This window comes from Phyllostomus discolor, chromosome 7 (genome assembly GCF_004126475.2).
Source record: "Phyllostomus discolor isolate MPI-MPIP mPhyDis1 chromosome 7, mPhyDis1.pri.v3, whole genome shotgun sequence".
NCBI lineage: Eukaryota > Metazoa > Chordata > Mammalia > Chiroptera > Phyllostomidae > Phyllostomus > Phyllostomus discolor.
In genome coordinates, this window is record NC_040909.2 from 40,727,804 (window position 1) to 41,830,014 (window position 1,102,211).

At 45.0% G+C, this 1,102,211-nt stretch overlaps 22 protein-coding genes and 3 pseudogenes across 62 annotated transcripts; 9 read left to right on the forward strand and 16 right to left on the reverse strand.

Annotated features, from left to right (window-relative positions):
• Positions 1-2,836: 2,836 nt before the first annotated feature.
• SLC6A11 (solute carrier family 6 member 11) lies at positions 2,837-136,544 on the reverse strand. 2 transcript variants are annotated; one of them, XM_028518917.2, is made up of 14 exons: positions 136,221-136,543; positions 133,022-133,156; positions 132,758-132,898; positions 129,255-129,345; positions 100,800-100,932; positions 67,498-67,632; positions 29,593-29,696; positions 23,937-24,061; positions 17,272-17,384; positions 14,162-14,299; positions 11,233-11,335; positions 10,326-10,426; positions 9,342-9,512; positions 2,837-5,312 (listed from the first exon to the last, which is right to left on the reverse strand). In XM_028518917.2, the coding sequence occupies exons 1-14, from the start codon at positions 136,465-136,467 to the stop codon at positions 5,160-5,162; spliced, it is 1,890 nt and encodes a 629-aa protein (XP_028374718.1). In that variant the 5' UTR covers positions 136,468-136,543; the 3' UTR covers positions 2,837-5,159. The 2 variants fall into 2 exon arrangements, with proteins under 2 accessions (XP_028374718.1, XP_035886699.1); XM_036030806.1 differs by lacking the exon at positions 67,498-67,632 and having other exon boundaries at positions 136,221-136,544.
• Positions 136,545-180,843: 44,299 nt separating this feature from the next.
• ATP2B2 (ATPase plasma membrane Ca2+ transporting 2) lies at positions 180,844-631,467 on the forward strand. Of its 16 annotated transcripts, none has more exons than XM_036030810.1 (25): positions 180,844-180,929; positions 331,407-331,450; positions 416,876-416,970; positions 493,903-494,420; positions 534,310-534,507; positions 545,053-545,310; positions 546,316-546,441; positions 557,893-558,018; positions 559,611-559,643; positions 560,819-560,878; positions 565,887-565,928; positions 566,744-566,902; positions 569,948-570,162; positions 573,453-573,695; positions 597,644-597,885; positions 598,838-599,072; positions 607,063-607,242; positions 607,432-607,519; positions 609,733-609,839; positions 610,344-610,535; positions 613,194-613,407; positions 615,096-615,307; positions 615,452-615,559; positions 617,423-617,605; positions 626,435-629,538. In XM_036030810.1, exons 4-25 carry the CDS (start codon positions 494,222-494,224, stop codon positions 626,744-626,746), a joined length of 3,732 nt encoding a protein of 1,243 aa, XP_035886703.1. In that variant the 5' UTR covers positions 180,844-180,929; positions 331,407-331,450; positions 416,876-416,970; positions 493,903-494,221; the 3' UTR covers positions 626,747-629,538. The 16 variants fall into 16 exon arrangements, with proteins under 16 accessions (XP_035886703.1, XP_035886708.1, XP_028373770.1 ...); XM_036030807.1 differs by lacking the exon at positions 180,844-180,929 and adding an exon at positions 256,546-256,606; XM_036030808.1 differs by lacking the exon at positions 180,844-180,929 and adding an exon at positions 297,781-297,854.
• A 2,329-nt stretch (positions 631,468-633,796) lies between these two features.
• On the forward strand, positions 633,797-662,692 carry SEC13 (SEC13 homolog, nuclear pore and COPII coat complex component). The gene is made up of 9 exons (XM_028518803.2): positions 633,797-633,899; positions 636,708-636,752; positions 638,902-639,017; positions 641,003-641,154; positions 641,618-641,751; positions 648,491-648,624; positions 649,024-649,147; positions 650,075-650,221; positions 662,234-662,692. Exons 1-9 carry the CDS (start codon positions 633,897-633,899, stop codon positions 662,345-662,347), a joined length of 969 nt encoding a protein of 322 aa, XP_028374604.1. The 5' UTR covers positions 633,797-633,896; the 3' UTR covers positions 662,348-662,692.
• Positions 662,693-682,032: 19,340 nt separating this feature from the next.
• GHRL (ghrelin and obestatin prepropeptide) lies at positions 682,033-689,515 on the forward strand. 3 transcript variants are annotated; one of them, XM_028518876.2, is made up of 4 exons: positions 685,053-685,229; positions 685,454-685,567; positions 688,522-688,630; positions 689,350-689,515. In XM_028518876.2, the coding sequence occupies exons 1-4, from the start codon at positions 685,065-685,067 to the stop codon at positions 689,367-689,369; spliced, it is 408 nt and encodes a 135-aa protein (XP_028374677.2). In that variant the 5' UTR covers positions 685,053-685,064; the 3' UTR covers positions 689,370-689,515. The 3 variants fall into 3 exon arrangements, with proteins under 3 accessions (XP_035886711.1, XP_035886710.1, XP_028374677.2); XM_036030818.1 differs by lacking the exons at positions 685,053-685,229; positions 689,350-689,515 and adding an exon at positions 682,033-682,574 and having other exon boundaries at positions 685,456-685,567; positions 688,522-688,686; XM_036030817.1 differs by lacking the exon at positions 689,350-689,515 and having other exon boundaries at positions 685,052-685,229; positions 688,522-688,686.
• Positions 689,516-697,224: 7,709 nt separating this feature from the next.
• Positions 697,225-715,923, reverse strand: TATDN2 (TatD DNase domain containing 2). Its single transcript, XM_036030820.1, is given in 9 exon segments — positions 697,225-697,305; positions 697,464-697,633; positions 698,035-698,145; positions 698,147-698,219; positions 699,816-699,943; positions 704,569-705,453; positions 708,236-708,733; positions 714,758-715,174; positions 715,806-715,923. Coding segments are annotated over 7 exon segments (2,247 nt in total). The 5' UTR covers positions 715,169-715,174; positions 715,806-715,923; the 3' UTR covers positions 697,225-697,305; positions 697,464-697,492.
• Positions 715,924-719,595: 3,672 nt separating this feature from the next.
• On the reverse strand, positions 719,596-780,297 carry IRAK2 (interleukin 1 receptor associated kinase 2). 2 transcript variants are annotated; one of them, XM_028518370.2, is made up of 13 exons: positions 780,110-780,297; positions 768,298-768,480; positions 750,822-750,968; positions 744,429-744,520; positions 742,373-742,567; positions 742,226-742,290; positions 741,403-741,517; positions 739,881-739,990; positions 737,771-737,966; positions 734,424-734,486; positions 725,118-725,300; positions 721,620-721,911; positions 719,596-720,660 (listed from the first exon to the last, which is right to left on the reverse strand). In XM_028518370.2, the coding sequence occupies exons 1-13, from the start codon at positions 780,201-780,203 to the stop codon at positions 720,554-720,556; spliced, it is 1,842 nt and encodes a 613-aa protein (XP_028374171.1). In that variant the 5' UTR covers positions 780,204-780,297; the 3' UTR covers positions 719,596-720,553. The 2 variants fall into 2 exon arrangements, with proteins under 2 accessions (XP_028374171.1, XP_035886714.1); XM_036030821.1 differs by lacking the exon at positions 734,424-734,486 and having other exon boundaries at positions 780,110-780,295.
• Positions 780,298-787,088: 6,791 nt separating this feature from the next.
• Positions 787,089-788,029, reverse strand: LOC114501329 (annotated as a pseudogene).
• Positions 788,030-792,694: 4,665 nt separating this feature from the next.
• On the reverse strand, positions 792,695-799,826 carry VHL (von Hippel-Lindau tumor suppressor). The gene is made up of 3 exons (XM_028518371.2): positions 799,461-799,826; positions 796,891-797,013; positions 792,695-795,043 (listed from the first exon to the last, which is right to left on the reverse strand). The coding sequence occupies exons 1-3, from the start codon at positions 799,639-799,641 to the stop codon at positions 794,838-794,840; spliced, it is 510 nt and encodes a 169-aa protein (XP_028374172.1). The 5' UTR covers positions 799,642-799,826; the 3' UTR covers positions 792,695-794,837.
• Positions 799,827-808,920: 9,094 nt separating this feature from the next.
• LOC114501330 lies at positions 808,921-810,076 on the reverse strand (annotated as a pseudogene).
• Positions 810,077-817,249: 7,173 nt separating this feature from the next.
• Positions 817,250-823,846, reverse strand: LOC114501724 (von Hippel-Lindau disease tumor suppressor-like). The gene is made up of 3 exons (XM_028518458.2): positions 823,491-823,846; positions 820,678-820,800; positions 817,250-818,832 (listed from the first exon to the last, which is right to left on the reverse strand). The coding sequence occupies exons 1-3, from the start codon at positions 823,669-823,671 to the stop codon at positions 818,627-818,629; spliced, it is 510 nt and encodes a 169-aa protein (XP_028374259.1). The 5' UTR covers positions 823,672-823,846; the 3' UTR covers positions 817,250-818,626.
• A 12,532-nt stretch (positions 823,847-836,378) lies between these two features.
• On the reverse strand, positions 836,379-847,268 carry BRK1 (BRICK1 subunit of SCAR/WAVE actin nucleating complex). The gene is made up of 3 exons (XM_028518776.2): positions 847,070-847,268; positions 837,554-837,636; positions 836,379-837,282 (listed from the first exon to the last, which is right to left on the reverse strand). Exons 1-3 carry the CDS (start codon positions 847,185-847,187, stop codon positions 837,256-837,258), a joined length of 228 nt encoding a protein of 75 aa, XP_028374577.1. The 5' UTR covers positions 847,188-847,268; the 3' UTR covers positions 836,379-837,255.
• A 9,738-nt stretch (positions 847,269-857,006) lies between these two features.
• On the forward strand, positions 857,007-858,082 carry FANCD2OS (FANCD2 opposite strand). The gene is given in 2 exon segments (XM_028518834.2): positions 857,007-857,597; positions 857,599-858,082. Coding segments are annotated over 2 exon segments (537 nt in total). The 5' UTR covers positions 857,007-857,138; the 3' UTR covers positions 857,677-858,082.
• An 847-nt stretch (positions 858,083-858,929) lies between these two features.
• On the reverse strand, positions 858,930-921,954 carry FANCD2 (FA complementation group D2). Its single transcript, XM_036030822.1, is given in 47 exon segments — positions 858,930-859,618; positions 860,775-860,870; positions 862,487-862,633; positions 863,584-863,658; positions 864,664-864,738; positions 865,721-865,759; positions 866,476-866,547; positions 868,284-868,377; positions 869,214-869,336; positions 870,048-870,141; positions 871,205-871,335; positions 873,231-873,341; positions 876,406-876,524; positions 876,664-876,792; positions 877,762-877,878; positions 879,170-879,310; positions 880,785-880,897; positions 881,372-881,390; positions 881,392-881,483; positions 882,177-882,285; positions 883,477-883,592; positions 884,249-884,349; positions 884,856-885,002; positions 885,293-885,366; positions 885,774-885,893; positions 886,530-886,590; positions 887,623-887,732; positions 893,340-893,450; positions 895,102-895,142; positions 895,145-895,232; positions 896,674-896,762; positions 896,765-896,807; positions 898,273-898,416; positions 903,330-903,365; positions 903,588-903,696; positions 904,042-904,142; positions 905,097-905,201; positions 905,725-905,812; positions 907,392-907,516; positions 912,421-912,499; positions 914,941-914,996; positions 916,041-916,101; positions 916,525-916,628; positions 916,800-916,867; positions 917,673-917,813; positions 919,469-919,562; positions 921,784-921,954. Coding segments are annotated over 46 exon segments (4,353 nt in total). The 5' UTR covers positions 919,533-919,562; positions 921,784-921,954; the 3' UTR covers positions 858,930-859,543.
• Positions 921,955-922,001: 47 nt separating this feature from the next.
• Positions 922,002-943,541, forward strand: EMC3 (ER membrane protein complex subunit 3). Its single transcript, XM_028518634.2, has 8 exons — positions 922,002-922,373; positions 931,518-931,575; positions 931,907-932,000; positions 933,461-933,565; positions 934,242-934,323; positions 938,288-938,367; positions 939,739-939,821; positions 943,022-943,541. Exons 1-8 carry the CDS (start codon positions 922,219-922,221, stop codon positions 943,148-943,150), a joined length of 786 nt encoding a protein of 261 aa, XP_028374435.1. The 5' UTR covers positions 922,002-922,218; the 3' UTR covers positions 943,151-943,541.
• Positions 943,542-959,874: 16,333 nt separating this feature from the next.
• PRRT3 (proline rich transmembrane protein 3) lies at positions 959,875-969,157 on the forward strand. Of its 4 annotated transcripts, XM_036030825.1 has the most exons (6): positions 959,878-959,979; positions 960,299-960,436; positions 962,425-963,506; positions 963,661-963,816; positions 964,623-964,846; positions 969,040-969,157. In XM_036030825.1, exons 3-6 carry the CDS (start codon positions 962,486-962,488, stop codon positions 969,130-969,132), a joined length of 1,494 nt encoding a protein of 497 aa, XP_035886718.1. In that variant the 5' UTR covers positions 959,878-959,979; positions 960,299-960,436; positions 962,425-962,485; the 3' UTR covers positions 969,133-969,157. The 4 variants fall into 4 exon arrangements, with proteins under 4 accessions (XP_035886717.1, XP_035886716.1, XP_028373871.1 ...); XM_036030824.1 differs by lacking the exon at positions 969,040-969,157 and having other exon boundaries at positions 959,875-959,979; positions 960,257-960,436; positions 964,623-967,054; XM_036030823.1 differs by lacking the exon at positions 969,040-969,157 and having other exon boundaries at positions 959,875-959,979; positions 964,623-967,054.
• On the reverse strand, positions 966,891-975,609 carry CRELD1 (cysteine rich with EGF like domains 1). 6 transcript variants are annotated; one of them, XM_028518071.2, is made up of 11 exons: positions 975,518-975,609; positions 974,853-975,074; positions 974,543-974,625; positions 971,774-971,884; positions 971,357-971,448; positions 970,552-970,728; positions 970,372-970,467; positions 969,347-969,430; positions 969,104-969,199; positions 968,755-968,889; positions 966,891-967,989 (listed from the first exon to the last, which is right to left on the reverse strand). In XM_028518071.2, the coding sequence occupies exons 2-11, from the start codon at positions 975,060-975,062 to the stop codon at positions 967,775-967,777; spliced, it is 1,299 nt and encodes a 432-aa protein (XP_028373872.1). In that variant the 5' UTR covers positions 975,063-975,074; positions 975,518-975,609; the 3' UTR covers positions 966,891-967,774. The 6 variants fall into 6 exon arrangements, with proteins under 6 accessions (XP_028373872.1, XP_028373873.1, XP_035886731.1 ...); XM_028518072.2 differs by having other exon boundaries at positions 974,853-975,045; positions 975,518-975,601; XM_036030838.1 differs by lacking the exon at positions 975,518-975,609 and adding an exon at positions 975,230-975,511 and having other exon boundaries at positions 974,853-975,045.
• Positions 975,610-975,792: 183 nt separating this feature from the next.
• On the reverse strand, positions 975,793-987,284 carry IL17RC (interleukin 17 receptor C). 7 transcript variants are annotated; one of them, XM_036030830.1, is made up of 19 exons: positions 986,946-987,283; positions 986,633-986,655; positions 986,245-986,397; positions 985,904-985,987; positions 985,702-985,811; positions 984,763-984,874; positions 984,389-984,433; positions 982,746-982,885; positions 982,474-982,533; positions 980,895-980,949; positions 980,625-980,806; positions 980,490-980,540; positions 979,257-979,302; positions 978,986-979,107; positions 978,648-978,707; positions 978,059-978,107; positions 976,698-976,793; positions 976,543-976,581; positions 975,793-976,447 (listed from the first exon to the last, which is right to left on the reverse strand). In XM_036030830.1, the coding sequence occupies exons 1-19, from the start codon at positions 987,047-987,049 to the stop codon at positions 975,819-975,821; spliced, it is 2,160 nt and encodes a 719-aa protein (XP_035886723.1). In that variant the 5' UTR covers positions 987,050-987,283; the 3' UTR covers positions 975,793-975,818. The 7 variants fall into 7 exon arrangements, with proteins under 7 accessions (XP_035886723.1, XP_035886725.1, XP_035886724.1 ...); XM_036030832.1 differs by lacking the exon at positions 984,389-984,433; XM_036030831.1 differs by lacking the exon at positions 976,543-976,581.
• Positions 987,285-988,237: 953 nt separating this feature from the next.
• On the reverse strand, positions 988,238-999,141 carry IL17RE (interleukin 17 receptor E). 6 transcript variants are annotated; one of them, XM_036030841.1, is made up of 16 exons: positions 998,724-999,141; positions 998,356-998,386; positions 997,425-997,547; positions 996,719-996,816; positions 996,325-996,484; positions 996,091-996,230; positions 994,985-995,053; positions 994,022-994,088; positions 992,926-993,101; positions 992,793-992,840; positions 992,663-992,708; positions 992,340-992,491; positions 990,587-990,655; positions 990,059-990,110; positions 989,882-989,980; positions 988,238-989,393 (listed from the first exon to the last, which is right to left on the reverse strand). In XM_036030841.1, the coding sequence occupies exons 1-16, from the start codon at positions 998,853-998,855 to the stop codon at positions 988,834-988,836; spliced, it is 2,022 nt and encodes a 673-aa protein (XP_035886734.1). In that variant the 5' UTR covers positions 998,856-999,141; the 3' UTR covers positions 988,238-988,833. The 6 variants fall into 6 exon arrangements, with proteins under 6 accessions (XP_035886734.1, XP_035886732.1, XP_035886736.1 ...); XM_036030839.1 differs by having other exon boundaries at positions 998,356-998,371; positions 998,706-999,141; XM_036030843.1 differs by having other exon boundaries at positions 992,340-992,488; positions 998,356-998,371; positions 998,724-999,140.
• Positions 999,142-1,005,181: 6,040 nt separating this feature from the next.
• Positions 1,005,182-1,008,086, reverse strand: JAGN1 (jagunal homolog 1). Its single transcript, XM_028518159.2, has 2 exons — positions 1,007,869-1,008,086; positions 1,005,182-1,006,357 (listed from the first exon to the last, which is right to left on the reverse strand). The coding sequence occupies exons 1-2, from the start codon at positions 1,007,955-1,007,957 to the stop codon at positions 1,005,895-1,005,897; spliced, it is 552 nt and encodes a 183-aa protein (XP_028373960.1). The 5' UTR covers positions 1,007,958-1,008,086; the 3' UTR covers positions 1,005,182-1,005,894.
• Positions 1,008,087-1,009,493: 1,407 nt separating this feature from the next.
• LOC114502062 lies at positions 1,009,494-1,010,566 on the reverse strand (annotated as a pseudogene).
• Positions 1,010,567-1,014,650: 4,084 nt separating this feature from the next.
• On the forward strand, positions 1,014,651-1,028,412 carry CIDEC (cell death inducing DFFA like effector c). Its single transcript, XM_028518326.2, is given in 7 exon segments — positions 1,014,651-1,014,712; positions 1,016,036-1,016,112; positions 1,017,000-1,017,027; positions 1,017,029-1,017,154; positions 1,023,166-1,023,324; positions 1,023,410-1,023,597; positions 1,027,829-1,028,412. Coding segments are annotated over 6 exon segments (723 nt in total). The 5' UTR covers positions 1,014,651-1,014,712; positions 1,016,036-1,016,053; the 3' UTR covers positions 1,027,992-1,028,412.
• Positions 1,028,413-1,030,292: 1,880 nt separating this feature from the next.
• Positions 1,030,293-1,043,151, forward strand: RPUSD3 (RNA pseudouridine synthase D3). The gene is given in 13 exon segments (XM_028517862.2): positions 1,030,293-1,030,303; positions 1,036,156-1,036,240; positions 1,036,242-1,036,330; positions 1,036,639-1,036,703; positions 1,036,706-1,036,726; positions 1,036,729-1,036,776; positions 1,037,646-1,037,690; positions 1,037,822-1,037,921; positions 1,038,634-1,038,741; positions 1,038,822-1,038,906; positions 1,039,139-1,039,262; positions 1,041,729-1,041,868; positions 1,042,678-1,043,151. Coding segments are annotated over 13 exon segments (1,110 nt in total). The 3' UTR covers positions 1,042,867-1,043,151.
• Positions 1,043,152-1,043,966: 815 nt separating this feature from the next.
• LOC114501466 (tubulin monoglycylase TTLL3-like) lies at positions 1,043,967-1,071,662 on the reverse strand. Its single transcript, XM_028518011.2, is given in 15 exon segments — positions 1,043,967-1,045,184; positions 1,045,187-1,045,316; positions 1,045,319-1,045,455; positions 1,045,635-1,045,862; positions 1,046,867-1,047,011; positions 1,053,645-1,054,080; positions 1,055,138-1,055,381; positions 1,058,891-1,059,039; positions 1,062,345-1,062,540; positions 1,063,754-1,063,852; positions 1,064,558-1,064,672; positions 1,066,623-1,066,720; positions 1,066,853-1,067,021; positions 1,068,622-1,068,713; positions 1,068,911-1,071,662. Coding segments are annotated over 15 exon segments (2,727 nt in total). The 5' UTR covers positions 1,069,314-1,071,662; the 3' UTR covers positions 1,043,967-1,045,098.
• A 139-nt stretch (positions 1,071,663-1,071,801) lies between these two features.
• Positions 1,071,802-1,081,875, reverse strand: ARPC4 (actin related protein 2/3 complex subunit 4). 2 transcript variants are annotated; one of them, XM_028518012.2, is made up of 6 exons: positions 1,081,496-1,081,646; positions 1,078,651-1,078,769; positions 1,077,094-1,077,205; positions 1,075,952-1,076,047; positions 1,074,795-1,074,965; positions 1,071,802-1,072,682 (listed from the first exon to the last, which is right to left on the reverse strand). In XM_028518012.2, exons 1-6 carry the CDS (start codon positions 1,081,496-1,081,498, stop codon positions 1,072,677-1,072,679), a joined length of 507 nt encoding a protein of 168 aa, XP_028373813.1. In that variant the 5' UTR covers positions 1,081,499-1,081,646; the 3' UTR covers positions 1,071,802-1,072,676. The 2 variants fall into 2 exon arrangements, with proteins under 2 accessions (XP_028373813.1, XP_035886740.1); XM_036030847.1 differs by lacking the exon at positions 1,075,952-1,076,047 and having other exon boundaries at positions 1,081,496-1,081,875.
• Positions 1,081,871-1,092,852, forward strand: TADA3 (transcriptional adaptor 3). 2 transcript variants are annotated; one of them, XM_028518344.2, is made up of 9 exons: positions 1,081,871-1,082,403; positions 1,083,105-1,083,344; positions 1,084,814-1,085,064; positions 1,085,184-1,085,289; positions 1,086,512-1,086,653; positions 1,086,744-1,086,847; positions 1,088,238-1,088,347; positions 1,090,070-1,090,255; positions 1,092,266-1,092,852. In XM_028518344.2, exons 2-9 carry the CDS (start codon positions 1,083,138-1,083,140, stop codon positions 1,092,456-1,092,458), a joined length of 1,299 nt encoding a protein of 432 aa, XP_028374145.1. In that variant the 5' UTR covers positions 1,081,871-1,082,403; positions 1,083,105-1,083,137; the 3' UTR covers positions 1,092,459-1,092,852. The 2 variants fall into 2 exon arrangements, with proteins under 2 accessions (XP_028374145.1, XP_035886739.1); XM_036030846.1 differs by having other exon boundaries at positions 1,081,929-1,082,403; positions 1,083,090-1,083,344; positions 1,092,266-1,092,851.
• Positions 1,092,853-1,102,211: the final 9,359 nt, after the last annotated feature.

A 1,102,211-nucleotide genomic window follows, 5' to 3' on the forward strand; every position in this document is an offset into this window, starting at 1 on the left:
TCAGCTGCTATCCAGATGTGGGACCTTGGGCAGCAGACTCTGCTTCTTTGAGCCCATTTCCTCACTGATAGAATGTGAACATCATGTAAATCCACAGGGTGATGGAGGGCAAGGTAACACCTGAAAGGGCCCAGTATGATTTCCAATACTAAGTCTTTAATGCTTATTTATTCCCTTTCCCATGGCTCTCCACTCTGGGGCAAGCTGGGCACTTGTTCATTGAAGCTGCAGCCCCCTGGAGCACCTACTGTGTGCCAAGATTTGTACCAGATGCCATCCCCACTGAGCATGGTGTTACCTGACCCCCTTGCCCTATCCAAGAAATTGGGCAAGGGCCACCCCAGCCTTAGCAGGTAAAGTTGCACAAGGGATATAATGGTAGACCTGGGATGAGGAGGACTTTGATTTCTACCCTCTTCTCCCAAAGATATTTTTCTGCCTCTACCTTTGCTCAGGCTGCTCCCTCATCTCAAGTGCCCTTCCCTGCCTGGCAAGCTCTCCCCACCCCTCAAGGTGCAGTGCACCCCACATCCTTGGTTAGGTGGTTGGGTATTCAAGCTCTATTCAGACCTTGCAAACCTGGTTCTACCCAGCTCCTTCACCCTCCAGGAGGTATATTTGATATCTCTGGCTAACTTAGTCTCTAAACCTTAGTTCCTTTATATTAAAAATGAGATTAAAAAACACCTCTTAGATTTGTTGTGAGGCTCTATGAGGTGATTCAGGCACGATACCTGGAACACAGTAGGTGCTCAAGAATCCCTGGCATCCCCTGAGCTCTTTGTTCCTGGTACATTCTGCCCTGTAATTTCTTGTGGTGGTCGTTCTACACTTCAGCTAGCCTGGAAGCTCTGAGAGCAGTACATGCATTACTTGTCCAAGTATGCCCCACAAAATGGACCTTATTCAGGAAAGGCAGAGATAGCCGGGAGTTGGCAACAAAGATTGACTTTGTTTCCTTGTGGGTTATGAGGTGCTTAGACCAAGGGCTTATTTGAGTTTTAACAGGCTGGGATGAGGCAGAGGACTTCCTGGGGAATCTGGACCCAGCTATGTTCCCTCTCTGGGTCTCATTTTCTTACCATTCTACCTATGGCTAACCTGAGACCCAGAGAAGTGGGAAGACTTGCACAGTGCTACCCTGCAGAGCTCACACTGGAAAACTGTGAACAGGAAGGCAGAACAGCTTTTCCCCATGCATGTCCCCCATCCAGAGGAGTGTGGACATTTGTCCCTTTGACTAAGAAGAGCAGGAAAATTCCAGTAAAGTGACTCTTCCACTTGTCTTGATATGCACAACCCTAGGTCTGGGCATGAAACTTGGTAGATGCTCAGTATAAACCTGCTGAATACACAACCCTATTTTCAAAATTTGCAACTCCCAGAGGAAAGTGCCAGCTCTTTGGTGTATGATCCTCTTCCCCATCACAGAGAAAAATCTCTTAAGCCTGAAGTGACCTTTGACTTCACCTCTAGAGCTGTGCTGGCTGAATCCTCTGGTTATTTGCAGTGCCTGGTAGAGCTAGGCCGCAGAGTCAGGCTTGGCCGGCAGGTTGCTAGCACACACTGCAGCCTGCATGGTTTACTGGGTAAATTAATGCTTTATGTCACCAATTTTGTAAGCTTAAGAGTCTGCATATCAGATATCATGGGAACAACGGAGACTCACATTTCCATGGCCCAGCCTCTTCAAGTGTTGTTGACAGATGCTTAACACAATACATTTTCACACACAAGAAGGGAGTGGTGTCAGGAGACAGGCGACTGCACCCGTCTCTGCGGCTCTGTGGAGTTAGGAAGTACTCAGGGACCCTCTGGAAATCACGAAGATTTTCTGCATTCTGAAACTTTGTGGGATGCTTCCCCTGTGAGCAGATGTTACCACCTCAGAGAGGGTGAGAAGCCAAGACAGGTTCAGGTGGACCCCGAGATCAGGGATTTGAAGCAAGAGAGACGACTAGGCAAGAATGAGCAGACACTGTTGTAGGTAATCTCACTGCACCGTGAACATGCAGGGCAAGGCATGCTCTGTGCTCTTGAGCCACTCAGAAAATCTCAGACACAAATCTAGAGATTTTGTCTAGTCTGAGAATTCCAAGCTTTTAGAGCTCAGGCACAATTTCTTCAGGATAACAATAACCAGTGTGAAAACAGTTTTATCACTCATACTTGAAGCTCACAGGATCTTCAGAAATGGGAAAACTGAGGCTGGCAGGGCAGATCCTACAGCCAAACCTGTGCTGCATGCTCCAAATTCTCATTTCTTGCTACCCGCCCTGCCTGGCTCGGACACGCAGTGCTGCCTGAGACGACAGGGGCATGAGCTCTGTGGCAGCTGTTGCTGCTGCTCCTGTGAAGTGGCTTTCACCTACTTTGGGGCTTTGCAGCACAAGACACAGTCAGGCACAGTGATTAAGAGACTGAGTTTTGAGGTCAGACAGACCTGACTTTCTCTTTCTGGTCATGCTGTTTACTAGCTGTGTGACTCTGGGCAAGTGGCTTGACTTCTCTATGCCTCAATTTCCCATACCTATAATGTGGAGGAAGTAACACATGAATAAAATAGGAGAAGTGCCTACTTTATGGGGTTGTTGTGAGGGTTAAATAGGGAACTTGTAAAGCATTTAGCTCACAGCAGACATTCAATACATGGTAAATACATGAAAGAAAGTGTGGGCTTCTGAAACACCTGAGTGTTTCTCATTGGTAATCCTAAATTGAGACTGCAACCTCCAGATACGGAACCAAGAGGCTTCTGCAGGAATATCACGAAGGTAATAAAAAAAAAAACAGGAAGAAAAGCTCAATAAATACCACTTTGCTGGGAACAGCCACATGTAGTTTGTTCATTCCTTTAATTTTTAAAAATGAGTAAGCAGACAACCATGTGCCCTTTGAATACCCAATAAAAACGTTCATTATACAAAACAGTACAACCTTTTTCATTTTTAATAATACTGTAAATATGTGCGAAAGGATGTATCGTTTCTAATGAATATCAAAAAAGTCTTCACAATGATGTTTGCCCTGCCCCACATTTTCCTCCCCACCCGCCAAAATTACCCAAATACTAGTAGGAAATTACAAAAAAACAAAGAACACAGGCCCTCCCTCTGCCCTGCCCCATTAGTAGTGTTCAGTGAGTGGAATGTTAAGTGCCACATGTATGTACAATGCGGTGTGTGCCAGGCAGGCTGTGGGGCTGTGCATCTGTGAGAGCTGTCATGGGGGGGACCAGTAGCAGCAGCAGTGGGGAGATGCCTCCCCAGGACCTGTTGGGGGAAGAGCAGACAGCAATGGACAGGAGCAGGGCACCCAGCTGAGCACTGAGCTTCCGGAGTCCATTTCCTGGGTCCACCAGGTCAAAGAGCTCTGGGAGAGGCCGGGTAGGCCTGGGCTGTATGTGCAAAAGGGAGACCAGAACCCGGTGTCCCGCCTGCCTGGACAGCACCGGACTTCCCTTCCAGCAAACTCAGAGTGAGAGGGGGGCTGGCTGCCCAGAGCAGGGAGGCTGGGAGTTGGGGACCTTTTAGGTGAATCAAACACAGGTTTATTACAGGAAATGAAAGCCTCAGTTTGAACAAAGCTTGCATTTCCACCAAATAAAATTGGGAACATAAAGGAAAAGGATAAAGAATGTACCTTCCCTGTCCCCGAATAACTCAAAATCCAAGGCAGAGGCTTAATGTCAAATCCAATTAAAGAAAAAAAAGACAGAGATCAGCCAGAGAGGTCTGAGCCAGCCAGCCTCCTCACAGACCCCAGGCCTGCAGGGCCCAGAGACAGGGAGCACAGCCTCCACTCCAGGGGGTGCTGGGGCTTCTCAGCACTTGCTGGGAGAGATGCAGGTGGGATGGCTCTGTAAAATGGATAAGGAAGAAGCTTCTGTGAAGGTTCCAAGGTTCTGCTGGTGATAGAAAGGATGCAGAGGGAGAGTATCAGGATGGCGGGGAGAGAGGAGGGCCTGTGACAGCCAGAGGGAGAAGACGTGGCAGGGGCATGGAGAAGGGCCCAGAGGATGACACCAGGCCCTAGGCCTGCCTGTGGCTCCTTTGCCTGGGAGGCTGGTGGCAGGTTCTACAACGTAGATCCTGGCTGGGGCAGGGGCAGGACAAATGGCCACAAACAGAACAGAGGCTGCTTCCTAAGCCTGAAACCCAGCACCCAGCCAACGACAGCCAGCTCCACTGAGGATGGAGAGGCAGAGCTGAGGGTGAGAGCAGACAGCGCAGGAGGAGCCTGGATGGGGGCCAGGACCTGGCTGGTCTCCAGAGGAGAAAGTGTCCGTGGATGAAATCAAACTAGAGTTTTGGGAAAACACACATCACCACTACATTGCTTCCATGATGAACTTGATTTAAAATAAGCAGGCGGAGGGTGGGTACTGCCTGAGAGTCTTCAGAAAAATCCAGGATGAAGGGCAGATCTGCAAGCCAGTGAGGCATGCAACGAGAATCCCCAAGAGAAGCTGTCAGGCCAGGAAGGCCCTCACCTGATCCAACCCTCCTACTTAGGAGACAGGAAAACTGAGGCTGGGGAGTGGAAGGGAGTACCCAAGGTCACTTAGTGGGGTCAGGGTGGATGGGTGCCTGCAACCCAGGAGTCCTGAATCTGGTGGGACTTTTCCTTCTCTGACATAGCCCTGCTGTCTGCAAACCCACTGCTAAGAGGTGGGGGATGGGAAAGGGAGGGTTTGGAGGAAAAGCCCCCAGCCCCACTGGGTGTGTGAAGGAGGGGCGGCAGCAATGGTCAGGAGCAAACACGGGACAAGGATTGTTTGACTGAAAAGGCTGACACAGGAGGTCAGGCATCGCTCCCACCCCACCTGGCCACGGCCCAAGTATAAAAGTTTGACCATATGATACATTTCTTCTTAACCCCTAAAAAACACTGGTTAAAACTGTCCTAGCACAAGAAGATTCTGCTAGTCCCTGTACAGTATTAACTCTTCACAATGTTACTTACATGATAACTGGGGGTGAGGAGGGGAATGTGACTTTAAACCAAAGTGTACACGACCACCTTAAAATTAACTTGTTAATAAGTCCTGTGCAAAACGAGCAAGCCTCTATCATTAGGTGAAGTACGTTTCTCAGGTATTCACTTGTACACATGGGGAAGGAGAAGGAAGCAGAGGCGTCGAGGTGGCAGGTGGACACTCAGAAGTGCGTCTCCTTCTCTGTGATGGCTGCAATGGTCCCATCGCCCTTGAGTTTGGCATCACAGTCATTAACCATCACCGTCCGTGGGCCTGCCCCAAGCTTGCCCCTCATTTTCAGATCAGCACTGGGGATCGTCAACTTCCGGAATTTCTAGTAGTTGGAGAGGAGAAGAGCTGTCAGAGAGTGGCTGCCAGGGTCCTGGGGCCAGCCCTGGCCTCTCCCGACCTCACGGGGAACACAGGGTGGGAGGGCCAGGGGAGCATGGAGTCATTGGACTGAGGTCTAGGCCCCAGCTCTGCCACTTAGGGCTCTGTCCTGGATGATGAATTGAGCTCCTGGGTCTCCGTTTCTACTTCTGGAACATGGGGACAATGGAGATACCCATTCCTAGCTTTTGGTGAGCAGTAGGGGGTGTTGAAGTGCTCTGCCTGTCCTCAGCCTACTGCAGGTGACTAGGATGAGAGTGGCAATCAGGGCCGACTGTCCCTTCCCTCCCTGCTGGTAGAAACAGAGTAGCTGGGGTCTGAACTGCTGAGAGGCCATTCCCCAGCTGTGTTGGGCAAGTCACTTAACCTCTGTGAGTTGCTTTTTTCTCATCTGTGAAATGGGATAATAGTATCTGCTGGCAAAGCTGTTGTGAGGGTGAGCTAAGGCACCTCCAGGGCTGTCTATATAATGCTTGCTGGATAAATGGAAGCATTTCCCACAAAAGGGATGTCATCATGCTGCCACCACCCAGGGAAACAAGTGGTATGTGCCATGTGCTCCTTGGGCCGCAACTTGAAGATGCAAACACTTTCACCAATGCCAGTATTCGCAGCCTCACACCACCTTGTGAAGTGGCCGGCACTGGGCTGGGGGATGGAATGGCTTTCGTCCTCACTACACTAATGAAGTGGTGGCCACGGGTGCACTCCTGATGCTCACTTCTGCCGCCACAGCCCTGCCTAGGGGTCTCACCCTCATCTTCCTGTGTGTCTTCTCCCAGTTTTCTTGGGAGAAGACATGGGGCCAGCATTTAAGATGTCTTTTCTGGGCATAAACTCTTCCCCCCAGAAGGCTGGGAAGACTTTTGGGTGACTGATTTCTCATGATCAAGGGTCTGTTTTCTCTTCCAGGTCCTGCCATGCCTAGGAGGCTGAACCTAGATTGTCCTCGTGGGATTCACAGGTAGACTCAGCTGTGCTGAACACCTCCTGTGCGCCAGGCATGGCACCAGGATCTTGATATAGGACAGGGGTTAGGAGCATGGGCTTGGGAGCCAGGCACCTGGGTTTGAACCCCAGATCTACCACTTAACTGGAGTAAGAAACTTAACCTCTCTGTGGCTCAGTTTTCTCATGAGTCAAAGAGGGATAACAATGTGGTACCTGCCATCTAGGATTGTCTGGAGGCTCAGATTAGTTGATTTAGCCACAAATTAGCACAGAATATCAATCCTCATAGCAATTCTCTGAGGTAAGGGCCATGGATGTCATTTTTCTCTCCAGATCCTTCCTGTCAGTGTCAGTTGGCAGAACTTCTGGAAATGGAGGGAAGTGGACTCACTGACACAAGTTCTCCCAGGAAGGAAGGGCTGGGAATCAGGTCCGACTGCCTCCAAAGACTTCACTGTCTTTGATAAACCCTGCCCTCTGTGCAGGCAGGTATGTGAGCTCAGGGAGATGGAGGGAACTCAGCAAAGTTGCCACCCCTCCCTGCCTCCCTCCAGTCCACACAGGGCTGAGAGAATCTCTGGAGGACTCTCCAGGAAATGCTGGCATTTCTAAATACCAAAAGGCCACTTGAAAGTTTGGGCAGGGGCCTGCAGTGGTTGAGGTGTTAGGGCAGCAGGACCACTGTCCTCTGGACATGTTTGGTCCCAAGTCAGGATTAACCAACTCCCCTTGACCTACATTCCCTGCGGGTGCCAAGGAGCCTTACTTGCTCTAGGAGCACAAGCAGGCTTGCTCCTGCTGGCTGGATGCATAGCTTTTTCCAGAGCCCAGGCCTCCTGGTGGGCAGGCCAGTGATGCAAAGCCAATTCTGAGTAGGCAGTCACGTTTGGGTATGTGCACATACACCCCCACTCCCACCTCATTCTGACCTTGTCTTGGGCAACCAAGGTCAATCCCTGAGATCCCTGGGGTGTGGTGCTGGGGCAGAGACAAGGCTCTGCAATGGAGTGCGGCCTGCCCAGCAGAGGAACTAGGCCATAAAGCTCAGGGGATGAGAGCACAGACTCCGAAGTATCCGCTTCACTGCTCAGAGGCTGTGTGCCCCTGGGCAAGTCGATTCACTTCTCTGTGCTTCAGCTTCCTTGTCTGTGAAATGGGGACAAAGAAGAGCCTCCACCTCACAGGATTGCTGTGAGGATTAAGTGGCTCAGTATTTGTAAACTGCTTAGAATAGTGTCTGGCATACTGCAAACAGTTTGCTAAATGAGGAAGAAACTGACTCAAACCATCTGATCCGCCAGCAGGTGGGAAAGGAGAGTAAATAGAGAGCAAGCGCTCTGGAATAAGGCTGCTTGGGTACAACTCATCTGCCACCGAGAGGCCCCACACTGCGCCATGCCACTGCGGGGAAGTGTCCAGACCAGGCAAATCCACGGAGACCGAAGGGAGACTGGCGGCTGTCTGGGGGTGGGAACAGAGTTAACTGAATGGGCGTGAGGGATCTTGTTAGGGTGGTAAGAACGTTATAAAGCTAATAATCATGATAAATGCCCTATGCTGAAAGTTACTTAAAAAGCACTGAACTGTACAACCCAAGTTGAATTTTATTATATTTAAACATACTTCAATACAATTTGTTTTAAAATTTTTGGTTTCCACTATGGAAAACAGTATGGACTTTCCTCAAAAAATTGAAACCAGAACTACACTATAATCCAGAAATTCCACTTCTGGATATTTATCTGAAGACAAGGAAGACACTAGCTTGGAAGGATATATGCACCCCATGTCTACCAGAGCCCTATTTACAAAAGCTAGTAACCTCAGTGTGCATCAGCAGCTGAATGAATGGGTAAAGAAAATGTGACCCCCCCCCCACTAGATTATCATTCAGCCAGAAAAAAGGACGTCCTGCCATTTGTGACAACCTTGAGGTCATTATGCTGAGCGAGCTAAAGCAGGCCACCAAAGACAAATACCACCTGACTTCACTTACAAGTGGAATCTAAGAAAACAAAACAACCGAGTTCACTAATATAAAGGGCAGATTAGTGGGTGGGCAACTGGGTGAATGGGGTCAAGAGATACACACTTTCACTTACAAAATAAATAAGTCACGGAAATGCAGTGTGCAGCATGCTGACTGGAGTTAGTAATATTGTACTGCACATTTGAAAGCTGGTCAGAGAGTAGATTTTAAAAGTCTCATCACAAGAAAAACTGTGACTGTGTGAGGGGATGGGTGTTAACCAGACTGACTGTGGCAACCACTTCACAATGTGCACGGACTCTGGGCCATTATGTTGTGTTCCTGAAACCAATAAAATGTATTGCAATTACATCTCAACAAAAATACTTGGTTTGCTAATTGTGGGCCCTGTGGCACTAATTTTTGCTTGAATAGCAACTTCTTTGAGCTTTTTTCTCCACCTATGAAATGCAAAAAATGATGCCAGCACCCTGGTTTGCTCTGAGGACTAAAGAATATACAACCTGTAGAGAACCTAGTAGGGTGAGGACATGGGATGGGCGTCAGTCCCCAAATGTCAGCTCTTCCTTTGCCATGGGAGTGGGGTCCTTAACGCCTTAACAGAACAGTAAGTGCTAACCTGGTCACTCCCTGCTCCAGGTGCTGGCCTAAGTGCTTCCCTTACAGGAACTCACTGAGAGTCCTCACAAAAAGCTCTGTAAGTTAGGGTCTGCTGCTGCCCTCATTTTGCAGATGAGGAAACTGAAGCTGAGCTCAGAGAAGCAGGCTCAACCCTGAGGCCTCACAGACATGTCTCTACAGTACTGGTTGTGGTGAACACCCGTCAAAGAGGATCTGGCCACAGCTTCGCTGAGAGGCACACAGGAGCCTGTTCTCATCACACCCATTGTCCAGATGAGGAAACTGAAACCCAGAGAAGTGCCCATGGACTCAACCCCGCTCACCAGCCTGTTCTGAGGCAGAGCCAATTCCTGTCCTGCACCTCGCCCCTCTTGGGGCTGCCCTTGCCGACCCCTCCTCCCCCCATCTTACCTCAGGCAGTGTCCCCTCTGTCTTCCACACCTTGATGAAGATCCAGAGGGGGATGCACAGCATGGAGGACAGGGCCATGAGCCAGCCTATTCCATAGCCCCAGGCAGGGTAGGTGTAGACGTTGTTATACTTGAGAGGCTTGTACTTGACCAGAAAGAAGATGAAGATGCCCTGTGGACAGATGGGGAGAGGTCCCTGGGGCCAGCATGCAGGAGGCCAGGAGTGGAGAGGAACTATCCCATGTGACAGCCTCGGAGAAGTAAGGCTCTGCCCTGGTCCACAGCGAGTCTAAGGCCATCCCCCCAGCATCAGACACAGAGGAAATGAACCCCCACAGATTCCGGGACCTCACAGGGCTCTGAGACTCTTCTACCCTCCAAGCCCCTAGAGCCTCATCCCCAGCCTCTACCCAACCAGAAAGTTTTATTTTTTCCTAGCTATTTCTGGGGACTGGTTTCAAAGCTGCCTTTCAGAACTACAATGGTTTGTGAAGATGCTTTGAGATACTTCCAGTGCCAAGACCTGGGTGAAGAGCAGTGTGGTTGTTTTTTTATTAAACATCAGCTCACAAAGGCCTCTGACCCCATGATCTGGTCTGGGGGAAGAGTATGAGCCCCAACTTGACCCTCAGTTGTGCTGCTTTCTCCGTTAATAACAAAGCCAAATGTTTCTCAAGTGACCCTTGGCCCCCATGAAGGGGGGTCACAGCCACCCAGTTTGCAGGTATAGAATCTGAGGCTCTGAGAAGGGAGGTAACTTGCTTACAGTCACACAGCAAGCTGGTGGCGCAGCTGGGATCCTGGGGAGGACCCTCTCTTGCTGAGCCCAGAGACTGCCCTGACTCCACTTTAGGAAGATGTAGGGTGCCTCAGACTTTCTCAGTGCACAGAGGGTCACCCAGGCATTGTCACCTCCTCATTTACAGCTCTGTCAGGTCTGGGGCTCTGGAGTGGAAAAGTGGGTGCAGGGTGGGTGGACACTTACTGCACAGATCCCAGGGGTCACGACCTTCCAGCACCATTTAATGAGTGACAATGGCCGGTAGCCAATCATGTCTTCGATGTTATCATAGAAGCGGTTGCTTCCTGTCCCGAATAAAACAGAAGGCACACACACCTGATAATTCTGTATAAGACTCAGTGGGAAGGTTAGGAGTGTTTGCTTTCCCTGGCTGGACACAGAAAAATTGCAGCAGGGACCTTATTCATTATGCGAGGTTTGGGGATGAACTATAGAAGGAGGGATTCTGGTCTGATATTGGGAGGACCCCTCCTGACCTTGGGCAGTGAGGCCCAGGAGAAGGTGAGGAGTTTGTGGGGGAATGGTAGAAAGTGGTCCCTGGAGAAGCAGGGCAAGACGCTGGCTGACTTGCCTGGAGGTGGGGGTCAGGGCTCTAAAGGCCTAGACCTGGCTGGGCTGCTAATGAGCAGAGTGGTCTGCAGGGTCATCTATTTCTAAAGCAAGTTCACAGTGGGAATATCCAGCACCATCAAACCCAATTCACTCCAGGACCAGGAGGACCACGAGGACCAGGAGGCAGGTACTGACTGAGAGCCAGGCACTGTGTTACCTGCTTTGCCTACATTATCTCCAACTGGAGACATGGTGCTGATGACCTCATTTTGCAGATGGAAAAACTAAGTCTCAGGGGCATAAGGATTTGCCCAAGGTCACAGTCCCTAAGCCTGAAACCCCTCCCTGTTCTGTGGGATTATAAAAGCAGGAAGGTATTTCAAGTGGGACGAGCCGAGGAGTCCCTGAGGGGAAAGAATGAAGTTGACATTGACGGAGATAGGCCACAGAGAACCCGAGCCCACCCTTGCCCTCGGCGCCTGTGTCCTGGGCACGGATGTGGGCCACCGCAGCGTGGGTGGGCTTGGCTTCTACTCACCATACACCCAGCCGATGCAGACACACTCAAAGATGGCCACAAAGAGAAGGCACATCCCACTGGCGGCATAGGAGTCAAAGAGCTGGAAGATGTACATGCCTCCCTGTGGGGCAGGAGGACAGACACATGGACAGAGGGATGGACAGACACACAGGGGAGCAGGGTCAGCCAACTGGCCTTAGAAAGGACCCCCTGCTCTGCCCTATGTCTACCATCAGCCAGGAATCACTTCCTCCCAGGCAGAATGCTTCTCCCTAATCCCTAGAACATTGCACCCTCGTTACCTGAGCAACCCTAAGACACCATCCTCTGGGAATTGCTGGGATTGTGATGGTCTCTTATCTTTGCTCCCCAATGCCAGAAACAACACAGAAAACCAGAGCCTGGAGGTTGGATAGCCTCAGCACCTCTCCCTGATGGCCCTAACAGCCTCTCCCACTGGCCTCCTGGCCTCCCCCAGCCTTGCCCTCTCCAAACCTGCACACCAGCTTTCACAGGGACCTTTCTAATACGCCAATCCAACCACATCACTCTGCAGTTTAACATTACCTTTGGGCTTCCTTAAGGCTGCCAGTCAGGACTGCCCTTCTCACATGGCCTCATTACCCTTTATCACCAGCCACCCGCAAAATGCTCCCTCCAGGACAGAATGAGGGACAGTCTCACCTTTGCACATGCTGTTCCCTCTCACTTGTAAGTTCCTTCAAAGTTCCACTCCAGTGCTACCTCATCCAAGAAGCCCTCCATGACAGCCTCATTATTTCTTTGGGCCTCCATAGCATGTTTTTATGAACTCAGAATTTAAAAAAGTATTCCCTTTTCAGCTGCTCAGGTAGTGCTGAGCTCCAGCTGGGAAGGTCCACATGTGAGGACCCTCTCTATGGCCCTCATTACAGAGTCCGGCTCACAGCAGGTTCCCTATGGGTACGAAATGAACTGTGTAGAGTGAGAGACTATGGAGGAGGGACTCTGAATGGCTTGTCTACCGTGGTGTCCTCATTCTGGCTCAGGGCTTGGCACATAGCAGGTGTGCAACCAATCTGTATAGGACACAGGAGTGATGTGGACCAGCTCTGTAACACACAAATCTGTGATGATTAAGTTCCATGGGAGGCCCAGGAGGTGACACTCAGGTGGCCTATTACAAAGCAGGCACCATTGTTATCCCCAATATTCATATGGGAAAACTGAGGCACACAGCAGTAAGAACACTTGCTGAAGGTCATCCAGCTAGCCAGTCATGGGGCTGAGGATTGAACCCAGGTGGCCATGCCCCTAACCACTCACTACTGCCTCGGCAGAACATAAGAAATTTGTGACCTATTTTTTCCCCCTAGAGCTAAGCTTTAACCGTCTATAAACGAGGGAGATCCTGCCAGCAATTACTGTGAAGGCCAAGGCCAACATGGCCCATTTGGCAATTTGAACTTCCCCTGTGTGATTGTGCACAGATATTCCTCCGTGGAGGCAGAAGGTTGGCATGTGAAGTCATGGTCTCAGGCAGCCAAGTCTTGGCTTCCTGCTGGGCCCTGGGGGCAGCAAGGCACCCTTGGGCAGACCCAGAGCCTCAGGTGGAGGGTGGACATGAAGGCTCTGTAAGCTGGTGGTATCCAGGGCCAGAGGGCCACTAAGACCTTCCACCTGCCTGCTCCATGTCAATGCCTGCTCTTGCAGTCCTGTCCTCGTCAGCCTCTTTAACACATCAGGTTTACTCTCCCCAGTTTGTGTGTGACAAAAGACTCTACTTTGTGTAATTAATCAGCATTTAATGAGGCCCTGCTCACAGCAGCCCCAGTTTTCCTGCCTGGGGAGAAGCTAGATGGAAATGAGAAGTGCCACACCATTCATTTGCTCAAATGCTGATTATCACTCCTATTAATGTGACAATGACTAGGAACAGTAATAACACCAGCCACCTCACAGCAAGTGCTCACCCTGAGGGCACAGAGCCAGCCAAGGTCTCTCTGTGGACCTCAGGGTCTGGTAGAGACAGGTAAACAGATGCGTCTTTGTAACAGTGGGAAGGAGGCTGGGCTGAGCCTGGAACAAAATGCTGTGGAAAAGGAAAGCACAGAAGGCTTCCAGGAGGTGGTGGCATTTGGTTGAGAAATAGATGATGAGGTTCAACAAGCTGACCTTAGTACCACAGCAGCTGCTGTGACTGATTCTGATTTCTCTCATTCCTTTCCCTGTTTCTTATAAACTTCTTGTCTCTAGGCAACAGGTTTTTGTTTGTTTTGATTTTTAAATTAATTTGAGTGTCCGGAGAAAAATATTTAATGTCACCTTCCTAAGGTACTTGAGAAGGTATCTCAAACAGGATGGCTGTAGGAGGGCGAGAGAAACGATTTTATGAAGCAATCTTAATTTTTGTGTCATGATGAACCCCTCCTCACCCACGGGCCCATTAGGAAGATGGGTACACAGGAGGGCTGAAGCTAGAATACACAGTGCCTGAAGTTGCCAAACATCATCAAAAGTGTATTTGTTGCCTGCGATGTTCCAGGAAAGCCTGCTTGATCTTTAGCCCAATAACGGTAACTAGTTGAGGTGTCTGTAGCTGACACTGTCCCCGTCACCCCATGTTATTGTTAGGGGTGGCCCTTGCATCCAGAGTCCCAGAGAATCCCAGCAGTTCCCTCCATGAGCTTTGTGCCCCTCTGGTAATGACAGCAGTGACCTTTAGCTGAGCATTTACACATGAAAGATGTCGTGCTGAGACTTAATGAAAGCTTGCAGGAGATTCTGACAACACCCCATTAGACAGATAAAAGAAATGAGTCAACACAGAAGGTCCTAGACCTGGCCATGGTCACACAGCCAGTCCTTTTCAAACTTGGGTATGATATCAGACCCCCCTAACTCAAAGCCTGGGCACTCCCCTCTTTGCTGCGCTGACCACATCACTTAGTCTGTCCGTATCACTCACCTCTGTTAACATCACGAGGCCCAGAAAATAGGAGACGACCGACAGGGCCAGGATAAGCAGCTCCCGCCGATAGCCCCTCCGGAAGACTTTGGGGTACATGTCCACCACGGCGGTCACAAGGCTTTCTACACACACAAACTGGACAGGCAGATACAACGGTGTAAAGCCCAAGAATAAGGGCATTTTAGTGGCCCTGGCTGTGGTGAGCACAGGGGGCCTAAACCCTGGGCTTCCCCCCCTGGGTTTACCTTCATTCCCATACTCATTCACACAGATGGAGGGCCTGGGAATACAGCCACAGTCGCAGCTCGTACAGGGCCCCAGCACATCCATGTAACAGATGAGGACACTGAGGTTCAGAGAATGGAAGTAACCTGCCCAAGATCACTTAGCAAGGAAGTGGGCTGGGTCAGGACCTGAACTGGGCTCTCTTGACTCTAAAGCTACTCCTTCTCCCCCACACTGCCTGTCAAGGGCCTCTGTGCTGGGCCCTTATCCGGGGTCAATGACTTAAATGAGACCAGTCTCTGCCTGGGAGGCAAGACGGGAGTCCTACGAGCTGAGTGCTCTGTGGGTGGCAGGCTCTGGTCAGTCTCAGAGGGCAGGACTTGATTTGCTCGTTCTTCAGGACTGTGATAGTCCCCCACCTTCTGCTTTTGGTGCCCTGTGTTCTGCTGGGTGGAAGCACCCAGAGCTGAGCCAGCACCCAGCCCCAGTGTTGCCACTGCGTGAGTCTCTGGGCCCAGGCAGACTGGGCAGGCTCAGACAGTAGAGCTCGAGCCACTGAGCATCTGGGTCCCGCCATAGTGAAGCAGGATCAGGCACACGACATCAGTTCCATTCCCATTTACCCACCAACACGCAGCCCAAATATCCCTACACACCAATCGTCCCTCCCCGGGCTCTCCCAGCACCATGGGCAGATCTCCTGCATGTGCCCTTTCCTGACCCTCCTTGCCCTCTTCCCTCTCCTCTATGCCCAGGCCACGCCCCTCACCCCTTGGGGGCCCACGCGTGCTTACATCTGTCTCCTTACACCCATTTCCAGTGGCACAAAGAAGATCCTCAGAAAATGTTTGATAAATAATAATAAAATAATAATGGCATACACATGGTGCGTGCTGTGTGCCAGGCTCTGTTTGAAGCAGTAAACAGATATTGACTTAATTAATCTCTATGTGGTAAGTACTTTTATTATCCCTGCTTTGTAAGTGAAGACACAGAAGCATAGGAGTATAAGCAACCTGTTGAGGGCACAGACATATTACATGATACAGCCTGGATTTGAATCAGGCAATATTGTTCCAGAGGCTGGGCTTTAACCACTGTGCTGTACTATTGGGAGGGAGGGAGCTATAAAGGATTCTTTTGCTGGTCACTATGTGGGGTGCTCCCCATCCCTGGAGTCACTTCTTGGTCCCAGATCCTTTATGATTCATTCTACCTCCTCAGAAAAGGTATTTGCATCCTCATTGTGCAAAAGGACTACAGCACAGAGGGAAGTGACTAGCCCAGAGTTACACAGCTGGCAAGAGTTGTGGAGCTGGGACTCAAACCCAGCCCTGATTACAAAGCCCAGGCTCCTACCTTCCCAGCTGCCCTGCCCCTATGGCAAGAGGGGCTGTGCTCACCCAGAATCGAACCGAGAGAGACATCAGAGCATGGACTAAGAGGTGCACAGACTTGGGTGTATGTTCCTGTGCATTACTTGGCATCTCTGAGCCTCAGTTTCTTCATCTGCAAAACGAGGACAAAAAAAGGAGCCCCCAGCCTGACCACTCCGTTATTATGGCAAAGAGCTGAGGACACAAAGCAAGCACAGCATACGTGGGGGTGAGCAGAGCGGCCACTTGCCCTCCATGCCACACCCACTGACCGCCGTGGAGAACACAGTATCTCAGTCCAATTGCTGGCTGAGCTCAGCCCAGGGGCTCACAAAGCCCAGGCCCCACCCCCCACTTCCCTCTGCCCAGGCAGGCCTGTCACTGTCACACACTGTGTGAGACCCCTCCTGAGGGCTGCACCGCAATGAAAGGGAAGATTATCAGCCACAATGGAAGGGAAGATTAGGGATGACAATGAAGTGAAGATTATCAGCAGAAACACATGGCGCTTTAGCAGTTCTGCTTAGCAGTTCCTGAGAAACCATTCAGGGGAAGAAAATGGACTTGGCTGGGTTGACAGACAAGCCAGACACAGGGCTTGGATGCTAAGTGACTTGCACGAGGTCATGAGTAATGGGCAGCACCTTGCCAATGGACGCCAGTCTGATAGCAGAGCCACAGCTTTGACTGGAGGACATTCTGTGGGTCTCTTAGGGGAACCAGCTGCGAAGAAGCAGCAGGGTGAAGGGCAGATTTCTGGGAGTGAAGAGTGACTAAAGGCAACAGGGTTCTGGCTGAAAAACCAGGGAGAGGATTGGGAGGGTAGGCTGGGGCAAGTTTTACAGTGTGAGAGGATATAAGTGCATGCATTTGGGTGAGATAAAGGGAAAATTGCTAGTCCTAACTATACACACTTCACTGAGGAGGGCAGGCTGCCAAGTGGAGGGTGGGTCTGAGAGAGCCCTGTGGGAGCTGAGAACAGAGGCAGGCAGGTGAGATGTGGTGGTGGGGGGGGGGCGCCGGTGGCGGCTGGGAGCTGGTGGTGGTACTGAAGACCCATGTGGCTCTGTGGGTGATGCCATGGTGGCCCCAAAACAGGCGTGGAGGAAGAAAGAAGGTGCTTTTCTATGTCCCTGTGTCATGCATGACTAGGCTGGGACAGGGACACATGCCTGTTAGGCCCCCAGATATCACTAATCATAGCCCACTTTCTGAGAATTTCTTCTGCTTTGCTAGGTGGTGCTGTTGGACAGAAGTATTTCCCAGATATAAGTGTTTTAAAAACCTGAATTGGGAGTTGGGAATTTCAGTAAAGAAAACAGTGTTTGGGGGGACTTAGAGGGACCTGAGCAGCTGTGTTGGGGGTGATGGTGGAGACCACCTGGGGACAGGAAGGTGTGCTGGCAGAAACGCAGGGTGGGGACTGTAGGCTGATCCTGACGACCAGGACCAGGAGGTGCTGGCTAGCCTCCGGAGCCTCCCTGCCCTCTTCTTTCAGTGCCTTACCTGGCTGTCCAGGCCCAGGAAGATGAGCATCATGAAGAACAAGGTGGCCCACAGTGGGGAGAGAGGCATCATGGTGACAGCCTTGGGGTAAGCGATGAAGGCCAGGCCGGGGCCTGAAGAGGGAGGAGAGAAAGGTGGTGGGTCCAGTTCAGGTCCTCATTCAATTGTTAATTTAACCCTTTGCGTTGTATTGAGTGCTTTCTTTGTGCCAGGTGTTGTGCCTAATTCTCACTCAAATATCTTATATCTCCCAGCCATCCTATGTGGTCAGTGCTACTATGATGCTCATTTTGCAGGTGAACTAGCAGAGGTGTAGAGAAGCCAGCCAGGTCTGGAAGGGTCAGGATTCAAACCCAGGTTGATCTGACACACACACCTTCCTCTGCACAACCTGTCTCTACTATTATCACCTGGGTAAGAGGGGTTCTTATTAAAATGCAGGTTCTCAGGCTCAACGCAGAAACAGTGATTTGGTCAGTTTATGGCGAGGCAGGGATTGGACAGAGGATGATTCCGCTGCAGAAGTTAGGAGTCTAGGCTTAAACAAATGTTCTTCCCTTCATTTCCTAGGTCCACAGTCACTTCTTTTGGCTATTTCAAACAGAAGGCTTGGCTTGCATGTCCTCAGGTAAGCTTCATTAATCTTGGAATTTTCCATTTGGCTAATTGTGTTTATGAGTAAAGATAGTTTTTATTCTTCCTTTCCAATTTTAATGTACTTATTTTTCAATTTTTATTGTACTCTCTGGGATCTCCAGTACTATATGGAATAGAAGAGGAAATAGCATACATGCTTGTTTTGTATCTGATTTTAGGGGAAAGCATTCAATATTTAATAGCCAGGAAATTAACAATGGCACAATACCATGAATTAAGCTATAGACCTTATTCATATTTTACCAGTTTTTCTCCTTAGATCCTTTTTTCTGTTCCAGAATCCAACTCCGCGCTCTGTGTTGCACTTCGTGGTTAGCTCTCCTCGGTACCCACCAGACTGCGACAGGTCCTCAGTCTCTCGTTGTCTTGACATTTTTGATGATTACCAGCCATTATCTTGCAGAATGTTCCTCAGTGTGGGTCTGTCTGATGTTTTCTCATGACTGAACTGAGGTTATGCAATTTTGAAGGACAAGAACACCGTGAAAGTGATGCTGTGTCCTTCTCGATGTGCATCCCATTAGGAGGTTGAGTAAGTCAGTAAACCTTAGTACTGATGATATGTACCGCCTGGTTAAGTGGGCAACTGCCAGTTTTCCCCATTGTAAAATTTTTTTTTACTGCCTTTTCCTTTGTGATTGATGAATATCTTGAGGAGGATATTTTGAGATTATGAAAACATCCTTTGTCAAGTCAAATTTTTACCCATTGATTTTTAGCACCCACTGGTGGATCTTGCCTGCAACCATTATTCCTGCTCTATTTGCCTAATGGGTTTGTGTTTTCTTCATCCCTTCTATATTTATTAATCAGATTTTTTTTCTGTAAAGAAGAGCTGTCCTTTCACACACATTTATTTAGTTATTCAATTTTTATTTATTTGAGTATAAACTCATGGTATTTAGTTTGTTCTGTGTACCTTAATCCAATACTATCATTTATTTTGCTTTTCAGATTGTTCTAGGTTTGGCCATTGGGAGCTTCTTAAGATGGACTGCTGTGTCCTTTTGACATGCCTCCATCCTTTTTCTAAACATGTCTTTATGTTCTGGCACCACGAAATATTCTAGCTTCATCTTGTCCTGCCCCCGTGTTCAAATTTAAGTGCCTTTCCAAGGAGTTCTGATCCCTTTTATTGGAGAATGGTGTTTAGAAATCAAATCTGGCCACTAGGTATGCCCATTGCTATGGTGTATCATTGTTCATAGGTCCTCTCAGCACACACACTAGGAGACATATGTATGTACATTCACCTGCACATACATATACAGATATATTTCTATATCTATCTCTCTGTATATTAAAACCATGAGTCTATACTGATACCTCCAGTTCTAATGTAGTTCATTCTAGCTTCTCCACTTTCCTCATATGTAACTTCTTTCTCAAACAGAGACAAATTTGTCTGTATTATCTGTATTGACTGGTTTGTTCAGTCCTAACACATACAAACAATAGTTACAGAATTGCTAACCCATACCAACATACTAGTAACAAGAATACAGTACACTTAGTTTTGTTTTTAGCCTTATAATATCCAGCCAAAATACTGTTTCCTTGAACTTTACTTAGGTTAGTTCTCTCCTTCCCCATTCCTTTGGTGTGATTACATTATTCATTTGTAATACAATCAGACTCATCTGTTACTGTCTGTATTCCCTCTGTGTTCTACTACAAAAGGTAACTGTTTATTTGTTTTTTTTTTTTTAGGGGGGGTTGTTATGTGAAATCTTGCTGTGGTTCCAACAGTCAGAGCTAATGGGAAAAAAGATACACTCAGAACTGCTGCTTCCCTCTCATCCTCACTACTCCATTTCTAATTGCTACTTTCTTTCTACCCCTGTTCCATCCACTCCCCATAGACAATCCTTCTCTTTAGAGTCTAATTTATCTTCTATACTTATTTTGTACATATGAGCAGATGTATTTCTTATGTCCCCTTCTTTATTACATGGTAGACAGGATACTATAGATACTTGCTTTTTAAACTTTTATACATACATACAGTTGTAATTTAAATAAATAACTATTCACAGTAGTTAGTAAAAAGTAAATATTCATAATAGCCAAGACATGGAAACAATGTTGGTGTTCATGAACGGAGGAGTGGATAAGGAAGATGTGGTATATATGTGTAATGGAATATTATTCAGCCCTGAGAAAGACAGAAATCCTGCCATTTACAACAAGGATGGGCCTTCAGAGCAATGTGCTAAGTGAGATAAGCCAGAGAGAGACATACTTCATAGTAGCATCACTTACATGTGGAATCTAAAGAAAAAGCCCAACTCATAGAAACACAGAGTAGGAGAGTGGTTGCCAGAGGCTGGAGGGGTGGGGGAAATAGAGAGAGGATGGTAAAAGGGTACACATTCTCACCTGTGAGCAAGGTCTGAGTATTTAATGTGTAGCATTAAATACTACTGAGTATTTAATGTGTAGCATGGTAAGTATGGTTGGTAAAACTACAAAGTATAATTAAAATTGTTAAGAGAGTAGACTTAAAATGTTCTTACCTCCCCCCAAAGACAAATCTGTGAGGTGATGTCTTACAATGTTATTTGTTAATTATACCTCAAAAAAGCTGAAAAACAAAATCACATCCCTAAATTTCTGTTTTGTTGATTTAAAAACATTGTGAATGGATGTTAATTTTTTTCAAAGGCCTTTTCAGCATCTATGGAATCTTCTGACTTGTTTATAAATCTACTAATGTGGTATATGACATTAAAGGACTTCCTAGCATTGAACCGACCTTGCATTATTATTCCTGGAATAAATTTTACTTGGTCATGGTGTGCTAGTTTCTTAATGTGGTTTTGCATTCTGTTTGCTTTTATTTCCTATTTTTATATCAATATGGATGAATGACACTAGTCAGTAGTTTACTTTCTTTGTATTATCTTTAGCTGGTTTAGGTATCAATATTATACATGCTTCAATAAGGAGTTAGGGAGTTTTTCTTCCTTTTCAATGCTCTGGAGTAACTTTTCTAGCCCCGGGAGCATCTGGAGCATCTGGATCAAAGGTTTGGTAGAATTCCTCTGTGAAACCATCTGGGCCTGGTGTTTTCTGTGGGGTAGCTCCTTAATAACTTTGTCTATTTCTTCTATGGAAATTGGTCTGTTTAAGCTTTCCAAATGAAATGGGGTCAATTTTGGCAATCTGTGTTTCCTGAGGAAAATATTGATTTCACCTAGGTTTTCAAATTTATGTGCACAGAGAATTGCAAAGTAATCTTATGATTTCTAGAAATGTTTTCTGCTTCAACAATTATTTCTTATTTGTCAGTTCTTATTTTGTTATTTGTATGTTTTCCTTTTTTTCTTGATCATCTGGTACTTTTAATTTTTAAAAACTCAGGATTTCATTAATTAGACCTACTGTTTCTCTATTCCCTACTTCATTAATTTCTGCTTTCATCTTTATTATTTCCTTCCTTGTGCTTTCTTTTGAGTCTGTTGTTATTCTTGTGGGTTTTTTGAATGGTGAGTTCAATTTTATCATTCTTTTATTTTAATTGATAAATGTGTTTATTATGGTTTTCTCTTATTGCTATTTCTATCTTTGAGTCTTTGCATCTCCCAGTTTTTGCTTCATAAAGATCATTGCTGTCTTATTGGTGCATATATTTTTAAATGTGCTCTATCGCCATTGGGAATTGTGGCTCTTAACATTAAAAAGTACTTTGTCATGCTTAATGCTTTTAGGCTTGGATTCTACCTTGTCTGATATCAGCATTGCTATTGTTGTGTATCCCTCGATTTTTACCCTTTGTGATCACTGTGCTAGGTGTGTCTCTTACATACAGCCTGTAGGTTTTATTTAGTGAGCCAAGTTGAACATTTTTTAATAGATGAGTTAAGCCCATTCACATTTACTAATATGATGGATATGTTTGGTCTTAACTGTGACAAAATATTTTATAATTATGTGTATTTTTTATATTTGTTATACTTTATATATTCTTCTTTATAAATGATTTTTGGTACTTAGGAAGGTTTATGTTTTTGTTCTAGTGGTTACCCTTACACTTACACCTTTTAAATGTCCTTATGCCCTGTTTTCTTACTTGAACCTTTACTCTCTGGCTCTCCTGGTCCCCACCCGATGTCCACCCCCACCCTCTAACACAGCCTACTGCCCAACCCCACAACAATGAGATTTTTCTATTTTCCTCTTGACTTCTCTTTCCACTTTTTAGTTGAATGACTTCTACTTTATAACAGTACACAGCATTTCTACATTAGTCCTCTACCCTCTTCCCCATCTTGGTCTTAGTCTTAGATATACTTACACAGTTTCAGGTGCTCACTGTCGGTTCTTTTTCTGAAGTTTTCCCAGTCATTGTTGGGTTGGATGAAGCTCACCCACAAGTAGATTCCTCCTAATGAGTGTAGATGTCTCCAAGTTCTTGTACGCTGAACATGTTTTTTTCTACAGCCTCCACATTTGAAGAAATGGCTGGACAGTAAATCCTTGATTCACACTTCTTTTTGTGAATATATAGCCTTTTTAAATGCTGCTCCATAGTTGCCTTGCTTTGTATATTGGTCTTGGAAAGTATGATGACAGACTAATTCTCTTGCCTTTATAAGTTATTTAATCTTTTTTGCCTGGAAGCCTCGAGGATTTTATCTTTATCTCAGAAAGGGAATATCTTCACAAGGATGTGAATGGAAGGGTTGGCCATTCGGGGTTAATCTTCCGTAGTAACCAAAGAGTTCTTTCAATGTACACATTAACTTTTTTTTCTATTTCTGAAAAGTTTTCTTGAATTATAGTTTTAAATATTACCTGTTTATTGTTTTTTCTTCTTTTGCAATTCTGATAATATGAATATTATTTCTTTTTTTATTTTATTTTGTATTGGCTTCAGGTGTACAGCTTAGTGGTTAGCCCATCATATCCTTTCCATAGTGTTGCCCTCGGTGTCTCTAGTACTCCAACTGATGCCATGCATAATTGCAGTGTCATTGGCTGTATTCCCTAGGCTGTACTTACACCCCGTGACTGTTTTGTACTACTTATCTGTCCTCCTCAGCCCCTTCAGCTCTTTCACCTAGTCCTCCAACCCCTGCAACCACAAGTTTGCTCTCTGTGTCTATGAGTCTGTTTCAACTTCGCTCTTTAGATTCCACATATAAGTGAAATTATGTGGTATTTGTCTTCCTCTGACTTATTTCATTGAACATAATACTCTTGAGTTCCATCCATGTTGTCACAAATGGGAAGATTTCATTCATCTTCATGGCTGAGTAATATTCCATTGTGTGTGTGTGTGTGTGTGTGTGTGTGTGTGTGTGTGTTTCATTCCACAGCCTTTTTTATTTTTTATCCATTTATCTATTGATGGGCACTTGGGTTGCTTCATCTTTTTATCTTGGCTATTGTAGGTAATGCTGCAATGAACATAGGGTGTGTGTGTTCTTTCAAATTAGTATTTTGGGTTTATTCAGATAGATCCTCAGAAGTGGAACTGCTGAGTCATAAAGCATATCCACTTTTAATTTTTAGGAAATTCCACACTGTTTTCTACAGTGGCTGCACCAATCTGCATTCCCACCAACAGTGCATCAGGGTTCCCTTTTTTTCACATCCTCACCACTTGTCATTTGTGGATTTATTGGTGATAGTCATTCTGACAGGTGTGAGGTGATATCTTATTGTAGATTTCATTTGCATTTCCCTGACAGTTAGTAAATTCCTATGGTCATTCAGGTGAGTGGTGATGGGAGTCTGGGCTGGTGGGGAGACAGTGAAGCTGGGGAAAAGTGGATGAAATGAAGCAACATTCAGGAGGAAGAATCTACACAACTTGGAGATGCCGTGGATTCTGGGGTGAGGAGGTGTCGAGGTTTCCCTCCCAGTTAATTCCCAGCATCCCGGTGTGAGAATCAGTGGTAGGGTCACTGCCAGAGACCTGACCCAGGAGAATGAGCTGAAGAGAAAAAATAGTGCTTTCATTGTAACCATCACCCAAAGCCTTCCCCACCTTTGGCACTTACCTGACTCTGCCACTTCGGCAATAGGCACCCCCTGCTCATATGCCATGAAGCCCAGGACCGAGAAGATAGCAAAGCCAGCCACAAAGCTGGTGCCGCTGTTCAGGCAACAGAGCATGATGCAGTCCCTGAGGGGAAGCAGTTAGAGGGGCTCAGGTCAGAGTGGGCTGCACAGGCTGGAACATTCTGTCTGAGCACCATAGCTGTCTTGTGTGGCAAGCAAGGCAGTGAGGGCACAAACAGTGTCACTTGCCTGGCAAAACCCATGTGCTTCAGAGAGGTTAGGTGGCTGGCCCTCCATCACACAGCTTCTGCTGCACCTCTAGAAGATAGGCAGGTCACAGACCAGAAGCATAGAGAGGGAGTGGGAAGGGGGGAAGACTGGCAAGTGGGAAAGCGCACAACTAGAAAGAAAACACTTGGAGACAAACCAATGCTCTTCCAAATCCCTGGTAGGAGAGGAGCCTAAAAAGGGGGCGGGGGGGAAGGAGGGCAGAAGAAGCCTCTGAGAAATAGCTGCTTCTCAGCCAAGGGAGCACCCATGGGCTTCACAAGGGAAGCTCCCCATAGCCTCGGGAGAAGACGTCCCTGCTGGCCAAGCTTTTTACCAGAGCAGCACCCCACAGACCTCACTGCTCAGTCCCTGCTCTGCTGTGGCTGGAAGGCAGCCCTTCTAGGCCAGGCCCTTCACAGAGAGATTTATCAGAGTGATGATTGTCGCCTGACTTTGGGTGAGACTCGTGAGCAAAGAAGTACTAGCAAAAAGCCATGACCTAGGAGAAATCACACTACAAATGACTTTACCAAGATGAAGAAGATGGATCCCTCTAGTCCCAGATCCTCCCACCCCAGGTTCCCCCACCTCATGAGGCCAAGACAGAGAATAAGACTCTTAGGAGCTCAGCCGCTGCAGATCGCGTACTTGGGAGTTAGTCTCACAACATGTGTGATGCTCCACTTTAAGGGAGCAGCTCCCAAGTGGCCTGTTCAGCCCCTTGCTGCTGGAGACATGACTAGCCTGAAGTGTCCCTGCAGATGGCCAGCTGCCTCTGCTTCTCCCTATCAGGAGCTCATCACCTCCTCAGAGTGCTTTCCCCTTGCTTGAAAGCTCCTGCTGCTTCTAGAGTAACTTTTCACATCACGTTTGACCAAAACCAGCCTTCTTTAATAAGTTTTAGTTCTACCTTCCCAAATAACCTGGAGCTCCTTCAGGCTTGGAAGTTCTAAAGATAGTAGCTCTATATCTCCTTGAATTTTTGTTCTCTCAGTTGAACATCTAGTTCCCTTACTAGTCCCACATCCTGCTCATGATCTATAACACACTGCAGTTTGTTCAGCCCCTCTTCCAATGGTATAGCAGCACTAGACTCAAGAACAGAGTGGACTCTCACCTCTTCTTCTCTTGACACCATGCTTTTTGTAATACAACCACAGGGAACACTAATGTCAGTGACTGTGACACCCTGTTGTCTTGCAATGACTCTGAGAGTCAAGGGCACAGTGGAGAGGGCATTAGACTGGGGCTTGGGTTCCAATTTTCCCTGCAATATCTTTTCCCTGGTCCTAATCTCCAAGCAGCCCTAAGCCAAGGTGCTTGGGTAGACTGAATCTTTTTACTCTTGGGCCTCATGATAGATTAAATCCTTTTCCATCAAGTAGTGGCCCCTCTACTTCTTTCCTGGGGTGGAGCACATCTCCCTGCCCCATGGACTTCAGACTTACTTTGGCTAATGGATGTTAGCAGATGTGACACAAACAGAGGCTTCAGATATGCTCGTGTGATTTGATTGGTCCTTGGTCCCTTCTGTGATTTGCCATGAGAAAAAGTTCTGCAGGGGAACTGTTGTCCCTGCCGCCTGAACCCAGAATGTACCGATACAGACCAGACTTGAGCCCGGCCTGCATCCTGGAGCCAACTCCACTCAATCCACTGCCCAAAGGAGAACTTCCCCAGCTGACCGGCGGACTTGGAAGCAATAAAAACCAAAGGCTTGTTGGGGTAGGCCACTGAGTTCTGGGGTTGTTTATGATACAGCATTCCTGTGGCAGGGAGTGACTAATACAGGTTCCTTTAAAGGACTCTTCTGGCAGTGTAGATGCAGGATGGGCTGGTAGACCTGGGGACTTTATCTGCAAGCCTGATGTACCTCCTCTCAAAAGGAAATTCATCTCAGGTCAGGGTGAGGGCAGAGTTAATCCTGGGGTTGCTCCTCATGCCTGTTTCCTGACACTGACTCACCCAACAGTGGGAAACAGGGTGGTGCCGGTGAGAAAAGCGTTTTCTTCATGCCCTCTGCATTCAGGAATTCTGTATAATTTGGATCTGCAATGTGTTCAGTTCTGTGCTAGGGTTTTTCGAGCACTGTGTCACAGAATCTGGAGGCTCAGGGAGGAGCAGCACACCCTCAGGTCTCACAGTTGTCTGGTGGTGAAGTTGAGATGTGCATCCATTTATCTCCAACACCAAGCCCACGGTTTTTCTAGCACTTACACACAAAGGATGCTCCCTAAGAATCAAGACTTCCAAACCCTGACTTGTGGAGAAGTATCTCTGGGCAGCATATGGTTGCTAAAAAACAAATGTCCTTTATCGCAAAGTCTCCATCTTGCCCCAGAGGCCTCCCGAGAGGTGTACTCACACCACCAGGAAGCCCTGCAAGACCTGAGCTTGCTCCCAGCCCTGTGTCCCGTACCCCCACCCCCAGAGGACCCACACCTTCAGGGGATGGAGCTCAGCTGCCTGTGTTCTGAAGTGAGGATTTTCCCTGCCTGGTTTCCTCTGTCCACATCCCTCTAATTCCTCCTCCACAGACCACCTTCTAGGTGAAAAGCTTATGTAACAAGCACTGTGAAGTTGGCAGCAGCTGAGCCAGCTTTGAAGACCTCCAGAAGCCATTATGCTGTCAGAAGAGAGGGTACTAATTTACTCCCTCTGCGCTGGGAAGAACTGCTTTCGAAACCATTTGGTAAAGGAAATAAAATGAGCCTTTGGATTTGGAACATCACCTAGGGGACTGAGTTTCTTTTGCTGAGGAGAGGAGGACAAACCTGCTTGTTGGATGGGGAAGCAGAAGGGATCACCAGTGACCAGCATGTTCACCCCCGTGCTCAGTGGGGAAGAAAGTTGCCACTGCCATGAGACACAGCCTGATAGCAAGGCAGTCTTGGCTGAATCCATACCAACTGCTGTAGCGAGGAAAGAACTGATCATCCCTGGGAGTGATGAACAGGGGAGCAAGAACTAGAAAGGTCCAGGTTCCAAGCCACATTCCATCACTGGCAACGTGAACATGAGCAAGCGATTTACCCTTGGGACTCAGTTTCCTTATCTGTATAATGGTGTGTCCCTTCCACACTTCCTTGCATGTCAGCCAGCACCACACTAGACTCAAGGGATGGTGGCAAACAAGAAGACCCAGCCTGTGTCCTCATGAGCTGACAGCCTAGTTGGAGGTGACTGACGGTGACTGAGTGATTTCTGCAGTGCCCAGCACAGAGGGGCCACACCGCATGCCGACTGCTGATGTGCTGTAGCTCTATGCAGGCAGCATCCCTCTCCAGTATCCCAAGGTGGGCACTCAACTTGGACTCGAGGTCTGCTGTGCTGCTCTCCCGGTCCCGTGGCCTTTCTCTCCCTGCCCATGGTTTCCATTTTGTATTGTGGCTGATTGAGTGCTTCACATCTCATTCCCCAGACCTGCCTCCCCATGAAGACCGTGAAGGCAGAAAGGGTCTTTTGGACAGCCTGGTCTGACATGTGGCCTCTGCAGTACACCTCTGTGCAGCTGTGCCCAATCACCTCTCTGCCCAAAGGCCCGCGGGACCAACACAACTTGCTGCCTGACTGTATTGGATTCCACAACAGCTGTTCTTTTCAGCACGTTGGACCTTTCACTTTCACTTCTGTGGTGCCCCAGTTCCCCCAATTTACAAACTATAGACTTCTGCTGTGCCATTGCTGTATCTCCCGAGGTACCAATTCCAGTGTCTCACAGTAAGACACACAGTGCACATGGCTGACTTAACAAATGGGTTAATAAAGTGATCATGAAGCTAGCTTTCAGAGAGGATGCCTCCCCCTGACCACCAGTGAGGGGAGAAAAGCTAGACATTGAGTTCTATCACCAGTGGCCAGTGATTTAACCAATCATGCCTATGTGATGAGGCCTCACACACACACACACACACACACACACACACAACCCCAAAGGAGGGGATTCAGAGAGCTCCCAGGCTGGTGAAGATGCAGAGATTCGGAGAGAGTGGCATACTCAGAGAGGGCATGGCAGCTCCATCCCCTTCCCCCATACCTTGCCCTATGCATCTCTTCCATCTGGCTGTTTCTGGGTTATCTCTTTTCATAAGAAACCAGTAATCTAGTGAATACAATGTTTTTCTGAATTCTGTGAGCTGTTCTAGCAATTTAATCGAACCCTGTCAGTCAGATGCACAGATCACAACTTGGACTTGCAATTGGTGTGTGTAGCAGGGAGGGGCAGTCTTGTAGGACTCAGTCCTTAACTTGTGGGATTTGGTGTCATCTCTGGGTACACAGTATCAGAATTGAGTTTAATTGAAGGACACCCAGCTGGTGTCTGAGAATTGCTTGGTGTGGGGGGGAAATCATGCATACTGGAATTTTATTCCTCATTTTAGAATGGTTTCCTTTTAAAAAATATTTAACTCTTTAAACAGTCTGATGCTTAGTATGGCGCATATGTGAAGGAAAGTATGATTATCTACCTTGATTATTTCCCTCCAATACTTATCCTATCTCAGAATTATGTGCTGAAACCCTTCCTTTATCAACTAATCTGTGATCAGAGATGGCTTCATTGTCATCATTTGATGAGTTTATACCTGAATAGGGAGCTCTTGGATTCTAAGGAAGGGAGGTGCTGTCCAGTCATCCCTGAATATTCACCTGCTGTGACCAGGCACTAATTCAGGGGTGCAGAGACATCAGTAAACAGACCAGGAGCCTAGACTTAGAGATTAGGATGCAAAATTCTGCTGTACCATGCACTGCTGGGTGACCTTGGGCAAGTCCCTGGACCCCTGTGAGTCTCAGCCTTGTGGCAGAACTCAGACTGCCGGCCTGGAGAGCCAGGCAGCCAAGGTCAGACAGCCTTGGGCTCATCTCCCCGTAAGCCCCAGCTGGGTGCTGGGCGTGGCCAGCTGCAAAAGGCCAGGGAGGGAGGCCTGTCAGGCTGAAGGGCATGCAGGGCACTGGCTGTTCCAGGTGGGTCAGGAAAGGACCCTATTGTCAAGTGGGAAGGGGCAGGAAGCAGGTTTAATAACAGAAGGCAGAAAAAACAAGGCCCTTGGTGCCAGAAGACATAGGTTCAAGTCCCAACTTTGCTACTTACTAGCTGCATGACCTTGGGCAAGCCACTCATCTACCCTGGGAAAAAGAGTGAGACGGAAGCCTGGGTAAAATTCCAAAGTGGATTCGCTTGCAGCCTGGAATGCACTCTGATAATGTTTGTTTTTTCCCTAGCTCCTCCATGGCCTATCTTTGACACTGGGGCAGGGAGAGGCTGAGAAACAGCCATCTGTCTGGCCTTATAAGGTGTGGAGACAAACACAAGCTGTCTAGGCAGAGTGAAGAGCTCTCAGGGCTTGGTGGAAAGCTGGCAGGGCCCAAGAAAATGCTCACCTGTAGCAGTTGTTGTTATAATTGTTATAACTTCCCAGAGCAGTCAGACAACCCAGGCAGATGGCATAGGAGAAAAAGATCTGTGTTCCAGCATCTACCCAGACCTGCAGAAAGGCACAAAGAAGTTGGCACAGAGAGAAGTCAGATGTGCAGTGGCCCTGTTCCCTGAAATCCCCCATCCATACACATCCTCCGATGAGACCAGACAAAGGGATAACCAGACTTCCTAACCTTCTTAGGAATGTGATTTTTAGGAGTTCTATTCTTGGAAACCATTTGATTAAATACAAATTTCCTTAATTAATCCCAGAATTTTTCAGAGGTTATAGATAGCAGTTCACTTATTAAGAACTAGGATGTTTAGGGCCTGCCTCAGCTGTGTAACCATGGAAAAGCTACTTAACCTTTCTGAGGTTTTGTCTCCTCATCTGCAAAGTGGGAATGAACTTCCCTTTCGAGAGTGTTGAGAGGATTTACGTAATATGGAATGTAGGCCCCTGGGATGTGGAGCATGCTCATTGGCACATTTGAACCAAAGAGTCATTTTTCTTCTTTGTGACTAAGACTACTATGAAAAAACTGTCATAGAACTTCTGGCCAAGATGGAGGCATAGGTAGACACATTGTGCCTCCTCGCACAACCAAAAGAAGGACAACAGCAATTTAAAAACAAAAACAACCAGAACTGACAGAAAATTGAACTGTATGGAAGTCTGACAACCAAGGAATTAAAGAAGACACACTTATCCAGACCAATAGGAGGGGCAGAGTCAGGCAGCTGGAGTGGAAAGGACTTGCAGCAAGGTGGTGGCTGGTGGACCCAGTGAGGCAGTCTCTTGTGGAATGGGGTATGCAAGGCTGCAGCTGGTGGACCGGGTGGTCCCACATTCGCTTGCAGATAAACCAGGCAAAACAAAGGGGAAGTGGGATGGACCACACAACCCAGGGTCCCAGCACAGGGAAATAAAGTCACAAACCACTGATTGAAAACACCTGTGGGGAGGCCCACAGGGTCCTAGAACGTACATAAATCTACCTACATGGGAATCAGCACCAGAAAGGCCCAATTTGCCTGTGGGAAGCGAGAGAAGTGACTAAAAGCCAGCAGAGAGCAGAGCAAGTGCCATTGTTCCCTCTCAGACCCCTGCCCCACATACAGCATCACAACCCAGCCACGTGGGTTGGTCCACTCGGGTGAACACCCAAGACTGTGCCCCTCACTACATAACAGGTGCATCAAGACAAAAAAAATCTCCCAAACAAAAGAACAGATCAAAGCTCCAGAAAAAATACAACTAAGCAACAAAGAGATAGCCAACCTATCAGATGCACAGTTCAGGACACTGGTAATCTGCATGCTCACAGAATTGGTTGAATTTGGTCACAAATTAGATGAAAAGATGAATGTTATGCTACATGAAATAAAGGAAAATGTACAGGGAATCAATAGTGATGGGAAGGAAACTGGGACTCAAATCAACAATTTGGAGCAGAAGGAAGAAATAAACATCCAATCAGAAAAGAATGAAAAAACAAGAATTAAAAAAAATGAGGAGAGGCTTAGGAACCACCAGGACATCTTTAAATGTTCCAACATCCGAATTATAGGGGTACCAGAAGGAGAAGAGGGAGAGCAAGAAATTGAAAACTTATTTGAACAAATAATGAAGGAAAACTTCCCCAATCTGGCAAAGGAAATAGACTTCCAGGAAGTCCAGGAAACTCAGAGAGTCCCAAAGAATTTGGACCCAAGGAGGAACACACCAAGGCACATCAGAATTACATTAACCAAGATTAAAGATAAGGAGAGAATATTAAAAGCAGCAAGAGATAAGGAAACAGTTACCTACAAAGGAGTTCCCATCAGACGGTCAGCTGATTTCTCAAAAGAGACCTTACGGGCAAGAAGGGGCTGGAAAGAAGTATTCCAAGTCATGAAAGGCAAGACCTACATCCAAGATTACTCTATCCAGGAAAGTTTCCATTTAGAATGGAAGGGCAGATAAAGTGCTTCTCAGATAAGGTCAAGTTAAAGGAGTTCATCATCACTAAGCCCTTATTATATGAAATGTTAAAGGGATTTATCTAAGAAAAAGATTATTAAAAATATGTACAGTAAAATGACAGCAAACTCACAATTATTAACAACACAATTATTAACAACCACACCTAAAACAAAAGCAAAAGAAACTTAGCAAACAACTAGAACAGGAACAGAACCACAGAAATGGAGATCACATGGAGGGTTAGCAAGAGGGGAGTGGGAGGAGGAGAGAGGGGGAAAAGGTACAGAGAATAAGTAGCATAGATGGTAGGCAGAAGATAGGGGGAGGGTGAGAATAATATGGGAAATGTAGAAGCCAAATAACTTACATATATGACACATGGACATGAACTAAAGGGGGGGAATGCAGGTGGGAGGGGGTGTGCAGGGTAGAGGGGAGTGAAGGGGGGAGAATGAGACAACTATGCTATTTATTGATTAATAGCATAATCAATAAAATATATTTTTTAAAAAACTCATAGGATTCTGTTCAGGGAAGCACTGGCATAGCTGACCTGAGCATAAGAGGTACCATGGAAAGTCAACCAAATGTTTACCACTCTTCAAAATACATGCATTTTAGGCTTCTTAGGTGGTACATATGGAAACTACTTTCTCATTCCCTATAATCCCCTCGGACAAAAACTGCTGTGGACAGCATGACGTGCACATCAGGAATTACAGTGGCTTCCCTAACACTTTCTCCTGGGCTCTTTTTGAGCTAGGAGTTATGAAGGAAAACCCATGAATAAAAGCCAAATGCAACTGATGCTTCTGAATTGAGTGCCATCTAGAGAACAGGGCTTTGCACTAAATACAAACACTAGCAAATATTCATTAAATACAAGTGCCAGGCACAGGTGCTGAGTCCTGTATGCATTACTGCTGAGCCACTTGAAGATTCATAGCAACCCTATGTAGTGGGTGCTTTTATTAGCTCTCTTTTACAGCTGAGAAAACTGAAGAACAGAGGTTGAGTGACTTGCTCAATACCAGACAAGCTGGCAGTGACAGATGTGGTTCATGGAAACTCACCTCTAGAGAAGCATGCTTAACCAGTTCTGGAATTTCAGAGGTCTTCAGGTGTAACCTCCCACTCAACACAGGGCTTTCTTCTGAGTACTTCTGGCGGAACAGTTTCTACCTGATCACTGACAGTGACAGGGAGCTCACTATCTCATGATGCAGCCCCTTTCTTCATTAGAGAATTCTGACCATTACAACATTTCTTAAAATGAGAGGAAATCACCCTTCCTGTTTTCCTAGCCTTGGGGCCACCCAGACCACATCTATCTCTTCCATGTGGCAGCACTTTAAAGATCTGAAGAAAGCACCAGTGCCTCCTGGACCCTAAAACTCTGTCTTTTCCAGGCAAAATACTTCTATTTCCTCTTTCTTGGGGATTTGATTACATGACAGGCCACTCTTCCAGGGGTTGGCTTGATTTTTTTAAATCATGCAACAGCTATTAAAATTGAAGGTCATAATGCTCCCTCTCAACTCAAGAAATGAGTACCTCCCCCCTCTTTAACATAGGGTCATTGAGTTTAGGGTCTTGGAGCTAAATGAAGAGCTTAGGGAGAGCTCTTTCATAAAGCGTGTGTATTGGAGGGATGGGAGGACTACCAGCAGATGAGTGAGTTGAAACATGAAGGGGAAATGAAAATGGGAATATAAAAAACTTCAAGAAATTCTGCCTTAAAGAGAATTTAAAAGATAATGTGGTAGTGAAAGGGTTAGTAAAATTTGGTAAAATTTTATTTATTTTTTTTAATCTTCACCTGAGGACTTATTTTATTTTATTTTTGCTTTACAGAGCTGAAGGAGGAGAAAGGGAGAGAGGAGGAGAGTGAGGTTGAGGGGAGAGGGAGAGAGAGAGACAGAAACCAATGCGAGAGAGAATCATCAGTTGGTTGCTTCCTGTACATGCCCCAGCCAGGGATCAAACCCGCAACCTAGGTATGTGCCCTGATTGGGAATCAAACCCTCAATTTTTTTGGCATACAGGATGATGCTCTGATTAACTGAGCCACACTGACCAGGGAAGGAGGATTTATTTAAAATGGTAGAAACTTTCAGATGCTTAAATGTTGATAGGAAGGGTCCAGTGCAGAAAAAGAAATGTGGTGAAGATTTAGGAGAAAAATGGATTCTGTTTTTAAGTTCTCCCGTACTGTTTCCCCATTTGGTATCTCAGTGGATTCTCTTTACCCAAATTACCTGAGTTGGGTAATAAAATCCCAAAGAGAGAGAAAATACATGTATTTTGCCTGGAAAGGGGAGAGTGCCAAGGTACAGCGAGCACTGGTACTCTCTTCAAGTCTCAGAGGCCAGTAAAACACACAGAGAAGAAAAACAGCACAGCTGGTAACTCAGGAACAAAACCAGATCATAGGAGATGCCTGCAGGGATGCTCAGTGCTCCCCTAGTCTCATGCTTGTTTTTAATGCCTCTGAAAAATGAGTGTCCTCTTCCCAGGCCAGAAAGAGAACCCCCAGCCGTGTGGGAAACTGGTTTCTCCAGCAGAACTGGGCCCCATGGTGAGTGGTCCCCCACCAACATGGTAAATAAACTCTCTGCCTTTGAAAACAGCAAAGAGAGCTTTCCATCCATATGTCTCAAGGATGAGCCCCCAAACCATGATTTTTAACTTGTAGGAAATTTTTCTTGCAGTTTACTCACCGAGCATGTCAACATTAAAGCAGATGTTTGTTGTTTTTGCCCAGCCATCATCTACCTCCTCTTTTCAGGTAACAGCACCCCAATTTTCGTGTGGGAAACCACCTCCTCCTCACTCAGAGATAGATTGGGGGGGGGGGGGTCACATGACCATGGATGGTCAATCAAAGCATTTCTCTTGGCCACAATGATTGGGTCAGAGATGAGCATGTAACACAAAACAGGACAATGAAACTCAACCCGGGGACTTTTAGTGGAGTCATTGCAAACAGAACACATTCTTGGCCATGAGGGAAGAGAAGAGCCTACCTGAGAATGAAGCCAACACAGAGTCTAGAAGCAGAGTCTAGAGCAAAGAAGGACTGATAATGGTGATGTGACTGGAATCACTGTGTCCAGCCATAACTGAAATAAGACCTACCTTAAAACATCTCAAGTTCAGAGGCCTCTTTTTCTTAAGTCAATTTCAATGGTATTGCTGTTATTTCAAATTGAAAGAATTCTGACAAATAGCAACATTACACTCTTAGAAAAGCCTAGAGGCTGTCAGCCTAAAGCCTACAACCAACCCTAAATTATTGATGAACCATTTAGTGAGTGCCTTCTGTGTGCAGAACCCTGTGCCAGACTCTGAAAAAGGCACTGCACCATTATACAAGGCACTCCATCTCTGCCTGCAGCTGAGATAAGATAAAACATTCAGAGAACAAGGTGCCTGGAACCCAGGAGTAGTGGATGAGGGGAAAGATTAGCATGCGCTAGGGCAATCAGAAAAGGCTGTGGGGAGGATGCATACATATCTTTAAAGACTAGAGAAGCAATGAGAGGAGATGTGTTGGGCCTAAAGTCCATGTGAGAGGGGAATGTATTCTCAAATGATTTTTTTCCCTCTTGCTCCCCTAGCTCTGTAGGGAAAAGCCTGCTATTTTTATTCTGATGGTTTTCATTAAGTCAACACCTTTATATAATATGCTTAGCCTTCCCCCTTTTTGGCAATGTCTGTTGGTTTCCTACCATGAGGAAAATTGAAATTAGTCAGTAGCCTCTATTTCTCTTCCTTCCTTTTCCTCTGACATCTAATTTGAAAAAAAAAAGTCAATTTGTTTCCAGTTAACACTTAAAGGCAATCTGTAAATGTATTCTACTTTTCATATACACACTCCATTCTCTCCTAATTTTTAACACTTGTACTGTATCTGCACCAACAGAACATACAACCATTAAATATCATCTCCTGCCCTGGTGTGACTCAGTGGATTGAGTGCCAACCTGCGAACTGAAAGGTCGCTGGTTTGATTCCCAGTCAGGGCACATGCTTTGGTTGCAGGCCAGGTGCCCAGTTAGGGGTATGGGAGAGGCGAATGTTTCTCTCTCTAACACAACAATGTTTCCCTCTCCTTCCCTCCCCCTCTCTCTAAAAATAAATAAAATCTTTAAAAAATATTATCTCCCTCATAGCCATTAATTCATGTGAGTTCTACAGATGACTACAAATTTAATGCTCACCCCTAGCCTTTATGTTTATACTTGTCTAGTCAATATGGTTGCCTGTAGTTTGCTTCCTGGTAAATTCCCCTGGAAAGGCTCACAGAAAATAACATTTCCACAGTTCTTGCACATTCTTAATAGTTGATCTGTGGCTTTCATACTTAACTGTATATAAAATCCTTGGTTCTCTCTCTCTCTTTTTTTTTTTTTTTGAGAATATTGAATATGCTGCTTAGTTGTCTACTGGCACAGAGTGCTGTTGTAGAAAAGTCTGATGCCACTCTAATTTGTTTCCCCTTACAAGCCCTTACTCTTTTTGTATGAGTGAGCAGTAGGATTTTTCTTTTTTCTTTAAAGTCCAATAATTTTATTACAGCATGTCTTAATGTTGACTATTCTGGGTTGATTTTCCCAGGCATGTAATATACTTATTCAAGGTGCAAATTCAAATCTGTTCTCATATTTCAAGGGGAAAAATCTGTTTTTAGTATTTGTTTTCTTCCGTTGCTTTGGATTTCTTAATTTGGGGCTTGTTTGTAGGCTAGATCTTCTTTGTCTATCTCCTATACCTATCACTTTTTCTTGCATTAAAAATATTTCCTCCTTTCTGCCTTGGCTGGTGTAGGTTAGTGGATTGAGCACAGGCTGTGAACCAAAGGGTTGCCAATTCAATTCCCAGTCAGGGCATGTGCTTGGGTTACAGACCAGGTCCCCAGTGGGGGCCACATGAGAGGCAACCACACATTGACGTTTCTTTCCCTCTCTTTCTCCCTCCCTTCTCCTCTCTAAAAATAAAATAAATAAAATCTTTTTAAAAAATGTCCTCCTTTCTGACTTTATTTTTCTCCTTTCCATCATCTATTTACCTTATATTATGTTACCCATGATGTCTGTTCACTGCTTTATTACTTCTATTTAATTATTTCTCCTGAAATATCTTTTCCTTTCATAAGCCACCTTTTCAAAGCTTCTTTTTGTCTAACAATTCCACTTATGCTATTGTTTCAAAGCATCTGTTGGTTTAATTTCTTTTAGCTGTTTTTGAAATAAGTTTCGGTGTTTAGATGTTTTATGGGTCTGTCTTTGTGAAATTCATTTATTATCTGAAGGGACACTATTGTGTTCATAATTCTTCTTATAGCTTTGCATGAGATTTGAGCACAATTTTTTTCTATTGCTCAACTGTAAGTGAGATGTATTTTTCTGTATTCTTAGAAGAGGGTTTTGTGTAGAGGAATAGGGGTAATCCAGGGTAGATTTTTTTTTAGCCTCACAGTTTCAGGGTTACCTCTTCTGCTATTAGCAAAAAGTCTTTAAAAATATGACCGTGTAGATGGTACTTCCTGAAATTATTGTTCTCTATTCCCTTCCTCCATTCTTATTCAAAATTTCTTTTTGTTTCCTGTAGCATCTCCTGCTCTTCAATGTGTGGGTGTCTCTGGCCATGGAGCCTCAGGTGGTCAGTCGCTAGAGTCCCAGGGCCCAGACCTCGGCCCAAACTTCCCACAGTTCTCCAACACTCACCTATGATTTGGAGCCTGAATATATCCCTCCTAGTTTTGGCTGGCATCCTCAGATAGCTCCACCAAGCTTCTACTCCCAGAGTCCTCTCCTCCTAGGGGTGAGTACACATTAGAGATTTCTAGGTCTCCTGGATCTCATTCTTCTGAATTCCCTTTGTCTTCATCTTCATCTTCATCTCATCCCACAGAGTCGATTTCATGCAGGTATTATTGCTGTTGGTATTTGGCCCCACCTGTTCATGTTTTGTAGTCCCTGGAGCCACCTAGTTATGCTATCCATTGTTTTTGTTTGTTTGTTTTACTGTCTTACTTTCTTCATTTGGGTGAAGAGATTCTGAGAAATATTTTTAAAAACTTTTTTTTCCTGTTGCTCTCTTGTCTCCATGGTTCTCAATAAATCTTTAGAGGGTAGATTAAATAAGATTGGTCTTGAATGAAGGTGGCAGAATAACCAGAGTTGAGCAATTGGGTAGATGCGGGTACAAACTAGAGGATGAGCCAGTTTTTAAAATGGAGGTATAAAATGGGGAAATGGGTATGTGTAGTTCTGGGCAGGGCAAGTTTGAGATACAGTAAGATGTGTGGGAGACAGGAGGAAAGTCTAGGGCTAAATGTCTAAGTCTAGGCTAGAGACACAGGTTTGGTAGTCATCAGAACTTTAATTATAACTTAACATCTCCCCGACTCCAGATCCAAAACTTTCTTCACTGGCGATTTTTATTTTTCACGTTTGGAAAACCCATACCAATAGCAACTTTTCTGCTGAGGTGTATACTCACTGGGCATGCAGAGCCCAAAACTTTTCAGGATTAGTTTTCCCTGAAAAAGATTCACAAAGAAGAATAATATGCCTTCACAGGGAGTCTGTGTTATTAGACTCCTTAAAAGACTGATGTGACCAATGTGTGTCTATGTTCTTAAACATATGCCTGTGGTTGAGAAAATGAAACAGGGTCCCCATGTCAGCCTCCCCACTCGGTCTGGGTAAGAATTAATTAATTCATCAGGAAGCTACTGTATTTGTTAAGATAATCACTGATAGGCTATGCAGGATTAAACAATAAACCCCCAAGTCTCGATGGCTTAGCATAACAGAAGTTTATTTCTTGCTCACACAAAGCCAGATGCAGATTGTGAAGGGGTTCTCTTCTACCCAGTGACTTAGTGACACAAGCTTTCCTATCTGCTGGTACATCCATGTCAACACAGCCTCTGATGCAGAGGACCAGAGAGTTGGGGGTTTGCTTTGGAAGTTTTTAAGGGTCAGGCCTGGGAGTTGCTTATATCATTTCTGCTCACATGGCACTGACCACAACTAAGTCACGTGATCCTAACCTAAATGGAAGGGAGTTTGGGATATGTAGTTTTCCCATTTAACCAGGAAGAGAAACAATAAATGGTTGTTGAAAACATAGCATTACCTCTGCTACAGGCATTATTTCAAGTCTTAAGGCTACTCCTTCAACTAGGTATTCCACAAACACTCAGGAATCAAACAAGATCATGGTAGCCATGGCAATGTTTTGACAACAGTAGAAATGAGAAGCTAATTAAAACAGGCTAAAAGAACATTCATGAACCCATCTACTAGTTTGGTGGTGCCTCAAGACTAGAAAACTTGAGATACACTTGTTGAAAACCTACTGTGTACCTGAAGCTTTATGAGATGTACACGATCTCATAATTTACAGAACCATGTCATTAAGTAAGTATTTTCATCTTTATTTTTATACACAAGAAATGAACACAAAAAAGGTCAAACAGCTAATAAGGAAAGAGTGAGGTTTGAACCCAATGCATTCTGGCTCTGGGTTTTACAGAGAAGCGCTGAGACCTCCTGGTATGCCAAGCAGGCCTGGAGTCTCAGCTGGGATTTAAACAGCTCTGTGGCTGTCAAGTCAAACAGCACAAAGGCAACCCCACCTCAATGAAAGGAAGACCAGGCAACTGAGCCCCACTGACCAGCATGTCCCAGGATGTTACAAAGGGGGCAGCTCAGTGGAGAAAGGGCTTCCTATTTCTCAACACAATTTGAAGGGAAAACAGTCTCCACAAAATAAACCCTAAGGAAGCTGGGTCAGTAGCTGAGAAACGGATCACTCCCTATGTTCTTCAGCAATGAATGGGGGGCGTTCTGGCAGCGTGGCTGTGGGCAGTACACATTCAGAGGTTTGGAGGACAGATTTGCATGGGAACAGGGGAGCGGAGCCCCTTCAGAAGAAGGGTGGTCCCGCCCTCCAGCTCTGGGGCAACCTCACCTCTTTCAGGGCAACTGGTTCCAATGAACCCGGTACATAGTAGGGGCAGAAAGCAATGGATTGAGATACAACCTACCTTATAAGTAGACCCTCAGGGCCCAGCACAGGGCCACATGGAGTATATCCTCAATGATATTAACTGGGAGAAGTAAGGAAGGATGATGAGTAAGGACAAATTCTTCCCTACTCACACATACTTTTGATGACAGATGCTTATCATATGCTGCCCCAGTCCACATGGACAGTACTTTACAGTTTACAAGGTACCTTCTTATGTCCTGTGACCCACACGCTGCCCTGCAGTGGCATCATTATCCTCAGGTTAGAGACCTCTGTGTGTATGGGAGGAAGCACTCTCACCTTCTCCCCACATTTTAACCTTGAGCATTAAGGAGAATGTCTAATCTCTTAGAAGTTTGAGGGAGAAGGCTTCATGTCTTTCTTACCTCAAGAAAAGTGACTTATCTGACTGGGGAAGTTGAGGTGAGGTTACTGTACATTGGTGATTAGCACCTCCCTCACTTTCTTTCATACACAAAAAGATTAAATAAGATGATGTGTTTGAAACCAAGATTCAGCCCAGTGCCTGGCTCTTGGAGAGTGTTGTTGAAGTGCTCAGAAACCCAGCCATGAGCTCTAGTGAACAGCAAGTGCTTAGTCAACACTGATTCCTCCCCAGGATATGCTGGTCTTCAAACATCTAAAAGGAAAAAAAAAAGACTCTTTTTTTCTTCCCCCCACAATAAACATTCACCGAGTGTGCACTATGTGCCAGGAATAGTTCCAGGAGCTCCTGCTCTTAGGGAGCTTCCATTCTAGCAGGAGAGACAGACCATGCACAAGGCAGCTGAGCTGTAGCACATCTGGTGGAGAAGAATGAGCAGGGGGCTGTAAGAGATGAGGGTGAAGGGCAGTAGGGGCCAGGGTCCACTCAACCCATGAAGGTGCAGCTGCTACCTTGGGAGCTGAAAGAGAATTAAGGTTAAAGAGTGATTTTCTATGGTGTCTAAGGCAGCATGGGCTACAAAAAGAAGCTTCCCTAGACACGAGGTCTACAAACAGAGCCACCTGTCAGGGCAGAAAAGCAGTGTTTCTGCTTGTCATCAAAACCATCCCCAGCAGGAGGACCTGGTAGTTCCACTCTATACCCTGGTGTTAGTGGTGTTTGCTGCACTGACACTTTGAGGTCTCTGACACGTGCAGTGTTAACTCATCCTGCCACAAAAACACCAGCAAAGGAGGTGTGTGATGACAGTGATGCTAATAATCATGGTGACACGAGCTCACCTCTGTCAGCACCTATGACATACCAGGGCTGTTCTAAGCACTTTACAGGGATTCAATTCAAAGGGTGTTATTATTATTCCCTTTTTATAGGTGAAAAAACTAACAATACCCAGAGAGGTGAAGTTACTTGTCCATCTAGCTTTGGAAAGATGTACATGCTGGCCACTGTGTTAGGAGGTCCCTTTGACTAAGGGACAAATTGAACTTCTGGAACTGCCCTCCAGAACCTGGCCTACCCTTGGGAGAGGCACTGAAGCACCATGCAGAGGGGACTCAATGAAATGAGATGGCTTTTATCAGGTGCCTGGTTGCGAGCCCTGCTGGGTCTTAATGGAAAGGGCTTTTCCACTTATCTGCTCTGTAACCCTGGGCAAGTTACCTCGCCTCTTTGAGCCTCAATTCCTTGTCTGTGAAAGTAAGATACAGTGAATATAAGGTATCTGGAGCGAGTCCCTTAATCTGATTTCTTTGGGTGGCTAATGCTTCTCAACTCTACTATGAAAACAAGCTCCTACATCTTTTCCACCATCTCAGCCCCCTCTCCACCAATGAACTTGTCATTTTTATGAACAGCACTGAACGTGGCAGTGCCCATTACTAGAGCAGATTCACCTTCCCTTAAGGCAGCAAACATGGGTATAGCAGTGAGGGGCAGAGGGAACCAACATCTCACTGCTCCCAGGCTCCTTGCCTTCCCAGTACCCAGCTAAGAAGATGCATGAAAACCTCCAGACCCAATATGCTCGCAGCCGGATCCAAGTAACCAGGACATGGCTTGGTGGCCCTCCTCGAGCTCGTGCCCCACAGCCTTTTCCTTTAACATTTTCTCTTCAAACAAACTACACACATATACCCAAAAACACACATAACACAACTTTTGTTAGCAGAGCCTTCAGTTGAGGCAAAAACATAACTTATATGGCCTGGCAGAAAATGGTTGAACTAAGCTCTTTCTTTTAGCCTTTTATATTCGTAAAGATTCTTAAAAGATTAAAAGTAGGTTAGGAGAATAATACAACAGCTGTGTTTCCAGTGTGTACCTGACAACGGCTTTTGTAGAAGTGAATAATTACATGAAAATCACTTCCTTCCCACCTCTTTCTCAGCCCCCTCCGGGTTGCTAGGCGCCCTCACTCCTTCTTTTGGCTAATGCCACATACAGAAGCTGATGAATACAGTATGGCCATTATGAGAGAAGGGAGTCACAGGGAGGAGGATTCAAGTGCTCCCTCCCGGTGGACTCAATGTGGGGAGCAGGATTGGGGGGAGAGGACTCTGGATATATTTAAATGCTAATGTGCTGGGCAGGCCAAAAGGCCAGCAGGAACAGTGGTGGGAAGGGGCAGAAGCTCTTGGCCTGGAAGCCCCACTAGAAATATGTTCTGCAGTTTCTGGTTCCAGTGCCAAGCACTTCCCTGGGCCGGCAGCCCTGGGGGCTAACTCGGGCCCTGCCAGAGGCCCTGCCAGTAAATTGTCACTGGGCTGCAGGGCTGCACTGCAGGTGGTGAAGAGCTGTTCAGTTCTGCAGGGGGAGCCTGGGTATGTAGGCTGACTCTCGTGGCCTCTTTGTGTGCAAGAGGGAGCAGGGTCACTGTGGCTGGGCCTTTGCCCAGAGGCTAGATAGCCATGTCCTTGTCACAGAGCACAGAGGGAATGGACACTGCCCACTGCCAGTGCTGTCACTGGCACTGCACCAATGGTAATGACCTCCATGCCTTATGTGGTAGAATCCTGGGGGCTATGCATACCTACCCCTTAATCCATTGCATGAAATAATTGCAACCCATTTTTATTAAAGAACTAAACAGAGGAGGTTTGGAGTGATGGAAAACATGGGCAAGGCCTGAAAATGGCACACTCTCAGCTCTGAGCTTTTCTTAGAGCTCTCTATGTAGCCTCAGTGGGCTACAGGTTAGGACAAGGTCTTCCCCTAACAGTGCTCCTCTAGGGGAACACTACTGGCATTTGGACAGGACAATTCATTGGGCAGGAATGGCCTATTCGTTGTAGGAGGTTCAGCAACCCTGGCTTCCACTCTAAATGCTAGAGGAGATCCAGTCATCATGGAAACCAGAATCCAATCCCCACATACTTCTAAGGGACCCCTGGACAGTGGCCCTACCTAGTCCTGGTTGAGAACAACTGAAGCAGGGGAAGGCTGAGCTGGTACCAGTGGTGGGGTTACAGAACCCCAAACCCATCACCGGGGAGCACAAGGCCAGGGTCTTCCTGGGCCAAAGCAGACATTAGCTCCCAACCAAGCCCTGAGCTGGAATGTTCTCCTGTGTCAGCTGAGCAAGCTGCTGATTTGAAGTCTCATCATCTCCCACCATAACCATTTCTCTCTTCTAATAATCAGGGAACTGGTTTGAGGCAGAGAGCCAGGGAAAGAAAGGGCACTCCAGGATGCTCCCCAAGCTATCACCAACACTCTAGTCTGAAGAAAGGACCCCTTGGGAGGAAAACAAAAAAGAAAACAGCCATGACTGGTTAAGGCAGCCACCTCTACATCTGCCCATAGAAAAGTAAATACATTTAATCACATTATTATATTCATTGTTTATTGTCTAGCTCCTTCAAGTAGAACAGAAACTCCATGAGAGCAGTGAGTTTCATCTGTTTTTTTTTCATTGCTGCATGTACTTGGCACTTCACACACCGCCTGGTACATGGCAAACACTCAGAAATATTTGTTGAAGGCCCGCAGGTACTTACAGCCCCCAGGACATAGGAATGGCGTACTAATGCTCACACAGAGTCCTAGCTACCAGGTTAAGTAGAGAATGTGCTAGGCTGAGAGGGTCTTGGACACCAGGTTCCAAGACCAGGTTGCCCTGAAAGTTTCTGTGTGTTCTCCCTACAGTTTCTTTTTTCTTTTCTCCTGACCTCAGTTTTCTAATCTGCAAAGTAAGGAAACTGGACTGCAATGGAGGTGGCAAATACCATATTTCGCCATGTACAATGCACATATTTTTGTCTTAATTTTTGAGGGAAAAAATAAGAATGTGCATTATACATGGGTAGTACTAATTCCTTATATACATAAATGTTTTTAAATTGTTTATGCTTATGCATTAAAAGTGTAGCTCTAGAAAGTAATAATATCTGTATGTTCAAAAATAAATGCTGAAATTCCATTATAATACAAAAAAAGTGTCTAAATATAAATAACTAATACATTTAGATGAAAGATTTTTTTCCTGAAAGTTTGGGCCAAAAACATGGTGCACATTATACACGGCAGCATATTACACACAGCAAAACACAGTATATGGCACATACATCCTACCCCATTCCTGCTTGTGGCAGACATTGCTAATCAATCCCATTCCTCTGATGGCCAAAGCTGCTAATTAACCACAGCACTCTTTTGCCCTTAGTCCACCTATGGGTAGAAGAAGTCTATCATCAGTCAAAGTTGGTAAGTGAGCTGAGACATGAGAGAAATGGTCTTCTAGCCTTGGTATCCCAGGTTTACACAGCAAGAATGTGTTTTAGGATCAGATGGGGCTAATTTTCCTTAGTGTGCTTCAACTTTATAGTCTTAAAAGCCCATGAGGGGAAGGCTATGACACCATGGAGCTCATGCTCCTGCCCTGCACTAGGGACAAACTTCAAGTCAAATGCAAGGGGCAGGGTCTTTACAAAAGGAAGAGGAGAATGACACTACCCTCACAGAGACAGATGTTTTCAATGGATTTTTTGGCACTTGTCCTGGCATGGAAGGAAGCAGAAGAATATTCTAGTGGTACAAACAGTATCAACAAATGCCTAGAGGCAGGGGAAAGAAAGGTCTATGTGAAGTTGCCCAGCAGAGATGCTTCTAAGCAAAGACTTGAGAGAGGGGATAGAACACACCTTCCTGGACCCATGAATTCACAGAGCGTATTTCGTTCATCACTTTATGTTCTGCTGGAAGTTGCTCAGAATTTGAATGGGAAAATGCCTGTGGCAGCCAAAGGGGGGATGTAAGAAAAAGCTATTCAATTCCATGTGAAATGGAATTCTGATAGTGAAAGGAAAAGCACTCAAATTCCGGCCTCAGGAGCCTCCCAGAGGGGATTCATGGTGGCTAGGAAGTAAGGACAGTCACAGTCAGCAGTAGAAGAGTTTCCTTTTTGGCTGAGAGCTCTGACACTGGGATGAGCTCTCTATTGCTAGAGGTAATTAAGCAGTCAGGGCTGGAGTGAGGAAACTCCTGCAATTGTACTGGAAGTAGGACAAAAAAGTCTGTAAGGGTTTCTGCTGCTAGAAACTTAACAATTAGTGAGTCAATTCCCTTCAGCAACATTTTCAGAGCATCTTATGTCTGCCAGGTATGGAGAATATAGCAATAATTAAGACCCAGTCTGCTGCTCTGAGGCATGCAATGTTGCCAGTACAGGAGGGAAAACAAAGTCAGACAAGCACCTTCCCAGATCACAACATCAAACAGATCTGGTTGGTGCTTGGCAACCTGGGGGAGGCCACTTCTTTGAGCTTCAGTTTCTTCCTGGGTGCAGTGGGGATAACATCAGCCTCCAAGCTGCTGGCATTGTTCTGGAGATAAGTAAGAGAATGCATGTAGAGCACACTCTGGCACCTGGCACAGTAGGTGCTGCAACCCATGGGAGGGGATGAGAGGCCAGAGAGGGGTCTTTACTTCAGGCTTGAGAAAACATTTTTGAAGGGTCTGGGGGCTGCGTAGGCATGTGTCAGGAGAATAAGCATAAAAAAGTATTAGAAACTGGTTCCAGAGCCCCAGCCTCCTCCCCACCCGCGTGTGAGTGCTCTGAAGAGGGGCAGGAGGCCTGGCCTACTCCTGAGCTCACACATCCTCTCCCAGGCCCAGCAGACGAACCCCAGGGAGGTGGGCTCTGCAGGTCTCATTCAGGGCCTCTCTGCCCCCCTGGGACCTTCACCCTTGGGTGGCATTAAGTGTGAAGATTGAAGGGACACCCACTACCTCTTCATGGGCCTTATAGGAGCTGTGCAAGCTACCCACATGAGCTCTATCTGGGGGTTTAAAGATGCCCTTAAACAAAGAAAGCAGTGGATTCTCTTGTATCATCTCAGTGGCAGAAAACCTGGCCCCCCAATTCTGACAAACCTCATTCTCTTTGCTGGGGGCTTACTAGGCTGACTGCTTATCTCATTTCATCCTCACAACATCTTGAGTGAGGTACTATTATCTCCACTTTACAGATAAAGATGCTGAGGCCCAAGAGGCTATAGAAGTGCCTCTCAATCAGCCAGCCAGCAAGTAGAAGACTCAAACCTAGATCTGACCCTGCAGCCCTCCATTTAATATTCCCAGGAGACTGCCACCATGTCAGCCAAGAGGAGAATGTCCAGGGTGACCAGAGTGGCGCACCGGTAACCTCCTCCTGTATCTGCTCCTCACAGGCCCAATGTCCAAATGGATTTGGTGCCTGATGTTCAGTGATTTGCCTGAGTCCTCTCACATACTGTTCTCCTGCCACCTGTTGGCATCCTTACCAACCTTCACGGTCACATGGCCACCTGATCCACATCCTCTCTCCTCTGCTCATCTGAACAGAGAGGTGACAGCTTTAAATGATACCTGATCCTTGAGATTCTGACTAATGAAGCAGCAAGCCCAGAGCACCTAGGGCAGAGGGCAGAAGGCAGAGTGTGTCTGGAGGACTGGGTGAATGACGGAGCATTAACAGCATGGCAGGCATTCCATTGCAACATCTAAAGTCATCTTCCTAACCACAGCAAGGTCTTGGAGGAGGAGGAGACAGGAGGGATAGCTAACCCCACAGGTGGACTAACAGGACATGTGACAGGTTGCCACAACACTCCCTCCCAAGTGACACTCCAGGACTGTGGCAGCAGCTCTGGGCAAAGCTATCAGGAAAGGAGAGCTGTCCTCATTCTTCACACCTCCTCAGTCATTTCCCTGGGCATGGGCTTGAGCAACAAAACTAAGAATGATAATTTTAAAAATAATTCAAGGCATGAATGTTGAAGTATTTAGGGAGTTAACGTGTGCTAGTATCTGCAACTTACTTTAAAATGTATTAATAAAATAAAATGGATGGATGGATCGAAGGCTTGAAAAGGTCTGTGATGAAGCAGATGCAGTAAAATGTCAAGGGTGGGATCTAGGTGGTGCTACACAGGTGTCCCTGTGCAGGCAGAACCACTGAGACAACAGAGAGGAAGCTCCCATCCCCACAGTGGAAACTAGTGGGCTCACTGAGGAGAAGAGTCACATCTACAGAGAGGGGAGGGAAATGCTTCCCAGGACACTCAGTGAGAAGACGTATGCTTTGTGATCACATCAGTGGGGGTAATCTAAGGAAGTCCCTGCCCTGTGCAGGTGACAGCAGCTAAGGCCAGTGTTCATTCCTCAACATAAAACCTAGGAGTTTTCTGGGACTCAGTTGTCCCCTCCTTGATATCACCTCAAATATTAAAACCAGGTCTGAATTCCTTAGATCATCCATCTGCAGTTCATGGATTTGTCTGAGCAGTTCTTAAACCTCATTCTGTCACAATTCTCTTATGGATGAGGTGTAACAAATGTCCAGGGTTCAAGGTAGGAGGAGCCATGTACAAAAATGTGTAAGTACACATCCCCCAGTTATGCTTTGTACCATTTTATGGACTCATTTTATATTCCATCTGAGGCATTCACTAAGAAGCCCATATCTGTTATTTTCCTCACCTGTCTTTCTTAGAGAACCCTTTCTTTCTTTCACTCTTTGTGTCTTCTCCACTCTGTCACCTATTTTGAGGTATAAACAATCACTATGGCACCTACTGTCTTGGCCAGGAGCATAGTGCCGAGATGACCAACTTCTAAAATAAGCATTATGTGAGCACTTACTATGTGCTGGGCAATGCAAGCCACCATGGGGGTGGTATGGTGGAAGAGGATGTTATCTGTGTCTTGGGTGATGATCAAGTGTAGTTTAGATTATCCCCCTAAGGATGTTAACCGTATACTTGCTTAGAATGACATTCATCTGACCCTTTCTTCTACTTATTCTCATGGCCTTGAGAAATCCTAATATTTTATCATCTATAACCCTGTAAATATGTGACTTCCACCCTTTCAGATGATTTATAATATAAAAACATTCATATTTCCACAGATAAATTGTATCACCTCTTTCTGGAACTCATTTTCTACAAAGGACACTAAAGAATTAATTCCTGTGATCTGCCACCTTTTATTAATCAGACACACTGCTAATTATTAATCAAGTATTAATCATACAACTGCTAATAGGAACTTCCTGGTAGCATGAACTAGTGCATGGCCATGGATCAAAAGGGAGGAAAGAAGACTAAATGACTATTAATAGTGAAAAAGTTGAAAATTAGAGACTACACTTGAGGCCCTAATTTTATGGCTGAAGGAACGCTGGCATAAGGAGACACAACCTCTGTTTAATATGGGTCCCCTGATTCTGAACCTGAGAGTTTCCCACTATGCAAACTGCCTCCTGGGAGCAGGGGAGGGTGGGAAGTGCAAGGACTGGGCATTTATTCATTGGAGGCTGAGCTGTGTCCACTTGCCTCTAACATTTGGGATGTCGCCAAGGCTCTAATCAAGGAGACAGAACTATGTTTGACCTCTTTGTGAACATTATGCAAGACTCAGCGCTTGCCCTGCAGGGCTTTCCAGCATTTGGCCTGTATATGAAAAGTGAGGGAAGTGGAATGTGAGGTTCACATACCAGTGAGTTTTCAAGGAGTAGAACATCAAATGTTATAATTCCTGAAAACTAAGATGTATCAGATCCCATCATCTTGCTACTCATAAACAGAAGAAATCCTTGCTCCAATCATCAAAACACACTGCGTTTGCAAAGCACACTTCTTCCTAACCAAGGAGGAGCTGCTACTAGCAAGAGAGAGTCACAGTGTCTAAATTCAGAACTGCATGCACCTCTCTGCAGCCCTTGTGTTTCTTAGAGCTCTACTGTACATGTCAGGCTGTTTGATATTCCTGAAAGTCACTTGAAGTCTAGAGAATAGGGCTTATTAACATGGAAGCCCAAAGAGGTTAAGTGATGTGCCCAAGGTCACATGCTAGTGCATCAGGACCTGATTCCACGTCTAACCTAAATTCTTGACTTCCCAGATGAGAGAATAGGCTCAAAGAGGTGGGAAATGTTTTAATTGGAAGTTCTGCATTTTAGTCCAGTTCTCCACCAGCTATGGCTATGAGTAAGTCATGCTCTCTCTCTGGGACTCAGCTACTCATTCACAAAAGAAGAAAATGGGGCTAGACATTGACTCTTAAACTTGTTAAAAATAGCACATATAAATGGGCTCTACAGAGCCTTTTGTCAAATACTGTGATGCATATGACTTTACTCCATGTGTTAAAAAGCAAATTTACTGTCAGAAGATATATTTGTAGATAGTATGAAATATGAAATAATCACCATAACATGACTTTATGAATAAAATTGAGCCATTAAATTAAGCACAGATGACTAAGGGTGATCTCCCTTAATATTAATGTACTGCCTGAAAACTCAGTATGTCATATTAAAAACTAGTAGAAAAAGAGAAACAAATATTGAGGTTCAAACCTTTTAATAGAAAATATAATTGTGAAACATAATAATCATTTAAAATTCATAGCCTTCTTTGAAAGGAAGATAGAAAGTTGCCCCAGACGCCAGAAATGAGAGAAGTCAAATCTAAGAGATGAGGAGGAAGAATAGTCTCAGCAACCCACAGTAACCTACACTTGGACAGAAGCCTGACAGGCTGAGATTTAAACTCCTTCCAGAGGAAAGAGCTAAGATTATAGCCCTGGGCATGACAAAAGGCTGAGTGGGTTCACTATAAAAAGCTAGGAGCCAAAAAAGTATTGTCCTATAGTGAATGAGATGTTAGAAAACTGCCCCTCAGCCCAGGGCTGAACAAGGAAGTGCCAGGTATGAATGTGACCACACTGCTCCTGCAACATGGGCATCTGAGTTTAAATCGTAACTTTAAAATTACCACCCCAGAATTCCGTACCCAGCTAAACTGCCATTCAAGAGTGACAGTGAGCCCTGACCGGTGTGGCTCAGTTGGTTGGGTGTCATCCCACAAATGGAAAGGTTGACAGTTTGATTCCTATCATGGTATGTGCTTCAGTTGCAGCTTCGCTCTCCAGTCAGGGTGCATATGAGAGGCAACTGATTGATGTTTCTCACATTGTTATTTATCTCCCTCTTTCTTTCTTCCTTCCCCTCTCTAAAAATAAAAAAAAAAAAAATTTACAAAAAAAGAGTGATAGTGAAATAAATATCTTTCAACACATAAAGACTAAGAGACCTTAGTTCCCACAGACCTTGCTAAAAGAACCACTAAAGGGTGTACTTCAACAAAAAGGAAGTTTAACCCAGTAAAAAGGAGTGAAAATAGAGAGCAAAGAAATTGGTAAAGACTTTGTAAGTCCAAGTAAGTATCCACTCTAAAAAGTACTAAGGCAGTATGAAAAAAGTGGCAACAATAATAAGAACGATGGGGGAGTGTAGAATTTGAAGAAAATTTATGTCTTCTTTCTTGTTCAGACACACAAAGCTAGTTAACAGCCAGTCTAACTCAGCTTCCACATCCATCTATCCACTGTCCTTGGAGGCAGACTCTTTCTTCCCAGCCTTCAGCCATTGCATGTGCAGCTATCACACACTTCTCAGCACTTCACAGAGGGACCTACAGTTGCAGCCCTTTCTGCCCAAGACATATGTGGCCACAGTTCTGGTCCTGACTCTTCAATGGGCATTTTTGAACTTTTCTGGAAACAACCATGCCCGTAAGGGGTAGAGGAAGGAAAACCCACAGTAGCATGCCTTCAGAAAGCCAAGGGTCACTGCTCCATTGCCAAGTATTGGGTACAATTTGAGTTTCAGTTTCCTCGGGCTCTCCTGCTTCTTGAGCCTTTCTCCCTTTACAGCATTACTGTCTGATAGAGTTTTTTTTACAATGATGGAAATGTTCTATATCAGCTCTGTCCAATATGATAGCCCCTAGGCACTTGCAGCTACCGAGCACTTGAAATTTAACCAGTGAAACAGGACTGAGCTTTAACTTCTATTTGGTTTCAATTAGTTTAAATTTAAAGAGTTAGATGTGGCTTGTGGTCTCCATATTGGACATTATAGTTCTAAAGGGTAGCAATCCTTGAAAGAATCAATGCCACTCCCAAATAATCCCAAGAGTAAGGGGTTCTCCTTTGCAGAAATTCCTGGAGTGAACCCTCCTTCCCTCTGCCCTGGAGTGTGAGTGGAGACAGGTGGGTAGTAGCCCCAACAGCCAGCAAATCCTTCTCACTCACATTACTCGGCCCAGCACCTCTGCCTCCTCTGACCACATCCCTTATTGGTATGTCTGACAGGTCTCAGCCAGCCCTGAATGCTCTCAGACCAGCGTTCTTCAACTTCCATGTTATATAAGCCAGAGGGGGATGTTACCAAAATTCAGACTCTAATGGAGCAGGTTTGGAATGGGGCCTTGGAGTTCGAATTTCCAACAAGCTCCTAAATAAAGCTGATGTTGCTCCTGGTCTGGGGACCACACTTGGAGTTGTATAGTTTTAGACAGTTTTCTTGAGATGCCTATTAGCTTTGTCTATATGCACAATGATAGCTAGAATAACAGCTTACATCAAAATCTGTATCTTCTACTTTGCCCTATCCTCTTTAGGCTTTTAAAAACATACTCTGTGAGAACAGGCTGGGTTAGATTAGTAAATGCTATGTAGTGCTACAAAAGTGCCTGAAGTTTTGATAAAGAAAATAATATAAAAGGCATATTCATCTCCTAAAGAAAAAATAGCTAACATTTACTGAGCATTTTCTATGCACTAAACACAAGGAATGCACACCATTTATGAGCATTGTTTTATTTAATCCCCACAACAACTCTTTTTATAGATGAGGACATTGTGGCACAGAAAAGCTAAGTAATTTGCTTGAGGTTACACAGTTAGTAAATGAGTGAGCCATGACTCAAGTCCAAGTGGTCTGACGGTAAACCCCACATGGTATCTAAAGCTCTGGGTGAAAGCTCAAGAGGGATCTCAATTTTGGTGGATGGATGAACACTTTTTAAGGAAAACATGCCAATAAAATACCTTCACACAGATGTTTATAGCAGTTTTATTTACAATTGCCAAACATAGAAGTACCCAAGATGTCTATCAAGAGGTGAATGGATAAACAAACTGTGGTACATCCAGACAATGGAATATCAGTCAGTGATAGAAAGAAAAGAGGCAGGAACCTTAAATGCATACTCCTACATGAAGGAAGCCAATTGGAACAAGCTACAAAAAGGTCTGCGGTTGCCAGTGGTTTGGGGAGAGATGACTGGGTGGAGCACTAGGGTTTTTAATGCAGTGACACTATTCTGCGTGAGGCCATAATGATAGATATGGGACATTATGCATTTGTCAAAGCCCATAGAATGTACAACACAAAGAGTGGACCCTAATGTAAACGATGGACTTATTTAGTTAATAATAATATTTCAATAACACATCAGTTGATGTAACAAATGTACCATACTAATGTAAGATGTTAATAAGAGGGAAAACTGGGGGGGTGGGGGTTGGGATGTATGGGAACTATCTGTATATTCTGATTAATTTTTCTGTAAAGTTAAAACTACTTTTAAAAGTTTATTAATTAAAAAAGAAAATGCTTAGGTCTTCCAATCAAGATGGAAGTATAAGTAAACACAGCTTGTCTTCTTGCACAATCATAACAAAAATTACAACTAAATACAAAACAAGTATCACCCAGAATTTTCAGAAAACTGAACTGAACTGTATGGAAGTCTGAAAACTGAGGAATTAAAGAAGCCACATTCATCCAGATGGGTAGGAAGGGTGGAGATGCAGAGACACAGAATGGGTGGTCTCATACCTAGGTATGGTGGATAAAAATTGGGAGGGATACCTCGGGAGTGAGGGATCCCAGCCCCACACCAGACTGTCCAACTCAGGGTTCCAGTGCCAGGAAGATAAGCCACTATAACTTCTGGCTGTAAAACCAATGGGGTTTGGGGTGGAGGAAGAAACTGTGGGATTCTCAGGCATGTCCTCTTAAAGGGCCTGGAATAGACTTAGGACTTATACAGAATCACTCCCTCTGGGCTTCAGCACTGGGGCAGCAGCTAGAAGGGCACCAGTGGCACACATAAGGGAGAAACTGAGGTGTCTGGCATTAGGGCAAGTACTGGGGGATAGCTTCCTCCTGGACAAAACTCCAGAGGCCAGGTAGTGGCCACTGTCCCTTTCCTGAGCCCTCCCCTGCAGAGCAGAGACATTACATCTGAGACTCCATCAATCTGGTTCACACAGGTTGCCCTGTTCTGGTGACTACATAAGGTCCCATCCAATTTATGGGAGTACTTTTCTATAATAGGCCATACTACTAAGACAGAGAGTCAAAGCAGCTCTACCTAATGCATAGCAACAAATACAAGGAGGCTACAAAAATAAGGAGACAAAGAAATATGGCCCAAATGAAAGAACAGAACAAAACTCCACAAAAAGAACTAAACAAAATGGAGATAAGCAATCTATCAGATGCAGAGTTCAAAACACTGGCTATTAGGATGCTCAAAAAAGTCATTGGGTACTTCAACAGCATAAAAAACACCCAAGCAGAAATGAAGGTTTCACTAAGTGAAATAAAGAAAAAATTACAGGGAATCAACAGTGAAGTGGATGAAGCCAAGAATCAAATAAATGATTTGGAACATAAGGAAGAAGAAAACATTCAACTAGAACAGCAAGACAAAAGAATTAAAAAATAACAAGGATAGGCAAAAGAGCCTCTGGGACATCTCCAAACATACCAATATTCAAGTTGTAAGAATGCTGAAAGGAAAAGAGAAAGACCAAGAAATTGAAAACTTACTTGAAAAAATAATGAAAGAAAACTTCCCTAATTTGGTGAAGCAAATAGATATGCAAGTCCAGGAAGCACAGTCTCCTAAACAAGATGGAGCCAAAGAGGACCACATCAAGACACATCATAATTAAAATGCCAAAGGTTAAAGATAAAGAGAATCTTAATAGCAGCAAGAAAAAAGCAGGGAGTTACCCACAAAGGAGTTCTCATAAGACTATCAGCTGATTTCTCAAAAGAAACTTTGCAGGCTAGAAAGGACTGGCAAACAATATTCAAAGTGATGAAAAGCGCCCTGGCTGGCGTAGCTCTGGGGATTGAGCACGGGCTACGAACCAAAGTGTCGCAGATTCGATTCCCAGTCAGGGTACACACCTGGGTTGCAGGCCATGACCCCCGGCAGCTGCGCATTAGTGTTTCTCTCTCTCTCTCTATCTCCCTCCCCTCCCTCTCTGAAAATGAATAAATAAATAAAATCTTAAAAATAATCTTTAAAAAAAGTGATGAAAAGCAAGGATGTACAATCTAGATTACTCTATCTAGCAAAGACATCATTTAGAATGGAAGGGCAGATAAAGTGCTTCCCAGGCAAGGTAAAACTAAAGGAGTCCATCATCACCAAGCCATTATTACATGAAATGTTAAAGGGACTTATTTAAGAAAAAGAAGACAATCAAAACTATGAACGTTAAAATGGCAATAAATTCACAACTATCAACAACTGAATTAAAAAAAACAAACTAAGCAAGCAAGCAAAGCAAAAAAATAATTACAGATATGGAGATCATTTGGAGGATTATCAGCTGGGAGGGGGAAGGGAGAGAATGGGGGAAAAGGTGCAGGGATTAAGGCGCATAATTGGTGGGTACAAAATAGAGAGGGGGATGTTAAGAACAGTATGGGAAATGAACTTACATGCATGACCCATGGACATGAACTAAGGAGGGAATTGCCAGAGGAAATAGGGGGTACTTTGCAGAGGGGGACAAAGGGGGAAATACTGGGACCACTGTAATAGCATAGCCTATTATATATTTATGATTAATGCATACATTTTCTATACAACTTCAGAAATGGGGGCCAAAGACTCTCCCCCAATTAAAAACTCTTGTCCTAGAACACATCACTCATCCACTCCCTGTACACCACTCCCACAGAGCCCAGAAAATATCTGGTAAGAGTGGATACTTTGTACATTTCCATTGATTTGTTTAAAAAGCAAAGACCTAGCACAACATCTGGCATACGGTAGGTCCTCAACACTTCCTGGATGAATGAAAATAAAGTTAGAATTCTAAAATAAAACAAAATAGAAATACACAAACACAACAAAACCACACAACAGCCTAAGAATCCCTGAAGACAGGCTTGCAATTGTTCCTCTTCTGTGCTGGGGCCACAGCTGGGGTCACCACTCTCTGTGGCTCTCACCAGCCCCTGCTATGGGCACCCCTGTGACATCTCTCTCCCCTACAAGACTGCAAACTTCTCAAGGGAAAAACACAGTCAGATTCATCCCTTGTACTCCCACCTTACAGTCAGGCCTGGCACATAGTAGGTGCATCTTAAACATTTGCTGGCATCCCTTTGTCTCTCTTCTCTGTAGTGCCAGTTGGGCTTCTCTAAGTCATTAGACAAGCTCACACAATGGCACTAACTCAATCACATTTGCCCACAAACCTGTGACATTGCAGCTGGAGGGATGCTCTATGAGCCTGAGGGCTGCTCTATCCCCTATGACATTGTAAAACCTCCTCAACTTCTTTTCTCTTCACTTCCAAACTCACTCTATTTTCTTGCTCTTTCTGCACCTGGAGAAGTTTACATGTGCTATTTTATCTAACCTTATCACATCTAGAAAGAATAGGAGATGAATAAAAGTTTGCAAGAGGAAACAGGCTCAGAGAGGACGGGTCACCTGCTCACAGTCACACAGTGGGTGAGGGAGAGGCAGGCATTAAATGCATCTCTGATTCTAAAACTCTCTGTTGCCAAGCTCTGTGAGGCCTTTTTTTGTCTGAATAATCTTCTGAATTCGCAGCTTTATTTATACCAGTCAACCTCATGCCCAGAAAGATTTAACAGTCCTCTAATGGATGAAATCTTAAACTCTTTGGACTTGGCACCCAAGATTCTCAATGAAGGGGCCCTAGTCTGCTGTCTCAACCCATCTTGTGTATGATTCTCTCACAAAACCCTGTTCTACAGCCACACCATTTATGTATGTACTCTCTGGTCTTTGCTTATCTCCAAATAGCCTTCCCTTCCTCATCCTTCAGGGACCAAATCAAAGGCTACCTGTTTCATAATGTCTTCTCTGGAATGGGCAATTGGAAATAATTTTGTTCTCCTCTTACTGCAGTCCTTAATGTATATCACCATATGGCATCCACCCACCCACCCTTCCACCAATCTACCCAGACACACATCTAATACTGACTGGGAGACTAACATGTGCCACGTTCTGTGCCAGGTACCAGGGAATCCACAGTGAACAAGACAAACAAGTTCTTTGCTTATATGGAGCTGACATTCTATCTAGGGAATACTAACAGTGAGCATGTCAACAAATGAACACAAGATTACTTCAGACAGCCATCATCTCCATGAATAAAATAAAATAAAACAGGAGCTTGGTAAAAGTCATGGGGTTTTGGGGGGATGTTTGAGCTCATCTGGTCAGAGACGACCTGACTTTGGAGACAGCCCTGCAGGATGAGAGGGAACTGGCTATGAGAATATCTAAGGGAACAATGATCCAGGCAGACAGGGCCTCTGGCAGGAAAGAGCCTGGGATGTCCGAGGCTGATTGGGAGATGGGACCAGGCCACACAGGACTCCTTTGCCTTGGCCATGGTGAACAGTCTGGATTTTAATCTTAGTGCAAGTGGAAGCTACCAGGGATTGGCAGCAGTGAAAGGAGGGGGCGGGCAGTGGGCATGGTGGAATGTGGTTTGTTGTAAGCAACAGAGTCATTCTGATTCTGGTTATGACTGACTGAGTGGCTGGTAAAGGAATGGCATTCTTGCCATATGCAACCAACAAAGCAGACAAAGTGTTTGCTTAAAACAGTTTGAAAACAGTTGAAGAAGGCAACTGTTTTCAGGCAGCGGATAACATGCAGGGCAAGACTGCTATCCCTGAGACATGGAGCCCCCCTCAATGGGGTTTGCCCAGCCATTCTCCTAGGGACAAGAGATGGAGTCCCAGCAGAAAACACAGTCTCACCAAGCTGAGGAAGCAGGACCAGGCTATAGGGCAGCTGAAATCTATAGTGTGGGGCACCAGAAGGGGGAGCTATGTAGAGCAGGGACCCCAGATACCCATTTGGCCGATGGCTGTGCAATAACTATGCAGGGTGAAACCACCTAAGGTTTTCCAGATAGTGCTGTTATGGGGTTGAGAGTACAACAGAGATGCTAGAGGCTGGACACTACCAAGTAAAGAGCACTACCAGGGAGCTGGGGCTCCCAGCCTGCTCTAGAGTAGACAGATCTGGTCAATGCCAAGTATTCGCCCTTGGCACCCAGCTAAGATGCAGAAAGACCTCTCCTTAGGAGCAGTAACCATGCCCTAGGGTAGAGTTTCTCTACCATGGCACTACGAATACTCTGGGCTAAATGATTCTTTGTTGTGGGGGCTTTCCTGTGCATTGTAGAATATCTAGCAGCACCCCTGGCCTCTACTCAGGAGGTGCCAGTAGCTCTCTACCCTAAGTTGTGACAATCAAAACTATTTCCAGACAATGCCTAATGTCTCCTGGGAGGCAATATTTTCCTGGTTGAGAACCATCACTCTAGAACAAAGCAACCAACAAATGTTGGGTAGGTTGTGGAGAAAAGGGAACCCTAGTGCACTGTTGGTAGGATTGCAAACTGGTGCAACCACTATGGAAAACAGCATGGAATTTCCTCAGAAAACTAAAAATGGATCTGCCTTTTGACCTCACAATTCCACTGTTAGGATTATATCCTAAGAACCCTAAAACACCAATCCAAAAGAACCTATGCACCCCAATGTTCATAGCAGCACAATTTACAATAGCCAAGTGCTGGAAGCAACCAAGATGCCCATCAGTAAATGAATGGGTCAAAAAACTATGGTACATTTACACAATGGAATTCTATGCAGTAGAAAGAAAGAAGGAGCTCATACCCTTTGCAACAGCATGGATGGAACTGGAAAGCATTATGCCAAGCAAAATAAGCCAGGTAGTGAAAGACAAATACCATATAATCCCACCTTTAACAGGAACCTAATCAACAAAACAAACAAAGAAGCAAAATATAACCAAAGACACTGAAATTGAGAACATGCTGACAGTGACCAGAGGGGAGAGGGGAGGGAATTTCAGGGGAAAAGAGTGAAGGGTTTGCAGGAATGAGTATAAAGGACACATGGACAATAATGGGGGGCGGGGTGGGGAGGGCTGGGGGTTGAGCTGGTATGGGGGAAAAGGCAGAAAAGTGTACTTGAACAACAATAAAAAATTATAAATAAAAAGAAGGAAAACAAAATAATAAAAATTAAAAAGAAAAGAACTGCTCTAGACCCACCATAATAAAGCCTAAAGGCTTGCCCTGTCAAGATTTACAAGGGCAACCCAACTTAGAATCCCATTAAGTCCTATTGTGTCTTATCAAGTTAGAGGAGCTTGGAAAACAGATTGGCATCTCCACAGATTTGCACTAAATAACACACAGTTGAATGCATATAAGTTTAAGGTGGCCAGTGATTGGACTACTTATTAAAATAATATCCAACACTCTTCAGAGGAAGATAACAATCTAGAACATCTACAAAACAACATCCACAACATTCAATCACAATCCACGATATACAACCAAAAATCTCCAGACATGAAAAAACAAACAAACAAACAGGAAAATATAATTCATACTCTAAAGAAAATGTTAGATTTAACAAAGTCTTTAAAGTGACTATTATAAATATATTCAAAGCATTAAAGGAAAATATATTCAAAGACCAGCAGCAGGAATTTGCACAATCAGGGATTCCTTTTTCCAAGCTCCCTCAGTCTTCTGTGTGAGAAAGGGAGTAGTGATGAGTCAGAGGCCCACCTTGGAGGATGGAGCCCAACTTGGAGGCTATTCTATTAACCCAGAGGAGGCTGCCCAGTGCCTCAGTTGTTTAGGCTCCATTTGAATTAGTGTGTTCACCCATGGTGGATATTCCCAAAGTGTAGGACTGATAAATTACAGCAGATAAGAAAAAAATAAGCAGACAAAAGAATGAATGAATGCCTCAACGTTGGGAACCAGGAGAGTAAAGAACTGTCCCAAAGTAGAGGTGAAGGGATTCCCTGTCATAGGATGGCCCATCAGTGGCTGATGGGCCACTACAGAGGCAATGCCTGCACTGGACGGGAATTCTTCCAAAGCATTTATGTAGGTCTGGAATGCTCAAAGATTCCACAGCCAGGATTGCCAACCCAGTACTGGGAAGAGCCAGAGCAAGCCCAGAAAAATGAGATGACAGAGAGTCTCAGCACTGCGTCCATACTTTACATGGCCAAGTCAGACTCACCTGGTTCAACCGCTACCTGTGCAATCATGAGGCAAGTGCTTTAACCTCTTGGAGCTTCAGTTCCCTCATCTGTAAAACCTTTAGGACATAGGTTTTAAAATTCTCAGCACCTATGAGATAGGGCCTTACAGACTAATCTTATTGGTCATGAGCATTTAATTTTATAGCACTTTAGCCCCTTGATCTAGAATATAGTACTTTTCAACTGAAAATTACTTGCTGATTAAGTCATATATTAAGTGATGAGTTTATTAAGCAAAAGACCTGACATAGAGTCAGCTATCAGGAAATTATAACTAGTATCACTACTTTATTCAAACACTTCAATCACTAAGGCTGAAGATTAAGAGGGTGCTGCTGAAACTACTGAGAATAAAAATCACAAAACTTCGCCTTAACTAAACCTGTGGCTGAAATAATTTAATGAGGTGCCCCAGTGATACGCAGAATCTCAGTGGTGTGTACAGGAATTCTGATTTCACAGATGGGCAACTCACAGGGAATTTCAAGCAGTCAAGAAAAAAAGAAGCATTTACTACTTTTCTTTAAGTGCTCAGAATGTTAGATCAGGAATGCATCTCTCTAACTTCTGAGGAATTTACCCAGTAATTTAAAGGAGCACATCTGTGTCAGATGAATTCCAACCTTTCACCACTGTTGTCACTGACTTAAATATATGTCTCTCCCAAGAGACTGTCATCTGCTTGAAGACAAGAACCACATGTAATCTGATCCTGTACCCCCAGTGCCCAGGACTGAGTGGAGCAGTGACCCTAACCCAGAATCAACTGTGCCTAAAGGAAACCTTGGGGGATTTTTGGTTCCAGGGTATGGTCCCTATGTCAGTGAGATTTGCAATATTTTCAAAAACATATCCAATGTCTCTAAGTAGATGTCAATTTTGCACATTTTAATTTGACAGCCCAATAGCCACGAGGCCCATTTTTCTCTGGATCCTTGCCTGAGCCACAGTACACTGCCACCAGGTGGCAGCAATTCCTCAGTTACGTCTGCCAGGTTCGTCAGGTAGGGGTTTAAACCCCATCTTGTTTTTCCTGATTTGTTGTTCTGCGGGATGCAGAGGTCTGGGAGATGTGCTGTTCTGAGGTACTATTGTCACTGTTGGTGCATCCTTTACCCTACCTATAGGAGTTGGTCATCTTAGCTGCAGGCTCCGGTCCCCATAGAGAAGGCCAACCTGGGAAATGTGTGCATGCCCTGGGAAAGCAGACCCCACGATTTGGATCCCTGACAGGCCTTTCTATTCTTGCTCTGAAAACACACACTTGAAACACAATGATGCGTGAGAGTGGCAGGAATCTAGGGCAGGGACAATGTGATTTCCTGCAAGAGCCCCTCCATTCCCCAAAGACTGAAAAGACAGAAAGTAAAAATTTGAGGGAAAAAATTGAGTGGAAGCACTTCACACTTCAGAGAGAACACAGGGCTGACAGTGAAGACAAATAGATGTTTAGAAACTTTTAACAGACCACAGAATGCAAATTTCCAGGGGACAAAGAAGGCCGGCTGCTGTGTTGTTTCGAGTTCTTGATGAGAAACTTAATTTACTAGATCCACAATAAAGGCACTTGGTTCCAAGTTCAAAGCCTTACCCTTGGGCTGCAGTGCTACAACTTGCCCTGCCCAACACCAGTAACATGGAGGCAAAATGGGGAGCATCGCCAGTGTTCCTGGAGTCCTACTGTGTGCCAGGCCCAGGGCGGGGCTCCAAAAATAAGGACTAGAAGGGCTTTTGCTTTCATGTGTACACTTGCTTCACAGCTACCCCGTGTGGTAGATGCCCTTACCCTAATGGTCAGGTGAAATCCCTGAGACCCAGAGCGATAAAGGGACAAGCTGAAGGCCACCCACATGGTCAATGGCAGTAGAGTGACTCAAATTTCCTTCCTTCAATACCAGATGCCACTGCACCGAAAACCCTTCTCTCTGGGTTGCCAAATGACAACCATAGTATATGCCATGTCACTGTAAAGTCACACAGACTCTGCCAGAAATTGTCGTTCATTCATTCATTCAAAAAATATTTTCTGAGCTCACTGTTGTCAGGCAGAGTTCCAGGGGCTGGAGACCTAACAGCGAATGTAGCAGGTCAATTCTCTGCCCTCATGAAGCTATGTTCTAGCCAATAAAGGTGTTGATACAAAAGTGTCTGAGATGTTGGCAAGTGTCTCCGAGAAAGCCAAAGTGGGTGAGGTGGACAGGATGTGTGGGTGGGATTAAGGGGGTATGACTTTAAACACACTGCTCAGGAAGCCCTCATTGCACACAGCCCTTTACACCTTAACACAACTTTGATGGCTATCTCTCTTGACCTCACAGTGTAACTGTGAGGAAGGTAGTCCCTTCACTCCCAGGACCCCCATGGCAGAGCATTTTTTGCACACTTTTTGGAGTTCTCCAGCTTCACTGGCTGGGGAGAAAGAAGGAAAGGGTCACTAGGAGTTCACCCACCCTCTGGCCCAACATTTAATCAGCCTTCATGTGGAATCCCTGTCACACAAACCGAGAGAGGCCAGGAGGGACCCTCAAAGTGAATCTTCCCTTGTTGAAGCCCCTAGGAGCTTTGCACCAGTCAGACACCCAGTGTCCCTTTAGAAATGTAAATGACCAGCAAATATATGTGTCTGAGCCCCTGATAAGTTATAGGGAAAGGGAGCTGGGCTGGGACTGGAATGGAGATCCTGGATCAGGAAGGGGCCACAGAGCTGCACTGAGCTCCTTATCACTCTGGTTGGGATTCGGGGGGTGGGGGGAAGGTCCTATAGGGCAAGAAGGCACCCTGGGGGCTGTCTTCCTCCTGTTGGATCATTGCCTCTCCTCCCCTTGCTGACTGGCAAAGGCACCAGCCCTCCTACCCCAGACCCCAGACCCCAGACTTCACAAAACCCAATCACCTTTGCAGAGAAGTAAAACTCCGATGGTAACGTGCAACCTGCACAGATATTACTGTGGCCCTGGGACAGGGCTGGTTCTGCAGGCTGCAGGAGAGACCAGACCACTTGGACGTTCTGTCTAATGCCTGCAACATCAGCTATCTGCCCTCAGAAGTCCAAAAGGAAGGATGAGAAACTGATCTCACCCAGCTGTGGGCTCCTAGGGAACAAGGAGGCCTTACTCATTCTACATACCGTGTGTTCATCCCACCACCTGAGACTACCTTCCTACTCCTAAAGACTGGATGAAACAGCCCAGAGGACTGACAGGTCTCAGAGGCAGAAGATCTGAATGTGTCCTGGAGGCACCCTCTGACCAGCCCTCTGACCTGCCAGGGGCTCATCTTCCCCAGATATCTCCTTCCCATCTCTCCACCCAGAGTGGCCCCAGAATCAACCCTTTAGTCCCTTCCTAGTTGTGGGAGGCTTCAGCACTTCAACTTCCAGATCATCACCAACCAAGACACTAGGGTTGTCTCACTCTAAGACCAGCCAAATCACAGGCCTAGTGACACATCTGGGAACTTTCCTCCCTGGTGCTATCTGAAGTGCAAATGGGAAGCTGGGTCAAGATGATCACTCAGAAAATTAAAAACAAAACAAAACTGGACTTGATAAAAGAACAACACCAAAATACACAAAATCAAGCCCTTTACTGACCTCCTGATAAAATATTTCCAGCCTCTCCTGGCCGACTTTCCCTAACTTTGAGAACTCTGCCTCAGTTGTCTCAGGGGGACCACGGGGCTACCTGGAGTCCCCACACTATCCCAGGATGTTCTTTCAGCCCTGGCTACATCGCAAACAGTAAGAGCTATGAAGACATGGTTTTGATGTGATTTTTTTCTAATGCACATTAAAATAAATATATAATTATAAACTGAAAAAAAAGTTCCTCCACCACCTGGGTCATCAGATTTGACTTTCATAGCCATCTGATGGGGCAAGCAAATACAACCTGTGACCCTCATTCTACAGAAGTGGAGACTTGGCCCCAGAGAGGTGAGGTGCCTTGCTTGAGGCCACACCACCAGGGATGGGAGAGCAGGAGTTGAAACTTGTGCCCTCCTGCTTCTCATGGTCGGGGGTATACACAAATGGGAACCATTGGAATTGGGTGGTGTGGATCTGTTTGTTTGGTTTTTTTTTTTCCCTTAAGCCCTCACCTCTCTTTATTTAGGAATTTTCCCACCCATAATTCAGCAACCCTAAGTTATAACAGGGTTACTAAATTACTGTGTGACCACAAGCAAGTGGGTCAGCCTCTCTGACCTGGATCTCTCTTTTGGCCAACTAGACATTCTGGGTGGGGTACTGATATTCTACTGACCTGTTCACTGGCTGCCTTCCCTCAGCACACTGGGACAAACCTTATGTGACCCACCAACCTCCAGAGTTGGAGGAGCCATCAAGAGCCCCTCTCAGACTCAGCGTGACCAAATACTCCGCCACCAGCCTTTCAGTCCCTGGAGCAGATGGAGAGCAGGCTTAGGGCTCCTCGCACCTTCCTTTCCAGCCATGCTGGGCCCTTCCTGAGACACACTGCAGCTTCCATAAAACACCAGCTACATGGAGTCTTGTTTTGCTTTCCCTTTGGGGTCACTATCCTTACCTCTGCCCCAGACAATCAGCTATTACTGCTGCTTTTGGAGACACATGTACACACAAACACATATACACATTTCCTGGCCATCACTGATACAGAATCAAAAATTAGTACAGCTCACAGATACAGGGAGTTGGAGGTTTTTAGACATTTTACTAAAGCAACAGAACCTTTCTTCAAAAATCAAAATAGTTCTTATAGTCATTCAGCAATCATTTACTGAGCACTAACTGTGTACCAGGCACTAAGCTAGTGAGGGACTGGGGACACAGTGGTGGGCAAAGTACATACTGACTCCGCTTCTAAGCTGCCTTCTCAGTGAGGCCTCTCTGGCCATCCTGTTGGAAATTGCAATCCTTTCCCCCAGAACTCTCTCTTCACTGCCATACTTTGTCTCCATGGTCCCAGTCACCATCTAATGGGCTGCATGCTTTACTGTTTAATTTTGTTTACTTCCTTCCCCAACTAGAATATAAACTCCATGGGGCAGGGATCACTGTTTTGTCCAATGTTTATTGCTATATGCCCAATACCTAGATTGATCTTTAATACAGAGTAGACACTCAGGAAGTATCTGCAGAACAAATAAATCTACTAAACAAATAAGCCATACATGTAATAATATGTATATATGCAAAATTATATAAATATTTCATTGCAAACATGATAAGTGCTTTGGAAAATAAGTACAAAATACCGGGGAGTCCATGGATGGAAATTCAGAAAGATTTGCTTGACAAAGTGATGCTTAAACTGAGTCCTAAAAGATAAATGGATGTTAGACAAGGTGGAAAGGGAAAGTCTGAGGAAGAAAGGAGTGTTCCCAGCAGACAAATAACTTGTGCAAAGGTCCTGAGGCAGAAAGGAGGCCAATATCTGGAATGAATTCAAAGATGGAGACAGTAACAGGAGATATAACAAGAAGGCAGCTCATGAGGGACCTCAGAGACCTCCTGTTTGGATCTTATTCCAAAAACCACAGGCAATCCCAGAAGGGGTTTAAGCAAAGAGATGATTGGCAGGTTTATATTTCAATAAATAACTCTGTGGCTTGTTGGGGAGTGGCCTAGAGGGGTCAAGAGCCATTTCTGGAAGACCAATTAAAAGACTACTGTAGTTGTCAAGTGGGAGATGGTGGTGGCCTGGACCAGGCTAGTGGCAGCAGAGGTGGAGAGCAACAATGACAGAGTGGAGGGTTAGGTCAGGGTTGGAGCCCATTAATTATCCCCTCAAAGGTGTCTGAGGGCCCTCCAGCTCAGAGGTCAGCAAACTCTTTCTAGAAAAGGCCAAACAACCAATATTTTAGGTCTGCAGGTGTACAGGAGAGTTACCATAGCACGCCTGATGTCGCTCACCAGTAGAGCCTGCTTTCAGGATTACTTTTGACTGGTATCTGGGAACTTGCTAGGATCTTCCCTATGGTACTAAGTGATTTGGTTTTGTCTGCATCGAGCACTGACTCTGATGTACCATCCTGCTTGGGCTGTTTGTACAGCAAAGTGATTTATAGCAAACACCTACTTTCCTTCTGAGAGCCTGAAATTCTAAGGACTGTGATCGATTGTGCAGACAGAAAGTACCTGTGCAGTTAATAAAACACCCCCATTAAAAACCTGGACTCTGAGTCCCAAGCAGGCTCCTCTGGGCAGAAACACTGCCCACATGCTGCTACATTTTGCTGCTGGAAGTATAGCCCCTCTCTGCAGGAGAATATGGGAACCCTGTGTATGAATTCTTCCAGACTCTGCCTGAAGTAAAGTAAATAAACCACATCTGAGACTGTAACTACTTCTGAGTCCTGTGAGCTCTTCTAGTCAGTCACCAAGTGACTGTGTCTGTGTGGAGAGGGGCCCTGCAGAGAAGGGCTGGCCTGGGAGCTAAGGTCCAGAAGAAAGGAGATGGTAGGAAACTGGGATGATTGAGGCAGATACCCTGAATGGTGAACTCCTGGCCTCACCTTTGTTCTGAGTGTGGGTGGTATGTGTTTGTGTGTGCACATGTATATATGTGTAGGGCTCTAAGGTCAAAAGAGATCACTAGAATCTCCTCTGAAGCTTTGTAATCATTAATGAAGCCCAAGTACCATCTCAGGGCCCTGAAACTGAATCTCCAGGAATGGGACCTGGAATCTGCATTTAAACATTTCCTGGTCTTCCGATGATCAACCAGGAGTGGAAACTGAGTGATACTCAGGACCTTGACTGACATTGCAGACTAGGATAAGGAAGCCTGTGTGGAGAGGAAAGAATGGAAAATATGTCCTGGGTTAAGGTAGAATTTGTAGATCTAACAAAGATACATAGATCAGTGATTTTAGAAATATGTTTTCCAAAACTGCTTCTCCAATTGAGCCCATGCCATCAGAAGTTGGAATGGGCAAGGTCAACAACAGTCAGGAGCTAACTTCTTTCTTCCTAGGGATTGTGCCTGCAATTCAGGATGCTGCTATCAGGGGCCTGGTGCTGCCCTGGACCTGGAGTTCCTTATAGCACAGCAAACCGAGACAGAAGTGAGCACACACTGCCACTCCATTGTAGGCCTTAATGCACAGTAATGAGGTACATCTGAGCTGTACTAACTAGCACTCCATGAACATTACCATCCAAGTTCTCCTAACAGGGGGTGTCTTGCAGCCACAGATTACAGACTTGAAATATTTTGCAAACCTCATGTTCTACTGAATGCAGATTCTGCACTCTACTGCATAATCTGTTTAATAGAAAAGTGGGTGCCTGCTCACCCACTCAAATATCTTTGAATATGTTCACACACTGGAATTACCTAGGGACTTTTAAAAGATACTGACAACTGAGACCCAGCCCCAGAGAGTTTAATTGGTCTGTGCTGTGCTCTGAGAAATGAGATTTTCCTTCCCAGGAGCTTCTAACAAGTAGCAGAGGTTGAGAACCCCAGGGCTGTAAGATGTTCTGCTTTCATCTCTTGTCTAATATACCCTGGGCATAGCACCATGCACCTACCCACTTACAGAAACTCAGGCATAAGCATTTACTACTCACTTTTCAGAATAGGCAATACCTTACCTAAGGGTAACTGACAGGCCAGCCAGTTCTAACCAATTATTTCTTTCTGTGAGTCATCCCCACAAAGAAAATCAATTGCCAACAAAAACCCAGTTTCTCTCACTGAGATGCATAACATCTGAGACCTGCAATCTTGATGGGGGTAAAGTATGTTTTTGTTTTCACTAACCTCTAACTGAAATTTAACATTTCCCTCAATTGTGACTGCAGGCAACAAACTGTAGTACTGTTAGTACTAGAAATCCCAGATGTTTTCCTCTAACGATATAGATACCTTCAAATATCATTTACTCTTGAAATCATGGAAATTTCTGTGATTTGGACCTCTTGCTGGGTCTTGCTATTTAATGAACTGATAAAGAAGCGCACATATTATTACCATGCCATAATTTTGTCTTTTTTAATGCTTTCATGGTTGTATTTCACTCTGTTTAGTTTCCTATATACTCAATCTATGCATTGAAATTTATAATTCTGGGAAGTGGTCTACAGGCTTCTAACTGTTCAGCCAGCTGTTATGCCTCTGTGGTTAGCATCAGAGGCCTGCAGAAAGCTTCCCAGTGGTAGTAGGCAGCAGTGCATTGAGCAAATGACTCTTACCTGTGGGTCGGAGAGCCGGGAAAGATCAGGGTACAGGTAGAACTTGATGCCTTCAGAGGCCCCAGGCAATGTGACCCCTCGGATCAGGAGGATCAGAAGCATAATATAGGGGAAGGTCGCGGTGACATATACAACCTGCCCAAGAGAGGAGAGACTAGAATCAAGAAGGGGTGATGGCATGTGGGAATGTGGTAGGCCTCTAACTTCTGGTGGGGCAAAGGGCTTCCCTGCATTGCAACAAGAAGTGAACTAATACAGCCTAGTCTCCTGCCTCCTCCCTTACCACCATCCCCTCAAGGGTTGGGTCTTACAGTAAAGCTTGATATCACTGCTTTTCAACATTTTTTATCACAACCCACAGAAAGAAATACACATCTCATAACCCTGTACACACTGAGCTGAAAAGGGAAGTTCCACAAAACTATACTCACTCTATGTAGATACACTCAATATTTTCTTTTCTTTTCTTTTCTTTTCTTTAAATTGTTGTTGCAGTACAATTTTCTATCTTTTACTCCCATCCCAACCCACCCAACCCAACCCTCCCCTCCTCCCTCCCATTTCAATATTTTCTATCATACACTATTTCATTTTTTTCAGAAAGTCTGGTCATGACCCTCTAAATTCACATTATGATTCACTGAGAGGCCAAGATCCACATTCTTAAAAAGCACAGTTATTAATGAAATGCAAGTGTTCATAGCCAAGGACAGGATGGGATAGGATAGGAAAGAGAAGGGGGAGAGGGAAGCTGTTTGGGGCAGGAGAGATGCAGTGTTTGCTTGCCAGTGTTTGCCTGGAATCCTTTCAGCCTGCTCTGCTTGGAGGCATGTAACTAAGGCCAATGAACCTGACAGGCTCCCTCAGCCCATGGATTCAGTGTAAGAATGAAGACAGTAAAAGAAACAAAATCTTCCCTGAGCTTCCTCACAAAAAGAAGGGCAGCTTAGAAGGGCAGGTCAATACCTCACAGACTATTAAAGTTCCTGTCCTTGGGGCCATGTCACTTGATTACTTCCTCTCGGTGGGACCTGCCTGTTGTATCTGGTTAGATAAACAATTTGTCTACATTTGGGAGCTACAGACACTTCTGAGACTCTGATGACCACTATGAACCCTCTCCCATTTCCCCCAAATGTGCACAGACACATATATGTGTACAAGTTTTTGGTCAATGCAGAGACTCTGATTCCGATAAAAAACTTGTGCTCTAAGGCCTACCATCTTAATTCCTCCAGTGCTGGTGTAGCCTCGCACAGGGGTTTAGCCCTTCACACCATTCCATTTATTTATTTACTCACTTGTCTACCTACTCATTCACACACCAATAATACTCTTATGTACCAAAGACAGAGTTAGACTCTAGCATGTACAAATAAGAATGAGTCACACGATGGAAGTTTCTGCTTTAAAAGGCTTCTCCACTAATAGAAAGAATAGGTAGACATTCAGGTAGGCAGGTAATTAATGCATTATGTAATCATGGGAGTGTAAAGGATGGTAAAGGACAGAGAAGGGAGTAGTAGCTAACTATAGGGGCAGTCAGGGAGGGCTTCTCCAAGGAGGTGGCCTCAGTGTTGGCCCATAAAGGTGACTAGGAGTTCAGAACATGGGAAACAGGGACAGAGGAGGAAGAGAACAAAATCCCATTACATTCCAAGTGCTTAATATATAACAAGAGAAATGGCTACACTTATACAGCATTTCTTCTTGGACTTTTTTCTTTTAGCGTTCATTTTATTTTTATGTAAATTAACATCCTACAAAAATTGAAATAGAAACACTATATGTAGTATCACACATAACATTGGAGAGACTGAAGGGACAAAAGGACTATAAAACAACCTACTCCTGTTTCTTCGCACTTAAACTACAAACTGAAATGTAAGATACTATACTTTATATAAATACAAACATAAGTCATTGGTTGCTAAGTGACAAGACAGTGACATGAAGCCAGTCCTCAAAAATAGGAAATAAGAGCCAGTAGGGCGTGGCATCATTGGATCCAGCTGATACAGGCTGTAGGCTAGATTATTTCATCCAGACACTGTCCCTAACCTACAATGATGGCACCATCCTCAGCCCACCCAGAGCTCCACCCTGCTGACTGCAGCACCCATTTCCAAATCCACCATCAGATCCATCGACATGTCGTGTAATCAGTGCAAAAAAGCTCCTATTGTCATACACAATGGAATTCAGAAAAGGTGACTGTAAGTCAAATACATGATAAGAGGCCAATGGCTGATATTAATAATAATAAATAGAGGCCAGCAGACAATAGGATCGTTGGTTTCTACCCAGAGGACTAACATGCTATAAAATCTGTTCCCCTTACTATTGGGAATAAGGAAATTAAGAACTAAATTTCCTCTAATAGACAAGAACCACATTGTAGCTAAAAGGAAATGATAAAAGAGACAAAGTACAGTTAAGCAAACATCCTGTGTCTAGCAGACGCTCTCCCCTGAGTAGGCTAGATAAGCAATGCTTTGTAGTTTTTAATGAGAAAATAGAAAACTAGCTAGCCAGAGCCAGGAGATTACTAGGTTAATGAACAAACAGCTTGCCTTCCTGCCTTATGCAAAAATGCTTGGTTTTAAATTCCTGCTCGCGGTCTCTGTAAGCAAATTGCTAACTGCCATGTCTGCTTCTGTATAACGCTTGCTTGCCCGCCCCTATATAAGAACGTAGTTGTACACGCTCGGGGCAGCTCTCATTTGCAGCTCCTTGTGGGCACTGTGTCGCTGGACACTTTGAGAGTTTGCCCCTGTGCAGGTTAAACTTGGCCAATAAAGTAACATCTTTGATACCCTGAAAGTCTCCGATATTGGTTCTCGCGTGTGCTGGATGCCACACTTACCTTCGTAGGCACAATCTATCATCGATCTTAAGAATTTCGTGTAAATCCTAATTCTCTTCCTTCAAAATGAATCCCCCCAGTTAACCATCTTACATCTACAAAAAGTCAGGCTAAAAATATATTGCTTTTACTGAATAATTTCCACTTTCATGCCTGTTATATGGCAAAAGATTAATTATCCGGACCTCCCAGGACCTGATTAATGATATTTCTGGAGCTTGGCTATCTTAAACCCTAATGCTTACAAATCTAAGGAAAAGAACATTAGTTACCACGTAGAATATAAGAATAACTGAAAACCATAGAAATTTGTCTTTTGTCTATGGCAGGGGTGTCAAACTCATTTTCACTGGGGGCCACATCAGCCTCATGGTTGCCTTCAAAGGGCCAAATGTAATTTTAGGACTGTATAAATGTAACTACTCCTTAATTAGGGGCAAGGAGCTTGGTGCTGCCACTGGGTAGAAACAAGGTGCCAGGCCAGATGAAACAAGGTAGAGAGGGACCTTGTGTTTGCCATCTGTGGTCTATAGGGTCACTTTCATGTGACTAAACTTGTTGGCCATTATCTGACCAGTCTGTCTATTAAAAGATTTTGCTTATTTAATTTTTAGAGAGAGGGGAAGGGAGGAACAAAGAGATAGAGAAAAACACTGATGTGCTAGAGGAACATTAATCAGTTGCCTGCCGCACACCCCCAACTGGTGACCTGGCCCATAATTCAGGCATGTGCCCTGACCTGAAAATCTAAAGGGCAGCCTTTCTGTTTGCAGGATGATGCCCAACCCACTGAGCCACACTAGTCAGGGCTGACCAGTCTGTTTTGAGTGGACTGGGCCACTGGGGTGTCATTAAAGGGTCACTTATGACATGACCAGTAACATATATAGCAGATTTTTCATTGGTGACCACAGTGGCATGGTTTTACTAAATCACTGCTGGTGATTTTGAAGCAGTTCCATTGTTTAGACTTCTAACTGGATTCTCTGCTTTTATGTTACATTTGGAGGGCTAAACTTCCCCCACTGGTATCCACACCTTAATTTTTATATGCCTTTTATAAAATCACAAGGGAAATAAAATATGCAGATGAATTGCCCAAAGACCACAGTGCAGGCAACAAGTTAGGCTGCCAAATAGAACCACTGGCTGGCAGGCATTAGCTAGAAAAATTCCTTTGTAAGCTGAGGTTTGAGAGTCTTGAGTCAGGGTACAAAAGGTGGCTTAGGGGCATCATTATGTAATGCACACAAGTGGAGAGGGGTATGAAAGTTAAAAATGCAATGCTGAGGACAGTCTGGATCTGTCATTGGTCTCAGCTCTCCTAAAAGCCCCTCTAACATGTTTCTACTCCCAGTCATACCAGACACTTGGGTGTCATCTTCGATTTTTCCTGAGAACAACTATAGGCTATCCAAACAATATAGATCTTCTTTCTCATCAAGAGATTGCACATAAATCACATGCATGCTGTCATAGCCCTCCTGGGTTCATCGCAGACATCACTAATTGATCACAACACTCTTTGCACCTAAGCCTGGATACAGCCTCAGACCCTCCACACAGGACTCCACATAGTCCCCATAATCAGTTGAGAAGAAGCCCACTTTTGGCTACTCTTGAGCTTGTCCACTTTTCAAGTATGCATTCAGTCTCCTTCAGGTCCTTTGTCCCTGTCCTCAGAATGGTAAGCCCAAGGTGTGTGCTCAAAGAACTGCTGAGTGTATGGTGCATGACACCCACAGAAGTATTATGGAAGCAGAAAAGACCAGAGAGGCAGGCTAGAAGGGTCGATATTCAAGGTTTTCAGCTTTCTAACAGCAGGTTGAAGCTGAGTCTCCAAGAATAAGTAGAATGGGAGAGGCCAAGTCAGGCAGGGAAGATGTGGAACTAGCCAAGGATGTGGAAAAGGGCATAGAATCTTACCCTCTGGGATGTCTAAGAACCTCCAGGTTGTCCTCCAGGTACTCAAGCTGGAGACAGCCTCATCTCTTTCCTCAGGTTCTTTCACATTCAACTAGTGGTATCAAGTGCTGCCAACTTGATCTCCAACTATATTCTGAAATTATACCCCCTCTTAATCCCCATCATCATTACCCTCCATCACCGTTTTTCTCTATCACGGGACAGCCCTACACTGTCTATAATACGTCCCAGGTTTCAAACACATGAATCTGGCAAATGTATTCCTGCTCCTCTGAGTCCTCCCCTCACCCCCAGCCCCACATTCAAGGTTGTGAGATAGAGTGCAAAGAATTGGCCTTTGAGTCAGACGACCCTGGGTTCCAATCCTGGCTCTGCTGTGACTTGCTGTATGGCTTCACCAGTTGTCACCCTTCCCCACCCACTCTGTTCTCCACTGTGCCAGGTTCCTCGAGTTGGGGAGCATGTCAGGTTCCTTCAGGCCTCCTTGCCTTTTCATATCTACCTTTGTCCAGAACATTCACAAGCTCCTGGCCCACCCACATTAGTCCTGGTATGTCCCAATCCTCACAAGTCTGAGGATTCCTTATAGTCTGGGTCCGTGCCTTCCACTTGTCATATCACTGATCTATCTACGTTACCTGTCAGGCAGCCAAGGCCCAGTGCAGTCAGTCGGCAGGATCTCGGTCTAATCCTCTTAGCCTGTCAATATAAACCATGCCATCTACCCAAATGTTGCGAGACTAAAGCGCCACGTCCTCCCTGACCTTATCCCTCATTTACCCCCAGTCACTTCAGCATCCCCCCAACTCTATAGCTGTTTTCTGTCAGCTGTTTTATTGCCTTGTAAGATTGAGATTTCTAACATGTAAGTTCTACAGGGAAAGGGAGTTTTGTCTTTTACTTTGCAGCTATAAGGACAGTAAATGGTACATAAAATGTGTTTCTTAAGTCTTTGTAAAGAAGGAACAGACTGATAGTGACCAGAAAGGCAGGGGAGGGGGGAAGGGGAAAAGAAGGGGAAGGATCTGGTCAAGGAACAGGTATAAATGACCCACGGACATGGACAACAGGGTGGGGGTTGACTGTGGGAGTGGGGTGGGTGGGTGTGGTGGGGCAGGGGAGAGCAACAGGGGAAAATTGGGACAAATGTAATAGAACAATAAAAAAATAAAATAAAATAAAGGATAAACAAATAAAGCTAAGACCTGGAACTCTGAGGTTTCTTAGAAGGCAGGTCTTCAGAACACTACTTTGAATTCTGTCCCTATGAAATGCTGGATCCACATAAAATGAGATTTGGAAAATTAAATCAGATTTGAAGAGAGGTGTTTATAAGGAAATCACAAAGAAATTTGGTTTAAAATAAAAGACCAGTTCAGATACAGAGGGCAAGGAAGTTCAGCTACAAGGTGCTTCCCAGCAAAGTTCAGTGTTGCTCTCAAGATGTCTGAGTCCCCCAGATTTGTCTGGAAGAGCCAAGCAGGGCTCAGGCACTATGCTAAATTATACAGTGTTTGGTGATGGGCACAATAAGGTCACTAACAAGGTACCCTGAAGCCTGGCTGTTCCTGGCTGCTGCCAGTGGTGGCTCATACCCAGGTGGGCGTGGGGAACGGAGGGTTTAATCTGTCAGGCCTCTCAGGCCCCTGAAATGAGACTCCAGTCCTAAACACACCCCTTGGTTAGGAGAGTTTTTTACTATTGTTTAATTTCCTTTTAGCAGGTCAAGTCCTCCTGAATATAAAGGTTAACACAATTGGTGGTAATTACACTGTATCCTGTTTTAATTGACTCTAATTGCTCATTTGCATACCAATACTGGAATTGTGGGGTGTTTTCCCCCTACTTCCAGGACACAGCTGTTTGTTTCATAGCAGGGAGTTTGTCTGGTCCTTGGGAATGCCACAAAACTTGCTGGAGGGTTGCCCCTCCCTAAGTTTTCCAGGATAATGGGGTCAAATGGAAATCTGAGTGTTATTCAAAAGGCATCAGGAAAGCAGGGTGGTGTGGGGGCAAGACCCAGTGCCACAGGGTTAGAAGATCCAATGTGCTGCAGTTTGGGCAAGTTCCACACCCTCTTTAGGCTGGCATTTTACCATTTACAAAGAGGCAGGAGAAAGCTAATCCCGACTTCAGTCCCTCTTGCACCACTTTCCCAATTCTTTTTTTAGGTGGGGGATGAGGAGGGGACTTACATGAATCACTTTTATATTATTTACTTAGTATTTTTATAAATCAATATACTCTTTTACATTAAATACATACATGTAATAAAACTGTGACCACCATAAACAGAAAAGTATTTTCTATTAGCTTAAATAGAAGGTAAATGCAAAAATAAATGTAATAAAAATAAAATGATTAAATTTTAGCTAAAGGCTATGAGTCTGCTCTCTTTGCTCTTTGTTTAACAGCAAGATTATGTGGAAGAAAAGGAGCCACATACTAAACCTGACAAGTTCAGGGGAGGCCTGTGCAGCGGTTTTACAAACTCAGAGATCTAAAGTAACTACCCAGGGTAGTCTGAAATTAAAAACTTCTAAAAGCAGGTCATGGTGGGCAGTCATATCCTAGGTCAGTATTTTTTGCTAACAAATGTCAATCTTTACCTGAAATAAGCCTGTCTGTTGTTTTTTTTTGTGTCTATGATAATATACCTTTGGAATGTCAAATTTCCTTTTTCTGGATGTGCCCTTCAAGGCACGGGCACCACACCAAGGGGAGACCACAAATCCCCTCATTGTTATGGTTATCATGTTAATAATTGACTGTTACTATCCTGAACCCACCTATGTAAAAGATGTGTCCATCATTTTACTTTTTATCCAATCCCAGAGGTTGCCTGCCCGCCTCCCACTTTGTCTTTTCTTTTGATTGTAATGTATAAGATAAGATGCAAAACTGCCCTTCTCTGGAGCATTATCTCAACTCGTTGGCAACTGTCATCAGTTTGACTCAGAGAAACTCACAAAAATTCTCTACAGGTCTGAATGTTTCTCACGTTGACAAGTAGCAGGAGTCAGAGAGGCATTAAACAATAAGCCAGCAACCACTGTACATTTTCTCTTCAGAGACATTAAAAAGGGAATATTATTTTATCATGTGATTTGATGTTTTTAAATCTGGGTACACTAAAATCTTGTGGATCACTAGTAAAAAGAACATTTCTCATATTTGTGGGAGAGACTAGATGGATCCCTGAGGTCTTTCCCAGAATCCACAGTGTTTTCTAGAAGGACCCCCATTGTCAATCACAACCCTTTTCAAAATGCCAGGACTTCTTAACCCCTTTTATTTCTTTGTCACCATCCACCCAGCCCCTCCTATCAGCTTGTTCTCTGTCTCTGTAAGTTTGTTTCTGTTCATTTTTTTGGATTACACATGTAAGTGAAATCACGTAGTATTTGTGTTTCTCTGTCTGACTTGTTTCACTTAGCATAATACTCTCTAGGTCCATCATGTTGTTGTAAATGGCAAGATTTCATCCTTTTCTATGTCTGAGCAATATCCTGGGGTGTGTGTGTGTGTGTGTGTGTGTGTGAGAGAGACATCTTCTTTTTTATTCATCTACTGATGAACACCTAGGTTGCTCCCACTGCTGATGGCCAGTTACAAAATAAGTCATGAGGATATAAAGTACAACACATAGAATATAGTCAATAATATCGTAATAACTATCTATGGTATCACATGGATACTAGACCTATAGTGGTGATCACTTTGTAAGGTATATCTATGTCTAATCACTATGTTGTATACCTGAAATTAATATAATATTGTATGTCCACTATAATTTAAAAATAAAGTTTAAAAAATTGTTAAGAGGCACATCACATAAATGTTAAGTGTTGTTATAAAAAAAATAGTTGTTCGGGGGCACATGAGGGAACTTTTTGGAGGTGATGGATGTTTATTATCTTGATTGTGGCCATAGTCTCAGGGGTGTATGAATATGTTCAAAACCATCAAACTGCATACATTAAATATGTACAGTTTTTTGTATATCAATTATACCTCAATAAAACTGTTAAAAAAAAAAAAAAAAAAAGACCAGGCTCCATGGAGCTATCCAAGGTCCTGACAATGATTTAGGCCGAGCCTTCAGTGATCCAGCTACCCAGAGCCTTGGAAATGCTGCTATTAATTGAGCACCTAATGAGTACATGTGTCATATAGTTCCTCTAACTAATCTTTGTATCATTGAGTATGTTCTGTGCCCATTTTTCAGACAAAACAAAAAAAATAAGGACTACAGACTGAAGTGGCTTGCTCCAGGTCACAGAGCTATAAGTGATCCAAAGTCTGCTCTTTCCACTACACAACCTGTGCTTTCTACTGCAACCTGGCCCACCACTGCCTTCCTGTTTTCTTCTCTCTCTGTCCTCAAGGGTTCAGCTTGCCTGAATTTTGGCAGTAACCCATCATTTTCCACTAACCCCAACCTCAAAAACACTGCATTAGTCCCACCCTCCCCCACTTCTCTTCCAGCCAGGTTTGCCTCTGTGTCTCCAGTACACCTGCCCATTCCATATGGTTGGAAAGCATGGTACTGAACATCTAATCCTTAGAAAATCACTCTTTTGAATAACAATGGATTTTCCATGCTTTGGTTTTTGAGAGAGCACTACCTGAATTCCCAGACAAGAACATTATAGCAGGCACCAAATAGTCTGACATAACCTTCACTAAAATATCACTGGCCTCTGGGAACAAGATGCTAGAGGAGTGTGAATCTGAAGAAGGAAGATCCCCATGGATGAATCTTGCCTCTTCACCATTGCTAATCACCTTTAGAGGTACTGTGCATAGATCATTCTATCTGTTTTGAGCAACCAAATTCCAATTGGTAGATTAAGTCATGTTTTTTATAAATAATGAAGATATTCATTATTCAAGGAAGTAATGGTATTTTAGCAATGCAGCAATATCTCCATTGGGAGTTAAAGTTATAATTTTTGTATAATAACAAGCAGTTTGTCATTAGCTATGAAAGTGAGTCCATGTGTGTAGCCTAAAGGAATATACTAAAACGCCAGCCCACCTTGGGATACATGTCTCATGGCATCATCCCTTGCTGAGTTGAGAAAAGAGGAAGGGTGATCAGAGATAGGATTACAGCTGGGAGGCAGCAAAGCTAAGTGACATGACCAGGTTCTAGTCCCCATTCTATCACAGCAATGGAGACCATGAGCCCTCCCCAAAGATCTGCTCTCCTCCCTTCTACAGCAACAAAACCCTGAATCTTTTTTTAAAGTAGTTCCATCTTTATTTTTTTAAGATTTTATTTATTTATTTTTAGAGAGAGAAGGGAGGGAGATAGAGACAGAGAGAAACATCAATGTGCAGTTGCTGGGGGTCATGGCCTGCACCCAGGCATGTACCCTGACTGGGAATCGAACCCACGACACTTTGGTTCGCAGCCTGCGCTCAATCCACTCAGCTACGCCAGCCAGGGCAAAACCCCGAATCTTAAAGACAGTATCTCTCAGCCTCCCTTACAGCCAGGTGTGGCCAATGAGACACAAATGAAGGTGCTATGTACAACTTCTAGATGGTATCATTAAAGGGAAGGGCTGCATCCTCTCTTTTCCTTCTTGACCTTCTCATGGGTTGGAATGAAGACTAAGTAGTGACTCATTTTACACCATGAAAACAAGGGTGACACCTAAGATAAGGTAGACAGGTTATGCCTGGACTGTTATGGGAGAAAGAAATAAACTACCTTGTTTCTGCTGCTACTCTTTTAGGTCCCCGTTCTAATGAGTCAAACATGTAAATTAAATATCTAACCACCCATAGCTTTTGTGATCTTTGGTAGGTCCTGTTTCCACTCTAATTTGTACCATCTTTTGTTAAGTGAAGACACTAACCCAGATGATCCATACTATTCCTTTCTACTCAGACATGAAGCGAAGATTCTGGAAATCCCGAAGGCAGACTCTTGAGGATGACCATCCTCTACACCTGAAGTCAACCAGGAATGGCAACAGAGTCAGGAAGTCTTTGGAAAGGTCTAACCAGTAAAATTAAATGAGCAGTTAGAATATACCAGCCAAAGAGATCACCATTTCTTGGTGAGCCATAGTGTTAAACTTCTCTGTCACACTGTAGCAAATGAGCCTGACAGGGTGACAGCCAATTTTGGGGGGATCCCATCATCAAGTACATGGGTTAGAAGGTCTCTGAGACCTTTCAGAGTCTCCATATTCCACCCATGTGAAATGAGGACAATGCCTATCTCAAAGGTGGATGTGAAGATTAGAGATCACCATGCAAAGCACCTGACACAGACACTGCTCAATAATTGAAAGGACCCTGATTGCCTTTGTTGCCTATCATTGGGTCAATAAGCAGTATTCCTTCAGCCTAGTGAGTGAGATGGTCAGCAGAGAACAACATATCTGGGGGTTCAAGAATGCAAACAGAGAGGCTGGAGTAAGCACTGCTTCATCTGTGAGGGTGGGCAGAGGATTGACTCCTGAAACTCCTTATGGGATTCTCTTATAGACAGTGGGAGTGGCTGGCAATGTGGCAGTAACCAAAGGCTGGTATAAAGAGGTAGTAATTCATTGGCTGGGAAAAATCTGGGTAAATACAGCACAGAGGTAAGAAAAACATCAGGACAGAAGGAACATGTACACAGCCATCCAGAGCAGCTACAGCAGCCAGGCTCTGGAATGAGGGCCAGAGAACAGTAGGAGTAAGTCTGTGTGGCAATTACAAACAAGAATCCTTTGGACTCTCAACTCCATCCAACGACTGTGGCATCTAAGGGGCAGGGTATAGACAGTACTTAGATGAAGTGGGAAAAATTATAGTGGAATGAAACTAGGCAAGAATGAATTCCAATCTAAAAAGGTAAAAGGGACTTTTCAAAACTTGAGTTGGAGGGAAGGATGGACCCATCTGTGTCATCACAGACACATACATGACAGGAATAAAGCCTGCCCTATAAGAGGGGAGGTGACTTTTGGAAGAAGCCAAGGATAGTGAGCATCACCAACCTTTGTGAAGCTCCAGGAACCCAGCAAAGGAGGAGTTTGGGGGCTCCCTGTTGAGGGGTATGTAGTTTCTGGGAGCTCAAGTGCAGCTCACATTGGAAAAATTGCTGAGAATTATCAGATACCTATCCCAAAATGCCACTCCCAGTCATGGCAGGCCACAAGGGATGGATTAGATCAATGAGGCATCTTCAGGACCTGGAGCATTGTGGGCAAGAAACCAAACATCTTAGGAGCCCAAGGAATGGTGTTCCTCTTTCTTTCTGCAAATGGTTGGGCCATAAAGATCATCTACACCCATGGCCTGTTCCAACCTTGAGATTTCACAACTTTATTATTTAGTAATCAAGGACATCCTGGTTGGAAGCAGAAAGCAAAGAAGGAAAAGTGCTCAGTTCAGGAGAAATGGAAGATCAAGATGTACCTGATTAGAATGGGACTAATATTTATTGTTGGGCCTAGATGCTTTATTCTCATGTTATTCAGCTCTACAATATGGAGACTGTTATCATTTCCATTTCATAGAACTGAAACTGAGGCACCCAGAAGTTGTATATTTGGCCCATGGTTGCATAGCTCAAAGAAAGGCAGGATTCAAGTTCGGATCCATTCAACTCCAAAACCAGCACTCAACCACTACACAGCCCCATCGGGAATTCAAGCTTTATCTCATAACACATCTTCCTGTGATTCCTAAACAAACCTAGCACTTTTCTGCACACAAGCCTTTGCTTTTATCATTTCCTTCACCTGCAAGGTTCTTTGTCCTTTGTCTACTTACCAAATCTTGGCAACCTTCAAGACCAGTTCAGATACCATGTCTTCCAGGACTCAGCACTAGGCCATCCAGGCCAGATAATACACTGCTTCTATAACCTACAATTGATTGAGCAGTATGGCATACAGATATAGAGAATGGCCTTGACTTAAGAAACGCCAAGTTCAAATCCAGCTTCTGTCATTTTCTACAGTATGTGACTGACTTTTGGCAAGTTATTATATTTCTAGATCTTGGTATTTTCTTCTGTACAATGGAAATAACACAGCAAATTAATGCAACCCCTTTGAGTCTTGGGTACTTACTTGTTTAAACTGTGGATAACAGTTCTCACCTCTCATGGTAAATGTGAGAATTAAATGAGCCAATGTTTATACAGCACTAGGTATAACGACTTGACACATCAGCCCTTAGTAACCAGCTCCTCTTCCTCCTTTTACATGACCCTTCTTTTATTCCACCTTCTCATACACCTGCCTCTTCCCCCCAGTTGAGATCTATTGGAGGGTAAGACCCTTACTCATTTATGCAGGTTCTGAATCCATTCTCCAAAGTCCTACATAAACTGTAAATAGTTGATAAATGAACACATTCAGACCTCAGTAACCCAGTGAGAACAAATGGAACAAAACAGGATATAATCCCATGTGCCTTCAATGGGCCTTTGGTGTAAATTATCCCAGTTCTCACTTGAGCCTCTCCATCTAAGACTAAAGAACTTTCTATTTAATTCATTCACCAGCTATTTATTGAGCCCTCTGTGGGCCAGGCTCTGTGCTGGTTTTGGAGAGCATGCTAATGAATGGAATGGGTGTACAAGCCAGCCCTAGACACAGACAGCTAAGTGATGGACCATAGTGGACAGAACAGTGGGAGCTCAAGGACACAAAATGATGAGGTATGGCTGGGCAGGTCCTCCTGGAGCTGAGCTTTGAAGGGGAACAGGCTGTCCATCTTACTCCAAAGAGTCCTGATCTACAATGTATTGTGCAAATAAATTCCTTAGAGCAAGAAGGGTCAGGACATGGAGCATGCAGGGCACTTCAGCCTGGGAACAAAACCTCTAGTGAAAGAAGCAAATTGCATGGTGGCAGAGAAGTTGGGCCCGAAGTGACAAGGTAGATAAATAGCGGCCACAATCATTAAGATGGTTGAGTCCAATTCAAATCCTTGTCTATGGAAGATCTAAATATCACTGGACAGGGGAGTCTACTATTTAAGCCTATTTCATGGTGAATCAATGCTATTGATTTTTATATAGCTCCACCATAAAGATCACAAAAATGAAAACAAATCCTCAAAGAAACACAAGCAACATAAATATTCCATTCACAGTACCCAGCCAAGCTTACACTGGCTTTAGGAGGTATTATTTAGTGCCTGGAAAACACACTTAGTACCTTGGCTAATAATGATTTAAACCCCATCCATCTCTTGGACTACAAGGCTGGTGTTGCTATGGTGACCAAGGGCACCATCAGAACACACCATTAAATCCCAGGCAAGGATTTGCCAGTGCAGGAAGGCTGTCAGGTGAGAAGTACCACTCCATGTCCTCTTACTGTATTCTTCAACATACTGGGTGTGGCGATGGAGATGTGGAAAGGAGAGTGCCAGCTGATGCTCAGGGCCTGTGTCTATAGCCAAAAAGGTCGAGGAGCTGCCTGGATCCTGCAAACATTGCCTAATCTCTAAGACAGACTGCCTCTTGTCCATTCCACAGGCCAATGACTCAGGCCTCTTCTTGCCCTTCCTCAGGCATCCTGAGCAATACAGATCCTTTTCAGGCCATGCATGCTAGTTGCAACATGCCCCTTCCTAAACAGCTTTATTTCTAGAAAGAAAAATCATCTATGCTTGCCTCCTGCTCTTCCTGTTCTAGTTTTTTGTTTTGTTTTGTTTTGTTTTGTTTTTTAGATTCAGTTGTTGATAGTTGTGAATTTGTTGACATTTTAATATTCATAGTTTTGACCTTCTTTTTCTTAAATAAATCCCTTAATATCTCATGTAATAATGGCTTGGTGATAATGAACTCCTTTAGCTTTACCTTGTCTGGGAAGCACTTTATCTGCCTTTCCATTCTAAATGATAGCTTTTCTGGATAGAGTAATCTACATTGTAGGTCCTTGCTTTTCATCACTTTGAATACTTCTTGCCAGTCCCTTCTTGCCTGCAAAGTTTCTTTTGAGAAATCAGCTGACAGTCTTATGGGATTCCCCTATAGGTAACTCTCTACATTTCTCTTTCTGCTTTTAAGATTCTCTCTTTATCTTTAAACTTTGGCATTTTAATTATGATGTGTCTTGGTGTGGTCCTCTTTGGGTCCAACTTGTTTGGGTCTCTCTGTGCTTCCTGGTCTTGTTGTCTATTTCCTTCACCAAATTAGGGAAATTTTCTTTCGTAATTTTTTCAAAAAAGTTTTCAATTTCTTGCTCTTCCTCTTCTCCTTCTGGCATCCTTACATTCAGATTTTGGTATATTTGGAAATGTCCCAGGGGCTCCTTATACTATCCTTGTTTTATTTTAGTTCTTGTTTCTTCTTGCTATTCCAGCTAAATGCTTATTTTTTCCTTATGCTCCAAATCATTTATTTGAATCCTGGCTTCCTCCCTTTCACTGTTGGTCCCTTGTAGATTTTTCTGTATTTCACTTAGTATAACCATTTCTTCCTTTATGTTGTTGCCATATTCAATGAGTTCTTTGAGCATCTTGATCACCAATGTTTCGAACTCTGCATCTGATAGGCTAGTTATCTCCATTTCATTTGGTTCTTTTTCTGGGGTTTTGTTCTATTCTTTCATTTGGGACATATTTCTTAGTCTCTTCAATTTGGCATCCTCACTGTGTTTGTTTCTGTGTATTAGGTAGAGCTGCTTTGACTTCCTGTCTTAGTAGCATGACCTATTATAGAAAAGGCACCTGTAAATTCTGTTGGGTGGAGTGTTAGGTAATTGCCAGGGTAGAGCAACCCACTTCACCACTTTGTGGCTGTGTGTGAAAAGAACACTCAGAGATGAGACAGTGCTGCTACCTGGCTTCTGGAGGTTTGTCCAGTGATCGCCCCATTTCTAGTCACTTCACCTACTCCCTGTATGCAACTGGAACCCTTCCAGCTGTTGCCCTGGTGCTGAATCCCAGAGTAGGTGAGCTTGTGTATGTTCTAAGACCATGTAGGCCCTTTAAGTGGAGTCCCTGAAAATCTGGCCATTTTTTCCGCTGCCCCAACCCCCACTGGTTTTACAGCCAGAAGTTATGGGAACTTATCTTCCTGGCACTGGAACCCTGGGCTGTGTCATCTGGGGCTGGGATCCCTCACTCCCAAGGTATCCCTCACAATTTTTATCCACCACACATGAATGCGGTACTGCTTGTGCTGCCGCTGTCTCTCTGTGCCACACTGCATCTCCTCGCCTCTCTGCCCATTTTCAATTCCACCCCTCCTACCAGTCTGGATGAATGTGGCTTCTCTAAACCCTTGGTTGTTGGACTTCCATACAGTTTGGTTTTCTGCCAGTTCAGGGTGTTACTTGTTTTGAGGTTTAGTTGTAATTCTCTCTGTTGTTGTGCGAGGCAGCAAAGCATGTCTTACTACACCTCAATGTTGACTGGAAGACTGATTCTGCATTTTCTGGCAAAGAAACAACCAAGTACTTTATGGATTTAAGAAAGGAAGACACACATGAGTAGATGAAGCTGTATTTTGTTGTTACTGCAGTACTGCAGTCTTGCTGTTATAAGTTAAATGATATACTAGCAATCAGAAGAATCTGCAAAGGCCTTGGGAAGAGATAAAGAAACTTCAAAGCAACAAAACTCTGGTGTGGTTCCTTCATGTGTCACACAGGAATAAGGTTAAGAAAAGTAGGGCAGATTAGGTAGAAGTATTTTTGCTTCTGGTAAACATCCTTCTTAATGAAAGCATTATGTACCTTCTGGTATGCAAGATAACAGTGTAATGTAGATGAAATATGGCACACCAGAGGATTCTCTTCTTTTGGGGGACATGGGCCCTTCTGAAAAGCAGGTGACAAGTATGGGCCTTCATCATAGAAAAGTGTACATATCCACATGATCCCATGATTTTTATATAATTCTAAGGGGTTCAGAGGCCCCTTGAACATTTGTAAGCCCCAGGTAAAAAAATCCTAACATACATACTCAGGACTACACTCTATATCCCCCTTTCCTGAGCTCTAGACATTCACATCTGTCACTCAAAGATCTCCAGTTGCTGTCTTACAGGCATCACAGATGCAATGGGTCCCCAGAGAAACTCATATCTCCCTCAACTCCAGCCAAACCTCCTCCTTCTACCTCATCACACTGTCCAGCAACACTACCAAGCCCTCAAGCTGGGAATGTAGGTTTCATCTAGGACTTCTCTTTTTCACCATCTACATTCAGTCATGGGGACTGATTCACACTTGCTTTTTTCTCAAGCCCATCCTGTTCTCCCCCATCTCAAAGCTGCCTACAGCTACAAAGAATCCAGCCTTGGCTCCCAGCTACCTATTTCCCATGCCACAATCATAGTAACCTTTCTCTAAGAAGAGCCTGCTCCTATGACCTCTCTGTTTGAAGCCCTTTAGTGACTTTCCATTACTCTCAACTTATAAGTAGGCTCATCTACAAACCCTTTGTAGGTTGGTCCCTAACTACCAATCTAGCATATCTCTCTCTGTTCCCTCTCAAGAATTGTCTGCTCTTGCCACACCAAACTTCATTCTGTGCCTTTTCTGAGACACATGCTCTCTGTCACACTCTTTCTCTCTGGACCACCCCACATGTTGCACAGGGACCACATCTTGGATATTTGTATGTCTCAAGAACCTATTAGGGTACCTGGAACCCAGGAGATGTTTAATAAGTGCATGGTAAATTAATCTTATGGCACATGGTTCCATAAAACATGAATGCAGTATTAAATGTTACAGTGACAGAGGATCCAGAAACACATGAAAAGATGCTCAATATCACTAGCTATCAGAGAGATGCAATTAAAACCACAATGAGATACCACTTTACACCAGTCAGAATGGCCATCATAAACAAAGCAACCAACAACAAGTGTTGGAGAGGTTGTGGTGAAAAGGGGACCCTAGTACACTGTTGGAGGGATTGCAGACTGGTGCAACCACTATGGAAAACAGCATGGAATTTCCTCAGAAAACTAAAAATGGATCTGCCTTTTGACCCAGCAATTCCACTGCTAGGATTATATCCTGAGAACCCTGAAACACCAATCCAAAAGAACCTATGCACCCCAATGTTCATAGCAGCACAATTTACAACAGCCAAGTGTTGGAGGCAACCTAGATGCCCATCAGTAAATGAATGGATCAAAAAACTATGGTATATTTACACAATGGAATTCTATGCAGCAGAAAGAAAGAAGGAGCTCCTACCATTTGTGACAGCATGGATGGAACTGGAAAGCATTATGCCAAGCAAAATAAGCCAGGCAGTGAAAGACAAATACCACATAATCTCACCTTTAACAGGAACCTAATCAATCTCACCTTTAACAGGAACCTAATCAAAACAAACAAAGAAGCAAAATATAACCAAAGACACTGAAACAAAGGAAGAGGAGAGGGAATTTCAGGGGAATTTCAGGGGAAAAAGGGAAGGGTTTACAGGAACGAGTATAAGTACACATGGATAAAAACTAGGGATGGGTGGAAATGGGAGGGAGGAGGGGAGGGCTGGGTAGGTGGGTTGGGATGGGAGTAAAAGATAGAAAATTGTACTGCAACAACAATTTAAATAAAATTTAAAAAATTAAAATAAATAAATGTTACAGTGAAGCAGAAAAGCAGAGTGGGTTCCGGTCCCAGCTCTGAGATCTTAGGCAGGTCATGGCACCTCTTTAAGCCTCATATATACAACCATAAGGTGGGAATGAAAGTATCTATTTGAGAGAGTTATTGTGAAGGTTAGATAGAATGTGAATTAGTGAATGCCACAAAAACAGTCCTGTCTTCTAAAGGGCAACCTGGAGACATGTGGAGTCATTTCAGCTCATTACAAAGACAGGTATGGCATTAATGACCAAGGGCTAGGAAAGCTGGTGATCCTGCAATGAATGCATTGGACAGTTCCCACACAACAAAAACTGCCCTATTTTTCATGATTTCCAAATGTTCCACCAGATATTCATGTGTGTATATGGCAGGGAGCTGATTATAATTATAAAAACTAGAATCTAACTGTTTTCTATATAAGTATGACCTCAAAGCTCATCTTAATGTAAACTGAGTTTCCAGAAATTCAATTACCATGTAAATTGAGGAAAGGTTGTACTCTCTTTTATTCAGTACTTTACCAAACTGTGGTCATTATTTCAGAAAATTGTGTCACTAACAGCAATGGAAACTAAGTGGAATCTGAATGGCCAAAGCAACACCCTTCTATCAGTCCACATTTGCAGCCTTTGCACTTGTGGTGATTCTATAATACTATATGTGGTTAGCTCTATCTCAAGATATAAACCATAGAGAAACAATATTGACAAAATTCAATGGAACCTTGGCTTTCTTGTCTTACTTCCAAGTGATTCATTCCAGGTGTGGGCCAACACCTGACTACCCCATGACATTTGTGGTATGCCTGAGCATTTTTCCATAGTGAAAAACACGTGTTTTGTTATAAGGAGCTTCTTTTTGCTTTTCCTTTAAAGTATAGGTGGGTCTTATATCAATTTTCTCAAACTTACCTGTGCAAGTAGATTATTTCTGAATTGCATTTCAGGATGGTAAATGCAACATTTAAATCCTTATCATCAGTAAGAGTTGTTGGATCTGTAAAGGGCTTAAGCAGCCCTGGGGCCTTATGAAGGACTCAGTGCTGGGACTGGCATGGAGTGAGCACTTGGTTCTCAGTGTTGATACTGTTATGGTGAGCATTCTGGGTCAGTCCTAACTTTGACACAACATACTTGTGATTCAGGATAAAGATTGTGCCTGCTTCTGCAGAGATTTATCTGCTCCAGTGTTCTCACTGGGGGTTCTACTTCATTACACATGGATAGTTGCCAAACAGGAAGGAAGACAGCTGCTGTTGTAGCATAGAACACAGTGTGAGGCCTGTCTGTGCCTCCTCTACTTTCCCCAAATACATCCCTGCTCAAGAACTCTCCATGGCTCCCCACCTCAATGGGCCTCGGATCTCAGTCTAGCACTTCTGTTCCCCCAACTTGAAATCTGGCCCATCACTACCCTTCTGCCACAGTTACCCTTCACTTTCCATTTCTTACCCCTCCTCCCCTGGAGGCTCAGCTCAGCCCGTCCACTTGGCTGTCCTTCAAAGTGAAGCTCACATCTCACATCCTCCAGGAGGCCTTTACAGACCACTCTGGGACACAGTAACTTCCTTATACAAACTCCATACCAGCAAGAACTATGCTATTATTCGACAGTTCATCTATACCACCAAACTGTGTTAATTAGCTTCAAGTGAGTGAATCCACTGGCCCATGAAATTTATTAAGTGGAAGAATGGGTTTATAAAAATGACCAGCAATAACATGAAAGCAACAGTGATTAGCATGTTTACTGTACAACAAGCATCATTCAGGTGGGAGAAACACTGGTTTGGGGAATCCATCTTTGTAGATCTAGATTCAAATCCTGATTCCTCCACTAGCTGTGTGACTCTGTACACAGAGCTTACCTCTCGGGGCCTCAGTATATTCACTTATAAAGGGTATTTGCTAACACTCACCTGATAGTCTGCTGTGAAGGCTAAATTAAATAATGAATGTAGAATGCTGAGCCCGATGTTGAGCACGCATAGGCACTCTGTAAATGTTTTCTTAGGTCACAGGGAAAGACCCAAGCTTTGAACCTGGGTCGATCTGACTCCATAACTTTGCTGACCCCCTTTCCATCTCCCTGCATCCCCCTGAAAAGGGACTTGTACCTACAACTGCACATGGGGTCATACATAATTCCTACTGATCTTGCTTCATTTTACACTTCTTTCCCATAATACAGGTTTTTCCTCTGCTGTTACCTTGGCCATGGGCAGCGGGGAGGGTCTGGTTGTATAACTGCCAGGAAGTACTTTGAAACTTTTACCCCAATCAATCAAACAGGTCCTTGCAGGTGATAGGCACCACACACTTGTGGACTGACTGAATTAACCAACAAAGGACCTGATCCCAGAACCATGTGGCTCACCCTAGCGACAAAACAATGTGCAATGGCCTCTGACATATAATTGATGCTCACTCAACACATATAAAGAGGAAGAAAAATGAAGAGATGTGGGAGGAGAAAAAATACAGCTTTTGGCCACTGTACATGGTTCCTTCCACTGGAATCCCCTTTCTCCTCTGCACTTGGGTAATTAATAACCATCCATACCTCATGGCCAGCTTGGATGTCATTGACTCTCTGGGTCAAGTTTCTCCCAGGCACAGGGATGTTTTGTAACTGCCTGTTTACTTGTCTGTCTACACTCTAGCCTCTAAACTTGTTTAGAGTAGATATCTGCAGTCCTGGGCACTGGCCATGGTACACAGGACATGCTTAATAAATATTTGCCTCTCAGGGTAAGAAGTCTCCCCAGGGCCCACAAGCACAGCAGTCATGAGACAAGTAGAGGCAAACTTAGGTCAGCTGGATGCTGCTGACTGCAAGAGCCATGGGTATTTAAGAGAAGGCCAAGGAGGATGAGGATGGGATGGTCCAGTGAAGGCTTCTTCAAATAGTAAGACAGCAGGATGGAGAAAAAAAAACAGTGGATGAGGAAGCAAGAGATTGTATAAGGCCATGTGCTGCCAGCCACCTGCCAGTGAACATAGGGAGAACCAGTGGTGACGGGGAGAGAGACAGAGAGGCAGTTCTGAGGGAACCATTGTTTGGAATGACTGAGGCAGACATAAATCTCCTCCATCCAATCCTAACATTTCCCAAATGCCAAGCCAAGATTTGAGCTGGGCCTTCAACCATAAGCAGAATGTCAGGAGGTTGGAGAGGAGAAGGCATCCAGGCAGGAGAAGAGAGATAGTAGGGGCCCAGTCTTGCTGGAGGAGGCAGGTAACATACAAAGATTTTCTTCTGGGAGATAAGCAGGCAATTCTGGCAGAAGTTTCATACCTTGTAAGCTTCCTAATAAAATAATCTTCCATAGGGCAGAAAAACACTTTACATAAAATATTTCCTTTAACATTCTCAATGATGTGGAAAAACTAAATATCCTGAGTCCAACAATCATAGAATAGTGTATGATGTCACAGGATATTTACTCAGTGGAATTTAAAGGTCATCTTTTGGCAAAATGGGTGGAAATGCTGTGTGATGAACTATAAAATGAAAAAGGCAAAATACTGAACTCTATTATGTGATGATCAAATGAGGTACAAACTATAATTATATGTGTATAGGAATCAGAGGGCAACATGTGAACAACTTGGGGAGGATATTCTTTTATTTTGAAACAGCTGTTGTTATAATATTGTCTGGGCAATTTTTAAAAATTGGTGCAGGTGCTATAAGGGATGGGGAAATACTGGAGAGTCCAGAGGGGAAGTCATTCAATGAAAGCCACAATTAAGGAAGCCAAGTCTGGCAGTGAAAGACAAGCAGCGGGCCTGGGCAGGGAGTGTGACAAGGTAAACGACTGTGCCATCATCCAGGTATGAAGTGGGACACACCTGGGTGAAGGTGATGGGAAGGCTCTGTAATGTGCAAGGTAGCTAGGCTACAGTCCCCAGTCATTCAAACACAAATCTAGGTGTTGCCATGAAGAAGTTTTGTAGATGTGATTAAAGTCCATAATCAGCTGACTTTAATTAAGTAAGGGAGGGCATCGTAGATGATCTCAGTGGGCCTGATTCAATCAATAGAAAGGCCTTGTAAGGCTTTGTGAGCTGAACTGGGGTTTCCCTAATGAAGAACTTATGCCTCTGGGCAGCTCTGCCATCTTCTGCCACAAAGAGTTCCATCCTGTCCTATGGACTTCAGACTTGTCCAGCCAGCCCACACAATCACCAGTTCCTCACTCTGAATCTCTCAATATACTGTATTTTTGCCGTGTATAATGTGCACCCACATTTTTGTGCACATTACACATAGGATTATTATATCCATGTTATATAATCATTATGCCCATATATAATGTGTACCCTTATTTTTCCCTCAAAAATTTGAGCAAAAAAGTGTGCATTATACATGGCAAAATACAATATATCACCTGCTGGTTCTGTTGCTCTGGTTGAACGCCAACTGACACTGGTGGCAACAGGGTGGGGAGGAAGAGGGAACCTAGCAAGCACACTGGAGGAAGACAGTGGCTCCTCATCAATTCCTACTTACACTGGCATGAGCTGGCCAACTGCCTCCACACTGACATCAAAATAGGTGCCTCCCTAACATGCCAGCCCCCTGCATGGCCATCTGGGCCACATTCTGCCTAGGCCCCTATCTTCCCTCACTGCTCCTCCAAATGCCTCTTCAGGATTTTGCTCCTCACAGTTCCCATCACATATGTCAGAGCTGGTCCACATGTCACATCAGCTCCTGCCCAGAGTGTCCTGGACATGCTAATCCCATGCTCTCCTCCTGCTCTGGTGTGCTCTGGCTGCTAGCACCCACACTAGGCTGAATTATCCTCTTACTAGTGACACCAGCACAGCTCCCCAAACCTGTCACTTGTCATGCTAACCTTGACAGAAGTGGAAGCTGAGGCCCAGAGAGATGAAGTGACATGAATGGCCAGAGAAGGTCAGGGTAACTGGCACTTAACCATACATAGCCAGAAAATGGTGGGGCTGGACTCCATGTCAAACACTGGCTCATGTAATTCTTCCTCGTCACCATCTCTGTCTTCATCTTCTTGGCACAATTCTTGAGGGCAGGATACACAACTACCAAGTCTTTTAACCTTCTCCCCTAGTGCCCAGCATAGTGCTAACTCAGAAGGCACAAAATAAATGCCTCACTGGTTTCTGGCTTAGTTTTCCAACAGCTCTGCACTAGGTCTGGCGCTGAGTGCAAAGCCACTTTGACTCTTCTATCCCTGCCACACAGGAGAGTGGGTTCCCGTGTCCCAGGGAGACCCAGGCACATGGGTGGGCTCCACACAGTGCCAGGTGCCCGAGGTATTCCCTAAGAGTTAACAGGGCCTCCCCCAACCAGGATCCTTCTCAGTGCCCCTATAGGCTTTCTCAGGAGGTGGCCAGCTCTGCAGAACCCCTCCCACCCAGCAACCACTCAGGCTTTGGGGGGCCTTTGTCCTTTAATAAAGACGGTATTACTGAATCGCAAAGCTTCCCTCCTTTCCAACCTTCCTTGCTGCCAGGGTTCCCACTAAAGGTGAAGCGCTGTCATTCAAGGCCAAAGAAAGAGCTGAATCAAGATGCTAAACTCTTTTGACTTAATGTGACAACCTACAGCTCTCCTTCAACCACAGTTATGTGAGAAGCACACCCAACTCAGCACAAAGGGGCCTCTGGGTGGCTGTGGGTTTGGGTGTCTTAGGGTTCTAGGGATCTCTCCACGGCTGCCTGGGCTCTCTGCATGCATCTCATGAACGCTCTAGTTTCCTCTCTGAATGCAGACATCAGCCGGCCGGGGGGAGCCTCCGCCACCAACGCCGTTCCCTGCTTGCTTCAGGCTGTAACAAAGACTACTTGAGGGCCGAAAGACAGCGCTGCCCAGTTCCTTTCCTGAGCCTGTTCTCTTCCCTTTCACATATCTTTCCCTTTTATTCTCCCTGCCCCCTTCACTCCTGCTTTATGCCTCATTGAATCCATTAGCCACTTTATAGGGTGCTCCTGAAGAATAAATTTTCTGTGTGGGGCTTCTGATGGTTTCCCTGCTGGCAGCTCTAGCTGCCTTGGTGGTGGTGGAAGGGGGAGAAAAAGGCAAACTCTAGAGAGAGGAGCCTCCATGGCCCCTGTGAGGCTGCATCTCCATCTGGCAGTGGTAGGGCTGGCTGGCTCAGCAGACGGCCTCACCTGCCAAGGACTTTCACCCTGGCCCTCCCTGACCCCAGTGGGCTCTGATCCCCCATGATCTTAGGTCAAGCAGTTTAGGCCCTGTAAACCTTTGTCTTCTCACCTGTGAAATGGGGATAATAATCATACCCTTCTCATAGGGTTGTTGTGAAGACTCAGTGGGTTAATGGAGTAAGGGCTTTAGAACAGGACCTGGGTCAAGGTAAGTGCCATTCAACATTTGTTTTTACTATTATCATCATGCAAGACAACATGGCTGTTTAGGAGTTTTTGTGCCCCCTCCAGTCCCTCTACTTGTTGGTGAATGAAGGAAGGGAAAGAAAAAAGAGCAATTCAAGGCTATTTGCAGCTGTTTCTGTATGAGTGTGTCCGTGTGTGTGTTTTCTTTTTTCCTGCCTTGGTGTCCTAGAGTTCTGAAAGGAATAAAAACAGAGCCATAAAGCAGTGAAAAGGCATGATTCTTCTTAAAATCCCAGCTAATCCTGCAGCTTCCTTTAAAGTGGCAATAGGAGGAGGCAGAGAAGAGACCAGAATTGTTTCTGCAGCACCCTCCCCTCCCAACCACTGCTCCTAGAGACCAGGAAACTAGGGGGAAAAAAATCCATAAATCAACCACAAGGAGGAGGACAGAAGAAGGAACCAGGCAGGGAGAAAGCAAAGCACAGGATGCAGCTGGGGAGGAAGGGAGGGCAGCATGAGGGGACACTTTGACTATCTGGTGGGCAAGGATGGATATCTTCAGAGGGTATAGCACCCAGGCCAGAGGCTCAATGAGCAATCCCCCTTCAAAAGTCAAAGGATAGGAGTAGGTCCTGTACAACAACGATGCCACACCAGAAAGTGTCTCTGATCTGATCACTTCTCTCCATTCCACTGCCACCTCCTCCCCAGTTACCTACTAAGAGGGCTCCCACAGCCTCTCCATCCCCACCCATCCATTTACAACAGGCAACCAGAGCCAGCTTTTAAGAATGAAAATCAGATCATGCTATCCCTGCTTAAAAACTTTCAGTGTCTCTCCATTGCACTTAGGATAAAATCCACAGTCTGACCCCGACTGATTTATCTGCCTCACTGCATGCCACCATCAGGTCCATCTGGGTCCCAACACACTTCACCTCTCAAATTTACCAAGTCCTTCCTATTTGAGAACTTCATGCATGCTGCTTACTTGGCCAATCCTTTCCCATCCTTCCCATCACAGATGGAGCACCCATCTCAAGGAAGCCTTCTCTGACCCCTCTGAGGAGCTCCCCTACCCTCCTTCTCTCTCACCGAACCCCTTCTCCCATCCACAGCATTTCTGTGACTTGTTCATTATCCATCTCCTCTACCAGGCCATAGCTCTATGATCTGGTTCACTAACCACTGAAAAGAGCCCCCAGTCTGTCACAAAGTAAGTATACAATAAACATTTACTGGATAAGTGGAAGAATGAATGAGTGCATAAGAAACATCCATAGCAAGTGAGCTTATGGCTATTAAAAAATAGCAAATTTGGGGGGCTGAAAGACTGGGGTGAAATTTCAAGTATCCCTCAGAAAAGCTCTCCATCACAAACCATCCCTATAGCTTTTCAGTGTTTGAAACAGTCCACGCTTCGACAGCAGTTTATATGTTAGTTTCTTGTTAAATGGCAAATAGTCTAGATGAATTAATGATAGGTTAATGCAGAGAAAGATCCACAAACTTCTTCTATGAATATCAGACAGTGAATATTTTAGGTTTTGTGAGTCACATAGTCTCTGTTCCAACTGTTCAACCCTGCTGCTGTAGTAGCACAAAAGCAGTCATAGACAATGTGTAAGGGAATGGATGTGGCTCTGTTCCAATAGAACTTTATTTACAAAACAGGCCATGGGCTGGATTTGGCCCTCAGGTCAAAGTTTGCCAATCCCTGGATTAGACGAAGGCCTAGCAAAGTTAAAAGAGAAGGACACAGTAATGATTGTTTGTTTTGGTCAACAAATAGGCTTGGCAGGTTTTAGGAATTTCACAAAACTGTAACATTGCTTTACATGCTGTCATATGCTAAAATAGAATAAAGACAAGGACACACCTTGAATTTACTTGTAATTATTGTTAGAATACAAAGCATTTCATTTGTGTCATTCTGCATGTCAGGAATATATCTGTACAAATGGGAAATTATAAGAGCAATTTTCACTCTGGTGGTACTGAGGGCTCAATATTTGTTAAATATGTGGTTGGCTAGATAGACAAAAAATGGAGAGGACAGAATGTTTTACAAGGTGATTACAAAAGTAGGTTTACTTGGTCAATAATTAGATGAGTTGTAAAGGAGGGAGTTGTCGATAATGACTTGGCTTCAGGCTTATGAGATATGGGAGGAGCTGATGGTAGAGATGGGCAAGATGAATTTGTCCGATGAATTAAAAAACAAAGACAGAGCAAAGGAAGTCTTTTCAGCAAATGGTCAGCCACATACAAAAAAATTAACTAGACACAGACTATAAATCCTTCATAAAATTAACTCAAAATGGGTCATAGGCTTAAATGTAAAACACAAAACTATAAAGCTCCTAGAAGATAACATAGGAGAAAATCTAGGCGACTTTACATATGGTGGTGATTTATTAGAGGTACCCCCAGAGACATAATCCATGAAAGAAATAGTTGGTAGGATGGATTCATTAAAATTAAAAACTTCTGCTCTGCAAAAGACAATGTCAAGAGAGTGAGAAGATAAGCCACAGACTGGAAGGAAATATTTGCAAAGGACATATCTGATAAAGGATCATTAAAATACTCAAAGCACTCTTGAAACTCAACAATAAGAAAACAAACAACCCAATTATAAAATGGGCTAACAGACACATCACCAAAGGTACAAGATGTTCCACATCATATGTCATCAGGGAAATTAAAATGAAAACAACAGTGAGATACCACAAGGTACCTATTAGGAAGGTCAAAATTCAAAAACACTGACAACACCAAACACTGGCGAGGATGTAGAGCAACAGAAACTCTTATTCACTGCTGGTGCAAACGCAAAATGGAACAGCCACTCCGGAAGACAGTTTGGTGGTTTCTTACAAAATAAACATACTCTCACAATCATGCTCCTGAGTATTTAGCCAAAGAATTTGAAAACTCATGTGCAAATGTTTACAGCAGCTTTATTACAATTGTCAAAACTTGGAAGTATCCAAGATGTCCATCAATAGGTGAATAGATAAACTGGTGCATCCAGACAATGGAATAGTATTCAATGACAAAAAGAAATAAGCTATGAAGACAAGAAAAGACATGGAGGAACCTTAAATGCATTTTACTAAAAAAGAAAACTAATCTGAAAAGGCTACATACTGGATGATTCTAACTATATAACATTCTGGAAAAGGCAAAACTATAAGAGACAGTAAAAGGATGAGTATTTACCAGCGGTAAGGGGGAGAAGAACAGGGAAAGCATAGTGGATTCTAGGCAGTGAAACTATTCTCTATGGTACTACAATGATGGATACATGTCATTATACATTAGTCCAAACCCACAGAATGTACCCCACTAATAGTGAACCCTAATGTAAACTATGGACTGTGGGTATTTATGATGTGTCAATGTAGGTCCATCAGTTATAATGAATGTGCCACTCTGGTGAGGGATGTTGATAATAGTGGAGGCTAACAGGGGAGGGGGCATAGGGGAAGTCTCTGTACTTTCTGTTCAATTTTGCTGTAAACCTAAATATGCTCTAAAAAATATTTAAAAACAAACAACTCAAGAACACAGAAAAATCACAGGTGTCTTCATGCTCTCTCTAGTTACTTGATTTCAGTGAATTGTTTTTTCAATTATCCAGAGTGAAACTGTTTATCATGCAGAAGACAACAAGTTACAAACAGCTTGGATGTTTCCTCTTAAGAAAGCAAGTATTTCAGAATCCTCCATTTATTCAGGGCTTAATATACAATCAAGAAAAGTTTTTATGCATTTTTTTAAATCCAGATGTCTGAAATCTCTAATAGTGTCTAAGGAGAGGAAGAAGAATTATGTAAAACTACAACTGAAGCCACTGCACTGGGGCAGGGATATAAATGGCTTTCTGAGCCACCTACTATGTGCTCAGAACTATGATCAATGTGCTCACATCGAACCTGTACAGGAACTCCCACTAGAGGTTAGTACAGATGGGGACCAGCCTTAGCCAAGGCAGAGAGACTCAGGCTTGAATCCCAGCTCTGTTCCTTCCAAGCAGGGTGGCCGTGGGCAAACTTTGCAATCTCTCTGGACTTCTACTTCCTTATTTGTAAAACAGGGGTTGGACTTAAAAACTAAGGTGCTACCCAGCTCTGACTTGCTATAAGTCTAATATTTCAGAGCTAGTTTTCAGCCATTAGAACCCTTACCTTCCTAGGATCTCAGTCTCTAACTGTTCAATTGTTTCATTGTGACATAAATTCACTGAACAGCAATTGCCTATCTGTCTGTGTCTGCCCTAGTAGGCTGCATGCTGTGTGGGGGACAAGACTATCAGCTGTCCTTTCCATTGTATTCCAGCACCTTGTAGGGAGCCCAGACACAGGTGGAATTCATTCGTTCTACAAATATTTATTAGGCAACAGCTACAGGGCACCTTGCTACATACTGAAGCTAGCCTTTAGTTAGTATCTCTCCAGCCTAGAGCAGCTTCTTCTAAGAGCAGCAGTTGCTCACTCTGACCCTGGGAAAATCCTGAATGTCAGCTTCTATGATATTAGAAGAGTATAAACTCCTTGAGGAGGGCACATGAGAGGATGGAGCTGAAGGATACCGGCAGAGGCTGTCCCTGGAGGACATGCTAATGCAATTCAGTACCCATAGAGCCATGGGAGAGCACTGCCAGGACTTCACCTGTGGCCTTGTCACAGCCTCACAAGCGATCTACTTGTGATCTGAACCCAAATCCCGCTTAGACAACCACCTGTCAAAAGGCTGAGCCTGAAACGCATGCCTCGAGGAGCCGGCAACCAGCTGTTTGAATTGAACTGAGGTTGGGGTTACAGTTTTTACCCTGGAGAAAGAAGGAGGTCAGGAACTATTTCTTGAGTTAATAAAATTTCAGATATTTCTGCTGAGGTCTGAATACAGGAAGTGGGTTGGAACTTAGTGGGAAGATAGGGTTCTCCTGCCTTGAGGTAGGAAGAAGGGTCTAGCAGGCAAGAGGCAGGGTGATCTCTGCCCTCTCAGGAAGACTCAGATGACCCTACATTTATTTTTAGCTGTTTTTGTACAGGGTCCAAAAAGCCCTTTGGACACTGGGCTCACAAAAGGTGAGGTGAGAAATAGTAATGAAAGCATCAGACCCTCTCTTAAAGATCCCATGTACTAATCCAAGGATGCCTGGCCTCCCAAAACTGTCAGATTTGACCCACAGAACTTTGTCATCTGAATATAACTGGAGCTGGGCCACCAGACTCTAGTTCCTGACCTGACACATGACACTCTCTATGTGGCTTCAGACAAGTTCCTTCCCCCCTCTGAGCCTCAGTTTTCTCATCTATCAAATAAGGGTAAGGGTGGACCACATGGTCTCTAGGGAATCTCACAGGGCCAGCAAACCACATCTCATCCTGGATGCTAAACATGGCCTTGGGTATGGTACATGGGAAGATCCTTTAAACCCCAGACTTTAGGAAAATGCTTAACTGGCTCATTTGACTTTAGCATTTACCTTAAAAGCATGTTTAGATCCCGCTGCAACCAACAACCACTGAATACCTACTATGGTACTAAGCTATCTCATTAATTGCCTCTTCAAAACCAGCCCATAAGAAAACTAATTTTCCCCATGTCACAGATGACAGGCATAATGGTACACTCATCCAGAGCATGTGCTATGTGATCCTCAAGGCCTGGGGTTAATCTCAGTCCTTAGCTTCCTACCTGAGGGCCCCTGAGCAAGTTGCTTAAACTGTTCAAACCTTAGTTTTCTCATGTGTAAAATGGAGAAGATGCTAGCCCTTGTCTCCTGGGGTTGTTTCAAGGTTTGAATGCAATGGACATGTGAAGTGCTCAATAACCATTACCTATCATTACTTATAAGTATTGAATTACTACTACTGCTATCATTACCATTTATACTAGAGATGAGAAAAAGTAGACTCAGAGAGGGTGGGTGAAAGGACATCATTCAACATACCACAATGTTCTAAATTTTTGAGTTTATGGACAGGCAAAGTGGGTCAGTATTGAGGTACAAAGTTGCCATGTAACTCTGGCCAGGCTACTCAACCTCTCAGTCTCAGGGTCTCCACCTATAAAATAGAGGCAATATCTCCCAAGTTCATGGGATTTCATGTGCTAATGTAGATGAAAAGCCCCTGACAGAGTGTGGAGTGAACAGAAAGCCATAAAGAAATGGTCCCTCTCTCCCCATATATCTCTTCTGAAATCGCCAAGAATGTAGCCTTCAAGTTCCTTCCTTGGAACTCTGTTCCTACACTAGAATTCTCTGAGAAAAAAAAACTCTAATAAATAGATTTAATGACCCAGCCAATTGGCCCCACTGTGGGACTGAGCTTTCTCCTGAGGACCAAGTGAAACCTAATTAATCCATGACCCATGTCCTGGGCCTGAGGACCCAAGTCCACATATGCACTTGGACAACACATTCAATGCATATGCAAAGCCTTGTCCAAGCAGCCTCACACCCTCCCTCCGGTTCCCTGCCCACAACCATGCACACCACTACCTAGCCAAGCCCCGCTGGCCTCAGTACCAACTCCTGAGGATGTGTAATCATAGAGGAAGCAATAATAATACCAACCATGACACCTCCTCTCTTCTCCTTATGGTTCACAGTGCACCTTCACTATTAGCTGAGTAGGGCAGGAGCTATGTTTTATTCATCTTTAGATACGTACTGAATAATGCTAGGTACAGGGTAGATACTTGGAAACTATTTCTTGAATAAATACATTTTACCTTTATAACAAGATTTTCAAAAATTACCATTACTCAGCACTTACTATTAGTTACATACCCTGCTATGCACTGTATGTGCATTCTTGCATTTTCTCCTGGCAACCACCCCATACAGTGAGCCATTATCAATCCCTGTTATATAGAAAAGATATTAAGTGATATGCCCATGTCACAGCTAGTGAGTGACAGACCTGAGATGTGCATCCTGATGCCAGACCCTGGTTCTTAATCCCTCCCATCATTCTCCTCCTCTTTAGCCAGAAGAGGCAGCAAGGAGGGGAACAGGAGCAACGTATAAATAGTCTGAAGAAATAGATCAAGAATGCAATGACTTTTATATTTGAAAAACCAGAAAAATCCTATTGTTTTCATGATACAAACCAGAGAAAGCAAAGATCAGCAAAATCATCTTGGCTGAAGAGACATATGAGTCTCTGTTCTAGTCAGGCCTCAGCTTCCCTATAGCTCATAGCATGGGGCTTGTTGATATCTCTTCTGTGTTCTCCTAAATTCCCTCCCACAGGCCACGCATCTCTAAAATTCTATCACTTTTCTCTTGATTCCTCCTACCACTGGGGGAACTCAAGGGACCACCTTTTGTAAAGGGACCTGGAGTTGGCAAGTTCCTGTTTTCTCAGAGGTTTTGTTTCCAGCCTCTGACCTAGACAGTACCTTACAATCCACTTTATGAGCAACTGCCTACCAGAAGCAAGCAGGCATGGAGTGATGAGGTTGGTCAGAGTGGCCCAAATATAAGAAAAATTTCATTTTCCTCAAGAAAAAAAGAGTAGCACAAAGGAGGAAACTAATGGAATTGATGCTCAGCCACAGGATCGGGGCAATAGAGAATGGTGGGGATTGTGGCCAACCATGTATCTTTGGAAGGAGGAGCTGTTGCTAGCTCAGCCACATTCTGCCATGTACATGTGCAAGCTCAGTATTGCCAAATCTTTCAATTTTCCATGGGAATTCCAGAATCCTATGACTTTTTTCAACATGAATTTTCCTAATTTCTGAATGTTGGAAACTAATTTTTTTCTTTTAAAATTAAAAATAAAGTACATGAGTGGGCTGGACTTGGCCATGAACTACACATTATAATCTCTATTGATCCTTGTGGCACAGATGGCTGTGCTCACCAGATGTCCCTATCTTCTACTACACTTCAAAGCCTTCCTTATATTACATCAGGCTTATGTTTCAGGTTCTGGCCAGCAGCAATAACTGGAGGAGCCATAGTAACTTTCAGGACAGGGCACTTAAAAGCCACTGTTTCCTCCCATTTCTCTTCACTGAAGAGGCACCAACCCTGGAGGCCACGTGGTACAAATGGCACAGCAAAGTAACAAGGTGGAAGGGTCTGCTCTTCCCTCCACAGATCTCAGGCAGGTGACAAGTTGGGGTCTGTCAGTGGAAGCAGCCAGAATTACCTGCACTGGCATACACCTATAGCACATGTCTTGATTACAAAAAAACAATGACAACAAACAAACAAACAAAAACCTGTTTGGTAGTAGTTGAGCACTTCCTAGTTTTTGAAGCACTTTCACTCCCCTTTCCACTGCGTGGCTCTCAACTCAGTAAGAAGACAGGATAAGGCTTTGTTATCTCACAGATTAGCAAAGGCTCAGAAGGTCGAAGTGAATAGCCCTGAGCTGTGTGACAAATAAATGGGATTCTAGCTCTGAACTCCTGAGTGAACTACCTGTTCAGTGCTCCTCCTACCTCCCAACTTTGCAATGTGCACTCCCTGGCACTCTCTGGGTCACCTGTGAGCTGGCACAGGACAACTCACACTCTCCCCTACCTGCACTAGTTGCTTGAAGATGCACCTCTTACCTTTCCTGTGGACTTGGTCCCCTTCCAGATACAGAAGTAGCAGATGGTCCAGGCTGCCAGAAGACACAAGGCCAGCTCCCAGCGTAGATTCCCAATGTGCTCAATCCCATCTGAGATAGCCAGGACCCGGCGTCTGAGGAAGAAAGGGCCATGAGTCACAGGGACCGGAGATGGCCCACTTCAACCAAACCCTGAGCAAAACTAGTGCTGCAGAGAGGAAGGGACAGTTGGCTCATTTCTTTACTCACCACCCACCATTAACCCAGCACCTTCTCAGTCAAACCCAGGGATGGGTGTGGGAGCCTCATAAAGGAGCAAGACCCAGACCCCTGCCTTCATGGAAGCCCGGTTAGCAGGCAGTTTATGGCGCAACATAGTAAGGATATGATGGGAGAAGCACAGGGCCTTTGGTTTGACCAAGACACCCCTACCCTACCTCAGGATACTAGGAGACCACAGGACTGTCCATAAACACTCAGGTCCCTCCCTCAGCAGAGATCACACACCCTGGCCTGCTGAATTCAAGGGAGGCCACTGGACTTGCTCTGGCCAATGGCACCTATGTCACTTCAGACAGAAGCTTTCAGAGCCAGGTAGTGTGGTTCACCATGCCCCCTTTTCACTACTGTGGCTGTCATGGTAGAAGCATGTTAAGATGAGCCTCTAGAAGCCCGAGTGACTACTTGAACCTTTCTGTCACCCTGTGTCAGAGTGTTGGGTGAACAAGAAATGAACTCTGTTGCTTTAAGCTACTGAGATCTTTGGGGGTGTTTGTTACTGTAGCATAAACCAACCTATCTTGACTGCTACAGGGGGCCAGGGAAAGCTTCCTGGAAGAAGTAACATTTGAGGCTACTGTGAAAGATGATGGAATTTAGCCAGGAGAGAGAGGAGTCAAGATTATTTTAGGTCAAGGAAATAGCATAATCAAAGGCCAAAAAAATGAGCGTGGAACATTTGGGGAATGCTGGAGAACAGGGATCAGAGGGAAAAGCAGAAAAAATACACAGAGGTATCATCAGGAACCTTCAGTAGCATGCCAAGGGGTAAGGGTATCCCAGAAGGCCCAGGCTACAGGAGAGAGAAGACCCCTAGGTGCACTGAAGCAATGCCTCCAGCCTAGCCATCCCTCAGAACCCATCCATTCCTCAGAGATGACACAGGTCTGGCACCCAGAACCCACTCCTGGAGTTTGTGTTCCTTTAAAGTCAAACTCGCCACGCTCCATATTGTGCAGAACCATGGCACCAAGACAAACCCCTTCCAAACTTGCTCCATAAACTCCATCCTGGCTGCCAAACCACCCCTACCAGACTACGCCAATTGCCTCAGTGCTCTGGGAACGTTCTTTGAGAAAGCAGCTCCCAACCCACCAAGCATGAAAGCCTCCCTCAGTGTCTGTCTCCCTGGGAATCCGCTTGGGGCCTGATTCTGCATTAATTACTCAATGACACCAATTAGTACTGGTCTGCAGGCTCCTTCCAGCCCCAACCCCCACAGTAGAAACCAGGCAGGCCCCCAAACAAAATTGGGCTCTGTGCAGCCATGGATTTACTCAAGGGAAACCAGCTCCCAGACCTATAGCCAGAAGTAGGAACATCCACATAAATATGCATTCATTGAGCAACTACTTGTGCCGGACATTACATTAATACTAAGATACTGAGGATAAGAAGGTATGCATGGTATGGATCTTGCACTTGACTAAGATAAGTCAGAAACAAAAGAGGTACAAGTTATTTAAGAAAGGAGATAGCCACATAGTTATAACAATAATCACTTTATTTGCTTCTTATGTCTTAGCAGCCTCTGGCTTTAATTCATTTAAATAACTACAGGTCTTATTAAGTTAAACCCAAAGATTATCTATTATTACAAAATAGCAGCAGACTCCAAAGCATTATCCTTGTGGGATGCTTGCCAAAAGATAAAAATTCCTGGGCCCCATCCCAGAACCAATGAAGTCTTGATCTTTATGGAGTGGCCCCTGGAAAGCTGCATTTTGCCACATTTCCCCAAGGATTACTCAAGCACAGTAAGACTTGGGCACCACAGAAGAGGAGATTCCCGGCAAGAAAGGAATAACTTACGAACTCTACCAAAATAGTTTTCAATCTTTTATGTTTTGGGGGAGGTGGGATGGGGAAAGAGCTGGGAGAGGGAGTCAGGAATCCCTTGAAAAGCTATTTTCTCCCCAAAGAAATACCCTGATGCACTTACCCACTCCCAACATTCTGCAGGAACTTCAGGGGGCTCACTGACCACCTTGTCTCCAGATTAAGTGCCTTGTAGACAACACATACCCACCATCTACAAACTGACCCCCAAAGTGCCCTGAAAGCCCATTATGAGAAGGGACAACCCGGAGCAGGAAAGTGTGCCACTGCAGATGGAAAGGACCTGGGTGTGTTCTGTCTGACTCCATTCCAGCCTCTGATTTTTTTCTTCAAGAAACATTTATACAAGGTCTTCAGCTAGCAGGGATGCACATGCCTTCTTGTTGATGTAGTGGCTTTCTGAACTAGGAAAACTGAAAACTGGAAAAGACACAGAGACAGGGAGAAAGAAGGGGCAGACTAGCCAGGAGTAGGCTGGCTCAGGTCCCCTCTATTCCACATTCTGGATGCTGCAAACTTTTGAGTCATGCAGGCTGCTTCAGCTCCCTCTCGCTTAATTGAACAATCTAATTCCCAGAATGGGAAGCAGATTACTAAAAGCTATGCAGAATGAATTGCTCTTTTGTTTCACTAGACACTATTTGAAAACATCCTCAAACTATTTTCTTCAGGTTTCACCAAGCACTGACTCTAACTAGCCATGGACCTTGGGTTTCTAAAGAAAGGGGGCTTGAGGGCCAGGTTCTCAGCCTGAAGGGCTGTGAGGTTGTTTTGAAACCCACAAGGGCAGCCTTTGAGAGCATGGGGGCTGGGCACTCAGCTCTGGGGACTTGGAGAAGGCACAGCTCTTCCTGGGAAAGAGCTTTCTTAATGACCCACCCCCATAAAGTGCTGGGACAGAAGAAAGGTCTGAATAAGGAAGAGTTTGCTGCCAACACCCTGGCAAAAAAAGGGACACAGGACCAGACCTCCCAATACTGACCAGGGAGCGGGAAATGTTGAAGACTAGATGGGACCTTGAAGGGATTCATTTACTCAAGTAATATTGTGCACGTACTGTGAGCCAGACACAAAAGCAGATTCTTCAGAAAGTATTCTTTTTCAGGTCATAAGAGCACAATATTTCTAAAGATTTCCACCCAAAGGCTGAAATCTCAGAGGTTGGAGATATAATGCCTGTGCTTCTCCAGCCCTTGGCACATACAGACATGGGATGATGGGCTCAAATTCCAGTGCTGCTACTTCCCAGCTGTGTGACTTTGTGTAGGGGACATCATGTCTCTGAGCCTCAGCTTCCTCATCTGTAAAATAGGAGTGGTGATACCTCCCTTCTACAGATTTTCAAGTATGAACTCATCTAACCATCTCAACAATCCTTGAAGTAGGTACCATTACCATCATCATTTCAAAGATGGAAAAACTGAGGTACAGAGAGGTTAATAACTTGCCCAAAGTCATACCACAAGCAAGTTAAGGCTATAAATTGAACCCGGGGATCCTGATTCTAGAGCCCACACTTTCAGTCATAATGTTAACTTCTAGATTCTCCTATAACACTAAAATCACCACTTCTTCTCTTCTTCATAAATTAGAGCTAAGGTAAAGGTATGCCCCAAAGCTATCTTCCATGTCTTTGTGTGTCAGACAAAAAAAAGTATACTGTATGTGTCCTTTATTAATTTATACAAGAAATACTTATTAAAGTGTCTTCAGTGTGCCAGCTCCTGAGCTATGCCCAGGGGTCCCTTAACAGCTTGTGGTCTAATGAGGAAGGCCGACGAGTTAATAGAGAAGGGTGTGGAGAGAGTTATGACAGAGAAAAGCAGGGGACCCTTACTGGGGATCTGGCCAACATCAGGATGTAGAGGTGGAGGTGGGTCCTGTCTGAAGGGTAGTTAGCAAAGGAGAGTTAGCAAAGAAGAAAGAGGACATTTGGGGGCAGAAAGGCCACTGAGGACAATAACAAGCAGGCTGAAATGAAAGCTCAGTGAGGCCAGGGCAGGACATGGCGTGGCAGGTCAGTGCAGCAGAAGCCAGGGTAAGTGATGGAGGTGAGGACATGACTGGAGTGGTGAGCAAGGGCTGGACTATGAGTCTAACTGAGGAAGTGGGGCTCCATCTTAAGAGTGATGGAAGGATCTTAAACAGGGATGAGACCCCATGAGGTGCATGTTTCAGAACACTATCTAGCTGCAGTGGCAAGAATGTATGATTAGGGCAGAATGAAGCAAGGTGCCTAGTACAGAGAATTCTGTCTGTATTTGGACAAGAAATAGGGAGGGTCTGGACTAAGGCAGGGGAATGGCCCTGGAGGGGAACTGATGGGTTTGAGAGCAGCAGAGGTACAAGCTGGCAGACAGCAGGAAAGAGAGAGGTATAGGCTGATACCAAGGTTTGCACTTAGTGGATGGCAAGTCATTAGCTGAGCAGGAGTGAACTGTCCAGTGGGGTTGTAGAGGAAATGAAGAATCAGTCTTTTAGATAAGATGATTTTGAAGTGCTTGTGGGACACCCAGGGAGCTGCAATGCTCCAAGGCAAATGGTTCTCCAGATGCAAAACTCAGAAAAGCGAAGCAGAGAGAAGATCAGTGTCCTGGGAGAGCACGAGGCTGCCTGGGGAGTGCTGGAGAAGGGGAGGGAAAGGGTCTATGGCAGAGACTCAGGAACCCTGACATCTACAGAGCAGAGAGAGGAAGCAAGGAGGCTTTGAAGGAGGTGGGGAAGGGTGAGCAGAAAGGCAGGGAGCAACCAGATATGGTGGCGTTCCATAACACAGAGGGAGAAGGGGAGGGCATTCCAGACAGGGAAGTAGCCCATCTGCCAAGTGCTGTGGAGCAGCCTGGTGAGAGGGAGAGTGGCTGTGAGATTTGGGACCGGGAGGGGTAGGTAAGGCAAGGACAGCTGTTCCCCAGGTGGGGAAAGACTTCAGATTATGTTGTGAGAAGATGGGAGGTGAGTGCCTGATAAGGTGGCTCTCTTGGGAAGTTGGGCTCTAAGGGGCCAGAGATGATGTGGTACCTACCTAAAGGGGCACAGGGAACAAGAGCTGTCTTACTTATATTTGTTTTGTTTTCAGGTTGGTGACACTGGGATAGTAAATAGAAAAGAGAAGAGAGGAAGGGATAAGTTTTGATCATAGGAGGGAATGGGGGATAAGAGAGGAAGAAGGGGGTAGAAGTTCCAGAGATGAAAGAAGGAAAAGAATCCACAGGTAGAGACATTTCTATAGGAACTGGAGGCAAAGAGTTGGGGAAACCAAGAAGTGAGTTTAAAAGCAAGCTCTGTCCATATCGACAGGCTCAGAGGAAGAAACAAGTTGCTGGAAGTGGAAGGGAGAGTGACAGGTGCCACGTGCCACCTGCCACCTGAGAGCCCTCACTTCTCATGGCATTCAGTTCTCATTATGAAGGCATTATTATACTCATTTTACAGGTGGGGAAACTGAGGCCCAGATAGGTAAAGCAACTTGACCAACTGGGGCTTGAAACCAGGTTCTTCTGATGCCCAAACACCCACTGCCTTGCCAGAAATGGATCCCAGTGACAGGATGCAAGGGGCTCAAGTCCTCTCTTATTCCTTGAGTATCACCTTCCCCTTCCCTGTCTCTCCTACACACAGAGGGGCTGAATTTGGAGGGAAGGAAATAGCCTCACACCTGGAGCTTCACTTCCAGACACTTCAGCTTCCAGAGCCAGGGGTGGTCTGACCAGAACAAGCAGAGATGGTGCAGCACCCTCCCCCCACCAAGCTGCCACAACCCGCTGCCACCGCAGAGAGCCTGGGAGAGGCCCTGTGGGAACAGCTCCCAGCGGGGCCTGAGGAAGCCCTCATCTTAATGTCTAGCACGGAGCCGGCAAACACATCACCTTTCTTTAACCTGCCACAGAGAAAGTACTGCCAGGGACGCAGAGACCGCCCTAAAAGCTGGCAGAGGAGCTAGGCTATAAATAGCCTTGCTCTGTCTTCCTTTCTGGTCTCCCAAAGCAACAAACAAACAAAAAAAAAGGCCCATCTCGAAAACAAATGTGCCTTCCCGGCGCTCCCCCCACCCCCGAAACGCCCCCTCTGCCCCTCACAATCCTTCCGCCTTCAGAGTTCTGCTTACTTGCCTGGGAAGAAAGAAGTACAGGCCCCCAACTCTCCCCATGTGTGGGGCCAGCTCCTGCAAAGCCCACAGCTGAGGCCCTAAACCAGTGCAGGACTCAGGCCAAGGACCCTCCTAGGCAAGAAATTGAGCCCTTTGCATCACGCATTCATTCAGTAGATAATTCCAGGGTGCTAACTCCATGCTGAGGACCCTAAGGACCAGAGCCACAGTGATGAGTAAAGCAGGTGTGTTCTACCCTCAGTGAGTTTACTACCGGAGAGTATAAAGGTAACAACATGGATGGCAACATTTTACATTTCCTTCATGCTTACTCCTGACATGAGTACAACTATTATTCCATTTTATAGATGGAGAAAATGTGGCTTAGGGAAGTAATATACTCAGAGGCAGAACCTGAAGCCACTTCTGTTCAACTTCTCAGGCATAGCCTGGGCCCACTGCCCCAATTTGGGGAAGATGAAACAGGAACAGGTCATTCAGGGGATATAATTAAGGACCTAAGTTGACCAGAGGTTATACAGCTAAGGCTCTAATTTCTTCAACTGCCCATATAAAAGTTCCCACCAGTCCCCAAATACACCCTGCACTTTTTCACTTTCCAGAATTCATTTCCACTGTTCTCTCTGGCAGGAATGTCCTTCTCAGTTCCCCCAAGCTTTCAAAATTTTATCTGTCCTTCAAGTACCAGCTCAAATAATATAAAGCCTTACAAATGTTTCCTAAGTCCCCACTCATACCTTTGGGACAAGTTCCTCCTCCCATCTAAAGGTTAAATGAGCATCTGCTGTGCACCAGGCACTAGCTAGGTCAGGGGTCAGCTAACTTTTTTCCGTAAAGGGCCAGAAGGCAAATATTTTAGGCTTTGTAAGGCCTGTGGTCTCTGTCCCAACTATCCATCTGTATCCTTATATTGTGAAAGTCTCCATAGACCATTTGTAAATGAATGAATGAATGTGGCAGTCTTCCAATAAATCTTTATTTACAGAAACAGGCAGCAGATGGGATTTGGCTGGTTGTCTCCTGACCTCTGCTCTAGTCAAATGCTTCCCAAAGAACATTAATCCTTCAAGACACCCTGAGTTCCCAGGTCACACTGGGACCTCATTTGAGAAAATGCTGTACACTGTAGCCCTCCTTAAAGCATCTCAATGCTCATTAGAATATTAAAGTCTCTGAAAAGTTTTGAAATAAAGACACCTCTAAAGCTTTGTGTGACCTAATGTTTCCCAAATCTACTTAGAAGTATTCCCCATTAAACTACAATGTGATACTGCTTTGCACCCACTAGGATGACTATAATCCAAAAGACAGATAATAACAAATGTCCTCAAGGATGTGGAGGAATAGAACTCTCATGCAGTATGGGTAGGAATATAAAATGGTTTAGCCATGTTGGGAAAACAGTTGGTAGTTTCCTAAAAAGTTAAACATAAAGCTCAGCAATTTCACGCCTAGTTTATTCATAATAGCTCCAAACTGAAAACTACCCAACTCTCTATCACCTGAAGGATAAATAAACAAACAAAATGTAGTACGTGATACAATGGAATAGTATTTAGCCACAAAAAGGAATGAGTTAGTGATACATGCTATTACATGGGTGAGCCTTAAAAACATTACACTAAGTGAAAGAAGACAGTGACAAAGGACCACACATTGCACGATTCCAATTATACACAATGTCCAGAGTAGGCAAATCCACAGGGAAGAGAAGTGAATGAGTGGCTGCCGAGAAGTAGGAAGAGAGATTGACTGTAAACATGCATGAGAGATCTGATTAAGGTGAGGGAAATATCCTAACTTGTATTGTGGTGATGGTTTCACACTTAGCAAATTTACTCAAAATCATTGACTTGTGCACTAAAAAGGGATGCAGTTTACAGTATGTAAATTATACCTCAGAATTAGTTAAGAAGGCAGTGCCCTTCACCTAGCATCTGCCTTTCCAAAGCACTACTTCCTAACATTGCACAGAACACACACTTCGGAAGAGAGCACCAGGCTCTCTTGTGCATGTCATCTTGTTCTACTCCCATTGTTCTGAGGAAACTGAGGCTCCAAGTAATATGTACTTTGCTGTGGATCACAAACTAGTAAGTTGCAGAGCCTGACCTGGCACCGTAGTCTCCTGACCCTAAGTTCAATGTCTGTTTCAGCCCTCTGTGGCTTGAGGGTGAGATCTGGGAAGTAGGAGGCAATGAGAAGAGAGTATGTCTAGAAGTGGGGACCATGAGAATGTCGGAACACAGGGGAAAGCCTCTAAACTCGGGCCTTGTAGGGAGATGTGAACAGAAGTTCTGTAGGTCTGGAGGCAAGTACAGAGGGGCAGGCTGAGAAATAGAAAAGCTGTCACAGCCTGTGGGACTCCACCACAGGTTTGTACGGTAGTCCATTTACACTTGTGGGACACGGGTCCCATACAGAGGATAGGGCCCTATTGCCCCATGGCTGGGGTCCCAGGATCCTCAGATGCCTGACTCTTTCTCTCCATCAGCACAGCCCAAAAGTGCTGCCCAAAGTTTCCCAGCCTCACAAGCTCCCACGGTATAGCAGACCTGCCTCACATGCCACTGTAAACTCCCTTTGACCCCCCTGAGATGTTCTGTGTTAAGGCTGGCAAAGAGCCACTGCTTGCCACAGAAGGACAGTGAGCAAGAAAGGTACAGGTGCCATCAGGAGAAGCCCAGGGACAGGAAGTCTAGAGTGGGGAGTGGGGGTCTGCTGCCAGCTCCCATGTATCCCAACAGGAGACCTCTGCTCTCTGAATGTTACCGTATCCACCTCAGCTGTGGCATGGGGAGGGTGGATGGGCTTGGGATGAGTGAGATGCAGGAGTGAGAGGAACTAATGTTGACAAGTTACTTCCCACCTGCCACCATCACTTCATACTGATGGCACTTGAAGGGTGGGAGAGGTACACACATTTCATCCGTGAGGACACAAAAGCTCAGAATTATATGCAGGGTCCCCACTGCTAAGTGGGGCCATCCATGTCCCAGGTCTGGTACTTCTTCCCCATCCTGGATTTCCAGGGAAAGCATGAAGCAGAGGTGAGTGTGAGTGTGTGTGTGATAAAGAGAATGAGCGAGAGAGAGAAAATCTGGGGAGTTTTACATACTTTCTCATGGTTTTGTTAAAAATCATCTAAAATAGAGATAATGCATTAGAATTTTGTAACAGCCTCTTCTGAGTTATTCTGTGCTCAAGCCTAAAATAAAGTCATTCACTAACACCTGTGCTACCAGCTGCAGGGCCATCAGCTGTACACTCCAGAGGCCAGCTTCAGTTTACATCTGTCATCCTAGCAGACCAGAGTCTACAGGTCTCACACTCAACACCTGGCTCAGCTGGAAGGCACAGACTTCTTTTAAAAGCATGGTTCAAGTAATTTCCTAAAGGAACCCCCTGAAACCCAGAGAAAACACAACCCAACAGTTGTTTTGTTTTTGTTAGGCACTGGAGCCCTGTCTTCAGTTATTCCCCATTAGTCTTTCCTTTCCACCCTCCCTCCACCAATTATACCTCCCCATCTGCTGAAAAAGTCTTCCTTCCAGAGCCTAGGTCCATGTAGAGAGGAGGGACACGCCAGTCAGATTCTGCCCAAGATAAGACAGGTAGCTGATAGCATATCAGAGACAGTGTGGAGGACAGTGGAGAGAGAGCATTTCAGAAAGGAGGAGGAGTGTGGAAGGGCAGAGAGAGGCAGGCGGGGATCTGAGAGGCCTGCTCTCAGACCAAGTCTGGCTCTCACTCACCAAGAGAGGCACTTTGAACAAGTCACTTAACTTCTCTCCCTGCCTCAGAATCCATTGTTTCTGCTGATTAGCCTTGGGCTTATTACTTAAATCTCTCTGTGACTCACTTTCTTTGTGAAATGGGAACAGTAGGAATAGCAGTAATTGGGACTAGTAAGTGCTAAAGAGCTGTGATCTATTATTATTCATTTTTGATTAGCACCCTCCAACAAATATGGATGTCTTACACTAAATAATGCAAGCAGTGACTTACTGAACCAGAGAGTTTTGTCTGAGGTTCCTTTTATGTCCTGATGGGTATAGTAATGAAAACAAAGTCACACTTTGTTACTAAGCACCCACTGTATACCCTGGCCCTGAGCACAGTCTTGTAAGAACATTACTTCATTTAATTCACCCACCCAGGGCATAAATGATGTGATGTCACTATAGCAAAATAAGAAGAATGATATTAAATACACAGGAAAATAGTGGCAGAAAAAGACTATCAATTGTTAATAGAGTTCATCTCTTAGGAGGTGGGCAGGGAGTGGGAAACATACTGCAATACAGTGAATGTTTATGTCCTCCCAAAATTCATTGGTTGAAATCCTAACCCCCAAGTGATGGTGTTAGGAGGTGAGGCCTTTGGGAGGTGCTTAGGTCATGAGGGTGGAGCCCTCATGAATGGGATTAGTGCCTTTATAAAAGGGACCCCAGAGAGTTTCTTTGTCCCTTCTGTTACAAGAGGACACAGTGAGAAGACGGCCTTCTGTGAACCAGGAAATAAGTCCTCATCAGACAGGGAACCTGTCAGCACCTTGATTTTGAACAACTTTGTTGTTTAAGCACCTAGTCAATGGTATTTTGTTATAGTGGCCTGAACAGATTAAGACACATTTATAAGTGAAATATAATAGCACTTCCTATTCACAGAGAATACATCCTGAGATACTCAATGACTGCCTGAAATCATGGATAGTAGCAAACCTACTCATACTATGCTTTTTTCTATATATACATATCTATGATAAAGATTAATTTATAAATCAGGCATGGTAAGACATTAACAATAACTAATAATAAAATATAACTACAACAATACACTGTCAGAAGTTATGTAAATGTTTCTCTCAAAATGTCTTATTGTACTACACTAATCCTTATTGTGATGATGTGAGATGATGCAATGCCTACATGATGAGATGAGGTGAATGACACAGGCACTGGGATGTGGTGTTAGGCTACTATAGGGGTTACTTGAACACAAGTAACCCCTATAGTAGGGGTTCATTGTGTTCACTGCAATGGTGAGACAATCGATCTGACAACCAAGACAACTAGAAAATGACTAGTGGGCAGGGAGCGTTACAGTGCAGATACACTGGACAAAGAGATGATTCATGTCCTGGGCAGTAGAGAACAGGATCACACAAGATTTCATGATGCTACCCAGAATAGCGCACAATTTAAAACTTGTAAGTTGTCATTTCTGGAATTTTCCATTTAATATTTTCAGACCATGCCTGATGTGGGTAACTGAAATCATGGAAAGCAAAACCACAGATAAAGGGGGACTACTGCATAATCTGAAACACAAACATATCACATTTATATATCTGTTGTATTTTAATTGTTTACAACATTCACAATTTTTGCAATCAGTTAAATATTAAACAAAATAAAAATGACAACACCCTGCTCAGGCAACAAAGTGCCGATTCAGACCTGCTTTGGTGCATGTCCTGAGAGCTCTAAGGGGCTGCCCAGGCCCGTTCCCTTGCAATGAATCTCTGTTGTGGCAGAGCCATCTACGTCCTCAGCTGGACCTCCTCTCCGTTCTCCCTTAATCAGGACCTGGTGCTTCCTTGGTGGGGAGGATTAAGCAAGAAGAAGCCTCTCTGAGATGCGAGCTCCTCTGTCCGTTCCTGGCAGCACATGCAAGGAGAGGCAGTCCCAAAGAGCAGGGCCTTATGGGGAAACTGTGGCTGCCTGAGGGGCAGTGGGAGCCAAGGAGGCTGGCTTTGCGTTCTGAGTATATGGGGTGCAATCCCTCACTTCTCCAAAACTACATTCGAATAATGGGAAAATGGAGATTTTTTTCCTCTTTATCTCAAAAGGCTGGTTAAAAAACTAAGTAAATTAATGTTAACAAAAATAATTTGTAAAATAAATAATGATTACTAAGGTAAAACCAGAGCTGTAAATGGTATTTGTCACTCACATAGGAGGATCATTATAATCAATGACAACTTATTCAGAGACCCCATGGTTCCTATTTTTTGTTAGTATCAAATAATCATATTCCTGGTTTTTAATTTTTAAAAATTCAAGTAGTACAAAAAAGTATAAAGCTAAAAGTAAAACTCTCTTTCTACTCCCCCCATCCCATTCTCAGGTGACCACCAAGGTTAATAGTTTCTTATGTATCCCTCCAGAAACATTCTATGGGAATAAGGCATACACATGTATTTTTATATACACAGTATTATAGTCAACATTCTATACTTGCCTTTTTCACTTAATTTTATCCTAGGGATATTTTCTATATCAACACCTTTTCTGCCTGATTCCTTTTCAGCAGGTGTTGCAGGAATATACCATAATTTATCTAATCAGCATCATATTTAAGAACATATTACATGTGTCTTTTTTTGTTAATGATCACAGTGTTACCATCAACAAGCTGTTCATAAACTAGTGTGGTCATGCCTGTAGAATAGTTTCAGAAGTGGATTTTGGGAGACAAAGCATATGTGCAGCCCAAGTCCTGAGGGTTATTGCTAAAATGATGTCTGCTACTATCTAAAAGCCATGAGAGTTTGCACACTCAGAGGGAGCCTCCCATCATCTCTTCTCAGGAAAAGCCCACCAAGGAAGTGTGTAGATAGAGATATCCTAGTGCATGTGGGTAGCTGCAAAGGCATTAAGAGACCAAAGGGACAGTTCTTTTCTCACCTTGGTGCATAGCATGGCCAAGCAGAATTACCATTATCCTTACAAGATTGATTCTGCCCATCTTCTCCAGTGGGTAAGGGCACCACTCCCCACATAACCTCCCTTCTCTCCAGGCAGACATCTCAGCTTCAGGTATCTGGATGAAGCAAGTACCCCCACTATCCCTGCCCCTGCCCCTCTGACAGCCTGGGGATGCCTTATGCCCAGACCTAATCATATTACTCCACAGACACTACAGCCTCTGAAGGCATCCCACAGGATCATTTCGAGCCTTTTAAAAAATACCAAGGTCCTTCATGCCTGGCTCCAGGCTCACTGGCTGCCTGCTAGTCCCCAAACATCCTCCCACTTCAGGGCCATTGTCCTTCCTGCTCTCTCAGCCTCAGAGCTTGTCCCTGATATCTGTGTGGCTGGATCCCTTATTCCCTCAGGTCCCTGCTCAAATGCCACCTCCCCAGAGAGGCCCTCCCTGACCATGTGACACTTTTTACTCCATTTTTGCTTTTTCTTCAGGAGACCAATCCCAAGTCAACCTAATGCTTTCTGCTTATTTGGTTTGTCTGTGCTGTCAGCTTCACCAGGGCGAGTCTGTTTTATTCACATTGTATCCCAGAATCTACAATGATGCTTGACATATAGTAGGTGCTCAATAAAGATTTGTGGCTGACCAGAAACTCTGGCTCCTGTCTCCCTCCTCAGCAAAGTCCTCCACCATTCCTCAGGCTTCAGAGGCAGTAGCACTGCAGGTAAACCTCAACAAACAACTTTAGTTCTTCTGAGCTCTGGTCTATGCTGTTTTCTCTGCCTGACATGCCTCTCATTCACTCCATCATTGATCACATGAACTTCTATCCATCCTGCAAAACCCAGCTAAACACTGTCAACTGCATGAAGCCTTCATCAAAGCCCAGACATCTGGGCTTCCTCATCTTGGCTCCATGCAAGCATCATACAAGTAATGTTGCCTTATATTTCAAAAACTATTTATTTATTTTATTTTTTTACATCCAGCTTTCCTCACCAGGCTGTGTGCTACTTCAGGAACAGAAAGCACCCCCTTCATCTTTCCGGCTACTGATAAGGTGCTCAGAATGCACTAAGTGCTCAAAAAAATGTTGAAAGAACATTCAAGGGAAGAAAATACACTAAGAGAGTTCTCTAGGTCCACCGTGAGAGGCAAACAGACCTGGCTGGGCCTTCCTTAAGAATGTTGAGAAGTACTCATGTAGATGCTCAAAGACCTGAATAAAGTTTTCCTTGTAAAATTAGCTACCATATACTAAAAATGTACCACATGCAAGGCATATGGGCCTCATCTGATGCTCTTGGCAACCCTGAGAGTTAGGTCCTATGACCATCACATTTTCAGGGGACCAGACAGAGGCTCAGGGAGGCTATCTAAGCTGCCCAGGGTTGTGCACTGGGTGAGTGGAGGAAGTATGACTTATACTGAGCTCCGGAACTTGTTGGCTGAAGTCACACTGTGGCTATGAATGGGGTGATATATTGGGGGTGGGGCAATCTAAACTAGCAGAAGTAGAGAGTGTCACACAGTCTTGGGTCTTGGCTTAGGGAAAGGGTCTGGGGGACAACTTCCGACCCTGCGGTCAGCACATAGGCCAACTCTGCATAAGACTCAGCCATGAGTCTGCCCTGGCAGAGGTAGGGGCTGAACAAGGCATTGAGCCTCCGTACTTGGGTACCCCAAGTACAACCCATTAAAATTCTTAATGCACATTTTCTCCTTTCATCCTCACAGCAATCTGAAGAGGTTGGCAAGGTAGGGAATAAGGCTAACCCCCATTCCACAAATGGTAGGGTCCATCATGAACATTCTCTTTCTGTCTTTAGAGTCTTCCCAAAAGGCTTAAGCTGTGCTGGGCTTGGTACCAGTGAGGACTTCCTTAATCCTCATCTCAAGCTTACAAGTAGATGCTGTCATCATTTCCAATCTATAGTCAAGAAAACTTAAATGCCAAGGGTTTAAGAAATGTTCATTCATTTATTCACTCTTCCACTCGTCCATTTAAACTACTATTTATTGAGCACCTAGAATGTGCTGGCAAGATCATAGTGAATAAAACAGAATAGTCCTTGGTGGCATGGGGATTTATACTCTAATGGAGGGAGAAAGAAAACAGGTAAATGAAGACGTGAGGATTTCAGATAAGTACTATGAAGACAATAAAACAGAGTGATATGGGTTGAAAGGGACGGGTGCTGATTCAACTGAACATCAGGGAGGACATCCCAAATGACATCTGATTAAGGCTCAATGATAAGGAGCCAGCCACACAAAGATCTGGTGAGGAATCTTCTAAACAAAGGGAAAACAAGCCTGAGACGGAGGCTGGGACAAGCCCAGTACAGACAAAGGACAGAAAGAAGACCAGTGCAGAGGAAGAAGGTGGGCAGTGGGTAGGGGAGTCAGAGAAAGGCAGGGACCAGTAGGGTTTCACTCCTGCTCCTCTGCCTCCCCAGTTTCACGTCCAAAGAAAATCAATTCAAGTGGTCATGTGATCTAGAAATAAACAAATTTTCAAAAGCTCCTCCAATGTGCACAAACATTTTGAACAAAGATATGGAATTGAATACTCCTTCAAGCTTAATTCAGGCCAAGCACACAATATGTGCTCAATAAAATTTGTTGAATAGACACCATACAAAAGTGATTTCAACTGTATACATAGTGAATGTGAACTTGCTCACAAAACCCTTGACTAAAGGGATTCAAGGGCCTGAGAAAGGGAAGTGAAAACAGACCAAAGCCCATCTGATGTTACAATGCTGGTACCACACATAATAGCACTCAATCCCACCAGAGGACACAGACTCAAAATTTATAACTGCAAACATTTAGGTAAATGTATGGATATCCAACGCATAATGAGATAAGGGAAATCAAGATGGCCTAATTTTCAAATCTAAAATTAGGAAGACATACCACCTCTATTCCAAAAGGCCTCCTGCCCAAGCTAGAATCCAGGACTGACTCACTGGCTAAACCAGTAATTTTAATTATACCCAGAAAAGGAAAATGGACCTTCAAGAAGGGGAATGGGAGGGGCCAGGTGCTTAAGGTCTAGGTGAAGCCATGGCTGGCCATGGGCAGGGAAGCAGCATCTCGTAAAGGATTTTATGGAAATCTGTGCAGGCTTGTCTAACCTCTGTTTCTAGAGGACTAGAATCTCATCTTATACTTCCGCCTCCTTCAAAAACATACAGTGTCCTCCCTACGTGCCCCAGGAGCCCAGAAATTTGCCAAATGAATGAACATGCAGACAGCCAATGCAGTCTACTCTGACCAAGCAATGTGGCCCTGAATGGGGTCCCACAGTTAGAGGAAGTAAAAAACAAAGACGAAAGGAGCCCACGGAAGATGTGAACAGAGGTGGGGTATCTGTGAGCCAGCCACTCAGGGAAACAGCACAGAGAACAGGAGAAGAAACGTTTTGAGGAAATCTGATCCAATACTTAAGGGGCTGTACATAAGAAAGAAACAAGGCCTGTTCTTCCCAAAGCTCCAGAAGTCAACTGTCACCTGAATTTAAGGAAGAACTTCCTCCTAGCAAAGTATTTGTCAGACTGTGTTTAGCGTAATGCCAGCATTCAGGGTGTGAGGGGAGGGGAGGGGAAAGATTCCACATGATTTCATTGGAAAATACATGTGGGAATTTGGATTAATCAAAAATAACAGATGTTCTTACTGAAGGGCATAGCTTTCACCCTTCTCGAATTTACGTGGCCCCAAATTGTTTTTCATAGGATGCTATACACATCTCCCAGACTCTCTATGTTCCAAACTCTTCTCTGGGGAAAAGATGAATTAGAGCTGTCCGATGAAAGCATCCTTTGAAGGGGTGAGTGTCACACCAGCATTGGAGCACTTTTTGGATATAGAATTCAACACTGGGTAGATGACATAGATACAATATAAATACAAAACTAGAACCATGGGTTCATTCTCCCATGGACTTTCATCTTGAATGATCAAAGTCACAGGCAAAAAGGTACAATACAGATACTGTAAAGGGATCTTGGAACTAATCAGTGCTGTCACTGGAGAGCTGAGTGACAAGATGACTTCTTACCAGAGCCCAGTTTGACTCTTTTTACATAGTATTTTCAAGAAAATATTGCCTACCTGCCTTCCCTCCTCTCATGCATCTATCCACTCTGTAATCATTCACTGGGAGCCTTCCATAAACCACCAGTGGTAAATGAAACCACAAAAGGTGCTGCTTCATGACTGCCTATGGGGAACTCAGACAATAAATAAACACAAAGCATAAATAATGATTTGATTGAGGTTTTTCATATGTGTTACAAAGGAAATGAATGGTGCAAAACAACAGTAAATTACAGACAACTTTTCTAGTTTGGGATTTTAGGAGCGGTTCTCTAAGGGAGCACAGGGACCATGTTTTATAGATCCTCAATATGCAGGTCCAAAAGAAGTCTATGTGACAGCCCTCTGAGAAACCATTGCCTGATGGAGTTAAAAAAGGCCACACAGGTCCACCCTCTCCCCCACAACAGTCTCCTCTCTATCACGATATTGTGTGGATCCTCTATTGGAGACTATGGCTCATTAAGTCTGGGAAGGGCTGGAGAATCTGCATTTCTAACCAAGTGATTCTAATGTTGCAACTATGCAGACCACATTTCAATATCACTATTCCATTGGGCATTTTAAAGGACCTCAGTGAGTGTAGAGCTATACCATGTCTATGCACAGAAGCTCAAGCATAGAGATGTCAGTTTTCCTCAAATTAACCTGTAAGTTTAATACATTCCCAACTGAAATTCCCATGTTGTTTTGCTCTTTATTGTTGTTGTTTTTTAAACTTGACAAGCTGATTCTAAAATTTGGAAGATTAAAACAATTTTGGAAAAGAACAAAGTAAGGGACATGCCTTACCAGCTCAAGGCTTGCAATGAGACTATACGTATAATATCAACACACAATTAGCAAAAGAGACCAATGGAACAGAACAGAGAATCCCAAAACAGACTTGTGCTTTTAGGAAAACAATATATGAAAGATGGCAGTACCAATCAGTACAGAAAGGATGAACAATTCAGTAAATACTGCTGGAGAAATTGGTTGTTTATATTTAAAAAACTGGATTCAGACCTCATGTCATATGCAAAAATAAAATTCCAGGTAGACATTATTCACAAATGTGATAAAAGAAAACTACAAATCTGTTAGAAGAAAACACAGATTTTTTTTTACAATTTGGGGTAAGGACATAGGTCTTAAGTATGACACCAACTGTACAAACCAAAAAGATTGACAAATTTGACTTCAATAAAATTGAATCTCCTATATGCCATAAATAAGAAAAACCATACACTATGAAAAGATATTTGCAGCATAGATACTAATATCTAGAATGTATTGTGTTGGCCAAAAAGCCTGTATGGTTTTTTTTCCTGTAAAATAAAAATCACATTTTTTTATCTTCACCAATAACTTTATTGATTTGGATATTTTGACTATGTCAGCTATCTCCCACATGGTATAACATTGATTGTTCTCAATTAATGTCTTTTTTAAGATTTTATTTATTTAGGCCAGAGGGACTGAATTCACAGGTCTGGGGTGCAGCCAAGGCTTCGTGGTTTTCAAAGTTACTCCCTGGCCGATTCTAATGTACAGATGAGTTTCCAAACTACTACCTTGGTCCGTTCTGTTATCAAGGCTGCCTGAGCTGCTAAAACTGCCTTTAAGAGTTATTTTTCTTTCTTTTTAATAAAAGATTTTTAAAAAGTTAACTAATGGGAAGAAAAAAGATGGCTGCTTTACTGTAGGCAGTGTGTTTCTCGGCTTCTGTGAAGAGGAGGGAAACTCTCAGATCAGTGGAGAAACAGAGCAAGTGGCCTAGGTTACCGAATCATTTTTGAAAGCAGGACATCAAAAATTATTGCAATCATTGAAAAACCAGATGGTAAGGAGACTGCTTCAGGACAAAAGGGACCCAGGGATCAGCGCGGGGACCAGGGGATTGCAGTCCCCAGGCCCGGTGCTCCTGGGTCTGCCTCAGGGCTCCCCAGAGAGGGGAGTCGCTGCTCCCTCCCCCGACTATGGGGGTTGAGCTACACCAGGGGTGAACTTGTTGCTTGAAGGCACAGAGAGGCCAGTTGGACTGAGGGGAAAAAAATCACCCACAGTCTCTGAACACCCACCCAGAGCCGTGGGAGATGTGAGTACCTCCAGCTGGCATGACCAGGGGCAGCCTGGAAGAGCGCCCGCACCCCCAGCCCAGTAGGAGTGTGGATCGGTGGAAAACCCAGAGATCGCAGCCCCCATCCAGGAAAGGGCCCAGTTGTTCTCAGGTTTCTGGAGCCTGCAGTGCTGAACTGTGAAAGCGCGAGCCCCATAGGGAATCCTGACTCTCGCGCTGTGATCCCGGAAGGGGCTCGGCACTTAGGGCATTCCTAGAGCCCGAAACTCAAAAATTTGGTGGATGGGCGCACCCTTTTACGATTCCCAGAGAGGGCACAGTGAATCCAAACATGTCACAGGTGCCTCCTGAGGTCATAGAGCTGGAACCCTGCAGGGACCCCGGAGTCCAGAAGAACTCGACAGTGAGCTCCAGAGAGCGAGTGTGCTCTGGAGCACCCAGAGTACCTGACAGACTTGCTGAGATTTGGCTGGGAAGAGTGATAAGCATTTCAAAGGTCCCTTAGCCAGCTGAAGCCAGCAAGATCAGAAAAACTGGTCTGGCCAGTTAGAAACCAACAAAAGCTTTTTGTTTTGTTTTGTTTTGTTTTGTTTTTGTGGCTGTTGTTGGTTGATTGATTTTATCTTGTGTTTTAAGTGACATTATATTTTTCAATTCTTATTATTTTTATACCACTCAATCCCTTATGTTTCTCTTCCATTCATCCTAGTATTATTCCTTCCACTCCAAATTTATCTCTCCTGCAGTCCATCTTCTGCTTTTTTTTCTGTTTTTTTTTTTATCTTGCAAGTTACTGTAAATTTGTATTATCTTTTTCTCACTTTTTTTACATTTTTTATTTTAATAGTATTTTGGTATTCTTTTTCTTTCTGTATAATCTCCTTTTCTTGGCTGGTTATACTGTCATTTGATAGGTTCCCCCTGGTATCTCAGTCACAGTGTATTGATAATTTACTATCCTTCATCTGTGTTCCATTAATACACCTCTCAAGGTTCTATACTCTTTATTCTTGTTATCTAGATCTCATCGATTCTGCCACAAGACTGTTGCTTCACTATTACTATTAATAAGACCTAGTTCATACAATTGTAAATACTACTCAATACCCCTACCTGAACTCAGCCCACTTTGCAATTTCCTGAACTATACTATTGTGTGGGTTGTCTCTATTCTTTTACACGCTACTCCTATTTACTAATCTTTATTCCAACCCTACCTTAGAATCTGACCTCCCACAGCCTCACAGCTTTCTAGATCCAACTAACAATCCTCTCATCCCCAATAAGAGTCTTACCTTCTTTCCATCCTTTCTAAAACGTGGATAGTGGGGTGGAGGATCACAGTTAACACGATAAGGAGCCAAAGGATAACCCATCTCTTCTCTACTGGCTGCTAATGTAAATATCATAGTATACTGTTTTGCTGTCTTAAACCATTTTGCCTTACTCCTCCAACTGATCACAAAAAAGAGTAAGGGGAAGTTGTGAACACCAGGATACATGAAGGAGACTGCACCACTGAATCTCACAAGTATTCTACCACAGAAGTTCACACCATAATCACAGGGAACCAGAACAGATCAATTTAAGAAACAGAGGCTAACAAGAAGAAACCCACGAACAGTGAAAAAACAAAGAAACAATCCCCAATTGAAGGGAAATGAGGAAGCCTCAGAAAAAATGCTAAATGAAATAGAGGCAACTCAACTCTCAGATAGTGAGTTCAAAAAAATGATTATCAGGAAGTTCAATGAACTCACAATGAGCTATCAGAAACTAGAGGGAAACTACAACAATCTCACTGCAAACTATATAAACATGAAAAAGGAAGTAGAAACTCTCAACAAGGGCCAAGAGGAAATGAAGAATACAATTTCTGAACTGAAGAACACAAGAGAAGGAATGAAAAGCAGGATTGATGAAGAAGATCAGATTAGCGAGCTAGAGGACAAAGTAGAAAACAACACCCAGAAAGAGCAAGAAAAGGAAAAGAGGCTCAGAAAGAATGAAGAGGGATTAAGAGAAATGCAAGACAATATGAAACATAATAATATCCATATAATAGGGATACCAGAAGGAGAAGAAGAAGAACAAGGGATTGAAAACTTATTTGAAAAAGTAATGAAGGAAAACTTCCCTAATTTGATGAGAGAAAAAGTCACACAAATACAGGAAACACAGAGAGTCCCAATCAAGAGCAACCCAAAGAGGCCCACCTCAAGACACATCATAATTAAAACAGCAAAATTTCAAGACAAAGAGAGAATCTTAAAGGCAGCAAGGGAGAAAAAGGAAGTAACATACAAGGGAGCCCCAATAAGGCTAACAGCTGACTTCTCAATGGAAACACTTCAAGCCACAAGAGAATGGCAAGAAATACTCCAAGTAATGAGAACCAGAGGGCTGCAACCAAGGCTACTATATCCAGCAAGGCTCTCGATCAAGATAGAAGGCCAAATAAGAAGCTTCCCAGACAAAAGAAGTCTAAAAGAATACACTTCCACCAAACCAGCTCTACAAGAGATTCTAAAGGGACTGCTTTAAGGAAGGGAAGGAAAAGAGAGAGAGGAACACATGTACATAAAAGACAATGAATAAGTACCTATCAATAATAACCTTAAACGTAAATGGATTAAATGCTCCAATCAAAAGACATAGAATGGCTGAATGGATAAGAAAAAATGACCCGCATATATGCTGTCTACAAGAGACCCACCTCAGGATAAAAGACCTACACAGGCTGAAAGTGAAGGGCTGCAAACAAGTCTTCCAAGCAAATGGACAGGAAAAAAAAGCTGGGGTAGTAATACTCATATCAGACAAAACAGACTTCCAAAAAGGGTCCATAAAGAGAGACCCAGAAGGTCACTTTATAATACTCAAGGGAAGAATCCACCAAGAAGACATAAATATTGTAAATATATATGCACCCAACATAGGAGCACCCAAATACATAAAGAAAATCTTAGAGGACTTCAAGAAAGATATGGACAGCAACACAATTATAGTGGGGGATTTTAACACCCCACTATCAAAAATGGACAGGTCTTCCAAACAAAATATCAACAAAGATATTGTGGCATTGAACAATACCCTTGATGAAATGGACTTTACTGATATATACAGAGCCCTCCATCCAAAAGAAGCTAAATATACATTCTTTTCAAATGTACATGGAACATTTTCAAAGATAGACCACATGATAGGACACAAAACAAGCCTCAAGAACTTCAAGAAAATTGAAATCATACCAAGCATTTTCTCAGACCACAAGGGACTGAAGCTAGAAACCAACCCCAAGGAAAAAAACCCCAAAACACTCAAAATCATGGAGATTAAATAACATGCTATTAAACAATGAATGGGTCAAGAATGATATTAGGGAAGAAATCAAACGGTTTTTGGAAACAAATGAAAATGAACTCACAACAACCCAAAACTTATGGGACACAGCAAAGGCAGTCCTGAGAGGGAAGTTCATAGCTATACAGGACCACCTAAAAAAGTTAGAAACATTCCAAACAAACAACCTAACCCTACATCTACAAGAACTCAAGGAACAACAACAAAGACAGCCCAGAGCAAGCAGAAGGAAGGAAATAACCAAGATCGGAGCAGAATTAAATGACATAGAGACTAAAAGCACAATTCTAAGGATCAATGAATCCAAGAGCTGGCTCTTTGAAAAGATAAACAAAATCAACAAGCCTTTAAGCAGACTCAATCAAGAAAAAAAGAGAGGAGACCCAAATAAACACAATCAGAAATGAAAGAGGAGAGGTTACAACAGATACCACAGAAATACAAAGGATTGTAAGAAATTACTACAAAGAGCTGTATGCCAAGAAATTTGAAAACCTAGGTGAAATGGACAAATTTCTAGAAAAATATAATCTTCTAAAACTCAATGAAAAAGAAGCAGAAAGCCTGAACAGACCAATAACAACAAAGAAATTGAAGCAGTAATCAAAAAACTCCCAACACACAAAAGCCCTGGGTCAGATGGTTTCACAGGAGAATTCTACAAAGCATTTAAGGAAGAGCTAACCCCTATCCTTCACAGACTATTCCAAAAAATCCAAAAAGATGGGAAACTCCCAAACTCTCTTTATGAGTCCAAGATCATCCTAATTCCAAAACCAAATAAAGACACAACAAAGAAAGAAAACTTCAGGCCAATATCGCTGATGAACATTGATGCTAAAATCCTCAACAAAATACTGGCAAACAGCATCCAACAACACATTAAAAAGATCATACACCATGACCAAGTGGGATTCATTCCAGGGATACAAGGATAGCACAATATTCGCAAATCAGTAAATGTAATACATCACATAAACAAAAGCAAAGACAAAAACCACATGATCATATCAATTGATGCAGAAAAAGCATTTGGTAAGGTACAGCACCCATTTATGATAAAAACACTCAGCAAAGTGGGAATAGAGGGAGCATTCCTCAACATAATAAAGGCCATATATGAGAGACCTACAGCCAACATCATACTCAATGGACAAAAATTAAAATCTTTTCCACTAAGATCAGGAACAAGACAAAGCTGTCCACTTTCACCACTTCTATTCAATATAGTACTGGAAGTTTTAGCCACAGCAATCAGACAAGAAAAAGAAATAAAAAGGCATCCAAATCGGAGAGGAGGAAACAAAACTGTCACTGTTTGCAGATGACATGATAGTGTACATAGAAAATCCTATAGACTCCACCAAAAAACTGCTTGACCTAATAAATGAATTTGGCAAAACAGCAGGATACAAAGCCAATATCCAGAAATCAAAGGCATTTCTGTACACCAACAATGAAACAGCAGAAGCAGAGATCAAGGAAAAAATCCCATTTGAAATAGCAAAAGGAAAAATGAAATATCTAGGAATAAACCTAACCAAAGAGGTAAAAGACCTGTATTCAGAAAACTACATAACACTCAAGAAAGAAATCAAGGAAGACACAAACAAGTGAAAACATATACCGTGTTCATGGATTAGAAGAATTAATATCATCAAAATGTCCATACTACCCAAAGCAATTTACACATTCAATGCAATTCCTATTAAAGTACCAATAGTATACTTCACAGACATAGAACAAACACTTCAAAAATTTATATGGAATCATAAATGACCCCGAATAGCTGCTGCAATTTTGAGAAAGAAGAGTAAAGTAGGAGGGATCACAATACCCGACACTAAACTATACTACAAGGCCACTGTAATCAAAACAGCCTGGTATTGGCATAAAAACAGGCACATAGACCAATGGAACAGAACAGAGAGCCCAGAAATAAACCCAAGTCTCTATGGTCAATTAATGTTTGACAAAGGAGGCAGCAACATAAAGTGGAGTAAAAATAGCCTCTTCAACAAATGGTGTTGGGAGAACTGGACAGCCACAGGCAAAAAAATGAAACTTGAGCACCAACTTACACCATATACAAAAATAAATTCAAGGTGGATAAAAGACTTAAATATAAAGGTGACACCATTCAAGTCCTAGAGGAGAACGTAGGTAGCAAAATCTCAGATATTTCACGCAGAAACTTTTTTACTGACTTGTCCCCTAGAGCAAGGGACATAAAGGAAAGATTAAATAAATGGGACCTCATCAAAATTAAAAGCTTCTGCACAGCTAAAGAAAATAGTATCAAAATTAAAAGAGAACCAACTTTATGGGAAAACATATTTGCCCATGATACCTCAGACAAGGGTTTAATCTCCAAAACATATAAAGAACTTACATAACTGCACTCTAAGAAGACAAGGAATCCAATTAAAAATGGGCAAAGGACTTGAACAGACACTTCTCCAAGGAGGACATACAGAAGATCCAAAGACACATGAAACAATATTCAATATCACTAGCTATCAGAGATGCAAATTAAAACCACAATGAGATACCACTTCACACCAGTCAGAATGGCCATCATAAACAAAACAACAAACAACAAGTGTTGGAGAGGTTGTGAAAAGGGGACCCTAGTACACTGCTGGTGGGACTGCAGACTGGTACAACCACTATGGAAAGCAGTCTGGAACTTCCTCAGAAAACTAAAAATGGATCTGCCTTTTGACCCTGCAATTCCACTGCTGGGACACTATCCTAAGAATACTAAAACACCAATCCAAAAGAACCTATGCATCCCAATGTTCATAGCAGCACAATTTACAACAGCTAGATGCCGGAAGCAACCAAGATGCCCATCAGTAAATGAATGGATCAAAAAACTATGGTACGTTTACACAATGGAATTCTATGCAGCAAAAAGAAAGGAGCTCCTACCCTTCACAACAGCTTGGATGGAGCTGGAAAACATTATGCTTAGCGAAACAAGCCAGGCAGTGAAAGACAAATACCATATGATCTCACCTGTAACAGGAACCTAAACAACAAAACAAAGAAAGAAGCAAAATATAACCAAAGAGACTGAAATAGAGGACAGGCTGACATGACTACAGGGGAGAGAAGAGGGAATTTCAGGGGACATTGGGAAGAGTTCACGGGAACAAACTTAAAGGACACATGGACAAAAACTAGGGGGAGGGTGGTAATGGGAGGGAAGTGGGGAGGGTTGTGGGGGCTGAATTGGGAGTAAAAGGGAGAAAACTGTATTTGAACAATGATTAAAATAAAATTTAAAAAACTTAACTAATGTAAAAAAGATTTTATTTATTTATTTTTAGAGAGAGAGAGAGAAACATCAGTGTACGGTTGATAGGGGTTATGGCCTACAACCCAGGCATGTACCCTGGCTGGGAATCGAACCTGCGACACTTTGGTTTGCAGCCCGCACTCAATCCACTGAGCTATGCCAGCCAGGGCTTAATTAATGTCTTGATTTGACCACTTGAATTCATCTACCTGACCATGGAGCATTATCCAGCAAGAAATCTCTAGCAGGAAATTTTGCAAACCATTTTGACATGTTCAATCAGTCACAGCACTTTCTCCATACACTGCACAATTTTTTTGTGTTTCAGTTGAATGTTTACCTTTTTTTAAATAATAAAGTATGATATGCCAAAAATGTTACATATTTTCTTCTATCTTCAAAATTAAACTGGCTTTTTTTTTAAAAAATGGTGGAGAGGGGAGGGAATTTCAGGGGAAAGGGGGAAGGGTTTGCAGGAACAAGTATAAAGGACACATGGACAATAATAAGGGGGGGGTGGAAATGGAAGGGAGGTGGGGAGGGCTGGGATGGGGGTAAAAGGCAGAAAACTGTGCTAGAACAACAATTAAAATTTTAAAAATGCACACTGATATGACAGCTGTCACAAATCAACCTAAAAATTTGTTTTGAATGAAGTTAAAGACAACTAAGCACTACTAGAGCCATCTTATGGAAAAAAAAAATTGAATCAACTTTTTGGCCAATCCAACATCAAGATTTTGTAGCTATGAGAAAAGACAAGCTATCCAAAGAGAAAGGATATAAGTAGGAAGTTTACAGATGAAGACACTCAAGTAGAGAATAAAAAATGTGACTAGATTTTCAACCTCCCAAGTAAATAGAAGAATGCATATTTAAAATAATGGGATATCATTTCATACCCATTACACTGCAAAACTTAACTCTGACCAGACCAAGTGCTGTCTAGTATGTAGAGCAGTAGAAATTCTCACACACTCTTGTTTGGGAAAAAAATTAAGAGTAGTCTTTTTGAGAAGTAATTTGACATTATCTGCAAAAAATAATAATGCATGCACCCTACCACCCAGCAATTTCACTCTTAGGTATACGGCCTAAAAATGTTCACACATGCACACAAAGAAGCACAGGCAAGACATTCACTCAGTGTGCTTAGTAATAGTGGGAAACAAGACATAGTCTAAGTGTCTATCCAGAGGAGCTGGCTGATACAATGTAGTCCATTTATACACTAAAATACTATATAACAGGAAAAAAATGAAGGAACCAAAGCTACATGTATCAATAGAGATACATCTTAAAATCAATATTGAACAAAGAAACAACATTGTAAAACATGTAATTAATGGGTATCATTAATATAAAACTTTAAAACATGCAAGAAAGACCTCGGTATTATTTGGGATTTATCTATACATACAGCATACACATGAGAATGATAAATATAAATTCAGCATAATGACTTTTAGAGAGGCAAGGAAAATAAAAATCACTAATAAACCACTGCCCCTCTGCTACTATTACTCAGCATTAGGGGAGGGAGGGTCTTCAATGAACCAGACTTTTTTCAGATGAAAAAGCCTCAGAAAGCATTTAGCCAGCCTCTGACCCACAAAGAAAACCTCTTCAGTACTTGGGAAAGGCATCCATCTACCATTACTAGACACTCCTAAGTCAGCTCGATCATGCAGAGTTGTGCAGGTTGACACTGCACAATTCTGGAGCACACAGTTCACAGTGTTAAATGACATCCCCCCGCTAGGGTTGTGCAATGAACAAGCAATATGTGGCAGCCCTGTAAGCCCCAGGTCATGTACGTCTTTGGAATGCTGGTGAAAAATGCCCATCTCCTGGAAAATATCCACCTCCAGGGGAGTCAAACTCATCTTCACCAGGGGCCACATCAGTCTTGTGGTTGCCTTTGAAGAGCCGAATGTAATTTTAGGACTGTATAAATATAACTACTCCTTAACTAGGGGCAAGGAGATGGGCATTGCTGCCAGGTAGAAACAAGGTACCAGGCAGGATGAAACAAGGTAGAGGGCCAGATTCAGCCTGTGGGCCTTGTGTTTGCCACCTGTGACCTACACAATTACTGCCTCTACTGTCCATGAATTCAGACACCTCCCCAACAATGATCAGCAGCAGCCTTACACACTGACCAACACTTCTGGAGACGAGTGCTCACAACCTTCAGAAGTACTTATAGACAATGCTGTGAGACTATGCTTTCCTTTAACCACACTTGAAACCTGCCTCTCGATAACCTCTTATCTATTAAAGTTCATCTACGTCAGCTACTGAAAGAAAGCTAACCTGCCCCCCCAGAGATTTCTGCTTTCCAGTCTAAATATGCTCTTGACTTAGCTTTTTGCAAACATCTTCTGTTAAAAATGAATTTTTTAAACTGTCCATTTTACCATGCACTCTTGCCCTAATAAGCAGTTAGGCATGCTGACATGTCAACAAAGACCAAGAAAGCATTTCTCTCAGCTATCCCTTTGGGAAACCTCTAAAGAGCTCCCCTCTGGCTTCCAATGCTGTCAAATGCCCACAGAAGCCAGGAAGTGCAAGACTGGAAAAAAGGTTATGCTTTTTCCATGGGCAAGGGCACTATTAACTGAGCAGAACCAGGATGGAGCCCCCACAGACCAAGGGAGATAAGCCATATTCCACTTACTCCCAGAACTCCATGACGGGAGAGGTGGCGTTCTGCAGAGACACATGGCTGTGGTTGCTCGCGTTCAGTTTCTGGAACTCCACACAATTCTCTACAGTGGAAACGAGACAAGAAATACAAGATTAACTTCTGCAAGGACCAGATCTTGGACAACATTCAAAGCTGATGGAGCAACGAGGCAGTTTCACCTCACCGTTCCACAGTTCCAAGTAAACATGCCCCAAAGAACACAGGGGTAAAATCAATAACTTACAAACAGTTTGAGAGGCTTGGTCTCATTCAAACTGAAGGAAAAGTTTTGGGGGCAGGGTACCTTTTCTATCTCATTCTCACTCAGTGTGCCCTATCAAACTCTTTCTTCCTGCTTTGTTCTCAAACTTCCTTTCCTTTTTTCCACTTCCCTGTCAAAAGCCTGCCCATACATTTACTTGTCCTGCTTGGTGGACCCGGCAGTAATGGGGGTGGCATAAATACATGATGATTGGATAAAATGACAGCCTGTGTGTGCCAAGAATCCCTAGTTGTTATCATTTTTTTCATAATTTCCTCCCTCATCAATCAACCAATCTAAGAAAGGAATTACTGAATGTCTCTTCTCATTTCAGGAAACTTGATGACCAAGGGAAATTTGAAGCTCAAGTAAAAACATCTAAGTGTTTACCCTTTAAGGCCCAAATCAACTGGTATACCCCTCCTTCGTGATCTCCCTAACCTGAATTCTAAGAAAGAATTTAAAGGCCCTCCAAAAGGCACCACTTTTCCAATTCCCTTTATTCTGAAGAGGAGGAATCTAAGGATCACAAGTTTTCAAGGGACGTCACAAGTCACCAGCCAGTTAGAGGCAGAAAGCAGAATCATCCCCAGCCAAGGTTCCATCTCCTTTTCCATGGTCATTGTCCAGTTCTGTCTGCCACCATGAGACCTGTGCCTCTTTTAGCACCCCCCTCTGTTTACAAAGCCACCTTGGCCACTGCACATTAAGCTCCTCAAGGGCAGGGCCTCCTTCATCCACTCATCCAGAGCCCCTGTGCCTTGCACAGTGGCTGCCATGGAGCCAGTGTTCAGCTTCACTACGGCCCTTCTCACACATACATGAATCCTCCAAACTATATCTGCAATCTCCAGGGGCAGAAAGCACCTCCTATCTGTGTTGTTTCAGACATCTCCAGTGTTCACACACCTTTAGAAAACGAAGACTGCAAACAAGAGGAAGAAAAGTTTTGCAGTCCGCTGGGGAAAATTCTCCCAGTTTTCTGCCTGCTTCCCACCCCACTTGGCAAGTGCTCATCATATTCTGAATGGAGGTGATTTGTGGGACCCACAAAAGTCCTGAGAGGAGTCTGGAAACTTGATATTATAGGTAAAAGGTGCAGATGTGCCCTGTGCCTTTTTCTGGAGAGAGGAGCCCTTGGCTTTTATCAGGTTCTCTAGAATTATGTTTCTCAAAGTTTTTCCTAGAGTAAAAAATTTCTCAGACACCCAAGTTTGACAAAGTATTTTTATTAAGATGGTCATTAATCATGTACAAATAAACAATGAGTTATAAAGTCTTTGTAATTATAGCATTCATACAACTATAAACGAGAATTAAATTTACCAATTAAATACCAGCTAAACTAGAGACACAGTACAACTCAAATTGATAGCATAAAGTAGGTATGTAAGATAATGCCATTCGTAATATTAATGGATTTCAACAGAAAAATGGACTGACAAGTAGGAGGTGGAGTCTATTGGATTCAACTTGCCTATTCTTTAATGCGCTATTTGAGGCTCAACTCTAACACAATTTTCCTCTGTTCACACTTTTGCAAAACCTTTATTCCTACTGAAACTTCATTTAGTACTAATGTACAATTTATGAATTAAATTTCTCTGCTGTTTTTCCCTTGGCTGCCATCATCCTATTTACCAAGAATACATCTTCAATAGTAAACACACATGAAGTGAGGCACTAAAATCTGACTGTCCTCAGTTACAAGGTGGTTGTACAGATGATCCAGAACATGTGCATATTTCTAGAATATCCTCAGATTAAATGTACACAATTAAATTATCATAGAGGGCTCACAGGCCTCCAAGAACATGTCCTTCAAATTTAGTATGATAAGCATCTGCATGAGGTCCCTGGCCAAAGAAAGGTTAAGAGCCAGTGCCCTAAAGAGAAACAATGAAACCTCCATAAAATGCAACAGGCAAGAGAGCAGGGCAAAGCTATGCATGGCTAGAAACTGGTTTATAGAACTTTCTAGGCCTGATGCCTATTGTTCCTTCTGATGACCGACATACCACTCAATCTTAGGATACTTCAGCCTTCAGGATGACAGGTCATTTCTAGGGACAACCTAGCCACATGGTTGATGAATAGCTTAAAGCAGGGGTGTCAAACTCATTTTCACCGGGGACCATATCAGCCTCATAGTTGCCTTCAAAGGGCCAAATGTAATTTTACTGTATAAATGTAACTACTCCTTAACAGTTAAGTGAGAGTTCAGCATTGCAGCCAGGTAGAAATGAGGTACCACGCTGGATAAAAAAAGGTGGAGAGCCAGATTTGGCCCATAGGCCTTGTGTTTGCCACCTGTGGCTTAAAGCATGTACACCAGTTTCAGTCAAAAGGTGCCGGAGCACTGCTGAGAATGGCTCTGAGGCCAAGACTAGACTCAAAAGGAAAGAGTTCTATAATTGATTGGCAATGTCTGCTCTAAGCACAACACAACCATAGATAGGAGTTGGCACATATTTGTCTTCTCAAGATTATACTTAGTCCTGATAGGATGACAAATTGAAAAGCAAATAGTATATTAGTATCTAAAGTAATCTAAAGATGTATTCATTCAAGCAGCACAGTGGTGTAGTGGATTCAAATATCTACCTGGGTTGGACAGGTAAAGTAAGTAAGCAGAAGGACTGGATGAGAACTATGTGGCCTCATCTGAGAGCAACAGCCGCTTCTCTGCTGCAGCCATTGCTGCCAAGCAAGAATGTGGGAATGTGGGTCTGGTGTTGCCAGATCTTTTCAGTTTTCCAAGAGGAGCTGGAAATCTGGGTTTTCATGTGAAGTCTACTGATTTTGCAGAAGTTTGGGCAATCAAACACATTTTTTATATTTGCTGGTCACTGACCTAAAGCTTAATTAGCTTCCTATTTGCAACCCCTGAGCCAATCTAACCTTTATTTATGAAGGAAAATCCAATCCCTAGAAATGGGGCTGAAATTGGAGCCTGAATCCCTCATACCTCAACTCTTGCCCCAAAAGACTCAGTCTCTATATTTGGCAAAGTGAGGAAAAAGCATCCTTATCACCTACCTATGCCAATTCCTCAGCCAGGGCTCAGCTCAGTCTTCAGGGCTGCAACCCAGAGAATGGACCCAGACCTAGTACAAAACTGACCTCCAGTTTCAGTGAAATCTGGGGCACAAAGAGAGGCCAGGGGCCAGGACTGGTCTCTAGGACAAAGACACACCCTCAATTTCAGAGAAACCCTCCCTCAGGACCATACCTGTGTTCCACTCATGCCCACAGGTGGCCCAGGGGAGCTCAGTGGTGAAGCAGTTGCTCAGGTAGAAAATGGCCCATGCCAAGATGATGATGTAGTACACATTTAGATGGGCTTCGATCACCTGTGTTGCATAGCCAATGCCTGAAAGAACAAGCAAAGTGACTGATTGGAATCTCTGCTCGCCTTACATAAATAGCCTCAGCTACTCTTCACACCCTGACATCATCCAGTTATCATTTTATTTTCTGATTAACTCAATCTTACCTTCAAATAAAGGGCAAACTTTTCTCCAACATGTAATGCCACCTTCACTTGTGAATTGTCCCAGAGCTGTTTCCAGGAAAAAGACGGGAATTCCACAACAAATAAAAAACACCACATAGGGGATCAAGAATGCCCCTGCAAGAATGTAAAATAAGGAAATGAGGTTAAAATTGCCCCCACCATTTTATATTCAGCACAAGAAATCTTTATTAAGTACTTACTATGAGCAAGACAAAATATCCTCTAAGCTTCAGTTCAGGTTGCCATGATGAGGACCAGAGTCAGAAAATGTGGCCCTGGGTTTGTGCCCTCTGCTACCCACTACCATCAGTAACCTGCCTCTCCTCTCCCTGCCTCAACTTCTTCCTCTGTAGTGTGAGGCTTTACCCAATATCTGCACTGCTTATCTCACAGAATGATTGTGTGGATAAGATGATAATATAAAATAAAATGTTTTATTTGTTTGATTCTTTTATTTCTACATTTCACCCTCTAGCACAGGTGAAGTTCATTCCCTCCCTGCATGCTGCATCCTTCTTTTTTTATTCTAAAGTAACTTCAAAAGGCCAGGTGAGGGGCCCCCTTCTTACTTACTTTGGAAGTGACTTGCAAAATATCTTTTCCATAAAGAAAAGCATTCTTAAGGAGGTATGCAATGAGCAATTAGGTCCTGATACCCGAGGCCCAGGCATGAAGTTGAGTTATAAGGAATCTGCAGAGAGAATCTGTCCAGAAAGGCTGGCCTTGGATCAACTGGAGAAAAGACCACCATAAGCCTTATTACTCCTATCTTGAAACACAATACCCACTGCCTGTGCCTTTCTGTGAAATACATTAGATAACTGAGGTGAGCATGTGCTATTACAACCAGAAGGAATTTTTCCAAATCCCTCATTCTCTCTCTCTTTAATAACAAAGCATGAAAACACATGCCATTCCCCATCATCTGATCTCACAAGTGAAGGCTTTAACTGAAATTGCTTTTTGCTAAATGAAGTTTCTAACTGCAGGATCAATAGCAACAATTTTGATCAATCCTGATAGTAGACCCATATCTACCAGGTTTTGAGAGGCTTTTAGATTTTCTGGGCAAGACACTATTTTCAAAGTTTCACATTTGGAAAGAAATTCTTTAAACTACTATTGGGATCTACCAGTAGAGCTGTGTGGATATTTTTTTAAAAGGTAAACTGTTGATAAGCAGATACCCCAACTAAATTAGAAGGCAAAAAGCATGTGAAAGGGGACAAAAGGGTCTGCTTTTGCATTTAACCTAAAACAAGCTGCAGCAGCTTCCCTAATATGCTGTAATTTACTTGTGAATCCTCCAACAGGGGTGTCCAACCAGCTATGAATATGTCCCAACACAAGATTGTAAATTTACTTCAAACATTATGAGATTATTTTGTGACTAGGTGTCACGGTGTGTTTTATGTGTGGTCCAAGACAGCTCTTCTTCCAGTGTGGCTCAGAGACACCAAAAGGTTGGACACTCCCGCTAGAACCTAACAAATGACACTTTTTGAAAGCCTTTCAGTCTATGTATCCACAAAGCTAGTAATTCCTTAAGGTAACCAGCTTAATTAAACCAGGATATCTGTATACCCAATGGAGACTCTTGGCAAGTTAAAGAAAAAAAAATCCTCATTTTAAAACTACTCACTATAAATTTTTTAATCTGTGGCAGACTTTACAATTAACTCAACTTACCTTGTTTCTGTTTTTAGGAATGCTTTTAGTTTTGGCATAAAAATTTCCTGCACAAAAAAATTATGCTAAAACAATTTTCGTTTAGGACTATCCTAAAGGACTTCCACAGGTTTGTAAGCAGACATGTAAGCTTACAAAAGCTGAATCTGCAAAGAGAGGTGGGATTCACAGCTGAGGGTGCAGGGTACATTCAGGGTCCTGGAGTCCACTCCCTCTCTGCCTGTTGCCAAGCCAACAACACCAGCGGCCACTTCATTGCCAGTGTAAAGCAGGCTTGGAGCAGCCAGTGCCTTCAGAATGAATGTCTACAAAGAAAGAGTTCAGGCCAAGCAGTACCGTTCTTGCTCTCCCTGCAGCTGCTCACACAGGAAGTCCTGCTCCACACAGCCTAACAGCCTGGTCCCTGCCAGCCAACTCTAAAGCTACCTTCACTGAAATCTGGGGATCTGCTGGGGGGTGGGGGGAGGGCAGAGAAACAGCAAGACAGGAATACATAGATACAGGCTTTTCCTTGGGGAAACTATGCCACCCACTAAGGTTTCATAAGGTCCCCTGCCTTGGATCCGCTGGCTGTTCTCATGATAACGACAGGTGGGGGTTCCTAAAGTCTAGAGTCTTTTCCCTGAACCAAGAAATTTGATTCACTGCTGCACCTCCACCAAACTTATTTGGATATTTTGTCACAACAAAGAATCATCTCATCACCTTCCTTTCCAAGTCCCCTCCCCTTAGTCTCTAAGCGTCTCCTAAATGTTTAATCAGTGTTGTTGCTATTTGTCGTGGGTGACTGAGACCAGTTAAAGAAACTGCTTGGTGCCAATTCTTCCACCAGAGTGGCCCAAAAAGAGGTCCTAGAAAGGGCCTTAAGATCAAATGAAAGACTGGGCAGAAAATCAAACAGCAGTGCCTAAACGAAAAGTTCTGCCTGTAGTCGGTCTAGTCCCAATTTAAAACAAGGCCTTTGGTGTCACAACGCCATCGTTATCACTGATTGAACGGCTTCTCTGAACCTTAGATTCCTCATCTGCACAATGGGTGACATGACTCTTAAGGATGAAATGGGAAGCTCAGTATGGAGCCTGGCAGTTCAGTAAGTGCTCAAAATCGAACTCCCTTTCTTCACGGCGGTTTCCAGTTAGGAAAGCTTAGGCTCAAAGGGGCTGTCTCCTGCTCTCAAAAGCAGTGCAGGTCACACATGAAACGGGTCCTGCTCTGGTCCACCTAAAGTACAACACACCTGGTGGACAAATCCTCACGTGCCAGCAGGCGGCACATTTAGGTGCGAAGAGCACGTGCGCATGCGCAATGGGAAAGTGAGCCTAGCCCGGGTAAGCTCGCCCGCCAGGTGGCCTGGAGCGGGAATTCTCCGGAGGGTCCTGCTACACACTGGCGCGCGAGGGGTGTCGCCTTCACCCCTAGCTTCCCCGCCCCCAACGGGCTGGTTTTCTCTCCCTACGTCCTCCCCAGTGCCAACGGCCGGCTGACTCACCTCCTCCGTTCTTGTAACACAGGTAAGGAAAGCGCCACACATTACCAAGCCCGATAATCTCCCCGGCCACGCTCAGCACGAACTCCACCTTGTTGTTCCAGTGGCCGCGCTCGTGGACTGCCTTGTCGCGCCTGTCACGCGGGTCGCGCGCGGTCACCGCGCCTTCGCCGCCCCCCGGCGCCTCAGACTCCCGCGTCTCCTCAGCTGCCTTCCCGTTACCCAGAGGCAGCGCCTTCTCCGTCGTCATGGCCGCGCTGGCTGCCTCGTGCGCCGGGCCGGCTCTGCGCGCCGCCCCGGGCGGGCTAGCTTTTCAGGAGGCGAGAGCGGGAGGGAGGAGGAAGCAGGGGGTGGAGCTGAGGAGCCGACCCGGCCCGGCCGCTGCAACGGGACGCGGCGCTGCGGCCCGGCCCTCAGGGCGCCCACGCCGCCTCAGCTGGGCTCGGCCCAGGAGCCCACAAGCACCTCGCGCGCGCCGAGAGTGTTGCGCGCGCCGAGCACCTTGCAGCGCCTTGCACGCCTGAGCACTTTGCGAGCCCTTCCTGTTCGCTTCCCTTCCCGCTGGCCTCTTAGGACAAGAGTGGAAGCGCCCATTCAGTCCTAGGCTGGGTTCCTTCGCCAAACCTCGAAGGTCCACTGTCTCTGTCACCTTCAAAAGCCTGGGCCACCGTGGCTCATCTCTAGTAAGAGAAGTGGGCTCTAAACCAGGCTTCTCCAACTTTAACGTGCATACCAAGCATCGATCTTGTTAAACTGCAGTACCTGATCTAGTGGGTTGGTTTGGGCTGGGCTGGAGCTTCTGAATTTCTAACAAGCACCCAGGTGCTGAAGATGCTGCTGGTTGGGGAGACCACACGTGGAGGAAAAAGGAAGTAAATGAACTCTTGGTTTCTTTCCAGTTCTCAGGGACTGTGAGCTGCCTGAGGGTAGGGACACCTTTAGATCTTGTTCATCCTGGTGTTCACTGCTCCAAACACGTGAGTCAGGACAGTGTGGCGGTTAAGCACTCCTGTCAGGGCGCATGCAAATCTAGGTTGAATCTCATGCTCCACCTCTCTGAGTTGTGAGCAGTCATCTGACCATTCTGTGCCTCTGTTTTCTGATCTGCCTGCCTTATGGGGTGAGAAATGCTTGTAAGTACTTAGTATATATATTGAAAGTGCTCAATGAACATAGCAATTATTAATACTATCATACAATGTATAGTCACACAATATGCATATGCTATTCGTGCCTATTCTTGTTTTATACTGGTCTTCCCACTTAATTGTAAGGTTGATATACAGTGGGGCAAAAGTAGGTTTACAGTCGTGAGTACATGAAACAGTTTATTCTTGTATTATTCATTAATTACTGCATTACTTCCCATAAAACAGCTGTAAACCTACCTTTGCCCCACTCTGCACATTGTTTTGTTTATTATAATAGCCACAGAGCCTAGAACAAGTCCTAGCACATAGTAGGCACACAGTAAATATTTGCAAAAGAGAGAAAGAGGAAGGAAGAGAAGGAGGGGAGGAAAGGAGAAAGAAGGAAAGAATGTCAGATTTACAAGGGGCCACTAAGATAATCAGATCCACCTCCGTCATTTCACAGCTCTGGAGAAGTCCAGCCAAGTGAGCTCTCGCTAAGCCACCCACTGTACTCTCTCCATCCATCCCTTGGACCTCCCTCTGGGGCTGTGTCAGGGACAGCCTCCCTGTGTTGTAGACTTCAGCCTTTCCTTTCATTCTGGCTTACAACTGCTCAAGTCTCTCCCCACCTCTACCCCCCCCAGGAAACCCTTCTGCCACCATCTTCCCTTTTCAGGTCTCCTTCCTCCCCTCCCCCTCACTATCATATTTCTTGAAAGAGTAAGTTTACATGCTGCCAGCCCTGTCTTCACTTCCCACTCATTCCTCAGCCCACAGCAATCTGGCACCCACCCCCACCACTTCTCTGAAAAGGCTGTCTGTGAAATCCCAGAAGTCTTCTTAATTTGGCAAATTCTATAGTTCCTTGTCTATCCCTACCATACCTGACCTCTAGGTATTGTAACATTCTGTACTGTTATTCCCTTCTTTCTTTCTTAAAATTCACATTTGCATGATTTCCTTAACACTGCCTGCCTCAACTGCAGTTTCTCTCCCTGCTTCTCTAGTTTTCCTCTCTCTCCTCTTAAATTTGTTCTTCCTCACTAAATGCTGGTGGCCCCCAAACCTATGTCCGTGTGTGCTGTCCAGCGTGTGTTCAAAAGTAAAGATCCCGCAGAGTGTTAGGGTGAGAATAAACTGAATTCAGGTAGATGTAGGTTCAGATACAGGCCCTGGCCCTTATGTGTTATCTCTTGCCTCAAGCCCCTCCTCTTCCATGTAGTATGAGTGCTGAAAGCCTTGGGCACTCTAGGTACTCTGTGAACAGTAGCTATTATTTTTATTGTGACGATGATGATGGTGATGTCATTCCCTTACTTAAAAGCTTCATTGTTCATCCTTTTCCTGCAGGATAAAATCAAACTGCTAACCCTGGCTTTCATAATTACCCTACAGCCTGTCCTTCTATGTTAATGCCATTTTTCTTTCATGCTAAAACTCCACATCAGTGCTTTCATTTCCTTTGAGGTGATCCTCAATGCAGCGTACAGAATGGGCAGTGAAGGAAAGGATCCATCTTTGACCGTGACAGTCCCTGCACACAGTAGGCACTTGGTACCTAGGAGTCCATTTGTTTAATAAACAACTACATCAAAAGTTAGAGGCATGTTTCCAACTATTATTATTGATATATTAGGTTATTACCCCAGAATCTGTGTAAACCTATTTTGAATCTAATTACATTTCACCTTATACTGCTGCTTAGCATAATTAGCTCTAGGAATTGACTTCCTCTGAGCAGCTGTGATTCTACAAGACCTTCTTGAGAAGTCACATTGAACCAGCATGAGAAGGCAGAGACTGGCCATCCTCTGGTGAGGATCTGGGCTCAGTTATGTTGATGAGTAGGTCTGTGGTCTTGGGTACATCCCTTAACTTTGGTGTCCTCAGTTCATTAAAATGGTCCTGATTATCTTCATCATTTATGGTGGTCTTGGAGGTGAGGTGAGACTACATTAGGAGAACATTGGGCTTTACTTGTGCCCCAAACTCACCTTTCAAGTTTTAATATTTTCCTTTCTGAAAGTTGACCAGGTCGATTTCCTCCTGTTAGAATTTACTAAGTATTTAAAAACCATCTTTTGAAAGAGATAATCTGTTTATTCCATCCATATCCAGAAGAACCCTCATCTCCCCCATCTCATTGGTGCCTCATCTCTGGACTTTTGCCATTTTATTCTTTCTTTGTTGAGGTGCAATGACCTGAAGACCACACACTCATGTCCACAAAGTGGATCAAGGGGAATATGGGCCATGTCTCATTCCATAGCTAATCCAAATGTAACACAGCATAATGGTTAGGGATGTGGGCTCTGCAGTCATATTCCCTGAGTTCAAAGGCCAGCTGCACCACCATGGCAAATTACTCTGATCCTCAGTTACTTTATCTGTAAAATGAGTGTACTACATTCTCAGGTTCCAGGAAGGCCATGAATTAATGGGAAGTAGACACTATTTAACCTAGTAGTTCCAGAAGCTGGAGCCAGCTGCTAGAGTTTCTTCCACACTCTGTGAAGTGTCTTCTCTGTAGAGGACCACTCATCCATGGCTCAAAGAACCCTAGAGCCACCCCAAGAACTAGAAAAGTAAAATCCTTTGTCAAAATAATGATGTTTAAAGAGTAGAAAGAAACAGGTACCATGGAAGCATTGGTCAGACTTATGGGCAATACAAAAGGTTGCATCTCAGAAAAATACAGAGAACTGCCAACTCAAAGACATTTTGAATTTTTTGAAGATCCAGAGGAAGAGTTATGGATGAAACACTAGTTGAAACCATAGACCACATCTAGAAGGACAGCACCCTACTCTTCAAGATGAAAGGTGCTGACCAGAGATGGTCTCCAGCTAGTGCCATCTCTGAAGCTTCAACAGGCCACTCCACAATTCTGGATGGGCCACCTGCTTTTAGGTAATGAGAAAAATGAAAAGACCAGCAAATCCCGTAAGGCAACATTTCTTCATGTTTTGACAATACCAAGACCTTCTGACATTCTAGATGTTACTTTGACTTACTACTTAATTGTTGATTAGGGTGTAGACTTGGTAAAGTTTTGGAAGATTTTTTAAAAATGAGGGTGCTAATAGTATCTGCCTTTTCATTGTTATGCAGGTGAAATGAGTTAGTATTTGTAAAGCTGTAAAGTACTTGAATTTGTGCCCATCATAGATATGTTTGTTAAGTAAATATCTAGTCCTCAGAGAACAGAAATGTCATGAGTCCCTTACTCTTTTCTTGGGCATCCAAAGTATTCAAAGTCTTTCATTTTCTAGAAATGGTAATTGCTCATTCATTCATTCATTCACCAAATATTTATGGCTCTTTGACTATCTTCCAGACACTTTATTGATCACAGAGTCCAAAAACATTTACAAGACTTGCCCCAGTGGTATGCTGGCACTAGCTCATACCACCTCATGAGAGCCAATTATTAAATTTTCAGAGATTTTGTGAGCCACAAGTATTGGTAGCTTGAAATCTGCTGTGGTTGCATTTACACCACAGCACTATAAATCACACCTACACTTAGCCAGTGTACAGGCCCACCATTACAGAATAGCAAAGGAGGCAGATGCTAGGCAAGTAATTACAGAAGTGAATGGAAGGTTGGAGACTCTAGTACATGCTGCAAAGGAGAGGTCTGTGGTGCTACTAGAGCTTGTTAATGAGAGATCTGACCTTGTCAAGGAGACCAGGGAGGGTTTCCTGAGCAAGTGACAGATGAGCTGAAGCCTGAAGGGACAGGTGCAATGAATTGGATGCAGAGAGGGTTGGGGGTCCTGAAAGATGATTGTAGAGGCTGAGGCTGAGTACAGAGTGTGGAACAAGATGTGCCTGAAGGGCAAACATTTTTAGCAGTTGGTGACAGGAGCATATGTGCATTGTTAAGTTACTACTGTGGTCACAGCGTGAAAAGTAGAATATGGGGCAAAGTGGGAATAGTGGAGAGGCTACTACAGCAGTGTAGGTAAGAAATGATGGTAGCTCAGACAAGGAATATGGCTAGAGAGGGAGACAGTAAGGTGGAGTAGAGTGATATGGTGGTAGGGGCAGAACCCATTGGACTTGACCTGGAGGGTGAGGGAGGGAAGGTTTCAAGCATGTCTCCTCAGTTAGGGGAACTCTAGCATCTGGCTGCAGGGGTGATGGTCCTGCTCCACTTTGTGCTGATTTGCCCACTGCCGGTTCACTCAGGGACTGAAAAACAAGAACTATTGGGCTAGTGCACTCTCTTCAATTGTATGAATGGTTGTTGGACCCAAAACCTACATGCCAGAACCAGGATCAAAGAGAAGAGGCAAAAAGGTATCAGGTACCAGAAATAACTTCCTGTAAGTCTTCCAGTCTGAATAATCTGCCTCAGGAAATGGTGAGCTCCTCAGTGCTGGAGATGGTGAAGTGGAAGCTGGACTGGACATGGCAGGAAGCCCACAAAGAGACTTGAGATTGGGGTTTCCCAATTGTGAGAGTCTCTAAAAACACAGGTTTTTTTTTTTTGCCATACTTTGCCTCATTACTACCACCATACTTTTTTTCTGATACATTTCAGATAATGACCCCAGTTCTTCACCCTCCCCTGTATCCATGCCATTCACCACTATATAACTCTGTAGGACCCTCCCAGCACCAGATTTCAGTAATCTGACTTGCTTTGACCACCAGAATGAGGAAGAAGGGATGATATGGCAGTTCCAAGCCTCAACTCTTCTTGCTGTCCTCTGCTTCTGCCATCACCATGTGAAGGATGCTCCAGGTTAGTCCACTGCTCCAGGAGGAAAATAAGATACACACAGAGCAGAGCTGCCCCAGCTGAAATGCCCCCAGAGAAACCCAGACTGAAGCAGAGACTCCAGTAAACTACAGAGGTCTGTGCAAACCAAGCCCAGCCCAGCCTGGTCTCCTACCTATAATAATCAATGTCTGTTGTTTTGAACCACCGAGCATTAAAGAGGCTTATACACTTTTGCTCACATCCTTCCTCTCTTGAAAGCTCCCCTTTGTTTAGCAGACACAGCTCCTTTTAATACCAGTTTAATGCCCACCTTCATGAATTCTAAAATGATTTCTCCAGCTTCAAAATTTTCAGTTCTCCTTGATGACCATAACTTCCCAGGTTTAAGCATCATTTTGCAACCTTTACATACCAGATTAAGGATCTGACTAGGTTACTGTAGAAATCTTCTTCCTTTAATGCTTTCAGTGCTGGCTCACAGCAAGAACTTTACTGGTAGGGCCAGAATTAAGATACAAGGATGGGCAACTCTTCCTGGTAATATTTCATTTCTCTTGCAATCTCCGTAAATTTTTACTCCATCTGCTTATTTATGCTGCAGTGCCTAGGCCAATCTTCTTTTGAAAGAAGGAACTACTATAAGAACTATCTAGCCCTGGCTGGCGTAGCTCAGTGGATTGAGTGCGGGCTGGGAACCAAAGTGTCCCAGGTTCGATTCCCAGCCAGGGTACATTCCTGGGTTGCAGGCCATAACCCCCAGCAACCGCACATTGATGTTTCTCTCTCTCTCTCTCTCTCTCTCTCTCTCTCTCTCCCCCCGTCCCTTCCCTCTCGAAAAATAAATGAATGAAATCTTAAAAAAAAAAAGAACTATCTTATTTTTCATGGAAATATTTGAATAAATGAGCACAAGGAAATGATAATTCTATCTGTATACTGTAATACATTGAATGATTGGTCCAAACTCTTCACTCTCCCATAATTGTGTTCTCCATCCTCACTCTTGCTGTGGCCCCGTAGTGAGCAGATTGTGCTTCTCTACACCTTGCCTTTGGGCTTGGCTGTGTGATTCACATTGACCAAGCAGTGGTTTAAAATGTGCTTTCATGGTTGAGCTTGCCTTCTTACCTACTAACATGACCATGAGACATACCCCATGTAGCTGCTGACCCTCCAACCTGGGCCCCAGAAGGAGACAATGAAGAAGAGATACCCCAGCCAAACCTCAGACCCACAACCTGAAGTAGAGCTGCCCCACAGCCAACCCACAGCACAGGAATGAGAAATAAATGCTCATTGTTATATGCCACTGAGATTTTTGAGGTTGTTACACAGCAAAAACTAATTAATACACTTATCCCATGCTGTGCTTGGGCCTTTCTCTACGCTACCACTATGGAATAGGGATGGTAATATCTTTATTCTACAGATAATGAAAATGAGGCTCAGAGAGGTTGAACAATGGTCCAAAATCACACAGGGGAGCCAGAATTCAAACCCAGGTCCCTGACTTATATTCTATGACCTGCCAGATATAACTAGGTCTTTTTCTAGCTGGTGGTTTTACCTACATGAATGTTGTCTTTCTCTGTTTGATCTAGGTATAAAAAGGAGAGGACAAAAGAGGAAGTTCACATCCTCTTCTTATCTAAACCCAAGAACATTAGCCCAAAACTTAATCATTATATTCTGGATGCCACCCTGGGAAGAGCAGCCCCTTTCCAGGCCCCCATATCTGTGGAAGAATGCTGCCCAAGTTCCAAAATAGTGATTTCACACTTGGACTCTGAGCTGCACTCCTTCTTGAGTTAGGCAGCAGCTGTGTGTATGAACACACCTGGTTTCTTATGTTCCAAATTTCTCTGTGTTTTTATCTAATCTTCTCAGTGTCCTGATTCAGATGTCTAAAGCCAGTGGCATGTCACAAACATTCACATTTACCCACAGGTAGGGCTTTCAGGACCACTGCATCTAGCTGCACAGGCTGTGTGCTCAATTCCCTCAGTACCATTCACATGGTTACTCTGGACTTGTGCAGCATGGTGGCCCTGATCCTCTTACTACAGATGTCAGCACTGACCTTGAGTTACTCAGCTGTTAAAATGCTACACCCTCTCATGGCCCCAGATGTACAGTGCCTTGTAGCCATATATCCAGGTTGCTCAGATATTTCCTGGAGAGGATCATATACTAAGAATTGAATGGCTATTAAAGATACATCAGTCCCAAATCATAACTTCAGTATTTCTCTGGTAGCAGTGTCACCCCAAGCAGTGTTTTCTACCATTTTCTTTACTGTGACCCACTACAAAACAATAGTGGGGAAAATTTTTAAAGAAATTTTTAAAGAAATTTTCCTGGTGCCCTAACATCTCCAACCCAGAGAAAGAAATACAATTACCCCTAAAACCAACAACTGTGATGGAGGGTCTGCTGTGTGTGCGCCACACAGTGTGCTAAATGATGGTAATGGCCCAAAAGTGGTCTTGGCCTTTTGGTGAAATAACAAATAATAACCTAGCATGGTGGTTCCTTGAAAAGAGATGGATAGAAGTTCTTGTGGGAGCACAGAGCCCATGAAATATGAGCTGGAATTCAAGTTTGAAAAGGAAAGGAGACTGTGCCAGGCAGAGGGCACAGTGTAGGCAAAGGTATGGAGTTATGGAAGTTCCCAACTCCATATGGGCTTATGGGTACCAACTACCTAGAACTGCACTGTCCAAAAGAGCAGCCACCAGCTACATGTGGTTACAAGTGCTTTAAATGTAGCTGGTCCTAATTGAGATGCATAAAACACTGTCTGGATCTTGAAGACTTAGTATAAAAGAGAAGAATATAAAATTGTTTAATGTTTTTAAATACTGAGTACATGTTGAAATGATAATATTTTGGTTATAATAGTATGATATATAACAAATTTGTTCATCTGAATGAATAAGTACATCTTGCTCATTTTATAAGTATTTGATCTATATCCATGGTTCCTGGCTCACAGCTCCCCAAGCCCTTGGAATTTCCAGAGTAAAAGAGCAATGCAAAACTAGGGGTGGGGGATAATGGGGGGAAGGGGGGAGGGTTGGGTGGGTGGGCTGGAATGGGAGTACGGGGGAGAAAACTGTACTTGAACATTGATTAAAATAAATAAATAAATAAAAAAGAGCAATGCAAACGACTTTTGCCACAATATTTGGCCTCTTGTTCTCAGTTCCTGAAATCCCTTAAGCACCATAAAGGGGAAATTGGTGTCTTGTTATTCATAACAAGCCCCTTTCCACCTCAACTGGGTTTATGTTAATGAGATGACTTTAGAGAAAAAATAATAATAAAACTAAGGATAGGGGCTGGTTGCCAGGGGAACTGATCAATAATAGAGGGTTGGAACTTTTAGTCCCACCTCCTGATTTTGGGGGAGGGAAGAGGGATTGGAGGTTGAATCAGTTGCCAATGGCCAATGATTTTCAATCATGCCTATGTAATGAAGCCTCCTTAGAAACCTACAAGGAGGTTTCTGGGTTCAGAGAGCTTCTGTATTAGTGAACACGTGGAAATTAAGGGAGAATGGCATGGGAATACTACACCCCTTCCCCATTCTTTTTCCTATGTTTCTCTTCCATCTGGCTGTTCCTGAGTTATATCCTTTTATAATAATTCAGTAATATAGTAAGTATAATATTTCTCTGAGTTCTGTGAGCCACTCTATCAAAGTAATCAAACCCAAGAAAGAGGTCATGGGAACCTCTAATTTAGAACCTGTTGGTCAGAAGCACAGGTGACAACCTGGACTTGCAGTTGACATCTGAAGTGTGGGAAGAGGGGCAGTCTTGTAGGACTGAGCCTTTAACCTGTGGAATCTGATACTATCTTCTGGTAGATAGTGTCAGGATTAAATTAAATGACTTGAATGGTAGGACACCCAGCTGGTGTCTGAGGAACCTCCCCCTCTATATACACATATTAGAATTGGTGATCAGAACATTATTGGGTTAAGTAAAACACATTATTAAAATTAATTTCATCTTTCTCCTTACACTTTTAAAATATGACTACTAGAACATTTTAAATTCCTTATGTGGCTTACATTATGTTTCTATTAGTACTAGGGCTGTACATGACAATAAATTCAGATTTGAGGCTTTAGTTCAGCTGTGGGCTCTCATGAACCTGTAGACATGCGCATTTGCCACACAACTCACAGTATTAGCTACTTGCTGTTAGATAGCATTCAGCCTCTTCACACTGCTAGGTTCTCTGCCTGGCCTCTGAAACATCTGTACTTTCTTTTAAGTATATTTTATTGATCATGCTATTACAGTTTTCCCTATTTTCCCCCTTTATCCCCTCTATGCCCTGTACCCCACAAGCCTCCAGCATCCCCCCTTAGTTCATGCCCATGAACATATAAGTTCTTTGAATTCTCTATTTCCTATACCATTCTTAACCTTTCCCTGGCTATTTTATGCCTACTGATTATGCTTCTTATTCCCTGTACCTTTCTCCCTCATTCCTCCCACTGAAAACTGTCCATGTGATGTCCATTTCTTTGATTCTGTTCCTGTTCTAGTTGTTTGCTTAGTTGTTCTTTTTGTTGTTTTTCTTTCTTTTGTTTTTAGGCTCAGTTGTTGATAGTTGTGAGTTTGTTGTCATTTTACTGTTCATAGTTTTTGATCTTCTGACTTTTATTAGATAAGTCCCTTTGACATTTCATATAATAAGGGCTTGGTGATGATGAACTCCTTTAATTTGACCTGGTCTGGGAAGCACTTCATCTGCCCTTCCATTCTAAATGATAGCTTTGCTAGACTGAGTAATCTTGGATGTAGGTCCTTGCCTTTCAAGATTTCAAATACTTCCTTTGAGTCCCTTCTTGCCTGCAAGATTTCTTTTGAGAAATCAGCTGATAGTCTCAAGGGAACTCCTTTGTAGGTAACTGTCTCCTTTTCTCTTGTTACTTTTAAGATTCTCTCCTTATCTTTAATCTTGAGTAATGTAATGATGATGTGCCTTGGTATGTGCTTCCTTGGGTCCAACTTCTTTGGGATTCTTTGAGATTCCTGGACTTCCTAGAAGTCTATTTCCTTTGCCAGATTGGGGAAGTTTTCCTTCATTATTTGTTCAAATAAGTTTTCAGTTTCTTGCTCTAGTTCTTTTTCTTCTGACACCCCTATGATTCAGATGTTGGAATGTTTAAAGTTGTCCCCAAGGTTCCTAAGCCTCTCCTCATTTTTTTGAATTCTTGTTTCTTCATTCTGTTCTCATTGAATGTTTATTTCTTCCTTCTGCTTTAAATTGTTGATTTGAGTCCTGGTTTCCTTCCTGTCACTGTTGGTTCCCTAAATATTTTGCTTTATTTCACTTTGGTGTCTTTCATTTGTTCTTTATTTTTCAACCAAGCTCAATCAGTTCTGTGAGCATTTTGACTACCAGGGTTTTGGACTCTCCATCAGATAGATGGGCTATCTCCTCGTTGTTTAGCTCTCTTTCTGGAGTTTTGCTCTGTCCTTTTATTTGGACCATATTTCTTTGTCTCTGTGCACCTGTTAAATTGTAAGGGGGTGGGGTCTTAGGTATTCGCCTGGGCAGGGCAATCCTCTTTGCTGCATTGTGCCACTGTCTGAGGCGGAAGGGTCAGAGAGGAAACAATGCAGCTTGCTTGGTTGGCTCTAGCCCCACTTTCCAAGAACTCTCATGTGAGACTGGGAGTTTCTTCCACCATGGCAACCCCCTACCATAGTCCACTGTCAGCTCTGAGTTTCTCTTTCCCATTTAGCCAGCCCCTGCCTCACTGGGGTTCCTTTCAGCCAGGCTGCCTGCGTGGTCCACAGCCTTTCTGTGAGTTCTCTCCATCCACCTGTCTTACTGGTCTGGTTGGTCTGGTTGACTGTTTCTTTAATTCCTTGGTTGTCGGAGTTCCATGCAGTTTGATTTTCTGGCACTTCTGGTTGTTTATTGTTTTTAGATTGGTTGTTATCCTTTTGGTTGTGCAAGGAAGCAAAGGGTTTCTACCTATGCCTCCATCTTGACTGAAACTCCTGAAACATCTGTACTTTTGACCTTGCTGTGAGCAACTATGTAGTTGCCACACTCCCCAGAGTGGCAGCCAGAGCATTGAGTGTCCCAGATTTTCTGGACCAGTGCCTTCTAGCTGGGGTGTAATGGAGGGAGTCTATACTCTCATTCCTGGGCTACTTGAGGAAAAAGTTGGATGATGCTAAAAACCCAATTTGAATCCCAATCAAGTAAGTTCTTAGGGGAACTATTTGAGGTCTTGAATCAAAGCTATTGCAGAATCCAAGTCAGAAATTTTCCTGCCCAAGGCTGGGTATTCAGCCATGGCTTAGAGATCAGGCACCCCCAGTGGGCCATTTACTTCTCATCAAGACTGAGTTACAATGTGCTGTGCCCATTTCTAACTGCCCATCTGTGCTCCTCTTTGGAGAATGGCTAGAGGACAGGTGTCTGTTGCTGCCCCAAGCAGACCTTTCTTAACTTTATTTCTGTAGATTCTTTCACTCAGCCCACACCACAAATGATGTGTAATTTGTATTATCATATCCAATTTACATTTGAGCAAATCAGGCTTAAAGTATTTGAATGGCCCACATAGTTTGTAAGTGGGGTTTCTGGGGCTTGGATTTTGGTTTCCACGCTCCAAGGCCATCTTTCCATTGCCCATCCTGGCCTCAGTCTTACTGTGTTATCTGACTTACCAAGCTCCAGTCATAAAGCTCTGTGTTAGTTAAGAGAATGCTGGTAGCTTTAACAGATAAATTCTGAAATCTCAGTGCTTTCACACATTTGAGGTTTCTTCTCACTTAGGCAAATGTTTGCCAGACACCCTTCCATGCAGTGATGCAGGTACCCAGGTTTCACCCATGTGTATCATGTTCAGCATGGGTTCCCAAGATCTCTGTGGGGTACCTCCATGGCTTCCATGGAAAGATAGAATGTAGCTGACATACTACTGGAGGATGCAGAAGACAGACAGTACATCAGGCAGCAATTGGATCCCACCTCTAGGGGACAGAGACTACAAATGACGGTGTCTTAAAGAGCATGCTCTTTCTTCCCTTTCCTTCTTCACCCTGCTACTTAGGACATAGGTGTGTTGGTAAGCCATCTTGAGCCATGTGGATGAGAGAAACACTTTCATGGCAGAATACAAGAGGCTGAGGCCCTGAATGACTTTATAGAGCAGAGTCACCATGCCAGCTCTGCACTGCCTACCTCCATACTGTGTGTGTGAGAAATGGATTTCCATCTTGTTTAAGCCATTCTACCCATTATTTTTGTTCACATAGGACACTGTTCTGCAAATAGTGGCTAGAAAGAGTTAGCCCAAAGTCCCAGCCCTCAGCACAGAAACTTAGTTGGTGGTGGGGCACAGCAGAGGGAGTAACTCCTTTGGGTACATGATGGCATTTTAAAATTGTGGTAAAATATATATAACATAAAATTTACCATTTTAACTATGTTTAAGTGTACAGTTCAGTGGCATTAACTACATTCACAATGTTGTACAACCACCATTACCATTCATCTCCAGACCTGCATTGTGGGCCAGGTTCCCAGCAGGGGCGTGCAAGAGGCAACTACACATTGATGTTTCTCTTCCTCTCTTTCTCCCTCCCATACCCTCTCTAAAATAATAAATAGATAGATAGATAGATAGATAGATAGATAGATAAAATAGGCTTGGGCTGCAGTTATAAGAAGCCTTGATTGGGACCAGAGGACCTGCTTTCAAGATGATGCACTCACATAGCTGTTAGCAAGAGGCCTCAGTTCTCTGCCATGTAGGTCTCTCCATAGGGCTACTTTAGTGTCCTCAGAACATACCAACTAATTTTCCCAAAAGTAAATGATCCAAGAGAGCAAGGTGGAAGCTACAATAACTTTTATGACCTATCCTCAGAAATTATACACCATTATTTCTGCAATATCCTGTTGGTCACATGGGTCAATCCTATTCAGTGTAGGAAGAGGCTATACAAGGATGTGGATAGCAGGTGAAAGGGTCATTGGGAGTCATCTTGAAATCTGACTACCACTGAGGCTACCCAGATGCAACAACATCTGGGAAATGTAGTCCCTGGGTGGGTAGCCATTTTCCAGCAATAACTTGACATATAAAAGGGGTGATATTTGGTGGACCTTTTGGTCATCTTGGTCATAGAATTCTCTTCCAGAATCTCAGTGTTGTCTCTGACTGCTTGTGTGAACTGGTCCTCAGTTTCTCCATCTCACACAATGAGTTTGTTCTTTCCTACTACCTGGAATTAGCACTGATATGTTTTGTCTTGGCTCCAAGACCAAGTCAAAGCCATAGGTGATGCTATTGGTGGGGTCAAACCAAAGTCTTAGAGAAGCACTATTGGGGAGAGGCATCATCAGAAACGTTGGGTCAGAGCCGAATTCAAGGGCTGGGGTCCCAGAAGAATGTCAGATAAAACACTGGTTTTCGGGTCGCAAGCCTGGGGTAAAACACCATTTGAAACCTTTGTCCTTGACTGAGCAATTTCACCTCTTGGAATCCAGTTTCCTGTACAATAGGAAAAAACAACATTGACCTCATATGGTTGTTAGAAGGATTGCTAATCCAGTGTTTCCCAAACTTGTATTTGCCATCTCTATCTCCTTAACATTTTTTTTCCATATTTGTATGCCATCTGTAGTATTATCTAATATTTTCCATATATATGTTTAGAACATCTTTATTAATATATGGTTCATATAAAATAACTCATTTAAAATATACAATTCAGTGGTTTTAGTGTATTCACATAATTGTACAAGCATCATCACAATCAATTTTTTAATACCCTAATTTTCATTACCCTGTACCCTTTAGTAGTCACTCCCTATTTTTCCCAACCCAGCCCTGGGAAACCATGAATCTACTTTCTATCTCTGTGGATTTGCCCATTATAGACACTTCATAGAAATGGAATCATAAAACATGTAGTCTTTTTTCTAGCTTTTTTCACTTAGCCTGATGTTTTCAAGATTCATCCATGTTGTAGCAGGTATCATTATTTCTTTCCTTTTCATGGCTGAATAGCATTCTACTTTATAGATATTCTGCATTTTATTTAACCATTCATCAGTTGGTGGACATTAGGCTTGTTTTCAGTTTTTGGCTATTAGGACTAATACTGCCATGAACATTCAATTGTTGGGTATGTACTTAGGCATGGAGTTCCTGGGTCACATGGTAACTCTATGTTTAACCTTCTGAGGAACTGTCAGACTGTTGTAACAAAGCAGCCATGCCAATGAGAATTTTACATTCTCATTTGCAGGATGTGAGGGTTCCAGTTTCTCTATATGCTCACCAACATTATTATCTCTTTTTTTATAGACATTCTAATTTGTGTAAAGTGGTATCTCATTGTGATTTTAATTTTCTTTTTCCTTTGTATTAACTCATTTACTTATATTTATATTTAAAGGAAAGTTTACATGGTTTGCCTAAGTGAAAAGACAGTAGTACTTACCACAAATGCAGGTAACCCCATCATAACACAACTATAGAATGACACTTGTCTGGGTATCACATGCTGTCACTGATGTTTACCACATTTAGGGAAACACCAATATTATCAATAAATTAGGGTGTCTTATTAATACCTGTGGCACAGAGTTGATGTTAAAGCTGTCATTTTATTATTGTTGTGAGTCATACACAAAGGCATTAGAGGGTCTTTTGTGGTGTATGTGTTCTTTTTTTCAGGAAGAGGGTGGGATGAGATTCAGAGATCAGAAGATCCTTATAAAGAGGAGTCCAGCTAGTGGAAGAGCGAAACCTTAGACAACTGACAACAACCAGAATATGGATGGTGAGAATTTAGGAAGTAGAGTTAAATATTACATTCACCATCAGCATGCTGGCTAGTAGCTATGAGTTTAGGGATTCTTTTCTATAGTGTATGTTGCTCTTAACTCTTCTTCATATCCTTGCAAGCATACTATGTATAAATTCTTAGAGCATATCCAGGGCAGCAACAGGCCAATTCATTTTTAGACACCCCGTCTCCCACCAGCCGCCATCTCTCACTGTGACAGCTTAAACACTGTATGTGAGGAGGGCAGGACGGGTGGGGAGAGTCCTGACCTGGCAGTGGGGATTGAGGTTCAGAGATGTATAGAAACTTGGCCAAGTCACCAGTTCATAGGTAGGAGACCTGGGCTAAACTTCAGACTCGTGACACTCTAACATTTTTTCCTTCTAAAAAGTTTGGGGCTTTTTACCTTACATCTTTTTATTAGCAAGATGCCCAAAGACTCTTTGACGGTAAACTGAGACTGCTACTCAAGTGTGGTCATACCAGCAGTACTTGGAAGCCTGTAAAAATGAGAATCTCTGGCCTCACCCAAACTTACTGGCCCCACCCAGACTTACTTTAACAAGATTCCCCAGGTCATTCTAATGCGCATTAATACATTTTTACATTAGACATTAGAATGCATAATTCTAAATTAACACTTCAGAAACCTGGACTAAGATATTACACTTGGGTTTATTCATCCAAAACCTTATTTGAGCACCTGCTATGTGCCAAACCTCTGGTAAGTGCAAGCAAGCAGATATGAGTAAGTCCCTATTCTACCATTAAGAAGGTCCCAGCCTAGTCAGAGATAGATAAGAAACCAGCTGATCACAGTCCTCCCAGTGACTTTTTTCCTAATGGAAATAATATTTGCTTTATCAGTTTTTCTAAAATTAAAATGCTAAGAATTGCATAGTGGCTGTTGTGGTACTGTTGAATAGCTGTTTAACATGCTTCCCCTTTTGTCTTCTTCTACGTCCTTTGGGAAACTCCTCTCCTACTCATTTTTTAAAAATTCAAAAACTTTTATTGAGCACCTTTATATGCCAAGTTCTGTTCTAGATACGTAGATACATGATCAAGAAATCAGGTAAGGCCCCTCTTTTCAGGGAGCTTTTTTAGATTCTAGTGAGGAAAGAGAAATAAATAATATAAAAGTAATAGGCATTATGGAGAAAAGTGAAAAAGGGTAACAAGGTCAGGAGAGGATTCTAATTTTGGTAGAGTTGTTAAAGAGGGCCTCTCTGAAGAGGCAGCATTCTTGTCGAAGACCTGAGAAGAAGCCATTCTTGTGGCAATTCAAAGAATTGTGTTTGGTTAGTTTTGGTAGTCACTTAGGGAGCTAGGGCTGCCCTATGGCCACAATGATTGGTACAATGGTGAGCATGTAACCCCAAAAAGCCAATCAGAGTCTTCCCTGAGATTGACATGGGAGAACCAGTTGCTAATGATGCTTTGAGATCTCCAGCACGTCTCTTCCCTTCTTCAAGCCTCATTTTACTTACTTTTGAAATAGAGGGGTTATACTACATACCACTTAGTGTCCTCTACCTCTAACTTATGACTCTTGACAGAGACAACTCTACTCAAACATCATATTTTATTTTAAAATAAAATAAATTTTAAAAGGCACCATCGCCCTGGCTTCTTTGAGGGGGGTCTTTCCTCCCTCCCCCTCTTCAGATATGCTTCAGATAACAGTATTAATAACTAAAGCTGACTCTTAGTTGAAAATGTTGAATGGTCAACTTATGCCCAACAGGGATTCTGTTGTTTAGAAGTTTGATGAAATCCATCTACTGCCCCTACATTTGTTTCACTTAGAATTTGGGATTTGTTTCATTTGTTTCAATTAGAATGTGGGAAGAATGACCTGGGCCCAAATGCTAGTTCTGCCTCTTATAGTTGGGTGACCCTGAACAAAAATTGTTAACTTTTCTGAGTCTTGGTTGCTTCCTGTGCAAAGTGAGTATAGTAATAGTATCCATCTCATAGGATCCTTTTGAGAATTAACTGAGCCACCACATGCACCTCTTATTCCCAGGGCTTGTGGTTTTTGGGTCAGTTTCCACTTTCCCCACTAAACTATAACAGCATGGGGACATGAACTGGTACTGATTTATATGCAGTAGTTAGCCATCATCAGCAGCAGCATCATTATGAAAGTCATTATTGATTTTTGTCTTTTTAAATAGCTATTCTAATCTATTATCAGAATTGTGGAAAGGCCTGGGCTAAGATAAGACTTTTTAAGGGTTTATGGTGAAAATGTTGATTTAGAATACATGGGAATAGCAAAAGAAAAGAGGATGGACATTCGTTTAGTACCTTTAGTATGCCAGTCAGGGTACAAGGAGCCTTCACATCCAGTGCCCATCAACTCCTTACCACAATTCCATGAAGTCTGTGTGATTGTTATTCCCCACTGTGCAAATAAGAAATTAGAAGCCCAGGAGGTTAAGAAACTTGCTCAGGGGTCACACAGCTAACAGGTGACTCAGATGAAGTCCAAACCAACCTGGCTCCAACGGGCAACTTCTTCCCACCTCTTTAAGATGTGGTTCTTCAGAGGGGATAGGAAGAATCCATACTTGGCCAGGAATCAGGGAGGTAGGTATTCTGTGGCAATCAAGGAAGGGAAGGAAAGATCTCACAAATGAACTGAGATAGGACTCCTCTGTTGAGAGCGTGATCTTGGGCTGAAAACAGAAGGCATTTAGCAGCACGTCCAAGGAGCTGGGGTCCCAAAGTATCATTTGCTGAGTGCCACTGCATGCTATGCTCTGTGTTTAGCTCTACAACATTCCCTCAGAGCAATGCCAGGCGTAGGGGTGTTATAAGCCAGACTCACATTTGGGGAAACTAAGGTTCAGAGAGGTAAAGTTATGTAGTGGAGGTTACATAGCCAGTAAGGAGCAGTATCTAGGTTTGAATGCTTGTCTAATCCAAGTGCCTGATTCCAAAGTGATTCTATTTTATAAAACCAAACAAAATAAAGTAAATGCTGCCTTTTGCAATGTAGGATCTTCAGGGGGAAATCAACAGACAAAAAACATTATACAGAAAAAGGAATCCCAAAGTCAATTTGGTATCATCCCTCTGCCTCTTCTCACACTCAGACATACTCCAGCCCACCTTTTCCAGGCCCTGTTGCTAACATAGGCAAGTGGGTCCCATTCTGTGTGCCTGGGTCCCTGAGGTTCTGTAAAGGCAATGATGGAATTTCTTGGGCTATTTAAAATATTTCAAAAAGCTTAAAATTATATAGTTCCCTACATTAGGAAGAAACAAACTAACACAGTAATTGCTTTTGTTGAAGGTATACTTTCCTCCACCCAGGATAGGAGGAAGTCTTGTGCCATAGTTAAATAGACCTGTGTATGACAGTTGACTTTCAATAAATCATTTCACCTTTCCTAAGCCTCAGTTCTCCTGCTTTGAGAGAATGGTAGCATCTACTTATGGGGTACTGGGGGGATTATCCATGTTGAGTGCTTAGCCTAGTGCTTGACACACATGTACAATTATGTATGTTCCTATGTGTGCAAGAGTGACTCAGGCTAGCTCAAGCTGGTCAGAAGATCTGGCTGACTATTATTTGTCTTTGATTAATAAAATGTTTAATAAAGCACTCTAATTGCTTTACAAGAGATGGTGGCCTACAGGGGAAAAACATTGGATTTAAAGCCAGGTGGACTAAATCTCAATACCAGCAGCCCTGTCGCTCCCTAGCTTTGGGATCCTGGGCAATTCAGTTCAGTCCACTTTGCAGAGTCTTACTCTCCTCTTCAAGGGAGGACTTGATACACAGTTGGGGGAAGGGTAGGAGGAGTGAGATGTGATCAGGAAGCCACCTCCAGCTGTCAGGTCCTGCAGTGTTTTTGTTAGCTGGAGAGAACCGTTGGGAACTGCCCTGACTGGTATCAGAAGCTGAAACCCCCACCTAGGCTAAGGCTAAGGGAACGCCCTTAGAACCATAAACCAGCAAGGAGACAAAAGCTTATCTCTCTGGCAGGAATGCTGCTTCTGCTGCTTTATTCATAACTGAACCCCCAAAAGCTTGGTCGGTTAGCCAAAGATGGGTAAGATTCCCCAAGGGGGGAACGACCTAAGACAGGCACGATCACTTTGGGAGGCCCCCCAAAAGGACTTTGGGGGCTCCAGCAAAAGGGCGACCCTCTCTCCTCAGCTTTGACATAGCCTGAGTTCTCATCGTCTGGGAGAAAATCTCCTTTCTCTTGGTTGCCTTAGTTCCCCTGCTCCACCTGAGCCTGAAACAATGACAGGGTGGTGCAGCTCTGTGCTGAAAAGGGCGGATTCCCTGGGTGATCAGGCCTAAGAAAGAAATGTAAATTACTGTGAAACCTTCTTTGTTTAGAATGCTCTCAGTTGAATGAGAAGGGTTCTAGGAGGAAGTTAGTTTGTTCCTCAAAGTCTTACAGCTCTTTGACCCCGACTCAAATAGACCCTCAGACTTCCTTGTTTTCTATGGTTCCTTACTTCCCCCTGATGAGTACTGTACTTTACCTGAATTATTATGCAAAATGAGCCCAATAAAAGCAGGTATGGATGGTAAATCGGCGCACTCCCCACTAGAGGGGGTGGCCATTTCATCTCTACTTCTCCACAGAAATTAGTTTGTCTCTGTGCATGTTCTTTCTCACGTGTTTTCATCAGCCATCTGCAGCGTTCCGTGATCACTGCTAGCCGGTGACCCACGCATCAGAGAACCCCTTTGTGGAGGTTGTGTCCTTTCCCAGGCAGTCCACATCTAGCAAGTAAGCAAGGTAGGGGTATAAAGGTCCAGCAATTTTGGCCAATTCATGATACTCTGATGGTCAGGATGTTACAGAACACAACGAGAGGGGCCTGGGATGATACTATTATTGAAAGAAGGCCCCGGGTCCGTTATGTCCGCCGCCAGAGGAAAGACGTCTCTCAATGCCAGAGATTCGTGAAAAGGAAAGGAAATGTTTATTTAATGCTATACTAACTTAAAGTAGTGACCTAATGTCTTCACCAAAATCCCAAAGTCCCTTAAAAACCCCACAAACAGACACAGTCCTTCCTTCCTTCCCCCTTTGCCCAGTCCAGAGTACCGTATCTCAGGAAAGGAAATAGAAGTCCATGGCTTAGGCAGTCCTCTGGTTCTTCCCAATTAGTAATCCCTCTGACTGGGAGACCTCCCTGGATTCGGCACCCTCAGCTGAGTCGCCGGGATCTCTGCTAAAACCAGGTGGTGGTTCCCCCTTCTAAAGCTGTGGGGGTCCCCACTCTGCCAGGCCGCGCGGTTATCTCCTCCAGGGCTGCCGCGTGGTTCTCCCTCTCTCAGGGCTGCAGGAGTCTCCACTCCGTGAAGTCCGCGTGGTTCTCCTTCCCAATGGCCGCCAAATCTGGGTTTTAAATCCCTGCGGCCAATCTTCCTCTGCAGCCCCATTTCCGACTCCTCCCACACTCGGCTTCACATGCCGGAACTCATATCCTTCCAGCTTTACTGGGCTGCCATCATGAGTTTGGGCAGGTGTGGCCCCATGTCCTGGAGCCAATCCTCTCTGAGCTCCCACGCAGGCACTGTAACTCAGGGGACCCGCCCCCCCCCCCCCCCCAGTTACCTCTGGGTGGGGAAGTTACTTCCATTCCCCTGGCTTAGAGCTGATCACAGCTACTTAACATATCTATGCAACCAGTCAAAGGTTATAGATATGCCAAATGACCACGCCAGAGCTTAGCTGCAAGGCTGTTGCTATGCTAAACAGCTCTCAATGGCCCTGCTCCATTTGTCCCTTCCCCCAACCCACACCCTGGGCGGGGGCAGGGGGGGGGGTGGGGGGGATGGAGACATCCCAAAATCTCCTGGACACCTTAAGTTCTGGACCCCATTTCAAATGCCTATTTGGGGCCCCCCTCTTGGCTGCACCCTGTAACAAGGATGGGACCAGAACCACCCCCAATCGACCAAGACTTCATCAAGTTTTTAATCAGACTTCTACTTCTCCCTCTGCCAAACCCTCTTTCCAACCTCCTTCACAGGTATTGATCCCTAACAAACATTTTGCACTCTAAACTCTATCTGGCCATCTACTTGTACAGCACCCAATCTCCAATATCTGGCGCCAGGACTGGTCTGAGTAAGCAGGCTGTAAGATGTACTTTTAGAACTAGATTATTCATGGCCTGGATGTCAAGAAGGCCCAATAAGCAGTGGCTGACTGAACAGAGACAGTGCAATTGTTAAAACTGCCATGAGTGGGGAACTTGGGGGGGCAGGCTATGGAAGGAAATGTGCTAGAAGGAATGGTGCCTCAGGTGTTTGACATTGGGGAGAACACAATGGGATAAATGAGACTGATGGCTGTGGTAAGCAGCTCTGTACCAAGGGTGTGCAGACTTTCCTCAAAGGACCAGATAACAAGTATTTTACACTTTGCAGCCCATACAGTCCTTTGCAACAATTCATCTCTGCTAGTATTGCAAAGCAGCCATAAACAGTACAGAAACAAATAAAGCTTTGTAAAAACAGTCCATGGGCTGGATTTGACCTGTGGGCTATAGCTTACTGATTCTTGCTCTGTAGAAAAATAATGAACAGTTAAGGATGAGTAACAGACAAGTGAAAGCCAGAGTTCCTTTCGGTGCTTTCAAAAAAGCTTTCATTTTTTTTCTAGCAGGAGAATGAAGAAAGTTGAGGACAAAAGTTAGGACCCCAGGACATGATAGAGTTAATTTTAAAGACAATTACATGGCCAACCAAGGCAGGTCTGCTATGCTAAGATCATTGCCCTACATCCATTGATCTCCAGGGGGAAAAGTCCTGATTTATCACACTGCTGTCTATCCATGCTGTTCCTCCTGCCTATGAAGCTTTTCCCTATTGCTCCTCTTGTAGCAGTCTCCTTCTCACCCTGTAGCTCTCATCTAAACTTCTTTCCTCCAAGGAGCCCTCTCAGACTGACCAAATTCTCTTTCCAGCACTCCTTTGGTTCCATCACAGTACTTTCCACATAGTAAGTCAACCCTTCTCTGAAGTAGACATACAAAAATGTACAGTCTTCATTATACAGCTGTGTGAATTTCCACAGGATGAACCCTTCATCACCAACACTCAGATCAAGTACCGCATCGTCACTAGAGGACCCCTCCAGTCACTACCGCTCCTAGGAGGACTACTGCCCTGACTTCTAACACTATATCACACTCTTTCCCTGTTTGTGAAATTACAAAAGTGGAATCCTATTGTACATACTCTTTTTATGTCTGGCTGTACTTTTACCCAGCAGTACTGAGGTGAGCTTCATTCACTGTGGTTAAATTTGTTTGTTTTTTATGGTGTGAATACACTGCAACATATTTGTTCTGCAGTTGTACATTTGAGTTGTTTCCCACATTGGGCTATTAGGAAAGTCTGTTGTGACTATATTATGTCTTTGATGAATGTGTGCACACATTCCTGTTGGGTATATTCCTAAGAAGCAGAAATACTACATCATAGAGTCCATGCATATTTGGTTTAGTAGATTCTGCCTAAGAGTTTTCAGAATGGTTACATAATTAACACTTTACCAGCAATGTATGAGAAGTCCTTTTGCTCCACATTATATCAACACAGTATTTACTACCTTCTAAATTTTAGCCATTTTGTTGGTGTGTAATAGTATTGTATTGTACTTTTAATTTACATTTTTACATTTCTTGATGAGTAATGATGTTTAGCACTTTTCATATATCTGTTGACCATTTTAGGATGTTCTTTGTGAAATACTGTTCAGGTGGTTTGTGCCCTTTCTCCTTGGGTTTTTTTGTCTATTTATTTACTTGTAGGCATTTCTATTATATTCTGTATATCACCCTTGTATTGCAAATATCTTTTCCCACTATGTGGCTTTCCTTTTTAGTATCTCAACTTTAATGTTGTATGCTTTTTGTTTTCAGGTAAGAACTCTTTGCATACTTAAGGGCCTAGAGATATTTTCTTATGTTTTCTCCTAAATGTTATGCTGTTTTACCTTTCACATTTAGATCTATGCTCCATCTGGAATTTATTTTTTGTGTTATATGAGGGAGGAGGCAGAGGTTTTTTTTTTCCATGTAGTTGTCAAATTGTTCTGGCAATTTCCTTACTAGATACAGGGCTATTTAAGAGATATATTATTAAGTAAACATTGGTATTTGTGTCTTTTAAGGAATGTATTTAATTAAAGTTGTTGAATTTATGGGTAATAAATTTATACATAATATTTCCTATTAACCTTTACTGTATGTATATCTGTAGTTATGCTCCTGCTTTCACTCCTGATATTAAAATGGTGTGTCACTTCTCTTTTTCCCCTGATTAGACTAACTAGTGGTTTATTAATTTTAATATTTTCTTTTATAACCAGCCTTTGATTTTCTTTACTATTTTTCTGCTTTATTTCATTGGTTTTTAACTGTTCTCTATTTTTTTCTGTTTATTTTAGGTCTAAGTTTCTATTTCTATTCTAATTTCTTAGTTCGAATAAATTTGAATAAAATGATAAGTTAGAAACCAGGTCATTAATATAATATTCTTCTTCTTTTCTAATATAGCATGTATTACTATAAATTAATTTCCCTATAAGCACAGTTTTAGCTGCATCCCACAAATTTTGATGTATTGTGTTTTTATTTTCATTCAGTTCAACATATTTTGTAATTTCCCTTGTAATTTCTTCTTTGATCCTTAAGTTAATTAGGAGTGTGTTGCTTAGTTTCCTATATTAAATGATTTTTCAGATATTTCTCTTACTGATTCCTGACTTCCATGGTAGTTCAAAACACTTTATATTATTTAAATCCTTTTAAATGTATTGCTTTTTATGTTCATCCTGTATCTAGTGACTTCGACAACTTCACTTATTAACTTTAATTGTTTGCTTTACCTGCAAGGTGCAAGCAAGATAATGAGAATCCTTATCTTGTTTCATAAAGAGTGCAATAACTAGACATTAGCTATGCATAACTTCTACATTTTCGTTATCTACTTAAAAAGCTTCCTTTCTTTTTTATTTTATTTTCTATTTTAAAGAAATTTTATTGTATTTTTTCATTACCATTTAGTCCCCTAATATCCCCCCTGCAATCACCACACCTGTTGTCCATGTCTGTGAGTTTTCCTTTTTATTCAAACACTCCACCCTCTAACCTCCCCCGGGTTTACTGTCATCCTGCTCTCTGTCTATAAGTCTGTCTCTATTTTGCTTGTTAGTTCAGTTTGTTCATTAGATTCCACATATGAGTAAAATCATACATTATTTGGCTTTCTCTGACAGGCTTATTTCACTTAGTATAATGTTCTCCAGGTCCATCCATACTATCACAAAAGGTAAAATTTCCTTTTTTATAGCTAAGTAGTATTCCATTGTGTAGTTGTCCCATAGTTGTTTTATCCACTCATCTATTAAGGGACACTTGAGGGCAGCTTCCACAGTTTGACGATTATATATAATACTGCAATGAACATAGGGGTGCTTATGTTCTTTTGGATTGGTGTTTTGGATTCCTTTGGATATATCCTCAGAATTGGGATTGTTGGGTCAAAAGACAGGTCCATTTTTAATTTTTGGAGGTATCTTCATACTGCTTTCCATAGCAGCTACACCCAGTCTGCATACCCACCAACAATGTGAAAGTGTTCCCCTTTCTCCACATCCTTGCCAGCACTTATTGTTTGTTGATTTATTGATGATAGCCATTCTGACAGGTGTGAGATGATATTTCATTGTGATTTAAATTTACATTCCTCTGGTGATCAGTGATGTTGAGCATCTTTTCATACATCTGTTGGCCATCTGTATGTCCTCTTTGGACAAGTGACTATTCAGGTCCTTTGCCCATTTTTTAATTCAGTTGTTGTTTTTTGGTGTTGAGTTTTGTAACTCTATAAATTTTGGGTATTAAACTTCTGGCCAAGATGGAGGTATAGATGGATATACTTTACCTCTTCACACAACCAAAAGGACAACAAATTTAAAAACAAAAAATAACCACAAGTGCCAGAAAATCGAACTGTATGGAGTCTGCTAACCAAGAAGTAAAAGAAGAAACATGCATTCAGACAGGTAGGAGGGGTGGAGACAGGCAACTGGAGAGGAGAGGATGAATAGCAAGGCAGTGGCTGGAGGACCAGGCAGGTGACAGCAGCTGTAAGACCAGAATGGGCAAGGTGGTGGCTGGTGGACTGGGTGGTCCCACATTTGCATGCAGAAAACCAGGAAGAACAACTAGGGGGCCAGACAGACTGTGCAACCCAGGGTTCTAGTGTGGGGAAATGAAAGCCTCAAAACCTCTGGCAGTAAAAATCTGTGGGGGTTGTGGTGGCAGGAGAAACTCCCAGCCTCACAGGAGAGTTCACTGGAGAGACCCACAGGGTCCTAGAACATACACAAACCCACCCACCCAAGAATCAACACCAGAAGGGCCCAATTTGCTTGTGGTAGCAGGGGAAGTGACTGAAAGCCAACAGAGAGCCAAGCAAGAGGCATTGTTTCTTCTCAGACCCTGCCCCCATTTACAATGCCACAACACAGCGACTTGGGTAGCCCCGCCCTGGAGAATACCTAAAGCTCTGCCCCTTACATCGTAACGGGTGTACCAAGACAAAAAAAAAAAAAGAAAGAAAGAAAAAGAAAAGCATGTCCCCAATGAAAGAACAGATCAAAGCTCCAAAATAGAACTAAGTGACAAAGAGATAGCCAACCTATCAGATGCACAGTTCAAACACTGGTAATCAGATTGCTCACAGAAGTGGTTGATATGGTCACAAAATAGAGGAAAAAATGAAGGCTATGTGAAGTGAAATGAAGAGAAATGTACAGGGAACCAACAACAGTGAAGGGAAAGAACCCAAGACTCAAATCAACAGTTTGGAGCAGAAGGAAGAAATAAGCATTCAACCACAGAATGAAGAAACAAGAATTCAAACAGTGAGGAGAGGCTTAGGAACCTTGGGGACAACTTTAAACTTTCCAACATCCAAATCATAGGGGTACCAGAAGGAGAAGAGGAAGAGCAACAAGTGGAAATGTTATTTGAACAAACAATAAAGGAAAACTTCCCCAATCTGGCAAAGGAAATAGACTTACAGGAAGCTCAGAGAGTCCAAAAGAAGTTGGACCCAAGGAGGAACACACCAAGGCATATCATCATTACATTACCCAAGATTTAAGATAGGGAGAGAATCTTAAAACCAGCAAGAGAAAAGGAGACAGTAACCTACAAAGGAGTTCCCATAAGACTATCAGCTGATTTCTCAAAAGAAACCTTGCAAGCAAGAAGGGATTCAAAGGAAGTATTTGAAGTCATGAAAGGCAAGGATCTACATCCAAGATTGCTCTATCCAGCAAAGCTATCATTTAGAATGGAAGGGCAGATGAAATGCTTCCCAAATCAGGTCAAATTAAAGGAGTTCATTATCACCAAGCCCTTATTATATGAAATGTTAAAGGGATTTATCTAAGAAAAAGAAGATAAAAATATAAACCATAAAATGACAACAAACTCACAATTATTAACAACCACACCTAAAACAAAAACAAAAATGAACTAAGCCAACACCTAGAACAGGAACAGAATCACAGAAATAGAGATCACATGGAGGATTATTAGTGGGGAAGAGGAGGAAGGAGATTAGGGACAGGTACAGGGGAGAAGATGCATAAATAGTAGGTACAAAATAGACAGGGGGAGGCTAAGAATAGTATGGGAAATGGAGAAGCTAAAGAACTTATATGTAGGACCCATGGACATTAACTAAGGGAGGAGAATGATGGTGGGAAGGGAGTACAGGGAAGAAGGGAAGAAAGGGAAGAAAAAATGGGACAACTGTATTAGGATAATCAATAAAATATATTTAAAAAATGAATTTTGGGTATTAACCCCTTATCAGATGTATCCGGCAAATATGTTCTCCCATTCTGTGGGTTGTCTTTTATTTTGTTGTTTTCCTTTGCTGTGCAAAATTTTTCAGTTTAATGTAGTCCCATTTGTTTATTTTTCTTTTGTTTCCCTTGCCTGGGAGAGTTATCCAATAAAATATTGCTACAAGCAATGTCTGAGATTTTGCTGCCTATGTTTTCTTCTAGGAGTTTTATGTTTCGGGTCTAACACTGAAGTCTTTAATCCCTTTTGAATTTATCTTTGTGTGTGATGTAAAAAAGTGGTTAATTTCATTTTTCTGCTTGTATCTGTCCAATTTTTCCAACACCATTAATTAAATAAATCTTTTCTCTTTTAATGCTGAGATTTTTATTATTAATGTTGGTTTTATCAAATATTTTTTATAAATTTGGGGTACGTAAGTTTTCTGTTTTGTGGTGAAATGTATTGATTGATATTTGAATATTAAACCATTCTGGCATTTTTCAAGTAAAATCCCCTCAGTCATGATATACTACCCTTTTAAAGATATATTACTGTATTCAATTTGCCAGTATTTTGTGTGGGAATTTTTCAATTTTTTAAAATTTAAATTATTTTTTATTTTTAGAGGTGAATAGAGGTAGAAAGAAAGGGAAAGAAATATCGATGTGACAGGAAAACATCGATCAGTTATCTCTCATACGCACCCCAACCAGAGACTGAACCTGTAACCTAAGCATGTGCCCTGACTGGGAATTGAACTGGCAACCTTTTGTTTTGTGAGATGATGCCCAACCAACTGAGCCACACCCATCAGGGTTGTATAGGAATTTTTATATCTCCATTCATGGACAATATTGGCCTACAGTAGTTTTTAAAAAAATAATGTCCTTGTTTGGTTTGATTCCAGGTTGATGTTAGTCTCAAAATAAAATGTTGAGAAACATTCCTTTTTTATTTTTGTAGCATTGATGTAAAATTGGTATTTTCAATGTGTAGAAGCTGTCCTTTTTAAAAATATCTTTAAAAAAAATCCTTACTAAGGCTATGTTTATTGCTCTGAGAGAAAGGAAGGGAGAGAGAGAGAAAGAAACATCAGCATGAGAGAAACAGCATTTGGTTGCCTACTGTATATGCGCCCCAGCCAGGGATCAAACCCACAACCTAGGTATGTGTCTGACGGGGATGAAACCTGTAACCCTTTGGTATATGGATGACGTTCCAACCAACTGAGCCACCCAGCCAGGATGAAGTTGTCTTTTTTTAAAAAAAGAATATAGGGGTATTTAGATTTACTATTTCTTCCTGTTTTTATTTTGACAAGTTGTGTTTTTCAAGGAATGATAGCATAAAAGTTCCCCTTTCAGTACAGCCCCATGAATGTTAGCTCGAGTAAGGCAAAGAGTGTTTGTTCTAGCATATCAACACACCTATTGATGCTAATGGGTAAGACCAGGGAAGTCATCCCACACTTTTGGAGAAAAAAATTGGTAGTATGTGACAACACTTTGATTAATTAAGTGTATGTTTAAAAATAGTTGGTTTTTAGTAAGGTAGGAACATATTTTAGAATGCCTGAAGCACTCTTTTGCTAAGCCTATCTGCTGTGCTAAGACAGGGTGGAAACCATAGGTTGCTAGCTATCTCCCAAGGTCCAAGGAAAACTGTTGTATATATTTGCATTACCAATTCCAGAATGGTGAAGCGTTGGGCTGCTTTAGGTGGTGAAGACACCTCACTGGAAATCAGACCAAAAGTTTCCTGGAAGCTGAGACCAGGAAAAATAGTGCGTGAATCAGAAATCAGAAAAATTCTTCAGAATCTGGGCATGGAGCTAGAGATAGCAGCAAAGTCAGGGTCAGAAACCAAGTGAGGGCCAGGCAGGGCCACAGGCCCCTGAGCTAAAGTCACCACCTCCTAAATGAGAGCACTCTGGCCCCTGGCTAGCAGTTTGCTAGTCTCTCCCATGTTAGGGGAACAGGGGCTGTCCTGTTTTCCCAGTCACCAAGTAAGCCACCATTTCTGGCGGGGTAGGGCAGATGTTGGGACATTGATTTACCCAGTTGCTCATCTTGGGTCACAACTGAGGTATCAGGGCCCTGGGACTTTCAGACTGGTGGACAGAAGCCTTCCCTCCCACCCCTTTCTCATCTCATGCTCTTTCTTTCTTTTTTCTTTTTTTCATAGCTTCATGTTTTCTCTCCTTTCTCATCATGCCTGCTTTTTCTTTCCTTTTCTTCTTCTTTCTCTCTGTCTTTCCTTTACTCCTGTCCACACTTTTCCCTCCACCTTTAACACAGGTTTCTTTCTCTCCACCCTCCAGGCCTCTTTTCTTGTCAGGTGGGAAGAACCTTGGAGGTGGCTTCCAGGACAGTAGACTAAAACAGCAATAGAAAGTCACACTAGGTGTTGTTGGAGCTGAAAAGAGAATGAAACAAAAATTCAGATTAATAGATGTCAAGCCACAGATATTTCAGGTACAGCCAGCCTTTCCTATCTGGCAAGGAAGAACCAGTATCTTTCTGGCCCTGTAATGGGACTTAATGCTAGTGAATGTGGCTTTTCCTTTGGAACAGAGAAGGGGCACATACTTCTGGTGCTGTGCGCATAGAAATCAGGAAAGAAAAAAGAAATCAAGAGAATCATTACCCAGAATTGGTGCAGGGGGTGGGGAGGAGGGAGGCAAATGTCCTTCTAGAGCCAAAGGTCCCTCTTCAAAGTGGAAGTGCCAGGCATGTGATTAGAATATTTTAAAAGCCTATTAATTTGAACCCTTGGAGCATTTGGTATTATGTCCCCAAGACAAACAACAGACCAGAAATCGCTGGAAAACCAAATTCACTGCCCTTGCCAAGGGAGCAGTGACACATGCCTGCAATTATGAAAATGCCCACTAGGGGAAGTAGTGATTACTGCAGAGTTTGGGCAATAGAGTCAGTGTGTATAAGATTACACACACACACACACACACACACACACACTCTTTATCAAAACGATAGCAAATGTTATTCAACTAGTATAAAATAATAGATTTTTATAATTATTTAGAATAAGATAGGGGAAATTCCAGGTTGCACCCTTTCTTGTATTCTTAAACTTCAGTTGGTTTCTAACAGTTGGTCCTTGGGGTAACATTAGGAAGACACAGTGACTTTCTGGGCCTCCTTGACCCCCAGCTCAACTTCTTGCTTTTCTGTGTGTGGACTTCAAATGGATTATTTTAAAAGCCTTTAACTATTCATTTGCTCCTATCAGGTAGAATGAGGTAATTGCCTTTTTCAAACAATTTTAACTTGAGAACTTCCTATGCTAATATCTCTCTGGCTTTATTCCTCCACCCCCTATTCAAATACAAGAATTTTTCTTTCCACCTGAGGACAAGGCCAAATTCTTGTATGTGTTAATTCAAGAAAGTTTTCTTAAAACCTGGAATTATATATCCGATTTCCTCACATCATGTTCTGTATAACTCCTTTCCCTTTTAATCAGGAGAAGGACCCCTTGCATCTATTCCTTACCTTCTTTTATCCTCCCACTTTTCCAGTTCAGGCTCACTATCATGGAATGCAAAAACAAATTACTTGTTAAAACCCTATTAGCAGGCTCTTGCCCCTGAGGCCTAACATTATGTATTTTTCTTCCTCTGAATATTTAAAGTCTATTTTAACAAATATTTGAATAACTAGGTTTTTAACCAAAGTTGGAACAATGAGTCTTCTTACATGATTACGCATTCTTGGGAACAGAATTGCTCAGAAGCTAGTAGGCAGTGCACAACAGCTCCTCTTCGGAGCCAGCTCATTTATTTGCTTGGGACAGTGAATGCTCTAATCACAACATATTTGGTTTCCTTTGTAATACTGGAATTTCTTAAGTGTCCTTGGACACTTTCCAACCCCTCAAATATTAGTCATGCCGCTTGACGTTCAAACAAATCCCGAAGTCGACACTCTCGAACACATCCTTTTCTATTTGCATGGAGATTAGATTTTAAAAACATCAAAATGAAAACAAGTTTCATAGCCCATGTCCATAAAATGCCTCTCCATCAGTAAGTGGACTGTAAACTTTGCTTCCAAACAGTAGCTTTCAGTTCCATTAGTTATGATGCTTGAGAAACCTAAACAGGAATTGCAAGCTGGCGAAGTTCATGGTCATGGGGAAATTTCCCTCGGTGCAGCTTCACTATGTTTGGCTTTGCTTAGGTCTGAATTGAAGTACCTTTGGATCTTTTACCTTGGTGTTTTTATTATGTGGTAAACAAAGTAAATCTACATTTGATCTCAAGTCCATAAGATTTGTTTGGCTTTTGAAATCAGAAAATTAAAAAAAAAAATCATCTTTGGCAATGAATAGAAAAATTCACTGCCAACAGTGTAGGCATTAGGAATGATCATATCTCACAGTTTTACCCTATCATTTTTAATTAACTATTTACAAATTTCTAAGTGCCTACCTAATTATGTACTAGATTCTGGGATATAGAGAAATATGATAGTGCTCATGCTTGGTAGAAAGAAAGACTTGTAAAGAGATTTTGATAGAAAGCAATGCATAATATTAAAAGCAGAGAAAAAGTTAGATCTGTGGGAAAGTGGATAACTTTCAAGGGGTGTGAGGGAAGGCTTCGCAGAAGAGGTAGCATTTGAAATGTGCCTTGAGTAAGGAGCAGTGTCCTAGCTGGAAGTTGAGCATAGGGCATATGAAAGGGGGGTTTGAATCAGACATGTGAAGGTCTCCAAATGCCTGGTCAAGAAGTCTGGCCTCTGTCCTCCTCACATTCATTTGGAAACATTTATTGATTCATTGATTTATTCAACTGAGTGGTTGGTCCCTGGGTGCCAGGGTTACAGTGGTGTGCTGGGATCTTCCCTTGGCTCCTGTAGGTCCACCAAGCACCTTTCTCTGAGCCTCTGTGTGCTCCTGGAGGCTGACCTGTGCCCTCCGGGTTCTGGCTAGAGGTGGCAAATTAGAGGCACTAACAAGAGATCAGAGAGTGAGGGGAGAGAGATGGAATATTTACTGCCCAGTTCTGTCTCTATAGGGTTATAGTGCCTGAATCTCCCAGGATATAGTTGCTGCCAGTTCACCCTCTCCAGATAGTTCTCTTGGGGTCAAGGAAAATGCTCTCTTTCTTGGCCTCCAGGCCTTGTCTGGCAATGATTTTGCGCTGATACTCATCCTGGATGCTGCAACATCTTTGTTTCTCTCCTTAGACTCTGCCCGCACCATTCTTAGTCTCTTTATTAAGCTTCCCTCAATTACCCAGCTTAGGATGTGTACCATCTGTCTGCTCCCAGGACTGTGACTCATAAAAATGGCAGATGAGGCCTCATCTCCCATGTAGCCCATTATCTAGTGCTCCTAAACTTGTGTAAGCAGGAGAAAACTAGATTGGATAATTTTATTTTAGAAAAATCATTGGATGGCTGTGAGGAGAAAGATTTCAATGGAGGGGAAGGGTGGTGAGGGAAGGGTATGTAACTGTTGTCCTGGCAACAGATGCAGGGAAGGAACAGGGGAGTATGGGTAGAGGGAGAAGAGTGGGGTAAAAGAGTCATTTGTCAAACCACAGGCATTTGGCAGGACCTAGTGAGTGAGAAGGAATAGTCAAGGCTGGTGCTCATGTCCTGGCTAGGGTAACTGGGTGGATGTTCCAACATCCTTAGCTGGGGAGCTGGGGCTGGGGAACCCAGGAGAAAGAGTCAATTGACAAGGAGAGAAAATGAGGACTTTGTCATTAAACACATTAAGTGTATATTGCCAGTGGAGCGTCCAAGTGGATGTCTCTAGCCAGCTATTGGATATGTAGGTTTGAGTTTATAGGAGGGATCAGGGTGGAATCTGGGTGTTCCTTGGAATCTAGGTGAGCCTGAAGTCAAGGAAGGCTTTAGGACAGCCAGGAGAGAAGATGCTGAGTGAGCACTGCAGAAGGCCCCTGAGAGATCCCATGGAGCTATGATTTGTAAAAAGCATCTCAGCAGTGACACAAGGGCCTGAAGCTCCCCTCAGTCAGTGGTGGATCCCCTCATTTTAGCCCCAGGATGACAGTTGGGGTCTTACACCACCTGAGTGTCTAGGGAATGCCATTGAAGCTGCCCTTGGTGATTCAGGTTTGCCATGCATCCCAGGCCCCTATTCTACTGAATGTGGAAATGGGTAAGGAAGAGGTTGGACAAAGTGAGTCTGAATTGACTCCAGACATATTCTGAAGGTGAGATTTTTAAAAATCATTGGTATGTTTTGGTAACATGGCTGAGGTTACCCGTCTGGTCTGTGATAGCACTAGCATTGAAGCTGGGGTCTGCTCCCGAGGTCATTATCCCTATACTAAAGGACAGAAAAGAACAGGGCAGGGGCTGGCAGGAAAGGCCACATGGAAGAGGGGCAGAGAGCATCCAGGTGGAGGTAACTGTTGGAGCAGAAGCAAAGGGGCAGTTTGCTGGCTGAGAAATGGCAAGAGATGTGTCTGGAAAGGGAGGTTTGGCCCAAGGGGACAGGTCCTCCTGCACCAACCTAGGTTAGTCTGTGTGCTTAGTCACTGAAGGCCACATGAGGGGAATAATGCAACCTCCTTTGTGCTTTAGAAAGATTCTCTCTTGTATCTAGCACCTTTCCATGTGTGAGATGTGCTCCTTCCACCCACATCCTGCAATCCTTTTCAGGCTTCACAACCACCTATAATCTTCATTCTAAAGGCACAGAACCACTGCTCAGAAGGTGTGAGTAGGTTCCCCAAAGTGGTGGAGCTGGGACCCCAGAACAAGCCTTGCATTTCTCAGCCCTGGTCCCCTTAAACTCACACCTCCACTGGTAGGAATAGCAGAAGCAGGAGTACTCTGGAATCTGTGACAATACTCCTCCCTTGGTATGGTGAGTGGGCAGGAGAAGCTAATGTTTGCTCCCTTCCACCTCAGATCCAGGAGCAGAACCTCTGATTAGGGGTGTCCAGAGGCCATGAGCCACAGAAGGCTTTATCTATGGTGTTTTCCTTGCTCTTGCCTCTCACTTTGGTCTAAAGATACTGCTTTCCTTTGGGAAGCCCCATAGATTAGGGATTTAGAGTGGGCCAGGTAGGACTCAAGGGAGGGAAAGAAGAGCCTGTTCTGAGTTCTGTAGGAGGGAAACTTTGCTGCCCAGTCTGTCTGGGAGATGCTATGACCCAGCAAAGTTGTACCTGTGGTGGGATCTCTCAGTCTGCTAGAAGTGATAGGGAGCTGCATACAAAACCCCACATTGTGGAATACTGAGTGGGATTGGAAGGTTTTACAAGCTCACTTGTGTCCCCCAAAATTCATGTTAAAGTCCCAAACACCCAGTACCTCAGAATATAACCTTATTTGGAGATAAGGTTTTTAAAGAGGTTATTCAGTTAAAATGAGGCCATTAGGGTGGGACCTTCATTCAATAGGACTGGTGTCCTCATAAGAAGAGAAAGAGGCACCAGTGGCACCCACACAAAGGGACAACCATGTGAAAAGGGCACAAGGAGAGGCCTCAGAGGAAACTAATCCTGCTGACACCTTGATCTTGAACTTTAGCTTCCAGAACTATGAGACATAAATTTCTGTTGTTTAAGCCTCCTAGTCTGTGGCACTCTGTTGTAGCAGCTGGAGCAGACTAGCAAAGAATGCAAGGTGATAATAAAATTAGTAAGTTATGGTATCTCAAATTCATGCTGCTATACCTACAAAACCATTCACTCCCTGATCTGCTTTTCACCCCCCAAAATAGATGTTGCTTGAAGGATGAGAACATTCCCAAAGCCTTGATGCCCTGACATTTTTACACAAATATATGATTTATTCAAGAAAACTAATTAGCTAACATATACTGACTGAGTAGGAAGAAGACTGGACAGTGGACAGTCATCATTAGCAGTGCAGGTGCCCTGCATTTTTATATAATCTCACTCAATCCTCAGAATAGCCTTTCATCATGCACTTTATGAACCTGAGCTATAGGCAGGGTAGGTAACTTTTCCCATGTCACAGCTGTAAGTGCCAGAGCTAGTATCAAACCCAGGCCCAGCCAAGTCTAGAGTGTGGTTATTTCCACTAACCTTTGTATTTAGGTCCCTGAGGGATTTAAAAGAAGATAGGAACCCTGCATCTTCCTTCCCCAATTTCACAGGTAGTCTGAAGACAAGATATACACAAATGAAAAAGTGATGAGTTGTCCCAGGTGATATACCTATTTGCCATGCACATTAGACTTTTGGGCTCTGCTCTCAAGAACACCCACATGACTGCCTGGTGCAACGGGACTTCATAAAAAGGTCCACAGTGAAGACTTTGGCCTTGAGGGCTTTGCTTGCAGGCATCATCCCAACACTTGCAGTTTTCTTGGTTCACAACACCAGCCTAGTTTTGCCCTAGTAGCTGATTTAACTGTGGCTGTGACTCCACATTCTCAGCTAAATATTCCTGGACCCTTGTCTATGGCCTCTGACTTCCCCATCTATCCTGGTTGCAAACTGCACACTCCTTTCCATGTCCATTCTGACTGGTGCCTGCAATGATGTTACAGCTGGCTCAGCAGCTCCTGGATCTGATTGCGGGTGGTGATAAGAAGCAAAAGTCATTCTGGGCAGGTAGTGGTCAAGTGTAAGAGGAAGAAGCACCCATAGGAAACAGAAGGACAGAGGCATTGAACAGAACCTTTTAGACACAAAATGAAAAGACCACTTCAAACAATCTCAATAATTGTTTTGGCATTTTGACTTGTACAATCCCCTTCTCCTTTCTGAAAATCAATGTGCACACTTATTCTGACTCACTGATTGGCTTGTGAGAAGGCATCAACACACACATCATCAATCAAAATGCTCGCAAAACAAAGAGCATAGAGGAATTTAAGTTACAGTGGTACACCTCTGAGCAGAGTAAGCTCAGATGAGTGCAAGTGAAAAATACCAAAGACAGGTGTGGAAAAGAGTGAAGAGCAGCACCCTCAGTATCAGGTGAAGGACTCCCACTCTTCACAGCCATCTCTTCTGCATGGGTTCATCTCTGAGTACAAAGGCAGCAAGTTGATTTAACTTTATTTGATAACTCGTTGAGAAGGATTTAGAGACTTCCAAGGGACATTTTTGTGATGGATCAGTTATGTCTGCCAGAGACACAGGCTGCAGAGTGGTGGTATGTGGCCCACTGATTTGGCATCACAGTTAAGCCACATTTATTGCCTATTATATTTCTCCTGTAGAATCCATGCAGAATTGGCTCCCACTCTGACAAAGATGCTGCAACCAGCCCCATATATGGTATGACCACTGCCCCTGATGATCATCTACCTGGACTCTCCCTTCTGGTTGGGCTAGTTCATCCAGTCTCCACTTCTACCTGACCCCAGCTTCCTGCTTGAGAGGAATAAACAATCAAATGTATATAGCATTTGGCATTGTCAGCACATAGCAGGTCCTCCATAAGTTACTAATAATCTCATTACATCACAACAGTCAGTCTTCCTTAATAAATTATCATTTATTGAGTGCTTATTATGTATCAAGTATTTTCTGTAGTTTCTCTCATTTAATCCTGCTGACCACCCTAGAAGGTAGGTGCTCCTATTATAGTTCCCATTTTATAGACAAAGAAACTGAGGCTCAAGATGTGAAACCACCTGGTCAAAAATAGGTAACTTGTAAGTGATGAACCAGGGATTCAGCCCCAGTCATGTCTGGTTAAAAGCTGATCCCTTTTCAATGTTTGCCATGCAGGCTTTCTCCAAGCTGATCCCCCAACCACAGTCAGAACATTCCTCCCTTCTTAGGCCCCTATATACAGTCTAAGGGTCTTCAGTACTCATAGTACTGGGTGTTAGTCTGCACTTCTTATCTACAGAACAAAGTACCTTCTGAGTGTCCTTGTGCAGTTCTGGTAGGACAAAGCCATGAGCTTGTGCCCAACATCCATTCCTACTCCCCAAAATTCTCCAAAAACTCTGGCCACAAATCTGAGACGCAAAGAGTTGGCTGGTAGATGCTGCTGTCCCCACAGGCTCCCAGCTACCTTTGCATTTGCATGTAAGGGAAATAACACTTAATTATCTTTTAATAAATTTACTTGAGCATTCATTCTGGCTGACATCTTCCATGGAACTTTTTGAAGCAAGGAGAAAAAAGGCTTCAGAAGTGTGATTTCAAGGGCTTTGTCCCTGTGCTGAGCTGGTTCCATGGGGGCACTGCCCCACTCAGAGGAAGCTGCCCTGGCTACCTAATCACCAGGCTCACATGGGTACCTGCACAGCTACCATGCTGTGCTGCGGGTAAATTTCTCTGTGTTCTCAGCTTCCTCCTATGCTTACCCCCTCTTCAGTTGATGAATGTGAGTGAGGCAGTCTAGACATGGACTTGGAAAGGGCAGTGGGGAGGGAGAATGGGAATGGATGCATCCTGCAGATTAAGCCTTGGGGCAGTGACTAGGGCACCTCAGGCATTCTCCATACATTTGTCCCCCATCTCAGAGGATACAGTTATCTCCTTCCATTCCTACATTGTGGAGTCATACCTGGCCTTCTGATGCCCACACACAGCCATAGATTCATCCCAATTTCTAAGCCAATCCTGACCAAGGCAGGAAGTACACCAGTGGTCCTGGCACCAACATCTTGTCATGTCCTATAATTCTGAGTCCCAGGATAATACCTGGGGAGCAAGCAGTGTGGATTCACCACCTGGACCGCACCTGTGTACTTATAGCACCTCCTCTGGAGATCTGGTAGATAAAACCCCTGTTGGGATAGTTCTGAAGCCTTTTCTACACCAGGGGTGACTACTCCATGGCCTGGGCCTGGGATGGCTATGAATGCAGCCCAACACAAAATCATAAATTTACTTAAAACATTACTTTGTTTTATTACTAAGTTTTATACTAAGTTTCATTACTTAGATATGTATATTTTCTATATTAGCGATCACAAACTTGGGACCTGCTCAATGATTTTAAAAGATTATTGAGGACTTCCAGCCAGGATGGAGGCATAGGTAGACACACTGTGCCTCCTCACACAACCAAAAGAAGGACAACAACAGATTTAAAAACAAACAAACAAAAAAACAGAACTGCCAGAAAATCGAACTGTATGGAAGTTCAACAACCAAGGAGTTAAAGAAGAACACTCATGCAGACAGGTAGGAGAGGCGGGATGGGCAGCTGGATAGAGAGGACTTGCGGCAAGGCAGCAGCTGGAGGACTGGGGCGAGTGAGTAGGTGGTTGGTGGACTGGGCAAGGCTGCGGCTGGCATTGTGGCTGGTCCCACATTCATGCACAGATAAACCAGAAAGAACAAATGGGGAGCAAGACAGACTACACAACCCAAGGTTCCAGCATGGAGAAATAAAGCCTCAAAACCTCTGACTGAAAAAACCTGTGGCAGGAAAAAATCCCAGTCTCACAGGAGAAACAAACAGTGTCCTAGAATGTACACAAAACCACCCACCTGCAAATCAGGAACAGAAGTGCCTAATTTACTTGTGGGTGGTGGAAGAAGTGACTGAAAGCCAGCAGAAACCTGAGCAAGCACCATTGTTCCCTCTTGGACCCCTCCCCCACTGACAGCATCATAACACAGTGACTTGGGTTGTCCTGCACTGGAGAATACCTAAGGCTCTGCTCCTTACTACAGGTGCATCGAGACAAAAAAAAAAAAAATGGCCCAAATGAAAGGACAGATCAAAGCTGCTGAAAAAAAACAACTAAGTGACGAAGAGATAACCAACCCATCAGATCCACAGTTCAAAACACTGCTAACTGAGATGCTCACAGAAATGGTTGAGTATAACTGCAAAATACAGGAAAAAGTGAAGGCTATGAAAAGTGAAATAAAGAAACATGTACCTGGAACCAACAGTGACAGGAAGGAAACCAGGACTCAAATCAACAGTTTAAAGCAGAAGGAAAAAATAAACATTTAATGAGAATAGAATGAAGAAACAAGAATTCAAAAAAATGAGGAGAGGCTTAGGAACCTCCAGGACATCTTTAAAAGTTCCAACCTCTGAATCATAGGGGTGCCAGAAGAACAACAGCAAGAAATTGAAAACTCATTTGAACAAATAATGAAGGAAAACTTCTCTAATCTGGCAAAGGAAATAGACTTCTAGGAAGTCCAGGAATCGCAGAGAGCCCCAAAGAAGTTGGACCCAAGGAAGCACATACCAAGGACATCATCATTACATTACCCAAGATTACAGATAAGGAGAAAATCTTAAAAGTAACAAGAGAAAAGGAGAAAGTTACCTACAAAGGAGTTCCCTTGAGACTATCAGCTGATTTCTCAAAAGAAACCTCACAGGCAAGAAGGGACTCAAAGGAAGTATTTGAAGTCTTGAAAGACAAGGACCTATATCCAAGATTACTCAGTCTAGCAAAGCTATCATTTAGAATGGAAGGGCAGATGAAGTGCTTCCCACACCAGATCAAGTTAAAGGAGTTCATGGTTACCAAGCCCTTATTATATGAAACATTAAAGGGACTTATCTAATAAAAATCAGAAAATAAAAAACTATGAACAGTAAAATGACAACAAACTCACAACTATCAACAACTTAACCTAAAAAAAAGAAAAACAATAAAAAGAACAACTAAGCAAACAACTAGAACAGAAACAGAATCATAGAAATGGAGATCACACAGAGGGTTATCAGCAGGGAGGGGGAAGGAATGGGGGGAAAGGTACAGGGAATAAAAAGCATAAATGGTTGGTACAAAATAGACAGGGGGAGGTTAAGAATGGTATAGGAAATGGAGAAGCCAAAGAACTTATATGTATGACCCATGGACATGAACTAATGGGTGTGGGAATGTGAGTGGGAAGGGGTGTGCAGGGTGGAGGGGAATAAAAGGGGAGAAATGGGACAACTATAATAGCTATGCTAAGTGAAATGAAGGAAAATCCACAGGGAACCAATAGTGATGGGAAGAAAACTGGGACTCAAAACAATAGAGTGGATCAGAAGGAAGAAAGAATCAACCAAACAGAAAAGAAGGAAGAAATAAGAGTTCAAACAAATGAGGAGAAGCTTAGGAACCTCCAGGACATCTTTAAATGTTCCAACATCTGAATTATAGGGGTACCAAAAGGAGAAGAGGAAGAACAAGTGGAAAACTTATTTGAACAAATAATAAAGAAGAACTTCCCCATTCTGGCAAAGGAAATAGACTTCTAGGAAATCCAAGAAGCTCAGAGAGTCCCAAAGAAGTTGGACCCAAGGAGGAGCACACCAAGGCATATCAGAATTACATTAGCCAAGAGTAAAATGAAGGAGAGAATCCTAGAAGCAGCAAGAGATAAGGAGACAGTAACCTACAAAGGAGTTCCCATCAGACTGTCAGCTGATATCTCAAAAGAGACCTTGCAGTCCAGAAAGGGCTGGCAAGAAGTATTCCAAGTCATGAAAGGCAAGGACCTACATCCTAGATTGCTCTATCCAGCAAAGCTATCATTTAGAATGGAAGGGCAGATAAAGTGCTTCTCACATAAGGTCAACTTAAAGGAGTTCATCAGCACCAAGCCCTTATTTTATGAAATGCTAAAGGGACTTATCTAAGAAAGAGAAGATTAAAACCATGTATAGTAAAATGACAGCAAACTCACAATTATTAACAACCACACCTAAAACAAAACAAAAAGAAACTAAGCAAACAACTAGAACAGGAACAGAACCATAGAAATGGAGGGCACATGGAGGGTTAGCAACAGGGGAGTGGGAGGAGGAGAGAGGAGGAAAAGGTACAGAGAATAAATAGCATAGATGGTAGGGAGAAAATAGACAGGGGGAAGACAAGAATAGTATGGGAAATGTAGAAGCTAAAGAACTTATGGCACATGGACATGAACTAAAGTGGGGAATGTGGGTGGGAGAGGGTATGCAGGGTGGACAGGAATGAAGCGGGGAGAATGGGACAACTGTAATAGCATAATCAATAAAATATATTTAAAAAATAAAAATAATAATTTAAAAAATTTAAAAAAGATGATTATGGAAAGGGCCACTGCACAATTAGGGTTATTATGTGAGGACTTTTTTTTTTGCTTATCTGTGGTGTGAGATATTACAAAAATTATGCAAGGGCCTGTTTTTAAAAATATATATTTTATTGATTATGCGCTTACAGTTGTCCCATTACCCCCTTCATTCCCCTCCACCCTGCACACCTCTCCCACCCACATTCCCCCACTTTAGTTCTTGTCCATGTGCCATAAGTTCTTTATCTTCTACATTTCCCATACTATTCTTGTCTTCCCCCTGTCTATTTTCTCCCTACCATCTATGCTATTTATTCTCTGTACCTTTTCCTCCTCTCTCCTCCTCCCACTCCCCTGTTGCTAACCCTCCATGTGCCCTCCATTTCTGTAGTTCTGTTCCTGTTCTAGTTGTTTGCTTAGTTTCTTTTTGTTTTGTTTTAGGTGTGGTTGTTAATAATTGTGAGTTTGCTGTCATTTTACTATACATGGTTTTAATCTTCTCTTTCTTAGGTAAGTCCCTTTAACATTTCATAAAATAAGGGCTTGGTGCTGATGAACTCCTTTAAGTTGACCTTATGTGAGAAGCACTTTATCTGCCCTTCCATTCTAAATGATAGCTTTGCTGGATAGAGCAATCTAGGATGTAGGTCCTTGCCTTTCATGACTTGGAATACTTCTTGCCAGCCCTTTCTGGACTGCAAGGTCTCTTTTGAGATATCAGCTGACAGTCTGATGGGAACTCCTTTGTAGGTTACTGTCTCCTTATCTCTTGCTGCTTCTAGGATTCTCTCCTTCATTTTTACCTTGGCTAATGTAATTCTGATGTGCCTTGGTGTGTTCCTCCTTGGGTCCAACTTCTTTGGGACTCTCTGAGCTTCCTGGACTTCCTGGAAGTCTATTTCCTTTGCTACAATGGGGAAGTTCTTTATTATTTGTTCAAATAAGTTTTCCACTTGTTCTTCCTCTTCTCCTTTTGGTACCCCTGTAATTCGGATGTTGGAACATTTAAAGATGTCCTGGAGGTTCCTAAGCTTCTCCTCATTTGTTTGAACTCTTATTTCTTCCTTCTTTTCTGTTTGATTTTTTCTTTCTTTCTTCTGATCCATTCTATTGTTTTGAGTCCCAGTTTTCTTCCCATCACTATTGGTTCCCTGTGGATTTTCCTTCATTTCTCTTATCGTAGCCTGCATTTGTTCATCTAATTAGTGACCAAAATCAACCAATTCTGTGAGCATCTTGATCACCAGTGCTTTGAACTGTTCATCTGATAGGTTGGCTATCACTCAGTGGCTTAAAAGTACTGATTGCAGAGCTTTCAAGTCTGCTTGAGCCATCTTTTTTTTCCCCTTTGGTCTGGTTCTGCCTGTTACATATGAGGAGTAGAGCCTTGGGTGTTCACCAGGGCAGGGCACCCCAGTCGCTGGGTTATGACGTTGTGTGTGGGGACAGGGTCCAAGAGGGAAAAATGGCACTTGCTCCACTCTCCATCAGACCTCGGCCCCTTCCGCTGCTTCCCCTGAGGAAACTGGGCCCCTCTGGTGCCAATTCCCATGTGGGTGGGCTTGTGCACACTGGGGGTCTTTCCAAGGACCTCTTCTGTGAGGCTGTGAGTCCCGCCACCACAGGTGTTTTCAATCAGTGCCCCGAGGCTCTATTTCCCAGAACTGTGATCCTGGGTTACATGCAGTGCCTTGCTTCACAATCCCCGCCTCACTGGGTCTGCCGGTTGCCACCCCTCAGCCGGGGTCTGCCAGCTGCTGCTTGCGTGCTCAGGGTCCACCTGCTGTGGTCTTGCACACCCCGATGCCTTGCACCCCAGTCCCAACGTTCTTTGCTCTCGGCGCCGACCTGCACCTGGCTGCCTGACTCCGCCCCTCCTACCAGTCTGGATGAACATGTCTATTTTAACTCCAGGTTGTCCGACTTCCATACAGTTCAATTTTCTGTCAGTTCTGGTTGTTATTCTGTTTCTAAATTGTTGTTGTCCCTATCTTGGTTGTGCAAGGAGGCACAGTGTATCTACCTATGCCTCCATCTTGGTGGGAAGTCAAGAGCCTTTTTTTTGCTCATAAGTTTTCATTAGTGTTTGTATATTTAATGCATTGCCCAACACAACTCTTCTTTTTCCAGTGTGGCCCAGAAATGCCATAAGACTGGACACTCCTGTACTGTCCCCTGGAGGTCCCCAGTAAGACCAGGCGGTAGTTCCCTATAGAGGTCATGTGGTCGATAACAGCCACTCCCTCCCCTACTGGTATTTCCTAGGATAACCTTCCAAATAAGTGACTTATGCTTAAGCATTTGCCTCCAGTCTGCTTCTGAGAGAACCATGACATCTTCACATGCTATTTCCAGCCTCTCCTGGCTGCCCCCAGCTCAGGGATGAGCCCTCCAGAAGACACATGCTAGTTCAGTCCAGTGGGCTTGACCTTCCTCTCTCCCCACACTTCCTTTTCTAACTTGTTATACTTCTCCTACCACCACCTTCAAGACTAGGGTCTGGCTGTCAGCTGGGGTCTTGCCCATTGGGGCCTTAAATATTGGCCATTATCTGCGTTCCCTCCATTCTGCTCCATCCATCCAAATGGCAGCAATGTCCAGCATCTACTATGACCCTTGAAGCTGCTTGGATCATGTAGCTGGTGCTGTCACAGCTTCAGAGTCAAATCTTCATTGTTTCCTTCCCATGAGTTGAAGGACCTGGCTCAGGCAGGAGGACATTCAGTGCCCCAGGTAGAGACAGGACTGCTTAATATAAAGACCTGAAGTTTAGGAAGTAGACAGGTATGTGTTCAGATCTCAGAACTGCTGTGTACAAATTGCTCTGCCTGGTGTGAGTTCATCTTTGAGATTCAGCATCTTTATCCTTAAATGATAGGTGGTGGATATGGCTTGTACTTTCTCTTCTGTAGTACAGAGTTGGATAGTGGCTGCCCAGCCAGGGATGGCATTCTCAGCACTCCTCACACTTAGGTGACTAGTTCTCACTGGTGGAATATGAGTGGAAGGGATGTGTGTCTCTTCCAGGCCAGTGCAGTTAAGAAGCAGATGTATATTCATTATCTCTTTCAACTTCCTCCTAGATGTGGAAGACTCCAGAGTTCAAGTCTGGATGTCTGAATCACCATGTGGAGGAGAACTGTGTGCCAACCAGAAACAGCAGCATTGGAGCATGTGAGCAAAAAAAAATATTTGTAAAACTACTAAATTGTGGGGGGTTGTTTACAATAGCAGCTGGCAAGACCCTAACCAATATATAATCATATCATGACCTAAGAGATAATACAGATAACTGCTGTGTAAGGAGCACTGATTGTGTGCCAGGCACTGTTCTTGATATGCATAGTTTTACTGAATCCTCAAAGCAGCCACATTATCCACATTTTGCAGCTGGGGAGACCCTAACCCAAAGAGGTAAAATTATATGGCCAAAGTCACACAGCTAGACAATGCTAGATCTGAGTTCTTAACCATTAGGGGAAACTGCCTCTCATGCACACACAGCATCAACACGTTGCCTGCCACAGAGTGAGTGCTTCTTAAATGGGCATCATCTTTGTGAATTAGGCAGAAGAAAGTTTGGCCAGGGCCTGCTGACACCTATATGGAACCTTTGTCTAGAGGAGTCAAAGCCTTGCCATTCTGGGCAGATGAAATAGACAAGGGCGGCCCTTCTGGTGGGGGGCAAAGGGCTAGGCTTTCAGCTTCAGTGGAGCCTTCAACCAGGGTCACAACCGAATGCTGACATTTCACTGCTCCCCTGACATCCCCAAGTGGTTCCTCAACTGGACCCCTGGCTGGTGGGGAGCATGAAAATAAACCCACTGTCCTAGATTTCCTGGCACAAAAACATCCCCTGGGAGCCCAGGGACTGGACAACGCCTCTGCTCCCCTCAAAGAGGCCTCCCCAAGGCCCCCTAGAATGGCTACCTGTCCCTTGGCCTTAGCCCAGCTTCAAGCAGGGCTATTGCTGGCCAGGAGGGTAATAGATTTCTGTCACCTTTTTGAGAGCCTTTTGTGTGCCTTCAAATGCAGAGCCAAACGTTCCTCCTCAAAAGAAGGAGGAGAAGGGGGAGGACGAGGAGGGGAAAGAGGAAGGAGAAAGGAGGAAGGAGAGAGAAGAAGGAAGGAGAAGGAAAGAGAAGAAGGAAGAAGGAAGAAAGAAGAAAAGAAGCAGCTGTATCTCCACCTCCTGCATGAGACCTGTGGAGCTGGAAGACCTGAGGGAGAGCTGGCCCAAGGTTTTACATGTTAAATGTACACCCCTCTTCCTGGCCCCTCACTTCACAAACTCCCTTGTGGGACACCAGTGAAGCATCTAATGTGTAGTATATATTGAGGCAAGGGTGTCTGCCCTGCATTTCCTGGCTTGTGATTTATGAGGTGAGACTGGGCTTTCCTGCCTCCCTCCTTCCTACCCCTGCCTTGTCAGGAGATACAGCCTAGAATTCTCTCTGATGGGGGTCTAGGATCGAGCAACCTGCCATATGCCATTCCAGGAACCTACCATACCTCTGCCTGCCCATCAGAGGCTCCACAAAACCATGATACCACTTCATGCATAGGGACACTGAGACATAGTCAGGTAGATGTAGGTGCTAATTAAGGGAGCTTGGGGCCAGCAGAAATTGTCTTCACTGGAGTCTAGTGTTTTTCATACCTCTCTACTTGTGGAAATCTTCTGGGAAGTGTTTAAAAATAGTAATTTAGTCATGTTGGGACCCATGGCCACAGAGGGTCAACTTGAATAGGCATCAGACAGTTGCTCAAGGATCATGTTATAACATACAGAGGCCCAAGCTCCAACCTGGACCCCATCTGGAATTTTCAGGAATAGAGCTTGGGTGTTGCCTTCAGTGGTGTCTGAGAAACTCTCAAATATGAAAGCTGAAATGGGCTGTGAAATCTACAGTGTCTAGATTTTCCATTTCCTAGATCAAAACATTGAGGCTTGAAGGAAGTTGGGGTCTTGGCAAAAGTAACACATCAAGAGTGGTTGGGTCTTCCTCTGTGGACAGGAGTAGAAGGAATGTATGGATCCTGGGTGTCTGGACAAGGTAAGAGTAAGAGCTTCAACCAACTTAGGTGTGGATGGCCTTGAGCAGTTGGACCTCTGGGAGGTTGATGCTGGCACCTGATCCCAGGCATTCTGTCCCCTAGCCACAGCCACAACTTAGCCTGGGTGGACATGGTCCCAGTCTGCCTTTCCCCATAACCCACCCCAACAGCCTATGGGTCCCTGAGACACCTGGACTCCAGGCCTGCATGCAGACTGCCTTGACAGCAGCTGCATGTGTGTTTGTGTGGATTAAACAGAAAGAGAAAATAGAAGGGAAACAATTTATCATTAAAGAAAGATGGTGCTTGATTTAGAATTTCCTTTCCTTTCAAGTTTCACAACTTTTGGTCCAATGTGAACAGGCAGCTGTGACCTGACAGAGGAACAGTAGACTCAGAGTCAGATGTCTAAGAGCTTGCATCCCAGTTCTGGCAGGTGGCCACATGCCCCCTGAATGCTGCCCACCCTCTCCCAGTTTGGGCGTCCTTATCTGTAAAGTGTGGGTCATCATCTGTCCTGCACAGCTTATTGGGAGTCTGACATGAAATATATAGGTGAAAGTTCCTGGCACTGTTCAGGTGCTGGTAAATGATTGTTAAATATGAGCCTGAAGGGGGACACACAAACAATTCACAGAGTCCTCTCACTTGTCCATGCAGAGGTTCTGCACACCAAGCACATTCTTTTCTGAGAGCTGTATGTTAGCAGATGTCATTGTTCCTGCAGTGTTTCTAAGAACAGTGAGAATGTAGTCAAGTAAATATTTTTCAGGAAAGATATATCTTTTGATACTTTTTCTTCCCTCAGACATGTGAAAATGAAGGGAATTAACACAGAAATACCTTCTTGAAGATTTTTTCCCTTAATTTTTACTCAAGTATTACAGACATACAGAAAAGTGCACAAATCATAATTGGTGAGCTTCATGGGTGTTATGAGTTAATGGTATCCATGAAACTAGCACTCAAGTCAAGAAGCTTCTAGTACCAGCATTGCAGAAGCCCCTGTTGTGCCCTTTCTAGTCACTTCCTAGCCTCAGCTTACATATGCACTTTCCTGAGTCTTACCTGTCTGCTTTGGAACTTCATAGGAACAGAACCCTACAGTATGTAATGTTTGTGTCTGGCTTCTTTCCTTCAATGTTGCATTGGTGAGATCCATCCATGCTCTTCCAACATATGTAAATTTCAGGTACTCTGCATCCTTGAAAACTCTTGTCTGTCTTACATTTTAGTGATTCTGCTGGGTGTGTAGAGGGATTTCGCTGTGGTGTTAATTTGCCTTCCCCTGATCAGTAAAGGTTGAGCCTCCATACATATATTTATTGGCCATTTGGACATTCTCTTGTTAAAGTGCATCTTCAAGTCTTTTACCAAGGAGTCTAGTGGCTAGCTGTCATCTTACTGATTTGTAGGTGCTCTTTATGTATTCTGGATACTCTTTAGTTTTTTAGTACCTTTTAAAAGGCTTCCCACTTCTCACCCAGATATTTCACCCTGGGTACTTTGGTTACTCTGGCATCAATGAAAACCCGTTGAGTACAAGCATCCGATAGACTTATTCTTCCCCAGCTTTCAATAACAGCTTCATGCTGCCATGTTCCTCTTCAAAGTTCAGGGCAACTCCTCTGCACGTAGAGGAGCTGGAGAAGTCTGTGTGTGGCCTCCTCCCTCCGTACCTCTTTTTCACTTTTGGTACCTACAACCTAGGTTCCATTCCCACGGGCCTTGCTCTCATCTGGGAACAAACAAACAAACAAACAAACAAATACAACAAATCATTTTTGAGTGTCTGGTGACCAGGTTCCATTCCCTTTGTTTTTTGATGGCAGGTGGGAGGGGTGGAGTTTGACCTTAGAAAGTGGCTAGGGCCATCCCACCAACCTGTCACTGTGCCTGGGAGTCCACCAGTAAAGCTTTAATCCAAAAATGACAGCAGCTAGTTACAACATCAAGGAGTTATTTCTGTATTTTAACAACAGGTTTATGTTCCCCAGAACATACCAGCAAAATCTCAGCCACACTCATTGCTAAGCCCTGACCAGGCCTATGGTGCCAGGCTAATTCACATCTTAGCCTCACCCTTGCCTGGTTCCAGAAGGAATAGCTCCTAGCGATTCCTCTGGCTCACTTCCATTCCATAACACTACCCTTTGGATCCTCAAACCTGATGCCAGTCACACATTCTTATTCACAAGTCAACAGCTTCATGGATTCCACTTTGTTAAGCTCCATAATAGATCATTTTGGGAGGCCAGAGGAAGAAAACTTTAATAATAGAATTATAGGCACCATGAGAGGTGATTGAGGGAGATGTTTTTATAGGGGGTCAATCCAGCTAGCTTAAGTCAACCAGCAGAAGGGTATGCTCCATGCTGTTCTTGAACATCGTTCCAGAGGGTAGATATACACCATTACTCTGGGCTGCCTAATTTTCCCCAGAGCATGAAACTGAAAGGTCTTGTGGAAGTTATTGCCTTGACATTTTGACTGAGCCATTTCCCCTCCAGGTGGGTGACCCAGAGCCTATTTGTGTTGGGCAGAGACCAAAAATAGCATCTCCTGGTTTTAAAGCCATGTCCCCCAAAGCATCTGTTTCTGCACATCCAAGTTCTGAAAGGATATTTTTAAAAGGTTAGGCATCTCCTCTGGGAAAGGCATTTTGTTGTCTTGCTTGAGCAAAGAATGTGCTTAAAGTATCCAATTGACCCTGCCAGCCTGAGCAGAAGGAAGATTTCATCTAAGAGGGTCAATATGAGGGCAAAACTTGAAGCACTTTTAAACCAGTCATTTTTTTAATGAAATACATGCTCACAACCAAAAATTCAAATAATGCAGAAGATCTGAATACTCAGCCTAAATTTTCAGCACTTTGTGCAAGAGCAAGCATGTTATCAGCATGTTTCTATGAGTGTACCAGTCAGCATAAACTAAGTTATGCTGTGGCAACAAGTGACCCCAAGATCTCTGTGGCTTTTAACCACAAAGGTTTATTTCTAATTCGAAGTACATGTCCACTAGGGTTTGGCTGTGGTTCTTTTACATGTCCCTTTCACTCTAGGACCCAGGCTGGCCAAGCAGCCTACATCTGAGATTTTGCTGTTTCATAATAAAAGGAAAACAGAGAGCTCAATGACATCAGACAATGGCTCTTAAGGCTTCTGCCCACAAGCAACGTATGTCTTTGGCCAGAGCTAGTCACATGACCAAGCCAGAGATCAATATAGAGAGAAAGCAAATATTTTTTTAAAAGATTTTATTTATTTTTAGACAAAGGGGAAGGGAGGGAGAAAGAAAGGGAGAGAAACATCAGTATGTGGTTGCCTCTCACACACCCCACACCAGGGACCCGGCCTATAACCCAGGCATGCGCCCTGACTAGGAATCGGACCAGTGGCCCTTTGGTTCACAGGCCGGCACTCAATCCACTGAGCCACAGCAGCCAGGGCAGAAAGCAAATATTCTGATTAATTATACCACCTTCCATCATGGGCAAATGTCAGAATAATCTTCTGCTTCTATAGACCACTTATTCCTACTACCTATGGACTCCTGTACCCTGTACAATGCTCTGTCCCCAGCATATCCCAAAGCATGTTCTGCACAATGCCATTTTCCCTGATGTCACTAAGTGTTGGGAGATGAAAGGGTTCTGTTATTAAATAAGTTTGGGAAACATTAGGTTACATGGGGGTTTTACTGCAGGGGTTCTCAGAACCTTTAATAGAAAGTGTTTTGTTTGTTTTAAAGGAAATAGTGAAGGGGGCCCACTGCCTGGTGCTTCTGGGCCAGTGGTCATAACTTTGGCTGCACATTAGAATCAACTGGGGAAGAGTTTAAATATATCCTGATGCCCAAGCCATACCCTATATCAATGACTTAGGCATCTTTTGGATGTGGGTATTTCTTAAAGCTCTACTGGAAATTCTAATGGCAGCCAAGTTTGGGGACCATTTCTAGGGGAGATGATAAATCTGAGGATTTAGTCTTCCACAGGCTCAATCCAGCAGTCAGTACTCAAAAGGGACTAAGGTTGATTTGTAGCAGTTTCTTGCAGGAACTGAGCAGTAGCTGTAGCCAGAACATTCAGCACAGTCTATGAACCAGAGGAATGCAATGACCCCGAGGAACCTGATGACTCAAGGTTCTGATGTTGGTAGAGGCCTCCTACAGTGTAAGTGGTAGCACTGGCACCCTCATCTCCGTGGTCTTGGCTGTGCCAGAGGCCTGAGCCTCCACCCCTGAGGCTCATGCTGGAACATGACCAAATTTATCTCTGAACTCCACACCAAACAGGAACGTTTCTATGGCCTTTGCCCTTAAGAAAACATTAAGCTCTTTAACAAAGTCAGTAGTGTCTTTATATGGATCTCCATTTATATGGAGCCCCCACAGTGTTGGAACCCCCGCAACATTGTGCATGTTCTCAGACTTACCAGATCATAAAACTTTTCATAAACGGCATTTAGGCACTGGTGTTCCATGGATCTCTTCACCCCATAAAATCTTGTCCTATGCTATGTCAAAACTTTCAGATCCACTTAAAGGAGATACTCTTGTATCTCTTGAATCAAGTCCCTTCCTCTCCTGAAGGAGTGATAAAACGTGCACCCCCTAGGGGCTGATGTGGGTAATTACATGCCTCTCTGACTGGAAGGAGCTTTACACTGAGCCCTGCTGTTGCTGGGACCTTCCTGTTGAATAGAAGAGTATTAAGTGTTACTGACACCTTATCACCCAGCTAGGGTGTTCTTCCCATGCATGCAGAGATCCTGAAGGTCAATAAAAATGCAAAAGATTAACCTCTGAAGTATTTTGTGCTCAGTTTTCTCTCATCAGCAGTCTTTAGAAATGAGTTTGGAAAGAGTGAGGCAGGGGCTAGTATAGAAACTGCCAGAGACATATTCTGCATCTTCCCCAGTGAGATGATTGAGCATATAACTACTGCATCCCTCAGTAACTCATGGGACCAAAACACCACGGTCAGAGTTGCCCCCTTACACTTTGGACATCCTCCTATCAGCCATTGCATGCACAATATAGTAAGGAAATAATACACTCCATCTGTCTCCCTAGCCACCCTGAGGTTCCCCAAATCAGGCCTGGTGCTCACTCACTTCTGCATCCTCATGATCCAGCACAGTGCCTGGTACATGGTAGGTGCTCATAAACATTGTACAACAGAGTACAAAAACATCTCTTGTCTTAAAGGACCCATAATAATCTCAAGGGTGAAGTTGCCCATGTCTGTTTTACAGGGTTAAATTCAGATAAACCCCACGGAAGCACGAAGAGCATTTAGATTCTTTTGATGTCCATGCTGGGGACTATAAGCTCAGGTTTAGAGATTAACCGCTTTACTGAGGAAATGGAAAATTAAGACCTGTGTTTTGGGTTATGGAATGTAATTGATTCCCTTTATGACTCTCAGTGGAAGAGAGAAACATTTCCATCATCTCAATTTATAAAAAGCAATCTTAAGGCCAAAAAGAGATAAGTGGAGTAATTTCAGAAACCCTCAATTTAGGCAGTTTCTTAAATCCCACAAGTCTGAAATTGCTACACATGAACTTTTCTGCAAGCATTGCATTTCCCAGGGCCAGCTGATCCTCAGAGAACTAATTCAGCAGGTTAAGGGCACTGTAGACTGTGGGGGCCGGGACAGGAGCAAGAAGAGAAGGTTGAGAGCTGAGTGTGGTAGCGACTTTGAATGGCAGGCTAAGAGTCAATGCTTTATATCCTAGGCTAAGATTTTTGTATATATGAGAATTATGTTGGACATTGAAAACACATCTGCTTGTACTTTTCTCCCATTCCCCATGAGATTCTTCTTTAGCAGGTGTGTCATAAGAAGCTACTCAGAAAGTCAATTTGAGCAGGTAAACAGCATCATAGTGTAGGAAGCGCAGCAACCTGGGTTGCCAAGCACATCAGCAAACTGTCATCTGTGTCCTGCTCTATCTTCTCACCTTGATGCCTTTAGTGCACACCTGCCTGCCTTCCATCTGCCAGCAGCCCTGCATCCCTTTCTTCAGGGCTCTCTCTGGCCCCAGAGCCATTCTGCCCTTACTGACAGCAGGCAAGCAATGCCAGGGGAATTAACACCCCCTGGAGTGACCTTGAACTAGTGCTGATGGGAAGGATGTATAAACTCCCCATTCCCTCATCCATAGAGCAAGAGAGCTTGGAGATGCATGTTCTATGTGCTGTCTCCCAGAGGTCCCCAGCAATGATCAGCTCCAGCTGCCCATGGGGGCCACTGTTGATAACACATCCTCTGTGGGCACCCTCCCCTTCTCTGTCTTACTTCCTGTCCCCTAGCTGTTTCCAGAGTTCACCTCTCAACCACCTGCCCTCAGGCCCTTGTCTCAGGCTCTGCTTCTGGGAGATCCCAAACCACAGCTGTCAGTGAGAGCTGTATGACCTTGGACAAGTAGCTTAGACCTTGGGAGTCCCAGATTCCTCATTTGTGAAATAAGGATAATGTTACCTAAGCCATAGAACAGGAGTCATAAACAGGAGGTGAGGGACTAGATATCCCATGCAAGCAGGTTTTATCTGGTCTCCAGGTGGTTTCAAAATAATTTACTATGGATGGAATCCATGGATTGCATTCCAAAGAAAACATATAATGTACATATAAGACATAGAGAATCATATAATAAACACCTGTATCACATGTTCTCCCAGCTTATGAAATAGATCAGTCCCAACACTGCTGAGCCCCAAGGTGACTCTGGCCAGCCTGTCCCCTCTACCCTCAAGAGATCCACAGTATGCTGAATTTTATGTTTATCATCCTCATACTTTATCCACAGTTTTACTTTACATGTAAATGATATATTATTTAGTTTTACATTTTTATAAACTGAGAAATTTCCAATCAAAATGCATATTTCCAGCTCCCTTTAGAAATAATGAGAAGATCCATACAAGCTGGACCCACATTTTCACATGTGAGCAACAGCCAGTGCTTAGTCTTTGGGGACCTAGTAGTTGGGGCCAGAATCCCCATGCGCCCACAGCGCCCACCACCCACTGCTGTCCTATCCTTGGCTGCATCTTCTCTTCATGTTATGTGCCTCTGGTTCCCTGAAGACATCTGAGCTGGGAGATTCTCATCGAAAGAACCTTTCCAGTGAGCTAACCCATGGGAGCTCTTTGCAAAGAGCCTGGCATAGAATTGGTGCTAAATTAAATGACTCCTATCATTGCCAGTATCAGTGAAATCCTAGGAGGCAGCCAGCTTCAGTACTTTTTGTCTTGAGGCTGATGAAGTGACATGATGAGGGGAAGGCCACCCATGTGGACAAAGTTGGGATCAGGACTCCACCCAGCTGGCTTAGGCCAGAGCATCTGCAAATCTACTGGGTCCCAGTTGTAGGGGGCAGATAGTCCACACTGACCTCCTTCAGGCCTCATGTGGGCATCAGCTGAGTTCTGCTAAGGCCACCCCCAGCCTAGGCCCACCTGCCTCTTACACAGCCCCCTCTTTCAATCCAGAGGCTGGGGAAGGTGAGGAGACCTTTGACCAAACAATTCCCATCTCATCTCCCAGATGAGAGAGAGAGAGATGCACCAGAGTTCCACATCCCAGAACAGATCCGCCATCTCGCCAGGCACGGAGGTGGACATTAGGCCCTGTGAATCTTTGCCAATGGATGGAGCTTTGTTTTCCTTGCTGAGTCCCCAGACCAGGGGCCGGCTAGAGAGAGGGCTCTTTCCTGAGGGGCTGGACTTTCCCACAGGAACAAAGTAGGGCTTGTTAGCTGAGCATGAATCTTGGCGTGGGGTGGCCTGGGCCAGGCTCAGTGCTGCCAGGCGGCAGCTCAGCGATATCAGGCAAATTCCGCCTTCCGCACAGCTGGGGCTGACAGCAGGAAGCCCCAGGGAGGCTCTGAACAAAGGCAGAAAAATGGGCCACGTTTATTCATTCACTGACCAGCCTGGGCCTGGCTGGCCCATGGGGCCTTGTCTCCATGGTGATGGGCAGCCTTTGGGGCTCTGGGTTGGCTCCTCCGTGACCACTGCCTCTCAGCTCCTGTACGCCCCGACACATAGCCACATAGCACCCTGTGGCTGCCTTGGTACAGCTTTGCTCCATGGTGTCTGGGGGAGCATAGCTTAAGCCAATGAAGAATCAAGGGCTTGTAAGCAGCCAGGAGGGAGCCTGTGTTGAGTTCTGAAAGCCAGACACATAGCCAGTCTTGGGTGAGTGGAATGAAGGTGATAGGTGCAAGTCCATACTCTAGCTAAATACCTACTGTGTGCTGGGCCAGGGGAGTGCACATCAACCCAATTCAGCTTGTCCTTCCCAGTCTCATTCTAAGACAGCATGCAAAAATAGAGGTCTGTTCGAGCCCACTGAGCAAGTCACTCCTGTCTGGGGGAAAGAGTATCAGGTAGGGAGGCTTCCCAGAAGAACTGGCACTGACATCGGGTCTTGAGGGATGCAAAGGAGTTTGCCAAGTGGGGAAGGAAAGGGTATTCCAGGCAGAATAAACAGCTTGAGCAAAGGTTCTGAGGCCTTAAAATATGTGGTATGATAAAGAGTAATTGAAAGTTTCTCTTCAATTACAAGAGTGAAAGGGGCTGTACCTGGAAATGAGGCAGTAATGGGAGTGCAATGACCATGTGATATGACTAGAGAAGCAGGGCCTTCTGCTCTCCAGTCATGGCCCAGAATAGGCCTCTAGAACTTACTTTAAGCTGTGAATTCTGGGGGGACACAAATTAATGTATATCCAGTGCTTTGCAGCTTACAGAGCCTTTTCATATATATGTGATACCTTATTTAGTACCATAGCCACCTTTCAGGAGGAAACCTACAGATGAGAAGACTGAGGCCCAGAAAGGTACTGGGAGTCTCTGTGCCAGGAAGTGGCCTGGCTGGACTGGGATGCAGGAGCCTGAGTCTGACATTTATACTCTGCCCATTCTTCTTCACCTCCCTCTCCAGGAGGTCGGGAAGGCACATATCCCAGGAAAGGTGTTTAGAACCCAGTAATGTTGGTGCCACCTAAACCTCAGGTGCTCTGAGATTTTGAGAAAGGGCTGGGACCCCGACTGATGAGCAAGTGATCATGGTCACCCTCTGGTTGGTGCTCTGAATTTCTATAATGATTGCAAATGGTCCTTTTCAGCATCATTCCCAACTGGTACCAGCAAGAGCTAGAAAGCCCTGGGCAGGGATAGGTCTAAATCCTAGAACAACTTGGAATCTAGAATACAGGAGACATGTCAGAGCCTGGGAACAGGGACAAGGGAGGCCATCAGTGATTATGACCAGAAAATACTTCTTGTCTTTTGACAGGCCCATTTCCTGTCTTTGGTCCTGGGTCTTCCAGATTGAGCCAGTGGTGTGAGTGCGGGGGTTAAATTGAGACCCAGTGGCTAACAGGAGAGGAAGTGCCATGAGACACTGGTTCATGGCCAGGTTGTCATGGCATGACATCATTTAATCTTCATATCACCCCTGAGGTAGAATTGTGTTCTCCATTTTACAGGTCAAGGCACTGAGTCTCAGAGAGGCAGTGGTTCACCTGAGTCACGTGGCTGTGCAGCAGATCTGAGCACCAGAGCCTGTGCTCTTTACCTGGAAAAAAAATGAGAAGAAAAAAAGCAGGAAAGGAAAAAAGGAAGGAGGGAGGGAGGGAGGAAGAGAAAGAAAGAAAAGGGTATGAGAGATGAGCACAAAAAGCCTCCTGCATATTGGCCTCTTTTTAGAGTGGTTTGGCTCTGGACTAAAGAAGAAATGAAAATAAAGATATCTTACAATTATTTAGGACAAAAATGGCAAGTATATAACATAGGAGAGGGTGCCCTCCAATCTTGGACTCATGGCAGATGTAGTTTGATCTCAGCACTTTTCTGGCTTGGCTTGGCCTCAGCTTCAGAATCCTTCTTACCACAGTGACTAGGCAGAGCTGACACACAAGAGATCATACATCTGTTACCCCTGGTCACTCATTCTGTGCTCTCTGAAGAGTTTGCTCATATAGGGCAGATGTAACTATCTTCACTTTACAGGCAAGGAGACTGAGGCCCAGAGTGGCCCCCTCTGCAGCACACAGCAACTTTATAACAGAGTTAAGGATGAGAACTGAGGGATCTTGACTCTTACTCTGTTCAGGACCTGTTTAGAAGTCCAGTGCAATCAAGGTGGCATTTGAGTATATTTCTCTTTGATCCCTTTTTCTCCCCCCCTGGAAACCCACCCAGTTCAATTTTCCACTGCTGTGGCCAGGAAATGAGTCCTCTGGTGTCATGGAGATATGAGGTATCACTAAATCTGGCCATCCCCTGAAGTGCCCAGCCTCACAGGCTTCCTGAGACATGCCTGAATGCTGCTGCTGCAAATTTGCTCTGACAGCGATGACAAGGAGAGGCAAGAGATGTTTGTACAGGTCTTCTGGGCCAGAAGTAGCTGCTGGGGGAGGCTCTCCAGGCTAGCAGGCCAGGGCACCTTGAGAATAATGAGGGCAGCCTAAGGGGTGGGTTCATGGTCCCCCAGCTGACTGCTGATTCTGGATGCGGGCATGGATATCCCAGGCTCCCTGACCTTGCACATTGGTTTGGCTGCTGAAATGAATGAAGCCTCATTCATAGAGCCAAGTCCCTGCTATGTATTTTACTCTCTTGTTTTACTTTGACCTTCCTCCACATCTTCACACTCAGTGGGTACCAACTTTCTACCACCTATCTGCCTGGATCCCTGCTCATGGCCTACTCCCAGGTGACTGTTTTTCTGCTCATCTGCTGGGACATCTTCTTGCTATCTGCCTTACAACTATTCCACCTTCCCCTATTCCATCTGGAGGCTTGCTGCCTTCCCCATCAATTGCTGATAGGTACTTCCCAGACATGCCTGTCCTGCTCTGGCTTGTTGGCACAGTGAGGCTTTCAACTCCCTTCTCTCTTGGGTACTATTAGTCTTTCAGACACAAATTCACCTAACCCTTTCTTGATCTAGCTCTCTCCCAGAAATTGCCACCCTTGCTGTAACAAATACCTGTATTGGCTGCCAGGCAAAGTGACAAGTACTTGTATACTCACCTGTCTCAGACACTGGAGGGTGTCTTTTTTTTATAAGCAGGCTCCATTGAGCAAGTCTGCTTGTAATTTCATGGACTTGGCTTACCTTGTCCTTCTTCCACCTCAGCAATCAGGCTAATGACACAAGCTGTTATTTACTGAGCACCTGCTCTATGCCAGGCACTGTGCTAGGGGCTTTGCCTGCGTGGGATTATGGAATCTTTGTGATGTTCTTGCAAGTGAGGTAGCATGCTGCCCAGTTTTGAGGATGAGGAAACTGAGCTTCAAGGATGGAGGTCACTTTGCCCCAGACCACCCAGCCTGTAAGTGGCAGAGCTGCGTCTAGAAGTCAGGATTGTCTTGCTCCAGAGACCACACCCACCCTGGCCCACTGCCTTTCCAGCCCAGGAGGGAGCTTAAGGACATTGACCATCTAGAATGCTTGGAATGTTGTTGGAATACAGAAAGAATAATTCAGGTCCTATCCCCAAAGAATCAATACTATATTTGGGTAAACAAAACAACTCATATTGCCAGCCAATATTTATTGAAATTTAATATCAAGAAAAATGGCAGCAATTTGACTTCACCTGCCAATGCCAATCACTGGTGATGTCCACTTGAGTACTGTGTGGGATGGGCATCTAAGGTGGCCATGGACCCAGTGGGAAAAGTTCAACAATCAACCATTAATATCTATTTGGGGTATAGGAGTGGGTGGTAGAGGTATATGTGACACAAAGTTCATTTCTGTTTCTACACAGTAGTATACATGGGAATTTTTATTAAGTTCCTAACTGTGTAAAGCAGACCATTAATAGAAGAAGGATAAAGAAATTAGTATGATTATGAAAGGCTGCCTGAAGGTGGTAAGATGTGAGCTGTTTAGGGTCACTGCACCCCATGAGGTCTGAGGTGTCACCTGGGCCATGTTGAGTATATTCAGGTGTATAAAAAGTTTGATTGTTTCCTATGCCTTGGTTCCCCTTCTTTAAAATAGTTAATTCTGTAAAACATAATATTTGGAAGGTCCTTTCTGTCTGCAATATTCCTAAATAATCCTATCTCGTAAGTGTGGAAGGTTTTACAGTTACCAGCCTCCTGACTTTCCGTGCGTGAGCTCTTCCTTAGCTCCTTGCAGGGGAATGCTAGGGCCAGAGCTGGGCGTTGTACGGGTGTGTGCTGTCCCCATGTGGCCAAGGTGAGTATTGCATTAATGTTGGAAGGGCCTCTACCCTTGAACTGCTTGAGCTGCACTGCATGGTATTCAAGGAGACTCAGATGCTGAAAAACCAACTCAGGGTCCAGAGGGGCTGCATCTCTGAGCCAAGGACCGCTTGTTTACATGCTCAATAAGCTAATAGTTCTCCCAGTGAGCAGTGTGGATCTCCCATGACCTCACTGCCATCCTCAAATTAGGAAGAAGTAACTAACGTGTACCAGGCTCACATCTGCTAACATTCTTACCTGGTCTATATTATTTGATCATCACACTGGCCCTGCCAGGTAGTTGGCATGATGCCTTGGAGAGGTCAAAGCTACACAGCAAATTGAGGACAGGAAAACTCCCTAGAAGAATTCCAGAGTATGGCAAAGAGGATACCAGCCTTCCTCCAGTGGGCTTTAGGACTGTAGCTCTGGAAGGTTGGCAAGGAGTCAGGGAAGTTTAAAAAAGCCCCAGTACTCATAGACATACCTTAATCCATTCAGCTGTCACTGAGGCACCACTGGTGGCTGTTCACCCAACCCCTTCCACATCCTGCCAGCCCCTGCTCTGTGACCCAGGGGAAAGTTACTTGACCTCTCTGAGCCCTGCCTCAGTATTTCAAATGAGGATAATGTCCTTGTTTTTAGGATTTTCATATAAGTAATTGACTGAATATAAATAAAGCACAGTGTCAGGCAGAGAGCACATGCTCAGAAATTACTCCCTCAAGACTGCAGCGTCCATAAATGCAGGGATTATATCTGCTGTGCTGACTCCTATAACCCCAGCACATCTGGATGGGTCAGTTCTCAAAGAAGAGCAAAGTCAGAGGGAGCAGTGGGGCCTTTGCAACTGGATACCTGAGTCCAAGTCCTGGCACTGACTTTTGGTCTGGGTGGCCTTGACAAGATATGTAATCTAAGGCTCAGTATTCTCATAGGTATTCTCAGTATTCTCAGTATTCTGTAGGATGGGGATAACCATCTGCTCTATAGGATGGTGTAGATGAATAAGGGGATATGGATAAAGCACCTGATATGTAGCTAGTTTCCAAATAAATGCTAGCTAGCAGTCAGATGACTTTAAAATGGGGATTCATTATTAGCTGTTGGTGCTATGAGGAGTAACCGTCACCTGCAGCTCTAATCTGACCTCATCTGAATTCATGTGTTGGGTAGAAGAAGGACAGTGATGGAATGCCCTCCTAGTCCCCAGAAACCACCTCCAGCACAAGGTCACTGAACCCTCAGTAATGATGGGTTTCCAGTGAAGGGGGACGGGCTATAGACTGGCACTCTCCCCACCCTGGGCAGCTCTGCCTGACCTGGGATAGGGGAATCAGGGCTGGCAACACAGTCAGAGGTGGCCTTAAAGATAGGAAGATAAGCCCTGGCTGGTGTAGCTTAGTGGATTGAGCGAGGGCTGCGAACCAAAGTGTCGCAGGTTCAGTTCCTACCTAGTAAGGGCACATGCCTGCGTTGCAGGCCACAGCCCCCAGCAACCACACATTGATGTTTCTCTCTCTCTCTCTCTCTTTCTCCCTCCATTCCCTCTCTAAAAATAAATAAATAAATAATCTTTAAAAAAAAAGATAGTAAGATAAAGTGGCACAAGTGTGGTGAGCTCTCAGACAGGAGCCTCAGACTTCAACATGCATAGGACTCACCTACGGATCTTGCTGCAATGTAGATTCTGACCAGTGGGTCTGGGGCAGAGGCAAGGGGGCTGAGATTCTGCATTTCTAACAAGCTTTTAGGTCACCCCAATGCTGTTGGTTCAAGGCTATACTTTGAGTATTGAGTTTTAAGGAAAAGCAGGCTAACTCATTTTATAGGTATGCTGTAAGGGTGCATTGCAGCAGACCTGGAATTGGCCTGAGCTGTTTTGCTGAAGTAAGAGCTGTATCTGCATGGCATTAACCACTGGTGAAAGCACAAAGGCACAAAGGGTACTGACTTGTGACCACAGGTCCCCCCAGGAGTTCAGGGTGCTTTCAAATATCAACCTGTCATCACTTGTTGACATAATGAAATCAGTGATCTGCCTCTGGTCTCAGTGAGCCCGTCAGAGAGCTCTGCTGTGGGACTGATTGCACAGAGTATGACTGTGTGACCAGCATGTTTTGAGAAGCCCTGTTCTAGACTCCAGCTTGAGCTCCCTGGCTCTAATATCTCATGTGTATGCTTTAGTTGTTCCTAAACTGAAAGAAAAAGCACGTCTGATGTAGTCATGCCATGTCAGTGTGACAGCTGTAGTTCTCACTGACCCCTTGGGGTCAATCCCATGCAATGAGGCAACCTTTAGCTGTGATGAATATCCTCACTTTAATGCCATTACTTTCTTCTTTTTTTCAGTGTTGTGATTGACAAGTGAAAATTGTGTATATTTAAAGTGTAAACATAATGTTTTTGTATACAAAAATTGTGTGAAATGTGAAATGATTACCACAATCAAGCTAATTAACATATCCATCACTTCAAATAGTTACAATGCGTGTGTGTGTGTGTGTGTGTGTGTGAGTGATGAGAACATTTGAGGTCTACTGTCTTAGCAAATTTCAAGTATGCAGTATGTTTAACTACAGTCATCATACTGTACATTAGGTTATGCTGTTACTGCTTTGCATCTTTTTCTTACAATTAATCTTAGATGGGTAAGCATTGCCATTTAGGGTCCTGGGAGTTTTTGTTGATGTTGTTGTTTTTGTCTTGCAATGGAGCCCAGTCTAACTACCACCACTAGTATAATAGGCATGTCCATACTGCCTCCTGAGGTGGGGCCACAGTGCTCGGCTCAGTGGACAGATGGTTAAAGCTCTACTCTGTTCTCCCAGGACAGCTGTGATTTTTGACACTGACTATACATTGGTATCCCCTGGGGAGCTTTAAAATTACTGGGCCTGGCCCCATCCATGGAGATTGTGATATAATGATGGTTGGGGTGTGACCTTGACATTGGGTTTTTTAAAAGCTCTGCAAGTGGTTCTAATATGTAGCCTATATGGCATGAATCACTCACATAGACCATGCAGCGATAATATTATTAGAAGTGCTGAGTGTGGGATGAGAATGAACTAGGCCACCACTGATGGTGAGGGTTGTGAGAGAAAGGGGCCTTCACAAAGTCTTGTCCCAGGGGTGCAGTTGGTGTTAAATTTCCTACATGTGACAGTTAATTTTATCTGTCAACTTGATTGGATTAAGGGGTGTCCAGAGGAGACATTTTTTCCAGGTGCATCTATGAGGGTGTTTCTGGAAGAGATTAGCATTTGAATCAGTAGACTTAAAGTTAAATTTCAATTCCTAATGTGAATGGGCAGCGTCCAATCTGTTGAGGTCCTGAAGGGAACAGCTTGAGCTAGGACATCTCGTTTAATCTCATTTTCTCCTGCACTTGGACTGGGATTTATATCATCAGCTCCTCTGGTTCTCAGGCCTTTGGACTCGGACTAAATTATACCACCAGCTCTCCTGGATCTCCAGCTTATAGTGGGCAGATGGCATATCATAGGACTTCTCAGCCTCCGTATTTGAGCCAGTTTCTCATAATATATTCACATTTATCCATTCCCTCTCTCTCTCTCTCTCTCTCTCTCTCTCTCTCTCTCTCTCTCGATATCTACCCATCAATCCAGGTTTTGTTTTGTTTTTCTTGAATCCTGACTAACACCACCCAAGGTAGAGAGACCAATATGGAAGTCTTACATTTTTTAGGCTCTAGTAGCTTTCCAAATGGGGAGGCAAGGAGAGAAGATAATGCTGAAACCAAAAGGAAGGCTGCCATATGCAAGAATTTCTGACCTCATCGCACCTGGATGAAGGACCACTTGGGGACTGGTGACCATTTTTTTAATACCTCTCATAACATGCACCAGGGGTAAAACCCCATACAGACACATGAGAGTGTCCTGAGTAATGATGGTTTATTCTGAGATTTGGGTCTCTCTTCCAGGGTCTGCAGTAGGTCAAATTCTCTGCCCCTGTCCACAGCTCTGGGCTACAGAGGTTGTGTATTTATTATTGACTTTGAATGGGGCCTTTTTTCTCTCTAAGCTGTATTGTGATTCTTGCTTCAGGGGGTTGGCATCAGGATCTTGCTACCTTATATTGCTCTGTTGCCAGGGCCTCACAACTGTACCTGCATTCACAGCCAATTAGCTGCACAGTGACAAGCCCTATAAGGAACTGGCTTTAGCCAGACTAGAACCAAAGACAATTTCCCCATCGTCTTGGGGTGACTTTGGGTAGTTCATTTCATTTTTATGGGGCTAGGTTTTTTCACCTACACTATAGGCAGGGCAGGTACCAATGGTCTCTAGAATCAAATACACACAGACTCAAGTCAGCAACAAGGGTGATCAGGTAATGATACAGTCAGATCTGAGGCTGGAAATTGCAGAAGGTGATCAGGGACATCTTCGTTCAACTCCAAGGCTCCATGTGTCAGTCTCTGCATTCCTGGTTAGCACAGGGCCTCAGCCAGGAATGGAAGACACCCATCTTTTAATACTCAGAAAGGGACTGGGAGGAGACTTCTTTTGCCTGGCCAGTTTGCTGGGCATGCTCAGCTCCTCTCAGCCTCTGGCAGGCTTGGTGCTCTCCAGGGTCCTGACCTGGGCCTGGGCCTGACTTTGGTTCTCTGTCCTGGATGCTGGCTCCTCAGCCACAGGTTCCTGATGACAGGACCCAGGGCTGAAGGGCAGCTTTGCCACATCACCCTGGAGCACATCTAGAAATTTATTTTTCATTGGCTATACAACCCGTTTTTAAAAATTGCTTTACCTTTCTCTGCCAATGTTTAAAATGACACATTGAACAAATGGTTTCAACAGAGGTCTGGAACTTTTGGGGTTTTTATTGTTTGATTGCATTTGTCCATCAAGTCACATATTTTCCTCTCTTATCTCTCTTTTCTCCTTCTCTCCTTTATTTATTTTTTCCCTTTCTCCTCTCTCTTTTTCTCTCTATTTTACCTCTCTTCTCAGACTGAGTTTCTTCTTTTTCCAGGGGGGCAAGGAAGCACATTCTAATCATCTTCTTCAAAAAATGATTGTCATTGACTTCACTTTATTTACAGTTTGAATTTAAACTTGAATAATCCTGAAGTTCTTCAGACTAGAAACCCTTTAATTTTCCATAAGCTGCCATGTTGCTAGAGCATTTTCTTTCCATTTGGGGATGACTTAACCCTACTTTCTACCCCAAATGCAAATCAAAGTGGAGGAACTCAGTTGCAACATCCATTCATTCAACAAATATGTACCAACCCCTTGCTATGAGCCTGGCATTGCTCTAAGTACAGGAAGTGCAACCTTGAAAAAGACAGAGAAACATCCCTGTCCTCGGGGAGCTAACACACTCATGGGGGAGGTGGTATGACTACACTGGTAGAACAAAGCCTTCCCATTGCTGAAAAAGTCTGAGAAATCATGTAGAGAAAGCATACATCCTTTGTCAGAACGAAACATCCAAAGTGATCTCGAAGGGTCCTGGTCTTGGATGTAGTTTCAGATTCCCCCACTTTTTTTTCCTGGTGGGTGGGAGAGACACCAGGGTTGTGGGCCTCCTCATTAAAGGAAAGTGGGTGAACTGACAGGTCCATGGGAGAAAAAGAAAGGGGAAGAAGTTTCTTTCTCCAAAGTCCTTTACTTGATCCAGGTGTCAGCAAATTGGAGACAAGAAGGAGCCAAGATTTTGGGTACAGAAGGAGAAGGTTTAAGGCCACTGGGTCTTGCAAGAGGTGAGCTCTGAGCCAAATCACAGCTTTGCCTGAAGGCGGACCAGCTCTTTCCCTTAAATTCACATCCTTTAAAAGCCCTAGACTGCCTAAGATGTCTGAAGTTTCCAGATATTCCTACTGCTGGCATTCATGGCCCACTCCAGAGTTCACTCCCATCAAAGCATGTGTTGTGAAATACAGCAAGGGTTGTAGAATGCTACAAGCCTTGGGTGTGTGTGTGTGTGTGTGTGTGTGTGTGTGTGTTAGGGGCTTAGCCAGTGGGGATTAAATCCATATACTTCAGGAATTCCAATTCTGGAAATTTATTCTATGAAAAATTCAAAAATAGGGAAAATGCTTTATAGGGAAAAAGTATATTTCTGGCAGTGAAGAATGGAGCTGTAAAAGACCAGAAATAATATAAATGTCCTATAGTGAGATTAAGTGAGTCGTAGTGTATTAATTGGTGGGGTAGGTATTAGATGTATCACTAAGTCATAAACATAAGGCCCCAGGAGATTATAAATGTCAAAAATCCTCCAGGTGAACTGCTTGTCTTAGAGGTGAGGAAACTGTGCTGCAGAGAGCAGGAGCAATTTTGCTGAGATTGTGTGCAAGGCTGGGACTGGGCAAGGACCAATGTCAGAGCTGTGTTGTGGTTTGGCTTCCTCTCCACCATTCCAAAACCCAAAGGGAGGCTGATACTTGGTTCAAGAAATGAGTGTGAGTTTTGGTGGAACACAGGCAGAACATTAAGTGCCATGAATTTGGGAACATTAAATGCCTTTGAGAGACACTGTGAGAATGTCAGTGTGTCTCCAAGGCCTCCCAGGGCTAATGACTCCACTAGAAGCATTGGTTGGTAGCTCCTGGATTATTTTTTTTATCCCAGATTTACTGAGGCAAAATTAACACATAAAATTGTATACAGTATGTTTAAAATATACAACACTTTGATTTGATACCCATTGTGAAATGATTACAAGTTAATTGACTCGTCTATCACCTCACATAGCCAGACAAGAACCAGTCACTGTACACCTCACCTTTATGTGTATGAGGACACATAGGATCTATTCTCTCAGCAAATTTCAGGTATACAATGCAGAATTAATAACTATATTCACCATCCTCCTGGGTCTCTAATGTCCCTCTGACATGTGCTGCTCTCTCTTTTCACAAAAAGTAAAGGAGATGGGGAAGTCCTGGCCCAGAGGACAGTCTGTCTAGAATTTAATCACCTTATTTTTGCTTTTATTTTACTTATATCATTACATTCTAATTAGGGGGAGTCATACTGATTTCTCATTTATGATAGTATTATAAGATTTCTTTTTAAATAACTTTATTTAAATAAAAAGATGAATTGTTTTAAAGAAAGATATTGAAGAAAGGCACTAAAAATATTGAAGGATATAAGGATGTGGCAGAAGTTGGGGAGTGGAGTAAGAATGAAGGAAGTGACCTTCCTCCCTGGGAGTGACCTTGCATCTCAAACATTTGTCAGCCTGTGCAGGAAATGGTTAGATGAGGAAGAACTCAGAATCATATGTGCACATTGATGGCAATTATGTAAAAAAGAATTATGCATCTGGTTTGTAGCAAAAGGAAAAACAAAGATGATAAACTAAATAGGCAAGGAAAGACTTTTGTTTCATTTGTTTTAAAAATAGAGCTTGGACATATTTGTAGGCTGAGGGAAAAGATTTGGTAGAGAGGTGGATATTTATTCATTCATGCATGCATATATTCCATAGTATATATTAAGCACCTACTTTGTACTAGGAGGAACTCTGCTAGTTGCTGGACACACAGCAGTGAACATAAACAGAAAAAGCCTTTGCTTTCAGAGTTTTGCATCATAATGGGGGAAGACAGTAACAAATAATAAACAAATATAGTATGTGTTCAGTGGTAGACAGTGTCATATAAGAAATAAGGGAGGGAAATGGAGATAAAAAGTAATGGGGAAGGGTGGGATGGTGATCTTTAATGGGTGGTCAGAGAAAGCCTTGCCAATGAGGGATATTTGAGTAAGTCCCAGGTGAAGTGAGACTGTGAGCCAGGGGACATCTGGAAGAAGAATGCTTTAGGTGGAAGAAAGAGCAAGTGCAAGGGCCCTGAGGTAGGTGTGTGTTTGAGAAACAGCAAGTGTGGTTGGGATGGAGTGAGAGGGGTACAGCAGGAAGAGAAGAGTCAGAGGTCATTTCAGTTAGGCAGGAGAATGGAAGGACTTCAGCTTTTACTCTGACTGAAATGGGATCCACTGGGGTGAAGCAGAGAAATGTCAATCTTTGACTGATATTTCTTGTGAAGGACCTTGAATATTGAGTTGAGAAAGGACTGAAGGGGGGCAAGAGATATGGGTGAAGGGGCTATTGCAGTAGTTCAAACCAGAGCTCTCAGAGGCTCAGATCAGGGTGGTAGTTGTTAAATATAAATGTCAAATAAACAATAACATGAATGGTAATTAATAAGATGATTAATTGTAAGGCAAGGGGCTGCAGAAGGCAGGTGGGAATGAGACCAAGAGGAGTGAGGTGAGGGAAGTGATGAATTGGCCTGGAATAATTCTTGGAATTAGGGAGTCTGTGTGCAGGTGAATCATTTGTTCCCCTGAGCACAGTCTGACAGAGCTCAGGCTCTGGGGGAACATAGGTTAGAGAGATAAGTTATCAAGCCCCCAGCCAGGCAGAGCTGTACTCTAGGCTTGGGTAGAATCAAAGTTTTCAGTATAAATTCACTCATGCAACATACCTCTCTCTTCCCTACACCCAAACTTAATTCTTTTATTTCTTATTCCTTCAACATGCACCCAGGGAACCAAGCTAATGCTATGGGCTAATTCATACTGAAGTGTTGGTGGGTATTGGGGAATCAGCCATTCCACTACCCTACACCAATTTATAGGCATTAAAAGTAGGGTCAAAACCTCTGGTTGGTGTAGCTCAGTGGATTGAGCATGGGCTGCGCACCAAAGCATCGCAGGTTTGATTCCCAGTCAGGGCACATTCCTGGGTTGCAGGCCACGGCCCCCAGCAACCGCACATTGATGTTTCTCTCTCTCTCTCTCTCTCTCTCTTTTTCCCTCCCTTCCCTCTCTAAAAATAAATAAATAAAATCTTTTTTAAAAAGTAGGATCAAAAGAGGGGAAGTGACTTGGTTAACCTATAATAAACAACTAGGTCATGGAGAGCTATTTAGAGATAACACTTGAGCTGAATCTGGAAGGTAGAGTAGGTATTAGTGAATAGAGGAGGAGGAGAGGATGCCAGGCAGAAGGAACAGTGTGAATGAAGGCATGCAAATATGGGGCTCTTCAACCTGTTCTAGATGCATGGGGCAGGGGTGAGGCTTGGAGAAAGCTGAGATGTACCAAGTCACATATGACATTGTATGCTGTACTATGGAATTTGAACTCAATCTTGTAAGCAGTGGAAAGTTGCTAAAGAATTTGGATCCAGTCATATGAAAGGCAGCAAATTGTAGTGGTTAAGAGCATGTACTCTGGCACTTGCCAGTGTGGCTCAGTTGGTTGGAGCATCATCCCGCACACCACCAGGATGGTGGTTTAATTCCTAGTCAGAGCACATAGGGGAGGCAACCAATTGATGTTTCTCTTTCACATCAATGTTTCTCTTTTCTCTCTCCCTAAAATCAATAAACATATCTTTTTAAAAAAGAGCATGGACTCTGAAGCCAGATTCTCTGGGTTCAAATCTTGCCTCTGACACTCATAGTTGTAACCTGGGACAAGTTACTTTACCTCTCTGGGTTTCAGTTCCCCATCTGTAAAACTGTACCTTTGTGAAGATGGTAGGTGTTATGTAAGTGCTAAGAACCATGCCTAGCACATACTAAGTACTTTTTGGAGTGGATAGGAACAGGGTCAGCTGCAGATAGGAACATCAGGTGCAATAATTTGGCGGGGGGTGGGGGGTTGGTGATGGAGTAGATTATAGCCTGAAGGTCAAATCTAGCTTGCTGCCTCTTTTTGCAAGTAAAGTTGTTGTCGTTGTTGTTGTTGTTGTTTTAGATTTTATTTACTTAAAGAGAGGGCAAGGAAAGGAGAAAGAGAGGGAGAGAAACATCAATGGATGGTTGCCTCTCACAGACCCCCTACTGGGGACCTGGCCCGCAACCCAGGCATGTGCCCTGACTGGGAATCGAACCTGTGACACTTTGGTTCACAGGCTCAGGCTCAATCCACTGAGCTACACGAGCCAGGGCACAAGTAAAGTTTTACTGGAACACATTAACATCTTTTTATTGACATACTGGTTACTATCAGTTTCACACTACAGCAGCATAATTGAGTAATTGCAACAGTGACCATCTGGCCCTCAAACCTGAAAATAATCACTATCTGGCCCTTAACAGAAAGTTTGTTGACCTCTCCAGCAGGGGCACATGCTTTTGCACTCCTCCATTTCTCCAGCCATTTTTGGGAGAGACTACCCACTCTTGAGGCTCAGAGTACACCTGGTTCTGTATTTCCCAGCAGTCATTCTTGAACAGATGGGCAAGATGTTTAGATTCTCCCACCTCAATTTCTTCTATAATTAGTTTGTATGGCTTTATTGTTCTTTTGGAAATTAATTCTTGCATCTTCAAAATCTGTAAAAGAAAGAAATATTGAGAGCAGAGCATGACCTTTCTGGCAGTTTTCAATTTTTTCCCTCTTCATCTTTAGCTTTCATTACCCCCAGGATACCATCTAATTATTTCTTGAATAATAACGTCTCCTGGGCTCTGAGGAAATTTGAGAAGTTTGCTCCCCATTATGTCTTCCAAATTAGTTTCTTTTCAATTTTGGTGCACTCTCTTTTGTCTTTTCATCTTGGTTCAGCCAAAAATAGTTCCTCAAATTGAGTGCTAAATTCTTCGGGATTTCGTTCACTTCAATTAACTTTCCTCAGGACTCTCTTTGGCTTTATAAATGAGGTCTTTACTGGGATGCCTTTTTATGCCAGCCTTGCCTCTTGGGCTCTTGTCATCATCCTTTGTGAAGGATGGGGACTGGAGGAATGCAGGAAGGGTGGAGGATGTGTAGAAAGAGGCACAGAAACTGGTGTGTCTGGACTCTGCCACTTATAAGCCAAAGGAGGTTAGTCGAGTTGACCTTAGTTTTACTCATCTATAAAATGGGAGGAAATGCCTACTGCACTGAAAATCATACTGATGAGAGTTATAAGTATTTTAAATGGTAGATGCTGGGGTTGAAAGCGTTGGGAGAATAACACTTCTTTTTTACCATTTTGGGGCCTCCAGGAGTGTTACCCACAGTCAAAGCCACTCTCAGATTCTTATAGTCCAATGACCAAGCCCTTTATTCACAGGAGAAATACAGAAAGCAATTGATAATACTTTATTAAAATCATAATAATATCATCTGTATAACAAAATGCGTTTCAGTTTACAGATTGCTTGTGTACCTGTTATGTGATTTCATAGCCCTCTGGAATCCTATTGGGTAGCCTGAACCAAGGCTTCAACACATTTTTAAAAGTTCTACAGAACTACAGTCATACCTCATTGTATTTTTCTTCACTTTATCATGCTTCAGGGATGTTGTATTTTTTTAATCGAAGGCAAGAGCCTCCATCAGCAAAAAGATTATGACTTGCTTTATTATGATTCTTACTTTATTGGGGTGGCCTGGAACTGAACCCACAATATCTTTGAGATAAGTCTGTATTTATGAAGAATGCCTAAAGAGGAAAAGTATGTATAAAACTGTTTCTTCATAGAACTTTTAAAAATGTTTTTTCTCAAGGATGTGTCTTTTCCACTAGGATTTGATGACCTGAAGATCCTTATAAGACCAGGAAACCTCTCTGTCATTGGGGCTTAGAAGCACAAGCCCTGGGCCAAGACAACTGAGTTCAAATCCCTTGGCTTACTTGAACTCTATGTCTCTGGACCAGTCATGTTACCTCTCTGTGCTTTAAGTTCCTCATCTGCAAAATAGGGGAGATGATGGCTCCTGGGTCACAGGGTCATTGTAAGGATTAATGCGATAATGTGCATCAAGACCCTAGGGAAGTGCTGGGCAATAAGCATTACTAGTAATAAGATAACAATACAAACAAAATATGTAATATATGACTTGATGTAGTATAGAAATATAATAATGAAATATATGATATATAATTAAAATGAAAATATAACAGGAGATGTTGTGTACAATCCTCCCCACCAAGCCCAACACTTCTGAACAGGCCCTGATTGATAAGGCCAGATCAGGAGCTGTTTTCCAGCTGTTTTCATTTTCAACAGAACATCAACATTTTCCCATGGCTATCACATTCTCACAAGTATCATTTTAGTGTGTGCCCAATGCTCCATCAAGTCTCCTGTCCATCAGCCACTCTGGGTATTCAGTCATTTTGCTGCTATGAAGACCCCAGCTGTACTTGACCTTCTTGGCACCTACAGGGCTTCTCTCCCGGGGTCTCAACCCTCTATTGATTTGCGAGTTGATGACTGAAGAATCGGGGGTAAGGAAGACTTCGCAGGTGAAAAGGGAGAGTGGCAGCCTTGGGCCATCACAGAATCTTAAAGGCCATCAAGGTTCCCAGGAGCTGGGCTCAGACTGGGAGACAGTAGGGTTGATCTAGGGCAGGGATGTCAAACTCATTTCACCAGGGCCACATCAGCCTCACAGTTGCCTTCAAAGGGCCAAAATAATTTTAGGACTGTATAAATGTAACTATTCTTTAACTGTTAAGGAGTTGAAATTACATTCAGCCCTTTGAAGGCAACTGCGAGGCTGATGTGGCCCCTGGTGAAAATGAGTTTGACACCCCTAATCTAGGAGATATAGCTGCTCTGCCTGGCTCCTATGGTGGCACCTAGCAGCTGGGTGGCAGTCTTGTCTTGCTTTTAAGGACACTAGTATCCCCACAGTACATCTCAGAGTGTGGAGGAGGCTTTTCTGGCAGAAGCACTGCCCTTTCTTTTCTCACACCCCTCTCCTTCCCAAGTCCCCCCCAACCTCTGTGCTCATACCTTTATGATTCCTAAGAAAGGCTTGGAACTGTAGCAGCCTTCACCACAGAACAGGCACGGGGCTCACTCAGCATTTCACATGTTTAATCTCATTTCATCTTCACCACCAGCCACAGGTTTCATTAGCGTACCCATTTCACAACAGAAGAGACCGAGGCACAGAGAAGTCAGGGCACTTGTGCATCTGGGGGGAAAACCTAGGTCTGGTTCCAGGGCCTATGCCCATGTCTGCCAGAATTTCCCAACTGGGTCACTCACCTTGTTCACTAGTCTTGGTTCCAACTAATTGAAGGTCGTCAAGGATTAAATCCACTGCCAAAGGCAGAGGTTTACATTTCTTGAATATATTCAAAAGGACTGGAATTTGATGTCATAATTTATTTGCCTGAGTGCTCCTTTCCACCAGGCTGTGCAATCTGTTAGGCAGGAATCATGTCGATTCATCTTTTGTTCTTAGTCTCCTGTCATGGGTGCACACATATCTGGTGCTCTCTCAGTTCTGTAGGAGCCGACACTCCAGCCCAGCTCTGTAGGAGCTTTGGAAAAGAGAGTTCACAAAAGGGAGTCAAAGCAGCTTCTTGGAGGTAAGCAGGTGCTCTCCTCTCAAAGGTCATCTTGAAAGTTGTAGGTCAGGGACTGTGATGGGATTTTTATATGTCGAAGTTTCCTAGTACACACCATGCCCTTAAGGCTGGAATCACTGTCCCATCTCACAGACAAGGGAACGAAGGGAGACCTATACATGTATGAGGAGGTGCAGAAACAATGAGAAGCTTCCACCACTGACCAGGCTGCTGTGAGTGTTGCTACTTCTGCCCACTGTTTCCTATGATTGCATTGGGTGTAAATCTCAGCTCTAGTCAAGTCACTCTGATCAGTTTCATCTCAGTCTTATCTTTTTGCCTCTGAGGAAGATGTCTAGGTCTGTGTCATCCTGACAAACCCTGCATTGTTTCCTCTTGGTTCTATTTTTGTTGTCTCCATTGGGATGTCTTGGTATCTTATTCCAACCTTCATTTGAATGCAGATGTCCTGGTAACAGTTGCCCCATGACGCTCCTGACCTTACACTTTGCTTGGAGTAAAGAAATCCCAACCACTCTCTCTTGCCTGCCTCTTGGGAGTAGTGTTGGGCCCTGAGCTGATCTAATAGTCAAGATACCCATGAGTTTCCTCTGCATACCTGTTGCTCCAGGATGCTTCTGAACAGTAAGCATCCTTCTCTCCTGTGAGCTCTGCCACTTCCTCTGCTGGCTCAACCAGAAGCTGATAATCCACCAGTAGAGTCTGTGACCCCTAGCCCTGGCCTCTGCTGACACCCTGTCTCTTACACCTGCCCTGCCCAAGTCCATCCCAGGTGGGCAGGACTATGTCAGCAGTCAGCTCCATAAATCATGTGTGTAGGGCTTGAAAAGGTTGAGTCCAGCCAAGCCTGACCATCCCTGGCTCTCAAGTAGTGTTTAAGTCTCTTCCCATTCTGGAGACTAGGGTTTTGCCCCAACTCCTGCCCCAAGATCTGTCTAGGGCTCTGCTTTGGTCCTCAGTCTCCCTCTAGGGGCACTCCCTAGATCCCATGCAACAGTTACCCCATGCTGCCTGATCCCCAAATTCTGACTTCTCAGCTATTACTATGCGACTGTTCCTTCCCAGGAGCCACACTCACCTGCATCAAGACTGGCCTGAGCAGCCATCAGGTAACTACTCATCCACAGGCCCAGAGTCACACAGACTTGGATTCTTGGCCCAGGGGCCCCTTATTGCTGTGTGACCTTTACTAAGTCAGTCTCCTCTCTTAGCGAAGCCATCATCACATTAAGTAGAGGGCCATTAATTCCCCCTTTGCAGGATGGGAGGGAGGAGCAAAATGTAAAATCATCCAGCTATCACAAATCTCCTCTATTGGTGGTAGCATTCATTCATTCATTCATTCAGATTTATTGAGCAACTCTTATGACCTCAGCACTAGGGATGCAGTGATGGGCAAAGGGCAAAGCTAGTATCTTGCCCTTGTGCCCCTTACCACTCTAGTGAGAGAGACATAAATAACTACACAAATAGCAAGTTTAGACTATGAGGATAATGACTAATGCTATGAAAGAAATAAGGATGTAGGAAGAAGGGTGGAGCTGTCTGGGAAGGTGACATTTGAACACAGACCTGAATCATGTGAAGAACCAGCCAAGCAGCAATGTGGGGATAAGGAATTGTCACAGGTTCTGAGACAGGGTCGTGCCTAGGGCACAGCTTGGAGATCAGTGTGGCTGAGAGAAGAAGGGGGAGATGGAGTCAGCGAGGTTGGCTGGACTGAGAAGGAGTTTTTGTTCTCCTCCAGGTGCAGTGGGGGCCAATGGGGACTAGAGAGCAGGTTGTAACATGATCTGATTTTCATTTTCCAAGACGGCATTGAGTGCCTGTTATAGGTCTGTGCTGGGGACAGTGACTAATCCATCCAGACACCAAAATGGTGGGTCTTTGCCAGGTGTGTGCCTGGGAGGGGAAATCCGCCAGGTCAGGAGGGGAAACCAAACAAACTCCCAAAGGGTCCTGCCACTGGCCAAAGAACTCCCTGGCCCAGGCACCCCCAGACCACTGCAGCCAGGCAGATGGCATAGGTTTCCCAGAGCAAGGAAAAATGCCAATGGCCCCGCCATTCACAGCAGATAACAGGCAGGTTTCCAACCTCTGGATTTGATTCTAGGGTAACTTGGTTTCAGTGAGGAGGCTGGTGAAAGGGGAGGAGAATAAGAGGAGCAGAAGGAGGAGGAGGTAAAGGAGAGATGTAAGGAAGAGGGGGAGGAGGAGATGGAAGGAAGAAGGTGAAGAGGAGGTAAAAGAGAGAGGTGAGGAGGAGGAGGGGAGAAGGAAAAAGATGAGAATGAGGAGGAGGTGAGGAAGAGGGGGAGGAGGAGGGTGTCAGTGCATTTGCTTTACTGGAACAAAATTTCAAATTCACGCTTGGGAAAACTATGTCAGAACCCTTCTGGACCCATCAGTATTACATGCCCACAAAGTTTTAGGAGTTGGAAACCAAGTAATTTTAGAAAGAAAAAAAAACTGTCCTAGTTCTGTAATTGGCTCCCAAGACTCTGTACAACAATTATTAAAATACTGACATGAAACCTACAAGAGAAACTGCTCCAGGCCCTTATCATTTGCGTCGGTAAGACGGCAGAGGCCGTTTCCATGGAGTGTCAGCTATGGCACGTTTCAAGGTCAGATAATTAACTTTATTAAGGAAGAGTCAGATTTGGAAGAATAGGGACTAAGGCTTGGCTGTCCTTTGCTTAATGGAATCTTGCTGAACAGAACTACCAGCCTCTGGATGTCATGGGTCTTACTTATGTCATTTCTTAGGACAGTGATTCTTAAGGTGAAGTCCATAGGCCCTCCTCCTTCTCAAAGTGCACAGAGAAGCTCCAGGAGATCCATGAGCCTACTGAAACTAGACACAAAATTTTCCTAGGTCAGTGGTTCTTGCATTGAGACCATAGTAGCAGCCTACCTGGGAATGTGTTGGCAGTGATTCCCAGGCCTCACCACAGACCTACTCAGTCACATATTCAGGGATTGGGGCCTAGTCATGTGTTTTAACTGGCCCTACAGGAGATTCCAATGCTAACCCCTGTTCAATGCTGGAAAAAGCTGTACTGTTTACCAGGACACAGCAACGGAGAGTGGGGTCTTGGGAGTCACCCTGACCTGGGTTCAAATCCCAGTGCTGCTATTTAGTAGCTGTGTGAGCTTGGGCAGTCACTTACCCTGTCTAAGCTCCTGTTCCCCCATTTATAAATTGAGATAATAAAAACTTTGGGGTATTTGGGGAACTTTTAATACAGCAGTGATGACAGTTTTCATCTTCATCAAATAGTAGTCCTAATGTTATGTGATAATATCTTTGAGGAGAGGAGCAGTGTGAACAGAAGTATGGGTTAGAAAGATGACTATAGGTTCACTTCAACACCTGAATAACTACAGGTAGTAGCACCAGTGATTAGCGTCATAGCTATAGTGGCAGCAGTGAGAAGCGTGGTGGATGAGAGTGAAAGGGTCATCAGAGGTCAAGTAGACAGGGCTTACCAGCAGTTTGACTCATTCAACAAATATTCATTCAGCATCTACAGTGTACGAGCCCCTGTTCTGCACCCTGGCGGTACTGATAGTAGAGTCCCTGCCCTCACACAGCTCATGTGCTTATAGGAAGTAAGCCAGTGAGCAAGCAAAGAAAGCATGAGGATTTCAGAGCATGGTGAATACCATGAAGAAGGCTGAACGGGGTGATGGGGCAGAGAGCAAGGTGGTAGAAGCGGAATGGTCAGAGCAGGTGACATTTTGCAGAGACCTGAATAACAAGTATGAGCTGGCTAGGGGAAGATTCTGGGGGACAAGCATCCAGGCAGAAGGAAGAGCCAGTGCAAAGGCCTGGAGAACAGGAGAGTGTGGTGTGTGAGAGGAACAGAAAGAAAAGCAGGGGTCCCGTTGAATGGACCAGAGAGCCAGGGCACCATGGCTCTCATCTCTCAGAGACTCCACTTCATGAAGGGCCATTGTGAAGAACTGATGATACAATGAATGTAACCAAGCCTGGCATGTAGCAAGCCCTAGAACAGTGTTCATCACTGCCCCACAATGGCCAGCTTAATAGCCCCCATGGCCTCACATGAGGATTCTAGCCATGTGTCAAGACCGAAATCAGCATAAGCATTAGAAATAAAAGTTCTGATTACTTTAGACCAATATCAGGTGTTAAAATAAGAGGCAGTTTTCACCAAGGATAATGAACTTGGGGGTCACAGAGAAGTATAAATGTCCCCATCCCCAGCACAGTTTACCACCCCATGATTCATTCCAGTCTCCTCTGTGAAGGGAGGTAAGATGTCCAACAGTAGTTGAGCATTATAAAATGCTCATTAAGTCAAGCCCTCTAGAACATGCGTGGTGATGGGATTCAGAGCTGGCCTTTGACAGGCTGTAGCAGCAGAGATGGGGTATTGGGCACAGACCATGTTAAGGTGTAGGCTCAGTGACTGAAAGATAATTGGCAAGATTTCCTCCTTAAATTCACTAAGCCTTAGTTTCCTCATCTGTGAAAGAGAAATAATCTCAGTACCTACTACCTTACCTTATGTGATGTACAGTTACCTTACCTTACCTTACTCAGTACCTACCTCATTACCTTATGTGATGTACAGTTCTGAACACAGTGACTGCAACAAACTAAGAGTCACTAAATGGTATCTGCTATTAGTAATATGAATACCAATATCATTATTATTATCAGTACTCTTACCAGCAGGGAAATTTCTGTCTCAGGGCTCCCTAGAGGGACACAGCAATGATGTATCTTTAGCCAGCTATAAAATCCTGGGAGGGTAGCCCTCTGTTAGCCAGGCTGAGACAGAGCCAGAAGCTCCAGAGGAGAGAGCAGTGAGCTTTGGAAAGTTCCAGGCTGGTGGCAGCAGGGAGCAGAAAAGAGCTGAATTGTGGTCACCTCCACCTGGAAGTCTTCCTTGTTTTGGGTGTTTCTAGAGCCCTTGCACTTACCTTTGCAGGGGTCACGGATCCTGCTATGATGTAGTAGTTTGTCCCTCCATCAGACTGAGAGCTCTTCGTTGTTGTTTTTTTTTTTTGTTTTTTGTTTTTGAAAGTATATTTTATTGATTATGCTATTACAGTTGTCCCATTTTTTTTCTCCCCTTTATTCCCCTCTGCCCTGCTCCTTCCCTCCCAGCAGTATTCCCTCCCCTCTTAGTTCATGTCCATGGGTTGTCTTTATAAGTTGTTTGGCTTCTCCATTTCCTATACTATTCTTAACCTCCCCCTGTCTATTTTGTACCTATCATTTATGCTTCTTATTCCCTGAACCTTTTCCCCCATTTGCCCCTGGCCCCTCCCTGCTGATAACCCTCCATGTGGTCTCCATTTCTATGATTCTGTTCTTGTTCTATTTGTTTGCTTAGTTTGTTTAGGTTTTTTTAGGTTCAGTTGATAGTCGTGAGTTTGTTGTCATTTTACTGTTCATATTTTTGATCATCTTCTTTTTCTTAGTTAAGTACCTTTAACATTTCATATACTAAGGGCTTGGCGATGATGAACTCCTTGAACTTGACCTTATCTGGGAAGCACTTTATCTGCTCTTCCATTCTAAATGATAGCTTTGCTGGATAGAGTAATCTTGGATGTAGGTCCTTGCCTTTCATGGCTTCGAATGCTTTTTCCAGCCCCTTCTCCCCTACAAGATTTCTTATGAGAAATCAGCTGACAGTCTTATGGAACTCCTTTGTAGGTAACTGTCTCCTTTTTCTTGCTGCTTTTAATATTCTCTCCTTATCTTTAATATTGAGTAATTTAATTCTGATGTGCCTTGGTGTGTTCCTCCTTGGGTCCAACTTCTTTGGGACTCTCTGAGCTTCCTGGACTTCCTGGAAGTCTATTTCCTTTGCCAGATTGGGGAAATTCTCCATAATTTTTTCAAATAAGTTTTTAATTTCTTGCACTTGTTCTTCTCCTTTTGGCACCCCTATGATTCAGACATTGGAATGTTTAAAGTTGTCCCTAAGGTTCCTAAGCCTCTCCTTATTTTTTTGAATTAGTGTTTCTTCATTTTGTTTTGGTTGTGTGTTTATTTCTTCCTTCTGTTCCATATTGTTGGTTTGAGTCCTGGTTTCCTTCCCTTCACTGTTGGTTCCCTGAATATTTTTATTTCACTTTGCATGGCCTTCACTTTTTTCTCTATTTGTGTCCATGCTTAATCATTTCTTTGAGCATCCTGATTACCAATGTTTTGAACTGTGCATCTGATAGGCTGGCTATCTCCTCATCAGTTAGTTATGTTTCTGGAGTTTTGATCTATTTTTTCATTTCAGCCATATTTTTTGTCTTGGTGCACCTGTTACATTGTAAGGGGAGGAGACTTAGGTATTCACCAGGGCAGGGCAGCCCACTGCATTGTGGTGCTGTGTGTGAGGGAGGAGTCAGAGAGGGAACAATGGTGTTTGCTCGGCTTTCTCTCCACTTCCAGTTACTTCTCCTACTACCCTCAAGCAAATTGGGCCCCTCTGGTGCTGATTCCCAGGTGGGTAGGTTTGTGTACATTGTAGGACCCTGTAGGTCTCTCCAATAAACTATCCTATGAGACTGTGAGCTTCTCCCACCACTGTAATCCCCATAGGTTTTTAGAGCCAGAGGTTTTGAGGTTTTATTTCCCTGCACTGGAACCCTGGGTTGCACAGTTTGGCTCGCTCATTGTTCCTCCTAGCTTATCCTGATGTGAATATGGGATATCATGGTCTGCCAGCCACTGTCTCATCTATCTGGTCCTCCAAGTGCTGTCTTCCCAAAAGTCCTCACCACCCCAACTGCCTGTCTTCACTCCCCCCCCCCACCAGTCTGGATCAATGTTTCTTCTTTAACTCCTTGGTTGTTGAAGTTCTGTACAGTTTGATTATCTGGCAATTCTAGTTGGTTTTTGTTTTTAAATTTGTTGTTGTATTTCTTTTGGTAGTGCAAGTAGGCAAAGTGTATCTACCTACACTTCCATCTTGGCTGAGAGTTTCAGACTGGAATTCTTTGATGTTAAGGCTTGAGAATGACCCATGTTTGTATTTCCAGGTTCAAGCATATTTACCTGGAGTGCAGTGGTTGCTTGAATGAATAAACCAATGAACAAATAAAGTGAAGATGAATAACTAAGTAAATGGGAGTAAATGTGCTTGTTTGTCCAAGAAGAAGCAAATTTGGGGTAGAGAAGGTGAAGGAAAATGCCTCTCCCCTGGAATGATCTTGGCTTGAGACAGCTATACCTCTTTTCTTGGACAAAAGTGGGCACCATCACTGCAAAGCCCATCATGGGGAGACTGCAGGAATCAGAACAGTTCCCAGGAAAACTGACCTGATGCTTACGTCAGAAGGGACCTGGTCCTGTTAGGGCACAGATCAGCCTCTCTCAGACCTGAGTGAGGGGTTGCAAGAGGATGAACTTGCTAACAGTGACAAGCAGCTTACAGTATGTGTGGTCAACTGTGTTGCTGCATGTGTGCAAACAGAGGCTGATCTCAAGCCTAGGTCTCTGGAATCAGCCCTAGGCCTTTTCCTGAGATATCTAGGGGACTCACTGACACCTGCCTAAGAGGGGAAAGGAAATCTTTGGCTCTCCTCAAAGACTTCTTTCCTCTCCTCCATGCCACCGGTGAATACCTTCATTAAATAACAACTGAGATAAGTTTCCCAGAAAGTTGCTCCATTTTTTTCTTGTCTTTTTTTTGGTTTTAATCATTTCATATTTACAGAAAGTTGCAGCAGTAGTACAAAGAGCTTTTACCCCCTGAGCTATTTGAAAGTAAATTACTAACATAATACCCTATTACCCCAAATATTTTGTTTGCATTTTTTTTTCGAACAAGGACATTCTCTACTTCACCACAGGACCCACATCAGAAAATTAACATCGGTGCATCATCTAATCCTCAGACCTCATTCACATTACACCAACTACCCACAATGAGATCCTTTATAATGAAGGATCCTGTCCTCTAACATGTCTCTATAGTCATTTGTCTCCTTCATTCCAGAAAACTCTTAAGTCTTCCTGTAGCCTACACAACCTTGACACTTTAACGACTGCAGTCTAAGTATGTTGTAGAATGTCCCTCGACTTCAGTTTGGCTGCTAGTTCTTCATTGTGGGTTCAGGTTGCCCATTTTGGGGTAGAGGTATGACAGAAGGAATGTATTCTTCTCATTGCATACCGTTAGGTAGTACGCAATTTCTATTTGTCCCAGTACTAGTCACATAAACTTTAACCAGTAGAAAAAATGGTGTCTGCCAGGTTTCTTTACAGCACAGTTCCTTTTTTCCCCTTTGTCACCAAAAAGTATTTTGTAGAAAGGTACTTTGGAATTATGTGAACAATCCATTCCCCATCAAACTTTCACCTGCTGGGTTTAGTATTTATTCATGATTCTTGGCTGGATCAAGTATGACTAGGACTATTGCCAAATGGTGATTTTCTAACCCTACCATTCCCTCTAAATGTATCAGTTGGTAAACCTACCATAAGAAAAGTTTTCTTCTCTCCCATGTATTCACTCATTTGTGTATGGACTCAGTGTAGACTCATGGATTTCCATTTTATTTAATTGGTCATAATTAATTACTGTGAATGTTTATTTTGGTGCTCAAATTGTACCCTTTTTAGCCAGCAGGAGCTTCTTCAAACTGGCTCCAATGTCCTTTTAACATGCCTGCAGTATTCTTAGAACACTTTCTTACATTCTTACATAAGATAGTGCAGGCTAATCTTGTGTTCCTGCCCCTGCTTTTTCTGTTTTGGAGGAGCCTGAGTTTATTATTCTTCAGAGGAGCATTTTGCAACCTCCATTGCTCTGACTCCCCACCCCTGAGAAGCCTCACTATGTAAGAGTTCAGGGACTGGAATCTTGTCAGACTGAGCTGGGTACAGATCCTACCACTTACTAGCAGTGTTTCCTTGAAAATTATTCAACCTTGTAAGACTTCCCTCATATGTAAAATGGGCATAATAGTCCCACAGCCTCACAGTGGAAGAAGTGAGGGAGACTACCCCTAAAGGTGGGTAGCCATCCCCTAGGGCTCACTTTGCTATCACTGGTTTTAACACCCACTAGAACCACCATATAGCCAATGGCCTGGGAAACTGATCATGGGGATTCCTGGATCTGCCACAGAAGGCAGAGAGCCCAGTTAGAGGCCCTAACTCAATTGAGCTCACCTAGTAGTACTGCTTTTCCTTTCTGAGTTGCCATTTCATTCCTTCCAACAGGACTTGAAATTTATCCCGAATTCAGACACCTTATCACTGAGAAAAGACAAACATTTGTAGGAATGAGACACACATGCAGTTGGAGTTTGTAAAGGGGAGCCCTCACATCTTAGAAATGCACTGCAAAGTGAATGTGTCCCCCAAAAGCCCCCTGGTGTGCAGTAAGTGTGCAATAATTGTCAACCACTATTATGCTTCTGTCCTTCAAAGAGTTGAATGAGTTTGGGAAATGCTGCATTCCAGAGCACTCCTGGAGATTCATAATGCAGGTCAGGATAATACAGATGCTTGTAATGAAGACTTACATTTTGCTTCTGGAAGACAGAAGCCAAGACTTCCTTATCTCTGAACTCTCCATGCCAATAGTCACATGATACATAGTAAATGCTAAATAGATTAGCACCTTGCCACCACCAATCATTCCTCTTCTTCATTTTCCCATCTCAATGCCATGGTCAGTCCCTCTAGCTCAAATCTCTCCTCCTTCTGCTCTGTCCTCCACCCTCTGTGTTTCAGCCCCACCTCTATGGTCAGTAAACACACCATGCTCTAAGTGCCTCTGCAGAGGTCCAAGCCTCTATCACCCCTTGCCTCACTGGGTCTCAGCCTCCAGTGTGCAACTCCATCACCCATGCATATAATGCACTGCAACAAATCTGTTGCCTGCTGAAGTCCGCACCAGCTCCTCAGCCTCGCATTCAAGACCTACAGCCTTCCAGTCCTGTGGGGTAGTCCAATCCCCAGGTAGAACCCAGGAATGCACATTTTAACCAGGGTGCTCTAGGGAATCCTGCTTCACTGCAAGATATTGATGTAGGCACTCCAATTTTCTTTAGATTGGTATTTGACTGGCAAGTCCTTTTCTACCCTTTCCCTTTAAACTGATTTGTATCTTTACATGCCAATGGATTTACTGTGGACATGTAGTTGGGTCTTACTTTTTTTTTATCTAGTCTGACAACGTCTGCCTTTTAACTGGGGTGTTAAATTGTATGTGATTATTGATATAGTTGAGTTTAAATCTGCCATTTTTCAATTTGCTTTCTCTTTGTCCTACCAATTCTTTATTTATTTGCTTTAGGGTTTATATACATATATATATATTTTTAACTTATCATGGTTTACATTCAAGTAAGCCACTTTTAATGGAACTTGAGAGCCCTAAAACAGAACACTTCAGCTTCCCTCCCTTGGCTTTTGACCTATTGCTATTATTCATTTTATATCTATTTACAGATATCTATATATCTATATATCTGTATATCTGTATATCTATATATCTAATAGATATCTATATATCTATTTACAGGAGTAGTATAAACTCAACACTCATTATTTTTGCTTCAAGCAGTTAACTCTTTTAAACAGATTTTAAAACAATATTGTTTTGTTAATTTTTAGCTTTTTTCCTTTATTTTTTATTTTTATTTTGTTTTTTAATATATTTTTATGTTTATTATTTTATTTTTAATTTTTATTATTTTATTTTTTTAATTTTTTAAAATTTTCCTTTATTTTTATTGTTGACACCAATACAGATACCCCCATTTTCCTCTCTTTGGCCCACCTTCACCAATCTCTACCTACCCTTCCCCTCTGGCTGTCACTGTACTGTTGTCTGTGTCTATGGGTTATACATATATGTTCTTTGGTTAATCTTTTCACCTTATTTCATCCAGTTCCCCCCCTCCCTTTTCTCTCTGACAGCTGTCAGTCTGTTCTGTGTGCCTATGCCTTTGTTTCTGTTTTATCTGTCAGTTTATTTTGTTCATTGGATTCCACATATAAGCGAGATTATATGGTATTTGTCTTTTTCTGACTGGCTTATTTCACTTAGCATAATAATCTCCAGGTTCATCCATACTGTTGCAGAAAGTAAGATTTCCTTCTTTTTATGGCTGTGTAGTATTCCATGGTATAAATGTACCACAGCTCTTTCATCCACTCATCTGCATATAATGTAATAACCCATCTGTTTCTTATTTCCAGTATTCCTCATTCCATTATGTAGATCCATATTTTCCATCTGATTATAATTTCCCTTCTGCCTAAAGTAGTTCCTTTAATATTTCTTCAAGGGCTTATGATGAAGCCTTTCAACTTTTTTTGAGTTTGAAAAGTCTTTATCTCACCTTTGTTGTTTCTTAGAAAAATAAGTAACATCTCCATTGAGATATAATTTACACACAAAATTCACCTTTTACAAACCTACAGTTCATTATACAAGTCAACTTTCACCGTTATGTAATTTGAATCAACTCCAAAAGAAACCCCGTACTCATTTGTACTCACTCACTCATCATTCCTCCTTCCTCCTAGCCTTAGGCAACCACTAATCTCTGTAGATGTGCATACTCCAGACATTTCATATAATTGGAAACATACAATATGTGGCCTTTCGTGTCTGACTTCTTTCACTTTTGAGGTTCATCCATGTTGTAGCATGTATCAGTACTTCATTTTTATGACTGAATAAAATTCCATTTTATAGGTATTCTGCATTTTGTTTATCCAATTATTAGTTGATAAAGACTTGGTTTGCTTTTACTCTTGGCTATTATAAATAATGCTTCTATGAACATTTGTGTGCAAGTTTTTGTGTGGAAATTTCTTTTTAGTTTTCTTAGATATATACCTAGGAATGGAATTGATGGGTCAAATGATAATATCTGTATTTTGGGTTTTGAGGAATTTCCAGACTGTTTTCCACAGCAGCTACACCATCTTACAATCATGTAATATACTAGGGTTCCAATTTCTCCACATCTTCACCAATCTTTCTGATTTGTTCTCTTTCATTTTTTAAAGATGTTTTTACTATGTAAAGAATTCTAGGTTGATACTTTTTTCTTTCAGTACTTTAAAATTTTTATTCCAACTTTTACTGGCTTTTATTGTTTACCATGAAAAATTTGCTGTTTTTCTTTTCTTTGTCTTGTTTCTCTATACATTTGTAATATGTGCTTTCTCTCTGGCTGCTTTTAAGATTTCCTTTTTTTCACTAGTTTTAAGAAGTTTAATTATGGTGTAGTTTTTAAATGTTTTCTGTGCTTGAGCTTCTTGAGCCTGTTTATTAATAGTTTTCATTAAAAGTTTTAAATGCTTGGCCATTATTTCTTAGCGTATTTTTTTTCAGTTCCTTCCACAACCTCTTTTTATCTCTTCCTTGGAGACCATAAATATGAGGCCCTTTCTTTCACAGTGCATGGATGCTTTGTTCATTTTCTTCTTCTTTTTTCCCTCCCTGTATTTAATTTTGGGTAGTTTCTATTGCTATTCATAAAGTTCACCGATATTTTCTTCTTCTGGAGCTAAAGCTATTAATTCCATCCATATCACAGACATTGTACTTTTAATCTCTAAATGTTTGATTTGGGATATTTTTTATATTTTCTACATCTCCCCTCACATGCCAATACTTTCCTTTATCTTCTTGTATATAGTATATTTTTTTAAGTAGCTGTTTTAATGTCATTCTACTAATTCTACCCTCCGCATCATTTCTGGACCTGTTTCAGTTAAGTGAGTGTCTCACTCTAGGTCACATTATTCTACTTCTTTGCATGCCTAGTAATTGAAAGAACATATTGTTGTGGATTTAATGTTGGGTAATGGATTTTTTTTCATTTTTTAAAAATATTCTTTAACTTCGTTCTGATGCAGCTAAGTTACTAGGAAACAGTTTGATACTTTTGAGACTTGCTTTTAAGCTTTGTTATGGGAGAACAAAACAATCTTTATTCTAGGCCTAATTTGGCCCCACTGCTAAGAAAATTGCCTTCTGAGTACTCTGCTTGATGTCCTGTGTGTTAGAAGGTCTTCCACTCTGGCTAGTGTGAATACAAACCATTACAAACCCTGTGTGAGTTGGGGTTTTAGGAGTTATTCTTTTCACTCCTTTTCATTGGCCCCTTCCCAACTCTTTGGTAGTTTCCTCACATGCATTTGCTAATCAGTACTCACTTTAAGACTTGAGGGGAACCTTCTAAAGCTCTACAGGGTCCTTTCTGAGTAGCATTCTACTCTCTGTTCTCTGCCCTGCAAATTCTAGCCTCCTTGAGCTCTCTGAATTCTCAGTTCTACCTCCATAACTCAAGGAGACTACCACACTCTCTGTTTAGAGAATAGAAACTATCTGTATGTTCCTTTTCTCTGTTCTGTGGCCTGGAAACTCTCACCAGAAAGTAAGTCAGGGCCTTATAAGGCTCCCTCATCCATCTCCCATCTCCCAGGAATCACTGTACTGTGCTCCTGTTGCCTAATTCCTGGAAATCTACATTACTTCCTGTAATCTTGTCTGTTTCTCTTGTTAGTTGTTTAAAGGTGTATTCGTGTGTGTGTATAAATGGCTCCATTGTGGCCAGAAGCAGAAGTCCCTATTATCTGTTATTAGATACCTCATTTAAAAAAAGTTTTAACTTTTTCTTTACTACAGAGTTTAAAGATTTGTTCAAGTATATACAAAGCATTTGTAATGCCCCTTTTATCATTTGTTCACATCTCCTTTGCTCATTTTTCTTTCTTTTTTTTTAAGATTTTATTTATTTATTTTTAGAGAGGGGAGGGAGGGAGAAAGAGAGAGAGAGGAACATCAATGTGTGGTTGCTGGGGGCCATGGCCTGCAACCCAGGCATGTGCCCTGACTGGGAACCGAACCTGTGACACTTTAATTCACAGCCCGCGCTCAATCCACTGAGCTATGCCAGCCAGGGCTCCTTTGCTCATTCTCTAGTGGAAAAGTCTTAGTATTTTCATACTGATTTTTGTCTGCTCTTTATATTTAAAGCTACTACACTGTATCAATTTACTGCAGATTATTGGGTTGACCAAAAAGTCTGTTCCATTTTTTTCTATAAAATAAAGGACACGTTTTTCATTTTCACTAATAACTTGATTGATTTGGGTATTTTGAGTATGTCGGCTGTCTCCCACTACTGGCTTCTAGTGGGTGGCAGCCAGAAGTGCTGCTAAACATCTTCCAATGCATAAGATAGCTGCACAGCAAAGAATTATTTGGCCAAATTGTCAATATTACCAAGAAACTTCACAAACCTCTTGTGACACATTTGGTCAGTCACAGCACCTTCTCAATACACTGCACAAATCTTTTTTTGTGTTTCAGTCATATTTTTACTTTTCTTGAAATAACAAAGCATAACCTTGGCTGGTATGGTTCAGTGGATTGAGTGCTAGCCTGCTAACCAAAGGGTCACTGGTTTGATTCCCAGTCCAGGCACATGCCTGGATTGCAGGCCAAGTCCTCAAGTAGAGGGTGCATGAGAGACAACAACACATCGATGTATCTCTTCTTCTCTTTCTCCCTCCCTTCCCCTCTCTCTAAAAAGTAAATAAATAAAGTCTTTTTTTAAAGAAAGAAAAACAAATAACAAAGCATAATACACTAAAAATATTGTGTTTTATCCCATCTTTAATATTAAAGTGGCTGCACAAAAATTCACCAACTTTTATGGGGTTTTTTAGTGTATGTTTGTATGACAGCTGTACAATTCAATCTAACAAAATTATTCTGAGTGAAGTTAAAGACAACTAAGCACTGCTAGAACCATCATATATAGAAAAAACTAATGACTTTTTTGCCAACCCAATATATTTAAACCTATTACCCTTATCAAATTATTGTTTACATTTTAAAATAAATTGTTGCTTACCTTATTGAAATCTACATAAAGAAAAGTGCCCAAATCTTTCATGCATTGCTTGATGAATCACCATGGTGAACACATCTCTGTGACCACCATCAAGGTCCATAAATAGAGCTGTATTGGCATCCTAGAAGCCTCCCCTTGTGGCCCTGCTATTTATGATCCCCACCTTCCTCCCCAAAGCTAATTGGCATGCTGACCTCTAGTGATAGCAAATAGGGCTGCCTGTTTGAATTGTATGTAAATAGAATCATATAAGATATGTCCTTTTGTGTTCAACTTCTTTCATTCAGAATTATGCTTGTGGGATCCATCCATGTTGTTGCATGTAGAGTAATGTGTTTCTCTTCACTGTTATGTGAATATGCACAGTATATTTATGCATCCCACTGATGGTAGAATTTTAGGTTGCTTCTATATTTTGGTTATTTTGAATAACACTGCTTTTACTTTCATATTTAAATCTGAAGTTCACCTGTGTTTGCCTGTCCATGTGTTAAGACCACATTTTCTCAATTACTGCAGGTTTAAAATATATCTTGTTATCTAGTAGTACACATGTTCTAACATTCTTTCCACTTGTTACATTTTGTCATTGCCCATGATCACATACATGATCAACTGAGATAAGCACAGTTTAAACTGAAGCTTTGTCTTTGCTTTTTGTTCAGTCTACCATGGACATAGAGATCAACTTCTCCTCCTTGCAAACTAAAACACTGTTAACAGAAATCATGCCTGGAATTCACTACTATGGAGGCCTCCAGTGTGCTCACCTAGAATCTCTTAACCTACCTTCCCATATACACCTTTTTCCAGGTCTGAGACTGTGGAGTCTGACAAGCCTGAGTTCAAATCTTTACTACTGTGAGATTTTGGGTACACATGAGACCTAGGGCAAGTTGCTTTTCTTTTGGACCCTCTGCTTCCTCATCTATAAAATGGGAATAGCCATAGTACTTAGCTAATAGGGATATTGTAAGGAGTAAATAAAATTATATAAAATGTGTAATATATGCAGTAATAGACAGATATTATCATTGTCATCATTATCATCATCACATTATTATTATTGTTGTTGTTATTATCCCATACTCCCTCCCGGCTGCTTACCAGGAGGGACGGGACCCAAGTCAACCATCGTGTTGCATTCACACTGATCATGTGGCCCCATCTGAGAATGGGGCTTCCACCCTCTTCTTGGGCCAGGGCCTATCTTACTTGTGACCCTTCTCCTCGCCCCACTCCAACTTACCCCCAGTTTCCCAGCCCTTGGTGCCAGACACTCGGTTCCTGTCTTCTCCCATGTGCTGTTAGTGGGCCCAGCTCTGGGCAAGACTTCAAGAATGAAGGCAAATTTCATCTCCATGGAGAGGCCTTGCCTGCCTTACATCCCCATCTTATGACTGTCTCTCTTCCTGCTTTATTTTTCTTTGTAATTCTTGGTTCCTGACATTAGATTATATATATATATATATATATATATATATATATATATATATATATATATAAAGATATATATATTATATATATATCTTTATTTATTGTCTGCTTTTGCCACTAGAATATAACCTAAATGGTGGTAGGGACTTTGTTTTGTCATCACCGTATCTCCAGCACCTACAACAGTGGCTCACATACAGTAGGTACTCAATAAATATTAGTTGACTTGGATGGATGAGTCTTGTATCTGAATACTCATTCTAAGGCTAAAGCCAACTCTGCCCCCATTTTCCAACATTTTTCATCCATTGATTCAGTAGATATTTTCTGAGCACCTACTGTGTATTTGGCTCTTGGCATCTGTTAAGGATTGAATTGTGTCCCCCCAAAAGACATCTTGGAATCCTAATCCCAGTACTTCAGAATCTGACCTGATTTGGAAATAGGGTCATTGCAGATGTAATTAGTTAATATGAGGTCATACTGGAATAGGGTAGGATCTTAATCTAATATGACGGGTGTCCTTATAAGAAGAAGGAAGAGACACAGAGATGCAGATACACAGGGAAGAATCCCATGTGATGATAAAGGTAGAGATTGAAGTGTTGTGGCTGCCAGCCAAGGAGTGCCAAGGATTAATAACTACCACTAGAAGCTGGAAGAAGTGAAGAAGGATTCTCCCCTACAGGTTTCAGAGAGAGCACAGCCCTACCAAAACCTTGATTTTGGACATTTATCTTCCAGAACTGAGAGGGGATAAATTTCTGTTGCTTTTTTACCTCTTTGGTCCCTCACTCCAGATAGAAAAACTCCTAGGTAGAAGCATTCAATCAGCAGAATTTTGGTCATGTGCTGAAAAAAGGGGGCTACAGCTGGTGTATAGACAAAAAGAAGAAAAACAATTTTGTTCAGGTTTCCTGTTTGTATGCTTCTCGTAATCCTGACTTCTTAGCACTTATCTATGTCACTAAGTCATTAAAGCCTTGTCCACTAGACCATAGGTCCCCAGAAGGCAAATATGTGTTGTTCATTACTTTGTTCATTACTCACTCCCCTGCACTTAACACATGGCCTGACCCATAGTAGTAGATCATTAAATGCTTGATGAGTGGATGGATGAATGGATGAAAGCTTGGCAGCACTCATTCTAATTTATGCACATTGTCTTTCCAAGATGGAAAAATATTTACCAAACTTCTCTTATCATAAAAATCAGCTTGGATGCTTCTAAAAAAATCCAGAATTATCACAGGTTTCATCACAGTTCTGGGATGAGGCCTAGGAAATTATATTTTAATAGTGTCCCATGTTATTTAGGTAATCTAGAACTATAACATTATTTGTCTCTAAACCTTGTGTCCCTCGGCCCAGCCCACCACTTGCTGAAAACCATCTGGATATTTTGTAGCTTTATTCTCTGGGACAAATGACCCTTGTTCTTTTTCCTTTCCTTTCTTTTTCCTTTCTTTTCTTTTTTTGGAGAACCCACTGGTCTCCCCCAACCCCTAGTAATCTGCAGTGTGTTCTTTGCATTCTCTAAGACCTTCAAACATCAGTCCCATCATTAGACACTAAGGAACTCTTATGCAGCACTGCTTATGGGGCATCTCAGCCTCTTTAGCACTCACAGGAAACATGGAGTTATGGATCTCTCTTAGTATTATGGGGTTGTGGGAATGGTGAAAAAAGACATGGCACCTGAAGGTGGTCTGGAAAATGAACACAAAAAGATGATGATTATAAAAGAGATCCATCTGTTAAGTGCCAGACAAACAGTAGGGATGATGAGTGCTATGGGAATTAATGTGGGGAGTAAGGCCAAGAACTAAAGCATTCAGGGACACTTGCATGGAGGATGGGTGACTTGAGCTGGGCTTCAAAGAAAGACAATTGAATCCAGTGAAGAAGTAACCAAAAGGAAAGAAGAAAAGGAAAGACTATACCAGGCAGGAAGAATTGAATGAGAAAAGCTGTGGGGGTGAAAATGGCCAAGGCAAGTATTCTGGCTACCTATCGCAGTCATCCCCCCTTATCCATGAGGGACATGTTCCAAAACGCCCAGTGGATGCCTGACACTGCAGATAGTACTAAACCCTATATACAGGGTGAGCCAAAAATAGGTTTACAGTTGTGAGTGCATGAAACACAGTTATCCTTATATTATTATGCATTAATTATTGTATTATTTCCCACAGAATAACTATAAACCTACTTTTGCCCCATTCTGTATACCATGTTTTTTCCTATACATATGTACCTATGATAAAGTTTAATTTATAAATTAGGCACAGTAAGAGATTAACAATAATAACAATAAAATGGGACAATGATTATAATATACTATAATAAAAGTTATGTGGATATAGTCTCTCTCAAGATATCTTGTGTTGTACTCACTTTTTCACTTTAAGGAATCACTTTATGGCTTCTCTTTGGCATATCCAAATTGCCAGCATCACTACTCTTGCACTTTGGGGTCAATATTAAATAAAGTAAGGGCTACTTGAACACAAGCACTGTGATACTGAGACAGTCAATCTGATAACCAAGCAGGCTACTAAATGACTAACAGTCAAGGAGTATATACAGGGGGATATTCTGGACAAAGGAAGGATTCATGTCTGGGCAGGGCAGAGAAAAATGATGAGAGATTTCATCACATTGCTCAGAACAGCATGCAGTTTAAAATGTATAAATCTTTATTTCTGGAATTCTCATTTAATATTTTCAGATCATGGATGACCATGGATAACTGAAACTGTGAAAAGTTAAATCTCAGATAAAGAGCACTACTGTACTGTGTACTAAATCACCCCAAAACTTAGTAGCTTAAAATGCAACAATTAATTTATTATCTCTTGTGGTTTCTGTGGGCCAAGAAATGCTCAGCTAGGTGGTTCTAGTTTGGGATCTGTCATATGGTTGCAGTGAGTGAGTAGCTGAGCTGAGATGGGGTGTGGTCACTGAAGCATCAGGAGCCAGCTGGCAGGGTGTCCCTGTCTCTGTTTCTGTCTCTTGCTCTCTTGATACAGTCTCAGGACCTTTCCTGTGGTCTGCCTGCATGTACTAGCTTGGGTTTCCCAACAACATGGCAGCCTCAGGACAGTCAACTGGCTTACATAGTGGCTTAGGACTCTAGAGATGAATGTCTAAAGAGACCCAGTTGGAAACTGGGTCACCTTTTATGACTTAGCCTTGAAGTCAAATAATGTAATTTCTGCTGAATTCAATTGGTCAAAGCCCTCCTGGTTTGAAGGGGAGGGGACATAAACTCCCCAATGGGAGAAATGTCAGTCACATTATAAGAAGGGCATGTGGGGTGACAGATACTGTTCCTCTGTGCAAGAGGAACTGCAACTGAATTATACCACCACTTTCCTGGGTCTCCAGCTTGCAAACAGCAAACCATGGGACTTCTCAGCCTCCATAATCACACCGGCCAAATTACATATATATATAATATAATATATAATATATTATATATATTATACATATACACACATATATATAATATATATATCTCCTGTGTGTATGTGTGTGTGTATGTGTCATATATCATATTGGTTCTACAGAATCCTGACTAATACAGGGTCCATATGGTAGCTTGAGGAATTAAGCTAGTAGAGATTGGGAGGGGTGAGTTTTTTGGGAGGGATGAATTTGGACTTGGTCTGAAGGCAGAGGAGAACCATGAAGGTTTGTGAAACAGGAGTAAGTTTTGCATGGGTTTGGGGAAAATAAAATTTGGTGTTGCTTAGGGAAAGGATGAAGGAAGGAAAGCCATTTAGAGATGGCAACAATACCATACTGTTGACTCAGCCTGTGAGCATCTGTGACTCCTAAGTCTTTTTCTTCTCTTTGATCATTACTACATTGGAATTGCACTTCCATCTCTACCAATGTCAGAGTCATCTCCAAAAATTTTTTACAGGTGTTTTTTTTTTTCTGGATCATGTTTTTCCATAGATCATGAGCACTTTGAGGGTTCTCTTCCTTTCTCCAAAAGTATTAGCAACTACTCCTAATGCAGTATCATCTGCACCTTTGATGAGCACCCTCTAGGTCCCTCTGTAGGAAGGGTCATGAATTGAGTCTGGTTCTGATTTCAGTAGGGTTTGTCTGCTCTGATACCAGACCACGAGCAATCTCCCACAGAGGGAGCCCCTGGCACTGGCTCTTCCAGCTGCCAGACTTGGTAAAATCACTCAACCTCCAGGAGACTCATTTCCTTTATCTGTAAATGGATATTATAAAAGGACCTATATGCTATAGAGTTGTGCTGAAGGTTTAGCAAGATAAGCCATGAAAAGCACTCAGCCCAGAGCCCAGCCTGTAGTGGCCTCTCAGTGAGCACAAACTGGTTATTACTAAGATCTGGAAAGCACCATCTGGTCCAGGATCAAAAGCCCTGTGTGGTGTGGTAGAAAGAGGATAGAGATTCCACAGGCAGAGATCAGGTTCAAAGTCCTAATCTGGGCCATGTGCCATGAGTTTGACTTTGAGCAAATCATTTTATCCACTCATCCATCCATCCAACCAAAACCTATTTTTTGAGTACTTTTCTGCCTGGAAGTGAGTGCAGTGCTCAGGATTTATCAGTGGATAAGGTAGTCCCAGCACCTATCCTCATGGGGCTTACAGTCTCTCAGGGAAGACAGATATTGAACAGCTAGTAACCTATAGCCTGTGTGTTCATAATGGAGGCACAAAGTACTAACCCAATGATTTTTCAACCAGGGACAATTTTGCCTCTCCCAGTGGACATTTGCTAATGTCCAGAGATATTTTTGGTTACACTTGGGGGGTGCTACTGGCATCTAGTGGATAAAGGCCAGGGATGCTGCTAAAATTTTTATAATACACAGGTCAGCCTATGCAAGTGAGAATTGTGCAGCCCCAAATGTCAAAAGTGCCGAGGCTAAGAAACACTATGGGAACTCGTGTCAAGGAGTTCTCAACTAGGTGGGGTGTTTGGGAAAGCTCCTCTGAGGAAGTGACATTGGATATCTCAGGGACAAATTAGCCAGTCAGTGTGTGTGTGTGTGTGTGTGTGTGTGTGTCTGTGTGTGTGTGTGTGTGTGTATGTATGGAAAGGGCGCTTGCACTTGTGGGGTGGAAGAGTATTCCTGGCAGAAGGAACAGCATTGCAAAGGCCTAGAGGCAAGAGAGAGCAGAAAAGTTAATTGCTCCTGGGATAGAGAGTGATGGGGTTTGGGAGGGACTGATGAAATTGTATATGTGAAGCACATGCTACAGGAAAAGCGACCACTTCTAACATTCAGTGGGCCAGGCATTTGCAGGAATTATCTCATTGAATCCTCACAGCAATCCTCTAAAATATGTGCTGTTGTTTGGCCTTTTATGGCTGCTTTGGAGAAACAACCAGTTTAAAGTCATGATGCTTTTTTGCCACAGAGCCTGGGACCAAACACATCTAAGTCCAGGCACTAAGGAGTGGCTCAAGTTGTGTTTTTTGACTAAGTAGGGAAACCAACCTAAAGCAGACTTGAGCTAAACAGATGACTGCCCTTTGGGCCTGCAGAATTGAGACAGAGCCCCACCTACCTGTCATTTAGACAAGTGAGGAAGTACTCCCACACCCAGGTGTGATTCACCTGCATGGCCCTGAATGTCCTGTCTTCTCTTGTTCCTTCTTAAACCCCTCAATGGAGAGCACGTTCCAGAGGCCACCTTCATTCTCAGCTCCCTGTCCTGTCACCTCATCACAGAAGGATGTGGAATTGGCCTGACATGATCTGTTTCAAAAGTCCACTTCATTCTATGGGATCACCTGAGGATACACCTGGTGACCTACATTGTGCTTTTTTACAGCATGGTCTTTGGGATCCTCAGCAACCCACAAGTAGTTAATGAAATCGTAGGTTCCTGGACCCCATCCCAGACTCTGAGGGTGTGGTGCATGAAGATTTAGCAATCTGTAGGTTGTAGATTTTCACAGTCTCCTTAGATGACTTTTAGGCAGACTAAAATGTGAAAAATAGAACCACAAACCAGAAGAATAATCAGTATTTTTGTGTGCAGCTTGCATCTCCACAGTGGTCCCAGTACATTATAGTGATAGCTACACTTTTGAGGCCTGACTGTGTGCTAAACCCTTCCTTTCATGACTTGTTCAGGGATCTGGGTTATATGCTGGTGCTATTCCTTCATTTTACTGATGAGGAAACTGCGGCCCAGAGCATTGAAATGTCTTTTCTCCATCCAAGCAGCCTGATCTGTGGTTCAGAAAATACAACCTTATTAAATATGGGTGCTGAAGTCTGTTTGTGGACTGGAGGAGTTAATTTGGTTGAGCTCACCTTGCTGGATTGTAAAATAGCCCAGTTTATTCTTTCTTTCTTTCTTTCTTTCTTTCTTTCTTTCTTTCTTTCTTTCTTTCTTTCTTTCCTTCTTTCCTTCTTTCCTTCTTTCCTTCTTTCCTTCTTTCTTTCCTTTCTTTCCTTTCTTTCTTTCTTTCTTTCTCTTTTTGCCAAGTCATTTACTCAAAAGAAAGGCCCCTAGAGGTTATTGGAATGAGCTGAGGGAGACACTATATGTGAATCCAGCTCCATGGGAAGAATGAGAATAGAGCCGGGAGGTCAGAAAAACAGTGAGGAGCTGGGACAGTGACTACCCTTGCAACAGGGCCTATCCTGTGCAAGGGGAATCGATTCTCTGAAACCTCCAGGCAGTCATGTCACACCCAACAAGCAGAATGATGGCACTAAACTTGTCTGTAAATACTGGATCTTTGCTTAGCTGCAAAGGATGAGCCCACTGGGTTGGGTCCAAGGTCAGGAAATGCCTTTAGAAACACATATTTGGTTCTCATCAGATAATGTGTTGAGAAGCATGCATTGGGGTAGCATTGAAGGCTTAGGTTGAGGTTTGAAGATCTGAGTGTGACTCCACTTCGGTCCCTTTGTTGTTATGAGCTTGAGTCAACGTCCATCCCTCCCTGAGCTTCAGTGTTACCTGTGTAATGTTGGGTTTGAACCAACTGCTTTCTAAGAGTCTTCTAGTTTTAGATTGTAAATTCTAATCTCAGGGCCTGACTCAGAGTAAGTGCTCAATAAATTTGCCTTGAACAAAACCATTTGCTTTTTTAATTTTTATTTATATTTATTGATTATGCTATTACAATTGTCCCAATTTTCCCCCTTTGCCCTCTTCCATCCAGCACCCCCCACTCCCTCAAGCAATCCCCCACCATTGTTCATGTCCACAGGTCATGCATATAAGTTCTTTGGCTACTCTATTTTCTATACCGTACTTTACATCTCCATGTCTATTCTGTAACTACCTGTTTGTACTTCTTAATCCCCTCACCTCTTCACCCATTCCCTCATAGCTCCCTGCATCCAGCAACCATCAAGATTTTCTCCATATCCATGATTCTGTCTCTGTTCTTCTTATTTGCTTAATTTGTTTTTTAGACTCAATTGTTGATAAATATGTATTTTTACCATTTTATTGTTCATAGTTTTTATCTTTTTCTTTTTCTTTATTTTATTTTAATCGTTGTTCAAGTACAGTTTTCTCCCTTTTACTCCCATTCCAGCCCGCCCACCCATCCCTTCCCACTTCCCTCCCATTACAGCCCTCCCCCAAGTTTTTGTCCATGTGTCCTTTAAATGTGTTCCTATAATCTTTTCCTTTTTCTTAAATAAGTCCCTTTAACATCTCATGTACTAATGGTTTGGTGATGATGAACTCCTTTAGTGTTTGCTGATCTGGAAAGCTCTTTATCTGCCCTTTGATTCTAAAGATAGCTTTGCAGGGTAGAGCAGTCTTGTCTGTAGGTCCCTGCTTTTCATGATTTTTCAATATTTCTTGACAATTCCTTCTAGCCTGAAAAGTTTCTTTTGAGAAACCACAACTGTCTTAAGGGAACTCCCCTGTATGTAACTAAATGCTTTTCCCATGCTGCTTTTAAGATTCTCTCCTTACCTTTGGTACTTTAATTATGATGTGTCTTGGAGTGGGCCTCTTTGCATCCATCTTGTTTGGGACTATCTGTGCTTCCTGGACTTGCATGTCTATTTCCTTCACCAAATTAGGGAAGTTTTCCTTCATTATTTTTTCAAGTAGATTTCCAATGTCTTGCTCTTTCTCTTCTCCTTCTGGCACCCCTATGATGTGAATGTTGGACGTCTTGAAGTTTTCCCAGAGGCTGCCTATACTATCCTCATTTTTTTCGATTCTTCTTTTTTCTTTGTTGCTCTGATTGGTTGTTCTTTATTTCCATATGTTGCAAATCATTGATTTGATTCTTGGCTTCATCTACTTTACAGTTGTTTCTATGCAAATTGTTCTTTATTTCAATTAGTGTATCCTTCATTTCTGACTGGATCTTTTTTATGCTCTTGAAGTCCTCACTAAGTTCCTTGAGCATCCTTGTAACCAATGTTTTGAACTCCGCATCTGATAGATTGCTTATCTCCATTTTGCTTAGCTTTTTCTGGAGCTTTGATCTGTTCTTTCATCTGGGCCATGTTTCTTTGTTTCCTTGTTTTGGCAGCCTTCCTGTGTTTGTTTCTATGTATTAAATAGTGCTGCTTTGACTCCATGTCTTGTTATTGTGGCCTAATATAGTAGGTGTCCTGTAGGGTCCAGTGGCACAGCCTCCCCTACCACCTAAGCTGGGTACTAGAAGTACACCTTTAGTGTGGGTGGAGTACACCCTCCTCTTGTAGTTGAGCCTTGGTTACTGTTGGCGGGTGAATGGGAAGGAGTTACCCAGTTCAGTCAGCTGCAAAAACTGGCTGTCATCACTCACCATCAACCTCCACCCTCTGTGAAGTATCAGCTGTTAAGCGGCAGGATGGTCCAATGTGGTCTGTAGCTATCCACTGGGTGTGCAGGCTCTGGGTTTCCCAGGTGGTGCAGGCCAAGGTGAGCCCCTACCTGTGTTCTGCCTGGGGCCACCCTGCATGAGCTATAAAGCATTCTGAGATGGCTGCTACTTGTGCTGGGCTTGGTGATTCCCAGGGGTAGCCAAGCTGTAAATCTAGGCTGGCTGCTGGTAGTGCCAGGCCTGGGGCCACTTAGCTGTTGCTCGCTTGATAAGATTTAGGAAGTTGTGGAGCATGAGCCAAGACCAGCCATTCATATGGAAGAGTCACAGCTAATAGTTTGGGTGTGACTATAATTTGGGTGGGACAGAATCTTGTGGGATCTCCAGGGTGGGGCAAACAGTGTTAGCTGGGTTGATGGAGTCTCAGATGTAGCACCATGGGGGGAGGGCTCAGAAAAGTGACAATGGCCTCTGTCTACTTTTCTGTCTAGGAGATAGCTATTCCCCAGCTCCCACTTGTTGCCAGATACTTCATTTCCTTGCTATAGGCCAGTTATGCTTTTCAAGCTGCTACCCAGTGCTGGAGCTTAGAGGGAGTGAATCTGAGTAAGTCCATGGGTGCGTTCTTTAAGGCAACTTCTTGGGACTCCAGAAGTTTCTTCTACCAGTTCAATCCCTACTGGTTTTTGCAACCAGAAGTTATAAGGACTTATCTTCCTGGCACTGGAACACTGGGCCAGGGTGCCAGGGTAGGGCTGGTACTCCTTGCTGCTGAGATATCTCTCTCAAATTTTTATCTTCCACATATGGGTATGGAATCAGCCTTTTCCATATCTCTGCCAGTCTGGATGGGTGTGGTTTTTTTTAATTCTGTAGTTGTCAGACTTCCATTCAACTCTATTTCGGATGGTTCTGAGTGATGGTTGTTTGATGTTTTAGTTATAATTTTGATGTGGTTGTGCAAGGAGGCAAGCTGTGTTTACCTATGCAGCTTCTTGACCAGAAATCAAAACAATTTGCTTTTATATAAGGCTTTTCCTCTTCTTTTGCTGGAACTGAGGCTGGTGTGATGTTCAGCTCCTTCTGCTCATTCATTCCCCACAGATACAGACATCATCTTCAGTCAAGTGCTTTCTCTAGCACTTGTCTGCAGTCTGTTTGACCCTCCATCCTCTAGGCCATACAACCTGGCTGAGTGCCACAGCCTCTCACTGTATCACCTCCTGCCTACCACCTACACTCCCATCCCTTTCAATACAGCCCCCTGCAGTGCAGCCAGAGGGTATTCCCATGACACAACTGGAATGAGCTCATCCCTCCTTCCAAACTCTAGTTGCCCACTGGCAACCTGCCCACTGGCTGCTTTCCCTAGGGTCTCTGCATTTGGCCCCAAACCATCTTTCAGTCTGTTTCCACCATTCTTTCCAAAGCACAGCCCCAAGGGGTTTCATAGCTGTCCTGGAGGAAGTTGGGAATAGCAGGGTAGGATGAGGCCATTGCACTGTGGGCCCATGTTCTTGATAGCTCATGGCTCATGGCTCCGTGGTGTGGAGAAGGGCAAGTAGATTGATCCCCAAATACATATATTGTACATAAACAACCCTACTCTATGTGTAGGAAATGTCACACCTGACCCATAGGTGAGTCAATGGGGGCAGGTTCAGGGGTACCTTTGTTGAACCCTCTTGTGGCCAACCTGAAGACAGTAAGAACATAGATCTACAAGAAGAGAAGCCAAGGGGGCGCAAACCCCATTTGTCATGGCTGCTGCACTGACCAGCTGTGTGGCTGCGAGTCACTCAGCCTCCCTCAACCTCAGTGCCCTCATCTGCACATGGAACTGGTGTGACTCGACCCCAGGGGGTTGCTGGGAGGATTGTCAAGATAACAGGTGTGAAGATGTGTTGTGTACTCTGAATGCTTTGTGCATATACTGGGTACTTTTATCAGCATTACCAAAAGAGCTGGCCCCCATCCAGAATCCACTGTCTCCAAGTTCTTTCACTTTAGCTGCTCCCAATAATGGCCTACCTGGTAAGGATGGCTGTCTTTCCCATTTTGAATCTGAGGCAAACATCAATCTGAGGTGTGCTATGCAAGGATAGATGAGTGGACAGACACCCACAAATCTCCAAACTGGATCTTGGTCTTTAAGTGATTAACATATTTAGGCTGCAAATGGTACCTTACGTCCCAGGGCCTCCAGGATGCTAAGGAAAAAATACGACTCCCTCAGCACTTTGGAACATGAGGTAAGGTGTGGATATGGCCCTGTTTGCTACATTTAGAGTTGGGCATTTCTTCGTGTAAACAGGATGCTACAGTGGTGGTGGGCAGGACTCGTCTTCTCTTTTCAGGTGAGCGTGAGGTTTTGTTTCCTTCTTGGTTAACTGGAAAGAAGCCTGAGTTAGTGATTAAAAGATGTGGGCTTGGGTCTTAACATTCTCTGCAACTGGTTGTGTGACTTCTCTGAGTGTTGGTTTCCCACTTGTAAAATATAGACATCAGTCTCATTGTAGAAAAGTTGTTTGGGATCCAAGAAGCAAGCACCAGGCAGGCACAGAGCTTCTGGGTTTGTTTGTAGACTCAGTGTCTTGAATAAAAATTGTGTGGCACATGTATATGCTTTAGGCATCTATTGGGACATAATGGGATGTCAATTAGCTCCAAGCTCATCCTCGTCTCCGATCCCAGGGTAGCTAACTTCAGGCCTGTGGGTCTCAGAAATGCTGCCTTTTTTTCTCTTCATCCATTGGTTCCTGGCACAGCCCTGGCACATAGTAGACTTTCATAAAAATGGTCATTGGATGGATGAGAGCACCACTGCAGTGATGAAAACTGGATCATTCACCCAGTCCCACAAGGAAAATGTGCTGGATGAAAACATCTCAAATAGACTTGCATCTTGCCTGTTGATGACCACTGCTTGTAATCCCCCTGAGGATAGGGACAATGGTGTGGAGTTACATTTTATTAATTTAATTGAGATGCCAACTTTGAGCCTGCTTCACCTGAGTTTCACCCATTGAAATATCCATGAGAGTGAGTGATGCCTGAAATACCTTCAGATGAGGACAATCAGCCATGCAGACAAGTAGAAGCACATGAGCCTTGACCACCTCTTGGACAGCAGTTGTCACCTTGAAACCTTGGAACAGCCAGATCCCTGTGTACACACTTCCCTTTGTTTCTCCCTCTAGTCTGGCTTGCTGGTTTCACACTTTACTGGACCTAAACCATCACAACAGATAGGATTTTTCCAGCAAAAGTGTGTGACTCATTCACCTACTGCAGCATACATGATCCTGCTGTACATGACTTGACCACTGCTGTATCCTAGGCATCCGATGCAATTCTTGGCAGATAGATAGATAGATGAAGATATATATACACACACACACATATACACACACATATATATATTCAATATATGTCACTTGATTTACTTGGTATTAATTAATGGAACAGACAAACCTCTGGAATCTCAGTGGCTTAGTGTTAAAAAGGTATATTTGTTTATTATGCAAATTCTCTTCTTCATCTGATGACTCAGGGACCTGCTGGTTCTGTCATCTGCACTTGTGGCCCCACAACTCTCTGTGGCACAGAGGGAAGAGAAAGAGGAGGTGGGTCAGTTCTTACCTGTGCTGTCCCCTTGGCCTACAGTCCATCAGCCATAGCTAATCATGCAACCCCAAGTCAATGGCAAGGGGGGTGGCAGATGCAGGGGAGCATTGAACTATTTGGTGTACCCTAACTACTGTACCATGGAGCCAAGGCTTGACCAGGAGATGGCCCTTGATAATCTCACCTTGGCTTACTGAGCAGCAGTGTGTGCCAGGAAATGCATGAGGGGCTTTTCCCCCTTTTTCCTCATGCTCTCCTCCCAACACTGCAGGGAGGCAAAAATTACTAACTCCGCTTAACAGATGAGGAAACTGAGGCTGCATGTAGTCAACTGCTTGTCCAAGTTCACATAGACACCAAGTAACAAAACCAGCACTCAAACACAGGTTTGTTGTTTTTTTTTTTAACTCCAACCCCAGTGCCTTCTCCACTGTGGTCCACATGTCCTATGAATAGAAACAGTCAGGGGGCTTCAAGATGAAAAAGAGGTGGGACCCAAGAATATGCAGAAACATGGGTAGTAAGAAAAGGACATAAAGGGTCAGATGCACCCTGGCAGTGGCCAGAGGAATACATGTGCTACCACTTTCACATGGTATTGTTCAGGAAGAAAGCACTGGACTGAGAAAAACAGGTAATTTTACAATGAGAGGTGAAGATAGGAGATGCCTTATAAATGTGACTCAGTTTATTGACTGCCTCTCACAGAAGCCCCATGGACACTCAAGAGAGTCATTTAGATTTTGCCTCTTCTTTGAGAAATGAAGACTACCTCTCCATGCTTTCAGGTCATTTTGAAATGAATATTACCTACATCCCACAGAAAATTCATTATTCAGAGTCCTTTTTTTCCCCTGTCAACTTATTTTTTGGTCTATTTGAATCCCAGAGGGAGTAATAAATATATACAGTAGGAAGCAAAACAAAAAAGATAAAAGAGAAATAGCCTCAGTGTTCAACAAACTACCTTTAACAGGTGGATTCAGTATTAACAAGTCTTCATCTGCTCTTAGCAAACCTTTAAGAGGCTCTATTCTGAATACAATGGTTACAATGTGGAGAAGTGGAGTGATAAAGTTGGGGAAGAGATGATCCATTTTTAACTAGGAGAGCTCTGGTTTTGATCAAATCCTCTGATATGGGTCTATACTTGGCTAACAACTACCCACCCAGGGCTGTTTGAAAGCCTGGGATACAGCTTCATTAGTCAGCTCTGCTGAGTGACTTAAGGAAGACCATTTGGTCACTGGGCAGCACTGACCATGAGAATGTTCATTTTTCTATTGATTCCACATCTGCCTTCCTGGCCTGAGCACCTAAATGCTCTAGTTCTGTCCAATTTGTCTTTCCTGGGAAAAAGTACAGGGGCACAGATTTCTCACAGACACAAAAAGCAGGTCACTGATACGTTTCACAGAATCTGCAGTCTTGAATGCCAAGACTTTTCAGGTTGTGTTATATCAGGTCATAGGTGGCAGCCACTCCTGGGGAAGTGCAGAAACCTGCAGGACATAACTTTGTTCCCAGGGCCACAGATGTGGTCTGTACTTCATGAGTGTTGGTTGCAGGGAGGGGCAACTGCAGAAGCTCTTACAGAAATGCATGTCTGTCACTCTGATCATGTCACAGCCACTTATGCACACCCACGGCTCCCTGTTACCTTATGAAATTCAACTACCCTCATATGGCTTCTGAAGCCTGTGGACTTCTGCCCTCTACTGAAGCAGAATGCCACTTCACCTTCCATTATACAAGCTTCCCGGATTCATACTCCAGAACCTCCATGTTCTATGTCACTTCCATGCTCTATGCTGCTTCCCACCTCACTGCCTTTTCTGTCGCTGTACCTGCTGTCAGGCATGCCCTTGCTCCCAACTCCCATTCACACCCACATGTGTACATATGTATGCACACACACATCTCTGGGTAACTCCTACTTGTCACCTAAGATTGAACTCCAGTTTGCCTCCTCCCAGAAGCCTCTCTAGCTATGCCTGGACTAAGGTAAGGGTACTTTGTCAGTCCTGCCTTGTTTCTCTCTCACACAGGCCAGCGAGCTCTGTATCTCATTCCTCAGTTTCTTCTTTCACCCAGCAGGGGGCCTGGTCCCACAAGATGTTCAGCAAACAGGTGAATGATTCAGGGAAAGCCAAGGGGCCCTTTTTGGTGTGATAAAGGCTTCCAATGTCCCACATGGTAGCTCATATCTCAGATTTTTTTCATGCAAGTTGGTAGAAATACAGGATTTGGTCCTGGCAATTCTCATGTTGAGGAAGTATTGCTGCATGCATTCCAAAGTCCGAAGGAAGATGCCCCTATTGGGCAGGAAGAACAAGAGGAAACCCAAGAGGACAGAGGTCATCACAATTTGTTCTCTTCTGATTTCCTTTTCTTGAAAGGATATAATAGCATTAAGGAAAAAGATCAAGACAAAACACAAAACTGTTTTCATTATCTATTTTTTTCTCCTCCACATTTATACATAATTTTAGGTAGTCATAATCAGGGTATCAGTAAACCTTGCATTTCTCCTCCTAATGAAGTTTTCCCCAGGGCCCAGACTCTGGCTCAGTCCTGGGTGGACACAGGAGTGAGGGACTCTGCTCTTGTGTTTGGGCTGTGACCCCATTCCAGACCTTTTCCCAACTCCTTCTTCTGCCTCCACCCTCCCCCAACATACACACACAACACCCCCACTACACTGCCGTAGGAACCAAAAGGAGAGGAATTCGGCCTTTATGGATCATACTTAGTGTTTTTCAGAGAAGAGTCCCTTTCATGCTCACAGCAGCTCTGCAAGGTGAGCCTGATTTCCCCTTTCCTACTGACGTGGAAGCTGAGGCTCAGAATGGAGGCAGGCTTTGACTCTGAGACCCGGGATCTTGGCTACTTCCAAATCAGCCTATCCCACGTTTCTGCTCCAGCTACCTGCCTGATACCCTGGTTCCCACCCAGGAAATATATGGTGGGCAAGAATGGCTGATACACAGCCCCATTAGGATCTAGTTCATTGGCTCAGGGGTGAAGATGGGCCCTATACATGATGGATGTATTTTCTGAGATCCAGGAGAAAGTCTTGGCTGAGAGCCCAGTCAGGACAGTTATGCAGCTTATAGGCTATTCTCAACCTCTCTGTGCCTTAGTTTCCTCATCTGTGAAACGAAATCTACCTCATAAGGCTGTTGTGAGGATTAAATGAGCTGATAAGAGCAAACCACTTAAAACAGTGTGGCACATAACAAATAGTATATAATTGACTTTGTTGTTATTGTTGTTATTGTTACTATCATCGTCTCTGACTGTGACATCACTTCCAGGCAGAATATGCTCACTCCTACGCTGTTGGCTTTTCCACTAAATTGGAGGGGGGCGGGTTTGAGGCCTCATAAGTCACAAGGTTTCCTGATACATAACATTGACTGTAGACCTACTAAATGTCAAGTCTTTCATTTCCATTATCTCTATTCCTAACAACTAAAAACAGGTATTACTACCACCAGTTTTCAGATGAGAAAATGGATGTTCAGGCTCCCATGGCTGGTCAGAGGCACAGCCAGGCATCAAACCGGGGCAGTTTGGTACCAGAGCCCTGGCTGTCTCCTTTGCCACCATTTTTTCACTGACAGTTTGGTGCTCACATTGGTTTCTCCTCCTTGAGGTTCTTTCTGTTGAAGTTTGGTTCTCATTTTGATGGCATGCTATGCTTGCAGCAAAGAGCAGTGGCTTTGGGGGAATTGTGTGAACTGGATTTTCCTGATCATTGCTGCTATTGGCCAGGAGAAGCTGGGAAGACTAGGACTCTGTCCCCAACTGGATCCCATGTCCTCAGTCCAGCACAGCATACCTCTCCAAGTCTCTGGAAAAGTCTCTTGGGGAAGATGGATATAAGAAGCTTCTTCCATTCCTCCTTTTGCCTTCATTCATCACCAAATATTATTTTGATCCCTACTATGTGCAGGGCCCTGTGATTAGTGAAGTATCAAATGCAAAGGCCCTGAGCTTGGAGAGAGTTTGGTATGCCAGAGACAGAGAGGAGACCAGCATGAGTGGCAGTAGGTGAAGCTGGGAAGTTGGGAGAAGATGAGCCTGGAGAGGTGTGCAGTGGCCAGACCTTGGTGGCCTCCTCTGCTCTGTGAGGAACTGATGTTATATTCTACATGTAGATGCCCTTGGTTGTTCCAAGGCTGTGATACCCAGTGTGAGCTTATTAGTGGCCCCACCCATACCTACACCACCCACCTGAGAAACCCTCAATTCAAGTTCTCCCCGCACCCTTAACTATTCCAGCTAGAACTGCAGAGTCATTCTCAACACTTCTCTCACCTTGATCGTCCATCATCTCATTTACTTCCCCTTCTTGCAGTTTCCCTAATACATTCCTTCCTATCCAGCCCTGGGCCCCTGCTTTGGGTCAGGGTCCTTCCTCTCTGTATGACCTTACTATAGCCATTCTCTGCCAACTGTCTCCATCCTTCACAAACTCCCTCAAATTGAAATCAAGCTGTCTCACTCCCCACGTGCAAAACCTTCCAAAGCTCCCCAGGATCTGTGCTGTGCTGCCCAATACAGTAGCCACTAACCACAGGTGGTTATTTAGATCTAAGTTAAATAAAATTAAATAAAATTTAAAGTGTACTTTCTTAGTCACATGAGCCATATCTCAAGTGCTCAATAGCCACAGTGGCTGCCCTATTGAGCAGCACAGGTATAGAATAGTTCCCTCATCACTGAAAGTTGTGTTGGATAGTGCTAGATTTTATGAGATAAAATCCAAACTTGTTAGCCTGGTATTTAAGGCCTTAAACAATCTGGCTCCATCTGGCTTGTTCCAGTTCATTTCCCACCAGCCCTTCCCAAGCACACTCAGCTCCAGCCACATCATACAACTCTGCAATTCCCAATCATACCTGTGTTAGTTGTCTCATGTACCCTTCTAGAGTTTATGCAAACATACACAAATATGTATGATATGTGTGGACTTGTCTTTGTGTGTGAGTACATATGTGTATATGCATACCTGTGTGTGTCTATTTTCTTGCCATTCCCCTTTCTTATACCAAAGGTAAAGTACTAAGTACAGCTTCTTTTGGGGATGATGAAAGTGTTACAAAGTTAGATTATGGTGATGGTTGCAAACTCTGTAAATATACAAAAAGCCATTGAATTGTCACAGATGAACTTTATGGTAGGTAAATTATATCTCAATAAATCCATTTTTTAAAAAAGGTAGAATGCTACATATGCTGATATAGACTGTTTTGCATCTTGCTTTTTTTTTTCATTTCAAATATAGCCTGGAGCTCTTTCCCAATCACTGTATTCAGAGCTTCCTCATTCTTTGTACAGCTGCAGAGTATTCCATTGTGTAAATGTTCCGTTGTGATTTACCATAGCTCTAGCTGATAGACATTTCAGGTCATTCCAGCCCTTTGCTATTCTGGACAATGTTACAGAAATAATGTTCCATGTGTAGACTGGTGTGTCTGTAGAACAAGTTTCTACAAGCTGGATTGCTGGGTCACAGAGTAGCTGCATTTGTTATTTTGACAATTACTTCAAATCTCCCTTCATAGAGCTATACTGATTTGCATGCCCACTAGCAATAGGTGTACCTATTCCTCAAGGTTCACCAACAGATTTTTGAATGGATCATCAATGCACTTTTAAACTACTTTTCTCTTATGAGTAAGAGTAAGCAACTTTTTCATATGCTTAAGAGCCTTTTGAGTTTAATTTTGGGTGAACTATCTATTCATGTCCTTAGTCCATGTTTATTATGTTGCTGTTGCTGGTCTTTTTCATCTTGATTTCTAGAAGCTCTTTTATTGCAGCAATTACCCTTGTCTGTAATATAAGACACCTTTTTCCCAAGTTGTCATTTACCTCTTTTGACTTTGCTTATGTTTTTGTTTTCCCACATAGAAATTTTAAATATTTTTTTAAATCTTGGTAAATGCACCAATTTTATCTCTTAGGTTTTTGGATTTTGAAAAAAAATCCTTACCCACTCCAAGTTCTTAAAAGAATTTGCTCAAGCTTTATTTTGATATTTTACGGGTTCATGTTTTTGCTATTAAATTAGAATTTTGATCCACTTAATCTATTTAGTGTATAGTGTGGTGTATGGATCCAAACATATCTTATTCCAAAGGACAATTCATTCATCTCAATATTATTTATTAATAAGCACATTTGTTCTCCACCGATTTGAGATATTGCCTTTATCATGTATCAACCTCCTGTATAGATTTGAGCCTATTGATAGAACTTTCTAATCTGTTCCACTGGTAACTCCTGTCTCTTCATGTACCAAACTGGTTTAATGGTTGAGGTTTTATGGTATAAATATGATTTAAATTCATCTCCTCCATATACTTTCCAAGATATCCTTAACTAAATAAAACCTCCCTCACCTTTGTTCTTAACATACAATATGTCTCTGACCCCCAACAGACTGCAAGCTCCTTAAAACCAGGGCCTTGCCCTCTATGACTGTGAACCCAAAGTGCTTGGGGCGGGACCTGGCACAGGGCAGGCCACGAGCACCACATTCATCCCTCTTGTCACAGTGATAGCCTTAAAGCATACTATAGATGTCTATAGATGTCACATTTCCTCTTGTTTGAAAATGAAGACACAACCTCCCTGCCTCCAGCCTGCTGGCATTACTCCTAGAGTCCCCCTAGATATCTCAGGACCCAGCTGGTGGCTCTACAATGAACTTGGGCATTTTCTGGACAGAGAGCACTACTTTAGACCCTGGGTGCTCAAGGGCCCCTCTCCTCTCTTGGACATCAAGCCCCTTTGGCCCTACCATTTCATGATCATTGGGAGGTTCCCTCCCTTTGTGAAGAAAGTAGAGTTAGAGGCCCATTATTCTTTCTTCTGTCAACAAGAAAACAAGGACACTTTGCCCTGCTTTTGGTGTATACTCTGCCCTAAAGACTCTGCAATGGGAAAAAAAAAAAAAACAAAACAAAAAAAACCACTTTTTTCTGTTGACCTAGAGATATTTTTGCAAGTCTGGGCCAGTTCCTGGCTATCAGCTCTTTTAAAACATGAGGTGACTTTAAGGACTGACCAGAATTTAACAAACATTTCTGGAGCCTATCCTCATACCAGCCCCTGTGCCAAGTGCCAGGGAGCACCAAGATAGCGTCAATCTGTCCTTAGACGTCTTCATTTTCAGTAGGCAGCCTTCACGTACACAGAGAAAAAACAATATACGGTGATCCCTCACCTGTGGTGGGAGTTCCGTTCCAGAGACCCCTGCAATAGGTGAAAATCTGTGAAGTAGCAGCGTTATATTTATATTATTATTTATATATATGTTAAGGCTTTATAAACCCCACACTCCTATAAACCTTTTCCACACTCTTATTAACCTTTACCACACTCCTTTAAACACTTCATATGCTCTTAAACACTTTCTACACTCTTAAACCTATGTAATTTTAACAACATATAAAATTCTATATGGGTACTCACCAGTGAAGTATACAGTCATCCCTCGCTATCATGAGTTTTTACCCGAGATACAGTGAAGCCGCAATAAGTGAACCACGATATAGCAAGGGATAACTGTAGCATTAAATATGATGGGGTGTGCATTGGGTGGTCTTTCTGAGTTCCTGATGCAGAGGGTAGCACAGTGTGACATTTTTTCAAGCTAAGGTAGACTTTGAGCCTGTATAAGCATGGGTAAAATCCTCTCGTTTTACACATGACATCTCTGAGCCTCAGGGAAGTGACAACACTGGAGAGCCAGTGACAACACTGGATCCCTCGGGAGCCAGACACAGGGCTGAGAACAGGGAATGGTTCTCTGGCCTTCCACCAACCTCAGTGTCTGCTCCCTACCCATCACTCCTATGGCCAGTTACCATAAACCTCCCAAACATTTCCTAATTCCTTATACTTCCTGCCACCTCCACTGCTGCATGAGGGATCCAAGCCAGCACCATCTCATCTGCATCATCTGTGTATCCTCATTACTTCCCCTCTGGTCCTCAGGGAAGCCAATGAGATCTTTACAAAATGCCATTCTGATCAGATCACCTTCTTGTTTAGTAACTCTCAATGGCTCCCTATTACTTTTTTCTAATTACTTAAACTCTTTATCTTGAAATAATTGTAAATTATCATGTAATTGCTATAAATAGTAGAGAGACCCCAAATACCTTTTGAAACCCAGTTTCCCCAAACTGAAACATCTTCAGTAACTGTTCCCTGTTGCTTTTAAGATAAAGATAGGGATTATTATTCTAGTTTGGTGCTGGTGTCAGAGAGATCTGGATTCAAATACTGGCTTCCCCACTGACTGGGTGACTTTAGCAAGTTATTTTGCCTCTCTTATACTCAAAGATGCCTCAGATTCTTTGAGTATGAAATGTATAGTAAAGGTACTCACCTCAAAGAGTTGCTTGAGCCTTAATGAGATAATACTTACAAAGTGCTTAAAAGAGCACTGACATCTTGATTGGCACTTAATACATGATAGAATGGCCTGGAATGGTCTGGCCCTATCTACCTCTTCCTGCCTTCAAGCACCACCCCCGCCCCCTTGCTCTCTCTGCTGTAGCCACACTTCTTTGTGATTCTTTCTCTTGTCCTGTCCCGCCCCTTGACCCCATGACCTTTGCTCATGCTCTTCCCTCTTTCCTGAATATTTTCCACCTCTGTACATTATGAACTCTACTTTAGTCTTCAGTCCAAGCATTTCTTCATCAGAGAAGCTTTTGTGACTGCACAAACCTACTTGCATTCCTTCTCTCATAGTGCTCATAATCTTCTCCTACAAGACTTATTTCAGAATGCAAATATATGACAATGTTTGTTTTTATTTGTTGTTCTTCTCCTCCACCACACTATGAGTACAGAAAAGTCAAGATATTTGTTTTGCTCATCAAAGTATCCCCAGCATTTAGCAGAGGGTGTGGCATTGAGGAAGGACAGATATATATTTCACAACTGAATCAATGAGCAAATGGCACAGGTGGATAGGGAGAGAAGGTGATGATGAGGACAATGGTGAAGTTTTTAGTAGCAAGTACTTATTAAATGTTTATTGTGTGCCTTGCAATATACTCAACACTTTTTGTGAATTATCTCATTTAATTACTAACAATTAAAATACCTTCAGTTATTCTCTATCCAGTTTCATTATTCTCCTTGGTTTTTTATCATTACCTGATATTATGTTTGTTAAGTATCTGATTTCCTCCCTAATATGAACTTCAAGGGCTCAGATATTTAGTCTTTGTTCCCTTCTCTGTCAGTAGAGCCTAGAACAGTATTTGGAACACAGTAGGTGCTTAATGATTATTTGTGGAAGGAATGAATGATCACAAGAAATGTATGAGGTAGTTACAATCATTATCCCTCCCTCATTTTAAACATGAGGTGACAGAGGCCTGGAGAAATTAAGTACCTGGTGCAGGTAAAGACCAGTGCCAAAGCTTCAACCTGAGCCCTCTGACTGCAAAGTGCTTATGTTTAACTGTGACGCTCTCCTGGTTTGTGTTCTACCAAAATGGACCTTGAGACCAGGATTCAAGCTCAAGTGGTTCCTTTGGGAGGTGATTCCAAGAAATACCAGTAGGGTAAAAGGAGGTGAGGCAGGGAAGGAAAGGGGGCCAGCAAAAGTGTGTCATCAAGCAGTTTACCACTGTGACAATTGGAGGAGCTGACTCCTGGGAGGTCATCTGGGAACTGGTGTAGACCAGCAGGCTCAGAATTCTCCTGCCTGAGGGGTGAGGGAGCTGGAGAACTTACACACTATCAGTTGCTTGTTGAGGGCTGCTCCCAAGGTATTAACTCTCTAACAGGTCTGGCTTGCCTCTGGCAGAGGCTCCCAAGTCAGACAGAAATTCTCAGGCAAAGTATGGCATGTTTTTGCCACGGGCAAGTAGTGGGGCACTAGCCAGAACTTTTTCCAAATGTCATTCAGAATCTCACCATCAAAAGGTTGCTATATTTTCTCCCAAGATGACATTTAAAGACCATGTATTTATAGGCAAAAAGCCCTTTCTCCTCCCTCCCCCAGCTCTGCCATTCTCCTTGCCCTCATCCTCTTCCTCTCACTTGTTGGGGTCCTAACATAGTTCATTCAAGGTCTGGTTTAGATTCCTTCCTGGGTCCAGGCTGGAGAAAACCCCAGAGATTACTTGATGCCTCTTCCGACTCAGTGAAGGGGTTCAGCCTAGCTCTATGGGAAGGCCATTCCTGTGGGGCTACAGTCTGATCTCTGGGTGGGGACCTGTTTACCCTCCCTAGGCTCACAGAATACATCATAGCCCATAGGCGTGGCCTGAAAAACCTCCTCCCCCTTCCCCCACATTCTCCCCCATTCCTGACATGACAGCGTTTCCAGCCTCCAACTGTACTAGCTTTTCCAGCAGCCAGCCCTGGCATATATTATACCCATGGTCAATTTGAATTTGCAGCATTCTCCATCAAATATCTGGCTTCAAAGTCAGATGGAGATCTTCCATCTGGACTTGAAGGATTGCATCTGCAGAACCACAGTACAGACTAGGCTCTCTGTCCACGATGCATTTCATTTTGATAAATACAGTCCATGGAGGAAGCCAGTCTTGTCCCTCTTTGCCATGTTGGTCAATGTTCAGCACAAGGGTTATTCTCTTTCATGGAGAAGTGGAGTTGAACACATTTCCCTTATTTTTATCTTTCCTCTTTCATTTTAAGGAGAGTCTTTGTGCTTGCCTACTCTTATTACAGGATCCAGCTAAAATCTCCCACTTTTGCTTTCCTTACCATTGGGGTCTTGTACAAAACTGAGCTTGTGTGGACCTATCTATCCCCTTCCTGACTCCTTTCCCATCCCACCAGGCCTTCTTGAGAAAGAGGGTTTGTACACACTTATCTTTGTTTTGTTTTTTTTTGTTTTTTTAATATATTTTATTGATTATGCTATTACATTTGTCCCATTTCCCCCCTTCTCTCCCCTCCATCCTATACCCCCCTCCCACCCACATTTCCCCCTTTAGTTCATGTCCATGTGTCATACTTATGAGTTCTTTAGTTTCTACATTTCCCGTACTATTCTTGCCCTCCCCCTATCTATTTTCAACCTACATTCTATGCTACTTATTCTCTATACCTTTTCCCCCTCTCTCCTCCTCCCACCCCCCTGCTGCTAACCCTCCATGTGCCCTCCATTTCTGTGGTTCTGTTCCTGTTCTAATTGTTTACTTAGTTTCTTTTGGTTTTGCTTTAGGTGTGGTTGTTAATATTTGTGAGTTTGCTGTCCTTTTACTATACATGTCTTTTCTTTATCTTCTTTTCTTAGATAAGTCCCTTTAGCATTTCATAAAATAAGGGCTTGGTGATGATGAACTCCTTTAACTTGACCTTATCTGAGAAGCACTTTATCTGCCCTTCCATTCTAAATGAGAGCTTTGCTGGATAGAGCAATCTGGGATGTAGGTCCTTGTCTTTCATGACTTGGAATATTTCTTTCCAGCCCCTTCTTGCCTGTAAGGTCTCTTTGGAGAAATCAGCTGACAGTCTGATGGGAACTCCTTTGTAGGTGACTGTCCCCTTACCTCTTGCTGCTTCTAGGATTCTCTCCTTCATTTTTACCTTGGCTAATGTAATTATGATGTGCCTTGGTGTGTTTCTTCTTGGGTCCAACTTCTTTGGGGCTCTCTGAGCTTCTTGGATTTCTTGGAAGACTGTTCCCTTTGCCAGAATAGGGAAGTTCTCCTTTATTATTTGTTCAAATACATGCTCAATCTGTTGCTTTTCCCCGTCCGATTCTGGTACCCCTATAATTCGGATATTGGAACGTTTAAAGGTGTCTTGGATGCTCTTAATCTTTTCCTCAATTTTTTGAATTCTTATTTCATCATGCTTTCCTGCTTGGTTGATTCTATCTTCCTTCTGGTCCACTGTAGTGTTTTGAGACTGATATTCCTTCCTTTCACTATTGGCTCTCCTCCGCGTGTCTTCCTGCATCTGTTTTATGGTAATCTGCATTCTTTCATCTAAATTTCGTCCAAAATCCACCAGTTCCGTGAGCTTTCTGATCACCAGTGTTTTGAACTCTGCATCTGATAGATTGGCTAATTCTTGGTCGCTCAAAAGGATGAGTCCTGGGGGACTGATCTGCTCTGTTGAAAACATTTTTTTTTTCCCCTATCTCTCCTTTTTTTTTTTTTTTTCTGGTCTGGTTGCTCTTGTTACGGTGGGGGGCGGAGCCTTAGGTGCTCACTAGGGCTGGGCACCCCAGTCGCTAGATTGTGACGTTCTATGTGGGGGTGGGGCGGGGCGGGAGAAAACAATGGCGGTAGTTCCGTTCCCCTGGACTCAGACCCTTGTCTGGGCTTTTGGGCCACGAGTTCTGCCCTGGTCCACACTCGCTACCCCTCTGGGTCTGCCAGCCGCAGCTTGCGTACTCAGGGATCACCGCTGCCTTCTTGCGCGCCGGATGGCTTTTGCACCAAACCTTTCCCCCGACCTCCGCGCGCCGCCGACCCTCGCCAGCCCCGCGCCCACCGGCTCGTCTTCTCCTACCAGTCCGGATGAACGCGTCTACTTCAACTTCTTGGCTGCCCGACTTCCATTCAGATAAATCCTCTGCCGGTTCTGGGTGTTATTCTGATAGTAAATTATTGTTGTAAATTATTGGTTTTCTAATCTTGGTTGTACGAGGAGGTACGGTGCGTCCACCTATTCCTCCATCTTGCCGGAAGTCCTCCACACTTATCTTTGAATCCTGCACACTGTGCAAGTGCAAGGGCCTGGCTCACCATAGGTACACACATGTCAAACGAATGGATGAACTCTCAATTTGGGACCCAATATTTTTATGGTCATCTTCCTTCCCATCTCTCACCTCATGCCACACTCCACACACTGGCACTCCAGCTGTCAGATCCCTCTTCTCCCCTTCTTATCCCCATCTCTGTTGTCTTTCCTTGATGTGCTCTTGCTCCTGCTCCCTCCTCCTCTTCAAGGAGTCCTCCTGGGGATGGAGAAGAGGCAGCTGACCTGGCTCTTTCTCTCTAGTTCAGTGTCTCGGCTGATCCATGCCTTCACTTGCTCAGCTACAAAATGAGGATAAGAAAACGATCTGAGATCTTGTTCTCCAGAAGCAGAGCCTGAAACGGACATTCTGGTGCATGGAATTTAATTGAAGGAATGCTCTCTGGAGAAATCTGTAGGGAAAGTGAGAGAAGAAACTCAAGAATGATGTGGTTTCCAAAGAAGTCCACCCATGTGCAGCCTGATCTTAGGGGGAGTGCTGGAGGGTGAATTGTTCCACAGAGGTTATTGCCACCTAGGGGTTTCCATCAACCAAGGACAATATTTGAAGGATAGGACAGGTGGGAGAGGCCATACCCACAGAACTGGGAGCTGGGTTTATGTGCCAGGTAAAGGGCAGGGTGGAGCATCAATAGCATCTGCTAACAAATACCTGCCTTATATTGCAGGAGTTCCCAACCTCTGGGCCTGGGACTGGTACCATTCTGGGCTTATTAGGAACCCTGCGGCACAGCAGGAGATGAGCTTGAATATAAAGCACTTGAATCATCCTGAGACCATCAGCTCCCCACCCCAGTACATGGAAAAACTATCTTCCACAAAACTGGTCCCTCCCTGGTGCCAAAAAGATTGGGGACCACTGTCTATTAGGTTGGCCAAAATGTTTGCTTTTTTCTGTAAGATGGCTCTAGTAGCACTTAGCTGTCTTTAATTTTATTTGAAACAATTTTGTTAGATTGTATTGTGACAGCTGTCATATCAGCATGCATTTTTTTAAAAAAACATAAAAATTGGTGAATTTTAATATTGAAGATGGGAGAAAATACACACTTTCAACATATTATGCTTTATTATTAAAAGCAAGGTAAAAATGCAACTGAAATGCAAAAAAAGATTTGTGGAGTGTATGGAGGAGGTACTGTGACTCATCAAACATGTCAAAGTGGTTTTACAAGTTTCATGGGGCAGATTTCTCACTGGATGAGGCGCCATGGTTGTGGGACCAGATGAAATTGATAGCAATCAAATCGAGACGTTAATTGAGAACAATCAATGTTATCCCATGTCAGGAGATAGCCAACATACTCAAAGTGTCCAAATGAATAAAGTTATCAGTGAAAATGAGTCTTTTACAATATTTTACAGAAAAAAACTAAACAGACTTTTTGGTCAACCCAATAGAATTGTTGGGAGGATGAAATCAGCATACTTAAAATATTAATAATAGTCATCAACACTTAATAGAGTTTAGCTCTTCTGTCATTTGTACTCTTACTTCAAAACCCAGCTAAATTTCTACCTCTGAAGTCTTCTTCACTTGCTGTCTAGAGAATTAATTGTCCCTCATGCTGCCTCAGCATTTAGTGTTTCTCCTTCTCATTTAAGTTTTAAGACTGCACAAGTTGGGACATAAAGGAAAGAATAAACAAATGGGACCTCATCAAAATTAAAAGCTTATGCACAGCTAAAGAAAACAGTATCAAAATTAAAAGAGAACCAACTGTATGGGAAAACATATTTGCCCATGATACCTCAGACAAGGGTTTAAATCTCCAAAATATATAAAGAACTTACAAGACTGCACTCTAAGAAGACAAGGAATCCAATTAAAAAGTGGGCAAAGGACTTGAACAGGCACTTCTCCAAGGAGGACATACAGAAAACCCAAAGACACATGAAACGATGTTCAATATCGCTAGCTATCAGAGAGATGCAAATTAAAACCACAATGAGATACCACTTCACACCAGACAGAATGGCCATCATAAACAAAGCAACAAACAAGTGTTGGAGAGGTTGTGGAGAAAAGGGATCCCTAGTGCACTGCTGGTGGGACTGCAGACTGGTACAACCACCATGGAAAGCAGTATGGAACTTCCTCAGAAAACTAAAAATGGATCTGCCTTTTGACCCTGCAATTCCACTGCTGGGACTCTATCCTAAGAATACTAAAACACCAATTCAAAAGAACCTATGCATCCCAATGTTCATAGCAGCACAATTTACAATAGCAAGATGCTGGAAGCGACCAAGATGCCCATCAGTAACTGAATGGATCAAAAAACTATGGTACATTTACACAATGGAATTCTATGCAGCAGAAAGAAAGAAGGAGCTCCTACCCTTTGCAACAGCGTGGATGGAGCTGGAAAACATTATGCTAAGTGAAACAAGCCAGGCAGTGAAAGACAAATACCATATGATCTCACCTTTAACAGGAACCTAAATAACAAAACAAAGAAACAAGCAAAATATAACCAAAGACACTGAAATAGAGGCCAGGCTGACAGTGCCCACAGAAGACAGTAGAGGGAATTTAAGGGGACAGTGGGAAGGGTTCACAGGAACAAACTTAAAGGACACATGGTCATAAACTAAGGGGAGGGTGGTAATGGGAGGGAAGTGGGGAGGGGTGGGAGGGCGGACTGGATTGGGAGTAAAAAGGAGAAAACTATTTGAACAATGATTAAAATTAAAAAAAATTAAAAAAAAGACTGCACAAGTTAAACATGGGAGCATTGTTATTGTATGAGTCTAACAGGGCATGAAATATATAGGGTAGACTGTTCTCTCTGCCCACATCCTCCCCAGAGGAAATCATTGTTAAATCTCCATTGGTGGTTCTTCGTGCCTCAAGTGTGTCAGCCTGCTTTGTATTGGGAGAGTTGAGTTTTCCTGGCTGCACTTAGAGTCCTTTAGTGGGAGGCATCTGGCTTGTTCTTTCCTTTATCCCCTGCTCAGCTCAAAGTCAGCCCGACTTTCTAGTTCATTGGATGGGAGTGGGTGGAGTATGTGTCAAATACACGTTTCCAACCTCCTCCCCTTGAAGATTCCAACTCTGGAGACATGAGTCAGCCCTAAGAATCTCTTTACAGATTCTGCTAACAAGTTCTCCAGGTATGTGAGGTAAAAGTATAGCTTAGGGAATTTTGTTTTCAAGGTGACTTCTGTCTGATGAATGTCTTGCTCATTGATTTATTTCCATGTCTCCTCCTTTTTCTTAGTAGGATGATCATTTTGAGTGTATGCATTTAATGACTTTGTGACTAAAATAGTAAGACATGGTCATCATGGGGAATTGGAAAGTAAAGTCAGCTCTAATCCCATTCCATCAAAAAATACTTTTGAGGGACTTTCACGGATGGGCCCTGAGATGACACCATCATTCCCAGTTTTGCTGTTGGCCATTTCTGGCCCCTGCCTCTCTAAGAGGCCAGCAGGAATCCATGTTTCTTTCTCTTCTTATGAACTCAGAGTTGACATGCTCACTAGCTTGCCAAGCACCAGTCACTTTCCCATCTCTTCTTCCTCCTCCCCAAGAGGGAAGAGGCCATTATTTGAACTCCTCCCATCCAGTGAACTAGAGGCCATTATCTGATGGCTCATAATTTGCTGCCAGTTCCATCTTTTAAGAAGTTTTCAAGTTTCAAGAGTCTGTCAGGGCCCTATTTTTAGTGGAGTGGAACCTTTCCTGGGTGTCCAGGTTGTTGCAGCTCCCTCACTCCCACATGCACTTTTGTGTGGCCACTGTAGTCACCTGTGTCCTCATTTCACACACCTCTCACCTCACATAACCTTGGCCACATCTGAATAATTCCTCACCCTCCCCCGCCCATTATCAGATGAGGAAACTGAGGCTTATCATGGAGAGGTAGCTTGTCTAAGTTTTCACGTGTAGTAGTAGGCCTTCCCTTCTGGTTCTGATCCCAGTGCCTCAGCTGCACTGAAGTGCTACTTCTACTCATTCCCATGACCCTTTGTGCCTCTGAAGTAGCCATAACCACGTTTTGCCAGAGAAAGAAAGGGGAGTGTATGTCTGTGTGTAAATAGATAACATTGATCTCCTCCTGCTAACCCAGAGGTCATAAGCTGCCAGCCTGCTGGCCAGAGATCTACCACAGCTATATTATGTTTGGTCCTCTCAGTTCTAAACTTTTTAAAAATTAGTTGATGACATTTAAAGATCAAGAGTATTTACATAAAATTCCAGATGTCCAGCTTCTCTTGGAGGAAAAAAAAAAAGAAAAGAAAACTGGTAGTCCAGGCTTGTATCCCTGTTTGGCTATAACAGGTCATACTCGTATGCCACAGTCCTCACCACTCCTTATATCCCCACACTGAGCCAGTGTCAGCTGCTATTTGTTACCTTACATACATTGTTGCTTTTTCATATTTGTAGATTCCAGAGGAGAAGGTTATCAGTCAGACCAGCTTACCTCATTCAGTATTACCAGGTCCTTTGAAGCATTTGAGTTTGCCATCGCTACCAAATCATTCTTGCAAATTTTAGAGCTTTAGCACACAGTAGGTGCTAAAAAATAACTAGAGCTACCATTTGTTGGGTGCTTATCTTCAAAGAAGCTATGGAATTTGTCACCCCTTTAATAGATGAACTGACAGGCTCAGAGAGGTCAAGGGCATATCCAGGGTTACACAGTCAATGAGTTTTGTCACTAGGACTTTTGTGGTGTCACTCACTTTTGCAGAGTCGCCTCATGTTTTGCATGAATAGCTATTCATGCCTATTCCTTTTGCCTTTTCAACTTGTCTGCTGGTGTCTGAAAGTTTCATAAAGAGATAGTAACCAAAGCTGAGCCTTGGCACTACAACTGGGCAGAGACTGATTGAGAGAGGGAGAAAGGCATTTTCATTCAAGTAACAGAAGAGAGACACAGATATAATATAGTGTTAAATGTGTATCCAGAAGGGACAATGTGAACCAAGGTGGGAAAGGAGTGGAAAGGGCACTTGGGATCAGAGCATAAAAGGCCTTGAATGGCAGCCTGAAACAATGAGACTTCTGAGGGCACTGAGGAGCTATAAAAGGTTTTAGAGCAGGAGTGGACATGATCCATGTCTGGCTTCATGAAAGCTAGTGTGGCAGTAGGACAAGGCAGAGAGGATGCCACTGTGAGAATCCAAAGAGAGATATTAAGGGTCTGAAGGAGAGCCCTTCAACAGAGGGCAGAAAACAGATTCCAGGAGACTGTGGGGGAGAGGAGGCATCAATAAGGGCTTGGTGATTGGAATGCCTGGAGCTGGCCATCTGGAAGCACTGTCGTATTATTAGCTGAGATGGGGAAGGTGGGAGGAAATGTGGGTTGGTGGGGCATTTATGGAGAGATGTCCCCTGGGCACCCTAAAGAGAGGACAGGGCCACAGCAGGAGTTACAGAGCCGTCTGCCAAGCCAAGTGTGGAGCAGTGAGAATGGAGTGCTCTGAGCCAAGAAGAGCCTGGAGTTACCTCCTCTCACACCTGTTGGATTTCCTTCTGGTCACTGACCTCCTAGGCTCCCCTTCTTCCTTCCATGTATAAGGTCCCAAGAATGAATATCCTCTGCTCCATTCCAGGGCTGCAGAGCACAGGCCATGGTGAATTTTGGCTTCATGAATGGTGGCAAGATCCCAGCCATTCCCAGGAAGCAGGTGTTCCACACACCCAAAGCTCAGCATTTCTACAAGCTCTTCATTCACCAAACTAAGACCTGGGGAGGGGACTGGGTGGTGGTCAGCCCCTCTCTTCCCTCCACCCACCTGGGGCGGTTGGGGCAGGGGGGAGCATCTTCTCTCTTCCTGCCAGCAGAGCAGTGCATTTGGCTTTTTATAAAGCCAATAAATAAATAAAGCAGCCATGATTAATTGATGGTATGGAGCAGACCAAGGCGCTGGGAGTCAGATGGCCTGGCTTCCTGGTGGAGCAAGGCTTTTCAGTGACCTGGGGCCTGCACCAAGGAGGGGAAACCTGCTTTGGGAAGGTGCTTCCAGTGCCTGTGTGGGGTCTCTTACCTTTCTTCTCAGGCTGGGACTCTATCCTGGGCTCCTCCAGGCCCTAGGTCTTGCCAGGTTGAAGGCTGGGGGCTAACGGGTGACCCTGTCCTACTCGCATCTTTTCCCAGAGTCTGAGTCCACCAAAGCTAGGTCTCCCCATATGAGAACTCCACACCTCAATTCACCCCACACTGTGTGACCCTAACTACAAAGATTCCAGTAGTGTGTGGGAAGGCGGGGTGGTTTGGGGCACCCTGAACTAGGGGGAGGAGTGCCTCCAAGGGCCAGACTGCTGGTGGGGGTGGAGTGGGATAAGGGGTCAGGTTCTGATGGAGTACCTGTAGAAGATGCCCGGGAAAGGCCAGAGACCCCTCTGGTGGCAGCCCCGCACACGTGCGCGTGATGGAGGGAGCAGGCTGGTCGGCGCTTGGTGGTCGTGCAGGGCGCTCTCCGTGCGGAGTTTGGGGAGGGCCGAGGGGGAGCACGCAGGGAGGAGGGAGTGAGGAGGAGGGAGCGGGTAGGGGAGGGAGGCGGGCGGAGCGCAGTGCAGCGGTGGCGGAGGCGGCGGCTAGGGAGGGAGGCAGGCAGGCGGCGGAGGGGCCGCGGGCGAAGCGAGCACCGGCCGCCCTGGCAGAGGAGCCGCAGCCGCAGCAGGGCCGGGCCGGGCCAGGCTCGCACCAGTAGCGGCAGCAGCAGCATCTCGCTCACGGAGCCGGCGCAGGTGAGGCAGGGGCACCGGTACAGGGCTCTGGGCCTCCTCCTCTCTTTCTCGGCTTCCTGTCCATAGGTGCCCAGCCCCAGGGATCCCTGCTGGGCCAGAGCCCGAGCCCACACCAGAGCACGAACTGGGTCCCCTGGCCCGGTGCAGGCAGTCGCCCTGTCAGCAGTGACCTTGAGCGGGCACCAGGCGGCGGGCGGTGCGGCCGGGGTGGGCGCCTGCAAACCTGGCGCTGCGGACGCAGGAAGGGGGCGCGCAGCGCGCCTGCGGCGCTCAAACTTTCTAGGCTCCAAGCAGCCCCGGAACTGGGGGGTGTCCAGGGCGCTAGAAGCCCCACAACCCCCAATTTTCTCCTTCCCAGATGGCTCTGACTTCTCTGCCTGATCCTCCCCCTCAGTACTGTGCCCCCCCCCCCCCCCTTCATCCACTCCCCGATTCCTGCAGGTCAGGAGCATGATCAGAGCTGTGAACTGTTACCCTGGGCTGGTGGTTTCTCATCTCCCCAAAGGTCGTTTCTCCCCTAAGAGATAAGTGTGCCCTGGAGGACCCTCCTCCAGGTGCTCTCCGCATCTCCAGTCTCGCCTTTTCCTTGAGCCCTTCACCCTACCCACAGCCCTCTACAAGCACGATGGGGAGGGGAGGTGGGGGGAGGGGAGTGCCGGGGGAGTCCCCGATCTGGTGACGCAAGAACTTTGAAGACCCACACTTAATTGGGCTCTCAGATCTGTAGCTTGAGTTTTTCAGTCCAGCAGCTAAAGCTCCTTCAGGAAGTGGGCTCAGACAGGTACCTGGTCACCCTGAAGCCCTATGGTCTCAGGAGGAAAGGAGGGGATGGGATGTCTTGGCCTTGGGGTGTGTCCTGGCCCCCTAAAACATTAGCCTTGGAAAAGGGAAGTGAGTCCCAGAGGGGGTGAGCCAGAGTCAAGGTCACACAGCCTGCGCCAGAGGAGCAAGAACTGGCTTTCTTATAATGGATTGGGAGGGATGGAGAGGATTTGTGTTTCCTACCCTGGGGGATTTGGCTCTGGGGACACTGTCTCTTACTATTGCTGTGATCTCTGACAAGTCATTTCCCCTCTCTGACTCACTTTCTCCATGTGTAAAATGGGGGTAGCTACCTCATAGGGCTGTTTTGATGGCTAAGTTAATGTTCTTTAAGTTTTTACCATCATGCCTGTGCATGGTCTGTGTCAAAAAATTTTGGGGCCTACAACATGTGAAATTTCCTTTCTGAGCCTGGAGGTGAAAAAAAAACCTTCCCCATCCTTTTCCTTCTGCTTCTGGCACTTGGATTTATGTGGATTTATGTGGGCTCACCTCTGTGGCTCCGCAGGCTGCTGGTGGGCAGGCAGTGCCTGCTGGAACCCTGAGCATGTACTCTATATGGAATGTTGGGTGGAGGCAAGGGTTCCAGCATACTCAGAAGCCTGCTGCCGCACTGGTCAGGCTAACCTAGGCTGTGGCTTCCTGCTGCTTCCACAGGGAAGCCAATCCCTAGTTTCTCTCTAGGAAATGGAGACAGGGCTGTGTTGTAGCCCCAGAAAAAGACCCCTTCTCCAAGCAGCGTCATGGGAGGAGCATCATCCTCACCTCTTCTATATGACCCACTCTTCTCTCTGCCCCTGTGATACGTTGTTTCTTCCCCTAGAGGTACTATTGGCAATAGCAGAGATGGTGGTGGTGGTGGTAGACTCATTCATTCATTCATTTATTCACTCACTCACTCACCAAGCATTGATTCATGCCTTCTCTGAGTCAAAAGATACTTAGAAATACAGAGAGATTGGCCATATCTGACAGTTATGAAGCTTCCACCAGGTGCCAGACATTTGCTAGGTACTGGAGACACATTCATTCATTTGACAAATTTTTATTAAGTACTTAATATGTACTAAGCACTGTTTGATGTGCTGGGGACACTGGCAAATAAAATAGACCTCTTCCCAACTGTCTAGGGTAGTCATCTAATTTATCATCCAAACTGAAACACTTACAGGAATGAGAAAGGACATTAGGAAAGCTAACATCAGAGCCACAAGTGTAAACTAGGACCATTCAGTGTGTGGCTATCCTGTGATCTCATGTTTCTACAACATTGTTCAGGGGAAACTGTTAATATGTTTTTAGCTTACTTTTTGTCAAGCTCTGTGCTAAGCACTTCCAGGTTATCATCTGATTGAATTCTCACAGTGTTGTGAAGCTGGTTTATCATCTGTGTGCAGCTGGTTAGTGGAGCTGGGGCCACCTGGCTGCTTAACTACTGGGCTGCACTGGCTCACCAGAGATAGGTGAGACCCAGGGCCCAAGGGCACTCTCTCTCTGTCTCAAAGAGGCACACAGAAAACTGTTGAGCAGGAACACAAATGGTGTAGTAGATGTGCCATGGAGGCAGATGGGGGCACAGATTCTGCCTGGAAGAATCAGACATAGCTTCCTGGAGAAGGAACCTTTGATCTAGACCTCGAGACATGAGTGAGGACTTTGATAGACTGTTCAGGTTAAAGGGAGGGCATTCTAGGCCCAGGTTGGTAAGGCTTGGAGTTGTGGGGTATGTGGACTATTTGGGGATACCACCTCAAAATAGGTCAGGACCCAGTTGTGATCAGACACAAGTTAGGTCTGAAACAGTAGGAGCCAGCACAGATTTCAATCCAGGAGTGACATGTATGCTGTGGCACTCAATGAGCTCGGCATTTCTCAAGTATGCTGTGAACATGGGACTGCTCTGTGGTCCAGGAGCAGAGAGAATTTGTTGTACTGGATTTCCCTGTGACAAGATTTTCTATTGCCTGAGCTATACCATGGATTGCCTGGAAGGTCAAGAAAATCATTTTGTTATATAGAGTCACTGCAGATGAATTTTAGCAGCATCTCTAGCAGCAAAAATGTTTCACCAGGCAAAGTGATTGCCAACAAGAGAAATATTAATGTACTTAAGTGAGAGTTTTTTAGTAGTATCATTTGCAAATAAGGAATATGCTCATTATAAATTAAATCTTTTCTCTTCATTAAATCACATCAAAATATTCCAACTTCATCCCCTTTCTTCCTCTTCATGTTATCTGTCACCATATAAATCTGGAAGTAATAAAACTATTTTTTTAGTAATGTCTCAGACTTTTCATTAATTTAGATTGGCCTCCTTTTTTCCCTCCCCAATGAGGTGGAGTTATTAAAGCTTTATGATATGTAAAAACTTGAATCCATTAATAGAGAGCCAAATAAAGAGAGTCAACTATTGGGATCTGGGGATTGGAAAATGAGGCTAGAAAAACCTGAGAAGCAGAAGAAAACTTGGACAGGAGCCTTTATTGTAGTTTCTTCAGGAAGGATTGGGAAAGGTGGTTTTGCAGGTTTAGCATTGGCTGGTTTAAATAATTTCAGTGGCTCTGGGCCATAGGAGCTGTCCCTAGTTGTCTGGTACCTGGCACTTGGGTGGTTAGGTCAGGAAAACAGTGGCCAGAATGTAAGAGCCCCATAAGTGAAGTAGTGAGAAGGAATATGGAAGTATTCTCTCTGCTCCTTCCCACTTGTCCTCACCCCAGCAAGTCTTAGAACTTCAGAGCTAAGATACCCCTTCAGGAGTATCTGGGCCAACTCCTTTATTTCACAGAAAAAGTGAAAAGATTGGCCCAGAGAGGGAAAGCAACTTCTCCAAGGTCACACAGCATTTTAAGGGGACTGAACTAGAATTTGTTTCTCCTGCTATTCAAACCACTACTTGGTTATTATTTCCATTGTTTTCTTCCTTTCTCTTCTCCTTCTCTCTCTCTCCCTCTCCCTCTCCCTCTCTCTCTCCCTCCCTCTCTCTCTCTCTCTCTCTCTCTCTCTCTCTCTCTCCCTCTCTCTCTTTCCAGAGTTATAACTAAGCCAGATCCACCAAGTTGTGAACATGTGAGGACTTCAGTTCTTGTCTCATTTAATGTCATCCCCAGTGAGACTGGAACATAGTAGATTTTCAATACATGATTGTATCTGTTTCCTAATGCTGCTGTAACAAATTACCACAAATTGAGAAGTTTAAAACAACAGAAATTTATTCTCTCACACTTCTGGAAGCTAGTAATCTGAAATCAAGGTGTCAGCAGGGCCATTTTCCCACCAAAACCTGTAGGGAAGAATTCTTTTTTACTTCTTCCTAGCCTCTAATGGTTGCTAGAAATCTTTGCTGTTCCTTAGCTTGTATCCACATTGTTCCCATTACCGCTTCTGTCTCCTTTCTGTGTGTGTCTCTCTACTTCCAAATGTTTCTCTCCTTATAAGGACACCAGTCATATTGGAATAGGGCTCATCCTAATCAAGTATGACCTCATCCTGATTACATCTGCAAAGACCCTATTTCCAAATAAGGTCACATTTACAGGTACTAGGGGTTAGGACTCCCACATGTCTTTTGGGGGAGGACGCAATTCAATGTACAACAACCATGAACCAAAGAGTGAGTGAGTGTTATGGTTTCAGGTAAGAATGAGTTCCTCTTACCCCAAAGTTAATGCTAATTCTGAAAAATCAAAAGTTCTTTAGAAGGAGAAAGCAACAACAGTAACAACTGTTCAATCCACATATAGAGAGAAAACAGTTCAAGTTTCTCTACAGCATCTCCTGTATGAGCCAGCCTGCTTGGCGTATAGTCCTGGCACCATCATTTTCTAATTGTGTCTGTGTAATCTAGGGTAGGTGGCTTCAGCTCTCCCTGTCTGTTTCTTCTTGTGTACAACAAGATACTAATGGTTCCTGCCCCATAGGAACTTTTGTGAGGAGTGACAGAAATCAAGACAAAGTTCTTAGAACAGTATCTGGCACACAGTAGACACTTTCCAGATGTCAGCATTCATTGCTACCATCATCATCATCTCGTAACTTACAGAGTACTTCTCATATATCTTTGTATCTTTCAATCTTCACAGCAAGCCTATGATGTGACTCAACAAATATCAGCTTCTAGCCCATTGGTATGAAGATGTTGCTATTGGATACTTTCTGGTTTCATGGGGCTGGGAGGTTGAGGAACAATGATGTGTTAGGACCTCGTAGAAATGAACACGAGGGGAAGTAAGCAGTACCCAAAATAGAAAATGATTTCAGCATCCATTGCCCAGTTGTTACTGTGCACTCTGGAAGGTGGGACTGATTGGGTCTTTTTTTAACTTTGCATCCTCAGGCTCTGGAAAATAGTAGGTGGTTAATAAATGTGTGCTGGATGATTGAGTTTCTTATAAAACACATATAGCCATTGCCTCCACCTCAACAACAACAAAATGACCCTAGGGTAAGGCTACTTTGCCTAAGAAGTATTTCCTCTTCACCAAAACTCACAGGTGGGCTATCAACACATGATCAACTTAAAAAACTGCTTTTGAGTTGAGGGAACAAACTTTTGAGGTCTACATCCAGTGGTCCTATTATAGAACTGTGTGAGTTGTGAGGGGTGGAGGTGCGTACAGTCTAACATGTAGGTGGGATATTAGAGGCACCTGTGTAATGAATGATCATTGGAGAACAATGCCACATTGAACAGAATTTCTCAAACGTTGCCATCAGGGGTAGATAGAACATAAGGCTAGGAAAATGCTCTCTCAGCAAATCAGTGCACAGGACTGCCAGCTGAATTCAAAAATGACTGGATATTTTTATTGGCACTGATTCACTCTTGACTGTTCAGTAATAGAATGATAGTTAAGAGTGCATAGAAACAAATTCAGGACAGACCTCTTACTAGTTGTGTGACTTTGGGCACGTGGCTTAACTTCTCTGTGCCTCCATTTCCTCAGCAGTAAAAGAAGGAATATAAAAATAGTGCTTGGGTTGTTTTAAGAATTAAGATTTGTGAAGTGTTTTGCAGAGACCCTGGATCACAAATACTGTATTTTGCCATGTATAATGTGCACCCATGTTTTTGGCCCAAACTTTCAGGAAAAAAAATCTTTCATTTTATTTTTAAATTCAATAATGCATTTATTTATATTTAGAAACAAAACTGATTACCATGTTCCAGGGTATTATTTGCACATAAATACTGTTATTGCTTTCTAGAGTTATACTTTTAATGCATATGCATAAATAAAAGAATTAAAAACATTTATATAGATATGGAATTGGTACTACCCATGTGTAATGTGCATCCTTATTTTTCCCTCAATAATCTGAGCAAAAAGTACTCATTATACACAGCAAAATATGGTACCATTTCCCTCTCTGGCCTTCTTCATCCTTCCACTCATCCTCTTCTCCCTCTTCTTTTTAATATAGTTATTTGGTTAGTCATTGATGATATAAAAACATTTCCAGTTCCCTACTCTTTAGGCATATGATAAATTGAACTCACCTCTATTGACATTGGTTGTAGTTGTGTGTCTTGTGTTGGCAGTGAACTTTGAGAAGTGACATGTCATTTCTGGGTGGAAACTCTAATAACTAGCATGCTGTTTATTACTTTTCCTTTTTTCTCTCTTGGCAATTGAGGTATCATGGAGGTGGAGGCCCCCTCAGTCTGATTCCTCAGTGAGAATGATGCAAAGGATCCATGATGGACATGTAGCATCACTGGGAAGTAAGCCTTTGCTTTAAGTCACTGGCACTTTGGGCTTATTTATTATTGCAGCATAACCTGCCTCATCCTGACTGATTTGATACAGGTAGGGAGTAAGTTGAAATAATCACAACTTGTTTAGAGATATTCATGAGTCTTTAATTCCTGCAAGTGTGATGCCAAAAATTTTAGCGTTTGAAGGTGTTATGAACATAAAATGGATAAGAACCACTGTCCTATGAAGTGAAATCCAGTCTCCCTAGCATGACATATATGAACTTTTCCAGTTTCACCCAAGCCTCATCTACTTTTTTCCCCACGTGTGCTCTGTGCTCTGCCTGACAAATCCACAGCAACCTTGAAATGGGCCACATGGTTTCACATCTCCAGACCTCTTTTCATGCTCTGTCTAGAATGGAGCATCCCGTCACCCAATGAATGGCTAGGGTAGAGGGGGACAAGTACATGGAAGAAGAGGGGAGTATTGGGGTTGTTCAAATGTGAGGCACAGAAGGCATAATTAGGACTAAGAATGAGACTGTTGTTCAGGTGAGTTTTCTAACCATTAGAGCTTGGCCTGGCATAGAGTGAGCTCACCACTATAGGTTTCCAAGCAGAGGTATCATAGAGAGCATTCTGGGTTAGCAGAACTAGCACAGACTCTTCAATCCTATCACACATGACTTTAGGTGAGATTGGCCAAGGAAGGTGGATCTTAGCTGCAATCTTCAAAATAAAAGTAACTTTTACCCCCTGATTATAGACATGTTACATAATGATTATAGAAAATTCAAATAGTATTGAAAAGTGTAAAGAAGAAAGCAAAACTCAAAAACATATCATAGAATAGCCAACCTCTATTAACATTTTGTCAAAAGTCCTTCCATATATTTGTCTAAGATTTATAGGTAAATAGATAGATGGTGGGGTGTGTGTGTGTGTGTGTGTGTGTGTTTGGTTTCTTTCTCACTCAGTAATAGAGTATGGACATCTTAAATATCAATAACAATACTTCTACTTCATCTTTTGTAAGTAGCACTGTCGTAATTGATTTAATGGATCCCTTCCTGATGGGCACTTCGGTTGTATCCATAATTTTGCTATTACAGAAATACTGTGATGAACATTCTGTATGTGGACCCTGGGCATGTGTCCAGGCATCTCCAGAGGGTGAATTCCTAGAAGTGGAGTTGCTGAATCAAGCAAAACTCTTTGGAGTAAAAGAAGAGAAGTGTATGATCAGGTAGAGAAATCATTTCTGCCTTAAGGGCAACCTATAAAGGTCTGAAAGGAAGAGAGAGATGAATGATAGATTGTAGCAGGGCTGAAAGGTTGGACTGAATGGAAGAGAGGGGAGAGCATGTAGAGGGAGCTGGTTTTATAGGACTCCAGCCCCCAGTTTTAGATGAGCCATTCCCAGGCAAAGGAAAAATGCAGATGGCTGTTATGATTTATGTAGAGCCAGACAATTTTAAGCACTTTAAAAAAAAGATTTTTTTTATTTATTTATTTTTAGAGAGAGGGGAAGGGAGGGATGAAGAGAGGGAGAAAAACATTGATGTGAGAGAGAAGCATTGATTGGTTGCCTCTTGCACATGCCCCAACCTGGAATGAACCCACAACCTAGGCATGTGCCCTGACCTGACCAGGAATCAAACCAGTGGCCATTCACTTTGTGGAACAACACCCAGCTAACTAAGCCATACTAGTCAGGGCTAATTATAAGCACTTTTGTGTGAGCAGTTCCATTTGAGCTTTATTACCACCTTGCAAGAAAGGTCTCTGTTCCCATTTTACAGAGGACCAAAGTGAAGCCTGGAGAAGATGTGGTGAAAGGAGCAGATGGATGTCTCTTTATTTTAAGTATGTGGGCTTCCTCATAGTCCTAGACCTTTCCTTTGCACACATCCTAGGATAGTTCATGCCTCCAGTCTTTGCAAATGGCATCTCATCTGAAAGGCTAACATTTCCTTATTTGTGGAAAGGAAGATTGGTCATGTGTGACTTCTTTGTGAAACTTTTCCTCACAATCTCCCACCTACCCCACCCATCCTACCCATCCCTGAAAGCAAGACAGAGCAGGTCAGGGCGCAGAAAGGAATGTTCTGCAGCCCATTACCAGAGCATTAACTATTGTGTATTAACTTGAACCAGGGAGTCTGCTTTTGGCTTCAGTGAATTGGATTCCCTAACTCAACTGACAAACAGTAAGACCGTTTCTTATCACACATAATCAAAACTTTCTGGTGGGTAATTTAGCAGTTCATCCATGCCATCAAAACCCACAGTCTTTCTGTTCTTCTCTGCATCATCAACCAGAAAAATTTCCTGTATCCCAAGCATCCCCTGCAGATATCACAGTGCCCAGAGGGCAAAGGTAGAGGGCATCTCAGTGTCTCTTTTATCAGGAGGTCCCAGCCAACTTCCCCTGTGTATCATTGGCTGCAGTTGGGTCACATGTCTATGCCTAAACCAGCCATAGCCAGGGGAATGGAGCACAGTCTTGAAAGGACCAGGACTTATCTCTGAGTCAGTTGGGGGCACGGTCTGGACTCTGCCAGCCAGGATGAAGGAGGGAATGGCCACTGGGGAGGCAGCTCCTAGCATCAACCCAACTATGTGCTCGCTGTCCTGGCTAACCTACTAGATTGAGAGCTATGAGAGAACAAGTGATTGAGCCTTATTCCTTTCCCCGTCCTTTGCAGGCAAGCACAAGGTTTTACACATGTAGATATTGAGTAAACTGTGGGTTAAACAAATGAAAGAATGAAATGAAATGAACCAGTAGGTGTTTCTAGAGACTCCATCAAGACCCTGAGATTTTAGGATTCTCTGTGTACTGGCAATGCCAATGTTCTATCAATTTGGTGCATGGTTTAGGTATCCCAGAGAGTATAGGAATGGCTTTGCCCTCATAGACATTGCAATTTAGTTCTGAGAAAACTCGAGAACCTACAAAAAGATGTAGAATAGGTGCCCAGGAAAGCAGGACAAGGCGCATTAGGGATGAGATACCCATGAAGGGCAGAAGTGGGTGGTGGAGAAAAATCCTTGTGTACTCAGAGAGTGGATATGAGTGTGTTGGATTTGAAGTAGTGAAGACACTGATTAGGCCTGAAGCCTTCAGGGAACTCAGTCCTGAAGGCTTATTCTGTGCTGGGCATTGTACTTGTGCTTATTTTGTCTCATTCTTTTTGTGCCTTTATGTAATGGGGAAGCAAAGGCTCAGAGGATGAGGTTGTTTGTGCTTATCCAATATCACCAAGCCAAGAAGTGGTAGAATTTGGCTGAGAAAGCAGATGTGTTCTGAAAAGCTATCTCCCTTCTGTAAAGGGACTGTGATGACCATAAAAGGCCCACCTAAGACCAATGGGCTGTGGAGTAGATGGGAAAGAGGAACTTGGAAACTCATAGGAGAGCCTAGAAAAGGCTTGGTGCAGTGAAAATGCAGGAGAAAAATCCCAGGGGAAGAGGTGTTTATACCAGGATTCATGGTGGGCTTCAGATGTCACAGTCTTTGGTATTGAACCTGACTTCAAATCCCTGATCTACCAATTAAGAGCTATGATCTTGGACAGAACACTTCCCTTTTCTGAATCTCAGTTTCTTAAATTATAAAATGAAGATGATAATTAAACATGTGCCCAGGAACTGGCATATAATAAGAATTTAATAAATGGTGTGATTATAATTATCAATACTGTTGTTGCTATTGTTTTAGAACTTGGTGGGTAACCAGATCTAGAGGTAACTCCCTTGCTGGGGGGTTCTGGGTTTTAGTTATGCCTTGGTCACCACTCCCACATTTAACCTTGACTTTATCTCTCCCAGCGGGGCTCTCTAAGCTTCATTTGTAAATTAAGGAGGTTAGGCCAGTTGACTTCTAGTATCCTTCCTTGTTCCAAACCCTGCACTTGTGTAAGGTGGAAGGGGGCGGCTAGGATGACAAAAGGGATCAGAATGGGATGAGGGGGATGCTTTTGTTCAGGGATGCCAAGCAAGGGAAGGGCAGAGAATGGAAGGAAGAGCAAGAAGAAGCCAGAGGAGGCTAAGCAGCCAGAGAGGACCAGGCAGGTGTGCAAACCCCTGGCTGGGCAATTTGGAAGTGGGCACAGAGGTGAACAACTGAAACCAAATGAGGCAGAAGCACATTGAGAACAGCTGCATCTGACACCTGCTTCACTGTGGGAGAACCAGAGGGAGAGGAATCAATCACAGCTCTTCCTGATGCTTAATACCTGGTGGGTAGGGCTTTGAAGAGTGTGTGTTAAAAGACAGAAATTGAATTTCTCTAAAGTTCTCAGGGACACTGCAATTATGCCTGAGAACATGTCTATGAAGTCCCCTTGAAATCTATTTTTGGGCACAAGGTTTTATAACCAGAGTCAGAAATTGAGTGGAAGTGTGTGGGAGGCTGACCCTGGACAGTTTCCATGTTTGAGAAGAGGGGGGAAGAGTATTTTTAACTGCAAACACCATGTCTCATAGGGTGAGACTGGGGAGGAGGCAGTCTCACCACTTTGGGTTTCTCACCCACTGTCATGTTAAGATGGGAACTGTCTTTGACAGAAGTTGTTAAAGTTTCTTACTCCAAGTGGGTGGCTGGCAGCCTGGGATTGAGCGAGGAAACTTGTCTGGGACTTTTGCGTATAGGCACAGAGATATCTGACACTTAGTTTGCCAGAGACTCCTGCACTTATGCACTTGTTGCAGTGCCCAGGGAACTTTGGCCAGAGACTTTTCTCTTGCACTACTGTATCAGTTAGCTATTGCTTTGTAACAAACTGCCCAAAACTCAGTGTCTTAAAGCAGTAAGTTTGTATTAATGCAGCAAAATCTACAGGACAGCTAAACGGTTCTTCTGGTCCTGGCTTCCACACATATATGTTGTCAGCCATTGGTCAGGTAAGCAGTTCTGCTGATCCTGCTGGCCTCTGTCACATATCTGGGGGTTGGCTGGCTTTGTATAATCTCAGTTGGGATAGCTCATTTCCACTCCATGCTCACCTAAGTTTGTTCATGTGGCAGTGGCAGGGTTATGTGAGACAGAGGACAGAAACACACAAGGACTTTTGAGACCTAGGTGCAGAATTGGTAAAGTGTCACTGCCAATGCATGCTAGTGGCCAAAGCAAGTTAAGAAGCCACCCCAAATTCAAGGATGAGGAAATACGGTGACACCTCTTGATGGCAAAGTCACACTGGAAAAGACTTGGATCCAGGCAGGCTTTAACCAGGACTGTTAGTGCCCTCAATCTGCACAATTGCCAGCATCAGTGTTGGCCTCTATGGCTGTCCCTGTCACAGTGGGTGGCCATCACTCCTAAAAGTCCTCCTAAAGCCCAGGATTCCCTTGCTGTGCAAAGAATTTTTTCACAAGAGTCTTATCTGTGGAATCAAGAAAATGTATGCCCCCAAACAATGAGAGATCAATTTTCACTCATTAGACTGGAAGAAATTTAAAAGTGTGATCCTCTCAAGTATTGGTGAGAACATGGGGGTTGTAGATACTGTATATACTACTGGTCAGTGTTCCTATGCCACGATCCATTTGAGAGGGCAATTCTGCAGCATTTTTTATAACTGAGAATACATTTAAGGGTTTAACATACTGGTATGACCATGTTGTGGAGCATTACGCAACTACAAAATTGAATGAACTGTTGATATAAGCAACCACCTGGATGAACCACAAGGAGTGAAAAAGGTCAATTCCCACAGCTTACAGAACAATTCCATTTAAGCAACATTAGTGAAATGGCATAATTACGGGGATAGAGAAGAGCTTAGTGGTTGTTAGGGACAAGGAGAGGGGCATGCAGCCATAAAGGAGAATAGGAGGAGGCCTTGTGGTGATGGTACAGTTGAGTATTTTGGTGTTGGTGTGCGCACAAAGCTACAATATGATAAAATTGCCTAGAGTTACACATATGCACACACATAAGTGGCTGTACAACTGGTATAAGCTGAATAAGCTCTATGGATTTTACCAATGTCTCTTTCTTGGTTTTGAAATTGTGTGTAGGTCTTTCCTGTACATTTCCTTGAACTCTACAATTATTTCCAAATAAAAAGTTAAATATAACTACACAGGATCCCTGGCCCAGCAAGTTCACACTGTTGCTACTGTCTGCCACAGAGACGTGACCCTGTGTCCTGGGAGGCTTATGCAGATGGTCACTGAACACTATTTGATATTAAAGCATTGGAAACAACCTGGAGACAACCCAAATATATTCTTTCACCTAATAATAATTTATAAAGCTCCTACTGTGTGCCAGGCACTATGCTAGACTCTGGGGATATAGCCATGAACAAAATAGTCCAAGTCCCTGCCCATGTGTGGTTCATGTTTTACTGATTGTGCCACAGCAGGTGATTAAATAAACCACACAGTAGCTGCACTGAGGAATTCCATGTAACAGAAACAAAGAAGTGAGGTAGATCCATGTCTCTGTGTGCTAATATGGTTCTATCTCCAGAACATATCATTGTGAGGACAAAGAAGCATAATGAGGTATGCCATTTATTTAAAAAAAAACCTTAATAGATATTTACAGGATATTCCATCTAAAAACAACAGAATACACATTCTTTTCAAGTATACATGGAACAGGTACAGGAGAGACCACATATTAGGCACAAAACAAGTCTCAATAAACTTAAGAAGATTGATATCCTATTATACATCTTTTCTAACTACAGTGGTATGAAACTAGAAATTAATCACAAGAACAAAAAGGGGGAAAGAGAACAAAAAACCATAGTCAAATACAGGAAGGGCCAAGTTGTGGCATGCACTTTGCCAGCATTGAACTGGCCCACCTCACTAGAATGTGGGACCCATGAGGGCAGGGAGTTGTGGCTGTTTGTTCCTTCAGTAACCCAAACCTGAGCGAGCCTGGCACATAGTAGAAACTCAGATATCTGCTGAAGGAAAGAGATAATTATACCCATTTTGTAGATTAGCCAATGAAAGCAGGAGGTCCTTAGCAATGATATATTGGTTTTATTCACAAGGGAGCTGTGAAGTATTGCTTGAATACCCATGACCTTGCAGATACCACGTACTTTTCTTTCAACTTTGTCATCAGGAACACATTTCCTGCAACCCCAAGAAGCTGTAATCGTCTAATCTTAGGTCTTACTTGTTCACACTGGTAGGTTGTTCATACTGGTAGTATGGTTTTACCCTTTTGTGGTTCATGATAGACTGTGTCAGGCATACCTGCCTGCATTATCTCATTTAATCTTCCTATTAATTGTGTTTGAAGGAAAATAGATATTCATACATTTTCTGTGTAATCTCAGGCCCCAATCCTTCATGTAAGTTTTTATATATACAGAAATAGATGACTGGAAGCAGAAGGATCTGTTATGGAACACAGAAATTCCCTGGAACCTGCTTGAGTGCCTTGGGGTATTGAGGTACATTCTTTTTTCTCTCTGCTCCCCACTTGACCCATTACAGAATCTACCATTGTCCTGGGGTCCACAGGGAAGGCTCTTTACGCAAATGTGGGAGGCAGGAGGGTGCTTCTGCAAACCACTGTGTCTCTTCATCTGTAACCCCTGTGTGTGGTTTAGAACAGAACATAGAACAGATACTTGGCAACTGTTTGCTGAGTTGTTCTGAGATGAGACTTTTTTTAAAGCAAGTGCTGAATTTGCAATCACAAGTAACTCTTGTACAACACTTAGCTTTTAAGGTAAGAGAAAAGAGTGTGTTCATCTCCTTTAAACCACATGAAAGTTTATGTGGTAAGGTAACTTAACCAGCAAGGATACAAAGACTCAAAGTAGTTCACTCATTTACTTATTCATTCACTCACTCACTAAATATATCTTGAGGGTCTTGTTTGAGCCTGTGACTGGTCCTGGACACATGGCTTTGACTCTGCACCATCCTCAGGCTGAAGAAGCAGGCAGTTCCTCAGTGTCACTGGGAACCTGCATTGTGGGGGTCCACAGCACACAAGTTGCTGCTACTCCTTGCTGTCCCCATCAGAGGACCACAAACCATCCTTCCAGGTCCCAGGCAAGATGCTGAAACATGAAGATACTCTTGAGGTCACTGAGGGAATCATTTCAAACTCAGGGATCCCCCAGAATGTGGGCATCAAGTAGCTGTGATCATGACCTCAACATGTCCCCTCATCCATTTTCCTGCCGGGCCCTTGCGAGTCATTTATCACTGTGCTGCAGAAAAAGGCTGTGAGGCCAGACACTTGTCTGCAGCCCGTGAGTCTCGGCGCCCACAAAGCAGAAATTAATGAATGATGGTTGGGGAGAGAGGCAGGGAATAAGACAGCAGCTATTTTAGGCTCCCTCTGCCAAAGCAGATCCTAATGCCTGCATCTGTGTGTTAACTCTTTCTGCCCTTTGAACAGAAATCGAAATCATGTTGGTTTGGTTTTGCTTGCTTGCCAACTCCAAGCTCCTCAAGTTTGTACATCCTGTAAAACTATGCAGGTTTTGAATAAAAAAAAAGAGAATAGAGCTAGTATGAAGATGGATTCTTGTTCTTTCTCTTTCTGACTTAATATGAGTCATCAAAACCTTCTCAGAGCCAGCCAGTAAAATAGACTAAGGTCAGAATGACCTGAGTTCCCATCTTCACTTTTTCACTTTAACTGTCACTTGACCTTTCTGGGCTTTAGTTTTCTCAACTGTAAAGTAGGGATCAGAAGGTAGCATTGTTAGAGGGTTAAAGGAGATCCTGTATGGGGAAGTTCCTGGCACCTGTACCCGCTTCATTGATGTTAGACCTCTTATCTATAAAGAAAACCATCACCTCCGTTCTTCCTCAGAAGAATGATCTCAGGCTGTCAAGGTTTGGGTGTGTGTTATTGTGTGATCCTGGGATTTGGGCATTGCTGAGTTCATCCTCTTGAGACATGGGAGAATGGAAAATCTCTATCCTTCTGCCTCAGGGCCTGGGTCTGGGACAGAGAAATGGAAATATAATATTCATTGACTATCAGATTTTTGCTGAGTATCTCCGAGGTGCAGTTGCATGGTGACCAGGGGGACCTCTTGGTGACTTCTGTTGCTGGTCTTTAGTACTGAGCTCGTGCATCATGCAAATGGATCTGTGTTCAGTGTGGTTGTTCTCTAAAAACCAACAGTTTGTTTTCATGGATAAACCTCAGCACTTCCCTCCTGGGGTTTGACTATGTCAAGCTCCAGGTAGAAGACTGTTATGGAGGATCAGGAGAAATAAATGTGAGCTCTCAGGGTGAAACCTGAGGGCCCTACAGAGGTGCTGTGTTGGTGGTGGTGGGTCTAGAGAACCACAGCCAGAACACACAGGCCCTCTCCTGGCCAGAGGGGGCTGCTGGTCTTGTCCTCCCACAGTTACTGGGGCATGTGGGGCCTGGAAATCAGCAAAGGGAGAATGGCTTAACCTAGGAGCCCTGGGGACCCACCTCATGGTACTCATGGCCTGGAATACTTTTTTCATGGCATGATCTGTTGTGTGGTTGTTTAAGAAGGTCACTTTATGAACATTCCTGTGATGGAGAGATAGCTCTATCTCCGTTTCACACATGAGGCCCTGATGCTCCAAGAAGCTAAGGAACTGTCTGGAATTCACAGAGCCAGGAAGTAGAATTCAGCTACTTCCCAGCTGCTAAACAAAGTCATAGTTGGGACTTAGCTCCCTCTCAGTCCCTTTTCTGCTTTACTCTTTCAAAATGGGACTTGTGTTCATTTGACATGAACATTATTGTTGCGATTTGTCCCCCCAGTCTTTGTGTTTGCTCTGCAGTGTGACAACAGAATCCTCTGTGTATGGGGGAATAGCAGCAGTGGATTGGTGGGTGTTGGCCTCCCTCCCTTCAGTTTTGATTTCTGGGACAGGTCTTCTGCTGTCTCTGGGATGTTCCTTCTTCTCTTGTTTGCCCCACCCTCATTGAATACCTATTCTGTTGAGAACCTGGACTCTGCCCCTGCAAAGTCTGCCACTGGGTGGAGGATGTGTAGCAAATATCTTAATAGCATGGCAAAGTGTGACAAGTAAGGAAGGTCACTGATAGCCACCAGGCTTCCTCCATGTGCAAAATACAGCATCTTAAGTGGTTTCCTAGAAACCATGTCTGGATCAGTACTGGTCCATGGCAGGGTTCTCCAGTCCTAGGAATTGAGGGATAGTCAGAGAGCTTTCTATAAAGTCAAGAGAAAAAGAGGCCCTTTTGTTCTGAGATTACCACCTCCTTACTCTTTCTGTGTTAAAGCGGCCTTTTTTCTATGGTACTAATGCCAGAAGGAAGTCTTCTTTCTTTTTCAAATGTTTGTATTTGGCAACACTAGATTTATTTGCCTAATGTTATTTTTTGATTGATTGATTGGTTTTATTTTGCTTTTTTAATTTTACTGGCCCAGCACATCCTTAAAATGCTGGGAAACACTGACTTATCTTATTCTGGTAAGGGGTTTGATCTTAGTTAATATTAATAACAATTCTATGAAATAAACATTATTGTTCCCATTGCATGGCTGAGAAAGTTGAGGAGCAGAGAATTCATGATAGCAAAGACAAGTCTCAAACCCAGATCAACCCATGCCAAAGGCCTCACCTGCTTCCCTCCCCAGCCCAGGGCTACTGCAAGAGAGGCTCAGGATGACGAAAGTGATTGACCTAGTAGAATATATTTAGATCTGAACCAGATAACTCAAGGGTTCCTTTTTTAAAATATTGATTCCTCTTTTTGTATTGATTCTATTTTTTATATTGATTATGCTATTACAGTTGTCCTGATTGTCCCCCTTTGACCTTTCTGCCCAGCACCCCCCCACTCTCTCAGGCCATCCCCCCACCATTGTTAATGTCCACAGGTCATGCATATAAGTTCTTTGGATACCTTATTTCCTATACTGTACTTTACATCCCCATGTCTATTTTGTAACTACCTGTTTGTATTTCTTAATCCCCTCACCTCTTCACCCATTCCCCTATACTCCCCTCCCCTCTGAATGTTCTCCATATCCGTAATTATGTCTCTGTTCTTCTTATTTGCTTAATTTGTTTTTTAGGTTCCAATATTGATAGATATGCATTTTTACCATTTTATTGTCCATAGTTTTGATCTTTTTCTTAAATAAGTCGATTTAACATTTCATATATTAATGGTTTGGTGACGATGAACTTCCTTAGTTTTTTCTTGTCTGGGAAGTTCTTTATATGCCTTTTAATTCTAAAAGATAGCTTTGCAGGGTAGAGCAGTCTTGTCTGTAGGTCCCTGCTTTTCATGATTTTTCAATATTTCTTGACAATTCCTTCTAGCCTGAAGAGTTTCTTTTGAGAAATCACATCTGTCTTAAGGGAACTCCCCTGTATGTAACTAAGGGCTTTTCCCATGCTGCTTTTAAGATTCTCTCCTTACCTTTGGTACTTTAATTATGATGTGTCTTGGAGTGGGCCTCTTTGCATCCATCTTGTTTGGGACTATCTGTGCTTCCTGGACTTGCATGTCTATTTCCTTCACCAAATTAGGGAAGTTTTCTTTCATTATTTTTTCAAGTAGATTTCCAGTGTCTTGCTCTTTTTCTTCTCCTTCTGGCACCCCTATGATGTGGATGTTGGACGTCTTGAAGTTTTCCCAGAGGCTGCCTATACTATCCTCATTTTTTTGGATTCTTTTTTTTTCTTTGTTGCTCTGATTGGTTGTTTTTTGCTTCCTTATGTTCTAAATCATTGATTTGATTCTTGGCTTCATCTACTCTACTCAGTTGTTTTCATGTAAATTGTTCTTTATTTCAATTAGTGTATCCTTCATTTCTGACTGGATCTTTTTTATGCTCTTGAAGTCCTCACTAAGTTCCTTGAGCATCCTTATAACCAGTGTTTTGAACTCTGCATCTGATAGATTGCTTATCTCCATTTTGCTTAGCTCTTTTTCTGGAGTTTTGATCTGTTCTTTCATTTGGGCCATGTTTCATTGTTACCTCATTTTGGCAGCCTCCATGTGTTTCTTTCTATGTATTTGGCAGAGCTGCTTTGACTCCACGTCTTGTTATTGTGACCTAATGTAGTAGGTGTCCTATAGGGTCCAGTGGCACAGCCTCCCCTACCACCTAAGCTGGGTACTGGAGGTGCACCCTTAGTGTGGGTGGAGTACACCCTCCTCTTGTAGTTGAGCCTTGGTTACTGTTGGCAGGTGAATGGGAAGGAGTTACCCAGGTCAGTCAACTGTAAAAACTGGTGGTCACCACTAACTACCAACCTCCACCCTCTGTGAAGTACCAGCTGTTAAGTGGCAGGGTGGTGGTGCTCCACTGTGGTCTGTAGCTATCCACCGGGTGTGCAGGTTCTGGGATTTCCATGTGGTGCAGGCCAAGGTGAGCCCCACCTGTGTTCTGCCCTGGATCATGCTGCAGGAGGTATAAAGCATTTTGAGATGGCTGCTACTTGTGCTGGGCTTGGTGATTCCCAGGGGAAGCCAAGCTGTAAATCTAGGCTGGCTGCTGCTAGTGCCAGGCCTGGGGCTCACTGAGGCCAGCTGTTGCTCATTTGATAGGATTTAGGAAGTTGTGCAGCATAAGCAAAGACCAGCCATTCATATGGAAAAGCAGCTTGGGTGGTCCCATAAGTTGGGTGAGATGGAGTCTCTGGGGATCTCTAAGGTGGGTCAAACAGTGTTAGCCAGGTTGATGGAGTCTCAGATATGGTACCAGCTTGCCAGCTCAGTGGCTCTGTAGAGGGAAAGTTTAGAAAAGGGGCAATGGTCTCTGCTCACCTTGATGCCAAACACTTCAGTTTCTCCCAGTATGCTTCTGGTACCTTTCAAGCTGCTACCCCAATGTTGGAGCTCAGAGGGAGTGAGTCTGAGTAGGTGAGTCTGTGTGTAGATTTTTTAGAAGAACTGCTTAGGGCTTCAGAAGTTTCTTCCACCTATTCAATCACTGCTGGTTTTTGCAGTCAAAAGTTGTGGGGACTTATCTTCCTGGCACTGGAATCCTGAGCTGGGGACCTGGTGTGGGGCTGGCACTACTCACTCCCAAGATATCCCTCACACATTTTTATCCACCACACATGCATTTGGGACCAGCCCATTCTGTGTCTGTGCCCCTCCTACCAGTCTTGGATGGATGTGGTTTCTTTAATTCCATAGTTGTCAGACTTGCATTCAACTCGATTTCTGATGGTTCTGAGAGATGGTTGTATATTTTAGTTGTAATTTTGATGTGGTTGTACAAAGAGGCAAACCATGTCTGCCTTCACTGCCATAATGACCAGAAGTCAGATTCCTTACCTGATTCACAGAAAGGCCCAAGAAAACCCTTTAGCTGAATAGTGTTGACAGATGAGCAGGAGGTATTGAATCTTCAAATCTGATATTCACAAAGAGCTCAAAGTGGATTCCCTCCACTGGTCATGGATCTGCCCTTCTCCCCAGCACCTCACACCAGGTAATCACTACATGAGATGGGCCCCAATGGCTTCCACATCACTACAGTGAAGGAACAGACTCTTATAATCCCTTTGCTTTCCTTTTTAAACTGAGAGCCACACTAATACCTTTCAGGGCCATATCCCCTTCTCCCTTTACTGCAGTACTGTCCTCAGTCAAGCCAGGGTTTCCATCTTGTCCATCTGATGTTCATGAGAAATTAATAGCTCGCGTTCTAGTGAGTAAGCACTTTGTGGGTTTTGTAAAATGACATTACTGGGTCAGCTTCTTCTGCTGGCCATTTGTGGCCTGACTAGGAATAAATCATGAAAACATATAGGTCTGTTTGCTTTAACTCTTTACCCCTTTGAGAGTGTTTTTCTCTTGTGGCTGTCTCAGAGGGTTCAGGTCATTTGGCACAACCCAACAAGGTCAATCTATAACTAAAATGGACTCAGACTAATTTCTGGGAAAAAGAAAAGTTGTTTCTTCTGATCTGGAACAGTAGGAAGTTGAGGCAAAGGATGTATAGAAGAGTGCTGACAAGTAAGACATGCCTGTTATTCTAGGTTTCATGCTCTTAAGAGTCAATGTGCTGTTGATGACAGATTCCCTAGCAGCAGGTGCCACACCTTTGAATTAGGATGTCCTTCCCAGAGTGGGCCACTGAGGCACTCTCTGTGGCTGGAGGTCCTCAGGGAATGTCTGACATCTGTCATCAGGGATCAGCCTTCGTCCTTTTGGGTCTGACAGCAACTTCATATATCTTGTTTTCTGGATATTCCTGATAATCCCACAAGGTGAACCTGTGTGCACTGGCCTCTATCACACTTGGAGAAATTGAGGCTGAGAAAAGAAAATAGCAAAAACAACTAATACCTTCCTTACAGGGGTCATCATGAGAATTTATTGAGTATATGACATGAATAATGATAATGAATATATGTGTGTGTGTGTATATATATAAAAATCGGAATAAGTAGTTGACACATAGGAAGTGTTCCATAAATATTGGCTATTGACCATTATTAATATTATTTCTAAGGCCACACAACTAATAACTAGCAGATATCTTGAGTCCCATTAACCCTTTTTATTTCCAGTGTTTTATCACCTCATTCTTTGCTGTCTCACTGAGACTAAAATGCCTGATTAGAGCAAATTTCCTCGAGAGCTTTTCCCAGAAGATTCTAAATGGAAGAAAACAGTGTTGGCCTGAAATACCATTGGGAAAGCATATTATATTTGACTCATATATTCATCTTATATTTGGAACAGAAGTATTAAAAGCATACTGTAGCAAGATGATAAAAGTAGACAATGAGCACTTGGTATATAACACACACCATGCTAAGCATTTAACATGGATTACCTCTCAACCCTCACATCCTCACAGCAATACTTTAAGGAAGGTATTTATATTGTTCCCATTTATACATGAAGAGACTGGACTTCAGAGGGATTAATTTATCAATCAGAGGAGGCCACTGTGTAGAAAAGTTTCTCTATACCACCTCTTTCAGTCATGAATAATGAGCCAGCCAGAGCCCTGTGTTCTCAGCACCAAATGTGCTTTCAGAAGACAGGGTTCCAGCCTTCAACTGTGCCTCTCTAACATCCCAGACTCCTCTTCAGGCCTCAATTTCCCCACTGTAAAATATGCATGTTTGGCGGTTTCAGTGCCACACACCACCCCTACCCCACTGTTTCAGAACTAGAAGCTTCCATGAATGGAGTCTAACTGCTTTTGTTCTTAGTTTTAACCTCTTGAGGGCATAGAAACTACTGCTTAGACATGTTCTCAGTTTACTTATCTGTGAAATGGGATTGTTGTGAAGATTTACTGAGAATGCAACAAGTATCTTGAGCAATGCCTGGAACATAATGAGTGCTTAATAGCTACTCACTTTAAGAATACCAAAGTGGTTTTATTCTATAGAGACACCTGTCACAGATACTCGTGGGGGTCCCAAGACATAGTCCCTGTCTTCCACAAGCCTAACATTGGTCTGAGGAAACCACAGAGTTTGACTGGTCTCTTGGTGCCTTTCTTTGGAAAATGATACATGTTGGACTGCCTTTTATTAGAGAGGCATTAACCACTCTCTGCTTAAACAAATTAAAGTTCCCATCCCACATGGCTCAAATAGGACAGTCACAAGATTCTAGATCAGTGGGAAGAAAAAAGGAAGGGGAGGAAGACAAGGAACACAGGGAGGAGGACAGGGTGGAATAAGTATTTTACAAATTAGCCCTGAGAGGAGAATGAGTGGCTCATTAAAACAAAGTCACCTCCACTCCAGGTGGATCCATTTGATCAAAGGTTGTTTTTTGGTGTCTTTAGCTAAAAAGTTCACATGTCATATAGAAAAGAAACTTAGTTTTAGAAATGGGAAGCCTTTGAATTGGGGCTTAAAGGACAAATTGATGAAGAGTGGAACTAGAATTCTGGTTGCCAAAGATTTGTCCATCATACATGTTTGTGTTCATATGTGTATTTGTGCACCTATGATGTGTAGATCATAGGGCACCTTTGTGCACATTAGAAAAAGGTGCCCCCTCTGGACAGAAGCAGTCCCAGGGAACACTAGTTGTCAGGAAGACAGTGGGCTGGTTGTATGCCCTACTCGCCTTCTCAGCCAGGTACATGTGGCCCTGCACAGAGGTGAGTGTGGCCATACACATATATTCTCAGGTAGGAGAGGAGACCTATAGCAGAGGTCTGGTAATCTCACAGTGAAGTGGAGGCACCTCAGCTAGAGTCTGCACTGGGCACATGGCAGTGCTTGCTTTCCAAGAGTGGTTTGTACAAATCCACAGCTTCACTCTGCTTACTCAGCTGCCTGTTTGAAGATAATGTTTTGTTCTGTGCTTCTTCCCATCCATTCTGGTCCCAGTAAGCACACTTATTGGTTTGACTCTAGATTATGGATTTTATTCTTCCATCAGGTACCTGCTTTCCACTGGGGAAACAAGTTTGGAGCCATGCCATTTACAGAGTGCCTTATTTGATCCTTGCACTAACCCTGAAGATTAGACAGTTGAGAATACACCCATTTTACAGAAGAGGAAATGGGCCCTAAGAGAGGAACCTCAGAGAAACAGAATGTTATGGGTGATCTGGATTTAGAGTCTACCTTGTGGTTTTGAGTGATTCCACAGCTCAATTTAGCTTCTGGCATATTCTCTTGAAAGTGTGAACATTCACAATCTCTCAGGCCTAGCTTCTCTTCCCTCGTCCCCTCTGACCTGAACTCCTATTCTGACCAGCTCTCTTCTATGATGAACTCACAACAACAGAAACTCAGGAGTTTTCTTGCTTTTGTCATTGTCCCAAGTAAAATAGCCATCCAGTTGCTACTGAAACTTGTTGCCAAGCACTCAGTTAGCCTTTGTTGTTAGTATGATCCCCGTTGTGGTCACTGCTGTGGTCGTGATTGCTACAACCTGCTACTAAGAGCTGGACCTTGACCCAGACATGTTGAACACTTCTCTTTAGAAATTGCCTTCAGAGCCTGGGTCCTGTTGCCACAATATCCTAAGATGATAAATCTTCATTCTAATTTCCATCTGGGCAGATAACATATCAGTGCCAGGCCCAGAGTGAGTACTAAATACATCATTGATGAATGAGGCAATTAATTGATGAATCCTTTGAGGGTGGTATTTAATAGAGTCTTTCAGTTGCCAGTGGCCAAATCACAACACAAATTAATTTAAGCAAAAAAAAAAAAAAAAAAAAAGAATGTATTGGCTCACACAACTGCAAAGTACAGAGTTGAGGGCATCAGGCACAGCTGAATCCTGAGGCCCAAATCATATTATGAAGGCTTGGTTTTCTTCTTCTCTCAGCTCCACTTCCAGTGTTTGCTTCAGTCTCAGGGGTTCTTTCCTTATGGTAAATCAGATGGCTACCAGTAGTTCTGGCCTGTCCTATTTCTTACAGCCAGCTCACAAACTTAGACAAAGAATAGTCTTTTCCCTTCCCTGCCCAGAAAGCAAATCTCATGGATGGACTTAAATTGGCACTGCTTAGATTATGTGCCTTCCCCTTAGACCAATCACTGTGGGCAGAGGGATGGGCTGCCATGGTCGGCCAGGGAAGGCACAGAGGTTTACAGCTTCACCCAAGCCCTATAGAATGGGGAAGGGATCATTCTCTCATGAAGACTGGGGCTCTGCGAACAGTAGATGCTCACTTCAAGGGCTGATGAGGTTTCTGAAAGGGGTAAAATGTCAGCAGGATTATAAATTGAGTGAGAAGGCTTTGGGTCAAAATGAAAAATAAAGTAAGGAAACATTTTCTTGGATGATTCACCACCGACCTTGAAATGAGTATTGGCAGTGATGTTCTTGGTGGTAGAAGCCAAAAAGAACAAGTCATGCTTCTCCCAGAGACTGCTTTGATGGGCAGAGTATCTTAAGGTTGGAGTTCATATTAGCTGATCACTATTTCCCTCCACCCCTATTCTGCATGAAGAAATGGGCAGAGTCATGAAGTCAGCAAAACTTGTTAATGAGCACTGACATCCATTCCCATCCTCCCAGCCAATCAAGTTTTCCACTATGGTAATTTAATAGCAATCTCTTACCCCACATTTCTCCTGCATCTCTTTCTCTGGCTCATCCCAGGGATTACAGAGCATGGTTAAAAGCACAGGCCCTGCAGTGAACTGAACCTGGCCTAAAATCCTAGGACTACCTCTCAGTGGTTCAACCTCCTTGAGCTTCAGTTTTCTCATGTGTAAAGTAGACCTAACAACAGTACCTATCTGGCAGGGACCTTGTGAATGTCAATGAGATCATGGAGTTGAAGTGCACACAGCAGAGACTCAATGGACATATGTATGATCAGCATTAGTAACCACATTCATTTTATACCCTCATCCTTTAGCATATCAGTCCATAGAGTGGACTAACGTGTGCACAGCACTTAGCAGTCTACAGTCTAAGGACTGTGTGCACACAAAGAACAGGTCAGTCTCCCATTCCAATCCTCATTCCAGTTGCAAAGATGCTTCCCACCAGACATGCTGTGGTTGTCCCATCAGAAGCCAAAGGGATCATGAAATGACCCTTGAGGCCTCCCATCCTCAGTCCTTTTTAACCAGGCCCAGACTAAGTATGGAGGATTCTGGAATTTCTTTGGTTTCTCTTGGACTTACCTAAAATTCCTACCTGGCCTTTCTTCTGCCCTAATTGGAAGTCCTCATACTCAGAGTCCACAGGGCCCCTTGCCCAAGTCCTTCATAGACCTTCATGCAGCTTCTCCGACTTCCCAGAAAGATTCCAGGTTTAGAATATCAAATTAATTAATTTAATTTTACCTAAAATATTAAATTGAAATATAGGCTATGCTTACTAAGCATTTGCCAAGGTGCTTTGTAAATACTTCTAATGAATTGTTTAATCACCACAGTGCACTATGGGGTAGGTACTCTTGTTATCTTCTCTTCACAGGTGAAGAAACTAAGACACAAAGGAGTTAAGTAACTTACCTAAGGTCACACAGCCAGTTATTGGGGAGTTGGTATTTGAATCCAAGTCTATCTTCTCCAAAGCTCATGTTCTTGGCCAGTATCTGATTCTGCACCCTTCTGATTCATGCTTCCTCTCTTAAGTTTTCATCTTGGGGTCCTCCCTACCTTGAGGGAACACATGCAGTTAAATTGGAATCAGTGCTCCAAACTTGTCCTCAGGTGCAGGGCAAAGAGGATTTCAGACCTGGTGGTGATGGAGGCAGATGGAAAGTCCCTAATAGCAGACCTTACTAAGGCACAGATGGGAGCCCCAATAATCCTAAGATCCCTTTCCAGCAGTCTCTGACTGTTAGGGAATCAATCAGTGTGGCCTTGTTGAAAGAAGGGAATCTGGATGTGGCGTCCTGGTGAACTCCTACTCATTTCTTAATGCCCAGCTCCAATGCCTCCTCCTCAGGAAAGCCGTCCCTAACTGCCTCGAGCATTTATCATCCCCCCTACACTACTAATCATCCTTTTATCTAACAAGTACTTTCTACTTATTAGATAAAAGATACCTACTGTGTACCTGGAAATCATAAATTCTCCATACCAAACTGCACAGTCTCAAGGCAGGGACCAGATTAGCAGAATAGTTACCTTTGCAGGTTTTGGAGATAGACTGTGTGTTTGAATCTTGTTCCTTCATTTACTAGCAGTATGACTCGGAAAATTCCTTAACCTTGGTCAGTCTTAGTTTTCCCCTCTGTTAAATGAGCCTAAAAAGAATACCTGCTTCTCAGTGTGGTTTGTAACGATTACTTGAGTTTATATGTCTGACTATGGTAGGTACCTAGTCATTCTTGCCATGTAGCAGGTGTTTTATGAATGTTACCAGTTGTTATTGAGGCTGTTTTTCATATTTGTATCCTGAGGACCAAGCACAGCACCTGTGCCTGTAGGTGTCCCATGAATGTTTGTGTGAAAAGGAAAGGGAGGGAGGGAGGGAGGAAGAGAGAAGGAGGAGGAGGGAGGGAAGGAGAGAGGGAGGAAAAGAGGAAGGGAGGGAGGGAGTTGGACACTTGACCCTTCTTCACATGAATCTCCCCACTGTGCGAAATAGAGAGATGTGCACCTGCCTCCCAGCCTGTGAGGTTTAGTGGGTGTGCACAGAACACGACAACACCTTGGAAACGGGGAGGTGCCTTGCACAATGAGACAAGATTGTGATCCTGTTGGCTGCAGGGACAAATGACCTGGAGCTAGGCCTCTGGGACCCCTAGTGTGGGACCCTGCCTGGAGATATGGTCACTCAAAGAGGGCTAGAGAACCTGTAAGAATACCTGCATACTAGGATATCCCACCTGCAGGGGGGTCAGCCTTGCATGAGTCCCAAGACCACCCTCTGCTCTCCAGGAAACTTGTACTTTCCAAGGAAAACTGTTGAGGAGGAATATTTGATAAGCCAGTTTTGCTAATCAGTGAGAGAGGATTTGCATACTCACCATAGTTCTTGCATTTGGGGGACACAGAATAAGACCTAAAAGGGCTGTCCCACTGGCCATAGACTCTGACTGGCAGGTTGAGGATGGATTACAATATTCACATTCTGAATGAGAACACTAAAGCTTCAGGAGGTGAACAGTCTGTTTAAAGTCACAGTGCTAGCAAAGGCTAGACCCGGGGCTCATGGCCATGCAACCCAGCAAAGTCTGACATGAGCCCTGCAAAGAATGTGGGTAACTTTAGGTCCAATAAGAGAGGAAATGTCATAGGGGCAGTTACCTGCACTGGTCTATAACGACCCCCTCCCTCCTTATGAACTGGTAACATTCATAAAGCACCTGATACGTGGCAAGAATGATTAGGTACTTACCATATTCAGGCATATAAACTCAAGTAATCTTTACAACCACACTCTGAGAAGCAGGTACTATATCTAGGCTTATTTAACAGAGGGGGAAACTGAGACTGACCACTCACTGGGGCCTCCAGCATCCTGAGACAACAGGCTCCTGCAGCAAAGGGAAATAGAGGTCAGTCCATTTTACAGATGCCCAATTGGAGAACCCAAGAGGGAAAGTGATCTCTCCCAGGGCCACAGAGCAAGTTGGTGACTGGCAATGGGATGTCTCTGGTGCTAAGGGACTTTCAAGGTTTTCTTTGAAAGATTCCAGGATCTAACAAAGGATAATGTAACCAACATCATTAATTTATTTAAATAATATTTATTGTATACCTGCTATGTGTCAGGCACTTTTTTGGGTGCTAGGGCTTCAGCAATGAACAAATCAAAGATATTTCATGGAACTGACATGCTACTAACATTCTTACACCATTTACTCACCAGCAGCTTAAGAAATAAAACATTATTAATGTAATTGAAACTTTGTGCTTGCTTATTCCACACACACCCTACCACCCTGGAAGTACTCTATAATCCTAATTTTGAGGTTTATCATTCTCCAGGGATCTTTTGATACTTCCAGTACATATGCATGTTTTTACTCTTTATGTAGTGGCATCATGTTGTACACATCTTTCTGCAAATCGCTATCATTTAAGGATATATTCACATCAATGCATGATGCTGTAGTTCATTTTTACTGCTGTATAGTATTCCACTGTATGGAGACCTGACAGTTTATTTGTTCTGATAGTTCACAATGTCAAAGCTACAGTGAGATGCCTATATACATCTCCTTGTGCAGATGGGTAAGTTTCTCTCCCCTTTAAACTTTAACTTCAGCCTTGCCCCTCCTAATTATTCCCCAAATTGGACAAGAGCTAGAAGCCAAAAGGCTATCTACTTATTTTATTTATTTAAGTAATTTGTTGGTTGCCAAGCATCCACCATGCAAGGCCTCAGATAGCTGTGATAAGGGGTGACATGATAATGGTGGCCCTCTCTGTGGAGGGTACCTTGCTAGCTCCTTCTAGCCTAATCAAGAGTCCGAGGCTGGGGTGCTAGGTGAATGGAAAAGCAGTGCTGAACAGACCTACCTAGTAATAGCCTCGGTCCCTGACATTTAGAAGAAGGGAAAGGAGATTAAGTAGTTGAGCCTAGACCTCGTGTGTGTGTGTGTGTGTGTGTGTGTGTGCGCACACACACGAGAGAGAGAGAGAAAGAGAGATGGCATGTACATTATCTCATAGACATCCCTGTGACATAATGTATTCATTTTCTATTACTGCATAACAAATTTAGTGGCTTAAAACAACACACTTTTATAATCTCACAGTTTCCATAGGGCAGGTGTCAAAACAAGGCTTAACTGAGTCCTCTGCTCAGGGTCCCATCAAGCTGCAATCCAAGCTAGAGAAAGGGTCTCCCCTTTCTCTAGACCTGGATTCCCAGAAGCCAGGGTCAGCCCCTTAGCCCCAATGATGTAGCCCCAGCACACAGTAGATACCCAGCAGATATTATCTTGCTGTGGGAAACTTGTATCTCCTTTCCTTTTCTTTCTCCAAGCTAACCACCTCTGGAACTGCTGAGCACATATGTCATTCCCCAGAGAATACCAGGTTTATGCTACAGAATTTTTCTCACAGTTTGGTGAAGACATGATGCTCCAGTTAACTTAAGGATTGCCCATCCAGACTTTATTAAACATTTTTATCATTTCTATTCTTATTATAAAAGCAATAAATACTCCTTTTAGTATAACAAATACCCACAAGCATAGTATAAATAAAAAAAGTTAAGCACCTGAAATCCTAGCCTGTTGTAAGACCATGGTGAGCATCTTTTTTCAGCAGTCAGTATAGTATGGCAGTTAGGAGTGCAGAAGCTGGTCTACTCAGTCTAGTTGTAAATTCTGGCTTCCCTGTTATCAGACATATGTCCTTTGGGGCAAGCTGTTTAACTTTTCTGTGCCTCAGTTTCCTCACCTGTAAAATGGGAATATCACTAGTACCTGCTTCATAGGACTGTAGGAGGAATAAAAGGGATCATGCATGGAAAGTACTTAGAACAGGGTCTGGCACATAGTATGTTTTATGTAATTGTCTTTCATATTGTTTTGATAAAAATAGGGTCATATTTAATATACTATCTTATAACCTCTCTTCACATATATTTCCTTGCCAATAAATGTTCACCCATGACATAATTTAAAATGGATAATTACCTTCTACCTCTTATATTTAAGCAGTCCTTTAGTTTTGGCCTGCATGTATTTGCACGCATTCTTTAGCTACTATAAATAACACTGTAGGGAACTGCCCTGCAGCTAGTTTTTTGTGTAATCCTTACTTTTCTCTCCTGTAGAATGGCTTTTTCAAAGGACCCATAGGTCAAAGGCCATTCAGTTCCTTGGTGAGATCCCCATGGCCCCCCTCTTGAGTGCCAGGCACGTAGAGTCAAATTGACCCCTGGGGACACTTTCCTCACCAGGAATCTATGTGTGGTTCTTTCCCCCAGTCTCTGACCCCACCGCATAGGGGATTAGTATTTAAACTCAATACCTGAAGGTGAGTGAGGGGTTGCTCCCCATTGGAAGGGCAATGTGTTCCTGCAGGTATAGTAGCTCCTTGCATCGACTATCTGCCATGGTCTCCCTCATGGAGGGTCTGAAGCTAGACCACTGCAGGTGGCCAAGGGTTCCCCAGGACTATGTGGCACCCCACCCATGGCAGCAAAAGTGGCTGGGACCCGCAAGGGGGAGCCAGCTGAGGTCCAGCGAAAAAGCAAGATCCAGAGACCAGGGCAGGCTTCCCTCCTTCTCTCCTTTCCCCTTTTCCTCTCTCCTTTACTTCTCTGCTTCCTTTCTCCCTTCTTCACTGAACTTAGAAAGTACCAGATCTGGTGCTAAAACATAATCTCTGTCCTCATAGAACCACTGGAAGAAATGGGTAGAGAATAGATAATTTCACAAATACAGCAAGCCTGCATTGGTATGGTAACCAGGAGCCAGTATTCACTGTGGCCATCAGGAAAGACCTATCTGAAGAAGTAACATTTGCGCCAAGGCCTGAAAGATGAGCATGTGATGACAAGGAAAAGAGTGGAGGAAGGGCATCCAAGCGGAGAGCTCAGCATGTGCAAAGGCCCAAGGTAGGAACTGAAAGAAGACCAGTGTGGCTGGAGTGCCCCAGGTGAAGTGCTAGTGAACAAAGAGGGAGGCAGGGCAGATCACCAGGGCCTTACATTCCTGAACAGCAAATCCAGAGGGTGATGGGATGAGTAGACCAGCTTGGGGTCAAGGCCAAAATTTGAGTCAGATAAAGTTGGTGTGAATGAGAATAAGACAGAACCAGCTCATCATGCACCCTGGGCTGTGCCTGGACCCCTGGTGGTATTTGCTGCTCAACTTACAAACAAGGAGTGCTCCAGTGAGTAGCAGACCAGGCCAGTTTAGAGGGCAAGAACAGCTCCACACACTCCAACTTGTTGTTATGACTGAAAACATCTGAGGCCTGATTCACTCTTTATTCCTATGCAAATAATAAATCAATAATTATAAATGCTGTGAACCCCAAATATATGTAGGGACATGCCTATATGTCAAAAAGATGATGTTAAGTGAAAGAAGGCAAACCCCAGAGGGAACTTGCGGACTGATCCCTTTCATGTGAAGGTCAAGAATAGGCAGAACTAATCTGTGATGACAGAACTCTCAGGGAGACCAGGAGGGACATGAAGGGGGCTTCTGTGTTTTGACCTGGGGGCTGGACACATAGGTGTGTTCAGTTTGTGAAAATGCAGTACCTGGTCACTTTTGTGTATTTCTGTGAGATTTAATAAATGTTTACTACAATTAAATCCTATTGCCCTTGACATCTCCTATGTAGTATTCTTGTCTAGAATGTTTAGTTTATTAAGAATCTAACTGTGAGAAACAATAAGAGGAATCTAAGTGAGGAACTTCCCCCAAATACCTACATTGCAAGAAAGAAAAGGTTTGGAGAACTGTTCTGAATTAACGGAGACTAAAGCAACATGACAACAAAATATAATGCATGATCCTGAGTAGAAAAAGGAGTTGTGAAGACAGGGACAGCTGGGGAAATTCAAACAGGACTGTCGATTAGATGATACACCATGTCAATGTTGAACCTCCTGGGGTGGAAATAAGATGGTGGAATTGTGGTTGTGTGGGAGAATGTCTTTGCTCTTAGAAAATTCATGCTCGAGTACTTAGAACCAAAATAGACTGATATCTCAGGGGAAAGGGAGGGAGATAAGGAGAGAAACAGAGTGCAGATGGGGTTGAATGTTAGCAGTTGGTAAATGTAAGTGAAAAGTAGGTGAACACATTGAAATACTCTGGCAACTCTTCTAGGGGATTGAAATTGTCAAAATAAAATTTGGGAAATAAAATAAAGACAAATACCATTTCCTATTTTAAAAAAAGAAATCTACCAATCAAGTTATGACACCGTGTCCCTTGCCTGTTAAGCATTTAGTATGTATTATACACTATCTCATGACTCCTCTGAGTCTTTATAAGTAATGCAAATCCAACCAAACAACAAATGGATATTGTTCCATATAGCTGAACAATCCAGGAATGTCCCGCTTCAGGTCAGGTTTGATTCAGGACCTAAAAGATTTGACCTACTTTTCTCTCCCTCTGTTCCTCTGCTCTGGTTCTTTTAATTTGGCCTCATTTCCAGACATGTTCTCTCTCCCCTCCTGAGCATTAGCTATCTGTCAGGACCAACTGGATAGAAAATAAACTCGCCACAAGGAGGAAGGAGAGCATGCTGGAAAGGTCCCCCAAATGGCTTCCACACTTGCATGCAATCCATGAGGCAGATGGTCTTACCCTATTGTGTATATCAGGAATTCATGACTCAGAAGTTATGCAATTCATCCTAGTTCTCACTACCAGGAAAGGAAAGCTGGGATTTGAATCTGGGTCTGCCTGCCCTATGCTACCTCTGTTTTACACAAGTACCAATGTTATAACAAAAAGTCTGGGAAAATGGCAGGGAAAAGAGCACCTAAACACCACCCTGGCACCATCACTTTTCCATGTTTTCTTCCAGTCTTTCTCCAAAGGTTGTTGTTTGTTCGTTTGTTTGTTTTTAAGGAAAGTACATGAAATTATATGTTGATACTAAGAACCCCTGAAAACCTGCGAGCTACCAGGACACCCTTCATTTGGGAGCATCTGGGGTCAGATGTTCCAGCCTGAATTTGAGGTTAACCCCTTCTATTGCAGGGCCCCAGATCTGCTTTTACCAAGTCTACCTGGGCAACTGGCAAGTGCTTGGGAAATAAAAGCAATGGTGACAGAATTAATGGAAAGCACTGCATGTTCCCACTGGTTCATATGGGCAATCACAACATATCTTAACCCTCAAAGCACTCCTGAGGTTGCACATTATATCACCCCTATTTCTCAGAGGAGGAAACTGAGGCTCTGGGAAGACCAATGACTGGCACAGGTTACCATCAGCATGTGGCAGAGGCAGAAGCCCAGGCACACCTTGGGACAGCTCTTCAAATCACAGCCTTGAACTTCCACTAGGCCTTCTTCGAATAACCCTGGGAGTGTGTGCCACCTCCCCACCCCCACCATGGGTTATAAGAACTTGAATCAAAGGCCTTTCTGTTGTTGGAGAAGTTCCTCGGCTTTGCTTCAGCCCAGGCCCTTTCTGTCAAGGGGTAGAATCTGTACTAATAAAAACAAGTGTCATTTTACAGTGTTTTCTATAAATCTGTTAGTGACCTTTAATAAAAATTTATGACCCTAATAATCCTGTTCTGCACACCCTGGTCAGATCATTGCTTATTGGCCAGTAATCTGCAAACCTTTAAAATTCAGTGACTGGGACTGGGCCCATGCCATGGGTCCTGCTCCAAATGATGGGAAGGGCATGAATAATGATTAATCCAAACTCCTTGGTGCCAAATGCAAAGCTGTTTTCCTGACCAGGCCATTGGTCTGGGAATCCTAGGAAGAGCAGTAACTTGAACACACCTGGCCTTCACAGAGAGCCCATTAAACCAGCTCTTAACCAAACATAGCCCCGCCTGCCTGATCTTTTCTGGTGCCTTTCTCTTCTTCCACATCATCAGAGTAAGGAGTCAAAAATAAAGTGTGTCTATCACTACTAGCTGCTGTTAACAAAATCCAAGGGCCTCTCCTGAACCCACGAGCGTGTCCACTTTGTTTACAGGGTTGGAAACTGGAGTGCCAAAGGGAGGTTCAAAAAGCTGGGATTGACCTGGGTTTCAGCATCTCATTTCTTCATGGTACTCTCAGCAAAAACTGGAGCAGATGATTGAACCAATGGGGACTTAGGATCTCCAAGGATCGCCAAAAGGTTGCAGGCCCAAAACACCTTATCAAATGTTTGCTTGGCTGTCCTGTTGTGTAAAATCATACTGCTCTTGCTCTGAGTCTCTGTACCAGGAAAATGCAGACATTTGCACAAATAGCACTGTGTCTCAGGAGCCCCCTACACACAATGCATGCTGCTGAGGTCCCAACTTCAACTTTCTCCATTACCCAGTATTCAGGGTAATGATGCATCATGGCTACTTCGGGGTGATGTGTTTTCCTTCAGTGAAAAGGTCACCAGTGTCCGTGGGTTTCCCACCTCAAGCTACTAAGCAGCTTTGGAGCTTCTCCACCAGTTTCATAATTTGAAGGGGCATTTTTAAGTCACATGGGCACCCACCCCAAGCACTTCTTTTTCTTTGTGGAGGAGGGAACAGGGATTCTGAAATCCAGACTGTCTAAACAAAAGGTACTGGAAACTGCTAGATCCTTGCTGCTCAAAGTGTGCCCCTCCCCCCACCATCAGCAGTGTCAGTGTCACCTGGGAACATTATGTAACACAGAATCTCAGACAGGGCTTCCTGGGACCAGAATTCAGGGCTCAAACAGGATAGATACCAGACCTACTGAATCAGAATCTGCCCTTCAACAAGAGCCCTAGGTGACCCACATGCACAAGAAAGTTTGAGTCCCCACTTCCCCACTGTATATTTTGGAAACTGAGGCACAAAGACAGAGAAGGCCCCAAACCACACAGCAAGTTGGTAGCTGAACAGAAGCCAGTTCTCAGGATTCTCACCTTTCTGCTGCTTTCTCCTGCCCCAGCCCATCTCCTTTACCACAAGGCTGTGTTCCAAAGTCCACCAATTTAAATGTTTATCTCATCTAAAAAAGTACTTACTCAAAGTAGATTTGTTCACTCACTGAGAGAACAGGAGGGATCCTGACTTGTTAGGATATCTCTAGGTCAGTGTACTTCAGGCTGGCCTGCTGGTCACACCTGCTGCCCAGAGGGTAACTGTTCAGATGAGAAATGATCACATTTGAACCTAAAACATTCTGGGATCAGAGTTAAAGGGACCTAGGAAGTCATCTGATGCAGAAAAGCCTTTATAGACGCTCTGCACCAAGGCCAGCTAGCTCTGGTTGGATGCCTGTAGTGACAGGCAAGCCACTACTTCAGAGGACACGAACTCCATTGTTGTAAAACACTAATTGTTTTTGTATTCATTTCCAATATTAAATTCTTCCTTGCTGAGCTTCTCCCCACCAATCCTACTTCCACTCTTGGGAGTAGCTCAGTGAGGCCCAGACCCTCTTCTACTCAAGACTCCTTTAAATACTTAAACACTAATATCAGGACTTCCCTTCTCCATGCTAAACTTCCGTTTTGTCATTTTTAGGTTGTTCTTTGAGTAAGTGATTTTTAGATGCCTCTCCTTTGCAACATCAAATCACCATTTCAGTCATTACCTTCACAGTGATAGCTGATATCCCTCTTCAGGAGAGTTGAGTATGACACTCCAGCTCATGTTGGCCTACTCCAAAAAGAGGGGCACCATCACCTTCCTTGATTAGTTACTCTACCTCTTATAATACAACCTAATTGTGGTTTGTTTGTTTTTTTATTTTAAGCAACCACATCACACTGTGAACTCCTGTTAACTCTGTCAAATATGCTTCCCAAAGCTTCTTCACATGAACTGTTAACTACCAAGCAAATTCCCCCACTGATTCATACCTAATTACCCGAGTCCAGATGCCTGACTTTCATCCATCCTTGAGTATCATTCCCTCTTGGTCTGGCCCAGGGATTCTGCCTGTTGGGATAATTTGGCTTGCAAGCTTTTACCTTGTGAATTAGTCATCCCTCCCAGCTGGCCTGACCTCAGCCAACCCTCAAGAATTTATTGAGCACCTACTGAGTATTCAGGGTCAGAGTTAGAAGATAAAAGTGGGACATGTGTATCCTGTCTCTTAGAGGGTTTATAGTCTGGTTGTGAAATGAGGACTCATCTCCAGGGCACAGAGGCAAGTGCAAACCAAGGCCAAGGTTGGGAGGCATAGGCTCTGAGAGGGCTCATGTTCGGGGAGGTCTGTGGATCACCCACTTCACAAGGTACCTGAACCCACTCAGCTCAGGGACCCAGAGTCTGGAGGTGAGGCCAGGACCCTTATTTGTAACTTTCCAGGTGACTTTGACACAAGCCAAAGTTAGAATCCACAGTTTAAACAACTAAAGGTGGTAAGCCCAGGACACAGGGATTAGGGAGGAGCTGGGAGAGGGGGAAGAAGGGAAGAGGTGAGTCCTCTAGATGCAGAATAAGAGTAGGGCATGGACACAGGCCAGATGGGGCTCTGGAGACTGTGCTGGTGGGTCAGAGGTTAGCCCAGTTGCCATGCCCCAGCCCTGCTCAAGAAAATCCTGCAACATCTCCATGCTATAACCCCAAAGATGTGGCCCTGGGTTAAAAAACACCCTTAGTGTCTTGAATGGGTTTCCAAACTGAGTACTCTTTCAGATTAGAAGAGAAAAGCATTTGGCAAATAGTCCCACATCCTGTGCTCATGAGGACCATGGCTTCCCACAGATTCCCCACCCCAGCATTCTGAAAAGGGTCTCCCTGCTGCCCAACCCCCAATCCACATTACAGTCTTAGTATCTCAGTTGTTGGATGTTTGCTTCCTGGGGCTGAATTTAGCATTTGCAAGCAGTGTGATTTTGGAACAGATTCTCTAGTATCTCCATTTATAAAAGGGGCATAAAACAATATCTCTGCCCTTCAGTTGCTGTCAGCAGTCATGGTTCAACATGATCCACTGAGTACCTACTGTACGCTGCCTACTGTGTGCTGTGCTCAGGGCCGGGATACAACAGGAAGGAAACAGGTTGGGAGGGGGTGGGGGAGAGATTCCCTGAGTGAGGGTAAATTCTCATGGAGACAGATAGTAAACAAAATACTTGGAATTTTTTAGATGGTGACAAGTGCCATTGATAAAAATTAAAATAAGCCCTGGCTGGTGTGGCTCAGTAGATTGAGCACTGGCCTGCAAACCAGAAGGTCGCCGGTTCAGTTCCATATCAGGGCACATGTCTGCATGTGAAAAGCAACCACTCATTGATGTTTCTTTCCCTCTCTTCCTCCCTCCCTTTCCTTTTCTCTAAAAATAAATAAATAAATTTTTAAAAAATAAAAATAAAACCAGAAAGAGGGATCAGGAATTTGTGGTGAAGAAGAAGGGATGCAATTTTAAACAGGGGGTTGGGAAGGTGACATTTGAGGAAAGACTTGAAGGAGGAGAGGGAGGGATCTATGAGGATAACTGGAAAAAAGCATTCTAGGGATGGGAACAGCCAGGGCAAAGGCCCTGAGGCAGGGCATGCCAGGAGACACACAAGGTCATCACATAATATGTGACTTAATTGCTCAATATCATCATTGACATCCTTATTGTATTGATAATCTTGGTAGAGCCATAGAATTTCATTTCTAAAGCATGTGGCAGTTAGGGCATGACTCAGGGTTTGAATCCCACCTCTGCAATTCTCAAACTGTATGATCATGGCCAAGTCACTTAACTACTCTGAACTTCCACCCAATGTGATAATAATAAGACCATAGTTCAAGTTTGTCACAGGGATCAACCAAATGCACAGAAGCATGGAGTTGGCCCTAAAGTGCAGGGCACTGGTGAGCTGCTATAAGCACCCAGCATCACTCTGCCACTGTACAGGTGGGAAAGCCATGCTCCAGTGCTGCCACACAAGGTCACACGGCACCAAGAGGGCCTGAGAATCCCCAACCATGCTTACCCCCACACTTTGTATCCCAATCCAGGTATTTCTTTTTATTTTTAAAAAGATTTTATTTATTTATATTTAGAGAGGGTAAGAGAGGGAGAAAGAGAGGAAGGGAAACATCAATGTGTGATTGCCTCTGGAGCACCCCCACTGAGGACCTGGCCCACAACCCAGGCGTGTGCCTTGTCTGGGAATTGAACCAGCAGCCCTTTGGTTCACAGGCTTGTGCTCAATCCACTGAGCCACACCAGCCAGGGCACTTTTTAAAAGTAAAACACAGTCCTTGATTTTGAAAACAGATCACTCAGTGTTCTCCTCCCTCTAATTAGGTTGTGTCAGTTGTTTATTTTACATAGTGAGGAAGGGAGCTTGGAATTTACCCAGAGGACTGGAGAGAAACCTAAGCTGATGGAGTTTTTTGGCCACCAGTTATGTCTGCCTGTCTCTCCATCTTGTTCTCTCTGAATGTAGCTCTTGTTCAAAGTAGTACACTGGATCTGGGGTCAAAGGATTTAGGTTTGCATTGAAGTGCATGTTACCTTAGTAAGAGTTCCCTCTCTCAACCTCATTTCCAAATCCGTATACAATGGGGTCACCAGTCAAGGTGCCCTGCAGAGCTCAGGGGCTCTTTGTGATCACTGAAGGACAGGGGACATGCTAAAGTGCCTGGTCAGTGTTGACTCAGCCGAGTGTTCTGATGGTGTGGGATTTCCTGATGTGGAATGCAGCCCAGATTCACATGCTAAGAGCAGAGAACCCAGAAATGCTATGCTCTAAGCCACCTTTTCCCACTGCCTTATTTTGGGGGGCCTTATACTAAGAGAGGTTAGCTGGGTCCTTCAACCCCCAGAGATGTTTCAGAATCACCCAAGGGCAGCATGTTGTGGTGTCTGAGAGCAAAGACAGCTCTGACTTAGGCCCAGACTGAAATCCCCCTCATCCCTGACCATCTAGCAAGGTGACCTTGAACTAGTGACTTTGCCTCTCTGCCTCAGTTTCCTCATCTGTAAAATGGGGAGCATAAATAACTCCTCTGGCCACTGCAAGGACTTCTGGACAGTTCCCGGCAAAGAGCAGGTGTTGGTAGGAATCACCTCTGAAATTGTCCTTCCCAGTCTCTTCATTTTCCAAATGGGGAGACTGATGCCCAAGAAGGGAAAGAGTTTGCTCAACAGTACACAGCCAGCCAGAGGTCAGACCAGGTTGTTTGGGTCTCTAGGGCTCCAGCAAGAGCTGGAGCTCCAGTGAGGGTGAAAACTTTGCCTGGATCCTCACAGGAGTCCAAAGTGGGGGGCTCTGTTGCCTGGTAACCCAGCTAAAGTGGGAAGCCCAGAAAACAGGCAGTGGAATTTTAAAGTTCAGAGAGTAGTTCAGGCAGAACTTTGTGTTCCTGAAGGGGTAAGAGACCCTCTGCTCCTGGCCAGCCATACCCACTGAGCTATGGAGCAAAGCAGGTCTGGGTGTGGGGGCCTGTGCCCCTCTGCCACTTGTGGGCTCCCCTCCAGAGCAACAAGGTTAAACACATGCAGGGCCTACCCAAGCCAGGAAAGGAGTGAGAGAAAGATGGCCAGGGATTGGAGCCTCATCCAACCACCCATTCGCTCCTCTTCTGGGCTTCCACCAGGACATCTTCAAGGTGCTGAGTGGACAGAGGAGATAGAGGGTATACCCAGAGTTCCTTTGCCTGGGGGAGGGGGTGACAGATGTACACATGGAAATTCCTAGTGAACAAAAGGCCCCAGGGACTGTGAGCCAGTGAGAACAGGCACCACCAGTAGTGACCTAGGAGGCTGCCTTACAAGAAGTGGAGACTGGAGAGCTTGGTGGGACTTGGCGAGGAGAAGGGGAAGGCACTGGTTACTGGCTGGCAGCTCTGTGCAGAGCATCAGATGAGCATCATGGATTCCAGGAAGAAAGGAGAGAGCTTTCTAGAGAAGGATGGGGATGGGCCTCTTGGTTCAGAGAAGGTATGGGTCTAGCTTCAGACACAATGCTACGGTGTTTGTTTTTACCTGTAATTGTGATTAGAATTGTTGCTTCCCCCGGCCCTTTGGTGGTTTTTCTCAGTCCCTGCCAAGTCTCTGGTTTTACAAGCAGCATGAGGCAGGGAAGTGTCTCCCCAGTCAAATCCCTCTAAGTAAGTGTCTTTGGGGACAGGCTCAGCAGTCAGGGGCACAGTGTGCCGCAGGTTCAAAGCTCTAAGCTATGAACTGGATTTAACCCCTGCTCTGTCACAGGCTTCTTCCAACCAAAGCAAGTTCTTAACTGTATCTGACTTTTGCTTACTTTCTTCATGAGATGGATAGTGGGGGCCATTCAGGAGACTCTCAGAAGTTCCTTTCATCCTGAAGAGTCCCTCACTGGGTTTGTCTCACAGTGAGGACAGATGCAGAGCCCTTTACCGGGGGGTTCAGGCAGCAGCCCTCGGTCTATTTTGTCTTCTGTGATTGGTTTCTCTGCTGGCAGCTCTGACACCTGCTGATTCCTGTACTGACTGGGTGGGACCCCCAGGGCAAGAGATGACACTATGCCTGTCATTCCTGAGGAGCTTAAGATGTCAGAAGGGGATACGGAGCCTAAATTTTAGGAGGAAATTTATCTTTGGCAAGCTATAAGTTCCCACACATCTTTGCTTTAATTCACTCATCTAGGCAATATTTATTGGGGGTCTTCTGTGTGCCAGGCACTGGAAATGTGCTAGGGGTACAACAATGAGCAAAACCAAATGAGGTCCCTTCCCCGTTCAGCTGGGAAACAGACCTTAATCAAGGAATCATACAGCTATGCGTAAAGCTGTATTTGTGGTGAGAGATGCATACATACCATGCATGGAACATGGAGGATCATAGGGGTGCAGCCTGTGCGGCATGGTCAGGAAAGGCTTCTCTGAAGAAGTGATATTGAGGCATGGTCTACAGGAAGGGAAGAGTTAGCCAGGCTAAGGGGAGAATGAAGAATCAGAGAGGTCAGCCTGTGCCAAGGGCCTGTGGCCTGAACTCTGAAAGCAAGGAGGGAGTGATGCAGGCTAAGGTGGGTGGCACCAGACCTGAGCTTGACCAACCCCGTGTGTAATTTGTTCTTCATTCCTAGTGCAAAGGGAAGTTTAATGGGTGTTTGAAGCAGGGGAGCTGGGGAGCAAGTGATGAATGAGGTGACACAGGTCATTTTGCATTCCTAAAAGGTCAGGTGGTAAGGGGCTGAGGTGCACGGGGATGCCTGGGGAGGAGCCACTGCAATTGTCTGGGCAAGAGGCCCAGAGGAGGGCAGCAGCAGTGACAGGAATGGAGACGAGTGGCTGTATTTGAGAGCAGCTTGGACTTAGAATGAAATAACAGGACTTAGAGATGGAGTGAATGAGGGGAGGGGGTGTTGGCTGACTCCAGGTTTCTGGTTTAGGCATCTGTGCAATTGTTCATTCCCTTTTTTGAGATGGGAGACTGAAAGAAATCTAAAGTTTGTGGGGAAAAGATTAACTTTTTTTCCCCCAAATTAGGCAAAGGTGGCCTTCTCCATTTCTTTTCCTTTTCAAGGCACCAGGGAGATCAAATACCTTTGTGCTTGTGTTTCCAATGATCTTTTATCATCTCTCTTACCTCTGAGAAAAAGCAAATTAAAAATATGCTCCACAGACCCAGGTCTGAGGCTCACAAAAGAATTTTGGTGAAATAGGATTAGTCCCTAAGTCTCAGAAAAGCTGTAGGGTCACGTCAGGCGGAGAGGGAGCTCCAACCTGCAGAGAAGCCGAATCTCATGACCAGGGAGCCTTTTCAGAGGTGCCCTTGGTGACGCCCGCTTGTCGCTGGACACAAATCTTTCAGAAAAGGAGCTCCAGCCTTTGTAAGTAGCTCGACTGCCCTGGAGTTAGGGGTTAGACAAGAGGGGCTTTGCTTTGGGGGGATGGGGACATGTGGGGCATGAGTCCCTTGAGGACCCCTGAAGCCACTTTGTTGTTAGGACAGATGAAATCCTCACAGCCACAGGGCCCCAGAGCCCCAGGGAGCTTCTAAGAAGGGGAGGTATGATTTTTCCCCCAAGAAATCTGCCAGGGAGGAAATAGTTGCACAGAATAGAAGGACCAGGATCCCAGCTCCACTCGGAGTGAAATATTCAAGGTTCAAATTTCCTGGCTCTAGGGCCTTGCTCTACCTCCCGGGACCTTACTTTCCCCATTTGTAACACAGGCATGATGCTATTCCTGACCTTTTAGGTAGCTGTCAGCAATCAACAAGACCCCTTATAAAATGCTCACTTTCTTGCCTGGCACACAGGCTTTGGGGTGAGCTGGTATCTTTGTAAAACAATGCTTTTGACAACAAGGCACTCTCTCAATACTGTCCTTCCATAATAAAGATGGGGAGAACCCATTCCTGTCCTCAGAGAACCTGAAGTCTCCTAAATGACATGATCCTATCTTAGCCTCCCCTCCCCATGGGTGGGCGGGGATTGGCATGGGGAGTAGTGGTGATTGTTCCACAGTCTGACCCAGAGGGTGGTGTAGTGGGCACAGCACATGTCCCCTCACACTGCTAGTATGTCTGTACACCCCTCGCCCAGCAGGGGTAAGCTTCTGCTTTCAGATGGCTACACCTGCGACTCTTCTTTAGCAGCCTACCCTCAGGTTCCTGGACCTGCCTCACCCACACCTGCAGAGAATAAAAAACACCTGGGAGTTTCTGTCCCTTCTTGTGTGGAGGCCCTTAGGCAGTGACTGGTGGGTGAGGGAGGGTGAAAAGCCCAGCTCTCTTCCCTGCCAGAGGACGCTGAGTGTGAGTTATGCCCCCTAGCCCCACCAGAGCTCCCAGCAGCAATGGGTTGGAGCTCCCTGAAGACTTCTTCCTGAGATCATACCCTCGCTTGCTCCTTTCCTGTCCCTGGCCTGCTTCCCCCTCTCCCTTACTGTTCTTCCCTGGGAGTGCTTTCTTTATACATTACTGACACCGAAATCCTCATCTTAGTGTCTGCAGTAAGTATAGTTGTTTTCCCATTCTCCAGATGAGGGGACTGAGGTTCAGGACATTTCAGCCACTTCCTCAGGTGTCCAACAGCCAGGGCTAGCTAAGCTGGGCCTTGTGCCAGTTGTGGTCTGACTCAAAAACCCAGGTTTTTTCCACACTGCAGCATGCATGTGATAAGAGCTAAAGTGGGGGCGGGGGTGGTGAGAGAGAGAGATCCATTTTTAAATGAGGTCAGAGGATGGGGCAGCAAATTATCATGTTTAGACATGAGGGTAGATGGTGTGTAGCTGACACCCAGCAGTCTGTGGAAGCATGGGTGAAATTGTTCAGATGGAGATGGTGAGAATAGCATTGTAGGAAGAGGGAACAGCACATGCAAAGGCATGGGGTATAAAAGACACTACTTGTTGGGGAAGCATATGTGCCCCCGTCTTCCAGCCCCATCATGTCTCACCTCCTGACTGCCTCCCAGTTTCCCCACCAAGCTCCACTAGTATAATCTATTCTTCAAACAGAAACAAGCAGCATGGAGGCTTTTTTAAATGTAAAATATAAAAATATCTTTTAAAAATGTAAATCTGATCATACCTCACTCAGCCTCCTCCAAAGAAACCCTTCAGTGACTTCTTCCACTTGGAAAAAAATCTAAACATCTTTCCATGTCCAACCAGTCCTGGTAATCTGGCCCAACCAGCCTCTCCCGTCATCCCCCGTCCTGCTCCTCCTTCACTCATTCCAGCCATTCTGATGACTCTGTTCTCTGAACACTGTGAGCTTGTTCCTGCCCCAGGGTCTTTGCTGCGTTCTCTTCTAGAGGAAGGAACTTTCTTCCTTTAGATCTTCTCAGGGCTGGCTTCTTCTCATCCTTGAGGTCTCAATTTATGTCCTGACTTAGAGAAGTCACACCCCAGCACGTTGCCCTGTTGGATTCATTTGTAACACTTATAATAACTCCAGTCATCAGGCTTGTTTGATTGTTTCCTTGTCTTTCTCACATTTCTCCACTGGAATGTGAGCTGTGTGCAGAGACCTTGTCTGTCTCTTGCTTCTTTATCTCAAGTGCCTCCAGCCATGCCTGGTACTTAATAGGTGCTCAAGAATAATGGCTGCATTTGACTGGTGTGTGTGTGGAAGGATCAGAGGCTGGGGAGAGGCCTTGAATGGCAAAGGAAGACATTTGGACATACTTTGAGTAATAAGGAGTTACCAGTTCAGGATGCAAATTCTCCCACAGCTAATGAAAGCTGGGTACTTTTAAATCTTGAAAAGAGTATTCCCAGCATGAGTTGATGGACAGCAGCAGTGTGATAAGTCATTGCATGGCCTTCCAGCTTCTGCCCTAACTGCTTTGGGGCACACCCATTGAACAGAAGTCCCCAGGTAGGAGCTGTGCTAGTCCGCTGCTCTGAGTGCTTACTTTAGAAATACCCAGTAAAGACACTGCATTTTTTTGCTTTGATTTCTTTGGTATAGTGGTGAAATATATATAATATAAAATTTTCCATTGTAATCTTTTTTAGGTATACAGTTCAATAGCACTAAGTACATTCACATTGCAGTACAGTCATCACCACCACCCATCTCTAGAACTTTTCATCTTCCCAAACTGAAACTCTGTAGCCATTAAACACTAACTCCTCATTCCCCTCCCCCCAACCCCACCACAGCCCCTGGCAACCATCCTGTTTTCTATCTCCGAGTCTGACTGCTCTAGAGACCTCATATAAGTGGAACCATACAGTATTTGTCCTTTAGTTGCTGGCTTATTTCACTTAGTATAATATGCTCGAGGTTCATCAGCGTTGTAGCATATGTCAGAACCCCCTATTTAAGGCTGAATAATGTTCCATATTTAGTTTATCCCCTCATAGCTGTCCATTCATCAGTCAATGGACACTTGTGTCATTTCCACCTTTTGGCTCTTGTAAATAATGCTGCTAAAGAACATGATAGTACAAGTATCTGTTTAAGTCCTTACTTTCAAACCTTTTGTGTATATACCCAGGAGTAGAAATCCTGGAACACACGGCATTCTATTTTTAATTTTTTAAGGAACCCCCATACTTGTCCCCTAGTGGCTGCACCAAGCACACTGCCTTTTTGCCACATTCCTCCAAGTACTTATGCAGCCAAGACTTCCTTGGGCTCAGGTCACCCTGTAGCATCAGTGTGAGATGGAATAACAATTTAAGTGACTGAGTTAAAGCCAAGTCTAGTTTACTAAATTGAACTTAGCCAGAAATGGGGCAGGTCTGCTTGTGCATTTAAAAGATCTTATCTTATATCTTCACCTTTTGTCTGACTCCTAGAGGGTACTGCTAATCCCTTATTCTCCTTGATGTAATTATGTATGGGTGATAGATTTTACCTGGAAATGATGGAAACTTTCTACTTGATGGCCCAGAGCATCCGCCCCTCAAGGCAGTGTGTGGGATTATCACACAGCCTTCATAGGCAATTCACACCAACCAGGCCACCCACATCCAGGGCTGGAGTGGACACAAGAAGGTCCATTTATTCATGTATGATTTTAAAAATAGCTACACCCTGGCCAGTGTGGCTCATTTGGTTGTAGCATTGACCCGTAACTGAAAAGTTGCATTCCCAGTAAGGGTACATACCTAGGTTGTAGGTTCGATCCCCAGTCCAGGCATATATAGGAGGCAACTAGTCAATGCTTCTCTCTCTCTCATTGATATTTCTCTTTCTCCCTTTCTCTCTCTGTAAAAGCAATGAAAAAAATGTCCTTGGTGAAGATTAAAATAATTTTTTAAATAATAAAATAGCCCCATTATTTGGACCAGAATATTCTCTCCTTGAAACCCCAGGCTCCATGGAAAGCAAGTCATAATAGAAAGCCATCATATTGGTTAACTTTGGAGCCACCATTACCCTGACCAGAAACCTGGAACTATCATGATCGGTACATTCTCTCTTGGTTTGCAAAGTTATGTGAGCATCAGATGATAGCCCCAAATTGAAGCAAGGGAGTAAGAGGGAAGGAGTGTGGGGTGGCATCAGGCTAAAGAACTCAATCTCTCAATGGATAAGGACTAATCAGAAGATTACAATCTTTGACACTAGCTAAATCTACCACTACCTTAATCCACCTATTCACCCATCCACCCATGGATCCATCCATCCATCTGTATATCCATTCATCCATCCCTGAGCTAATAAATCTAATAGTACAGAGAAAAGTGCTCCAAGCTGAGGGAACAGCATGTGCAAAGGGCCTGTGGTGAGAGAGAGTTTGTTGACCAGTAGAGCTGGATCAGAAAGATGAGCAGGATTATGACACAAGATGAGGCTGGAGGGGTGAGCAGGGACCAGATTATGTAGGCATGCAAGAGACTATAGGGGTTCTGACTAAACCAATGGTATCTATAGAACTTTCTGTGATGATGGAAGTATTCTGTATATGTGGGTCCAATATAATAGCCACTAGCTACTTGTTGCTATAGAGCACTTGAAATGTAGCTAGTATGACTGAGGAACTGAAATTTTGTTTCCATTACATTTTAATAAATTTAAATTTAAATGGACACATGTGGTTCATTCTTGTTGTGTTAGACTATGCAGCTCTATACCCTAAAAACAGTGGGAGGCCACATGAAGTTTTAGCAAGGAATGAATCAACCTGATCACCACCATCTCTGGCTACTGAGATGCTCTGGGCCATCCTCAAGTATAGTTTCCATCATTTCCAGATGAAATCTCACACCCGCTCATAATGTGGAGAATGGATTGGGAGAAGAGAGGATATGGGAACATTCAGTGAGGAGGCTTCTGCAGTGGTCCAGAGAAAAGGAGTGGCCATCTGGGCTGCAAGCAGAATGAGATGGAAATGAAGAGGAGTGAGGAAATTTGGGAAAGTCCAGGGGTGAAAAATCAACTGGACTTCGTAATGTGGGATTTGGTGATTTGGAAGCAGAAGCATTGGGATAACCCCCTGGTCTGTGGTAGACACAGTACATTAGAAGAAGGGTGCTTTTTCTGAGAGAGGGAACCTAGAAGAGGACCATATTTGGGGGTGTTCAGGGTTCCTGAGTTCTGCTTGGGTCTCCCTGAACATGAGTAGTTTTGAGTTGTCTAAGAGGAAATGTCAGTTGGGAGCTGGAGCCCTTAGGAGAAGTGTGAATGAGTTAGAAATTAAGGCCATGGTTGTGGGTGGGCAAGGAGAGGATGTGGGCCCAAGCCTTGATGGCCTCCAACTTCAAAGCTTGGTGGAGGAATGTCCATCTGCAAAGATGATGTCAGAGGAAACCTAGGACAGTGTGATCCCATGCAAGGCATTGCAAGGATTTTGCTTTCATTCCAAAGGCAATGGGGAGCCACTGGACAGTTTTGAGACAAGGAGTTACGTAATGTGACTTGGGTTGAACAGGACCAAGCCTGTTAGGAGGAGGCCTAGGGCAGAAACAGAGACCATTGATGCCATAATCCAGGACAGACATGATGGTGGTGGAAAGAGACAGTAGGTGGCAGTGGAGATGGTCAGATTCTGGATTACTTCCTAAAGGTGGACTGATTGTGGGAGAGGACTCAAGGATGATGCCAAGGTTTTGAACTTGAGAACTAGAAAGATGAGGTTGTCTTTAACAGAGATGGAGAAGATGATCAGAAAAGCAGGTGTGGAGGAATATCAGGAGTTTGGAGTTTGAATATATTAAACTTGAGAAATCTCAGAGGAAATGTCAAACAGGCAGATAGATACAATGGTCAGGGCTAAAGATAAATGAGGGAGTCATCATCATAGAGAAAGTCTCAAGATGGGATGAGATCATCTAGGTATTAAATGTAGATAGAGAAGAGGACCAAGAACTCTGGAAGATTTTCTGACTGGCTCTGCCCGTTCTCTCTCTCTCTCTCTCTGTCTCTCTCTCTCTCTCTCTGTCTCTGTCTCTGTCTCTCTCTCTCTCTCTGTCTCTTTCATCTGTCTTTCATCTTTTGTTCTTACCATCAACTGCTCTCTATTGTCCTTCACTCTGCCCAGCCACCAACAATTCCTGAGTTTACCAGTCCTCAGTTTTGGCCACAAGAAGAGAGAAAATAACTTCTCTTTTTCTTGTTAAATTCTACAATTTCAGGGAAGGAATCTGATTGGTCTAGTTGGGTCGAATGCCTACCCCTGAACCAGTCAGCTTTGACAGGGTATGGGTCATGCTATATACACACACATGCACACACATGGCAGCTCCCTCAGTAGCCATGTGGGTAGAAGGAAGTGAGGCATAGTTCACTGAGATGGCTGGACATCCTGGGCAGGCACAAATCCACTACAGTTTTCAAACACAGATTTAAGGGCACACAGGTAACTCTTCTGAGGGAAGACTGGCCAGCAAGACATGGACCATGAAATGCCTGTGTGAGGAGTACCTCCTGTCTGTAGACAAGCACAGTCCCTTTTCTCAGTTCCTCAATTAGTCCAGATTTGCTGGAGAAAGTCCCTAGCTGGAGCTGAGTCATGATTGACTACTGCTACAACTACTGCTGTCATCCTCTTAGCACTTCTCATTGCCTTGGTCAACTTGGCAGTCTTCAAGTTGATTTCCTTGCTCATTTGCTGAGAAGACTGTTTTCAACCTTCTCCTCCCAACTTAGACTCTGAAGTGCTCCCATCTCTGCAGCTAAAGGCACCCTCTACTCCACTGCTGGTCTTCTGCTTTCCCGTGGTGTGCCATCTTTTCAGGAATACATCACAGAGGAAAGTAGAGAGCAGCCTGGAATCAGGTGATAAGGACCATTGTGTGTGGACTTCATCATCTTCCCTTTCCACCTTATCTTCCCTCCCTTTCCTCTGTGAAGACAGGTGGCTCCTTTGTGCACTTCCCTGGACGTCACCCCTGACTTTTATTTCCCACTTGACTGCTCTTTTATTGATCACCATCAACTTCTTTTCTTTTTAGACATGGTCAGGATTCCTCTACTAAGGAAAAATATTACTTCCTTTGATGCTTTCACTATCCATGGATCATCTTTTAACCTCACCTTCCTTCTCCAGCCTGAGTTTCCAAAAGAGAGCTCTGCACCTGCTGCCTGCCCCTGCCCCCATCCTCTGGGGTCCTAGCAGGATCCCAGCCTGTCCTGGACAAACCCAGGGGACCCCTCCCACTTCCCTGCAGCAACTGTAGTAACAGTGGGGACAGTCCCACCCATCCTCTTCTTCATGGAACTGTGCATCTTAGCTTCTGTGATGGCAAGTTTTGAACCTAGATTATTGGAGGGGAGAGAAAAAAAAACAAATTAAAACAAAACAAAGTAGAGGTGAGGAGTGTTCAGATTTCAGTCAGCTGTGAAGATGCTTTCCCATCCACTGCAGCCTGCCAGACTCCTGCCACTCACCTTCCTCTCTACTGGACTTACCTACCCAAGGCCCCTGAGCATACCCCATTTTCACTTTTAATAGGCCCATATCCTCAGTCAGTCACTCCTTCCCCTCATCTCCTCCATGGAAACCCTCTCTGTGGGCTGACACAACTCAAATTCTTCTTTCACCTCAACCCTGCCCCTTCCCAAACCCTCACCCTGTGGAAGGGGCTGCCCATTTTCTCTCACCACCATCACCCACCAAGTACTGCAGCCCCATGGCTTTGCTGGATCACGGCAGGGTATGATGTTCCTTTGTAGTCTGTCATTCACCTGGCAATTAATCACATCCTGCTGTGCTCCATCTCTGATGCTGTTGATTTACAGGGCTCTTCATGCCTTGTATTATTATGTAACTCCCCACATGTTGTCTCATCAACCTGAATTAAGTTCCGGTGGGGGTGGGGGGAGTGGGCAGGGTGACTTAACTGTCTTTAAATTCTCCAAAGCTCTTAGCAGAGTGGCTCACACAGGAGATGCTCAATAAATGCATAATGATTGATGGGCTTGTTGTTGATTTTTCTCCAGCCCATCCTTTATGCTGCTGTCAGAAAAATCTTTCTCAAAGATTGTTCTCATTACGTAACTCATCTGGCTCCCTCGATTCAGTCAGCCAGCATTATTGAGTGTTTGCTGGATGGATGCTACTGGGTAGGAACCTTTGAGGGTGGAGAAAGGGTGAATGAAGAAACAGCAGATAGAGACCCCACGGGCCTGACATGCTCAGGAAATAATCACAAGTGGAAGGCATATTTAGAATTCAGTGATAAATGGAGGAACCAGGAAGCCCATGGGAAGTCAGAGCAGTGGGGGTGTCCTAATGAGCTCTGATCATCCATGCTGAGGCTTTGGGAGGTGGAAGGGCTTGAGCTGGCCCTTTTGATAGGGAGGTTTGAGACAGGGAGAGACAAAATTTCTGGCACAGAGAATTTGAGGAACAAAGTGATGCAGCCAGGACTATCATTGCAGCATTTCTGTCCTCTTAGGCATCCCCAGGACAATGTAAGAAGGTCAGAAGCTAGTGTGATCTGCAGAAACCTAGGAGTCTTTATGGGTGTCAGGAGGATCATCGATGTCCCTAAATAGGCAATTGTACCCAGTTCATCAATGCAAACTCACAAATAGAGACATCAGCCAGAATCTTCTTGACACCCCACCTGCTGTCCCATCTTCTGCCAGTTCAGCTCCCCTCCTGCTACAAGGCAGCCTTCTCCCCCTGATCAGCCATGGCATCTGAATCCAGAGAGGCAAAGGGTGGGTTTTTGGTGCTTTTCTCTGGGAAGGATGGTCTACTGGCCCCTTAGTCGCCTATGGTAGACAGCACTTACCAAGATACCCTGAGCAAGGATCTGTGCACCAAGATTTTTTGCAACAGGGATTCTGCTGGGGGTCAGGTGGGTATCCCCAGATTCAGTGGAACCACAACAAATATACTGTGAGCACCACAATGCCCTAGACCATATGTTGTAACACAGGAGGGTGAAGCCCCCGAGTCTTCCCTTTGACTATATTCTAGTCACATGAGGAGACCCTGAATGTTCTAGGATACAAGGAGACCCAGACTATCACCCTAGCACTATTACCACTAGCTTCAGGTGCAGGAGAAATGGGGATTGTCAGGGGAACATGTGGACTGAGCTTTCAGGTTTCATCAGGGTGGTATTAGAGGAGACCAATGCAAACCCAGTTCACAGGTCTTGTTTCTTACACTCAACTCTAGTATGGATGCTTTTTTTTTAATCTTTTTGTAACTTTTGGGGGAGTATAATTTCAAATTGCAAGAAAAATAAAAAGAACTCTCATATTGTGGGACCTGGCCCACAACCCAGGCATATGCCCTGACTGGGAATCAAACCAGCAACCCTTTGGTTTGCAGGTCAACACTCAATCCACTGAGCCACCAGCTGGGGCTGGCTTCTTTCACTTAGCATATTATGTTCAGAGTCATCCACACTCTAGCGTGTATCATTCCTTTAATTCCTTTTTATGACTGAATAATATTCCATTGTAGGAACATACCACAGTTTGTTTATCGCTTCATCCATTGATCGACATTTGGATTATTTCTATCTTTTGGCTACTGTGAATAGTGCTGCTATGAAGATGTATGTGCATATATTTGTTTGAATACCTGTTTTCAGTTCTTTTGGGCCTATGCCTATCAGTAGAATTGCTGGGTCAGGTGGAAATTCTATGTTTAACTGTTTGAGGAATAGCCAAACTGTTTCCACAACAGCTGCACAATCTCAGTTTCACCAACAATGTACCCAGGTTCCAATTTCTCCACATCCTCGTCAACGTGTATTATTTTCCACTTTTGTTTGCTTATTTGTTAGAGCCATTTTAGTGAGTATAAAGTGTGGTTTTGATTTGCATTTCCTGGGTGGTTAATGATATTGAGCATCATTTTATGTGTTTGTGAACCACAGGTATATCTTTTTTAGAGAAACGTCTATTCAAGTCTTTTACCCATTTTTGAACTGGGTTGTCTTTGTTATTAGTTGTAACAGTTCTTGATATATTCTGTATACTAGACTTTCATCAGATAATTTGCAAACATTTTCTTCCATCCTGTAGGTTGTCCTTTCACTTTCTTGAAAATATCCTTTGATGCACTAAAGTTTTATTTTAATGAAGTCCAATGTATCTATTTTTCTTTTATTGCTTGTACTTTTGGTGTATGCTACAATTCTTTATCTAATTTGCTGCCCTATTTCAATTTTTCCAAGTGATCCATCTTTTCCCCTCCAGTATAGGATCCAGCCTAAGGTCAAATATTTCATTTGGTTTTTATATCTCCTTAGCTTTCTTTAGTTTGGAACATTTACCCAACCTTCCTTTGACTTTTATCATAGTGAAAATTTTCAAAGAATACAGTGCCTTCATTTTTCTATAGAATGTTCCTCACATGGGGTTTGTCTGAAACTTCCTCATGATTAGCTTCCAGTTATGCCTTTTCAGGCAGAGTACTGCCTAGCCAGGGGTGTCCAATCTGTGGCATGCATGACCACATGTGACCCGTATGACCACATGTGACCCAGGATGTCTATGAATGTGGCCCAACACAAAATCATAAATTTACACAGAACTTTTTTTTTCTCATCAGTTTTTGTTCGTGTTTGTGTATTTAATGTGTAGCCCAACACAACTCTTCTTCTTCCAGTGTGGCCCAGAGACACCAAAAGGTTGGGCACCCTGGTAGTCAATGTTGTCCTTCCCAGGACATCAAGCCTAGAGGTACGTGATGCCCATGAGCTCCACACTGGAGACATTAATTTTGATCAGCTGGCAAGGTGTCATTTAATTCCTCTACTGTATCCTTACTATTTTATTTCCAACCTGTGGGAGACACTCAAAGACCATGTAATTATCCAGCTCCTCCACCCTTTGCTCTAGACTTAGCATCCATTGATAGCTCTCGCCTGATGCATTTTTACTATGATGGTTTCCAAATGCTGGCTTTGCAGCTCCAGAACTGTCACTGTGTTGACCAGGCAGGTCATAGCTCTCTAAGCAAGAGCTCTCTCTTCCTCCCATTGATTCATTGATTTATCATTTTTTTCTATGTGAATTCCCAAATTACTGTTTTCCCCTCAGTGCCTTATAATTCATGACTGTATTTAATTATTTTGGTGCTCAAATCATCTCAGAATTGGCCAGTGGGAGCCCCTGCAAGCTGACATTCATGACTTGTGACAGGCCTCCTTCCTTGTTTTGTATGTGTGGGAGGTTAACTACCTGCTTAACCTTCTGGCGTAACAAGATGTTCCTCCTGGCTCACCTTGAACCCCAGCCCTGCAGTCAGCCATTTCTCTAAGGATCTGTGGTTCCTATTAGAGGGAAATTGCATTAGAGAGAAAGATCTTGGCACAGGTGACCACACACATTTACCAGGCCTTCTTCATACACAGGTGGTGTGGGTAGCAGGGGGGACCAGAGCCACTTCCCTCTCTAACCCTGGTGCTGCAGGGATCCTCTGCAGTCACATGTGTGAAACACCCAGCTCACCATGGCAAGTACTCAAAACAGATTGGCCTCAGGCATTATTTCATGCTGTATCTCTTTTTAGTTAAATCTCTATGCATATCTGCCATGATAATTTTCAGAGGAGTGGGCCTCCTGTGTCATGAAAAATCTTGTGTTCTTTAAACAAAGAAATGGATTATTTTGATGATATGTGAGCACAGGGCTCTGCTGAGTTTTATACAGGCCAGGCACTGTGTCTGTGTGCTTGCTGTGGTCCCCAAGCATCCTTTCTCACTCACCATCCACTTGGCCCCTAGAGGGCCTGAGTTTGCAATCCCAGGTCAGGACACTGCCTTCCTAGTCAACAAGTGCAACAACGTGAGATTCACTTTCTTGGCTGCAGTATTCCAGCTTTGACTAAAACTAACAATTGTCTGCAAAAGCAACGTTGTCTCATCTTTCACTTGTACCCCTCTTGTAGTGGATCCTGCTCCATTTCTGTGTGTTTCCTTTCGTTCACTTGTGGTCCCAAGGTTGTTAGTTGCCCTGAATTCAGTTGAGACTGTGAGGTTGATTTTCACCCTACGGGTTCCCCGTTCCTCCCTTCCTTGTGGGTCACATACACACACTCTTGGTCAGGAAGCCATTAACATTCTCATCCAGGTCACTGATCAGCAGGTTGAAGTGGGAGAACAGAAACATGTGGTTGACACTTCCAAATTCATTTGGTCATCCAAACACTGAATCCCTCTGTTGTATTATGACCTGGTCCTTCTCTCTACATTTCCTCAAAAGCATCAGAAGACACCAAGCCCCCACACTGTTCTTGTTTCTCTGTTCAGAGAGCCCTGGGAGAGACAGTGGAAAGCAGGATATTTCAGGCAGGGACTGAGGGTGGGGCAAGCTGAGGACATCTAGGCCTTATACCCCTTCTTTCTTGGTGATAAGCTCTCCCCCTACATTGCTGAGCCTCCCAGGAATCTCCAGGAAGGTCACTGCTATCTTCCTGCAGCCTCTGGCCTCTCCTGCCTTCTGGCCTTCCCACAGTTCCTCAGACCCCAGACAGCCACTGAGAGATCATGTCACAATTCCCCAGGATGACCCCTAGAGAAACCAAGTGTTTCCAGGCCAACACCATGCCCTTACCAACTCCCATGCCCTCTCTTCAGAGTTTGCAGCCTGAGCATGATTCTCCTTGACAGAGAAGACAGAAGGAAATTCTCAGAGGAGCTGCTGCACTGTCTTCTCCCCTTAAGCCACCTGAGTTCTTCTATCCCAACCTCTGGCATAATGGTCAAATCATTCTCCACCTTCACAGCAAGTCCTTCTACACAGATCCACTCTCCCCTGTGCTCTGTGATGTGGGAGGTTGACCCCCAGAGATTATACTCCTGAGCTCCTCTGTCCTCCAGCTTTGCTTGGGCTCAGCCAGTGGGAGGCACCAGTAGGAGATGGGAGGGTCAGAGAAGAAAAGGAAAGTAGTATTTCTACCTTAGTCCCCCTTTGCTTCTAGGCTTCCACCACGTCTCCAGCCATCTCTGGGCTCCAGTGACACCTTTCCTTCTACTTGTCCCTTTAGGCCTAGGCAAGGTAGCAACATTCTACCCAGCTGCTAGCCTTTGGCTGCCTTAGCATCCTTCCTGGGGACCACAGCTTGTACATATTACCTGCATTGAAGTCTCTCATTTGACCCGTCCATGTAAATTCTGCTGAGTGTGTGGCAAGGACAAAATTATACACCATATCTGAAGGATCCACCTCAGTGGCTGCCCCAAGGTGAATGCTCAATAATCTTTTTACTGTTTACTCCTATTATCATGTTAATTTCTAGCTCTCACTTTTTTTATCAGGGTGTGTTAGAAGGTGTACTGGTCTTGTAGGTCCTGAATGTATGGCTTTGGACAAATTCCTTCTCTCTGAGCTTCAGTTTCCTTATCCTAATAACTGTACCCCCTGCTGTTGACTGGTGGGTGTTTTGAATCTGTGTCTGGTGTCATACAAAGAGATGATCAGTGGAGCAAGACCCTCCATATAGCCTCTACTGCCATGTAAGCAAGATGAGGACCATCCTCTTTACCCACAAGACATATATCTGGATGAGAAAATGATGCTTCTCTGTCCTCATTTATTCCCAAGTAAGCGTTGGTGACAAACACAACAGTTAGAGGTTGTTTCCAAAGTTTCTCTCTTGGCCTCTGGCCCTGAAGCTGCCCCTTCACTCATCCTTTCTATCTGGAAGGTCATTGAGAAGAGAATGTGAAATGTGGGTTTCTGCCAGCTCCTCCATTAGTATAGCTTCTCATCTGTGAAACACGGATGGCACAGCAGCATCTCCTGGGCACTCCCTTCGTGTGATTGAAGTGGACTCTGAACAGCCATCATTGAGCACTGCCAGTGTGTCTCCCAGGGGGTGTGAGGAGAAAATGGGGGTGCAGGACTTAACACTGGTTTAGAAAACACCCTTCTTGAGGCAAATGGCCCTGATATGGCAGCAGGTATAGTGATTAGCATAATACACACTTAGAATCCTAAAATCCCTTCCAGCTCTGAAATTTTGAGGTTCTTGTGGCCTCTATTACAATGTTCAGTGACCTGTGGCATTAATTTGTGTTAGTAGTACCCTGTCTTGCCTTTGATCATTTTTGTTGTAAGTTGCACGAGTTCAATTTTGACTATTGTAAAATTTTTTAAAGGAGTATAAGGTTCTCACAAGTAAAGTTGTACAGCTTCAGGCAAGGCTAGATCCAGGGGACACCAACTCGGTTGCCATCAGTTTATCTGTCTCTACCTGTAAGCTCTGAGTTTATTCCTGCATCTCCCCATGATATTTAAAGGTGGCCCACAGCAGCTCTAAGCTTATGTCACACCACCTCAGAGACCCCAGAAGAAAGCAAGAGCCCTTTACCCTGTAGCTCTAGCAAAAGTTTTGAAATTAGGTTTTGTTGAGCTCAATCAGCCAAGCTTGGGTCCTGTGATAACTACTAACCAATAGCCAGGGTGGTGTGATGAAATGATTAGTTGTCCCTGGTGCCCAATCCAGCATGACAGGGGGACAGGCCCCTCCCCTAGAACCACAAGGCATATCAAGAGGTTGAATTTGATGACTCCAAAACTACTCTGATGTCTAATATTTAAAGCTTCTGCAATTCTCATTTACTTACTTCATAGGCAGCACAGGACTGTCATTAAGAGTTAGTCCACCTGGTTCGAGTGCTGGCTGCACCACATTCTGGCTATGTGAACTTAAGCAAGTTACTCAGCCTTAGAACTGCAATTTTCTCATCTGGAAAAAGAATAATAGTTCCTACCTTGGAAACATGCTGTGAAGATTAAATGGGTTAATCTTTGCTGCATACTTAGAATAGGGTCGGGAAGATTGTCTATGTATGGGCTTGGTGCTGGGGATTCCAAGATAATCTGTCCAGACTTGCTCCCTGCCCTTATGGGGTGCATCATCTGGGAGCTGGGGGTGTGGGGCTGGGGTTATTTTAATCAACAGGTACTGATTGAGAACCTGATATGAAAGATCAAATGACAGGTTATTTTAACATAGATTGATAAACTTGAGGGTCCAGTCCAGGAGGGTTACCTAATGGGGATTTCCAAAACTGAAGGATTAGCAGGAATTATCTGGGTGAATTTGGAAGTGGGAAGGTGTACCTAGTAGAGGTAACAGCAGATACAAAAGCCTGGAGATAAGACTGAATATGCTACCTTGAGGAAGTAGAAGTTGAGCGAAGCTGGAGGCTGGCATTTGAGGTTGGGCGGGGAGGTGGGGGAGGCAGGGGTGAGGGTGGCACAGGGAGCAGCCATGGTAAGTCTGGAGAGGGCAGTAAGTGACAAATTGCCCTCCCAGGGTCTTGTAAAGTCTGATAGGAATTTGGTCTTCACCTTAAGAGCTATGCAGATAACCCAAAGAAATGTTCATTTTGTTTAAGTTTTGTCATGTGTATATACCAGTGAAACTATCACCAACATTAATAATGAACATATACATCACCCCCAAAGGTTTCCCCTTGTCTCTTTGTCACCCCCTCCCTCCTGCCACCTCCTGGTCCCCCCTTCCCAATGAACTATGATCTGCTCTCTGTCACCATAAGTTAATTTACACTTTTTAGGAGCTTATATAAATTGAATCATACATTTTCTGCTTTTCTTTTTTTTAGGGGGGGCTCACTTCATTCAGTAATTATTTTTAATATATCCTCCATGGATATATTGTACCAAATATTAATACTTTATTTCTTTTGATCCCAATGGAATAGTATTCCATTTGGAATATACCATAGTTTATTCACCTGCAGATGGGCCATTGAATTGCTTCTACCTTGAGAGTATTACAAATAAGCATGCTATGAACATTTGTGTACAAATCTCTGTGTGGACATATGTTTTCATTCTCTTGGGCAAATATGTAAGAGTAGAATAACTAGCTCATACTATAAATATATAATAAACTTTCAAGAAACTGCTACACTATTTTCCAAAGTAGTGGTACTATCGTACATTCCTACCCACAGTTTATGAGAGCTCCAGGTGTATCACAGCCTCACTAGTACTTGGTGTTGGCAGTCTTCGAATACTAGTTATTCGAATACTGGGTAGTGGTATCTCACTGTGACTTTAATTTGCATTTCTCTCATGACTAATGATGTTGACACTGTCTCCAAATACTTATTTACCATCCATACATCTTCTTTGGTGAAGTGTCTGTTCAATTCTTTCCCCCATTTTGTATTGGGCTGTTTTCTTATTATTTAATTTTGAGAGTTGTGTATATCTTCTGCATATAAGTCCATGAGCAGGTATATATAGTTTGCAAATATTTTCTCTGAGTCCGTGACTTAATTTTTTATTTTTGTAGCAGTATCTTTCAAAGAACAGAAGTTTTAAGTTTTGATGAGGTCTAATTTATCAATTTGTTCTTTCATGGATAGTGCTTTTGGTGGTGTATCTAAGAAATACTTGCCTAGATCTTTGCCTAAGGTTGCAAAAGTTTTCTCCTGTTTCTGTCCCTTGTTCTATTAATTATCAGGGGCAGGGGCAGTATTGAAATCTCTGATTATAATTGTGGACTTGCCTATGTCTCCTTGCGTTTCCATCAGTTTTGGCTTCATATATCTTAAACTATCTTTTTGGAGCTTAAACATTTAGCATTGTTTTGTCCTCTTGATGAACAACACCTTTATCATTGTGAAATGGCCTTCTTTTTCCCTGCTAATATTCTTTGCTCTGAAATCCACTTTGTCTGATACTAATATAGCCACTCCAACTTTTGACTAGTGTTAGCATGAATATCTCTTTTCATCTTTTTGCTTTGAACATATTTATCTTTATGTTGAAGTGCATTTTTGTAACCAGCATAGAGTTGTCCTGTTTTTTTAGTCTAATCTGACAATCTCTGTCTCTTCATTGTGTCTGCTTGACCACGTATATTTTGAATAATTTTTTAATCTTCTATATTTGCCTATGTATTTACCATTTCCAGTGCTCTTCATTCCTTGTGAGGACCTATATTCCCATTTGGTATCATTTTCCTTCTGTCTGAACAACTCCCACTGACATTTCCTAGAGTCGGACTCTGCTGGTAATGAACTCTTTCAGATTTTGTGTGTCTGAAATGTCTTTATTTGCCTTTGTTTGAAAGATATGTTTTCTGATAGTTTACAGGGTTTTTTTTTCCTTTCTGTGTTTTAAAGATGTTGCTCCACTGTCTTCTCACTTTCCTCACCAAGATGAGAACTCTGTCATCGTTATCTTTCTTTGTGTAATGTGTCTCTTATTCTGGTGGCTTTTAATGTTTTCTATTTATCCCTTATTTTGAGAAATTTTATTTTGATGAACTTTGGTATAGTGTTCTTTACATTTCTTGTGCTTGGGATTCTTTGGGCTTCCTGGGTGTGTGTGTTTATAGTTTTCATTAAATATTGGAAATTTTTCAGCCATTACTTTTTAAAATATTTTTCTCTGCACTCTTCCCTTTCTTCTCTCCTGTGAAGACTACAGCTGAACATATGTGAGCATGTTCACATATGCTCACATATGTGAGCATTGTCCCACAGCTCACCAATGCTCTGTTCAGCTTTTTATTTTCTGTTCTCATTGTGTTTCATTTTAGTTTCTGTTGCTGTCTTCAAGTTCACTAATCTTTTCTTCCACACTGTCTGGTGTTGATCTCATCCAGTGTTTCTATTTTTTTTTTTTAATTTTACACATTGTAGTGTTTTTCATTACTAAAAGTTCAACCTATCTTTTTTATATCTTCCCCATCTCTCCTTAACTTTTGGAATATATAGAGTCCAGTTATAATAACTGTTGCTGTGTCCTTATCTGCTCATTCTAACATCTGGTCAATTCAGGATCAGTTTTGATTGATCGATGTTCTCATTAGGATTGTAATTACCTTCTTCTTTGCATGATTGATCATTTTTTAATTGAACTCCCAACACTGCATTTTACTTTGCTGGGCACTAGATATCTTGCATCCCTAACAATATTCTTAACCTTTGTCTGAGATGCAATTAAGGTACTTAGAAGCAGGTTGATCCTTTTGGATCTGGCTTTCAATATTTGTTAGATGGGACCAGAGCAGTGCTCAGTGTAGGGCTCATTATTCCCCTCTACTCAGGCAAGACCCTTGCGAATACTTGATTCAGTGTCCCACGAATCCTGAGGTTTGCCTGTCTGGCCAGTGGCAACAGGCACTACTCCCAGCCCTGTCTGAGTGCCGGGCTTTGTTCCTTTAATTCTTTTGGATGGCTTTTTTCCTAGTCTTAGGTAGTTTCTTCACACACAGACCCTTTGCTGACCCCCAGAAATCTCTCTCTTCATTGCTCTCATCTCTCTAGTTATCTGTCCTGGACTCTCAGTTCCATCTCCTCAACTGGAGGAGTTCACTAGGTTTCCCCTGGGTTTCCACCCCTGAGCAGTGGCCGGGAATGCTCCTAAGGCAATTAAGTTGAAACAGTCACTGGGCTCACCTCTTATCCCATCTCTGTTATCACTTATCATCATCATCTGATGTCCAAACAGATTATTATTTTGTGTGTTTTACCCATTTTTTAATTATTTGCAGGATGAGGGTTAATTGGTCTTTGTTACTCCATCTTGGCTGGAGGTGGAAGTCCCCTGAGCAGTCAGGAAGGCAATGAACTAGCTGTTTCTTAGAACAATCTCTGTTTTTAGAAGTAAGTTATTCCTAATCTCCCCAGGGTCTTAGGTACTTAGCCCCTCTGCCTGAGTGAGCTCATTTCCTAGCCTTCTCCAGCCCAGAAAGGTGATGTGGGCATGAGGCAGCCCTTCAAGATCATACCTGTGCATTTCCCAGGGAGTAGCCCAGGCTCCCCTGCTGTCACCTGACATTCTTATCTACAGTTCCCTGGCACTCAGAGGCAGGGAGTGTTTGTGTGAGCAAAGCAACTTGTCACTGTGTTGGCAAGAGTGATGGAGCTGATGCCAGGAGAGCCCTCATGGGCCACAGGAAGAGGAATTAGGCTTTAGACTAGAACAGCACTTCCACATCAGACTCATCCATATCCTGCCCCCCATGGGGTCAGCAGGCAGGGAACTTTTAATCCCTTCTTAGAGGCTGGAGCTGTGGTAAGTCACCCAATTGCTAAGTGGTATAGTTTGTGTCTCTGAAGACTTGTGCAAGTTTTGAAGACCAGAGCACTGATTTGGGTGGCTCCAAGGGGTCCTCCACCCCTGCCCATGTCTCAAGGAAGCCAGCAGGAAGACCTGGGAGTAACTTTAACAGCCACCCCATAGCTTCCCAGCCATCAGGAATCTCTTTGAGCTGAGGCCAGAGAAGTTCAGTAAAACACCCCCTGGGGACCATTTACAGAAGCTGGCCTTTCTTTCCTGGTCAGTGCAAAGCTGGCAGAAATTGATGAGGGTGACCGAGAGGGTGCATCCTTGTCAAGGAAGAACAGGGCTTTATGGAAGGATGCCTGTGGCTACTGTGCTGTCACTGCATGCAAAATGCTACCAAAGAGGAGCTGGTGGAATTTTCCACCAGGGCTAAATCATGGCAGACTACACTAGAGAGCAGCCTCTGATTCTTGTCTGTCCCTATAATGCCCAGTGCTCAGAACACAGAGAGGGCAGGGGGAAGGCACAGGTGGGCTTCAGAGTCTCAGGATACAGGAACAAATGGTACAAGGGTGAGATGGAGAAACTTCACCACTGTGCGCACACACCTCACAACCAGAGAGTTAATTGTGCTGTCTGGTGTTCTCAGATGTCATCAGTGAAGGGAAGGGAACTGCATATGGTTTGTGGAGCTGCTTCCTGATTACTTGGCCTGCAACACTTCTAACCATTGAAACTCTGAATCAGAGCCTCCAAACTGGGAGGTCTGCAGGCTAATTCTGTGACCACATGTTTAATTTTGTGTTTATTACATTATCTCGCCTACTGTTTTAAACTGTAATTAGTTACCCCATCCCCCAAATTGGGAGATGTCATGGAAAAACCTGGATTTCCAACTTCTCTTAAAAATTTAGAAGCTCAGGCTATCCTGAGCTTAGTGGTGGCCACTCTGCAAGCCCCCACCATCCCCACCACCCCCTATTGCCTCCTGCACACCAGGGCCAGTGAATACTTGCTGATACTTGTGGACATTCACCGTCTGATCTTGTGAGTGTTGGAAGGTCCTGTCCTGTGTTGTACAGGGCCTGTCCCCCTCTAGTTTCCATGCAAGCGTCCTGAAACAACATGGAAGGGTCATCACCCTTTCCTTTATGCCAGACTCAAACTGACAAACATGCTTCTGTGTCTCCCTTACACACCCAACTGAAACCTCCCAGCTTCCTGACAAAAGACCTGGGTCCACAACTAGCAGGGCTCCCTGACCAAGCCTGCCCCTTGACTAAGTGATCTGAAGTTCATTCCTGGGAAAGTAGAGCAATTTGTTTTGGCAGAGGGCAAAACCTTACACCACAGGCATGACCTGCTCATGTGGCATTCTTGGCACCAAGGGGCCCACAGAGGAGGTATTTGGGGGACAAGGTCCTTCTGGGTTGAATGGCCTGGCTGGTCTGACATGGGCTTAGGATACAAAAGACAATCGTCTTCTTCTATGAAGACAGGCCATCTTTCCAAATGGCCTGTGCTGAGCCTTCTAAGCCCTCAAAACCTTTAATTGGAGGCTCCCAACGGAGCACTTTATATTTTCTTTATGTCATAGTGACCCCAAAAAACATGTTTCCTCAAGGCCACAGAGAGAAGGTTTTAGGGGCTATTTTTAGTATTGGGGAGATTTTTTAGTTGGTTGTGGTTTGGGCACTGGCCTGGAGGCCACCCCCGAGGATGTCTCCCAGGCTGAGTTGGACGTGGCCCCAGCAGAGTCACCTGGGGACACAGTGTTATGATAGATATTAAAACCATGGAAACCAGGGTCTTACCATGCAGCCACCACTGGCAGATAACAGTGAGTTGGCTATAAGCAAGTCACATCGCCTCAGTTGCCTTTTGCACCAGGAGCATTTTGCCTGCAAGTAACAGAATATATAACTAAAAGTACTAAAATAATCAGCACCTAGTAGTGGAAGGTCCCAGGCTGATTCATTAAGGACCCAGGTGCCATCTCATTGTGTCAGGGAACAGTCACACTTGATGGCAACAACAGCTCACCTTGTGGGAGCATGGGGTCCCAGTGCCAGGTATTCCCATTTTTAAGAAAATTCAGAAATCTACACTTGTCTATGTAATTTTCCTAATTTTAATTTTTTTTCAAAGACAACAACAAAAAATCATCTGCAGGCTGGATTCAACCCCTGGCTGCTGCCCATTGCTCAGGAGACACTGAGGACAGGATTTTCCTGAGGTCACACAGCAAGATAGTGGCTGAGCCCAAATCTCCTGACCCAGGCAGGGGACCTCATGGACCTGCCTCACATTAACTTCAAAGTCCATTCTCTCTTCTGTATGTTGAACAATATTTTAGCTTGTGGCTGAAACTGTGTAGAGTGAGAAATACAGCCCTCCAGAAACTTCTTTTATGAGAAACAAACTGGGAAATCAACAGCAAGTCGTGTTAAATTCTCTAGCACCTTCTGAAGAGTGTCCTGCAGTTTTAGTCCTGCAGCTGTGTCTGACATGGAGCCATTGGACATGGAGCCATTTCTGTTCCTTCTGGCTCAGAATGCAGGAACCCAACGCCTCCCCTTTAAGGCAGGCAAAGCCCATCGTTCGTGGTTTTTGGAGATGCAGGTTTTTTCCCCTCGAGCTGCCAGGCCCTGACTAGGGCTAGGGGAGGGGCTGGAGGGTTCTCATTTTATGCGATCTGTCCCTTGTGTCCACAGACCCTGGCAAAGACCTTCTCTCCCAAAGCCTGGCCCTCCAGGAGCCAGTATCAGCAGGAGTTTGGGTGTCACTGATTAAATGGGAGGCAGAGTGATTAACAGCATAGGCCTTGCTGCTGGATTGAACTGGATTTGATTCTTGACTCTGCCACTTACCAGCTGTGTGACCTTGAACAAGTCACTTCACCTCTCTGAGCATCAGGAGTCTTCATCTATAAAATGGGTTAACAATATTTACATGCAGAGTTGTAGGACAACTTTATTTCTACTTAAAGTTCCTGTAGGTAGGAAAGGCAGACTTGTCATTTGGCTATTCACAGTAATGTTAATTACAACAAATCAACATGTGGTTCACCGGATTAAGGAATATAAAATTTGGGATAGCAACAGATTTGGCAATTGCTTTCCCCTTCTGATTTATGCCCAGGTTAATTTTTAAATTTTAACAATTAATTATATAGCATTTACTTCATGGCAAACTCTGTGCTAAGCAATTTACAAGTATTGACTCATTTACTCCTTCTACCCACTCTCAGAAGAAGGTACTACTATTCTACAGTTTTACAGATGAGGAAGCTGAGACACAGAAAGAAGAAGTAAATTGCTCCAGGAAATGCAGCTGATAAATGGCAGGGCTGGGCTGCAAAAGTAATCCACTTGACTTAGGGTCTCTTCAAGAAACCATTACTTCCTCCTTTGCATCTTTATTCCTCTGAAACACATTTTTCCACTTGGAATTAGTCAACTTAAAGGAAGAAATCATTCTTTTTCAACCTGGGAAGTAATTAAAAGACTGTGCCATTGGTAAACAAAAGACTTGGGATCAAATCCCCACTCTGCCTCCTGCCCAGCTGTGTGACAAGGGCCAAGTAACTCCTCCTCCCCTGAGCCTCGCTTTTCTCATCCCTAAACTGGGCTAATAGCACTGCCTACCTCTCCATTGGAGGGAAATAGAATCATCCAATGGATATGAAGTTGCTTTATAAAGTCTTAAATGCAGTCTTTGGGGCTGGTTTTCACTAAACAGTGTCTAGCACTTAAGGGCTATCCTCTGTCATCTATGATGATCCAGAGGCTCACAATGAAACCTGGACCCCCCATTGTGGCAAATGGTCATTTTGCTCTCGGGCTCATCCTATGCCCAGGCCTGGACTCACTGCTCCAGGATTCAGGGGTGTTTAACATCAGCCACTAAAAGGCTCAGCCCTCCCTCATGCACAGCATTGATTGCGTGTGGGTTGTAAGAGGATTTCTGCCCTTGCATTGCTTGGCAATATTTTGTTTAAATTAATTTATGCCACAGATTAATATAGTCTGTGAGCTGAACTGCTTAGTGGGCAAGAAGGGGGAAATGAACAGGATTTTAAGATATCTGGTATGAAATCAGTATTTAGAATGAGGATGTGCCTAGGGGTGCAGAACTAGGCTGTTAGAAATGCCTCTGCTTTTTACCCCTCCTGGGCCACCTCCCATTTGGGACACTCCATCTCCTCCAGAAAATAAGTCCCCACCATGGGATGATGGGGCAAGGCAATGCATGTGGCGAGGCTACACAGTCCCTGATGTGTAGCACACACTCAGCCCCATGAGATCAGGCTCTGCACCCCCAATACCCAAAGGGCAAATGGCACGTGGGAGGCCCTCAATGAAAATGTGTCAAATCAACAAATGAACAGTAAATACATTTATTTGTCTTTCTTCAGAGATTCCATGGTACTTATTAAATTCTCCTACTTGCTGAGTTTATATGTAACCCCACATCCATACTTACGGAGCTTTCACAGCCCTTTGCAAATGTGTGCAGGGCAGTGAAAATTTTGAGTTACCCAATGTGCAAGTTCCCAGCTGAGATCAGATGAGGTGTCACTCTGCCTTCTAGCCTCAGCTCTCATACAGAAACAAGTATGCTGTTTTGCACTCTACTTGGTACCACTTTCCCCCCTCAGTTTTGCACTTTTTGTTGTTGATTTTGCTGTTTAAAGTGACCCAAATGCAGTGCTGTCTAGTGCTCTAAGCCAAGAAGTCTATGATGTATCTTACAGAGAAAATAAGTGTGCTCGATGAGCTTCATTCAGGCATGCATTATAGTGCTTTTTGGTCATGAGTTCAATGTTAATGAGTCAACAGGAGATATGAAATGAGGTATCTTTATACAGAAACACAAAGTTATTATGATTATTATTGTTTTTATTCTTTAAAAGAAAGTCACAGAAGAGGTTGGGGGTTGGAGTTCTCTCATCTTGATAGTGGCTTTGAGGATCAAAGATGATAAAGGCTGTGAAAGGTGGTTGTGAACTATAAAGTCTGTGGATGAGCATTTCAGTTGTCTTAACTATTGCATGGACATCATACTCCAAGGCAGTTGTCCTGTGCCGAGGCCTCTGGGGAAGGCCTGCCTTGGTCCATGGGGCTGAGATTGAGCTTTACAGCCTTAGGGACCACATTGAAAGGGGGCAGAGGAGTCCTAGTGGACTTCACAGGCATCACTTCCTGCATATGCCAAAGCTTAGATGAGGGCTGTTCCTGTCTGCTGTCCATTCTGTTGCCACCACCCTATCTGGCCCACCATTGTCTCTTGCCTGGACAGTGACATGGCTGCCTCACTGCTCTCATCCTTCCCTCTGGGTTCTCTACATCCATTCTCCACATCACAGTGACTCGACCTCTCACCCTTCCACTGTATGCCCTTTATTGGCTTCCCGTTTTTCCCATGAAAGTGCACACACATGCACACACAAAAAAAAAGACCCATGAGACTCTGGCAGTCAGGCCCCTGCCCACATCTCCAGCATCCCTGGCTCCCTGACATCACATTATCCCTCACTCTCTGCTGCAGCCATACTGACTTCCTCTCAGAGCCTTGAATGTGATGTGTGCTTCCTGCCACAGGGCCTTTGTACCTGCTAAACCTCTGTTTTTGTGACCCAATCCCCAACCTCCAACACTTTCCCCTGATCACAGCCTGTACATCCTTTGGGTCTCAACTCAAGTCACTTCCCTGATGACCCTGTCCAGGAACAAATGGCGCTGTAATGCAGCCCCACTCCACCCTACTTTTCTCTTTATGAAACCTGACACTTTCCATTTATTTGAGTGACCACTTGGTAAATGACTGTCTTCTCACCCATTCTCCTAGATGTTAAATGCCGTGAGGTCAGACACTAGGGTTTGCCTCTCCTCACCACTGAGTTCCCAGAGCAGAGGAGAGGGCCTAGAACATTGTAGGTGCTCAATAAACACTTAGTAGGTGAGCAAACATCCATCCCCGTGCTGTCCACTGGGGAAAATCCTATTGGACAAGATCCAGGCTTTCTCCGGCAGTTCACAAACAGAAGGATGATGAGCTAACATCTGTAGGGCCCCCAACCATGTACATTTTCTTCAGTTCTCTCAACCACCCAATAAAGTGGAGAGCTACTATGTCCCCCATTTTAGAAGATGATGAGGAAGCTCAGGGAGATGGGGAGAACTGACCCAAGGTCTCACAGCTAAGAAATGACAAGGGCAGGATTTGCATTTAGGACTGGCCGACCCAGCAGCCTTTGCTCTAAGCCTCTCCCTCTGGCCCCTCCCTTGTCTTCTCGCCTGTGGTTTGTCCATACCCTGTACATGGCAGTTTTATATACAAAGAGGTATATCATTTAGGAGACTGGGGACTAGACCTCATGTCCCAGCCATTCTGATGTTTTCTTCTTTGTATACACTGGTTCCAAAGGCAGAGCAAGACAGAGCCCCTTGCTAATTCTGTTCTTAGGGGGTGGCTTGACTGGCTGCCTTCAGCATACCACTTTGCAGAAGCCAAATCCAACTGATTCAGTGCCTATAGTCAGCATCAGGGATGCTTGGGGAGGCTTTGGCCTCTGGAAGGCCTTGCAGTGGCCACAGGATACTAAAGTAGTAGAACTCATTTGACTCACCCCCTTGTTTTACATATGGGGAAACAGAGACCCAGGAAAGGGAGGGAGTTTATTCAAAGTCAGAGAGTGAGTTTCAGAAACAAAATGAGAAGCAGAGGCTCTGGGCTTCCTGGCCAGTGTCACTCACCTCTGTTTCAAGGTCTCACTTGGCAAAATGGGGATGGGGAAGATTGTCTCTACCAATCTATTGTGGTATCTGAAATTTCACCATTAATTCTTTTGTCTTAAAGAAATTCTGCTAGTTCTCTAACAGAATGGAAGTACCCGTGGGTGGGTGAAAGGAGGACAGAGACCCTAATCAGGGGTGGCCAACCTGTGATCCATGGGCTGCATGCGGCCTAGGATGGCTGTGAATGCGGCCCAACACAATATTGTAAATTTACTTGAAACATTATGAGATTTTTTTCTGTTTTTATTAGTGTTTGTGTATTTAATGTGTGGCCAAAGACAACTCTTCTTCTTCCTTTATGGCCCAGAGATGCCAAAGGTTGAACACTCCTTCCCTAAGTCATCAAACAATTTATTCATGTTTCCACCCATCTCCATTCTCTCCATCTGTCTCTCCAGTCATCCTTCCACCCACCCATCCACCCACCCATTTACCCACCCTTCCCTTTTACTGGATTCTCATTGATCACCAACTTCCTGACTGTCTTTGGGATAAAGCAATGAATAAGGCTCAGTTGTGGCCTCTGCAGAGCTCCCAGCACCCTGAAGGCAGCAGAGCTATGAGGCCAGATTCCCCCTGCACTGTGAGAAAGGACCACACTAAGGGAAGTGTTCACAGTTGGGCTTCACAGGCAGAAAGAGTCTGGAGACCCTGACCCCGAGTTCTTCATTCCAGCTCTTGCTATTAACTGGCTGTGTGGCTTGAGTAAGACCCCTCCCCTCTGGACTCAGTGTATCCATCTGTGTTTGGACTGGACGAATGTTTCGAAGACTCCAATCATTCACATTCGTCCCTCCACACCGGTAGATTAGGTCACCTGGCCTGCACTAAAAAGTACTTAATCTCTTTATTCAAATGAGCTCACATTTTTTTTTACCTAAATAAATTTTAGAATTAACCTTATTGCCACCGTAATGGGAAAATATGGTGACAGCTGTCATAAATAGAAAGTAACAGTAAAAATAATTTTTTAAAAGGAGGCAAACTGCTAGTGTTGTTAAATCCTAGGTAGGCATTGCTTCCCACCAGTAAAGACCTGTTAGCCTTGGCAAGTGTTGGAGAGATGGTCAAGGTAACTAAGGGTTCTCCCCTTGGAATGGTTTCCCTGCAGTGTGCCTCAATATTATGAGGTGATGGTGGGGATAAGGATCACCCCTAAGTGTCCCAAGCATAGATGTGTCAGGAGCATATATTCATGATATAGTCTTTCCTGTAAGTCAGCAGGACAGCTTCTCCACCAGCTGCCTGCTGAGCAGCCCAACACCAAGGAATAGACAAGAGTCACACACAGTGACTATACTCTTTACTCAGCTTTTATTAAATGCAGGTTCACTCAAAGTAGAACATCAACATACATTAATATCTTACTCACACTCTAACAATCTAAGAGAAACATCACACACACACACACACACACACACAGCAATCAGTAGGGGATAACCAACCCAAGTTCCAGAGTCTTAGTCAGCAGGTCCAGGAGACAGCATGATGGTCAAGGGAGTTGTCAGCATATTGCAAGGAAGGGTCTCTGGAGCCAGGTGGGCAGCAGGGCAGACAAAATCCTCAGTCAGTAGGAGCCCCCAGCGGCTGATGCCAAGGGAAATCAGCATGGCATGGAGCAGCACTCTGGTATGTGGGGCTCGGCTGTCTCAGCAGTGGTCTAGAACCTGCCTGTTATACATTGGAAGTGGTGTACTCCACCCTTCTGGATCTTTTCAATAAATGCCTTGGTACCCCTGGTGCCAAGTGGGGAATTTGCCCAGGGATTGTCTATGGGTGGTCCTGCTCTGCAGACACGGCTACTCTGACCACATGGGCAGATATCTTAAGTATGTCTCCTTGCCAGTTGTGTTTACTCTGACTTAGGTAATTTTTCTTTTGAACCAAAGGGTCATGGCTAACTGACAGCCATTTTAGTTGACATAAGTAACCCTACTTTGTTTTATATACTTTATACTATCTTAATCAGACCAATGCCATTTTATTGGCCTTGCTCTCCACATTATGCCAGTCCTGCCCCCAAAGGGGAAAATTGCCCTGAAGGAAGCTTCATGTCAGACACTGTCCTGGTCACTCCCTTCTAAGCCCTCTGGATGTGCCCCAGGGCTGGCCCCTCCTGAGAACTCACACCTCCCCTGCAAGCCTCCTGGAAGGGTCAGGAAGCCATCAGCCGGATTCTGTAATTCAAACCCGGTGGTATCTGCTTCAAATCCTGACTGAGGAGGGAAACCAATATGGAAATCTGAAGCCAGCCCATCAGGGAGTTTGGCAGGCATCAGGTGCTGCCCATCACTCAGAGAGGACTCTGACCTTTTCTAATCTTACCTTTTCTAATCTAACCTTACCTGCCAAGAGACTTCTTCATCCTGTCTCCACCACTCCTCACCCTTGACCCAGGGTCCCTGGAGCCCACAACAGTATGGAGGTCCCAGGGTGTGGACTTTCTGAATTTTCCTATGGCATTGTTAGGTATGATCAGAAAAAAAATATGCCTCTTAGATATGCCAATGCCTGAAGTGTCTTACTAAATCTTCATACCCCTGGAAGGCAGGTGGTCTGGTGGATGGAACCAGAAGATCTGGGGTTTGATTCACCCTTGTGTTCTGGTGGCTCCCTGCACGTCCTCGCCTCTGGGTTTCTGGGGGCTGTTGAGCTTGCTGCAGCAAGACTGACATCAAGGGTATTATTTACTCAAAAAAATGTTCCATTCTGGATTCAGATTTCAGGATATTTGAAATACTAAAACTGCTGCCAGCTCTGTTGAGGACACAAAAAAGCCCACTTTCTCATTTGGCCTTGGCTCCAGCTGAGGCCCATGGGAGGAGGGATGGTCTTTGTAGCCCTCAACCCCCACTCCAGATCTGAAGAGCCAAGCCAGAAAAGCCCAGAGGGGGAAAAGGTAAAAACACAGCTTTGGACTTTGCCATAGAAAGTGCTTCTCCTTTGCAGGTAATAGTTATACTCTCATGCAGTTCTTGCAATTCCTTCCTTCCTTCCCTCCTTCCTTTCTTCCACCAGACTGGTTTTTGACTAACAAGCATGGTCAGGAGAGCCCTGTAGGTTATTCATACGTGGTGTCCCTCTTGGTATATGCCATGACCATACCACTTGTCAAATATGTAAACCACACTCCCGTATTCAAAAATATTTATTGAGCACACACTGTGTTTCAGGCACTGAACTTGTTGAGCCATGGGACACATCAGTGTCCAGACATGGTCCCTCCCTAAATGCCTATGGTCCACTGCAGAAGGAGACAGACATGCCTACGACTGCAGTGCAAGGGCTGTCATGATGGAGATCCAGGCATGGTGACTGCTGTGGGAGCTGGAGGAGGGCACCCTCACGTTTTGGCCAGAAATGAAGCAGACATTTTGGAAGAGTTACTGAGAGGATGAAATTCCACAACCCAGACTTTTATTAAATCTCCTTATTGACAGAGCATGAAGGTACCTGGGAGATCTTTGAGGCTAGTATTCCCTCCCAAAGTGGGTTCTAAGAAATGCTAGTTTTGTGGTCTGTTAATAGACGTTACTGAAAGAAATGTTCCAAGGTCAAGGTAGTTTAGGAAATGCTGAGTCAAACAAAACTAAGCTGGTTTCTATGTTACAGGACTTATCAGAACCTTGATGTATTTATTCATTGTGTTGTGAAATCTACAAGGAAGGTGGAGGCTCCAGCATGAAACATGGTGTCATGTTTTAAGGAGCCTCTCAAAAGACTAGTGCTCCCCAGTGTCACTCTGGGAAACTCCAATCTAGTCCAACTCCCTTGTTCACAGATAAGAAAACTGAGGCTCAGAGAGTGGCTGGCACTTGCCTAATGTCTTACAGGGAAAAGGGGCCAGGGCTCCTCCCCTGCAAGAAGGCTCTTTAGGGTGTGTGGTTTGGGCTTTGAGTGCTAGTGGCAATGAGAAGAGTGGGGTCCATGTGGATGAAGTAGTCCTAAGGAGGGTTCCTGGAGGAGGTGGGGTATGAGCTGGAAAGCCTGGGGCCTGTGGGTGCCAATGACTCATGACTTTATTGACTAAACAGTAGTACCACTGAGAATCAGATGCATACACTCACTGGCACCCAATTTGCCAGAAGAGGATTTCAGGCTGAGGAAGGCTTCCCACCAGAGGGATTAGTCCCTGAACTCACAAAAGATGCAGGCACTTGCAGATGTATTTTTCTGGTCCTCTCTTCCCAGAAGCCTCCCCTGACTGTAGCCCCCAAGTCAAAATGATCCCTCACCCAAATTCTTACCATGGGTGTTTTGTAATGTCATTTTATGCTTCTCTGTTCTTCCTTGTGAGTTTTGTTTTTAGCCAGTGTGAGAGCCCCACTGGTTTATAAGTGAATCGAGAGCAGACCTGGTGGTTTATTCTTCCTTGTTTACAGTTAATGTTTATCAGGAACTCACTGCATGCCAGGCAAAGTGCTCATTGTTTTCCTTGAATCTTCTCATTTTACCTTCATCACTTGGTAGCTATTTCTAACCCCTTAGTGCGGAGGAGAAAACTGAGGCTCAGGAGGTTGAAGTGACTTGCTTGAGAATATGGACTGTTAATGATGCAGAGACTTGAAACCAGGCCTTCATTTCTCTTTTTGTGTCTGGCTTCCGAATCAGACAGAACTGAGTCATGGATAGTCTCCCAGGTATCCTGCTCTCCTAGGGCAATGACCTGAGGCCCGTCTCTCCTGTGTCTCCAAGGCTGGGGTTAGGGCCCCTGCCTGGTAACCATGCTCCATGCTCAGCCCTTTCTCAGCTTGTTGACTGTAAGAGGATCCAGGGTGTGTGGTGCGGTCACCTGCAATGTAGAAGGGCAAGAATCATAGAGTGACAGCTGGCATGGCCCCTAGGCTCCCATACCCACTGCCCCGATGCCTGGACTTGCCCAAGACCTTTATGAGTCCTGGTCTTACTCATACTTATGTCACTCCAGAACTTTCCATGCTGGGGGGTCTGGCAGTTTTTCCACCAATTACTCCCATCTCAACCATTCACCTTTATTTATGGACAGCTTTTGTCAGTGATACCCAAGAAGCACCCTGCTTACAGTTCTTGGTTTGGGCCAGGGGCTGGGGTCTCTTTTCTTCTGTAATTAAAAATTCACCAGTGAGGACAGATCGCTCATCAATCTCTCATCCCAACAGTCCCTACTGGGGAAGAAAAGGGCACTGGCCTTGCGGCCCACAGCCCAGGACCTTGCTACTATGCGCAGGAGTCCAGGGCCCTGGGTGGGGAGCAGACAGGCCCACCCAAGACTAGGGAGACCCCTTAAACATCACAGGAAGGGTACTGGGTATGACAGATGGCCAATTCTGAGCTTTCTGCCTCATGTATCCTGAGGCATCAGGAAGAGGCCCACAAAGGGTCAGAAAGTGAGTATGTGGAACAAAACAGCCCGAAGGCCTCTGAGTACCACATGGCTAACCTTACCTGATTAGATACATACTTAAAGTTGCTAAGAAAGTAGATTTTAAATGTCCTCACCACAAAAATAAATGGTAATTATGTGATGTGATGGAGGTGTTAGCTAACACTATGGTAGTAATGATGTATATCAATCAATGCATTTTACACCTTAAACTTACACAATGTTATATGTCAGTTGTATGTCAATAAGACTGGATACTTTATATATATAGTTTATATATAATACATATAAAAATATTCCATGTTTTAGCCAAATGGGAAAAGTTAATAGAAACTCTCTAGTGAAACAAGCCAAACAATGGGATAGGGTGTTCGAGGACCTCGGTACAGGGCCAGCCTAGAGAAAGCACACTAGTTGGCAATGCTAGAGTGGCACACCCTGTAAGAGGATCCAGGGTGTGTGGTGCGGTCACCTGCAATGTAGAAGGGCAAGAATATTATTACTGTTGTCAGTGTTGTTGCCTCTGCTCCAGACTCACCAATTGTGCCAGTCTAAGGCATGTTAGGTAACTTCCAGGGACTGAACTTGCTAATCTATAACATGGGAATCTTAACAGTGCCTACATCATGACATCAGTATCCTGACACAGCCTGGCCCTCATGTGTCCTGGTCCAGGAGGAAGGGACAGCCTGGTGGACAAAGCACTGGCTCTGCCATTTTCTCGCTTGTGTGGCCTGTGAAAGCCCCACCTATCCCCTGGCCTCAGTTTTCCCATCTGTCCAAAGTATGTACCAGAGCAGATGATCTCCTGGGTCACTTCGACTCTGGGTTCCATGAAACCCTGCACATGGATGCCTTTTGTCAGGCTAGTGCTTTTCCCAGAAGAGATCTGGGGAGGGGAGCTCTCAGCTCCTGGCCACTTCCTGCATCCTGTGACTGCTGTGTCAGCCTTGTGCCTGTGGGTTCCCTGCAGCTCTGCTTCCAGATCTCTGGGAACTCTGGGCCAGGCTGTCTTTCTGGGAAGGGGACAGCCTACCTCCATAGTGAGAGGAATTTGAAAGTGTCCAGTAGAAGAGAATAGGCAGGGGCTATAAGGGGAAGTCAGGGCCTGGGCCAGGCTCCAGGTGCTGGAGACAGGGTTAGGCACTGGAGTATGGGGCAGAAAACTCGAGTTCAGTTCAGGTGAGCAGGACAGAGGCTCAGGAAGGGTCAGCACCAACTAGTAGTAATTGGGGTGGAACTGAGCTCCTGACACTTGGGAGGGCCTAATTAGCCTTGCTTTGGGTTCTAAGGGATATGGCTCCTATGGGTGAAGAAGGCACAGGAGCAGGGCCATTGTGCTGGCCATCCATCATTTACCCCTTGAGACCCACTCTCCACCCTATTCACCTCACCCTGCGCCCCAGGAGGTGATCTGTATACATCATAGCCCTTTCTCTCCCTCTGGCTTCTTGCTGACTTTGACCAATGTGGAGCTCTGGCAGGATATAGAGTGAGTGGGGAGAGATATTTAGATATTTAGTGTCTCAGCTCTCTCTCTCTCTCCCTCAGAGTCACCTTGAGCTGGCTGCATGCCTTGACCACAGGTGACAACTGTCAGGGGTCTTTTCCATGCAGCCGTCTCTGCACCTAGGTCTGGACATCATTTCCTCCTCCCACCCCCTTCCAGACTAGGGGTAGTAGCAAAGGAACCCTCACTTTTGGTCCCCTCTTGCCCACACCTTTGTCAAGATGTCCTTTATTAAACCCTCAGGACCCTGTCTGACTCAGCACCCTCACCGCAGAGCAGGGATATTGGAAAGGGACCCTGGAGAGGGGGTAGCAGGTCTCCCCATCCAAACTTTGTCTGGAGTCTGACTCAGTCTTCTTTCCCTTGTTTTCTCCAAGGGATGGTCCTGGTGTTGTTCTCCCTCCTGACTTCTCTGTTTATATGTCTGGAGCAGGAAAAGGGAAGGGAGGGATGGGGTGGGAGCCCAGGCAGGCCTGAAAGGGGAACATGCCAGGTTTCCAGATCCAAGGCAGACACCAGAGCAGGGGCTGCACACTTGCACTCTTGGGGTGTGGGGTAGACACGTTGGGATAGGGGAGCACTTGTGGGCCTAGATTCATAGCCCACTTGGCTCCCACCCATCAGTATCCTGCTGGCATGTGGCCCAGAGGTGCAGCTCTCCCCAAAGGAGTCAGAAAGTGAGACTTTTGCATGAAATCCCTCAGTTTCTAAATACTAAGATCAGTTCAAATATTAAATTTTAAATATTGAATTTGAAATCTGATCTCTGGCCACCAGTTTGTGACCTAGAAGATACAAACCCCCCTGATGGGCCTCTCTGATCTCCTTTGCTTGTAGGTTTCCCACACCTGGAACCAGACTGAGAGCAGCCCAGGACATAGGTGAGTGTTTGAGCAGGACCCTTGGTTCACCTGGGGGACTCAGCATCCCCAGCCACAGCTGTGTACATATTTCAGCGCCGTTAGTGGCCCCAGAGCCCTTGGTGGTTTGCAAACCACCGGTCTGTGCAAACTCCCAATCTTCCCACCTCTGCTGTCCCAACCACCTCAGCCTCCCTAATGCCCTTCCCAACACAGAGCCTCAGCAGCCACTCCCAAAAACCTGGGGACCTGGAGTAGCAGGGGGGAGGAGGGAAGCCCAAGGCAGATCTGAAGCTGCAGTTTGGCTTTCCCCCTTCCCAGTCCCCAACAGAGCCTGTGTGTTGTCATCTTTACCTTGGTGTGATATGCTACCAAAACAGAGGTGCATTTGCATTAGTAAATGTCCTTTTGAGATAAAGAGCAATATTCCTGTGTGGGTTGCATGGACTTCATATCAGTCCATACTTTAGTATCTGTTTAACACCATCATGAGAGGTTTTGGCAGGGGTAGGATTTGAGAAGGAAGAGAACTATGCAGAGGGCTGGGCCCCAGCCTGGGAGCCTGCAGAGGACTGTCAGGGGAACTTAATGGCTGCTGGTCCATCTATTTGCAAATGAACATTTGGAGACATAGCCCCCTTGCCTGGGGGACTGCCTGGGAGTTCTGCCAATGGCCCTGGGCTACTACTTTCCTAGCAACGCCTGAGAAATTGTCCCTCGTGGTGTGAGTGTGTGGAGCTGGCTCCATTCCTAGGTGGAATGAGCGGTTGCTCCAGTGTTTGAGAGGATAGAGCCTTCCCTACTCAGCACCCGATCCCCGCCGGCCTGTCATAGCACCCCAGTTGCCACCATCTGTGTCACTCCTTGGAAGAGGATGGGGAAGGTTTAAAAGCTCCCATCTAAATGTCATCTGTAGGTTAGGAGTGGTTATTTCTAAGTTATGAGAGTATGGGCAATCTGGGTGTTGTGTTTTACAAGTTTTATGTAATAAGCATGTGTTACTTTTTTTCTTCCAAATGCTATCTGGAGTGGTCTAGCAACCCAAGGGCACTCATGCCCATTGTAGAAATTATCTGACCAGATTAATCCCAACAGATAGCAGGGTTTAGGGAACTGGGACATGGGACAGGTAAGTTTTGATGGAGAAATGAAAGGTGATACTAGGGAAGCATTAAAGACCTATCAAAAGCAAATGTGGCCTCCTTCTCTGGTTTTGCTGTGATCATGAGCTAGAGAACCATATTATTTTCTGAAAATAATCTGGACTTGGTTTGTTCCCTTTGTTAAGGTACTTACCACCTCAGATATAATTGCTTCTCCCTCTCCACACTCCACTTCTTCCAGAGCAGAACCCTGTCTACTTCTGTCTGCATTTCTAGGATTCAGCAATGTGTTAATTTATGTGGGGACTGGTGTTTACTGAGTTCCTGCCCCGTGCCAGGCACAGAGCTAAAGATGTGATGGGAATCTCTTACTTCAGTTCATCCTGAGAACAAGACAGAACGCTAATCCCCATTCTGCAGGTGAGGACACCAAGGCTCAGAGAAGTGAAGTGACTTGCCCAAGGTCACACAACTGGTGGGCCGAATTGGAACCCAGGCCCATCTAACTTCAAAGACTTTTTTTTCCCCACCATATGCCTGTGAAAGCAAAATCACTTTTTTAAAAGTTGGGAAATACAGAGAACAGTTGGTTCACAATTTTGCCACTTTGTTGCCACAGGCTTTTATCCTTCCTCCTTTTATTTGTATATGTTTGCTCTGACACACTACTACATTCTTCTCTAGGCTGTCACACCACTGTGGCTGTTCTAGTACAGTTCTTGCGTCAATGAGAATTTGTGATCCAGATGAGCAAATGGTCCATGGGCATGTAAGCCATTACCTGGTGGGGTCAGGTGGGCCTTGCTGGCTCATGCACCCCCAGGGCACGCACCAGCCCTGCCTCCTCCCAGCCCTGCACACCCAGTACCTCACCTTGCCGGTGAGATCAGAAGGCAGAACAGGATATCAGGGCTGGACCTGGGAAGCTGTCCTGGAGTCATCCTGTCCCCACAGACCCTGCCCCAGGGCAGTGTTGTGTAATCGTTAAACCCTTGGTTGTTGGAACCAGGCAAAACTGAATTTCAGTCCTGACTGCTTCATTCCCAAACTGTGTATAGTCTTGGGCAAGTAAGTGTCTATACCACTTTGTGCTTCAGTTTCCCAATCTGTAAAATGCATACCCTCCCCACACAATGTTGTAATTGTAGCCAGACCACCTCCTTTCCTTCCCTTTCTAAGTAACCAGGCTCTAACCCGAAGGGCAACTTTGTCGTAGCCAGGGATGGATGTTGCTTTGTGGCCTTGACTATAACCAGATAATCTAGGTCTTCTTTGCTCTTTCTCTGTCCTTTTTTTAAAGTTGTCTAAAATTACTACATAGGCTCTGGGGATCTTTTAATATGTGTGATCAGGAAGTTGTTACAGCCCCAAAAGTGTAGAACATTTTAAGAATTTTTTAAAAATTCTATTTCAAAATATGAGTAACCAGTAATTCTACTTTTAGTGACTTTGCCCTGAGGAAATAGCCCAAGCCAGGTACTAAGGTTGATCTACAGGGATGTTTATCAAAGCACTGCTTCTATCAGTTAAAACTAGGAAACAGCAGGAATGTCCACTAGCAGAGGTTTGGGAGACCCCGCCATGGCACATGCAGATAGTGGGAGGTTCTGGGCAGCCATTGAATATGATGTTTGAGGTGAATTTTTAATAATTTATGGGGAAATGTTCATATTCCAGTACTAAATGAAAAGGCAGATTGCCAAAATTAATCCTAACTACATTTTAAAAAATAGGTATAATGCAGCATAAGTAAGCAAAGTAGAAAGAAAGCGAGAGAGAGTGAGACGAGCGAGGAAGGAGAAAATCGGCAAAATAGATATCTAAGTGTAGGAACATAACAGGTAACTTACTTTCTTCTTTGCGCTTTTCTGCATTTTCTAAATGTCCTACAATGGAATGTTAATTGTTTATATTAGCACAAAGAGTAATGCTAGTTAAGAAAAAAATTCCCCACCCCCACCAATATGTGTATGTGTGTGTACATTTTGCCAGTCAGCCACATGTAGCATCACTTTTCATTCTAAAGTGTTCTTTTTCTCTAAACTTTTTTTTCCCCAAAGCCAGTGTCAATGTTATAGTCTTCTGTCACTGGAACTGTGGTTCTCAAAGAACTGTTATTCATTTGCTAGGGTTGCCATAACAAAATACCACAGGCTGGATGGCTTAGGTAAGGGAAATGTATTTTCTTACAGTTCTGGAGGCCAGAAGTCCTGAAATCAAGGTGTTAGCAAGTTTGGTTTCTTCTGAGGCCCTTCTCCTTGGTTCTTAAATGACCACCTTCTCCCTGTATCCTCACATGCTCTTTTTTCTGCCTGTGTTGTCTGTGCTCTGATCTTTCCTTCTTACATGGACATTAGTTGTGTTGAATTAGACCTACCCTGATGACTTCATTTTACTTTAATCATCTCTTTAAAGACTCATCTCCAATACAATCATATTCTGAATTCTGATATGCTGGGGTTAGGGCTTCATCATATGAATTTTGGGGTCACAACTTGACCCATAACAGGGGTAGCTTATTCCTGATGACCGTGACCATTTATTTTGCAGAGCACTGAACTTTAAGCTGGAGTGGGAACAGGGGAATGTAGATGAAGAAGACATTGATCCCACCTTTAAGGGGTCCTCAAGGAGGTAAAATGCAGACATCTAATGTAAGCAGTGCACCTCCCTTCTCCATAAGGACCCAGAAGCAAAGTCAGCCCTTCCTATCTGAGTCTATCCATTGCAAATTGGCCACTCAAGGTCAGAGCAAAAGAGCTCAGCCCCCGAAAATTAATTTTACTAAGAAACTCTCATGCACTTCTATGCTAAGAAGCAGTGAGTTGGCTATAAATAATTAAACCATTCAAATAGGCTTCTGGATGCGATAACCAAAATTTCAAAAATAATTTTTTGTAGCATCAACTAAAAAAGGATTTTGATTTATAAAAGTAATGATAAAAAGAAGGAACAGGATGAGTCAGGCAGGTATGGAAGTTTGTGATTGTTGAGCCTAGTGGAAGCAATGTTGATTATGTCAGTGGGTAATAACAAAAAGAGTCAGTGAGGGTGGGAGAGATAGGGAGAGAGTGAGATAGGTATCCAGGGGCAAGCAAGCACCTTAGATTTAAGGTGAAAGGTAATAGGAAGCCACAGCAGATTCTGGAGCAAAGGCAGAACAGAATGAGGACAGAGCTTAGAGGGAATACAGCAGAAAAATCTAGTTAGGTGACTTTGCAGGAGTGCTGGGATGAGGGTCTAGATATAAGTTCTGAAAGCGGAACTCCAGAGGAAAATTTGGGAAGATGTCATTAGTGCTATTTCATTTTTCTTGGCCTTTGCCTGTGCCTTTTCCTCTGCTTCGCCCTCAACCTGGCAAACTCCTAAGAACATTTTAAGTCCCCATTCATAGAGACTGTCTGGCCTGAAGCTTTTCTTGCCCTTCCAGGGAGTCAGTCACTCCTTCTCTTGGGCTTGCCCCCAGTTAGAGCACTGGCATACCATACCATGGGGGCCTGCCTGCACATCTCCTGTTTGCTGCTGAGCTGAGAAGTGGGTACTCAACAAGTGTCTGTGGGCAAGATGATGTCAGGGAAACCAGTGATTGGATGTAGGCTGCAGAGGTAGGTGGAGCATAAGAGATTCAAATATGATTCCAGGGTAAATCCAAAAAATTTTATAAGTTATCACATTCCTATTATGACTATGGCAGTGGTAAGAGAGGAGAAAGCAAGGAAGTCTTGGTTCCTACCTTTGTGGAGCTTAGAGCCTAGTAGGGGAAACAGATAATAAAGTAATAATTATAACATGATGAATGCTATGAAGCCAGTTGGCTATGAGAGCCTAATGGGGTGGGGAGAGGAATGGTAAATTCAAAGAAGACTTCCTTAAGGAAGTGCTTATTTAAGGTGAAAATTGGAAGGCGTGTAAGAATGCACCTACTTGAGCATGTCATAGATGTTAGATGATGGACCAAAATGAAGGTGAAGAAAAGGGAAGCCTAAATAAGGGGAAAAGGCATTTCTGCAAAGGGCAAAGCCTGTACAAAGGCCCTGTGGTAAAGAAGCATTGGAAGCACAGAAACTTAGCCTCACTAGAACACAGGGAGCAAGGGGGTGCTAGTGAGATAAGAGGCCAGAGGTGAAGGAAGGACAGCATTACAAGGCCACTATTGTCAGAAGGGTTTAGATTTTAGCCTAAGAACATCTGGAAGCTACTGGAGGGTTATCATCAGGGAGTGATTGGAACAGATTTCTGTTTTTCCGTGGCTTCCCTGGCTGCTGCTATGGAGTGAATAGATGGCTGTGATCAAGAAAGGAGCCAGTTAGGAGGCTGATGCAGTTGTTCAAGTGAGAAGTGGTGGAGGCCTTGATGGTGGTTGTGGGTGATAAGAAGTGGACAGAAAAGAATAATAGTCAAGACTTGGGCAGAAAGGGAGAGAGAGCCAGGAATGACTCCTGGTTTTGGATTTAGGCAAGGGCAGAAAGGAGGACATTTTCAGAGATATTTTGCCAAACTCAATCCGTACTGAGTCCCAGTAGTCCTACCGCCAGTCCCCTAGAGGGGTTCTGACTCACAGCAACCCCAGCAGGTCAGCAGACAGGGATGGCAGGATCTTTCAGCCTGTTTCAAGGTTCAGAGAGGTAAAGAAGCCACTGGAGTGAAGCCCAGTGTCAAGGGCTCAGGCTGGTCGCCAGGATCTTGGAATTGTGGAGGGGACGGATGATGGTGAAAACCTGGCCCCACAATGTATGGCAGCTTTATTTCAGCATTTTCCTCTGATTCAGCAAAATCTCCTCTCAATGCCTTCCCTGGGGGACTGACAATTAATCATTATTCCTAGAGATCTACTTGGTATTGACTCTATATTTTTTGCTCAAATGTCCTGGGACTTCCTACCCTGGTGATTCAGACAAGAGTAAACTAAACAACATCTGATGGGTCTGCTCCATCTGCCTCTCAGGGTCTCAGAGGACCCTGTCAGTGAATCTGGGACACAAGCCAGGAGGTATTAGCATTGTCCCATTCCGCAGGTAACAAAACTGAGGCTCACAGAGAGGGTTCTGCTTGTTCAGTCACAAAACTCATAAATGGAAGAAACAATACTAAAAAACCCAAGTTAGGAGATTCTACGATCAGTTCATTTTTCTCAGTAGTGTTCTTTGTCTTTAATCTCTCAGTAACTTTTGAAGTAAATGGCCTGCCACATTTTGCTTTCAGAGCATCTGTTTGTTACCTGCTAACAAAGCATGTTTTTTTCTTTCTCAAACTGTTTAAATTATATTGTCCTATTGTGATTCCTTCCATATCAATGCAAATAAGTCTATAACAACCAGCAGAAAAACAAGAGATTCCATGGGACACCACATCATTTGTATGAAACTTTTCCCTGTACCTGGCCAGTTTTCTTGGTAGCACATATTTATTCATTTGACAAATATTTATTGAGCCAAGTACTGGGAACACAGAAGCAAAACAAGCAGCTATGGTCTTTGCCCTCAGGGAACTATGATTCTACTAAGGGAGATGGGCGATAAGCAATTATAGTCATGTATGATGTTCCATAAAGGCTTATGGGGAGAATAAAGCCAGTGAGAGTTGAGAGAGGAGGGGACGGGTTGGGGTGGAGCTATTTTTCATAAGGTGGGCAGAGGAGACTCCTCTGAGGAGGTGACCTTTAGGACTAGAATGAAAGGAATGAGAACCTAGGACATTGCAGACAAAGGGAAAAGCATAGCCCTAAGATAAGTGGGAGCTTGGGCTGTCTGGGGAATATGGATGACCTGTGACGGCAGGGGCCAGACCAGGGAGCCAGTGGTAGGAAGTGATGTCTGGGAAGGAGGTGAGGTATTAGACAGATTGAGGACTTTGCCTTCCTTCCAGATGGAATGGGGGCATGTGAGGATCCAAGCAGGAGAGTGACACGGCCTGACTTACCTTAACAGAAGCCCCCTGGGCACATGGGTGGAAGCATGGAGACCAGGAAGGAGGTTGCCACAGTAACTCGGGTGAGAGAGGATGGGCCTATAGCAGGACAGCTTCCATGGAGGTGGGAAAAGGGACCCCTGTATGCTGAGTGCATGTGAAGGGTGAGTTGATTGGACCCACTCTTTTTTTTTAAACCTTACCTGAGGATATGTTTATTGATCTTAAAGAGGAAGAAAGAGAGAAACATCGATCAGTTGCTTCCCTTACGTGCCCCAACAAGGAAGTGAACCTGTAACCTAGGTATGTGCCCTCACTGGCAATCAAACCGTCAACATTTTGGTGTTAAGGGATGATGCTCCAGCCAACTGAGCCATCTGGCCAGGGCTGGACCCACTCTTATAGTGCATGTGAGGGGAGAGGGAAGGAGAGGAATCATGGCTGATGACTGAGGTGTATTCTGATACCAACTGGGGTGCCAAAATCCAAATCCAGTACTAACTACCCAAAGTTAGCACAGACCCCCACCAGTTAAAGAACATGGTTCCCCAAGAGACTGCCTCACTTTAGATGTCAGATGCAAGTGGGGTTCCCAAGCTAACTCATTTCTGTTGGGCCAGCTACAAATTTGTGGGTTCCCACACCCACTCTGGTTTGATAACTTGTTAGAATGACTCACAGAACTAGGGAAAGCACTATACTTACAATTATAGTTTTATTATACAGGGTACAGGTTAGAACCAGCCAACTGAAGAGAGGCACAGGATGGGGTCTGTTAGGGTCCCACTAGGGACCTGTCTACCCTCCTGACACATCAATTATTCACCAACCAAGCTCTGCTGAGCTACTGAGATTTTATTGGTGTTTGATTTTGTAGGCATGAGTGACTAAACTCAATCTCCATCCTCTCTACCCTCCCCTTCCTGGAGGTGGGACTGGCTCAAAGCCCTGTCATCTAACCCCTTAGTTGGTCTTTCTGGGGGTCAGCCCCCATCCTGCTTTAGCTGGTTAGCATAAACTCATATGTGGTCCCAGGGACTCATGAAAAAACAAACACCTCTATCACTTGAGAAATTCAAGAATATAGAGGCTCCTTCCCAGGAACCAGACAAAAGCCAGTCAGATTCTTTATTATACAATAGAGTGGGTGCTAGCACCATTTATTAACTCTAGCAGAAGACTAGAGGCCAGAAGTGGGAGTAGTAAGTAGTAGGTTTGGTAGGAAAAATGAGGGTGATGTTTTGGCCATGTTGACTTTAAGACATCCAAGTGGAATGTGGAGTAAGCAGTCAGATCTATGAGTCTGGAGCTTAGGGAGAGAGAAGTATATAGACCATATTTTAAGCCTGGATGAGACTGGATGAGATAACTCTGGAAGTAAATATAGTTAGGGAGAAAAAAATCCCATGGCTGTGCTGCCAGGTGTCCAATGGTTAGTGGTTGCAGGGAGGAAGAGCTGAAAAAAGAGGAGTGGCCTGAGAGGCAGGAGGAGAACCCAGGAAAACCTGGGTTACCCCACCACAGGAGGTGTGAGCATCAGTGCTAAATGCTGCTGCAAATCAAGGAAGAGGAGAACCAAGAAATGGCCATTGGACTTGGCAAGATGGAGTTGAATGACTTCAGGGGAGGGGACGGGAGGGGAGGGAATGTAATGGAAGCCAACTGGATAGAACAAAGATGGAAAGGCAGTGAGGAAGCAGAGATGGAGCAGAGACCCCCCCCCCCAGAGGCTGTGGGGTCTGGAAAGGGGTTGAGGCAGCCAGAGAGAATGGTCGAGCATGCTCCATGTGCCCAGTTCTGGGCCAGGGGTGGTAGGTGTCTTCTGGGAGCTTGGAGAGATGGGAGAGAGAGATGAGAGTCACTGAGCTATATAACAGTGTAAAAAATGGATATGGATGACAGCAATGTGGAGCCAGGAGAAATCACTTCTGATTAGGAGTGATGGGGGCAGGCCTAACAACAATTACAGGTATTTTTGTTGAATGCCTGCCTTCTATGTGTCTGGGAATACACTCCTCTTATTTAATGCTCTCAGTACTGGCACTGTCCCCACTTTACAGGTGAGGAAACTGATGTTAGAGTGGTTGAGTTACTTATTTAAGGTCACACTCTTAGGATTTGCCAGAAATAGAAGTTAACACAGATTGAAAAGGGGTTTTATTATACAAGGAAAGGTTAAGTAGGAAGAAGGGGCAGACTGAAATGAGAACTCAGAGACAGAAAACCTATGTGAGTTCAGGGGGCCCAGGGCAGACTCATTTGGAACAGGAGGGGACTGGTCCTAAATCCCACCTGAGTCATTCAGGAGAGGGACCTAGTCCCTCTCTAGATCACAGTTCTGCCTGGGTCACCTGTGGTATGGCCTTCAAGAGGCTCCTAGACCCCTCAGTCTGCCCTCTTCTGTCAAGGGAAAGGTAACACTACCCTGCCTGGATGAGGGCACCGATCAAGGGAAGGGAGAGTGGGGTGGAGGCTGGATGAGGCTGATGTATGAGGACACTTTCCTGGGGGAGGGCTGTGGGCCAGAGAGGCAGGCATGGATCCCACACACTACTGCCTGTCCCCCTCAACCACCACCCTCACCACTGTACACACAGTCAGGACAGGGGCATGCCTTTGCTCACAGCCCTCATCATTCCTCATCTGTAAAATAGGAGCAGTGGGCCCTGCAAACCCCTGCCAGGGTGCACAGTCATGACTTAAAAGAACATTGGAAAGAAAGCACTTAGCAGAAATGCCCAGCAGAAACCAGGAGTCAGAAGTGGTTGGAAGCCACCAGTTCTAACAAACAGATGGGTAAAATCAGGAGAGTGCTCTCCTGCTAAGGTGGGATTTGGTGACTGTTTGATTCTGAAATGTCTCAGGTCTATAGAGGTACACTGGTGAGCCCTTAGGGCATGGTTTCCCACCTGTGAAATGGGCACATCCTGGCTGCATGACACCTGTTGAGAGGGCCGGAGCGGAAGGCCAGCCAGGTGGGATGTGCTTTTATGATCACTGAGGGAGCTCTTCTGCTGGTCCCTCCAGCTGCGTGTGTAGCTCTTCCAAGCTTAACACAGACACGTGGCAAGTCCAGGCTGGAAGGGTCCTCCCCCACACCTCCCATTTCACAGAGGAGCAGACAGGCTCACAGAGGTTGGGCCAAGGATCCTTTTGTTGGTGTTAATATTTACTCCCTAAATCTTTTTATACACCATGAAAGAGGAGAGGAGCAGGGAGGGAGGGAGGAAGAAAAAAAGTAAAAAAGGAAAGGGAGGGAAGGAGGGAGGGAGGGAAAGAAGAGATGAGGAAAGGGATGAGACCCAGGGTGATATATGGATTTGGGAGGGTGGAGGCTCACCTTTGTTTTCAAGAAGATAATTAGGAATCCTGGCTACATCAGGCACCTAGAGAGCAACAAGGCCTAGAACATTCTCAATTTGGAAACTGCCAAGCCAGTCACTTACCTGGAAGTCCATGACCCTACTATTTCATTCCCCTCCTGCAGGCAGCGTGGTGGTAGTTTAATCATGGGTTGGTTGTGTGAGGAGAATCCTCTAGGAGAAAAGCACTTAGTGATAAGGACTAAATGGTATTGACGTCCTGCCATAGCCACACACCCATGATTGTGAAAGAGGCTCAAAATGTGGGCTGGGGGCATGGGTTTGAAAATGTCTGGGATCTAGAAGCAGATGACCAATGAGTCTGAAGATGCCTGCCCCCTCCTGCTCATGCCCATCCCCACCAGGCAGCCTCAGGGCCAGTTCTTAAAAAGCCAGTGCCTGGGCACTTCCTGGCTGAGGTCGTATTTCACAGCTTTCTGGAACTTCCCTACCTAGTTCTCAGTATCTTCCATGAGCCTCTGGGCAGAGCAGTTAGGAGGAAGGAAAGCACACCTCTTGAGCAGGTGCTGTGTGGGAGTGCTGTGCCGGAACTTTGTGGGTGCTACTTCACTTGAGACTTGCACCACTTCTGAAAGGGGTGGGCATCACCCATATCATTTCACATGCAGGCAAACTGAGGCTCAGAGAGGCCAAATAGCTTACCCAGGATTACCCAGTCAATAAGCATGAGGAGAAGGATGGAAAGAGGTGTCCATGGGACCCCAAGCCTGTGTCTGGAGTCTGCCTGCTGCTGCCCAGCGTGCATGCACTCAGGTTGGGTCTCTGAGGCTGGTTCTGTCATTGATCCAGAGCTGTCTCTTAGCCAGCTTGGCTACTCCTTTCTCCTTCTCGTCCATCATCTTTGCAACCCTCAGGAGCCTGCTCTCCTCAAATGCAGTTCATGTGATACCCCACTTTGAGAATCCCTTGGTCAAATCCTGGGAGAGCCCCAGAGGTCCTGGAAATGTCCCTAAATGAGGCTACTCAAAAAATAAGCAAAGAAAATGAGAAGCTTTAGGACTCCGGAGGGCAGAACTGATTGGTCTGGGCAAGAAGGAAGGTTCAGGCCAGAGCCTAGAATAGTGAAATCTTTTTCTAAGAATGGATGCATAGGTAGGTTAAGTAGGTAGATAAATAGGAGATAGACAGACAGATGACAGAGACACAAGAAGAAAAAAGGAGGGGCAGGAAGAAACAAAGGAACTAGGAATGGTCAGAGAGGGTAGACTGAGTCAGTTTTTCCCAGAACTATGATGAGTCCATTGGGAAAGTGAGATGATAGAAGCAGCACAGTGTGGTGTGGTTGAGAGGGAGGGAGCTCAGCTGGCTGAGGAGTGGCCTAGCACTACAGGGTCATTCAGTGTCTGCCCAAACATCCCACTCACCCATGAACAGAGCAAAGGCACTGCAGTGTCCCAGTGACAGTTGCTTCATCAGCCTCAAGACATCAAAAGATGCTTAAATTACAAGTGAGTTCTGCTGCATAACTCACATTATGTTGTGAATTTTCTATCCATTACCATTAAAACAAAACCAAAATCCTATAGACAAAGGAGTTAGCTCTCACAGAGTTCACCTTCAGTTACCTGGAACTCCCTCTGCAGCCCCTCCCTTTGCATAGATGGTCAAAGGGCCTTCCTCTACTCTGTCCAGTGGCATTTTTGAATTGGCAAATGGCTTACTGTCCACTCCCACCAGTGACCTTTTGTTATAGGTTTTTCTTTAATTTTCTACTTCTTTTTACGCACGCTCACAAAGCTCCCAGCTTCAGCCAGGCATGCCAAGGAGGCTTGTAGTAGCAGGACTGATCAATGCTGGGAGGCTCCTTGCAGCTGCCAGAGCCGCAGTCCTGGGTGGGGGTGGCTGCGGGCTCTGCAGCAGAGTCTCTGTCTGCCTCTGATGCTGGCAGCCAGAGCTCTGGACAGCTGCTTGCCCTGCAGAAGAGCCCAGGGCACAGGAGAGGCCTGTTCCTCTGGTAGAGCTGGCCCAGGACATACTTGGAAGGGTAAGTAAGGGGCTGCAGGTGCTATGAACAATGGAGGCTGGGGAGGAACCATGGGATCTGGGACTTCAGGAAAAACAAAGCTAGTAAAGCTGTTGCTGCTGAGGTTGAAGGAAGAAATAGCTCAAGAGCTGTTCCTGGTGATTCTATGAAGTAGCAGCAGCACTTGGCTCTGTCTATACTTGAGGTAGCCCAGAATTCTGGGGAAGGTTCCTATTGGCTCACATCCAAAGCAAGGCAGTTATAGGACTTCCCCGAAGGACCTGAGCTCCTTCCCTCATTCTTTGCCAGATGTTTACTGAAGGCCATATACATGCCAGGCTCCCTGCTGGGCACCAGGGGTTCAAGGAGCACTAGAATGAGGCTTCTTCCTAGAAAAACTCCTAGTCTTGCCAGGAGGATGGTTGCTCAGATTACTGTAGTGTCATGTGAAATATGAAAGGAGAGGGTCTCCCCAAATCAGAAAGAGGCTAACTGGGCTTCAGGGTACTAGACAAGATTTTATAGAGGAGGGATCATTTGGGTTGGGTCTTGAAGGATGAGTAGGAGTTCTTCAAAAGGCAGTGAAGATGCTATGAGTGACTGCAAAGAGTTTGGACATACAAAAATATAATAGTGTGTGGTAAGAGGCTCAGCAGAGACTGTAGAACATTAGCATAAAAGATCAACAGGGTCACATCATGGAAGGTCTCAAATGCCAGGTAAAGGAGTCACTTAGGCATCTTAGAAAACTCAGTCTGGCTCTAGTATAAACAGGGTGAGGAGTAACACAGGGAGATCCTGAGAAGAAAAACCTGACCTCAAAGTCATAGGGGCCAGTGAAGTAGACTGAGACAATGGAGTCAGGAGGTGAAGAACAGAGTCACTGCTGTTCTTTCCTGAGATTGAGCGGCAAGGCTGGTGAAGGATCAACCGTAAGGGAAAGGAGGGGTCAGGATGATTTCAAAGTGGACAGCAGACTGGGTGGGTGATGGGGCCTCTTGATGAGAGAGATGAAGGAAGGAGGAGCAGATGGAGCAGGGAAGGAGGGGAGGTAATGAGCACCCGTGGGAAAACCTCTGGAGATTCCTAGTCAAAGCCAGATTCCTAGTACTCCACACGTGGACACTGAACTTGTCATATTAGCCATCAGTCAGACAGTAAGATCTTACCCTGCACCTACTGCATGCTTAGCCTCCTCTTTGCTGCTTGGGAATAATAGAGTGCAAGTATAAAAAAGAGGTGTCACATCCCCCCTGCAGGCAGATTTTTCAAATATTAAATGGAAATGCTATTGTGTAGGTTGCTGTAGAGCCTGAGTTTGAAACTGGGCATTTAGAATGACCTCATGTCTTGGCTAGGTGCCAGAAGACCCTAGACAGGGTGGCAGAGGGGCAGGGAAGGGGTGACTAGAGGCTAGATAATTGAGCATTGTCTCTACTTGTCACTGACTCTTTTCCTGGGAGGCCAGGGATTCTACTTGGCTGAGGAAAAGACCCTGGGGTTAGGAGAAATAGAAACATTGGTTAGAAAGTGTTTCTTAAGTCCCAGTACTTGAGGTCTGGGGATGCCCAGCTTTGTGGCAGGGAAAGTCACCAGGACAGAGAACTCTTGTATTTGGACTCTGCACTGGGCATTCCCCTGTCTAGACATATTCAGTCCTCATGCAAGGGGATCAGAGAGGTAAAGCACTGGCCAGTGTCACACAGCCAGTACATAGTAAACTGGTTTTCTGCCCAGGCCTAGCCAACTAGGGTGTAGGGTTTCTCCTCTCCTTCCATTGACCACCATAGCGGTGATGGACCTCAGTGTCTGGGTGCTCTCATTGGATCCCCTTGTTTAAAAACAGTGTGATATTTGTCCCAAAACTATCAAATTAGGTGTTTTTAAAAGCAATATTGAGAACAGCAGAGGTATATGTGTGTATATGACTGTCTGTGGATATTTATTGGGCACCTACTATATGACAGGCCTTGGGGATGCAGCAGTGACCGAGGTGGGTATTATCCAGGCCCTCAGGGGCTATGGGTGGGCATATGGGTAAGGGTCTCTTTTTAAAAACATATTTTATTGATTATGCTATTACAGTTGTCCCATTTTCCCTCCTTTATTCCTCTCTGCCCTGTACACCCTCTCCCACCTGCATTCCCCCACTTTAGTTCATGCCCATGACATACATGTAAGTTCTTTGGCTTCTACATTTTCTATACTATTCTTACCTTCCCCCTGTCTATTTTCTACCTACCATCTATGCTACTTATTCTCTGTACCTTTTCCCCCTCCATCCCCCTCCCACTCTCCAGCTGATAACCCTCCTTGTGTTCTCCATTTCTGTGATTCTTTTCCTGCTCTAGTTGTTTGCTTAGTTTGTTTTAGTTTTTGTATTTTTTTAGGTTCAGTTGTTAATAGCTGTGAGTTTGTTGTCATTTTACTCTTCTTAGTTTTGCTCTTCTTTTTCTTAGATAAGTCCTATTAACATTTCATATAATAAGATCTGGGTGATGATGATCTCCTTTAACTTGACCTTATCTGGGAAGAACTTTCTCTGCCCTTCCATTCTAAATGATAGCTTTGCTGGATAGAGCAATCTGGGATGTAGGTCCTTGCCTTTCACAACTTCAAATATTTCTTTCCAGCCCCTTCTTGCCTGTGAGGTTTCTTTTGAGAAATCAGCTGATAGCCTTATGGGAACTCCTTTGTAGGTAACACTCTTTTTCTCTTGCTACTGTTAAGATTCTCTCCTTATCTTTAATCTTGGATAATGTAACTATGATGTGCCTTGGTGTGTTCCTCCTTGGGTCCCACTTCTTTGGGACTCTCTGAGCTTCCTGAACTTCCTGGAAGTCTATTTCCTTTGCCAGATTGGGGAAGTTCTCCTTTATTATTTGTTCAAATAACTTTTCCACTTGTTGCTCTTCCTCTTCCCCTTCTGGTACCCCTATAATTCAGATGTTGGAATGTTTCAAGATGTCCTGGAGGTTCCTAAGCCTCTCCTTTTTTTCTTTTTTCTTTTTTTTTGAATTCTTATTTCTTCCTTCTGCTCCAAACTGTTGATTTGAGTCCCAGTTTCCTTCCCTCACTGTTGGTTCCCTGTACATTTTCCTTTATTTCACTTTTTATAGCCTTCACTTTTTTCTCTATTTTATGACCATATTCAACCAATTCTAATTACCAGTGTTTTCAGCTGTGCATCTGATAGGTTGGCTATCTCTTCGTCACTTAGTTGTATTTTTTCTGGAGCTTTGATCTGTTTTTTCATTAGGGGATTTTTTTTTTTGTCTTGGCGCACCTGTTAATAGTAGGGGGCAGAGCCTTAGGTGTTCACCAGGGTGGGAGCAACCCATGTTGCAATGTTGTGACGCTGTGTGTGGGGGAGGGGTCCAAGAGGGAACAATGCTGCTTGCTCCACCCTCTGCCAGTCACTTCCCCCGCTACCCACAAGCAAATTGGGCCCCTCTGGTGCTGATTCCCAGGTAGCTGTATGGTCTAGGACCCTGTGGATCTCTCCAATGTACTCTCCTGTGAGGAGAGTTTCTCCTGCTGCCGTCTCAACCCCCACAGGTGTTTTCAGTCAGAGGCTTTGAGGCTTTATTTCCCCTGTACTGTGACACTGGGTTGTGCAGTCCATCTCACTCCCCAGTTGTTCCTCCCAGCTAATCTGCAGTCAAATGTGGGATCACCCAGTCCAAAGCTGCCGCCTTGCCTCCCTGGTCCTCCAGCCGCTGCCTTGCCACAAGTCCTCTCCACCTGGCTGCCCGTCTCCACCCCTCCTGCAGGTCTGGATGAATGTTTCTTCAACTCCTTGGTTGTTGGACTTCCCTACAGTTCGATTTTCTGTCAGTTCTGGGTTTTTTTTGTTTTTGAATTTGTTTCTGTCCTTCTTTTGGTTGTGCAAGGAGGCACAGTGTGTCTACCTATGCCTCCACCTTGGCTGGAAGTCTGGGGAAGGGTCTTATATTTATGCTGGTATATACAAACACACAAGTACACATGTAGGCATTCATTAGTGTTCTGAACCAATGTCATAAGAATAGACACATTCACCTCACACAGACACACACAGATACATGCCCCCAATGCTCACACTCACATGTATGCACAGCTCCATGCACACATGTTCACCTATAAGAGTTAACTAAAGAGAGGGACCTGGACCTATAGCCTGATACAGTAGCAGAAGGATTTGAAGTGCATCCTGTCCTATTTCACCATAAGGTTAGCATAGGGTCTTAATGCAGACTTCTGTCTCCAACCCACCACCAGTCACCAGCTGAGCTCCTATAGTTAGATGGTGCAGACTTCAGTTTTGCCCAGGAACTGCTGTGAGTTGTCACCACCATCTATTAAACACACATCTGGGTGTTCAACAGTACCCATGCGCTGTCTCCTTTCACATTTTATAGGTGAGGAAACTGAGGCTTGGAGACATGGGGCATCTTGCCTAGGGTCTCATTCAGCTTAACAGTGACAGAGCCTGGACTTGAACCCTGAACTCTCTCATTGGAAACAGCAGCCCAGTACTGGTGCTGGTCAGGGTGACCCAGATGCCAGGGACCACCTTGGACGTTGAAGTCCTGAGGTCTTTTCTGTCACTTCCTGATAAGCTGAGGCTTCCCAGCATGTGGTTGCTTCTTTTCTGACACCCCAGGCCTCAGTCCTGCAACCACTCTTCAGTTTTCTCCCAGTGTGGTCCCTTTGGGCAGTAACTTATCAGGTGAAAAGAAAGGACTTTGAGCCTAACAGAGGAGCAGTCAACTACTGCTCAGAGGTGGTGATCAGGCTAGCTTTGCATCCCATACCCAACTCTAGCCTCAGTTTCTCCATCCAAACAATGGAGATAATAATTGTATTCCATGTTGGGTTCTTTTGAGTATTAAATGAATTTGCACATGTGAAATGCTTAGGCCAGCACCATTGTTTTGTTACTATTAGCCTCTGTCCATCCACCTACCAGTGACTTCCTATGGGCCTGTCTGATGGAGGAGTCAGTGTGTTGTGCTGTAAAAAAATGCAGCAGGCTCACATTCTGATGTGGAGATGGAAGTATGAATAAACAAGGGTGCTTCAATGTAGTATGGGGGTGTTTTCTCATCCAACAAGGTGAGAAAGGGGATTCCAGTAAGAGGAACCAGGAGAGGCAACAAACAGGTTAGGGCAAGAACAGTTCGGTGCACTAGAGAAACTGGGTGTGTAACAGGAGGAGCAGGTTCTAAAATCCACAGGACCCAGGCACATGAGCTAAGTGAGAAAAATAGGCTGGGTGTAAAGCAATATGGAGCAGTAGGGACTGTGGCAAACTGGAAAGCTGTCCCAGTATTGCCAGGTCTTCCAGGTTTTCAAGAGATGTCAAGAACCTAGATTTTTTATGTGAAATCTCATAACTTTGAAACATGAGGCCAATGCTGGAGAAGCCAAACAGAATATATCTGTGGGCTACAGTCTGCAGCCTCTACTTATACTTAAACTTATGACCCTAGCAATGGGGTGGGTGGTGGCACCAGAGGAAGTATAGCTATGGATTTCAGACTCTACTTTGTGTTAGCAGGCTGTGTGTGACAGTTGGGGCCAGGACCTGGTACATAGGCAGTGCCTAATCAACACTTTCTCTGCAGATGAGTCAGGGAATTTGGACTTTATCTGGAAGGTCAGGGGAGACTCTGAGGTGTAGGGTATAAGAGTGAAGTGATGGAAGTTCATCTTATGGCCATCACTCCATCTGCCACATGGAGGCTGCCTTAGAGGGGGACAGACAATAGGCAGAGTAGGGGGTGGGGGGCAGGGTGCTTAACAGGACTCAAGGCAGAAGGTCATGCTTGTCAGGACTAAGATTATGGGTTAAGAACAGAGCAGTCAAATCTATGCACAGATCAATTTGGAGAGTGTAGGAGAAGGGAGACCAGGGTGCCCCACCAGCTAGTTTCCTGACACACTTGGTGACTGAATGGTGCTACTCACCTAGGTGAGAAATTGGGTACAAGAAGTGTGCAGGGGCAGTAAGAGGATGGGTGATGAGTCTGTTTTTTTCTGTGTGAAGTTTAGATGCCTGTGGGGCACCCAGGGAAAGATGTGTCACTAGCCAAACATGCAGATCTCAAGAGAGGAAAGGCTGAAGACTCAAAATTACATATCCACCTGGACCTCAGTCTCTTTCCACTTACCCCCAAGATCTTTGTGCTCTGTAGTCTTATAGTTGAGAAGTTTATTTCTTGGGTTTTGGTTTGTGTTTTATTCCTAAAAAGGCTGAAGAGGGAGAAGGTGGATTAATCCTTAATGCCAGAACAAATATCTGTGAACACATGCACTCTGATGGATTCTTCCCACCCACATCCCATGAGGTGGGCAGTTTGTTTGGGGGCAGAGAACACATGGGTTATCCAGGCCCCATAGTTATGACATAATAATGCCTCCTTCCCAAGAGCCAGTCTCTGAGCTTGGCTATCCTAGCTCTTGCAATGGGATTTTACCTGCACTTGAGAGAAGAAAAGGATTTGCTAAACAGATTGATGGTTTAACAAGCCCACTTAGAAGAATGGGCTTTTAGCAGCATCATTTGCATTCCAACAATGAGTGTACAAATTATAAATGACTTCTTATCTATTTTTAAAGCAGTTTTAAGACTTCTCATCTGCTGTCAAGAGTGTCAGTGAGCATACCAAGGATATTCACAGCACCGCTGTGCTCCTTTTGAGGGAGGAAAAACTATTCTATTAAGGCAGCGATTTTCAACTGCTGTGCCACAGAATTTTTAAAACATGCAATACCTGTCTCTCTAGTCAGGAACACTGACCTCTTTTCCTTTAGATTATCAAACTAAAAAATGACAACAGCCAACACAACCATAGCTATCCAGTGTGAATGAATCAAAATTATACCTATTTTTGTCAGACTGGCAAAAATATTTTTTGGGTGTGCTGCAGAATTTCAGTAATTAGTTCATGTGTGCCATAAGATGAAAAAGGTTGAAAATTGCTATATTAGAGAACTAACATTTATTGAGCATGTGCCAAATACACCAGGCTCTGTACTAGGCATTTGAATGACATCTGCTCATTTAAGGTTCACAATGGTCCCCAGAGGGGTGGCAATGGTATCAATTTTCACAGAGGAATGAAGGCCAGGCCCAGAGAAGGTGAGCTGCTGGTTCAGCTAGCAAGAGCCAGGCCACCCCAAGGTTGGCTACCAGGTCTGAGTTCTTTCTAAATATACCTCACAGGGGTTTCTCACTAATTCAAATTTCTGTCCCTTGACCAGAGCAAAGATGGTCTGAAATAGAGTTTCACAATGGTTAGAGAGCAGCAGGGAAGGGAAAAGGTGGGAGAGGGAGCTGAGAAGTCAGGAGAAGGACTTGTCCATCCATGCATCAGTTCAGAGGGAAAAAGTATGAAAATAGGAAAAAATGGAGGAGGAGGGTGGCTCTGAAGGGTAGCACCGAGTGTGGCCTGGTTCAAATCCCACCTTTGCCATGAGCTCCCCTTGAATAAGTGCTTACTCTCTCTGGGCCTCAGTTTCCACATCAGCAAAGGGTGGAGTTTATCTTCCATAGAAGTGAGTTTGTCAGCTTTCCTCACCTGTAGTCATTTGTGTTCTGCTTCACAATTTTCACCATATCTGAAAAACACCTGCACTGTTGCCCAGTTATTCTCACTTCTATCCATTCATCATTTTTATTTGATTACATTATTTTAAAGATAAATTTTATTATGTGACTTAAATGGAATAATAATCACTTGTCATACATAGAAGCTAAACATCAAAATAAATACAAAGAAATTTAAAAATCGTAATGTTACTTCTACCCAGCTGCTGTGGCCTGAAGTCTGCTTCCCCATGCCCCCACCACTCCATCTCTGTCTCTGTTAGAAGAAGGGGATCAGCAAGTGCCAGCAGGTAGGCATTAAAGACACATTGGCTTTGAGCTGAGTCATTTTTCCTGGAAAGAACCAGCAGGAATGAAAGGGATCTGGAACCCTGTTTCCACATCATGGGGCAACATTGTTTATTGCCTCTTGAAATTCCCTCCCAGGTAGCCTCTAGGGGCTGGGGTCATGCACTGCAAAAAGCCAGGTCAGAGGTCATTATAACCTTTGTGACACTGACAGAGCCTGGGGAAGTCTGGATTTGAGAAACCCACAGATGGGCATGAAAAAAGACAGGGGCCAGGTAGGATTCCAAGACAGCCCCCCTTTCTGTGACCAAGAGGTAATTATGCTTTCATGCTTCCTCCTTTTGGTGAGGGTGAAGAGGGCAGAGCCACTCCAAGGGGCTTCAACTCAGCATTCCCTCTGCCTTCCCCAAGAACTGTGAGCCTTGTTTTCTTCCTCTGCCTGATTGGGAGGATATCTTGAGGCCCCTCAAGTTTGACCTGGGTCACCACCTTCTGGGCGGGGCAGCCTGTAATCCCTGTAATCCCATATTAATGAATTTATGTGCCCAGGAGCAGGTTTAGTGGGGGGAAATGAAGAAAACTAAGCAAGCTCCTCTCTCTCCCTGGGAGACAGGAGGGGAACCGGGATTACTCCTAATGGGGTTAGAGATGTGCTAAATCCCCCATCAACCCTGAGCACCAGTGAGCCTCCTCTAGCCTCCGCCCAAGTTCTGGTGTTGTGGGTCCCCTCTGTGGCCTTCCCTGCTGTTGTGCATGAACTTGAACAGTATGTGCATGAGCGGACCTATCCCTCCTTGCCTCTGAAGGGGCATTCTCTTCTTGGCTTTGCTCAGCTACTGTCCTTATGAGGCAGGGGTAGGGGGTGGGGCAGGCAGGGGTGGAGGAAGAGATTTACTCTGAACAACCAAGAGCAGACAATGTTATATTGAAAGAATCTTAGAGACCTTATAGTGTATTGTTATTGCACAACCAGGGATTCAAATTATGACCTCCATTTTACAAATGAGTGAACCGAGGCCCAGAGAGGGAAAGGTCTAACAGCCTGTCTGAGGCATAGCCAAGCCAGACCCCAGGCTTCCTGACTCCTGGCCCAGGCTTCTCTCCCTGCATTATTCCTCCTCTCAGGGGGACTAATGGTTAATATGCTGTGAGTGGCTTCAGAAATGCCCCAGAGACCTGCCATGTGGGTGTCCCTGTTATTTTGGCCTTGGGTTCAGGGTTCAACCCAACTAGACTCTTCTCTGTGCTGTGTTTCAGAAACATCTTTGCTCAAACTCACCTCCAGTTGTGGCCTCTACGGATACCATCCCCTTTTCTGCCTGGAGATTGTGACCACTTTCCCTGCCCTTTGCCAAGCTTGGCACACAAAATCTCACCTGGGCATGCAGGCAAGGCTGCACAGGCTCCAAGCACACATAGGGGCTGCTCCTCCCCCCAGGGTGCCCTTCCTGTGTGCACTGGGACCTCTTCTTTCAAAGCAACTGGCTTGCACAGGGTCAGAGAGTGTCCAGATCTTAGAATCTGGGGGTCTTGCTTGATTGCAGAATGGGTCTTTAACTACTGGATAATAAGTCACAACTACAGAAGTCCCAGCCTCTCTCCTGGGCACTTCTCAGTTTTGCCCTGCCCCTAACACTTCATCTAGACTTCTGTCTGACCTCCATCTCTTTTCCATAGTCACCCCTTTCATTCCAGCTCATCTTCCCAGATCCTTCCTAACTTTGCAGGGAGGAAAAAAAAATGGCTTCCTGGTGGGCAAGGTCCACAGGTGCCCCTAGACAGTTGCATGCAGGCCCTCCAAGTCTCCATCTGAGTTGGGGTCAGAGGTGGCACCGGCTGGCCCAGGAGCTGGCGAAGGCTATAGATATTGCTGATGGAGAACCAAAGCACCAACCCGTCTGGAGTTTGAAACCAGAGGCCTGTGAGTAAAGCTGTAGCCGACGCTGCCAATGCCACTGAGCCCGTTCCCACCTTGAAAGGGCCTTTTGTTTTACCCCCTGGTTCCTGGGTGAGCAGTGATTCCATTTTAATTAAATACTCAGCAGCTGGGGTTGAGCAAGCTGCCAGAGCCTTTTGCCCTGAGCCACAGGAGAAGCGACAAAGGAGAGGCGAGGGGCCCCCACCCCAGCTGGAATGGTGAGCAGGAGCTAGGCCGAGAGCCCTGGGCAGGTGGTTGCATGTTGGTCAGCAGCTGGTTGATGTTCGGTGCAGAGGAATTCACCCTGCAGGATGCCAGCCTTCCTTGGGTATCCTGTTAGTGGTACCTTCAGGGACACACTTGGGAAATTAAACCCAAGGACAGGAGAAAGATATTTTTTGATTTTACACAGGCCCAGCAGGGGCTCGGGGAGGAGCTAATGTAAGGCTGCTTTGGAATGGCAGCCTTTCCACCCCTGCTGGCCTCAACCCCTCTGCTCTGTGATACCATCTTCTCTGCCTGCCACATGCTGATTTCTTGCCCAGAAACAGTCCACTGTTCAGCAGGACAGCACAGACAAAACTCTGAACCGAGAGACCTAAGGGAAAACTCAGCCCAGTTACCAATCTACCTCCACTTTGATCCGTGTCATTGAGATTCAAATGTCTCCTCCCCTGAGAAGCCCTCTGGAATCTCGCTTAACCCCTACCACCCCACACTCCATGTTACCCATCATGCTAAAATCATCTTGTTTGTTTATTTGAATTCTTGTGTGCTGGCTTTCTCTCCCTTGGAGAATGTAAGCTTCATGAGGACAGAGGCTCAGTCTATTTTACTCATTCAGAGTCTGGTACAGATCATGTGCTCGGTAATGGTTGAATAAATACACTTAGCTAAGGTGTACTCTGCCTGAGGACAAAGACTTCACCTAAAAATGTGACCTAATTCCAGTAGTGTAAAAGTCCATGAGAATGCCCTGATTCTGGGGCTCATCTAATCAGCAGAGGTTCCCTGAGCTCCTGAGCCAGTCTCTGTGCTGGGCAGTGATGGGGGTACAGAGATGAAGACAGCAAGCACCATGCCTACCCTCAAAGGACTGTAAGTCCAGGGGAAGACAGACAAAAAATCACAGTTCAGTGGGATAAGGCTGTAGTGGAGGGCCAGAGAGAGCCTAGGCACAGGAAGGGTAGACTTCCTGGAGGAGGCAACAATCGAGGAGGATGAGCCAGAGTCCACCTGGGAAAAAAAGAGCCCAGTTAGAGGTGGAATGTCCAAGAGGGTGAAGCCAGTTCTAGGAACCAATAGTGAAGCCTGGAATTGGAGGATAAGTGAAGATCTGTCTCTAGGGGGCTTCAAATGCCAGACACAGGCTCGAGCCTTTGCCCTAAAGGCAGTAGGGCGTTGCTGAAAGTTACTCAGCAAAGGCTGTGCCAACAGAGCTATTTAAGGAAGATTCTCCAGCAGGATCTCAGAGTGTGGACCAAAGCCCCAGAAGATTCAGAGCCTGTCTTTGCTCCCACTGGGGAAAGGGAATATGATCCCAGACACCAGGGCCCCTCTCTGAGGACAGTTGTTAGTGCAGGCTTCTGCAGAGGGTCTGACGGTAATGCAGGGGCAGAGGGCATCACTTACCTGTTATAAGATATGGTTCCCACTTGGCTGGTGTAGCTCAGTGGATTGAGCGTGGGCTGCAAACCAAAGGATCACTGGGTCAATTCCCAGTCAGGGCACATGCCTGGGTTCCAGTCCAGATTCCGAATGGGGGACGTGTGAGAGGCAACCACACACTGACATTTCTCTCCCTCTCTTTCTCTTCCCCTTCTCCTCTCTCTAAAATAAATAAATAAATAAAATCTTTAAAAAAAAAAGATATGCTTCCCTCTGAAGGGGATAAGCATCTTCCTAGATTAGAGGCCAAGAGGTCAGGGACCGCATCAGTATTCCCTGGGTATGTTCTCCAGGCCTGAGACTGTAGGTCATCACCCCTGTTTAGTTCATCCTAGGATAAAAAGGCACCTCAAAAATGCTATTCTCTTGGTTAATTGCATATTGTGAAGTCAATCAACAAACACTTATTTAGTGCAGACCAGGTTTTTGTTGATTCCTTTGCTCACTTACTTTTTTACTTTATTCTACTTAACTGAAGATTCTCCTAGAGGATAGGGAATGGCAGACCTGCACGGGCAAAGGCTCAGAGGTGAGAATAAGTTTGGAATAAGTTGAAGAGGAAGTTAAGGATCTTTTATTTTAAATATCTGTAGGCTTGGAATGGAGTTCTCTTTCTCTCAGTGAATAGTTAGTTGGGAGATACAGAAACCACATTTCTTTGTGTTCACCCCACATTTTTGTCATTTAAGAATAAGGTTTGTGTCATTCAGCTACATACTTAACATAGGTCACCTCTTAATCTTGATAACAATTTATGAAAGTGAGAACTTCCATTTTATAGTTGAGTAAGCTGAGATGCAGAGAAGGTAAGTCATTTGCTCCAGGTCACGCAGTTGAGAAGCAGAGTAACTGAGTTTTGAACCCAGACACTCTGTACTCACAAACCCTGTTTTTATCCACTACAGTAGTACTCCATTCTTCACATGCCTCTGAAGGTAGCTTAGTTAACCCTAAATTATGCTCAATTCACCTTTGTTTGAGGCCTTTCTAGAATACACATCTCAGAGGACCTTGTCCCCTCCTTGAATTTCAGAGAGACCTGTGTATTCTGAGGAGTCTCCTTTGCAGGTGGGCTTATCACTTGTCATCCCCTAATATCTGCCTTTCCAAGTAGTCCTAACTGGAATCTAATCCCTTCCCACCTAATTGTGTGACCTTCACTGTTTGCAAGCCCTTTTCCCACTTAATCCTTGCCACATCTTTTTGGGGGTTGGTGACTTGAAGGTCATTTCACAGAGGAAGTGACCAAGGCTCAAAGTTTTCAGGACAATGGCAATAATAAAATTGTAGCAGCTAAAATATATACAGGGCTTACTTATAGGTAGTAGATACTGTTATCTACTATAGGTAGCACCAAACTCTAGAGCAACTCATCCAAAGTCACAGCTAGTGAGAGGTAGAACAAGATTCAAACCCAGGAAGTCTGGCTCCAGAATCCATACTCTGAACCATTTCACTCAACTGCCATACAGCTGGCTCATGGGAAGGAGGGTGGAAGCTTGTGGCAAATATTTGGGTATGACTTGATTGCTCACTATTGACCCCTTGCTTAGATCTACTGGTAGCTGCTTCTTTCTTCTCAACCTAGGGCTTCAGACTGCCCTGGCCACAATGGAATCCTGCAGGCTGCATGCTGCAGGCCTGGTTTGAAGTACTGTTAGTCCTGAGAGGATGTGCTTGTGTGTATGCGTGTATGTGTATGTGCATGTGTGTGTGTGTCCTTGGCATGCTGCATGCTGGCCTGCTGAGATTCCTTGAAGAGTGTGCCTGGGGGAGGCCAAGTACATCAGAGCTCTCTCTGACCCCTTTCAGCCTCCTTCATTTGGGGAGAAAGGCTGTCTTGACTGTGCGTTTCTCCTATCCCTGGACTGCTGCTGGCAGCTGACTGTAGAGTTTTCATCTTAGGGACAGAGACAAGCAGCCTTTCAAAATGATTTGAGCCTTCAGGAAATGCTGGTTTTCTTTTGAAACTAAGCCACAGAGAATGACAGCCAAGGAATTCACAATCCTGCCTAGAACTATTTTTTCTCTTTGAAGAAATATGGGCTCTTTTAACTACTAGAGTGACTCTGAACTATTCTAAAGTGAACCTCTCACTCTACAACTGTAATGGGCATACTCATTTAAAAAAAAATTAAGAACTTGTTTTCAAAGACTTGGCATCACTCTCAAGGTAATGAGAGATACCTTGAAAATCTACAAAATCTAAACGTGCATGATATAAATGATGGACTTTATTTACTCAGCAGGCATTTCTTGGATGTCTACACTGTGCATGATGCTGGACTCACAGTGATATTCAGAGTCACATAGTCCCTGCCCTCAGTAACTTAGTTTCTATACAGGGAAAGAAGGAAAAATGCACTAATAAATCAAGCAGATCATTCCAGAGAGTGGTGAGTGCCAGGGAGCATATGGCACAAGGTGATGTGATAGAGTGATGAGAGGCTACTTAGGTAGTCAGGGAGGCCCTCTCTGAAGAGGGGCACCTTGAAGTTGAGAGTACAGTGACAAGCAGGCAGCTTTGCAAAGATCTGAGGGAGAGCATCCTGGGTAGAGGGTACAGTCAGTGCAAAAGTATCAAGTTGGGAATGGTGAGTTCCAGGAGCAGCAAGGAAGAGGAAAAGAGTAGGAGATGAGGTCAGAGAGCTAAGCAGAGGCCAGTTTATGTAGAGCCTTGTAGGCAACTCAGAGAGCTTGGATTTTATTCTGTTAAGTAGACTACATTTTTGTTAATTAACAAATGATGTTTGATTCCATGAAAGGTTATAAATTATGGTTATTTTTATTGTTTTGCTATCAAAGCAAAAGTTTCAAGCATCAAGTAAACATAATTTTGATTAAGATACCCAGGGTCTCTTTAAATGAGTCGTGGAAACTTGTAATGATCATAGGGTTCAAGTTTCAGCTCTGAGTTTTCCTAGCTGTGTGACCTTAGGTAGGTCATCTACTATTTCTGAGCCTCTGTTTCCTTATCTGCACAGTAGGGTAATATTTATAGACTGCCACGTAGGATGTGGCTGGAAATACGTATTATTCCATTGGGAACTTTCTTCTAAGGCACCCCTTACTAATTAGGACCTTAGATTCTACCTAGAGGAGGAGATGCCCACTTGAGGCACACACACACAAAAAAGGTCTTGAATTACCTCAAAGGGGGATAGGGGTGGAAGGGATGTCATTTAAAAAGAGTATCTAACACCTCACCTCATACCCTGAGGCCCTCCACCACTCCTCCTTCCCCCAAAGGCCTCTGACATCTGACAGTGCCCTGTAACTAAAGGCCCGCTAATAGCAGAAGTTGCCAGCCCTACTATTGCTTCTTGGTTAGAGTGGGAGGGACCTGTCCAGGGCAGGCCTGTGAAAGCTTTGGAGTGCACTGAGGTCAGCATCCTGGAACCAATCAGCATGAAGATTCTTGGAGCTCTCCAGGGTCCTGACCAGTGGTGGAATCATCGAACATTTCAGTCATCTTTGACTCCAGTTGTATTGTCTCGGACGTCAATTATGGTTACCACAGCTGGACCAAAAATGACTGTTGGGAAAAGAAACCACATTTGAGATCAGGCAGACCTGAGTTAAAAATCTCTACCCAGATGATGACCTTAACCATTTAAAGCTCCATTTCCTCATCTCTAAAATGGGACTGGTGATGTCTATTTCTTATTGGCTGTGTAAATTAATGAACTAAAGCATTGAAAGAACATAATGTAATGCTAGACAAATACAGATGCTCATAAAATAGATGTTTATCTGCCCAGGCAGAGAACACTCAGAGAAGCCTATTGTGGGCCAGAATATTGGTTATGAAAGTATGGACTCTGGGGTCTCTCAAACTTATGTAGATTTCAGCTCTGTTTCCCCCTGGATGTGTGAGTAGTAAAACCACTCTACATCTTAGCTTCCTCACCTGTAAAATGGAACTGATCCTGCATAGAGTCTAATAGCTAGAATTTAGTAAGTACCCAACAAAGACTTGTGGGTTTGGATTAAATTTTTAGGTCACCTTCCTTTTCTTCTCTTTCTAAATAGAAGTAAATTTGGAATTCACCTCTAACCTGACAGCAGGCCATTGATGTTTCCCTGAACCCCATTAAGAGGGAGCAGACAGTAAATGGAAGCAAATGATTGTGTCCCAATGTGACAGTGTGAAATGAAATGGAACCTGACTTGCGTCTGAGCTGTGCAGATATTACCAACAAGGGAACACCATCAGTCTAATGTGGAGTCTAAAGCACATGGCCGTCAGTGTTTTATGGACATGACCCCGAGAAAAAGATGTTCTTTTTTCTCACACCCATAAGATGTACAAACAAAAATGTCTGTGAGGTTTCTTATTAAAGTTTCCTTATTCTTTGAGGAAGAAGAGTTAAGCTGTGGCCCTCTGAATGCCTGAAACTCTTCCAACAGAGAAGCACAAAGCTGGGAGTGGCAGCATTCCTGTTGGACAGAGGGGAAAATACATGAGTTTGAGAGCCATGAAGTTTGGCTTCCAAGGTCTACTGTACCACTTAGCTGGGCAACTTTATCTAGGTTTAACTTTTTTTTACTTACTGATTTGAGAGAGAGACAGAGATAAGAGAGAAACATTGGTTTGTTGTTCCACCTATTTATGCATTCATTTATTGATTCTTCTAGGTGCCCTGACTTGTGATTGAACCAGCAATCTTAGTGTATTGGGATGACACTCTAACCAACTGAGCTGCCCAGCCAGGGCCTACGTTTTACTTTTAATTATGGAGAATTTCAAATGTACCAAGAATAGTATGGTAAAGCTCTATATACTCATTACCCAGCTTTAATAATTATCAACCATTGGTTAATCTTAACTCATCTCTATCCATCCTTTCCTTTCACTTTAGTATTGTAGTGAGGCAAATCACTGTAAATATTAGCCTTTCTGAGTCCAGTTTCCTAAGCTGTCAATTGGGGTGATAGTGATATCACACAGGGTGTCTGGGAAGATAACAGAAGAGCAAGGTGAAGTCCTGACAGTGGTTGTCCTCAGTGCCCATGAGGGCCCTTGTCCTCCCAGGCTCCCATTTGGTTGAGCCCTGGAGCAATGCAGACTTGGGCCTCAGACCTCCTTCTCCATGTTGGGGTTCCCTGATCTTCCTCCTGCTCAAACCTGACCTTTGCACGTAGACCTTTTGGAACTAGGATCCAATTATTCTCTTTGCTTCCCACCTTTAGGGATTGATCTTACCCCCTCAATCCTCTGGTCTGTCCTGATCCAGGCCTGATGAAAATGTGGTGAGAGTGAAAGTCAGGAAACATGGATTTTTATCACATTAGTTAAATGGCCTTCACCAGTGCAGACCTCAGCTTCTTCATCTGGAATAATACTAACTTCATGTTATATAAACACTTTGCAAAATTTAAGCTATGAGGACTATTACAATGCTTGTGTATATTATTAATTCACTTTGGAGTAAGCATTGTAGAAAGGGATTGTAGCCATCAGGGCAAACAGAGAAATGAAGCAAGAAGAAATATCTGAGATCAGGAGAAGGTATGTTTATAAAATGGGAGAGAGCACAATGTGCTTGGAAGTTGATGGGAATGATCCAGTAGAGAAGGAACAAGATAGATGATTCAGGGGAGAGGGAACAGGGGTACCCACTGGAGTGAGATCTTATGTGAGGCCTCACTGTCAGTAGGCCCTCAGTCATAGAGGCTTTAGGGCCATTGAAGACCTTTGAGCAGGGAGGTAACATGGCCACACCTGCTATATGGAGGATGGATAGTTAAAAAAAATAACAGCTTGACCCATCAAGGGGCCTTGGGGAATATTCAAGTGAAGGGGACTGTATATGCTTCTCTCTGAATCCACAGTGCGTGGCACAACCTTTGGATAGAGTTAAGTATTCACAGAAGGAGGTTCTGCAGTGCTTCTGGGACATCTGCTGGGGAAGTTCATGCATGGTGGGACGCACAGGTGTTCTTTTTAGAAGGATGCATTGATGTGGGGGTCACCAGCACTGTGGTTCTGTTGTGGGATGGAGAGGATTGCTCAGATAAACTATACCTAGCCAGGATTTGTAAACTCACATGTCTATAGGGACCGAGCACATGGTGTAAATACAGATATAATACGACAGGGCATTGTATATGCAACAAGGAGTGGTGGAGATTGTGGCAAACTGGTGACACATGTCCTCTCTTAAGAGCTCAGCAGCTACTCAGCCCCAGGTCACTGTTTTCCTGCAGACCCAGTGTTTCCAGAATTTTCAAGAGGATCTAGAAGTGTAGATTTTTGTGAACTTACCCATTCTTTAAACCAAAACTATACAGTAGAAATACAATTTAGGCTACACGGGTAATTTAGAATTTTCTAGTAGTCACAATAAAGAAGTAAAATGAAGTAAGTGAAATTTATTTTAATAATACATTTTATTTAACCAAATATATCCAAAGTATTATTTTAACATGTAATCAATATGACCAAAAAAAAAAAGAGAAGAAATTTTCTACCCTCTTTTTTTCATACTAGATCTTTGAAATCTGGTGTGCATTTTACTTAAAGTACATCTCAGGTAGGACTAGTCACATTTCAAGTGCTCTAGCTGCATGTGGCCACCCTCTTGGAGAGCATAACCTTAAATATTGGCTCCAATTATTTTAAAGCACAGTGAGGGTCAAACAGAAGTGGGCTCCAGGCATCAGTGCCCAGCTTGCTGGTGCTGGAGTTGAGTAACTTGCTAAGGCCTCCTGCTCTGGCATTTCTGCACTCACACCTAGCTCACACCCCTCCTGCTTCCCCTCCTCATGCCAAGCTGCCTGCCAGGAGAGACACCAGGGACAGTGAGGCAGTTTTGAGTCTTCAGAAGGAAACTCTACTCTCCTGGTGTCACCACACCACAGCTGTGAAGTATGGGGACCCAGGAGGAAAGTCCCAGAGCCAAGCCTCTGTGTCAGTAGACATGGCCAGCTGGTCTTTGAAACCTGGTCCCCAGTCTTTGAGTCTAAAGCACATGCACAGTTGCACAGGCTACACACCCTGTTTCCAGACACCAGGGTTGTGGGCACTGCTGCCTTCCCCTCAGCTTCAGTGACTTCACTTGGGGAGGAGGAGTGCATGGGGACTCCACACAGATGAACTGACAGAACCCATGGCTCTCATGGCCCTAGGTGGCTGCTGAGGGAAGTGAATGCTAATGACAAGACAGAGTGGAACCAAGAGCATCTCTGCCCTCCTGTGCATCTTGAAGTAGAAAAGGTTGGGCTGTCAGGCAGGAGGAGATGAGGACAAACCAGTCCTGCGTAGCTCGGGGAAAGAAGGATTGGAGGTGATCCAAGGGCTTTGAGCAAACCAAGGACATTTTAAAAACCTTTCTCCCTATTATTTATTTTTTTAAAGATTTTATTTATTTGTTTTTTAGAGAGGGGAAGAGAGGGAGAAAGAGAGGGAGAGAAACATCAATGTGTGGTTGCCTCTTGCATGTTCCCTATTGGGCACCTGGCTCACAACCCAGGCATGTGCCCTAGACTGGAAATCAAACCGTTGACCTTCTGATTTGCAGGCTGGCACTCAACTACTGAGCCACAGCAGCCAGGGCTCCCTATTATTTTATTAAGGTATAATTTTCATGCAAGTAACCAGTTTTAATGTAACCTCTTTTAATGTAGTTCTGAGAGTCTTCACAAATGCATACAGTTGTGTAACTACCACTGTAGTCAAGGTATAGCGCAATTCCGTCACCCGCCAAAATTGCCCCCTGTCACTCTGCAGTCACCTTCTTCCCTCCCTCCAGTCCCTAGCAACCACTGATCTATAGATTTGCCTTTTTCATAATGCCATTTTGATGGGATCATACACTGTGTAGCCTTTGAGTCTGGCTTCTTTCACTCACCACAGTGCCTTTGATATCCTGTAGCATGTATCAGTAATTCCTTCCTTTTCCATGCTGAGTAGTATTCCATTGTACGGACACACCAGAGTTTGTTTATCCAGTCATTCACTCATTCATTAGGGTTGTTTTCCATTTCTGGTAACTATGAATAAAGTCATTTTATTTCTGTATGAACATAAGTTTTTGTTTCTTCTGGGTAATTACTTAGGGGTGGGATTGCTGGGTTATATGATAGGCGGATGTTTACTTTTATATGAAACTGCCCAAGTCTTCTTCAGAGTGGGGGCACCATATCACATCCCACCAGCAATGGAAGAGAGCCCCAGCTGATCCACATCCTCACCAGCATTTAATGTTGTCATCATTTATTCTTTTCTTTTTAGCCATTCTGATAAGTGTTGGTGGATATTGCTAGGTACCTCTACACACATTATCTCATCAAGTGCTAAGTCTGTAATATCATTTTTCATGTTTGGAAACCGAGGTCCGGAGTGTGGAATCACAGCTATCGGATATGAAGGTGAACCTTTCCTCTGGGCCAACCAGAGAGTCTGTACCCCAACATAGGAGTGGTGTCAACACTTGTTCACACCACAGGAAAACCAGGTTCAGCCCAGGCTTGCCTCTCCCTCTACTGTAGCATGACCCTCATGGCAGTCACTTCTTGGCCTGTCTGTCTCCTTTGATAGTCTGTCAGCTCTTTGAGGGTCTGTGCCCCAGTCATCTATGTATCTCCAGGCCTGGGTTAGAACCAACAAGAGAGCCAGCCAGCAAGTGTAGGATCTCCTGCTGCAGGGCTGACTCCCATGCTAGCGCTGAGGGGCCTCTACCCTTCTCTGCATTCCAATGGCCTTTCTGGGTCACTGGTGTTATCTCCTAAAGAGGGAGCTACTGAGAAAATGGGGCCAGAGGTCAGGAGAACCAGGCCAAGCATGGACAATTCTGCCAGCCCTAACCCATCCCAGTCCCCCAGGTCCTCCCCAGGACTGGCTTCTCAGAGCCAGGTGCACAAACCCCTTCACCAGTCTATGCCCAGAAGAGAAGTTAGGATCTGGGAAACTGGCTACTGTCTCCCAATTCCTCCTAATATCTAATACACAGGCTCATGAGGCATTGCCGGCAATAGACAACTCTAGGAATCCATCTGGACTCAAAATATAGAAAGAGAGGTTATTTCCTCTTGGGTCTATCTCCAGTTCTCTTCTTCTGAACAGTAATTTCCATTTATGATTGTCATGGCTAGGGAGGAGCTACTGACATCCAGTAGGTAGTGGCCAATGTACATGGCAACTCCCACAAAAGAATTATGCAGCCCAAAATGTCAACACTGCCATGGCTGGGAATCCTGCCCTAGTCCAAGACTTCGTAAGAGCCCAGTGCTTAGCACAACACCTGAAATACAGTGAACATGCAATATACTATTTATGAATAAATGAGCTTGTGGAAAGATACACCCATACAATGGATAAGTAAAATCTGGCAGAGAATGAGTAATATAGCAGTGGCATGGTAGAATTACTGAAGATCCTTACTTTTCCTCTCTGCTTATCTGTATTTAAAAAAAAATCTCCCACTATGAATTTGTATTTCTTATATAATTAAAACTTTATTTAAGGAAGAAAAGCAGAATAAAGCATAAAATGTATACTGAATATATATAGTAATTAAATTCATTCACTTATTTAACCAATATTTATTGATCCCTCATTGTGTATTTATCAGGCATGGTTCTAGGTGCTAGGAACACAGCAGTGTGAAAAAGGAAAAATCAGGTAAGGTTTCCCTCTTAGAGTTAATGTTCTAGCAGAAAGAGACAACAAAGAACTAAATACATAAATGTATGGTATTTATAACACAACAGAATAGCTAGTGGTGACAAGCGCTATGAGGAAAACTAAAGCAGGGTTAGAGGAAGAGTATGATGAAGAGCTGATCAGAGGAGACCTCTTTGGAGAGGTGACCTTTGAACAGGGACCTGAACAGTGCCAGCAAGCAGGACATGACATGATGAGTGGACCAAATGTGGATGTCATGTGTGTTTAAAGCAGAGACATGCACCACCCTTCTCTATAAGGTCTCTCTCCATCAAGCTTTGAGAAATGGGAGGACTTCTTATTTTGGAAATGCAATCCATCAAGATGCTCCTTCTGACACCTCTGAGAAGAGTCTGATGGTATGTTTCTAAGCAGGGCCTTCATCTGAGAACAGAATACACAGGGGTTTAAGGTATGGACTTTCAAGGATGGGGAGAAGATTCTCTCGAGGAACCTCACAGGTTCTTCTCCTAGGGAGGCAGTATACAGTTCAGCTCTCAACACTTGCCAGCTGTGTGACCTTGGGCAGGTTGCTTAAACTCTCTAAGGCTCAGCATTCCCATCTGCAAAATGGCAACATTAATACCTATCCCACTGGGATAATGGAGACTCAGATGAAATGATACAGTGCTGTGGGTGTCCCTGTGTATTTGTTGAATGAAAAAAGATGCAGAATGTCTCTCTGAAGAACCCCAATCCAGAGGAAAGCAAACAGATTGATGGTTGCCATATTGGGGGTTTAACCAAAGACCTGCAAAGTCTCTTTGCAACTCTTAGCCATGGACACCCACAACAGCCTCTGCAGCAACTCCGGCCGATACCCCTTCTTCCCCAGAGCTCAGGTCCCAAAGAAAACAGTGACCCCAAAACTAAGGATTTCTCCCTGGACCTGGTTAGCACACAATGCTGCTTTGGAATGGGGAAGGTATTTTTAAATGTTCTTGCAAGTGCAAAAGTGTGTCTTGTTAAAAATAAGGTTTGTGTTCATTGAAATGCTGTTCAGGTTCACCACTCTGCGCAGTGTTTAAATTAACCACATTGTGCACTGAGTGAATTCCAAACAGCATGTGAATCATTGGGGGTAAAAAAAGTTGGGAGCTGATATTTGCTAAAGTTGGATCTTATTTGTGTTCTGTATTTACCTAACATACCCTTCATAGCACTAACTCTGTGCCAGGCCCTGTTCCATGTGCTTTGCAAATATCAACGTCTTTAAACCCTCACACAGCCCATGGCATTCCCCATCTTACAGCTGAGGAAATCAAGGTGCTGAATTAAATTGCTTGCCCAGATTCATACAGCTCATGCCATTGGGGGAGTTTTTGCCAACATTATTGCCGCAGGGAAAACCTTCCTTATTACCTGCCCTGCCAAAAACTACCCAACTTGTACTTGTGTCCTTTTTAGGAAATTAGGAATTCCTTGCAATGCCTAGGTAAGGAATTTCCTACAGCATTCCCCCTTCTGCCTGTGGACTTGGCAGCCTTTTGGAGCCTGGCAGAACAGATCGCCTATTCGTGTTATTTTAAGTGTCCTTTTGTGGTTCCTTATCCCCTCGGCTTTGAGCCAGCCTTCCCTAGCTGGCTCGTGCCCCTGTTTTGTCCCAGTTACCTGGCCCACCCTTCCAGATTTCCTTTATGTGCTCTTCCAGATCTCTGACCTCCCCCATCCAGCTAAATCTTCTCTCCCTGAATGACTCAGCTCAGCTTCTGCCTCTTCCAAGAGCCTTCTGGGCTCTGGAGGCCCCATTTACCCTTATCTATTGAACTTCTCTGTGCTTCTAGAGTCTACTTGCAACACGCAAGCTAATCCTGTTGTGTTTGCAATTAGAATCTGTTCCTGGAATATAGGAATTAGTGGATTCAAATCCCAGCTCTGCCACCTACTTGGTTGCATGACCTTGAAGACGTCCTCTTATCTCTGAGCCTCAGTTTTTATATACATAAAATGGGCATAACAGTAGTTCCAAGCTCCTTCAGTGTTGTTGTGAAGATGTAAAAGATAGTGCATGTAAAATCTCATAGTCTGCACTTAATCTATGGCAGAGGTCAGCCAACTTCTTCTGTAAAGGGCTAGATAATATATTTTAGTCTTTGCAGATTGAACAATTTCTGCCACAACTTTTCAACTCTGTTGTAGTATGTAAACAGCATAAACAATACATAAATGAATGATTATTACTCTGTTCAAATAAAACTTATTTGCAAACATAGATGGAAGCCAGATTTGTCCCACAAACTATAGTTTGCTGATATCTGGTCTATAGAGCAGCCTTTATTATGATTATCTCTGCAATGCTGTAGAATAGGTGTGTCAAACTCATTTATACCAGGGGCCACATCAGCCTTCTGGTTGCCTTCAAAGAGCCTCTGACCTTGAATGCCACATTCATTCACAGCGTTACCAATTCCCTAATGTAACAAGTATTTACTGAGCACCTACTATGTGCCATGCACTGCTCTGTGTGCTAAGGTCGCAAAGAGAGTGAAACACACAGAAAACATGGCCTCGGAAAAACTTAGGTTCCCTCAGAGGAACTGAGGCCCAGAGTGGCTCAATGACTGCCCTGGGGTCACATAGCCATCCTTTGGTTTCAATACATTCCAGAGTTACTGTTGCTTCAGTGAGATAAGCACAGGATTCAGGGTCACACTGACCTGGCTTGATCTCGCTTCCTCTGCCATCCAGCCCTGTCACTTCTGTGAGCCTCGGTTTCCCTGCCTGCCACACGAGGCCCATGATGCACACTCCCCCAATGATATAGGATGGTTGGGACTTCAGGCTGTGCTTGCTATTAGAGCCCCTGTGTCATGGCTTCATGAGTGCCCTGGGGCCTCTGTGTAACCAGCGTACCCAGAACTCCCATCTGCCAGGGGGCATTAGCAACATAGTCAAGCTAAATGGAGTGACTTGTGCTACAATTAAGGAAGAGTATGGGGAGGATTGGCACTTTGGGGCAGACTTTCTGGGTCTCTTCCTGGGAGCATCCCAGAGTGAAAAGCAGCTGCACAGATACCCACCTTGGCCACCTGAGTGGCAGGCCCCATTCCAGACACCTTCAAGAGGAGCCCTACTTTTTTCCCATTTTATAAAGCAAGAAAGCAAGGCCTGAGAGAGGCATGAGAAGTATAGACTGACTTAACTGTAGCAATCACTGATTAAGAGTTCACTAGGAGCTGGGCACTTTCTCCTCTGTAATGTTATTCTCAGAGCACCCCTGTGAGGTAGGGACAACTCTTCCCACCTCTCTCACATGTGCTCACTCCCTTTCTCTTTCTCTGAGTAAAATTGCACAGTAAACTGAAGAAATCTCACATGTGCAGCTAGATGGATTTTCACCTCTGTTTATACCTGTGAGACCACCATCCAGATTCAGTTACAGTGCATTCCCAGCTCCCTGGGGGGCTACCCCATGCCCCTTACTCATGGACCCCCTTTCACTTACCCAGAGGTAACCACCGCTTTGACTTTATCACCACAGATTGGTTCTGCCTTCTCTTGAACCTCTAACAATAGAATCATGCAGGATATTCTTTCTTGAGTCTGGCTTCTTTTGCCTGACATGTCTGTAAGATTCATCCACATTGTTAGGGACATCCATGGTCCATTCTAGTTCAGTGCTGTGTAGTATTCCTTTGTGTGACTCCATCGCAAGTTGTTCCTCTGTTCCCCTGTGGGTGGGAGGTTTCTAGGTTTAAGCTATTATGAATTAAGTTTCTATGAATGTTCATGTCAAGTCTTTGGACACATATTTTCATTTCTCTCATTCAGAGTGGGGTTGTTAAACATCAGGTACATATATGTTTAGCTGCCCTAAAAATTGCCAAACCTTTTCCCAAAATATCTGTTCCATTTTCCACTCCCACTGTGTGAGAGTTCCTGTTGTGCCACATTCTCATCAACTCTTGATACAGTCAGTCACTTTCATCTTAGCCACCCTGGTTGGGGTATCATCACCCCATTTTATGGAAGCAGAAACTGAGTCTCAGAGATGCTGGGCCACGTGTCCAAGACCACACAGCTACTAGTATAAGAGCAGAAATTCAGGCTCTGTGAGATTCTGAATTCTGGGACTGCGTCATAGCCACAATTGAAGGCATGGAGCTCAGAACAGAATCAGAATGGAAGCAGCGCCTGTAAATGTTTTCTGAACATGAAGTGGATAGTTAAAAACAAGAACGTTCATCAGTGGCAGTGACAAGCCAGGCCAGTGCTCATCTCCCCATGGCACAGTGCCTTGGGTCCCCTCCAACATCCCCAGGGAGAGCCTGGGCTCCCTGGTAACCTTGCTCTGCCCGGCCATACTGCCAGGAATGCGTCCTCATGGGCTTGCCAGGAAAGACTGTTCTTTTGTGAGCTGGCAGGACACAGTCTACATTCTGCAGCCCAGGGCCCTCTCAGAGCTCCTATCCCAGGGACTCTGCTATCCCCAAAGGCACTGGCTGTTCCTCTCAGGAAAACAACCTGTTCTGAGGTTGGGAGATTAATGGGACTGCTGGACACTCCTGTTTGGCTCTGGTTTCTAGAGCCCTGCATTCCCCTGGGTGTGCCTTGAAAATTAAGAGCCTAAGATCCTAAACCAGCTCTACTACTGTCTTGCTGGGTGACATCAGGAAAGTCACCTCTCCTCTCTGAGCTCCTTTCGCTGTGCATAAAATGGAGACTAGCTAAGAAGTCAAGGAAACTGGGGCTTGGAGGCTTCTCAGGATTCCCTGTGGCAACGTGGTAGTTTAGCCACAACTATGGACCACCCAGCCCAGTGCTTCCCAAGTTCTAATGTGCATATGATTCCCCTGGGGATCTTGTTAAATGCAGATTCTGATTCAGTGGGTCTAGGCTGGGGTCTGAAATCCTGGATTTCTATCAAACTCCCAGATAATGTTGATGCTGCTATTCTAAGGACCAGACTTAGAGTAGCCAGAGCCTAGGCACCCTTCCCCCCAATTCAATCTTTAAAACACATTTTTAAAAAAAATGTATCCTAACTAGTAACATAGATGAACCACTGGTTTAAAGTACCAGGCATATTCTCTGACAAGCATACAATGAAATGGACACATTAACTACTGACATAAATATGGCCTCCCAGGTTACACCAAACTCATCTCCCTGGCCAGTTCTTCAAATGGACTCTGGCTTTTTAAGTAACCATTCTGGTTGAACTGAGCCTGGGTAATAAGGTGAAATTCAATCAGGACCACCCATGCCCACATGACCATTCTCATGAGCCTGCAGCAAGACCTCCTGCCTGTTCCCCAAGTTTCCACTTAAGGAAGTCAGCACAGGGTCTTCAGCACCTCTTGGGGCTAGATGCGGTCAGGAGACTGGGTTTGGTACTTCACTGTGCTGGCATCTAGCTGTAGAGCCCCAGCTTCCTCATCTGTGAAAAGAGCAATTAGCAGTACTCATGGAACCATCCATTGTGTGGAGAAAATTAGACAATCCATACAAAAGGCTTGTTAGGTTGGAATGTGTGCCTTGTGAATAAGAGATGATTTAAGATTTCCTTACCTTTTGGATCCAAACTCATACACTCTATAGGGCCCAGACTTTGGACTGCTTCCAGAAGTCAGATTCTCCTTCAAGTAATCAGCCCTCCTCTAGGTTATCCTAGAAGGCTATAGATTTGGGCAAAACAAGCACACATGGTCCAGTCAAACCACAGTCTCCCTCCCTCTAAGCTCCCACAGAGAAGGCGGGAACATCACAGCTCAGCCAGCCAGGCAGCCCAGGGAAAGTTCCCCCACCCCCCACAAGTACCAGTGCTAAAAACAAAGAACTTTTGCACTCCTTTCCCAACCCCCATGCCCTAGATGTGACCTGGCCTGTACCTGCTTCCAGCTAAATGTTCCTGAGTTAGTATCCATGTATCTACTCACTTGCTAAACCATCCCTAACTCCCCAGAACTCTGGAATTCTATGCAGACCCCTCACCACAGATACAAAGCTCCAACATAACTTTCCAGCCTGCCTGTTCTCTCCACACAGACCCATGTCCTGATATGAGAAACTTGCTCTCCTCAGAACATTTCCCTGAACTTGCCCATCTCCAGGTTTCTGCCCCTGCTGGCCCCTCCTCCCTCCAGTTGGAATGTGTCTTATTCCTTCTCTCAGTTCCCACCAAGGTCTGTCTGTGTCATGCCCAGCATTCATAGCCCCATATGTGTTCCCTGACTTTTACATATGTATATATACACAACATTGGCTCTGATCTACACTCACTCCTTGTGTGTGATATGTGTAATGGTTCTAGCTCCTGCCAACTGTATAATCCTACCTGACACTAGGACCATACTCAATGCTTTTTCCAGTGATCTTTATGGTCATTATCTCATTTGAGCCCAACTTGCCTCAGTTTTTTCATTTGCAAAATGGGTATGATAGCAGGACCTACAGCCTCAGCCCCCTCCCACCTTCCCCCAGTACACCCTTTGCTCAGCAATTCTGGATTGCCACTCAGACAGCTTTTCCTGGTGGTGGAGCCTGAGTAGAAGGGTCAGAGAACCTAGCCTGATTCCATCCTTCTCCTCAGGTACTCCCCAGGGAGCACAGATTGTGCTACAACCCCAGGCACTGAGCAGTCTGGAGGGGTTGGCTTTACCAAGGGTTCAGAAATGCTGTTGTTTAGTCAGGAGCCTGTGGACACGAGGGGCCTGGATGTGTCCCAACCCTCCAGCCCTGAGAAGCAGGCCCAGGATGCAAGTGAGTTGGCAATAGGAGCTGTTCCTACTGCAATGTCCCTACAAGGGACAGACAAGCCAAGTCTCCCACCCTCATGTCTGACCCCTAGGACTCCCATCCCCACACATCCTCCTCCTCTGGCCCCTCAAGTTTTCCACCTCTGAGTGATCTGCCCTCCCTTTCCCCAATCCCCCAAGACCTGTATCATCTTTAAAATTAACATTTTAAGTTTTGCCAAGTTCCTTACACTCATGACTGAATTTAATCTTAAAAACAGACAAAGTAGATATATTTTTAAATATCTTTTCTCCATTTTATGCAATTAGTACAGGTATAGTGAAACCAAAAGAACAGTTAGAAAACAGAGGTAAGGTGAAATTAAAAATGCAGTAATCACCCACACTCATTTCTCAAACAAGAAACTGAGGCACAGACACACAGAATGATTCATCAAACATCACCCAGTTGGCAATGCCAGAGCTGGAGTGTAGATCAGGTCTGTCTGATTATTTTCTATGATTATACACCACCTCAATTTCAAAGTGACTTTTAAAAAAGTAATCAATCAATATTATAGAAAGTTTTTTTTTAAATAAAAGTATGGCCACTATCATTTTTTGTATTCTTTCTGGCCTTTATTTATTTTTGTAGTTTTATTTTCTAGTATTATACAGATATAATTATGAAGTACAGTCAATTTCATGTTGCACTTTTTTAGTTGGCTCATTTGTCAATGGTCTTACCTGTGAAATGGGATGATAGTGTGGCCCGCCCGATGAGGCAGGAGTGAGGAAGGGATGATATCCTGCATGCGAAGCACAGAGCCCAGCACCTATTAAGTGCTCAATCAAAACAAATACTCTATTTCTATAAACACTATAATCATGATTCTAAACAGCCATGCCCTAGAACATCGAGTCAATGTACCACAATTTACTGAACCATTTCTGTGTTGCTGGACAGTGAGGGGTCTTATGTTTTTTTGTTATAAATAACAGAGCAACAAGCTGGATCATAGCCTCACACCTGCTTCACAGGCTCTTCCAGCATCAGCAGAATGGTCAAGTTCTCCCCATCAAGTGCACACCTGAGGGCTCTATACACTATGTTGAGGAAGAGAAGGATGAACATTTATTATTCACCAGTGGTATACCTAATATTAGGCCAGATACATTTATACTTGTATCCCTTAATTCTCACAAGTCCCCTTTTACAGAGGAGGAAAATTGAGGCTCGGGCAGAAAAAAAAACACAAAGAAATAACCTGCTCTCCATTAGCTAAGACTCTTGATTAATTATAGTGTCATTTTTTAAAATATGGCACTTTTAAAGGAAAACAAACAAAACCCAAAAACTCCTTTAAAACTTTTAAAGAAAATTAACTCCACATGCCCTCCAGCCTTGACTAGTGAGGATTTGGAGGGCTGGGATGGAGCTCAGTTACAAGAGCCTGTAGAGCCTAAGAAACACAGAATTCCTATGCAGCCTCTGGTCCTCTGAGACAGGAAGACAACCAGTGTACAAGGGTGGACAGGAGGGACATGAGGAGACTGGCATGGGAGCGGGACTGGGATTTGGGAACCCCAGCTGACTTCCCACCTCTACATTCCTTACTGAGTGGCCTTGAGTGAGTCCATTTGCCTCTCTGGGCCTCAGTTTCCCCAGCTTCTCAGTAATCCTAAAAGGGGACTTCCAGCTCCAATATTTGGTGAAGTTTTTAACAAGTTGTCATAAACAAAGTGTTTAGAGTTATTTTCTTTCAAATTCTCTATTAATAAGAAAATAAAAGAGAGAGTGGGACAGGGAGCTTTCATGTGTATTGCATATATTTGTCAATTCTGGGATGTATTTATGCACTAAACAGGGAAAAAATACATTACAATGAAAGAAAGAGGTCCAGCCCTGTTCAGTGCTTCTGAGATTCTTTCTGGGGCCCTCATGATCCGGGTGACTTCGTGGTCTCCCTTCTACTTCATCCCTAGGCTGTCCCTGCCTAGACTGTGTCCACCACCCTCCTGAACCACGCAACCTCCTTTTCCACTGAAGGCCCAGTTTGAATTAGGAGCGTGCTCAATTCAGAAATGTAATAACAGCAAGAAGAGCTAGCATTTACCAAGTGTGTGCCCTGTGTCAGGCGCTGTGCTAAATGTCCCACACATTCTCTCCTTTCATCCTCTCAGAGTGGGTAGTACTGCTATCATGCCCCTTTCACAGGGCAGAGACTAGGTTCAGAGGGGCCCGCACTTGCCAGGCCCCTGTAGATCCTGAATTTGGGCAGTCTGGTTCCAGAGCCCAAGCCCATGGCCACCTTGCTGGGTGCATGAGGTTCAAAGGAAGGACAGCAGTGCTATGTGTGTTTCTTTCGAGGGTAGGGGGCTGCCCAGACATGGGGTATATAAGCTGGGCATTTAGGGAGCATCCACCAGAGCCCAGAGGGGAGGAAAAGCCAGTGCCAAGGTGTCTGGAACTTGGCAATTCCAGAGGGTGGTCTGATGCACTGGGTGAAAGTGTGTTGAAGACAAGGCTGAGAATGGGGGCAGCGTTAAGGCCATGTTTAAAGGGAGGGTGGAGTAAAATTCAACAGAAGAAAATGTTGACATGAAGAAAGCACCTTCCCTAGTGTGCTCTAAGAATGCTCACAGCCAGACAGATCACCAAGGCAGAAGAATAGATGATTCTGTTCTAGGGATAATCACCAGACCCCAAAGAAACACAGACACTGCCGTGTTGGGGTCTCTTAATGACAGCCCACCTCAACCATTTCCAGTGAAGCCTACCCTTAACTGATCACCCCTATCACACAGAACTTCTACTCAGCTGCTTAGTGCTTCTCCTATAAATGGAAATAGACATCCAGGCTCAGCAGGCATCCCAAGGAAGCAGGGGCCAAAACAGAGAAAAAAGAAACTGGGAGAAAACAGAGATGATGCAGTAAGCAGAAGATAACTTCCCAAAACCACTGTAATTAACATCTCAGAAAGAGAAGATACACATCCATGAAACAGCAATAAAGAGACCATTGGGAGAACATAAAGAACTCTTAGAAGCCAACATTTTAAAATCTAAAATGAATATTTCAATAGGATTTGTAATGGGGGAAAACAGACAAGATCTGGCTGTTAAATAAATGTTTGGAGAAGGGCTAATAAAAGTGTAGAAGAGGCTTCTGAGTTTGAACAAGTAGGGTTGGGCAGAGCCCTTATTTGCTGAGCTGGCTAGCTGCTCACAGAGGAAAAGCAGGTTGCAGGAGGCCAAGAATGGATTCATTTTAGGTGAGTGGTGCTGGAGGTCAATCCACCAGCAAAGAAGCAGAGGGTTGAAGCCCAGTGAGAGGAAGCCATATCATTAGAGCCTGGTATCTCATAGAGCATCTACTTCAGCCAGCTGTTTTCAAAGGGAAACTCCCAACCCAGCCTCTGAGATGCCTGTCAACCAACACAGATTCCCAGGGGGCTTGCCAGATCAAAATGGGGTGTGGAGTGAAATATGCATCTCAACAAACTTCCCCTGGGAGTCAGATAAAGACCAAAGTTTGGGACCTACTGGTCTCAGGAACAGGTAGTAGACAGGAGTCTAGGGAAAAACTAGAGAAGTTAGGATGAAAGGAGCAAACAGGAAGTACAGGTAGGTTTAAACCCAGGAGGACACTCGTGTGGTGCACTCTGCCATCTTGGTGCAATGAAATTACTACTAATTTCAAAATAGCAACAGCTCTTTGGTATTCAGTAGCAAAATCACTGATTCAGGAAGCAATTAACACAGACATTCAATCAATTATTCATTGCATTACTAATGTGTAGCAGTAATCAAATTGGCCTTTTAATATGTATTTTTTCTTTTAATTAATTCTGTCCAAAACTGGAGTAAAGATCCCATGAAGAAATGTACTCAGCTTAATTTTAAAAAGGAGAGGAGGAAAAAAATGTTTTAGCTTCTTATCACCCTGTCAGAAAACACCCTCAGGCAGGAATTGCGTTGTGCATTGTTTGATGTCATGTTCACATGGTTTGAGATACACCAGAAATTCCCAAATCCTGTCTGCAGGTGCTTGAGATTCCACCATTAGTGATTAGATGAAGCGTGATTTTGACCCTGTCTGTGACAGAATTGAAAGAGCACTGGACTAGGAGTCAAGAGACCCAACTCCCAATTTTAGATTGGTCATTAGTTGCCTCTCTGAGCTGCAGTTTCTCCCTCTGAGAGGATTAGACACTGCTTTCTTTTTTTAAAAAATATTTTATTTATTTAGTTTTAGACAGAGGGGAAGGAGAAAGAGAGGGAGAGAAGCATCAGCATGTGGTTGCCTCTCACATGCCCCATACTGGGGACCTGACTCACAACCCAGGCATGTGCCCTGATTGGCAATGGAACCAGAGAGCCTTCAGTTCACAGACTAGCAGTGAGAGGCCAATCCACTCAGCCACACCAGCCAGGGCTGATTAGACACTGTTAAATAGTCTTCCGGCTCTGACATTATTCTTCTTATATTACCACCGCAAGTGCCTCTCAGCCGGTAAATATGAATGACTTTATGTCCCTTCCTTTTAGGTATTGACCAGAGAGGTCAGGCACAGTCACTTCAGAGCCATTCACGTGGGAGACTTAATTGATCATCTTTTGTAGAGTAGTTGGAGTGAGTATTATCACCACATGCCTCCTCCTGCCTTCTAATAATTGCTAACATTTATCAAGTGCTCCCTGTCTGCCAGGCACTAAGTGTTTTTTTTAACTGTGGTAAAATATATATGTCAAATTTAGCATTATCTTAACCATGTTTAAACATACAGTTCAGTGGCATTAAGCATGTCCACATTGTGGCACAATCACCACCATCTAGCTCCAGGAAATTTTCACCTTCCCAAACTGAAACTCTTGTTTTATGTGGATTATTTTCACTGAGTCCTTACTAAAACTCTGTAAGACAAGGTCTGTTATTATCCCTGAGTATCAGTTAACCACAGCTATATTACGTAGCCATAGTAATGCTACCCATAATACCCCAGCCTGATTCACTCATAAGCACTTCTTTAGCTCCGATGTCTGTCGGCTGATCCAGGATAGCTTCATTCATCTTTGAGCTCCTGGTGTCAGCCAGCAACTCATTGAGGGGAATGTCCTTCTCATGGTGATGGCAGAGACACAAGGGGGCAGATGGAAACCCACAACACCTCTTAAGGTCTAGATTCCAATGGGCATACCTCGTTCTATTGGCCAAACCAAGTCACAAAGCCAAACACAAAGCCAGCACAAGGGCAATTGACCACACTCTTAGCAAATGGCATGAATCCACGGCAAGCACAAGAAGGGGGGCCAGTGTTGTATATGATCTTCCATAGCTCCATTGTAGAGATTACCAATTTCTACCTCACAGGATCATTTAAAGGAGCAGCCAGGATGCCATGAGAAGTCATGCAAGACACTGCTGGGTACAAAGGAGGAGGCTAGCACTTAAGTAAGTGTACCCCCACCACAGTGATTTCAGCTTTTTTCCAGTTTACAACTCCATGCACAGCTTGTAGCATGGCATTCAGTACTTCTGGGAGCAGAGTTTGAATAGCCCAGCCAAGCTTATCTGATTCCCCCAATCCCTACCAGGCCCCCAGCACTTGCCAAATTGTTCACCACATACCCATGTTCATGCCTTTGCTCATGTGGACTTCTTCATGGAAACCAGGTCAGGCTCCTCCAGGCTGTCTGCCATTAGAGACTCTAGGCAGAGAGCTGGCTCTCTACCCTTGTGTGGCACAGCTGGCTTTCATAGCCCATGAGGACAGAGGCCACAGATCACCTGCCCCATCCCCTTATCCCCCTGCTGAAGGCTCTGTGCCTGGCACCACTGGGTAGTCCTCCCCACCCAGGCAAGTGTCTTCCCCAGCTTCTGCCCATCTCAGGAGAGCTGGATAAGCTGGGGTGATGGTATTGACCCTGTGGACACCACATCGGTCTTGGGAATATTTTCCTCCTCTTTACTTGAGGAAACCACAGCAAGAGGAACTTCCAGAACAATGCCCCCTCCTCAACCTCTAGAGTTTTAGAATTGTTCTTGGAGCACCTGGAACATGGAGAAACTCTCTTTTCATTTGGGGCCCTGGATAAATGAAAAGAATGAAGTAGGCCAGCTCACTGACCCAGAATTTTATATTTAAACCCAGCCTTCCCTATGCGCTTCAGTAATGACAGTGAAAATTTATCTTCATTAAGGACCAGAAGACAGGGTGGGCTCAGATGTGCAAAGTGGGCCTCTCTGGGCATGGCAGATGGAGGGAGGGGACTTTCAGGTCTGGGGAAAGATGGAAGGATGTTGAAGGGGCTGTTAAGTCATGGAAAAAAGCAATCTGTTCTTGGAAGGGGCAGAAAGCCCTTCACTTGGCCAGTGGAGCCCTAGGCTGGGTTCCAGTGGGGGTCACCCTGTGCCAGTTTATTACTCCACATGCCAGGGAGTTTCTGTATATAACTCTCTACCAAGAAGGCCTTTGTGTTCACATAATTATGGCCAGAGAAAGTGAGGAAGCTACCTTCTTACCCTTGCCTTAATTATGGGGGAAAATCAGCTGGGATAGTTCACAACTATTTCTTTGTTTCAAGTACAACAACTAGGGCCCATTGCACTTCTAGCCCAGCCTGTTGAGAAGACATTAATTTCTTAAAGCACAAACAATGGACCATACTGACCACATGGTCACTAAGCAGAGTAGGTGGTCCCCTTAGTGATGTGATTTGAAGGTTGCCAGGAAGTTTCCCTGCTGAAATTTGCTTCCACTCACCAAATTGCTACTGCCTGAAATTTCACCATGAACATCAAATCGTAAAATGTCAGGTTGTAATTAGCCTAGGAGCCTGTCTACTTCAAGTTCCTGACTCAAAGTACTCTTGGAGAATACCTGAACAGGCCCTTATTTTAGAGTAAACTTATGGCAGGGCTGGGATTAGAGTTCAGGGGATGGGACTGTCATTTGAAAGTTAAATTCCCAACACTGGTGTGTCTTAAACTTTGCTGTGCATCTCAGTCTCCTAGGGATTTATTTAAAATGCATATTCTGGGTCAGTAGAATGGGATGTGGCCTGAAATTCTGCATTTGTGATGAGCTCTCTCATTCAATCCTAATGACAGTCATGGAAGGGATGTCATTATTCCCATTTTATAGATGAGAAAAATTGAGACTCAGAGTTAAGTAATGTGATGTGCAGGATAATGCACCCCCCCAAAAAAAAATGTTAGTGCTCTAATTCTAGGAATCTGTGAATGTGGGACCTTACATGGCTGAAGAGACTTTGCAGATGTGATTAAGATTAAGAAATTTGAGGCCGGGAAATTATTCTGGATTATCTAGATGGGACCAATCTAATCATACAAGTTCTTAAAAGTAGAGAAGTTTTTCCTAGCTGTGATCAGAGAGAGGGGTGACAATTGAGGGTCAGAGGCATGTGATATTTGCTGGCTCTGAAGATGGAGAAAGGGGACATGAGCCAAGGAATGCAGACAATGCAGACAGCTTCCTCTAGAAGCTGGAAAATGCAAGAAAATAGATTCTTCCCTGGAGCCTCCAGAAAAGAATGCAGTCCTGCCCACACCTTGATTTTAGAGTGAGAACTATGTTGGAATTTTGATGTACAGGACTGTAAGATGATACTTTTGTATTGTTTGAAGCCATTAAGTTTGCGGTAATTTGTTATGACAGCAACAGAAAAAAAATGCAGATTTTGGTGCCCAGAGTGTGTTGTTGCTTTTACAAATACCTAAAAAGGTGGAGTAGCTTTAAAACTGGGCTACTTTAGTGGGCAAGGGCTGGAAGAATTTTGAGAAGTATGATAGAAAACTCCTTGATGGCCTTAAATATGCTGTTAGTAGAAATAGAGTTATTAACAACTCAGTTAGTGGTGACTCAGAAGGAAGTGAGGAGCTCCATGAAAAAACGGTTAGTAGTGATGGACATGTAAGATGCTGCCGGTGAGGGCTCAGGAGAAAATGAGAATCATGTTATTGGAAAGTGGAAGAAAGGGAACCCTTGTTATACAGGGGCAGGAATCTTAGCAAGATTGTGTCCTGCGGTTATGTGGAAAGTATGACTTTTAGTAATGGACTTATATATTTAGCTAAGATTTCCAAGCAAAGTGTTAAACGTGTGTCCTGGTTACTTCCTGCTGCTTATAGAAAAATGTGAGGGGGAAAAAGATAAATTTGAGGGAAGAACTGTTAAACAAAAAGGAAGCAAGAATTGATGATCAGGGAGTTCTTTGCCTATCTCACGTGAAAAGACCCTAAAATTAAGTGGCACACTATCAGGAAATCACATTCTAAAGGAAAGGCTGTGTGTATAGCTGTACAGTTTCCTGCTAATACCTTAGAAAGATAAAAAGCTCAACATATTCAGTCACACAGAAGGCTCTTTGAAGAGTTTAAGTCTCTGTGTGAATCACAGATTCCCTCAATCAAGATAGAAAGTATGCTTAAGGTTGTGTTTCCTCAGCCACCTCAGGAAATGCCAAAAATAAGGAAGGGGTTATCTAGGGAAGATATGCAGATGAGCCACTTGGCTAATGAAGTAAACCTCCTTGGCATATCAAGAGACCCACAGGTTTCTTGAGAATGTTATACTAGCAGAAACACTGCCATCTTGGGCTGAAACAGGATACGAAATGAAAGAAGGCTGTCAGAGCCTCCTATCAGCAGAACCCCCAAATTCTACTGATATGACAGAGGAGGGTAAAACTACTCATCTGCAAACACATTCTACCTTTCATGAAAAAGAGAAGGAGACTTAGAGGGTGAAGTGGCTAATCCAGAGGACAAAACCCCAAGCCACAGAGGTTTACTCCCAGACCTTGAGACTTAATGAAATTTACCTGGCTGGATTTCAAAACTGCTTGGGACCAAGCAATTTTTTACCTTCTATTTTCTCCTGTTTTGAATAGGAATATTTATAACTGTTATCCTATATCTGTCCCATATCATATTTTAGAAACAGATAACTTGTTTTTTTAGAGGAATTGAGCCACAGGATGTATCATACCCTGAGTCCCACCCATCCCAATTTACATATATGATTTAGCTGATGACATTTGGGACTTTGGAGCTGAAGAGGTTCAAAAGAGATTTTGAACTTCAAATTAATGCTGTGATGGGATGAGAATTTTGGGGAGCCTATGATGGAGTGAATGTATTTTGCATGTAGGATGGGCATGAATATCAGTGGGCCAGAGGACAGTCAGTTGTAGACAGAATAATAATCTCCAAATGCACACCCTAATTCCAAGAACATATAAATATGCTACCTTACATGGCAAAAGGGACATCACAGATGTGATTAAGTTTAAAGAATTTGAGATAGGGAGATTATCCTGGATTATCTAGGTGGACCTCATCTAATCACAGGAGTCCTTAAAAGTAAGAGAAGCTCTCCCAGCTGCAGTCAGAGATAGATATGGTGATGGAAAGAGTCAGGGAGATGTGATGTTTGCTGGTTTTGAAGATGGAAAAAGGAGTATGAATCAAGGAAAGCAGATCACCTCTAGAAACTTGAAAAGGCAAGAAACAGACTCCCCAGTAGAACCTTTAGAGGAGAACACAGCCCTACAAACACCTTGATTTTAGCCTAGTGAGACTCATGCTGGAATTCTGACTTGCAGAACTGTAAGATGATATACACTTGCATGTTTTAAGCCACTAACTTTGTGGTAATTTATGAGAGCAACAAAAAACTAATACAATCACCTTACCCAAAATGGTACAGCTCACATAGAGGTGGTAGCAGAACTTGGGTTCTTTGGATGCCTACACTTTCCCTATAATGAACTTCTTCCTGGTGGAAATTAAGCATTGGCCTCTTATTTTAGTTGTAAATGCCCCTGGGCAAGTAAGCCATGAAGTGCTGAATATGCCTCAATTTTAGATTGTAAGCAGCAGAAATTCAGGAAATCTCTGATTTGGGCAGGAAAAGAATCTATTGAAAGCACATGAAGATTTGTAGGAACCCTCAGAAAGGACTGGAGACTGGGCTCAGGGCTGTTTGACCAGGATCAAGGTCCCAGGCTCTACAGCAGATCCAACCTGCAGAAGACCCCACTCTCAAGGTCAATGCCTCCATATTCACTAGCTCCCAATGCCAAGTCTGGGGTAGCTGCTTCTGGAGCATGGAGCCAGACCCTGAGCATCAAAGGAGTTAGGGAAGCCAATCACAGGCATTTCCAGCTGTTGAGTGGAAAAGTGGGCTCTGAGTCATAAGAGATCCCCCAAATAGAGGAAGGGGTTCTGACACCAGCTAGCCAAAGAAAATGACAAGTGTCCCAGGGACAATGTGGGGGGCCAGGCTAAATTTTAAACATTCTTCTTGTGACCCAAATAAACCATAAAAGGGCCCCCAGTAGAACACCAGTTAGCTTCCCAATTTCATTTCCTCTCCTTCTACTCCTGGAAATTCTCCAAAGTCTTCTGGCCAACCATGTGTCCCTGTCTGTGTTTGTCAAATAGAGTCAGTAGGTAGAGGCAACGCCAGAGGATGAAAAGAGCAGTCTGGCCCTAGCCAGTATGGCTCAGATGGTTGAAGAGTCATCCAGTAGCCAAAAGGTTATGGGTTTGATTCCTGGTCAGAGCACCTACCTAAACTGCAAGTTCGATCCTATCCCTGTTATGGGTGCTTATGATCCCTGGTCTGGATGCCTACAGAAGGCAACCAATCTTTGCTTCTCTTTTTCATTGATGTTTCTCTCCCTTCTTTCTCTAAAAGCAATGAAAAAATATCCTCAAGTGAGGATAATTGTTTTTTTTAAAAAAGAGCATGTGCTGTGAACCCCACCAGCCTGGCATTACTGACATTTTGTAGGACCTTTCACTTCTCAGGCCTTGCCTCCTCTGCTGTCATCCCAGAGGGCAGAGCCTGAGCCCCTTCTAGCTCAAATGCTCTTCAAGGTTCTGAGTGGCTCAGCTCAATATTTTCCCTTGAACTCACTTTAATCATTTAAATATCACCCTTAGCTTTCTCATAAGGAATAATATCCAAGAGGTCAGGGTTTATATTCTAGTTTTATGTATTTTTTTTCTGGTTCATAAAACTAATCCATAACTACTAAAACAAGAAAAACTGTTTATCAGGGTACCATCTTAAAGCATCTATATCACTCTTTAGGAGAGGAAAGTAGTCAAGTCTTTCTTGTTTCCTCCACTTCTTCATGTGGGACCTAGGGCAAGTCACTTCCCCTCTCCAAGCTTCAGTCTCCTGCAAAATAGGCTGAATTCCTCCATGAGGAGTGGGTGTAACACCTGTGTAACTGGGACAGTGCCTTGCACATAGAAGGTGCTCAGTGAAGAGTAGCTATTGTTTTTAAGTTTATCACCTTTGCCAGTATTACACTTAGGTGGAGTGTGGGCTTTGGAGCCACATAAGAATTTGACATCTCACTCTTATGCTTCCTGGAGTGTAAGCTTGGGTAATTCATGTTACCTCTCTGAGCCTGACTTTCCTCATCTGGAAAAGGAGGACAGAAATCCACATCACAGAGTTAACTGGAGGCTCAGTCAAGATGGAAAGGGCTCTGCAAATAGAAACACTGGTTATATTTGGCCTGTTTTTTCTGTTGATGGTAAAGCTTGATCCTTTCTCTTTTTTTCCATAGACACTGGTCAATCAGCAGGCTTTTAGTTTTTGCCTCTCTTTTGTTCAAACAAAAATGAGGCAGGGAAAAATGGAAAACCGAGGCTATATGTCTTCATTCTAAATAGCAGGAACCACATAAATGGAAGGAGATTATTTTAGGGTTGGAACAAATAGCTGAGGCTGGGAATGTCTTACCAGAATCACTGAGCAGTTAGAAAGGGATGTTGCCTAATCTTATTGGAGGAGTCACCCATGATTCTCAAACTGCACAGGAGGCAATGTCTCCCAGAGGCCACTCTTCCAAAAGGACATTTCTGTCCTGATCAGCAAGCTCAGTTGGTTAGAACATCATTCTGATGTGCCAAGGTTGTGGATTCAATTCCCAGTCAGAACACATACAAGAAACAACCAATGAATGCATAAATAAGTAGAACAGCAAAGTGATGTTTCTTTCTCTCCCCCTTCCTTGCTTTTCCTCTAAAATCAATCAAAATATTTTTTAAATGTACATTTCTGAAGCAGTGGAGGACAACAATAGCTTGTAGTAAATTGATTGTCAACAGTCAGAATGGAGGTGTGGGAGGCAAACTTTCCCTGAGCTCCAGCCATCTAATCCTATCTATTTAGATCTCAGGAAATGTAGGCTTTCTCTGGGCCTTATGTTCAGGAGTGTCTTTTTTTTCCCCTTTGAATGTCAGTTATGTGGATTTTCACATCACAGGTCACTCCTAACCCCTGAGAGGGGCCTGAAAGCCCAGCCTGCTTTGAATGTTGCCTCCTGGACTCACATACCTTTGGAGTGTGGTAGGTGGAAGGGTGGGAGCAGGCTGGCTCTGCTCTACTATCGTGGTCTAGGCAGACCCCCATGGTTCCTCCCACTGTCCCTTTTGTGGGCTAAGCAGAGGCAGAGGGATGCTTTTCATTCAGTGGCAACTCTGCACATGATGTTTGTATAACTAGAGACTTGCACCCCCATCCCTCTCAGGGCCAGGCGCACCAACCCTAGAAAGGACTCCCCTGAGGGACAGAGCCTAACCTCAGCAACAGAGGGCCTCTGCATTTTGCCTTCCATTCACCTGGGGAGCAGGGGTCATTTTTGGAGTTGGCCAAATAGGAGGTATTATCTTGGCCCTTCTCATAAGACTATCAATACTTCCTGCTTCACACAACTCACTCTGTCTTCATTGACCTTCTGGGTACAGTAGGACAATTTGTTGAGCCCCACCATAAACCCAATAACCATTCATTCCTGGAGCACCTACTGGTGCTATGGATAAAACACAGACCTGGCTGGCATGAAGTTGCCAGTCTAGTTATTATTTTCTACCATCACATCCCATTCCCCAAGACCAGCACATATTCCTTGTGTTCATAATGACAATAAATAGAAATAATCACAATAATGTAGCTAACATTTATGCTCTGGCTAAAGCACCTCTGTGAAGTACTTTGCATGAATTTGCTCATGAAAATCTCACAACTATCTTGGAAAGCATCCCCTGCTCTCCATTTTACAGATAAAGAAACTGAGACTCAGAGAAGTCATGCATCTTACCCAAGGCCACACAGCTGATAAATAGGGCCCTCAGATTGCAAAACCATACTGGTGGATTCCTTGCCCTTCTTCCATGCCTTTCCTCTCAACATGAACAAAATCAGCATTAGCTAATTCAGGTTTGATTTGGCCTTCTCCTAACACAGGAGGAGATGTTCCGATTGTGATTCTAAAAGCTAAAGCTCAGAGAGGCCAATAGACTTTCCTGAAGTCACCCAAATGAGACTTTCGTTTTGGGACATCTGGTTGCAAATCTACTTTTGCTGCAACATGTGGCCCTAAATTCCACATGGGCATTTTGCCCCTTAATGGGCTTTGATTAGCTAGGGCTAAGATGAAGTCTTGTAGGTTACAAAATATACCTTGGACAACTGACCTCTTTCACACTCTGTCTGGGAGGAGGGGCTGGAACCAGGAGAATCAACTTTGGAAGGAGGGGGCTAGATCTGACTGTCAGTGGGAGGAAGTGGGAGCATTCTGGGTTGTCACAATGGCTATACACCAGTGATTCTCAACTGGTGTGCTGCAACAGGCACATTGGTGTGCCACAAGAATTTGTAAAACATGCAATACCTGACTATTTAGTCAGGGACACTCACCTGTTTTCCTTTAGATTGCCTAATAAAAATGATAATAGCCAACAACAACAGTAGCCATCAAGTGTAAATGAATCAAAATTATACCTATTTTTTGTCAGATTGGCAAAAATCTATTTTTTAGTATGCCACAGACTTTTAGTAATCAGTTTATGTGTGCCATAAGATGAAAAGGGTTGAAAATCACTGTCATTTGAGAGCAAGGAACAACAATGATATAGGCCTCACAATACACACCGAGACCTGTCCTGAGTCTGGCACCATGTTGAATGTTTCACTGGACAGTGATGTCAGTGAAAAGAATCTAACTCTGTGTTGTGCATTAACATATTAATATATCCTGGAATTTCCAGTAGTAAAAATATCAAGTAAATTGAAGGAAAACTGTACTCATTTTGTTCAGAATTTCACCAAGAACTGTTCCCATTTTAATACTCAGAACCAGCAGCAGCATGTGTGGTATTTGAAATGCTGAAATAACAGCCCTGTTAGTGGCTGTCACATTTCTAGTGATTCAATGTATATCTGTGAATATATTTAGTTAGCCCTCACTTCAAAATGTCAAATGTAAAAAAAAGAGTTGACAGCACTCAGTTGAACATTGTCTCCTCTTTCATCCAAACCAGTCGCCCCAATTAGGATCCATCATCTGACTGCCTCATTATGTCTTCTAGTGTCATCACACCAAGGCGTTGAGACATGGAAATGAGCATTGTGTTTTTACAGATGACTTTCCTTTCATTTCTCCTCTATATTACAGTTGGGGCATTATACGCCTTTTTAAAATTATGTGTATTGGTAGGATATATTATCTGTGGATTTGGTTTCAGGATAATAAATGGAGTGTTGAATCAGACAGAGCCAAGAACTGCTGGCATATAGTGGACAAAAATGGGGTTGTGGATGCTTCCCTGCGCCTAATTGCTGGGACCTCACATCATAAGCTCTTACCCCAGGCCTCGGGCATCATTTATTTCATTTGGTTCCCCAACTAGACTAGTGGGTAAATAGTAGGTGTTGACAGAAAATGGGTGGTAACCATTTGGATGGAAGACAGGTGGGTGAATGGATGAATGTATGAGCAGGTGCTTGGACATGGTAGGTGAACAGACAGATGAATGGATGGGTGGGTGGGTGGGTGGGTGGGTGGATACAAGAGTAGGTGGACAAATGAGTGAAGTGATGGGTGGATGGGTGCAGACACAGTAGGTGGGCAGACACGGATGGGTGGATGGACAGATGGGAATGTGGGTGGGTGGAAAGACAGGTAAGTAGGTGATTAGGTAGAAGAATTGATGGATGAAATGAGGGAAGGTGCAAGGACAGGTACAGAAAGTTTTATTCATTTTCCCAGGGTCACACAGCTAGTCAGTAGGATTGGAACCCAGGCAAGCTGATTCCAGAGCTCATTCTCTTAATTTCCACATTACATTTGATAAAGTAACTTGCCTAAGTCACCAGTCAGGAACAGATGAAGCCAAACTTTGAAAATGGATCTGTTTGACTCATTACTACTCCACTGGCTAAAGATTGGAGAAGAACTTCAGAGGTCAGTTGTGAATGCCACAGGAACCTTAACCTCATTCTTGGGTATCCAGGGAGCTGGCAAAGGGTTTGTTTAAGTCTAGTTATCACATCATCATTTCTGAGTTTAGAAAGACAATGTGGTGGTAGGTTTTAGAGGAACCCACCTATCAGGAGATTGTTGTAGTAACAGTCAATAAGGAGTTAAGGCAGAGATGTGGCCAGGAGGGCACAGAAGCAAGAATGGGATCAAGAGGCTTCTAGAATTTGATTTGTCAGGACCCGAGGACTAAGCCCACATGAGAGATAAGGAACAGCAGGAATCACAAATGTCTGTGTGACCTTGAACATAATCACATCCACTTCCTGAGCCTTGCTTCCTACATCAAATGTGTCAGTTAGGGCAATAAAGGCTAGGCTGCTATAACAAAGAGGCCACCCCAAAATACTGTGGCTTACCCAGGTAGAAGCATTTTTTCCTAGGATAAAAGTTGGCTGCTCTGGCCTGACACAGATGCTCTGCTCCACAGTGTCATTCATTTCCTCAAGTTCCCTTTACTTCATTGCTCTGCCACCACTTAGGATGTTGCTGTCATCACCACAGTGGAAGCTGGGTCCCAAGTATATCACATTTCAGCTCATAGGGAGGTGGACCAAGTAGAGAACATACACCTAGATGTTTTAAGTCAAAGTCTAGAAGTGACACACATTCATTCCATTCACATGCCACTCAGTAAGGACTTGGTCACATGGCTACACCTGGCTGCGGGGAGACTAATAAGTTTAGTCTGCCTGAGTGGCCATGTGCCCAGACAAATCTCAATTATCCTGGGGGAAGAGATAAATGACTTTGGGAGGAAAACAGGAAACCTATCACATCTTGGAATTGTTGGGGTCCAGAATTATCACCAGGACAAAAATGAGATAATGTTCATGGAGTACCTGGCACAGGACTGGCATGAGATGGATGCTAGGCAATGGTAGATGCAAGGGGCACGTAAAGGACCAGTAAGGCACTCCCAGAACTGTGAGACTTTGGCCACAAAATCAATATGTGATGAAGGAGATCAGACATCTCTAGAGGCAGTTTCAAAATGGTAAATTGCCTTCATGCCAAATTCTAGGTGGGATTGGATTGGGTGAGGGGTGGTTTAGGAGAAGAGGGATGCAAGGTCACCCTGGAGCCAAGATTGAGCAGAAGGCAGAGGGGTTTGGGCAAGGCACATGCCCTGCATTGGGCATGAAAAGGGGGGGCTGCTGGCCTAACAGCCCACCTGTGGAGCCAACTAAGCTCACATGTAGACATGGAGGTGTGAGAAGTCAATCAGGACAACAGAAACCATTCCAATTACTTTAGATGGAGACAATTACTTTTAATGCAGACAATTGGTTTCATGGTAGTAGAAGAATAAAAACCACATGAAGGACAGGGAGGCAAACTAGGGATTAGCAACAGCAGAAACTTACTGCCACCCTGTGGGTGTTGTTAATCAGCCTCCAAGAGTTTGGTTAGCATGAGTCTGTTCCTAGTGGACAGATCCACATGACCTTAGCAGCCTGGGTCAAGATTCCAAACATCAGAGCCAAGACTAGACCCAGAATAGAGATCTGGCTGTATTCTTGATACTTTTCTCTCACCAGGGTATGCAGTCCTGTGGAAACACACTCCATGTGGGGCTTGTATGTGTGTGGACACCACCTGATATCATTTCCCAGAGCTGCTACTCTTCTCCTTCTATTCATTCCTGCCCTTCAGCCTGCCCCTCCTCACCATATTTCCCATGTCCAGGAGGCAAGAAATCAATCTCCAAATATCTGAAGGCCTACCTTGGTCAGAAGTGTTGACTTGCTTGCTGTGTCTCCTATAGGTGGAACTGGGCTCCACGGGTAGAAGTGAAAGCATAAGGAGACTTGGTTCTCAACTTAGCTCTACTACTTAGGAGCTATATATTCTTGAACAAGTTGCTTAGACTCTCTGAGCTTCAGTTTCCTCTTCTGCAAAATGTTAATACTGACTGCCCTTGGAGAATTGTTTACAAGGGATTAAATGAAATAGTCATAGCAAGGTAGCTGACACAATGGCCCGGTTTTTCTTGTTCATTGTTGTTATTAGTGATATCTGGTTACAATGAGGCCAATTTCATTGTAAGGAAATGATTTCCAACAGTCTGAGCCAACCAGGTGGAAAGGCTGCTTTGGTAGGTGGTGAGGTCCCTTTTATAAAAAGTATGCAAGTAGAAGCCTGACAATCACTTGTCAGGGTCCAGAAATCCCCTGCATACAGGGAGGGGTTTCTCTGGATGCCCTCTGAGGTCCCTGTCAGTCTGAAAAGCAGTGATTAGTATATTTCCAGTACTCCTTCAGGGGCAATCTTAGGGCCACCCACATTCAGGGAAGTTCTGATTCTCAGACTTGACAAGTTTAACTCCACACCAACAATGCCTGGCCCCCTCAACTATAAGAACAGAAGGAAGAAAGCCACATAAGACCTTGGCCACCAAAATGGTGAGGGTCAGAGTGGTTCCATGGTGGCTTGACTAGGTTATGCATTTGTCAGGAAGTAGTGTTGAATAGTGGTTAGGACTCCGAGTCATGAGGTTAGGCAATATTGACCTTCGTCCTGGTCTAGCCACTATTGGGCAGTTGACCTTTTAAAAATTAACCTCCCTAGCTTCAGGGTCTCCATCTGTTATGTGGTAATGACAGTATCTTTTTCATAGGATGATATGAGAATTGGATGAAATAATACATGCAAAGTTCTTGGCTCAATTGTTGAAACATGGCCAACACTCAATGTAAGGTGTTTGTATCATCACTACTTTAAGAATTTTTTTAAAGGATTTGTGTCAGCCTGTCTATACAGTGTAATAAGATTGAAGAGAAATGAACTAGGGAATCAGGAAATAATGGTAGGAAAATAAGATGGAACCATGGGAAGGTTAATTCATAGCATATATGCTTTACATTTAGTTTTGAGTTTCGTAGAAGCCAGAACAAAGGGGGAAACCAGATTTGTCATGTATATGTGTATAATTGCAACCATATCTAATGTAAAAACAATCATATTCATTATGGAATACCTGGGCGGGTATTCCATAATTTATTCCATTAATCCCCATTGATTGGCATTTAGGTTGTTTCCAATTTTTCTCTGTCATAAACAGTGTTACAATGAACATCCTAGTACCTGCATGTTTGACTGATTCTTGAACATCTACCTAACACTTCTGTCAACTCAATTACCTTCCGGAGTCTTCCTGAAGAGAAAAGATAGACATTGGTTGGGCTAGGGGTCCTGAAAAGAGATTAGGGACTAGAGATTAAGAAGAGTTGGTAGGGCAAGAGGGCAAGGCAAGAAGTGATTCCAGGAATCAGACATCCAGCCATTGTTGCCCGCTGAGTCTTCCCTACTTTCCTAATGCCCAGCGGGAGAGATCCTTGAGACTGGGAAGGGAAAATGAGGCCAAATGCCCACCACAGCAGGGGCAGCTCATCATGAGCTCATACCTGTTATGACACTGAGAATAGCAGCTCATTTTCCCACCATTCTTCAGTCATGCCACACTACTCACCATTCACCATCATACCATCATGCCACTGCTCCTGCTCTCCCTCCAGCCTGGAACACCTTCTCATTTGTTCAGGCTCCTGGTAAGCATCTCAAGAGGCAGCGCAAATCATCTCACTTTCATAAAGGCTTTTGTCCCCACCCTACATCAATCTAGAGTATCATAGTTTCTTCTACAAGGTAGTGCCACAATTCTTTATGTGTTGGTGAACCTTACCCAATCCCCAGGCTCTGATGTCTTGCTGAATCCCTCATGGAAACGTGTTCTAGAATTGAACAAGGGATACAGCTTTTGTGTAAGGTGCTTTTGAAGATGCAGGATAGCCTAGCTGTCAAATGCAGCAACTTTAGAGTCGGAAAGGGTTTAAATTGTGACTTTGCCTCTTGCTAGCTCTGTGACCTTGGATAAGTCCTTTCACTTCTCAGCCTCAGCTTTTTTATCTGATCCATGCACCACACATTGCAGATATTTGCTTATTTAAATGTCATGGGACTCCTGAGGAATTCATCACTATGATGAAATACAGTGCTGAGCACATGTGCCCTGAAAGGCAGCTGCTGCCACACCCCTCTCTGGCCAGACATGTACTGATCAGCTGACTTCCTGTCATACATTCAGAGTATCAATTTTGCACCAATTGTGTACTGGGTGCAGTGTTAGGCTCAGAGTTTAACTGTACATAGTACAACTGCTCTCTGCTCTTAGGGGCTCTGAGCCTGGTGGGGGTGACAAGTATCAAAAAAATCATCATGCAGATGACTGCACAGTTTCCTTCCTGGGTCATTGCTATGAGGGACATGGGCATAAAGCTATGTGAACCCAACAGGAATGAATGACTTCTGATTAGAGGGTCAGAGAATACCATTCTGCAGCAGCAATCTGGCTAATTAAAAGGATTTTCCAGGAAGAAAGTAGTGTATCAGTGGTACAGATAGAGACCTTGAGGTGGGAAGGGGTCTTGTGCACTGGGACACTCAAGGAAGGCCAGTGTGACTGGAGCCTAGAGAGCAAGAGACGATGCTGGGAAGAGGGTGGATAGGGGCCTACAGAATGATTGTGGAGTTTGAACTTCATCTTGATTGCAGGGTAGCCATCAAAGCCACATGTGATAGAATTCAGCTTCCAGAAGCCCTCTCTGTTGGAAAGTGGAGTGTAAGAGGCAACAGGGGGAGATAGGAGTTGGTGTGAAAGGTTCTGCATTCATTCAGGTGAGCAATGATGGTGGACTTATGAGGCTGCTGACAGTGCAGGGAACAGGGTATAAAAGGTACTGGGTATGGAATCTACCATATTGGGTGGTAGGCTGGGTGTAAGTGGGTGATGGATTGCAGGCAGCTGGTTGACTGACTGTGGAAGCCATATCCTAACATGGGAAGACTGGAGGAGGAGCAGGCTGGAGAGAAGGATGGGGCTCAGCTGGGACCATGAGATATTTGCAGCTGTAAAGGCCTGGCACTCAGAAGAAGGGCCAGCATGAGGAGGTGTTTTTGGTTTTCCCAACACATTAGAGGGCTTCAGTGAGACAGCACAGGTTGTCAGCTCCTCTCTTGAACACCTGCTGAGCTGCGTACCTCCTAGGAGGGCAGTTCTTGGCTATCCATGGCCATTTTCAGAAGCTTGGAGCATTCCCACTGCAGAGTTGCTACTCTCAGGGCTTCCCCATCCTGGCCCACTGGTGATACCTTGTTACAAAGGGCATCCATGAGAATAGTTTTCCCTGGTTTGTTCAGAAGACCAGCTGCTGCCTTTGAGTTGTTCCCATCTTATTATCCCCAGAGTTTCTACTTTTTTGTGAAAACTTAATTGCCTGCTAGGCTTGAAAGGGCCTAGACCAGCTGTTCAGGTTTGGGAAGTCACAGTTAAATGCACCATGATCAAAGGCTGCAAGAGGCCAGCAGTGTCCATGTCAGCAGCTCCTTAAAATCAGAGAAGCTTAACTCCTCCCAAAACAGAAAGCAAATAGCTCAGCATGGACACTTGAAAGCAGGAGTGTTAGGCAGGTCCAGCCTTCCAAATGCCTGCTGAATCTTTAAATCATTTTGCTTTGGAAATGGAATACCCAGGCCTTGTCCAAAGCTCCCACTGGAGACATGTGCAGAGATGTCATTTGTGGGTCCTGTGTCTCCTTGAAGTTTCTTTCAAATCAAGCCCAGGATAAATCTTGAGAAGCCAATGAGCTCTGCGAATTATCTCCAAGCTCCCAGCTGGCCCACCCCCATGCTGACCCCCAGATCTTCTCAGCAACATTAGAAATCAGGGGACCTGGTTGCAAACCCCAGCATCACAAGCTGGATGACCTTAAGTATGTCTGTCTGTGCCCTAGGTCTGCTCAGCTATAAAATGGACTGATAACTTCCCTATCTACCTCACTAGGTTTTGAGAGACCTCAATAAGAAGCAAAGTGCGAAAGTGCTTTGTAAACAGAAACATCACACCCATCAGCTATTGTTCAGCTTCTTACCATCCCAGCGATACTTGCATTTCAAAAAATAAGTAACTTTGAGAAGCAGGCAGTGTTTCTCAGGGAAGAAAAGCATTTCTAAAATGTTGGGAAACGAACCAGTGTTTGAAGGGCAGGGACACCAGGTGTGAAGTTACCTTGAGAGCCATGAGGTGTAAAAATAGCAGAGTAGGTGACAGGAGCAGCTGGCCTCCCTCCTGGAGGCTGCAGGGCCACCTTCTGTTACTCTCCTCTCCTCTTTCCACTCCTCCCCGCTTCACCCCTCACCTCTCCTGTCTTCCTGTCCTCCCCTTCTGTTCTACTGTTTCCCTTCACCCATCTTTCTTTTATCATACAATGGTTTTTAAAACTTACCATCTTAACCATTTTTAAGTGCACAGTTCAGTAGTGGTACATATATTCCCATTACTGTGCAGCAGATCTAGAAACTTTCTCATTTTATAAAACTGAACCTTTATATCCATTCAACACCAGTTCTCCTCCTCTCCACCTATCTTTTGCCTGTTTTTTTCTTCTGAGTTCCATCCTTCCTTTTTTATTCCAAGAAAGTTATAAACTATATAAGTTAACAGTCTTTCTGTTGAAAGTGACTCAAACTGACATAAGCCCAAAAAGGAATTCATTGACCTGAGTAACTGAAAGGTCCTGGAATAACAGGCTTCAGGTACAGCTGGGTCCAGGGACTGGAACAATCATCAGACTTACTCTCTCCTGTCTCTGTCTCTCACTTCTGCCTCTCCCTGAGCTGGCTTCATCTTCAGGCATCCTCTCCTTATTAGGATCCTGTCCCTCCTTCCCAGTATTGTAAATGGGGCAAATGTGCCCATATTATTTCTTTGCCAAGTTGCATTCACAGTTCCACCTTCAGCCAGATGTAGCCCTGTCCCATCCCCAGATTTGGGGCATATCTGGCCCCACCACTGGACCTTCTGGATACCCCCCCACTCCTCCCAGTCACCTTGGTCCTGCCACCATGATGGCCCAGAAGATAACATAGACATAAATATGAGCCTCAGAGTCACCTAGGCCTGAGTTCAAACCCCTCTACCCCTCTGCCATTTACTGAGATAAATGATGATGGGGGAAGGATTAAAAACAATACTGGTATAGAATGTTACTCTCTGCAGCAGCACCCATTCTAGCAACTTCTGACTGCTCTCCCTGCGACTGGGCCCTGCAGTCCATTTCTCCTTCTTCCTGCTGAGGCCATCTCTAGTGTCCTGTCCTCTGAGAATCCTGCCCCTTCTACCCCTGCCCCCTGCATCCCAATGCAGCCAAGTGTCTTCTGGAGCTCTGCCCTAGATCATTCTGTCACCTCTCTCCATTACTCTCCTACTGGAAGATTCTCTTGCCTCCTTCCATTTCACTGCCAAGGCACAACTGCCCTGGGGATCCAACCTTGTCAAGGCAGCCCAGATGCTGCAAAGGCTATAAGAGTCTGGAGACAAACTGATGTATTTTTTGTAAGTCCTTAAAGGTTCATACTTCCCAGGCATCTGTGTGCATCTTCACTTATCTGCACAGCCAGCAATGTCTCTGGACCCTGAAACTGGAACTGCCTTTCAGAGCCCACAGTGGCCACCCAGGACCTACACTCCATGCTCACCTCTGTGTCTCAGAGCAGAGACCCAGGCTGGGAAGCCACAGCTACAGGTTATAAAAACCAGCCAGGGAAGGAAGGAGAGAAGTCACTCCTGGCCCCAGGAGTGACTAAAGGTGGGAGAGCAGGAATCAGGGGGTGTAAATACCACTCCAGCCTGGTGTCCTGGGAGAAAAAACAAGAACTGAAATATCACACAGCCCTGTGATCAAATCCTGACTTAGCCACCTAACCTCTGTGTAACCTGGGGCCTTTCTCCTCTCTGAGCCTTAGTTTTGCTCATCGGCAAACTGGAGACAGCTGTGCCAACCCCAGAAGGTGGCTGTGAGCATTTAGTGACACAATACATGAAGAAGCTCAATGAATATGAGTTTCCTATGAGTAAAAAATAATAAATAGGCATAACTAAATATTTTTTATGAAATAGTATAAATGATGCAATAGCATTTCAGTTTTGCATATGTCTTCTGCACACATACTACATGGCCTCCCTGCTGTTCCTCAGACCTGCCAGGCACACTCTCCTCTTCAGGGATTTTGCCCTTTCTGTTCCCTCCCCAGAAATGCTTTTCCCCCACATGTCTCTATGGCTCATCCCATTCCCTCTCTTCAGTTAGGGCTTAAACACCACCTCCTCAGAGAGGCCTTCCCTGACCCCTTATCCAAAATATAGGCTCTCTTGTCACTCCCTGTCCATTGTCCTTTTTTGCTTCATCACAGCAAGCCCTTCCTGATATGTTCTATTTTTATCTGTGTAGACTATTCAACATCTGTCTCCGCTGCCACCAGAAAGTCAGCTGTTGGGGACAGGGACCTTGTTTCCTTCTGTCCTTCCAAAGCTAGAATAAAGATGCCTCTCACATAGTAGGTGCTCAGTAAAGATCTGAGTTCTGTCAAAAAGATGAGTCAGACATGTCCCTGCCCTGAGGACCTTGGTTTTGCACTAGGAGGCACCAGGAGGCATCTAAGATAACCATTCCAATGAAAACAAGTACCACTTGCAGTATGCCCACTCTGCACCAGCACTGCTCCAAACCCTCCCCATGCAGCGTCTTATGTGCTCCTCCTACAACCCTGCAATGGACATCCTGTCACTATTCCCACTGAACAGAGGAGATGATGCTCAGCGAAGAGGTGGAACTGGCCAGAATCTTGCAGTCAGGGCAGGAATTGGAGCCCAGGTATGCCTGTCATCATGGCTTGGACCCTAAACACAAAAATCAGGGTACCACAGCAAAAAGAGAAGAGCATGACCTTGTACCTTCAGGTCAGGGAAGGCTGCCTGAGGGAGGGAGCACATGATTTAAACCTTGATGGATGCATAGGAGCCTTCTAGGCAAAGAGGAGGTAGAGGAACACTTGGGTGTCAATCCTATAGGCTGTTCCACAAGCATTCATCTAGCCTTTGTGTGCCAGGCAGAGGTAACACCCTTCTGGGAATGAGGCCCTCAAGTTCTGAAGGAAACTGAGGTGTTAGAGCCAGCAGCCTTGGGAGAACCAGAGCAGGGCCTGGGCCTGACTCTGAGAGAAAGGGAGGAGTAGGTGATAAGCACCCACTGTGTGCCGAGCATGGCACCACAGGCTTCCCTCTGTCCTCTCACATTATATTCTCACCATGTGAGGTAGAAGTTGCTATGCCCACTTTCAGATGAGGAAACTGAGGCTCAAGGACCAAGTTCTGGCTCCAGGCCACCTGTGTTTGGTGGTAGGACATAGGAGGAGATTGCCTCCTGTTTGCCCCTGGTCAGGGGAGACAAAGGGGTTACTGTCCCAGGATTCTGATCAAGCCAGTTGGTGAGAATCACCAGAGAAAGTGGCCTATAAGATTTAGCACTTGGTGGACAGTCTCAGGGGCCTGCAGGAGATCTGACCCCCACCCAGAGGTCTCTGTTACTGTTCATGTCACTTGCTCTGTGACTCGGAACAGATCATTTTATTTCTCTGGGCCTTCTGTTTTGTTTTTTGTTTGTTTGTTTGTTTTTAACTCCAAGGAGCTAAATGTCTCCAAGGCCCCCCCACTTCTGGCTCAGATGGTACAGATTTCTAACTCTGGTGTGTTTCCTATCACTGCTATGACAAGTTACCACAAACTCAGTTGCTTAAAATGTACCAGCTAACATTTCTCTAGGTCAGAAGTCTGGTGCCGGTCTTCTTAGCTAACATCATGGCAAGGCTGCATTCCTTCTGGAGGCTCTCATGGAGAATGATTTCTTGCTTTTTCCAGCTTCTAGAGGTGGCCGTGCTCATCACAGGCCCTTCCTTCCTCTTTATGACGACATTGGTTTTCTCACATTGCATAGTGACTCTTCTGCCTCCCTTTCCCCCTTTTCAGCACCCTTGTGATTACACTGAGCCCACACAGATCATCTAGTAACATGTCCCATCTCAAGGTCAGCTCATGAGCAACCTTAATTCCATCTGCAACCTTCATTCCCCTTTGTAAGCTAACAGAGTCACAGACTCCAGGGATTAGAACATGAATGTCTTCAGATGGCCATTGTTCCACCCAGAAAACAAGACATTTGGGGGAGGCTTCAGGCAAGCTCTTTCTTCTCTTTGGACGTCAGGTTCTATGTTTAGAAAAGGAGGTGATCATCCCAGAGAAGGGACTGAGGTCCCACAGAGAACGGAGCTACCGCCATTGTTTCCTCTCAACCCTGCCCTCACATACAACATCACAATCTAGCGACTGGGGTGCCCAGCCCTGGTGAACACCTAAGACTTCACCCTTCACCGTAATAGGAGCGACCAGACGCCCCCCCCAAAAAAAAGAGAGAGAGAGAGAGAGATGGCTCAAACAGAAGAACAAATCAGTGCCCCAGAACCCATCCTTTTAAGCAACCAAGAGATAGCTAACCTATCAGATGCACAGTTCAAAACACTGGTGATCAGGAAGCTCACAGAATTGGTTGATTTGGGGCACAAATTAAATGAACAAATGCAGGTTACCATAAAAGAAATGAAGGAAAATGCACAGGGAACCAATAGTGATGGGAAGGAAACTGGGACTCAAAACAATAGAGTGGACCAGAAGGAAGAAAGAAACAACCAAACAGGAAAGAATGGAGAAATAAGAATTCAAAAAAATGAGGAGAAGCTTAGGAACCTCCAGGACATCTTTAAACATTCCAACATCCGAATTATAGGGGTACCAGAAGGAGAAGAGGAAGAGCAACAAGTGGAAAACTTATTTGAACAAATAATAAAGAAATTCCCCATTCTGGCAAAGGAAATAGACTTCCAGGAAGTCCAAGGAACTCAGAGAGTCCCAAAGAAGTTGGACCCAAGAAGAAACACACCAAGGCACATCATAATTACATTAGCCAAGGTAAAATGAAGGAGAGAATCCTAGAAGCAGCAAGAGATAAGGGGACAGTAACCTACAAAGGAGTTCCCATCAGACTGTCAGCTGATTTCTCAAAAGAGACCTTACAGGCAAGAAGGAGCTAGAAAGAAGTATTCCAAGTCATGAAAGACAAGGACCTATATCCCAGATTACTCTATCCAGCAAAGCTTTCGTTTAGAATGGAAGGGCAGATAAAGTGCTTCTCAGATAAGGTCAAGTTAAAGGAGTTCATCATCACCAAGCCCTTATTTTATGAAATGTTAAAGGGACTTATTTAAGAAAAGAAGATTTAAAAAAACATGTGTAGTAAAAGGACAGCAAACTCACAATTATTAACAGCCACATCTAAAGCAAAACCAAAAGAAACTAAGCAAACAACTAGAACAGGAACAGAACCACAGAAATGGAAGGCACATGGAGGGTTAGCAACAGGGGAGTGGGAGGAGGAGAGAGGGGGAAAAGGTACAGAGAATAAGTAGCATAGATTGTAGGTTGAAAATAGATAGGGGAGGGTAAGAATAGTATGGGAAATGTAGACGCTAAAGAACTTATAAGTATGACACATGGACATGAACTAAAGGGGGGGAGTGGGTGGGAGAGGGTGTATAGAGTGGAGGGGAGTGAAAGGGGGAAATGGGACAACTGTAATAGCATAACCAATAAAATATGTTTAGAAAAAGAGGGAGAAAAAAAGGGGGTGATCATTATGACCCCTATCCCATACAGCTGCTTTGTAAACAAACTGAGATGATGTGTATTCAGGTGAATTACAGAGGGTGAGGCATTGTGCATGGCATTAATTCTTTATTCCTGGGGTGTTTCAGTGGCTAGTAGCATCAGCTGATGGCTGTCTCTGGGTACTCAAGCCTTCCTATGTTCTGCTGGAAAGGCGGCACCCAGCCACTCCCCACTCCAAGAAGACAGACGTGGGTCTGTCAATTGCTCCTGCTCATTATAATGTCTTTTTTCCACAGAACCCCAGGGGCCCCTGGAATTTGGGATTTGGGGAATGTCAGTCAAGGATGCCTATTGTGCACAGAACAATAGCCCCTCATGAGGTCACACGGCTGGGCTGCATAGCAACCACTCAGGCCCTTAGTAACCAGCCCAGAAGTGTTGATACTTACCCAACAGAAACTTTGGGTTATAAGGATAACGCCCAGTTCCTTCCAGAGAGCCACAGGCCCTCAAAAACAAGTTCCACCCACTAGTTGCTACTGTTCTGTTTCTCCTAAGAGCAGGCCTGGGAGAGAGCAGGGAGCCCTAGTTCCATCCCAGCTCTGTACCTCTCCTGGGACTCAGTTTCCCTTGCAATGTGGGGATCAGGCTAAATGATCAACACATACATTGACCATATGTCCTGCTTGGCCTAAGTACCTTTTTTAAAAATTACTTTATTGTTGTTCAATTACAGTTGTCTGCATTTTCTCCCCACCACTCCCCCCACCCCAGCCAAACTTCCTTGCTTCCACCCTCCCCCTTGGTTTCATCCATATGTCCTTTATAGCAGTTCCTGAGAACCTTTCTCCCCACTGTCCCATCCCCCCTCCCCTCTGACTATTGTTAGATTGTTCTTAATTTCAATGTCTCTGGTTATATTTTGTTTGCTTTTTTCTTTTGTTGATTAGGTTTCAGTTAAAGGTGAGATCATATGGTATTTGTCCCTCACCGCCTGGTTTATTCCACTTAGCATAATGCTATCCAGTTCCATCCATACTGCCCCAAAGGGTCAGAACTCCTTCTTTCTCTCTGCTGCATAGAATTCCATTATGTAAATGTACCATGGTTTTTTGATCCACTCATTTACTGATGGGCACTTGGGTTGCTTCCAGCACTTGGCTATTGTAAATTGTGCTGCTATGAACATTGGGTGCATAGGTTCTTTTGAATGGGTGTTTCAGGGTTCTTAGGATATAATACCATCAGTGGAATTGCTGGGTCAAAAGGCAGTTCCATTTTTAGGACTCCACTCCAGGAAGACAAAAAAATCCAAGTAAAAAATGGGCAAAAGACTTGAACAGACACTTCTCCATGGAAGACATACACAGGGCCCAGAGACATATGAAAAGATGCTCAGCATCACTAGCCATCAGAGAGATGCTAATTAAAAACACAATGAGATACTACCTTACGCTAGTCAGAATGACCATCATAAACAAATCAACAAACAAGTGTTAGAGAGGATGCAGAGAAAAGGGAACCCTAGTGCACTGTTGGTGGGAATGCAGACTGGTACAGCCACTGTAGAAAACAGTATGGAATTTCCTCAGAAAACTAAAAGTGCTTTTTTTATTCATTCTCAAAAGTATCCCCAAATTGGAAGATCAATTTTTTGATAACCCTAAAGTCAGTTCCAGCCCTTGATTCTATTTTTATTCCCCTTCAGTCTCTTCCCCTGAACAGAACTAATCCTAAATAGTTCGGCCAAAATTTTTCAGAAACTCTTTCTGTGCCATGCTGGGAGCTGGGGAAACTGGGGAAAACCAGACATGATCCCTGCTCTCAGGAGCTTCCAGTGCAGGGAAGAATGCCACTTAAGCACTCTGCAGAAATCTAGGATTGAATCCAGAACCTTGTAATTCTCAGCCTTACTTGCACTCTCCTCACTAAGCTATTTTAGTAAATAATAATACTCCTTAGTATTCGAGTGGCATTTTGCAGTTTCTAAAGCATTTCCCTTCTGTTACCTTATTTAACCCTGAAATCAATGGTTTTCATATATCCCCATTGCTCAGATGAGGAGCAGGAGGCTGGAGGTCATAGAAGGTGGTGAGTTAAGACAGCCAGCAAGTGGCATGGGAGAAACTCAACCTCTGCCTCCTTGCCGGTGGAATAGAAATATTATTACCTGCTTCATAGAACTGTTATGAAAAGTAAATGAGACAACACATAGAAAATGCTTTTTAAAAAAATGGTAACTGCCAAAAATAAATGCCTCTGCCCTAAGCTGTCCTGGCCCCAGCAGTTTCATTTCTGGAACATTCACCTGCTTCTCACATGTCCACAGACACCAATTGGAGTATCTTTTGATACATTTCAGAGCACTGGAAACAGGTCTTGGAACCCTAGCTCCACCTCCAGGAGCTGTGGGGCCTGCTTCTAGCCTCAGTTTCTTCTTCTGTAAAATGAGCATAAGAACAGGTAGCTCTGGCCCTGGCTGATGTGGCTTAGTGGATTAAGTGTCAGCTTGTGAACCAAAGGGTTGTCAGTTTGATTCTCAGTCAGGGTACATGCCTGGGTTGTGGGCCAGGTCCCCAGTCAGGCATGCATGAGACGCAACCACACATTGTTTCTCTCCCTCTATTTCTCCCTCCCTCCCCCTCTCTCTAAAATTAAAGAAATAAAATTTTTAAAAAAGAACACATATTTCTGAGGATGAAATGAAACAAAGCACATAAAGGGCTTGGTAGAGAGCCCAGCACAGAGACAGTGCTCAAAGTGAATGGGCCTGTATTGCTTTTCTGATGTCCAATGTTTGAGGAGTCTTTGAACCTGGGGGAGGGAAGGGAGCACCCATGAGGTGGGATTTGTCCCCTACCCCAGGAGCCAGTGCCAACACACACTTTAGACTTTCTGCTTCCAGTGGCGTTGGCAGTGAGGGGCTTCAGCTAATGAAAGCTGTTTCCTCCATGCCATCCTCACCTTAGGGAGAAGAAGAGCCCCCACCCCCTTTTCTTTACACAGCAGCTCCAGGGAGCAAATCTGTCAGGTTCCATGGTGACGCCTAAGTGGTTTCCCACCCACGCCCCTTGCTAGTGCTATGAGTCACCATCCAGCACTGAGGTGGCGGCCGTGGGAAGGGTGTTCCCTCTTCGGCTGCAGAAATGCTGCAGCAGGATTGCTCCAGAAAGCCAAAACCCAGTCCCATGTTAAGCACGGCTACCCTTCTTATGCAACTTTTGACATTGTTCAAAAGTAATGTTAATGTTCTTAACTTCCATTTGCCAGGAGCTCTAGAGAGCTGGCCCAGCCCAGACCTCATGTTTTGCTTCCAGCAGCCCAGGCAGAGGGTGGTATCTGCATTTGACAGGTGGGGAAACTGAGATGTACCTGAGGCCACAGGACTAGGAGGACACTCCCAGCCTGGCTCTCTGCACCAATCCTGAAAACTCCCCATACTGGCCATCCTAGTTAGCTTTGGGAACCAGAGACAGAACAAAGCAGGTAAATATGATACATTTTATTCTTTCTCAAATGAAATGTAATTGTTAGCATTTACGTCCCATTGCTGGAATGGAAGTTTGAACTCTAATTTCTGATAAAAATCTATTTCTGTCCTATGAGCTAATTAAGAATCAGAGCTGAGCTCCAGGAGGCTGTATGTTGGGGGAAAGGGAGAGTCGAAAATACTTGCGCAGTCATTCAGGGGATTTTTGCTTGTTGGCTGCCTTCAGCTGGAGTCCTCTTAATGAAACACTTCTGCTGTCTTGTCCAGGCCAGAGAGAAATAGCCACAAACAAGAATGGACAGGGCAGAAAGGGTCCATGTGCATTTCCACCCACCTCAGTCCTGTTTAATCCTTAAACTCGCTTGATCCAAGTCTGGAAAAGCCAGACTGTACCTTTCAGTCAAAGAACCAGCAGGCTGGGTCGCATCCTGCCAGCAGCCAGCCTGACCTGGCTGGGGTTTATGCTCTGCGTCAGGCATTGGCCACTACGCATAACAGCTTCCTTCTCTCCCAGAGCCACTGTGAATGTTTTCCCTTCATCTGCACCATGACCTCACCCAGCATGGATTTCCTACAATTTAAAACTCTTCTACAACTAATTCTGTAGACTTTGGAGTCACATTGATCTCCGCCATAATCAGAAGAGTGTGTGATGTTGGTGCCCAGGCAGCATGGGTTCCTGGAATGGACACATTAAGTCTTGACAGGCTTCCAGTAAAATGAATTTTTGTGTATCAGAACCTGTTATTCTAGTTGACTTTCATTGGAGCATTTCAGTGATTATGTGTCTTTCTGAAAAGGACAAGAGATCCATACCTCAGATTGCACTAGATCTTTTTTTTTTAAAGAACCACATAGAGAAAAGCGTGCTTTCTGAAAACAAATAAAAATCTGATCTACAGGATGAGGGTACACAAAGGAAAAAATACAAGAGGGGGACCTCTCGAAAACCTGGAATGTATTTATAAAAAATCGTGTATTTATTCTTACGTGTTTAAACTTCAGTCACCTTCAGTGTACTCTTGAGACATTTGATGCAATACACGTATTGAGATGGTTTTTCCACTGCTCCAAATGGTTTTTGAACTTGTCGACTTTGATGCCTTTTAGTGCTTCTGCCATTTGTTTGTTTGTTTGTTTGTTTGTTTGTTTGTTTCACCTTATCCACTTTGGCACCACATTTCCCTCTGAGTACTTTTTCTATCCAGAGAAACAAAAAAAAAATCACTTGGGGTGAGATCGGATGAATTAGGAGGATGGGCATAGAGGTAATCTTGGTTTTGGTCAAAAACTGCTGAACACTCAGCACAGTATGGGCAGGTTAACTTGTAAATCACCCATCATGAAATGGACAAATGCATTGAAAGAGTCTTCAAAATTAATTCACTGAGGCCAAACCCAGCCTCTCACAACAACACCAGTAGGAACACTGATACAGATGGGTTCCTAGAACACTCACCTAGCAGGGAAAGCCTGTACTACAGGGGGCCTGCCCTCCAGAGGATATTTCCTGTTTCTTGGATCCCCCTGCATCCAGATATTGTTTTGCGGTTAAGTTACTCATGGGGTGACTGAAAAGGAAACAGTAGTCTGCAGCAAGGTAAAATGCTCCAAGTTCCAAAGTGGTCCTTAGTCTTTGATAAAGTGTTTAGTTCCATCTCTGCTATTTGCTTAGGTTTTAATTCTCAGGAAAAAAGAACATTAATATGTCTTATCAGCTTCCCTTTGAAGTAAATATTTGTTGCTTTCACATTGTTCACAACTCTTCAGTTGTTCATTCTAATGAGATTTCAGAAACTTTGTTCTCTGTGGGTAGCAAGTCACAAAACACTCACTTAGGCTGAGTCCCCAGACCTGTCCTGGCAATAGAAGTCATTGTTATAATGGATTCCTTGAGTCTCTTAACAGAATGTGAAAACATAGCAAGATATTAGAAATCAGATAGGATTTGGAGTCAGACCAAAATTTATTTGCTACGTGGCCTTAAGTAGGCGACTTAACCTCTCTGAGCCATGTGGCTCCCTCCCTCAATTCCAGCGTTACCAGACAAGGTTAGTTGCCCATCCTCATGCTCCCCTACACTTGAGCTGGCTTTTGTTCAACACACTGAGCTATGCAGTTCCCTTGTCTATCTCTCCATTTCCCACAGGTCCCAAGAGTTCCCTCGGGGGCAGAGCATTGTCATCTCTGTGTCCCAGTGCCCAGCACAGGGTCTGGCAAGGAGCAGAAAACAGGGGTTTGTGTGGATGGGAAGAAGGAAGGAAGAAAGGATGGAGGGAGAAAGGAAAAGTAGGGGAAAATACAAACTTTAAACTCCAATGCAACTCACAGTTATTTATTGTAACTGTGGACTGGTCTAAGTGATAAGACATGGTAAAAATGGTAATATTGCTGCCACATATCACTTCCCAGTTTTTAGCACTCACATTACCACCATTTTATAGTTAACACATACTGAGCACTTATTTAGACATGTAAGTCTGTTCACCCTCCCATTGCCCTGTGAGGAAGGCCCTACCATGGCCTTCCATTTGACAGGTGACAAAGCAGAGCTAAGGAGAGGATGAATCACTCACCCACATGACACAGCTAGCACGTGGTTGGAGCCTGGATTTGAGCCCAGGTCCCTAACTAAGATTCCAGAGCCAGTGCATTTAAAACAGTGTGCCCCCAACACCCAGGTCAAGGCTTGACAAGTAGTTGATTTCAATAAAGGGAAAGAGGAAGGAAGGAAGGAAGGAAGGAAGGAAATGAGGAAGGAAGGAAGTTAGTTAATGTTCCTCCATGGCCATCCTCTCATTAGACTCTGAATCTTACTTTTAATTCTTTATTCTTGGCATATGTGGTGATTAAAGCAAAAAGTCTAAGCACTATTGGGCCTGAGTTCACATCTGGACTTTCCATGTCACCCTGGGAAAGTCACTTCTCTGTGAGCATCAGCTTTAGTCCCATTCAAATGGGACTAATATTAGTGCCTTCCTTTCCCAGTCTGTGTTCTCCCAGAAGCAAACCACAAGACAATAATTTAAGTGCAAGTAATTTATGTGAGAGGCACAGGAATGCTGGTAAGGGAGTGGGGAAGTGAAACAGGAAAGAGGAGATGTTTTCAAGAAAGTTAATTACCCCTGTGGGCACAATCATACTGGGGACTCTGGAAGCTGATATAGAGCCCACAGCTCAGTGGGCTCACTCGAGGAGCAACAGAGCTGAGGTAGTGATACTCTGACTCCCATCAGCCATTGCCTGAGGGTTGCTGGAGTAGGAGGAGTGGTAACACTTCTCTAGTATTTGCCCACCAGAATAGGCCCCCAGACAAAGAGGTGCAGATACTGTGGGGGAAATTGCACCATAGTGGTTAGTTAGATCTGTGGGATTATGGGCTGGGCAATAGCAGCATCTCTGAACTCTTAGCATTACTTGATGATTAAGTATTTCCTTAACCCACTTGGAGTATACACTCTGGCACTTGCTGAGCATTCAATGAGTGGCAGCCTCAAGGGGCCCTTTGTCTCTGTATGATACAAAACAGATGCCCTTGGGATTTGTTCCTTAGAACCCTGTCACCAATCTACAAGCAGTGATGTGGTCCTACTGAGTGCCAGGGGCTCTAGCAGTGAGTGTAACATGCAGTATCCTGGCCATCCATCATTCCTGCCCCCTCCTGTCTGACAAAAGATGAATGAGAAATGACAGACATGCCTCTGGTAATGACTGGTGCAGTGCTCAGAGTGGTGAGGACCGTGGGACCTGCCTTGTCCCACCCCCTCACTTTACAGAGAGGGACTCAGCCTAGGGCACATGGCTGAGGGGGGCAGTGCCAAGACTGGATCCTCATCCAGCACTCCTCCCAACTGCCTTTGAAGTGGGTATCACACATGTGAAGGGCATTATGTAAACCCTCCAGCTGGGGTGCCCAGTGATTATTTTTGTAACAGGGGAAACATGTTCTCTGCAAATGCCTAAACAGAAATTCCCTGTGTATGGTTTCTCTTCCAGCTTTGGCACAAGATGATTTTGCTTACAAGGCACTTCAGCTTCTCTGGACAGGTGTCTGGGAAGTCCATGCCAGCAGCTTCCCGGGGGACAGTAGTTCAGAAGTTTCATGAAACAAATGCATAAGAACAAGGATCCTCCCTGCCATGGGTCAGCTGTGTGGCCTTAGGCTACCCTGTCTTCCTCTCTAATCCCATTTCCTCATCTGTGGGATGGGGACTGTGAATGAAACAGTGGGCATGAGAGAGATTTGGGAGATAAAAGTTGCCTACATCTTATGGGTAGAGGAGTATTATTATCATTATTATTAACAATATCATTGATATTGTTGTTAGGAATAGTATGACATTGGACCAACCATTCTTCTCTCTATGAGTCTTCTCTTCTTCTCCCCATTGGCTGTTATGAACCCCAAAGGACCAGGAATGTGAAGAGAACCCCCAAACACCTGCAGCCATAGAATACCTTGTCAGATTTGGAAAAAGTCATATATCCCAACCCCTCATAACGGCAAAACTGAGGCGTGGAGAGGGGAGAAGGCTTGCCTAAGGCCCACCCACAGCTCTCCCCCACATCTTCAAAGAACTTGGCCCACACTGGTCCCCCTGCCCACCATACCCATATGATTGACTGGCCAAGCCAGGGAAGCCTGAGAGGGCACAGTCCTCTTGCTGCTCAGTTCCCAGCTGCAGGTGTGTTCCCTTCTGCAACCATTTAGTGTATCTGCCTCCGAGTTGGTGTGTGGCAGATGGCTCAAGAGAACTGAGCCTCAGTTTATTATAGACTCAAAGAGACCATCACACAAGTTCAGAGCACTTGCTGATGGAGGCAGCAGGTGTGGAGCATGGGAAGTAGAACTACTGGCTTTGGAAGCCACACATTCTGGCTTGGTCACCTTTATGTGTATACCTTCAGATATGTGGTCTTACCTCTAAGAGCCTCAGTCTCCCCATTTGTAAAATGGGGCAGTAAGGTGAATAGGCCATCCCTACACAATCTGATAGGGAGGTGGCTTCATAGCAGGAGAGAATGCAGATGTGCTGGTGCGGGTTCCCCCAGAGTCACTTTGGGGGCAGATTTCTATCTCTGGAAAGGGGAAGTGGTAGAACAGTGGGGACCCCATGAAGGAGGAGTCCCTGACAGGTCCCATGTCTGGGCCTGGTGTGGATCTATCCAAGGTGCTGCCCCTCCATGCCCTTCCCCACCCCCAGGTAGGAGCTGAGTAGCCTTAGTTGTGTGGAGAAGCTGGTGGCTGGGCAAAGGGGCCTGGGACCTGGCCCCTTTCTCCATTCTCTGTAGGTGACCCTGTACAGAGGGCTGTGTGGGGTCAGGCTGAAGTGGACAAGGGGGCACCCTGATGGGGGCTTCAGTCTGGAGACTGAAGGCTGGGAAGCAGGGAGCGGTCTGATGCCTCATTCCCTCCCACTCTAGTGCTCTGGTGGAGTAAGGCTGATGGGTATCTATCAGACACTAAACTCCAGCCTGAGGGGGCAGTTGGATAAGCATTTAAGGAGAGGGGACAGTGAGGGTGCTGGGAAATGGGCAAGCTGGTCTTCCTATACTAACATGCCACATGCTAGTGTGTTGTCTTACATCCATGTTTACTCTAGAAAATGAGGGAATATAGAGAGACATTTTATAGAAAAATAAAAAACCTTAAATACCAACAATGTTGACATATGGGGAACGCTGTATCTTTTAATGTTATATTTTTCCATATTATGTCTTTTTTATGCTATAAATGCAAGTTTCTTCTTGGGGTCAGGAAAACTGATATCCTAATTTTTTTCCATTCTCTACTCTGCTTTTTTCACTTGAGGTTTTTAGGAAATTTTCCTGGGTCATTCAAAATTATTTGAAAAAATGCTTTTTGATAGATGCATGATATTCTATTTTATGGCTGCTCAGTAATTTACTGAACTAACACCTTAGGATTGGACATTAAGATTTTGTCCAAATTAGTGCCATGATTTAAAAGTAAAAACACTGTGATAAATATATGACAGAAATGTTGTTCAAATTTCCAATTATTTCTATTAGAATATGCTCTTAAAAAAAACAAAATTACTAGCTCAGAGACTGGACCTTTTTTCTTTTATTATGTTTTTAATGTTATATTTTGACACATGCAAAAGAAATTATGTAGCATATATGTTAGTTTAAGAATACAGTGTATATCATGGACACACAACCCAACCCAAGAACCAGAATGACATCAATCATTTGCCTATTCCTCTGTGAATGTCCCCATCCTAACCTCTGCTTCTTCCCCAAGAAATGACTATCCTGTGTTTATCATTTCCTTGCTTTTTCTTTCTATAGACTGTATTTTTAGAGCAATTTTAGGTTCACAGCAAAACTGAGCAGAAAGCACATTAAATGCCCATGTGCCGTTTTTCTTAAACATTTTTATTTTGTGGGTATATGCTTACACTGCCTATTGTTTAGTTCTGCTTTTGTGTTAGTTCTTTGAAATGGCATCACACAGTATGCAACCTTCTGCGATGCTTCTCTAGGCAACATTGCTTCTCAGACTCATCCATGTGGTGGCTGCAGCTGGAGCTGATGCATTCTCATTGCTGTATAGTATTTCCTGGCATGAAGATATCGAAGTCTGTTGAGTCATTCTCCTGCTGGTGGGCATGCAGGTTGCTTGCAGTGTTCAGCTCTTACAAACAGCATTGCTGGGAACATTCTTGGCCATGGTGCCATTCACTTAAAAAAGGTCTAAGTGAATGAGAGGGAAAACAGATTTGGGAGGGGACTGAATAAGGGTGGAATATGCAGAAGCTTGATTTGAGATGTCTGCAGGCCATAAACTGATTTGACTTTTGAGGAGAGCTGCAACAAGCAGCATCTTATGGACTTACCTGAGCTAGAGTGTGCCATTTCTCAAGCCTAGCTGCAGAGGTTAGTGATCTTGGGCCTGTGGGCACAAGTAACACCTCTGCTGTGCTCACCTTCAAGAAGGCAAGGTTTGTGAAGAGAGCAGCTCCCCCACCTTTCAGTCTCTGTACCATTAAATCTGAGTATCCATAAGTGTGAGGCAATTGTCTCTGATGGAATCCAGGGGGATATTAGGTAGTATACAAGAACAGCCCATCACCTGATGGGAAAACTAGTCTGTTTTCGGTTCTCCTTCAGTCTTCCAGGTCACATCAATGCAAAAGGCACTAGTGTATCTTTAATTACAGCCTCATATCTCCTAAATATTGGCTGAACTCTGAGCAGAGAATAAGCCAATTTTGGGCTCAGAGGCTTAGGGGGGCAATCAGATTCACTAAATGGAAGAACATTTTGTTATATTTCTTTGTTGTGGTCATCTTTTATTTGTGGTGAGTGGTACTGGTTTTCCACTGATGGCAGTGACAGTTTCCTTTTAAAATAATGTGTTTAAGTTTTAATCAAGCAAATTATTAAGGAAAAAAACCATTGGATCAATTAAAAGACAGAAAATAACCATCCTACCAGTATATTTGATTGACCCAGGGTTGGGAAACACTGACCTCAATTAACCATTCTCAAACTTCTGTCTCAGGACCCTTTATATTCTTAAAAATTATTGAGAACCCTGAAGAGTTTTGCTGATGTGAATACTTTCCACATTTACCATGTTAGAAATTAAAACTGAGATCTAACATTTATTTATTAATCCATTTAAAATGTCACTAATAAACCCATTATGGTAACATATACAACATATTTCATTTAAAAAATAACTATATTTTTCAAAACAAAAAATGAGTGGGAAGAATAATATTTTATATTTTTGCCAATCTCTGTAATGACTTAATTGAGGGCAGCTGGATTCTCATCTGCTTCTGCATTCAATCTGTTGCCATATGATGTTTTGGTTAATGTATATGAAGAAATTCCAGCCTTCCAGAGAGATGTGTGGTTGGAAAGGACAGAAGTATTTTGATAACCCTTTCAGATAATTGTAGATATTCTTCTTTATAGTACACCCAAATTCAACAAATGATGGTCTATTAGTTTGCTACAGCTGCCTTCACAAAATACCACAGACTGGGTGGCTATAACAACAGAAATGTATTGTCTCATAGTTCTGGAGGCTTGCAGTCTGAGATCAAGGCTTTGGCTGGGTTGTTTTTTTTCTGAGGTCTCTCTCCTTGGTTTGCAGGTGGCCGTCTTCTCGCTGTGTCCTCTCATGGGTTTTCCTCTGTGCATAGACATCCCTGGTGTCTCTTTGACTGTCCAAATTTTCTTTACTTATAAGGACACTGGTCAACTAGGGCCCACCTAAAATGACCCCATTTTACCTTAATCACCTCTTTAAAGGTCCTATCTCCAAACAGTCACATTCCAGGTACTGGGTGTTTATTAGGACTACAACATAGAATTTTAGAGGGGACACAATTCAGCCCATAACAGATAACATCTTAAAAATCATTTGCAATGAATAACCTGAAGGTATCTCAATGAATTTTCTTGCTGTGCATTAAAATCCATTTTCTCTTCTTACACTTCATTGAATCTGTTACCCATGCCTGCTTTTGTAACATTATTCATTGGTCATTTAGAAAATATCTGCTCACTGAATTACACAGATCTTTGAAATGTTTGTACATTTTGTTATATAAGAGTTGTAAAAGTCACATCTGTAATCTTACCACTGACCTGTCAGAAATGTTTTTGTTCCCAAATGTTGACATCTTGGGAAGCTGTCAACTCATGATAGCAATACAAGTTTTCCAAAATTCTGATTTTCACTTTGAAATCTCAAATTTTATCATTGACAACAAAAATTATCCGTTGTTTTCCTTGAAGCAATATGCTTACTTTGCTCGTTTTTGAGAAAAGGTCTGCCAACTACCCAAGTCTGAATAAGCTTCATTTGTCTGTCAGTCTTTCCCTAACGTAAAAAACAGTGTTTCAGAAAAACAGAGGCTAATTCAGCTCGCAATTCAACTGACAGCAAGAGAACTTTCCCTCCAACACCCATCATACTTCGGTGTACAGCAGACATGCTCTATGAATACTTCCCCTTTCATGTTCTCAAGGGTTGAGATTTAATAAAATTAATAACTTTTCCTGCTTGCCCAGAACATTCCTAAGTGAAGCTGGCATTTTTGTACCACAACTGTATGATGAGGAAGAATGTTATGGCTATGGGTACCATTTGGTGCCACTCCCTTGATTTGTGCTGGGGCACCAGCAGGTTTACTCACCATTGCTTCTTAACCAGCAGTGCAAATATCAGCACAGTGAAGATGGCAAATAGCATCCTAGTGTTATTAGGAAAATAATTTTGACCTCTCAGCTCCCCTGCAAGGGTGTTAGGAACCCTCAAGGGCATGTGGACCACACATTGAGAACTTCTGACCTACATAAAAATACAGAGAAGATTTGGGGCCGGACAAGGTAGACCCTCAAAAATTACACTGGTGCCAGAGTCACAAGGCCTTGGTGTAATTCAGGCTCTGCCAGTGTGGAACTAAGTGGCTTTAAATAAGTCACTGCCCTCGGGGAGCCAGACACTTCACACACACACAAAAATGGTGGGTGCTTCTTGCCTCCCAGAGCTATGGAGGGGAGGGGATAAGGCCCTGACTTGAGAGCCTCTTGTAAATGGTAATGCACAGACCAGTGGGAGGAGCCAGCAGCAGTGGAGAATGAGGCAAAGTTATGAACTTTCACATCCTGGCTTAAGCCATTTATGATTAGAAACAGGGCTCGGATTCCTGTATTCCCCTGAAAGGACAGACATGAGAGGCCTAGACCTGGAGATCCTGAAAAAGACACAGTTGGATTTCTAGTTTTAACAAGTTGACATCTTTGGAGCTTTGCTTTAAGTCTCCAATTGCCACATCTAAAAGCCCAAATTTTCTCTTGTTTCCTACTGGGCACTCATCTGAGTCAGGTGGAAAGTTGGAATCCCATGGGAAATGACAAGCATTTCAGAAGATCTGATTTGATTAGCAGTGTCAAGAAGATGTAGGTGATCTGGAGAAGTCCAGGGAACTAGGAAGCACTTGTTAAAAGGTCTTGAGGTGGACTTTTACTTCCAGGAAGATGGAATAGAGGTACTTCTTATTCTACTCGCCAGATTCTACATAAAACTTTAAAAGAGAGAAAACAGACCTGCTAGAGATCTCAAGACCCAAGAAACAATATAATAGTGAGTTCCTGGGCTTTCTTTTTGTCTCACATATCCCAGAGTTATAGCTGAAGAAGACAAAAATGAAAAAAATGCCAATGGGTAAGCAAAAAAAAATTTTAACCACCAACAAAATCCTGCTTTTTCTAACTAAAGAATGAGGAAAGGGCAACAGTTTTAGACAAAAACTTCTCTACTCCAGCTAAACACCATAAAAAACATTGTAGCTCCCACCCCCACCAACAAAGATCCAGTGGAAAAACTAGACTTCCACCTTCATCAGGCTATAATGAAGGCACCCCAAATCACTCACTGGGGTGGTGTCAGAGAAGGCCAAGTAGGAAGTCAGGAGTTTCATTTCTCACTGGATAGTAATAAGACCTCACCCCCACAATTCGTGGTTTCAGTGGAGTAGTAACAAGACACTCCTACCCTTCCCATCCAGGGAGGTATCAGTGGAGTCCTTATGGGGAGCTGGAGTTCCCAACCTCGTTTCCTATACTGAAGTAAAGTCAGAGGAAGCCAGCTGAAATAGAAGGTTTAAATAAGATCCAGAGGCTCAAAATATAATATCCCAAATGTCCAGGCTTCCAGTGAAATTTACTTATACCAAGAACTAGGACAATCTCAAACTGAATGAAGAAAAAAAAAAAGGACAATCAGTAGATGTCAACCCTGAGATGACAGAGATGTTATTTCATCTGACAAAGATTTTAAAGCAGCCATCATAAAAATGTTTTAAGGAACAGTTATGAACACACTTGAAACAAAATAAAAAAATAAAAAGTCCCAGCAAAGAAATAGAAGACATAGAGAAGGACCGAATGGAAATTTTAGAACTGAAAAATGTGATAACTGAAGTTTTGTTAAAAACTCAGTGGATATGTTTAATAACAGACCAGAAGGAACAGAGAAAAGAATCATTGAAGTTGAATATAGAACAATAAGAATTACCTAATCTGAATAACAAACTAAAATAGACTAAAAAATGAGCTTCTGAGGCTATAACAAAAGATCTGATGTATGTCTCACTGAACTCCTAGAAGAAGATGAGAAAGACAGTGGAGCTGAAAAAGTATTTGAATGGCTAAAAACTTCTCAAATTTGGCAATAAATAAATCTGTTTATTTCATGAAGATGAGAAAACTCCGAAGAGAAAAAAACCAAATTAATCTATACCAAGATACAAAATAATTAAACTTCTCAAAACTAAAAGCAAAACTAAAATTTTTAAAGCAGTGAGAAAGAAACAACTCACTTATCAGGAGAAAACAATTTGAATGATAGTGGATTTCTCATCAGAAACCATGTAGACCAGAAGGAAGTGACACAATTTTTTTTTTCAAATGCTGAAAGAAAAGAGCTGTCAAGTAAGAATTCCATATCCAGCAAAATGATTCTATAGGAATTAAGGGAAAATCAAGACATTCTCAGATGGAAAAAAAAAAAAAACTAAGAGAATTTGTTGCTACAAAATCTACCCTAAAACAAGGCTAAAAGAAGTTCTACAAACAGAAAGGATACAATTTTTAAAAAGAAATGTTGGAATATGGGAAAGAATAAAAGAATCTTGTAAGCAAAAGCATGGGTAAATGCAACAGACATTCTTTCACCACTTGAGCTTTCTAAATTATGTCTGATGGTTAAAGCAAAAATTATAACACTTTTAGATATGGTTGTAAGTGTATGTAGAAAGAACAGAAAACAAAAAAAAAATTGTAGACTTAAATTTTAACATATTACATTAAATCTCCAAACCAGATAGTTTCACTGGAGAATTTTACTAAAATGTTTTAAAAAATAACACCAATTATACACAATGTCTTTAAGTAAATGGACGAGGAAGGAACACTTTCCAGTTCAATTCATGAAGCTAGCATTACCCTGGTGTCAAAACCAGATGAAGCAGTAGAAAAAATAAAAATAAAAACTACAGACCAACATCCCTCATGAATTTAGATGTGAAAATCTTTAACAAAACATTAGCAAATAGAATCAACAATGTATAAAAACAATTATGCCTTATGACCAAACAGGGTTTATTCAAGGACTGCGAGTTTAGTTCAACATTAAAAAATCAGTTCATATAATCTAATATTTTAATGGGCTAAAAAAGAAAAGTGATATGACACAAGGTATGACATCAACACAAGAAAAGCATTTGATAAAATTCAACACTAATTCATGATATAATGCTCAAAAATAGGGATAGAGGACAACTTCCATTACTTAATGAAGAATATCTACAAAAAAAAACTACATCTAACATAAATCTTAATGGTTAAAGACTAAGTGTTTTCCCTTAAAATTAGAAACAAGGCAAAGATGCTAACTCTCACCACTTATATTCAAATAGTGCCGGGAATACCAGCCAGTGCAATAAGATAAGATAAGGTATACAGATTGGAAAGGAAGAAATAAAACTGCTTCTATTTGCAGATAATTTCAGTCCCTACATAAAAAAATCCCAAAGATTCTACAAAAACAAACAAAAATCTCTTAGAAGTAATAAGTGATTTTAGGAAGGTCACAGGATACAAGATAAAAATAGAAAAATGTATTACATTTCTATATACAAGACTTATATGCTGAAAACTACAAAACACTGAAGAAAGAAGTCAATGAATACCTAAATAAATGAAGTTATATAATGTGTTCATGGATTGGAAGACTCAGCAAAGTTAAGATGTCAGTTTTCTGCAATTTCTACCAAAATCCCAGCAATATTCTTGTAAATATAAAAAAATATTATTCTGAAATGTATATGGGAAAGGCAAAAGAGCTAGAATGGTTGAAACAGTTTTGAAGAAGAATAAATTGAAAAGAATCAGGCCACCTAATTTCAAGATATATTACACAAAAATCAAAACTATGTGATATTGACAGAGAGATGACATATAGATCAATGGAATGGCATAGACTATCTATCTAGACATAGATAGATATCTATCTATAGAGCTACACAAATAAGCCCAACCAATTTTTAACAAAGGTACAAAAATAATTCAGGGAGGAAAGGTGATAATCTTTTAACTAATGGTTCTGAAGCAACTGGACATCCATATGTTAAAAAATAATAATAACTATCTAAGTCTCATACCTGATACAAAAATTAACTCAAAATGGACTGCTTAAATGTAAAATGTAAAACTATAAAACTTTTAGTAAAAAAATGTAAGAGGAAAATCTTCAGAATCTTGGGCTAGGCAGAGTTCTTAGACTTGACACCAAAAGCATGATCCATAAACTTAAAAAATGATAAATTTAACTTCACAAAAATTAAAAGCTGTGCTCTACAAAAGACTGTTAAGAGGACAAAAAGACCAGCTACAGACTGGAGGGAAATATTTGCAAACCACAAAATCTGACAAAGTCCTGGTATCTGAAATATATTTTAAAAATTCTCAAAACTCAACAGTTTAAAAAAATAAAACAATCCAATTAAAAAATAGGCAAAAGTCATGAAGAAACATTTCTCCAAAGAAGATATACAAATAGCAAATAAGCACATGAAAAGATGTTAGACATCATTAGTCATTAGAGAAATGCAAATTAAAACCACACACACATATAGAATGGCTAAAATAAAAAATAACACCACCAAATGCTGATGAGGATTCTGAAAAACTGGATGATTCATACGTTGCTGGTGAAAATGTAAAACGTACAGCCACTCTGTAAAAATTTGAAGTTTCTTTAAAAATAAACAAAACCAACTAAACACACAACTACCACGTGACACAACAATTCCACTCTTGGGCATTTATCCCAAGTAAACAAAAACTTATATCCACATAAAATACCTGTACATAAGTGTTTGTAGCAACTTTACTCATAACAGCCAAAAACTGGCTGTGAATGGTTACACAAACCATTAGTGGATGAATGGTTAAACCAACTGTGGTAAATCTATACCATGGAACAGTACTGAACAATAAAAAACAATTCGTTATTGATAGACACAACAACCTGATGAATTTGTAAAGAATTATACTGAATGAAAAAAGCTAGTCCCAAAGGTTACATATGGCATGATTCCATTTATGGAACATCATTGAAAGAACACTATACTAGACATGGAGAACAGTTTTGTGACTGCCAGGGCTTAGGACTGAAGGTGGGAAAGAAATGAATGTGACTATAAAGCATCAGTCCAAGGAAACTTGTGATAGAACAGTCCTGTATCTTCATTGTGGTAGTGATTACATAAAACTACATACATGTTAAAACTGCATAAACCTACACATATACAGACATACACACAAATGCTCATAAAAGTAGATATTATTATTTCTATCCTACAAATGGGAAAATGGAAGTTCAGGAAAGTTAAGCCACTTGGCCCAGGGCCTCTGTTTCTCTAAAGCACACACCCATGAGCACTTAGCCACATTCCTTCTGCCCTTGTGGCCCACACCAGCCGGCAGGCAGAGGACAGAGAGGCCCCATCTTGACAGCCCTGCCAGCAGGTGGACTTGCTTCCCTTAGACAGAGCCTGGAAGGGAGGGGGAGCCTGGCAACTTTTGATGGAGAAAGCAGGGGCTCAGTCCCCATTTGGCTGGGCCAGCTCCTAGGAGGTAGGTGAGAAGGGGCACCCCTGCTTCTCTCCTATCTCCACCCCTGCCCAACTCTGGCTCCAGCCCAAGGCCAGTACATGGGGGACACTCCACACCACTCCTCCCTTCCTACTCCTTCCTGACCCAGGTCCCCATCAAGTCACTCACCCCTAATCAATGCCATGTCCCTTTTCCAGAGCTGAACTTCATCACCCAGTCCCCAGAGCCAGCAAGACATGGGCCCCACTTTCAAAACCCTGATGCCTTTTATTTAACTGGAACATGTGGAGGGGTGAGTTGAAGACTAGAGTTTTGCTGGGGGTGGGGTAGATCTGGGAAAAGGGCACTGTTGGGTGTCTGCTAATACAAGGTCAACTGAGCAGGAAAGCTCAGTTTGACAGCAACGACCTTTCCTCTGCCACTGTGGCAGGGACACGTGAATTATTTATGCACCACTGTGCTGGTTTGGGAGAACTCCCCCGCATCCCTTTTGCATTTGCATAGGGAGTTTTGCAAAGGGAGTTTGGCACGAAAACAGAGGAAGAGAACAGCATCACTTCATACAGTAAACAGTCTCAGTTCTCTCAACTGTAAAATGGGGATAATGCAGCATCTCCTTGTGAAGGCCAAGCAAAATTGATCCATGTGAAGTGCTTAGCAGAGTAACTGGAACATTAGTGGGTGCTCAATAAATGCTTGTTGAGTAAACAGGTTTGCTAGGTGCCTAACGCAGTTTAGTTAAAGGGCAGCCCTCTCGGGCTTCCAAAGCTGGCTAATATGGCAGCTCTATGAGAGTTCTCTGGCTCCTAGCTGGGATGAAGCACATCTTCTTCCATACTCCCAAAGACCTTTCTCAGGGTCTCTGTTATTGCCTTGCTCACTTTGCCTTATGTTATATCTCTTCAAACCTCAACGCCCATGCCCCAACACCCCCATCCCAACCCCTGTCAAGGACCAGAGCTCACACTGCTCGTGTTTCATCATCAGACCCAACTTATCTGCTACAAGAACATCCTCTGAGCCAGAGTACAGAGTAATTATCTCATCTGACTTCCCAGTAGGTGTTGTTAGCCCTTTCACAGATGAGCAGACTGAGACCCAGAGTGAAGTCACTTCCCAGCCAGGAGGTGGGAGAGCCAGGATGCAATTCCAAGATCCTGAGCTCACCTTCTATTATTGCACCCTGCCAGGGTGAAGAAGATGAGTAACTCCAGACCAAATCAGGGAGGGAGCAGACAGGCAGACTGGCCTGGTACCCCTGTCCCCCACCCTCAAAGACCACCCAGACCTCTTGCTTCACTGAAGTGTTTCTCGCCCAAGCACTTTGGGACTAACCCAATTGTTTCCAAACACATTACATAATTGCTCACATATTTATTTAATGCTATCTCTTGAATATTAATCGATAATACAGAACATAAACATGGGTGTTTAAACAGCAGCTTTTGACAGGCATGGGTTGAGGAGAGACATCTATGTGAGCCATCCTATCAGAGAAGGAGGTAACATCTCCCCTCTCCTCTCCCCAAGGTGAGGAAAGGCTTCCCAGGGGTTCAAGCTCTTTTATTATGTAATAAGATGCATTATCTCTTCCCTAAAGGATGGTTGGGGACAGGGTTTAGCTGTTTACTAGTGTTTATAGGACACTCTCTGTGCGCAGTCACTGTTATGCTTTTATTCAACCCAGGGTGCCCTTAGAATGAAACACAACCCTTGTCCTCATGGTACTGACACTCCAGCAGATAGGTGACCAAATAAATAAACAAGATGGGTTCAGGGAATCACAAGCACTGCAAAGAGAATAAAACAGGGCCACAGGGTGGGAAGTGATGGGCAATCACTGAGGAGGGAACTTTGAGCAGCTGTTTTTACCAGAGCTGTCACTGGTAGAAACAGCCAGCTATGCAGAGGTCCAGGGCTTGATGAAGAGCAAGGAGGGCAGTGGGCTAAGGAGGGATGAACAAGGGCCATACATAGGTGATGTAGGCAGAGGAATACCTGTCCAGGGCCAGTTGGGCCAGGCCTAGAGGAATCCATGCAACATTTAAATCGTAATCTACATGCAATGGCAAAACGATTGGAGGATCCCTAGCAATTTAATGAATGTTCAAAAAACATTTCTCTATAGCTGGGAGAGGACTTGTGGATGACAGGTGTGTCAGAAAGGTCTGGGTCAAAGTTCTGGGTCTGGATTGCTTGCAAGGTTGGGGGAGGTGGTCAGGGAGAACCTAGGGAAGGCACAGAAAGAGCTACCCAGGCCTCAGATGATAGTAGATCTGTCCAAGGTGATCACGAGTCTATCCCAGTCAGCAGTGGAGGGCCTGAGCTGACCTAGGAATCGTAGTAACACTAATGATACAGATGATAATAATAGTACCTAGGATTTACTGAGTACTCACCATGAATCAGGCATTGGGACAAGCCCCCTATCTTCACCACCAGCCAGAGACATGTTTTATTATTTAATAGTTTTATGATTAAACTATTATTATTTAATAGTTTTATTATTCCCATTTCATGGTAGAGAGAAACAGAGTGTTAAGTAAAATACCCAGAATGTCTTGGCGAGTAAGGAGTAAAGCTGGACCCTACACATATGGTCCTTGGTCCATATTAGCTGAAAGAACTAATAACACCAACAATAACAATCACTTAATTCAGTGTTAGTTACATGCCAGGCTCTATTCTAAGTGCTTTTAAAAATATTAATCATTTAGTCTTCACAACTGCCCCATGAGGTAGTCACAACCACTATCCCCACCTTTTAAAATGAGAAACTGAAGCACAGAGTATTACCTCAGTTACCCTAGGTGGGATTTAAACCCAGGAGTTCTGCTTCCAGAGTCCAGGATTTTAGCAAAATGCAGTAGAAGTAGAGGAAAGAGGGGAATCAGCAATCCAACTCAGCTATGTTTGCATTTCCAAGCCTGGGTGGAGTCAAGGCCATTTGCTAGCAAGCATTCAGCAGCACCCCTTCTGGGCTGGGCTGGGGATGTGGGTGTGTGAGGTGGGGGCAGGCTCTCCCAGAGCCATGGGGGACCATGAATGGCAGAACTGACCTCCCCAGAGCATCCGGCTTCCCAGTGGCCAAAGAAGGGCCTCCGGGAGCCTGACCTGCCTGGAGCTGCAGAAATGAGCCATTGCAGCCTAAGCAGAATAATGTCACCTCCTCAATCAGGGAGTGGGGACATTCCTTCAGAGCATCCAGAGAGAAAATGAACTGAGAGAGGTTAATGGAGTCTGAGAACGTTTATAGGAAATGTGTTACTCCAAGTCGGTGCCACAGTAACACCCAAAACATCTTCAATGGAAACACCTTGTAAGTAAAAATTACAAGCATCCTTCCTTATAAATGAATTTGATTAGTAGAATTTCCACATTGGAGCAATGTATTAGGCTGCCATAACTAAAACTGATTTGCAAAGCAACACATCCCCCTTCAAATGTGGACAGTAATTCCCACCTGTGGGGCAGTGGTGGCAGCCAGTCAATGCATGCGAAGTGCTCTTGTGAAAGGTGAAAGCTTGTACAAAAAGAGGGCTTTAAAAGTACTCCAGGCTTCTTAAATGCCTTATCCATTTAGGCAGTTAGAACATTTCCTTCCTTCCTGTTTTCCTCAATGAGAGAATGGAGAAAACACCCTCCCCCTGGCCAGAGTCTGAAATACAGGGGTTGCAACAAAGAGCCTGGGTCCCTGGTACCAACCTGCTAATTCCAGGAAGCTCTTCCGCCCAGGTTCTTTCCCCTGTTGGGGCGGGGCAGAGGGGGTGGGCATGGTGTTTGACAGCCTGACCACACAGTTCACAGTCCTGGCTGAGCAATCCTCTATAGTTGTTTAAATACTCTCCCACTTCAGTGTTATATTCTTAAAATGGGAGTAAGAAGCCCTCCTTTAGAGGGTATTGGAAGGGTTGAGTGGGAGAGAAATCCTGATGTGTCCAGCAGAGGGCCTAGGATATCAGCAGCTGCTCAGATGGCCCCAGTGGGAACAATGGCTTCAGATTTGAGGAGCCCAGGCCCCTTTCCACTGGGATCGTGTCAGTCTCTCTCAACTGCACAGGCACTGGGAATAGACAGTTTGCCATCTGTGTTGTTTGCTGGTGCTGCTGTAACAAAGCACCTCAAACTGGGTGGCTTAAAGTAACGGATATGCTATCTCACAGTTCTGGAGGCTGGAAGTCCAACATCATGGTATTAGCAGGGTTGGTTCCTTCTCAGCCCCTCCAGGCAGAGTCTGTTCCAAGCCTCTCCCCTAGTTTCTGGTGGTTTGGTGGCGATCTTTGGAGTCCTGTGCCTTCCAAGTGTAGTACCCTGATCCCCCTTCACACCCTCCGTGAGTGTCTGTCTCTGTGCACAAACTCCCCCCTTCTGAGGACACCAGTTGTATTGGGTCAGAGCCCACCCTAATGACCTCATCTTAACTTGCTTGCCTCTGTAAACACCTTATTTCTAAATAAGTTCACATTCGAAGGTGCTGGGGGTTAGGAGTCCCACATATTCTAGAGAGAGGAAGGGATACAATTCAACCCCTAACACTGTCATAATTGTTTAAAGCTGATTCTGAACAGTCTGTCAGTTTATTCATGACATTTCTCAAATTGACTCAAAGACAATTTTACATCGTTTTTCAAAAAAGCAACGTACTTCTCAAAATCATAGAGTCCTTGGCTTCCACAAGATTTCCCATCAACTCTTGGCTTTAACAAACCCCATTATGGGTCTCTGGACATTGAAGAGGAAGTAGATTTGAACTGATGTTTTTGTCAGCCCAACTGTGTGCTAGACTCTGGAAACATAAGAAGCCAGGGTCCAAGCTTTGGTGGAGCTCGCTGGTGAAGGCCACAAACACAGAGAGGTGAATAACTGGCTATTACTGGGAAGGTTATTACTTGCCATCTGTGTTGTTTGCTGGTGCTGCTGCCACCAGGGCACTGGGGCCACCAGGGCCTTTCCTAGCAATGATTTTCAAGTGTCAGGAGAAAAGGCTCCCTTTCCTGGGCCACTTCCTGTCTGTCACCTCGAAGGAACAAATATCCTTCCTGAGAGCTCCGAGGACCACAGAGAACCCCAGTTGCTCTTTGTGCTGCCAGATAACTGATCAGCCCCTCAGCTTTCATTCTGGAATGAGACCCTGAGTCCCTCCCTATACAGGAAGTCCAGAAGTGCAGAAGAACCCAGAGCCCATCATCACCATAGCATCCTTAGCATGGCCAGAGCCCCTGAGCCATGCTAAGGTAGACTGCCCCTCTTGCCAGATCTTCAGTTTTAAAGTAAGCCCCAACCTAGATATTGGAAGTTCCCACAGCACTTCAACTGACAGCAAACATCTGTATATTTCCCCATACCACAGTGACTACTGAGGACAATGCACTGTGAACTGGTCAGAACACACAAGACTAGGCATAAGCGCACTAGGTGCTGGGTTCAAATCCCAATGCTACCAGTTTGAGCTCTGCAATCCTAGGTGAATCTTGCCATATTTTTCAGCCTCAGTTTCCCCATGTGCAAAGTAGAGCTGGTTCTTACCTCACGGATGAGGGGAGTCTATAAAGGACCTCATGTGATGCTGGTCCCCCAGCAGGCACTCTCTCTCTTCTCCCTCTGGGCCTGTGTCCTCCCCTGGTTTGCAGTTTTTCTTCCCCTGCAAATAAGGGGAGGAAACTGAGGCCCATTTGGATCAGGTGGGTTCTGGCCAGCTCTGTAGAGCTTTTGGAAGTAGCCTCCAGGAAGTCCAGTATCTGGGCAGAAGAAACCTCCCAGTCACAGGCCTGCTCTGTCAGGAGCTGTTGTGTGACCTGGAGCAAGTACTCCCTGCTCTTTGCAGGCCTAGTGGCTCAGGCCAACTGTGGTTAGGTACCCCTGCCTCAGGGGCTGCCATGGGGTTTGCTGAGGGAACTGATATGCATAGGTGTTGTAAGCTTTTGCTTAAAGCTATTTGCTGCATCTGAGTCAAAGGCTACTATGCTCCCAGGTGTCACTGAGCTCCCTCAGCTCTTGCTCTCAGCCTGGGGTTGAGGGTTCCCCTCCCCAAGGACGGTGGGAGAACTAAGGAGGGACCTGTCTTCCCTTCACTAGGTGGAGAAAAATAAAACTTGTAGGATCTTATTGTTAGAAGGAAACAAAGAATTCAACAATCCCACCCAATGCTAGAAGTTTTATCCAGATTCCTTGACTGGTTACTTTTTCTTTCTGGTTACCCCCAGGGATGGGGACCTCACTATCTGGTGTGTGACAAAGTATAGAGATGCCACACCATTCATGCACTTCATGTTTAGGCATTTTATGTATAAATAACTCCTCACCCAAGGCCATTTGACTCTTCCTTTAGATATAATTTTAACAACATGCGTTATCTGTTTTCTTAAGTTAGAGAATAGAAGACCCTTTTCAGGTTTCACCTGCCCTAGAACTGTCTACACTGTAACTTCCACCCCCATGAAAATCAATCACTTATCCTCTCTGTCTGGCAGCTCTTCAGATATGCCTCTATAGGATGTCTCATAACGTATTTTATTTGGTTCTTTAGTTACATCCCTCCCACTAAATCCCAAACTCTACAAGAGGGTTAGGTGGTGGCAAGAGCTTGCTTGGGGCTTTGACTCAAATAAGTCTGGTGTCTGCACCCTGTTTCCCCCTAGCTGTGTGACCCAGAGAAGTGGTCTAACCTCTCTGAGCACATGTATCAATCAGTTCATGATCTCTCCCTGAGCCAAGGGTCTTGCTTATCTCTGTATCCCTGGTCCCTGGCACACAGCAGGTGCTTAGCATTCTAGTTAAGGAAGTACAAGGAAGCCACTGAGAGGGGTACATTATGAAGTCACGGGGCAGGGAGTTTGCTTCTGGAAGCAAATATATCGCAGTCATGGAGAGTTTGCAGAATGGAGCCAAGAGCAGAGACAAAACAGTCAGGAAAATAAGATGCATAAGCTTAAAACGTGCAGCAGCCCGGGGCTGCTTAGCCAAGGGGCAGCAAACATAGATATGTTTGCGGGGGGCATCACACCACCACCCAGCAGTTACCCCAAATAAGTCGCTAGCACTATGGGCCCTGCACTGGCTTGTTCAACAGGGACATATGCATCTAGTAGCTGTGTGACTTAAACTGTATTTTAAAAAGCAAAAGAAGCTGAGAAGCAAAGGAAGTCACTGAGTTGACTAAATAATATGTTTGCGGCATAGATGTTTAACTATTTGTCAGATAGGAGCTGTTGTGATTAGCAAAATATCAATTTGCTTAAAAATGATAAAAATAGTCAGGGACGAGTTCCTCATACCTGCAATGTTTAAAATCAAACAAACCTTGGCACGTGAAGGGGAAGATACAGGAGCCAGGAAAGCACTCGTGTGGAAATGCTCTTCTCGGGTAATGTTGGAGAAAGGATGTGGGCCCTACTTCATGGAAACAGGAAATGTTTTTTGCTATGCTCTGTAAACCTGGAGAGAACTAGCAAGGAGTATCATGGGGCCAAGAGAAAGGGTGGGTGGGAGACTCTGTAACCATTTCCCTCTATAGTCCAGGGAGGCTGCCTGAAGGAGGTGAGATCTGGGCTGTTTGGCCCAGGCCCTCCTCACCTCTCCTGGCCTGGCCTCCGCCCAGTGCTCATACTCATGTGGTCCGATTCCTTGGAAACCTCCGCCTCCGTTCTTGGGTCGAGCCAGAGGCACACATGGCAGTCGCCCTTTCAAGTTCCCAGGGCTGCTCTACACAAAACAGTGTACAGGGAGTCCTCAGAACAAAAGCACTTCCAGGTAGCCAGGACTAGAGCCAGGCACCACTGATAGGATCAGAAACGTCAAGCGAGTAGTGGCCCAGGAGGAAGCCATGACAGAGAAATGCCCACCACCCACACTGCTTTTGGCAGAGGACACTGTTTGCCAAGCACACAGCCCTGTGGAAGCCAGCCCACAGCCCCTGGTGGCCAGCCATGCTCCCCCGCCCCTCCCCACCCGGCCTGCCCCTCGCCAATCCCAAGGCCAAAAAGGGAGGCAGCCCTGCTGGCAGCTGGAAGCAACTGGACGCTGTGGCACTGCACAGGGTGTAGCTGCAGACTGCAGACGTCTGCAGTGGCTGTTGGTGCTGAAGCCAAAAGGTCAGAATAGAGGTTTATGTCTGTGGCCTGGGACTCAGCAGGGTCTCCAGGAGATTTGCCACCATCTCCAGCCCAGGTATGGGAGGGTGGGTTCACTGGGGTACTGCCCACTGCCCTGGAGTTGCTGGTCCCCTCAGGGGCCTGGGTCTCCAGGGAAGGGGGTTGCTGAGACAGAAACAACTTAGTGTAAGGGGAGGGACCTTCAAGCCTTTGAATCCTGGGCTGGGAGGGGGACTGGAGGGTGAGACCTGGTCCACAGGGGCCCTTTGGAATCGAAAAGGAGTCCTGTTGGCAGGACAGTCTCTGGCTTGTACTGCTCTATATGCGCCCTTTCTCCAGAGGGCTGCTAGATTGTGCAAGAGCGAGAGCTGTGGAGGCAGACTGCCCAGGTTCAAATCCTGCCACCTGTGTGCAACTTTGCACCTTTCCCTCAGTCTCTCTGTGCCTCAGTTTCCCACCCTGTTAAATGGAGATGGTGGTAACCGTACCTATTTTACTCAGCTGCTGTGAGGATCAACTGAGATGATAAATGCAACCTCTTAGCACAGGTAAGTGCTCCATGGTTCTGAGCATCGTCACTGTTCCCTGTTACTCTGTGAATGTGGACTGGCCTTCAGAGGCCACAAGGTCAGCGCTGAAAGGAAAGTTAAGAGATCATTCAGGCTGCCTTCCCATTTTACAGGTGCAACTACAAAGCAGGCAACCTAGGTTATGACCTAAGCCTCTGAGTCATGCAGATCAGGGTTCAAATCCTGAATCTGTAAATTTTTTACCTGTGAAGGCTTAGGCAAGTCCTTGACCCTCTGACCTCTGTATTTCATATATGAAGTGGAGATAGTTATGGGACCTACTTCATGGGATACACATACAGGGTTTATCCTGTACCTTATACTTCAATTAGCCAATATCACCACCACCACCATCATCATCACTGTCATTACTGTTACTATTTATTGGTGGTAGTGGTGTTGCTATTGTTATAATTAATACCAGGAAAGGGAGCTTCAGGGAGGGAAAGGGACTTGCCAGTGGTCACTCAGCAAGTCAGAAGGTGGGACAGACCCCAACCTGGCCTCCTAATCCCTGTCCCTATTCTTTCTGCTCCCCTCACCATCTCATTGGCCTTTATCGGTCTTTGTTGCCTCTCAGCACATCCTGCCCAGAGCTTGGTTTGTCCTTGCAACAGGTCTCCCTAAAGCATCCAAGACCCCTAAATCACTAACTACATCATTTCTGGGCACAGGTCTGTGGGCACCACACAGGGAAAGCTGGCGTCTCCCAAGAGGCTGCACCAGCAGAGAGCTAGGTGGGACATTACCTTCTTCCATGATTTCCATAGCCCCTTTCCAAAAGCCCTCCAGCACCGCCACCATCCCAGGTATCCTTGGGCAAGGGGAACCCCTGAGGCAGACAGGATGCAACTTTTGAGGGCATATCTCGGAACTGCAGAATTCCTTGCACCCCAAAGGGCTCCTTAAGAAGAGAAGGATTAGGACTCCAACTTTTACCAAAGTTTCCTTGGACACTGGAATTAGGTCTAAGGGTCATCCTTAGGGACTCTTGCTTCCATTAGCAGATGTAGGCCATCTCCGCAGGCTTGTCTCTGTCTCTTCCACCATCTGGCCATCAGAGTTTGGACCTTCCCTAGCAGGGAGAGATGGAGACACAAGAGGAGTCAGAGAAGGGGGACGATGGGGTTTGCTTTAAGGAGAAATAAGAGTGTGTACGTGTTTTGATAATATAAATATTACATGAGCAATAATAATTGTTCCAATTAACTGAATACTTACTATGTACCAGGCACTGTGCTAAGAATTTATGTATGTCATCTCGGTTAATCTTCACTTACAGCCACATCAGGTAGAAAATATCAGTATACTCACTTACAGATGAGTGAACTGCAAGGGGCTTAGTTATATAACATGTGGTGACTACAGAGGCCAAGCAGATGATACCAAAGAATGATAGACTTGGAGTGGAATATAATAGGGAATGCTGGGAACTGTGGCAGATTGGAGAGTGACATTCAATTGGTTTTTTTGTAGACACATGATACACATCCATTAAAGTGAGTAAAGCATACTAATCTTAAATGTAATACTTAATAGTTTTCACATATACATGTGACCACCACCCAGATCAAACTGTAGAATACTTCTAGTACCCCAAAGGCATTCGTTTTTTTTAATTATGCCAAACTATCACAAGCCAAGGAAGGCCTAAGAAGACATGAGGACTAAATATAATGTGGTATCTGGATCAGATCCTGGAACAGAAAAGAGGAATTTAGGTAAAAACTAAGGAAATTTGAAGCAAGTAAGGACTTTACTTAATATTCACATTTGAATATTGATTTATTAATTATGAAAAATGTACCATACTAATAGAAGCTGTTAATAACAGGGGAGACTGGATGTGAAGTAGATGGGAACTCTCTGTACTTAGCAATTTTTGGGTAAATCTAAAATGGTTCTGCCCTGACTATTGTGGCTCAGTGGGTTGGACATCGCCCCACAAACCAAAAGGTCCCCAGTTCGGTTCCCAGTCAGAGCACATGCCAGGGTCGTGGGCCAGGTTCCCAGCTGGGGGCGTGTGAGAAGAAACCGATCTGTTTCTCTCACACATCAATGTTTCTCTCCCTCTCTTTCTCTCTTCCTTCCCCTCTAAAAATAAATAAATAAAATCTCTTTTTAAAAATAAAATTGTTCTAAAACAAAAATTTATTGAAAAAGCAAAAGCAAAATTTGCCCTTGGACTGGATCTGGCCTTTGAGCTGCCAGTTTGTGACCTCCAGTGGTCTAATGTTCTCATGTTACATATGGGGAAACTGAGGCTCTGAAAGGAGCGGCCCCTTATGCGGGGCCCCACACAAGGTCAGTGGCTAAATGAAGACTAAAAGGCTGGTTGGTGCTCCAGCTGTAAAGAGTGGGGTCTGGGTGTGAGCAGGGGGCTGCTGAGGTCTCCTGACTTTCTAAGTACCTTGCTGAGGACTTGTCTCACCCTTCAGGAAGCTGCCAGGGGCCTCCCAACTTCCCTCTGCTGCCTCCCCGGAGCTCTCCAGGGCTGTTAGTTAGAAACCAGTTCTTCCACTGGCCTCAGCTGTAGAGTTGTCATGGGCAATTCCTCTTCTGACAGCAGAATGTCGCCCTCCTGCCCCAGCCAGCCTCAAGGCACCTTACAGGTGTCCCTCTGCCCAGCAATGGTCTGAGTTGAATATCAGTTGGATAGATGAGTAAATAAATAAAGGAGGGAGGAAATAAATGTCAAGGGTGGGTACCTGGGGGTGTGCAGGGAAAGATAAAGCGTGCCAACAACACAGACTCTGCATCCGGGTGGCCTACAAAAATCCCTGGCTCTACATGGTCTTGGACAGGTCACTCAGTCTCTCTGTGCATCAATCACCCTAAAATGGAGATAATACAGTACCTGCACCTTACAGAATTATTGAGAGGATTAAGGAGTTGATTAACATATGAGGGAGGGAAGTAATAAATTAGGAGGGGAGCTAGGGAGAAATAGGGGAGGGTGATACTCTGTTTTCATATTGGGACATGGAAACTTGGACAAAGTCACAAGTCTGGCCACTCAGGAAAGGGTTAAGTGTTGTCATACAGTGGTTAGAGCACAGATTCGGGAGCCAGGCTGCTAGGGTTCAAGTCCCAAGGCCACCACTCACTAGCCATTGTGGTCTTGGGTAAGTTAACCTCTCTGTGCTTTTGTGTCCTTATCTGTAAAGTGGGTGTGATAACAGTGCTGCTCACCTCACTAGGTTGCTATGAGAATTAAGCAATTTGCTGGTATGTGATTAGTGCTTAGGACTATACCTGGTATATTTAAAACAACATTTGACATATAACAAGTGTTTGACAAATAAATGGGAAAGGTTTTATGCAAGAAGCCCACTCTCTTCCCTGAAGGGACCTGACTCATCAGGCACTGTAAATCACTTACCTCTTGAATCTACGCGAGAACTCCCCTAATGAAGTCAGATGAGAAGGCTGAACTGGTAACCAGCTGCCCTTCTCTGTGGCGTCTGCCACCTCCAGCCAAGCCCAGAGTCGGCAGCACTTCCAATACTTTAAGAGAAGCCAGAAATCTAGATTCTTGTGCACAATCTCCCAAGTTTTAAACATTGGCACTTAGTTCAAATTTATTTTAAGCTCTGAGCAAAACAAACAAATTTATTTTAAGCTGGCTGTTCTCCCAAGTGGCTGGCTTGCAGCTTCTACCCCAACCTAGCCCTGCTGTCTTTTATTTTTCTCCTGCATTATAGAGAAAAGGAAACTGAGGCCCAGAGAGAAATACTCGGAGCTGTTGTATCTGACCAATTAGTGGAGCCAAAAGCAGTCTCCTAGTTCCCCAGCCCTGGCGGCAAGTGACACAGGAGTCCCCAGGGTATCAACCAGACTTTGGACTATGTGAGGGAGGAGAACCCAGGGGGACATGTCCCCCTCAGCCTGGGGTACTTCCAGTAGCAGATTTGAAATACAGTTATCTGTTAACCAGATGCCATCTGCACCATGTGTGTCAGGCATGAAGCTGATATAAAGCAGGGGACTCCCCCACTTCTGAAGCCATAGGAAGGATCCCCCCCGGCTCTGGCAGGGCAAGTGAGGGATTCCAAAGAATCTCAGGCTGAGAGAGGGAACCATCAGTGAACTCTGTGGTCAAAAAAGTCACTAAACGAGAGCTGGGGTTGTGGGGCGGGGGGGTGGCGGGTTGAGGAAAGGAGAGAGGCATGTTCTGGAGAGAAATTTTGGAGGGCTGTTTTTTGGGAAGAGCATTCATTTACAGCAGCGCTTTTCAGCCAGTGCACTACAAGAGGCACACGGGTGTGCCGCAGAACTTTTAAAACATGCACTCCCTGGTTATTTCGTCAGGACCACTGACCTCTCTCCCCTGAGACTGTCAAATACAAAATGACTACAGTCAACACAACAATAGCTATTGGGTGTGAATGAATCAAAGTTATACCTATTTTTTGTCAAATTGGCAAAAAAATGTATTTTGGGGTGTGCTGCAGAATTTTAGTAATTAGTTTATGTGAGCCATGAGATGAAAAAGGTTGAAAATTGCTTATTTACAGACTTTTAATACTTTGAACTGTTGAAAAACTGTTCTTTGATTCCCTCCTACTTAACCTGTCTGCACCTCTACTTTATCACCTGTCAAATGGCATAAAAATTATACTCATCTCCTGCAGTTTGTGATGAGAATGGAATGAGACGACATGTACAGAGGATTAAACAATACAAGTCAGCTATTGTTTTCATTGTCCACAGCAGCCAGCCTGCCAGGTTGCACTAGTGGTGGCTTGAGAATCTTTCTCTCTTAGCCTTTCTTTACCCTAAGTCTACGTGTGCATGGCCTTAGCTTTATCTGAAGAGTCAAGTGCACCTATCAGCTACTGAGCACCTCTCAGGGGTCAGGTTTTGTGCAAGCCTCTTCTACTGCTTTCTCTTCCTTCACCTCAGAGCTGCCCTGGGAAGCCAACACCATCACCATCTTTTCATATGAAGAACCTGAGGCTCTGGGAGGGAACATGACTTATCCAAGGTCACCCCTAGGTGGGGACATGATCTTGAGTAAGCCCCATTACCCTTCTTGAGCCTCCAGCTTCCTCATCTGTAAAGGGAGGTTCAGGACACCCATCCCAGGGCTGCTGTGAGGATCTATGAGGTAATGAGTTGGAAAGTGCATGGTCAGCTATAAATTTCAGCCAAACGGACATCGATGTGAGTCCTGCAGAGCCTGCTCCTGTTCAGGGTTCGGTGCATTTTGGCAGCAAGAGCTATGGAGAAAAGTTATTTCAAATGTCTTTTCCTTGGGTGGTTTCCAAAATACATCACCTCCCTCCACTAACAAGTGCAAAACTGGCTTCTGCAGGGGCTGTGTTCAAAGCAAGTACCATCCAGTGGAATAACCTGGGGGGCAGAAATGAGATGGCGGTGATGGTCCCAGACAGGATCACGGAGAAGGCCTCAGGCTATAGAATCCATCCCGTCCAAGGTGGGATCAAATCCTGGCTCTTCCACTTACTAGCTGTGTGAACTTGAGCCAGCTAGTTAACCTCTTTGAGCCCCACCCAAAGAATTGTTATGATGAAGGGGATAAGAACAGCAGCTGAGAAGAAGCAAAGCATGGGGGTCCACAAATACCCAGTGAGACAAGTACCAAGTCCGAGGCTGGGGCTGCAGATCTTGCATGGGGTGGGGAGCAGGATAGAAACTAGTCAAAGGGCCCAGCAAAGGATCAGCTACTGAACCAGAAGGGGAAGACTGATCAAGTAGAGCTCAACAATACACGTACCCTGGACCATGAGCAGCTGGAGAGCAGGCACTGTGTACTCTTCATCTCGGTGGCCTGGCTCACAACAGGTGCTCAGCGTACATTTTAAAAACTTTATTTAGTATTCACTTTCCTTTCTGCCTCATACCCATCCATTTAATCCTCCTTGTCTTTCAATATCCAGCCCCACTCCCCCACCCCTGTGAAATGTTTAAGGACACTAGCCATCTCTGGTGTCTGACAGATTTGGGTTCAAATCCAAGCTCTTCCCTTCCTGGCTGGGCAGCCTTGGACAAGTTACCTCCCCTCTCTGATTCTCAGTTTCCTCTTCTGTAAATGGAAGATCCTGCCTCCCCAGCAGTTACTGTAAGAGTTAGAGATGAAGTGTGGGAAAGCACTAGCAAGGCCCCTGGCATGTAAGAGGTGTTCTGAGAGGCAGCAGTAAATGCTGTTGCTCCTTAAGAGTGTGGCCTGTGGCCACCTCTGCCTTCTCTGCTCACACACAGACTGAATTCCCTCAGGCGTTCAGAATTTGTCTTTCCATCTCAGATGACACAATACAAACATGTGGGCTGTATACATCTAGGAAGAGCGAAGTGTCACCTCTGTTTCCGCAGTATCTTTCCACAATTTCCACACTGTTCCTATGTTGGTTGGACATGGTAGGGTTAACAGCATCCATAAAACATCTCAAAAATGAGCTTCTACAGGCAAATCACATGGAATCAAGGAGCCGAATGCCCCCCGGGACTAACACACCCATACTTAATTGCTAACACCATCCACTGGCTACCGGTTGATTAGTGTCTGTAAATGTTTTCAGAGTGATAGTTCACGAATGAAGAGCTTTCTGGTCCCCAGGCCTATGTCTTACTCTCGAGGGTGGCCTGTAAACTGCACTGTCGCGACTATTTGTGGGTGCTGCTCTGGCACCATTCTGCAGGCCAAGCTGAATTCCTGAGAAGTGGGACTGGCTCTCTCTCCCTGTGTCTGGGAAACCCACTAAGGTGGGGCTTGTGAGGCTGGAGCCTGTAGAGGGGCAAGTTGGGGATGTGTGTACCCTTGAGTCTGAAACTGGCAAAGGTCTCCAGCCAGACCTTGTCTGTGTCTGGCTAACATTTTCTCACTCTGCATTCAGTGCAGACCCTGTTTGGGGATCCCTATCCTCAGAACTAGGAACAGGGTTTGCCCTGTGATTAGCTGGGAAAATCCAACTTTAATACCTGGCACAATTGGAGGATCACCATAGCCGTCTCAACAGGCCTTACAGAGTTTATCTGTGGCAATTTAGACTCATCACCACCCTATGTACCCATGCTGATGTGTTCCCTGCAGAGGTCACATAATTTGGTCCAATATACAGCAAAATGCCAAGGCAGATCTCAGCCCGTTCTCAGCCCCTCCAGCCATCCCTTTCTCTGCATTGTTCTCTCCCCACCTCCTTAGGCAGTAAGGGGTTTGCCTAACCTCCATTACCTGGCAAGACCAGAAGTCTGAGTTTAAAACCAGCCTCCCACCCCCACCCCTTATCACCTGCTCCAGGGCTGGCTCCCACCCACAGCTCTCCCTCTGGGCCCCAAAGCTAATTACAGGCTTCCTTAAATCATTCTAAGGTAAAACTAATTAAGTCAGGGTCGGCCACCAATTTTCTGGCTAGGACAGGCAATCCGACACCTCTTTCACTCCAGGATCCTGAAACCTTGGCTTGTAGCTTCATTTGAATTTGAGAACTGGGTTTTATCACGTAGGGCTGATTTTAGGAAGCTCAGCAAAACAGATGTTCTCCCTACTGCTTCTTTGCACCAGATCAGGGTGAAAATGTGGGCTCAGGTTAGGGGCCTAAAAGAGCAGAGTGCAGCCAGATCTGTGCAGACAACGTAGGCGACGCCTCTCCTTGGCAACTCCTCACCCACGGGGGCACCCCCATCCACATCCACAACCCTGTGGCATGAGCAAAAAGCCCTGCCTTCAATCCCAGTCCTGACACTTGCTAGGTGAATGCCCTTGGGCAAGAGATTTTGCCTCTCTGTGCCCCAGTTTTCTCTTCTGGTAATGATGGTGCCTACCTCACAGAATTGCTGAGAATTAAATGAGATAACATCTAAAGCAGGCAGTGTGGAACAAGTGCTGAGCCAATGTTTGTTGAATGAATAAGTGACTACAAAGCCACATACAGATTAAACACCAAAAATATTAGTTCTTTTGTAACTATGAATATTCATGGAACACAGTGCCTAGCTTCCTAAAACCTTTATGTGAGTAAATTCATTGCATGGTTTCCCCCTTTGAGATGCAAGGGTAAGAGAAGTCGGAGGTGGGTGGGGGCAGCAGGGGCGGGAACTGAGGACTCCACTCCCACAACCTGCTCCTCCTTTTTCTGGGCCTCAGCAACCCCCTCTGTACAGAGAAGCCACTTGCTCACTGGCACTCAGAAGGAATGACTTGTGCCAGATGCAGGTCCCACCTCTGATTCTCAGCCCCTTCCTGCTCTGTTCCCTCACTACCTGTGTCCTCACTAACTTCCTAGAAGGGGCCAATTCCAAGACCAGCACGTGGCCTTCATTATTTGCCTCCACTACATCCTCAGGCACTTGACTGCAGAAAGCGAAAGACAGGCTTAACTAATTAAGGAGACCCCAAAGGCAAGGAGCACACAGGGGCAGATCCACCATATGGCTGAAGGACCCACTCTGTGCCATGGCCAGCTCGGTGCTGAGGATAGAGACTCTGGAGTCTGGTTTGAATCCCAGATAACTGTGTGGCCTTTTATCTAACCTTTCTGTACTTCAGTTTCTTTCTCCGAAAAATGGGCATCATAATAATAGTATATCTCTCATAGGGTTGCTGTAAGAATTATGTGAGTTTATATGTGCCAAGGCATAGAACAGAGCCTGGAACTTAGATGGCGCCCCCAAGCATTTGTCCTTACTCATACTTCAGAGCCAGGATCTCGCTGAAGCTCACCATAGCCAGCCCAGCCTGGGGGTCCAATGGCTCCCATCTAATGAATGCAGTTCAGGGAGGGGAAGCCACTTGTCCTGGTCGCCCAGAATGAAACCCCTGCCACACTCCTCTCTCGCAGTGAGGACAAGCAGTGCTGGGGCGGCACAGAGGTGGCTAAGAAGAGCCAGGCCTCCCTCAGAGGCGCAAGCAGAGTTGGGAGGTGGCTATAAATATGAGAGGCGAGGGGCTTTCTAAGTAGGCCAGGAATGTGTGTTAGTCATTGAGGTCAGGGCGGGCCGCAGCGGCTCTTGCCTGGGAAAAGAGTGTATCCAGGAGTGAGCTCTCCCGGGCTCAGGTGAAACCAAATGAGTCAAGGAGGAGGGTGACAAGTGGTGTTTAGCTAGGGTATGCACGGGCATTGCTGGCCTTTTTCATAGGGGTGGGGGTGACCCCCAGAAAAGCCTCTCATGCTCCTTCTACTTGCCAAGAAATCCTTCTATAGCCCAGATCAGATCAGCCACCGAAACCCACCAGCAGGCCCCAGGCCACGGCTGTGGTTCCCAAACAGCAGAGCCCAGGCCACCATTCTGGGTAGTGAACAAGCCCACCTTTTTTATTTTAGTAGCTGTGCACTTATTTTAATGTGTTAGGAGAAAAATACAGCTATGATCAAATCTATGATCTCATGGCTATGAATGATGAAGACGATACTAAGTAGGTATATACGTTTTCAAAAAAGGAAGTTGATTTTTTTAAGACTGTGAAGTCAGTGCTAGTACATGTGGAACTGGCAACACTATTACTGAGGTTTGGGGGGTGTTCTGGGTCACAGGTGAAATGCTAACCTCCTTGCTGTGGGGTTCTAGTTGCTTTCTGTGACTCCCACCGACGCCCAGCCCTGCCTTTGCCCAAACGTCCCAGGCACTTACACACCACCCCACCTCCACTCTCACTGTGCCTACCACCTGGAGTGCCTTTCCTGTCCACCTATCAACAGGCAAGGACCAGGAGAGATGAGCTCCTTGCTGGAACCGTCACAAAGCCAAATGGAGGATCCTCCTCCTGGCCAGCCCAGGCCCTGTCCATCCACTGCCACTCCCTGCAGTGCATGAGGATCGCCATAGCTGGGACCATCTCTCCTCAAGGTGATGGGGAAAAGCATGATCTGGGGTTGTCTGTTTTCCTCCCCGCTGTGCCCAGCCCAATGCTGGCACTGAGCACAGGCCCCGGAAGCAGATACTTGGTCTCATTCTGGATCTGTCACTGCCTGGTGCTACACCGTGCACAATGCAACTCACCCTGGGGGCTCAGTCCTCCCCCCTCTTCTGTCAGATGGGGGCCAACAAGCTTCCTTCCTTGAGGAGGAAGTGGAATGTGGTGTCAGGGAGTTTATTCCACCTGAAGGTACCTAGAGGCACGTGCCTGGCAGGTTGTCAGCACTCCACAAATACTGACTCTGATTATTCACAGTATCAAGATTATGGTTATTACTGCAGGCCAGTGGATGTGCATTGAGTCCACAGGTTGCAGGATAAGGGGAGGGAGATAAGACTAGAGCATCTTTGAGTTTAGGATCTGGAGAAAGTTCTCAGCACCTGTGTATCCCTCTCATTTTGAATATGGGAAAACTGAGACTCCACCCTGGAACCAGGGCCCAGGACTTCCATCTATGGTGGTTCAGCACTACCTGCCTCCCAAGACTGGGGGAGGAGGTGACTGAGGCCTGGACTTACCTGCCCAGCAAGACACTGTAGCCCCTCGCCCCTGCTTCCCTCACCTCTTCAGCATGGGCCAGCAAGACCCAGTGAGGAATTCCAGGGCCTGTGGCTGGCAGGAGAATTCTCACTTCACGGAGGCAGTGAATCAAAAGCCTTATTCTTTACAGATTCCTCTGATAGGTGGGAGCAGACATGACCTTTGTCATTTGTTATTTTTAGCTGAGCAGGCAAGGAATGATAAAAACCTGTACGGGAGCTGACTATAAATAACATGCCTGTGGCGTATTTTTTTTCAACACATCTAAAAATTGTAGAGCTAAACAAGCCTTGCCCTTCAAAGCAGAATAATAGCATTAGCATGGCACTTTACAATCAGCGAGCCAATTTCACAAAAGCCATCGCTGAGGATCACTGCACAGTTCCCTGGTGGAGACATTTTTATTGTCCCCATTCTGCAGATGAGGAAATAAGAATGAGATTGGCCAGTAAAGCTGTTAACATAGTGTATGACCCAGGCAGGACGAGAGCCCCAATATATAGCACCATCCTTACTGTGGTATCTTTCAGAGGTCAAGGAGCTTGTCCAGGCAGAAGGAAGGGAGCAGGACCAGGACCACCATGGGGCTGCCTGTCTCCTAAAGCCATAGGCCACTGGCTGCTCGTGGGCCTTATGAAACCAGAGGGAGGAGAGGTAGATGTGGAAAGATCAGAGGAGTGGGAGTTGGGCATTGTGGAACCTTCAGGATGAGAGTTTGAGTGAAAAGGTGGTGGCTGGAGTGCTGGAGCTGAGCTTTAAAGGGTTCAGCAACGAGGGATGCAAAGAGGGAGGAGGAGAGAGAAGGTAATTAGCCAACAGTTTTCTAGGGCAGTGCCCCATCAGAGTCACCTCATCTGACACTGAAATCCCTTTGGGCAGAGCAGTGATCCAAGGCAAGCCCCATGGCAAGAGAATACGAAAAACCACCCAAGAGCCGCTTTCCAGTGCTGGGTGGGCAAGGGCAGTGGACAGGGAGGAAAAAGTCAAAGGGAAACCAGAGCAGAAAGAGGATCCTGGGACACGAAAGGCAATTGACTTCAAACAGCTGCGTTGAGCTTCTGCCCAGGGCTCAGTGGTGTGCAGTGAACGTGGAATGACCAGCTCTCAAGAGATGGGGGCCCACTTTGTAGTATTTGCTGTTTGGGGGGTGTTGGTAAATGTGCCCATCCTGGCAAATTGCAAGCTACCAACACAAGATCATCAGTATGTGCAGTCAGCTCTCTTGAGCCAATACAAGCAACGGCAGAACACCACTGGGCAAGACTGCCACCACACCAGCTCTCCAGGATAGGACACTTAGGTCCTGCTTGCTTCGAGGGGAGAGGAAAGGGGCTCGAGGATCATTTTAAGCAACCATTAATTGTGCCTGTAACACATGACATACAAAGTATTCTACATGTAGTATCTCAGTTAATTCTCAGCACAATCCTCCAAGGCAGCCGTTATCTCCATCTTACTGATAGAGAAACTGAGATTCAGAGAGGTAAAGTAACTTGCCCAAAGTCACACAACCAGTGAGTCGAGGAGCCTGGATTTTAATCTAGGTATGTGTGAGTTCACAGCCCATTCCCCAGCCATACACCGGCTGGCCTCAAGCCAGGATACTTCTGGAAACTGAGTTGAGGCTGGGTTTTCAGGCAGGAATTCATTGGTGGGTTCCTCTGTGGGACTGGCAGCTAAGAGCCCTGACCAAGTCTCAGAGGGTGGTTACCACCCTTGGGGGAGGTCCTGAGAGGTTTGAGACACCCCCACATGGGAAGGGTGCAGAGCAGCAGCAGTGTCTTCCCCTCAGCCCAGGGCAGAGCCACCACTTGGCACCTCACAGGGCTCCCTACACCCTACCTCCCTCCTTCCCATCTGTGCAACTGAGCATCCAAAGAAGCCCTGCTCTAGGAGGCAATGCCCACATTGCTGGGCATGTAGTAGGTGCTCAATTAATGCCAAAGAACTAAAGAAATGAACCAATAGTATATTCCTATTCTCTGTTGTTTTGTTTGAAATCAAAGACTAGATTTCCTATGACTTAATAGTGTTGTCACCTTTGCAGAAAAGAAATGGAGAAGCAAAGCAGACTTTGCTGGGCACCGTACTATGTGCCCCGTACATACATTTACTCATTTAAGCCTCCTCACATTCTCATAATTGCAGGCAGTATTATTTCCACCTCATAGACTAGAAACTAGGGCTCCAATTAACCAAGTGATTACTCCAAGGCCACCCAATACTAAGTGGAAGAACAGGGATTCAATCCTGTATCTCTTTGATCTCTAAGCCCCTGCTGTACTGTGCTGTGTCCTCCAGAAAAAAAAAATAGCACCTTATATCTGAGAAGCAGCTTTCGGTTTGCCAAGACCCATGCAAGTCCTTCTTGTATGTCATTGTTGACAATCAGCCTGTGGGGTGGGCAGGGCAGGGAAGCTGGTGAGAGAAGAGGGCGGGTTCAGGAGAGCAGGACACCCCCTGGCCCACAGCAGTTAGTCCTATCCCAGCGGGCCCCTGATCCAGTGCTTACCCCCACTCTCCTGGGGCAACCCATTGGAGGCCTTGTAGTGAGACAGTTGGCCCAACCTTGAGGGAAGTCCCATCCACAGAGGACCTGCATAGTGGGACAGCCAGGCCTGGAATGTCCCCGCTGATGCAGGGTCTCCTTGGAGGGTGATCCTGGCCCCTCCAAGGCTCTTTGGAGTCATATCTGGTGAAGATGGGTTCTAAGCAACATGGTCCACAAGGTGACCAGGAGGGCATTTTTTATAGGGTTAAAAGGCTGCCCTGGAGCCAGCCCTTGCCTCCCAACCCTGGCCTTGTGGTGTGTCCAAGGCAGGTGGCTGCCACTCTCGGGACCTCAGGTTACTCATCTGTAAAACAGAGGATAAGGCTGACAGAGGGACCTGGCAGCACTTCCAGGCCCTGATGTGCCAAAATTCCACATTAACCAATTCCACAGGCAGATCCCAAAGGGAATTCCCTCTGGGGAGATGTGGGAGGCACTCATGGGGACGAGGCTCTGTCAGCATTACCCAACCTCCCTCAGGCCCAGCTCTGGCTCTGCACCCTGCCTTCACCCTGTTCCCTTCAGCCACTTGCTGGACAGCCTGGCAGGGCCCCAGCATTCCCCAGACCTGTAGCAGGGTAGTGATGAAGATGCCTGAGCCCAGACCCCAACACTACCTATAAGCTAGCCAACCTTGGCCAAGCTACATGACCTCTCTGTGCCTCAGTTTCATCATCTGTAAAATGGGGGTGCTAATCAGAATGCATAAAGGATAGGAATTAAAGGAGCTAAGACATGAAAAGTTGTTAAAACAAACATTCCCTGGCATGTAGTAATTGTTTACTCCATGCCAACTCTCAGTACTACTATTTGTAATAACTCATAGCAGTACCCTCTCTCCTGCCCAGCAGCTCTCCAGTGGGGCTACAGTTAGGGGCCGTCTGGGGGCCTAGATGAGGCACTGGATCGAGAGTCCTGAGTCTGCAGCTCTCTTCTCAACCACCTGCAACCCCAGAGGGTAGGGGTCCCTTCACTTCTCTTGAGCTCAGTTTCCTCTTCCCTCAGGTAGCTCCCCTCAGTTCCCAGCACATTTGGGACTTCATAAATACCTACTGGATGTTCTTGTCCTCCTAGCTGTGGCTCTGTACAAGCAGGACCCCTTTCCTGCTTGCTGTGTCCCCGGCTCAGAGTCTGCTGCAGGCATGGTTGGAGGAATGAATGTGTTACCTGGGGAAGGTGTGACGTTACTGCAGTGCAGCTGACAACAGTGTGGAATTCTACCATGTGGCAGGCCCCTCACCAGTTTAACCCTGAAAACCCTTCTAAGTTGCCTCCTTTTACTGGAATAAGGACAGAAATCTGTCCCATGGTCCAAAATGCTCCTACCTCCTCTCCTACCCTTTCCCTACACTTTTTCCCTGTCATCATTTGGGCCTCCTTTAAATCCCTTGAGAATTATTAAGCTTTTTTCAGCCTCAGAGCCTTTACACATGCCATTCCCTTTGTGAGCAACACCACTTTTACCTAGTGAGCTCCCGCTCAACCCGCAGACCCCAGTCCAGTCATCACCCCCTTGGGGAAACATTCTGTGATTTCCCCTTCTACTCCCACCAGAGACAGCCAAGTCCTCCTACAGACTGTGCTCATGGCCTCTGCCCCTTCACCTCCTGCCCCTGTGTAAACATACATTGGTTTGTGTGTTCATTTCATGTCACATCTGTCCTTTAACCCTCTCGAGAGTAGACACCATGGGCTTTTCTACTTACCACTATTTCTTTAACACCTAACACAGAACCTAGCAAATAGTAGGTGTCAGTGGATATTATTGGTTGAACAAATGAGCAGGCAGAGAGGCTGGAAGCGTGCCTGTTTTACCGATAAGGAGCCTGAGGCCAGAGAGATTAAGGGACTTGCCCAGAGCCTATCGCAAAGGGATGGAATTGGAACTAGTCCACCGGGTTCTAATTCCCAGGCTCCTGCCATTCTCCCCTGCCACCTTTGGATGCAATGAAAGACCCTTCACATCCCAGAGGGAGAGGGCAAAGGCTTCTGTTCCTCTGAGAGCCCTGGCTGCTTGGAAACTTCATAAGGGGTTGAGCCCACACCCCACTGCACTTCTGTGAGTCTTCCAGAAAAGATCTGAGTTCTAATTCTGGTTCCAGCTACGTGATCCTGAACTTTTCACCTGCACTCTCCAGACCTCAGTTTCCTCATCAGTAAAATGGGAATGATGCTGCCCACATGGCAGGTTGAGTGTGTGTCCATAGCATATGCATTAGCATGCAGGAAAGTGCTCAAGGGAGATCGCTGATGCCCCCGTGGACTCCATCCCACTCTGACAACACGGGGACAGCTGCGATAGCCATGTTTCATTCCCCAACTTCTCATTGGTTATAGTCCCAGCAGTGTCCAGCTGTCGAATCAGTCAGCTTGCAGCTTTCTTCATTGTCACCCTCTCTTCTCCTATCCTCTGAGAATGCTCTTTTTCACTGGGTCCTTACAGCCTCCTCAGCAGGAGCACATCCCAAGAGATCGCAGGATGTGTGGCAGACAGTGGTTTGAATGCTGGGTCCTGTGCCACACAGCTGTGCACCCCTGACCAAGCCACTCACCCTCTAAGTTGAGGCCTAATAACATCAAATTCTCCTGGGGTAGTGATGAGGAGTAAATGACAGCTCATGTGTTAAGTACCTGGCATATAGAATGTGCTCAGCAAATGGAAGGTTCCCTTTCCTCTTCTCCTGACATTCCCTCAGTCATCATCCCCACTCCCTCTGTTTTTTTTCCCCCCTCTTCCTAGTTTTCTCTAGGGAGTCAGCATTCCAGCAGGAGGGAACACACACACACACACACACACACACACACACACACGTTAACTAGGGACCCCAGCTCAATACCTCACATTCAGTGCCAACTAGATATATATTTGCTGACTGAATAATCCAAAGGAATGCATTAGTATTGGTGAAATGTCAGGCTGTAGAGGGAGCATTTAGGGACAGGGGCTCCTCTCTGAGATCTCAACTCACCTTGAGTCCAACCCTGGACTCAGACCCCCTGGTACCAGTTGAGACATCTGTGGACAGGGTGTCTGAGTAAAGTTGGGGTCTTTCTTCCTGCTGCCCAAGCTGCACATGCAGAGGAAGCCGTGTTCATTGACAGGCTCAGAAACTAGCAACTCTTAAGCCAGGACCTATAAGTAAATGCAAAGAATATTTCTACAGCCACAGACAGATACAAATACTAGTTTAAAATCACCAAGAGAATTGCTTTTTCATTCACCAAACCTGCCCTCATCAGTTCAATCAATATTTATTGAGGTTCTGTGCCCAATACTGGTGATACAACAGGCAAATGAAACCCATTCCCTATCCCCAGAGAATCCCCCAGCCTGATGGACAAGACAGATGCACATAAAAAGCTTAATTGCAAGAATTCTTGGTGGGGAGGGGTGATGGGGGTAAAATCAGTAAAGGCTTCTTGGAGGAGGAGTTGCTGGACCTGAGTCTTGAAGAATGAGTAGGCATTCTCCATGCAGAGAAGTGGGGGATGATGGGGAGGCATCCCTAACAAAGTGGTTGGAGCATGCAAAGAAACAGAGGCATGGAATTGCAGGGGTGTGTTTCAGGAGCAAGGGAGGCTTGGTGTAGGCAAAGCAGACAGAGGATAATGGGAGAGATCTAGAATAGCGTCTATGCCACATGAACCAACGGTAGGGAATTTGGGTTTTATGATGAGTACACAGGAGAGCCAAAGAAGGGTTTAAAGGAATTGAGAAAGCTCTTTAAGGTGCAGGGGGTAGGTAAATGGGAGGAGGATGCAGGAGAAGAAGCAGGGAAACCAAGGTGAGGAGTCAGGATTGATGGATGGGAGAAGGCATTAGGTATGTGTGCCTCTTACCAGGTGTCATTAACCCAAAGAGGTAGCATAGATGAGACTGTGTTTCCCAGGCTTGGAAAAGGCAGCCTCCTCCAAGAAGTTCTCCCAGAGTAGCTCTTGACTCCCTAGGCTCTGTGTTCTCCCAAGAGAGAAAGTGCCAGCTTACTAATTGGCCCCTGTTCCCGGCCTCTCAGAGGGGTAACAAGACATGCCTGCGTCACCCAGCTAGAAGTTTAGGGTAGGCCCTCCAGACTGAGGGTTTCTGACCTGTGTGATTGAGAAGACATTCCCACAGCTGTGGGAAATTTAGGTTCCATGTGGCTCCCTGGACAACACAGGGTCTATGGGCTAGGGATGGGGCCTCACACAGCACTGGTTTCAAGCCCCAGTTTCCCCACTCACGCTATGGCCTTGAGCCACATCATTTTACATCTCTATGTATGCCTCTGTTTCCTTCTATAAAATGGGGGTAAAAATAAGACCTACCTCTTAGGATGTTCTGAAGCTCACACCATATGAGACACATAGGATGTCAATTCGAATGTGTCTGGAGTTAGTCCTCAGTCAGGCCTGCACCCTCCTTATTGGGGGAGTAAGAACAAAGGGGGGAGCTGGAATTGGGGTGGGGGCCTGGGTTGGAGTCTCAGCAGAGCTTCCTGGGCCCTAAAGACCAGCCCCAACAGGTGGTATATGAGAATGATCATACCCCAGTGGGACGAGGGTCTGGAAGACACTCACCTCGCTAACATTTCCTAGGAGCCATCCAGAGAATCTGATTCCCCCCTACCCCACTGTGTGTCTTCTATTAATCACAGCCACCTTTCTCCTTTAGCTTGCCAGCCTGACAAATAGGTATAATTGTCCCCATTTTGCAGATGAGAAAACTGGGATTCAGGGAGGTTGAGTCATTTGTCCAAGGTCACATAGCCATAAAGGAAGGGGCTGGGTTTCGAATGCAGGTCTGTGTGGCCACAAAGTTCCAGCCTAAGATCCGTCTGTCTGAGAGAGTTTTGGACCACAGTGGCAGTGGGGGATGGGCCCCCCAGGACGTGGAGGGGAGACATGGGACAAGCTGGGTCATGTGGTCCCCAGACACACATTCCTTGGCCCCTCAAGGTCAGGGGCCGAGGGAAGCCTGAGCTGTGTGCCGCACATTTGGGTAACTTTAGGCAGGGACAGAGGGGAAGGTCTGGAGTTTGAGTGGGACAGATCTGGGTTCTAATTTGGCTGTCGTTCTCACTGGCTCTATAGCTCCTAAGCAAGTCACTTGAGGTCTCCAGGCCTCCATTTTCTCTTCCATAAAATGGGAAGAAACCCAGTTTCTTCAAGGGTAACATGTAGAGGTCAGACAAGACAAGGATGTGAGCAACCTTTGGAAATAGATTCCTGTCCCCTGAGGGGCCCTTGTCAGCATCTGTTTGTAACAGCAACTGACTCAAGAGCTGCCCCAGGACCCCTGCCCAGGTGTCAGAAGACCCTGAGCTGGGCAAGGTGAGGACAGGTATAACCCCCTTGCCTGCTTCCTCTCAATATGGAAAGCAATGGAGAGCCCATAGCTTTCAGAGAAGACACAGCTAGCCTCTGAATATATCTGATTCTGCCTCCATCAGACCTGTGTGGACCTACCTCATCTGTCCCCCTTGTGCAATTGCCTCCATCAGACCAGGCCAAGCTGCCCACTCCCATTGCTAGGCAGACTGACCCTCTCCCTCCACACACTGCCCTGCTCTAGGTTGTATTACAGGGGAGAAAACGTGGTCTGGCCACCTAAATACCATTTGAAAATCAAACTAGTCTGGCTCTCCCTTCACCCCTGCCCTATTTCTCTTGCCTTCCCCCAGTGCTGGCCAGCCTCCTGCCTCTCTCCCCTCTTCCCTGTGGGTAACCCTGACCTGTCGTTCAAGCTTCCTGGAGTTGCAACACTAACAGCATTGTTTGTCTGATTTCACAATACCTCTGCCTGCCCAGTTCCCCCTGCCCCCCAACATATCCTGGAGGACAGGCCAGATGCCCCAGGTACATCTGCTGCAGGAAGGGGAGACACAAGAGATAGGGCAAGGAACAAATGTCTGAGATCAGATTCTACACTCAAGGATTACCTTAGGCAAGTCATCCTTTTCTTGAGGCCTCAGTATACTCAACTGTAAAATGGGAGATTGCATAGGAGTCCTTGAAGGTCCTTCTAGTTCTAGTATTTAATGAATCAAAATCACACAGCAGCAGATTCATTCAAGATTTTACTATCATATCTACCACAGCTGGGAGCTGGGACTCTGGAGACAGCTAATGTGGTCATAGCCCAATGAGGGAGACAGATGTGTAGCCCATCACAATATGTTGTGGTCAGAGGTAGAACACAGGCATGAACTAATCCTGTCCGTGGAATCAGGAAAAATTGTCTGAGAAAGGGACACTTGAGTTGGACTTTGGAGGTTGAATAGAAGTTCATGTGCCTAGCATAAGAAAAAACTTGCACACTATGCTGTTCAATATTTGGGCTGCCTCAGAAGTTGGGGGTATCCTGTAACTAGAGTATGGATACAGAAGTACACAAGGCCAGGAATGCCAAGGAGATAGGAGCTTAGCCAGGTACCAGCTCTAGTCTTAAATTCAGGGAACCAAAACCCATGAGCTCCTGAGAATTTGGAGTCTGTTGGTGAAGCCCCAGCCCACCCCAAACAGGGGCCAGTGAGCAGGCAGGACTCAGGACGTCTAAGCAGACGCGTATGGGGACTCACAGCTGACCCACATCATACTGACCTTCACATGTAAAGCCAAGGGCTTGAAGTCTCAGTCTTGGGTCACAGACTTGGCTTACCCCCTCCTAGCTGAGAGACCTTGTCCTGGCCACTGCATGCCTCTGAGCCACACTCAGCTTCCTCATCTGTAACTTGGGTTCTCAGTGGCCACTCCAGCAGTTGTGAGGATTAAGTGATTTACTGTGTTGTAGGTGGCCTTTGCAAACTATAAACTGTGCTGGACATGGGAGGGATTATTATTGTTGAAATGGTGGTTCCGAACCAGCCCCTTGAGGGGCTGTTTATTTTGTCATCTGGGAAAGTGATTCCCCCAGTGATGTTATAGTAATAACTGTGGGATTCAGGGCACAGGCTTGTTTGCTTGGACCACATGTGAGCTGCGGTAGGCCTTTTACCCTCTGCCCTTCCTTGCCCACCCTCATCCCGGTCATCTCAGAACACTTTTACTTGGCACCATGTTGAGGGGCAGAGGCTGTCCCTCGGTCTTGGAGAAGGGAGACTCCTGACCTGGCCCAGCCCTGGAACTGGGGCTGACTTAGAAGTCTGCCTGGAAGGGGGCTGCTGGAGCCCCTGACCTGTGCCCACAAGGAGAAGGCCAACATGGGAGCTCCCTGTCCCGAGCTGTTGGTGGGTGGCAAGAGCCTTTCTGAGAGGTGGCCTGGGCTGCTGTGGTAGCCTAGCCAGGTACCTGCTTTGCCTGCCCCAGTGAGGACCGGGGCCACCCAGTGCTTGGCATCCTTTGTCTCTTAGCATCTTCCCTGCACTGGGGCCACTCTGCCTGGCCCATAGGTAGCATGGGACCCTTTGGTGGGGCTTGGGGTGGGGGTGAAAAGTTAGGGGTTTTCAGCCTGTTCCTGCTGGCAAGGGCCCTGCTGCTGGTGCTCTCAGCTCTCTGCTTCCTGTGGCCCCTCTGCCTGGCCGGGCTCTGATTTTGGTGCAGTGCAGACTTTCAGCCTAACGAGACAAATTGATATTCTGTGCCAGCCCAGGGATGGAGCGGCAGGCAGCTCGGGACACTCTGGCAGGCAGCTCAGAAGTGGGCAGGGAGTGGGGACAGGGGAAGGAGGCAGTTCCATCTGGAGCTGCCTCCTGGGGCAACTCCTACCCCTGGCCCCCCATGACCCCCTCCATGCTGACAAGTGCCCTGAGACATGTCCTGAAGGTCCTTCCACCTTCAGTGCCCTCCTTCCAAGAAGGGCACCCCCTCTTGGAGGGGGTGGGGCAGTGGAGAGGGAGGCTTCTAAATCTAAGAGAAGCCCCTTCACCCACTGTGACCTCTTAACCTTGCTCCTAGGGCTGTCCTCTCACCATTCTGTATTTAAAGGGGCAGCAGATCTGCCAGAGATAAGGCAGAAAAAAGTTGGCAGCTGGCTAGGGGTATTCCATTCCTACAGACTCCTCTTTGGGGTTCCCTTGGGTGCTCTGGACATCGTCTATCCCCCAAAATGGTCAGCCCCCCAACTCATCGCAGATGTCACCTCAGATTATGTAAATGCATAAGACATATGCAGACATCCCTGCCAGTGGTCACCTGTCAGCAGAGAAATCACCCCTTAAAGGGGTCTTCTGCCAGGCCTGCAGCCCAGCCCCCACCCAAGGTGGGGGTGCACATGGCTGGCCAGTGGCTAGGTTGCAAAGGTAGCTTTTAGATGGCAGCAGGGAACTCACTGCAGGCTTTGCAACCACAGATGTGTTTGGTCTGAGTTAAGTCCACTCCTCCCCCCGGTGACCTTTGCCCCTCAGGCATGGGGGTGTCCTGACCAAAAGCGGGGCGGGGGAGGGGGCAGATCCCCTTCCTAGACACAGGAGGACCCCAGAAAGAAAGGGAGGACTTAGACCAAAGTGAGCAAATCCTCCCCTCTCTGCTATCACTACCCCACCCCTTCCACCACTGGAGGGACCCCTCCCCTCCGGCTCAGCCCCAACCCTACCCTTGCCCTTGACATTCCCTCCTACTTCAAGTGAGCGGGCAGATTCCTGAGACTCTGCCAGCTTTAGCTCTTCATGATCCCACGGGAGGAATTAAAACCGCAAACAACACCGTGGTGGTTCGGTCCACACAACCCCCCTCCCGCCCCCTACTCTCCTACTCTGCTCCCCTGTCCCCCTAGCAGAACAAGCCCTCGCAGAGGCCCGCCCCCGTCCTCCGGCCCCCTCCCCCAGCCTCCGGAGCAGCAGCAGGGGCGGCCTCTGCCTCCCCCGAGATCGCGTTTTGCCGGGGCGATGCTCTCCTAGAAGCCGCGCCGCGCCTCCGCCCCCCGCCCCCCACCTGCTCGGGCGGGATGGTACAGTCTGCAGAGGCACCGGGCACGCTGGCTGGGCTCAGCCGCGGCACCAGCTGCCGCACCGCGATTCCGGGGCTGCCCGCCTGTAAACCATGCCGGATTTGTGCTGATTTTCCTAGCCAAGTAAGTACCGGCATCCCCCAGCATGAGAAAATAAAAAATAAAAAGCACCCCACTCCGCTCTCCCCTTCCTCCCTCACCCATTTTATTTTGTTTCATTTCATTTGCTTTTCTCAGCGCTGATGGTGGTGGCGGTGGCAGCGTGGAGGGGGTTGCGAGCTGGGCTTGTTTATCTGGCCGCAGCTGAGGCTGCATTAGGAGTTGCTGCTGAGGGAGACACTAGTGTGAGGAGGGTCTGTGTGTTGGAGGGAAAGGCTAGCGTGCTGGGGACACAGGCAGGGAGGCCTGGGACAGGCAGATGCCTGGGGTCTCAGGTAAATTCCAGCAGCCTATGGACAGCAAATGCCCTCAATGGATGTTACGCAAGGACCAACAAGCTGGTGGCAGGGAGGGGGTGGGGGGCAAGGTTCTCTTCCCCCTGAGCTGCTGGACCAAGGGAAACACAGAGGACCAAGGGGTACCCCTGCCTATCTCAGCCAGGGTGCCAGGGAAACAGGCAGTGGGAGGCCCCACGCAGAGGGTCCCCTTGGTGGGGTGGACTGCTGTGTGCCGGGACCCACCAGGTCAAGCCAGCCAGCCCGGGCGTGTGACGGCAGGAACCAGGTCCCTGAGATGGCCAGGATGGGGGCAGGAGTAGCTCGGTCAGGCCATTTTGCAGCAGTCATGCTGGCTGGTGGAGTTGGCACTTTCTGCCTGGAATCCCAGTTCCTCAGCCAGCCTGGGTGGCCTCCGGCTGGGTACTTGGGTACCTGGGGCTCCTCCCTGCCCCCTGCAGGGTCAGAATTGGGAAAGCCAGCAGGGGGCCTCTGGACTCCCCAAAGGTGGGCTGCTGTGGGCACACACTCCTTGCTAGCCAGGTGGCCATTCCACACAGCCTCTGTCCTCGTTCAGCAGGTTGTTTAGGGAGGGGTCTCTGTGGCTGGCCTGCCCGTGACAGGCAAGGGTCTCGGGGTCCCCATGCAGAGGCCCAGCCGGGCTCGACCTTCAGAAGGATAAGTGGCGAGCTCCACCAGCAGAGGGTCTTGGTGTGATGCTGCACATGCCTGGACCAGTGCATAAGGGGCTCCTCTCCTTACCCGCATTGCTCTCTGAATTGCCGGGAGGAAGCAGAGCTGATATTTGGGGCATTTCCTGGAGTGGCGGGCGCCATCCGGAGAAATTCTCCTTTGACGTGTGCAGTAGGAGGGGGCTTGGAGTACAGACTGCCAGGGCTTCCGCCTGTTAACTTCCTTGAAGGGGCAGCGGCAGGTTTGGGGCTGTGGCCTGTGGGTGGTCCAGAAAAGACACTGATGGCCCATATTATTTAGCCACCTTCATATGCACTGTCCCATTCTCATCAGGGCCTATAACACATCCACAGACTTGCACAGATGCATGTATACAAATATAGTGCACATTGTAATGCAGTATATGTTTCAATCATAGACACACATATGGAGTACCCATATAGTACACTGTTTGTTCCAATCATAGACATTCATATAGAATACCCATGCCCACATATACACCCCACCACATGGGAATACAGCTCACATCCCTGAATACCACCTGCAAATACAGCATGCACGTGAATGCAGCCTGTATACACACACCCATACCTGAGAATACAGCATGTCCACACATGCATGTAGCACTAACGCAGGAATGCAGTGGGCTGCACATGGGCAAATCGGCCTGCATGTAGTGCCCTACAGCAGTCATAAATGTGATGTGTGCCCTCTGAGGGCTGGCCCCAGTGTGAAAGAGACAAGCACACATGTGTGGGGTCCCGAATGCCAGCTGCATGCATGTCCACTTATTGGCAGACACCTGGCATGCTGGAATACACCCACAGGTGAACGTAGGTTGCACGTGTACGAAGACAGCCCTGGCACACAGGTGCAGCACCTTTGCGGATGCTGTGTTCACACCCCTGCCTGCCCCGAGCACCCTCAGCCTCCAGGCATCTCGTGGAATTGAAGGTGCCTCCAGGCACTGGGGAGAGGATTGCCCCTGAGGCACTGCCCTATGAGTACAGAAGGGCACTGGCCCGCCAGCGGAGGCTGCAGCCCCACAGAAGCCTGAGGGGAGGGCCAGCCCAGGTTTCCAAGGAGCTGTGATTGGGTTCAGCAAGGCCATCTTGATGTTCTGCAGGGAAGGCTGCCAGTGTTGGAAAGGAGACAGGAGGGGGCGGGCGCAACTGCTTTCTATAGTCCAGACCACCAGGACCCCACAGGCCCCTTTCTCTGGCACCAGGAAACCGGCACACTGGTATGGGATCTCTGAGAGATGGCATCCTGGATCCTCCAGCCTTCTCCAAAGTCTACTTTAGACAGAAGGTCAGAAAAGCCTGTGGCTTATGCTGCAGAAACACTGAAATGCTGGGCCCCTCCCTCTGTTCTCCTACTGCCCCCTTTCCCTTTCTTCCCACCCACACAAGTATAGGTCAGGGAGATTTGGGTAAATAATAACCCAGCAAGCATTCCCTGAGCAAATTGCTATGCACGCATCGCTACAGTGGGCCTTCGCATAGCCTCGTGATTCCCATGCCACAGATGAGGAAGCTGTGCAGAGAAAGGAAGACATCTACCCAAGGTCACACAGCTGGAGCATGGCAGAGATGGAAGGCAGGCCGGTGGGCTCCCTGCCTGCCTCTTGGAATCTTCCTTCCCCTCCTGTGTGAGTCTAATCCAATTTGGGGTGCCAACATCTTGGGAAACAGCAGGCCAAAAACGTGGTATTTTTGGTGGGGACTAAAAATATCTAGTCCCTTAAGAAAGGGACTAGAGCAGGGGTGTCAAACTCATTTTCACCACGGGCCACATCAGCCTCACAGTTGCCTTCAAAGGGCCGAATGTAATTTCAACTCCTTAGCAGTTAAGGAGTAGTTACATTTATACAGTCCTAAAATTATTTCGGCCCTTCCCAGGATTGATGGCACCCAGAAAGCCAAATGCAGATGTGTACACTCTAAGGTTATCTGGCCTAGGCCTATTTATTAGAGGGAAACTAAGGCCCAGCCAGGTCCAAGGTCATATTGTGCTCTCTGGAGAACAGGGAATCTTGCCATTCTCTCTCAGGTCCCAGGCAAGAAGCAGCAGCAGCCTGTTTGTGTCCCTGATTTTCCCCAGATATTTGACTCCAAGTTAGGAGTACACCGGGCCCAGCCTCTACTCCTGACCAGCTGTGTGACCTTGAGCAAGTCACTTTGTTTCTCTGCACCTCAGTCTTTTCATCTGTGATTAGGGCTTGCTTGTCCTGCCCTGCCTCAGCCTACAGCTGTCTGGGAGCCTTGAGCACTATAGAATGCTGTGCACAGAGGAGTGATTGGCACCAGGACTGGGGCCAGAGCAGGTGAGCCTCTTGCTGCTAAGGTCAGGAGGGAAAGCAAAGGGATAATCTCTAGGCTGGTGGATATCAAGCATTAGTGGACATAAGAATCACCTGGTATGGGGCAGATTTTGGTCCCTCACTGATGCAGAAAGTCTTGAGGGCTGCATTGTCACAGATGCACCAGGGTTCATATCTCCATAGCTCTGGGCCCCAGGAAGCCAAGGTGACTGAGAAGGGGCTTGGAAGATCTCATAGGCTTACAGAATTGGGGTGACCTGGGCATCGTGCTCTTTGCCCACTCTGGCCACATCTGAGGAAACTGAGGTCGCCTGGCAAGTTGGTGGCAGAGTGAGACTGAAACTCAGGTCCCCAGCCCTCCAGTCCTCTATCCTACCCCTAGACCCAGGCTTCACCCTGCATGGTTAAATCAGGCCCTTCTGGGGGCAGGTCAACCTTCAAATCCAAAATGAGGCTGTATTCTCAGTAGTGTGGGTGGGAGGGACACTCCAAAGAGACCTACTAGGCCTTCTAGTTGAGTCCTGGTAAAGCCTGTCCCAACCATATGACAGTGAGGACATGGTTCCTCTTCTGTAAACCCTAATCTTTCCTTTCCTAGAAGGGGAATAGATTAAAAGCAGGATGTTGGGAAGATTTTAAGTAATGTGTGTGAAGCAGCTGGAACACAGTAGGCTCAGTAGGCAGCTGGAACACTGTGGGCTCAGGGTCAAGGTAGGGAGTACTAGGGGACCCTGAGGTTTGGGACGCAGCCCCCACTGGCCTCCCTTAGTGGAGCTCTCTAGTGAGCACGTGCTGGGTGCCACATGCATGCGCATGAGGTGGCGGGGGTGTGGGGAGTACATGGGCTTCCTCCCCTGGCCCCGCCTGAAATACACGGTGAGGTGTGGGCAGCAGGGTGGGTCTCCAGCTAAAACAGTGAACCTGCAGCAATTCATTTCTCACTCCCACTGGGAACCTCAAAGAAGAAACTAGGGAGAATGTTCCCCTGGACAGAGTCAGTTGGATGCCTGTAAGAGCTCGCAGTAGATGAGTGGAAAAGATGGCAAGGGCCCGGCATTCACAGTGGTAGGATGGCACCTCACTTCACCCATCTGTAAAATGGATGATAATGGTACCCACCTCTCAGGCTGTCATGAGAGGCAAGTGGGAGAAGTAATGGACATAAAGTGCTGAGCTCAGGGTGTGGCATGTATTTGTGGTTCAGTGAATGGAAGTTGTTGAGTCTGTGAATCAGGAGGTGTGAGTTCAGTAGCTATCTCTGCCAGTTAAGGGTGCCCTGGATGAGTCGCTTTGCCTCTTCAGCCTTGGTTTTTGATCTGTAAATGGCTACCCACTTCATAGGGCTGGCCTATGACAGCCATAAACAATAGTTAACACTTCAGCAGCCACCCTGAGAACCTGCTGGATGCCAGGGAATGTGCCATGACTTCACCATGGTCTCTGGTTGGGAGCCCTGAAAGGGATGGAGGAAGTGTTTTTAAGATTTTGGGAGCATCATGCACAATCCAGGAAACCTCTGAAGGGTCAGAGTGGAGGGCAAAATGGCTGGGCCTGATGGAGGTGGGAGTGGGGACCAGGGCTGGTGTCCCTGAGACTACAGAGGTCCCCACAGATGGGGGAGAAGGCCTTTTGGTCTGAAGATCAGGAGAGCTGGTTCTGGGCCCAGCTCAGTCACTGGTGGGTGACCTTGGGCAAGTCGTGTCAGCCCCCTGGTCTCATGATTTCCCCTCGAAAGAGGGGACAGTGAGGGCAGATTCTCCTGCCAGAAGCCTAGGGTAAAGAGGCTAAAACAATGCAAGTCTGCAATAGCAGTTACAGCCACTGTGTTTGTTTCCTGTGGTTGCCATAACAAATAACCACAAACTGGGTGGCTTAAAACAGCAGAACTTGATTCTCTCACAGTTCTGGAGCCTGGAAGTCTGGAATCAAGGTGTCGGCAGGGCTGGTTCCTTCTGGAGGCCCTGAAGGAGAGAGAGTCCATCTTCTGCTGTCCTGGCTTCTGGTGGTAGCCAGCAATCCTTGGCATCCCTTCACTTGTAGCTGCATCATTTCAATCTCCACTTCCATCGTCACATCACCTTCTTCTCTGTTTGTCTCTGTGCTCTTCTTTTTTCTTACAAGGACCTTAGTCACTAGGTATAGTGCCCACCCTAAATCCAGGATGATTTCCTCTTGAGATTTTTAAAAAGATTTTACTTATTTTTAGACAGGGAAAGGGAGGGAGAATGAGAGGGAGAGAAACATCAATGTGTGGTTGCCTCCCGCATGCCCCCTACTGGGGGCCCAGCTGCAACCCAGGCATGTGCTCTGACTAGGAATCAAACCAGCAATCCTTTGGTTTGCAGGCCGGCACTCAATCCACTGAGCCACACCAGCCAGGGCTCCTCTTGAGATTTTTAACTAAATACATATACAAAGGCACTCTTTCCAAATGAGGACACATTCTGAGGTTTCAGGTGGATGTGCATTTGGGGGGAGATGCTATTCAACCCACTATAGTCAATAATATTTATTGAGTGTTTACTGCTGGTGAGTCCTTTGTCTAGTGTCTCATTTCCTCCTCACTATCATCCACTTTACAGATAAAGAAACCTTGGCTCAGGGAGTCAGGGAGGTTAAGAACATGCCCAAGTCACACAGCAAGTGAGGGGCAGAGCTGAGGTTTGGACCCAGGTCTGTGGGCAGGAACTCCAGCAAGCCCTGTGTTGGCCCAGAGAGAAGAGCTGGAGATGAGCAGGGGAGCTTGGAGGTGTGAGGGGACCTGCACAGCAGAAGTCTGAGAGACTACAAGCCTTTAAATCTGTCGCTCAATTCTCTGTGAACCTCATCTGGAGAATGGGGACAGCAATGCCGAACTTGTAGAGTAATTGCCAAATTCTAAAATGTTAATCATAATAAATCTATCCATCCTCAAGCACTTTGCAAACATTTTTTCATTTAATGCGTGGGAAGGTAATTGCTCACCCCAAGCCACATCCGAATAAGTGACTCTACCATCAAACAGTTATGTGTTATTGAACTACTGACTTCTCCATAAAATGGGAGTAACATTAGTGCCCACTTTCCTACGCATTCTGAGAAGCAAATAGGATTTAGGTGACGTGCCTAGCCTTGGTTTATGGTCCAATTAAAGACTCAGAGGGTGTCTCCTCATTTTTAAAATTGGGGTAATAATAACAATGTTATTATTTTTATACTACTGTTAATAAACAGTATAACCCTCATGTGAGGATTTGGTGAAGTAGTGCAGAGGAAGCATTTGACTCAGGGCTTGTCCAGAGATCAGTATTAAAGTAGCCTCATCTCATGCCATCAAAAACTTAATCAAATTTAAATCCCAATGCCAGTGTTGACCTCTGTGTGACCTGAAGCCGGTAGCTTTGTCTCTCACAGTGTGGCATCCTGACATGTAAAGTGGGGCTGAGGAAACCTGCCCATGAGATAGTGTGAGTGATGTGATGGATCGAAATGTGTCACAAACAGAGCCCTGGTCATACCAGACATTCAAAATATGTCAAGCTTCTGTCCTGCTTCTGAAGAAAGGCCCCCAGAGGGCTTTCTTAACTATGCCCTCAGAACAGGGCATCCTAATCCAAGAGGGTGGATTCGATTTTTGTAAAGGCCCAGAGAAGCCGGGCTGTAGCAGAGCATGGGGTTGGAAGAGCCTGCGGGAGGAACCTGAGTGGGCAGTCCCATTTTAGGTCCAGGAGCCATACAGCTTTGAGGGAAGGAGGCAGGTCTCTCTGGGGCTCCCATGCCTACCCAAGAGTAGTTTCCTATGAAGTGGCGGCATTCTGCATGCTGGCTTGGGCTGTTCCACTGGGCCATGTCTGGCCATTCCAGGGACCACTTTGCAGGGGTCATGGGGAGTATTGTCCAGAGGAGTTTTTCCAGCCTGGCTCCCTCAAGCCCTGCCTCTCTGGGTTGGCTCAGGCGTGGCAGAGGGAACTGAGCTATTAGAGTTTTCTGTTGAGGCTGTGGAGGGGTGGGGCATCCTTGGGAAGCTGTTTGGGGGTGTCCCCCAGCCTTCCTGAGGCTTCTGTGCTAGACGAGGGCCACAAGGTCATCAGGAGCACGGGTGTGCTAGGCTCTGGCTGACAGAGTTTTCTCAGCATTCGAATCTGTGCCTGGGGGCCACATGGCCTGACTTAGCAGTGATGTAGCACACTGGATCCAGACCAGGTCTGGGCCCAGTCTGTCCAGCATTAAATCCAAGGCCTGGGCACTGGCCAGCTGTATGTCCTTCATCTTCAAGCTTCAGTTCCCTCAGCTGCTAAATGGGGACAGTAGAGCCTGCCCTGTAGGGTCGTTGTGATTAAAGCTGAGTTGTGTGGATTCCCAGGTGCACATTTTGCTATCTCTGAAACAGGGGTGCCTGCCATAACTGGTAGCAAGTCACAGTAAAACCAGCCATGCTTTTGTCTTAAATATACATGAAGTAGTGATGCACCTTACAGTGGGTGCATCTCAGATTCAGTAAAATATGGCAAATAAGATAAAAGCCCTCAAGGATTTAGAACAGGGCCACCAGGCTGATGGGAACAGGCCTGTCTCCCACCTGCCTCCCAAGCTCAGTCAGGGTGGGACCTTGGTATTTCTGTGCACCTCACAGGAGTCTTTGTGACCTCTTCTGAAACAATGGACGTGAGAATACCCACCTCCTAGCACTGATATGAGAAGCCAACACGTTTATGTGTGTATCACATGCCCAGCAGAGTGCCTATATGCAGTAGGTGCTTAATAATTAACAGCTCAAAATAAATGATAAAGACAATAGAATAGGGAGGAGCTTAAAGCACAGACTCTGGGATTCCAGTTCCTGCTACACCACTTCCTTCCTATGTGACTGTACAAGTTTCTTAACTTCTCTGGGCCTCAGTTCCTCCATCTGTAAAACAGAGATAACAAAAGTATCCAATTCATAAGATTGCTGTGGGAATGAAATAAAGTTAAAGTGCTTAAGGCAGTGTTTGGCAAAATTGTAGGAAATTATTATTTGATGAACTTCTAATGAGTCTCTTCTAGTTCAATAAATGATAGCTAAAATAGACACTGGGCTCAATAAAATAACAACATAGACCACACTCATTTCACAGATGGGACAGCTGAGGCCCAAGATGCATGTTGGTTTGCCCAAGGTCACACAGCTGGCTCTCCCCACGGCTAGAACCAGACCCCAGTATTCAGGCACTAGCCTGATGTTGCCTCCTTGCCCATGTTGGTCTAGGACTCTGTGATTCTTATGAAGAAGGGGTTCTTGCCAGGGGAGAAATGGTTTCTTAAAGAAGCTGCAGCCAGATGCAGCATCCACTGGGTCCAGGCTCTTATCAAAAGTGGCTTCCTTCCTTCATGTCTCTGCCTATTCACCACACAGGGGAAGGGGCTGCGCTGGGCTGTGCCCAAAGTCAGCAGAGCCTGCCAGCCATGGTGTAAGCCTACCAGCCATCACTTCCTGGCTTCCCAGTGCCTTTTCAGTGGCTGCTGAAGGTTTGACATAGCAAAACTACCCCTTGAAGAGAGCAAAAGCCCTGGCTGGACAGCTGGTCCAGCCCAGGCAGTGCCAGGGCCACAAAAATGGATTGGAGCAGGAATTGGGGGAGCAGAGACCTGGGTGCCACCCAGCCTTGACAAATACTGGAGGTGACCTTGGACCCATTACAGTCCTTCTTGGCACCTGTCCCCATCTTTGAAACAAGGACTTTGGGGCCAGATGGGCCTTCTAGCACTTTAAATGTCTAATATTCAAAATTGTTCTGGCATTACTGATCATCAAAATCCCAGGGAAGGGACACAGTTAGAGGTAAAGCACTCACGGCCATGTGTGTGTACAGCTGTGTGGATCTTGGATCGGGGTCCCTAGGAACAAGCCTGACCCAGCAGCAGCTCCTGTTTACCCCAGGGTGGTCTTTAGAGAGGGAGGCAGGTGGGAGACAGGCGCGGGGTACCCAGGTGAGGCAGGACACTGTACACTGTCATGTGTATTTGCGATGCAAAGGCTGCTAGACCCAGTCTTTTCCTAGCAACTATCTGAAGCAGGAGATTAAGAGCTCTTTAGGCCACTCCAAATTTATCAACTTACATGACTCAGTTCAAAATAAAATGAGGCCCTTCTCCCCATGCCACCCCCAGCAAATTTTGGATTTCTAAACTCAGAGGATCTTGAAGAAGGGAGGGAATGTAAATCAATAAAACCAATACTGGCTGAGTACTTGGTGTGTGCCGGCCGGCCATGTGCCAAGCTCCTCGCCGACCCAGAGATGAATCAGCTCCAGAAAGAGCTCTCACTGGGGAGCCCAGGCAGCCCCAGGAGAAGGTGGCAGCTGAGAGCAGACGCTCAGCTAGGAGCTAGACCATGATGAGTAACTCCCATGGCCGAGACTTGGCCTCACCAATCAGTCTTTGGATCCCATAGGGCTTCAGTTTCCTCATCTCTAAAGTGGGGCCCTATACTCAGGCAATAGTACTAGAACTAAATATGGCTGGGCATTGGGGTCCAGGGCTGTTTCTGGGTGTTTCTCTGCCCTCTCAGGAGACCTGAATCTGCTCCAATGGACTCAGGGGAAGAGAATTCCAACAGCTTTCCTTGCCCTGGGACTTCCGAAAGTCTCCCCAGGGAGGCTCTCTGATCTCCCAAGTCAAACCTCTATAATGGGACAGCAACGGCCAAATGTGAATGCAAATGCTGGGGTCGGAAAGGGGCCAACAAGCCTTTACACCACCTTCTCCCCTGAGCCTCACTACTGCCTCCAAGGCAACCTGGGATAATAGTAATAGTTGTAGTTAACTGAGCACTTGCCATGCTAGGCTCTCCATGCATACACACTACTTTGCCTCTCACAACTGTGTAGGGATCCATTCACAGAGGACGGGACTTGTCCAAAGAGAGTTGGACTCCAGAGGAGACTGAGGCCCAGAGAGGAACAGCCCAAGGTTGCCAAGGGAAACCAAAACCCTGACACTCTGTCCATGGTACTGACTGTCACCCCACCGTGCTCTTACACCACCCCACCCCTCCAGGAGAAAGGGCAAGGCCTTGGGTCAGACCTCAAGCCAGGAAAAGGGCCATTTATACCCGGCCTATGTTCCCAACACAACTGCCCACAGGAGCACGGGGCAAGTTCAGGATACCCTTGAGGCTGATCCCTTGGCAACGACAGGCCTGGACCCAGGAGTTGATCATGTCCTCTCCCTCTTTCTCCTCAATCCCTGAAAGACACCCAGGTAACCCTCATTAAGTTGTAGGTACACAGAGTCTGTTTTGGGCAGAGAGGACTTGCATTTCTTAAGCACCTGCCAGGCACTGTTAAGGGATCTATAGTTCAAGTCCCAGCATTGGCACAGACACATTGTGTCCCTGTGGGTGAGTTACTGTCCCTCTGTAGTGAGGGAAATGACTGCAGCCATGTGGAGATTATGCAAGATGTGAGCGAAAGGCTCTGCGCAGCTGCTGCCTGATTCCTGGTCACTGCTGTGATTGTCACCCTGGCTAGCAACACGCACATCTCATGTCCATCCTGTGAACAAAGCATTCTTATCCTCACTTTCTGATGGAGACACAGTTTCCTTAGAGAAGTCCAGGGACTCGCCCCTGGTCCCACAGGTTAGCAGTTAGTGCCATCGATGGGACTGGTCAGTTTGTATACTTTGAGTCATAAACTTGGGGCTTCAGAGGGCATCCAAGGACATACTGTCCAGATGGAGTTGTCTCTGCCAGAGAGAGAAAACCTCAGAATGCAGAACTATGGAATCATAGATGGAGGAGACAGCACAGGGTAGTGGTTTAGAGCAAACCCCAGAACTCAAGAGCCTGGGCTTGATTCTAAGCCTAGCACTTCCTAGCTGTGTGACCTTGAACAAGTAACTTAACCTCTCTGTGTCTCAGTCTCCTCACCTAAAAAAAGGAAATAAATAATAATACCAATTTCATAGCCTGAATTAAATAATTTAATAGGTATAAAGAACTTAGAACAGTGCCTGGCACATAGGAAACTCAATGAAGTATCAGCTATTTATTATTAATAATCATGGAATCAGAATGGTAGGGGGAACCAGGCCCCATTTTTCTCTCCCCAGTCTTGTCCCAACCTCCTCTATGACCCCCGGTGGCCACCAGGTGGCCCTTCTCAGAATGTCGTCTGGCCTACCACTCTGGTCAGGCTACTAGTGTTCCCCATTGCCAAACAAATGAGGCCCAGATTCTTTGGCCTGCATTCAGTACATCCATGGTGTAGGTTCTATCTACCCTTGTGCATCTTCCTCTGTGATTCACCTTCCTCAGTGAATTAGTTCATCCACTAAGTCAATCAGGAATTTTAGTCATTCAGTATGAATGGGAATACAGCTCCCATTCACATTGCCCATTTCCCACCTCTGAGCTTTTGTCCCAGCTCTGCCCAACCCCAGAACACCTTTTAGTCAGCCTTCAGAGCCTCCCTTAAATGCCTCTTTCTTCAGGGAGCCTCCCTGCCTCTCCCTTTATTGTAAGCTCCCAGGCTGCAGACCCTTGAGCTCTGGAGTCGTGCCCCAGCTGATGAGCTTGGTTTGTTTTCATTTTTGTGTTTTTCAGATTTCCTTAGAATATTTTTGAATAAACAATGAATACATGAAAGGATAAACTTCCTTGTTGGTCCTCTGTATCTTCTCTTGCCCCCACCACCAATCATGTGTTCTCCCTAAGGGGCCAGATGGAGCCTTTTAACAATATAAATCAGATTGTGATGCTCTGTTCTTAAAAGTCTATGCTCCCCATGATTCACAAGATCCGGACTCCTTCCCGTAGCCTATAAATGCTTCAGGGCCTGGCCGCTCATCCCACCCCTCTCTCCTCACTCATTCTTCTCTAGCTTACTGGCCTCCTTTCCATTCCTCAAACTCATCAACCTCTTTCCTGCCTCAGGGCCTTTGTGCATGCTGTTTCCCTATCTAGAATGCCTTTTCTCTTTCTCCTTATATAGTAGGTTTCTTCTCATCAAGCTGAATGGTATTTCCCCACTTAGCCTGTTTAAAGGAGGTTCTTCTGTCACAGCACTTGTCTTTTAATAGAATTTATCACAATTGACATTCTTTTCAGTATTTATTGCCTTATTTGTTCTCCAGACAGTCAGATCCTTGAGGACAGGAAGCTTAGCTTACTGTGTCTTTTACTCTTGTATTCAAGGGCCTAGGATGCAGAGGGGGGGTGACGGGTACTCTTTTGTGCAGCTGTGAAGAAGAAAGCAGTGTCCACCCTCAAAATCACACTTAACCTGCTATCTGCAAGACGGGGGAGGAATGATTGTAGGAGGTTGCCCAGGAACCTCATGCTCATCCACCTCCCTGTAGGGATTGGGGGGGGGATTGGAGGGAGAGAAAGAGAGTGGGCAAGGGGTGCAGCCTAGATGAGACAAATGCAATTTCTAGTGCCCTGCCATTTACAGTCTAGCTGGGGAGAAGGCAGTAGACAGCCGGGCTTATAAATTGTCTAACACAAGGTTGCAGCACCGATGGTGCGAGGCAGAAGAAAGCAGAGGAAGATGTGGGAGGAAGAGCTCTTTGATGTCCCATTCTCTGTGAAAATGGGCTTCGTTGTTTGTAGTGCCTCTGTGTGTTTCTGATCTTGCGGACACCTCAATGATGGGCTTAGGGATCAGACCTCGGTAAAGGGAAATTTCTGCTGATTGAACCTACACAGGGCTGAGCTCTGGAAAGAGCATACCTGACATTTACCTGCCACCAGCCCACAAGTCCTCAGCCTTCTCCCCCAGCAGGCCACCCAGGAGCTGCCAATTACTGTGTCCCCAACACATGATGTGGCCAGAAAAACAACCAGGCAGCAACTGTTTGGAAAACCTTGTTTTCTGTTTTTAAACTGCAAATTTTTGTAATTTGAATTATAAAAATAATACATACTTGTTGAAACAAATGGAGTGATACAGAAGGGTCTATAGTAAAATAACTTAATTTTATTCTCCCCATGTTTACTTCACGTAACCCATGTTAATATTCTGTTTTGTTAATCCTGGAATGTACGTGTTTGCCCCTTTTCACATCCCTGAGATCAGGATATACGTGGGAGCTGATGACAAGTCACAGTTTCACTGGAAGCATCTTTTTCTTTCCTGATGGTACAAAAAATCACGATGCAACTTAACAATTCAACTTGAAGTCAACGAAATCTGGCCATTTGCTATTTCCTTCCCTTGCTTGTTCTTTCACTTGCTGACAGATATAAATTCAGAGGAGTTCTGATTTTTTTCTGTGGAATCATTTTATTCACACCTACGACTTTATCTGTCCCTTAGTGTACTGTGGCCATCCTGGTGGCTTGGCAGGCTTTGGGTGAGAGGCAGCACAGGTTAGCACACACGACACTGGCTTGGGAGCTGCACTTCTGCTGTTTCCCAGCTGTGGTGTGCCCCTCTGTGTCCCCATTCTTACATTAAGACACTGGCATATGTGCAGTGCCCAGTGTAGGCTGCCTGCCACCAAGTGTGAACCTGAGGTGTGGCTCTTCCCTCCTTCCCCCACAACGTGGATGCCATGGTGTAACAGGACATGTCATTGCCCCCTCCCCAACCACAGAGCCCTGAGACCTAGAGGAGGGCAAGGAGTCTGAACTCAAATAAAGGTTGGATGCAAAAAGTTGGCTTTAAAAAGCCACATGCAGCCCTGGCTGGTGTGGCTCAGTGGATTGAGCTCCGGACTGTGAAGCCAAGGGTCACTGGTTCCATTCCCAGTCAGGGTGCATGCCTGGGTTATAGGCCAGGTCCCCAGTAGGGGGTGTGTGAGGGACAGCCAGACATTGATGCTTCTCTTCCTCTCTCCCTTCCCCTCTCTCTAAAAGTAAATAAATAAAAATCTTTTTTTTAAAAAAGCCACATGCAACCAAGGGCAGGAGGTAAAGTCAGAAAAGAGGCTCAAAGGTCAGAGGAAAGAGCAGAAGGGCAGAAAACATGAACCTGAAAAGATACCTCCCTCGGCCACAAAGCAAATAAGGCATATTTTTAAATATCAACTGGAGCAAATAAAGGTTTCTTAATACGGAGAAAGGCATGGAAAGTCCAGGGTGATCTGCCAGCCCTGCTAGCTCAGCTCCCGCCAGATGCAGGTCCAGTACCCACCAGGAGACGTGGCCAGACAGATGTACCTGCTGGCCTCAGACCCCTGAGTTCCTTCCTAGTGTTAGCTTCTGAATCACATTGCTGCTGACTGAGTACAATATCGTTGATTAAGATACTATTCTCAGTGCTCTGTATGACTTATTTAATACAACGTCCCTCTGGCACCTATCACTCCATCTTACATATGAGGAAACTGAGGCTCTGCAACATACCATGGCCTTCCCAAGGGCACCCAACCAGCAGGCTGACTTCGGAGCACCCAGCTTAACTGTGGCAACAGTGGCCTCACAGTCCCAGGGTACTCAGTCTAACAGGGGGACCAGTAATCCCAAACCAGTATCAGGCCAGGGGAAGGCCCTAGCAGGCAATTCATTGGGTTATCAGGGAATAACCTTTGGAGGGCCTCACGCAGTAGCCAGCCAAGTGGAAGGATAAATAAGAGCTAGCCAGCTGGAAGGAAGGTAGGAGGTAGGGAGGCTGCTCCAGGCAGAGGCATAACTTGAGTGGTGTGGAGGCCACCACCAGCAGCCCAGAGGCTCCAGGAAGGAGTAGTGAGTGCTCAGCTAGAGAGGTAGCTGGGCCAAGCCAAGGGCTGAACAGTTTTAGCTGGGAAGTGATGTGAACAAAATTGGCCATTTGGAAGATCCTGTGGCACTAGTGAAGATAATGGCTTGTAAAGAAGAGACCAGAGGCCCACAAGGAGGAAGCCAGATAAGCATCTTGTGAACAAGGGCAAAATGAAGGGCAGGTTCCCAAGACAGGGGAGATGGGCCAGCTAATGAGGCTTTGGAACTCATAGGAGGCATCCACGGAGAGGCTGTTGTGAGTCCCAGTTGATGTTGGAGCTGTTGGGGCCCTTTAGAAAGGCGTGGAGATTGTGAGAGGGGAACCCATGGAGAAAACCCACAAAATCTGTTTAAGGAAAGGCCAGAGGGGTGATTATGAGCAGACACATTTGAGAACCACCAACAAAAAAATTGTGAAAGTCTTTCATAAAATGAAAATAGCCATCCATACCTAAGGGCAGTGGAGGCGGGAGGAGCATTCATTCATTCCACAAATGTCATTGGAGGGCATACTATGCACCAGGCATTCAGATATTACAATGAATACAACAGGCCAGTTCACTGCCTCATAGCTTTCATTCAAGAAGGAGAAGATAGGCAGTAAACAAAGATGCAAGTGGGTGGTATGTCAAGGAGCAGTTGATATATGAGAAAAATAACAGGAAGGAAGATTAAGAGGATTATTTCAAATAGGGGGTCAGGGAGGCCTCCCTTAGAAGGTGGCATTTGAGCAGAGACCTGAGGGAGCCATGTGGCTGTCTGGGGAAGAGGGTTCCAGGCAGAAGGAGCAGCCAGTGCAAAGGTTCTGAGGTGGGTGTGTGCTCAGTGGAGCGGAGGGGAGTGAATGAGCAGAACAGGAGATAAGTTCAGCGAGGGTACAGGTGGAGGGGTGCAGATCCTGTAGGGCCTCGTGGGCCATTTTAGGGACTTTGGCTCTTCCTTGTTTTTAGATCTGAGCAGAAGAAGGACTCCATTTGTCTCTGGCTGTGTGTGGAGAACAGACTAGGAGTAGGGATGAGGGAAGTGAAAGGCAGGGAGACCAGGAAGGAGGCTATTGCAGTGAACATGGTGAGAGAAGATGGTGACTGGACCAAGGTAGAGACTGTGTATGTGGAGAGAAGTGATCATATTTTGGATATGTTTAAAAGGAAAAACAGACCAGATTTGCAGATAGATATTTGGTGAGATCATTTCATTATAGAATTACAGAGTTGGGTTGACTCTTGCACTTAGCACGTTATCTATAACCTGGTAAGCACTCAGTAAATATGGATGAAGGGATGGGTGGGTAGATGGATGGGTGGATGGATAGTTGTGTGGGGGAGGATGGATGGATGAGAGGGTGGGTGGGTGGAGGAACGGAGTGATAGAGGGATAGATGGGCAGGCAGATGGGTAGATGGGCGGGTGGAGAATAGAGATGAATGGATGGTGGCAGAGAGGCAGGAAGAGGGGAAAGCAGGCAGGCCTTGAATGCCAGACTAAGAAATCCATACTTTCTCAGAGATGATAGGAACCATTGCAGGTTCTTGAGCAGGTGCATGACAGGATATGAGTGCCATTAGAGGCACTCTAAGATGATGGCACTGGGCATTGCCCAGCACCAGGTCCAAATCTGGTAACTTCCATAGACACTGATGGACAATTCTTCCTATTTCTTGCTGTCCAACCCCCACCATCATTTATTTATTCATTAACAAGTATTTGTGGGGCACTTACTCTGAGCTGAGGGTACTGGGAACATGGTATGTCATGGTAATGAACCAAACTGGCTTCTGCCCACAGAACACATTTTTCACCCTCTATGGAGCCATAGAACTAGAGACAGGATGCAGGTTACTCCTGGGGCTCAGTGACCCACCAGCTTCATGCTGAGAAGTAATGGATTGCCCTCTGCCCTTGCCAGCAACCTTGACTTCCTGCAGCCTCAGTGAGGACCCTCAGGTAAGCCAGGCAAGGTCTTACAACTGTTCTTGGAACCCTAGCATCCCCTAAATCCTCCTCCTAGCACCCTCCTCCTAAGACAGAGTTTTCCTCTTTGGGGTTTTTGTTTCTTAGTTTTATCTGGGATTCATTTTGGTCACATGTGTATGCATGTGAACTCTTTGAGAGGAAAGGCTGTGCTGGGAGTAGGCAAAGGAAAAGGGACCAGTATGCACTTAATGCCCACAGTGTTGCAGACTCATTTTATACTTATTTGTTCAATTTAACAAATATTTCATTAACTCTATGTGCCAGGCACTGTTTGAGGAACTGGGGATATACTGTTGACCCTTAAATAGCATGAGCATTAGGGGTGCTAGCCCCCTCCCATGCAATCAAAAATCCATGTGTAACTTTTGACTCCTTAATAACTTAGCTAGTAATAGCCTACTGTTGATTAGATGCCTTATTAATAATATAAAAAACCATTAATATAAATTTTGTGTTATATGTACCATATACTGTATTCTTACAATAAAGCTAGAGAAAAGAAAATGTTATTAAGAAAATTATAAGGAAGAGAAAATACATTTACAGTGCTCTACCTATTTATTGAAAAAAAAAACACATATACATAGAGCCTTGAAGTTCAGATCTGTATTTTTAAGGGTCAACTGTAATGATGAGCAAGACAGAGGAGATCCCACTAATAAATAAAATAAATCATTCTAGGCAAGGCTACAAAGAAAATTAGCAGGGAAATCAAAAGGACCAACTGGGATAGCTTGAGTAGGATAGTCAGGGAGAGGTGACATTTGAGATGATAAGAATCTGGCCATGCCACCATCTGAAGTAAGAGCAATTCCAGCAAAGGAGCCAGCACATGTGAAGGCCCTGAGGTGGAACTAGCAGGGTGTGTTCAAAGATCAGAGGCCATTCTGGCTGCGGTGAAGTATGCAAAGGGGAGAGAGGTTGACCAGGCAGAAGAAGCAGTGAGAGGCCAGATCATGTGTGGTTGTGTAGGTCCTGGTATGGAATGTGGGATTGATCCTGACATTGAAGGGTCCTAAGCAGGCGTGAGACACACACACACAGCCCCATCTAACTGCTATGTGAAAATGTAGCTGTCATCTCATTCAATCCTCGCAGCAATTCTGGGCAGTTGGTAATGAAACTCCCATTTTACAGATAGAGAAACTGAGTTGCATAGGTAGTGAGTGGCAGAGGAAGGTTTGAACCCATATCTGCATAACCATATCCTGCATGCTTGATCAGTGAGCACCCATGGAAGGTTCCTTCACTGGGAAATGATGTAGTGCAAGTAAGGTTGAAGGATGCTAGCCAGGGGAAGGTGCCTGAGGTTTGGCTCCTGCACATGCACCTCCGTGCCCCTAGGTGCAGAGTCCTGGCTGAAGGGCCAGCCTGGGGTAGCAGGCCTAAAGGCCAGATAGGGAGGCCCTGTGCTCCAACAACCCAGGGGGCCACGTCAGCTGGTGCTCAGCCTGTCTTTGCAATTCTCTGTAGAATGAGCAGGAAGGATGGGGCAAGGCTCTGCCCACCCCGACCCATGCCTCTGTAGGAAATGTGGAGATAGGCAGAGCAAATTTGGTTTCTTTGCTGTGATTTACAAAGGCCTACTTTATAAAGACTTCATGAGGAGACAATTGAGAAGCAGAGGGAGTAGGAACCACTGGCCAGAGGTAGGAGAGGAGCCTGTCGCAAGTCTGCCAGGCTAGGGGGAGGCTGTGCCAGGTGTGAACCCCACTTGCACTGAGCAACCACCCACAGGAAGGGGCACAAAACTGTCACTTTCCTCCTCTTCTAACCTCTTTCGTCACCCCACTGCTCCCCTCCTGTGTCTTTACCCAGCACAAAGCTCAGGGATAAAGATACTACCTCTGAGATGACAGGGATGACAATGGCTGTGCAGCCTCCTAAAGTCTCCTGGCCTCTTGCCCTATGGCTCTGCCTCCCTACCCTTATAACCCCCTCCTCATCTGAAGCCACACAGGACTAAAACTCAGCCAGCACCTTGCACAGAGCAGGTCCAAGTCAGCTCTGCCCAGGCTCTGCTCCAGGCCAGGCTCTGTGCCCAGACCTTCTATCTCATTTCTTATCTTATTCTCATGACAACAGTACAAGGGACATGTTCTCATCCCCATTTCATGGCTGAGGAAGCTGAGGCTCAGAGCTATGAAGGAGTCTGTATAGAAAGTGAGGAGCTGGGCTCAAACCCAAGTCTGCAGAAGAAATGGCATCTTTTCCCAGCCTGCAGGGGATATTCTTGGGCAATCAGTAGAAGCTGCATTCTATTGAGGGCCTCTGAAGTGTAAGGGGATTTTTCTGCATTTGGAGGTGAGCTTTAAGAAGAGAGAGGTGATGCAATGGGTCATTGCCCTGATTCTGCCGTAGCCAGATAGTTAGGGTTGTGGGAGTCCTGCAGTGGGGTTGGCAGGACAGGGTCAGAGCTCAGATGCACCAAGACCAACCTGGTTGGTGTGTGATAACAGAGCCCAGAGTGGGGCAGCCTAGGGACAGGCAGTGAGAAATTAATTGAAGCGGGAGGGGGTAGTGCCTGTATCTGGTAGGTGTGGAGAGCTCAGAATACCAGAGCAAACCGCTCCCCACCCCACCACCCCCAGAGCCAGCAGCCTTGGAGTGGCTGTGGAATGAAGGCAGGGAAGGTGCTGAGGGCAGCCTGAGGATCCTCACCTTTATGCAGATCCCCAGCCTGTCCCTTTCTCTCATGGAAAGGCAGCTGGGGAAGCTGTGTGCCCATGGGAGAGGCAGATAGTGGCCAGGCAGTGAGGAGGGTGCCTGCTTACCAGCTTGTACCCTCCAGGATCTGCAGAGTGTTCAAGTCTTTCTCTCCTGTCTAGGAAGCCTCTGGTCCCTTTAGATGCCACCCAAGTTTCTCTGCACCCTTCCTGTCCTCAGTCTCTAGAAAAGACCCAAAGTCGGAGCCAGCACACATTGCTAATGCTTCAGACCTTACAGAGAATTCCTCCAACTGCCTCCTTTCACAGGGGGGAGGAGTTGGGCTCAGACAAGTCTAGCAACTGCTCAAGGTCACACAGTGAGCAGGTGTCAGAGAAAATAGACTCTAGGCTTGTCACTTAATCCTAAACGAAGATAAGGTAACATCTTCGTTTCCATCCCAGAGAGAAAGGGGTCCCCATTTTTACTGATCCCTGCACCCCTGGGTGCCCAACTCTGTGCTGGGGACTGATGATGATGCGCTGGTCCCTGGACTCTTTTGTGGGCAACTCCTACATTGTCCTGGGCTGCAGTGGGCCAATCCAGCAGTTTCTTTTTGGAAGTGTTTTCAGGGAGGTGTTTGGAGGCCAGCACCAGGACTTTTCCACCACCATGGAAATTTCCAACAATGGAATTAATAAAGACTCCCAGGGCCCTTCTCCCACCCCGCTTTGTTATGAAAAATAGCTCCTTGGTGGCCAGGCAAAGGACAGAGCAGCTGAGATCCCAGAGAATTCCCCCATCGAGAGACTCCCAAGTAGATGGCTAATCGGACCCAGGGGATCCCAGTTTGGAATCCAGGCAGCCTCTCAGGAAGGGATTTCCAGCAGCCCTGGGCCTGGAGCCAGAGTGCCTCCTGAGCTCAGGACTTCCTCCTGCTGTCAGAGCCTGGGCGGTGTTGGCAGGTGGACAGGGCCTTGAACATCACTGATGCTCAGTAAATGTTGGCTGTTAAATAGGTACAGCAATTAGGTAGGGTGATAAGAAGGAAGGACAGAGGGATGGAGTAAGGGTGAGATAAGTTCCATTAGGAATCATTTGTGCTGTGTGACTTTGGTCAGTCACTTAACCCCTCTGCTGTGCAACTTCCTGTAAAATGGAGACAGTTATACTTACCATTCTAGATAGGTTGAAATGAGAAATAATGCCTGTGAAGTGCCTGGCTCAATAAACAACAGTGGCTTGTTCATCTCCATCATCACCCTCAAGATGATGTAGAACAGATAACATGTGAGCTTGGGTGACAACCCTGAATCTGTCTCTGAGAATCCCTCTTGTGAGCTTTGTCAGCTTTGGCAAGCAACTTCACCTCTCTGACCTTCACTTTCCAGATCCAAAAAATGGGGATTAAAGAAAGGAGCACCTGCTGTAAGGTTGATTGTAGGAATCACGAGTGAGTCAAAATGACCTAGGGAAGCACTGCTCCTCCCTGCAATGCTGTTCCTCTTGTTCCAACTGGGTCTGGGGTGGCAGAGAGAGGCCTTTCCCTGAACTAAGGGTATTTTAGTTTTAGATCCCTGTGAATGAGCAGAATACAGGATTCCTCGAGCTCAGTCCAGGAGTTAGGGTCAGCCTAGAAGGCCACAGTGATGACAAGCTTTCAAGGAGACCTGGAGCCATTGGAGCCTAGACAAGAGGTAGCCTGTGGATACACAGCTCAGGGACAATAAACACCACACTCTGAGGTTCCAGCCTTAGTGCAGCTCTAGTCCAGCCCCTGAACTCACTCTCTCTCCTCTCACCACCTACCTGGTCAGGAATGATCTGCTTTTGACCAGTTCCTACCTACTTGGGTGGGGTAAGGGTCAGTTGGTAAGAGCAGAGCAGACAATAACTGGGAGGTATGCACTGCAGAACAATTAAGGGTTTGCGTTCTGGAGGCTGGCAGACCTGAATTCCAGTCCTGTCTTCCCAGCAAGCTGCCTGAGTCTCAGGCTCCTCATCTGTAAAATGGACATAACAGCAAAACCCACCTCCCACTCTGGCTGTGAGGATGAAATGAAGCAGTGTACAGAAACACTACAGGGTTCCACCTGGCAAGGGCTTGCACTCATTTACCCACTTGCCTGTGTAGTGGAGTTTTATGCTAAACAAATAAGGCAGTCAATGTTCATCCTAGGGGGATCAACACACCCTAGCTTGCCCAGGACATTCCTGGTTTTAGCACCAGAAGTCCTGCATCCCAGAACACCCCTCAGTCTTAGGCAAACGAGGGTAGCTGTTACCCTAAAAAGATCTCTGCCCTCATGGAGTTTAAAGTTTAGTGGAGAGAGACAGAAAAGGTAAATATATAGCATGTATAGTGGATAAAGGTGCTATTTAGGTAATAACACAGAGTAAAGGGGTAGACCTGTTATGTTTGACAGGGTGATCAGGACAGGCCTCTCCAAGGAAGTGACATTTGAGCAAGGACCTGTAGAGGTTAGTGAATGAGACATGTAGGCATCTGAGGAAAGAGCACTGCAGGCAGAGGGAACAGCGTAGGCAAAAGCCCTACAGTGGGACTGTGCTGGCATGTTGGAGGAACAGAAAAGGATCAGATGGGTTGACAAGGGTTGGCCAGTTGAATTAATTGGACTCCCTTTAGAAGTAAGTAATTTAAATGCCAAGTCAAGTTAGCCTGAGAAAAACTTACGCTTTGGCTAACCTAACAGGAAACGAAAAAGCAGGGGTGTTGGTTCCAGGTGTGGCTGTATTCTAATGCTCAAATGAGGTCTTCTCATTATTCTGCTTGCATCTGTGTTGTCTTCATTTTCAGGAAGGTCCCAGTAGCCCCAGGCAGACCTCCTACCCACCTGTAACCACAGCAAAAAGAGATGAGATGCTCTGTTTTGGGGTCCAGGCATGGCAGGTGGGAGCAGGTGGGCCCTTGGAATACTGACAGTGAATCCCAGAGGAGAGGGAGGTGAGGGCAAGAAAGCTTAAGGGTTGGATTTCAGAAATGTTGAGTTTGAACCTCTACCTCACACCACACACAAATCAAATTGAGAAGGAACAAGCTTCAAGACATTCGATTTGGCACTGATTTCTGAGATATGACAACAGAGCATGGGCAATAAAAGAAAAAATAGATAAATTGGACTTAATCAAACTTAAAAACTTCTGTGTATCTACCAAGTGAAAAGACAACCCATGGAATGGGAGAAAACACTTGAAAATCATATATATTTGATAAGGGGTTAATGTTCAGAATATATAGAGAACTCCTACAACTCAACAAACAAAAGACAACCCAATTCAAAAATGGGCAAAGGATCAAATAAACATTTCTCCAAAGAAGATATACAAATGACAGATAAACATATGAAAAAAATGCTCAACCTCACTAATTATTAGGGAAATGCAAACTAAAATTACAATGAGACTCCACTTCATGTCCATTGGGATGTCTATTGTAAAACACAAAACAAAACAGAAAATAACAAGTGTTGGTGAGGATGTGGGACAGCGGGAAATTGGTGGAAATGTCAAATGGGACAGTTGCTGTGGGAAATTGTATGGTGATTCTTCAAAAAATGAAACATAGGATTACTGTATGGCCCAGCAATTCCACTTGTGGCTATTTACCCCAAAGATCTAAAGGTAGGAACTCAGGCAGATAGTTTTACACCCCTATTCATAGCAGCATTGTTCCCAATAGCGAGGATGGGGAAGCAACTCAAGTGTCCATCAACAGATAAGGAAAGTGTGGTCTATACATGCAAGGGAATATTATTCAGCCTTAAAAAGGGAAGAAGTTCTGGCACATGCTGCAACATAGTTGAGTCTTGAAGACATTGTGCTAATTGTCACAAATGACAAATATTATATGATTCCATTTATATGAACTCCCTAGAGTAGTCAAAATCATAGAGACAGAAAATAAAGTGGTGGTTGCTGGGGGTTGTGGAGAGGAGGGAATGGGAAGAGGGAAAAGTTCTGGAGATGGATATTGGTGATGATTGCACAACGATGTGAATGTGCTGAATGCCACTGGATTATACTCTTAAAAGTGGTTAAAGTGGTAAATGTTGTTATGGAGATTTAACCACAATAAAAAGTAGATGAAAGATTAAGATGACTCAGAGATCTGAACATAAAAGCTACAACTGTAAAGCTTGTGGAAGAAAACAGAAGAATATCTTACCACCTAGGAGTAAGAAATAATTTTTCAGAGAAGACACACACACAAAAAAAACACAAACTAAAAGAAAAAAACTGACGAGCTGGACTTGAGATTTGTTGAGTGTGAGGTGTGAGAACTTCCAGGTAGAAAGGCCAGGTAGGACACTAATGTCTGTTGCTCATGGTGAGGCCTAGAGTAGAGGGACCCCATGTTGAGACTCCTGAAATTAACGTTTCAAGCTACAACCTGCCTTTTGGGCCCACAGTGAGGTCACCTAACTTATGGCACATTAAACTAGACTAAGTGACTTTGGCCACTTCTGGAATGAGTCTAGTAGTGGTTGTCCAAGCAGATGAGCCCCTGAGCATTTTCCCAAGGTGTCTGCTCTGAGCAGCATCTTACTGGGGGTGGCTTAAACCATCTGTCTACTCTCTGTCCAGTTGTTGCCTTCATTCCTGTCCCCAGGGCAATCAGGGGGTCAGATGAAATCTAATTTCCTCTAAACTAGAAGCTGATCAATTATGGTTACAGGAACTTGCTGTCTGGAAAAATTAGCTTTGCGTTTTCCTTGGGAAAGAACAGCATCTGAGTTCTTTCTCCTCCATTATGTTGGCATGGAGAGGAGTTGGTTATTGTAGGACCCGAGTCGTGGGACAATAGAAAAGCTGTGGAGCAAGAGGTGATTTTCAAGTGGTCTTGCCTTGCTGAGGGTCTCCAAGCATGGGGGTCTCAGCCTCAAACTTTGCTCTCTCTAATGATCCTAGGCACCTGGGTTCCCTGGCTTCACTATCTTGGTGCTGTTTCTACCCAGCATTCATCAGAAGGCAGGGAATTGAGTTGGTCCCACTACATAGTGAGTTTGGGCCTTTGTGGGACAAAAGGAACAGGGACTCCTTTGAGAACTGATGAAAGCCACAGGCTTCCTCCTCAGAAAAATGTAACTTTATACAAACCTTTACAAAGCACCTTCACATGGACCTCAGCTAAAGACAGCCTGCTATGGGGCTCCCTAAAATGGCTCCAAGGTCACAGCTTTTCTGCTTAGTCTTCTGGTTATCTTCTGAGGAAGGTATGATTATGTCAGTTTTGCAGATGAAAAACCTGAAGCTCAGAGGAGTAACCCAAGCTACCAGTCTGGTCCCAAAAGGAGTAACAGGCCCTGTGAGCAAGGAATTCCCAAACTCACCCTCCTCCTGTGCAGTTGGGAGCTTCTCCCAGTGGGAATATAAAGTAGTCAGTGGGAAGCACTGAACCCTGGGCAGAGCTTTTGTCTGAATCACCTTTGAGTCCCCAGTGTCCAGCCCAAGGTCCCAGAATCAACCAACTGAATGATGAGATGGGAGGGGCCTCTGACTTTGGAGGCAGAAATGCTCTTACACATCAGCTCTGTCCTTCCTAGCTCATGACCTGGGCCTCTCTGAGTCCCAGTTGCCCAGTCCAAAAAAATGGGAACATCAGTACTCCTCTATGAAGGTTGTTAGAAAGATGAAAGGAGACAGCTGTGTGACAGGCACTGTGCTCAGTGTTTCACAAGCATTATTATAGATCACCTCCCCCAAAGCCTAAGTAGGGGTGTATAAATAGCCCCATCTCACAGATGAAGAAACTAAGGCCCAGAGCAGGCAGTGGCCTGGCCAAGGCCATGTAGCAAGCAGCAGAGCTGGAAGTATAGCCCAGGTCTACCTAACCCACCTGTGCTCTTGACCAAATGTGTGGAGCCCGACACCAAGTAGGTGCTCAATAAAGGAACAAGTTGCCCCCGCCCCACCTTTCTCCAGAGAGCTTTCTTCAGAAGCCTATAGCTGCTAACATTAAACATAAGACAGATTAAAAGCGACCCAGGGAGGGTGCAGGAGCTTTGCCTGACCCCTCCAGGCCAAGTCCTCTTTTATTTCCTGCATAGTAAAGCCACTTGTCATGAGCTTAGAGCAATAGTAAGGAAAATAAACTTATGGTTCTTTTTTCCCTGCTTTTCCATTTCCCCACCCCCTCCTGCTGCAGTAGCAGGTGGGAGGCCCAGCAAATGACCAGTGTGACTACCCTACATTCTCGCACACCACTCGCCTCCTCCCTGTGTTAACCTTCCTTCCTCCAAATGTCTGAAGAGCAGCAGCCCAGACTGGAAATGATGGGTCTGCGTGCTCAGCCCTCCCCAGCTCTGATGGTACAATCTCAGACTTATGGTCATGAGGGCTCACCACAAGCCTTGGACATGCTGGGCCCAAGGTGCAGAGGTGGACCAGCCACCTCCCCATGGAGCTCCAAGAAAGACAACAATAGTGTATGTCCAGAAGGCCATAGAAACATGGAGGAGAGGTTGTAAAGTCTGCTATGGAGATTAGAGAAGGCTTCAGTAGAACAAAAGTTTGCCTTGGTGGGTTGGGGGCAGGCACTTCAGGCAGGGGGAGCTACTTGGGCAAAAATCTGGAGGTGTGGAACCTCACAAGGTGTCTATTATGATAGGAAAGAAAGGATACAAGGAAGGGGTCAAAGGACATAAGATTGGAAAAGTAGGCAGGGCCTGTGTGCCAGGCTAAGGATTTTGAACCTTGTTCTGAGGACAGTAGGGAGCCACTGGAGGCTGTTGAGCAGGGAGCCACCTAATCATGTTCACTGGTGTGGCTAGATGGCTGCTGTAGGCTCATCTCTGAGCTTCTCTCACTACACTCCCTCCTCTGATGATCTCACCCTGTCCATGGCTTTAAATACATCTCTAAGTTGCTGATTCCCATATTTATATCTTCAGCCAGAGCCTCTCTTCTACACTCCCAACTTGTCATCCAACTGGCCACTTGGCATCTCTCCTTGGACATCTCACAGCATCTCGAAGTTAACAAGTCCAAAACAGGATTCTTGATCATGCCCACACCCCCAAAACCCACTCCTTCCATCCCAGTAAATGGCACTGCCATTTACCCTCTTGCTGAAGGCAGAGCCTTTATCAGCCATGCTCCTCCTCCTCTTCTTCTAGCTCAGCCTCTTGGTTCCACGTCCTAACTTCCACCTGCCCGTGCTTCTTCTACACCACTGCCACCCCTTGCATTCCACGCCCTGTCCCCATTTTCCAGGATGATGCAGTAGTCACCTCTTTCTCCCTACCCTCCTTCTCACCCCATGATAGTTCATTCTCCAATGAATGATGGATCTTTAAAAAAAAAACAAAGCTTTGTGCTAATCTGCCACCTAAAATTCTTTAGAGGTACTCTCTGTACCTGGAATAAAATCCAGCTGCTTCAAAGCCTTGCACAATCTGGCCCCTGCTCTTGTCCGAGCTCACTTTTGCTCACTCTTCCCTCACTCACAGGCCCCAGCCATGATGGCCTTCTTTGGGTATTAAAAGCCTGCCCCACCTCAGGGTCTTTGCCTGTGCTGTTCTCTTTATCTGGAACACACTGGCCCAGCTCTTTGCACATCTATGCAGCAAAATAGGTCCCCTGGCAGCTGGATGTAATGCCTTATTCTCTTCAAAGCACTTTTCACCATCTGTCTTCCCCAGGAAGAAGCACAATGTGCCTGGCACACAGTAGGTGCTCATTAAATAACTGTTGCATTAATAGCTGAGGAGATAGCAGAAGGGGCTTAGAAGCAAGAGATCAGGGGAGAGCGAATGAGACATGAAAGGGACAATATAAGAGCAAGTAGAGGAAAGTAACTAGTACCATATGGATGTCTGGATTTGATCCTAGAGGCACTGGGGAGCCACAGAAAGTTCTTGAGCTTAGTCATGGAAGTGCAAGTGATCAGCAGAGCAAGAGAGGCTGTATGCCTGGTGGTCATGTGATATCAGACTGCCTTAGGTCAGATTTTGGTTCAACAACTTCCCAACTGTGAGACCTTAGGCAAACCACTTAGCCTCTCTGAGCCTTGGTTTCCTCCCTTATAAAATAGGGCCTGCTAACGAAACCTACACATAGGGCTACTGAGAGGTTCAGTAAGATGGTGCATGTTAAGTTATTGGCATGTCCTAAGTGCTTAATAAACATTGGCTGTTGCTGCTACTGTAGGGTTGTTAGTGCTGCTTGTTAAGGCCATGTGTGTCAGACATCACACTTGGCACTGGGGAACCAGCCCTGCCTGTTGTTAAGCTCAGTCTAATGGGGGAGATGGGCAGTAAAGCCCTGCTTGTGGTTGCTCCAGATGAGCCTCCTAATGAAGCTACAAGGTAGGCCCTGTGTGAGCAGAAAGTTAAATCTGGGAGAGTCAGGGAAGCCCCTCCAGGAGGAGTGACATTGGATTTCTGGGTGACTATTTCCTTGAGAGAATATTTTGAGTCAGCAGCCAGTGGCCCATGAACAGGGAGAAGGGGGATGTGTTCTGGCTGCTCAGCTCCCAAAATAACCCAGTTCCAAGGGCGGACAGCCAGGTAATCTCCAGGAGCCACCACCATGCCTTTCCTGGATGGGTTCCAGAGACCTTGGAGCAGTCCTTGCCGTTGTCTGTGCCCCCAGGTGGCAAGAAGGCCTGGAAGGGGGATGCGCAGGCCAGAGCTCCCACCCAGGCCAAGGTGTCTGGGCAGTCAGTGCAGGCGCCACAACATAGCCCCTCTCTCCTCCCACATAGAGGCCACTGAGGTACCCCTATGGGACCTGAGTCATATTTGCTTTTCAGCCTCTGAGCCAGCAGCTTGACCACCAGGGCCAAGGAGGACGTGCTCTGGAGCTCTGGCCCTGTCCTCGTCCTCTGCTTCTGTGTCTCGACTCCCAATTCTCCGTGTACCCATCTCTGTCTGCTCCAGTTCTCTGGCTCTTTGTCTTTCTCTCCACTCCCCCTCCTTTTCCCTTCTTCCTCTCCTTCTCTCCATCTTCTCTTCCTCCATCTTTCTATTTACCTCCCTCCTCTCTTTTCCTCTCCTTCCTTTCTGTCTCACTTTCTCTTTAAAAGTCTGCCTCCATTTCTCTCTCTCCCCTCTTCCCACCTTTCCCTCCCACCCTTTGCCTCTCAAGTTCCTCTCTGCCTTACGCTTCTCTTTCTCCCCTTTCTGTCCCCTCCACCTCTACCTGTCCTCTCCCTCCAATGGGAGGCATCCTAGAACATAGGCACCACACATGCACACACATTCTCTGATCCCTCTTAAGACCCAGACCTAGGCCCTTAGCCCTGCTGCCACCCCCACCCCCCAGCTAAGCCTGGCCCAGGACACAAGGATGAAGGCAGGATGGGCAGAGGGGTGCATGTTGAAGCTAATGGAGATAGCAGGGAGAAGGGGGCGTTCTGTCCTCCCCCTGGTCTTCCCTCACCCCTGTGCTCAGAGCTGGGGGCCAGGAGGAGGTTCCTGAGCTGTGTCCTCTCCTCTGTGCAGCTGCTGGGCCTTCCCAGCATCATACTGCAGGTCAGGTTATTGGGCCCATTCAGCAGAATTATAAATAGCAGCTTGTGCTCAGCCTGGCCCACAGAACAACCTCCACTGCCGCACGGTCCCAGGGTCCCTGTCCTCTACCCCTCCATCCATCCTTCTGAGGCAAGGCCTGCCTTCCCCTGTGCCGCCAGTGGGTCCTCAGGTCAGTATTCGATGTGCTATCACCATAGCAACCTGCATGTCCAGCCCAGGCTCAGGTTGCTGGGAGGTGTGGGTGTGGGCAACTGAGGGAGCAGTCCAGGTCATGGCTCTGTGCTGGGGCTTTCCTGTCTTGTGGGCTGAGGAGTGGGGTCCTGTCCCACAGAAATCTCAGCCTGCTGGGCATGGTGGGGCAGAAATGTCTGATACTGGGAGGCCTGGTATAGGGGGCACCTCCCAGGCCTCTCCCACTGAACTGGGACCGTCGGTCAGCCCAGACCTTGAAACCAGAGAGTTGTGGGTTTAAATCCTATATCGGCACCTGCTACTTAGGTCATGTTGGGACCACCACTTAACCCTTGGAGCTCAGCATCCTCAGTGTCCAGATAGGAAGAGTAATTAATACTCCTGCTCCCTCCTCTGGGGGTTGCTGAAGAGATCAAAGATGCCAGCTGTGTGGCAGGTCCCTCAGTCCTCATTCTGTTCCTCTTGGTCCCTGTGGGCAGGGCAGGGCAGGGCAGGGGCCGTGTGAAGCTTGCAGACTCAGAGTCACACTGACATGAGCTCCAATCTGGCTGCTGCCGTTCACCAGTTGAATGATCTCAATTTCTCTGAGCCTCAGTTTCCCATCTACCCCATCTATGAAATAGGTGTGAAAATGTCTACACCTCACCATTTTCAGGATCAGTTGGGCCTCAGTGCCCATTGGTATAGTGCCCTGTACATGGCAGTACACTTGCCATCCCTTTCTGAACTATTCTTTCTATTCCAACGTTCTTGTCAGAGGTTACCCTGCCTGCATCACTGACTCACTGGTCATTTCAGACAACACCCTCTCTCTCCTCACATTTCTGTCTTCCCATCTGCAACACTATCACAGGACCACTCAGGTCCTGCCCAGGTCTGAGATTTGTGTATCTCAAGCAGCCCCACTAGGCTGGGCCGTATCTAATATTATACACTGACGTCCTCACCAGGCCCTGTCCTGAGCTCCCGAAACCTGAGCTACACAGTTGCCTGGCAACCGAGGCGTGAGCTCAGAAGGCTTGGGTGTCAGGATGTCCAGCTGCAGCCCCCTTTCTGCAGGCCAGAGTCCCAGCAGGGGGGGATCAGGCCAGGGACTCTTGCCCAGACCAGCCCTGGAGGAGCCTCCTGTTCCTCTCATACCTGCCCAGGTCCAGACTGTCTGAGAGCCCACTTTCTCAGGGTAAGAGGGACCATTGGCCTCAGATATTTTTATAGGTAGGGCACGTGGTCAGACTCAGAGAGAAACTGGAGCCACCCCTCACTGCTAACTGATACAGCGACTGTCACCATCACCATCCTCCTGGAAGCTTGCAGCCCAAGTTTGTTTAAAAGTGTGGAGAATTCTCTGATCCTCTCTTAGCACTGCCCTCAGGAGGCCTGATGCCACCTCCTGGAGTTCCCAGGGCACTTTTCACGGCCACACTTAACAAATCCAAAGGAAAGAAAGAAGGAAATCATATCACCCTGACATTTACCTGGTCTCCCTGCACGACCTCTCCCATGTTGCCATTCACTCACCCAGCAAATACTCTACTGGCCGTCCATCCCTGTTCTGTTGTGTTCTGCCTGTGACCTTGGGCAAGTTATTTAACTTCTCTTTGCCTTAGTTTCCTTTTTTGCAAAACAGAGATAATAAGAATACATGCCTCATAGAGTGGTGATGTGGGTCATATGAGATGACATGCATAAAGTGCTTGGCACATAGAAAATACTCCATAAATATTAGCTTATCATGATTATTTTTATTAAATTGTTATGCTGTTCAGCCACCACGCCAGATGGAACAAAGCACAACTTTTTGAGAACAGGGTGGGTCCAGTTCCACTCCATCCACATTACATCCCATGGCTCCTGACTCCCAGAGCAAAGGTTTGCCAAATGAGTGGAGGTGAGAAATGAACTGTTTCCACTGCAATCCATTGCTGCTCAGGGACTGATTGCTGAGAATTGGCTTTAAGCATCTTTTACGATTCCAGGTGTAGGCTGTATCATCCACAAAGTCACCAAAGTGGGTTTGAAGTCCCACTGTAGATTTTCTATCTTTGCCTGTGTTTGAGGTGGGGGAGGAATAAGTAGGTCTGTGGGTGCTTGAGGTGACAGCTTGTGGAGGGAAGGGATCTGGCATTTACAGGAACCTGATAGTGAGCACCTCCTTGCATTTTGCACCCTAGGTGTCTACTTGCCTCATCCTAATCCCAGCACTGTATCTGAGTGACCCGTGCCAAGCAAGTCACTTGTTCCCTTTGAGCCTCAGTCCCCTCATCTTTAAAATGAGCACCCCTGCTCCCTCTGCCCCACGATCACAGGTGAGACAAGGAGGTCGCACTAGGAAGAACTTCCAGTAACAGTCCTCATTAATAAGAAGATAGCGATGCCATCCATGGAAGAGCACTGGGCTTGTGGCCATGCCTCCCCAGAGCCTACCATTCGTCAGCAAAGCCACATTGGGTGGCTGCCAGCCCTCTGGCCGGGGGGCTGTTTCTAACAGCAGGTGATGCGGTCAGGCTGACGGCTTCAGGGTTTCATCCTTGACTTCTTCCCAACACAGGAAGGGGCTGCCATCTGCTTCCTGCCCCTCACACCCAGGCTGCCAGGTCAGCCAAAGCCCCCACTTCACACCTGTCAGCAGTGCAAGATAAAGAACTCCACTGGGGGTTCCCTAGTGCATGCTAAAGCTAGAAATATCCTGGGGGCCTCCTCCTGGACCCAGGCCGCTTGGACACCAGGCACTGTTCCTCCATCTCAGGGAGCAGCAGGGTGGCCCTGGGTTTATCTTTCATGCCTGAATGCCACATTTCATTCTGCTGGTGTCCCCACCATGGGGCAGCTTCATTTCTGCTGACTCTGGGTCTGGAAGTCTGTTGACTACCAAGGTCAAGAGCACAGCCTTGGGACTCAGACCCAAATGCAGACCCTAATATGACCTTGGTCAGCCATCTGACTGTCTGAATCTCAGTTTCCTCACCTGTAAAATGAAGAAGAGTGTCTAACTTTGGGGCCTATCATGGATATGAGCTGGATCATGCCTTGAAACAGCTGAATACAAGGACTGGCACTTGATAGTAATAAAACTTAGCTGCTCTTATAATTATTTGTGTTACTGTTATTGCCATTCTGATACCATTATTACTGTGGCCACCTTCCTGCCAGAAATGTTACCTCCATTCCTTTTGATCATTCCTGCAGGCCAGTGCTGAGTACGGAGAAAGTGCTCATTGCATATTCTCTTTCTTGGTATCTAAACTCAAGTGTTTGTTGAAGAAGTAGATGACCCAGTGGAAGAGTTCATGACCCAAGCAACCTTGTTCTCTCTCACTTTCTGAGTCAAACTGTGTTCCTACAGCCACTCGGCAAGCTTCTGTTAGGCACCAACTGTGTCTATCTGTTGTACTGGGGACCTGGAAACGGATGGGCACAGTCCCCTGCCTTCTAGGACATGAACAGCAGGGGTGTCAAACTCATTTTCACCAGGGCCCACATCAGCCTCATGGTTGCCTCCAAAGGGCTGAAACAATTTTAGAACTGTATAAATGTAACTACTCCTTAACTGTTAAGGAGTTGAAATTACATTCAGCCCTTTGAAGGCAACCTCGAGGCTGATGTGGGCCCCAATGAAAATGAGTTTGACACCCCTGCTCTAGGATATGAACAGCTAAGACCCATGGAGGGATCAGTTCACTCTTCCTGGAGAGTGGGCTCAGCATAGAGTTCACTTAGGAGGGGTCTTCTGAGCTTGGCCCTGCAAGGTGAATAGGAGTCTGTCAGGCAGAGAGGCAGAAGGGAGGGAACAGCCTGTGCTAAGGAATGGCAGGTGGTGCACAAGGCAGCCCTGAGTTGATTTTTATTATTAAAACAAGAATTCCCCCCCATAGATGTCTCAGTGTCCAGAGAATAGCTGGCTGATTTGAGGCACACACATGCCCATCAGAGGGACGAGTGCCAGGAACAAGGGAGGCCTACTTCCCTCTCCTGACCCCAGCATCCAAGACTTACCACAAGTCAGCATGTGAAGGTCTCTTGGAAGCCATCTAGTCCAACCTCTTTATTTCACAGATGGAGAAACTGAGGCCCAAAGAGAGAAAGCAGTGGAGCAGGGACAACTAATGGTGGCCCTCCTAGCTGGGCTTGCTCCGGGCCTATCTGCCCATGGTTGGGAGTGACCGGCTCTGGAGCTGCATGCTCTGTGCAGGATCTTGATCCCCCTGGTCACTCCCTGCAGATGTCACTCTCTGTGGAACCTGCCATAGCCTCTGAATTTCTCTAGCCCTAGTTTCTACTTATAAAATAGAAAAAGTCAGTAGGTTTTTTGTAGACTTTGAACTGAAAAGCATTTTATGAACACTCATAAAATACCATTTTTGTCATCACTGTCATTTGGTTCAGGGTGATCCCTAATGGCAGAGTTCCCTGAGAGCTAACGTCATCTAATGGAGTGGTGTCTGGGTTCAGAGGTCCAGGGCCACCCTATGGACAGACCCAGAGATGGTGGTGAGATGTCTGTGGGAAGCAGGCTACACATACCCACATGTAATCAATCACACACATGCTCTGTCCTGCCCTGACATGTATGACACACACCTGTACATGCACAGCTGGTTGCACAACCTTGTGCACCCTGGCACATACACTTACATTTATGCACTCATAGATATGAACTTGTGGTGGAAGAGAGGGAGTAGGGATATTCTGCTTGAGTCATAAATTGCCCATTAAATATGAAACAATAAAAATAGAAGAAAATTTAAGCTCAACCTAAAGAACTTTGTAACCACAAGCACTGGCAGAGATTGTCATGGAAGGAGGGAGTGAACCCCTGTCAAGGGAGGCATGCAAGCACAAGTAGCACTTTGCACAGCTGCAGTGAAGGGACTTAGGCATCGCAGAGATTTTCACCTCTAAGGTCCCTTCTGATATCTGGATTCAAGTGAGCTTAGGGAAGCAGGGCCTCTTCTGACTTTTCTGTCCTGCTTTGCAAATACTGGTAGTCTTGCATGGTCACATTATCCTCCCAACCACCCTGTGAGGTAGGAATGGTTATTGTCCCCATTTTTGAGGTCTCAGGACCGAGGCCAGAGAGCTGCCTTGATTTTCCCAAGGTCACTCAGTGATAGCAGAGTGAGGGTTCTAGCCCAGGTCTCTCAGGCTCTGGGCCTCCAACAGAGGGGTTCTGACCCTACTAAGTTGTGAGTCGAATGAAAAGTGGTTTAAGAATTCAGAAAGGAACCCTGGCTGGTGTGGCTCAGTAGATTGAGTGCAGGCCTGTTTACTAGGGGATCACTGGTTCGATTCCCTGTCAAGGCGCATGCCTGGGTTGTGGAATGGGGGGGGTCCCCAGTTGGGGTCATATGGTCCCCCGGATGGGGTAATATGGGAAGCAACCACACATTGATGTTTCTCTCCCTCTCTTTCTCCCTCATTTCCCCTCTCTCTAGAAATACATTTTAAAACATCTTTTTAAAGAATCCAGAGAGGAAAAGTTTTGGGAGTGGGAGGAAATCCCCAAGAGAAGGTGGCACTGGAGATGAGAGATCTAGGGACCCAGACATGAAATAGAACCTAACAGGCAAAGAGAGGGCAGTCCAGGTGGAGGTGGGGTTACTGGAGCAGCTACAGTGATGGGAACAGTGGGGAGTCAGGATGTACACGCCCTCTGTGGCCTTGCTTGCTTTCATTTTGGGGCTCAGAGCCTCAACAGCAGGCCATGGTTCTGCACATCTTCAGCAAGGCTGGGGTCCCCTGGTTCTGAATCCCTTGGGAGGCTGCATTCGCATCTGTCCCTGTGCAGATGGCTGGTGAGCACAGCTAGCAGCCCTCACCCCCACCCGCACCCCCTTCTGTCGCCAGGACTCGGCTGCACTGGGGAGTGTGGTATGGTGTTATTTTTAGAAGTGGCACCATCTGCTCAAGGTGCTGGGTGGATTCTGTTGGTCTCCGCAGTGGCCAGAACAGCCATGCCAAGTCAGAGGAAGACTGCAGAGCTGGCCTGCAGGGTGGTCACTAATCAGCATGCAGACCTGCTGAATGCAGGAGCCAAAGAGATTCCATAGGCCCTCAAGGTGTATGATTCTGGAATCTGAGTCTGGGGCTGCCAGTGGGTTGAGTCTGGGGCCAGGGCAGCCAATGCATAGGACAAGCTCAGCATGAGAGGTATCCTATGTTCCCAGTACCCTGCCTGGTCCTGCCCTGACCTTATCCTTGACCTCCAGCTTTGTGTGGAAAATGGGGAAAGGCAGGAGGAGAAAAGAACAATGGCCAGCCTTCAGGGATCCTTCTTGGGACCTAACACTGGGTGTGGCAGAAGACACAGTCCTGATCAACGTGGTCCAGAGGAGCTGGCACATCTCCTCATTGGACTCCAAATGCTTCAGTGTGTCCCACTGCCTGAGCTACCACCACACTGGGCTTCTGAGTCATCATAGAGAGGACTTGGGCTGATGATTCCAAACAGGGGCCCTGATGGAAGACTGCCTGGGTTCAAATCCAAAAGTTATGTGATCCTGGGCAACCTCCTTAACCTAGCAGAGACTCCATTTGCTCATCTGTGGAATGGGATGCTGGTAGCAGCTACTTCATAGGGTCCAGGCACAGACTTACCAATTTGCTGCTTATAAGGCTGTGGCACATTCCTGAGTGCATTTAGCATCAGTTCCTCCTGCCACCAGACTGACCAGGTCCACTTTTCAAATGCAAACTGCACCCTGAGATTTCTTGTCCTTCCATAGTATTATTGCTTTCTCAGTCATGGAACTGGTACTGGTGGAGGCCTGTGCCGTGCTGAGGGCTGGGGAGGCCTTGCTCTCAGGAAGTTCATGATCTAGTGGGGGAGACAAGCTGGCAAGACTCACCCCAAGACTGAGGGTGGAGGGTGTGAGATCGAGGAATAAATCACACGTGATGGGCTGGCAGTAGGAAGAGGGTTGAAATTTATAGCAGGAGAATTAGAGAAGTTGGCATGCTGAGCCTTGGAGAGAAAAGTTTTGATTAATGGGAAAGCAGGTGTAGACAATCCTCGTTAGAGGGAACAGTGTGTGCAAAGGATGGGAGGCAGGAGCATGCATTTGTTGTTCTGGAAATGCAGAGTTTAGTTAGACCAGAACCCAGGGAGGCTGGCTCCAAGCCAATTGGGCAGGATCCTAGATGGCTTGGGGAAACCATCAGTGGTTTTTAATCCAGTGAGTGGCATGGTCCATCTGAGAAGCAACATGATGTGTTGGTTTTAGAGTCAGACAGGTCCCAGTTCTGCTCCCAGTTCTGCCACTTGCTGGCTCTGTGACCCTGGGCATGATGTTATTTTACCTCTTTGAGCCATGGTTTCCCCATATCATAATAATGCTGACCTTGTGGGCTTATTGTGGTATAAGGTGTGTTCAGACCCTAACACGGCTCCTGACACATGGAAGTCACTCAGTAAGTGGCAGTCAGCATCACTGTGGGACCAGTGAAAGATGATTAAGGGGCCAGTCAGGAGGCTGGATGAGTAGCCTGTATTCTCAGCCCACAATGAATGACTTTCCCCCACGCCTTACTTTCCTGCTTCTCCATTCTGGACCCCAAAGGACTCACTAACTATTCAAAAGTAATCTCCCAACTTAGATTCATCCCCTGGCACACCTGTGGGTGAATATTCCTACCCCAACACATAGAGGAAAAAATTAATAAACTGAGTCAGACTGAGATGCCACTTAACTATGGTTCCAGCAGGAACCAGAAGGAAAGGACCATGCATAGTACAAAAAAATTGGACCACTAATGGTGGGATTTCTGGCATCAATAACAGATGGCACATAGGCCAAGGTGAGTCCTCTGTGCATGCACTTAAGTGATCCTGAGTGGCCTTTTGCAGTGTCATTTTGTTGGCTCACAACTGCTCACTAGGATACCCTATTGCCTGAGAACCCAGCTTTGAGTATCAGCACCAAATATCTGGGGACAGTTCCCCGTGCCTATTCACAGAGCTCATGGAAAAGGCTCTGTGCCCTCCCCAGTCAACCCCACTCTATTGGTCAGTACTGCTATCCTAGAAGGCTCCTAGGGGCACTTATAATCCTCTGCTCTGTGTCAGCACTATAGCATATGGATAGCTCCATGCTATGCCATTCTTAAAGCCCACCCCATACCCCTAGTCAGCACCGTGGCCTTAGGAACAGCTCCCAGTGGATACAATTCCCCAGTGCCTGCTCCTTTGTCCTCCTCAGAGGGCTGTCAGTCAGCACCAGGACCACATGGACAGTGCTCACACCCAGCCTTGGCTGGTCAGCCTGCAGGGAGTAGGGGCCTGCAGTTATCAGGTTCCCTGACCTCAGCCACACAATCCCTCCCCAGCACCCACCTCTATCTATCCATCAATACTTTATCCCCAGAGACAGCTCCCTGGCCCCAGCCCTCCACGGTCAGAGGTGAATCCTGAAGACTCACCAACCAGCAAGTAACTTGCACAGCAGAACCCTGTGCTTCACTATAGAAACCAGAGGAAGGGGAAGGAGCCTGGTCTGTTGGAGAGAATATATGAGTGAGCCTGAGGGGCCCTTATGAGTATCTGTGTGTGTGTGTGTTTGAGATCTGACTCTACTACCCCCAACCAAGGACCTTAACGCCAGTCGCTGCACTCTGTTTTCCCTCAGTAAAACAGGGTGCAAACAGTTACTGTATCATTAGGTTGTTGTGAAGGATTAAGTGAGACAACAAATGTAAAGTTCATAAAACAGTGCTTGGCATGTAGTAGATGCAGTCTAAGCATTGCTGTTGTCATCATTGTTTGTCCTTCCTTCAGTCCTCCGCTTGTAACCATAGGAGAGAAGGAAGAAGATGAAGGTAGGATGGGATAGTTTCACTGTAGCCATTTAGAATCCTAGATGAGGCTATGGGCAGCCAGGGCAGCAAAGGGGGCCTCAAGATGGTCAGTGCAGCTATAGGGAGAGTAGGGCAGGAGAGAGCTCAGGCCAGAGAGATATTCAAGGCTTTTTGCTGAAACCAGAGAACAAGGTCCAGAGCAGCTGGTCCATCCCAGGCAGAGCCACAGTTCACAGCCTTCTTAGTGTATGTCCCCTTTCTGCAGCCCAAAGTTTTCTGCCTCAGCTAGGCTTTCTTGCCTCCATTTGCTGATGACTTTACTGTTTTAGCTATATCAGAAAACTCTCAAAGATTTTTTAAGGAAATATTTCTTAAGAAGGCGCATATCAGGGTGCAAATCTTGGAAAGTAGACACTGCCCTGCCAAGGCCCAAGGACAGCAGTGCAAGTCAAAGGCAGCAGGTAAATTCTGATCAGCTCATGACTACTGGGCTCTAGGGCATTTCTCCTTCCTACAGCCTCCAGCCAAGTAGGACTTGGCCTGCATTGGTGATGGAGTCTCTGGCTGGGGATGACACAGCAGCAAGGAAGTATGTATACCCTGAGAAGCAAGTCTCAGATGATGGGAAAATCTTTGAGGATATTGCTGCAATGGCCCTTCAAGACCAAGTATCTGTCCAAATCCATCTCCTGCTTTACAGAAAATGAAACAGGCACAGGAGAGAAGGCTGTGGTTCAAGGCCATACTGCAAGTTGGTGAATGGCAGTAGGGAACAGAGGAAAGATAGAGGCTTTGGACTAGAGCAAGTGTATTTAAGCTATACCAAGTCCTATTTGTATGGCCTTGGCCATCTGTAACCTCTCAGAGTCCCAGCTTCCTCATCTGTAAGGTAGGGACAGTGAAACTGCCCAGCCCACAGAGGCATACACTAAGTTCTATTAATAGTAGTGGTCAAACCAAGATCGAGACCCAGCAGATCTGGTTCCCAGGCAAGTGCTGTTTGGATTACATCCTCCCAAAATTTGAGGCAAACGTTGTGTAGGAATCACTGAACTCAGCTTGCAGATCCCAACCTTGGAGTTATCACAGGGGGCTCTTTATGGCAGAGGGTCTGAGCACCTCTCTCACTGTTCTCAGAATCCCAGTAACTTGGGGCCTGAAATGTAGGTTTACCAAATGGGTAGAAGGATGGAGAGATAGACAGATGGATGGATGGATGGATGGATGGATGGATGGACAGCTAATGAATGGGTGGGTGGACAGATGGATGCATGCATGGATAGACAGAAGGATGGATGGATTGGTGGGTAGATAAGTGGGAGTATGAATAGGTATGTGAGATACCTGAAGGACTAGAAATAGGGTTTTTCTGCCATCTAACATTGGCAGCTCCTTTGGAGAACAGGAAACAGTGGAGAGAGTTGAGTCTGGTCGGCAGCTAAGGGTTGGACCTGCCCTTCCTAGGATGGGCATGAGGCTAAGAAGATACAAAAGAAGCCCTAGGTCCCTAATAGCCCACCCTCTGGCCCTGCCATCTGTACCTTCAGGGCTGATGCATAGCTGTTTCTGTGAGACTTTTTAATTTTTTTTAGATTTTTCTTTTCTGGTTAGCAGGATAGGAGTTTTCTAAAAATAGCACTAAATTCACTTGTGAGGTATTCATTTTCAGTTCCCTTTCTCCTTCCCAGTTCTCTTTCTTAATCTGTGAGAATTCAAAGATGAGATTTTCATTGTCAGCTTTGGTGCACACGCGCGCGCACACACACACACACACACACACACGGTGGGACCTGTGTACTCAGAGGCAGGTGTGGGCACAGACATCTCTGGCTCACTCACACTCACAGACACACACTCATGCTGAGATAGTCCAATAGAACTGCATGGCAAACCTTGTCCTCTAGGGTCATCCACACTAAGGACACATCTGCTGACACACCACAGTCACAGGTCCAGCTCAACGCTAATATTTTCACATTCCTAACCCAGGTGTGCCCCAGACTGTGGACTGGCCATGATGAACATCTAACATAACACATTCACACTGACCTTGCATATCCACACTCACACTAACATGCACATCCTCACTCACACTCACAGTCACTACAGATCCATCAGGCTCTTTCCTCACACATACACACTCACACACAGACAGGACCTTCCCTCTCCCAGAGAGGGCCATCTCAGGCAACAGCTGCAGCCATCTGAGTGAGGCTGAGGAAGAAGTAGTTGTCCCTTTGTCTCCGGCTGCTGGCTGAGTTCACCCATTTTCCTGGGTCATAGCCATGGTGGGGGGATTCCCATTGCTGGGGGCAGAAGACTCTACAGAAAGGCCAGAATCTGCATCTAGGAGAGGAAAGAAAGTGTCTAACCCCAACAGAACTAATTAGTCAAGACCAAAGCAAAGGAGAAACTAGCCTTGTATACTGTGCCAAGAAGCAGGGACCCTCCTCAACCTTTCAAGCTGTGCTAGGGGCATCGTGGGTATAGCCCTGTCAATCTAAGTTCCACATTAGCACAGCAGTGTGGGGGGCATTCTGGCTGAGCAGAGGATAGAGGCAGTGAATGAGCTATCATCCTAAGAACAGCCACCATTTAACAAGTTCTTCCTCTGTGCCAGGACCTGGCCTAAGCTCTATCTCAATTAGTCCTCACAAAACCCTATGAGGTAGGCTTTGAAGCTGGCTCTGTTTGGGAGGAGGAAGCCAAGGCACAGGAGGGGTTAAGGGCCTTTCCCAAGTCACAAAGCTAACCAATGGCAGCACCAGTCCTCATCATCTGAGGTTTCTAGTGGGGAGCCTATGTCCCCTACATTTGTCATGGCTGCCAGAGATGATTCAAAAAAGAAGTGACTTTAGCTCTGGCTGGTGTGCCTCAGTTGGTTGGAGCATTATCCCTTAAACTGAAAGGTCACCTGTTTGGTTCCTGGTCAGGGCACATGCCTAGGTTGTGGGTTCGGTCCCTGGAGGGGAGAGTGAGCGGTGTTTATGCCAGAAGGAACCAATTGATATTTCTCTCCCTCTCTTTTTCTCTCCCTTCCCCTCTCTCTAAAATCAATAAGCATGTCCTTGGGTAAGGATTTAAAAAATAAAAAGGTGACTTTAAAAATACATATTAAGGTGGCATTTAAATTCAGCACATCTTAAAACAGAAGGACTCAGCATTCAAAAGTTATTTTTAGCACATAATTCATTCGCAATTGTCCCAGCTACCACCCTTCAGTAGGATTTGAAAGCTGTTGGTTTGAGGTTTTGTTTTCCTTTTTAATCCTTCCTTCAAAAGATAGATTCCTTCTTTGTTAAATTAACTCCAAAAAAAAAATTGCACCTTCTTCTGCAGGCGTCCTTGCTGGCAAAGACTTTTTATTAAGGTTCCCCTAACCTATTCTTGAGTCATTGAAATGTAACAATACAGAGTCATTTAAATGCTAATAAGATGAAATTGAAATGCATAAATCCAATATTGTTAGAATGTTCTCCTGGATTCTGCAGGTCCTGGCACTTTCAGAGTCTGAAGGGACCTCAGAGATCACTAGTCCAATCCCTTGACTTTCTACGTGAGGCCCAGGGAGGAAAGGGGCTTGGTCAAGGTCACTCTGCAGGATCTTGGAAAGCAGGGAGCCGCTTTTTTCAATGGACTCTGGCTTCAGTTGGCTGTGTGACTCCTTGTGTGTTGCTCACCCTCTCTGGGCCCAGAACTAGTTATGTGCCCCTCCCAGGCCCCTATCTCATTCTACTCAGCTGCTATAACAGAAAACCATAGACTGGATTAAACAACAGAAATTTATTTCTCACAGTTCTGGGGGCTGGGAAGTTCAGATCACAGTTCCAGCAGATTTTCCCATAAGGGCCCTTTTCCTGGCTCGCAGATGGCTGTTTTCTTGCTGTCTCCTCACATGGCCAAGAAGGATTATCTCTCATGTCACTTTTTATAAAAACACCAATCCTCTTCACGAGGGCTCCACCTTCATGACCTAATTACTTCCCAAAGGCCCCCACCTCCTAATACCATCACATTGGAGATTAGGGCTCCAACATATTAATTTGAGGGTAAACACATCCAGTCCATAGCAGCCTGTGCGCCCATTTTTTAGGGCAGGAGTGATTCCATTGTTGAGAACTAGCTGCAAATATACTTTATCGCAACCGTGAGGTATACACACTTGTTAATAACAGGGGGTGAGGGGGAGATATAGAAGCCAGAGTTGTAAAATATCTGCTTCTGGCCAGGAGCTACACCAAGACACACACACAGGGTCCCCATGGGTCCTCACAGCAGCCTGTTAGATGGGTCAACTCCAGTTTGCAGATGAGGCCCACCCGATGAGGTGAGATGACTTCTGTAAAGTCACATTACTCCTTAAGTGTCTCAGCCATAAAGTGGTAGCTCAGGTATTTAGGCAAGGCTGCAAGAACGTCAGAGTCTGGGGACCTTTGGCTGAGGGGACATCTGCCTGCTCCAACCTCACACCCACGCCTCATTGTGATGAAGGGAAACTGAGAAGTGGAGGGCAGGGTATGCATCTCAGAGAAAAAGGTGTGACTACTGGTTGTGATATCTTTCCTTACCCCCAGCAAACCTGTAAGACAGGCAGGGTCAAAATCACCAGCCCATTTTACGGATGAGGAAACTGAGATCCAAGGACTTCCCATGGATGTATGACCCAGGGCCTAATCCAGATAGTCATTCATTCATCAAGTATTTATTAAGTGCCTCTGGATGCCAGGGACCATAGTAGGTACAAAAATGACATAACTACTGCCCACTCAGAGCTCTCAAGCTCCTGGGGAAGGGAAACAGCTAAGCAGGCCCAAGCAATAGAGTGTGAAGTGTGGCATGGTACAGGAAGCATCCAGGAGTCAGGAGAATTTACATAGCCCTGTGTGGTGGAGGAAGGCTCCCCAGTAAAGGACACTGTGCTGAGCAGAACAGGTGATTGTCAAGGCAGCGAAGGCTGGGGGAGTGAAGAGTGTTCAATTCTGGAGAATTCAGGCAGCTGATAGATTCTACACTAACTAGCAGTTCTTCAGCTCTGTCCATCTGCCAGAATATCATTTGAGTGGCGTCATACAAGTACTTCTGTGCCAGTAGACTTCAAGCTCTCTATGCCGCCCTGGCTGGTGTAGCTCAGTGGATTGAGCGTGGGCTGCGAACCAAAGTGTCACAGGTTCGATTCCCAGCCAGGGTACATGCCTGGGTTGTAGGCCATAACCCCCAGCAACCCCACATTGATGTTTCTCTCTCTCTCTCTCTCTCCCCCTCCCTCTCCCTCTCACTCCCTCCCTTCCTTCTCTAAAAATAAATAAATAAAAAATAATAAAAAACAAGATGCCTAGCACAGCACTAGTCTCATGCATGCACTGGTGAGATGCAGGAGAAATTGGTAACAGGGGCCGGGGACAAGCCACCTCAGAAGAGGTAACTACAGTGGGAAATCTCAAAGAAGAAAGTTTAAGATCAAACATCTACAGGGGCAAAGTTCTGGGTTTTAACTGATTTTGCTATCCCAGCATTTCATCCCTCCAGACATGCTCACAGGTCCCTTCCTGCACCTTTTACTATGTCCCTCCTGACTTTTTACTAATACATAGTTGTATATTTCAGATTCTTCCACGTCTGTCTTTTGGCTTAAAGCCTACTTAACCCACAGGAAGTTAAATTTCCCCACTCATCTTCCCTGGTAACCTGAGCAGATCGGATCTTCCTGCTCTGGGTGTCCACAGCACCTGGGACACCCTGTCATGGCAAACCCATCGTGTTATATATAAGTTACTCATTTAATTGTGTCTCCTCTCCATTCTCAGCTCCTGGAAGGCAAGGATCATGTCTGGATAGTTTAGTGCATGGAACAGAGTAAATGTCCAAAATAGTTACTGGATGGGTGAATGGATGGATGGGTGGGTGGGTGGAGGGAAGGATGGATGGATGGATGGATGGATAGGTAGATGGGTGGATAGATGGTTGACGATTATTGTTCATCTTAACGCAGTAGTCATTAAAATTACCAGTAGGCCATTAGCATATGCCTACCACTGTCATCACAAATATAATTACTGCTAACGATTCTCATAGCTCGTGCTGTCGGATGTAATTGTCAGTGCCTGCACTCCACACCACAGGTAGTAGGGGGACAGATAGAAAAAGCAGTGCCTTCAGTTTAGAAAGTCCCTTGTGGTTTGCAAAGCACTTTTGTTCACATATGGCACTTAATTTAAGCATCCTAAGAACCCCATGAGGGAGATTAACCAGGGGAGGCAGCAAACAGCCCTGATTAAAAGAATGTCTCTGGATCCAGAGTGCCCAAGTTTATATCCCAACTCCACCACTCTCTAGCTGTGTGACCTTGGGCAGTTTATATCACCTCTCTTGGCCTCAGCATCCTCATATGTTCTATGAGGATAATAAGACTTTCTGTCTCATGAAGTAGTTGTGTGGATTGGTATTAATAACAATAAATACTGAATCCTTAGTAATTACTGAGCTCAGTTCTAAGTGTTTTATGTGAAATAACTAATTTAAGCCTCATAACTCCTATGAGGTAGATGCTATTATTCCCCCTTCCTTTTTTAAGATAATAAAACTCAAGTTGATTTGCCTTCCATCCTGCTGGGAGGAGGAGGAGCCAGAATTTGACCAGAAACTGTGGCTTCTAGAGCCCCTACTGTTAACCTCTACAGCATCTGTACATCCAGGCATCCTTGGTCCCTGCCCCAGCTGTTGGTCCCAGTGTAAAGATAAGGCTTCCTACTGCACCCCTAGGTAAAAAGGCCCCCTGGAAGGCATGACAAGTTTCACTTGCAGCTCCAGCACCCCCAACCCTTGTACAACCCCACACCCCAATGGAAACACCAGATTTGAACATGGTTTATAATTAGCTCCCAGTAAATTAGGAGTTAGCAAGAGGAGAATGACTGTTGTCTTACAGATGAGGAAACTGAGCCTTGGCAAAGTGAAAAGGCTTGCCCAGAGTTCCACAGGATTTGAGAGAACTCAGATTTAAATCCAGATTGCTCTGGTTCCATCCTGTGTTCTTCACTTAACTCAGGCCACAGTCCACTGACCAAGCCTCAGCTTGCAGAGAGAAAGGAGAGAGTACCCCCTAGGGAAAGGGGAAAGAGCACTGTGCTGGCTGTCAGAAGACTGGACACCTCTGAGCCCCTCTGCTTTTGATCTTTGGCTCTGGACAAGTCCCTTTCCCTCGTTGAGCTTCAGGCTTCTCACAGAATGAAGTAAAATTAACTCCAAAATGCCGCCAGCTCTAAAATTCTGTGCAAGAGGAAAGGATTGTAGAAGGAGAGAGAAGGGGCAGGGCACAAGGGACAAGAGGGAGAAGCTGGGGCTGGGGCAGGGGCTCAGTCCTGTCTTCCCCCTCTACTCCTCACTGTCCTGGGCCTATGATGGCCAGCTGTCTGAGGCTGCTGGGCGGAGCCGGTCTCCGTGCCAGGCCCAGCCGAGCTCAGCAGGGGCCCTTTGTCACCCAACGCTTGCCGGGGCCTTGGCCACTGGTGTTGGGTGTCCAGGCAGATTGGATTCTCTCCTGGCAGCCCTGCAGATGCCGCACTCTTGCAAGGGTGGCCGGGCAGGCAGAAAGAAGCCAGCATTCCCTCCTCCTCCTGGCCTCCCAGAGGAACGTGGAGGCCGCTGTCTATGGTGCTGGACTGTGGGGGCCCCCAGGTGAGGGCTCTCTGGACCCCAGCTCATGCTGGGAGCCAAGCTTTAGGCTCACGATGTGCTGGTGAATATGCATGAGCTGGCTCCTCTGGCCCCGCAGAGGGCCTTAATTAATGTGGTTGGGGGCTGAGGGTGGAGGTGGGTGGCTTTCTCCCATCCCTGTGCCTGTAAGTCCCAAGTGGCAAGAATAGTGTATATCAGTGGCATGGACAGGGGTAGCATCTGTACTTGGGGGTTATACCCCAAATTGTGTGGGCATAGAATGTGTATGGGGAAGTGAGAGAAACCAGGGTCTATGTGTGCACAGAGGGGCCGTGAGTACAGATATTTTTGAGGGAGGAGGTGGGGATGTTAGATGTATGCCTAGAAGTGTGACTGCATGTGATGCTGTACATGGCAGGGAGTGGGTTGTTCCCAGTGGGGGAGGGGGGGGGCTTGTGCATTGCTCTGTGTGTAAGGCAGTGAAGTGGGCCCTAAAAGTAGGGGAGTTGGGTGTTGCAGGGCACCCTGACCTCTGTGTGTCCAAGGGTGTGAGTGCATCAGGATGTATGTTGTGAAGTCAGTGTGTTACACAGCACAGTGGGCAATTAGGAGATCTGGATGTATTATGAAGGTCCGTCAGTCTGTGCTGTGGGGATGATATATCATGGGGTGTCCAGGAGAGTGCTGGTATGTTTGGATTTATAATGTGTGCTGGTGTGCTATGGGTGTTGTACAAAACACCCATATTAGGGTATGTGGGTATTATTTTGAGTGGGCATGCATGCACATGTACATGGGACCTTCATGAGTACCCATCCCATGAGGTCTACAGTTCCTGACCTTTATCACGACTCTGTGCTTGCCCCCACAGGAGCCACCACCCCTGACCATGTAGATGCCAGCTCCAGGGAGCAGCATGGGCCCTGCTGAATGGAGACTACTGGGTCTACAACCCTGAGCCCCTCTGGCCCCTGGACTTCACCCTGCACCCAGGGACACCCCTTGGAGTTCACCACTGCTGTTGTCAGCCCACCTCAGCCTCCTCCTCCCCCTGGGACCCGGAGTCGGCCACCAGGAGCCACAGACATCCAGTGAGGTTGTGCTGAGAACAGCCACACAGAGCCATCATCCAGAAGCCTCTTGTCCACCTCTGACCCTCGGGCCCACCCCGAGCAGGAACTGTGGCAAACATGGGTGACATGACCAACAGCGACTTTTACTCCAAAAACCAAAGAAATGAGTCGGGCCATGGGGGCGAGTTTGGGTGCACGATGGAGGAGCTCCGCTCCCTCATGGAGCTGCGGGGCACTGAGGCTGTGGTCAAGATCAAGGAGACTTACGGGGACACTGAAGCCATCTGCCGGCGCCTCAAAACCTCACCTGTCGAAGGTAGGTGTGGGAGACTCAACCCTGGGGCTGCAGCCCTGGCAACTACTATCTGTGTTGGCTCCATGATATTTAACCACAGGGATGTCTTGGAGCTGGACTGAAATGCCAGTATGGCCATTCTGGTGTATTCTAGCTGAGGGTCAGCCCCTTTGGATAGGCCAGGGAATGAGGCTTCCATTTTCTCCCCATTTTGGATTGGGGTATGACCCAAGTCACCTGCAGAGAGAACCATAGGAACAGGTTCACATTCACCTCAGGGGTGGGCTCATCAGCCTGGAAATGTGGGAGGCACTCAGTCTCCAAGGTGGGGCCAGAGGGAGACCAGTGGGGCAGAAGAGGAACCATGCCTTGCTTGCCTTTGTAAAAGCTCAGGCGGGGCTCCTGCTTTCCCCACCCCATCTACAGAGATTGAATTCTAGGATCCAGCCACCTAGCCCCTGCCCTCCCTTCCTCAGGCCCCAGAAATCCCTTTGTCTGGCTCCAGCATAGAACCACAGCATTTGATACCATGCAGCCAGTTCCAGCTCCCCAGCCCCTGTCACTGGGCTAGGTCATGTATGACTGTCCCAAATCCAGGCTCTAACTTGGGAACTCCTAGGCCTCTGGGGCAGCCATCGGCCTTGGAACTGCTAGACAGATATGGCAGGCAGGAAGATGGGCCATCACAGAAAGGGTGACAGATGCCCATGTGTGTCTTGCCCTGGATATGGATGTGGAACTTTCTCACAACTGCCAAAATAGTAGGCCTTGGATCTCCAGAGAGAGAGAGGATTTCAACCTCCTGGGGCTTCTCTGGAGGGGACCAAAGCCCAGTCATCTGCCATGAGGCACAGGGGAGAGAAACCAGCCCAGCTTAGGCACGGAGCTCAGTTTGAGTCTCCATCTCCACAGTTACCTTCCCTCACCATGAGGAAAAGAGTTCCCTACATGAACCCCAAAACAGCATAGGTGTGAGGCTCTGCCCAGGCACTCCCCAATCCTATAATTTTATGCAAAAGGCCTCAGTTTCTTCCTCTGGAAAATGGGGCCAGTGCCTACCTCACAGTGCCTAGTGAAGGCCTAAGCATGCAGTAGGCACTCAATAATTAGTAGCCATATTATTCTAAAGAGATTGGATGACAATTCCTCCTCTGGATATAGACCACAACCTGGGAAGTAAACAGCATCTGAATCTTTATCCCCATATGACAGAGAACAAATCTGAGGTCCAAGGTCCCTCTCACTCCATCTCCTAACTCCAGTCCTCATGCCCTGGGCATGGCTGGGTGCTAACCCTGAATGCATTTCCTGTAGAGGCAGCTTATGGGTCTAGCTGCTCACGGGGACCTGCCGGTCTGTCTAGTGGTTGCCTGTGCCTACACCCCACTGCACTCAGTGGGTCGAGATGTCTGTCCTTTTTCATCTGGGGCCCTCTTGGGCCAAGAAGAAGAACTAAGCCTGGTTCTTCTTTCCAGATTGGCTGCCATCTCTGATGTTGTGCCTATGTGCTGAAATTTAGAAATCATTTCTTTCTTAGTGTTTTGTTGTTTTGGCAGGGGAGTGGAAATACAGGAAGCATTCTCTCTTCACTTTATGATTCTGACTCAGGTCTTGAGAATGACCTCAAGTGTCCCTGTGATGGGAGTGGTGTCTGCCTTGGGGCTTCTGAGCCTCAGCCTCGTGGGAACACCCATCCGTGGCAAAATGACCCTTGTGCACCTCTGCCATCAGGGTGGCATACCCAGCGTACTAGGAGGCAGGGTTTCCCAGTAGTCTTTGCCTTGTGAATAGAACCAGGAGATTCTCTTGAGTCAGGAATTCTTAACTGTCTCTGGGCCCCAGGCCTGGATGGAAGCTATGGCCTTTCTCCCCAGGAAAACAGCCAGCCCCATGCAACAGATATGGCTCCCACTACCAGTGCCTTCACAGTGCCCCTTGAAGCCAGTGTATGGACCCTGAGTTAAGAAAACTGCCCTCCCCTCCCACTTGACGGGCTCTCTGACCCTGGGAAATTGAGTGGCCCATTGCCAAGCTCCAGCACTGTGCAGGGTCATTACCAGCTGGCTCATTGTGTCCTGCACCTGAGGGCAGGAATCCTGTCCTGCTCTTCTCTGTACATCCAGCACCCAGTCTGCTGTGTGGCACAGAGGAGGGTATATAACTTAATGGTGGTGGAAAAAGACTTGGCTTGGGGTAGTGAACACAATATAATGTACAGATGATGTGTTATAAAATTATACCTCTGAAACGTATATAATTTTATTAAGTAATGTCACCTCAATAAAGTCAATAAAAATTAAATTAAATTTTAAAAAAAACCCTGAGACATGGCTATTGAGTCCTGAGACCACAGAGAGCAGCTCAGACGTCTGAGTAGCCAAAACAGCAAATAATCCATGCCAAGTGCAACAGGGGCCCCAGAGCTCATAGGGTAGGTGAGATGGGTGGGCAGTGAAGGTCAGAAAAGGCTTCCTGGAGGAGGAGGTGTTTGGCTATGGAGGAAAAAAAAGAGAATCATGTAGATGGAATAAAGCAGCATTTCTTGGACAGAATTCCATAGAATACCAATGCATTATAAAAGTTAGGCATTACGTGAAAAATAAAGGGGACTCAGTTTTTTCATCTATAAAGTGGCAATAATGGTAACAGCTCTGCCCCCTAACAGCTGTGTGTGTGTGCCTTCGGGCCTTTTGTCTAACCTCTCTGAGCTTTGGTTACCTGATGTTTCATGATGACCAAATGAGATCTCTGATGGGAAAAATCTCTTGGGAGGAGGAAACACTGGTAGGATTAACCAGAGCCCGTGCTGCATTGGCCCCTAGAAGGATCTCCCAGGGTGCAGGTGGAGCTGAAAGAGTCTTGGGGAGGAGCAGAAGAGCATAAGGCCACAGACCCCAGACTTCGGTGGTCTGGGTTCAAATCTCAGCCCTGCCATTTATCAGCTGTGGGACTGTGGACAAGCTACTCAACCTCTCTATGCCTCAGTTTCCTCATTATCCCCTGTAAAATGGGGGTAATGATAGTGGTTACCTCACTGGGTTGTGGTAAGGATGCAGTGAAGTAGCTTAGAATAGCACCTGGCATGTGGGCAGTGCTATGTTAGGATTCGGCCCCAGAGACCAAACACCTCCTTTCCCCATCAGTAACATGGGTTGTGAACATTGTTATTCATTGAGATCAGGCCAAGTGCCCAGTATCTAAGTGCTTAATAAATGTCAGCTCTTGTTTTTATTCTGTGTATTACTGCTCTGGAAGCAGCAACCACACTCTCCAGAAAGGGTGGAACCTGTTTGTTCTGGAACACTGGTCAGTGTCCGCACATGGTGCCACACTTTGCAGTAGGGTATTCTGCGTCCTTATTACACATGAGCCTGGAAGCAGGAGGTATTATCCCATTTTACAGATGAGGAGCATGAGGTCTCAAGGCCATCACCACAGTTCATGTCAAAACAGACTTTGAACACGGCTCTGACAGATGCCATGCCCAGGTGTGCCATCAGCCCCAAACCAGACATGCGCACCTGGGCACAGTCTTCTAAAGGTGCTCTCGGTCTGAGGAGGGCCCGAGTAGGGTGGGGCCACCAGAGAACTTTTCTTTATTATTTTTCATGCTCAGCATTTGCCTTGCCCTGTTTGCTACCTTCTGATTTACAGGAATGTTTGACCTCCAGCCCCAGCCCCCAACTTAGAGCCATGTGGCCTGGTGCTATGCCAGCTTCAGACAGGGACTCAGGTTGGTCATTCTGGACATCCCCTGCCCCCAATCTGCTGAGGTGAGCAAGGAGCCGGCTCTGAGTCACATTAGAGGAAACTGCTTCAGGCCACGCATAAATTAGCCTTCCCATTTACATTCAGCTAATTTTAGACAAAAAGATCTCTGTAGGTGATAGAGGAGGCTTAAAGTCATAGAAATCTAGTCCCACCCACCCAGGGCACCACCTGCTGCTAGGCCTGAGGCTCAGTCCCACAGCCTGGTAATTGGGATTTTCTACCTAACTCTGGGGGTAACTGCTGTATAAGCCTGGCCTCTGCCCCAATCTTTATTTCTTTCCTTTTCCACTATTGGTTCTGTTCCCTTCTGGTAATGCCTTTTCCCTCTGCCCTCCACTGCCCCCGTTTCTTCGGCAACCTTTCAGCCTAGAACAGTGGGGCCCCAGAGACCCAGGTTCAAATCCTGACTGGCTTACTCTTTCTTAAGGGACACTGGGAGAATTCAGTGTAACCTCTCTAAGCTTTAGTTGCCTTATCTGTGAAGTGGGAATAATAACACTACCTACCTCACCAATGTTGTCCACTGAAGGGCTTGTGCAGTGTATGGCAGACCCTGGACACTTACAAAATGATGTTATCGTTGTTATTAGTATACCTAATATTTCTTTTCAAAAACATGCATGGGCCCCATCATTGTGAAAAAAAAACAGTCAATTAATAAAACAGTACCCAATGAAGAGTGAGGCTTCCCAGAGTAGGTGGACTCCTGATGAGTCTGGAAAGCTGGGGACTGGTTCTTGGGGTAGCCAGTGAGGTCCTGGAGGCAGGAGCTGTTTGTCATTCTCCACCAGATCCCCAGCACCTGGTACAGTGCCTGGGGGCTCAAAATTTTTCACAGAAGGAAGGAAGAGAGGGAGAGAAAAGAGATGGGGGTGGCCCTTGTGCCCCTCCCTCTATAGGACAGAAGGCTACAACCCGGGGACAGGACACAGGACACCCTGTGTCACCCATGGAACAATTGGCTTCAGTTCCCCAAGCCTAGAGTGGCACCTTCCTGTGCCGCTCCACACACACAGCCCTCGTCCTTCACTCCTGTCGCCCACACCTTGGGCTGTCAGAGGGACAGCTCAGGCATGTCCCATTGGGCGCTCCCTGCATGTGTGTTTCTCAGTGGGGGAGAAAGAGGGACAAAGAAGATGGGGCGGCAGCAGGTGGGGTGGGAACTGGATACTTCAGAGTGTTGTGAAACGGAACCTCCGGTTAATTTTGTATGAATCCTACAGCCTGCCCGAGTGGAGGAGAGAGAGGGGCTGAGGGAGGACAGGAGGGCAGGTCATGGGGGATGGTGCCTCACGTGGCATAAATACGATGTTAGCTGAGAACGCCACTCTGGCCTGGTAGGGCTCAGGTCAGCCACAGAGCTACCACCAGCTGGCACGGGGAAGAATGTGGAGGCAGCAGGTGGGGTCTTCTCTTTGTCATTGTGATGTCATTGTCTGTTTCCCCAAGGATCACTGGGGCCCCAACAGGTTGACAGAGAAACTGAGGCAGCAACAGATTCAGTTGTGTCCCAGACAGGGTGAAGCTGGGGACCACTCAGATACAGGGTCCACGTGGAAAATCCCCTGCCTGGCCAGAGATAAATGAGAACCACTTCCCAGGGTCCTCATGTGAAGTGGCCCATGCTCCATTTTAAGGCCCAGGACTCTGTCAGGTGCAAGGCCTGGAGGAGAAAAACTTATCGAAGTATTTAAGAGACTGAGAAAGCTTGCCACCTTCTCAAGTACATCAGGGGTGGAGGAGGGGAAAGCATGAAGACTGGGGAGGTGTTCAGACTCACCTGTCATTACCTCACTTTTCTTACCTGTAAAATGGGGATCATGCTACTTCTCTCTTTGCCATTTGGAGATAATGAGTTGAAAGTGCTTTAAAAGTTTTCCACAAAAAAAATTATTATCTTCCAATATTTATTGAGTATTTTTATCTATTAGGATTCTGCTTGATAGAATTGGTTGATAGGAATCTGGTTCTATCTGGTTGATAGAACCCTCTCAAATTGGCTTATGCAAAAAAGGGATTTTCTGGCTTGTATAACCAAAAAGTCCAGTGACTATGCTGGCCTCAGGCATGGCTGGATCCAGGGCCTCCAGTGCTGTGGGAGGGCTTTGTCCATCCCTCTTTTATTATCTTTCTCCTCCACTGTCCTCAGGCAGGCCCTCATCCCATGAGGGTCCCAGCAGCTTCAGGCTAACACTCTCCCACCCCAGCCACCCCAGTGCCAACAGCACCTCTTTCTCAAGGTTTCCACTTAAGTACAAAAACAGACTCTCACTGGGCCACCAGGAATCACAGGGCCAATCTTGAACCAATCCCTGTGGCTGGAGGTTAGAATAGGTTGATAGGTCAGACCTGGGTCATATGCTTACTGCAGATGGGGCCAGTCAGTCCACATAGGCCACATGGAGATGAGGGGAGGGGAGGGGAATGGAGGCACAAAACACACCTGTTTGTGGGCCTACTATGTGGAAGGCCCCTACTGTGTGCTAGAGAGTGTATGGAGTAAGAGCAGGTATGTTCCATGCCCTTAAGAAGTTCTTGGCCTGATGGGAAGGAAGGATAGAATTAAGAAGGCAATTGAGCCCTGACTGGGTGGCTCAGTTGGTTAGAGCATTGTCCCATACTCAAAACAAACAAACAAACAAACAAACAAATTTGTGGGTTCAATCCTTGTTCAGGGCACATACACTGTAGTACGTTGTAAGTTTGGTCCCCAGTCAGGGCACATACAGGAGGCAACTGATCAACATTTCTCTCTCACTTCAATGTCTCTCTCCCCCTTGCTCTCTCTCTCAGATCAATAAAAAATTTAAATTTAAATTTAAAAAAGTTGAGGAGTGAAGGTAGGATTCAGGAGCACTAAATATGGAGTGATCACAGCCAAACCATAGCACTGTTAATAACTACACTAAGATAATAGGCATAAGCTGGGTCCAGACAAAGTAGGGCTACCACTAATGTCCTAGCAGTGAAGTAACCAGTTCATGTCATGGTCAAATTCTGGCTCCACTTGCTAGCCAGCTGCAGAGCATTGGGCCAGTTCTTTAACCTCTCTGTGCCTCAGTTTTTTCATCTATGACATGGGATAATAACAGTGCCTCTTTCGAGGGTGGCTATGAGGGTCAGAGTAGTATGTGTGAAGTGCTTAGTGCCTGGCACGTGTCAGGTTCTCTATCAATGTCAGCTGTCTTATTATCTATACCAGGAACTCTCTGTGTGACTTTAAGGGACATGTTGGGTTTAAATTAGTGGAGACAAGAAAGATGGCTTGTCTGGGCAGATCAATGGGCTTGAGCAACACATGCGAATCTATGATTTTTTAAATGTCAGTACCATATTTGATTTGCAGGGCTTATATACCCCCCCCCACCACCACCACTACCACCAGGGGAAAAAATCCTTTAAAAGCACAGCTTTCTGTGAAAGTCTGATGAATCATATGTGGATGCTTTCCAGAATGCCACCCACACATCTTTCTGAATCATCAATAAAATAAAGCCACATGTTGATTAATACATGCTATCCACTTTCTCAGGCAGGGGCAGGAGAGTGTGTACTAGGCAAACAGTTCTGCAAGCGTGGGGGTGGCCGGCGGAGCACAGAACAGTTAGGCAAAGGGCCTGACCTGCCACTGACCAAGGGTTTCTGGGTGAATGCCAGCAGGACTGGAGGGACTTCATGTCCCAGAGATGACGCTGCTGAGCTGGTAGGTGCTTTGTGCAGTCAGGCACCCAGAGGAGGGTGAAGGAAATGGGCAGTGGGAGGAGCATTTACTGGTGAGCCTCTCACTAGGTAGACCAACCATGCAAAAGCTTGAGTCTCAAAGCCATCCAATGGCAATAATTTACTGTGTGCAAACCTATCAGAGCCAGGCTCTCTGTCTCATGTAGTCCTCACGGCAGCCCCTTGAGTGGAAACAAAGGCTTGAAGAGGAAGCCATCTCCATGAAGGCGCCTTTGCTTTGCAGAATGAATATGCACTAAACACTAAGTACCTAGTACATGCCCAGAAAAGAGAAAGAATGAGAAGAGCATTGACTCCCAGCTGCACCACTGAGACCCTTGAGCAAGTCACTCCATCCATCTGAGCCTCAATTTCCCCATCTGTAATTGGCATAATAATAATGCCCACCTCCCAGAGCCAAAAGATACAGGTGTTCAGAGACGTCCCTTGCTTCCCCTGCTTCTATTATGCCAAATGGACATGTAGGCTGACACATCTTTATTTGTTTAAGCAGATGTGTTCAAGCTTGGGCCACATTCCTCTTCTGCGAAGAGATGTTCCAAATGATTCTCAGCAGTAATTTTTGTGTGGTGTGGCTCTACGTGAGACAAGTGGGAAGGCAAGGACAGGGAGAGCCTTCTGGGATATTCCCTCTCCATCCACAGAGTGGGAATAGAGGTCAGGCAGGAGACAGTGCCAGGGGCAGAGGCCAGGCAGAGGGCAGGAGGGAGGAGCTCCTCCTGACCCCCTTCCCCTCCAGAGCTCCCAGGAAACGAGGGTACAAAACTGGGTTGTAAACCACCTCTGCCTCAAAGACTCTCCCAGTCTAGCTGCAATGCTTGCCACTAGCTGTGATACCAGAGACACACCACCTCATTGAATATTCACAAACTCCTGTAAAACAGGAGCTGTTTGTAGCCCCAACTTACAGATGGGGCACCATCACTAACAAAAGGCCCAGCCAGGATTGGTATCCAGACAGGCTGGCTGCCGAATATGTACACATGACCTTAATCTACTGCCTCCTGTTGACAAAGTAACTCTACAGCAGGAGGGAATGTGCTGAAGGTTGAAGGAAGGGTCAGTCCCTGCCTGATAGGAGACAAAATCACAGGAACTTCCTCTGAGCCAGATCTCCAAGGAGCTGAATATCTCGAGCCCAAGGACAGGGAGGAGCTGAATATCTTGAGCCATTCTTCTTCTTTTTTTTTTTTTAAGATTTTATTTTTTTTAGAGAGAGGGCAGGGGAGAGAAACATTAACCTGCAACCTGTGAGAGAATATCAGTCAGCTGCCTCCCATATACCCCCAACCGGGGACCTGGACTGCAACCCAGGCAGATGCCGTAACTGGGAATTGAACTGGCAATCTTTTGGTTTGCAGGACCGTGCTCAAGCCACTGAGCCACACCAGTCAGGGCGTGGAGAACACACTCTTAATGAGGGTAACAGTCTAAGCAAAGGCCCTGAGCTAAGAACCAGCATGTGCACAGGGAGACATGAGGAACTCACTGTACCTGGAGCTTAGGATGTATCTCAAAAGTCAGAAGACTCCAGCCGACAGACTATGGGTTGACTTTTGTAGACACTGTTTTAGTCAGTTTGTTCACGCAGTGTATGCAGACTGTCAGCTCAGATAATAGTGTTTATGTTTTTCCATTCTGTCCATGTGAGTGTGAAATGAGCTGTGAGCTCTATGAGGGTAAAGCCCCGAGTAGTGCCCCTTTCCAAATGCTAGGTGAGCCAAAGAGCTCACTGAGTGCGTGGAAACTGATGGTTTGAGAGCTGGTTCTCATACTGGGTTCCTTGGGGTTCCACAGAGGTGCCTCAGGGGACAGGGAGATTCTGAGTGACCTTTCCTCCCTATCATTTACAGAGAGCCTCCTTTTTTTTTTAACCTGTTTTTCGTGGTAAAACATCTGGTAAGATTTTTTTAAATAAATGTTTAGGTATTTTTTCCCCCAAAAGGAAAGAAAAACATTGAAAACCTCTAGTATAAGAGAAAAGTGCTAAACTAGAGTCTCTAAAGCCTGAGTTGGAGCCCAGGTTATTTAAGTTCACAGTGCCTCAGTTTTTATATCTGTAAAATGGAACAGGTAAAATCCAGCTCCCAGGACCCATACTGTTCTGTTGATAAAGTGAAAAAATACACACAGAGTGCCTGGCCCACAGAGGGGCCTTGGGGAGGTTCATTTTGCAGCCACCCACCCCACCCTAGCCATGGTCTGGCCTCGTGTGCTCTACCCACCTGTGTTAGGAGACACTCTGAGCTGGAAAGGCTAAAGAGGAGACCACCCTGACTTTGGCCCTTATTGACTGAGACCCTCCCCAAACCTCACACCAAAAAAGAGGGTGGGTCTGGTAGTCTCTGAGGCTCCTCTAGGCTCAGACATTCTAGAATTGTGAGACTCTCTGCCTCATAGCCCCCCACCAGTACAAATATCAGACTGGCTGAAGAGTGGCTAGCTCACGGGCAGGCCCCAGACTGCCCTTCCCATGAAAGCCTGACTTAAAAAACTTCAGGCATAGCCAAGGCCCCACCACAGCCCAGGCCGGGGCAGTACCCTTTGCCTCTCAGCCCAAACCCCCACCCAGCAAACCTTTCCTCCCAGGTGGCTTTGGAGCCCTACCCACACTGGCTTCCAAAGGCTCATGGGTGTTCTCTGGCAATAGGTCTCAGGCTCCCAGAAGCCCAGGACCCTGGGACACCAGATGCTGGTTACCTTGCATCCCTGAGTTTATGGTTTTTTTATCTGCCAAGTGAGCTGAGGGGTGAGAGATGTTGCTCCGCAAAGCAGGCCGGACCCTCTCTAACATTAGGCAATCTCAATTGTCCACCCAGCCTGGGTCGCACAAAGGTCAAGGGAGCTGAAGCAGCTTTTCCCTCCAGGCCCGCCTGTCACACGAGAGGCTCTGACAGAGCAGGTAAGTTATTTATGCAGGCCCCCCTCTCCCCACAACGATTATCTTACTCCTCTTGGCGCAATCCAGGCCCCTGCTGTGGTTTCAGACCTGGAGTTATTTATAGTCAGTGGAAATTAGCGCCTCTGCAGATGGCTCCCTCAGACCCACCTGCCAGCATCAGCCTCCACCCCAAAGGGAGGCCCTCTGGAAATTTCCGTGATCCCAGAAAATGATTCCAGGGACCATTTCCAAACAGAAAATTCAGCTTTCTGTAGAATAGCTTTGGACAAGTTGCCATGGGATTGAGAGGTGGAAGCAAACCCTTCCAGCATTATGATCCAGGAGGGCTGTGTGGAGGAGGTGGTATTGAGCAAGATGTTGAGAGATAGGCAGGGTTTGCAGTGGGGAAGGGCTTTCCAGGCAGAGGAGAAAGTATGGACAAAGGCACAGAGGCAGAGAAGAAAGGTGTGTAAGAGGAAGAGCTGATTATTCTGTCTGCTTGAGGCTTGGGGGAGGGAGCAACCAGAAGTAGTGATGATAATTAAAAGTAACTGAGCATTATAGCCCTGGCTGGTGTGACTCAGTAGATTGAGCTCCGGCCTGTGAACCAAAGGGCTGCTGTTTCAATTCCCAGTCAGGGCACATGTCTGGGTTGCGGACCAGGTCCCCAGTGGGGGACGCTTGAGAGGCAACCACACACTGATGTTTTTCTCCCTCCCTTCCTCTCTGTCTAAAAGTAAATAAATAAAATCTTTTTTTTAAGAGTGAGCATTATAGATGTTCCGGATACCATTCTAAGAGCTTTACATACATCATAACTCATTTAATCCTCCCAACAACCTAAGAAGGTAGGTACTGCTATTATCCCCATCTTTACAAATAAAGAAATCGAGGCTCAGAGAAGTTAAATCACTTGTCCATGGTCACACAGCTAATGAGTGGAAGAACTGGAACTTATACCAGGAAGACAACTCCAGATTCTATCCTAGGACTCTGAATGTTTAGTCAAAAAGTAAGTTTGGGCTTAAAATAAGAGACAAGAGGGAGCCCCAAGTGTTCTTGAGCAGAGAAGTAGTGTGGCCAAGACAATTGGTCTGGCAGTAATGAGTTTGGCTTGGGACGGGGAGATAGAGCCAGTGGGGAGGGAGGGACAGGCATCCAAAAGGGAGGTGACAGGGCTGGACCCAGCCAGGAAGGTGGTGATAAAGAGGAGGGAGATGAGGGAGCTTCAAGCAGGAGGACTCAGCCTGTGATAGGAGAGAGAGAGAGAGACAGAGAGACATGTCAGTGTAGACTCAGGTTTCAATACAGCAACTAGCCGCTTATGACAGAGGTGAGCCAACGAGGCCAGGAGCAGGGTCAGGCTGAGATGACAGGTTTGTGCTTACACTGCGTTCTCAGGGCCTGGGGGGTAGGACAGTGGGCCTGGAACCCTGGAGAGAGGGTGGGCCTGGAGGTGGAACGTCAGATGCTAGAGATGTCTATGGAGAAGTCCTGTCTCTACTAACAAGTCCCAAACCTGAGTGGGGGGAAGTCAGCCATGGGAGGGCAGAGGTTTGGGCCCATGTTGTTCACTGCTGTACCCTGGCAGCTGGAACAGTGCCCAGCACAGAGTATGCTCAATAAATATGCAGGAATGAGTTCACCTGGGTTGGTCATCAAGCAAAGGTCCTTAGGGAATGTCAGCTAATAAGGGGACAGGCAACTGGCAAAGTAGAAGTCAGAGAAGTAGAAGGAGAATGTTGCCTGCAGACAAGGCAAGATCAGGGTGCCTGGCACTAGATAGGCAGTCAGTCAGACATAAGCGTTGCAGGAGAAGTGAAGGAGGACAATGAAGTAGTAACAACCTCAGAGGCAGACTGCTGGATGAGCTCTTGGAAAATGTCTGTTGGACAAAACAGCACAATGGAACATTCCCTGGGGCTTCTCCGGCAAATACACACTAACTCAGTCATGTCGGGGCAGGTGGGGAAAGGGCCTGGGGGACTCATGGACCCGTGGGACCACAGGTCTGGGGTGGCTCTCAGGGACCATTTCATCCAGCAATCCCAGGGTGCACATGAGACCTGCCCAAGCACACAGTGGGTGAGAACCTGACCCAGGGCTGAGGTCCTGAATCGTCCCTGCATGAGGTGAAAGGGGAAAACATCACTCCTCCCTGCCCCCATTGCAGCCTGTGCACCTTCCCCCTGACCCTCAGCGCTCTCATCCATCTCTGCTCTGCCGCTGTGTAGTTTCCAGGGGCTGCCATAATAAAGGACCACAGACTGAATGACTTACACAACAGAAATGCATTGTCTCGCTGTTCTGGAGGCTGCAAGTCTGAGATCAAGGTATTGAGGGAAACACAGTTCAACCCAGAACATTCTGACTTGAGACAGTCACTTCCATGCTTGCAACCACAGTTTCTCTCCTGTAAGGTGGGGACATGATGGGAACAGATGAGGACTGTGGTGAGGGCGAATGGGCTCGCTTCCATGTGGACGTGAGTCTCCAAGAGCCCATCATACAGAGGGTATTAGAAGCAGCAGTGCGGCCTAAGCACTAAGCAGCAGACATCCTGGCTCTGAGTCCCAGCAGTGTGCGCCGCCTCTCAGACCCTGATCACTCGCCTGTGGAGCAGTGCTGACTCCTGGGCCGCTGTGAGCAGTGAATGAGCTGACACAAGTAAGCACACCCAGCACAGCGCAGGAAGCTTGCAGGGAAAGGAAACTGCCGTCATTATTGTTACTGTTATCATTATCATCACCCTGCACATACTATAGGTGTAAAAACTGAGGCCCAGAGAGGGAAAGATCTTGTTCAAGCTCACACAGCTATCTGGCACAAAACCAAATGAAAATGCTTTTTAACCACATCCCTGTGTGATATATTTTTTAAGTAATTCCTAAATGCCCAACATTAGGAGAGAAATTAAGCCCCTTTCAGCTGTTCCATGTGCTTGATGGAACATTACAGAAAATGCATGATTCGGAGAACATGAAGCAATGTGGATGAGGCTCATGAAATAATGTGACATGAGCAAAGCAGGGCTTGGCATGGTTCATGCAACAACTCTATAAAAACAGACACAAGAAAAAAAGACTTAAAGGGGTCCTCCAGCTGGTGCTGGTGCCAGTATCAGAGTTGTGGGGTGAGATTAGGGACAATCATTTTTCAGCTTCTCTTTCTACACTTGTGGGGCAGCCTCCTAGGGTGGGTCAGTGAGGAGGTGCTTGCTGTAAGCAAAAGAAGCTGTCTGAGCAGCATCGCAAAGACCTGTGGGCAGAGTGGGGTGGGCTCAAGCTGGAGCAAAGGCTGGAAAACCTAGCCGTAGTTTCCCAAAGGAAATCAGGACAGGCAGGGATCAGTGGCAGGACTGACAGGACAGATGCCCCTTTGAGGAACGTGGTGTGGGGGAAAATCTGCTCCTCCTGCCTTGGTCCCCGTGTCGCTCAGGATTCCAGGCAGTGCTGTGCTGGTGCGTGTGTAAAACCAGCTGTCTGGGTGGGGAGGGCGTCCTTCTTTGCAGTGTGCTGATTCTGTGGTGAAAATGCTCTCCCTGTGTCACCAACACGATGGCATTAAATGTGGAGTTGGGAAGAGATGCGATGTTAGCACACCATTATGTAGATTTTCTTTTCTTTTTTATTTATTTTATTGTTGTTTGATTACAGTTGTCCCATTTTCCCCCATGGCTCTCCCCTGCCAATCCCCCTCCCACATTCCACCGCCCCCCCCGCATTGTCCTTGTCCATGGGTCTTTTGTACATGTTCCTTAACTTGACCTTTCCCCATCTTCCCCCCATTATCCCCTCCTCCCCCCCCTCTGGTCCCTCTCAGTTTGTTCTTTATTTCCCTGTTTCTGGTTCTATTTTGTTCACTTGTTTGTTATGTTGATTAGGTTCCACTTATTAGGTGAGATCATATGGTGTTTGTCTTTCACCACCTGGATTATTTCACTTAGCATAATGCTCTCCAGTTCCATCCATGTAGTATTTCTACAATGCAGATTTAAGAGAAGAGAGCCTAGTGGCTTGTAGTGTGATAATTAGGAAGGGTTGAGTGTGGGGCATTTGTTACCTTTTTAAATATAATTTGTATAAATTATAAGTGTGTATCATTTAAGTCTGATAATGACTATATATAACAACCAGCTCCCAAAAATACCTGAAAATGTAACAGTCAGCTCTCACAGACAGGTATGAGCTGGTACCTGCACATCACCAACTCCAAGTCCAAGGAGAGAGCATGTGAGTGGCCTGGCTTGGTTGCATGCCCACCCTTGCTTGGGCCAGGAGATAGGGGGAACATCTTGGTTAGTAGTTACCAAGACTCCTCCTAGTAGGGGGTACCTAATTTCCCAAGAGGATTCAGGAATGCCACTAGACAGCCAAAACCCAATACATGCTTTTGTTTTTCTTTTTGATAATTTAAGTTCTACTTTTTCTCTTACGATGTCTTGTTTATTTTTTTAAACAATAATTCATCATTTCTTAAAGTGCCAGAGTCTTTAAAAAGAATCCGGGGCTTAATTCTGAGAACAGCAAACCAGAGGACCCAGCCAGCAGAAGTATAGGGGCTCAGAGCAGCCACAGCCAGCCCACACCCCGACCTTCTCCAGGAAAGGAAGTAAATGAACTAAACCTCTTGTGATACTGTCTGAGAGCCCATCCTTAGCAATTCCCCCAAGAAGACACAGATACTCCTAGTTGAAGAGTACCTTAGGGCAGAGGCTTCTCAAGTAACCCCTAAGGGTAGATGAGAGTGAACAGAGACCCTCCAGGGTTGGAAGTGGCCCAGGTATGAGGGAGATACCCCTGGAAGCTTAGGCCTAATCTCACAACTGTAGGCAGAGATTATGGTTGTCCTAAACCTAGTGAATCTATGATTCACAGGGAGCCCTACTGATCCTTCAGGGAGATGCTAGATCTCTCCTGTGCCCACAGGTCCCTGGCTCATGGCCACAGTTAGCCAAGGTGAAGAAGCAGCCCCTCACCCAAGAGCACAAGGGTCTCCAGCTTCCTCCTTACTGGGGATCATCTGGGAGCCAGCAGGACAAGGCAGGCCATCGGTTTAGAAGGGAGCCCAAGGAGAGGTGCTGCCCTGTCCTCTAGTAATAGCTGAGTTGGCAACTACCTTGTACTGAGCAGCAGCCCAAGATGCTTCTCCTACCCTATTTTGAGGAAATTGAGGCACACAGGATTGACTGACTTGCCCAAGTCACACAGCTGTTGGAATAATACCTGGGCCTGGATGAGGCCATACCTCGTGGTCTTAACCATCTGTCAAAGGGCGATGAGGTGTCCCCAGGACTCCGTGCTCCCCACAGACTGGTGCTCAGACTCTGGCCCAGAGGCCTGGGAGTTTTCAGTTGCTCCAAACACCGTGGAACTCAGGCCCAAGTGTGAGAAAAAGGGGTAGGGCTGGGAGTAGGCAGACACCTGATCTGTTGTTCAACGGAATAGCCGAGAACTTGATTCTGTTTCCAGGTCTCACTCACCACCTCCTTGTGGTCAGCAACATTCTCAAGGGCCCCTGGGCCGGGGACATGTGGGCTATAAAAAATGAGTCCATGGATAAATGGTAATGAAAAGAGGCTTGGGGTGTTGAACACACAATATAATATAGAGGTGATACATTACAGAATTATATACCTGAAACCTATACAATTTTATTTACCAATGTCACCCCAATAAATTCAGTATAAATAAGTAAGTAAATAAATAAATAAATAAATAAATAAGAAAGATGCATCCAGAATCCCAGACCCAGGGGTTGGAGGCTGTCAGCCCTGGAGCCTTTGGCAGGGCCTGGACATGGAGTACTGGCTGAAGGTTCAATGCCAGCTCCTCTACTCACTTGCTGTGTGAACTCAAGTAAATTACTTGCCCTCTCTGAGCTTCAGTTTTCACATTAGGATAGTAGATTTAGAAATGCCTACCTACAAGGTTATTATGAGAATAATGGATGTATGAGCCCCCCTTTTTTCCATCTTCTCCCCCTCCAAATTCTTCTCCCCACAGTGGCCAGAGTAAATTTAAATATGAGTCAACTTGTGCCACCTCCTGTTCAAAACCCAAAGGCCCAAAAAACCCAACTGCTCTTAGAATGACACCACACTCCTCACTGTGCCCTGCAGACCTGGCGTGATCTGGCCACCACCCTGTTGCAGGGTCCTCAAGAACAGGCTGCCAGGCCCTCAGGAGACCTGAACTCCAGAGCTTCCTTTACAACTATAGAGCCTGACCCTCCATTAATACCACTCGGGGTTCCAGGATAAATTAAAGATTATAACTGAAAGTTAAGGATAATAATTATAATGTTGAGACTATAGGTGCCCTGCCCTTAATAAACCCCACTGAATTTTGACACATTTTGTGGTGGTATATGATGTTTCACTTCCTGGCTAAGAATTACTACATTCAGTTACTAATTTATACATCCTTTAAAGAAGTGTTTATTGAGCACCTAGTTTGCTAGTTGCTGTCCTAGGTGCTGCAGATATAGCACTGAGCTAAAAAAATTCCTACCCTCACAAAGCTTACAAGGTTCCAACAAAAAATACAGAAACAAATAAATGAACAAGAAAATATCAGGCCTTGACCAGGTTGCTCAGTTGGTTGAAGCATTGTCCTATACACCAAAATGTTGCAAGTTCAATCCCCAGTCAGTACACATACCTAGGCTGTGGGTTTAATCCCCAATTGGGAACATATGGGAAGCAACCAATTGATCTTTCTCACATTGATGTCTGTCTGTATGTCTGTCTGTCTCTCCCCCGCTCCATCCCTCCCTCTCTCTCTCCCCCCTCCCCTTCCTCTCCCTCTAAATCAATAAAAATATATCCTTGGGTAAGGAAAAAAGAAAATATCAGATGGGTAAAGGCTTTAAGTGTGAGTAGGGGGAAGGACAGCTTAGATGTGCAGTCAAGGGCGGCTTCCCTGTGGAGGTGACATTTAACCTAATTATCAACCAACACGCTGGATGCCTAAGAATTGCTTTTCACAGTTGACTGAGGTTGAGTTCTAGTGGGGCTCCTGTTTTTCAGAGGTTTTAGATCCCCTGTGTTAGTGTCTTGGGCTCTATCAGGCACTCTGCCAGGCCCTATAGCTTTCATGATCTCTTTCTCTATCATAGCTGCCCTGGGAGATAAGCCTCCCATTTTATGGTAAAGAAACAGAGGCTCAGAGAGGACTTGTCACACAATGAGTAGGTAACAGAGTCAGGACTTGTCTTTTGAGTCTCCTAACTTGCCCAGTCCTGTGCCCCTTCCCACACCTCTTTTCTTGCTGAGATGTGTTTGGGGAAATCACAGTGTCAAGGGGGAAAAAAGGCTCCTACTCTGTTCGAAGCTAGTATTGTCAGCTGGGAAAGAACTAAGTTCCAAGAGACCATGGGTGTTCAGTGGGAAAAAGGGGTCACCAAACTGGCCCAATCCCAGAGAGATAGGCATGTGGGGAAAATCCTGGGCAAGCCGCATTGCAGGAAAACAAAACAAAAAAATCCCTGTGGAGGAAAACTATAGAGTGGGGAGGGTAACTTTGTGAATTACCACACTTTGGCTCAACTTCTAAAGGGCTAACGTGGTTTCCTTCCACTTGAGAGAAGCAGCTGTACATATCTGGTGGGTGGGCAGGCATTATCTTAGATTTTTGAATTTATGCTTCCCGAGGGCAAGGGCAGTTTCACTTTTGTCTGAGACCCCAGCACCTAGCAAGAACTCTATATAGATGAAAACCTGACCGATGACTGCATGTGTGTGTGCGTGTGTGCGTGCTGGACTGCCCATTCCAGCTCCCCAGGTCACCTCCCCCAGCCAGAACCCTCGGCCCAGCTCAGCGTGGGGACCATGGAGATATCAGAAAACCTAATCCTGACCAAAGATGCCAGCAGTGTCTTCACCTCCTTCCTGTGCATGTCCCTGCCCAGCTTCCCTGCATCCTCTCTGTCTGGAGAGGTATGTCCTTTTTATCCCACCTAGAGGTTGGGTCCTCGGGGAGGGTACCAGCCCAGGAGGTGCTGTGACCTGACTAGCAGAGATGTACCTCCTGCCACCCCCTTGCCAGCCTCAAGGACATACGAGCTGGTACAAAGCCACTAGCAATCCTCTTGAAGTCCTGGGAGATCTAATTACCCAGAAGGGAGAAAGTGTCGAGCGAATGAGCACCAGGGTTTAGAATAATCAGGTTTTTGACTACTGTGGTTAATGGGAGCCCAGGCTGCAAAACTGTCCCTCTGATGTCCTGACGACGGACTCCCTCTACGGCTGGCTTTTGATTTGGAACTGCCAACTTTTCTGTCACCCCCAAAAGCTTTTCTAAATTGCCCTAACAATTACCATCTCAGGGAGCCAGCCACACTTCAGGCCCTTGTACCGGAGTGAAGAAAGTACAGCTAAGAGGTGGAAGGCAGATGGAGACTTCCCTTAGGGCTGGCATGAGTTCCAGTCCTGAGATTTAGTTCTGAACATTGGAGTGGGTTGGGAGGACTTGAATCTTATTTCAGTATTACCACCATTTTACAGATGAGGAAACTGAGGCACAGTGTACCCAAGGTCACTTACCAACAGGTTGCAGAGGTGATGTTCCTGCCTGGCCCAAGCCCAGGCTCCATCAGTGTATTCCAGATGCCCTCAGATCTTAGATATTTTTCCCTATTTCATGTATTTGAATTTCAGAGCCCCTTGGCACCTGTCATGCCAGCTCTGCGCTGAAGTTTTGTCTCTGAAAAGTGCCAAGGATGATGATTTTCTGCTAACATGTTTCTCAGTTAATCGGTATTTTTACCTTTTGCTGTAAATAGAAAAAAATGCCTTCAATAGAGTTGGGACCAAGCAGCATAGGGTTTAAGCATGTCAGTCCACCCCCATTTACAGAAAAGCCTAAAGTGAAACTAACAGCAAGAGACTCATGAACACCTACTAAGCGCTAAGCATTGGGAAAACCTTCATTAGTTTGATAACTCGATAGATGTTTCCTGAGCACTTACTGTGTGCGAGATATATATCTAGGCCCTGGGGATAGATACAGCCATGAACAAAATCAATGTCACTGCCCTTGCAGGGCTTGCATTCGGGTGTGGGTAGCAAGCGCACACGCACACGCACAATGGAAAAATAACTGAGATTGTTCATTGTTGTAAGGGCTCTGGCAGAAATAAGCAAGAGCATGGAGTTGGGAAAAATAGAGCAGATCTTCTAGATTCTGGCATCAGAAGGCAAAGAAGACCTGGAGAATGAAAGGGAGGCTGCCATGTGGAATGAGGAGGGAGCGTGGGCAAAGGCTCAGAGGTAGGACCTGAGGGGACATCCCTCAGCACCAGAGGTGAAGCCAGGGTGCAGAGCAGGGCTGTATAGCGGGAGCCTGGAGGAGGAGTGTGGGTTTCTCCTCTAAAGTGAGGCAGCTGCAGGAAAGCCAAGAACAGAAGAGTAACGTGATACATTATCTCAATAGTTTTCACCAAGGCCCCGCAAAGCAAGTACTACATCTTCACTCCAGCAGGTGAGCAGCGATGGAGGCAGAGAAGAGAGATGGCTCTGCCAGTGAGGAGGTGACAAAGCTACTTAGTGAACCCAGACCTGGTGAGGGTTTCTGCATCGCCCAGCTAGCTAGGGGTGGACATGGCCAGAACCCCAGTTCCAGTCTCCTACCCCAGTATCCTGCCCCCCATGTCTTGGCACTTTGTACTGTTCCTTTTGGTTTTGTTGCTGGGCCTCAGGCTGAACAGAACTTAATGGGATATGATTTAAGGGTTTGTTGGGAACATTTTGTTTCCCCGTAAAATTGTAAGCCTCAGCCAAGATGTGCATTCCTGGTTGCTCGGCAACCAGGTATGACCCAGTGAGTAGTGAGGGCGATGATTCTTCTTAGAAAGTAATAGTCTACCCACCTTTCCTCCTCACAATCCCTTCGAAACCCAGACCCTCCCATCCAGTCAGAACTCACAATGAGGGGGGGCAAAATACCAAGTAGATGCAAGCAGAAGAGTGTGGCAATTCTAAACAGACACTAAGTGGGCTCAGCCCCCACAGGAAAAGTAAAGAGAAGGGCCTATCCCAGTATGTAGGGAAAACCCTTTATGACCCCAGTGGTGGCTTGTACTTTTACCATGTGCCACATGCTGTTTTAAGCATGTAAACATATATTAACTCATCATATCTCCACAAGAACCTTATCAAATAGGTACTATCATCACCCCCATTTTAAAGGTGGAAAAACTGAGACACTTGGAGGTTAACATGCCCAACTGGTAAGTGGCAAGGCCAAGCAGTCTGCCCCAGATCTGAACTGAATCAAATAGAGGGATGGTCTACCTGAGAGATCTGATTGGGAGTCAGCAAGGAGAAATAGAATACATGAAAGATTTACTCAAAAGCTGGAGCTGACTCAACTCAACTCTTATTGGGGCCCTGTGGTGTGCTAGACAATTTACCTTCTACAGAAATTAGGTAAAAAGCTCAAGTGGCTGGAAAAGGAGTATAGGCAAATAGGCCATTGTATCTACCAGGGCATGGCAGGTTCTGTGAGAGAGAAGGAGAAGATATTGGGGGGATGACATCAAGGCAGATCCCCAAGGAAAGGTGACAGACCGAGGCCTGGAAAAGGAACCAAAGATGGAAGGAAAAGCATTTCCGGTGGCATTTTATCACCTTGGATGGGAATTAGTTTTTTAGGCTTCCATCTCCACTCTGCCATCACCACCCCAGACTGTGAGCAACTCAAAGCAGGGGTCATGTGTAATTTATCTTTGTGTCCTTAGGAGACAACACATATCTGATGTTTCAGATGCAGCAATCACAAAATGTTTTAACAATATGTAAACACAGAAGGAAGGAAAGGGGAATTAATGAGATTGGTCTTAACTGTAGAAGAAGGGATATTAATTGCTATTTGTTGAGCATTTAGAGCCTTTGCAAGTTCAAGAGTGGAGACATAAAAGTCCACAATGGGCACTTATGGGAGAATAAAGCAGCATAAATTGTCAGGCAGAAGGTAGTGGGACTGGGAGGGAGACCCACTAAGGAGCCATTTCAGGAAGAGCCAGTTGAGAGATGCTGAGAGCCCAGATTCAGGTGATGATCTCAAGAGTGAAGAAAAAAGGTCAAATCTGAGAACTACCAAGGAGGCTGGTTAATCAGTCTGAAAGAGGAATAGATTTGAAGGAAACCAAGAGGTTGGTCTTAGACTTGCTGAATTGGAGATGTGGACAAAACAATCAAGTGGGGCTACCTTGTGGGCTCCAGGAAACCCTGGCCCAGGGACTGAAGGAGAAAAGAACAAGATGAGAGACACAGCAAATACCTGGAAGGCAAGTCCCACTTCCTGAACCCACCTCTGTGGCAGATACCACTAGTGAATCCCAATGCCCGGACTCCTCAAGCTCGACGCCAGGTAGCCTCTACTTACCAACTAGTTGACTTGCAAGATGAAATGTATTTATTGTCCCTGTCCTAGGGGCATCAGGGCAAGCCTTCAGACTGTGCTTACCTCTTTTCTTCTCACCGTCTGACAGAAGAAACGAGGGAAAGGGGCAATGAAGGAGGAGCAGAGGTGGGAGCAGTGAGTCCTCAAAGCTAATTGTCAAGTGCAAACCACTTGAGGTCCAGGTCAGAACTGTGAACTTTTCCCTCTGTAAGCCTTTAAACTCTTCTTTTAAGAAAGTCTTTAAAGGCTTACAGAGTTTAAATGCTTAAACTCTTTAAGAGTTAAAACAAAACTTTTTTAAAGAATAATCACCCAGCTGTTATTATTTATTTATTCATTCCAATTGCTGAAAAAAAAATTTATTTTTATGAATAATAATATTCCAAGGGCAGAGTTTGATAACTTTCTTGATAAGCCTGACCATCTCAAATGACTGCAGTTTTATTGTTTGTTGAAGACTTTAGAGAGCGTGTTTTTCTTCCACTGTGGGATCTGTGGCCTGCCAGCCGTTCATTCCACGCCTATTTGTTGAGCACCTGCTGCATGCTGGGCTCTGGGTAAAGGACTGTCTCCACCAACCTCCTCATGGAGCTCACAGTCTGGCAAACTAGGACAACAGCCAGCCTCAGAGTCATCTATGTTTTTATAGGACAGTCAGCTTAACAACTGAAGAAAGAGAAAGAATGTTCTCAGTCTCCTCCCAATTATCTAGGAGGCATCACAGCCAGCCTTTGAGCGTCCCAGTTTTCAACCAGGCAAGAGCAAGGGAATGGGTGTTCCTTCTCTCCAGAGTACAGACTCACCTCCCAGCAGGAATGGCACCCAGGAGTTGACTAGGATCTGTGCGTCCTTGGGAATCCTAGAAACCAGATTTCTAAACCAGACACATACAACCTATCTAGTGTTTAGAATTAGCAAAACTTCAGAAACAAATTGCTAAAGAAGGCATATATTCTCCCCAAAATAGTGCACTTCTAGATAACACTTGAGAGAGAATGTGGCAGGTTTCTAGACCAAGACTTCAGTGTGCTTTGCTATAAGTCAGTTGATGGATATGGTGATGACAATGGGTGCTCCAGTTCGATCCACCGAGTATGTTTTCTCAGTGGTCACCATGGCTCTAGTATCAGCATGAGCCTTGGTCAGTCCTTTATCAAGCACCACCACCCCAGGCCCCCTGAAAGAGGGGAGCAATGCCTGGCACATGAAATGAAAGAAGTGGTAATCCTTCTCTGTTGCACAGGCAGCAACAGAGGTGGCCTTTGTCAAGTTATTGGAGAGACACACAAGCCATTTAAGTTACAAAAAGAATCCCCAACAGTGTGCAGTTTAACATCAACATGATGGTAGGAATAGCATGCAATTGCTTAGCCATTCCCAAAAGAGATACCCACAAGCACCAGTGTCATAGGGCAATGAGAGCATAGGGTCTTGGTGTCTCAAGACCTGGGTTCTTGTCCTGGTTGTGCCACTGATAGCTGCATGAGCTCAAACAAGTTACTTCATCTCCCAGAGCCTGTGTCCCCTTCCATAGAGTGGAGACAAGGCTATTGGTCTCATGCAGTTGAAATGCTTTAACCAGTAAATTTAGGGCATAATTATTAATGCCTACACTAGCCAAGCACTGTGTGACATGCGTTATCTCACATAACCCTGTCATCAGTCTTCTGAGGTCTACAAAATATCCCCATTTTATAGCCTAAAAGGCCCAGAGAAGTTGACTTGCCTCAGGTTACCCAGCTGGAAAGTGGCACAGCTGGAGCCATTGTCAGTCATCAGACGCTGTGACCACACAGTTCAAAGCATATGGTAACAGCATCGGAGTTAGGCCCCCAGTGGGTGTAGAAAATTCAGGGAAGGGGGAACTGACATTTCTGCTCACCAGTGTATGTCAGGCTTAGTAGGATGCTGGTGCAGTGAGATGCACAGTCACAGTTTATTGAATGAATGAATGAGGTCAAAGGTATAGTATTTCAGAACAGCACTCAAGCTGGCTTCCCCAGGTTCAGTTCCAGCTCTGCCACTTACTATTTGTGTATAACATGGGATAATGATAGTCCCTCCCACAAGGGGTCACTTCGAGGATTAGTGAGTTTACATGTGAGAGCAGGTTAGTGTAGAAGCTGGCACAGAGTAGACATGTATCATCTGTGATGATGAGGATGAGGGATTTAACCAGATGGTTTCATATATATGCTGAGACTGAGCATTATAGCCATTGCCCCAAATGTTGTCACAGCCAACAATCCATCCTCCCTCCTGCCCTCCCTGCCTCCCCGCTCCCTTCTTCCTCCCCCTTCCCACTCCCCCATCACTTTCTCCCTTCCTCTTCCCCATTCTCTCCCCCTCCCTCTCTGCCTTTTCTTCATCCATTGGCACACAGTATTTACTGTGCACAAAAGGGCATAAAATGAAATGACACAGGCTATGCCTTTCAGGAGCTCAAAGTTAAGTAATCACAAGAGTCGGTTAAAACACCACTTAATAACTTCTATGTGGGGACAAGGCAGCAGAGAGGGGCCATTACATCAGAGTGGGCAGTCAGAGGTGGCTTCCCAAAAAAGGTGCTGTGAGCCATCCCAGAAGGATAAGGGTTAGAAGGGCAGCCCTGCAGGTGACGGCCAGGCTGAGAGAGAACAAGCTGCTGGAGAGGCAGAGGGAGAAGAGATGAGAGGTTTGCCACCAAACTGATAGGATCAGCAGGGCTCCTTGCACTCTCCACACTGCATACCCAGCACAGGTTCATCCCCTCACTCTGTGGTGGGGCAGCACCTGCCACTTGGTGGAGAGCCACAGCTCTGACCCAACAGCCTTAGAAGGCCCCGCATGAAAGGTTAATTGGTTCATGAATGAATTATGTAGTTATAAGAGAAGTGTGCAGAAGATTCTCAAGCAAGAGGGACCCTTTGAGATCTAACCTAAGCCCCACAATCAAGAGAAAGTGGAACCTAGCAGACCTTGTGGCCAGTAATGGGAGAAAATCAACATGTCTTTATTTGACTTCCCCCAAAAGCAGGGTGAATTGAGGATGGGATACAGGTTGTCTGTTTGGGAGTGGTCTCAGGAATCAGAATGAGGAGGGGATAACAGAGAAGAGGGAAATGCCCATGTGAGGTAAACTACTGAACTGGTTACTGCCATGGGCAGCAGGGCTCAGTCCTGCCAGGAAGCTTGCAGTGAGCATGCGGGCCACACCTCAGGATTGCCACTCCAAGGGTGCAAGGCTGGAGCATTTATCCTGATTCCCAGCTCCCACTGGGTACAGTTTGGGTAGCTTCTGGCACTTCTAGGTCCCCTGCTTTGGGGTACCTAGTGACTCCCAGCTGCAGGAAAAGCCCTGAGGCTGAGAACAGATTCGGTGGGCACATAAGGGGGTACAGCCAGTGTGCTCAGGATTTACCCACCACCCTGCAGCTTGGAGTCACAGAGGACTGAGAAGCTGTGGCCCTGGGCATAAAAATAAATGTCACAGCTCCTTAGGAGATAATAGTACCAGCAATGGCTCCCATTAGTCAAAGTATTTCTCCACACCAAGTGCCATGCTGAGTGTATTATGTGCATTGCCTTATATAATGCACATACCCATTTTAGGAGGTCACTACCAGTGACCCCCATCGTACAGATGGGGAAACCAAAGCCCAGAGCTACTTAAATAACTTGTTTAAGGTCAGACAGCTAGAAATTTATAGAGCTAGGATTCAAACTCAGGTCTGTCTGACTCCATAGACCTCCCCAAGCTTCCAGCCTCCCAGGTGATTAGAACTTTCCAGGTGGCCGAGGTACAAGGAGCATGTCAGAGTTCAAAGCTCTGAAACATTCCTCTTCAAAGAAGGCAGCGTGTTGGCATGCACAGTCCAGAGAGCCAATCCAGGTACCATCAGTGATTCACCTTAGGAAGAGGCACTTTCTCCCCTCTCTATGCCTCAGTTTCTTCATCCATAAAACGGAGCTATTATAATGCCTTTCCAACCTCCTCGATGAGGATCAGCCTGGTGGGAAGAGCTTGCACAGGTTCTCTGCAGTGAAGGAGGGCCAAGTTCATGTTCTGGGGGGTATCATGCAGTGGTTAAGACTTAGACTTTGGATTCAGACGAGTCTGGAGTTGAAACCCAGAGGATAGATTTCTTTACATCCTTCCTCATACCTCAGTTTCCCCATCTGTAAAACAGGGAAACTGAGACATAAATGGAATAATGCCCATATGGGTCCTAGCACAGTAAGTGCTAGGTGCCATCATTACTTTAACCTTTAGGTATGAGATCTCAGGTAGTCCCTTAACCTCAGTGAACCAAGGTTTCCTCATCTATAACACAGACCTCTTAATACCTGCCTTATAGAGCCGCAAGGTCCAAACATGGTAATGGACATGGACGTGGGTCCTAAAACAACTTTCACAAAGGAGTTCCTCTCAGCTTTCTAGGGTCTCCAAGTGTTTTCTGCTTTGCTTCACAACTGCCACACCACCACCTTCCTCCCCGCCCCCCAGCCCAGTCCCCCATTCTCTCCAAAATTCTTTCTTCCTGTGAAAGAACCTGTTTCTAAAAGACACCTCCTGGCCCTAAGAGAAGCTGCCTTTTTAAAGACCTGAAGAAGCTAGTGTTACAGAAATGAAGGGTTCTACTTTCCTGACTTTTATTTCTGATATTGGATCTCACTGACAATTGCCCCCCAGAATAACTTCAGGCACTTAAGTGGAAAGTGGAAGGGAAGCCCCAGGGTGAGGCTGAGGCTGGACATATGTGCTTCCCCAAGTCCTTTTGTGGGGCATTTCACTGGAGGCTCCCCCATCCCTCCCATGAGCAACAAAGACAGTAGAGTGCACTGAGACAGCTGGACACAGAAAAGAAGTGACTCAAGTAGCTCAGTGGATTGAGCGTGGGCTGGGAACCAAAGTGTCCCAGGTTCGATTCCCAGCCAGGATACATACCTGGGTTGCAGGCCATAACACCCAGCAACCTCACATTGATGTCTGTCTGTCTGTCTGTCTGTCTCTCTCTCTCTCTCTCTCTCTCTCCCTCCCTTCCTCTCTAAAAATAAAAATAAATAAAATCTTAAAAAAAAAAAAAAGGAAGTGACTCAAGAAGATGTGCTTCCCAGTCCTCAGTCTGAAAATGCTTTAGAGTAGACATCGGAGTTAAGCATTGCCCACCTCTTACCTCCTTTCTTCCTTTGCAAGTGTGTCTAGCAGAGGCCACATGTTGACTGAACATTTACTATGTATCAGACCAAGACAGCTGCAGTCCCTGCACTGTGGAGCCTGGAGTGAGCAGGGGAGCCAAATGTGGAGAAAAACCAATTACATTATTAATTATTAAAATAATGATAAAATGAAAAGGATTTTCCAGGAGCTATGAGAGCATTTAGAAATGGGCTCAATACTGGGTGCATGGCAGGTTCACCCAAAGAAAGGGCTGAATTAGGCACAAAGGGGAGAGAAGCATTCCAGGCAGAGGGAGCAGCACATGCAAAAGCCCTGAGACAGGAAAGCATTTGATATGAACCCCCAGGAAAGAGGCTGGTGTTGCTGGAGCATAGTGGTGGAGAAGGGATGAGACATCACAAGAAAGCAGGGGCCACACTGTAAAGGGCCTTCAAGATCTTGGCAAGGAAAGTGGATTTTCTCTGTGTGCAGAGAAAGCCACTTCAGCATTTTAAGCAAGGGCCCGACATTAACATTGCACTTTACACTTTTAAAACATCCCCCAGCCACTGGGTGAAGAATGGATTGAGGGTAAGAGCAGGGAGACCAGTGAGATGGCTACTGAAGCGATCCTAGACTAATGTGGGGTGGTCATATCCGAAATAAGTGTTTGTTTGGGTGCATGTACACATAGGTTGTAAGTGATGAAGCCAAGATTCTAGCCCAGGAATGTTTGTCCCCATGATCACTCCATCCAAAGGTTATACTGAAAACAAACCTATATTTTCTTACAATACAGATTGATTCCCCCCTTTAAAATTAAACTTTCAGTTATTCAAATAAAACACAGACACCTTTTCCTGGTTAAAATTAAAATATTTTAGTCAAAGCTAAAGTTCATTTGACCACTGCAGTTAATTGTAGTACCCTTTCTCCTCCTCAGAGGTCCCACCTTCATGGGTTTGGAGTAGATCCTTACAGACATTTTGCTACAGATTATATATATATATATATATATAGCCATAGAAAATATAAACTATTGTTTTGCTTTCTGTTTTACATAAATGGAATCAAACTATACATGTTGCTGTGCAACTTGCTCTTTTTTTCACTCAACAGTTTGCCTTGGAAAGCCTTCTATGCTAGTACACATATATGGATCTTTTTTTTAACTCTTGCATAGTATTTTATGGACTGGATGTACCACAGTTTATTTAGCCCACTCACTTTCCAAAGACAGAAATGCATTTTTCTATAAATGTTGTAGCTTTTGAAGGACTTCTGGATTTTTTTTTCTTTCAAAATACAGGACTTTTATTTATGCTAATGGAGGAAGCCACACCACAGCGACAACACAAATATTTAGCAACACCCAGCCTGGTGACTAAGTTTTCCCATTTCCTTTCAGGTGCTTGGCATCCCTGGGAGCTAGCTCTTGTCCATTGCCAAGTCTCTGTTTATAGCAAAAGACTGTGTCGAGAGCAACAAGGAGAATGGTGGAATTGTTGGCTTTGATTTCAGTGCTAGGTCCTGAAGCAGGCAGCCTGGCATGGTGTGAAAAGAGTCTAGCTGTGGAGCCTCAGAGACTGGCTTTAGTTGTGTGACCCTGAGCAAGTCACTTTTTCTCTCTGAGCCTCAGTTTACCCACCCATAAAATGGAGTTTATAATCCTAAACCTGTAGAATGGCTGGGAGGATTAAATGCAAATCACATGTGTAAAGTGGTGGTCACATAAGAGCACATACATGTGCATTTAGCACCCTCTCCCATAGCCCCAGTATAGGGGGCAGGGAGTGGGGGTCCTACATCTCTGAAGGGATCACTCAAGGTCACAGAACAATGAGTAGACAGGAATATTCTATCACTGCTGCCAGTGCAATGTGAGGGTGGCATTTGAGTTCAAAAAGGAGTAAAGGGATTTTCTGCCCACATTCTGAACACCAGCTGTGTGCCAGGCACTGCCCACATCATACCTCCTTTCATCTTCACCCCAGTAGGCAGAACTAGGTTGACCCTCTGTTCCAATATGAGGATGGGGAAACTGAGAGGGGACACCACTTACCCAGAGTATCATAAGTGGTAGAGTGAAGCCTGGTACTCCATCCCCTCTGCCTTTGCAAGCTGATCTGGGAGGCTGCAGGTAGAAACTCTGCAGAGTGCCCCCTCCTGGAGAGACAGGGAAGCTCCTCTCATGATGACAAGTCTGTGTTCAACCATTAAGACCGCTGCACAAGAGAGAAAAATAGCTTTTCTAACCTCCATTTTTCCAAAGAGATGAGATAAAGGCTTCTCAGAGGTCTCCTCAGGACATTCTGAATCAAACCTCTTAAATGACAGAGATAATATGAAATAGACATAATTTTTGTGCAATAAGGTGCAGTTATCTAAAGTTCACTTGAGCGAGATGAGTGTCCTCTCCCTTGGTGAGCCAGGAATCAGGAGTCCAGCCCTGACTCTGCAGCTGGATCACCTGTACCTGGGCCAAGTCATTTCCTCATCTCTCAACTTCCCCACCCGTCAAATAGGAGGGTGATACTGGCTGGCCACGGACTTGCCTTGCTATAGCAGTCAGGGAACCAAGGGGAAAGGACTAGGGGGACTTTAAGGACAGGGTTGTCAGATTTAACAAAGAAAAACACACAATATCCAGTTAAATTTGAATTTCAAATAAACAAAAAATAATTAACATTTTTATTAATATGTCCCCCATATTACATGGGGTACAACCTATACTAAAAGTTATTTGCTGTTTATCTGAAATTCAAATTTAACTGGATGTCCTATATTTTATATAGCAACCCTATTCAGGGCCCCCAGCTCCATTGGACCCTCCATTCTTTGGTGCAGATAACTGATATTTTCATAGTTTCAAGATGAGTACCTGGCCACCACCTTCAAACCAGATTCCCACCACCCACTCCCACACTCTCCTGCCCACAAAATTCCTGCAGTGGAAACTGAGGTGGAAATTCATCCTGACTTAGGGAAAAGACAAGTGGTGGATTTAAATCAGTAGAGAATGTGCCCGCATGTGTATCAAAATGTTTAGAGGGTGCTGGCTGGTCTATGAACCAAAGTCTAGGGCACATGCCTCAGTTACAGGCCAGGTCTCTGGAAGGGGGCGTGCAAGAGGCAGCCACACATTGATGTTTCTCTCCCTATTTCCTTCCCTTGCCCTCTCTATAAATAAATAAATAATATCTTTTTTTTTTAGTTAAAAAAATATTGGCTAGAGGTGTGGTGTGTGGGATGCTTACAAGCAATTGGTCCCATTCCATGCCATGTCCATGTGCACATAAACTAGTGGACATCACATCCACATGTTCTGCAGAGAAACCAGCCAATGCTGTGGCCATGCACATTCACACCAGTGGTTAAATGTTGCATCCACAGCTGTGTGTGACATCTGCATGCACTTGTGCATGGTCAGGTGCTGGTTTTGTGTGTGAGCACGTGAACTGATAAACTCTGCCTACATGTCATCACCCATAAAGGGTCCATAGAAAAGCCCACCTGGGACCACGACATATCATAGAGACACCCTCATCCTGCACCTGCCCATCAGGAGCCATCACACCATGATGCAATCGTAAACTCCAGGCACTGTACTCATGCCCACTATGCGTGCCATGCCTGCTAGACCATAGCCATTAGATTTTTTCTGAACTTAGAGCAACTGTCCAAACAGACACAAACCAAGTGGGAGTCCACACTGGGCTTTTTCCCCACAGTGGCATATTGAACCCATGTTTGTTAAATGGCTCTTACAGGTGGCACATGGCCACCCAGGTGTACAGGCACGTCTGGGTGGCCTCAGCACCCACATCTCCACGTCTGGTCCCCAGTGAGGCAGAAAAGAGAGGGAGGTTTCCTTAGGGCCTCCTCTAGGGAATGGTGAAATCAGCATCCAGAAGATAGTGGCAGCAAAAGTGCATCTCAGTTGGCATTTGACTCCCAGAGCCAAAACCTGGCACAGGAGAGATTTCCAATAAATGTGTTAATGAGTGAATGACCTGGGTGACAAATGCTATCAGGGAAGGTCAAGAAGGATGGGTTGTTCTGGCTGGGAAAATCAAGGAAGGCTTTCAGGAGGTGGTGGTAAATTTTCATCTAGGTCTCAGAAGACTAAATAGCTTGACAGAGGGAAGGGTTGGGCATCCTGGTTTAGGAGCCAAATGAACCAACACAGAAGCAGACAAATGCCAGGTATGTCACGAGGCCAGTCACTTGGCAGGAAAGTGGGATAAACACAGTAGGACTGAGAGTGAGGCAGGAGAGTTCTTTGGCACAACCTCAAAGAGGCTACTATGAGCCCAGGAGTTGAATGCAGCTGTGAATGGGGAGTCATAGAAGGTTGTAGAGCAGGGCAGGAATGCTGTCAGAGCAACCTTGAGTGTGAGCTCCTAACCCCACACTGCCTGGTCTCTTCTGGTTTCCTTTCTCTCACACCTTATTGTTAGTTACTCTCTCTCCAGACTTTTTCAGCCACCAGCAGAAGACAGATGGTCTGAGTATAGTAGCCATTAGACTCAAGTCTGACTTTGTCAGCTTTTCAAACTGCAGCACTTGTTCCCCCTTCTGCTGCCCCAATGCAAGTAGTGAGCTTGATCATGGGCAACTTTCAGGAAGGGAAACTGACCGTTTGGGAAGGCAAGTCTGCAGAAGGAAGGGAAAGGTGGTCGCAGGCTAAGCCCAGGCTCTGTCCCCCACCCGCTGTGTGTACTAGACAAGCTGCTACCCTCTCAGGGCCTCAGCAGTAACCTCCATGTGCCAGGGTTGTTGGTGTGGCTCAAAGCACCTGGCAGGTCAGCTCCCTCTCTTCTTCTCCCCCAGAGCAGTGGTTCTTCAGCCAGAGCCTGCATTCTGGTCCCCTGGCAGGGCTATCAAATGCCTGGGCCCCACCTCCAGCAGGTCCAAGGCAGTAGGTCTGGGTGTGACCGATAATTTGCACTTCCAACATGTGTCCAAGTTTTGCTGAAGCTGCTGGTCTGGGAACCACAAAGTATTTGACATGGCTCTGCGTCCCTGGGGAACTCTTAAGACTCTCATGGCCCAGGCCTCACCCAAGCCCAATTTTCATCAGCATCTCTAGGTTTGGAGCCCAGACATTAATATTTTTAAAATTCCCTGGTGATCCTATGTACACTCAAGTCAGGAACTAGTCAGGGGGAGGGGTATCAGAGTAGCAGTGATACTTACCAAGTTCCTACCACATGCCAGGTGCCAGCTCGTGCACAGTAGGTGTGCTTCCTCCTCCCACTGACACTGTGGGGTGCATGCTATCACTGTTCCCAAGTTGCATGAGAGGAAGCTAAGGCTCAGAGAGAGGAAGTTACCTGCCCAAGGTCACACAACTGGGAAGTAGTAACTCTCAGACTTAGGTCTGTCCTCCCATTCACTGTTTTGTCTTCAACGCTGTGAATTCCCAAACACCCCAGCAGTGATGCCTTTATAAACCGCCCACTCTCCCTGGCCTCTAACAGGGCACATGCACGTGGATTCCCCTCGCACATGTGGCCCCATGCCACATATCTGTGTGTGCCCAGGCCTGTGCACGGATGCACAGCCACATCCTGAGTGTGTGCATACCTGCACCCACAGCCTTTCACACACACCTTGTCACACATCTGCCTTCTCAGGGGCCTCACAGGCACCACATGGTTTGAATCTTGTTTCTGTTTTTTAAATGCGTGCAGCAGGACCATGAAGCCACCATTAGTTTTCCTGGGAAAGCAGTCGCAATTCATTTCATCTGAAATGTTCTAAGTGCCCCAGAGTGACAGGATCAGGCTAGTGTGAATCAATGGTTCATGTTGCCTTAATCAAGGAAGGTCACTGTAGGGCATTTCTTCCAAGCAGGCACAGCCCACCCTGACTAGATCAGGCTGGAGTAGGGCAGATGTGAGCCCTGACCTCTGTGGAAAGAGGCCTGACTCAGTTGCCCTTCCAACAGAAGGACCCTGTGCCTCAGTGTACACACCTGCATAATGGGAGATCACAATAGAAGAAGAGGGCTTTACAGTTCACAAAGCACTGTCCGAGCTTTGGTTCTGTTCAAACCTCAAGAGAGAGAGCCCAAGGGCCTCCTGCCCCCATAGCAGGTAAGCAGTGTACTCGAGGTCACCCAGCAAGTAAAGATGCATCTAAACTAGGTCTCAGGACCAAGTTAGGGGTGTGTCGTGGCTGCAGTGGTGGGTTCTGATCCATCTAAGACAGTGGCAATGCCAACAGAAATTTCTGGGAGGCACATTCCAGACCCAGAGTATCAGTAGTGATAGTGTGGTAGTTAGTGGTAGTGTGGTAGTTAGTGGTAGTGTGGTAGCTAGTAGTAGTGGTGGTAGTTAGTAGAAACAACTGCATCTATCATTTATGAGGGCCATCTCTGCCAGGCACTTTTTACACACAGCATATTCCTGATCTTCCAGCAATCCCATAAGACATTTTTATTTTTATCCCATTTCACAGAGGTAGAAACTGAGGCTTAGAGTGGAAAATGATTTGCGCAAGGCACCAACTCCAAACCAAAGAGCAGCTGGGATTTGAACCCAGCTCTGAAGTTCCTGGAAACAAGGGGCCAGTTGCACCCCTGAAACAGCCTGCCCTCAGCTTACTTTTGCCTTCCCCCTCACCACTGCCTCTGCAGCCGTGGCCTCCTGCCCCCAGCATCTGAGGGAGCAGCTGGTTTTCACAGTAGCATGGAGCAGCATATGGAAAGTCTAAGGGACACAGCTACTGTGCTTACTTTTTACTTTAAATCATTTGCTCAGACAGCAGACAGGTCCACTCAGCCTTACAATGGCCCCCAAATATCAAACAGCTTCAGTGGGCAAAGTTTACTCTGGCTCCCACAGGGGTTGAAAAAGTTCCCTGGGTCCCTTTGCTGAAAACAAGGATGCTCAGCCTCGGTGGGATCTCAGAGCAGGGGTGGTCAGAAGTCATCTTGATAGCCTGGAAAACTCACTCTGAGGCCCTCCCAGTGACCAGAGTCCCCTACTTTTAATTGATCCCAGCCTATCAGCATGAGGTAGCTTGCTTTGGTACCCTGCCCCCATACACAGAAAAAGCAAAGCCCTGTTCCCAGTTACCAGGGCAGAAAGTAAGACATATTTCATATCTCAGTGTCACATCGTGACCCTTTATTCTGACCGCTAACCCGGTCCCTGTGCCTTTACTTACCTCTGTAGCCCCTATTTATTCTGACTGATTATTCATGTTCTACCTCTAAAGCAGTTTATGAAAGTTTGTCTCATACAGAAAGATTTTTAACAACGCAAGTGAGGAATTCAAGTAGAGGGAAGAAAGGAAAAATAAGATGATGATTCCCAGGCATAATAAGTGCCACTGCAGTGCAGCTCCAAGAGGGCAACTGCAAGTTCAGTGCTGAGCTACCAGGCAGGCAAGGGAAAGAGGGCAACAAGTTGAGTTCCATGAGCCAAAGACTCTGTTAGATCACCCCTCATCCTCACCATAAGGCGTGCATAATGATGACCCTTTGTGGCACCTGAGAGATGTGTCCTATTCTGTGGAGATAATCTGTTCCCTCTCCTGAGGGGCAAACCAAGGATGCTTCAGTCACATTGGCTTTTTCCAAGCCCTTTGGGGTTTCTTATGCCTTTGAAGACTTCCGCCCCACACCCACACCCTATACCTGATTAACCTCTGCTTTTTCTTCCAAGCTCACCCAATTACACTTCCCCCAGGAAACCCATCCCAGCAGCCCAGTCTTCCCCACTGCAGTGTCCCCAGTGTATAGAACAATGTTCGGCTCCTAGTTGGTTCTCAATAAATACTTGTTGATTGTTTAAATGAGTAAGTGGGTGATCGGATGCATACCATCTAATACAGCCCTAACTACTTTCCCTACCTTGACAGGGCTGAATACAGGAGGAGGGACTCGGGCTTCTTTAAATAAGAGGCTCCTAAGTACCAGGGCCCTGGCATCTGTGACAGGCCACCCATGGCCAGTAGTCCAGCTGCTGCATGCACTCTCCCTTTCCCTCCCGCCTACATCATCCACCCACCTTCAGCTCTCCTATAAAGAAGTCCTCTCTGCCCCCAAAATATCCTAAGCTGGCACTCGCTGTGCCCCTGAGCTTTCCTTAACAGGAACCGTGTCCCCAGAGCCAAGGTGGAATAGTGTTGGGTCAGAGAATTTCAATCACAATGTTCAGCTCCCAGAGGTCCATGCACATGCCCTTCAGCCAGACATCAGGATGTTTATTTGGAATAGCTTGAGTTTTTAATGTTTGTGACAATTTTCCATTTGTTTAAAACACAGTGCCAACCAAACAAAACCCCTCTGATGGCCTGAGGCTACCATTTGTAGCACTCAAGGCTGGATCCAAAATAGCTGAGAGAGAGGAAGTCATTCTAAGCAAAGGAATTAGGGAACTGGCAGAGGCAAAGGCTTAATGGCTGGGAACAAAAATAGTGTGTGTCCAGGATGGCTGGATAGAGATGAAGTTTGGGGCAAGGATTCCTCAAATATCCAATGACAGCCGGAAGCCATTACAACAAATAATTTCTTTGTGACAAAGTCCCCCAGTCTGCACTTGGCTCTCTCCTTTTACATAATAAGTAGAACACACAAACTCTAACTCCCAGTGCTGGAGTATTTTTTTACTGTGAAGGCACACTTACTGCACCTTTGCAGTTTAGACAGCATTGACACACATTTCTGTCTGGATGGCTCACCGCAGTCTAGGGGTTATTTTGCTCCCATTTTATTGATGACAAAACTGAGCCTCTGAAGCATGAAACAACTGGCCCCAGTTCATCCACAAACCTGACTCCTTGCTTAGTGCTCTGCCCTCTGCCTCTTGCCCAGAAAGAAACTGATGCCTGGAACCCCACTACCCCATACCATATCCCATACCAATTCCTGGGCATTTGTGTTTCTGAATTTTCAGGGTCTGGCTGGCCTTGTCCAGCAATATTTGACCCAGTGTATTAATTTTTAATATGCTAAACGGTGAGATGCTCTTTGGTCTAACCTGAATCGCCACCGTCATTTGTCTCACACCAGCCCCAGTTATTTCCGCTCCCCAAACAAGGCCTGTTAATTTTTAGCCAGAAGCCAGGGAGGCTGTGTGAGTCCACTCCTGGGAAGGGGGCGACAGGTGGTCCTGATGGGCTGTTCCGCCTGTAGATCCTCAAAACACTGTCTTTGGATACAATGTATCAGAACTACCAGCTCCCAGCCTTCAGCCAAGCGAATCCTTGAGTCACAGGTGAGGAAACTGAGGCCCAGAGAGGAGAAACGGCTTGTCTGCAGTCACACAGCCCTTCTGCAGGGCCCATCCTCACTCGATGGTCCTCCTCCCTGTCTTAGAGAAATCCCACCGGTCCAGTCTTCCTCCTCCAGGAAGTAGTGATGAATTACCCACACCGCCTCAAACTGGACAACAATAGTATGATATTCTCACCTGGTGCCAGACAAGCCAGATCTTACAGGAGACATCCTACTGTGCCCCACCCCACTCCTGTGCAGAAAGCCCTGCTCTTGCCCACATTTTACAGATGGGGAAACTGAGGCACCAAGAGTCACTTAGCCAGAGTCACTCAGAACTGGGATTTGACATCTGAATCCAAACCCCACCCAAGTCTTAAGGCTTGGTATCCCCAGCTCCAGCTCAGCTCACCTCCCCCTGAGAGAAAGAGGTGAGTGAGACCTTCTGACTACCATCTGCCACCTCAGCATTCCAATATGAGTCTCAACACTCGAGGTTCCTGTCCTGGACTTATTTACTGGGGTGTTTGTTGTTGTGGAAGCTGCCTAACAATTTCTACCATGGAAACAGCCCTAGCAGAAAACACAAATATTTTTATTTTGTGAGCTGTTATTTCCAAAAAACAGAAGGGCTCACAGAAGCCTGTGGTGGGGCAGGGCAGGGCACAACCGAGAAGAGTAGAGGAAATGAGAGAGAGGCTATTCTCCTCTGTCCCAGGACCCAGGATCTCAGTGTTGGGCCTGTGAATCCCCAATGTGACCGAACCCCTGATCCACAGCCAGATTCCCAGAACTAGAGAACAATCGCATTTTCAACTGATCACACCGTGGACTCCAAAATGTTTGAATCACAGACCCTCAGGAGATTCAGCAACTGGCCTCTCTCTGAGTCAGTCAGAAGGGGCCCAGGAGATGGACATGGGCTATCCCCACCCCCGCCAAACTCCCTGGTGAAGCTCTTTATTTACACCAAACTCTATGAGGAGCCCCAAAGTATGAACAGACCCCAGCAGGGCCACTTCAGGGTTTGCAGACCTTGGAACCCTGGATCCTTAGGACCCATTCATCCTATTGAGCTCCCCTATTGTCAAGATGGGGAAACTGAGTCTCAGAGAAAGGAATTGGGTGGCCAAAGGCACAGCAAACTGCTACAACAGGCCAATGTTGACTGGCCATAGCCCCCTTCCTCGGAGGCCACCTGGCCTCTTCAGTTCTTCTTTCTTCCCTTTGTTAAAACCCACTCCCAGGAAAAAGCCTGAAACTCACTCACACCAATGTATCCAGAACTGATAATGGCTTTCCCTCTCAAGGAATCCAAAGGAACTGGTACTTTTAGTTAAAGAAATGAAGCCCAAGTAGAAGAATTTCAGACATTTGCTGTGGATAGAAATGGACAAAAGAGAAAAGACAAGGAACCTTCCTGCAGTTCCTAGGATCACACTACATCATGTGTGATTGGAACAGAGCTGGCCTGGGTTCTCGGGGCCAAGGAACTTCCCCAAGGCAGCAGCTTGATCTCGTGAATGCCTCAGTCTACCCATCCGTAAAATGGCCATAACCCAACTCTGCAATCCCTCATTCTCAGTGCACAGGCAGGACATTGGATCTGCAGAGCTTACCTACACTAATAGGCAAGGTGGGTGCAGGAGCTATCCCTGGGCTATCCTGTAGGGTCCCAACCACTCTGGCACTTGGACACTTCCAATGAAGATCTCATTGTCAGCATTAGAGGAGCCTTAGGACCTAAGCCCCAGATGGGGACATGACCATCTCCCTGCACCCCTGAGCCATAGACTGCTGGATTCCCAGAACCACTGAGCTTTTATATCCATGCACCACTGGACTCTCCCCTTCACATCACTCTACCTAGCACCCAGCACAGCCTGGGCCCATAGTGGAGGTTCAAGAAATGTGCATTGAATGAATGGGTGGATGAATGAATGAGCCGACAAATGACAGACTGCTAGAATCCCATAACTATGTGACATTAGACCACATGCTCCCATAACTGTAACAGCAGAAAGTTTCATCACTCTAACCCCAGGATGCTAACAATGGTGTCATTCTAGGGATCCTTCTGGATTCCCCCTTCTCACGGGTGGACTGAGGCAGAGGTCTGATAAGGTGTGTTCCTCCTTTTCCCCTCCCAGTCCACCCCTCAGCTTTCTTCATTAAACCATAGGTGATCTGCAGTTAGGCTGGCCTCAGGGACAAGACTGACATTGCCCAGCTCCAGGGGACTATTTGTTCTGCATTTTCCACAATTGACACCCCAGGCCAGGCTCATAACACTTGAGCATGTCACCTTCATCCAGTGGGCGGGAGGATTCTAAAGTGGTTGGTGGCTTCAAGTGCCAGGCCCTGAGGGAAAGAATTGGTCTTTTCCCCAAGGCACAGGTGGGACACAAACCCCAAAACAGGTAAGTCCTGCTGTGGTCAAGGACATGTTAGAGGTGACAGCTGGGAGATGCAGTCTGCCTGGGGTAGAAAGGAAGGCCTCACAGCAGAGGGGCCCTGAGAATGGCCTCACTAGCATAGATGGAAGGAAAGGCTTTTCCTAGCTCACTGAACAACATGAGCAAGGCAGGAAGTGTACCAGGTCACTGGTTAGGAAAAAATTAAATGGCATGCCAGGGATTTGGGGTAACACAGTGTAGTATCAAAAGAAAGAGAGAAGCAAGGGGAAGCACTTGCCTTTGAAGGGGCCCAGTACCCAGTGAAGCTGGCCCCTTCCACTGGATCTGGCCTCTGTCTGTCACACACCTGAATTTCCACCAGGAGAGGTTTCTGTTTCAGGCTCCTCTTCCATAGCACAAATGCACCCAAGGGAAGGTGGAGCCATAACCACTAGCATCAGTTGAGCATCCACCACCCCACAGGCACCACTCAAACATGTCACGTGTGTCTACTGGGTGGTCAGCTCCTCAGGGCAGGCACTTTGTCTGTTTTCTGCTCTATCCCAGTGTCCAGAATGGTGCCAGGCACGTAGTATGCACTCAACATATACTCATTGACTGCATGAATTATCTCATGATATGCTCACAAGCACCTGTGGGTTACATACACTCACCATCCCCATTGCAAAGGAAGGCACTAAGACTCAGAGAGCTAAGGGCAGAGTCTGGGATTCGCACCCAGGCAGAAGCTTCTGAGTCTGTGCTCAACAGGGTGGACAGATGCAAAGCAGGAACAAGGGTGCAGGTGCAAGGTCAGCATGATGGTGGCTGCTGTAACAAATGACCACAAACCAGGTGGCTTTGAACAGGAGAAATTTATTCTTTAACAGTTCTAGAGGCCAGAAGTCTGAAATCAAGGTGTTGACAGGGCTATGCTCCTTCCAAAGGTTCTAGGGAACATTCCAGTCCTTCCCTCTTCCAGCTTCTGTTGGCTCTGGGATTTCCTTGGCTTGTGGCTGCATCACTCCAATCTCTACTTCCGTCTCCACACAGGCTTCTTTCCCTCTGTGTCTGTGTCTTCTCCTCTTCGATCTCTTACAAGGACACTGGTCACTGGGCTTGGGGCTCTTCTGAATAATCCAGGGTGACCTCATCTCAAGATCCTTAATCATATCTGCAAAGACCATTTTCCCAAATAAGGTCACATTCACAGGTTCTGGGGAGCACTGGGCACTGGGCTTCTTTCCCTGTCCTTTGCCATGTGGCCAGACCCACTTGGGACAATTCCAGGAACGTGTGTCTCTCTCCTGAGCCCTCCAGACTAACCTCTCTGCACTCTGCCCCCAGGTTTGCCAGGCACCGCTCCAGACCTGGAAAAGAGAAAGCAGATTTTTGGACAAAACTTTATACCTCCAAAGAAGCCAAAAACCTTCCTGCAGCTCGTGTGGGAAGCGCTGCAAGATGTGACGCTGATCATCCTGGAAATCGCGGCCATCATCTCCCTGGGGCTGTCCTTCTACCACCCACCTGGCGAGAGTAACGAAGGTAAGCCAGGGGCCCTCCCTGTAACACGCCTGCCTGGCCACACCAGAGGGCACTCAGGGCTCACACTGACTGCTCCTTCCAGGTGAGGAACCAGGCCCAAAGACACCCACAGCCAATCAGTGGCTGAGATCCTGGGCTCAGGGCCCCGCCTCCAGTGTTCCTATGTGTGAAATGCAAGGGCTGGGCCAACAACAGTAGTAATTACAGTGATCATTTATTGAGCACTTACAGCATGCCAAGCTCTGGGCTGAGATGTTGTCCTAACAGCCCATGAGGGAAGGTCCATGATTGTGCCCATTTTACAGACAAGGGAACCAAGACACAAAGAAGTGCATTAACTTGCTCATGGTCACCCAGGTAATGAAGAGTCGTTATGTTTTAATGAGTGGAGATGGTTAGAAAAACTGCTGCCTAGGCCCGTCCCTGAGAAAGTCTGGTTCTGTTGGAAGGAGTCCAAGTGAGGGGGTGACTCCAGACGTATGTCCAGAGTGCTCTCTGAGGGCTCCCCACTCTCACACCTGAGGACACAGTCCCCAGATTGCTTGCCTAGTGTGCTGCATTCACACTCTTATTTAACAGTGCTTCATCCGCATTCACAGAGGTCCCTCTCAGGTTCCCTGCCCACTGGGTGCTCCAGCTTCTGAAGGACCCTCCTTCAGCTTTAAAGCTGGGCTTCTCCTCAGAACCCCAAGTCACTCACTCACTGAGGCATGCAACTGTGAAAAAAATATATGCACCAAATATTCTAGAACTGGGATTGCAAATTACAGCCCACAGGCCAAATCGGGCTTACTCTCCTACTTTTGTATGACCCATGAGCTAAGATTGGTTTTTATATTTTTTAGTGGTTGAAAAAAGTAAAAATAATACTACTTTGTGACATGTAACTTTTATATGAAATTCATATTTCATTGTATAAAAATAAAGTTTTATTGGAACACCCCCATTTCTTTTTCATATTGTCTATGGCTGCTTTCCCACTACAATGACAGGCTCCAGTAGCTGCAACAAAGACTATATGACCCGCAAAGCTTAAAATACTTGCTATTTGGCCTTTTATTTTTTTAAAGATTTTATTTATTTATTTTTAGAGAGGGGAATGGAAGGAGAAAGAGAGGGAGAGAAATATCAATGTGTGGCTGCTTCTCTAGTGCCCCCTACTGAGGACCTGGCCCCCAACCCAAGCATGTGCCCTGATTGGGAATCCAACCATGACCATTTGGTTTATAGTCCAGTGCTCAATCCACTAAGCCATACCAGCCAGGGCGCTATCTGGCCTTTTAGAGAGAAAGTTTGCCAAACTCTGTCCCAGAAGATGAGGATGGCAAGTTTTGCCTCAAGAAAACTGTTCTCCTTCTCCCTAACTCACTCCCCTCCAAGTGTGGAAGGAGAAAAAAATGGTTGAAGACACTTTCTGAAGAAGCCCCCTGGGTTAGAATCCTGTGTCCATCACTTCACAACTGTGTGATCTTAAGCAAATCACTTTCCTTCTCTCATCCTGTTTCCTCATTTACAAAACAAGGTAAGTGATCCCCCCTTGGAATGTTTATTATGAGGAGGTGATGAAAGGACGTGTGACCAGTGTCTGACAGCCTGGTACATGCAGGTGCCCAGTGGGTGCTGGCCCTGCTGGTCGTACATATAAGTCCTTTAGCTTCTCCATTTCCAATACTATTCTCAACCTCCCCCTGTCTATTTTGTGCCTACCAATTATGCTTCTTATTCCATGTACCTTTTCCCCCTGTTCTCCCCCTCAACTCCTGCTCCCCACTGATAACACTCCATGTGATCTCCATTTCTGTGGTTCTGTTCCTTTTCTAGTTGTTTGCTTAGTTTGTTTTTGTTTTTGTTTCAGGTTCACTTGTTGATAGTTATGAGTTTGTTGTCCCTTTACTGTTCATAGTTCTGACCTTCTTTTTCTTAGATAAGTCCCTCTAACATTTCATATACTAAGGGAATAGTGATGATGAACTCCTTGAACTTGACCTTATCTGGGAAGCACTTTATCTGCCCTTCCAATCTAAATGAAAGGTTTGCTGGATAGAGTAATCTTGGATGTAGGTCCTTGCCTTTCATGACTTGGAATACTTCTTTCCAGCCCCTTCTTGCCTGTAAGGTTTCTTTTGAGAAATCAGCTGATAGTCTTATGGGAACTCCTTTGTAGGTAACTGCCCCCTTTTCTCTTGCTGCTTTTAAGGCTATCTCCTTATATTTAATCTTGAGTGATTTAATTATGATGTGTCTTGGTGTGTTTCTCCTTGGATCCAACTTCTTTGGGACTCTCTGAGCTTCCTAGACTTGCAAGTCTATTTCCTTTGCCAAATTAGGGAAGTTCTCATTCATTATTTGCTCAAATAGGTTTTCCATTTCTTGTTCTTCCTCTTCTTCTGGCACCCCTATGATTAGGATGTTGAGACATTTAAAGTTGTCCCAGAGACTCCTAAGCCTCTCCTCATTTTTTTGAATTCTTGTTTCTTCATTCTGTTCCAGTTGAATGTTTGTTTCTTTCTTCTGTTTCAAATCTTTGATTTGAGTCCCAGTTTCCTTCCCTTCACTCTTGGTTCTCTGTATATTTTTCTTTATTTCATTTTGTATAGCCTTCACTTCCTCTATTTTGTGACCACACTCAACCATTTCTGTGAGCATCCTGATTACCAGTGTTTTGAACTCTGTGTCTGATAGGTTAGCTCTCTCCTCATCTCTTAGTTCCTTTTCTGGGGTTTTGATCTATTCTTTCATTTGGGTCATATTCCTTTATCTTGGTGCCCCTGCTACTTAGTAAGGGGCTGAGCCTTAGGTTTTTACCACTGCAGGACAACCCACTTTGTAGCATTGTGGTGCTATCTGTGTGGTTCCCTCGGTCAGAGAGGCAACAGTGCAACCTGCTTTGCTCTTTCCCCGCTTTCAGTCACTTCCCTTGTTTCCCACAAGTGGATTGTGCCCTTTAAGGTGCTGATTCCCAGGTGGGTGAGCTTGTGTATGTTCTAGGATCCCGTGGGCCCCTCCAACAAACTCTCCTGTGAGACTGGGAGTTTCTCCTGCCACTGCAGCCACCATAGGTTTTTATAGCCAGAGGCTTTGAGGTTTTAGTTTCCCCCACTGAAACCCTGGGTGCATGGTCTGTCTCACTCCCTAGTTGTTCCTCCCAGCTTATCTGCATGTGAATGTGGAATATCCTGGTCCGCCAGACACCGCCTCACCCACCCCAGTCCACCAGCCGCTGCCTTGTCATGTGTCCTTGCCTCCCCAGCTTCCCATCTCTGTCCCTCCTACCAGTTTGGATGAATGTTTCTTTAACTCCTTCGTTGTGAGACTTCTAGACAGTTTGGTTTTCTGGTAGTTCTGGTTGTTTTTTGTTTTTAAATTGGTTGTTATCCTTCTTTTGGTTGTGTGAGGAGCAAAGCATGTTTACCTATGCCTCCATCTTGACTGGAAGCTGTATTGATCCACTCAATGTTTTCTAATGAATATGTGGCATTAACAGATTATCGTATGAGGTTTGCTGCTTCAGGCAAACAAATAAAAAAGAAATAACATATAAGAAATAACCATTTTGAGCCTCATTTCCCCATATGCAGATGTCGTCTCTCAGGTTTCCTAAACACCTGTTCCCCCATCTCCTCCCAAACTAGAGTTGCCCAGGAAACCAAATAACCAAGTCTCTTAGGTGAACTGCCTCAACTTTATACATAATATTACTAAGTTGATTTCTTTTTCTGCACAACCTCTCTCTAAAAAGGGTTTAAAGACATACTATGAGGTCAGGTAGAAAGTCAGACAGAAAAAGGAATGGAAACAAATAAACCAACTATGCTGACACGATTGGTATATAAATTTTTTTTGAGCTTCCTGACAGGCAAGGCAGAAAGGGAATTAGGATGATTTGTATATCTCAAGTTATCAACAAAGGAAAAACAGTTCTTTAGGAAGATAGCATGTCCCCGGACAATGAATTCTGGGACGAAATTTCACATAGGATATTATAAGAAATGAATAATGGGCATCATTCTTTGCAGAAGTTTTACAGAAAATACAGAAAATTGTACATGACTATTTGAATAAGCCTTGAACAGAGCTAAGGGTGCAACACAAAACATAATAATTGTCCTTACTATTTTTATAGCCACCACTAGCTGAGAAGTTCATTTGGTCCTCACAACAACCCTGTGGGTAGGTGTTGTCATTATCTAAGAAACCAAGGCCCTGCGATAGGAAATTGTGTGCTCCGTCACACTCTAGGAAACACAGAGCCATGAGTCAGACAGAGACATTCTGGCTTCTGAGGCCTCGCTTCTATCCTACAGAAAGGGATGGGGTTGACGCAGTGCCAGCTGAGAAAGTGACCTCATGTGACCCAATTCAGTGCGAGATTAGAATTCAGAGGGCAGGTGGTGGAAGGGGTGCAGTGGGAGCACACATAGCACTCCCAGTGTGTGCCAGGGAGAGCTTCCCAGAGCCCTCCAGGCTGATGGCTGCGATCACCTTCATCATCAGGAGGTGGAAACCAAGGCCCAGAGTGGGGAAGGCCTTGCCTTAGGTCACACAGCTTGTACTCAGTAGGGGTGGATTTGAAACCCGAGTCTTATGTTTCTTTTCACTGCCCCTCCCTGCCTTCAGCTTAGACACTAGTGCAGACCGCAGTCTGGGTTGATGAGAGTAGCAGTGCATGCTCTAGTCCTGCAGAGTGAATTCCTGAACTTTGTGATGGTACCCATACCTCCCTGACACCCAGACCCTGGCCTGAGCTCTAAGCTCTGAGCTCTGGATCAACCATGTTGCCAGGACCACCCCCATGCCAGACACAGGCTTCACTAGTTATATAAAAAACGGTGCTGGTAATTGGCTAATAGGCTGTAGAGTTAGCACCCACAGCCCTTCCCTGTTTTCTTGCTCAGCTGAGAGATCTCCAGACACTTGTCAAGGTCACACAGCATGTTTGTGGCAGGACTGGAGTTGGCGCACCCCTGCTCCCAACTCTCTGCCCATGACAGCTACCTGAGTGCCAAAGTGCCAGCAGAGTGACAGGCACACAGTGGGTGCTTAGAAAGTGTTTGTGGTTTGACCGGTTTTGAGGGTCTTTATTCATTGCCAGGCCCTGGTCCACCTAGGAGGTAGCTTCCCCATTTTACTGATTAAACAGAGGGAGTCCCAGAGAGGCTACATGGGTTCCCCAAGGTCACACAGAGCAAAAGTCCACACTCTAGAAAACCCCAGTTCCAGGGAAAGCAGCTGCAGGTTTCCCAGGCCCTGTGATTACAAACTCTAGATCCTCTCCCTGTCCTACTCTAAGGATGACCCAGTGGAGATCTCTGCAAGGTCTGCCTGCTCCTTTCTTCCTTTCCCTTCCTGGTCTCTTCCCGCTAATTGTACCAGGGGCAGCAGGAGTTGTTCCCAGGGTCCAGCGGCTCCCAATGGCTAAACACCTAACCAAGAGATCCACACCTTGCCTTTCTGATCATTCCAAGACACCCTGTAACCATCAGACAGTTCTCAGAGGATCTAAAAGTTAATGGGCTTTTGCTGGCAGAGTGAGTGCCCAGAGGGCTCTTTGGTACCACATCTGCAAGGGCAGCATACAGGGCTGGGAGCCAAGGCAAGAGGGTGCAGATTCCTCTCAACCATGGCCTTGGCTTCCAGAAGTCAGTCCAAGGAGAGCAGCTCATGAAAACGGGAGAGAACCAATGTACATCATGTACTGTGTGCCAGAACCTTACTAGGTCCAGGGCTCACAAAGTCCCTTGGGTCATCCCACTGCACAGCTGTCCAAACTCAGGCTCAAAGAGGCCACGTCACTCACTCGTGGTCACACAGCAGAGCCTGGGTTTGAAGCCAGGTCTTTCCATTGTCCTGAAGGTGCTCCATTATCCTGATCTGTCTCTAAGTGTGCTAAATGCTTTGATACCTAATGGGGGGCCCACTGACAAAGCACACAAGGGGGGAAAGAACACCCTTCCCATGTACAGAGTATATAGCAGGGGCAGGGGATAACAAAAGTCCTGTAAAGTGAAACACTGGGCTCTGTATCTCAAATCACTCCTGTGAAGTCCAAGAGGCTGTGTTTCCATATACTGGGTTTCTGTTTAGCAAGGTTCAACTGTGTTTTCCAGTTTGGGGGGTTCTATTGGTATCATTCATGGTGGTAGAGGAGCACCCTAGTTCCCCTGCTCCCATCATCACGTGATCCGAAATATGGCTGTATCTCCTTTGTAATGTGGGGCTCACGGCTCATTCAGGCTGCTTGTGGGACTCAAAGGCAGTAGTGTGCACCAAACAAATGCTGGGCAGCAGAAAGCAACAGTTTTAACTGAGCCTTTATTGGATGCTCACTGCCACAGATGCTTTACATAAAGGCTCACCCTGAGTCCTATCAGCTACCTAGCAGGGAGTGCCTGTCATTACCCACATTCTGCAGATGAGAAAACCAAGGCACTGTGGTTCAGTAACTAGCTCATGGGAACACAGCAGTTAAATAGTACAGCTGGGATTTGAACTCAGGGCTGGCCCAGTGTCAGTTATCATCAGCACAATTATGAGTATCATTACCATCAAAGGGTGGTCTAGTTAAATGGTTTAAAATTAATGGAAAAGTCTTGAAATTCCCAAAGGAAAAAAAAAGTAGCTTTGAGAACCCTATGCATTGATGTGGTTGTTAGCTAGCCTGCAGGGAACAGCTGGTTCAGTGAAAACCTGTGGAATTTTCCAGCCACACACACTGCTGGGCCACAGTGATTCTGCACCATCCCTAGCCTGGATGCACCAGCTGAGCCTGGACCCTCCCAGGATCTGGGAGCTGAGAAACATTCCCTGGTAACGCTTAGCCTTCTTGTCATATTGCTTCTGACTGCTGGCTTTCCAGATGCTCCTGGTGGGGTCTCTTAAAACTGCTGTTCCCTCTTCCTGGGATTGAATTGGACTTCCAGATGGTCGGCCATAGGTGTATAGCAATATTTTCTATTTTTCCACATGAGGCCAGTGACACTGGCCACATGAGGCCAGTGAGGGGGTGCTGAGTACAGAAACAGTGGGCAGGCTAGGTCCAGTGTCAGACTGTAGTCCCAGGCCTGGATTCAAACTCCAGATTTGCTGTGTGACCCAAGGTGAGTCACTGCCCTTCTCTGAACTACTTCACTTTTTTCATCCAGCTTGAAGATTATAGTGAATGCTTGGCATAAAGCAGGTCTTGCAAGTAGCTCAGCCCCTGTGGAAGAGAACTGCCCTGAGTTTTCTAGGGGTGGATGGTCAGACATGGAAAGGGCCATTCTCCATCTCCCCGACATACCCCACAGTGAAAAAAAGGGCCTGAGCTAGTCCTGGCTGCAGCAATCACGTTGGCCATGTTACCTCACCTCTCCAGGACTCAGTTTTCTCATCTATTAATGGGGTAAATACCATTTACTCTCTGGATCGTGGGAAAGCAAGAGACAGAATGTGTGGAAGGTCTTGGAAAGGCCCTAGCATTCAGCATTAAATGTGTATGGTCTTTTTCCTTTCTCTATTTCACGTGGTAGACCTGGCAGGCCTCAGGCAATTTGAGGGCCCAGACTGGGAGGTACAATGGAGCAAAGGTGTAGGGTCAATGGAGGTCACACAAGTGGTTCAGATGGAGTGTGGGTATAATCACTGTGTAGTAAGGGCTGAATCCAACAAGGGCCAAGTAAGAGGCTCCTATGGCTGAGCATAGGCTGGAGCTTTCACCTTCTTCTCCTTGAGCCCAGGAAGTGGTCTCAGTGACCCCCATTTTGCAGATGAGGATGCTGCAGTTCAGAGAAGGCCATGACTTACCCAGGGTCATACAGGGACAGCAGTAGGATTAGGACCAACTCGTCAGAGGGCAGGTCCAGTGCTGTGGTCCCAGCCCCGTAGCCCAGAGACCTGCCTCATGGTTGGTGGGAAAATAGAAAGAAAAGACATCAACAAAATGTACTGTTGGGGCAGGGGGTCTTCCAGTCAAGATGGAAGCATAGGTAAAAAACAACTCTCCTCCTTACACAATCACATCAAAAATTACAACTAAATTACAGAACAGCTCTCACCTAGAATTGTCAGAAAACCAAGCTGTATGGAAGCCTGACAACCAAAAATTTAAAGAGGTCACATTCATCCAGACAGGAGGGGTGGAGACAGAGAACAGGCAGTCACACACCCATGTGTGATGGATAAAATTGGGAGGGATACCTCAGGAGCAAGGGATCTTAGCCCCACACCAGACCACCCTGCTGAGGGTTCCAGTGCCAGGAAGATAAGTCCCCATAACTTCTGGCTGTAAAAACCAGTGGGAGTTGGGGCGGCAGAAGAAACTGCGGGATTCTTGGGTGTCTCCTCTTAAAGGGTGCACAATGCTCTTAGAACTTATACAGACTTGCTCCCTCTGGGCTCCAGCACTGGGGCAGCAGCTGAAAGAGCACTAGTGGCATATGGGGAGGAATTGAAGTGTCTGGCATCAGTACTAGGGGACAGCTTCCTCCTAGACAGAACTGCAGACAGCAGCCATTTTACCTTTTTTGAGCCCTGCCACCTACAGAGCCTCAGAGTGGTGACACCATATCTGAGACTCCATCAACCTCGTTCACACAGGTTGCCTTGCCCTGACGATTACCTAAGGCTCTGCCCTATCCAACTTACAGGTGCACTTTTCTACAGTAGGCCACATTACTAAGACAGAGAGTCAAAGCAGCTCTACCTAATACATAGAAACAAACACAGGGAGGCTACCAAGATGAGGAGCAAAGAAACATGACCCAAATGAAAGAACAGAACAAAACTCCAGAAAAAGATGGAGATAACAAAATATAGATAAGTAATCTATCATGTGCAGAGTTCAAAACACTGATTATTAGGAAAGCTCAAGGAACTCATTGGGTACTTCAACAGCATAAAAAAGGGCCAAGCAGAAATGAAGGTTACACTAAGTAAAGTAAAGAAAAAATTACAGGGAATCAATAGTGGAGTGGATGAAGCTGAGAATCAAATCAAAGATTTGGAACATACGGAGAAAAAAACACTCAATCAGAACAACAAGAAGAAAAATGAATTAAAAAAAATACAAGGATAGTATAAGCAGCCTCTGGGACAGCTTCAAATGCACCAATGTTCAAATCATAGGGGTGCTGGAAGTAGAAGAGCAATAGCAAGAAATTGAAAGCTTATTTGAAAAAATAATGAAAGAAAACTTCCCTAATTTGGTAAAGCAAGTAGACATACAATTCCAAGAAGCATAGAGTCCCAAACAAGATGGACACAAAGAGAACCACACAAAGATGCATCATAATTAAAATGCCAAAGGTTAAAGATAAAGAGAGAATCATAAAAGCAGCAAGAGAAAAACAGATAGTTACCTACAAAAGACTTCCCATAAAACTGTCAGCTGGTTTCTTAAAATAAACTTTGCAGGCTAGAAGGGACTGACAAGAAGTATTCAAAGTGATGAAGAACCTACAGCCTAGATTACTCTATCCAGCAAAGCTGTCATTTAGAATGGAAGGGCAGATAAAGTGCTTCCCAGACAAGGTAAAGCTAAAGGAGTTCATAATCACCAAACCATTATTATATAAAATATTAAAGGTACTTATTTAAGAAAAAGGAAGATCAAAACAATGAACATTAAAATGGCAATAAATTCATAACTATCAACAACTGAATCTAAAAAATAAACTAAGCAAGCAAACATAACAAAAACAATCATAAATATGGAGATCATTTGGATGGTTATCAGTTGGGAGGAGGAAGGGAGAGAATGGGGGAAAAGAATGCAGGGATTAGTAAGTACAAATTGGTAGGTACAAAATAGACAGGGGTATGTTAAGAACAGTATAGGAAATGAAGTAGCCAAAGAACTTATATGCATGACCCATAGACATGAGCTAAGGGAGGGGATTGCCAGAGGGAATGGGGGGTACTGGGTAAGGGAGGACAAAGAGGGGAAAATTGGGATAACTGTAATAGCATAATCGATAAAATATATTTTTTAAACTGCATTTTAGACCTGAAAGCAGGTGCAATATTGATTAAGCTCATTCTATTCCATCATCACTTTTTCTCTTTTTTCATTAATCAGTCTTCTCCTTTGTGTCAGATCTGTGCTGGAGATGCCATGGACCTTACCTCATTAAATTTCAACCCTGACAATTGTCCACAAGATAAAAAATATTATTCCTATTTTACAGATGAAAAAACTGATGTTCAGAGAGGTAAAGTTATTTACCCAAGATCTCACAGCTAGAGCAAAAGCAGAAAACCAAAATAACTAAAAGAATAGGCTCTGAGGCCAGGTACCCTAGCTCCTGTCTTGCCCTTCCTAGCCTAGGCAAATCACTTGGCTTCTCTAAGAAGCCTCAGCTTTCACATTTGTGAAATGAACAGAGTGAGTGCTCTAAGATGATGTGTATGAAGCACTTTGTACAGGACTTGACACCCATAAATAAATAGATCATGGTTATCTGATTATCAATAGTTTCTGCTTGGCAGAACTGGGACTTAAAGCCAGGCCCACAAGGCCCCTTCTACCTAGCTGACCCCACCCCACCTGCTTCCTTCTGCTCTCTGCAGGATGTGCCACGGCCCAGGGTGGGGCGGAGGATGAAGGGGAAGCAGAGGCAGGCTGGATCGAGGGAGCTGCTATCCTCCTTTCAGTCATCTGTGTGGTCCTGGTCACGGCCTTCAATGACTGGAGCAAAGAGAAGCAGTTCCGGGGTCTGCAGAGCCGCATCGAGCAGGAGCAGAAGTTCACCGTGGTCCGAGCTGGTCAGGTGGTTCAGATCCCTGTGGCAGAGATTGTGGTTGGGGACATCGCCCAAATCAAATATGGTAAGTATCCCAGCCACAGAACCAGGTGGTGAAGCCAGCGTCTGGGCAGAGGTGGAACAGACTGAGCAGACCTTAAGAGGCTGGCCCAGGGAAGGGGTTGAGTCCCTGAAGACTGATCCCAAGTCAAGATGTCTTTTGAGATCCTTTGGAAGTGAAAGACTACTTTCTGGAGGGGGTAGGATTTCAGAATCCATCTAACTCAGCCATGGCGCATACACAGCACATGTGCCACTACTCTCATATCTGCACCCACAGCAGACACTGCTAACCAATCCCAGCTCAGAGCCTAGATGCAGCCTTCTCAACACAACACTTCAAGGACTACTAACTCTCAGATGGGTTTATGAGATAAAATCCACTTCCTATCCCTGATTTGGCTATTGATGGATGGTTATTGGGCTAGGGAGGGTGTTATGGAGAGTAGACAAAGATGAATGTATATTCTAAGCCTGTGATACTGCCATGGAGAAAGTGGGCAGGCTGGTGCCAAAGGGGTTGAGATTAGCTATGTCCTTGGGAAAGTAGGGACAGAATATGAGGGAGAGATTGGGGTATACCCCTCCTCATTCAGCCCTTGGGGGCTTGGTTTCCTCTGATATGTGCCTGTTCTGTTGTCACCTCCACCTAGCCAAGACGGATTAGTCCCTTTCAAAAGAATTTCTCACATGGTAGTTGAAACCAGAAAATGAGTCATTAAGAAAGCTAGGTCTCAAAACCACACCAGGCCAAGATAAGCACTTAATAAACTAAAGAGCATGCCCACTTCAGCTAGGGTTGTTTTGGGGCCCAACCTCAGCCCTTCAGGCCTTGTACCATCCACCTTGGCTCTAGTCTTCAGCTTCTTATTGGCCTGTGATGGTGCCCTCTTGGTTCCTACACTCTGGGAGCTCTGGGCAGCTGGTCCCCAGTCAAGAACCTTCCCTTATAATCATAACTTTAGGGGAATATTCCAGTCTCTCCAGCTACTTGAGACCCTGCTGACTCCCTTGACCTTCCTCCCATCAGGTGATCTGCTCCCTGCTGACGGCCTCTTCATCCAGGGCAATGACCTCAAGATTGATGAAAGCTCCCTGACAGGGGAGTCTGACCAGGTGCGCAAGTCTGTGGACAAGGACCCCATGCTGCTGTCAGGTGAGCTGCAGCCCGACAGCGGGCTCACTCCCATTGCCAGTTCCCACCCAGTGAGGAGGAGGGTGCCTGTGGCCTCTTCAAGAGGCTGGAGGGTCTTAGGGACTTTGGTCCTTGGCTCCAGATCTCTGACCAGCTTGGCCCTGAATAAGAATTTCCTTCCTTTTCCCCCCAAAACATGCCTGAGCCTACTGGGCACTTGGCACCACTCTAGGGATAGTGCGATGAATAAAATCAACAAATCCCTGACCTCGTAGAACTTACCTTCTAGTGAGTTGGTTTTCTGAAAATTCAAACACTGAAGACTATTCTCTTCAAGGATGAGAAAGAATCAGTCAGGTGACAGTTGTTTTGGGCACCTCCTGTGCTCTAGGCACTGTGCTGGATGCTAGAGAAACAGCAATGGATGAGGCCCATGAGGCCCTAGCCCTAAGGAGCTGTGGTGTCATTGAAGAGAGATAGGCAATGGGAAAATTCCAGAGGGTGGTAGGTGTGTGACCAAAATTGGGAGGCCATGGCTGGGGAGGTCAGGGGAGATCACATGTGAGCTGAGGTGTGACTGAGGAGCAGGAGCTGGCCTTGTGACTACCCAGGCAGTAAGAACTAGGCAGCGAGTGCAAAGGCCCAAAGGCAGTATTGTGCTGGAGGACTGTGAGCAAGACAGAGATCTGGAGGGGCCAGATGTCAGGCCTCAAGGGCGTGGTCAGGAGGTTGGAAATTTTTTTAGTGTAATGAGGATTCTCTGGAATGGTTGTAAACATGAACTGATCACGTTTACATTCTTAAAACCTCAGTCTGGCTGCTGCAGCGGGTAAGAGAGGAAATGGGGAGGCCCTGCAGAGGTGAGACACCAGCCAGGTAACCACCTTCCCTCCAACAGGGACACCCAAAAGGACTTATTGTCCAGTAGTGCCCAGTAAACCCTTGACCACCTACTCTGGGACTAGCCCTGGGCTGAGCAGGGGGACCCACCTCTGGCTTCAAGAGCCTCCAGCCCAGTTAGGCTGGGATAAGCAGACCAGTAAACAACTAATTCCATGGTAGACGAGTGAAGAAGTGTACAAAAGCCAAGAAGGGAACAGAAGGGGGGTGGAATTGAGCTGGTTTTAAAGCACCAACAGGAGCCCACCAAACAGAGTAGTGGAGAAAGGACCCTCCTAGCAGAGGCAAACATGTAAAAGGCACAGAGGTCTGAAGGGATAGGGGGCATCCTAGAAATACAAAAAGGAAGTTCATCAGGCCTGTGGGGTAGGATGGGAGAAAGAATGAGAGTAGGGCTGGGCATTTATTTGCCCAGAGCTTACTCAACCAACATTTGTTAAGTACCTACTGTATACCAGCAAAGTTAATGGAACAAACAAGGTCCCTGCTCTCCTGGAGCTTAGATTCCAAAGGACAGACAATAAAGAAACAAGCAAGCAAATATGTAAAATAATTTCAGATAGTGCTAAATCAGATGAAGACATTCTACCATGGTAGTGAAATGGAGACCCAGAAGAAAGGACAGAAACTTAGTTGGTCAGGGAAGGTGTATCTGAGATTATATTTGAGCTAAAACCAGAACAGTGACAATAAAGCTTCAAATGCCCTCTTGGAACTTAGGGCCACATGAGAGCTTAGGATCATGGCCCTGGTTCTGACCTCTGGGCTGAAGTGCATAGCAGAGAGGCGAGCACCCTTGGGAGAAGTAGCCAGGTGGGTCGTCTGGATCACTGGAAGTCAAGGGGAGACACTGGGACTGAGTGGTCTGGTTATGTCCCTTCCTCTGTTCAGGGAGAAGCCTCATAACCGGGAAGGGGTGGCAGGATACCTCTAAGGGAACTAAGAAGACCAAGGGGTCCTATGACAGCTAAGACCTCCAGGCCCTTGGAGACTCGGCAGTAAGCTTTGCAGTCAGTAGGGAAGAACAGTGGATTAGGAACAGACAAAAGGCAAGAATCTTAGAGAGCCCTGTGAAGCCCAAACTTGTGGTGTCACAGGGGGGTCAGCACTGGTCCTTAGCTCAGGAGTGGGTGCTCTGTGAGCACTGAGAAAGGAAAGGCACTATGGGGCCCCCCAGGCTCAGGTTGAACCAACGGCTTTGGTCTCAACCTATGCAACTGGCTGAGAGCTTAGGTATGAAGTAGACCCTGGGCCTTTGGATGTCAGGAGACAGCAGCCGTGGTCTCCCATGAAGTTATCATGGAGAAGATGGAGAAGGCTGTGCTGGAGGCCAGGAGATTTCAGCCAATTTGTGCTGGTTCTTGGATTGCAGGTTACCTGGTAGAAGGTTTCTAGTGGCATTTCCTGGAGCTCTGTCCTGTCACAATATGGAAAGTGTGCCCACCAAGTTCACAGAGACCACCATCCCAGGGAGCATGGCAAAGAGAAAGCACTAGTCAGGACCCATAGAAATCACCAGAGTACAGTGTGAATTAGACTGAAGAAAATGAAGCTTGACTGTGAGCATCAGAGCTGACATTCAGAAACACAGCTGCATGCGGGGGAAGGAGGAGCAAGCAGCCTGGCCCAGGCTCACGGGCAAAGACAGTGAGAAAGCGGCACAGTCAGCCCTATAGAAAACAGTCAAACTGGGAAGAGAAGATTTGTGTAACAGAAGAACCATTCTAGGACAAAAGAGGCTGCCTGTGAGACAGTAGGTTCTTCGTCACTGCTTGTGTGTGAGCCGGGTCTGGACAGGCTGCGGGTGGCAGGGTTGTAGAGTAGACCCAGGCACGGAAGGCAGTGCCCCTCCCAGCCATGCAGGTCAGGGATTCACCACACCCTGCTTACTGTGTATCTCTGCTGCAGACCCACCTGGCTCCATTCTCTCTGCCCTGCCTTTGCTGAGGCTGTTGCCTCCTCCTAATGGCCCTGTCCCTTTGGTATTGCTCATTTGCCTCCTCCCCATCTGCTCAGGCCTACCTCCTCCATGAAGGCTTCTCTGAGCACCACCTCTGGCAGTCACTCCCATACTGCCTAGGACCCACACGTCAGCCTGTGACATCCACACTGTGCTTGGCCCATTCGGGCACAACCTCGTAACATTAATTGAGTTCTGCACTGTGCAAACCATCTCAAATAAAATAAAGAGCGAAACCCATCTGCAGTCTCGCCACCCACACAAATCTAATGGGTCTCTAATTTTATGGGCCCCTTCCGTCTTTGGCCGTAGGCAGATAGGCAGACATAGACAGATGCACTGTGATGCACTTCTGCATTGATCCATTCACCCAGACTGGTCCAAGCAGGCAGGAGCCTGAGCCCGAGGTTATCAGGAGGTCATGCCCAGCTCCACCTGTGGGCCCTGCACACCATAGGGGCTCAGGCACTGCCTGCCAGAGTGAGGAGAGGGGCTGTGCTGAGTTGTAGAAGAGTCGGGCCAGGCTGAGCCAGATCCAGGCTCTGCAATGAACTTGCTGTGTGGCCTTGGACATGTTGCTTCCCTGTCAGAGCCTCCATGTTTGTGTCCATGCAACGGGGGAACAGGTGGGAGGGCACTTCCCCCTGCCTACCCCACAGGGCTACTGTGAGGACCACATATACAGACGGATATGACTGTCCTTTGCAAATAATACCATGTGAGGTGCTATGTGTGGAACAAGAGCAGCGTTTGGAGACAGAGCACTCAGGTCCCAGCCCTCCATCAGCTCCAGCTGTGACCTCTGCCCACCCCAGAACCTCAGTCACCCATCTGACAAATGGGGGCAGGTCAACCTCCAGAAAGACTCTGATGTCCCCAATGCTCCATGAAGCTCCTTCTCTAGAATGGTCAGGCAGGCCCACATCAGGGTCTTCAGACCAGACAGAGTAGAAATGCTCAGGAATCGCAGGCTCACACATCCACAGGGCCAGTCAGGGAGACCACAGGCGCCAAACCAGAGCACAGCTGCTTCCAGCCGCTGCCTACAGAAGTGCCACTCAGTGCGGCTGCAGTGCTCCCTTTGCAAGAGAAGCCAGAGACCCAGACTCTCACGCACCATCTCCTAATGTTTGAGTATTGGCAAGAAATCCCTATTCTTGTAAAGCTTGTGTGAGTCAAGAAACGGATGGGTGGGCCCTGGAACACAAACTCTAACCTGGCCCATTTCTTTTTCATTTTGTATTTTAAGATAATTTCAAGCTTTCAGAAAAACTGCAAAAATAGTACAAAGAACATCTACATGCCCTTCCCTCTGGTTCAACTGTTGTTACCGTTTCACTCCGTCCCCTCTCTCAGGAGCCTCCCTATTCCTCACCATGCACACGTAATGGCCCTGGGTCCCTTCACACTTCAGGTCTGTTCTCTAAGAAAATGATATTCTCGGGTATAACCGCAGCAGAGCTGCCAGCTCAGGAAACTTGACGTCGATGCAGTACTGCCATCTAATGTACTGTCCATATTCACGTTTGCCTACTGTCTCCACAGCATCCTCCATCTGGAACCCAGTGTGGGACACTGTGTGGCATTTAGGTGTCCTGCACCTTCATCCTCTTTTAACATGAAGGAGTTCCTTAGCCTTCCTTTGCCTTTCGTGGAAGGCCAGTGGTTTTGAACCCTCCTAGGTCATGAACTCCCGTGAGAGTCCCATGGAAGCAGTAATCCCTCTTAAGAGAAATAAATGCCCAGGCTTTTGACTTTGCAGCCTTTTGGGGGCTTTACAGATCCCTAAGGAACCTAGTCTTGTCTTGATTTGCAGCTGGGGAAATTGAGGCCCAGGGCAGAGCAGAAGGCAGGGCCAGAGCGAGACCCCAGCCCTCCAGCCTCCCAGCCCTGTACTCTTCCTGCAGCCCTCACGAGTGAACTTGCCTCCAAGGACCCTGCGCCTTGGATTACCCAGCAGCATGGCCTGTTTGAAATGCCTTATGGTAAATTCTATCGGGGAGCCAATGATTAGGTGCCATCATTGTGGCCACAGAAGGGCCAGGGGACCAGGGTGGGAGTTTGCCCTCTAAAGCAGCAGGATCTGGCTCTAAAAGGCCCATTAGCTCTGCCCCCTACAGGACCCCCACTCGCCTCCATCACCCCTGGAGCCAGAGCATTAACAACACGAGGTCGCACAAAACATCAGCAAGCCCTCTTGGGCCTGCTGCCCACCCCGCCAACCAAGTGGTAGGCCGCGCATGGAGAACCGAACCTGCCACCACTGCTGCTGTTCCAGGGAGCCTAGGATGACACCATGACTGCAAGAAGGCCCCGTCCACTTCTCAGCCAATGCTCTCTCCATTACACTACCCTGCCTCTTCTCCATGAGAGGCAGTGGGGTGTAGTGGATAGAGCACGGGTTCAAGTCCCGGCTCTATCGCTCACAGCTGTGTGACCCTGGGCCATCATCACTCAACCTTTCTGAACCAGAGGGGCCGTGAGTGGGTGGGGCTCAGGATTGTGCTTGCACCAAAACCTACCTCACAGGGCTCTTGTGAGGGGGACAGGCTCACAGGCACTGAAATGCTTTTCACATGTCTAGCACTCTGCAAGTATGCATGATTATTGTTGCCAACTGCACTGATAACAGTAATGATGAAAGGACTGAGTCTGGGCTGGTAATCGTAGGGCCTACATCCCTTTTTCACATTTCTACCCCCAGAAGGAAACCTTTTAGAAGGTGTGACCTTACCCCTCTTCCTGTCCAGACAGAGGCCTGGGAAGTCAAAACCAGGAAAGTGAAGGGCACTGGGTTCAAGCCCTAACCTATGCCTCGGGTACTGTGCAACCTCAAATAGCCATTTGCCCTTTCTGAGCTCAGAAGCCTCATTTTGTAAAACTAGGCCCCTCCAGCTCTGCATCCAGGGGTTCAATGCACTCTGCTTGCCATGGCTTGAGGCTTTGGCCATGAGACAGCCAACATCTGGACTAGGCTGGGTGGGGGCCATTTCCTGCTGCTCATAGCAAGTCTCAAGTAGAGATGGGCTTCAAGCCTGCGGTCAGGAAGGTTCTAGCCTACTCTCTGCTACTAGGTCAAAGGCAAGGCACAGGCGAGGCAGGACAGGCCATCCAGTTGGCAGAAGCCGCAGTGTTCCCTGGGCCTGAGCTCCTTTCTCTCTCACAGATGGGCGGGAACTGGAAAGCTGACACAGCTGCCCCACCGCTCTCCTGCTTCCATCCCCCTTTCTGCCTTCTGACGCTGCGCTGCCCTGTAAGCCTTCCTGGCGAGGTGGAAAGAACAGAGACCAGAGCCCCACCCTCACTCCACCCCAGCTCTGCCCTCTTCAGGCCACATGTGGAGATGACCTCCCAAGGCAGCTCCCCTGTCTATGAAATGAGGGGATGATGATTACCTCACAGAGTAACTGGACAGCCGGCTGGAGAAGGCAGCTCAGCAGCTCAGACAGCACTGGGAGCGTTAGGAATGCTCAACAAAGATTAGTCCTCTTCCTCCCTCCCCCCAGAAATACTTTCAGTGTCTCCCTATGGAACACCAAGCAAAGACCTAACTCTGCAAACCTCCATGCAGGCTGCTCCACAATCCTGTTTCTCTCCCACTCCTCCCTTCGTAAGCCCTGAGCTTCAGTCCAGCTGATTCTCTGCCGTCCTCCTGCCCCACCTCCCCACTTTAACCTGGGCCATGCCCCCTGCCAGGCCACTGGGCCCTTGGGTTTCTGTTGTTTTGTGCTATTGTTGGTCTGTGTAGCTGTGTGCTCCCCTCTCACCCAACTAGACTGAGAGCTTCTGGAGGGCAGGGATCACAGGGGACCCTCCCTTCCGACGCCAGAGCCCAGCACAGAATTGTCAATGCACCGCATCTGTCTGTCAGATGAAAAGTGCAGCCCTGGCAGGAGGCTCCATGTTTGGTCAGTCTGTCCACACAGGCCTCTGCTGGCCCCATCTAAACTGAGATCCAAACCTTCCAAGATGTAGCCTTTTAATGGAGGCTGCCCTACCCCAGCCAGGGGTGGCCCTTGTCTCCAGGGACCCCAAGGACCCAGACTTCTTCACTGAGAAGTGAGACCTAAGCCAGAGCCCCCATTTTGCAGGAGACAAAATTGAGGTCTAGAGAGGAGAGGGCTGGCCTCAGGTCACACAGCAAATCAGAAGGAGACACCAGACTGGTTCCCAGGTCCCCTCCTCCTCAGCTGAGGGCCCACTCTATCCAACCCTCCCCCCTCCAGGCTTGTATATTCTGAAGGGCTCCATGGGAGCTTGGATGAGATAGGGGCTATGGGATGGTGCCCAGGGGACCACGGACAGTGAGGTCCTGGAGCAAGGCCCTGCAGGATGGGGGGGCCACATGCAAAGGGTTCTCACCTCAGCACCTACCCCAAAACTGCAGCTTTCCTTTGATAGATTTAGGTATCCAGCCTTTAACTTGCATGCCTGGGGTTCTACCTTTACAGCCACAGGCTTTGGGGTTAAGCGTTGTCCTCTGTAGGGGGTCCTGGAGCTAAGGTGTGACAGCCTAGAGGGTTGACCTGGTACACTCAGTTCTTCCCCTGGAAGGAGGGGCAGCCAGGCCCTGGGTCCTGGTGGGAGAGAGGGAAGCTTGAGGAGGACATTTTAGAGGAGCAGTAGAGGCAGGGCATTCATGCAGTGGTAACTGGGTGCACAAAGGGAGTGGGGGACTGGACACAGAGACCCGGTGAGCTGTACACACTCCCGGGGCAGTGCCACAGGGCAGAAATCAGTGGTCAAGGGCCAGAAAAAGGCTGGGGTCTGTCTGACCCAGGGGCATTTAGACTTTGGGGAGCTATGGAGGGTAGCTGAGCTGGGGGACAGTGGTCAGAGCTGAGGCTAGGGCACAGAAGGAGGGAAGGCCAGAAGAGGATGTCGATACCCCATCTACTGCTGGGGCCTGGAGGACAACCTTGTGGTCATCTGAGGTTGGGCGGTGGGCATGCTGTGGCTTCACCACTGACCCCTGAGTTGTGGCCAGAGGCCACCTCCTTGGCTTCCTCCTCCTTTCTCCCTCTTCTGTGTCTCCCAGAGCAGAGTCGCCAGCTCCCTGCTTCAATGGGAATGATTAGATTAGAGGTGATTTTTGCAGGGGGGTGGGGGGGTCTGATTATGTTGAGTGGAAATTGGCCCACTGTGTCTTTTTCCATCCCACCTAGAGCTGGGGAGGTGGGGAGCAGTGTCTCCATTGCCACCCAGGCAGGGCAGACTCACAAATGTGTTTGAGACCAGGGTGTGAAGGCCTTGTTTCCTGGAGGGAGAGGTGGTGCCTGACAAAGGGGGCAGTCTCAGAGAGTTCAGATCCTGGCTCTGCCCCACAACCAGCTGTGAGCCTGGGCAAGCCACTTTTGAGCCTCAGCTTCCTCCCCCATAAACTGAGAGCCAGTGTGAGGGCTTAAAGATGATTGGTATGAAGGACTGGCATGCTGCCTGACACAGAGCAGGTATCCTCCTGAAGGCAGTGCTGGATACGCCACTGCTGTCTGCACTCTGAATGCTGTGAAGTGTGTTCCTCTCTCACCTTCAAAGATCTACAGTGGCCCCAGTCCCACCCCACATGACCTCTCTGGGCCTCAGTTTCCACATCTGTCTAATACTGCTGATATTTAACACTTCTGACAGCCCATACACAAGCTAAGCTGGTGCACAATAGAGCATTTTAACAGCAAATTAACATAATATCCAGGGTCCCATTACTGGCCCTTGGCTCTCCCTATTTGTACCCCTTGGGGGACAGGTAGGCCCCAGAGTCTGCCTGTGATGGGAAGATTCCAGCCTCAGCTGCTTGGGCTGGAATCGGTGTCTAAGTTCATTCTGTGGTCCCCCACCCCACTATTCCCTGCCCAAAAAGCACTGTTCTTTTGTTCTGGGAGTGGGCAAGAAGCCACAGGGGAGCTCACCATCTGAGGATCTGGGTTCTGTTACAGGTCTGTGGGTTTCATGCCCCTTCTGGGAGCCTCCATGACCTAGTTAACCATTCATGGGTGGACAGACTGACCTCTTCCTGCCTTAAAGGAACGTACTGGAGAGTGTCTGTCTGTCAAGCACTTTAAGATCCTGAGACACTGGGAGCCAAGAGTCTAGAACACCACACACATGTGTATGCACACAGATACTCCCGCCATCTTAAGATATGTTCGGGCCCTAGAGGCAAAGGGAGTGGGTGGCAAAGCCTCTTGTAAAGTGACAATAGATTCCTTGCTTTAAGGAAATTCTTCAAGTCCTGACTCAGAACCCTTGCCATTTATTTCAGATACAATTCTAATGAGTTTATTAACCTAGACTTCAAGTCTAAAGCAAATTAGAAAACAAAGAGAAATTGTTAGAGACAAGTTACCCTGAAAACATGGAGAAGGGGCAGTCAGTCTTGAAAGGAAAGAAGAAAAAACCCTGAAAAGCAGAACTGCAGCAAGTCATCCGGCCATTTAGTGTCGGGGCTCAGCGTTCATAGCCACTGGGCCCCTCAGACCTTGTCTTGCAAACCCAGTGTAGTTCTTATGCTTTGCGGCCTGAGGACACCCCGAGACACTGCCCCAGGTGAGGACCAGATTCCTACTTCTCTGTTGAAGAGAGAAGTATGTGCTGTATTGTAGAGAGCTTACTACCCAGAGTGGTAAAAATTAAAATCAGGGAAAAATGGGCACCCAACTATCCTTTACTAAATAGAGTGGCCACCAGCAGGACTGAGGGGGGCTCCCCAGGTGTGCCCTGAGCCTTCTGCCGGTGACACCACTCAGACCCAGTTGGTTCATTCTGTGGTCCCCCACCCCACTATTCCCTGCCCATTAGATATCTTTCTGTGAGGGATGCATCTGTTCTGACAGAGTCGCTAGGGAGGACGTAGTAGCCGTGTGTCCACAACACCAGCCTGGGCGGGGAAGGGCCAGCAGTCCTGTGACATCAGTCCTGGGCTGTCGTAGCTGCTGTCTGTCTCCTGTTCCAGGTCCCCACCATTCTCGCTGCAGTCACCTCGCTTCGTCAGTGAGGCCACAGCTTCAGCAGGTTTCCCTTTTTGCCCCATATTTTTTTTTCAATTTTTATTGTCATGGTAAAATATAGATAACATAAAACTGACCATTCTAACCAGTACGTGTACAGTCTCATGACAGCAAGCACGTTCACAGTGTTTTGCAGCCATCACCACCGTCCGTCTGCAGAACTTCCTTCCATCTTGTAAAACTGAAACTTGGTCCCCGTTAAACACAAATTCCCCCTTCTTTCTCCCCAGCCCCTGGCACTCATGGTCCTACTTTCTGTCTCTGAATCTGACTACTCTAGGGACCTCATGTAAATGCACTCAAACAGTGTTTGTCTTTCTGTGACTGGCTTATTTCACTTAGCGTAGTGTCCTCTAGGTTGATCCACGTGGTAGTATGTCAGAACTCCCTTCCCTTTTAAGACCGAATAATATTTTATTATATCGATATATCACCTGTTCAGTGGGTTTGCCTTTGCATTTTATTTCACTCTGCCTCAAACCCCTGAGTGGTCTTGGACAAGTTGTTCCCCGACCCACACAGTAGCAACAAGGCCCTGTAGTCAACACAGAAACCCCAAAAGTGCATAAAAATGGAGCCACTCTGACCAAAGGCCTCCTTTGCCCCACCCCCTACAGCTGCTCCTGCTGCACCAATGAAAAAACTCCTGGGCCCCTTGGAACCCAATGTGAGAAATCAAAATTCTAGGAAAGTTCTTAACTTCTCCTGCATCATGGGTGCCGAGGGAAGTCTGGTGCTGTCATGTGCCACCCCTTCTCAGATTAACACTGTGAAATGCATAAAACAAAATACATCGGATTACAAAGGACAACAGCGAGATTGAAATAAAGTAATAAAAGATGTGGTACAATAGTGTACCTGCTTCTTCATTAGTACACTGAATGACAAGATCAGCAGTCAGCTCAGTAACTGCCGCATCGTGAAGTAAGGGTGAGCATCATGAAATCTGCAACAGCTATCAAGGGATAAGAAAAAAACCTATGACTCCTGCAACACGTGCAGTGGTGTTGGGGTGCTACTGGTGCTCCTGGGGTTTGTTGCCTGCATTCGCAATGGGAGAAATGCTACTTTTCAGTTAGATGTTTGTGAAAATAAAGATGTCGTTGTTTTCTCACGCAAGTTCAGAAAGCCCTGGGTTCTTTCCCTAGATCTTTGGGAGGAGGGTGGACCCTCTTTTAAGCAGTCCTATAAACAGCTTAGTTGGCATTTCTTTGCTGGTTATAGAATTAAGCACAGTGAGGTCTGGTCCTAGACCAACAGGGAAAAGAGAGAGTGGTCCCTGCTTGGCCTGTAAGGGTGGAATAGGAGAAGCGAGACAGGGGGAGGGAGGAGAGACACTGCAGGAGGGGGTGGTAGGTGGTAGGTCTGAACCGTCTGGGGGCCTGAGAACCAAGGACTAGCAGTGTTTGAGCCCCAGGCCCATCACAGTGCTGTCCCAGGGAGAAATCATCCTAAAAGGTTCATAGTTTGAACCTTAAGCATGGGCAGTGCCCTAGGACCTCAGCAGGCAAATTGCCAGGAGCAGACTCTGGATGGAGTTCCTTCCACTCCTTCAGGGAGGGGACTTGGGCCATGCAATGCTAACTTGGCTTCTATCTCCTTCCCCAGGGACCCATGTGATGGAGGGCTCTGGACGGATGGTGGTGACCGCTGTGGGTGTGAACTCCCAGACTGGCATTATCTTTACCCTGCTGGGGGCTGGCGGTGAGGAGGAAGAGAAGAAAGACAAGAAAGGTAAGCCCAACACCCTTGCAAACCAGAAGAGGAGCTCTTAAGGCCACTTTTTTGTTGTTGAATCATTCACTCCACAAAACAGTTATTAAGTGCCTTTTATGTCTACACCCTGTGCCAACAGCCACCTCCTGCATCCTCAAGGCCCTACGCATACCAGGAGGGTTCTGTCTGTTCCATTTCCAGGGTCTTGTCCCAGTCTCTGTCTTGTCCAGTCATGTCACGGAAGCCCTTCCTCCCCTCCAGGCCAGGCCAAGGGTGCTGAGCACTTGCTGAGTCTCCAACCTCAAGCGTGACTTGGTCCCGACATCACTCCTGACTAGTAGAAATCCCCACCCGGATATCCCTCCACTCTTCTCAGCTGCTCTGAGCTGGGCAGCGAACCCACCCATCATTGATTCTCCCCAGATGTGGGCACAGGAGCTTCTGGGGAAGGTGGCTCCAAGTCAACTGCTGTAAGCCCCTCTCAGATGCCCCTGGTGCTGCCGCCTCATCTGGGTTCTAGCTCCTCCCTGGAAACAAGACTCCTCATCCCCTGGGCCCTCCTCACGCAGCAAGCTGCCATGCTGGGCTGCAGGTGCCTTCAGAGCAGAGGAGGAATGCTCAGAAGACACAAGAGCCCAGGCCTCCAGCCCCAGTACAGCTGGCTTCTCGCCCAACACTTCCATTTTGTCAGGACAGCCCCCCTCTCTCATCCTTAGTCTTTTTTCTTGTCTCCTCCTCAAAATCCAGAGGAGGGTCCCCATCACCCAGACCTCCTGGAGTCCAGAGTAAGGAGATGAGATGGCAGGTGACTAACCTGTCCTTGAGTTTTAGGGCAGCCCTGCTATCTCCAGCTCTCAGAGGTCAACCTTGTGCAGAATTTGGGTCACAATCAAAGGTTACTTGTCCTCAAGGGTGAAACCCACTTTGTAATGGTATCCCCCTAAGATTTGGCTATCCCACCAGTAGGAACAATGAAACTGAGGTGAACTCTGTGAAATCCATATCTGGAGAGCAAGAGGAGAGCTGAGCTTGAAACTGAGGACAAAGTCCTGGCCAAGAGGCCCAGAGAATGTCAGCACAGTGTCCGCACAGTGACACAGATGCTATGACTTGCTGCGGCCCCAAGTTGCAGGCAGCTGGGCAGGATGCAGCAACCTTTGCCCATGTCCTTGGCCGCACTGGGCCCTGGGTGAGGGGCAGAAGCTCCCACAGGCTTGACCTGTGTTTTTTAAAATGCCAGTGGAAAGACAGGCCTCTCCTGCCCCAAAGCACAGGATAAGGTCCCTCACTCAATATTTACCTGCACCCCAACAGATGAGGACATCAGTGTAGAGGGAAGAGGCAGGATGTGGAGGAGACATAGCAGAAGAGGATGGGGGGCAGCCCCGCCCCTCAGCCCCCCATGAGCAGCACAGCTGGGGCTGGGCACCCTCGGCACTGCGGTCCCATCCCCTCCATCAGGGACATTGCTTAAAGCCCGGCAACCATGGGTCCCCACTTCAGGATGGCCCTGGGCATGCCAGGATGTGTGTGTACGTGTGTGTGTGTACGCACAGATGAGGCAGTGTGTGCTTCTCCTTCATTAATATGTCTCAAAAATCATCACACAGGTGTGAAGAAGGGGGATGGCCTTCAGCTACCAGGTACAGTAAGACACCCCTCAGGGTAGATGGGGCTTCTAGAAATAGCGGCAGCCTTTGACCACTGAGCCTGGGCCCTAGACCCCAGCACACAGCTGGACAATGCTCCCTGACTGCAGGGGCTCTGCCCTGCCAGAGCCTCAGCTGTGTCCCAGGTGACGCCAGCCTCCCAGGACAAGCCGGCACCCCATTCGGCCTACTTGCCCCTCCGGTGTGCCATCCTGCAGGCCAATGCCAATGGCACTGCTGCCATCTCCACACAGCCCTCAGCCCCACACACATACATGTAGGGCCTGTCACCATGGGACCCCACAGCCCTGCTCCCCGACCTGTCCCTACAGAGCCTGGCTGGCTTCCCACTCACCCACAGCATGTCCACCTCACCCAGCAGTCTCTTCACTCTCCTTCCCACAGAACCTGTTCTCCCACCCCAAGAAAGAACAACAAGAATGAATTTGACCATCTCGTATTATTTTTAATTTCTAAATTAAGGAAAACTCGCTAATACCTTCTCTGTCTCATGCACAGAATATGATATATTTGATGTCACCTTTTAAATGGTGGGGCATCTCACATGGGGTTACCAAGGCAATCTTTCAAGTGCTGGTTAGGAAGGAGGAGGTGGCCTGAGTCAAGGGCATGAATCCTGCTAAGTCACTGCCGCTGATGGATGTCCTGCCAGTACATGTGATGGTTGGTGGTCATGGCAAAACCCATTCAGAGTGGCCAGTGCCTCAGTGCACCGATTGTTGAATGTTTTGAGTTGACTCCCTGCCATGGGCCCCTCTGGTCCTGACAGGAAGCCAGAACCCCTCTCCTCATAGAACCCTCTCTGATGGGGACCCACCGGCTTTGCTGGGCCCGTGGGGTGTGTCACTCCGGACCCTCACCACAGAATAGTGCCATCCCGCCTAACCACATTGATCATCCTCCATGTTTTATTTCAAAGACCCTCCATGTCTGAGTTTTTTCCCCCCAACTTCTGTGGCATCTCTACGAAAACATTTCACTCCCAACCCCAAATTTGAGTTTCTTGATCTCCAACGGAGATTTTCTTTTAAGAATATAGTCATGTTATTTGCCACAATTTGTTCATGTCTTTATTGTTGTTGCTGTTCTGCATTGTTGCTTTTCTCCATTGTGACACACTGCATTTTCCATCCCTCCCACCCCCGCAGCGGCCGATGGTGCGGCAGGTTCAAATGCTGCAGATAGTGCAAATACCAGCCTAGTCAATGGTACGTCTCCCATGGCGAGCTCTCGGTCTTGGGTGGATGGGTGTCTCTCTCCCCCACCCCCAACTTTGGGCTGGCCTCTCCCTGTTCTGGACTGCACAGATCTTGGATGTGCATGGACATCTCCGGGACAGTCGTCCTCTCACATGGGGCAGGCGCTTAAGAGAGAAGCCACCACCGGGAATCGGCTCTGTACCCACTTGCAGCACCAAAATGGCTCCCGTGGGGCCTTTGACTCCCAGTGGAGTCCTGAAGGGGAGCGTACCCCATCTTCAGATTTGGCCCCAAGAAGCAGTGACCCACGTGTGTGGCCCTCTCCTAAGTATGTTCCTGGCCCCTGCTTTGGGAAGAAGGCCTGGGGTCAGGACCTGGGCAGAAGCTGGCCTCTGGGTCCCCAGTGAAATCTCCAGTCCTCGACTCTAAAATTACATCGAGGCGGGGGACCCAGGCCAGGATTCAGCTCCTTGGCCCCACCCTATAGCATGGCTGAGCCACTGGTAGACATTTCTTCCTCTTCTCTTTCATGGAGCGAACGGGCAGGGGTTTCGCTTGGGCTCGGGCCTTGTTCTGGCCTTCGGATGTGGACTGGTGTTTCTCGCTGTTGCCTGTGCTGGAGCATTTGTCCTGGGTCTCTGCCTTCTGAATGTCCCCTCAGGGGGAGGGTGCTGCCACTGTACCTGGTCTGCATCTTACCTCCTCACTCACAGGCAGGGAGGAGTTCCACGCGCTTGCCTCCAAACCTTTAGAAAATTTCTTCTATCCATACCCTCCCATCTTCAGGGTGATGAGTCTTCTGCTACTCAGTTATGTTCCCTGTCCCTAAATTAGATAATATGATAGTCTGCTCCTGAACTGCTGAGAGCTGTTAGGGCCCAGTCATGAAGCCAGTGCCCCAGCGTCGCTGCATACCAGGCACCGGGCTCCGGGGTTCTCGTCCTCCATTGTAGCGTTTACTCCTCACCACTCCTGCGAGACATGGAGGTTGATCCCACCTCATCCTGCCCCAGACGTCTGGCTGAGCCACCTGGATTCAAAGTGACCCAGGTTGGAAGCACCTCATAGATGTCAGGAGCTGGGCAAGACACTTCTGCAAACAGAATTTTGCCAAGAAGGGCTAATTTGGGTGTGGGTCTATTTCAGGAACAGGAGGAGAAAGGAAGACAGCTTGGGGTGTGGGAGGTGTCATGCGTCAGGGAAGGGTGGCGAGGGATGGCAGGGAGAAATGAGGTAGGCAAACCCACAGCCTGGAGGAAAAGGAAACAGGATGTGACATCCTGCCTCCCCCAGAGCCTGCATCTGGGCTGGCTGGTTCCCAACATGGGGCACCTTCACATCCAAACTGTAGCAGAAAACCCCATGTATCCCAAGAAAAACTTCAGAAAAGACAGGGAACTGATATTTCTTGACCACCAACTGTACACCAGGCACTTTGCAAGCATTTCATGATTGCCATCTCATGTAATCCTCATGACAACCCATTGAGACAGTTTATTATCCCCACTTTCAGGATGAGGAAACTGAGGCTCAGGGAGATCAAGACCCTAGCCCAAGGTCACAGAACTAGAGAGTAGCAGAACTGGGATTTGAACCTAGGCCTGACTGGCTCTAAAGTGCGTGTTCCTCTTCCTGATTCAGGATTTCTCAATGGAGTGTGTCTTGTAAACTTCACATGAATATTAAGAGGCCTTCCCCCCAGCCCCAAGAAAATGACCCTGTGATCAAAGATGTTTAATAGCCTCTGGAGAGAATTGGTGTCTTCCTCGTGGCAGGACTGCTCACTGCCTGCACGTGCTGGTGTGAAGTGGACAGATACAGAGCCACGCAGGGGTTCCCAGGCTGACGGGGCTGCAGGACCCTCTCTGGCTGAATCTTGTAGGATTGGTATGCCCCATAATGTCCTTTGGGAAACAGTGCTCTAAGCCACTGCTCAAAATGTAGTCAGAGGACCAGAAGGCTGGGCATCTCCTAGAAGCTTGTTAGAAATGCAGAATCTTAGCACCCCCGCCCCCACACACAGACCTACTGAAATGAGAATCTGCATTCTGACAAGCTCTCCAGGCTCCAAGCATTAAAGGTTGAGAAGCACAGGGCTGGGGTGTGATGAGAGAAGTAGCTATTCCTTTTCCCTCCTTCCTCTGAGCCAAATCCGGATGACTTGGAGACAGAAAACAAATTCAGTGGCAGTGTTCCCTCCACCTTTACTCCCCAAACCCCGTCCCAGCTGAAGATGGCTGTGTGCTGTTTATCTTGAAGGCCTCATGATGGCCATTATTATTTTATTATTTCTTTTATAATTATAAATGTAATCACTACTTAACATGTCTCTTATAGTCATGATTAATTAATTATACATCACTCCAAACATTTACAGGGCACTTTGGGGTGCTTTTTGTAAGCATTGCCTTGGTTGAAATTGTTGCATTTCACAGAGAAAGAAACGGAGAAGCAGGGAAGACAAGTGACATCTCCCAGGTCTCCTGCTTAGTGGTCTGTCTCCCCAGAGATTCAGGTCACCTCTCCATGAATCCCCCACATCCATGCTTTCACACCCATGTCCCTGGCAATGCATGAAGAGAACAGACCCATCTGGCAAAGCTGCATCTGGCATCTAATGCAGAGGGACCTCTGAGTCTCCACCCAGTTCCCCCTCTTGGGTCCTGTCCTACATCCCAGCTCCCCTGAAACACAGCCCATTCTGCAGGTCACACATGCGGCTAGAGCTGGCTGTTCTGCCACAGTGCCAGGGCCGGATGAGCACCCATTTAGCTAAGGAGAGCCCCCAATAAGTCCCTTGCTTCTGAGAAACCAGACCATCTGCATCAGAGCACCCCGAGGATACCACTCCCTTCCTCAAACATATGCATCAGCAATGATTTTTCTGGCCACGTGGTCACTGTGGAAATAAAAGAGGAAATTGCTAGCTTGGTTAATGGGCACACACACAGGCTATTGCCTCTGATAATATGCAGTACAAATAAAGTCCCCTTGGTGCCATCTAAAGCAGCTATTGAAGCGGAGTCCTCTGGTGCCCTTTAGCCCAGCTCATAAAATTATTTTTTTAAATTAAAATAATTGTTGTAGTTCATTTCTGTTTACTCTAAAAGGCCTTCTTCTCTTTTGTTTCTAAATCTGTTAGAAAGAATTTTACAGTAGAGCAATGGGGACCTTTGTCTTTGAACCCACTGAGCCTTTGCTGTGAGAGGCTGTGGGGAGAACGTTGCACTTCCTTGGAGAGAGTGTGGGTCTGGGATCCAGGAAAGCCCCTGCCCCGCCCGAGCCCCTACAGCGGGGCTGTGGTGATGCTGCTGGCACTGCTTATGGAACTCATCATGCAGCCACAAGGTTATCGGCAGGATGCTCCATAAGAGAGCTGCCTCTGACCCTTCCTTGCCCTTAGTTTCCTTATCTGTAAAATGAGTGAGAAAAGCCCTCCCACCTGGCTTGCAGGGTGTCACAAAGACTGATGAATGGCCCAGTGGTTATTACTAATCCAACATTTAGGTATTCCAGGAGGTGAACCTTGCATCCCCATTTTACGGAGGTGGGAGCAAAGGCTGGGAGAAGTAACACCACACAGCTAGTTGGTGTTAAGCAGGGACTTCAGGAGCCCAGTCCCCTCAGTGCCACCTCAACGCCCCTCCCCTGGGGCATTCAGAGGGGCTGAGAAGTGGCTGTGTTCTCCCCAACTGGGTAGAAACATCCACACATTTTGGGACCAGCTCTCCATTTACCCACTGAGTCCCAGGCAGGTTTTCTCCCTCTCTGAGCCTCAGTTTCTCACCTGTAAATGGGTATAAGTACAAGAGTACCCTTGTAACCTTGTGAGGATGTGGTGAGGACTAGATGACATCATGAAGGTCATGTATGCACCTGGCACTTGGTGGGTTTTTCCAAAACCTGAGCTGTGGGAATCCCCTTTGCAGCAAATGTCCAGGGGGCACTGACCTCCTCAGACTCCTCCAGAGATGATGAGGCCCGAGGGCAGAGTTCTGGGTAAGCTCAGTGGACAGGATGTCCCTGTCCACAGTGCTGATAAGTGAAAGCAGGTGTCTCAGCCACCAGGCAGGAGCCACCACTCCTTTCCACCCTGCTAACACACCCCACAAACTGTGGAGGGGCCCCCCATGCAGCCCAGATTAAAGGGTGAGGAGCCTCAGACTCAGCCCTTTCCACAGCACTAGGCAACATCAGGGCCCAGTATGCAGGACCAGGAGTGGGGGGCACCCATTAGAGCCCACTGATCTGACCGTTCCTATCTAGTGTGGTCTCAGCTGGTCACCCTCAGAATGAGGAGCACACGTGCAAATGGAGGGGAGGTTGGCAGCTTCCCCTGGGAGTCAGAATCCTCCCACCAAGCCCCCTGGACATCCTTGGGGCACCTCAGAGCCCACTGCTGGGAAGCCCCTGCCCACCCTTTACATAAGTCACTCTCAGTGGGGCTGGGCATGGAGTCATCCATGCCGTGGCTTCACACCCCTCCAGAAGGAAAAAGAGAAAGTAGTATCATTTCTCCTGGAGCCAGGAACTAAGGAACACATTAACCAAACTCTTCCCCATGTCCCATTCTAGAATCAATCTCTCTTTCTCTCTCTCTCTCTGTTTCTCCCCCCTCGCCCCACCCCTTTGCCTTCTCTCAGCCCACAAAAGGCACCAATCAAATTACTCATTAGGGACCTGAGAACTCTCCCCTTTCTGCTCCCTGCCAGCCAATCTTGGTCCCCTTTATCCTCCAAAGCTGTTGTGTAATCTGTAAGATGCCTAGGGCCAAAATAATTCCAGCAGAAACACTGTCTCCAAGCCCCCAGAGAATCAAGACAGACCCTGCAGCCAACATGCTGGCCAGCTTTGTTCTTGCCTCTGGGGCATCCCCAGTATCCCTATGCGGAAGGACGGAGTCAGCGTAGCCCTTCCTCCATCTGTGACATGAATGTCTGTGGCCCTGTTGCGTCTTCGTGATGACCAATGTGTGTTGTCTGTTCTCTGTTGTCTGTTAAAATTCTTTGTCGTGTAGGTAAAATGCAGGATGGCACTGTGGACGCCAGCCAGAGCAAAGGTAACCCTTTTGCATTAACCGGGCCCTGTGGTCCCTACAGCCCCTTCCCACTGGTTCTGAGGGCTATGCCAGAGGCAGAAACAGCTGTAGCTATGGCTACCTGATGCCTTTGGGGGTGTAGCCATGATTCATGTGGTACCAGACCAAATGGAAGCGTCTGGTGAGGATGGGACACCTGCAAGCCAGCTCCTCTCCAGCCTTTGAGCTGTGCTGCCTGTTTAGCTGAAAACTTAAAGCTGGTTCTTTGAGATCCTCAGGGATAAGGGGTAGGGCTCCAGGCCCGCCAGTCCTGTTCTGAATGAGGAGGGGCCTAGCACCCAAGGATGGGGACACTCTCTTTTACCTTTTAAGCCCTTTTTTTTTTGTCCCTGCTCTCTGGTGATTAATATCCCAATAACATGGCCCAAGGACCAATGGGTAAAGCCCAAGCCTGTGTGTCTTGTTTGGATGTGGGAATAGCCAACAAGCCTCTTGAAAAAGGCCCAGAGGGGACTCCAACCCACCTCTGCGGGGAGTCCAGGGTAGAGCCATGTCACTCCCTCTGTGGCCATGTCACTCCCTGCTGTGTCCTGGATTCCAGGTCCTAGGCAGCCGTGGCCTTGGGACCAGTGTCTCTGGCTGGAAGAGGCAGACCCCCACCACAGGGCTTCTGTGCCAGCCATGCAGGGGCCCAGGTGGGGAAGTGGCACCTCACCACACTCTCCCAGGCAGGCAGGGTGGGAGCCAACATCCCCACCCTGCAGGCTGACCTTTGTGTGCATGTCTGTGTGTCTGTGTGTGTCTGTGTGTACACATGCTTGCTCTGCCACCTGTAGCCAAACAGCAGGATGGGGCGGCCGCCATGGAGATGCAACCCCTCAAGAGTGCTGAGGGTGGTGACGCTGATGACAAGAAGAAAGCCAACATGCACAAGAAGGAGAAGTCGGTGCTCCAGGGCAAACTCACCAAGCTGGCTGTGCAGATCGGCAAGGCAGGTGAGTGTGCAGGGTGTGAGGGGGCACACACGATAGGACCCCAGCCAGGACCCTACCCCAAGCTGGGCCCCAACTGCCTCATCTGCAAAGTCATGGCTTACAGGAGATGGTCCCCGAGAGCCACCCTTCTTGACCACAATCCAAGTCCTTCTACAGTAGGTGCTCAGTTAACACTTATAGATGAGAGTGAAACTGAAAGCCTGAGCTTCCAGGAGTATACTGCCTGCATTCTAGTCCAGCTGAGTCTGTGAGAATTTAGACAAATAATTCCCCCTAACTGAGCCCCTGCCTGCTTGTCTGTGGAATTTGGATGCACATTAGTCCCTACTTGACTGGTTGTTATGAGGACTGAAGGAGATTATGCACAGAGTGTGTAGCATTTGATGGATGTGGTGACTGGAGAGGGGCCAGATCCTGCAGGGTATAGAGCATGCAGTGCAGGCTGTATCCTAAGGACAATGCAAGCCATGGAAAAGGCTTGAGCAGGGGGGAGCAGGGATGCATTGGAGCTCTACAATGACCACCCAGCTGCAGTGCAGAGGAAAGATCGAAGAGGCTGAGAGCAGAGCTAGGATCCCCAGCACAATAAGCTGGGCTTCCCAACTGAGTTGGCAGCTCCGGTGAAGGCTGGTAACAGCCCCTCTGGTCCAGGAAGCTGAGCCCAGCTGTAAGGTGAGCCCTGCCCGTCCGACACGGCCTTGGTCTCCCCTCCTGGGTAATGACATGGCAAACGCCAAGGCCTCCCCACCTGGCTGCTTGCTCCTCCGTGGCTGTCTCCCGGCTCTAATTATAGGCACCACAGTGTGGAGAAGGGAGGCAAATTACAGGCTTGGCTGTCTATATTTAAACTCGGGGTCCTGGTGAGAGCTCCCGGCTGCTGGGAGCTTGGCTTCCCGCCCCTGCGACTGTCAGACAGCGACTAAGCAGGCTCTGAGGCTCCACAGCTGGAAGTGGGGGTGGGGGAACAATGGACACAGGGATTTCCTCCATCCCCGCCATGAAGAAGCCTCCAGGAAACGTGGCCCTGAGGTGCAGGGAGCAATACGAGGAGAACAACCCCGTGGCTCTCAAAGTCCTCGCTCATCTCTCTTCACTCCCTTGGCCCTGCCAAAAATGGAGTTTGGAATCAAGTGCTTCTGGGTTCACATCCCACCTCTGTTTCTTTCTTGGGCTAAATCTCCCAGAAGCAGAGCTGAAAATGGGTGGGCTTGGGATTTGGGGAGGGAGTGTTCACAGATGAAACCTGTAAAAGGAAAGGGACACAACAGGGCCAGGGAAGAAATGGGATACAGCTGAGGTTTGAGGAGAAATCCCAGACTCCATCTGCTCCATGGGGAGCTCTGGGACAGAAGACCCCTGCAGGGTCTGGCCCACCTCGCAGAAGGGGGTGGGGCTTTTGGACCCCCACATCAGCCATTGGATATTGGCCATCCAGTTGGGGTGGGGTGCACTCCCAGGTAATTCCTGACTCGGAGACTCCAATTGCCCAAGAGCAGTCCCCCTCTGATGAAGGCTGCAAGTATATGCAGTCTCGGAGGCACCTGCACAGCACCTGTGCCACATGGAGATGAGCACAGGAACTGGCAAAAGGGGTTCCAGGGGATCCCAGCAGGTCGCCACCTGCATTTTCTAACTCTACAGTACCTCCCTGACCTGTGGCCTTGGGCAAGTCACATCTCCTCAGTTTTCTCATCCCAAAAAGTGTTCTCACTGGTTTGCTCTGCTAGGCACTCTCTTCCTCTAGGTCACCACCTGGTTGCTCCTTCTCATTGTTCATCTGTCTACTATATATCACCTTCTCCAGGAAGTCTTCCCTGGCCACCCTTGCTTAAGTAGCCTTTCCTTACCTGCCCATGTCACTTTTTTTCTTTTAGCTATATTGAGGTATAATTTATATACCAAAAAATAACGCACATTTAATGCATACCTCTTCATGAGTTTGGACACACGCATACACCTATGATATCATCACCACAACCAAGGTACTAAACAGAGCCACCATCTCCAAAAATTTCCTTGTGTTCTTTCATAGTTTGTTTTTTTTGGGGGGTGGCTTTTGTTTTGGGGGGTAAAAACACTCAACAGGCCAATCCTCTTAACCAGTTTTGAAGTGTATAATCATATTGTTAACTGTGGGCACTGTGTTGTACAGCAGAGCTCTAGAACTTACTCATCTTGCAAAACTGAAACTTCATACTCACCAAAACACAGCTCCCTCTTCTCCTCTCCCTGCAGCCCCTGCAACTACCCTTCCGTTCTCCATTTCTATGAATTTGCTTGTTTTAGTTTCCTCATGCAAGTCCTTCTCTGTCTGCCTTATTTCACGTAGCAGAATGTCCTCTAGGTCCATCCACATTGTGTCAAACAGCAGGATTTTCTTCTTTTGATGACTGAATAATATTCTCTTGTATGTATATACCATATTTCCTTTACCCATTCATCTGCCAATGGACATTTAGATTGTTTTCTTATCTTCAGCCCACATTGCAATCTAGCGCATCGTCTGGAGTCTTCTTCACAGCATTACCCGTATCTGAATTACCTTGTTCGTGTTTGCTTCGTGTCTGCCTCCACCTCTAGAATCGCAGCTTTCCAAGGGTAGGGATTCTGTCCTCTTTACTGCCATGTCCCTCGTGCTGAATGAATGAGTAAATAAATGGCACCAACTGCACATCATCACTGTGTGAAAGCACTATTCAGGCAGTTCTTACTTATTCACACGTTCACTCAGCACACATTTCTTGAGCAGCTACTGTGTGTGTGACACTGTGCGAGGCACTTTATATGCAGTAGTTGCATTTCATCCTTACAAAACCAGGTAAAATAAAAACATATCCGCATTGAACAGAGGAGCATCTGAGGCTCTGTGAGGACCAAGGACTTGCCCCAGGCCACAAAGCAAGTAAGTGGCAGAGCTGGTATGTGAGCTAGGTTTGGCCTGACCCCAGAGCCCTTTTGGCCAAGGGTTTGCACCACATCTCAAGTCCCAGGGTCCCCGAGCCCCAGGAAAGGCCCTGAGCAGGTCTCTCCCACCCCATGTTGCAGGCCTGGTGATGTCAGCCATCACGGTGATCATCCTGGTGCTCTACTTCACCGTGGACACCTTTGTGGTCAACAAGAAGCCGTGGCTACCCGAGTGCACGCCCGTCTATGTGCAGTACTTTGTCAAGTTCTTCATCATCGGCGTGACCGTGCTGGTGGTCGCCGTGCCCGAGGGGCTCCCTCTGGCCGTCACCATCTCGCTGGCCTACTCTGTGAAGGTGAGACGTGGCGAGCAGGACCGGCCAGCTGATGCAGCTGAGATTGGTTGCCCGCAGCTGGGGGTCTGTGGGGTGTCCAGGGCCCAGGACCGGGGTCGGGAGCAAAGCTAAGAAAAAGGCAGTGGACACATTGGAAGCTCAGAAAGAGATATACCCAGGAACCCAGAACACATGTCATCAGGGGCCTGTGGCAAACTGGAAACCCACACCCCGGTTAACGGGACAACTGTTATTCGGCCCAGCCAAGTATCATCTCGTGGGGGCAGAGGCCCAGTGTTGCCAGATCTTTACTTTTTTTTTCCAAAAGAATCAAGAAATCTGGACTTAATGTAAATTCTCCTTATTTTTAAACATTGACAATCAACTCACCTTTAAACAAAAAATAAAATCCAGACGTCACCATGCAGGCCCAAATCCATCACGCCCCACCTAGCAGTGGCAGAAGTCTGGCCATCATAGGGGCAGGCCCACTGGAGCCACAGTACTTCTGTGATACTGATCTTACAGGTTGCTTCCTAAAATTTGAAAGAAATAAGCCTAAAACAAAAAGGACATCTGACTTTATGAAAGCCCCCCCTCAGGAGTTGGGCTGAAAATATGAAGTTTTGAAAACAATTCAATGAAGGGCAGGCAGGCCCTTGCCCGCCGACTGCCGTGAGCCTCCTCCAGTGCCGCCCTGATGGCAGAGCCCCCCCACCTCTGCTCCCAGGCCCGTGGCCACCTTCGAAGCCTGAACACTGAATTGAGGGGGCTGGTATCCCCGTGGCTACTGTGTGTCCAGCCCTCTTGGGGCACTTCAAGCCTGGCTCACCCCCAGGTCCTCACACCCTGGGCTCACTCTCTGCCCTTGGCCCTGTGGTTTTCCCACTTGGGAGGGAGGGCTGCGCTGCTGTTTGCCAGCGCCCTGAGGCCAGGATGTCCCTGTGAGGGCGGAGGCCTGAGTCTGCTTATAAATAAGGCATTCGCTCTGCGACATTGGCAGAGCCGCTGGAGGGCACAGCGAGCGTCAGTTTCCAAGCTGGAATTTGGGCTGGGCTCGCCGATGTAATTTCATACAGAAAAGAGATCTCTAAGCAGGTGCCAGAAAGTGGCAGCCCTGTGTAAAGGATACAGCCCTTATCATCTCCTTGTTTTAGGGTTCTCAGAGAAACTCCATCCCACAAACCAAAGCCCAAACAGGTCACAACACAAAGCCTGAGGGGCAGGGTCCTGGAGCTGGAGACTGTCACACAGCCATGAGTCAGGACCCTCACAGCCACCAGCTGAGCTCAGGGCGGGGGAGGCCGGAGGTGGGGGGCTGCTCCTTGAGAGTCATACAGAGTTGGTTTGTGGGGGATCATGTACAGACATTTTTAGGCCTCCACACCTTCTACAGTTTGTATCTCTGGCACCTGGTGCCTTTATCCGTCTTAGATAATGTTACTTATGCAGTCACTTGATAAACACGGTACAGCACTCTGACCCGGGGGAGGCATGCGCTCCCCTCTCTGGGCTGGACTTACCCCCCGGAAGCCACCGTCAGAAGAAAAGAGATGACCACTGAGGTCAGTGTTGTCTTGTAGGGACATAATGGGAGCCGCACGTGTGATATTAAATTTTCTAGTAGCCACGTTAAAAAGAAAGAGTAGAAAGAAACAGGCAAAATTAATTTTAATAACATAATTAACTCAATATGTCCAAATTATTATTAAGCTAACATGTAATTAATATAAGAATTACTTGTGAGCTATTTTACTTTTTTTATAATGTGTTTAAGATTTAATGGGTGTTTTACACTTATTTCACATCAGACCAGCTACTGTATCAGACAGCACAGACCTGGGCACTTTTAAGCCCAGTAGACGAACCCTGGTCAGCAATACAGATGGGTGGAAGTCCTCTGGAATGAACCAGGCCGTGAGGTTAAACAGAGCTGGATTCGAATCCCAGCTCTAACCCTCACTAGGTGTGGGCACCTGGTCAAGTCACTTCGCCATGGCTTCTTCAATCACCAAAATGAATTACAAGAATCCTCACAGGTTTCACAGGATTCTTATAACATCAGGCAAATATATATATATATATATATATATATATATGTAATAAGTGCAGAAGAATTTTGCAAACTGTAAAGTGTGTTGCAAAGTCAAATCGCTGTTAATCATTTGTTCAAAATATTTTTATTGTTACTATTACCACAGGTTACAATAAGAGCAACTGCAATAGTACATAATCCCACCAATACTCATTTCTTAGTAACATGACCTGGTATTAAATGTATTCTAATTCTGCTCCTTTTCACCCTTGTTATAGTTATAAAGAGGTGAAGGAATAAAAGAAATCAAATTCCTAGGCCCAGAAAAGAATTACAGCTGATTCAGCAATTTTAGCAACTTTTCATGTCCCTCCTTGCCTGTGGGTCAGTGTGATGAGAGAGCCTGTGCAAAGCATGACAGCTCCTAGAGCATTAATTTGTTTGCATTACTTGCTTTAGAACCTGGAAGAAGCCAGGAGCATGAAGCTGGGAAGAGAAAAAGGGAGGCAAAGAAAATTAATATAATATGTATAGTAGGATTCCATTTTTGTTACAAATTTTAAAGGATGTTGATGTATAAGTATCAGATATGAGTGGTAGCATTATGGCTCATTTGTCTTCTTTTTCTTTTTTATGTGTCTATATTTAAAAGAAATTTGTGATTTTCATCATGCATGTTACAATATGTATTCATTGTAGAAAAATAGAATCTATAAATTTTTTCAAAGACTATAAAAATCTCCTATAATTCTACCACCCAAAGATAATGACACTATTTTCATATTTTCCAGATATTGTCTTATGTCTATAAACATATATGTCTCCAAAACATATTTACTTTTGGTGAAACCAAGTGACAGTGAAAACCAGGCATCAGTGAAAGATGATATATTTGAGAAAATTCATAATAAATAAAAAATAGTTATCCATATTATGGTGTAAGAGAAAAATAGTTGAAGTAAACAGAGAGGTCCCAACCTTAATTTATCCTTTCCCCTATTTTTGCATAAAGAATGTAGATTACTCCTATAATCCAAATTAATAGAATCAACTAATCAACTCTTTCAGATGGCTCAGCTAATAAAACCGAAGGGAAAGCGTGGCACAGAAACGAGCCCAGGTGCCAAAGGCCGTGGCCACCACGATCCTTTGCATGTGTGAAAGCAAAGGGACAGACTGCAGCAGCCCTTCCTCTCTTACTATGTGCTCACCCAGCGCCCCCAGCACCCCACCTCCCTCTCACTGTCACTCTCTCATCTGCCCCTCCTCCCCCCAGAAAATGATGAAGGACAACAACCTGGTACGCCACCTGGACGCCTGTGAGACCATGGGCAATGCCACGGCCATCTGCTCAGACAAGACAGGCACACTGACGACCAATCGCATGACGGTAGTGCAGGCCTACATCGGTGATGTCCACTACAAGGAGATCCCCGACCCCAGCTCCATCAACGCCAAGACCATGGAGCTGCTGGTCAATGCCATTGCCATCAACAGCGCCTACACCACCAAGATTCTGGTAAGTGGAACAGTCTCCACTACAGAGAGCAGTGTCCATGGGGGATGCAGAAGTACTGGGAAGGCTGAGCAACACAATTCGTATTTCTAAATCCTGCTGAATTTTGGGGGGTAATCCGAGAGTAAGCGACTGAATTCTCTTTGACTTCGTTATTATGTTTGTATGACCAAAAATGCAGGGTGGGGTAAAAGTAGGTTTACACTTATGAGTATGTGAAATACAGAGCTTATTCCTGTATTATTATTTATTAATTATAGTATTGTTTTCCATACAAACAACTATAAACCTACTTTTGCCTCACCCTGTGTGTGTATATATATGTAATTGTCTTTTATTTATGATAGAATGTTTTTTTAAATTTTTATCAAATTTACTGGGATAACATTGGTTAATAAAATTATATAGGTTTCAGGTGTATTCTACAATATCTTATTTGTATCATGTATTATGTGTTCACCACCCAAGTCACATCTCCTTCTGTCACCATTAATCCCCCTTAATTGTCCTTTTAAAATCCTGTCATTGTTCACTTCCTAAAAAAAGTTGTTTTAATTAGTTAGCTTTTGCTATATAACAAAGTACTCCAAGATTCAGTGGCTCAGAACAAAACTATATTTAGCTCTCATTCCCATGAGCCAGCAATTCAGGCTGGGCTTAGCTGTGCGGTTCTTCTGGTCCCAGTGGGGCTCTGCTGATCTTGGCAGGGCTGCAGGCTGGTGAGAACGGCCTCTGTAGGGACAGCTCATCTCTGCTCTGTGAGGTCCTACCTCCTTCAGGCTTGCCTGGTGTTAAATAACACAAATTCAACTGAGTAAAATGTAAGCATCTTACTGGCTTTATTGAACGATTCATGAATCAGGCAGTATCCCATCTAGCAAATAAAAGGGAGATCTGAGGTGCTATACAAAAGGAAGGCTTTTATAGGCAAAACGGGGAAAAGTGGCTTGTTTCAGGCTGAGGTAACCTACCTGTGGGGGATGGGAGCAAGCTATCAGGTGGATTCCCTCACTAGCGCTCCCCAGAAAATTCCAGACTGACTGGTTAAGATTAAATTCCTGGGAGAGGCTGAAAGTGCAGTTAGGTTAGGTATTAAATCTCAGTTTGGTGATGTGGGCTTCACAAATGACTCCATTTGGGCTTATTACCGCTTTTTCTAACAACTGCCCCTGTGACCAGACTCTCAGCTTAACTGAAAGATATGATAAAACTTGAAGGCATTAACCACTCTCAGCTACCACTCTGTATCTCTCGCAGCTTTTACTGATCGTCTGTGTGAAGCATAGGTTGTGACTTTATTTTTCTGAATATCTGTGATATTCACAGGCCACCACTTCGGGTTCACAATTTTAAAGTCAGTTACTCTCTTCCTCCTTTTTCCGGTGTTCCGGTCTTAGTGGCTGCGAGCGTGCGCTTTAAGCTCTTGAGAAAATACAACATTCCAGTAGACTGCTATGGCCACTATAAACAGGATGATTCCCAACATCCAGAGTGTACTTTGGAGCCATCTAAGGTGTCCAATCCATGGGCCACAGGCCACATCAGCCCAGGATGGCTATGAAGGCGGCCCAACACAAAATTGTAAATTTACTTAAAACCTTTTTTTTGCTCATCAGTGTTTGTTAGTATTTGTGTATTTAATGTGTGACCCAAGACAACTCTTCTTGCAGTGTGGCCCAGAGACACCAAAAGGTTGGACACCCCTCCAGTCAAAATCAAATGAGTCAAAGAAAGACCCCACTGAAAGAGCCGCTTTTTTAACTGAAGTGGCTTGCTCTGTCATCTTCTGTTAACTGAGTTCCAACTTCCTCAGAATTGTGAATCCAGGTGCAACAGGTGGTGTTGGCCACAGCATAGACTCCTTCCTGCTCAGCGAAAAGATAAGGATATTTTTATCAAGAAGGACTTTGTCCAGAGAGTCTGAGGATTTTTCTTGGGCAGCTATCATCTTAGCAGTGGATTCTACAATATCTTCAAGAGTTAAGGAGAGGTTTCTAACCATAACCCCATTTACAGTTACTCCCAACCAGAGAAGTAGGGCCCTGCCAGAGGAAGTGAATCCTGAGTAAGGAACACCTCCTGGTAGGTCCTTTCTAGCTCAACAATGTAGATTCAGTGGAGTTGACCAATGAGGTGCCTCAGTTTGTTGGTAAACAGTTAGGGGCTCAGTTAGCTAACCTAAGAGACCTTACCCAGTTGTACACCAGCCACCTAGGCATTCATAGGCCCAAGGAAAATGCTAACTGCCACAGACAAATTCTGTCAGAGCACAACCCACTTCCACCGAGGTGACACTATTAATGAGTTCATTCAAGTTGACAGAGGATTCACTCGCATGGGTTGGTACACTTGCCCATTCACACCAGGGGTCAGTTAGGTTTTCAGTGCATTCTGGAAGTACAATAAATCTAGCCTGAAATAAAAAGTAGTTTCTAATTCTAAAGGTTATCCTCTTAGCACTATCCTGGGAGATATGGATTATGGTGTTATCTTTCTAGGCCAATGCCAGAGTACAGGAAAGAGAGAAGAGAGGGTTCCATGATTACTTAAAGTTCGAAGTCTTGACCTGACGTCTTTGGAGGAAACAGTCGACATCAGTGTCAACTAATTCTCCTCCTAGTCAATTTGATGTGGAAGCACCCAAATATCAGACAGAACCTTCTTTAGCTGTGAAATGTGTTCACAAGCCTCCAGTCCCTGAAGTCTGCCTGCTGTCTGGGCAGTGAGGAGGACCTGGTGTAGTCCTTTCAAGGAGATTTAAGGTGATTCTCAGTGATTCTAAATCAGAGGGTGGGAGAAAATTGGAAACATTAGTTTGAATACTCATAGCCAAAGTTTTTAGGAAACTAGTAGAATTTAAGATCCAGTCCAGGTTACAGGTATATAACAAAACCTCAAAGACAATTAACAGGATTAAAATCTAATATAGACAAAGATGCAAACATAATTTTTTAACTGCAATTATACCCGTTTCTTTTTTCCAAAGATAACCACAGCCAAACTAATTTGCTCACATTACAGCTGGACTGATTATTTATATAAATGCAGCAAAAATAGTGATTTCTTTGCTTGGAAGCTTGTAAACAAGGTACCAGGCCAATTTTTCCAAGGGGATTTATTGGCCTTAAAATCTGGTTATATCTGAGTCTGTTACAGAACAAAGGGCCGAAGGGGTTGAGGACAATATACTATTACCAAAAGGAACCCCACAGGTTCGTTATGTCCACTGCCTTATAGGAAAGATATCTCTCAATGCCAGAGATTTGTAAAAGGGAAAGAAAATGTTTATTTAATGCTATACAGACTTAAAGTAGTGACCTAACGTCTTCATTAAAATATCAAAGTCCTTTGAGATACTCTCAAACACCCACAGTGCTTCCTTCTCCCCCAGCCCTAATTCGGGGTACCGTAACTCAGGAAAAGAAGCAAACGTCCAGGATCCAGGCTCCTGACACCATCAGCTGTGTCACCATCCAGGCAGGATCTCCAGTTAATCCAAAGCCATGTGGCACCTTCTCATGGCCTACTGGAAAGAGTTCTTTCACCCTTCTTCCAAACAATGTCTCTCCTGCTTCCCAGGCCACATGACCTAAGGCAGCACCCCCAAAGTCACGTGGTCCTCTTCTACCAGAGCTGTAGAGGTCTGCACTCTGGCAAAACCACGTGGATCTCTCAGCAAAGCTGCAGGGAGGCGGGGGTTGCCACTCTACCAAAGCTGAGTGGCGATTCTCTGCTAAAGCCGCATGGTGATTCTCTCTCACAGGGCTGCGGGAGTCCCCACTCTGCTAAAGACTTGAGTAGTTCTCTCCTCTATTGCTGCCGAGTCTCCATTTTAAATACCCGCGCCAGTCTTCCTCTGCGGCCCCATTTCTGACTCCTCCCACAATCAGCTACACTTGCCAGCACTCCCATATCCTTCCAGCTTTACTGGGCTGCCATAGTGAGTCTGGGCAGGTGTGGCCCCATGGCATGAAGCCAATTATCTCCAAGCTCCCACATAGGCACTGTAACTAGGGGGAGTTGCCTCCCAGTTACATCTGTGGGGGGAAGTTACTTCCATCCCCCTGGCTCAGAGCATGGCCACAGCAGTTTAACATATCTATGCAACCAGTTAAAGATTATAGATATGTTCAATGACCATGCCAGAGGTTAGCTACAAAGCTGTTGCTATGCAAAACAGTTCTCAATGGCCCTTCTCCATTTGTCCCTTCCCCCAACTCACACCTGTGAGGGGAAGGGGTGAGGACATCCCAATATATCCTGGACACCTTGAGTTCTGGACCCCACTCCAAATCCCTATTTGGGCCTCCCTCTTGGCTGCACCCTGTTACAAGTCTACGGACATCTTTCTCAAATATGACATTCTAGTCAGAGCTTTGGTAATATAGCCAATATTTCCAGTTGTGTCCTGTTCCAAAAACAGATTCTCATTGAACTTATGTGAATAACTAACTATATTGTCATGAAAAGAATACCCAAGAGTAACACAATTCTGGGGGGATAAGGAGGAGGAGAAAGAGTAAATGTTTGATCTTTGTTCACATGAGTATGTCCTACCAAATTGTTGATAGCTTAAGAGAAAAAGTTTCCTTACATCTGGTAAAGCAAAACATTAAAGAACCAGGAATACTTCAAATAAGAAGTCATAAAAATTATAATCCTCCTCCTCAGTTCATTCAGTCCCATGTTACTAATTTTTGCTCTGCTTGAATCCAGTTTTTCCACTAGTTCCAGAAATTCTTACCCAGTTCATTTTAAGATCTTAAAGTTTTGAGAAAACTGTATTTGTTGAAGTTCTTTCCATGACTCTGCTTGAAGAAGCACTTTTGCAGGAACACTTTTATAAAAGCATCAGAGTAAAATAACTCTGTAAATGACAAAAGATTTTAAATACCCATTATTAAAGGTCTAATAAGGATGTATTATAATGGAATTGACAAGGAAATTTGGTTATTTCTGTGATATACAACAATTTAAGATGATAACAAGAATTATAACTGATGAGATTATACCAGGACATACCAGATTTCCAAGAATTTTATAGTTTCTAGAATGCTTATAACATATACCCATTCAGATACAACATAAAGAAGTGTTGGTATTACTTCTTATTTGACAGCACTTCCCATATGATTTAACATATCAAATAAGCCCAATTAGTTTTTTCTCTTTTTATAAGGAGAGAGAACAAATCTTTGAGATGTTCCAGGGACCCTCTGGAACATCCCAAAGTTAATTCAAAGTAAAAAAAAAATTCATTTAGGATTTGATTTGGGGGAAGTTTGTCAAAAAATATCAAAAAGGTTTTAAAATGTTTGGCTAAATAGGTTCACAGGTCACTGTGAAACAATACTTAATCTATTTAACTTAAGTGACAATGAGAGATTTTACAGGCAAATTTATAAGGTTACATAGTTATGAGCAAAACTTAGCTCTTTTAATATGGAGAAGACTAGGTTAGTTAGATTTACTTAAGTAATCGAAGGCCTGAAAAGACAAAATGGAACGCAGGTGATTTTTTTTCAATTACAGTTGACATTCAGCATCATATTAGTTTCAGGTGCACAGTATAGCGGTTAGATATTTAGGTAACTTACAAGGTGATCCCCCTATAAGTCTAGTACCCACCTGACCATAGGTGATTATTTTGACAAGATATAAGATCTGTGACTTTTTTTCCCCTAGGCAAATTACTTAAAAGGTGAAGGAAAACCTTCCTTAATCTCTTGTCAGGAGCAGACCAAATAGCCCAGAAAACTTTATCCTTTTAGCAGATGAATGAAAATTAAGTTTTACTTTTACTTAAGTACCCTATTGATATTAACATTTATTTTAAGCCCTCATAACAAATTTAATTTTTAGCCAAATTGTAGACACAAAGTAAAATTCTCTTTCTCTTTTTCTATCTTATAACTTTCTTTGTATTTGTTTTTATTTTCTCCCTTCCCATTTTGAAATAGCCAGCTTTACTTTGGAACAAATTGCTTTCTTTTCCCTTAACAAAATACATTTTCATCCCTTATACCTTCTTTACTGAAAACACATACAGAGATGTATGTGTTTCCTTGCATACAGAGATGTTTTTCTTATTCTAGTAGTTTTAGTTACATATATTAGAATCCATATCCCTTAAAAGCACTAATTTCTAATGAAAATAAAGAAGTAAACAATTTTACATTAACATTCCGTGGCTTGGCAAATTTATCAATACTTTTTTGTAATTTCTAGAAACATATGTTTTCTCTTAGTACATTTTTCAATGTGGTACAAGACATGTTTACTAAAAGACCCAAATTTCTTTGGTTCTTCTGTAAAAGAAATTAAAAAATGGGCAAACCTGTGTTCAGCAATTAATGTTTCATTATTTTATCTTATTTAGAAACGAACTGGATAGTCATTAACTTAACCCGTTATTTAACTTAGCAAAACTTTAAGGTTACAGTTACCAAAAAGATTTTGGGTAACTATTTTAAAAGTTCACCTTAAAATTTTTTATTCTTTTTACATCTATGTAATTTACTTGTTCTCAACAATTATGTTTAGAATACCCACAAAACTTTGAGATTTTAGACAAAGTCAGCCATCATCCCAAGCTAATTTTTCTTGCTGACATATTTTGTAAAAAGTAACATGAACTCATTTGACTCATAAACCCAGGTAAAATGAGTTGTATGTCTTTGTTATATTCAAAGCTAATAACTTTAAAGACATGTCCATTTTATGTAAATCAACAACTTAAACTAGCTTTAATACCAAATATTTTCCCAGATCACATGAACCTGAAAAGCATTTGAGTTAGTTTCTATTACATTCTTGAGAATTTTTATGAGTTCTAAATTTATATAAATGCTTGTTTGTTTAAGCCAATTAAACAGAGCTCTTTTACAAATTAATGTGAGTAATAACATCCAGAGGGAGATGAGGCCACACGCCCACGACGTAGATGCATGTGCGGACACACACACACGGAGACAATGAAGGGACCTTGTGGTCTCATTTTAACATTTCAGCCATGAGACAGATACTATAATATAAAGCTCACTAATTATAAAAGAACAGTTGGAATAAGTTAAGGTTATATGCTCAGATGGCTAAAATTGTTCCTACTAATATTTGTGGAGAAGGCATATGATTTTTCCATTCGCATAATTTCAAATGACCTTTCCCCCGTTTCTCATTTTCCTTCTGATAAGAATAAGCTCTGAAGTCTGTAGAACATTTTATCTCAAAGGCACAGGGAAGGAATGCAAATTCCTCTAAGGACTTTGGTTTCCCAAGGCTAATTTTACAAGCCTTTTGAGACGAATGGGGGTGGGGGGCAGGGAGGGAAGGGATGGGGAGATTGCTAAAAGAAATAGGTGGGCTGTGAACTGCCTCTAGAGCTAGTTTTGCAAAGATGTGTAAGACAAGGACAGTTGCTCTCAATTCCTGAAGGAATTGGTTTGCAACTCAAATGACATCATAGGTTGATCTACCCACAAATCCTTTTACAAGGGCTTTAAAAGGTATTCTTAATATATTTTTTAAAATGTATTGACTTAGAGGGAGAAAGAGACATCAATTTGTTGTTCCACTTATTTATGCATTCATTGGTTGTTTCTTGTATGTGCCCTGACCGGGGATCAAACCCACAACCTTGGCGTATCAGGATGATGTTCTAAACAACTGAGCTACTCCACCAGGGCTAAAAGGTTTTTTATCCCCTCCTGGGTATGTAGTTTTTATTTTAGCTTAGGGAAGAAGACCTAACCATTTTTCTAACAGGCTCTGCCATTTGGCCAGATTCTAATCACAGAGCTACTTTGTAGTTTTTAGTCAGGACGAAAAGTAAATATTTTTGGCGTTATTGAACAACGCCTTGGACTCAAGAGGCATATCCAAAGAGAATGCAAAGGAAATTTTATTCTCCTCTCTCCACTGGGTGCTACAAGAGATCTGGGAGAGCTGACCCCAGCAAGAATTTTCACCCTCAGCTAGCTTCTACCAGTTTTTCCAGGTTCCCACCTACAAGTTCTAAGTGGGTTTTAAAGTAGGGAGTACAGCTCCAATACTGTATTTATCAGTATTTTAAAAGGTTTTTTCAATTAATTTTAATTTTAGTTTTCCCTTGGCTATTTTGGAGAATAATGTAGCAGTTTACCAGAGAATTCCACAGAGTGTCCTCAACTCTGGAAAGGGTCCCTGCAGGAGGTGTCTGCAAGGCCATTAACTTGGCAGAGTTTTGTTTATGGTCTTGTAGTCTTTTCAGAGTGGAAAAGCAATTCAGACAAGATTACCAGAATAAGTATTCAAATAAAAGAGGACAGAGGGGAGTGGTAAGAGTTGCATCCATTTTATAGTACTTTGTTTTAGGTACCTCCTGTCTCTTTAATTTTTTCATTAGCTTTTTGCATTGAAACTCAATGAAGCTGTTTTGGAATTCTGTAGCCTTTTGGAAGTTTCTGAGTGCCAGTTAAAGTAGATATCCCATTCTGTTTGGGAACTTTTATTTTCAAGTATGCTTCTTAAGGGACCTTATGTCATCGGGACATTCCTTCTGATGGCCATCGTAATACCTGAGGGCTCACAGTTTGGTTGGACCCTCACCCCAAATGGAGTACAATCCACATTTCTGTCCAGCTGTACTTGGGACCTCCAACCTGTTAGGTACCAAGCCTACCTCTGAGAACACAAAACAAGCTTAGTAAGATTTTGCCATTTTTATAGGTATTTATAGCTTCCAGGACCATAGTTCTTATTTATGAAATAAGCAGGTGTGTTGAAAGGCAGTGCCCTTAAATCTTTAGACTTTAAGGATATCTTCTCAGCAGAGCCCTTGGGTCTCTCAAAGGCAAAATAATACCTAAAAGGGACATGCTGCTGGATTACCAATCAGGTCAGTAGCTCAACACAAAGAAAGCAGAGCTCAGAACTGAGAACTTGTGCTCGGAAATGGCGAGAAAGACAATGAAAAGGTGTTTGCCGGGTACCATGCCTGTGTGTCTCCTTGTCCCAGGATGCTATCAGAAGTTCACTTTGAATCTCATTGCTGCTCCCAAATTTGTTAAATAACAAAAATTCAACTGAGTAAAATTTAAAGATCTTATTGGCTTTATTGAGTGATTCATGAGTCAGCATCCCATCTAGGAGCTCTGAGGAGCTGTACAAAAGGAAGGCTTTCACAGGCAAAGGAGGGGAAAGAGTGGACAAATTATTGCATTTGGGGCCTGTTGTCTTTTAACACTGGGCTTGTTCACGTTGTTTTGCTGCATTCGATTAGCTAATGCAAGTCAAGAGACCTACCTGCCTTGATTCAAAGAGTGAAGAAACAGATTCCATCTCTTAATGGGAGGAACTGCAAATTCACATTGCAAAAGGCATAGATTTGGAGAGGAGACTAATCATGGCCATTTTCACAATCTACCACCAATGACACTACTGTTGTTAGTAATAGTAGTGGTATTACTAGCTTTGACTAAAAAAATTCTCACATCCCTGTCTCAGCTGAGCTGCCTAGACTCATCATGCTGTAATCCCTACTTGGTTTAGCAACACAGGTTGCCTTTTTGTAATTAAACAGCATTTGAGCATTTGGATGAAGAGAAACAGAATTGTCCATCCAGAGGTCAGCTGGCACCCAGATACAGGGCATTTCTGTAGTGTGAGCATATGGGTGAACAGCTGAGCATTTTTGCTAGCCCTCCAAATGTGCCTTAGCTCTGTCCTCTCCCTTCTGCCCTGAGCCGGCTCAAACCTTCATGATCAGTTGGGTTGTAGGAGCTGCCAGCAGCTTTATTGATACAGGGAGGAGAATGTGAGTCAGCAGAGGGCTGGTGTGGGGAGGAAGAGGAGGTGGCTCCTGCCTCCACACCCTGGGGCTGCAAGAACTGCACCCTCTGTCATGCATCCCCTCAGAGCTGCAGGCTGAGGGAAGGCAGAGCTGACAAAAGGAGAAAGTAGGTCGAGAGATTGCATGCAAACAGTGACAGAGAACCCCAGGGGTGATGCCAGAAATGATTACTTTTTTCCCCCGAACCCCCACCTCCAGCCCCAATTTGGGGTGCAAGAGAGGTGAGCAGTGCTTTATTCTGTTCCCCAGGCCTTTCTAAAATAACTGAGATGCTGTTAATGATCTTATCCTTCAGATGTGATAGAGAGGGGAGCAGGTTGAGTCTCAGGGCAGGCTTCAGGTGAAGGGCTTCGCGTGGGCAGAGCCCTGTGAGGTGGGCTCGGATTGAGGTAGACATTAGGCAGTTATGGTGAAGAGGAGTTTGGGATCTGCCAGGAGGACTACAGCAACATCATCACAGTGATAACTCTCCATTAGGCAGGGTTTCATAGCACTGGTGGCAAAGCTAAAATCTCATTTGCAGATGTTGTTTGACTGAGACTGTGTCCAGGTGGCTGAAAGGACAGGAGTCAGTCAGTCAGCTACACCTGCAGAGAAGGTGTAGCTGATGACACAGGAAAGAGGATGGGGATCTGGGAACTAGGAGACTTGGTTTATAATCAGGCCAAGTCACTTCTTAGATACCAGTGTCCACTTCTGTGTCCTGTATACTGGACACAGTGCCTCGGACCCCTGTGCCTCTGTTTCTGGGTTTTTCCTAAAAGAACCCTAGCCATGTGGCTCTCCTTGCTGGGAGCTGATGGCCATCAGTGTGAAGGGACAGCAGGGCCCCTGGTATGACTGGGTGGTGGTTAAAGCTCATCGTCTGGAGCAGAAGGCCTGGATTCAAATCTCTCACTAGATGTGTGAATGTAAACAAATTATTTAACCTCACTAAGCCTATTTCCCAGGGGAAATGATAGGATTATTGTGAGGATGAAGTGAGTTTTTAAGTGGAACGTGCTTAGCACAATGCTAGGCACATAATCAGCATGTGCTATGACTAGTATTGTCTTTATTTGGCAACAAAAATCTCCCATTGAAGATGATTCCATCTGTAGCAATGCAGAGGCTGACCAGCAAATAGACAGCAGAGACATCAGGGATGCAGAGGGAAAGAGTCTTGCCCAAAGTCACCCAGCCAATTAATGGCAAAGCCAACAATGTACAGTTACCCTAAAGACAACTATCGATAGGGTGTCTTGGTCATTGAAACCAACCCTGTGGCATCTTTAGTCTATGGTGGTCTTGGAAAGGAAGACCTGGGGTCCACAGCCAGAGTCTGCCAGTCATTCGAGGCAAAGAGACCCATGGGGACTGCCATTGTAGGCCTAGAGGGCTGCTTAGTCCAGGGCAGAAGTCCAGCCTTCTCCAAACCAGGCTGGGAAATCTGGACTGTAGTACATCCTAAACCCTACAAGAGGAGACAGAGCAGGAAGGGCATGCTGGGTCCTCCCATATGACCCCTCATCTTTGGTAGGTAAATCAGCCTGGCCTGGGAAAATAAGACCCTGGGTATGGCTGTATTTCTTCCTCCACGAGGATACCAATTCTTCTGTGTCTTCTTGTCTGATGCAGGTAGTGGGCTCTTTGAGAGTGAGAGACACAGCTGAGTCATCTCTGTTGCCCCTGGTTTAGGCTCTTAGGAAGCACTTGTTGGGTAGGTAAGGTAATTGATTGGTGAAAAAGTGTGTGTGTGTGTGTGTGTGTGTGTGTGAGATCAATGTGATTAAGAGTAGGTGGAGAAAGAGAGGGAGATGGACAGATGCATGATGGTTGGATAGGTAGGGGATGGATGGATGGATGGATGGATGGGGGATGGATAGGTAGATGGATGGGATGAGTAGTTGCGACTGGGTGGGCTGGAAGGGTGGATGAATGGATAAGTGAATGGATGGATGAATATGTAGGTGGTGGGTAGGTAAATATGAATTAATAGAAGCTCAGGACAGGCCCTGGCTAGTGTGGCTCAGTTGATTGCAGCATCCTCCCATAACTGAAAGGTAGCAGGTTTGATTCCCAATCAGGGAACATACCTAGGTTGTGGTTTTGAGCCCCAGTCCAGGAACATATGATCCCAGGTTTGGGTGCATACAGGAGTCAACCAATCGATGTTTCTCTCTCACATCAATATTTTTCTGTCTCCTTTCTTTTCTCCCTTCCTCTCTCTCTCTTTAAAGCATTGAAAAAATGTCCTCAGGTGAGGATTAAAAAAATAGCTCAGGACAGGACTGATATTTCTCCCTCTACTTTTTTGTTCTCATGGCAAAAAAAGGTAGGAGTTGGCCCTAGTTCAAGTCCCATGGTCAATGCTAGCACTCCCTTCACACCTTCAGACCACCAGGCTGATTTCTTCTGCAGCTGCCCTCAGCTGTCTAGTCTACATTGATGCAGAGATCTCCCCATTAGCTAGTGACTTTTATTCTTAAAAAAAAAAAGCACAGAAGACAAGTATTTGTGAGTATAGGTTGTATGGGTGTCATCTACGTGGATTTATAGCCCCTATAGACCACCTGGTCCAGCCCCCTCACTTTACTCTGAGACCCAGAAATGGAAAGGGACTATTGCCATCACCCCATGGGTTAGTAGAGTTAGAATCCAGATATTCTGACCCCTAGTCCAGGAAGTGGTGGTTAAGAGCTTTGGCACTAAAGTCCATTAGACCAGGATTTAAACTCCAGGCTTCAGCTCTCACCATATGAGTGTGACCCTAGCAAGTTACTTAACCTTCCAAGCCTCTGTTTTCTAGTACATAAAGTGAGCATATAAATAATCACTAACATTCACTTAGCCAGGCTCAATGCTGTATGCTGACCCCTGTATTGCCTTGTATGGCAACCCCGTGAACTAGGCAACACTACAACATTAATACAGAGATAAGGACACTGAAGCTGGGAGGAGTTAAAGGACAGGCCCGAGCCCCAGAGCAGATAAGAGGCTGAGCTAGGACTAGAACCCAGGTCTATGAGATCCAGAGCCAGCGTGCCCCCACCTGTCCATGCCCAACTCATCTGGCTGCGCCTCTGCCTTAAGGCAGTTCCAGGGCTGCTGTGAGGATTGGATGAGAAATAAGTGTGGAGCTCCCAACACTGTGCTTGACATGTAGCAAGCACTTGGCCCATACCAGTTGTTACTCTTTTTACCTCTGTGGTTTTTTCTGAGCCTTACCCTCTGTAGTTTGTTTTGCCAGCCACTGTCTTGCTTTACCTTCCACACCCCTTCCAGGTAATCGAGGCAAATATGACAAATCCCATCCTGCAGCTAAAAAAAACTGAGCTGCACAAACATCAAGTAACATGTCCAGGGCAGCTTCTGACCACCAAGTGGCAGACTTGGGCCCAGAGAATTCTGGAGGAGTTTACCATGCGGGCAAGGGGACAAGGGCATTCAGACGGAGACATGGCCCGGAGACCTGAAGATGTATGGCTTATTCGGGAAATGTGGTGCTCTGCGGCCTGGGCATGCCTCTCTCTGGGCTGGAATAATGAGAGGTGAGGCTGGGACAGCTTGGGGGAGCTGGACAGTAGCAGATAAGCCCTTAATAAGTGCTCAGAACCTCTCCAGACAGGGGTGGAAGGTGGTACGAGGGCCAAGGTTGCTGGCAGAGAGGCCAGGAAAAGAGGCCCAGGAGGGCCCTGCAGAAGGCCAGCCTCAACCCCGCACCCCTTTCCTCCCTCCTGAGGATGGCAGAAGCTTTTTTCTTTCCAGCCTTATTTCTAATCATTAGCAACTAAACTTGCCCTCCCAGGGAAGCTATGTGAATCATCTTTTAGTCAGAAATTGCTCCCCTGCCTCAGAAATCCTGGCACAGCCTCAGATTTCCTTTACCATCTCTGACTTTTTGAATATCAAGACTTCTACTAGCTGCTTGTCTCAGCCTTGCCGCTTCTTCAGAGTCACAGCTGAGCTTTAGAAGGAAATAGCTCCTTCCTCAGACTTCTGAGGCACCGTACTTTCCTGGGAAAGTGTTCTCCTTTTCTGACCATACTTATTCTGCATACTGAAACCACCTAAGTGACCTTGAATTTTATATTTTATGAGACCTCTTTTAAAGTAGGTTGGCACCACAGTTAACATTTGAATTATTAAACTGAGGATAGGCACTTGTGGAGCTAAACTATTGGAAAGTTAAAGCATATTTCTGAAAACATAAACTGTTAAGAGAAAAACAAATGTCCCTGGAGCCCTTGAAGTGGTTCTGAAGGAAGGAGCACAAAGGACTTTTCCTGGCAGGATGGTTTTCCTGAATAAATAGGCTAAACTTCACCTATTTAGAAATACCAGGTCCTCAGCATACCCCATCCCTAAAACAAGGTGGTCACCATGCCCAGAGAGCCCCAGTAACCCCCAAAAGATGGGAAGGATATGCTTAACTGTGTTCCCCATAATCTTAGAACCAGGGCACCAAGGAGAAGGAGGGAGGAGGTAGTGATTCTGGGAAACAGAGAGACAGCTCCTAAACTCAGATCTCCTGGCTCCAAGCCCAAGGCTCAACTGAATATTCCAGTGAGCTTCAAAGTCTCCCCAGGTCAGGCCTCACTCTGAGACTGGCTCTGGTCAAGCCTGGGGTACCAGAGACATGAAGGGCTCTGGAAGTGACCTTGCAGGGGATAAGACAGCGTGGTGGGGTAGAAGTGGAGATCTGGTATGCAGAATGGCAGGGCCTTCATGTGGAATTTAGCAACTGTTTTGGGTTGTGTGGGGGGTATTTTTGAATTATTTGAGGGGTTGGTTTGTTGTTTTGTTTTGCAAACACCATCTATGGGAGAAGGGTTTAAAACAAATAATCCTAGTTGGGGAATTTCAATTTTTAACAGAAATATTAATCCCTATATCCCACCCCTTCAACCTATACACACACACCAAACAACCAAACACCCACACATAAACACACCCCCATATACACACCACACACTACATACATATACAGTACACCACACACACTACACATACAACAATGTACATACACATACACACTCACATACACCACACACACACCATGTCATGTCACACACACTAACTATGCACATACCAAATAACCACACACAAACACATCCCCATATACACACCACATACTATATACATACACAATGCACTACACACACGACACATACACCACACGACACATACACCACACCACACACACCAATGTACACACACATACCATGTCACATCACACACACTCACAACACACCAAACACCCACACACAAACATACCCCCACATACACGCCACACACTACATACATATACAATACACTACACATACTACACATACATGAATATGCATACACATACACACACACCATGCCACATCACATACACTCACTGCACACCAAACACCCACACACAAATATACCCCCATATACCTAGCACATGCTACGTATGTATACCACACAAACACCACATGCATACACACTGTTACACCACACACACACCATACACAAACACACCCACCCACGTACACACACCACATACACCGCACCACACACAGCACACATATACACCAAAGTACACACACACTACCACACCACACACATACACATCATTTACACACCACTCACATGAACAGTGCACTGGTGAGCTTGAGAAGGTCCCAGGGAGTTTTCTTTCTAGTAATGTCTCCCCAGGGGTCTTATCCTGTCCTGTCTATTGTCCTGGACACACACACTAACCTTCTGCCTTTCCATCCTCTGGGGAAGACCCGGTGGCTCACTAGCCTGGCTCTGGCACCTCATGCTCCTCGGGAGGCCTAGCACCTGAGAAGCTCCTTTAGATGGCCATTCTGGAGGCAGAAAATCTGACAAAATTCCATCCTGTCTGGCCTCCCGTTGGCAGCACCCCACACACAAACACAAAAGTATTCATCTTTTCATTAGTTACCCTGCAGTGGGAGGCAGAGATAAGCAAGACAGACACATCCCCCCACCGTTACCTAATTAACGAGCTGTCTCAGAGGCTAGTGCCAAGAGGCAGGGCAGCTGGGAGAGCAAGGGCTGTGGCTCAGAGCTGGGAAAACCTGGGATCAAATCCTAGCTCCCCCACTCACGCACAAGGTGACCTCACCTCTTGGGGCCTCTGTGTGGACAACTTTGAAGTGGGAATAATAGCAGCCAGCTTCCCACAACCAGATGGTGCACATGAGGGGCTTAATAAAGTGGTGAGCAGAGTCGGAATCCAGAAAATGGTCATTGCTGCTGTGGAGGCTGGCTGGCTCATCCAGGCACCGGGAGGCTTCAGCACAGTGCCCGTCCACCAGGGGTGAGGAGGCCAGGCCACCGGGCACAGCCAGTGAGCAGAAGGGTGTTTTCTGACTTACTCTTAGAAACGTCATCATGTTGTAATTGCTGCAGTTTATCATGCTAGCTGTTGGGTTCTTTGGGGGGATTTTTAGTTTTTTTTTTTTAATTATGGTAAAATATACAACATAAAATGTATCATCTTAACTGTTTTTAAGTGTACAGCTCAGTGGCATTAAGTACACTCACATTGTTGTACCCATCACCACCATCCACCTCAGAACTTTTCATCTCCCCAAACTCACACTCTGCCCATCAGACACTGACTTCCTCTCTCTCCTTCCCCGCAGCCTCTAGCAGCCGCCCTCTACATTCTGTTTTTATCCTGGGTACACCATGTAAGTGGAATTATACAGTATCTGTCCTCTTGTGACTGGCTTATTTCACTTAGCATAATGTCCTCAGGTTGACCCATGTTGTAACCTGTGTCAGACTCCCCTCCTTTTTAAGTCTGAACTTCCTTGCATATATAGGCCACACTTTCTTCAGCTATTCTTCTGTCACAGACCCTTGGGTTGCTCCCACCTTTTGGCTATTGTGCATAATGCTGCTGTGAACATTTGTGTACAATATCTTTTCAAGGCCCTGCTTTCAATTCTGAGTATATACCCAGAAGTAGAATTGCTGGGTCATAAGACAGTTCCATGTGTAATTTTTTGAGGAACTGCCATCCTGTCTTCCAAAGCAGCTGTCCCATTTTCCTTCCCACCAACAGTGCACAGGGTCACAGTTTCTCCACATCCTCACCGACACTTTTCTGTTCTATTTTTCATAATAGCCATCCTAATGGATATGAGGTGGTAAAGCTAGCTGCATTTTTTAATCTCATGTCTGTAGTTGTTTTTTTGTAATTTGTAGTTCTTCAAGTCATCATTTTTTGATCTTGGATATATTTGTTCCCCAGTATCCCAAAACATGGATATGAATTGTCCTCTCAAAGTTACACCTGTGGCTGCCCCCAGCACTCTAACAGGGCTCAGTGCCCACACAGGGAAGTCAGGAGCTTCCCGGCTTCCTGTGTGGAAGCCCGGTGCAGGAGGTTGGGGAAAGCCCCAGGCCTATCCCTCCACAGGTCTGTGACCTTGAACAAGTCACTTCCCTCCTGGGCCTGCTTCCTGTCCTTCAAAACCAGAACAATACCCACCTCTTAACTCCCTTACAGAATTGGAGCCCTGGAGATAAAATGGCTCTTAGAAAGTCTACAGCAATAGCAAAACTGTTGGGTTTGTCAAAATTAAAAAAGCCAAAAGAGAAAAGAGTGGGTCCTGCTTCTTAGCAGTGCATGTAGGCAATTTCAGAGCTCAAGTTCATGAAAATCAGTTGAATTATGTTGAATTATGGGAGAGGAAGCTCTGTCATTTGCAACCATGGATTGTTTGAAATCCTTTTAGAGGAAAATTAAAATATTTCACAGAGGGCAACAAAGCGCCAGGTGTTTTGAAGACATAATTGCTCAGCTGTCTTGGGCAAATAAGTAATTAGGCATTTTTATTTACGTCCTCCGCATTGTTATTTTCTTGCATTAGTGGTGGGGGAAAGTACTACTATGGAAAATACCTAAAACTCTGGAAATCACTACAAGGTTAATTGTAAAAATTGTTTAAAAAATTTTTATATATATATGTGTATTTTTAAAAGCACACCATAACAGCGTACTACAGAGACAAAGGAGAGTGCTCAGAGTTTATGTTCCCAAACATCAGAAATGGGAAGCTGTATCAGAGATTCCTTTGCTTTCAAGTCAAATCCCACAAAAGAGCTTGGGAGAGGGAGCCTTCCAAGGCTCGTGATGCTGGAGACATAGTCTGGCATGGCCTGAGCATGGGGCTGTCCTGAGCCTTCTTTCCACCCATGCAGCTCTGCCTTGCTCTACCCTCCCTCATCATGATCCACTTCACGGAACGGGTTGCAAAGAGTTCTTTTTCTCTCAAATGGAGATGACCTTCTCCAGCCTCTGCATGTCACAGATGAGTAACTGAGGACAAGGGGTTAGGCTCTAAGGCTCAGTCCTTCCTATGAATGCCTAGGTCTCAGGATGGTCATGTTATCAATGCCCATGACCCTACAGGGCTTGGGTCAGCTCCTGGGCCTAAGCACTAACTCTAGAAGGTGGGGAGCAGCAAGCAAAATGTTCAACCGCTGTCCTGTCCTCCACATAGCTAGTCCATTTTGGCATCTTCTGGAGCCCACTCTTCTGTCTGGGCTGCTCTTTTGAACAATATGAGGGAGGCTGAAGATGAGGATGAAGAGGGTTTGCATGTAAGGCTGGTTTGAGACCCATGAAAAACCACTAATGGGGAAGGAGGAGGAACTCGGACATATTCATAGATAATTATTCCTCTTCAAAATCTCTCTAGGATTGGGTTTATCTGTGGCGCCTTTTACCACTCCTGAAGCCACCTCCACATGAGTGGCTACATGTTAATTTTGTGCAAGTAATGTGAGTGGTTGTATGCATATGTGTGCAGGTGCATGAGAGAGGTGAGTTTACCTGCAAATAGGAACTTCCACAGCCTTCTACTAATCCCACAAGCACCCATAAGGAGGTGTCTTGTTGTAACCTGTGAACCTATACCTCCCCCACCAGAGTGGTCTTCATTGAGCCATCCAGCAAATAATTGGTAAGTGTCCACTGTATACTGGGCTCTGTGCTGGCCCTGAGAACCCAGAAAGGAAAAGGATACAACAACTCTTACTCAGGACAAGACAGACTCAAGAAGCAATTTTTGAAGAGAGAAAGAGAGAGATTTCAGCTGGTCCTTAAAGGGCAAGGAGGGGTTTGCCTGGCAGGGGAGGGGGAAAAACCACAGTGTCGCAGGAACAGAGGTGTGAAGCAGCTTCTGTCCAGGCAGCCACGGAGGAAGTGAGAGGTGCTGGGGGGAAGTTGTCCGTGATTCACTGACAGTCTTGGGGCAGGAGCTGTGGTGTTCATGCAGCCCAGCACCTGGTGGAGGGCCAGCCCTCAGCTGGTGCTTAAGAGAGTGTGCCAGATGAGTGGAGAGGAGGACAAAGAAGGGAGCAGAGAATGGAGAAGTGAATTGTAGCTTATTCACAGAATGGAATTCAGAGAGCAGTTAAAACTAGCACCATAAACACAGATGACTCTCCAAAATGTAATGGTACATGAGTAAAGCAAGAAGCTTTCAACATGCAAAACAGCACTACACATATACACACATACAGTAGGTTGAACTACATCAAATTGCCAATGTTTGACCATTCTGACATAGAAAAAGAGTATCACATTTGGTTGAACCTAAGTTGAGATCACAAGAGCTGGTGCATCCATAGCATGGAATACCACTCAGCAATGAAAAGGAACAAGCTATTGACACATGCACCAGCTTGCCTGGATCTTGAGGTAATTATGCTGAGTAAAATAAAGCCAGTCTTCAAAGTTTACATACTGTATGATTCCATTTTTATAACATGCTTGGGATGACAAAAGTATAAAGATGGAGAACAGGTTAGTGGTTACCAGGCCCAGGGAGGGTGAAGGTAGGGAGGTGACTGTGGCTATGAAAGGGTGGCACAGTGACCCTCATCATCAATTGTTGTGTATCTTCACAGTGGTGGTCATGGGGATTCACATGTGAGGCCATTGCATAGAATTAAAGACCCACACAGGAACGCATATAAATTTGTTAAAATCTGAGTGAGGTCAGTTTGATGATCAGTGTCGATATCTTCCTTGTGATGTTATATGACAGTCATCCTGGAGGTGAGCACTTCAAGAAACTGGATGAAGAGCCTATGACATCTCTCTGTGTTATTTCTTATTGCGTGTGATTCCAGAACTCTCAAAATAAAAAGTTAGGACACACAAGGTAGGGATTCCTGTGAAGATGATGGTATAGGTGAATGTAGTACTCAGAATTACAGAATTATACCTCAATTACAGAACAACCATCATTCATAACCATCTGAAATCTAGCTAAACAGAAGTCCTACAAGTAAGGATATAAAGGAAAAGCCACATTGAGACTGGCAAGAGGGGTGGAGACTCAGACAGGCTGGTCTTATACCCATCCATGGCAGTTAAAAACCAGGAGGGATATCTCAGCTACAGAGGGCTCCCCCTAAGGAACAACGGGTCCCAGCCCAGGGTTCTGGTGCTGGGAAGAGAAGTCCCCATAACTGCTGCCTGTAAAAACCAGTGGGGATTATGGCTGAGGGAGACAGGACTTCTGGAGTCCCAGGTGTTCCTCTTAAAGGGCCCACACATGAACTTACTCAAGACTCACTTGAGTAAGTGCTCTGAGTTCTAGCACTGGAGTAGCAGCTCTATAGGCACCAAGGACATACAGGAAGGAACTGAATTGTCTGGCATCAGGGAGAGGCAGCTTCCTCCCAGGCAAAAGTTCTGGCAGAGACCATTATTTTTTCACTGAGCCCATCCACCCAGGCAGGCACCATATCTGAGTCTCCATCAATCTTGCTAACACAATTAGCCCAACCCTGGTGACTCCCTGAGACCCTGCCTCACCCAACTTTCAGGCCCACCCAAGCCATTTTTGGTGGATTTTCCATAGTAATGGCCTCTGTTGCCTCATGCTTCAGACCTTCCTAAAATCTCTCAAACAAGCAGCATCTGACCTTTGCATACCCCGTATCTCCTGCTAACTGGCCCCAGACCTAGCACTAGCAGCAGCCAGCCTTGGCCCCTGGGCACCTCCAAGCCCAGCACAAGTATCAGCCATCCACAGATCACCCTGTACTCGTGCTGTGTGACCCCAGGCAGGGCACAGGCAGTGGCTGACCTTGTACCTCCCAGGAGATCCCAGAACGAGTGCACCTGAGGAACAGCTTCAGACCACACCGGATTACAAGGCTATCACCTCCATGAGCAACACACTCAAGGGCCAGACTCTGCAGACACGAAATCCCCAGTGAATCAAATCCTACACCATAGGGTTGGCCCCTGCATAGCAGCGCCTCACTGTAGTCACAGCTGGTCCTCTCATCTGATCAGACTGGAGGTCATTTCCTCCCTGTGACATGCCAATAGCAATTAAGCCTCAACTACAACAGTACAGTGCACACCTGAAGCACCCAGCTATAGTGAGTGGGGAGGCTGTGCCCCTAGGCCCTACAGGACACCTACTACATACAGCCATTCTACCAAGCCCAGAAGACGTAGCAGCTCTACCTAATACATAGAAACAAACACAAGGAGGCAGCCAAAATAAAGAGACAAAGAAACACATCCCAAGTGAAAGAACAGGAGAAATCTTCAGGGGAAAAAAAAAAACCTAAGTAAAATGGAGGCAAGCAAACTATCAGATACAGAGTTCAAAACAATGGTTATAAGGATGCTCAGGGAACTTAGTGAGAACTTTAACAGCATAAAAAAAGACATGGAACCCTGACTGGTGTGGCTCAGTGGGTTGAGCACCAGACTGAGAAGCAAAGGGTTGACGTTTGATTCCCAGTCAGGGCACATGACTGATTTCAGGCCAGGTCCCCAGTAGGGGGCGCACAAGGGACAACCACACATTGAAATTTCTCTCCCTCTCTTTGTCTCTCCTTTCCCCTCTCTCTAAAAATAAATAAAATCTTTAAAAAAAAAAGACATGGAAGCTGTAAAAAAAACAGTCAGAAATAAAGAATACACTAACTGAAATAAAGAATAAATTGCAGGGAATCAACTGTAAGGTAGATGAAGCAGAGGTTCAAATCAGCAATTTGGAATATGAAGAAGCAGAAAATACCCAATCAGAACAGCAAAAAAGGAAATATAATCTTAAAAAAATGAGGATAGTATAAGGAATTTCTGGGACAACATTAAGCCTACCAACATTCTCAACACAGTGTGCTGGGGGAAAGAGAGAGCAAGAAATTGAAAACATATTTGAAAAAAATAATGATGGGAAACCTCCCTAACCTGGTGAAGGAAATAGACATACAAATTCAAGAAGCACAGAGAGTCCCAAACAAGATGAACCTAAAAAACGCCCACACCAAGACACATCATAATTAAAATGCCAAAGATTAAAGATAAAGAAGGAATCTTAAAACAGCAAGAGAAAAGTAGTAGTTACCTACAAGGGAGCTCCCATAAGACTGTCAGCTGATTTCTCAACAGAAACTTTGCAGATCATAAGGGACTGGCACAAAATAGTCAACGCAATGAAAAACAAGGACCTACAACCAAGATTATTCTAGCCAGCAAAGCTTTCATGTAGAATCAAAGGACAGGTAAAGAGCTTCCCAGACAAGAAAAACTAAAGGCGTTCATCACCACTAAACCAGTATTATAAGAAATGGTCAAGGGTCTTCTTTAAGAAAAAGGAAAAAGATTTAAAATATGAATAATAAATGACCACAAAAAAGAACAAAATCTTAACCATTTGTCACAGCATGGATAGACCACAGGGTATTATGCTAAGTGAAATAAGTCAATCAGAGAAAAACAAATACCATATGAGTTCACTTATATGTGAAATCTAAAAAAATATGTGAGCAAATAAACAAAACAGAAACAGACTCATAGATATAGAAACAGGCTGATGGTTGCCAAAGGGGAGGATGGTTGGGGGGCTGGGTGAAAAAGGTGAAGGGATTGAGAAGTACAGCGTGGTAGTTCCAAAATAATCATGGAATGTAAAGCACAGCATAGGGAATATAGTCAATAATACAGTAATAACTATGTATGGTGCCAGTGGGTACTGGAAATATCAAGGGGAACACTTTATAAAGCATATGATTGTCTAACCACTATGGTGTACACCCAAAACTAATACAAAATATAAACTGTAATTGAAAAAAATTTGTTAAAGAATTTGTAAATTTCCTTGGTGATGCTGAGTATAGCCAGGATGCAGAATCACGGGTCTACAAGAATACAGGCCTGGCTTAGTTGCATCAGAACAAGGGAGAGCTACTGGATGCTTCCAGGGAGCAGGCAGGTAGGGAGTGGCATTGCTACCGGTGGTGAGGCAGCGCAGGGTAGAGGCTGGAGGAAAGCTTTATGGTCACATCCCATGATGGCTCTGTACTAGTCAGGATTAATACCTATTTGGAAAGTGTTGTGAGCTGAATCATATCCCCCCATATTTGTATGTTGAAGTCCTAACGTCTAGTGCCTCAGAGTGTGATGGCATTTGGAGACAGGGTCTTTAAAGAGTTGTAAGGGTGAGCCCTGGTCCAGTGTGCCTGGTGTCCTTATAAGAGCAGATTAGGACACAGACATGTATAGAAGGAAGAGCATGCGAAAAGTCAGGGAGAAGACAGCCACCTGCAACCCAAGGAGCAAGGCCTCAGAAAAAAATAACCCTGCTGACACCTCGATCTCAGACTTCTGGCCTCCGGAACTATGGGAAAATAAATTTCCATTGTTTTTTAAAAAAGACTCACAAGGTAATGATTACTGCTAAACTTAAGATAGAGGTTCTTTCTGGGACAAGGAGTGGGTTATGCAAATAGGGAGAGATACACAGGGAGATTCAACATTTTCTGTCTTGTTTTCCTTCTTAAAAAAGAAAAATCTGAAGCAAATATGGCATAATGCCAAGGCTCTACAAAGCTGGATGGTGGGTGCACAGCAGTTTCTCTTATTATTCTCTATCACATTTTTATGTTTGAAATAGTTCATATTTTTTTAAAAAGCTGATTTTGCATAGCTCCTTGCATCCAAGCCCAGGATTGTGTCTGGGATACAGAGGGCTGAAGGTGCAGGGGGAGGGCAAAGGGCTCGCTGAGAGGAGAGAGGGTGGCCAGAGCCTGGCCCCCACCTCCCAGACCACAGAGGCTCCCATCTCTGAGCCTCCCCCACCTGTTTTCACAGCCTCCGGAGAAGGAGGGTGCCCTGCCTCGGCAGGTGGGCAACAAGACTGAGTGCGGCCTGCTGGGCTTTGTGCTGGACCTGAAGCAGGACTATGAGCCCGTGCGCAGCCAGATGCCAGAGGAGAAGCTGTACAAAGTGTACACGTTCAACTCCGTGCGCAAGTCCATGAGCACAGTCATCAAGCTGCCCGACGAGAGTTTCCGCATGTATAGCAAAGGCGCATCTGAGATCGTGCTCAAGAAGTAAGTGGCACGGTGAGCGGGCAGGGAAGCAGGGCGCCGGGGACTATGAAGTGACACAGCTCAGACTGCCCCGTAGGCCTGGCCAGAGGAGCCACCTGGCACCCAGAGGCTCAGAGAGGGCCCTGCCCACTGTCCCACAGCAAGACCACCTCCGGAGCCACTATTTCCTCTTTAAAATGTCTATAGAGAGTTCTCTTCCTCCTTCTCTTTTAGTAGGAAGTTCTATGCATTATCACAGTTAGATCTCTCTTAGTTCACTTCCCTTGACATAGAGTTGGTTGATGGTAGTGAGTTTCACTGTTAGCCAGTCTGCTCTGACTCCAGGTGCTAGAAAAAAGCCTGGGGAACTAAGCAAGTCACTCCCCCACTATAGCCCTCAGTTTCCCACTTGTACTTTGAGACATTTATCTAGTCCAATGGTTCTGAACCCTGGCTACATGCTGGAACCACCCCAGAGCTTTTAAAAAACCATTGTTTTCTGGACGCACCCCAGACACACTGGACGAGAAACCTCTGCGGTAGGGCTCGTGCACGGGTGTGCATTTGTTCATTGTTTCCCCGTGCCACGATAGTATGCAAGCAGGGTTAGTAACCACTGGCCTAAGTTTTATGTCCTTTGAAAGCCATTTTAGTCATGGAACTATTTTTCATGTGAAATTTTGTGAATATAAAAGAGATCAAAGTGAACCTGCTCTTGCTGAGTGGACGGGGGCAGATATTACAGAAGGCTGACTGATTTCTTTTTGACTGGTCCTGATTTCATTCCTGCCTGGGGCCCACGGGGCCCGAATCAGCCCTGAAGCATTATGGCAAATGGACTGGTGGGGCACTGGATGACCCATCACAGCCAGCTGGGCATCCCCGGGGAGGGAAGGTGAGCTTGAGCAAGTCAGAGGGAAGATCCTTAGGCCCCTGGATGGACCTTACCCCTTTCCATCCTGTCCTCCTTCAGATGCTGCAAAATCCTCAACGCAGCAGGTGAGCCCAGGGTCTTCCGGCCCCGTGACCGGGATGATATGGTGAAGAAGGTGATCGAGCCCATGGCCTGTGATGGGCTCCGCACCATCTGTGTAGCCTTCCGCGACTTCCCCAGCAGCCCCGAGCCTGACTGGGATAATGAGAATGACATTCTGAACGACCTCACCTGTATCTGCGTGGTGGGCATCGAGGACCCTGTGCGGCCCGAGGTAGGCAACCCCCGCCCCCCGCCACCAGCACCAGCAGATCAGGGAAGAGCGTCAAGGCTGGGAGTCTAGTCGGCTGGGTGACCTGACTTAAAGTCGCCTCACCTCTCTGAGGCTTAGTTACCCCGTGACACCCACAGGGTCTTTTCTTTACCGGCTTTTAAACATTCAGACTCACCAGACCAGCACAGGTCAAAGTCGGCGTCAATCTGCTCAGGTTATACCGCAGAAACCACAGCCTACAAGCAGTCCTGGAACCATTCCCCCAACCACCCTAGACCTTCCCACCGGCCCCTGAAGGGACAGGTATGAGGACTGCCCTGCCTTAGAAGCCCCTTGCCATACAGGAGCCAGAATCTCCTGTAACAAATTCATAGGATTCCTAGGTCCCTGCAAAGGAGATGGCCATGACAAAGGTCACCAGACTCAGGAAACCCCCAAGTATGGTATCCCCACCAGCATTTAGGGTTCTCCCCATCAAGATCCAGATTACTGGCCAGTTCACACTCGCCAGCTTGCCTAGGGTCACAGCTGACAGTTTGCCTTTATCAGGTTTCCAAGGGAACAGAGCCAGAAAGTTAACGGAAGGTCAGATTCTCAAGCAGAAGGGAAGGGGAATCACAGCAGCACAGTCCTCCCCATAAGGATCGAGGGAGGTGATGCACGGAGTGCACCCAGCGTGGTGCCCAGCTCGCAGTAGGTCTTCAGTCTCCTTTAGCTGAATCTGAGCCAAGAGTTCAGCACTGGGGATTTGTAGGGTTGGAAAGGATAGGATGCAGATGGTTAGTCAGGCTGCCCAGGCCAGTGAGAGGTTGTGGGGAGAGGGGAGAGCTACCTCAAGGCTCTAAAACACTGCTGTGGGCAGCAGAGCTGAGGACATGAGGCAAGGTCAGGAGGGATCGACCTCCACTTCCTCCAAGGACTAACACAGCTGCTGGGTCCAGACCCGAGTCCCTGGCCAGGCCCTGGCTGGGTCCAGATTGGCCATGGCTGTAGGATTTGGTGACAATACCCCAGGGGCTATCTTCCTCCAGCAAGGGCACCTTCCGTCTTCCCCACTTGCCCCGACTCCATTTTCTGGGGACCTCTGGCCATTCCTTGCTCCTCTTGAACACTGTTTTCCCTTCTTTCACATGAAAGGGGATAGACAGATGCTAACCAAGTTTCCAGCCCTGATGTTGGTTCCACAGACCAAAAGAAACAAGAAGGTCACAGACATGGACTTTCACATTCAAGCAACAGGGAGAGAGGTCAAGAGTGTGAGCTCAGGCATCAGACAGACCTGGGATGCTGAGTCCTAACATTACTGGCTGCGTCACCTTGGACCAGTTACATAATCTCTCTGAGCCTGTTCCCTCATCTGTAAACGTGATAATAATAGTATTCCATGCACACACACACACATACACACAGAGGGAATACTGTACAACTTCAGACCATGCACATACAAGCAACAAGCAGGGTGGCTGGTGCAGGACAGCTGATCCATAAGTGTGGGTCCCCTTCCTTTCTGCCCGCCCCCCAGTACAGTCATTATTCTGGGTCCAGTGACACATACAGCCCCTGATAAGGAGCCTGGCTTACAGAAGGTGCTCGATAAGTGTTTGTGAAAGGAATGAATGAGAAGGGACAGGACTTAAACCCCAGTCTTCTAACACTGTGCCGGGTGCTCATCTTATACACATACACACACCTTTGCACTCTTACCCACAGACTAAACAGCAAAGGCAATGAATGCCCTGGCACTTGGCACCTGAGCCCGCATGTTTTCCTGCCGACTGCATCTCCCCCTGGACAGACAGGCCACTTCTCAGCCCCCCTGTGGAGCGCCTGCTCATTCCCAGCTGCTAGTGGGTTCAGGCTTCACCATGATGTGTTACCTCCTTACAAGCCATGGAGGTGTGTCCCTGCGCGGTGCATGAGGCCCGCCTGCGGCTGCCCTGATCTTCCCCTCCCCAGAGCCCCCCTCTGGCCCCACATGCCCGAAGCTGCTGGCTCACTGCCCTGCCTCGAAGACACCGCTGAGGTGGATGGAAAGCAGCACTGGACACACACGTCTTTGGCCATGAGCACAATATAAGAAATGTATTTTATGTCTGCCTCATTAAACACACACACTTCACCAAAATGAGAATTCACGAAGTCATGTGATGCACTTGAGAATTTCCCATTCTCTTGTCTTTCTTTCTTTTTGAAATGCTGGCCACCACCCACAAAACTGATTTTACAATCCACTAATGAGTGAGGAGGGGAGGGCAACTCAAGGTTTGCATTGCTGATCTGATCTTAATACCTTCCCACACCCCCAATTTGTGGACGAAAACACTGAGGCCCAAACAGGGAGAGTGATTTCCCCAGTCTCATTGTAAGTGGCTGAGGGAATCCAGATTAGAACAGGTTTTCTGCTTTCCTAACCCAGGACTTTGTTCTGGGTGCCGCAAAAAAAGGGAAGGCAAGTAGCTGTAAGTCAGGAAGGTGAGGAAAGGGGAGAGGAGGCCTGAGAGGGGCTGAGCCGGGTCCCTGGCATTTTCTGTTGGCAGCCTGGTCATCCAGGGACTGCCCCTCTCTGTGCCTCAGTCTCCCCATCTGTAAAATGGGAGCTTGGCCCAGGCGCTCCTCCAGTCCCTTTCAAGTTCTGACCTTCTGAGCTAGCCAATTGCAAGGCTTCCCTTCATGCCTTTCTTCTCTTCCTTCAGTTAACACACCCCTGCTGGTGACTGTCTCTCTCTCATGTGCCCACCAAGGATATAGATTTAGAAGTTGTGAGTTGTGTTAGACAGCAGTGGCTCAGTGAAGTGACACAATAGTCACAAGAGACACGGGTTCTAATCCTTCACAGAGGACCTCGATGCATATTTTCCCCGGGCTGTAGTGTCCCCATCTGAACAATGAGAAAGTTGGGCATTCACAAGGAAGGGATACAGGAAGGTTACTGGTGACACTACTTGAAGATATAAAAGCTTTGACCTGCTGATTCAGCACCTCCCAGAGGGCAGGGATGGATGCAAGGCCTGAGAGACTGGCAGGTGTAGTTTTCCTTTTTTATTTCTTCTAGGCTAAGTAATTTATGCACATGGAGTCAAATTCAAAAGGTCCAATGGCACAGTCAGGGTGAAGCAGCCCCGATGCCACCCCCAGTTCCCCAGCTCCCACCTCAGAGGCAGCCACCCTCACCAGTTTCTTGGGTGGCCCCTGGGGAACATCCGTGCCTGCAGCGAGTGTCTTTGTGTCAGCTTCTCCTGGGCAGCCTCGAGGCCGGCCGAGTGAGAGCCTCAGCCTGGACCACCTCTCGGCCCCCGAAGGCAAGTTCAGATTTGCTTTGCAGCTGCCATAGGAAAACAGACTCTGACTCCTTAGTTTCCCATCTGTCAAGGGGGCAAATCTTGGATTGCCTTCCTTCCTCAAGAGAACAAAGGACAGAATAAATAAAAACAGATTTGCCGAACACCCCACCCTAAGACGCTACCGCAGGTGCACTTTCCGAGGCTGATTGCAGCCCGTGTGGGTAAAGCCATCAGGAGAGAGCGGTCTGGGCTTGCTGGGTTAGCCGGGGTGTGGGGGCCCTCGGAGTCACCGACAACGGCTGTCGCCAGAAACAGCAGATGTTTAAAAGCCTTTATTTAATGAAAACAGGAAGCACCCATTTCCTAGCTGTTTTTTCTCAGCGAGAAATAGGATAATTTTAGCAAAAGAAGGAATCTTTTAAAAAATTGTACAGCTATATTATCTATGTGGAAAGCATATTTCAGCCAGATTGATGCCTCTGGGGCATGAGTTTTAATCATCTCTGGATCCCCAGTGCCCAGAACCGTTAAATGTTCAATAGCTGTTTGTCAGGTAAATGAATGGGTGAGCAATAGGAGGAAGTACTGAGAGCAGGTGAGGCAAGTGCCCCATGGGGTTGGAGCAAGCAACCAAGGGTGGCTTCATGAATAGAGAGCATTTCCCATGAAAGAAGGGACATTCCAGGCACAGGCAAAGGCAAGCAAGTGGGAAGGGATGCTAACTGTTGGGAATTAGTGAATACCCCAGTCAAATTGATAAGGGAGAAAAAGGCCAGAAACAGACCTGGAGCTAATTTGTGAAGGGTTTGCATGTCCCCATCTAAATCCATTCACCTCGCTATGTATAAGATCACATGTCCCAGGTCAGACTTCAAGGGACTTAACCACAAAGATGGTTCACAGTGCCCCGCATTTACAGAGCCTCTTCTCTGTGCCAGGCCCCCTGGAGTGTTCCAAGAATTGGCAATGTCCCTGCTCCAGAGCCCACAGCCTAAGGAACCACCCCCAGAAGGAGGAAATGTAGAACATAGCACACGAGAACACAAAGCAGGACAGGATTGAAGCACAGCAAAGGCATCCAGTTAGGAGGGCCTCTGCCCAGGAAGGAAGTGGAGCATCTCAAGGTGGCCAGGGAGGTTCCTGAGATTTCCAGGTCTGTCTCAGATTCCCCCACATTTGAGGCAGGTCACAGGATGTAAGGTTCCTGACCCAGGAGTCATGGTGGGGTGTCCACTTATCCCACTCCCCAACACTGGCTCCTGATGCCCACTTCACCCCACCCCCATTGTGTCCGCATCCACACACTCCCTCTGCATCTCTGCTGTCCCCCAGCAAAAATAAAAAGAGGACTAGGAGTGTGTGGGTGCTTGGTGCTGTTCAGCCCTTGCCACAGAACCCTCCAGTCTTGCTGAAGGGTGGAGACTATCATCCCCATTTTACAGGTGAGGACACCAAGGCTGGGTTCGCACCCAGAGCAAAGCCCTGAGTCCCCTGTCCCGAAGCAGGGAACTTCCACTGCACAGACAAAGGTGTGGAGGCCATAATAATCAGCCCCATTTTTCTCCCCAGCTGACTTATTTGGGGGAGACCTTGGGGATGTGGTTCCAGGCAGGCAGAATTTAGTTCCCTGAGGCACTCTTGAAAGCAGAAGTCTTTCTAAAACATGGCACCAGTCACCTTCGTCCCAGTTCAGAATTTGCCATGGCTCTTAGGCCCAAAGGAGCAAGTCCCTGCTTCCTGCACCTTCAGACCTCAGGCCCCTCTTCAGCTTCATGGTCCTGCCTCAGCCTCAGCCCCTCCAGATCACCCACAGGGGCTCGTCTGCAGTCCCCTTCCACCTTCCGTGCCTTTGCACTTCATGGGACAGTCTTCTGCAGCCAGGACCACAATAAAGTGGTCATCTATGTAGCCTCAGTGTGCCAGGCACCAGAGCCTCAGTTAGTGTTAGCTGAACAGAAGAAGCTCAAACATCTTCTCCTCCAGGAAGCTCTCAGAGATTTCTCCTCCCCATCCACTTCCTTTTAAAGTAACAGCATCCTCCTTTGTGTTTCCAGAGCCCTTTATATAGATCTTTACCAAAGACAAAGATGCTGTGCCCATACAAGAGTACAGGTCTGACCCAGAGTAATCACTGTCTTATCTGGAAAAAGAACACTTGAGTGAAATATGTGGAAGGACACGATAGACTTGTTCCACCGTAAAGCAGTCAGCCTTGGAGACAGTGAGCACCCTGTCATCAGAGGCATGCAAGCAGAGGCTGACCAACCATCTGTCAGAAACACCTGGGAAGAGATCTAGGCAAGAGCGGAGAGTGTCGTTTCCCAATTTCTTTGAAACAAACAACCTAAATTATTTCTTTTAGGGCAGGAGCCAGAAAAAGTATGTGTTCCCAAAAGAACAGTGGATCCTTCCTATCCTCTGGGACAGGAGACAGCACAGGCTGCAGCACAGGCTACAGGCACTGTGAGGACATGATAGATTATGTAAACAGGATCTTAGACATTCCACATCCCCATTCCCTCCGGCTCCGTAAAAGGAGGTCACATTTGCTTATGCGCACAGCTGCTGTGGCACGAGGCAGGGACCTGGCGCATGTGATTCCCATTCCTGAGCGGGCCCCAGAAGGCTCTTCCTTGGCCCTGGAAATACACCTACAAGAGAATGTGGTCAGCTCACCTGTGCTAGTCCCTCAGTGACAGGGAGATCACTACCTGCCATCACAGAGCTGGTCTCTCAGGGAATGCATAACCAGAGAGGCCTCCTTACCTGGACCTGGACCCTGCCTGTCCACGTCATTTGTCCCTCACCCCACCACCAGGTGGTCATTCTCAGGAGTCTGGATTTTCTCCACAGGCAGCAGGTGGAGCCCCTGAAGGAGGGTTACATATCACAGGCTGAACTTCAGGTTGCTGGTGGTCACTGGAAAGAGGGGAGAGGGGCACGGCCAGAGGCAGGGAGACTGAGAAGGAGCCAGACAGTGACCTCACTTAAGATGGTGGTATAGACAGATGTGGACAGAAGCCACATGCTTTCAAGGTTGATCCTTAGTTTTAAAATCCTGAGGTCAGAAAAGGGATTAGCAGGCAGGAGTTATCAATAGGTGTGGTTTGGAGCAATATTACTTTCTTAATTTAATCTTTATTGAATATTTTTCCATCACCATTCGGTCCCCTTCAACACCCTTCCCCACAGTGGACCAATATTCTAACTCTTTGTATTTGCCAGGGCTGCTGTGACAAAACACCACGGTCTGGGTGGCTCCAACAACAGAGCTGTATTGCCTCACAGTTCTGAAGGGCAGAAATCTAAAATCAAGGTGTCCTCAGGGTCAGTCCTTCTGAGGCTGTGCAGGGAGGACCTATCCCAGTCCACTCCTCTGGCAGCTGGTGCCTTGCTGGCGATCCTCAGCACCCCCTGCCATGCAGCAGCATCGCCCCGATCTCTGCCTTCGTGCAGTGTGCTGTCGTGTCCAAATTTCCCCTCGTTATGAGGACACCAGTCACCTTGGATCAGGGCCCCCCCAATGACTTCATCTTAATTTGATTGCCTCTGTAAAGGCCCTACCTCCAAATAAGGTCACATTCCAAGGTCCTGGGGATGAGGATTTCAGTGTGTCTTTGGTGGGGACACATTTCAGCCTAACACAGTCTCCACACTCTCTCAAAGGCGACTTGGCAGAGTCAGCTCCCTGAGACGCTCCAGGGTGAGAGAGAGCTCCTGGGCACTGGGATGTGCAGGAATGAGGTGTGGGACTCAGCCCTGCCAGGCCTGAGATTCTGAAATGCTTTGGTCTTTCAGTACATAGGATTTTCTGCCCTTGACATGTCCTTTCCTGATTAAAAAAAAAAATGCTTTGCAGTAAATATTGCCTTACTATTTTATTATTTGTTGCTGTTGATGAGGAAGAATCTTGTTCAGTTGATCTATGTTGTCTGTAAAGTTGATCTGTGTTCTGGCAGCTCCAGGCTGGCTTTTGCATCCTAATTTCTGGCCAAATCCACAGCTCTGCGTAAGGTTGGGAACTGGGTGGTTGGGTAGGAGTGAGGCCTTGCTGGCTTCTGATTGGCTAGCTGTTATCTGGCCTGATTGGCCCAGATGTCACTCTATCATTACAGAGAGGGCAGGAAGCAGTTCTTATTCTCACAGGGAACTGTCATATTTTGCACGAGACAGTCATTTGCATTTATTCTAAGCCAGTATCACATTCTATAAATAAAATGCAATGCCTCCTCCAAAAAAAAACATAATACATAAATGTATTTATCATTGACTTTGTAGGAAATGTGCATGTGGGTAAAGCAAGGACAAGGTCCTATGCAGTAGTAGAGTGCTCTGTACTCTGACCTGGGGTGAGATCTGAGGGAGCATTTATTGGGATCTTTCTCAAAGTCCTTGCCCGGGTCTGGATAGCATTGGTTTGATCCTTGGATGGACTATCACAGTTGATAGGTGGTGGCTGCCTGGAACTCTGCAAAGAAGAATTCCGAGACCACTTAAGAGTTTAATCAGAGGGTGCCACAATCAATTAGCAATGCCTGGCATGGGAAGAACAGGGGTTGAGATGATCCATGTGCCATCAGTATCTCCTGGTCATCTAGGCCCCTTACAGTGAAGCTGCCTGTGAGCAGGGCTCAATCTGGAATCCATGAAGGCAGGGAGGGCCTGCCCAAGGTGGTGCCCACCCCCATGGCCCCCGCCCTCCCACCCAGGTCCCAGAAGCCATCCGAAAGTGCCAGCGGGCAGGCATCACAGTCCGCATGGTCACCGGCGACAATATCAACACAGCCCGGGCTATCGCCATCAAGTGCGGCATCATCCATCCTGGGGAGGACTTCTTGTGCCTTGAGGGCAAAGAGTTCAATCAGAGGATCCGCAATGAGAAAGGAGAGGTACGTGGCCCAGGTCTTCAGAGGTGTGAGCTTGGATTGTGGACTGGGAGGTATGGGTGCTGCATGCCTGTCCAGAAGCCAGCCAATGTGCCAAGAGCCCAGTGACTCTAGGCAAGTCCCCTCCTTTCTCTGGGCCTCAGCTTCTCTCCCTGACCCCACCGACCTGCCCCCTTCCACATCCCTCTCCAGATTGAGCAAGAGCGAATCGACAAGATCTGGCCAAAGCTACGGGTGCTGGCTCGCTCCTCCCCCACCGACAAGCACACCCTGGTCAAAGGTAAGACTTGAACAAGCACAGGCAATTCTGCAGCCCAAGTGCCAGACCTCTCCACTTCTTCCCGGGACAAAAGGGCTTTTGCCTGGGGCTCCCCAGACCTGGAACACCCTGATCTTATCCCCTTTGCAACTCTGGAGGGCTCCTAACGGCCACAGTGAGGTCAGGAGGATGCGAATCTTCTCTCTGGGCCTCAGCTCCTATAGGAAGCAATGGGGCAGCCTATCGAGGGGTCAAAACTCATGGCCTGAAGGTTGAATGGGATCCACAGGCATGTTTTACTTGGGTAGTATAATGACTTTTCTATGTTGAATTTCAGTGACTTTATATAGACCCTGCCCTCTCACGTTTGACTCCATCGACACTCTGTATTGTCTGACACTCAGCTTGCTTCATTTACTTATGTTCTGTCTAGCCCCAGAGCTTGGGACTTTGAGATCTTTAATCTGCTTGGTCTCTGAGGCCCCTGACCAACATTTATAACCAGGCCCTCAAGGATGGGCTATCCTGGGGAGAGCAGCCTGAGAAACGAGGCCAACAACCAGCATCCTTCTCCTTCCCTGTCTCCCCTCCAGGGAGAGGGCACGCCCTTTGCTGAGCCCACCCAAGTGGCCAGATGATGGGCACTTTCAGAGTCACACAGCCCTGGGTTCAAGTCCTGGCTCTACCACTGATTTGCTGTGATCTTGGGCAATCCCTTCCCACTCTGGAGCTCAATTTTTCCATCTGTAAAGTGGCCATGCAAGGAAGGCTTCTGGCTGAGGTCATCTCTAGGACATCTTGGATTCCTTTCCCAGAGGTGTTGCCCAAGGACATTAATGACGGAGGATCTGGCCTGGGACAGAAACACAGAACCCCAGAACTGCAGACACCCAAGCAGGAGACCCCCAGTTCATCCCCATTTTTATCCAGTTGCTCATTTGTTCATTCACTCATTGTCTTGATAAATGCTCATTGAGGACCATGTGCTGGGCACTGCTCATAGTAGCCATGGCCTTTCCCTGTTGGAATCCATGGTCCAGGGCCCATCCAGCAGATACTAGATGACTGGTTTCCCTACACAGAGCTAAAGGCTGCACTGGGAGATAAGACAGCTGATCTGAGACCCTCTGCTGGTATCAGACCACAGGCCACGGAAGGTGGGATGGGGTCCAGGAGAAAGGGCCTGCGTTTCAGGCAGGGCAGACAACTGCCCTATGAAAGCCTAGAGGCAAAGACTTCCAGGCCCAAATGGAACCAGCTCTGCAGAACCAAGAGCCATTCCTGTAGTTAAATCACAGACTAGGGGTGGCCGGGGATGAGAGAAGAGGTGATCAGAGAATGGGCAAGTCCTGACCATGGAGGACTTCGTGAGCAGAGCCAAGAATGCAGATGTCCTTCTGAGACCAAGCGGGCAGTTAAAGAATGACTCTCGGCTGGTGCTGAGGGGACAGGCTCAGACTCGGGTGTTAGAAGGACCCTGGAGCTGCTGTGCAGATTGGAAGGAGAGCCCGAGGTTAGTGAGGGGGCATGGAGATGCTGGTGGCAGAAGGGATGGGGACAGAGAGAAGTGGGAGGACTCCATGAGATTTCTGAGCTAGGCCCCTCAGGCCTTGGTGACACATTTGATGCATGGAATGAGAGGGGGACATGTCAAGGTTGACACGCAAATCTCTGTCCCACCCATAAACTCCACACATGCCCAGTGGTATTTTTACCCATCCTTTTCCACTGGTCCCAGCTCGGTGACAGGGACCACATGTCATCTGTTCATTCTGTAATTTGTTGAGGATTTTATTGAAGATAAATGTCTGGAGAGAGATCAAGGCCAGTACAGTGGGCCAGGGGTCATGGGTGAATGGCACAGCCAGATCTCAGGTGTGACCAGACCTCCCAGACAGGTGGAGCTCATGGTAGGCCCCTGGCAAAACCCTAGAGCCCCTGGAGCACAGGCCAGGGTGGCTGCTGGTGTGGCCATGGGCTGCAGAGAAAAGAGAGGGTTCTGGATAGGCAAGGAGGCCCAGACCATGGAGAGCTGCAAGCCAGCACTGGGCTAAGGTGCCCAACATCCCCTCTGGTGCTGGAAAATACGGGTGAGTCTAGAGCTGGGAACAATCCTGAGAGGCGGGGGTGGCAGGGCAGAGGCTAGAGGGGAGGCTATGCCCAGCCCCATGTCCTGGGGATACTGCCCCATAGAGCATCCATGGCCCTGAGCACACTCCCACCCCATCCCACAGGCATCATCGACAGCACACACACCGAGCAGCGGCAGGTGGTGGCTGTGACAGGCGATGGCACCAATGATGGTCCTGCACTCAAGAAGGCAGACGTGGGCTTTGCCATGGTAGGAGCGGCTTGCAGGGGGCCCAGGGCAGTATCTGGCAGGATCCCATGGGCAGGAGGTTAGGGGAGCATAGACAATACAGCCTCAGGCTGGCAGTGCAGGACCCCCTGCTCACCTCAGCCCGTCCAGCATCCATCTTATGTGCCCAGGGCTTGTAAAGCTCAGCCTGGCTGCCAGGGTCTCCCTGGAAGGGCAGAGGGAGGCTTCCTGCACTATCGGATCTGGGTTGGGAGTGGGGAAGGGACCAGGGAGAGGCTTCCTGAAAGCAAAGGCCAGGGGGCTATGTCTGTTAGGAGTAGGTGTATGTGTGTGTGCAACACGTGTGTGTGCGCATGTCTCTGTGTACCTGTGCATGTTCCCATGTGACTTGGTGGTGCTGGCAGTTGGGTGTGTTTATGTGGGGGCTTATGTAGAACTGAGGATGTGCAGAGGGTGAGCACAGTGTTACTAGAGCGGCTTGCCTCCTCCGCTGACCCACCCAGGCTCCTGTCCCCATCCCCACAGGGCATTGCAGGCACAGACGTGGCCAAGGAGGCCTCGGACATCATCCTGACAGACGACAACTTCAGCAGCATTGTCAAGGCAGTGATGTGGGGCCGCAACGTCTATGACAGCATATCCAAGTTCTTGCAGTTCCAGCTGACAGTCAACGTGGTGGCTGTGATTGTGGCCTTCACGGGTGCCTGCATCACACAGGTGGGTCCTCTGAGGAGTCTGTAAAGCATGCGGGAGTCTGGGGAAAGACAGACACCCACACGGGAGACCCAGGTTGTTGTGCCCGTCAGTGGAGTACCTGCTGAGGGCCAGGAACGGCTTTATAGATCTCGGGGCAGGCGCCAGCCCCATGGGGCGGAGGAAATGAGGCTCGGAGACGTGGCAGGGTTGCCCAAGGTCGCCCGGCAAGTGGGAGACGTCAGGCCTTACTCCACATCTGCCTGCTGCAGGCACAGTCCAGGCCCCTGCTGCAGGGGGCAGGGGAGGCGGTCCTCATGGGAAGGTAGAGCTCCTAGCCCCATAAAGGACCAGGAGGAGGTAGGCAAGGGAGACCAGGCAGCCAGATGGGGCAAGGAGCTGGCAGGGCCCAGGGGCCCTTAGTTCTGACACAGAGCATGTCAGGTTAGGCCTGTTTGCCTGGGCTCCTGAGGCCAGTTGGGGGCAGCAGGAGGGAGTCCGGGCCTCTGTGTCACTGGGAGAGGCAGTGTCTGTTGGGATCTCAGTCTGGATCCTGAGCAGCCACAGGTCCTGAACCCTGGCAAAGCCCACCACAGGCCCCAGCATCTGCAGCTTCGCTGCTTCCTCACCCAGCCCCATGCAGCAAGAACCAGTGATGATCTCCATTTTTCCGAGGCAGAACCTGAGGCTTGGAGTATGGACAGGCCAAGTACCTGCCATTGCTCTCACAGCTGCCTGCCTTCCCCAGGGGCTGACCACGCAGGTCTGGGGAGGAAACCGGTGTTCCCAGGCCTGGCCCCTCCTAGCGGCCCTGTGGGCAGACAAGTTTCTGCCCATGGGAAACCCCCAGGCGCCCGGAGGCCAGCACTGCCCTGAAGAGCCGAGTGGGCCTTGGAACACTGCTCTCCTCTGTTTTGTTCTGAGCCCTTGGGCACACGCATGGCAGCACCCAGTACCCAAGCCCTAAGAATCAGAGCCTGGGGGTGGCTGAAGGTGTCCCTTCTGCTCTCACGGGCCTTCTGTCCTGGTCTGTGGATGAGAGGCTCCCTCTAGTGGTGGTTTGGGAAACACTCCCACCTCATGGCAACTCATTGTTTCTCAGAGACCCACTGATGCCAGATGGGGAAACTGAGGTTCTGAGAGGACTGTCAGTTTGCATAAGGTTTTAGATTGAGTTGGGGGCAGGGCCATGGAGACCCTGATGGGGATATCACGGGCACTAACCCCAAGATGCACGTAGTAATCGGTGAAGGCTGATGGGAGGAAGAAGCTGTGGGTGTGGGGAGCATGATGTGACTGTGCCAAGGCAGATGTGGGAGAGTGGGCAGGAGGAGGGTCTGTGATAAGCACCCAGGAGGTGAGTGAGTGTCTGCGTGCAGACAGAGGGGGCCTCAGCAGTTCCACGAGAGGACAAAGGGACGAGGAGCAGCTCAGGGTCTGTGAGCTTCCTGGAGGAGGCGTTTCAGCAGTGGATGAGGCTAAACCACAGGGAGAGAGGTCTGGGCTGGAAAGAGGGTGATGTCTGGGAGAGGTGGGCCCCTTGGAGCAGGGGGTGGGGGAGGCAGGTTTAGAAAGAGAGCAGGGCCTGAGAAGGGGCCATGGGAAGCACAGATTTAAGAGGCAGGGAAGAGGAGAGGCACCCTGAGGGAGACAGAGGAGGGAAAGAATGATCAGAGAGAATGAGGGGAGTGGGGTCAAGGGTGCAAGGAGGAGGCGGTGGCCAAACGCCACAGGGAGGCCAGCGAGATGAAGCTGGGAAATTCATTCCTTGATTGTGACAAGTAAGGCAATGGCGACCTTGGGGAAAGGCATTTGGGGGGCATGGAGAGGCCACAGTCTGGCTGCCGGAGACATGGCACGTAGGGGTGCGAGGAAGGAGGGGAAAATGGATGGAGCAACTTTGGACAGTGTAGACGGTGTGGCATGATTGCACGGAACAGTGTGGGTGCGCGATCCCGGTCTCGGGCAGAGAGGGTGGAAGGACCCACGCCAGACTGCGGGCAGTGGGAACCTAGAGGTGGTGCAGTCACTGATGGGCTTTAGCTCCTGCTGTTACTTAATTGCCCAAATTTTCTACCATGAAATTATGTTACTTTTAGAATCTTACATATACACAATTGCTTAACTTAAAGTGGGATAAAGGGTAAAGAGAAAGCGAGTGGCAGTGCAAAGAGGACAGGGTCATGGGCACTGCTGGTGGGAAGGAGAGACTCGAGCCATTGACAGCTGAGGGGAAAGAGGCACCAGGGAGGGGACAGAGGGGGGTGGAGGAGAGGGGGTTTGTGCTAGAGGTTGGGGGGAGGTCTTGGCCTCAGCCTAGAGGTGAGACGCGTGGAGGGGAAGAAGGAAGATGTCAGGCAAGGATGTGGCTGAATTTACCAGAGGGCAGAGACCTGGTGGCCATCAGGCCGGGGGGATCCATTTTGTCCTTGTGGGATAAGACAGCCAAAGTGGGCAGGTCTGGGCTATTCTCCAGGGAAAGCCTCAGGAACCTGCTCTGCGCATGCTCAGGGACTCAGGGGTGGGGTGGGCCAGACCCACTGGGCAGAGCAGCCTGAAGGCTCCAGCAGGAAGCCGCTTAGACCCCAGTGACAAGGCCCATGCCAGGCACTTGGCCCATGCCAGGCGGCAGGTGGGGCCGGCCTCCACTGTGACAGCCCTCTCCACGGCCGCTGTCCCTAGGACTCCCCTCTGAAGGCTGTGCAGATGCTCTGGGTGAACCTCATCATGGACACGTTCGCCTCACTGGCGCTGGCCACTGAGCCGCCCACCGAGACCCTGCTTCTGAGGAAGCCATACGGCCGCAACAAGCCCCTCATCTCACGGACCATGATGAAGAACATCCTGGGCCATGCCGTCTACCAGCTCACCCTCATCTTCACACTGCTATTTGTTGGTGAGTCCCCACCCCCACCCCCCATGTGGACACCATGCCCAGACCTCGCGTCCTTAATTCACATCTGCCATCCTGTTTGCACATGGGTGATGGATGCTTAGGGAGGTGGAGTTAGTTGCTCCAGGTCACACACAGCAAGACTTGGGCAGAGCCAGGCTCTGTGCTGTCTGGCCAACCCCCAAACCCAGGCTTTCTCCACTGGTGATAGCTCTGAAGGTTGAGTACGTACCATGCAAGGCAGTGCCCAAACGCCAATGAATGCCCCTCAGGCCAGCCTCATAGGGGCCTGTGGCTCTTGGGGGAAGGGACTGGCCCCTTCTCTGACCCGTTCCCACATATTACCCTTGCCTTGTGGAAGGTATCCTCAGCAAGACGTCCTCGGGGAAATGCCACACTCCTGCCCACCCACCAGTTATTTCCACAACACTTGCATTTAGGTTGCCAGCCACTCCACGAGGCAGGCACCGTTGCCATCACCGCACATTACAATGGTAGCACCAAGCACGGAGAGGTGAGGTGACTTGCCCAAGCATTTGCAGACGATCTGAGGAGGGGAGCCCGGGCAAAACCAGGTCTGGCTGAGGCTAAGACTGGCCTGGTTTCCATGGGTGCTTCAGAGATGATCCAGGCAAAGCCTACCCCCAAGTAATAAATGAAAAAATAGAGGCCCAGAGAGAGGAAGGGGCTTGTCCATGGTCACCCAGCAAGTTGGGGCCAGTTGGGAGTCCCCAGCCTGGGCAGGCTCCCTCCACGTGAGCCTCCTCAGGCTGGACTTTCAACACCACCGAGCAGTTGCCTCGAAGTCCAGAGTACAGATGAGGGTGGGGCACGTATCTCGTTCCTCAAAGGACAGTCATCTTGCATGCATTTCAAAGGGGATATGTTGGCAGGACTGTGGTAAAGATCAGTGTGAACAGCCTTGTGAGGGAGAGACTCGCAGAGAAAGCTGGAGGCGGGGGAGGGGAGAGGAGGGCAACCCCCTGGCTTACTTGCTGGCTTTCCCACTTGAGCACCTACCCTCGGGGGTCTTGGGTTCAGCCAGACACCTCACACCCAGAAAACCCCACAGGCCCACCTGGCACCGCCTTCCACAGGCATGCCATCAGCAGGTGGCCACATAGCCCCCGGGGGGCTACTCTGCCCTCCTCCCTGTGACAGTCAGGTGTGAGAAGATGCAACAACACGGGTGAGTCTGGAGCCAGCCTGGCCTAGAAGCCCCAACCTCCACACAGGAATCGATATTTATGAAAGCCCCATGAGTTTCCAGAGGTCTCAGCAAGGGGTGTGCTCTGTGACAAAACGCAGCACTTTGCAGGAAGCCCAAAGCCATGGCCAGCTATTCCTCATTCACCCCAAGTCCTCCCAGCCCAGAGGAGTGTGTCAATCAGGGTCACTTTTTATAAGCAGTGTTGCTTGATAAGACAGCCAGCATCCCACCTTTATCATATTTCTATAGAAAAGTGGGAGACAGTTTACCTTTGTCCCCAGAAGATACGGCTCTTGTCACCCCTTCACTCGCACTCACAGGCACCCAGCAGCACGGGCCTCCTTGTCCCCCAGTGTTCAGATCATGCCCCCCCCCCTCCCCGTCCTGGCTGCCCACCCTGCTGCTCAGAAGAGAACCCCGTGCCGGGCCCAGCGTCTCCTCCAGGCTGGCCCCCGCTCAACTCCCACTCTGGGCTTGGCAGGTGAGAAGATGTTCCAGATCGACAGTGGGAGGAATGCACCCCTACACTCACCACCCTCAGAACACTACACCATCATCTTCAACACCTTCGTCATGATGCAGCTCTTCAACGAGATCAATGCCCGCAAAATCCACGGCGAGCGCAATGTGTTTGATGGAATCTTCCGGAACCCCATCTTCTGTACCATCGTGCTGGGCACCTTTGCCATCCAGGTAGCCAGGCTGCCACCCTAACCTGGGCCCGGGCGGTCAGTGGGCAGCTGGAGCCCCGCCACAGTGCCCTGAGAGCCCGGGCCTCTGAGCTGGCCCCCAATGACCTGTCTCTCCATCTCTGTCTCTGCTCCCTTTCCCCTCCAGATAGTGATCGTGCAGTTTGGGGGGAAGCCATTCAGCTGCGCTCCGCTGCAGCTGGACCAGTGGATGTGGTGCATATTCATCGGGCTAGGAGAGCTCGTCTGGGGTCAGGTAAGTTCTGGGTGGGAAACAGGAAGTTCCTCTCAGCAGGAGAAGGGAAAGAGCACTGGCCAGGGAGCCCGGGAGCCCCAGGAATGGGGGCCAGTTCTGCCAGGGGCTGGCATATGGCCCCAGAGAAGGTCCTCCCTGTCTCTGAGTGACGGGAACTGGCCCAGGTCCCCAGTGCTTGTCATTTGGGTTCCATCACTGTGATTTTTGCCATATTTCTAGGTACCACCAGTCCTGTTATTTACTTAATATTTTCATTTAACCACATCGGGCTTTTTCATCTGAAATTTATTTTAAAAAATAACTTTATATTACTAACATGAGTAGAAAATCAGTATCACTTGTCAGACATAGAAGCTAACAAAAAATAATGTAATGAGCACAATGTTACTAAACCAACTGGATGCCACGGCCCACCAGGGCTTGTAGCCTAAGGGCAGCTAGTTGTTGAAAAGGGAGGTCAGGTAGGTGGTGGCACTGACGGTGTGGAGGGGAGGTCAGTGAGAGGGGCTCAGACACCAGGCGGAGGCGCCTTCAGAGGGCTCCAAGGGAACGGAAGGGCAAACTCCGCCGTGTGGCAGAGCTGCCCAGTGCTATGTCTGCGGCCATCTGAGATCCTCCTGGCTTTGGGGACCCCTGGGCTGGAGGCTCTGTGGGAGCCCTTCCATCTGTGACCCCAGAACAACTCCCACTGGTTCCCTTTCCCACCGTTGCCCAAGTCTCCAAGGCTTGAGCGCACACACCCATTGCCATGCTCCCAACTGCAGCTCAGAGGCCCTTGTCCAGGGAATGGTGCTTTCGAGACGTGCCCCGAGCTCCTGGGCCTGGGCCAAAGGGCTCGTCCCAAAATGCCCTGTCACCCAGGCAGGGGCCCAGTGGGCCCAAGACCATGTTCTTGCCTCCAGGCTGTTCCCAAGCTTGAGTGAAACACTCCAGTGACAGAGATTAACTAGATAATAAAGGAGAAAGTTCAGTTTCACCCCAAAGAAACTTCTTTAAATTTGGGGGCTTCTTTGGAGAATTCATAAACTGGATTTGACTTAGTAATCCCATTTCTGGGGCACCAAAGCCCACACCCTTAGAGAGCTCAGGCTCTCTGAGCCTGCAGACTCCTCACACCTAAGGACACTGCCAGCAGGCAGTGCCCACCGTAGACCCCAGGGAATCCCTGGGGCTGGGTGTCCAGGCCAGCCCCTGACCATCCCTGCAGGGGACATAAGGGGCCTTTGACCTCCGGCACCTCCGCTTCCCCATGGCGCCTGCTTCCCAAGCCTCAGCCTCATGGACAAACCCTTTGGAGGAAAAGTAAGAATGAAGGTGCTCCCCCTTCCCATGTTGCCTCCCCTTTTGGGGAAGGCACCCATTCCCAGAGTCCCTGAACTGGCTCTCCCCAGGGCACCCAGGCCTGAGCCCCTGTTGCTCAGGATGGGGACCCAGGACCTAGTGACCTCAGGAGTGAGCCCAGACGCTCGAGGCCCAGGCAGGCTCACGCACAGCAACTGAGACACGCCATCTCACTTACCCTCCAGCCCTGAGAACTAACCTCAGCTTACAGATGGGAGAACTGGAGCTCAGAGGGGTTAAATGACTTGCCCAAGGTCACGTGACCAGTGCGGTCTGGAGTATTCAAAGTCACATCTGCCCAACTCCTGAAAGCAAAGATTTTCCACTGTGTCCCCCTGACTCTGGATGAGGGCGTGAATGAAAAAGCAAATTAATAAGAGATTTAAAGATTGGATTGGGAGGAGTTAAGGAGTGAGTTGGACATGTAACCAGGTAATTGGGTCAGAGGAGGGGCAGGGAGGGAGGGAAGGAGGCTTCCTGAGGGACCGCCCCCACTGCCCTGACATTGCTGGTCCCCTGCAGGTCATCGCCACCATCCCGACCAGCAGGCTCAAGTTCCTCAAGGAGGCAGGCAGGCTCACGCAGAAGGAGGAGATTCCAGAGGAGGAGCTCAATGAGGACGTAGAGGAGATAGACCACGCTGAGCGAGAGCTGCGGCGGGGCCAGATCCTATGGTTCCGAGGCCTGAATCGGATCCAAACCCAGGTACAGGAGGCCCCCAGGGCTGGGCCCACACCTGGCCCAGTGGGCAGATGAAGGAGATGTGCGTGCTCCATACCACCTCCCAGGGCCACACAGGCTGGGGTCCAGACCTGCTCTCACCATCTCACCGACTTCTTACACACCTGCCTTCCTCACACGCACTCCTGAGCAGGCACTCCCGAGCAGCCGCTAAAGAAGCAGTGGCCTCCTCAGGAACGTTCCACCTCACCCACTTGGCCAGCAAGGGGTCAGACAAGGGCCCAGGGGATTGCCCCTGAGAGCAGGGGAGGGGTTGACCCTGACAGCTGAAGTGAATGAGGGACTCTAGTCAGGGGGGACTGGAATCAGAGCCACAGGGCCGCTACCAGGAGGGGCAGTGCAAGGCTAGAGGCTGGGCCCTGTGAGGCCAGGATGGCGGCTTCGGGCCAGATTCGGCCCCAGATTCTCCCGGGGTCAGGGACCAGCCTGTGAGGCCCAGGGGCTCACACACATTTGCACCCATCCTCTTCCTCCACAGTGGGCTTCGGGTTTCAAGGCAGCTCTGGGGAGCAAAGCTTGGTTTTCCCCACGCATATACAGATGCACACATACACACCAAAGACCCCTGCAGATGCACATCCAGCCAGAGGCAGGTTTCCTCCCCAGCAAAGAGACTGCGTGGCTGCCGTGCACCACATGCATGACCAGGCAGCGCGCCCACCACATGCTGCGGGCTCTCACAGGAGCCAGCCCCTCTGCTGAGGTGGGGGTTGTAGTTCACATCATGCTTTCACAGCCTCCTGAAATGGGGAGTAGAAGGGTCTCTAAGAGAGGGTCAGTCCCTTGCCCAGACCACCTGAGAGAGCTGCGTCTGGCAAGTTCATGGCCTCCCAATGCCCATCGCACTCTGGGAAGTTGCAGAGCCCCCACCTCCATCCTGCCTGGTGGTCTAGCACTTCATTTAACAAGCATAACAAACAATAGGTCACCTGGGCTGCCTCCCACCCACAGTGCACTGTCCCAGGCATCACCTCATTGGCCTCCTCCGCCCCCCTGAGAGGTAGGTATGCCTCCTCCAGTTTCAGAGGTGACTGAGGTTCAAGAGACAGCCCTTTCCAAAAGCGGGGGTTGGGGGCAGAGGTGGGTTTCAGACCCACAGCCACCTGACGCAGCCTGGGCTCTCCACCCTGGCAAGAACCCAGCACCCAGCCTCCCGGGGCAGCTCTCAGTGCACATGGCCCTGGTGCTGTCACCGACCCAGCCCACAGCCTTTCGGAGGTCTCCAGATTTCAGGACACCAGGACTGTGGTATCTTGAGTGGACACAAGTGCCTATCCAGCCTGGCTCTTACACCAGTGTGGGCCAGGTGCTTTGCCACTCACAGATAACCCTGCCAGGTAGGTGGCATTGCCCCTTCTGAAGGACGAGAAACTGCACTCAAGCACCTAGCTCATAAGTGGCATGGCCAAGGTCTGTCCACGCAGAGCCCCCTCCATGCCACTCAGGCTCCATACCCGGCCCCAAGTGGAGCTGAGCACCCCTCTTGCTTCCAAACTCCATGTTTCATCACCCCCAGCCCCCAGCCCAGCCCACTGGCCCCTGCGCCAGTAGGGCGGAACAAAGGCCAAGCCCCGTGTCCCCCCCAGGGACCCCGGGGCCTACAGATGGGCCCAGAACTGAGCAGACGCCTGTCAGAGCCTTGGAGTGTGTCTGGTACTTTTTGTTTTGGTTTCAGTGACGTTGTCGTTGTTGCCGTGGCTGCGGCTGTTCTCGTGGCATTGCGCCTGTCAGTCGTGTAGCTGTTCTGTTCGTTCTCCTCGCAACTTGTCTCGTTCTCTCCTCCGTTGCAGATTGAAGTAGTCAATACTTTCAAGAGCGGGGCCTCCTTTCAGGGGGCCCTGCGGAGACAGTCCTCCGTCACCAGCCAGAGCCAGGACGTAGCCAATCTCTCTAGCCCTAGTCACGTGTCGTTGTCCAATGCTCTTTCCTCTCCGACCAGCCTTCCTCCTGCTGCAGCTGGGCGTGAGTGTGAATCCTTCCCGCCTCAGGCGCCTCTGACAGCGCCGGGCGGGCTGGCGGGCAGGGGCCGGGGCGCCAAGGACAGGGGGGGCAGCCGGTCACGATTAGGCCTGGGGGCTGAGGGGCCACAGTCGGTCAGGCAACCACAGTCAGCCGTGGGGTGGCAGTCTCTTGGTGGGCCAGGGTTGGCTGGGGTCAGAGTCAGGGGTTACAACCAGTCGGTCAGGGGATCGTGAAGGTTGAAAGTGGTCAAAAAGTTGGGGTCAGTCAAAGGGTCACTATCAGTCAGGGAGGTTTCAGTAATCAAATGTCCCAGCGCACTACAAGGTCGCAGCAGCCGAGGGGGAGCAGTCAGCCACAGGACACAGGGCGTCGCAGTCAGTCTGGGGTCATACTCAGTCACAAAAAGCCTGGCCACAAGGACAAGGGTCAAAGTTGGCCAGGAGGTCACAGTCTGCAGTCAAAGTCAGCAAAGGGTTACCATGGGTCAAGGTCCTCGGGGTCACAGTCAGTCACAGTGGGGTCCAGCCAAGAGAGGGGTCACTGTAGGTCAGAGGTCACAGCCAATCTGGGGTCCCCAAGGAGATCACAGCCTGGAGGCCCTGCACCCAGTGGTTCAGAACCCTCTGCCCTCTCTCCTTGCACACCTAGCAGCATTAGCTGCCTTACACACACTTTTCCCTGCACACTGAAGTTCTGACCTCTTCCTAGAAGGGACAGGGCCCCTAAAGCATTAAGCTTGACCCCAGGTAGAACGCAGTGGGCTATGCTTCACATCTTGGCGGGGTGCCAGAAGGCCCTAAGGGATCTGGTCTGACCCTGGGCTTCCTGCGTTCCTCACCTGAGAGTGAGCCCGGGCCCTGACCCCTGACCCCTCCGTCCTCTCCCTGCTGCAAGCTCATCTCCTCAGGCCACCTCTTCTGACCCAGGTCTCTCACCTCCGGCCTTGTCTAGATCCTTCTGGACCCCTGTGGCTTCAGGTCCCTGAGGGAATAAGAAGTCTCTCTTTACCACCTGCCTCCCTTTCCTCGTCTCCAGTCAGCCCCTTGTAAACAGCAAGGGAGCCCATTCTGGGCCTCTCAGATCACACGGTGCACTCGCTTAGCCAGCCCTTGGGCCTCTTTGAGGAGGCACAAACTCCAGACCTCATCTCTTGATGCTCTATCAGGTGCCTCCACCCAAACACAAAACACAGTAACATGCATCCCCAGCCGCTGAGAGAGGAGGGCCTGTGTGCTGGGTGGGAACCATTCCATCCGGCCCTCTAGCAGGGGGCACACGGCACAAAGAGCCTGCTGGTGGCATGTGCTCACGTCCCATGACCTTCCAGCAGATGCGGTCCTGCCAGGCATGTGGGATGAGAGGAAGCCCTCAGGAAAGGTGGGGAAATCCCTCCTTGTTCATTCATTAGCACAAAGCCACAGTGACAGGGAGGCCAGACTAGCCAAAGAGAAGTGCAAGTGCATCTGAGCAGATGGCATCCAGAGTCACATATCCATGAGGCGTCACTAGGAAATCACTGCCAGGCTTTCTCAGGGCAGCAAGCACTTCACTCCCATCCTCTCCCCTTCACATCAGAGAGACCTCACCTTGGTGGGAGGCCCTCACTCAGCTGACCTACTTCTGCATCAGCGCCACTCTGGCCTTGCCCAGTGATACCACCTGTCCCACACAGCGACCAAAAGTGTTCTGTCCTGGAGAGCCACTTGGGAAAGAATATGTTCCTTCTGGCTCCTGCCACCCTGCTAGTGACCTGCACCCTGCACCCCTCCAGCTGGGTCTGACCCCGGAAATCTAGCTTCTGAGCACACACTTATTTCTTTGTCCCATCTTGGTTCTGCCTCCTTCTTGAAGCGTGGCACCTCACAGTGGCCACAAGAGAGCCAGCCTGGCATTCCTGCCTCAGACCCTTTGTGAGTCTTCCCTCAGTCCGTCCCCTCCTCTTAGCTTCCTCAGTCTAGGAGAAAGAGCTCCGTCGTCTCAGACCTTGGCAACTGAATTCTCGTCTGTTCTTCTGTCATGTATAAAACCATTCGATAAGAATGGTCCCAGGACAGTCAGCTCTTAGCACTTCTTCAGAGAAATGCCCATTTCTGTCCATACTTCACTTCCTATCTCTAAGCCAACCTCCTTCCAGGCCAGATTGATCCCCTTTATCCCATGGTGACCCCAACTTTGGAACAGCCATAGAAAAGGAACCCGTGGGCCTGGGCCCTTCATTCTCTCAAAGGACCCAAAGGGGCTGGTCAGGCTCAGCTCCCTTCCCTTGCCCCCAGCTACCACCTTGCCTCTCCTCCAGGAATCACGCCTTCCTAAGAATCTTACATTCCTACCCTCTATAGTAGACTCAGCCAATATCCCGGGTCCCTCCTTGGACCCTTTCTTTGGCTTATGGTCTCAAGAAGAGCCTGGATGTCCCCCTGCCCAAGGGTACTGGTGCCAAAGGGATCACAGCCTCTGTGGTTTCAACACACACGTTTTAGTCAACATAGTCGCAATGCAAACTCTCAATAAATATCCCCTCCTTCCTCTTTTGCTGAAATAGTTTTGAAATAATGTCACATCCTCTGGTCTCCAGTCACTCCAAGAGCCCTCTAGATAATAAGCAGGGTCCCTTCAGAAGCCAAAAGTCTTTCTTCCCACAGGAAGGTGTGAAGCAAGTAGCCAGGAAGTAAGATTCAGTGAGATGGGCTGCCTCCCACGTCTGAGCAGGGTCTTCCTCCTGGGTGTTCTCTAGCAGAGGAGGGTGGCCATGTGCATGCTGAGTCAAAACACCTGGGGTCTTTGTGCTCTGAAAGGAGTCAAACCACCGTCCCCCGGTTTATCAAGAGCCAGCCACAAAGGCCAGGGACTGGCCAGTGTGTGCTTGGGCTGACTTCTGACTCATGACACTGTGGTGAGGAACCCCACCACCACATCACACATCCCTCCCCCAGCACTGCTGTGACATGGGGAGGAGGGTGGCCAAGCAGGCAAATGCATGTGATGAGAGACCAGTCCTATCAGACTGGCATCTGGATTGTTCGGGTGGGAACTCTGGCCTGCTCTCTTACTTTCCTTTTCTGACTTACTCAAAAACAAGTTTGGTTTTCCCCCAGAAACTTAATAACACACCCCTAATGCCTTATACTTGAGCCTCATTCAACATCTTCCCAAGCAGGTGCCTACATCCTTCACTTCATATATGCCTCACAACTGAAATAAGAGGAGGGGGGATCTGCCAATACAGCCATTTAACTGAAACAGACACTGAGGCTCAGAGAAGTGGGCTGACTTGCCCAAGATCACACAGCAAGTGAGGGGCAAGAGGTTAGATTGCAAAGTTCCTTGTTCTCCCCACCATTCCATACCACTTCCTAGATAGGCCCGCAGATCCGGAACCCACAGAGGTTAGCTCTCCATTCCGGAACCAGTGCCCACGCCCACAGCCTCATCCAGCAAAAGAGCACCAGTCCTCTGGGGTCGAGACCAGGGAGGTTGTTTCTCTGCTTTTGAATCTCACCAGCCTGGCAGGGATGGGGAGAAGGGCACCTTCCCCCTGGTGATTAAGAACAAAATCAGCATTCGGCTCTTTGATCTGAGGCCAAGCTGCACAGCCCTTCTGCCTTATTCCCCTCAAATTCCTATCCCATCTCAAGCCAGCTTTGTACTTAGCAAGTTTGTAGCCGGTTCCATGTTCATCTGCGAGAGTCCTGCTCCTTCAAAGCAACCAGGCTATGCACATCGGACGCCTATGCCCAGGACCAGCCACTTTCTGGACTCTGCCCACTAGACAGGGCCTGTCCTACTCCCATGTCCCCTTCAGACTCTGGGCTCTGAGGACCTCGAGGGCAGGACTGTGCCTCTTTTAGGGGGAGGATTGAAGGAAAGGAAAGCTGGACCTCTCAGTAGCATGTTGGTACACAGTTCAGTGCAGTCTTGGGTTGTTAAGAAAAACGGCTTGCTTCTGGGGTGGCGGGGGGGCCCTAGACCTCTCTGCTTTCTGAATATTCCATGTGTTTGTTTCCCTAGAGGGCTAGAGATCCCTGGACACAGAGTTCAGCAAGAGAGAGTGAAATTAAAAGAGGTTGTGAGTCTTTAACCTTGAGCCTGAAATGAATGTGAATCAATCCCAGACTCTTGGCTTCCTTGAAGCCGGGTAAACATTCGAGTATGTCGAACCATCCCAGACGGGGCCTCTGCATTTTCTCAGAGCCCTCCACCACGTGCACGGGCCTCTTGCTCCCTTTGTGCCAATGAAACCAAAACTCCTGAGACCTCTCTTTCCCTGCACCCCAGGCCCAAAGGCGGCTGATACCACAGCGCTCCCTATCAGGGTAGGCAGGGAGGACAGATGGAAGAGTATTTTTTCTTCCCATATTTTTTTCCATTTCAGCTGTGAAGAGAATTGAAGTGGAAACTTGAGATGGCCGTGGCGGGTGTCCCGAAAAGTCTTGTCCCCACAGTCTTGTCCAAAGCAGTTCATTCTTTCTGTTGTCTCCATGCCAGGGGGAGGGCAGGGGCCTGCATCTCATTGTGTGTCATCCCCTCTGCGTTGTCAGTCACACAACAGGGTCCTGCCACCATCCCTCCGCCTCCACCAGGTGCTCCTGCTGGCATCTTACTGCAGTTCAGCCTCAGAACATTCTGGGCACTAGGCCGGGCAGCTACTATGATAATTAATATTCCCATTTTACAGGTAAGAAAGCTGAGGCCAGCAACACCTTTTTTGCTGTTTTCACTTAGTCAAGTGTAATGGCCCACCACTGATCAGGAGCTCAGAATACTTAATAATCTCTACAGACCCACAAATAGGGAATCCAGGGAGAGGCAGCCCAATGGCTATCAAGGAGCGCCAGCACAAAGGTACAGCCTCTGGCTGGCTCTCACTTGGCACCTGATGCTTCTTCTTTAAATCACGATTCCAACAGGCAGGAGAGGGACAGAAATGCTTTTAAGAAGACAAGGAAAAGTCAGAACTGGTAAGTGAGGGCTGACAGCAAAGGAGAAGTACTTTTGAAAAGAAATCAAAACTATGGGATCTTATACAAGACCAAAAAGATTCTTGAGAAAGTTCAGTTCTTCTCAGTGTTCTCTACATTTAAAAAGAGAGGTGCACAGGGTGTGCTGCAGAAAGACCCCCCTCCCTCAAATAGTAGAATAAACCCTGAGCTATGACTTAAAATCATCAGCCACGGTCATCAGGAAATTCATTTTCATGGACAGGCTTTTGCCCCTGTGCCCCCACAATGAGCTGCCCTGGGTTTACTGCGAGCTCCACAAATCCTGGGACCACAGGGCCTCCTCCTATCCTCTGCCCCTCCCAGGCCCATGGGGTGGGGGCAGGCACAGTTCTGCAGGGAAGGCCATGCAGGGCGCCCGGAGGGCCACAGCCACCTCGGCTGAGTCTCTGCTCCTTGGAGGAACCCATGCTGCCTCGTTCCCCCTCCAGTGGCTCTGCTGTGAGGTGGGGCTGGGAAAAGAGAAGGAAGCACCTTTGACCTAAGTCCCCTGAGCCCCTTGAGATGACAGTCATAGCCCACCCTCCTAGGAGTCCAGAGGAGTGACCCCCCTCTTCAGAGGGAGGTTCCTGTTCCTCTGCACCGTGCAAGGCAGGACAGAGTTTGGCCAGTGAGGGAGTGCAGCTCACCCGCTGTCAAGGCACCAGAAGCAGCAGTGCTGGGCCTCAGACTTGAGTCTCCCTGACTCTAAGTCCAGTGCCCTTTCCTCCAGCCCAGAAGACACAACGCTCCACCTCCTTCCATTCCTCAGAGAAGCACAGGTTCCAAATGAGATGCAGAAAAAGGAAAGAACTTGTTGTTTTGAGTTCAATTCCACACCCTGAGGACCCCACCCAAGGCTGGGTTGGGCCGTCTGATTCTGGCCTCATTTTTTGGTTTTGTATTTTCAAAGCACAAATAAAGAAATCAAATACCCCAGGAAATCAGGGACCCCAAAACCAACCGCGATGACTGGCCAGGGCTTTGAGTCAATACTCGAGTGTTTACCTCCCAAATGCATGAAGGAAAGAAACGTTGGGTACAAACGACCTCCGTTCACATTGTCCAGGCTTCCAAGTATAGCGTGTGTCTGTCTGTGTGTGCCGTGTGGTTCCCGACCCCACCGTGGCATGCTCCCGCTCCTGAATGTCACAGTGCGCCAGCTCCTTCGTGCTTTCTGGCTGCCTCTGCTCTGCACCCCAGAAAGCCCTGAGTTGGCTTTGGTTTGGTTTGCTTTGCTGCCTTTGATTTGAAGTTCTTGTTCTCTGTTTGGCCCTCGTGTGTCTTCTCTCATCCCAGTCCATCCATCTGTCTCTCCTTTCTGTTGCTTTTCTGTCTATGACATGTTATCTGTTCCATGTAGTATGGTTTCTTAACTGCGTGTGGTTTTTCTTTAAGATTAATTTATTAAGAAATAGCCTCTCCTCCTTCCTATTCTGTTCCCACCTGGCCCCATTCCCCTTTTGCATGGTTGAACCTGCTTTAAAGTTAACAAGGCTCAGTCTCTCCCTAGGTCGGGTGCCCACTGGAGTGGACTCTGCTTCCTTTGACCACTGTCTCCCATCTTTTTGATGAGGCTCGATTCCTCCTGTCCTAATTTTGGAGTTTTGAGTAAAACCAAAGCAATGTTAAAAACCTCATGGATGCACATAACCTGAGCCCTCTTCCAATCTTCCCCCTCCCACCCATGCTCATGACACCCAGCGACCATGGATTCTAGCCACCTGCTGAGCCCTAACCCCTCTCCCACCTGACCCTCCTTCAGCCCCCCAGAGCTTGGCGCGCACGTGCACACACACACACACACACACACACACACCAGGGCACTGCTCTCACTCCTGCGCTTCCCTTACAGATCCGAGTCGTGAAGGCGTTCCGTAGCTCTCTCTATGAAGGTCTAGAAAAGCCTGAGTCTCGAACCTCCATCCATAACTTCATGGCTCACCCTGAATTCCGGATTGAAGATTCACAGCCCCACATCCCCCTCATTGACGACACTGACCTGGAAGAAGATGCCGCGCTCAAGCAGAACTCGAGCCCGCCGTCATCGCTCAACAAGAACAACAGCGCCATTGACAGCGGGATCAACCTGACGACCGACACAAGCAAATCAGCTACCTCTTCAAGTCCAGGGAGCCCCATCCACAGCCTGGAGACGTCGCTTTAGCTGAGGACCCCGCCGCCACCCACCTCCCGGGCACCCGCCCATCCAGGCACCCGACTCACTCAAGCAGCAACGAGCAACAACAGGAAACCAAATACTGGCGAAAACCGTTTCCACCCAACAGACCCTTTTTCTGGCTGCGATGCTGTTTGAACTCTTTTTCACTTTGAGGCTAGGGGCGGGATCTCCTCCGGGGGCTTCAGGGAGTGAGTGATTTCCCCAGAACAAGCCCTTCCTGGCTCCTGCCCACACATGGACCAGCCATGCGCCCGCCCAGCCGCCATGTCCCCTGCATGAATGTACTGTACACTTCCAGTCCTCCCCTTGTTTGGTTTTGGGGGGTTGGGGAGGGTTTTTTGTTTGTTTTCTTAGGCGGGAACTGCAAACAGACTCTTTTCTGAGACTATTTATCCAATTCACTGGTCTGTGAGTTTTTGAAATGCTTGCAAAGCATGGTCTCAGTTGTATAGGTTAATTTAACAACTTTTTGAAATTGCAGAGCTTAACTCGCCTAGTAGATTTGCACCAATGGAACCGAAGAACTTCATAGACACTCACAAGGTTATATCCATTTCTTTATATCTATATCAACGTATACTTATTCAAGACTGTATACGTCCATATAGATAGGTAGATATATATATATATATAAATATATATACATGGATATATAAAGTTTCTTTGCCGGCATGTTGCCTTGTTTCCGCTTAAATTGCTCTATTTTAACTTATTTATGTCCTAAAAGAAGAATGTAATTTGTTTACAAACCTGTAGATAACGTCTTTGGCTATTTGTACGGTTTAAGAACTCTGGTGGTTGAGATGCTGCAAAAACAGCTCAGCCCAACAGACACTTCCCTGGATTGCATCCTTGATGTTTTACAATAGCCATGCTCTGATTTTTGCCTGCTATTTCCGTTCAATAACGTCACTACCATGAGAGGCTCAGGCAGAAGCCAAATGCTACCAAGTCTCCAACCTGAGGGGTTTAACACCATGCTCCGTAGACAAAGGGAGAGGAGAGAGAAGGCTTCCTGGGCTTGGAGCCCCAAAGGCCATCCTGGTCCAGAGATGATGGGATTCACAAAGCAGTGGGTGAAGACTTTTCTCTCAATGAAACTCACTTGGGTTTACTAAGAGCATTTCAAAAAGAGGTTCTCTTTGGCACTGTCTGTATAGAGATTGAGGTAGTGTTGTAATATTATAAATGCTATTGTGTTGATTTTTTAGTTAGTAATTTAGAGGTTTATTTCCTTATAAATTGCAGCATATGAGCTGTTGGCATATTGGATGAGGATCGTTATGGCTTGCTGCTTTTATTTTTATTTTCAAAGAAGAATAGCCTTTTTCTCTGCACTATTTAGATCCGAACAAACCTTATGATGTGTATATTGAGATGTATTCAGTGTGATTTTTAAACCAAATTGTCTTCCTGTAGTCGCAATATATACTGTAGCCTTTTAACAGCAAGTCTTGCTTTCCCAACAGAAAGCCATTCTGAAACCCTACAGTATCACAGGTGAGAAAAGGAGGTTATTTTTCCCTCAAGACAATTACAGCACTAGTAATCCCACTTAATAAGAGCTTATTTAATTGTATGTCAGCCTCTTAACTGCTAAGCACTTTGTGGGTATCAGCTTTTTTCATAAAAGAACTTTTGTATTTAATACAAAGTTTGCTTTGAGACTTTTCAGCATACAATCTTTTTCCATAAAATTGTACAGTGCAAAAGACATTTTAATACCATGATCAATGACGTCCCATGCTTCAAGGAAAACCAAACACTTTCCGCCTCGCTTGTGAAATTCATCCTCATACTGACCCTTCCCACGGTTGCTCTGTGTCAGCCCCACCCCTTCCCTTCTCCAGGCCCAGAAAATTCTTCCACACACAAGATGAGAGCCACTCGGGAAAAGAGCCATAGTCAGCTGGGAGGGCCTACATCTGGATGGCTGTGGAGAAACCTAAGGGTTTGGAATCCCAAGTCAGCCCATCCCACCTGGCAAAACCTTCCTGGAAGGAGGACCTTCTTTGCGCAAGAGCATCACCTGAATGTCATGAAGAAACCTTTCCAAGTGTACCGAGCAGAGGAAACTGCATCCCCAAAGGGGTGACCAGCCATCAGATAGGCTTATTGGATTCCAGTACAACACCACCAAAAGCCAGCCCACTGCTCTCCTGCCTGCCAAAAACGGAAAGACCTGCACGTGGGAATCATGGGGCAGCCTTGGAACATGGTGGTTGTGATTTTTTTTGTCGTTTCCTTTCTCAAGGTTTTCCATCTTCCCCCTTCTTTGTCCCCATCTTGTGTCCCTGACCTCATTCCATGACACCAGGAAACTTGTCCTTGCACACTATGCTCCCTGTTTACTTGGAGCCAGGATGCAGGGAAAAGAGGAGATTCTGTGGATCACAGCTTGGAGAACAGAGAGTGATGGGAGCTACCAAGAATGCCTCACATTAGTGTTGGTCTTTTCTTGTCAGGATAGGTGGATGCTCACACACACACACGCACACAGGCACACACATCCACACACACAGGAAATGATTGGTTTGTCAAAAGTCACTGTAGTACATAAAGCTTGCACTCTGTGTCCTATATCTAGCAGCATGGGGTACGTTTGGCAGTTCACCCCATTAGGGGGTAAATACTTTATGACCATTCATCTGTTTTTACGAATTTTTTTATCTAGACAATAATTGTAAATAAAGAACTCACCGTCTCTGTTCATTTAATACTATGCAATGCTTTCAATTGCTGATTCTTCTTACTCCCGCAGTGTGGTTCTGAAATGTTTGTGGTTTAAAAAAAAGAAGGCAAGAAACCCACATCAAGCAGAATACAGTAAATATACATTCTGTAACTAATCCTTTTTTGGGACCACACCATCCACTTAGCTTCTTTTCTGTCCTCTGAACCAGGCCTGCAGGAGAAGGTTGCAGATTCAGTTCTGAGATCTAAGCTCACCAACTTGTCTCCCTCGACAGATGAGGGATGAGCAGAGGGCCCACTCAGTGACCACTGTGGCTGTAGAATCACCCACCTTTGGAGGCGGGCAGGAAGGAAACTGAGGAGTTTCCTCCCTGCAGCTCAGTCAGCACTTTTCCTGACTCAGAAGCAGCCTTCATTGCTCCCACCAACCCCTCACCATGGCCCTTTGCCCCCTTGTGCCAACCAGAACATAGAATTGGCAAGAGGGAGGGTGCCCTGCTTCTGAGACCAGACCAAGGACAATGACTGCAGTGGCACAAGGACTCTGGACCTGTCTTATCCTGGGTATCCCAGTTAATGAATAGCCAGTCTTTTCCCCAACTATGTTGAAATGTCATCTTTACCACACACTGAAAGCTGAGACAGGCTTGGGTCTATTTCTGGAATTTCTCTTATGTTCTCTTTCTGGGTGTCTCATCTGACACCAGCCACACAGTTTTAATTATTGTTGGTTTATATAATGTTTTTACGATGTGGTGGGATAAGTACCCTTCACTCTTTTTTTAAACAAAATTTCCAGGTTATTCTCTCATATCTATTCTTCCCAGTAAACCTTAAAATTTTGCAAGTACTCCACCCACCTGAAATACTGAGCTCTGTCATTCTGTGTGCAAACATATTCCAGCCATTGTTAAGTACTGTCCACTCAGGGTCACTAGAGTGTCCTGTAATGAGAAACAAAAGGGCATCCTGAATCTTGAGGGAAGCCCAGCATTCATTTCATACTCTCACTTGCTCCCTAAGCCAGGGTATCATTAGGAGAGGCCATCAACCCCTCCCCACAACCCCAGTTTGGGACCCAAAATCACCTACCTTGGTTGTGCTAGGGTGGATCCTTCATCTGCCCTGGTCCAGACAAAAAAGAAGGGTCTCTCCCAGACCTGGAGCTACCAGAATGTGTGGCTCAATTGTTTATTTCTAAGTCTCCTTATGGAGAAATTATTATTTCTGTCTCCCTTTCCTGAACTGCTTTTTTTCCTCTCTAAAACTCTTTAAAGTTTTCAGCGGTTGTGTGATACGTCCTTTGGGATGCAGCAATTTCTTGCCTGGACCTTCTCACCACCCTGACTCCCCCTACCTGCTCTTGCTCTTCTTACAGGAGGCTGTCAACTGGGCTCACTGTGACATGCCTCCCATCCAAAACTCTCTCCATAGTGTCCAAGACCCCACCATTAGAAGACCGGGAGGGAAGGTGCATTTTTTGAAGGCTTTTGGGTCTTCCAGAGCCAAGGCCTAAATCAGACAACAGCAGAAAATCCCCTGGTCCTTCCCAAGTTCCAAAGCAAGCCCTCTTGATTTTGATGTAGAGATCCTATTTCCCCAAGTCAGGGGAGGGGTATCCTAAGCCCTGGGTATCAGCCATCACCCCCTCCACTGAAACGAGATATCTGAGGCTGCTTTGGGACTACCCTTCTCAGCCCCCTAAGTCTGTTTTGTAATGCCTGTGGTGCTCTCCCTCCGAACCTTTCCTCTCGGGGGGTCGCCACACTTTGCTAACTCTCGTGTGCACATATTTTATAACAGAGTAGTGAGGAAATGGTGCCGCCTCCAGCTTCCACAAGCTGCCCAGGCTCTGGGGGGTTCTGGGACAATCGGGGCTGGGAAGTGACTGTGCTCTTATTGTACACTCTTTATTTCTCTGTATCTCTGGCTTGTGCTTTTTGTAATTAATGGGATTTGTCTGCCTTTTCAACACTATACTGAGCAATAACAATAAATGCACACGTGGAAACGCAGACACGCTACACATCACAAGGCCTTTTTCCGAAGGACAAGCTGGGTCCCTGCCCTCGTGGATTGGAATTAAGGGGGACACTGAGTCCCTGGGAGGGAAAGGCACTTTGCCCAGGGGTTCGCAGTGCAGTGGGTGGTCTCTCTCCTTCACACAAGTCACACCTTTCCAACATGCATCATTTAAGGGAGATAAGTTTAACCTGCCATGAGCCATTAACCGTCCATGGGGAACAGCTGACAGTCTCAGTGAGCAAGACTTTAGGAGAAGAGGCCTAAGGAGGGAGGAGGAGGAAGAGAGCCAGAGGCTAGACACAGGTGGCAAATACAAGGCCCATGGGCCGAACCCGGCCCTCCGCCTTGTTTTGTCCCACCCGGCACCTTGTTTCTACCCAGTGGCAACACTGAGCTCCTTGCCCCTAGTTAAGGAGTAGTTACATTTATACAGTCCTTAAGTTACATTCGGCTCTTTGAAGGCAACCTCAAGGCTGATGTGGACCCCAGTGAAAATGAGCTTGACACCCCTGGGCTAGCAGCTCTGGGAGGTAGGGACACAAACTGGGGAAAGCTAAGAATGGCCTGATTTGGGGTCTGCTACTAACCAGAGGGAAGTGATGGAAGATATGGACAAAAGATGTAAGTGACATCTCCTATTTGCGAAGGGCAAGACAGAGAGGAGCCTGGCACCCTAAATCCCAATGTTGGTCCAATGGTTGAGGGCAGTACATGCACACACCACACACATACTAAATCCCAGCTTTTCTCAGGGAGAACTGATACCCAAATCAAGCACCATAGACCCATCTAATTTCCAAACAGTTTCACATCCAGGACCCGTTTAATCCTAACATCAACTTCAGAGGAAGTAGTTATTGTAATTTCCACTTAACAGGGACAGTAGCACAGAGAGGTAAAGGGTGTGCCCACAGAGTAAGGAGACAGAGTAGATACCTAGCAGTGTTTATGCCAGAATTGGCCCTCAAAACCTCTGTATCATAATGCCTTTCAGTCCCACCAGCAAATACCTTAATGAATAAGACAGTTCCATCACTTGTCCCAAATCCCCAATCTCTCCAACTTCAATGCCTACACCAGGGAGTTCCTTTAATAACAACTATGGCCCTTGTGCATTATATTTGTATGACATCTAATATGCCATTGTCCACATTTTTCACTCAAGAAAAACAAGGGTTGGAGAGAAGGACATGACCTTATTACCCAGAGGATCAGTGGTGCAAGTACAGATCCAAGGCCAGGGCCTGTCCCTTGAAAAACAGGAGAGCCAAGAGCCTTGCCTGATTTGTTCTCTGTTTCACCTTAAGCACCACCTCCTCACACCCCTGCACCCCTGCAGTATTTCTCCATTAGAGGAAAATAAGGAGTCTTGAAAGCTGGGGTGGGGGTCAGAGGGTAGGTTGCTTTCCCAGAGGCCTAGCCCTGAATTCTGGTAAGATCCACTTGCCCCTCTCCAAAGCTCCTAACGGTCTGGGTCTATTACACTCTCTGAATCTTAACATCCTCCTGCCATAATGACCACCTCCAGCTAGAGTTCTTCCCCCCAGTTTCAGGAGAAGAAACTGAGGGACTGTGACTTACCCAAGGGAAGCCTAGGCTCCACCCTAAGTCAATAAACTCCTTAACCCAAGAGAGGCCCAGGGCTGCCAGAACATAAGGGAGCCCTCAGGCTCTGTCCAGAGCACAGCGTTCTCACTGTGTTGTGGGAAGCCAGGGACCTAATGGTTGGGGAGACTGGGAATTGGGTCCTGAGCTCTAGCTGCACAATCTTGGCTGAGATCCCTCCTTGCCTGGAGGAATCTACCTGATGGGCCAGACTCACCGGACCCCAGAACTGTGGGGATGGGGCAATTTGGAGACATGGGCCCCATGGCTTGGAGAAGGCAGGGCAAGAGGGCTCCGCCTCTAGTAGTGGGCATTGCCCTAGCCTTCTTTGCCCCTGGTCCAGCCTTGGGTTATGAGGAGGGACTAACAACAAGGAAGCGCTAGGACCAGTCTACTCACTAGCCCCAAAATTGATCGTCCCTCAGTGCTCATCATAAGGCCGGTCACGCCCAGAACCGCGGAGTAATGGGTAAAGCTGTAGTTAGGAATCCTTTCTTTCGTGTAAGGATCTCGGGGGATGGGGAGGAAGGTAGGTCCGGTGAGAAAACCGGCTAGGGCTTCAAATATCAAAAGCCTTGGAAACGAGAGCCCCACTGTGGGTCCCGCGCGTTCCTCACGGGGAGAGGAGGGCCCAGACCAGGGTGTGGCGCTGTCTCTGAAAGGCACGGAACCTTTGTGCACGGAGAGCCCGTTGCTGCCCGGAGGCTCCTGCGCCGCAGCCCGGCCGGCCAACCCGGCCCCGGAAGTGAGCTGTCCGTGGCGCCGCTGGTAGCTGCCACGTCCGAGGGTAGGGTCTGCCGCTGCCGCAACCATGGTAAGTGTTTGGACCGCGGACGCTGAGCGGGGTTCCGGCCAGGGTCGCGCCCGTCCAGGCTTCTCGACCGTGCTAGGGTTCAAGCCCCAGGATGGGACGGTTTAGCTCCCTTCCACCGCTTCGAGGTTTGGAGGCCTCGGGCTCTCTGGGTACCTTTCCGCAGGGGGAGGTCGAGGAACCTCCCGGAAATCCGCGGAATTCGCCTTTGACGCACCTTTCGCACTTTCCTTGCCTTCTCTTCCCCCAACAGTTGAAAACAAAACCAAGAACATTGTAGGCACTACTGTACCCTGAGGCCTTAGTAAATGCCAAGTATTATTCATAATCTCAGCCTGCTAACAGCCCTTACTGTAAAGTAGGTGCTGTTATCGATACTTTACAAATAAGGAAGCATCTCGCATAGCTGGTAGGTGACGATCTGAGATTCGAACCCTCTGAACCATTCCTTAATGATGTGTGTGGAACAGTGGCCGGGGCTAGAGCCCCGAGGTATCATGAGCACTTGAGACTGATAAGGATGAGCTGAAGTCTGTGAGGGCATGGGCTCAGTTTTTAAAATCTGGATTCCACAGTGTGCATTCACCCCACACGTACTGAGTGAATGACTGAATGGGAACTAAGGGATGAAAAGCATCTATTCTCAGCCTGGCACAGAGTGGGGGTTCAGTAAACTAATGCTCTCAGGAACGTGTGTATGCATGGAGTTCTGAGGAAACTTGGGTAAACCCAGATATTGGGACACCGGGTTTAGTTCTTGCTTTGCATGAGGGATAGGTTTTAAATTACTCATCTCTTAGCCTCTGATTCTTCAGCTGCTAAGAACTGGTGACTCCTATGCTCTAACAGGCATCTTATTCTAAATGAATTTTTAACTCATTAACTGATCCCAAAGAGCTAATACACAGGTGGCAAACACAAGGCCCGGAGGCCTAATACGGCCCTCCACCTTGTTTTATCTGGCCCGGCACCTTGTTTCTACCAGAGCACCAAGCTCTCTCTTAACTGTTAGGGAGTAGTTACATTTATACAGTCCTAAAATTACATTCGGCCCTTTGAAGGCAACTGAGAGGCTGATGTGGCCCCCCAGTGACAATGAGTTTGACACTCCTAAGCTAATATGTTTTGAGGGCTGCCACTTACTACTTAACAAGAACCAAAAAACAACTTTAGGTCCTCTGGAGGAAGGACTTTTTTTTTTTTAAGGAGCTTTAAAAAAAAACTTGTCCAGAAACATGGTTCACCATTCTGGCTGGTGGGTGACAGTGGTATGAAACTACCAGTAAACTTCCTGGCTTATTTGGCCCTCAGCCATTGATTTAGTGAATTCCGTGTAACTACTTTGTGTTCTAGATAGGCAGCCTAATGGTGTGGGGGTGTTGTATGGGTTGGAAGTTAGCAGGTGGAGCTCTTTTCCCAGCTCCTCCTGTTACTAGCTCTGTAACTTCAGCAAGTTCTTTCTCGCCTTTGGATTTCCTCAGTTGCTTGGTCTGTCAGACAACTCTGATGAACACTGCCCTTCATCCTTCCCAGTGCACACGTGAAAGCACTCGGTATAACCTGGCTGGCTCAGCCCCCATACGAGACTTCTTTTTATCTTCTTTGCTTGCCTTTGCAGACCTTGGGGCCCACTTTTAGGGAGGCTAGAGTTCGATGGGAGAACCTGTGCTTACTTGATGTGTGCCTTTTAAACGGCTGTGCAGCCGTCCTCTTCCACTGCCCACCTTTCTGGAAGTCAAGTCAGACTTCGTACCTGCAGGGTTTGTGTTGGGAAGAGATGAAATGGGGGAAATGGTAAGAAATATCAGTTCTAAATGGAAACCTTTTCAGCCCTTTTCCATCCCACGAGTTTAAAGGAAAGAGTGGTTGAGCAAAGTAAAACTGTTTTTCTTCATTTACTTATCCATTCAGCAAATAGTTGCTGAATTGAATTACTTCTGGTTACACTGTTCTGCATGATTTGAGAGGATTCACAACTGCAGACAACACAGGCCCTGGCTCCAGGAAGTGCACCTTCTAGCTGGGAGAAGAAACAATGTAAAGTGTTGTGGACGTTTAGTGCTGCAGATGTTCAGAGGGGATAGCCAGTTGGGGGACCTGGGAATCTTCAGGAAGGGGCTGGACCTTGGACTGCGCCTCGGAGAATGGGTGCAGAGGCGATCCTGTTACAGCTGTGTGCCAAGCTGACCAGCTGCTCAACCATGGAAACCAGCAGCGACTCTAGAATCTGTCCCAGGTTGTGGACCAGGGAGCAGCCTCAAGAGACACTTGAATAAATTTTGCAAGTCTAAGATAGTAACTTTAGTATGCAGAAAACTGCCTGGAACCTCATGGGGTCTGTCTTCCAGTTGCAGAGCACCAGGCATTCTCCCTCCGAGCACCTCTTCCCTCTCTAAGGCAGCCGGCCCTGTTCATGTCCCCCATCTTTGCTCATGTTCTGCCCTCTGCTTAGACTGTACTTTTTTTCCTGTGCCACCTGGCAAATTCCTTATTTAAGTCCCAGTTTGTATCCAGCACCACCGACCCTTAGGTTGCTATAGCACGTGTAAACCACCATTAAAGTATTTATCTTGCCATGTCAGGGTTACTTGCGTGCGAGCTTCTCAGGGGCAAGAAGTACCTCTTATTTGTGTCTGTATCTCCAGTTCCTGGCACAATGCTTGGCAAAAAGAAGGTACTTTGAGTGAATGTTTATTGAGTGAATAAATGGAGAAATGCAGTCAAGAACTTCAGAAATGATCAGTGGATGCAATAAGATGACTGCATTCTAACTGCCGTTGGTTCATTTACCAATGATATCTTTGGTTCTAGGTATCAGTAATTAACACTGTGGACACCTCCCATGAGGACATGATTGTAAGTATTCTTTTCGCCCCCCCCCCCCCCTTCGCTGGCTGTGGACGTGGGCATTTCTGTGGGAAGGAAGCATTCATGAGTACAGTGTGGCATTGCAGCCTTTGCCTGTCAGACTGTAGCCTCAGGGGTATCATCAGTCTCCCAGCAGTGCCCTGTGAGTTAGCCTGGCTGTGGCAGGCTAGCCACTGTCTGGTGGGAGGAACCTGGGAATGGTTTGTCACTCAAGGCCTTCAGTCTTCTGGCCAACAAAGTAACCCAGTCTGGGATGGACGCTGAGCAGTTACAGAGGCTTCACAGTGGTCTTCCCATCTGTCTTCCTGCTGCTATCACTTCTTAGCCCCATTGAAAGGGGGGTTAAAAGAAAAGAGAGTAGGAAGGTGACTCAATATGAAGGCAGGTGGCAGGCTTGGCAAAAGCCCAAGACAGAGCCGAGTAGAACCATCACAGACAGAGATGCCAGACAAGGCCCTTTGGACCTGAAGTCATTAACTTGGGGTGTTTCCTGAGAGGCAGACACAGGGCTCGATATAGAAGGACAGAGCTATGGGAGAAAGTTTGGAGATGAACTTAGCCTCCCATAGCCTCACGCAGGGCCACGCAGCCCAGGCAGTCTTTGAGCAAGACCCAGGTCAGTCAGCTTACAGCCGTTCCTGTCAGGGTTCCTGACCACCAGTATTTGCTTTGGGGCTTCTGAGAGGTTGTCTGGTCTCAGTTGTATAGGTTCCCTGGATGCAGCCATGTGTGGTCTCGCTGTAAGGTCACACCTCCTTGGAGAGAGTGTGGCATTATGGGTGAAAGAGCCAAGCTGAGACTCCTCAGCCAACCTCTTAACTCCTCTGAGCCAGCCTTGATTTCTTCATAGCTAAAATGGGAGATAGTGGACGTGCTGCCTACTTGTGTGGGTTCAATTTGAGGAGCAGACAAGGCAAAATAGTAACGACTAATGCCTGCATGCTGTCAGATCCCATGCTAAGTACTCTTCATTCATTACCTCATTTAACCTTCGTAACGACCCTTGAAGCAGAAGCCATCAGTAGCCCCATTTAAAGATAAGGAAACTGAGGTTCAAGAGGACTAGGTAATTTTTCCATGGTTGCACAACAGATAAGTTGAGGAGATAGGAGTTAAATCTGTTAGGTACGATGCCCTACTTCCTCCCTAGTATGTGATAGCACTCTCTAGAAGTGCTTCAGAAGTGCATTTACAGAGCTCGAACTCTGTAGGCACTGCCTTCCAAGGAGCCTAAACCAGGAATAGAGAAGATTAATTTTCAAAGAATCAGGAGGATTTTCTTAGGTCTCTACGTGAGATGAGAAAGGAATTTTTGAAGCAAATGGAATGATTGCTTCCATTGAAAGGGCATAATTGCTCCTGATGACCATAAAAGTGACAACTAATAGTTCTTGAAACCCCCAAGGTGGGATAACTGAAGAAAGTGTCATCTGTTGGAATAGGAAGGGCCAGCAAGGACAGCAGGCACAGTGGCCTAGGGGAACCATCACCCCAGATGGACACGGAGCTATAGGCAGAGGCCAGCCTTAGGTCTGGGTGACCAGTCAGCATTGAAGAAGTCAATTTACCAGTGGTCGGGCCGGTAACATTTAGAGCATGTGTGGACAGTCTGGGGTGCTAGGCACGCTACTAAGAAAAAGGTCCACAAAGGATCTAGAGCCGTGGGTGGAGGAAGGAGCCCCGTGTCTGAATGGAAACCAATGACTAGGCCAGATGTGCATCGTGGAGGGCCAGATTGGGGCCTACAGGCAGTCAAAGGCCTGCTCCAGGTGTCATTCCCAGTAGCCCACAGAACCTCAGAACACCTCAGGGGGGAGGGGGCAGTTCCTGAGGAAGAACAGGGAGGCTAGGCCAGCTTTTTTCCTCCCATGGCCACCCTGCAGAACAGGATGGGAAAGGACTTCCCCATGTGTGTAAAGGGTCTAAAAGTAGCTGGGTATGGTTTGTCTTGTCCCTTTCAGAAAGCTGTTGCGTGTCAGAGAATGTTGGCACGCCAGCTTCCTGGCTGATAGTGATGATTCTTTGAGGTTAGGTTAATTTTAGGTAGACTCTGGTCCAAACTAGAATGTCTGCCCTGGTGGCTGCGCCCACCCCGCTCGCCCCACCGCAGGCTTCCTGAGCAGTCCTCCCTTTGCAGCACGATGCCCAGATGGACTACTATGGCACCCGCCTGGCAACCTGCTCCTCAGACCGGTCCGTCAAAATCTTCGATGTTCGCAACGGAGGGCAGTTCCTCATCGCAGACCTCAGGGGGTGAGTGCAGCCTACCCTGGGCATGGCCTCAGGGAATGATTGGGCTTTCCCAGCGTGGCAGGGAAGCCTGAGAGCCAGGTCAGAGCAGCCCACAGCGCAGTCCACAGAGAGGACGCCCCAGCCCCAGCTCTGTCACCCAAATGCCCACTAGAAAATCTTGGACCAGGGAGTCAGTTTGTCTCTGGGAGCCTTTACCTACTCACCCTCAAAATGAGCTGATGCTGCCTTCTCCCAGGTAGAGCCTGTCACAGCAAGCCTCCAGTGCTACAGCTACTTTGGAAAGTTAGAATCTTCCTTTTTTTTGCCCCAAGTTTTATCAGCATGATTTAAGTGTCACTCAAGTGCAATAATGTGAGACCATAACCTTCACCATTTAGGGAGACATTCCCTTCTTCCAGAGTGTCCAGAATCACATGACTGAGGAGCCAAATGGCACTTTCCCTGTGCGGCAGCCCCTGGCTGAGCAGAGAGCTGCTGGGGTGAGGCTGGGCTGCCAGCTCTGGCCGAGGGGTCACATCTGCCATCATTCAGTCCTTTCTGCTCTGTTTCTTCCTTATGCTCGAAAGATGTAAAATTTTGGAGGGATGCATTTATACCCCCATTCTTGTCTACCGTGGTTAAATCTGTGCTCAGTTTATGACACGAGTCTACTGAGAGTTTCATTAGCAGTTCCTCTGTAAGGACTGGGAGTGTGCTATTGTCCCAGCCGGAGGGAGGAGGGAACTGCCTGCAGCTTTGGGATGAAGGAGTAAACAAGGACAGCAGTAACAGCTGAGGGGCATTGAGTGTTTTTCCCCTGTACCACACAAGGTTTTTACAGGAGTCATCACAAACACTGGGTTGGCCAAAAAGTTTGGTTTTTTTCCATAGTACTCAGTTGTCTTCTTCATTCGAAGCAATTTTGTTAGACTGTATTATGACAGCTGTCATATCAGCGTGCATTTTAAAAAACTTATCAAAATTGGTGGATTTTTGTACAGCCATTTTAATATTGAAAATGGAAGAAAATACATTTTTAGCATATTATGCTTTATTATTTCAGAAAAGGTAAAAATTCAACTAAAATGCAAAAAAAAGATTAATGCAGTGTATGGAGAAGGTGCAATGACTGATTGAACATGTCAAAAGTGGTTTGCGAAGTTTCAAGCTACCTCTTGTGTGCTGGTGCCTACCCTTCCTTCGACTAAGAGACAACCCCAGTACCAAGCCCAGCACAGGGTACATGCTCAGATGATACTTAACATGTGAGCACCCAAAGAGCAGAAGATAAGAGAGCGACATGCCTTTTGAGCAAATTAAAAGAGTAGCGGAGCCCTGGCTGGTGTGGCTCAGCGGATTGAGCCCCAGCTTATGGACCAAAGGGTCACTGATTCCATTCCAGATCAGGGCACATGGCTGGGTTGCAGGCCAGGTCCCCAGTGGGGGGGGGGCGGTTGGTGAGAGGCAACCACACATTGATGTTTCTCTCCCTCCCTTCCCTTCTGTCTAAAAATAAATAAAACCTTTTTTAAAAATCTTTTAAAAAGTAGTGGGAAATATCAAATGAAACAGATACTGCCACCCAAAGAAGTTGACCATCTGGAAGGATAAGTAACAGCTCATTCTGCAGATACTTCCTGAGCACTTGTGAGTCAACACCTTGATTGATCAGTGACTCTACTGATGATAGCAGTAGAGTGGTGCTGGCTGCAGTCTGGGTCAGGTGAGGGTTCTGCCAGGTTGGTTCAGAAAGGCTAACTTACAGTCCTGACTTGCTTTGAAAGCCTCTCTGACCTCTGGGCCTCAGGGTTCTCACTGCTCAGTGAAGGTCCCTTGTGGCAGTGTTACTGTATGGCTCTCCCTTTTGAAATTCTTAGGCAGTTCTGTCCTGACACACTGTCTCTGCCTACCAAGGAAGCCATTTAGTTCTGTCCAAAGCAGCAGCTGGCAGAATTCTGTGGGTTCCTCTGGCCCACCTGAGTAACCTCTGACCCCTCCCCTTGCAGTCATGAGGGACCTGTGTGGCAAGTGGCCTGGGCCCACCCCATGTATGGCAATATCCTGGCATCCTGCTCCTATGACCGGAAAGTCATTATCTGGAAAGAGGAAAACGGCACCTGGGAGAAGACGCACGAGCACACAGGACATGACTCCTCGGGTACACTGAGTGTGGCGGGACAAGGTGGGAGGGGGGCCCTTGGGTGAGCGAGAAAGGCCTCCGTCCTGGCTGATGCTCTGGTTCTCTTCCCCTTGTGATGCTTCTTGGTTATCCCTCGGGTTTGGGTTGGCTTTTGCACTAGCGGTCCAGAGGGGAGAGAAGGCTCCAAGACCTAAAGCCAGTCCAAGTAAAATGGGAAAAGCAAAGACAATGCAGTTTTTAAGGTTTATTAATTTTAAGTGCTAGCCTGTATTCTCAGACTATTGTCCAGCTTATCTTTTGTTAAGATAGACATTAGTTTAGGAAAAAGATGTTAGTAGATTGTGGGGGTTTTTTTAAATCTCTTTAATTTACAAAGTTACAAATTGCTTATGGTGACCCATGCAAATTTACTTAGAGATTTAGTAAAATGATAAATGTAGAAAATCAAAGTTTGCTCACTGTGCCTCCCTCCTTCCTGTAGTAAACTCTGTATGCTGGGCACCCCATGACTACGGCCTAATCCTGGCCTGTGGAAGCTCTGATGGGGCCATCTCCTTGCTGACATACACCGGGGAGGGCCAGTGGGACGTGAAGAAGATCAACAATGCTCACACTGTAAGTCCAGACCCCGCCTACATGTACAGGGTAGCTCTGCAGACTTGCCTTGTGTATCCCATGGAGAGGGGCAGCAGTAGTGTCGCTGCTGTGAGGTGGGCCAGGGGAGGGGCTACTGATCAGACATGCTTGGTAGAGCAGCTTGGAGCTTCTTTGCTTGAAGCCAAACAAAGGCTGCATCCACGGAGGTCAGAGTTTACCATATCTTCATCCATCCATCAATGGACACTTAGGTTGTTTCCATATCTTGGCTGTTGTAAATAATGCTGCAGTAAACATGAGGTGGATGTATTTTTTGAATTAGTGTTTTCTTAATACAAATACCCAAAAATGGAAGTTCTGAGTCATGTCATGGGTAGTGCTATTTTTAATTTTTTGAGAAACCTCCATACTGTTTTCCACCAATTTACATCCCCACCAAGATTGCACAAGGGTTCTCTTCTCCATATCCTCAACAATATTTGTTATTTCTGGGGGTTTTGATGATAGCTATTCTAACAGGTGTGAAATAGTATCTTATTGTGGTTTTGATTTCCTTGATGATTGGTGATGTTGAGCATCTTTTCATATACTTGTTGACTATCTTGAAATGTCTGTTCAGATCCTCTGCCCATTTTTATTTTTAATTTTTTAAATCCTCACCAGAGGATATATTTATTGATTTTTAGAAGGAGAGAAAGGTAGAGAAAGAAAAGGGGGAAACGTCCATCAGTTGCTTCTCATATGCACCCTAACCCAACCAGGGGTTGAACCTCCAACCTCTTGATGTACAGGGTGATGCTCCAACCAACAGCCATCCAGCCAGAGCATCTCTGCCCACTTTTAAATCAGATTTTGTTTCTTTGATTGAGTTATTTGAGTCCTTTTATATTTTAGATATGAATCCCTTACCACCTATATTACTTGCAAATATTTCCTCCTATTCACTAGGTTGCCTTGTCATTTTGTTGATGATTTCCTTTGCTGTACAGAAGCATTTTAGTTTGATATAGTCCCACTTGCTTATTTTTGCTTTTATTGCCTTTGCTTTTGGAGTCAGATATAGAAAATCATAGTCAAGACCAGTATCAAGGAGCTTGCCATTTATGTTGTCTTCTAGGAATTTTATGGTTTCAGGTCTTGCATTCAAATCTTTAATCACGTTCAGTTAATTTTTGCGTATGATGTAAGATATTAGACAAGTTTAATTCTTTTGCATTTCAGTTTGCATTCCTTTGCTATCCAGTTTTTGCAACACCATTTATTGAAGAAACTATCCTTTCCCTATCATGTATTCTTGTCTCCTTTGTCATAAATTAATTGACCTTATATGCATGCATTTATTTCGGGCTGTCTATTCTATTCTGTTAAACTGACTATTTTTATTGTCAATACCATACTGTTTTGATAGCTGTGGCTTTGTAATGTAGTTTGAAATCAGGCAGCATGATGCCTCCAGATTTGTTCTTTCTTATGATTGCTTTGGCTATTTGGGGTCTTTTGTGTTTCCATAAAGATTTTAGGATTATTTTTCCTATTTGAAAAATGCCATTGGAATTTTTATAAGGATTGCATTGAATCTATAGATTGGTTTGGGTAATATAGATATCTTAATAATAATTATTCCAGTCCACCCTGGCCAGATGGCTCAGTTAGTTGAAGCATTGTCCCATACACCAAAGACTTGCTGGTTCAATTCCCAGTCAGAACACATACCTGAGTTGCCAGTTCAATCCCCAGGCAGGGCACATAGAGGAGGCAACTGGTCAGTGTTTCTCTCTCACATCAATGCTCTCTCTCTCTCTCTTTCTCTCTCCCCTCCCTTTCTCTCTCTCTAAAATCAATATAAAACATATCCTCAAGTGAGAAATTTAAAAAATAAAAGTAAATAATTATTCCAGTCCATGAGCATGGAATATCTTTCTATTTATTTGTGTCTTTAATTTCTCTCATCATTATCTAATGGTTTTCTGGTATAGTTCTTTCACCTCCTTGGTTAAATTTATTCCTAGTTATTTTATTCTTATTGATGCATTTGTAAATAAGATTATTTTTCTTCATTTCTCTTTCTGATAGTTCTTAGTATACAGAAATGCAAAAGCTTTTTGTGTATTGATTTTGTGTCCTGTAACTTCACCAAATTTATTAATTCTAACACTTTTGGTGGAGTCTTTAGGGTATGCTATATATAATATGTCAGCTTCAGATACTGAGTTTAACAACTTCTTTCCAATTTGAATGCCTGTTACTTCTTTTTCTTATATTTTTTGCTCTGGCTGGGACTTCCAAGACTGTTGAATAAAAATGGTGAGAGTGGGCATCCTTGTCTGGTTCCTGATCTTAAAAACCAGCTTTCAGCTTTTCACCATTGAGTATGATATTAGCTGTGGACTTACCATATGTGTCCTTCAGTATGATGAGAAACATTCCCTCTATATTCACTTTATTGTGAGTTTTCATCATAAATGGATGTTGAATTTTGTTAAATGCCTTTCCTGCATCTATTGAAATATGATTTTTATTCTTCAGTTTGTTAATGTGGTCTGTCTCACTTTGATTGATTTGTGGATATTAAACCATCCTTGCATTCCTGGAATAAATCTCACTTGATCATAGAGTATGACCCTTTTAATATAGTGCTAAATTCAGTTTTATAATACTTTGTTGCAGATGTATGCATCTATGTTTATCAGGGATATTGACCAGTGATTTTCTTTTCTCGTGGTGTCCTTGTTTGGCAATGCTGGCCTCATAAAATGAGTCTGGAAGTATTCCCTTCTTTTCTATGTTTTGGTGGAAGAGTTTAGATGGATTGTTATTAATTCTTTGAATGTTGATAGAAGGTACCAGTGAAGCTGTCTGGTCCTGGACTTGTATTTGTTGGGAGATTTCCTGATTACTGGTAATTTAGATTTTCTGTTTCTTTATGCTTCAGTCTTGAAAGGTTGTATGTTTTTAGGAATTTATTCTTATATTTTGTATTTCTGCAACATTAGTTGTAATGTCTCCTTCACTTCTGGTTTTATTTGAGCTCTTTGTTTTTCTTGGTGAGTCTAGCTAAAGGCTTGTCTTTTTGTCTTTTTTTAAATCATTTCAAAGAACCAGCTCTTAGCCTCCTTGTCTTTTTAGTCTCTGTTTCATAAATTTCCTTTCTGATCTTTATTTCTTCCTTCTACTAACTTTTGATTTCATTCATTTGTGTTCTAGTACTTGAGATGTAAAGTTAGGTTGAGATTTTTTGTGTGTGTTAAGGTATTCAGTTGTCACTACGAGCTTCCCTCGTAGAACTGTTTTTGCTGTACCCCATAAATTTTGGTATATCGTATTTCTGTTTGTATTGTCTCAAGATATTTTTTCTCTTTTGAGTTCTTCATTGACCCATTAGTTGTCCAGTAGCACAATGTTTACTCCTCACATATTTGTGAATTTTCCAGTTTTCTTCTTATTATTGATTTCTTTTCATACCATTGTGGTTAGAAAAGATGCTTGATGGGATTTCAGTCTTCTTAAATTTGTTAACTTGTGTTGTGGCCTAACATATGGTCAGTCCTGGAGAATTTTCCATGTGCACTTCAGAACTATGTTTATTCTGCTGCTTTTGGATGGGTTGTTCCGTATATATCTGTTAGATCCATCTGATCAAACACGTTGTTTAACGGATATTTTCTTATTGATTTCCTCTCAGTGATCTACCCACTGATGTATATGGGGTATTAAAGTCTCCTACTATTATATTGCTGTGTCTTTCTCCCTTTGGGTCTGTTACTATTTGCTTATATATTTGGGTGTTTCTCTGTTGGGAACATAAATAGTTACAAATGTTATGTCCTCTTATTGGATTGACTCCTTTATAATTATGTAGTGCCCTTCTTTGTCTCTTATCACAGTCTTCATTTTAAAGTCTATTTTGTCTAACACAAGTATAGGTACCCCAGCTTTTTTGTTTTCCATTTGCTGGGAATAATTTTTTCCATCTCTTCACTTCCAGTCTGTGTGTGTCCTTGTATCTGAAATTACTCTCTTATCAGCAGCATATAGATGGCTCTTGGGTCCTTATCCATTCATGTCTTTGGTTTTTTGTTTTGTTTTGCGTTTCTTTGGACAATTTAGTCTATTTACATTTAAAGTAAATAGTGATAGGTTTGTGCTTCTTGCCATTTTGTTCATTGTTTTGTAACTTTGTATACTTCCTCTGTTCCTTTTTCTCTTGCTCTCTTAGTTGTGGTTTGCTGACTTTCTTTAGTGGCATGCTTATATTCCTTTTTCATTATTTTTGTGTATCTACTATAGGTTTTTGCTTTGTGGTTTCAATGAGGTTTCCATATAACAACCTAATTTATAGCAGTCTATTTTAAATTGATAACTTAAGTTTAAACACATTCTAAAGCTCTGCAGTTTTACCCTACCCCATCCACATTTTATATTTCTTATGGAGCATTTTACATCTTTTTATCTTTTGTGTCCCTTAACTAATTATTGTAATGAAAGTCATTTCTACTATTTTTGTCTTTTAACCTTCATAGTAGCTCTGTAAGTGATTTATCCACTACCTTTACTATATATTTATTTAGCTTTACTAATGAGATTTGTACTTTCATATGTTTTGTTGTTACTAATGAGCACCCTTTACTTCAGTTTAAAGAAGTCCCTTTCACTTTTCTTAGGCCAGTTCAGTCATAGTGAACTCTTTTAGCTTTTGCTTTTCTGGAAAAAACTGTCTCCTTCAATTCTGAATGATAACTTTTCCAGGTAGAATAGTCTTAGTTGTAAGTTTTTTTTATTTCAGCACTGTGAGGTGGTTGTTACCTTGACTATAGTGATGGTTTTATAGGGTATATCTCTGTCAGAGTTGATCAGATCATATATTTTATGTGCAGTTAATGTCAGTTATACCTCAAAGCTGTTTTTAAATTTTTATTTTTATTTACTTTATTTTTATTATTTTATATAAAAACAGTTATTAGTATGTAAGAACCCAAGAACTATTGTTTTCATGAGCCTTTCTTGAGGTGTGTACTAGAAAATACCCTTCAGACAATAAAAATAACTAGAAAAATATTTGCACGGGCATACATCATTTTATTGCACTTTGCTGATATTCTCCTTTTGCAAATTGAAGGCAAGACCCCTCCACCAGCAAAAAGATTATAACTTACCTTATACAGTGGTCCGAACCACATCTGCAGTATCTCCAAGGTATGCCTGTATAAATAACCAGTTAATGGTAGAGAACTAAGACTAAATAAAAGTTAGAAGGCAGAATATAGGCTGTACTGGCCGTGTGCTCTGCTAGGATAGATAGAGCTCAACTATTAAAAATGGCGAGGCACACAAGCAGCTGGAGATCCACATTTTTAAATGTTGGTACCATTAACATACAGACACTACCCCACTCCCTCCAAAAAGCTGGGGAGAATGGGAAGAACCTTGCAAACACTTTATTAAGGATTTTAGTAATCCTATTTAAGACTGTGTGAAATAAGATAAATAATTATGTGGCAGTGAGCATCCCTAGCACCAGATTATAGGAAATGGCCGATTCCAGGTCTGAGGCAGGAAATGTACAAGATGAGCTTGTACACCTTGTCATGTCAGATTGAAAAGAAGTAATCAAAGTCATACTTTGACCATATAGGGTTATGTCAAAAGAGCCAACTTGAACAAGTTCACAATGACAAAGATGGGCAGTATGTAAAAAATGAGAATAATTGCAATGAACCCACCAAATACACTTAAATCCTTGAGTTCTTAAATTTAAGAAAGAATCAGTCATCTTTGGAAAATGATAGGGAACCAGTTTAGAAAGATTCAAGCATATCCTACCTTTCCTATCTGATCTGTACCCCAGGGCCACACAAATATTGATGAGGGAATTGCCCCATTCTAGCGTATTCCATGTAACATGTGACCAAACAATGTGTAGAATTACAGTATCACCATTTTGTAGTGCTCAGTGAATTGAGAGAGGCATATATCACTGACGAGTGCTAAGAACACGTGCCTCCTGAGGAAAGAGCGCACGGCCACAGGTAGCCTGGCAGGGGGATCACGCCCAAGTCCGATCCAGTCGTGGATCCAGCTGACAATTTGGGAATTCAGAGGAACATGTTGAACTGAGTACGTAACCGCAGAAACCAGCCTGAGAAACTATAGGTCAGATGACACTGATTCTTCAACAGAAAAATTGTAAGACAAAAAAAGGATCAGAGGAGGAATCTATAAATGAGATGTAAAAAGCATTAAAAAATTACTTAAACAGCAAGACTAAACTTTAGGGTCAGGATGCACATCTGAGTGACAAAACAAATAAGATGAGAAGCCAGGATAATGGGGCCTCACCTCGGGACCGGGGCTGTGATCCAGGCCGGATGTCGTGGCCGGCTTCCTGAGTAAAGGGCAGCTTGCTGTCCTGACCTGGTGGCAGTTACCAGAGTGCTTGGGAGTAACTCAGTAAGCCATGTACTTACTATGTATGTTTTTCTGAATCTGTGCCCTCCCTTCACATATTTGAAAAATGTTTTGTTTCTTAAATTCCAGAGAGTCCCTAATTCTTACTTTAAATGTATATTGCTGAAAAATATACATAGTTAGTAACCTTGAAGGAGAATTGTGAGTGGCTAATCCTTAGTGCCTCAAAACAGCTGTGCTACGTAATCCAGTCCTGAGGGGTAGAAAGGAAATGCACAGCAGCCTCGGGTCTGCCACAGCAGTGTTCTATTGCAAGGCAGAAGGGCAAAGTCACAAGTCTCCTTCCTTGCAGATTGGCTGCAATGCTGTCAGCTGGGCCCCTGCTGTTGTACCTGGAAGCCTCATAGACCAGCCATCAGGGCAGAAGCCCAACTACATCAAGAAGTTTGCCTCTGGCGGCTGTGACAACCTCATCAAGCTGTGGAAGTAAGTGGGTTGGTGGGCTTCTCAAGAGGACACTTCTTGCCTTCTATCCTACCTACCTTAACTCAGCCATAGTTCACAAAAAACAGGATCTTTTCTTTTTTTCTTCTTGCCCACAAAACACTATTTTCAATGTCAGAGGACATGCTTTAAAAAAAATTTGCTTTTTGCTCAAGCACATTTATTCTTCCCCTGACTCCTAACTGCTAGCGCTGACTTGGCTGTGTAAAAACAATTCATTACAGCTGGTAAACTGGATCAAATTCTACAGGCTCAACAAATGAAATCAGAAAGATGGGATAGTTGTTCAGCCCATATGGAGTCTATGATGTGGGGAAGGAACAGAAGTGTGGGAAAGGCACCTGGGCTGCTACCCGATTTTCCTCTCATCTCCCCTGTTAGGGAAGAAGAGGATGGCCAGTGGAAGGAGGAGCAGAAGTTGGAAGCACACAGTGACTGGGTTCGAGATGTGGCCTGGGCCCCTTCCATTGGTCTACCCACCAGCACCATCGCCAGCTGCTCCCAGGTCAGCTCAGACCCATGAGAGCATCCCATGTTATTTAATCTCTGAGTGAGCCCAGTCTGCCCTTACAGTCCTTTTAAGGGAAAGCCCTCGAAAGGTAAGGACGGGGCATCAGGCACCTTTGGACCAGTGCAGTAGGGGAGCACGTGGAGCCAGGGCATCATGCAGTGACCTCTTGATCATAAGCCACAAGTGGCTTGCCTCCACCGACCCAAAAAAGCAGGACCAGTTCCCCCTCTTGACGCTTATGTGAGGAGGGAATGGAGGTGCTCAAGTGTAATTCTGAGAGAGTGTTCCCAAACAAGGACCGGGGCAATGGGGAATTCTAAGACCTTGAACTTACCTAGTGTCCACTCTTTCCAGGCAGATCACAAAAGTAAGAGCAAGGACAAGCCTTTAGTTCTATGCTACCAGCACCCTGGGCAAGAATTAAGCCAGGCAGCCAAGCCTTTTACATCATTTGTGCCTGTTTTATTTAGTCCTAAATCTGAGAGGGATGTTGTTTGATTTTTTTGTTTGTTTGCTTTTGGTTTTGTCTCCCTTCTTACTCTCTGAGTTCGGTTTTTAGACAGCCAAACCCATTCATCTGAGAAAGTATAGACAGAGCCAGAGGGAGCTGAAACAGGAAGTGACTTGGTGGACACGAGGAAAACCCTGGAGGAAATTTGAGAGTTAGCAATGCAGACAAAGGGCAGACCTGAAACCAATAAGAAGAAGGGAACCTGGGAGATTCTCGACCTATGCGATGTGTATTCCTGAGGCAAAGGGATAAGAGCAAGGGTACTGGGCTGGAGGTTAGCCCTCAAAGCTGTGGATACCCAAGAAGTCCTTGTGTATGCTTCGCGTCGAATCCCCCACCCTATTCCTGCAAAGGTCCAGTATGGCTCCAGACAGGATCCCTGCCCCCATCTCCTGACTCTGTCTTCCCAGGATGGTCGTGTGTTCATTTGGACCTGTGATGATGCCTCAAACAATACATGGTCTCCCAAACTACTGCACAAGTTCAATGATGTTGTGTGGCACGTGAGCTGGTCCATCACAGCCAACATCCTGGCCGTCTCGGGTGGAGATAATAAGGTATGCCCCATTGCCATGACTGGTGGGCAAGGCCCCATTTGTGTTTCCTTTGCCCACTGGGGAGTGCCATTGAGTATCCCATCGCATAACGGGCTTGTGGAGAACCATAATGAGGACTGCATTTTGAGCATGTGCCCCAATTACATCCTCAAATCTTACTGGGTATGTCCCATGCTTACACATAGGAAAGAAGCTGACAGGTGATTTGACTTGCACAGGAACCACATAGCTGTTAGGCAACAGGGCCGAAGTCAAGCCCAAATGAAATCCAAAGCCACTGCCCTGACAATCCATCACCCCAGCCATGTGACTGCCTTAATTTCATGATGCCAATTAGCTCTGCCCCAAAAGTAAGTAGGTTAGAAAAATAACTCATAGAAGCAAAAACATTGGGGAATGGTGTGGTTGTGAGAATCCCTAAGAGGCATATTTTTTTAAATCAGTATAATTCATCAGTACTATGCACAAAAATAAGGTCATGGAGCCAGAGTGACTTGGAAAACTCAGTAAAACAAAGACTGGCACAAGGCAAGTTGCACCAGAGCAAATGAACTTGAAGACTCATCATGATCACTGCATTTGAAACTTACCTTATAAAGTTAGGGGTGCTCTGCCTTCGGGAAGAAGCTGGCGAAACAAATGGCACTAGCTTGTTACTTCTTCCTTTCTGCAAGCAGCTTTCTTTCTAATTGTGGTAAAATACATACAACATAAAATATATCTTCTTAACCATTCTGAAAGGTGCAGTTCAGTAGCATTAAGTACATTCACGTTGGCATGCAGTCATTGCCATCATCCATCGCCAGACTGTCTTCATCTTCCCAGACTCCATACCCACTAAACAGGAACTCCCTGTGGCCCTTCCTCCAGCCGCTGGACACCTCAGTTTACTTTCTGTCTAGGAATTTGTTCTAGCGACTTTTTGTAAGTGGAATCGTACAGCATTTGTCTTTTTGTAACTGGTTTATTTCACTTAACATACTGTCCTCGTCTATGTTGTAGCATGTGTCATAGTTTCTTTCCTTTATAAGTCTAAATAATTTTAATTATAACACATTCCATTTATACATCTGTCTGGTTTTTTAATTAGAGTTCACATGTATTAGTTTCAGAAGTACAAATAGTGATTAGACATTTTTATAACTTAGAGTGACCACCCCAATAAATCTAGTACCCCCTGACACCTTACATAGTTACCACAATATTATTGACTATATTCTTTATGCTGTATTTTATATCTCATGACTGTATAACTGGCAATTTGTACTTCTTAATCCCTTTACCGTTTTTGCCCATCTCCTGAAGCGCCTTCTCCTCTGGTAACCATCAATTTGTTCTCTGTATCTATGAGTTTGTTGCTGTTCTGTTTGTTCAGTTATTTTGTTCTGTAGATTCCACATATAAGTGGAATCACTCAATATTTGTCTTTCTCTGACATTTCATTCAGCATAATACTCTCTAGATTCAGTCATGCTGTCGCAGATGGAAGATTTCATTCATTTCTGTGGCTGGGCAGTCTTCCATTGTTTATGTACACTGATATTCTTTGTCCATTCATCTGTCAGCGGACACTTGGGCTGCTTCCATATCTTGGTTATTATAAATAATGCTGCAGTGAACATAGGGGTGCATATCTTTTCAAATTGATGTTTGGATTTCTTCAGATAAATACCCAGAAGTGGAATTGCTGAATCATGTGGTCATTGTATTTTTAGATTTTTGAGGAACCTCCATACTGTTTCCCACAGTGGCTGCGCCAATTTCAGTCCCACCAACAGTGCCCAGGGGTTCCCTTTATTCCACACCCTCCCCAATATCTGTTGTTTGTTGATTTATTGCTGCTAGCCATCTGACAGGTATGAGCTAGAATCTCATGGGTTTAATTTGTATTTCCCTAGTAATTAAAGATCGTAAGCATCTTTTCATATGTCTGTTGGCTGTCTGTATGTCTTTTTGGGAAAAGTGTCTATTCACATCCTCTGCCCATTTTTTAATGGAATTGTTTATTTTTTTGGTGTTAGGTTGTATGAGTTCCTTACTTTTTTTTTTTTTTTTTTTAGAAGGGAAAGGAGGGAGAAAGAGGGGGAGAGAAACACCAATGTGTGGTTGCCTCTCATGTGGCCCCCACTGGGGACCCAGCCCGCAACCCAGGCATGTGCCCTGACTGGGAATCAAACCAGCAACCCTTTGGTTCACAGGCCTGCACTCATTCCACTGAGCTACACCAGCCGGGGCTCCTTACATATTTTGAATGCTTAAACCTTTATTGGATATATCTTTGGTGAATATCTTCTAACATTTAATAGGTTGTCTTTTCTCATTGTTGATGGTTTCCTTCACTGTGCAAACACTTTTTAGTTTCTTGTAGTCCCATTTGTTTATTTTCCCTTTTGTTCCCCTTATCTGAGCAGACATGTCCAAGAAATAATACTTCTAAGCATGACATCAAAGAGTTTACTGCCTTTGTTTTCTTCAAGGAGTTTCATGGTTTCAGGTCTTAAAATTTAAGTCTTTAATGCATGTTGAGTGAAATAAAGTGATCTAGTTTCAATTCTAAATGATAGCTTTGCTGCGTAGAGTAATTTTGGTTGTAGATCTCTGCCTTTTATCACTTTGAGTATTTGGTTCCAGTCAATTTTGGCCTGCAAAGTTTCTCTTCAGAAATCAGCTGATAGTAGCTTTATGGGAACTCCCTTGTCCATAACTACTTTTCTCTTGCTACTTGAAGATTTTCTCTTTGTCTTTAACCTGTGGCTTTTTTGTTGTTGTTGTTTACATTTTAGAGAGGGAAGAGAGAGAGAGGGAGAGAGAGAGAGAGGGGGAGAGAGAGAGACAGAGAGAGACAGACATCAATGTGAGGTTGCTGGGGGCCATGGCCTGCAACCCAGGCATGTGCCCTGACTGGGAATCAAACCTGTGATGCTTTGGTTTGCAGCCCGTACTCAATCCACTGAGCTATGCCAGCCAGGGCTAACCTGTGGCATTTTAATTATGATGTGTCTCTTAGCGTGGACCTCTTTAGGTTCACAGGTTTGGGACTCTGCACTTCCTGAACCTGAATGTTTGTTTCTGTCATCAGTAGAGAAGTTTTCAGTCATTATTTCTTCAAATAGTTTCTTTCAGTCCTTTGCTTTCTTTCTTCTCCTTCTGGTACCCCTATGATATGAATGTTATTATGCTCGATGTTGTCCCAGAAGTCCCTTAACTATCCTCATTTTTTTATTCTTTTTTTCTTTTTGCTGTTACAATTGGATGTTTTCTGCTACCTCGTCTTCCTGACCACTAATTCAATCCTCTGCTTCATCTAGTCTGCTGTTGACTCCTCTAATGTATTCATTTCAGTTATTATATTCTTCATCTCTTACTGGTTCTTTTTTATGCTTTCCCTCTTTGTTGAAGTTCTCACTGAGTTCATCTGCTCCTTCCCTAAGTTCATTGAGCATTCTTATAACCAGTGTTGTAAACTCTGAATCTAGTAGATTGCTTGTCTCCATTTCATTTAGTTTTTTGGGGGGAGAGGGGGGGAGTTTTGTCCTGTTCTTTCATATGGGACATGTTTTTTATTTCCTTATTTTGGCTGTCTTACTGTGTTTGTTTCTATGTATTAGACAGAACTCCTCCATCTCCCAGTCTTGGTGGGGTGGCCTTACATAGTAGATGTCCTGTGGGGCCCAGTGGTACAGTCTCTCTGGTCACCTGAGCAGAGTGCCCCAGAGATGCACCTGTGTGGGTTGTGTGTGCCTGTTTGTTGTAGGTAAGCCTTGATTGCTGTTAGCATGTCAGTGGGTAGATTGACCCTGAGGCTGACTAGATGTAAGGGCTGAGCATGACTGCAGTGGACAAGCTGTTATGCAGGGGCTGACCCTGTGGAGTGGAGGTCACTTTTACAGAACTCTGGGGCTAGCCAGGTTCCCCCTTTAGATGTGTCATCTGTGAAGCTGGTTGGGTAGTACTCCAGTGTGGTTCTAGACTTCTTGGGAGGGTATCTAGTGCAACTCAAGGTGAGTCACCACTTGTGCCTTGTTTTGGGCCATCTGGTAGAAGCTACAAAGTGAACTACAGTTGGTTCCCACTTGTGCTGGGCTTGTAGGTCACTTGGAGAGGCTGTGCTGTGAACCAACGCCTGCCACCACCAGTATCAGACTTGTGGCCACTTAGTTGAAACTACATTCCAAGCCTAGACCAGTAAGTTGAGACTGCTCACTGATCACCACATGTGCCAGTCTTGGGGCTGCTTAGCAAGTGGTATAAGGGCTGCCTAGGACATCTGCTGTAGTTTGGGGTTTGTGGACCTTTGAGAGATTTTGGGAAAGCAGCATAAGCCAGAGCAAGCCACTTGTGTGAAAAAACCACTGGAAGAGTTTCAGGCCCAGTGCTCAGGTTGAGTAGGGCAGGGCAGGGTCTCAGAGAATCACCAGGGAGGGACAAACTGTGAGTGTCAGGCTAACGGAGACCTCAGATTTGGTACCCACCTGCACTTGCCTGCTGGATAAAAGAACTCAACAAAGGAACAGTGGTGCCTACCAGCACTTCTGTCCCCTCAACCTTGCCTCTCCAGCCCTCACCCTGAAGCTAGTCCATTTAGTTTCTCCCCGTGTGTCCCTGGTGCTTCTCCAGCTGTTGTGCTTGCACCGGAGCTCCCAGGGAGAGTATGCGAGCAGGCCCATGTGCAGGCCCCATAAGAGGATACCTAGGTCTCCAGCAGACCCCATCCTCTTCAGACACAATCCCCACTCGCTTTCACTGCCAGGTGTTATTGGGACTCATCTTTCTGACACTACGTCCCTGTCTGGGGAGCCCAGTGTGGGGCTGGGACCCCTCACCCCTCAGTGGTCCTCCAAAGCTGAGATACCCGTCTGATTCTTAATCACCACATTGAGAGTATGGGACCTGCTTGTTCCCTGTCTCCACCCCCTCTACCAGTTATAAGTGTTCTGTTTAACTAGGCTTCAATTGGTCCTTTGTTATAGTTGTTCTGTGATTTAGTTGTAATTCTGATGTGGTCTTCAGAGGAGGCAAGCACAGCATTTACCTGCTCCACCATCTCAACTGGAAGTCCTATCCATTCACGTGTTGGTGGTCATTGGAGTGCTTCCAGCTTGTGGCTGTTGTGAACAATGCTTCTGTGCATGTGGATGCACAGGTAATATCTCTTCAAGACCCTCAGCGCCCTGACCCGTGTGGCTGGGTTGGGTGTCATCCCGCAAGGCAAAAGGTCACCTGTTTGATTCCCGGTCAGGGCACATGCCGGGGTGGTGGGTTCAGTCCCTAGTCAGAGTGCTTGCAAGCGGTGGCCAGTCAGTGTTTCTCTCTCACATTGACGTTTGTCTCCCCCTCTTCCTCCCTCCCTTCCTGTTTCTCTAAAAATAAAAAAAAATCTTTTTAAGAATTAAAAAATACTCTCTACAGTCAGCTTTTATCCAGCCTGGGGTCTCTTTCATGTACAGTGGTCCCTGAAAGATCTAGCAGCCCCCTTCCCAGAGCCATCGAATTTTGGGACTGTAATGACCCTGCAAAGGACAACCCTCTTTACTTGTATGTACCAGAGTTGGGAACAGAACCCAAGTTGGGTGGCACCCAGGATAGGCCAGGGGACCCTGGCTTACTTCAAGCAGCCCTGCAGTAATAACGTTTGCAAAGCAGTAAGCAAGTGCCTGCTTGTCCAGCCCATGTTTTGGGGTCTGCTGTCTCCATAGCAGTCCTTTCTTAGACTCAGCATGTTTTCAGTCCAGAGCATCCTGCACAGTGTATGTTTAGTAACTAAAGTCTGTCTCTAAAGCAGGAGTTCTTAAAATCATTTTTAATTAAATTAATATGCTTACATACCTTTAGGTAGTTTTTATTAGGTTATTTTTTAATACAGTCTCCTCATTTTCATGCTCCAGGGAAACCTTTTCAGCCCTTAGCTATTTCTTCCACTCTTGACTTAGTATAGAAATAACATATTTACTGATCTACTTTCTTCCTCTGCCACAGCTCTCAAATGTTAGCATTACTGAACTTCTTAGTACACAGATTGCCAACCCTACCCCCTGAGCCTCTGAATCAGTGGGTCTGAGCTTTGACCCGGGAATCGGCAGTTTACACAAGCTGCCAGATGACACAGGTGCTCTGGCCTGAGGGACCACACTTTGAAATCATTGCTCTTACCACCCCACATCCTCTCACTGAAGCTGTATCAGCATGGTTAAACAGCATCTGTGTTTACATCATCATTATTAGTATTACTCTGTTCTAATGATGTGAATTATTTACAGCACTGCCCACCCTCAGCTGCTGTTATTCATACTCCTTTTTTGCTTTTTTCCAGTTTTATTGAGATATAATTCACATATATTGCTACATAAATTTGAAGTGTACAGCATAATAATTTGACTCACATACTGTAAACTGATTACTGCTTCAGGTTTAGTTAGCATCCATCATCTCATAGATACAGTAAAAAGAAAAAACAAGAAAAAAAATTTTTCTGTGTGAGAACTCAAGATTTACTCTCAAGAATTTTCGTGTATATCATACAGCAGTGTTAACTTTAGTTACCGTGTTGCAAGTTGTATCTGTAGTACTTACTTACCTTGTGACTGGAAGTTTATGTCTTTTGACTGCCATTTTCCTGTTCCCCCTCCCTCAACACTCTACCCAACCCTCACCCCCACACATCTGGTAACAACAAACCTGATCCCTTTTTCTGTGAGTTTGGTTTCTGAGTTTGAGGAAGAGGCATGGTTTCCGCATGTGAGTGAGATCATGCAGTGTTTGTCTTTACATGTCTGACTTGCTTCACTCAGCATAATGCCTTCAACGTCCATCCATGTGTCACAAGTGGCAGGATTTCCTCGTTGTTTATGGCTGAATAATATTCTATTGGGTGTGTGATTATTATGTATATATACATATAGGTATATACACACAATGGTATGCATATATATATATATATATATCTCTCACAGCTTCTTTGTCCATCCATTGAAATTCACTTAAGGTTGTTTCCATGTCTTGGCCATGGTACATAATGCTGCTATGAATATAGGAGTCTATTCTAATTAGTGTTTTTGTTTTCTTCAGATAAATATCCAGAAGTAGAATTGCTGGGTCATACACTAGTTCTATTTTTAAATTTGTGAAGGTTCCTCATACTATTTTCCATAGTGACTGCACTAATTTACATTCCCATGAACAGTACAAGAGGGTTCCCTTTCTCCACACCCTTGTCAGCATTTATAATCCTTGTCTTTAGGCGATAGCTAGTTTAACCAATGTGAGGTGATACCGCATGTGGTTTTGTGGTTAACCCATATCCCTAATAATGAGCATCTTTATGTACCTGTTGCCCTTTTGTATATCTTTGGAGAAATGTCTATTCATGGGTTTGAGGGGTGGGGGCTTGTTGTTTTCAATGTTAGGGTGGTACGTGATGCAGGCTGTGAAAGACTTCACGGGGAGAAGAAAGTGTAGAGTCCAGTTTTTTTTTTAAGTCTGCTGATTTTTAAAAAATATTTTAAATTTATTTTTAGAGAAGAGGTGAGGGAGAAAGAGAAACATTGACATGCAAGAGAAACATTGATCAGCTGCCTCTCATACGACCCCGACTGGGGACCTGGCCCACACCCTCGGCATCTGTCCTGACCAGAAATCGAACCAGCAACCTTTCAGTCCAAAGGCCGGCACTCAATCCACTGAGCCACACCAGCCAGGGCAGGGTTTTGGGTTGGGGGGCTGCCCAGTTTTAACTGGAGTGTTTGATTTTTTTGCTATTGACTTAAATGAGTCTTTATGTATTTTGATTTTAATCCCCTTTCAGATAAATGGTTTGCAAATATTCTTTCCCATTCCATAGGTTGTCTTTTTTTACTTTGTTGATGGTTTCTTTTACTGTGTAGAAGCCTTTTAGTTAGATGTAGTCCCACTTATTGTGGATTTTGTTGCTTATGCTTTAGGTGTCATAGCTAAAAAATCATTGGCAAAATCCATGTCAAGGAACTTTTTTCCTAAATTTTAAGTCTGTAATCCATTTCAAGGTAATTTTTGTGAGTGGTATGAGATAGGGGTCTTGGTTCATTTTTTTATATGTGTATGCCTGATTTTTCCAGGATCATTGATTGAAGAGACTGTCCTCCGTTGAGTACTCTTGGCTTCCTTGTCAAATACCAGTTGACCATATATGCTTAGGTTATTTCTGAGTTTTTGACTCTGTTCCACTGATCTATTTGTTTTTATGCTAGTATCATCCTGTTTTGATGACAAGATTTATAGTACAGCTTGAAATCAGGAAGTGTGATATCTCCTACTTTGTTCTTTCCCAAGACTGCTTCAGCCATTCACAGTGTTTTGTGGTGCCATATGAATTTTAGGGTTTTTTTTTTTATACTTATGTAAAAAATGCCATTAGAATCTTGGCAGTAATTACATTGAATCTGTAGATAATTTTTGGTAGTGTGGACATTTTAACAATATTCTTCCAGTCAAGAAACATGGGATGCCTTTCCATTTATGTGTTGTCTTCCATTTCTCTCATCAGTGTGTCGAAGTTTTCAGAGTAGTTCATCTCCTTGGTTAAGTTCCTAAGTATTATTGTTTTTGATGCTATTATAAATGAGATCTTTTTTATTTCTTTTCACATAATTTGTTGCTAATGCATAGAAATGCTACTGATTTTGTATGTTAATTTTGTATATTGCAACTTGACTGGACTCCTTGATTAAATCCCAGTTTTTTGGAGAATTCAAGTGTGGTCTATATATAAAATTATGTCATCACAAATAGAGACAATGCTACTTCTTACTTTCCAATTCTGATGCCGTTTTTTCTTCTTCTTGCCAATTACTCTGGCAAGGACTTCCAGCACTGTGTTGAATAGGAGTGGTAAGAGTGGGCACTCTTGTTCTGATCTTACAGGAAAAGCTTTCAGCCTTTCACCGTGTTAGCTGTGTTAGGGCAATGACTCACCAGAGTGGGTTAAACTCATTTGGGGACCCAGATTAAGTGATCTGCACCCACCAAGTTCCCTGGTCATATTGTGCCCTTGACTTTGTTCTGCTGATGAGCAAAGCCACTGGTTGGGACTACTGTGCAGGCAGGAACTGCATCCGCCAAGATTGGAGTGCTGTCATATATGCCCTTTATTGTGTTGAGATACATTCATTCTAAACCTAATTTTTAGAGTTTTTATCATAAATGTTAAATTTTGTCAAATGCTTTTTCTGCATCTATTGAGATGATCATTTGATTTTTTTTTATTCCATTAATGTGATATATCACGTTGATTGATTTGTGTATGTTGAACCATTCTTCTTTCCCAGATATAAACCTCACTTGACCATAATGAATGATCCTTTCGATGTGTTGCTGAATTTGGCTGGCTACTATTTTATTGATAATTGTTACATCTGTATTTATGAGGGGTATTCTGTAGTTTTCTTTTCTGACAGGGTCTTCTTCAGGCTTTGGTATCAGTGTAATGATGGCCTTATAAAATGAGTTTGAGAGTGTTTCCTCCTCTTCGGTTTTTTTAAAGAGTTTAAGAAGAATTGGTATTAATTGTTCTTTAAATGTTTGATAAAATTCACAAATAATGCCAGGGCTTTTCTTCATTGGAGATTTTTTTGATTGCAGACTCAGTCTCCTTAATTGATATAGTCAGGCTTGCTCTTTCTTCCTGATTGTTTCGGTGGTTCATCAGAGTGACTGTTGCGGTAGCACAGTGCTCATGTTCACATAAACCTCGTTGTACTTAATGTGCCCAGCACAGGGGTAGTGATGTCGGCAATTCAGGTATGCCGAAGAGAAGCCTTAATTCCTTTAAGTAAAGGGTGAATACAGTACAATAAGATACTTTGAAAGAGAGACCATATTTATATAACTTATAGTACAGTATACTGTTACTATTGTTCTATTATTGTGCCTCATTTATAAATTAAACTTTATTCGTAGATGCACACGTATCAGGTCCAGTACTAACCATGGTTTTAGGCATCCATGGTGGAGGGTCACGGAACACATATCCCCTGTGCACTGCAGGGATGGCTGCTGCATTGTTTTGTTTCTTTTCATTGTGTCCCATAATTCCCGTAAGGCTTTCTATATTCTTTCATTCTTTTTTCTGGCTGTTCTTCTGACTGTGTAATTTCAAATGTCCTGTCTTCCAGATCATGGTTCTTTCTTGTACATTGTTGATGCTGCTTTTCAAATCTTTTAAATTCTTAAGTTCAATAATTGTATTTTTTCAGCTCTAGGATTTGAGTGTTTTTATTTTTTTGATGGTTTCTATTGCTTTTTTTTTCATGCATTGTTTTAGTAATTTCATTTTATTGTGTATTCTTACAGTTCACTAACCTTCAAAAGGATTATTTTGAATTCTTTACCTAATAGTTCCTAGATCTCCATTTCTTTAGTATCAGTTACTAGAACTTTATTAGTTTCCTTTGGTGGTATCATATTTACCTGGTTTTTTTTTTTAATGATCTTTGATAATGTTATGTTGGTATCTGTGCACTGAGGTGGTCTCTTCTAGACTTTTAAGGTTTACTTTGGCAGAGAGAACTCCTTACCAGCAGCTCAGTTTTGGTTTCTGGACATGTCTGCTGGTAATATCTTTGGGCAGGCAGCTGTTTGAGCTCCTGGTGGGTGGGGGGGTGTGTGTCACTGGCTGAGAACAGCTAGGTAGGATTTCTGGCTTGGTTCCCTGTCCAAGTAAATCTGTAGAATGAGCTTCGTGGCTGCCTGGATTCTCTGGTCAGACTTACTACATGGTTGGGAGCAGGCATTCTACTGAGCAGTAAATGGGGCTATGAATTAGCTTCCCTGCCCTGGTGGGACAATGGGACAGCACCCTGAGCTCATGTGGGGACCCAAATCAGGCAAGAGTACACTGAATATCTTGGTCAGGTGAGGTCACTTGTTTTGCACTGCAGATAGAAGCCCTAGCCTGTGCTTTCTATTCCAGTGCCACTGTAAACAGGGCTATTCGATGGGATACACCACTTCCCTGGTCTAAAGATTGTGTTCAGCAGTAAGTGGGGCTACAAATTAGTTTTCCTTCCTGGGCTCAGTGGGAAAAGCAGCTATAAGGCCACTAATGTTCTTTGTGGCTTTGAGTCCTGCTGGTTTGTGCCCCATTTCCTGGCCAAAAGGGTCCACTGGCTTTGTCCTGGAGGCAGTCAGCCCTGCCTGCCCACCTTCCTCTCAGCTGTACAGTTTTTGTCAGCTCTTCCTGCAGGGGCCACTCTCTGCAGCAGGTAGGGCAGTGACTCACCAGAGTAGGTTAAACTCATTTGGGGACCTTAATTTAAGTGATCTACACTCAAGTTCCCTGGTCAGATTGTGCCCTTGACTTTGTTCTACTGATGAGCAAAGCCACTGGTTGGGGCTACCATGCAGGTAGGAAGTGGGTCTGCCAAGGTCAGAGTGCTGGTTGTTGGAAGCCCTTCTCCGTCACAATTGGAACCCCCTGGGTGACCCCACAGGTTCACCTGCAGTCCCTTTGGGGCAAAACTGGAGTAGGGGCTCCCACAAAGCAATGACCCACAGCTTTTGGGGAGCAGGATGTCATCCTTGTGCTCTTTTCCCTCCAGAAGAACTGTAGTTTCAGCATGGCACTGACCTGCCTAGGGGAAGAGCAGTGCAGTTAGCATGTAGCCCTTCCTCTCATCGTCCTAATGCAGTCTGGCCTGGACTCTGGTGCAAGGGGTGCATCAGCCTCACTTCTGAGTTCAAGAAGTCTCTCATTGGCATCTTGTCCATGAACAGTTCTCTTGAAGGGGAGTGAAATCATTTTGAACCACCCATGTTACCATCTTGGTAATGTCACTTTTTTTTAATTTTAGATTTTTATTCTTTTTCTTCTGTTTTGATGGGATTTCAATAAGGGAACCAAGATAAGCCCTCTGTTTACCTATAAGGCTGTGAGCCATGGTTCTTTATGGGGACCTTGGCCCTCATTAGGGGATCCCGTGAGATGAGGGCCAGGGGAAGGGGTGCTGACCCGTAATCGGCTGTGTGTGTGCTGGTTTACAGGTGACCCTGTGGAAGGAGTCAGTCGACGGGCAGTGGGTGTGCATCAGTGACGTCAACAAGGGCCAGGGTTCCGTATCGGCTTCGGTCACAGAGGGCCAGCAGAACGAGCAGTGACAAGACGAGCAGTGACAAGACGAGCACCGCCCAGCTCCTCACGTGCCAGTTCCTGGACCGCCCCTCCCTGGACCAAGTGGCCAGAGAGCTGGGAGGAAGAGGTCCAAACTCCAACAAGGTTACTGTCCCAGGAATGGTTAAACCTGCAACCAGACTGGTCGTCTGCCTTAACGTGATTTGATATGGTTTGTAATTTACTGTCTGGCTGAAAGCACTCATGTTATAAGAGGAAAACTATTATTTTAAAATACTTTTTGGCCATTTGTATGTACCTTTTGGGTTCAGGCATTACTTGGGAGGTTTTGTTTCCAAAGTAATTAAACATGTTGCTTATAATTCTCCCTACATTATCCTCTCTAAAATAGTTCATGTTGACTCTTGTTGGTCAGCATTAACCAAGTCCTGTTGGCCAGGCCAAACCCCACCCACAAACCTGGTCTGTCTCTGTGGAAGCATCCTTGGGATGCAGTTTCTGCAGAAGGTACCGTAAAGCACTGTAAAAGGAGTGCTAAACTTGGTCTTTGGTTACAGGGCTTGGAACCCTGATCTGCTAAATATCCTGAGTATGCATCCTCTTCTGTAGAATGAGACTAAGAAAGTCTGCCCTATAGAATGGTTGCGAGATTCGAATTAATACATGTGGGTGACCCACAAAATGCCATGCAAATGCAGGCTAGTACTCACCAAATACCAATAGTTAAGAGAGGGCACAATCCATTCCGTTTATTGACCCTTTCAGTGATAGGACGGGCCTGTGGTGGAGACCATGGTTCTGGTCTGAATTGACCTTGAACCAAGTGTCACATCTCAGCAGGGACCCTCCCCTGCATCAGCAATCACAACACTAGCTACCATTTACTGCAACCAGCAGGCAGTACACGTGGCTCTTTTACACATCAAACAGCACGACAAACCTGTAGGTATATACCCAATTTACTGAGGAACTGGCACAGAAGGTTAGAGACATGCTTGGGACTGACCAACTTGGTCAAGTTGAATCCTGATCCATCTTTTTTTTTCTCCCCAAGATTTTATTTACTTAGAGGGGAAGGAGAGCGGGAAACAATGTGTGAGAGATACATCAATTGGTTGCCTCTCACATGCCCCCAGCTGGGGAACCTGGCCCACAACCCAAGCATGTGCCCTGATTGGGAATTGAACTGGCAAACCTTTAGTTCACAGGCCAGTGCTCAATCCACTGAGCCACATCAGCCAGGGCTATAGCTAGTCAGACTTTTGTAACCCTACAAAGGTTCCACTGCTTAGCACACTAGGACCCCAGGGAGAGTCACACAGTGCATCTGAAGGTGGGCATGTTGGAACACATCAGGGAGGCAGGGTAGGGGAAGGACAGGTACAATCCTGCAGACAGTTCCCTGTCCACCACGGCTGAATTGCTGGCCCCAGTGAATGAGGTAAAGATGGAAGAGTTGGGGTGTGGCCTCCACACCATAGCTGGCAGAGGGTAGAAGGGCAGCTGTAGTGTTGGCTCCCCACAATCTGGCTCCCTCCCCAACTGCATCCAAAGCCTGAGAGCAGGAACAAAGATGTATCTATGGCCTCCTGCAGCACCAGCACCCACAGGAAATCAGGTGGCAATACAGCAGGTTTGTGAACCTTCCTCATTCCCCCACCTCCATGGCAGTGGTGCCCCAAGACCCAGGCAACCTGAACACAGTGAGGGCACACATCACCCTGGAAGGTGATGCCCATACTACAGTGGCACTGCCCCAAACACAGCCCTGGAGGTGCAAGTAGAACAGGTGAGACAAACAAAAACTTGCACTATAGCACCACTGACTGGGGGGAAAAGACCCCTAAATATCAGCCTGCTGAATTGTTAAACCAAAATGATACCTAAATAAGAACAGTTTTTAATTCTACTGTGCCAGCAAAGGAACAATCCACCAAACACCGTGAACAACCAAGGTAACATGCTAACACAGAAAGAAAATGATAATTCAGACATCAAATTCAAAAGTCATGGAAGACTGTGGTTTAAATGATAAAGCATTAAACTAGCATTCATGAGGAACTCAACGAGGCACAAGAAAACTCAGACAGTTCAATGAGCCCAGGAATAAAATTAACAGAAAAAGTACTGCACCAAAGAGATGAAACCATAAGAACTAAACAACAGAAAACAGGCAGTAAAATTCCAGATATCCCACACAGCAATATTTTTGCCAATATATCTCCTAGGATAAAGGAAATAAAGGAAAAAGTAAATGGGATCTCATCAAACTAATGTATGGGAGAACATATTTGCCAGTGATACATTGGGCATGGGTTTAATCTACAAATCATATGACTCAACACCAGGAAGACAGTCCAATTAAAAAATGGGCAAAGGACCTGAACAGACACTTCTCCAAGGAGGATATACAGATGGTCCAGAGACACATGGAAAGTTGCTCAATGTCGCTAGCCATCGGAGAGATGCAAATTAAAACCACAAAGAGATACCACTTCACACCTGTCAGAATGGCCATCATTAATAAATCAACAAGTGCCAACAAGGGTGTAGAAAAAAGGAATCCTAGTGCACTGTTGGTAAGAATGCAGACTGGTGCAGCCACTGTAGAAAACTGGGATTTCCTCAAAAAATTAAAAGTGGAACTGCCTTTTGATCCAGCAATTCCACTGCTGGGAATATACCCTAAGAATCACAAAACACCAGTTCAAAAGATCTTATGCAACAGTGCTATTTACAATAGCCAAGTGCTAGAAACAGCCTAAGTGCCCATCAGTAAATGAGTGGTACATTTACACAATGGAATACTATGCAGTAGAAGGAACTCCTACCCTTTGCAACAGCGTGGGTGAAACTGGAGAGCATTATGCTAAATGAAATAAGCCACTTGGTAAAAGACAAATACCACATGATCTCACTTATAAGAAGAATCTAATGAACAAAATAAACTAATGAGCAAAAGATATGGAAATATGGAACAGACAGCAATCAGAGGGGAGGGAGAGGAGGATAAGGATGGAAAGAAGGGAGGAATTAGTCAAAGAACATGTATGAATGACCCATGGACATGGACAACAGCGTGGGGACTGACTGGGAGCAGGGGGTGAGCTGGGCAGAGGAGGGCAAAGGGACAAAACTTGGGACAACTGTAATAGAGTAACTAAAAAACAAATTTAAAAATAAAAGGACAAAATTTTAGAGCTGAAGAACTCAATAGATGAAATGAAAAATGCACTAGAGAGCACCAGAAATAGAGCACACCAGACAGAAGAAAGAATTAGCTAACTCAAAAATAGAACCTAGAAATGAATCAGGTGAAGAGATGAGAGAAGTAAGATTTTTTTTAAATAAAAGACATTTACAAGAGCTATTTCACTCCATCAGAAAGGGCCTCATAAGGATAATGGTTATCCCAGAAGGAGAAAAGGCGGGGAAGAGGACAGAGAGCCTTTTCAAAGAAATAATGAGAACTTCCCAAACATATGGAAAGAATTTGGACATTCAAGCACAAGAAACTAACAGAACAACTAATTATCCCAATGCAAAATGACATTCTCTAAGATGCATTATATTAAAACTATGAAAAGACAAAGAATTCTCAAGGGATCAAGGGGAAATACAGCAGCAACCTACAAAGGAAACCCCTTCAGGTTATCAGATTTCTCTGTTGCAACTTTACAGGCCAGGAGAGAATGGAATGATATGTTTAAAATATTGAAAGACAGAAGCAACCAGCTAAGAATAATATATCCAGCAAAGCTATCTTTCAGAGGTGAAGGAGAAACCAAGTCTTCCCCAGACACACAGAAGCTGAGGGAATAGATCACCAAAGACCTGACCTGCATCACAAGACCTGAATGGAGCCCTTCTACGTGAAACAAAAAAACAAAGTACCAGTACACAAAATTTTGAGTAAAGTGACAGAAGAAGAAAATTGCCACTCTATTTCAGAATAGGGTGTTAAACACCTTAACATAATACAAAGGTTAAGGAGGGGGAAAAAACATTAAAAATAACTATACTTCAATTTGGTAATGAATGTATAACAAATAAGGACTATTTTATCTATAAGGCATTTTATACAAACCTCATGGTAATCACAAAAAAAACCCTGAGATGTGACCCAAAACATAAAAACGGAGGAAACGGAAAGCCATCAAAGAAAACCACCAGGGTGAACCAGCAGACAGAAACAAAGGGGAAAAGAAACAATGGAGCTACAGAGCAACCAGAAAACTGAAGATAAAATGGCAGTTAGTAAATCTTTATATGTCAATAATCACCTTAAATACAAAGGGACTGAACTTACCAAAGGCACAGCATAGCCCTGGCCAGTGTGACTCAGGTGGCTAGAGTGTCATGCCATATACCAAAAGCTTGTGGGTTCAATTCCTGGGTCAGGTGCAAATGGGAGGCAACCAATCAATGTTTCTCTCCCTTCCTCTTTATCTAAAATCAATAAAAGTTTTTTTAAAGTCACAGAGTAACCAAATTTAAAACAATAAGATCCAATTAAATGCTGTCTTCAGGAGACCCATCTCAACTCCAAAGACAAGAAGGCTCAAAGTGTAGGGGCAGAAGATGATACTTCAAGCAAATGGCATCATAAAAAAAGTGTGCAGCTGTACTTTACCAACCAGAACAGACCACAAGACAAAAAGCTAGCAAGAAACAAATATGGACACTTTATAATGATAAAGGGGACAGTCCATCCAGAAGATATAACATTAAAATGTATACACCCAACTTAGGAGCACCAAAATACAGGGTCTGGCACAAATAATGCCCCTTTTTTATTACAAAATCTGTTATTGCAAAATCATAAGCATGTAATTCTGTAACATAATATCACACTCAAGCACACCATATGACATTTTAGGTGAAAGGTTCAAATTAAAACTATATATTATTACACCCATGTTATTACCCAACCAACCACACTCAAGCAGGCCTTACTTCTGCTGGACCCTGGATATAAAGCAATTATTAACAGACCTAAAGGGAAAAATAAATAGGAAAAAAATGGTGGTGGGAGACTTTAACACTCCACTTACGTCAATGCAGAGGTAGATAGGACAGACAGAAAGTCAACAAGGAAATATTAGCCTTAAATGACACATGAGAACAGATGAACTTCATAGATACTATCAGAACTCTCCACCCCAGCCTAGGCAACAGAATGCACATTCGTAAGTGCACGTGGAACATTCTCAAGGATACAGCATATGTTGGGACATAAAACAAGCCTCAGTAAATTTAAGAAGACTGAAGTCATTTCAAGCATCTCTTCTGACCACAAGAACATGAACCTAGAAATGAAGTACAAGAAGAAAGCTAGAAAAAAATCACAAACGTGTGGAGATGAAACATGCTGCTCTCTTCCACAGGAGGCCTGCACACCACTCACTGCCGGGGCTGCCATCGTGTGTCTAGTGCTCCCTGAGAAGTCCCAGCGCACTTGGTGGGCACTCAACTCAGTATTGATGGGCAACGGAAAACAGCCTTCACCAGCACTGCAGCTAAGAGTGTCGGGCAAAATATGCTCATGTGGTGCTGACAAAAGCAGACATCGACCCCACCAAGAGACCAGGAGAGCTCACTGAGGATGAGGTGGGACTTGTGGTCACCATTATATAGAATCCACACAGGTACAAGAGTCCAGATTGGTTCTTGAATGTGAAAGAAGGGAAATACATCCAGGTCCTGGCCAGTGGTGTGGACAACAAACTCCGTGAAGACCTGGAGCAACTGAAAAAAATTTGGGCCCACAGAGGGCTGCGCCACTTCTGGGGTCTTCATATTCGAGGTCAGCACAGCAGGACTGCAGGCCACCAGGGTCTCACTGTGGGTGTGTCCGAGTAGAAAGTAAATCTGTATCCTGCCTGTTAATGAACTGTCTATGTACCAATAAACAAGCAAGCAAACATGTTAATGAACAAATACTGGGTCAATGAAGAAATAAAAGATTCAAAAGATACATATAGAGGCAAATGAAAAGGAAAATATGGCATACCAAAAATCTTTGGGATGCAGCAAATGCAGTACTAAGAGGGAACATTATAGAAATGCAGGCCTACCTGAAGAAACAAAAATCTCAAAAAAATCTTATACCTTAAGGAACCAGAAAATGAAGCCCAAAGTCGGAAGAAAAAAAGAAATTGTAAAACTCAGAGCAGAAATAAATGGAATAGAGAATTAAAAGACATTACAAAAGATTAATGAAATGAATAGTGGTTCTTTGAAAAGATAAAATTGATGAACCTTTGGCTAGACTCAATAAAGACAGAGAAGCCTCAAAATTAGAACTGAAAGAAGTTACAATGTATACCATACAAATACAAAAATTATAAAAGAATATGAAAGGCTAGATAGCACCAAATTAGACAACCTACAAGAAATGGACAAATTCTTAGAATCATACAACCTCCCTAGACTGACTCATGAAGAATTAGACAACCTGGATTTAAACAGTAATCAAAAAGCAGCCCCAGTTGGTGTAGCTCAGTGGTTGAGTCTGGGCCTGTGAACCAAAGAGTTGCCGATTCAATTACCAGTCGAGGCACATGCCTGGGTTGTGGGCTATGTCCTTGATAGGGGTGCACGAGAGACAACCACATATTGATGTTTTTCTCCCTTTCTCCCTCCCTTCCCTACTCTCTAAAAATAAATAAAGTCTTAAAAAAAAATGCTTTTGGACTTCCGGCAAGATGGAGGAATAGGTGGATGCACCATACCTCCTCGCACAACCAAGAACAGAACAACAATAATTTACAACAATGATTTGCAGTCATAATATCAGAACTGTCAGAGGATTTATCTAAATGGAAGTTGGACAGCCAAGAAGTTGAAGTAGACCCGTACATCCAGACTGGTAGGGGACGACGAGCCGAGCGGGCGCGGGACTGGCGCGGGTCACAGGCGCACGCAGGTCGGGGGAAATTTGGCGCAAAATCGGCGCGACAGCAATCTGGGGCGCAAGAGCGCAGCGGTGCAGCGGTGATCCCTGAGTACGCAAGCAGTGGCTGGGGGAATCAGTGGGGCAGCGATTGTGGACCAGGGCAGAGCTCACGGCCCAGAAGCCCAGGGAAGTGTCTGACTCCAGGAGAACAGAACAGTCGCCATTGATCCCTCCTGTCCCCGCTCCCGCCCCTGCCCCCACATATAACGTCACAATCTAGCGACTGGGGCGCCCAGCCCCGGTGAACACCTAAGGCTCCGCCCCCCCACCGTAACAAGAGCGACCAGACCGGAGAAAAAATAAATAAATAAATAAAATAATAGGAGAGACAGGGAAAGACATAAGATACGTTTCCAGCAGAACAGATCAGTCCCCCAGGACTCATCCTTTTGAGTGACCAAGAAATAGCCAATCTATCAGATGCACAGTTCAAAACACTGGTGATCAGGAAGCTCACGGAACTGGTTGATTTTGGATGCAAATTACATGAAAAAATGCAGATTACCATAAAAGAGATGCAGCAAGATATACGGAGGAGAGCCAATAGTGAAAGGAAGGAATCTGAGTCTCAAAACAACACAGTGGACCAGAAGGAAGATAGAATCAACCAAGCAGGAAAGCATGATGAAATAAGAATTCAAAAAAATCAAAGAAAAGCTTAAGACCATCGAGGACAGCTTTAAACGTTCCAACATCCGAATTATAGGGGTACCAGAAGGGGAGGACCAACAAGTGGAAAAGTTATTTGAACAAATAATAAAGGAGAACTTCCCCAAACTGGCAGAGGGAACAGTCTTCCAAGAAATCCAAGGAGCGCAGAGAGCCCCAAAGAAGTTGGACCCAAGAAGAAACACACCAAGGCACATCATAATTACATTAGCCAAGGTAAAAACGAAGGAGAGAATCCTAGAAGCAGCAAGAGATAAGGGGACAGTAACCTACAAAGGAGTTCCCATCAGACTGTCAGCTGATTTCTCCAAAGAGACCTTACAGGCAAGAAGGGGCTGGAAAGAAATATTCCAAGTCATGAAAGACAAGGACCTACATCCCAGATTGCTCTATCCAGCAAAGCTCTCATTTAGAATGGAAGAGAAGATAAAGTGCTTTTCAGATAAGGTCAAATTAAAGGAGTTCATCATCACCAAGCCCTTACTTTATGAAATGCTAAAGGGACTTATCTAAGAAAAGAAGATAAAGAAAAGACATGTATAGTAAAAGGACAGCAAACTCACAATTATTAACAACCACACCTAAAGCAAAACCAAAAGAAACTAAGTAAACAACTAGAATAGGAACAGAACCACAGAAATGGAGGGCACATGGGGGACTAGCAGTAGGGGTGGGAGGAGGAGAGAGGGGGAAAAGGTATAGAGAATAAGTAGCATAGAATGTAGGTTGAAAATAGATAGGGGGAGGGCAAGAATAGTACAGGAAATGTAGAAGCTAAAGAACTTATAAGTATGACACATGGACATGGACTAAAGGGGGGGAACGTTGGTGGGAGAGGGGATACAGGGTGGAGGGGAGTGAAGGGGGAAATGGGACAACTGTAATAGCATAATCAATAAAATATATTAAAAAATAAAATAAAATAAATAAATAAAATCTTTTTAAAAATAAAAAAAAAAACCAAACTCCCAAAAAGCAAAAGTCAAGGATCAGATGACTTTACTGGTAAATTTTAACAAACAAGATTTAACACCTCTCTCTCAAACTCTTCCAAAAAATAAATGAGGAAGGAATGCTTCTTAACTTATTTTACATGGCCAACATTACCCTAGTACCAAGGACAACATACAAAAAAGAAAAAATTATGAGCCAATATCTCTGATGAACATAGATGCATACATAAATCCTCAGAATATACTAGCAAGTAGAATGTAACAATATATTAAAGGGGTCATATATCAGCAATCAAGTGTGATTCATTCTAGGGATTCGAGGATATGATTCAATACCCACATATCAACCAAAGCAGTATACCACATTAACAAACTGAAAATTAGAAATAATAAATGAATATGGTAAAGTTGCAGGATATAAAACCAATAAACAAAAATCTTGTATTTTAATACACTACCAACAAACTATGTGAAAGGGAAATGAAGAAAACAATCCCATTTAATATTGCAACAAAAAGAATAAAACACCTAGGAATAAACTCAAGGAAGTGAAAGACCTGTTCACTGAAAATGATAAGACATTGATGAATGATACTGAAGATGACACAAAGAAATGGAAAACTATTCATGGTTTGGAAGAATTAAATTGTTAAAATATCCATATTACTTAATGCAATCTACAGATTCAATGTAATCTCAATGACATTTTTTGCAGAAATGGGATAAATCCTAAAATGTGTATGGAACCACAAAAGATCCCAAATAGCCAACGCAATCCTCAGAAAAAATGAGCAAACCTGGAGGTATCAAACTCCCCCAATTTCAAACTACATTACAAAGCTATAGTAAGCAAAACAGTATGGTACTGACAGAAAAACAGACACACAGACCAATGGAACAGAATTGAGAGCCCAGAAATAAACCTACACATATATGGGCAAGCAATTTACAACAAAGGAGCAAAGGGAATGTCGGTGAAAGAGGGTGTGCAGGGTGGAGGGGAATGAAGGTGGGGAAATGGGACAACTGCAATAGCATAATCAGTAAAATATATATATAAAAGGAGCAAAGATACTATAATGAAGAAAGGAAAGTCTCAATAAATGGTGTTGGTATAACTGGATAGCCACATGCTAATGAATTGAGACCACTATCTTATACCATGCACAAACATTAACTCAAAATGGATAAAAGAATTGAATGTAAGACCTAAAACAATAAGATAAATAGAAAAACACATGGGCACTCAGCTTCTGAATATCAGTCTCAGTGGTGATTTTGTGAATTTGTCTTCAAAGGCAAGTGAAACAAAAACAAAAATAAAAGAATGGAACTACAGCAAACTAAAGAGCTTCCTCACAGCAAAGGAAACCACCTACATACATACATACAAAAGGCAACCAATCACATGGGGGAAGATATTTGCAAATGATATTTCTGAATAAGTGATGAATATCCAAAATATATAAAGATTTTATGCAACAAAATAAGCAATGAAAATAGGAGCAAAGGATCTGAATAGACACTTTTCTAAGGAAGACATACAGATGGTCAACAGGCATATGAAAATATACTCAACATCACTAATTAAAATGCAAATCAAAACCACAATTAGGTATCATCTCACACCTCTTAAAATGATTATTATCAAAAGCATAGCCTTGGCTGGTGTGGCTCACTGGACTGAGCGCCAGCCTGCGAACTAAAGGGTCATCAGTTCAATTCGCAGTTAGGGCACATGCCTGGGTTACAGGCCAGGTCCTCAGTAGGGGGTGCATCAGAGGCAACCACACATTGATGTTTCTCTCCCTCTTTCTCCCTCCCTTCCCCTCTCTCTAAAAACAAAATAATTTTTAAAAGTCTTTTAAAAAACACACAATAAATAACAAGTTGACAAGGATGTGGAGAAAAGGGACCATCATAACACTGTTGGTGGAAATGTAAATTGGTGCAGCAACTATGGAAAATAGTATGGAGATTCCTCAAAAAATTAAGACTAAAATTACCATATGATCCAGAATTCCTCTTGTGGGTATTTATCCAAAGTATATGAAAACAATAATTCAAAAATATAAATGTACCCCTATGTTCATTGCAGCGTTACTTACAATAGCCAAGATGTGGAAACAACCTTAGTGTCCATCAGTGGATGAATGGATAAAGTGTGAAATATACAGATACAATGAAATACTACTCTGCCATTAAAAGCTGAAATATTGCCACTTGCCACATTGATGGATTTTTAAGGTATTATGTTAAGTGAAATAAGATGGAAAAATTACAAAAACTATGATTTTACTCAGATGTGGAATAGAAATCAAAAAGGAACAAGCAAACTAACAAAACAACAAACTTATAGATACAAGAAAATGGTGGTACCAGAACGAAAAGGGTGCGGGGAGGGCAAAACAGGTAAAGAGGCCAAATATATGCTAATGGACAGAAACCATATTTTTAGTGGTGAGGACACAATAGAGCATACAAATATCAAATCACAATATTGGACACCTGAAATTTATATCATGTAATTAACCAGTGTTGCCTCAATAAAAATTTAATTTAAAAACAAAGGTGATAATACTGTAATAAGTAATAAATCATAAAGAAAAATGAAATAAAAATAAAGGTGAGCCCGGACTAGCGTGGCTCAGTGGGTTGGGTGCCGTCCCACAAACCGAAAGGGCACCAGTCCGGTTCCGGGTCAGGGCTCACACCTGGGTTGCAGGCCAGGTCCCTTGCTGGTGTGAAGAGGAAACCAGTGATGTTTTTCTTGTACATCGATGTTTCTCTCCCTCTTTCTCTACCTCCCTTACCCTCTCTCTAAAAATAAATAAATAATAATAAATACAGGCTTTTTCAAATAAAATCTGAAAGACTGAACCACCAGCAGAGTTGCATTACGGGAAATGTCAAAGGAAGCTCTCCAGGCAGAAGGAAAAAATACCAGATGAAAATTTGGGTCTACACCAAGAAACAAAGAGCACCAGAAATAGTAAATATCTGAGTAAATATAACGCTTTTTTATTTCTTTAACCTCTCTAGACATATTATTTAAAGTACATTGTGGGCTTATAGCTTATAGCTTATATAAAAATAAAATGTGTGACAACAACAGCACAAAATAATGAAGGTGGGGAAATGAAAGTATTCTGTTGTAAGGGTCTTGAAGTAATGTGAAGTGGCATCGTATCTGTTGAAAGTACACTGGTACATTGAAGGTGTATTTGTAAATACCCAGTCAACCACTAAAATACAGTAATAAAACAGGGTAGCTAATAGTGAAGGTAACATGATATCTTTAAAATACTCAATCCAGAGTCAGCATGAAAGGAGAAATAAAAGGAACAAGAACAGATGGGACAAATGGAAAACAAATACCCATGTCGTAGATTTAAACCAAAGAATATTGGTCATTACAGTAAATATAAATGGCCTAAACACTGTAAAAATAGGCCCTTGCATAATGACGTGCTGAAAATAAACAATGAACGTCATTTCAGCATAATGATGTGCTGAAAAATAAACAATGAACGGTATCTTTACTTTTTGCCTTTTTCATAAAAATGAAAATCCTCTTCAGATTTCTTTCAGTTGATGACTAGAAGAAGAAATTTAGACAAGACTATTGGAAGAAATTTTTTAATTGATTTTAGAGTGAGAAAGGAAGAGGGAGAGAAAGAGAGAAACATCGATTTGTTGTTCCAGTTACTTATGCATTCACTTGTTGATTCTTGTGCATGCCTGACTGGAGATTGAACCAGCAACCTTGGTGTATAAGGATGACATTCTAACCAACTGAGCTACCCAGCTGGGGCCAGAATAGATGTTTTTTAGAAGACTCACATTGTGCTGTTTATATGAAACCCACTTTAAATATAAACACACAGGTAAATTAAAACAATGGGAATGAATTTAAAGAGATATAAACACTAATAACTGAAGATAACTGTAGTGTCTATACAAGTTTCCCTCAATATCCAAAAGTAGAGCATTCCCTATGAAACTTTCAGAAGTCACAATGTGATAATGCATGCCCTGGCTGGTGTGGCTCAGTGGATTGAGTGCTGACCTGTGAACCAAAGGATCGCTGGTTCAATGTCCACTCGGGGTGCATGCCTGGGCTGCAGGCCAGGTCCCCAGTAAGGGGTGCTCAAGAGGCAACCACACAATGATGTTTCACTCCTTCTCTTTCTCCTTTCTTTCCCCTCTCTCTAAAAATAAATAAATGAAATCTTTTTTTTTAATGGCATAAAACAAAGAAGCAATTACCATTCATTTATATGGAAAATATTTTGATTATTCCTGAACCCCCCAAAAAACCTACCAAATAATATATAAAACCTAAAATAACACTAACATATAGTAAAAGCAGGAATGATATGATTAATATACACACCATGCTTTATACACTTATCAATCCATTCAAGCAATAGACTCCATTTTATCTATTACTGGACGCCAACTAAAAGACCTCCTTGCTACTAGTGAAACCAACAGTAACTTCAACTGCTTTCAAGTTTTTCTCTCTCTCTGTATATAAATAGTACAAACGGTAGGGTTCAGGCAAGTTCAACATAAACTTAATGTCTTTATTTTGTTCACCACAATCAAAACACTTATGTCCAGTTTTACAGTAAAACCCAACAGAGCTCTCTTAGATTTTTCTGGTACCTTAGGACATATCTTGCTAACAGATACACAAAAGAAATCAACATAAAGCACAGATGCTCAGACACAGCTGGAGGCTCTGGGGGCCTGAGGCTGAGATGCTGAGTGTAGGTCCTGGGGAAGGAGGTCGGGGAGGCCACTCTTGCTGCTCAGAGTGCATGCGCCTGCATAATGACGTGCTGGAAAATAAACAATGAACGGTATCTTTACTTTTTTGCCTTTTTCATAAAAATGAAAATCCTCTTCAGATTTCTTTGAGTTGATGAAAGCAGATACTAATGTAGATCTTTCATAAAAAGGAACTGACGTAACATGAACTTTCAAAGAGCAGGAAATACTTGTATTAATATCAGATAAAATGGACTTCAGAACAAAAAATGTGAGGGATAAAGAGGAGCATAAAAATAATGACAGTAATTTCATCAAGATGACATGACAACCCTAAATGTGTATGCACCTAAATTAGAGCTTCAAAACAGATGAGACAAAAGCTGACAGAACTGAGGGGACATAGTCCACAGTTATGGTTGGAGCTCTCAACACCCCGTTCAGTACCAGAACAAGTGGACCCCAAATCAGTAAGGTTACAGAACACGTAAACAAACCTATCACTCAATCTGACCTAACTGGCATTTATAGAACATTCTACCCCACAACACTTCAACGCATTCTTTTCAAGTGTATCTGGAATACTCATCAAGACAGACTAATTTCTGGACCTTAAAGCAAACTTTAACAAAGATATTTGGAAAATCTTCAAATATTTGTAAATTTAAGCAATACACATGAAATTCATAGATTAAAGAAAGAAATCACAATAAAAATAGTAATCTATATATAGAGGGAAAGGAGGAACACAGGAGAGGGCACAGGGATGGGAGATACAGTCCTGTGTGTATCTTGTTTGATAGCATTGACTTTGGAGCCACGTAATATTTAATAATTAACAAATAAAATGAAATCACAAAGGAAAAGTCCCTAAACTGAAGAAAATGAATTTAATTTTAGTTATATATCAAGACCATGGCATAATCAAATAGAAAAAAATTTCAAGTGATTTTAAAAGTGTTTTGACTATACATTTAGTAGTTTTGTGATTAGTAGTAATAATATTCTTATTTTGAAAGTACTATGTTGATTTGAAAGTATTATGTTGTAAGATAGAGCAAGATGAAGGTAATTTGTTGGTGAATTAGAAACCAAGTTTTGGGGACTTCCAGCCAAGATGGAGGCATAGGCAGACACACTGCCTCCTCGCACAACCAAAATAAGGACAACAACAATTTAGAAACAAAAAACAACCAGTACTGACAGAAAATTGAACTGTATGGAAGTCCAACAACCAAGGAGTTAAAGAAGAAACATTCATCCAGAGTGTTAGGAGGGGTGAAGTCGGGCAGCCGGGTGGAGAGGGGTTGTGGCAAAGTGGCAGCAGCAGGTGGACCCAGCAAGGTGGTGATTTGTGGAGGGGCGCAGTGCACAAGGAGGCTGGCAGACTGGGCAGTCCCACATTCGAGCACAGATAAACCAGGCGAAACTGGGGAGTGAGACAGACCTCCTAACCCAGGGTCCCAGTGCAGGGAAATAAAGCCTCAAAACACTTATTGAAAACACCTGTGGGGGTTGAGGTGCCAGGAGAAACTCCCAGCCTCACAGGAGAGTTTGTTGGAGAGACCCACAGGGCTCTAGAATGTACACAAACGCACCCACCCAGGAGTCAGCACCAGAAGGGCCCAGTTTGCTTGTGGGAAGTGGGGGAAGTGACTGAAATATGACAGCAGAGCAAGCGCCACTGTTCCCTCTTGGACCCTGCCCCCACATACTGCATCACAACCCAGCCACTGGGGTGCCCCGCCCTGGTGAACACCTAAGGATCTGCCCCTCACTACATAACAGGCGAGTCAGAACAAAAAAAATGGCCCAAATGAAAGAACAGATCAAAGCTCCAGAAAAATACAACTAAGTGATGAAGAGATAGCCAACCTATCAGATGCACAGTTCAAAACACTGGTAATCAGGATGCTCACAGAATTGGTTGAATTTGGTCACAAATTAAATGAAAAAATGAAGGCTGTGCTAAGTGAAATAAAGGAAAATGTACAGGGAACCGATAGTGATGGGAAGGAAACTGGGACTCAAATCAACAGTGTGGATGAGAAGGAAGAAAGAAACAATCAATCAGAAAAGAATGAAGAAATAAGAATTCAAAAAAATGAGGAGAGGCTTAGGAACCTCCAGGACATCTTTAAACATTCCAACATCTGAATCATAAGGGTATCAGAAGGAGAAGAGGAAGAGCAACAACTGGGAAACTTATTTGAACAAATAATAAAGGAGAACTTCCCCAGTCTGGCAAAGGAAATAGACTCCCAGGAAGTCCAGGAAGCTCAGAAAGTCCCAAAGAAGTGGGACCCAAGGAGGAACACACCAAGGCACATCATAATTACATTAGCCAAGATTAAAGACAAGGAGAGAATCTTAAAAGCAGCAAGAGAAGACAGTTACCTAGAAAGGAGTTCCCACAAGACTGTCAGCTGATTTCTCAAAAGAGACCTTACAGGCAAGAAGGGGCTAGAAAGAAGTATTCCACGTCAGGAAAGGCAAGGACCTATATCCCAGCTTGCTCTATCCAGCAAAGCTCTCATTTACAATGGAAGGGAAGATAAAGTGCTTCTCAGATAAGGTCAAGTTAAAGGAGTTCATCATCACCAAGCCCTTATTATATGAAATGTTAAAGGGACTTATCTAAGAAAAAGAAGATAAAAAAAAAACATGTACAGTAAAAGGACAGCAAACTCACAATTATTAACAACCACACCTAAAACAAAAACAAAAACAAAAACTAAGCAAACAACTAGAACAGGAACAGAACCACAGAAATGGAGATCACATGGAGGGTTATCAACAGGGGAATGGGAGGAGGAGAGAAGGGGAAAAGGTACAGAGAATAAGTAGCATAGATGGTAGGTAGAAAATAGAAAGGGGGAGGGCAACAATAGTATAGGAAATGTAGAAGCTAAAGAACTTATGACCCATGGACATGAACTATGGGGAGGAATGTGGGTGGGAGGGGATGTGCAGGGTGGAGAGGAGTGAAGAGGGGGAAATGGAACAACTGTAATAGCATAATCAATCAAATATATTTTAAAAAAAGAAACCAAGTTTTAGATAAAGAAATATATGCATAAAACCCAAGAGCGAACTTACTGACCTTAAATTTTGTTGGAAATAACAGTATGAGGTCATGACTTGTTTTCTTCTTCAGCACGTATTTCTAACCTCTGTACTGGAAAGGCCTACAAGCAATAATATTAGTAGTTGGCACTCAGACTGTGGTCTCTAAAAACTATTTCTCACTGAAAGAAACTGAGGCTTTTTAGAAAATGGTTGATTTCAGGCCGGAGGCAGGAAGGACATGCACAGGTGAAGCCAGGATTTCTTATTGGGACGGAAAAAAATGAAGCTGCTAAAAACCATAAAGCTGTATCAGAAGCACACAGGAATCAACTCATTAAATATGGAAGCACTGAAAGGAATTATGATTATAACTCATTGAAACTTTAAAAACCTGTGAGTTTATGATGGACTAAAACTTTAGAAGACATCAAACTTATTTTGAAAATTAGTAAGCAAATAAAAAAATCATGTATTTATTTTGCTTTTCCTATATAAACTATATCAAGGTAATAAAATAATTGCTGGAGAAATATGCTAATGAATGTAGAAAGGAACAATAGAACTTTTAAAATTACCATATGTAATTCCTAATAAATGATGGATGTACACAGTTATCCATAGTAGATAAATCCATTAAGTGAAAAGTTAATGGGGACTTTAAGAAGAATGGGATCATGTAACAACACTTGAACCCATGAATAAATGTTACTTTTTCTCTTTAACTGTCGTTCAAGTACAGTTGTCTCTGTTCCCCATCCCCTAGATCTTATTTTTTTAAATTTCTTTAAACCCTCACCCAAGGATATGTTTATTGATTTTAGAGAGAGAAGAAGGCTGAAACACTGATGTGAAAAAGAAACATCAATCAGTTGCCTCCCCATACGTGCCCTGACCAGGGGTTGAACCTGCAACCTTTTGGTGCGTGAGACAATGCTCCAACCAACTGAGCCACCTGACCAGGATGATGAATCTTATTCTTAGAACTTCAGTACAAGTGGAGCCACCAGACATTGTATGCCTGGTAACAGGATCCAACAATAAGTACACAATACCATCACTGAAGTATTCTCACTAAAAGGTAAATGTTGAATACCAACAAAACTACATCTCTAGATGTAACTGCCAGTTTGCAGAAAGCAGGGGGACAGAGGAACAAGTTAATACCACGAGGAGGTGATCAGCGAAGTCCAGAAGGTAGGAAACTATAGGACAAACAACCTGTTTTTTAAATAAACGACTTGGGATGGCAGAGGGAGGAACAGGAAAGGGAGTCTGCAGTCGAGTAAAGAGACTTAGGAGATACATCAACCAAATGTGGGTCAAGATCCAAACAAACCAACTGTGCATTTTAACTGTTAAAGACACATACGTTTTTAAGACTGAGATTACGTGATGGCTAAGATTTGCTTTTACATTATTCCCCCTTCCCCAAAAAACAAAAACAGTGTGGGGTTCAAAGAGATGACGCAAGATGTTAACAAATGTTGAAGTTGATGGTAGCTACTTGGAGACTCATTATATTACTCTATTTTTTTTAATGCTGGAAATTTTCCAAAGTTAAAATATATATAGAGAGAGGTTATCTTCCATATGGTCAAATTTTTGCTGGGAGCAAGCATTATTTTATAATCAGAAAGAAAGTGCCTGAAATACTTGTTAAAATACAGATTCTGGGGTCCCACTCCAGATCTACTGGATCTGAATCAGAGGTTGAAGCACAAAATGACCTGCTTTCTATGAGCTTCTCCACGAACCCAGGGCAGCTCAGCACAGGTCTGCACTGGCGGCCCTACAGGCCTCACCCTGAGATCCCATGGCTGAGCGGTCCCTCGACTAAGGCTGCAGCGGCAACTCTGTGAGAATAGTTTCAACACAGTGGTAGACATGCAAATCAAGCTAGGGATCAGTACACAGTAAGGAACAGGACATGGAAAGGAAAAAGAAATTAGGCCTGGAGATGATAGATAGCATGACAGAAAGGAGGGATTGATGTAAAACAGACTTTCCCGGGATTAGAAGCCTGGGCATACGTTAAGGCTGTGGGAAGAAGATACTGGAGAGAGAGACCGAAGACAGGAAAGAGACAACTTGTTGGGGCTCCAGTCCCACGACAGCAGGAGAACAGGGGAGCCCCAGCGGGAGAGGCTTGGGTAGACAGCAGGAGGGGATGAGAGGGCCTGGCAAGGGCTAGGGAGGCTTCAGGAGTGCACCAACGATGCCTAGAGCTGTTACCCAGTGCGGCGGCCAAGCCCACACACAGCCATGCGCACTTGAAACGGGGCTAGTCTGGACGGCTGTGTGTTGTGCGAGTGTGACGCACCGGACTTGGAAGGTTTAGTAAAAAGAAAGTCAGTGTCAAGTCTCATTGACTATTTTATATGTTGAACTGATAATATTTTGGAAATTTCTATTAAACATATTATTAAAATTTATTTTACCTGTTTCTTTCGCATTTTTTAATGTGACAATTAGGACATTTAAAATTACATGAGACTATGCCCCACTTGGTGTGGCTCAGTGGGTTGAGCACCAGCCTGCAAACTGAAAGTCACCAGTTTGAGTCCTGGTCAAGGCACATGCCTGGGTTGTGGGCTAGGTCCCCAGTCATGGGGGTCTGCAAGAGGCAACCCTTATCAATGTTTCTCTCACACATCAATGTTTCTCTCTCTCTCTCTCTCTCTCTCTCTCTCTCTCTCTCCTTTCCCCTCTCTCTAAAAATAAGCAAATAAAATATTTTAAAAATAAGAAATAAAATTACATGAGACTCTTATTTGAGACTGACATGGTATTTCTGTTGAACAATGCTGATCTAGAAGTTATGAATGCCAGAACTAGGAGAAAAAAAGAGAGCACACTGAAAAGCCCTATCTCAAAAAATAACACCTCTACAACCCCAGAATCTGCCTCATTCAGACCAAGGTTTAGCCTAATTGATGAAAAAAAGTGCTTGCTATGCCAGCTAATTACCAGTACAAATGAAATTATCGTGGAAAGTATAAAGACAATTTGTTCTCAGACACTAGTGATGTACAGCAATTAAGTAGCAACTGTGAGTGCTTCCCATTCATTCATTAAGGGAGGCCCTCAACACCCTGCAATGGAAAGAAAACGACCTGACTGGTGTGGTTCAGTGGCTTGAGCACCTGCAACCTAAAAGGTTTGATTCCTGGTCAGGGCATGTGCCTGGGTTGTGGAGCAGGTCCCCAGTTGGGGGCATGCAAGAGGCAACTGATGTTTCTCTCCCAGTCTTTCTCCCTCCCTTCCCTTCTCTCTAAAAAATAAAATCTTTTTTTTTCCAAAAAGAAAAGAAAATGACCAACCAGCAAGCAATCCAGAGGAAGCATCATACTGAGCACCTACTAAGTTCTGAGGAGGCTACAGGTGCAGGCAGGTGCCACGGGGCCTTGGTATCACCCATGCTCAGAAAGGAGGAAGAAGTGAGCCGGGGAAAGCTGGTACTTTCCCCAAGTCTGCTGTCTTCCTCAGGACTCTCCCTGGTCCAGATCTGTGTGCACCTCCCACCCTGGGTCCGTCCTCATCCCACAACTGGGAGTGGGCAGAGAGGGGCTGTCGGGGTGCCCCCACCCTCCTCCCTCTGTGGTTCCGCCATCCATCAGATCTTCCTTCCTCCTGCACCGGCCTCCACTGTGGTATGTGGTTGGGGGCCAGGGCGGGGTGTGGGGGGGGGTTCTTTCCATCACACAGGCCACCTCTCTGTTTCCCAAAGATAACCCCGAGTGTGTGGGTGTCTGCTTGCTGGTCGTGTTATCTAAGATCAACACTGCAGCTCCTGCCTCTGCAGACCTCCAGGCTCCACAGTAAGCAGAGGCTTCATGGCTCAGTAGGTGCCTGGTCACCATAGTTGGGGTTTGGGGTATTTTTCTTCCTTTTGGTGGGGGTCTTCTCTGAGGGCTTAGGCTTCTCCCCACCCTTCTTCACCATCAGCCTTTCCGGCCCACAGCCAAGAGGCCTAAGCTCAGGTGGCTGACAAGGTGAAGGGCTCCTGGTGACACGTTTACTCCAGCCCCCACCGCAGCTGGTGACACTTTTCAGCAGGGGGTCCTTAGTCCCCCTCATTCTCCTGAGGGGCTAGGCAGCCCCTCCTGAGCCTCCACTGGCCCTGGAGTCTGCACACGGGGCCAGTGGCCCTGAAGTCGATCTGCGAGTCGAGTGGCATTGGATGATCAGCTGTTCTACTGCCCCGGCATCCTGACCATGTCTGCCTGCCTCCCGTCCCGTGGGGAGCACAGCCTTTCCCAGACACCGCGTTCCCTGTGGAAGCGGGAAGTGGAGAGACCTGGGGCGGAGTCAGGAACCTCCTGTTGGGTGTCCCAGCATCACAGCCGTCGGCGGCTGCGTGGCTGTGGAGAAAGTGCAGCCTGCTGGCATTTAGTTTTTCTTTCCATGAAATAAAAGTCTCAGCATCCCAAGTCTTTAAGGTCTTTCTAACTCTCTCATTATCCTATGTTCTGTCACTCTGTTCAAGAACCTTCAGTGGTCTTTGTCCTGCCCATAAGCCCAAACTCCTTGTGCCAGCAGCTCTCACAGCGGTCTGTAACCTGACGGTGAACTGCCTTGCAGGCCTCTCCTTACGACCCGGTCCTGCCACTGCCAGCATCCTCCAAGCCACCCAGCCTTCTCACTGCTGCGCCAAACACTCCACGCCCGTGCCCTCTGTTTGCCCGCTTTGCTCACGCCACTCTGCTCGTGGTGATGCCCTCCCGTCACAGCCCTGCCCCATTTCCACCATCTGCCTCTGCACAGAGCCCCAGCCCGAAGTGAGTTCCTCCTCTGAAACGCTGGGACTTGGGTACAGACAACTCAGCCCTTAGGAGCCACTGCTCGGGCATCCAATCAGATGAAGCACTCGTGGACAGGTGAGAAATCCTCCACAATGTTAATTAATACTCCATTCAAGAATGGATGACCATGGCACATGCTTGCAAGCCCTGTGGGCCCAATACAAAAACAGTTGTCATGTGCACGATACCTTACAGGTCATAAAAGATTCCCACATGTATCAAGTCATTTAATCCTTAAAGCCACTCCGAAAGGCAGTCCTGACGTGAGGGGGATTATTAGTGATCTACCTTAGGCCAATCAATTTATGAGCAGTTACCTGGGCCAGTAGTAGGCCACAGCTCTTCTGTCTCCCTCTCGGACCTGGCTGGGGGAGGGGCGGGAAGCCCGCACATAAGAAACATCAAGCCAAGCAGAGTCATCATGCATCACCCAGAAGGAATGGCTGGAGTTTAGCCACTGATTAAAGTGATCCCTACCCCTGCTCCTCAGGTGTCAGGTGGTTGGGAGCTCAAGCCATCGCCCCTCCCAACAGTGTCCTCATCTGGAAAATGGGACTTCCCCCACCAGGGAGGCGGGAGAATTACAGGAGCCAGGCTCCCCTTGTGCTCCAGAGGTTTGTGGGAGCCAGAGCAGCACTGGTCACAGAACAGCAGGTGTCAGGACTAGAGAGCTCTTCAAAATCTAGTGACGAGAACCTCATTCTATCCAGGGAGGAAGGGGGTTTCAGAAAGGAGAGTAAGGTGAGGTCACAGAGCAGCACGGCCGGCCTGGACCCTCGAACCATCCCCTCCCTCCCACCTAAACCAGGCCCAGGCCCATCTGGGGACAGCTACAGCAGATGGCACCCCATGCCAACCCAAGAATCTCTCACAGGGCATTTGACCCCCATTGTTGATTTCCACCCAGAGGACCCCAGGAATGTAAATCCGCACCTGGAAGCTTGGCTGCCCTGATAGGAGGTTGCAGGTTTAAAACAAACACAGAGCTTCCTATATAAGGACCAGCCGGCCTGCCACCAGGCACCACCTCCACCAGGAACTCCAGGTAGGCACTCCCCCTCTCCCCCTCTCTGGGTTCACTTATGGGTTTAACTTATTGGCCATTCACAAGCCCATCTGAACAAAGGGACAGTTGCATGACCTGGGGCAACCAGGCTGCACAGACACAGCTGGGCTTTGGAGCTGCCCCAATCCCCCCATGTTTCCTGGGGAACTTGCAGTTCAGCTTCATCACCCCTGGTCAGGAACTTGACACAAGCCCCTGGAGGGCTGGGACAAAGAACATGGGGAATCCCACTGCCGTGTTCTGCCCTCAACCCACAGTCCTGGATGACACTTGCACATCCTGAGTTCACACCTACCTTGGGGAGGTGGGCAGGGCTGCCATCCCAGGTCAAAGTCCCTCACCCTTCCTGCTAGGCTCCTTATGAGTGCTGAGGCACAGGGAGGGGAGGGGAAGGCAGGGGAGGGGAGTGGATGGGAAGGGAGGGGAGGGGAGTGGATGGGAAGGGACGGTATGCTGCCCGGGGACCCTCTCTCCTTCAGGCCCATCTGTCCCAACCCAGCTGAGGCCATGCCCTCCCTAGGAACCACCTGCAGCCTGCTGCTCCTCAGTGTACTCTGCATGGACCTGGTCATGGCTGGCGCCAGCTTCCGGAGCCCTGAACACCAGAAAGTGCAGGTGAGACGCCTCTCCACAAAGCCCCACATTCTGATTGGGGCATCTTATCCTAGCCCTTCCACACAGCAGCCGTTGGGTGACCTGAGCAGGGGCTCATCCTCCCTGGGCAGCAGCCTTCTCCGACAGCACAAAGGACCCTGGGTCTGGCTACAGGCCCATGTTTCTGCTTCTGGAAGGACATGGGAGCATAGGGCCCTCAGGGAAACACCTCCTTTCTCCAGCAGAGAAAGGAGTCCAAGAAGCCACCAGCCAAACTGCAGCCCCGAGGGCTCGAGGCCTGGCTCCGCCCAGAAGATGGAACTCCGGCAGAAGGGGCAGAGGATGAGCTGGAAATTCGGGTTGGTTCCTTTGTAGTTTTATGCTTGTGTGGCGGGGGAGGGCACGAGGGAAGGGGAGGGCTGCGGGAGATGGCATGAACAGGGGCCCACATACCAGCCACTCGAGAAATGTAAAATAACGTGAAAGCAGTTGAGTCTGCACTGGGCTGCACTGTACGAGGTCTCTGCCCATGAAGAAGGGAACGGCTGGAAGAAGTGGTTTCACTACAACAGAATGGGAATGTGCAAGGAGCCAGGAGCAGAGAGAAGGGGGCGCTAGAGGTGCCAGATGGCCTCAAAGGGTGTAGCAAACGGGGTGCCCAGAGAGAAACAGAAGACACAGCTGGTCATAGACTGAAGGTGTTTACCCACAGGAGACGTTCTGGTTGGCTCAGGGGCCTCTCAGGCCTTACCTGGGGCTGGGGTGCACCCCGACTGCACCCTGGGCTGCGAGCTACCTATTGGCCGGGCTCTGGTAGCCAGCACCCACGGAGGTCCAGCCACAGATGAGGGCAGGCCAGTCAGGCTTGTTTGAGCTGTGACAAATCTTGCACAGGACAAGGAAATTGTCTAGAGATAAAAGGAGGACCACGAGAGAGACAGTAAAGGGGGTTTACAGGGTTACCCAGGTAACCTTCCTGGAAGGCCGGCTGTGCATGGTTCGTGGGCAGTCACCTCCCTTCAGAGAAACCAGAATTCCCCGGGAGTGGTACATAGTAATGGCAGTTACTGTGCTGCTGAGGGCTGATATCATTGCCCTCATTGTACAGAGGAGGAGCAGACGCTCAGACAGTGGGCTCACTTGCCTGCGGTGCCACAGCCAGTGTGTGGCAGAGGTGGGACTCGAGGTCAGGACTGACCTCCGTCCCCAAGCCCTCTCCTCGTCCTTACTGCTCTGGCAAACAGGGTGGACAGTGGCTCTCTCTCATCCCCTCTGGCCTGACAGAAGCTGAAGTGTGCCCTGCCACGGCCTTTCTCTACCCATCAGCCTCTTCCCCATCAGGAGGAACTCCCCAACCCATGCTATCTGACCCTCACCCATACTTGAGTGTTCTCAGGTACTTCCTCCACACACCTGTGAGGTCCCCAACCTATCACATTCCCACTCAATGGCCTGCAAATTCCTGAACTGAAGCCAGGTAATTTTCCTCGTGAGATGGCCAGCTCCTGCAGGCTGGTACTCACCCCAGCCAGAGTAACTCTAAATCGGCCCAGGTGGGGACGAGGTTTCAGTGGCTACTGACTCAAGGAGGGGCAGAGACAGCTGGAAGTTTCGTCTCCTTGACGGCTGGCCAGCCACGGAGGAACCAGAAGCCTGAAATGTCTGGGAGGTGCCAAGGCTGCCGGAGGCGGGTGGGGCGGGAGGCCTGCAACCCTGGTGGAGGAGCTCTGGGCACCCTCCCCAGGCCCCTCCGGTCCTAGGGTCCCACCTCTCCCATCGCAGCACCCTCCCTGACTTTCCCCCTAAAATCGAGTTTCAGAGCTAGCAGACTTTTCAAACCAAGACCTGCCCGTGCCCCCCCCACCCCTCACACACACACACTGAACAGATGAGGCACCAAGGCAGGCGAAGGGAGCCCCGTCAGGTCGCCTGAAGTTCATCTCCCACCCAGTAGTCGCCACCCAGTTCCAGCAGCAGGTCCCTGGATCGGTGCTCTGTGGTTCCTAAGAAGCCTGCTCAGGTCATCTGACCACCCCGCACTGGCGACAGGGGTGGACAAGAAATGAATCTTTACTGAAGGGAGGTTACAGGAGAGTCCAAGTTCCCCCAAAACTCAGCCACGCCCTTCCCCACTTACTCCACCTTCACAGTGGAGACAAGTAGGGAAGGTAGATTGTTTTAAAGGAACAAACAGCTATTTGCAGTTCTGTTTTGTTTAATTTCTCTGAGCATGTTTGCTCATCTGTACAACAGGAATAACAGTGGTGCCTGCCTGGTGGGAGATACCAAGGACTCGACACAGCAGAGGAAGGCACTCGGCCCCGGCCTGACACAGGGCAGGGCTCCCACTGGCCCTGCCGCACCCACCCTGCGGCTCAAAGAGGGTCTGGGGCTGGTGGGCTGAGACTCCTGCAGTCTAGTGTTGGCCACCAACTCCTCTGAGGCTTCAGACAAGTCATTTAACTCAGCTGCTTTATCTGACTGTGGGGATAACACCTCCCGTCTGGAGGGCAGTGGGCAGAACTAATCATCAAGGGTTTGTCCCGGCCCCAAGATTCCTCCACTGGTTCACGGAGACGTGCAGACATGTCAGGGACCAGACGGCAGGGACCGAGGCAGCTGCTGGGTGAGTGGAGAGAAAGACGGTCTCAGAGAATGCCGAGCAAGTAGAGAACACAGAGCGCTCTTCCAGTGGAAGGAAGCAAATGGAGGCAGAGAAACAAGAAAGGTCTTAGAGCACCTTTCTAGGAAAAGGTCAGCTTCCTGTCTGACTTTGCACAGAAATTGCAGGTGATATTATCAGAGCTCAGACCCACTCAACTGACATTCAAGATCAGAACAGACTTTGCACAGAACCAAGAGGCCTGTGCGTTGAAAAGAATACCTAGGAAGGGAGCGGTGGGGAGAGAAACATCATCTAGACGTGTGCCATGCATGCCAGGTGGGCCCACTGCCCCCCAAATCTCCCTGCCAGGGCCTGAAATTCAACAGTATGTCTTCTAAAACTGCCAGGTGGGGTGGGGGTAGGGCTGGGTCTAGGGAACCCCACAGTTCTTAGCAGCAACTTCCTTAGAGGTCAAGGAAGGGAGTACAAGGAAGTCTCCTGAAGATGGGGTGGGGGCAGCAAGAACAGGCCGAAGAAGACAGTAGCTGAGCTGTCCCCCACTGGTGCTCGCTGGGCCTGCAGGCCCGCCTCCCACCCTGCCCCCCTGCTGAGACCCCGAGAGCCCAGGCTTCCTTGGGATGGAGGTGTTTGGGGCAGGAGTGGGGCTCACACCTGACACTTCCTGGGTCCTCCCTGATCTCCTCCTAGTTTGACACCCCCTTTGATGTTGGAATCAAGCTGTCAGGGGCTCAGGACCGTCGGCATGGCCAGGCCCTGGGGAAGTTTCTTCAGGACATGTTTTGGGAAGAGGCCGATGGTAAGTCCTTGCCCGAGTCAAGTCCATTCAGAGTCCCCCGAGAGTGCCAAATGTGAGCCCACATTCTGGGCAGCACAAGAGTTTTCTTCCCTGATTCTGCCTCTCAAAAAGGGCTTCTAATTTTTCATTCCCAAATATCAGCAGGAGAGTGGACTGGGCCGGTATTTGTGAGTGGCTCAGAGGCAGCTGAGCAGAGTTTTTGTATTCAAACGGGGAACTATGTCCCAAGAGTGAGCTTTGGAGCCCCATAAACCCAAATTTCCTTAACCATAGAATGGAGCTAACAGCCACTATGAGTATAAAATTTGGTGTTAGAGCACCATAATAGTTTTATACCACAAACAAAAGGATTTAGTGCTACAATTGCATTCAGAATGAGCTCAGAAGCCAGCTAAGCAAAGTTGTTTTGATTTTGATTTGAATCCCCTCTTGCCTCTTAAAAAGATACCACCCAACTTCTTCCTGATCAAGGCAAAGTGCTGCCTTTGGAAGCACCCTACAACCTGCAAAACATGCCCCCCCACACCACATGAGGTACACAGAGAACTGCACTCACCCTTTGGTGCAGATAAGGAGCCCAAGACTCAGAGCTCTCAGGTGACCCGTCCAAGCCACAGTCCAGTGCCTCCCCCACCGCAGCACACACCTCAGTAGTCACCATCGTGGAAGAAAGGCCAGACAGCAGACTCAGAATTCTGACTTGGCGTCTTGCTTTTCAGAGGCCCCAGCAGACAAGTGACTGGCCATCCACAAGACCGGCCCTCATCTTTGTTTCCCTCCCACCCTTGGAAGCGTTCACCTGGCTTTTAGGTTGCTCCTACAACTCCCAGCTCTGGGTGATACTAGCTTAGGGGCTAAATAAATATTCAATTGTGTGCTAAATGTGCAAAATGAGAATTATTTTACCAAAGAGGAAAATTTCACATTTCACTGAAAATAAAAAATGTTTTTCTTGGTCTTAGTCAATGTAAAGAGAAAAGGAGGATACGTAGCAAGGCAGGTGTACATGTTTAGAAAACCAAACTAGACCAATTCACACAAGTAGACTATCGGGGTATGTATGGCAGAGTGGGCGACAGGAAGAAAGAGAGAAAGAGAAAAAGAAGGGAAGGAGAGAAGAGGAGGGGAGGGAGAAAGGAAAGGGAAAAAAAAAGACATCAAGCTTTCTGAGTTCCAAGTTGTAGTGAGAATTTATCAAGGACTGTGTGGACAGAAATTGCAGGTGATGTTATCAGAGCTCAGACCCACTCAACTAACATTCAAGATCAGAACAGAACTCTGGGAATGCCGAAGCATGAGCCTAAAGTTACAGGTGGTAGCGGGTGCTAACAATGGAGATAGGAGCCACGCTGCTGGGTAGGTCTGAAATGACTCCTCCTCCTTCCTCCATGTCCACTATTGAGAAGCCTGGCCAAGTAGATACCGCCTCCTACAGGCAAGGCAGGTTACTGCCTTCGTTACTTCACTGAGGCCAGGTAGGAGTTCCAAAACATTTCCAACTCCAGCTCACAGCTGAAATGGGCCTTGATCCTTTTTTCCCCCCAAGACTTTATTTATTTTAGACAGCACAGAAGGGAGGGAGAGAGGGAGAGATTTAATGTGTGGTTGCCTCCCACACACCTCCAACTGGGTACATGGCCTGCAACCCAGGCATGTGCTCTGACTAGGAATTGAACTGGCAACCATTTGGTTCGCAGGCTTGTGCTCAATCCACTGAGCCACACCAGCCAGGGTGAGCCTTGATCCTTAAGGTCCATAATTTAATTCCAGTGAACACACCAGCCTTCCTAGGAGGAATATTACTTTTCAGTCATTTACACTTTAGCATGAACATGCAAACTGATTTCTGAGAGCTGGTGACAATGGGTGGGTGAATCATTAAGAGACATAAAAAGTAAACAAGGAGGCCCTAAAGGGAAGCACTACCAACCCACCCAGTCAGACATATGAACCCCTACTAGCAACATGTAGGACACTCCTCTGCAGAGAGGTGGGGTAACATCCATACTCTGGAAAACCTCTATCACAGAGGAATCTGGGAGTCAAATGTGTCCTTGAGTAAAATTCTGGCCAGCAGGCACTCAAGACACAGGCCTCTGGGCACTAATCACTGATCACACTCAATAGGCACACGGAAACCCAACTACCCATGCTCATCAGGGAACTGCATGTGGTCTGTGGACTGGCACCACCATCTGGCAACTTCTCGGGCCCCACTGCTGCCCTCCTATATTAGGATCCACACTTTCACAAGATCCTCAGGCTTACGTAAAGTGGCTTAAAGACAACAGGATCCCATTTGGGCAGCACAGCACGCTGCACGGATAGATCCTGGCATAGAACAGGTGTCGGCTGTCATATAACTTACAAAAACCCATACCTGGCCAGGTGCAACCCTCAACAGAACTGAGAACACACGAAAAGGGTGTCCTGTTCACCCTCTCACCTTCTTCCCATCACCTCAGTCCCGGCTCTGTTGTCAACTCCACCTCCATCTGCTGGGCAAACGACAGACAACACACTCTCTCTCTTCCATCTCTCAAGACAACAGGACACCGGATTATAAGACTACACAGTGACTTCAGTCTCCAGATCCTTGTTTCCAAAAGCATCTTCCTCAGTAATGATCACAGATTGAAACATGTTATCACCACTAAAGGAATTTAAGGTATTAGAGAGCATGTGAAGTGGATAAAGTGGAAGAAATAGAAGTGGAGGGAAATGACCTTCCACAGCCCTCAGAGAGCCAGCTCCTATGACCCAGTCCCCTAGCACTGAAGCCTAGATTCACATGCTGTGCCGGAGATTAACTAGCTCTATCATTTAGCAGGGCACAACCCTAGTCTCCATGAACCATGCCCACAGCCCTCTTTGTAGCTCCAGAGGAGGACTGAAGGCTCATGTGTGATCAAACTGGTCCAGGAAACAAGCTGCTGGCCTGGTGAAGCAGCAGTCGTGGATGGGGCTGGAGAGGGGCTTGAAGAGAATGGGTGTGAGGCCCTGGAAGGAATGCTGGTCACCTAATGCTTCACTCCCCACCAAAAACCAAAGACTTATTCCTCTCTTGAAGGTCTCACAAGCATCCTCTCCCACTCACCTGCATCCTTCATTCAAACAGATGTTGACCTTCCAGCCAAGATGGAGGCATAGCTAGATATACTTTGCCTCCTTGTACAACCAAAACAAAGACAACAAATTTAAAAACAAAAAACAACCAGAACTGCCAGAATATCAAACTGTATGGAAGTCTAACAACTGAGGTGTTAAAAAAGAAACATTCATCCAGACCAGTAGCAGAGGTGGAAACAGGCAGCTGATGTGGAGAGGACTCACAGCAAGGCAGCAGCTGGTGGACAGGGCAGTCCCACATTTCTGTGCAGATATGGAACAACTGGTAGCAAGACAAACCACACAACCCAGGGTTCCAGGGTGGGGAAATAAAGGCTCAAAACCTCTGAGTGAAAAAACCTATGGGGTTACAGCTGCAGGAGAAACTCCCAGCCTCACAGGAGAGTTCACTGGAGAGACCCATAGGGTCCTAGAACGTACACAAACCCACCCGCCGGGGAATCAGCACAAGAAGGGCCTGATTTGCTTGTGGGTAGTGGAGGAAGTGACTGAAAACCACCACCCAAGAGCCGAGCAAGCAGCACTGTACCCTCTCAGGCACCTCCCCCACTTACAGCACCACAACCCAGGGACCTGGGTTGCCCTGCCCTGGGGAATACCTAAGGCTCTGCCCCTTACTACGTAACAGGTGTGCCAAGATTTAAAAAAAAAAAAAAAATGGCCCAAATGAAAGAACAGATCAAAGCTCCAAAAATAGAAGTAAGTGATAAGCAGTGAGACAACCTATCAGATGCACAGTTCAAAACACTGGTAATCAGGATGCTTACAGAATTGGTTGAGTATGTTCCCAAAATAGAGGAAGAAGTGAAATAAAGGAAAATGTCCAGGGAACCAACAGTGAAGAGAAGGAAACTGGGACTCAAATCAACAATTTGCAACAGAAGGAAGAAATAAACATTCAACCAGAACAAAATGAAGAAACAAGAATTCAAAAAAATGAGGGGAGGCTTAGGAACCTCCAGGACAACTTTAAATGTCCCAAGATCCAAATCACAGTGGTGCCAGGAGAAGAGGAAGAACAACAAGTGGAAAACTTATTGAAAAAATAATGAAGGAGAACTTCCCCAATCTGGCAAAGGAAATAAACTTCCAGGAAATTCAGGAAGCTCAGAAAGCCCCAAGAAGCTGGACCTAAGGAGGAACACACCAAGGCACATCATAATTACCCAAGATTAAAGATAAGGAGAGAATCTTAAAAGCAGCAAGAGGAGACAGTTACCTATGAAGGAGTTCCCATAAAACTATCAACTGATTTCTCAAAAGAAACCTTGCAGGCAAGAAGGGGCTGGAAAGAAGTATTTCAAGTCATGAAAGGCAAGGACCTACATCTAAGATTACTCTATCCAGCAAAACTATCATTTAGACTGGAAGGGCAGATAAAGTCCTTCCCAGCTAAGGTGAAGTTAAAGGAGTTCATCATCACCAAGCCCTCAGTATATGAAATATTAAAGGGACTTATCTAAGAAAAAGATGATCAGAACTATGAACAGTACAATGACAACAAACTCACAACTATCAACCAAATCTAAAAACAAACAAACAAAGCAAACAACTAGAACAGGAAGATTCACAGAAATGGAGACCACATGGAAGTTATCAGCGGGGAGGAGAATGGGGGAAAAGGTACAGGAAATAAGTAGCATAAATGGTACGTAGAAAAAAAAAGACAGCAGGAAGTTAAGAACAGTATAAGAAATGCAGAAGCCAAAGAACTTATAAACACAACGCGTGGACATGAACTAACGAGGCAGGGAGGAATGAGTGTGAGAGTGGGGGTGCAGGGCAGAAGGGAATAACGGAGGCAGGGGGAATGCGACAACTGTAATAGTATAATCAATAAAATATATTTTTTAAAAAGAACACCTGGCACTTAGTAGCATTCAAATATTCTAACAGCCATCACTTATTGTATTCCTGCTGTGCACCAGGCATTGTTTTAAATACTTATATGTAATTAATTTCGGTTAACTTTCACAACAAGCCACTTAGGATGGAGGAAACTGAGGTTCAGAGTTTAACTTGCCAAGGTCATGTAACAAATACATCGCCACTCACATCCAGAGCTTGTAGTGCTCAAGTCCACGCTTTTCATACACTACTGCCTCTCAGTGTTACTTCTCCTGCCTACTGCCTAGGGTCCAAGGGATTTCTTTTGTTTCTTTTTCTTCATAATACATTGGGTCAACTTCAAGCCAACAACTGGCAGACATAAAATAACAAAGGCGCCCCAGCCGGTGTGGCTCCATTGGTTGAGTGTCGTTCGACAAACCGCAGGGTCATTGGTTGTTTTCTGGCCAGGGTACATGCCTGGGTTGCAGGTTCCGTCCCTAGTTGGAGCACTAGCACTTACCAAAAGCAGCCAGTTGATGTTTCTCTCCTTCTCCCTCCCTTAAAATTTTTAAAAGAGTAACAAGGGACACACTTGAGAAAATGTAGCATTTCTAACAGGATCCCACGTCACCCTTCTTACACTGGTTCCCCCCAGTCTCATTTAATGATACCACTTACTTAAGGTTCTCTGAATGGAGTGTACTTGCCCCTGGGGTGAGCAAGGTATCTGCTGGAGGAAAAAATTCCCCTTATAAAAACTTGTGTGGTTTAGGGTACACCTAGTACATCAGTAGGGTAGCACATATATTTAACTCATCATACATTTACAGGTGTGTGCTCAGAAATTCCCTATGCCAGCACACAAACGAAGCATGGAGACTCACACCTACCTTCCTTCATCTTATCCACTTGCTAACATCACTGACAAATGAGCACTGACCGAGGTCAGAGGGGCTGCTGGCCACTGAGTGACAGTTCTGCTGTCACCTTTGACTGAGTTTGTTCCATCACTGGATATTTCAGTGGCCATTTGCCCTTATTTATAAATACGGTAGTACAAAAATGTAGGTCCTGACAGTAAATGATTAGTATTCGTCCCCAACTTAATACAGAGAGAAACATGTAAACGTCAGAAAAGCTAAGAGCTGATTTTCAGCCACAGACGGTCACTGAGGAGACGCAGTCAACTGTGTGTGGAACCGTGAAGGAACCCAGCCCAAGTGAGGGAACGCACTGAACATGCACGGTCAGTGTGGTCTCAAAGATGAGGCATTAACAGATATTTCAAATTTGTTGGGCATTCTCAGAGCAGGGCCTTCCTTTCTAGGGGTTCACTTTGGCTTGTGCATTTGTGTTCAATGATACCTTAGTATAAAATTAGAGAGGACTACAAGTAGTGAAACAGAATTTCCTCCAAGGTTTACCGAGAAGCATCAGAGTTCACAGTCCAAAACCCACAGTACAATGGATTCATCAACACCACACCCATGTACTCAGTATTTCTTCCTCTTACTGCACTGTTCTGGGAAAAAAACCCAGAGGCATCTATGTAGTTTTCAATAGCTAAGCAGCAGCAGTAAATCTGAGCTCCCAAAGTGTGAAATGAAAATTAATGCTCAAAGACAGTAGAACTTTTAAGAAGGTACCACATCATACCTGCAGTGTAATTTTGCAGAGAGGCACGTGAATACTCGAGAATGTCTCCAGAGTTTTGGGTTTCCAGGTTACAAAGTCGGCCAACAACCGAAGCGCTGTTCTCATTCTGAGAACTCTAAACAAACGTGAAGAGCGTGGGAGTAGACTGAGAATCCATCCCTTTATTTTCAGAAATTGATGGCCAGTGGTAGGGGTAATACAGAGGCATTCCGGTAGCAAAGCAAAAACAATCAAGTCAGCCGTCCAAAATCAAAAACATCGCCAGCCAGCTTTCATGCCCACAGCAATGCAAATGATAACTGTAAGTCCCAGAGATAAAAGTATATAGCACCTTGTGCTTTACCTTGGCAGGAAGACTGCACAGAGGCTCTGAGACATCCCCATAGGCATCACTTTTAATCCTCCAATTCAGGACTAGTCGGTTTCCATGTAGGCAGTATTGACTTTGCAGGATTTGTAAAGGAGTGGATATGCTGCAGTTCATTTGAGTGACAATAAAGCACTCTGAAATATTTAGCAGTTCCCCAAATCTTCCAAATAGGAGAACGAGCCCCCGGTGCCCCACATTGGTAAATCGGAGGCACAGACAACACATAACTCATCCATGAAAAATCGACAGTGAATCAAGGCCCACTTCCCAGGCCAGCAACTCGTATACGGGGGTGAGAGAGAAGTACCACACAGAAAAAATGTGAAGTCCATTCCCTTTTAACTTACAAGGCTCAAGTGCACCTTCCAAAATCACCTTGAGAAATCCAGGACTAAGTGATGGATTTTATGATTTAAGCTACTGGCTTCCAAAAACCACCCAAGGAATTTGGTGTCCTGTCTCACTGCAGGAAGATGGGAGTCAAGGATCCTTCTGGATAAAGTGCATGTCCTCACCCTTAACCCTTGACCATTATAAGCTTCCAGGGCCTGTAATGAATATACCTTTACAAGCCACTGGTAAGGAGAACACAGCTCAAAACTTGAGATGACCCAGCTGCTCGAAAGTCAAAGGAGAGACTCTCATTTCCAACATAAAGAACAGAGATGAGGCAAAGGCAAGGGAGACCTCCAGGAGAGGAGCTGAGAGATTACAGACACCAGGCCTGCTCGTCCTGCAAAGGCAAAAGAACATGGCTAGGTGGCCCCAATTGAGCTTTGGAGAATTAAACTGATTTACCTCTCAACCTGGGAAATGCACACAAGAGGCTGTCATTTGCAATGAAACAGAATGAACATTTCTGGTCAAGTGTTCCAGGAGAAGGGGGCAAAAATGGAACAAAGGGCAGCTGGGACCTCAACAGCAGACTAGCAGGTAGCTTCTGCCACAAACTGGACGCTTATCAAAGTAACACAGCTGAGCTGCAGCCCCATGGCATCAGTGAGAACACCTTCTTTGGGGTTCTGTTCCTCAAGAAGGCCTCTTGAGTTCCCAGATCTGTCCAAATCTCCATCGGCCAGGACTTTCGCTGGACAGTGAGTGCTCTTCTGCCTGCTCTGCACTGATGGCAGTAGAGCCAGTGAGCCCGGCAATCGAGGTCCTTCCACCTGCACCGATGCAGAGCTGGCACAGCAACAGCGACAACCAAACTGAAGAGTTATCCACGGAAGACACGGGGATGACTTCATACATCTCTAGTGAAGGTCCCCCACAGGAGATTTCCCACAGGGAGTTCCTTCTCAGAACTGAGAACCAGGAACCAAGTTACACACAACATGGACTTAGACGAGTAGGAGGATAAATTTATTCACAAACTGCTCAAAATCACAGGCTGTAGAGAACAGGGATTTGGACTGGCAAACTGCTGCCCCCTTCCACCAGCCTTTCTTCTCCGACTGTCCTGGAGCCTGCGGCTGGGCAGCAAACCCCACCCCTCACCCCACTCCACTGTACCCCACCACCCCACCCACCCACCAGCCAGAAGCAAAACCTTATGATGAGGTTTCAGGGAAAACATCCTGTTTCCTGTCCTGGTTTTTCGCCATTCCAATGTGCTCTCTAAACACTCCCTTGTCCTGGGACCCAGGCAGAGGTGAGACCCAGCCTATGTCCTGTTAGGTCACTGGTCATCCTGGAGGGTAGGGAAGAGAAAAGAGAAGGTTTCAAACCAAGTCCACTGAAGACAAATCAGCCTTAATGCTCACCCTCTGTTTACACTCTCCACATTAATAAATGCAGCAAGACACTTTTGTCCCAGTTTTTAAAAAACATAAGTGTGAATTTTGTGACCTTTTATAGGAGACTCCTGCACCCTCTGCTTAAAGATTGTAGAGGCGACTGGTGTTCTCACGCAAGGTAGCCAAGGTGTGGGAGAGAGGCTGATCTTTGACCCTGGCAATCTCTCGAACTGTATGCAAGGCCAGGCCTGGGTGGGCATACTGACAAAGGCTTTTGGGAACCTGGAAGATATCAAGCATTCAGAACATCGCTGTGCCTTCTGTGCATAGTCATTACACAGAATCCCTCCCGGCCCTTCCCCAATAAGGACCTCTTTGGGGCTGCCCTGTAGAGACCCCTTTACCTGCAGGTGCAGGGAGAGTCCTAGTCATGGGGGGCTCTGGGTGAGCAGGGTCCCACGCTTCCTTGGACTACCCTCTACAGGGTAGGGCTTTGCACTGCCTGGAAGAGAGTGGTTACCCTTCAGCTTCTCAGCCCCCTAAACTTTTGGCTCTGCAGAGCAATACAAGGAGACATCTCTACACAGCCAAGGGTGGGACCTGGAAGTCACTGGGGCTCTGGCCTTGCCAACCTTCCCACCCTTTCTCCTCAGTGCCTCAAATCAGCCTGAAGATACCCATACCTGTCGAGGCAAAAAGTAGGGGGCATCAGTTTCCACGATGATTCTCTCCAGCGGGATCTGTTTCAGAGCTTCCCGGGCCTCCCAGGCAGAGGAGTAAGTCAGGACAGCGGTTGAAGCCCACAGACATGTTGGGAAAGTGCTTCAACAGGGGCTCGATGACCGGGTAGCTGCCAGTGAAGCAATGCCTGGGAGGAGAATTCCAGGTCAGCATTCTCTCACAATCCCCTCTGCAGCAACCCCCAACTCCCTCTAGACATATTAGCCCTTATAAATTATTTCTTGTGGATAAATTTCCAGAAATGGAAAGACAGCTTCCAAAGGAAGGACTCCATGGTAAACACAGAGAAGAACTGGCTCTAACACAGGAAGAGGCAAAATGACTCCTGGTGAGCAGTGCTCACCCATCAACCCTAGACACCATAGAACGCTGCACCGCCACTTGAAACAATCACCCAGAAGAACAGGCATACAGCAACAACACAGGGACAGGGTTGTGCTTATAACACAGAAAAAGAAGCAGAATTTAAAACTGTGGCCTCACTAAGACTACAACTACAGCAGGTAAAAATTATGACCATGTAGTCAAATGATTCAAAGGAAACAAAAATAAAAACACTGAGGAGTAGGCTGGACGGAGCAAGGCAAAGGGGAAAAAATTGGGACAACTATAATAAATAAAAATAAATAAAACAATGAAATATTGAGGAGACTACAGATGCATTTTTCTTCTCTTAATTTGATGGCTACTTATGTCCTTAATTTTTTCTATATATAAACCAATGTGGAAATTCAGGGCTTCCTCCAGTCACAAACACCTTGTCGGGCCATTTTAGGCGCCATCTACCTACCACCAACCGATTAGAATTCCTTTAAAGTCAGCCCAGAATGAAGCAATGAAAAACCAACCAGCCACCCCAGAAGGGCTGAGTGGCTGTCTGTGGTGTGCCAGCACAGTCAGAGGTCAGGGCCTTCGCATCTCTGTTTGGGCACCCGAAAGGGCAGCAGCCTAGAGGTCTGACAGGCCACCTACTTCTGCCACCTGTCAAGACCTGGTTTGGGTTCTAGGGTCCCTGTTTTTGTTTTGGGGGGGGGGGGGGGTGTTTGTTTTTTCAGTTAACCCATCTCACTCATCTGGAAAGAGCCAGCCCAGGCATCACCTCCTGACCCCCTTCTAGCCAGGCTTAGCTAACGGCCCCTCCCCCTCCCTAGCTCACGGCACTTCACGCCCACCTCAGCCTCACTTGGTCTACGGTAGGCACCAGCTGACTCATCGTCTCCCACTGCTGAGCCAACACCCAGGACAGGCACACGGTGAGTTTGTCAAACTGAACTTAAGAACCCCTACATACCACTCAGATAAAACATATCCTGCACTTTAATGAACTTTCACATTTAAAAGAGGAAAAGAAAAATTTTCAGGTGCCCTGGAATTTTCTCTGTGTGCTAAGTCACTGGACTCCACAGCCGCCTCCTCAGTCCTCACTTCTGAGAACTGAGATTCCGTTTCAGCCTGCCACCCAGGACAGGGGTCATGAAAGCCCCCTATTGCTCACTGGTGATTCAGGGTATTGGCTCAAACCATATAAAGTTGCAGTTTTGTAAGTAAAAAGCGGTCAAATATCAAATATTTCATATGGTTTAAACTAACACTTAATCTTTAGAAAAGATACTAAAGACAACATTATCCACTCAGCTCTCCTACTGAGTTTTTGTTTGTCCAACTAACATCCTAGACAGAGGGAAGCATTCATTTCATTTGCCCGCTGAAGCGCCCGCCTAACCTATGGATCTTGTAGTCTGAGGGCACAAATTTTTTCATGATGCTCAGCAGATCTTCGTCAGCTTCTCGGCAGTGAATCACCAAGGGCTTCTTTAGAGACACGGCCAGCTGCAGCTGTCTCTCAAACACCTGGGAGAAAATAAAGCGACAACACATGCGGGTCAGGGCCACTTGGGAAGTCTGTTCCCAGTCCAATGGGCAGTCCCACTGTCTCCAACTCTGTATATTTAAACTATACTGTATAATGTACAATAACAGACAAGGCTTAATGGGTCTCACTAAAGAGCCAGGTATTGCTCAAAGCGCTTTAGGTACATGGTAACCTATAACCCTTACAAACACCCTGAGGTAGGTGAAGAAACTGAGGCTCCAAGTGAGGTCAAGTAACTTGCAGCCGAGAAGCTGTAGCACCACTGTTCAGATGTGTCCACACAGCAACCACTGTGCAACGTTTACCTGGGGCTGCAGGGGCAGGGTGGGGCTCAGGAACAGAAAGTACAAGCTAAACGTCCTTCCCCTCACTGTCCCCGCCTCTACTCCCAAGAAGTAGTCACCTTCCACAGCTTTTCCTACACAAGCACATGTGTGCGCGCACACACAGAATCAACGCCTCCATTTCAGATAAATTATTATACGTGTTTTCTTTACTCAGCTAAAATCAGATATTCTTCTAGGTGAATACCTACAGATATGTTATACTTTTTTTTTAAACTCTAGCCATTTTTAAATCTTCATTAGTAAAATACACACATTGTTAATGATTTAAATGAAAAAAGTAGGGCTAGAACTTATTTTTTCCTCAACAAGTTCAGGTTTAGGACAAAGAACAAAAGTATTAATTCATCACAAACAAACTGCCTCATCTTAATGTTTCCATAAACAGTTTTTTTCAATTGTGGAGTATAATTTTGCATTTTTTACATCAAATAATGAGATGCTTTTGGTAATTTGAGTCAGGTGATACTCACCTGAAAATGACATTTTCAAGTCTAACACTGTGCTTCCTCTTCTCATAACAGAAGCACTGAGCCAATATAGCAATCTGACATAACTCTTGTTTAACTTGTTTTAGTTTGCAACTCAAAGAAAATGCCCATAAGAACCAGAATCATAGGATGTTTGGTAGGGCTTCACAGACTGGCTAGTTCCAATGTGTACAGTTGGCTGGATCCCCTTCCCAACACATCTCCTCTCCTTGAACCCCTACAGAGGCAGCAGGTTGCCAGGGATCATAATCCCAACGTTTAATTACTGCCTCAAAAACTATTATTCCTTAGAACAGTTAAACTACTACAGCCTTTGGGTGGAATATAACCCAGCTGGTAAAAAACGTATTTTTCAAAGTATACTGAATGAAACAGGAACATGTTCGCAAGTGGAAAAAATCATTCAAAACAATTACTTTCCTTTTTCAAATTCCCTAATTTCTTTTATTAAAAACATGTACACACAACACATATTCCCTTGATTCTGTGACAGGTGCTTGTAAGACATGTCACCAATTTTCCCCTGCAATTCTCCAAAGGACAATGATATTACAAATATAATGTTTTGTAAAACATCCAAATTTCAAAAATGTTAAAATAAAAGAATTGCTAGTGGGCAGGAACTTGTGGCTGGGCTGGAGCTATCTAGAGCATTTGTCCTGACCAGGAACCGGGCTAAAAAACAGAACAAGAGTGACTACAGCCAGCGCACATCAGTGATTTTACCCAGTGTGCTTACTCTCTTCTGCCTGCATATGCTCAGGTTCCCACTGATCCATTATTTCCAGGGATTCCAGAGTTCATCAGTCTCCTCTGGGGGTGGCCCCCCAGCAGCTGCTGCATACTCATTACCTCAGTAATTAATTCTAGTCAAACACAAATACAGACAGAAGCAGCTGGGTTCAGCCAGGCCTGCCCAAGTGGGGAGGGACAGTCTATTCGTTCACCCTGGCTTTCCAACTCCTGAAACCTAGAGATTCTGATAGTCATACTGGCTGGTATGTGCAACTCACACACAAACCATCCAGAACCTAACTCTTAGAAATTAAACAGAAAGGAAACAGTTAAATTTCTGAAAAGTTAACAGTGGTTTACTCTGGATAACAGGATAACCACTGATTTTCCCCCAATTTTTTTTGCTTTTCTCTATTTTCTAATCCTTCCAGAAAAAGGTAACCGAAACAAAGCTCTCTCTCATATTGAACCACAGCTAACACCCTCTTACTCAACCAGATACCGTCCTTCCACATAAGACTTTTCTTCTCCCCTTTGCAGATAAAATATTCAGGACACACCAAGACCTTGCCAACCACTCTGCTTTTATAAAGGCAAGTGCAACTCAATGCCTGTATCAACTAAAGCAGTGGCTAGTTCCCACCACTTGTTTTGGTGCCTGAGTTTAGATTTACTTCAAGAACATCCACTTCCTCCAGTGTTTTACAAAAAAAATCTCGTCTTCCTCTCTTCTATATACAGTTCAGTCCTCCCACTGCCAGCAATTTATTTCCTCTGAATCACTGTTTTCCAGCTTGAATCCCATCTCATCAAGCCAAACGATTCCTGCAAGATTCTATTTGCCACCCTATTAACTCCAAGTTCAGTCAGCAGGCCCTAGGTACCTCTACATGTGGATCAGATACCATGATGATTTAATAGAAGGAAGAGTTACTATGAAACACTTGGCTCACTTCCTGGCATACAGCAGGCATTTAACAAAACATCAGCTATACAATATCAGTATTTCCGGTTGCCTCAGTGTACACATTTCTGAACTGTTCCTCTTTCTATACCACACCTGCTCAGTGTCATAGAGACCAAATGGGTAAGCAGAACATTAAATATTTGTCTCACTTTCTTTAAAAAAAAATCTATTTTTTCCTATGTCTTCAGGTTTAGCTATTTTCCATTCATTTTGTGGCTAATAAATTATAGCTTCAAGCCAGAAATTGTAAGCCCCCCAGTGTTAGTAATGAAAGGGAGCTCTAGATAGGCAGGGTAATTACTGATTTTTCCCCAGACCTAATTGTGAACTGAAACACTATACTAGAAAACATCCCCCCAGGTCAAAAACTGAAAACATTCCATATACATAAAATCTCACCCACCTGTCTGAATGTACATCAAGTCAAAATCACCCGGTCGGAATTTAATAACCTTAACAGGTCCTAGCAAATTCATCTAAAAGAAAATCTTTTGGAAACAACTGAACATCTGAAGTTGTTTCCTATGGAAATTAACTGATAAGCCTAGCATGCGTATTGGCTATCATGGATAACTATTCAAATTGGAATCTCTATTTCCTAAAGGTGTATAAAAGTCTAGTCTTCTACTAAAGCAGGACACCATACCTTCCTTGAATTTTCTCTCTTCAAACAAAGGAAAGTTAAGAAACCACTGACTCGGAGATTCCTTCTCTGAATTCACACAGTGAACCACAGATGCCAGGATAAGTGGGGTACACCATCAGTGCATGGCTGACTGATGCTGACCCACCTGGGCTGGAAACAGCACCAAAGGGGAAAGCTGGTGCCAAATTCTGCCCAGCTGGAATCAACACATGCTCACCAAGGTCTGAACACATTGGGCATGTGGACCCAGACTTAACGCATCAACAGGAAGACAGCATAGAACAAATTCAACCTGACGACAACATGCACAGTGAGGAAGTGGGAGGGTCTTTCTCCCTGTCCTGGTCCTTCCTAAAACAGAAACTTCCACTGAAGTGCTACAGCTACTCATACCCTGCCGAATCTCCATGCTTAAAAGATATTAGGAGGAAAAAATATTAAGATGGAAACAATTGTTATCTCTAATGGAGTGAGAAATTATCTTCTTTACACATTTTCGTATTTTCCAAGTACTCTACAATGAGTATACTTAACGTTAAAATAAAAATAAAAATAATTATGCAAAATTTGTTGCTTCCCAGAACAGGTGTTTTGACACATATCATTAGCCATAAGAAGTCACAAAGTACCTGTCCCCCACCCTCTGCTTACATTAAAAAACTAAAAGAAATAGCTTGTGAAAAATTTGAAAAATGACATCTAGATGGTCTGATAAGAGCAATTAAATGTTTAGGATTTCTAAACCCTTTACTCCAAAAGTAGAGAACCACCCCTTCAAAAAGTAGAGAACGCTATTGTACATACTCCAACAACTAAACAGAGAAACTGAAACGTATTGTATTTCAACAACTAAAAGAGGGTCGCCAAGCAAGTAGCAAGTGGGTCGCCAAGCAAGTAAGCAAGTGGGTCACCATCAGCCATCGCGAACAACAGTTAACTCTGCGGACCGGGAAGTTCATGCCCACCACTCTACTTTGGCAGAAATAAATGGTAACTGACGCCCTTCACCCTGGGAAAGCAACTGTTGTACTGAGGAAAGAAACTGGAGGAAAACTAGCCAAAATGTGGAAGACCACACCAGATGTCATATTTGTGTTTGGATTCAGAATCCATTTTGGTGGTGTCAAGACAAGTGGCTTTGGTATAATTTATGATTCCTTAGATTATGCAAAGAAAAAGAACCCAAACGACACTTGCAAGACATGGCCTACATGGGAAGAAGACCTCAAGAAAACAGAGAAACAAGTGCAAGAACAGAATGAAGAAAGTCAGGGGGACTACAAAGGCCAATGCTGGTGCTGGTAAACAGAGTAAAGATTCTTCAGTGACTTTGTGGTGATTGTGCAGATTTTTTATGAGAGGATTAATAAACTAAGAACTTTAAAAAAAACTATAAGCAAATTAAAGAGAACCTCATTACCTTGTGCTGTTCTGGGACAGGCGTGGTGCATTTGTAAGAGTAATCCAAGCCCATTTCTCCAAATGCCACAGCCTTGGGATGCCGTAAGGCTTGTAAAAGATTTCTTTCTTGACTCTCACTGTAGTAACGTGCAAAATGAGGGTGACAGCCAAAGGCCCCCCAAACCAGATCCTCTTTCAACAGCTCCTCCCATAGGCAATCTGTCAGCGTCCTGGGATCACAGAAGTCAGAGATACAGCCCTGAAATTCCTTAGGGAAGGAGCTGCTATAAATTTTCCTGAACTTGCTAAAGGTCCCTTTGAAAGACAACTTGGAATAGAGCATGTCCAAGTGACAGTGAGTATCAATGAAGCCCTCCTCTAGGTTTGGCTCCCGATGGCTCCTTGGCAGAGGGCTAGATGCATGTCTTTCACAAGAACGGGGTGGCATCTCCTCCTGGAATGTTCTTTTCTCCTTCACCTGCTCTTCTAAGCTTCTGGAGAAATGAAATGAACGAGAATTCTGGGATCTGCCTTCCTCTGTTGCCTCCAGATCTCTGGAGGTATTTTGGGAGCTCACTGTTGAGTTGGAGGAATAATCACTCAGGAGGCCCCGGCTGCTCCTCCCAGCCTGCAATGTGTCACTACTGCTGCTGCTGCCTATGGAGGGGTAGCTGGAAGGCTTGGTGCTGCTGGTCCAATAGCTGGCATAGTCACACCAAGGACTACTGTACAAATGAGCTGGATACATGACATAGTCAGTGGGGAAGGCAGAAGGTTCTGAAACTGCTGAGAGTTTCATCGAGATAGGCTCCTCCTGAGAGAATCTGACTGTGGAGACCTCGTCCACGTCGGACCAGTCACTTCCTGAAGAGGCGTGCTCTATCACCACCTCCCTTTCTTTAGGCTGCAGAAAAGAAACAACAAAGGGTTAGCCTTCCTGTGTGAAGACAACCTCCCATAATCCGCCATCTGTAGAACATAAGCTGTTACTTATTTTTCAGGTGAAGGAAGGTTTTGCATTGGCTCATTAGCTCACTCTGTCACCTACTTTACTTATGATTTCCAGAAAGTGAGCCAGGTTACACCTAAGAACAGTCAAATCAGGTTCAGGGGATAAACTCATAACACCATCCCTGAAGGGGATGCTACACCTGCACCCCCTCTCTCTGAATGATCCCTCTTGAGAAAAACTGTTCTGTGTTTTGGAGATTTTAGAGAAAAGCAGTGCTAGGTATCTCATCTCTAACAATATATTTCTCATACATTCAAAATGCAAAACCACACATGGATGGTAGTTTTAAGATGTGTCGCAAATTCTGACACTACTCCCCATTGAAAGATGGGGTTTGTGAACACTCCACTTGAACCTGGCCCAAACCGTGACTTACTTGCAATCAACAGAATGCAGCAGTGAAACTGCACAAGTTCCAAGGCTAGGTCAGAACACAGCCTTGAAGCCTGTGTTCTGGTTCCAGCCTTATCCTGGTTCTCTCAGCTTGCTTCTCTGGGGGAAGCCAATCACCAAATAAGAAATCATACCACCCAAGACCACATGCTAGAGAGGTTACTGGTAGGTGCCAGCATCGACTGCCTAATGTGTGTGAGTGAACATCTTAGACGTCCATCCTTGCTGAGCTTTCAGATTGTGGCCCTCAAAAATCTGAATGAAACCACATAAAACACCCCCCAAACAAGATATTCCCAGTCCAGATCTTTATAAATTCCTGACTCACAAAATTGAAAGCAAAACAATACCATTATTTTATAGCTCTAGGTGCCATAGTAACCAGAAAAACTACACATTGCATTAAATCAAGTTAGCACTGCTAGAACCTAAGTTCCACAAGGTCAGGAATTTTTATTTTCTTCACTGATGTTTTCCAAACAGGCAGAATAGTGCCTGGCATATAATGAATGTTCATAAATATTTGTTGAATTACTTCATAGAATGGTGCAATGGTGTCTGAACTTAGCTTCACATCAGAACCTCTAGGGGGCTTTTGAAAAACACAGCTTTTTATTTTTTTAAATTTTATTTATTTACTTTTGGAGAAAGTGAGGGACAGAAACAGCAATGTGCAAGAGATACATGATCAGTTGCCAAATCTTGCACACTCCCTACTGGGAACCTGGCCCACAACGCAGGCATGTGCCCTGACTGGGAATAGAACCGGTGACCCTTTAGTTCACAGGCCAGTGCTCAATCCACTGAGCCATACTAGCCAGGGATCCATGCGGTAAAATTTACAGTTACATTTATTGAGGGCAGACTATACACTAGCACTAAGCAAAGTGTTTTCATGTATGTCCTTGGCACTAGCAGTTTGGGGATGAATCAATGATAGGTATAGAGAAAACTAAAGAGAAAAGCAAGGTCATGATCACCTCCAAGGAAAGTAAACTTTTACAAGAAAGGAAATATAATCAGAGTATACCAGGTGACTCAGCTATGAACATGGTGGTAATAAATTCTAAACAGATTTAGCCAAAAATTGTATTCCAGCACAGGGAGCTACAGGAAGGGGAGGAAATATGCCATGAGTGTGGGTGCCACTGAAGCGAGTTAGCGCCGAGAACTAAATGCTCACCTTCCTGAGTAGGAAGTCCACAGATGTCCAGAGTTGAAAAATCATTCAATTGTGAAATCACTTAGAAATACGGAGTTAAGTACTAGAAGAAAGACCTCAAAGAGATGAAAGGGGCTGCCACTGAGGAGCAGTAATAAAGGATAGGCAGAGACAGGTGGAACAAAGGAATGATTTTTCCCCCACAATTACAAGCTATGTTAAAAACTGCTAGCTTCCTTTCAGTATCACTCTCTCCTTAATAGCAGTAGAAGTTTTTCTGGGTGTAAGTCTGAGAGATAGAAGTTAATTTTCCAGACTCTATTGCAGCTAGATCTTGGGTAGGTTTTTAGATTCTCATCAATTGATATGAGCAGATACCACGTGGACAACTTCTGAGCCAAGCTTTTAAAAGGGAGAAAGTGTACTTTCTTCTTCTTTTCTCTTCCTACTGGCTGAAGTGGGCAACATATTGTACTCTGAATCCTATCAGAGTAGCCACCTCAGACCACAAGATGGACAACTGTGTTGAGGAAAGAAGAAAAAAAGAGAACTGTGTCGAGGGGCAACAGAGCATCAAGATAGAAGGCACCAAGGTGGAACCATCCTCCTCAAGCCAAACTTTTTTTTTTTTAAGATTTTATTTATTTACTTTTAGAAAGAGGGGAAGGGAGGGAGAAAGAGAGGGAGAGAAACATCAGTGTTATCAATTGGCTGTCTCTCTCTCATGCTCCCAATTGGGGACCTAGCCCACAACCCAGGCATGTGCCCTCATTGGGAATCGAACTGATGACCTTTCAATTTGCAGGCCGGCACTCAATACACTCAGCCACACCAGCCAATGGAAGAAACTTCTATTTTCTTTAAGCCACTGTTATTTTGGCCTTTGTATGGCAGGCAAATCCATATCCTAAAAAGGATATAAATTCTTATAAAAAAAAAAAAAGACAGCACTACATTGAGGTTTCTTAATTAACTCTGAAATGCAATGTTAAAAGAGAACCATCAGTTTGTCACCTGGAATCCTGAGTAAATAAAGTACTACTTTAATGATTAACACTTAGAATCAAACTAGAAAGACCAAATACTACATTTAATCAAGAGAACTATGGTAAAACTCACCTTTTGGCATTCTAAATGAGAGTCCGAGTCATCCAAAAATTCTAGGGGTGGAGAGCACTTGTCAATAACTGTCCTTCGGTCACCAAGTGGCTCCTCCCTGGGTTTCTCCTGAGGGTCTACCACCACTCTCCTGTCACAGATGCTGCTCCTCTCTGGCACAGCTTTTTTCTCCTCTTTCACTCTGGCCTCTGGGGCTGACTCTTTCTCTTTCTGAGGAGCAGACACAGTGACACTCCTGGCTGGTCCTTCTCCACGGCTGGGATGCTCTCCTGTGTTTGATTTTGTCCTACTGACAGTTTCTCCCTTCCTTTTTGGCATCGACTTTCCCAGGATACCCTGGATAGCCTTCAGGTAGATCATTGTAGAGCCTTGGTCTCGAAGTCTATCCTTCTTTCTTTTCTGAACCTTGCTTGGGTCCTCGGTTGTATCATTTTGCCCCTCAGCTTCAGCTGCAAACTCAGAGTTCATGGAACTATGAGAACTATCTTTGGAATTAACCTGGAAGAAAAAACAGAGATCAAGAAAGGGTGATTTCATACATCAAGCATTTGGCAAATTAAAAACCAGTGGGGTCTCCACCAGTCAAAGGCAGAGTGACAGTGGGTAAGACAGACAAAGACTCTCTCCAAGTGATGGTTCCCCTCCTACCCCCGTAAAAGGAATGGAACTGCTGCTATTTCTTAATATTCACTTTCTCATACTTATCAGATAATACCCTCATACTGCAGTGGGAAGGAATGAGCTGAGAAAGCAACAGTCTATTAACACTACACTGCAAGCTCCTCAAGGGTGAGCACTACCACATACTTCAGAACACACACACACAGGCAAAATAGAAGCCTAACATCTTAGCACTGGAAAGCTCCCAAGAAACCAGCTAATCCAACCCCACAACCAGGAATCAAGGAAACCCAAGGGCCCCATGAGGAGTGGACGCCAATCATCTGACTATTAAGAGCAGGGTGCTTAGCACTATACCCAGAGCCTCCTTTTCTTAAAATAAATTTTAAAAAAGATTTCAGTTATTTATTTTTAGAGAGCAGGGAAGAGAGGGAGGAAGAGAGGGAGAAAGAGAGGGAACATCAACGTGTGGTTGCCTCTCACGTGCCCCTACTGGGGTCCTGGCCCACAACCCAGGCATGTGCCCTGACTGGGAATCAAACCAGTGACCCTTTGGTTCGCAGGCCAGCACTCAATCCACTGAGCCACACCAGCCAGCGCACAAGAGCCTCCTTTGAGTTCTCAGCAAACTTCTAAACCTTAGTGCTGGAAGGTACCTCAGTTTTCAGGGTCAATCAAGAGATCTACTCCGTCCCCCGAAATCTTCTCAGAGATACAGGTAAAGTCTCAGCCTCTTTCTTTACCTCTCCACATACCGCCATTCCAGGAGTCCACAGGAAAGAAGCTAGATTATTTCCTCACATTAATTCCCTGTGAAACTCAGATCCAGTCTAATCCCAGCCTAGTGTAAGAATGCTCCATAAGTCTTCCCCCAGAACCATTCCCAAAGCAGTGCACTCCCAAACACCCCTACTATGAGGAGAAAAGCAGTATGTATGGTAGAAGGTAAAAAGTGCCAGGGAGAAAAATAAAACAGAAAAGGGAGTACAAAGTGGGAAAAGGAAGGAGGTCACTCAAATCTAGAGTTCAAGGCAGAGGTTTGGACTAGGGGTTTATATTTTTAATGTGCACTTTCCAAAATGTTAAATACTGTGAGGACCTGTGGGTCCAGCCTATAGCCCAGTGTGCAAACCCTGACAGGGAAGACCGGACTGCACTTGCGTGGGTAAAAGCAGGTTGGGAATATACAGCAACACAACTTATTTCCACATAGACTTAGCAGAGCAGCCACGGGTGCCACCCCTCTTTACAGAGAGGGACGCTGCCACATGGATTGTTAAGTGGCAGAACCAGGATTCAAATTCAAGTTCCCCCTAACATCCTGGAAACTAAGGAAGAATAGGGAAAATATGAAAGTTGGGAAATAGTATCAAAGGCTGAGATGTCAGAGACCATGAGGACCTAAGATCATTGAAGAAGTTTCAACAGTGAACAGGTGGCTATAAAGGTAAAGGTTAGGCAGAAAGTACAAGAGCAGAGACAAACCACCTGGCTTTCAAAGGGAGAGACTAAGTTTATCCAGGCAGGACCGCTTGGTGAATTGTGCATCTCTGAAGGCACGCCGACGGAAAGAGCACATGGAGATGTCGTTCCAGCGCCCATCACGGCCAGTCTGAACAATCTCAACAGTTCCTAACAAGCTTTCAGCCTCCTCCTTATCTTTTCTCTTCAATGAGCCAGGAGTTCTAAAATCTGGCAATGTCATGCCTCTACTTAAACCCTTCCATGGCTCTGCATTTGCCTACAGCATACACCCCAAACTCCTAAGCATGACCTTGAAACCCTTTCCCAGGGTGCCCCCCAACTTTCCTTTCCAGCATCATCTCCCAGCTTTCTCCACACACCCAGGTGTCCGGGGAATGAAGAAAGGTGCTGAAGAAGTGAGGAAGAAGGGCCCACAGGAACCAGTAGTGTCCCAAGTACTTCAGACCAGCAGTATTTCCTGACCCTTTTTGAATACACATTGCTGCTGTTGCCTGAAACGTCCTTTCCTCCTCCTTGTCTACCAGAACTCAAATGATACCTCTTCTGTGAGCCCTTTCCCTGTGGTGTGTCACTCATTCCTCTGACCCCTGGTACTTCAGATATTGCTGTTACAACACTCTATGCACTGCATTGTGATGAATGACTTTTCAGTCTGTCAATCACTGCTTTATTCTTTGAACATCTAGCCTCTAAAACAGACTTCCACCCAAGCACTGGACGTCTGCTGAGGGAACATGCAGGAAATGGGATCACACATGAAAGCTCTAGCATTCAAAGAGCTGAGATACACAATCGTTTCTTGGGTCTGGGCTGTGTCACCCTGCAGAGAGAACCTCAGGGGAAGGATCCTGCCCTCTTCATCTCTCCATCCCTCACATCTACTGCTGGGCCAGGACAGAGCAGGCGCTCCAGAGGGCAGCAGTGGAAAGAATCCTGCCTTTGAGGTCAGACTGATCTGGAATTATACCATAGTTCTGCCACTTACAAGCTGTATGGCCTTGGTCAAGTTATTTAACCTTTCTAAGGCTCCTTGTCCCAGTGCCTACACACAGTAGGTGCTCAAATATTTGTTAATCAATATGTAAATATTTGTTAACTAATATGTAAAGATAATACCACCTACTTCACAAGACTCTGAGGATTATAAGATAGTCTACAGATCAAACACTGAGAATTATATCTGACCAAGGTCTATTACATTATAAAGGCTCAAATGTTCCCTTCCACTCTTCCTTCCCTATATGGAATATAAAATTTTACATAGGACTAAATATAAGGTAGGTGAAGGTGTTCATAATAGACATTTAACGTTCTCTGTAAACAAAGATCATCAGTTACCATCAGAATTTGAGAAAACCTCAAACAATTGTCCTAGCGGTGATAAGGAACAAACAATGCGAGGCTGGCCAGCAGGAATCTCTAAGGATTCCAAAACACCCCAGTCTAGCTATGGTCTGAATATGTCCCCCTAAAATTCATGTTGAAATCTGACCCCAAGGTGACGGGGCTAGGTGGAGCCTTCGGAAAGTGATTCCATTATGACAGTGGATTAGTGTTCTTATACAAGAGGCCCCAAGAAAGCTCGCATGACCCCTTGTGCCATGTGAGGACACAATGAAAAGTCAGCAGCGCTGAAGAGAGCCATCACCTGACCACGCTGGCACTCCGATCTCAGATCTCCAGCCTCCAGAACTGTAGGAAATAAATTTCTGTTGTTTATAAACTACCCAGTCTGTGGTATTTTGTTATAGCAGCCAAACTAGGCTAAGACAAACATCTTCCCCTTGAATATTCTAGAACCTGGCACTGAGATTTTTGTACTGAAGCAGCAGGAAGGGGGGTGAGGGTGACGACACACAAAGCCACGTGTGTAGCCCTCAAAGGTCACAGAGTAAACATAGAAAAGCAGATGATGTGTGAGTAGAAGGTAGAAGAGTGCTGAGGGGACCTTGGAAGAACCTAGGGGGCAAACATGCCATTTTCTGTCAATGCCCCTCAGTTGTGCTTGCTGACAGGGGTTAAGAGACAAGTTCACACCAAGACTGGAGAAAGGGGGAAGAGGTACAGATTGAGGGGAAGGTAAGAGAGGATACTGTAACTCATCAAGATGAGTGAAGTACTGTGTATCCTGCTTCCAAACTAACAAACACACTCTAGGGAGAGCCCTTGGCAGTGCTAGAGATGGATCTTTCGAAAATGCAAATCTGCCACCCCTCTGTACAGAGTACTATATAAACTAAATTCCTTTGGCAATAAAACCCTGCAGCAATCTGCCCCTACCTAACTCTCCAGCCTCATCCTGGGCTCTTTGCTCCACCTTACCACCTCATGAGACAGTCCTGTGACTTAACCACACTCCCAACAGGCTGTGTGCTCCTCCGAAGCCATCTCATGGCTCCATGACCCAAAAGAGTATTAAGCACACAATAACCCTCAAATGCTTATTGACCAAGAGCAAGGCACTGGTGAACCCAAAGAAACAGGCCCAGACTATTCCTTGTGCCATGTTTAACCATTAAATTGATGTGGTAAAACAAGGTTGCTAAGGGCCAAACAAGAGAAAGGTGGGTCCATGGTAGGATCAGACCCACCTGGCTCAGAGGCCACACCCTTACACTTGAGCCCAGAGTCCGCAGGATAGCCTGAGCCAGGGATGCAGCACACCTCAAAGACTAAGCAAGGTTAATTTTTCTGCCCTTCCAAATACTAGGCTTCACTCCATCTATAACTGCCAATGAAGTTAAAATTTAATCAGTCGATATTATTTTATGCTGTACCCAAATACACTGAAATTACATCGAGGATTCAAGACAAGATTAAATTGTATGAGTAAAGCCCCACATTCACCTTATTTACATGAGTCATGTTCAGTATTCTTATGCCAAAGACAAAGGTTTATAGTTCACCATTAAGTTTTTTAAAAATTCACGTGCCCATACAAGAGTTCTGTGAGGCCCACACTGAAAACACCTGACCTAGGGCACTTAGCCGGAGAGTTCCCCAGGATAAATAGCCAAATACAGCCCCATTTCTCAGTTCCACAAAAAAAAACCACTAAGCAGTCTTAGAGACAAACCTACTTTCCTTGGGGCCATTTTTAAAAAAGCTTTTGTAAAATAACTTTTCTCTAGGGACAGTCCATCTTTCCCCCTCCCCAAATAAAGATTTTTTCTCCACTCTTCCACAGTCAGTACTCCTCCTCACCGTTTTTTTGAAGCCCACAGTTCCAAAACTTAAAAGGCAGACTCTAATAGGGCCATGATCTTTATTTTGTTCCTGGAGAACCGCAAGCAGCTAGGACACAGGCTGACGCAAATTAGGCCCTCAATAAATGTTTTTCCAAAACCTGATTAAACAAGTGGATGAAGTTTACATAGTATGCCAGTGATGTTAGCTAGTGCTCACTCAACTCTAAGAGGGAAACAGGAGACTGGATTTTATTCGCTTCTGTTTCCAACAGACTCATGTTCAACTTTCCCTCACACACACAAAAAGCTGGGAAAATTTTATTACACCTTTAAAATAAAATTAAAAAGTAATAAAATTAAAAGCTAATATAAAATGAATGAGTAGGTATTCCCACTCCTTAGTCTGTACTCTGCTCGCAAATACTCAGCCCTCCTATGTGTTCCCATTGGGGACTAAATGTTTAACCTGCTAAACCACCCCTGCCCCACCAAACCAGAACTCCAGTGTGTTGGACACCATAACTTTAGTGAAAAGCCATACCAAAAAACAAATTCTTATCCCCTGATTCTGATTTAGAGTGGTTCAAAGTACAAGGACACAATTCCTTAACTTTACAACCAAAATACATATATACATCTGTGTCTCCAGAGAAGGCGTATCAAACTCATTTTCACTGGGGGCCACATCAACCTCGAGGTTGCCTTCAAAGGGCCTAATGTAATTTTACAACTCTATAAATGGAACTACTTAACAGTTAAGGGAGAACTCTGCGCTGCCTCCCTATAGAAGCAAGGTGTGGGGCGGGATAAAACAACGTGGAGGGCCAGATTTGGCTTGTGGGCCTTGTGTTTGCCACCTGTGCTCTAGAGCAAGCAACCCACGTTCTACTGTAGTGCTTCTCCAACCAAGACACACTTTACAATTAACTCGAGGAAGCCCAGACCACACCCTACCCCAATTAAACCAGGGTGGGACGCCGGCGGGAGTATTTTAAAGCTTTCCAAGTTGTTCCAAAGGGCCGCCAACTTTGAAAACTACCTCACTAGAGAACTTTAGGCCACCTCCCTGGCCAAACGCTCGCTTGGTGTTCTGTGTTTGAACGAAGTAGACCCCAGAGATCTTAAAGGGCATATCTTTTTTAGTTTCCTTCCACCAAAATTCCCATCCCCAAAATCTCAAGCCACGTAGAAGGGAGTTCACCGGTTGCAAGGCTTTGCAGCTACCCACCTTAAGGCTGCAGGTTTCCTCTTCTAGAGAAGCCATGTCTTCTAGAGAGGAGTTGGCAGGGCACAGAGGAGATCCGCCTGACGAAAGGAAACCCCGTGTGCTCCGAATCAGGCAGCTTTTGGAGGCAGCCCCGTCCACACCTGGGCCAGAGGAATGGGAGGAGGAAGAGGAGGAGGAATTTCTGCGGCGGGATGAGTCCCAGGACAACCTCGGTGTGCAGGCCACATCGTCCTCCTTCTGAGCTTTCAGGCGCTTGGGGCTGCTGGCCCCTCCAGAACGCGACGCAGTGCTTCGAGCTGGCCGTCTGGAGGGGGCCACATCACTGGTCTCCCGGAGGCAGCTACGCTTGCGGGAACACCCTTCCGAAGTGCTGCTCCAGTGGTACTTGACCTTGCGCCGCTCTGACGCCATGAGCACCTGCAAGATAAAGAGGGGACCTGGATTCCAACACCAGCCCTCCTAGCTGCCCCTCCTCAGACTCCCGCCATCCATGCGCCCGCTGGGCGAGGGCAAGCCCGAAGGTCAGAGCCAGGTACCAGCCTTACTGACCTTTCCCCCTTCTTTCCACTGCCCATCACAGTTCTCTAGGTCTGAGTTGCCAAAGCTTTTCAGAGAAGTCAAAACGCTGCAAGATTTACTAAAGGCTTCGGTTCGGTTTCCAAGCCACAACGTGTTTCCGCGATTACCAAACGCTTCAGTTTATACAGCGCTCCTTCGGAGATGTCAAAGCGCTTCCGGGACTACAAAGCGCTTCGACTTAGGTTGCAATACAAAGCCCTTCAGAGATGTCAAAGCGTTTCAAAAATACTAGAGGCGCTCTAAGACCTACACAGAGCAGCCAGACCCAAAGCCCGTGGGCGGGCGCGCTACCTGGAGGCCCGCAACGCAGCCGGAGGGCCGCAAGGCAGGGCCGGCACGGCGCGCAGCCCGCCCAGCAACCGCGGCCCCGCCGACCAGCCCCGGCCAGGCCGGAAGGGGCCCGAGCCGCCCCTCAGGAGCCGGCAACGCCCGGGTCTGCCGCCTCGCAACACGCCCCACCCTACCCGACCTCCTGCTCCGCCGCCCAGTCGTCGGCCCCGCCGACCCCACGGCCCGGACGTCCCGCCCCGGCCTCCCGTTCGCTGCTCGCCGCCCGCCCCAATCTGGCGGCCTCCTCCGGAGATCCGACGCCGCGGGCCTCCGCTGTGCCCGCCTCCCAGAACCAGCCCTGTGGCCCGCAGCACGGCGCACGGTGGGGGCGGGTCCTGCACCGGAGGGAGCCCATTGCTCCAATCCGCGGGGAGAGAGACTCCGCTCAAGACGGAGCTCGCCTGTTGGCCAGGAGCCTGGGAGGCGGGACCCTTCGTCTTATGAAACTCGTCTATTGGTCGGAAACTAGGTGGGGCGGGGCCACTCGCTAGGGCTCTGGGAGAGCGAATTCGAGGCTAGGCCGCCCCCTGTTCCTGGGACGGTCTTCAGAGGACGTAGAGGGCGTCTGCGGACCCAGACAGCGGAGGGCTGCTTCGTTCAGCTCAGCGTTATGCCCTCTAGGCCGGAGGCTTTCAGATCCGGATACGTTTATCAAATCTACACCAACATCAATTAATTAATTGACCTAGGAAACTGGCTCAGGGAGACGTAGTGACACACACAGAGAGTGGCAGAATTGGAATCGGAAGTTAGAAGCCAAGAGGAGCCAGACTTCGAGCAAGAGAAAAAACGAGGCTACACAAAAATGTAAAATATCCGCCTGGAAAAAAAAAAATTCAAAGTCAAAAGACAAGAAAAATAATTGCAATATATGACAAAGATCTGGTGGCCTTACTATGTAAAAACTATGGCAATAAGAGAATTTGTGCCCTCACCGGTGTGACTTGGTTGGGCGTTGTGCCAGAAAGGGTAAGGTCCCCTGGGTTATACTCTGGTCAAGCAAGGCACATGCCTGGGTTACGGGTTCAGTCTCCGGTGGGGGTGAAAATGAGAGGCAACCAATCGATGTTTCTCTCAGATGTTTCAACATCCAGTATTTTCTCTCCCTTTCTCCCTTCCCTGCTCTCTAAAAATAAAATCTTTTCAAAAGAGAGAATTCATATTAAAATGGGCCAAGGAAATGAACCAATGAATAAAAATAAATTACAAAAGCCTCTTTAACATGTTAAAAAAAACTCTACCTCAGTCATTTAAAAAGTACAAATAAAATGTTCACCCATTAGATTGGCAGTGATTAAAAAGCATGATAATAGTCTTTGCAGCTCAGGACGTGGAGATATGCACTCCCATATGTCACTGATGGACATGTAAATTGGTCAACGTCCTGGACAGCATTGTTTGTAGCACAAGGATGAAAACAACCTCAATATGTAGGGAGTAAAGTTAGTTATATAAAGTATTGACCATCCATACAGTGAAGTATCAGGCAAAAAGAATGAAGTGATACAAAAGTACTGTTGACAAAGAATAGCCAAGACAGATGAGAAAAAAAAAACCAGGATCAGGAACAGAGTGAGTGAAATACCCTGTGTGTGGCAAAAAAAAAAAATAATAAAAGAGAGAGGAGTGAAACCTCAAGTTTTTTTTAAATGCCTAAGAATAACCATTGTGTATTTGTGTTTCTAACAGCTTTATTGAGATATAATTTACATACCATAAAGTTCAACTATATGTAGTTTAATGGCTTTTTAAACATACCTGTTTTTTAGTGTATAATTCTGGATTTTCTTTAGTGTATTTATACAAATTGTGCAACCACCACCATAACCCTAATCTAATTTTAGAACACTTGAGTACCTCCAAATCTTGTGACCATCACCACTTCCCTCCTGAACCCTCCCTCCCTCACCCCACTTCTAGTTTCTGTCTCTGTAGATTTGCCTGTTCTGGACATTTCATAAAAATGGAATCATATATTTTACTTAGCAAAATCATTCCAAAGTTAATCCATGTTGTAGCATGTATCAGTACTTGATTCTTTTTTATGAATAATTTTAATAAATTTGATTAATAATATTCCAATGTATGGATATAGAACATTCTGTTTATCCATTCATCTGTTGATGGACATTTGGGTTGTTTCTACTTTTTGCTATTCTGAATATCGCTGTGAACACTGGTGCACAAGTTTTTCTGTATGGACATGTTTTCATTTCTCTTGGGTAGATATCTACCAGTGGAATTGCTGGGCCATATGGAAACTATTAAACCTTTTATAACTTGAGGATGTGGGAAAAGCAGCTTACCTTTTTACAATCCCAACCACCAAAGCATGAGGGTTCCAATTTCTCCACATCCTTATTAAATTTTTTGTTGTCTGTCTTTTATATTTTAGCCATCCTAGCAGGTACAAAGTGGTATCTCACTGTGGTTTTAATTTACATTTCCTAATGACTAATGCTTACCTTGGGTCAATCACCAATTCAAATGGAGACTGCAGGCGTGAAATCAAGAGATGGCTGAGACTCAGAAGGGAAGCCATGGAAGAATTAGGGACATCACCAAGAGCTAAAATGTGTCATTAGAGACCAAGGCTAAGATTACCCACACCCTCGTATTCCCAATTAGTATGTACAAATGCAAAAGTTGAACAGTGAAAGAGGTTAATATGGAAAAAAAAGAATTCATTTGAAATATGGCATTGGAGGAAAGCTCTATGAATACCCTGCACCACCAGAAAGATGAACAAGTGGGTCCTAGAGCAAATTAAGACTAAAATATTATTGAAGGCAAGATGACAAAACTGAAGCTGTCTTATCCTACTTCAGGCACATTGTGAGAAGGCAGGATTCCTTGGAAAGGACAATAAGGCTGGGGAAAATAGGAGGCAGCAAAAAAAGAGGAAGGCCAAATGTGAGATGGATTGACTCCATAAAAGAAGCCATAGGCCTGAGTCTACAGGAGCTAAGCAGGGCTGTTGAGAACAGGACATTGTGGATGTCACTCATTCATAGAGTTGCCTGGAGTCAAAGCTGACTCAATAGCATTAATACACACAATGACTAATGAAGTTGAGCAAAAAGATTTTTAAAATTTACCATCTCTGGAACTAGTAATAAATTAGTAACAGTGTTTGCCTCTGGGGAGAAGGAATGAGAGACTAAGTTCCACGTGGTTAAAAGGCTTCCTTTCCACCATGAAACCTTTTGTACTGCTTGGATTTCTTGGTCACATGCATCTTATTAACTTTAAAAAGTCAGGCTGTCCAACCCTCTGGGGATTCATGGACACCTGGAATTAATATACAGAGTGGTATGTGTGTATTTATAGCTTGCTGAAGAGAGAAAGTCCATAGCTTTCATCAGATTTCCAGTGAGTCTCTCCAGAAACATATGAGGCCCTAGTCTGGAAATATAAGTATGTCTGAATAACCAGTACCCTATTAGCATTTGTCCTCTACTGCTCAAAGAGCCCTGTTAATGCCCTACTCATAATTGTAAGGTGCTTACCACATGCCAAGTGAATATGACACATACTTTAGTTGGATTCTCACAGCCACCAAAGCTTAAGACAGAGGTGTCAGTACATATTGCTGTCCACCTGAGCTGGAGTCCACCTGGCTTTGTTACATATCAGTACAAGGCTGACCTTGCTGGGGGCTGTAGAATGCTTACACCAGGCAGGATCCACCCCTTGCTCTGACAATAAACCTACGAAAATGGCACTTTTTATTCTCCCTATTATAGAGATGAAGAGACAGAGGGTCAGAGTAACTCCCTGACTTGGCCCAAAATCACACATCTATCAACAGCCAGGATTTACAGCCTGCACCCAGTCCCTTAGCCACCCCGTGATACCCTGGCTCATGGATGCAGAGCAACTGCTCCAAACAACTTCATCTGGACACAAAACTAATTACAAGGTATCTGTTGACTTTATCAATGTCTTTTTATTTTATAAAAATAAAAAGTAAGGGAACATATCACTGTACTAGGGTTATTTAAAACAGGGCACATTAAATATAAAAGAGCATTTGTTTCACAAAAAGATCAGAAACATGACTTTTCAGAAATACGCCCACTGCATAAAAACTAGGTACATGGCAGAAATAGATATTTAATGTCTTTATTTATTTACTTTATAAAACAGGACAAGTGCATTTTTAAAGTACAGTACTTCTGCAGCCATGTCTCATCTGTTCTTCCCAACAGCCCACAGTGGAGAAATGAACAGGTGTTACTTACAAGGAAACTGAGGTCCCACAAATTACATGATTGAATTAATTAGCAGCAGATATAAAATCAGTTCTCCTGTTTTCCAACAGACAAAGCAGAAAACTTACAGACCCCTTTGTCAGGTGTGCGGCATTTATAAAACTTGAGACCTTGAGAAATGTGTCAAGAACTGCTTGGGACACAAGTTAACATCTTTCAGGTCACGGAAGTTTGCTGGTGGTGGTTGACAAATATGACCCAGAGATCTTTACTTGGGAACGTGCCATCAGCATTCAGAATGCTCTGTCAGTTGTCGAGGGTGAGGTCAAGGTAACGGCGTGTGCTGGGGCGGTTAATGTCGTATCCTCCCCAGAACCAGGAAATTGCTCACATCCTGGGCCCATGTTCCAGTATTTCTGCTTCAGTCTCCTGACACCCAGCTCTGATGAACAAATCCCAGAAAGGAAGAGGACATCGTGGATTCTGCTCTCTGAAATCTGAGGCCCCTTCTTCCTTCACTTACTCTGGAAATTGGAAATTTCTCTTCCCCTCAGAGAAGCTGATGTTTGGTTTGTATTTCCCGGGAGATCTTGGTTTCTGCCCTAGACTTTTTTCTTGATTTGACAGTCATCTTTCCAATTGAGGACAAGGGTCTTCAGCTGTGTTCTGGTCATCAGGGTCCAAAAAGCTCAATGCTGTCCAATTTCTCCTCTTTGTAGAGCAAGATATTCTCCATCAGTTTCCTTTTGGCCTCATTGATCTCGATCTTCCATGAAGTCTCTGTAGTTGATATTTAATGCAAAGTTTTTAAAAAAGCAACTTGAACAAAAAGCATGTGGAAATAGGTACTATTATAATTCTTAGAAAGTCAGCCTTGGTCACAGTTTCTCACTTAAATCAGGTTTCTGAATCAGGCCCTGAGTGTAATGAGCATTTTCATCATTTCTGCCTTTGCAGGAAAGCCCTGCCACCTGCCCCCACCTTTCAGAGAAGAGGCAGAGCTCCCATGCTCCTCCCCAAGGAGGCCTGTGAACACTTACACCCTTTCTCCCTCTCTCTTCCACAAGGGAGATGGGGCAGCAGGAATGGTCAGAGCCTGGGACATTCACTGAGTCGCATTGACTAGGGGACAAAGCATTGAGGAAGCCTTCCAAATTTTTATTTCAGAAGGAAGCCTCATACATTTAGTTAGAAAGTATCTTTACAAGCAGCTGGCAAGGATGGGTTCATGCTGTGAAATGAGAATGGAGAAGCAGGCAGGCAGGGACAAACCACACAGGAGGAAGAGTTTTCACTTGGTCATGAAGTGCAATGGGAAGCCACGCAAGGGCTTTAAGCAAGGGGTGACATGAGTTGTTTCTAAAAACTACTCTGGTTGGCCCCTGGCGAAAGGACTGGTAAGGGGCCAGAGTGGATCAGGGAGGATAAAGAAAGGCTGTGCAGTCATCCAGCAAAAGGACTGTAACTTCAGTAAGTTAGGGGAGATGGGTACAATGAACCTGAGAGTTATTTAGGTCAATGGATAGGACTAGATGATGGACAGGACACAGGGGCACTGGAGGGAGAGGAAGGTGTCAAGGATCACTGCCCTAGGTTTTTCTTTGTGCAGTCAGATGTTACAGGAATGGCTGAATAATCAAATGAACATGTGACCGAGGGAGGTGGGAGGAATAAATGGTGAGCTGAGTTAGGGACATATAAATGAGTGTGTATAAGCATTCAGATCTCCACGCACTTACCATCCCGTGAAGGCTCTGGACTGGTACAAGCCTCAGAGGAGGAGTCAGCCTGCATTCCCCTACTGGCCTGCATCCTGCCTTCTCCATCTTCTGTGGGGGCAGGTGAAGCAGCAATCCCAGACTGGGGGGCTGCACTGATGCAGGAGGAAGCATCAAGGCTGGAATTGTCCACATCGTCCGTTTCTTCTGGGGTGTTGGAGGAAGAGCCTGTGCCTTCTGAAAGCCCATCCCAAGGGAGCAACATCTCTTGACCTCTGAGCCGCTCTTCCACAGCAGCCACAGAGCCACGTACCTTGAGGAGGAGACAGATGGGAATACTTACCAAGAATCCTTTCTGAAATAAAAAATCTAACCGGTCTCTCAGGCCTCAGGACAGACAGACACTGAAGAATCCAATGCTTGTTGCTTTTCCCGGAAGAATAGCAACTTTCCCTTGAAAAGAGCTAAACTTGCCCCTATCTCCCCTACGAATAGATGAGATCACATGACCAGGACAGACCAAGACAGACTCTGACCTTAATCACTGGTTTAGGTTGGGCACATGACCCAAGCAGGCCAATCAAAATCCTCTCTGGGATTTTTCCACATAAAGCTTGTTGAGGAAAGATTCCCCTTTTCTTTCCAGTGGCAGAGCCAGACTCCCTACCACACACATTCACAGTAGGTGAAAATGAAGCCCTCACACAGAGTAAAGCAGAGGCAAGCGATGGAGAGTCACAGACACAAACACAAATAGTCACACCTTTGCTGATTGAGGCCCTGGTTCTAGCTGCCCTAGCAATTCCTGCCCTGTCTGCTGTTTGGTTAATTGAGCCAATAAATTCGTTCATTCATTCACGTCCCCCCCCCCATCTCTCTCTGTGTCTTTCTATGTGTGTGTATTTCTAAGAGTTTGCATTGAAGTTTTTATAACTTTCAACTAAAAATGTCTTAAGTAATATAGATACTGTCCTTGAGAGCTTTTCTGTTCAGGGAGATTAGGAAAATTAGAGAAAGGCTGAGAAGGAATGTTTCTTCTTTACACACACACAGGGGATAATACATATATGCCCTCAATAACCCTAACAAATCTCATTTGCTCAGTGCCTTGCAATTTACAAAGCACATTTGATGTGTGATACACGGTGAGTTTTTGTAGATAAATAATTAAAAGGTCAAAGAGGTTAAGTTCCCTGCCTGAGTCCACCCAGCAAAACTGACCACTGAAGCCAGTACTGCTTGTCTTAAAGTCCATGTCTCAGTTGATCTCTCATCTTCCTGGCTTGGTTGTAAAATCCTGGGGCAAGGACCATTCCTCATTCCTCTTTGTAAACCTAAAGTGCTCTATCCCCTTTATTCTACATAGCAAATGCCCCCTCATTCGTCAAGGCCCAATTCAAGTGTCACCTCTTGAGATAAATCTTCAGAGTATCTGCTCAATAAATACTTGCCATGCTAAAACCTACATTCCCTTGTAGCTAGTACAGCCATATAACTAGGTCCTGGCCTATGGGGTATGAGAGAAAGTGATAGGTACATCTCCAAGGCACACCTTTAAAAGGAAGGGGGTATGTCCTCCTCTTCCTTTTAACCCCCTTTCAGGGGCTGGCATGCAGCGGTGATGGCCTGAGCTACTGCAGTCATCTTGGACTCTGAAACAGACGCTACATGGTAAGGACAGCAAAGCAACAATATAGGAGCCTGGGTCCCCAGTACGATGGCACTGATGTATCAGCTCTGAACTGCCTACATTCAAACTGTTAAGCTAGCGAGAATAATCTTCCATCTCATTTACACGACCATATTTTGGAATCTCTTCATTATAGTAGCTTCTTCAAGAGTACTTTAACTAACTCACTGAGCAAAAATAAAATGAAATGAATGAAAGGATAAGTGGTTGAAGGAGAGATCTTTTTAGAACATAAATCAGATTATGTCGGTCCCTGCTGAAAAGCCCTAGTGACTTCCTCTAAATCCTGGCTGTGCTACACAACCCTCTCTTATTGGCTCCTCCTTCCTCTGCAGCCTCATCATAACCGCCTTGCCCCATGTACTTTGTGCACCACTCTGCCCTTCTTCCAGGCCCTTGACTGTGCCGGACTCTCTCTCAGTTCAGGCTATTTGCATGAGCTGTTACTTCTGCTTGGAAGACTCTTCATCAGCTTACTCATCACTTCCTCCAGAAAGCCCTGCTTGGTGGAGCCCCTGACATACACTATCCCCGTGCTCACCACAGTTACTGTGCAATGTCTGCAAAGAGGAACTGGACTCATTCTCTGATATACCCCCGGGGCCCAGCACACAACTGCTAAGTGAATGACTAAACACCATAGCACTAGAGCACAGGAGAATCACCCAGGCCTAGAACAACAAATGACTCAGGTGTCTAGCCCTTGTCACATGATGGTGCAAGACAATGGACATGGGGATGAACCAGGAGTCCAAAGAGCTCTGACAGAAACTCACTCTGTGGCCCCATCTTCTCCTCTCTGTGGGCCTCTACTTCCATGTCTATAAAATGGGAGCCTTGGGCTAGAGCAGTGGTGTTTGATGAAGATTTTTTACAGCCACCACAAACCCTTTCCTCAAATAAAATAGTGAGAACACCATATAGTTATGAGAAGTTAAAGTGGTGTCTGGTGGAAGCCATGGGCGGGGCCTACAGCTACCCACAGTCCCCTTGCTGCCAACAGCAACTCCTGAGATACTTTCTAGGAGCCCCTCTCTGCCAGACACCACTTGAAAATCACTCAGCTAGATTATCTCTAAGAGCCCTGTCAGGCAGTAATTTTGTCCTTAAGACTTAGCAGTGGCCCCCAAATTTATACCTGTTACCATAGAAACCACCATTTCATATCCTGTCCATAAGAAAATGTTTTATCCCCTGTGATGGTTGATTTCTGGGGTGTCTGCCTAGCCCACATGCTAAAGATGCTCCCTTCCTCTAGGACCTGGCCCTTTTTCCTTTCAGAGGTTGACCCCACTGACCCCCAGGTTTATATACTGACCCTACCCCCACTCATCTTACCTGACTAGACAGGGGCGTCAACCTGACCCTAACTAGGACAATCAGGTTCTCTCACTGACATGTTGGAATAGGGACCTGGAGACTTGGTCTCTGGGTAGAGGTAGAACCATAATGTATAAATGAATATGGCCACATCCCCTAACCAAGAAGATGAATAAAAAGAGGAAGTGGGCCTACAGAGAGAAGAGGAGGAATAAGGCACATTCAGAGAAAGCAGCCAGAGTTCTGTTAGCATCCAAGAGTGTAGTCCTGGGCCCCCAGGCCAGCAGCACACTGCCCTCAGACTGCTGAGAGGATTTATCCATATACTGCCCTGTTAGTAGGTTCCAACACCTTCTGCTACTTCCAGACAAATACAGTCCCGGTTAGTGAGATCACATCTCCATGAAGGGATTAACCCTGATAAAGCAGATACAGTGGTTCCTGGGAGGGAGGTCCAGCTGGCCCAGGACAGAGCTCATCACTGGGGAAAGGCTGAGAGTCAAGCTCACCTCGGCCAGGCTGGGGTTCCGCCTCCGCAGGCAGAGGCAGGCGGCTGTGGCCAAAGCCTCTGCGCAGTCTTCCGGCAGCCTCCCTGCTGTTTTCTCCTGGTATTTCTGGCAGATCTCCTTGGCCATCACTTTCTCCGTGCCCATCTTCCTGGAGCAAGGAATTTCCTGGAGGAGTAAATCCTTCTGTGGGGAAAACAGTAAAAATGCCCCTGAGTGAGCTACATGGGTGTGGCATCCAAACACAGCTGCCTGACCCGCCTCCAAGACTGCACCAGAGCTGTAAAAACTTCTTAGAAAACCTACAGGATTTTAAAATCACTGCAAGGACCTGGCTGGTGTGGCTCAGTCAACTGAACACCCGCCAGCAAACCAAAGGGTTGTGGGTTCAATTCCCAGTCAGGGCACATGTCTGGGTTGCAGGCTGGTCCCAGTTCGGGGCACATGAGAGAGAACTGATCAATGTTTCTCTCCCTCTCTTTCTCTTCCCTTCCCCTCACTCTGAAAATAAATAAATAAAATCTTTTTAAAAAATGCAAGGATCGCAGAAACAAGCAAAACAGCCAAGAACTAAAGAATTGCTAAATTCCCTACATGCACAGGGCATTCCACAGTACACTAAAAAATACTGCAAACACAGTGGCTTAATCTTTCTTGGTAGGCCTCAGTTGATTCATCAGAAAAATGGGGATAATAGGACTAACAAAAAGATTAAATGACTTAATGAACCTAAAGCATAAAGTGTAATACTTGACACAAAGTAAACATTCAATAGTCTATTAGTGATAATAATTAATAGTAATAATAACTATCACTCATATAGTACTTACTACATGATAAACAATTACATTAATAAGTTAATCTTATTAACAATTACAGGGACAATTTCTTAAAATATGAAATAAACATTCTAGAAGGTAGGATTCTCGCCCATGAGGGTGGAAATATTACTTTGTACCCCCAGCACCAAGAACAGTGCCTGGCACATAGTAAGTGCCTCACAAATGTTTTCACCAAATTGTACCTACTAACTAATTCTTTGGCTAAGTTTCATCTTTTATGTAACTTTATTGTTTTTAATAGAAGATATTCATTAAATGTAAAAATAAATTATTTTGTTGCTTTATACGGCTTTTCATTCAAATACATTTATAATTTAGAGAAAAAGGTTATCAGAGATTATCAGACATGGCTTGTAATAATTTGTGTCAAAAACAAAACACTCTCTACTCTGCCTCAATTTTCCTATCCAGGAAATGGGTTGTCAGAGGATCCAATAACACATAAACGCCTGACCATGTTAGGAATTGAATGCCTGGAGATTAAAAACCCGTGGCTGGCCCTGGCTGTGCATCTCAGTTGGTTAGAGCATCATCTGGATACACCAAGGTTGACAGTTCGATTCCCGGTCAGGGCACATATAAAAATAAACCAATGCATAAATAAATGGAACAACAAATCGGGCTGAGACTTCCAGACAAGCTGGTGACACAGGTAAACACGGCTTGCCTCCTTGCACAATCACATCAAAATTACAACTAAACTATAGAACAACCATCACTCAGAACCATCAGAAATCAAGTTGAATGGAAGTCTGACAACTATGGAATTAAAGAAACCACAGCCATCCAGACTGGTAGGAGGGGCAGAGGTGCAGAGCAGGCTGGTCCCACATCTATCTACATGAGGTAAATAAAAATTCAAGAGGGATATATCGGGAGCAAAGAGTCCAGCCCCACACCAGGACTCTAGCTCAGGGTTCCAGTGCCAGAAAGATAAATCCCCATAAATTCTGACTGCAAATCCAGTGAAGATTGAGTCAGTGGAAGAAACTTCTAGAGCCCCAAGCAGTTTTTCTTAAAGAACCCACACACGGACTTACTCAGACTCAATCCCTCTGACCTCCAGCACAGGGGTAGCAGCTTGAAAGGCACAATGGCATACAGGGAGGCAATGAAGTATCTGGCATCAAGGCAAGAGCTCAGGGACAGCCTTCTCTCAAACAGAAAGGCAGGCAGAGGCCACTGTCCCTTTTCTGAACCCTCCCCACACAGAGCCACAGAGCTGGCAGGCTGGTGCCATGTCTGAGACTCCATCAACCTGGCTGACACTGTTTGCCCTGTTCTGGAGATCCCCTGAGACTCTGTCCCACCCAACTTACAGGCCCACCCTAGTGACTTTTCCATATAAATGGTTGGTTTTTGTTCATGCATCACAAATTCCTAAATCCTCTCAAAGAGCCAACAGTTGGGCTCAACGAGCTCCCAGTCCCAATACCCCTTGCTAATTGGTCCCAGGTCTGGCACTAGCAGCAACCAGTCTAGAGTCACTGCCTGGCTTCACCTGGGAATCTCCAAGCCCAGTACAAGTAGCAACTGTTTCAGATTGCTTTATAGCTCAGGCAAGGTGGACCCAGGCAGAACACCAGTAGGGGCTGACCTTGGCCTTCACTACCTAGGAAACCCCAGAGCCTGAACACCCAGTGGACAGCTACAGACCACCTTGAAGCACCACCACCCTGTCCCTGTAGAGCTGATCCTCCACAGAGGATGGATGTTGGTGGTCAATGGTCACAGCCAGTCCTTGCAGCTGACTGGCCTAGGTAAATCCCTCCCACTGACCTGCCAACAGCAACCAAAGCTCAACTACGAGAGGTTAATGTACTCATCCCACAAGAAGGGCACACCTCACGTACCCAGCTTCAGTGATAAGGGGAGGTTGTGCCACTGGACCCTACAGGACACTTAATATATTAGGCCACACTACCAAGCAGTTCTACCTAATACATAGAAACAAACCGAGGGAGACTGCCAAAGTGAGCAAAGAAACATGGCCCAAATAAAACAGAGCAAAATTCCAGAAAAAGAACTAAACAAAATGGAGATAAGCAATCTATCAGATGCAGAGTTCAAAACACTGGTTATAAGGATGCTCAAGGAACTTAATGAGGACCTCAACAGCATTAAAAAGATCCAGTCAGAAATGAAGGATACACTAATTAAAATTAAGAAAAATGTACAGGGAAACAACAGTAGAGTGAATGAAGCCAAGAATCAAATCAATGATTTGGTGCATAAGGAAGTAAAACAACCAATCAGAATAACAAGAAGAAAAAAAGAATCCAAAAAAAACAAAGACAGAGTAATCAGCCTCTGAGAGAACTTCAAGTGGTCCAACATTCGCATTATATGGATGTCAGATGGAGAAGAAAACATTAAGAAATTGGAAATCTATTTGAAAAAATAATGAAAGAAAACTTCCCTAATTTGGTGAAGAAAATAGACATGTAAGTGCAGGAAGCACAGAGAGTCCCAAACAAGATGGGTGCAAAAAGGCCCACTCCAAGACACATTATAATTAAACTGCCAAAGGTTAAAGAGAGAATCTTCAGGGACCTACAGCCAAGATTGCTCTACCCAGCAAAGATATCATTTAGAATCGAAGAGCAGATAAAGAGCTTCCCAGACAAGAAAAAACTAAAGGAGTTCATCATCACAAAACCATTGTTATGCAAAATGTTAAAGGGACTTATTTAAGAAAAAGAAGATCAAAACTATGATTAATTAAATGGCAATAAATACATATCTATCAACAATTGAATCTAAAAAACAAACTAAACAAGAACAGAGACAGAATCATGGATACAGAGAGCATTTTGATGGTTGCTATACTGGGAGGAGTGTGTGGGGGAATGGGTAAAGAGGTGAGGGGATTAAGAAGTACAAGTAGGTGGTTACAGAATAGCCATGGGGATGTAAAGTGCAGTACAGGAAATGGAGTAGCCTAAGAACTTAGACACATGACCCATGGACATGAACAATGTTGGTGGGATTGCCTAAGGGGGTGGGGGTGCTGGATGGACAGGGACAAAGGTGGAAATATTGGGACAACTGTAATAGCATAATCAATAAATTATAATTTAAAATTTTTAATTAAAAAAACAAATTGATCTCTCTGTCTCTCAAATCAATGAAAATAAATCAAATAATTAATTAATTAATTTAAAAAATAAGAATCTCTGACAGGTTTTTAAATACCCTTTTCATAATTCTCTCATGTGAGATCTGTCTTTTAAATGTTTATCTCTTTAAACATTACAATGATGTTTGAAGTTGATAAATCAATAAATAATAGAAGCATATTTTTTACAGATGTGGAGGTGACCACCATCTGAAACAAAACCAGAAACGGTCAAAGTATTGGCCTGAAAGAACGATAGATGAAGAAGCTTATCATTTGACTACCCTGATGATGTCATGGATCTCATCTAGCAATAGTCATCAAGACAAGCTAAGAACACTCGGTGGTAGGGTCATGGGGGATCTTAGTAATGGAGGAAACCACCAAGTCCACCCAAATCCGCTGATGAAGCTTAGCACTGAAAGTAGGACAATGTGTTGCATGCCTCCTGTTGTGAGGCTATGAAGTACACAACACCATTTAGGAAGTAGCACTAACCATGAATCTAACCAAGTCTCTGGAGGTGACTGCCTATATATAGGAAACATGCGGAACAAAGAAACAAGAATACCACAAGGACGTAAGCACCAAAATCTGGATGTGAGAGAGTCTACAAGGCAAATGCCCCACTTTCTGCAGAAATGAAATGATATACAGAAAGTAAAGGGGGGAGGGGTGTGGTTAGAGAATAAAAATGTCTTAAGAAATGTAACCAAATCGAATATGGACCTTATTTGTATCCCATTTTAAACAAACCAACTTTTAAAAAGCAATTTTTGAGGTGATTTACCAACTCTAAAAATGAAATGGATATTAAATAATATTAAAAATTTAAGAAAACTATTGTATGGGTGACATAACATAATATTTGGCTTTAAGGTACACACATACAAAGTTTTAGTAGTGCAAAGCAGTAAGAAAAACATGATATTAATAATTAATGGGCCAGATAAATGAATATTCCTTATATGCTTTACTTTTGTGTATGTTTGAAATTGTCCATAATACAAAGGGCTGTTAAGAAGTAACCATTGCTACCTAGGGAGTATTATGCTAAGTGAAATAAGTCAGAGAAAGACAAATACCACATGATTTCACTTATATGTAAAATCTAAAGAACAATATAAACAAACAAAACAGAAACAGACTCACAGGTACAGAGAACAGACTGACAGCTGCCAGAGGGGAGGGGCTGGGGGGTTCGGTGAAGAAGGTAAAGGGGTTGAGAAGTACAGATTAGCACTTACAGAACAGTCAGAGGGGCATAAAGCACAGCACAGGGAATACAGTCAATAATCTTATAATAACTATGTACAGTGCTGGAAATATCAGGGGAACACTTTGCAAAATATATGATTGTCTAACCAATATGCTATACATCTGAAACTAATACATAATAATATTGGATATAAAAATATATACTCTTTAAAAATTATTTATTTATTTGTTTTAGAGAGAGGGGAAAGGAGGGAAAAAGAGAGGGTAAGAAACACTGATATGCCAGAGAGAAACATCAATCAGTTGCCAACTGGGGACTGGCCTGCAACCAGGCACGTGCCCTGACCGGGAATCGAACCAGGGACCCTTCACTTTGTGGGAAGGTGCCCAACCAACTGAGCCACACAGGTCAGGGCAAAATATGTATACTTTTAATTAAATTTTGAAATAAGAAAGAAACCTAAAAAAAGAAAAGAAAGAAGAAAGAGGCCGTCTCTGAAATCCAACAAGTCAGGGCAGGGGAAGAGAGAGGCATGGAGTCACTGCCCAGCGCTGTTAGGTTTTCTAAGCCAAGTATGCAGATTATTTGAATTTATAATGTTAATTAAACAGAAATTATTATTACAAAAGCAATATTATTATTACTAACTTTTTAAAAAGATTTTATTTATTTATTTTTAGAGATAGGGGAAGGGAGGGAGGAAGAGAGGGAAACATCAATGTGTGGTTGCCTCTCAGGTGCCCCCTAATGGGGACCTGGCCCGCAGCCCAGGCATGTACCCAACTGGGAATCGAACCAACAACACTTTGGTTCTCAGGTTGGCACTCAATCCACTGAGCCACACCAGTAAGGGCTATTATTACTAACTTTTTTTTGTTAAAAATTAAAATATAACTAATTAAAGTTTTAGGACAAAAGTTTACTTTTCCCCTCATGTCAACTCTAACTGTTAATAGTTTGGATTACATTATTCTAGACTTTCCCCTACAAAAGTCTATAGCTACAGTCATTTTAGTTATATATAATAATTATTATAATAGCAAGCAATCTCCTAAGAGCTGTGAAAATAAAATTAATAATAATAGCTATCACATATGTGCTTATTATGTTCTTCATCACTGTTCTTTAGCTACTTTACATATTATTTAACCTTCACTAAATCCTATCAGGTAGATACAATTATCTCCAATTTACAAATAGGAAAATAAAAGATACATTTTACTCATTCATCTATTTATTATGAAAGATAGCATTAAATCATACACTGTTCTGAACATGCCTTTTACACTTAGAGATATTTCCCTGTCAGAACATATATATGTCTTTCTCATTATTTTTTTATTTTATTGATTTGAGAGAGAAAGAGAGAAACATTGATTTGATGTTCCATTTACTTATTCATTCATTGGTTGCTTTTTGTATGTGCCCTGACTGGGGATCAAACCCACAACCTTCACATATCAGGACAGCACTCTAACCAACTGAGCTATCTGGTCAGAACCTCTCATTATTTTTTTAATAAGAATATTTATGTCAGCTTTATTCAGAATTGCCAAAACCTGGAAGTAACACAGATGTCCATCAACTAGTGAGTAGATAGATAAATAAACGGTCATATACCCACATAACAGAATACTCCTCAGAAATAAAAGGAACGAACCACTGATGCATGCAACAACGTGGGTGACTCTCTGAAGCACCCCACTGAGTGAAAGAAGCCAAAACAATGGCTTCATATTCTATGATTCCCTGTATATGACACTCAAGAAAATATAAAACTATATGGACAGAGATTAAAACAGGAGTTGCCCAGAGCTGGAAGTGGCAGAGGGGACTGAGTATAAAGGGGCCTGACAGAACTTTCTGGAAGGATGGAAATATTCTATATCTTGATCGTGGTGGTAGTTACATAACTGTCTACATTTATCAAAACTCACACCATTCTGCACACCTCAAAAGTGTGAGTTATACCTCAGACAAATGAATGCATATGACCAGAGACCCACACACAAAGCTACCTAGCAGCTTTATTTGTAATGGTCAAAATCTGAAAATAAGCCAAATGCCTATCAATAGGTAAATGGACAACAAACAGTGGCAGATCCATGCAATGGAACACCACTCAGTGACAAAAGACATGAGCCAATGGCACAAAGAGCATGGCTGTATCTCAGAGTATCTGTCTCTGTTGAGTGGGAACAGCCAGCCAGCCAGCCGAAGAGCACACTCAGCACGACCTCATTTACGTGAACCTTCAGAGAGCCCAAGCTTTTGTGCAGCGACAGGAAGCACATCAGTGGCTGCAGGGACTGGCACGGGCAGGGAGCGGGGTGAGAGGAGGAGGATCGAGAGGTCGTGGCCATGTTCATTATCTTGATTTGCTGACGAGATCATAGATACACACACATGTCAAAATGTATCATGTTTTTATCCTCATTATTTACAAATATTTATAAACTTAAATGCATAAAGTCATTTATAAAGGACTTCATGGTATTCCACTGTGTGAATGATTATATCATAATTTCTTTAACCACCTTCCAATTGAAAGATACTTCACTTGTTTGCAACACTTCACTATCATAAATAAGGCTACAAGCATCCTTGTCCATCTGTCTTTCCTCACTTGTGTGTGTTTCCCTCGTTTCTACTGAACTGAAACTGCTGCGTCAGAGTGTGACACACATTTTAAATTTGGGTGGAAACCACCCAGTTCCCTCTGAAAACACTGTGTCCACGAACACTTCCCCGAGCACAGAGGAGAGGCCTGCGCCCACCCCGCCAGGACCACATGAGTTGTGATCAGCTTTCAACTCTCACGGAATCTTGACGATATGCACAATCTTAACTGTGCATGTGCAACAACAGGAAATGATGAGAGACTATATTTGGGTCTAGAAGAAGAGGAAAAAAACCTAGATTTTTGAATAAATGATATCCTTCACCTTTTTATAAACCATTAACAACAACAACAAAAAACATCTAGCAAATTTCACACAAGTGTCTCGAAACACTCCTCCTGCAATGGTCACCCAGGGAACCCCAGAGCACTACTGAGGATGTGTCTCGAGAAAACTGGCAGGAGACAGGAACTACTCTAAACAACCCAAACTGACCTCTTTGCAGGATCTGGAGCTCGGTGCCCAAAAGGACCAGAGCTCAGGGAGTTCAGTAGAGGGACAAGTTGTAATTTTCTGTGCTTAGGGGAGGCCTTTGGTTCTCCACCCCAAAGCTCAGGAAATGCTTTTGGGGCCCAGTGACGAAAAAGCCAGCTGCTCTGATGGCTTCAACATCAAGTCAGAAAAGGGGCTCCCCTCTCAACTGATGAAGAGGACCAGAGCTTGCACAGAATTTGAAACTCTGCCGAAGACATGGGTTTGAATCCCAGTTTGACTACTGATCTCACTGAGGAACATGAGACAAAGTCTCTTCACCTTGGCCTCAGTTTTCTCATCTGCAAAATGGGGGTGATGACACTACTGAATTCATATGGCTCCTTTGACTGCCATGAGAATTAAACAGTCAGGGGAGTGTCATGGTTGAGAACTCAAGATCTAAAATCCAGAAGACCTGACTCAGAAGTTCAGCTCTGACACTCAGTATAACTGAGCTTTCAGGCAAATCTCAGGGCCTGCTTTCCTCACCTATAGAGGAACACAGTGCCACTATCAATCTCACGAGGATTCTGAGGTTATTGAGAAAACTAATTTATAGAAAGTGCCAAACAGAGTCAAGCCATGTTGTTATATTTTTGAAATCACACTGTATTATATATATGACAGTTCTCTGAAGGTACCAAATATGGAAGTTATTGATTTCATTATAGAAACCTATTTAAAAGGGCTGGAATTAACTTTTGCCAATTTGAGGACAAACAAACCCTATTTGATTGCCTAACATGTAGAGAGAAGAAATTAGTTTTCTCTAAACATTCTAAATCCTATTATCGCAAAAAAGTAATTGTTGGTGGGTAGGTGGGGGTGGGAGATTAAAGCTCCTTTGCACAGATGCAAATCAAACCCCAGACGGAGGCCTCCCTCAGTCGCACCTGTAAAATGGGCACCCTTCTCACCCCTCATAGCTGTGAGGCCCAAATGCACCACCCAGGCAGAAGCGACTGGTTCCCTTACCAGGAAAGCTGGGCTTCGGTCGTTATCCACCGCAGGGATGCCAGTGAGGACCTCAGCTAACACCTGGAGAGAACATGGAATTAGCACAGTTTGAACACCCATGTATAAGGTCAGGAAGGAATTCTGGCTAAGAGAGAAGCTTCTTCTTTTTTCTTTCTTTTTTTTAAGATTTGATTTATTTATTTTCAGACAGAGGGCAAGGGAGGGACAAAGGAAGGAAGAGAAACATCAGTGTGTGGTTGCCTCTCAGGTGCCCCCTAATGGGGACCTGGCCTGCAACCCAGGCATGTGCCCTGACTGGGAATTGAACCAGTGACCCTTTGGTTCACAGGCCGGCATTCAGTCCACCAAGCCACACCAGTCAGGGCAAGAAGCTTCTTCTTGATAACAAAGTCTGACCTCCAGGCCTAGTTCTGCCATTTGCCAGCACAGACTTGTGTCCAAAATCTGAACATGAAGAATATCACACTTCCTCCAACTAAACATGCCTCCCAGCTGCTTGTAGAAGGTTCGACCTAATTGATAGTAAGGCAGGGAGGATGGAAACCAAATGTGTGAGTATTACCATCAATTTTATAAATATATGCATATATATTACATTTATATTTATATGTATTATATAAACTACATGCATATATGGGCATATATACATACAGTGTGGAGCAAAAGTAGGTTCACAGCTGTGAGTACACAAAACACAGAGTTTAGTCTTGTATTATTATTTAATTATTGTATTATTTTCCACATGAACAACTGTAAACCTACTTTTGCCCCACCCTGTATAACACACACACATTATACACACACACATCTATATTTATAAACATACATACATACACACACTATATTTTAAAGATAATTTCACTTAAAAACCCATCAGAAATGGTAAGCAGGAATTGCTACATCGATCTCAGAGAAGAGGAATCCACGTGCGGACAAGAATTCCATGCAGAGAATCTCCGCAACATCTACAGCACGTTTCACTCATATGCCTTTATTGACACTACTTGCTCACTAATTCATCCACTCACAAAAGGAGCACAGACTGAGCCAGTGTAAGCCACCACGGAATGGGCAAACCGTGATGTGTGTCTTAGTGAACAAGGAACCTGCTTTGAATAGGAATTCTCAGCAGAGATGACAGCATGACTGTTAAGGCCTCTCTAGTCAGAGAGGCCTGGGTTCAAATTCTGACTTTGTTCCTTAGACGTGCAGGTGATCTTTGGGCAAGTAACTAAAATGAGCCTGTGCCCTCATCTGGTAAATGGGGACCTAGTGGTAGTGAATAGAAGAGAGTGAGTACTCCATGCTTCATGTCAAATCTCTCTTCCACAGCCTTTCTAGAAGCAACCCATAATAAGTTCCCATTTCCTGCCAAGAAATCCGCAGCTCCAGAGAAAAGGCCCACTGGATTAATAACAGAGTGGCAGTGGCCAGGAGGGGACAGCAGCGGGCACCCCTGCAGCAAGTGGACAGAAGCCCATTGAAAAGGGATTCCCCAGTTAGTTGCACCTGCCAGGAAGGAAGTTAAAAACAAGAGGAAATGAACAAACATTTCCTATGCCTCTTCTACATGGCAGGCTCTGTGCTGTGCCTTTTATGGAGATCATATGGAGCTCACCAAAGCATATATTGTGAAATGCAGTTCAAAATCATACTATTAGTCAATGGCAGGGCTGAGAAAAAGTGTGGGGAGCCAGCGGGCACCGAATGAGTGAGTAACTGAATGATTGCAGGAGGAAGTCAATTGTTACACCAAGAGCTGAGTTAAAAAGTCAACAGTAAACAAAAATCAGGAATGAGGGTATGAAGGTAGGAATAATAAAACAAACCACTATAATACTAATAATCTTGGTATGTACAGGGTACTATGCTAACCAGTTTATGTATATTATCTTATCAATCTCCAAATGAATGTTACCCCCTGTTTTACAGAAAGCAAATCTGAGGCCCAGAGAAAGTAACTGAGCTGGGACCCAAATCCTTGCTCTTGAGCTCTGTACTCCAGTGCCTGGTGGTTTCAGGGGTCAGTCCCACCAGGTCTTAAAGGAGGAGGAGCCTGGGCAAGCCCTGCTGAACTTCAATGAGTCACCCAGTGGAGCTAACGGGGGCAAGGAAACCAGAAGAGCCCACTGGCAGGGAGACAGAAGGAAGTGGAATCAGACACAAGAAGCTGGGCTGAGGGCAGAAAGTGTCTCGGCGGGAGGGCACTCATAGGGAGGTGGACAGAGAGGAGACTGTGGTCAGAGAGGAAGTGCAGAGTTCAAGGCTGAAGAGGAAGAGAGAGGGCAAGGTCCAAAATACAGTTGTTTGCTCTTGGCAGAGGTCAACCAGAGACTGTCACTGGTCTTGGCCAGCCTCTCCCAGACTGGATTCCATGGGACACAGACGCTCACAGATACTGAGAGAACAAGGTTCAATTATCAAATTAACTTGGGAAACAGCACACTGTTTGCCCAGCTGTGGTAAATTCACAATTAACAGAGTAAAGGCTCATTATCATATTAAAGACTCATTATCATATTAAAGGCTCTGATTAATTTTGTGGTAAAGAAATCTCCTTGACTTCACTTAACCCAGATTTGCCAAACCTATTTGTTCACCAAACCTTTAAGCACATCAACCCTAAAGAGATCTCAAGGAATTGATGTTCTGTACAAATGTACCCTGGAGGCTGCCATTTTCAGACCATGAGCTCCTGGGAGAAGGACAGTACTTTAGTTACAGTTGTAGTCTGCACAAATTCCACACACAGTAATGACTGGCAGGGTGGCGGTGAGGGTAAGCAGACCGTAGTGAATGAGTGGGAGGCTGCTGGGGGGCTGGATGAATGGGTGGATGTTGAATGAATGGGTGGATAGATGACTGTAAAGATGGATGGACAGGGGGACAAAACAGATGGATAAACAACAAGGATAAACACTTCTGAACAGAAAATTAAATGGGTAGTGGATGGGAATCAGGGACGTCAGGAGATGACATCTGTAGCCTACTACCATCTGGACTCTCCTGAGTGGCTTGACTTCAAGGGCTGGCCAATTTTTTTCTTTAACAGACTACATCATAAGTATTTTAGGCTTTGTGGACAACAAATCAAGTCCCTGTCACATATTCTTTGTTTTTTTTTTTAATTATGATTATTCAATCTTTTATAAATGTAAACACTATTCTTAGTTATAGGCCATATGAAACAAGCCATGTGCCAGTTTTGGCCTGTGGGCCATAGTTTGCCAGCACCTGTTGTACTTTGATAGAACCCGTCTACCAGCCTCTACTGTAGCCCATTCTTGCAAAGGAGAGGACAAACGAGTTCAGACCCAAGTCTCGGCAAAGAAGGAAACTCTTACTATTCCACAGCTGAAGATGTCCACTCGCTTTGTCAGCTGTCCCACCTTGATGAAATCATCTGGCAGATACGCAGCTGAGGCCTGGAAAAGGTGGGTCTTCATCACAGTGTATTTTGACCTTTTGTTGACAGGACACAGGTGAGCCACTGGGTGAGCCAGCATGGGGGTGAAGTTTTGATCTAGCAAAACATTGGAGCTGCAGAAAAGAAAGTGGAACCTTCTTATTTTGACCTGGACAAAAAGAGGTTGCCATGGAGACCCTTTGGGAAACAACTTAGCAGTGAGCAGTGTCAGCCGCACTAAGTCAGGGTCACTGACAACCCTCAACACGGAGTTTCTGAGCCAGTCCTGAGAGGGAAGCCCACTCCCACCAGCAAATGAGGGTGGAACTAAGATTAATCCTGCTGCCTTAGGAATGGCATTTCGTGTGGCCAAATCCCCACAACCATCCTAATTGTCTATCCCGGCCAACCTCAGCTAGCCAAGCCCATAGGTTGTATCACTCAGTCCCCTCCAAAGGTGTTCGGACCTCCAGCTCTGGCCCAGCTGACTCAAGTCTAAATACCAGCGTCCTTGCCCTGAACAGTTTGGATCCTCAGTTGGTTGGAGCATCATCCCATGGACCTAAGGACTGTGGGTTCGATTCCCAATCCGGGCATATGCCTGAGTTGCAGGTTTGATCCCAAGTCAGAGTACACATAAGAAGGTCAGTGTTTCTCTTTTTTTCTTTCTCTCTCTCTCCCTTCCTCTCTCTAAAAGTGATGAAAAAAAATGCCCTCAGGTGAGGATAAAAAAATAAAAAATAAATAAAAATAAATGCCAGCATCCTTTGACTGAATCCGCCCAGATTGTAGGAAATAAGAGCAATAAAAACATTCTTGAATCTACTCATCTAAACCATGGGAATGAACTCTCAGAAACTATCCCAAAGGTGGGGCTGGGGGAAGGAGACAAAAGACTCAGCTAGATGTATGAAACCATTCAATGAAGAACTAATCTCTAACAGTTTTTTTAAAAGTAGACACCATGCCCTGGCTGGTGTGACTCAGTGAATTAAGCAACAGCCTCTGAACCAAAAGGTCATGGGTTCAATTCCCAGTCAGGGCACATGCCTGGGTTGCAGGCCAGGTTTCTGGTTGGAGGCGTGCAAGAGGCAACCAACTGATGTTTCTCTCCCTCCTTTTCTCCCTCCCGTCCCCTCTCTCTGCAAATAAATAAAATCTATAAAAGTAGACATCAATCCCAATGTCCACTATTAGAAGAAGTGCATAAATTATGGACAACCCTGCAATGGAAGGCTAAGAAGTCACGGAAAATGATGACGTGCAATGTTTACTGTGTTTAAATAAAGGAGGGAAAAGAGAGCATGAACTGGCAGACGTGCTGCCTTAAGGCTGAGACTGAAAAATGAAGGAACCTGAGGAGTCCCGCTGTGAGCCAGGATGACCTCAGTCTTTTCATTTCCTTTCTTGGTGTGTGCAACCAAGTGAGAATCACGGGCGGGGGGGCGGGGGGGGAGCTTCTCCTTGGCAAATGGAAAGAGGACTTTGGGGAAGTGTGGGTTCTATGGTTTTGAGTTCAGATTTTCCAAATTCTCTGGTATCTTCTGGAATTTCTCCCCATGATGAAAGTCCTCAGACAGGGATCTCCTGCTCTTAGATGTCTGGGAGCATGATAACTGGGGTGCACCCTACCCTGCAGGGAGCCTCCATGACCTGAGTTGCTTCACCAACAGGTACATAAGTTGCGGGGGGCAGGTCTACAAGAATACTGTGAGCACAGAGCTCAAAACTCCAGGGACTTGGCAGACATGGCCAGGTGCAGACCAGCTGGCTGGGTGGGAAGTAAAATACATCAGAGGTGTGGGGTGCTTGTTGGGAAAACACCAGCTCAGAAAAACAAATGTGGTGACAGATAGGCAGTTCATGCTGACTGCAATCAGAAACACTGATTTTGGGGGTTGAAAACTGTTTTCAACAAAGAAAGAGACACCCAAGGGAGGCAAGGTGGGCAGAGAAAGGCAAAAAGAAGAGAGACAGGGAGAAGGGAACCATGGAATGTCAGTCTCATCTCTGCAGCCTGAGCCCTTGGCAGGGTCCACCTCTCTCACCTCTTGATGTTGCCGTGGATGATCTCCAAGCTGTGAAGGTACTCCACAGCACGAAGCAGCCCTGAGAAGATGCTGATGCGCTGGGGCCAGGTGAGGGGATGTGAGCCGCCCTAAGAGAAAAGAAAGGGGGAGCAATAGTGATACCTATGTCTTTTAAAGTTCCAATGGCAGGGTCCTAGGCTTCTGTCTCTCCTCCAGCCCCTCCTGTCCTCTGCAACAGGGCTTGACCAGCATGGTTTACTGGCAGGGTACAAGTTTTAACATCAGAATATCTAGGTGTAAATCCCAGTTCAGACATGCACTAGCTGTGTGACTTTGGAAAAGACACTCAATGTCTCTGAGCCTCCCTTTCTTCGATTAAAATGGAAATGTCAATCCCTATGCCTTAGGGTTGTTGTAAGGATTCAAAGAATCCTTATGCTAGTATATCCTTGTACTAGCAGAGTGCCTGTCACACAGTGGGTGCTCAGCAAACAGCAGCTCTTTTTGCCTTCCCCTACGTGCTACCACTGTTGCTCTAAGATTGAATCTCCAGGTTAAAGCACCACTTATTTTTTAAGTCCTGTCTTAGGTCCCACATCCTCTAAGAATTGGCCTTGCTAATCAACTTCTCTAAAACTCTGAAATCTGGAGCCACATGAACCCAGTTTAAACCCTAGCCCTGACACTTGTCAGCTCGGTTCCTTCGGGCAAGTCATTTTGCCTCTCTGTGCCAGAGACTCTCCTCTTTTGGAAAATGAAGAAAACCTGCTGGGTTGTGGCAAGGCCTGGAGAAGACATGTGAAAAGCCCACAGTGTCCTGCACACAGGAAGAGTCCAGCACAGCTAGTGATCATTATTGTTACACCATGAATAACTGCTTTGGTCTCTGCCAAAGGAAGCAATAATTCCATGTGGAATAAATTTTTCTCCTCTGTTTCAAGATTTAATGGGAGGGAGATTTGTTTTAAAAATTGTAATTTTTAAGTAAAACTTAATTCGTAAGTACTACACTCACGTGGTATAATATGCAAAAGGTACAAAAGCATGTGTAGTAAGTTTCCCTCCTGTCCTATACCACAGCTATCTAGTTCCCCTCCCCAAAGGCAGCCAAGGTACTCTTTTCTTGTATCTTTCCAGAGATATATCCATAAATACACAAGCAAATAGGTATATATTAACATACCATTTTTAAATAGAATTTTACCTCTACTTTTCCATACTTTATATCTCTTAATTCTTTTTCCTCTTCTATTGCATTGGCTACCACCTCCAGAAAAATGTTGAATAAAATTAGTGCTATGGGATACTTTAGTTTTTCTCTTGACTTAAATGTAATGCCTCTTGTCAAATAAACGTTTTATAGGGTTTTACCTGAAAATATTTAGCCAGATCTTATCTATCCTGGACTAACTTCTATTAAAGGGCCTTTCTGGATGTCCCCTCCCTCTCTGGGTGTCCCCTCCCTCTCCTGTATGTCCTTAATCCTTGATTCTCTAATAGGGTGCTGCCTGGTCCTGTTCTCTATGACCCAGTCTCTTACCTGACACCGAAGTCTGTCCTGTAAAGAACCATTTGCCATGTAGGGGTAGATCAAGCTGTAAAACTGTTTTCCAGTGCAGAAGCCCAGCAGAGGTAAGATATTGGGGTGGCAGCATCTGTAATCAGGCATTAGTGCAGGAGTGAGGACTCAAACAGAAAGAGTAATCAAAGACTTCTCTGGCCCTGGCTGAGAAGCCATTCCAGTTGGTTGGAATGTCATCCCAATGCACCAAGGTTGTGGATTCTATCCCCAGTCAGGGCACACACAAGAATCAACCAATGAATGCCTAAATAAGTGGAACAGCAAATTGATATTTTTTCTCTCTCTCTCTCAAAATCAATCAATAAAAAATATTTTTTAAAGACTGCTCAAATTCCTCACTTTCTATACTTCTTCTACCCTCTCCATTGCCCTGAGGCCCTAGCACCACAGTAGAAAGATGAAAACTGCCTTCCTTCAAGGAGCTAGCAGTCAAGTTGCTTCAACTTATCCTGCTTCCCTGCTCTGCAGCATTCTGATACCTTAGCCACCCCATCTTCTTGAAGCAGAGGCTTAGAGATTAAGCAACTAGCCCAAGGTTATAACTAGCACTCAGTGAAGTTTTGGACAAGACTTCTTGGACAAGACACTTAACCTCTTTGTGCCTCAGTTTGCCTGTATGTAAAACAATATGGTAATAGCAGCTACATTACAGGGTTCTTGTGAGGACAAAATGAGTTTATACACACAGAGTGCTTAAAACATGCCTGCCACACAGGGACCACTATGTAAGGATTAGTTGTCATCATTATTAAACAGACTATTTTCCAAAGGGAAGGCTTACCTTTGACAAATCTGTTTCTCTGCTTGCAAGAATTTCTCAATTGATCCTGGGCCTGAGCAGGCCGTCTGTGGGAAAAGACACTACAACATTAAAATCCAGCCTCACCATGCAGCCTCCACCCGCTGCTAGAAACCAAGAAGTACTCACCTCTCTGAGCTTCTTGTAGACAAATGGCGTGCCCTGCCTTTGTCCTCTGTAGATGTCAGCAAAGGTCCCCTCACTGATTTTGTAGGTTTGATTGAAGTTATCGGTTGCCTGAACCACGTCCTCCTCGCTCCAGAACATGCTGTCTGTAGCCTGGCTCAGAAGCGTTTCTTGCTTAGGAATGGAGGTGCTGAAATCCTGGGGTTCCAAGAAGAGACAGAGATTACAACAGAGTTAATATGGAAGATGTTGTTCTCCCTACTATATCAGGGATATCTTAGAACACCAGAGCTGAAGGGCTGGAGGGGCTCACCTTATCCAGTGAGGAGGAATGATAAAAAGGACATGACTAGGGCCTGCTCAAATCCCAGCTCTGCCCCTAACTTGCTCTGTGATCTTGGACAAGTTACTTAACCTCTCTGAACTTAATTGCATCAGCAAAAATGAACATGACAATCATACCCTGGAGGGAAATTTTGAAGATTAACTAAAATGTTAGTGTGCCTGACACAAATGGTTGATATTTGCTCTTTGTTTGTTTTTCAGTTTACAAAGGTAAGCACGCCGGAGGCCACAGACCTGAGGTGAAATCACACAGCCGATCAATGGCCAAGCTGGCGTGCCCAGTCCTGCCTGTGGTGTGCATGCTGGGAAGCCGGAACTGAACATAGTTCAGTAACCAGCGCTTCGGAGACCGCTTGTGTGTGCAAGAGCATGGAAAGGAACTCTGCTCCAATCACTTCCCTTCTTCAAAACAAGTATACATCAACTTAAATTTTTTTTAATTTTATGCCCTTATAAACAGTTTTAGAAGATTGGGGGTGGGGGGAGCGGGTGGGAATCCCACTAATCCAATGATCCACTCAACTGCTCTTCAAGTCTGGTGTGCGTCTCCCAAACTAGACACGACACATGAGGGCTCATTCACCAGGCTGGAATCAGGACGCACACACATCGTTTTGCCGTCCGGTGTTTTCACTGAACATCGCACTGTGGTCCTTCTCCCAACTTACCATCTCTGAGCAGGATTGATTTTCAGAGAAAATTAAAAGCCAGTCTGCTTGTGGGACAGCTCTATTAACCAGACCCACGCAGAGCTGGTTTCTGCACCGGGCACCCTGCCCACGCACATTTAGGGGCCAACAAATACATTTTAATTTCTTGTAAAATCAGAAGAACAAAAATGAACTTTCAAAGTCAAGGAAATGTTTTAATTTTTAATCTAGCTTGAATTATACTCATCTTCATATCAATGGAATTATTTTATATATATATAAGTACTTATTTATTTATTATTTTAATGAAGGACAGGGCCCATGAAGGCACAGGTGTCCAAGACCCACAAAAGTCCTATGTGGCTCTGGACCCAAGTCATGAAAATTCAGGATAACACAAACATATTTTGGGTGGAAAAAAAATTGGAGGGGAAGCAGTTTGTAAACAAATGCCTACTACAAGCAATATATTTTGCAGGAGGAAGATGTAAATTATCAGCTCTCATTTAAACACAAATAATGGAAAAGCTCATTTAAAATGTATATTCACACCCTGGCTGGTGTAGCTCAGTGAATTGAGCACCATCCTGCGAACTAAAGGGTTGCTGGTTCGATATCCAGTCAGGGCACGTGCCTGGGTTGCGGGACAGGTCCCTAGGTACGAGAGGATTGATGTTTCTCTTCTACATGGATGTTTATCTCCCTCTCATTATCCCTCCCTTCCCCTCTCTCTAAAAATATATAAATAAAATCTTTTTTTAAATGACAACAGCCAGCACAACAATAGCCATTCAGTATGCATAATTCAAAATTAAAATAAAAAAAAAAGTGTATTCACTAGTGCACCAACCTGCCATCTCAACCTAACCCTGTCCCAGCTGTACTGACCACCAGTCTTACTGGCCAGTACTTACTGTCTTGGAAGCTCAAGTAATTCAATGGGTCTCCCTTCCCCCCCTCGCCTCACCCCTAACCCCCACACTGGTCTCAGGGAATAAATGCATTGCACTTTTGAGAGAGAGAGTGCCCAAACTGGGGACATAGCTTTGGGGTGGAGGATTTACCGTTGAATCAGATGAAGCAGGAAGCTCAGTGTTTAAGGAAGAAGGAGCATCTTCAGGAGGAGGCAGGAGGTTGGCTCTGGCTGGAGCAGGACCTGGAAAGTAGGAACTGCGGTCAGAAAGTGGCCTGCTTGGGGAAAGAGGGAAGGGGTCCCTGGCAGTACCCATACCAAACCCGTCTCTGATTTACACAACAAACACTCACTGTCAGTACGATGGCTGCTATTTCCTGACAGCCCCAGGCACAGCCTAACAATCCTCGTGCATTACCTGCATGAATCCTCAGGACAAGCCTGTGCATTGGTTGATCCTATAAATGATCCCCACTTGGCAGGTAGAGAAACAGAGGCACTAGAGGTGGCCTGGCCGCCTACCTAGGGCCACACATTAAGTGGCAGAGCCAGCCTTCAAAGAGAATGTCATCTGTGTGACCTCTGACCCCTACACTGTCACACGTCCCTCAAAAGGATCAGAGAACACACAGGCAATTAGCTATGAAGGCTGCCTTCCAGAAACCCCCACTATAGCAGGAACGGTCATAACCAGCCTCTGAGGTCAGAGGCAGGAGAGGCTGGCCATAACAGGGTGGGAGGTGAAGGAGGGTTTCACAGAGGAAAGAGCATTTGAGCTGGCTTGAAAGAAGGAGAAACGTTTCTGACAAGTGGCTATGAGGTAGGAGGGCACCGAGGCAGGGAACCAGAGGAGGGGAAACCCAGGTGTGCGGCAGATACCCCAGGCACACCTAATTAGCACACACTGACACCATGCCAGGGACCGTTCTAAGTGCCGCACTGTGTGACTCATTCAGCCCTCACCACAGCCCTAGGAGATGGGTACCATTAGTGCCTACTCTTCACAGATGCAGAAAGTCAGGCCTCTGAGGAACTGGGGGCCAGCTCAGTTCCAGGGAAACCCAGCCTTGACCCCAGGGTTGCTGGCCAAACTCACCCGCTTCTCATGTTTCTAGTTTATGACATCAAGAAAAGAGTGATTCATCTGGAATTTTGGCCATAAAAAATAATTCAGAAGACTGAAAATAGTACCAGGGTGAAACCAGACGCAGCCTTGCTAAACTGTTCATCCGGGCGGCTGACAAAACAAAACCTCCCTGACACAGAGCAGGAGGCTCTCTCATCCCCACAGAGCCCCACAGGAGGCCAGCCTGCGCCTCTCCTGGTCCGTGGCTGTTTCTGGAGTCTTTGTGGGGGTTGGTTTTTGTTTTGGTTTTCACATTTTCCAGCACTGGTTATATGATACTTGAAGAGCATCGCTTAAGAAGGTACCATGTCTGCACACCCACAGCCTCCAGAGAACCCCAGAGTAGGGCACTAAGCACACACACTTGCACACCCTCATTCTGTCAGTGCACTGTGAACATAAACTGGGCTTCAGGGTAAGAGCTACAGGTCACAGCTCAGACACTGCAAGTGTCCTGGCAAACACACAAGCATGATAATTAATGCAGATTCAACAGTAAAATAAACAAAACCAGCAATGTACGGCAGACCAGTTGCTGGCAGCGTAACTAGAGAACTTATGCTGCTCCTCACTTCATCCCCCACCCGCACTCAGGCCAAGCTTCCCACAGGGCTCTCCCACCCGCTCTCCCTCCCCTGTGAAGGAATGCAGAGGGGAGACCCAGGACTCTGATGGTGATCCCGGTCTCCACAGGGACACCCCTGACCATGTCTTAGACTGCAGGCAGGACACTCGTGCCCAACCTTCCCACACGGCAGCCTTGCCCAGCTCCTTCCCATTTTCTCTCAGGTACTGGTCACATGAAAATCTTTGGAATACAGGTGCCCCCTGACAGCAGTGCAGGGCCCCAGCCTTGCAGAAAGGCCCCCTGCCACTGCTGCTCCTGGGATGATGTCTCTGCCCGCTCCCCTTGGCCTGTCACATGCACCCATCTCCTGGAGGTTGGCCACGCCTTTGGGCCACCCCACTGAGTCATCTGGGGTTTTCTTTCAGTCCACTTTAATTCACACAGTATGTATTCAGCCTTGAAACCTCCAGTTTTCTATGCATGTAGAATATATTTTTCTCTAACATGTTTTCATGTACCACTGGGGGTGCAGGCTCCACAATCTGGGAACAGCTGCTCCAGGACAACTCAATCTCCCTCCTGCCCCACCCCCTCTCCCTGACCCAGCGCTGGCCTCAGAGCAGAGCTGCACACGTGGTCCCTTGTCCTCTTCCTTTGCCTTGTGACTCCAAGGTCAGCGCTGGCCTCACACAGCCAGGATTTTCTGGTCTGACTTGATGCCTAGTGCTCACTCCGGGGGCTGTCTCAGGTCGGTTGGGTTGGGAGGACCACTGAGGTCTGCTCTTGTGACAGATGAGGGCTACTAGTTAGAGGAGAGGCTGAGTCTATTTATCCCTGTGGTTCTGTAAACTATGAGAAGGAGTGGGATTTGGGCCGCTCCACCAGGCTGCCACTTCAGCTAGGAGCCAGCCCGGCTCTGTGAATGCTCGTGGAGGGACTGGGTCAGGGACAACAACGGGCTACATATATGTTACTTCCAAAACACTAAGAATTAACCCTTTGTGTGCCAAAACTGTTACAATTTTAAAAAGTTTCTTATGAAAATCTTTCTAGAACATCTGCCTTTCCGAGCAGAAGGCAGCCAACCCCATCCCGCCACGCTGCACCGTCGGGGGCCTCGGTGCAGAGCACGCGGGAGCGCTGGCCCTCGCTCGTGCGCTCTGTGCCCTGCCCGCCCCGTGGCCGGCGGTGGGACCGGTTTGTTTCAGTCTGGCAAATGTGACTCAGCTCTGCATGGAAAACCTACAGAAGCGAAGTGGTGGGCAGGAGCCAGACGTTCAAACCGAGTTTTCCCATGGGAATCAGGCCTAGAAAATGCCTACGGACTGTTATGGCTTGCTCTCACTAAAACTCCATCTCCCTGGTCTGAAACACTAAATGTGTATTGTCTATCTCCAAGGTAATTTCCAAAGCCTGTGTGAATTTTCCCAAGGACAGAGATAATCAGCTCACTGCCTTTCCCTTCCGCATGTGTTATTTTCATTTCCTTGATTGCACCTAAAATTTAGACAACAATATTCTATGTAACAGATAATAAATCCTTCTTTAATGTAAGACCTGAGAAAAACAATAAAAGCCTGTGTAGGCAAGGGTGGGGCACTCTCCTCTTGAGAGAGTGGCCATGCCATCCCCTTTTTCTCCACAGGATTGCTGTCACCTGTGCATTTACTCTTCAGTCACAACAGGCGGACTCTGCCGGCCGGAGTCCACCACAGGGTCTGTGTCTGCGGCCTCCCCATCTCTTTTCGGTTTGTCAGACAGAACTGGGCTCCAGTCCTGGCTCTGACATTACTAAAGATTTGGCCTTGGGTGAGTTGTGCATCATTTCTTTAACTTTCCCAAATGTAAAAACAGCACAAATAGTCCATTCCTTGTGGAGTTCTTGTCCAGATTAAAAGAGATAACAGTTACAAAGCACAAAGAACGGACTCTGCTACGTGTGTATGAAGTACCAAGGCTGGTAAAACTCTGTGTAGACTAAGAGAAAATAGATTCTTATTGAAGCCCAATTGCCTCTCCTATAGCTAAGGCTTTGTGAGTTATTTCAGCTACCCAGAGCCCTTTTATCTGAATTCTAGCTTTGAGAATTTGTTTAATAAAATACTGAGAATGTGTTTGTGGCTCACCTGCTCAAGAATTTTCCTTTCCTGTGTCTTTCTCCCACTCCCCCCCCCACCTACTACTACAAGGGGGTCAAGATATGCAGGGGTTAAGACTCGGGCTCTAGCCCTGGCTGGGGAGCTCCCTTGGTTAGAGCAGCATCCCAATATGCTATGGTTGCGGTTCGATTCCCCCTGTCAGGACACACACAAGATTCAACCAGTGAATGCACCAGTAAGTGGAACAACAACAAAAAATGATGTTTCTCTCTCCCACTTTTGCTCTCTCTCTCTAAAACCAATAAATTTTAAAATATATATTTTTTAAAATAAAAAGATGTGGGCTCAAGCAAACCATCTGAGCCGAATCGTGGCCCTACCACTCATTCAGCCAGGAAGCCCTGAAAGGTTATGCATCCTTCCCCAGCTACTGAGGGAGCAACATGGGCCACCCCCGGCTGTCAGCGTGGCTTGGGAGACACTGGCCAGAAGCTCCAGGTGCCCTGTCTCCTGCACACTGACACTGTTCCCACCTGTCGTGCCCTCCCCAGCCCCCTCCACTGCTGCCTCTGCAATGTCCACTCCCACAAGATAATCAGCTTGAACTTTGGGGCCTAAAGAAAGCTTGGGGTTTTCCCAAGAAAAGACAAGCTTTGAGTCTTCTTTTCATTCTGAGGAAATAAATGATTACTCATTATTTTCAGTGTGGGCAAAGATAAACAATCCATTTCCTGTCTCCGTCTGCAGATTGTCTTTAGCATCTTGACCTGCCAGGGCACTGGTGCTTCCAAAGGCCACTCAAGAAACTGAATGGTGCAAAGGCCGGCAGAAACTTACGAGGCTTGTTTTTGCAGTCCTCTAGATGAGGAACAACAGAGGAAGTTGCTACACCTGTGACCTCCTCCATCCTGACAAGCATTCCCCCAGAATCTCTCTGCTTTATTACTGTTTCCCATTGGCCATCAACCAGTAATCACATTGGCTTTATGGCTATTTCCCCTTATCTTTTTTTCTTTATATGTTATTTATTTATTTTTAGAGAAAGGGGAAGGGAGGTAGAAAAAGGGAGAGATACATTGACACGAGAGAGAATCGTGGACCCCAGCTGGGAATCAAACCCACAAGCCAGGCACATGCCCTAACCAGGAATCAAACCGACGACCTTTCGGTTTGCGGGACAACACCCAACCCACTGAGCTACACCAATCAGGGCCTCCCCTTATCTTTAATTGCTGATCAAAGTTCTGCACTTTTTTTCCCTTTATCTACAGGAAATAATTCAGACTCCTTGTCCTAGAATTAATTTTCCGAACTTGATGTATTTGGAGTGTTTGGAATGTTCCTAACATCAGGTAACATTCGTTTTTTAAATATGTTTATTGATTTGAGAGAGAGAGAGAAACATCAACGTGAAAAACATTGATTGGGTGCCTCCCATATGCGCCCCAACCAGGGATCAAACTCCCAACCTTTTGGTGTATGGGATGATGCTCCATCCAACTGAGCCACACCAGCCAGGGCTCAGCTAAGATTTAGTGAGCATTTATACGGTGGCAACACTGAAGTGTATGATTCCTTACCTCAACATGACACGGTAGGTTCTATTATTGTGCCCATTTTATAGATGACAATACTGAAGCACAGAAAGGCTAAATAATTCTGCTAGAAAGCGGCAAAGTTGGAGTTCAAATGTGGGTCTGTCTAATGTAAAAGCCTATGTGTGTTCCTCTCAGCTCATGCTGACCTTGGCTTTGGGATCCACACTGATGAACTGAGGGCTCATAGTTGTGGGGTCTTTGGCTCACCACGCAGGAGGCTACAGGAGGGAGGAAGGAAGGCTGGGCTCCAGGGGAAAGGTGGTGAGAATGGAGACGTGGGCACAGACAGCAATTCCCCTTGGGGAAGTCGCCGCTAGCGGAGTCCTTCCATGATTTGGCAAAAAGGCCTGAGCCCATTCCTGGGAACAGGGAATGGAGAAAAACCCTAAGTAGTCTGACAGGCTTTGGGGTAGTGGTGTGTGCAGAGGTTAGGGACGTCAGTGTTCAAATGACAGATGCTACTTCCCACGCATGTGACCTTGAGCAAATCGTTTTCCCTCTTGGTGCTTCAGGTGCCCTAGAACAATGCAAAAGATCTGTGCCCAGGAACGAGGAGGAAGGTGGTGAGGCCAGGAGCCCTCCGCTGTGTGGCTGTGAGGGCCAGGCCCCCGGAGGGGCCACAGGCCTGTGGAGGGCGAACAGGGAGGTCACCAAGCTCCTCGCCGGGAGCCAGCATGCAGAGCCAGCCTGACCTGGGGGCTTCAGTTTTCTCATCTGTGAAAGGGGGACAGTCACAATCCCTAACTCACAGCTCATGAAGATTAAATGAGTCGACATCTTTGAGGTGCTTAGAACACTGGCACAGAGAAAGCCCTCATTTACTGAGTTATTTCTTTCTTTCTATAAAAATGGTTGAAAATGGTATATATTCTTTTATTATCTGGCTTTTTTCAGTTAATATATTGCATATTTTCATGGATGTACACACACCCAAATACTGTACAAACAACAGTATTGTTATGTTAAAAATATGTTAACAGTATTATGCTATGCTAACAGTATTATTGTAATGAACTTCTGTCATTAATTTTACCATCCTCACTGTTGTTTCTAGTTTTTTGCCATTATATACTGAGTTGAATATCTTTATAGATAAATTATTTCCTTAAATAAATTTTCTTCAAATAAAAAAAATTAATTTAATTTAAAATACCTGGGCCTGGAAAGGCAGCCGGCCTCATGGGCTGCCCCTTCTGCTGCTCACCCTCGGCGTTGCTCACAGAAGCTGCCCCCGGCCCTCCTGGCTGCATGGCACCCGGGAAGTGCGGGACAGAAGACTTGGTCTCAGGAACTGGTTTCCCTGGAACAAGGTGCAATAGAAGGAAGTTACGGTTATTCGGTGAAGTGGCATAGCCGTCAGAGGCTGGTCTGGTCCCAGCTCTGCCTCGAAGTCACAGCGTGCCCAGTGAGTGCTTCCCCTCTCTGAGCCTTGGCCTCTCCGTCTGTAGAACGTGGGGGTTGGACATGACCCTCTGCTGTGACTGGCCCAGTGTGACATTCTGAGTCAGAATACCTGCTTGCTAACCCTACTAGCTGTGTGACCTTAGACAAGTCGCTTTCCTTCTCAGAGCCTGTGTTACCTGTCAAATGGACACACTGAAAACATCTGCTTGCCTGTCTCACGGACTGTTGGGAGGGAGAGAGGAGGACACAGCCATGACAGGGCTCTGTAAACTGTGCATGTCCCTGAACACAGGGGAGTTAAAGATACCCATCCTCCGTGGACCCGGACAATGGTGTGGTGAATGTGGGGGGACAGGGGGTGGAGGTGGAAGAGGGTATGGGGGGATAAATGGTAATGAAAAAATACAATAAAAAAGAATGTTTAAAAAAAGATATCCATCCTGCTAAGTCCCCAGTCGAGCCCCTCATTATAAAAGTTCTGGCTGCTCCTGCAGCTTCCCCTTCCACAAGCAGTGGAAGCGTGTGCAACCTTCCCAGTTGCGTAGATGGGGACCCTGAAAATAGCAGCTACGTCAACTGAGTACTGATGCGCCCCACCCAGGCCCAGCTTTGCATACACCGAGTCCACACAGGGTTTTGCATTTCATCCCTGGTAGGGGCGAGGAGACTGAGGCCTCAAAAGGTTAAGTGGCTTCCCCAAGATCACACAGCCTGGACAGAGGGCTGGCCAAAGGAGCCTGGGCGGAGGTCACCTGCCTTCTGGAGAGCAATCACTTCCCTTTTGCATCGATGTGGGAGACCCCAAGGTACCACAAGGGCATGGCTTCCACCCAGCTTCTCAATGTGAGAGCAGCCTCCTCCGCTGCTGGGAAATCTCTCCCTGCTGGCCTCGGCCTCCAGCGCGGAGGCCTTCTGATCCCTCCCAGGCTGCGTCTCACTCAAACACAGATCTGGCCTCCTCACTTCCCTGCTTAAGCCTTCATGACCCCATCATGTGCATAAAGAACACACTCTTCACCTGACTCCTTGTATCTCCCCATTACCTCCCACATCAAGTCCAAAGTCTGCAGCCCCTCAAGGCATTCGAGGCCCTTCACTCTGATGGTCTGGGGTAGACCCATCATTGAGAGCCACGAAAATGGGGGCACTAAAGTTCCAGGGAAGCCTTCCAACTTGCTAACTCTCACGCATGCCTCATCAGGTGGGGCTGGGACGAACTGCCTCCAGCCTTGAGTCCCCAGTAGCAGTCCCCAGTAGCATTCGTTCCAACAGGTAAACTGCCTCTCACTCGACAAAACCGACCTCTACCGTGGAGCCCAGCTTTCCAAACACAAGCTTCGGGACTAGAACAATAGTAATTATGCCTAAACGCACGGCACTGCACCTGAATGGCACCCAGCAGACTTACTGGACTTTCAGGACAATCTCCGGTGGTTAACAATTATCTGCATTTTTTTTAGCACGTTGAGGGTCCCAGAGGCAAAATGATTTCTGCCTGAATCAAACAGCTGACGAGATTCAAACCTAGGGCTAGTTTCACTGCCCTTTCCCATCTGGTTAGGGCAGAACTACTCCAACACCAAGGTCATCACCATCCCCCCAGGCCCTGCTCCCCTTTGTAGATGGAAAGCAGGACAATGGTGGGAACCTGTGAAAAAGGCTTGATTGCAGGGGTGTCCCACCTGCGGCAGGACGGCTGTGAATGTGGCCTAACACAAACTCATAAACTTACTTAAAGCATTATGAGATTTTCTTTTGTGATTACTTGTTGCAATGTATTTACTGTGTGGCCCAAGACAACTCTTGGTCTTCCAGTGTGGCACAGAGAGGCCAAAAGGTTGGACCCCCGGTAGAGGAATGCAGAGAAGTAACAACAGGCTGAATGGGGCATAAGGAGTGACTCTTTCCTTCACTGTCACTGACACACTATTTTTTTAAGTGAAACGATCTTATAAAAGAAGTAGCAGACTTAGCTGTTTAGAGTTCAGGCCCTGACATGGAAACCAACCAGCTCCACCACTTCCCTGCTGTTTACTCTGGAGGACTTTCATGAGAACTAAGAGAAGCTACTGCATGTCAGTGGCTTAGCTCAAAACACAGGAACTTCATTATTGTTGTCCTCTCTCTTTCTATCTCTCTGTCTCTCTTTTATTGATTGCCTCCCATATGTGCCCAACAGGGATCAAAACCGAAACCTTTGGTATACCGGGTGACACTCCAACCAACTGAGCCACCCGGCAAGGGCACTGTTGTTCTATTATTAAAGTATCGGTTAGCTCTTCAGCCCACATATTGAGTATAAAGAGCAGGGAGGGAGTCTTCACTTTCATTTAATAGAACTCTGAATTGCTTATACTTTTTTTAGTTTTATTATATTTATTTTTTAAGTTATGGTAGAATACACTTAACGTAAATTTACCACTGTAACCCTTTCTAAGCACTTAGTTTAGTGACGGTCAGTGCAGTCGCACTGCTGGGCAGCTCTCCCCGCCCTCCAGCCCTGGGGCGTGGTCCATCTCCCCAGACTGACACTGGGTCCCCGTCAAACACCACTGCCCACTCCTTCTCCCAGCCCCTGGCAACCGCCATCCTACTTTTTCCCCCCAAGATTTTATTTTTATTTATTTTTAGAGAGAGGGGAAGGGAGGGAGAAAGAGAGGGAGAAAAACAGCAATGCGCCAGAGAAACACTGATCGGTTCCTTCTCACACATCCCCAACTGGGCACCCGGTCCACAACCCAGGCACGTGCCCTGACCATGAGTTGAACCGGCGACCTTTAGATGCGCAGGCCTGGGCTCAACCCATTGAGCCACACCAGCCAGGGCTTGCCTGCTTTTTTTTTTTTTTTTGAGGGTACGTTTATTAAGCTGGAAACAATGAAACAAAAAAGGGCCCAGGAGTAGAAGCAACAGGAGAAAGATGAGGTGGGGCTGCTTTGGCTCTCTAGAAACGTTATGGGAAAGAAGTGAGCCACAGCCCGGCATCAGGGCAGCAGTTAGCTCACTGGGGAGTCAGAGAAAAGGGGGCTTCAGAGACAGGTGCAGGGGGTTAGCTGGAACCAGCTGCCACTGCCCATTGCTCCCCTGGTTCCAAGTCTCATTAGGACCCTCAGAGTTAGGAGATGCCTGCCTGGCAGGGGACAAAGGCGTGGGTGTGCTCCCTGCAGGGAGAGTATGCTCCCTCCCACTTTCTGTCTCTAGGACTTTGACAGCTCATTTTAAAAATACATTTTTTCCTGTAAATAAGGTTATATTTTATTTTATTCACCATACTTGCACCTCTTCCTCCATGAGGGGTTCCACAGGTTCTTAAGTAAAACAATAAAGTAAACTAACATTATAGCCACGAGGGGCCTGAGAAACCACACCCTTTGCAACTGTCCCTACACCAAGCCTGGGAGGCGCCATGGAGAACCCCACGCGGCTTGAACAACCGTCTGTCTGTGGGTCACTGACAACTCCTCTCTGAGTATCTCCTTTTAAGTGGATACCAACGGTTTTCTTGTCATTTCCATGCCTGATCATTTCATGAGCAAAGTCATCAGCGGGTGTGACACAAACACCTGAGCTTTCTTCCTGGTGCCCGTTCTAGTGAAATAATGCTCGTTACCATTCTCACGCTGCACCATTTGAGTGGGTGTCAGATCCCAAGTTAAATTACACGCTGCCTGAGAGGTAGGACTGTGCCTTTTCTCTCTTTAGAATCCTCCTCAGTGCCCAGAACAGCGCCCAGCAACAAGGCAGTTGCTCAAGAAATGGTGGCCGGTGGTGCTGGCCATGGCTGGAGGTCGGAGGGTGGCTGAACCCCGATCTTCAGTTACTACCAACCTGCTGGGCCCCCGTGTGGAGTCTGGGAGGCAGTGGGCCTTGGGACCACTCCTGTCCTCTTCCGGGGCAGTTTCCTTGCCGCTCCAGACGCAGCAGCTCTGCCCTGGCAAGAACCACTGCAGCTGCCACAATGGAAGACTGCTTTGCCTGGTAGCTGGGCTACTCATTCACATTTCTTGTGTGTTTTCCACAGTTAAAGGTACTATGCATATATCCATCCACACGGAAAAGTGTGAATATATGGCTGAGTCACTAAAAAAGGATATATCTGTTACCAGTTCTTTTGTAAAATGTGTGTAAAAATACAAAAGATATCTATGTATGGAGGAAAAAAGAGCCTGAGGAACAATTATAAAGTGTTGACGGGGATCATTTCCAGGTGGTGTAATCTTCAGTAAATCTGTATTGTGGGTTTCGGGGGTTGTTTTTCAGTTTATTCACATTGTAGAGTTTGTTCCACAGTGATCATGGATTTCTTGCACAGAAAAAATGTTTCCTAAGGAAGAAAATCAGTAGGTAGGCTAACTGAACTAATGACTAGAACTGAGTCTTCTGAACTAGACTGACTAAAAACCGTTTGCCCTGAAAACTCCATCCGGCCCAGGTTAGTAGGCAGGTGAGCACCAGATGCAGATCCAACCCACTTCTGGCTTTTGCCAGCAGGTGTCTAATGTGTCCTCGACATTCAGCAAGGAAGGAAGCTGAGACGCAGGGAGGTGAAGAGACCCCGAAGCGAGAGAATGGAAGGAAGGGGCACTGGGGCAGGACGGCAGGGCCCCCCCAGGACCAAGGTGATGAGGCAGAGCTGTGGGCGGATGCATGTCCCCTGGCGTGGCCCCAACAGCACACACTTCACCTCTGCCCACCTGGGGCCTCAGGTACCTCAGAAGGGCGTCCATGGACCCACTGCCCTCTCTCCAACTTCCATCAGAGGGAGGCCCTGCTGGCTGCAAAACTGGGAGCCTAGAAACTGGTTCTCCACCAGTGGGGGCCCTGCAGGCAGGACTGGTGGACTCATGTGTCTCTGTCCCAGGGTGCCGCTGCCTTGCACAGGCACAGGGGAGCACAGTCCCTTGCACAAAACACAGCACATGAGCCATCACCGGCGGTGAATGCTGATTCACGAGCCGCCTGTTCCCGGGTGTGTCCAGATGTGGGCACTGTGCCCCTGCCCAAGGAGGAAGGGGCCACCCCATGACATTCAGTGTCCTTATCTTCCCTGCCCCCCACCTCTGGCTTAGAAGACGGCTTCTCTCCCAGCATTCTGCCTCCACAAACTGCCTAGGGTAGGGTCTCGTGTTCCTCCAAGGGCCATATCAGTGGCATCCTCATGACATCTGTGTATGAGGCAAAAAAAGCAGAGGTGGCTCCTCTGTGCAAGATCAGTCACAGCCTGGCCCCAGCTCCCCCTGTGCTGGGCCGGCCAGGCCTGATGGTGAAGGGGACCCCAGACGGCCGCTTCCTGCAGAGCCAGACCACACGGCAGGGGCTGCTCCCAGCTGTGCTGGCTTCCCGCAGGTCCCACCTGCACCCCAACTGCCTGAGGGCCCAGAAGAAGAAGCAGCTGCCCCCACCCCGTCAGAGGCCCTGCAGAGCCTGTTTCCACACCAAATGGGGGTAAGGGTGACCGTCCTGGCCTGACCTAGCCTCAGCGTCCTATTCCTGTCGACTTCCTTTCCCTTTCTGCACAGACCTTTGCTTCTCCGTCACAATGTCTTTGGGGGTGAAGAGTTGAGGCAATTAAGAAGCACAAACTGGTAGTCACAGAATAACCATGGGAATGTAAAGTACAGTATAGGAAACGGAAAAGCCAAAGAACTTACACACTTGACCCATGGACATGGACAATGGTGTGGATGGCCTGAGGGAGTTGGAGGGTCCAAGGGGGAAAATTGGGACAATTGCAATAGCATAATCAATAAAATATAATTTTTAAAAAATGATTGATCTATGTTTCAGCATGTAAAAAAAATGTATTTGGCAGGAACACTGGGGCTGCCGGCCCATTTATGGCTGACCTCTAGGGCCTGCACCCGTGGGGAACAGAAAAGGCCTTCTTATGTTTTCATCCTAAGGAGGGACCAATGTTTCCCTTTGTTTTCCTTGTTCTTTTCCAGTGACATGTAGTGGCCTATAGCTGGCACAGCGGGTCACGAGCAAGCATGTGGGAGTGGGGGGACACACCTGGGAGGGAAACTGCGCTGGGACACTGGCAGGGCTACATACAGCCTGGGGCGAGCCTGTCAGCACCTTTCAAGCTAGTCACATGTCCAGGGCCGCACCCACACAGCTCAGCTGACAGCCCCATGGCAAGGCCTCAGTGACCTGAGATAAGATGTTTCAGTTTCCTGTGAAACCCCCATCTCAACACGCTGCGGGTTTTCAGAGGTCTTTTAGATGCAGACAATAAGTACATCTGTGTATACACCCTCATTTCTACTCCAAAGTGGCTGACAGCCGATGTGAATTGGAAGGCACAGAGCAGGCCTTTTCTCGCCTCTTTTCCTGCCATCCACAGCAGAAGACGGAGAAGGCGTGGCTTCTCTGCCCTCCGTGCTGGGAAACCTGGTCTCTGATGGCTGAGCAGATACGACGCCCGCCCGCTCTAGCAGATCGTTAGGCCAGAGTGTCATGGAAATAAAAATAGAACACCGAGGGCAGGGCAAAGAAGGCCAAAGTGTTTCTGAGAAAGGGTGGAGACGAGCTCCAAATCTCACTTTGAGTTTCTGGTCTGCGAAGGCCAGGCTGGTTATGTCATTACTAAGACTGATGCATAGAGCAGCCCAAGGCCTCCAGGGCAACATTCTTCTTTCCCCTGGGATGAGAGTCTCAAAAAATTCCACACGAAGTTGATTCTGCAGGATCATAAAATCCAAACGTACAAATTATAGCCAAAAAAAAAAAAAAAACAGAACCAAGCCCTAGCTGGTGTGGCTCAGTGGGTTGAGCGTCACCCCACAAACCAGAGGTGTTGGGGGTAGTGGGGAAGGGTCACTGGTTCGATTCCCAGTCAGGGCACATACCTAGGTTGTGGGCCAAGTCCCTGGTTGGGGGTGTGTGAGAGGCAAGCAACTGATATTTCTCAATGTTTCTCTCCCTCTTTCTCCCTACCTTCTTCCCTCTCTAAAAATAAATAAAATCTAAAAAAAAAAAAAGAACTGAATGTAAATGTAGGAAGCTCCTGTTTCTACATCCAGCCTCTAAAATCCCTGTGTCCAAGAGCAAATTTCTTAATCCTCTGAGCTTCATTTAAAATTATAAAACATAGGACTATAAAAATACATGACTGTCCCAGGACTCAGTGGAACTAGATATGTAAAGCAGCTACAAATGGTCATTCTCTGTCCTCTCTCCCTGCCCAAATGGCACACAAAAGGGACCTCTGATGCCCAAGTTAGGGTCTCTAAAGAAAGCATTTGGGGTGAAAGACTATTTTCAACACTTCCAACATTTTAAACCATCTAATGGAAAACCATGACTCTTGTGGGCAGTGGCAAGGTCTTGAAAGGCACAGAGGCCATGGGCCAGCATAATACAGAAGTCAGCTGGAGGAGAGGTGGGGCCTGCTCCTGCCTGCCTGTGCTATTGGTGGCCAGCCTTATCACACACAGGAGGACAGGCAGCCAGAGGTCCTTCTCTCTGCTGGAACCCCCAGGGCCAAGGAGAGGATGCCAGTGAATGAAGTAACAGCTTTGGTCGCTGTGGATGCCAAGGGGTTGACATACCACTTCTCAGACCAAGTGAATCAGAGTCTGGATGCGTTTGAAAGTTCCCTCGATAACGAGGGCTGTTTCAGTTCCCAGGGGACAGAGGGAGGGGAGCAGGAGCATTTTCTGTGCCCCTAAAAGCTTCTCAGGGAGGGACGGGCCTGATTTCTTCTCCTCTCCACTTTGTATTTTCAGGATATCCCGCACTCTCAGAGGACAGCGAGCCACTCGGGCTGCCTCCGCCAAGAGCGCTCACAGCACACGGCACTCCAGCACGCGTCTGCCCGCTTCCGCTTCCGCAGGCCACCGACGGGCTCGCGGGCAGGTTTCTAGGTCTCGGCTGACAAATGAGACGAGGAACTATACCCTCAGAGAGCTGCCATCAGGATGAAACATGGAAGTGCTCGACCACTCTAAGCTATCAGTAAAGGCTCTGGGGGAAAGGTCCAACTCCTCTCTCTGCTTTATACCTCAAGAAGGTGAAACCTAGAAAGGTTGTCTTGTTTACGTCTTGTTTATTTACGCCCCACTTCCTTCGGCTGAGAAGCTTACACGTGGTGGGCCCTTGGCAGAGAGGTCTGGGGTCTCCTCCCCCGCCGCCCAGGAACATCTCACACAGTGGCAAATCCAGGCAGCACCCACGTGAGCAGAGGGCACTCTGGTGGCTGATAAGGTCTTTCCTCTGTGAGCACACTCTGGAAATTCCCGTCCTTCTCAGCCCTCAAGTCAAGTTAAACAGTGATGTAATATTTATACACTTGTTTTTATTCTTCAGCTGACTCAGGTGGCTGAAACAGACGCCTTCTAGAACAAATGAAAGTGACTCGGCCATAACTAAAGAACCCTGGTGCTGGCTGGCCATACACAGCTTCCTAGGCCCTTTCCCTTCCTTTCCTAATCCCTGGGCTCGACTCTCCTGGGCATCCAAAGTACCCGCCCCCACACACACTCACACCCCACTCAAAACTTCCAATTCAAACTACATACAAAATTAGATAAACCTGAGGGCATGGCCTGTTTTCCTAATTGCGCTTGCTCTCTCTCTCTCTCTCTCTCTCTGGTTCTCCACTGGACCTATAATGCAACAGCTGCTGAAATGACTTATCCTTCCGCACACATTCATTTGTTGTGCAGGTGTTACAAAACAAACAAGGGGGGCCTGGGATGATACACTATTATTGAAAGAAGCCCCCAGGTCCGTTATGTCCACCGCCAGAGGAAAGACGTCTCTCAATGCCAGAGATTCGTAAAAAGGAAAGGAAATGTTTATTTAATGCTATACTAACTTAAAGTAGTGACCTAATGTCTTTACCAAAATCCCAAAGTCCCTTAAAACACCCACAAACAGACACAGTCCTTCCTTCCTTCCCCCTTTGCCCAGTCCAGAGTACCGTATCTCAGGAAAGGAAATAGAAGTCCATGGCTCAGGCAGTCCTCTGGTTATTCCCAGTTAGTACTCCATCTCGACCGGGAGACCTCCCTGGGTTCCTGGCACCCTCAGCTGAATCGCTGGGATCTCTGCTAAAACCAGGTGGTGGTTCCCCCTTCTAAAGCTGTGGGAGTCCCCACTCTGGCAAAGGCATATGGTCCTCTCTCCCAGGGCCACAGGAGTCCTCACTCAGCCAAAACCGTGTGCTTCTCCCTCCCTACAAAGCTGTGGGAAGGGAGAGTCCCCACTCTGCCAAAGCCGCGTGGTTCTCTCTCCAAAGGCTGCCGTGTCTGGGTTTAAATCCCCCTGCCAATCTTCGTCCCAGCCCCATTTCCGACTCCTCCTACACTTGGGCACACTTGCCCTCAATCTGCTGTCTTCTCCAGCTTTTCTGGTCACCATCGTGGGTCTGGGCAGGTGTGACCCCATGTCATGGAGCCAATCTTCTCCGAGCTCCCACGCAGGCGCTGTAACTTGGGGGACCTGCCCCCCAGTCCCATCTTGGGGGGAGGTCCCTTTCCATCCCCCTGGCCTAGAGCATGGCCATAGCTATTTAGCATATCTAAGTGACCAGCCAAAGGCTATAGGTATGTTAAATGACCATGCCATGGATTAGCTGCAAAGCTGCCCTGCATGTTCTTGCTCTGTGTGCCCCTTCCCCCAACTCACAACTGTGGGGGAAGGGGTGGAGACATCTTAAAATCTCCTGGACACCTTGAGTTCTGGACCTCATTTCAAATGCCTATTTGGGGTCCCCCCTCTTGGCTGCACCCTGTAACACAAGGGACTGGAGATGCCATTCATTACCAAAGCTGGCATGACCCTGACATCAGAATAGCTAAATAAAAGATATCGAATCATAAACTGGGACAAGTTCTATACAGAAGACAAACAAGGAGAAAGGGGTAGCAGACAGACTTACTTATCCAGGGTGGCCAGGGAAGACGCCTGTGGACAGACACCATTCAGGCACAGGCCCAACAGACGAAAAGGATTAGTTATGGGAAGCATGCAAGGGAGTTGGGGAGGAACCAGCATTTTAAGGACAGGGAATAGAATATGCAAAGGCCTGGAGGCAGAAAACAGTTCAGTGTACCTCCTCAAATGAAGGATGACCTAGTGGCTAAGTTGAATGAATGAGAGGGAAAGTGGCAGATAAAAGGTAAATGCGCTCGAAGGGGTTAGACCATGTGAGACTTTGTAGGTCACGGTTAGGTAGAACTTTAGTATAACCCCCTTGAACTGAGGTAACCTGTAGCTGAGACAGTGTTTATCAAATAGTCATTTGCTCCCTCTTGTACCCCAACCTCCCTTGCAATTAGACTGGGGCCATGTGATTGGTTTTGGCCAATGGATTTTAAGTGGAAATGCTACAGTCACTTCTAGACAAAGCAATTATGGGCTAGTGAGCCTCTTGCAACTCTCTCTTCCCCTGACACAGTGACCCTGGAAGTCATGTGTTCCGGATGACATAGTCATAAGAATGCACGAGGCAGCGCCGAACTTCGAACAGCTGAGATTTCAGGGCTTATGTATCTGTGGCTGCAACATTACCTAGCCTATCCCGATTAATCTCAATACATGCCTAAAAACTTTCAGCTCAGAGGAGCCTATTACCACAGCTTAGCACAGAGCAGGAGTTCAGGAAACAACAGTTCCCTTCCCTCCAGCTCTTAGCCTTCCTCTCTAAAATGCTGGGGAACAGGTTTAGATGTACTGCTCACACCTCTCTGCTCAGTCTCACACTACCCCCAAGAAACTCCCAGTGATTGATGCCTTTTTTCCAATGGAATAATTAATGTGTGGAAGGAAAGTCAGGGGACCTGTCTGTCCTGGGCCATACAGCAATCACCTATGAAAAAACTCACCATCCCTTATGTTTTGAAGCTTCCCGGTAAGAAAGAAAAGAAAAAGAAGGGAAGGGGAGGGGAGGGGAGAGGAGAGGAGAGGAGAGGAGAGAAAAAGAAAGAAAAAATAGACAGGGCAAAGTCTAGACCTGTTGTTCAGAGGTGGGGAGTGAGACGATGCTGTCTAGGGACCAACCCCAGCAGTGGTTACAGTCAAGTGAATCTGACCTCGAATCCCAGCCCGTTACTTACTAGCTATGTGGCTTTGGGCATATTACTCAATCTCTGAGTCTCAGTTTCCTCATCTATAAAATGGGGATAATGAGATTTGCGAGATGAGAGGCTTGCCTAGCACATATTATGTACTAAATCCAAGTTACAACTAGAACCCAAATACTCTGACTCCTAACCCGGGGGTCTTGGCCCAGCACAGTGCTGCCTCCAACGGCAAGTCCCCAGTAGCCTGAGGGTCTGATTCCTATGCATGTTTTATTGTTCCCTTGTGGTTGGAAAGGGGTGGATGTTGGGGAAACTTCCAAGAGCAAACTCATGAGCCCTGTGTGTCCCTTGCAACAGCTCAGCCTCTTGGGGACAGAAAGAGTTCATTCTGTTTTGTTTCACTTTAGGAAGTAGCCAAAAATTCCCCACTCAATGACAGCTCAGCTCCAGGAAGGAAATGACTTTGGATGAGATGCCAAACCAACAGTTGGAAACTGTCAAGGTTGCACAACCAAGAAGAGACAGCACAAAAATTGAGAAACTTCAGATTCCCAGGAGGAGGGCAGCAGCAGATGAGAAGGTAAACCTTGGTTGCCTTCCAGATCCCTTCAGATCCAAGAAGCTCCGTGCTCTCCTACTCAGCTGATACCTGGAACCACCCAGGCCCCCACTCCACACAGTGGCCAGAACAGTAGGTGCTCCCCAGGTGCAAGCCCTCCAAAATCTTGCCTTGGCTCTTGGTGAAAGCAAACTTGACCACAGCCTGGGCAACCCTGGTTGGCCCAACCCTTCCCTGTCCACGGTCTCAGCCCACCACGCACACTCCCACTGTCCTCTGGCTCGGGGAGGCCTCCGTGGCCTCCCTTTGGGTCCTCAAGCACCGCTCCCTCCCACCAGGCCTTTGCACGTGCTGTCACCTTGGCCTAGAAAGGCCTGTGCACTCCCTCACTCCAGCTGCCCACTCATCCTTCCAGCCGAGGCTTCAGTCTCACTTCCTCGGGGTAGTCTCCCCTGACAAGACCAACTCTTCCCTGTTCTACCTCTCTGTCCCCCCTACCTACGCTTCTCCTTCGAGCACTTGCTCTGTGGTTGGTTACGTGTCCCCATGTCATCACCCACACTAGACTCATGCTCCTTGAGGTCTGGGACCCTGTATTTTCATCGCCATATCCCCAGGGCCTGATACATAGCAGAAGACACTCAATAAATATTTTAGTTCATTACTGAGTCTCCTATCCAGCTCTGTGTATCTAACTCCCCATGGGGAGGAACGAGGGAGAGTCCACCTCACAGGTGAGGCACAGCTGGTTTCTAGCCTCCATCCTCAGAGCTAAAGCGATCTGAGCCCAACCATCAATAGGCTCAGCTCCTAGGTCTGCTTTCAGTGGCACTGAACTCCTGAGCTCCGCAGTGGTGGCAGACACACCATCCTCAGCTGGAAGCCAGTGTTGGCTCTCTGGCCTCTCCCTTGATTCCTGCTCCTAAGCCCCCAAGATGATGGCACATAGGCCCTAAAGGCTGCCTCACAGGCCCCTCCTAAGCCTGGTAGTCTAGAAAAGTTCCTCTTAGTATTAGGACTCTTGTGTTTTAAGCCCCAGAGTGATGATTGGCCCTAGCCCCTGGGGTCAGACTCTTCGAATGCTGAATGCTGGCCTGACCATGTTGTTTTGTTTTGTTTTAAGAGAAAAAGAGAGAAACATCAAGTTGTTGTTCCACTTATTTATGCATTCATTGGTTGATCCCTCTGTGTGTTCTGACCTGGGATCAAACCCACAACCTTGGTGTATCAGGATGATGTTCTAACCAACTGAGCTATCCAGCCAGGGCTGGCCTGACCATATAAATGCTGCCCCTGCCCCACAGACTCAGCTCTGCAGAGCTGCCCAGCAATTTCACCTGGTCACCATTACACAGGAGCAGTGATTCCCACAGTGTATTAGTCCCACTGGAATGTTAATAAGCGTCAAAAGAAAAAGGGGTTCCATGGTCAAATATAAGTGGGAAACACTGGCCCAAAGAAGTTTCTTTGCTACAGGACTTATCAGAGCTTTAACATGCCAGTGTACACTGTGAATCTCCGAAGGTCAGGGGCACTGATGAAAATACAAGATTTTCCAAGTTTAGTCATTCACGAACCTTTGTTTGCAGTGGGGTGCTGCCGGAGCACTCTCATAAGGCACATGGTTTGGGAAAGTCTACTCTACACCCTGACTTGCCCTGCAGTTGCCCTATACACACAATACTGTCTCCATCACAACAAGACATCTTTTGACCAGGACACAAAGGCAGCATTCCCCTTGCTGTCCTGACCCAGCGACTGGAGCTTCATCCAAGACCCAGCTCTTCCCCGTGGGCTCAGCGGAGCCTGGAGACGTGACGACATCCACGGCTGACTACTACACGACTGGCTTTGCCAGAGTTGGGAGGTGAAGTGGGGAAGAGAGGGTGAGAAAGGGTGAGGGAATGAACGTCATCTTACAGAGTAGAGCATCAACAGCCACTGCCTAGAGCAGATGGAAAAAAACTAGAAATGTGAGAACATGCGTCAAAACAAAAGTTGCAAAAGCAATGTATAGAGGAACTAAAAGTTATGATAGAAATTGTATTGGGAGGAAGGGGGAGAAGTGTACATAAGCCAAATCCTCTTCTAGGAAGTTATTGATTAATATTTAAATTGACAAATATGAAGAAGAATGATACAAGCACAGTATTCAGAGACAGCACCAATGTGATAAAGAATATCCATTCCCCAGTCTTCCTACATTTAGGAATTTCAGCTTGACATCCGGCTGCCTGGCTAAAAACTACACTTCCTGTAGCTAATTATGCTCTTGTGATTAAGGTCCAGCCAACAGAATCTACTGATGGGATAAAGACAGGAAAGAGCCTGCCCCCGCCCCTTCCTGCTGGATGGAATGTGGGAATGGCAGTAGGGCAGGGGCAAGCACCTCAGACTACAAGGTGGGAGCCACACGTTGAGGATGGCAGGATAACAAAAGAAGCCTGAATCCCTGACACTGCGAATCCACCATATCAGCCTTGGATTGCCAACATACATACTACTAATCAAAAGAAATCCTCCTGTAGTTCAAGCTGCTGTCAGTAGCCTTTCTGATCACAGCCAAACCAACCTAATAACTAATACAGAATGTGGTGCCCCGGAGGAGAGCTCCCAACAGCAAGGATCCAGACATTGCAGGCTGGAAAGCTGGTGACTCTTCATGAAGCAAAGCAAAAAAGTTGGTAAAACCACCATCACCTGCGACATTCAGAAGGCAGTCAGAGGGCACCTGTAATTGAGTGCACCTGTAACTGAGGGGCGATGTTGCAAATGTCCTGAATGTTGGTGCATGTGCCTTCTTTTTCAGGAACCTCCAATAAAAGAGAGATGAACTCTAGTGGACCGAGACCTTGTACGAGCAGAGTCAAAAAGGAAGACTCAGCCTGTAGCTGACAATCCAAGTTGACCAAGAACCCCCACGTCAGGGGCTCTGAAGAGACAGCCTCAGCAGGAGATAAGACCGTGGCCCTAACCTTTCTAATCACGATTCACCTTTCTCAGCTCCACCAATGAACCCACGAAGGGAGTTCTGTGAAGGACACAGACAGCCCGAAGTCAAATTAAGAGAGCTTCCTGCTCATGCAAGTTATTGTTTCAGATGGCCTCAAGGGAGCCTCGAGGTAAGCACACTAAATTAGGAGGAGAGGCAGGTGGGTCCAGGGCACAGGCCACTAAATGAAAGATCAAACCTTCCAGGGTTAAGAGCTCAGATAGGTCTACACTGAGTCAGAACTGATTAGAAGCCAAAAGACAAGAAGATGCTAGTTTTTTTATGAGAATTGTGTTGCTGAAGAAACCACATTGCGGGTGAGACAAAAGCTTGTAATTGTTTCACCCCTCCAGCTCCCAAACCCACACCAGCAGGAAGTGGGCTGCAGAAGCCGAGTAGCCCTCCATAAGGGCAGACTCTCTTCACTCCCCACTTCAGATGAGGCCACAGAAAATAACGAACAGGGCACTCCCCCCAACGCCCCCCCCCCCCCCCCCCCCCCCCCCCCCCGGCCTCCACCAAGGCAGCCAGAAGTTAAAAAACAGGTTGTTAGAGCTGCCGTTCTTAAACCTTCATCTGCATTAGATGAGACACTACCCTGGGAGTTTGTGAATTAGCAGATGAGGTGAGGCCCAGGAATTTGCATTTCTAACAAGTTCCCAGGTGCTGCTGACAAATAAGATCTGGGAAACACACTTTGAGAATCCCCAGTTTACTGAAAACAAGGAGCTGCCAAATGGGCCAAGCGAAGGGCTCACTCCCCTAGCAGAAGGGACCTTTTACAATTCCCATCAGCCAGATTTGTCACCTGCTTTAACAAGCACTACAGTGTGTTTCTCATTTCAAATGAGAGTTTTGATTGAATTCCTGTTCAGATCCCAGCACTGAGAGAAAAGACTAGTGTGAATCACCCGTAAATCCTGAGCCTTGAGCTGAAGGAAGGAACTGATTCCAGGTCTGTCTCCCCTGGGGAACGGGTGAGATGTTTTCTGTGTGGAAGACAGGTGTACATGGACACTCAGATGGACCAAAGTGGAAGACTGTAGGGAGACTGCTATCCCTCCAGTGTTTCTCCCTCCTCTTCTAGAGTAACAGAACCTTTAGTTGTGCCCATAACCTCCCAGCTAAAGATTACATTTCCCAGCCTCCCTTGCAGTGAGGTGTGATCATGTGACTAGATCCTGGCCAATGGGCTTAAGAAAGCAAGTTAGGTATGCAGCTTTCCAGACACACCCTTCCTACTGGCTGGAAGGTGCACTCAGGGGCACCTAGCAGCCCTCTCAGGTAAGGGTCAGCAGCTAGGTATCCAAGATGGCAGAGCAATGAAAAAGCAAGAACCAGATCCTCCACACCATGAAACCGCCCCATCAGGCCTATGCAGCTCGGCCTGAACAGGAGAGAGAAATGAACTGTCTTATCTAAATCACTGTAGTCTGCCCTTAGTCACAGCAGTGAACCTGAAATGCTAACACAGGAGACTACCGAGAAATGGCTAGGAGAGTAAAAACAGGTGACAATGGCCAGATTTGCTGGAGGACAGAGTGGGTAGCTGGGGAACAAGCCTCCTGTACTACTTTATTCTAATCTTATGGCCTCTGATGTGTGACAAATTGGATAACATGGTCTTCGTGATTAAGGCCAAGAAAACATCAAGAAACAGAGACCCACATACCCCGCTCTTCACACCATCAGACCAGCTGCCACCCACGGTACCTGGTTTCAAAAGACTTGGTGCCAGCATGGCCCCTCAAAGGCTCCCACACATCACCTCTCAGTTCAGGCCCAACCTTCAGAAAGTCTCTGTCAAATACAAACGTTATGACCTGGAGACATAGTTCTCTAAGGAAGCCACTTTCCACCTAGGTCTTTAGGCGTATGTGATTGTCAAGCACTGTTTTATGAAAATCTATTTAAAGCCCTTTAAGTGGTGGGCAGAAGTCAGGTTCTCAAACTGCCAGAGACAACTGAGCAAGGTCATAAACAATCTTCAACAAGTGCCTGCAAAATAAGGTTTAATTAATGCTACAATTAGGGAAGGGAAACCGGCTTTGACCAGTTGGAATACAGAAACTTAAACTGCTTCACACACACCCTCTATATTCACCTCCAAAAGGTAACAGAAATTTATAGCACTTTGTTTTGGGGGGAGCGCCTTGCCCCATGACTTAAAGCAATAGTGAAAGCAGCCAGGGGATTTGTGGATGTGGAGGCAGGCTTTACTCTCTCTTCCTCCAGCAATTTTCATCAGCAAGGCTGAGGGGAAGAGAAAGAGGTTTGGAGGGCAAAGGCAGACCTCACAGCCCTGGGAGGACAGAGGCAGCTGGGACAGGAAAGCAAGGATTTGAGTCAAGTTCTGTGCGGGAGAGGGGCTGACAGACAAAACAGCACTGTTTCCTAAAAGCCCAAACGCTGCGTTCTGCGATGAGAAAAGCTAAGGAGGAGGGCTCTGCACCCAGACAGCCTGGTGTGGCCTCCGTGTCCACCAGTGACCAGAGAGGCAGCCCCTGTGACTAATTTCTTAGTTGGATGGCAAACTCTTTCATCAAAGTTTTTTTGAAGATTAAAAAAGGTCTTAAAGCCAGAGTGTAGCTCCTGCCGAAACATGCTCGAGGGCCGGCCATGCGGGACCATCTTGTTTACTCACAGTTCAGGAGGATCTGGGCGGCCCGGTAGAGCTCCAGGTGGCGCAGCAGGTCCAGCAGCTGCTGGACGGTGGCCTGTCGCATCCCCCACCACCACAGCAGCTCCCGGGTGATGCTCACACCCTGCACCCGCTCCATTGACTTGATCTTCCGCAGCTGGGTCAGGTCTGTGATCACATAGGAGGCTGGAAGGCAAGTTGAGAGGACCTGCTTAGAGTTAGAAAAACAGTCCCTCCCCAAGGGGGTCAGCATGCTAACTAGGCTTTGCTCACCACACTTTCCCCATCTGCTCCCTGCCAAACCTGGAATTCCACCATCAGCTGGAGTCCACAGGCAGCCCAAGTTATAATGTTGATTCCATGTAATACTCACCGGGACCTGCACATTAACACTTGAACCTAAATATCAACTTTGCTGCTGCACAAGACTTCGGAGAAAGACCACTGGATGCTCGGGGTCAGGGGCCTAGAGCTTTAGCTGTTTATTTGCTCTGGGTGAGCCACTTCCACCATGGAACCTGTTTCCTCAACTGTGACAGCGGGGTAACAACTTTGCCTGCCACTCCCCCTGTAGAATAGAAGCCCATATAGGAGCTTTACGTGTTCTGTTCACTAACAGATCCCCAGAGCAGAGAACAGCACCTGGCACAGAGTGGGTGAGGCAGGGGAGGTACCCAGGGGGCAAAATGTAAGGAGGGGCTCTCTCTTAGGGCTGACTGTGCACTGTCAGACAGGCCAGTAAGCCAAGACAAGGGGAACAGGAAAATAGACAGGTAGTTAAATAAATAGCCAAGCAGTTTATAGCTATACAGTAAGTCGTAAATCCTATCTTCCCTACCCAAGGACACTGAAGAATAAATGGTTCAGCCCTGGACAGGTAGCTCAGTTGGTTAGAGCATCATCCCAATACACCAAGGTTGTGGGTTCAATCCCTGGTCAGGGCAAATATAAGAATCACCCAATTAATGCATAAATAAATGGAACGACAAGTCAATGTTTCTCTTTCCTTCCTCTCTCTAAAAAAATCAGTAAATAAATTTTTTTCAAAAAAGGAGTAAATAGTTTACACTTTTCCTCCTCAATCATAGGGTAAATAGCTTCAATCACCCTGCTCCAAGAGATAAATGACAGAAAGCCAGTTAGTGCCAGTTGTGCCATCCACACCCAAAAATGGAATAAATCTTATTTGGGGGCATCAGCATAAAGCTAATGAATATTCTATTAAGATCCTCCCCTAAGACTTCCTCTAAACACCCAGTCATTATTTGTGTTTGTTTGTTTAAAGATTTTATTTATTTTTAAAGAGAAAGGAAGGGAGGGAGAAAGAGAGGAGGGAGAGAAACATTGATGTGTGAGAGAAATATAGATATGTTGCCTCTCATGCACCCCTAACTAGAGACCCGGCCTACAACCCAGGCATGTGCCTTAATGGGAATTGAACTGGCAACCTTTTGGTTCACAGGCCAACACTCAATCCACTGAGCCACACCAGCCAAGGCTGTTTGTTTGTTTTTATTGAATTGAAGCATTTATAGAATCGTACACCTGATACCTATATAATTTTATTAACTCCCAGTCTTTAAAACCCTCAAGACTAAGGACCCAGTGCACACTCTCTGATCAGGGTGCACTCCCATGCCTCTCCCTTCCTCCTCTTCTTCCCTCCAGGTGCCTTTCCTCTGCCCTTCTCGCCAGTTCCAAGGGCCCTTCTTCTGCCTCTGTAACTTGTTTCCTGAGCCTACACAACTCAGCTGGCTCACTTTACCATGTCTGTAACTTTCTCAGTAAACTTTCTCTTATAATTTGAGTTCCTGGATCTGAATTATTTCTTTGCCAAATTCAAGAACAAAGGTCCAACTCTGCCAGTAAGATCTGGTGCCATTTCATTGCCAATGTCATCAGTAACATTTGCAGCATCTGAAGGGTAGGTGCCTCCTTATGCCTCTTTAAAATTTACCCTGAGCATCTCATTGTCCTCATCCCTAAGTCCGAACCCTCTCAGGGGAAACACAAATGAACAAACGAGCAAATGAATGACTGAATGAACAAGCCAGCCTACATAGCCCACCATTCTCATAGAACTGTTATAAGGGTAAAGAGAACCTGTGGATCTAAAAGCACTTTTCCAACTTTGAAGCACTGCACAAAATTTGCAGGGGTCTATGACTGGCAATACTAAAAATAATGCATTTCTGCACTGGCTGGTGTGGCTCAGTGGATTGAGTGCTGGCCTGTTAACCAGAGGGTTGCTGGTTCAATTCTCAGTCAGGGCATATGCCTGGGTTGCAGGCTGGGTCCCCAGTAGGGGGTGCTCGAGAGGCAACCACACATTGATGTTTCTCTCCCTCTCTCCTTTTCCTCCCCCTCTCTGAAAATGAAATAAAAAATAAAATAAAAATCTTAAAAAATAATGCATTTCTTCTTTTCATTTTTTAAATAAAATTAATGGTTGTTCACTAAAGGGAACTTGAGGAATGCAGGAGAAATGTAATAAAATAAGCCACACTGTATCCTATTAAGGTACTTCCCTTCTCACCGTCCCCCCCCCACACACATACACACAGGTGTGGTTCTGGATGCAGTTGTCACCAGGCTGTAAGATTTTGTAGCCTGATCCTATTTATTAACTTTATATCATAAGCTTTTCCAGTTGTCATAAGTCTTTATAAATGTTTTTTTTTCGAATGGTTACAAAGTATTCTGCTGAGTTTACTGAAATGAGAAAGGCATTTTATTTAAGTAGGAATAAAATAATCACGCTTCAATTCTAGGGTTTCAGAAATCACAAAGCAAGAATCTACGTAAATTTGACACAATATGATTGGGCACTACTGTATTCTAGGCCTGTGATGAGCTCTAGAGACCCTACGGTGAGTAAACCAGAAGCCCATGGAGCTTTTCTATTTGAAAAATACAAACATAAGTGAGTGAGGAAGGGGTCCAAGGGATGAAGCCCAGGAGAACATGACTGAGGGCTGCAATGCTGGGCGAGGGGTTTGGACTTGGCCCTAAGAGCCATGGGCGCAATGCTAGACCTCAGGGCCAGGAGGGACAGAATCATGTTGCACAACGCCCTTCCTCTGAAGGAGTAGGGAAGGGTGTGACAGTTTCCTGCAGAGCGAAAGCCTCCAGGAGAGTGCCCTGTTAGGATGGAAAGTTCCTTGAGTTGCAACTTTTCGTCACTGGAAACCCCAGGACAGTTTCTAGGACAGTAGGAAGTGATGTCAGCAGGGTCAGGGGCTGCTTTGGACAGCAGAGAGAAAACAGCAGCGAGAAACTGTGTTCATGCCTCCCACTCTTGGAGGCAGCATGATGTGTCACAAGAAAACCAGAAGCACAGGGCTGCCCCGGAATGCCATGGCTGTGGGAACTCAGCCATGGCTCTTAACCTCTGTGGGTTGCATTTCCTCCCACGCAATGAAAGAGAAATAAGAACTAAACTCTAAGTGCCTGTAGTTTGGACCTCCATGAAAATGATGTATCTTAAGGTACTGACTTAGTAACATCTAACTACACCTGTGAAACAGGGTCCAAACAAGATGGGGACCTCCGGGGGATGAGGCACTGCTGCGGGCCCTGTTACATACACCTCTTTTCTCCACACACACAGCTAATAGAACATTTGGAAAATGAGAGAAAATCAAAGTCCCCATGACATCCCACTTGGAAAATATCAAGAAAAGCACTGCTTACACTTTTGCTTCTAATCTTCCCGATTTTGCCCTGGCTGGTGTGACTCAGTGGATTAAGCACCAGCCTGCGAACCAAAGTGCTGCTGGTTCGATTCCCAGTCAGGGCCCATGCCTGGGTTGCAGGCCAGATCCCCAGTGGGAGGAGTACAAGAGGCAACCACACATTGATGTTTCTCTCGCTCTCTTCCTCCCTCCTTCCCCTCTCTAAAAATAAATAAAATCTCTAAAAAAATTTTTTTAATCTTCCAGATTTTTCTATCAATATAAAAATACATGCTTATGTCAGCAGGACAGTTTCAATGATGGTCTAGGCCCAGACTTTGGATTCAGAGGCCTGGGTTCTAATACTATCTCTGCTACTTACTTGCTGTGTGCTTGAGAAGGCCCTTCACCTATCCCTGTGCTGCAGTTTCCTCATCTGCAAATGAGGATAATAACAGCACCTGCCTCAGAGGTTGTTGAGAGTATTAGATTACTTATATGTATAGAAGCACTTGGAATAGTGGTTGGCACATGGTAAATGAGATATGAATGTTAGCTGTAATTACTAAACTAACTACACTCTTCAAAAAACCTGTTTTTATCCCCTTGGGTTAACACTATGTGGAAACCATCCCCCCAGGTGTGAGTTCCTGAATCCTTCAGGAGATCACCTGATGGATGCAGTGGAAAAGCTTGCCCTTCTTCAAAGTGCTCTGGAGCAGACCTGACACGGCCTCCTGAACTGACCTGCCCTAGGGTTGAATGCCCCTTGTCTGACTGAGAGAAGGGGAAAGCACTAAGGACCGTCCCCACCACCATGTCCCCTAAGCTTCTCAGCCTTTCATCTGTATTTTACAGGTGAGGAGAGTCATGTGCCTGAAGTCACACAGCTGGGAAAGGACAAAGCAGGGCTCTGCACAAAGACTGGTACATGCACAAGTGAGCAAGATGAGGAGCGCTCCAACAAGGGAACCCCTGTCCCTGGGTCCCTCAAAATACACGCAGGGTGGGTGAAGCTGTAAGAAGCCTGCTTTCCCCCAAGGGCAAAAGTGGATGCAGCTGCAATGACAGGGAAATGACCGGGAGGTAGCTATGTTATCTGTCAAAAACTCTCAGATTAAAAGATCATGCATATTTGTGGCTGTGTGGTTCTGAGTCACTTTAAGGGTGTTCCCAACCCCATTCCCCAGGACCTCAATCTGCCCTAAGGGGCTAAAATGATTGCAGAAGCCAAAATTCGCTAGGACTGGAAGGACAATCGGAGTCACTGGTTCTGCTGAAGGGGAAATCCAAGAGTGTGGTGACTTGGCAAGGACCAGCTAACTGGGGGCACGACTGGCTCCCAGCCCAGTGACCCCCGATCAACACAAAGAGCTGGCTCAAAGCCATCTCTATGGAGCAAGAAGTGGACACGTCCCACGTCCTCGCCAGTCATACAACCTCCAGTTCATCATACATTCAAGTGGTCTCTGATATCTGCCCTCGGCCAGGGGCTGTCCCAGGCTCTGGGAATAGAGGAGTGAAATGGACGGGTGAGGTCCCTGCCTTCATGGCGCTGACACTCTCTGGGAAGAGACCAGCCAAACGTGGAGCAAGGTCATGTCAAAGCTGTTAAGTGGAATGAAGGAAATAAAACATGGTGATGGGGTTGAGAACAATGGGGCAGGGCTCTTGAACAAGGTGACACAGGAACTGAGACCTAAAGGGCTATGGCCCTGCCAAAGGTGCCAGTGTCCTAGACCTCAAAATCTGGGAATATGGCATCTTATATGACAAAAGGGAATTTGTAGATGGAATCAGGTTAGGGCAGGGGTGTCAAACTCATTTTCACTGGGGGCCACATAAGCCTCACAGTTGCCTTCAAAGGGCTGAATGTAATTTCAACTCCTTAACAGTTAAGGAGTAGTTACATTTATACAGTCCTAAAATTATTGTGGCCCTTTGAAAGCAACCACGAGGCTGATGTGGCCCCTGGTGAAAATGAGTTTAACACCCCTGCATTAGGGTTTTAAAATGAGATTATCCTGCATTATCTGGTGGGCCCAGTGTCATCACAATGGTCCTTCTAAGAGGAAAGCAGGAGTGTCAGATTCAGAGAAGATACGATGACAAGGGCAGAGGTCAGAGAGAGAAATCTGACAGTGTTATGCTGTTGGCTTTGAAGGAAGGGGCTGTGAGCCACGGAATACAGGCAGCCTCTAGAAGCTGTAAAGGCAAAGAAATGAATCTCCTCCCCCAGGGCCCCCAGAAAGAGTGCAGCTCTGCTGACCCCTTGATTTTAGGACTTCTGACCTCCAGAATTACAACAGAATACATCTGTGCTGTTCTTAAGCCACTAAATTTAGGGTAATTTGTTATAGCAGCAAGAGGAAGCAAATACAGACTAGAAAGCCAGTCTTGGGGAATGCAGAAAGAAGACTGTCCCAGGCAGAGGAAAGAGCAAGTGCAAAGGCCCTTAGTCTGAACCAAGGAGGCCAGTGCGGCTGGAGTAGGGTGAGCAAGAGGGCGCACGAGGACAGGAGGTCAGAATCAGCATGGTGAGATTGCATCAGATTGGGCAGGCCTGGTGAGGAGTTCAGATTATACCCTAAACCACAATGGAAAGCCTCTTAGGACTTTGAGCAATTCTAGTGTCTCCAGGGCCTAAAAAGTTGGAGGTATTCCCCAGAGAGGGTGTACAAAAGGCCAGTACACACATGAAAGATGCTCAACAGCATTAGTCATTAGGGATACACAAATGAAAACCACGAGACACCCTGTCACACCTGCTCCAACAGCTAGAACCGAAAGAATAGGCAATAACAAGTGTTGATGAATATGCAGAGAAAGGAACCCTCATACACCGTGAAACTAACCCTCAAGCACTTTGGAAAACAGTCTGGTAGTTCCTCAAAATGTGAAACAGAGAGTAACCTTATGATTCAGTAATTCTACTCCCAAGACATATACCCAAGGGAGATGAAAACATGTCTGCACAAAAACTTGCACATGAATGTGCACCAGAGCACCGTCCACAACAGCCAAAAATCGAAAAGAATCCAAATGTCCATCAACTGATAAAATGCAGTATGTCCATACCATGGAATATTATTCAGTAATAAAAAGAAAGTAAGCACTGATTATGCTTCAATGGGATGAACCTTCAAAACATGCTAAATCAAAGTCAGTTGTAAAGAACCACATATTGCCCTGGCCGGTGTGGCTCAGTGGATTGAGTGCAATCAGTGAACCAAAGGGTCACCGGTTCTATTCCCAACCAGGGCCCATGCCTGGGTTGCAGGCCAGGCCCCTAGTAGGGGGTGTGGGAGAGGCAACCACACATTGATGTTTCTCTCCCTCTCTTTCTTCTTCCCTTCCCCTCTCTCTAAAAGTAAATAAATAAAATCTTTTTAAAAAGAACCACATATTGTATGATTATATTTATATAAAATGCCCAGATTAGGCAATACCTAAAGCAGGGGAAAATGAGAGGTGTGTGTGGGAATGTGGGGTGACAGTTAAGGGGTATGGGATTTCTATTGAGGGTAAGTAAAATGTTCTAACATTGATTGTGAAGAGGGATGGACAACCCTGTATATACTAACTGCCAATGGATTGTACACTTTAAATGGGTAAATTGTATGGTATGTGAATTATATCTCAATAAAGCTGTTTAAGAAAATTCGTAAGTGTGCCTTCTAGATCAATTTCCTAGTAGTTGTTCTGGCATTCACAGTTAAGGCCAACAGGAAAAAAAAACTAGAGGGAGTCTCTGACACAAAGTTTGCCCACTACCCAGGAAACATTCACAGTAGTTCAATCACAGATCACACCAGCAAAGGAATGCAGTGTAATCTGGAAAATCAGGTAGCAACCCACATTCTCAGAGGGGCCCTGACAAGTTACCACTGACTGTCTCTAGGGAGAGGAACAGGGAGGCCCAGGACCAGGGGAGGGCAAGACATTTACCTTCCTCTATCACAGGCTTATTATTTACATCACTTAACCCAGTGCATTTGTTACTTTTATCCATCAAAAATAATTAATAAAAACACACTGAAAATAAATCCATGTTGCTAAAGAATAATGTTTGGCAAGAAGAAATAATTGTGATATATTTTAAGTGAAAAAGTAGACTATTAGAATGTTCAAAATGGATGACTTCCGGCAAGATGGAGGAATAGGTGGACGCACTGTTCCTCCTCGTACAACCAAGATTAGAAAACCAATAATTTACAACAATAATTTACTATCAGAATAACACCCAGATCCGGCAGAGGATTTATCTGAATGGAAGTCGGGCAGCCAAGAAGTTGAAGTAGACGCGTTCATCCAGACTGGTAGGAGAAGACGAGCCCGGCGGGCGTGGGACTGGCTCGAGTCGGCGGCGCACGGAGGTTGGGGAAAGGTTTGGCGCGAAATCGGCGCGACAGCCATCCAGCGCGCAAGAAGGCAGCGGTGATCCCTGAGTATGCAAGCTGCGGCTGGCAGACCCAGAGGGGTAGCGATTGTGGACCAGGGCAGAAGTCGCGGCCCAGAAGCCCAGACAAGGGTCTGAGTCCAGGGGAACGGAACTACCGCCATTGTTTTCTCCCGCCCCGCCCCCACTTACAACGTCACAATCTAGCGACTGGGGTGCCCAGCCCCGGTGAGCACCTAAGGCTCCGCCCCCCCACTGTAACAAGAGCAACCAGACCGGAAAAAAAAAAGGAGAGACAGGGGGGAAAAAAATATGTTTTCAACAGAGCAGATCAGTCCCCCAGGACTCATCCTTTTGAGCGACCAAGAATTAGCCAATCTATCAGATGCGCAGTTCAAAACACTGGTGATCAGAAAGCTCATGGAACTGGTTGATTTTGGACGAAATTTAGATGAAAGAATGCAGATTACCATAAAACAGATGCAGGAAGACACGCAGAGGAGAGCCAATAGTGAAAGGAAGGAATATGAGTCTCAAAACAATACAGTGAACCAGAAGGAAGATAGAATCAACCAAGCAGGAAAGCATGATGAAATAAGAATTCAAAAAATTGAGGAAAGGAGTAAGAGCATCCAAGACACCTTTAAACGTTCCAATATCCGAATTATAGGGGTACCAGAATCGGAAGGGGAAAAGCAACAGATTGAGCACATATTTGAACAAATAATAAAGGAGAACTTCCCCAATCTGGCAAAGGGAACAGTCTTCCAAGAAATCCAAGAAGCTCAGAGAGCCCCAAAGAAGTTGGACCCAAGAAGAAACACACCAAGGCACATCATCATTACATTAGCCAAGGTAAAAACGAAGGAGAGAATCCTAGAAGCAGCAAGAGGTAAGGGGACAGTAACCTACAAAGGAGTTCCCATCAGACTGTCAGCTGATTTCTCAAAAGAGACCTGACAGGCAAGAAGGGGCTGGAAAGAAATATTCCAAGTCATGAAAGACAAGGACCTACATCCCAGATTGCTCTATCCAGCAAAGCTCTCATTTAGAATGGAAGGGCAGATAAAGTGCTTCTCAGATAAGGTCAAGTTAAAGGAGTTCATCATCACCAAGCCCTTATTTTATGAAATGCTACAGGGACTTATCTAAGAAAAGAAGATAAAGAAAAGACATGTATAGTAAAAGGACAGCAAACTCACAAATATTAACAACCACACCTAAAGCAAAACCAAAAGAAACTAAGTAAACAATTAGAACAGGAACAGAACCACAGAAATGGAGGGCACATGGAGGGTTAGTAGCAAGGGGGTGGGAGGAGGAGAGAGGGGAAAAAGGTACAGAGAATAAGTAGCATAGAATGTAGGTTGAAAATAGATAGGGGGAGGGCAAGAATAGTACGGGAAATGTAGAAACTAAAGAACTCATAAGTATGACACATGGACATGAACTAAAGGGGGAAATGTGGGTGGGAGGGGGGTACAGGGTGGAGGGGAGAGAAGGGGGGAAATGGGACAACTGTAATAGCATAATCAATAAAATATATTTTTAAAAAAAGAATGTTCAAAATGATGCTTTTTGAAAAATGTACACACATAAATAAATATGATTTTTTTAAAAGGCTAGAAGGCTCAAACACGTAGCACTCTGGTGGCACATGGTAAGAAGCCAATAAATGTTAGCTACTGTTGTTGTTTTCTTTTGTTTTGTTTTCAAATCCTCACCCAAAGAAGATGTGTTCATTGATTTTTGAGAGAGAAGAATGGGGAGAGAGAGAGACAGAGACAAAGAGAGAGAAACATTGATGTGGAAGAGAAACATTGATCAGTTTCCTGCCAAAAGTACCCTGACCAAGGATCAAACCTGCAACCTAGGTATATGCCCTGACCAGGAATCGAACCCACGACCTTTTGGGGTACTGGACAATGCTCCAAGCAACTGAGCCACCCAGCCAGGGCTGTTGTTTTTAAAATTATTATCGGTGGGGGGAAAAGGCAGAAAACTGTACTTGAACAACAATAAAAAATGTTAAAAATAATTACTGGTATCCAATATTAAAAATGGTTATCCCTGAGTGGTAGAATTTGAGCTTTGTTTCATTGTTTTCCACAGCATTTTGTAGTAAGCATTTATTATTTTTGTTACTGGTTTAAAGCAGGGTTTCTGAACCTCAGCACTACTGACAGTTTAGGCTGGATAAATCTTCATGGTGGGTGGCGGGGGGAGACTGGACTGTCCTGGGCACTACAGGATGCACAGCAACATCCCTAGCCTCTGCCCACTACTTCTCCCAAGTTGGGACAACCAACAATGTCTCCAGACATTGGCAAATGTTCCCAGGCAGCAAAATCACCCCTGGTTGAGAACAGCTAGGTTAAAATAGATGTTATTTGCTCAAACTGATTAATAACACACACATGTTCGTTTCTCTCAACTGAGTGTGTGTGTGTGTGTGTGTGTGTGTGTAAAATGTGGTGTAATCTAAATTTTAAAGAAAGGATAGATAATTATTTAAAAAGTAAATACATGAGTGACATTGGCTTAAAACATAAAACAGCCCTGACTAGTGTAGCTCAGTGGATTGAGTGCCAGGCTGTGAACTGAAAGGTAGCTGGTTGCTGGTTCAATTCCCAGTCAGGGCACGTGCCTGGGTTTAGGGCCAGGTCCCCAGTAGGGGGTATGCAAGAGGCAGCCAATCACACAATCGATGTTTGTCTCTCCTTTTCTCCCTCCCTTCCCCTCTTTCTAAAAGTAAATAAATAAAATCTTTTTTTAAAAACTAAGGATGATTATTGTTAATATTTGTAATTGATTTGAGAGCAAGGGAGAGGAATGGAAAGAAAGATTGCATTGTTGTTCCACTTATTTATGCATTCACTGTTTTTTTTCTTGTATGTGCCCTGACCAGAGATCGAACCCACAACCTCGGCATATCAAAATAATGCTTTAACCAACTGAGCTAGCTGGCCAGAGCCACAGATGATTATTTGTTATACTTCCTTATTACTTACAAGATTTTCTGACACTTAAGTGTCAGGAGCTTTTTATACAACTTTCAGTTCTCACAACCTCTATTTTACAGAACAAAAGGCCGAGGCTCAGAAAGGTTAAAGAAAACACCCACAATCACCAGCTGGGAGGTGGTGGCCTGGAATGCAGACCTCTACTTGGGAACCTGAGGACCAAGGCACAGCCTCCCCCAGATGCCTAGTGCTCTCAGCAGACAGACAAAACACACCAAGGAGTTACAAAGTCCTGGAGGAGCCAGACCCTGGATTCAAATACCATTCTTTCACTTAACCAAGCTATGCCCCCAGGCAAGTGACTCTACCTTTCTAAATCGGTTTCTGCCTCCGTAAAACGGGGTAAGAGAAATATGAAATATGCACTTTATAGGCGGAGACTAGGTGAGATAATGCCTGTCAAGTGCTTACATCAGGGCCCAGCACACTGATAGCTTACGTTAAGTGCTCATAGCTATCATTATCAGCTTTACTGTTAACAGCACAGTCAAGCCGGTCATTACTTAGGGACAGAGTGACAGCAGAAATCTTCCAAGATCACAAAATGCCTTCCACACGATCGCACTAGGGTCCATAGAGGGGCCAGTGACCTGCCTGCGGGCACACAGCGAGGCCCGAGTCCAGATGACAGTACGCAGAGCCAGATCAGGACCCACTTATAGAGAGGCTATGAGAGGGCTTGGAGGCCCCCCGGCGGGGGCGCTAGGGAACCCACTCACCAAAATGCATCCAGTCCCAGTCGCTGAGTGTGTCTATGTTGCGGCACAGGTCATCCAGCACCCAGGAGGGCAGCTGGTAGATGTAGCAGGACATGACGAGACTGCGAAGGCCGGCGGAGAAGCTCCGGAGAGACTGAACCACACGCTTCGGTGAGAGTCCACTTCTCTATCCCAGCACTGGCCCTTCCCACCCGGCCCGCCTCCCCTCCCGGGGAAGTGGGCGGGGCCGGCGCTGGGCACCACTGCCATCCAGTGGCAGCGATCTGCCGCGCTACTTCGTGTGGTTGGCTGGACCAGAGCAGCTGTGAAACCAAAATGGTCAGAGCTAGGAAAGGAAACTGAGGCTCAAGGATGGAGAGGAGACAAGGTTAAGGCCATCTGGGAATTCCGTGGCAGTCCTAGGAGGACTTCCAACTCCATTTCCAGTGCTTTTGGCGCTCTGCCACATATAATTAACTCAACAAATATTCTATTAATTACCTCCCATTCTACATATGAGGAAACTGAGTCTCAAGTCAATTGTAATTCGATCAAGCAAAATTCGCCAAGTGACACAGGATTCAACCCAAATATGACTCCAAAGGAAGTGCTCTTTTGGCTCTGTTATATTGTCCCAGCACAATAATTTTCTCATGATCCCACACAGTTAATTTCTTCCCCTAATTTACTATTTCCAAGGCCAACACCCTCTCTACCAGTTAGAAACAGTTATTGAGACTGAATACAATTAGTTGCATAGTTATGTCATTTTGACCTGCTCACATTAAATTTCCTTGAAATGACAGTCAGTGATTTGCAATCCCAACTGCACATCAGAATTATCTGGAGATCTTTAAAAAAATGTTTAAGTATGTTTATTGACTTGAGAGAGAGAGGATGGGAGAGAGAAATATCTACATGAGAAACATGGATTGGCTGCCTTCCATATGCACCTCAACCAGGAATCAAACCCACAACCCAGGTATGTGCCCCTATCAGGAATCCAACCCCCAAGCCACTGTTGCACAGGATGACACTCCAACCAAGTGAGCCACACCAGCCAGGGCCATCTAGGGAAACTTTAAAAAATTACACATGAAAAAAAAAAAAAAGCCCTGGCTGGCATAGCTCAGTGGATTGAGTGCCGGCTGGGAACCAAAGTGTCCCAGGTTTGATTCCCAGCCAGGGTACATGCCTGGGTTGCAGGCCATAACCCCCAGCAACCGCACATTGATGTTTCTCTCTCTCTCTGTCTCTATCTCCCTCCCTTCCCTCTCTAAAAATAAAATTTAAAAATAAATAAATAAATAAATAAATAAATAAATAAAAATTATACATGCCCACCCTAACATCCAGAGATCCACACTCAATTGTTCTGGGTGGGGTTCAGGCACATGCATTTTAAAAAAACTTCCAGGTAGCCCTGGCTGGTGTGCCTCAGTGGACTGAGTGCCGGTCTGCAGACCAAAGGGTTGCTGGTTTGATTCCCAATCAAGGCATGTGCCTGGGTTTTGGGCTGCATCCCCAGTGGTGGGGGTTCAAGAGGCAACCACACATTGATGTTTCTCTCCCTCTCTTTCTCCCTCTCCTTCCCCTCTCTCTAAAAATAAATATTTTTATTTATAAATATTTTTAGGGAGGGGGAAGGAGAGGGAGAAGATGAGAAACATCAATGTGCAGTTGTGCCTTTTGAGCCCCCTACTGGGGACCCAGCCCACAATCCGGTCTTGTGCACTGATTGGGAATCGAACCAGCAACCCTTCGATTTGCAGTCTGGTACTAGATCCACTGAGCCATGCCAGCCAGGGCTAAATAAATAAAATCTTTAAAAAGCTTCCAAGTAAATCTAATTATGTGCTGACAGAGTCGAGAAACAATGTTAATCAGGAATTTCAGGCATGAAGATAGATTGATAAAGAGGAAATAATAATAAAGCTTCTCTGTGGACTTCATACATACTTTTTCTTTTCTTTTTTTTTTAAGATTTTATTTATTTTTTAGACAGAGGAGAAAGGAGACAAAAAAAGGGAGAGAAACATCGATGTGATTGGCTGACTCTCAGAGGCCCCTTAATGGGGAACCTGGCCTGCACCCAGGCATGTGTCCTGACCAGGCTTCGAACCAGTGACTTTTCCATTCCTAGTACTCCAGCACTCAACCGCTGAGCCATGCCAGCCAGCACTACTTTTCCCTTTTCCAATAAAAATATCTTTATTGGTTTTTCTGAGAGTACATGACCATTGTCCAAAAGGGGAAATGAAGTGAATTATGAAATAAACCCACCCTTGTCTGTCCTCCTCTTGTGTAGGGAAAAACCCACTTCTCTCTCTTCTCCTGTTGGGGAGGGGCATTCCCACCCCTCGACCCTTCTTTAGTTCTTATGGCTGCTCTAGTAATAATAAAATTGACATAAGCTAGGTTAACACGAGAAACCCCCATTTAATATGCACATGGGAGAATCACAGTATGATGCTCAGTTTATAAAATGAGGCTCAAAAATTAATCAAACTGGTTACATTTTATATTATTTGGACAAAGAAACAACTGTGTGAGAAATTGACAGAACAAAAACAAAGTTCAGTGCTAAAGAGGAATCTGAGCAAGTTTTGTGGACTCTTTTAAGAATGGCACTATAACTTCAAGGCCACTGTAATCAGAAGAGTCTGGCACTGGCATAAGAACAGACACATAGACCAATGGAACAGAGAGCCCAGAAATAAACCCATGTCTCTATGGTCAATTAATATTTGACAAAGGGAGCACTAGTATACAATAGAGTAAAATTAGCCTCTTCAGTAAGTGGTGTGGGAAGAAGTGGGCTGGTACATGCAAAAACAATGAAACTGGACCACCAACTTATACCATATACCAGAATAAACTCAAAAGTGGATAAAAGACTTGAACATAAGTTAGGATACCATAAAAATCCTAGTGAAGAAACACAGGCAGTAAACTTTCAGATATCTCACATAGCAACATTTTTGCCAATGTATCTCCTAGGGCAAGGGAAACAAAGGGAAAAAATAAACACATGGGACTACATCAAGTTAAAAATCTTCACGGCTAAAGACACCATCATCAAAATGAAAAGGGAACCAACCATATGCAAAAACATACTTCCCAGTGATACAGCAGACAAGGGTTTAAGCTACAAAATATATAAAGAACTCATAGGACTCAACACCAGGAAGACAAAGAATCCAGTTAAAAAATGGGCAAAGGACCTGAATAGACACTTCTCCAAGAAGGACATACAGAGGGCCCATAGACATATGAAAAAATGTTCAACATCACTAGCCATCAGAGAGATGCAAATTAAAACCACAATGAGATATCACCTCACACCTGCCAAAATGGCTATCGTTAATAAGTTGACAAACAGCAAGTGCTGTCAAGGATGCAAAGAGAAAACTAGTGCACTGTTGGTGGGAGTGCAGACTGTGGAAAACAGTATGGAATTCCCTCAGAATTAAAAGTGGATCTGCCTTTTGACCCAGTGATTCCACTACTGGGAATATATACTAAGAATCACAAAACACCAAATCAAAAGAACTTTTTCACCCCTATGTTCACAGCAGCACTATTTATAATAGCCAAGATTTGAGAACAGCCTAAGTGCCCATCAGTAAATGAGTGGATCAAAAAACTGTGGTACATTTACACAATGGAATACTACACAGCAGAAAAAAGGAAGGGATTCCTGCTTTTCGTGACAGCATGATTGGAATTGAAAACTATTACGCTAAGTGAAGTAAGTCAGTTGGTGAAAGACAAATATCATATGATCTCACTTATAATAGGATCTAATGAACAAAATAAACCTAATGAAAAAAATAGAACCAGAGGAATGGAATTGGGCAATAGACTGACAGCTGTAAGAGAAGAGTGGGATTATTGTGACTAACTGAAAGAAGGTGAAGAGATTAGTCAAAGAACATACATGAAGAACCCATGGACATGGACAACGGTGTGGGGATTGACTATGGAAGTGGGGGGTGGGCTGGGTGGAGGGGGGTGAAGGGGGAAAATGAGACATCTGTAATAGCATAAAAAATAAAACATCAAAAATGAAAATAAAGAATATAAAGAAAGAAATTTAAATAAATAAATAAATAAATACAGATCCTGGGGCCCCAGCACAGATTTACTGAATGAGATTCTGAGGATAAAGGGCCTGGAATCTAAATTTGCAACAAGCTCTGCAAACCTGAATCCATAAAGTTTGAAAACCACTAGACTAGACAGCCCCTGAGGTCTCTTCCCCAAAGAGGAAAAGAAAAAAAAAAAGAATCGCACCATACTACTTTATTTCAACTCTCTAACAAGAGAATGAGGTGAGAACTTCTGATACTGACTTCAGGTCAAGATAGAGGTATAGGCAGACACGCTTCACCTCCTTGCACAACCACAAGAAGAATTACAACTAACCTCCAAACAAATAATGCACAGAACTACCAGAAAATTGAACTGTATGGAAGTATGAAAACCAAGGATGTAAAGAAGCCAAATTCATCCAAATGGGTAGGAGGGGTGGAGACTCAGAGTCAAGTCAGAGAGGCAAGGAGATGTGGTGTGGCACAGGAAGGTGGCAGCGATGGAGAGGGTGGTCCCACATTCACGTGTGGTACCCAAAAACAAGGAGGGATATCTGGGGACAAAGCGATCCTAGCCCCACCCAGGCCAGACCACACAGGCCAGGGTTCCAGCACCAGGAAGATAAAGCCCCATAACTTCTGGCCATAAAAACCAGTGGAAGCGTTTGGAAGAAACGGCCGGACCCTCAGGAGAGTCAGTTTAAAGGACCTGTATGGACTTAGAATGTACACAAACCCACCCACTCTGGCATTCACCACCAGGGCAACAGCTAGAAGGACACCAGTCACATACAGGAAGTGGGTGAAGTGACTGGAAAAAGGATGTGTGCCTGGGAAACCTCCAGAAACCAGGCAGTAGCACTGTCCCCAACCCCTCCCCCCACACAGAGCCACAAAGTGGTGAGGCAGGCTGCCCCTCCCTGGCAAATACCTAAGGCTCCACCCCATACAACTTAACAGGTGCCCTAAGACAGGGTATCAAAGCAGCTCTACCTAATACACAGGAACAAACATAGCAAGAGTGTCAAATTGAGGAGACAAACAAATATGGCTCAGATGAAAGAACAGAATAAAACTCCAGAAAAAGAATTAAATCAAGCAGAGATAGCCAACCTATCAGATGCAGAGTTCAAAACACTGGTGATCAGGATGCTCAGAGAACTCACTGAGTATGGCAACAACATGAAGGCAGAAATGAAAGTTACAGTAAGTGGAATAAAGACAATCCAACAAAACCAACAGTGAAGAGAAGGAAGCCAAGTTTCAAATCAATGATTTGGAACATAAAAAAGGAAATAAACAGTCAACCAGAACAGAAAGAAGAAACAAGAATTCAAAAAAATGAGGAAAGTATAAGAAGGCTCTGGGACATCTCCAAAAGTGCCAACATCCAAATCATAGGGATTCCAGAAGAAGAAAAGGAAGAGTAAGAAATTGAAAACTTATTTGAAAAAATAACAAAAGAAAACTTCCCACATTTGGTGAAGGAAAAAGACATAAAAGTCCACAAAGCAACAGAGTCCCAAATGTGTTGAACCCAAAGAGGACCACACCAAGACACATCATAATTAAAATGCCAAAGGTCAAAGGTAAAGAGAATCTTAAAAGCAGCAAGAGAAAAGCAGTTACCTACAAAGAAGTTCCCATAACACTATAAGCTGATTTCTCAAAAGAAACTTTGCAGGCAAGCAGGGACTGACAAGAAGTATTCAAAGTGATGAAATGCAAGGACCTACAACCTAGATTGCTGTAATCAGCAAAGCTATCATTTAGAACAGAAGGGCAGATAAGGTGGTTCCCAGACAGAGTAAAACTAAAGTAGTTCATGGTCACCAAGCGATTATTACATGAAATGTTAAAGGGACTTATTTAAGAAAAAGAAGTATCTTTCCTTCTTTTGAAAACTATGAACATTAAGATAACAAATTCACAACTATCCACAATTGAATCTAAAAAATAAACAAATGAACTAACTAAGCAAACAACCAGAACAGGAACAGAATCATAGCTATGGAGATTATTTGGAGGGTTATCAGCTAGGAGGGGGAAGGGGAAGAATGGGGGAAAAGTTGCAGAGATTAAGCATAATTTGTAGGTACAAAATAGACAGGGGGTGTTAATAACAGTAGAGGAAATGGAGAAGCCAAAGAACTTTTATGTGCAACCCATGGACATGAACTAAGGGGGGGATTGCTGGAGGGAAGGAGGTATCAGGTGGAGGGAGGCAAAGAGGGAAAAATTGGAACAAATGTAATTGCATAATCAATAAAATATACTTAAAAAACTTCTGATGCTGAACCATGCAAATAACAACACAGGAACAGATAAAATATTAGCAACAAAAACACAATCATTTAATTGTACCTCACACTTCACAGCAGTACTAGCAAGTATTTCTGGCCAATTGCTTCCAACAACAGGGGTCTGAATGAACCCCCTGATCCTAACAAAAGAACCAACACATTTTCTCTCTGACAGCTTACACCGAGTCCTTACACACCACACTGCTACACTCACCCGATTTTTGTAAAACTCATTTTAAAATATGTAAATATTTAAAATATTTAAAATATGTACTGTGCATGATCCCAACAAAAACGAAAAACCAAAAAAGAGTGCAGTAGAAAAATAAACTCCGATGTTTTCAGTAAAGCATCAGGGAATCGCTGCTGGCTGGGCCCATTATTTTAGCAGTTTAAAGAAGTTTTGATTTACATTATTCAGCAAACACAATATTCAGAAACTTGATCCTTCAAGTAAAAAGTTTAAAAGTCAAGCCTTTCCTTTTTTTGTAAATGTTTTATATAAAATATGAAATCAAATTCCACTGTATTTAAAAAACTGAGTATCTTTAATAGTAAAAAATATATATGTTTGTATTGGTCTTTTTAAAAAGAATAACAAGACTTGAGAAGACTGGATTTAACCGCCCAGCCCCCACCCTGCCGCTGTCCACCTGGCACACAGACATTAAGGCAAAGGCTCCTGGAGAGGCATGTCCACCTGGCTGTGGGCTGCGGGCTCCAGGGCAGGACACTCCACTTCTGGAAGGGTCCACAGAAAGGCTTCTCCCTCATGTTCACTGAGCCATCCTGCACCCTGAAATAGACTGTCTCAGCCATATTGATGAATAGGCCTGTGTCCACCAAACCTGGGGTCATTTTCTTAACTGGGCTCACTTCACTCCATTTGTGCACAGGGTCAAACTCCCAGGCAGGATAAAACTCCCGTTATCATTCCGATACACCAAAGCTGCAGGTTCAATCCCCAGTCAGGGCACATACAAGAATCAACCACACCCCCAAACTTCTGAATCACAGCTCTGCTCACTGGGATGTAAGCCATGGGGATGACCTCAGTGGGGATTCTCTTGTGACATGATCCCCAAGGTTCTTCGAATCTTTCCTGAAATCAGCAATCACGATGAAGTGAGTGGAACAGCCCACCACAGTCTTCGGGGTCAGGCAGCCTCCACCGCCCCTGATGAGACTGAGACCAGCATCTACAGCACTTTGTCAGCACCTTCCATGGCCAGGTCAGTCTCGGGGTGTCGGCTCAGGTCACTGCGGCTTACGCCGCAGTGCGGCACGAGCTGACAGGCCTGGAAGGAAGTGGGGATACAGACGAGGTTCAGCTTCTCGTTTCACCCTTTCAGTTGTTCGCTGCACAGCATGGAGAATTGTAGAATCACTTCCATCTCCCAGCACTTGGTTATTCCTCACGTGATTCTCCTCCACAGCTTGGCCGGCAAGCTTCTTGGCTCCTTGGCTTTGAACGTCATTGAGGGGCCAGGAGCCATAAAGACAATGCTGGCCTCATCGCCACCGTTAGTGCTTGTTTGGCTCATGCTGTTGGGAATCCCAGACTGCCAGGTCTGTGTGTTCATTAATGTGGAATTTAAACAAAGTAGTAAGTTAGAAAAGAGGCAATCAGATTGGATTATACTAATTTTTTGGCCCTGAGTTAATTTTTGTGATAAGGAGTGTCTTCCAGAAGGACACCTTTCACAGGGGAGATTTGTCCTTATCAGTGTGAAAGGACTGTGGGGGTGGAGAACAGAAGTTTTTTTTTGACAACTGAGACATTCCCCCATCCCGCCCTCCCCTGGTCCCATGAACAAGTTGGTGGAGAATGGAATAGCTAGACACTTGAGAAATGAGGTTTGACTGTTTTCTGCTTTCAGGGAGATTGAGAGGGTCAAACGCCCTTTGGCACCCGCTGCCAGTCTAGTAACTTCAATTCCAAGTGATCAATACGCCACTGTAGGACATGTGGGGTATTTGTCTTGAACCCTGACACTCCTTTACTTTACACAGAACATTTCACTTTGATATTTCTGGTATTTCCCCCTACAAACAAGCTATTCTCTGTGACACCAGCTGGGTGTCATCGTACAATTTGACTCAATTCCAACACTGTCAACCTGGAGATAGCATCAGGTCCCACAGGGCAGGGGATCCCCACAAGGCTGTTCCCACCCCACTTCAGGTGCCAGTCACAAAGAGGAGGCCCCCAGGTTGCCCACAACTTCTGTCTGCCTTGGTTACTTACTGGAGGTTCTCACAAGTCCCCTGCCCCATATTCAATTAATTTGCTGGAAAGGCTCACAGAACTTAGGGAAACACTTAAGTTTCCCAGTTTTTAAAAGGATATAAGGCCACCCCTGACTGGTATGGATCAATGGGTTGAGAGTCCTCCTGCAAGTTGAAAGGTAGCCCGTTGGACTCCCACTCAGGGCACATACCTGGGTTGAGGGTTTAGTCCCCATTTGGGGGTGTGCAAGAGGCAACCGATTGATGTTTCTTTATTGCATTGATATGTCTCTCCTCCTCTTTCTCCCTCCCCCTCTATTTAAAAATAAATAAATAGAAGTATTTTTTAAAAAAGGACATAGGGTCTCTAGCACAGGAGCTTGTCACTATGGAGTTGGGGTGTATCATCTTCCTGGTGTGAACTCAAGGGCTTTGCTGCTTGGGGCATTCTATTCAAGTACAAAGCACAGTTATTGTAAGGTAGTTTTTACTTGCAGCAAAAAAAAAGGGGGGGGGGCATCCATATCCAAAGCTCTGTCTCCTCAAAGGGAGGCTTAGTCATTGCTCATATACATTACCTGGCCAATTATAGGTTGATTCCTTCTTTGCAGCCAGCTACTTACTGCATTGGGTTCCTATCAAACTCATCCTCTTTATAGCTGGTCAGCAAACCACTGTGCTACATTTTAATTTATCAAGAATACCATTTAGTAAGAATGGCCCAGACTTGGAGTGCCTTGTCCTATCTAGCAGATGTGTTAGCCCACCTGAAAGCTCTCTGAACCCTGTGCTACTGGGATTTTTATGATGGCTTCCTCACATAGGCATAATCAACTATTATATTAAAATACATGCAGCCCCTTCCCTCCCTGGAGAAGTAAGGAGTTGGGCAGAGCTGGAAACCCCGAGCCTGTAATTATGGCTTGATCTTTGTGGTGACCAGCCCCCACCCAGGAGCCCACCAAGAGTCACCTCATTAGAACAAAAGATGCTCCTCCTGCTGAGGGAGAGAAAAAACAAATGAACACCTTCCCACAGTCTCATCCCTGGGGGACCGCCATTATGAAGTTTGCAGTATATACTTTCCCATGGATTTAGACCTCTGTAAAATACATGTTTTGCATATAAAAATTTAAACACGCTAAATTTTCTGTAAACTTTCTGCAATCGATAATAAATAGTTCTTCCTGTCACCTACATGAAGAACTTTTTAATAGTTTATTTAGGAGCACCATCCTTTATTTGGCCAATCCCCCATCAATATACATTTGCTTCTAGTATTGGGGTCTGTTCCAGGGGGTTCTGCTTTGTCATGTATAGGAGGGATGGGATAATCCTAAAATCTATCAAGAAAAATCATAAACCAATATTTGGAAAACTGCTGCCCCAGGGCCACACCAGACCACCCTCAAAATTCCCCTCGCCCCCTGCAGTTGCTCCAGGACAGATGGGCTAGACCTGCTAGAACAGCCCTGAGCTTAGCTCCTATCTATGCTTCGGAGCACTGGGTAACTGCAGCGAGTGTTCTCAGCACACTTGGGCTGGACCCAGGTAAACAGTCACCCTCCCAACAGGTGAAGGATGTCGTCCCATGTCACTCCTATCAGGCCAACGGCTGCTAAACTGTCCGTTGTCCAATTAACTTCCCTTCAATTTATCTGAAACTAAAATGGTTCCCTAGGATTGCCTCTGTGTTTTTCTTTTTCAGTAGTCTCAGTTCTCTTTCTAACTAACATCTGTGGGGCCAGCCCCAGGGCTTTAGGACTCTTAGCTTCTTCCAACTGAAACAAAATAATCTTTTGTGTTTTCTGCCTAAAGCCTAGGGAGAGAGTATATTGCTATTTGTATGTTAACCTGACAGATTATTTCCTGAGGTTTTATGTTCCAAATCCTGAAACAAGTTTTGTGGGACTTTCTGGCATATATCCATTGCTATTGCTCAATCCTTTTGATTATCACCCAAGTGTATCTAATTTTTCTGTGCTCTGCTGATGAACTACTGGGTATGTGTGGTGAGGGTACGGAGAGCCCCCATGCACATATTTTGTCAGGGCAGGGAGTTTAGGTGTGCCAGCAAAAGGGGAACTAGTAAGCCCTGGAAGGATAGCTCAGTTGGTTAGAGTGTCATCTTGGTACACCAAGGGTGCAGGTTCAATCCTTGGTCACAGCACGTACAAGAATCAACCAATGGATGCATAAATAAGTGGAACAACAAAGCGATGTCTTTCTCCCCCTAAAAATCAATCAATAAATAAGGAAAACAGAAAACAAAAGAAAACGGAAAGAAGAAATAGTGAAGGGCTATCAGGCAGCCCCGTGACAAGCACAGAGTGGGACTGAGGTGCTCAGAATGCTAACACACAGTGACCTAGTGTGGAAGGACGTGGAAAGCTCACGCTGGTGTTCCTGTGTCAAGAGTGCAAAACATGGACACCTATTTCGTGTCCACAGTGCATGGATGCCTAGGCCACTGCCCTATCATCACCTTCTCAATAGAAGCACTGGTGAAAACCCTGGCTGGTGTGGCTCAGTGGATTGAGTACCAGCCCGCAAACCAAAGGGTTACCAGTTCAATACCCAGTCAGGGCACATGCCTGGGTTGTGGGCTGGGTCTCCAGTAGGAGATGTGTCAGAGGCAAACACACACTTATGTTTCTCTCCCTCTCTTCCTCCCTCCCTTCTCCTCTAAAAATAAGTAAATAAAATCTTTTAAAAAATCACTAGAGAAGTATTAACTATTTATCCTTTTTGGGTTTTTTTGGGTAAATCATAGCTTATTTACGCAGTCACCTACTGAAGGACATCTCGGTGACTGCCAAGTTCTGTCAATTATGATGAAAGCTGTTATAAATATCCACATGCAGGGTTTTAGACATTAAGTTTGGACCTCGTCTGAATAAATCCCAAGAAGCACGATTGGTGGATTATATGGTGAGGGTATGTTTAGTTTTATAAGAAACCATCAAACTGCCTTCCAAAATGGCTGTACCATTCTGCATTCCCACCTGCAGTGAATGAGGGTTCCTGTTTCCCTGCATCCTCGCCAGCATTTGGTGTCATCAGTGTTAGATTTTAGCCTTCCTAATAGTGCCTTGTGGTACCTCATTATCTTAACTTTCATTTCCCTGATGACGTATGTGAAGCATCTTTTCACTTGCTTAGTGAACATCTGTGTATCTTCTTCAATAATGCATCTATTAAGGATCACTGTGTTTTCATGTGGAAAAAACTTTGTTCCAGTGTAAATATTTTTCGTAATCCTTTTCTGTAGTGCTTAATTGTTTTACAGTGATATTTCATATTTATGAGAAAAACAAAGTGAAAAGAAACAATGATAAAAAAAATTCTAGCCCTGGCTGGCATAGCTCAGTGGATTGAGTGCGAGCTGCGAACCAAAGCATCGCAGGTTCGATTCCCAGTCAGGGCACATGCCTGGGTTGCAGGCCACGGCCCCCAGCAACCACACATTGATGTTTCTCTCTCTCTTTCTCCCTCCTTCCCCTCTCTAAAAATAAATAAATAAAATCTTTAAAAAAAAAATCCAGCATTGGAAAGAGAAGGGACTGAGAATGAAATTAGCTGCTTGTGTCTGCTACCCTCCCCCCACCTTACACCTTTAAATAAACATGACCTTCACAACTCTCCTAGAGAGAAGAACCTGGTTAAAATTACACAACACACCCTCCTTATTTCCTTTACTCAGCACCATTTAATGTATTACAGAACAGCCTTTTTAATGTCAACATAGGAAATTTGCCCTGGCTGGTTGTGGCCCAGTGTACTGAGTGCTAACTCAGACCAAAAGGTCACCGGTTCAATTCCCAGTCAGGACATGTGCCTGCATTGCAGCCAGGGTCCCAGTAGAAGGCCTATGAGAGGCAACTGATGAATGCTTCACACATCGATGTTTCTCTCTCTCTCTTACCCTCTATCTATAAATAAATTAAAAATCTAAAAACTAAAAAAAGAGGAAACAGCATAGTTTTTTAATATATTTAATACATTTATAAGACTTCAAGTGAAAAACACATTATTCATGCTACAGGTTTTCAATCTTCCTTGGACAACACAAAAACAGTGCTCAAACTGCATGTTTTAACAAGAACATGAAATCTCATTTTGACACAAAGACAGATTAAAATAAAGTAAAACCAACACTGAACTAATCCAGCACCAGCAGACTTCATAATCCCCAGCCCACCCCACTCCAGAACTCGGACAGCTGCCTCCTGTACCAGCATTTCTTCTTCCCTGCCCAACTATTTGACACAAAAATTTAGACAGTTAGAGGTATACCACTGAATGAGTACTACAATGTGCTTTAAAACAAGAAAGAGCCAACCAGTTTGCTGACTGTGGAGAGGGGAACCAGACTGGGTGAAACGTGAGGCAGTAACGAGACAGCCGTGGGGCACTGGTTCCTGAGCCCGAAGGTTAGCAAGAGGGGCCAAAGATGCCAAGAAATATCCCAACATTATTCACAAAAGAAACATTGTGCTAATGTTTATGGAGAGCTGATAAAGATGCCATGAGAAGATATTTAAGTTACAAAGTTAAATAGAATACAAAACTGTAAGTACAGTATAACCTCAACTCTGTCAAAACCAACCAACCAGAAGTAACCCTAAAAAGGGTTGAAAATTCAAAATGTTAGGTTAGTGGTTGTGTTTAGGTAGTGTTTCTGCAGGGATCTCTTTCTTCCTTTTACTTTTCTGTCCTTTCCAACATTTTCTCTACTGAATTTTTCTCAAACTGTCACCAAAAAGGAAGCCTGACAGAAGTACTGAATGGATTTAAGCCTGGCATGTAAGAAAGTGTCTGCACATCCATGAAACTGTGAAACAGCCCAGGCTGCTCTCTGAATCCACTGTGCGTGAGCAGGGACTTCCCGGAGCTTACAGTGGGATTCAGCCTCTCCTCCAGGCAGGGGCAAAGTGCCACCAAATCCTGCCTGCTGAAAAAAGCTGAACCAAACAGAATGCCATGAATTTACAAAAAGAAACAGAAATAGCCACACGTGGCAAAAACCTACTTACAGTACAGTAGTCTCTCCTTCATACTAGAGTTAAACAAGAGGACAGCTATTTTCTCCTATCTTCTGTGCAGATGTCAAGTTTCAAAAAAGCTATCATCACAGTAACAGTAAGAACCTAACCCTGGTTTAGAAACAAAAGTAAAACAGCGCTGTAACAACCAGGAATGGAAAAAAGTGTATTAGAAAATTATAGAAACTACTTTATATAAAAATGATCCCCCCCCTTTTTAAATAAGTCGATTTCAGAATGTTTAATGTTTACAAAGGAAATGCAAGTTAACATATTGGCACAAATACCCCAGGTATGACTCAGCTTTCTTCCATTACACAGAGTGCCTTCCACGAACATTTGTATAGTGAAAAGTCACAATTTTGCTACTGAGTGCCACACGCTGTGCTTGGACACGTGTTTCTTCCGGCCCAGCAGAGGGTGTGAGGACGCCCAGGGGGCCAGGGCACAAAGCACGGAGCGCTTCATGAAGCTGTGTGTCTTCTCCAGTCACTCAAATTTCAGTACACATGCTGCCGAAGCAAGCACAAAATGATTCCCTTTAAAACGTTTATTTGCTGTGCACACTGTAAGGTCCCCTGTTTCCCACCCCCCTGAAAAATGGGCAAATCCTCCAACACTTCCTACCAAAGTACCCACTGGTTTGTTCGTTCAACAATCACTGGTGAAGGCTCACAGTGTGAGAGGCACTGGGGTCTCAAAGAGGAGACAGGTTTGTTCCTGCCTCAAGGACATCTCAGTCTTCTCAGGCGGCAGGTGGACATGTCACCAACCACAGTACAGCAATTAAAGCAGATGCCACTGCTCTCTTACAATCAAAGAATATGCTGCACTTCTCACTGATTTACTTACACAACGGTTCTTACACAGAAACTCTCCTGACTAAGAGGCAAATACAAGTACTTTCCTTTATACACACTTACTTGCCCCTAATCATCACCATACCTAGTGAAATCAGTTAACTTTCTTTTAAGCAAGGAGCATTATTTTACTGCAAGAATGAGACACCTGAAACCGAGAATAAGTGACCAGTCCTATATCTAGATCAAGAGCAGTCAGTTCCATCAAAAGCGAAGGCTCAGGAGGGCAAATTAAAACCTTCAGTCTCATCCGCCATCTGCTGATTTTCAATATGCTCCTGTGTCAGCCGCTCCAGGTCTTTTCTCACATTCGGGTGGTCTTCCAGATCTTCATAGAGTGACCTCGCAATGTCCAGTCTCCTGTAATCCTCAGGCTTGACTAGGCTTCGCACAACCTGAAGGCATCGCTCTTTTAGGGTATACACTGTAAGGACAAAAACATGAATCTTCAGCAGCAAACTCAGGCAGGCCTTGAGACAGGGGATGAGTGAGCAAGAGCCTTTGCCAACCATGGCAATTACACTTACTACAGATGGACCTCACTGTGGGCAAAAAAAGTGAGGACGTGTGTTGTGGCAGATGTGACGTGATGGCCTCAATGGGCATCTCATGGTATTTGTCATGGTATCTGTCACCCTGTGTAGTAGCTTCCCCTTGAAAGTGGACCAGGCCTGCGATGTGTCTTAAGAACTGAATGTGGGTGAAGGGACAGTGTGGCAGTTTTGGGTCTGAGCCTTAAGAAAGCCTGGCATCTTTGGCTCTTACCCTCTCAGAAGCACTGAGCTGCCCTGGGGGAGAGGCCTCACACAGAGGGACAGGCACTGGGACCACAAGGGACAGAAGCCCAGCCCTCAGCCAACTTGCCAGGAGAAAACAGCCACACCAATGACCACCAATGAGCAGAATGACCACCCAGCTGAGGAAGCCTGTACTGCAGGGTTATGGACAAATCAAGTGGTTGTTGTTGGTTTTGGGGTAGTTGTCACAAAAGCAGTACAGAACCAAAATGGTGTGGAATTTGATTTTGGGGGAAATGAAATCTGATTTTACTCTCAGAACTTACTCTTCCAGGCAGGGGTGTCAAACTCATTTTCACTGGGCGCTACCTCGGCCTCACGGTTGCCTTCAAAGGGTCAAAATAATTTTAGGACTGTAAAAATGTAAAAACACTCCTTAACCATTAAGGAGTTGAAACTACATTTGGCCCTTTGAAGGCTACCGAGAGGCTGATGTGGGCCCTGGTGAAAATGAGTTTGACATTCCTGCTTTAAGGGTACCGCACGAGGCAAAATTTACTCATCAATTATCATGTTCATATACCAACTTCCTTAAAACAGGACCTTGTACACCTATTCGTTTGAAACTTATGAAGCTGCTATAGATATTTAATGGTATTTGTTTAATGCATAAGAACATCAGTTTCTTAGAGTTCAACCTAGCAATCGCTTGAGGTTTTGTTTTTAACAATTTTTATTAATTTATTTGAACCAAACTGACGACAACTGCCAGGAAGCAAAATCTCAATGGATTGAGACTGGCTCCCAAAATCACTTGAGTCTTAGACAAAGGGTATACTATGATGCTAATATTCAATTCAGAGATTTTTTTTTGTAACCCCTGTTGGCACTGTGAGTTTGACTGGGTTAAATAACATTAAAAGATACAATATTAGAAGCCATATAAAGTAGCCATGATATATTGCCCTGGCTGATGTGGCTCAGTGGAGTGAGTGCCAGCCTGTTAACCAAAGGGTTGCGGGTTCTATTCCCAGTCAGGGCACATGCCTGCGTGTGGACCTGGTCCCCAGTAGGGGGCGCAAGAGAGGCAACCACACATTGATGTTTCCCTCCCATGCTCCCTCCCTTACCCTCTGTCTGAAAATAAAGAAAGAAAATCTTAAAAAATAAAAATAAAGTAGTCATGATAGCTCAATCTCTGCACCTTGTTCTTCTCCTGAGACTCCAGGGCATGTTCTACTCTAAGGCCAGGGAAGTAAAATGCATTCATAATTCTACCATCAGATATTTTAATGCAGCCCAGCTCTGACGAGCCTGCAGAGCTTCTGAGACACCACGACACCTCTGCTCAATACAGAGCCTACAAATATTCTACTTCCATTGTATCTGTGCTGGAGAATAGGACACGGAAAGGTTGCCTACCTTACCGAGCACCAAGCAAAAATGAGTTAAAGGCTTGGCTCCTGCAAGTGGCCTTTCTTCTACTTATTGCAACAGCCTGGTCTTTTTGAAAAGTAAGATGGAACCTCAGTACCTGGTAGTGTGATGTTGGCAAAAATAGGCTGTCCATCCACATTGAGAGAGGGCACAAATAGTTCCGTCTGGTTAACCAGAAGCCCATCATAGGTCCCAGCATCTCGGAAGAGCCAAAGGTGACCTGTCAATGCAAGCAGAGGCTGTTTAATAGCCACACCCCTATTTCCTGCACCTCCCTGCACCGACATTAAAATACCCGTCATTCTGCTTAACCTTCAGACAAAGGCCTTCCACATTAGCTTGCTCAGTCCTCACAAAAGGTTCATTTACACATGAGAAAATAGGTCTGAAAAAGCCAAGTGACCTGCTCAGGCAACAGGACTAGTAAATAGAAGACCATGTACTTGAGGCTCCAAATCACACCACTACCTTCTACTCTACCATGGAGAAAAGCAAAGCACATGAATTACAAATCACACCAACACTGCAAATTAAAAGAAGAGATGAGGTCAGTGACTCCTCAAATCTGTGCTTCTCAAAAACAAGGTGCAAAAACATCTTGTGGAGAAAGAAGCAAGGCAGAGAGGGTACATTCTGCAGGAACAGATGAAACTAATCTATGATGTAAAAAATCAGAAGACTGGTTGCCTCTGGATGGGAGGGGAATGAGTAGAAAGAGGGAAGAGGGTACTCTCTGGGGCGATGGAAATGTTCTAATCTGTAACTTTAATTAGGTGTTTACATTTGTCAAAACCCATCAAACCCTAAGATCTGCACATTATGTAAATTAACCTGGACTTAAGAAACAAATGCATCATATGCAAGAGAGAGAAGAATGGAAGGCAAACCCCCAGGCGACGATGCTGTTTAAGGAGGCGGAGGTGTCTCAGAATAAATATAGCAGGTGTTCCTGGGGCATAAACTTACTTGAAGTTCTGATGGCAAATTTTAAGGAATGTAAGCTGGCAATTTTTTTATTGTGGTAAAATGTACGTAACATGAAATTGACCATTTACACCATTTTAAGTATATACTTCAGTGACATTAAGTACATTCACATGGTAGCATGTAAAAAAGAAATTATATTAAATCACAAATAAATTCTGAAGAATACAAAATTTAAACAACTTTCTAGATAAAGTAGGACACTACAGAAGTGTTAGTTTGGTGTGAAAGTTTAAGAGGCACTGACTATACCTCCCTCAAGAAAAAAAGATTCATCAGGCTCCTCTCAGGATGGTTGTGAAATGTTTATTCATTTGAAAAACATTTTATATTTCAATTAGTTGACATTTAGTATTATTTTATAATGCTTTCAGTGGGAAAGCATGGTGGTTAGACATTTGTATAATTGACAAAGTGATTTTCCCCTTAAGTTTGATAGCTACAGGCACCATACAGTTACCACAATATTACTGACTATGTTCCTTGTGCTGTACTTTACACCCCTGTGACTACTTTCTAACTGTCAGTTCCTACTTTTTAATCCCTTCAAGCTTTTGTACCCAGCCCAACTCACCTCCCTTCTGGCAACCATAGGTTTGTTCTCTGTATCTTTGAGTCTGCCTCTATAATTGTGAAAATTAAGTCCCACTACGACTACTTTTCTTCTTGAAAACCATGGGAAGATTACTACCTCTTTAGGCAATAAGGCCTAGTTATCCCCACCCCCACCAGCCCCTGGGTTATTAAAACAGCTTCCTAACTGGTTCCTCCACACCAGTCTTCCTCCCCAAACCACACAGCAACCTGTGTAAGCACTGCAGAATGTAAACCTGGCAATGTCATGTCCCTGCTAAAAAACTTCCAACGGCCCCCATTTCCCTAGGTGTAAAATCACCTTTAGGGCTTCCTCTCTCACCATTCCATACCCACTCCTCCTTTAGCCCATGCGGTTCCCTCTTGCCTAGAACTGCTCTCTTGGTTGGTTAGATCCCATTCATCCTGCAGGGCTCCCTTTCCTCTCCGGGAAGCTCTCCCAGAGCTATTTGAAACCACAGGTCTACACTCACCACCACCACCACCCGCCCCATCCTCACCTCCCCTTGACTGAGCAGATAAATGCCGGCTCCAAGCTCCAGCAGCCCGCTGTGCTCCGTTCCTACAGCAGCAATTTTGACATTGGCTTGTTCTCAGCTGTTTTGATGCATTCGTCTGTCTCCCCACTAGACAGTTCTCCATGCAGGCAGGGCCCCTACGCGGGCCTGGCCCACTGGGGTCATTGAAGAATGTGAGAGTCTTCCATTCACGGACTAAACAAATGGGCATTAGGGATGGAGCGCTTCTTTTATAACTACAAGTGGAATGGGGTTGGGGAAAAGTCACCATCAAACTCAAATTAATCAGTCTTATAAAGAAGAATGCTCTGCCACTTACTAGTAGCTTCACCTTGGATCTGTCACTACCTCTCTGGGGCCTCAGTTTCTTATGCGTGAATGGGAATAATGACAAGAGCACCTGCCTCCCCGGATGGTGGAAGGGAGTCTATGAGTTAGTGCCACCGTTGCTGTTGCTATCAGGCCTAGAGCGCTGGGTAGCGCTCTGGGGACGGCTCGGCAGCGGCGGGCTGGCGCTCAGGCAGCGGAACAAAGAGGGCTGCGGGGCCGGACCGCGTAAGGGCGACCCTACCTCGGTAGCTGTGGATGCGACGGCCGGTGCCCGGCGGCAGGGTGGGGTATGGATGCGGCTCGCCATCGAAGTTGAGCCACAAGGGGAGCACGACGCGCGGGCTGCGGTTACAGAAGATGACCTGGGATGGCTCGCGAGAATTCACGGAGCGCAGCACCGGCCGTGGCTTCTCCGCCTCCATCTCCTGCGTGGCGCCCGCCTCCTCCGGATGGGACTCTTCCCCGCCGTACTCTTATCGGCCTATCACTCGCTGCACTCCTCGGTGTCCCCCAGGTTCCCAGCCTCCCTGAGCACTACCTCCGGGAGCCTAGACAACCGGGGCCTAAACGGCTGGGGATTCGCTGACTGCACGGAGCGGAAAGGGGCGGGGCGTACGTGCCAGTTCCCGGGCAGGCGTCTTTGCGTGCGCGGAGGGATCTAGCCACAGGCGTCTCACCTCACTGAGGCGGTGGGCGGTCCTAGGATAACCCATTCTCCTGTTCTCCCAGAAATTGGGTCGTCCCTCCTGTTTCCTTTGCTTCTTTTATTCTAATGAGACCGCATGGTTTTGCCATATTCTCCGTTCCGTCTGCGCTATTATTTACTTAGTAAATTTCTCATTAATCAAGTTTGTCTCAACTTTGGGTCACAAAATTAAAATTTTATACAGAAGAGTATAATAAAGTTAAAATTTTCCCTCTTATCCCAGTTCCCCTAGCCATCCAGAAAAAATTCCTGGAAACAGCAGGTATCTCCAGATTTTTGTACTTCCTTTCAAGATATCCTATGCATATGCAAACAATTACGATGGAGAAGAAATGTATGTCTTTACGACCAATAGAAATCAATCCCCTTGCCATAGAAGAGTACAGTGGAACTAAGTTCAAAGAAAACAAAAACAAGTTATTAATTTTACTATCTGTTAAAAAGCTCGATGCTACACTTGGTTAAAAGGATTAGGCAACTGTTAGATGTTAGATTCCAAGTATTAGTTGTCAAATTAACTCTCCTGAACATAATGAGAAAGTTAGCCCTGGCTGGTGTGGCTCAGTGGATTGAGCACCGGCCTGTGAACAAACTGTCCAAGGTCCTATTCCTGGCCAGGGCACATGCCTGGGTTGCAGGCTGGGTCCCCAGCTGGGGGTGCATGGGAGGCAACCACAAATCAATATTTCTCCTCCTTCTCTTTCTCCCTCCCTCCCTTCCCTCTCTCTAAAAATAAATAAATCTTTTAAAAATATGAAAGAATGTCAAAAGGCAGGGGTGGTCTAGGTTATTTTTAAAAGTCTCTCTTACCTTTAAGTTTTGTGAGCTAATCCTAACTTTTGGACAGCTTTTGTACTGGCTAACTTTTCTCCAGGAAATAAACCTGAGTGCCCTCCTCAACCAGATTTCTTGTACAACTGCTGGACAGCTACACTGCCTTCAGAATCAGCTGTATTTTAGTAGTTACTACTGGCACCAACTGTCTGCAAACTGCCCAAAGCTCCCCACAGGCGTGTGGGGCAAACTTTTTTTTTTTTTTCAGGCAACAGTATGAAACTGAATACAAATCCTGGAAAGGAGCCCAGAGATGAACAATAGACTTTCTATCCACTTAGCGTGGCCTACAGTAACAAATACTGTTTACGAACATGTATTTAGCTTTATGAAGTAAAGGTAGAAAAAATTCAAAGTACTGAGTGACTTTGAACTTTACGTGAACTAAGTGAATCTTAAACAAGAGCTAGAAGAACTGAATACGTCTCTAACGCAAAAAAAAAAAAAATCAGTTTCCTCCTGTTTTTCCTGCTTCTGAATCCAGTTCAAGCTTGGTTTTTAAAAAGATTGAAACTGTTAATGGGTGAGACCTGGTTCTTCTTGTGATGCATGTAAAGAATTACATATCAGCAAATCTAGTAGTATGTAATCAGTTTATTAGTGGCTCCCTTCCATGGAAGAGAACAGGACCAGGTAGAGTAGAGGGTGACAGGGGAAAGTTTTAGAGCAAAGCAAGGTGAGAAAAGCAAGAGCGTCTGAAGACCAGGGTGGCAAGCCCCTGGGCAGCCTAAGGCCGGGTGGCCAGAGACCGCTGTGGCTCGAGAAGCCAAGAGCCCCCTGAGCCCGAGAGAGAGAGAGAGAGAGAGAGAGAGAGAGAGAGAGAGAGAGAGGAGGAGAGAGAGAGAGGAGAGGGAGGAGAGGAAGAGAGAGGGGGGAGGGGAGGAGGAGGAAGGAGAGTCCTTTGTTCTCCAGCTCCAGACTTACAAAGTTGGTGGGATAGGAGGAAAAAAGTCACATATTGACTAATGGGTAAATGTGGCGCCAGCTTTCCTAGGGGTTTGCTAGCCTGAATTCTTACCTTGCTTCAGACCCCATTTGGGTCATCCTAATTGGTAAATGGTGTTTCCTGACGCCCAAGGTGATAAATGCTGGCCAGTGACAGTATTGCAGCCTCAGAGCTCTTCCTATGCTGTCTCCTGCTTCAAACTACCTTATTATGAAGAGATTTGTGATCTCTCTATGTCTGACAGCTCACTGGTTCAAATACCTTAGTTAGTTTTCAATAAATATGTGAATTAGCCCTGGCTGTTGTGGCTCAGTGGATTGAGTACCAGCCCAAACTGAAAGGTTGCTGGTTTGATTCCCAGGCAGGGATACATGTCTGGGTGGCAGGCAGGTGCCCGGTTGGGGGGCATAAGAAAGGCAACGGATAGATGTTTCTCTCACAAATTGATGTTTCTCTCCCTCTCTTCCTCTCTCCCTCCCTTCCCCTCTCTCTAAAAGTAAATAAATAAATAAAATCTTGAAGGCTCTTCTGAAGAGCAGAGATTTTTCATATTCAGCTCATTTCCCACTCAAGTTAGAAAACAGCAAAAATCCTTCATAACTATCTTTCTTCAGAAATCATTAAGACTTCATGAGGAAAGAAAGAGAAGCACATGTCGATAACTTCCCTACAATGTCCAATGTGTGAAGGCAAAAATGAACTCTGCCAAATTTTTCATTATAGTAAGATGAATGAGTTCAATATGGACTCAGAAAATATGGGTATATTTAACCTCTCTGAAACCCATTCTCTTTATGGTTCAACACAACCATCCTGTCAGCATCTTGTTAAAAAACAAAAACAGTAATGCAGTAAACATAGGTTAACATATAAAACATTAACTATGGTCCTAAGTGAGGAGACACCTTGGAGATACTGCTATTTTGGTTCCAGACCACCACAGTAAAGCAAGTATCGGGATAAAGTGAACCATCACCTTTTTGCTGGTGTAAGGTCTTCCCTACAATTTGTAAAAAAAAAAAAAAAAAAAGGAACATCTGTGACAAGCAATAACATGAGGTATGCCTGTAATCAGAACTCTAGCTGCACAAGTTGAAGAAGTGACACATTAGGAATAAAATAAACGGTTTAGCGTAACACTGTGTATGGACTGCAGTGACTGGTGAGCAAAGACATGTGACTTGAGAGTAAAGGGGGATATAGTTGCTTCTTTTGGCTCCAGAAGCCGCTCTAACCCAAATATAGCTGGAGGAAGTGCTGGAAGGGTTAAATTCCTTAGCCAAGACTTCCAGAAAATAGTACATTTACTATTCAACCTTTGGAGAAAGGAAGTTGGGAAAAGTGAAACTAGACCACATAGACATCAGTGCAAAGTGTTTGCCAGACACGGCAAGGAAAACCTACAAAGACTTCTTTACAAAAGGATGGTGAGGACAGCGTATAAGGCATATAGGTGTGTAATAGCCTTAAAAGTATTTAATGTGAGTATAGTGAAACAGTTCTGGACTAGGTGTGAGAAAGTAAGTTTTAGATCAGGTTACACCACATTCAGAAGTAGAATGGTTTAACCTGGCTGGTGTGGCTCAGTGGATTTAGTGCTTACCCATGAACCAAAGGGTCACCAGTTCAATTCCCAGTCAGGGCAAATGCCTGCGTTGCAGGCCAGGTCCCCGGTGGTGGGTGCACACAAGAGGCAATCACACATTGGTGTTTCTCTCTCTCTCTTTCTCCCTGTATTTGCATCTCTCTAAAAGTAAATGAATAAAATCTCTCTTAAAAATGGTAGAATGGTTAGAGCAGTCCGAATCAGGTAGGTATAGGTTCAAATCCCAGCACTTCCACTTATATTGTATGACTTTAGACAAATTTCTGCCCCTCTAAACTTGTTCTAAACCTATTACATGGAAATAAAAATGTCTATTTCTTAGGGCTTGAAGGTTAAATAAAGTACATAAAGCAATGAGCACATCTAGCATTCAGTAACAATAAATTATAGATGATATTAGCTATATATCCTCAGTTGGGCATCATTCTCTAACTGAAAGGTTGCAGGTTCAATTCCCAAAAGGTATTGAAAGGAATTCCTCAATTCCTGAGGTCTCTACGAGAAAGAGAGAGAGCAAGCACCATACTATTTTATTTCAACCCTCGAACAATATAAAGAGATGAGAACTTCCAATGCTGATTTCCAGTCAGGATGGAGCCATAGATAGACATGCTTTGCTTCCTTGCACAACCACAAGAAGAATTACAACTAACTTAAAAAAAAAACAAAAACAAAAACAGAACTGCCAGAAATTCGGACCGTATGGAAGTCCGACAACCAAGGATGTAAAGAAGCCACATCCATCCAAATGGGTAGGAGGGGCGGAGATGCCATGTTAGGGCAGAGAGACAAGATGCAGTGTGGTGTGGAAAGGTGGCAGCAACAGAATGGGCAGTCCTGTACTCACGTGTGGTGGATAAAAATTGGGAGGGATATCGAGGGAGAAAGCGATCCCAGCCCCAGGCCAGACTGCACAGCCCAGGGTTCCAGCACAAAGAAGACAGAGCCCCATAACTTCTAACTATAAAACCCTGTGGAGGTTGGGACAGCCATGAAACTGCCAGTCTCTCAGGAGAGTCTATTGAAACATCTCCCATGTATTTAGAACTTACACAAACCCACCCACTCTGGCATTCACCACCAGGGCAACAGCTAGAAGGGCGCTGGTCGCACACAGGAAGTGAGTAAAGTGATTGGAAACTGGGAGAGTGCTGGCCAAGCCTCCAGAAGTCAAGCAGTGGCATTGTCCCCTCTCCAATCCCTCCCCCCACACAGAGCCACAGAGTGGTGAGGCAGGTTGCCCCTCCCTGACAAATACCTAAGGCTCCACCCCATACAACTTAACAGGTGCACTAACTCAGGTTGTCAAAGTGATAGGGGACTTAAGAGTTGGAAAATTTTCATTTAAGTAGTAGCTAATAAGCTTAGTAATCAATGCATGTAAAAGCTTTTGTTCCAGGAACTGAAGGTATGACCCACCCTGACTCCAGGAGACCATAAGCAGTTCCACCTTTGCCTCAGAAGGACTGCAAACAACTTGAGATGATATCTGAGCCATTGTACTCCAGGATGAGATGACCACTACCTAGGACACAGCTTAAGACCACTGCCCAGGACAAGAATGCTGAAGTCCTTTTTTTAATCTAATTAAATTGAGGAGACAGACAAATATGGCTCAAATGAAAGAACAGAACAAAACCCCAGAAAAAGAACTAAATCAAACACAGATAACCAACCTATCAGATGCAGAGTTCAAAACACTGGTGATCAGGATGCTCAGAGAACTCACTGAGTATGGCAACAACATAAAGGAAGAAATGAAAGTTACACTAAGTGAAATAAAGAAAATCCACACAGAACCAACAAAGAAGGGAAGGAAGCAGGGATTCAAACCAATGATTTGAAACATAAGGAACAATTAAATATTCAACCAGAACAGAAAGAAAAAACAAGAATTGAAAAAAAAACAAGGAAAGTATAAGAAGACTCTGGGACATCTCCAAACATACCAACATCTGAATCACAGGGATGCCAGATGGATAGGAGGAAAAGCAAGGTATTGAAAACTTATTTGAAAAAATAACAAAAGAAAACTTTCCTCATTTGGTGAAGGAAAAAGACATAAAAGTCCACAAAGCAACAGAGTCCCAAACGTGTTGAACCCAAAGAGGACCACACCAAGACACATCATAATTAAAATGCCAAAGGTCAAAGGTAAAGAGAATCTTAAAGGCAGCAAGAGAAAAGCAGATAGTTACCTACAAAGAAGTTCCATAACACTATAAGCTGATTTCTCAAAAGAAACTTTGCAGGCAAGCAGGGACTGGCAAGAAGTATTCAAAATGATGAAATGCAAGGACCTAAAACCTAGATTGCTGTAATCAGCAAAGCTATCATTTAGAACAGAAGGGCAGATAAGGTGGTTCTCAGACAAAGTAAAACTAAAGTAGTTAATGATCACCAAGCATTATTATTACATGAAATGTTAAAAGGGACTTATTTAAGAAAAAGAAAAAATATCTTTCTTCTTTTGAAAACTATGAACATTAAGATGATAACAAACTCAAACTATCAACAAGTGGAATTTAAAACAAACAAATAACTAACTAACAAGCAAAACAACCAGAAAAGGAACAGAATCATAACTATGGAGATCATTTGGAGGGTTATCAGCTGGAAGGTGGAAAGGGAGAATGGGGGAAAAGGTACAGGAATTAAGAAGCTTAATCAGCAGGTACAAAATATACAGTGGGATGTTAAGAATAGTATAGAGAATGGAGAAGCCAAATAATTTGTATGTTATGACCCATGGACATGAACTAAGGGGGGGATTGGCTGGAGGGAAGGGGGTACTGAGTGAGAGGGGACAAAGGGGGAAAATTGGGACAACTGTAATAGTATAATCAATAAAATGTACTTTAAAAGAAAGAACTTCTGATGATGAACCATGCAAGTAATAATACAGGAATGGATAAAAACTCAGCAACAAAACACAATCATTTAATTGTACCTCACACTTCACAGCAGTACTAGCAAGTATTTCTGGCCAATTGCTTCCAACAACAGGGTCTGAATGAACCCCTGATCCTAACAAAAAGAACTGCCACATTTTCTCCCTGACAGCTTATACCAAGTCCTTACACACCACACTTCTACACTCACCAGATTTTTTTAAACCTCATCTTAAAATATATAACAAGGCACTATCCGTGATCCCAACAAAAACTAAAAATCAACCCTGACAGGTGTGCCTCAGTGACTTGAGTGCCACAGGGTCGCTGGTTTGATTCCCAGTCAGAGCACATGCATGTGTTGCGGGCCAGGTCCCTAGTAGAGGGTGTGCAAGAGGCAACCACACATTTATGTTTCTCTCTCTCTCTTTCTCCCTCCCTTCCCCTCTGTCTCAAATAAAATAAAATAAATTAAATCTTTTAAACCCCACCCTGTATTTTTCAGACTACAAGACGCACTTCCCCCCCTCCCAAATTTGGGAGGAATAATGGTTGTTAATACTGCTGTTGAGTTCTGTTTACATTTACACTGGTGAAATATTATGTTATTTAGGTTATTAATATTTTACCATATTTTAAGATATATTTTATTGATTATGCTATTACAGTTGTCCCATTTTCACCTCTTCATTTCATCCACCCTGCACACTCCCTCCCACCCACGTTTTCCCCCTTTAGTTCATGTCCATTTGTCCTACATATAAGTTCTTTGGCTTCTACATTTCCCATACTATTCTTACCCTCTCCCTGTCTATTTTCAACCTACAATCTATGCTACTTATTCTCTGTACCTTTTCCCCCTCTCTCCTCCTCCCACTCCCCTGTTGATAAGCCTCCATGTAGTCTCCATTTATTTGGTTCTGTCCCTGTTCTAGTTGTTTGCTTAGTTCGCTCTTGTTTTTGTTTTAGGTGTGGTTGTTAATAATTGTGAGTTTGCTGTCATTTTACTGGACATGTTTTTTGTCTTCTTTTTCTTGTGTAAGTCCTTTGAACATTTCATTTAATAAGGGCTTTCGTGATGATGAACTCCTTTAATTTGACCTTATCTGAGAAGCACTTTATCTGCCCTTCCATCTAATGAAAGCTTTGATGGATAGAGCAATCTCGAATGTAGGTCCTTGCTTTTCATGACTTGGAATACTTCTTTCCAGGCCCTTCTTGCCTGTAAGGTCTCTTTTGAGAAATCAGCTGACAGTCTGATGGGAACTCCTTTGTAGGTAACTGTCTCCTTTTCTCTTACTGCTTCTAGGATTCCATGCTTATCTTTTATCTTGGGTAATGTAATTATGATGTGCCTTGGTGTGTTCCTCCTTGGGTTCAACTTCTTTGGGACTCTCTGAGCTTCCTGGAAGTCTATTTCCTTTGCCAGATTGGGGAAGTTCTCCTTTATTTGTTCAAATAACTTTTCCACTTGTTGCCCTTCCTGTTCTCCGCTGGTACCCTATGATTTGGATGTTGGAACATTTAAAGATGTCGTGGAGTTTCCCTAAACCTCTCATGTTTTTGAATTCTTGTTTCTCCATTCTTTTCCAATTGGATGTTTATTTCTTCCTTCCTTCTAATCCACTCTATTGATTTGAGTCCAAGTTTCCTTCCCATCACTATTGGTTCCCTGTACATTTGCCTTCATTTTTTCATCTAGTTTGCAACCAAATTCAACCAATTCTGTGAGCATCCTGATTACCAGTGTTTGAACTGTGCATCTGATAGGTTGGCTATCTCTTCATCGCTTAGTTGTATTTTTTTCCGGTGCTTTGATCTGTTTTTTTCATTTGGGCCATTTTTTTTTGTCTTAACACACCTGTTATGTAGCAAGGGGTGTAGCCTTAGGTATTCACCTGGGCTGGGCAACCCACTTAGCTGCTTTGTGATGCTGTATGTCGGGGAGGGCTCAGAGAGGGAACAATGGCATTTGCTCCAATCTCTGCTGGGTTTCAGTCACTTCCCCCACTTCTCACAAGCAAATTGGGCCCTTCTAGTGCTGATTTTCAGATGGGTGGATTTGTGTACGTTCTAGGACCCTGTGGGTCTCTCCAACGAACTCTCCTATGAGGCTGGAAGTATCTCCCCACACCTCAACCCCCACAGGGGTTTTCAACTGGTGTTTTCAGGCTTCATTTCCCTGAGCTGGGACCCTGGTTGTGTGGTCTGTCTTGCTCCCCAGTTCTCCTGGTTTATCTGTGTGTGAATGTGGGACTGCCCACCGCAATGTGCACCACACTGAGCTCCACAATCCACTATCTTGCTAGGTCTGCCAGCCACCACCCTGTGCACCTGGGGTCCACCAGCCACTGATTTGTCGTGAGTCCTCTCCACCCCAGTTTGCCCAACTCCGCCCCTCCTGCTGGTCTGGATGCATATGACTTCTTTAACTCCTTGGTTGTTGGACTTCCATACAGTTCAATTTCCATTGGTACTGGCTGTTTTTGTTTTCAAATTGTTGTTGTCCTTCTTTTGGTTGTGCAAGGAGGCACAGTGTGTCTACCTACACCTCCATCTTGGCCAGAATTGCCATATTTTACCACATTTTTTTGCTTCAAAAATTTTTTTATTTTCCTACTCTAAAACACAGGTGTATCTTATGGTCCAAAAAATATGTTATATCCTCAGGTGAGGATTTTAAAAATATTAAATATAATAAGATACAAAAAAATTTAAAAACCTGAATATGTTAATAGTAAAAAGTATATATGTTAGTATTGGTCTTTTAAAAAGGAATTTAATAACAAGACTTGAGAAGACTGGATTTAACCGCCCAGCCCCCACCCTGCCGCTGTCCACCTGGCACACAGACATTAAGGCAAAGGCTCCTGGAGAGGCATGTCCACCTGGCTGTGGGCTGCGGCTCCAGGCAGGACACTCCACTCCTGGCAGGGTCCACAGAAAGGCTTCTCCCTCATGTTCACTGAGCCACTAAACATCCCAAAATAGACTGTCTCAGCCATATTGATGAATAGGCCTGTGTCCACCACATAGGGGGGTGCCTGGGGTCATTTTCTTAGCTGGGCTCATTTCACTCCATTTGTGCACAGGGTCAAACTCCCAGGCAGGATAAAACTCCCTTATCATTCCGATACACCAAAGCTGCAGGTCAATCCCCAGTCAGGGCACATACAAGAATCAACCACACCCCAAACTTCTGAATCACAGCTCTGCTCACTGGGATGTAAGCCATGGGGATGACCTCAGTGGGGATTCCCTTGTGACGTGATCCCCAAGGTTCTTCGAATCTTTCCTGAAATCAGCAATCACGATGAAGTGAGTGGAACAGCCCACCACAGTCTTCGGGGTCAGGCAGCCTCCACTGCCCCTGATGAGACTGAGACCAGCATCTACAGCACTTTGTCAGCACCATCCATGGCCAGGTCAGTCTCGGGGTGTTGGCTCAGGTCACTGCGGGTTACGCCGCAGTGCAGCACGAGCTGACAGGCCTGGAAGGAAAGTGGGGATACAGACGAGGTTCAGCTTCTCTTGTTTCACCCTTTCAGTTGTTCGCTGCACAGCATGGAGAATTGTAGAATAGCTTCCAACTCCCAGCACTTGGTTATTCCTCACGTGATTCTCCTCCACAGCTCGGCCCGCAAGCTTCTTGGCTCCTTGGCTTTGAACGTCATTGAGGGGCCAGGGGCCAGAAGGACAATGCTGGCCTCATCGCCACCGTTGGTGCTTGTTTGGCTCATGCTGCTGGGAATCCCAGACTGCCAGGTCTGTGTGTTCATTAATGTGGAATTTAAACAAAGTAGTAAGTTAGAAAAGAGGCAATAAAACTGGATTATTCTGGGCTTCTGGCCAAGATGAAGTCATAGGTAGATATGCTTCACTTCCTCGCACAACCAAAAGAAGGATAACAACCAATTTAAAAACAAAAACAACCAGAACTGCCAGAAAACTGAACTGTGTGGAAGTCCAACAATCAATGGGTTAAAGAAGAAACATTCATCCAGATGGGTAGGAGGCTGAGATGGGAAGCCAGAGTGGAGTGGATGCATGACAAGGTGGCAATGGCTGGCAGGCTGGGTGGCCCCACCTACCACTGCGGATAAACCAGAAGGAACAACTGGGGAGAGAGACAGACCATGCAACCCAGGGTTCCAGTGCAGAGAATTAAAGCATCAACACCTCTTGCTATAAATTTTTGGGGGGGTTGCTGCAGTGGGAGAAACTTCCAGTCTCAGAACAGAGTCCATTGGAGGGGTCCATGCGGTACTAGAACTACCCAAACCTTCCCACCCAGGAATTAGCACCAGGAAAGTACTTGAAAGGGCACAGTTGTTTATGGGCAGCAGGGGAAGTGACTGAACCAGGGTAGAAGCAAGTGGAATTGTTCCCTCTCCAATCCCTCCCCTACATACAGCTCCACAATGCAGCCCAGTGGGTTGCCCTGGAAAATACCTAAGGCTCCACCTCTTACAATGTGTTCCAAGACAAAGAAATAGGACACAAATGAATACACAGATCAAAACTACAGAAAATAACTAAGTGACAAGTGGACACCCAACCTATCAGATGCAGAGTTCAAAACACTGGTAATCTGCATGCTCACGGAAAAGGCTAAGTATGGCTGCAAATAGAGGAAGAAATGAAGACTATACAAAGTGAAATAAGGAAAATATACAGGGACCCAACAGTGAAGGGAAGGAAATCAATGATTTGGAACAGAAAAAAGAATAAGCATTCAACCACAGCAGAATGAAGAAATGAGAATTCACAACAATGAGGAGAGGATTAGAAACCTCTGGAAAACTTTAAATGTTCCAACATCTGAATCATAGGGCTGCCAGAAGGAGAAGAGGAAGAGCAAGAAATTGAAAACTTACTTGAAAAAAGTGATGAACGAAAGCCCCTCCAATCTGGTAAAGGAAGTAGACATGAAAGTCTAGGGAGCTCAGAGAGTCCCAAAGAAGTTGGACCCAAGGAGGAACACACCAAGGCACATCATAATTACATTACCCAAGATAAAAGATAAGCATGGAATCCTAGAAGCAGTAAGAGAAAAGGAGACAGTTACCTACAAAGGAGTTCTCATCAGACTGTCAGCTGATTTCTCAAAAGAGACCTTACAGGCAAGAAGGGCCTGGAAAGAAGTATTCCAAGTCATGAAAGGCAAGGACCTGCATCCCAGACTACTCTATCCAGCAAAGCTTTCATTTAGAATGGAAGGGCAGATAAAGTGCTTCTCAGATAAGGTCAAATTAAAGGAGTTCATCATCATGAAGCCCTTATTAAATGAAACATTAATGGGACTTATCTAAGAAAAGATCAAATCTATGAACAGTACAATGACAACAAACTCACAACTATCAGCAAACTGAACCTAAAAAACAAAAGCAAACTAAGCAAACAACTAGGACAGGAGCAAAATCACATAAATGGAGATCACATGGAGAGTTAACAGCAGGGAGAGGATGGGGAAGAATGGGGGAAAATGTACAGGGAATAAGAAGCAGAATTGGTAGGTATGAAATAGACAGAGGAAGGTTAAGAACAGTATGGGAAATGGAGAAGCCAAAGAACTTACACGCACATCCCATGGACATGAACTAAGGTGGGGAAATACTGCAGAAAGTGGGAGTGCAGGGTGTGGGGGATAAAGGGAGAAAAAAGTGGGACAAACTGTGATAGCATAATCAATAATATATACTTAAAAGATTGGATTATACTGACTTTTTGGCTTTGAGGTAAATCTAGTGATCAGGAGTAGCTTCCATGTTCCAGAGGTACAGCTTTCACAGGGGAAATTTATTGTTATCAGCCTGAAAAGACAGTTTGTGGTCAAGAACAGACGTTTTGTTGACAACTGAGACATTCCTCCCCCTTGTCCCGTGAACAACGTGGTGCAGAACCGAATTGTTTGACATTCAAGAAATGAGGTTTGACTGTTTCCTGCTTTCAGGGAGATTGAGAGGGTCAAACGCCCTTTGGCACCCGCTGCCAGTCTAGTAACTTCAATTCCAAGTGATCAATACGCCACTGTAGGACATGTGGGGTATTTGTCTTGAACCCTGACACTCCTTTACTTTACACAGAACATTTCACTTTGATACTTCTGGTATTTCCCCCTACAAACAAGCTATTCTCTGTGACACCAGCTGGGTGTCATCGTACAATTTGACTCAATTCCAACACTGTCAACCTGGAGATAGCATCAGGTCCCACAGGGCAGGGGATCCCCACAAGGCTGTTCCCACCCCACTTCAGGTGCCAGTCACAAAGAGGAGGCCCCCAGGTTGCCCACAACTTCCATCTGCCTTGGTTACTTACTGGGAGTTCTCACAAGTCCCCTGTCCTATATTCAATTAATTTGCTGGAAAGGCTCACAGAACTTAGGGAAACATTTACTTTTCCCAGCTTTCTCTAAATGTTTTATTTATTTATTTTTAGAAGGAGAAGAAAGGGGAAGGGAGGGAGAAAGAGAGGGAAAAAAACACCAGTCTGTGGTTTCCTCTCATGTGCCCCTCACTGTGGAGCTGGCCAGCAACCCAGGCATGTGCCCTGATCGGGAATCCAACCGGCCACCCTTTGGTGCGCAGGCCGGCACTCAATCCACTGAGCCACATGAGCTAGGGCTATTTCCCAGTTTTTAAAAGGATATAGGGTCCACCCCTGACTGGTATGGAACAATGGGTTGACAGTCCTCCTGCAAATCCAAAGGTAGCCTGTTGGATTCCCACTCAGGGCACATACCTGGGTTGTGGGATTTAGTCCCCAATTGGGGGTGTGCAAGATTGATGTTCCTTTCTTGCATTGATGTTTCTCTCCTCTTTCTCCCTCACTCCCCCTCTATCTAAAAATAAATAAATAAAACCCTTTTTAAAAAAAGGACATGGGGTACCTAGCACTGCGGAGTTGGGGTGCATGATCTTCCTGGTGTGAACTCAAGGGCTTTGCTGCTTGGGGTATTCTATTTGAATACAAAGCATAGTTATTGCAAGGTAGTTTATTTTAATATATTTTATTGATTATGCTATTACAGTTGTCCCATTTCCCCCCTTCACTCCCCTCCACCCTGTACACCCTCTCCCACCCATATCCCCCCTTTTAGTCATGTCCATGTGTCATACTTATAAGTTTTTTAGCTTCTACATTTCCCATACTATTCTTACCCTCCCCCTGTCTATTTTCAACCTACAATCTATACTACTTATTCTCTGTACCTTTTCCCCCTCTCTCCTCCTCCCACTCCCCTGTTGCTAACCCTCCATGTGATCTCTATTTCTGTGGTTCTGTTCCTGTTCTAGTTGTTTGCTTAGTTTGCTTTTGATTTTGCTTTAGGTGTGGTTGTTAATAATTGTGAGTTTGCTGTCATTTTACTATACATGTGTTTATCTTCTTTTCTTGGATAAGTCCCTTTAACATTTCATAAAATAAGGGCTTAGTGATGATGAACTCCTTTAACTTGACCTTATCTGAGAAACACTTTATCTGCCCTTCCATTCTAAATGAAAGCTTTGCTGGATAGAGCAATCTCAGATGTAGGGCCTTGCTTTTCATGACTTGAAATACTTCTTTCCAGGCCCTTCTTGCCTGTAAGGTCTCTTTGGAGAAATCAGCTGACAGTCTGATGGGAACTCCTTTGCAGGTTACTGTCCCCTTATCTCTTGCTGCTTCTAGGATTCTCTCCTTCATTTTTACCTTGGGTAATGTAATTATGATGTTCCTTGGTGTGTTTCTTCTTGGGTCCAACTTCTTTGGGGCTCTCTGAGCTTCCTGGATTTCCTGGAGGTCTATTTCCTTTGCCAGAATGGGGAAGTTCTCCTTTATTATTTGTTCAGATATGTGTTCAATCTGTTGCTTTTCCTCTTCCCCTTCTGGTACCCCTATAATTCGGATGTTGGAACGTTTAAAGATGTGCTGGAGGTTCCTAAGATTCTCATTTTTTTGAATTCTTATTTCTCCATTCTTTCCTGTTTGGTTGTTTTTTTTCTTCCTTCTGGTCCACTCTATTGTTTTGAGTCCCAGTTTCCTTCCCATCACTATTGGTTCTCCATGCATCTTCCTTCATCTCTTTTATGGTAAACTGCATTTTCTCATCTAATTTGCACCCAAAATCAACCAGTTCTGTGGGCTTCCTGATCACCAGTGTTTTGAACTGTGCGTCTGATAGATTGGCTATCTCTTAGTTGCTCAAAGAATGAGTCCTGGGTCATTGATCTGTTCTGTTTGAGACATCTCTCTCTCTCTCTCTCTCTCTCCATTTTTTTTTTTTTTTTGGTCTGGTCACTCCTGTTACGGTGAGGGGTGGAGCCTTAGGTGTTCACCGGGGCTGGGCACCCCAGTCGCTAGATTGTGACATTGTATGTGGGGGCAGGGGCGGGAGGGAACAATGGCAGTAGCTCTGTTCTCCTGGGACCTCAGTCCCTTCTCTGGGATCCTGGGTTGCGCACTCTGCCCTGATCCACAATCGCCGCCTCACTGGGTCCGCCAGCTGCCACTTGCGTACTCAGGGTCCACTCACTGCGATCCTGCACACCCCAGATGCCTTACACGCTCCCGGTTGCCTTATGCACCCAACTCTCCCTGTTCTCCGCACCGCGACCCCAAGCCCGGCTGCTTGTCTCCACCACTCCTACCGGTCAGGATGAATGGGTCTACTTCAATTTCTTGGCTGTCCGACTTCCATTCAGATAAATTCTCCGTCAGTTCTGGGTGTTATTCTGCCTCTAAATTGTTGTTCTAATCTTGGTTGTGCATGGAGGTATGGTGTGTACACCTATGCCTCCATCTTGCCGGAAGTCACAAAGTAGTTTTTACTTGTTGTAAAAAAAAAAAAGAAACATGGCATCCATATCCAAAGCTCTGTCTCAAACAAAACAGTGTTTTCCACTTTTCTTTCCCTAAACATCAATCAATAAATAAAATAAGAAAAGAAAACGGAAAGGAGAAATAGTGAAGGGCTATCAGGCAGCCCTGTGACAAGCACAGAGTGGGACTGAGGTGCTCAGAATGCTAACACACAATGACCTAGTGTGGAAGGACCTGGAAAGCTCACGCTGGTGTTCCTTTGTCAAGAGTGCAAAACATGGACACCTATTTCGTGTCCACAGTGCATGGATGCCTAGGCCACTGCCCTGTCCTTTTATCACCTTCTCAATGTAAGCACTGGTGAAGTATTAACCATTTATCCTTTTTTATTTTTTAATAAACTTTATTTTTTAGAGCAGTCTGTGTTTACAGCATAATTGAGAGGAAGGTACAGGGATTTACCATATGCCTCTTGCCCACACACACAGAGCCTCCCTCTTATCAACATCCGCCATCTGACACGTTTCTCGTAACTGATGAACCTGCGCAGACACATCATCATCACCTGAAGTCCATAGCTTACCTTCAAGTCCACGCTTGGTGTTGTACATCCTGTGGGCTTGGACGCATGTAAAATGTCATAGATCATGTAGTATAACATATAGTGTAGTATCGTATAGTATAGTATAGGAATTAGTATAGTATAGTATAGTATTAGTATAGTTTGTGATACTACAGGAACAGTTTCACTGCCCTGACAAATCCTGTAATCTACCTATTCATTCCTCCCTTCCCCCCAAACACTGGTGACCACTGATGTTTTTACTCCATAATTTTGCCCTTTCCAGAATATTGGATAGCTGGAATCATATTATGTGGCCACATCAGATTGGCTTCTTTCATTTAGTACTAAGCATGTCCCCTCCATGTCTTTTCATGGTCAACAGCTTGTTTCTCTTCAGTGCTGCAGAACCCATTGTCTGGATGAATCATAGCTTATTTACGCAGTCACCTACTGAAGGACATCTCGGTGACTGCCAAGTTCTGTCAATTATGATGAAAGCTGTTATAAATATCCACGTGCAGGGTTTTAGACATTAAGTTTGGACCTCGTCTGAATAAATCCCAAGAAGCACGATTGGTGGATTATATGGTGAGGGTATGTTTAGTTTTATAAGAAACCGTCAAACTGCCTTCCAAAATGGCTGTACCATTCTGCATTCCCACCTGCAGTGAATGAGGGTTCCTGTTTCCCTGCATCCTCGCCAGCATTTGGTGTCATCAGTGTTAGATTTTAGCCTTCCTAATAGTGCCTTGTGGTACCTCATTATCTTAACTTTCATTTCCCTGATGACGTATGTGAAGCATCTTTTCACTTGCTTAGTGAACATCTGTGTATCTTCTTCAATAATGCATCTGTTAGGGATCACTGTGTTTTCATGTGGAAAAAACTTTGTTCCAGTGTAAATATTTTTCGTAATCCTTTTCTGTAGTGCTTAATTGTTTTACAGTGATATTTCATATTTATGAGAAAAATAAACTGAAAAGAAACAATGATAAAAAAATCCAGCATTGGAAAGAGAAGGGACTGAGAATAAAGTTGGCTACTTGTGTCTGCTACCCTCCCCTCACCTTACACCTTTAAATAAACATGACCTTCACAACTCTCCTAGAGAGAAGAATCTGGTTAAAATTACACAACACACCCTCCTTATTTCCTTTACTCAGCACCATTTAATGTATTAAAGAACAACTGTTTTTAAGTCAACATAGGAAACTGACCCTAGTTGATGTCGCTCAGTGGATAGAGTGCCAAGTGGAGAATCAAAATGCCCGAGGTTCAATTCCTGGTCAGGTATATGCGTTCGTTGTGGGCCAGGTCCCCAGTACGGTATGGTGAAACAACTGATGGATGTTTCATGCAATAATGTTTCTCTCCTTCTCTTTCTCTCTCCCTTCCCTTCTCTCTATAAATAAATAAAAAATCTAGCCCTGGCAGGTGTGGCTCAGTGGAGTGAGTGCTAGGCGGCAAACCAAAGGATCAGAGGACTCATTCCGAGTCAGGGCACATGCCTGGGTTGTGACCACATCCCCAATAGTGGGCGTACAAGAGGCAACCGCACATTGATGTTTCCCTCTTCTTCTCCCTCCCTCCACCTCTCTCTAAAAGTGAATAAATATTTTTTCAAAATCTAAAAATATATTTAAAAAAACAAAATGGGAAACAGTACAGTCTCTTAATATATTTAATATATTTATAAGACTTCAAGTGAAAAACATATTATCATGCTACAGGTTTTCAATCTTTCTTGGCCAACACAAAAACAGTGCTCAAACTGCATGTTTTAACAAGAACATGAAATCTCATTTTGACACAAAGACTGATCAAAATAAAGTAAAACCAACACTGAACTAATCCAGCACCAGCAGACTTCATAATCCCCAGCCTACCCCACTCCGGAACTCGGACAGCTGCCTCCTGTACCAGCATTTCTTCTTCCCTGCCCAACTATTTGACACAAAAATTTAGACAGTTAGAGGTATACCACTGAATGAGTACTACAATGTGCTTTAAAACAAGAAAGAGCCAACCAGTTTGCTGACTGTGGAGAAGGGAACCAGACTGGGTGAAACGTGAGGCAGTAACAAGACAGCCGTGGGGCACTGGTTCCTGAGCCCGAAGGTTAGCACGAGGGGCCAAAGATGCCAAGAAATATCCCAACATTATTCACAAAAGAAACATTGTGCTAATGTTTATGGAGAGCTGATAAAGATGCCATGAGAAGATATTTAAGTTACAAAGTTAAACAGAATACAAAACTGTACGTACAGTATAACCTCAACTTTGTCCAAACAAACCAACCAGAAGTAACCCTTTTCACATTGTATAGTGAAAAGTCACGATTTTGCTACTGAGTGCCACACGCTGTGCTTGGACGCGTGTTTCTTCCGGCCCAGCAGAGGGTGTGAGGACGCCCAGGGGGCCAGGGCACAAAGCACGGAGCGCTTCATGAAGCTGTGTGTCTTCTCCGGTCGCTCACATTTCAGTACACGTGCTGCCGAAGCAAGCACAAAATGATTCCCTTTAAAACGTTTATTTGCTGTGCACACTCTAAGGTCCCTTGTTTCTCACCCCCCTGAAAAATGGGCAAATCCTCCAACACTTCCTACCAAAGTACCCACTGGTTTGTTCGTTCAACAATCACTGGTGAAGGCTCACAGTGTGAGAGGCACTGGGGTCTCAAAGAGGAGACAGGTTTGTTCCTGCCTCAAGGACATCTCAGTCTTCTCAGGCGGCAGGTGGACACGTCACCAACCACAGTACAGCAATTAAAGCAGATGCCACTGCTCTCTTACAATCAAAGGATATGCTGCACTTCTCACTGATTTACTTACACAACGGTTCTTACACAGAAACTCTCCTGACTAAGAGGCAAATACAAGTACTTTCCTTTATACACACTTACTTGCCCCTAATCATCACCATACCTAGTGAAATCAGTTAACTTTCTTTTAAGCAAGAAGCATTATTTTACTGTAAGAATGAGACACCTGAAACCGAGAATAAGTGACCAGTCCTATATCTAGATCAAGAGTAGTCAGTTCCATCAAAAGCAAAGGCTCAGGAGGGCAAATTAAAACCTTCAGTCTCATCCGCCATCTGCTGATTTTCAATATGCTCCTGTGTCAGCCGCTCCAGGTCTTTTCTCACATTCGGGTGGTCTTCCAGATCTTCATAGAGTGACCTCGCAATGTCCAGTCTCCTGTAATCCTCAGGCTTGACTAGGCTTCGCACAACCTGAAGGCATCGCTCTTTTAGGGTATACACTGTAAGGGCAAAAACACCAATCTTTAGCAGCAAACTCAGGCAGGCCTTGAGACAGGGGATGAGTGAGCAAGAGCCTTTGCCAACCATGGCAATTATACTTACTACAGATGGACCTCACTGTGGGCAAAAAAAGTGAGGACGTGTGCTGTGGCAGATGTGACGTGATGGCCCCAGTGGGCATCTCATGGTATTTGTCATGGTATCTGTCACCCTGTGTAGTAGCTTCCCCTTGAAAGTGGGCCAGGCCTGCGATGTGTCTTAAGAACTGAATGTGGGTGAAGGGACAGTGTGGCAGTTTTGGGTCTGAGCCTTAAGAAAGCCTAGCATCTTTGGCTCTTACCCTCTCAGAAGCACTGAGCTGCCCTGGGGGAGAGGCCTCACACAGAGGGACAGGCACTGGGACCACAAGGGACAGAAGCCCAGCCCTCAGCCAACTTGCCAGGAGAAAACAGCCACACCAATGACCACCAATGAGCAGAATGACCACCCAGCTGAGGAAGCCTGTACTGCAGGGTTATGGACAAATCAAGTGGTTGTTGTTGGTTTTGGGGTAGTTGTCACAAAAGCAGTACAGAACCAAAATGGTGTGGAATTTGATTTTGGGGGAAATGAAATCTGATTTTACTCTCAGAACTTACTCTTCCAGGAAGGGATGTCAAACTCATTTTCACTGGGCGCTACCTCGGCCTCACGGTTGTCTTCAAGGAGCCAAAATAATTTTAGGACTGTAAAAATGTAAAAACACTCCTTAACCATTAAGGAGTTGAAACTACATTTGGCCCTTTGAAGGCTACCGAGAGGCTGATGTGGGCCCTGGTGAAAATGAGTTTGACATTCCTGCTTTAAGGGTACCGCACGAGGCAAAATTTACTCATCAATTATCATGTTCATATACCTACTTCCTTAAAACAGGGCCTTACACCTATTCGTTTGAACTTTATGAAGCTGCTATAGACATTTAGTGGTATTTGTTTAATGCATAAGAACATCAGTTTCTTAGAGTTCAACCTAGCAATCGCTTGAGGTTTTGTTTTTAACAATTTTTATTAATTTATTTGAACCAAACTGATGACAACTGCCAGGAAGCAAAATCTCAATGGATTGAGACTGGCTCCCAAAATCACTTGAGTCTTAGACAAAGTGTATATATACTATGATGTTAATGTTCAATTCAGAGATTTTTTTTTGTAACCCCTGTTGGCACTGTGAGTTTGACTGGGTTAGATAACATTAAAAGATACAATATTAGAAGCCATATAAAGTAGCCATGATATATTGCCCTGGCTGATGTGGCTCAGTGGAGTGAGTGCCAGCCTGTTAACCAAAGGGTTGCAGGTTCTATTCCCAGTCAGGGCACATGCCTGGGTGTGGACCTGGTCCCCAGTAGGGGGCGCATGAGAGGCAACCACACATTGATGTTTCCCTCCCATGCTCCCTCCCTTACCCTCTGTCTGAAAATAAAGAAAATCTTAAAAAATAAAAATAAAGTAGTCATGATAGCTCAATCTCTGCACCTTGTTCTTCTCCTGAGACTCCAGGGCATGTTCTACTCTAAGGCCAGGGAAGTAAAATGCATTCATAATTCTACCATCAGATATTTTAATGCAGCCCAGCTCTGACGAGCCTGCAGAGCTTCTGAGACACCACGACACCTCTGCTCAATACAGAGCCTACAAATATTCTACTTCCATTTTATCTGTGGTGGAGAATAGGACACGGAAAGGTTGCCTACCTTGCCGAGCACCAAGCAAAAATGAGTTAAGGGCTTGGCTCCTGCAAGTGGCCTTTCTTCTACTTATTGCAACAGCCTGGTCTTTTTGAAAAGTAAGATGGAACCTCAGTACCTGGTAGTGTGATGTTGGCAAAAATAGGCTGTCCATCCACATTGAGAGAGGGCACAAATAGTTCCGTCTGGTTAACCAGAAGCCCATCATAGGTCCCAGCATCTCGGAAGAGCCAAAGGTGACCTGTCAATGCAAGCAGAGGCTGTTCAATAGCCACACCCCTATTTCCTGCACCTCCCTGCACCGACATTAAAATACCCGCCATTCTGCTTAGCCTTCAGACAAAGGCCTTCCACATTAGCTTGCTCAGTCCTCACAAAAGGTTCATTTACACATGAGAAAATAGGTCTGAAAAAGCCAAGTGACCTGCTCAGGCAACAGGACTAGTAAATAGAAGACCATGTACTTGAGGCTCCAAATCACACCACTACCTTCTACTCTACCATGGAGAAAAGCAAAGCACATGAATTACAAATCACACCAACACTGCAAATTAAAAGAAGAGATGAGGTCAGTGACTCCTCAAATCTGTGCTTCTCAAAAACAAGGTGCAAAAACATCTTGTGGAGAAAGAAGCAAGGCAGAGAGGGTACATTCTGCAGGAACAGATGAAACTAATCTATGATGTAAAAAATCAGAAGACTGGTTGCCTCTGGATGGGAGGGGAATGAGTAGAAAGAGGGAAGAGGGTACTCTCTGGGGTGATGGAAATGTTCTAATCTGTAACTTTAATTAGGTGTTTACATTTGTCAAAACCCATCAAACCCTAAGATCTGCACATTATGTAAATTAACCTGGACTTAAGAAACAAATGCATCATATGCAAGAGAGAGAAGAATGGAAGGCAAACCCCCAGGCGACGATGCTGTTTAAGGAGGCGGACGTGCCTCAGAATAAATATAGCAGGTGTTCCTGGGGCATAAACTTACTTGAAGTTCTGATGGCAAATTTTAAGGAATGTAAGCTGGCAATTTTTTTATTGTGGTAAAATGTACATAGCATGAAATTGACCATTTACACCATTTTAAGTGTACAGTTCAGTGACATTAAGTACATTCACATGGTAGTATTTTTAAAAAGTTACGTTAAATCAGGCACAGATAAATTCTGAAGAATACAAAATTCACACAACTTTCTAGATAAAGTAGGACACTACAGAAGTGTTGTCCCTGGAAGAACTGTGTTCTTCCTCATTAAATATTAGGGAAGTTTGGTGTGAAAGTTTAAGAGGCACTGACTATACCTCCCTTGAGTTAAAAAGATTCATCAGGCTCCTCTCAGGATGGTTGTGAAATGTTTATTCATATTTTTTTAAAAATTTATATTTCAGCCCTGGCTGGCGTAGCTCAGTGGATTGAGTGCAGGCTGTGAACCAAAGTGTCACAGGTTCGATTCCCAGTCAGGGCACATGCCTGGGTTGCAGGCCTCGGCCCCTAGCAACCGCATATTGATGTTTCTCTCTCTCTCTCGTACTCCCTCCCTCCCTTCCCTCTCTAAAAATAAATAAATAAATAAAATCTTTAAAAATGTTTATATTTCAATTACAGTTGACATTCAGTATTATTTTATAATACTTTCAGTGGAAAAGCATAGTGGCTAGACATTTATATAATTTACAAAGTGATACCCCCCATAAGTTTGATAGCCACTTGCACTGTACAGTTATCACAATATTATTGACTGTATTCCTTGTGTTGTACTTTACATCCCTGTAACTATTTTCTAACTGTCAGTTCCTACTTTCTAATCCCTTCAAGCTTTTGTACCCAGCCCAACTCACCTCCCTTCTGGCAACCATAAGTTTATTCTCTGTATCTTTGAGTCTGCTTCTATAGTTGTGAAAATTAAGTCCCACTACGACTACTTTTCTTCTTGAAAACCATGGAAAAATTACTATCTCTTTAGGCAATAAGGCCTAGTTATAGGTTATTACAACAGCTTCCTAACTGGTTCCTCCACACCAGTCTTTCTCGCCAAACCACACTGCAACCTGCATGAGCTTTGCAAAACGTAAACCTGGCAAGTCATGTCCCTGCTAAAAAACTTTGAACAGCCCCCATTTCCCTAGGTGTAAAATCACCTTTAGGGCTTCCTCTCCCACCATTCCATACCCACTCCTCCTTCAGCCCATGCGGTTCCCTCTTGCCTAGAACTGCTCTCTTGGTTGGTTAGATCCCATTCATCCTGCAGGGCTCCCTTTCCTCTCCGGGGAACTCTCCCAGAGCTATTTGAAACCACAGGTCTACACTCACCACCACCGCCACCCCTGTCCTCACTTCCCCTTGACTGAGCAGATAAATGCCGGCTCCAAGCTCCAGCAGCCCGCAGCCCCTGTGCTCCGTTCCTACCGCAGCAATTTTGACATTGGCTTGTTCTCACTTGTTTTGAAGCATTCGTCTGTCTCCCCACTAGACAGTTCTCCATGCAGGCAGGGACCCTACGCGGGCCTGGCCCACTAGGGTCATCGAAGAATGTGAGAGTCTTCCATTAACAGACTAAACAAATGGGCATTAGGGATGGAGCGCTTCTTTTATAATTACAAGTGGAATGGGGTTGGGGAAAAGTCACCATCAAACTCAATTAATCAGTCTTATAAAGAAGAATGCTCTGCCACTTACTAGTAGCTTCACCTTGGATCTGTCACTACCTCTCAGGGGCCTCCGTTTCCTATGCGTGAATGGGAATAATAATGACAAGAGCACCTGCCTCCCCGGGTGGTGGAGGGGAGTCGATGAGTTAGTGCCACCGTTGCTGTTGCTATCAGGCCTAGAGCGTTGGGCAGCGCTGTGGGGACCGCTCAGCAGCGGCGGGCAGGCGCTCAGTCAGCGGAACAAAGAGGGCTGCTCGGCCCGGCCGCGTAAGGGCGACCCTACCTCGGTAGCTTTGGATGTGACGGCCGGTGCCTGGCGGCAGGGTGGGATAGGGGAGAGGCTGGCCGTCGAAACTGAGCCACACGGGAAGCACGACGCGCGGGCTGCGGTTGCAGAAGATGACCTGGGACGGCTCGCATGAATTCACGGAGCGCAGCACCGGCTGTGGCTTCTCCGCCTCCATCTCCTGCGGGGCGTCTGCCTCCTCGGGATGGGACTCTTCCCCGCCGTACTCTTCTCGGCTGTGTCACTTCCTCGGTGTCCCCCAGGTTCCCAGCCTCCCTGAGCACTACCTCCAGGAGCAGATACAACCCGACCTCAGCCCCGGAGGATTCGCTGGCTGCCTGGAGCGGAAAGGGGCGGGGCGCACGTGCTTTTTCCCGGGCAGGCGTCTGCGTGCGCGGAGGGATCTAGCCGCACGCGTCTCACCTCACTGAGGCGGTGGGCGGTCCTAGGACAACCCATTCTCCTGTTCTCTCAGAAATTGGGTCGTTCCCGCCTGTTTCCTTTGCTTCTTTCATTCTAATGAGACCGCATGGTTTTTGCCATATTTTCCGTACCGTTTGCACTATTATTTACTTAGTAAATTTCTCATTAATCATGTTTGTCTCAAAGGGTCAATGGGTAACTTTGTGACCCATTTTGGGTCACAAAGTTAAAATTTTATACGGAAGAGTATAATAAGGTTAACAATTTCCCTCTTACCCCAGTTCCCCTAGCCACCAAGAAAAAATTCTTGGAAATAGCAGGTATCTCCAGCTTTTTGTACTTCCTTTCAAAGGTGTCCTATGCATATGCAAGCAATTAAACAAGTTGGAGAAAAAATTTTATGTCATTACCACCAACAGAAATTAATCCCCTTGCCATATAGAGTACAGTGGAACTAAGTTCAAAGAAAACAAGTTATTAAAATTTATCTATTGTCTATTAAAGCTCTGACCCTACTCTTGATTTAAAAGGATTAGCCAAGTGTTAGATATTAGATGCCAAGTTTTAAGTTTTTGAATCAACTTTCTACTGAACATGATGAGAAAGATTAAAGGAAACTGAAAAGGGAATCACTTTTCAACTGCAGTGTGTGCCCTCCGAAATTCACACCCTCATGGGTTCTCCTTCCAGGTCTAGCTTCAGTGATGTTGAACAAAACCCTTAAATTCTATGAGCTTTTATAAACAACTAGGACAGGAACAGAATTGCAGAAATGGAGATCGCATGGAGGATTATCAGGCAGGAGGCAGAGGTGGAAGAATGGGGGTAAAGGGTACATGGAATAGGAAGCATAACTGGGAAAAAGAATGCTCCCTCATCAAGATGGAATTATACTTAAAGTAAAAAGGCAAGATACCAAAAAAAATCCAGATATTTGGAAATTAACCCACTTTAAAACAATCCGGACTTCCAGCCAAGATGGCGGCATAGGCAGACACTCTGTGCCTCTTCACACAACCAAGATAGGGACAACAACGTTTTAGAAACAGAATAACAACCAGAACTGACAGGAAATTGAACTGTATGGAAGTCGGACAACCAAGGAGTTAAAATAGACACGTTCATCCAGACCAGCAGGAGGGGCGGAGACAAGCAGCCAGATGGAGAGGGGTTATGGCACAAAGAGCGTTGGGACCAGCCTAAGGCATCCGGGGAGCACAAGACCACAGTGGGCGGACCCTGGGCACGAAAGCGGCAGCTGGCAGACCCCAGCTAAGGGGTGGCAAGCACAGACCCAGTGAGGAGGCAATTGTGAAGTAAGGCACTGTGAGCAAGGTGGCTGGCTGACTGGGTGGTCTGAGGGTCTCATTGCCAGGAAACAGAGCCTCGGGGTACTGATGGAAAACACCTGTGGGGGTTGAGGTGCAGGGAGAGACTCCCAGCCTCACAGGAGAGTTCATTGGAGCATCCCACCAGGGTCCTAGAATGTACACAAGCCCACCCACATGGGAATTGGGACCAGAAAGGCCCAGTTTGCTTGGGGGAAGCAGTGGAAGGGACTGAAGTCAGAGGGAGAGCTGAGCAAGCACCATTGTTTCCTCTCGGGCTCCACCCCAACATACAGCATCACAACCCAGAGACTGGGTTGTCCCGCCCAAGTGAACACCTAAGGCTCCCCCCCTCATACATAAAAGGTGCCACAGGATAAAAAAAAATGTCTCAAACAGAAGAACAAATGAGAGCCCCAAACCAATACTTTTAAGTGACTGAGGGATAGCCAACCTATCAGATGCACAGTTCAAAACACTGGTGATCAGGATGCTCACAGAATTGGCTGAATTTGGTTGCAAATTAGATGAAAAAATGAAGGCTACACTAAGTGGAATGAAGAAAAACGCACAGTGAAACAATAGTGATGGAAAGAAGGCTGGGTCTCACATCAATGGAGTGGAGCAGAAGGAAGAAAACAACGTACAATCAGAAAACAGAAGAAATAAGAATTTTAAAAAGATGAGGAGAGGCTTAGGAACCTCCAGGACATCTTTAAACGTTCCAACATCCCAATTATAGGGGTACCAGAAGCAGAAGAGGAAGAGCAACAAGTGGAAAAGTTACTTCAACAAAGAATGAAGGAGAACTTCCCCAATTTGGCAAAGGAAATAGACTTCCAGAAAGTCCAGGAAGCTCAGAGTCCCAAAGAAATTGAACACAAGGAGGAACACACCAAGGCACATCATAATTACATTACCCAAGGTAAAAATGAAGGAGAGAATCCTAGAAGCAGCAAGAGGAAAGGAGACGGTTACCTATGAAGGAGTTCCCATCAGATTGTCAGCTGATTTCTCAAAAGAGACCTTGCAGGAAAGAAGGGGCTGGAAAGAAGTATTCCAAGTCATGAAAGGCAAGGACCTACATCCGAGATTGCTCTACCTAGCAAAGCTATCATTTAGAATGGAAGGGCAGATAAAGTGCTTCTCAGATAAGGCGAAGTTAAAGAAGTTCATAATCACCAAGCCCTTATTATATGAAATGTTAAAGGGATTTATCTAAGAAAAAGAACATAAAAAATATGAACAGTAAAATGACAGCAAACTCACAATCATTAACCACACCTAAAACAAAAACAAAACAAAAACTAAGCAAACAACTAGAACAGGAACAGAATCACAGAAATGGGATCACACGGAGGGTTATCAACAGGGGAGTGGGAGGAGGAGAGAGGGGGAAAAGTTACGGAGAATAAGTAGCATAGACGGTAGGTAGAAAATAGAAAAGGGGAGGATAAGAATAGTATGGGAAATGTGGAAGCTAAAGAATCTATGACACATGGACATGAACTAAAGGGGGGAATGTGGGTGGGAGAAGGTGTGCAGGGTGGGGGGGAATAAAGGGGGGCAAATGGGACAACTGTAATAGCATAATCAATAAAATATATTGAAAAAATAAAATACCTTTAGAAGGAAATCGCCTGGGTAAATACACATCAAACGCAAGATAGTACTTGCCTCTGAGGATGAAGGACAGATATCAGGCCAGTAAGAAAGTTAAGATTTTAGTCTTATCATTTTATTTATTCATGAAATTTTAATTTTATGTTGATTTGAGAGAGAGAGAGAGAGAGAGGAAGAGATACAGGGAGAGAGGGACATTGATTTGTTGTTCCATTTATTTATGCATTCATTGCTTGATTCTTGTGTGTGCCCTGACTAAGGTTAGAACCTGCAACACTAACCAACTGAGCAACCTGGCCAGGGCCTCTACCCCTTTTTTTATTTACTTACTTCTTTATAAAAATTTTATCCTCACCCAAAACCTATATAATTTTATTAACCAATCACCCCAATAAATTCTGTAAAAAAAGGGAAAAATGCCAGTTTCAAAGATGAGCAATTAAAGCTCAGATAATTTTTTAAAAGCATACTTTATTGATTGTGTTATTACAGTTTTCTCATTTTTTTCGTCCCTTAATCCCACTCCCCCCTGCAATCCCCATCCCTCCAGCATTCTCCCCAACCCTCAGTTTATTTCCATAGGTTGTATGTGTAAGTCCTTTGGCTTCTCCGTTTCCTATACTATTCATAACCTCCCCCTGTCTTTTGTGCCTACCTGTTATGCTTTTTTAAAAAATATATTTTATTGATTATGCTATTACAGTTGTTCCATTACCCCCCTTCATTCCCCTCCACCCTGCACACCTTCTCCCACCCACATTCCCCCCTTTAGTTCATGTCCATGTGTCATAGATTCTTTAGCTTCCACATTTCCCATACTATTCTTATCCTCCCCTTTTCTATTTTCTACCTACCGTCTATGCTACTTATTCTCCGTAACTTTTCCCCCTCTCTCCTCCTCCCACTCCCCTGTTGATAACCCTCCGTGTGATCCCCATTTCTGTGATTCTGTTCCTGTTCTAGTTGTTTGCTTAGTTTTTGTTTTTGTTTTTGTTTTAGGTGTGGTTAATGATTGTGAGTTTGCTGTCATTTTACTGTTCATATTTTTTATGTTCTTTTTCTTAGATAAATCCCTTTAACATTTCATATAATAAGGGCTTGGTGATTATGAACTTCTTTAACTTCGCCTTATCTGAGAAGCACTTTATCTGCCCTTCCATTCTAAATGATAGCTTTGCTAGGTAGAGCAATCTCGGATGTAGGTCCTTGCCTTTCATGACTTGGAATACTTCTTTCCAGCCCCTTCTTTCCTGCAAGGTCTCTTTTGAGAAATCAGCTGACAATCTGATGGGAACTCCTTCATAGGTAACCGTCTCCTTTCCTCTTGCTGCTTCTAGGATTCTCTCCTTCATTTTTACCTTGGGTAATGTAATTATGATGTGCCTTGGTGTGTTCCTCCTTGTGTTCAATTTCTTTGGGACTCTGAGCTTCCTGGACTTTCTGGAAGTCTATTTCCTTTGCCAAATTGGGGAAGTTCTCCTTCATTCTTTGTTGAAGTAATTTTTCCACTTGTTGCTCTTCCTCTTCTGCTTCTGGTACCCCTATAATTGGGATGTTGGAACGTTTAAAGATGTCCTGGAGGTTCCTAAGCCTCTCCTCATCTTTTTGAATTCTTTCTTTATTCTTTTCTGGTTGAATATTTCTTTCTTCCTTCTGGTCCACTTCATTGATTTGAGTTCCAGTTTCCTTCCCATCACTATCAGTTCCCTGTACATTTTCCTTTATTTCACTTAGTGTAGCCTTCTTTTTTCATCTAATTTGCGGACAAATTCAACCAAATCTGTGAGCATCCTGATTACCAGTGTTTTGAATTGTGCTTCTGATAGGTTGGCTATCTCTTCATTGCTTAGTTGTATTTTTTCTGGAACTTTGATCTGTTCTTTCATTTGGGCCATTTTTTTAAAATCTTGATGCTCCTGTTACATAGTGAGGAGAGGAGCCTTAGGTATCCACTGGAGCAGGGTAACCCACATAGCTGTGTTATGATGCTGTATGTAGGGAAGGGGTCCAAGAGGGAACAATGGTGCTTGCTCCACTCTCTCCCGGATTTCAGTCACTTTCCCCGCTTCCCACAAGCAAATTGGGCCCTTCTGATGCTGACTCCCATGTGGGTGGGTTTGTGTACGTTCTAGAACCCTGTGGGTCTTTGCAATGCATTCTATGAGGCTGTGAGTTTCTCCTACTGCTGCCTCAACCCCCACAGGAGTTTTTCAATCAGTGGTTTGAGGCTTTATTTCCCTGCTCTGCGGCCCTGGATTGCACAGTTCATCCCACTCCCCAGTTGTTTCTCCCAGTTTATCTGTGCACGAATGTGGGACCGCCCAATCCACAATCCATTGCCTCGCTAGTCCACCCACTGCTGCCTTGCTGGCCAGCTGCACAATCCACTGCCTCACTGGCTCTGCCAGCTGCCACCTTGCCACTAGACCTCTCTGCCTCTCCTACTGGTCTGAATGAACGTTTCTTCTTTAACTCCTTGGTTGTTGGATTTCCATACAGTTCGATTTTCTGTCAGTTCTGGTTGTTTTTCTTTTTAAATTGTTGTTCCTTCTTTTGGTTGTGCGAGGAGACACAGTGTGTCTACCTACACCTTCATCTTGGCCGGTAGTCCCCTTCTACAGTTATTTTAAATTCACATATACAACTCACTCAAATTGATGTATAGATGTGAGTTTTGACAAAAAGACAGACTTCCAGCAAGATGGAGGAATAGGTGGACACACCATATCTTCTCGCACAACCAAGATTAGAACAACAATAATTTATGGACAGACTAACACTCAGAACTGACAGGATTTATCTGAATGGAGGTCAGACAGCCAAGAATTTGAAGTGGACCCGTATATCCAGACTGGTAGGAGAAGAGGAGCCGGGCAGGCGCGGAGCCGGGTGGGCGCGGGGCTGGCGCGGGTCGCCAGCAAGCAGAGGTTGGGGAAAATTTGGCCCAAAATCAGCGCGACAGCCATCCGGGGCCCAAGAACGCAGCGGTGATCCCTGAGTATGCAAGCTGCGGCTGGCGGACCCAGTGAGGCAGCGATTGTGGACCAGGGCAGAGCTCGTGGCCCAGGATCCCAGAGAAGGGTCTGAGCCTAGGAGAACGGAACTACCCCCATTGTTCCCTCCCGTCCCCGCTCCCGCCCCTGCCCCCACACATAACGTCACAATCTAGCGACTGGGGTGCCCAGCCCCGGTGAACACCTAAGGCTCCGCCCCCTACAGTAACAGGAGCAACCAGACCGGGGGAAAAAAATAGGGAGAGACAGGGAAAGACATAAGACATGTTTCCAACAGAACAGATCAATGCCCCAGGACTCATCCTTTTGAGCGACCAAGAAATAGCCAATCTATCAGGTGCACAGTTCAAAACACTGGTGATCAGGAAGCTCACGGAATTGGTTGATTTTGGGCGCAACTTAGATGAAAGTATGCAGGTTACCATAAAAGAGATGCAGGAAGATATGTGGAGGAGGGCCAATAGTGAAAGGAAGGAATCTTAGTCTCAAAACAATACAGTGGACCAGAAGGAAGATAGAATCAACCAAGCAGGAAAGCATGATGAAATAAGAATTCAAAAAATCGAAGAAAAGCTTAAGAACATCCAGGACACCTTTACACGTTCCAACATTGAATTATAGGGGTACCAGAAGGGGAAGGAGAAAAGCAACAAATTGAGCACGTATTTGAACAAATAATAAAGGAGAACTTCCCCAATCTGGCAAAGGGAACAGTCTTCCAAGAAATCCAAGAAGCTCAGAGAGCCCCAAAGAAGTTGGACCCGAGAAGAAACACACCAAGGCACATCATAATTACATTAGCCAAGGTAAAAATGAAGGAGAGAATCCTAGAAGCAGCAAGAGATAGAGGACAGTAACCTACAAAGGAGTTCCCATCAGACTGTCAGCTGATTTCTCAAAAGAGACCTGACAGGCAAGAAGGGCCTGGAAAGAAGTATTCCAAGTCATGAAAAGCAAGGCCCTACATCCGAGATTGCTCTATCCAGCAAAGCTTTCATTTAGAATGGAAGGGCAGATAAAGTGCTTTTCAGATAAGGTCAAGTTAAAGGAGTTCATCATCACCAAGCCCTTATTTTATGAAATGCTACAGGGACTTATCTAAGAAAAGAAGATAAAGAAAAGACATGTATAGTAAAAGGACAGCAAACTCACAATTATTAACAACCACACCTAAAGCAAAACCGAAAGAAACTAAGTAAACAACTAGAACAGGAACAGAACCACAGAAATGGAGGGCACATGGAGGGCTAGCATCAGGGGGGTGGGAGGAGGAGAGAGGGGGAAAAGGTATAGAGAATAAGTAGCATAGAATGTAGGTTGAAAATAGATAGGGGGAGGGCAAGAATAGTACAGGAAATGTAGAAGCTAAAGAACTCATAAGTATGACACATGGACATGAACTAAAGGGGGGGAACGTGGGTGGGAGAGGGGGCACAGGGTGAAGGGGAGAGAAGGGGGGAAATGGGACAAATGTAATAGCACAATCAATAAAATATATTTTTAAAAAGCCAAAAAGACATGTTAACTATCATAATCAAAATACAGAATATTCCATCACCCCAAAAAACTCCTTTGTGGTCAAAGGAGTTTTGACCACTGCACCCAGCTTATGCCTTGGCAGCCAATGATGTCTGTCCTTTCCCTAAAGTTTTGCCTTTTCCAGAATGTTATATAACAGTCATATGGTTTGTAGCCTTTTAGATCTGGGTTTTCACTTAGCATAATGCATCTGAGCCATCTGCATTGTATGTATCAGCAACTTATTCACTTTTATTGCTGAGTAGTAGTCCACTCTCCACCCACCAACTGAAGGACATTGAGTTGTTTCCAGTTTTTTAGCAATTATTAATAAACCTGCTATAAACATTTGCATGTAAGTCTTTTGTGCACTTAAGTTTAAATTTTCTTAGGCGAAAATCATCTAGGTGTGATATTGCTGGGTTATACGGGAAGTGTATGTTTCACTTCATGAGAAATTGCTACTGTTTTCCCAGAAGGGCTGGATCATGTTGCATTTCCACCAGCAATGGGTGGTCCAGCTGCTCCACTTTTTAGCTTGTACTTAGTATTATAAGGATTTTGTTATTGCATTTTTTTATTGTAATAGATTGTATCCATTGAAGTTTTGTCTTTCTCAGGGACTGACACTGTTGAACATCTTTCATGAGCTTGTCTGCCATCCTTTTGTCTTCAAAGTGTCAGTTCGGAGATTTGTTCATTTTTTTGTTAGGTCGTTTTCTTACTGCTGAATTTTGATAATTCTTTACATATTTGCCCAGGCCATTTTATTGCTTTTCCAACACTAATGGGTAGCCATCATCTATACATAGTGATGTATTTTATAGTGGTAAGAAAATTAAAATAGCCATAAATCAAAACAAAAAATATAATTTGCTTTATGATCTCTCCTATTAAATAAGGTTGACAGTACACTATTTTCTGTGTTTTCCTGGGGTTTTATGCAAATGTCATTTTTGTGTCCTTTTGGGCTGCATGGGAAAACACAGTAAATGACTACACTGTAAGCTCCAAGAGTAGAAACTGTGTTTCTCAGCATTTTATCTCAGTAACTCATATAGTAGACATACAATGTTTTAATGCTAATGAACAACTTGTTTAATATTTATTCATTTTTGAGAAGGGTAAGGAGAGAAGCATTGATCAGTTGCCTCTTGCACACGTCCCAATGAGGGACTGAAACTACAACCTTGGCATGTGCCCTGACCAGGAATCAAACTGGTGACCTTTACTTTGAGGGAGAACGCCCACCCAACCGAGCCACGCCAGCCATGGTGCTAAAGCGCTTCTTAGGCAAAGGTTTATCAAAGCCAAACTAAATTTCTTACCATTAAACTGGAACATCTTACTGTTAAAAAAAAATCAGTAAGTGGGTTTCACTTTATAATGTATTTATTTTCTATTTTACTCTTCCAGTCACAATGGGATTGTCACACTGAATGAGTTTTAAGGATAAAAATACATCTCAATTCAAAAATGTTTTATGATAGAGAAATTCTTTGTATTATTGTTGCAACTTTTCTGCAAGTCTGAAAATTGTTTTACAAAACTCATTTTTAAGAAGGTTATGGTTGGGGAATGCAGACTAAGGCACAATCCCAACCTCATACTTGGTAGTCTCAAGCCTGAAGGTGCCAAAGGAAGGTGCCCGTTTTTTGCAAATGCAAATGTTCATGCCAATGGACATCATTTAGCTACTTGTGACAATGGCCTTTTTACTCTCTCGAGCTGTCAATAAGATCCAGGGAAAGGCTAATAAAGGACCAGCATGGCACAGAAAACCGACCTGGGAGACTCCGAGTGGCTCTGGCTCTGCTCTGATCTGGAACAAGGCCTGGGTTTTAGTGTTGGTTCTGCCACCAGGTAACTGGATAGACAGGTCACACAACCTGTCTGGGATTCTTTATTTTTCAAAATGCAGGGGTGGACTAGATTCTTTCTGAAATGCTCCCTTACCTTTTTTGTGAGCTAATCCTAACTTTTGGACAGCTTTTGTACTGGCTAACTTTTCTCCAGGAAATAAACCTGAGTACCCTCATCCAACCAGATTATCTTGTTGTACAAGCTGCTGGACAGCCACACTGCCTTCAGAAATCAGCTGTATTTTAGTAGTTACTAATGGCACCAACTGTTTGCAAATTGCCAAAGCTCCCTAACTCACATTCTTCACAGGCACATGGGGGCAAACTTTTTTTTTTTTTTTTTTTGCAGGCAAAAGTAGGAAACTGAATACAAATCCTGGAAAGGAGCCTAGAGATGAACAATAAGCTTTCTATCCACATAGTGTGGCCTACAGTAACAAATAATGTTTTCAAATGTATTTAATTAGCTTTAGGAAGTAAAGGTAGAAAAATTCAAAGTATTGAGTGACTTTGAACTTTAAGTGAACTAATGGAATCTTAAGAGCAAGGTGACAGAACTGAGTATACATCTCTAATGCCAAAAATAAACCCAGTTCCCTATTTTTCCTGCTTCTGAAACCCAGTTCAAGCTGTTTTTAAAAAGATTGAAACTGCCTTATTATGAAGAGATTTGTGATCACTTTATGTCTAACAGCTCACTGGTTCAAACCCCTTCCTCATTAGATTTTCAATAACTAGTTGAATTAAACCAAATTACAGGGTAAAAAAACAATTCCAAGTGTATGGGGAAACAAGATATTCCTTGAAGGCTCTTACGAACACCAGAGATTTGTCTTACTCTGCTCATTTCCCACTCAAGTTAGAAAACAGCAAAAATCCTTCATAACTATCCTTCAGAAATCATTAAGACTTCACGAGGAAAGGAAGAGAAGCACACGTCACTAACTTCCCTACAACATCCAATGTGTGAATGAGGAAACGACTCTGCCGAATTTTTCATTATGGTAAGATGAGTGAGTTCAATATGGACTCAGAAAATCTGGGTATATTTAACCTCTCTGAAACCCATTCTCTGTAATTCAAATCAAAACAACTATCCTAACAGCATCTAGTTAAAAACAAAAACAATGATATAGCAAACATAGGTTAAAATGTAAAATATTAGCCCCAGCTGGTGTGGCTCAGTGGATTGAGTGCCGGCCTGCAAACCAAAGGGTGGCTGGCTGGTTGATTCCCTGTCAGGGCACATGCCTGGATTGAGGGCCAGGTTCCCAGTAGGGGGCACTTAAGAGGCAACCACACATTGATGTTACTTTCCCTGTCTTTCTCCCTCCCTTCCCCTCTCTCTAAAAATAAATACATAAAATCTAAAAACAAAAAAACAAAAAACCCAGAATAGTGAGTCAGGCAGGAAAAGGTTCAAGCCCCAGCACTTTCACTTGTACTGTATGACTTTGGACAAGTTTCAGCCTCTCTAAACTTGTGTTAAACCTATTACATAGAAGTAGGAATGTCTACTTAGAACTTGAAGGTTAAATAAAGTACATAAAGCACATAGCGCATCTAGCACACAGTAACACTTAAATTATAGACAATGTTAGCTACACCACATCCTTGATCGAGTGAAGGCTTTTAAAAAAAAATATTTTATTTATTTATTTTTAGACAGAGGGGAAGGGAGAGAGAGGGAGAGAAACATCAATGTGTGGTTGCCTCATGTTCTCCCCACAATGGGGAACCTGGCCTACAACCCAGGCATGTGCCCTGACTGGGAATCGAACCAGCGACCCTCTGCTTTGCAGTCTAGCGCTCAATCCACCAAGCCACACCAGCCAGGGCACGCCTCATTTTATAAAGGTGGTTGGTGCTAATACAGGAAAGCAATGACACCTTCAAGCTCCAGGTAAGATGGAGAAGTTACTGCAGCAAGGAGATGCCAGGTTCACTTGTCTCCCCTTCCAAATGTTACAGCTGCTCTCTGTACAAGCAGCAGGTTACCATTAGCAAACAGGTATTATGTAGGCCACATTTTTAGAAATACTTTGATATTAATAAATTAACCAATCAGAATCTATAGGACCACAAAAAACTTATCATTTTCGTATTTAATCTCATCGAAGGCCTTTTCTGGCCTACCTATAATTATTACTTTTGCCCCTATTATTATGTTATACTCCTTGCATATAATAGGAACTCAAATAAATATGCTAAATTGACTACAGAGCACCAAATAACCTAAAACTTAAACTTCAGAAGTACCTAATTCTTACTCTGGCTGGTGTGGCTCAGTGGACTGAGTGCCAGCCTATGAACCGAAGGGTCATGGATTCCATTCCCAAACTAGGGCACATACGTGGGCTGTGGGCCAGGTCCCCAGTAGGGGGTGCATGGGAGGCAACCACACATTGATGTTTCTCTCCCTCTCTTCCCCTCTCTAAAAGTAAATAAATAAAATCTTTTAAAAAAACCCAAAAAACTAATTCTTGATTCTGGAAAGGATAGGGTGAGATATTACACACAATGAACTCAAGTGGTTGTTAAAAAACACTCAACAGATGAGCTCAGTAAGTTTCAAAAAACAGCACTTAACCAAAGCAAAGGATGTCAGTTTTGTTTCCATTGTAAAACCCTGTTTTTAAACAAAGGTGCTATTGTAAATAGTCTTCCACAGGTCTAAGCAGGTGTTCTAAAAGTACAAAGCAGCTTGAGCTCTCTAAGTCAGTCAGTTCAATTGGTACTTGCTGATTACCCACCTTCTACAAGGTACCCAGCTGGGTAATATAGGAAAAGGCACCCACGTATATTGTAGCATGCAGACACTAAACTGGAAAATAATTCATAAACCCAGAGCTGTAGTGTGAGCATGACAGGGACTGAGAAAAGGAAGAGGACAGTACTGAACAATTTCTATGTAACTGTCTTAAGTCTTTAGAAGAAGGTTGGCACAAGTTTATAGCAAGCTTTAGATTCTAGAATGAAGTTTTAGACTCTTCTGTTTAAACTATTTGCTTTAGAAAAGTAGACATTTAGCTTGTACCTTATAAAACCTGGTTTTGGAACCCTGGATCAAACTGTGTGAATGCTGGTATTGCAATAAACTGTGAGCATCAAGCCTGATTCAACATTGTATCTTTTATTGGAGCATACATAATGTACCCACAAAGTAAGCACTTGGCAAATGTCTGCTGAATGACCAAATGATTCCCAGGATGAATTGTCAGCTCAAAGTCCAAATATGGGGGCTCTGGCTGGTAAGTTACCTAGGCTTTGATCAAGCAGCTTCCCCTGAAAGTGTTGTTGGAATAATAATCCCACACATCAGATTTCTGTGGAATATGAGTTCCATCTCTAGCTCCTCTCCCCACCACAATCACAGCAGTCAGATAAAGTTGAGGAGTTTATTAGTGAAATATCAGAGGCAGGCAGCCCAAATGACAGAAAGAAAACTGAAATGTCCCTTCAAGCCAAGTCAGGGCCTGGCCTTGACCTCCCTAGAAGGACAATAAAGTGGGGTTAACAACAACATTCTCTGGCAGCCACCTTGCCAGGGCATGACTGTCTCAGCCAGGACTGTCCACCACCCCCAAACAAAGGTGGGGAGGAGACAAAGACTGTTTACAGAATCAATGCAGAGGCAATGGAAACTGTAAAGAGAGTCGGAGAGAAAGAAAGTGAGAGGTGGGTGGACCTTCACAAAGTCCCAGACTTTTGGCGCTGAGAGCCTCAAATACATTGACCAGTAGTTCTGCAAAATGTTACTGAAAGGTAAAATGCCTGATGTTTTCAAGAGTTCCCCTGGACTTCGCCCCACATGCCATATCACACTGTCAGATGTACATGGCAGAGCCCAAAGGCCACATTATTGAAGGAAGAAAAACAAGAATAAGCCCTGTTGTTCTTTAAGGAGAGAGGAAGGAGTGGACGGCTGCTGGGACCTTTCCCACGGAGGCCTGTGTTCTGTAAAGCAACTTCCCAGCAGCAGCCTGGCACAGCTCTAGGTGAGGGTCTCACCTTTTGTCACCTGTTGAAGGAAAAGTGACAATTAGATAAATTCAAAAGGATCAGAGGGTCTAAGAAAAAAACCTTATTTTAGTTCCTAGGTAGTAGGGAGTAATAGAAAAGAAAATAGCTTCGGAGTCTCAGAAACCTGGTTCAAATACAGGCAAGGCACTTAACTTCTCTCAGACTATTTCTGCTTCCAGGTTTGTTTTGGCAAGAAGTAAAAACATGTATCCTCTCTTGCACAGCCACTGCCTATCCTCATGAGGAAACACCTTGCCCATCATACTCACCCGTGCTTCAATGTACTCTATTCTCCGTTCAAGGGCTGTCAATTTCTCATTCAGTGTTGCGAGTCTTGAACGACAAGACATATCTGGTAAAAGAAGACTGATATTCAGAATTAATGTCATTACACACACCCCCCTAAACTAAAAAAGAGGAATGATATATCATGCTAAATAGAAATGGGAGCTGGTGGGCAATACAGGGGAGTGGCAAGGACAAGGTGAGAAGTATCTCAGGAGCACAGCTGTTTAGAGTGAAAAAAGTTGAACTTTCTACCAAATGTGGTATGGTAGACAATATGGCCCCCAAAGATGTCTACACCCTAATCCCTGGAACCTGTGAATATGTGTCCTACATGACAAAAGGGAATTTGTAGATATGATTAAGGTTAAGAACCTTAAGATTCTGGATTGTCTAGAGAAGCCCAATCTAATATCAAGCCCATAAAGGTAGAGGAGAAAAGAAGAGGAAAGGCAGAAGACGTTCAAAGTGTGAAAGGGACTCAACTTGCCATTGTTGGCTTTGAAGACAGAGGAAGGGGGCCATGAGCCAAGAGACCCAAGTGACCTTTAGAAGGTGGGCAAGGCTCTCTGCAGACAGCCAGCAAGGATACAGGGATCTCTTCAACAGCTGTTGAAGTCTGCCAATAACCCAATGAGCAAAAAAACAAATCCTCTCCTGGAGCCTCCAGAAAGAAAGGTACCCTGCTGATATCATAATTTCAGCCCAGTGAGCCAGCGCTAGATTTCTGATCTACACAACTGTGAAACATAAATTTATGTGATATAAGCTGCTACATCTGTGGTAATGTTATGGCAACAACAGAAAACTAAAAGAGCAAGGCTGTACAGATGAACATTTGCTAATGGGCAAACTAAGAGTGTCAAAAGAGGGAAAATGAAGAGGAAGAAAATAATCTCATTAGGGAAGAAACGCAGAGGGTAAGAAAGCAGCAGAGACTAATGGAAGGCACTTCACTGCCGCTGCTCCCGCACGGCACTCACTGTTCCACCGATATCTGCACAGGCCTTTCAGAATGAGAGGGAACACGAACATCCAATACCTGTGAGGCCCACATTCCATCTGCAATTTCCTCTCCCACCTTTTCATCTTCTTTCACAACCTCACCCAAAATGAAACTTAGATTTTCCCTAAAACAACTTCATCTGCAAACTTCTCTAACAGAAGCTACTTGACTACTCTTTCTGTGACTGTTCTTGACACACAGGAGAAAGTTTCCTAGGCCTGCTAATTATTTCCTACCACTTCCTCCAACACTGTTTTCAGTCATCTCTCATTAGTCCTCACTTTTCAGTCTAAAATATCCACTCTCCAACACAGACTCCCACTGCATGATTTAACACTTAGCTCATAACTTCCTTTTCATCTCTCCCCCGGCTGTTATGCATAGCGTTCTGTCATCCCTTTGGAGACACATCTTCCTATACCCTGATCTTCCCTCAATTTCATTTCATCATGTCCAAATCTTACTCATCCAAACATTCTCCTTCAAGGCTTATGGAACCCTGAGATCTTTGTCAGAGGGATATAATTCTTCTTCTTCTGTTATTTACCTAAACATTTATGGTTAAATTTAATTTGTAAGTTAAAATTAATTAACTTTAATTAATTAATTAAAATTAATTAATTAAAATTAAATGTAGTTGGTCTTCAGTTATATCTTGCTTTGGGTAATGATTTAAACATGAATGTTCACCACTATTTCTTAGAATGCTTTGATAAAGTATGGCATATCTATGAGAGACTATTAAAACAGCCATTCAAGCCCTGACCAGTATGGCTCATTGGTTGAGCGTCCTTCCACCAAGCAAAAGGTCACTAGATAGATCCCCAGTCACGATACATGCCTAGGTTGTGGGTTCAGTCTCAGTTGGAGCACATAAAGCAACTATGGAAGTTTCTCTCTCACTGATGTTTCTTTCCCTCTTTCTCCCTTCCTTCCCCTCTAAAAATAAGTAAATTTTAAAAATAAAAACAAAACAAAACAAAGTCATTAAAAATTAGTAGTTTTGGCCCTGGCCAGTGTGGCTCAGTTGGTTGGAGTATCATCCTGTAACCAAAAGGTTGCAGGTTCAATTCCTGGTCAGAGCACATACCTGGGTTGTGGTTTTTGGTTTTGGTTTTTTTTTAAGATTGTATTTCTTTTTAAACAGAGGGGAAGAGAGACAGAAAGAGAAAGGGAGAAACATCAATGTGTGGTTGCTTCTTGAGTGCCCCCTACTGGGGACCTGGCCAACAATACAGGCATGTGCCCTGATCTGGGAATGGAATCAGCGACACTTTGGTTGGCAGACCAGCACTCAATCCACTGAGCCACACCAGCCAAAGCGTGGGTTGTGGGTTTAATCCCCGGTCAGGATCCCCAGTCCTGTGACATACAAGAGGCAACCAATCAATGCTTCTTTCTTGCATTGAAGTTTCTCTCTCTCCCTACCTCTCTCTCTAAAACAATGATAAAGAAAATATGTCCTCGGGCAAGGATAAAAAAATATTAGCAGTTTGGGCCTGGCCAGGTAGCACAGTGGTTAGAGTGTTGTCCTGATGCACCAAGGATGTGGGTGAGATTCACACTCAGGGCACATACAAGACACAACCAATGGATGTATAAATAAGTGGACCATCAAACTGATGTTTCTCCCTTTTTAAAATGAGTGCAATTTTTTAAAAATCCTCACAGAAGGATATGTTTATTGATGTTAGACAGAGGAAGGGAGACAAAGAGAAACCTTGGTCAGCTGCCTCCCATATGCACACGCGACCCAACTGGGGATTGAACCCACAACCTAGGTGTGTGCCCTGACCAGGAACTGAACTCCCAAACTTTTGGTGTATTTGGCAATGCTCCAACCAACTGAACTACCTGACCACAATAAATAAATTGTTTTTAAAAAATTAACACTTTTGAGAATATTTAGCCCTGGCTAGTATGGCTCAGTGGACTGAGCACCAGCCTGCCAACCAAGGGGTTGCCAGTTCAATTCCCAGTCAGGACACATGCCTGAGTTGTGGGCCAGGTCTCCAGTAGGGGGTGCTCCAGAGGCAACCAGACACTGATGTTTCCCCCCCTCTTTTTCCCTCCTTTCGTCTCTCTAAAAATAAATAAAATCTTTTTTTTTAACATGAGTTTTTTTTTAAGATTTTATTTATTTATTTTTAGAGAGGGAAGGGAGGGAGAAAGAGAGAGAGAGAAACATCAATGTGCGGTTGCTGGGGGCCATGGCCTGCAACCCAGGCATGTGCCCTGACTGGGAATCGAACCTGCAACACTTTGGTTCACAGCCCGCACTCTATCCACTGAGCTACGCCAGCCAGGATAAAAATAAATAAAATCTTAAAAAAAAATCTAATGACATGAGAAAATGTCCCTGCAGCAAAACAAAATGTTATTTATATACATGTAATTTATAATTTATTTACACATCTGTTTCCCCAGTAAAATGAGTTCATCAAAGGCAGACATTGCCTCTTCCTAATCTTTGTAACCTTACGGTCTTGCCTGACACATAGATGTTTCTTGGGAAAAAATGATAGATTCTGGTATATTAATGGAACAAAAGATGGACTCCAGTGTGATCCACAAATTTCACAAGTGGGGAAAACAAGGCCTAGTAAGTGGAGGGCTCATCGTGGGTGGCTGACGGGACAACACTGTATAGGAGCTCAGTTCCCTCACTGCCCACGTGGTATTCTTTCCCATCGCACTGTCCCAGCACACACTGCTACCATCCTGCTGAGCCTCTGAGGCCATAATTTACTCCCCACATCCCCTACAGTTTACTTACAGCCCAACTCTTCCACTTTCTAGTTCACTTTTTCCTTTTTGTTTCTACATTAGATCCTTTCCCATGTACCCAATCTCACTGCTACTCTTCATTGGTCTTTTTAAAAAACAGTTTCATTGATATATAATTTATATACCATGAGGCTCATCTGCTTAAAATATAAAATTCAATAGTTTTTAGAATATTTACAGAATTGTGCAGGTTTCACCATAATCTAATTTTAGAGCATTTTTATAACTGCTAAAGAAATATCTGTTAGTAATCATTTCCCATTCTGCCTCCACTCAGCTCCTGGCAACCACTAATCTTTCTGTGTCTGTGGATTTGCCTATTCTGAATATTCTTCATTCTTCTTCTTTTTAAAATTATTTCTTGTTGAATTCACTGGTGTGACATTGGTCAGTAAAATTATGTAGGTTTCAGGGATACAATTCTATATAACACATCATCTGTGTACTGTTTGTGTGCTCACCACCCCAAGTCAACTCTCCTTCCCTCTTCACTCTCCTTCTTGTCCTTTTATCTGTGACTACTGCTTCTCCTAATGCCCAGGTCTAGCTGGAGAAGAAGCACCTCAGAGCCCTCCTTTTTCTGGATACACTGCCACAACTACCCATCAGGACCAAGTCTCTTTCAGTCTGGTTTTTAGAGGCTCAAAGGCATGTCACCTATGCTATTTAGTAAAGCATGAGTGTTATCACAGACAACCTGTCATTTCCCATAAAAAGAACTAAAATTATCCAAAGTGGCAGGGTGGTGAGAGGGAGGGTTCCTTCCGGGATGGCTGTTCTGTTCTAGCTCTGGCAATCTGGTGATGAGTCAGAATCCAAGAACAACACGATGCTACTGGCCTGCATGAATAAGGACTGCTGAGAAATATAAAATGTGGAACTCCAAAAACCTTGGTTATATTTCAGGCCCCATTAAATACATGCTGATTCTAACAAAACACAGGGAGTGTCCAGCAGCTGAACAAATCTGAAATCAGAGTACATTTATATTTACATTATCACCAGACTTGAACCGAAAATGCCAATTGACCTTGACAGGTGTTTGATGCTGTATATGGTAGTCACCCTTAACCACAGGGAATGTGTCCCAAGGCCCCAGTGGATGCCTGAAACCAGATACTACCAAACCCTACATACGAATATACTATGCTTTTTCCTATACATATGTAATTTATAACTTAGGCATGTAAAAGGTTAACAATAACTGATAATAATTATAGTAAGTTATATGAATGTGGCCTTTCAAAAATTATCTTACTGTACTATATTCATCCTTCATGTGATGATGTGACATGGTACAATGCCTACATGAGATGAAGTGACACAGGCACTGTGATGTGGCGTGGGCAACAGACTGTATATAACAAGCACTTTATGGCTTCTCTGTGACATACCAGAGTTACTAGCATTACTACCTCTGTGCTTTGGGGCTATTTAAGTGAAATGAAGGTTACTTTAACGCTGTGACACCATGGTGGCAGACCTGGTAACCTTCCCAGCTGCTAAGTGACTAACAGGCAGTGGTATGCACAGTATAGTTGTGCTGGACAAAGGGAGATGATTCACGTTCTAGGCAGGACAGAGTGGGACAGCAAGAGATTTCATCACATTGTTCAGAAAGGACCCAAATTAAAGAGATATAAATTTTTTTCCTGGAATATTCCATTTAATGTTTTCAAACCATAGTTGACTGCAAGTAACTGAAACTGCAGAAAGTGAAACAGTGGGTAAGGGAGGACAATTACATACATCATAACTGCTGACAAATGCCAGCTACCTGACAGCTCCTTCTGTGAACTATTAGGACTGCAAAACTCAAGTCTTTCTCTTGAGCTGTTCTGCAGGTAAGTCTTATTTCTCCAACAAAATTCTAAATTTCTTAGGAGTAACTACTATGTCATTTATTAATTATTCCTTTCCAGAGCATGTGTCACACAGCTGAGCTACAACAGGCATGCTGTATCTGTTGGCAAAATATAAAAATTGAAATTTAAAAAGTCACATTCTTGATTTTTTGTTATGCTTCTCTGCACACATCAGCTTTAGGACCAGAAAAAAGAGTATATAAAAAAACCCCTATCATCCGTTACGATCTATTTTTGGAAACTTCCCGTTCCAAGTAGAGAATGGGCTGAGTGTTAGGATGCTATCACTGCTGTGTGATTTGTGTGTCCTCCGGTTCAGGTGGTCCTGGCATGCTGAAAGAGAAAACCACAAAGAGCCCTGGACGGGTAACTCTATTGGTTAGAATGCCATCCTGCTAGGCCAAGGAAGGTCTGATCTGGGGATCAAGGCACAGATAAGAAGAGCAACCAATGAGAGCATAAGTAAGTGGAACAGCAAATCCATGTTTCTCTCTCTTTCTCTCTAAAATCAGTAACACAACCACACAAAGACATTGTAACTACTCTTACCAGCTGCAATCACAGGGTAAAAGCTGTTCAGAATGTCATCAGCTCTCTTGTAAAAACTGTTCTTTCCAAAGCACATAGTCAACACACTCTCTGTGGTCAGGGAGAGGACTACAGGATTATTGCCATTTCAAAGTGCTACAGATGCCTCCTCGAAGTAAACTCCTATTGAATCTTTGCAACACCAAATTATATTATCATAAACTCCATACATGCCATACAGATACATAGCAGAACTAAGGAGTTATGCTAAGGACTCAGAATGGAAAAATATATCCCACACACACTAATCCCAAGTCACACAATGCCAAGATAATATACTCAAACATAACCTTAGGATTTATCCAGTTTCTCAGCCTGTTGGCCTTTGTCTAAACTGTTGTATGATGATATTGCCAGTATTCACCAGCTTTATACCCGGTAAATTAGACTGTTTACTGTTTAATCTTGCTTCATAATTCTGCTCTTACTGTTCTTTCTGCTCTAATTGTTCTTTCCTTTTTAAAAAAAAAGATTTTATTTATTTATTTTTAAAGAGAGGGGAAGGGAGGGAAAAAGAGAAGGAGAGAAACATCAATGTGTAGTTACCTCTCGCTCGCCCCATACTAGCTAGGGACCTGGCCCGCAACCCAGGCACGTGCCCTGACTGGGAATCAACCCTTTGGTTCGTACTTGGTTCCCACTCCGGAGCTCAATCCACTGAACTACACCAGCCGGGCCTAATTGTTCTTTTCTTTAAAGAACAAAATCACTTTCTACAGAATCTTCAAAAACCATTGAGTAACTAATTACTCTAAACATCAGGCTATTGTCATCACTTTAAAGGAGAATAGCCTAAGCTAAAGGAAACCATTTTTCTGGCTCCTAAAGATTGGAATTATTGTCCATTTCCTCAGACTTGGTGGAAATCTTGAATAAAAAGAAAAGTCTTTATTCTCTTTCTAGTCACAAAATGGGACTCACACGCATATGATAAAAATCTCAGAGCAGGTATTTCTTTGCTAATAAAGAAAAAAAAAATTTCTCCTCCACAAATACTAAACTCAACCTCTTTCATTTTCAGTCAGTTCCAGGGCTCACCCACTATATAAATTTAGTGGGTATAATATGTCAAGAAGATTTGTGTCAACAATAAATTAATGTGAACTAAAAGCTTCTTAATACAATTCAATGCTCAAAAATGAAGCTATATTACCAAATCCAAATTTGGAGGACTGAGATGCTAGAGTACTTTTACATTTTGAAAAACCACCCCAGTTTGACTGATGTTAGATGTTCTACAGATTGAACTGGCATTCTTAATACTCTGCTTGGATATTCTGTGTGTACATATCAGATATTAATGCTTACCAGATGACTGAAATATTTCAATTCTACATTTTAAAGTTAAAACTCTATACATTAGTTATTTTTTAAACTATTTTTCACTGCCTTTCTGGACTAATCCAAAGCTATGAGCTTGTCATCATTCCATCTTTCCCCCCCGGCATGCAATATTTTGGTTTCTTACCTGGTCCTTCTTCTGAGGGAATGTTATGAGCAAAGAATACTGTAAAGAACCCTAATTATTCAGAAAGCAGAAGAAACCAGTTATGAAAACTAACATTGAAAGACTCTGCATGGAACTTTAAAAAAGAAAGTCTTTGAGGAAACAGACTGAGTATTACAGTAAACAGGTCAGTATTTCTCAATGTTTTCACTGATTAAAATCAATGAGTGTAGCCTCTCTGAACTTGAGTCTCCTGTCTCCAAAACCACTTATCTTCCACTAAACCATATCCCTTCACTCATGGTCCTGAAAAAATTTCAGGAAACTTGACATCTATGATTTCTTGATATCATTTCCTAATACATTCTCTAGCAAGTTATGTGTATGAATGCGGATTATTGACATATATATTTATATTATTCTATTCTCTCAACAATATAACCTTTACCTCCATTCCCTGGTGAGGAAATCTACCATACCAAGATACATCAAACTAATAATCCTATATATCTTATATGTAAATACGTTAATACAAAAACAATGTTCTAATTTGTTCTGAAGTTATTTCACCTTCAAGCTAAAAATTCTTTGCCTACAGAAAATTGTTCTGTGTCCCCCACAGTGCCTGAGATAATCTTGCACTGAGAACTAGTTTCTTTTGCTGATGCTTTTTAACGAAATTCATGTTGCATCCTTAGAACTCATCAGTCCTCTAGCTAGAAAAATAATACATTTTAAAATCTCTCTATACATCATTTCCCCTACTTAATCTTAATTGCTTACTGTTGCTGAATTGTTGAACAGAAGCACACGAGCTGGAAAAAGATCACATACATATGTCAGGGGACCCCCAAGTCCGGCTTCCAGCGGATACCCTGGTTCCTGTTAGGAACCAGGCCGCAGAGCAGGAGGTAAGCTTGGATGTAAGGCGCTTGAATCATCCTGAAACCATACCCCCTACCCGGGTACATGGAAAAACTGTCTTCCACGAATCCAGTTCCTGGTGCCAGAAAGGCTGGGGACCACTGCTGCAAGTCATCCTTACACTTTGTGATTACATAAGTCTACACAGCACCCAGTTCTCTTAACACCTGAAGAAAAGGGATGGAAGTTTGTTACAGTCTCGCTGTCCAGAAAGATACGGAAAAAAGACGATCATGAGCAGGCCATGCCTAGGAAAGATTTTGCTAGAGGCAGACAGAACACCTACTGACAGCTAGATACTAGCAATACAGAGATTCCCATTGCTTTACACGATCTGGACCTTACCTCTGACCTCATCTCCTACCACACTCAGAGACAAGAAAGGACAGACAGAAGGCTGAAGGGGCGAGTAAACGGCCATGGCGCTAAACAGTTTCGACTGGATCCTGAAGGAGCTGGGGAACCGTCAAGGGTCTTTACACAGGGCAGCGACTCGGCCACGGCTACGTTCTGGAAGGTGAACTCAAGAGAGTGCAAAGTAGGAACTGGAAAGAAGTGGAACACAAAGGAAGCGGGAGACTACTGAAGACACAGAGGGTGGATGGGGCTGCCTGACGCGTCAGGAAAAAGGACTTGTTAATGGATCCGGAATGATAGCAGTAAGACCGATGAGCTCAGCGAAGAGCAGGATAACCCTACAGGGACTGGCCAATGGAGCCTCAGGGTCAGGGAGCAAGGAGGAAGACGGGGCCTGAAGGAGGAAGCAAAATGTAGCAGGACCCGAGGGCTCCCAGAGAGAGCCCCATCAAAGCTTTTCAGCTCCCCGGCCAAACTGCCTCCGAGGCCTCCCTCCATCCCGCCTCCCGCTGCTCGCCCCGCTGACCGAACGAGTTGAGAAAGTCCGCGATTTTTTTGATGCTGCTGGTGATGAGCTCAATGTACTCCCGATTCGCCCAGTCCTGGTGAATTTCCCGCTGCACCGGGTCCTCCTGTCCAGCCATGGCTGCCGCCTAAGGAAGAACAACTGCGCAGGCGCCCCGATCCTCCAGGACGCCCGTGCGCCTGCGCCGCCAACCCAATCCCATCTAGGGGCACTCACGAATCAATTGCCATTGTTTGCGCCTGCGCGACGTCACAACCCGGTCGGCGAGTGTTTTTCTTTCCCTGCTGCCACGCCCCTGAAAACTGTCTCCTCGATTCTGACGGGCAAAATGGAGTGCGCACGCGCCGAGCACCCCAACCCGTCACCCCACCGGGTCTCTGGCAGTTAGCGTTGATAGGAAGAGAGTGAGTTCGCGTTCCCCACCCAGTTCTTCAGCTGCTCCAGACTCCTGTGACGGCAATAAGTTGGGTATAACCGATTAAACCACATTAAGTAATTGATAGGCTCATAAATAGCTGGTGACACTGTGTAAATTACAGTCCCTCAAAAGGAAATTTGTAAATTAATGGCAAGAGTTGTAAAAAAATTAAACTTCTTGACCTAAATATTTCATTAAGAAAATCAGTGAAAAAGAAAAAGCACTTTAACACAAAGTACTTTTTGTAGCATTAACTATTAAAAAAATAAAGAGACTGGCGGAGTGGCTCAGTTGGTTGGAGCGTCCTTGCATACACCACAAAATTTGCAGGTTTGGTACTGGTGGGGGCGCTTATGATAGACAACCAATTGCTGTTTTTCAGAGATGTGTGTGTGTCTCTCGATCAATGAAACATAGCCTTGGCCGTGGATTTAAAAAAAAAAAAAAAGGCCCTGATTGGTGTGACTCAGTAGATTGAGTGCCAGCCTGGGAACCAAAAGACCTGCAGTTCATTCCAAGTCAGGGCACATGCCTGGGTTGGGGGCCAAGGCCCCAGCTGGGGGGTGTGTGAGAGGAAACGGATCCATGTATCTCTCACACATCTATGTTCTCTCCCTCCCTTCCCTTCCCCCTAAAAGTAAATAAAATCTTTTAAAAACAAAACAAAAAAAACAAAGGCAACTAAATCTCCACAGTCTGAAATGGCTAAACAAAAGTATAGGCATTTATAGCAATATTATGCAATCATTTAAATGCTAATTATTGGGGGACTTCCAGTTAATATGGTAGCATTGGCAGACATGGCTCACCTTTTTGCACAACCACATCAAAATTACAACTAAAATATAGAACAGCTATCACTCAGAACCATCAGAAATCAAGTTGAATGGATTGACAACTACAGAATTAAGGAAACTATATCCATCTAGACTGGTAGGAGAGGCGCAGGTGCTGAAGGATTGGTCCCACACCAATGTGTGGTGGATAAAAATTCAGGAGGGATATCCTGGGAGTGAGAAGTCCCAGTCCCACACAAGGCCCCTCAGCCCACGTTCCAGAGCCAGGATGATAAGTCCCCACAACTTCTAGCTACAGAAAGCAGCAGGGACTGAGTTGGTGGAAGAAAATTCTTGAGCCCCCAGCAATTCCTCTTAAAGAACCCACACACAGATTTATCTACCCAGACTCACTCCCTCTGTGCTCCAGCGCCGTAGTAGCAGCTTAAAAGGCACCAGTGGCATACTGGGAGAAATTGAAGCATCTGGCATCAAGGCGAGCAGAGGGCCATTGTCCTTTTTCTAAACCCTCCCTCCCCTCACAGAGCCACAGAGCCAGCAAGCTGGTGCCATAGCTGAGACTCCATCAACCTGGCTACACAGCTTGATCTGCCTTGGAGATCCCCAGAGACTGTGTCCCGTCCAATTTACAGACCTATCCATCCTGCTTTTCCATAAGAATTGGCTCATGTTGCACAATTTCCTAAATCCTCTCAAAGAAGCACCAGCTGGAGACCTCAGTAAGCCCCAGGCCAGGCACTAACATCAACAAGTCTACATTCACAGCTTGGCTTCCCCTGGGAATCTCCCAGCCCAGCAGAAGGAGCAGCCATCTCGGATTGCCTTATAGCTCAGGCAGAGTCTCCCTGGGCAAAACACAGGTAAGGGTTGACCTTGGCCTGTACCACCCAGAAAACCCCAGGGCCAGTGTACCCAGTGGACAGCTACAGACCACATCAGAGCACCACCACCCTGCCCCCTGTACAGCTGATCCTCCCCAGAGGGCCAGAGGGCAGTGGTCAGTGGTCACAGCCAATACTTGCAGCTAATGGGAGGGGTTTACTAGCCTCGGTAAACCCCTCCCATTGACCTGCCAACAGCAACCAATGCTCAGCTACGAGAGGAGAGGGTACTCAGTCCACATGAAGGGCATACCTCAAGTACCCAGCTTGGATAATAGGGAAGGATGCACCACTGGAACCTACAGGACACCTGCTACATTAGGCCACATTACCAAGACAGGGAGTCAAAGCAGATCTACCTAAATACATACAAACAAACACAGGGAGGCTGTCAAAATGTGGAGAAAAAGAAAAGCCCTGGCTGGTGTTAGCTCAGTGGGCTGAGCGCAGGCTGCGAACCAAAAGTGTCGCAGGTTCGATTCCAGTCAGGGTACATGCCTGGGTTGCAGGCATGACCCCCAGCAAACACACATTGATGTTTCTCTCTCTCCTATCTCCCTCCCTTCCCTCTCTAAAAAATAAATAAATAAAATCTTAAAAAAAAAACATAGCCAAAATGAAAAGAACAGATCAAAATGCCCCAAAAAGAACTAAACAAAATGGAGATAAGCAATCTATCAGATGCAGAGTTCAAAACACTGGTTATAAGGATGCTCAGGGAGTTTAGTGAGGACCTCAAGAGCATAAAAAAGATCCAGTCAGCCCTGGCTGGTGTGGCTCAGTGGATTGAGTACCGGCCTGCAAACCAAAGGTTTGATTCCCAGTCAGGGCACATGCCTGGGTTGCACAGCCAGGTCCCCAGTGGCCAGGGTGTGCAAGAGGCATCCACACACTGATGTTCCTCTCCCTCTCTTTCTTCCTCCCTTCTCCTCTGTCTAGAATTATAAATAAATTAAAAATCTTTAAAAAATCCAATCAGAAATGAAGAATACATGAATTGAAATAAAGAACAATTTACAGAGAATCAACAGAAGAGGTGGATGAAGCCAAGAATTAAATCAATGATTTGGGACACAGAAACAAAAAACAACCAATCAGAACAACAAGAAGAACAAAGAATAAAAAAAATGAAGATAGTGTAAGCAGCCTCTGGGACAACTTCAAGGAGTCCAACATTCACATCATAGAGATGCCAGAAGGAGAAGAGAAATGCAAGAAATTGAAACCTACTTGAAAAACATAATGAAAGAAAACATTCATAATTTGTTGAAGGAAATAGACATGCAAGTCTAAGAAGCACAGAGAGTCCCAAACAAGATGGATGCAAAGAGGCCCACACCAAGACACATCATAATTAAAATATCAAATGTTAAAGATAAAGAGAGAATCTTAAAAGCACCAAGAGAAAAGAAGTTAGTTACCTACAGGGGAGTTCCCAAGATGACTGTCAGTTGATTTCTCAAAAGAAATTTTGCAGGCAAGGAGGGACTGGCAAGAAGTATTCAGTCAAAAAGCAGGGACCTACACCTGAGGTTGCTCTACCCAGCAAAGATATCATTTAGAACTGAAGGACAGATAAAGTGTCCCAGACAAGAAAAATTGAAGAAGTTCATCATTATCAAGCTATTATTATATGAAATGTTAAAGAGTATTGATTTAAGAAAAAGAAGATCAAACTGCAAACAATAAAATGGCAATAAATACATATGTATTAATAATTGAATCTAAAAAACAAACTAAGCAAACAAGAACCAGAGATAGCTTCATGGATATTAGAGAGTGTTTTGATTGTTGCCAGATGAGAGGGGCCTGTGGGGAAATGAGTGAAGAGGTGAGGAGATTAAGAAGTACAAATAGGTAGTTACAGAATAGCCATGGGGTGTGTAAAGTACAATATAGCAAATGGAGTAGCCAAAGAATTTGTACACAGACCCATAAACATGAACAATGGTGGGGGATTGGCTGAGGGAATGGGAGGTGCTGGGTGGAGGACAGCAAGGGGGAAAAATCAGGACAACCATAATAGCATAATCAATAAAATATAATTAAAAGATAAATGCTAATTATGAACACTATAGAAACATAACACATGTGATAAATTGGAGTGAAATATAATTTTTGTTTAATTGCAACTATGCAAAAAATTACGACTGCTTGAGGTCAGGATAAATATACCAAAAAATCAATATCTAGTTTGTTAAAGTAGTGGAATTAAGGACAATTTTATTTTTGTTTAAGGAAATACTTACAATCTGATTTATGCAGTAAATGCCTTTTACTTAAAAAATGTGGTTGAACAGCTTCCTAGCATTAGCTAGGGAGAAACCATTGCGAATAGCCCTTTTCTCAGATCTTACAAGCTATAAAGCTGCTTTGATAGCTATTACCTCACAGAACCTTCATAACCTTGTGTAAGGAAGACAGGAAGAGGTTTCTCATTTTACAGATGAGAAAGCTGAAATTCAAGATCACACAGCCAATTAAGTGGTGGACCTTTACCAACTGATTCCAGACTTTAATATCATTCACAGTAGCAATATCAAAACTGTTTAGCCTATCTTAGCTCTCATATGTATTCATGTGAATGATTTTTAAAATTACAAATATCAACCCCCAAGGCATCCAGAAAGCTCCTCTCTGGTATTCAAAACTCTACTTCCCCAGCGACACTGGAAGTCAGTATTTTGTTCATATGTATCAGAGAAGTCAGATTTGCAGGGCACCTGAGTCTTCAATCATTAATCTACCATAGAGGACTCCACTTCACCGACTCCCAGCATTGGTTTCTTCATATGTCATACAAGAATAACAATGTGAATGGGTTAGGATTACTGGGAGAGAATTATGTGAGAAAAATAAATAAAACTTTAAGTAGTGCCCAACTCTTTACAAAATATGCATTCATGATTAGTTTACATTTTCATTTTTTAATAGAAGCAGAGAATTCACACATCTACACAACAATTTAAGGAATGATTAGTGGTCTCCATGGGCCAGTCAGGCTCAGCTCTTTCTTTATTTAATCCTCACTTGAGGATATATATATATTGATTTGAGAGAGAGGACAGAGAAACATCAATGTGAGAGAGAAACATTGATCAATTGCTTCCCATAGGTGCTTTGATTGGGATCAAACACGCAACCTAGGTATGTATCCTGACTGGGGATTGAACCTGCAGCCTTTTGGTGTATTGGATAATGCTCCAAACACCAACTGAACCATGCAACCAGGACACAGCTCTTCTCTTTTTTACTTCATTTCCTATACACCTGCTCCAGGATCTCCCCTGTAATTTCAAACAGTTCAAGGATATGATGCTGTCCTGGAGTGAAGAATATTCTTCTGGCTTCTGGAGACTTTTCCTAAGTGACTCATAGAATTTGCTGTCCGGCAGTCCGCAAGCTTTGGATTTGGCAACACAGTAGTTCTTCATTGTAGGAATTGTTTCTGATGAGTGGTGCAGGGCTGCAGAGGTAAGCCCTCTGGCAACGCTGTTGGTGCAATGAGGAGTGCTTCGATGGCAGACAGCCACAAGCATAAGAGAACCAGGTCCCTGTCTTCTCTTTGAGTCTGTCATGTGCTTCATGAAACTTGGAGATCTTGCCAATGACTCCAGGTATGATAACCAATGTGGAATCAAATTCTTGGAGTGTGTCAATAGCATTGTGATCATTTGAGCCTCCTTTACAGTCATGTGCACTAGGCCCATCATTTGCACAGCTATGGATATGGCACATGCACCATGACTATGTAGCTGGCTGCTTTGAAAGTATCAAATTGGCTTTTAGCAGATCAAATGAAGCTATGGCCATGAAAATCCCTGAGCAGTGCAACCAGATTGTTGACGGTTGCATGAAGCAGACCAAGTTGATATTATACATCAGCAGTAATATGCAGTATGGATAATTCTGGTTTTCGATATGTCATGGTAGCCATGGAGCTGGATGGTGCTTCAGACTCAGTGATGATGGCAAATGGCAGCTCTGACAGTATATCCTTGGAGCTGGGCAGACTGCACAGGTGATTGGGGCATAGCCTGTCATAACAGCAAGAAGCCCTCTCTATCCAACAATTTGGGGAATTTCCATTTAAAAAAACATAGCTGTGCAGTAAAAACTATTTTATTTTTTAAAATAACAAGAGGAAAATTAAAAACTTGCTGAAAAGTTTTATAATTCAAATCATTTTTTTCTATTCCAACAGTGATTCTCTGCCCCTCTCTCCATTTGACTCCTCCAAACTCTCTCCCCTTGGCACTGCTTCCACAGGGACACGCACACATGCATGCACACCTGCAAGTAACACTCAGCATCTGAACACTCAGCATCTGACAGTCTTTTTTTTTTAAGGTTTTAATTGTTTATATTTAGAGAGAGGGATAGGGAAGGAGAAAGAGAGGGAGAGAAGTATCAATGTGTGGTTGCCTATTGTGCACCCCCTGCTGGGGACCCCGGCAAGTGCCCTGACAGGGAATTGAATCCCTGTGACTGTTTGGTTCACAGAGTGTGCTCAATCCACTGAGCTACACCAGCCAGGTCCATCTGACAGTTCTTGACAAGTCCCTCAAGACCATCTGGCCTTCCAAACCAGGACTTCAGCCTGACCCAATCCCAGGAGCCCCAGTCTCACTTAAGCTTCACCCAAAGAGCCAGACAAGAGGTGACAGCTCTTATTTGTACTGTGTTCTACAGTTCCTAAAGTACAAGGGCAAACTTTTCAGTGTATAAAGGAAGGGCAAGTGAGCCACTAGTTAGTTCCTCCTACAAATACTTCCTGCACACTGCCAGGCACTGTGATAGCCAGGCACCAAGGATATAGGAGGCAACCGGGTAGATCCCTCAGGAGCCCAAGGTAATTGAGTGATGATTACAAAGTTGTCAGATCACTTTCACTATGCTGAAAGGGTCAGCTTTTCAGCTTTGTGAGAATGGGAGAGCATCATCTTTTCTGAGGTTTAATGGAAGGCAGAGAAAGATTTTTGGTCAACAAGTCAAAGGAAGACATGTATGTTTCTTCTTGCTCTGGGTAAGTGAGCATGTATAAATTCTGTGTCCCTGCACTGGGAACATTCCAATGCAGCAACAAAAGCCTTCAGAACTCTGGGTAACTCCATCTGAATACCTACTGGGCAGGATTTAATAAGGACTTTTAATACTAACTTCAGAGACTTTTATGCACGTTCCTGACCCCCACCCCCACCCCGCCCGCACCTCACCCTCTGAGACTCAAATCAAAGCACACAGGTGTGGCAAGATGGGGAGGTAACAAAATTCAAAGGTTGAGTCCTGGACCTGGCGTCCCAAGGAAGTGGTAGTAGAGACTTCAGCCAAGATAACCCCAGACGGGGATCTCGAGCTCCCCTCCCCATCTGCGCAGTCCTGGGGTCCTGGGTCACAAAGGTGGTTGCCAGGCGCCGGGTGGAGAAAAGATGCAGCCCGGAACCGCAGCCGCCACTCTGGAGCGTACTGCCCGTGGAGTTCAGCTGGTGAGCCCCCAGCCCGGATGGTGGGACCGGGCCTGGGCTCCCACCGCCACCTTCGCCTCCTCAGCCAGAGTCGTGTGGCCCCGCCCCCGGGTAGGGACCCCCGGGGGACAAGCCGGGGCACAAGCTGCTTCTTCCCGCTGAGAGGGAAACTCCCCCCACACCGGACAGCTCCAGCCCCTCGGGATCGGAATTGGGATTGCAGTTCACAAGGACCTCAGCAGCACTTCGCCGCTGCCTTCCCTTTTCCCAGGTGGGGACACTGGGGGCCCCTGTTCCTTGGAACAGGAAGACCAGTATGAAGGGGAAACCTTTTTGGCCAGAACAAGGTGTCGTGTATTTGGGAGTAATTAGAGCAGCTTGAACAGACTCCTGGCTTCGGTTCCTCTCGGTAGCAGGAGAGGTGACCATCTTTCTGTAAACCTTACCTGAAAGTGATGAAAAGGCCTGGGGTCAGAAGCCCTTCTCATCCCATGTTGGTTCTGCTGAATACTTAGGCTGGACATTTGACAAAGCCTTTTTTTTTTTTTTTTTTTCTTTTTAAAAGCTCTGGCCCTTTGTGCTCTTAGGTGAGTCAGGAAAAGAATGCTGGGCTGAGATTCTTTTTTTTAGGTCATATGTTCAGAGGCGTTAACACCCTCCACTCCCACCTTACCATGGTAGTGTACCAGAGTGGCCATGGTCTTGTAGGTGTGTAATCAGGGCCGTGATCTCACACATCTGAAGCCTTTGGTAGGCTGTTTGGAATAGGTGTGTATCCCTTGGAGTCAGTTTCGCATCCTAAGGCAGCCCAGACATCTGAACACAGTACGCAAAAGGGCTTGCATAGGTCAGGAGAAACACACCATTTGGAGGAAATCAACAAATCTCCTTTATGCTGACCATTGTTGGGGCAAGTCTTCTGATTTGAAATGTCACCAATTCTTTTTAAAAATGAACTATACTGTCTGACAAACTATGGTGATAACATTTCACAGCATATTGCTGGGTGAAATCAAATCTCTGCTGCTATTCCCCTCTGTGGAAAAAGAGAGAAGGGACAGAGAAACATATTTGGCCAGACAAAAAACGGATCTGCAATGTCATTTAACATAACAGTGCATGCTCAAAAAAATGTGAGCTTTTCTTGAATTCAGAAAAATACTTTATATACTGACAATTAAAAAAAAATAAAAATATATTTTATTTATTTACTTTTGGAGAGAGGGGTAAGGAGAGGGAAAGAAAGGGAAACACTAATGTGCATGAGATGCATTGATCAGTTGCCTCTTGCATGCCAACTGGGGACCTGGCCTGCAACCCAGGCATGTGCCCTGCCTGGAAATTGAACCAGCAACCTTTACAGCTTGCTGGCACTCAAACCACTGAGCCCCACCAGCCAGGGTTTAAGGTAAATTGATGGAAAATCCAAACTATTTGGATACATTGTGAGTTATCAACATCCTCTCAGCCCCTTATCTTCAAAGGGTAAAGAAAACAAAGTTCTTACCCAGTGGGTCTCCCGTGGATAAGAAAACAAGAAAGATACATCTAGAACCAGAAAAATCTTCAGAAATTTTAAAGGACTGGCATTTGGAAACTTTTCCCTCTGAGCCTGGTCTAATTCCTCTGAGGTGGTACATCAATAGCTCAGGGTTCTGAGAAAACGGCTCCCTTGTGTTAGAAAACAGGTTTTTAGGGACCAGAGGGAACTGTCTTCATAATTAAGACTAGTGAAAGCTGAAGTTCCCTAAAAGGGACAGTATAAATTCTGAAACTGTAAGTGCTTCAGAATCCCTAGAGGTTTTAAGCACAGATTCCTAGGCCCTACCCCCTGAGTTTCTGATTCTACAGATCTGGTATGGGGCCCAAGAATCTGCATTTCTACTATGTTCCCAGATGATGCTGAAGGTGTTACTCCTGGGATCATACTTTGAGAACCACTGGTGTAAAGTACATGAGATTAAGAGTCCCTGACATCTGGTAAGATGTGGCCTTTCTGAGCTTCTAACCACAATTAATATCTCACCATAAAGCAACCTCAGAGATGTAGATTGTCTTTAGCAGTTATCAACACAGTGCCAGTCCTAATGGTGAATTGGGGTACTCCAGTTAGGACAAATCTATAGGGATGGGCAAAGGGAGGTTTACAGTTGTATGTGAAATAGTTTATTCTTGTATCATTTATTCATTATTATATTATTTATCATTAACCCACTTTTGCCCACCCATTTCCTCATCTGTAAAATGGGTTAAAACCTACATTCAGAGGCCTGTGATAAGGTTTAATAAAGTTTTAATACACATAGCTCTTGACAGATTTGATACTTGTTACCATCCCTTACTACTCTTATAGAGATACTAGTACTCTAACTAATCTACTGGGATCTGTTCATGGGAACCAGAATCAGTTAAAGTCAACATGAGATAAAGCGATTTGAATGGCCATGTCCTCACCTAAACCATGCTAGGGAAATTCCATGTTCTGATTCCTTTCCTTTAGAACTATCAATGGCAGGATACCAGCTCTGGTCACCATGGACCCCACTGGACGAGAGCTTCCAATGGCTGCGGCACACAACACCCACACCTTCTTCCAAGCACCCCTTTAGGGCCTCCCCCTGCTTCCCACACACCCCTTCTGACATTGAAGTGCAGCTGTGCTTTCAAGAGGTCACTCTAGTCCTAGACAGCCCATTTCTGGATACTGGGGTGAGTCCCAAGTTACCCTGCCACACATCAGAGCTCCGAACCATGAACAACAAGAAAGGGCTCGTCAGGAAGCCCCAGCCTGTCCGCCTCAGTGGAGTGGATTCGGTCTTTGGCAGGGTCATCACAGCTCAGCCTCCAAAGTGGACTGGGACCTTCAGAGTTTCAGACAAGTCAGCCTTTTGCAAAATCATCAGCCGGGAGCACCAGTGGCCCACTGGACTTAAGGAACCTCAGATTCAGATGACAGTGACCATGTGCAAAACAGATGCTGCGCTCTATCCTCTTGCTGTATGCAACGTACAAGAAGTGTACCTTTGCCTTGCAACACTCCAAGTAAAGGGTCCTCATCTGATTCCTGTTCCTCACATCATGTCCTTTGCTATGCGCATGAAGCTTGCAGACACCTGTCCATGAAGAGGAAACTGACATTGCCCCAGACATCTTGCTCTTCTACCAAGCAGTGATAATTCAGGAGCCCCTTTCCTGCCTTCCCCTATAAAAAAGGGCCAGTGACAGGGCAAGGGAGAACAATGTCCATTATAATGTTGAACAACCATTTAAAAGAGAGTCAAATTAGCATTGACATGTACATGTGATAAAGAACCATTAAACAAACCATACAAACAAGCCTAGTGTGAACTCACTTAAACACCTGAAACCACAATGAACTGGAGACACAAAGGGGTATCAAGGAAGGAGATACTGATTTCTATATACCTGAGGATGAAGGGGTCAAAAATCTATATGTGAGTCAAGGATTTTTTCCCCCCATTGCTTAAAAAAAAAAACACCTTATTTATTTATTTTTAGAGAGGGGAAAGGAGGGAGAAAGAGAGGGAGAGAAACACCACTGTGTGGATGCCTCTTGTGCACACCCTACTGGGGACCTGGATCACAACCCAGGCATGTGCCCTGACTGGGAATTGAGCCAGTGACCCTTTGGTTAGCAGGCTAGCACTCAATTCACTGAGCCACACCAGCCAGGTCTTTTCCATTGCTTTTTAGAGAAGAAAGGAGAGAGGGAGAAAGAGAAACATTGATGCAAGAGAGAGGCACTGACTGGTTGCCTCCCGTAGGTGCCTGGACAGGGCATCTCAAGTGACCACACCAGGTACTGAACCCATAACCCAGGCATGTGCCCTGACCAGGAATTGAACCCCTGACATTTGAATTACGGGACAATGTTCCAACCAACTGAACCACACCGGCTAGGGCAAGGATTAATTTTAAACACAAAACAACCCTCCCCCCAACCAAAACAACAAAAACTTACCAGCCAAAATCCTAATACCTCTGGAGATTACAAAAATGGATGGAAATATTAACAAACATTAAACAATATTTATAGCTTGACAAGAAATAACTTGGCAGCAGCCCGGAAACTAGGCTTTCTGGCAGAAAATATACAACTTCCCATTTTAGCTTAAGTATATTGCTAATGTTCTATTTCTAATAAACTAAGTAATTTTGTACATAGTTATAACTAGATTATAGGTATACCTCAGAATAATATGAAAATAAACAAACATACACAAAATCAACACAATCAATACGTTTGATGGTACCTTTCCCCCTTTGTTTTACATCTACAACACGACCGAAACAATTTTTTAAAGCAGCCCAAATATTCTTTTTGTCTTTCTTTGGGCATTGACTAGAAATGTCATCACTCCTCCAAAAAGAACACAGAAATCTTCTCATCTCAAAGAAAGACAGTCCTTAGAATAGGAAGACACGATTTCAGTTGGTAGAAATGATGTTGGAACTAGTCTTTATTATTTCTCTGCTGAAAACCCAATTCAATTCCATCTAATCCTTGACTAATGAAGGAAATCTAGAAAGAGGGGAAAAAAAGCAGCTGAAACAGAACTTAGAACATTTTATTTGTAAAACTGGTATAAACCTAGTTTCTACAATAAATTCAAAACTAGCTCCCAAAGCCCAGAATCACAACTGCTCTGCAGTGGAGCACTGCCATGTTTGTCCAAACTGGTAAGTAATGCTACACTGGAATTCTGAGCCAGGGACTCTGATGATGTTAGACAATCTATGAAAGTCACAAGTAAGTGGATTCAATGAAGCCCCCACTTTAAGAACAAAACAGGATGTTGCTGGTGAGAAAGGCAGACAGCAGATTTCAAACTCTGAACACAAAATGGTAAGAGGCTGGCAGGGTTAAGCAGGGGCAGCAGTCTGTCTGTGCTCTACTCAGTGTCGCCATCACTCTCATCACTGTCTTGCTCCTTTTCTCCATCACTTGCTTCATCTTCTTCACCACGCTGGGGGGCAAAAAATAATGAAACAGTTTAGGTCATGTGGGTGACCCTGTGAATCACAATACTGCTCCCACAGGGTTTAAAACCATACTGTATCATTGTTATAACAAATAATAGGTGTTAATTTGAAAAAATCAGTCAGAGACCCCCTAATTTTTATAGTATGACATCTAAGCCAAGACCATGGAGGAAGGCCATTTGATACCAATTTATGCAACAACCAAATTTGCATAATTTAAAATAAACCATGGCCCTCATACTGTACTATATGTATGTGACATAGGAACACAGTGGGCATTTCATCTAGAATGAAATGTTTGTTAAATAAATATTCTGGTGTATCTCAACAGGAATCCAGCACCAAATTCTCTTTGGTCTGCAACTCTAATCTGGGAGGTTGATTAGGAAAAAGTAACAAATTAATAGGATATTATCTGCCTCGTTTTTTTTTTTAATGAGAAAAAGGTAGAGGTATACTATACAAACAGAGGACCATGCAATAAAATAACTTTTCTTACTAGATGATCTTTCTGCAGTAGTCTCAAATTGCATTATGGAGAGGCTCCCCTGCAGGGGTTCTTAAATCTGAGCTTCTTAGTGTCCATAACTCAGCTGAACTGTACCAAAATTTTATAAGCATATACATTTTCCTTACTTTTCTTTAAAGTTTCAAAAGTATCTGTAGTAGCCCAGAAAATAGTAAGGACGCCTCCTCTTAATTTAGTCCTCAGTAGTTGCAGCTCTTGATTCTATGCTTTCACAAATTGTATTCACATTTCTATTTTACACAGTAAAACGTTTAAATAGTTGAACTCATTCTTCTCAACACCCAGAATACTCTTACCTCTTCTTTTCTCCCCTCTAAAATGATTTTAGACATGAATTTAGGGAAAATAGGTTACAATGGAAGGGAATTTTCAACTCTATAACACATGCCACAACTTAAGATACTTGAGAGTGAATTTAAGATACTGTGGGTTTTTTCCTGGCCCCCACAGAACTCATATATACACAGAAGCTTTTTTGGAGGGGATGGAGATAGGCATAAGAGGTCTTTGATTACAAATGGAAGCAGGGAAACTTTACTCTTTATCAACTCTGAATAATTAAAAAAATGCAACATCAATGCCCCACTCTGGTGTCTTATATAGAGAAATACCTCTGCTGCTTTGCTTTTGGAGGCCTGAGATGATGTGTCGTCCTCACTCTCATCCACTGTGCTTGCCTGAGAATTCTGGGAAATAATCTCTTCACCCTAAATGTGGATGGGCCAAGACAAATGGTGGGGTTAAAGTGATCACATCTGGTGTCTCCGGGGGAGAATTCCTCAGTTTACAGGCAATACAAAGGAAGCAAACATGGCCGGACATGGGCACTGAACTGTGACCTAGCATCTATGTAAGTGATAATCTACCCAAGGTTTCTAGGATGCATGCGGCTCTGATACAATATGTAGTTTTTACAAAAGTCCACCTTTGTATTCTAACACACAGATTTTACAAGGGCAGACTCTTTTAGTTAATGTTGAATATAGTTCTAAAATTTCCCAAATACCTTAAGGTATGTGAGCACCAACACACCAACTACAAATGGCCATGCAGAGGCTGAAGGACAGTACACTGAGTGGTTTAAGAACATCAACTATGGAACAGGACTGTCTGGACTCAAACCCTGGCTCCACTCTATTAGTGATGAGTAACTTTAGGTAAGTTACTTGGCCTCTCTGAACTTCAATTTTCTCATGGAAAAAATAGTATCTACCTTATAAAGTTGATGTAAAGAAAGGAAGTTAATCCTCTGGGATGCTATTTTTTCATATGTAAGATTATAAAACTCAGATATTGTAAGCATGAATAAGAAGTAGGGCTTGGACCTTACTTGAAAAATACTTAACTCCAGCCCTGACTGGTGTGGCTCAGTGGAATGGGTGCTGCCCGATAAACCGAAAGGTCTCCGGTTCAATTCCTGGTAAGGACACATGCCTGGGTTGCAGGCCAGGTGCCCAGTTGGGGGTGTGCAAGAAGCAACCAATCAATGTGATCTGTGTTTCTCTTGCCATCGATGTTTCCCTCCCTCTCTTTCTCCCTCCTTTCCCCATCTCTAAAAATAATAAAAAATAAAATCTTTTAAAAAATGTTGTGACTCCAAAGCAGTACTATAAGCAACACAAGATTTCAGTTGGTCAGTCAGACAAGTGAAAGAACTTATAAATGCTCATCTGTTAAAATTAGCCAGAGAATAACTTAGGAAATAAGACAGACTGGTTTAGGAAAACCTCCAATATATTTTAGACTTTACTTATTTTTAGAGAGAGGGGAAGGGAAGCAGAAAGGGAGGGAAAAAAACATCTATGTGAGAGAGAGGATTGGTTATCTCTCGAACTCCCCCAACCGGGGACCTGGTTGGCAACCCAGGCACGAGCCCTGACTGGGAATCGAACCAGTGACCTTTGGGTTCGCAGACCAGCACTCAACCCACTGAGCCACACAAGCCAGGGCAAAACCCAAATCTTTTTTCAAAAATTTTGTCCATATACAAAAGTGTTACTATGAATCTATCCATAGAAGGACTTAAACGTATCTCTCTGGCTGAGGAGAGAGGTTTTATGGATCTGGCTCCTCTATATGATGAGGCTTTCTTTGTATGGTTTGTAGCACGTTTTTAGTGCCTTTGCTGGCTGGTATGAGGGGCGCAGCCTGTGACCAGAGCCCATTGGCAATATATCCTAATTTAAAGAACTAAATAGGCCAGACTTATGAGAAAAGCAGTCTTATTGAAAGGGCAGGGCTCACGTGACCTTCCTTACATACTTCCAATGATCTCACAAAGAAAGGGAGTAGGTGATTATCCCTAGCAGGGCCCCAGGCTTACCTGTAAGTCCCGGTTTTTGAGATTGCCCAGCCAGAAGGCCTCCCTGCAATTGTTGAAGATAAGCATGGCTTTCACTCTGCAAACTAAGAGCTCCAAGGTCTTTTTGAGCAAAGGCACATGTTTGGTGAGTTTCATGTCCTGGTGAATCTGAATGGAAACAAATGCACCTAACTCATCTGGTTTTCTTATCACACTTCCACATTTCCTATACAGAAACTGTTGCATTCCTGACATCCCGAACACTGTGTAAGAGCACAAACTCTGCCAGTACAGGCCAAAGACATGTTCCATCAAACAGCAGTTGTTTGGCAGAGTTCTCTAAAGGGAATGGCAACTGTCCTTCAGGCTATACCATCAATACCTCTAGGTTGCTCTTCATAACCACTAACTGACCAATTATCAATGAATTTATACAAAATGTTCTTGAACATGTATTACAGTGATATTAGGAAACAGAGAGTAGCCCTGTTTAGCTAAGAGAGTCCTTAAAATCCCACTGTTCAGTACCTTCTAAAGTTAAATCCAGGGGAGGAAGTGAGTAATAGGGGCTGGATCCAAAACTTACTTGGTTTGCCAGTGACCACAGAACTCTATGGTTCTGTGCTCCTTCAAACAAAAAGTGACTATGGTTCTAGGTAAAAGTGGAAAAGTCCTTTAATGCTAAAATATTCGCACAAGAGGCAGATATGCTGACAAGTAATACAGCTGAAAAGCGCTAAAGATAGCTGCTTTTAGAACCACCTCTTGTCTCCAGCAGAGTCATCACTTACATAATAACCCTCCCACCCCATGTATTTTGTAGCAGTAACACATCCACCAATATCCCTTATTCTCACCAAAGAAAGAAACAGGATTATGGAGTTTTAGTCAAAATGCAGATGCAGAAACTCCCCTCTAGATGATTGCCTGATCTTAACCAGCACCTAAAGATTTCACAACTTTGAATAAACTGTCTTTGGACAGATACAGTCCCAGAAATAAAGGCTCTTCTAGACAGGTAAAAACAAAAGGAGGAACCGAAGTCTGTGTATCTTCCAATCATAATTTTTGATGAAGCCAACAAGCACACTGGTGATGTGATCTGCTGTCCTTTTTACCTTGGAATGCCCACACAGGTGATGAAGCAGCCTCGTGTTCAATTGGAAGGTTTCCAGCAAGCTCAGAACATCTTCCTATAAATAACAAAATTCATAAATGCCATTTAAAATACTCTCATTTTACTTTAGATGAAAGATATCCTTCCAACGAAGGGCTTAAAAGAGGATAATCCTTGTGGGTTCCAGCTATACACCAATAACCATCTTAATCTGGCCCTAAAAAGAAGTACTGTCTAGCTGTCCCCCCTCTCTTTCTGGATTATGAGAGACCAACCAAATACTGTGAGAATGTTTTGCAAAGTTCAGCTGGCCAAATATGTGTAAGAAATCATGCTTCTACCCTGATTTCACTACCCTAGCTCTGGATCCCACTTGGCAAAAACAAAACAAAACAAACAAACAAAACAAAACAAAAACACTCCCCTCACCTCTATTACAACAGCAAAGAGTTTATGAAACAAGTGAGTTTTTTATTTTTTAAAGATTTTATTTATTTTTAGAGAGAGAGGAAGGGAGGGAGAAAAACATCGATGTGCAAAAGAAACATCCATCAGTTGCCTCTCACATGCCCCCAACTGGGGACAGGCCTGCAACCCAGGCATGTGCCCTGACTGGGAGTCAAACCAGTGACTTTTTGGTTTGAGGGACAGCATGGCACCCAATCCACTGAGACACCAGTCAGGGCTACAAATGAGTTCTTTAAAAAAAAAATATTCCTTAAAGTAGACCCAGAGAAGCACAAAAGAATAAGCAAACAAAAGCAACAATATATGAGCTCCTGGGAGTACAGCAACATAATAAAATCAAGCTAGAAAGAACCACCACCCTCAGATCTGGAATAGAAGCAGGAAGATGGGTTTTGACCAGAGTGTGTCTGAATTCGGCCTTCTTTGCAATATTTGGCAGTCTAAATGGGCAACTCTGCTGAAAGCTGAGGTGAATCAAAGGTATCCGAGTAGAATTGTGGCCCAGAACCTGGGCAAGGGGACTGCCATCATGCCCTTCCCAGGAGTTACCATGGATGTATCTTTTGAAAAAACCATACAGAACAAGTTTTTGCTCTCTGTTTCCAGTTCTTACCCGGTGTTTTCTAAAACTGAAGTCTAGGAGTGGCATACACTGCTTCAGGAATACTTCCACAAAGAGACGTCCATACTGAAGAAGATAAAAGAAACACGGGTGATGACCTTTAGCTGAGGTTTTTCACCTGAAAGGGCCCTGCCTGAAGCAGCATAACATCATCTAGCCCAGGGTTTTATTTTGTTTTGATATATAAAAATAAGTTGGGAGGGATCCAAAAGATTAATTCTGATAATGTAGCTTAACGCAGAACTAAATGGGCCTCCTAACTAAGCCCAGAATGAGGCAGACTTACCTACCCGAGACACAGCCAATGGGCGGGGCCTTGCTCAGCTTAAGAATGAGGGCACAAAAGAACAGACGGGAACCCTAGCTCCTTGAGATCAACTTGCTCCCAAGAAGACAAAATTGGGTAGAGCTGAGAAAGCACATGCCTAACTGCCAAATTTAACAATCAGATAAATCACTCCCCCTACTCACCCATTTTCCACTGGCATCAGGGTGAATAAAAAGGGAGAGGCCAGGAATAAGAATGGGGTGACATCCACTTGGAAGGAACACTCAGGAATGGGGAAGAAGCATTCTCCTCATAACAGTCACTGGCTTTTAACCCATTGGGTATACCATCAAATCTAGGGCTACCTGGGGCTATTCACATGCAGAGGAGTTCAGCAGTTAGGATATCAGCTCTCACATTCATGAAGCCACCCATGGGTGTTAAAAAGAGGAATCATGTACTCCTCCTTCTCCCTTGTTGCCTGGGAAGGAATGGCAGGGAGTGACTATTGTTCCTGAAGCTAGCTGACCCGAAGCCACTTCTTGTATTTCTAAGACTAGAACAAAAGTTTTCAAATTCACCGGAAAATTCATTTCTCCAGTTATCCAGCTAGTATAAGAAAATATATCCACTGTTTTTTCTAAAGTGCCATCTGTTAGCACAGATTCTAGAGGCTCTGGCTTGTGAGCAAAGTATTTAGCAATCCTTCCCAGCTGAGGCGCTCTCTAGAGAGACCCACAGGAAGCATAAATATCAAAGAGGGCCCACTCAGTCTCTCACCTTTAAACACACGTGCAAAACAGGACGACTATCAAACACCTGGAGAGATGAAAGGCAAGAAACCAAATCTGAGGTCTGCTCCATTGAGCACCCGGCCTCTTTCTCATTGTGCAAAGCACAGCTCTGAGTGTTGTATTCTAAAATGAGGAAGGCCTGTTAATGTTAAATTAATCACAAAGTAGAATAGAGCAATTACCATAATCAAAGTTCAAGAAAAGGATGAGGGGAGGAAAAAGGGAACAAGAAATGGATTCCAGCTGGGGATGCTAAGAAGAAGGCATTGTAGTCATCCAAAACCTTGATCTGAAGCCTTAAGGAAGAGTGGATAAGAGGTGGAAAGGAGAATACGACATTCTAAGCTGGGCGAATAGCCTGAGCAAAATCACGGAGTGGGTGAGAGCAGCGTGTATTGAAATAAAGAAGGCATTCATGTTTGGAAGAGAGAGACAGTAGGGTATGTGATAGATCAGAGGACCCAAGGTTAGGTGACAGAGTGGGGAATGACACGTGGAAGGAGCCATTAAAGAGTATGTATTGCGGCACAGATGATAAGGAGGAAGGGAGAGAAGGAAAAAGACACTGCCTGGGAGGAGAGGGGTTATCCAGGATGGGTAGGGGCACAAGGGAAGAAGACAGAGAGCAGGTCCCCAAGGAAGGGTGGGGAGAGGAGCAGGGAGAGTCCATGTTGGAAACCAGGACCCTTGCTGGTTTCTGCAGTCAACCAGTGAGATGAGTCAAGGAATCTCCATACTCACCTTTATCAGGTTGATGAGGATACTGAAGTCTCGAACAGCCATGTTCCAGTAGAAGAGCTTCTCTTCATGAATCTGAGACAGCCAAATATACGAGCATCTCTGAATCACAATCAAATATGTCTCTACCTGTACTACTACTAGTACACAGTTCTTGAATTATACAACTATTCAGAGGTTTAAGCCAACTATCCTCTTAAAAAGATGTGGCAACTAGTGCGTCCCCAAGATGGTTCTAAGGCCTGTGTATATATAATAATATTGGGGTACCTTATAAAGACTTTTTAATAAGCTGACTCCTCTCCGGTAATTTCCAGGTAGAAGAAAGCCTCTGAAATATACCTATTGGCCATTAGCTCCCTGTGGCTTCTCTGATTTTCTGTGGTAGCCTATGCTGTTAGCAGTTCTAGCTTAGTTCTGGTTAGCAGGCTACCAAGGCCCAGGACCACTGCATTGCAAATAGGCTTGCTCACCTCATGGCAGCTTACAAGCAGCACAGTGCCGGGTACAGAAAGCTGCAATTAAAGACATTTTTTTCTAGAGCTAGGGCCTATGGAATAGTCCAAGCTTTTCCCTGCACAGTAACCAGAGAAAACAGAACCCAATTCTTACCTACAACTAGAAGGAAAGGAAATTAAGCCAGGCGAAAAGAATCCTGGATCTAAGTAAATCAAATGAACTAGCTTAGGAGAAACCCTGGACCCAAGGAAGTATACTAGATCCTTGAATAAAGACATTTTGTTCAATGTCATTTTTTAAAAAAGTATTAACCTATTATTAGACAGAGGGGAAGAGAGGGAGAAAGAGAGAGAGAGAAGTATCGATGTATGGTTGCCTCTCATACACCCCCTACTGGGGAACCTGGCTGCAACCCAGGCATGTGCCCTGACTGGAAATTGAACTGGTGACCCTTTGGTTCACAGGCCGGCACTCAGTCCACTGACCCACACCAGCCAGGGCTGTTCAATGTCATTTTGTTGTAACAATGAGGAAAAAAAATCAATTCACAGCTGGGGCCACTTTCTGTGTGGAGTTTGCATGTTTTTCCTATGTCTAACTAGGTTTTTCCAGGTACACCAGTTTCCTCCCATATCCCAAAGATGTGCACATTAACTTAAATGGTATATCTAATATTCCAGTCTGAGTGTGGTTGTGTGTGTGTGTGTGTGTGTGTGTGTGGCCCTGCAATGGAAGGGCATCCTGTTCAGAATAGGCTCTCTTGAGTCCTGAGCTGCCAAGATTGGGTCTGGCTATTCTGACTCTGAACTTGTATGAGTGGGCTGGAAAATAATTATCTTACTTGCTTTTATAACCCATTATTATTGTTGTTGTTGTTCAAGTATATAATCTTTCTTAAATATACATATAACTCACATTTATTTCAATGTTCAATATTAGAAGTGTTTTGGATCTTGTTTTTTTTTAAGAGAATCTTTTTTTAATCGATTATTTTAGAGGGAGAGAAACAACAATTTATTGTTCCACCAATTTATGCATTCAGTGGTTGATTATTTTACGTGCCCTGACTGGGGATTGAACCTGCAACCTTGGTGTATTGGGACGACATTATAACCAACTAAATTACCTGCCCAGGGACTGTTTTGGGTCTTTATTTAGAAGTTTGTTAATGCTTCTGTGACTGGGAATATGATGTAGAAACTAACTCTTGTTTATATAAATTAGCCTATGGTAAAATTGGTTTAGTTACACATAATTTTGCTGAAGGGTGCAGTTTTCAAGAACCTATCAACGATATTGAGGATTTCCTATAACCCAAAGTCTATTTCTTGGGGTGGGAGTATTTGACTCACCTGCTGAGAGTCTGCTGCTGTACCAGCCTGAAGACCTTTGACCGTCTTGTGTAGTTCAGCCATCATCACACGGAAGAAAATGACAAAGGTATGCCTAGAAGAGGGGAAAGGCATGCACGCCCACACAATAATGCACTGGTTAAAAAGAACTTCCTGGGAAAAAAAGCCAAGGAACAAAAAGTAATTTCCTTCTCCACCTCTCTGAATGTCCTTTCATTAGGGTACACTGTAAGAGGATGAAGGAGTGATAAGAATTTAGAAATGAGTCCAAGAAGATGGCCTGTGAAACAATGGAATTAATTGTATAAAGGGAGCCAGCATGGTGGTGTAGAAATAGCAGTGAAGTAATAGTGAGAAGATCCAACTTCAGGTTCCTAGTTCCATATTTACTTTATTGCTTGTATAAGCTTGAGCAAGTTCCTCCTCTAAATCCTCATTTTCCTCATCAGTAAAATAGGGTTAAAATATCTATACCTCACAGAATCCTCAGAAGGATCAAGTGAGATATAGAATGTTTAAGTGCTTTATAAACTGTAAATACTACAGGAATGTAAAGTAGCCGTTAATATTATGAAACACAAAACCCACTGAGACATACATGATTAGATACCAAAATCACTCCATCCTTTTAAGGGTGGTTAAAATAATCTCGTATTTTGTAAGTACTGATAGAAGTTTAGTGACTAAAGATTCGTTGCCTTTTAAGACTGTAAAGACTAAAAATTCATTCCTCAATAAGGTCCTTTCACATAGTCTGGCTGAGAGCCACTTGGAAAGAATGCATAGTAGACATTCCATGTGTAAAATAAGTGACTGTTATTTACCATCTGTATCAGAATCAGATGAAGAATAAGGTAGTTACCTGGAAACTACATATATTGGACGGTGTAAATCTAACTTAGGAGAGAAGCGGAGGAGAGACTCCCTTACCTGGTCAGTGTAGGGAATGTGGAGGAAGGTGCATCTTTAGAAGAGTTGATCAGTTCTGGGACACCAACACCGGCAATCTCCTCTATGGCCTTCAGAACACTGTCTGTGTGCTCCAGGTAGACGCTGCATTGAGAGCCATAGGAATATGAACACGTTATAGAATTCCTAAACCAAGACTTCTTTCTAGAGATAGTACCAGGTATGAAGCTCTACAACAACTACTGACACTAAAAATTTTTTAAATAGCCCTGGCTGGTGCAGCTCAGTGGATTGAGCACTGCTCTGTGAACCAAAGGTTTGCTGATTCAATTCCCACTCAGGGCACATGCCTGGGTTGTGGCTAAGGTCCCAGGTTGGGGGCATGCAAGAGGTAACCACACATTGATGTTTCTCTCCCTCTCTTCTCCCTCCCTTCCCCTCTGTCTAAAAACAAACATACAAACAAAATCTTTTTTAAAAATTTAAAAAAATATTCCAGTTATATGACAGGAGGCAAGAACATGTCTGAATTAGAAATGCATTTAGACACCTTAGAAGTGATGAACATGTCTTGGATATTGTAGGCAATAAATAAATATCTGATTTGCTGCTTAACAAGGCAGGATACAACTGTAGACTTCTCTTCCTCTTTGATTCAATAAGAAACTAGCTGACTGGAAAACAGAACTAGAGGATCTTATGATCTACCTTTTCTAAATTTTATTCATTTCAACCTATTTCATTGTTTCCAGTTCTCCCTAACCAAGGTAATTTCTGTCTTTAACCAGATGAGGGATGCCAACAGTGGCAAAATAGGAGACTATTGGGCTCATGGAGAGAAAGGGAGCACCTTACCTCAGCAAAGCGTGGAGCTGGTCATTAGGGATGCTGCTCTTTTCTTTCTCCCCACTTGGCCACACCCGACAGAGGAAATGTTTGGACAGGGAAGCTGTTGGAGAAACAAGACAAAGTTCTCTCATGTGTGGAAAACAGACCTCACTCTGTTTTTCAGGCTTTGGGAGATGATTAGTGATCAAAAGAATGATTCTTTTCCACTTACTAAAAAGTTTCTGGTCTAACAGACAATTAGAAAAAAGCTGCCATAGGTTCCTGTTCCACTGGCCCTTCTACCAGAAAAATCATCTGTCTAAGACCCAACATGTCCCACCCTCTCACCCCATCTTGATACACATACACAGAAAGAGAATGCTACTCAGCAGCGAGAAAGCCAATCTTGTTCCTCCTGGGCAGGCCAATAAGCAGTAGCCACCTCAGAGATTTAAATCAAAATCTGCCCCTTTAACCAATAAGGAATAACAAAGGACTGTTTTGCATTTTCTTCTGGCTTTCTGTGTTGCCAATTAGTATGCATAATCAATGAGCTGCATTCCAAAAGCTATGATAAAAGGTAGTTAAAAGAAAAAATGATGGAGCCAGGCTATTCTTTACACTTAATCCTGATTTCTCCCTTTTCACCCATTTTATTAACCACATGGTTTATGTTCCTTTTTGTCAAATGGCTCCTGTAATTAAATAAAATAAAATAACGGAAGGACAGGAATAAATGGAGGCCAAACAAAATTTTCTAGCCAACTGAACTAACCATATTCAGACTAAGCAATGTCACCAGAGATCAGTCATAGCTCTTTCTGGGGAAATGTCCTTCTTTTATAGCAAGAGGGCACATCCACAGTTATGCGGGGATTTACATGTAAAACATAAAAGATCCTAGGAAACCCCAAGTTTACAAGCTTGAGCTATTAATCTTATTATGAAAAAAAAAAAAACTGGCCCTGGCTGGCATAGCTCAGTGGATTGAGCGTGGGCTGCGAACCAAAGTATCACAGGTTCAATTCCCAGTCAGGGCACATGCCTGGGTTGCAGGCCATGGCCACAGCAACTGCACATTGATGTCTCTCTCTCTCTCTCTCTCTCTCCCCCCCTTCCCTCTCTAAAAATAAATAAATAAAATCTTAAAAAAAAAAAAAAAAAACTGGATCTGGGTCCATCACCAATTTTTCCTCTGTTCTGAGTAGGAGCTGTAGACTTCTCCAAAATGACCATCAAAAGTCTGATGAGATAAAGAGCAGACTGGAAACTGGGAATGCTGTGATGGAAATTCTGCAAGTATTGGAAGCTTTGGCTGTAAGGAGACAAGAAAACAACAGCACCACAGTGTTACCTAAATCCATGAGTTGTCCAAGTCCACTTAAGTGTCTGATGGTTAAACAGAGCCCTCATTTTCAGGTGCTTTAGTAGCAACCTTCTTTCAAGAACTTCACTGAGAACTATTAGTTTTGTATGGAGAAAGCCAGGGCAGTACACAGTCCAGTGGGTGGAATGCTGGCCTTGAAGGGGTCATGTATGGCAAGATTCCCAAGTGCGAGTCTAGACTAGGCTTGTATGTGCAGCCCTGGATTAATGATTTGCTCTTTAAGGCCTTAAGCAGCACATTAAAAAAATGTTTAAATTCTGAGTTCATAGGGACAAGGTGAAAGGAAATTATAAAGCAAAGCTTTTATTTTTTTTAAGAAAATTTTCCTTTCATGTATTTTTTAAAGTTTTTACTTATTCTTAGAAAGAGGGGAAGAGAGGGAGAAAGAGAGGGAGAGAAACATCAATCAACTGCCTCTTGCACTTGCCCCAGCAGGAAACCAGGCTCACAACGCAGGCATGTGCCCTGGCTGGAAACTGAATTAGCAACTTTTGATTCTGCAGAATGACACCCAACCAAACCACACAGGTCAGAGCTAAAGCAGGGCTTTGGGTAAATATACCATATACCAGGGGTGTCAAACTCATTTTCATTGGGGGCCAAATTAGTCTCACAGTTGCCTTCAAAGGGCCAAAATAATTTTAAGACTGTATAAATGTAACTACTTTGTAACTGTTAAGGAGTTGAAATTACATTCGGCCCTTTGCAGTTGCTTTCAAGACACTGAAGTAATGGAAGATGGAAGTCACATTAATCAAAAACTGTAACTGAAATTAAACTACAGTCAACTCCTGTTGATTGGTAGTTGGGAAGGATGTAAAACAAATTTAAAAGTACTGTATTGAAAATAAAAGAGCATCCTGGCTGGTGTGACTCAGTGCATTGAGTCCTGGCCTGTGAACCAAAGGGTCATCAGTTTGATTCCCAGTCAGGGCACATGCCTGGGTTGTGGGCCAGGTCCCTGGCTGGGGGTGTGTGAGAAGCAATCCACTGATGTTTCTCTCTCTCTTTCTCCCTCCCCTCTTCTACCTCTCTCAAAAAAAAAAATTAAAAATAAAAGAAACAAAGAAAAAGAGTCCTGCCTTAAAGGTAGAGATGACAAGCACTGACTGCAGACGCAGTGATAGCCTAGCCAGGGGTGTCCAACCTGTGGCTTGTGGACCGCATGCAACCCAGGATGGCTGTGAATGTGGCCCAACACAAAACATAAATTTACTTAAAACATTGTGAGATTTTTTTTTTGTGATAACATATCACATTGTATTTAATGTGTGGCCCAAGACAACTCTTCTTCCAGCATGGCACACAGATGCCAAAAGGTTGGACACTCTGGTAGGCTACCAGGGCAGGTGAAGCTGGGAGAGAAGGCTGGGAGCCACGCCCTTTAGATCTCCTCAGCTCCCTCCTCCACTGCCTAGCCCTCAACCTTGGTTCCCTTTTTGCTAAGACTGGGGGAAGGATGCAGGTGAGCAATCAGTGATAACCAGCTGCTATCTAATTACCCAACCCTACTCAGAGACAGAGTAGGGCTCCAGATAATCAAGAGTTGACTGCAGATGGTCAGTACCATCACCATCATTACCTGAAAAGGCAAACTTTACATAATGAAAGATGTGTGAAGACTCAGAATGATTTGTTTAATGGTTTCTAATGCTTCAGGATTTATCTGAGTACAGAAGAGAGAAAGCTCATATAACTGAAGAAAAGTAGCTAAAAAATCAACTTCCCTCATAACTGCCAAGAGATACCCAAGTTATTTCCGAGAGGTCTTATTCCTAGAAGTTTCTTGAGAAACTCTCTGGGATATATATAGTTGGACCCACCTAAGCAGTTCCTCCAAGGACTGGTCAGGCTCTCTTGGCTTCAGTCGGTTTGTAAGGATCTCGAGGGCTGAGTATAGTAAATTCTGATTTTGAGGTTGAGAAAATCCACTCCTAAGGAAAAATCAAGGTATGGTTTAGCTTAGTTTTAGGAAGATTGCTTGGACAGCATTTGAGGATCTTAGCCTCCAGTCTGTGCCATCAGTAAGTCAATAGAAGAAAAAGCAAAACTAAAGTATTGAAAGTACTCAAGTGCCAAATCTAGTCACAGCTCTGAGTATCAGGCTGTTGAATGTCTTTCCTTAAAGATTTAATAGCCCACCTAGGTTTAGTTTCAAGGGAAAGTTCTCTCTTCATTCCCTACATTCTAGAGATAGGTCTGTCTGCCGCCCCACCCCCCTGCAAAAATAGAAATAATTTTGTCAAATTGCTACATCAATGTCTAATCCACAGTAGGTATTCAATAAAGAACTTGTTCCTTCTTCTAAATTAGTTAAGTCTTAATTATTCTATCTTCAGATTATCTTTCCTCCAGCCTCAGCCTTTCCAAGCCAAGCCACGACTCCAGATCAGGCCTTTATCTTCACATGCACAGACTGGTCTTTTTGCATTCCTTTCCAATCTCCTTGCGCACTGCTATCAAGAGGATTTCCTAAAATACTGCTTTCATTATATCATGGTGTGGTCATGAAACTTCAAAATTGCTTCCCTGGGCAACACTCAAATTCTTCTGCTTAACCTTCACGGCCCAGCACAATCTGATCCCCCAGATCTGCTCCTCTAGAACTTTCCACGTCACCAGTGGTAGTCTTTCTTCCTTTCTACAAGTTTATTCTGGATATGCATCAGGTTCTATTCTTTTGTTTTTTGGACAGCTTTATGGAGGTAAAATCGAAATACAATAAACTGCATGTATTTAAAATGTGGAATTTGATTAGCTGACTTACATATAACCCTATGAACCCATAACCACAATGAAAATAATGAACATATCCATTACAGCCAAACATTTCTTTGTACTCCTTTGTAATCTATCCCCCTATCCTCCTGCCCAATGCTAGGCAACCATTGATCTGTTTTCTGTCACTACAAGACTATATGCTTTTTCTAGAATTTCATATACATGGGATCAAATACTATATACTCTTATGGGCTTGCTTTTTATTCAAGATAATTCTTTTTTTACCCATGTTGTTGCACAAAGTACTCCACCATATGGACATACCACAATTTATTTATTCATTCACCATTTGATGAACAAAGAATGGAGTTGTTTCCAGTCTGGGGCTATCATCACAAATAAAGTTGCTGTAAACATTCACGCTCAAGACACTCTGTAAACATATGCTTTTATATCTTTTGAGTAAATACCTAGAAGTGGGATGGTTGGATTATATGGTAGGTGTCTAACTTCTTAAGAAACTAAAAAAGTCTTTAAAAGTAGCTGTATCATTTTATAGTCTCACTAGCAGCCTGTGAGAGTTCCGGTTGCTCCACATCTTTGTCAAAATTTGGCAGGGTAAGTCTTTTTAATTTAGCCATGCAGTGATTTTTAACTTGCATTTCCTAAATAACTAATACTATCAAACATTTCTACATGTGTTTATTTGCCATACATATATCTCCCTGATGAAGCATCTATACAAATCTAGTCAGGCACTGTTCTTAAAAGCTGAAGATACAATAACTGGTCTTGGCCCTTAGAGAACTCACGAGTCTAGGAAGGAAGACAAATGAACAATTATAATAACATGTAATAAGTTTTGTCATAAAAGAATACCAGAGTAATACAAGACAGCTGGAGGCTGAAGAGGTAGGAAGGAGGCTTACCTGGCTTCAGAGTCAGAGAAGATGCCCCTAAGAAAGTTTAAATCCAGATTTCAAGGATGAGTTAGAAAAGACTGGAGGTCAAGGAGGGTGGGGATCCTGGTAGAAGGATGAGTATGAGTGAATCCTTCCAGGTGAAAACTACATAGGGTGCCGAAATTAATTCCGTAGAGCTAGAGAGCAGAGTATAAGACAATGAGTGGAATAGCAAGGCTCAGGTAATAAAAGGTCTTAGAAGTTAGGTAAAAGAGTTTGAACTAAACAAATAATCTAAGGGCAATCAGAAACCACAGTAGGGATAGGATAAGACGGTTTGTGTTGGGAAGATCACTCTGACTGCAGTATAAGGAATGGACCAAGGGAGGGCAACTGGAGGCAGACAGACCAGCTGTGACACTAATCTAGACTGGTGAGAGATGACAGGAGTCTGGAAAGAGTGAAGAATGAGATGGCTCTTTAGATGCTATTTAGAATGTAAAATCAACAGGATTTTGTCGTCAGATGTGGGAGAGAGAAAAAAAGGCAGATAATAAAGGAAGGGTCAAAGAATAACTCCTGGTTTCTGGCCCAGAGAGCTGGTGGTGCCATTTCCCTAACCAGGCAAAACTGAGGAAGTGGCGAGGATGATACGCTTTGTTTTGCATGTGATGAGACTGAGGTGTCAACAACACATCTAAGAGGGTGTTGCATAGGCAGTTGGATATAAATGTCTGTAGCTTAGAAGACAAGTTTTAGCACAAATTTAAGCTTGGGTGACACTAACCAAGAAACTTATGAGAACAGAGGGGCCAGGGCCCCAGCCCTGAGGAATAAAAACATTTAAGGAACACATTTCCCTCATTTCTACTTTCATCTATGCTGTGTGTTCTAGCCCTTTCCTTTACCTCCCCAAGGGCGATCTACCCTTCAAGGGCCTGCTGACCTTCCATTGCTTCCATGAAGGCACCCAGAAATACCCCAGCTCCAAATGTGCTGTTTTTTTTACCACATAATCTGGATTTTTTCCATAACTTGTTTAGTTACAACTTCTTAAGTAACAATCTCTCCAATGTCACTACAAAAAGCTTGCTCCAGCAAACTTAGCTGAGAATGAGATGGCCAGATTTGTTACAAGCTAGCTAACAGCAAGTAATATAATTTTCAAATGAGTTAATAGCAACTCCCTAAGACAAAGAGGGTGCAAGATCAAATGAAATGATGCAGACAAATACACTCCCAAAATAAGCACCATATTTACTTAAGGCTTTTGGAGCCTTTTCCTTCTTTTCTATACCTCAGTTCCTTAGTGACTATCAAGAAAAAGCAACTACTACTGGATCATTTCTCCCTAATGTACCTTCCACATACTCACCAAGCAAAAAGCCCATGAAAAATCTGCAGTAGCCTCTGATAGCAGGAAGACATTATTTGATACTCTTGAACTTGAATTCCTGGTCCATCAACTACACTGTGATTCTCAGTAGCTAAGCACTGAAAGGAGAAAATGCTGTTAGAACAAGTTGCTTCAGCAATTGCCTTCATTTTCCTTCAATATTTCTTAGCCAAAAATGAAGTGTCTTGTTAACTTAATGATTTATAAGTCTCTATAATAATAAGATAGGCCTCTGACCTGAAAATAGTTGTGAATGTTCTCCAGATGGTTACACATTGGGGTCAGCAACTGAACAATACAATGAGCAATTTCTTGGCCAGATCTCTGCTGGAGATGTGACAATCCAATATTCTGGCCTCCTTTACTCTACAATAAATTCACAGTTACTGGGGAAGGAATAGTTGTATAGTTTCTCTGAAATTAAAAGTGTATTAAGGAGTTTAGTTAAACCTACGTCACCAGGTAGGGGTGGATAAACAAATTAACTGCTTGCCTAAGACTCTATTCTGACAGAGGGATCTTGCTCCTTCATCACATAACAAAGACAATGGCTTTTGTAGAGTATGACCAGTATTTGAGAAGTATAGATCCACAATTACTAACGAAATAAAGCTCTAACAGAAAAAGAAGTCATTTAGGTGGGTAAGAATATAGAGCAAATAAAGAGTAAAAACAGGAAAGAAACTAGAATAACACATCAAGTAACCAAATGGGTTAATGTTTAAATGTTTATACCTAAGATTGTCACTTAAAAAAAAAACCCTCACCGTTTTTATTGATTTTAGAGAGAGAGAAACATTGATGTGAAAAAGAAACATCAACTGCTTACTTCCTGTATGTGCCCCAACAGGGATTCAAACCTGCAACCTTTTGGTGCATGTGACAACACTCCAACCAACCAACACACCTGGCCAGGGCTAAAATTTTCACATTTTGTTACGTGCATCATCTAACCGCTTTACCAAATGCTATGGAACATTTGTACATTATATATGTGTTGAAGGTTCTGGCTGCCTCTAGATGATTAACCATTACACTGAAGCTTGAGCACAGGCTTAGTTTGGGAGGCTGTTAAAACCAAAACCCAAGCATAGAATAGGATTCAGGAACGCTTGGGGTATTTAGAAATACATTTCCTGTTTTGGGTGGGTTTATTGTTTTCTGTTTTACAGTTGCTTTCTAAAGCAAGGTGAATATGATCTGGCAATGAGGCTGCTCCCATGTTACCCAGTGACCCAAAGACAATGCCACAGAAAGTGCCAACTTATTCACTAACAAAATCTCCTTGTTCTCAAACCCATTAAGGCCAATGTCTGTGCTTCTGCCTATACTAACCTTTACGAAGGGAACTCTCTTGGCAACAGAAGGTGTCAGCACATTCTCTACCTTATGGGAGAGATCTTCCAGCAAGAAAAGTAGCTCGGGGGGCTGAAGTTGTACAACTTCTGTGGCCTGTCACAAGGAATAAGAAAAGAATAATTCCAAGCATATCCTAGCCATCTATTTTGGGGAAGCACATTTTATATTTAGTCTTCCCAATGGGTGAAAAATCATACCATGACTAAGAAAGGGGAAAACTTCCCCCATCTTATATAAATAAATGGCTACTGTGTTATGTCACCAAAAGTCAAGCATTTATAAAGTAAAACAAAATTTCAAATTATTAAAACAAAATTTACATAGGCAGTATAGTTTTAGAAGACATATTTTTTTCTCTAGAAATAAATGTCTCTGTGTATTCTTCCAGCTGTGGATCTAAGTTACATTTCCTAAATACTCTGAAATAAAAAATGACCAATTCAAGGGAATTTCACTTTTCTTTGTTCATTAAATAATCCTTTCATATTTTCTTTCCCCTAATGTTTTGCTGGACAGGATCTCTATAAGCGTATTATACTACCAGACACAGAATGGGTCAAATATAGTATTACTTTGAATTGTTCACTCAGTATACATTTATGGTGAATCTCCAGGTACAAGCTGATGTAGAAAGATCAAAAACAACAACAAAACTGTCTATTCTGAAGGAGCTTACATTTTTATAAAAAATCTATGGTAAAAATCCATAGTATTTCTCGACTTTTTAACCTGGTGAACCTCTATTCTCTGGTGAAATCCCATATCAAAAGTTAGCTTTTCTGTGAAAATGTCCTCTTCTTCTAACCTCATAAATACCATTCTTTCCTCAGTTTCATTAGTACTTGGTTCAGACCATCAACACAGCACACACTGCTACTTATGTCCACATCCTTTATTAGATTATGAACTATTTGAAGGCAAGCATCATGCTTTATGTACTACTGAAGTGCCAATGTCTAGATTACTGGCAAACACAAGTGTCTTGATAAGCATCTCATAGATGCTGACTAAATGCCATGAAAAAGTAAAAATAGCATGGACCTCTACAAGCTAGAACAGAGCTGCTCTACAAAAGTAATCTAAACAGCTTATTGTTAATAACTAAAATAAGGATCACCTCATTACCACGATCTTTTATAATGTCTAACACACTATAAAAAACAGATTATAAACATCGACATGACAGACAGTTATTTATCACTACTTTCTTTTTTTATCTTCATGTTTAACTTAGTTTTGTTTTTATTCACCATTACTTTCACAAATAAAGGCTTTAGGAGCTAGAGTCGAACTTCTCTCAATGTCGTTGTTCTTTTTGAAATAAGAATAGACCTGAGGCACTTTCTGAAAGATTAAGTTCTGGGATCTTACTGCTGTCACTTACTTCAGTGTGCATTTCAGTATCTAAGATGAACTTGGTCACAAGACCACAATGCAGAATAGAGAAGACCTCCATGTCCAGCTCTCGGAATAAAAAATGGTAATTCTGTAGTGACAATGTCTTTTCTTCTTTTCCTTTCAACTCCTAGGGAGAAAGTAGCAGCAACCAACAGAATAAGGATTCTATTTAGCCTAATTTTTAAAAAGATTTTATTTATTTTTAGACAGAAAGGGGGTGGAGAAAGAGAGGGACAGAAACATCAATGTGCGGTTGCTACTCATGCGACCTCCACTGGGGGCCTGGTCCACAACCCAGGCATGTACCATGACTGAGAATCAAACTGGTGACCCTCTGGTTCACAAATCCATTGAGCCACACCAGCCAGGATTATTTAGCATAATTTTTAATGAAGATTTTGAAGTACAATTATGCATTCACCTTACACAGAAAGTTACAATTTCATCACATGACCAAATTTCTTTCTTCAAAGTCCCTAAAAATCCCTGAGGCAGGGCACCTAATTTAATATCGGGGTATAGGTCACACATTGAAGTTCTTGGTTGGTTTCTACTTAGAGATGAACTATTAGACAAGTCAAGGCATTGTGGTGAGGTACAGAAAATTATAAGCTTAGGGGCCAAAAAGATTTGTCTTCTTGAATTGATGGTGGCCATATGGCTGGGTAGGGATTGGTGAGATGGGTAAAAAAAGTCAAAGAAATTAAGTACAAACTGCCAGTTATAAAAATAGTCATGGGATGTAAATACAGCATAGGAATATAGCCAATAATATTCTAATAACTATGCATAGTGTCAAATGGGTACTGGATTTATCAGTACCCATTTATATAAGGTATATAAATGTCTATTATTCTATACACCTGAAACTAATATGTCAACAGTAACTGGAAAATAAATTAATTAAAAAAAAAAAGATTTGGTTTTGAGTCCTTGATCAAGCACTTATTAAATGCATGACCTTGGACAAGTCACTTATCCTGTCTGGGTCTTATTTTTGTCATTTATTAAATATGAATATGAATACTAAGCTTGGGTTTTTAGGAGGAGTAGATGAGTTATACATAATAAACAATAAATAGTAGTTAAAAAACAGAAGTAATCGGGATCCATGTGGTTCAGGCAATAACACAAACATGTAAAACCTACTTTGTGAGTGGTATAGAGTTTTGGGGAAAGGCCAATGCTTTTATTAAGTATCAGAAACTGTACAAAGCATTTCATGTTCTCTCAATTCATCAATAACTTGATAATTTGGGATTGGAAGGGGAAAGAGACTAAAAGTTGTATATCTACAACTACATCTGAAGACAGAACTTGATAATTACTCCAAGAGACAATTCTAAGTACTGACAGGTTGCAAAAAAGAGAGTAAAACATTAAAGAAAATAATTAGAAAAACTGTGTGGTAGTGATAAGAAATTGGAGTCTAATACGATCTCTGCTACTGACAGGGACACTGTAAGGCCTACAAAAGTCTGTTTGCTTCTTCTTTCCCTAATTTTTCACTTTGTAAAATGCAGACAACAATAGAATAAAGCTGGCCCTCTATTAACCTCAGGGAGTGTCACACACCTGTATGGATATGCATCATCTCATACCTTTCCCAGCTGGCCTCTATTGGATGGTGTAGGGTCACATTCAGAGCCATCCTCCTTTGAAAGCACGTCATGAGAGGATGCTTTGTTGCCACCTGCTTTTTGTTTCCTTCCTCCTCATGTGTGAAAAAGAGAAAAGTGACTCAAGGAATCAATCATCACATTTGCTAAACGATCTGCTAAATGCTAGAGACAGAGGAGGTAATTTTATAACCTTAAATTATAGTTCATTTATTTATTTTTAATTTAAAATTTTCATTTTAATCAATGTTTCCATTGATTTTTAGGGAGCAAGAAAAGGAGAAAGAGAAAGAGAGAAACATTGATTGTTTACTTTCCATATGCACCCAACCAAGGAACCCACAACCTAGGCATTTGCCCTGACAGGGAATCAAACTGGTAACCTTTCAGTGCACAGAACAATGCTCCAACCCAACTAAGCCACAAGGCCAGGGCCCAAATATAGTTTATTTACAACCATACCATAGAAAGGGTTCAATTACATAATCTCTTCTCAATTACTGATGCCCTGATGCATATAACCTCTTAGGTCAATTCAATGCAGCTCATAGGGAGATATAAGAACATACCTGTGACACCTTGTTTTTTTCACTTTTGCTGAAACAGCAGTACTGGTATGAGGTGTTATATCCAAAGTTTCCAAGTCAAAGGTTGCAAGGGGAGGACTATAGTCTGAGGTGACTGAAATAGCAGGCAGAAACTCAATATATACCAACCATATCTCACCATTTGATTGGTAATGATAATCACCCAACTGGCTAAAAACTAGTTTCCAGAACTACCAAGCATGGCTCACTTCCTGTGAGATGCATTCAAATCATCTGACATTAACTGTTTTGGCATAGGAAAATAGTTAGAGATAACTTACAGGAGTATCATATTTATTGATTATGATTAATTATAAAACCATTCTAAATAATGCTATAAAATATATGAGCAGATAAGAACTAAAAATAAACTAGCTTACATTTACAACCCGAAGATATTAACAATATTTGGTCACACAACAGTTGGTTTTACACAGTTATTTAGACGAGGGCCTGAGGGGAGCTGCACGTTTTCCCCAGAGAATCAAGCTAGCACTTTAAAAGACAAGTTTACTTAATGGTCAGAAGGCAGTAAGAGCCTTCAGCTTTACTCCGGGTTCATAACTATGTTCAGGAAGTCAAGGGTACTGCAAGTTTGATCTCGAAGCAAAGCAGCTTTACAAAAGCCCAACCAATGTTTTATATTTTTTTAAGGAGCAAGAGCTCTTTGAGATAACGATGGGAGGAAAATGGATACACTCCTTGCTATAATTGAGCCTGGCTTAAAGTCTGAATTCTTTATCTCCTTACTGCTGTCCAACCAGGGCTAGCAGGGTACTTCCCTTACCTGCCAAGTACTTTTCCAGGATTCTCTGTAGCTCTACGATGTGCTTTAACCGGGTGAGCACCTTCCCTTTCATCTCGGGTGACGTTTGCCGGCAAAAGGCATTTACAACCTGCAAAAGTACATATTATATTCTCATACTCTGACCTTGTTCATCCAGAGCTAAAAGATGCCATTTAGCAGCAGGATCTGAGAGTCTAGCTATAATAAAAAAAAGTTCTCAGCAAGGTGCTGCAGGGGAAAAAGCCCTGGGTCAATACAAGAGATATGATTTTTATATTATTTTTAAAAGATTTTATTTATTTATTTTTAGAGAGAGGGGAAAGCAGGGAGACAGAGAGGAAGAGAAACATCAGTGTGTGGTTGCCTCTCACATGCCCCCTACTGGGGGCCTGGCCGGCAACCCAGGCAACATATACTTGACTGGGAATCGAACTAGCAACCGTCTGGTTTGCAGGCCAGTGTTCAATCCACTGAGCCACACCAGCCAGGGCAGGAGATCTGATTTTCAATCCTAGTTCTATTTAGTGTAAGTTAAATAACAAAGTGAATAGCTCAGTGGCTAGAGAGCACACACTTTAGTGAAACAAGTCTTATTTCATTACTAACGAGTTGTATGACCTTGGCCAAGTTGTTAACCTTCCTGTTATTTCAGCTAGATAAAAAGGAAATGCAGTGGCTGAGTGAATTAAATGGTGTAAATAAAGAAATTAGCCCAGCATTTGGCATGGTAGAGTGCTTGATAAAGTTTAATGACTGCACTCTCTGAATTGCAATTCCCTGTGTAAAAGGAGGAAAACTCAAGTAAGTAAACATTATTAGAAATATTACACATTAGAAGGAACTGCAATATAGATGTAAGATATTACTGTCATTTTCATCATTTCATTTTCCTTACATTTCATATTATTGTGGATTTCATTAGCACAAATATGTTCTAAAGGAAGGGGAAAACTCATTCAATTGAGCTCACTGATTTGAAACATTAGGTGTATACTTAAGCAAGGATGAACAACATTTTACAGTGGAGCAGATGAAGTTATTCCAGGCAGAAGTAAAAATACTATTAGAAGGATTGAAGGTGGTAAAGCATAGGCAACATTAAGTGAATTCTAGTATTTTCATTTGGCTACACCAGAAGGTACATATAATTAGGGTGAGGTAGGACATAACAGCTAGAGAAGCACACAGGGGTCAGTGCACAGTGGAGACGTCTTAGGTATTCTCATGGGAACCAAGAAAACAGTTTCCTCTGGAGAGAAACTATAGGTAGTAGGTGAAATGTTCTAGTAACTCTGCTCACCTCTCGGAACCAGTTGAGAGTAAGATATATAAGTGAACACATGAATGAATGTTCTTTATCAGACATGGACTCCAGCCCCTCTCCAGGTTCCAGGTCAGTGAGCAAAATAGGACAGTCTGAAAGAGAAGAACAGACTTTTGACTCCCTTTGGTTTAAGTCAACAGAATCTGGATGCTGCCCCTAGAGCTAGCTCTCCTGCTATGTAGTTTCCCCTTTAATTTGTATGTGAAGTTCAAGTACTTCATAATGCTTCCATATTATGCAGCAGTCAACATATATAATTAAGAAGTCTTCCTGGCTGGCGTAGCTCAGTGGATTGAGTGCGGGCTGTGAACCAAAGTGTCGCAGGTTCGATTCCCAGTCAGGGTACATGACTGGGTTGCAGGCCATGACCCCCAGCAACCTCACACTGGTGTTTCTCTGTTTCTCTCTCCCTCCCCCCTTTCTCACTCCCCCCTCCCTCCCCTCTCTAAGTAAGTAAATAAATAAATAAAATCTAAAAAAAAAAAAAAAAAAGAAAAAGAAAAAGAAAGAAGTCTTTATAACAATTATAGGGAAAAGGACCAAAAAGCAATATGGAACTATGTTAACAACTGATCTGTTAACATGTTGGGGTTCTGTATGTATTATTTTGTCTTTGGAACTCTATTAATACTGTTATACTACTCTGAAGTTAGAAAATTCCTCCCAACCATGTACTAGTGTGCCCCTTCCCTAAGTTTACCAAAGAAAGGTTACAAAGAGGAAAGGATCTAATAACTTGGTCCTATACCTAACAAACCATCAATCTCCTCCAAGTTTCCATTATGTTGTCTCTCCACACAAAGTCTCAGTAACCGGAAATAGGGAGCCAGGCACAACGGAGACACCAATCTGGGAAGAAAAAGCCATTTCTAGACAACACTTTATAGGCACATCAGTCCATATTCATGGGGAACCCAACCTTATAATTAAAGGAGTTTTGCCCAAAAGAAATGTCTACTTTAAAGAACATATGACAGGGAACTTAATGGATGCTTGGCAGACAAATCATGAACTGAACTGGAGGCAGGCAGAGGTGAATAGAACGAATGTCCATGTGTTAAGAAGGAGGGAGTGAGGATGGCAGAGGTAGATAACTATGTCTGTGTGAGGGAAAACAGAAATGAAAATAGCCTTACAGAAACCTACTGGCTGTCATGAGGCAATGCAAATTACAACCAAAAGATCCAAGAAAAAAGCAAAGACTTTGCTCCATTCTAACTAACCCATCCAAATACCACCTGCCTGGGGAGAAACCTTTTTCAGTTAAGGACCCACAGATTGCAAGAACTGTGGAATTCCCTGTGAACATTCAAAAACATCAGCAGAGGTTTTAGAAGAAAAAAACGTGTACTGACTTGTGGTCTGATTCCTGTGAAGTCATGCTACCCTCATCTTCTGTGAAGTCCTGAGAAAACAACAGTGGCAGGAGGTTGACGGCGATCCCATCATGACTACTATATTCTTCCAGTCCATACAGAGCTTTCACAGGAAATGGACAGTCACTGTGGAGAGAAACCAGAATCTGATGCCCCAACTCAGGGGTATGCAAGTCTATAGTAGAAATCTCTAGAACAAATCAATCTCCCCTATCATGAGGAGAAATTAGAAACAGGAGAAAGAACAAATGGGAAACCTTTTTGCAATTTCTAGAGCTGGGGGTGCTGCGTTGGGGAATGAAAGAAGCTGTGTTGGGCTAGATTTGGCTGAGGTCAAGAGCATTCTGATGTCTATACCAGCAGTTGACAAGATTTCTTCAACAGTACAATCAAGTCAGTGAGTAAACAGTACTTACCTTTTTGGAATAGCACACAAGTCCACCACAAAGGCATCTTGGAAATCATTAAAGATGGTCTGCCCAACCCATTCCTTTAGGAAACAAATAAAAAAGGCTGTGTAGAGCAGGGTGTACTTGCTGTGGAGCCCTAAACAAACTACTAATCTTTCTAAGTTTCTTTACTTTTAAAAAGGAAATAACAATCATACCACATTATTATGAAGTAGAAAAGACAAAATGTGTGAAAAGTGCTTAACACAGTGCCTGGCACTGAATAGATAGATGGTGGCTATTAACGTTACCAATACTAATCCCTACTATGTGAAGGAAACTCAGAGGAGGCCTGGGGCAGGGTGAGTCAGAACATCCTTCCCACTTAGAACATGGGAAAACCCATAGGATAATCTACTTTTGCAGCACAACAGAAAGCGGAAATGAATAATGTGTAGTAAAGCACCCCTCACACTCCACTGCTTTAAGAAAAGACAGCTGGCCTTACCAGGACTTTTGGAGCCAGCTTTGCTCCTTGAATCATGTTGGCAAATTCATCATAATAAAGCACAGAGGCCTGAGGAGACTGCTTACTGCAGGAATGAACCAACTGCAACAAGGAGGTCACCTGGAGCCAACAAAGAGAAGAAATGGTTCAGCCCTTGGGCTGCCAATGCTTCCCTAACACCATTCACCCCACTTAGTATAGGGTTTTCCCTATTCACTGGCAAAGCTCTTATTACCTCTCACCTAAGGTTTTCCTGAGCCTCTGGAACAGTCTGTCTCTTTCCAATCGCATCTCTTTTTCAGTCCAATAGACACATGAAGCCAGGTTAATTTCTCTAATGCAAAGCTTGGATTATGTCATTTCTAGGCTAAGAAAGCTTTAAGGACTACTTCTGCATAAAAAACTAAATCAAAATATCTTTATTCACATTCAAGGTCCTGTTTTCTATCTCCGAAATAGCTTTCTCCAATTACATATGGACAATGCTCTAGTCAATCTGCTATTCTTCAAACATGGCCCATCTTTCCTGCTCTCTAGAAATTTATGATTTAATTAGAAAGATTAGACAGGTATAGAAATAAATGCAATGCAAGCCAGTAGATTTTAAGTGCCACAAGAGTGGTATAAATTACAAAAGCTTTGAGTTCTGGAAAACAATTTGGGAAAAAAGAAGCACTTTTTCTGGTAAACTAAGAGTGACCAGAATCAACCCCTCAGTTACTTATAAACATAATCAACTATATTACAAGCACTCACCTGTGTGTACTGTTCATTGCTTAGGTCTGCTTTCCCTTGGGTCAAACTTAAAGATCTCCTTCTAAAAATAAAAAAATTTTAGCTTCACTTTTATAATATTTTGTAACAACTGGCAATTAAGTTTAAGAATCTTGTCTTCCCTGGGTTGGGAGTAATAAAAGTGCACAAAGGCACAGAGGAGCATTTATTAAGGTCATACAAAATGTGATCACAGCAAACAACAGATAGATATTTTTTAAAGGGCACACTAAAACTGTTAATAATTGAAAAAGCAAGCACTGAGAATTGTTCTAACCATTTAATGCTCTTAATAACTCCATAAAGTAAATACTATTATCTTTATTTCACAGATGTGACAATATAAAAACATAGAGAGGTAAAGTAACTTGCCAAAGATCATTCAGCTAATAAATAATAGAGCTAATATTTGATACTAGGCAAAGAGTATGACTCTGGAAAATGAACTCTTAACCAGTTCACTGTTTAGCCTCTAGAGATTACTAACACTGATTCCAAGGATGTCTCCTGAGGTCTCAGGAATTCCTTACAAACCACTTCCAAGGAGCTTGAACTGAACTCCAATGTTATTTAGCAGTGGCAATGTCTTGTCAAGACACTAATGGAATGTTTCTTTAGATAACAAAATTGTGGCACCAAAGTGCAAGGGGGAAAAATCCATGGGAAGACTTTATCTGCATCAAATATGATGTCCCTGACAGGAATAGCACAGCAGTGAAGAAACCTGTATTGTCTAGTGCCTAGACAGAGCAGATACAGAAAAATTCATCCCAGGAGAATCAGGGTCCCTCTTCTGTAGAAACATTTCTAGAACTTTATACCTTGGCAATTCCTAGTTTTTAACCATTAAATTGCAACGACTGTGATCACAGTTCTATAAAAATTATATGTGGTATATATAGTCAAGATTGGAAAGGAACATGGAAAAGTAGCAACTAACACTGGCTCATTTCTCTGATTATGGTTTTACTGTCTACTGTTATAATGGTGTCTACAAAATGGAATACTTTATTTTATAAGGCAGCAACTTGATTAATTGACCTTGAGCCACACAAGTCAGAATTTCCACACATACCTGTCCAATGCCATGATGCCAGCCATGGTGACAGCACCAATAATACCAATGACTTTGTACTTGAATATGGTGCTAGATAGCTGCTTCCGTACCACAAGGTGCATGTCATCCTGCAAGGAGACAATGATATAGGAAAGAAGATGCTGGAATGGTACAGTAAAAGAGCCTACATATATCAGAGCCACAGAACCTAGAATAGTAAGGGTTCTATCATTCACTAACTGGGTGGCACTTGGCAAGTCATTTCATCTGAGTCTCAATTTTTTTATCTCTAAAATGAGATGAGATAAAATAAAATGAGGTTTTGAAAGAGTTAGACAAATTATGAAAATTCTTGGAACAGTGGCTGGTACGTGGCAGCCATTCAATAATAACAGTTATTACTGTTACTATTGGATAGTTGCTTGATAAATATATGTGAATTATCATAATGTTTACTGATCAGCTAAAATAATGAAATAGAAAAAAATTGTTAGGAATACATTTAACCATGGAAGCAAAGACTTGTATTTTAAAAACTACAAAATATTGCTAGAAGAAATTAAAGAATTACTGAATAAATGGAAAGATATCCCAAGTTCATGGGTTAGAAGACTTAATATTGTTAAGATAATGATACCACTCAAAGTGATATGAGCATTCACACTAATCCTCATTAAAATCACAATAATATATATTTTTTTCAAAAATAGAAAAACCCATACTAAAATTCATATGCGATTTCAAGGAACCCAAATAGCCAAAAAGATCTTGAAAAAGAACACATCTGGAGGGAGGGGAGACTCACACTTCCCAATTTCAAAATTACTACAAAGCTACAATAATCAAATCAGTGTGTTACTAACATAAGAACACACATATAGATCAATGGTTAGACCCAGAAATAAACCCCCACATAGATGGTCAGCTGATTTCCCACAAAGATGCAAAGACCATTCAATGGGGAAAGGATGGCCTTTTCAAGATGCTGAAAAAACTGGATACCCACAAACAAAAAATGAAATCGAACCCTTACATTATACCACATACAAAAATTTACTCAAAGTTCATTAATGATCTAAGTTTGAGAGCCGAAAATATAAAACTCTTGGAAGAAAACATAGGGGAAATCTTCATGACTGTGGATTTGGCAACGGTTTTTCTGAACTATGCCACCAAAACACAGGCAACAGCGAAAACAGATGAGTTGGATTTCATCAAAACTGCATCAAAGGACACCATCAATAGTGAAAAGAAAATCCATATTATGGGAGAACATACTTGTAAATCATATATTTGATAAGGAATTAGTATGCATAAAGAATTACTACACATCAAAAACAATAAAAACCAACCTATGTCAAAATGAGCAAAGGACTTGAATAGATGTTTTTCGAAAGAAGATACACAAATGACCAATGAACATAAGACGCTCATCATTAATCATTAGGGAAATGCAAATCAAAACCACAGTGAGGCCCTTGCCAGTGTGGTTCAGTTGGTTTGAGCATCTCCCATACACCAAAAGGTAGGGGGTTCAATTCCCAGTCAGGGCACATACCTAGGTTGCAGGTTTCATCCCTGGTCGGGGCATATATAGAGACAACCAATTGATGTTTCTCTCTCAAATCAATAAACATATGAAAAAAATTTTTTTAGAACAGAAAGAAAAAGAAAAACCCACAGTAAGCCCTGACCAGGTGACTTGGTTGGAGCATCACGCCATGCACCAAAAGGTTGTGGGTTTGATTCTCAGTCATGGCACATACAAGTATCAACCAATGAATGCATGAATAAGTGCAAAAACAAATTGATGTTTCTCTTCCTTTCTTCCTCTCTCTCTCACTCAAATAAATACCTGCCTACCTATATACATACATACATACATAAAAAAAGAGAAATAGGGAAGGACTCACTGATATACTTAAACACTAATTTTCCTGGTAGCATTATGCAGAGCCAAAAGTGGAAAAAGCCCAGTGTCTGCTGAATGGATAAACTAAATGTGGTAGATACATAAAATGCAGTATTATTTAGCCACAAAAAGAGATAGAGTTCTTACATATACTTCAACATAAATGAGCCCTGAACATATATTATGCTAAATGAATAAGCCAGACACAAAAAAGACCAATATTATCTGATTCTATTTAAATGAGGTACCCAGAATAGGCAAATTCAGACACAGAAAGTAGACTAGAGGTTATGGAGGACTAGGAGGAAAGGAATTGGAACTTACTGCTTAATGGGCATAGAATTTCTGTTTGGGATAATGAAAAAATTTTATAGTGGTAAACACTGTACAATACTGTGAATGTACTTAATGCCACTGAATAATACACTTAAGATGGTTAAAACAGTAAAATTTATGTTATGTATATTTTACCACAATTAAAAAAATAAAATAATTACAGAGCTCGATATTAATGATGTGAAGCAATCTCCAAAATGGATTGCTAAATGAAAAACTCAGGATGCAGAACAAGAGAGTGAGGAATGGAATATAGGTAAATACAAATTAGTAAATGCTAAGAACATTTCAGAAAGCTATAAACTAGTAACAGTAATTGCCTTTAAAGAACTAAATGCTAGAGACAGAGAAGGGGAGACTTATTTTTCACTACAATTCTATAAGCCTTTTAAATTTTGTACCATGTGTATATTACCTAGCCAATTTATTTATTTTTAAATTTAAAAAAGGAGCTGGTCAGAACTTCCAGTCAAGATGGCAAGATAGGCAGACATGGTTTGCCTCTTCTTACAACCACATCAAAATTACAACTACGATATAGAAAAACCATCACTCGGAACCGTCAGAAATCAAGTTGAATGGAAATCCGACAACTACAGAATTAAAGAAACTACATCCATCCAGACTGGTAGGAGGGGCACAGATGTGGAACAAGCTGGTCACTCACCCACATGTGGTGGATAAAAATTCAGAAGGGGTATCGTGGGAGTGAGGAGTCCCAGTCCCACACCAGGCCTCCCAGCCCAGGGTTCCTGTGCCAGGAGGATAAGTCCCCATAACTTCTGACTACAAAAACCAGTGGGGATTGAGTCAGCGGAAGAAACTACTGGAGTCCCACACATGGATTTAAAGAACCCACACATGGACTTATTCAGACTCAATCTCTCTGAGCTCTAGCACAGGGGTAGCAGCTCGAAAGGCACCAGTGGCATAAAAGGAGAAACTGAAGTATCTGGCATCAAAGCGAGCAGAGGCCATTGTTCCTTTTGTAAACCCTACCCACAGAGAACCACAGAGCCAGTAAGCTGGTGCCATACCTGAGACTCTATCAACCTGGCTAACACTGTTTGACCCATCTTGGAGATCTCTAGGCACTCCACCCAACCCAACTTACAGGTCCACCCAAGCTTTTATACAATGAATGGGTGGTCTTGGCTTGTGCTGCACAACTTCCTAAATCCTCTCAAACAAGCAACAGCTGGTAGTCTCAGTGAGCCCCCAGGCCTTGCATTAGCAGCAGCCAGCCTAGATTCACAGCCTGGCTTCCCCTGGGAATCTCCAAGCCCACCAAAAGTAGCAGCCATCTCAGGTTGCTTTATAGCTCAGGCAGGATGGCCTGGGACAAAACACAGGTAGGGGTTGACCTTGGCTACCTGGGAAAGCCCAGGGCCAGCATATCCAGAGGACAGCTACAGACCACGTCAGAGCACCACTGCCATGCCCTTGTATAGCTGATCCTCCATGAAAGGTACAGGTTGGTGGTCAGTGGTCACAGCCAATCTTTGCAGCTGACTGGCCTGGGTAAATCCCTCCCATTGATCTGCCAACAGCAACCAAGGCTCAACTACAAGGAGAAGATGGACTCAGCCCACACAAAACACATACCTTGAGTACCCAGCCTGGGTAATAGGGAGGCTGTGCTTTTGGACCCTACAGGACACCTACTACATTAGGCCACATTAGCAAGACAGGGAGTCAAAACAGCTCTACCTAATACACAGAAATAAACACAGGAAAGCTGTCAAAATGAAGACAAAGAAACATGACCCAAATGAAAGAACAGATCAAAACTCCTAAAAAAGAACTAAACAAAATGGAGATAAGCAATCTACCAGATGTAGAGTTCAAAACACTGGTTATAAGGATGCTCAAGGAACTTAGGACCTCAACAACATAAAAAAGGTCCATTCAGAAACAAAGGATACACTAAATAAAATAAAGAACAATTTACAGAGAATCAACAGTAGACTGGATGAAGCCAAGAATCAAATCAATGATACAGAACACAGGGAAGCAAAAAACAACCAATCAGAACAAGAAGAAAAAAGAATTAAAAAAAAACGAGGATAGTAAAAGTAGCCTCTGGGACAACTTCAAGTGGTCCACCATTCACATCTAGGGGTACCAGAAGAGGAAGAGCAAGAAATTAGAAATCTATTTTAAAAAATAATGAAAGAACATTTACCTAATCTGGTGAAGGAAACAGACATGCAAGTCCAGGAAGCACAGAGAGTCCCAAACAAGATGAATGCAAAGAGGCCCACTCTAAGACACATCATAATTAAAATACCAAAGGTTAAAGATAAAGAGAGAATCTTAAAAGCATCAAGAGAAAAAAGTTAGTTACCTAAAGGGGAGTTCCCATAGGACTGTCAGTTTGATTTCTCAAAAGAAACTTTGTAGGTTACAAGGGACTGGCAAGAAATATTCAAAGTCATGAAAAGCAGAGACCAACAGCAAAACTGTTCTACCCAGTAAACTTATCTTTTAGAATCAAAGGGCAGACAAAGGGCTTCCCCAGACAAGAAAAAACTGAAGGAGCTTATCATCACCCAGCCATTACTATATGAATTGTTAAGGGGACTTATTTAAGAAAAAGATCAAAACTATGAACAATAAAATGACAGAAAATACAAATCTATCAACAATTGAATCTAAAAAACAAACTAAGCAAACAAGAACAGAGACCAAATCATGGATACAGAGAGCATTTTGATGGTTGCCAGATGGGAGGGGTTTGTCAGCAAACAGGTAAAGAGGTGATGAGATTAAGAAGTACAAATAGGTAGTTACAGAAAAGCCACGGGGATGAAAATTACAGTATAGGAAATGGAGTAGCCTAAGAACTTATACAACTGACACATGAACATGAATAATGGTGGGGGGAATTTCCTGAGGGAGTTGGGGGTGCGGGGTGAAGGATGTCAAAGGGGGAAACCTCAGGACAACTGTAATAGCACAATCAATAAAATATAATTAAAAAAATAAAAATAAAAAGGTTGCTGGTTGTTCAGTTATAGTTTAGAATTGACTGCTATGAAGTGGCACCAAAGATATAAAAGAGCTAGCTAGTTATATGTTGAGATTCCAATCTAATCTCTTTTAATTTAGACCTTTGTCTGGCTTTTTCAATGGTGTTCAGAAAAGAAGGCAAGTCCAGATGAAGTTTGTATGAGATGTAGACAGACGTTCCCTAGGGGATTCTCGGTACCCACCAAGCACTCAGCACAGAACCTGAATGACTTTTCTTTTCAGTTTCATAGTTAGCTGGTTACAGACCCATATCCATGCAGAAGGTCTAACATACCTAACATCTCAATACTTGGCATCCAGTAGGCACTTAATGTATGTGGTAAGAAAAAATGGACAAATGCCGGAACTATGATTATGTACCCTATTTCTACTATTACACAGGCAAGAGTGATTTTTTTGTCAGTAAATTTCAATTAAAGAATTTAAGATTCTTTCTCAACACACTGCCTCTTACCTGGATGTGACTGCTCCCTTCAGTGTGTTTGCTAAATGCCAGTGTGCTGAGAAGATAGAATGATTTTCGTATTTGCCGAGGGGACATTTTATCCAGGTAATCTAAAATGCCCTGTGTGAAAAAAAATGCCAATGATAGGGTTAGCAATTAACATTTTTCTCCTTTAAATAAAAAAAGGCAAATCCTTATAAGAAGCATACACAGATAGCCAAACATCTGTTCCACAAAAGCTCAGGTTCTCTAAAGCTATGCTATGAGCCCAGAGGGTTGACATTCTGCTTAGCTATGCTACCATACCTCCTCGTTCTCTCTATTCTCTTTCTCTACCTTCCCCTTCTTTTTTTTTCTTTCTTTCTTTCTTCATCTTTTATTGTTGTTCAAGTACAGCTGTCTCCATTTCCCCACCACTACCCACCCCCACCCTACCCATCCCATCCCCACCTGCCACCCTGAATCCTACCCTCCTTTGGCTTTGTCCATGTGTCCTTTAGACATGCTCCTTCCCTTTTTCTTAATGAAAACAATATTCAGACAAAAGTTACATCTCTAATCTACTTCCATATCATATAATCCCTTCTCAGCTTCTACTTCATAAATTACTTATTCATTCTGAAAGAGTCACAAGGGAACTACTTATTTTTTAACCTTGGACAAAGCCTTAGCTTTGTCATCCCTACAAATATGGGGGTAACATGGCCTACACAGTTATCTTTCAAAGCCCAAATATAATTATGTCAACTCCCTGTTAAAACCTGGAATAGCTCCCAATTACCTATAAGGTAAAGTTGAAACTTTAGCATGGGATTTGAGAACCTTCATAATCTGGCCCTGCCCTATGTCCCACCACCTCTCACCATATATCCTAGCTGCCAACCATGCTAGTCTACTTGTCATCTCTCAGGCACACCATGGACTTGGGCGCCAATTTGCTTCTGGTCAAACTGCCCTCTGCCAACATACACTTCCCCTACTTTCCCTTATCAAATCATTCCCATCCTTCAAGAGTCATTCAAATATTTTCTCCTCTTTGAAGACATTTCTAGTTTCCCAGGTCAAATTAATTATTCCTGCTCTAGTATATCTACTAATTAACCTGCGCTTTTTTTTTTTTTGGTAAGAAGGAAAAATTATACAGGTTTAGAGTAATGGCAGAATGTTGCCATTAAATCCCAAAGTCCCTTTAAAACACCCATAAATGCACACACAGTCCTGCCCCTTACCAAACCAGGCCAGTTAGGGTTACTGTATCTCAGGAAAAGAAACATAAGTCTGTAGCTCCACTAGACTCCCACTCCTAATCCAAAACCTCATCCTCATGGTGGGCCGGTACAGGTCCTTCTGCATTCTTTCAAACCGCTCAGAGAGAGAGTTCTGCATGGCTGCTACATCTTGCTTTCCTGCTTCCTAAGTACAGCACTTTATTTTTATCAGAAAACTCATTTCATATTTATAATGACTTCCTTATGTGTCTTACTGTCTACCATCTAAGGCAAGGGCTGATTTCGGTATCCATAGGCCCAGAACAGAGCCTGGCACATAATTAAGTATAAAGAGAAGTATTTCCTGAATGAATTAATACATAGATAGATGAGTTATTTTTTTCTATTATTTGCCCATCACCTGACCTCCTTCTTGCCCCCTCCTAACATTAGAGTGCTCAATATTTGCAGAACAAAATAAATTACTGCTAACAGCAGCTCTCTCTCAGATATATGCAAAAAAGAAAAATGAATCAATATATGCCAACTGAGGGACTAGATACCTTCACATAGACAGCATTCAACCTCATAGCAGATAGGTTAGAAGGACCAACTCTAGGAGGACATCCAATGCAGTATCAACTTCGGCTTCATTCCCACTGCAGATATGGGTCACTAGGGCACCAATCACTTCCTATACAAAGAAGAATCAATATGACAGTGTGAAGCAAAACCAAGGTACAGCCATCTTAAAGGGGTTCAGGCCTAAGGCCATTCCAATTTAAACTGGATTAAAATCTCCGCCCACCCTATCCCACTGTCTGATTTTATTATCTAGTTTTCATTAATATTGGATTCAGAAGGATTAAACTATACTACCGTCTAACTACACTACCATCCAGACATTTCCTATAATTATCTTAGATAGTGAGCACTATCTAGACCAGTGATTTTCAACCAGTGTGATGCAAAAATTTTTAAAACATGCAAAGCCTGACCATGTAGTCAGGGACACTGACTTCTTTTCCTTTACTGTCAAATAAAAAAATGATGACAGCCAACACAATAATCGTCCAATGTGAAAGAATCAAAATCATACCTATTTTTGTGTGATCAGCAAAAATGTTTTTTGGTATGCTACAGGATTTTATAATTAGTTTATGTGTGTCATGAGATGAAAACAGTTGAAAATCGCTGATCTAATCCCTCCTACATTTTCTCCATGGTTTCATCTTTCTCATATGGGTTAAACATTACCCTTTAAGTTGTGATTGCATTTAATTTATTGAAATTTACTGAAAAGATGGCACTGGAGGAGCTAAAGGTTTTGAAAGTTTGTTAAATTTGTATGTTTCAAGCAAACATGTTTTGCGATAGTGTTTTTAAGACAATGAGATGGTTCCAAAAATTGTCTTAGACACACTTCTCCCTTTCCTTTATACTGCTGCTCCATACTGAGTCATATAGCTTCCTCAGCTGCAAGAACTAGCTCATGCCAGCTGAATCTGTTGCTCTGTTTTAAATTTTTAAAACTTTGTCTTCATTTTTAAAAGTTCCATTCAAATGTGTTTTAACATTCTTAATAACAGGTATAGCATATATAACAAATAAAGAATAAGACACTTTGTTCTTTGCTTTCATAACTTCCTTCAAATACAGCCCTCCCCTCTGTGGAGTGTGCTATTAAATTTTGTGTCTCTTGTTCATGGGAATAGGATTAAGCCCTTAGACTTTCTCCTTTATTGTTTTTGCCACATTTTTTTTCTAGGAACTCCAGGATCAACTGGCAGTTGATTATTTACAGCTAAGTTTTAAGACTGCAATTCCTGTACTGTGAAAACCTCTTGATAACCCCAGCCCTTTAAAGCCATATTTATTCAAAGCATCTGGATCTGAATCTTTATTTTAGACTCAAGAGAATTTTAGAGCTCAAAACATAGAGTTTATTCCTCCTATCTAGTTTCTTCCTTTTATCAAGACTAGGGTTAAAACTAAGTTTTCCCAACTCCTACTTCAGAGCTTTCTCCTTCAATGCCTACAACCAACAAAGAAACAAATAGCAGATCACATGCAAGTCACTTGGAACTGCATTTCTTCCCTTTTCACTCCTTTCCAAAATAAATATTTCAACATACCTGCTGGCAGTAATTGTCAAAAAACTTAAATGCATATTTGTATAGGAGACTGCCAAACAAAATTATACTCGGGTCTAGGGAGTGCAACAATTCTGAGCCAGTGATAGAATGGACGGAAAAACATCCTTAAGAACCTTGAGGGAAAAGAGAAGAGAGAAAAAAAGCTGTGGGAAAAACTTAGTTATTGTAGCACCAAGAGTTACTAACCCTTTTGGAAAGTGAGATTTCTCCTAGCCAACTCTCATTTTAACTAAAGAAAATTTAATTGTTGCTTTACTCAGAATAATCCTTTATCATTCTATATTTTCTCCCTGGATCAATGGGATTCAATATAAATTAAGAATTAATCTTGAAGCTCAAAGAAATTAAATTACAAGCCTAATAGCACTGTTTGTATCTGCTGAGTCTGGGATAAGAATCCAGATCTTCTAAATCCCAGTTTCCTCACTCAATCACACTGCCTTCCCCAGTGGTATACTAGGCTTCCTCTCCCTTGGTTATGATTTGAAGTCAACCTATAAGGTTCAATGCTAATTAAACTGATTTCTCTTAAAGATCAAGAGAACTGATCTTGTTGCACCAAGAAAGCATTAATGGATCCAGAGTAATAAGTCCAGCTTCTTTACTGATATCATCACAATAAAAAGAAAATTCACATTAAGCAATGAATTGGGTATAAGCTTTACTGAGGAAAATACAGTATAAAATTATGTATAGCTTCTGCTCTCTGGAAAGTTATAGCCCAAAACATATATGATTGCCAAAAATAAGCAGAGAAAGAACTTCAGGAAAAAATAATGCAAAACATTAAATCCATTTCTAAATATCAAATCTTAAGACCCAACTACATATTTTCATTAGCTTCTAGCTCAAGCCCCAAACTACTGGTCTACCAGTTTTCCAAGAAGGTATACACTGTTAATATCCTAAATAGTCACTGAAAACACCATTCCTACCTTACAAAATCCTAATTTGAATGGTTTATATTGCAACAGGAACCTAAGGTCACAGTGTGAATGGCTAAAGAGTAATGGTTCAAGAGATGCATAATTATGTCTCTACTAGTATTTCTCTGTTCTTTTATGCTCAGGGTTTTTAAAAACTACTTAAAACAGAGATACACAAAATAAGTTTGTCAAGCTGCAGATAACAAATGTTTATGTAAAATTAAGATCTGAAAGTCTCAATCAGCTTGAATAATGGGATGAAATTAACAAGGTGCAATTTTACATGGGAGGTATAATAAAACCTTCCATTTTAGGTTAAAATCAGTTATATACATATGTAATTAGAAGACCAGAATTAAAATACTTCCTATAAAAAAGAATTTGGTGCTTAAGGCTAATAAGCTCAACATAAACCAATTTTGTGACCTTTTCACTAAAAAGATGAAAAACAATCTTAGGTTGGTTTTATTAACATCATAATGTCTCCATCAAGTTAAGTAATAATCCCACTAGGTTTTGAAATATACTGAGCTCCATGTCAAATAGCAACACTCAGCAAAGGTGATGTCAAGATTGTCACACTGGGTAGGAGAGGTTACAATGACCTCTCCATACTTTTCATAGTCATGTTGTCTGATTCTCTGACACTTACCAAGTAATGAATATAGAATGTACTGTACAGCAGCTGTTCCTGAAAGCAGCCTGATCGAATCTTATTTCTTAGCACCCTCTCAATGTACTTCTTTGTCTGAGTGTTGGTGCTATAGATGATGAGAAGCATCACCAGGTCAAAAGTCTATTGTCAATAAATATGCAACAATAGGAAAATGCTTTAATAAATCAATACATTTACTACAATGAAATAGTAGCTCTCAACTTTTTTCAATTAAAACATAGAATGAATGACACTCATTTATTTGCTAAACACACCCACAGGAGTACCATCTACATTTTACAAAACCCAGAAATATTTTTCAGAGACATAGAGTGCCACAACTATTAACCACTGGTATCTTTTTTTTAAAGATTTTATTTATTTTTAGAGATAGGGGAAGGGAGGGTGAAAGAGAAGGAGAGAAAACATCAGTGTGTAGTTGCTTCTCATGTGGCCCCCACTGGGACTTGGCCTGCAACCCAGGCATGTGCCCTGGGGCTCAAACCAGCAACCCTTTGGTTCCCAGCCCAAACTCAATCCACTGAGCTACAACTGCCAGGGCAACCACTGGTATCTTTTAAGAAAATACTGGAATACAAGTGAAAGTACTACTATTACTGAAACAACTTTAAACAGCTTAATATTTATTAAAGGAAAAATTAAACTACTTGCCAACATTAGCATATATTTTCATTATTATTAGGAAAAATTACTCTGTGAAAAGTTAGATGGTAAATATCTGTCAATATGACTGTGCAACCCAGGGTTCCAGCTTCGGGATATAAAGCCTCAAAGCCCCTGACAGAAAACACCTGTGGAGGTTGAGGCAGCAGTGGGAGAAACTTCCAGCTTCACAGGAAGTTCGTTAGAGAGACCCACAGGGTCCCAGAACACACACAAGCCCACCCACTCAAAAATCTGCACCAGAAGGGCCCAATTTGCTCCTGGGTAGTGGGGAAAGTGATTGAAAGCCAACAGAGAGCAGAGCAAGAGTCACTGTTCCCTCTTGGTCCCCTCCCCCACAACACAGCCAGACGGTTGCCCAGTCCTGGTGAACACCTAAGGCTCCGCCCCTTAGGACGTAACAGGCAAGCCAAGACCAAAAAAAAAAAAAAAAAAGGCCCAAATGAAAGAATAGTTCAAAGCTCCAGAAAAATACAACTAAGTGATGAAGAGGCAGCCAATCTATTAGATACATAGTTCAAAATAAAGGTTATCAGGATGCTCCAGGAACTCACTATGTACTGCAACAGCACAAAAAAGACTCAGGCAGCAATGAAGGTCACATTATGTGAAATAAAGAAAAATCTACAGGGAACCAACAGTGAAGGGAAGGAAACCAGAACTCAAATCAATGGTTTGGAGCAGAAGGAAGAAAAAAACATTCAACCAGAACAAAATGAAGAAACAACAATTCAAGAAAATGAGGAGAGGCTTAGGAACCTGTAGGACATCTTCAAACATTCCAACATCTGAACTATAGGGGTGCCAGAAGGAAAAGAGGAAGACCAAGAATTGAAAACTTATTTGAACAAATAATAAAGGGGAACTTCTCCAATCTGGCAAAGAAAATAGACTTTCAGGAAGTCCAGGAAGCTTAGAGAGTTCCAAAGAAGTTGGACCCAAGGAGGAACACACCAAGGCACATTATAATTTACATTAGCCAAGATTAAGATAAGGAGAGAATCTTAAAAGCAGCAAGAGAAAAGGAGAGCATTACCTACAAAAAGTGCCCATTAGACTATCAGCTGATTTCTTAAAAGAAACCTCACAGGCAAGAAGGGGCTGGAAAGAAGAATTCCAAGTCATGAAAGGCAAGGACCTACACCCAAGATTGCTCTATCCAGCAAAGCTATATTTATAATAAAAGGGAAGATAAAGTGCTTCCCAGATAAGGTCAAGTTAAAGGAGTTCATCATCACCAAGCTCTTATTATATGAAATGTTAAAGGGGCTTATCTAACAAAAAGACGATCAAAATATGAACACTAAAATGACAACAAACTCAGTTATTAACAACCATACCTAAAAAAAAAGAAAAAAAAAACAAATTAAGCAAACAACTAGAACAGGAACAGAATCACAAAAATGGAGATCACCTGGAGGGTTATGGGGGGGGGGGGCAGGCACAGAGAATAAGTAGCATAAATGGTAGGTAGAAAACAGATAGGGGTAGGTTAAGAATAGTATGGGAAATGGAGAAGCCAAAGAACTTACATGTACAACCCATGGACATAAACTAAAGGGGGGGAATGCCGGTGGGAGGGGGTATGCAGGGCATAAAGGGGGGGAAATGGGACAACTGTAATAGCATAATCAGTAAATATATTTTTAAAATCTGTCAATATGAAAAAGGTTAAATAAATTATGATAGTCACTTTCAGAATATTACGCAGCCATTAAAAATGAGGCTATATTTTGACAAAGATATTCATTACACATTGTGTAAAAATGTTTTGAAAAAGTAACCTGAAAGATGTTAACTATAGTAAAATTCTATTTTTGTAAAAACAATATACAAGTCCATATATGTAAAAGAGGGGACATGCCTATACTCACACACATACAACTTGTGTATGAATAGGAAAACATCTTGAAGAATAATTATCCTTGAAGACAGGCACTAAGAGTGAAGGGAAACTTCATTTTTTACATTTTTAGATTCTTTGTGGGGTTTCTTCCTCCCCAATTAGATTATTAACTATGTTTTAAAAAGTTAAAGAAGTTGGACAGGAAAAAAAAGAATAAAAGTTACTGGAAACTCACAGTAAATAGCAAACAACAAATAATCCAATTAAAAAATGGGAGAGGATCTGAAAAGACATTTTTCCAAAAACATACAGATGGTCAACAGGTAAATAAAAGGTGTTGACATCACTAATCATCAAGGACATGCAAATCAAAACCACAATGTGATATCACCTAATACATGTCAGAATGGCTATCATTAAGAAAAAGAAATCAACAAATAAGTGCTAGTGAGGATGTATGTGCAAAAAAGGATACCCTTGTGCACTGTTGTTGGTAATGTTGGTACAGCCATTATGAAAACAGTATGGAGGTTCCTCAAAAAATTAAAAAATATAACTACCATATGATCCAGTAATTCCATTTCTGAGTATTTATCTGAAGAAACGAAAACACTAATTTGAAAAGATATCTGCAAAACACTAATTTGAAAAGATATCCACTATTTACAAGAGCCAAGACATGAAAACAACCTAAGCATCCAGTGATGGATGAATGGATAAAGAAAATGTGGCATAGTATACAGCTTGCCATTTGCAATGACATGGATAGACCTCTAGGGCATTATGCTAAATGAAATATGTCAGACAGAGAAGACAAATATCACATGATCTCACTTATTTGTGAACTTAAACAAAACAAATGAAACCAACTTCACAGATACAGAGAACAGACTGATGGTCGCCAGAGGCAGGGAGTGGGGGATGGGCAAAATGGGTGAAGTGGGTCAAAAGGTATAAATTTCCAGTTACAAAATAAGTCACGAGGATGTAATGTACAGCATGGTGTCTATAGTTAATTATGCTGTACTATCCATTTGTAAGTTCCTAAGAGAGTAGATCACAAGAAAAAAATTGTAAGTGTGTGGTGATACATGTTAACTAGACTTATTGTGGTGATAATTTTGCAATATATACAAATAATGAATCATTGTGTCGTAACCCTGAAACTTATATAATGTTAATCATATCTTTAAAAAGATATTTTAATAAAATTAGATGTTCTAATTTAAAAAACAAAAAAACCCTTTAAACACAAAAACAAATTACTTGGGACAAACCCTTCACTGAAGGCCCTTCTCATTTAGGTCCCAAAATTGAGAATCATCACAACAGAACTGAATACAGGTATTACAAATGACAACAGGCATGAGCTCTCCCTCCTGGGAGCACACCTGCATGTTTCCCTTCCTCTTCTTCTCCCAGAGGGGTGCATCTCCTAAACTCTAAGAGACCCCATAAGACTTGCAACCAGGGGAGCAATGAGAACCAGCAGCTCCTTCCAGGCTAAGTGCCTGAACCTGTCTCCAAGGCCCCCTTTTCTCTGATTTCTCAGAGCCCCAAAGTAGCCCTGCCTAGACTCTCTCCAACAGGAGGAGAGAGTCTTCTAGGCTTCTTCTATCCCAGCCCCTTCCTTGTTTCACTGTCCCCAACTTTAATAAATGTCCTCTCAAAATGAAAAAAAAAAAAAAAGACAAAGATAATGTAGAAGCATGCAACAAGTTTATCACATAATAGCAAGAGGAAAATAATCAGAACATAAAATTATACAATGATTAGAAATCTGTAAAATAGGTATGCAGGTGGCCAAGGGTCATGCAAAAACAAAAACAGTTGTTTTAGGGTATTCTGATCTCCTTCACAAAAAATTACTGACTTTTTCATTGCTTTACTCATTAACATAAAAGCTTCAAAAACAGTCATCTAATAATTAAATAATCCAACTAACAAAAATCCCACAAAACAAAACCCATTCCAACAATCCTTAAAGAAAACTAATTAGTACATAAAAAGTCAGTCATCTGCCTTCTTGACAGAAGGAAACATTTCCAGAACTAAGTCATATTCAGTACCATTGCCTTGACAATGGATGGATTGACTCTGGTCAGGTCTACATGGGTAAAGAAAAGCAAAACATGGAATGCCATTGCCTTGACAGTTCTATTTGGTGGGAGGGAGGGCAATCAGATACAGGGACCTGACTGATGACCCAGGTAACTCAAGTTATCAACTCCTCAGCAGTAGGGAGGTGGCTTCTTTGACTGCAACTTGCTACATTTGTTTGGAATGTTAATATTTTCCCTCATGGACATTTTAGATTTATTTTATTGCCAGAGCAATGAGTTGAGAAGACCATCTGGTAAATCACCCTTTGATGGCATCTTCCCCAGTCACCTAATTTATATTAGAACAGATAGAGGAGGCAGAGAGGGATGACTGGAAGGAGCAAGAAAGAAAGTAGGAAAATAAAAATGCTAACCAATTTCACTAATTTTAATACTTAAAATTCATAGTATATGACCATTACCTTGTGTTCAGACTCTGGATCAGTGCGTTCAATTGCCTGGAAAAACAGGGGTCACAAATACATCACAACACATTAGTAAAACACTTCTCACCTTATTCAGCATGCCATGCTCTCGTATTTGAGAAGCAAGCAACCACTATGTATCATTTTTACTTGAGTAATTTTTAAGACTTACTCCAACTTACCTTTACTTATACACGTCACGGATTGACACCCATTTCCTCCTTAATGTTTTAAAGTTCCAAAGATCTCACTCACCTTAACCCAGGCTTCTGAAATGGTTTTCTCATATCTAACAGCTGACTTTATTACATCAAAGAGGAGAAAAACACAGTCCTCACTGCTGTTTTCTTGATTTCCTGAAGAACTAAGTAGCAGAAGGAGGGAAAAATCATTCTTCCATTTAACACAGAGGGACCTGTAAGATCTGGGTTCCTGTTTACTAGCCAGGTGCCTTGGAACAAGTCACAACTTCACATATAAATGGCTAATAAACTCATACTTCAGTCTATCTGGAATTCATGTGAATAGCCAAGAGAATACATACACACATGACTTGAAAAAAATGTATAGTATTACATTAGTGTAATATTACCACCATTATTTGTAGTTGTAAGTATTGAGATCTACTGTCCTGGCTTCAGAATAAACACCTGAAAACTTTCCTTGCCTATGTGAGAAAAAGGATTATTAATGGCTGATGAACTTATACCTTGTCCGTGCTTTATTTTTCAACCTGCTTTGGGAAGCCTGCAATAGTGATGGCAAAATACAATGCTGCAGATCCAAAATCTCCCGAAGCTCAGAAATTACCTGTGAAAAAGAAATATTAGCTATGTGTTCTGCTCATGCATAGTAGATAGGTACAGTCTACTATCTTGATAGAACTGTAACAATCTTCTGAAATACTGAGGAAGTACAATTATTTATTTTTTGATTTTAGAGAGAGAGGAAGGGAGAGAGAGAGTAAAAGATAGGTTCATTGTTGCACTCGTTTATGCATTCATTGGTTGATTCTTGTACATACCCTGACCAGGATTCGAATCCACGACCTTAGCATATCGGGATGAAGCTATAACCAACTGAAGTACCTGGCCAGGGCCACGAAGTAGAATGATTAAATGTTAGAAAAAGCATTTTGAAAAAGAGAGTTGATAAAAATAGCTAATGCAAGTATAGTATATCATAACCTTCAAAATTCCAGAACTTGAGATATTACACTGATATAGCAAATATAACCTGTAGCAGCTAATACATAACAATAAATCTGGTCAGTAGCTCCATTCTCTCCCCTGAATACCATCTGAATTAATGAGTATTTCAAATTAGTTTGGGGACAGAGAAGAGCAATTAGAACCTATTAATTTAAATAACTTATCTTCATCTAAATTAGCCTTTTTTTTAATCCTCACCCAAGGACATTTTTTTCATCGCTTTTAGAGAGAGTGGGGGCAAGGAGAAAGGGAGAGGGAAAGGGAGAAGAAAAAGGAGAGGAAGGGGGGAAGGGAGGAGAAAGAGAGAGAAAGAAACATTGATGTGAGAGAGAAACATGGACTGGTTGCTTTCTTATAGGTGCCCGACCAGGGATCAAACCTGCAATCTTTTGGTCTATGTGAGACATTGAGATTCTCCAACCAACTGTGTCACACCAGCCAGGGCTAAGTTAGCCTTTTTTGATTCCTGAGTTTCACAAGGGTACCACTGCTCTCCTCTGTAGTCTCTAGGATCTAGCACCCTATTGGTGTTTGCTGGGAAATAATAGGTTACCTCAAGTGCATCTGTGGCTGTTATGGAATGAAGAATGAACTTGATTATCACAGGTAAGTCTTCCAATTTCACAGATGACAGCTTACCCATTACCAGCTGGCGGACCTAAACATAAAAAGCATGAAAACCTTAAATATTCTCATAGGTTAATACCTCAACCTAGTACTGATTTGGTAGGTAAAATTAGAAAAATCACTTCTCTCAGTTTTCTCACATGTACTTTAGGAAGAAAAAACACCGTGTTTTATTTTTTTCTAAATTCTAAGCTTTCAATTGTTAATGCCCAGCTTCTTGTGATAAATGCGTGGTATTATCTCACATTTTGGAGCCTGAATTTTCCACTACCCAGAGGAAGGCATAAAAAATTGTTATTCCTATAGGGAGCAATTTATAAATATTCAGGCATTATAGAAGATTACCACTAAAACTTACTGCTTAAAACAGAGCAATGATCTATCATAGTATGAAACATGAAATTCATTGAAAAACAAGAGATCTAATGTCATTCATTATTGTTTTGAAAGGAAATTTTCAGTAAATATGACTGCTCCAAAATAATGACTGACTCACGCTGGTTTCGGAAGACGAGAAAGCTAGCTCTGTCTCTGAAATGCAGAGTCCTTCCTACCTTAGACAGGAGCTGTGGGTCAAGTCGGAGGCTGGAAAGGACATCCAGGATCGGGACAGTCAGTGAAGTATTCTCTGTTAGAAGGTTACTGTGAATGGTGGAAAAAGAGAAAAGCTGTGCAACTTTTAACAGAGCTGGGCAAATAACAATTTGGAAAAACCACTCAAAGTAAGAGAAGAAAGGATATACTTACTTCCAATTAAATTTCTGTTTATAGTATGTCTCATTAAAAATTATTGTGATAAAAAACATGCTCATTATAAAAAATTCAAACAACAGCACAGAAACAAGATTTGCTCCCTCACCATTCCCACTACCCAGAGGTAACTGACTATTAAATTTGGTACACATCCTTCTTGAGAAAAGGAAAAAAAATGTATAATTACAATGCTGTGTAACAAATATGACAGGTGTTATGTGCAAAGTGCTACGGAAACACAGGGTAGAGAAGGAAAGGACAGGGATAGATTCTAAGGCCACACAAAAGGACAGCTAGAATTAAGCAAGCAAAGTGGATGGTATAGTGCTATACCCAGAACCATCCTGCCCAAAAGTACAAGAACAAGAAACCACTGAACATTTTTGGAGATAGCTTTGCACACAGCTAGAGAAAAAAGAAGTATTGCAAACCAAATTTTTTTAAACTACCACTTCTTGGATAAGCAACAAGTTGCATTAAAACAGAAACATGCCCTGACCCACACAGCTCAATTGGCTGGGCATAATCCTACAAGGCAAAAGGTCACTGGTTCGATCCCCAGTCAGGGCACATACCTGGGTGTGGGTTGGGTCCCAGGTTGGGGTGCAGAGAAGAACGAACCAATTGATGTTTCTCTCTCACACTGATGTTTTTCTTCCTACTTTTCTCCCTCCCTTCCCAACCTCTAAAAATAAATAAATAAAATATCAAAGAAAAAAAAAAAAAACAAACACTATCACACAGGGATACTGTTCTCTCCTTAATTACTGTCCTACCAATTATTATTTTTCACACAAATAATAGTAAGCAGTGAGTCTTGGCGATGGATCTGATGTAGCATGTGCATCAGAATAATTACTTAGGGACAAAAGAATGTAGATGTTTCATAAGCTCCACAAATGATTTTTAAAAATTTAAAGATTTATTTATTTATTTTTAGAGAGAGAGGATGGGATGGAGAAAGAGAGGGAAAGAAACATCATTGATCAGTTGCCTCTCATTCACACCCCAGCTGGGGACTGGGGTTACAACCTAGGTATGTGCACTGACCAGAAATTGGAACCAGTGACCCTTCACTTTGCAGGACAATACTCAACTAACTAAGCCGCAATGGTCAGGGCCACAAATGATTCTGTTGTATGGTCATGACTGAGGACCGCTTGGGTAGGGGAAATGCTAATGAAACAAAGGCATCATGTTTAAGTCTGCATAAAACAAATTTATAGACCTAAACCTAAGTCAGACTGCATATTCACAACAGATATACCTTTAAAAGCAAGTACATGAATTTACTAAATATATAATCATTTTAAGAAAAACAAGTCAAATCCCATAGCTTACTCATTGTAGGTAAATATCTTCTTTTATATAAAAAAGGAACACATTACACTACTCTTTGCATACTGCAGTGGTAAGGCTCCCAGAGTAAAGCCTTGTTCTTTAGGATGGCAACAAGGTGCTTACCCACCTGAGTTCTTTCCCCACATCAGCATGCTGGGAATCCCCCAGGATCTCAGGCAGGCTGGTGATGAAGTCATGCTGAAGGTACACCGGAGCAATACTGATCAGCTGCATGATCTTTGTGGTGAGATCCTACAGAAGAGGAGACTATTAGAACTGGAGCATATTACCAAGAATAGAGAAAGACTTCATACACATGAAATGTAGAGCTGCAATTATTTTGGGTACAATATAATTATAAATACACTCAGGATCGAAAACAAAATTCAGAGGTAAATGACCCAGAAATATTCTTTCTTTAAAAATTATATTTTATCATTATGCTATCACAACTGTCCCAATTTTTCCCCTTTACCCACCTCCATCCAGCACCCACCAGTTCCTCAGGCAATCCCCACACAATTGTTCATGTCCATGGGTCATGCACAGGTTCTTTACCTACTCCATTTCCTATACTGTATTGTACACCCCTATGGCTATTCTGTAACTACTTATTTGTACTTAATTCCCTTACCTCTCACCCATTCTCCCATACCCCTTCCCATCTGGCAACCATCAAAACCCTCTTTGCATCCATGACTGTCTCTGTTCTTGTTTGCTTATTTTGCTTTTAGATTCAATTGTTGATAGATATGTATTATTGCCATTTTACCATTCATAGTTCTGATTTTCTTTTATTAAATAAGTCCCCTTAATGTTTCATATATTAATGGCTGGGTAATGATGAACTCCTTAGTTTTTTCTTATCTGGGAAGCTCTTTATCTACCCTTCAATTCTAAAAGATAGCTTTGCTGGGTAGAGCAATCTTGGCTGCAGGTGCCTGCTTTCATCACTTTAAATATTTCTTACTAGTCCTTTCTGGCCTGCAAAGTTTCTTTTCAGAAATCAACTGAAGTCTTATGGGAACTCCCCTGTAGGTAACTAACTTTTCTCTTGATGCTTTAAGATTCTCTCTTATCTTCAACCTCTGGCATTTTAATGATGTGTCTTAGAGTGGGTCTTTTTGCATCCATCTTGTTTGGGACTCTCTGTGCTTCCTGAATTTGCATGTCTATTTCCTTCACCAAATTAGGGAAATTTTCTTTCATTTTTTTTCACATGGATTTCCAATTTCTGCTCTTCCTTTTCTCCTTCTGGTACCCCTGGATGCAAATGTTGGACTCCTTGAAGTTGTCCCACAGACTGCTCACACTATCCTCATTTTTTTGGATTCCATTTTTCTTCTTCTTGTTCCAACTGATTTTTTTTTTTGGCTTCCTTATGTTCCAAATCATTGATTTAATTCTCGGCTTCATCTACTCTACAGTTTTATACTGCTGAGTTCCTCACCAACTTCCTTGTAACCAGTGTTTTGAACTCTGCTTCTAATAGATTGCTTATCTCCATTTTGTTTAGTTCTTTTTAGGAGTTTTGATTTGTTTTTTCTTTGGACCACGTTTCTTTGTCTCCTCATTTTGGCAGCTTCCCTGTGTTTGTTTATATGTATTAGGTAGAGGTGTTCTGACTCCCTGTCATGCCAGCATGTCCTTACTGTAGTAGGTGTCCTGTAGCGTCCAGTGGCAACAGCCTCCCCTATCATCCAAGCTGAGAACTCAAGGTGCACCCTTCTTGTGGGCTGAGTACACTTGTAGTTGAGCACTGGTGTGCTGCTGGCAGGTCCATGGGAGGAATTTACCCAGGCCAGTCAGCTGCAAGGATTGGCTGTGACCACTGACCACCAACCTGTACCCTTCAAGGAGGATCAGCTATACAAGGGCATGGCAGTGGTGCTCTGACCTGGTCTGCAGCTGTCCTCTGGGTATGCTGGCCCTGGGCTTTCCCAGGTGGCCAACATCAACCCCTACCTGTGTTTTTGCCCCAGGCCATCCTGCCTGAGCTATAAAGCAACCTGAGATGGCTGCTACTTTTGCTAGGCTTGGAGATTCCCAGGGGAAGCCAAGCTATGAATCTAGGCTGGTTGCTACTAGTGCTAGGCCTGGGGCCACTTAGCAAGGGGTACTGGGGCTGGGGACTCACTGAGCCTGACTATTGCTTGTATGAAAGGATTTAGGAATTTGTGAAACAAGAGCCAAGACCAGCCATTCATATGGAAAAGACACTGGGGAAAAAGACACTGGTAAGTTGGGTGGGACAGAGTCTCAGTGGATCTCCAGCGCAGGGCCAACATTGCTGGCCAGGTTGATGGGAGTCTCAGATATGGCACGCACCTGCTGGCTCTGTGGGGAGAGGGTTCAGAAAAGAGACAATGGCCTCTGCGTGCCTTTCTGTCTGGGAGAAAGCCGTCCCTGCGCTCTTGCCTTGATGCCAGACACTTCAGTTCCTTCCTGTATGCAATTGGTGCCTTTCAAGTTGCTATTCCCATGCTGGAGCTCAGAGGGAGTGAGTCTGAGTAAGTCCATGCATGGGTTTCTTAAGAAGAATTGCTTGGGACTCCAGCAGTTTTTTACCACTGACTTAATCCCCACAGCCAGAAATTATGGAGACTGTCCTGGCACTGAAACCCTGAACTGGGGTCCTGGTGTAGGGCTAGGACTCCTTGCTCCAAGATACCCCTCCAGAATTTTTATCCACTATACATAGATATGGGACCAGCCTGTTACATATCTCCACCCCTTTTATCAGTCTGGAAGGATGTGGTTTCTTTAATTGCACAGTTGTTGGACTTCATTCAACTCAATTTCTGATGTATCTTTGTGATGGCTGTTCTATAGTTTAGTTGTAATTTTGATGTGGTTGTGTGAGAAGGCTAGCTGTGTTTTACCTGTGCTGTCACCTTACTGGAAGTTGCCCAACCCAGAAATTTTCATACATGAGATGGTAAATAGAAAAAAAAAAGTAGTGTGGCCCTGGCTGGTATGGCTCAGTTGGTTGGAGCATCATCCTGTACACCAAAAGATGAGGGGTCTGATTCCCAGTCAGGGTATTTACCTAGGTTGCAAGTTGGGGCTCATGTGGAAAGCAACCAACTGATGTTCCTCTTTCACATCAATGTTTCTTTATCTCTCTCTCTCCCCCTTCCTCCCTCTCTAAAATTAATAAACACATTTTTTAAAATTTAAAAAGAAAGGAAAAGAGTAGGGTGGATAATATATTATCTAATTGGTCTATTATATACTTTGTTTCATTTAATCTTCACAACTTTTGGGGGTTTCTGTGACAATTCCCTTTTTTAAAACGTAGGGATGTGTTGCTCAATGATACACAATTAATAAATGGCAAACTGCCCTTGCTGGTGTGGCTCCGTGGATTGAAGGCCAGTCTACAAACCAAAAGGTTGCAGGTTCGATTCCCAGTAAAGGCACATGCCTGGCTTGCAAGCCAGGTGCCCAGTTAGGGGTGTGTGAAAGGCAACCTACTGATGTATCTCTGGCACATCAATGTTTCTCTCCCTCTCTTCCTCCCTCCCTTCCCCTCTCTCTAAAAATAAAAAAATTAAATCTTTTATCCCTTTTTTAATTATTATTTTTTATTTTAGAGAGAGGAAAAGGGAGGGAGAAAAAAGGGAGAGAAACATCAGTGTGTGATTGCCTCTCACATGCCCCCTCACTAGGGGCCTGGCCTGCAACCCAGGCATGTACCGTGACTAGGAATTGAACCAGCCCGCCCTTTGGTTCACAGGTTGGCACTCGATCCACTGAGCCACACCAGCCAGGGCAAATAAAATCTAAAAAACAAACAAACAAACAAACAAACAAACAACAACAACAAAAAAAACAAAGGCAGAGCAAAAATTCTAGTCCAGATGAGACTCCCAAAACTCATGTTCTTCCAAGTAAAGATTCAGCCTTAGAATATCTGTCAAAAAATTAACAGAATGATTTTAAGAACTCTGAAAAGAAATGGTTCTTAAGCACTAGGCTGAAAACACATTGAACTTGCCCAAGCTGGTGTGGCTCAGTTGGCTGAAGTACCCCTTAAATCGAAAGGCTGCAGGTTCAATTCTTGGTCAGGACACATGCCTGGGCTGTGGGTTTGATCCCTGGTGGGGGCGTTAGTGAGAGACAACAGATCGACATTTCTCTCTACATCAATGTTTCTCTCCCTCTCCCTCCTCCCCCACCTAATGTCAATAAGCATGTCCTCTGATAAGGACTAAAAAAGAAAAAATTGAACTTTACCAAGATGCTTGATAACAAGTAATAATTGCAAAAACTTCCAGAAATTTTCCTCAATACTGTATTCCCCCTCATTTCTAGTGGATGCCTGAAGCCATGGATAGTACCAAACCATACACACACACACACACACACTATGGTTTTTCCAATACATACATACCAAATTAGGCACAGTAAGAGATTAATAATAACTAATAATAAAATAGAATTATGAAAATATACTATAATAAATGGTATGTGAATATGGTCTCTCTCAAATACCTTATCCTACTTGCCCTTCTTCTTGTGATGACCGAGATGATAAAGTGCCTGCATGATGAGATGTGGTGAGTTGAATGATGCAGGCGTTGTGATGTAACATTAGGCTACTACTGACCTTCTGACAATACATCAGAAGAAGGAACTACCTACTTCAGGTGATCCTGGGCCAGAGTCATGACAGTGTCAATAGTTGGATGTCAGAAGCAAAAATGTCAGTGGTTGGGAAAATTTAACATTTTTCTACCATGGATGACCATGAGTAACTGAAACCACAAAAAGCAAAACTGCAGATAAGTGGAAACTTGTATATGATCAAATCAAAACATCTGCAGTGAAGTGCAGTGGTTTGGGATCTTATCACTTTTGAAAAAACACAAAAACTTATGTACTTTGAAGTGCTAAATTGCTTTCCAAATATTTAATTTATTTAATAAATGATATTTAGCCATCATAAGTAGGTAAATTTCTTTTTTGAGAAAGTTAATAGGTAAAATACTCATGATTCTTAAATTATCAAACCTCAAAAAGCTAATGGATTTTAAAATGTGAATTTTTCTGTTTAGAAAGGAGGCACCCACCCCCTGCAAATTGTAAAAGTCTGATGAAGTATGGAAATGCACTCTCTAAATCTAAGAGAGAGAAAAAGTCCCAAGGCCTACCTTGCTATCCACAACTTTGTCAAGCCATTTCAGTTGACTGATAATGAGTCGAGGCATGTTGATTCCATCACTGTTCATGCTGAAATGTTAGGATCAGAAGACAAGGAACTTAGGCTTTCTGACTTACACATCAGCAAGCATTTCAGCCATTCAATTAGCATTTACTGAATACTTACTATGTTTTGTGCACTGTGCTAGACACACCATGTAATACAAAAAAAAGCAAGAGATATATGTTTATATGCCTTGAGAAAGATGTCTGGAAGGGGTACTAAACTGTTAACCATGGCTACATCTGGGAAAGGTTTACAGAGAGGGAAATAAAAGTCTAGAGAGTATCTCTTAAAAAAATGAAACATTTTTTTAAAAAAGGTAATAAACTTTAACAAACTGAGTGGGATGAATATTTTCTTTTTCTTATTTTTATTTATTATTTTTAGAGAGAGATGAAGGGAGTAAGAGAGGGAGAGAAAATCAGTGTGTGGTTGCCTCTCACATGCCCCCTACTGGGGACCTGGCCCACAACCGAGGCATGTACCCTGACTAGGAATCAAACCGGCAACCCTTTGGTTCACAGGCTGGCACTCAATCCACTGAGCCACACCAGCCAGGGTAGAAGAATATTTTCAAAAGGTGAAACATGACACCAATGTGGTAAGTCCCAAAAAAGGTAAGCATATACTGCTATGAAAACATGACAGGTCAAATTATATTATTTGTAAAAGTACTGAAAACCATTTATAGATAAAAAATGCTGCCTCAGTTATTTCCCCCAAAATGACAGTATCTGCCTTCCTCCCAACTTAGTATACCTAGAGTTTTGGATCACCTCTAGTTCCTTTTCTGTATAGCATTCTCAGTCTTTGTTTAGTCCTTCAAATTTAACTGCTGAAAGACTTAGCCAGGATATAAAGCAAGTAGTGAGCCATTCAGACAAAGCACAAATTTTTAAGAGTAAACCTTCAAGTTTAATATTATTATTATTATATATAAAACTCTGAAAAAACACATATGAAAGGAGAAAATAAAAAGGACCTATAATCCTGTCAGAGATGTCCATTATTGATATGCACATGTATGTATAAATGCATCTTGTAAAAAAAAACTAAGCTGAACTGTAAATACTGATTTGTAACTGTTTTAAAAAATTAATGCACAGCATTTTTCAGGAACTACTATAAAGGACACATGGACAAAACCAAGGGGGAGGGTGAAAGCAAGGGAGGGAGGGGGATTTGGCTGGGGAGGGGAGAAAATGCAGATAACTATAATCGAACAACACTAAAGTAAAAAAAATTAATGAACAGTATTAAATAGACCTCTTTATAATTTTTAATGTCCACATGATATTGTTTTATGGATGTACCTAATTTACTTAACCCAATCTTCTATAGTTGAACATGTCAGTTATTTACAATTTTTTGTTACTTTAAACAGTAATCACTTATTACTACTTTCATTCACAATTATCACCTGAGGATAAATTAGGAGACATAGTTGAGCATTAAAGGGTATGCAAAATCTAAGGCTTTGATAGAAAGAACCTACTGCCCTTCAGAATGGTCGAACCAATTTATGTGTTCATCAGCAGTGTATGATCATGCCTGTTCATTACACATAAGGGAGATCCTTTGAGAAGGGAAAAAAATGTGTTTATTGTTATAAATTTATGTCTTTAATTACTGACAAAATTGAGCATTTAAAAAAATTTGATGATCTTGTATTTCTTAAAAAAAAAAGATTTTATTTATTTATTTTTAGAGAGAGGGGGAAGGAGGGAAAAAAAGAGGGAGAGAAGCAACAATGTGGGTTGCCTCTCACATGGCCTCCACTGGGGACCTGGCTGAGAATCGAACTGGCAACCCTTTGGTTCTCAGGCCACGTTCAATCCATTGAGCTACACTAGCCAGGGCAGTATTTCTTCTTTGTAAATTGTCTGTTCATGATTTTTATCTACTTTTTCCCCCTAAGATTTTATTCATCTTTAGAGAGAAGGGAGGGAGAATGAAGGACAGCAACATCAATGTGTGAGAGACACATCGACTGGTTGCCTCTTGCACACCCCCAACTGGGGACCTGGCCCACAACCCACACATATACCCTGACTGAGAACATTTTGGTTCACAGCCTGACTCAATCCACTGAGCCATACCAGGGTTACTTTTCTATTAGGCTGCTCATTTTTTCTAAGTTATTTTTTAAGTAAATTTTTAAAAAATGGTCCGCTATAAAATTGAAAAGGTAAAAAACAGTATTCAAAGAATATATGACTCCAGACAGTTGTCTCCTTTCATAGGAGGTAACTACTATTACCAATTTATTGTGTATCCTTCTGGCACTATGTATTCATATAAATAGATGAAATTCCAAAAAAGACACCCCAGTAAAATTTTAAGTCATTTAAGAATCAAGATTGTGATAAATATGACCTTCAGAGAAACCAATGCTATTTCAGAGTAATCTATTCAGAGAGAAACTTAAGCACACTAGGATAATTTAAGCATTCCTGAATAACTCCACTTACCTTTCAAAAGAAATTCTGGCAACTTTTCAAACAAGGTTTTGATAATGGCAGGCTGAAAAAGAATGCATAGGGAGTTAAGATATGGTCTCAAAATACAAAACAGAAATGTATAATTAGCCATAATTCTCCCCAAAAAGTGCTCTTAGAAGAAAAACCCTACTATAATTAAAATCCTCTTATAAGAATATCCACATGAATACTGCTTATATTTTGAATATAAGTTGTTAAACAAAGTCTTATCAATAATTGATAAAACAAAGTCTTATCAATAATTTATCTTCTGAAAAATTGCAAAATGTCTATCAAAGCAATAATAATAATCAGATAATCAAAAATATCAAGTACGATGAAAACTGTTAACACATGAAATGCAGACTTTAAAAGTTTATCAAATAATATTGTTTACACATTATCAAATAGTTTGCACGAAAAGATGATTTCTCTTCACAGAAACAAGAAAGCTCTTAGATTTAAGCTAACTAAATTATATTCAAGATTTGAAATGCAAAGGAAAAGATAATAGTATGGCAAGATTAATAGCAGGAGAGAAGAAAAGAAGTGGAGGATGGGGTGGGAGGGAGGCTTTTCTTCGTATACATAGTTTTATAATTTAAGATGCTTAAAACATGTCAGTATATTGGCTACTCAATACATTAAAAGATAAAAGAGAGGTAAAGGTCAAAATCAAATTAATAAGCAAATAAAGACCTAAATGGTAGATAACACAAATGTGAACATGGTGGAGATATACAAGGTACTCAGGGCACACAGTATGAAACTTTTTGAACCAGGAAACACAGGCCAAAGGAATAAATAAAACTTTGAGATGTATTGGGCTAATCCACTCAGTCGAAAGACACAGATACTGCTTTATCAGATGCATTTCAGCAACAGGGGTGTGGCAAACTGCTGCAAACCCAAATCCTCCCATTAAGCCTACTTTTTACCCTGTGCTCCAGCCACTTACGCTTGGACTTATACCACACACACACACACACAAAATAATAACCTCTGACCAGAGTAAGAGACTCTGGTCTCTCTCACTCTGTGAGAGAGTAAGAGACTCTGGTTCACAGAGTAAGTGACACAGTCTCACCTGCAATATGTCAATCCCCAGAAGCAATTTGATGAGGCTCTTAGAGTAAGATGGGCCCATGCTGTAAAAAAGAAACGGAAAAGAAAAAAGAAATTTGTTTTGTATTTTGTTTTCCTTGTGTTAATGTTTTTCTTATTCTTTATCAATATGATTGGTTAAAAATATATAACCTTTAAAAAGAAACTAGCCTGGTATTTAAATACACAGCATGAGAAGATGGCTCTTAAGCCAGAGGAAAGTAAAGAATTTAAGTTCTGTCAACACAGGTGAGACACATAATAAAAAAACACCGTGGTTCTTACTGTGATAACTGTAAATGTAATAACTTACCGGTCCGGATAAAACTCTGAGGAAAAGAGTACTATAAATCAAAAGTTAAGTTCCAAAAAATACATTCTGCACTCCCCTGCTTCCCACTGGCCCTTCTCTACCAGTTAGTACAACAGACTAAATTTCAGCAATGCTCCATGCCTCATCTCCACACCTGGCTTCTTCGTCCTGAAGGCGTTCACAAGACAAAAGGCAGTTCCTGAAAATGTCTTGATCCTCAATGTAAGACTCCAGGCCACTAATGAATTCTTCTATTATCTTAACAGGGGTGGGGGTGGGGGGGGGAGTAAGAGTAAGATTTTTAGTTTAAGACTTGCTGTGGATAGCTAAAAATCTATCTAGCACATTCAACTTCATGACAGTGTTTTTAAATTCCCAGTTTCAGAGTACTGCTAGCAAAAGTAAAAGTACCAGGAAGAAAATACATACTTTGGGATAAGAAGGATGTTTCCTTAGAGTCTGAAAGAGCTTCTTTTGGAAAATGGTTTGATCCACAGCTAAGAGAAAAGAAGAGTCTTTAACACCTCTCACTACAGTTTTACTTTCCTTAAGACTAAGTTTCCTATCTGATGAAATGAATGAAAATATTCAGAACATAATTCTAAGCCAAATCTTCTAAACCCACAATAAAACAAACTTAGCCTTGACAGAAGATAGCTACAAAGTGTTCTAAAAAAGACATGCCAGCCTGGCTGGTGTAGTGTAGCTCAGTGGATTGAGTGCGGCCTGAGAAGCAAAGGGTCACCAGTTCAACTCCCAATAAGGGCACATGCCTGGGTTGCAGGCCAGGTCCCCAGTGGGGGCCACGTGAGAAGCAACCACATACTGATGTTTCTCTCCCTCTTTCTCCCCGCCCCCTCTAAAAATAAATTTTAAAAATCTATAAAAAATTAGAAAGTAAAATAAAATAAAAAAGACATGCCATAACCTTAGCAGAATGAAATAACCTATGCCCCCAAAGCAGGCCCTCACTGATGCCTTATATAAATTTATAAATTTTCTTCTGAAATTATTTTGACACAGATCTAATTACCCTCTGGATATGAATTTATTTTTTCACAGGAAAACACAAAGCAATACAAATTGTAATATTTTTCTTTAAAAAAAGGTGGGGGTCAGAAGTAGTTTACTTAATGTGCATTTAGCAGAACCAAAAACTGTGTCAATATTCTCTAAAAAGCAACTTCAATTTCATCCTTGTCTCAAGTCAGATAGATGGTGCTCCCATTTCTAATCTTCATTACCTTTCTATTTAGAAAATCCATTATTCACTATACACAGGAAAAGAGATTAAAATATCACCTAGCTGATTCTGACTCTCTCCTCTTTTAAGAATAATTCCTGATGTCTTAAGAAGCTTTACAAAGGCACTGTCATTTTCTTCAACTTCATTATAAGCATGAGATTTCTTTGTCTTTTTGGAAAGTGGTTGCTTGCTGGTATCTGAAAATAGACAAAATTTTCAGGAATGTGACAAACAGTAAAGCAAAGATTAAAATGTAAGCCCCAGAATAATAACCCTAAGAGGAAAGTTGATAGATTCCTGAATAATTATACTGGAATTGATGGTGTAGTAAAATTTCATTTCTAACAATGGTCAGCAATAGTGGCTTCCACACAAACAGAAAAAAATCAATAAATAAAATTGTTTTCACCTATTTTCATTTGAAGAATTAAAAATGTGCCACTTCTGACAAAAGTAACCATGGAAATGTTTCCACCGAAATTCTAAAGCAGTCAGGGTCTCTCAAGCTGTTGTCTGCAAACCATTGCTCTAGAATCTCCGGGAGGCCTATTAAAAGCATATTCTTAGGTCACATCCTAGAGCTATGGGATCAAAATTTTTGGGATGGGGCCTGGGAGTCTGAATTTTTAACAAGCTCTCCAGGAAATAATCCTGATGGACACTCAAGTTTGAGAACCAATCACCTAGATGCAGGGGGAGTAAGAGTGGGGCAGGTCCTCTTGCATCATATCTGAGTGCAATGCCCAGGCTGGTTTCATCCCAAGGCTTTCAACCCACAAGAAGTAATAAAACATAATTAACCAACAAAAACAAATAGGAACTTGAAGTTAAATATGATTATCTATTCTTCTCTCTTAATGATGCAACAAGTTAGAATTGCCTTAAGAAAGTAGATGAGTGCAATAAATGAAAGACTTTCAACTTCCTGTGGGAACTCTTAAAGCCTCTGTCAACCACATTCTCATATGGACAGAGGGTACATCGCCTCCAGTAGGGTTGCTTTGATATGATGCCTTTCCCTTATATATCACTATCATAACATTTATCTAGACCATATTTTTTTAAAAAAGGGAACCATAAGGTGTTTTTTATTAAGGGTAGGAACTATGTTATATCTTTGTGTCCCAGCACCTACATAATGTACAATAGATAAGCTCTATAACACTAACGCCTCTTATGTATGTGGAGACTGACACTCGAGACTGCAGGCATGCCTAAAGTAATACATGGAACCAGAGGCAGAAACTCAATCCCAAATCTCCTGATATAGATTGTGTGTTTTCTCCATTAAGCCTTCACAACTCTCAGCATTTGAAAGTAGGAATTTCACTTCTCTTCAAGTGCCTCATACATTTTTTAAAATTTTATTAAATATATTGGGATGACACTGGTTAATAAGAGTATATAAGGTTCAAGTATACAATTCTACAAAACATCATCTGTATACTGCACTATGTGCTTGCCACCCAAAGTCCCCTTCCATCACTATATATTTAACCCCCTTTACCCCTTCAACCTCCCCAATTCCCTTCTGACAACCACTATACTATTGTCTATGAGTTTTGTTTATTCATTTGTCGCTTTGTTTTATAACCCACATATCAGTGAAATCATATGGTTCTTGTGCTTTTCCATCTGACTTATTTTGCTTAGCATGATACTCTCAAAATCTATCCAAGTTGTCGCAAATGTAGTATTTCATCTTTTCTTATCGCTGAGTAGTATTCCATTATTATTGGATAAAGAAAATGTAATGCATATAAAAGGAATAGTATTCAGCCATAAGAAAAAATTAAATACTGCCACAACCATTTGCGATAGGAAATAGAGCAATAAATGAGTAGACACTTACTGGAGGCATCTTCTGTCAGGCTCTCTTTATTGTCAGATTTTGATAGTCTTCTTTTGGAAATCATTTGGACAATTCTCTGCAGTTAAATTACTTCCTACAACAAAACCAGAGAACAGCTGTTACCCTCTCAAAGCTACATACATTTTGAGAAGTTAAAGCTATAGCTCAAAGAAAACTACTCTATTCAAAACCAAAGTGTTCAGTGCTATCTAAATCCAGCAGTTGAGAAAATTTCAACTCCTGTATCTGATCAATAGTCCCTTGCATTTAAGACTTTACCTAGTTGCCTTTCTTAGCCTGACCACTTCCCTCTTGTTGAAGGATAAAATCCAGTTCTCTGACATTCAAGATCCTTCATCTTCTAGCCCCAAACTGTATCTCTCCTTTAACTTAATAATCCAATACTACATATTAGGGACTGTGTTAGGTATTGGGGTTACAATTATGTACCAGATATGATGATGCCTGACCTCAGGGAGTTCACAATATAGTAATGAGTAGTTTTGAGGTACTTATTTAACACAGTCATGTCCCACATAAGGCTGTTTCAGATGACGAACGACATGTACCACAGAGGTCCCATCAGATTATAATGGAGCTTAAAAATTCCTATCACCTGGTGATATAATACCCATTTTAATGTCATAGTACAACACATTATTCATGTTTGTAGTGCTGTCAGTCATAAAAACATATAGTGCCAAGTTATGTACAGCAAATAACACTTAATAAGCAACTATTCTATTGGCTTATAGTATATCTTTTCTACTTATTAAAAAAAAAGGTTTTCAGTGGATTGAGTACCAGGCCTGCAAACCACAGGTTTGCTGGTTCCATTCCCAGTTAGGGCACATGCCTGGGTTGCATACCAGGTCCCCAGTAGGGGGGCATGTGAGAGGCAACCACACACTGATGTTTCTCTCCCTTTCTCCCCTCCCTACCCCTCTCTCTAAAAATACATAGAATATTAAAAAAAATAAAAAGTTTGCTCTAAAACAGCTGTGTACACAGCATCAGCCTCATAAATCTGGTTACATCACCTGATCACATCGTTTTCTCTTGTGCTTGATTTAATTTTACGTTGTGTTGCACAGTAATGTGCTATACAGACTTGTAGCCTAGACTGCAAGAGGCTATACCATCTAGGTGTGTAAGTACATTCTATGTTTGTACAATGACGAAATTGCCTAATGACGCATTTCTCAGAATGCATCCCTGTGATTAATCGACTCCTGACTGTACAGTTATATGCTACAAAAGGAAAGCACAGGGCGCTAGAAGGGCTTACAAGTAAATTTAGTCTCGTTGGGGTGGGGGTGATGAAGAAAAAGCTGCGACGACTTCTCAAGGATAATCTCTTTGAGAAAATAATTTGAGCAGGGGCCTGGGTGTTGAAATAGGAGTTAACCAACAGAAGAGGTATGGTAGGTCTGGGCAAAGAAAAATGCCAACACTGAAACAGGAAGAAGAGTGTAGAGTTACAAATGAGACTGCAGAGGCAGGGAGTGCCTGAACCATAGGGCCTTCCAGCCTATTTTGTAAATCAGAACTGGTCTTACTGCTTTTGCATAAGGTGTTCTTTTCCTCCCAAATGTACTACTCATCCTTAAAGACTCAAATGTCATCTTCCTTGAAAAATGTTCCTGTTCCTGTCCCCAAGGAAGTTTGCTACTCTAGCTTCCCTGCTCCACTGAGCACACCTAGGAGCTCTACTGAACTCACACTAGACTATGGGGCTCTTTGAAGGCAGGAACCCAGACTCATTTATCTCAGTATCCCTAGGGCCCAGCACAGTATCTGACACAAAAAAAATTTTTCTGAGAATATTTGCCAAATGAGAATGGCTGACAGGCAGGTAAATACTAACAAAAACTGTTTTACTTCAGATTATTCCTCATAAAATTTTTTAAGGTAGGTACATTATTCTCATAATCAATGAAAGACCTGAGATTCTAACTCAGGCAATCTGGCTCCAGAATCTGCCCCTCGTAACTACCGCCTACATTATCTCTTGGTTATAATAATGGCTACCAACAAGAGTTAACATTTACTATGCACCAGGAACCATTCTAAGCGTTTTCTCCATTCATTGCCTCGTTTAATAGCTACACCATTGTCAGCCATTTTACAGACGGAAAAGCTAAGTCGGAGCCCGCTGACTAAAAGGCATACCCTTAACCATCTTCTACCTTCTGGTTTACAAAGACGCTTAAAAGACCGGAAGATGAGGCCCGCTACCTGGCCTAGGCCATTTGGGTAGGGGTTGAGGATAAAAGTCCTTCTCATTTCGCCATTTTAACGACGCTGGGGGATACCTGAGGGTCTATCCCACGATAGGACGTAGGAAGAAGCTAACGTTCAAGGCGTGGAACCTCGTACGGAAAGGCCCAGCAAGGCCCAGGCCTACAGGACAGGCCGCTGGAGAACGGAGCCCGCAGCAACAGGGAGCGCAGTTCCACTCACCCGCCGACGAACTGTCTCCACCCACTGTTTATTTCTCTCCCGCCAGGCCTGACGCCACCCTGACGTCACCAAGCCGCGCCGCGCCGTGACTTTAAATTTACACGCCGGAAGTGGACGGCCGGGCGGCCCGGCTTGGGGCAGTGCGCCAGGGCTGGGGCTGCGGTAAGTTCCCGGGCCAGCCAGGCTGAGGGTTTGAGAGGACTCGGAGAGGAGCTTAAGGGGCAGCTCAGGGCCCCAGGGGAAGCGAAACCTAGCTACACCTGGTCAGGAACCGGCGTTCTGTGAAGATGGCGGGGCCTGAGCTGCTGCTTGACTCCAACATCCGCCTCTGGGTGGTCCTGCCCATTGTTATCATCACCTTCTTCGTCGGCATGATCCGCCACTACGTGTCCATCCTGCTGCAGAGCGACAAGAAACTCACCCAGGAACAAGTCTCCGACAGGTCAGTACTTTCCGGATCCGACGACCTCACTCCTCGGTGACCTTGGGCAAGATAGTGCAGTCAGTTTACCTGTTTCCCTCTGCCTGGGTGACCTGGGCTGAGTTACCTGTTTCCTTTCATCTGTCAAATGGAGATAATAACGGGATATGCCTCATAGAGCAGGGGTGGGGACTAAATTTTAGATGATGACTATAAAACCTTTAGCTGGGACGAGTTAAGTGCCCCCCCAAAATGATGTTGTTAATATTGTTAGGCAAGTTGCCAACCCTGGGTGGGATTATCTATAAACTGTAGATACGGTGGATGTGATTATACTCCTTTCACCAAACTACAGTGGTGGTCAGCTGAGATACCAAGTGACCAATGCTTGACAAACATAAAACTGCCATAGAGTGTGAAGAGTTGTAATTATTTCCCCTACTGGTGTGGAGGTAACTTTCTCATGTGCTTCATTACAGTATTTATCTGTGAAGAGAGTTAAGTTGAGATGATTTTAGGTGTTGTCTAGACGTGTGCCTCCTCCATATTAAAATAATAAACATTTTCAATCAGTCATTCTGATTATTTTCAGAGATCACCTCAGTAAATGTTATTATGTCCTTAACACTTCCCTAACATTTTAAAAATATTTTATTTACTTACTTATTTTTAGAGAGAGGGGAAAGAAAGGAGAGAGGGAAAGAAGTATCAATGTGTGGTTGTGTCTTGCACATCCCCTACTGGGAACCTGGTCCACAACCTAGGCATGTGCCTTGACTGGGAATAGAACCAGCAACCCTTTGGTTCGCAGGCCTGCACTCAATGCACTGAGCTACACCAGTCCCAGCCCTAGCATTTATTAATCCCCGTTTTTAACAAAGAGAAGCCTCAGGCTCAGAACTTCCCACAGACAATGGTATCTAGCTAAAATTTAATGATTTTGTTTTGTTTTTATTGTATTTATTTAAACAGTTACTTTCTATTTATGGCAAGTAATACTAGTTTTACATTTGCTTGTAATTTCACGATTTCTTATATAAGTAGAAGAGTTGACATATAAGAAAATACTAAGTTTTTAATAGTACAAGTGCCAGGTGAATAAGATGAAAATAATAACCATGGAACAAGAATGACTGGAGTTTGGGAAGGACTGCTATCATTTTCAGTTGTGTTTCCCAATTATTCTGAGAATAGTAATAATAAACCAATGTTTATTAAGCATTTATTCAATGCAAGGCACTATACTAAGCACTTATATTTATTAACTTATTTAAAATTGAAAACAACTCTGAGGTAGCTGCTTTCCCTTTTTATAGAAGCTAAGGCTTAAGCAGTTCCATGGTCACATATGGTGACTGACATTCAGGCCCTAACACCAAGTCTTCTGGTTCCCAAATCTGGAACTAATTTAATGTTTCTCTCTCCCTCCCTCCCTTCCCCTCTCTCTAAAATCAATAAGCATGTCCCCATGTTAGGATAAAAAATTATTTTCCTTATATTTCTCCCAATTGTTACAAGAGTATTAATTGCCTTTTTTTTTTTAAAGATTTTATTTATTTATTTTTAGGGAAGGAAGGGAGAGGGAGAGAGAGAGAGAGAGAGGGAGGGAGGGAGGGAGAGATAGATAGATAGATGTGCAGTTGCTGGGGGTTATGGCCTGCAACCCAGGAATGTACCCTGGCTGGGAATCGAACCTGGGACACTTTGGTTCCCAGCCCGCGCTCAGTCCACTGAGCTATGCCAGCCAGGGCTAATTGCCTTTTTTTAATGGTACATCAACTATTAATTTCATTTTGGAATATGAAAAGGAGCTTTGGATTCCGGTATCATTCAGAACCATCACTCTAAAATCACATAGTGAACCGGGAGCAAAACTTGTGACAGAGAATCTCGGACAGGAATTGTAGTCAAGAAAATTTAAGTTGGCAGTGAGTCTGACCTGGGTGCAAGTACGGGCACAATATTTCACTATTTTGGCTATTTGGGGAAGGCTACTTAACTTTTCCAGGCTCCCTTTTCTTCAAACGTAAATATGAGTTTAGGATGATCTATCTCAGTGTTACTTTGAGAGTAAAATGAGAACAGTTTATTGGCATCAGTGCATCAATAAATGCTGACCGTCTGAGCTCTCTCCACTTTACATCTTTCTATAGCCTTCCTTTTTGTGGTGAACTGACTTCTTAAGGTTATCTATAAGAGGTAGGATCTGATCAGTTCTGAAACTGACGCCACAGAAAAGTGTTGTACATCTGTCCCTAGTACTAAGGGATACTTAGTTGTGTACTCTTTCTCTCCATCCCATCATTTGACACTCAAAAAAGTTCCACAGATTTCCATAAGACCCTCTAGAGGGCAGTACCACCTACATGAAGAACCACCACTTGAAAGAAAACTCAACATTTCTGGTCATAATTTCTCCATCCCTTAAGTGAGGTAATTGGATCATGCCAGCTCTGACATGGTGTGACTGTACCCCACAAGGTCATCATTTTAACTTAAGTAGAATGCTGATCGCATGATTCTGAACTGGCCAAAGTCCAAGGCAAAAGATGTATTTTAGTTGTAAAACATTCCTCTAAATACAGTATATAAGTTTCCAGTTACCTGAATGATCACAAAATGGGACATTTGGTTTCCTAAATTAAGCTTTTGCTGCCTCAAAACTTAAACAGACCATGTTTGAGATAGAATGTATATAAAAAGTAGTTTTCAAGCTTGAAGAATGTACTGACTCTTTGGAAAGGAAAAAAAAATCCAGATCTTTAAGAATATAGAACTCCAGTTTGAGAAATACTAACTTTAAAAACTAAAGTTTATTTTAAGAAAATGTTTTTCAGTTACAAATTGCCACCATAAAGAAAAGCTTTGTCTTTATAACCAGTACAAGGACTTACTTTTATTTATTTATTTTAATGATTTTATTGTGTTTTTTTAACTACTACTTTTTTAAACAAAATATTTTATTTATTTATTTTTAGAGAGGGAAAGGAGGGAGAAAGAGAGAGAGAGAGAAACATCAATGTGCGGTTGCTGGGGGTCATGGCCTGCAACCCAGGCATGTACCCTGACTGGGAACCGAACCTGCAACACTTTGGTTTGCAGCCCACACTCAATCCACTGAGCTATGCCAGCCAGGGCTAGATTTTATTGTTTTTAGAGAGAGGGGAAGGGAGGGAGAAAGAGGAAGAAAAACATCAATGTGAGAGAGAAACATTGATCAGTTGTGTCTCATACACGTCCTGACCAGGGACTGAACCCACAACCCAGGCATGTTCCCTGATCGGGAATTCAACCAGCAACCTTTCGGTTTGTTGGGAGGACACCCAGCAAACTGAGCCACACCTGTCAGGGCAAAGACTTATTTTTATTTATTCATTTATTTTTAATTTTATTTATAACTTTTTCTTTTTTGAAATTGTTGTTCAAGTACAGTTGTCTCCATTTTCCCCCCACCATTCCCCCCCACCCCAGCCATCCCCACGTCCCACCCTCGATCCCGCCCTGCTTTGGCTTTGTCCACGTGTCCTTTACACATGTTCCTGACAACTCTTCCTCCTTTTCCATCCATTATCCCCTCCCACCTCCCATCTGGTTACTGTCAGTGTGTTCTTAATTTCATTGTCTCTGGTTATATACTTTTTAAGAGATTTTATTTATTTATTTTTAGAGAGAGTGGAAGGGAGGAAGAGAAACATCAATGTGTGGTTGTCTCTCAAACACCCCCTACCAGGTACCGGGCCTGCAACTCAGGCATGTGCCCTGACAGGGAATGGAACCAGTGGCCCTGTGGTTTGCAGGCCTGCACTCAATCTACTGAGCCACACCAGCCAGAGCTCCGGTTATATTTTGCTTGCTTGCTTGTTTTGTTGATTAGGTTCTGCTTATAGGTAAGATCATATGGTATTTGTTTTTCACTGCCTGGCTTTTTTCACGTAGCATAATGCTCTCCAGATCCATCCATGCTGTAGCAAAGGGTAGGAGCTCCTTCTTTCTTTCTGCTGTGTAATATCTCATCATGTAAATGTACCATAGTTTTTGATCCACGCATTTACTGATGGGCACTTAATGTTGCTTCCAGGACTTGGCTATTGTAAATTGCGCTGTTATGAACATTGTGGTGCATAGGTTCTTTTGAACTGGTGTGTCAGGATTCTTAGGGTATGGTCCCAGCAGTGGAATTGCCATGTCAAAAGGCAGTTCCATTTTTAGTTTTCTGAGGAAATTCCATACTGTTTTCCAGTCACTGCACCAGTCTACATTCCCAACAACAGTGTACTAGGGTTCCCTTTTCTCCACAACTTCACCAGCACTTGTTGTTTGTTGATTTGTTTATGATGGCCATTCTTACCATGTGAAATGGTATCTCATTGTGGTTTTAATTGCATCTCTCTGATGTCTAGTGATGCTGAGCATCCTTTCGTATATCTCTGGGCCCTCTGTATGTCTTCCTTGGAAAAGTGTCTGTTCAGGTCCTTTGCTGATTTTTTAGTAATGGAATGAAAGTGCAAATTTAAAAATTTCTTGTAGAATTTGTAGATCTTGGAGAATATATCTGTGGGTCTCAGTTTAAGAAACCGAGGGTTTATAACGTACAGAATAATTTAAGCTTGCTTGATTCAGAGTTCAAATGCCTCTAACAATTCTCAATCCCAATTCTACAAAATTTCTCAGTAGCATATAGGAAATCTAGCTGAATTTCTGTTGGTCACAGTGCCTGCAGGAGTCCTGGGTTATGTACAGTGAACAAATTTTTATTGATCACCTACCATGTACGTTGCACTGCGTTGTATGCTATGGAGTATAAATTAGACAAAGTCAAGGCTCTACTGTCAGAAGTTATAGTCCAAGTGGTAAACATGCAAAGGGAGAACAATGGATACCACTGATCTTATGCTTAGGCTGTGCCAAATACATTGGTAATCATTTTAAATGAGATAATACATATGAAAAACTCAGCTTAAAATCCTTCAGTATTTCCCTCTTGGTCTCTTAAAAATTGTGGTAAAATATACATAACATAAAATTTACCATTAACTATTTAAAAATTTTAAAAAACATTTTATTTATTTATTTATTTATTTTTAGAGGGAGGGTAAGGGAAGGAGAAAGAGGGAGAGAAACATCAATCAGTTGCCTCTTGCATGCCCCCAACTGGAGACCTGACCCGCAACCCAGGCATGTGCTCTCACAGGGAATTGAACCAGTGACCTTTCAGTTCACTGGCCAGCACTCAATCCATTGAGCCACACCAGCCAGGGCCCATTAAGTATTTTTAAGCATACAATTCTATGGTATTAAATACATTCACATTGTTGGGCATCCGCTACCACCATCTACTTCCACAATATTGTCATCATCCTAAACAAAAACTCTGAACCTATTAAATAATTCCTCATTTTCTTTTTGCACTTGTAACCATGATTCTAGTTTCTGTTTCTATGGATTTGACTATTCTAGGTACTTCATGTAAGTGGAATCAGACAATCCTTTTGTGCCTGGCTTATTTCACTTACCATAATGTTTTCAAGGTGTGTCCATAGTGTAGTTATATCACAATTTCAGTCCATTTTACAGCTAAATGAAGTATATAACATGATGACTTCACGTGTATACTTTGTTAATTGATTACCACAATCCAGATGATTACACATGCATCACCTTACATAGATATCTTTTTCCTTTTTTTTTTTTTTTTTTGGCAGCAAGAATACTTAAGGTCTACTCTCAGCAAATTTCAAGTATACTACACAATTTTATTAACTGCAGCCATCCTGTGGTGTGTTAAATCCACAGAGCTTATTCATCTTACAACTAAAGGCTTGTGCCCTTTGACCAGCATCACCCTCCTCCTCCTGCCCCCCAGGAACCACCATTCTACTTCTTTTTTAAAAAATATATTTTTATTGTATTTTTTCCATTACCATTTAGTCCCTTTATACACCATTCCACTCTCTACTTTCTGTTTCTATGAGTTCGACCTTTTCTTATACATAGATTCTATGTATAAGTGAGATCATACATTGTTTGTATTTGGCTAATTTCATTTAGCATAATGCCCTGTAGATTCATCCATGTTATTGTAACTGGCAAAATTTCTTCCTTTCTCATGGCTGAATAATAGTACATTTTATATATATTTTATATATACTTTATATATTTATAAGTATTTGTATATATTTCACATCATCTTGATCCATTCATCTGCTGGTAGACTCTTAGGTTGTTTCATGTTTGGCTGTTGTGAGTAAAGCACAGTGAACACGGGAGTGCAGATAGCCCTTCAACATAGTAATTTAGTTTCCTCCAGGTATGTGCCCAGAGGTGGAATTGCTAGATCATATGTTAGTTCTATTTTAATTTTTTTTTTGCCTTGTGCCTTTTTTAAGTCCTTTTTTTTTTTTTCATTTAAATTATTTTATTGCAGGTCCTGGCTGGCATAGGTCAGTGGATTGAGCGTGGGCTGTGAACCAAAGTGTCGCAGGTTCTATTCCCAGTCAGGGTACATGCCTGGGTTGCAGGCCATGACCCCCAGCAACCGCACATTGATGTTTCTCTCTCTCTCTCTCTCTATCTCCCTCCCTTCTCTCTCTAAAAATAAATAAATAAAATCTTTTAAAAATTATTTTATTGCTGTTCAATTACAGCTGTCTGCATTTTCTCCCCACCTCTCACCCCACCCCAGCCAAACCCACCTCCCTCCCTTGCTTCCACCCTCCCCCTTGGTTTTATCCACATGTCCTTTATAGTAGTTCCTCTCTATTTTTATTTTTTTGAGGAACTTCCGTATCATTTTCATAATGGCTGAACCAATTTAAATTTCCAGCAACAGGGATTCCCTTTCCTCCCCCTTTGCTCTGAAGATAAAGATTAAAATACAGTGGGACCCTTAAAAAGGAAGCAAATCCTATAGTCACATGCTATAACATTGATAAACCTTAAGAACATTATGCTAAGTGAGATAAACCAGGTACAAAAAGATAATAACTACGATTCCACTTTAGGTATCTAAAGTAGTCAAGTTCAATGAAATGGAAAGTAGAACGGTAGTTGCGGGGCAGCAGGGAGAGGGAGAAAAGGGAGTGTTCAGGGGGTGTAGAGTTTCAGTACTACGAGATGAAAAGGTTCTGGAGTTGTTTCATAACAATGTGAATATGCTTAACAATACTGAAGTGTGTGCTTAAAAATGGTTAAGATGGTAAACTTTGTTATGTGTTTTTTGCCACAATTAAAAAGAAGATACATTGGGTCCCATGTGGCCTTGTATAGACTGGCTCTTGCTTACATCTCAAGCCTCATTTTCACCACATTTTCTGTTCTGCCAAAAAAGTTCTCCTTCATCCAGCAAATGGCCTTTACTCAGGTAGGTCCTCAGAGGCATACTGCTTATTATAGCCACAAGGCTTTCGCCTATGCTGTTCCCTCCAGCACTTTGCCAAGGAAATCTCTGCTTATCCTTAAGATTCCAACTTAATCATTCATGCTCAGAAAAGCTTTCTCCGAGACCTTGCCTTCTCAGACTCAGTCAAATATTCCTGTTAGGCATTCCCATCATACCATCCATCTCTCCCTCATAGGACATAATAGGTGAATTTCACATTTATTCCTGTGGTTATTTGATTAATGTCTTTCTCCCCAACTAGACTTTAACCTTCAGGAAATACTTGATTTTTGATCACTTGTTTATATCACCTAACATATATAGGGCACTCAGAAGCTCAAGAATTATTTGTTCAATGAAGATAAATATGTTATTGTACAGAATATGAATAGAGGCATAAGGAATCTCACCCAAGATTATATAGCTAATACATGACAGAGCCAGGATTTGAATATATCTGTCCAACTCCAGGGCTTCAGTTTTTACCCATTATTCTAGACCCAATGATACTTAAACTGCTTGTGGTGAAGGACCATTTTTTTAGTTTTATATTTCCAATCTATCTCAGACTAATGCTTTTATAAAATATGAGACCATGTATTTGGATGTTGTGACAATGTCAAATTACTATAAACATCTCTAAACCCTTATGCTCAGTGTCTGTACTTACCTCATCACAGACCAGCATTGGTACATAGGCCACACTTTGAGTAGCTTCGGACCAGCTCCCAGGGAACAGAACATATTACATGTCAGCTCTGCAAGCCTGTGTATGGAGCAGTCAACTGTATAGTACAGTGAGGGTGGGGAGAGACCACAGAATCCATGAGAACACCAGGGACAGGGAAGAGTTGCATGGAAAAGGTGGAGCTTGAAGAAGGTGTTAAGTCACGATGGGGTAGAATTCGGTGAAGGAGAGGGGCACTAGAGAATTCCCGTCATATGGAGAAAGCTAGAACGAGCATCAGGTGACAAGGGGACCCTAGGGGAACTGGCTGACTGCTTAGAGAAGGGGGGTTATACCGAAAAGTAGAGACTAAACCAAGCACAGTTTTCTTGTATTAATTTCTGTACACAATCTTTTTTTCCAACCTTCAAGAAGGATTTCCATTAACCTAAGGAGGCTTTTTCCCCCATGAAACGACTTTTGAAAACCTAGAAAAAAATGGTATTTTGATCACTGTTCTATTTGCTCTTTGTATCTTAATGCCACCCACTTATGGGATTGCACTCTATTATCTTTAATGGTCAATTATGTTCAAATATCACCAAATAATTTTACTTACTAATTGATAAATGTTTATTGGAGCTTACTAACAGTCTGAATACTGGGTGAAATTTCTACTTGTTGCCTGTCAGATACCATTCTGTCAAGTCCTGGGCTCATTTCTCTACAGGACTTAAAAAGGTAGTTCTTCAGACCTCACCCTTCCTCCCTGCTCCTGCGCACAATCATCTGAGCAGCACTTGATTGCTACTCTTTTCACTCAGTCAGAGCTCCCTCTTAGCTCAAAGGGAGAGAAAGCTGAGTGTTCCAAATGTGTCTCTCTCAGAAATCTTTGTTCAGAAACACAGACACTTCTGAAAAATGCTCTTTTGAAAACCTGATTTGGGTGTTAAATATGTCAGATTGTTTTTAAGGATACTTGTAGTGTGAAAAGTTTCCACACAGGACTGTTGCCAAATAGGCCCTCTCTTGTGTTTAAATAGGTCTTCTACTTTATTCTCTCATTTTCTTCTAGTGTTTCACTTTTTAAAATCTCATTGTTTTGTTTGTATTTTTTCAGTCAAGTCCTAATTCGAAGCAGAGTCCTCAGGGAAAATGGAAAATACATTCCCAAACAGGTACATCTTTTATTAAAAGCCCCACAATTCACTTTTCAGGACAGAAGCTATCTGAATGTTTTATAAGGGACTCTTTGGGGAAAACTGAAGGTTGGCAAGTCAGGAATTAATCTGTGGCCTAGTGGTGTTTGCTGTCACTGTGACCTCGCCCTTCTTAGGAAATTGCTTTTAAATGTGACTCAGCTAAAGTGTCAGCTCAGCTGCCAAGTAGGCTGTCAGCTCTTAGTGTAACAGCATATTCCAAGGGCCTTCTGACTAAACCTCTGGGGAATAATTTGACAATTTGCTATGCTTTGGTTTTGAGATTTAAAAAGCTCTTCTTTTCTATTAGTCTTTCCTGACACGAAAATATTACTTCAACAACCCAGAGGATGGATTTTTCAAAAAGACTAAAAGGAAGGTAGTGCCTCCTTCTCCTATGACTGGTATGTTTATTCCCTTCTCTCATCTTTAAGGAAGATTTTTAACACGAGTGGGGGGATGAGAGGGACTAGAAGGATGTCATTTGATTTGTAAAAGAACAAATTGTAGAAGATAGTAATCTAAGAGAACTTAGGAATCATCTAGTACAGGGGTTTAGGGAAGTTGAGTTATCTTTTTCAAATAAATCTTCTGGGAGCCCCAATATATAAAGTAGATTTAAAAAAGAGCTCTCAGCTAAGGGATTGAGGAGGCTAGAGCCATTTTTCTCTGGGTCTCTCCCGCTTTCTATTCCTCAGGATGCAGGCTATATGGAACACTGCAGGAAAAGCTGGGGCTGCCACCAGTGCCTGCTGCTGTTACTGACAGGTGGCCACCCAGCTTCTGCTTGAATGAGGGGGAGCTTGCACTACTTCCCCAGAGTAGCCGTTTCTTTGTCAGACATGATTTCTTGACCCACCCTACAATTTTTGCTCTAACAGATTTATCACTTTCACAGATTACAGTCATGTGAAAAATACAGCATCTTTACAGCAAAATAAAATGTACTGTTCTGTATTGACTGTCCCCTCATTTTAGTACCCATTTCTTTAGGTGAAATAACCAGTTACTTTAAACCCAGACAGGAGGTACTAGAATTTATTCTAATAAATCTTTTAGAAAACCTACAAGGAACAAAAGACCAGTAAATGTATGAAAAGATACTTGACTTCACTAAAATCTATGAAAAGACCAGTAAATGTATGAAAAGATACTTGACTTCACTAAAATCTATGAAACGCATATTAAAACCAGATGTCCTTTTCATCCCATTAAATTGGTAAAGATTAAAAGGTTTGACCAAAGTCATGGGCAGTTAGGGCCTCTCACTGTTGTTGAAGGACAATCTGACAGTATCGGTCCAGTTTTAAGTGTTCAAAACCCCAACCCTAGAAAGTGTTTGAGTTTCTCTGACAGAAACTCTCACTAAAACATGCAGACTTATGTACATATGAGGTAGTTGTTGGCATCTTCGTTTATTGGAGAAAAAAAATTGGAAACACTCTATAGTTCTACCCAATTGTGATGACTTACCACATTGTGAATTCCTAAGCAGACGTTAAAAATAAGGAGAGATATTATACCAATGTGGAAGTAGCATTCACAATATATTCATTTTTTAAAATTAAGAAGCAGGGTAGTAAGCATAGTATCCCTCTATTCATATATAGAGAAACAAACTGTGTGTGTGTGTGTGTGTGTGTGTGTGTGTGTAAATAAAAAGATAGAAGGATCCTTAACAGTTTCAGGTGTTTAGAGAGCGGGCTTAGAGGAACTGTCTATATCCTGTTTGCATGTCATTTGAATTTTTACAATGAACTGATATTACTTCAATTATCAAATAAATTTAAAATTTACAGAAAATCAGGGGGAAGTCTCTGCCAACAGTGGTAAAATGTGGTGGTCTCTTGTGTTTCCATCTTAGATCCCACTATGCTCACCGACATGATGAAGGGCAATGTAACAAATGTTCTTCCTATGATTCTTATTGGTGGATGGATCAACATGACATTTTCAGGCTTTGTCACAAGTAAGTTCCCACTGACAAGATTCAAGGTTTATTTCATCTGTGCTCCTTTCCCTTCTCCCTGTTCAAAGAAATCAAAGTACTAACATCATGGGTTCTATGTTTTGTAGTAGAAACTGTTAACATCCTTTGAATAACAAAAAGCAAAATATGCTATGATTTTATGGCTCTTATTGCAAACCGTAAGTTCAGAATGTCAGTGCTTTTTTATAACAGATTCAAACGAGTGGTTTGCTAGTTTGTGCCTGAAACTAATTTAGTGTTCTAGTTGAGTGTAGGATAAAGGGAAGCCCATTTCTGGTTTGACTTCAGTTTTTAAGTGTTGGGATGAATCATGTATCTATTGTTTATAAGTTGTTTTGATTTGATTGGAATAAATTTGGTTTCCTAGTAATGCAGTTTTCTGTTTAGATATATTTCACTTTAGGTCCAACAGATTAGTGCAAGTTTCTTTTGAGATTTTAGGTCACAGCTCAGTTTGAGTCCCTGCTTCTTAAGCCATAGATCAGCTGGTGTTCATGGAAGAGTGCCATTTGACTGACTTCTTCAGAAGAAATTTCCTAACGAACTGTATGATACAGAGTTCCCACCTCTTCAGGGAAATAATATATACATTCACAGCTAAACTCTTCTAAAAATAAAGAAGCTAGGAGTAATTGTGAACTTCTTTCTTTGCCAGCCAAGGTCCCATTTCCACTGACCCTCCGTTTTAAGCCTATGCTACAGCAAGGAATCGAACTACTCACACTGGATGCGTCCTGGTAAGAACTTTCTTTTATAAAATAAAAACACATGTCAAACTCTAAAACTGGTATTTCTTAAAGAATAGGATTTCCAATTTCATATTTCACCCGAATAGGTTTTTGGAGTTTTTCTCACTGAAACTCCACTCAAAATGACATGGGCTGATTGTGGCAACTTTTATATGAGTCTAAGTGAAAGACCAGAATGTGTTGGCCTCTTTTCTCTAGATGCTTGAATCTTAGGAGTGCAAGGGTAGATCTATTCACAGCCAAAAAGTTAAAAGATAAATCCAGGAACTTTGGCCAGGGCCAGGCAAACCTTTTAGCAGTACCCTTGGAGTTTATGGGAGTGGATGTTATATTATTTTTTCCAAAATACATTACTGTTAGTAATAACATTAATTCTTTCATTGGTACTGGTCACTGTGCTAGGTGTTTTCCATATTTTATTTTATTTTATTTTTTTTATTTTTTTAATTTTTAAAGATTTTATTTATTTATTTTTAGAGAGGGAAGGGAGGGAAAGAGAGAGAGAGAAACATCAATATGCGGTTGCTGGGGGTTCTGGCCTGCAACCCAGGAATGTACCCTGGCTGGGAATGGAACCCATATTTTATTTTTATCCTCATATCCAGTATTTCACATATTATGAAATAAGTGGAGAAATTGAGATTTAAGACAACAAAGTCTGTCCAAATCCAGCACTCATATTTTATTTACTGCTCTATTTTATTTATTTATTATTTTTAAGTATATTTTATTGATTATGCTATTATAGTTGTCCCATTTCCCCCTTCACTCCCCTCCACCCTATATACCCTCTCCCACCCACTCCCCCCCCTTAGTTCATGTCCATGTGTCACACTTGTAAGTTCTTTAGCTTCTACATTTCTCATACTATTCTTACCCTCCTCCTGTCTATTTTCAACCTACCATCTATGCTACTTATTCTCTGTACCTTTCCCACCCCCCCCCTCCTCTTCCCACTCCCCTGTTGCTAACCCTCCATGTGATCTCCATTTCTGTGGTTCTGTTCCTGTTCTAGTTGTTTGCTTAGTTTCTTTTGGTTTTGCTTTAGGTGTGGTTGTTAATAATTGTGAGTTTGCTGTCCTTTTACTATACATGTGTTTTTTATCTTCTTTTCTTAGATAAGTCCCTTTAACATTTCATAAAATAGGGCTTGGTGATGATGAACTCCTTTAACTTGACCTTATCTGAGAAGCACTTTATCTGCCCTTCCATTCTAAATGAAAGCTTTGCTGGATAGAGTAGTCTGGGATATAGGTCCTTGTCTTTCATGACTTGGAATACTTCTTTCCAGCCCCTTCTTGCCTGTAAGGTCTCTTTTGAGAAATCAGCTGACAGTCTGATGGGAACTTCTTTGCAGGTTACTGTCCCTTTATCTCTTGCTGCTTCTAGGATTCTCTCCTTCATTTTTCCCTTGGCTAATGTAATTATGATGTTCCTTGGTGTGTTTCTTCTTGGGTCCAACTTCTTTGGGACTCTCTGAGCTTTCTGGACTTCCTGGAAATCTATTTCCTTTGCCAAAATGGGGAAGTTCTCCTTTATTATTTGTTCAAAAATGTTTTCAATCTGTTGCTCTTCCTCTTCCCCTTCTGGTACCCCCTATAATTCAGATGTTGGAACGTTTAAAGATGTCCTGGAGGTTCCTAAGCTTCTCCTCATTTTTTTTTTTTAATTCTTATTTCTCCATTCTTTCCTGTTTGGTTGTTTCTTTCTTCCTTCTGGTCCACTCCATTGTTTTGAGTCCCAGTTTCCTTCCCATCACTATTGGTTCCCTGTGCATTCTCCTTCATTTCTTTCATGGTAACCTGCATTTTTTCATCTAATTTGTGACCAAAATCAACCAATTCTGTGAGCTTCCTGATCACCACTGTTTTGAACTGTGCATCTGATAGGTTAGCTATTTCTTGGTTGCTCAAAAGGATGAGTCCTGGGGAATTGATTTGTTCTTCTGTTTGAGACATCCCTCTCTCTCTCTCTCTCTCTCTCTCTCTCTCTCTCTCTCTCTCTCTTTTGGTCTGGTTGCTCCTGTTATGGTGAGGGGTGGAGCCTTAGGTGTTCACCAGGGCTGGGCACCCCAGTTGCTAAATTGTGACATTGTGTATGAGGGCAGGGTCGAGAGGGAACAATGGCAGTAGCTCCGTTCTCTGTGGGACCTCAGTCCCTTCCCTGGGATCCTGGGTTGCACGCTCTGCCCTGTTCCACAATCGCTGCCTCACTGGGTCTGCCAGCTGCTGCTTGCGTACTCAGGGTCCTACCCACTGTGATCTTGCGCACCCCAGATGCCTTACTCGCTCCCGGTTGCCTTATGCACCCAATTATCCCTGTTTTCCGTGCCTGGCTGCTCATCTCTGCCCCTCCTACTGGTCTGGATGAACGGGTCTATTTCAACTTCTTGGCTGTCTGACTTCCATTCAGATAAATTTTCTGTCAGTTCTGGGTGTTATTCTGCCTCTAAGTTGTTGTTGTTCCACTCTTGGTTGTGCGTGGAGGTACGGTGCATCCACCTATGCCTCCGTCTTGGCTGGAAGTCTAGCCCTGATTTTTTTCCTGCTCTATTTTTTTTATAGCAAAATAATAAAACCCAAAATCTGAAAAGCTCTTAGAATACTGCTATAGTATCTAGAACCCAGTATTGCTTCTTCATGTGTTCTCTCCAGACTGTTTTGTCTATGGCTTCCCAGAGACTAGTATTAAAAATGAAGCCAGACAAGAGGAGGAAGAGAAAAACGAGCAATGGGGTCACCAGTGGTAACTTCCCTGAAGTGAGCAAAGCAGTTTCTGGTTGTATGGGTGGGGCAAGGCAGACCAGGTGCTGGGAAAGTCTTAGCTGTGCACGATTCCACTAGAGAAAAGCTATAGTTATTATTATTATGACTTTATTAAACCTTGACCTTCCCGACACATTTGGGCTAAGCAAAAACTTTATGTACGAGAAAAACTTAATTTTTTCTTAGCATCTGTTATTGACATCCTTGTGTGGGTAAAGGAGACTTGAAGACAGGTATACAACAAGCTTACTGCTAGATTTTGACCTACAGCATTATGTAGAGATAGGTTGTTTACTTACCTGGTGGAGTAACCAGAATAGACCCCTGCTGTTGTGTGACTCAAGTATTGGAACCAAGTGTGGATTCTTTCTATCTCTGTATCATTTCTCATTTTCCTTTTACGTCTTGTTATATCCAAGCATATTTATTTTGTGAGGGCAGAGTGGGAAATCTAAGCTAAGGAAAGCTTTGGTAATAAAGTTCCAAACTTGGAATGGCCTTTCCAGTAGCTGTGGTCTTCAGTATTGCAAGTCTTTCCTGAAAGGCATCTCTAATCCTTTCCTGAAATATGAAAGCAACTGACACTTGTGATTTCCTCTAGAGGATAGGACTCGGGACTTTAATTTTATGTACTTCTGTACTGTTTGCATTTGTTATTTATAGCAAGTGTGTTGTTTTTATTAAAAATAAAATAGCCCTGGCTGGTGTAGTGTCCCAGGTTCGATTCCCAGCTAGGGTACATGCCTGGGTTGCAGGCCATAACCCCCAGCAACCGCACATTGATGTTTCTCTCTCTCTCTCTCCCTCCCTTTCCTCTCTAAAAATAAATAAATAAAATCTTTAATAAATAAATAAATAAATAAATAAATGGTTTGAAAGCCCATTATGTAGAAAGTAAAGTAAGCAAAGCTTACATTCCCTGATTAAATGGAAGCATACCAGATGTAAATTCAGTCCCTGCTACTGAGGCAGAATTTATTACATAACTCTAACAGTTTACCTATAGTAAGCTATAAGTATTTGAAAGACTGCCTTCACAACTTGTATTTCATTTTGGTTGTACTTTGAATGAATATAGCTTACCCCAGGTGATTTCTTTACATATTCTGGACAACTTTGGGTGTTAGAAAAGTGTGAACTACAATAATTCTGACGTAACTACCTATATTGTTTCACTTTTGCTTTAGGGTGAGTTCTGCATCCTGGTACTTCCTCAATGTATTTGGGCTTCGGAGCATTTACTCTCTGATTTTGGGCCAAGATAATGGTAAGGAATACATCAGATTTAATAAGCAAATACTTTGGACTGGCTGGTGTGGCTCAGTTGGTTGGAGCATTATCCTGTAACCAAAAGGTTGTGGTTTGGGGCACATGCATACCCTGGTCAGGGTGCATATGGGGGGCAACCAGTCGATGCTTCTTTCTTACATCAGTGTTTCTCTCCCTTTCTCTATCTCTAAAAGCAATGAAAAAAAATCCTCTGGAGAGGATAATAAACAAATACTATGATAGATGAATCATCCATGCCATAGTCAGAAAAATCATGTAGGCTGTGCTATTTGTTAGCATAGTCAAATACAATGCTTTATTCTTTAAATTTGTTTTTATGTTTCTGAGGTATTTTGAAATAGTCTGAAAAATTCCAGGCTCAACCTTGTCTGGTGTGGCTCAGTAGATTAAGTGCCAGCCTGTGAACCAAGGGTCACCCGTTCAATTTCCAGTCAGGGCACATGCCTGGGTTGCAGCCAGGTTCCCCAGTAGGGGGCGCACGAGAGGCAACCACACACTGATTTTTCTCTCCCTCTTTTTCTCCCTCCCTTCCCCTTGATCTAAAAATAAATTTTAAAAAGTTTTAGGGTCAAACTGAAGGTCTTAATTCTCTGTGGCAATAACAAGGACAGTCATAGCGCTCCAGTGTGATACCTACAAGTAGGCATACAGCACTAGCAATGTGAGCCTGTAAACCTGAAGCTGAAAGAAGGCCTGGTTTGATCAGTTAGTTCACGCAGGGGTGTTCAACGTTTTGGCATCTCTGCGCCACACTGGAAGAAGAGTTGTCTTGGGCCACACATTACATAGATTGTGACATGTTATCACAAAAATCTCATAATGTTTTGAGTAAACTTACGATTTTGTGTTGGGCCACTTTCATAGCCATCCTGGGCTGCATGTTGGACACCCCTGGTAGAGTTCTTGCCAGTACCTGTCCTGGCTGTCTTACTCAATGGCTGGGATCCTAGGCAAGTCACTGAACCAGTTTAATCCTCTGTTGTAAAATAGGAACTTTAATCATTAACTTCAGGGTTTGTTGTTAGGCATGGATAAGGTAGAATATATAAAGCATTTAGTGAAGCACTTGGCATTAGCACTCGATCAGTAACCAGTGGCTGTTGTTATCGTTTAGTTTGAAGTTTAGTGCTTCCTTTAGTTATCTTTCTTCTACATTTTTATCCCCGTTTTTCAGGAGAGGTGAAGTGACTTTTCCAGGGTCACATAGCCAGTGTGAGGTAGGGCCAGTCAGTGAATCTGTCACATGGTTCTCTAACTCACTACTGAGCATCTGCAAGTTTTGTGTAAGGACTGTTCCTCAGTGTACTGCTGAGCCCTGGCACTCATGTAGGTACATCTCACCCTGCAGCCGCTGACCAATCACGGATGATGCAGGAGCAGATGACTGGAGCAGCCATGGCCATGCCTGCAGACACCAACAAAGCTTTCAAGGTACATTCACTTCTAGCTTCACTGAAGCTCCCAAAGGTGTTTACTAGAGTCACTTTAAAGATGGGTTCCCTGAAGTGAGTGTAGTATGTATTGTCTTATTATTTAAATTTAAATTTAGCAAAAATATATTTTAGTTTATATGTCTCTTTTTCCTGAGTGAATCATCTGTTAAGGAAATCGAAGATTCTTGGTACTTTCATTGGTTTTTAAATGGTCACCAAATTTAATCTACACTGTAAGTGAAGCTGTAAAAACAGTCCACTCAGAGGCACCAGATAAACATTTGGAATATTTTTTAACTTTTTAGGACCCTGTCCTATAGACATCAATATAAATTACATTTTTAAAAAATCAGTAAATAGAGCCTTTTAATGAAATGATTTTGTAATTTATAAAATACAGATATAATTTATATACAGTGAAATCTCAATAATTTCTCTTCACAAGAAACTAGAAATAGAAAGGAACTTGCTCATCTTGTTGAAAGGCATGTGTGAAAAACCCAACAACTTACATCATACTCATACTGCAAGCTTTTCATCTAAGATCAGGAACAAGACAAGGATATCCAGCCCTGGCCAGGTGCTCAGTTGGTTAGAGTGTCTTTCTGATACGCTAAGGTTGTGGGTTCAATCCCTGGTCAGGGCACATACAATAATTAACCAAAATGATTGTGAATGAGTGACAAATCGATGTTTTTTCCCCTCTCTCTGTCTCTAAAATCAGTCAGTCAATAAAAAGACAAGGATGTCCACTCCTGCCACTACTATTCAACATTGTACTGGATGTTCTAGCCAGGAAATTTAGTTAAGAAAAAGAAGTAAAAGGCATTCAGATTACAAAGGAAGAAATAAAACTATCTTTGTAGAAGACATAGTCTTGTATATCCTAAGAAATCTCTCCCCCCCAAAAAATCTATTAGAGCTAGTAAACAAATTCAGCAAGATTTTAGTATACGGGGCCAATATACAAAAATCACTTGTATTTCTATACACTGTTAATAGAGAATCTGACACTGAAATTAAGAAAACATTTCCTTTTACAATACTATCAAAAAGAATGAAACACTAAGGAATAAACTTAACAAAAGAAATACAAAACTTGTACACTGAAAATGACAAACATTGCTGATGAAATTAAAGAATGACTGAATGAATGATTAGAAAACAATATTGTCAAGATGGTAGTACTCCCAAAATTGCTCCTTAGAGTCAATGTAAAACCTGTCAGGATTCCACCTACCTTTCTTGCAAAAATTGACAGGCTAATCTTCTGTTCATATGGAATTGAAAGGGACCTCTAGTAGCCCAAACAATGTTGAATAAGAATAAAGTTAGAGGATTCTGATTTCTGGTTTTTAAATCCTACTTCAGAGGTACAGTAGTCAAAACAGTGGGATTAGCATAGAGATAGACATAGACAGATCAATGGAACAGAACTGAGAGTTCAGAAATTAGCCCATATCAATTGACTTTTGACAATGGTGCCAAAACAATTCAGTGGGAAAAAGAATAGTCTTAACACTGGGCTCAGAGTTTGGGTTTTAGGGGATTAAAAATTTTAGAAGTAAATAGTGGTGATCTCACAACATTGTGAATGTAATTAATGCCACTGAATTATATACTTAAAGTGGTTAAAAGTGGCAAATTATATATATATATTTTTTACCACAATAAAAAATGTTCTAATAAAAAAATTTAAATGGGTCAAAGACCTAAATACAAGAGCTAAACTATAAAACTCTTAGAAGAAAGCATAGGTGTAAATGTTTATGACCTTAAATTAGGCACTGACTTATATATCACATTAAAAGTGCAAGCAACAAAAGGAAAAAAATAGGTAAATGGGACTTTGTCAAAATGGAAACTTTTGTACTTCAAAGGACACCATCAAGAAAGTGAAAAGACAAGACAACCCACAGCATCGGAAAAAATGTTTGCAAATTGTGTATTTGATAAGGGCCTAGTGTTCAAAATAAAAAGCTATCAGAAAACTCTAAGAACTCAGCGGTAAAAGACAACTCAATTAAAGAATGGGCAAAGGTTTTGAATAAACATTTTTCCAAATAAGATATACAGATACCCAATAATCTCATAAGAAGGAGCTCAACATCATTGGCCATCAGGGAGATACACACCAAAACCACAATGAGATACCACTTCACACTCACTCAGACAGTAATAATGAAAAAGTTGCACAATAACAAGTGTTGACAAGGATGTGGAGAAATTGGAACCTTCGTATGGTGGTAATGGTGAAGCCACTTTGGAAAGCAGTTTTTAGCCTTTCTTCAAAAAGTTACAAATAATTACCATATGACCCAGCAATTTCATGCTTAGATAAATACCCAAGAAAACTGAAAATATATGTCCACACAAAAACTTATACAAGAATGTTCAGAGTACTAGTCATAATTGTAAAAAGAAAAAAATAAGCAGACCAGATGTCCATCATCTGATGTACAGAAAAACAAAATGGAGCACTTTGGTATATGTGTACAGTGCCTGGGGAGCGGGATATGTACAGTGGAACACTGGGCCATAAAAAGGGGTGAGTATTGAATCATGCTACAACAGGAAGGAACCTTGAAAACCAGTAATAAAAGGCCACGGTATTATGTCCAGAATAGATGAATCCAAACATGTAAAATAAAGTGGTTGTGGGAGAGGGATAAGGAAGTGTGTCTGCTGTTTGATATGGAGTTTCTTTTTCTGGTGATGAAAGTATTCTGGCATTAGGTAGTGGTGATGGTTGCACATCTTTGTGAATATGCTAAAAAGCACTGAATATTAAAAGGGTGAATTTTATGCCATGTGAAATACAATTTTTTTAAGGAACACAACCATGAACTAACATTTGTATTGCATGTCAAATTTCATAAAGCATATTTTTAAAGCCTACTAATTAAAGGCAGAGTATTCAGCATTAACAGACTATTTGAGAAATGTAATTAGTTACTAGCTCCAGTGACCTTGAACAAATATTTTACTTTTCTTACTTTTAGTCTCCTTGTCTGTAAATTGGGGTTGGAGTGGGTGGGGTGATGTCAGCACCTACCTCATAGGACCCAGTGAGTTTATACATGTAAGTAGCCTAACCCAGCTCCTGGCCCAGAGTAGATGCTCATGAAAGGTCAGCAGTGCTCTTAGAAACAGCCCTTCTGCCCCTCTCTCCCTGCCCTGGTGTTCTTTCCTTTGCAGACAGAGTGGGAAGCCTTGGAGCTGACAGATCACCAGTGGGCCCTAGATGATGTTGAAGAGGAACTCATGGCCAAAGACCTCCACTTTGAAGGCATGTTCAAAAAGGAATTACAGACCTCTATATTCTGAAGACCAAGCAGGAATTAGCAGTGTCAGGAACTCGGGGTAGTGCTTAACCTTGTAACTTTCATTTGAGCCGGAGCCTCTTGGAATAAAAAGGAGGATGCATGAGCTGGCGGGTGTGCAGCAAGGATCATTCTTGTCTGAGCCAGTTCCCCTTTATGTTTGAAACTAGAGGAATATGTGCTGGGTGACTTACCCGGAAAGAGCTATTTTTAAAATGTTCTAAATTTTCCATCTGGTGACTCTAGTAATGAAATTCAGAGAAAGGGGGAAAACTCAAGCTAGTGATAATATATAAAACTTAGCAAAAATACAGTCTTTGGAAAAGGTGTTGTCAGTTATACCTAATTATTATGTGTAGTCAGCCTGACTTCTAACCACAGTAGACTCCTGTTTTCTTGGGATCCAAACACCCTGTATTTTACCTTTTATTTTTTGTTAGTATTTTTATAACTTTCTTTACACAAATAATACAGTTTCATTACAAAAATTTAAGAACTGTGGATGAGCAAAAAGCGAAGCTCTCTGTGTTGTTCATTTTGAGCCTACAGAATAACAAATAGCAAAGGGGTCAAACCTTATTCAGATAAACTTTTTTCAGAGTGAATACCCAGGGCTAGGACAGACTTAGTAAAACGTTGCTATCTCATAACACTGTCCCGTGAAAATCAGTGACGGTGAGACACTGCCGGATTCTCAAGTGCCTTTGGGATCATTAAAGACAGGTTAAATAATGTGAGGTCTTCATCCGGAGTTCAGAATATATCAAGTCCATTGACAAATCAATGGTGCTGTACCGTATATGGCTTCTCGGTGGAATCAAAGACCGTATTTCCCAGTTATTCTGCATAAGAGAGGGTTTCTGTGTCACTGTACAAAGGGAAAGAGGGCGATTGAGGGCAGGCATAGTTAAGGGTTGCCCAGGAATCATTCTGTCTAGATTAACTCCCAGGGAAGTGGCCCAGTGCCATTTCAGTACTAAGACTGGAATGTAATTTGCATGTTGAACACTGTAATCAAGAACAAACAACTCTTGACTCTACAAATTAAACCATCCTGTTTTCTTTGCCTGGAAAAATGATGTTTCTGTGGGTCATTAACCCCATGTGACAGTAGTTAGGAGTGTTGACTGTGGAGCAGTACTGGGGAGTCTAAGGTGAAAAAGTGATCCTTGCCCTCGATGAACTCATGAGACACATAAGAAATTGGTGGTTCTTAATTTTGGGGCCACAGAACCTCTTCGAGAATCCAATGAAAGCTCCGACCCTGTCCTTTAGAGTAATGCATGTGGATACAGACACAAATTTCTCAGTGCATTGGTAGACCCCCCTGAAGCCTATTCATTGTGACCCATAGGCCCAAGGTAAGAAACACAGATATTTAAAATAGCTGCTTAGTCCTGGCTCAGTGGATTCTCAGTGGATTGAGTGCTAGCTGGTGAACCACAGGGTTGTTGGTTCGATTCCTAGTCAGGGCACATGCCTGACTTGTGGACCAGGTCCCCAGTTGGGGGTGTGTGAAAGGCACCACACATTGATGTTTCTCTCCCTCTCTTTCTCCCTTCTCCTCTCTCTGAAAATAAATAAATAAAATCTTTTTAAAGTGTCGGGAAATTAAAATAAAGTAGCTGCTTAAATGAAATATGAAAAGACCAAGGGTTCACAGGAGAGCTAATGTTTGACCAGGACCTTGAAAGAGTTCAATACAGAAGAACATCCAAGTGGAGGGGACAGAACCAGCAAAGGCCCACAGATTAAAATGTCCACAGTTCATTGCACCCCGGGGTAGAGGGAGTGGTGTGGTTCATATGGAAAGGTCAAGATTGGGGCAGAATGCAGTAAATGACTGGGGACTGAATGAAGTCACCCTTGTTCTCACAAGTCATCCTCAGCATTTCAGTCTGCCTCTTCTCCCCACACAGAGTTTGTCTTTTTCCCTGTGTTTGGGTGGGTAAAATGTGAGACATCTGACCCTTCGTGTTGGTAGTGAATGCCCATGTGCTTGGCACCAGCAAGTCAAAAGGAAAAGCCACTTGTTTTAGCAGGCCTTCTCAGAACCAGCACCCAAGTTCAGGGAGTGATGCTTATCGTGTGTGTTTCTTGGACTTCAGTTTTAGCCAGGGTACTAAATTAGCATTTTATCATTTCCATCAACCTGGACTTATCCCCCAAAACCATTTAGGACAATCTGAAAAGTTCACATACTGATCGTGGTATGGAAGGAACCTTGTATGGAAGGCTAAATATTAACAGTCGACTGCACAACACAACTCAGAGAAATAATGACAGATTTGAGGACAGCAGGTAAATTTGCACTTAGGGGTAAGTCAGTGTGGTTCCTTTGTTCCATAAGGAGTGTGTATATGAAGTGTTTTAGATGTGTGTATATGAAAGACGTGGAGGATTACTAATTATGTGAGGAATCTTGCAGTTGCAAGTGACAGAAATTGAACTTAACCTGGCTTAAGCAGGTTTTTTTAAAGAAGAAAAGTAAATTGGCTCAACTAAAATGCCTGTCCCTGGCAGGGTCGCTCAGTTGGTTGGAGCATTGTCCTGATACACCAAGGTTGTAGGTTTGATCTCTGGTCAGGGTACGTACAAGAAGCAACCAACAAATGCATACATAAGTGGAACAACAAATAAATGTTTCTCTCTCTTCCCCTTCTTCTCTCCTTCTAAAATCAGTAAATAAAATGTTCAGTAGTATCTTGGCTTCAAGTACAGCTGGATCCAAGGCCTCAAATGTCATTGGGGCTTAGTTTTTCTCAAGTATGCTTTTTTCTGTTTTCAGGGAGTCTCTTCTCATGGAGACACCAGCTTAGTAACCCCAATGAAGAGAAAGCACCCCTTTCTGAACAATTTCAGTAAAAATCAGGGTAATGGACATGATCTGGGTCATGTGCAAATTCCAGAAATTATTTAGCCCCACCTAAATTACAAGAATTGAAGATGGGATAGGAATGATTCCCTAAAGGACAACAGGTATAGTTGCCAGAAGAAAATGGCATGGGTATTGTGCAAGAAAAACAATAGTGTTTTACCCTTTAGTCACCCAAACTGTCTGGAATGTTTCCAAAAGGAGGTAATGTCCCTGTCCAGTGACTGTCAAACCATCCTGGGTGGTCAGGGAAGGCTTTCTAGCAGAAGTGTCATCTCAAGATGTGAAGGGTCACAAGGAAATACACAGAGCCAGGGAAATAATATAAGGAAAGACTATACAAGCAAAGATGACAATGTGTGCAAGGTCCCCAAAGCAAAGGTGGTGGGTGTTTTCACAAAACTGAAATAAGACCTTTGTGACCCCTGGAATGGAGAGAATAAAAAAGTTCAGTTGAGTATCATCCCACAAACCAAAAGGTCAGCGCTTTGATTCCCAGTCAGGGTGTATGCCTGGGTTGCATTTGCAGGGAGAGGCAACCAATCGATGTTTCTCACTGCAGTGTTTCTCTCCCTCTCTTCCTCCCTTCTCTCTAAAAATAAATAAAATCTTCTTTTAAAAAAAGAGACATGATGAGTGTTATGCTGTACACTTTAAGTAGTTGGTATGTTAATTATATCTCAGTAAAGCTGCTTAAAAAAAAAGAAACACACACACACACAACACGATTCCATGAGCAGAGCCAGATGGCAGAGAGCTTGTAAATCATCCTTCAGAGAGAAACTTGATCCTGACGTGGCAGTGGCAGCCTTGGGAAGGACTGATGTGAAGGGATTTGCTGCTAGGTGGAGAAAGGAATGGAGTGTAACATGGGGGGGGGGGGGGGATGTGAGGGTGATGGTGAGATGGCAGCGAGATCAGAGGAGAGTGGGGACGGGGAGTTGAGACCCTTTTGATGATTAGCTCCTGCTTTTTAACCCAGTGTGTGACTTTGCGTAAGGCACTTCCCCTCTCAAGGCCTCAGTCTTCTGTCTGTGAAAAGTAGATCATATGGTGGCAGCATCTCTGGGAAACTGTCTAGCAGTTCCTCAAAAAGTTAAAGTTTCTTTGTGATCCAGCAATTCCACTCCTAGGTCGATGCGTAGCCAAGATAAATGAAAACATATGTTCACACACAAAATACATGAGTGTTTTTCGAGTGTTATTTATAAGAGCCAAAGTAGACACAACCCAAATGTCCATCAACTACTGAATAATAATAAAATATGGTACATCCATACAATGCAATATTAGCAATAAAAAGAATGAAGTGCTAACTTAACCTATGACATGGATGAACCTAGAAACACACTTAATGAGAACCAATCACAAAAGACTATATACGATTCACTTTTATGAAATGTCCAGAATAGGCAAATCCATACAGACAGAGGAAGGATATTCGTGGTTGCCAGAGCTGGGGGCAGGAGAATGGAGAGTGATTGCTCATGGGTACAGGTTTTTTTGGGGGGTAATGAAAATGTTCTAAAATTGAGGGTGGTGATAGTTGCACAACTTTAAATATACTGAAAATAGTACACTTTAAGCAGGTGAATTTTATGTATGTGAATTATATCTTATTAAAGCTGTTAAAAGTGGAGAGGGATCATAAGCCCTTTGCAGATGACATCAAGATCTCATGATGATGGCTATGAAAGGCTCTTGTAGGCTCACCAGACTGAAGAGGGAGGCATCAAGAAGACAGACTGGTGCAAAGGGCGTCTGGGGTCAGCCAACATATTCCTGAACTTCTCATGTTCTTTAGCTGCCCCCTGCCCAGCCGCCACTCCTGCTCACCCTGCTGTCACCCTGGTCCCATCACCCCACCTCCCTTCCAAGTCTTTAACTCTGCCTCACTGGAGACAGCCCGGGAAAGTCAACAGGGTTCAGAAAACTGAGTTCTCTCTCTGTGCCCCTCCAAGATGGGCTAGTACCCATTAAATAAAATATTTTATTTCTGCAGTCGGCTCACAAAATGCACAACCAGCTCCATGCAACATTTTCCTTTCCCCCATTTCTTTGTGAATTTCTTTTTCACTGCTTAGTATGGACAATTTCAAACATACACAAGAGTGGAGAGAAGTATGATGAGGTACCCATCACCCTACTTTAATAATTATCAATATTTGCTAATCTTTTATGTATCTCCCAATGTCTTTTTTTTTTCCTGGGATTTTAAAAGTAAATCCATGGTACAATATCATTTCACACAAAAACATTTTTACTCTTGTTTTCTTTAAACTTTTTAAAAGGTTTTATTTATTTTTAGAGAGAAAGGAAGGGAGAGAGAAACAGAGGGTGAGAAACTTCAATGTGTGGTTGCCTCTCATATGTCCCCAGCTGGGGACCTGGCCTGCAACCCAGGAATATGCCCTGACTGGGAATCCAACTGGGAATCCTGAGGTTCACATGCCGGTGCTCAATCCACTGAGCCACACCAGCCAGGGCACAAAACATTTTAGTAAGTATCTAACATAAGGATTTAAAAAAACATAATCCACAATGCCATTATCTCACCTAATTAGACACTCCTTAGTATGTTCTAAGGCCCAGTCCATGTTTAAATTTCTCCCATTTTGTTAATAACATGCCTTTGAGCCCTGGCTGGCGTAGCTCAGTGGATTGAGCGCGGGCTGCGAACCAAAGTGTCGCAGGTTCGATTCCCAGCCAGGGTACATGCCTGGGTTGCAGGCCATAACCCCCAGCAACCTCACATTGATGTTTCTCTCTCTCTATCTCCTTCCCTTCCCTCTCTAAAAATAAATAAAATCTTAAAAAAAAAATAAGATGCCTTTGCACAGTTGGTTTAAACAATGATTGTCATTCAAACAATGACAATCCCAACAAAGTCTTCCACGTGGCATTTGACTGCTGTGTCTCTTAAGTCTCTTCCCCTTCCTGCCCCATTTTATGAGTCATCTATTTGTTAGAAAACTATGTGGTGATTCTGTAGGATTCTGAGTCTTTTTGAAAGTATTCTTATTTGGATGGGAAACCAAAGATTGTTTTTTCACTTCAAGCAAAGATTAAGGGGAGTAAATGAGTGATAGATGCAACACAAATTTAGCAAATAGTAAAGACCAGTACGAGGTTCAACATGGTGGTGGCATGGGAGGATGCTGAACTCACTTGCTGTGAGAAAACTCAAATATATTTTTAAATTTTTATTAAATGCGACATTGGTCAATAGGATCATATAGGTTTCAACTATACATTTCTATGATACTAGATCTGTATGTTGCACTGTGTGCCCACCACCTAAAGTCAAACTATCTTCTGTCACCATATGTTAGACCTCCTCCGCTCCCCACACTCTTCCCTCTGGCAACCACTACATTGCTGTGTGTGTCCACGAGTTTTGGTTTTATGTCCCACATATGAGTGAAATCATAAGGTTCTTAGCTTTTTCTGACTGCCAAATATGCGTGTATATAGAGAAGAAATATTCCTGCAAGAAAACTGGGACTGAATGCACAGCTTCTCGACAACAAATAAGAGAAAGAGATAGTATATAGAAGGCTGGGAGGCCTTGGGAGCTCTCAGGAGCTATGGGGACTCGCTGGGCTGAGAAGCAGGTGAGCACCATCATTTACATCCCCCTGCACTTTGATAGGGTGATAGGAGCTCTATTCAGGTGCTTTGGCTTACCTGCAATATTTCCTCAGAGCGTGGCTTTCTCAGCTACATTGCCCAGAACCTTTGGCCTACAAATAAAGGGAGCAAGAATGAACAACAAGGTGTCACCACACACCCCTGGCCTCCTTGCCAGGAGTTGCTCCTACCCAGCAAGCTAATGGCCCGGGAGCCATGGACACCTGGACAGCTCCCACCTGGCTTCTCAAAACTACCCAGCACATGGAGCATACATAGAGGTCTCTTCTACACAAGACCACTTTCTCTACAACAAACAAGAGACAGTATAGAGAAGAATGGGAAGCCATGGGAGCTCTCCAGGGACTGCCAATAAGTGCCATTGTTTATGTCCCCCTCCAATTCCATAGAGTGGGCAGGGGGCTCTATCCAGGTGTTCTGGTCTACCTGCCACGTCCCTGAAGCACATTCCCAGACACAACACAGAAAGATCTAAAACATGACATCAGTAACATAAAGCATGGGGGGGGGGGGGTAAAAATGTCTTCCTTACAGAATACACTTGAACTTAAATGACTATCAACTTAAAATAAACTGCTGCCGACATATAAAACCTATGGTAACCACAAACCAAAAACCTACAAAAGATATACAAAAAATTAAGAGAAAGGAACTCAAACAAAGCATTAGAGAAACCCAGCAAACCACAAGGGATAAGATCAAGAGAAGAAGAAACAGAGAGCTGTTTCAACCAAAAAACAATTAACAAAATGATAATAAGCATATACTTATCAATAATTACTTTAAGTATAAATGGATTAAATGCACCAATAAAAGACTGAATGGATTTAAAAACATGACCCATTTTTATGCTGCTTATGACAGACTCACTTCAAATTCACGGATGTGTAAAGACTGAAAGTGAAGAGGTGGAAAAAGATGTTTCATGCAAATAGAAACGAAAAGAAAGCTAGGATAGCACTTCGTATAAGACAAAATAGACTTTAAAACAAGACATGTCAGAAAAGACAAAGAAGGACATTACACAATAAAAGGTCAGGAGGATATAACAATCATAAATATCTCTGCACCCAACATAGGAGCACCTCAATATACAATTATTAATAAACACAGGGGAAATCCGCAGTAAAATAATAATAGTAGAGAATTTTAATGCCCAGCTGACATCAATAGATAGATCATCCAGACAGCAAATTAATAAGAAAATAATGGCCTTAAATGTCACATTAGACCAGAATGAGTTAATAGATATTTACAGAAAATTTCATACCAAAACTTCAGAATGAAAATATTTCTCAAGTGCACATGGAACATTTTCTATAATAGATTATGTAATAGATCAAAAACTAGGCCTCAATAAATTCAAGAAGATAGAAATCATATCAGGCATCCTTTCCAAACACATTGGCATGAAACCAGATCAACTACTGTAAAAAAAATATGTAGAGACTAAACAACATGCTACTAAATAACCAGTGGATCAGAGAAGGAATCAAACAGGATATCAAAAGCTATCTTGAAACAAATGAAAATGAAAATATAACGTTTCAAAATGCATGGGATGCAGCAAAAGAAGTTCTCGTAGGAAAGTTCATAGCTATACAGGCATACCTCAAGAATAGAGAAATATCCCAAATAAACAATCTAACTCTACACCTAAAGGAACTAGAAAAAGAAGAACAAATGAAACCCAAAGGAAACAGAGAGAAGGAAATAGTTATGATCAGATCAGAAATAAATTAGGAATTTGAAAAAACAATAGAGGAACTTCAGGCCAAAATGGAGGCATAGGTAGACACACTGCCTTCTCACACAAGCAAATAAGGACAACAACAATTTAGAAACAAAATAACAACCAGTACTGACAGAAAAGTCAACTGTATGGAAGTTGGACAACCAAGGGGTTAAAGTAGACACATTCATCCAGACCAGTAAGAGGGGCAGAGTTTGGGCAGCCAGGCAGAAAGGGGTCACAGCAAAAAAAAAAAAAAAAAAAAAAGTGGTGGCTGGCACACCCAGCGGGCACTCAAGGCGGCAGCAGGATGACCCAGTGAGGCAGCAGAATGTGGAGGGGCTTGCTGTGCAAGGGGGCTTGCGGAACCAGGTGGTCCCACATTCACTCACAGATAAACCAGGTGAAACTGGGGAGCAAGACAGATGGCATAACCCAGGGCACAGGCCCCAGGAAATAAAGCCTCAAATGACCGATTGAAAACACCTGTGGGGGTGGAGGTGCTGGGAGAGATTCTCAGTCTCACGGAAGAGTTCATTGGAGAGACCCACAGAGTCCTAGAACATACACAAACCCACCCACATGGGAATCAGCACCAGAAGGTCCCAGTTTGCTTGGGCAAAGTGGCAGAAATGACTGAAATCCGGATGAGAGTGGATCCAGCACTATTGCTCCCTCTCAGACCCCGCTCCCACATACAGCATCACAACCCAGCTAGGTGGGTTACCCCACCCTAGTGAAGACCTAAGGCTCCACCCCTCACTATGTAACAGGCAAGTCAAGACCAAAAAAAAAAAAAAAAAAAGGTCCAAACAAAAGAACAAATCAAAGCTCCAGAAAAAATACAACTAAGTGACAAAGAGATAGCCAACCTATCAGATGCACAGTTCAAAACACTGGTAATCAGGATGCTCACAGAATTGGTTGAATTTGGTTGCAAACTAGATGAAAAAAATGGAGGATACACTAACTTAAATAAAGGAAAATGTACAGGGAACCAGTGGTGATGGGAAGGAAACTGGGACTCAAATCAATGGAGTGGACCAGAAGGAAAAAAGAAAGAACCAAACAAACAAAAAAAAAACAATGAAGAGAAACAAGAATTTGAAAAAAATGAGAGGCTTAGGAACCTCCAGGACATCTTTAAATGATCCATCTGAAGGGGAAGAGGAAGAGCAACAAGTGGAAAAGTTATTTGAACAAATAATAAAGGAGAACTTCCACAATCTGGCAAAGGAAATAGACTTCCAGGAAGTCCAGGAAGCTCAGAGAATCCCAAAGAAGTTGGACCAAAGAGGAACATACCAAAGCACATCATAATTACATTAGTCAAGGGAAAAATGAAGGAGAGAATCCTAGAAGCAGCAAGAGATAAGGGGACAGTAACCTACAAAGGAGTTGCCATCAGACTGTCAGTTGATTTCTCAAAAGAGACCTTGCAGGCAAAGAAGGAGCTGGAAAGAAGTATTCCAAGTCATGAAAGGCAAGGATCTACATCCAAGATTTCTCTATCCAGCAAAGCTTTCATTTAGAATGGAAGGGCAGATAAAGTGCTTTTCAGATAAGGTCAAGTTCAAGGAGTTCATCATCACCAAGCCTTTATTATATGAAACATTAAAGGGACTTATCTAAGAAAAAGAAGATAAAAACATGTGTAGTAAAAGGACAGCAAACTCACAATTATTAACAACCACACCTAAAGCAAAACCAAAAGAAAGTAAGCAAACAACTAGAACAGGAACGGAACCACAGAAATGAAAATTACGTGGACAGTTAGCAACAGAGGAGTGGGAGGAGGAGAGGGGGGAAAAGGTACAGAATAAAAGTAGCATAGATGGTAGGTAGTAATTAGACAGGGGAAAGGCAAGGATAGTATGGGAAATGGAAAAGCTAAAGAACTTATGACACATGGACATGAACTAAAGGGGGTGAATGTGGTTGGGAAAGGGTGTGCAGAGTAGAGGGGAATGAAGGGGGTGGAAATGGGACAACCATAATAGCATAATCAATAAAATATATTTTAAAAAACAAAAACTAAGAGCTGGTTCTTTGGAAAGATAAATGAAATTAATAAACCTTTAGCCAAACATGTAAAGGAAAGAGAGAGAACCCAAGTAAATAAAATCATAAATAAATAAGAAGTTACAACCAATACCACAGAAATACAAAAAAAATCATTAAAGAATACTATGAACAAGTATATGCCAACAAATGTGACAATCTAGAAGAAATGGATAAATTTAGAGACGTATAAATCTTCCAAGACTGAATCAGGTAGAAATACAAAATCTAAACAGGTCAATTACTAGCAATAAAATTGAAGCAATAATTAAAAAAAAAACTCCCAACAATAAAAGTCCAGGAGTAGATGACTTCTTGGGTAAATTCTACCAAACAATCAATGAATAATTAATACTTGTCCTTAAACTACTTCAAAAAATTGAAGAGGAAGAAATGCTTCCAAACTCATTCTACACAGCCAGCATTATGCTGATACCAAAACCAGACAAAGACAGAAGAAGGAGAAGGAGGAGTAAGAAGAAAGAAGAAAGAAGAAGAAAAAAATAAAATTATAGGCCCATATCCTTAATGAATTACATGCAAAAATTCTGAACAAAATATTAGCAAATCAGATTTGACAACACATTAAAGTGATTATACACCATGAAAAAGTGGATTCATCCCAGAGATGCAAAAACAGTTCAACTTCTATAAATCAACATGATACACGAAATTAACAAAATAAAGGATAAAAACCATATGATTACATCAATAAGTACAGAAAAAACATTTGACAAAATTCAACATCTTTTTATGCTAAAAACTCTCAACAGGTGGGAATAGAAGGAACATATCTCAACATAAAAGAGGCTCTATACAACAAGCCCACAGCTAATGCTAAAAAGCCGAAAGCTTTTTTTCTCCACTCAGGAACAAGACAAGGGTGCCCACGTCATCACTTATATTCAACAAATATTGGGAATCCTAGCCACAGCAATCAGTGAAGAAAAAGTAATAAAAGGTATCCAAATTGGAAAAGAAGTAAAACTCCCATTATGTGCAGGTGACATAATATTATACATCAAAACCTCTAAAGACTCCACCAAAAAACTGTTAGAATTAATAAATGAATTCAGAAAAGGGTACAGAATCAATATACAGAAATGTATTGTATTTCTATACACCAATAATGATCAGAATGAGAAATTAAGAAAATCCCATTTACAACTGCATCAAAAAGCATAAAATGACCCTGAATGGTGTGGCTCAGTGGATTGAGCACTGGCCTGTGAACTGAAAGGTTGCCAGTTCAATTCCCTGTTAGAGTACCTACCTGGGTTGTGGACTGTGTCCCCAGTTGGCATGAAAGAGGCAACCAACTGATGTTTCTCACACACATTGATGTTTCCCTCCCTCTCTTGCTCCCTCCCTTCCTCTCTGTCTGAAAATAAATAAATACATCTTTTTTTTCTTAAGCATAAAATGCCTAGGAATGCATTTAATCAAAGGGGTGAAAAACCTGTACTTTGAAAACTGTAAGACACTGAAGAAAGAAATTGAAGATATACCTTGCTCATGGATTGGAAGAATTAATATTGTTAAAATGTCCTTACTACCTAAAGCAATATATAGATCTAATGCATTCCCTATTAAAATATCAATGGCATTCTTCTCAGATTTAAAACAATACTAAAATTTATATGGAACCACAGAAGCCCCTATATAGCCAAAGAAACTTTGAAAAAGAACTAAACAGGAGGTATCATGCTTCCTGGTATCAAATTACACTACAAAGCTAGAGTTATAAAAAATGTATTGTTAAAAAACAGATATATAGATTAATGAAATAGAATAGAGACCCCAGAAATACAACTTCACTTATATGGCCAATTAATTTATGACAAAAGAGGCAAGGATATACAATGGGGTAAAAACAATCTCTTCAATAAATGATGTTAGAAAAACTGAACAGATACATGCAAAAAAATTAAATTGGACCACTTTATTATATCAGATAAGAATAAACTCAAAATGGATTAAAGACTTAAATATAAGACCTGAAGCTATAAAAGTCCTAGAATAAAACATGGGCTGTAAACTCTTTGACACTGCTCTTAGCAAGCAATATTTTTTTGGCTATGTCTCCTTGGGCAAGAGAAACAAAAGAGAAAAGTAAACAAATGGGATTACATCAAATTAAAAAGGGTTTGCACAGTGAAGGAAATAATCAACAAAACAAAAACAACCTACTGAATGGGAGAAGACACCCACACACAATGGAATATTATTCAGCAATAAAAAAGAATAAAATTTTGCCCTGCCTTGTGTGACTCAGTGGATTGATTGCTGGCCTGCAAACCAAAGGGTTGCCAGTTTGATTCCCAGTCAGGGCACATGCCTGGGTTTCAGGCCAGGTACCTGAAGATACAAAACCAGAAGAAATCATCAGAAATACCAAAAAGAATTGGAAGGAACTGGAAGTGAGGGGGAATGGAATAAGAAACTGCTAATTTCAAAGTATGTGCCAGATTATCAACTTTATTAACAAAAAAAATTCTTTTAAAAAGTTTAGGTTTATTTAGCTGGTATCCAAGGAGGCTAAAATCTAAGAAAGAATGAGTTATGACTCCAGGAATCCTCAAGGCTTAATTTGCCCAGTTCAGTGAAGGAAAGTGACTGTCCAAGACCTCAGAGTTGAGGAGCAGGGGCACAGCACAGAGAAGGTTCTCCAGGCTGCACATCTCCTACCTGTTCTGCCGTTTGTTGCTTTGTTTACTCCAGACCCACCAGCCGGAAAGAAATGTCAGCCGACTGTCCTGGGCATTGTCTAAGCAGGAGACTCATCACTGCCAGCCACATCACCTTTGCCTTTTCCTTCTCTCTCCCTTTCTTTGGGAGCTTCTGAGGTACGTTGGAGAGGGAGCTCCCAACAACTCCCAACACTGTTGAAGTTCCTCCAACAGAGCTCCAAGTTGGAGGTCTGCTTTCATAGACTCACACTCCTAGCACAGCAGGAGCCACCTGGGTGGCCTGGGGTTTTCATCTCCCCTTCTCCTCTTTCTGAGGTTCCTTTGGAGGGGCAGGATGGTGCCATCACCATTAAAGGCACTGGCTCTAAAATCAGACTTATAGCTTGGCCTCTTATTTGCTGTGTGACCTTGAACAAATTACTTAAACTCTCTGAGCTTCACCTTGTTAGATGTAAAAAGGACAGCATAATAATATATAGGGCCATGATGACTTAAAAAGAATAATGCTGAAAATGGAGATAATTATACTTGAACAATAATAATAATTAAAAAAGAATAATGCATGTAAGGTAGGTAGCATAGCTCCTGACTGACTGAGTGTTTGGTAAATGGAGATGCCGACCATCTCCCATATACTTGGAATCATCTCCCAGCTATCCCCTGTCCCAGAGTCTCCAGGAGGATGCTGGGAGCTCCTTTTGAAGCCAAGATACTCCCCACCCATACCTGGCACTCCATGTTCCTGCTGCATTTGCCTGCACCCCTGGCCAGTCTACTCTTTCCGTAAGATCAGCTTCATCTTGGTTTCTGGCCAAAGGGATCATAATCTCTCTTGCTTTTGTCTGGAATTTTAAACCCCTACCAATTGATGGTTTGGAAACACAATGGGATTGGGGCTCCTGACTCCAGAGAGGGAGCCAGGGAGCAGCAAGATGATGCTGCCTGGACTGGTGGGTTGGGCACAGTTACACCAGGGAGACTTTATAGAGGGATGAATGGGGTGAAACTGAGGAAGAGAACCAGGCCAGCTCTGAGCCTGCTGAGGGAATCTTGACACCGCCAAAGGAGGCCCACCAGAGAGTTCACAGGAGGCACTGAGACAAAGGATCTATACCCCATGGCTTCTGTCATGGGCCCCCAGAACTATTCCCACCAGGATTGCCCACAGGGAGAAAAGACATAGTTCCCTCCAAGGAAATTAGTATGCTGTCAGAAAGAGAAATAGATTTTGGGTAATGCCCTAAAATGCTAATTGTCTGCGATACACAGAACCAGGATCCAGGTAACTTCCAACAAGATCAAAACAATGGGCTAGATCCAACAAGATAAACATTAAAAAATGTAGACTTACAATGGGGAACAAGAAACCAACTGCACAAAGAAATGTGGACAACCTACTAGATCAATAATGGGCAACAAAGCGATGTGGCTGCCAGAAATATTAATCCACTGTGAGGCCATAGTAATAGAGGAGTAGAATCTAGGAAAGAGGAGGTGAAAGTTCAGCTTTATTCCCAACTGGGTTCAATTCCAAGAGTCATACTTTAAGGGGACAGGGTTGATCTGGTAAGAAGCAAAAAGCACAATGGTGAGATCCCAGAATCCTGTCTTTTGAGAAAAGGCTGAAAAAACAGGGAGTGTTTGGCCTGGAGGGAGAAATTCTAGAGAAATGAGAGATATCTTTACAATTCTGAAGAGCTTCCCACAAGGAAAACAGTAGAACTGGTCAGAGGATGTGGTGAATTGGGAAAAGCCAGAACCCTCTCCCAGAGTCAGAAAAACTGAATTCCAGCTGCATTATTACCAGATAGTGGAGACAGAACACTCTTCAAACCACACATCATACCAGACACAACTGATCCCTGAGCTGCTGAGAGCCAGAGGCAGGGAAGTCCTGGGAAGCAGAGTTCAGCTCAATCCTAGAAAAAAATTCTTTATTTTTTTTTAAAGATTTTATTTATTTATTTTTAGAGGAGGGAAAAAGAGAGGGAGAGAAATATCAGTGCATGATTGCCTCTCACATGCTCCCTACTGGGGACCTGGCCTGCAACCCAGGCATGTGCCCTGACTGGGAATCAAACTTGTGACCCTTTGGTTGCCAGGCCAGTGCTCAATCCACTGAGCTACACCAGCCAGGGCAAATTTCTATCTTTTTAAAGTGATGTTTTTTGTTCTTGCCTCTGATCACAAAACAAATACATGGTTGTATAGAATATTGGTAAACAGAAAAGCAAAATTAGATAAAAATTGCACCAACCCCTATTTACTTTCTAATATTAGGGATAAGATACATTGACAGGCAGATATTAACAAAAATGAGATCATACAAATAATTATCTGATAAAATTTAGAGTGTCAGCATGTAAAGATGTATGTAAGGATACTTAATGAGTACTGTTTCTAGTAGAAGAAAACTTGCAAACAACTTGGTTACCCACCGGTGGGAGAATATTGGGAATGCCTGAGGAAATGACAGTGCGTACATGCTATCCCCTACTGTGCAGCTTGTTGAAAGGAAAAGGTGGAACTAATATGTATTGCCTTCAAAATCTTTTCACATATATTGCCCGAGGCAAAACAAAGCTATAGAATAAGCTAAGCTGCATACGTAGTATGATTCCACTTTTGCAAGAAGAAATGCATGCACAGAGGTGCGCATGTTCCCATAAGCAGAGGAAACAGTATGATGTTAACAGGGGGTACACTTGGGGGGCAGAGTAGGAGAGGCCAAAGGTAAGACAGTTAACACGTCTTTTGAATATTTCTGTGTTGCTTGAATTGGGACAATCAGAATATATTATTTTTATAATTCAAATGACTGATATTTTAAAAAATTAACAACAATCTACCCTGGGAACTTCTCCATGCCATTAAAGATTCTATGTCATATTTAATGACCACATATATTCCTTGTGTGGATTTCTCTTAATGTATTGAAACATTAAGAGATACTTAGTACATCAGGATAGATCAGTCTATTAGTATAATGGGTATTTAGTATGTCAGGAGCTGTCCAAAGAGGGACAAGGAACATTTTGACATTGTCTATCAGAAATGAAAATGTGCAGACCCAGAGATCTAACCATGACTCAGGTAGGAAATTATCTAATAGATACACTAGTACATGTGCTTGAAGATATCTATGCAAGAATCGGTCCCTGCCTCCTTATTCTTGCTACCAAAAGGCTGGAAACAACTTACATATCTAGGAATAAAAATGATAGGCTGACCATATGCTGCAATTCTCAACAGCAGATACAAGAAATGAGATGGATCTATAGAAATTTACATGGAATATGTGCCAGGATGTATTACAAAATGAAGGGGGTAAAGACAAGTTACAGAACAATATGTTCTGTACGATCTCATTTCTATTTAAAATGTATATGCGACGGTGTACTGGGAAAGATATGAAGGATATACATCAAGCTGTAGGTAGAATTTACCTGTAGGTATGTATGTATCCCTATGAGGATATAAGTATAGAGAATAAAGGGAGTGAGTTCTCCGTCCCCTCAGGTATGCAAACGGAGATTGGCTGCCTCGTTTTGAGCGATACTATGGAAGGGATTTCCACATCCCTTGGAGGTGATTTCGGTCCCCTCTTAGCCCTGAGAATCCCAGAGAATGGGGATGTCCGGACTGGAAGAAGAATCCACCCCTAATGGGAAAGGGTTAAGTGAGAATGGTGTTCTGTGGGCGGGCTCGGCGATCGGCAGCGCCGGGCTCTGTTAGCCAAGCCTGAGCATCTCGGAGGATGCAGCGCGGCAGCGCTGCTGGGACACGCGCAAGGTGAACGCGGGGGCTGCCTACGCGACGCCCAGGTAAGAAACTGGCAGAGGGAGGGGGCAATGGCAGAGCCCAGGCAGGGAGCATGGCCTGCAGCCCCCATTTTGGGTGCGAGCAGCAGAGCCTGCACCAGAGCCCACCCCCACCCGGGACACTGCGGGAAGGCGTGGAGCCAGGGGAGAGGAGGAAAAGAGGTAACCTGAGATGGGCCAGCTCCCGGAGGCTGCCCTGCGCTGCCCTCGAACTGGCCTCTCCCCAGTCCCCAAAGCAGGGAGATTACCTCCTCCCCGCCCCGTCCCCAAATCTCTCCAGCAGCTGCAACCCAGTGCTGGGCAGCCCCCTACTTGTCCACAGATGCCCACATCTCTTGGATTGGGGGTGGTGAGCAGATGGCATATACTTATCATTGAAGGCCCAACTCAGCTGTCTCCTCCTGTGCAAAATAAACCACTGGCGGGTTTCACAATCCCTAGCATGGCTGTGTGACCTTGGGTGAGTTGCTCAATCTCTCTGAACCTCTATTTCTTCCCCTGTGAAATGAGTATAGCCATACGCCTGCTTGTGTTGGGAGGGTCAGATGAGATGGAGGGCATAAGGCTAAGCTTAGCACAGGCACCCAACTGGGTAAGAATTAATCATAGGAGTACTATTATCAACCATTACCTGTGTTAGGGACCTTTCAGTCATTCCCCCTCATCTTGCCCCTACTCCTGACACTGGAACAGACGCTTCTCTTTGGTTCCCCTGCACCTAGCCTGGGCCAGGAACAGAGCATGGGTGAACCTGGGCATTTTCCTGGTGAGAGAGCCTGGAATTTCCATTGGCTTCTCAAGGTGTCTGTAGGCCACCAAGAGTTAAGAGCCAGGGAGATCTGGGCACAGCTGTTTCCCAGAGAAAAGGAGCAGGGCCTCTGTTCCTAAACACACCCAGGCCAGGGCTCTCAGTTGCTGTCCTCCCCTCTTCTGGCTGTGGGGTCCTTCCTGCCTTCCTGGCTCAGCCAAGGACTCTCAGGAAGAGGAAATTTTAGGGTATATATAGCTGGGGCCAGTCATATGCTGGGGGGCTAGACACAAGACATGGAAGATGCAGGTGCAGCCCTTGAGAAGCCCCAGGCCTGTGGGAGACAGGAGATACATTATGTGACCAGGAAGATGGGAAGTGGTAGAGGGGGCTGACAGAGAAAGAAATGTCTAAGCTGAAATAAGCCATCGTCATATCTTACCTGTCTTTTTGCACTGGCCTCTTTGCCCTTTTTTAAACATTTATGAGACTGTGAAACATCTCTATTGGCTTCCTATGACACAATAAAATCCAGGTGCCTTACCGGGGCTCACCAGTCCCCTTGTGGTCTAGCCCTGCCTTCCTGACTTTGTCTCCCCCTGCCACTTTCTCCTTCATTTCCTGAGCTCCGGCCACACTAGCTTTATTTCTTGAACTCTCCTAACTCATTCCTGTACCACAGCCTTTGCACTTTCTGTTCCTTCTCCCAAGTGCTTTTCCCCCTTACTTTCAAATGGCTGGTTCCTTCTTCTCATTCGGCATTTAGCTTACATGTTGCCTCCGAGAGGCTGTCCTGGCACCCCCTGTGTAAAACACTCCCCCGCCCCTCTATCTCTTAATCCTACTTTCTTTTCACCATAGCTCACTTTATTGAACATCATTCTTTGTCTGTGCCTTGCCTAGAATGCCAGCTAGGCAAGGAGAGCAGGAATCCTGCCAGTCCTGTTCACTGCTTTATCCCCAGACCCTGGCCCACACTATATGATCTAGTTATTTGTTGAAATAGTTAAGGGAGCTGATGGGAAAGAAAGCTTTCTGGACAAAGGGAAAAGTAAAAGGGCTCTAATACTTAGGCTCCTATCATAGGCCTGAGCCATTGTGTGTTTTGTCATGTAAGTCTTATAGGAGCCCTTTAAAGTTAGGTACTCTTATTATACCCATTTTACAAATGAGGAAACTCTGATGCAAAGAGGTAAAGTAACTCATCCAGAACTGGCAAAGGTGGATTTCAAACCCAGGTCCCTCCTCAAAGGCAGGGGTCTATTCCTCTCCCTCTTCAGCTCTCTGATATTTGAGCTGGGACTTCAAGAATAAGATTTCAGCAAGTGAAGGAGGAGGAAGAGAGCATTCCAAGCAGACGGAATGGCAGGAGCAAAGGCCAGGAGTGTCAGGCAATCCAGTAGGTGTTGAAGGATAGGTGAGCAGCCTGGTGTGGCCTTGGAACGCCAGGAAAGGGTCTTAATGATCTACTAAGGGTGCTGGGAAGCCACTGAAGGTTTTGAAGCTAGGCCAGTGGTGTGACCAAAGAGGCAGTTTTAAAAGGTCACTCTGGGCAGCACAAAGATTGACCAGGAAGGGGGGAAATGTGTGGGGGCGGAGGGACCTGCCTCATGTTGCTCTTCACTCTTTTCCACGAACCCCCTTGGGGTAGCCACATGTCCCTAACCCTGACATGTCATTCCCCCTCTCCTTTTTTTTAGGCTTATCCAGTGAAGACTGGAAGTTGAGGGTTCTAGGCCCAGGCATCAGAGTGGACGGACCATGGCCCCCAGTCCATGGTGCCATTTACATGGCCTCCTGCAGCTACTGCTGCTGCTGTCCCTGGGGGCTGGCCCTGCTCTGGGAAGGGGCCTTCCCAGGACACAGAAGGACTTGGAACCACACCTGGTCCCAGGAGCCCACCCCAAGGCCCCTGTTGGCACAGAGCCCAAAGCCTTCAACTTCCCCTGGGAGAAGCCCAGAGATGTGAGCCCTTGGAACTTCAGTGTCCCCCAAGTCCCTGTTGAGGAGGTACCTGAGAGGACTGAAGACTCTCCCCTTGGGCCAGCGCTGCATGGACCTAAAGCAGCCCAGGGAGCTCAGAGAGAAGGACTCCCAGTAACTGATGACTTCCAAGTGGCTCAAGGGCCAAGTTCTCAGGGCTGGACAGGACCTCCTGACTCACAGGAGCCTCTGGAACAAGATGCACCAGCACCCCATCCAGTGGGGCCCCCCCATCTCACTTTCACCACCACAACTCCCAGACTCCAACTCAGGGTAGCCACAGTTCCTCCCTCCTCAGGGGAGCCTGGAGGTCAAGTGGGACAGCGACCACTTAGAGATGACAGTCTGGTTGCCAAAGTCAAGACCAGGCTCTCAGAGACATTCCCTTCAGTCCACCAGGGTCCTCCCCACACTCTTGCACCCCACCTAGGCACTGTCAGAAGGCCAGTGCTGGAAGAACAGGATGGGGGTGAGGAAAAGTTCCTGGAGGCAGCTCAAGGTCCCCTCTTCACCCAGCAGGATGCAGTAGCCTCTGAGGTTGGCTCAGTATCCCCAGTTGAGGTGGCATCCACTCAGGAGCCTGGGTTCCAGCCAGACCTGGCATTGGCCAGAAGTACTCCTCCTGCCAGGAAGCTGCCAGCTGAGCCCCCCAAGAAGGCTGGAAGTGGGGAGACCTGGGCAGTCAGTTTTCCAAGTCCCTCACCAAAGCAGGCTGACTTCCTCGATGTTCAGGGCTCACCAGGACCCCAACCTTCAGGTCCTCCAGCCTCAGAGACTCCTGATGGGCAACCCAAGCCAGGTAGGTACCAAAGTGAGGTGCTGAGCAGGGCCGGGAGGGACAGTGTTCCATGACAATTGGATGCTCCAGTTTCTGTGTGCCCTCTGGTCCCTTGGGTCTCAGTTCCCTCATTCTGGAGAGTCAGGCAAAGTGATGAGTGCTTTTGTCATTTCAGAGATAGCAGCAATGAATGGAGCAGACCCCATCTCTCCCCAGCGGGTGAGAGGAGCAGTGGAGGCCCCAGGTACTCCCAAGTCCCTCATCCCTGGCCCGTTGGGACCTGGCCCCACTACAAACCGAACAGAGAGCCCCATGGGGGCCCTGCAGCCAGGTGAGGGCATGGCTGAGGGTTTGGGGAGATTGGATACTCTGTCTAATAACTAAGAATATGTGTGAGGTCCATATAGGAGAGAGGGAAGTGAATAAGGACAAACATCTTCTTCAAGACATTGGCTAGGACTCCTTCAAACAACTGGGGATAATAAATCAACACTGGGTACTCTGGGAAAAGTCATTTGACCTCTGGGGGCTAGAATGTCCCTACATGTAACATGGATGTATTGTGCAGTGATTCTCCAACTCTGGAATATCACCCAGGGAGCTTTTTAACATATTTATTATTTTAATCCTCACCCAAGGATATGTTTATTGATTTTATAGAGAGAGGAAGGTGGGGGGAGTGAGAGAGAGTGTGAGAGACATCTGAGAAATAAGCATTGATCAGTTGCCTCCTGAATCCACCCCCACTGGGGATCCTAGGTATGTGCCTTAACTGGGGGTAGAACCCACAACCCTTTGGTGCACAGGAGGATACTCCAACCAACTGAGCCACCCGGCCAGGGCTCACCCAAGGAGCTTTTTAAAAATTCCCAAGGAATTCTGATTCAGTTGGTCTCCAGGTGATTCTAATATGCAACCCATGTTGGGAACTGCTAATGTATTATTAATAAAAATGATAGCTCACATCCATTTAACACGTATTGGGTGCTGGGCACTATGCTAAACATTCAATCCTACCCCATCCCCATTTTATAGATGTTCTTGGAAAAGTTAAATAACTTGCCCACCACACTAGGGAATAATGGAAAATCAAAAGTACTTCACAAAGGGGCTATTTTAATATTGTTATTATTGCAGATGAAGCCGAGGAGTGGCCCGGGCGCCCCCAAAGTCATCCCCCAGCACCCCCAGTCCAGGCCCCCTCGACGTCACGCCGGGGCCTCATTCGGGTCACCACGCAGCGTGCCCTGGGACAGCCACCCCCTCCGGAGCCCTCAGCCAGCTCCATGGCATCAGCCCCAGCCTCTAGCCCTCCGGCCAACGCCACCGCACCCCCTCTACGCTGGGGTCCCCTACGGAGGGTACTGAGCTTTTCCTGGGAGCTGCACGTATACGGGGTGGGGGTGCTCTTTCTGCTGCCAGCGTTGCTGGCAATGGCCTCTCTGGCAGCCGCCCCTGGGGGGCCCTGGCTGGCGCTGGTGGCTGCAGTGCTGGTGCTCCTAGCATCGGGGCTGCGATCTGCCTACATGCTTGCGGACCCCTACGGCTCCCAGGCACGGCTGGGTTTACGCGCCGGCCTGGTGCTCTACAACCTCCCCTTCCCCTTGCTGCTCACTGCGCTGGCGGCCCTGACCCTGCTCGGCCTGGGTGCTGGGCTGCCCCAGCAGCTGCAGAACCCGCTTCTGTTGGGAGTAGTGGCATTGGCGCACGGCGTGGGGTTACTCGTTACAGACCTGCTGTCGGCGAGGCCGACGCTCAACCTCCTGGCTCAGGGCTTCTCCTGCGCCTGGGGCGCAGCCGTGGCTCTGGGCACTCTTTGCCTGTGCCGTCGCCGCCTGCTGGATGGGCCTCGGGGCTGGGACGCCAGCCCAGGCCCGAGGCTGCTAGCAGTGGCGGGCGCACTGGGGCTGCTGGCCAGCGGCCTTCAGCTGGCGGCCGCGCTCTGGCTGTACCCGGGCCCAGGCCGCGAGAGCCGCTTCTCATGGGCCTGGTGGGGAGTTCATTTCTGGCTGCGCCTGCTGGAACTGACATGGGCACTCGCCTTGGCGCTGGCTGCTGTAGCCGCAGTGCGGCCCAGGCCGCCCACGGAGCACGCGTGCTGGGCTAAGCTGCTACGCCTGGCGTGTCCCGCGCCCTCCGGCAAGAGCGAGGTGCCGGAGCGACCCAACAACTGCTATGCGGGGCATAGTAGCATCGGTGCAGGTAGCCTGGCCATCAACAAGAGCCTCATCCGCAACCCAGCCGAGGGAGCGCCGCCTGCCACGCCCACTTCAGGCGCCTGGGGCTCCGCGGCGTCGCTGGGCCGCGGGCCCCAAGGTGGCCAGGGACTCTCCCGTAGCAGCGTGGGGCCTGCACCGTCGATGAGTGAGCTGGACCTGAGGCCGCCTTCGCCTATCAACCTGAGTCGCAGCATCGATGCCGCACTCTTCCGAGAGCACTTGGTGCGAGACAGCGTGTTCCGACGCTGCGGCCTGCGCGGCCTCGCCTCCCCGCCGCCTGGGGGCACGCTGCGGGCGCGCCGGGGCAGCCACCCGGACCCCGAGTTCGAAGGCCCGGGCTCTACGCTCCTCCGTAGCCGCTGCCGGTCGCTCAGCGACATACGCGTGCGCGGGCCCGTCCCAGCACACGTGGTGGACGAACCTGAGCGGGTGGCTTCTGGCAGCTCCATGGACAGTTTCTCCCGGGGCTCGCTCAAAATCAGCTGGAACCCGTGGCGCCACGGGTTGTCGTCGGTGGACAGTCTACCCCTAGATGAGCTGCCCAGCACGGTGCAATTACTACCTGCCCCTGCTCCTGCTGCCACACGGCACGAGGAACCCCTGAGTGAGGTCCAGCCTCACTGCAAACCTGGGGACTCCCGCAGCGCCTCCAGTGACACCATTGAGCTCTGAGACAGCCCAACGCTGCTGCAGGACCAAGGCCCGATCCCCAGTGGCCGGTGGCTGAATGGCATGGCAGACTGGGACATTTGAGCATTTGAAAAACTGGCATCCCGGGTCTTCAGCGGCGGAGACAGCCAGGAGTGAACCCACCCACCTCCTCCCGTTTTTTTGTTTTTAAAATATCTCTATTTTTTTCCAGCAAGTATTTTGCACAGAGGCTGTAACTTAACGCGGAATACAGGGTTGACATGCATGGATTTAGGTATGGGGAATGGGCTTCAGGTGCCACATACACCCCTCCAGACTCCCCAATATGGAGGGACGAGGCTCGCTTGTCTAGATTGACTGTCCTCTTTGTGCCAAAGAAATAAACCCTTTAGGACTTGGCTCATGCCTCCCTCGGGCCATGCCAGGATCCTGTTCAGAGGAGAGGTAGGAGGCCCCACACCCCAGTAATTCCAAGTCCAGTATGTGTTGGCGACAGGGAGATTGCCAAAAGAAAGGGCACTGGACCCTTAACAGCTTTAGAAGTAAGGCTACCAACATTTTATTGAACACCTATTTGTTGTACCATCTTCAGCTCTGCACTTTCATCACATTTAATTATCATAATAAGCCTGAGTGGAAAGCATTATCATGCCAATCTTCTAGATGAGAAGAGTGAAGTTCAGAGATAAAAGTCATTTGTCCAGGGTCCTTTGGCCCAAATAACAGCTAGTACTGAACCCAGAAAGTTCCACCCCGAAGGCTGTGTCCTCCATCCCCTTTCTCCTAACACTACTTCAGGGCCAAGCCTCTCTTCTCTCCTCCCTCTCTACCCCTTCACCAGGGTAGCCCTCAATTTCCCAGGGTTTTGGAAAACTTCCCCAAGGGTAGGGTTGGGCTCTCAGTAGCTTAGACCAACCCATGGTGGGTGAGGAGGAGGTAGTACAACTTAAGTTTCTCCGTTTTCCAAGATGGTTCTTTATTTCCTGAGATGAATAAATAAATCAGTGGTTGAGGGGTGGTGGGGTGAATACCAAACAGGAGCTGGCAGCATGCAGCTGGCAGGAGGGGAGTGTGATAGGTCCATCCCTGCAGGGACCCACCTCCCCTCTCATCCTGGGCAGAGGCCAAAGCTCACTAGCAGCCACTGTAAGAAGACACTTTAAAAGATCCACACACATTGTGAAGCCTGCCTGGTCCCCACAAGAACAAGATCTTATGGCACCCACATTTAGGGATACTTCCTTACCCCAGGGGCTTCACCTGCCCAGGCCTGGGTGCCTAGGCTGCTCCCTAGGTGGGTAGGGGGTACTTATCCCATTCTCAAAAATAAAGCAAGCTGCCTTGAGTCTCTAGGCAGGGGAGAGGCCTGACTTCTTGGGGCAGCCTCGGTGGGAGGAGATCCTGGAGGTGTGGCAGAGATTATCTGCCCTTAATGAAGCCTTCCAGCACTCGGTCACTGCGCTCTGACAACCAGTAGCCAGTCATGGCCGCCACAGCCCCAATGAAGATGGCAGTGAAGACCAAGTCACCCTTGGCAGCCAATGTGGCCAGTGCACAGATGATGACACCAAAGAACATCTGCTGCAGCACCACCAGCTCGTCCTCCGTCATCTCTGAGAAAAAGCCTGCTGGCTCTGCAGGGAATAAGAGAAGCACCTGCCACTCCTCCTCGATTACTGGAGTTTCCCACACACCCTGTCCTCGCTGCCACATGCCTGCTGGGCATGCCAGCACACGATGTCATTTGCTGCTGAGAACAACTCTAAGAGGGGCAGTAATTATCCCTGTCTCACTAAAAGGGAAACTGAGGCTCAGAGAGGTGAAGAGGTTTGCCCAAGGCCATGTGGTAAGTGAGATGCAACAGCTTGTGTTATGCATACCAGCCAGCCTGCCTGAATTCAGCTCCCAGCTCTGCAGCCTGCTTGCCATGTGGCCCTGGGCAAGGTTCTTCATTTCTCTGCATCCTAGTTTCCACTGTGTAAAATGGGGATGAGAAAGATACCTACAGCACTGGATTTCTTTTAGGGGTAAAGTAAGTTAATACAGGCAACATGCTTGGAACAGTATTTCACGCAGGGTAAGAACCACGGAAGCCATCACTACTGTCATCATCATGTCCTCCATCTCACCACACCATGGCCTACAATAGCTCTCAGCATACCAGGGCTAGGACTGGCCCCATCAACTAGATGAGGAAAGAGGCTTGGGGAAGTAGAGTGACTTGATGGCAAGTCCAGTTTTCTTCTATTTTAGGGAGGCGTGAGGCCACAAAAAGCTACTCTGGATATCAGATGTAGGCTTAGGGTCTCAACACAACTGCATAGGGGCTGAAGGAGGGGAGGGGCAGAACCTGTAACTGCCTGGAGACAGGGTTTGCTGGGGGCCAGGTTGGAACTCACCTGGGATGTGCTCCTTCACACAGATGCCCTCGATCTGTTTGTAGCCTTCGGCACAGACACAACGGTAACTGCCCTCGGTGTTCTCACATCGCTCGTTCTCTCCAGGACATACCTCTGTCTCACACTCGTCCACGTCTTGAAGCAGGGCGAGGAAGGATCAGAGCTCTGGCTGCTAGGGTCCTACACGCAGCCCCCCTGACTCGGTCTCTCACATCCTGACACTCCCTTCTGCCCTTGCCCAGGTAACATTCCATCCTTCCTTCCCCTATTCTGTCCCTATTCCAGGCCCTCTCAATTCATGGTGGCAAGACACTCCAAGGTACCTATGGCCCATTGGCAGGAGACTCACCGAGACACTTGGAGCCCACCTGCTGGTAGCCAGGGCTACACTTCTTACAGCGGCCAGGCCCTGCCCCCATGCAGCCCAGGCAGGCCTTGGCACAGTCTGGAGAAGAGAGAAGAGATAAGGCTGAGAGCTGCCTCTAGACCCAGGAGGATTCTGGGGCCTGAAAAGGCAGATGTTTGGGGAGAACAGGTGTGGAGCAGCTCCTACACTTTCCACGTCCCCTCTTCTGTAGGGGTGGACACTTACCTCGGCACTCATAAGAGCCCTCTGTGTTCACGCAGAATTGGTCAGCTCCACAGTTGGCTCGCTCTGTGCCACACTCATCAATATCTGTAGAGAGGCCAGCAAGGTGGGGAATTTCAATCCCTAGTTCACTAATAGGGAAGCTGAGGCAAGGATTGTTGGAGAATGGACTCGCCAGGCTCATATGATACGGCAGCAACTGCAGGCTGTCCACCACCACGGGAGTAGAGGTGCAGCTGGACTACAGGCTGCCCAGGCAGAGACTACATTTTCTAATTTGCCTTGCAGCCCAGGATGGCCTTGTGGTTAATTTCTGGCCAATAGGATGTAAACAGAAGTGATACGTTCCACTTTTAGCTTGGCTTTAAAACAATGGGCTTGGATTCATCCATGCATTTTCTTCCCTTTCTTATTTCCTGAGTGCTACGTTGAGGTGCCCATGATCGAGCCTCAACCACAAAGACAATACCCAGTGAGATGATAGCACAATAACAAGGAAGGAATCTGTGTCCTTGAATGATTGTGACAAGTAGAGCTTCCCTGCCAGCCTGGACCACTTGCTTTGAGACTGTGATTTAAGATAAAAATAAACCTCTATATTCTTTAAGCCACAATCTCTGGGGATCTTTCTGTTACAGCACCTTAACCATTACTTTCACTCATATAAATGGCTAGGTTTGATGCCAAACCAAATCTCAAACCCAGGTTTCCTGACCCAAGTTCAGTATCCTCATTCCTCTGGCTAACCCTTCCTCAGTTTTCCAAACTTGGCCTAAGTCACATGTTTTCTGAGAAGCTTTTCCTGATTCCCTAACACCACCAAGCTGGATCAGGGACATCTCTCAGTATACAAAGATCAGTCCATATTCTAAGTGCCTGGTTGCTGTTCTGCCTTCCCAACCAGCGTGAGGTCTCCACAAAGATGGGAGCTGTGTTGGTCTAGTTTTGCCCAGAGATGTGAGTACTAATGGAAAACCAAGCCCAGGCCCCTGCCCACCTCCCCAGATCTAGGTCACAGCCCCACTCACCTATACACTTGAGGTGATGCAGGGCCCAGCCTTTCTTGCACTGTAAACAGTTTGATTCTTCGGGTCCTGAGCAGCGGGCACAGGGGCCAAAACAAGCTAAGCAGAATGGGAGAAGTATGAGGATAGGCAAGCAGGTACCCCATCAGCCCCTACCCAGAGCCTCGCCTTTTGGCTACCTACCCGAACATACCAGGTGGCTGGTGTTGCGCTCCGCCTCAAAGTAGCCAAGGCCACACTGGCCACAGGCCTCACCCCCATAGCCGGCTTGACAGTCACAGTGCCCGCTGCCCCCTCGAGTCCCTTCCCCTTCACAATGCCCGTAGCCACCGCAGGGCTTCTCTGCACCCCCAGGACAGGCTGTGGGCAGACACCAAACCGGGTGAGATTATAAAAATAATCGTGTGCACAGAAAACATTAACATTTGGGGGGAGAAAACTTAATTTTAATAGCAACATAATATTTTGTCATAAAATTGTATGAAATTTACTTAACCACTACCCTATTGTGGAACAATTAGGTTATTTATAAGTCTTTTCTTTTATAAAGGCTGAATTGACCATCTTTGTCACTAACTCTTTATCTGCAGCTTCTGGAGAGACTTTTCTAAAGGAGATTAGTAGTAAGTTTAGCTCCTGACTTAGGATTGTGTGTAGAAAAAGGTGGTGACGCTGGGGGCTTCAGGACAGCACGTGGGACCCTAGGAAGGCCCCCTTAGGGATGGAGCCTGGTCTGATCCAGGCATGGGAAATGGGGGGTGAAAGTGGAGGCATTTCTCAAATACAAGATAAAAACCACAGCCACATCTGACTCAGTCTAGCTCCACATCTTGGCCCATCTTACCAGCCCTGTGAAGCAGATAAGAACTAAGGTCCCAAGGAGTTACCTGAGCAGCGTAAGCTCACACAGCCTGCCAGGGGCAGAGCCAGGACTGGAGTCCTGGCCTCAGCAGTCCCCTCCCACCCAAGAGGAGCTTGGATAACTCACGAAGGCAGGAGGGCCCGAAGGTTCCTGAAGGGCAGCAGAGCTTCAGAGAATCTGAGCAGAGCCACTGGAAGAGGTCTGGGGCTTCCTTCTGCCTGAGGTGGGGAGGTGGTGTGACAGCAAGAGAGGCTCAGGCAGTGTCAGAGGCGTTGCCCATCCCCCGACCTCCCAGGGAATCTGTGACACAACCCATCCTACATATAAGACCCATAAGGCCACCTGACCAATGCCCTTTCCTCATTTGGCAGAGGGGTAAACTGAAGCTCCGAGTGAGAGCTTGGGTCCCTCAGCAAGTCCTTAGCAGATCTGGGTTTGGAAGAAGGAGCCAAAACAGGACACAGCTCCTAGCATGCAACCCCCTGCTTCACCACCAGGCCCTGCCTGTGGCCCCCTCCTCAGGAAAGCCCCCGTATCACTCACTTGTGAAACCACCAGCTCTCTACCAGCTCCTCACTCAGCTCCAGCAGGCGGTGGCACTCGAAGTCTGACTTGCTGCACACGTTCTCAAGCACCTCTACCAGGCGGGTCTCACTGGCCAGACAGAGCGGTGGTGGTGGGAACACATTCCACTGCACCCTAACCCTCCTGAAGGTCTCCTCTCCCACCACTCCTCATGCCATGATGGTGTCAGAGGAAAGGCCATAGGGCATAATGGAAGGGACACTGGTTCTGAGAGTCAGACAGACCTGAATAATTCAAATCTAGTTGTGTGACATTGGGCAAATCAACCTCTCTCAAACCTGTTTTCTCATTTGTAAAATGGGGACAATACCTCCTCTATAAGTTTGTTGTACAATACCTCAGTTCCTGCATCTGCACAATGGAATACATACCCTTGCTGGGTAGATATAATTAGAAATACATTATATAGTGAGTGTTAACGAGGATGCAGAAAAATTGGAATCCTCCTGTACCGTAGGTGAGAATGAAAGTGGTGCAGACACCGTGGAAAACAGTTTGGCAGACCCTCAATAAGTTAAACAACAAAATCTCTATATGACTCAGTAATTGCACTCCTGAGTTTACACATAAAAGAATGAAAAACAGGTGTTCAAACAAAAACTGGTTCACAGATGTTCGTAGCAGTACTACTCACAATAGTCAAAAGGTAGAAACAATCCAACTATCTGTGGAATGGTGAATGAATGGATAAACAAAATGTGGTATATCCACACAACAGAATATTATTAAGCCTTATAAAGGAATGAAGTGCTGATACATGCTACAATATGGATGAACTTTGAAAACATTATGATAAGTGAAAGAAGCCAGACATAAAAGGCCACATTAGTGCAGGATCCCAATAGCATTAGCAAGTGAATAGAGACAGGAAGCAAATTAGTGGTTGTCAGGGGCTGAGAGGAGGGGAGAACAAGGAGTGACAGCTTAATGGATATGGAGTTTCTTTTGGGATGATGAAAATGTTCTGGAACTAGTGGTAATGCTTGCACAATACTGTGAATGTACAAAACGTCCTTAGCCTGGCTGGTGAGACTCAGTGGGTTGAACGCTGGCCTGGGGATCAAAAAATTAACAGTTCAATTTCCGATCAGGGCACATGCCTAGGTTGTGGGCCAGGTGCCTAGTTAGGGGCACACAAAAGGCAGTTGATGGATGTTTCTCTCCCTCTCTTTCTCCCTCCCTTCCCCTCTCTCTAGAAATGAATAAATAAAATCTTTTTAAAAAATTGTCTCTAATGGTAAATTTTATGTGTCATTTATTCTACCTCAATAAAAACTTATATATATATATATATATATATATATATATGTTTTGAAGTATAACAATACTTCAAACAAATACTTCATTGAAGTATAACAAATACTTTAATACAGTATATATATATATATATATATATATATATATATATATAGTTATACATTTAAAGTGTCTGAAACAGTGCCTGGCATATAGGAGGAGGTGATTTAAAAAGAGAAAGAAAGAAAACCAGGAGCCATTAAAAGCTGAAAGTGCCCTTAGGGTTATCTTGGCCAATCCCCTCCTCCCAAATAAAGAAACAGGCCTGTTGAGGGAAAGGAAAATGACCAATGTTACATAATAAAACCAAACAGTTTAATTTTTAACTACAGATCTATGAAATAAGCAAAGCAGGTATTAATATCCCCATTTCACAGATGAGGAAACAGAAGCTTAGAAAGGTTAAGAGACCTTCCCAAGGATACCAAGGGTCAAAACTGACAACCAGGTCTAACTCCAAGTTTTTGCTGACTCCTCTTCAATTTGACTTTGAAAATCTAGAGAGCCTAGGGCTCAGAACTTTCCATTCAATATAATCTCACCTTCATCTAAATCTAACTTAAATTGACTGTTTAATGTACATCTCAGCCCAGCATGCTCAAAGAGAACACCCAGTTCCACCCCACCCCTACCCCTTCTCCTTCAGTTTTACCCATTTCGGAAAATGGCCTCACAATTCAACCAGTTTATTCAGTCCCGAAACCTAGTAAGCATCTTTTATTTTTATTTCTGTCATGCCACATAACAAATCCATATCAAGTCCTATCAGTCTAACTGCAAAATATATGCAGAATTTGACCCCCTCTCACCTTGTTCACCACCACTAGATAGAATACTAGCTCCTGCTACCTCCTTGCCTAAACTATGCATTAGCCTCTCAGCCTGTCTCCCTGCTTGCTCCACACTGGCCCTCTAATAGTTTGCTTGTTACACAGCCCTGTGGGTAGTCTTTTAAAAGTATAAATAAGACCATATCACTTCTGTGCTCAAAACTTCCCAATGGTCTCCCTCTACAGTCAGAATGAAATCTAAACTCCTTTCTGTGGCTTTCAAGGCCTGGGCCTCTGCTTTCATCTTCTCTCAAACACACCAAGCTCAGTCTCACTCTGTCCACATCTCTTTCCTGACTGTTACTTAGCTCGCTTCTTTCCTTCAGGGCTTTGTTCAATGTCACACCTTGAACGCCATGCCTCCCACCATTCTGTAGTCCACCCTAATGACATTATTTATTTCTTTATTCACTATGTATCTCCTCTACAAAAATTTAAGCTACTTGGAGATGGGATTTTGCTTGCCTTATTTACTGCAGTACTATAGATATTCAGTGATATTTGTTGAATGAGTAAGCACTCCCTAAGAGGCTCTAGACCCCTACTAGCAGAGCAGAGACTGGGAGGTGAGCTATACAAACCTGCCCTTCTAGCCCATTACCTGTCTTTATATTTGGACAATTTCTCTTCCTCCCAGGCAGTATTTCCACCTCCAAAGTTGTCCCGGATGGTTCTCTCTAAGCCCTGGAAATGGAGAAAATTAATAATACCCAAGTACAGAAGGACAGTGCCTGGCACATTCTATCACTTCAATATCTCACTGACCAGGAAACAGGCATGGAGAGGCAACCAGCCTAAGGCCATACAATTGTTAAGTAGCCATACACACTTACATCCCAGATCTCCCCATTCTCAATCACTTGCTATTGTGGCCAGGCCCCTCCCACCAATCAAGCTGCTGGTACACCCACCTTGTTGAAGTTGTCGACCAGTCCCCGGCATGTATGACACGGGTGGGGCTCAGTTGGGGGCGAAGACTGGGGAGCAGGAGAGGGCTGGAGCCATACTGGGCCTGGGAGGCTGAAGAAGAGACTCAGGCCCCAAAATAGACCTGGAACCAGGCCCCTCGGGGGTCGCAGGGCCATCTTTTCCCAGGCTGGGGACCTATAGATGGAGGGCATGCGTAGGGTTCGCTGGAGGAGCCAGGTGAGAAAGAAAAGGGTCGGTTCTGAGGTGCCACCGGTCTGGGAGCCCAGATTTGTTATTATAAGAAAGGGAGGCTGGACTTGGGTAGTCCAGAGGAGGGGGTATGGTGGGGAAATGAGCGAGAATAAGTTATCCTTGTTACCCTTGGGGAGGTATCCTGGACCCTTGGTAAGGAGGCAGGAGTCAGCCCATGTTTTGGGGTCTGAATATGGGTTATTAGGGGCAGGATCAATGGAATTAGGGAGAATGGGTCAGATTCCAAGTACTGGGAAGAAGTAGCGGATGAACGATCTTGTGGGGAGGAGCCCGGATCTGGATCTAAGGAGAAGGGGTCAGGTTCAGGGCCCACAGGTGGCCAAGGCACAGCCCAAGAGCTGTCAGGGGAGGATCCAGATCCGCGTAGACTGCGGGAGAGAAAGAAACGACCCACCCAGCCCGCCGGCGCAGAAGGCTGACTGTCCTCAGCGCCACCTCCGCGGCCGCCTGCGTAAGACGTGCAACCTCTACCAGCCCCGCAGTCCGGAGGGCGGAGCCCACGCCGCAGCCAGTGGTGGCGAGCCATGTGCAATTGCGTCATTTCGCTCCAGCCAACCAGAGGCGGCTCCGGGGTGCACCTGTCCTGTTTGTTAAAGGGCCGAGGGGACAGAGCAACGGGCAGCGTGCCAGGCAAGCCGCTCGGTCAGATAGACACGTTGGAGAGATATGGACGGAAAAATAAAATCTGCCTTTATTCAAGTCCTGTCCCCTGCCTCGGGTCCCATCTCGCGTCCTGTCTCTTGGATCCCCGGGGGCTGGATGCAGCTGTTCAGGGCAGACTGAAGGGCCTGAGACACTTGCTCAGCCTTGTCTGCGAGCCGCCTGTGCCGGGGGGCTCTGGGCCCCTGCAGGGCCCTCAGGAAGTCAGGCAGCTGGGAGGGCAGGGCGAGGACGGGCATGGCGCGGAACAGAGCTGGCACGGCATCCGGGTGGAGCAGACTGTCGAAGTAGGCCCCGATGTAGCGGCCGGGCGCCCGGCCCTGCAAGAAGTCGGGCAACACGCAGCTGAGCGAGGCGGCGAAGGCGTCGTGCGGGCCGTGAGCCCTAGATGCCGACGACCCATCCTGCAGCCACTCGTGGCACAGCGCCACTGCCCCGGGCGAGAAAAGCAAGACCACCACGCCGCCCTCCTGAAGGGTCTGGAGCCTCTGTGCGTGGAACCAGGCCAAGGGCCCTTGTGCGCTCAGTTCACGACGGCTCCACAGGTCCACGACTACACGTAGCGGCAGCTGGCATAGAGCCGACGCCAGGGCGCCCACCAGGCGCTCGAAGGCTGCGTCTTCGGCCGAATAGAGGAGCAGAGCCGGGCGGCCCCTGGCGGCCGCTGTCAGAGAGAACAGAATGAGAGGGGAGACGTGAGATGGCTCGAGGCCCGGCCCGCTGGGGGCGGCCCCCCGCCTGAAGCTTGCTCACACTCACCCCCCAAGCGGACATCCTCCTTCAAGAGCCTCAGCCACCCTGTTAGGGGAGAGGGGCGGAGTCAGAGGGTGAGCTGAGCCCCTGCCTCCTCTCGCTGAATTCCCACCCCCGCTCCAGTCCTGCCCCTGGGGATTGGGGAGCCGGAAATGACTCACCTTTCACATGGTCCTTTTTGAGAAGGAGGAGAAGGAAAAGCACAGCGGCAAAGAGAAGGCAGGCCAGCCACACCAGGGCCCAGCGCTGGTGGATATCTGGGAGACCCAGGGGAGGAGATGGGCTAGTTAGAGACCTTACACTTTCACTCCACTTCATGAAGGAGAAGAACTGATGGTCAGAGAAATGAAGTGATTTTCCCAAGTCCATGTAATGTTAGAGGCAGTATACATTGTATGAACATATCCATAGGTCCATCTACTCAGAGACCTTGGATAAGTGACTTCACTGTCTGCCTCAGTTTTTCATCACTGTGAAATGGGAATAACAGCTCTGACTGGCATGGTTCAGGTGGCTGGGTGAAGTCTGGCAAAGCAAAAAGGTCCTAGTTCACCAGGGCACGGGACAGAGGCAACCAATCCATGTGTTTCTCACATCCATGACTCCCTCCTCACTTTCTCCCTCCCTTCCCCTCTCTCTAAAAATAAATAAATTAAAAAATAAAAATAAAATTGGGATAACAATAGTACCTACCGATAGGGCTATAGTGAGAACAACATATATTGATAAATGTAAAGCACTCAGAATGCCAGGCCAGAAGTTCTCAAATGTCAGCAATATTTTCCCCTAAGCCAAGGGTGGCTGGGTTCTTGACTTCGTTCTCTTGAAAACCTACAACAGCCTTCTGATATCCCTGACCGCTTTTTTGTCCCAATTCATTCACCACATGGCAGCCCCAGAGATCTTTTTAAAAATATGGACCTGATTGTGTAGTCTTTTGGGAAGCCTCTGCTGCTCTTAAGTTAAATTCCAGATTCCTTACATTGGCTTCCAAGGTCCCTACATGGCCCTGGTATCCTCATCTCATGACAGGGGCCTGCCTCCCACGACATTCCAGCCACACTGACCACCTTGGAGTTCCTCAAAAACGCACCCCACAGTCTTCACAAAGATGGATCTCTATCTCCTTCACCTTGATCAGCCTTCGGAGTTCAGCTTCAATGTTTCCCCTGAACTCTTCACCCCACTGAGGTTAGGTTCCTCTTATATGCATTCATGGCTCTGGACAGTTTTCCTTTATAGGGAATGCTTCAATAGCTCACACTTACTAAATGTAAGTGATTTGGGGCTAATGTCTTTCTAGCCTTCTACAACTGGGGTGGGAGCAAGGGGTTGTGTCTTGGTGATGCTGGAATTCCCTGCAAGCTGTCATCCTGGTTTCTGAATGAAGGAATGACCCTCTGATATATCTGAGCCACGGAAGGACAAGGCCATTGTGTGTGCTGCCCCCAAGAATGGTCCCTGTCAAGATTCCAGATCCTCTAGAGCTGTGGAGAGGAAAGGTGATTCTTATAATACTCACACTTGTCCATGGGGCAGGCCCATAGTGCTCCCAGGTCATCATCCCATAGCTGTAAGACACAAACAAAACCAAGTGCAGAGCTCTCAGCTTATTGTTCAGCACTCACCAAGTTCTAGCCAGCCTGCTCTCGAAATTCCCAGCCTCAATTATTCATATATTCCCCCACACACAGCAGGTTCCCTCAAGCTGCTCTGCCTTTACCTGTGCTGTGCCTATTGCCTGGACTGTCTTCCTCTAGACCAGATCTGGCCCACAAGAAGAGACACTTCCTTGAAGTCCCCCGCTCCCAAAACCAGCACTTAGTACATGAGAATGTTATCTGTTTATGGGTTTTTAGTCAGCACTGAGCAATTTGGGGACAGGAACTATGCTTCTTCAACTCTTAGCTTCCCCAGGACTGGACACAAAAAGCACACAGAAAGATAGTGGGTGGGTGCTAGGAGGACAGTGAGGGGCCTCTGCCTAGGAAGAGTGAGAATCTCCCTGGTGCCCTCTGCTAGGTACAGGAAGAAAAGGAAGAGGCCAGAGGTACAGTGTTAGGGCAGTTGCCTTTGGGCACTGGGGCAGGACTCTCCTGCCACCTACTCACCTGCAGACACTGGCCTGACTGCAGGTCTTCTAGTAACTGCTCTCCAAAGTGAGCTGCCCTCTGCCAAGCCAAGGGGTAGGGGGCTGTCACCTAGGGGCACCACACCTAGGAGACCACCAGGCTGCAGCTGGGTAGAATGGGGGGAAGGAGGGCACTGGGGCTGGGAGATTTCTGAGAGGCCACTGAGAACAGGGCCCAGGTCTGAATCACTCCCATGTTCCCCAAAACCAGCACAGAGCCTGGCATAGAGGAGGGAAAAATTGAACAGGGGGAAAATTTGAGACCAGGTCTGAGATGGAGCTGGAGAGGTGCATGGAGGAGAGCCCGCCAGCTCTCACCGTGGAGGCCTTGCTGAGTAGTGGGGTGCAGCCACTGGGTTCCAAGGCACAGAGTGATCTGTTGTCCTGGGGGCCTCGTGTCTCCACCAGCAGCATATCATCCTTGAGGGGCCCCAGGGAGTCTGAAAGGGATGAGTCCACTCTAAGACCCAACCTTGCTGGGGGCTGCTGTGTGCCACCCCATGCCTGAGCTTCACCCCAGGAGCTGGCACATCCAGGTTTCACCACTATTGCAACCACCCTGCCCCAGCCTTGTGCCAGCCCCACTCACCAGACCACAAGCACTCTTGCAGCTGCAGCTTCTCCCAATTTCTCACCTGCTTGGAAGGGGTCAGGGTTAGGGGCATAAAGAAAAACAAGAGCCTAGGCCAGAAAGACTTGAGAAGAGAAGGGATAGGCAAGGGGAGGCTGTTGGGTTGGGGGAGTCTGCACTCTGGACCCGTCCTTGTGCAGATCTGGGTTCCAGTCTGGGTGATTAGGAGTGACTCCATCTTTATCAGCCTCAGCCTTGTGAGGTCATCTGTGGTAACAGGATGTATGACTCTAAATTAGCTCTTTTTATGTCTGACAAGACAATTTATACATTTCCCTCTAATTGCCTTCTCAGAGAGGCCTCACCTGACCACCCCACTTGAAATTGCAACCTCAATCCTTTTCTCCATAGTATTAATATACAATTTTGACTTACTATACTAATTTACTTATTATATCTATTATCTGCCTTTCCCCATTAGACCATAAACACTCTAAGAATGGAAATATTTATTGGTTTTATTTACTGACATCTATCCCAAGTGCCTAAAACAGTGCTTGGCATATAGTAGATATTCAACAAATCTTTTATTTTTTATTTTTTAGATTTTATTTATTCATTTTTAAAGAGCAGGGAAGGGGAAAGAGAGGGAGGGAAACATCGATGTGTGAGAGATACATCAGTTGCCTCTCACATGCCCCCAAATGGGGACCTGGCCTGGCAACCCAGGTATGTGCCTTGACTGAGAATCCAGCCAGTGACCCTTCAGTTCCCAGGCCTGCACTTAATCCACTGAGCCACACCAGCCAGGGCAATAGTCAACAGACCTTGAATGATATGTTTATAGTCATCCTGTGAAGTTATAGAGCAACCAATTATACAGATACGGAAATAGGATAATGATAGCAATAATAAAAGCAGCTAACGTTTGTTGGGCATTTAGTCTGTGCCAGTCCCTAAGTTGAAGTGCTTCTCTTACATGATCTTCATAACCAATCTATAAAGCGGTTACTATTATCATCCCCATTGAACAGATGAGACTGACCTTCGGAGAGGTGAAGTGACTGGCTCTGGGTCCCTGGCACTGCTAGGTAAATAGTGGAACACCTAAAGAGGAAGCCTATAACGACTTTGCCCCAGGGACCCGAGGATAAAGTAAGTTCAGAAGACAGTGCCTTGTCCGGGGGTCTGCGCGGGGTAGGGGGACGGTCGGTCCTGTCCCAACACAGCGCTCTGACCGCCCCTTCTTACCTGGACGCAGAGGTTGGGGTGGCCTTTCAGCAACGGGAACTCAAGGGCCTTCTGTGGTAAGAGGGGAATGGGTGGAGTTATGAAAGGTGGCCTCCTGGTCTCGCCTTCCTCCCCCAACTTCGCTGCCTCGCTTACGTTCACGGTGACATTTTCTCGGGGAAGCGGTGGGACCAGCGGCTGGCAAGAGCCCCAGCCCGGTATCTGCCAGCACAGTGTGGCCTCAGCGGGCAGCGAGCATGGAGCTTCCAGTCGCCAGCCCCGCGGGGGCAGCAGCTGCAGCCTGACAGCACGCCAGAGGTTGCGGTGTGCACGGCGATCTGCAGGGAGAGGGCGTGGTCGCTGCGTGCCCCACACTTGTCAGCCTGCACTGCTCCCGCCCTGGCTGGACCTTGCGGGTCATCTCACCGTTCACAAAGGGGCAGATGCTCGTTCTAACCGAATCGGGCTCCAGAGGCCACACCTGTAAAGGCAACAGAGCTCCACTGGTGAGGGCACCCCAACCAACCCTCCAGAAGCACACTCGCCTGCTCTTTCATTCTTTGCAAGGCCCTAGAGACGCCCATGTTTATTCTTTCAGCCAGCCCTATATCAACATCTGGGAACATCCTCACTTAGCAAACTCCGTGTCTTAGCCCTGAGGGATGCACTAGGGACATTCAATAATTAAATCCACAATCACTTTGTGAGAACCTACTATATCTCAGGCACTCACTGTCCTGGGTGTTAAAAACACATTCATTTATTCTTTCAATAGACTTTTAAAAGGCACCATTATGTGCTTAGCCCTGTGCTGAGCACTAGAGATAATACTATATCAAGTTATTCAGCAAACCTTTAATTAAGAACACATATTATGTGTCAGGCATTGTGCAAGGCTCTGGGGGAGTTACTAAATATGAACTAACTATTATCTCCTTGACTTCAAGGACACGACAAATTCACCGTTGCAGTAGGGATAAAACATATAAATCAATAAATTGATCACTCATTTATTGTCTGTTGTATGCAAGAGGAAATGAGACAGACACCCAAATAAAAAAGGAAATGATAAATGGGCAAGGAAGAACAGAAGTACAAGGAGATGTGTAGAAAACAGAGGCCAGGAGATTGGGGCAAACTTTGGGAAAGCAGTGACACATGAGCTAGAAGGATTTGGTTGTATGGAAAAGAAGTGGGTCATTTCAGGTAGTGGGAACCACCTGAGCAAAAGCACAGAGGTGGCTGTGTCTTGATGAGTAGCTCCATGCGTATGGAACAAAATTCTCATCAAGGGGAATCATGGGAAAGGCAGTGGAAAGGGTTCAGTTGGGGATCAAAATACGGGGCCCAGAATGCTAGGGAAGTTCTGGGAAAGGAGGTGGGATGGGAAGTTATTGAGACAGTCTAGATGATAGAAGCCCAAACTGGGCTGAAATGGAGAGGAGAGGGGAAGAGAAAGAGAGAGGTTAATGTCAGAGGTCAAATAGACAGGACCTGATGACCCACTGAATGTGCAATCAGAGGGAGAGGAGGAGCCAGCATATATAAGCCTGGAGGTGGCACACTTCCTTCTAATAGCTCTATAAAGCTGGTACTGTTATTCTTCCCACTTCACAGATAGGAAACAGGCTCAGAGAGGTGAACTGACTTGCCCAAGGTCACACAGCTAGCAAATGACAAGAGTCAGGATCCAAACCAGTCTGCATTCATAGCACATGCTCTACACTACAGGGGAGCACAAAGAAGGAACTGGAGGAATGGAGGAAGGCTTCAAGAAGGAGGTGACATCTGAATGAAGCACAAGTGAGAGTCCTGTGGATGGAGGATCAGAGCATTCTGGGCATATAACAAGCAGAAGGCACAAGACAGTCAAAGGTTAATGGAGGGCCAGTCACCCTAAGGAGCTATAGTTTTGACCTCAAAGAGGAGGATGAAGAATAGTGAGGCAAAGACAGAGCTACCCCCTCACCAAGCCCCCTGGAATCCAGCTAGGCTCTGCTCCTACCTGAATACAGAGACAGGGAACCAGGTCTGTGTGGTTCAAGGTAATGGTCTGTGGCCCAGTCTGTGGGACAAGCAAAAGTGGGGAAAGTTGGAGAAAATAAGGAAGAGGGGCAGGCTGAAGGCCAAAGTTAAGGAAACCAGGCATGCAACAGTTCCCCACCAACATTCCTTGCTTTGGGTATGGGTCGTTGTGTCCTCTTTAAGGGTCCCCTTGCATCCTTAGCATGGGCATCAGCTTCAAGTGGGAATGGACCTGAGAGGGGGAGGTCTCACCAGGTTTCTGTGCCACCATGGTTTTGTAGGGTTCTGGGCCTGGTTCCAGTACAGGGAGAGGCCAAAGCGCTGGTTCTCACTGACATCCAACACCAGGTGCACATCCTCGCCATCTGCAGACACGTTGAGCCAGGGCAGGGCTGTGGGGGGACGCCAAAGAGAGATTTCCTTCACCTCTTCTGCATACCCAAGCCTGGGCCATACCCACTGACTGACCCTTTGGAGTTCCCTTCAAACCCTTTAGACTAGGAGGCTCCTTGAGGATGGTGCCAGTGTCCCCATCTCAGACCAGGCTTTGTCCCAGCAGCTGGGACTGAGCTCATGTAGGCCCCAGTATGTGGTCTTGAGAGTACCCTCTCCTGGCTTCTCCCTCTGCAGCCAGAAAAATCCTGTGACCACTGTGAGGTAAATCATTCTCCTGTGCTCTGAACCCTTTGATGCCACCCCCACCCCAGTTACTCCCAGAATATAAGAAGTAGTCCTCACAAAGGCTTGCAAGGCTCTATCCAATCTGGCTGCTGTGACTACTGTAAACTCATCTTCTAGCACTAATTAATCTGCTGCAGATGCACTAGCTTCCTTCCTAATACTGAAACACAGCAGACATACTCCTGCCACAGGCCCTTTCCACTCACTGTTTCCTCTGCATGGAACCCTCTAGAGTGAGGCCGTCCCTGCCAGCTGCAACTCCCAACCTCCCTAGCCCCCTTTTCTACACTTTCTCCCGAGCATCTAATGATTGCCTGTTTCACAACTCCATGTGTTTGTTTATTGTGTCCTCCCTTGCCCTCACCTTGACCCTGACTCCCATCTAGAGTATCAGCTCTACGAGGCCAGGGATTTTTGTTAGTTTTGTTAGTTGATTTATTTCTAGTGCCTAGTGCTATGCCTTGGACAGAGTAATTACTCAGTAACTATCGGTTGAATAAGTGAATCAGTGTGTAACTGAATGAATGATGACATGAAATGCACAATGTATATCTGAATCATCAAAGCTCTGAGGTTGAAAATAGTCTTTAATGGATTACCAGAAACAGGCAGGCCAAGCTTAAGATGAAAGGAATTGAAAAGAAGATGAAGTTGAAATCATTTGAGTTAAAAAAAATCACAGTGTGTATATTTTGATCTGGGTGGTACTTATGCAAATATACCCATATATAAAAATGAATAGAACTAGACATTAAAATTTGAGCACTTTACATACTTTTCCATATGTATATTATACTACAATAAAAAAGAAAATACAAAAAAAAAAAACTTAAATAGTGCATGGAAAAATCAGAACCTTGACTTTCTTAGCCTTTATTTTATGGTTAATATTATTTGTATTTGATACATGGGGAGAGTGCACCATAACCTTGGCAATGCTTTGGGCCTTGTCAAGATGGGCCTCTAGATGTTCCTGGTATTAATAAATATTTGTTACAAGGAATGAGAGATTCACCTTTATGTTCCCAGCATCTGGCACAAAGCAGGAGCTATTACAGTTCATGTGCGATACATGAAGGAATGAATGAACACGTGAATGAGCTCTGCAAGTTTCTGGGGATGCGGCAGCCCAGGCCTGAAGCCAACTCCAAGGGTTTCTCACACTCTAGACTCTGGCCCTCCCTCCTCCCAGCCCTGCTGGCCCCAGCCCCTACCCCAGCAGCTCTGGATGCTGTCCCGGACTTCAAGCCCCCTGCAGTCTGGGGAGAGATCACAGAAAAGCCTCCAATGGGGTTGGGGACCAAGGAAAGAAGGGGGGACAGCCCAACTCAGGGGAGCTCTGGGAAGGGCCCCCTGTCTCCTAAGTACCACCCATGTTTACCTAGTGCCCAAAGCACCTTCCACAGGGGCAGGAAGGCCATGTCACTTGGGGAGAAGAGCCATGAGGAACTGACTTTGGGGAGGATGGGAGCTGCCTGAGAGTGGACAGGACTAGGAAGGGGGTGAAAGCAGAAGGGGAGTGGCCAAAGGGGAGAGAGACTAGGGAAGCAAGGACTTGGGGCCCTTGAGAAGCTCTGGAGCCACTTACCAGGCAGCTGTTGTGTGAAATTGAGTTCTTTCTGGTACCTGGGCTGAGTGTAGGACCAGATTCGCACCTCAGCCCCTAGAGCAGCCTCGAAGCAGTCAAATACTACAGAGCCCTGTGAGGAGATGGGTGGCAGAAGGCTTTGTGGTATCGGGCTCAGAATCCATTCCAAGGGCATGGGCTTCTCTGCATGGGCCACTCCTTCCTCCCCGCTTTCCCCAACCAATGATTATACTCATACTGTGTGGCCTAAAATTCTGCCACGGAAGTTTCCTTCAATGGCTCCCAGTTCTAAAGCATACACCCTCAATATGGGTATCAGCAGGGCAGGGATAGGGCCCTAGCTTCTTGAGTCCCTGCACTAACCCCAGCCCCTCTGGATCACATGGCCAAAGCTAAGGTGATGAGACACCCCTCCCCACAGAGGTGGATCTCACACCCAGTGCCTCAGTGGTCCTCACGATTGCTCCGTGAGATGGGCCAGGAGATGTTCTCCCACTCGACAACTTTCCAGATCAGAGGAGATTGGCTGGAGGTAGGACGGGAAGTCAAAGGGTTTGAGTGATTTGGCCCAAGTGGAGAGACACCTGCTGGAGCAGCCCCAGCACGCTGTACCACACATACACACGAGGCAGATGTGGTAAGGCAGGAAGACCAGAGGAGTGGATCCAGCCCACAGACTGTCCCTCCCCGACTCGCGCTTTCTCTGCCTGGCATTGTCACTTCATTGAATTCTCACAACATCCATATGAAATAGGACTATTCTTATCGCCACCTTACAGACAGGAAAAATGGGGCATAAAGGGCACAGGCCCAGCTGGAGTCCAGACTCCAAGAGATAATGCATGTGGGAGCACTTTATAGATTTCATATTCAGAAGGTGGTTATTGTTGTTGTTGTTATTATTATTATTATTATTATTATTATTATTATTTCACATACCACAGGCTGACCAGGCTGCACGAGGGCAGCAGGCACTTGCACCTCCAGCAGGACACAGCGGGCAGTAGGGTAGGCCTGGAAGGAGAGCACTACCTGGGCCTGGAGAGAGCCTGTGGGCAACAGGGGGATGGAACTGGTCAGGCCCAGGGGACGCAGACAAGGCCCTGGCAGCGGGCAGCTGGGCCAGCCGGGTTCTCCTCACCATTCTGAGGCTCCTCAGGCTCTGGATCAGCTGCTCTTCCAAATTGTTCCTCATCTTCAGGCTCTTCCCAGTGCCCTGGAAGGACTGGAGAGCAAGACCCAGGTCAGGCCTCCTGCTCTTTTGGGTTTGGCTTCCTTCCAGAAAGTTCATGAAGGGGGAAGCAGGGGCCAGGTGTGGGGCCTGGGGACCAGGTGAGGAGACCAGACTGGCTTGGGGGTCCTTTGGCCAGTGTCCTCCAGGAGACTGTCATCCAGGAGGATGTCCAATGCCGTCTGACAGACTGCCTGACCCTCAAGCCCACACCAGATACATTCACATGTGCATACAAATGCCATGCTCACCATGCACAGCCAAGTGGACGACCACACGAACACAGAGGTCACAGTCAGTCTCCTGATGGCACCTGAGCACCAGCTCTGTCTGTAGGCGTGTGGGCACCAGCACAGGTCCTGGGGTAGACACTATGCTTCCAGGCAGACAGAGCATGTCACCATCTGTGAGTGAAGGGCAAGGGTGGGAGCTGAAGCCATTCTGAACCCTGGGTTTGGCTGCACCTCATACCCCCAGAAGGCCAAAGAGCTTGGGATCTTCCAGGGCTAAAGGTGGGCCATGAGGGCATGGGACATGGGACCGGGTATTAATATTTATTAATTCCAGGAACATCTAGAGGCCCCTTTCCCTTCCACCAACCTAGGAAGTTCTTTTCTTTCTAAAAGTAGGACTACTCACCCCAGAGGTGGCAGGAAAAGGCCCTGGGAAGGAGGGTAAAGGAGAGTCAGAGTTTATGGTCCTACATCTAACCATCTTTCCCAGCTTGAGACCCCCACCTACCTCCTTCTGGGGCTCCCTATTCTAAGCTCCTTCCAGAAGAAGACAGACCCAGCTCTTGCCCCCTCCCCATTCTCTTACCCCATCAGTACCAGCCAGACCAGCCAGGGCAGTTCTGGTGGTGGTGGCAGTGGCAGGAGCCTGGCTAGTATCTTGATGGGCCTCACACTGAACCGTGAGCCCTCCCCAACCCTCCTGGGGTCCCAGACTCACCGGAGAGCAGCGAGCAGTGTCCTGAGGCCCCACAAGCTTCTCCAGAGAGAGGACCATGGGGCTTGGGCCCAGTGCCAAGGACAGCAGGAACCAGGGCACAGGCATCTTCCAGGTGCCAGGTGGCACCCAGGCCCCAGGCCCTGTCCTGCCCCCCCCAAAGGGGGGGGCAGACACCTCACCTCTGCTCCCACTCAGTCCGGAGCGTTTGGGCAGGAGGCGCCAGAATCTCTCCTCAGCCTCCAGGGTCCCAGAGCTGGCTAGCTGACACACTCCCTCTCCTGAAGTCCTGACTCCAGTCTCAGTCCCAGCCGAAGTGCTTTCGTTTTTGACTCCTGGCAGGCAACTGGCTGTTCCCGCCCCACCCTGTCCCTCCCACCAACACTAGGACTGGGAGCCAGCAGCCTCACCTCCTTCTTTTCCTCCTCCCTCTCCTCCTCCCCTGCTGACAGCTGTCTGGGAGGGCCACCGGAGATGGGCGGTGGCAGCCTGGTCTCTTGGCTAAGGAAGCTCTTACTCACCCTGTGAGTCCCTAAGGAGGAGAGCTATGAGTGCACCCAGAAACTTGGGCAATCTTGGGGCATTTTTGCTTCCTGCATGACTCTGAGGTCTTGGTGTCCATTGGATCCTCTCTTACTTGGCACCCACAGTCCCTTCACACAGACTCCCTGGGCCTCAGTGACCCTTTGTGGGTCAGGAGTTCTAATGTCAGGGACAAAGTGGGCTTTTCACCATGTCCTGGCTCATGCTCGAGTGTGGTAGGGTGGGGAAGGAATCTGAAGCCAGGCAGACAGTAGTCCATTCCATCTGTGCTTTTGCTATGGGCTGGCTGTGTGCTGATGGACACACACCACTTTTTTGAACTTTTTCCCTCTCTTCTCATGAAAGAATCACAGTGAGGATCAAGATTTCCAAGTCCGGCCCTGGCTGGTGTAGCTCAGTAGATTGAGCACGGGTTGTGCACCGAAGGGTCGCCAGTTCGATTTCCAGTCAGGGCACATGCCTGGGTTTCAGACCAGGTCCCCAGTGTGGGCCATGTAAGAGGCAACCGCACATTGGTGTTTCTTTCTCTCTTTCTCCCTCCCTTCCCCTGTCTCTAAAAATAAATAAATAAAATCTTTAAAAAAATTCCAAGCCCTCCTTTGCCATTCCAGTGGCACTGTGTGATGGGTGTGGGTATAGGTGTGGACATGGAGGATTTTGGCCACAAAACTGATGGATAACAACCCACAGGCAGGGTTGTGCTGAACTTTCCCCAACTGAGCATCCTGGGCACACTAGAGAAGCACGTGTTTCTTAGTTTATCCACCACATTTGTCTTTATTCATCTTTATTAATCGTGGTGTCCACTGTCCCACCTTTGTCCCGGCCACCCAGGGCCAAACCCCCTTTTCCTGGGTCCAGTGCTCCCTCCATCCCCATCTGGGCAAGGCCTGTGTTTGGGAAAGAAGGATCTCTGGCCCTCAAGGGGTTTTATCGCACTTTCGTGGACCCACTGCCTTCAGAACTGCCAAATCTCCAGACTCCCCTACCCCTGCCCAAATCTCTCTAGCCTGCACAGGGGCATGTGTAAACTACTCCTGGAAATTTTGGAGACAGGAAGTGGGAAACTTCCCCTCCCCTGGAGTCAGAAGAGCCCTCAGTAAAGAAAGATTCTCTCCCTGGGGGTTCTGAGAGGCAGGGAAGCCTCAGGAGGAAGCCTGGCACACGTGCACAAGGGCTAGAGGTGAGACGGGTGCTCTGCTCCGGGGCTGGAAGGCAGGGAATGAGGCTTTGGGGCAGCAGTCATCAGGGGGCACAATGAGAATTCCAGGGTAGAAGCTCCCTTCTGGGATGCCAGCCAGTGCCCCCTACGCCTGTGGCCAAGACATCTGGATTGCCTGGGGCTCTGCTCAGGTTTGGTGGGCAAGTGTGGCTGCCTCGCGTTCCAGCCGGCGGCACAGTTCCAGGCGACTCCGCAGGCACTGCCGAGCGCCCAGGCGGCCCCAGCCAGTGGCTTGGGTGGAAGGCCCAGCGGCGCCCAGCGCTCGCAGCAGGCGAGGCAGGTCACGCAGCAGGCGGTAGCGCGGCAGGGCGCGCAGCGGCGGGGGAATGTCGCCTTTGGTGCAGAGGCTACTGAAGTAAGCGAGCAGCAGAAGCGGACGTGGGGCGGTGCGGAGCAGGCCACACAGGGGCGAAGTGTGGGGATCCGGGCCGCAGGTGGGGCTGGAACAGGCGCTGCTCCACAGCAGCAGCACGGTGCCCCGCTCCCGCATCACTTGCGCCCGCGCAGCCCACAGCCACGGCAGTGGGCCCAGGCGCGCCATGCGCGTCCCCTCCCACAGGTCCACGATCACATCGCGTCCACCGCCCAAAGTGGCCCGCAGCAGTTCAGCCAGTGCTCCCACTAGACGCCGCTGCGCCTCTGAGTCCGCTGCATGCAGGAGCAGCACTGGCTGCGCTGGGCCGGGGCCTAGGGCGGGAGCAACAGGAACAGGGTGAGGATTAAGGGACAGCCACAGCTCTATCTTCCTGAGCCTCATGGCTACACCAGAGGGTGCACCCCCACCCCCCAGCTCCTTATCTGCGCTGAGGGTGGGTATCCAAGGCAGCTCTAATCTATAGTGTGCTTTGGGGCTATTTAGATAAAGTCACCCCTGGAAGGGGTGAGGGCCGGGGCACAGGCTTGGCAGGTGCAGCACAGGCTGGATTTCCGTTCCACTCGCCTCTTGCCCAGAAACTTGGTACACTGAACCACCTGCAGAGAGGGACCTTTGCCCCGCCTCAACCATTCCTGCCCACTAGGGTGCCTGAAGTGCATGGCCTTGGGTAGCAGCGAGCTGGGTATATCGGCAGGTAGATGGCTCTTGGGGAAGGGAGCCTGGGCAGGGGATGGGTGGGGGCAGCTAGCCTAGGAGCTGGGCAGGTCTAAATCCCCAAATTACCCCCAAGTCAAGTCACCTGATAGTGGGCGCCAGAGGGTGAGGACCAGAACAACTCCCAAAAGGGTGGTGAGGGCCAGCAGTGCCAGGATCAATAGTCCCAGGCGTCTATGAGAGACTGAGTCAAGCAGAGTGAGGCCCAGCTGGGCTCCTCGGCATCCGACCTCCCTTGTAATCCTCCCCCCACAGAACTCACCATCCGGACACAAGAGGCGCTTCCAGGCAAACTGAACATCTGACCGCCACACCTGAGGGCACAGAGCCCCGCCACCCTGTGAGCCAGTGTATGGTGCCTCCTCCAGGGGAAATTAAATGAGGCATGGGGATGGGGAAGGGGAGGCCCCCTGGGCAAGGAATTCATCCCACACAGAACAGGTCAAGAGTGGCGAACTCAAAGAGTAAACTGGCCAGGGTGCCCGTGAGAACCTGGAGGGCACAGACCCTGGCTGAAGTAATCGGACACCACCAACTGAGCTCCAGCCTGTTGTTGCCAGGCTTGAATGTGGACACAGAGCACCAGGTTTTCTGATTTTTTAAGAGAAGCCAAAAATCAGCTTTTTAAAATATGACATCCCCCAATATTTAAACGGTAACAACAAATTCCAATTTCAAACACGGTGCTGTCCAAACCAACATTTTGGAAGACTGGATTTTCCCCATGTGCTGCTTGTGGAGTAGATGCTGGGGGAGTATGTGTGTGTGTGTGGGGGGGGGGATTTCTTACCAGAATACAGCCCCCTGGCCTCAGGAAGGGAATGATGAGATCTAGTGTCACTGGGCCTGAACCCTGAGTCTGTCGGAATAAAGAACGAAATGACTGTCCACATGGAAGCAGACCTGGCTCTGTTCAGCCCCTGAGGCTTTGCCCATGCTCTTCCTCCTTTCTACTTCCCACGTCTCCCAACCCAAATCCTCCCCAGGCTTAAGTCCAAATGCCACCCCTGACAAGAAGCCTTCCTGGCTTCATTCCTAGATCCCACTGATCATTCCCAGACACATTAATCAGGCAATCAGGCACTCATCAACAGACATACCCTGGGTACTGACTCTGTGCCAAACCCTGAGGAAAGAAGGCAGACACAGATGTTGTCTGTGTCCTCATGCAGCTCACCAAACAGGGAGGTTAATAATACAATGCCCCCCTCCTGTTCTGCATACCTGAAGGGGCGTCTTATCCATTAGAAAGAATGTAAGTTGTGCAGTCAGGAGACCACAGCTAATAACATCAGACTTAACTGTTGCCTTTGTGGTTCCTAGCTGTATGATCTTTGGTACACTGATCCCTGAGCCTTAGTTTCTTCATTTGTTTGTGACGAGTAATAATTCTTGATTTACTGGATTATTGACCATCACATGGAAATGTGCATGTGACCACTTCTTAGACTACACCACTGCGAGTGCAGTGTGCATTCGTTTAGTAGCTATTATTACACTGGGGACTCCTAGGTGCAGAGACTCCGTGACATACTCTTTCTGTACCTCCCAAGGCCTAAGACGGGGCAGGCACAGAGCAGGCCCTCAATGAATGCATGCTGAATTGGACAGAATTGATCACTATCTGTCCACAGGCAGCATTTGGCTCTGCCCTATGTTCTGCATGCTGGGCAGGGAGCTGAGCAGAATCTCCATCCTTTGGGAACACCCACCACCCCCTACTTTATACCCTCCCCCTCCCAGACCCCACTGTCCAGTCAGCTGTGAGCAAGTGCTGAAGCAGAGGCTCTCAAATCATGGCTGAACTCCGTGAAGGTGGTCTTCTCCCGGCTCACAGAAACAAATGAGTCCAACGGATATAGCTCTCAACTTTAGATTTTCCCACATGACTTTGTCTTAAATCTTGAGCATTTGCTACCACCTGTTTGCTTAGGAGCCCTCAGAGAATATGAAACAAATAAACAAGCTGCAGGTGAGTATTTAAGAAAGAACTTGGAGAGCTACTCATGCTTAGTCAGCTTGGGGCTGTGGTTTTGAAGATATATTTGATTGTGGTTTTTATATCAGACACACAGAAGAAAATCTGCTAGTTAAATTGTCCTTAGCTCACATAATAGAGTTAAATCTTCCAGTAGTTTAGTCTTCCACAAAGAGCACTTCAGCTTCCAGGGGCTCTGTCTCGCAGGATAGTCAGAGAACTCCTGCCGGGTGCCTGGTAGGGGCAGGCAGGAGCACGGTGGTAGTGGACAGCTGAATTCGAGATAGCATCAGTATAAAATGTGGCAACAGTTTGAGTGGGCCACAGAACAGTTGGACATGAGAGGGCCAGTCTTTTGCCTCTGTTTATCCCTGTAAGTTCAGAAACTGAAAGAATTAGAAACTGCCCCATGGAAGACCTCACTGACTGGCAGAGGAACCAGTTGAACAAAGCCTGATCAAGTAAATAAATAACCAGATGATATAAGTCTGGAATTTGCTTGTCACCACTTGATGAGCTCTGAGCAATGAGACCTAGTGGGGGCCCAGGCCTGGCTGGAGCATACCTGGCTGATGCTGTATACGGGGGGCACCAGACCGTCCTGTCCCAAGTCTGGGTGGCTCCAAGCAGCACTGAAGGTGGCATGTATCCTTGTGGAGAAGTGAAGGATCAGCTGCTGAGCCTGGGTGTCAATGCTCACATTCCAGGATGGGGCTGCCGGGGAGCGGGGCAAAGGGGATCATGTGAGAGACCCCGTTTGCAGGAGGTGACAGGAGCTGGGCTGCAGCTGACAGAGAAGTCAGGGCAGGGCTACAGTTTGGCTTGGTCATGGTTGGATGAGGTGAAATGTTGGGAGGGGCTCCCAGCCAGGGTCACTTATTGGCTTACCAGTCTGGCGGGGACATTCAACATGGCTGCTGTTTCCAAAAGAGAACTGAGAAATAATCCAAGAATGGCAGGTCAGCAAACCCCAGGCACCATCCATACCCACACCCACTCCTCTCACTCACGCTTGTACCTTGAAGCAGAGCTGGGGGTGCAAGTCCACCTTCTCCAAAACATACCTCTGTGGCAGGAGACGGGCATTAGTCAGGCAGCAGAGCCCTAGGCCCCAGCCCTGCCTGCCCGGGTCCTGGGGAGGCCCGTCTCACCCCCTCTGACTCTCGAGCTGTGGCATTGGGGAGGTCTTCACAGAGGATGTGCCAGCCCTGCCTCTGGCAGAGGGAGGCCTCCAGCTTCAGTGGGCAGTGGAGTGTCAGGGCCATGACCATCTGACTGTGTTGGCTGTAGTCAGTAAATTTCACTGACTTCCAAAAGTCCGGGCCATCTGGGCAGGCAGCAGAGGCAGAGAGTGAGGCTTGGGGAGGACTGGGCCCTGCTTTGCCACCCCCACCCCCAGGGCATCAGGAGGCAATGTGTGTGAAGGTGCCCAGCACAGTTCCTGGTCTGCTTGGAACCCCTCAAAGAAGTACACCTTTCCTAGTCTCCTTTTATTACCTTTTCTATTTATGTGTCTTCTCTCCTTCCTGCACCTCCATTCCAGCTAGCTCTTTGCTGATCCCCCAAACCTGGAATCTTTATATCTTTGCTGAGGTCCCTCTCTCAGAACCAGGAATGCCTTCCTTTCTAAACCCCACCCATTTTCTGAGCACAGCTCAGGTGTCACCGCCTCCGAGAGACCTCGTCTTGCTGATGACAGCCTTCACTGGCTTCTCCCTCTCCTAAGTTCATGTCCCACAGGCTAGTACCCAGCCTTGGACTGCAGGCTGCTTTGTGCTATTCATTTGTCATGTTTGGGGACAACAGTGTATGGACAGCACTTTAGAGGTCGCCAACTTTTTCATATATCATATTGAAGTCAAGCCTCATAAACAGTTGGAAAGTAAGGCAGGGCAAGTACCATTATTTTACAGTTGAGGAAGCTGAGGCTCAGAGAGGAATAAATGGCAGAGCTGGGATGTGAGTGAGCCCAGCTCTTATGGCCCATCCTCAGGACACTCCCTCCTGTGTCCCATATTTCTGAATCTCCCCCAGTGCCTAGTACCATGCTCAATACTTGATTTATTGGCAGGCTGGTTGGTAGACATGGTAGCCCTTTCCTCCCACTGACTCAAGCAAAAATGCTGCCATGCCTTCTAGGGGCTTCCTGCAACACAGATGTAAAGTGTGCACAGGTGTGTGTATGTGTATGGAAGAGAGACAGAGAGAGGCTGTGTGCGCACGAGAGTGCGTATGAGTAGCACTCACAGGCTTCAGGCCAGCTCTGAAAGGGACATTTTCTGCGCCTCACAGTGTCCTCTTGGAGGTAGGATGCCTGGTGGGGACAGAGGGGCAAGCAGGGAAGGTCAGAGGTAGGGCTTTCCCTATATCACTCAGACCTGAAACTCATTCTGGCTTGACCTTGCCCTAGGGCAAGCTGCCTGAGCTGGCAGGGCACTGAGGAGGGGGAGCAGCACAGGGGGTAGGCAAGGGTAAGTGATGCTTGACGCGCTTCGGGAGGACCCTCGGAATATGGGAGTAAGCTCAGTTAGTGAGGGGCTGAGCCCTCTTCTCCCTGGAGAGGAGAACCCAGCCCTAGAAAGAGGCAGATCATGAGGTCCACATCTCAGTTCACACCTCCAAGCTCAGTGGTTCCCAAGGTGCCTAGTGCCCGGTGTGGGCCCTCCCTCTGGGCTGCCCAAATGCCTGGTGCTTATACACCCTGGCAGATGTTCAGTGCTCCAAGTCTCTGCCTGCACCCTCCCTTTAGTTTCTTCCTGGGTGACAAGGCCCCCTGCCTTTTCTGTCCACTTCAAAAAGTCTTAATGTCAGGCACTTCAGAATTATGGAGAGGAGCACTACCATGAAGGGCTAGCGGGGACAAGACTTTTGGGGTCATGTGGAACCTTGCAAAGGCCACGTGCCCCCACTGTGACTAATCAGTGCACACAGTGAAGGCAGCTCTCTATTCTGCTTCTGTGGGCTGAGGCCAGGTCTGGACCAAGGAAAGCTGGGATTGGGGGCTGAGATTGGAATCACCCCTAAGAATGTCTCGTGTCCAGCAGGACACTTCCTTCTCTGATCCAGTGTGTGGCTCACAGCCAAGCTGGCACCCATCTTCTCAAGCACATCGTAAACACCCAGTCCTTCTAAAACCTGACTTACTGGAGCTGTGTTTGACCAGCCGCACGATTTGGGGCCATGGACAACCCACATGTTTTCTCTACTCACCTCTATGCACAGACAGGGCTGAAGGAATTCATAAGGCAGGTCTACAGTGCGGCCCCAAGACACGGTTTCCTGTTGGCGAGGCAGTGAAGGGAGAGAAGAGATGCCTGAGAAAGAGCACAGGCAGCCTCCCGAGGGCAGAAGGGAGCTGGGACCTTGGCCAACACCTTATTTTTCCTCTTGTAAAAAACTTAATTTTTTTCATTGAAAAATTTCCTCCCGAGGGGTCTCTGTTTCATACTCTGACCATCTTCTCTAGGTGTCTCAGTACAAGGTGGGGCAAAAGTAGGTTTACATTCCAGTTGTTCGTATGAAATATAATATAATAATTAATAAATAATAACACAAGAATACACTTTGTGTTCCATGTACTCAGAGCTGTAACCCTACTTTTGCCCCACCCTGCATTTGGAGTTGGGGAGGGAGGAGACAGGGAAGGAATGCACATTTAACAACCGCCACTATAGGCCAGGTAGGGCAGTGGGTGCCAAAGTGCTCACTCAATAAAATGCAGCATCACAGCGACCTTGGGAGGTGTCATCACCATTTTACAAATAGAGAGGGCTGAGGGCCTCTGGGTGCAGGGTCAGTCCCTGTAAATCCTACGGGCTGTATACAAGGGCCTTGGGGACAACGGGAGTTTGAGGCGGGGTGTTAGGACCTGGGATGGGAGAATGGGGGACATCTCATTCTCTGTAAAAGGCAACAAAGAGAGGGAAGTGGAAGGGTGCCAGAACAGGCATGACCACTTTGTTATTTTCTCAGGGAGAGCAACTTCTTGGAAGAACTGAAAATGTTTCTTGATGCAATCTGAATCTCACGGAGTAGCCTCTCACGGAGTAGCCTCTCAATAAATAAATGCCATATTTATTTCTCTGCCAGCTATTCCTGGTTGTTTCAAGTCTCTGCAGGCCCTTTCCTTCCCTCTCCTCCTAGGTGATAAGGCCCCCTGTATTTCTGCCTAGTCTTAATGCCAGACACTTCAGATTTGTGGGTCTTGGAGAAGTATCTCCCCCCAGACCTCAGTCTCCCTGTATGTACAATGGGTAGGCCATTTTTGCTCCAGCACTGTGTGATCTGGCTTTTTGCAGGGCAATGGCACTCCATACCTGGGCGTCAAAGGGACTGTTCAGCTCTTCGCACTCTAGTGCCCACTGGTGACAAAGACGTACATTGACCTCAGGGCCTGGGGGGATGCTCACTCGAATAACTCGGGCCTCAGGCAGCAAGTCAAAGTAGAACTCAGGCCCTGGGGAGAAGGGGGACTTGGTGGCCTTGTCTCTTGGCCTTAGCAAAGGCACCCCTACGTGACCGTGCCCATCTCCAGGCACACCCATGTCTACCTTTATGCTTCTGTGAGTCCCGTCTCAGGAGAACTTCCACTGCCTCTGGGTCTGAAGGTTGGGTCCTTTTGAAGCGCAGCTTCTTGTGGGAGATGTCTTGGGAGGTGACAGAGATGTGATGGCCCTTCTCAGACAGGCAATAGCGACTCAGCAGCTTCCTCTGCAGAGAGAGGGCAAGGCTGGCTTTAAGCCAGGCATCAGGATCTCTGGCTTCTATTTCTCCCTCTAGAACCGGAGGACCGTAGGCAAGTTGCTCGACATTTAGGCCGCAGTCTCCCTAACTGTGTAATGGAGGAATAGTCTACTTCATCTCCACACTTTCTACCTCTCACAGGGCCGGAGAAAGGAAAGGGTTGTGGGGCAAAGGCAGGGCTGGGCCTGGCAGGGCGAGTACCTGAGCAGAGGCTGGCATCTTGTGTCTCCTACAGAACTGGAACATGTAAGGCTTTTTGGATTTCTGCACCAGGCGGTGGAACCAGCCCCACCGAAGGCCTGCACAGGAAAGGACACATTCAATATCCAGTCCCTCGTTGCCCCTCCCCGACCGGGAGATGAGGGCCCAGCATCGGACAGTAAGTCATTTTAGATCAAGGAGGGTAATGACATCAAGCCCCTTTAGACCTGAAAGTTATGATACAATCAAAAAAGGATTAATTGCTTAAGTGGAAAAAAGTAGAGGACATCATAAAGATGTTCATTGTAGCATTATTTATAATCATGACAAATTACAAACTGCCCATTCTTAAGCAATATATGGACATTTAATACATATTAGGCACTGAGCTAGGCAGTGAAAGTATAGAGTTGAATAAAAATTATCTTACTTTACAAGTAGAAGGTAAATTTATAGAACTAAACACTTTAATTCCAACTGCTACCAACTGAAAGGAGAAACACCTTCACAAATGACACAAACGAACTCACTCACATCAGTCATGCTGTGTATCTAGGATGACCTAAGTCTTTGTTGAGGTTGAAAACAGGACAAACATTTGTTCTTGTATAGTCCCCACCTGCCTCAGTCTCTTCCCTCCTGCCCCACCCCTCAGGACCCTAATTCACGTCCCCACTGAGAATGGTCCACAGGCTATTTCTCATACCAGAAAGAGCTGACACCGGGTGTAGGCACAAACAGCAGGGGCAGCTCCAGAGCCAAGGACCCCGAGGCTTTGGGGAGATGGGGGTAGCGAACTGGGTATGACAAGGAATATGGGCAGATCTTTCTGCAAAAGATGAAAACAAATGAAGTGGTAGGGTTCAAGGAGGTTGCTCCTGCCTCCGACAAATTGGACTTGAGGCTGAGTTCTGCCACTTACACCCTGGCTGTGTGACCTTAGGCAAGTTATAGACCCTCTAAGCCTCAGCTTTATCATTCATAAGGTGGGGCTGTTGTCAAGTTCAAGTAAAATAATGTGTGGAAAAATATGAAGGTCATTTTATTTATTTTATTTTTTATCCTCACTCAAGGAAATGCTTATTGATTTTAGAGAGAGGGATAGGGAGGGAAAGAGAGAGAAATATCAACGTGAGCGAGAAACATTGATCAGTTGCCTCTTGCATGCTCCCTGACTGGGGACCAAACTCTCTACCCAGGCATGTGCCCCAATCAGGACATTTATGGGCTGACACTCCAATCAACTGAGTCACACTGGCCAGAGCTGAAGGTCATTTTATTACTGACAGTTAAGGGCAGGGGGTGGGGCGTTGCCTGGAGATTCACACATATCTCTCATTTAGTCCTCCCCGCAGCTCAGGGGCAACAGTCTTTATTGTACAACTATTCCTACTGCGCTGATAGGCCCCTCAGAAACTGGGGGTCAGAGAAATGAAGCACACTGCCTGCAGCCACATGTAGAGTATGTGGAGGAGTGGTAATGCAAATCCAGGCTTGTCCCGATTCTAAACCCTGTTTTTTCTTTGGCACTATGCTAATTCCCAGGCTGGGAACCAAAAACTAGAATGGAATGCTCACTGGGAATCTGGAACAAAAAGGGTGTGGGGAAGAGGAGCAGGGCAGGGAATGAGACTTACCTGTGAAACTGTCATCCTGAAGGCACAGAACCCAGTGTGGGGTGCGAGGAGGGGTGGGGGAAGGAGAGAAGTATAATTAGTAGGGACTCCCATAGGCAGCATTCTCCCTGGGGTCTTTCCCACAAATCACCTCATTCCAAGGCCCAGGACAAACAGCCCACACTCTGTGGCTCTTTTCCTCCTAGCTGCACCCTGCCCAGGCCCTCAGCCCACCAGGACCTTGGCTAACCCTTTGAGACCGTATAGAGGACACACCAGAGCTGCACCAGAGCACAGGGCCTTGGGGAGGTAGGAAAGGAAAGACAGGACAGTAGGGAACTTTGCAGCCTGTGGCAGGCAGGTGCCCCCACCTGGCAATGGCACCTTACCATGTGGACAGCGAGCAGACAGCGGGTGTTCCAGTGGGGCAGACAGGGGCAGCCAATCCCAGCAGAGGTGGAGAGGCCAGTGAGCAGCAAGTGGAGAGGCAGGAGCAGGGCTGCCAGTCTGCGGTGCCCCATGGGCTTCCGTTGGGTCAGGGTGTCCGGAACATGGCTACACAGCCTGAAAGGTGGGTGGCAGCACTTTGCAGTACAGCAGCAGGGAGCACAATGCCAGCAGGAACCCTCGCCTCAGCCTGCCCCTGCCCCGCCCAGCCCCAAAGCTCCTCCTTGAGTCTAACAAGCAGGCCAGGCCACATTCCTTTTCCTCCCAGCACAGGGAATGAAGGATGCTTGCCCCCCAGAAAACCCTGCTGTCTCCAGCTGGAGGGCAAGGGGCTTCTGCTCTGGCAAAGAAATTGCAGGAAAGAGGCCAGCACAGGGTTAGGGAAATGATCGGCTGCACCCATTTCTTAACCCCTCCTACTCCTGTGAAACTCTCTAGATCTGCCCAGCTCTGAACTGGCTCTTCTTGGACTTGGATGTCCTCGGGACACATGCTTGATCCCCTCACTTAAAGAATTAACAGAGCTACTAAGCACTACTCTGCATTGGATACCAGAGACAGAGGCAACAGACACACCATTTGGAATTGGGCAGAACAACAAGAAAACACTATAGGATATATGTAAGTCTCACTTGGCTTCTAATTAATTTGTCCTGGTTCCCCACCTGGCTGACTCTTGGGACTACAGCTTAACTTTCTCTTCCCACTGGCTAGTTTCAGCTTTTTTGGACAAAGGGCTCCATGCCAAATGGGCCTCCGGCTTCTTTCAGGGATCCATTAATCAGCGCAGTCTGCTCAGGAAGCCACAGAGCTCATAGCAGAGCCCTGGAGCTAAGGGAGCGGGCCCCACACACTGACCTGGTTTCCTGCGGTTTCTGATGATGCTGACAAGGCTCCAGTCTTTGCTGGGACCCTCCCCATCATCCCACAGCTTCCTCCTGCTCATGGAGCATTTGAGCTGCTTCAGCCTTCACCTTGGTGACACACATAGTGGAAAGAAAGTTTGAGGCACACCTACTGGATTAGGGCATCTTGAAATTGTTACTGTCACTCTGCACATTTTAGAAGACTGGCTATAGCCTTCTTTTGGCCAATTCTAGTTTCTAAATCTTCAGATCTACTGTCTAAATATCTCATCCTACTCATCCTAAAATACCCTCTAGCTCTCAGGTTCCTTAGAAACCAAGACCCTTGTTCTTTATGCTACCCCAATGCCTAGGGGTGGATGTTACGCAATAACTGCTCTGTAATTGAGTGAATGCAAATTATGATAGCAGTTCATCTGCTTCACATTTCACAAAGCACTTTCATATTTGATCTTCCTAACTACCTTTTAAGACAGGAGGGAATTATTGTTTTTGTTTCATAATGAGAAATAAGCAGCCCTGGCTGGTGTGGCTCAGTGGACTGAGTGCCAGCCTGTGAACCCAAGTGTCGCTGGTTCGATTCCCAGTCAGGGCACATGCCTGGGTTATGGCCAGGCCCCCAGTAGGGGTCACTTAGGAAGCAACCCCACATTGATGTTTCTCTCCCTCTTTCCTTCCCTTCCCCTCTCTCTAAAAATAAATAAATAAATAAAAATATTTTTTAAAAAAGAGAGAAATAAGCAGAAAGGAATGTTATTTGATCAAAGTCAAGGTCTCTAACTTAGGGAGTTCCACTTCTGCCAGCCTCTTACAGTTCAATTCTCTTATGGTCTCTTCTCCTACTGCCTCATCTCCCTCTGCTTCTGGGAACCCCAAACAGTCTGCCTGACACAGTTCTGACTTTTGGCCTTGGAGCCCATCACTGCAAACAAATCAGTAAGATGTAATGGGAGAAGAGAGTGGTCGGGCCATACTAAGGACTGGGTTAGAGGGTCTTCCCCCTAAATTATTACCTAACTGAGAGTGGTTTATATCTACATAGATCATGCATTTTTCTTATTTAACTTTTTAATTTATTGATTTAAAGAGGAGAGAGAGAGAGAGAGAGACTGATTTGTTGTTCCCCTTATTTATGTATTCATTGGTTGCTTTTTGTATGTGCCCTGATCAGGGATCAAACCTGTAAACTTAGTGTATTGGGACGACATTCTAACCAACTGAGCTACCCCGCCAGGGCAGATCTAACATTTTTCAATGCCAGGGGCATGAAGTGAGAAACTTGGTTCTGTTCTTTAATACTTCTCTTTTCTGGACCCCTTATATCTTCTGATATGACTCTCATAGTAAAGATATTTAATTAATTGACCCCTGATCCTGGTTAAGATATGGTAAGAGAAGCAGAAAATAAATAAATGGAAACACAGGCACATATACACACGCAAACAAAAGAAAAAGAAAGAAAAAATAGGGAAGAAAAGGAACACATAGAAAGGAAAATGAATAAAGATGAGAGAGGAAGAGAAAAAGAGAAAAGAAGGTCTGCTTTTTATTCAATCTTGCTGGTTTCCTTATTTATTGTGGAGCCTATTTTAAAAAGGATTTAAGGTAATGAGCACAGCAGGCAAATTCCAGCACACCTTGGCAAAGGGGAGGAGATCAACATTTGCTAAACTTCTACTGTCAGGCTCTGGGCCCTGTGCTTTGCCCTCATTGTCTCATTTTATTAGTGCTACTACCCTTGAGGTGAGTCTTATTAAACCATTTTACAGACTAGAAAATACTAGGAAGATTAAGTAACTCATCTACACACTAAAATGAAGAGCTGGGGCTCACCACCCCATCTTTCAGGCTCTTTCTGCCAAAACACACTGCTTGGGGAGAGCTGTCGGGTGTCAGAGGGCTTCTGGGCTCCGGTCAGGGAGATAGAGGACAGAAACACAATTAATACCATTTGTGCCAGCCAAACCCAAGGATGGATGAATTCAGGGGACCAAATAACAAAAACTCTTTTAGAGACAGACAGACCCAAGGGAAAAGTAAAGCAGTAAAACTGACCAGAGAATAATATCAATGCCCCCTATACACTCATTCTGATGCGCCAGCATATTAAAAATGCACCTGGAAAGTTGATGCATATTCTACTGAAATCTTCCAAAAAAATTCTTACCCAGGAGATAAAAACCCTCAAGACAAAGCATACCAGGGCAGGCTCTTTCTGGAGCATGTTCTCGGATATCAACTTTTCACTTTCTTTCTCCCAAACTCTAAGGGTCCCCACAAGACTTGCAACCAGGGAGCAGCAGGTAGCAGCAGCTCGTCCCAGGTTTACCCTCTGAAGCTGTCTCCAAGGCCCCCCTTTTCTCTGACTTTCCAGTCAGCTAAAAGTACCTCCACTTTGGCTCACTTCTGTCACTGACCTTCACTTCCCAGTGAGCTGACAGCAGCCCCACCTTGGCTCATTTCTTTCCTATAATATTTCTAGGGAGCCAAAGCAGAGGACCACCTCGGCTCTCTCCTGTTGCTTCTTCAACCCTAAGTCCTTCCTTTTTTTTCTTTCCTTCCCTCCCTCCCTTCCTTCCTTTTCTTCTTCTCCTTCTTCTTCTTTGGCTGCCCCCAGCTTTAATAAATGTTCCCTCAAAATCACCAGGACTCATAAAATCTTTCCCGAATGAAGTCAAGAACCCACACACTGCAGGCCAGCCTGAGGCAGACCCTCTCAGGGCCCAGTCCCCGCCTGGTGACTGCTCCAATGCCTACTCTCTAGTTCTGTAAAGGTCAGGGAACAATAACCCTCTCTCATGTTTATACAGTGTTATATCATTCACAAAGCACGTTCATACTACTTCACCTTATTCGATCTTCAAAACAATCCTGTGAAACAGACAGGGTTCATCTTAGTCCTGTGATTAGTGGGTGCATTGGTACTTTAACCCCAGTTGCTCCAAAGTGACTTTAAAAAAATCAGGTGTGTATACTTGAATGTGCTTCCCACTATATGCTTCAGGAAACACCACAGTCCTAAGGCAGGAAAACAATGATTGAAAAAGCCCAGGAAAGCAGAATCCCATAACCTAATAAACAGGAAACTAAAAGAAACCAAATGGTGCCCTTCTTTTTGGCATTGACAGTAATTTTCATAATGGGTCTTCAAAGCACTCCAAAATTGCAAAGTGCCATTCTAATAACCAAAGAAATGTTCACTTTTTAAAAAACTAGTATTTGCATCCCAGTTTGAAAATTAGCAATCTGTACCTGGTGCACGTAACCCCATTACCTACACACTTCTATCTGCTCCTCTCTGCTCTTCAGATTCTACCCTTTGCTTTAGTCTAGTTCAGCGATTTTCAACCTTTTTCATCTTGTGGCATACATACACTAATTACTAAAATTCTGTGACAAACAAAAAACTGCATTTTTTGCTGATCTGACAAAAGTAGGCATAATATTGATTGAGTTACAAAATAATAATAATTAGCAATTATCTATCCTTTTTGCTCCAAAGTGACTTTTGAAAAATCAGGTGCATATATTTGAATATAAGAACTTCTGGTACCAAGAATTAACCAATCAGACATAACCTTATTATGAGACATAACCAGTACGATACAATTCTATTATATGACCTATATGTTTATGCAGACAGCTATCATTGTGTTGGCTGTTATTTTTTTAAGTTGATAATCTAAGGGAAGAGACTTCAGTGCCCCTAATGAAATAGGCGGGTATTGCATGTTTGAGAGTTCTTGTGGCACACAAGTTGAAATCACTGGTCTAGTTCTTTCCTCTGTGAAATACAGACTTTCATCTACAGTAAGACAAGTTACTTCATTAAGTTTGGAGTGCACGCTATTAGGTACTAAGCAAAGAGTGAGTAAATCACATGTAAAATAATAATTATGTCAACAAGGTAAAATAAAAACACCATGTGAATTCAAAGAAAGAATGCTCACTTCTTGAACCGAAGGAACCAGGAGGCTCCAGAAGGGTAATAAAGGAGCAGAAAAGGGAAATTTTTAAGCAAAGGAAACTGGGAGAACATGAAACTAACACGGAAATTCATGAGAGGTTCCACTAAGATAGTGTGTGGTGAGAGTATTGGTAGGTAGTGCAGGACCGTTGCATTGAGATGACACTTTGGAAATCTCTGGAAGAGATTAAGGAATTTTGATTGTTCAAAAAATAATGGCACATAGTAGAAATTTGATGATGATGATCCAGAGATGTGCTCCTGATATACTCACTTGCATGTAGGGATGCAGGAAGAGGAGTGAATATGAGGTAGAAGGCAAAGAGTTAAGTTTGATGTGATAATCAGGATGCCTAGAGGAAGAGAGTTTTGCAGTTATAAAGTACCACTAGCACCTAATAGTGACTGAGTACATACCTAATGTTTGTAGAACAAAAGAATGCTTATGACTCTGGAGAGAGCAGAGGTCTGCAGTTAGAGACCTGAGCATCATCCATCCAGAGACAATCAAGTCACATGGGTAAGAGCAAAGGGACCACACATCTTTTAAGCAATATTTACCATGTGTTACCATTGGGTGTGAAAGGGCCTTTAGTTCGCAGATCTGTTTTTCACTTCTACTTTTTAAACTGATTTGAGAGAGAGGAAATGAGGGAGGAGGGAGAAACATTGATTTATTGTTCCACTTTACTTAGGCCTTCATTGGTTGATTCTTTTGTTCCCTGACCATGGAGCAAACCCACAACCTCTGCTTATGGGGACAACTCTAACCAACTGAGCTACCCAGCCAGAGCTCACTTCTATTTTTAACTTATCTGATCCACACCATTAAATATTGTTCATTAGTTGTTTCACAGTTGTATCATGTTTCACCTAGATTGCACATTCCCTGTATGCAGTGTTATTTCAAATTCTTCTGGATACCATAATACAGTACAGTAGTGTGGTTTCAGTTACCTATAGTCAACCAAAGTCTAGAAATATTAAATAGAAAATTCCAAATAACTCGTTTAAATTGCACACCATTTTGAGTAGCATAATGAAATCTCACACTGAGACCACATTCACACTTTATTACAGTGTAGTTATAATTATTCTATTTCCTTATTGTTGCTATCTTACTGTGTCTAATTTATAAACTTCATCACAGGTATGTATGTACAGGGAAAAACACAGTATATATGGTACGGCACTATCTGCGTTTCAGGCATCCATTGGGGATCTTAAAAGTACCCCTCACAGATAAGGCAAACTACTGTATCAGACAAGTAACTGATACTCTGTTAATACTGAATGATAAACATGAATATACAACCAAAAGAAGACTCCATCACTCAAACTGGATAAATGAAAATGGACCGTTTTATAGGTGGAGAGATTATAGGCCTATGATACTTCCTGCCTATCAGCTATAGGGTGGCAACTATGAGTTAAGTTCCTTACACAGTTCATGTCTTCATGGCCACTGCCGGCTTTCACAGGGAGCTTCCACCCATCTCGTGTTGAAAGGCACTCAAGCAATGAAACAGTCACACTGTTAAAATCCTAAACACAAGGCACAGGGTGAACAGGGCAGTTTTAACTTTATTGATATTCTTTTTAATTAAAATGCTTCACAACAGAGGCAGCCTGCAGGGAAAGCAGCCTCCTAAATGTTTCTTGCTCAATGACTCAGAGATTGAAGTAGAAGTTGGTTTATTCTCCATCTACTTCAATCTCGGTGGCTAAGAGGTAATGGATGGAAATGAAGAGAATGACTAAGAAGAGGTAAGGATGAGACTCAGTCTTTTTAAGACTTTATTTATTTATTTTAGAGAGGTGGGGAAGGGAGGGAGAAAGAGAGAGAGTGAAACATCAATGTGTGGTTGCCTCTAGCACACCCCATGCTGGGAATATGGCCTGCCACCCAGGCATGTGCCCTGACTGGGAATGAAACCGGTGATGTTTTGGTTCACAGGTCTGCGCTCAATCCACTGACCTACACCAGCCAGGGCTGAGACTCAGTCTTACAAGAAAAATCCTGAAGGGCTTCAACTTAAACTAGCTGAAGTTTGATTTACAGCTCTCTTTCGCCCAGTTCCAGCCAATCAGGAATAAGTTAAATGCAATTTTGTCACCTCAGCTGATGACAATAGTAGCAGCTTTCCAGAACTTGGGCCTAATTTGCACTAGTTGTCAACATCACAGCTGCTAAAATTACCAAAGATTTTAGAACAGCTCCTCTACCCTCTCAGTGGGAGGGCTAGGCTTCACCCCAGAGATCAGTCCATCAGGCAGGCTTCATTTACGCTTCTTCTCCTGTGTGCTGGTGAACCAAGAGTCTAGGAGCTTCTTGCTGTAGTATAACTGCCAGGCATGCACTTGAACTGCCAGCACCAAGACCAGGTACATGACGGACACCGCAGAAAAACCGAAGAGGAAGCGGTAGGCCTTGCCATGGCGATAGAGCTGCTGTGCAGCAGGGAACATCTCCATGCTGCCATAAATGAGGGGAGCGATGGAAAAGAGCCCCATGCTGATCATAGAGAGCACCAGGTAGCTAATGTTGTTGCGGGGGAAGGAGAGGAGGCCCAAGAGAGAGGGCACAATGCTCAGCAAATACGGGTACTCCCACTGATAAGGCATGGCCACCTGATCATGCGACAAGAGCCTCAGGTGTCCCACACTCATCTTGGCAACCAGCAGCAGCCAAAGGACCAGATGCACGTAGATCAGCTTCTTGATTTCATACTTGAGGGTCACACTGTGGGGCAGAGCAGAGGGAGAAGTACCTTTCACTCAACATTTTCTGACAAAATATACTGGACAATGGGATACAAATCTGAATACAGTTCCTGCCTAGATGCTTGCCACAAGGAACAGAGGAAGAAAAATAAATAGAAAATGAACTACAAGAGCTCTAGTAAATATATGTTGCACGATACACAGGATCACAGGAAGCAGTAATCAATTCTGCTTGGGATTGACATCCGCACAGGCTATTTAGAGGAGGGTGATATTTGAGCTAGGCTCTGAGGGGTGAATGGAGATGGGCATTCCAAACAGAAGTAATTGCATGCAGGCCAAAAGACATAGGCATTTGTGTTCCAGGAAAGCCAGTGGCTGGGTATGGTAGGAATACATTGTAGAGGGGAGGGGAGTAGCAGGATATGAAGTTGCAATGACTATGAAAAGTCAGTTTAAAGGTAGAAGAGTAACTCTGAGCTGTGTTCAGAAAAATGACTTTGCACCCTAATACAGTCTAGATGAAGGAGGTATTGCCAGTGAGAACACTAGCTCAGGCTGCTCTTACTTCTCCAGCTAGAGTAGACTGTTTCATCTACCAGAAATACATTACTTCTCATTCTTCTCTCAGGTCCTTAATGCATCCTCTTCATATATTGGAGGACTGTTTCTGCTCTGGGCAGGCATGAAAATATTTGCTTGGGTTGTGACGTGCCCTTGGCAGGGGCCCCAAGGATAAGAATGAAGTGGAGATCCAAAAAGTTTGTCATTCTTGAAAACTCTGGAGAGAAAGATGCAAAAAGCATTCTGGGAGAGTTAAATGGATTTAAGAAAAGAGAATCTTTTTTAATTTTAAAAATATTCATTATAGAAAGTGCGAAAAGGTGGGAAAGTCAGTCATCTCTAGACTTCAAGATTCATGACAACAAGGGCAGTTTGTTTTGTTAACCAGATTTTATAATTGAAGGTGTAACATGCATACAAAGACTAGGTCTGCTTTTGCTCACTGTGATATCCTCAGTGCCTCGCTCAAGATGCATGCTGGGTAGAAGCTCAGTAAATATTTGTTGAAAGGGGAATGTAGAAATATCTCTTGTGGGGGGTGTTTATAAAATTCATTTTAGGCAGGGAAAGGCTGGCCTTTACGGTCCGTTTCCCCAAAATAACAGCTGCCATGTATTGTGCAGATTGGTATTTTGTGTTGTGTCCTTTATACAAATTACTAGCTCACTAATTCACCTAGCCCTAAAAGGTCGATTATGTGTTTCCTTTTGCAGGTGAAGAAACTGAGGGTCGATTAGAAATTAGGTTCCCGAGGTTACACAGCGGGTCCAGCATCACCATGAGTGAAGCTCAGGCGAGTCCGCACCCCACCGGAGCGACTGGGCTTTCCAGGACTGGGGCCCGTCACGGGAGGAGGGGACTAGGCAGGTGAGCGGGGTCTGACTAGGGAGTAAAAGCCTGAGGCCGGGGACGTCGCTTCTTAGGCCCTGCCGCGGAAGCCTCAGTGCTCCTCGCCTCACTTCATACCTCATCTGGTAGTGCTTGGCGACACGCTCCCGGTGCTGGAAGTCGCTGCCGTCCGTGCCTGCAGCTCGCGGGCCCGCCCGAGACGCCATCGGCCCCGCTCAAAACCCCGGAGCCCCTCACGCCGACCCTCTACTGCCTGCAGGGTTGTTAGACCTGCTGCCTGCAGGGTTTGTTAGCTCAGTCTCAGACCCGGAACCCCAGCCGTCCCACGATTCTGTGAGTTGGAGATGGACTTCCGGCCCCTCTGTCTCAGGAGAGCCGACTCTATGGTCACTCTCATCCCGCCTACTCAGTCTCTCCCCGCCCACTCAGTCTCTCCCACCCCGCCCCGGCCGCGTCTTCCGGGCGCTGGGAACTGTCTCGCTACTCCCCTGCACCTGCACTGCCATCTTTTTTCCTTCTGCCTGGTATATTTTTCAAATAAGCCAAGGCCATGAAAGAATTAATTGCATAGAGGAAGAAAGTTGAATGGTGGTTGCCAGGGACTGGGGAAAGAGGGGGAACAAGGAGCTGTTTAAAGCGTACAGAAGTGAAAAGGAAGAGGAAAAAGTTCTGGAGATGAATGTGGTGATGGTTGCACAATAATGTAAAAGTACTTAATGTTACTGAACTGTATACTTAAAATGGTTGATTTTGTTAAGTACATTTTACCCCCATAAAAGATAAATTTAGGGTCTGGCACAAATGACACCCTTTTTTTATTACAAAATCATAAGCATGTAATTCTGTAACAACAATATCACACTCAAGTACACCATAAGACATTTTAGGTGAAATGTTTATTTTTTATTTTTTTACAAACTTTTCTATATCTTATTGATTTAGAGGCCAAACAAGGCAGCATTCAGTCAGTTAAGAAAGGCACCTCACAGAAAATACGTCACAGTGGTGTCAAGTGATCCCAGTCACAGGATTTGAAAACAGGAAGGGCAATCTTTGGATGATGTTGCTTAGGACACTTGCTCATTTATTTAAAGGGTCACTTCACACATCGTGGAGGAAAGAAGGCAGGAGTGTAGGACTGTGGCACACAATTGGTGGTCACTGAGTGCTCGCCCATGAGGTCAGGGACTGGTAAATCAGCAGTAAGTCAGGAAGGGAGTGAGACCAGCCTGTCCCACCCTCCCTATGACTCCTATAAACTTGATTTGCTCAGCCACTGCCCCCATGAGCACATCCTGTATCTCTTTCAAATGTGGAGATGATTTTTTGATCTCATGGTGCGGGGAACCAATGTTCATAGTCAAAGCCTCCCTGTCCCAAGCTAGAGGACGGACAGGACAACAGTTTGATTACTTTCATTCCTGGTTTGGCACCCCATGAGGTGCTGAGATAGAAGCTGAGGACTCAGGGCACTGGCTTTAAAAAATATTGTCACCAGTCCATCCCTAGCTGCTGTGGCTCAGTGGATTGGGTGCCTGCCTACCAACCAAAATGTTGTTATTTCCATTCCCAGTCAGGGCATATGCCTGGGTTGCAGGCCAGGCCCCCAGTTGGGGGTATGTGAGAGGCAACCACACATTGATGTTTCTCTCCGTCTCTTCGTCCCTTCCCTTCTCTCTAAAAATAAATAAATAAAATATTTTAAAAAAGAAATAAAATACTTGCAGGAACCATCAGATTTTGAAACATTAAATATTGAAATGAAATTATGAAAATAAAAAAGAAAATATTGTCACCAGTCTAGAGTAAATGAGAACTTGTTTTCTTAGAAATAGTGCTACACCTTCCTATTTCCGCTTACATTTTCCAGTCTTTAAACAAATTAATTGCTCATACTTTTTAAGACCCCTACTATATGTTAAAAAATCACTTCACTACAACACTGCCACTCTTCCAGTACTTTTCTTGAACCCCTCACCTCTGGAAACTCTTAACTCTCCATCCTTACCCTGACCACCTCTCCCCTCTTCCTAGCACCTAAGAGCAGGGGTCACACCTTGGTAATAAGCAGTGGTGCAGTCTTGCCTGGCCTTTTGTTACTAGGATGTGGTTTTGAAGAAGGCTGCTGGGATGCTCACAAACACAACATCAGGGGTCTGGGATGCGTTGATGACAGAGTGGATCCCTCGTGTCCTGTAGTACTCTACCAGCCCTGTAGTCAGAGTGTGGTAGGCCTCCAGGAGGATTTATGTCCTTCTCATTATCATCAGACTGGCAGACCAAGGGTTCCCCAGTGATGTCATCTTTCATGGGCTCCTTTTGGGGGGTTGAACTCCTTGTGGTAGGAACAGCCACTCAGGGAATCACAAGTCCCCTGACAAGTGGCTGATTTGTTCCTTCCCAAATCAGGCTTCTTGTGATTCTCCGGAGCAGCAGAGAGTCTGGGATGTAGAATTTAGTCACAGAACCAAGCTTCTCTTTCCTCTTCTCCATGAGTCATCAAGCATGACAGCCTGCCTCACAGTCTAAGGGAAGCCACTTAAAAGAAAAACATTTTTGCATGGCAGGGTGTCCAAATTCTTCTCAATGAGCTCTACTACCATTACACCACTCACCAGTGTCCCAACATCCACAGTTGCCTTCAGCTTTGTTCCCAGTGCTGAGCCAGAAGCCACTATGGCCCTCAGCATATCCCCAGCATCCAGATGGCAGACACAGACATTTTGGGCCAATTTGGGTGCCTGGGTACCCTTCCCAGCCACAGGCAGCCGCAGCAGCACGGTCTGGATGCTTTTAAGACTCTCTGGAGCTGGTTGGGTTGTGGGTACATTGGACTGATGGCTGCAGAGCCTCTTACTGCTAAGCCTCTTGCACACCTCTCCAGAATGTTTAAATTAAAACTATAAATTATTATACCTATGTTATTACCCTACCAACCACACTCAAGCAGGCATTACTTCTGCCAGACCCTCTACATGAAATAAGAAAATTATGCTATCTGAAAAAGTTAAGTCTTTTTATATGTTTAAGGGGTGTTTGTATTTCATTTACTTGAACTGTGTTCACATTCTTTGCCCATTTTTCTACTATATTGTTGGTCTTCTTAATTTATATATAGATAGGAGAAAGAGGGGAGGGGGGAGAGAGAGACAGACAGACAGACTGGCCTGTTGCCTATAATATTAGTTGTAACATATTATTCCTGTTTATTGTATGTCTTTGACTTTACTCATGGTATTACAAGTTTAACATGCAGAATATTTTTAAAACATAGTTGAACGTATACTTTTGTTTTGGCTTCTCAGTTTTGAGTCATAGATAGACCTTCTCAGCTCCAAAGTGTCTCAAATGATTTTATGCTCTTCAGAGTTTGAGAACCATGCTCAGCATCTGCCTTGCCCATTGGAATGAAAGGGATAAGAGTCCGATCATCTGTGTCCCCAGGAGCCCCCTATGCCTGGCACAGTGTAAAAGCTCAAGAAATGCTGTTGAATAAATAAATTCCAACTGAGCCCAAACCATCCTCTTCTAAGCGCAGTGAAGAATCTTCTGGTTCCTGGAGCCATTCTCCCATTTCTTCCACCCACTGCTACCCCCATCTTCCACCCCCACCCCTCTGGCAGATATTCTGTTGGGTTTGTGGTTATCTTTGTCTTTATTGTGTACAAGGTCCATGATGCACTGGGTGTTCGTCAGGGCCAGACTGCTTCTGAGTCATCCATTGGCCTATCATGAGACACTAAGCACACACTGAATGTTCAATAAATGTTTGAGGTGTGAATGTCCAAAAGAGGGGTGGCAACTCTTTTCCCCACCTTCCTCCCTGAAGCGTTTGTTTATACTTTTTGGTCGGTCTTAAAGGTTAGTGATTTGTGTCCCCATCTCCACACCCTGCTCATTCCCTTCTTAAATCCTTTGCATTGATGTTTCAGTGCAGGGGAAGGGGAGGTTGTTCTTCCCCAGGACTATAGAAGACTAACTTTCAGACCCAGGCAGAATGCTGTAGCCAGGGGTGTCAAACTCATTTTCACCAGGGGCCACAACAGCCTCAAGGTTGCCTTCAAAGAGCTGAATGTGATTTTAGGACTGTATAAATGTAACTACTCCTTAACTAGAGGCAAGGAGCTCGGCACTGCTGCCGGGTAGAAACAAGGTGCCGGGCCAGACAAAACAAGGTGGAGAAGGCCAGACCAGATCTGGCCGGTGGGCCTTGTGTTTGCCACGTGTGCTCTAGACTCAGTGTTTGTGCCTCTCCTCCCCTACTCCCCCCATGCTTATGTTGATACCTAGTGCCCAACGTGATGGAATTTGGAGGTGGGTTTTTGGGGAGTGGGATTAGTGTTCTTACAGAGTAGAGTCCCTTGTCCCTCCCCAAGGGAGGACACAGAGAAGATGGCTGTCTATAAAGTAGGGAGTGGGTCCTCACCAGACCCTGAATCTACCCGTGCCTTGATCTTGGATTTGCTAGGCTCCAGAATTATGAGAAATAAATTTCTGTTGTTTACAAACCATTAATCCATGGTATTCTTTTATAGCAGCCCCAAATGGACTAAGTCACTCCAGGGCTTCAAAGGACTGGCTTCTCACCAGTCAGGATTTAGCTGAAAGCTTACCTCCCCTCAGACTTTCCTAAACCCAAGGCCAGTCGAACTCTCCAGCCATTTGCTATCATATCTCCTTGTTTTGTTTCTTCCCACTACGTCATCATCTGCAATTATTTTGTTTATTTGCATGGTCAGAATTCTCCCCTCTTCCAGTAATATCAGTTCCTATCTGATTATTACCCATTTTTAGACAGAAGCGTGGGACAAGGCTGCCTTGTTTCCTGGTATATTCTCAGGCCCTAGGAAGGCTGGCACGTATGAATGATGGTTGCCTGGGATCTCCTCCAGGGAGGGATTTAGATCTAAATAATAATGGCAATGATCATAATTATAATAGCTATTATTGAGCCTGACAAATGGACTAAGCTCTACAGCAAGTACATTTCATGATTATCTCATTTAATATTCATGACAACCCAATGGGGTGGGAGTTATTTTTAATCCCCATTTGTCAATTCCATCTGAAGCTTAGAGGAATTCTGTCACACAGCTAGTCCTAGACTGATGATTTTCAAAATATTGTCCTAAATAGTCACAGCGTTAATGTTGCCTAGGAATTTGTTAGAAATACATTTTCTTATGCTCCAACCCAGACATATTGAGTCAGAAACTCTGGGGTGGAGCCCTGTAACCTGAATTTTAGTAAGCCTGCCTGCTGATTCTGATGCACTCACTGCTATGAAAAACCCTACCCTAAAAGAAAGATGAGCTTGGACTCTTTAAAAAAAAAACAAACTTCATTATTACCCTGGCCAGTGTGGCTCACTTGGTTGGGCATTATCCCCAAAGCAAAAGGTCGCCGGTTTGATTCCGGGTCAGGACATGGGTTGCAGGTTCAATCCCCTGATCGAGATGCATAGGAGATGTTTTTCGCTCACATTCATGTCTCTCTTCCTCTCTTTCTCCCTCCCTTCACCTCTTTCTAAAAATAAATAAATAAATCTTAAAAAACTGCATTGTTGAGATATAATTAAAATATCATACAATTTTCCCACTCAGTATAAAATTCAATGGGTTTTGGTATATTTATAGGGCTGTGCAACCATCACCCACATAAATTGTGGTTGGATTAATAGATTAGAAACATTTTGTTTCCCCTGAAAGAAACCCTGTACCCATTAACAGTCACTCCCCACTCCCCTCCCATTCCCCAGCCCCAGCCCTAAGCAACCACTAATGTATTTTCTGCCTTAACAGTTTTGCATATCCTGGACATTTCATACAAGTGAAATCATAAAAGTATATGTGTGATCTGTTGTGACTGGCTTCCTTCCCTTTACATATATTTCCAAAGTTCATCATGTAGTGGCATCTATCCTTTTTACTGATGAATAATATTCTATTTATGGATATATTCCATTTTTTATCCATTCACCAACTGATGAATATTTGAATTGTTTTCTAACTTTGGCTATTATGGATAAGCTAATAAACACTCATGTATAAGTTTTGTATAGACATACATTTTTATGTCTCTTGGAGATTGTATATGTGTATCTAGGTGTAGATACCTATATATCTGTCTTTCTACCTAACTATCAATCTACCTAGGAGTATAATTGCTGGGTCATAGATCTTACCCTCTGAACCACTACACATCTCAACTAGTATTAGCATCTGCTATTATTTTTTAAAATATTTTATTTATCTATTTTTAGACAGAAGGGAAAGAAGGAGGAAGAGAGGGAGAGAAACATCAATGTGTGGTTGCCTCTCACGTCCCTCAACAGGGACCTGGCCTGCAATCCAGGCATGTGCCCTGACTGGGAATGAAACCGACAACCCTTTGGTTCCCAGGCTGGCGCTCAGTCCACTAAGCCACACCATCCAGAACAGCCTCTCCTATTCTTAAATAATTATATTGTTAATAACACCAATATTCTCTTCTATCTGTTAAGTGTCTTTGTTGCAAAGCCCTTTACTTTTATTATCACAAATCCTCACCTCAATCCTTTGACACAGGAATCATTATTCCCTGCTGTACAGGGGGAGAAACCGGAGGTTGCAAACATAAGGCAACTTGTTTGTCTACACTCAAGAAGTTACCACAGGTGGAGCTGGAGCCACAACCTGCAAGGGCTTGTTTTCTGTGCCCTCTGTGCCTGATACCAAGTCCCAGGCTAGACTCGGTCCCAAAGCTGTCGTAACATGCCTCCTCCCTGCCTTTCGGGCCTTTTCTGGAAGTTAGGCTGCCCTGAAATCCCAAGGGTGAAAACTGTGCACTCGCTCCCCATGCTCTTTTCCCCAGCTGGCGCTGGAGGCCAGGGGAGGGGCTTCCGTGAGCTGGAAATAAATCGGAGGAGGGCAGTTCTGAGCAGGGTGGCATAGTAAGGAGGTTAGGAGACTGTGAGGGGGAGGTAAGGAGTTTTTTGTTTGGGGGCGTTTTGTTTTTTTCGGCTCTTGGAGAACAGGTGAGGTGGGGTTTGGCAGAATTTTGCTGTGGATAGGAAGTGGGAGTGAGGAGTGAGGCCGAAACAAGCAGATGTGGGTAGTGTAAAGTGGGGGAGAGGGCTTTCACAGGCCAGGCAGGCCTGAGGAGCCTCCTTCCCCAGGTTGTTGGAAGAGTGATTTTACCTGAGTGGGAAGGAGGCTTTTCTTCCATGACCACTGCTTGAGGCCCTTGGTCTGTGCGAAGAAGCCCTCTCTGTGCTGGGACCTAGGATTAGGGCAAACATCTCAGGGCCAGGCACCCAGGGACTAGGGGCAAAGGCAGAAACAGACACTTGGCTAGGAAGTAGGAAAGGCAGGATGAAGGGGACATTCTGTGAGCCATGTAAGCAGGCTTTCCAAGGAGTGGGAAGCGACACAACTGGGGCTTCAAAGCCACAAAGAGTTAGCCTTGGGCCAGAGGAAGGCATTGTAGGTGGGGGGAGCTGCCCGTGCAAAGACCTGGAGTGTGTAGTAAGATCTGGAGCAGAGAGGTTTAGGAGATAAAGTGGTGGCAGGTGAGCCCAAGGCTGTCAGCTAGAGCTGTGCTGCCTAATATGGTTGCCAGAACCATAGGACACAGTGACTATTTAAATTTAAATTAGTTAGCATTAAATAAAATTAAAAATCTAGCTCTTTGGGTGTACTAGCAACATTTCAACTTCTCAATTGCCACATGGTAGCTCCAGAAATAGACTAGATATTGAAGGGCTCCTTCACTGCAGGAACTTTCTTTAATCAGCGGGAAGCCTCAGGAGAGTTAGGGTTGCTCAAGGACCCACAGGAGAGAGCAGGCTTAGACTGGGCTGCCTGGCAGGTTAGGGCCTGACCTGTGAGGTCTCTGGACTACAGGTGAGGGAACATCCCCATCCATGTGAGGTGGTGTGACTCATGTCCTGCCAGCATAAAGTGACTCTGCCCCCATGAAGGAACTAACTAGGTTGGACCTCGTTAGCCCTGACTTAGGAGCAGTGTGATCAGAGTCAGAGTCAGAGAAACATGGAGTGAGTGGTGCTGGGGAGGGTGGCGCAGCTGCTGAGTGGGGCTGGGTGGGGCACTGAGGGGGTCTCCAGCGTGGTCACACTTCGAGTGCATGGCATTGGACAGGAGAGGGGCTGGGGAAGGTGTCTGTGAGCTGAGAGGGGAGACCAGAGTGGAGGCCTGCTGGATTGAGTGGGGTTGTGCTGTGTCAATGATGAGAGAGGAAACTCTCCCAGCCCACCGCAATGAGCTTGTTTCTGCTTTTTTCCCAGGTCCACACGGTCCAACTGATGAAGATGGAATATGCCATGAAGTCCCTCAGCCTTCTCCACCCCAAGTCCCTGTCCAGGTGAGGAGAGCCAAGGGTGGAAGGGAAGGGGAGCTACCTGTTTGCTGTAGGGCAGAGCTTCGAAAATTTCAGTGGCACACAATTCACTAGGGTATCTTGATTAAAATGCAGATTCTGATTCAGGAGGTCTGGAGTGAACCCAAGATTTTGTCCTTCTGACAAGCCCTTCAGGTGGTGTTAATCCTGGTACACAGCCACCCAGCCACCACCACACTGTGCTTGGAGCTTTCGTTTTTGATCTCATTTAAAGAGTTCACCATGACTTTGGGAGGTAGAGATTATTATACCAAATTAATAGATGGGGAAACTGAAGCACAGAGTGGCTGCTCTCAATCACTTAGCACATGTGTAGCAGGGCCAGGATCCACTTTGGCCTGCCTGATTCTGAAACCCAGGTTCCCTCCACTCCTTTCATTCTACATTGTGTATGTCAGAGCTCAAAAATACCTTACACTGACGTCAGCTTCGCCACTTCATCTCACTTTACAGGTGAGAAGAGTGAGGCCTAGAGAGGAAAGTGGGAAAGGGGGAGTGTGGGGTGGATCTTCTGTCACCTTGTGCCTCCTCACGGCCTGAGAACTGGCAGAGTCAGTATCACTTGGGAACTTACTAGACATAGAAAATCTCAAAACCCTTCCTCGACCTACTGAATCAGAATTTGCTTTTCACCAAGATCTCCAGAGGACTTATATGCCCATTAAAGTCTGAGGTGCACTGATATAGCTGCCTTTGAGTAAGACTATCCACAGCAAGCGTGGTAGGTAGTTGTGGGGAGTAATATAGTAGCTCAGGCTAGAGGGATTGGGAAGTGAGTTATCCTGCTATGGGATGGGGTGAGAGCTGGGACGCAGCAGACAGTTTATTCTGATGCCCAAAACCACCCCCAGGTATGTGGCAGTGAGCACCTCAGCAGTGGACCCAGCAGCTGCTGTCGTTGCCCAGCCAGGAGGTCCTCAGAGCCCGGCCCTGCAGAGTGAGCACCAAGGACCGGAGTGTGCGGAAGGGCCTCATGGCGCACAGTCTGGAGGACCTCCTCCACAAGGTGAGGGGTGGGCCTGACCTCTGCACAGCTGAACCACTGAGACCTTGGCTCAGAGTTGGCCCTACCAGCTGCCTCTGTCCTCCAGGTCACAAGCTGGGATTTCAGCAAGAATGGAGTTCATCATGGCTTACATAGTGAAAAATTTTCTTTCTGATGCCAGCTCAAATGAGTTGGTAGTGCCTGCCCAGAGTACTTTTCAATTGATTAGTGATTTGTCTGTTGATAGGGGAAAGCAATACATTGTCTTCCTATACCAGCAATCAGTGGTCTTTTCAGAGCATATTTTCTTTCTTTTTTATTGATTTGAGAGAGAGAACAGGGGGGTGGGGAGAAAGAGAAGTACCAATTTTTTGTTCCACTTATTTATGCATTCATTGGTTGATTCTTGTATGTGCCCTGACCTGAGATCAAACCCACAACCTTGGTGTATGGGGACGATGCCCACCCCGCTGAGGTACCCAGCCAGGGCCCAGAGCATGTTTTCTCTTTGGAAGGATCCTTAGGTTGCTTTTCCCAGTGTTTTTAAACTGTAGAAGTGCCTGGAAGTTGGGGAAATGGGCAAGATTTTAGACATTTCCTTCCTCATCTCCTCCCTTTAGCCAGGGAAGTTCTCCTCAGTCTGCCTCCTGTATTGGCCTTCTGTGTAAGGCTTTTAGGGACTGTGGAAGACTTTCTTCAAACTATTAATCAGGTAAGCTTCCAGAGGAGGAGAACAGGATATACAACTATTGTGGATGGTAGTGACACCCTTCCCCATATCCAGGCTCCCTCTCCACTTGGTTGGAATACTTTCTCCCACTGCCCCGACTATAGCATCAGCTAGTCTGGCTCTATATTAGGCATGTGCTTCACTGCTCCACTAGTTTATCATTGCCATATGGTGGGACCCTGATCATCTAGAAGTCCAGGTCCTGACACAGATCAAATGTTTGAATTAGGCTTCCATTTACTAGATGGTCGAGCATATAGAAATCATAGCTGACTAACCCTCTATTATAGATTTTCCTCTTCTATTTCTCCTAATTAGGTCCATTCTTCCTGGCAGTAAATTTCTCCTCCCTTTTTTTGAGGTTTCTGGTTGCACCACACTACATTTCTTGTGCCTTGAATCAAAAGTGCTCTTTCACACTTGAGTCTAGACTCTGAGGTTAGGGGACCACCTTATGCATTAAAATGGCCTTGTTAACACATGGCTTCCCCACACTTCTCCCCTGGAGACTGATTAGGTCATGAGTGAGGCTCAGGGATTGTCATTTTGAGCAAGTTCTTTGGGAGATTCTTAGTCACTGAGTTTGGGAATTCCTAGTCAGAGCCCTAACTCCAGAGGATGCCGGGAGGAACAGCAGTGAGGGTTCAACTTCCTAGGATGGACCACAGGTCAGAAGTGAATCTTACCGACAGAGCAGGGGGACATCTGTTTATCTAGACTACCTTTCCAAATTTGGCAACAGCAAGAAAAGAGCAGAGAAAGTGAGGAGAGAAGGTAAGGAGATATGGTTGGCAGAGAACAGTGTATGAGGTCCCTTATTGGCTATGGGAGAGAACAATTGGGTTTCATGTTAAAAACAGTATGCTACTGGAGGATTTTTTTAAAAAACATTTTTATGATGCCTGTTTTTTTTAAGATTTTATTTATAGAGAGGGAAGGGAGGGAGACAAGAGAGAGAGAGAAACATCAATGTGCGGTTGCTGGGGGTCATGGCCTGCAACCCAGGCATGTACCCTGACTGGGAATCAAACCTGCAACACTTTGGTTCACAGCCCGCGTTCAATCCACTGAGCTACACCAGGCAGGTGGAGGATTTTCTTTAAAAAAAAAAACTAACCAATTTTGAAATAATCTCAAAATAACAAATGTTGCACGAACAATACAAGACTTCCTGTATCACTTGTGAGTAGCCAACCTGATGCCTATCATTCTTGGATATTTCAATGTGTGTTTTCTCCAAACAAGGGTAGTCTTCTATGTAACCACAATACAACTATCAAATCAGGGACACTACAATATTGCATGACTTCGACTGTTTGATCGTGAAACTCCATTCAAGTGTTTTCAACTGTCCCAATGATATGCATTGTTCCAAAAGGACCCAGGTCAGGATCTAGTGTGCTATTTAATTACACATCTCTTTAGTCTCCTTCAGTCTGGACCAGTCCCTCAATTTCCTCGACTTTCATGGCCTTGACTATTTTGAATATTATAAACCAGTTGTTTTATTTATTCTCCTTCAGTTTAGAATTGTCTAATTGTATACAGTTTTGAATAATCACATTACTGTTTAACTTTGAATAAAAAGGTACAGTCAGGTTTCTCTATGTAAAGTTATTAGTTTTCCCTTTGTGTTGATTATTTTCTAGGGAGGTATTTTGTACTCAGTAAAATCTCATTCTGCATCTAAATTTCAATTTATTCATTTACTCATATCAAAAAGGGCTCAAGCCCTGGTTGGTGTGGCTCAGTGAATTGAGTGCTGGCTTGCGAACCAAAGGGTTGCTGGTTCAATCCCCAGTCAGGGAACATGCCTGGGTTGTGGGCCAGGTCAGGTCTCCCCATTGAGGGATGCATGAGAAGCAACCACACATTGATGTTTCTCTCCCTCTCTTTCTCCCTCCCTTCCCCTCTGTCACAAATAAATAATTAATTAATTAATTAAATCTTTATTAAAAACAAAAACAGAAAAAGACTCAGAATTCCCTATTTAAATGAAATATAAGGATGGTAACAATTATTTTTATTGCTCATTGTCCCATTCTTGGCCAGTAGGACTCCCTTCAGCCTTATTTCTGTGTTGTGCTTTCTGGCTTTCTGGCTTTCTGGCCCAACAAGGTATTATAGGCTCATCTTGTACTTTCTCTGCCCTGGCCCTTGAGTTCAGCTTTTTTTCCCTAAAGAGATCTGCTTCATTTTAGTGAAGAATATATTGTATTCAGAAACCAAGATGTGGGAGCTAAGTGTGTTCACTGCTATTGATTGTTGCTGATCGCAGGCCTTTATTAAAGGATTATGAGCAGAAAAATACGTTTTCTAGTGAATCCAAGTAAGAAACGTAAGGTGAGAATTCTACTATTCAAGATAAGTAATGGTATAACTGTGAATGTCCTAAATAGTCTATCCGTACAACAACTTACTTAAAAATTGGGTTATGTAGCATGGAGCCTGACTTTTCATCCTATGACATGCCATGGGTCTCTTTCCATTACTATTAGTATAGTAATACTAATTAAAGTGGAAATTTTACTAAAATTTAGTAAATGCACATTATGGATTTTGTATTCTGCCCTATGACTTATATGTTGCATTTCTTTTTTTTTTTTAATCATTGTTCAAGTACAGTTTTCTCCCCCCTACTCCCATTCCAGCCCACCCACCCAACCCTCCCCCCCATTACCCCCCACCCCTAGTTTTTGTCCATGTGTCCTCCAAATTTGTTCCTGTAAACCCTACCCATTCCCCCCTGAAATTCCCTCTGATATGTTGCATTTCTTATAATCATGATCTCGAGGTAGTTACAATTATTCCCATTTTCTAGGGGCAGAGGCCAAGTATATTCACTTGTAGTTTATTTGCAAGTATATTCAGAAGTAGTTTAAACCCAAACTATTATCTCATACACTTTTGCATGTAGTCATTGTGAGAGTTCTTACATTACTTGCCTCAACTTTTTGGATGATGAAACTAGTTTAGAGAAATGATGTGACTTGATTAAGTTCAGAACAATGAAGTAAGGAGGCTAAACTTCAAACCTTGGTCTGTTTAGAGTTGCTCTCTCCAATGCAGTAGCTACTACTTACATGTGGCTACTGAACTCTTGAAATTTATCTAATTGGAACTGAGATGTGCTTAAGTATAAAGTACATACAGGATTTTGAGGACTTACAAATGTAAAATCTTATAAAATTTTACCTTAATTATATGTATAGTTTAGATTGAATTAAATATTACAAGTAATTTTGCCTGTTTTTATTTTAATTTGACTATTAGAAAATTTTAAATTACATATGTGTGATTAAAAAAACATTGGTAAAAAACTGACAGCTAACATTATACTTAATGGTAGAATTCCGAAAGCTTTCCCTCTAAGATCAGGAATAAGATAAGGATGTCTGCTCTTGCCACTTCTACTTAACAATGTTCTGGAGGTTCTAACCAGGATAATTTGGCAAGATTTTAAAGTAAAATGCATCCTAATTGGAAAACAAGAAGTGAAACTATCTCTATTTGCAGATGACATGATCTTGTATATTGAACCCTGAGGAATATACACACACATACACACAAAATTAGAGCTAATAAATTAGTTCAATAAGGTTGTAAGAGATAAGGCCACTATAAAAATCAATTGTAATTTCATACACCGGAAATAAACAATATGAAAATGAAATTAAGAAAACAATTCAATTTCTAATAGTATCAATGAGAATAAAATATTTAAGAATAAAATAAATAAAAGGTATAAGACTTACAGATTGAATATTAATATTGTTGGAATAAATTAAATTAAAGAACTAAAGAGGACCTAAATAGTGAAAAGAAAAATGTGCTCAGGCATTGGAAGATATAACATTGTTAAGATGGCAATATTCCCCAACCTGGTTGCAGACTCTGTGGATATTGACAAACTGATTCTAAAATTTACATGGAACTGCAGTGCACTCAGAATAGCCAAAACAATCCTGAAAAAATAGGAAGTTGGGGGACTCATATGGCCTGATTGCAAAACTTACTATAAAGGTACAGCCAGTAATCAAGACTCTGTGGTACAGACTTAATGATAGACACACTCTATTAGTTTGCTAGGGCTGCTCCAACAAACTACTACAGACTGGTACTTAAATAACAGAAATTTATTTTCTCTCAAATCTGGAAGCTATGATGCCAAGACTATTCAATGGAGAAAGAATACTCTTTTCAACAAATGGTGGTGTGACAATGGGATATCCACATGCAAAAGAATAAAGTTGGATCCCTACCTCATACTATGTACAAAATTAAGTCACAATAGATTAAAAAACTAAATGTAGAGCTAAAACTATAAAACCCTTGGAAGAAAACATAGGTATAAGTCTTCATGATCTTGGTTTCTTAGATCCAGCACCAAAGCACAAGCAATCAAAAGGAAAGAATGGAAGAAAATATTTGCAAATTGCATATTTTATAAGGGTCTAGTGTCAAGAATATATAAAAAACTCTTATAACTTAACAATAAAAAGACAACCCAGTTAAAAATGTGCAAAGGTTTGAGTGGATGTTTCTGTAAAGAATATACACATGGCTAACAACACAGAAAATACATTCAACATCTTTGTCATTAGGGAAATGCAAATCAAAATCACTTCATATCTACTAGACTGGCTAAAATAAAAAAGGCAGACAATAACAAGTGTTGCTGAGATTATGGAGAAATTGGAATCCTAATACATTTCCGGTGGGAATATAAATACAGCTACTTTTGAAAAACAGTTTGGTAGTTCTTAGAAAAGTTAAAAATGGGGTTAATTATGACTCAGCAGTGTCATTCCTAGGCATATACCCAGAAAATAAGTAACATATGTTCACTCAAGAATTGTACATGAATGTTCAAAATAGAATTATTCGTGATACTCAAAAAATGGAAACAACCAATGCCTGTCAATTGATGAATCAGTGCTTGCTCGTGTGGCTCAGTGGATTGAGCACCAGCCTGCAAACTGAATGTCACTGGTTTGGTTCCCAGTCAGGGTCCATGCCTGGATGAGGGGCGAGGGCCAGGGTGTGTGAGAGGCAACCAATTGATGTATCTTTACCCATTGGTGTTTCTCTCCCTCTCTTTCTCCCTCCCTTCTCTCTCTAAAAGTAAATAAACAAAAAATTTTAAAAATTGTTGAATCAGTTAAAAATGTGATATATACAGCCCTGGCCATGTGACTCAGTTGATTGAAGCATTGTCCTGTGCACTAGCTCTGTAGCTGCATTGTCCTGTGCACCAGCTCTGTAGCTGGATGGAAGAAGCATCACTAACCTTACTCTGCAGGTCCGGGACACCCTGATGCTGGAGGATAAGCCCTTCTTCCTGGTGCTGGAGGAAGATGGCACAGCTGTAGAGACAGAAGAGTACTTTCAGACCCTGGCAGATGACACAGTGTTCATGGTCCTCCTGAAAGGGCAGAAATGGCAGCCCCCATCAGAGCAGGTGAGGTGCCACCTGTGGAGGGAGAACATTAGGAGTCTGGAGGAAGTCCTTGAAGGATGCCAACCACATGCTTGTCTTGATGCAGGGTTCTCGGTACCAACTCTCTCCTTCCCGTAAGCCTGCCAAGAAGATTGATGTGGCCCGTGTAACTTTCGACCTGTACAAGGTGAACCCACAGGATCTCATTGGCTGCCTGAATGTAAAGGCGACTCTCTATGGCACATACTCTCTTTCCTACAATCTGAACTGCTACGGGGCCAAGCGCATCATGAAGTAAGTGAATTGGGATTAGCTGGGGGCAGGGTGAGTATGCAGCAGTGGAAGAGCCACTGGGTGCTCTCATGGATCTCAGCCTTTTAGGGCCTGGAACTGGTATTGATGTTGACAAAGTAAGACAGTTAGCGTTTGTCCAGAACTTATGACTTAACTATTGCTTTAGATTTCACTAGTGTATGCTAAAGGGGCACACACACTCCTCTAGGCAGAGCCAGGATATATTTACTTTTTCTAATATTTTTCCACTAGAATAATTGTTTTCCTTTGAAATAGTAAGTTTTCCTAAATAGTCTTCTAATCAACTATTAAAAATGAACACATGTCACAGATTTTATTGAGGCCCTGGCTGGGTAGCTCAGTTGATTAGAGTGTCATCCCAATATGCCAAGGTTGTGAGTTTGATCCCCTGTCAGGGTACATACAAGAAGCAATCCATGAATGCATAGAAAAGTAGAAAAACAAATCAATGTTTATCTATCTATCTATCTATCTATCCACCTTCCCCTCCCTCCTTCCTTCGTTCCATTCTTCTCTCTAAAAAAAATCAATTAAAATTTTATAAAAAGGTTTTATTTAACTCATTAATTAATGAGAGAACCAGCAAGAAGTTTAGTCAGTTCAAAGGAGAATTCAGAACCCCACTGATACACAGGTCCACCAATAAAGCTGAAATAAATTTATAGATACAAATTAGAATACAATTATTTATAATTAGATACAATTATTTCACCCCTCCTACCCCCATTATAAAAAATTCCATGGGGGTAGGAGGGGTGAAAAATTGTCTCTCCATAGGGCAGAATTAATTTGCACATCTATGGACAGACAATAGCTATTCGCATTGTTTAATGACCTTTTAAAAACTTTTTACTCTACTTTTTTTTAATTTTACTTATTTATTTTTAGAGAGGGAAGGGAGGGAGATAGAGAGAGAGAAACATCAATGTGCAGTTGCTGGGGGTCACGGCCTGCAACCCAGGTATGTACCCTGACTGGGAATCGAACCTGCGACACTTTGGTTCGCAGCCTGCACTCAATCCACTGAGCTACTCCAGCCAGGGCTTTTTTACTTTACTTTTGAAAGACCTAATCAAATACCAGAGGAGCATGAGAATATGTTAAATCATAAGATAAGGGCCTTGGCTAAGATGGAGTGCCGGGCTGTGAACCTAAAGATCACCGGTTCGGTCCCCAGTCAGGGCACATGCCTGGGTGGTAGGCCAGGTCCCCAGCTGGGGGTGTACCAGAGACAACAGATCTTTGTATCTCTCACACATTGGATGTTTTTCTCCCTCTCTTTCTCCGTCCCACCCCCCCTCTAAAAATAAATAAATAAAAATCTTTAAAAAAACCATGAGAGGAGAAATGTTATGATAGTGTTTCCCAAACACAGCTGCCCCAGGGGTGCTCCATAGCATCTTTACCTCATTAGATGATGTGCCACAGAGGCAGAAGCCATCCAATCAGTCCAAAGTCACAAAGCTAAGGAGTAGCAGAGCATGACATCCTGCCTGTTTCTTCTGACACATTCCACTCTTCTCCAATTGCTTCATTTAGTTTTTACTGAGTACTCATTGAGTTCCCTGCCCTATTGTGTAAGCTAAAGAACAAAATGTCAGAACAAGCTCCATGAGGGCAAGCATTTGTGTTGCTTCCAGTACCTTGATGAATGCTGGCAGATAGCAGTAATTCAAAAACTATAGAATGAATGAAGACACATATGACCCTTGTTCTCAGGGAACTTCTGAGAAGTTCTGCCAAAACACATGTAGCTGGTGCACATCAGACCGTCTTGGCTTTCTGACTTTATCCTCTACACACCCAGTCTGCAGATGAGGAGCCTGAGGCTGCATGGTTCTGCCTGCCAGAGATGACACTATGGCTAGAAGTTCCTTTTTCCTCCTATAGTGCATCATGCCCTGTCTTGTTCTGGGATTGCTGTCAGTAGTTGCAGATTTCAAGGTCTAGAGCAAGAAGTTTTAGTCCATTTAGGGAAAGTAGAATTCTCAGTCCTGAACTCAGGAGACATCTTGGTATCCAAAAAAAAAAATGTAATCTGTACTCAGTGTAGTGACATGGTATTGTTAGCTAGTTTTGGGGGGTTTTCAATTGTGCTAGAATAAACATCCTATAAAATTTACCATTTTAACTACTTTTAGGTGTACAATTCAGTGACATTCACAGTGTTGTGCAACCATCAGCACTATCCATTTCCAGAACATTTTCATCATCCCAAACTGAAACTCTGTACCCATTAAACATTAGCTGCCCACCCCTTCCCCTTCGTGCCTGGAAACCTCTGTTCTACTTTCTATCTCTGTTCATTTGCCTATTCTACGGCCCTCATGCAAGTGGAATCATACAAGACTTGTCTCTCTGTGTCTGGCTTCTTTCATGTAGCATAATGTTTTCAAGTCTCTTCCTTGTTGTAACACGTGTCAGAATTTCATTCCTATTTATGGCTGGACAACTGGTTTTAAGCCTCAGTTCTGTAATTTGAGAAATGGGCTTATATCTCAGATATAACCTTTATATTTTTTAAGTATTTTTATGTGTAGATGTTTAGGGTTCTAATTGTCTTTCCGCCCCCCTCCACCTCAACCATCATTTATTGAATGAAGGTTATAATAGACAAGTTCATATCAGCCAGGAAGTATTTCCTTTTCCTTTTCCCCTCCACTGCGCCTCTCTCGGACCCCCCCTAGTGGCTCTCACCTCCTGCTTTAAACGATTTGCTCAGACTTGGTTCCAGTAGTCCCGCATTCAACCAGCTACTTTTTATTTTAACTATATTTTTTTTGATTAGCTATTACAGTTGTCCCATTTCTCCCCCTTTTATCCCCTCCAGCCTGCACACCCTTCCCACCCTCATTCCCTCCCTTTAGTCATGTCGTGGGTCATGCATATAAGTTCTTTGGCTTCTACATTTCCTATCTATTCTTAACCTCCCCTATGTATTTTCTCCTCCATTTCTGCTACTATTCTCTGTATCTTCTCTTCCGCTCTCCCCTTCCCACTCCCCCACTGATAACCCTCCATGTGATCTCAGTTTCTGTGATTCTGTTCCTCTTCTAGTTGTTGCTTAGTTTGTTTTGGGGTGTTTTTTTTAGGTTTTGTTTAGGTTTTTTTGGGGGGGGTGTTTTTTTGGTTTTTTTCAGTTGTTAGCTGTGAGTTTGTTGTCATTTTACTGTTCATACTTGACTCTTTTTTCTTAGATAAGTCCCTTTAAAATTTCATATAATAAGGGCTAGTGATGATGAACTCCTTTAACTTGACCTTATCTGGGAAACACTTTATCTGCCCTATTATAAATGATAGCTTTTCTGTATAGAGTAATCTTGGATGTAGGTCCTTGCCTTTCATGAGTTTTAATACTTCTTTCCAGTGCCTTCTTGCCTGCAAGGTTTCTTTTGAGAAATCAGCTGATAGTCTAATGAGCACTACTTTGTAGATAACTGTCTCTTTTCTTGCTGCTTTTCAGATTCTCTCCTTATCTATAATCTTGGCTAGTGTAATTATGATGCCTTTGTGTGTTCCTCCTTAGGTCCTACTTCTTTGTGACTCTTTGAGCTTCTTGGACTTCCTGGAAGCCTATTTCCTTTGCTAGATTGGGGTTCTCCTTCATTATTTATTCAAATAAGTTTTCAATTTTCTGCTCTTCCTCTTCTTCTTCTGGCACCCCTATGATTCAGATGTTGGACATTTAAAGATGTGCTGGAGGTTCCTAAGCCCCTCCTCATGTTTTTGAATTCTTGTTTCTGCATTCTGTTCTGTCAACCAGCTCCTCTTGACCCCACATTTCCCTTACTCTTCTACACATCAGGCCACATGTTAAGAGATTTATGTTATTTCAACCTCCTAACCCTGTGTAGGATCAAAATGGTATTTTCATGTGCAGCACTGTGAAAATTAGCTTGACTACAGATGACTTGGAAAGGCCTCAGAGTCTAGAACAGATATTGTGAAAGAGTTACAATTTTCATGTTATGTAGATCAATATGGCTGGTCAAAGTAGTATCACAAAAATAAAAGGCCTTGTTAAATGAGATTAAATTTTGGACATCTCAATTAAGGTACCATTGAAGGCAATACCTGTAGACCCTTTCCCACTTGCTGGGGGAAGGGAGCATCTGTTTCTGTTTGCACATGACTCATGGGGGAGGAGCATTTTGGAGATGTAGGCAGTTTCCTTTGTGTTTTGACTCTACTATCTTCTCATTCCACCCAGGGAAGCTCTTCGCTGGGCCCTCCTCAGCATGCAGGCCACAGGCCACGTACTGCTCGGCACTTCCTGTTATATGCAGCAGCTTCTGGATGCCACAGAGGGAGAGCAGCCTCCCAAGGGCAAGGCTCCATCCCTTATCCCAACCTGTCTGAAGATGCTACAATGAAGACCCAACTCTTGGAGGCCTTCTCTTGGCAAGGACTAGACCAGAGGCCCCATGCTGAGCTGGTAGCACCCACAAGCCTGGCAGTTAGAGAGCTTCTTACCTCCCTACAACTCCCTCATTCCCACAGAACTATGAATGTGGAAGCAAGGGTAAGGGTTGGAAACCTGGCATGGGCTGTCCAAAGGAGAACTGAGGGGATTTGGCCTGGCCCAGCTCCTTCCTGTCCAAGGTAGCTTAGCTGACCAAGACTGGTCACCAACATACTGGGCATGAAGCCTGCCCCTCAGCTACCTGCCTTCACATGCTGTACTTTCATCACATTCCCTACTTCTTGGCCACCATCCCTAGTACACCAGAGTGAATTGTCAGGCCCACTAGCGTATGATATTAGAGAGTTCACAATAAATGATTTACACTGATACATCTTTGCCTGTGTTCTTTGGGGATGAGGGCAGGTTTCTATCTGTAAGATCAGAAAAGCCTAAGGGGAAAAAGGAGTCTATTGTCAAATCATTCTCCAAAATGTGGAGTTACAAGAAATAGCACTTTTTCTGCCAAGAAAAAAAATTGCAGTTGATTCTGGAACCAATATCTGATTAACCAGAAACTTGAGCAAACCATATAATCCATACTCCAAATAACAATTTACAAAATAAATTTGCCTATCAAAAGGGTTTTGATTGGCAGGGTGAGATTAAGACAGTCTTCTAATTTCTCATTGTTGCACTTTATTACAACCTTGTAAGTGTTTAGGTGGTAAAGCACGTACCAAGCTATAACATAGCTCTCCATCAATGCCTTCCCTAGCTTGCTAAATAGTTCAGAACTTTCATCCTCAGGATTTCAAATGAATTGTTAGGTAGCCACAAAGGATATTAATTTCTTATGAGCGTAAGCTGGCATTTTTCAGTACAGGGCAACTCAAACAAAACAAGCAAGAAAGGCTAGGTTTGCTGGTGACTGTGCTTTAGTCCAACTCTCATTTAAAAATGTATCATTTCTAACCCTTACTTAAAGTCTATTTGGGCTTATTAAGAAAAAGATAGCCCTGGCTAGTATGGCTCAGTGGGATGGGTGTCACACTGAAAACTGAAAGGTTGCTAGTTTGATTCCCAGTCAGGGTACATGCCTGGTTTGCAGGCCAGGTCCCTGGTTGCGGGTGTGTGACAGGGAATGATCAGATTTTCTCTGGCATAGTGATGTCTCCCTCCTTTTCTCTTTTCCCTCCCTTCCCCTCTCTAAAAATAAATAAATAAAATCTTTTTTTAAAAAAAGGAACAAAGACAAATGCCTGGGTTACCTAAGATAGAGTTGGAGAGTTAATGCTGGCAGCTGACCCATACGTACCCTGCAGCCATATGTGGGAGGAGCTGCCAGAGCTAGCAGAAGAACATTTTCTATTCTGGGCTTTCCAGCTCTTGGAGTTATGGCTGGAGGTGTGGTTCGGTGCCACCCTGGCTCCATGGGGTGGGCCTTCTCACATGGAGGCACAGTGTTTATATCAGCATAGAAGCTGTTCCTGGTCACCCTCTGCTTAGGCTGCAGCCCACTTGCTCCTCCTTACTCATACCTTGAGTTGGGTTGGGGGTGGCAAATGCTTGGGATTTGTCTCCATACCCCCTCCACCTCAGTTTAGAGTTCCTCAAGTGAGTCTTAAGTGACTGACTCTTGGCACTGAGCCATCCCTGCCCAGGAAAATAGGTTATTCCTTTTCTTTAAGGAGCTTGGAGATTAATGGAGTGGCATCAACAGTGGTCAATGAACTGGAGAGGGCAGGCTTTGATGAGGCTGAGGCATGTTTAGGGAAAATTTCAAAGAGTGTGAGAGCTCAAGCCTCAGTGGGGCCAGCGGTTAGTCCAAGTAGGGGAATGGCCCCTCCTGGAGCAGAGCAAGGTAGTGAAGGAGAGGTCTGCTGCAGTGAACTTAGGATTTGTCCCAGCTACTAGGCCTCAGTCTTTCCATCTTGTTCAAGCTGGTGCTTATGTTATGGGAGAAAGTCCCAGAAACTTGATTCTTCTCACCAACACAGTAAAGAATTACAGATTAGTAAGTCTACTAGTGTGCAAGCAAAGTTTACTAGTGCTAAGTTCTAATGGGAAAGTAAAAGCAAATGTGGCTAGAGCAGGGTGGCTAAAGCAGGGTGGCCACAGGTCAGCTGGCCAGGGGGCCCCAGTGTGGCAAAAAGGGCCAAGAGAGCAAGTCTTTCATTCTGAGGACGTATATAGTTGGTGGGGTCAGGGTGAAAAAGTTATATATTGATTGATGAGTAAGGGTGGTGCCAGTTTCCCCGAGGGAGACACGATGACCCAAATGTAGGTATGTCTCTCTCCTTCTGATTGGTGAGTATTGGTTAGCCCCAATCCTTGCCTTACTCCAGACTCTATTTGTTCATTGCATATGTGACAGGAGGTAGGTAGTTAACCAAAGATGTTTTATGTGTTTTTTTTCCCTTTTGGGCACTGTACTCCCCCTCTTCTTCTCCCTTCTAGGCCTTGGGATGAGTACACAGTCTCAAGGTTTTCCTTTTTCCAGCTAGTGGAGATGATACACACAGACCTTCAAGGGCTTCTCCCTGCACTATCATAGTTTGCAATGTGTTGTTCGGAATGCTTGGCAGCCTTATTGGGCCAGGCTCAGGATTACTGAGTCAACAGGTGAGCCTTTGCTTTTAGGCTCGTGTATTAAGTTCTCAGTTAGATTGCAATGGTAAGGGCTTTGCCTTTATTTCCCCTCTGACCTCTTCTTCTACTGTAACACTTGTAAATGCACAGCAGACCTTCAGAGGAAGGATTCTGAAATACCGTGGGACCTTATGACAAAGCACACTAATGTCCAAGCCCAAAACAAAATAAAACCTCCTGCATTCTTGCCAAATTTCTTGTCAGTACTATTTGCCCTCATCAATTTAAAAATTGATTATTTAAATCTTTAAATTAGAAATAAAGTTTTTTGAGGTATAACTGACATACAATAAAATTCACCCTTTTAAGATATATAGTCCAGTTAAATTTGGGTGAATTTACACAGTATGTAACAACCCTTGCCAGAGTGCTGAAAAGCTCCCTCATACCCCTTTTTGGTCAATCCCCATCCTGCCATCCACCCCAAGCCTCTGGGATCCACTTGGTTTTCTGTGAGTCTAGTTTGTGTTTTCTAAAATGTCATGTATAGGCCTGGGTGGTGTGGCTCAGTTGGTTGGAATGTTGTCCCTAAAATGACATGTACATACAATCACACAGTCTTTTAAGGAAATTTACTTCTACCTATTTTTAGTTTTTAAATGTTTATTATTTAAAAAATTTTATGAATCTTATAGTCTTTTATACCTTAGATTTTAAAACTAGGTGTGTGTGTGTGTGTGTGTGTGTGTGTAGAAGAAATAAATTGGTGAGATAAAAAACTCAGTAACACTCTGAAAGGAAAAAATATTTGTTCATCTTTTCACCTCTGATTGCTTCTCTAGAAGCAACCACTATCTCATTTTTGTGTGTCCTTTGAAAAATGCAGGAGTATATAAATCTAATAAATACACATAAATTTCACACATATACACAGTCATGGACTTACATAAACCTAGATGATATAGTCTACTACACACCTAGGCTATATAGTATAGCCTATTGCTCCTAGTCTGCGAGCCTGTATTACATGTTACTATACAAAACAACACAAGATTAAATCAAGCACAAGAAAAAATGATACAACTAAGAGACATGGTAAGCATGAGATATACGGGGTTGTTGATATAACATGGCATACTGCTTTCTTTTTTTTTAAACATATATCTTATTGATTATGCTATTACAGTTGTCCCATTTTCCCCCTTCACTCCCCTCCACCCTGCACACCCCCTCCCACCCACATCACCCTCCTTTAGTTCATGTCCATTTGTTATGCATGTGAGTTCTATGGCTTCTACATTTCCCATACTATTCTTACCCTCCCCCGTCTATTTTCAACCTACATTCTATGCTACTTATTCTCTGTACCTTCTCTTCCTCTCTCCCCCTCCCACTACCCTGTTGCTAACCCTCCATGTGATCTCCATTTCTGTGATTCTGTTCCTGTTCTAGTTGTTTGCTTAGTTTGTTTTTGTTTTAGGTGCAGTTGTTAATAATTGTGAGTTTGCTGTTATTTTACTGTACATGTTTTTTATCTTCTTTTTCTTAGGTAAGTCCCTTTAACATTTCATATAATAAGGGCTTGGTGATGATGAACTCCTTTAACTTGATCTTATCTGAGAAGCACTTTATCTGCCCTTCCATTCTAAATGAAAGCTTTTCTGGATAGAGCAATCTTGGATGTAGGTCCTTGCCTTTCATGACTTGGGATACTTCTTTCCAGCCTCTTCTTGCCTGCAAGATCTCTTTTAGAAATCAGCTGACAGACTTATGGGAACGCTTTTGTACTGTCTCCATATCTCTTGCTGCTTTTAAGATTCTCTCCTCTTTAATCTTGGCTAATGTAATTATGATGTGCCTTGGTGTGTTCCTCCTTGGGTCCGACCTCTTTGGGACTCTCTGAGCTTCCTGGACTTCCTGGAAGTCTATTTCCTTTGCCAGAATGGGGAAGTTCTCTTTTATTATTTGTTCAAATAACCTTTCCATTTGTTACTCTTCCTCTTCTCCTTCTGGTACCCCTATAATTCGGATGTTGGAATGTTTAAAGATGTCCTGGAGGTTCCTAAGCCTCTCCTCATTTTTTTGAATTCTTGTTTTTTCATTCTTTTCTGTTTGATTGTTTCTTTCTTCCTTCTGGTCCATTCCATTGATTTGAGTTCCAGTTTCCTTCCCATCACTATCGGTTCCCTATACATTTTCCTGTATTTCACTTAGCACAGCCTTCATTTTTTCATCTAATTTGTGACCAAATTCAACCAGTTCTGTGAGCATCCTGATTACCAGTGTTTTGAACTGTGCATCTGATACGTTGGCTATCTCTTAATCGCTTAGTTGTATATTTTCTGAGGCTTAGATCTGTTCTTTTATTTGGGCCATTTTTTTTTTTTTTTGTCTCAGCGCACCTGTTACATAGTAAGGGGAGGAGCCTTAGGTGTTCACCAGGGTGGGGCAACCCAGTTGCTGGGTTGTGACGCTGTTTGTGGGGCAGGGGTTCGAGAGGGAACAATGACGCTTGCTCCATTCCCTGCTGGATTTCAGTCATTTTCCCCACTTCCCACAAGCAAATTGGGCCCCTCTGGGACTGATTCCTGTGTGGGTGGGTTTGTGTATATTCTAGGACCCTGTGGGTCTCTCCAAGAACTCTCCTGTGAAGCTGGGAGTTTCTCCTGGCACCTCAACCCCCACAGGTGTTTTCAATAGGTGTTTTGAGGCTTTATTTCCCCAAGCTGGGACCCTGGGTTTCGCAGTCTGTCTTGCTCCCCAGTTTTGCCTGGTTTATTTGCACACAAATGTGGGACTGCCTGGTCCACCAGCCACCTTGTGCGCTGCTGCCTTGTGGGTCCACCCTCTGCCGCTTTGCTGCAACCCCTTTCCAACCCCTTCACCCAGCCGCCCAACTTCATTCACCTCACCCCTCCTACTGGTCTGGATGAATATGTCTTCTTTATTCCTTGGTTGTCAGACTTCCATACAGTTCAGTTTTCTGTCAGTTTGTTGTTTTTTGTTTCTAAATTGGTGTCCTTATTTTGGTTGCATGAGGAGGCACAGTGTGTGTACCTATGCCTCCATCTTGGCCAGAAGTCCAGCATACTGCTTTATAGCAAACTTTTTTAAAAATAATTTTTCTTTAGATTGTATTTATTTTTTTTATTTTTTAAAGATTTTATTTATTTATTTTTAGAGAGAGGGGAAGAGAGGGAGAAAGAGAGGCTGAGAAATATTGATCAGTTGCATCTCACAGGCCCCTAACTGGGGACCTGACCCACAACCTAGGTATGTGCCCTGATTGGGAATCAAACCAGTTACCTTTCAGTTCACAGGTCAGCACTTAATCCACTGAGCCACACAGCCAGGCTATTTATTTATTTGTAGAGAGAGGGAAAGGGAAGGTGAAAGAAAGGGAGAAAAACATCGATGTGAGAGAGAAACATCAATCAGTTGCCTCCCACGTGCCCCTAACCAGTGACCTGGCTGGCAACCGGGCATGTACCCTGACCAGGAATCAAACTGGTGACCTTTTGGTTCACAGGCTGGCACTCAATCCACTGAACCATACCAGCCAGGGCCAAACATTTTTTTAAATTAATTTATTTATTTTTAGAGAGAGGGGAAGGGAGGGAGAAACAGAGGGAGAAACATCAATGTATGGTTGCCTCTTATGTGGCCCTCACTGGGGATCTGGCCTGCAACCCAGGCATGTGCCCTGACTGGGAATTGAACCAATGACCCTTTGGTTCACAGCCCGCACTCAATCCACTGAGCTACACCAGCCAGGGCTATTTTTTTAATAAATAGAAAATGTACACTCTAAAGTAATGATAAAAAGTATAGTATAGTGAATACATAAACCATCTCATAGCTATTTATTACCATTTTCAAGTATTATGCACTGTACATAGTGTATGCACTATACTTTATACACTGGCAGTGCCATTAGATTTGTTTATAAACCAGCATACACCAAAAACACATAAGTGATGCCCTGTGCCATATGATATTATGACAGCTACAACATCACTAGTTGATAAGACTTTTTCATCCATCCACCCCTGGCTGGTGTGGCTCAGTGGATTGAGTGCTGGCCTGCAAAACAAAGGGTTGCTGGTTCAATTTCCAGTCAGGGCACATGCCTGGGTTGCAGGCCAGGTCCCCAGTAGGGAGTGTGTGAGAGGCGACCACACATTGATGTTTCTCTCCCTGTCTTTTTCTCCCCCTTCCCCTCTGTCTAAAAATAAATAAATAAAATAAAATCTTTAAAAGAAAAAATTTTCATTTCTTATGTGACCACCACATGTATCTGTAGCTGACTGAAACGTCATTATGAAACACATGACTGTATATATACTATATATGCATATTCAAATCACACTGTTCTTCACTTTTCTTTTTTGACTTAATATTTCTGGAGATTAATATCAGCACATATAGACCTATACATTAATTAATGGCTACATGGTATGGGTGTGATACAATTCACTTAGCCATCCCTCTGTTGATGGATTTAGGTTATTTGAAGTCTTTTGCTAATATAAACAAAGAATTAAAAGTTATAGTGCTCTTAGTAAACAAATAAAACAATGCACAGGTTGCATGTAACTTTCCATAACTATAATTATAGATACAATCCATTTTGGTCTCCACCATCATCCCCACTTAACTCATCTGTTGTTCCCTCCCTCTGCCTCCTCGTGAATTTGTGTAAGTTCTTCACAGCTTGTCAGTCACAACCCACGTTTGGACAGCTGTTCTGACTCCACCTGCCTCCTCACTCTTCTCTCTTACCATCTGCACAGGGTTTAGCAAGGTGTGTTGTGATCCTGTGATCTGAACCTTGTCCACTTAGTTGAACTTCTTGTGGATAGTGCCTGTGTCTTGCTGATCTGTATTTCCAGCTTACTAATGCCAAGAACTGAAATACAGATAGCATTCAGAAACTGTTGAATGGGTGATATAAGATTCATTTCCCTATAGAGCTAATCACAGACAATTTATGTTTCCAGTTTTGAGAGTCGTTTTGGTTTTCTTTTATAAATAATGCTTTAATGAATCTCTTTCTGTCTCTGAACTTTTTCTCTGCTTTGGATTATGCACCAGGCTGTTCTTCCAAGCAGATTTACTGATCAAAAGGGTGTGAGTTTCACCACCTGCCTTCCAAATTGCCTTACAATATTGGTGCATAAGAGTGGCTTTTTGAAGTCTGAAGGCTCCTAAGAATTGGAATGGTAATCAGAAACCTTAACCTTAGGTCTCGGTTTTGTATATAAATCTAATTCTAATGGACAACAAAAGCAGAAGAGTTTAGAAAGCCCTTTGTCAATTCATGCTGCGACCCCACTACAACTGTCACATACGAGCTATCAACCACAACCTGATACAGCTCCTCCAACCCTGAGAAATCCCGCCTCCGCTCTGCCCCGAGTGTTTCCTAAAAGCACAACTGCGAATCCATTCACTTCCTTCCAGGCAAGGCAAAGGTTCCGCCTTCTCAAGCCCTAACGCCTCACCTTCCTGCTTTCCAACTGACAGTCAATCTAACCAATTAGCGTACTGCAGACGAGCCGGAGGGGGGGGGGTGGAGTTTGCCCTCTGAACACGCGCACTAACCTCACACAGGAGATGGGTGGCTACCCGCGTTTTGGACCACCTCTGGGGTGGCTGGTGGAGGGGTCCTGGGGTCTGCGCAGCTCGTAAGGTCGGAGGCTTTGGCACAGAGGCCCGGTGATTGCACCCGCCCCCAACTTCGTGTGAGAGGGAGGGTGGGGCTGAGGAAGATGTGTGCGGGATCTGAAATTAAGATGTGGGTTTTAATGCCGGTTCAGCTGTGCCATGGCACATTAGTCTGCAGTCCTCGCTGAGCCTCAGTTCTGTCCTTTGTAAAACAGGGCCAGTCGAACTAGAGTTTTCAGAGAGCTCAGACCAGGCATTCTGAGGCATTTTTGGGGGGTTTGGGAAGAGGCGTGTGGAGATAAGAATGGGCAGCACCTTGGGAAACGAATAATTAAGCTATTGCTTACCCACCTTTCCAGGCATCAGTTGCATCCTCAAGGCTCCAGCAAACGGTCGAGGTCCCTGAGAAACCAGCCCTTCCCAGGCAGGTGCAGCCAGAGAACCTCAGTCGGAGGAGCTCATTGATGTGCTGAGGGCATCTGTGGTGGACCAGAAAGGTGAGGGTGAGAGGGAGAGCTCACAGAGACCTGGGAGGGGAGCCTGCTGCTCTGATCCTTCCCAGGGCCTGACTGGGCTCCCTACTAAAGCCTTTGGGGTCAAATCCTAGTCTGCCTCCTACCAGAGGCATGAGCAGGGAAGAGCCACATAATTTCTACTAGTCTCAGCATTATGAGAATGGGGTGTAGGGTGGGAGGGTGTGAAGAACTAGAGTCTTGAACACAGTAGGCACGTTAGAATGGAAATTGCTATAATAAATTGCTTATGGACAAAACACAGGCTTTGGAGTCAGATCTAGGCTCTGTTATCAGATGCTGTGTGGCATTAGGAAAATAACAATTTGAGCATCAGTCTTCATTAAGCAATTTAATAATTTTCTCAACTACTTATTGAGCATAAGCTGTGTTCCAGGCACTGTTCTAGGCACAGCTATGCAAGATAAATATTGTTCCCACTCTCAGGGAACAACAGTTTAGTAGGAGAAATGGATTAAACCCAAAATAAATGAACAAGGTACTAGCTAGTGATCAGTGCTATGATAAAAGTGTTATGACAGTGAGGAACTGTAGGAGCATGGGCAGATATTAGGTTGCAGAATTAGGTCTCTCTGGTGGTGACATTTTAGCCAAGGTGATAGGAAGGAGACAGATGTGAAAATCTGGGACAGAGGAAACAGTAAATGCAAAGGCCCTGAGGTGTCAATAAGCTTAGTATGTGTGAGGGACAGGAAATTCAGTTCCGGGTGTGGCTGATAACTCATGTCTGAGAGTTGTAGCAGCACTGCATGATAACGTGATTTGAGAAAGTGCTTTCTAAACTCTAACTGCTGCTTGTGTTGTCAATGATGTTCCTGTCATGTGTATTTCAGGACCACTAGTGACACTGAACAAGCCACAGGGTCTTCCAGTGACAGGTATGGACAGGGGAAGGAGATGCACTGAAAGGGAGTTTGATATCTCTGAGGGAGGGAATAATGAAGAGAAGGGGGTGGTGGGATAAAGTTGCCTCTGGGAGCAACTTGTAATTTTCTGTCTTTTTTCCCAGGAAAACCAGGAGAGTTGACATTGTTCTCCGTGCTGCCAGAGCTGAGCCAATCCCTGGGGCTTGGGGAGCAGGAGCTCCAGGTTGTCCAAGCATCTGGGAAGTAAGTGGTGGGGATGATAGGGAGATAGGAGGACAGGCACCCATCTAAGGTTGGGGAACATGTTGCTTGGAAATAAGCCAAGACATTTCCTTGGGTAGTTTGGGGTCATAGAGGTGGAATACAAGGTACAGGACGGGGCAGGCAGACCTGGGTTTGGATCCTTGTGCACAAACTGTGATCTTAGGCAAAGCATGAAACCTCGCTGATCCTCGGCTTCCTTAATCATAAGATAGAGCTGATTATACCAATGCTCACTATGCAGTCGCTTTTCCCAGCCCATACTCATGGCAGGCATTGGGAGTTGATCATGGATATCAACTTTCCTCTAACTGCCATCAATTAGAGGTGGTGCTTGAGAAGAAATATTTTTGTAATTTCACAAACTCTTGGGCTTGTTTGTGGGGAATTTAATTCTTTCAGAGCTAATATGCATATAAAATTCCTAGTACGGTGCCTAGCACATGTAGACACTCAGCAATTGGTGGTAATTGTTATGGCATTTGACTCTGAGCTCCTTGGGGGCCAGGACAGAATGAGAGACACGGTGAGCTACATGGCCTGATTATCAAACATGAGGGAGCCTTGCTTCTCAGAAGGAGGTCTGTGCTATAGTTTGGTGTTACTCTTTGGCCTTAAGCAGGTCAGTGTTTCTCACTTTTTTGTAAGTGAGCCCAAGGGACTTTAACTTTTGTGATTTGTTCTCTTCCTCCAGGGAGACCTCTGGGCTTGTACTCCTCTCTAGTTGTCCTCAGACAGCAAGCCGCCTCCAGAAGTTCTTTGCCCATTCACGAAGAGCCCAGAGACCTACAGCCACCTACTGGTGAGAGGTGCTGGCAGGCTCCCATTGCAGTGGGAGGTCCTGGCAAGCCACTGTGTGACCTCCTCTTACTTCTTTCTCAGGGCTGTCACTGATGGGATCCCAGCTACTTCTGAGGGGAAGGTGCAAGCAGCTCTAAAACTGGATCATGTTGATGGCGTTGATCTCGTGAGTCAGGGCCTGGGTGGGGAACAGAGGGGACTGTCCAGACATATTACCCTTATAGAGCAGTTAAGTCTATAGACTTGGGGTGTGGGTAACTGGCTGTCCTGTCCCCTACAACAGGCAAGTGACCACTGCTTATACTGCCTGTCCTAAGTCTACTGGGCACAGGGAGGGGTCTAGGTATAGCTCCCAGGTGTGTGTGAAGCTTCTTCATCCTTGGGGGCTGATACCACAGGTAGTTCCAGTGAACTCTCCATCCCGAAAGGACGTCCTGGAAGGTGTCAAGAGGACCCTAAGCCACTTCCGTGTGGTGGCCACAGGTTCTGGCTGTGCCTTGGTCCAGCTGCAACCATTAACAGGTGGGTCACAAGTGGGTCTAGAGCCCCAGCCAGACTTTAGGACTGCACTTGGATGAGGAGGTGAGGGGGGTAGGAGGAAAGTGGTGGTGTTAGGAGCAGCCTGGGAGCATTTGGTGGACCCCCCAGAGTGTATGTGACCCGGCCCAGCGGAGGAGGCAGTGCTTCTACTGTCATTCTAACGGTCATTCCTTTGTAGCTCATCTATTTTTTCTCTTAGTTACTGATCTCAGGGTCTTCTCTTTGTCTTTGGTGGTCTGTAGTTTCCCTGTGATGAAACTAGGTGTGGAGGGTGAGGTTGTTTTGTTTTGTTTTGTTTTAATTTAATTTAATTTAATTTTAGAGAGGGAGGAAGGGAGGGATAAAGAGAGGAGAGAAACATTAATGTGCAAAGAAACATTGATCAGTTGTCTCTCGCATGCCTGAAACTGGGGACCTGGCCTGCAACCCAGGCATGTGCCCTGACCAGGAATCGAACAAGCAGTCTTTTGGTTTGTGGGACGATGCCCTACACACAGAGCCACACCAATCAGGGTTGGTTTGTTTTTGTTTTGTTTTGTTTTGTTTTGCTTTTAAGTTTTATCTCCTTATTTATTTTTTAGAGAGAAGGGAAGAGAGGGAGAAAGAGAGAAAATTGATGTACAAGAGAAACATTGATTGGTTGCCTCTTGCATGTCCCCAACTGGGGACCTGGCCTGCAACCCAAGCATGTGCCCTGATCAGGAATGGAACCCGTGACCTTTCAGTTAGCAGGCCAGTGCTCAACCCATTGAGCTACACCAGCCAGGGCATGGCTTTATTTTCTTTAATTGAATTTTAGAGAGAGATAAACATCAATTGATTGTTCCACTTATTCATGCATTCATTGGTTGATTCTTGTATGTGCCCTGACCTGGGACAGAACCTGCAACCTTGCCACATTGGGATGATGCTCTAACCAACTGAGCTACCCAGCCAGGACTTGACTGTATTTTTCACTTCTTTTTGGTTCTTTCACAAATACAAGTGTCCTTAAAAAAAATATGATGTTTTTCTCCCATACTATTTGTTCTTTTTTGTCTTTAATCATTTAAAACAATTGTATTTCTCTAATTCCATTGTCTGAAATTCTTGAAAGTCTAATTCTATTGTGTGTGCTGCTGACTCTCACGCTTGGTGGATTGTTTCTATGACTCAGGATTGTGAATTCAGGTTCAGCTGGGCCATCATCCGTGGAAATCTTTTGCCTCATTTGAGGTAGGACCTTTGGGAAAGGTTGTGCCTTTGCTTCTGCTGAATGCTTTGGGGCTCTCACTACTTTAGGACCTCCCTAAATATTAGTGTCTCTGTTGGAAGTTCAGAGTATTCAAGAAGCATTAGAGCCCTAGACCTGTGTGAGAGCAGGCTCGTTGCCATGAATTCTCAGGGGAAAAACTTGTTTATTGCTCTTATGGCTTCTCTGGTGGCTGGCTTGTTCTCCTGGCCCACCCTTTCACTGAGGATGTAGCCCCTCTAGGGTTTCATTTGGGCAGCAAGGCCTCATCCCTGGCCCCCAGGGTGGCTACTTAAACCCAGTCCCCCCAGGTGTCCAGGTTGGCAGCACCCCTGGAATAGGTGAAATGTTGGCTCTTATATGTTCTGTTTTTCCTCTTTGTATTTTGGTCTTGGGAACCTTACTTCTCGTATGCCCATTGTGTATTTAAAGGGATGACTGTTATATTTCCCCAGTGTTTCTAGGTAGTTTATAGCAAGAGAGTTTTTAGATTATTACCAGATGCAGAGTACAGCTCCTGGGTTTAAATCCATTTATGGTGGTAGGCAGATCACTTCTTGAGCTTTGGTTTTCCATAGTGATGGTAGGACCCATCTTACAGGGTTGTCATGATTGCTAAATAGCTTACACATGCAAAACATTTTATGCCATGTCTAGCATATAGCGCTCACCCCCACCCCCAATTTCTGTATTGGTCAAGGTACTTTTGATTGTAAGTTTTCCAAAAGCTAGTTCAAATTGGTAAAAGCCAAAAAAAAAAAAATTCTTGGCTCACATAATTTGGTGGGACCAGAGACTCAGGGATGCCATCAGGAAGCTGTTTCTCCATGTTTTCTTTCCTCCTGTACGTTGGCTTTCTCCCACAGGTGCTCCCCTGGTGAAGGGGAGATGGCCAGGGTCTCCAGCAGCTCCAGGCTTACACCTCACCCCTCAGTTTAGCACCCAGCAAGAATGAGCAGTCTTTATTCCCAGTAGCTTCAACAATAAATTCGGGGTTGCCTCTCTTCCTGGGTAAACCCACAGGCCAGGTGGATTGATAGCTGTGACTGTCCCAACCTGCTCTGGAGGCCAGGGCAGTAGCATTGGCCTCATGGAAACCACCTGATCTGAGAAAGGGGGTGGGGTGGTGTTTGCCCAGAGGAAATGGGGAGGGAGGATACTGGGTCGCACAGAGAGAGCAACTGCTCACCATCTGTCCTCTCTCTCCTGTCTCCCAGTGTTCCCCAGTCAGCTACAGGTACACATGGTGCTGCAGCTCTGCCCTGTGCTTGGGGACCACAGGTATTCTGCCCGCGTGGGCGCTGTCCTGGGCCAGCGCTTTCTACTGCCAGCTGAGAGCACCAAACCCCAAAGACAGGTACCCAAGGCCTTTTGCCCTCTGCCTCCTAGGGCTGGGCCAGGGGACGAGGGTGGGCAGCATCTCCAGACATTACCTGTGCAGCTTGGGACTGGGAGGCAGTCCTCTCAGCTTCAGAGGCTGTCTGTACCCCTGTTTTGCTGTATGGCCCTGAGCAAGTGACACCCCTCTCTTGCACCTCATTCTGCCCATCTGTTCAATAAGGGAGTTGAACTAGCTGGTTTCTAAAGGCCCTTCTAAAGCTGCCATTCTTTAAGCCTCTTTGGTATAAGGGATAGGAATGGTTGCCTGTATAAGGGTAACTATCAGCTCTAACAGAGTAGCCCCAAAGTACTAGAGTCTTAACACATTGGTTTCCCTCCATTTTAAGTCCAATTAATGGGGGTGGGATACAGGTGGGCTTTGATCCAAGCAGTCACTAAGGGACCCTGGCTGTTGCTATCTAGCTGGCAGATAAGTGCGGACGGTACTGTTCATGTGGGAGATTTTCATGGGCCAGTTCTGGAGGGGGCACATATACGTACACCCCCATTCTGTTGGCTGGAACTCAATCACATGTCCTCACCAAACGGCAGGAGGTGCAGGGAAATGTAGTTTAGCTGTATGCCTAGGTAGAAACTGATTTGGTTAACCCCTAGCCGATGTCTGCCATATTGAGTGTGTTTTAAATGTGTACATGTGTCTGTGTAAAAAGGAAGTTAATAACTACGGACATAGAGGAAAGGAGGAAGTACTTGCTTCACTCCCATTTTGCTTAGAGCTGGTTGGAACTGACCTGGCTGAATGCTGACATGCCTCTCCCACCCCAGGTCCTGGATGAAGCCCTCCTCAGACGCCTCTGCCTGACGCCCTCCCAGGCGGCCCAGCTGCCCTTACACCTCCACCTACATCGTCTCCACCTCCCAGGCCCCAGGCCCAGGGACGCCCTCATAGAGCTTTTGGCACCCTTGCCCCCTTATTTCTCCAGGACTCTGCAGTGCCTGGGGCTCCACCAGTGATAGTCCTCCTCCTGTTCTTACTGGAAAGTGGTGGGTGTGAGGAGCCCGCAGTTGCGAGGAGAAAGAGTTCAGTGCTCGCCGTGTAGTGAGGTCATGGTTTAAGACCCTGGGCTGTGTAGTCAGACTAACCCAAGGTCAAATCCTGGCTAGGCCACTTGCTGTGTGGTGTTGGGCAAATAACCTCACCTCTCTGGACTTGAGAAAATAAATGTACCTAACTCACCAAATGTATGTAACTATGGTTTTGAAGATTTGCTGAGAAAGTAAATGTTTATCACGGACAATGCTTTCTGCTGAGATCAATGTGTGGCCTTTTATTGGGCTGTTTCTGTCCCAATTCTAGCTGGGAAGAAATGTCGGATTTTTTTCATTGTGATAAAATACACCTACCAAGATTTACTCTGTTAACCATTGTTAAGTGTACAGTTCAGTGGCATTAAGCACATTCACAGTGTTTTGCCATCTTTGCCATCATCTGCCTTCAGAATGCTTCATTTTCCAAAACTGAAATTCTGTCCCCATTCAACACTAAAGCCCCATCCCCCCTCCCAGACCCTAATAACTACCATTCTCCTTTGTCTCTGTGAATTTGACTGCTCTGGGGAAACTCATGTCAGTGAAGATGGTGAGGGTTTTTTTTTTCTTTTAAAAATTGTGAAATATATTAAAACATACAGAGTGCATAAAACGTCTCAGAGTGTATTAAATCTTGGTGATTTAAATAATAATTATAAGGTAACACCCAAGTGACCATCACTCAGGGCATGAAATGGAAACGCCTCTTATAGAACAACAGTTCTCAACCCTAGTCCACTTTAGAAGTGCCCCTCCCCTACATAGCCCCTCAGGAAGCTTTAGAAAATCTCCATGATTATATACCCCAAAGATACCAGTTTGATCGGCCTGGGGTCCAGACCCCTAGCATCAATCTTTCTTAAAGGCTCCCTGAGATGTTCCAACTAGGTTGGAACCACTGCCCTGATGGAAGAACTCTTCCTTTGCTTGTCTTTTTAAGTCTTACCACATATGTATGCATCTTTACGTGATATATCTCATTATGCCTCTTCCTCAAGTTTCTGTAAGTGGAATTATGCTGTATATATTCTTTTGTGATGTGTTCTCACTCCACACTGAGAAATGCATGTGTTGTATGGCATGGAATTTGAACCCCAGTGCTGGAATACATCAGTGTATCCATTCTGTTACTGGACAGTTAGGTTTCTCACCTCTTACAGCACTGCTGCTGTGAACCTGCTTGTATTTCCTGGTTGTTACGCAAGAGTTTCTGGGTCAGAGTATATGTAGCTTCATGTGCCTAGTATATTTCCTGTGGCTGCCATAGCAAGTTACCACAACCTAAGTGACTTAAAACAACAGTTAAATCTCGTGGTTCTGGAGGCTGGAAGTCTGTGTCAAGGTATTGACAAGGCTGTGCTCTCGAAGGCCCCAGGGGAGAGCCCTTCCTGGCCTCTCAGCCTTTGGTGGCTCCGAGTGTTCCTTGGCTTGTGTCTCCATCACACCAATTTTGGCCTCTATCTGCACATGGCCTTCTTGTGTTTGTCTTCCTTTCCAAGGACCCTTGTCATTGGATTTAAGGCCCATGTGGAAAATCCAGGATGATCCCATCTCAATAGCTTTACAAGACGTTTTGATACATTTACAAAGACCCGTTGGCCAAATAAAGTCATATGAACAGGTTCTAGGCAGACATCTTTGGAAAGGGGTATACCATTCAACCCATAATAACTAAGGAATACCTTACTTTTCAGGTGGGTATGGTTTGTTGGATATTTTCGTTACAGGTGACCGTCTCCACTTGCTGAGGAAGGGACAGACCCACTCCCTCTGGAGAAGGGCTGGGGTTCAGGCAAGGTCCACCCTTCCCTCATGTCTCATGTTGTAAACCTGGTGCCCATCGGATGTCAGCCCAGCTCCTCTTCCGGTCTTAGGAATTTGGGGGACTCCCGGTGGTCAGCCACTTTGGCCGTGTATCCCAGACTTCTGCCCACTGCCCGGTGATCTTGGGCAAGCCATGCTGCTTCATTCAGACAGTTGCCTCTTCTGTAAAGTAAGACTTATCCCCCTACCTAAAGATCAGAGAGCCTTCCTGAACAGGAAGTCCCATGTCTGCCACTGTGTGGGAATTCTGAGCCTTGCTTCCTGGAGGAGTTCCTGATGGCCTCTAACTCTTGCTCTAGATTTTGGGGTACAGAGCCCCACGCCACACTCTGTTCACCCTCTGATAGAAACGAAGCCAAGCCAAGAATACTTTATTTGCTCCTTTTTATTTGGTGCTGCACCCAGAATGGGGGCAGTGAGGCCTGAAGCAAGGGCTTCTCTAGCCTCACATCCTGCATTCCCCCCAACCCCTGGTGTGCATTGATTAGAGGCAGGGATCCTGGAAGGCTCAGTGTCTTCATGAGGCATGCTTCAGCCTTGAGTCTGTCACAGAGTTTGGCCTTGAACTCGCTTTTGGCCTTGATCTTCCTATGTGTACTAGGAAGATTTCTAACTTCAGAGGGTAAAGGCCACAAGGCACTTCCAGGATGGGGACCACAAAGGTGCTTGGGAATAACAGCAGCCTTGGTATAAAAGGAGGGAAGAAGGGGAGAGATGATCAGGAATTTGTCTAGGAAGGGAATTCTGAGGGAAACAAGCCCTCCCCTTGAGGCTCCAGCCAGCCCAGGAGCTGCCCTCTGCCTGTGCCCTCCAGCCCTGACCCCAGCACTCATCATTGCCCTCCTGGGTGCGAGTCAGTTTGAGGCCCACCTTTCTTGGTTTCAGGATGGTGGGTGCCCACTTGAGCTCAGGTTTAGGTGAGAAGGAAATCAAAACCTTGGCGGTAGGTAGAATCATCAAGGCCTTGCCTGTGGTCAACAGGGCCTTGGAGCCCACCAGCTTGCTGTGCTGCCGTCCAAAGACTGGCCCCTGAGGTCGGAGCCCATGGAGAGAAGGCAGCTGGGCCTTGGTGTGGAGGCTGGGGAAGTGGTAAGGGGCTGTGGGAGCAAGAGGTGCTGTGAAAGCCTGGGGTGGTGGGGGGGAGTGCTCAAGGCTGAGTAAGCTACCCCTCAAGGTGGGTGTGCAGGGCAAGAGGTGGGGGGAATGTGAAGGCTGGGGCATGTAAAGGCAGATGGAGCCCTCCCAGTTCTTCCTCCAGAGGCCATGGGTAGGACACACGAGTTGGAGTCCAACAGACCTGGGTCTGCATCCCATCTCTGCCTCTTTTGAGATGTGCAACCTTGGACAACTTCCTTAAACTTCCTGATCCCTTGGCTGAAAAATGGGGATAATAGCACCTACCTCATTAGGCTGTGAGGACTAAAGGAGCTGGTTATATAGCAAAACAGTGTAAGCTGTTAAGTGCTGTATAAATGTTAGTTCTTTTCCTCCAGAGGCAACTGTGCAGGGAGGCAAAGGCAGAACACTGTGGCAGGAAAAACTTGGGCTCTGGGGAGAGAGCCACCAGGGACCGAGTCCTGGCATCTTGGAAATAACTGCCTTGCAGGATGACTCCTTTGCAAGGGAAGGGACAATACTTACTTGGTTGTGTGTTTTTAAAAAATACTTTGTAAGTGGTGACTTTTACTTGTTACTGGTAGCTCTTTGGTGGGGCTGTGGGTAGTGGGAAAATTCAGGTAGTTAGGAGAAGCTTGAAGAGCAGGAAGAAATTGCCTTGGGGTCCTGGGGTGTTTTGGAGGAATGGTCTTAGCCAGGGCCTGGGGGTTCTTCAGACTCAATGGCAATCTATTCAAGGGGTGGGACTGCCTATCCCCACTAAGAAAGGTCTTGGTGAAAATGCAGCCCATCCTTGCGTTGGGTGAGTCCCACTTCTGGATACTGGAGTGGACCAGGACTGTAGAACTTTTTGCCTTGCCTTTCTTCCCCTTTTGAGCGGTTGATGTGGTGGCAGTGAAGTTTGGCTTCTTGGAGTGCTCGAGGCTCCTGTCCCCAGGAACTTTCCTAGGAGCTGACATGTGGATAAAGATCCCCGAGTCCTTGCCTTCCCCAGAGTCTCGCTGGGTCAGCAGGTGAGGAAGCGCTGTGTGGAGCCCTGCCCGCCGGTGACACATTGCCAAGGGCTTCTTGATGGTGGAGCCCTCTACTAGAAGCTGGATACCCACATACTGGGGCACCTCCACAGCAGGCTATGGGGAAAAAGAGGAGACAAGGCCTGTTCAGACAGTGCTGTTAGAATCCTATGCCCAGAAGGACTCTGGGCAGAGATGCATGGAATTGGTTTCTGGGGCACCTAGTCAGGAGACATTTCTTGGCTGAGAAATGGGAAGCCTACCTCTATCCTCTAAGGAGTCTGGGCCTGGAGGCCTGAATCGGTCCCTAGAGAGAGTCACTGGCCCTGGGATTAGTAACCCAGAGGAGTGTGGGAGTCTCAGCCATGCCTCCACTAGCACCTCTCCACCCCCTGCCCCCGCCCCCCCAGCTGCCCTCGCTGGAACATTTGTGGCTCTATTCCACAGGCCACTGCTGATGGAAATCTCCCTCAGTGCAGCTGGATTCTCTACAGAGAGAATCTGAGTTATGACACCCAGACAGGGAAAAGGGTTAGAACCTGCCCAGAGCCTCACATGAACCCAAGTTACAGGGAAACAGAAACTGAGAGTTTGAAAGAAGGCATTCTGTGGAGGGGGGTGAAGTAGTACATATGCAGAGGGAGGCAGAGAAATTGCTCCTGTGGAATTTCAGTTCTTATAAAGCCAAATGGTACTTCCTACAGCTGTGTTCCCAGAGAGGCCCCTGTGTCTCGCTAAGAACTTTAATCCAGAGCTAGTTTGAGGTATTTTCTGTGTCATCAAAGGATCCTGATTAGAATCTATCTAAACAGGGTCATTGGAGCTTGTGAAAAATCCAGATATGAGAGCTCCCAGAAAGCCGAGTTGATGAGGAAAAGCTCATCTTTACAGAAGAATCTCAGCTAATAAATGTAGAAGGAAAGAGAATCTGAAACTTACCTTTTTGTAACTGATACAAAAGGCAAGAATTAAAACTGGATATCAAAACAAGTAGGTGAAAAGGATGACAGGAAAATGTGTCATTTGCACAGGGCCAAAGTATCACCTTCCAAAGTAACTGATCATTGCTAAGGGGAGGACACAGCTTACAATGGAGAGATCTAGTAGCCGCCACCTTAACTCCACAGTCAGCACCACTGATCGGGAGACGCTCTGACAGTGTCGTGCCTTGTGACACTGTATGAGGTACCCAGCATCACCTCTCAAGTTGTCTTGCCAAAAATGTTAAGCTGAACCTCATCAAGCTTTTTCACCTAACTTCTAGTTTACAGAACATTCAGATAACAGAAGAACAGTTCAAAACCACCCCAAGGAAACAATCAGATAAATCCAGAATATGGGACAGTTCTACAAAACAATCAGCCTGATCCCTTCCAAAGATCCAGACTCCAGGGAGAAAAAAGCAGTGGGGCTGTTCTAGATTAAAAGAAATTAAAGAGCATCAAAAAGAATACCTAGGAATAACTTTAACTAAAGACCTGTATACTGTAAAGTGATGAAAGAAATTGAAGAGGCAAACAAATGGAAAGATATTTTCTGTTCATGGACTGAAATAATTAATATTGTTAAAGTATTGATACTACCCAAAGCAATCTACAGATTCAGTGCAATCCCTATCAAAATACCAATGGCATTTTTCACAGAAATAGAAAAAAAATCCTAAAATTTGTATGGAACACCAAAAGACCTAATGAGCCAAAGCAATCTTGAAAAAGAACAAAGCTGCAGACTTCCAGCCAAGACGGAGGCATAGGTAGTCGCACTGTGCCTCCTCGCGCAACCAAAACTAAGGACAACAAGAATTTAGAAACAAAAAACACCCAGAACTGAAAGAAATGAACCGAATGGAAGTCTGACTACCATTCATCCAGACCGGTAAGGAGGGGCGGAGTTGGAGGCCTACGGAAAGGGGTTGAGGGGTCCCGGCAGGAAAAAGCGGTGGCTGGCAGACTCAGACTTGGGCGCACAGGGCCCAGACGGCAGTTGGCAGACCCCAGATGCTTGGGTCAGCTGATGGACCAGTGGCAGACCCTGGGCATGGGAGGCAACGAGCAGACCCAGTGAGGCGCACAAAGCAGCTGGCTGTCCACACACTCACGAGCAGACAAACTAAGCGAAAACTGGCAGCGCCACAGACCGTGCAACCCAGGGACCCAGCGCCGGGAAACAAAGCCTGAAGGCACCAATTGAAAACACCTGTGGAAGTTGAGGCCAGGAGATTCTCTCAGCCTCACAGGAGGCTCCTTGGGGAAACCCACAGAGTCCGAGAGAGTACACAAGCCCACCCGCCCGGGAGCCAGCACCAGAAGGGCCCAATTTGCTTGTGGGAAGCGGCAAAGGGGACTGAAGTCCTAGAGTGGAGCAGATGCCATTGTTCCCTCTCAGACCCCGCCCCCACATACAACGTCACAACCCAGCGACTGAGGTGCCCCGCACTGGTGAACACCTAAGGCTCCGCCCCTCATACATAACAGGTGTGACCAGACCAAAGAAAAAAAATTAAAATAAAAAAGATGGCTCAAACAGAATTAAAAGCCCCAGAGCCAGTTTTTTTTAAGCGACTGAGAGATAGCCAACCTATCAGATGCACAGTTCAAAGCACAGGAGATCAGGATGCTCACAGAATTGATTGAATTTGGTCATAAATTAGATGAACAGATACAGGCTACGATAAGAGAAATGAAGGAAAATGCACAGGGAACCAATCATGATGGAAAGAAAACTGGGTTTCAAATCGATGGAAGGGACCAGAAGGAAGAAAGGAACAACCAAACAAAAAGAATGAAGAAACAAGAATTCAAAAAAATGAGGAGAGGCTTAGGAACCTCCAGGACATCTTTAAACGTTCCAACATCCGAATTATAGGGGTACCAGAAGGGGAAGAGGAAAAACAACAAGTGGCAAAGTTATTTGAACAAATAATAAAGGAGAACTTCTCCCATCTGGCAAAGGAAATAGACTTCCAGGAAGTCCAGGAAGCTCAGAGAGTCCCAAAGAGGTCGGACCCAAGGAGGAACACGCCAAGGCACATCATAATTACATTAGCCAAGGTAAAAATGAAAGAGAGAATTCTAGAAGCAGCAAGAAATAAGGGGACAGTTACCTACAAAGGAGTTCCCATCAGAATGTCAGCTGATTTCTCAAAAGAGACCTTGCAGGCAAGAAGGGGCTGGAAAGAAGTATTCCAAGTCATGAAAGGCAAGGACCTGCATCCCAGATTGCTCTATCCAGCAAAGCTTTCATTTAGAATGGAAGGACAGATAAAGTGCTTCTCAGATAAGGCCAAGTTAAAGGAATTCATCATCACCAAGCCCTTATTATATGAAATGTTAAAGGGACTTATCTAAGAAAAAGAAGATAAAAAATATGAACAGTAAAAAAATACATCAAACTCACAGTTAGTAACAACCATACCTAAAACAAAAGCAAACTAAGCAAACAACTAGAACAGGAACAGAACCACAGAAATGGAGATCACATGGAAGGTTATGAACAGGGGAATGGGAGGGAGAGAGAGGGGGAAACATATAGAGAATAAGTAGCATAGACAACAGGTAGAAAATAGACAGGGGGAGGGCAAGAATAGTATGGGAAATGTAGAAGCTAAAGAACTTATGACACATGGACATGAACTAAAGGGGGGAATGTGGGTGGGGGGGTGGGCAGGGTGGAGGGGAGTGAAGGGGGAAAATGGGACAACTATAATAGCATAATCAATAAAATATATTAAAAAGTAAATAAAAAGGCAAAAAAAGAAGAACAAAGTTGCAGACATCATGCTTCCTGATTTCAAACTGTATTACAAAGCTATAGTAATCAAAACAGCATGGTACTGGCATAAAAATAGACATAGAGATCAATGGAACAGAATGGAAAGCCCAGAAATAACCCCACACAATTAATTTATTACAAAGGAGGTACAAGAACATACAGGTACAAGAATGGGGAAAGGACAGTCTCTTCAATAAATGGTTTTGGGAAAATGGGACAACCACAGACAAAAGAATGAAACTAGACCCCTAGCTTACACCATATACAAAAATCAACTCAAAATGGATTGAAGACTTCAGCGTAAGACCTGAAACCTAGAATTCCTAGAAGATAAAGTTCTTAGAATAAAACATATACTATGCTCCTTGACATTGGTCTTGGCAATGATTTTTTGGATTTGACACCAAAAGCAAAGGAAACAAAAACAAAAACAAACAAGTGGGACTACATCAAACTAAAAAACTTGTGCACAGCAAATGAAAAGGCCAACCAAATGGGAGAGAATATTTGCAAATCATATATCTGGTAGGAAGTTAATATTCAGTATAGATAAAGAACTGATACAACTCATTAGCAAAAAATACACAAGTAATCTGATTATGAAATGGGGCGAGGAGCTAAACAGGCATTCTTCCAGAGAAGACCTACAGAGGGCCAACAGGTACATGAAAAGGTGCTCAACATCACTAATCATCAGGGAAATGCAAATTAAAACCACAAGGAGACATCAGCTCACACCTGTCTTTTTGATTGTTATGAAAAAAACAAGTATTGATGAGGATGTGGACAAAAGGAAACCCTTATGCACTGTTGGTGGGAATATAAATTGGTGCAGTCACTGTAGAAAACAGTATGTAGGTTCCTCAAAAAATTAAAATAGGACTACCACATGATCCAGTAAATGTCATTTTTATGAATATTTGTTCAAAGGGAGCAAAAACGCTAGCCAAAAAAATATATGCACCCTCATGTTCATGGCAGCATTATTTACAAAACCAAAACATGGAAACAACTTTAGTGTCCATTGACATATAAGTGGATATTGAAAATGTAGAAATGTAGTGTATATATGTGTATATATACGTGCACCAATAGAATATCCAATCATAAAAAGAAGGAAATCTTACCATTTGCGACAACATGAATGGAACTTGAGGGCCTTATACTAAGTAAATAAGTCAGACAGAGAAAGACAAATATCATATGATCTCACTTATATGTAGAATCTTAAAAAAATATCAAACAAAACAATTGAACTCATACATACAGAGAGCAGATAGATCAGTTGTTGCCAGAGATGGGAGGCTAAGGGGTGAATGAAATGTATGAAGGTGGTCAAAATGTTTTAACTTCCAGTAATAAAATAAGTCTGGGGGATGTAATGTACAGCTTGGTGACTGTAGTTAATAATACTGTGTTGAATATTGCAAAGTTGCTAAGACAGTAGATCCTGAAAGCTCTCATCACCACAAAAAGAATTTGTTAACTACATGTGGTGAAGGGTGTTAACTGCACTCAGTGTTGTGATCATTTCACCATGTACACAGATATCCAATCACTATACTGTAAACCTGAAATTAACATAATGATATTTGTCAATTACATCTTGGTTTTTAAAAACCACAACAAAATTCCAGAGGCATCTAAGTCATGCCTGATGGACCCATTAAAATTGCTACAAATCTTTGAAGCATCCCAAGGGCATACATGTAGGTCTTATGTTTCACCCAGGGGTCTGCCTACAGCAGGATTTTTATGGTTTTGAGGGCTATTGTGCTACAGCAGTCTCACAGAAGAGAGAAAAGCTCTTAGATTTGTAGACATGGCTTTTGTATGATAGACTGGACTATAAAGTTGATATGGAAGAAACACACAGGGCTGCCCTGGCTGGCGTAGCTCAGTGGATTGAGCGTGAGCTGCGAACCAAAGTGTCGCAGGTTCGATTCCCAGTCAGGGCATATGCTTGGGTTGCAGGCCACAGCCCCCAGCAACCACACATTGATGTTTCTCTTTCTTTCTCCCTCCCTTCCCTCTCTAAAAATAAATAAATAAAATCTTTTAAAAAACCCAAACACATAGGGCTTTTAAAAATATCAACCTGGACTAGAAGGGACAGGTACAATATGAAATGAAAGAGACTTGTGTACCCCAAATTTCTATGAGCGGGTAACAGACTAAGAACTATAGAGAATGTCCACAGGAAAGGAAGGATGATTCAGGGCCGAACTGAGATCCCAATGGATGGAAGCAAGAGCCATGGAAAACTCCTGGGAAGTAACAGTGGATCCTAATAGCAAAACTAGAAATATATGCTAAGACTGGATTTCAGAATTTCTATGGAACAATGATTCCTGTGGACTTCTCACCCAGGCTCTCCTTTTTGGGTGGGAGTATCTACAATAATAATAATAATAACAGTAGCTTCCACTAACTGACTGATCTATCCAGGCACTTTACAGTGATGCCATTTATCATGAAACACCTAGCAACCTTATTAGTTAATAACAACAATAGCTAGAACCTCTGTAGCATTTAATATGTGCCAGACACTGTTCTAACGTGCTTTCTACTCATTTAATTGGCACAACCTTATGAGGCAGGCACTAGTTTCATTTGTGCTTTCCAGATGAGCAAACTGAGACCCCTCCCCTCCTAGAGATTAGGAGGTTGTTCAAAGTCAAACAGCTTGTAGTTATTGAGCAGAGATTTTGAACCCAAGGAGGTTCAGGAATACTATGCTATACACCACTCTAGAAATATTACCCACACAAATTAATTCATTTCATCCTCCCAAACCCAATGAGAAAAATGGTAGGGGCATCTTCATTTTACAGATAAGGAAAGAGCTGTAACTGAGTGACTGAGGCAGGACCAGGACTTGAACTGGGTCTGTCTGACTGCAGTGCCTGTGCTTCACTATGGTGCAGCCTGGAAGTGGGGAAGACTCCCTGGGGTTCTGTCTGGGACCAGCCACCTCACCTGCTTGTAGATGAGCTCAAAGGCTCCGGTGTCACAGTTTCGGTCCAGCCGCCAGTCAATGACCACACGCAGGGTGTCAGCTTGCACACCAGCACACAGCTGGGTGGTGACAGATGTGGAGGGTGCCATGGTGGGGCTGGCATTGATCTCGATCAGCCAGGGCTGGAAGTCTTCACCAAACACAAAGTCAGCGCCATAGAGTTCAAAGCTAGCCTTCCGACACTGCACGGTGTCCTGGGAGGTCTGCAAAGCATGGATCACTGCAGCCTTCATGCCAGGCACGATGACAGTGGACCAAGCATTCGGGGCCCCCATGTCCTGCAGGTAGGCCTGGAACTTCTGGCTCGACCACATGTTGTCTGAGGGCAGCAGTGGGTGCCGATGGCATGAATTCTCCAGGTGCTTCTGGATGGAGTTGTTGCACAGGTGCACCGAGCTGGGGCAGAGAGCAGAGAGCTGAGGTCTGGGCCCCTTTGCCCCTCCCACCCAAACCTGGGGAGGGCAGGCAAACCCTGGACCCAGCCCTGGGCCACTGTGGACCATTCAACCTGAGATGGGGTCCTGCTGGGGAGGACAAGGACAGAGGCCTGGGGCCCATAACATTCTTCCAGGGCCAGAACCAGTCTTATCTCTCAGGATCTCTCCTGAGGGCACTCACTGTGGGGAACACAGTGCTAAGTGCTTTGAGCTCAGTGTCCAGTTAACCCTCCCAGTGCCTGGAAGGTAGGAAGATGGGTGAGAGTATGGGCCCTACAGTCACTAAGACATGAGCTCAAGTCCTGCCTTCACCACTGACTAGTTGTGAGATCTTAGGTAAGTCATTTAATCTGAGTGCTCCTTTCACAGCTATAAAATGAAGGTACAGTACCCACTTCACTGGATTTTTGTGAGTGACTAATATGCATGATATATGCTTAGCACCTGTCACATACCAAAGCACTCGATTCGACAGTTGATAGCTATGAGTCCCCTATCACTGCTTCCATTCTTCAGATGTGGAAGCTGAAGTTAAGTAGATTTTCATTTGACAAAAGTCACACAGCTCGAAACCTGCAGAGGTGGAGTTTAAGCTCAGGACTCAACAAGGCTTTCCCTCACCCCACAAGTTAGTGATGCAACTTGCCTCTGTCCTACAGAATTTCTCCTGACCCCCTTTACCCTGCTCTCCATTCTTTTTTTTAATGTCACCATTTAGCCTATTAGATGATTTTACTTATTAGGTTCATTGCTTGTCTGTTTCTCCCTGCAAGACTGTGAACTCATCAGAGCTGGACTTTTGTTTTATTCACTGCTGCATCCCAAGTGCCTAGAACAGAGAATGGCACAGGGTACGCACTCAGTCATTATCTGACAGGTGGAAGGTAGTGAGATGGATGGCGGGCCTGCCTGCCTGCAGAGTCTGTGTTTGGAGCCCAGCAGTGCACTGGAATTGCCCGCGTTGCCAGCTCCCCAACTAGAATGGGAGCTTATGGGAGGTAAGTGGTGGGGCTCACTTGTCCAGGTTCTTCAGGGTGAAGGGCTGTGTGGAAAAGCGGATGTAGCTGTCTCGATAGAACCACACAGTAAGTGGGTTCCAGTCGGTCACCAGGATCCACTGTCTCAGGTCAAACTTGGTACCAAAGATGAGTAGGGGCCGCTCGATATACTTCTGTACCACCCACTTGCCTTCCTTCATCATCATGGGGTTGCCATCCACCAGTTTCAGCATCTCCTCCAGGTGGTCCATGCACATGATGCCTAAGGAAGGAATGGGATAATCAGGGATCTGGGCAGGCTCAGGCTAGGAGAGGGCTGGGGACTATGGACAGCTCACCATAAGCTCTTATCCCCACAGAAATGATAGGGCTGAGTGGGCTAGGCTGCCTGCCTCAATCAGAATGCCATTCATTGCCTTTGAGAACGTTGAAAATCTGCTAAGGATTTAAATTTTTTTTTAATTAACCAATTTTACCCTGGCTGGTGTGACTCAGTGGATTGAGTGCTGGCCTGCAAACTGAAAGGTTGCCAGTTCAATTCCTGGTCAGGGCTCAATGCCTAGGTCGTGGGCCAGGTCCCTGGTTGGAGGCATGTGAGAGGCATCTGATTGATGTTTCTCTCACGTATCAATGGTTCTCTCACTCTCTCTCCCCTGCTCTTCCTCTCTCTCTCTAAAAATAAATGAATAAAACCTTAAAAATGGTTTTAAAAATTAACCAGTTTTATTTGATTGAAAAGGAATATATTCATGAATAAAAATTAAACAGCACTGGGATTTTTTAAAAAACCATGTGAGTACATGACTTTGTTTTTTCGATATTATCAACAGAATATAAAATGAGAAACAAAAAGGAGACAATACAAAAGGACATATAATTAAGAATATGTCTCCTTCCCCAGAGGCAGCCAACTGTGGCTTCCAGGTCCTATGGATATCTTTCCAGGCTGTGGGGTAGTCTATACATGCCTCAGTTTCATAGGATTCTATATATTTAAACATGTTAAAGATTTAGAATAGTGCTTAGCACATGGTGGGCTTTCTGTGTAAATGTGAACTTATACCATTATTATTAGTCACCCATAAAATAAATTTCTACATGTAGGTTTGCTGGCTCCAAGGTATGTGCATTTTTCCATTTTATATTGCCAAAGATGTTACACCGATCTGCACTCCCAGCAACAGCGAATGAGATTTTGTTTACCCGCATCCTACCCAACACTGTTATTTATTTTTGCCTTTTTCCTGGACAGAAAACGGTAGCTTATATATTTTATCTGTTTTACAACTAGTGACATTAAGCATCTATGCTTATACGACATAGGGCGTTGTAATGCTGATAAATATCAGAATCGCACTGCAAATCACACACATGTACTCACAAATCAATCTCATTCCTTCCTTGTTTGGCCCTAAAACAGCCTAATCTCCTGCCAATGGCACAGAATAATTTGTTGCTGGTTCCCAAGCCAGATCCTTTCTCAAATGGCCAGACTGATCACCAAGATTTCCAAAAACACGATGCCTGGTGTAAAAAGGATTGAGACTGTTCATGCCCTTTGACCAACCCAGCAATTTCATTTCTAAGAATTTATCCTAAGGAAAAAAAGGGAAAGGCCATAGATCCCTGCACAGACTGTTCATTAGAATTATTTATAAGAGCAATCAATCAATAAACAAATAAATAGGGAAAAAACTGGCAGCCATGTAAGTACCCATCAGAAAAGGATTAGGCAAGCCCTGACTGATGTGGCTCAGTAGATTGAGTGCCAGCCTGTGAACTAAAGGGTCGCCGGTTCAATTCTCAGTCAGGGAACATGCCTGAGTTGCAGGCAGGGTCCCCAATAGGGTGGGTGCAAGAGGCAACCACACATTGAAAGTTTCTCTTTCTTTCTCCCTCCCTTTCCCTCTCTCTAAGAATTTTTTTAAATGTTTTTTTTAAAGGATTAGGTGAGTCCATGGTAGTATATCTAAACAAGATTAGATTTATGCAGCTGTAAAAGAGAATGAGGTAAGAGTACATACTATCCTTTTACATAAAATTCACAAACAGGCAACACTAATCTATGGTATTATAAATCAGAATAGGGATCACCATTGTGGGAGGTACAGTCTAGAAGGAAATGTGGGTGAGGGCCTTCTAGGGTGCAGGGAATGTTTTATTTCATGACCTGGGTGCTGCTTCCACAACTGTGACACTTCATTGACTTGTATACTCACAGTATGTACCCTTGTCAATGAGATATAGTATATATACATTTCAATTAAATTTTTCTAAAAATGGAGAGAAAATTTTTTAATTTGGTGTTAGGTTTGTGGAGATTCATTGTGTTATTCTTGCTAGTTTGTGCATTTTAGAAGTACCCATAACAGTAAGCTAAAAACACATGGACATGGACATCAGTGTGGTGATTATGGTAGCAGAGAAGAGTACAAGGGAGGTGAATGGTAATGGGAAAAAATACAATTAAAAAACTTTAAAAAATAAGCTAAAAACAGGAAAAAAAGGCAGATTTAGATGTGCTGAAATCAGGTAATCTCCAAGATCTATTATTAAGGACAAAGAAATATGCAAAGAATAAATAAGTAGTACTAAAGTAGTACTAATTGATATTAAGGACACTACAAAAAGAGACTGCAGAATAGTATGTCTTTGTTTAAACTAAACTAAAATAAGTCTCTCTCCCAAAATGTATAGAAGAAATTGTGGAAAGAAACACAATGAAAGGTTAACAGTAGTTATCTCAGTGAAATCAAGGGTGGCTTTTGCTTTCTTTCTTTTTTTACAATATAATAACCACATACTTTCATAGTTGGAAAAAACCAACAAAACTATTCCCAAGGTATTGTAGAAAAAGAAAGACCACGATGTTAGTTTTGAAGTGACATTCCTGAGAGGTGTCCCACAGTGTCTGGAGCTGTCATGGCTTCACTTACACATGAACGAACCGTCCAAGGGCAGTATTGGGAGGCGTCTGCCAAAAGTCTGTCTTCTACTCCTCAGAACTCCTTAACCAGCTTTTAAAGGCTGGACTAAGGCACCACCCGGCTTGTGGGCTCTCCTGTTCAGATTCCATTCACACTGGGCTGAGGAGCCAGAATAATTGCTAAAAATAATAGCACTTATATAGCAGTTACTATGTAAAAGGATAGAATCTAAATATTTAACATATGTCATACTCATCTAATCTTCTAGGTATTTATTTATTGACTTCATTTTACTAATGATGAAAATGAGGCATGAGAGGTTAACTAACCTACCCAAGGTGTTATAAATAGTAGGAGGCAGAGCTTGGGTTTGAACCCAGACAGTCTGGCTCCCAGTATCCATACCCTTAACCACTATGCTATATCTCACAGGACACACTGGTCAAACCTAAGAGCCTTAGATGACAAGCACCTGCACGTGACTATCACCAGACCTACCTAAAATATCAACCCAACTCTGAGGACAGGAGAGGAGAAGCTGGCATCATCACAGTAGCCAAGGTTTAGGAGAAGATTAATCTGCCTGGCACCATGCTGAGTTTGAGACACACTGCCTCTTCTCACCCTCACCCTGTAGGAAGTAACATGACTTCTCATAGATGAGGGAACTGAGGTTCAGAGAGGTGATATAACTTGCTCAAGGTCACAAAGCATATTGATAGCAGAGCTGGGATTCAAATCCAGGCAGTTTGGCTCCGGTTGAGCCTGCCCTATGGACAGCCCTGGCCTCTAGTTGAGGACGTAGGCTGTAGGTGCTGGTGCAGGGCACAGGGCTGACACCCACCTCGGCCACGGGACTTGGCTCCTGGCTTCACGATCCAGATGTTGCGATCTCCTTCCATGTCCATCTGGGGCAACACTGCCCGGAGCTGCTGCAGGACGTTCTCACAGCGCTGGACATGAGCATCGAGGTGCATGAGTTCTGCCCCCTCACTGTGGGGAGATGATGGGTCTTGGGCAGGACTGGGCCTGGGGACCGCCTGGTAGACAAGGCAAAGGGAGATACAAGCCCCCTGGCCATGGTCCTACCAGCCTTGGTCATGCCCTTTCCTCCCTACCGATCCACATAGGTGTCTCCCAAACCTCCATACCCACCCTCAAGCTGTCCCCTGGGGCACCATCTGCCCAGGGCACCATCCCAGGCTGCCACAACCCACTCCGACACTCCACTTTCTGCCACCTCACTTTCCAGTACCTTAAAATTGCCTTTGGCAGAATTAATCACACCACATCTAATGGTGAGGCACCACTACGTCCAGGCTCTGTGTCAAGGACTTTACATATATTATCACTAATCCTTCCTGTAGCTCAGCCAAGAAGGTATTACTGGTCCCATCTTAGAGCAGTGTAAACTGAAGCTTGGAGAGTTAAGAGACTTGTCCAATATCACAAATTGAGTTAAAAGCTGAACCAAGACACAAACTACATCCTGCCTACACTTACAGGTGTGTTGGGAGGTTTAATCCCCCTTCTAACCTGGACCTAGCACTGTTTGCTACGTGAATCCCTTCCTAGTCTAATTCTTTTCAAGCACATCTGTATCACACATCTCCTTGCTTTATTTCTTTTCTCTTCCTACCATCTACCGCGTGACATCTACACTTAGTTACTGTCTATCTCCCCTCCCTGGCACGTAAGCTCCGTAAGAGCGGGAACACTTCTGCAGCTGTTATTCTCTGTTGTATTCCCATCCCCAGGCAGTGTATCTGGCACTTAACTCGGCACTCCCTAAAAGTCTGCTAAATGAATGAATGGTTGGGTAAGCAAGTACTTTGGCAGGAGTTTATCTCCGCACCTCGTCTGTACAGACTGGGTTCACGGACAAAGAGAGGCCCTGTTCCCTACAGGACACAAACTGTCCCGAATTAAACCAAGCCACAAAAAACAGCCCAGATGGCTGCCTCATCCAAACTCTCCTATTTCTTCTCTCCCGACTGAATAGGAAGGAAGCCTCCACTCGAGGCTCACCTCCCTCTAACATCTCAGCCTCCTGTCTCCAGCCACGGAGAACTTCTCTCTCTTGTGATAAGGAGGCAGCCACTGGGGCAGCGCCAGGAACAGGGACAGCAGGGTGGAAGGGGTGCAGCAGGGCCTCTCAGTCACACCTAAGTCCTGACCTTTCTACTTCCAGAAGGTTTGCTGGAAACCGTCCTGTGGGCCACAGCACAAAGAAGGTGCTCAGTAAATCTGTGATCTGGCCCAGAAAAGTTTCACATGGGGGTGGCAGGGGCACGTGTAGTAACTAGAAAAAGTATGTTCAGCATGACAATATGACTTTATGTTTAACAGAAAGAAAAAATAACCCATGTGCTTGTGGAAAGTCAGCCCTGATAAAAAGCCTGGCTGCTGAGTCATGGATTTGTTTTAAAAAGTTGGGAAAACACAGACACAGCATGGGGGTTACCAGAGGGGAAGGGGTTGAGGGGAGTAAAGGGTATGGGAGGGGAGTTGAGAAACATGGCAATAAATATATTTTGAAAAGATTTAATTATTTATTTTTAGAGAGGGGAAGGAAGGGAGAAAGAGAGAGAAACATCAATGTGTGGCCCCACTGGGGGCCACATGAGAGGCAACCCAGGGATGTGGCCCACAACCCAGGCATCTGCCCTGACTAGGAACCGAACCTGCAATGCTTTGGTTTACAGCCTGTGCTCAATCCACTGAGCTATGCCAGCCAGGGCTTGGCAATAAATATTAAACGAATTAATGAATGCTAACTCACTAACTGAACAACTTGACACATGTGTTATATGATGCAATATTTTATGACATTCTGACTTCTGAGAGGTTCCTACAGCCCTCTAGAACTTGCCTATACCCAGAAATAAATAGGACTCACATTCTTTTCACATAACATTCTAACTCAGTCTTGATAATTCTTAGTTTAAGAAGGGTGGCTTTACATATTCTTGGAGCTAAGGGGAAAGTACAGGGTCATTCTCACTTTCTGACACTTAAAAAAAGATACAAATGAATGATTTATCAATAATGTGGGTTTTTTCACATTCAAATTTCATTATTAGCTCTTTAGTCTTCCCTGTAAATAAATCATTGAATCTGTTCCATTCTTCCCTGTTAACCCACCCCAGTGAGGCCCTGAGCTCTCCTGCCTGGCTTGCTGCAAGTCTCCCCACCTGAGTTTTGTGTCCCTTGAGAGCAGCGTCTACGTGCCATTTCTGGAGCCTGGCACACAGTGCTCTGCCTTCTGGGCCCTCTCCCTCAGTCTCTCCTGCATGCCTCTGCTGAATGGAATCTCCCTGCAATAGTACCAGTCTCATTGACACTCCTTTCCTCTGCTTAAGGACCTTTCCCAACACGCGCCCTGAAAACACAACCCGTCAGGATATTCTGAGGGGTCTAGGGTCACCTAGGTACAGGATACACACTAGGTACTCACTTAACATTGTTGATAGGTTCTGCAGTTAAGTGAAACTATGTATAACAAAACCAATTTTACCATGGGCTAAATGATATAAACAAAAGTTCCCAGAACAGCATCTCATCAACCTTATAAAAACACCTTATTTGAGGACCTCCGACATTGCCCACTCTCTCTCTCTCCGGGGTATGTCCCACCCATGCATTCTGAAAAGCCCTGCACCAAGGAAACCCACTACTAACTTTGTTTAACCCGATGTTTTCCAAAGATGATTGACCACAGAGCCCACCCCCCCTTTTTTTTCCTCCACAAAATTGATTTACATCCTGTAGAACTAGCATCCTATTAGCACACTTTGGGAAACACTGGTCTCTAGGATAAAATTGATTGACTTAACAGATTCTTATTTTGTGAGTGAACACTGAGTCTGTCCCTCAGTCTTACAAATACATAGTACAAATTACCATGTCTAATCCTACCTTTGAGCAAGACAATTTTTAAAAATATATTTTGCATTTGAGAAAAGTAAAGCTCAAAAAAGATTAGTGACATTTCCAAGATCATCAAGCTTGAAAGTTGCAAATCTAGGACTCTAACTGAGGTCTGCATGATAGCACAAGCCATGACCTTTGTGGAGATCCAGGAAGGAAGGTTTGCGCCACATCGTGAAGGCAATGGGAGCCCTCAGTAGTTCTTGGGCAGGAGAGTAATAGGACAAACAAAAGCAAAAGGCTTAGGGAGGAGGTCAGGGCTGCACTAGAGAGGGTTTGTCCCTGACCAAACATGGCTCAGAACATGGAAGCCCCCTAGAGCTGGGGGCATCTGCCTGTGCTCCATGCAGTGCTGCAGAGATACTCACTGGACCACTCGGTAGTAGCGCTGGAGGAAGAGGGACCAGCCCTCAGGGCTGAGGTACAGCGGGGCCTCCAAGTCCCTGTCAATGTCCAGGTGGGCCAGGTTGTTAAGGTGCTCCTCACAGGCACACAGAGCCTCATCCACAAACTCTGGGGATACCTTCTCCGGCTTTTGCTCCTGTGTCGTGAGCTTCTGGTCTTCTGCAGGGGCATGGAGGGGCGTATCACCATCTGACAGGTAACCTGAGACATGCCACCGCACACACACAGCTCCAAGGCCTGTTGCTTAAATAAGGACTCTTCCAAATACACCTGAGACCCACCACACACCTGCATCATTCACTGCCCTGGGACCTGTCACTTACTTGAGACTTTATTCTAAGTTTACCTGAGACCCTAGTGCTCATCCTTGGCCCCCACTGTCCCAAAACTTCTCAATCACTCGAGGGTCCACCCCAGAGCCTCTCAGCTCCTATATCCTCCGACACACCTGCATCCTTTCTGATCCTGGGACCTCTCACACACCTGAGGCCCTTGTGCCCCTGATCCTAGCACACCCAGGGAGAAGCAATGGGGAGGTCTCCCTGTGGAAGAAAGAGGGATTTCCCACCTCCCAGTAGAGCTGCCCCTTATGGCCCTGAATCCCTGGCTAATAGACCCCTGGATTACAGTATGGGGGCTTTGAGGTAGGAGCTAAGTCCAGAAAGGGAAAGGGCAAGCAATGGATTGGGCCAACATGGAATGTGGAGACCTCTGTGCCTCCTTGGGCACAAGGAGCCCTCAGACCACATGAAACTATACAGTTTCACTGCTTCCTCTCCTGCAGAGACCTGAGCTCCCCACAGACAGGACTTAGTCTGTCCTCACTAGAGAGCTTGGCCACATTCCAGGCCCATGGAAGGGCTGAATAAGGAAGTGGATCAATTAACAAATGGATAGGAAGATAGGTGGGTAGGTGGTTGGGACAAAAGAATGGATGAGTGGATAGACTGGAGCATAGACAGGTGATGGAGAGAAGGATGGAAAGGCAGGTGGATAGATGGGTACATGGGTCTGTGGAAGGCTAGGCAGAAAGGTGGCGGAGTGGAGGGATGAATAGAAAGTGTGTTGCTGAGGGAAAGTAGATGAATGAGTAGATCAACAGTGTGGGGATAGGTGGGGAAATGAGTGGATGGATGGGTAGATGAATGTGAGATCAGTGAGTGTGTGGGTGAGTGGGTAGGTAGATGGACAGATGAGTAGATGAATGGAAGAACAGAGGGGTGGGTAGATGTACATAGGTGGGTGGGTGGGAAGGGATGGTGAATAGGCAGATGTGGAAAATAAATAGATGTGTGGATGAATAATAAATAGATGGGTGGATGTGTGGGAGAACAAATGGATGAGGGAATGGAGGGAACCACATAGTACTTACGTGGGGCCTCTTCCTCTTCTGCCTGGATAGAATATGACTTCCATTCGGACTTTGCCACCAGCTTCAGAACGTTGCGGGCAGCTGTCAACCAGAAGTCCTCTGCTCCAGGAGCAGGGGATACTCTGCTCAGCCCCTAGGCTCCAGGCATGTTCTGTTTCTAGAACCTGATCATGACCTGCCCTGCTTTGGATCCAGAACCTGACTACCTTCTAATTCTAGAACCTGGGTTAGAACCTGGCTCCTGTTTCAAACATAGAACCAGACCCAGAATCTGACTTGACTTGGCTCATAGTCTGCCTTTAGAATCTCACCTAAACCTGTTGTCTGATTTCTTTCTTCTATTCCTGATGGACTTCTAGCCTCAGAACCAAACCTTGACCCAAAACCTATTTTAGATTTGGAGACTAATTTAAACCTAGCATCTACTCTGGATCCAAATTCTGACTAGAATTTAGAACATGTTCTAGAGTTGGAAACTATTCTGCTTCAGGAGCCCAAAGTCTAGACCTTTTCTGGATCAGAGACCCAGTCTAGCCAATGGAATTCGACACAGGTCTGGAATCCAAGATCAGCCCATTGACCAACTTTTAGAACCTGCTCTAGAATACAAGTTAAACTACCTAAGATCTTCTGGAGGTCTGGGCTGGCGAAGCTAGGAGGTTCATTAAGAGAGGCACACTAGGGAAAGATAAGGATTAGGGATGGAGAAGGAATTCTGCTAGGGTTGACAAGTAAGTGCATGAGGAGAGAAGCCTTCATCCTGCAGCCAGAGGACTCCAGGCATGGGAATGGGCATCTCCTTACCTATGAAGGCCTTTTTGTCATCCTCAGCCCCCAGGCGGTAGCAGCGTGGAAAGAAGGAGTCAGCATCAGCCTCGTCAAACCACGGCAAGTTCCGGAGATTGAGACATAGACCCACCTATGGAGTTAGCCACTGAAGGGTCAGGGTGGGACTTTCCCAGAGAATCTTCCAGGGGCTCCCCACCCTTAGCACCAGCCCAGACAGCTCTGGGAGACTCTGCCTGGACATTCTCAGAGACTCTGAGCCCTTGCTTGGCCTGACTCACTCACATCCACCTCCAGATGTTCACCCACTCAGTCCCTGCTGAGAAGGCCCCACATCCCTCATATCCAAACTGTCACATTCTTAAAGATCTGCTTCCTCTAGGAATCCTTCCCAGTCCACACCAAAAAATATACTAGCAGGTCCCAATTATAAATACCTCATTCTTGCCACAATCCTAGAAGATAGTTTTACTGTTATTCTCATTTAAAGATGAGGAAACTGAGGCCCAGAGAGGTGAAATCACTTGTTAATAAACCTTATCTTATTAACACCTTAGTTTACTACACCTTAGTAAGACAGAACGGATCCATCAGCCAGATATCCTCTGCTTAGGAGGTGAGGGCCTTCTTGCTCGGTCAGTCATTGAACTTGGTGTTTGTTCTGGCTCCAGATCCTGTTTGGATCCTGGAGTCTATTTTAGTCAATGTCTATATGTGCCAGACATGCTATAGGGGTTGGAGTTGAACCCAGGACTGTCTAATTCCAAATCCCACTGAGTTACATACTAAACCCCTCCGGAGAACTTTCTCTTAATGCCAAGGAGAACAGGGAACTGGGTTGTTGGCCCAAGGGCTGGGGGGTTGGAAGCTGCCATGCCCTCTTCCCTGGGGAGCCCACCTTTGTGGTAAAGGAGCCAGCCCGGGCATAGTGGTTTATCATTTGATCCTTAGAGAGGAAGCGACAGTCCAGCACATCCCGCCGAGTGGTCCAGATGAAGTAGGGGATCTCATTCCGAACCATGCGGGACTGGGGAGAGGAGACAGGGGAGTCTGGTGTGGGTAGCACAAGGCTGGAAGAGGCTTCTTCCTGCCCTGCTGAGCAGGGTGCATGAATGAAAGGAGAGGATGCTTCCAAGATGGCCTCTAGCCCACACATCACCTTTGTGTAAAATAAAAAAGGACAGTTCTTCCTCCAGGGCACATACTTGGTGAGCAGTGAGCAGGCAGGCTTGCAGCCTCTTGTGGCCAAGTGCTCCTAGGCAGTGACTAAGCTCCTAGGCAGTGACTAAGCCACCTCATTCTGGCCCATGGCCATCCGTGACTTGCTCAGTGGCAGGACAGTGACTCCAAGCTGATGGGCACATAGCATGTGACAAAGGCTCTATGTCTCTCTCTTTTTCCTACAACTCTGGGAGGTACGATTATTAATAAGCAATAACACCATGTGCTAGACCATGTTCTAAGCACTTTCCATGTCAATTTATTTAATCCTCAGCAGCCCCTGTGAGGTAGGTGCTATTGTTGTCCCCATTTCACAAATGAGGGAACTGAGGCACAGGGAGGGTGACTTGTCCAAGGCTGACAAGGTTGAGCCATATGAAACTGCCCTTGCTCAACCTTTCCTGACATACAAGAACAGCAATTTGGTACAGTTCAACTTAGTAAGTGGTGGCGGCAAGACTCGAAGCCACATGTGAGGACACCTCAACATGCATGTCCTCCACACCATCATATCAGCCTCTTTCAGAGCTTTTTAAGCCCTTTCTCCCAGCCTTCACTTGCCAAGGGCAGAGGGAGGAGATGAACTCTGGGGGTTTATTTGGAAGGGGGAATTCCCAGGCTTGGAGTCTATGCCAGTTTCTGATACAGCCTAGCCAAGTTCTGGTCCCAGGTCAGCCTTGTCAGAGCCCCACTGTGTCTCTCACCACTCTGCTAGCCCATCCAGGCTTTAGAGAAGCAGTTTTTACCGCAGATGGGGAAACTGAGGCTCAGAGAAGGAAAAAACTTGTCTGGGGTCATCCAGCTGGACTCCAGTGCCCTCCCTCCAACTAAGCAGGTCCCTGCCAGTCCTTTGGGCCCTCACCATCAGAGCGTGTGTCCCATCTGGGTCATCAAATTCCTGTGTGTCATCGAAGTCAAACAGTTGTGGTGTCTGGAACGCCTCGTCCTCATCTTCATCTTCTGCAAATGCAGAGTCCAGGCCTGGTGAGGCCCCTGCCCCTGCCCCGTACCAAAGTCTCAACCCTGGGTCAGTGGGAGCCAAAGAAAAGGGACTCGGGAGAGAGAGCTGGTGAAATGGAAGGAACCGCTCACCATCCTCAGTGGTGTTGCTATCATCCATTACTGAGCTGTCCAGATCCTTCTGAGGGGACAACAGGGTGGTGCCCGAGGACCGGACCATCTTCTTCTCCACCCAGCCCCTGTGGCGCAAGAGGCACCGGATTACTGGGTAGTGACCTTGGATCATAAAGATCTTCTTCTGCTGTAAGGTGAAAGAAAGGTACTTGTTCAGTAAGTACCACCTAAGTGCCAGACATAGGGGATGGTGAACCAGACAGTTATGGGCTCTACCTTCAGGAAATCTTTATATTCTAGTAGGGGAGACAGATTATAAACAAGTAGATAAATAAATATGCATAGCCAAAATTATAATGGTAGTAGCTAATACTTATTGAACACCTACTATGTGCTAAACATTTATATATATTACTAAAAATAACATGTATTTTTAATAGATGCTATTATCCCCACTTAACTTGTTATGAAACAGAGATATAGAGAGGGTGAGTAGTTTGGCCACACAGTGGTTAAGTGAAAAAGCAGGGATTTAAATCCAAGCTGTCTGGGTCCAAAAAGCGAATACTTAATGGGGATCCAGAGAAACTAGAAATACGTACACAGGGAAGGTGGAGAAGGAGCCATAAATTTTACAGAGCTGGGAAAATGGCAGATGAGGCAAAGGGCAAAGCATGAGCAAAGATCTTGAGGCTGAAGAGAGGTCTGAAGGAACTGGAAGAAGGCCAGGGTGAGGATGGAAATGAGGGGGGCGCTCCTAAGGAGGCAGGTCATAGCTAGACTGTGGAAGGCCCTGCAGGCCTTGGAAATGGTCTTGAATTTTAGAACAGCGGTGTGAAGCACTAAAGGCGAAGGGAGGGAGTGCCATGGCTGGAGGCTCTGTAAGTTTGGCTTGCTGCTGTATGGAGACTAGATGGAAGAGACAAGGATGGAAGTAGGGATGCCAGCTAGAAGGCTGCTGTGGATTGTGTAGGAGAGAAATCACAATAGCTAGAATGAAGGTGGCTACAGTGGGGAAGGGAAGGAAGTAATAGAGTTGAGACTTGTTCTAGAAATAGAGATGATTGGTTTTGCCGATGGGAGTAGATGTGCGGGTAAGTGAACAGAAAGATCAGATCTCTGACTTGAGCAACTAGGAGATGGGGAGAACCAGAGACTAGTGAGGACTGGTTTAGGCAGGAAAATCAAGAATACGGTGTGGGACATGGAAATGCCTTTAAGTTCTCTAGATAGAGATGTCAAGTAGGTGCTGGATCTGCTGGGTGTGGAGTTAGAGCACAGGCTGGGCAGGAAAGGGCAAGTGGGGGGCACAGCACATTGTATGGACTCACAGCCAAGGAGACAAGTGTGGGGAGGGATCCAGGGAACCACTAAAGGCCCAGGCACCTTCAAAGACAACTGAAAAGCAGTAGCCAGGGAGGGAGAAAGGAAAACTTGGAATGAGCAGACAGCCAAGAGAAAAGGGTGTGTGGGAGGGCGGTGCAGAATGACGGAGCGCACAACAAAGATTAGGACAGAAAAGGGGCCAAGGGGAAGTCCCTAGTGACTCGTCTAGAGTGGCTCCTGAAGGAAGTGGGGAAGGGCACAGAAGAGTAGTGGGAGCTAACAGCAGATCCCAGGTAGAGAAGCAGACGAGTCTGCTAAGTGAGGGGTATCAAACATAGGGAGGTATTTACAGACGGGTGTGGGATCAAGGGTTTTTGTTTGCTTTTTTAAGGATGGAATAAAGTCATTCAGGGAGACGGGCTGAGCCATTCTAGAACGCGACCCCCACAGTCCCCTCCGACCTTGACAGCTTTCTCTACATAGATCTTGGCTTTTCTCAGCCGGCCCATGTGATGAGACGCCTTGGACAATCCTGGCCAGAGTACAAGGGAACCTGCAGAAAGATGTGTAGCGAGGGCTCAGCCTAGCGTCTCTCCTAGCCCCAATGCCCACGCTCCTTTTCTTTTTCTACCCTTCATCTAGATGCCCACCCTCTATCACTCTCCCGGCGTCCATTCCCTCCACCCCAAATCTTCCCGTCCTCGCTGCTACCGCCTCAGGCCAGGATGGGCCTACAGCACAGGGCCTCACCGTCCTGCAGCCGGGCATCATCAAGGACCCGGGTGTACGAGGGCCCGAGGGGACGTAGATCTGTAGCGCCCAGGGCGCGAGTGCAGTGGGTGAGCGACTCGAAGGCGTGGCATGGGCTGTGCGCTAAGGCGGGGCTGCGGGCCGGGTGTTCGCAGCCTGCGCAAGCCTCACTGGGCCAAATGGAGGCGGGCCTCGGCCACGGCTGCGTCTCAGGGGGCCTCAACATCGAGTGGCGTGCCCAGGGCCATGGGACTGTGGAACTGGTGCATGGCTCGGGCGGCTGCGGCTTCCTCTGCCAGCTGCATACGGGGCCACCCTCCTGACTGCACCAGGCGGTAGAGCCTTGGTGTGAGACCCTCGGCTCCCCTGCGCTCAGGAGCAGCACTGAGCGGGGACCCTGCATGCGCGCCTCCTCTCCGTGGTGGGCCCTGCTGAAGCCCTACATTCCGAGGCTCCGCCCCCTGTTTACTGTCACCTTGGAAACCTCTTCTCGTCACCCTCAGGAGGGCCGGCTGGTTCTGAGGATCTCTCAAGCAGGCAAATCCTGAGTCTCACCTGCCTCAGACTCTTGATGAGCATAGCACTGATGGTGGAAGCGCACATCACGAGGCTACCAGTTACTATCAGTGCCATGGTTCCTCAGCCAGCACTTCCAATTCCACAGTATTTATAGAGGACCACGTGCTATGCAATGCGCTAGGTCGCTCCCTGACCTCATGGAGTTCACAGCCCAATGCGGAGGAAACAAAAAGTAAGCAACGAAAGTATAAAACAGCTTTAAGCCTGATAAGTGCAACCAGGAAGGGGGCATATTTTGGATAAGGCAGTCAAGAATGTCCTCTGAAGAGGTGACATTTAATCCAAAGCCTTATAGAATGCAAAGGAGGTCAGGAGTTAGCTAAGGAAGAGGGGGGGAGTAGCATTCCAGAGAGAGGCAAGCCTCAGCAACAGCCGAGGAGGGTAAGAACCTTTCTGGGGAACTAAAGGCAGCCAGTGTGGCTGGAGCCTGATGAGGCGGGATGGCATGTGCAGGTCCCTGGGGACAGATGGAAAGACGGTATATGGGGGAAACAGTGGTCAAGGCAGCGTACACTCCTCCCCACCCCCACTCCACAATAACCTGGAAATAGAAAAACAGATCGTTTTGAGTCAACTGCAGGAAAAATGTAACTGAAGTTACATACAGCCCTCAAGGCAAAACTAAGGAAACTTTTTGGAGGTAGTGGCAAAGTGGTATCCTCAAAAAACCACAGGTGAAATAAATGAGCCTCCAAGATGTTAAATAATTTGTGTCATAACACCTTAGGGCCAGAACTGGAACCGGGGTCTGACTCCAAGGCCCCACTCTTAAACATTTAAACATAAGCCCACGTGATGGTTCGGAAGGGTTGTCTACTGGTCGTGGAAATATGGGCAGTTTGAAAGGCAAACTCTAGCAGTGCCCATTTAAGCCGAGTCCAGGAAAGAGAATATCCTGCTCTAAAACACCCACTTTGTGTTGTCATTGGCTAGATCTGCCCAATCGACGGTGAGTCCTCCACCTGTCTAGCCAACCCCGACCATTCAGAACACCACTCCCAACCCCCCACCCCACACCATTGGGCTGGCAACTGGGCTGAACGGAAACCATCCAGTCTCTTATCAAGCAGCAAATTGGGTTCCAGGGGTTCCAGGTCCTGAAAGATGGATCCATGTCAAGTTTTGGCTGGCTCACCCAAACAGGGCTATCCTCTGAGGGTTAAGTGAGCAGCTGCCCTATGGTGGACACCAACTTCGCCGTGAGAACCTTTAACACTCCCTGCAAAGCCAGACACAGCCATGTACCCCAGAGGGCACACCTCACTCTGCAAGGCAGGACTGGGAGGTCACAGAGCTGTCATAAAGGGGATGATAGCTATCCAAGTTGCCCCCTGCCCAGCCCCTCCCCCCTTTAACATGACCTGTCTTCCACTTCAAGAGATCCTTTGGACACCTGGAAGAAACTCTTTTGAAAGCACAGCTCAAAGGCTAACCCTTCTGAAACTTTTCCTAGCACCCTTTCATACATGCCCTGTGGGCTCCCAAGACTTACATTAGTATGAAATACTTCAGCATACATACTTATACACCTGGCTCTTTCACTAGTCCTATCTCTCCAAGACAGGGATAATGTAACCCCCATGTCCAGCACAATGGAATTATCAGCTTGGGACAGTGGCCTGGTAGAAAGATCAGCTATTGTTTATTTAGTACCTGTATAGCAGGGGCTATTATTATTTACATTCATTATCTCCACTTTATAAATTAAGAAACTGAGGCACAGAATTTGCTAAACTTATGAGTTAGGATTCAAACACCTGTTTTGACTCTGTGGTTTCACCAATAAATCTAGCACTGTCCAACAGAGCTTTCTGCGATGATGGAAATATTTCACACATGTACCACCTGAAATGTTGCTAGTGGGACTGAGGAAGTTAATTTTAAGCCTTATTTACTTTGAATAATTTTAATGTAAATCGCTATAGATGGCTACTGTCTTAACACTGGTAGAGGCATAAGTCTGGGATCTGAAGTCTACCCTCTTGCTCAGTGGCTAGATTTGGGCTAAGCTGCATCTCATAGAACCTCAGCTACCCTAGCCATAAAAAGGGATCATTATCACTCTGAAGTTGGCTTTTAGCCCAAATCAGCTCATTACATGAAAAGGACCAAAGCTCTTCATAGACAGAGAAGTTTTACAAATGAGTGGTGTCCACACTGTAACACAGGTCTCTGGACTAGCGCCCTTGGCCGGGATGTCAGGGACCAATCATTAAGACTTTCTGGCGTTGGCCCCAGGCCCAAGTACCAGCCATGTGGTTTTAAGGAAAAAGCCTACCACCCCTTTGATATATACACACAGAGCCCAGACCTCATGCAGCCCCAAAGGGGCGAGAAGAGACTTTAATCAGGGGAGAGAGGATCCACTGGATTAAGAAAAGGTACAGCGAGCACAGGAGCAGAGGAGCCAGAGCGGCTGAAAGGGCCCCGGCCAGGAATCTGGCAGGACTCACCTCTCTACCTTTAATACAGGCACTGCACTGACAGACAAGGCGAAACACTGGCCCCTCTCAGCTGGGAGGGCTTGAAGCAGCCCCTGTGGCCAGAGGTTACCTGGCTTTTTCGCTCCAGCTCCTAGGCATGGCTGGTGGCCACTGGTTCAGCCCTTGTCCCCAACCAGTGCTGGATGGCCATCTTTAGGCAGAGCTCAGGAAGCTGGCCACTGCTAATGGGCCCAAGGAGGCTTGAGAATAAGAGGGCAAAGGAGAGGAACTAGAGTCTGAAACCTCCCTCCCTCCCCACATGGGGTGGACTGGGGAGGAACAGTAGTCGCCTTCTGGCTCCAGGCCCGCCCAGATCCACAGCGACCAATAAGGTACAATCACTGGGACCAGTCACAGCCACTGGAGATGGAGATTGTTTGTTTAAAAAAAAAAAAAAAAAAAGACAAAAAGATTACAGTCTCCTACAAGCACAGTTTAAGTTCAAGACATTAAAAAAAAATCTGTCGCAGCCCAGGGGACTGAACATCAGAAGCCAGCCTGACCAGGCACGTGTGGCCTTGGGGCAGGTCCACTGCTGCTTTGCTGCCAGCTAGCAAGCACACCACCCCCCCTCCCACCTCTGATGCCCACCCCAACCCAGTTCCCCTCCTCTGCTTCCACTGCCGCTCCAAGAAGTAACTCCAGGACGACTTCGCAGAGACACAGGATTCTGATGGGGAAGGCCACGAGATCCAACCAGATGTTTAAAACTGTCAAGAGAATCAAGAGAAGGTGAATAATAGTTACTGCTATACCCCAGTAGGCCTGCTGCAGGGTGGGGGGAGGTGGAGTGGGGGAGGTGAGCTGACCCAAGAGTTGCCACTCTGCTTAGATCTGAGGGGCAGGGTTGGTCCCAAGACACCCCTGTGGGTATGCTCTAATTCAGCAGTGACCTTTGGAGCACTGGCCCTAAACCCAGCATCAGCCAAGGCTGAGAAATTACAGGTGCTATGGGCTTTTCCACAGCTCCCCTTGGCCATGCCACAGAAGCTGCTAGAAAGCACTGTCACAGTACCTCACTTGGTGAACAGCAGTTGCCACATTTAGAGATGCAGGGCTTGGGGACTCAGAGAGCTGAGTACTTTGTGTCAAGCTCTGTGTGGTCCAACCAGGACAGGCCCTTGAAACGTTTTCTGCCATCAAGTGCCCCCATGGTGCCAAGACCAGCCCTGGACATTATATAGACCAGCAGTTACACAACAATGGCCCAGCCTGAAAATGAGCAGAATAAGGCCCACCCAGTGTTTAAAAGAATATGAATTAGTGGCCAACCTTGAAAATATGAAAGATTCTGGGTTTCTTTTGAAAAGCTGTAAGTGAAGTTGTGGGCTGGTGATCCTCTTCAGGTGAGGCATGTGCTTGCTAGGCCCCCACACTCCCCATTTCACGCGTGTCCGTTACCCTGCCCAGCCCTGGCAGGCAGCTGAGTGTGTGACCCCTGCCAGAGACTGAAGTACTGTTCTAGATCTTTGAGTCTGAAATCTAGCTCCAAGTCATGGTTCTCCCACTTACTGGCTGAGGGACCTTGGGTAGGTGATTGAACCTGTTAATCCCTAGTTTACTCATCCGTAAAATGGGGATTAACACCTGACTCAAAGATTGTTTAAGGTATTAAATGAGACATGTGAATGTACTTTTAATTGTATAACTATAGAAATGTAATTGTCATAAAAATGATTGATGAATGAAGGATCTAAATATTAAATTAGGACAAGAACTGTTTTTCTTCACAGTTCAATCCAAAAGCCTCCTATTGGTGCTGTAATACATAGAACATTGACTATGTGCCAAATGACATGCTTTCCATACTTTTCTTCATCATTCAACCACACTGACAAGGTTCAGATTAATTACTCAGTCTCCTCATTTTGCCTCTGAGAAAATAGGCTTAGCTCAGAAGTTTGGCCCCAGCCCCATGCCCAGGAAGGCGGTGCAGCCTGGACTCACTCAAGCCGTGCTACCGCACAGCCCATGTGACCTGACCAGGCACGCCACCCTGTGCGCACAGTATGGCTGCTCTGCACACTGGCTGCCCTCGATACAGTTAATGCCCAGGGGAAGAGGGTGTAATTTCCATTTATAGGAATCTGGGCTTCTTCTGGGCTGGGTCTGTATGCACTGGCAGGAATAAACACTAAATCCACCATCTAAGGGTCACAGTCAACTCTGAGCAGAACATGTCAACAAACTAAAGACTGTTTGGAAGAAGAAAAAGAAAAATAAGAAGGCATGTCCTGAACATCTAAACAAGAATGACTGTGTCATCAGTTCATCAATGTTTACGATTCCTCCTCTTTAGAGGAGTGTAGCCCTTTCAATTAGGACAGCACAGACAACTGAAGAGGGATCTGGAGGACTTAGGCCAGGAAAGTGATGGAAAGCAGGTTGATGAAATCATGACTTCAAGCCTGAGAAACAGACACTAAAGGAAAATATTTAAGTCTGTTTGAGAAGTGGAATTACACTGTGATTAACTGTCCTACATTCCTAGAAAAATTTACATGTGGATTTAATTTGCCTCGCTTGGGGTTTGAACTAGATATAGGGAAGGAAGCTGTGTTCATTTTGAGATGCAGAAATCAGCATCTAAGTCCTCATAAAAGACCACAAGAGACATCCCCCAGACACCCAGTTATGGAGAATGTCCTACAGCTCTCAAAGATGAAGCTCAGGTCCTCCAGCCCTGAGGCACCACTAGAGATCCTAGAGGCCTCAGGGAACACTCACACACTGGCACCACTTTCCCGCCAGATGCTAAGCTCTCAACAGGACCCATGGCTCTGTCTTACCCCTGGAAGGAAACCAGGAAGGCCCCTACTTACATTCTTGAGAAACTCCTCAGCCACAATGCGGGCACGGGCATTGACTGACAGTTTCATCTCACTGATCTCTTTGTCGATCTCCTCCATGAAATGGATCACAAAGTCCACCAACTTGTGTTTATACATCTGTTCTGTGTGGAAGTTGGTGATCAGAAAACTGATGTCATACCCCTAGGGAAGGAAGACAGCAAAGAGGAAGAGAAGAAGCAGGAGAATATTAGTGTCCCAAGGGGAACTCGGCTGTCTATGTTCTCTCCGTTCGCTCAGTCACACGCTTCCAGCTGGCTGTGGTCTTCTCTCGGGCGACGCACCTTTCAGTCTGAATGCAACTATTTGTAGCCCACCCGCTCTCATGGGGCGTCTATGTTGGCTAGATCCAATGAGCTGAACCCAGGTGAGTGTTCTGTGTAAATGAGATGTCAGGGAAGACTAAGGCACAAATAGTTGCATTCAGAATGAGTCAGGGGAAAGTGAAGGGACTTGAAATCTTGTTAGAGAAGAATCTAATCAAACAGGGGACATCCAGTCTGAAGAGAAGAGATGCTACGGAAGAGGGATGGAATGGAGTATCTAACTACCAGAGGGGTTGCGTGTGCAGGAGTAATTTTACTAATTGTGGGTGGCCTCAGAGGCTAGATCTATGACTGGAAGAAAGATTTTAGATCAGAATGAGGACGTCTCCAACACATCTAATGTATCTCATGATGGTGTGCGCTGCTCTGTGTGGTAGTTGCTCGGTTACCAAAGATATTTTAGGTCAAATTGACCGGAGTCTGTGGAGAGGACTCAAGTACAAAGTCAGCAACGACTGACCCAATGTCAATTGTATCCTTGAGGCTATGAGATCAGCTGGTGGCAAAGTTCAGACAGGGTCTGACTTATTGTGTCCTTTCCATTGCTAAACTATAGGCTCTGGGAAGATGAACAATGTGTCTGCTCTTTTTGCTATTTCCATGCTTGAGGCAGACCTAACTTTTCCTAAGCCAATCCCCCTTACTCTAGCTGATATGAAGGCCGACTCCCAACTTAAGCAGCAGGTAGATGCCCTACAGCCGGAGAAATAGCAATCCTGATTCTAGAAACAATTCCATGCCAGTGACAGTGGATTCAGTGATAGAATCCTGAGTATTATGATCATGTGAATCACATGGTCTCACCTCCACTGGTTTCCTTCGAAGGATAAAGAAATTCTCTGCTCGCATCATCATGAAGCGCATGAACTTGTGGCATAAAATCTTCTCAATTTCATCAGCCTATTGAGAGCAAAGCAGAAACATTGTTTCCCTAAAGCTGATACCCTATGCCAACAGAAATCTGTAGCCTGGTCCTCTGACCTAATATCCCCTAGGCTCACTGGAGGCAGTGGGCTTTGGTACTGGGAGTGATCACTGCCTGAACTCTGAATCATGGGCACTTGGTTGCCAACCGAAGGGGAGCTCTACAACATTAGAGCCTCTCCAGCACAGCAGTATAACATGACCTAATCTCTGCCCACCCAGAGAGGTAACTCTGGTGAACCTGAGTCTTCTATCCTCTCCTTCCAGAGTCCTCGCCTATATTCAAAGATGCCTTTCCTTTTCTTCTTTCACTAGTGCTGCATTTCCCAGAGTCTGTGATATACCTCACCTGGGGTACTGGAGATAACCTTAGGTGGCCTCCACTTTAATAGCACTGAATATCAAACAATACCATTTCTCCCTGCTGAGCTCTCAAAGATTTCTAAAAGAAAAATTTTTCAGCTGGGTACTGGCATGCCCTGAATAGTCCCCAACACTTGGTAATCTCCTCTTAACAATGACAGTGGGCCCCAGGAGCAGAGTTTTCTGTAGGCAACATAATTAGTTTGGGTTTCATTATGTGTATTTTTTAGAGTTCCCTCCACCTGGCAAGCGATACTGTTTTTCCACTTGTGTTTCTTTTAAAGAAACTAACCTAATTTAAAGAAAACTATTAAATAAGTAACTGTCTAGGTAGTCCATAGACATGGCAAAAATGATGGGGATGGTGGGAATGTCAGACATTTGTAAAATGTTGTTTGAGGAAACATAAGAAATTGCACTTTGTTTTTTACCCTTAATCTTACTTTCAGAGTTTATGATTATCACTAGTAGTGGTACTATGTTATTTTTCAGAACTGGACTTATTCCAGGGCAGCCTAAAAGATGGAGTTGCTCTCTCTTCATTCTACCTGTTTCCTGGGTACATCTGAAGAAACAGAGTCTGGTTTTCCATCCACCCTCACCTCTCAGATGGGGATCCCTGGCTTCCTGAAGAGGTGGGGGCTCCATGGTGAGCTCACCTGTTTCACAGCAATGCTGACCCGGACGGAGTTGATGGAGCCCTCAATCAGAACCTTTTCTTTCTCATTCCTGCTGATGGTCACAGGTTGTAACAGGAGTTCTTTGCTACTCCTGAAAACACAATGTCACAAAGGCCGCTGTACTAGAGAGGGACACACTGTTCAGGGAAATCCCACAGCAGGTCCTGGAATCACTATCTGAGACCGTAGTCCAAGGAACAGGAGACTCACAAACAGAATGAGGACGTCTCACAAACAGAATGAGGGCACTCTCAGATGGGCGCCAGGGAGCGTACTCTCCAATGCAAAGAGCATAGGCTCTGGAGTCAGGGTGGAAAGGTTTTGAAATCCAGCCTCCTGTTATTTTCCCTGGGAAAGTTACCCTACTGGAATCTCCATTTTCTCATCTGTAAAATGACTCATTCCTGTTCCACTGGCAAGGACTGAGAGAGATAGATCAAAGAGGATCAAGCATCCAACACAAGGTAGGAGCTTTGCAAATGGTAGCTCTTAATTTAGTAACTACAGACAAACCCACACACCATTTAAAGAATAAGAAGAGAGAGACACCTCAGAGAGAAGGACAAGCTAACACAGTTTGGCATGTTTTAATGATCAACCCCTAATGATTCGCTTATTCAGCATTAAGATCCCTCCCAGCTCAGCCCCCCGTTTTGATGCCTCTGGGTTCCCAGATCTATGTAATGGTAATCACTGTGGTGGTGGTGTCTGTGAGCTGTTGTCCTGTTGAAATGCCTAGTGGAAACCATGTATATTCAGAAACATAACACAACACATGCTAACATCTTGTCATTTAAAAAAAATTCCAATCATATCAGCACAGTGTGGTAATACCATGTATCTCATTTATATATGTATGTCCCAGATTAAACTTTAAGGAGTAAAAATAACAACTTGTTTAGTAAACATAAACTAGATAAAAGAATATAATCCAAAATGCAGAATTGCAGAATATTTGCAGGAGATATATTGAGTCCAGGTTGGTCGGGGGAAAAAAATCTTTGATTTTACCCTGGCTGGCGTGGCTCACTAGATTGAGCACCAGCCCGTGAACCAAAGGGTTGCTGGTTCAATTCCCAGTCAGGGTGCAAGAGACAGCTGGTCAGTGTGTCTCTTGCACATCGATGTCTCTCTCCCTCTCTTTTTACCCCCTTACCCCTCTCCCCCCAAAACAAATAAATCTTTTTTAAATCATTCATATTTAAATTAGGAAAGAACAGAGATAACATCTCAGATAACCAAATTCTCCATCCTCTTCTCAAACTGCCAGTGGGTTTGGTAATACTACAGGAAGTCCTACCTTGTGTCAAGCAATCTTGGCTCCAGAGTAGCTTCTCCCCTGGGTTTTGTCCTGCCAACCCACTGACCCTATTTTCTGAACTCCAAATTGGGAACCACTGTTCCCATCTGGCAGCAAGACAAAATATGTGAATTGTTGTGGTCCCAACAATGCCAGAATAGAAGTTCAAGGCACATTCTAGACAATAGCCATCTGAGGCTGCACCCATCCCCACACTCGACCTTTTCTTTCCCTACCTGACTTCTACTTCCGGCTTGTTGTGTCGTTCCACAACTTGGGAAGAGAAGTTCTCCAGGCAGAGGGCAGCCTGCAGTGTGGCCCGCACGGCACTCAGGTAGGGGCGGAGAGTGGCAGTCTGTAGGAAAAACCCCAAGGGAGGATCAGAATCTGTCTCACCAAACCCAATGGCCCTCTGCTCTAGCTACTCAGGAGCCAGGCAGTACTGGGGGTGCTGGGGGTGCCGGGCTCTCCAACACCAAAGTAAACAGAGCAGATGAGGCCTTCAGGGTACCTTCCATTCTAAGTCTAGACCAGTGGTTCTCAACGGGAGCATTTTGCCTGCCAGGGGGCATTCAGCAATTTTGAGATTTTTTCACTGACACTACTTGGGATAGGAGTGCCACTGGCACTGAGAAGAGAGGCCAAGCATACCACTAAACATTCTACAATGCGCATCAAAGAATCATTCAGCCCCATATAGTGCTGAAGTTGATAAACTCCGGTCTAGAGGCTTATAGGTAAATAATTATCCTCTATCTTTTAAGCAAAAAAATGGGTAATTCTACTATGTGTTATGCACTGAGCTAAGTGCTTGAAATTCAAAGATGATTAATACCATCTCTACCCTTAAACAGCTCAATGGGGAGGGAAAAATACAATATAAAGGATAACTGTGACATAGATTTACAAGTTATATTTGTAGAAGTGGGCTTTTACTTGAAGATAGAAAAGGATTAGAATTTTACAATGATAGAAGGAAAGTCCCACTAGAAGGGTCATCTTCTAGCTACATTGGCCTATTATTTCCTTATGTTAGCCAAGTTCCTTCCCACCTCAGGGTTTCACACATGCTGAACCATCTATCTGCAGGCTTTGCTACCCTGTCTTCGCCTAAGTCATCCTTCAGATGGTGAGTTATTCAGGAAATACGTCTTCCTTCCTCAGACAAGTCTTTCTTGGCTTCCCCTTCATTGCATTTCTCATAATTTACAATGTCATACATGTTTATACAATCATCATACATCTTTAGTAAAGTGATCTCTCCTTCACTAGACTGTCAGCTTCATGGTCAGCAGACCATGTCTACTTTATCCAAATCTACATTATCTTACACCTAGCTCTGTTAGTACCTAACATATGTATATAGTGCCTTATTCATTTTCTGTACAATAAACGAATGAATGAAAGTAGTGTTTTAAGCAAGGTTAAAATAACACAAGGCATTAAGAGTTCTGGAATAGTAATAAGTGCAACATTGCTGTACATGGGAAATATTTTAGATTCAGTAGATGATACTGCAATAGTAGCCTGGAGATTCATGAAGAATCTCAAATGCCAGACTACTGAGTTTAGCTTTTCTTTTATGGTGATAAGGAACTGCTGGGGCTTTCTGAGGGGGAAGTTGTATGACTACAGCTGCATGAAGGTTCTGTGGACAATGAACTGGAGAGGGAAGTGAGACATAATGCAGAGAGGGTTATTCAAAGAGTGCTGATGAGAGCCTGGACTGGGGCTGTGGAAGAGGATGAGCAGAGTATCACAGGGGTTACACTGACACAAGATGTAGATGATCATGGAATAAAAACACCTCCCAACAAACTATGGTCCATCAGTACAATGAAATACTACAGCAATAAAAAGGAATAACTACTGACAGACACAACATGGATGAATCTCAAATGCATTATGGTAAGAAGCTACATTAAAAAGCCTACATATGGAACAATTCCATTTACGACAATCTGGAAAAGACAAAAGTATAGGGGGAAAAGTCACTGGTTGCCTCGGGTTGGGGGAGGGGGCTTGAGAGAACATTTTGAGGTGCTAGAAAACTTCTGTACCTTGATTGTAGCAGTGGTTACAAGATTGTGTTTGTCAAAATTCATAGATGGTAAATCTGAAAAGGCTGAATTTTAGGTGACCAGCTGAGTGACACCTGCCCTTTCACAATTAAAATAGACATAGCCTCATGTAATAACTCAACAAACTTGCTTTTCAAAAAAAATCGAGAGGTATAGCCAATATAAGGAACAAAGGAGGACAAGCAAGTTTAGGGGAGAAGTGGAGTTTTGCTCTTGAGGCCTAATGTCAAGGTGTCTTCAAGACAGCCAGACAAATCTTGCAAAAGAGAGCTAAGAAGGCAAATTTAGGAGTCACCAGAATACACAAGGTCATCAGAGCCAGGAGACTAAACCACTTAACTCCCACGAATGCCCACATTTATCAAATGGATTTCCTGGGAGGAAGGAATCAGTAGTATCAGATCTTACGTACTACAGTAAGACTAACACGGTTGAGTTGTAGCCAGAAAGGGGTTTCGGTGCAGGCAGCATAAGAGATCGATCTGTCAGTACGGTAGAAGCAAGGCAAGAGATAAGGAAAAGAATGGGATACGGAAGTGTAGGCGTTTCCCTTAGAAAACTCGGTTCAAGCGAGCAGGAGAGAACAGAGCAGCGTTATTTAATGAAGTTCTATTCTGGTTGGGGACGTGGCCCTACTGCATGCCTCGGCATCTCTGCAACGGGCTGAGGCCTACTATGTGCCTAAGAGACACTACCAAGAACCTAGGAAGCATCATTTCCGGCTTGCACCAAGCATCAGGAGTATTCCCTACCTATCCAGAGAGCCAGACGGTGAAGCCAACAGAACTGCTTCTTACCAGGGCGTCACCCGCTTGACCCTTCCTCACTTCGGCCCCTACCCCGCCCTCTTTCTCCCAGCCTCCTCATGCCCCCAACCCTCGGCTCTGGGCCTCTCCGCTGCAAAACCGTATCTCCCCCAGACCCACAGCTTTGAGGAAAAACAGGGACGGGGCGGCAACGGAGGGGGGGCGTCCCTGGCCGGGGGTCCCGGCACTCTCACCATCGCGGGCGCTGGCTGGGCCGGAAAGCGGAAGTGCGGAAGTGGCCAGGCCCGCGACGCCTGCCCTTTCGCCAGAAGCGCAGCCGTAGTCTCCTCCTGGACTTCCGGACGTTACCATCTGTACTCCGAGTGGGGGAAGGGAAGCCTCGCAAAACTTGGTCCTTTATAAGTTTTCCCGCTGGGCTTGTCTTGATTTTTTTAAATTCTTTAAGTTTCAAATAGGTACTCAATCTTCTCCTGTTATCCATGCATCTCTTGCTTTTTACTTTGAGTTTCTCGTCCTTTTTGTCGCTTTTTTCCCCCATAGTTATGCAATGGTGCAGCCCGGCCGCAGGTTGGGCACCATATTTGGACAGGACGAGGCGGAGGAGACCTTCGTTCCTTCCGGTTCTGCGCCCCCCATCCTTTCTCCGGGCCCCTCCTACCGCCAGCCCTTGGGGCTCGGCGGGACTAACCGCCTGACCGAAAGCCCGGCTGCCTAGCCCCGCCTTCCATCCCCGGCAGTTCCCTCGGGTACACCCGAGGCATATACCCCTCACCCCACCTGCAGTGGGCTAGCTGCCGGCCAGCAAACCCTCCCCGGCAAGCCACTGTGGGCTCGTCCTTGCGTTTCTCCGCCCCCGCGTCAACTGCAGGGGGCCCGCTCACAGCCAGTTCCGGGTGGTTGATCCACCAACCGGAACTCCCCGCCCCCTCTCGCGGCCCGGGGGCCGTAGATGGTCGGAGTGTGGAGGCAGAGGGGCGGGGGCCGCATTAGGGGGTCCCAAGAGGACAGGGACGCTGAAGGCGGGGCATCGGGCGACCCAAGGGTGGGACCAACCATTGAGCAGTCCCACTTCTTCTGTGCCAGGCACTGAACTGGGCTCTTGACGAGCATCATCTCTTAATCCTCAGAACACCCCGGGGAGGTAGGTACCGTTGTTATCCCCATTTTACAGATTCAGTCTTCATATGGAGAAACAGACCCAGACTTCTTTGTCCCCATTTTACAGATGGGAAAACAGAGCCTCGAGAAGGTTAAGTAACATCATCAGGATCACATAAATAGAAAATGATAAAGCCTGGGCTTGGACCCAGGTGTGCCTGGCTTACCAGCTACATTCTTAACTATTGTCAGAAGCAAAGGTGGGAAGGGGTGAGACAAGACAAGGCTGGGAGGCACAGCGAATATTAGCATTGTAAGAATGGGATGCTTGGAACTGAGGCTTAGCTGATCTCCAGGAGGAAGAGAACAAATGGAAGAGCATTGGGGAAGACAGGGCATAGTAGATCCTGGTGATGAAGGGCCCATACTTAGAACTAACTGCTTCCATCTTGGTAAGCCTGGGCATGTACCCACCCTTACAGAGTCTCTGTTTCCTTATTTGTAAAGTGGAGATCAGGTGATACCTGCTCATAGGGTTGAGTGAGGAATTCAACGAGAGGCTGGTAAAATGTTTGCACTTTGCTTGGTGCACAGTAGGTGCTTTGTGAATAGGACCTGTGTTGTCAACCTTGTCAATAGGGTACCGAAGCCTGGCTTTCTCCTTGAGGCTCTCCTAAGATGGAGGGAGCCCTTGGGCTTTGCTTGTGACATTTTATCTCCCATCAATGGTCTTCTCCTCTCCAGCTCCACAGTGTCCAGTGTCCTGTGTCCTGGGCCATGAGTGAGCTGAAGGACTGCCCCTTGCAGTTCCATGACTTCAAGTCTGTGGACCACCTGAAAGTTTGTCCACGTTACACGGCGGTGCTGGCCCGCTCAGAGGATGACGGCATCGGCATCGAGGAGCTGGATACTCTTCAGCTGGAGCTTGAGACCCTGCTTTCCTCTGCCAGTCGGCGCCTGCGAGTGTTGGAGGCTGAAACCCAGGTGATACCCTACAGAGAGAACATCACCAGGGATGGACTATGATTAAGTTATGGGTGGGTCATTGAGTTAGCCCCATCGGCTAAGGCCTGTGGTACAGGAGGTTAGAGGGGCAGAGAGAGACCCAAATTGGGCTTGTGTGATATGCAGGAATGTGTGTCATCCTCATAAATTGCAAGATTGCTAATTTACTACACATTTATTGACCACCCCCCTCCATTATATTGTGGGTACTGTACAGGTCATTAGAGAGAGGTAATTAGGTAAATTCTGGCTTTTAGGGAGTTTGCCAACTAAAAGGAGGCAGAGGTCAGACGAGTACTAGGTGATGTGATATGATTAGGGGCACTAGGGGAACTCTAGCATGGAGACCTGCTTTTGAATCCTGGCATAAGCATTTGCTAGTGTTGTTGTTTCCTAGCTGTGTGACTTTGGGAAAGTTACGTCCTATTTTTGAGCATGAGTTCCTTATCTGCAAACTGGGCTGAAAAATGGACCTACCTCAGAAGTTTTGTGAGGGTTAAGAGAGATTTTTTAAAAGATTTTTATTTATTTATTTTTAGAGAGGGAAGGGAGGGAGATAGAGAGAGAGAGAAAGAAACATCAATGTGCAGTTGCTGGGGGTCATGGCCTGCAACCCAGGCATGTACCCTGACTGGAATTGAACCTGCGGCACTAAGAGAGATTTTTTGCAAAGGCTCAGCCCCGTGTCTGACACTAAGTCAGCATTTCAAATGTTAATTATTGGTATTACTCTGATTATTTCTGTTCATTGCATAAACCTCTCCTGAGGTCTGTGTGCCAGGTGCTATGCCAGATCCTGGGGAATAGAGCTGGTTAAGATGAGCTTCTTGGTCTCCAGTTGTTTATAATCTAGTTGAAAAGACCAAGTATGCTCTTCCTTTTAGTATGGCTATACAACACGACTGGGCCTACAGCATAGGTGCAAAGTGCCAGAAACTTTAAAGGAAGAAGATGCCATTCCCACTGGACCTCGAAGGATAGATAAAGTCAACTTGTGGGCCCTGGGAATTCACTGATGCTCTTCAGGTGGGGCTGTGGCACAGTCCGTTGCATATTAGTAGCTAAGAAACTGTAACTGATGCAGAGGAGGCATTCCAGTGAAGTTTTGCTGGGAGGTTCTTGCTTATCTTCACCAGAAAGTTAACCACCAGTGTATTTTCCCAGAGCTAGCATGTACTGGGGTAATTTGTGTGGCTTTTGTACTGAATTCTACAGAGGTGAGTGAAAATACAGACAAAAGAATGGAATGGTGAGAATTAAATGAATAAAATCCTATGAGATGGGCACAGAAAAGGAGCTGAGTTTGAAGGAGCAGGAGTTTGCTAAATAAAAGGGGGATCGGGAAAGACCTTGATGCCTCCTCAGGATCTAGATCCTAATTCTTCACTGGGGAAAGAGTTGTCCTGTGTCTTCCCTTCTCCCCCTCAGTGACAGTCTCTGAATTTCAGATCCTCACTGACTGGCAGGATAAGAAAGGTGACCGACGATTCCTGAAGCTGGGTCGAGACCATGAGCTTGGAGCTCCCCCCAAACATGGGAAGCCCAAGAAGCAAAAATTGGAAGGGAAGGCAGGACATGGACCGGGCCCTGGCCCTGGGCGACCCAAATCCAAAAATCTTCAGCCCAAGATCCAGGAATATGAATTCACTGATGACCCAATTGACGTGCCGCGGATCCCCAAGAATGATGCCCCCAACAGGTTCTGAACCAAAGAACTTAGAGGGGCTTTGGGATTTGGGAAGTGGAGACTGTGGAGATGCCCTGGGCTGAGGCTGGTGGGGCATGGGGTCCCCACTTAGGATCTGCTTCTCTCTGTAGGTTCTGGGCTTCGGTGGAGCCCTACTGTGCTGATATCACCAGTGAGGAGGTGCGCACACTAGAGGAGCTACTGAAACCCCCAGAAGATGAGGCTGAACATTACAAGGTAGAAACCCTGAGCCTTAGCAGACATGGTGGAGAACAAGAGGACTTGGAGGTGCATCAGAATCAAAGATCCTAAAGTCATGTATCATCTTCCTTCCCCTACCCTGCCTAGTATCCTGTCTGCCTCATTAATCCACCCAACACCCAGTCGCTCAGCTTTCTCCTTGCATGGTCTCCCTTCTACCCCATCCAAGTGGTTACCATGTTCTAAGACATTGACTTCAGTATGTCCCTTGTTGGCATATCTCCATCCCCTATGCTTTGGTTCAAGGCTTCCATCAGCTTCTACCCAAACAGTCTCTTACTACTTCCTGCCTCCAGAGGGGCTTTTCTTTCTTTAATATTCAAAAGTTTATTTTTTAATGATGAAAATAAAACAGGTTCCATTAAAGAAAGTAGGAAATAGAACAAAGTATAGGTTCACTGTCATACTCAGATGTGACACAGCCTTGCTCTCGGGCTTCTCCTGGCTTCCACTACCCACAGGATTGAGTCCAAGTGTCTCAGTCCTTGGCAACACTGCCCAGTGCCCCTCTCCAGTTTCTTTGGCTGTGCCCTCTCCTCACTGCTGCATTCACTAGCCCCACCAAGCACCTTACCCTTACGGCAGTCCGACACAGGGTCCCTGCTCACTCTGGGCCTCCTCATATGCTCTTCTCCCCTTGGCAGACTGACTGACCCGTCAAACCCCGATCTCACTTTACATCCACCAAAACACCTTTGCAGATTCCCCAGGAGAAAGTTGGTCTCATTTTGGGCTGCTGCAAGACCTTGATCTACCTCTGATACTTATTTGAATTTTAAAAATTTTATTTGAAAAAGTAACCCCTTTGGCAGTAATGAATTCAAGTAATTACAAAAGACTATTTCCTCTCCTGAGCCCAAGGCCTCTAGAGACAAGAGCTGTGACCTGAGATGTGCCGTGAACACACACCATTCTGTAACTTGTATTCTGGAAATTGCTCCATATTGGCTTCTGTGTATGCTTTAGTTCCTTATGTACCCATCTCCCTTACTAGATTGAGTGTAGAGATTTTATTTCCTTTGTCCCTTCTCACCTACACAAGGCACAGGCCTCCACCCTGAGGCAGGTACTTGGGAGGCAGATGAGGGAGGGAGGGAAGGAAGGGAGGGAGGGAGGGAAGAAAGGAAGGAAGGAAGAAAGGATGAAGGGAGGGAGGACCTGTATTTACCCCTTTCAGTCTGTGGGATCTCTCCTATAGATCCCGCCCTTGGGAAAGCACTACTCCCAGCGCTGGGCACAGGAGGACCTGCTAGAGGAGCAGAAGGATGGAGCCCGGGCAGCAGCTGTGGCAGACAAAAAGAAAGGCCTCATGGGGCCACTGACCGAACTGGACACTAAAGGTAGGCCCCTCACCTCATTGCCTACCCCAGGCCAAGACTTGAGTCCCCACACTTCAGCCCAGTTGCCCACCACTTCTTTGCCTGCTGCAGATGTGGATGCCCTGCTGAAGAAATCCGAGGCCCAGCACGAGCAGCCGGAAGATGGGTGCCCGTTTGGTGCCCTGACTCAGCGCCTCCTACAGGCCTTGGTGGAGGTGAGTGCCCCAACCCAAACTGCAACTAATGTTTTATTTCATTTTTTATTAAAGTATATTATACATTTAGAAAAGTACATAAGTCATAAACATATAGCTTGATAACTTTTCACAAACGAGCACACTTGTATAATAAAACATCACCAGCGTCCTAGATGCCCCTGTTATGCCCCTCCCAGTCTCTAACCTCCCCCAAAGGTAGCCTCTACTTCACAGTTACTTTTGCTGAGTGTTGGGCTGAGCCCTGTGCAAGTGGCTTTCCCTACATCCTCTCGTTGGAGGCAAGGACAGTGGTTAGCCCTGTGTTACATACAAGAAGATTGAGACTCAAAAAAGGGGAACTATTTGTTTGAGGTCACATAGCTGATACATAGAAGCAGGACTCAAACTCCAGGTTCAGAGACCCTTTTCTTTATGCTCTCTGACCTTCGGCACATCCCTTCGCCTCATTGAGCCTTGGTTTCCTCTCTGGGCCAAACACAGTAGTGTATGTTTCTCTCATGTAACAGTGTGGGGCACTTGCTTCAGGCTGGCTGAGGTGTGGGTGGGGGTCTCTGCCCTACAGCATCAGACAGGGACACCAGCTGTGGTGGCTTTGCCATCTTAAACATTCATTCTGGCCCTGACTGGTGTGGCTTGGTTGGTTGGGCATTGTCCTGCAAAATGACAGGTTACTGGTTCAATTTCCAGTCAGGGCACATGTCTGGGTTGCGGGTTGCGTTCCCTGTCAGCGTGCGTTCGAGAGGCAACCGATCTATGTTTCTCTCCCTCTCTTTTTCCCTTTCTCCCCATCTCTCTAACTTAAATAAATAAAATCTTAAACAAAAACACAAAACCATTCACTCTGCATAAAGTCACTCTGGGTGTGATTGCCAGTCAAAGCCCACAGAAAAAGACCCAGGAAGAGTGTATGAAGGAACGCAGTGGAAAGTGATTATCTCTTCTAATCACTTTCCACTGGAGAGAATTTGTTACTTGACCACACCTGACTGCAGGGGAGGCTGGGAAGTGTAGTGTACATGGCAGCGATAAGCCTAGCTGCTACAGAAGAATGGCTTTTGGGCAGCTGGCAGCCTCTGCCACAATGTGCTTATCAGCACAGTGCCTGGTGCATTGCAAACACTTAACAAACCTCATTTATTCTCACTATTCTCACTTAGTGCTGCCATCGCTCTTCTGTGCTTCCTTCTTTGGGAATCAGTACAACAAAAAAGGTGTTTCTAAAATGATCAAAGCTTTTTGGAAGCTAGAAGAGCTTCCTGCACTAGTTGAGAGGGGAAAGATAAAAGGACATTTCTGGTCTGCAGGGACTATCCATGTAGGTCAGAGGGGAGCAGGAAAATGGAAATACTATAGCTCTTCTCCTTCCACCCTTTATGTGGTCTTCTAGGAAAATATTATTTCCCCTATGGAGGACTCTCCTATTCCCGACATGTCTGGGAAAGAATCAGGGGCTGATGGGGCAAGCACTTCTCCTCGAAACCAGAACAAGCCTTTCAGGTGAGTGGTGTCCCATCTACACCTCACAGTCTGTCCCCTGCTTCTGTTGACTTCTGTCTATCTAGACACAGGGAGGTCTTAACAAGGAAGCTGAGAGAAGTTTGAGAAAGCCCCCCAAAATCTCAAACATGCGCCCTGGCCCGGCATTTCTGCAAGAACTTAGTGCTGGACTGTTGATCACAGCCCATTGGTACTGTAAACAGCCTAAGTGCCCAGCCAAAGTCAGTGGTTGGCTAAATCGTCATAGCTCTGTCTGACAGAATGACTTGCAGCTGGTCACTGCATTACAGAAATGTAGTTAATTGACATGAAGAGATGTAAACACTACAGTGCTGAGTCAGGAAGATGTCAGTTGTAACATAATACAGTGCGGCCCTTTTTTATTTAAGGCATACTTTGTGTACACGGGAAAAAATTATAACAAAGACTGAAAATAATACATAATAAAATCTGGAATGTGCATAGCATGGTAGTCCCCACCTTATCTGTAGTTTTGCTTTCCACAGTTTCAGTTACTTGCTGTCAGCTGTGGTCTAAAAATATTAAATGGAAAATTCCAGAAATAAACAAGTTGTAAGTGTTCAATTGTGTGCTCTTCTGAGTAGCATGATGAAATTTCATGCCATCCACCCCATCGCACCTGGGACGCAAGCCGTCCCTTTGTCCAGCATGTCTGCGCTGTGCCCTGTGCCCACCTGCGGCTCACTCAGTAGTGTCAGTTACCAGTTGGTTATCAGAGAAAGACCACATTCACATAATTTTTATTACAGTACATTGTTACAATGGTTCTATTATTATTGTTAATCTTTTAGCATGCCTACCTAATTTATAAATTAGCACCATGAATTAAAAAAAATATATATATATATAAACAGTATGTATAGGGTTCTGTACTATCCACGGTTTCAGGCAGCTACTGGGGGGAATCTTAGAACATATGTATTCCTTGCTGATAAGGGAGGACATGTGTGCGTGCACGCGCCCTGGACTAGTGACTCATCTGGTTGGAGTGTCATTACATACACCAAAGGGTTGCAGGTTCAAATCCTAGACGGGGCACATTCCTAGGTTGTGTATTCGATCTATGGTCAGAGCATGTATAGGAGATAACCATGTTTTTCTCTCTCTTTCCTTTCCTCTCTCAGAAACCAATAAAAATAAACGTGTCCTTGCGATTGGATTAAAATATATAACTCTGGCTGGTGTGGCTCAGTGGACTGAGGGCTGGCCTATGAACCAAAAAGTTACCGGTTTGATTCCCAGTCAGGGTGTATGCCTAGGTTGTGGGCCAGGTCCCCAGCTGGGGGTGTGTGAGAGGCAGCAGTTCGATGTATTTCTTGCATATTGAGAGATATTTCTCTCCCTTTCTTTCTCCCTCACTTCCTCTCCATAAAAATAAATAAAATCTTTAAAAATGCATATAATGAAATATGTGTATATTATATGTGACATTAACGACATAGCAAAATAATGTTAATATAACAAAATCGTAGAGGTTCTCTTTGGGTTGTTGGCATTATAAGTTTTTCTATATGTTTTTTGGCAATGGATATATGTTGCTTGTGTTTGAAACAAGACCAGATTTGTCTCTCTCTACTTTTTTAACTAGACAGATATAGAGGGGTGCCCAAAGAGAAAGTAAGGTGTTCACTAACCTTGGGAACCTCTGGGGGCGGTCTCCCTTCAAAGCTGGCTGTTAAACAGGGCTGCCTTCCCCTGCAGTGTGCCACATACCAAGTCCTTGGAGAGCCGCATCAAGGAGGAGCTGATCGCCCAGGGCCTGCTGGAGTCTGAGGACCGCCCTGCAGAGGACTCAGAGGACGAGGTCCTTGCTGAGCTGCGCAAACGGCAGGCTGAGCTGAAGGCACTCAGTGCCCACAACCGCACCAAGAAGCACGATCTGCTGAGGTAAGTGTGGACAGGACGCATAGGCCAGGGCTTGGCTGACGAGACCTTGGCCATTGCTTGTCACTCTGTGGGGCCTTTATGACAGGCTTCCCAAACTGGCAAGACATCTAAATCACCTGGAGAGCCTTGAAAAAATTGTCAATGCCAGGCACCAAGCCACAGACTATGTCTCAAATAGATTCTAATCCTGCTTACAGTTGTGGTGAAAGACACATGATATAAACTTGATCCTCTAAACCATTTTTTTTAAAACATAGCTTTAATTTATTTTTTAATTTTTTTATGAGCGAGTGAAACATCGATTAGTTGCCCCCCGTATGCTCCCATCCTGGAGATCAAACTGGCAACCCAGACATGTGCCCTGACTGGGAATTGAACCTGTAGCCTTTTGGTTTATGGGATGATGCTCCAACCAACGGAGGCACAGCAGCCAGGGTGACCCTCTAGATCATTTTTGAGTGTAGAGTTCAGTAGCATTAACTATATTCATGTTGTGTGGTTTATTTTTAAAAATCTTTTTATGCTTATTTTTTTCTCTCCCAAAGTCTTTTATGAAAAGTTTTACACACCCAGAAAATCTGGAGGAATAGTACGATGAATACCAATATACTCTCCACTTACATTCATCAACCGTTAACATTTTGTTCAGCATCTGTGACCATTATTGGCCCTTCACTTGCAGTTACCCAGTGTTTAGGACCAGTTATTTAAGGAATTGGTCACAGTGTCATTCACTTCATATTGACTCTCATCCCTCATCCTACATTGGTCACAACAAGGGTGTAGGTGACATCTGGAAGGAGATCATGGTAGTCACTGCCCTCTTAGTGAGAAGCTAGAGAAGCAGCCCAACTAAGTCTTGCTTCTCACAGGCAAATATTATTTTTTTGCCTCACAAAGCACCAGTAGAGCAGAGCACACTTGTTCATTTGGCCAACTCTGCCTCATGTAAGCGCTGTGCTGGGGCTAGCAAGAGAGGCAGAGCAAAGGGCTTGCAGTGTCCAAGTGGGTGATTGTGATAAACACGTGCACCATTAAAAGGAGGTAGTTGATGAGAAGCTGCTAGGATGTTTAAGGACAGAGAGTCCTGAATGCTGGCTGTGTACCAGGTGCTTTCGGTGTAACCTCCTGTTTAATCTTGACTGCAACCCTGGGGCAGGCGATACAGGCCTAGTGAAGCAAGGGCCCTGCTGAAGGTCACACAGCCAATAAACAGCCAAGATTCAACTTGAGCCCAAGGCTGAATCCAAAGCCTCTTTCTAGTTCTGTCTGAAGGGCCAGAGGAGAAAAATACAGATAAAAGAGTTGGGGGGGGGGGAGAAAGAAGCAGAGATGTCTAGATACAGAAGTAATGGGCAGGAACTAAGAAGGAACTGGCTTGGGGCTATCAGAGGCCAGAGTGCAGCCCCCAGCCTTGCTTGGGACCAGCTGCAGGGCCTTAAGGTGTTTTCTGCCCTGAGCAGCAGCTTCCCCTTTTGGAATTTTAACAGGTTAGAGTAGATCAGATCTCTAAGCAATCTTCCAGCTCTCCCATTAATGGGATTTATGAGTTGGATTCCATTCAGAGGGGTCAGTTTAGCATCCCACCTGCCTCCTGTAGACCTCAGGCTGCCTTGATCTTTAGTTGCTCTGGGATTTGGATGCTCAAGTAAGCAGGTCTTCTGCTGGCACCAAGATACCTTTAAAAGATTGTTTGGAGCCTGCCTGCCTTGATTTAGATCTACTCACTAGTTGTGGGATCTTGGGGTGTTTCTTGCCCTTCTTGAGTCCAGTTTCATACCTACTTCACAGGATTGTTATGAGGATTAACTGAGCTAATGTTTTTGAAGAGGTTAAGATAGTAACTGGCACATAGCACCATATAAATGTGGTTCAGTAACTTTTCATTTTGGTCTGAAACAGTCCATAGGAGTGCCATTCTGGGGTTGTGGGTGGGCTCAGTCTGAAAGAGGGAGGGGACCCATTCTGGATGTGGGCTTCCCATGACACCTGGCTGCCTGGTCCCCACAGGCTGGCAAAGGAGGAGGTGAGCCGGCAGGAGCTGAGGCAGCGGGTCCGCATGGCAGACAACGAGGTCATGGACGCCTTCCGCAAGATCATGGCCGCCCGGCAAAAGAAGCGGACGCCCACCAAGAAGGAGAAAGACCAGGCCTGGAAGACTCTGAAGGAGCGGGAGAGCATCCTAAAGCTGCTGGATGGGTAGCCCTCACCCCTGCCTCAGACTGTCTTCCCCTGGCCTGGGAAAGGATGGGGCGGGAGGCCCACTTCCTTCTTTGGCCTGCTGGAAGCCTCAGCCTGTGGCTGACTGTCAAATGTCATACGGCAACCATCTCTAGAGGGCTGTGGCCTTTCACCGAAGTCTTTTGGCCTAGCTTTGTACAGCCAGGATACCAGAGGCCCTGTTGGGCTGACCTGGGGCCCAGTCTCTGCTTGGTCCCCAAGATGAGGGAGACGGCATTTCTGGGCTTTCCTCTTTCCCTCTTTACCATCATCCACTCCCCTACACCTACCCCTCACTCCCTCAAGGACTTCTCCTTTGTGGTTTTGTAAAGTGCAAATTTAAAGAGTAAAGTGACTGCTGTGGTTTTTTAAAAAGCATCCAGAATCTTTGAATGTCTGTTATTGTGGGGTAGAAGGCAACTGGTGTGGCTGGCCACGGTTCAGGAGAGCATGCTTGGTGGCTCTTACCTGTGTGCCACTCTCCCCTGAATGCACCAGGAAGTATATTCTGAGGATACTTGTGGTTTCAGGTAACAACACCCCCAGCTCAAAGTGGATTAAGAAAGGAAATATGTTGACTAGGGGCTTGATGGTCCTGGGGCAGGGTGGCTCCAGGCTTGGCCAGTGCAGCAGTTCAGGGCCATCAAGGGTCCAGGCGTCTCCATAGTCTTCTGCAATGACAGCTTTCAACCTAAACTGGGTTCCCCTCCAGCCGTTTGGTGGTAGCCAGTAGCAGTCAAGGGAAGCCAAATGCTTCCTCATTTGCAGTCAGCACAAGAGAGGGCAGGAAAGAGCCAGCTGACTTCCACAGCCCATCCAAAAGAGCAAGAAGCCTTTTCTAGACACCCTTATGTTTTGCCCAAATTAAGTCTCACATACCCATTACTGAACCAACCACTGTGGCAAGGGATGGCTCTAGTGGGTGTAAATTAGCGAGAGTGCTTTCCCTCTAAGTCAAGGCAATGGGGAGAGATAGTGAAACCCAACAAAGATCTGAGTAAGAAGGGGAAATAGATGTTGTTAAGGCCACTAACAGTGTCTCTTCTGCAGCCCTGGCAGGAAGATAGAATAAATAGCTCTTGTTCCTGCCTCAAATTGAGAATAATTTGCAGTTTACTGTGGCGGAAGGGATGGCTCTCTGAGGAAATGACCTGTGAACTGATCCATAAAGATAAGGTTTAAAAAAAAAAACAACAAAGTAAGATGACCCTGGCTAGTGCGACTCAGTGGATTCAGTGCCAGCCTGTGAAACAAAAGGCCACTGGTTTGATTCCCACCGCACATGCCTAGGAGGTTGCAGGCCAGATCCCCATTTGGGGACATGTAAGAGCAAATGATCAATGTTTCCCTCCCTGTCCCTCTGTCTAAAAATAAATAAATGAAAATTTTTTTTAAAAAATGAAGACAACCAGCATTCTTATATACTCAGCCATTCCATGTGGCTCTTGTGGGACTGTCAAATTAGGTTGGACAAATGACCCAAGGTTGGCCAATTATAGTACTCCATCTTTTTGGCCACAATTATTGGTCCAAAGAATGGGCATGTGACCCAAGCTGGATCAATCAAAGGCCTTTTGTAATACTGCTTTAGGGATTCTGAGACAAGATTGTTTCTCTTCTCAGTAAATGCTACCAGGAACTATTCTAAACTCATTAAACTACTGAATCTTGTCTACCCTATATGGTAGGTACTAAGAACATCCATTCACAGATAAGGAACCTGAGTTTTAGGACGTTACGTACCTTGCTTAGTCAAACAATTGATAAGTGGTTGAGCCAAGATTCACACTCAGTCCATCCGACTTGCAGACAGTGGCTCTTGATTACACAACTCATTGGGGCCCACTTGCCTACAGCCTGTGTGAATGCTGCTCCTAGGCTTTGGCAGTGCACAGTCTGTACAACTACACACAGCAGCCCTGCTGCAGACCCCCTACTCTTAATTAACACTCTTAACCACTCATCTCCACATTCATTAGCCAGATCATGAGAATGGTAGGCATCATTGGTAGAGTTCCAGGAACGTAGCTTTGCAGAGGAGTTAGGATGGGACCTGAAGCCCCAAACTTAGAATTGTGAGAAGGGAAAGGTAATATTATAAATATAGTCATATGTTGCATAATAATGTTCTGGCCCAAAACATACTACATATATGATAGATCCCATAAGAAAAACCTCAAGAAAATTCGCAGTGTTTAGCAGAAGCTTTTGCAGACCTCAACAAGCTCCTTAAAAAGTTCAAAAACATGGACATCCAACACCAGAAGGTTTTCATTAATATGCAGAAGTGTTCATGGTACATTATCTGCTTACAAACAAATTTCTGATTTTTTAAAAATTTTATCTTGTTTTAATTTTATTTTTAAAGAGAGGGGAGGGGAAGGAGAGAGGGAGAGAATCAATGTGTGGTTGCCTCTCACATGACCCTCACTGGGGACCTAGCCCACAACCCAGACATGTGCCCTGACTGGGATTCAAAACTACAACCCTTTGGTTCACAGCCCGAGCTCAATCCATTGATCTGTATCAACCAGGCCAAATCTCTGATTTAAAAAAAAAGAAAGTGGCCCTGGCTGGTGTGGCTCAGTGAATTGAGAGCCAGCCTGTGAACCAAAGGGTTGCCAGTTCAATTCCCAGTCAGGGCACAATCCTGGGTTGCGGGCTAGGTCCCTGGTAGGGGTGCACAAGAGGCAACCACACATTGATGTTTCTCTACCTCTCTTTCTCCCTCCCTTCCCCTCTCTCTAAAAATAAATAAATAGAATCTTTTTTTTTAATGAAGGAACCAAGTTAACTACCATGAACATATTTCTGAAACGAGTGATACCTCCTCAAGGAGCCTCAGGCAGGTCCTTCAGAAGGTTTTCTAAAGACATTGTGGCCATAGGAGATGTTATTGCCCCTGTGGACCTTGCAGCAGGATAAGATGTGGAAGTGAAAAACAGTGATATTAATGATCCCGACCCTGTGTAGGCCTAGGCTAACTTGTGTGTTAGTGTCTTAGTTTTTAACAAAAAAGTTTTAAAAGTTTAAAAATATTTTTAACTAGAAAAAAGCTTATGGGATAAGATATAACGAAAGAAAATATTTTTATATCGCTGTACAACATGTTTTTGTGGGCTTTTTTAAAGATTTTTTTTTGTGGGGGGGCTCTGGCTTGTGTGGCTCAGTGGATTGAGCGTAGGCCTGGGAACCAGGGGGTTGCAGGTTTGATTTCCTGTCAGGGCACATACCTGGGTTGTGGGCCGGGTCTCCAGTGAGGGGCGCGTGGAAGGCAACCACACGTTGATGTTTCTCTCCCTCTCTTTCTCCCTCTTTCCCCCACTTTCTAAAAATAAATAAATAAATAAAATGGGGTTTTTTTAAGAGTTTTTTTTTTTTGTCCTGGCTGGTGTGGCTCAACAGATTGAGCACCAATCTGCAAACCAAAATGTCACTGGTTCAATTCTTGGTCAGGGCACATGCCTGGGTTGTGGGCCAGGTCTCCAGTTGGGGGTGTGCAAGAGGCAACCCATAGATATTTCTCTCACACAATGATTTTTTTTCCCTTTCTTTCTCCCTCCCTTCCCCTCTCTCTAAAAAATAAATAAATAATTTGTTACTCAAAAAAATCTTTTAAAACAATTTTTTAAGGATTTCATTTTTATTTCTTTTTAGAGAGAGGGGAAGGGAAGGAGAAAGAGGAAGAAAAACATTGATCAGTTGCTTCTCATACCCCTACTGGGGACTTGGCCTGCAACCCAGGCATGTGTCCTGACCAGGAATCGAATGGGCAACCTTTTGATTTGCAGACTGGCGCTCAGTGCACAGAGCTACACCAGCCAGGGCACATATTTGTGTTTTAAGCTAAGTGTTATTACAAATGAGCTGAAAAGTTAAAAAAAAAGTTTATAAAGTAAAAGTTATAGTAAGCTAAGTTTAATTTATTTTTGAAGAAAGAAAAGTACTTTTAAAATGAATTAAGTGTAATCTAAATGTACAGTATTTATAAAGTCTACAGTAATATACAGTATAATGTCTTAGGCCTTGACATCCACTCATCACTCACTCACTGACTCACCTGGGGCAACTCCCAATCCTGCAAGCTCCAAATATGATAAGTGCCCTCTACAGATGTTGTACACTGCATAATTTTTAAAATCTTTTACACCATATTTTTACTATACCATTCCTATGTTTAGATTCAAACACCGTTGCATTATAATTTCCTATAGTATTTAGTTCAAACATGCTATACAGATTTATAGCCTAGGAGCAGTAGGCTATGGACACTGTAGCATAGGTGTGTAGAAGGCTATAGCATCTAGGCTTGTGTAAGTGCACTCTGATGTTGGCACCATGACAAAACCACCTTATGACATTTCTCAGAGCATATCCTTATCCTGATCATTAAACAACACATTACTGTGGAAGGGAAAACCCTGGGAGACCAACTGGGCCTGGCTCAGTGGGAAGAGACAACTGTTAAGTATCAGCTGTGAGCACGTAGCTACATATGTTGCATACCTGCTACCTGCCTGGTTCTGTGCTGGGCCTTTTAATCCCATGTGCTTTCTTTCTTACTAAATTTATTGGGGTGACATTAGTTAATAAAAATTTACTCCCATGTCTTATTTGGTGCTTACCACACACCGACAAGTAAGTAGTAGTGTCATACCTTACAGGAGAGGACGCTAATCTCAAAGAAGGGCAATGCCTTCTGAGGCTCTACAGCCTGGGTGCGGGAACAGTTACCAGCCCCAGAATGCACCATCCCTGACAGAGCTGACAACCACAGTGGCACAGGGAGTCTCTTCTTATGGCCATATCCATGTCTGCCGGAGCCAGAGGGGACCTCCTTTGTGGGCCTTGGAGGAAGTTGGGTTTTTGGTGAAGAGCGAGGAGATTAGTTGCAGCATCTCAAGGCTCCAATTTTAATTTGAAACAATCCTGACACATCACTAGTTTGGTCAAAAAGCCTTGGCCCTGAAATTGTTTCTCCAGAGTCCCAAATGGCTTACAACTTTCAGAAATTCCAGGGTAAGTGAGAAGAAGGGTGATTGGGTGGGGGTTAAGCTCTGAGCTGGAACGTGACCCACGTGCATCCCCCGCCCCTGCCAGCCCTGAACACTCTGGAGGACCAACTTGGTGGATGTGGGATCACAGGTGACTCCTGCTAAGAAGGGGGAGATGTCCAGAACTTGGAATTTTGTGGAAATCTGGTCAGAGAGTAAATGCCTTATCTGGTGCTCAGGACTCAGTGGAGACCACCAAACACAGATGGACCATTGACTCACTCTGTAGTGCATGAATTCATTATTTCATCTCTTCCCCCTCCTAGGTCATTTAGTCACTCCATCTCCTTGCCTCCATTTCCATATTCATACTTCTGTTTCCTCACTCAGTGACCCCGTTGCCATGGCTGAAAGCAATGCGGGTGACAAAGGCTGCGGATATGGGAAGACAGCTGGGCAGGCAAAAATACAAGGCAGTAAGGGCAATAATTAGAATAATGCACATAGTCTGCAGGGACATGGGGCAGAGAATGACTTAACAACTTAGAGGGTCAGGAAAGCGCGAGGGAGGATGTGAAAAGGAGGGAGGGTGCCAGAGAGCAGAAAACATTCCAGACAAAAGGAACAGCAAGGCACAGAGGTGTGAACAGCTGGCCTGCTTAGAGGGAGGTGAAAACTTCAGTGTGACTGGAGCCCTGGGTACAGGGGAGGGGAAGGCTAAGAATGAAGCTGGAAACTAGGTTGAGACTAAGCTGGGACAGTTTGTGAACAGCAGATTAAGAAACATCTGGCTGATGTGGCTCAGTGGACTGAGTTCTGGCCTCAGAACCGATGGGGTCGCCGGTTCAATTCCCAGTCAGAGCACATGCCTGGGTTGCAGGCCAGGTCCCCAAATGGGGGTGTGTGAGAGGCAACCACATATTGATCTTTCTCTCCCTTTCTTTCTCCTTCCCTTCCCCTCTATCTAAAAATATTTTAAAAACATGGGCTTTCTTCTTGAGGTCAGTGGTTCTCGGAGTGTAGTCTCTGGACCAGTAGCATCAGCATCACCTGGGAACTTAATAAAGATGCAAGTTCTCAGGTCCTAGACCTATTGAGTCAGAAGCCTTGTGGCCCAGCCATCTCTGTTTTAATATGTCCATCAGGTGATTCCTGATTCATAGTAAAGTTTGAGAACCACTTTTCTAGGTAGTAGGGAGCCAGGGGTGGTTTGTGAGCAGGGGAATGCCATAATAGCACTCTGAATCAGACAGCACCCTGATAGCAGCATGGAGGCTGGACTGATTAGAGAGACTGAGAATGAAATTGAGGCAGACAGAATGCAGTCATGTGCAAAGAAATACATCTGAGACTGTGGATGTGGCAGAAACTGGTAGATGCCCTGCAAAATATGTTCTTTTCTTCTATAGTTAATAGAATTCCTGATTTTTGAGTTGGACATATGCCTCTGAAAAATGAAATATCCCAGCTTCCCTTGCACTTAGGTGTGATCATGTGACTAAGTTCTGACCAAGAGGAAGAGATGTGTGTAACTATGAAGTTATGCACCCCAACGGGCGTGCCTTCCACGTTCCCACTTGCCCCTGGCTGAGATGAAACATGGTGGCAAGCCATCTGGAAACGTGTGGTCAAAGACAACACCATAGGAACAGTGGAACAACAAGCTAAGGAACCAGAATCCCTCTCACCTTGTAGTCATCACATCAGACATTGTTTACAGCCAGATTGTTATACACTTTCATTTTATTTAAGTCACAATTATTTTTGGTATCTGTTAGAGAAACCAAACCTATATTCTAGTGGATACAGTGATCATGTGGCATGCCAAGCACACTTTTCAAACTACACCTATTTCCTTCCCTTCCTTCCCTCCCCTTTCTTTTCCTTTTCCTTTCCTTTCCTTTCCTTTCCTTTCCTTTCCTTTCCTTTCCTTTCCCTTCCCTCTTTCTTTCTTTTCCTTCCTTCCTTCCTTCCTTCCTTCCTCAAAATAATTTGAGAAAACTTAAAATTAAGGATGTGTACAATGAGTTTCATAAAACACAAATATAAAGGTAAGTCCAACAGGATTATTAAGCACCAGATTTAGCTCTAAGGCTCTTGAAAGCCAAGCCAAAGTGGAAATAAAATGGGTCAGTCTCAGAACACTTGGTATCAAAGACAAAGGGCATCTCGCAGTTTTTCTGGCAAATATTCCAATAATTTCTTGTGCTGAAGAAACTTCTGAAGTCATATATTGATAATATTCTCCATAAATTTCTATAGCAAGTAGAAATTGAGTTTCATACGTGACTTCTTTTCACACCATTTGATTGAAAACTCAGGGCATGTTGTTAAAACACAACTCTTGAAGGTCTGCAAAGGGGTCAAGCCGGGATGATGCCAAGCCCTTTACATGAATCTTTTCAACAACCATATGTAAGAGCAGATAATACTTTACCCTTATTTTATGACAATTTTTTATTTATTGGTATTAGAGAGAGACACACACACACTGATTTGTTGTTCCACTTATCTATGCATTCATTGGTTGATTCCTATATGTGCCATGACCAGGGATCAAAGAGCAACTCCAGCACATTGGGACAATGTTCCAACCAACTGAACTACCTGGCCAGGGCCTATTACCCTTATTTTACAGAAGAGGAAGCTAGGATACAGAAAGGGGAAGGGCCAGATCAGATAACTGGTGGTTAGCCAGTTTTGTAACCCAGGTCTTAGACTTCAGAGGCCCTGTTCTAGCTGTCCCTCTCTGGGCCTGCTAGCACTACCACATACAAAAAAAATTAAAGGTATTCTGGGTTGAGAATCAGAGAAAAGCACAAGAATCACTGCTTCAAAATATGTCTGTATTAGCCAAGAGAAATCAGTGAGATCTGGTCAATATTGGGGGGATCTCTGAGTCTCTTAAGATGGGTTGCTCCTGATAGGATAAGAAGTAGGGCTAGGCTCCATGAAGGCAGAAGGAAAACCCCAAATTTGGAGCTGAATAGAACCTGTTATTAGAGGTTTAATAGAGGCTTCAAGAATGGAAGAAGAAATAATATTACAAGCAGTTGTCCTAGGACAGCTGCTGTCTAGAAAAGAAGAGAGCTCCTCTGTCTCATTTTTATTGAGCACCCATTATGTACCAGGGACATGCTGAGCACCCAAGTGACGGCAAGGGCACTAGCCTACTGGGTGAAAGGAACTTTCTAAGTTGTTTAATTTTCAAAATAATGCTACAAAGTAGGTATGATTATCAGTATGATTATGCCACATTACAGATGAAGAAACTGAGGCTCAGAACAGTGAAATGACTTGCCCAGGATCCCACAGCTGGTGAGGGGTGGAAGTGGATGAACTTTGAATCCGTGTCTGTCTGAATCCATGTCTGTCTGTATGTCTCTTTAAAATATATATATATATATATATATATATATATATATATATATATATATTTACTTTTAGACACAGGGAAAGGGAAGTAAAAAGAGAGGGAGAGAAACATCAATGTGAGGTTGCCTCTCGTTCGACCCCCACTGGGGACCAGGCCCACAACCCAGGCATATGTCCAGACTGGTAATCAAACTGGTGACCCTTTGGTTCACAGGCTGGCGCTCAATCCACTGACCCACACCAGCCAGGGCTGACTCCGAGTGTCTTTTAATGTGCTGTGTTTCAACAGTAGGAAAGAAAAGATGTGACAGATATGACATTCAAATTCATTCTATTTCTTCATTGTTGTTAAAATTTAAATAATTGAACACCAAATGGGTACACATCCACCAAAAATATTTCTTCAAACATCTTGGAGCATAAATAGCTTTGTCCTAATTTAGCATTATTTCCTTGAAATTGATTCCCAAAGAGGAATTCCTGTGTCAAAAGGCCTAGACGTTATTTAAGCCTTTGGTGCATATTGCCAAATTGCTTTTTAAAAGATTTTTACTGAGTCATTGTCCTACCAGCAATGTAGAAGTATCCATTGCTCACACTAACACCAGTCTTCGTTGTTACCAGGTTTTTAAACTTCAAGTTTGAAAGGCTATAAATAAGCTCTTGTAGTTTACTTTGATTACTTATGAGGTAGAAATTGTCCTGTGTTTATTGCGTCTCGTCTGTTTCCTTTGACCATTTATTGTGTCCTTAGTCTGTTTATTACCAATTTTATGTGTTCTTCACATAATAGAAATATTAATCCATTGTGTGTAAAACATTTCCTCAGTCTGAAGTTCACTTTTTACTGTTGGCTATGATTTTGGAGTAGGGTACGGGTGTTTTGGTTTGTTTTTAGCAACAGAAAGTTAAAGAATGTTTTAATGTTTTATAAATAAACCTGCCCTTGTTTCCCTTGTGACTTCTTCCATTTTCTCTAACCTTAGAAAATCATTCACTCTTCCAATGGCTTATTTTCTGTCAGGTTCAAGAAGAGATGAGATGTCTGTGTTGCTTTGTCATCTTTTTAATAGCGAAAGAGATAAAAAGATTACATCCTTTTTCTCTTCATAAATTTGACTTTCCTCGATTCACTTTTTGTTTGAGTATCTTGATATATGCTCATTGGGTGGGGAGTGGAGGCCGTAGGAAGTGATGTGTGTGTGTATATGCATATCCCCGAAGGTCCAGAAGAATAGGTACTGAAAAATATTAACACTTGGTTATTTCTGATTGATGAGAACAGGGCTGGGGTGGATTTGTGATTATGGCTGCCCAGCACCCCTCCCTATTTCCTTTGGGCAAGATACCCCTCTTCATTCCTTGTG

Coding starts and splice junctions, on each gene's coding strand:
- PRRT3 (XM_036030824.1), top strand. CDS start 962,486: ATGGCCCCCAGTCCATGGTGCCATTTACATGGCCTCCTGCAGCTACTG. Junction 963,507..963,660: donor TGATGGGCAACCCAAGCCAG/GTAGGTACCAAA, acceptor TTGTCATTTCAG/AGATAGCAGCAATGAATGGA. Junction 963,817..964,622: donor CATGGGGGCCCTGCAGCCAG/GTGAGGGCATGG, acceptor TTATTATTGCAG/ATGAAGCCGAGGAGTGGCCC.
- BRK1 (XM_028518776.2), bottom strand. CDS start 847,187: ATGGCTGGACAGGAGGACCCGGTGCAGCGGGAAATTCACCAGGACTGG. Junction 837,637..847,069: donor GGACTTTCTCAACTCGTTCG/GTCAGCGGGGCG, acceptor TTCTTTTACCAG/ATATGTCTTGTCGTTCAAGA. Junction 837,283..837,553: donor TAGAGTACATTGAAGCACGG/GTGAGTATGATG, acceptor TTCCTTCAACAG/GTGACAAAAGGTGAGACCCT.
- IL17RC (XM_036030830.1), bottom strand. CDS start 987,049: ATGCCTGTGCCCTGGTTCCTGCTGTCCTTGGCACTGGGCCCAAGCCCC. Junction 979,108..979,256: donor GCAAGAGTGCTTGTGGTCTG/GTGAGTGGGGCT, acceptor CATCCCTTTCAG/ACTCCCTGGGGCCCCTCAAG. Junction 976,582..976,697: donor CAAAAAGGACCATGTGAAAG/GTGAGTCATTTC, acceptor CTCCCCTAACAG/GGTGGCTGAGGCTCTTGAAG.
- EMC3 (XM_028518634.2), top strand. CDS start 922,219: ATGGCGGGGCCTGAGCTGCTGCTTGACTCCAACATCCGCCTCTGGGTG. Junction 932,001..933,460: donor GCCTCCTTCTCCTATGACTG/GTATGTTTATTC, acceptor TTTCCATCTTAG/ATCCCACTATGCTCACCGAC. Junction 939,822..943,021: donor ACACCAACAAAGCTTTCAAG/GTACATTCACTT, acceptor TTTCCTTTGCAG/ACAGAGTGGGAAGCCTTGGA.
- TADA3 (XM_028518344.2), top strand. CDS start 1,083,138: ATGAGTGAGCTGAAGGACTGCCCCTTGCAGTTCCATGACTTCAAGTCT. Junction 1,086,654..1,086,743: donor GACCGAACTGGACACTAAAG/GTAGGCCCCTCA, acceptor TGCCTGCTGCAG/ATGTGGATGCCCTGCTGAAG. Junction 1,090,256..1,092,265: donor AAGAAGCACGATCTGCTGAG/GTAAGTGTGGAC, acceptor TGGTCCCCACAG/GCTGGCAAAGGAGGAGGTGA.
- ARPC4 (XM_028518012.2), bottom strand. Junction 1,077,206..1,078,650: donor AAGCCGGAAGTAGAAGTCAG/GTAGGGAAAGAA, acceptor TTGTGTTTTCAG/GAGTAGCAAAGAACTCCTGT. Junction 1,076,048..1,077,093: donor TCAGCATTGCTGTGAAACAG/GTGAGCTCACCA, acceptor TGCTCTCAATAG/GCTGATGAAATTGAGAAGAT.
- VHL (XM_028518371.2), bottom strand. CDS start 799,641: ATGGAGGCGGAGAAGCCACGGCCGGTGCTGCGCTCCGTGAATTCTCGC. Junction 797,014..799,460: donor TCGCATCCACAGCTACCGAG/GTAGGGTCGCCC, acceptor TTGCATTGACAG/GTCACCTTTGGCTCTTCCGA. Junction 795,044..796,890: donor TGCCAACATCACACTACCAG/GTACTGAGGTTC, acceptor TTGTCCTTACAG/TGTATACCCTAAAAGAGCGA.
- SEC13 (XM_028518803.2), top strand. Junction 639,018..641,002: donor CTCATCGCAGACCTCAGGGG/GTGAGTGCAGCC, acceptor CTCCCCTTGCAG/TCATGAGGGACCTGTGTGGC. Junction 648,625..649,023: donor AACCTCATCAAGCTGTGGAA/GTAAGTGGGTTG, acceptor CTCCCCTGTTAG/GGAAGAAGAGGATGGCCAGT.
- IRAK2 (XM_028518370.2), bottom strand. CDS start 780,203: ATGTCCTGCTACATCTACCAGCTGCCCTCCTGGGTGCTGGATGACCTG. Junction 768,481..780,109: donor CTGGGACTGGATGCATTTTG/GTGAGTGGGTTC, acceptor CTTGCCTTCCAG/CCTCCTATGTGATCACAGAC. Junction 725,301..734,423: donor ACCGAAGCCCAGCTTTCCTG/GTAAGGGAACCA, acceptor TTTTCCCCACAG/AAGGATTTACTCCTCCAGGA.
- LOC114501724 (XM_028518458.2), bottom strand. CDS start 823,671: ATGGAGGCGGAGAAGCCACAGCCGGTGCTGCGCTCCGTGAATTCATGC. Junction 820,801..823,490: donor TCACATCCAAAGCTACCGAG/GTAGGGTCGCCC, acceptor TTGCATTGACAG/GTCACCTTTGGCTCTTCCGA. Junction 818,833..820,677: donor TGCCAACATCACACTACCAG/GTACTGAGGTTC, acceptor TTGCCCTTACAG/TGTATACCCTAAAAGAGCGA.
- JAGN1 (XM_028518159.2), bottom strand. CDS start 1,007,957: ATGGCGTCTCGGGCGGGCCCGCGAGCTGCAGGCACGGACGGCAGCGAC. Junction 1,006,358..1,007,868: donor GCCAAGCACTACCAGATGAG/GTATGAAGTGAG, acceptor TCTGCCCCACAG/TGTGACCCTCAAGTATGAAA.
- ATP2B2 (XM_036030816.1), top strand. CDS start 494,222: ATGGGTGACATGACCAACAGCGACTTTTACTCCAAAAACCAAAGAAAT. Junction 565,929..566,743: donor GGACGCCAGCCAGAGCAAAG/GTAACCCTTTTG, acceptor TGCCACCTGTAG/CCAAACAGCAGGATGGGGCG. Junction 613,408..615,095: donor CTTCACACTGCTATTTGTTG/GTGAGTCCCCAC, acceptor TGGGCTTGGCAG/GTGAGAAGATGTTCCAGATC.
- GHRL (XM_036030818.1), top strand. CDS start 682,399: ATGTGGTTGGGGGCCAGGGCGGGGTGTGGGGGGGGGTTCTTTCCATCA. Junction 682,575..685,455: donor AGGCTCCACAGTAAGCAGAG/GCTTCATGGCTC, acceptor TCTCCAGCAGAG/AAAGGAGTCCAAGAAGCCAC. Junction 685,568..688,521: donor AGGATGAGCTGGAAATTCGG/GTTGGTTCCTTT, acceptor ATCTCCTCCTAG/TTTGACACCCCCTTTGATGT.
- SLC6A11 (XM_028518917.2), bottom strand. CDS start 136,467: ATGACGACGGAGAAGGCGCTGCCTCTGGGTAACGGGAAGGCAGCTGAG. Junction 67,633..100,799: donor GGACCAAGTCCACAGGAAAG/GTAAGAGGTGCA, acceptor TCTCTTGGGCAG/GTTGTATATGTCACCGCGAC. Junction 10,427..11,232: donor CTGCATCGGCTGGGTGTATG/GTGAGTAGAAGC, acceptor TATTCGGGACAG/GAAGCAACCGCTTCTATGAT.
- CRELD1 (XM_028518071.2), bottom strand. CDS start 975,062: ATGCCCTCCATCTATAGGTCCCCAGCCTGGGAAAAGATGGCCCTGCGA. Junction 971,449..971,773: donor GAGAGCTGGTGGTTTCACAA/GTGAGTGATACG, acceptor TCCCCACCTCAG/GCAGAAGGAAGCCCCAGACC. Junction 969,200..969,346: donor GGGCTCTTATGAGTGCCGAG/GTAAGTGTCCAC, acceptor TCTCTTCTCCAG/ACTGTGCCAAGGCCTGCCTG.
- IL17RE (XM_036030839.1), bottom strand. CDS start 998,855: ATGGGGCACCGCAGACTGGCAGCCCTGCTCCTGCCTCTCCACTTGCTG. Junction 995,054..996,090: donor ACAGTCCCTTTGACGCCCAG/GTATGGAGTGCC, acceptor CCTCGCCAACAG/GAAACCGTGTCTTGGGGCCG. Junction 989,394..989,881: donor CCTCTGGCGCCCACTATCAG/GTGACTTGACTT, acceptor CTCCCGCCCTAG/GCCCCGGCCCAGCGCAGCCA.